Genomic DNA, 1,152,607 nt, shown 5'->3' with positions numbered 1-1,152,607 from the left:
TGTTGACTAAGAATGCTCAGAGTAGACACCACTGTTTCATTCTTGATATTAATTAAAATTTTACTGTTTTGCCTGTATTTTTTATATATAGTTTTAGCAAGTAAACTTTTTTGTATTTAAGTGGTTTTTATCTGTTTTTATTAGAAATAGCTGCTGAAATTTAGGAAATGCCTTAGTATTATATGAATTTCCTTCTTCGGTTAATTACGTTGCTAGATTTCCTGATACTGACTCACAATTGCATTCTTGGAATAAACCCGCCTTAATTACAATATATTTTTCATAATATTACTGGATTTTACTTGCTAAAATCTTATTTAGAATTTTGCCTTTATTTTCATAAGTGAAACTGAGCCACACTTTTTCAGGTGCTGTCATTTTTATCCTTTGATATTCTGCAGCTTTCCTCTATGGCCTTGAATAGTTTAGATAACATTGTGATGATCTTTTCAATTTCTTATTTAGAGAGAGATTCAGCTGTGAAACCATCTGGTCCTTGTGCTTTTGCATGTAATATTCTTAGGTTTTCAGTTTTTACTTATTTATTGCATGTAACATTTATTAAAATTATTTTTGTGAAATACCTTCAAGCAAGAGAGGTACAAAGTTACTCACAATAATGAGTAAATGAAGGCATAACATTAAAGCACAGAAAAAATGCCAAACTAAACTCTGAAATTTTAATTCTGCCTGGGGTAACTAAGCAAATGCTCACATTTTTCGTGGGAAATAAGATTAAGCCACAGAAATGCTATGTAGTGTTCTAACATTAAATTTGTACACAAACCACCAAAGGAGGGGAAAAGGAAAATCAATAGACTACAAAGTTTAAAAGTTTAGTTACCTGTCAAAAGAAACTGTTGGAGAATGGTAACATTTCTCTCAATTTCTAGAGATAGTATACTTAAGAATATATTTAAATATTATATTTCAGGAGTTCCCGTCATGGCGCAGCAGAAACAAATCCAAGTAGTATCCATGAGGATATGGGTTCAATCCCTGGCTTCACTCAGTGGGTCAGGGATCTGGTGTTGCTGTGAGCTGTGCTGTAGGTTGCAGATGCAGCTGGGATCTGGCATTGCTGTGGCTGTGGCGCAGGCTGGCAGCTGTAGCTCCGATTTGACCCCTAGCCTGGGAACTTCCATATGCCATGGGTGTGGCCCTAAAAAGCAAAATAAATAAATGAATGAATAAATAAATATTATATTTAAGGAGGTACATTGGAATATTGTAAATTTTTACAATTCCTCGAAGAATTGATGGGTTCATTCATTACATGGCTCTTTCAACAACCCATATATTTGTTTCCTTACCTTATACTCTGAAATTCTAAATGGAATAAGAGGTACAATGAGTCTTTTGCGGTTTGGTTTTCATTAATAATGACGTAAATGACATCTGATATATGTAGGCCCATAAAATAGGCCCATTGTTTTAGGAATATAAAGGAAGGTAATGAATCTAATGCACTTAAAAAAAAAGAAAGAGTTTCTAAAAGGAAACATTTAAGGAGCTATAATAAGTTATTTCTTGAGAACTTTTCTGACTCTACTCTCTTCCAGGCTGGGATGAGTAAAATTAAAAGATTACAGTGATAAGCATAAATTACACCTTGGTTATTATGAGTTTAGGGAAAGAAAGAAAGAAAGAAAGAAAGAAAGAAAGAAAGAAAGAAAGAAAGAAAGAAAGAAAGAAAGGAAGAAAGAAAGAAAGAAAGAAAGAAAGAGGAAGAGAGGAAGGGAAAGAAAGAAAGAGGGAGGGAAGGAAAAAGGAAGGGAAGACAAAGCTTTTTTCTCCCTAGAAAGAAAGCTTTTACTTTTACAGTCAAGGCCAGGACTAGAGTGAGGCCAGCAAAACTCAAGGAGACAAGACATGCAAGTGTCACCTGGTGCTTGTGCAACCCTGAGAGTGAGTGCTCCTTTTCGAGTGCGGTGCCCAGGCTGCCTGGGTTGGGACTTGCATGACCTTGTCTTCTTGAATTTGATGCCCTGGGCACCTCACTTGTCTCTCCATAGTCCTTCTTCATATTTTCTCTTGCTTAGCTTTGTTCTCTAAAAAGAATGTGTTGCACAGAAAAACAAGTACTTTTATTTTTAGATATTCTTCCTCCATGATAATGGTGTGTACATTTATACATTTTCCTATGAGTACAGATTTTGATAGACAGTATGCCCCCCTTTTACTGCTTTCTAGATAGTTTGCAGTTTTAGCTCTATTTTTCTCTTTGCTCCAAAAGTTAGCCAGGAAGTATTCCTTAATTTATAAATAGGCTACTCTGGACACTTTTAAATTATTTGTTTCTAATCTTATTAAATGTGGCTACAAAAAGTTTCTCATTTTTAAATTTGGTAAGGCTTCAAGATCAAGCCCATAATCAATTTTTATAATGTTCTACTGGATATATCAAAAATTCTATGATATCCTTAAACTGAGTATGTTGAGTGGATTACTAAATTCTTGTATATATTTTTTTGTATATGAGATACGATTCTTTAAAAATGTTTTGAAATCTAGGAGTTCCCATCGTGGCACAGTGGTTAACGAATCTGACTAGGAACCATGAGATTGCGGGTTCGATCCCTGCCCTTGCTCAGTGGGTTGAGGATCCGGCGTTGCCCTGAGCTGTGGTGTAGGTTGCAGACGCAGCTCAGATCCTGCATTGCTGCAGCTCTGGCATAGGCCGGTGGCTACGGCTGCGATTCGACCCCTAACGTGGGAATCTCCATATGCCGCGGAAGCAGCTCCAGAGAAAGGCAAAAAGACAAAAAAAAAAAAAAAAAGTTTTGAAATCTATAAAATTTTTATCAAGTTGTCTTTACATTTATATCATTTGGTACACATAGATTTTACTAATGCTAATTCTGCATATGTGCTTTAAATTGTTAGACAATATCCCCCTTGTAATGCTTTTAATTTTAAATTCCTCCTGGTCTGTTAACTTTACTATTTCTATTTTCTTTTTTTATTACATTTGCTTGGTATCTTTCTCCATCCCTTTATTTTCAACCTTTCTTCAAATTTTTATTCTACATATTTTTCTGCTAGATGTTGTATAGTTGGCTTATTTCCATTTCCATCTCAATCTAAGTGTCTTTGACTTTTACTGGGAAACTCCAGTCCCTTTGCATTTACCATAATGATTGGACTCCTCTTTGTACCTCATTTTATTTAGTTATTGGCTTCTTTTACTTATTATTTCTTTTTTATTTTGGCAGGTTGATCAATTGATATTATTTCCCCTTTCCTTCCTAACAAGGCTCATCTTATGGATTTGCATTATGTTTCCTGCTAGTTTCCCTTTCCTATTGCTCATAATCAGGTAGCTATTTCATTATCATTATATGAAAACCAGATACATATTTCTCCCACCAAAATACTCTATTCCTCCACTGCTTCCACAACAAACTTTAAAATACTTTCATTGCCCCCCCACCCCAGTTCCATAACCACACCCCAGATGAGACCTTTGGAACACTTCCCTCCTTTCCACCCACCCCCGATGCCCAGATTTGCTGAGATCCGCTTATTATTTTTAGTGCCAGACTGTTTTTAGAAGAGTTGTCAAGGCAGATGGCAATGTGATCAATTCAGGAAAAGAATATAGACTTTTTAAGACTAGAGAACCCAGTCACACTCAACAGCCAAGGGGTGAGCGTCTCTGGCTTCGGGTATCCAGGTGCCGGTAATAAACCCTGATTTGGGAGATGTTCCCTTTTACCATTCTCCAAAGATTTTAATTTCTCCTGGCCCTTCTCTGTTCTTCTGGAGACTTTGACTCTGGGTTTCCTTGGCCACAGAGTAAAAGCAACTGGTAACATATTCTTGGGTTATTTTTCAAGACTACGTGACCTTCAAAGTACCGGAGATCTACCAAGGTCAAATTCCATACCGTCCTTTTCTCTCTTTGGTTGGCACTTTCTAACTTGTAGTGTTCCGTGTGGTAGATAAGCAGTCCAATGCTCAGATGATTCTTTTTCCTTTAGGAGTAACTTGTTTTTCTCTATGGAAACATGTAAGACTTTTCTCTAATCTTGCAGCTCTGATGTATAGTACACCCAAGAGTCTTTTTGTCATCCATCATTCCTGGAACTCTGTGAGATGCAGATCTCTCTTCAGCTAAGAAACTTTTCTTATATTACTCATTGCCTCTACTATTGTCTCAACTTCTCTCCAGCTCCTGATTTCTATCTGTGTTTTTGCACTCTTCTTTGAGGGGTCTCTTTCTCTGATCTTCCAGGATACAAATTCAGGCATCAACAGTGACCACTTTCTCCTTCAATTCATGTCTTTAAATTTTTATATCAAAACAGTTTTTGGTCTCAGAAAATCAGTACAAACACAAAAGTGTGTTTGTGTGCTGCACTTAAATCTCCTTAAGTGTCTCTCTTTGGTTCAAGTTATCTATGCCAGCAGCTATTTCTGTACTGAGGATTCTGCTTCTAATTCTTCTCCCTGGCTGCTGGGCCCCATGAGGAAGCTTCTTTCCCCTCATTTGTTCATTGGGGCTCTGTCCCATGTATTGGGGTATCTTAAGTGGCAGCCCTCCCAACACAGTGGAAGGAACAGTCATCTCAACCTCCCCTGGCCCACACCTAGGAGCAGACGTGTTGCTAGTCCTCTGCCGAGGCGTCAGGAGGAAGCCCTTCCTAGCCTTCTCTCTTCAACTCAGGGTTGGAGGCAACCCAACCCATCTGCTCAGCTCCTCGGGATCCAGAGAGACCAGGGATCCTGGGTCCTGTCTCTGTCAGGACTCTGAGGCCTCACCAGCATTTCAGGCCTTGTCTGCCTCCTGGAGGGAGTGGGGTGGTGGGGGGGCAGCAGTGGCTTTTCTCGGGAGAGGCAGGTGGGTTAAATTGCAAGTAGCAGGAAGGCACAATGTGTTCCAGCTGCTAATCGTTCTAGAACCTATTTCTCATTCCTCCTGTCTCAGGACTGGCTCCCTTCTTGTTTATTTTCACATTCCAACGTACTTGATGAATATGAGTGAATAAATGCCACCACCCCTACCACAAACACTGTCTGCTGCAGCCTCTAGTCATGATGATACTTTTGAAGCTAACTCAAACTGGCTTGAAGAAAAAACTTGTTAATCTCCCCACCAAAGAAAGAATCTTCCCCACCCAAGGGAAGGTGGGCTTCAGGGAAGGTTGATTCAGCAGCTCTTTAATGTCATCAAGAAGGTTTTTTTGTTGTTGTTGTTGTTTTTTTTTTTTGTCTTTTTGCCATTTCTTGAGCTGCTCTCGCGGCATATGGAGGTTCCCAGGCTAGGGGTCTAATTGGAGCTGTAGCTGCTGGCCTACACCATAGCCACAGCAACGTGGGATCCCAGCTGCATCTGCGGACCTATACCAACGCCGGATCATTAACCCACTGAGCAAGGGCAGGGATCCTCACGGTTCCTAGTCGGATTTGTTAACCACTGCGCCACGACGGGAACTCCCCAAGATGGTTTTTTTTGTTTTGCTCTTTTTCTTGCTCTGCCATCCTTCACGTTGGCTTCATCCTCAGGGTGATAGGAAAGTGGATGCTGCAGTCTAAGACTTGACAAAACCTACACAAAGAAAAGTAGAAACCCCCTCATGTCTTACTGGCTAAACTGGGTTACATGTCCATTCCTCAACTTGGCAAAGGTGATGGGGTTAACCAAAGACCAATCATCCCTAACCACATGGCTGTTTGAGGAGAAGATACTGAAAATCAGGGAACACCTGCTCACAAGCTAAATGTTCTCAGCTCAATAAACAGTTTTTCACAGGAAAACAAGAGCTGGCATTTGAGTGTTCACCATATACAAGGTGCCATATAAACATTCTCTTTTAATCCTCATCACAGTGCCCTGAGGTGGCTAATATTATTGTCCTTCTTTCACAGATGAGGTACCTAGAGCTTAACTAACAAGGTCACACAGTTAATGAACCATCATTTCCCTCCTTACAGATTCTATATGTCTATGAATGCAGCCTAGCATGGCAATTGGCAACAGAAAACGTCCTTCACATATTAATTCCCTTGGACCCCATGTGAGAGCTATAATTAGGTACGCTACCTTAAGACACTGTCTTTCACATTATGGAGCCTGGTAAACTAGCTCACAGTGCACATGACTCCACCAGCTGAGCTCTCCCTGATAGAGCTGTGGCTGTGCAGAGCTGTTTAGCTATGCCTTGGAGTTTCACCTTTGTTTTATTATACAACAAGTATAAGATCTTTATACTACAAAACAAGCCTCAAGATCTTATTATGACACAGCTGAGCCCTACACATTAAACACTCATGGCTTGCACATTCATTTTGTATATTCCCTTGGAAACTAATAAAGCATCTGGGAAGTCAAAACAAGTATTTTGTACTCCTGTCCACACAGGAAACTCTATGCACTCGGGGCTCTGCAGTGTGCCTGTGTATGTGTGTTCAGTTAAGTGAGTTCCCATTATAAAAGCAATAATATGCTCATGGAACATAACGTATTGGGAGGTGGCGGGGGAGAGGCACCCAAATTTCTATTGCCCAATCTCTTCCCACATTCAAGATAATTGGTTACCATGCGGTGTATGTCTATGCCCTTTCTGCAATGCATTTACTTTTCTTTCGTTTGAAATTTTTTTTATGGTAATATTCAAATACACATAAAAGTAGAAATCTAATAATGAAGCCCACTGTTCACATCACCCAACTTCAACAATGACAATGTGTTGTAAAATATTGACATCACACCATATGCAGTAATTTTTAACTTTATTACCAAAAGAATCTCTGAGTTCATAAAAATTTCAAACAATATGGGATATAAAGTAAAAAATAAAAATCCTCTTCCTCTCCCAAAACCCTTAATTCCAGTGCTCAGAAATAATTTGACAGTCTTTTAATGGATCAATCTAGACATTTTCTACACATAAATTATATATTTTTACAAACTTCAAAAAGCTATCAGATCACACGTATTTATGAATATTTGCTTTTTCTACTTACTGTATCTTAGAAGCCTCTAGAAGTAAATACCTAGAGGAGTTCCCATTGTGGTTCAGCAGTAACAAATCCAACTAGTATCCATAAGAACGTGGGTTCCATCCTGGCCTCACTCAGTGGGTAAGGATCCAACATTGCCGTGAACTGTGCTATAGGTCACAGATTGGGCTCAGATCTGGCATTGCTGTGGCTGTGGCGTAGGGTGGTGGCTGCAGCTTCGATTCGACCCCTAGCCTGGGATCTTCAATGTGCCATAGGTGTGACCCCAACCCTACAAAGACAAAAAAAAAAAAAAAAGAAGTTAATACCTAGGGGTGGCCTGCATTCTCCAATAGCTAACAGTGTTTCAATGGAAAGCATAGTTAACCCAGGAATGTGGGGAGGGTGATTTGGAAGATATGCAGATTCTGTCTCAAAAGCCAGAGATTTACAAAGTAGGTTATATACACACCAAAGTGTGTGCCAAGTGACCCATCATAATGTGGGAAGAAACACTAGCTTCCATTAATTTTTAACTCATCCCTTTACATCTTTGCATATTTTAAAACAGTACTCATGTAATAATACACTTGCATTATTTATAAATAAATATCTCCATATTAACACTCAAGATGTTTAAGCATGAGGTACATGATCAACAAAGCTGGAAACCACACCCCACAGACAGCTGTTTTAAAGAGTGCCAAAAAGCAGGGCTCCTTTTAAGACTGAAATAATAGACTATGATCTGACCTCTGTCTGAAGCTCTGCGACCCACGGTTTGTTGGTGCTAAGGGTTTAACAGATGTGACACTCCCAGCTGGATTAAAATGCCTTAGGCAAGGAGAACCCACAAAGTACCCACCATCTAAGCAGCAATACACAGTGTTTCTACAGAACCCAGACCCTTGAAGGTGGGAAGACAAACAAGAGAATTTCCTAGTTTAGGAACACTGTATACCACAGTAAGACCCTTTTAGAGATCACAATCAGTGTTAGTATAATAGATGCTCTAAGAAGTACCTCATTTCAAAAAAAATAAAAATAAAATAATAATCAATACAAAAAAACAAAAAAACTGTTTGACTTTTACTCAGCATTTCATTTGACCTTGCAATCAAAATCCCCTTCCAACATTTTTCTCCCTGAATATTTGTTTCAAAACCTGTGGAACTAGAATTTTGTGGGAAAACTTTATAGACAAATGTTGATCTGGACATTTGCTACAGGAAAACACTATCTACAAAATGTTTAACTTCTACCTTTTATTATGGAATAGTCAAATAGAAAATACCACAGATGATTTAGCTAAAGAAAACACTTGTCCACACACACACACACACACACACACACAGAGGAGCTAGGGCCTCCCCATTTAATTTCTAATTTGAGTTTTCTGAATCCTTTTCTTCTTCTGCCAGGAGTTATAATTTGTTGCTTATACGTTCCAAAGCTAAGCTGGGCTTTTTCCATTTGTGCAAAACGTGGTGGATATATTTTATATTCTATAAATACAAATGCATACTAGATTTCAAAAGAAAACTTCTCTCTGGAGGTGAGATGAGGTGGTTGTGCTGGCAGGGGATTTAGAATCAGAGATGTTCCAAGTTATAACTATGGTCGTTGGTAACGTGAAGAGACTAACTTTTGTGCATTATCTTATGAAATTAGCTTCATTGCCTGTACTGCAAAGCACACACCCTTTAATGACATACAAATGTTTACTGAACACCTACTATAGCCAAGTTCAAGAAAATGGAGATTAATAAAACTCAGCCCTGTAAGAACCAAGAGGGAAGGGGCAATCCGAGGGAAAAGTATACCCACTGGCAAGGAATACTGACATGGCATGGGACGGTCAAGGAACTGCCCTGCAATTAAATCATTTCTAAAAGCGACCGTAAGTTTGGACTAGTTAGAGCAAACCTGAACCAAAACTTCAAAAGTGAGCTCATGCATATATCCTCTGGGGAGTCATCTCAGCTCACAGATACATCTCCTCTGAGTTTTGAGCTACCCTATATAGGGTAGCTATACAGCACAAATCCCTCTGCAGTAGAAAGGTTTGGGTTTTTCTTACTGCTAGACTATGAGCTCGCAGAGACTGGGCCTCCCAGAGTGCCACCTCATCCTGGGGGCTGCGAGGACAAAATGCAGCAGGTTGATAAGCAAATGGGAAGTGAAGTAGCTGCAGAGTACTGATGCTTCTTTTCAAAAGGCTGGCTTAGATGAGACAGGATTGCATGGCAATGTGGTAATTGCTATGACAGAGAATGTAGAAAATGCCGGAGAGCAGTAGATGAGAGCAACACCTCGCTCAGCACAGTAGGAGGTTGGCAGTCCTGATTCCAAGTTTATGGTAGTCACGATACAGACATCAAAGGTCTGAAAAGCCAAGGACCTTTCGCAACTCCGAAACTTTTGTCAACATCCTTAAGAACAATAACCAAGACATCTGCCAAAGTACAAGCCTGCCCTTCAGCAAATGAATACAATGTTAAGCACAAATGAAAAACCATTTTTTAAAAATACACAAAGGAATTTGTATGGCTGGGCTCACATGTAATAAAATCAAGGGCAAAAAAAATATTACCTTTCCCCAAAGAAGAACTTGCCATCAGTGCCCAGTATATTATCATCCAATATCACTAAAAACCCTACTTGACCTATTTAACCTCTCTTCATCCTCCATATTTGGGCTTAAGCAACACTTTCTTGAAGCACTCCCCGATCTTCCTGACTAGGTCTCACCTCCTTCCTCAGTCCCATCTCTGCATGATTAGCTCTTGGTCCACCAAGGCCTCACCTTCACAAGCACTTATCATGGTTGTCACTGACATGTATTCACATGATTATAGGATTAGTATCTGTCTCACCTACCGGTCCTAAGCATCACAGGTTAGGGACACTGAAGGTTCACCATCGTATTCCTATCATCTAGTAGAGGTAAGGGCAAAACCAAGTACTTAAGGCAGATCTGTCCAATGAATAACTGAGGCAAGCACATGTACACTATACAAGCCAAAGAATTCCAAACATGTTCTGAGAAGGTTTCAAGGGAGAAGGGGAAAAAATGGTTAATAGGTCAATTCAGTTAGTCAGAGGTGCTACTCAAAAGGACTTATGAAAAATAAAAGCTACAATCACAGGACTAGAATAATGAAAAATTAATCATAACATACTGACACTTGAATTTATAAAAACTGGCCTTTGGGGTTTAGAAATACAAAGGCTAACTGTCCAAAAAGCAGGCAAAAAAAGGATAAAATACCTATTGAGAAGAAAATTGCTTAATTAGCTCAGTATTATCAAATAGGCTTCACTTTTCAAAATGATGCCTAAAACTCATGCAAGCGAAACACATTTTATGTAAGACAACCTACACTAGATCAAATTATTCTAACTTCTTACCTTGGGAACAAACAATGCCAGGACTTATTTTTTTAAGGTGGTATTTCTACCTCCAGGGATCATTATCATTTTAACAAGAAAGAGGAGATTCTCGTTTACAGTACAGCACTACCTAACATTTATTCTAAAATGGAATACACATGTGAAACATAGATAATCTGACCATACTCCCTGACATGTTTTAACAAAATATTTTCCTTAAATAGCTATCAAGCCCCATGAGAACTAATGAGCAAGGAGGGATCAAAGGCCTGCATGCCATGACTATTAAATGACTGACAGTGTCAAGCATTCACCCTACCAGATGAAATCAATTAATCATTCATTGTAACTGGAGCAGAATATAATTAATTATGTTCACTTGACTGGTTCAAGTTTAATTCCACTAAAATAATCATAAAAATCACTATGAATATAGGCCATTGTTGTGAATTGTTGCTAAAAAAAGGTCATGAATGAGCTTCTATATGAATTTCATTCACATTTTACAAGTGATAGAAAGTTTTGAATATAAACATAGGTAGAGGAGTTCCCGTCGTGGCGCAGTGGTTAACGAACCCGACTGGGAACCATGAGGTTGCGGGTTCGGTCCCTGCCCTTGCTCAGCGGGTTAACGATCCGGCGTTGCCGTGAGCTGTGGTGTAGGTTGCAGATGCGGCTCGGATCCCGCGTTGCTGTGGCTCTGGCATAGGCTGGTAGCTACAGCTCCGATTAGACCCCTAGCCTGGGAACCTCCATATGCCGCGGGAGCGGCCCAAGAAAATGGCAAAAAGACAAAAAATAAATAAATAAATAAATAAACATAGGTAGAGAAAATAGTATCATGAATCCCCAAATATCCATCACCCAGCTTCAACAATTATCAACTTGCAGTCAATCTTTTCAACTATACTCCTACACACTACTCAGCGGCAGCTCACAATTACTTTTAAGCAAACCTAAACATTTCACTTTTAGGTATTCAGTTTGCGTCTCTTAAAAAAGGGCTCCTTTTAAAAATGTAGCCATGATACCATCATCACACCTAAAAATAAATGCAAAAATCCTTACAATCATCAAGCATCTGGTTAGTTTTCCTACCTCCACAATGGTCTCATTTTTCATTGTTTATTTAAATCAGGATCCAAAAAAGTCCATAAATTGTATGGGTAAATCTCCCCTAATCCATCTTTTTCTTTTTTCCTTGCAATTTAGTTGTTGAAGAAACAGGGTCATTTGTCCTGTAGTTTTCCAGTCCAGATTTTGCTGATTGTATCCTGTGTGGTATCATTTGACATGTTCCTTCATTTCCTGCATTTCTAGTAAAGTGGTGGTTAGATCCAGAAACTTGATCAGGATCAGACTGGACTCTTGGTAGGAATGTTTCATAAGTAATATGCATGTTTTCATTAGGAGGCACAAAATATTTAACTGCCATCCCTTCGGAGGTGAGCAGTCACTGCTGACCACTGCTTGGGTCCATCGATCATAGTGGGGTAAAATGGTGACAATGGATCACTTCTCTTTATTAGCTGCAACACTTCTTTAAGAACATATTCCAGGTGTTCCCTGGTGGCCTAGTGGTTAAAGGGTCCAGCGTTGTCACTGCTGAGGCCCAGGTTTAATCCCCGGCCCAGGAACTTTTGCATGCTGTGGGTGTGGCGAAAAGACAAACAAACAAACAAACCATATTCTAAAGGTATGATTTTGTAAACTATTAGTAACTCACAGAGTGAAATAGCTCTGGCCAGTGAAAACTTCAGGGTGTCTCCTGAATCTTTTCTGACACATCCCTAAGAGCTTCCTTGCTTTCTCATATGATAGTATTTTTTCCTAAGATTCACTGAAACATTTCTTTCCCTAGACCAGGAATTAGCCAGTTATCCAAAGAAGTCTAGCTTCTTTGAAGAAAATAGTATTCAGAGACCACGAACAGGGCACTACTTTTGACTTTCATTTGAGTTTTGTCCTGGTTTATTAAATCGATTACACCAGGAGTCTTCTACTATTGCTCTAATAAATCGACAAGGTGCATATATGCCAATTTTTAATCACAAGGCTCTCAGATTTTAAGAAATGCCTATATAATATGCTAATGGTGAAAGTATTCTTATATGTTAATAGTAAGAGTATAACTTGATATATCTATCTGGAAGATGATAAAATTTTTATCAATGACCTTTAGAAAACCTTTAACCCAACAATTCTACTTTTAGGAATTTATTTTATTATTAGGCTTAGGATTTTCCTTAAAGGACTGTTTCAATCTGAAAATCTAAATGTCCAAACAACAGGAAATTGGTTAATTTTTTAAATTATAATACATTCATAAAATGAAATATTTACAGTCATTAAAATGATGTAGGTACAATATCAATGTATTGCTAAATAAGAATGCTGCATTGGGAGTTCCCGTCGTGGCGCAGTGGTTAACGAATCCGACTAAGAACCATGAGGTTGCGGGTTCGGTCCCTGCCCTTGCTCAGTGGGTTAACAATCCGGCGTTGCCGTGAGCTGTGGTGTAGGTCGCAGACACGGCTCGGATCCCGCGTTGCTGTGGCTCTGGCGTAGGCTGGTGGCTACAGCTCCGATTTGACCCCTAGCCTGGGAACCTCCATATGCTGCGGGAGCGGCCCATGAAATGGCAAAAAGACAAAAAAAAAAAAAAAAAAAAAAAAAAGAATGCTGCATTAATTACAAAGCCACATGCATAGAAAAATGTTTTGAAGACTATATCCCCAAATCTTAATGCAAACTGGGCTGTTCTCCTACTTCCACTGTTGGTTTAGGATTTGGCTTCCCAGGGTCTGTCAAGTCTACTTCTCCATCTGCTTTCCGATCTCCAAAATGCTGTTCTTATTATCTTCTCTTCAATATTCCTTATCCTTGGTGAACGTGCTCTTTTCTTCTCTGTGATTTTAGCAGAGATTTTAGGAAAACACAGAAGCTAACAAATGTTTTACTCAATCCTCTGTTTTCACCTAGGACCTCACTGCTTTTCACAGGAAAGAAAAGACATTCTGAAGAGCTTATCAATTATAAAATACATGATTTTCTACTGAAAATAGTACATACATGTATGTATCTAAGACACACAGACACTGTAGCAATATAGAACACAAGAGCTCACCTGTATCCTAATAATATAAAGGGCTGGATACAAAAATGATAGTGGAAAAACTGAACTGATAATAGATGGAAAAAGAGATGCAAATGGAAGTTGTTTTTAATCAAGAACATAAAGCCAGAAATGCTGAAACTAAAGTTGAGCTCTATGCACCAAATTGATTATCCTTTTTGTTACTTAGAAGTCAAAAGTTCTTTTTAGGAAACTATAATTTCTTACAACTTTAGTGACTACTCTAAAGATGAACTGTACCAGGCAGCTGCTTGAAATATCCAACTTGCTTTCTTATATCCAACTTGCTTTCTAGTTTTCATACTTTGACTCTTTAAATCCAGATATGGAACTTCACTTCTTATACCCCTTAAGATGGCTGTCCAGTTTTGTAACAAACTTACTACACTGACCTCTTATACTTTGAATTAGAAATACTGAGGAAATTAAAAGCCTTCTCAAGCATAAGCACCCTCAACTGCACAGCTGTCAACGACTCTAATCTCATCTTTTAAGAAATAATAATCATTAGGTCTGAAAATATACAGACCACAGGGACAGAAAATAAGAACTTGAGAGTAGTTTGCTCAATTTGGAGAAATCCTCAGTTTTCACACTAGTCTGTGGATATGACAAAAATGAAGTATCCACAGCACAAAGTGCTGAAGACACCTGAGAAAATAAGTGATCAGATAAAGCTGTCGTCCCCTTAAAGAAGTCCTTCCCAAAACTGTATGATATTGCTTGACACTATGGGAAACACTAGTCTAGAAACTGTAATAATTTATTATATTGCTGATTTAATCTAAACAAAATCTAAATATTCAATTTTGCTTAAAAACAATTTGCAATCATCTGAATCAGTACTGATGGTTTCATAAACAAACACAACTAAACATAAGATACATTTTGATGTTTCTAAATTAAAGTCAGTAAAAAGTACCACATATTTTTACTCATTTAACAAATACACACTTAAGCTAGCCTCAATTTTTAAAAAAAGAATTTGGGGCAGATTATTTTGTGCAGGACACCATCATGGGTTTACAATTCTTTTTCTAGGTAAGACTGAAACATCAAGTCTCTCCTTATTTGCTATGAATTTGACAAAGCAGGAAAATGTGACTCAAATTTTTAAAATACACTTACCATCAAACTAGACTTTTAAAATAAATGAAGTACTTAGCATTCAAAACTTTGCAAAATATATATAAGACCATAGTTTCCAAAATAACTCTTTCACAAGACATTTAAATAAAACACTTTGAACACCAATTAGAAATAATGCAACACAACTGAGATTAAATATTTTTTGAATGTTCACTGCATGTAGATAGAGAAATATCTAAACATAAATGCTTATAGGAACTCCTAACTAGGAATAAAGATATCTGTACTTGTATGGGAAGAGACAATCCTCTTTCTGCTTTACAATCTCTTTCATTTAATAGGGAAAATCTACTTTGCCGGAAGCTTCTTTTTGACAGTTCTCCGAGTTCAAAGAGTAGGAAACCTTCAAGCTGATTTCATCAAGTCTATTTATTAATGCATTTCAAGTTTCAAAAAACCTTACATCTTTGCACAATACTTTATTTTTTGCCATTTTTAGTAAAAATTTCCAAAGTGAACAAAAAGATACTGTATAAAACACAGTGGACATTAAACTGACAGTAGTATTAGATCTCATTTGTCTTGATCCTTTTGTTTTACCACATCTTGATTTGCAGTGGAAAGAGTTCAGTGCACATATCTCTTTTCAGAAAACATTTAACTTAGACTCAAAATAAAATAGGGCAGTGTGTACCTGCCAAAACCCTACCACAGGATAACATTACAAGCAAAAAATGTACATGTTCCAAAGTCTACCACACTCAAGAAGTTACTAAGAACTCTTGCAGAATAAAACTCACCATTTTAGAAATGCAAACCCACTTCCAACCTTTGCACAGTCCAAAAACAAAGGCATTTTAATGATTTAAAAGCAATTACATACATATCTACCTACTTGTTTGTTTAGAATTATTTATAGTCTATCTGGGGTTTCATGTACAAAATTTGTCTCTAAATCATGTACAAAAAGCTGTATTTTGAAAAAAGTCACCACGTACTGTACAAGTTTACAAGGAAGAGATCCCATTATTTTCTCTAGCATTTTTGGCCTTGCTGGCTTGCGTCACATTATGAGAATGATTGTGTAAACCTTATACTCTTAAGAAAATAAGGAAAAAAGAAAAAAAAAAAAAAGCCAAACACAAATCTTTTCAACTTTCCCTAAATTTGCCTCCTATATGAAGCCAGGAAAATCATAGCTGTTTACTTCTAATTTAAGTGATGTCGTTGGAAAACATAAGCAATAAATATGTCACAAGCTTAAAATCTTTTGTAATGCCTCCTTCCATTCCTGCATAGCAATAAGCCTATTAATATATTAAATGCTTCTGCTTTTTTTCTTTAAAAAGCCAATTATTTACAACTGTTTAAAAAATAATTTGGAATGGGACATTGTGCTGTTTCACCTTCACTGTTGTTAAAATATTTTAGGGAAAAAAATGTCGGAAGGCCTATCTACAATTATAACTACTAGGTAAGCAAATCACTCTTCTTTAGTGGTTACCAATGATTAGTGATGATATGCTGAAAAAATTGTTCAAATATTTTGATAAAATAGAGACACAGCTTTTCTTTTCCATATCAGACAAAACCAAAGACATAATTAGCATACTTTAGATATATGGAAAACACAAGTAAGAGGCTGCATATAAAAAGAATCATTTCAATGACATATTTCCTACCAAAGCATGAACAAAATTTCACCTATCAATTCTAAAATGGAATTGGATTAGAAAGTTTAAAATAAGTAAGCAGAAATCAGACATTTACATAAAGAACTAAATCTGAAGTAGTAGTATGCTGCATATGTCCAGTTTGCACAAAACACTTAACCAAGTTCTTCAGCGGAGTCACTCCTGTGCTCTTAGCAGCCATTTGATAAAACAAAATGAATATCAGAACCAACTCCATCATAAGGAAAAGGTAAACTGATTCTTGCTTCAAAACTGCCTGGGTAAAGCATTACAGAATCCTGGACCACTGAATACCACCATTCTCTGTTATCCTGAGTATGTCAATTAAACAGTAATTTTTCATTAAGAGCGGAAAATTTTTATAATACAAAGAAACATCCATATTGCAATTTGTTTACAATTGCACACAGAAGTACAGTGTACGTAAGAAATACAGGTCTGCATATAACAAGGTATGTACATTGGCAAGTGATGTCTCCAATGTTGAGGTGGTCGAGCCTCCTAGCCTTGATTGGCAGTTGAAAAAAATATATATATTTTTCAATTTGTGATAAAAGTTTATCGAGAGCCAAGTTTGCCTGCAAGTGAAGAAAATGCAGCAACGAAGAACAGGGAACACGGGGCACATAATAATATTCTAAGACTTTGTGCCATTAGGTTAAAAATATCCGTCAGTAAGAAAATTGGGTTCTTTTTTCACATCCCACCCCCAAATTGGAATTTTCAGGCTTTAAAATTTAAGTAATTCCACCTGATCTGAGGACATGATCTCTTGCCATTTGTTTCTTCAACTGTTGTTTGTGAGGGTTTAGTTTGGGGATGATGATTTAATAGGTTTCTCTTTGGAGTGAAGTTTTCCCATTGTAGGCACTAGGAAGAACCAAGGCAAAAGCTGAGTTAACGTCTCATGTGTCCCATTTGATAACTTTCCCGGGGCCTCTGGCGCTGGGGTGGCTGAATGGTCTGGGGGGGTCTCCTCCTCTTTAAAGTGCCTATGAATCACAAAAAAAACAAAGGAGGTTTACCACAAGCTTTTTCATTTTTTTTAAGTTTTTTTTTTTTATTATAGTTGATTTACAATGTTCTGTTGAGCTTTTTCATCTTTAAAAACAAAGCTGCCATTTCGATTTTAAAAAAGGTTCTAGATCACCATTGTTAAAAACAATGAGTAAATTTATTTTCTATTATCTGGAAGCCCTAATGACAAAAGTAAAAAAGAGATAAAACATTTTTTTTTTTTTTTTTTTTTTTGTCTTTTTGCCATTTCTAGGGCCGCTCCCACGGCATATGGAGGTTCCCAGGCTAGGGGTCTAATCGGAGCTGCAGCCACCGGCCTACGCCAGAGCCACAGCAACTCGGGATCCGAGCCACGTCTGCAACCTACACCACAGCTCATCGCAACGCCTGGTGGTTAACCCACTGAGCAAGGGCAGGGATCGAACCCGCAACCTCATGGTTCCTAGTCGGATTCCTTAACCACTGAGCCACGACGGGAACTCCAGGTAAAATAATTTTAATATTTTATTTCATTAAACCCAATATCGCCAAAACATTATCATTTTAAGATATAATTAATATAAAGGCTTATTAATGAAATATTTCATTTTTTAATACTAAGTCTTTAATACTAAGTCTTCAGAGTCTATTATATTTACAACACACCTCAATTGAGATTAGCCACATCTGAAGTGCTTAACAGCTACAACTATTAGATTAATATGGATTCTGAGGACAGAATCCATGAGGAAGAAATTGCTGGGTATCTTTGAGCAAATGACTTAACCTCTCTGAAACTCAGAAGACTAGTCTATAAAACAGGGCTAATAACTAACTCATATAGTCTGTTGTGAGGATTATATGATAATTCATATAAAAGGGTTAAACACTATTTGTGAGGGTTCAATAAACAACAGTTAAGAACTTCTTGATATTTAAAGGTAGAATATGTTTAAAATGAAATTAAGTGAAAGTACTGTTTCATTGAATGAGACTATAACTGGTAATGTATCTAAAAAGTATCACATTGCCCTTGGAAATCCCTAAGAAACTGACAGAAGTTCCAGAGTGCTAATAAGGTAAATTTACAAAAAGCAATGACATCAAAATCAAACTTTCATTGATTCTCATCAAGATACTGTCCCAGCATGATTACTGGGCTCTCTTGTCTCAAGATAAGTAAATGCAGGGGAACAACTGAGGAAAAATAGAGAAAATTAAAAGAAATCCCTAGTTTTAAACAACTTCGTATAGGGCACTGGTTTGGGTCTGAGGCAAGCGGCTTCAGTGTGAGCTATGTGGGGGGCAAGAGAGGGAACTACCGCCATACAGCATGGTTCTCCCAAGCCAGGGCCTTGGGACAGTGCCTGCCCCCTACATGCAATGAACAGAGTGCTGGTGTCCTGAGGGCAGCAACACATACCTTGGAGAGGGAGGGAGAAATAAGTGGGGCCTAAATATCTGGAGCAGTCTTTTCTTTCCCTTCTCCAAATCCCTGGGGCTCATCTAAAGACAGTCTCCTCCCAGCCCTGTCTCTCTGAGAGGTAAGGGTGGAGACCAAACCTTAGGAGTATTTTTCAGAGACGGAGAATAACTATGGGTATTTGGTGACTGATGCCTCTAACTTAAGACTCCCCCACAGACTGGGGTCTCTATTTCTCAGTAAGTATCATCCCAAGGAAAAATGAACTTATGTTCCAGACAGAATTTCAAGAGCATGAATTTTAAAAACAATAACTAAAGTATAGTTATTAGAATACAAACCCAATCATTTAAAAGTAGCTTATCATCATAAAGACAAAAAGGGAAGATTCTTGAGGTTTTTTTGTTTGTTTGTTTGTTTGTTTTTTAAGGAGGGAATAGCATTAAATTGGCAGCCATTAGCTAGATTGGGTTGATTAAAAAAATCCACACTTAAAAGTCAACTATATAGGAGTTCCCGTCGTGGCGCAGTGGTTAATGAATCCAATAGGAACCATGAGGTTGCAGGTTCAGTCCCTGCCCTTGCTCAGTGGGTTAACGATCCAGTGTTGCCGTGAGCTGTGGTGTAGGTTGCAGACGTGGCTCGGATCCTGCGTTGCTGTGGCTCTGGCGTAGGCTGGTGGCTACAGCTCCAATTCGACCCCTAGCCTGGGAACCTCCATATGCCGCGGGAGCAGCCCCAAAGAAGTAGTAAAAAGACCAAAAAAAAAAAAAAAAAAGTCAACTAAATAATTCATCCAGTAAACCTATTCTCAAGGAGAAAGTACTATAAATTAGTTATTAAAGAAGGTATTATAAATTAGTTACTAAATAAATAATTCAGTTCTACTTGCTGAATGGTATGAGTTATGAAAATACATACCTTGCTTCAATTGTCTTACCTGGAAGAGGTTTGGGAGGAGGCAACTTTGGATTACTACTTGGAGTGTGAACACTGCATATCTTGATAAAACCAGCCATTAACATGATCAGGGCAATTCCCATAAGTAATACTGCCCACCAATAAGCCTAAAAATAAACAAATTTTTTTCAGTGAAAAAAACTATAGACTATTTTAGAATGTTCTACATTACATAAAATATATAACAGATTATATATATTATATTTTATTTTATTTTATTTTGCTTTTTAGGGCTGCACTCAAGGCATAGCATACCCCCCAGGCTAGGGGTCTAATTGGAACTACAGCTGCCAGCCTACACCACAACCACAGCAACACCAGATACAAGACAAGTCTGTGACCTATGCCGCAGTTTATGGCAATGCCAGATCCTTAAACCCACTGAGCGAGGCCAGGGATCGAACCCTCAACGCAATGATTCCTAGTCGGATTCACTTCCACTGTGCCACGATGGGAACTCCTCCATTTTAATTTTAAAGAACATTTATTTTTTATTGGTTGGGAATTGTATAGATATCATACAAAAGCACATATATATACACTAATTTCTTTAAATATAAAAAAGTACAAAGGAGAAAACAAAAATCACCCATGATTTCACCTCCTAGAAGAACGCACTCAATCTTATTTCCATTATTCTCTACATAACTATGTCCTTCATATACACAAAAACACACAGGCAAAAGTGGGGTTATCCTGCATATAATTTACATTGCATTTTCCCATGTTATTAAATATCTTCTGATTTAAATACTTCCTTCTTTTCCCTGTTACTCTTATAGACTTTGTTTGCTTTTTATATTCTCTGGTGATTTAGACGGTATATAACTTGCTTTAAATTCTAGTACTAGAGTTTCAAAATAAACCTATATTTTTTTTCTAATTATCAAAGTTAAGACTGAAAGCCTATATTTTTTGAGGTCCATCTTCCCTATTTCTCTCTCCTTTTCATAAGTTGAGACCCAGGCTAGTGTTATTTATTTTTGTACAGTATATCTTAGTTTTCATTATATATATACACACACACACAAAATATCTATTATATATTCATTTATTTAAAGGTTAACTGTCTTCTTTAACATGAAAAGAAGAATAAACAAACACATTCCAGAAGCAAGCAAGTTTACCTAAGAAGTACTAAAAATTTTACTTCCAACTTAAATCATATTGAACAAATCAGCCAAACAAAAAATTTCAAAAATTATTGGCATAACCTTATTTATAGAAAAAATACTATTGCAATTCTTAATAAATTATAAGTCTATTTTGCAACTCAAAATATTCAAATTTTGAGAGCATTTCCAAGTAACCATTCTACAAAATAGTAACAACTAGAAAACTCCAAACCTTCATATTGGCTTACACAGATTGTTATAATATAGTTATATTACATATATACATAAATGTGTGTGTATAGATATATGTATATAGTTACATATGTAACATATGTATATGTATATTGCTAATTATTGCCAGTAAAATTCCTATTTAAGAGTTTCTCTGACCTGGGGCCTTAAAAAAACAGGCTACTACTTTTACACTATTTTCTTTATCTAGTAGTGACAACATAATGAAAGAAACAAGCTAAAATAAAAATAAATTTTGTGGCAAAATAGCACAAGTCACTTTTTCCATGTGTGCATAAAGCCTCTCAACATGCACATACATGAAAATTTGTTTAATTTTAAAGAATTCCAAACTTACAGAAAAAGTGCAAATATAGTTAAGTACAAAGAAGTTGTTAAAATCTGTAGCCATCTGAAAGTGAGTTCTTACTATGATGTCCTGTGACACTTGAACATTTCAGAAAATAGTTTCTACAACTTAAGGGTGTTTTCCTAGATAATCACAACACAATCATCAAAATCAGAAAGTTGGCGTCTATATATTTAATCCTCAGACCTCCTCATTCAAGTTTTGCCATTTGTTCCAATATCATCGAATTCAGAAATCTGTGTTGCATTTAGCAGCTGTGTGTTTCTTTAGTCTCCTGCAATCTGGAAAAGTTCCATAGTCTTTCCTTAGCTTATATAACCTTGACACTTTCAAAGATTACAGGTCAGTTATTTTGCACTGGAATGTCCCTTAATTTGGGTTTCTCAGATGTTCCTTTATTACTAAAGTCCTACATCTTTGGTAAGAATTATCTCAGAAGTGATGTTCCCACCAGGTAACACATGATTTTGAGCTCATTACTGAGAATGTTAGCTTGACCACCTGATCAAGGTTTATCTGCTAAACTTAACCAAAAAGATACTCCTCTTTTTTTGTAGTTAATGATTATTTTGTAGGGACATAATTTAGAACAATGTAAATATCCTATTCTTTGTCAAATTTTCAATTCTCTCATTTATTCCCTCATGGTTTCCTATTCTCCACAATGAGCTATAATCCATTACTATCATTACTGTGTCTCTTGGGCACGTCCCCACCATTCTTTGAGCAATTAGCTGACATAAGGAGTTACAGATTCACCTTGTTCTTTCCCTGCCCCAGCCATTCCTCCAAGGAGCCATGGTTCCTTTTAGAACTGTCCCTCTTAGGCAGACATCCTCCTTACCATACTCATACTCTGACATCCCAAGCCAGTCACCCCACCGCAGGGTACACAGGCACCTGCCCCGTGCCAGGATGGCTCCCCTTACCAGGCACAGAAGCCTTGCCTTGCTTGGCCTCACCTAACAGCTTTAGGAGCGAAACGCTAATGGAGAGAGGTTAAGGGGTAATGCAACTTAGCCCTACTACTGAAAAATTAGCTTCTACTTTTCAGAAGGCACTTCCTGTATCCTACTAAGATTACCAGATAGTTTTCTAAAATTTTCTTGTTTCCACAGAAAATAATCTTCAGAGCACTGCTGCTCCCTGTGAGTCTTCAGGATGCTACTTCCTTTCCCTTGTTATATAAATTTTCCATAGGCTCCTGTTGTTTTTTTCTGTTCTATTCACCCTCAAATAATGGAACTACCATTTTTCAAAAGGCAGGGTATAAGTCCTGCCCTCAGTCTGTCAATTCAAGAGCTATCTGACTGCTCTTTTCATTTCTGCCTACTGTCACATGCAGAACTAGATGCACAGCTTTTGTCCTGTTGCAAGCATCCAGAACCTTTTAAATATCACATTTAATAAAATAAGGCCTTCTTCTACCTTTCTTGTCTGGATCTCTGACACTCTGATCTTGTAAAAGACATTAAGAACCAAAATCACCAGCTTGTACGGCTATAAGTACTCTTCCTGCTCCATATCAGTGACTCTCAACCTTGTCTACACATTAGCACCACCTAGAAACCTTTCAAACCCAGACACCCAGATTAAATCCCAGACTCCAATAGCATGGGGGTAGTAGGGTCCTGACATCAGCAATTTTGTTAAAGCTGCCTACACGATTCCACTATGCAGCTGAGAGTGACAACTGCTGGTCTCTACTGATAGTCAGCAAATCTTTTCGTTTTTGCTTTTTAGGGCCACACTTGTGGCATATGGAGGTTCCCAGGCTAGGGGTCCAATCAGAGCTATAGCTGCCAGCCCACACCACAGCTACAGCAATATCAGATCCAAGCCACATCTGCAACCTACACCACAGTTCATGGCAATGCCAGATCCTTAACCCACTGAGTGAGCCCAGGGATCAGACCTTCACCTTATGGCTCCTAGTCAGATTTGTTTCCGCTAAGCCAGGACGGAACTCCAGCAAATCTTTTCTATAAAGGGCCAAATAATAAATATTTTAGCCTTTGTGGGCCGTATGTTCCCAACCAAAACTATTAATTCCCATCACTGTAGTACAAAAGCAGCCATAGATAAAACACAAACAGGTGAGCGTTCCAGTAACACATTATTTACAAAAACAGGGAGCAGAAGGGATCTGACACATGGGCCACACACAGTATGTCAACCCCTATTTTATACTCACACATAACACATGTATGGGAGACTATACCCAAAGAGACACTAGCTCTTCAGTTCTTTGTCCTCCCCCTGCCGAAGAGCCTGGGGGTGGGATGGGGAGCATTAACATCTGGTTGCAGAAAGAGAGAGTCCTACGACTGGAAGAGCTGCTCAAATGATCAACACTTACATGGTGAAGGAATTATCCCATCTCTGAGTACATTTGAGAATTATCTAGTATGCTTATTAAACACAGATGGTCAGGCCAAACCCTAGAAATGACAACTCAGTGTTTTGGTGGAGGGCACAGGCTTGTGCATTTTAAACTAGCATGCCCACGACAGGATACAGATGAATGCTTCTTACTCAGGGGAGACATGCTGGCACTGCGGTACAGGACCATTCCGAGCAATGCAGGAAGCTTAGCACACATGGCCCTCATACCTCAAATTCCAAGAGGCCCCCTCGGTTATTCTGACAATACTGTATATTTCCAAATACCCTCTGGAAAGGCAGTATCACCTCTAATGTGATCCAGTCCATAAGAATAAAAGGTCAAGGGTCTTCCTATTACCTTCAGGCTGATGGCTAGTTTTGTTACAGGAGACACACCTCTTCCTGGTGCTCCCTATATTCTCTAACACATTCAATTCCTTCCAGTCTTCTCTACTGAAAACTGTCTTCCACATGGTCATCAGTATTACAGCTAATTAAAATACGGAACATCACCCCTCTATGTAAAACCCTTCTTCAAACACTTCCCACCAAAGATCTCCAAGATAAATCATTAAGTGGGAGAGGAAAAAAAAAAAATTGAGCACACAACAAATTGCAGCATAGTATAAATATGATTCCACTTGTTTTTGAAAAGTTTTTCTTGTGAAAATATAGACAGTTTCTGAAGAACATCTAAGAAACTCATCCTGAGAAGATTGGGCTCTAGGGTAAAAAGAAGGCTCACTTTTCCATGTATTATTTTGTCAATTAAAAAAAAAAGGATACTAATACTTTTCAAAAGGAAAAAAGTGGAAAAACATTTTATTTAAAATAATTCACCATTCTGAGACTTTTTCAGGTGCTGCCGCTTCATAAAACATCCATCTGTACCCTCTATTTCTACTAGTCCTTAAGAACTTTACTTTGGCATCACCTCTTTAAAGATGTCTTCCCCAAATGGGTTCTCCTATTTCCTGTGCAAACACCATGCAGAACTAAAAATATGTTTCTTTGTTTTTGCTTTCTCTATCCCAAACTGGACAGTGAGGTTTTTTAATTTATATGCTGCAAACAGAGTACCGAACCTACAAAAAGCACCTACAGGACTAGTTATTACATGAATCATTACTCCAAATACTGATCTTTCAGAACACTTCTATCAGCTCATTTAATATGCCTAGATTCCCCCCGGGTACAAATAATGAAAAAGGCTCATAAGACAGAGGACATAAAAAAAATCATGGTTTTGATATCTCTTCTAATACCAGTTTTCAGCACCTACATAGTCTTCAATAGAGATATAAATAGGATGGCTATACGAGAAGCCAACTCAAGAGAGGAAGCCTGGATTTAACGGTAGTTCTAACTTTATAGAAAACAAAGATTCACTTGAGATCAAGAGACATTAATGAAAATTATAGGAATTCCCGTTGTGGCTCAGTGGTTAACGAATCTGACTAGGAACCATGAGGTTGCGGGTTCGATCCCTGGCCTTGCTCAGTGGGTTAAGGATCCGGTGTTGCTGTGAGCTGTGGTGTAGGTTGCAGAGGTGGCTCGGATCCCACATTGCTGTGGCATACAGCTCTGATTCGACCCCTAGCCTGGGAACCTCCATATGCCAAGGGAGTGGTCCAAGAAATGGCAAAAAAAAAAAGAGAGAGAGAAAGAGGTATTAATGAAAATTATAAATGCTTGAGAATTTCCAGTCTCATTTAGCAGTGATTGGTCCTCCTCCAAAATCTTCCAGTAACTATATGCCTCAAAAGCCCAAAGTTTGAGATGTTTTAGTGACAATGGGAATAGTGTTTCAAGAGTTTTGTGTCTGGGAAAGCAGAGTATCACAGAGGATAGAAGACAGCAAGAGAAAACTAAATAAAACAATAGCGCATTTGAGAGTATTACTAAATACAGCCACCTCTGGAAGAGAGAATTTTTTAAATTCTCTCTTAAAAAGAGAATTATCAGAGTGTTAGGTGCTAAAATCAAACATTCTTTTCTTTATAGGTACTATAAAGTCTGGGAAAGAACACCAACCATGCTACAAGCAAAATATATGTTTCAACTCAAAAAAGAGATCACAATTTGTCCACTTGTTAGAGTCTGAAATAGACTCTCAACAAACATTTAATGAGTGTATATTATGAGCCAAGCTCTTGTCTTTCAGATTCAAGGATGTTAAGTGAAATTTGAGACAAAAAAAAAAAAGACATTCAAAAGTTTGAATAACAGCTTAGAAATTAACAAGTTCTAAAACAAATCTGAGAAAATAATTCTACATGAAAAACAGATGATGTTCATTCAATACATCCACTTATATGGCCAAAAGAACAAAAAGTAGAAAAAAAATGAATAAACAAAATTAAAGGTCAAAATTTACCACTGTAATTTATTATGTTCTAATGATAATATTTTTTTATTTAAAAATCTAAATAAACGGAAGTTCCTACTGTGGCTCAGTGGGTTATGAACCAGACTAGCATCCATGAGGATACAGGTCTGATTCCTGGCCTCACTCAGTGGGTTAAGGATCCGGCACTACCGTGAGTGTGGTATAGGTCGCAGACTCAGCTTGGATCCGGTGTTGCTGTGGCTATGGTGTAGACCAGCAGCTGCAGCTCCAATTTGACCCCTAGCCTGGGAACCTACATATGCCACAGGTGTGGCCCTTAAAAAAAAAAACAACTAAATAAACAAAAAGGACCTATAAGATAACAAGGTGATTAAACAGGTTTCATCCAAAACTGTGAGGTGAAAGGGGCACTCAAGCCTCTTCAGAACTAAGATAACCTTTATTGATTTTAAAGATCTCCAGAAAAAGTCAATTCTTTCAGCAAATGTTCCAGTGTTCACAACTCTCACTCTCAGCAAATGTACTCTAAACTTCCTGTGGGTCTCACGACCATGTGGGCCCACCGTTCCTTGCATTATACTGCAAGGGCAGAAAGCTTCCCTCCTCTCCATCAGAAGACACCACTCTCGGGACTTTGACTGAATGTTCTTCTATCCTTCAACACTCCATGTTCCAGCCCTCACACCAATCTGCCGAACACAAAGCAATCTTGCTACTTTAAACTCAGCCTGGGCAAGCAGGATGAAATACCACTGAGAGATATCTGAAAACATTATCACTTCAAAGTTAGGATAATATCTGTTTTTTTTTTCTTTTCCATATAAATTATGATGTTTAAGAAATCTGCTTCACTCATCTGGCAAAGGCATACTGACTCCTTACCATATGCTAAGCCCTGTGACAATACTATACCTTTGTTGTTAAGGTTTTGTCAGTGACATCTATGTCACCTATTCTACTAGGCAACAAGGGACTCTAGAGTTCCACAACCACCTTCCGTTTTCAAGACAGCAGGATGACAAAGTGGAATATTTCTGTTAACAAGTCTTAAAAAAGTCATTACATTGCAGAGAGTGTAAAAATGGTTCCTAAACTTTAGCATGCACCGTCACCTACTGACCGGGTGGGTCCTGGTGGAACCTGATCATCTGCATTTTTATCAAGTGCCCAGGTGATGCTGATGCTGCTGGTCAGGGGATTACACTTTGAGATTCACTGCTCTAGAAGAGGAGTTGGCAAACATTTCCTACAAAAAGCCAGATAAATGTTTTAGGCTTTGTGGGCAACTACATACAGTCTCTGCTGCAACTACTCAAAGTGCAAAAGCAGCCACAGACAATATGAAACTGAACAGGTGTGGCCATGTTGCGATAAATCATTATTTACTATGGGCAATGAAATCTGAATTTCATATAACTTTCAAAAAATATTATTTCTTATAACGACTTAGAAATATGAAATCATTCTTAGCTTGTGAACCATACAAAAATAGGCAGTGGGCTGGATTTGGCTTGTGGGCCATAGTTTGCCAATCCCTGTTCTACAAGAATGGTTGGTTCTCAATCCCAGCTGCTCATTAGGATTGAGAGTTGGGAGCTCTGAAATGACCCAAACACTTATATCTCATCTCAAGAGATTCTGATTTAATTGGCCTAAGCCTTTAGGTGATTCTCATATACAACATGACTAGGTTAAGGTTGGAAAACAAAGTTTAAAAGATTTTTTTTTATCACAGGACTTCTCACAATATTATCACAAATCTCCAAGAGGGGACTATAGTATACAACATTTTCCAGATTCATCTGACCAACAAACCCATGGATCCAGGGTTCTGTGAAACACTTAGAAAACACTGCTCTAAATCTTTTATAAAGGAAAGTATTTATGAAAAGATTAATACTTAATAGTTAAGTATTAATAGTCAATTAATTGTTGATATGTAATCAATTCTTAATTAAATACCAGATACTTAATACTTTGGCTCATAAAATTACACCAAAAGAGAGAATAAATTAATTCAAAAATGAGAAACACAGTTGATTCCTTTCAAAATAATAACAAAAAGACAAACTCCTAAAAGATCTGAACAAATTGAAAAGAAAAAGCCAAAAACTAATGGGCAATTATTTTAAAGTATGGGAAGAATACAAATTTGAAAAAAAATCACAGCCAAAGACGGTTTTCTAGGAGTTCTCATCATGGCACAATGGAAACAAATCTGATTAGTATCCATAAGGATGCAGTCTGATCCCAGGCCTCGCTCAGTGTGGGGGGAATCTGGCATTGCCATGAGCTGTGGTGTAGGTAGCAGATGAGGCTACTGGAGCAAACTAATAAGCTACATTACTAACTAGAAGGACATTTTCCTTATACATGATGAAAGACCAAAGCACAGTTATTAATGCAACAAACTTAACTTTGCTAGGCAAGTGAACTCTGCAAGTAACACAAATGAGACAAATAACTTATAAGGAAGTGATTGTTGATTATCTTAACCGTTTGACCTGATTAATGCCCACAAGTGCAGCAAGAGCCTAGTGGTACTTTTCAGGCAGTATAGACCATGCTATTCGAAAGGGTGGCCTGTGAATGCCCACAGTGACATAAAATAACAACATTCTACAACTACTTAAAGCAAACCTGCATAAACGTAAAAGTGCCCGATTAATCAGTTCCAGAGCACAAGAAAAGACCTCACATTCCTAAATACATTGTAAGAAGCATTTCACAAAATACCAAAATCTAAAATATGAACAAAAGGTTTTAAAAATACTTTAACTAAAAACATCCTTTTGATTAATTTTTTATAAAAGAGGAATATTAGGTAAAAGAGAAGAAAAAAATTAAAAAAATAAAAAGAGGAATAAATAAGGTTTTGAAATTCTAAATAAAATGAGTTTTAGACAATGACTTATCGTCTAAAAACCCTAAGTATCTGGCAACATAAACTCAGCAGAATATAACTCTGAGATTCTTATTATCAGATTTTTCCTTTGCACACATTGTCCTGTATAAGTAGACAAGTATACCAGATCTCAGCTTTTTCTTATTAGAGATAATCAGAAAAAAAGAAAAGGAGCGCTGGATCTGAGCTGAAAAAGGGGAAGTAAGGGGACCAAGAAATGTAAACTACTTGAAATCACAGAACTATCAAATGTCAGAAGGATGATCTGAATCCTTGTATAACTCTAAGCCTATATACTCTTTCCACTTTACCACAGTGCCAAAAGGCACCTTTAGCTTAACAGATATTTTCTGAATACATTAGATACCAGGCACAGGAGTATAAAAATTAGTAACACACCACATTTTAAGGAGATCTAATCAAGTGCCAAATAAATCGGTTTTAAAACCCAGGTCTCCTAAATCCAGCTTCAACAACCCTCCCACCACACAGTTATTACATATCTAAAAATCACATGTTCTAACATGCAAAGTATTAGTCTTCCTATGTATAATAAATGTCTTTTTTTTCCCCTCTGGCCACACCCGTGGCACGTAAAAGTTCCCAGATCAGGGATCAAACCTGTGCCACAGTTGCCACCTGTGACACAGCTGTGGCAATGCCAAGTTCTTAACCTGCTGCACCTCACAGGAACTTCTAAACAGCCTTTTTTTTTTTTTTTTTGGCCATGCCCACAACATGCGGAAGTTTCCCAGACAGGGATTAAACCCACACAAAAGTAGGGACCCAAGCTGTGCCACAAGAGAACTCCTAAACATCATTTTAATGCTAGAGATAATTCCAAAAGTTTTATTGTAAATTTTTACTACAATAGTACCAAAACAGGGCTGACAACCCAAACAGATGGCTACTTTTATGTGTGTTTTAAAGACGCCCTCAGTCCTGAACATACACCAAAAAAAGGAAAAAATAGTTTGGAAAGGGGGGAGGGGGAGGACCTGAATTCTAAGTCAATTTTCAAAGCAAACTCATTCAGTTCAGGCACAGTACATTCTCAAACACATCACTTGCCTGTTTACTACTGATATTTTAATGTAAACACTTAGAAACAAATATTCAAGCGACTTAAGATGGTCATTCTCAGCAATCTTATTTAAAAAATTTCAGGTAATTCAATATTTGTACAACTAAGAAAAATGTGGGCTTTCAAATAATATAGTTCATTTGATTTATGTGGAATGGTTTATGTGGAATATCATTAATAAATCTGTCTAAAGGTTCTGTATCTGACCCTACTCTGTTCAATATTTTCTATCACAGACAAGACAAAAATCCAGAAATTACATCGAAACATCAAAAAAAACTTTAAAAAATCACCAATTCCCCTTTCATTTTTCCTATTCAGCAAGGTAGAATCCACAGCTGGCTATCTGTCAAATTGAGACAAGGGAGAAGTATGAAAAGCAAGCAGGGCTTTCCAAAAGAACTTCAAGAAACAGTTCTATGACAATGCTCTAATCACAAGAACCAAAGGAGGAAGTAACCAATTCAGACATGAACCAGGGAGCAAAGAAAAGAAGGAATGACTCCCATCATTTACCAACCAAAAATACACATGTGGAGATTCTTATCACTTTAGAAGAAAATATTACCCAGGGACATTTGAACTTTAAAAGTTACTCTTCAGATGAAGTACAGTTGACTCTTGAACAATGTAGAGAGCTTATCCGCATATACCTCACAGTTGGCCCACCATAACCATAGTTGCCTATGTCCACAGCTCTCTCTGCATCTGCAGAGTCAACCAACTACAGACTGGGTACTACTGAAGTGTGTACTATTCAAAAGTATATGCTCATAAGTATATAAGCATACATATACTGACCCATGTAGTTCAAACTCATGTTGTTCAAGGGTCAATTATAATTCCAGCATAAACAGGAAAGAAGTGATTATCTCATAACATTGTGACCTATGACCAAGTAAAATTACGATAAAATCATTTTAAGATAAGGTTTCTTTATAAATAAAGACTATTACTTACCACGATCCATTCAGCTATGTTTTCATAGAGCTCTGGACTGAAAATTGCTTTTTTAAGCCTAGCTAGAGGACCGTCAGCATCTACTAATCTGCACCGCATGAAAACATCACAGTAGCCTCTGAAATCATTGCATGGGGATCCAGGTTGCAGGGTGATGGTTCGACCAAGGAAGTGCTTCTTCCACTTCTCAGACCCTGTACTGGCACAAGTTAATGGCTCCACTGGAAAAGAAATGCCACAGAGAAGATATGATCATTTTGAAGATCAGATTTCTATCAAGCTAGTTGGGGAGAGAGGGACGAAAAGAAAAAACTGCCTAAAATCATCACCATGACATATTACACAGACTTTTATTAGTTAGGCTGGATAACACCACTGGTAATTCACCTTAAATATTATAATATAAACAAATAACCAGCAACTCTCAACTCAGTCCCTACAGTGGCTTTAAAACCTTCTAACAGTTTTTATAGTAATTACTGCCATGATGCAGGCAGGTTTTGTCTAGTTTATCATTTTAAAAACACTATAAGGACCATAATACTAGAAATACAATGCTATGCCACATTTAAAAATTTCTCAAGAGGATCAGTTTAGTTTGAAATTTATCCCAACTATTTTTCAAAGTTTAACACTTAAAATTTAAGAGAAAATGAGGTTCTTAAAACAGATGTTATACTCTTGTATTTTAAAAGCCTTACTCTTCTTCATACAGCAGACATGGCATAATTCCTTATCATCTTTGCCATCAGAACTGGCACAGGTACACTCCTCCAAGCCGTATTTCTCACAGATAGAACCTGCACATTGCTGGGGGGTAAAAAGACCAATTATTTAATCCCTATATGGTCAAACCTCTTGTTCACAGTAATAAGACAGATATAAGCCTCCAAAGCTAAAAATAACTAAGTAGAAATACAAGCAGTGGGTGGTGAGAGGGGGAAAGCATAGATGAGCATAAGAAATGGACTGACCTTATAAACACATTTGAAGAAGAGTAAGTGCAAATATCAGATCTTTAAAGAAATAGTAACTTAAAATTCTAAACAAAAACATTAAAATTCTAAACAAAATAAAAACAAAGAGATTAGATGAGCATCAACTTTTTGTTGGTTATTATGGCTCCTTTATAAGAAGAGAAAAATAAAATTTTCCTCATATAGAGAAAAGTGATTATTTAGCCAAGAAATCTCTAAAGACTTCAAATCATAAGAAATGACCAAGAATTCTTCTACTTAGGCTATTCAAACATTGATTTATAAAACTTAAAACAGTACATGTCTAGTTATATAATTATTTTTCTCTAGAAATATATCAAACACATGCAGCAGAAAGGCAAAAGACAAGTCAATAACTAATCAAATGCCACCAGGCACTTCTGCCACATAATACATTCACAGCTTTGTGGGGAAGTAGATACAGATATTGAGACTGAAGCTGAGATTAATTACTTTAACTGTGCAGCTTTAGGTGTCAACAAACAATTAGTCTAAAGGCAGGTTTCAGAGTTCACTGGTGGCTCAGCAGGTAAAGGATCCAGTGTTGTCACTGCTGTGGCTGGGGTTCAATCCCTGACCTGGGAACTTCTGCATGCCACTAGGGTGGCCAAAAAAAAAAAAAAAAAAAGTAAGTTCTTTGAAACTGAATAAAACCCAAAAAAACAAGAACACATATAAATCAAATGCTTACCCCATTAATGCATACTTGCGTATGCCTATTACAGTCTGTAAAGTTTGGTTTAGGATCAGATGCTGGGCAGAGAGCTGTGATGCCATTACATATTCCTTCTTTTGCACAGTCTGAATCATCCCGACACTTCTCAGTTTTGGATTTGAATTTACACTGTGCTGTGCAACAGGGACCTTGACTTGGACTAGAAGGAACATGGAAGTAAAAGTAAAGAAAGTTACTAGGATTTCCTTTTCTTAAACACAGACACAGTCCTAATTTTTAAATCACACATTTCATCTTTTAAGTGGTAAGTATGTTACTGTTGTACAACTTCAAAAATTAAAATAAGATGCTACTAAATTTCAATATTCTAATAAGTACAGAAAAAGTAAGTATCCTGTTTTTATAATGAAGGCATACTATATTCAGAATTCTTATTCTATTTCCCTTTAGTGGAAGGCTATAATGGAAAATGGATTAAATATTAGGCAAGACAGCATTGTTTTTCATAAATATACATTACTAATTTTATCATTTTTTTCTCACATTCATGCACTAAAATCAAACTAGAATACAAGAATAACCATTTTAAAAGTATTGCACAAACAATATTCTAGCACTTATACCTATCACTACCAAAATAATTTGACAAGTGAAATATCTATATGACACTAAGTTATAAGAGAGTATGGAATCCACATTATCTAAATATATAAAATTAAGATTCTAAATATGGATGAAAGCCACATTTTTTAAACTAGGAACTAAATAATACGCAATTTTATTCAGCATCCTTTGCATGTCCTTTTTCAACCACTCACACAAATTTCAATTTCAAATAGTTCAATCTGCCAACAAAGTTGCATTAAAAAATGCTACTCCAGAAAAACAAAACAACAACAAACAAAAACAAAGTTCCAAAACCATATGCATCTCTTAATCTCAGTTTTAAAACATCATAACTGCCTTCAGGTGACTTCATAGGAACATTAACATTACTGGGTTTAGCAAGATACCTGCACTCCTTTTCAGGTTTCAGCCTGCATTTTTTCCCCTCTGGCTGGTTTGCATCATAGCAGCACTCATCTTTACACTGGTCACTATAGCCACAATCACATTGTTCACCTTGCTCTACCATTCCATTTCCACAGATAGGCTGGCCAGATTCTGAAGAAAATAAACAAAACAAAGTATGCATTGTATGGAACATTAGTTTTACTTAAAACCAAAACTCTTTAAAGACTCATAACAAAAGGAGAAAGGAAAACTTTGAAGAAAAAGGTAAGTAAAACAAATTAGGAATCTGGAAATGAAGAGATCTCATATTAACAGTACTTCCGTCACCAACTAGCAATGCAGCCTTAGGCAAGTCACTTCACTTTTTGGGGCTGCAGTTTTTTTATCTGTACAGTGAGGGAGTTTGACCTTATGGTTCCTTCCGAGATCCCTTCCAAAAGTGGTAGCATTCTATTTAGGCTATGGACACTGAGCTTTATTGAACAATGGCTGTACTATGTATAGTACGTGAGTACAAAGTAAGTCAGTGCTTCATCAACCAGTAAAAAAAATTAAACCTTTTCTGTTAGAAAATTTCGAACCTACATAGAAGTAGTAAAAGAATAAGTACAATGAATTTCTATGTACCAATCACTCAGCTTAAACAACTATCAACAATACGCTGTAAACAACTCCATCTAACATATTCATCTGTTCGTAAAATATTCCAGAATGAATCTAACAGATAAGATTTTTTTTAAATCTAGCCACAATATCATTATCATACATAAAAAAGTAACAGTACGCTTAATAGCATCTAATAGCCAATTCACGTTTAATTTTTCTCAACTAACTCTTTACAATTGGTTTATGTGTACCAAGTTCCAAGCAAGCTTCCCCCAACCCCTCACCCCATGATTGCTTCTGGTTGACAGGTATCTTAAGTCTTTTAATATAGAATAGATTATGCCCTCTCTTTTTATTTTTACACTATTTGTTAAAGAAATTGCTTATTTTGTTCTATGGAGTTTCCCACATTCTACTTGGTTAACTGTCTCCTAGTCAGTAAGTAATTTTTTTTTAATGTAAATTAGTTTTGATCCTCAGCTAGACCAAGCTCCTTAAGATAAGCTAACTTATACCTTCTGTATTTCTAGAGTCTAACAATATTGGCTTAAATCTTGGTTCATTAGGGTTAGACTATCTGGTTTAAACACAGTGAATAATTCCAGAAAGCTTTTAAGCCTTATTTATTCATTTTTTGCTTGCTTGCTCTTTAGGGCTATACCCACAGCACATGAAAGTTCCCAGGCTAGGGGTCAAATCAGAGCAGTAGCTGCCAGCTTACGCCACAGCCACAGCAACGCAGGATTCAAGCCACGTATGCGACCTACACCACAGCTCACAGCAACACCAGATCCTTAAACCACTGAGCGGGGCTAGGGATCAGACCCGTGTCCTCATGGTACTAGTCAGGTCTGTTACTGATGAACCACAATGGGAACTCCAAGGTTCTTTTTTAAAGTTCTTTGATTTGACTCACAGACTTTGAAAAACTTGTGGTTTCTAAAGGAGACAGGTTGGGGGGGTAGGGGGAAGCGCTGGGGGTTTGGGATGGAAAGGCTATAAAATTAGGTTGTGATGATCATTGTATAACTATAAATGTAATAAATTCATTTTGTAAAATAAATAAATAAATAAACTCTCCAAAAAAAAAAAAAAAAAAGTTCTTTTAGTCAGTGAAGTTTAAAATTAGAACGGAAGGAGTTCCCGTCGTGGCGCAGTGGTTAACAAATCAGACTAGGAACCGTGAGGTTGCGGGTTCAATCCCTGGCCTTACTCAGTGGGTTAAGGATCCGGCGTTGCCGTGAGCTGTGGTGTAAGTTGCAGACACGGCTCGAATCCTGCGTTGCTGTGGCTCTGGCGTAGGCCATCGGCTACAGCTCTGATTTGACCCCTAGCCCGGGAACCTCCATATGCCGTGGGAAGCGGCCCTAGAAAGGCAAAAAGACCAAAAAAAAATAATAATAATAAAGTTGGAACTGGAGATCACAATATTATAAATCAACAATACTTCAATAAAACTTTTAAAAAAGAAAAAAATGGAATGCTATTCTTAGAACATAAAATCACAAAACATTAGCATGTGCAGAGAAATGAAAAGAATCAAATGTTTCATTTTAGAGAAAAGAAAACTAACTTTCAGAAAGTTTGTGACTTGATGGAAACCAGAGGCCCCAGTATGGACAAAATACCGACTCAACCTAGTTCTCCTAGACCTAAAATCTGATGCTCTTTATTTTCTACTACACCAAATCAATGTGGAAAATAGCTGTATCCCAAACTTCAAACTGAGAACTGAGTGAATAGAAGGGAACATACCTCAGGTGCAGGATCCCCAAACAAGGCACACCTGAAGCAAAAATGTTCTAGAAAGACTAGCTTTATATTCAGAGTTCATTCTTATCCTTAACCACATCAAATATTAAAGGAAATTTTAGAGGTAACTGAAGCTTCATACCTCACTTCATACAGCTGTGGCATAGGCCTGCAGCTGTAGCTCTAATTCAATCCCTAGCCTGGGAATTTTCATACACCATAGGTGCGGCCCTAAAAAAAAAGGCAAAAAAAAATATGTTCATAATAAAATGGTGGGAAAATATACATACCAACAAAACAGTTGTTTCTCTTCTTCTCAAGAACTTGACTTATATTTCTAATACTACAGAGTGAGAATTTATTGTTGTTAAGTTTGTCCCCAGATGTTGCTCTTGCATACATGATGTAATTGCCATTTTCTTTTTGTCCTAAATTCTTAGATTCTCCTGGAGTACACTCTGTTCCAGAATCATGCTGTCAAAAAGAATACAGAGTTACATAAACAAGAAGTAAAATAAGGTTTTCGGGTCATCTGATTAACTGTCATTTTCTCATCAGAAGAACAATGGAAGTTTGTGGACTCTACTTTAGAAGAGATCTTACAACTGTTTTAGATTATGAAAAGGAAGATAATTTCTCTTTTAGGAGCCGCTGTCTCAGAAAGGAAGAAAAAATTAAGTGAAGGTCTAACTGCAATGTACACCTTTGTTATTCTGATTTTGGGGGTGGGGGATTTATATAAATCTTTGATATATTCTGCAATTATTTCCTTTAATTGGATTCCCAGAGGTAGAGTTACTGAGTTTAAAGGTCAAACACTTTAAAGGTCTTAATATACATACTGCCAAACTTCTTGACAAAAGGCCATATTAATTTACATTATATAATAATGTGGATCAAGATTTCAATAGGCAGAGATGGACAGAACCGGCTTCCTGGCAGAAGTAAAATTTTTAAAAATTATTTCATTTAGTAAGGAAGGGGAAATAACACTGAAAATACACTTAGACCCAAATTATGAAAATCCCTAAATGCTAAGATAAGAAAGTATATCAGCAATACCAGCAGATAGTGAAAGTAAGGTTGTAAACAAAAGTGACATGATTAGAATGATCAGAATTATATCTAGACAAAGATTAACCTGCTAGGAGTACACACATAGTAAAACTTTCATACTGAGAGACAGGATTTTGTCTCATTTATGATTACAACCTCCCAGAACAAGATTTATAAAGTGGTAACAGTAAATGTGCAATAAACACTTGGGATAGGATAAACAGATACAAGAGATAAGAGTGAACCACTCAGAGAGAAAGTAACACTGACATAGTATAGATATATAACAAGAGAGATAAACACAGATTTTAGATAAAGATATCAAAGGAGAGAGGCTCAGGAGTTCATGGTCTGGCTGATCTCACTATTAAATTACTTAATAAATATTTTCTAACCACCTACTATCTATATGTATGGTATTACGAACAACATGCACAAAGGAATGAGGTGTATCTGAGCACAGGAGAATCATTAAAATAGTCTGGTATGATACGAAAAGACAGCAAGATAGGCGAAAAATGTTAACCAGTTTATCCATTAAACAATACGCAATAAGTAAGAGTGCATTAATATATTAAAAACACTCTCTAGTAAACACCTAGAAGATAGACTGGATGGGAAGTGAAAAGAGAATGGATTAGATATCCTACTTCAAATGGGGTTCATAGACCAGCAGCAGAACCATCACATGGGATGCTTAGAATCCCCATGCAGAACTTGTTTACTTGATTTCTAATAAAGGATAAATGCAGAATTTAAACCAAGCAAGTTTGGTTGTTTTTTCATTTTGTTTTGTCTTGTTTTGTTTGCTTTTTAGGGCCACACTCGTGACATATGGAAGTTCCCAGGCTAGGGGTTGAATCAGAGCTACAGCACTACAGCCACAGCAATGCAGGATGCAAGCCACATCTATGACCTACACAATAGCTCATGGCAACACCGGATCCTTAATCCACTGAGCAAGGCCAGGAATCAAACCTGCATCCTCATAGATCCTCGTCAGGCTGAGCCACGAAGGGAACTCCTACCAAGGAAGATTTTAAAGCCAACTTAATTTCCTTCAGCAACAAGTGAATTGTCAAAGGGCAGTGCATGCACATTTGTGGAAAAACAAAACTTAGAAACTCAGGCCCAGGCAAAGGCCCACCGAAACAGAATCTATATTTTAAGATCCTCAGTAATTTGTATGCACATTAAAATCTGAGAGGCCCTAGACTAACGAACAGAAGAGTAGTATGAAGGGTACTAACATTCCCTTGGTAAGAGTTGGATCTAGGTGATTGGGAGAGTAGAGGACATTTAATTGCCCTTGAAAATGCAAATTAACAGTTCTCTACCCATCTCCAAAATTTCAATTACTCTTTCAAGAGCAAATCACAAAAGCAGTCAAGAGGTAGAGAAATTAAACATATTTTAAGTACTTTATCCAAGAATGCTGATAATAATCTATCAATTTCTGATTGAGACTAGAAGAAGAAAGACTTGCAACTTAGTGAGAGGGTACTTATATTTTACAAATTGGGGGAAACATTAGATAAGAGAGGGCATTTGAGAATTTTAAACTATGAGAATAGAATTTTTTTCTAAACTCATAAAAAGTTCCATTTTTACAAGTGATAAGGTACAAGTAAAATGATTTATATATAGTTTTCAAATAAAATCTTCCCAAACTTGTTATTTTAAAAAGCCCCACCAAAACCATAAAGAGAGAGTATCTTTCAGTGTTTTATACTTTCATGTGTACTAATCTTTAGTTCACTGCAAAAGCAATACAATAGATGGGGTATTAAATAATATCAAAGAACTGTTCATTCTGTCAGGCATCATAAGCACACAGTGGTTGTAGAAGAGAATGTCTACTTTTTTAAGAAATGCATACTGAAATATATAAGGATAAGTTAATTAGCTTCTAGTATATCTTATAAAGAAAAAGAAATACAAAAGGAGCTGTAGCAAATCTTGATGCTTGTTGAATCTGAATCAGAAATTGGCAAATTGTAGCCTGCAGACTATTTTTATATGACCTAAGCTAAGTGTGGTTTTTCCACATTTAAAAGACTGTTAAAAAAAAAAAAAAAATCAACAAAGCCTAGTGGCTCAACAGGTTAAGAATCCAGCATTATCAATGCTATGGCTTGGGTCGCTGCAGTAGCATGGGTTCGATCCCTGGTCCTGGAACTTCTGCATGCTGTATGTGCAGTCAGAAAAAAAGAAAGAAAAACAGGCAACAGAGACCAAATGTTGCCCCTAAATCTAGAATGCTTACTAGTGGCCCCCTTACAGAAAGTTTGCTGATTCCTGTCCTGGATGATGAACGTAAGAGCTTGTTACACTATTTTTCTCTACCTTCATGTATGTTATGAAATTTTCATATTGAAAGATTTTAAAATATTTCACAGGAGAGACAAATATAATAAACTCCAATAATGTTTTAACAGAAACCAAGCAAAAAAACCACTCTACAATTTTCTAACATTCGAAATGTACTTTAAACAATGAAAAGTGATTCTCATTTAATACATATTTGTATTTTCTTTCTTTTTTTTCAACTGTCATTCCATAAATATTTGAATGAATTACATACTAGGTCCTGAATAATATCCTAGGGCCAGAAAACATAGAAGTGAATGAAACAGACAAAATTCCTTGACTTCATAAAATTCTGGCATTGTTGTGTTTCTTGTTTTAATTACAAATATTCTATCTCTTCCCTTTCATTATTATGGCTCAAATAGATTATTATGTTTTGACATATAAAAACAAACATTCGTGTGTACCCTTTTCCACCAAAACAGTAACAACAAAAATTACACAATAAGAGAGACAGATTAATAATTTTTTAAAAATTTAGTAATTAGGCAATACTTACTGGAGATCCAAAGTTATGTCCAACTTCATGAGCAAATGTAATGTGAGAAACTTTGGGGGGTACATGGGACCCATAGTTCTGAACAGTAATAATTCCAGTGTTTAAGGATTTCTTCTTACCATCTGAATAGAGCTTGCTTTTTTCACATATTCCTCCAGAGCTTCCTAATTCATAACAAAAGATGGCTAAAATTAGCATCTGTGTCCCCCCAAAATAATTTTCTAATATATGCTACATTAACTTGAGACATTTATTTTATATGTATTCTGAATCCAAAATTGCTACACCCATATATCAAATACTCTAAAGTTTCTTTGATTCAAGATTAGGAAGTCATTTCAAATACAAGTTTTAATGGCTCACATAAATCCCTACGATTGAATACGAAGCTCTTATAAAATGTTCCTCTTCATAATCACAATGTCCCCCAAATTTTGCTCCCATTAATTTAGCAAAAAAAAAAAAAAAAAAAAAAAAATTTAAGATTCTGTTAAATTTAGGAGTTACTGTCATGGCTCAGTGGTAACGAACCCAATCCGGCCTTGCTCAGTTGGTCAAGGATCCAGGGCTGTGGCTCGGATCAAGCATTGCTGTGGCTGTGGCTGTGGTGTGGGCAGGCAGCTGTAGCTCCAATTTGACCCCTAGCCTGGGAACTTCCATGTGTTGTGGGTGTGGCCCTGAAAAGACAAAAAAAAAAAAAAGATTCTGTTAAATTTAAACATTTCAGCACTTACACTGGGTCAAAGTCTATATACCTTCTCATCTTTCAAAAATAAAATTTATATTTAAGATAAACAAAAGTTGAATAAAATATTGTCAAGGAGATTCTGAGCAAGTCACTTACACAAATAATAGCAGTGATGCACAGGAGTATTTCATTCCCCAAGAGGCAACATACAACGTAGTTTTAAAAAAAAGAAAAGAATTAGCGGATGCATGAGCTAGTGAGTGGGGGAAATAGAAAGAGGCTGACAGAAGTACAAACTTCCAGTTATAAGATGAATAAAGTCTGAGAATCTAATGTGTAACTCATGATGACTACAGCCGATAATACTGTATGGTATAAATGAAATTTGCCAAGAGAATAGAATTTTTTTTTTTTTTTTTTTTTGTCTTTTTGCTATTTCTTGGACAGCTCCCGCAGCATATGGAGTTTCCCAGGCTAGGGGTCTAATCGGAGCCGTAGCCACCAGCCTATGCCAGAGCCACAGCAACGCCGGATCCAAGCCTCGTCTGCAACCTACCCCACAGCTCGCGGCAACGGTGGATCGTTAACCCACTGAACAAGGGCAGGGACTGAACCCGCAACCTCATGGTTCCTAGTTGGATTCATTAACCACTGCGCCACGACGGGAACTCCGAGAATAGAATTTAAATGTTCACATACGTATACACAGAAAAGGAAAAAGGTAAATATGTGAGGTTATGGATGTATTAATTAACTTGGTAGGGGGAATTCTTTCACAATGTATACAAGTGCCAAATCATCACACTGTACCCTTTAAATATCTCAAACTTCACTTGTTGATTTTTATCTCAATAAAGCTTAAAAGAAAGAAAAGAATTATGTCAAGTGAGTTTAAAGAAGAAAAGGAGGGAGGGAAGGAGAAGACGTGGGACAGCAAAGAGCAACTGTGGCAAAATGTTAACTGATTATAAGGAATTCTCTGTTCTACTCTTGCAACTCTTTGGCAGATTTGAATTTTTTTTTTCAAAATAAAATTCAAAAAACTGAATTATGATTTTCCAATGTGTCTAGAGAATACTTTCAAATTTTAAAAGAAAACCTGCATTTTTATTTATATGATACATATCAAATAATTTTGTAGTTCACCTGTTCATTAACAGTTCCTAAACTTCAGAGCTTAATACCAAAATCAAAGTGCTTTCACTAAAGGCAGTATATTTAAGAAATTAGAAAAAGAACAACAGCAAATCAGAAACTGGCTAGCCAATCCATGTCTTTATGTACACTGCACAGAGAAGACCACAGTATTATCATTATTATTGTTGTTGTTGTTGTCGTTATTTCTTATGGCCACACCCCAGTATATGGAAGTTCCCTGACTAGGGATTGAATCATAGCCACAGCAACGAGGGATCCAAGCCACATCTGAGACCTATACCACAGCTTGCAGCAATGCTGGATCCTTAACCCACTAAACAAGGCCAGAGAGCAAACCCACATCCTCATGGATGCTAGTTGGGTTCATTACTGCTGGGCCACAATGGGAACTCCAAGACCACAGTATTTTAAATAGTCCTATTAAAGAATCTCAGCAAGTTCTTTGGTTTACATTCACATTTAAGAAGTTACTCTATTTGATTTTTTAAATGGAAATATAATCAAATGGATTAGGATATTCTGATAACTGATCAAATTATTTCAAATTAGTTTTCTATACACAATGTTACAACCAAGTTATTAAAGCATTTATAAAAATCTAACACTTAGAATCTCTAACAAAGCATATAATAGAAAGCAATTCAAAATAGATCTGTAAGAAGGGCATGACACTGCAATTGCTGCCTTGTTCCTTTTAATATCAGAAAGTAAACAGCAACAAATCATAAATGTAATTACTATTATGATACAATTTAAGAAGCTGAAACGATAACGTACTTCACAGAGAAGTAAACTGAAAGACCAAGTCATATGCAGATTTTAACCAGCAAAGGATTAAGAATTTTTATGATATTTAAAACTTACCTTTTTCTACACAGAAAAGTGAATAGAAAAGAAACAGCAAATGATTTATGAATATTTAATGTATTTTCTTAAGCTACTTCTACTTTTGGAGATGAGCCCTAATGACTATATCACTATTTCTAGAAACATTCAGAAAAGAAGTATTCAGAAAAGATCTGAATAAGCACTCTGTATACAATAATTATAGTCTACATATTATACGTTTAAGCAAATAGTAAATTAATATCCTGCCTTACCAAAGATTTGTCATATGCAAATTAGTCCAATGCAGTACTGCCAAATTGAATTAAGTATAGAAGACACCGCACTGCAAATCTTTATCAGTTAAAAAAAAAAAAAAGTAATGAGATCCTGCTGTATAGCACTGGAAACTATATCTAGTCACTTACGATGAAGCATGATAATGTGAGAAAAAGGAATGTTATGTGCATGTGTGCCTGGGTCACCTTGCTGTACAGTAGAAAACTGACAGAACACTATAAAGCAGCTATAATGGAAAAAAATAAAAATCACTAAATATAAAAAAAGTAAATAGCATATACTTAAGACTCTGATAATATCTTTTTCTGTATTTTTAAGGTCCATCTAGTTTAAGGAAAGATCATACATAAATTTGAGTGTATTCTTCTGAAATAGTCTTTGTATTTCATATTTTGTTTAATGTCTTAACTGCTTTTGGTTTTAATGACTATTGCTTACACAGGAAAGTTCAGTATTTGTTACAGACTAACAGCATATGCTAGAATAACTCAATTACACAGGAAGAAATAAAATACTATTTCCAATGTTATGATTTAACTTTTTAAATACTGCAATCAGTTTTGATATGCCAGAAACTCAATTATATCATAAATACCTACAGCTAAGCCCTAATTCAAGTTTAGTAACTGCTTTACCTTATAAATTTAAGATTTTACTACATATAATCATTCTTGAAAAACACAAACTATTCCATTACAATGAGAAGGATAAAACATTTTTGGAGTCAAAAGTAATTATTGATGGATGGATGAATCAAGGATCAACAAAGAAAAATGACATTTTTCTATCTATAGAATACTCTGAGAGTTAGTCACAAAATATTAGTCTTAAACTTTAAAAAGACTCCTCCAGGAGTTCCCGTCGTGGCTCAATCTGGTTAACAAATGGTTAACAAATCTGACTAGGAACCATGAGGTTGCATGTTCGAACCCTGGCCTTGCTCAGTGGGTTAAGAACAAAAACTATAAGGATAATATAATATTTGACAGAGTCCATAAATAGAGTTTTGATGTGAGCAGGCCTAAACACCTAAAACTTAACAGAAGAATTTGAGAGGCTGAGGGTTATCCTGAGAACCTCATGTTGAGCTCTTCTAATATGTAAAATCAAACTAAAATTTCTAACCTAAGAAAAACAAGAGACAATTTCTACCAACTGAAATGTTGCAAAAAATGTTCTTCACAAACAGTCAGAGGAATACTGAATGGTTCAGGAGGATTAGCTCTGGAGACAAATTTCAGAGCTAGCCTTTTTCAGGGACCTGGCCAAACTGATCACATTAAGATTGATAACAGGCGAGCAGAATGTGGCTTAACAAACCAAAACAAAAGGCCCCTCAAAAAGGCATGTTAGAAGGTATAACAAATGAGGTAGAACAAAGGGATCATCTAATATAAAGAATTACTTTAAGGAACCAATATTTCAGTCTCTAAATAAGAGGTTTATTTAAAGACTTATTTCAGTCTTTAAATAAGAGTTTCTAAATCAGAAGTTCTGTGTTTAACACAGAACTGTGCTTACATAAAAAAAAGTTCAGAGTAATCTTTCCAGATTCATATTCAAGACTAACTTTGTTTTGGAGACTAGACTCCTCTCTTTTGGGGGCACCATTTTAGGCCCATTAATTTCAAACGGAAGCCTCCAAGTCAGCCCAGATCACAAGCTGCTTCTACTTATTATGGAGTCGGGGCAGGAAGTGCCGTTTTTCTCATTAAGGAAACTGAAGGCAGTACCCAACTACAGTAAGAATTTTTAAAAAACAAATTAAAAAGCTGTGTAAAAACCCTTAAAGACAAACCTACCCTATTCAAACGTTTCAAACCTCATTGCTTTTCCTAGTTTAACTGAGTCTGTGAGGACTACAGCTAATAATTTGAGTAACTATGCTGGGAAAATTTACACAACAGTATCACAACAAAATCTCCTCCACCACCACATACTTGCATAGTGAAATATCTGCAGAGTTAAATGAAATTAAGCTAAATAATACAATGGAAATGAAATTAATTAGGGAAAAGAAAAATGAAAAAGACTAAGAAACAATAACAGATTACTAGCTGAACAGATCAACTATAACATACTATTTTTGAAAACAGAGTAACAGAAAGCATTACTAAAGATCTACATGCAGAAACATGAAGTCTCAAAGGAAAGGCAATGACAGTGAAATTACAGTGAAAATAAAAAAGTTCAAGCAATATGATTTACCTGAATTTATAGAGAGAACGACCTAGTATCCCAGCTCTCAGTCCAGTGCTCTTCTCCTTATGCCATGACAATTATCGAAAATGATGTCTAAATACTATAGAGTGGTACTACTTTATAACTCCTCTCTCTTAAGAAAGAAGGAAATAGATCCCATCTCTATTAGATGCAGGAAACATTTCAACTTCTTGTTAGGAATGTCTTGGGCAGGGTGGGAATGGGATGGGATGGGATGGGATTTTGGGGTTATCAGATGCAAACTATTACATTTAGAAAGGATAAGCAATGAGGTCCTACTGTACAACACAGGGAACAATATCCAGAGATCATGATGGAAGATAACATAAGAAAGACTGTGTGTGTGTGTGTGTGTGTGTACACGCGTATGACTGGGTCTCTGTTGTATAGAAGAAATTGGCACATTATAAATCAATTATACTTTAATAAATAATAAAAAATAAATCAAATGCCCCTCTCCCCAAAAAGAAAGAAAGAAATGCCTCAGGGAGAGAAAGGTAGGATGTTACATTATGTAACACCTAGTAAAATGCATTACACCTGAAGTCAAAAGGTCCAGATTCTCGGTTCTGTGTGATACTGGGTTGGTGACAAAGTCTCTGATCAAGTTTCCTCACCCATATAATGGAAGAAATATCTACACCTCATAAGGGAACTGAAATAGCCAGTAAGAGGAAATACATAAAATTCCCTAAAAAAATAAAATGTAAGTCAAATAAACTCAGTTTGGGTACTCTAAGGGCAAAGAGAAGTGAAGAAGAAAGGTGTCAAAGCAGACATCTTATTCCAGAAAAAGCTGGGTCAAAGGAACAAAGATCCCTTCTCTTTCCTACTCTGGATCCCATTCTTCTGTCTTGGCCTAGCCCCTACCCAGAAACTCTTAGAAAAAGGTTTCTGAGAGCTGGAGTTAGGGGTTTAACATAGAGCAAAGGAAAAGGGCATCAGATGAAGAACCCAGTGACAAAATATATGTGTACCATCGCTTTCAATCCAGAACTGTCTATTGCTGTTTCAGTAAAATAAGCAACATTTCATAAAATAAGATCCAGAGATCATAAAAAACTAGACACAAAAACTAATTGTCCCCAAACTCATAATCCCAGTCCAATCAGGAGAAAAACATGAGACAGATTGCAATAAAAGGGTACCCTATAATATACCTTACCGATATTCCTCAAGATTGTAAAAAGTTATGAAAAACAAGAAAAGTCTGAGAAATTAAGTACACTTTCAAATGTGGCAGAAAAACAAAAGCTTTGGAAATTGTAAAAAAGATATTCACTGATGGCTTAAAAAAAAAAAAAGAGCAAGAAATGTAAAAGCAAAAATACAGTACTAAAGACATTGAAATATGCAAAACAAATCAAAGACAAACTAAGAATAGGAACAGAAAAGCCTGTCTTACCCTGGATAAAGCAGAAGTTGATCCTTTTAAAAAGATAGAAATGATGCATCAGAAGAAGGAGAAATGCTGGATATAGCTCAGAAGATGACAAACTCCTGATCAAATTCTATATGGCAAAATTTATATTCAAAAAGTCCAGGATTATTATTTTTTTTTTTATTTTTTATTTTTTTGGTCTTTTTAGGGCCTCACCCATGGCATATGAAGGTTCCCAGGCTAGGAGTCAAATCAGAGCTGTAGGTGCCAGCTTACACCACAGCTCACAGCAATGCCAGATCCTTAACCCACTGAGTGAGGCCAGGGATCAAACCTGCGTCCTCATTGATGCTAGTCAGATTTCTTTCCACTGAGCCACAAAAGGAACTCCATTTTTTTTTGTTTGTTTGTTTTGCTTTTACTTTTATTTTTCCAGGATTCTTTCTACTCATTCTTCACTTAATAAATTTGCATTTTTCTAAACTAGGCTACCGGACTTATTATACTAATTATTATATCACCCCCCCCCACTCCCACTGCAATGAGATGGGGAGTATCCTATCCCAGCTTTCTCAAGGACAGTGGCTCTCACAGCTAAGGCAGAGACCCCAGCAGAATGTGAGCTCCTACGGTCAAGCCAGTGGAGCTGTGAGTACTGCAGCCTCATGCCCACACCTTTTTTCAGGCAACACTTCCCTTTTGTTAAAATAAAGGCTAAAAATAAAATAATAACAGTAAAGGTAGTCTTTTTTTCTTTCTACCTGCTGTTCCTGACCAGAGTCTCTCTGCTCCTTATCTCACTGCAGAACAGAAACAAAAACACAGTTTTCTCCTTTTGACTCTTAAGAACCTCTCCCCATTCCTACCCCCAAATTAATTACCTTTTGGGTAAAAATTAACATTTTGCTATCAGAAATAAGTACCACTTTTCCCCATAAAATTTCAGCTACTGAATGTACCAAATGTCAGGATATCTCCCTGTTACCACTCGTTCATTCATTTCAAAATAAAAAGCTGCTTCATCTATTTTTCCATTTATATTATGCTCATGAATTTTCCCTAATTCCAGTACTGTACAGGCATCACTTTCTCTTATACCTTGTAAAATTCAGCACATCCTAAAAATAGCTTTTGTTTCAAATAATAAATCATAACATATTGAGATAAGGTACCTGAAGGTGCTCCAACCCATGCCAGACCAAGGACACCATCATCAAAATCTCGGTCTGTGAAGACATAGGCCAAACAGTAGTCATCATGATTCTGCTCGGAATTCAATTCCAGAAACTTCTCCACACCAATATTTGGAAAACGGAAGGGATTTGTAGGGTCCTTCTCATCAGCAGTTGTGTTGATCTAAAATTAAAACAATGATTTTAACAAGCAACTAAAGTTAGGAGCACCCGCCTGAACAAAACGCTTGGCCCAAGGAAATCAGACCTTAATCTAAACAGTTATTCCCTGTCTCCATGTCCAAGCTGAAGGAAGGAGAAAAGGAAGGGAGGGAGGAAGGAAGGGAAGGATGGAAGAGAGGAGAATTAAAGCTGAATATTTTAAATTTCTGAGCAAGTATTCACTAGATTCCTGAACACTGAACACACTTGGGAAGGAAAAATAAGTTCTGCTTTCAAAATTTCTAATAAGGAAGTAGTTTCTCAAATTTAATCAACTGATCAGTCCCTTTTAGTGCTGATCTCCTACATATGGTGACAAGTATAAGAACATAAAACCCTATATTTCAGCTAATTAGTAGAACATAAAACAGACACTGAACCCAAGAATGTCAATTCAGCAGACAAATCATATTCTTGGTTCTCCTTGCCTAGGCAGTCACAAGTCAAGCCCAACTAACCTCAAGTTCAATTTTTTTCCCTGAATGTGAGCAAGGTTTTTTTTTTTTTTTTCCTCTCTGCCAATTCATTTCTCTTACTATTTCAAGCTGAGTTCCTCCAGAATGTTTCCTTCAACACTTGTACACATGTACTCCTGGTGCATGTTCCTCCTTCACAATGTGAAAAATAATCAGTTCTGATACCAACTTTCAACTAAACAAAGGTTTTCATTTATTAGTCCCTGCGTCCTTTCAAAGACCCCTGCCTATCCCTGCAAGTTCTAGAACAATTTAGTTTTTCCCAAGTCAGAAAAATTACATACAGACTGCTGATAAAGAATAAAAAGGAATATGTATGAAAGTAAACATTGCTTAGAAGGCAAATCTCAATTCACCGCAAATATGAGTAGTAACGGAAAGTTATAGCTAAATTGATACAATGAGAACTATAGGTCTTTTTAGGATACACATTCCTCAGTAAAACCAACAGGCTTAGAAACAGGATGGGTTTCTTAGAAACACCACTGAGGGCAAGTGCCTAAGGATATATTTGAGAACACCTGGTTCGTCCATTAACAATTAACTAAAAACAATTAATTATGGTCATCTAACACACAAAAAGAATCCCAAAACAAGAGCACTATATAAGTAGCCCATTAGAGACATGCTGCACATGGCTTTTCCCCATCAAATTCTCTGATGCTTCTGTAATACTGGTTACAAATAAAAATTGCACCTAAATTTTACCTATATTACAATGAAGTTAATTAATTAGAAATTAGATTCATTAATGGCATTAATATTTAAATATTCACTTATAAAATATAAATTTGAAATTATTTAATGGGTCACAAACTTCAACTAATGAGATTTAAACTAAAGTTTTAATTTCGGTTAAAGGCCTGAGAACAACTGTCACACTACCCATAATGCAAAGTGTCCTTTTTTGCAGGGGGCACACCATATGGAAGTTCCCACGCTAGAGGGAGAATCAGAGCTGTAGCTGCTGTCTTAAAGCACAGCCACAAAATGTGTTCTGCAGTTCTTTGGTGTTTCAGATAATGTTACTACAAAAAGGTTAAATTAGTTTAGAAAAGTATGAATTTCTTTCCCAAAGGATTTCTCAAAACTTGGGATACATTAATAAAATTTCAAGAGGAAAGAGTATTAAGTGTTTTTCTAACTTCTAATTTTATTTAATTACTCTATTCCCTCTGCCGGAACATCAAATGGGACACACTCTGAAATATACTGCATAAGATGAATCTGAAGAAACTGAGGAATAATATCAGGGTGGAAAAACGTCAAGCACTGTTATCTATAGTTACTAAGAGCGCTTTCTAACTGCTATGTTAATCGGATAGATAAAAAACAGTACTTTTTACCATACCTCTTTTACAGTCCAGATTAAAGCCCTATAGATTTCGTTCTTAAATCATAAACCCAGGTATCCCCTCTGTGTGTGTATAAAACCCAAGAGATAAATTGCATCAGTAAGCACAATTTAATTTAAACTACTTAACGCATAAAAATTAAGTTAAAACACAAGTATTTCTCTTTTCATAAACATGATCCTTATTGTTTCTCTTTGTTAATATTCTTAACTACTGAAATTCCTTACTCTTATGCGTTTCACCATGAAACTGATGTTACGGATTCCGGAGAAGTCTGTGGTCTGGTAAATTGTATCAATCGCTTTAACATGACTGGATATCTATTGATTCAAAAAAAAAAAAAAAGAACATTTTAGAGGCAATGTTGAAATGTGAAAAAGATAATGAATTTCCACTTCCAAAATCAAGAATTATTCATATTACACCACATTCAAATATTAAAATGTCTATATAATATATGAGATGAAAGGATTAAAAGACTAGTGAGCTAAAACAGAGAAGGGAAATTCATTGAGTTTTCCAGCCTTTTCTATAGCCAAAAACAAACATGCACTTAGCCTCAGACATATAAAACTTTGTTTCCTCAATCTATCCCACAATGTCACACCTCCATGCCTTTCACATGCTACTTCCTTATGTCTATGGTATTTATCCTTTAGACTCAGCTCAAATATCTTCTATGAATACTTTCCTGATGATACTAGGACATGCAGTCATTCTGTGACTTTAGTCTTTCCACTGCCACACTAGTACACATTCCGTAAGTTTTGTCTACCACTTACTATATACTAGGTGCTGGAGGTATAATGGTAAACGAAATTAAGAAATTCTGATTAATTTACAGAGATTTACTCTACAAGGGGAGGAAGGGAAAGAAGCAACACAAATATAAGTAACATACATTCAGATTTTGCAAAATTCTAGGAAGAGATAAACAAGGCAATAGGACACAAAAAGACTGCCTTTTACCTAGCCAACTCTCAACTAAACTTTCTGGCTTCTAAACCACCCAGTATACAACCTTCCCATCTTTGATTACAAAAAACACTCTTGGTATCTTGGTACTACTGATGTGAAAACATCGGGGTTCCTGTCATGGCTCAGCAGAAACAAATCTGACTGGCACCCATGAGGACCCAGGTTCGATCCCTGGCCTCGCTCAGTGGGTTAAGGATTCGGTGTTGCCGTGAGCTGTGGTGTAGGTCGCAGACACAACTCAGATCCAGCTTTGCTATAGCTGTGGTGTAGGCCGGCAACTCCGATTCAACCCCTAGCCTAGGAACCGCCATATCCCTCAGGTGTGGCACTAAAAAAAAGACCCCCACCCCCCAAAAAAAAAAAAATATATATATACTTTCAAAACCATTTTCAAATAAATTATAAAAACATAAGACAGTCAGGTAGAAGCATTAACAATAATAATTTCAAAAGGAGTCCAGGTTGCCAAACATTGATAAAGAACACAATAGTCTGATGGAGTCCATTATAAATTCGTGCTACCTAAAAATAGCTTGGCCAAGAAATTCTTTATCCAATTCTCACTGCTCCTACCCCACCCCCAAAAATGGTGGTTCAAAATTCCTCCACAGATGAATGATTAGATATCTTACTTTACTGAGAGTTCATCCTGACTTTCTGCTCTTTTTCTCTCTCTTCATCTGTTTCTATCTTCTTCAAATGGTAACTCTTCCTTAAAGAATAACTTTTCTATATTCCTGACCCCAATTCTTTGTGGATCTTTAAGAACAATGTTTCACATGAATTTTTCTTTCTCTTATACCTTAACACTGCTTCTCTACTGGATCATTTTCCTCTTCTGACCAACTTCTCATGAATCCCCCTTTCACTCAAATATTCCATATAGTATTCCTAAGCCACCATTATTTTTTTTTCACATCTCTTGACATCCTAACTGCTCCTGCCAATCCATTCCTAATAATGATTTTACCCCCACAACTTTACTGAGATCTTGCTTAAAGCCTGGGAATAATCTTCCAGTAAAAGATTAACTTTCATAATCATTCTCTTTTTATAATTTTACTTCCAGTAAAAATCAACTTTTATAATCATTCTCTTTTTCTCAGCCTTACTGAGGTATAATAGACAAAATGTAAGATATTTAAAGTGTACATCATGACGATTTGATACACATATACATTGTGAAAGAATCCCTCCCATCTAGTTAATTAACAGGTAGTCATTCTCGTTGATATCTCCGCATATGACACTACTGGCTATGTATTTTGTTTTTGAACCGCTTATTCCTTGGGTTAATCCTACTTAATCTATCTCTTTATTGTATTTTAGCCCATAACTTCTCGCCCTTATCCTATTCACTGTAAAGAGATTTTACCTCCAGTCCCCGCCCACCCGCAACTTTGATTGCATTCTCTCTCCTCACTTCATCTCTTTTGTACCCTTAAATTCCATGCAGAAAGCTCTAGGCTAACCTTTCCCAAGTTCCAATTCTACACTTTCAATACCCTAAGGGAATGACCATGTTCATGTGCTTTTAAACATGTCTAAAATTAAGTTCATCACCCCCATCAAAATGAGTTCACCATTTATACTAATGGCAACTCCATCCTCTCAGTCTCAAATCCTTGGACTCAAAATGCGTTGACCAAACTCTCACTGGACACTTTCAACATGAGGATATCTCCAAAAAATTTTTTATTTTAATAAGGGTTGAAAAAACACAAGTGCAGGTAATAATATAACCTAGAAACTGCTAAGTTCAATGAGAATACAGAACAGAAATTAAATATTATTATTGGAGGGATTCCTCTAACTTTCCCTCCTTTAAGACCACAAATGACAACTTGACCCTCTTTTTAAAGCTAAGCTCCAGTGTCATCATCTCCTTCATGAAATCATATTCTTACATCTTTTTTGAATGACACCAAATATACTAACTGGTCTTTCAGTTATCTGTATTCTTATATATTTTATCATATCACAATTGAAAATATGTACTTTTTATTTTTCCAACAGGAGATAAGTATCAACTTTAATTATAAGAGGAAAACATAGGCATAATGAAACAATATGAGCACATGAGAACTAAAAGGGAAGCAAAATTATAAGTACCTGGGCAATCACAGCTTCTCGTGTTCCATAATATTTAAAGAACAGATGATCAGTCTGAATATAAAGCTGACAAGTATTTTTTTCAGCTGAAGTTGTACGTTTTTTCCTCAGAAGTTCTGGACCATTATTAGCATGCTTTTCTTGAGGTGTCTACATGGCAAAAAGAGTCATTTCTGATCATTAACATGCTTCACTGTTATAATTTTATATAGTTACGAATACACATTATAGGAATTCTCTGGTGCCTCAGTGGATTAAGGATCTGGCATTGCCACTGCTGTGGCTAAGGATGCTGCTGTGGTGTGGGTTCAACCCCCAGCCTGGGAACATTCACATGCCACAGATGCAGCCAAAAAAAGAAAAGAAAAAAAAAAAAAAAAAAAAGAACACACATTATAAACAATTTCATTTTCTACTTTATTATATAAGATTATAGTTATTTCCTCATGCTGTTAAAAATTCTTCACAAACATCATTTTCAGTCTCATAACACTGTACTGTATTGATGACTTCTTCAAGCAATTCCTTAATTTTGAAATATTTTCAAAACATACCATTTAATATGTAATCATGTAAACATTAAGCATGTTTTATAGTAATTTATGATACTTTGATAACTTCCTCTACTTAACCTCAAATACCCAATCTATCACCCAGCCCTGTCAAAGGTACCTTCTAAATACTAAGGGCATCTACCCATTATCTCTGGCTCCATCATGTTATCCCAAACCAGCATCACTTATTACCTAGGGTACTGCAATAAGAGTAATGGAATCTATCTCTAGCTACTACTGGCCTTCGATCTAATTTTCAGACTGCAATCTTTTCAAAACGCAAATTTGAAAATATTACCAACCTGCATTTGTATTTCAATAACTTCTTACTGCATCAAGGATAAAGATGTAAACCCTTTATATGTACCACCAATCAACACTGCAGACTCTACTCCCCTACCCAGTTTCGTCCCATTCCATGCTACTTTACACAAAGACTCTATGACAGCGACAAACTCTAGCTCTCTGTGCTACAGCTACACAGGGCTTCTTTCCAATCCTCCAGCATACAACCTGTCACCTGCCACAGTCTTTTGGCACATGGTGATGTTGCTTCTCCTGATCTAGTCAACTTCCTTCTTCAGATTTAGCAAAGGTCAATTCATCCATTATACTACCTCACAGAACCATGTGCCCATGTCCTTTATAGTTTATCATGGTTATTTGTTTATTTTCTGTCCCCAGCCCGTGACCATTACTTCAATCACTAGAATATGAGCTCTGGAAAAAAGAAATTATCTCTGTTTTGCTTCTCACTGCATAACTGTCAGCTAACACATATTTGGCAGGCAAACAGTAGTCATTCAATAAATATTTGTCTGAAGAATTAATGCTGCTACTGAATCCAAGCACTTAAACATATGTTGACATCTAAAAGCATCATTTTAAGTGAATTTTGATGACATAGTAATAGAGAATTCAACTCAAATTAAATTGTAAACCACAATTCCAAATTTACACTCACATTTTATAATTTCCTTCTCCCTTGACAACTCCATGTTTGACTGTTCTTAGTTACTGTCTTCATTGTACTTTTATCTATTTTCACTCAGCACATCATTCTAGGATGGCAGCTACTGTTTCAGCACATTCCACTGTCTTCTGGTTTCAACTGTTTCCAATGAGAAATGAGCTGTCATTTTTACTGTTGCTTCTTTGAAGGTGACTGGACTTTTTTTTACTGGTTGCTTTTAAGAGAATATCTTGGTTTTTAGACTTTTCTAATACTACGCTACGATATTTTCTTTGTAAAAGCTTTTCCCTGTGCTAACTACAAGGTTTACTAAATTTTTTGTTTGATATTACCTGTCATATTTGGAAAATTCTCAGCCACTGTCTGTCTCCCTATTTCACTCTCATTTTTCTCCTTCTAAGATACACATATTTTAGACCTTTTTAATGTATCACCTATATCTCAAGTTCTTTTCTGTATTTTCTACCCTTTTGTTTCTAAGCAGTTTATTTTCTTATGGCATACCATTCACATCTAAACTCATCAAATTGTTATATTTTTCAATTTTAGAATTTCTATTAGGTTCTTTTGTTCACTTTCAATTTTCTGCTGAAAATTTTGTCTTTATGTACTTGAACATATTATAAAGCCTGTATCTGTGTCTGATCATTTCATTATTCAAAAATCTTTAGAGATTGTTTGCACATGTGACACCCCAGCTATACTGTAAGCTCTTTGAGGGTGTATAATGTGTCATTTATTCTTGAATGGCTCATGTTCAGCAGTTTTTTTCCCCTCTCATTCTTCCATCATATTGTCTCATTTGTTCCTATGCTAATTATTTTGAGCTGAATGCCAGATAATGTATATGGAAAATCACAGATACAATATGAGGCTTCAGGTGATTATATCTTTCTCAAAAAAATTTATTTTCACTTCTGGCAAGCAATGAGACTTGGTACACTAGTAATCTTGGATTACCTTAATACAATCAGAGAATAAGAAGATGTGGTGTAAAAATTTAATCTCTGTGAGGGGAGGTAGATCACTTTATGATTCACCTTAACTTCTAGGGAACAGCTTTTCATCCAAGGTCCCAATCTAAAGCCCTACTTAAAAGACCCTAAATAGTACTTTTATCATTAGCCTCAAGAATTTGAGGGTTTAGCCACAGCAATTAGACAAACAAAAGAAATAAAAGGCATCCATATAGGAAGAGAAGAGATCAAACTGTCACTGTATGCAGATGACATGATACTATACCTAGAAAACCCTAAGGACTCAACCCCAAAACTACTTCAACTGATTAATAAATTCAGCAAAGTAGCAGGATATAAGATTAACATTCAGAAGTCAGTTGCATTTCTGTATACCAGCAATGAAACATTAGAAAAGGAATACAAAAATACGATACCTTTTAAAATTGTACCTCACAAAATCAAATACCTCGGAATACACCTGACCAAAGAGGTAAAGGACCTATATGCCAGGAACTATAAAACTTTAATCAAAGAAATCAAAGAAGATGTAAAGAAATGGAAAGATATTCCATGTTCCTGGATTGGAAAAATCAATATTGTGAAAATGGCCATACTACCCAAAGCAATCTACAGATTCAATGCAATCCCTATCAAATGACCCATGACATTTTTCACAGAACTACAACAAACAATCCAAACATTTATATGGAACAACGAAAGACCCAGAATCGCCAAAGCAATCCTGAGAAACAAAAACCAAGCAGGAGGCATAACTCTCCCAGACTTCAAGAAATACTACAAAGCCACAGTCATCAAAACAGTGTGGTACTGGTATCAAAACAGACAGACAGACCAATGGAACAGAATAGAGAATCCAGAAATAAACCCTGACACCTATGGTCAATTAATCTTTGACAAGGGAGGCAAGAACATCAAATGGGAAAAGGAAAGTCTATTCAGCAAGCATTGCTGGGAAACCTGGACAGCTGCATGCAAAGCAATGAAACTAGAACACACCCTCACACCATGCACAAAAATAAACTCCAAATGGCTGAAAGACTTAAATATACGACAGGACACCATCAAACTCCTAGAAGAAAACATAGGCAAAACACTCTCTGACATCAACATCATGAATATTTTCTCAGGTCAGTCTCCCAAAGCAATAGAAATTAGAGCAAAAATAAACCCATGGGACCTCATCAAACTGAAAAGCTTTTGCACAGCAAAGGAAACCCAAAAGAAAACAAAAAGACAACTTTCAGAATGGGAGAAAATAGTTTCAAATGATGCAACTGACAAGGGCTTCATCTCTAGAATATATAAGCAACTTATACAACTCAACAGCAAAAAAACCAATCAATCAATGGAAAAATGGGCAAAAGACCTGAATAGACATTTCTCCAAAGAAGATATACTGATGGCCAACAAACACATGAAAAAAATGCTCAACATCGCTGATTATAAGAGAAATGCAAATCAAAACTACCATGAGATACCACCTCACACCAGTCAGAATGGCCATCATTCATAAATCCACAAATAACAAATGCTGGAGGGGCTGTGGAGAAAAGAGAACCCTCCTGCACTGCTGGTGGGAATGTAAACTGGTACAGCCACTATGGAGAACAGTTTGGAGATACCTTAGAAATCTATACATAGAACGTCCATATGACCCCGCAATCCCACTCTTGAGCATCTATCCGGACAAAGCTCTACTTAAAAGAGACACATGCACCCGCATGTTCATTGCAGCACTATTCTCAATAGCCAGGACATGGAAACAATCCAAATGTCCATCAACAGATGATTAGATTCGGAAGAAGTGGTATATATACACAATGGAATACTACTCAGCCATAAAAAAGGATGACATAATGCCATTTGCAGCAACATGGATGGAACTAGAGAATCTCATCCTGAGTGAAATGAGCCAGAAAGACAAAGACAAATACCATATGATATCACTTATAACTGGAATCTAATATCCAGCACAAATGAACATCTCCTCAGAAGAGAAAATCATGGACTTGGAGAAGAGACTTGTGGTTGCCTGATGGGAGGGGGAGGGAGTGGGAGGGATCGGGAGCTTGGGCTTATCAGACACAACCTAGAATAGATTTACAAGGAGATCCTGCTGAATAGCATTGAGAACTATGTCTAGATACTCATGTTGCAACAGAAGAAAGGGTGGGAGAAAAACTGTAATTGCAATGTATACATGTAAGGATAACCTGATCCTCTTGCTGTACAGTGGGAAAATTAAAAAAAAAAAAGAATTTGAGGGTTCTATTCAGCTTTTCAGTCTCTTAGCTACCTCCTCAGGAACTAGAAGATACAGCTAGAAAAAAGGTAGCCCAAATGTCAGGCTCACCTTTCTAAGTGTCCTCTTTTTTCTCTTAGATCTAGCCCCATACTTCTTCACAGCCTCGTTATCTCTCCCATGCCTTCAAACAAATACACACATGGAGACACAAATATAAACATGGATTTTTTAAATATTCCTATTTTGATATCAGGTTGGTCTCTAGTAGTTATTCTAAAAAGGAGAAGGACTATGTCTCTGTTTCTTGAAAATAATTCCTTGTCAATTTTATGTACTGTGGAAGGCAACTATGGTCACTATTATACCACCAGTGTACAATTTTATGTATTGTGAATACTGTCTCAAAGTTTATAACTGTCTTCACTTTAAGGTGGCTTTCACTCTTAATTTCCATACAGTGAAATATAACAATTTTTCTTAGTAGTCAAAGATTGTATGCCTTATTCAAAGTGTTTCTCTGCCTCAAAATCCAGAATATTTTTAATATTTTTTTTGGCCAAGTATCTTTTCAAATGCTTTTGTCCATTTTTTAACTGAGGTTAATGCACTTATTAAAAATTTGAATTATAAGGGTTCTTGTTATATTCTGGAGAAGCCCTCTGTCAGATAAATGTTGACGTTTTTCTCACAGTCTCTGTGGTGTCTTTCTACATTTTCTCAACTATGTCTTTTGTGAAATTTTTAAATTGTTTTGTTTTGTTTTGTTTTGCCATTCCCACGTCATATAGAAATTCCCAGGTCAAGGATGAAACCTGTGCCACATTAGCAAGCCAAGCCACTGCAGGGACATCAGATCCTTAACCTGCTGCACCACAAGATAACTCCAGAAATTTTTAATTTTGACAAAATTGAGTTTATAAACTTGGAGGGCAAGGTGACTATTTTTATGTCCTAAGAAATTGTTGTCTATCCCAAAGTCACAAAAATTTCCCCTATATTTTTATCCACAAGTTTAAGTTTTATCTTGAAGCATAAGGATTTATTATCCATTTTGAGTTGAATTTTGCATTAGATGTAAGTTTTGTATTATGGTATAAGTTCAGGTTTTTTGTTTGTTTGCTTGCTTTTTAGGGCCACACTAGCAGCACATGGAGGTTCTCAGGCTAGGGGTCCAACCAGAGCTACAGCTGCTGGCCTTATACGACAGCCACAACGTAGGATCCCAGCACATCTGCAACATACACCACAGCTCACGGCAATGCCAGATCCTTAACCCCTTGAGAGAGGCCAGGGATCAAATCCGCATCCCTCATAGATACTAATCGGATTCATTTCCCCTGAGCCATAATGGGAACTCCTTGGTAATATCCAGTTGTTCCATATTTTTTGTCAGACTGCTCCTTCTTTGTTTTGTTTTGTTTGTTTGTGTCTTTTTAGGGTTGCATCCATGGCATATGTGTGCCAATACCTGTAATTTCTAACCATATTTGGGTGTTTTTTTTGTCGTGATTATGGATCACAGTTTTCAACTTTTTCAACTTCTAGAGCTTCTTGTCATCTAGCAATGTTTTTTGAGCACCAGACATTGTGAATGCTACATTGTTGAATATTTGAATCCAGTGTCCTACTTTAACAAAAGTGTGATTAAGCTTTATTCTGACAGGCAGCTGATTTACTTAAAAATCACCTTGATCTCTTAGTCAGGACATATCTGGAGTAGCCTTTCTCATAGAATTTCATCCTGTGCATGTTAAGACTCAAGTCAACCCCTACACATATTTCTGGGGCTTTTTTTCAGCATAGCTGTCACCTCTCAGGTACTCTGCCCATAAATTCAGGTACCTCAGCCTTCTTCAACTTTATCTCTTCAATTCTGCAACAGTACTATGCACTTCTTACTTTTCTTGAGATGCCCTTCACTGTGCCATTCCTAAAATTTTGTCTCCAGGCAACAATCAGGGAAATCACAAGAAACATTTATTTCTTTACTCTCAGGGATCTCAATCCTGCACTGCCTGTGAGCCAGTACTTGAAAACAATTGCGTCTCCCTTCTCCTGCCCACCGCCAGCCACACCCTACCCCCCACCTCACCGGTTTTCTAGTTGTTTCTTCCAGTTACTCTGTCACAGCTGAAAAGGGAAATCTCTATTTACTTGTTCTATTATGAGTTAAAAGTTTTCATTTTAGAGATGCAATTAGAATTTTGTTTTGTTTTAAATACAATGTGAGATGAAAATTCAACTTCATTTTTTTCTGGCTCCATTTATTCAACCATCCCTATTTTTCCTCCCTGATTTGATATTTTACCTCTACTACATAACAAAGTTTCATATACACATGGGTCTATTCTGAGCACTCAATTTTATTCCTCTGGTCAATCTGTTCAACCCTATGCTAACATTACATTCTCAATTACTATAAGTCTCAATATCTTCTAGGGTAAATCTCTCCTGTTTACCACCTTTAGATGGGCTTTATTTATTCTTAGCTTTCACTTTTCCTTGTAACATTTTAGAACCATCAAGTGCTGTGAATAACCATGTTGTAATTTATACAGAGTTGTATTGAATCTACAAATCAGTATGGCAGAAAAATTAATGTTCTTATATTAGGTAGTATGTTCCACTAATAGAGTATATCTCTCCATAAGAAAATGGATCATCTGTTACATTTCCTACAGTTTTATAATTTTCATTACATGGGTCTTACAATTCTTTGTTACACTTGTTCTTCAAAACATGATATTCTTGATACTATTATTAATGATGTCCCCCTTGTATTACATTTCTGGTAGTCTACTGCTGATATATAAAAAGTATAACCTACTTTTACATATAAACATATTTAGCCACTGTTAAACACTATTATATCTAGCAATCTACAGTCTTAGCCTCTCTATCTATATTGCCAACACCTTAGTACAAGCCAGTATCATTTCTCAACTAAATAACTACAACAACTTCTAATTAGTCTCTAATTTTATTTTGTTTTGTCTTGTCTTTGGCAACACCCAGGACAGGCAGAAGTTCCTAGCAGCTCTAACCAGAGCCAGAGCAGTAACAACACTGGATCTTTAACTCACTGAGCCACCAGGTAACTCCATCCCAGTCTCTAGTCTTGCACTCTACCCTGAAGTTAAGGATTCTTTACTGGTCTTGCTCTCTCTCTGGCCTTTATACACTGTTCCTCCTCTTTCCATCTCTTCATGGTCAATCTAACTTCTGCATTAATTATTCTTTTAGTCTCTGGTCATTGTCCTCAAACACTTCTGAGATAAGCTAACTAGTTTTCTTGTGTGTAGGATATCACCTTTTACTTAATTTCTTACTACCCTTAATTTTTCTGTCTCCAATTAAACTATAAACTTTTTGAGGATAAGCTTTCATCTCAATTTCCATATATTCTCAGAATCTTAGAACTTCTGACATAGAAGAGGAGATCAATACAAAATTGTTCATTAAATAAAAGAATAAAATCTCATTTACTCTTGAAAGACCCATTTGAAGTAGTACCATTTAAATGTCATTTTGCAGACCAAGAAACACACAAATCTACATTTCTGACTCAAGAAACATTAATCTACCCATGAATCTGACTCAAGAAACTAATTTTAGGAAAAATGTCCAAAATACATGATAAATGTTTTATTATAAAAATAATTTTTTAAATTTTAAACTTGTGTTTTAAATAACTACAAACCTATCACCTATGAATAAAATAAAGGAGTCAAAAAAAAAAATAAAAGATCAATGGTTGGGAGTTCCCACTGTGCCACAATGAGATCAGTGGCAACTCGGCAGCACCAGGATGCAGGTTCAATCCCTGGCCTGGTACAGTGGGTTAGAGGATTCAGCATTGCTGGAGCTGATGCTCGGATCTGATCCCCAGCCTGAGAACTCCACAAGGCAGCCAAAAAAAAAGAAAAAAAAAAAAAAAAAAAGATCAATAGTCAATATCAGGAAAACTTACAATTAAAATATCAAAAGCACTGTGATTTTTATTATGGTAACTAAACATCTTGGGTTGCTCAAAGACACATGGTTTTCAGTGTTAAAATGGAGAAGTCCCAGGCAAAACAAGACAAGTTGGTCAGTTGGTCACTCTCATTTTCATACTAATACAAACAAATTTACTCAAAACACATGATTGGAATGGATTTTTTTTTTTTAATTTTAAGATAAAACATGTAAGAGTATATTTTGGACATATTATTGTTTTTCTTTTTTCTTTTTTCTTTTTTTTCGGGCTACACCTGCAGCATATGGAAGTTCCAGGAATAGGAGTTGACTAGGATCTACAGCTGCAGGCCTACAACACAGCCACTGCAAGACTGGATTTGAGCTGCATCTGTGACCTATGCTGCAGCTTGTGGCAATGCTGGATCTTAAACCCACTGAGTGAGGACAGGGATCAAACCCACATTCTCAGAGAGACAAGGTCAGGTCCTTAATCCACTGACCCACAACGGGAACTCCTGAACAAATTATGTTTTTTGAGTCATGCAGATGTGTATTCAAATTTCAGCATCATATCTTTATTATAAGCAAGTTACCTGGCCTCCTTGAGTATCAAAAAATATAAATATTTCCTGAGTAGTATACATCTTTTAGAAATTCTAGAATATACGTTTTAATGCAGAAACACGTGCCCAACTTCATTTCTATTTCTTAAAGACAAGCATGTATTAAAATCCTTACCTGTGTTACTTCTTCTACACCAGTCATCTGGTACTTCCTCATCCTTTCAAATACTGAATGATCTGCACAGCCCCCCTGTGGACCATATTTATGGGGATAGTCTAAAATACAAAGAAATGTCATCACTGTCACATGTTTATATATTACCAATTATCTTACAAATGAAAATGTAATTGTCATAATTAATGAAAGCCATAAATGCTCACTGAGCACCAATGGGAAAGGCATTATGCTAGGAACATTATTTTAAAACCTAGCAGGTTCTAAAGTTCTCCATCAATATTACTGGTCCCTGATTTTGTCAAATGAATGATTTGTGAATACTAGGGAAAAAAATGAACAAAAAAAACCAGTAATCATTCTTTATTCTGGGTTTAACTCTCCCAACTTTTCCCACTTCATCCTAATACTACAATTTACTTCATTTTGTAATTTATAATTTTTCTTTTGAACACATTAAATTTCTTATACTGCAAGTTTACAAAGCTACCTCAATCTGAACTACAGTTAGGCTAATGTAATACTACATTTGGTTTGAACTCCTTCAATGAATACCAATAAGACTTAAGGGAAAGTAACCTAGAAACACACTCCATGGCATGATAAGAGCAAACTGAGCTTAAATTTTTTCAATGTATAATTCAGACACACTGAGAATGTGGGCCATTCTTTAGGTCACTGACTTAGACACATAAAAAAGGCAATGTCATTAAAAAAATAGAGAAATTCAGGGTTCCTGCCATGGGTGCAGTAGGTTAAGGATCTGACGTTCTCTGCAGAGGCACAGGTTCAACCCCCAGCCTGGAGCAGTGGGTTAAGGATCTGGCATTGCCAGATCTGTGGCAAACATGTGATTCCTGGCCTGGAAACTTCCATATGCCATGGGTGCAGCCAAAAGAAAAAAGAGGAGTTCCCATCGTGGCACAGTGGTTAACGAATCCGACTAGGAACCATGAGGTCTCAGGTTTGGTCCCTGCCCTTGCTCAGTGGGTTAAGATCCGGCATTGCCGTGAGCTGTGGTATAGGCTGCAGATGCGGCTCGGATCCCGAGTTGCTGTGACTCTGGCGTAGGCTGGCAGCTACAGCTCCGACTGGACCCCTAGCCTGGGAACCTCCATATGCCACGGGAGTGGCCCAAGAAATGGCAAAAAGACCAAAAAAAAAAAAAAAAAGAAAGAAAGAAAGAAAGAAAAAAGTGAAAATCAAAACGGGGGTGGGGGTGGGGTGAGGAGGCTTGATTTAGACACTAAAAGAGATATAATAAACAAATGCAAAAAAAGGCACTTTAGGATAACTGGAGAAGTTTTACTACAGACTATATAGTAAATGATATTACTGAATTCATGTTAATTTTTAAGGAGTGAAACAATTTAGCTACTTAGGAAATGTACAAATTTTTAGGAGATGAGTGCTGAAGTATTTAGTAATGAAGTTTCATGATGTCTGAAATCTGCTTTCCAATCATTTCCCCCAAAAAAGTGGGGGTGGGGGAGAGTTGTGCAGTACAAAACACACCACAGCAGGAACTCTTCTTGTAACTGCTTTTAAGTTTGAAATTTTCAAAATAAAATTAGGACTAAACAACTGCAGTATCTGTAAAATCAAATTATTTCAAAGTGGAAAACTAACATAACAAAAGCTTTGAATAAGAAAAAAATCTACTATTTATTACTCATAGGTTTCAAAAGTTGGCTTTGGAGTGAGAATACAATACCATCCAACATATATCTATTAAGAATCTACCACAAAGGGTGGAAAGTTCTCCAGTATAATACGCTAAGATTTTCACTTCTCCATGTTTCAAGGGATCTGCCATATTATCATCAAAATGCCTTCCTCTGTTACTATGATTTTAACATAAAATTGTCCCAATGACCCTTGCCCAGATGGGACCTAGTTTGCCTCAACCACCAGCTGAAGAAATTTCTCCATTCCAAGCACACAAATTTCAATAAACAAAAAATGTATAAGCATATTCATAGACAAGTGTACACACACACTTAAGTTCCTTCTTCAGTTGATATACTTTAAATCTCTTAGAACTTTGCTACTTGTTTCAACTGTCATGTAAAGCCAAGTTCATAGTTTGATGCTATTTATAAAACTTTCATTTTGTGTTACTTTAACTCAATACTGGGATAGTCCAGTTTCCAACAACTAAAAGCGGGGCCTAGTTTGTTTGCTAATTTTAAGTCATGGACTTATCTATTTTTTAGGAGATAATAATGTGTACTAGGAGGAGTCTTTCTGCAGACCCCAGGAGCAGCTAGGCAGAGAAATAAAAAATGCTTCTTACAGAGTACCAATATAAAAAATATTTACCACAGAAAAACAGATGAGATTAATGTATATATTTTCAAAAGCTTATTTTGATTTTTGTTCCAGTATGACAAGCAACTAACTTACTCAACTAGGATGTCATGTTCTTATTTTTCCTTTATGGGTTAGTTTGTGGTGCCTTAAATTAGATTTGTTTATTAAGTCAATACTTAATCGGAATCTATTTTGCCATTTACTTTAGGCTAATGTAAACTAAATGAAATAAACCTTTAACATTTCCTGAAATTTGTTTGTTTTTGTTGTTGTTTTGTCTTTTTAGGGCCGCACCCACGGCAAATAGAGGTTCCCAGGCTAGGGGTCTGATCGGAGCTATAGCTGCCGGCCTACACCACAGCCACAGCAGTGATAGATCTGAGCTGCATCTGCAACCTACACCACAGCTCACAGCAACGCCGGATCCTTAACCCACTGAGTGAGGCCAGGGATCGAACCCGCAACCCCACGGTTCCTAGTCAGATTCGCTTCTGCTGCGCCACAACGGGAACTCCAGCATTTCATGAAATGTTTAAAAGAGCTCAATTAGACATCTACACACACACACACACACACACACACACACAAGCTATTATAAACTACAGTTCAAATTCATCATGAAGTTTCTTAAAACCACCTTATTAACCCCCATATTTTAAATTGCTATCCCTCCCATAGACCTGAACACCTATGTCTATAGGTGCATGTACCTCAATGACCCCACTCGCAAATAGGAAAGTATTTAACTGAGATTTTCAAAAGAAAAGCCCTGTGATTAAATCATGATAGCCAGTTTTGAGATGAAATTTCCCCAAATGTCTACCACCCCTGGTATCTGCATCCCACACACCCTACACAACCAATTTTAAGTGTAGGGGACAGGAGGTGAGAGGGAATCATCTGTTTACCAAAATGCACAACCTTCCAAAAACTCTTCACATCAGCCGCCTATCAATCAGTGAAATAGTAAAAAAAAATAAAAATAAAAAAAATAAACGTTCAAAGATTTTATTTGAAAAAACAACTCTACTCTTGATCCAGTCTGGCAGCCATTCCTCATGATGTACATTATGTACAAAGGTAGACAAAACTTCTTAGTCTCCCTTCCAAGTTAGGTGTGAAGAATAACTGAGTTCCAGCTGAAAGAACGGGAGCAGCAGAGAAGTATACAGGCCAGGGTTCTCCCATGCTCTTTTCACCTTCTGAATGGCTGGCAGGAGACAAACTGGGAAGGGCCCAATAATACAGAACAAAAATAAAGTAGCCTAGATTCCTGAATCATTTATTCAGGAAGAAAAGTTGCCTGATAAGGAATATTCATATAAAGTTATTACAGAGTGAGAAGTGAATTTTCAGTGTATTTTATCACTAAATTTGGGGACTGTCTAGTACTGCAGACAGCATTACAACTTAATACGGGGTAAAAAACTTTTGTTAAGGAGAGCAAATAAGTCATTTTATAGCTAATCTACATTGGCATTTGGCATATTTTTCCTATCACAGACAACAGCCAAATAATCTTGACCTAGCATATCAGAAATTGTTCAGCAGTGTTAGTATTTCTTGCTATTTCTTGAATACTTTCACTTTTAACTAGTTTTCACTCATCCCAAAATACAATTCTAACCAAAAAAATTAAGCACAACTAAGCTGTATTTCACAGTACAGTAATAACTGCATCTTTTAACTAAAGATAGAAGCTGGTAGACTCTGCAACACTCAGATTAAATATTTTGCATATTTAGAGAAATACGTGCTGTTATTATTTTTCTAAGTTTTTTAAGAAAATGTATTAAATGCAAAATTTTCAGTTTTAGAAAGCTAAAAGCTGTGAGATTCATTGGCAATCTAGTTAGAAGTCCACCACATAACAAATATGTCAAAACAACGTTTTGTTTTCATACCTAATTCAGCTCAACTAATACACTTCAAAATGTGGTAAAGTCAACTGATAAGCATGGTTTTTTCAAATCTAAGAAATACCAAATGTTGTAATATCATCATGACAGAAATTAGAACTTACCCTTCATACAAAGCATACTATGGGAGTTCCCGTTGTGGCTCAGTGGTTAACGAGTCCGACTAGGAATCATGAGGTTGCAGGTTCGATCCCTGGCCTTGCTCAGTGGGTTAAGGATCCAGCGTTGCTGTGAGCTGTGGTGTAGGTTGCAGACACAGCTCGGATCCCGCATTGCTGTGGCTCTGATGTAGGCCGGCAGCTACAGCTCCGATTCGATCCCTAGCCTGGGAACCTCTGTATGTCGTGGGAGGAGCCCAAGAAATGGCAAAAAGACCAAAAAAAAAAAAAAAAATTACTATGAATTTTGAATCTGTCCCTGTACAGGCACAAAAAAGTTGCTACAAAGTGTTTCTGGAAGAGATTATTTCATAGCTTCTAAACATGTGAACAATTGTATGTGCAAAGCATTTAACTAAACATTTTACAAAATTCAGGAACAGAGAAAAAAATATCCCTATCTTAAACACTAAAACATCATTTTTCTTGATATAATGATAAGGGAGGCCAATGCGAAATATATATCTGATTTACATATAATCAGTAATCCCTACTATATAGTATCTCAATAAAATACCTTTCAGATATTAATAATAAGGACACTGGTACTCTAAGTCATCAATACACTGGCACTGATGTTAGGCATTTGAAAATTAAGATTAAGATAATCAAATAACTACTTAATGAATGGATACCTCATCTACTTGATAAAATATATAAAGTTTATTTACAGGTGTAAACAAATATACACAGATATATACACACATATGTATTTGTGACATTGTAAATACAGGTGATATTAGAGTGAATTTCTTTCCTACCATTCCTTCACATGGTTAGAACCAAGCAAGCACCAGTATAATACCAAAACCGCCAACAGGCTAACATCAGCAGGAATTGAAAGGAAGCCGCCAAATACTTAAAAATAGAACAGCCATCCATCTAGCAGACTATCACTCCCCAGGGTGAAAAGGTGGCCTGGATTCAATAATAAGACTGCCCTGCCCCTATCCCACCCCTAATAGGTTGCATTTGGCTGGAATCAAGGGAGCACTTAATGTTTCATAAAATCACCTCTTCTGGCCCATCATCTTGAGGCAGGAGACAGATGGGCCCCAAGCTGAGCACTGGCAATCTGTCCCCTGAGGACAGATACTTCAAGGTAAAGATAATGGCAGGAGCAAAGACAGGCTGAATCTTGCTCAGGTAAAAGGAGACCACACATTTCTCATTCTTGAAGTCAAGAAGACCTCCCAAACTACATGTGTGCAGAAAGTTTCCTTGGCGTCAGAGAAGGGAGGGGAGCATCAGACCATAACAGGTTCTGTCAACTTCCCAGAGACCCTTGTGCCAGAACCCATCTTGGCTAAATCATGCACAAGCACGCACACAGGGGAGGGTCCTGATTCAGACAGAATACAGACTTGAAGCCAGACAAAGCAAAACGGCTGGCCAAGAGAGAACCCAGAAGACTGCCACCACAGAAATGACTTAAACCACCCCATAGGCCTGTGACTCTTTCTCTGGGCCCACCTAAGTGGCTATCCGCACTTTTTTCTCATAATAAACACTTTACCTGTTTTAGTACTTTCCGTCTCTTTGTTGAATTCCTTCTTTGAAGCAAAGAGCCAGGGCCCTGCTCCTAGCTACTGGCCCTTGTCATCTAGTGGTCAGGATTTGGTGCTCTCATAGCCGCAACCTTGATTCAATCCCTGGTTGGGAAACTGAGATCTCGCCTCAAGCTGCCACACACTGTGGCCACCTCACAGCTACCCCAGATCAATCTGGTAAGTGTCAAGAGAAGCATTCTGCAGCACTCTTCACCTCTATCAGGAGGATTCCAGCAGGAATCAAGGGGAAGGCCTAGAATTCTCCCTATTCTTGGGAGACATTCCCTTGAGCCTCACTTCACTAAACACGTCCAGCCATCTACCACTTTCTGTCTTGGGCCCATCAAGACTATTCTCTTTTTCCTGAGACTTTCATAGTCATGGACCACATCACCAAGTATTCCAACTTACCATAGGTTTTGCTGCCTCCAAGTCACTACTTGCCTCTATTACCTTATTTATAGCTCCTAACTCACTGTCACTCTGACACCACCCAATCATAACTCTTATTAGCAACTCCAACATTCATGCTGATCATCCTTCCAATACACTCATACTACCTTTCTCCAAGGGTGGTCTCCTACCTCAACCTCTCCCTTACAAGGTCAAACTTTAGAACCTATTGTTACTGGTAAGTGAAACCTCTTCTTAATCTCAACTTCCTTATCCTACTTTCTTTCTAACACTCATCTCTTCAGAATATTTCCTTCAACAGCATGAAAATCCTTCAACCCGCCAATGCTACCACCCTGTTCACTACTGGATATCTTCTTTCTCCTTATTCAGTTTAAATTCCATAGTCAATTATTTTATAGTTTCTCCACTGCATTTGCCTTAAATTTCTTTGCCATTCCCCCACTCCCAACTCCCAACCAAAACCTGCTTAAATTCAACTCTCTACCTATACCCCTCCAGCTGAATGAGGCTGGAGAAACTGGTAACTATAACTACTCTCACTCAAAAATTATAATCTATAACCTCAAGCAGTTCCTTTATGCCTCCTGGCAATGATACTGCATTTTCAGGGTCCCTTCTCAATTCCATTTCACTGTGTAAGTACAGGCAGTCCCAGCTTTACCACATTAGTATAGGCAGTAAAACTGCCCATGCAAGCTGAAACAATGCAAAGCCATCTTAATAATTAAGGCAGAAAATTATAACCGTTCCATGACCTTCAAAAATTTTTGTCAAAATATTGAAACTCCCTTATTGTTTATAAATGTATGGGGAATAAAAATAATAAAACTATTATTTAGTACATTATAATGTAACACATTAAGTTATCAAGAAACACCAAGAATTATAATTTTTAAAAGAACTATAGTGTTTTATTTCTTTGTAAATTATATTTTATATATCATAAATTTTATATATACATTCTTTTTGAAAGCTTGATATTTAGGGCAAAAATTTTTTTCCAAAGCAATAAAACAGTATGTATATATGCTTTGTCAATGAAAAAAAAAAAAAGTTGCCTGCCCTATCAGTAAACAAAGGATTCAGCTACCAAGGCACTACAGCCACCCCTGGACCGTGAGCCCTGAAGGAACTTAGGATGAAGATAAACAGGCTGCGCACCTCCAAGCCCTCAGCCATTGCAGCCACCTCCAACTGTGCACTCTGTGAGGAGGATTCAGGATGGAGAAAAGCAGGATACTGGTCCTAGATAGTTAAGATGTATATCAGGGGAATGATTTCAATGAGCCCAAACTCTTGCATCGTCCCATAAATAGAAAAGCACTAAATTCCTTAACTTAAGATACCTGGTTTTCTTCAGTTAACAGTAATCTTTGCAAGTTCTGACTACCTGGTCTTGCAAAAACTGCTATATATATTGGCTCCTCCCTTACTTCTTTGGAGCAGTCCCTTAGAGCTATCAGAGAGGCTATCTCCCCAGCTTAAGTCCTCAGTTTTGTCCACCAAATAAAACATAACTCTCAATTTATAAGCTGTGCCTTTTTTTTTTTTCAGTCAACAGCTTCAAAATCTGTCAGCACAAAATTCTCCCCAGAGAATAAGGGAATCAAGTATAAAATGTTTCCCATATACTTTCAAAAGTTCTAGAAGAGCCCATTTTCCCTGGTCACCATATTAACTATGAAAATGGACAATGACATTTTTCCTCTAAAATTACTGACAATATAATCCCCATTTCTAGAAAAAGCCTTTGTTCAGCTAATGAATAAGCCCTCATTGAGATGCTAAATCATAGGATGCACTGTAGTTCCTCTGAAAAGGCCAAACAGCATATTCTTTCACAAAGAATGAGTCACTGGTGTAGAATATTCAGCCTATTTAAAACAAAGATCAGCTTTAAATCTAAGGCCTTTCTCCCAGTTCCTTTGCATGCCAACCACTTGCTTCTGTTTTGTTGTAGGAGGCACAAATATAAATAATACATATATTGTGATACCACCTCAAGCAGGAAATAGCTCTAGTTAACTCTCAATCATCCACTCCAGGAAGGGTGAATATTTACAGCTCAGATCATCTGCCCAAAAGTGCCACGCTTAAAACAACCACCTCTCACCACATACTAACTAAAGTAGACTTTGCCTCCTCACTACACCCAGCAAGGTATCCCTCCCTCTGTATGACTGCCAGGTTAGGAATTTGACTGCAGAGTACAAAACTTGGTGTAAGTCCTCCAATAACATGCAATGAATCACTAAATTTAATCAAATGACCTAACTTTCATTACATTAATTGAATTTAAAAGAGAGTGATTCCATAGACAATGTACAAAAAGTTGCTTTGCTCTTATCTGGAGGGAGATGAGTGGGGTTCTTGCCCATGAAAGTGCCACTTATTCCCAAAGTTCCCAAAAATCAACAAGGATTCACTGAGACAGTAAAAACAATAGGTTTTTTTTGTTTTCTTTTTTTTTAAAGGAGACATGAAGAGTTTGGAGAAGAATGGGTTAAGCAGTCCCCAACTGTCCTTCCTCCTTCTAACTCCAGTGGACAAATGTCACATTCTCCCTAGTACTCCCTTCCCCATCCCCCACGTCAAGTCTCTATTTGGGGAGGGTGGGGAGAGCAGGGGAAGAGGGGCATAGTAAAAATGAGAGAATAAGCTAAAGATGGTGCCCTTTTCCACATGCACTCACAACATTGATCTCCTAGGAAATGCAGAGCTGGTCCAGACATGTCCCTTGCTACCTCTGATTTTTAAGAAGAAAGAGTTAGTGGTGGGACCAAGGGGACCATGGGTGTCAGGCCGATAGGAGAAATGTTGCTTTATTATGCTGACCAGTTATAAACAGCATCACTAGACTGCAAAGTACATTAAGACAGAACCTCTGCCCTGTTCATCACTGTGTAAATCTTGACTGAATCCTGTATTTTTTTTTTAAATGTCACTTTTGTGGAGCAATTAGATATGTCTGTAGAATGTGTATTAAATCAATGTTAACTTTCTAGATAAGAGAGCATAAATTTGTACTACCTTCTTAGAGTTATCTGGCAATATATATCAAAATTTAAATATCTGAAAACACCACTTTTAAAAATTAATCTTAAGCAAATATTCATACAATGAGGGGGGAAATTACACACAATAAGGTACGCTGCAGCAATAGAAAAAAGTAATAAACACAATAAATGCCTATTTAGGAGTTCCCATCATGGCTCAGTGATTAACGAATCCAACTAGCATGAGAACATGGGTTTGATCCCTGACCTTGCTCAGTGGGTCGGGGCTTGGGCATTGCCGTAAGCTGTGGTATAGGTCACAGATGCAGCTTGGATCTGGCATTGCTGTGGCTGTGGCATAGGCCAGAGGCCCAGCTCTGATTCAACCCCTAACTGGGAACCTCCATATCCGTGGAGTAGCCCTAAAAAGACCAAACAAAAAAAAAAAAAAAAAAAGTCTATTTAGTGATGAGCTAGTAAATAATGCATTCATCAATGAAACAATGAAATAGTACACAGCCATTAAAGAGGTAGGGCTATATTTATTGGCATAGAAACAAATCTAAGATAAATTGCAAATAAAATTTAAAATGGTTTAAGTAATAAGTAAGATCTAAAGGACTATTCACCAAAATGCCAATGGTGATAGACACTTCATCTTCTACTTAATTCACATGCAAGAATGTCTATTTTATATAGTCATTTGATAATCAGAAAAATCAAAAATATTTCCAGCTTTAGAGGAAAAGTAGTTTGGACTCATCGAATTTTAGAAAAAATAAGGAATATTGATGATCTAATGACCTCATTTCGTAACATGAAAAAAAATGAGACAAACCCAGAAAAAGTAAGTTACTTACTTGCATAATGTCACAAAGCTATTCTAAAACATCATCCTGATTTTCCTTCAAACTTTCTCATACAAATGCTATTACCTCTTGTGCTTTCTTCCTACTATGTCTGCCACTAACTTGTGTGATCTTAAGCAAATGAATTAAACTCTGAAACAGTTTTATGTAGTTGATCTTAAAGATCACTTTTAAATCCATGATTCTGTAGTCTGTCATCCCAAAATGTGTCTCTCTGGCCTGAGGGTTATTTTAGACTGATTTTTAAGAAACAGAAGACTCCAGAAGCCTTTCTTTTTACCTCCCCTATAACTGCCTCAAAGGTTTTAGATAAAGAACCTGGTCCAGGAAGAGCACTATCATCAGAGAGATGTAAATACAAAGAATATGGGCTAGGTGTGGTAAGAGGAACCTGGCAGGGCCTAGAAACTAAAGTCCTCTCTGTGTCCCATTGTCCTTGCATGGCATGGCAAGCATTTGTTTACCAAACATTTGCTTTTCCATCTTGCTATAATTTTTTTCCTCCTCTTTGACGTATCAAACCCTTAGCCCCTTCTCCTTCCAAATGCCATGTAAACCTCAACTGCCTAACCTTGTTCTGGAGTCTCATTTTTCCAGAGACTTCATACATACATACTTAAATTTTATTTCCTCCTGTTAATCTGTCTCATGTCGGTTTAATTCTTAGACCAGCTAGAAGAATCTAAAAAGAGCAGAGGGAAATTTTTTCCTTCCCCAACAATTCTAAGATTCTACAGTTGCTAAAAACCAGTAAAATCCACATCAATGAATTCCTAGTCTAATGTTTGAAGATAAATATAACATGATTGCCTACAGAGATTATCTAATCTCCAAATATATAAACCATGAACAGAATTTAACATTTTTATAATAAATCTGGTATCATAATGCTTCTTTAGAAGCAGTTCTTTCAAGGCCCAAGTATTGGACCAATATCCTCAGGCAGGCTCACAAGGTCACCAGTATAAACATCAAGCACTGGGTTATGCTCTAAGAGATGAGAAAGACAGAGTTTTAGTTCCACTTACCCCAGGACATATACATACACATACTTTTTTTTTTTTTTCAGGGCCACACTTGCAGCATATGGAAGCTCCCAAGCTAGGTAGGGATTGAATCAGAGATATAGCTGCTGTCCTACACCACAGCCAAAACAACTCCCAATTCAAGCCACATCTGCAACCTACACCACAGCTCACAGCAACACTGGATCCCCTTAATCCACTGAGCGAGGCCAGGGATCAAACCAGCATCCTCATGGATACTAGTTGGGTTCGTTACTGCTGACCTACAATGGGAACTCCAAAATACACATACTCTTAAATGCTATTTCTACTAGTTTTTCTATAACTCATCCCTCATAAAGGTTAAACCTAAAATATAAATTTACCCTACTTTTCAATAGTGAATACAGCTGCACTTCTGCCAAAATAGATAATGATACCAAAAGCCTTAGCTTGCTTTTTTTTTTTTTTTTTTTTTTTTTTGTCTTTTTGCATTTTCCTTGAGCCGCTCCTACGGCATATGGAGGTTCCCAGACTAGGGGTCTAATTGCAGCTGTAGCCACCGGCCTACGCCACAGCCACAGCAACGCAGGATCTGAGACATGTCTGCAACCCAGACCACAGCTCACAGCAGCACCAGATCCCCAACCCACTGAGCAAGGCCAGGGATCGAACCCACAACCTTATGGTTCCTAGTCAGATTCGTTAACCACTGAGCCACGATGGGAACTCCTTCTCTTCTTTTTTTTTTTTTTTTTCTCCTCCTCATCTTTTTAAAAAAATCTGCATGATAAATGTCTTTACTGTCATTAAGTCCTTTGACTTTAGCCACTATTAAACTAGTCCCTCTTAACTTACAATATAACTTATAAATTACTGGAGTAGAAGCCAGGAAACATGGGTTCTTGCCCAAGTTGTTTAAAACTCATCCTCAAACTCTGGGCTTAGAAATAATTCTAATGTCTTTTGCAACAGTATTAACGTTACAGAGTTCTACTGAATTCAGCACTATGCCAATTTTCCAATCTACTCCAATTTTACTATGAACAGTTTGCTGATGATGTATTAAGAAACAATGCCTCTGAAAAGAAAATTCTTATTTTTAAAATGTACATGGTTGTAAAGTTTAAATTTTAAACTTTGAAATTCATTCTTCTTACCATCAAAACAAATTTTTTTCCAAGTCCTGAAAACATATGACTTGACAGTATATTGAGAACTATATTTAAAACTGCATCTTTAATACCATATCCAGATGTACCATGATTTAAATTCCCTAGTCAATCTCTGTGTAAAAACATTTCAAACACTGCAAAACAAAATCATGAGGTGACATTTCTCAGAAGAAAAAGGAAAAAATTTACAAATATACTTTCTAGGATGAGTTTTAAATCTGTTTTACAATATAAGAGCTTTGATATTTTTAAATAATCTTTAAATAATCTTATGTTTCTGAAATGATCATTATGCAGCTAAAATGCTTTCTACTAATGTTTTAATACATATATAAATACATACATATGGAGACCAATCAGAAAGTGTCTTGATTTAAAATGCTCTCAAGTTTTATTTACATAAATAAAATAAATTGGGACTGAATAATGGGGAAGGATTGGGCATACTGTCTCCAAATTCTGAATAAAAAAAAAAAAAAAAAGAATTAAACGCCTCACTGTCTCTTTTATCTGTTTTTTTTTAATGTGTTCCCAATTTATTATCTCACACTTTTAATTAAATATCTTTTAAATAGTTACCATTTCTCTTGGCCTTCTCAACTTTTCTTCATTTTGTGCCTGAGAAGTTAATTTATATTTCCCTAGAGATTAACTCAGAAAAGAAAAGGTCAATGATGCCTCGAAATTTTTCTATTTCTTTCCAATACTGTCACTGTGCTTAAGAAAACTAAGGATGAAAAAAAAAACAAAAAAAAAAAAAACAAAAAAAAGAAAACTAAGGATGTATGATCAATGCTGAATAAAGCAAGTGAATTAAAACATATTGTGAAAAGATTAACCAATAAACTTCTATACACTGCAGGCATTCTGAAGTCACGGACCCTTCCAATCATGTCTTAAACCATCCTGCTACTGAGTTACCAAACAGAAAATGCCATTTGTCAATCTTTCCAAGTGTCTACCACAGTCTGTCACAACTCTGTATGCATAAGCACATTTCCATGCTCCAAACTGGACCTTAAGCATGAATAGAACCTTTTCAGGGCAATCTTCAGAATTTCCTGTTACTTCTGGAAGGACATTATCCATCTGATAATGTCAGATTTGAACAATGCTAGTCATTATCAATACTTTCCAATTCAATTCTTCCTTCCCTCTTTCCCTTCTATCCTTTGTCCCTCCTTCCCACTATTAGTAACAAAGAGTTGGAAGTCTTAATGGCTAAGATAAGACTCATATAAGCTCATAACTTCAAAAACACAATATGAAACTAACTGATTTTTTAAGGTTTATTAAAAGCAATATCCTGAAGTTTCACAAATGAAGAAGCTTCTACATGAACAAGGCCTTCACCTTGAAATGGTTAAGTAAAATTTAAGTCTCAATTTTTCAGAACAAGAAATAAGGGGTCTTCCCATTGAAGCACAAGAGAGAGAAGCAACAAATATAGTAGTAGCCAGCACACAGGCTGAAAGTAAGAGTGTCATACTCTGATGAGGCAAATCAAGCTCTCCAGGCTCCCCGATACCACATAAAGGAAAATAAATAAATCTGAAGAGAAAGAATAAACCTACACAGTCTTACTCTGCAGCTTCATATTTTTATTTAAAATACCTTTTAATTCAGAGATGAAATATTTCTTTTTAAGTATAGCATGGAAAAATTACTTAGCCTTTGCCTCTCAGAAAAGTAGTATAAAAAAGGGTGAAAAGGTCCACTATTTACAACTAATGATTCTAAGCAATCACATAGTCATTCCTAAAAGCTGTTCATATTTAGATTAACATGAAGTGGGAAAATGTTTTCCTCAGGTTTTTTTTTTTAAAACAAACTAGGCCAAGGGGCAGAGAACTAAATGGCATTCTTAACCTGTCATAATTGTTCACACTTCTGTGTCCTAGAAGAGAGTGCTTTTTACCACCCAAGTACAGAATTGAGTAAGTGTGAATTTTAAACTGATAACTACACGCAGTTAACACCTCCACATCTAACTGGGTATCAAAGCATCTAGAAGTTATTAAATATTTTCACAGAAAACTCTCTGTGTTCTGCTACAGAACAGCCTCAGAAGCCATTCCCTAAGGTTCTCCAGAATAGAATTATCATTTTCCACAGTGGTTTCATACATTCATGCCTAGACTTGCAAAAAATAGTATTAAGAGGAGGGCAGTCAAATTCTCATCCAGACTCCTATCCAAATTTGGCATGCCTCCCTTGTCATTTGCTTATGTTGAAAATAACACATACAGGGACTCCAAATTCACTTAAGCATATATACAATGATCTAAACAATCATGCAATACTTTAGTTGTAAAATTACATTATCGGCACTTAAGCAAATTATATGAAAATAATAATATTATTAATATGTAATAAATAAAGGATATCCTTTCCCTATTAATTAGTCATGAAATAAAACATCATTCCTAAACATGTTAAGAATTTGGTTCAGGAGTTCCCGTCATGGCGCAGTGGTTAACGAATCCGACTAGGAACCATGAGGTTGCGGGTTCGGCCCCTGTCCTTGCTCAGTGGGTTAACGATCCAGCGTTGCCTTGAGCTGTGGTGTAGGTTGCAGACGCAGCTCGGATCCCGCGTTGCTGTGGCTCTAGCGTAGGCCGGTGGCTACAGCTCCGATTCAACCCCTAGCCTGGGAACCTCCATATGCCACGGGAGCGGCCCAAGAAATAGCAGCAACAACAACAACAACAAAAGACAAAAGAAAAAAAAAAAAAAAGAATTTGGTTCAAAACAGTAACAGATACAAATGTGTGATTTTAGGGAGGCTTTCAGAAAAGACCCAGAAATCCTTGGATTAATAGCAGCGAGAATTTACAGCTTTCTTCCAGTGAAGCAGAAGATACATGGTTATGAACATGAGATCCACAATCAAATGACAAAAGTTTTCTAAGGCTTGGTCTTCTCAAGTATAAAGTGGAGATAACATGTGTGCCTATATACCTCATAGGGTTATTGTGAAGGTTAAATAAAATAATGCAAGCAAAGAACTTTATATGGGAGCAGGAGACTGAGCGAAACAGATCTAAGAGATTAAGAGGCACAAACTTTCAGTTATAAAGTAAGTCATGGGGAGGTAATATACAGCATAAAGAATACAGGCAATAATACTGTAATAATTTTGTATAGTGACAGATGTTACTAGTCTCATCATGGTGATCATTTCATAACGTATTTAAATGTCAAATCACTATGCTGCATAGCTAAAACATAATACTACATGTCAACTATCTCTCAATTTTTTTAAAAAGTAAATTTATCTATCTAGCATCTAGAAGAGGGGTATGCAAAGAATAGCCCACTAGATAAAGAAGTCCTTTGGTTTTGAAAGCTAAAGATGTTTTTTACATTTTCAAATGGTTGGGAAAAAAAAAAGAATTTAATTTTACATGACCGTATGTCATATAAAAATTACATGAAATTCAAATTTAAGTGTCAATGACTAAAGTTTCACTGGAACACAGCCATGTTTTTTCATTTACACATTTTCTATGGCTATTTTCAACTACAATGGCAGAATTTAGCGGCAACAGAGCTAATATGGCCCACAAAGCCAAAATACTTATTATCTGGCTCTTTACAGAAAAAGTCTGCCAACCATTGGTATAGAAGCTAGACTGGAGCAACTATTTAGAAACTAAAAGGTTAATACATGAGTGTTTTCTTTTAGTAATTAACATGACAGATTCTCAGATAGTTTTTCAAAAATAATTGTCTAAATTAGTAAGCACTTAAAAACTCTATTTAAGGTAATTCTTTCCCCTACTCTCATCCTCATTTCATTACATTTCCATTTACCAGAGAAAGTTACAGACAAAACCACTCCAAACATTATTATTTTTTAAGCTCTAATACCACTACTGACATATAATAATGAACAGAAAGTGAAAATGTCTCTTTACCATGAACATGTATTGACTGAGACAAGTAAAAATAAATCATTAAAGCTCTTTTGCTCAGGCCCGTGGCGCCGGCAGGATGGGCAAGTGTCACGGTCTTCGTACTTCCAGGAAGCTCCGTAGCCACCAACGGGACCAGAAGTGGCACGATAAACAGTACAAGAAAGCCCATTTGGGCACAGCCCTGAAGGCCAACCCTTTCGGAGGCGCTTCTCATGCCAAGGGAATTGTGCTTAAAAAAGTAGGGGTTGAAGCCAAACAGCCAAATTCTGCCATCAGGAAGTGTGTCAGGGTTCAGCTAATCAAGAATGGGAAAAAAATTACAGCCTTTGTACCCAATGATGGTTGTTTGAACTTCATTGAGGAAAATGATGAAGTTCTGGTTGCTGGATTTGGTCGCAAAGGTCATGCTGTTGGTGACATTCCTGGAGTCCACTTTAAGGTTGTCAAAGTAGCCAATGTCTCTCTTTTGGCCTTATACAAAGGCAAGAAGGAGAGACCAAGATCATAAGTTTTGATGGTAAAAGCAGGATAGTAATAAATTTTCATATGCCAAAAAAATAAATAAATAAAATAAATAAATCATTAAAATCAAGGGTAGGAGTTCCCGTCGTGGCACAGTGGTTAACGAATCCGACTAACAACCATGAGGTTGCAGGTTCGGTCCCTGCCCTTGCTCAGTGGGTTAAGGATCCAGCATTGCCGTGAGCTGTGGTGTAGGTTGCAGACACGGCTTGGATCCCGCGTTGCTATGGCTCTGGCATAGGCCTGTGGCTATAGCTCGGATTAGACCCCTAGCCTGGGAACCTCCATATGCCGTGGGAGCAGCCCTAGAAAAAGACAAAAAGAAAAAAAAAAAATCAAGGGTAAAGTTAAACACTAAAAGGAATAGAAAACTAAGTTCCACCTTGATCCTCCAACACATTACCTTTGAGGAAAAAGAAAGGTTGAAATAAAGGGAAACTTTTGAAAGCTACTATAAGATGCAAAGTAGAAAAAATGCAATTATTAAGAACCACTGAAAAAATAGTTCCAGAGCTAAATGATACCCGAAATGTTAAAGGAGCAAAAACTGCAGCTGGATAGCTTAGATACCCTGACAGATGAGGTAACCCTGCAAAAAGATTAAACTACTACGAAAATTACAAAGTAACATACAAATCAAGTAGATGATAATGATAATTCTATTAACAGAAAGAAAAGAAGGCAAATTCATACTCTAACTTGCCAAGGAAGACTCCAAGCTTGGACCTTGAAGAGAGTTTGAAATACTAGGAGGGGAAACTAGAAAAGGAATCAAATAGGGATGAGCAAAACTGTGAGCAAGTAGCATTAATGAATTTACGATTTAACAAGTAAATAAAATCATAAATGCATTCTATCTAGAATAATTATGCTATTTTCTATAGTAATCAAGCATTAGAGATGACAAGCAGTGGACAGAGTTAGGATACAGAAACTGTCCGAGCTGGCAGAGCAAAAAGTCAACATTGATAAAACTTTTCAGTATGTTACTAGGGGTAAGAATGAAATTCCCAACAAATTTCTAGCTGTAGAAAGGAAAATGAAGCCTGGAAGATGCCAAATAAGGAAAATAGACAAAAACTGAAAGACTAGTCTTATTATAGTCAAAATAAAATATAAGTATTTTACATACATATAAATTAGAGGAAAAGGAGTTCCTGTTATGGCTCAGCAGTAACTAACCCAAGAGTACTCATGAGGATGCAGGTTCAATCTCTGGCCTCATTCAGTGGGTTAAGGACATGGTGTTGCCATGAGCTGTGGTGTAGGTTGCAGACACAGCTCGGATCTGGTGCTGCTGTGGCTGTGGCGTACAATGGCAAGAGCAGCACTGAATCGACCCCTAGCCTGGGAACTTCCATATGCTGAGTGCAGCCCTTAAAAAAAAAAAAAAGACAGACAGACATAAATTAGAGAAAGGTATTTCTGTGTCATTTCATCATAACATTCTCATGACTAGATGACTATGGATATAAAGACAATGACAGAATGAAAAAGTGAGGTCTAAATACATTTTTTACTCTTAAAACACAGAAAGAGAACTCTCCCAATAAGTTACCATTACATAAAGGTTATGATCGAGAACAAAATCCATTTAAATATAAATCTAAAATCTTACCAAGCTGAAGTCAAGTCATTACTTAAAGATTCCAAAAAGAAACTCAAAAGACTTAGAAATTATAAAAATACCTAAAATATGTCTTAAATACTATGCAAATATCTACACTGAAATTCGCATAAGATAATGCTTCAGTAGGTGCCACACACACACATACAAAGGCATTATAACATTAAATGACTATGATATCAGAGTACAGAATGTTCAGAGTTGGCTGACTCATAGTTTAAGTAGAACTGCTTGTATCAACAAAATAGTACTGGCATAGATGGACAAAGATATTGCCTCACTATATCGATCTACTATTTAATTGAGATTTTGGTTGCGAAAATATTTTCCAGCCTGATTAATAGCTTAGGAAATAAAACAGCTCTCAGGTTTCATTTGTTTCCACATAGTTTTAACTATTTATATGCCTTTTTGCAAAATTTAAGTACTTACTAATATCATCTTCATGATAAATGACAGAGTGAAATGGCAGAGTTCGGTCTTTAATATATCTCTCTGCTGGCTCAATATAAAATGTGCCGCCATGAGTCTGAATGAATCCTTCAAATCTTCCATCAATAACAGACCCATGGCTAAAACTTCCTTCTTCACCTATTAATGAAAGCAACAAACTCTTAAAATTCAATTTGCACATGAATGTTAAATTAATTCTCCTTTATAAAGCCATTCTTATATATGAAATATAACAACCTGAATTTGAGGAGTTCCCATTGTGGAGAAGCAGAAACGAATCCAACTAGTAACCACAAGGTTGTGGGTTCGATCCCTGGCCTCGTTCAGTGGATTAAGGATCTAGCACTGCAGTGAGCTGTGGTGTAGGTCACAAATGCAGCTAGGATCCTGTGTTGCTGTGGCTGTGCCATGGGCCGGCAGCAATAGCTCTGATTAGACCCCTAGCCTGGGAACCTCCATATGCCATAGGTGAGGCCCTAAAAAAACAAACAAAAAAACTGAATTTGAGATGTAAACAACTAGAACTTAATTAAAATATATACCATATATATATATACATATATATATATATACACACACATATATATGTGGTAGGTATATATGGTGTGTGTGCATATGAAAAAATCTGTCTCATTAACAATCAAATTTCCAGCACCTAGCACAGTGCCTGGCATGCATGCAATAGTCATTCAACAAATGACTGTTAAATTAACTTAAACTTAGAGGCAAGCAGATCCAATGACAAAATATACACTTCCAAAACAAAGATATTAAAGTATCTTTTGAATTTCTGCTCTACTTGCCTTAAGAAAAAAAGGCCCTTTCCCACCTAATACACTCTTCCTGAGTCTTCTGGCTTCTTTACCAGATTTAGGTTTTATAAATACAGTTTAAAAATATAACAGTATCAAATATTTCAAAAGCAATTTCAACAGAAGTATACCAACAATCCTTTTTAAGATACTGGAAAAAGATTTGTAACACCAACCCATCAATTACACTTCTTTAAGGAAAGAAAATAACAGGAAAAAAAAAATGTAGTTTGGGTTTTTTAATATACTCACAAAGAAAAGCCGAGCAACAAACATCAAATGATAAGAAGAGGCAGGAAACAGAAGGGGCCTTTACAAGTTTACTTTACCATTTAAAAATTTTTCATTAAAAATAAAGCTTTCAATAATTTCTTTTTTTTTTATTTTTTTAAGTTTTTTCTTTTTATTATTATTGTCTTTTTGCTATTTCTTGGGCCGCTCCGGCAGCATATGGAGATTCCCAGGCTAGGGGTCCAATCAGAGCCGTAGCCACCGGCCTACATCAGAGCCACAGCAACGCGGGATCCGAGCCGCGTCTGCAACCTACACCACAGCTCACGGCAATACTGGATCCTTAAGCCACTGAGCAAGGGCAGGGACCGAACCCGCAACCTCATGGTTCCTAGTCGGATTCGTTAACCACTGCGCCACAACAGGAACTCCTCAATAATTTCTAAGTTGCAGATTAACATTAGCTGACTTAAAATTAATCACAGGCTGATGCTAAGAGTCTAAAATATTTGTATTTTAAACTACATGATTTTTTTATCTGCAAACTCATTTAATCTTATACTCTTCTGGACTATCACCTAGCAAAAACAAAGTAGGGGTTGGGGCATATGTGGGGGAGGGGGAGTGGGCAGAGAACACTAAGTTACTTGCCCGACAAGATAAATGATCAACAAAATAATAGTAAACTATAGCCTGATGTGAGAAATCTAGACCTATGTAGTAACACTTTCCTTTTCCATTACAGAATTATAAGACAACGACTTTTAATTAAGTAGGCTTGAGCTACAAATGAGAAATTTCAAGTACAGAAACACCTCATTTACCTATCATAATAAAAAATAAGAAACATTTGTTGAATTTAATTTTTCAAGTGACGATTTTGAATGGAAATCTAATATGTAAAAATGAAATTTAGCTTTTTTACTGTCTTAATAAAAAGGATCATCTTGAGCATTTATTAATGTATAGAGTTAAAACACAATGATATTTTGCCCAAATACCTCCAGAAGACTTTGATTTTTGAGACTTTTTATGACTCCCACAAATTGTTCTGTTCTTCCCACACTACTAAGCTGACAGATGCAATGTCCTGTTGGCTTAAGTGTTTCCCCCACCAATACCTTCTATCTCTGATGTAGTAACAGAAATTTGTTAGAATCGTAAACAAAAGCAAAGAGATTCCAAGGAAGGAAAGCCCTAGGAGGATTTTTCCATGAATGACTTTGTCACATTATTTTTGGCTGTTAAGGTAATATTTCCAGTTTCCTTTTAGACTTTTCCTCTTTTCATATAAAGCACAGTTAATTTTCCGTTAATTTCTTGCTTAGAAGTCTAGAAAATTATATACATGATTAAAATCTTTAAAAACCTGAGTTGGAGGTAATGATAGAATCAAAACTTCATACGTTTCAGAAGCCGGACACTGCATAATTCAATACTAAATATGTATGTTTAGGAAAAAATAAAGTGTTCTTTTAAAGTTTAACTTACCATAAATATGTCCAGTGTAAATATGAGAGGTATCATAATCAAGTACTTTATTTGATGTTTCCACCCTAAATTCATCACTGAAAAGGGAAGTGTCCCTCTTCATTCGTAGGTTGAAATGTCTGCAAATAGGGTGGGAAAGGGAAAAAATGAAATGAAAAGGATCCAAATGTAAACAATTATATTTTTAAATTTAAAAAACCTGCAAAATGTGGATTGTTTCACAATTTTTCTACATGGGAAATAAACTGACCAAAGTTTTCCTATAAAAATTCTGCTTTAAAAGTCAACCTAGCACTGTGATACAACTCAATTATATACAATTAAACAGCAACTGTCTAGGAATATATTAAAAAATAAATGCCTACAGGCTGATTCCTACATGAAGAAACAAGATCATGGAACTAAGCTACATGGAGATAAAAACAAACTTCTTGACCCAACTACTGCTATCAACCACTGTCTTCCCTCTCTAGTAATTCCACAGCTTTGCCATTTTCCCCTATTATTCACAACTCAAATTTTAAGATAACACATGGAAAAGTGCCATCTAACTAGATACTTAACACGTCTTCCCGGAAAAGCAAGTATGCATGCCCTTTTACATACAGACACACAGACACACACAAACACACACACACACAGAGAGAGAGAAAACCTTTCAACTCCTTTATTTTTCCTTGGGTCATCTTCTTCTAATTCTTTTTAGACCTTTCTCAGTTCAATGTGAAGACCCCAAACCCAAAGGACCATGATATTAGCTGAAATCATACTCATTCTAACTGTCCTCTACAAAGGAAAAAAAAGACCAAAATATTGAAATAAAATTCAATAAAGAAATCTGCAGTTTTAGAATCACATTCAGAATCAAAATCTTAAGCCTAAAATTTACTAGCCCAGGATTCCTATCTATTAAATGAAGATAATACATTCTGTTCTGTGGAATCATTTTAAGGAGTAGAGATTACAATGCATATATGGTCATTAACACAAGTACCTGGCACATAGGAGACAGTAATGGGTAACAAATTAGCTATCATTACTAAACTGTTAAAAAAAAAAAAAAAAAAAAAAAAAGGTGTATCAAGTCTCACAGCTCGTAAGAGTCTGCATATAATACAGTTTCTACTCAATGAATAAGAACCAAGTCTTCAATCAGCCAACCCCCAAATGTTTTAGTAGTATGTGGAATAACTGGAACTCCGACACTGCTAGTGGAAGTAAAAAAATTAAAATTAAAACGTACAATCACTTTGGAAAACTGGAAGTTTTTTATAAGTTAAACATACAAAAACTCTATAATTTTACACTATTCTACACTAAGAGAAATAAATATAAAACATATATGCATACAAACAACTGGACATAAATGTCCAAAGCAGCTTTACCCATACTAGCCAAAAACTGGAAATAACCTAAATGTCTATCAACAAGTAAAGGTTGTGGCTTATTCATACAAGGCAAACTATTCAACAATAAAATGAGCAAACCACTAAAAATAGGTACTTGTATAAAAAATAAAAGAATGCACATAATATGATTCCATATATATAATTCTAGAATAGGCAAAAATCTATTTTAGTAATAGAAAGTTGATCAGCTAGTTGCCTGGGTTGAAGAAAGATTAAGAGCAAAAGGGAATGAAGGAATTTTTTACTATGATAGAAACATCCTATACCTTAATTTGAATGGTGGTTACACAAATGTATACATTTGTCAAATCTTAAACTATACATTTGAAATGAATATATTTTACATAAATTATACCTCAATAAAGTTGTTATTAAAGAAAGACATTAACTCATTTTTCCAATGAAGAGCAGTCAACAGGATATATATACCCATTAACTTCAGAGATTACCCTTTTTGAACAATGTCTATTTTATCTTTCTTCCTTAATTTTCTGTCAACATTGGCAACTTTTTATTCTGTCGTTGCACTCATTTCTACTTGTGTAAAACTGGCACCAAAAAATGCTAGGGCTTCCCAGGTTCTATTACAAGGACTACAGGCAAGAAAGACATCCTCAGAACCATAAGGTTCTAGTGAATACACTGCAGCAAGTAATCAACAAAGCCAAACAGGAGTTCCCGTCGTGGCGCAGTGGTTAACGAATCCGACTAGGAACCATGAGGTTGCGGGTTCGGTCCCTGCCCTTGCTCAGTGGGTTAAGGATCCGGCGTTGCCGTGAGCTGTGGTGTAGGTTGCAGACGCGGCTCGGATCCCGCGTTGCTGTGGCTCTGGTGTAGGCCGGTGGCTACAGCTCCGATTCAACCCCTAGCCTGGGAACCTCCATATGTTGTGGGAGCAGCCCAAGAAATAGCAACAACAACAACAAAAAAGACAAAAAAAAAAAAAACAAAGCCAAACATATCTTCTAAATGGGAACTCCACAAAGTTAAAAACAGACAATCCTAAACAAAAAGGAATCCTGAATGATTTCTTGATGCACATCCTGTCTTTTCATAAAATTGCTTCTACCAACTAAGACTGGAAATTCTTGATCATATATGTGAGTATAAATACATTATTTCTTAAAGGATCATAATATTTTGAAAAATTATTATCATTATACATACTTTTAATTTACTGAATAGATACTACCTCTAAAAGAGCATATTTGTTAAACAAACTACACAGATATGTTTGTCATTCATGATTTATTATTCAGAAAAAATGCTATACCCTAAAACTATTATAAGCAGGAGCATTAGTACTCTATACAGCCAAAAAAAGGGGGGGAAGGGAGTAAATGCCTAGAAAGACATTTAAGTTCAATATAAGAACAATCTATGCTACACTGTCTACCCTAAAAAAAATAGCTTTATACCACCTGAAGTGCCTGTGCAAACAGTAATCCTAGAGGGATGTTATAACAGAGAGAATTTAAGAACACTTGTAGTAGACCTCTTCCAATCCCGACACTGATTTCATAATAAGAAATTGTATCATACATATGAAACAATATACTCTTCTCAGTACAGATTTAAATTGGACTAAAGCCACATATAAAATCAGTTTTCAATTATCCATAAAGTCAAAAAGCAATACACATAATAAAACAAAAAATCAAATTTAGATCATACCCCAAAATCGACTCTTTTTTATTAATGTCAAAATTAATGTGCATCTAAAATATATATCAACAAACAAGGAAGGGAATAAGGGTGGGTCTGGAAGGCAGGAGTTTTTTTTGTTTTGCTTTTTTAGGGCTGTACCTGCGGCATATGGAAGTTTCCAGGCTAGGGGTCAAATCAGAGCTGCAACTGCCAGCCTACACTACAGCCACAGCAACATGGGATCAAAGCCATGTCGCAACCTATACCACAGCTCAGAGCAATGCTGGATCCTTAACCCACTGAGCAAAGCCAGGGATCAAACCCGCAACCTCATGGATACTGGTCAGGTTTGTAAACTGCTAAAGCACAATAGCAACTCCCTAGCAGGTAGTTAAATGGTAGAAAGAAGCTAAATAGAATTAGTATCACAATCATGAAACAGAAAAACCAAAAATCAGAAGCTGAGCTAAACTTTATTCCATTAACTGAGCCACTGGATTCCAATTCTTTAATTCCAACACCATCTGTTTAATAGTTCATATCATTATGCTATTTTAATATTTGTATAAACTAAATTTTTTACAATATTCTTCAGACAACACATTGTAAAATAGTAATGATAATTAGCGGATAAACACATTCCACCTTACCAATTTCTCAAAAAGCCCTGAATAAAAAATCATCTGAAAACATAACGTGATTTTTTGTTTAAACTTTTGGCCCAAAGGTCAGAAAAACTACAGTGAACACACTGCATTATAAAAATCACTAAGGAGTTCCCATTGGGACACAGAAGAAATGAATCCTATTAATACCCATGAGGATGAGAGTTCGATTCCTGGCCTCACTCAGTGGGTTGGGGATCTGGCATTGCCATGAGCTGTGGTGTAGGCCACAGACGTGCCCTGGATCCTGAATTGCTGTGGCTGTGGCTGAGCTTGGCAGCTATAGCTCTGATTCAACCCCTAGCTTGGGAACATCCATATGTCACAGGTTACAGCCCTAGAAAGAAAAAAAAAAATTCACTGTATTTTAGGAAAACAGTTTGATGGTTCCTCAAGAAGTTAAACAGAGAACTGCCATATGATCAGCAATTCTATATTCTATATAGCCAAGGAATGGAAATCAGAGATTCAAATAGATACTTGTGCACCAATGTTTATGGTAACACTATTCACAATAGCCAAAAAATGGAAAAAACCCTAATGTCCACCAACAGATGGCTTTCAAAATGTATTCATGAGTGGTATAAACACACAGTGGATTATTCAGCCTTAGGAAGGAATGAAATTCTGATACATCTACAAAAGGGATGAACCTTGAGAATATGATGCTAAGTGAAAGAAGCCAGATGCAAAGGACCATGTACTGTATGACTCCCTTTATGATGAGGTACCTAGAATAGGAAATTTCTAGACACAGAATGTAGAATAGAGGTTATCAAGGGCTGGCAGGAGGGCAGAATATGGAGTCACTGTTTAATGGATACATAGTTTCTATTTGGTATAATGAAAAAGCTCTGGAAATGAATAGTGGTGACAGTTGCACAATACCATGGATGTACCTAATGCCACTGAATTATACGCTTAAAAATGGTTAAAACAGTAAGTTACACGTTATTTTACCACAATAAAAATATATTTTTAAAAATCATTGTATTCCCAAAAGCTACCGGATAAATTAAAATTGTGCAGCCAGAGATAAATATAAGCCCTGAGAGAATTAGTTGAGATAGTAGTACTGTGATAATGATAATGAGACTTTAACATTCTTCTTAAAATTTATACAGGTTTACAGTTTTCAGAGCACTTTCTTGCATATTACAGCATCTCATTCTCACAATAACATCACAAAGGAGGTAAGATGAATATCTTTAAATCGAAGGGTGTGACTCAGGTCATAAGTCTTGATTCTAATCAAAACTAGAATTTGGTAGCTGCACCTTGCTTTCTACCACACCACAAACGGCTCTCAAGCATGTGATGGAAGGAGTCAGGCTAATATACACTAAGTGTTGTAGGAGTCATAATGTAATACCAGCTTTCGCCAAGTCGCCTTTTAAAATCTGAACAAATGCAAGTAAGATAAAGAAGTGAAAATTCACTGAAAATTCAACTTTACAACACCACCATAAGTTCTCTTTATTAATGCCTGAGCCACTCTTTTTTTTGTCTTTTTGCTATTTCTTTGGGCCACTCCCACGGCATATGGAGGTTCCCAGGCTAGGGGTCAAATCAGGCCTATGCCAGAGACAGAGCAATGCGGGAACCGAGCCGCGTCTGCAACCTGCACCACAGCTCAAGGCAACGCCGGATCCTTAACTCACTGAGCAAGGGCAGGGACCAAACCTGCAACCTCATGGTTCCTAGTCGGATTCGTTAACCACTGCGCCACGACGGGAACTCCTGAGCCACTCTTAAGGCTAAAGATAAACACTGTCCCCTTTTACTATATTTCTTTCAGTAAGTTTAGTTCTTTTTGTTATTATTATAATACAGTACACTGCCACCAAAGATAAATTTTACATTTCCTCTGAAGAGGAAGGTACTCTGTATAAGGGGCATTATTTGCACTGGGAATGTCTTCCTACCCTTAATGAATCAATAGTATTTTGTCTCTCATCTTGATTATAGCAGTTCTTTCTATTTTTTTTTTTAATTTTTTTGTCTTTTTAGGGCTATACCCATGGCATATGGAGGATCCCAGACTAGGGGTCGAATCTGAGCTGTAGCCACTGGCCTATGCCACAGCCACAGCAATGCCAGATCCAAGGTGATCTGCAACCTACACCACAGCTCATGATAATACGAGATCCTTAACCCACTGAGCAAGGCCAGGGATCAAACCTGCATCTTCATGGATACTAGTCAGATTCGTTTCCGCAGAGCCACAACAGGAACTCCGATTACAGTAGTTCTATTATAATTCTTTTTTGGCTTTTCTCATGGAATATACATAGTAAAGTTATAAAAAATGGAGTGAAATTATAAGCGGGCAAAATCAGCAAACAAATGACAGTCATTTGAAAAAAAAAAAAAATACATGAAACAGACTCCAAATCTCCAGCCTCAGTGCTCTGAAAGTGCAATTTTACCAATAATTTTAATAAAAATTGGTTTTCCCCTCTAACACTTTAGAAAAGCACTCTACTTCTAAACTAAAGATATAATAAGAGGTACCAAAACCACCTTTGGTACAGAACAACAAAATAAATTATGTTAGGATATGATCCTTTAAGTTTCTGGATGGTCATGTATCTTCTATACAGAAGAGATACCATTTTATAGATTAGAACAGTTAGAATAGTAAGAATATAGAGTAAAAAGAAGTTGCATTTTCCCATACGATTGCTATTTAGGCAAAAGATAGTATGGCTCTGACTCTTGGAAGAAAACAGCAATAGTTAAAAGGTGCATCCCTTGAACTGAAGTCATATTAGGACAAAAGGCCTCAACTAATGAAGTACCCTGGTAACAGCAGAAAGAAACCTGAGAGCAAAAACCTTGCTTCTAAGTATGTCATGTAATCTGGAAGTCCCAGAGAGGTCTATTATAGGCCTGGGTAGTGATTCTTAGAAATAAAATAGTGCTTACTAGCCCATCCTTGACACCTCTAGGTATTCTTTTCCTTTTAATATTCACCTTTCTCTTAATAAAAAGTAAATAAATAAGTAAAGATGCTTGAGAGTCTCTATTCAAATTATTTTTATAAGACAATTTGCCAGTATCAATATCAAATATTACTATGAGTCAAATATCTGGTTTACTCCCACTAGAATACTTTTTGAAACAGAAAAACTCTTTTTAAAATTATCTTAAAGAAGCCACTACCCCCACCAAGAGGATAAAACAGGTTGGTAGAAGGGGAAAAGGAAGTCAGCCCACATGCACCCCACTGGGAAGTAACTGAGGCATCCTCCACAGAAATTCTAGGGCTCTAACAGTTTGAAAAAAGACAGTTCCAGGCTTTACTAATGGCCCTGAGGTAGACAGATTACCTCAAAAGAGCAAAGCTACATAAGCAAGATTCCCCAAGAGTACAATGGAAGGTAAAAGTGAAACTAAAACTTGAGCTAAAGTAAGTAAATATATCCTGTGTGAGAAGCAGATCATCAGTGTCTTTCCCGTATAAAGAAGAACCAAGGGGAAGAATCTGCCATGATGGCATGATTACAGAACACATGACTGCATGTACTGTATATAATGAAAGAATAAAGAAATTCACCCTAAGAGAAAAAAGTTTCTATACTTTCTGACCTTACGCAACTTTGTAACTCAACAACTGACAAACAAAACTACTCTATACAAAACACAAAAACAATAAGAAGATTTAAGAGCAGAGTGAGACTTCAATTACTCAAATATTTAATATAAATCAAAGGCATAAAATCATGAAGCTCACCTAAATATACTAATAATTTCACAAATCAGAGGCAGCTGATTTGACCAAGATCACATAAATAAAATCAGAACTTGAAGCTGAACCAAAGTTTTCAAACAGTGAACTTTCCACTATGTGGTGATCTTTCCACCACACTAAGCTACAGTCCCCTGCTTAGGATACAATAAGCGAGCTTCAAGATGGCAAAATACAGGATATCTTTCTAGTGAAAGACGAAAATAAAAGACTTACTTGGGAGTTCCCGTGGTGGCTCGGCAGAAACGAATCCAACTAGTATCCATGAGGGTATGTATTTGATCCCTAGCCTCGCTCAGTGGGTAGGGGATCCAGTGTGGCCATGAGCTGTGGTGTAGGTCACAGATGGGGCTTGGATCTGGCATTGCTGTGGCTATGGTTAGCCTGGCAGCTGCAGCTCCAATTCAACCCCAACCTGGGAACTTCCATATGCCATGGGTACAGCCCTAAAAAACAAAAAAAACAAAAAACAAAAAAAAAAAAACTGACTTAAGGACAAGCGGGGAGTTCCTCTGTGGAGCAGTGGGTTAAGGATCTGGCATTGTCACCTCAGCAGCTCTGATCGCTGCAGTGGCACAGGTTCAATTCCTGGCCCAGGAACTTCCACATACCTCAAGCACAGCCAAAAATTATTTTTAATTTAAAAAACAAAAAAGAACTATAATCAATGATATTGTTATATTTAAAAGAAGAATGGCTCAATGGAAGAGAATCTTAAAAAAAGATTAAAGAAGTAAAACTGGCAGTGTACATTCAAGGAAAGTGATGAGAACTATGAACTGAATATTATTTCACACCATAAATATTTACTGAGCACTCACTCGGACAAGCACAGTGCTAAGCTTGCAGATATAGGCATGAACAACACAATTCACAGAACACATTCTAGTTTTTATATGGTTAGTGAGCAGAGAGAAAGGGAGGAAGATGGGAGGAAAGAAGCAAATTGATCAAGTAGTGATAAATGATGAAAAATAAAGTAGAGCAGTGGGATGGACTAGGAGTTTTGGGGGTTAGTAGATGCAAATTATACCATTTGGAGTGGCTAAGCAATGAGATCCTGCTGTATAGCACAGTGAGCTACATCTAATCACTTGTGATGGAGCATGATGGAGGATAATGCAATAAAAAGAATGGGTGTGTGTATATATATATACACACACACACCTGGGTCACTTTACTGTACAGCAGAAATTGACAGAACATTGTAAATCAACTACAATAAAAAAATTTTTAAATAGGATAAAAGAACAGAGTGGTAGGAGGAAAGAAGCAAGCTATTTTACAAAGGGTGGTGGGAATGGTTTCTCTGGACAGATGACATCTGAGCAGAGACTTGAATGAAGTGGAGAAGCAAGAGCCATATGGTTATGGAGTGGAGGTGGGGAAGGGTTTCAGGCAGAGGAACTACAAGTGCAAAGACATGCATTGAGTATTGGAGAAAAATCACTGGGGCTATAGTGGTATAAAAAGGGGGAGGAAAGCAGGAGATAAGGTAAACTAGAATGTACCACACAGAAGATACTCCAAAACTTTTGCTGAATTAATGAAGACTTATCTGGACAGTCAGCAGGTTATTCTTTATGTAACAAATATTCTCAAAAACATCTCCATGAGAATATTCCTGCAAACTACAATATTTCCTGTTCCCTTTTTGGGGAGTAAGGGAAAGGAAACAGACCTGCCCTTCTGCTATACATTCTCATCATATGTATATCAAATTCTCATCATTTCAAATCTCTCCTTTTAAAAGATAAAACTTACCATCTCTTTCCTTATGTTCAAGGATTCCATTCCCATGCACATTTCTTGCCCCTGTTACTCTTCCAGGGAGGCATGAGGATTCAAACCCCTCCTCCAAGCCCCACTCCCAAGCTCCTCCCATCCAGTTGTGGCCACTCAAATAACTCAGGTCTCCTTCTTTTTGGGTAAGTGGGTACTATAGTCATTATTATACTATTACCATACTGTACTATACTATTTTTTTTATGCAGAAGTTTCCAGGCCAGGGATCAAACCCACACCGCAGCAGTGACAACACTCGATCCTTAACCCGCTGCACCACAAGGGAAGTCCTAAAGCAGATTTTTAAACAATCACAGAAAGCATAAGTAAAAACTCCTATTTAGGGACTTTAAACACATAAAAGTGAAGTTGAATGAACATGACTCCAAAATGTCATCCAATATTAAGTTGGACAAAGTCTCTAAGATAAAGAAGGTGAAAGGCTCACTCAGTTTCACAGGTGTGAGTAAATTATGCTGAAAGTGAACCATTTAAAAATTGGGGAAGTTACGTATGGTCAGAAGAGTTTACTATAGACAAATAAAATGTGTCTGTACCTCATACGTTTAGGGAAAAGTTAGCCAAGCTATACTGAAAAGATAACTGGGTCCTTGCAGTCAATCACCACAGAATTAGTAGAGATTGTTCCTCAAAGATATTAGACCAATATGCTCTTGTAAACAAAACACCCAGAAAGTTATCATGAATCATTAGAAGTTCAAACAACAAAAAGTTACTTCTTAACCCTTATACGTGACTATGAATCATTCAAATCTGAATTACTCTGTGTAATTTTAGATCAGCAGGATCAAACAAAACTAGAGAAATTCAAAGAAGGATAACTAACGTGGACTAGGAATACTGGTAATGTTCAGCACGACAAAAGCAAAAAGCTTTTCCGCTGGCTTCTAGGTATTATGCACTTAGGTTTTCTACTTTTCTTACCACTCTTCAGTCTTTACATCCCCTCCTCCACCTACAACTTAAAAATATTGGCTTTTGGCAAATGGGCCCTCTTCTCAAACTTCATACAACATGTCCAAAACTCAACTTATGATTTCACCTCAAATTTATAGTTGTTCCAGTATTCCCTACCTCAGTAAACAGTGCCAGTAGTCATTCAGTTGCTCCAACTAGAAAACAGTCATCCCTGACTCCTTCTCTTTGTACTTTACTATATTATCAACCAAGCCCAATAAATTCTACCTTCAAAATACATCTTACATCTTTTCACTCTGCTTCATCACTTCTCATACCATCTTAATCCAGGACATTACTTTCCATGAGGAAGTCTCCTAACAAGTCTCAATGCATTTAACCTTGCTCCCTTCCAAACTACTCTTCATTTGCAACCGAACTGAACTTCTTAAACCTCATAAAATTATTTATCTTAAAAATCTTTCACAGATAAGTAAAACACTATCACCACGGCTTACATAAACTCTCAAAGATATGGCTCCTGCTTATATCTACAGCCTCATTTGAAACCATTCCACTCACATCTTAGGCTCCAGCCATACTGAAATTCCTTCAATTCGATGAACACGCCACTTCTCATATCAATATCTTTGTACTTGCTGTTTCTTCTGTCTAGAACACATTTCCTCCCCTATTTGATAACCATCTCCTTCTTTAGTCATCCTCCCAGGATTTGTTTAAAAGCTATTTTCTAAGAGAGGCCTTCTCTGACCTCCAGACAAGAGGGCATCCCCCTCTGCAGCCACAGCATTTTTTTTTTTTTTTTTTTTTTTTTGCTTTTTAGGGCTGCACCCACAGCACATGAAGGTTCCAGGCTAGGGGCTAAATCGGAGCTGTAACCGATGGCCTACACCACAGCCACAGCAACGCAGGATCCAATCCTTGTCTGTGACCTATACCACAGCTCACGGCAACACCAAATCCTTAACCCACTGAGCAAGGCCAGGGATTGAACCGGAACCCTCATGGATGCTAGTCAGATTTGTTAACTGCTGAGCCACGACAGGAACTCTCCACAGCATCTTTTAAACACTCCTTTCTTAACATTTATCACAGCTGTCATTCCTAGTCTCATACCTCTATTTCTCCTGAGTCCATAAACTCCACAACAGCAAGAACCTCTCTTATTCAGCTTCTCTATTCCTGGTGAATACTAAAAATACTTAAAATATAATGGATGTTTAATAAATATATAAAACAATGAAAGGGTGGAAATAAAACACACACGAGGACTTAGTAAACTACGGCATATTAAAACTAGAGGAACATCACTTATAGATCAAATAAACAAACAAAGGAAATGCACAATACACTTCTTCATTCAATTCAGAGATCAAAATTCCATTTACTGAAATTTGTGGTATAGGGTTTCTAGAAAAGGAAGAAAGAAAGGAAAGAAGGGAGGGAGGAAAAAAAGACAACGACCTCTGCTACATAAAACAACTATTTGTGGCAAAATATCACATCTAAGATTTTTTTTTTTTTTTTTGTCTTTTTGTCTTTTCCAGGGCCACACCAACAGCATATGTAGGTTCCCAGGCTGGGGTCAAATCAGAGCTATAGCCACCAGCCTACACCACAGCCACAGCAATACGGGATCCAAGCCTCGTCTGCAACCTACACCACAGCTCATGGCAACGCCGGATCCTTAACCCACTGAGTGAGGCCAGGGCTAGAACTCCTACATCTTTTTTTTTGTCTTTTTTTGTTGTTGTTGTTGTTGTTGTTATTGTTGTTGTTGCTATTTCTTGGGCCGCTCCCGTGGCATATGGAGGTTCCCAGGCTAGGGGTCGAATCGGAGCTGTAGCCACCGGCCTACGCCAGAGCCACAGCAATGCGGGATCCGAGCCGCGTCTGCAACCTACACCACAGCTCACGGCAATACTGGATCCTTAACCCACTGAGCAAGGGCAGGGACCGAACCCGCAACCTCATGGTTCCTAGTCGGATTCGTTAACCACTGCGCCACGACGGGAACTCCTACATCTAAGATTCTTGATATCCTAGACTCTGTGTTTACATTTGATTTGTTGCTTCAACAGTATTCTCCAAGTACAGACTATTTTGGAAGCTAACTAGTACAAAGTGATTATAATTTTTCAAAGATGCACACAAATTAAAAACTCAATTTTATCCTACGTACAAGTATCAAAAACACATGTCAATCCAAAGAAGTAGAGAAAAGCTTTAAGTTAAGAATTTATGGGGTGTCCATCGTGGCTCAGCTGTTAATGAACATAACATCCATAAGGACTTGGGTTCGGTCTCTGGCCTCAATCAGTGGGTTAAGGATCCAGCATTGCTGTGGTGTAAGTCACAGATGGGGGCTAGGATCCTGCGTTGCTGTACCTCGGGTGTAGGCCAGCAGCAATAGCTTCGATTGGACCCCTGGCCTGGGAAACTTCATATGCTACAGGTGCGGCCCTAAAAAGACAAAAAAAAAAAAAAAAAAAAAAAAAAGAAGAGTTTATAATACAAGTGAGGAATCTCAGTATTCAGAAACTATTTGAAATAGGAATTGTGTATATGATTACCAAAGATTTTTTTAAACCTATTTAGCAGTTTAAAAATATCACATTACTTACTATATAAGATTTCACTGAAGCTTAATAAAACAAGCAAAACCAATAAACTAAACATATCCATTCAATGCAATTATATAAAGGATTTTCAGGTATAATGAAATAGGATACACATGTAAACATTTAGTCATATAAAAAGATTGCTACACTTTTTAGAAATAGCACAATAACTTACAAGGGGCTTAGTCACTTAAAGAACAGAAAAAACAAGGTTGGCTATGAATCCAAACTCAACATGAGCTAGGGCACTTATTTCACAAAAGACCCAACTGCAAATGCAACATTTTAGTATGAAATATGTAACTTATAACCAAGGATTTTAACTGAGGAATGATGGGTAGCCTTTCCTACTAGGCATATACCTAATTTTGGACATTCACTGTAGAGGTCACCAACTCTAGAAACTCTGACATTAAATACATTATAAGGTACAAGTCTGTTTTAGATCAATTTTTGGAGGAAATGATGAGTCCAAAGAAAAATAATCAGAAAAACACTTTTAGACTCTTATTTCCACATCTTTTTCAAAACAAGAGGAAGCTCAGTTTAAGTTTTAACTTGTTCCCCCTCTTTCACACAAACCCGTTAGTGCTTAAAAATATGTAAAATAAAAATAATATTTCATGTTAAAACCTTATCTAAGAAGCTAAGATCAAGCAATCCTCAGCTCTCTATTTTACTTCTTAAACACAAAATTAACAGGAACACAACTCAGATCATGGTATTTATTTCAGTAAGGAATTCAAGTAGACAGTGTAGCCTTAAAATTTTTTTTAAATATCTGTCAGGCTTTTAATTTCTGTGTAAAGAGCAATCAGGCAATAATAAGGAACACCATATCCTAAAAACTCCATTGCTGATACCAAGAGTGTGGTGAAATATACTTAAAGTACATGTGAAAGGGCACTGCACCTAACATAAAATAGGTACAAATAAATACCACTTTCCCTCAGGAATTTTTATTCAAACATGCTCAAATTCTGTAGGGATAGATTTAAGTGCTAGGTTAGTATTTTTCAAAATTTTGTTTTTCCACATCCATAATAACAGCACTTTTACACAATTCAAATTTATTCTGTTGCTCTTCTTAATGAGCTGGCATCCATTTGTGTTCCCTAGATTTGCACCCCTGCTTCTTAAAGTGTACTGGTTTGTCTATGGCATTACAAGTGCCCTGGGTTTCTGATACCCTACTCACGGTAGGTCAAAGATAAAGTCTGAGACACTTCCAGACTGACCCAACTCCACTCAGGACCCAAAGAGAATACCTATACCTTTTTCAAGTACCTAGGCCACATGCTTGGTTTTTTTGTTTTTGTTTTTTCCTTTTTAGGGCCGCACCTGTGGCATAAGCAGATTCCCAGGCTAGGGGTCGAATCAGAGCTGTAGCCTTGGGCCTATGCCACAGCCACAGCAATGCCAGATCCAAGCTGCATCTGCAACCTACACCACAGCGTGGAGCTATGCCAGATCTTTAACCCACTGAGTAAGGTCAGGGATCAAACCCACATCCTCCTGGATACTGTGTCAGGTTCTTAACCCACCGAGCCACAATGGGAACTCCATGGGTCACATTTTGATACCCTGATATTTCAGAAGTATGGAGAACTTGAGGCTCAAACTGCAAAGAAAACTACAAATCAAATATCTGACCATTTATTTTGAATAGTTTAGAAATGTAAAATTAAGGCAATAGGAGTAATTATCTTGCCAAAATCAGAAAAAAAGAAACTTATATAAGTTCTCCAAAACATGAACTGCTCTTTGTGGGGGGGGGGGGGTGGTGGTGGTGCAAGGGCCACACTAGTGGCATATTCAAGTTCCCAGGCTAGGATTGGAATTGGAGCCACAGGGGCCAGCCTACACCACCACAGTCACAGCAATATCGGATCCAAGCTGCGTCTGCAACCTGCGCCACAGCTCACAGCAATACTGGATCGCCAGATCCTTAAACCTCTGAGTAAGGCCAGGGATTGAACCTGCATCCTCTTGGATACTAGTCAGGTCTGTTTCTGCTGAGCCACAATGGAATACCACTCTTATACCACTCGAGATAAAATTTTGGTATCTTCATACTATATACAAATCACATATCAGACAGAAACATTTTTTGATTTATTGATTATATACCTAAACAATTAAAACCAGAGGCAGAAAAAATAGTTTATCACTAACTAGACAGGGGTTTTTGTTTTTTTAATATAATTTTTTTTCATTATAGCTGGTTTACAGTGTTCTGTCAATTTTCTACTGCACAGCGTGTTGAGCTGTGCATAAATTTATACACGCTGTGTATAAATTCATCAGATGTGATTAGACATAGTTCCCAGTGCTACACAGCAGGATCTCACTGCCCATCCATTCCAAAGGCAATAGTCTGTATCTATTAACCCCAGACTCCCAGTCCATCCAACTCCCTCCCCCTCCCCCTTGGCAACCACAAGTCTGTTCTCCAAGTTCATGATTTTTTTTCTGTGGAAAGGTTCATTTGTGTAGTATATTAGATTCCAGATATAAGTGATACCATCTGGTATTTGTCATTCTCTTTCTGATTTATTTCACTCAGTATGAGAGTCTCTAGTTCCACCCATGTTGCTGCAAATGACATTATTTTGTTCTTTTTTTATGGCTGAGTAGGTTTCCATTGTGTATATATACCACATCTTCTTAATCTATTCATCTGTTGATGGACATTTAGGTTGTTTCCATGTCTTGGGTATTGCGAATATTGCTGCAATGAACATGTGTGTGCATGTGTCTTTTTCAGGGAAAGTTTTGTCTGGATATATGCCCAAGAGTGGGATGGTTGGGTCATATGGCAATTCCATGTATAGTTTTCTAAGGTACCTCCACACTGTTTTCCATAGTGGTTGTATCAGCTTACATTCCCACCAACAGTGCAGGAGGGTTCCCCTTTCTCCACACCCCCTTCAGCATTTGTTATTTGTGGACTTACTAATGATGGCCATTCTGCCTGGTGTGCGGTATAGTACCTCACAGTAGTTTTGATTTGCATTTCTCTAACCATCAGTGACGTTGAGCATTTTTTCATGTGCTTGCTGGCCATCTGTATATCTTCTTTGGAGAAATGTCTATTCAAGTCTTCTGCCCATTTTTCAATTGAGTTGTTGGCTTTTTTTGCTGTTGAGTTGTGTAAGTTGGTTGCGTATTTTAGAGATTAAGCCTTTGTCAGTTGCATCATTTGACACTCTTCTCGCATTCTGTAAGTTGTCTTTTTGTTGTCTTTTTGGTTTCCTTTGCTGTGCAAAAGCTTGTCAGTTTGATTAGGTCCCATTGGTTTATTTTTGCTTTTATTTCTGTTGCTTTGGGAGATGACTAGATAGTGTTTTGATTTTTTTAATTTAGTTACTTTTGTGTAACTAATATATTGGTAGAATTTTAAAGCAGGAAGAGGCCTTAAACATCATCTTGTCCAAACTTCAAGGTTTTACTAATGAGGAAACTAAGGCTCAAAAGAAATGTCTGAATAGTACATGTCGAGTCAAGAAAGGAACTCCAGTCTCCAAATTACTACAGTATTCCTTTTTCTATCCAGTTCATGACTGTTTCAGTACATATATTATACGTCCTATAAAAATCACAAGTTTCTTTACTAAATTCACAAGTTTCTTTACTTTTTAGTAAAAACTCACAAGTTTTTTTACTTTTTAGTAAAATTTCACAAGTTTCTTTACTTTTCAGTAAAAACTCACAAGTTTTTTTACTTTTTAGTAAAATTTCTTTACTAAAAATCACAAGTTTCTTTACTTTCCTACCCAAATGCTAATCTCTGAAAGGCAGTAAAGTTAGCAAAGTGGTGAAAATAACAGAAAGCAAAGATAAGATGACTACCAAAGTACATACGGAAAACAAAATATGAAGGAATAAGTTAAAAAATATGTATACACACAAGAAAAAAAATGTAACTTCATGATGTATGTCAGTCAAAATGTTATTCTGTATACTTTAAATTTATACAGTGCTGTATGTCAGTTATATCTCAATAAAACTGGAAAGAAAAAAAAAACAATGGTTTTTCATGAAATTCTCAAGAATAGATGTCACGCTTAAAGAATCTCAACATTTCTTCACTTAACACTTATAAACTTAGAATGTGATAAACCTTTTCTTACTTAGAAATTTGGAAGCCAGGTTTAAAGAAGTTTGTTCATGTGCTTAGGCATAAAACAAACAGAGCAAAGAATGACTTTAATACTGAAACACATGCACACAACCTACCCACACCCCACATAGGGTGTGCTAGTACCTAAAACGAATATTTTGTATGTGGTGGAGGAGGAGAGCCTTAGCAGGAAATCTATAATTATACTTCCCAAGGTCATTTTTGTATGAAATTTCAAAGACAGACAGAAATAAAATTATCAGGTTTTTTTTTTTTTTTTTTTTTTTTTTTTTGTCTTTTTGCCATTTCTTGGGCTGCTCCCATGGCACATGGAGGCTCCCAGGCTAGGGGACTAATCGGAGCTGTAGCTGCCAGCCTACACCAGAACCACAGCAACTCGGGATCCGAGCTGCGTCTGCAACCCAGCTCACGGCAATGCCGGATCCTCAACCCACCAAGCAAGGCCAAGGATCGAACCCACAACCACATGGGTCCCAGTTGGATTGGTCAACCACTGAGCCACAACGGGAACTCCCTGGATCATCATATTTTTAATAAAGGTATGTTAGAAGATAGATACACTGACCATATTTCAGGGCAGAAATTCTGAGACAGTGTGAATATACAAGTATAATAACTGAGACAAGAAAGTAAAATTCCTCAATACAGATCTATTCTAGAAAATGTAGTATATGTATATAATTAATTAACAGATTTCTGTCAAAAGTACCTAAGACAACCACTTATAAAACAGAATGAGATTTCCTGAGTCCAGGTCCTTTACTAAGAGCTTCAGCCAGAAGTAAAGTTCTCCCTCCTTCAAATATCTGTAACATTTGTATCTATAGAGCACCATATCACATTTTCCTCTTACACAATGACTTATGCATACCTTGCAGTTCCTATTAGAATAACTAATTAACAGCGTGTGTTCCCATGATCTCTCTCACTCACATGCAAAAAAAAAAATAAAGGAGCTAGGGGAGCTCTTGGGTGGCCTAGCAGGTTAAGGATCTAGTGTTGTCACTGCTGGGGCTCAGGTTCAATCCCTGACCTAGGAACTTGCAAATACCATGGGCACAGCCCCTCCCCCCAAAAAAGGAGCTAGGGATTTGGTTTTGCCACACATATGTTCAATATGAATTATGTGATGGAGCTAATAAAACCTAATGATGTAATACAAACGTGGTATCCAAACCAAAGGCAACCAGAATCTCAACTTTTCCTTTTGGAAGTTGTACCATATTTACAATATAGCATTAAATTTCTTTTGAAATAATCACTAACAACTTAGGAAGGCTTAATAATTGCTTGTTGTTTCATGGTACCAATAAAGAAAGGGTAATTAAAATTTTTTCTGATGTTAAAGGTCATAAAAATTTACATGAATTGCTATCACTAAAATTTTTATCTAGAAGAACAAGCAGACCCTGAAATGAATTTTTTCCTCCTTCAAATCAAAGTAGATTTTATGACTTCAAAGTCCTTTTTCCTCCAATGATCATTACTTTGTAATATGGAAATTAAGTTAATTTAGATAATGCATTTATTTCCATGTGCAAAATACTTTTCTCACAGCATTTCTTATGATCTGGTATTTTCATCCATTAAAATCTTTCTTGATTATCTGTACTATAAAGGCAAAGAGTAGACCCACTAAATAGTAGCAGATGCCTACCTACAGGGAAGAAAAAATACCGTTATAGAAAAATAAATAATATACATATGAAAAGGAAGAGACAGTAAATCAAATGCCAAGGGTACAGATAAGTAATTTAAAAATTCGGATGAACATGTAAGTAAAGCTTCAAAGAAGGAGAACTTGGATTGTATAATAAAAGATGACCAGAATTTATTTAAGATAAACTATAAAGAGAACAAAACAAACTGGACCTGGTATATTCAGCAATGGGAAGCTCATTCTGAATGAAACAGACACAGTGTTGGGAAGTGGACTAAAGTAAGTTTAGAATAGACTTGCACAAAGTTTTTTTTTGTTGGTTTTTGTTGTTGTTCCTTTGTTTTTTGCTTCTTTTAGGGCCACCCCTGCAGCATATGGAAGTTCCCAAGCAAGGGGTCAAATTGCAGCTGCAGGTGCCAGCCTGTGCCACAGCCACAGCAACGCCAGATCCGAGCCACGTCTGTGACCTACACCACAGCTCATGGCAACGCCAGATCCTTAACCCATCGATCAAGGCCAGGGATTAAACCACCATCTCATGGATACCAGATGGGTTTGTTACCGCTGAGCCACAGCGGGAACTCCCAAAAAATCTCAAAAGTTAAGAAATCGGCAGGGGGGGGGGGGGAGTTCCCGTTGTGGCGCAGTGGAATCAAATCCGACTAGGAACCATGAGGTTGCGGGTTTGATCCCTGGCCTCATTCAGTGGGTTAAGAATCCAGCACTGCCGTGAGCTGTGATGTAGGTCAGATGTGATGTGGATCAGATCCCGAGTTGCTGTGGCTGTGGTGTAGGTCAGCAGCTGTAGCTCAGATTCGATCCCTAGCCTGGGAACCTCCATGTGCCGAGGGTGTGGCCCTGAAAAGACAAAAGACAAAAAAAAAGAAAAGAACTCTGGCTAACAAATATTATTTGAAGACTTTAGAACAGTAAGCTAACATGAAAAAGGAAGCATTTAAAGAAGAATCATAGCAATATGCAGGAGAGCTTTAATGATAAATGGTGTGGAAGCTGGGAAACCTATTAAGAAGTGAATAATAAATCAGGGCTATACCAGTAGAAAAAGTATAAAAGGAACAGGTTTATTAATTATAGCCAGCAAAGCAGAGAGTGTAACAAAGAATACTCAAAGATTTTGTATTTAAGTACTTATAAAAGACAAAGAAAAAAATATGGGGTTTTGAGTCAGCCAAGTCTGGGTCAAATCTGTGCTACATAACTTTAAAGAAGTTATTTAACTTCTCTTGAGTCTTAGTTTCCCCAGATATTAAAAGACATTTACTTTGGCGCTGAGAAGATTAAGTAAGAAAATGCATATAAGGTATCTATGTACCTGGACGGCAACAGCACTGAATAAACGTGATTTTTACCTCTCCTTTGGCTCCCTGTTCTTTATTCCCTAACAGTTCTGTCGGTGAACTGAGTAGTACAGTAGGTCATCTATCTACAAGTTGTCATTTTACAGCTGATGAAACTGAGTTAATGAGAAATTAAATGACTTACTCAATGGCATACAACCAGCTACTTTCACTGGTGGCATTAGAAAACAGGAATATAGACCATAAAACATAAAAGGTAGTTGGAAACCACAAACATATACTCTTCTTTAAAGGCATATGCTCTAGTAAAACAACAGAGGATCTGACTTATAAACTTAAAAACTGTTTCCTTAACAACATAAAAAAGGCAACCTATTTTAAAAGAAAATGTATACACCAAATTTCAGTGCAGGCTGAATTTCCACAGGGGGACTTTTCCATTAGAGAAGGAAAATTAAGGGTATAAATTTCTTCTTTTAACATATATTGAATACACAGGAACTTCAGACACAATCAGCAATAAATTTACTCACCTTCCATGAGCATGGAAATTTAGACGTAAAAACTGGTCCTCATGTGAAACTGCTCTTTTGGCACGCTGGTGTTTTTGGTGTAATGAATCCACATCATAAGACAATCCTTCATAATGTCTAATGTATTTATTTAAAGGATTTCCATACTGACCTATAAAAAATAAACAGTTCAAATTAGTATCACATCAACGGCCCATTCTAGCTCTAATATAATTCCATGATTACCCTAATACCTCTAAATATGTATGAAAGAACTGTTTTTCCCTAATCCTAGTATTTTATTTTCAAATACATTTTTAAAAGCTTATTATAATGGGGATTTTAACCACAAACACAAGTTTTGATGTTAGCCATAGGTTTGTCTAGGATGTCCTTCACCAAGTTGAGGAAGGTTCTCTTCTATTAATATTTTGCTGATAAAAACTATCAGGGAGAGATGCTGACTTTTGTCACCCACTCTTTCTGTATCTATTACGATGATTATGTGGTTCTTTCTCTTTCATTTATTAATATGACAAATTAAATTGACTGATCTTCTAATGTTAAACCAACCTTGCATGACTGAAATAAATTCTAGTCATGTTATGCTCTGCAATACTGCTGGATTCAATTTGTTATAATTTTGTTTATAATTTGTTATCTATGTTCATGAGAGACATTGGTCTGTCATCTTGTACTGTCTTTGTGAAGTTTAGGAACCAATCTAAAAAAAGAGTTTGAAAATAGTACCTCTTCATTAATATTCTGGACAAATTTATGTAGAATTGGTATTACTTCCTCCTTAAATGTCTGACAGAATTCACCAGTGAAGTCACCTTGGGTAGGAGTTTTGTGAAATATCATTAATGACAACTTCAATTTGATATATAAACAGTTATTCCAGTAATCTACTTCTTTGGGGGAAGAGGGGCTGCACCCGCAACATACAGAAGTTCCTAGGCTAGGTATCAAACCTGTACCAAAGCAATGACAATGCCAGATCCTTAACTGCTAGGCCACCAGGGAACTCCCAGGTTATCTACTTCCTGAGTGACCTTCAGTAAGAACTTGTCCATTTTACCTAAGTTGTTGAAGTTATGGAGATAAAGTTGTTCATAATATTTCCTTATTATTTCTTTTACATCTTTTGAATCTGTAGTGATGTTACCTCCCCTCGTTCCTGATAGTGACAATCTGTATCTTCTCTCATTTGTTCCTGGTTGGAAAAGCTAGAGATTTATTTTTTTTCCAACTGAGCCATTTTATTTACATGTATGTAATACATTCCTAGAAAAAGAATCCAAGGATTTTCCCCCCTGTGTGTTTTCGTCTTGCTTCTTCAGGGTCCAGAATATAGCTGACGTTATCAGTACAATGAACACAAACTGACAGTACAGGAGCAGGTTATTCTGCCATTTTTCTAGATCTTTGAATTGCACATCAAACCTGGGGCTGATAACTCCACACTTATTTAGCCTGCCTATGAGGTTCACAACAATTTTCCCAGCTCTGTGATCATCAATAATTTCAAATTCGCCAATGTAACCATGCTTCATCATCTCAGTTAAAAACCTGACGATCACTTTGGAGTACAGCCTAATAAGAACCTAGGGTTTGCCTCTCTTTTCAGCATTGCTGATGCTTTTAAGGGCATCAGCCAGGATGTTCATGCGCACCATTGTGAGAGCACGGAAAGTTGGAGGAAAGACATTTATTGATTTTACTGAACTTCTCAGAGAACCAACTTTTATTACCTTTGATTTTCCTTTGTTATTTTTCTGATTTTTTTTTCCACTTTGATCTTTATTTCTTTCCCTCTGCTTACTTTGAGTTTAACTGATCTTCTTTTCTTAGTACAGTCCATTGATTTAGGAATTTTCTTCTTTTTTAATCCAGGTACTTGGTGCTATAAATGTCCCTTTAATACTGCCTTAGCAGCATCCCACAGACTGTTACATCATGTTACCATTTCATTCTGTTCAACATTTCTTTCTCCTTTTTTTTTTTTTTTTTGTCTTTTTGCCTTTTCTTGAGCCACTCTCGTGGCATATGGAGGTTCCCAGGCTAGGGGTCTAATTGGAGCTGTAGCTGACGGCCTACACCAGAGCCACAGCAACACAGGATCCAAGCCACATCTGCGACCTACATCACAGCTCACGGCAACATCGGATCCTTAACCCACCAAGCAAGGCCTGGGATCGAACCCGCAACCTCATGGTTCCTAGTTGGACTCGTTAACCACTGTGCCGCAACAGGAACTCCCTGTTCAATATTTCTAATTTCCCTTTTGATTTCTTCTGATTCATGTGCTATTTAGAAGTCTGTTACTTAGATTCTAAACATAGAGAATTTTTTAGTTCTCTTTCTGTTATTGACTTTTAATTAATTCTACTATACCCAGAGAACACACTTTGTCTGACACCAATCCTTTTAAAATACATTGAGACTTAACTCTATGACCAAGAATATGGCCTACCCTTTCAAATGTTTGTATACTGCAGTTAGTGGATGAGTGTTCTAGAAATGTCAATCTCTGCACTTATTGATCAGTCTTACAAATGTCAACCAGACCAAATGACTGATAATATTATTCAAGTCTTCTATATCCTTAATGATTTTTTAACCTACCTGTTCTATTATTGAGAGAGAAGTACTGAAATCTCTATGATTATGACTTTTTTCTATTTCTCCTTGCAGTTCTCTGCTTAAATGATTTTTGAAGTTCCACTACAGCAAGCACAAATGTTAATGATTGTTATTCACTTTTATCATTATTAAATGATCTTTATTCTTTGCAATATGCTGTGTTCTAAAATCTACTTTGATGTTAATAAGCTGCTCCATCTTTATTTTTTCACTAGCATGGTATCTCTTCTTCCATCCTTTTATTTTTATCCTATTGTCACATATATATATTTAATGTGAGTTCACTCTAGGCAGCACAGAGTTGGGTCTTATTTTTTTATGCTATCCAATAATCTCTGCCTTTTAATTGGAGTGTTTAAATCATTTACACTTTTTGGCCACATCCATGGCATGCAGAAGTTCCCAGGCCAGGTATCAAACCCAAGCCATAGCAGTGACAATGCTGGGTCCTTAACCCACTGAGCCACTGGGGGACTCCTACATCATTTACATTTAAAATGGAGTTCCTTGGTAGCCTAGCAGTTAAGGATTCGGTGTTGTCACTGCCGTGGCTCAGGTTATTGCTGTGGCTTAGGCCCTGGCCCAGGAACTTCCAAATGCCATCAGTGTAGCCAAATAAACAAACAAACAAAAAACAGTTGCTAATGTGGTTAGGTGTAAGTCTATCCTCTTGCCATTTTTTTCTTAATTGTCCCATCTATTCTTTGCTCCTTTCTCCTTTTGCTGGGGGGACTAATTGTTTTTCATGATTCTGTTTTTACCTCTTCACTAGCTTATTAGCAAAACTCTATTTTAGTAGTTGCTTTAGGGCTTATAAGTATATATCTTTAATTTAGCCTACCTTCAAGTGATATAACACTTCAGGTATAAGAATCTGACATTACTATACTTTTATTTCTCTTCCCCTGGCCTTTAGATTATTGTCATCATATATTTTATTTACTAATATTTTATAAAATCCACAATTCATTTTGATATTATTTTGGTTTAAATAGACAATTATCTTGTAAAGAGATTTAAATAACAAGAAAAAAAATCTCTGTTTCTCATTTCCAGGGTTTTTCATTCCTTTGTGTGGATCCCTATTTCCATCTGGTATCATTTTGCTTCTACCTGGATAACTTCCTCTAACATTTCTTCTGCCCGTGAAGAGCTCTTTCAGCTATTAGATGTCTCAAAGCCTTTATCTTGTCTTCATTTTTGAAAGATATTTTCACTGGGCACAGAATTCTAGGCTGACAGGTTTGTATTTTTTCCTTTAAATATTTTTAAAACCTTGCTCCACTATCTTTTCATCTGTATTCCTTCTGACAGGAAATCTGTCATCCTTACCATTGCTCCTCTGAATGTAACATGTCTTTTTCTTCCCTAGTGCTTTAAAGATTTTCCTCTTTAATATTGGTTTTGAGGAACTTAATTATGATATGCTTTGTTTTTTTCATATTTACTGAGCTTTAGTTTCAGTAAACTCTTTGGATCTATGGGTTTATAACTTTTCAACTATTATTCTTCAAGTTTTTTTTTCACTCCCCCCCCCCCCAAGGACTCCAAGTATATTAGACTGCTCAAAATTTTCCCACAAACCACTGATGGTCTGTTCACATTTGTTAAAAACTATCTTTTCGATGGAGTTACCATCATGGCTCAGAGAAAATGAATCTGACTAGTATCCATGAGGATGCAGGTTTGATCCTTGGCCTCGCTCAGTAGGTTAAGGATCCGGCATAGCCGTGAGCTATGGTGTAGGTCACAGATGCAGCTCGGGCCTGGCGTTGCTGTGGCTGCGGTGTAGGCCAGCGGCTACAGCTCTGATTCAGCCCCTAGCCTGGGAACCTCCATATGCCACAAGTGCAGCTGTAAAAAGACAAAAAAAAAAAAAATTTTTTTTTTTCGGAAGTTACCCAAAACTGCAGCACAGGTTGGATCCCTAACCGAGGAACCTCCACATACCACAGAATGTGTCCCCCCCAAAAATTATTTTTTCTGTTTCATTTTGGATAATTTTACTGATGTTTTCTAGTTCAGTAATATTCTGAACTGTCTCACCTATTGTTAATGCCATCCAGTGTGCTTTCCACTGAAAACATTGTAATTTTCATCTAAGTTAGATCTGTATCTGTTTTATAGCTTTTATGTCTCTACTTTTTAAACATATGAAATACAATTATAATAACTCTTTTTCTGTTCTTATCTGCTAATTCTAATACCCATGTCAGTAATGGGTTGGTTCCAATTGATTGTTTATTCTTCTCATTAGAGACTGTGTTTTCCCGCTTCACTGCATGTCTCATTATCTTTCACTGAATGGATGGCATTCACTCTTATTTCACCTTGTTGGGTGCTAGACATTTTTTTTTTTAATTCTTACAAATTTTCTTAGGCTTTGTTATGTTATAGGACAAAGTAAAGGTAGTTGAAAATGGTTTAATTCTTCGGGGTCTTGCATTTATGATTTGTTATATGTATCTGGAGCAATGCTCAGTGTAGAGCTAATTATTCCCCACTATATTAGCAAGACCTATCTAAGTATTCTATCCAATGTTTTACAAATCATGAGTTTTTCCAGTCAGGCCAGTAAGAATCGGCACTATTTCCTGCACTGTGTGAACATACAGCACTGTTTCTTTCCCTAGCCTCAAGCAGTTTCAGCATGTGTACACACTCTGCCAAACACTCCAGAGGAAACTTCTGCAGATCTCAAAAATGCTGTCTCTATGTAGCATCCCTCATTCTGATATTCCATCTGTAAACTCTAGCTGCTTGGCCCCATTCCGTCTCCTCAACTCAGTTTGTTCATCTCCACCTAGGTTCCCTCTTATAACACTGCAGATGAAAATTCACTCCAAGCAGAAAGCTGGAACATATGAAATACAATTACAATAACTCTTTTTCTGTTCTTATCTGCTAATTCTAATACCCATGTCAGGTCTCACCTCATTTGTCTCTCCTCTCTCAGGTCTTACTTTTCTTTACCACCTGGTGACCAATATCTTAAAAACCTGTTTCTCACCTGCTGTATTGCATAAAGCCTTGCACAAAGTGTTCCATCATTAAATATTTTGTTTATGCAGTTAGGGGCTGGTCACTGTATGATTAAGGACACAAACTCTTAAGTCAAATCATCTGCATTTAAGTTCTGGAGGTTGTACAAATTAAATACATTTAGCACTACTGAACTGTACACTAGAAATGGTTAAGATAATAAATTTTATGGTAAGCATCTTTTTACTAGAAGAAAAAAACTATTTGTGTTTGAATCGCATTACCTTCATTTATTGGCTTATTTCTCTGACCAAGTGCAAAACTCAGCTTTAGTTTCCCATTCTCAAAATACAGAAAAGTAGACTCTCTCTCTCTATGCTGTTACAAGAATTAAATGATGTAAGCCATGTGTGGCAATTAGCAAAGAGCCTATCATATAGTAAAGGCTCAATAAATTATTCATACATATCACCATCGCTGCCCTCGCCTCCACTTCCTTTTCCTCCTTCTACCTCACTTGTCTTTGAGACCTGCATATTCAAACAGAGGCCATACATCCAGAAATAAAGACAGAAGTGAGTTTGAATTCTGACATTTCCTAGCCATGACTACATGAGTTGGATGATTTTTCCTTTTTCTTTTTTTTTCTTTCTTTAGGACCGCACATGCAGCATATGCAAGTTCCCAGGCTAGAGGCTGAATCAGAGCTGCAGTTACTACATTAGTTGGATAATTAATATTTTTTTTAAATCCCAGGGAGTTTTTTAATCTATAAAAGAGACAACAATGAATATCTTTTTTTTTTTTCTTTTTTTTTCTTTTTTCTGGAACGTGCCTGATTTGGATCCCCACTGATGTTCGCCAAGGCGCAGATTTTACCATACCCACCACACCGACAAAATCAGCCCTTCTCCCCAGGGGGCCAGAAGGGAGCTCAGGGAGATCTATCTTTGGACCAGTCAATAGAGCAGCGTGCATATGCCCAGCCTGGCTCTAGCTCACATCATCTCACCAGGTGCCTAGAAAAAAGAGAAGAGCCTTCCATGGAAAGACAAAGGGAGGTTCATGAGCCCTCTTGAGAGACTATGCCCACCGCTTAGCACCGCTGCTCTCCCTAATAGCTCCGTTTTGCCACCTCCCACGCACCCCTTGCAGGCACTTTATGCGCATCCCAAAACCCAGGTCCCCCTGGGCTTCCAAATTGAACAGCTCAAACACAGAAACCAGGAAAGAGGACCCAAAACCAACAACCCAGGTGACAAATGGGAAGGAGGCCTCAATCCACATTGCCTGAATCCAGATTGCCAAAGGGCATCCAGCACCGCACAAGGAACACCATCACTCATTCCTAGAGAATTCCAAATCCCAACAAGGTCAAGGCTCCTCTTCAGCCCTGTCCCCATGGCCATCCTTGGGAGGTCTTTCAATGACAAACCCTGGGGACAGTGTGGAAAAGAAGGTGACCTCCCACAGGGTGGGTGTGTACTTCCATTTGTTCAACCACTATGGACCACAAGATACAGGGCATCCCAAAAAGAACCCTGGAAAGACCGTCAGACCAGCACTACCACTCATGGCCATGTATCCAGAAAAATGTTCTCTTCCAAAACTTAAACGCCCCAATAGGATCAGGCAGCCCTCTTCACAAGAGTAAGGCATGGAAAAACATTCTATGTCCATGGAGAGATCGACAATGAATATCTTAAATACAAATAAACTGCTTAGCACAAAGGCTGGCATGAAAAGACCATTCCACTTCAACTATTATTGAGTCACTTCACTATATTCTTGAATGCACTTTTCTCAAGATAGGTGACGGAAATGGAGTTCAAAACTAGAATCCAAAGTTATTTACAACCAGCAAAGATATTACAGCGAAGCCAAGGTTCAAGAGAAAATAAAGCCTCCCAATAAAAGGACTTTTAAAAACAGAGACTAAATAATGGAATCATGTATTCTACTAATGCATTTTTCATATGCCTTAAAAATATCTTCAAGTTTAAACTTGAATTTAAAAAAAAAAAAAATGGAGTTCGCATCGTGGCGCAGCGGAAACGAATCCAACCAGGAACTACGAGATTTCGGGTTCAATCCCTGGCCTCACTCAGTGGGTTAAGGATCCGGCGTTGCAGTGAGCTGTGTGTGGTTAAGTCACAGAAGCAGCTCAGATCTGGCATTGCTGTGGCTCTGGCGTAGGCCAGCAGCAACAGCTCTGATTATACCCCTAGCCTGGGAACCTCCATATGCCGCGGGTACGGCCCCGAAAAGACCAAAGACATTTAAAAAAAAAGCAAAAAACCCACACAAGAGAAAACCAAGAATGGGGAAGTTGTACTATGAGAACTTTGGGATAGTTTCTTTTATTTTGAAAATCAAAATAGGATTACTTCATTGTATTTCTTAAGTGAACTGAGTAGTCACAGCACAAACACTGTTGCAAAGTTATTACTTCCACTCCTTTTTCAGCACCAAAAAAGCCAACTTTTTAAGTCACAGTACAGATGAAGTATTGTCGCTTTTGATAACTTAAAACAATAACCATGGCTGTTCTGGAGAAGTACATGTGATAAAAGTTCAATTATTTGCACAGATGGAATACTTCTGGGAGAGTTATTAAACAAAGTCATCTTTTCTCTGTCCCCCACACAAAGGAATTTTATAAAGCAACATAATGTTTACTTTTACTTGCAAAGGACCTGAGTAATGATTTTGTGAATCTTTATAATTGAGATAAAACGTGATTCACGGGTTTTAACTGGGAAAGTGAAAAACGCTACCCAGGGACATATAGTTAATAAGTCCACTTCAATATTAGCTTCTACATAAGATCTTTGTTTATGGGTTAACTTTGCCTAAATATCAGTACTTATGATATAATCTTGATAATATTAAAAAAATTGCTGATAAATTACTGAATAAAGCTGTATTAGGTAATTTCTCCCTACAATATCTAATGAAACAAAGGGGGAACCATGGGTTTAAAAAAAAAAAAAAAAAAACTTTAAAAATCAGCCCACTATCCCACAATAAAAAAAATCCTTAAGAAATGACACCAAAAAAGAAAAGGATGTAACCAGTGAGTGCTAGAGCTGGCTAATACAGGCTCTTGAGTGCCAGTTCTCTTCTCTTCCTAACTCTGTGTTCAATGACATTATTTTGGTAGCTTGAAATCAGTCATGGGTGGAGTATTTACACTACTGAAACTAGAAAAGGCTCCAAGGAGTTTCCACTGTGGCTCAGGGGAAATGAACCAGACTACTATCCAAGAGGATGAGGGTTTGATCCCTGACCTTGCTCAGTTGGTTAAGGATCCCACATTGCTGTGGCTGTGGTGTAGATCACAGACTTAGCTCAGATCTGGCGTTGCTATGGCTGTAGCATAGGCTGGCAGCTATAGCTTCAATTTGACCCCTAGCCTGGGAACTTCCATGTGCAGCACGTGAGGCCCTAAAAAAAAAAAATACAAAAAATAAATAAAAAATAAATTTTAAATAGAAAAAAAAAAAAAGCCTACAAATGACAGGATTTTTTTTTTTTTCTCATTTTCAAGAAAGCCAATATACTACCACAACATGGGATATAACCTAATGGTATAATCTTTTAAACAAGCAGCCAATGAAATAAACAGAATACTCTAATAAGAAAAAGCATAGCACACTGGACTTCTGATGCTGCCCCTAACCCTCAGAAGTCATACAATTCACTTTCTAAAAATATCGCAAGAGAACAGTGTCCTGGAATTCTCAAAAAGGTTGTATATGATCATGATCCCAAAACTGCAAAAAAGTAGGTGAAAAACAAGATAATCAGACCCTCAAACTACAAATTGAAGGGAAAATAAAATAAAATACACTGGTCTCAGAGACAAAAAAGAAGTTACCTACATCATATCACAGAAAAAAACAATAGGACAGAGAAAAGCCACACAACCATGAACACGACACTGCTGAAACATAATAGAGCAAAAACAATGAAAAAAAACAAAAAAGCAAAAGAAGAAAAAAACCCAATTGAGAAGGAAACAAAAAACATTTGGAAACAATCTTGGACAAACTAGAATCAGGCTTAGGTGACAGTAAGAATCCTTGTTAATTTTCCTCAATACAGGAGTTCCCGTCGTGACGCAGCGGTTAATGAATCTGACTAGGAACCATGAGGTTGCAGTTTCGATCCCTGGCCTTGCTTAGTGGGTTAAGGATCTGGCATTGCTGTGAGCTGTGGTACAGGTCGCAGACACGGCTCAGATCCTGAGTTGCTGTGGCTCTGGCGCAGGCGAGCGGCTACAGCTCCAATTAGACCCTTAGCCCGGGAACCTCCATATGCCACAGGAAGTGGCCCTAGAAAAGGCAAAAAGACAAAAAATTAATAAATAAAATAAAATAAAATAAATTTCCTCAATACAGCAACATTGTGGTTATACAGCAGAAGAAAATCTGAATTTGGGGAAATGTATTCTGAAGTATTTAGGAGTAAAATGACATGCACTGAAATGATTCCCAGCAGGACAAAAAAGAAAAAGGATATAAATTGCTATCAGTCTCCACCTTCTGACTACAATGAAGTAAAAGGGACCACATTTAGCCTACTACCAGGAACAGCTAGAAAACGAGACAAATACATGGGAGAATAAACAAATAAGGTAAGATATACAACTGGCCCAACTTACTTCCCAAAGGCAGTTTTCAGGTCAATGTGCTTGGGTGGAGGGAACCAAACAGAGCCTGCTGGTCTCACAAAATTGAGGAGCCAGGCAAGGTATCTGAGTTCAGAGAGGCCAGGCATTTAGAATTTGAGGGTCAGATGTGGCTCAGGTCACTGCCGTGGCACAGGTTTGATCCCCAATCCAGGATTCTGCATGTCATGGGATCAGCCAACAAAAAAAAAAAAAAAAAAAAACTTATGGGTCAAAGTGCCAAAAAAGAAGAAGCTAATAGAAAGTGAGCTCAGAGACCTAAAATCAGCTATAAGTGGGTCCCCTTATATGTTTGGCTGAATAGAAATCTCATCATGTGAGAAAATTCACTATCCCAGGACAGAAAAATAAGCCACAAAAAAAGTAAGCAGAACAATCTTTAAAGTTTGAGAAGTATTCATATTCCCACCATTCAGAGAAGACAGACTTGTAATATGGAGCACTGGACAGAGCATTCAAGAAAACATTAACTTATTCATGGGGCAAAATAAGCCATAGACTGGGACGACCCTAACAAAGCTTAAAGGCCATTTTCCAAAGGATTTGACTGATTCCAAGTAGTTAAATTGAACACAAAAAAAATTTTTTTTAATTTAAAAAACCTGACGGTTTAAAGGAGAGACAAAAATAAAACACAAAAACGAAATAAAAATCAATAATGATCTGAATCTAATAAAAAAAATACCATGCATGCAAAGAAATCAGGAAAATATTCTTTTCTTGCATTACTGGAGAAAAGCATCAGACATTAGAAACAGAAACTATAAAGATGAAGGGGAATTCCCATCATGGCTCAGCAGAAAGGAATCTGACTAGTTTTCATGAAGATGCAGGTTCAATCCCTGGCCTCACTTGGCTGGTTAAGGATCTGGCATTGCCATGAGCTGTGACATAGGTCTTGGACATGGCTCAAATCTGGCATTGCTGTGGCTGTGGCACAAACCAGCGACTGCAGTTCCAATTCAACCCCTAGCCTGGGGGGCCCCACAGGTATGGCCCTAAAAAGGAAAAAAAAAAAAAGAGGGGAAAAAAAAGAAACTACAGAGATGAAGGAACTAGCATATAAAGCAGTTGAAACAGTTACTATAAACGTGTTCTATATGTTAAAGAGCATGCAGGAAAATAAATATGAAGAGGAGAAAAAAGGGAAAGTATAACTATAAAACTATAGATCTGAGAAACTCAACAAATTCTAAGCAGAATAAACACAACAGAAAATCATTCAGAGGCAAATATGGACTAATGGTTGAAAACTAGGGACCCAAAAAAACTTAAAAGCAGCTTCAAGAGGGTTAGGACCAAAGGAGCTAGAGAAAAAGACATGTTACATACAAAGGAACAAGGTATACATGACAGCATATCTCTACATAAGTCAGAAGGTAATTCAGCAACATTTTTAAAGTACTACAAGAAAAAAAATTCTCAGCCTAAGATTCTATACCCAGTGAAAATATCTTTCACAAATGAAGATGAAGGGGGAAAAAAAAGGTGAAATGAACCCTTTTTCAGACATTCATCAAAGCTGACAATTCATCACCAGTAGACCTGCATTACAAGAAATGTTAAAGGAAGTTTTTCAGGCAGAAGAACATACCAGCTGGAAATCTGTGTTGACACAAAGAATAGCGTCAGAAACGATGAATATATAAGAAAATTAAAAAGATTTCTTTTTTTCATTCTTTAATCTCTTTTAAAGCAACTGTATTTTAAAAATACAATGCTGGAGAAAAACATAATTTGAACAGATAATGCATCCCAATGCTCACTGCAGCACTATTTATAATAGCCAAGAAATGGAAGTAACCTAAATGTCCATCGACAGAGTAAGGGATAAAGATGTGGTACATATATACAATGGAATGGTACTCAGTTATAAAAAAAGAATGAAATGATGCCATTTGCAGCAACATGGGTGGACTTAGTCAGACAAAGACAAATATCAAATGGTATCACTTACATGTGGAATCTAATTTTCTTTTAAATGATACAAATGAACTTATTTACTAAACAGAAACAGACTCACAGATTTCAAAAACAAATTTATCATTACCAAAAGGGAAACACTAGGGGAAGGGATAAATTAAGAGTTTGGGATTAACATATACACACTACTACATATAAAACAGATAAGCAACAAGGACCTACTATATAGCACAGGAAACTCTACTCAGTATTCTGTAACAACCTATATAGGAAAGAATCTGAAAGAGAATGGATTTATGTATAACTGAATCACTTTGCTGTACACATGAAACATAACATTGTAACTCAACTATACTTCAATATAATTTTTTTAAATGAAACAAAAAGAAGTACTTTGCCATTTATGACACATAGAATTAAAATGTTTTACAGGAGTTCCCATAGTAGCTCCGCGGTTAACGAACCTGACTAGCATCCATGAGGATGCGGGTTTGATCCCTGGCCTTGCTCAGTGGGTCAGAGATCCAGCGTTGCTGTGAGCTACGGTATAGGTCACAGACAAGGCCGGATCCAGTGTTGCTATGGCTGTGGTGTATGCCAGCAGCTGTAACTCTGATTCGACCCTGGCCTGGGAACTTCCATATGCTGCGGGTGAGGCCCTAAAAAGCAAAAAAAAAAAAATGGATGGGGAGTTCCCGTCGTGGTGCAGTGGTTAACGAATCCGACTAGGTACCATGAGGTTGCCAGTTCCATCCCTGGCCTTCTCAGTGGGTTAAGGATCTGGCATTGCCGTGAGCTGTGGTGTAGGCCGAAGATGCAGTTCGGATCCCGAGTTGCTCTGGCTCTGGCACAGGCCGGCGGCTACAGCTCCAATTAGACCCCTAGCCTGGGAACCTCCATTTGCTGTGGGAAGCAGCCCTAGAAAAGACAAAAAAAAAAAAAAAAACAGATGGGAAAAGTTATACTATCCAAAAGCTAATCCAAGAAAGCTAGAGGGGCTACAGTATTATCAAAGTAAATCAACAAAAACATATATATGAGAGAAAACCTACATATATATATCCAAGTATATATATACATATGATCAAAGTACATCAACAAAAACCTATACATATGAGATAAAGACATTTCATTAATTCATCTAAAGGACGTAACAATCCTAAATGTTATCACATAACAGAGCTTCAAAGTATATGAAAGAAAAAGCTGACAGAACTCAAAGTAGACAAATGTGCAATTATAGTTGGAAATCAAAACAGTCCTCACTGAACAAGTAGACAAAAATAAGAACTGAACACTATTAAACAACTTGACCCAATTAACATTTATGAAATATTCTATCCAACAATACATTACATATTCTTTTCATGGGCACATGGAATATCAACGAAGACAGACCTTAATTCTAGGCTATAAAGCATGTTTCCATAAATCTTTTGTTGTTGTTTTGTTTTGTTTTTTGGTTTTTGTTTGTTTGTTGCTTTTTAGGGCTGCACCCGCAGCTCATGGAAGTTCCCAGGCTAGGGGTCCAATCGGAACTACAGCTGCCAGCCTACACCATAGCCACACCAATGCCAGATCCAAGCCGAGGCTGAGACCTACACAGCTCACAGCAATGCCAGATCTAACCCACTGAGTGAGGCCAGGGATCAAAATTGCAACCTCATGGTTCCTAGGTGGATTTGATTCTGCTGCTCCACAACAGGAACTCCCTGTTTCCATAAATTTTTAAAGACCAAATCATAGAGTATGTTTTCTAACTATAGGGCAACTAAATCAATGGGAAATACTTGGAAAAATTCCTAAATATTAGGAACTTCTAAATAGCCCACGAGTCAAATGAGAAATCAAAAGGGAAATCAGAAATTATTCTGAATTGGCTGCAAAGAGCACAAGGGAACTTCATAGGTTGATGTAAATGTTCTATATTATTATTATTATTATTATTATTATTATGGTAGTGGTTATACAACTATGTACATTTCTCAAAATTAATTGCTAAATTTTATTGTATGAAAATTATACTTCGATAAAGCTCATGAAATATTTTAAAAGAAAAATGATAAATCAAAGTGGTAGGAAGTTCCCATCGTGGCGCAGTGGTTAACGAATCCGACTAGAAACCATGAGGTTGCGGGTTCGGTCCCTGCCCTTGCTCAGTGGGTTAAGGATCCGGCATTGCCGTGAGCTGTGGTGTAGGCTGCAGAGGTGGCTCAGATCCAGCGTTGCTGTGGCTCTGGCGTAGGCCGGTGGCTGCAGCTCCGATTCAACCCCTAGCCTGGGAACCTCCATATGCCACAGGAGCGGCCCAAGAAATAGCAAAAAAAAAAAAAAAAAAAAAGTGGTAGGCCTAGGAGATGTGACCTTTCTTTCACTTTTTCCTAGATTATAAACTTTATCCAGAATCACAAAGACAATTCAAAATAGCCTGACTTGTCCTCCTTCAAGAAAATAAAAAAAAAAGTCAACATTCTACTCACCTTAAGAAACTATTGTGCATCCTATAATGACCCATTATTCATAAAAACTATATTTTTGTTAATAGGATAAACATAAGTAGTAAGAGAAGGGAGAAATAAAAGATTAAAAGACATCGAGTAATCGCAGGTACCAAAAGAACACTGAGTGAAATCAAACATTAAGGAAAAATAACAGTTGAGAAAGTAGCTACTACACTATTCTGAAGACCTTACTAGCAGTACTGAAGGTCTAATTCAACATTTAAGCTAAAAAGCTAAAAGAAAACCTGGAAGCCTACTACTCATCATGTGTAAAAATAACAAGTTCATTCATTAACTGTTACCACTGAAACCGGAAATTTGTCTTTGTGGATATTTCAGTCCATACCCAACTAAATCTTTTTCTGTATACAGTATTTTGCATTTGCCTCACACACACAGTACCCTGCTATAAAAACTGTGTTTCAGGGACTCACTGCATAGGTGCATCCCAGGGAACTGTTACCAATACAGAATATTGGGCTCACCTCAGATCTACTGATCCACAAACGATTCAGGCTCTGCTAAGATGTACCTGATTCCCAAAGATCTGTATGCATATTCAAGTTTGAGAAGCTCTGTAACTTTTCTGCATACAAAAACACCCTAATTTCTACCAGAAGCTATATCCTTTTTCCACATGCTTGTTTTAACCTAAGGGTTTAACAGTATACTAATAGGGTTATTACCACTCTATTACCACCAGTGCTACCATTTAAGCAAGAAATATCTTACCAGATAGCACAGATAATGTACTGATTAGAAAAAGTTTCCAAATAATATAAAACAGGGGTTGGCAAACTATAACCAAAGGTCAATTTAAGCTGGCCACCTGTTTTATGGCCAAATAGCTGTAAGTTCATTCATTTATATACTTTCTTTTTTTTTTTTTTTTTTTAGAATTTTTACTTCTGCCACTTTATTTATTTATTTGTCTTTTTGCCTTTTCTAGGGCCGCTTCCCGCAGCATATGGAGGTTCCCAGGCTAGGGGTCTAATCGGAGCTCTAGCTGCTGGCGTACACCAGAGCCGCAGCAACGTGGGATCCTTAACACAATGAGTAAGGCCAGGGATGGAACCCGCAACCTCATGGTTCCTAGTCGGATTCGTTAACCACTGAGCCACAACGGGAACTCCCATTTATATATTTTCTATTGCTGCTTTCATATTATGATGGCAGAGTTGAATAGGCAGAGCATCACAAGGTACATATCAAATCTACAGAAAGTTATTCACGCACTCAATTTCATTAGGGTTGGTTGGTCATAACCATCTTTTTTTCTCTCTACATTAGGAGTTCTAACCCTGAGATCCATGTGCCAAGGGGATTCAAAAGTCCCTAAATTTTTGCATGAATATTCTAAGAATAATTAAATATATAGCTATATAATTTTGCTGGTATTTTTACTCTGCTTTTCATATTTAAATTTTTATTCATCTATTTATAATTCTATTTTTATTAAGCTTACTACACTGACTAGGACTATCAAACCACACTGAGTGATGGAAACTGAAGAGTGTTTTTACTTTGTTCCTGACTTTAATAGCTTTACTTTTCATTATATAATATGTTCACAATATTATGCTAAGGTTGTTTTTTCCCATTCCTATTTTAGAAACGTAGTATTTTAAAATTCACATGAAAATCTGGCTAAAAGACATTTGCTTTAAAAAAAAAAACTTTACATTTCATAACTTTAAATGGAAAAATTAAAAATTCCAAATTGTATATGCCTATTTTTAAAAAGTATTCGGTTTTTTTAAATGAAAACTGATATCTTACTATGTTCAAAAAAATATTCTGACTAGACAGATTTCTTGCTTATGTGCTTAACTAAATCATGTTTATAAACTGGATGTAATGGTAACTAAAATTTATTAAGCACTTGCTATCTGCGAGGTCCTGTAGTGTTCTACAGCTTTTCATTTAATCCACCCATCAGACCTAATAGTAATAGTAAAAACTATTAGTAAGAACTATTATTAATATAGTAATAGTAAGAACTGCTAGCCCTTTTTAAAGAAAACTGAGGTTTGGGAGATATGTAACAAGGCCAAGGTCACACAGCAAATAGGAGACATTTTGGTTTCAGTGACTTCCTGACTTTCTACAATAACTATATAATTTTCATCATAAGCAAGGTAAGTTACCATTCCCATTTCTGATGTGACTACAAGAAACTGAAAAGAATAAAAATATCAAAATACAGCATTTGGCAGGGACCTTTCAAAACCTAAACTGACATCTACCTTTCAGATGTGGAAAAACATGTAATGAAATACCACAGAAGAATGTATTTTATAGGCCAAAAAATATATATATGTATACCCTTGATTTCCACAGCTAGTGATTGAAATTGGCACAGTTTACTCCACAGGAGCTCATGCTAATCTCCTACTCTTGCACTACTTAGTTCAGTCAGACACCACAAAATTGCTGGTTACCACATGCAGAGTCTGGACCTACTCAACTGAGATTTGTTCCTACACTTTAGCAACCAGTCAAAAGCTCAAAAAGTCAGGACATAATGCAGCTCCAACACCAAATCTCACTGATGCAGTTATATATTCACCCATCTCCTCAACTGTATCTGAACAGACCGTGGCCTCTTTTACTCACTTTCATAGCTCAGCTCCCATTTATTACAGATTTTCCTGATTCCCTAGTTCTAAGCTGCCTACTTATCTACTATAACTCTTAATCAGCTACTCTATTCCTGACCCTTATTACTTGCTAGATTTTCCCAGGTCCCATGAACCCATAAATATATATGCCCTAATACTAGCAATATCACTGCTTCTATAATATCAAGCTTGACCCAAGAGAAATCATGAATCAAAAGGAACATCAGATACAAATAAGAATCCAAGATTTTGTGTTCCTTACAAATCAACATGCAAAATCCTACACAGGAAACCTAACCCAGAACACATAGATTTTTTTCCATAAACACTAAAACCATTCCCCATTATGATCTTAATTCCCATACTTTTCATACGATAATCTATTATTTGAAGTAATATTGTATTAATTGACAATAATACTAGAATCCACCCCACTTTTATCTTCCTCAAGACTATCCAGCTATCCCCAGAAGCAACAGAATACACCATAATCAACAAAAAAATATCTTATGAAAAACACCAAAACTGCCCTGCCCCTCTAATGCCACTTTTCTACCAGAAGCACAACCTTAAAAAAAAAAAAAAAAAAAAACTAAGGAAAAATCTGTCGTAACAATCTGAAAGATGCACTCTATTGGGAAACTTCGGTAAGCATACATGACTGCTCAGTTCAGAATTCAGGTCTCCAGTGATGCTTCTGATTAGAGAAGACTAGTTTACACGCCTGTGTCCTAGTTGCAAATGAAAGGCTGGGGAATCTAAATTAGGGAGATGCAATTCATAAGGCTAAAAATGTGCAAAACACAGCAAGGTTCAAAAGGTTCCAGACAGTCAAAAACCACGACAAATAACTGGCCTCTTAGCTTCCACTCTTGCCCCCCTACAGTCTATTTTTCACACAGCAAAGTAAAAATGCTCAAACGTTATTTCATGGCACTCTTCTGTTCAAAGGTTTCCAATTGCTCCAAATTCTAACTATGGCTTACAAGGTTGAACACCATCCTTATAAATGGTTGCATGCCCCACCTCCTCACTCCCATAATGGTCTTATGATCTCACCGTATCTTCTACCACTCTCCCCTTACTCTGTGCTACAGCCGCTCTAGCCTCCTTCACCCCTCTGGCCTGGAACATCTTCTTCCAAAGCAGGGTTGGCTGCCACACTTCACTCAGACATCTACTCAATTTCTTCGGAAGCTTTTTATGACCACCCATCTAAAAGCATATATCCCAATCATACTAATTGTCATATGCTGTTTTTTCTTTCTTCATATTATTTCTATTGACATACCCCTCTATCACCAGAATATAAGTTCCTTGAGAACAACTTTGATTTATTCAGTGGGTACCCTCATTACCTAGAACAGAGTAAGGAAAAAAAAAGGAGTTCCCGTCGTGGCACAGTGGTTAACAAATCCAACTAGGAACCATGAGGTTGCAGGTTCGGTCCCTGCCCTTGCTCAGTGGATTAACGATCCAGCGTTGCCATGAGCTGTGGTGTAGGTTGCAGATGTGTCTGGGATCCTGAGTTGCTGTGGCTCTGGCGTAGGCCAGTGGCTACAGCTCCAACTGGACCCCTAGCCTGGGAATCTCCATATGCCGCGGGAGCGGCACAAGAAATAGCAAAAAGACAAAAAAAAAAAAAAAAAAAAAAAAAAAGGCGCTCGTAAATGTTTGCTGTAAGAATTAATGAATCCATTCAATGTTTCCCAGAAATCTCTGTTTTCATTTCTAAACAACGTAGCCTACACCTTGTTGATAAGAGCACCACAAATCAATCCTATGATATTCATCCAAGAGTATCAGAATTTCTAACAGGTCTAGTAATTGTCTCTGCAATTTACTCACGCAGTTTTTTTTTGTTTTGTTTTGTTTTGTCTTTTTAGGGCCGCACCTGCAGCATATGGAAGTTCCCAGGCTAGGGGTCCAATCAGAGTTACAGCTGCCAGCCACAGCTACAGCCACGCCAGATCCAAGCTACATCTGTGACCTACACCACAGCTCATGGCAACACCAGATGCTTAACCCACTGAGCTAGGCCAGGGATTGAACCTGTGTCCTCATGGATACTAGTCAGATTCATTTCTGCTGAGCCACCACAGAAACTTCGATTTTTTTAAGTTTCATTTTAATATGGTAAAGTTTACAAGTTTTATTGGGTAAAATCAGATAACCCTGAACTCATTCGACATTTCCCCTTTTAGTCTAATGTCTGTAGTGAATGACAAGTGCTAAATGCTTCAATAATATTAAGAGTGGTAAAGTGATAAATGTGGCAAAAGATAACCATTGATAAACATAGGTTAAAGTTATATAAATGTTAAATGGACTACATATGCTTCCAGCCTTTCACAAAATATACACCTTTTTAAGATAAGAAGTTAGAAAAAAATAGCGTATCAAGCAAATGCCTATATGTAAAACTGGTAGAATAATTGGATTGGACCTATAAGATGGAAAAAATAGACAATTAAAAAAAAAAAACCTGGGGACGAAAGTAAAGCAACACCAAAAAATCACCTAAATATAAGAATGGTAGAAAAATGGGCTGCAGGTTCCAAAGGGAAAAAAACATAACTTGGTCTCCTTGCCACTGGAGAGCTTAAGGAGGTCTCTCTGTTTTTACAGTATTTTATTTCCTGTAATTATTTCAAAGTCACCAGGATACTTGCATTTACTAAAGGTAACCCAACTTTTTTAAATGGGTCTTCTTCATTACGTAAGTTTTGCTAGAGATATTTTTGCAAAAGATATAACCTATATCTCACCATCCAGAGATTTAGTATCAGTCCTCAAGCTTTAAAAAAATGAATACAAATATAAATTCACCCATGACAAAATTTAAAAGGTATTATACATAAAATGTTCTCTAAGGTTATGCTCCCCTCTTAATTCTAAACATTTTCCAATGTCAAAAACAAAAGGGTAAAACAAAAAAAAAACAAAAAACCTTGCAAAGAACTTGAATGACCCCAAGTCAAATGGGTCAATACTGTAAGTACAAAGAGCCTACATTATGCTCTAATGGTAAAATGATCCAATCTTCGTACAAAGGCAGAACCTAATGACCTCATTATACTTTTTAAAGGATATGTTTCTTAGAGGCAGTAAGGTTTTTAATAGCATGAATTCTGGAGCCAGACTGATTATATAAAAATTCTGGGAGCTCCCGCTGTGGCACAATGGGATCCAAGGTGTCTCTGCAGCGCCAAGACGCAGGTTCAATCCCCAGCCCAATACAGAGGGTTAAAGGATCAGGCGGTGCCACAGCTGTAGCTTAGGTCACAACCTGGATCTGATCTCTGGCCCAGGAACTCCATATGCCCCAGGGCAGCCTAAAAAGAAGAAGAAGAAAAAAAAAAATCTGGCTTCCTCCGATTAATAGCTATGGGACTTTTCCAACCCTGAGTAAGTTACCCTCCCTGATCCTATTTCCTTCATTTCTAAGATGATGAACCTTTTAGAGAGGAACCTTATAGCATTGTTGTGAAAACAGAATCTTATAGGGATTTTGTGAAAACTGAGTTAATACAAAAAATACCCTAAGAACCATACCTGGAATATAAGAAGTATGCCATAAATGCTAGTCATTACTATTATTTTCCACATCCCATGAGTAGGCAGTATCTTACTTTGCAGGAATGCTTACAAACAAAAGCTTCTTACTTAACTGCTAAATCCGAAACGTAATCTTCTATTCCAAAGAATGAAAATTTCATTAACATCTGGGAAAAAAAAACAGAGTATATCTTTCTGCTGGTGGTATCATATTTGTGTGGGATAGCAATATTACATATATAAGAAATAAACTTATTTTTATCCCATTTATATCAAAATCTTAAGAATGTGGAAAAGAAAATCTGCAAAACTCTTTTGACATTGCACATCTCCCTATTTACAGAAAACCTCAATTACAATAAATGAGAGGATGTTTAAGAATAAGCTAAGCCTTATTACATCCATTCCTCAGAAAAATTACTTGTAATCAAGTTGTTTTCTACAGACTTTTCACTCTTATAATTTTAAAGTTAGGCACCAAGAGCATTTTTCCCCAACACAAAAGCCTATTTCAAAAAAAAAAAAAAAAAAAAAAAAAAGGCTATTTCCTTCCTAAGGAACTTGAGTCATCAACTGTGTCTTAGGCATCACACTGTGTTGATCAATGCTTCTTATATTTGATATGTATTCATTCTGATCTTGAAGCACCAAATGCCATTAGCCAAGCTAGTCCCTTGTATGGCAAAGGTAGACTACTTGGAACTATAATGTCCTTTCCTATATTTCAAAGTAAACTTAAGTGCCTTTACTGCAGTCTTGGAAAAGCTACTTCTACAATGTGCTTCAAACTTAAGCCACAGTATCTATTTCTTCACAAAACTAGACAAATCACTATCTACAAATATCTATATGTCACAGTTACAAGTGAAAGTTTGAGATAAGAGAGAATGTCTACAATTATAAGCATATTCCAACACACCCACCTTTTTTTTTTTTTTTTTTTTTTTTTTTTTGCCTTTTCTAGGGCCGCTCCCACGGCATATGGAGGTTCCCAGGCTAGGGGTCTAATCGGAGCTGTAGCCACTGGCCTATGTCAGAGCCACAGCAACGGCAGATCTGAGCCGAGTCTGTGACCTACACCACAGCTCATGGCAATGCCAGATCCTTAACCCACTGAGCAAGGCCAGGGATCAAACCCGCAATCTCATGGTTCCTAGTCGGATTCGTTAACCACTGTGCCACGACGGGAACTCCTACATCCACTTTTTGAGATAAGCTAGTTTCTAAGAATTAAAGATAATAAAGCTAGCTGGCTCAAAGTGAAATTATAAACTATTAATATTAAACTGGATCAATCACAAAGGACATAAAACACCAATAGTTAAAACCTATTAAATTTCAAGCACTTATGAAATACAGCCTTAGAAACCAAAAATGGAAATATGTACAAAATTAGATTTCTATGTTGATTTGAAATGCCTTTGCACCGTTTCAAATAAATGCAGACACAAGTACAGACAAGGGACTATGAGACTTTCAACCCACCTAACACACACACACAAAATGGCTCTGGCCTCCACTCCACACCTCATTTTTTTTTTTAAGCCTCACCCACATTCCTGGGTCAGGGATCAAACCTGTGCCACATCAGTGACCTGCACACAGCAATGATCCAAGCCCCAGCAGTGACAATGCCAGCAGATCCTTAACCCGATAGGTCACCAGGGAACTCCTCCACACCTCACATTTTACTGTGAACTTACTCTCATTACCTCACCCCTCTACTGTATTATATACCCCAAACCATCTGCCTCTAACTCCTTCCAGGAAATGTGAATGCACAAATAAAACAACTCTGCCAAAGGTGTTACCAATAACAATAAGAGGAAGGAAGGATAGAGTTACGAAAAAGACATGAAGGTTTTTGAGGACTTGAGTAAAAATTTTGTAGAAAATAACGTGTGAAAAGTTGAACCTGAGTAGAACTAATTCTACTAACTAAGATAGTTTTGCAGAGTAAGTTGCTGGTTAAGTGCCTCAAAAATATCTTTCCCACAAAAACTAAAATCCTGCTAATCCATGGCTTTTCTGGGTTAACAAGCAACTAGTTTAGTTTGGTTTTTAGAGAATCCTCATGAGCTATCAATCACTATTATAAATTAACAGAATCAATTTTTCTTCCCAAATACAAACTCAAAAATGAAAAGAATGGGAAATGCCGGGAAAAAAAATTTTTCATAACTGCAGGGCATCGAGGACTAGAAGAAGAAAGCTTCAACAGGATAAAAATATGGAAAGTTAATGTAATTCAAGTAATCAATTAAGACAGCAAGCTATCAGAAATAAGATGAAGGCAATAATGACAAATTTCTGCAAGAGCAGGGTTTATCAATCTCAGCACTACAGACATCTTGGCTAGGTAATTCCTTGTTGCGGTGGGTGGGGTGTCCCATGCATTGTAAAATGTTTAACAGGATCTCTGGCCTGTACCTCCTAGATGCTAGAAAGCATCCCTCCAGTTGTGACAACCAAAACTATCTCTAGACTACTTATAAATATTTCAGGGTCTACTTTGCATATACATTCTAATTACACATTAATTTTTTAAAGGATACAAAACCCTCATAAATACTATGATGTAAATTCATAATAACATGCATTTTTTAAGACTGAATGATTAATATAAAAAAGTGACAGAACTGTGTTCGCTAAGGAATTATGGATTTCTTAAATTCTATTTGCTAATGTTTGGTAAGCATGTTCTAGTATTTCAACTTCTAAAAATATATTTATCTATGTTTTGTAACTAATAGATTCCAAATGAGATTAGGCTTAGAAAAATGTATTTTTAGGAGTTCCCGTCGTGGCTCAGTGGTTAACGAATCCGACTAGGAACCATGAGGTTGCAGGTTCGATCCCTGGCCTTGCTCAGTGGGTTAAGGATCCGGCATTGCCATGAGCTGTGGTGTAGGTCGCAGACACGGCTCGGATCCTGATTAGACCCCTAGCCTGGGAACCTCCATATGCCGTGGGAGCGGCCCTAGAAAAGGCAAAAAGACAAAAAAAAAAAAAAAAGAAAAGAAAAGAAAAATATATTTTTAAGAATATTTGCACAGCCATTTACAGTATCTTCAGCATTTTTACAAACTCACCTCACTTAATTCTTAGGAAAAGAGGGAGCAAATTAATATTCCACTCAATTCGTAAGTATAGAGTTTATCTGTATTCTTTAGAAAACTAAATCCAAAGTACAAAGTTGTTGAAAACGTGTATGTGTGTATCCTTTGCCATCATCAATGCAAGTAAAGGGAAAGAAAATTCTGCTACACAAATTGTTTGTGTACATCTGCTTCACATGCAAAAATCACATTCTTTCCCCTAATTTGTCTCTGAAATAAGAATTTCACAATTCATTTATAAGCAACAGTATCAAGCATATTCTTGAACTAAAGAGTCTAATTCCAACTTAAGGGCAGTAAATATATACTTGTAAAGTAAAAACATAGTCATTAACATATTTTTGGCCCCACCCACAGCATGCAAAAGTTCCCGGGTCCAGGGATTGAACCCGTGCCACAGCAGCAACCCAAGCCACTGTGGTGACAATACTAGATCTTTAACTTGCTGAGCCACACAGGAAGTGATATGTATTTTTAAATATAATTTCTCACCTCCACTCCAAACTCACAAAAACTTCTAGCTCACAACTACCTACAGCAATGCTTCCCAAATGACCAGCCACAGATTACGAAAGGGTTGTGCAAAGTTTTAGCCAACACCCAACCAAAGCTTGCAAATAGAATAAAATTCAATGAGGACACACATCCTAACCTATAACTTTCAATGTGGATTCAAAATCTTAGACACTTTCAACTTTAAAGACTGAGGAACTCAAAGTTTTATAAAACCGCTCTCTCCAATGCAACAGCCTCTATGATCCAAAGTCAACACAGAGTGAGCTCTTAATAAATTGATAGCTTCACATTAAACATGTGCCAAGTTTAACCAGTTTTTCTTCCATAAAACTTCCTGTTGTACCCTTATCTATTTCTAAGATCAATACCCTAATCCAGGACTCACTCAGTTCATCAAATAGCTAATTTATTCCTTACTGTATCATATCACAATTGCTCAACAACCAAGATTTTATAATACTCTACTTCATAGTTATCATGGCCTAAGGTTGTATGAATACAGTGAGTCCCAGTCAATACGGCCCAGTTATCATTTCTCCTATTTCCTGCCATGGACTCTCCATTCCAAGCAAGTAAACCTCCATGCATCTTACTACACTATATGCCATTCTCCACTACCTCAAAAAGCTCACCCTAACAGATTGATGTCCCTTCAGCTCAATAAATCCTCCTTTCAACTGCAACTACAATACAAAATTGGAATTCTATTTTTATATCTTGGCATTTCTGTCTACTCTGACAAACTCAGTGTGTTTTTTTATTTCCCTTCTCATTTAGGCATGCGGCATCATGACTCCTACTAGCCACAGACATACAATAAACACTGGTGACTCTATACAGCAATGTTCTTACTGTACACGTTCTCACATTGTTTAGCTGGAACTGTAGACGCCTCAAAATAAATTCATCCAGTATCAAAGGGAGTCTACATTCCCTAAGGACTCTTCTCAGTACAGTTTCCTGCAACCCAGCTAGGAAATGACTGTCCCTACTAGTACTAAGGCAACGCCTTCACACTGCTGGACAGCAGTGTTACTGCCCTCACAGGAATCTAACTGGTAGGATTACAGCTTTTCTATTTATCTCTTTTCATTTATCCTTCCTTTCCTAGTATAAAAATTGACAGCTAAACTAAGTTTAGCCCAAAACTATAACTTTTTCTTATACTAAACCTCAATCATTTAAGAAAAGATAAAATTCAATCCATCTAAAAGGGACACAGTAAATGTGTAACACATCTTAGAAAAACTTCCATCAAAAACAGCCAAAACTGGAGTTCCTGTTGTGGCTCAGTGGGTTACAAACCCAACTATCGTCCATGAGGATTCGGGTTCAATCTCTGGCCTTGCTCAGTGGATTAAGGATCTGGCATTGCCATGAGCTGTGGTGTAGGCTGTAGACTCAGTTTGAATCCTGCGTTGCTTTGGCTGTGGTGTAGAATGGCAGCTGTAGCTCTGATTCAACCCCTAGCCTGGGAACTTCCATATGCCATAGGTGCAGCCCTTAAAAAAAAAAAAAAAAAAAAAAAAAAGCCAAAAATTTACAAAGTCTGGTCTCAGAGACTTGTTATACAGGAATCGTCTCATAGCCAAACCTGTCACTGCCCAATAATGTTAGAAAACTGGAGCTTATTGAATTTATTACTCCATTTCACTTTCTTAATTTCAAAAACAGAGTTTATGTTTATAACCTATTCTTAAAAGAAAAAAAGTCTAAGTTATCTATACAACCCTCAACAAATTATTTCCTGAGTCTCATCCCACTAGAAAAGAAGTGGTTTCTTATTTGCTCACTGAGATAGATATGTGGAAAAATTATATATTCTTTTTTTTTTCAGGGCCGCACCTACGGCACATGGAGGTTCCAGGCTGGGGTCGAATCAGAGGTGCAGCTGCTAGCCTATGCCACAGCCACAACAATGCCAGATCCAAGCCGCATCTGTGACCTACCTCCGCGGCTCACAGCAACACCGGATCCTTAACCCACTAAGCAAGGCCAGGGATCAAACCTGTGTCCTCTTGGATACTAGTTAGATTCGTTTCTGCTGAGCCACAACAGACACTCCATGGAAAAATTATAAATATCATTCTTTAAGACCTCCAAATTGTTACTATAATGAAAACAAGGATTTTAAAAACATCTAATATCATAATACTCGATAAAAAGCATTGTGTATGCCAGTTTTTATTAACAAATTTTTAGGACTATTAAAAAATTAAGAATTACAAACAACATATTAAAAGTTGGATAACAGGTCACAGTCCAAAAAAAATTTTTTTTAAGGTTGTTATCTATGCAAGATAAAGCCAGGGAAGAGATGCAAATAACATACCTGTAAGAACTGAGGTAGGTAACAAAAAATGAGTACAACAGGCCAGCTAGAAGCATAGTACCAGCTAGAAAGAAGGGACCCACGCTGACTCACAGGGCAGCTACTGCTCTACCACTCTGCCCCAGACAACAGAAATACAGCCCAGCAGTGACTAGATTTTCAAGTGTTCCCCCAAAATACAGAAATCTATTAACTCCACTGAGAAATCTCCCAGTTTTCCAATGCTAATCAGTAGCTGAAACGTAAAGACACTGCAAATCAAACAAAACACATCACTAAGGTGGTTCAGTCCAGAGGCCGCCTCTGAGCTAACATGTGAAAGTGCTTTCAAAAAAGTATGGGGGCAATGGGTAAAAAACTCAGGCTTTGGGGTCAAACTGGTTTGGGTTTGAATGTTTAATTTAATCTACCACTTAGCAAGTGGATGATGTCAGAAAAAGTATTTCCTCCAGACTGTTTCGTCACATATAAAATATCACCATTATTTCATAAACGTTGAAAAGTGAAACTTTCTTTTTTATGGTCACACCCAGGCCAGAGATCAAACCCACACTCCCACAGTGAGATCCTCAACCCACTATGCAGGGCTGGGGTTCGAATCCGTGCCTCCACAGAGAGGAGCAGGATCATTAACGCACTGAGCCACAGTACCAAATACTGAAAAGGGAAACTTTTAACACAATTTCAGATACACCACAGATATCACAAAAATGTCCTTCACTGTCCCTGCTCACCCTGCAAGCTTTTAGGATAATAACTTAAAAGATATCAGATAGGGATTCCTGTTGTGGCTCAACAGGTTATGAACCTGACTAGTATCCACAATGATTCGGGTTAGATCCCTGGCCTCACTCAGTGGGTTAAGGATAGCGCTGCCGTGAGCTGTGGTGTAGGTTGAAGACGTGGCTCAGGTCCCGTGTTGCTGTGGCTGTGGTGTAGGCAGGCAGCTACAGCTCCAGTTCGACCCCTAGCCTGGCAACTTCCATATGCCAGAGATGCGCCCCCCCAAAAAAAAAAGATATCAGATAATAAATATCCTTGAAGATCTTAAGTTATAAAAAGATCAGAAAAGAAAGAGGTGCTTTCCTTGCCCATTTCCCTCATACCCTGCTACTCAGAGAGGTCCCATACATACAGAGAGAAGATAGTTAATATAGCGGATGGCTTAAAATGGACCTTCTCAAGATGATACAGCTAACTGGATTTCCTATCTGAGGTTAAAAAGATGAAGAGTAAGAGCTCTTCAGAGTTTCCATGGTGGCTTGGTGGAAACAAATCTGACTAGCATCCATGAGCACCAAAGTTCAATCCCTGGTCTCGTTCAGTGGGTTAAGGATCCAGCATTGCTTGAGCTATGTGGTACAGGTTGCAGACACGGCTCAGATCTGGCATGGCTGTGGCATAGGCCAGTGGCTACAGCTCCAATTCCACCCCTAGCCTGGGAACCTCCACATACCACATGTGCAGTCCTAAAAAGACAAATAAATAAATAAACAAATAAAAACAAAGATAATGACAAAAAGTCTGTCTCTTTTACTAATTTCATAGATCCTTACTTGCTGAGAGAAGTGAGAGAAATTGTATATAAAAGCTTAAGCTTTGATATTTTTAACACTTTTGCACAAACTTCCAGAAAATCTATTTCTTTATAATGCATGGTACAAAGCAAAGCAATCGCACTAGATTTTTGAATATAAAAAAAACATATCCTACTCTAAAGTTCATCAAAGAATGATTTCATTAAACCAAAACACAGGATTGAATTTACTGCTAGAGCTAAAATACTTTTTGACTTCTCAAACACACCAATTTTTTTTTAAGGGGGAGAAAGAAAAAACATCAACTCACCAATATATCTGTGTTAGAAAGCACAATTTACACATAAAAGTTCTTTGGGCTTTATTTAATCAGAATACTTCCAATAAATTTCTAATGTGATTGCCTATAATAAAGAAAAAGGAGTTCCCAATATGGCTCAGCAGCTTAAGAACCAGACTAGTATTCATGCCCTGATCTCACTCATTGGGTTAAAGGATTTGGCATTGCCGCGAGCTGTGGTGTAGGCTGGCAGCTGCAGCTCTGATTCGACCCACAGCCTGCGAACTTCCGTATGCCGCAGGTGCAGCCATAAAAAAAAGAGAAAAAAAAAAAAAAGAAAGGCATTTTTATGCATATATTCGAGTATGTGTCTATACTAACACTAAACTCTAGAAAAGTTACAGAATCTTCCCACTAATACAGCATGGGCTGGGACATGTGCAAGAAACCGGCAGCATTAGGAAAGTTTAGTTTTATGGTTCCAAACACATTAATTCTCTTTTCCAGCTGCCCATCCTTCACACTAAGAGCAAGAAAAAAATAACTCAAACAGTGACTGACTAATCAGATAGGGAAAAGCAACTAAAAAGGATTATTAAGTACCTAAAATGTCATTTATATTTAAAGTTTTATTTCCACTACAGCTTCTCCTAATCTACACATACTTATTTTTTCATAAGACAATCTGAATGTATTCTATTCTACATATTATCCTCATATAAACTTCTTATAAACTTGACCATAAATAGCTCAGATCTGTAGAAAAAAATACTATATATCACAATAAAGTTACAAATATCTTCCAGTACCCAAAAGGTACAATCTTAATACTAATTTTAAAATGAAAGATTTCTTAGTGTCTTTTTGAAAAAGTTCTGATTAAACATCAAAAAGTAGTCTTTTAACAAATGTTTAATGCAAAATATTTCATGACTCCAAGAGTTCTGAATTTATAAAATTATTAACAAAGGTCTTAGCCTACAAAGATTATGCCCTCAATTTGCTTTTTCTTCAACCATCAGAATACACCAGTTTCAATTCTTACCGTTTCACTCTTTAAAAACAAAAGATGTTTTATATACTACTACTCATCAGTAGTTTAAACTGCCTCACGTGGTTTGCCTGACTTTTTACTACCTCATGGAAATCCTAACAAAAACAGAAAAGTGGTTTGAAGCCATATCTAGAACATAACTACAAATGTAAAAGAAAAGGCCCTTGCAGAGGGTCTCCAGCATAGCTACTTCAAACTAAACATCTATTAGACGCTCCTAATCTAAATGTTTCTCTAGAAAATGAACTCTACAAACTACATTAGTCCATCTACAAAGTATCACCCTCAGACTAAGACAAAAGCAGGATAAGAACATACTTGGCTCTAACGTCTTAAGTCAAAGTCAAAGAAACAAAAACAATCCACTACATGAAACATTCCGCTATTTCCTAAATTATCAAATTAGTCTTTACTCATGCAAAGCATTCCAGAAAAATTTTCAATCCAATGCTTTTAAACATACTTTGAGGTCTTTATTATGCGCAAGTCAAAAAGTTAACCTAAAATAAAACACTTTACACAACAACAAAAATGATACAGTTGGTCCTGGGATACGCTGGAAATAAATACTGCCTTCAAAACCGAGTGATCAAGAAATTAGCGCTTTCAGCAATTTTAACTCTAATTTGGGGGGTGGAGAGTTGCAACTGTTTTGACAATCCCCTAACTACACAATATGTCTACTCCACCTGACAGTTTAAAAAAACTCTTCAAGTTGGGTCACCCAGGCACTGTCCCTGTAAAAGACCCAATCCAGCCTACAGATCAATGAACAGCCCGTAACTAACGACTTATCTTTCTCGCCACCAAACCCTTTCTCCAGGGCAACGGAATGTTTTCACAGAAGAGAAGCACACCCTCCTGCTATCTCTCTCCAAACAACGGAGCAGCGGCGGCGAACTATGGAGAGCGGTAACCTCCCAGGTCAGACAAGCAGCAGACCACTGCTACCCCTCCACTGGAGGCCCCTCTGCAGAACCGGGTCGGTGTGGATCGCCGCGCCGGGTAAACAACAATAAATATCGCAACTTCACACGAGCCTGCGCAGCGGTTCTCCGCAGCGGAGTGGACTCCGGAATTTGCCACCCGGCAGGGGCCGGGGGCGGACGGGTGAAGAGGGTGAGCGCCGGACAAGGCTGGCAAAGACCGCCGGCCCGGAGGCAGCTGCCCGCCCCGGCGTCTGGTGAGCAGGCTGGAGAGATAGTGCCACCGGCCTGAGCTCCACTGCTCTCGCCTGGCGACCCGACTTTGCTTCTCTGGCAGGCGACCCGAGCCTCCCCTGCTGCTGGGGCGGTAGGGGTGGGGAAGGCCTCGTCGGAGGCTAGGAGCCTCCTCGGCCCGCCAGAGAAGGGAAGGCGGCTGGGGCGCAGGGGACAATAGGGAGCGGGGAGCGCTGCGCGCCGGAGTGGCGCCGCCGGCCGGCGAGGCTGACTGACGCGCCCACCGCGCCGCGCGACCGGGCTCCGCTCGGCCCGGCCGCCGCTGCCGCCGCGCGGTACGCCGTGCTCACGGCGCCCCCGGCGCTTGGTATCGCGCCTTACCTCCCAGCCCCGCTGCCCAGGAGAGGAGCAGAATTAACACTCTCAGCAACACCATCTTCCGCTGCCGCTGCTGGCTGCTGCCGCCGTCTCCTCACGGGTTAACAGCAGCACATCGATCCGGAGGGAGAAGCTGAAGAGGCTTGGTCCAGAGCCTCCAAGAGAAGCCGGGACCTCCCCCGGCAGGAGAACGGCGAAGCACCTCCCTCTCGCCCCACTTCAGGGGCCGGCAAAGCTCCCAGCACCTCCAAAACAGGGACCTCCCTCCCCTTCGTTCGTTTCCTTCCTCCCTTCCCCGCTTTCCTTCCCTCGCTCCTTCCCTCTTCTCTACCTCCCTCCCCCGAGCCCGGGACCTCCGCCTCCTTCCTTGCCACGTGACCCACGGGCGCCCAACCGGCAGGCAGAGCCGCACCCCTTCAGCCCGCCCCTTCCCCTCCCCCAGGCACCCCAGGGACGCGCGCATGCGTGCCGGGGCCAGTTCCCGGGCTGCTAGGCCTGCCGCCGCTTCCTGTCCGCCGGCGGAGAGCTGGGATTGGGCTTGGGAGGCGGGGTTTCCTGGGGCCCCGCCCCCGCACCGGAGCGCAACTCTGCAGACCACAGAGGATTTTATTTTAGTGCTGCTGAGGGCTGTCCCTTGGGTTAAAAGTGAGCGTGAGGGATGTTGAGTGGCCGCTTTCCACTTACTAACTTCACAGGGAATGGAAATTTTGGTTACTTCTTTCTGCTTCTTAGGGTGCGCGACGTCTACCAAGTAAACAAAAGCAAAGTCCCAACAAGCGGTAATTATATTGGCGACAGCCACCAATGAGCAGAACCTAAATGTAACGATCTTCAAACAGCGGAAAACACAGAGCCTAAGCCATATTTCTCTAAACTCTTCACAAATTTGTGTCTCAGACCAGGCCTTAAGCATTCTAAAAGCCCGCAGCCTAAACCACGGGGGTACTGCCGCTCCAACCCCCCAACAAATATCCTCTTTTTCACTCGGTTCCATCTCGGAAGAGAACTCTCAAATTTCCTTCACTCCAGCTTCTTTTTCTTTTTCTTTTTTAAATTGATTGATTGATTGATTGATTGTCTTTTTTTTGCTATTTCTTGGGCCGCTCCTGCGGCATATGGAGATTCCCAGGCTAGGGGTCAAATCGGAGCTATAGCCACGGGCCTACACCAGAGCCACAGCAACGCGGGATCCGAGCCGCGTCTGCAACCTACACCGCAGCTCACGGCAACGCAGGATCATTAACCCATGGAGCAAGGGCAGGGACCGAACCCGCAACCTCATGGTTCCTCGTCGGATTCGTTAACCACTGCGCCACGATGGGAACTCCAGCTTCTTTTTCTTTTAATTTTTTTTTGCTAAAGTATAGTTGATTTACAATGTGCCAATTTCTGCTGTACAGCAAAGTGACTCAGTATACATATATATTTACATTCTTTTTATATTCTTTTCCATCATGGTCTCTGCCAGGAGATGGGATATAGTTACCTGTGCTATACAGTAGGACCTTGTTTATTCATTATAAATGTAATAATTTACATCTACTAACCCCAAGCTCCTAATCCATCCCTCACCCCAACTTCTTTGAAGCTTCTATTTGATTTCTCAGTAACTCACTTTGAGTCTTTAAACTTGTATTTCAGGAGTTCCCACTGTACCTCAGTGGGTTAAGAATGGGACATAGTATCTGTCATGATGTGTGTTTGATCTCTTGCCTTTGCTCAGTGGGTTAAGGTTCTGGTGTTGCCACAAGCATTGGTTCTGGTCGCAGGTGCGGCTCAGATCCTACACCTGTGGTGTAGGCTAGCAGCTGCAGCTCTGATTCAACTCCTAGCCCAGGAACTTCCATATGCCACAGTGCAGTATTAAAAAAAAAAAAAAAATGCATTCCATGGATTAAAGACAAATGTAAGAAATGGAACTGTAAGAGTCCTAAAGGAAAACAGGGGAAAAGCTTCATGTTGATCTTGGTGATGATGTTTTGGATATAATATCAAAAGCACAAGCAACGAAAACAAAAAGAAATACGTGGGCCTACATCAAACTTAAAAGCTTTGGCACAGTAGAAGAATTAACAAAATGAAAAGACAAACTTCAGAAAGAGAAATTGCAAATTGTATTTCTGATAAGAGGTCAATATGTAAAATATATAAGGAGTTCTTACAACTCAATAGCAAAAAAGCAAATAATCCAATCTGAAAATGGGCAGAGGAAGTTAACAGACATTGTTCCAAGAAGGACATCCAAATGGCAAACAGGTACTTGAAAAGATGCTCAACACCACTGATTATCATAGAAATGCAAATCAAAACCACAATGAGATATCACCTCACTGTTAAAATGACTGTTGTCAAAAAGACAGAAGCTATGGGAGGGTGGAAATAACATACACACACTACTGTATAAAGTAGATAATTAACAAGAACCTCCTGTATCGCACAGGGAAATCTACTCAATAGTGCGTAATAACCTATATGGGAAAAAACAGATGCATGTATTTAGGTGTATTTGTATGTGTAACTGATTCACTTTGCTGTACACCTGAAATTAATACAACACTGTAAATCAACTATACTCCAATAAAATTAAGTATTTTTTAAAACTAAGTATTTTTTAATAAGCGTTGGCAAGGATTTGGAGAAAGGGGAACATTTGTGCACTGTAGTTAAGGATATAAATTGGTGTAGCCATTACAGAAAACAGCATGGAGATTCCTTAAAAAATAAAAAAGAGGATTACCATATTATCTAGCAACTCCACTCCTGGGTATAAAACCAAAGGAAGTGAAATCAGGACCTTGAAGAGAAATCTGCATTCCCATGTTCGTTGCAGCATTATTCACAATAGCCAGATATGGAAACAACATAAGTGCCCCTCTGTGGAGGAAGGGCTAAAGAGCATGTGCTATAAATATATACAGTGGAATACTATTCAGCCAGGAGAAAAAAGGAAATCTTGCCAGCAGGGATGAATGCTGAAGCTATTATGCTAAGTGAAATAAGTCAGACAAGGAAAGACAAATACTGTGTGATCTCATTTACATGTGGAATCTAAAAAAGCCAAATTTAAAGGAGCAGTAAAATGGTGGTTACCAGGAGCTGGGAGTTGGGGGAAATGGGGGAGATGTTGGTCAAAGGGTACAAACTTCCAGTTACAAGATGAGTAAGTTCTGGGGATCTAATGTACAGCATGCTGACTATAGTTAATAACACTGGTAATCATTTTGCAACTATAAGTGTATCAAATCAATATGTATACACTTTAAACTTACACAATATTATATGTAGATTATATTTCAATAAAGCTGGAAAATAATTAAAATTAACTAAATAAAAAGTAAACAATTCAGTGGCATTTGGTAAATTCACAGTGCTATGCAACTATTACCACTATCTAGTTCCAAAACATATTCACATGACAGTGGTGGTCTAATGGTTAGGATTTGGCACTCTCTCATTTACCAAAACATAGTCATATGACGAATGAGAAAAAAATGTGTATTTCATGAACTAGAACTTTTTTATAATATTTAACTAAGATCATCTTCATCTATTTGGCATCCTGCTTCAGTAGGCTGAATTAGAGATTTTAGGTATTAATGGTATTAATGTTAATAACAATTTGGAATTATTTGGATAATAACAATTTGGAATTCGTACTTCTTACTTTATATTTTTTTACAATTTACTGCTGTTAACATAAGTCAGGCGTATGCTTCTTTAATTCTCATTTTGAAAAATAAATTATTAAGTTTTGCTCCAACATTAACAAGCTCAAAAATACTGTCAGAAGTTCTAAAATCATCATTAATAGCATCCATTTACAATGAGATGTCTGGAAGGAATGCAGAATCTCATAAAATTTTTTTTCCTTTCTTAAAAGAGCCAATCTTAGGAAACAGTTACATGCAAATATTTCATCGCCTATCATCTATGTTTGTTACTATTTTCTTTCAGAGGAGCTATCAACAAATGTTTTGATTTTCCAGTGATTAGACCATCCTGTGGCATGTTTAGTGTTACACAGTATCTTCCGTAATTTATTCCAGTGATTAGAGGCAAATGGCACTTTCTCTTTAATTTCAACTGGAAAAAAAAAAAAAAAAACAGAATGGCATTTTGCATCACCAGGTGATCACTGAAAATTATGTTTACGATAGTATTTTTTTATTTAAAAACATAAGTACATTATATACCAGCATCATAATGAATGGTGTTCTCAATGTACATTGACTTTTGATTTCATTGAAGAGACAGAAAACACAATCATTTTGCTAACTTTTCCTTGCTCAATCAAGATATTTACATAATTTGAATTTTTAAGAGTAGTGGTGGAAATTAGTGGAGTGGAATTTATAATGGAGTTTTTATTTTGTTTCGTTTCCAGTTTTATTAAGGTATTGTTGACAAAGTTATAATGTAAAATGTAAAATTGTAAAATAAAAAATGAAAAAATATAACATACATTCTTATATCACTTTAATCTACTATAATAGAAAAGTTTAAAATATAGAAAAAAGAAATTAAATACCATCCACAGTAATAATACTCAGCCACTACTTAGTGAATTTCCTTGCAGATATTTTTCATTGTAGTTTTTATTAGTTTTACATTGTTGTGATCATAACATATGAATACTTTTCTATTCTGCTTTTTCAGTAAACAACATTATGAAATGTGCTTGAGATTCTACTGTCTAGTAAAGAGAATATCAAACTCAAAACCAAACGATATGTACAAGTTTTGGAGTTCTGGCCTCCGCTTAATCTCCAAGTTCCCTTTATTAATTTGAGGTGTTTATTATAGGTGCCTATTCTGTGCCCCATGCAATGCTGGGGATTGAATATACCAAGAAAAGTAAGCCAGAATTTTTGTCCTCAGAGTTCTCAACTCAGTAATTACCCTCTGCCTTCACAGAAATATGAGCTTACCTATGTGAGTTTAAGGGCAATGAAATAAATATTGAAATTTAACCATTAAAAAAAATGATGAATGGTGTTCCAATGTTACTTGTTTGGACCACTATTTTCGTTGAATTTTTTTTCCCTTTTTTAGGGCCATACCTGTGGCATATGGAAGTTCCCCGGGCTGGGGTGGAATTGGAGCTGCAGCTGCTGATCTATGCCATAGCCACCACGGTGACACTGGATCTGAGCCACGTTTGCAAACTATGCCGCAGCTGGTGGCAAGGCCAGAGATTTAACCCACTGAACAAGGCCTGGGATCAAACCTTCAACCTCACCAACACTATGTCAGGTTCTTACCCCGCTGAGCCACAATGGGAACACCAATAATTCTTTTTTTGAATGAGAAAGATGAAGTATATCCCTTGTGAGATCATTTTGATGATTAAATTTAAATTATTTAACATTTATGAAGCGAGTATAATAGTGTCTGGCAGGTAATAATTGCTATATAAGTGATTAAGTGTAAAGAGAAATATGGTTCTTCCATTAACACTTGTCCATTCGAAAGCAGTGATTGATAACTTTATTTCCTTAGCAACAACACACAGCTTTTGAAACTACCAGTATATATATATATATATATATATATATACATATATATATATATATATATACACACATACATACATATATTTAAATGTTATCCTCAAGTTTTAGGAATGAGAAATTCAACTAGGAAGCACATAGCAGTATACAGTACATTATACAAGTAACCGCAAGAAAATGCTTGCTGTGCACCTTAAAGCCAATCCTGGTCAATGTTTCAACAATTACATTTAAATTTTTCCGGCTCCTAGTAAACTGCCTGCTGCAGGTCTCACTGTCATGCCAAACTCACAATGTCTAACTTATCTCTGATAATGTCAGGACCACTCTCCCAGTAATCTGGGATAGAGAGTGGAATCATCTCAGAATCTTCTTCCCTTATCTATTCAAAACCAGTCAGCAAGAATTGATTCTTCCCTAAAAATGCCTTTCTTGTGCCTTTAATCCTTCCCTACCCACTACAGTCACTGCACACCACACCATGATTTTTCTCTAGTTTAGTGGACTTACTCCAGCCTCTCTCACTCCTGATCCTCACCTCAAACCTCACCTCAATCCACTGCAGTGTGCATCCATCCCCATCACTCCCAAGAAGCTACTCTTGCTGGGGCCATCAAAGATCTGTTAGTCATCATGCCACTGCACACTTTCACTCCTTATCTAACTAGACCTCTTGGTCAATTAACACTCCTCAAAATTCCCTCCTCCCATTTTTCCCAAGACCTAGTTCTCCTGATTTTCCTCCTTACTTTTAACTGCAATGTCTGCATCTCTTCCCTGAGACTTTTTTTTCTCTTTATCCTTTAGATACTGGTGTTCCTGAGGACTTTATCTTTGGCTTGCTTATCTTCTCATTCTTCACTTACTTGATTATTTTTTTTACTGCCTCCAAATGTCAATGACTCACTAGGCTGTAATCCCCTGAAACCAAAGGCTGGGTCTGTCTTGTTCTGAATTTTACCTCACTGTTTAGCACATAGTCAAGCACTTTTCCTGCACCTGTATTCCAAGTCCCAGTCCTACTTCCTAGTTGCATCTTTTGCCAGCTGTGCATCTTTGAGTAAGTTAAGACATCTGTACCACAGTTTCATATTTTTTACAAAGGGAAGAGTAGTAATAACTACCTCAGAAGGCTGAGTTAAATAAATTAATAGAAATAAAGAACTAAGAATGTTGCAAGGCATATAGCAAGCATTATAAAATTGTGGATAATGTTATATCCAACCTATACATATGTATATCTAATATATACTAGACAACTCCTTCCTGACATTACATGACCAGACCAAATTCATCATGTCCCAAACTGAACAAACCCCCTACATCAACCTACCCATACTGTATTTTTTTCCTGCTAAGTTCTCTGGGGTAAGGCAATACCATCTATGCAATTAACTAAACTTCTTTCCCATTCCAGCTCATCAACTCATCAACGCATCTCTATTCTCCATTGTACAAAATCCCACCCACCCCAGCTACTTCTACTGACACAACCCAAGCTCTGGTCTCTCTGACTCACATTGTCCACTTCCTGCACTTTTGCCTCCACTGTGTGCCAGAGTGAGCTTTTTGAAAAATAATAGTTTTATCTCCAGGATAAAATGCGAGGCCTTCATGCTCTAGTCTTTGCCTTCCTTGCCAGGTTCATCTTTCATGGCTCCTTCCCTACTTTATCTTCTAAAATTAGCAAGGACAGGGAGTTCCCTGGCAGTCTAGTGGTTAGAGCTCTGTGTTTTCACCATTGCGGCTGGGGTTCACTCCCTGGTCTAGGAACTGAGATTCCACCACAAGCCACTGCATGCTGCAGCCCCCCCAAAAAAATATAGTAAAAGTAGCTGGAGTTCCCTTGTGGCCCTGGCATTGTCGCTGCAGGAGTTGCAGTCACTGCTATGGCTCAGGTTCAAAGTCTGGCTTGGAAATTTCCATCCACATGCGGTGGGTACAGACCAAAAAAAAGTAGCAAGGACAGTAAAATCAGAGTAATAATAGTATCTGGCTGTAGGTAAGGAAATGGAAGCTTAAATAACTTAAATAAGGTGCCATAAGCCTGGATGCTGGTATGCGGCAGAGCCAGTACCCAGAGTTAAATTTGCCTCCAAAGCATGTGCTTTATTCACTACAATATGCTGCTGTTCAAATGCAGTTGTCTTCTCAAACACACATGTCACTTTCCTCTTTTATATCTTTGCACATTTTATTCCCTCAATAAAATTTCAATAATTCATTTTAATATGTGTTTGTTAGAATTTTGCTCTCTGTATAAACGAGGTGATCAGAGAAGGAAAGCACTTAGAAAATCCGCTTTTGGGAAAAGAGATCAGTGAAAAATGGTATTTAAAAGTCATATCAGAAATATCACTTTCCTTTAAAATTAAATATATATATAGTTCAATATATGGCTTGGGTTTCTCCTTTGTAAAATCTTCACTATCTTTACCACTACACAAAATTAAACTTGACTATATTGCAATGGTTTGTTAAAAATTGTCCCTGAAGTTCCTGATGTGGCTCAGAGGAAATGAATCTGACTAGTATCCATGAGGACGCAGGTTCAATCCCTGGCCTCACTCAGTGGATTAAGGATCTGGCATTGCCGTGAGCTGTGGTAGGTGAGTCACAGACATGGCTCGGATCTGACCTTGCTGTGGCTGTGGTGTACACCAGCAGCTACAGCTCTGATTCGACCCCTAGACTGGGAACCTCTATTTAGGGTATGGCTCTAAAAAAAAAGAATAAATAAATAATAAAATCTTCCCTAATTCTTTTTTTTTTTTTCTTTTTGTGGCCGCACCCAAAATATGTAGAAGTTCCAGGGTCGAGGATCAAACCCATACCACAATAGTGACCCAAGCCACAGCAGTGACAATTCCAGATCCTTAAACCAATGCACCACCATGGAACTAAATCTTCACTAATTCTCTCTTTTCTTTTTTAACTCAATGACTTTTATTACATTTATAGTTGTACAATGAGCATCACAACCCAATTTTATAGCATTTCCTCCCAGACTCCCAGCCCATTCCCACACCCCTCCACCTATCTCCTTTGGAAACCATAAATTTTTCCCTAATTCTTAAAGATAGTAATGAATCACATGTTATAGGAGTTTTAAAAACAGAATCTCAGAGAGTTAAGCAAATATATAACAAATGCTTAATCTTAATGCCAGAAGAGGATCCATTTTACTAATTTATTCAAACTAGGAGAGCTCCCCCACTTCTGCCTAAAATCCTAATATCTTATTCTAACATTCAAGGTGCTCCACAAAACTCATTTGTCCAAATTTTCTTTCTTCTCCATTAAATGAGACTTTAACTCTAACCTGTCAAACTACACTTGGGAACACCAGCATCTTAAACTTTCCCCCTTCCAAGATTCTTATAACTCTGTTTTCTTTCTGATTATACATTATGTTAAAAAAAAAAAAAAAGACAGTGGACCCAAAATGGAATTGCTTATGCTAAGCCCCAAGTCACCAAACCAAGATTTAATTTAATAGTTTCATTTCCCTCAGAAATAGAATCTTAAACCAGTCAATCAGGAATCAGCTGATCAGAACTTGTTAGGTAATGTACCCAATAGTCCCCACCTATAACCTAGGGAAAGTTACTTTGCAGTAACCAATGCACTTTTTGGGCCTAGTAGAACTTTCTTGTTTTCACTCTCTTCTGCCTGTGAAAGCCTTTCATTTTGTACAGATCCTCACAACTCCTTTGTATTGCTAGATTGGATGCTTCCTGATTCAACTCAATTTTTGCTCAAATAAACTCTTAAAAATTTTTACTATGCCTCAGTATATCTTTTAGCAAGGATTGCATACATAGGTTTTCAAGGGCTGGTCACAACCTGATAGCTTGTAAACAAACAGACTCACAAACAAGTTCAGTTTGATGGGCAGTTAAATTTTATTTTCTTAACTATATGGCAATATTCAACAGTTAGGGGCTTTCATATTAAAAACTTAACTATTCTTGGTTACAGCTCTGATTAAAACATTTTGTTCTCTCCATGAAAAAAAAAAAAAAAAAAAAAACTAGAAGCCAGATTTTCTGCAAAAACTGGAAGGTTAAGTAGACTTAAGTTCCTGCAAAACATCAACTGGCTGAAATTGACTAGAGGCTGCCCTCCTTGGATGAAGGGGGTCTAACATCACCCCAGCCTGCATTATTCCTGTCAGTATTTGACCTTCTGACTCTTGTTTTAAGAATTAGACCAAGTGCCAAAGAGTCCTGAAGTGTTTTCCTAGATTCTCGGGGCCCTCTAATCTCAATCATATTTTAGTTCAAAGTGCCTATTATTTATTATCTTTCATCTGCAATGAATCATGTGTTACTCTATGGAAATTCTCATATTATTATCCTGACATTGCAGAGGACAGAGATAAAGAGGCTTTGAGGCAAAGAAGCAAGCATTTTTTTAACTCGATGAATTTTACTATATTTATAGTTGTAAAACCATCATTATAACCTAATTTTAGAACATTTCCATCCAAAACCCCAAGTCCATCCCTCCCCCCAATCTGTCCCCTTTGGTAACCATAAGTTTTCCAAAGTCTGTGAGTCTATTTCTGTTCTGCAAATAAGTTCATTTGTACCTTTTTTTTTTAGATTCCACACATAAGTGATAGTATATGATGTTTATATCTCAATGTCAAACACTAGCACTTAGCACAATAATTAATTTCTAGGTCCATCCATATTGCTGCAAAAGCCATTATTTCAAACTTTTTTATGGCTGAGTAGTATTCCACTGAGTATATGTACCACATACTCTTTTTTTTTTTTTTGCTTTTTAGGGCCTCACCTGCGGCATGTCAAAGTTTCCAGGGCTAAGGGTCGAATTGGAGCTACAGCCACAGCAATGCCAGATCCAAGCCTCTTCTGTGAACTATACCAAAACTCGTGGCAACACCAGATCCTTAACCCATTGAGCAAGGCCAGGGATCAAACCTGCACCCTCATGGAAACTAGTCGGATTAATTTCCGCTGAGCCACAATGGGGACTCCCCACATCTTCTTTATCCACTCCTCTGTCGATGGACATTTAGGTTGCTTCCATGTCTTGGCTGTTGTATACAGTGGTGCAATGAACATTGAGGTACATGTCTTTTCGAGTCATGGTTCTCTCCAGATAGATGCCCAGGAGTGGGATTGCTGGATCAAATGATAACTCTATTTTTAGATTTTTGAGCAATCTCCATACTGTTTTCCATAGTGGTTGTACCAATTTACATTCCCACCAGCAGTGTAAGAGGGTTTCCTTTTCTTCACACCCTCTCCATCATTTATTGTTTGTAGATTTTTTGATGATGGCCATTTTGGCTGGTGTAAGGTGGTAACTCATAGTACTTTTGATTAACATTTCTCTAATAACTAGTGATGTTGAACAATTTTTCATGTGTTTTTGGCCATCTGTATGTCTTCCTTGGAGAAAGGTCTGTTTAGAGCTGCTGCCCATTTTTTTTGATGGGGTCAATTGTTTCTTATTTAATTTTATTTATTTATTTATTTATTTATTTATTTATTTAGACTTTTCTAGGGCCGCACCCACAGTATGTGGAGGTTCCCACACTAGGGGTCAAATCAGAGCTGTGGCCGCTGGCCTTCGCCAGAGCCACAGCAACTCGTGATCCGAGCCATATCTGCAACCCATGCCACAGTTCACGGCAGTGCTGGGTCCTTAACCCACTGAGCGAGGCCAGAGACAAACCCACAACTTTAAGGTTCCTAGTCGGATTTGTTAACCGCTGTGCCACCAAGGGAACTCCGATTGTTTTTTAATATTGAGCTAAAGGAGGTGTTCATATATTTCAGATTAACTCCTTGTCAGTTGCTTTATTTGTAAATATTTTCTCCCACTCTATGGGTTGTCTTTTCATTTTGTTTAGGGTTTCCTTTGCTGCGCAAAAACTTTTAAGTTTAGTTAGGTCTCATTTGCTTATTTTTGTTTTTATTTTTACTACTCTAGAAGGTGGATCTGAGAAAATACTGCTGCAGTTTGAGTCAGACATTGTTCAGCCTAAGTTTTCTTCTAAGATTTTTATAGTATTCACTCTTATATTTAGGTCTTTAAACAATTTTGTGTGTGTGTGTGTCTTTTTAGGGCCACTCCCATGGCATATGGAAGTTCCTAGGCTAGGGGTTGAATTGGAGCTGAAGCTGCCGGCCTACACCACAGCCACAGCCATGCTGGATCGAAGCCACCTCTGCAACCTACACCACAGCTCATAGTCCAGGGATCAAACCTGCGTCCTTATGGATTCTAGTTGGATTCGTTAACCACCGAGCGATGACTGGAACTCTTATTTAAACCATTTTGAGTTTATTTTTGTGTATGGTGTTAGAGTGTTTGAATTTCATTCTTTTATGTATAGCTGTCTAGTTTTCCCAGCACCACTTATTGAAGGGATTGTATTATCTCCATTGTATTTTTTTTGCCTCCTTTGTCATAGATTTGTTGACCATAGGTGCATGGGTTCAATTCTGGGCTTTCTTTTTTTTTTGTCTTTTTGCCATTTCTTTGGGCCACTCCTGTGGCATATGGAGGTTCCCAGGCTAGGGGTCGAATCGGAGCTGTAGCTGCCAGCCTACGCCAGAGCCACAGCAACGTGGGATCTGAGCCGCGTCTGCAAACTACACCACAGTTTACGGCAACGCCGGATCCTTAACCCACTGAGCAAGGGCAGGGACGGAACCCGCAACCTCATGGTTCCTAGTCGGATTCGTTAACCACTGTGCCATGATGGGAACTCCAATTCTGGGCTTTCTATGCAGTTCCATTCATCTATATTTTTGCCTTTGTGCCAGTACCATACTGTTTTGATGACTATAGCTTTGTAGTATAGTCTGAGGTTAGTGATCCTGATTCCTCCAGCTCCATCTTTCTCAGGACTGCTTTGGCTATTAGAGTCTTTTGTATTTCCAAACAAATTTTAAAATATTTTTTTCTGTTCTGTGAAAAATGCCATTGCTAATTTGATAGGGAATGTGCTGAACCTGTAGTTTCCCTTGGGTGGTATATTGATTTTGACAATATTTATTCTTTCAATCTAAGAGCATGGTATATCTTTCCATCTGGTTGTGTTGTCTGATTTTTTTCATCAGCATCTTACAGTTTTCAGAGTACTTGTCTTTTGTCTCTTTAGGTAGGTATGTTGCTAGATTTTTTTTTTTTTTTGATGCAGTGGTAAATGGGATTGTTTTCTTTCTTTCTTTCTTACTTTATTTCCTTCTTATGGCCACACCCACAGCATATGGAAGTTCCCAGGCTAGAGGTCAAATCGGAGCTATGCCACAGCCACAGCCACGCCATATCTGAGCCACATCAGTGATCTACACTACAGCCACGGCAATCCCAGATCTTTAACCCACTGAGTGGGGCCAGGAATCTAACCCACATCCTCATGGATATTAGTTGGGTTTGTTACCCCTGAGCCACATTAGGAACTCCCCTAATTTCTTATTCTGATCTTTTGTTGTTAGTATATAGAAATGCAGTTGATTTCTGTGTATTAATTTTATATCCTAGGACTTTATACCAAATTAATCAATGAGCTCTAATGTTTCTCTGGTTGCATCTTTAGGACTTTCTAGGTACAGTATCATGTCATGTGCAAACAGTGATACTTTTACTTCTTCATTTCTAATCTGGATTCCTTTTATTTCTTGTTCTTCTCTGATTGCTGTGGCAAGGACTTCCAAAACTATGTTGAAAAGAAGTGGTTAGAGTACACATCTTGGTCTACCTCCTGATCATAGTGGGAATTCCTTCAGCTTTTCACTATTGAGAATGATGTTAACTGTGGGTTTGTCATATATGGCCTTTATTTTGCTGAGGTGGGTTCCCTCTATTCCAACTTTCTGGAGAGTTTTTTTGTTTGTTTTTTTTTAATCAGAAATGGGCATTGGATTTTGCCAAAAGCTTTTTCTGTGTCTATTGAGAGGATCATATGGGTTTTTTTATTCTTCAGTTTGTTAATGCAGTATATCACACTGATTGATTTGTGGATATTGAAAAATCCTTGGATCCCTGGGATAAATCCCACTTAATCGTGGTGTAATCCTTTTAATGTATTGCTGTATTTTGTTTGCTATTATTTTGTTGAGGAATTTGCATCTATGTCATGAGTGATATTGGCCTGTAATTTTCTTTTTTGTGATGTCTTTGTCTGCTTTTTGGTAGCAGGGTGATAGTGGCCTCATAGAATGAGTTTGGGAGTGTTCCTTCCTCTGCAATTTTTTAGAATACTTACAGAATGAGAGGTGTTAACTTGTCTCTGAATTTTTTTTCTTTTTTCTTTTTTTGCTTTTTACAGCCGCACCTGCAGTATATGGAAATTCCCAGGCTAGGGGTTGAATTGGAGATACAGCTGCCAGCCTTCACCACAGCCACAGCAATGCTGGATCCTTAACCCAGTGAACGAGGCCAGGGATTGAACCCACATCTTCATGGATACTAGTGGGATTAGTTTCTGCTGCACCAGGAAGGGAACTCGCAACTCTTTTTTAAATTTTTTATAGAATTCACCTGTGAATCCATCTCGTCCTGGAATATTGTTTCTTGGAAGTTTTTAAATCTCAGTTTCAATTTCAGTACTTGTGATTGGTCTCTCCGTCTTTTCTATTTCTTCTTGGTTTAGTTTTGGAAGATGGTATTTTTCTAAGAATTTGTCCATTTCTTCTAGGTTGTGCATTTTATTGGCATATAGTTGCTTGTAGTAGTCTTTTATGATCTGTCGTATTTCTGTGATGCTCATTGTAACTTCTCCTTTTTCATTTCTAATTTTATTGACTTGATTCCTCTCTCTTTGGTTTTCGCTTTTTTATTTCATTTATTTCTGCTCTGATCTTTTTTTTTTTTTTTTTTTTGGTCTTTTTGCCTTTTCTAGGGCTGCTCCCATGGCATATGGAGGTTCCCAGGCTAGGGGTCTAATCAGAGCTGTAGCCGCTGGCCTACACCAGATCCACAGCAATGCAGGATCTGAGCCATGTCTGCGACCTACACCACAGCTCACAGCAATGCCAGATCCTTAACCAACCCACCGAGCAAGGCCAGGGATCAAACCCACAACCTCATGGTTCCTAGTCAGATTTGTTAACCGCTGAGCCACGACTGGAACCCCTCTGCGCTGATCTTTATGATTTCTTCGTCTAACTTTGGGGTTTGTCTGTTCTTTTTCTAGTTGCTTTAGGTATAAAGTTAGGTTGCTTATTTGAGACTTTTCTTGTTTCCTGAGGTAGGCTTCTTTTACTATAAACTTTCGTTTTAGAACTGCTTTTGCTGTGTCCCATAAGTTTTGGATAATTGTGTTTTCATTTTCATTTCTCTCTAGGTATTTTTTAATTTCCTCTGATTTCTTCAGTGATCTGTTTAGTAGCATGTTGTTTAGTCTCCACATGTTTGAGTTTTTTGCAGTTTTGTTTTCTTGTTGTCGATTTCCAGTCTTATAGCATTGTGGTCAGAAAAGATGCTTGATATGATTTCAATTTTCTTAAATTTACTGAAGCTTGATTTGTGGCCTAGAATGTGATCTCTCCTAGAGAATGTTCTGTGTGCACTTGAGAAGAATGTGTATTCTGCTGTTTTTGAATGGAATATTCTATAAATATCTACTAAGTCCATCTGGTCTAATGCATCATTTAAGGCCTGGGTTTCCTTGTTGAATTTCTGTCTGGATGATCTGTCCATTGCTGCAAGTGGGTTGTTAAAATTCTCCACTATTATTGTGTTATTGTCAATTTATTTTTTTAGGGCTGTTAGTAGTTGCCTTATATATTGAGGTGATCCTATGTTGGGCGCATGTATATTTACAGTTGTTATATCTTCTTCTTGGAACGATCCTTTGATCATTATGTCAAGTCCTTTGTCTCTTATTCTTTATTTTAAGGTCTGTTTTGTCTATTATGAGTATTGCTCAGCTTTTTTTGATTCCCATTTGCATGGAATATTTTCTTCTATCCTCTAACTTTCAATTTGTGTGTGTCCCTAGAACTGAAGTTGGTCTCTAGAAGACAGCATATATATATCAGTCTTGTTTTTGTATCCATTCAGCCAGTCTATGTCTTTTGGTTGGGACATTTAGTACATTTACATTTAAGGTAATTATTGACATGTATGTTCTTATTCCCATTTTGTTCATTGTTTTGGATTTGTTTTTGTTTGTCTTTTTTCTTCTCTCATTCTCTTCTTTTGTAGTTTAATGACTATCTTTAGTGTTTGGATTGCTTTTCTCATTTGCACATGAACCTATTGCAGATTTTTGTTTTGCAGTTACCATGAAGTTTTTATATAGGAGTCTATATATATATACAAGATGCTTTGAAGTTATTGGTCTCTTAATTTAAAATGCATCTCCAGCATCCTGGATGTGTACCTTCCTCTTTTCACGATTTCTCGTTTTGGTAGCATATTTGTATGTGGATGATTTCGTACCTGTACTATATGCATGCCTTTGCTGATGAGCCTTGTCATTTATAATTTTCTTGTTTGTAGTTGTGGCCTTTTCTTTTCTACCTAGACAAGTTCCTTTAGCATTTGTTGTAAAGCTGGTTGAGTGGTGCTGAATTCTCTTAGTTTTTGATTATCTGTAAAGCTTTTGATTTCTTCTTCAAATCTGAATAAGAGACTTGCTGGGTAGAGTAATCTTAGTTGGATGTTTTTTTCCATTCATCACTTTAAGTATATTGTGCACTCCCTTCTGGTGTGCAGAGTTCCTGCTGAAAAAAATCAGCCTTATTGGGTTCCCTTGTCTGTTTTTTGTTCCTTTTCCCTAGCTACTTTCAATATTTTCTCTTTGTCTTTAATTTTGGTTAGTTTGATTAATATGTGTCTCAGGGTATTCATCCTTGGGTTTATTTTATATGGTATTTGTTGTGCTTGCTAGATTTGAGTGAGTGATTCCTTCCCCATGTTAGGGAATTTTTTAGCTATTATATCTTCAACTATTTTCTCTGTCCCTTTCTCTCTCTCTTTTCTTTCTGACACCCTTATAATGTGGATGTTGGTGTGTTTAAAGTTGTCCCAGTGTTCTCTTAGATTGTCTTCATTTCTTTTCACCCCTCTTTCTCTATTCCACATCAGCGATTTCTACCAGCCTCCCTTCCACCTCGCTTATTCATTCTTCTGCCCTATATATTCTGCTATTGTTTCCTTCTAGTGAATTTTTTATTTGTTATTGTATTTTGCATCTCTGCTTATTTGATCTTTAAATCTTCTATTTCTTTGTTCAGTGTTTCTTGTAATTTATCAATCTTTGCCTCTAGTTTATCTCTAAGATCTTGAGTCATCTTTACCATCATTAGCCTAAAGTCTTTTTCATGGAGGGTGCTAATCTCCAGATCACTTAGCTGTTTTTCTGGGGGTTTTTCTTGTTTCTTTATGTGGGTCGTACTTTTCTGCCTTTTCGTTTTGTATGGTGTTTGTGTGGTGGTCCCTTTTTGCAGTCAATAGAGTTGTAGTTTTCTTGCTTCTGATGTCTTCCCCCTTGTGGCTGAAGTTAGTCAGGGGCTTGCTGCAGGCCCACTGGTATTGGGGCTGATTCTTATCCCTCTGGTGGGTGGGGCTTTGTCTGTGGTTGTGATGAGAGGCACCTGTGTGCCTAGGCAGTCTTTAGGCAGCCTGTTTGCTGATGAGTGGGGCTGTGGTCCAGGCTGTTAGTTGTTTGGCCTGGGGCTTCTCTGCCCTGACAGGTGGGGCCGGATTTTTCCAAAATGGCCACCTCCAGGGGATTCCATGCTGAGGATTATTCCTGAGACCTCTGCTTCCGCTGTCCTTCCCCTGTTTTCTCAGGAGATCCTCCAACATTCACAGGTAGGTCTGACCCAGATTCTTGTGGAGTCTCTGCTTTTCCCTGGGACCCAGTGAACATGAAAGCCTATGTGTGCCCTTCAAAAATGTATTCTCTGTTTCCCCCAGTCCTGTGCAGCTCCTACACAAGCCCTGCTGGCCTTTATCACCAAATGCCCTAGGGGACCCTCCTCCCAATGCCAGTACCCCAGGCATGGGAACCTACTATGGGGCTTGAAACTCTCACTCCTGTGGGTGAGCCTCTGTGATATAGCTATTTTCTGGTCTGTGGATTGCCCACCCAGTGTGTATGGGATTGCTTATATCACATGAGCATCCCTTCTACCATCTTCATGAAGTTTCTTCTTTGTCTTTTGGTATAAAATATCTTTTCTGGAGTTCCCATCGTGGCGCAGTGGTTGACGAATCCAACTAGGAACCATGAGGTTGCGGGTTTGGTCCCTGCCCTTGCTCAGTGGGTTAACGATCCGGCGTTGCCATGAGCTGTGGTGTAGGTTGCAGACGCGGCTCGGATCCCGCGTTGCTGTGGCTCTGGTGTAGGCCGGTGGCTGCAGCTCCGATTCAACCCCTAGCCTGGGAACCTCCATATGCCGCGAGAGCGGCCCAAGAAATAGCAACAACAACAACAACAACAAAAAGACAGAAAAAAAAAAATCTTTTCTGGTATTTTTCAGTCTATTTTGTTGATGGTGGTTCAACAGTTGGTTGTAATTTTGTTGTTTTTGTGAGAAAAGGTCAGAGGGCATTTTTAAAATGTTACAGGGTGCAATGATAATTATTGGTTGCTCAGTCAACAAATACATGTTTTGTTCCTGATTTGGGGATTCCCAGATCACCAAGACAATATTCCTGATGTAGTGCCAGGCACTAAGGTAATCAATACCCATACATGACCCCATTTACTCTTTGTAACAATGCTATGAAGTAGACAATTTCCCACTTTACAAATGAGGAGGCAGGGGCAGACTAGGTCTCTAACTGGATGAATTCATCCTTGTTAACAATGCACAGTCTGGAATCTACTTCTTGGCTTTGAAGATCACTGCAAGCTAAGTGGATCAGCTGACAAAAACTAATTCATTAGAGGTAAATGCTCAAGCGACTTATGTCTTGGTCAAAAATGTCACCTTATTATTTTACAAGTTAGATATTCATGTTAACAAGTCAATGCATTCTCTTTTTTGGTCCTCAATGCTTCAGAAGCTAAGCCATAATTGAAAGTGGCTTAGTATGCAAGGCATCAGTGAAGAAGAAATTAACTGAAGGCTTTTACTGGCCAGTTTATCCAACTATCCAACTTACTATGCCACATTAGAATCTGTCAAGATTCTGCCAGACCATCTACCTGCTCAAGTGCCCTCTTCCCATTTTAAATAGTGATTTAAGCATATTAGACAAACCCACATGTTTTGTGATCTTCTCTAGACTCCATGCAGCCTACTCTCTGCCTTTTTGTTGTTATTATTTGCTTTATTCAGTTATAAATCATTAGGTCACAACTTTTTATATCTACTCAGACTTTGTTTCAATTTCCAGGCCTTACTTTTGCTTCTTTTGGACCTGAAAAGAACCTTGTCTTCTAAGGGAACCATGAGAAATAGCTAATCTGTTTCATTTTATACTGGCTTGGTTACCTAATTCTCATCTTTCTGGGAAGCACTTCATAGTAGCCGTTATGCATTGCTTCAGGTATCCTATTTTTATTTAATTTGTAGGTGCTTATGTTTTGTCTTCCTAACCAGATTGTAAACCAGTTTGAAGGCAGTGATAATAACATATTCGAAGAGTTTTACTATCTGTTCCCATTTTATTCACAAAACCTCTGAGCAAAATCATTCACACTAATATTTTTCCCCTGTTTTTTTTTTTGTTTGTTTGTTTGTTTTTCTTTTACAAAAAGTGAAAATTGAAGTTAGGAGAAGTAAATTGACCTACCTAAGCTTATAAAATCAGTCAATGGCAAGACTAAGTTATAGTCCCAGGTCTTGTGGTCTAAAATCATCATACTTTCTACTACATTAATCTGCTTACATGTGACTGTTCTTAATATTCTCTTTTGTGCCCCAAAGCATTACATTGGAAATACTGAATAAATACTTAAAGAGGTTCGTTATTGTAATTATAAGCCAATGAGTCATAATTCTTACTATATGCATATTAACATAGCAATTTGTATACGTCCCAACAATGCAAATGGTTATTATTTGATATCATTCTAGATGAGTTTTTCTCAGTGTATAGCCAGTGGCATACCAGAATATAGTCATTTAGGATGTCTGTCAAAACTGCCATTCCTGAGTTTTTCTCCAATTCTGTTGACTCAGACTGCCTGGAGATGGGAGCCTAGAAACATGCATTTCAACAAGCTTTCCACCTGAGAATTAATCACATTGAAGTTTGACAATCACTGTTTTAAATAAACATATGAGGGCAGAGTGAATATAAAATAAAAGTTTCTCTTGGAAAGACAATGTCAACACATAAAAATATATATTCCAACATACAAAAATAATAGAGAAGAGGGTACATTTCCTTGATTTTAAGATACCCTCAGTTGTAAGATACACCACGGGTTTCATAATAGTTTTTGACGAAAAGAGGATTAAATCCTCAAACAAGTTTAATTCTTAATTTAGAAAATTTTAAATATTAAGAAAATGTACCTTAGGCCTAAGGAAATTCAGTAAATTTTATTTTAAATGGTGTAGTAAAAACAGAAGAGTCTGGAGATGGAAAAGTGGATATTGTGTGAGTAGACTTTGAAAAAAAAATTTTTTTTTGGTCATGCCCAGGCCATGTGGAGGTGCCTAGGCCAGGGGCTGAACCTGCACAACAGCAGTGACACAAGCTGCAAAAGAACACCTTTTTAAATTTATTTTATTTTCTTTCTTTCTTTCTTTCTTTCTTTCCTTCTTTCAACTAGGGAGACTGGGATTCCTGCTGTGATGCAGTGGGTTAGGAACCTGAATGAAGTGTCTCAGGTTTCTACAGATGTATGGGTTTGATCCCTGGCCTGGCACAGTGGGTTAAAGGATCTGGAGTTGCTCCAGCCACAGCATAGGTCACAGTTGTGGCTCAGATTCATTCTCTGGCCCAGGAACTTCCATATACCATGGGCACGGCCATAAAATTAAATAAGTAAATAAATAAAGGAAATGAAATGAGCCAATGATTTGTATAGATATAATTAATGGAGTGAAAAAAACTAATCTATAGAAAGAAGGTTGTTGTTATACTTTAGTAGCTGATAAGGGTGGTTAAATAGAATGAAGATAGGTGAGTTAACGAATCCGACTAGGAACCATGAGGTTGCGGGTTTGATCCCTGGCCTTGCTCAGTGGGTTAAGAATCTGGCATTGCCATGAGCTGTGGCATAGGCCAGCAGCTACAGCTCCGATTGGACCCCTGGCCTGGAAACCTCCATATGCCACGGGAGTAGCACAAGAAATGGCAAAAAAAAAGACAAAAAAAAAAAAAAAAAAGAATGAAGACAGATGAAGAAAAGCTTTTACTGCCAGGCCAACTCATGATATTTAGTGGTTAAGGGAGTACTTTAAAAGGTTTTTCAGCAGTAGTTGGAAATAATGAAATCACTATTTAATCTAGCAATATTTACAATATACTCAAAAGAAAAGAAATTGTAGTAGAAAAATCAGTTTACTCCAACACACTCACTGACCTAGGATAGCACCAATGTAATGCAAGGTCTGGATAAACATTGAAGGAAGAGTCAAATCTTGATTTAACTTTCACTTCTGGAAATTTATCTTAGGAATATGATTTAAGTATAGATATAAAAATTTGGTTCCAAGGATCTTGACTGCAATGAAGTTCAAAATACCTAAAAAATGAAAATGATCTAAATGTCCAAGAAATAGGGATTGGCTCAACCATAAAAGAGTATATTATTAATTCACCAGGAATGTTGTGGATGAATGGATATTAATACATAAACTTATTCACAACATATTTATAATTGAAAAAAATGTGTTTAGGATGGTTTAATTCTTATATACAAAAATATGTATGTGTTCAGATGCCTCAAAAAGTTTGGGAAGAAGAGATATACACTGAAGTATCACTAGTGTTGTTTCTAATACTTCATTCTACATAGTGTGACAAAGGGTGTTTTTTATTTTCTTCTTTTTGCTCGTCTATGTTCTCTATTTTTCTTTTTTCTTTTTTGTTTGTTTGTTTGTCTTTTTGCTTTTTAGGGCCACACCAGTGGCATATGGAGTTTCCCAGGCTAGGGGTTGAATCGGAGCTACAGCTGCCAGCCTGTGCCACAGCCACAGCAAAGCAGGATCCGAGCATCTGCAACCTACACCACAGCTCATAGCCACACCGGATCCCCAACCCACTGAGCAAGACAAGGGATTGAACCTACATCCTCACGGATACTAGTCAGATTCGTTTCCACTAGGCCACAAAGTGAACTCCCTCTAATTTTTCTAAAATGAATATGTTTTTGTTTTGTACTAAAAATGGGACTTGCTGACTGTGAGGAAATTAAAACAAAACTACTTGAATGTTTTAAGCCTGGGTGACAGAGACTGATACTAACATGGAAAAATGTGGGAAAGACAAGGACAGAAAAGCATTTCGAGATATTTCTCAAGGGAGAGTATATAGAAAAATGGCCAAAAGATTAAGTGTGGAGAAATGTGGAGTTCTGGGAGAATAATGAAAAATAACATTGGTTAAAGACATGGAAGCAACTTAAATGTTCACCAATAGGTGAATGGATAAAGAAGGTGTGGTACATATATACAATGGAATACTACTCAGCCATAAAAATAACAAAATAATGCCATTCACAGTAACATGGCTAGCCCTAGAGATTATCATACTAAGTAATGTAAGTTAGAAAGAAAGAGAAAATACCATATGATATCACCTATATATGGAATGTAAAGTATCACACAAATGAACCTATCTACAAAACAGAAATAGATTCAAACAGAGAACAGACTTGTGGTTGCCAAGGGGGAGCGGGAAGGGAGTGGGATGGACTGGGAGTTTTGGAGTAACAGATGCAAACTATTACATTTAGAATAGATAAGCAATGAGGTCCTACCATGTAGCATAGGGAACTAGATCCAATCTCCTTGAATATACCACAATGGAAAATAATATTTCTTTAGGAAAAGAATATAGGAGTTCCCATTGTGGTGCAATGGAAACAAATCCAACTAGTATCCATGAGGATGCAAGTTCAATCCCTGGGTTAAGGCTCTTGTGTTGCTGTGAGCTGTGCTGTAGATCTCAGCCATGGCTGGGATCCCGCATAGGGTGGCAGCTGTAGCTCTGATTTGACCCCTACCTTGGAAACTTCCATATGTGCAGGTGCAGCCCTAAAAAGAAAAAAAAAGAAAAAAGAAGTAGGAGTTGCCACTGTGGTTCATCAGGTTAAAAACTCAACTAGTATCCATGAAGAGGCAGGTTTGATTCCTGGCCTTGCTCAGTGTGTTAAGAATCTGGTGTTGCTGCAAGCTGCAGCATAGGTTGTAGATGTGGCTTGGATCTGGCGTGGCTACAGCTGTGGAGTAGGCCTCAGGTGAAGCTCTGATTTGACTACTAGCCTGGAAACTTCCATATGCCACAGGTGTGCCCCCCCCAAAAAAGGGCAATAACAACAATAAGGAATGTAGGAGTTCTGTGGTGCAGTGGGGTTAAGGATCTGGCGTCGTCCCCGCAGCTGTTTGGGTCACTGCTATGGCTGGGGTTCAATCCCTAGCTGCCGTGGGTGACTCCAAAAAGGAAAAAAAAAAAAAAGAATGTAAACAAAGTTTAAAAATTAAAAAAAAATAAAGAGGCTCAAATGTTCTAAAGTTAGATTAGGTGATGGTCACATAATCCTGTAACAATATTAAAAAAAACAAAACTTGGAATTGTGCAACTTAAATGGGTGAATTATATAGTATGTGAACTCTATCTCAAAAAACAGGGTTTTTTTTAAATAACATTGTAGAAGGTGAATTTAGAAGCCCTTTTATCTTGCTAAGGTTTATTTATTGGCAGAAGGGATGAGGAGAGGAGGCTTCCCTTAATGCTAGAATAGCAATTCTTTATCAGAATCACCTAGTGGTCTTGTTAAAACACAGACTTCTGTGTTGCTCTGCTCTATACCCAGAGTTTCTGATTCTGTAGATCTGGGTAGGACTAGCTGGCTGCAACAATTCTGTTTATACTGTTGAAAATGGAAATTTGCCGTTGTCTCTCAGAAATGTTAAAGGATTTGGATAAGCATAATGACTCATGCAGATATTCTTTGCTATTAAATTTCAGTCATGGTCAAGCTTAGGGTTACCAACAGGGAAACTGAGGGCAGGAGGGATAAGTTGGAGGATGTAGTTTGCACATGCACACTACTACATATAGGGTAGCTAACAGGGACTACTGTATAGCAGAGTGTGGTCTACTCAGTGTTCTGTATTCTACATGGGAAAAGAATAGAAATATGTATGTATATAACTGATCCACTTTACTGTTAACCTAAAGCTAACACAATTTAATTCAACTATACTCCAATAAAAACTTTAAAATTTCGGGATTAGGAATTCACATTTAGGTAAAGACGGGCTAACACATTTTTGTGAGGAAATTGTTATGGCATATAATGTACATTATGCCAGATGAGTTGTTTAGCTGATTATTTTGGAATCATTTTTCATATTGGTTTGGTATTCATAGCAAAGTTACCATATACCATGCACACAGTATATTTAGCACCGGAATAGTACATTGGGGTTCACTCATGTTGTCATATGTTCTGAGTGCAGACAAGTGCTGACAAACACCTCATACAGAATATGTTCACTGCCCTAAAATTTTTCAAAAAAATATAAAAAGAGAATTTACATTTTTAACAATTCCCAGGCGGTGTTGATATTGCTAATCCCCAAACCACACTTTGAGACCAATTGTACTAGAGGTGAGAGAGATCTGGCAAATTGTTGGGTTGGCAGGGCAGAAATATGCTTGAGAGACGTCCTAAGGCATTGAGATATGCTTAATCCAATAACAAATCCTTAACCAGCTAGCCAGCAGAGCCCCTTCATCCCAAAGCAAAAAGAGCCCAGATTGCAGAGGAGCAAGGGGACTTGGTTTGTGACGGTCAGTGAGAAAGAGCCTGGGTGCAGGAAGTTAAAAAACAAAACAATTACAACAAAACCCTTAACCATTGGGAACAGGGATTGTGAGTTGAAAGTAATGAAATATATTCCTTGAATTCATTCCTGTACTCATATTTAGGTCCCATTTTTAAAAAAGACTACATAAGTAAAATTGAGAAATTTGTTTCATTAAAACTCTAGCATATATTAGAGCTATAATAAAAGGGGAAAGAAGGTCATTTTCCTCCATTCACCACAATGCATCTTTAACACCACCAGGACAGACTAGCATCTGGTGAAACAGCATGTGGTAGAAGCAGCACCTGGTAGAGTATCATAGGATTGGATTTGTTCCTGAACAGGTGTGGGACTCCTCATGGGGGCTCTCAGAAATAATTAAATAGGGGATGTACTTTACAGGAGGCTGGAGTTTCTGCATAGTCAGTTGAGGGCCAGAGCCAGGGCAATTTGAGTTACATGAAAATCTCTGATTTCAACCTAAAATTTTATCACCCTCTCTTGCACAGAAAGCTAAGAGAAGAGGAATAAAGGTATATATGCCCTGGATCTGTGCAATCTTCTGTTCAGAGCCAATTTTGATTCAGATAACAGTAAAGAACCATCATCATTTGTAGGATCATCAACAGAATAAAAGCAAGATGTTTGAACTATAACTCATTATAAGATAAAACTGCAGACCGGGGAATAACTAGAATGTGGTTATAGTCTAGTAGTAATGTGATAAGAACTCAGCTACAAAGTGGCTACAGACGACCAAAATAGTAAAGAGGAGTCTAATATCAGAAAGACCTGATGAGAAAATAATCAGTAAATAAACTAGGGTAAAAGTCAAAGATAGCACCAAGTTTTCTATCATGATAGCTAGAAAAGCTATGATCCAACTACGAAAAACAGGCTTTTAACAGAATAATTATTTTGAGAATTAGAGATACATATTTTTGGATTTCTTAAGCCTGAGATAATAACTAGCCTGTGCTTTAATTAGAAGAGTTTAGCTTAATTCCTCCTTAATTATCTCACACCAAAGATTTTGTTCTTATTCAAATTTAAGTTATTGCTTATACCACTCCTTTAGTATTACTAAACTCACTTATATACTCAACGATCAATCCATGTGACTATCTTATTTCACAAAGAAATTTTGCTCTCTCACAGTATAAAGCCAATGCTTCACACTTGAATTCCCCATATCTCACTCTCTGGCACTAATGATAACTCCATACTAAGTATACTATTTTATAGCATATGGTTTAGATATTCTTTGAAAAATATAAAGGATATATTAAAAATTATGATCAATATTATAAGAGATGAAAGTTCAGAAAGCCATCAAACAATATAAAGGAACTAGAAAGAACTCTTTGAAATTAAATGTACAACAGTGTCAATAAACAATGCATCAAAAAGAATTGAAAAATAAATTTGAGGAAATCTTAGAAAGTAGAACAAAAAGTTAAACAGAATTAGAGAAAAGATAAGAAATATAAAAGAAATGAAAAAATAAATTTCCCAAAACTGAAGGATATAAATTTCTACATTGAATGTGATCTCCAAATGCCCAGCCCACCGACTAAAGCAAGACCCATCCAAAGGTATATCAAATACTGAAATGTCAGAACACCAAGAAGAAAGAAAAGACCAAATAAACATCAGAGAGAGGAAATAGGTTATATACAAAGGTTCTGGAGTTTAATAGTATCAGACTACGACCACCTAGAAGCTAGAAGATAGTTGATCAATGACCTTTTTTTTTTTTTTCTGTCATTTTACAAATTCTTCTTTTCCTTTTTTTTTTTTTTTTGTATATTTAGTGGCATATGGAAATTCCTGGGCTATGGGTAGAATTATAGCAGCAGCTGCTAGCGTACAGCACAGCTCATGGCAACGCTGGATCCTTAACCCACAGAGGGAGGCCAGGGATCAAACCTTCATCCTCAGGGATACTAGTGATAGTAGTCTACTAGTCGGGTTCGTTAACCACTGAGCCACGACAGGAACTCCAACAATTTTTTTTTTTTTGTCTTTTTTTTTTTGCTATTTCTTTGGGCCGCTCCTGCGGCATATGGAGGTTCCCAGGCTAGGGGTCAAATCGGAGCTGTAGCCGCCGGCCTACACCAGAGCCACAGCAACGCGGGATCTGAGCCGCGTCTGCAACCTACACCACAGCTCACGGCAACGCCGGATTGTTAACCCACTGAGCAAAGGCAGGGATCGAACCCGCAATCTCATAGTTCCTAGTCGGATTCGTTAACCACTGTGCCACAACGGGAACTTCAATGACTTTTAAATGAAGAAAAAGTATCTCCAATGTTTAATTTTATATCCAGACAAACTATAAAATAGCTAGAATAAAGGTCTAGCTATTTTCAGACAAACATGACCTACAAAAATGTGCTTCCTATGCATTCTTTCTCAGAAAGCTAAGAATATGTTGCCCTAAACCATGGAAAAAAGAGAGGAGGTCAAGAAAGGAATCAACATGTAAGAGGGGAAGAAGGAATTCCTAAGATAACACAACAATAAAAAGAAATCCCAAGATAAGAGCTGTGCAGCAAGCCTATAAAACAAGTCCAGATCAGAGCAAGAGAGCTGAGTGTTCCAGAGAGAGGTACTCATGATTAACATGGGTCTGAGAAGTAACTTGATATGGTTAACCATACTATAAGTTAACCATACTGAGTTAGTGATTAGATGAAGAGTAAACCAAACAAACGAAATGATGAGCCAGTTGTTAATTCTAGGAAAAACAAAACTTTAACAAGAAAAGTAACCACAGTCACAGTAAAATACCTGATTTAGTGGTGAATGATGAATATATAACTGTAATATATTAAATTTTTGAGTTCTTTGATCAAAAATTTGAAATAGGAATTCCCATGGAGGCTCAGTGGAAATGAATCTGACTAGTATCCATGAGGACTCAGGTTCAGTCCCTGGCCTTGCTCATGGATTAAGGATCCAGCCTTGCCCTGAGCTGTGGTGTAGCTCCTGCTGGATCAGGCTGGCAGCTGTATCTCTGATTGGACCCCTAGCTTGGGAATCTCCATATGCTGCAGGTGCAGCCCTAAAAAGAAAAAAAAAAAAAAAAAAGAAAGAATTGATAGGTTGGAGGCAGAGAAGGAAGAATGGTGTGAAAGAAAAGAACTAAATGTTCATCTTTCATGGGAATAAATCAATAAACAATATCTATAATTTTTTTTTTTGGACTTTTTCTAGGGCCGCACCTGCGGCATATGGAGGTTCCCAGGCTAGGGGTCTAATCAGAGCTGTGGCTACACCAGAGCCACAGCAATGCAGGATCTGAGCTGTGCCTGGGACCTATACCACAGCTCATGGCAATGCTGGATCCTTAACCCACTGGGTGAGGTCAGGGATGGAACCTGCAACCTCATCGTTCCTAGTTAGACTCGTTAACCACTGAGCCATGACGGGAACACCTTAATATCTATAATTTGTAAATGAAGAAATCAGAGCATAATTATGTTATTCAGAAATGGGGATAAGGAGCTAAAGATATCTATGAGACTACTTCTGTGTGGAGGTATACAAACCCACTCCATTGCAGTGACAACTCCCAATCCTTAACCCACTGCCCTACAAGAAAACTCTGGAACAGCTTTGTTTTACATAAACTATTTGACTTTTAAACTATTAAATCTGTAATTTTGAAAATTACTTTAAAACTTTTGCATAGTAACCAGTTTTTTTTAAAAAATGGTATGTTTTACCTCACATTTAACTAAAGATGCAAATAAGTCACAAAGAATAGATATTTTCCAGTGCATTTCCCACTAGACACCACTCTCCACCTCCCTCAGAAAGATAATATGTACATCTTCACAAACTTAAATACTACATACATTTGATCATCTTGACGTATAATTGCTGACAAAACATGAAAAGAACTACTGGTTCTGTTTTTTTCTGTCATAAATAAGTTATTAAATTATGCATATGAGGGAGTTCCCATTGTGACACAGCGGAAACAAAGGAGAGTGAGATGGAAATCCCATCGAGGCTCAGCGGATACAAATCTGACTGGTCCATGAGGATGCAGGTTCAAACCCCTCGCTTAGTGGGTTATGGATCTGGTGTTGATGTGAGCTGTGGTGTAGGTCTCAGAAGCAGCTAGGATCCTGCACTGCTGTAGCTGTGGAGTAGGGCGGTGGCTGTATCTCCTATTTGACCCCTAGCCTGGAAACCTCCATGTGCCTGAGACTGTGGCCCTAAAAACAAACAAACAAAAAAGCTAAAAGAGTGAATTAGCATTTGAAACATAATCCAATAAAAACTACCAGGCAAAGTTTATCTAAGCAGTGTTTTTTTGAAAAATGGTGAGGAGTGGTGAGGCGCTCCTGCTGTGGCCCAATGGGATTAGTGGTATCTATGCAGTTCTAGGATGCAAGTTCCATCTTCAGATCTCTGGCAGATACAATGGGTTAAAGGATTGGTGTTCCCACAGCCGCAGAGTAAGTTGCAACTGAGGCTGGGATCTGATCCCGGGCCAGGGAACTCCATATGTGCTGGGATGGCCAAAAAAGAAAAAAAAAAAGAAAAAAAAAAGTGAAAGGCCATTATGAGATGCATGTTTCATGAATTTTGGCCCTACTATGGTTTCTGGCCTGTAAATAATTCATTCATTCAATTTATTCATGTAATACACCTTTACAATTTTCCTTTTTTATAATCAAGGCATCATGCTAAATTCTGAACTTCCTGAAATCTGTAATATTCCAGTTTGTACTTAACCTTAAATACTATAAAGTCTTAATCCAGGAATATATGTCTTATTCTGTTAACTTTTGTAATTCCTTTTAAGGAAAAAATTCTAATTTGGGGGGGAGGCAGGGTTCGTGGCACATGGAAGTTCTCCTGGCCAGGGATCAAACCTATGCCACAGCAGCAACCCAAGGCACTGCATCCTTAACACAATACACCACAGAACTCCTGGGTTTTATTTCATTTTTAAAAATTTGGACAAGAATACTTATTGCTTACAGATTGACCTGGAGACCAAAAAAAAAAAAAAAAAAAAACCCACAAAACTCCTAAATTCAATATTCTGAAGAAGCTTTCTATTATTTTTCAAAATTTCCCCTTTGACAGGAATTGGATAAATATTATATCATGTGGAAGGAGCTCCATCTTCTGCATTATCAGAAAACGGTAATTCCCAAATATTTAAAATGTCGTAATAAGACCACTAGGCAGTAAACCTCAAGAAGCTAGGAGCCCTTTCTCTTATTCATCATGGCATCCCCAGTGCCCAACAATGTATCCAGCAATGTATTGGGGAGGGAGACGTGTTAAATGAATGACTGAAACACTAAGTAATTTTGTCTAACCAAGAGATACAAGAAGACCACATTATATTAGGGATCAAGAATTTATATATCCGACTAAGAAGGAAGACCTGTCTTGTCAATTTTTGGATCCCCAGAACTTAGAAAATGTTGAAAGACAAAAAAAAAAAAAACCCAAAAAACAAAAACCCCAGACACACACACACAAAAACCTTTGTGGGAGCAGGTCAGAGTAGGATTCAAATCCCCTTTTATTTGTCACTAACAAAACCTGCAGCCTACTCTGTCTACCCTTTCTGAAAACTGAATGGCCTTTAGAGGAGTTGATTCTCAATAGCAAAATCACTTTTTCAGGAACAGGCACTTTCCCACTCCATGCAAAATGAGGCCAAGTTAACAAAACCGCAAGGACTTGGCTAATGCAAACACAAGCTAATTTATTATGATTGGCCCACATTACCCACTTTTTTTTTTTTTTTTTTCTCTGAGCAGGCCAATATCCACAACCGCACTGATGCCTCCTGTAGGGAGAACGTTTTCACCAGTAGCTGGTGAAGAGCACAGCATTTCTCAGCCAGAACCAAGGGAGACTGGAATTTGTGCAGTGTAGGCATCCAAACGCCTCAAGTGGATCCCGGCCTTTTAAAATCTGCATCTCGTAAGAAATTCCTTCAATTTTCCAAATTACACACTGAGGAAACAAATCTGCTGAGCCCTTCAGGGACGAGCTGTTTTCCAAGTTCTACAACCACTGCCATCCTTGATCCCAAGGCTGAACCACACACGACCCGGCTCCCAAGGGTCACACCCGAACAGTCCGCCTCCCCGCTCGCCTTTAAAGAAGCCGCGCGCGGTCTAGCTGCCCCGGAGTTCAACTTCCGGCCACAAAATGAGAGGATGTTTTTCCCCTGGCCACGCCCTCCACGCCCCGCCTTCCTAGTGCGAGCCCGGGAGCGCGCGCGCGAGGCGGGGCCGCGTGGGAGGCCGCGGCAAGGTACACCCTCACCCCGCGGCACGCGGGCACGCGCAGGCCTGTTCAGGGCAGGCAAACAGAGCGGCGCGCGCGTTCGCGCGCTCCCGGTGCCCTCCCCCGTGACGTGCTTGGCCGAGGCCGCGCAAGGGCGCTGTAGCTGCCAGTGCCGCTGTCATGGCGTCCGTGGCGCTGTCTGAGGAGAACCCACCGCGGTTTCTTTAGAGCAAGGGGCGGGCAGCTGGGTATGGAGAGCGGCCCCGAAAGCCTGCAGCCGGTAGAACATGGGGTGGCCACCGGGCCAGTGCCAGAGACAGGTTCTCCACAGGAAGGGCGACAGGACACCAGGCTTTCCGCTGGGGATGGTCCTGGAGTATGGGCGGCGGAGAGCAGCGGCGGGAATGGGCAGGGGGCGGCGGCCGCCGGGAGGAGCCTCTCGGACTCGGTTTCTCCCTCCGGCTCTCCTCCGGTCCTTGTACCCTGCAGCTCCCTCCCAAGTGTGGACTTGAAGGAGAGCGATTTGGAGAGTCGTGCTGCTCAGAAGGCGCCTCTGAGAGGGCAGCACAAGGTGACCGCCTCCCCAGAGATTGCCGAGGCCGGAGCCGGCCATGGGTTGGGTCCGGCCGGAGACGCGGGCGCCCGCCGGGATCCCGCAGGCACCTGCGGGGCAGGGTCGACGGCCGCGGGCTTCGAGGAGCCCAGCAGCGGCGGCGGCCTCAGCAGCAGTTGCAGCGACCCGAGTCCTCCTGGGGAATCGCCGAGCCTGGACTCCCTGGAATCGTTCTCTAACCTGCATTCTTTTCCCAGTAGCTCCGAGTTTAATAGTGAGGAAGGAGCTGAGAACAGGGTCCCCGAGGAGGAGGAGGGCGCGGCGGTGTTGCCGGGGGCTGTGCCTCTGTGCCGGGAGGAGGAGGAGGAGGAGGAGGAGGAGGAGGAGGAGGAGGAGGGGGAGGCGGCTCAGGTGCTGGCGGCCTCCAAGGAACGCTTCCCGGGACAGTCTGTCTATCACATCAAGTGGATCCAGTGGAAGGAGGAGAACACACCCATCATCACCCAGAATGAGAATGGCCCCTGCCCTTTGCTGGCCATCCTCAATGTTTTGCTTCTGGCCTGGAAGGTACATTCCGTAGCTTTCTATTTCCTGCAGCTTTTGGGGAGGGGGGAAAAACGGGGTAAGGGAGCTGCTGCATGTCAGCTGATGGCTTCTTCCTTTCTTTCCTCATTCACTAGTCAGTCCCCTTTTCTTCTTACATGAAACTCATTTCGAGACGCTCTCGGTGAAAGAATATTCTCATATGTATATCAGAAAGAATTGCACTTGCGGGCAACCTCGGGTCTCTTGTAGTGTTTAACAGTTAGAGCTCAGCATTCAGCGGTGGCTGATATACTTAGAAACTACCAGGACTTAGCGCATCCTAAACCCTTTGACCGTTTTTAAACTGTATTTTCCTGTTATTGCTTCTTACTGATTTTATCACGTGCAAAAAGAGTGAAGAATTGGGGGAAATCACCTTCAGAAATTACCACCAATCCATGATATTAGAACAAGTTTTGATGGTTACGTTTAGTCTGTTTTCCAACTCATGCTTGCTCCATTTGGGGTGGATATTTAAGGAAATGGTGATAGAGAAGATGTAGCCCCTTAGACAAATTCCATTTAAGGAAAAGCCATGGTCTGAGACCTAATTACCATAACTTCTTGGTTTTCAAAGATTCTTTTTATTTTATGCCTGATTTTTACTTGCCTCATTTCTTTGACTACATAGTTTGGCATTATTTCCAATAACTACACATCAGAATGTGTTAAGGGAGCTACAATTATAACAGCTAAAATAAAAGATATGTTCAAGTTAAAGGAGCGAAAGAAGGAAGGGCTCTTCAAACGTTAAGTATATTGAGGACTCGAGAGTGAGTTACCTATTAATGTGTTTTATTTAAACTTGCAGTTTTAGAGTGCTAAGAAGGCGCATCTTAGAACACATATTTTACTTTCAAATTGAGACTTTATGGGTAAAATGTTCCCTAAAAAACCCAAACACCTGAATTATCGTGACCACTCGGAAAGGAAATGAAGTAAAGGGAATAGCATTTATTAAGTACCCTCATCTTTCTGTGTAGCAAGGGCTGATGCAAAAGAAATGAGATTTGAGATCTTACCTATATCTAGTACATAATGGCACTAAAATATTTTGAGTAAGCCTGTCTGCTCTTGAAGAGCTGTCAGGCTATTTGGAGTTGCAGCATTGACTTGACTTGAAATTATTAAAGAACAATGCAAGATGATACACTATAAATACTAGGTTATAGCTAGTACATTGGAATGCATTAACTATCCCAAAAGGAGAAATTTTTCTTTCATCTGCTGTAGTCCCAGAGAGCTTCATGGCATTTTTTTAGCTCTTGAAGGAAGGTCTTAAGGAAAAGTAAGATTTAAAAAACAGGGAAATGGAATTCTTGGGAGAGGGAAGGTTATAAACAAATGGGATAAAAATAGAATGGGTAGTGGTGTGTGTGTGTGTGTGTGTGTGTGTGTGTGTTGGATGACAGGAGTGGTAAGTTCATATTGCAGAATAATAGAGAATAAGATTGAAAAGGTAAAGAACAACCACTTGATGAAGGCCGCTGAATGTCAGACTAGGGAGTTGAACTTCATCTTATGAGCCAAAGTCCCCAGTCTTTTTATAGGAAGGAGTAACAGTTTCATTCAGGCTTTTCTCACCTCCTAGTTTCTGTATAGTATTGCAGAAGTTCAAAAGAAAGATCAAGTACTATGGTTTCAAACATTTGGGGATAGATGAGCATTGAACTGGTCTTTGAAATACAGGGCTTCAAGTGAATGATCATATGTTTGGGTTCCCATTATGTGTGAGGTACTAGAAATACAAAGATGAGTAAGATGGAGGTGTGCCTCATGTAGCTCAGTATTAATAGGGAAGCAGACATAAACAGTAATCACAATGCAATGTAGAAGTTCTGAATATGCTAGGGAATTACAGAAAAAAGTATAATTGTGAATGGAATGTGTTAGGGGAAAACTTCATAGGAGAGGTAATCTATGATCTGGGTCTGAATGAGAGAAGTTCCTTACATGCAGAGGGGATAGTGTATTCAAAGATGCTGAAGCAAAAAAAGGTTTGTTCTATTTGGGGACTCCAACCTTGGTCTAGTGCAGTGGAGGAGGAGAAGGAAATGGCAGTAGCAGAAAGTAAAATTGATAGGTTGGGTTAGACCATGAATGAGCAGGCATGCTACTGAATTTGGTATTATTTTATAAATCATCAGTTCTTAGACTTCTTTCCGCCTACAGACTATTGATGAATACAAAAATTACTCAGTAATTATCAGTGATTGATAGGGAGATGGATAAAGAGAAACAAGGTTGAATAGAACAGTGTTCTCAAAGTGAGCCATAGGTTCTACAGGTCAAAACTGTTTTCATAATAGTACTAAGCTGTTTTTCGCCTTTCTTACTTTTATTCTCTCACAAGTGTCAGTTTTCGAGGCTGCATGATGTGTGATGACATCATTGCTTTGACAGTTAATGGAATGTGTTGAAAATTTTTCTCAATGCTTATTTCCAGTATTGTAAGTATTGATAGATAATAACCTACTTAAACAAGAACTCTTTGCGATCCTCAGTAATTTTTAGGACTGAGGAGGGTCTTGAAACCACAAAGTTTGAGAAATGCTATAGTAGAGAAAAATGATAAATAGGATATGAAGGTAGTTGTCAGATTTCAGAGGACCCATCACTAGGCACATTTCTATGTAGTTGATAATAGGGTGGTATTATAAATTACTGGATACAGGAATGACATAATGAAAGTGGGTTTGTGGGTTTTTTTTTTTTTTTTGAGATTTAACTAGAAGTGAGATTGTAGTGAATGTAGCAGGAAAAATTGATGAGGATAGCTCTTTTGCATGGGGAATTCTTTGCCCCTTCTCTTTGGAGAGGATAATGTCAGAGCCTAAGTGATGAATTGATATCTAAGCAGATATAGGAAATGAAGGATGTGACACTTTTTCTAATCTGGGTAGTAGAGACTGGTTTGGTCATTCAAAAAGATAGGGAAGGTGTTTTAGATGGGAAACGATGTCAAAGTTTGATTGCATCAGGTTGGAAATGTCTGTTATTAGGACATAAAAATAAAAATGTTCATTATGCCTCTAGAAGCATGCAATGGCCCTCAGGAAAGAGGTCAAAATTAACGAGAAAAATTAAACTGGGGAGTTACTGCATAGGTAGAAGTATGATATCTATAAGAATAAATGAGTTCTCCGTAGAGAGTGGTGAATGATAGTTCTCAACTTTTTTCCATCCTAATATTTTTGAGGAACTACAAATTGCCAGCATAAACATCCTATCTATTTCTCTCTATTTTCCCACTCCTTCTTCTATCCAGTTCTCTGGTAGAAATAGAGAAAATGGAGGACTAAAGATTAAAGTTGGTGGGAAGAAGGGAATGCTGAGTGGTAAGAATGAGAATGCAAAAGAAACCAGTATAGGCACAATTTGAGATGTAAACGAAAACTAGAAATAGGACAATGTCATGATAGTAGTCTGGGATAGAGACTCTACTTTAAAAAAAAAAAAAAAAGGTCAGTTATCATTGTCAAATGCAACAGCATCAACGAACTGGTGGAGTAGGAAAGATTTTGCTAAAAAAGAACAGGTATAACAGAACAACGTTGCTGAAAAGTTAGGATAAGCTTGGAATCTTCAAAGTTGGTGGTAAAATCCTCTTTAGAGCAAGTGAACAACAATCTTTTTTTTTCTGAAATCATCAAAGGAATGGGACAAGGAAGTTACAGGATCATGTTAAGGTAGACAGTTGAAAAATTGAGGCCTCATTTTCTGTTTTGGCAGAATAACAATTGATCTCATCAGTAATAATGAATTTGCCAGTAATTAAGGGGAGAGGTTGATTTTGTGAGAAAAATTACATTGTGTTTTAAAGTAGTTCTAAACTCACTGGAGATTATGCCTAGGAATTTGAGGCATAAGTAGAAAATAGTAAGTGGTAATGGATAAATTGGGGTATTCTTCAAAAACTTCCAATATATCATTTTGCTTTGTTTTTGTTTTTTCCCAGGTAGTTCTCTTATACCTGGAAATAGAAGCAGGAAGTATGGCTGGTTAGGATTATCAAGTTATCAAGGATTGGGCTTTTTTTTGGGGGGGGGGTCATATGCTAGGCATATAGAAATTCCTGGGCCAGGGATCAAACCCTTGCCACAGCTGTAACCAGAGCTACATAAGTGACAATGCTGGATTGTTAACCCACTGAGCCATGAGGGAACTCCAAGGATTGGGCATTTTAAGGGTTGATTCATGGAGTCAGTGGGATTAGAGTTGAATGTGAAAGGTGGTCATCTCTTTTGAGGGAGGATGAACTAATGAGAAAAATCAATTAAACTGAATATATTAGGAGGATTTGATTGATTCAGAGGAAGTAAAAGGTCATGGTTCTGGGTGAGAGATGACAGTGAAACATTAAACAGAGTAAGTACTGAATTGAAAATGTTGGAGTTTTAATTCAGAGTGTTGGTTTAGGACTGATGGGAAGTAGGTGATCATTAATCTTCTGTAAAACAGTTCAGCCCTGATATCCAACAAACCAAGAAAGAAGGAAATCTGTTCATTAAATTTAATTCAGGCTCAAACTTATAATTCTCTTTAACTGACACCAGATAAATTTACCCAAATTTATATCTTGGAATAGATTTTCATTTTGTTTATTTTAGACTGTTTTTTATGTTTTTTTTTAAATCTTTCACTTAATCTACCAAAAACAGTGCCATTTATGGGTGTATATGAGGGCTGTGACCCAATTAATCAGTTGTATTTATAAAACTCAACAAGTCATAACATACATAAACTATAAAATTAAACCTTTTTTTTTTTTTGGCCATGCCTACAGCATACAGAAGTTCCCAGGCCATGGATTGAACCCCACACTACCCCTGTAACCAGAGCCACAGCAGTGACAGTGCTGGATCCTTAACCCACTGAGCCAGGTGGGAACTCCAGTACTCAATTATTTTTATGTTCAGATACTGTGCTAAGTATTTTTCACGTATTATATATGCACTTTCTTTTTTAATTTTCTCAACTATATCATGAAATCCTTTTGTAGATATTGTTTGTATTTTACGCATATAGAAAATTGAGGTGCATAAATTTTAAGTAACTTATCCAAAGTAAGATTATTACTCACTTTAGAATCTGAACACTTATTTGGGAAATTTGATTAGAAATTTAAATTCAAGTTAACAGTAAGCCTGGTGGACAATAGGTCTGGGACAATGCAGGGTAGAAGAAGAGCTAGTGATAAAGTCAGAGAAGGAGAAATAAACTTCGCGATTCCTTAGAACAAATCCTGGATAGTTCTGTTTTTAGCCTATTATTCTTTATCCCATGTCTTCCAAATTATCTGACACTTCCAATTTCAGACCCTTTCTTGAGTTCTGTGGCAAATGAGCTTGCCTTTACCCTCAGTTTATTAAATATATTCTTTGATATTTTCTTTCTTTTCTTTCTTAATATTTTCAATAATTGGTAACTTTTACCTCTCCTGCTACTACTCTACTTCAGGTCACTTTGATCTTTCATCTGAATTACTTCAGTAGCCTTCTTGGTGGTCTCTTATGTTACCCTGTTCTCATCTATCTTTCAAGCAATTAATCTAAAAGTTTCACTCTCATTTTGGCTTTGGGTAGGTTTTTCAGCAAGGCAAGCTTGCTGAGCTGCCTAAATATAAGCTCAGTGAAATATGAACTAAAGGTATCTACTTTTACTCACAAATCTTTTATTGGGGAAATTTCATTGGAACAACATTCTTTATTCTAAAACCCTGTGAATTGCATATAAAATAGGACATTCTTGGAGTTCCCTGGTGGCCTACTGCATTGAGTATCTGGCATTGTCACTGCTGTGGCACAGGTTTGATCCCTGGCCTGGGAACTTGTGCATACCATAGGTATGGCCAAAAAAAAAAAAAAAAAAGTCGTTCTTGAAAATCTAATACATATGAATATATCTGCAGTTTCTGCTGTTTTAAAATACTTTTAAATAGGATTCAGTATTACTCGGAGAATGGGGTCTAAGTTACGATGATGGTGAAAGTGTTTGAAATGGGCCTAAGTTCCTAAGCTGAAGGTTGTCTCTTATTAAATATTCCTGATTTGAAATACTGATGGAAGTTCCCCTCGTGGCTCAGCAGAAACGAATCCGACTAGGAACCATGAGGTTGCGGGTTCGATCCCTGGCCTCACTCAGTGGGTTAAGGATCCAGAGTTGCTGTAACCTGTGGTGTAGGTCACAGACACAGCTCAGATCTGGCGTTGCTATGGCTGTGGCGTAGGCCTGCAGCTGCAGCTCCGATTAGACCCCTAGCCTGGGAACCTCCGTATGCCATGAGTGCAGTCCTGAAAAGCAAGAAGAAAGAAAGAAAGAAAGAAAGGAAGGAAGGAAGGAAGGAAGGAAGGAAGGAAGGAAGGAAGGAAGGGAAGGAAGGAAGGAAAGGAAGGAAGGAAGGAAGGAGGGAGGAAAGAAAGAAAAAGAAAGAAAGAAAAAGAAAAGGAAGGAAGGAAGAAAAGAAAGAAAGAAAAAGAAAGGAAGGAAGGAAAGAAAGAAAGAAAGAAAAGAAAGAAAGAAAGAAAGAAGGAAAGAAAGAAAGAAAGAAAAAGAAAGAAAGAAAGAAAGGAGGGAGGAAAGAAAGAAAAAGAAAAGGAAGGAAGGAAGAAAGAAGAAAGAAAGAAAGAAAGAAAGAAAGAAAGAAAGAAAGAAAGAAAGAAAAGGCGGGCGGGCAGACAGACTGATGGCAAGTAGAAAGTTAGATTTACCAAAAGTCTGAATTTTACTATAATTAAGTATAGTAATTCTTCTCCCCGCCTCTGTACCTCTGTGCTGTGGCAGGTGAAAGTTCCTAGGCCAGGGATTGAACCTGTACCACAGCAGGGACCCAAGCTGCTACATCACAAGGGAGCTCCCAGTAATTATTCTTAATAATAAATGAATACTACCTTTAAGAAATTAGAATATAAAGCATAATGTATAATAGCCTATAATACATGTTTATTTGCTGGAGCCAGAATTAAAGGCATGTTGAAAGGATCAGGTTTTTTAGTCCTTATTTTGAAAACAACTACAATTCTTCTCTTTGATTCCCATTAATAATACTTCCAGAGTTCCCGTCGTGGCGCAGTGGTTAACGAATCCGACTAGGAACCATGAGGTTGTGGGTTCGGTCCCTGCCCTTGCTCAGTGGGTTGACGATCCGGCGTTGCCGTGAGCTGTGGTGTAGGTTGCAGACGCGGCTCGGATCCTGCGTTGCTGTGGCTCTGGCATAGGCCGGTGGCTACAGCTCCGATTCAACCCCTAGCCTGGGAACCTCCATATGCCGCGGGAGCGGCCCAAGAAATAGCAACAGCAACAACAACAACAACAACAAAAGACAAAAAAAAATAATAATACTTCCAATACAATTTCTTTACAATTTCAACTAAAAAATCATGAATACTATATGATTTACTACATATTCAGTGACTATGTGAATTTAGTGAATCAATGAAACTTGAACTGAGAAAAAATTGTATTAGTGATCCATTTTACCGTAAATAATGCAGAAATAGACTGCAACACAGTCTATTCATGGACAAATTAAAAATATTTGTCTCCTAAGTTCTTTTTTTTTCTGGCTTTTTGTCTTTTCAAGGCCACACCCACAGCATATGGAGGTTCCCAGGCTAGGGGTCCAGTCAGAGCTATAGCCACAGCCACAGCAACATGGGATCCCAGCCACGTCTGCAACCTACACCACAGCTCACAGCAACACTGGATCCTTAACCCACTGAGTGAGGCCAGGGATCAAACCTGCAACCTCATGGTTCCTAGTCGGATTCATTTCCACTGAGCCACGATGGGAACTCCTGTCTCCTGAGTTCCAATTCGACTTTGAATTTGAATGTTTAAACTTCACAGTTATAAAGCAGACATCATTTTCTTCTACAAACTAATCTTCCCTTACAAATTTCTTATTTTTATTAAGTATATGGATCTTAAGTTTTAGGGTCTCCTGAGCCATAGAGTCAGCTTCAGTTAATCTTTTTTTTTTTTTTTTGGTCTTTTCTAGGGCCACACCCGAGGCATATGGAGGTTCCCAGGCTAGAGGTCTAATTGTAGCCATTGGCCTATGCCAGAGCCACAGCAAAGTGGGATCTGAGCCACGTCTGCAACCTACACTACAGCTCACAGCAATGCTGGATCATTAACCCGCTGAACAAAGCCAAGGATCGAACCCACAACCTCATGGTTCCTAGTCGAATTTGTTGACCACTGAGCCACGATGGGAACTCCTGCTTCAGTTATTCTTTTCCCAACATCCTTCACTTTTCATTGGTCACAAAGTTCTGTCATTTCTTCATATAAAATATATTTCAGATGAACTATGTAAGATTTCACTGAAAGTATTGCTGTTTTTGAAAGTCAGTGAACACTAGTATAATGGAAGTGATAATTGGCTTTGGAGTCAGCCCTCAATTCACATCACAGCTCTGCTACTTTAGACAGATTAACATTTTAATGCCTTTCTTCTTTGAATGAAGGTAAGTGCTTCATAGGATTGTTGTGGATTAAGGCAACATGCAAATGGAATGGCCATTAGTAGAAATTCAGTATATTTATTCTTTTCTGACTATCCTGTCCTACAAGGTCAGAGACTGGCAAATACTTATTTTTTCCCAGTTTTACTGAGATATAATTGACATACAGCACTGTATAAGTTAAAGCTGTACAGCATGATTTGACTTCAATACATCATGAAATGATTACCACAATAAGTTTAGTGGACATCTGTATCTCATATAAAGACAAAATTAGAGAAATAGAAAAAATATTATTTTTCTTTGTGACCAGAACTCAGGATTTACTCTCATAACAACTTTCATTCAACAGTGTTAATATTACTAATCATGTTGTGCATTACATCCTTAGTACTTATTTATGTTATAACTGGTCATATGTATTTTTTGAATGCCTTCATCCCTCTCCCTACTCTGGTAACCACAAATCTGATCTCTTTTTCTATGGGCTCGCTTGTTTTTGAATTACAATTGACCCTCTAACACTGTTAGTTCTATTACACCACATAATGATTCGCCGTTTCTATACATTTCATGATTTCACCATGATAACTCTAGTTTCCATCTGTCACCCTGCAAAGATATTACATAATTATTGAATATATTTGCCACACTATGCATTTCATACCTGTGACTCATTTCTTTGCAACTGGAAGTTTGTACCTCTTAATCTCCCTTAGCCATTTCTCTCCTCTTTGCCCCTTCCTGTTTAGCAACCACCTATTTGTTTCCTGTGCCCATGACTCTGTTACTCTTTTGTTAAGTTTGTTCAGTTGCTTTGTTTTTTAGATTCCACATAAATGTGAAATCATACAGAACTTATCTCTGACTCATTTCAGTTCATACCTTCAAGATTGATCCATGTTGTCTCAAATAGCAAGATTTTATTATTTTTCATATCTGAGTAATATTCTAGTGTATGTAGGCATATGCCATATCTTTATCCATTTGTCCGTTGATGGGGACTTAAGTTGTTCCCATATCTTGGCTGTTGTAAATAATGCTGCAATGACTATAGGGGTACATATATCCTTTCTAATTAGTGTTTGTTTTCTTCAGATAAATACCTAGGAGTAGAATTATTGGATTCTGCAGTAGTTCTTTTTTTAATTTTTTTGAGGAACCTCTATAATGTTTTTCATAGTAGCTGCATTGCACAAGGGTTCCCTTTTCTCTGCATCCTTGCTAATACTTGTTATTAGTTGTCTTTTTAATAATAGCCATTCTGACAGGTGTGAGGTAATATCTTGTGGGTTTGACTTGCATTTCCCTGATGACTATTGATGTTGAAAATCTTTTCACATGCCTGTTGGCCATCTGTATATCATCTTTGGCAAAATGTCTATTCTGATCCTCTGCCCATTTTTTAATCACATTGTTTGTAGGGTTTTTTTTTTATGTTTTATGACTTCTTTGTCTATTTTGGATATTAACTCCTTGTTTATATATCATTTGCAAATATCTTTTCCCATTCAATAGGTGGACTTTTAATTTTATTGATAGTTTCCTTCACTGTGCAGCTTTTTAGTTTGATGAGTCTTAATTGTTATTTATTTCTATATTTTTGGCTTTTTAGGGCTGCACCTGTGGCATATGGAGGTTCCCAGGCTAGGGGTCTAATTGAACTACAGCTGCCAGCCTATGCCACTGCCACAGCAACGCAGGATCCCAGACATGTGCGCAGCCTATACCACAGCTCACAGCAACGTTGGATCCTTAACCCACTGAGCAAGGCCAAGGATCGAACCTGCAACCTCATCGTTCCTAGTTGGATTTGTTTCCACTGCACCACGATGGGAACTCCTCAATTGTTTATTTTTGCTTTTGTTTCCCTTGCCTGGGGAAACATATCCAAAAAAATATTACTAAGACTGATGTCAAAGAGCTACTGCCAATGTTTTCTTCTAGAAATTTTATGGTTTCAGGTTTTAAATTTAAATCTTTAACTCATTTTGAATTTATTTGTGTGAATAATGTGAGAAAGTAGTCCAGTTTGATTTTTCACGTGTAGCTGTCCTATTTTCCCAACATGATTTATTGAAGAGGCTGTCTTTTCTCCATTGTATATTCTTTCCTCCTTTGTTATAGATTAATTACCCATGTAAGTATGGGTTCATTTTTGGGCTTTCTAGTCTTTTCCTTGATCTGTGTGTCTATTTTTGTGCCAGTACCATAATGCTTTGATTACTGTATCTTTGTCATATCATTTGAAATTGGGAAACATGATACTTCCAGCTTTGTTCTTTCTCAAGATGCTTTTGGCTATTTGGGGTCTTCTCTGTTTTCATACAGTTTAAAAATTTTCTATTTTAGGTCTGAAAAATGCCACTGGTATTTTCATAGGGATTGCATTTTATCTGTCAGTTGCCATGAGTAATATGATGACAACAATATTAATTTCTCCAATCTATAAGCATTGTATATCTTGCCATTTGCATCATCTTCAATTTCTCTCATCATTGATCTATAGTTTTCTTTCTTTTTTTTTGCCTTTTTAAGTCCACACCCACAGTATGGGAAATTCCCAGGCTAGGGGTAGAATCAGAGCTAGAGCTGCCAGCCATGGCCACAGCAACTCAGGATCTGAGCTGCATCTGTGACCTCTACCACAGTTCAAGGCAACACCAGATCCCTGGCCCACAGAGCAAGGCAAGGGATTGAACCTGTATCCTCATGGATACTAGTTGGATTCCTTTCTGCTCTGCCACAACAGGAACTCCCTGTTGCATAGTTTTCTGTATACAGGGTTTTTTTTTTTTTTTTGCTTTTTTTTTCCCCCCTCCTTAGATTTATTCCTAGGTATTTTTATTCTTTTTGAGGCAACTGTAAAGAGGATTGTTTTCTTAATTTCTCTTTCTGATAATTTGTTCTTAGTGTATAGAAATGCAACAGATTTCTCTTATAATACTTTTGTGTCCTACAGTTTTACTGAATTCATTCATGAGTTCTGGTAGTTTTTTTGGTGATGTCTTTAGGATTTTCTGTGTGTAGCATGTCCTCTGCAAATATGACAGTTTTACTTCTTCCTTTCCAATTTGGATTCCCTTTATTCCTTTTTTCTTATTTGGTTGCTGTAGCTAGAACTTCAAATGCTATGTTGAATAAAAGTGGTGAAAATAGGCATCCTAGTCTGGTTCCAGATCTAAGAGGAAATGATGAAATGCTCTTCGCCATTGAATATGTTAGCTGTGGGCTTGTCATAATGCTCTTTATTACGTTGAAGTTTTTTCCCACTATAACCACTTTGTTGGGAGAGTTTTATCATAAGCGGATGTTGAATTTTGTCACATGTTTCTTCTGCAACTGTTGAGATGATCATATGATTTTTATTCATTACTTTGTTATATGTGATGTATCACATTGATTGATTCGTATCCTTGCATCCCTGGGATAAATTCCACTTGATCATGATTCGTGAGCCTTTTCTTTCTTTTTGATTGTTGGGGAAGGGGGCGAAGGAGAAAAAAAATACCTTTATTGCTTTGCCAGACAAAGGAGGCCACAGCCAGCTAATGCCCTGGAGACTGTGCCCTCCTTTGGAAGAGAATAGGAAGTGGTTTTATAGTCTGGGGATGGAAAATAGAACCATAGATAAGGATCAGGGTAGTACAAGCTTGCATTCTTCTTCAAGGCTAGTGATTTGTCACCCCAGAACTGGTTCTGGTGGTCCTTCTTTCTGTAGTGAGGAATGCTCATGAAGTAGTTTTGAGGGGTTTAGTTCTATCCCAATTTCCAAATTCCTCTGTTGAGAAGCTGGTCCCAGGACTTACTGAAGTTGAGGTTCTTTATGTCTCAGTACGGAAGGAACTCAGGGAGAGGCAAAGTGATTGGCAGTAAGTAGATTTATTAAGAGATAGACAAAGTGTGGGCTGTCTTAAAAGGTGAGAGAGCAACCCTGGAAGAAACACACTCCGTGGACAGAATGTGGGCCATCTCAGAAGTCAAGAGCCCCTTTTTAATGTGTTGTTGGATTCAGTTTGCTAATATTTTGTTGGATTTTTCTATCTATGTACATCAGTGATATTGGCCTGTAATTTTCTTTTTTTTGTGATATCTTTGTCTCATTTTGTTATTAGGGTGATGCTGGCCTCATAGAATGAGTTCAGAAATGTTCCTTCCTGTGCAATTTTTGGAATAGTTTGAAAAGGATAGGTATGCTCTTAAATGTTTAGTAGAATTCACCTGTGAAACTGTCTGGTCTTGTTTGTTGGGAGGTTTTTTTTTGTTTTGTTTTGTTTTGTTTGTATTTTCTAGGGCTGCAACTGAGGCATGTGGAGGTTCCCAGGCTAGGGGCCTAATTGGAACTATTGCCGCCGGCCTATGCCAGAGCCACAACAACGCAGGATCAGAGCCACGACTGCGGCCTACACCACAGCTCACTGCAACGCTGGATCCTTAACCCACTGAGCGAGGCCAGGGATGGAACCTCAACCTCATGGTTCCTAGTCAGATTCGTTGACCCCTGAGCCATGACGGGAACTCCGGAGTTTTTTTTGTTTTGTTTTGTTTTTAATTACTGGTTCCATTTAATTACTGGTAATTTTTCTCTTAATTTCTTTTTCTTGCTAGTTCAGTCTTGGAAGATTGTACATTTCTAGAAATTTGTTCATTTCTTCTAGGTTGTCTATTGTATTGGAATGTAATTGTTGGTAATAGTCTCTTATGAGCTTTTGCTATTTCCATGGTTTTGATTGTAACTTCTTTTTCATTCTGGTTTTATTGATTTGGGCCCCCCTCTTTTTTTCTTGATGAGTCTAGCTAAAGGTTTGTCAATTTTGTTTATCTTCTCAAAAAACCAACTCTTGGTTTCATTGATTTTTTTCCAGGCTCTATTTCATTTATTTGTTATAAATGCCCAATTTTTTAATCTCCTTAAATGTATCTTTCCAACTTTAAAGAGGTATTAAAAGAGTTCCCATCGTGGCTCAGGGGAAACAAATCCAACTGGGAACCAAAAGGTTGCACCTGTGGCCCTAAAAAAGCAAAATAAATAAATAAATAGGTGTTAGAATTCAAACTGAGTATTTCTTGAGTAGTTGTTAATTGGTATTCTTTTTTTTAATTTTCTAAATTAAAAAAAAAATTTTGTTGTTATTTCCCCAATACAATTTTTTTTTTTACGTACAGCATGGTGATCCAGTTACACATACATGTATACATTCTTTTTTCTCACATTATCAGGCTCTATCATAAGTGACTAGACATAGTTCTGAGTGCTACACAGCAGGATCCCATTGCTAATCCATTCCAAAAGCAATAGTTTGCATAATTGGTATTCTAACTTAACATTTAACAGTGCTCTTTGGCTGGTCATTTCCATACTTGCCATCAGCTATGCAAACTGCTTCTTATTTCTTAGTTATTACTGTGTCCCCTGCATTTCTTTCCCTGTTCAGAATATCAAAATCATAGGCATCAAAATCTTGGCATATCACTTTTGGAATATTTTGCATTCCTGTTAAGGATATTACTGATATTTTAAGCAAAACCTTTTTGTTGTTTTTATTTATTTTTGTTGTCTTTGCTTTTATTTTTGGCCTCACTTGAGTGTATTCTCAAATACACTTTGCTCTTCGAATGACTAAAAATTATAGAATAATTGGGCTGAATTAATGATTTTTTATCCTGTAGTTGAATATTTGAAGTTGTAGTAGCTATTTCCTTTTGTTAATTTAAATATTTAATACTAAATATTTTATTTAAATAGAAATCTAGTTAATATAATAAAATATTACTTATTTATGATAGGACATAATTGTTTCCCTAGGTAATAAAAGCTTCATTTTATTTGGACTCCTTTAATTTGGAACTGTGTTAATATGTAGTGAGAGGCTTTGCTCAAGTTTTAGGAAGAATATTTAAACTACTTAAGAGAGTACCTTCCAGGAGTTCCCGTCATGGCTCAGTGGTTACCGAACCCGAATAGTATCCATGAGGACTCTGGTTTGATCCCTGGCCTCGCTCAGTGGGTTAGGGATCTGGCGTTGCCATGAGCTGTGGTGCAGGTCACAGTTGTGGTACAGATCCTATGTTGCTGTGGCTGTGGTGTAGGTTGGCAGCTACAGCTCCAATTCGACCCCTAGCCTGAGAACCTCCATTTTGCTGCGGGTGCGGCCCTAAAAGCACAAAAGACAAAAAAAAAAAAAAAAAAAAAAAAAAAAATAGAGAAAAGAGAGTACTTTCCAGGTGTCCTTGATTACATTAAAGTATTCATTTACTTGTAAACAATATGTTATAGATTATTACTAAAAGAGGACCACCTGAGAACTTAGGGCATACTTAATTTGTTTTCCTTCGTAATATTTAAAATTTAGAGATTTAGACGGAATGCCACAATTGTTAATTCTGTATCCTTAGCTGGCTTTCCCATAACCTGTTTTCTCTTTAATAGACTCTAAAGAGACAAAGGAATGGTAGTCTTAGAATCATTAACAAAATCTTTGACATTTGCTTTTGTGGTGATGGTGGTAGAGAAAAGCAAAAAGAGAAGCAAGCTCTCAAGAAGATCATTTTGTGGTTAAAAAATTTTTAAATCTTGGAGTTCCTGCTGTGGCACAGCAGGATTGACAGTGTCGGAGCAGGGATGCAGATTCAATCCTATGCCCAATGCAGTGGTTTAAGGATCCAGTGTTCCTGCAGCTCTGGCAGTTCCACAACTCTGCAACTCTGGTTCAGATTCAATCCCTGGCCCAGGAACTCCATATGCTGCTTATGGATTAAAAAAAAAAAAAAAAAAAAATTTAAGATCTGTTGGTGGCTTCAGAGTATTAGTGGAAAGCAGGCATTCTTCACTATTACACTGTTTTGAACTTAGCTTTATTTTAGAGAATATCCAGAATATTTTGTTGGCTAAGTTTCAGAAAATGAATATAATACAGAGTATGCTTATGAATAAGTTAAAATGGGTATTTGTTGTCCCACTTCTTTTTTTTTTTTTGGTCTTTTTTCCATTTCTTGGGCCACTCCCTTGGCATATGGAGGTTCCCAGGCTAGGGGTCTAATCAGAGCTGCAGCTGCCAGCCTACGCCAGAGCCACAGCAATGCAGGCTCCAAGCCTAGTCTGCAGCCTACACCACAGCTCACGGCAATGCCAGATCCTTAACCCACTAAGCAAGGCCAGGGATCTAACATGCAACCTCATGGATTCATTAAGCACTGAGCCACGATGGGAACTCCTGTTGTCCTACTTCTAAAACCTGTATAAAATTGTCATTTCCTACTTCAACTGTTTGAAGCAAGACATGGTAGGTAGTTGCTATTTGAAAATTTTAAGATTAAACCATTAAATTATCTATTTGTAGAAATCTAGGATTGTAAAATATATTTCCCAAATACATTTATTTGTTAGTGCCTTGGTTTCTTATTTTGACAATTTTATAGGATTACTGCATTGACCAAAAGAGAATAAGCTATTTGTTTATGGAACTTTCTGGTGAATATATTTCTGCAGTGAATCTCTCTGGAATAAAAGAATATATAAATCTTGGAGTTCCCATTGTGGCGCAGCAGAAACGAATCTGACTAGGAACCATGAGGTTGCGGGTTTGCTCAGTGGGTTAAGGATCCGGCATTGCCCTGAGCTGTGGCGTAGATCGCAGATGCAGCTTGGATCCAGCGTTGCTGTGCCTCTGGCGTAGGCCGGCAGCAACAGCTCCGATTAGACCCCTAGCCTGGGAACCTACATATGCCTCGGGTGCGGCCCTAAAAAGACAAAAGACAAAAAAAAAAAAAAAAGAAAAGAAAAAGAATATATAGGTCTTATTTTATTTAAGAAACAGTGTTAGGTGTAAATGGGACTTGCTGATTGGTCTGACAATTATTCAGTATGTAAATATTCTTCACAGTGTATTTAAACTATTGGTTTATATATCAGATCTTCATAAGGCACTGAAACACCTTGATAAAATATTATGTAATGGCAGTTAAAATCATTCCAAAGCAGGGATCAAGATATTTTTCCTGTGACAGACCTGATAGTAAATATTTCAGGCTTTGTGGGACATACAGTCTTTGAAGCAAAGATTCAGCTCTACTCTTATAGGCTGAAAGCAGCCAGTGACAGACGATATATAAACAAATAAGAACACCATCAAATAAAATTTTATATAGAAAAATAAGGAGTTCCCATCATGGCTCAATGGTTAATGAATCCGACTAGGAACCATGAGGTTGTGGGTTCGATCCCTGGCCTCGCTCAGTGGGTTAAGGATCCGGCGTTGCCGTGAGCTGTGGTGTAGGTCGAAGGCTCGGCTAGGATCAGATCTGGCGTTGCTGTGGCTCTGGCGTAGGCTGGCAGCTGCAGCTCTGATTAGACCCCTAGCCTGGGAACCTCCATATGCTGCAGGTGCAGCACTAGAAAAGGCAAAAAGACAAAAAAAAAAAAAAGAAAAGAAAAGAAAAATAAGAAGGGGACTATAATTTGCCAATGAGTTTCAATTTTTAAAATATACCCTATATGGAAGCTCTCTTTACTCAATTTTTCTGTAAACCTAAAACTGCTTTAAAAAAACTATTACAGTTTTTTAAATGTCCTAGAAAATAAAAATAGAGTCAAGTAATGATCAAAACGTCCATGGCATCTCTTAATTTTCACTGAGTGATGATAAATCTACTGGATGACTGACTCGGGAGCACCAACTGTCATGTATGCTTTCAGAGGATCTCAAACTGTTCCATTTTACAAGGATCTTTTTTAGGACTTACTTTATTCATTTGTTAAAACAAACAAAAAATTGTAATGTACTGTTATTACATTTGGTAACATAAATACCCATTGCACCTTCTTCAACACTTGCTGGAGAAATTGCTGGTTTAAATGATTTCCTTGATTGAACAGAAAACAATTCCTGAAAAATAATTCTTTATTTATTTTTTTGTCTTTTTGCCATTTCTTGGGCCGCTCCTGCGGCATATGGAGGTTCTCAGGCTAGGGGTCGAATCGGAGCTGTAGCTGCTAGCCTACGCCAGAGCCACAGCAACGTAGGATCCGAGCCGTGTCTGCAACCTACACCACAGCTCAAGGCAACGCTGGAACTTTGACCCACTGAGCAAGGGCAGGGACCGAACCCGCAACCTCGTGGTTCCTAGTCGGATTAGTTAACCACTGCGCCACGATGGGAACTCCTGAAAAATAATTCTTAAAAAGAGTTTTAATTATGCTGCTCTTCTTTCATTTATATGTTAATTACTTTGAGTTTCCATCCTACAATATTTATTTTTATTCTGTGAATATACCAAGGAATATGCTTTTCAATAAGTCAGCTAAAATGTTTACTGTCATTTACTGCAATGTCCATGTAACTCATCTGACAATTTATTTGAAAAATTAATTTAGGGAGTCCCCATTGTGGCTCAGCAGGTTATGAACCCAACTAGTATTGGTGAGGATGTGGGTTTGATCCCTGGCCTCGCTCAGAAGATTAAGGACCCAGTGTCTCTGTGAGATGGAGTGTAGATCACAGACCTGTCTTGGATCCCACGTTGCTGTGGCTGTGTCGTAGGCTGTCAGCTGTAGCTCCCATTCAACCCCTAACCTGGGAACGTTCATATGCCACAGGTGTGGCCCTAAAAAGAGAAAAAAGAAAAATTACTTTAGACTGTGTTGCAGCTGAATTAACTTTTTAAACTTAAATATGAGTATAATGTATATATCTACTTTTAACCTTTTTTTTTTTTTGACATGTAGCACATATAGTAAAGTACATAAAACAGTAGTTCTCATTGTGTCTCAGTGGGTTGAGGAACCTGACTAGTATCCATGAGGGTTCTCTCAGTGAGTTAAGGGTTCGGCATTGCCTTGAGCTGTGGCATAGGTCACAGACACAGCTTGGATCTGGCGTTGCCATCGCTGTGGTGTGGGCTGGCAGCTGCAGCTCCAATTCGATCCCTAGTCCGGAAATTTCTATATGCCGTAAGTGAGGCCCTGGGGGTAAAAAACGTACTTGAAACAGATGACCAGTTTAACAAGGCAAACAGTTTAATAAGGCAAAGAGTGGAACTACCATGCAAGTCAAGATATATAGATAGAGGCATTGCCAGCAGTTCAGAAGCCTCTTATATGCCCCATTCCAACTGATTTTTATAGTATCCATTTCCTTTTCTTTTTATATGTACAGCTCTAAATAATATAGTGTAATTTTGCCTGCTTGTAAATTTTACAGGTAGATTCATATAGTATGAGTCTTTCAGTTTATAACTAATTCTTGAAACTGTGCTCATTCTAGCTACTCAACAATAAAAATGGTACACTGAAGTAATGGCATATTGAGCTGTGTTCAAGACTGCCTTCAGTGAAACTGCTCCATTAGTGACCTGTCAAAATATGTTTGATGCCTCTTCCTGCCCTTTAACCACATTTTCTATTACGCAGGACACTGTTGCAGGTGCCTAATGACAATCAGGATGTGTGGTGAAAGGCATAGCACTTGGCTTTGAAAACACATTTCTGTGAGATCTTATATTCCCCTGTAAATTTTATGGTGATAGGATTGACTCTGTTGTAGTAAAGATTAGTTATAAAGATGTTTAAATGTGAGTGTTGTATACATATAGTAGATACATATAATACACATACATACTTGTGTTTCTAGCTGAAGAAACACTTTAATTACCTAAAACATTTGATTTTATAGAAAAAAATACTTTGTTTTTCAGGTGAAACTTCCACCGATGATGGAAATCATAACTGCTGAACAGCTGATGGAATATTTAGGTTAGTGTTGAAAAGTGAATGGTTTTTGTATCTCTTTCAAAATAAAACAGTTTGCAAAGCTAACATATATTTAAATTTCATCTTTTTTAAGCTATTTTTAAATTATAATTTTAAGTCTCTTAATTAAAACATCTTATTAATATGTTATTGTTCTTTGATGTTAAAGCCTTCTTTCTTTCTAACCAGCATTAAAATTCTGTAATATAAATAAGGAAATTATTGATATAGAAAATAACGAAGCATATATTAATTTTAATAAATTGCAGAATAGGGTATAGCACAGAAAGGCTAACATTGCATATAGAAAGTGTTTAAAGATACTGGGTAGACTTGACATAAAATCTGGGAGGTGATTTAGAGAAGTGCAACCCAAAATATGATTCATGGACCTATGCCAGTCTATAAAATGTTAGTTACCGGTCTGCAGTGAGATAGTGGCTTGGACTTTGAATGTATAAATTCTGTTTAGTAACCACACTGTTTAGTGTGTAAGCATGCTGTTTAGTTCATCTGAGATTTTTTCATAGCAAATTTTTCTTGAAGGGAGCAGTATGCTAAATTACATTCTTATGCAAGCTTCTTATTTCAAAACAGACCAGTAATACACAGTTTGCAGACCAGCTGCATTGAGTAAAACTTGTTTATAGAGGAGGTAGTTGTAGATCACACTGAGATCTTTTATAGTATAAGAATTTATATATTTTACTATTACCAAATAGGAAATCTTAATCCATATTCTTACAGTTGTTTAGTAATTAAGTTTTTATTTTTAAAAAACTTGTTAGCTGATTAGTTTTTGTCTGTACCATTTCAGGCAACTAGCTAACTGATTTTTTGTGAGATGTAGGTTTAGTGAAGTAATTGAAATTGCAGCTTTTGGAAGATCTTTTTCTTTATGTAATTAATATCATTTAATCCCATTCAGTGATTATAGAACCTCAGAGTTGAGCGTAGATTACTTTGAATACCTCAATATCTGAAAATAGAATTTCTGTTTTTATCTCTTTTACTCTGGTTTGGTGATTCTTAAACTTTGTGATTTCTAAATTATATTTCATGAAGAAGGCTGAAATAAGCTTGGTGCTTTGAGGAACAGCTAGTATGGCTGCCAGACTATGCAAAGGGGAGGTATTAGAGGATGAGATTAGAGAGGTAATCATATCATGTAATAACCTAGGCTGTTGTAACAACTTTGACTTTTTCTGTGAGTGATCTGGGAAACCATTAAAGGATTTTGAACAGAGAGTTGACATGATCTGACTTTGAGTTTAACAAGAATTCTCCAGCTGATATGTTGAAAATAGAACTTGGTGGTAGATAAAGAGAGAAGCTAGGAGATCAATTAGGAAGCCATTACTACTGGCAAAAGATGGTGGTGGTGGCTTCAAATAGCGTAGTAGAAGTAGAGATTATAAAATATGGTCTGATTCTGGATATAGAGCTGACAGGATTGCTGATCAGTTGAATGTGGACTGAGAGTGAAATCAAGGGTTACCCCATAGTTTTTGGCTTTAACACCTGGAAGGATAGAGTTACCATCAACTGAAAGAGGAAAATAATGGAAGGAACATGTTTTGAGAAGAATATCAGGATTTTTGGTTTTGCGATATTTATTGACATCCAAATATGGATATCAGGGAGGCAGTGGGATATCTAAATCTAGAATTCAGAGGAGACATCTATATCAGCCCTGTACAGTGAAACTGTGTATATTGGTGGAAGTATTCTATATCTGTGCTATCTAGCTTTACAACCACTAGCCACATGTGGCTCTTGAGTTCTTAAAATGCAGCTAATGTGACTGAGGAACTGAATATTTAATTATTTTTTAAACTTTAAAAATTTTTTGGTCTTCTTAGGGCTGCACCCATGGCACATGGAAGTTCCCAGGATAGGGGTTGAAATCGGAACTGTAGCTGCCAGCCTATATCACAGCCATAGCAAAATGGGATCCAAGCTGCGTCTGTGACCTACATCACAGTTCAGAGCAACGCTGGATCCTTAACCCACTGAGTGAGGCCAAGGATCGAACCCACATCCTTGTGGTTACTAGTCACGTTTGTTACTGTTGAGCCACAATGGGAACGTCCTAATTTTAATTAATTTAAATTTATATAGCTACATATTTCTATTTGCTACAGTATTAGACAGTGCAGATCTAGCCTGTAAATACACATTTGGAACAGATAGTACATAAATGGTAGTTAGACTGAGTGGGATCATGAATAGAATGGGAGTTCCTGATGTGGCTCAGCAGAAATGAATCTGACTAGTATCTATGAGGACACAGATTTGATCCCTGGCCTCACTCAGTGGGTTAAGGATCCAGTGCTGGCATTAGCTGTGGTGTAGGTTGCAGATGGGCTAGAATCTCGTGTGGCAGTGGCCTAGGCCAGCAGCTATAGCTCTGATTCAACCTCTAGCCTGGGAATCTCCATATGCCACAGGTATGGCTGTAAAAAGACAAAAGAAAGAGAGAGAGAAAGAGAGAAGGAAGGAAGGAAGGAAAGAAGGAAGGAAGGAAGGAAGGAAGAAAGGAAGAAAGAAAGAAAGAAAGAAAGAAAGCGAAAGCGTATCAGTGAGAGATTAGCCAAATCAAATGCTGCTAATAGGTCATGCAGAGTGAAGACTAAAAATTGACCATTGATGGAGGAGGTAATTGGTAACTTTGACAAGGGCACAGGATGAAAACCTGACTGGAATGGGCACAAGAGAAGATTAGAAGGCATTATACATAAGCAATAGGAAAGTAATGAAATGCAGCTGCTGTGGAAAAGTTTGTCAGTTCCTCAAAAAGTTAAATATAGAATTACCATATGACCCTACATTTTCACCCAAGAGAAGGAGAAACACATGTCCACACAAAAACTCATTCTGTAACATTTATGGGAGTTTATTCATAGCCAGAAACAACCAAGAGAGCCATCAACTGATAATGAATAAACAAAATGTGGGGAAAAAAAGAAAAAGGAGTTGCCATTGTGGCTCAGTGGACACAAATCCAACTAGGAACCACGAGGTTGCAGGTTCAATCCCTGGCCTCACTCAGTGGGTTAAGGATCCGGCATTGCCGTGAGCTGTGGTGTAGGTCACAGATGCAGCTTGGGTCTCATGTTGCTGTGGCTGTGGCCAGCAGCTGTAGCTCCAATTAGACCCCTAGCCACGGAACCTCCATATACCAGGGCTGCGGTCCTAAAAAGCCAAAAAAAAAAAAAAAAAAAAAAGGCGGTATATTCATACAGTGAAACATTATTCAGCCGTAAAAAGGAATTTGCTGGTACCTGATACAATATAGAACAACCTTAAAGGCATTATGCTAAGTCAAAGAAGCCAAGTCACAAAGATCACTTATTGTATTTTTCCATTTATATGAAATGTCCAGAATAGCAAATTTAGAGACAGAAAGTAGATGAGTGGTTGCTTAGCACTTGGGGAAATGGGGAAAATAGACTGGTAATGGGTATAGAATTTCTTTTTGGGAGGACCAAAATGTTCTGAAATTAGATCATGATGATAATTTCACAATGGTGTTAATATGCTTTAAAAACATTGAATTATGTATACTTTAAATGGGTTAATTTTATGGTATGTGAATTCTGTTTTAATAAGGCTTTTCATAAAAAGAAAAAATTAGAGGAAAGGAATCGAAAAGAATACTTTGGACAAATAGAAGAATTAGTTTTAAGCAATATAGATAATTCATCATTAGCAATAGGAAGGAAGATAGAATGTATAAAAAATAGATGCTGATAGGTTGGTAGATGTGGGTGTGGTAGCTTATAGAAGATCTTTTGAGTACTTTTGTTTTCTTAGTGAAATGGGAAACCAGGTCATCAGCTAAGAGTGAGGATGAAGGAGGAGTTTTTGAAGATGAGAAGGAAGGTATAAAATAGTTGCCTGATGGAGTTCCCGTCGTGGCTCAGTGGTTAACGAACCGAACTAGGAACCATGAAGTTGCAGGTTCGATCCCTGGCCTTGCTCAGTGGGTTAAGGATCCTGTGTTGCCGTGAGTTGTGGTGTGGGTTGTAGATGCGGCTCGGATCCCCCATTGCTGTGGCTCTGGCGTAGGCCAGCGGCTACAGCTCTGATTCGACCTCTAGCCTGGAAACCTCCATATGCCATGGGAGAGGCCCTAGAAATGGCAAAAAGACAAAAAAAAAAAAAAAAAAAGTTGCTTGGATGAGCAAGAGAATGAAAGGGGGAAATGCAGCATGATTCCTGGGCATTACCTCTGAGGTTACTGAGAGCAGCCAGCATTGGCGTATGATTTCTCCAGTCACCTTCAGCTGCATGAGTATGGGCCTGAATAGTAGAGGAGCAGGATTTAACCACAGCTGGGGTTTTGCCAAGTGAATATGTTGAAGAAACAGTCTAGGGAATGGAAGGTATGTGTAGAGAGTGATTATAATCATGAGCCATAGAATTTAAGTTGCAAGATGAGGAAATGGATATGCATATGTTCAAGGAAAATGCGATGGGATTAATGGATTTTAGGCCCTGATAGAGCTGAAGAATTTTTAAAGCCTGGTAATAACAAAATTGTATGATCATAGGGAATGAGTTTCTGTGATATGATGGAGTATAAAATTTTTGTTGGAGAAGAGGTCAAGGAACAGAACGGACAGGGTATTAAATGGTCATGTCTGTGAGCACTGAAATTAGCAAAAACTATGGCAGGATTTGTGACAGAGAGAAACAGTGAGCTAGGAATGAGGAGGATTGACCTGAAAGTTGGTAAAGAACTATAACCAAGTTGGTGGATGATGGGTAGTATGACATGGGTTTTTAAAACTGAGGAGTTTCGGGGAGAAGAAGGAGAAAGAATGACCATAGAGCAAGTAGATATCTGTTGCACCTCCAGGCTCACTGGTAAAAAAGAATCAGAGAGAAAATAGCTGTTACTTAAGAGGGAGGGCTGCAGTGTCATCAAGGCAGAGCCAAATTTCGTTTAGGCAAAAAGGTGAAGGAAACATTAAGAAAATATTTATAAAATTTTGTTGTTGAGAGACCATGATTTCCAGAGAACAATGAAATTCAGGATAAGAATTTGAGTCGTTAGTATAAAAATAGTATTTAGATCTTTGGAGATTGATGAGATCATTAAGAGAGGAAAGTATAAAGCGAGAAGAGAGGTGGGTCTGGGATTGTCTCCTGAAGTTTCCCAGTGTGCACAGATTGAGTAGAGCAATGTTTCCTCAACTGTTTTTTTTTTCAGTATTGCCTTTATACACATCTTTGTCCTAATCACTCACTCCAGGAAACTTTAATACCAGATTTACTCTGTCTCTTCAGGTACTGTGGCCCTTTGAAGGGCACAGACCACTATAATATCTAAGACATTTTTGCCCTCTTTGCCCACATTAGCCCTACTGAAATACATTGGTTAGAGGACAGAGAAATAAAGGAACGAACACATAGCCATTAAGAAAGAAGTAGAACCGGAAGAGGGTGATAGAAGCCAATAGAAGAAGAATGTTAGAAGAAAGAAGAAGAATCACAGGCAACATGGAAGTTATTGTGGCCTTCACAAAAACAGTGTCAGTACAGTAATGGGATGGAAATGGAGTAGTGAATTGAAGGGCCTCTAAAAGATGAGTACATAGAGACTCAAGTCTAGATACTTTTAAGAAATTTGACTGTAGGTGGGCATGAGAAGTAGGTGAGGAGTAGGAAAAGGCTTAATGGAGAACATGTGACTTGTACAGTTGGATTCTACACCCTTGTAAAGAAAGAAAAAAGAATATTATGGGGCTATGTGGAAACTATTTTAAGCTCAAGCTAGAGGTGAAAATAGGTAAGGCATATTTGGAAGAACAATATATGAGTATGAATTGACTATAATTGATAATTCTACATGTTGTAAAGTTATAGGAACAGAGATTGAATTAGTTGAGTAGGTTGTGGCTAAACTAAAAAGTGCTGGGAGCCAGGCATAGGAGCATGGGTTTACTATAGTAGGCTGCTTCATGTATTTTAATTTAAGTGGAGTAATAACATGTTAAATAAATATAGTTTTTAGGAGGATCTGGTTGAGACATATAGGAAATAGTAAACATAGTTCAGATGTAGTCAAATATCAATAGATTTTTGAATGCCTAATATATATAGAAAACATATTTTTGAGCCCAGTTTCCTGTCAGTCTCTTCCATATCCAACCACTGTCTGCTGTGCTTTCTTTGTTTTCATAACATGACCATAATCATCTAAACCTTTACTGACCAATATATGGCTAGTGAGCACTTGAAATATTGCTAGAGTGAACTGAGATGTTTTGAAAGTGTAAAATATACAGTGGATTTCAAAGAAAAAAAGTATAAAGTATCAGTAATTTTGGATGATGGTTATGTGTTGAAGTGATAATATGTTTAATATACTGGGCTATATAAAATATTAAAATTAATTTAACCTATCTCTTTTTACTTTTTAAAACGTAGCTACTAAAAATTTAAAGTGGCATACAACCTTGCATTTGTGGCTTGCATTGTATTTCTGTTGAACAGGCTAACCTAAACTGTGCTGCCACTTTACAACTTCTAATTTCATTCCAGTTCTGTTTTCTATGCTGTCATAGGCTAATGCCATTTACCTTACTTTCTCTTTGCTAGTTATTACCATCACTCTACTTGCCTTTGTCTACTCTACCTGCTGAGACAAAATGCTATTAGTTCCCATAGCTAAAGAATACAATTGTTGTGGCAGAGACCCATGAGCAGAGGCAGAGGGCATATGAATGGAGGTACTAATAGTAGAAAAAAGAAAGATTGGAGTGGAAATAAAATCGTCATAAATTATAATACCTCTTCATTTTCAAATGAGGTAACCAAAGTTCAGAAAGTTTAAATAATGTTCTGTCTCCATCTGGGCACATTTTTTGGTCTTTTTTGTCTTTTTTTTTTTTTTTTTTTTTTTTTTTTGTCTTTGCTATGGCTGCACCCACGCATATGGAGATTCCGAGGCTAGGGGTCTAACTGGAGCTGTAGCTGCCGGCCTACACCAGAGCCACAGCAACATAGGATCCGAGCCGCTTGTCTGTGAGCTACACCACAGCTCGTGGCAATGCTGGATCCTTAACCCACTGAACAAGGCCAGGGATCGAACCTGCAACCTCATGGTTCCTAGTTGAATTCGTTAACCACTGAGCCATGACAGGAACTCCTAGGCACCTTTTTATATGACTTTTAAAATGCTGAAAGGCTAGTCTTATCAAAAGTATGTATCTTCTCCCGCCCCACTACTCAAAAGTGTTTTTTTTTTTTTTTAGGGCCACACCTGCAGCATATGGAAGTTCTCAGGCCAGTGGTCAAATAGGAGCTGCAGCTGCTGGCCTATGCCACAGCCACAGCAACAGCAACACCAACACCAGCTCCAAGCCACTTCTGTGACCTACACCACAACTCTCAGCAATGCCGGATCCTTAACGCATTGAGCGGGGCTATGGATCAAACCCACATCCTCATGGATACTAGTTGGGTTCATTACTGCTGAGCCACAATGGGAACTCCCTCAAAAGTGTTTTTGATACAGTATTTTAAATTCCTACTATTTGTCTTTTTCTTACCCAGCAAATATTTACTGATTAGGTACTGTGGACAAGTTATTTGGTGGTATCAATAATACAGTGTGGCTGTATGAATGTACTATGAAAATGTTAATGTGGTCTTTTTCTTGGAAAGAAAATAAATAGTGCATCTTAGTATATTAAATTTATCTAACTGTTAGCTAGCAAAGCCTGAGGAAGCAGGACATAGGATGAAGAGTTTGTTTGTTTTTAATTTTTTTTTCTTTAGGTCTGCACCCACAGTATATGGAAGTTCCCAGGCTAGGAGTCAAATGGGAGCTGCAGCTACTGGCCTACCCCACAGCCATAGCAACACCAAATCTGTTCACATCTGCGATCTATACCACAGCTCATGGCAATGCTGGATCCTTAACCCACTGAGCAGGGCCAGGAATCGAACTACATCCTCATGGATACTAGTTGGGTTCATTATCACTGAGTCACAATGGGTTCTCCTGTTTGTTTTTTAAATTTTATTGGAATATAGTTGATTTACAAAGTTGTGTTAATTTCAGGTGTACAGCAAAGTGAATCAGTTATACATATATCATATATCCATTCTTTTTGAGGTTCTTTTCCCATATAGTTTACGACACAGTACTGAGTAAATTTCCCTATACTATACAGTAGTTTTCCCCCATTACCCATCTATTCTATATATAGTAGTGAATATATATCATTCCCAAGCCCCTAATTTATGCCTCCACCACTCCATGTTTCCCCTTTTGTGAACATAAGTTTTGTTTCAAAATCTTTCAGACTATTTCTGTTTAAGTTCTATTGTATCATTTCTATTAGATTCCACCGTGAGTTGATGATATATGATACTTGTCTTTCTCTGTCTGACCTAGTATGATAATTTCTAGGTCCATCCGTGTTGCTGCAAATGGCATTATTTCATGGTTTTTATGGCTGAGTAACATTCCATTGTATGTCTACATCTTTTTTATTCAATCCTTTGTTAATGAACATTTTGGTTGCTTCTTTGTTTTGGCTATTGTAAATAGTGCTGCAGTGAACATTGGGGTGCATGCATCTTTTTGAATTGTGGTTTTCTCCGGATAGATAGCCAGGAGTGGGATCGCTGGATCATATGGTAGTTCTATATTTAGTTTTTAAAGGACACTCCTTACTGTCCCCCATAGTGGTTGTACCACTTTACTTTCCCACCACAGTGTAGAGGGGTTCCCTCTTCCCTACATCCTGTCCAACATTTATATTGTATATTTTGTGGATTAATCCTTGTCATTCACTTAGTAAGGATTTTTTCCAATTCTTCGGGTTGTCTTTTCATTTTGTTAATGGTTTCTTTTGCTGTCAAGAATTTTTTAAATTATAGGAAAAGAAAATCAATGAAGAAACACGTAGATCTAGATCTGGGGTGGCTAAAGAGGCTTGAAAGTCCTGGGTGAGAGGACTCAGCTACTAGGGACTACACTAGTAATATGATCCTAATGGGAGGTGGGGAGAAGTGAGCAAGAATAATGTGAGAAGAGAGATTCTGAAAACTCTACCTGACCAAAAGGAAACTTTATTCAAAGCCAGTCCTGCCAGAACAAATTGTTTCATTTTCTAAGTTATTTGGATTTTCTTCTCTAGATTACTCCAGTTCTTTGGAGGAAACAGAGATATTTTTGCATTAATAAACAAATGCTAGTAGAAAGATTGTAAAAGAAACAATTAATAGCTTTCTTAGCACCAAGCCGAGGAACCACAGAGAATTGGAATTTTGTTGGCAAAGGTTAGAGGAGGAGGAGGAGTGAATTTTAATTTGAGAATTTCTGTTTACTAGAGGATTAGAGCAAGGCCAAGTGTGGACATGGCTTGTTTGGCCTCGAGAAAAGACTATGACAAGCTAGGATACTTAGGAAGTGCTAACAAGTCTAGTAAAACAAGGTGGGGAAGAAGTGTATGTGGAAGGCAGAAAATGGGTAAGAAAATAATGTAGAAAAACACAATACAAACTAGAATGTACATTGTGATTTTAACCACCCAAAATAGTTTGTATGATGGTGAAACTAGTAATACCATAGTAAGAAAAATAGTTGTTGGGATGGTTGTGCTGTCTGACTTTTTAAAAGGTAATTTATTTTATCTTTTGAACACAAATATTATAAAAGCAGGTCAATGTTGGATCATTTTAATTTTGCCAACAGTGGACTATATTTCTTCTTTTCCAAGTGCTGACTTGGGATAAGTTACCTACTGCCAAACCTTCTCTTCTGTTTTTGGCCTAATGTAGCTGTCAGGTTTCTGTTTCTTGATTCCTGTTTGTCTGAAATATCCCATTAGTAGCACAGTCTTATGGATTCTTTCTTTGAAGTTTTCTCTTTCTCTATACTGGTACTTCAGAACATGATATATTGCAAGCTCTTTTGTTTCCTCTCCTTTCCAAATTAACCTATATACCAGTGTTTTCTTCTTAAAGCACCGATTCCATCCTTCACTTGCCTACTTAAAAACATAAGGGTCTCTTATGAGCTTTTACAAGCAGCCAAACTTATCAGTGTATTATTTATGATTTTCTATAATCTGATTAAGTTTACCAATCTAGCCATATTTTCCACCACTCTGCAACATGAATTTCATGTATGAAACTCCTTATAAACTGTTCATATGGGGAGTTCCTGTCGTGGCGCAGTGGTTAACGAATCCAACTAGGAACCATGAGGTTGCAGGTTCGATCCCTGCCCTTGCTCAGTGGGTTAACGATCCGGCGTTGCCGTGAGCTGTGGTGTGGGTCGCAGACGCGGCTCGGATCCTGCGTTGCTGTGGCTCTGGCGTAGGCCGGTGGCTACAGCTCCAATTAGACCCCTAGCCTGGGAACCTCCATATGCCGCAGAAGCGGCCCCAATGGCAAAAAGACAAAAAAAACAAAAACAAAAAACCAAAACTGTCCATGTGATATGATGTTTCTTACATGTGCTTTTTCCATCATTCTTTCTCCCTCGGAGAATGCCTTTTCCCTCACTGCCTTGGCAAGTTCTGTCCATTTTTTTGAATCCACTTTATCCCCTCCAAAGGATATTTCTAAGTGCTACAGGCTTTATCAATACCTCTTTTCAAATGAGACCCTACTGTATAGCACAGGATTCTACATTCAGTCTCTTGGGATCGAACATGATGGAAAATAATATGACAAAAAGAATGTATATATGTGAATGCCTGAGTCACTTTGCTGTACAACAGAAATTGGCACAACATTGTAAATCAATTATACTTCAGTTTAAAAAAATCATTTGTACATAAGGCACTTATTACATTTTATACTATTTTTACCTTATTACTAATTTTTAAGAGAAACAGTCACCTTCAAATGGATTATATTTATTTTAACCTATTACTAACATGGACTAGATGCTTAATAAATACTTTTTGATTAAAGTACTATTGTTGATCACTTTTAATAGGAAGGTTAGATAAGCTAGACAAAACAGCATTCTTTTTTTTTTTAATTTTATAGCCACATTCATAGCATATGGAAGTTCCTGGGCCAAGGACTGAATCGTAGCCATAGCTGCAACCTATGCTGAATCCTTTAACTCACTGCAGTGGGCCCAGATCAAACCAGCACCTCCACAGTGACTCAAACTGCTGCAGCTGGGTTCTTAATGTACTATACCACAGCAGGAACTCCCAAAACAGCATTCTTAAGAGATGATTTTAGATATCTAAAAACTGAGAGATGCCCCCTTGAAAACTCAAAATTAGTCTTTTTAAAAGTTTAATTCTCTACTTACAAACTTTTCTAAAAATATAGGTATCTAGTGCTGCATATCACCCCAATATTTAGTTACTTAAAACAATGAGCATTTATTATCTCCAGTATCTATAAGTCAGGAATATTGGTGTGGCTGAATGACTCTGTCATAAGGTCTGTCATGAGATGGCAGTCAGTTTGTCAGCTGGGACTGCAGTCTTGTCTCCAGTCCAATTCAGGAGGATCTGCTTCCAAGCTTACTTACATGGTTGTTGGCAGGATTCAGCTCCTCTCACGTTGTTGGACTGAGGTCCTTAGTTCTTCATTGACTATGGCAAGAAGCCTCCTTTAGTTCTTTGCCATGGGCTTCTTTATAAGGTAGCTCAGAACATATCTCAGAGTGAGCAAGTGAGAGAGCACCATAAAGGCACAATATTTTGTATTCTAATTTCGGAAGTGACAACTCATTAATTCTGTCGTATTTTATTCACTAAAAGTGAGTCTAATCCACACTGAAGTGAAGAGGATTATACAAAGGTATGAATACTAGGAAATAGGGATCATTGAGGTCCTTCTGAGAAGCTGCCTTCCTTAGCCAGGTTATTCTTCTCTTGCCCAAAGATCTTTTCTGTCCTCAGTAGTTGCTTGTCTGAGTCTTTCCCAATAATGAATTATTCTGCTTTTAGCACCTAAACTTTAATCTGTGATAGCACACATCTGTGGTTTATTTAGTATTGAATTATATAATATTCTGCATCCTGATCCTACTAAAGTTGTTAGGAAAGAATATACTACAATCTTTTATCAGGATTACTACAGAACTTAAATGAAACATAGGATACAAGTATAGCAAATATGTTCTCAATTATTTGAATAAGTAATGTGTAAAATTTACTCAAAGCATTGTTTTTATTTAAATGCCATATTAAAGCCTCAATCTATAACTATGCAATATGCCGTGTATAGTAAGGATTCAAAAATATTTGTTAAATTCCCTTGCTAATGTATTTCTGTGAATTAATTAGTGCTTTTAGAGTTCCTATACTCTGAAAGTGGAATAAAATTGTTATTAGTTAGATTTTGCTATCTTAAAGTTCTAATTAAAAGCACAAATAATAATACATTGATGTTCACAAGAATTCTTTTATTATCAGAGTTGGAAAGATTAAAAGAATATTTGATATAGCCTTTAGATTTTTTTTGAATAAATAAAAGTTATATTAAAAACAATTTTATCAACTAGTGATATGGGAGGCTGCATGAGAAGTTGGTTCCATATATCACTGTTTATACTAAAATAAATTCCCGATAAATTAAAGATTTAAACATTAAAAAAGGACAGACATAAAATTACACATGTATATGTGAATATTTGTATACCCTGAAGAGGTAGAAATCTTTTAAAATATAACACACAACCCAGAAGCTCTAATAGAAGAATTGGACTATATTAAAATTAAATATGGGAGTTCCCGTCGTGGTGCAGTGGTTAACGAATCCGACTAGGAACCATGAGGTTGCGGGTTCGGTCCCTGCCCTTGCTCAGTGGGTTAAAGGATCTGACGTTGCCGTGAGCTGTGGTGTAGGTTGCAGACTCGGCTTGGATCCGGCATTGCTGTGGCTCTGGTGTAGGCCAGCGGCTGCAGCTCCGATTGGACCTCTAGCCTGGGAACCTCCATATGCCACGGGAGCGGCCCTAGAAAAGGCAAAAAGACAAAAAGATAAAAAATAAAAAAATAAAATATTTCTGTTTGGTGAAAAAGAGGCAAAAAAGTAGCATCATAAAGTCAGAAGCCAATAGGGGAAAAAAAATATTCACCACACATATAAGAAATGTTCCAATTCCTCTGATTGAAAAGAGCATTTCTCAGTTCAATAAGAAAAAAATGATGCTTGTATAGGCAAGCAATTAAAGAAAAGTATATATAGTTAGTACATAATTAAAGAGGTAAAACAGATAAAAAGGTACTATGTATAGATATATAATTTTTTATTTTATTGGAGTATAGTTGACTTACAATTTTGTATTAGTTTCAAGTGTACAACAAAGTGAATCAGTCATATGTACACATATATCCATTCTTTTTTCCCATATAGGTTATTATAGAATATTGAGTAAATTTTCCCTGAGCCATGCAGTAGGTCTTTTTTAGTTACCTATTTTATATACAGTAATGTGTATATGTTAATTCCATCCTCCAAATTTATCCTCTCCCTCATGGTTTCTCCTTTGGTAACCATAAATTTGATTTCCAAATCTGTGAGTCTGCTTTTGTTTTATAAATAAGCTCTTTTGTGTTATTTTTATTAGATTCCACATATAAGTGATATGGTATTTATCTTTCTCTGAGTTCACTCAGTTTGATAATGTCTAGGTTCATTCATGTTGCTGCAAATGGCATCATTTCAATCTTTTTTTTTTTTTTTTGACTTTTTGTCTTTTTTAGGACTTCACCTGAGGCATATGGGGGTTCCCAGGCTAGCAGTCTAATTGGAGCTTTAGCTGCTGCCCTATGCCAGAGCCATAGCAATGCCAGATCTGAGCCGCATCTGCGACCTATACTGCAGCTCAGGGCAACACCAGATCTTTAGCCCACTGAGTGAGGCCAGGGATCAAACCTGCAACCTCATGGTTCCTAGTTGGATTTGTTTTTGTTTCCGCTGCACCATGGCGACAACTCACATTTCATTCTTTTTTATTCCGTTGTATAGATGTACACATTTTCTTTATCCATTTAGTACTATGTATATTAAAATGATGTCACATATATTTAAAAGGTGCCACATATACTAAATGTCACATGTATTAAAAAGGTATTGCCAGATAAAAATACATATATAAAAAGATAGCAGTTTTTTGGAAGTATAGTTGTTTCCCAGTATTATATTTGTTTCATATTTATAGCAGAGTGATTCAGTATTTTTATGTACTTCTTTAAAAAGTATTATAGGAGTTCCCACTGTGGCACAGTGGGTTAAGAATCTGACGGCAACAACTTGAGTTACGGCAGAGGTATTTGTTCAATCCTTGGCCTGGTACAGGAAGTTAAAGGACCCAGCTTTGCCACAGCTGCAGTAAGTCACAGCTGTAGCTCAGATTCAGTCCCTCCCCCGGGAACTTCCAGATGCCATGTGTGCAGCCATTAAAAAAAAAAGATAAGATAATGGCTATACAATATATTCTTGTTGCTTATCTATTTTATAGTTTGTATCTTTTAAGTTTATACCCATTTCTTGCCCCTCCCCATTCCCTCTCCCCACTGGTAACCACTAAGATGTCAATTTTTTTAATTAAAAAAAATTTTGTTTACTTCTAAAAATGGCAAACATTTAGAAGACTAATTAATGATTCCCATTCTTGCACAGGTATTGGGGTAAAACCTAATTATATCGTTGATAGCAATGAAACTTGGTCAAACCTTTTAGAGCTTTATTGTAGTGACATGAAAAGATGCTCAAATATATTGTAAAGAAGAAGAAAAGTTCAAAAGCATTTTAAGATATACACTGAAAAAAATATGTAAGACTGTATCTAATAATTAACATCAATTTTTCTCTGAATAGAATTGGGGGATCATTTTTTTCGGTCACCTATTGATAGAATTTATAATTAAAATGTTTCCTTTGTAATTAGAAAAAAGTAATATTTTAAAAAGGCAACTTTACAATTTCTTTTTACAGGCGATTACATGCTTGATACAAAGCCAAAAGAAATTTCAGAAATTCAACGTTTAAACTATGAGCAGGTAATAGACAAAATTTTTGTTATATTAAAATAGGTAATTTTAACTTATGGATATTCATTGGTCTCTATCAGTGGCTCTTCAGGCCTATTTTTCACTTTCTTTTTTTATTCCCTTTTAAAAATGTAAAAGTCATTCTTTGCTCACAGCCATATTTGACCCACAGGGCATACTCTTTTATATGAACCTGTATGCTGTATAGAATGAAACATGGCTATCATTCTACATACCTATATAGAATGATAACCTAATATTTTCCCTGAAAAAAATTGACTTTCAGGAGTTCCCTTGTGGTGCAGCAGGTCAAGGATACACCATTGTCACTGCAGCAGCCCAGGTCACTGCTGTGGCTCAGGTTTAATCCTTGGCCTGAAACTTCCTTATGCTAAGGGTGCAGCGCCCCACACACCCAATTTTTTTTTTTTTTTTTTTTGACTTTCAAGTGAATTTAACCTTGATTCATATCTCCTCATTTATTTATATTTTATATTAAGTTATTTTTAGGAAACAGTTCAGCAAGTGATATCTGGGGGTGTGTCATTAGGACACAATCTAATGTTTCATAGTTTCAATGTATCTTCATGTCTTAACATATAATTCCAAGATACTATTCTATGGTATAGAAAGGGACACTGGGCTCACAATTATTGGAGCTGTAAGAAAGCAAGCAGAGTTCATTTTCTTCAGTATTCTTTCTTTGTCAATGGAAGACAAGAAGAAATCAGGTTCTTAGAGTAGAAGGAAGTATCAGCCAGGGAAGAAACAGATATCATTGGAAGATTTATGTTTACTTTCAAAGTACTGCTTTCTACATACTTTCACTAGTATCCAAATGGAAAAAAGAAAACTCATTTCACTATTGCAAAACTTCTTGAATTTGAATGTTGAGATAATCTAGTCCTGATAAAATTGAAAAGCCAATATGTTGCATTGCATCACTGTGTAAAGTATAGAATTTATAGCTAAAGCCACATAGGTATGCTAAGTCATTTAAATTCTATTGGAATGTATAGCTTAAAGCAAGGATTTCCAAATACTTTGCATGATAAAAACTTCTTTTCAAGTGAAATCTTAGGCTAACATTCAATATATAAAAATCAGAAAATATTTTATAAGTATCAAGTAGTAAGATAAAATTTATATCATTTATTTGTTAAATTTGTATAATTTCTTATTGGAATCAGTAAGGGTATTTTAATACAAAAACTTGAAATTAGGAATAATGTATGATAGTTGCTGTTTCATAACAACCTCAAAATTCTTTTTACTTCTGTTTCACAGTTCTGAGAAAATCTTGATTGATGAGTGTTTGCAAATTAGCAGTATTTTGTTTCAAGTCGATCTTGCAGTTTCAGGATATGCTTCCATTAAGGTGATCTAGACTCTTGGAAAATGATTAGAAGTAAAGTTTTGTTTCACTGTTGGAAAAACACTATCTAATAACCACTTACATTTCTTATAAGCATATCAGATAGAAAGTGCCCTGGTTTTAAAACAAACTCTGAGAGTTCCTGTCATGGCGCAGTGGTTAACGAATCCGACTAGGAACCATGAGGTTGCGGGTTCGGTCCCTGCCCTTCCTCAGTGGGTTAAGGATCCGGCGTTGCCGTGAGCTGTGGTGTAGGTTGCAGACGCGGCTCGGATCCCGCGTTGCTGTGGCTCTGGCATAGGCTGGCGGCTACAGCTCCGATTCGACCCCCAGCCTGGGAACCTCCATAAGCTGCGGGAGCAGCCCAAGAAATAGCAAAAAGACAAAAACAAAAACAAACAAACAAAAAAAACTCTCAGGAGGGAGTTCCCGTAAGCTCAGTGAAAACAAATCTGACTAGCATCCATGAGGACACAGGTTCGATCACTGGCCCTGCTCATTGGGTTAAGGATCTGGCATTGTGGTGAACTGTGGTATAGGGTCGTAGACGTGGCTTGAATCTGGCTTGGATCTGACGTTGCTGTGGCTGTGGCGTAAGCCAGTGGCTACAGCTCCGATTAGATCCCTAGTCTGTGAACCTTCATATGCCCCGGGGTATGGCCCTAAAAAGATAGATAGATAGATAGGTAGATAGATAGATAGATAGATAGATAGATAGATAGATAGATAGATAGATAGATAGATAGATAGATAGAAAGAAAAAATAAGCTCTAAGGAGTTCCCATTTTGGCTCAGTGGATTAAGAATCTGACTAGTATCCATGAGGATGCAGGTTCAATCCTTGGCACCACTCACTTGGGTTGAAGATCTGGCATTATGGTGAGCTGTGGTGTAGGTCACAGACACAGCTGGGATCCAGTGTTGCTGTTGATGGCTATGGTACAGGCTGGCAACTGCAACTCAGATTCAACCCCTAGTAGCCCTAAAAAGTGAAAAGAAAAAAAAAGCTTTAAATTTATTTATAAGGTATTGTGATTGCATTACCATTAGTTTTCAAAATAATATTTACCAAGCTGATATGGCTGAGTTTAAGCTGGTGTTTAATGTTTCATGGGTGTGATGTAACGGTGTTCTTTTTTGTATAATTTTATGGGAGCAGAGATGTTTAAGCCTAAATTTTGTTTTTTAAGTCTAAATTTTAGAAAGACCATGCAGAGCTACAGTCTGCCTAATTAAAACCCCTTTACCAGGAGTTCCCGTCGTGGCGCAGTGGTTAACGAATCCGACTAGGAACCATGAGGTTGCGGGTTCTGTCCCTGCCCTTGCTCAGTGGGTTAACGATCCGGTGTTGCCGTGAGCTATGGTGTAGGTTGCAGACGCGGCTCGGATCCCGCGTTGCTGTGGCTCTGGCGTAGGCCAGTGGCTACAGCTCCGATTGACCCCTAGCCTGGGAACCTCCATATGCCGCGAGAGCGGCCCAAGAAAATGGCAAAAAGACTAAAAAAAAAAAAGAAAGAAAAGAAAAAACCCTTTATCAGAAGTTGTAATGTAAACAAAGAGCATATTTTTTCCAGTTTTGCTTCATGATGACAAAACGCTGTGTGTTTATGATAGGTTTTTATATGACTGAAAATATTTTTTTAAATACACTTTAAATTTAAAATTTCACCACATTAGAGGTAACTTTAAGAAAAAAGTTGAACTAAGGAACAGTTGAACTGTTGGCTTAAAGGAGTAGTAATCCTTGGTATGTAAGTATCCATCCCTAGGATTTATATTTTATAATACTATCATAATTTAGATTTAGAATCAAGATGGCCAAATGCTTTTTAACTCTTTGTTTATAAATTTATTTTTATCAGTTTTACTAATCTTTATGGGGATTATTCAATGGTATCGATTTAGTTATTTTTAATATTATACAATCTATAAAAAATGTAGAAGATTGGAGTTCCCGTCGTGGCGCAGTGGTTAACGAATCCGACTAGGAACCATGAGGTTGCGGGTTCGGTCCCTGCCCTTGCTCAGTGGGTTAACGATCCGGCGTTGCGGTGAGCTGTGGTGTAGGTTGCAGACTCGGCTCGGATCCCACGTTGCTGTGGCTCTGGCGTAGGCCGGTGGCTACAGCTCCGATTGGACCCCTAGCCTGGGAACCTCCATATGCCACGGGAGCGGCTCAAGAAATAGCAACAACAACAACAACAAAAATCTCAAAAAAAAAAAAAAATGTAGAAGATGTGTAAAGGTATAAGCATGAGTCCAGAAGCTATTAGAAATTATACTTACCCTTAAAGGAAATTGGGTGATTGGCAACTAAGAATTTAAGAAATATAACAGAAAAAAAAAAATGGGGATAGTAAAACTATAGTTCTACAATGGCTCATTATTATCACTGTTTTCTCACTTTCATCACTGATATGGCTTTAAGAAGAGTTTTAAAACACTGAAGGAAAAACTATGAGATGTTTTCAAGGGTTAAAAATTTTTCTCAAGACTAAGAAAATATATTGTTTTAGGGGAATACGGTTATTAAAAAGAAGTGAAACTGACAAAACCAAAAACTATGTAAATAACGGTGTTATCCTTTTATAAATTCTTCATTCATTAAATGTAAACCATTTGAATAATTTGTTTTTAGTCTGTACAGTCTCTTAGAATGGAATTTTATTAATTGAAAAAAATGGAACTTTGTTTTTATGACCTAAATTCATCTTTTTCAGATTTCAGAGAGAGTCCTTAATTCTAATATAAAAGGGTTTATTTCATGTTCACCCTTTCTACTATTAGCCCTCCGGGAGGCTACAGTCTACTTCTACTTTATATCTTTAGTATGTAACACAGTGTCTGATTAACAGTAGGGATTCAGTAAAATTTTGTTAAATTTTATATATTGGTTTTTATTTGTTGCATCACATATATCCTCTATAATTATGTCCATATGTGCTATATTAAAATGTTTAGAAAAACATGTTTTAAAATAGTCTTCATTACAGACTTAAATGACTGTCTTTCTCAAGAAAACTAATGTAGATAAAATGAGTCTTTAAATTGGCTAAGAAGTCTTTGTGATCCAGCCACCAGTTACATTGATAAATAATTATCATCTCAAGTCTGTAGTTTATATTAGGGTTCACTTTTGGCATTTATTACATTATGTGGGTTTTGACAAATATGTAATGACATGTATCCATGGCTACAGTATCATATAGAATAGTTTCACTGCTCTAAAAATCCACCTGCCAGGATATCCTTCCCTCATCACAACCATTGACAACCACTCATCTTTTTACTCTCTCCTTTGTTTTGCCTTTTCCCACTGAGTCATTTGGAATTATACAGTACATTTCAGATTGGCTTCTTTTACTTAGTAATGTACATTTAAAATTTCTCCATATCTATTCATGGCTTGATGGCTCATTCCTTTTTCTTTCTTTTTTCAAAATTATGGTTTAAAAACTTAATACAAAATTCACTCTCTTAACTTTTTTTTTTTTTTTTTTTTTTGACTGTACCCGTGGCATAGAAAATTTCCAGGTACAAGAACCAAACCTGTACCACAGTAGGGACCCAAGCCACAGCTATGACAATGCTATATTCTTAACCTGCTGTGCCACCTGGAAACTCCTCTCTTAGCCATTTTTAAGTATATAGTGCAGTTGTGTTAGCTATATTCACATTATTGTCTAACAAATCTCTAGAACATTTTCATCTTGTAAAACTAAAATTTTTTGTACTCATTGAGCAATCTCCCTCCCTCCAGCCCCTGACAACCACCATTCTACTTTCTGTGATTTTTGACTGTTCTAGATATAAGTGGAATCATGCACTATTTGTCCTTTTGCAAGGACTTATTTCACTCAGTATAGTGTCCTCAAGTTTCATCCACATTGTAGCATGTAGTAGGATTTCCTTTTTAAGACTGAATAATAGTCCCCTGTGTGTGTGTGTATTCCATTGTATGTATATGTGTATGTATGTATATATGCATATACATACCATGTTTCTTTTAAGCATTTATCTGTTAATGGGCATTTGGGATGATTCCATCTCTTGGTTGCTGTAAATAATGCTGCAGTGAATATGGAGGTACACATATCTCTTCAAAATGCTGCTTTTAATTTTGTGGTGTATATACCTAGAAGTGGGAGAGGCCTTCCTCTTTGACTAGGAACTTTTATCTTTGGGCTTCCTGGTCTAAAAATAGGTCCCTCACCTCTCTCACTCTGTACATCTTTTATCCTATTCAATTTTTCTTACTAATACTTGTAATAATTTATGTGTTTGTCTCTCTCAATATGACGTTAGTTCCATGAGATTGGGAACTTTGTTTCATCCACTATTTTATCTATATCTGTATTTTTTTTGGCCACACCCACAGCATGTGGAAGTTCCTGGGCCAGGGATCAAATCTGAGCCATAGCTATGACCTGCACCACAGCTGCAGTAATGCTGGATTCTTCAATCACTGTGCTGGGCTGGGGATCAAACTCACGCCACCAGAGAGACAATGCCAGATTCTTAACCTGCTATGCCACAGCAGGAACTTCTCCACTATTATATCTTTAGAACTCAGATTAGTGCCTGGCCTATAGTAGATACTTAAAAATTTAAGGGATGAATAAATTGGATAAAATAGAAAATTGGTAGTAAATGTGTCCGCATTTAAATCTCTTTTTTGTTGTTTGATTTTTCTCATTTTTACCCTTCTCCTTTCTATTTTCAGAATATGAGCGATGCTATGGCAGTATTGCACAAACTACAGACCGGCTTGGATGTAAATGTAAAATTCACTGGTGTTCGAGTGTTTGAATATACACCAGAATGCATAGTATTTGATCTTCTTGATATTCCTTTGTACCATGGATGGTTAGTGGACCCTCAGGTAAGTAGAAAAAGTTTAAATTATATAAACACAAATGTAGAAAAAAATACTAATTTGGCAAGTTAATCTAGGTTTCGGTTTTCTGATAATTACATTTTTGTGCCATTGCGTGGAATTAGCCAAATTGTGAGGTTAAGAGCACAGTCCTCCAGATGGCTAAATCTGCGCAAGACTTTGAGTGTAATTTCATGGAGTTAGAGGACATCTACAGCAGAGTCCACATCCTCACCAACACTTGTCATTGTGTCTTTTTGATTACAGCCAATCTAGTAGATGTGAAGTCATATCTCATTGGGGATTTGTTTGCATTTCTCTAATGATCAGTGATGGTGAGCATCTTTTCATACGCTTATTAGCTGTTTGTATATCTTCTTTGGAGAAAGATCTGCAGATCCTTTGCCCATTTTTAATTGGGCTATTAGTCTTTTTGTTATAGGGTTCTAAGAGTTCTTCATATATTTATAATGAATAAAGTATATGTCAACAGATTTATGATTTGCATATATTTTCTCTCATTCTGTGGCTTACTGTTTCATTTTCTTAACAGTGTTCTTTGAAGCACAAAAAAAATTTTAATTTAAAATTTTTTGTTATAGTTGATTTACGATGTTCAATTTCTGCTGTACAGCCAAGTGACCCAGTCATATATATATATATACGTGTATATATATATATATATATTCTTTTTCACATATTATCTTCCATCATATTCTATCCCAAGAGATTGGCTATAGCTCCCTGTGCTATATAGTAGGACCTCGTTGCTTATACATTCTTTTTTTTAAGGGCTGCATCCACAGCATATGGAGGTTCCCAAGCTAGGGGTCAAATTGGGGTTGCAACCGCTGGCCTGCACTACAGCCATAGAAATGACATATCCTAGCCTCGTCTTTGACTTATACCACAGCTCACTGCAACACCAGATCCTTAACCTACTGAGCAAGGCTAGGGATTGAACCTGGGTCCTCATGGATACTAGTCAGATTCGTTTCCTCTGAGCCATGATGGCAACTCCGCTTATCCATTCTAAATGTACTGGTTTGCATCTGCTAACCTCAAACTCCTGATCCATCTCACTCCTACCCCCTCCTCCTTCTCCTTGGCAACTATGATTTATTGATCCATTTCTCCCATGAAGAAACAATTGGATTGTTTCTGGCCTTTTTGCCTTTTCAGCAATGCTTCTAGAAACATCATTTTATGTCCCTTGGTGCACATTGAAGCACAAAATTTTTAATTTTAATGAAGTCCAATTTTTGTTTTTTTGTAGGCTTTGCCTAACCCAAAGTCACAAAGATCTGCCTCTATATCTTCTTCTAAGAGTTTTATAGTTTTAGTGCTTGCATTTAGGAGTATGATCCCTTTTGAGTTGATTTGTGTATATGGTTTGGGGAAGTGATCCAACTTCATTCTTTTGAATGTAGATATTTACCTGTTCCAGTCCCATTTGTTGAAAAGGTTATTCTTCCCTCCAGCAAAATGTCATGGCATGCAGAGTGATCTTTGTGAAATAAACCTTCCCTTTATCCTGGTACCCTACTCCTTTCCTTAAAAGCCTCAACTGTAACTGAAATAAGACATACATTTTTTATTAGAGTTTTTATGATATACTGCATGATCTAGACTCTGCCTTCTGTTCAACTTCACCTCATATAATTTTCCCACCTTTTTACTACCCTCCAGCAATACTCTTTCTATTTTTTCAGATATATCAAGCTCATTTCTAACTCAAGTTTGTGTACTAGATGATTCCCCACTATGAAATACTCTTTTGTTTTATTTATTTATTTGTCTTTTTAGGGCCTGATCCCTGGCCACACTCAGTGGGTTAAAGGATCTGGCCTTGGGAGTTCCTGTCATGGCGCAGCAGAAACAATCCGACTAGGAACCATGAGGTTGCGGATTCAATCCCTGGCCTTGCTCAAGGGGTTAAAGATCTGGCGTTGCCGTGAGCTGCAGTGTAGGTCACAGACGCACCTCTGATCTGGTGTTGCTGTGGCTCTGGTGTAGGCTGGCAGCTGTAGCTTCAATTAGACTCCTAGCCTGGGAACCTCCATATGCCACAAGTATGGCCCTAAAAAGCAAAAAAAAAAAAAAAAAACAGAGGATCCAGTCTTGCTGTGAGCTGTGGTGTAGGTTGCAGATGTGGCTTGGATCTGGTGTTGCTGTGGTGTAGGCCAGCAGCTGCAGCTTGGATTGGACCTCTAACCTGGGAACCTCCATATGCTGCAGGTGCGGCCTGGAAAAAAAGAAAGAAAAAGAAAAATCTAAATGTGTCTAGCATTTTATACCTGCAAAGTGACCCATGCTGGGTCCTGACAGATGGCAATGCTGGATAGCCTAGATTCTTCAGGAGAATGAGCTTATGGCCTAAGGAACTTAAGCCTGAGTTCTTAAAAACTGGACTCAGGGAGTTCCCGTCGTGGCGCAGTGGTTAACGAATCCGACTAGGAACCATGAGGTTGCAGGTTCGATCCCTGCCCTTGCTCAGTGGGTTAAGGATCCAGCATTGCCGTGAGCTGTGGTGTAGGCTGCAGATGAGGCTCGGATCCTGCATTGCTGTGGCTCTGGCGTAGGTCAGTGGCTACAGCTCCAAATCGACCCCTAGCCTGGGAACCTCCATATGCTGCGGGAGCAGCCCAAAGAAATAGCAAAAACAAAAACAAAAACAAAACAAAACAAAAAAACTGGACTCAGATCATCCCTCTGACTGCATGTGTAGCTATATATTACCTGGCAAACAGTTGAATATATATGCTTAAAGAAAAATATATACTCTAATGTAGGGCGGAGATTGTTCATCAGACTTTTCTGGTCTATAAAGTGGTTTTCAAACTTTTGGAAGGGCCTAAGAGCTGTGCTTTTTACCTATTTTACTTGTTTTGTGACAGAAGGATTCTGCTATTGAGAGAAAAAAAAGAACAAGGCAAAAGTTTGAAATCCATAACTCTCTGTGAATATCTCTCAGAACTGGGCTAGTTCTTTGTATACTGATTATGTGTACTGCAATAATTATTTTGCAAGTAAAGATCAGCCATTTTCTGGACAGTGGTCAGGCACCATAATCCAGCCACTGAGAAGGTATTTTCTTCATTATTAATTGATAACTAACTCTTTAGGAGCAACATTAGAAGCCAGAGGACACTGGAAATTATACATTCAATGTACTGAAAAAGTCAAATGCTAACCTATTTCCTATTGCTGGAAAAGTTATATTTTAAGACTAGAGAGATGTAAAGTAATTTTTAGATTAATTAAGATAGTTTTCTGGCAGTAGACCATCATTAATGGAAATTCAAAACAAGGATTTTGAAAAGAAAGAAACTGATCCCAGATGGAAGAATAAATGGAAAGAAAATAACATGATAAATATAAATGATTGACTGTATTAAATAATAACATTATTTTAGGAGGTTTAATGAAAGAACATTAGCATATGCAAAAATAATAACAGAAATTGGGAGAAGCGTAAGGTATTCTAAGGGCCTAGAATTAATTGTTCAAGAAGAGAATATTAACTTCTAAATTTGATATGGTAGGAGTAGATGTGATAGTTTCTGTAACTTTTCTGTCCAATATGGCAGCCAAGTGTGGCTCTTTAAATTTAATGAAAAGTTTATTTCCTAAGTTTTGCTAGACACTTTTGTTACAGTTTCTCAGTAGCCGCATGTGGCTAGTAGATATCTCATTGGACAACAAAGATTTGGAATATTTCCATTATTATAGCATAAGCTATTGGATAATGTTCTTTGAGAGTAACTGTGAATAGAAAAAATAGTGGATAACTTCTAGATTTAGTAGAAGGGGGAAAATTAATTCAAAAAGAAGGAAAAGGGTGCTCCCTTCATGGCTCAGTGGTAATGAACCTGATTAGTATCCATGAGGATGTGGGTTCAAACCCCGGCCTCGCTCAACAGGTTAAGGATCCAGCGTTGCCATGAGCTGTGGTATTAGGTCGCAGATGCTGCTTGGATCCCACAGTGTTGCTGTGGCTGTGGTATAGGCTGGCAGCTGCAGCTCCAGTTGGACCCCTAGCCTGGGAATTTCTATATGCCACCAGTGAGGCCCTAAAAAGCACAAAAAAAAAAAAAAAAAAAAAAAAGGAGAAGGAAGGAAGGAAGGAGAAGTCAAGGAATATTGAACTGATAGAAAAGAGAGAATGGTAGATTTAATAAATTCAAATATATGACTAATTATAATAAATGTCAGTGGACTAAATGCTCTAGTTAAAGACGGTGATTCTAAAGCCAGATTTTATATATATATATATATATATATATATATATAAAACAGTCTGAAGTTAAACAGAAAGACTGCAAAGAGAGAAGAGATGCCATAGCATTGCTAATCAAAAGCTGATGTATCTATAGTAATATCAGAAAGAACAGACTAAGTCAAAAAACATTGCTAATGATATAGTGTTTAATTTGCCAAGAAGATATAATCATTTTAAATTTCTATGTGCCTGAAGACACCTGGAAAGCAAATGCCATTATCGACTGTTCATTCTTTCAGGCTATGGGAACAGTCACAAAGAATAAAGGTCAGTTTCTGACAATGGAAAACAAAATTTGTATACATATAACAACATAACCTCAAAGTATGTAAAGCAAAACTTAACAGAATTGTAAGAAGAAATATATTTTCATACTGGAAGCTTTTAATATAACTTTCTCTGTAATTGATAGAAGCAGAAAAGAAAATCAGTGAGTTGATAGTCTTTAAAATTTTTTTTTTTTTTTTTGCTTTTTAGGGCCACACTCATAGCATATGGAGGTTCCCAGGCTAGAGGGTGAATTGGAGCTATAGTTGCCAGCCTATGCCAGAGCCACAGCAATGCCAGATCTGAGCCTCGTCTGCACCCTATACCACACTCACAGCAACGCTGGATCCTTAACCCACTGAGTGAGGCCGGGGGTTGAACCCACAATCTCATGGTTCCTAGTCGGATTCATTTCTGCTGTGCCACGATGGGAACTCCAAATTATTTAACTTTTCGTTTTTGAATACGTTTTGATTTATCAGAAAAATTGCAAAGATATTATTCAGAATTCCCATACAGTCTTCACCTAGTTTCCCCTAATCTTACATGACCATGGTACATGTGTCAAAACTTGGAAATTTAATATTGGTAGATTGCTATTAACTATATTACAGTCTTCATTCACATTTCTCCAGTTTTTTCCACTAGTTTTTTGTTGTTGTTCCAGAATCCAGTTCAGGGTAACACATTGCACTTAATCTTTGTATTTTCCTAGTCTCCTCTTATCTATGCCATTTTCTCAGACATTCCTTGTTTTCTATGGACCTGACTATGCATTCTTTTTATGCACTTATGAAATATACAAAAATTGACCTGATGCTGGTCCATAAAGCAAGTTTCAACAAAATTCTAAGGATTTAAAATGTATGGAGGAGTTCCCATCCTGGCTCAATGGTAAGGAACCTGACTAGTATCCATGAGGAAATGGGTTTGATCCCTGGCCTCACTCAGTGGGTTAAGGATCCCAAGTTGCTGTGAGCTGTGGTGTAGTTTCCACACGTGACTTGGATCCCACGTTGCTGAGGCTTTGGCGTAGACTGGCAGCTACAGCTCCAATTAGACCCCTAGCCTGGGAACTTCCATATGCCTCGGGTGTGGCCCTAAAACAAAACAAAACAAACAAACAAAAAAAATGTATGGAGTATAGAACAGTCTCTGACCACAGTGTAATTAAGCTAGAAATCAGTAGGAAAAAATAGTAGAGACTGTTTGGATCAGAAAATCATAATGAAACTTAAAGGACACAACAACTAAATCTATGTCAAAACTTGTGAGATTTAGCTAAAACAGTTTTGTTTTTTTGCTTTTTAGGGCTGCACCCGTGGCATGTGGAGGTTCTCAGGCTAGAGGGTCTAATTGGAACCACAGCTGCCAGCCTACGCCACAGCCGTAGCCACGCCAGATTAGAGCCATGTCTGTGACCTACATCACAGCTCACAACAACACCGATCCTTAACCCAGTGAGCAAGGCCAGGGATTGAACCCAGGTCCTCATGGTTCCTTATTGGATTTGTTTCCGCTGCGCCATGACACAACTCCAGCTAAAACAGTTTTTAAAGGGGGTTTTTTAAACACTAAATTCATATATTAAAGGATGATAAAAGACTGAAAATTAATGAGCTAAATATCTTGAGTGAAAGTATTAAATAGAAAGTAAATATATAATAAAGAAGATTAACAAAGCTAAAATTCTTCAAAAAGGTTTTTAAAATGATAAACAAAATGAAATTTTAAAAATATGTCATTTAATAGCGTAAGTTACTAGGAATAAATCTAACAAAAAGATATGTAAGACCTCTATAGGGACAGTTTTAAATTTGAGACAGATTAGAGAACTATGTAAACATAGGTCTCTACTCTTCCTAGGTTTTTGATTTTAAGATAACTTATGAAGATGTCAATTCTCTCTAAAATGAATTATAGTTTCACTATAACCCCAAACAAAATCCCAGCAGATTTGTGGGGAGTAGGTGTGGAATGTGACAAGTTGATCCTACAATTTATATAGAAATGCAAAGGACCAGGAAGAGAAACCAAGATATTCTTGAAGCAGAACAAGTACGGAGGACTTACTCTTCCAGACACAAAATGTTTTAAGTATCGTAATTAAGAATTAGACCAATGGGAGTTTCTTGAGGCTCAGTGGGTTAAGAACTTTACATAGTGCCCATTAGGATTCGATCTCTGGACTTGCTCAGTGGGTTGTAAAAGATAAAACTGCAAAAGTTTGAGAATATGTTTCTTACCTTAATGATAAGAAAGGATTCCTAAAACAATACACAAATTCAGTAACCATAAAGAACATTGGCAAACATGAATACATTAAAATTGAGACTAGTGTTTGTCTAAAGAGATCCCAAAGAGGGAGTTCCCGTCACGGCTCAGTGATTAACAGACGCGACTAGTTTCCACGAGGATGTGGGTTTGATCCCTGGCCTCGCTCAGTGGGTTAAGGATCTGGTGTTGCTGTGAGCTGTGGTGTAGGTCGCAGATGCGGCACAGATCTGGTGTTGCTGTGGCTGTGCCTAGTCCAGCGGCTACAGCTTGGATTAGACCCCTAGCCTGGGAACTTCCATATACCACAGGTGCAGCCATAAAAAGCGAAAAAAAAAAAAAAAAGAAAAAAAAAAAAAAGAAAGAAATCCCAAAGAGAATAAAATCAAGCCACAGAGACTAATTGCAATTTATATAATGAATAAAGGATTAATATCCAGAAGGTATAAAGAGTTTCTGCAAATAATTTTTTTAAGATAGACAACCTAGTAAAAAAAGGAGCAGATGACTTGAACAGGCACTTCACAAAAATGGATCCCAAATGGCCAGTAAACATATGAACTAGTTATCAGGGAAATGCAAATTAAAACCAAAATGAGATACTATCATACTCTAATCAGAATGGCTAACATCTAGAAGTCTGACAATACTAAATGTTGGAAAAGATAGGCAGTATGGAAAGTTCTCATTCCATGCTGATGATAATGTAAATTAGCTACCTTCTTTGGAAAGCATTTCCGAGTTATCTGGTAGAGTTGAGGATAAGACCCAAGAACTTGACCAGGTGAATTCCCTGGAGAAATGCTAGATTTGTTTAACAGGATAAATGTAGAAGAATGGTCATAGCAGTATTATTTGTCATAGCCTCAAACTAAAAACAACTTGGAAAGCCACCAAAAGATGAATGAGTAAATATAGTGTATTCATACTATGGAATGCTATAGAACAATGAAAATAAATATAGAACTGCTGCATACCACTAGATACCACTATCTAGCATATTATATATTTGCTTGTTTGATTTATTGTCTTTACTCTAGAATATATACATTATCAAAGCAGACTATTTTATTCACTGCTGAATCTGCAATTTCTCTAATAACACATACTGCATAGTAGTGCATGAAAGGCATCCAAATGAAGTAATTGATGAAATATTAATGTAGAGATTCTGCCTATGAAAACTTGAAATCCTTGTGTTGCTCACTGCTTATCTATAGAAGTACAGCTGATTTTTTTTTTTCTTATTAGGTCTGCACCTGCAGCATATGGAAGTTCCTAGTCTAGGGGTTGAATAGGAGCTGCAGCTGTCAGCCTAAGTTACAACCACAGCAACACCAGATCAAGCCGCATCGGCAACCTACACTGCAGTTCATGGGATTATGCTCTCAAATTGCTTCTTAAGGGTCTAAGTTTTCAATGTAAGTAAAAACTGGAATGCATACTCTTTTCTGCCATTTACATAGGGTCATAGCCAAAAGATCTACTTTCAAAAAACAGCCTTATTTGGCTCTGCATCAGAAAATTGACAAGTGGAGAGTTCTCTAGTGGCCTAGCAAGTTAGGGATCCTGTTTTGTCACTGCTACAGTATGGGTTCGATCTCTGGCCCAGGAACTTCCATATGCCATGGATCTAGACCAAAAAAAAAAAAAAAGAAAGGAAGAAAGAAAAGAAAACTGAAAAGTGAATACATTTATGTTTTAAAAGTTAACATGGAATGTTTAAGATATGTAAATAACATTTTCAATAAATCCCTGCTTTAACTTATTCAGTTAGCTGTTCTTCAGTCAACCATCAGTCTCACTTGCATGGTTTAGAGGCTTCTACCATCCTAGAATTTTGTAGGAACAGAGAAAATAAATTATAGCCCAAAGGAGTTGTTCTCAAATTTTCTATGCAGCATGGAATGAAAACTTAAGATACTTGAGAAACTGCATGATCCTTGAATTCTTTTAGCTTTTTGAAAAGCTCCCAGTTTGAAAACCATTGTCCTTAACTATTGTGCAGATCTTTCAGTTCTTGTGTTCACAGAGTAGGTATTCAAGAAGCCCATATGGATGTGGAAAGAAAACATTATCCTTATTTTTTATATCACTCAATTATTGTATTAATTTAAGTACATGTAAATAACTTATAAATAAATACATTTTGGGGATGGGAAGGCAATCAGATTAAGTAGTTTCAACAACAGAAATATTCCTCTTCAGTAGTCAAAGTAAAGTATAATGGAGGGAAAGTAGAGATGCCTAGTTTTATTAAAGCTTAGAACTTTGAATTTACTTTTCTACTATACTTCCACAGACAAAGATTAAATAAGAATCATGAGGCAAATACTTTCCCTTATTAATATATATTAACTCTAGGAAAATAACAGTTAAATCTACTCATTATCTCTGTTATACTTTGCTAGAAACTAAATAATATGGGAAAATCCTGGCAATCCCATAAATTAACACTTTTAGATTTGCCTTGCTTTAAATGCAAACTTTTTTTTTTTTTTTGGTCTTTTTAGGGCCTCACCCAGAGCATAGGGAAGTTCCCAGGCTAAGGGGTCAAATCAAACATGGAGCTGTCAGACTACACCACAACCACAGCAACTCGGGATCCAAGCCATGTCTGTGACCTACACCACAGCTCACAGCAGCACCAGATCCCCAACCCTCTTAGCGAGGCCAGGGATTGAACCTGCGTCCTCATGGATAATAGTCAAGTTGGTTACTGCTGAGCCACATCGGGAACTCCAACATTTGTTTATTAGTTTTAAAAAAAACTATTTTCTTAATTTTCTGCCCAAAATAGTTTACTTTTTTTTTTGGTGTTTGTTTGTTTGTTTGTTTGTTTTTTGTTTTGTTTGTACCCGCCCCATGTCAAAATTCCTGGGCCACGGCTTGAACCTGAATCACAGCAGTGACCCAAGCTGCTGCAATGACAATGCCAGATCCTTAACCTGCTGTGCTGCAAGGGAACTCCAGTTTACTTTTTATTTTAATCACTTAAATGCATCTTTACAATCTTAAGAAATGAAATTGCATATAATAATCCAATTTTATTATATTTTGCATAATTGAAATATAGGTAAGCAATATTTTTCATAGTATAGTGAGCTATAAACAAAATTGGAAACTGTTGTGTTGATTTCAGTGCTACTTTTTTCAAAAGTAATAATTTTATATTTAGTATTGTATTAAAATAAAACCCTAAAGACTGATATGGGTTTCTTTGTTATTGTTTTTAATTTTATCTCGATTAGTGAGACAGTCATTTGTTTTCTAGATTGCTGACATTGTAAGAGCTGTTGGTAACTGCAGCTACAACCAACTAGTGGAGAAGATCATCTCTTGTAAGCAGTCAGACAATAGTGAGCTGGTTAGTGAAGGTGGGTGAGTGCTGCTACTACCTGACTTATTCTTCGCAAAATAACTTGTCTTACAATTTAGAATCTCTTAAATGTCTTAAATACAACTTCTAAAAAAATAAAAGTAATGCTACTTGTGGGAATTAAAAAGAAGTAATTATTCATAAGGTGCCAGTGAAAAGTTCTTCTTAGAACCTTTTCACTTGTCTTGTAAAATCAGGCCTGGATTTTAATAAAAGTCTTTGGAATCACATGATGTCTTTGATATGGACAGTTAGCGTGGGGTTACTGAGAATTATTTTGTAAATAGAAGATGATTATTTGGGACCACCAAAGGAACTTTATCATTTATCCTAGACACTTCAGTTGATTGAGATGTGTGTTATTGTACTCATGTGTTTATTTTAGTAGAACTATGCCTTATATTTCAGTACAATATAGTATATTTATGCTCCGTATTGGATCAGAGTACACCTCTGATGATCAATTTCCCTAATTCTTAGCTAATTAAGAATTGCTAAATTCATCAACATAGAGGCAGTTTCTTTTCTTTTTTAAGTTGTATTCCCGTCAATGGAGGGAAGAGCAGATTTAAAACCAGAATACCATCAGGAGCTATAGCATTTGGGTATAACCTCCCCAACACACACTGCACATTTTTCATAAATATACACAAATACTGAGACTACTATTTTCCTTGGTTTGAAGGGTTAACCAAAAAAGAGAAATCATGAGAAGCAGGCGATGAGCTTCATCATTCTCTCTCAGACACACAGTTCTTCTACACGAAGTATAATAAAATGTACAGTCACTACATTTTAAAAAATTAAAACCAAGTGACTACAAGAGTGCATAAGAACATAAAAAATAAGTTATATACATGAATCTCATATTGATTAATAAGAACCCAACTAATTATACTACTCACTTATACAGAAGTTTAACATGTTAATGCAAGAGGCAAGTAGCAAGAAAATACATGGTATTTTAATTTAGGCTCATCCTAGTCTTTTACTTGCAATAAACATATAAGTATATAGGGCTATTGATCATTGATTTGTGTGACACCACTTTCACTACAATTTTAGGCAGCATAGTTTAACTTTGGGGGGAGAGAGGAGCAACAAAAGCTGTTACAAAACATGTTTCCCCTCAATTAACAAAATTCCGTTCACTAGAACTTTACATTCTTTATCCAAGCTCTCATTACCATAAATATTCCTAGAAAGCAGGCTTTAAAGAAAATATCCATTTGTGGATTCCTACTTTCTCAGTAACTTCTAGCATGCTATTCAGTAATAATTGGGAGAACAATAGAACCCAGAAAATGTTAACAGATGGAATTATAGCCAATAAGTAATATTTGGGTGAATGTATTTATAAGGTAGGAAGCTATGGGAAATACTGTTGACATCATTTTTCCCAAGCAAGGCTGCGGTGTAACAGGGACTTAATACACTAACAAAATGAACAATAACCAAGAAACGGTCCCTTTATCGGGTCTCCTTTTTCTCAACCTGGTTTTACAACTATTATTATTATTTCTTTGACGTTGATTCCCTGGGATAACAAAAAACTACAGCTAATTTGTATACAATTGATAACTTGAGAAGAATATCTTTGTAAAAGCAAGGAAGGAGCCTTCCTCTTTAATGGTTTAGAATTTTTAGATAATATATATCAGAACTGATTAATACCTTGATGTATACATTTTACAATGGCAAAATTTTATTTATCACATTTCCATACCAAGGAAAAATTATATATGGAATTCAGTACAGTTAAAAAACTAAACTAGGTTTTTGTTTATAAGAAACTACAAATATGTAGTTTGTTTGAAATAAGCATTCAATCCCAGTGGCTACTTGTATAAAGCACTGTGAAATTATTTAGGAAGTAAAAGGCCACAGTGAAAAAAAAAAAAGGAGTTCCTGTCATGGTATAGCGGAAACGAATCCAGCTAGGAACCATGAGGTGTGGGTTCAGTCCCTGGCTTCGCTCAGTGGGTTAAGGATCTGGCGTTGGGGTGAGCTGTGGTGTAGGTCACAGATGCAGCTGGGATCTGATGTTGCTGTGACTGTGGGTAGCCTGGCAGATGTGGCTCCGATTAGACCTCTAGCCTGGGAAACTCCATGTGCCATGGGTGCAGCCCTAAAAAAGCAAAAAAAAAAGCCACAAGTGGACATATTTACTTATGAAATGTAGCAATTAGCTTTTTTCCATTTTCTTCATCATATTTTCTTGGGTATGTTTTTCAACTGAAATAGTCTGCTTTCTTTTTCTATTTAGCCTACAATTGCAATTTTCCTTCTGAATCAAAATATTCCAAAGTGTTTTATTTCTAATCCTTCTTTATTAAAAATTATTGAAATGTGGTCTTAGATGATAATTACTTATTTTTTTAACAGATTCCAATATTTCATCTCCATAAGGTACAGAATACAAGAAATATTTTTACCATCGTTCCTTTTTGATGAAAAAAATATTATTTAACAGTTAAATATAATTAGATATACTTTTTTTTTCTTTTTCTTTTTCTTTTTATTTTTATAGCCACACTTGCAGCATATGGAAGTTCTTGAGCCAAGGGTCAAATTGGAGCTGCAGCTGCTGGCCTACCCACAGCCACAGCAACACAGGATCTGTGCGGCACCTCTGACCTACACCACAGCTTTCTGACCCACACTGCAGCTTGTGGCAACTCCAGATCCTTAACCCACTGAGTAAGGCCAGGGATCAAACCCACATCCTCACAGATACTATGTCGAATTCTTAAGCTGCTAAACCACAACAGGAACTCCAAATTAGATATTCTTTCAACTTCTTTCAGAGAACATTCATTTTCTTTTGATGGCAATACTTTGTAAGTAAAAGTACAGAACTTTTACGTGTACATAGAGTACTTATTATTTGCTACCTCCTTTCTGTGTTGATACTTTTGAATCAAGTTATAATGATGGTTGTAGCATGGCAGCAAAATTCAACAAGGAAAAAGCAGTGTAGCACCAGCTGCCAGACTTGACCAGAGCTGGTCATTTAATTCCAAATGCCCTCTCAGGTATAATTTCCTCCTTAACAATTTTTTCTAGGTAAAAAATATGCTTAAGGAAATTATTGCAGCATATTTACTTATTCAGATATTGATTGAGTCTTTACTGTGTGCCATAACCACTGACAATTATAGTTTGAGTTCATATTATTTTTTTTATTTTTTATTTTTTTTGTCTTTTTGCCATTTCTTGGGCCACTCCCACGGCATATGGAGGTTCCCAGGCTAGGGGTCTAATCGGAGCTGTAGCTGCCAGCCTACGCCAGAGCCACAGCAATGCAGGATCCGAGCCTCATCTGCAGCCTACACCACAGCTCACGGCAATGCTGGATCCTTAACCCACTGAGCAAGGCCAGGGATCAAACCCGCAACCTCATGGTTCCTAGTCGGATTCATTAACCACTGCGCCACGATGGGAACTCCCATATTATTTTTGATTAAATAATATTGGTTTCCTTTTCTTTTTCTCTTTTATTTTGGAAAAAAAAACCCTCAAACTGTAAAGTAGGAATAGCACAATGAATGTATGAATATATATATGCTTTATCTAAATTCACCAATTATTAACATATTGAATTTTTGCCATTTTTCTGAATTCACACACACATACATTTTTTTCCTAAATCATGTGACCATTAATTGCAAATACCATCACACTTTATTAACTCTCCAGTATTTATCTCCTAATTACAAAAAAATTTCCTATATAATCGCAATATAATTATCTCAGTAAATTTAGCACTGATACAATACTTTTATCTAATATACTGTTCATATGCAAAATTCCCCAATTGTCCCACTTACAGCTTTTATGTTTTTTCAGTGTCGGCTCCAATCAAGGATCATTTAATTGTTATATCAATTTAGTTTCCTATAATGTAGAACAGATCCCTATCCTTTATTCCTTTTTGATCATCTGTGGTGTTTATACTTTTCTTTATAGTCTATGCCAGTTTTTCTAGCTGTTTTTTGGACTAGTCCTCAATGTGGGTTCAACTGATTGTTTCTTCATGAGTAGTTTGGGTTCTATACTTTTTGTAGGAATACTACATAGGTCACCTGTCTTTCCTATTGCATCAAATTAGGTAGCACATGATGTCTGATTCTCTCATTATTGCTGATCTTCAAATGTGATTAAGGTGATATTTACCAGATTTTTCGTTGTTGTTGGAAAGATGGCCCTTTGCCATTTGTAATTAAGTAATTAATGAAATTATGCTTTAAAACTCCGTAATTTGTTTAATTAGTTATGAAAAGTTGAAACTAGATTAGGCTTTTTAATATTACACTAAAATCACGCAGGTGTCACTGTTTAAGAGTTGGCTGAAGAATTAGGAAACATTTTTCTCTCTAAGTCTAAATTAGGCTTTGCTCTATGGTTTAAGGAGAAATAAAGCTCATTTTCCATTTATAATAATCAGCACTAAATTTTTTAACTTAATACCAATAATTCTCCTCGGTTCCATTTTTCACTTTGCTATAACTAGTTTTATGTCCTTGAGTAAGTTGTTTATTCTCTCTGAATCCATGTCCTGTTATATAGAAACAAATAGCTGAGAAAGACTTATCTAGTGTTAGATTTTTGGAATTTCATACACGAAAGTTATATGCTATATGTCCCCTGAATTTTTGTGTCATTTTCAAAGCAAACGTTTTGTAGAGAGGATGTTGTGTGAATGAGGTGTGGGTGGGGCATTTGGAAACATCTTTCTGAAGAAAATGTTTAGTTACATGGATAGTATAGACAGGAGTGGTGCTTCCCAGCACAGGCATAATGCTTATGTTTTAAATACTATTAATTATAAGTGCTTTAGTATAACTAATACATTCTACTTAATAACTCAGTATTTAGCAAAGTAATAATGATAATTGTGTGTGGGGGGTCTTATTTCTAAATGTATAAACCAAGTAGTTGCAAATGTGATGTAAATTTCCTTTGGCTGTGGCCTTTTGTATAGCTTTCTGCACTTTCCCTCCTACCTTACCAAGTCTGTGTAATAGGGATATATTGGTAACTTTTTACAACCACTTTGCCCCCCTAAAGTTCTATGGCTGGACACTAAAAGTGAGGGATGGTGAGGGAGTGGAATAAACCTATATTAATACAGCTGTCTCTGGCCCTACCAAGTTTATTTTCAATTTCTGGTTGAGGCATCAGTTTCTTAACACAGAGTCATCTTTACTCCCTATATCTGCACCTCCCTGCTCACCTATAAAACTATTTAGAGCATTCTCCTTCCCCTTATTCCTTATTAAAGAAGCAGAGCAAAAGGAAAAAGGAGGATAAAGAAGGAAAGAGAGAAATACAGGCTTTTAAAATATTTATACGATTGATTCTCATTATTACTGATAGTCATGTTCTATAAAGTTGCTGTGAACAATGAATTGGTAAATATAGTACCAAACCACTGCTCCTAGGGGAAACACAAGATAGGTTCATGTGAGCCTCTGGTCTCAAGATTTTCATCAACTGATCATAAATAATTGTGTTTTATGTGTGTTTCTGTGTTGAGATCCCTTATTTAATATATGTTATTGATCATTGACATTAAACTCATATCCAACAGCACTATAACTCATGCCTGACTGAAACTGCAAAAATACATATTTTCTCCATAAGGAACATCACAACCTTTATGCACTTAGGAACTAGCTTCAGCATTACACTTGGGGGCCATTTTATACAGTAAAAATCACCCCCCCAAAAACATGAAAATGTGGCATTAAAAAGACCATGAAAATGACACTTGTTCACAGTGTGAGAGCTGAAACAAGAAGGCGCAATGTTGCCTGTTTTGACTTCACTGGGGAATGTGCTTGTTAGGTGACTCAATTTTTCTTTGCTGCTTTGCACATATCCAGGAATGACCCAAAAGTGCAGCAGGTATTGATTTTGTAGTTATAAATTTTAGCCAGTAGGCAAATTTGCAGATATAAACCTATGTGAATAATGAGGATCAACTGTATATATATCTACATATACGTATTTTTTAAATTAAATCCTAGAAAAACTTCATTATATTTATTTTTCTTTTTCTCTCTCTCTCTCTTTTTTTTTTTTTTTTTTTTTGTCTTTTTGCTTTTTCTAGGGCCGCACCCATGGCACATGGAGGTTCCCAGGCTAGGGGTCGAATCAGAGCTTCATCCGCCGGCCTATGCCAAAGCCACAGCAACGCGGGATCCGAGCTGCGTCTGCAGCCTACACCACAGCTCACGGCAATGCTAAATCCTTAACCCACTGAGTGAGGCCAGGGATCGAGCCCTCAACTTCATGGTTCCTAGTTGGATTCATTAACCACTGAGCCATGACAGGAACTCTAATATATTTCATTATGTTTTGAAAACAGATGATTTCCATTTCTAAACATAATGTATCCAATATAATGAGTGGCATATGCTGGAGGAGATTATCCCACTGTTTTCTGTTCAGTCTTATGCCTACTTTTAGTTTTAAGACAAGAATTGAGCAGTTTGTGAATTGAGAATTATATAAGATCTTTGTCAAAATCTTAACTCAATTTCTTGAGGCTACTTTAATTTCTAAACACATATCCATATGTAGCTGTTAACATACAGCTTTTGCTTCTACCTATTTTAAAGTCGCTAACTCTTGCCTTATTTATTTCAATGGGTTTTAGTTTTATTGTGTCTTTGTTACTGTAGGCCACATGAAATCCTTTTTGAAAGTAGGCATGGTATAAGTAAATATATTTACTGATAAAAAGAATTTCACATAACTGTTTTCTTAGCCTGGAAATGTCTATAGATACATCTTCCATAGCAGAATTAGAAAGAAGACTCTCCAATTTGGGGCCATCATGTTATAGTAGAAGTCTTATTTTGATTGGCCTTACTTCATACTTGGAACACAATGTAAATAGAAAAACGTTTTAATTTTGAAATTATTTTTCCATCTAATATTATGCATTGGTTCCATAGGCTTTGTAGCTGAGCAATTTCTAAATAACACAGCCACTCAACTGACATACCATGGATTATGTGAACTAACTTCAACGGTTCAGGAAGGAGAACTTTGTGTGTTCTTTCGGAATAATCATTTTAGCACCATGACCAAATACAAGGTATGATACAGAAACAGTTATTGTTATTCTAAACTAAAGGAGCTTAATTTAAAGATGTCTTATGATTTGTTTCAAATTTTTAAAAATTTAGCATAATATTCTTTAACCATCAAATTATGAAGGTAATTATTAATTAATTCTTTAGGATAGAATGGAATTAGCAATATGTTACTTCAGTTTTTTGTTTTATTTAGATCTCAACTCCTTTTTCACAAATTACTACTTTAAAATGTATTTATTAATTTCTTTCTAAGAAAAAAAAATAAGCCCTAGAGATAGAACTAGAATCACTGCTAATGATGCATGTTTATATGAGAGGGCTGAAGGAGTTTAGATGAAAGAATCAAGATTTGTGTTTATGATAATGTTTCTTATTAAAGTTATCAGTGTGACTTTAAATTCTTTTTATCATGCCATTTATGGCTCTGCCAAAAAAAAAAAAACTTACTAATTCATCCCTTTTATTATCTCTTCAGCTCTTCCATTCTTATAGATGCAACCTAATTCTGCAGTTTATTAACTTATCCCTAGACTTCTGTGGTAGAATACTGTTCTGATCATGTCAATAATAATAGCAAAAATATTCATAGAACCCAGTGCCTAGAGGATAAAAATGCAAGGTGTTTTCTACTATCCCCCTGTGCCAACACTTTGCTTCAGCCATAATGGTCTGTCACTCAAAAATAATCTTCCATCTCCATACACACTTATGCTTTCCCATTTCTGCACCTTTGATACCATTTCTTACTCCATAATCCCTGTGAAAATTCTCCTTTTTAGCTTTGCCTTCCCAAATTTCACTTGGCTTTTAAAAAGCTTTTCAATAGTAACTCTTTAGTAAAGCTACTTCTTCTCTTCTGAAACCAGTATTTCTCAATCCAGATTGTATGCTAGAACTACCTGGGGAGCTCTTTAAAAAAAAAAAAAAAAAAAAAAATCCACCACTCTATCCAGTCTCTTGGGATAGAGCGTGATGGAAGATAATATAAGAAAGAATATATATATATATATATATATATATATATATATATATATATATATGTATGTACATGTATGGGTTACTTTGTTGTATAGCAGAAATTGGCACAACATGGTAAATCAACTGTACTCTAATAAAAACATGTATATTGGAGTTCCTGTTGTGGCGCAGCAGAAACAAATACAACTAATATCCATGAAGATATGGATTCAATCCCTGGCCTTGCTCAGTGGGTTAAGGATCCGGCATTGCCATGAGCTATGGTGTAGGTCACAGATGTGGCTTGGATCCCGCATTGCCATGACTGTGGTGTAGGCCAGGAGCTGTAGCTCCGATTTGACCCCCTAGCCTGGGAACTCTCAGCCCTAAAAAGCAATAAATAAATAAATGAATAAATAAAATACTAGTGCTGAGAGCCTACCACCAACTCAATTAAATCAGAATTTCTGGAGGTGGGACCTAAGCAACAGTATTTTTTAAATGCTCCCCAGGTAATTTTAATATGCAGCTAAGGCTGAGGATCACTATTTTACCATTCCTTCTTATTTATTGTGGGCCATATCATCCTTACTTGTACTTATTGATAAGTACTTAGTTAACAGTTTTCTTTCCATGTAAATGTGTCTTATTTTTCTAGATGAAAGTAGCTTATTAAAGTCAGGACTTGGAGTTCCCATCGTGGCTCAGTGGTTAATGAATCCGACCAGGAACCATGAGGTTGCGGGTTCGATCCCTACCCTTGCTCAGTGGGTTAGGGATCTGGCGTTGCCATGAGCTGTGGTGTAGTTTGCAGACACGGCTCAGATCCCGCGTTGCTGTGGCTGTAGCGTAGGCTAGCAGCTACAGCTCTGATTCGACCCCTAGCCTGGGAACCTCCATATGCCGCGGGAGTGGCGCAAGAAATGGCAAAAAGACAAAAAAAAAAAGTCAGGACTTGATATTTCTTTGAACACTTTAACCAGTTGAAATACACAAAGTGTGTAAAATAATGATTTGTTTGCTTATATGAGAATATTCAATAGCCTTAGCTCTCCTACTCCCCTGTTAGTTATATTAAGAGCTTATTTTGTATTATTCCCATATTTAAGCTAGATGTGTGTTAGATATGGCCCCAGAGTTATTTACCTCAAAATCAGAGTTAATGCAACACAGTAAATGCTGCTAGGTAATCTTACTTCACTTGATCTCTTCAAGTCCATGCTTTATTCATTCATTTAACAAATACCTATTCAGCATGACTAATATCTGGGTGTTCAGCTAAGTACTAAGACTGCCATTTAAGGACCTCCTAGTCTGGCAGGTATAGATGTTAAGTAATTGTACAACAGCAGAAATTACTACAACTTTGTAAATTAAGTATAATTCAATAAAACTAAAAAAATAGGACTTCCCACTGCGTTGCAATGGGATTGGTGGTGTCTTAGGAGCACAGGAATGCAGGTTTGATTCCCCAGCCTGGCACAGTGGCTTAAGGATCCAGCATTGCCACAGCTGTGGTTTAGGTTGTGACTGTGGCTCAGATCTGATCCCTTTCCCGGGGAACTCCATATGTCATAGGGGGGTCAAAAAAGGGGGGGAAAAAACCTTAAAAAAATAGTTATTATTTGAGAGACATTCTGTAAAGTGTATATACAATATGCTGTGAGTGTTTTTATTAAGACTTACAACCTATTTGAGGATATCAGTAAAGACTTCCTTGAGAACATAATGTTTAAACCAAAACCTGATTGAAGACTTGGCTTGGATCTGGCATTGCTATGGCTGTGACGTAGACTGACAGCTGCACCTCCAATTGGACTCCTAGCCTGGGAACTTTCATATGCTGCAGATGTGGCCTTAAAAAGACAAAAAAAAAGAAAAAGAAAAAAAGAAAGAAAGAAAAGAAAAAGAAAAGAAAAGAAAAATTAAATGAACTGAGATCTGAAAAATAAATCTAGGAGCTTATCAGTTAGCAATAAAAGGGGAAGGAGGGGTGTTAACTTAGCAGATGGAACATGTACGCAAAGGCCTTTTAAGGAGGGAAGGAAAGAACCTTTTAAGGAATTAAAGGACAGCCTATGTGACTGAAGCATAGAAAATAAGAGGCATGATGTAAGGCTCTAGTGATAGGTACCAGATTTTGCAGAGTTCTAAGTTAAAAGGAGAAATAGACCTTCGTCTCCTTATGGCCTAGTGGTTCTTTTTGTTCTCTCTCTCTCTCTTTTTCTCAGCAGGGATGAGATAGTTCAGCTGGAAAAACAATGTCTCTGGCTGTCATTGGAGATTGTTTCACAACCGTCCCTAATTAAGCTTTAGATGTTCCCTTTTTTATCAAAGCCATACCCCTGACCAGGAATGGCCAGTTATTACTTACCTAAATCTTCCTGTATGATTGGGATGGTGTTCCTCTCCTAGAGCACTTTCTACATTGGGTCTGTTTCTGGACTAAATATGAATTTCCATGAGAGAATAGTAGCTGAGAGAATATGTGCATTCTACTTTTCTCTGCTTCTAAGTTTTTCTTAGTAAACCTTATTCTATGGCTAAACAGTGTATTGGTAGTTGTGTATGTCTCCCTGCCCATTGTTTAACATTAAAGTACTTTGGACTTTGAGGCAAGAATGGATATGTATTTAGTTTAGAGGCTATTGTAAGTAAGAAATTGTAATGACTTTAACTAAGGTGGTAAAGAAATGGAGAATAGACAGATTCCATAGACATTTAGGAGATATAATTAACCAGATTTAGTGATTAAAATGTGAAATATAAGGAGGATAAAAGTTATTTCAAGCATCCTTTCCAGCCACAGCAATATGAAACTAGAAAGCAACCACAGGGGGGAAAATGAGGAAAAAAAAAAAATTACATGGAAACTAAACATGCTACTAAAAAGCCAGTGGATCAACAATGAAATCAAAGAGGAAACCAGAAAATATCTTGAGACAAATGACATTGAAACCTTACAGAATCCATGAAATTTAGCAAAAGAAGTTCTAAGAGGAAAGTTCATATCAATACAGGCCTTCCTCAAAAAGAAAGAAAGAAAGATAGACAGATCTCAAATAAGCAACCTATCTGACCACCTAAGAGAATTAGAAACAAAAGAACAAACAAAACCCCAAGGCAGCAGAAGGAAGGAAATAAATAAAATAGAGATATTTTAAAATGAAAAAAAAAAAAAAAACCCAAAAACTCAGTAAAACCAAGAGCTGGGTTTTTTCTTTTTTCCTTTTCTTGGGCCACTCCCGCAGCATATGAAGGTTCCCAGGCTAGGGGTCTAATCGGAGCTGTAGAGCTGTAGTCACGGGCCTACGCCAGAGCCACAGCAACATAGGATCCAAGCTGCGTCTGTGACCTACACCACAGCACATGGCAATGCCAGATTGTTAACCACTGAGCAAGACCAGGGCTCAAACCTACAACATCATGGTTCCTAGTTGGATTAGTTAACCACTGCGCCATGACGGGAACTCCACCAAGAGCTGGTTTTTTGAAGGGATAAGCAAAATTGACAAACCTCTAGCCAGGCTTACTAAGAAGAAAAGACAAAAAGAGAGGGGGGATTCAAATAAAATAAGAAATAAAAGAGGAGAAATACCAAACAGTGCTACAGAAATACAGAAAGAAAAAGAAAATGCCAACAAATTGAGACAACCAAGAAGAAAGGACAAGTTTTTATAAAGAGCCTGCTAAAACTGAGTCAAAAGAAATGGATTTTTTTTCTTTTTTTCTGCTTTTTAGAGCTGCACTTGCAGCATATGGAAGTTCCCAGGTTAGGGGTCTAATCAGAGCTATAAGCTGCTGGCCTACACCACATCCACAGCAACGTGGGATCCAAGCCACATCTGCGACCTACACCACAGCTTATGAATGTGCCATTTGTGTGATTTTTCTGTAGGAGGTATTCATCAGAGTGTAGGCCTGGTGAAAGTAGTTTGTTATTCTAGATTTGGATCGCTTCTCGGCCTTTTGGCTAAGATCAAGTGTTGTTCTAGATTTGGGACTTTGTTAAGTAGATGAAACGAAGAATAGAAGAGAAAGGAATTTAGGGACATGATGATATTGTCCAAAGTTGTAAATGTTTGCCTAGATCAGATAAAATACCATTCTTTACAAGGTAGTCCTGTATATATGTGTGTATATATATATATGTGTGTGTGTGTGTATATATATATATATATATATTTTTTTTTTTTTTTTTTTCCCTTTAAATGGCTGCACCTGCTGCATGTGGAAGTTCCCCAGCCAGGGACTGAATCTGAGCTGCAGCTATGACTCAAGCCTGCAGCAATGCAGGATCTGGGGATTGAACCAGCACCTCCACAATGACCCCAGCTGCTGCACTCAGATTCTTTTTTTTTTTTTTTCTTTTTTTTTGTCTTTTTGTTGTTGTTGTTGTTGTTGTTGTTGTTGCTATTTCTTGGGCCGCTCCCACGGCACATGGAGATTCCCAGGCTAGGGGTTGAATCGGAGCTGTAGTCACCGGCCTACGCCAGAGCCACAGCAACGCGGGATCCAAGCCGCGTCTGCAACCTACACCACAGCTCACGGCAACGCTGGATCCCTAACCCACTGAGCAAGGGCAGGGACCGAACCCGCAACCTCATGGTTCCTAGTCGGATTCGTTAACCACTGCACCACGACGGGAACTCCTGCACTCAGATTCTTAACTCATGTACCACAGCAGCAGCAGGAACTACTAAGGTAGTTGTATTTTTATAGAGGGGATAAATGGGAACAACTATCCTGTGGACAGTCACCAGGGAGAATTGCTATTGTTTGCAATAGTGACCGCCAAACTGAAACAGTAGCACTGTCTTTTACTTTTTATTATGAAAAATTGCAAACTTACAGAGATGAAATGAGACTAATTTAATGTGTTCCTATTACATTCATCACAAACTTTTAATAATTTTGACGTATTATTTTTCATCTTTTTAAATTTTTGCTTATACTTCAACATGTCTCTCTAAGCAAGAATATTTCCTTTCAAATCACAGTACCATTATTGCACCTAACATAATTATCTATCATTTTTAATATCATCTCATACTGAGTCCATATTTAAATTTCCCATTTGTCCCCCCACATGATTTTATGAATAGTTTGTTCAAACCAGGATTTAATCAAGGGCCATGTATTATATTTGGTGAAGTAACTTCTTTTTAATATGATTCCAATTCTGGGTTTTCCAGGAATCTTTTGGGTCTTTGGGCTATCTATATATGCTTCATTATAATCCTCTCAGTTCTATCTCCTATAGTCCCATTAAACCATCTTTCTAGTTCTGAGCGGTTTTTTTTCCCTCACCTGCAGCATGTGGGAAGCTCCTGGGCCAAGGATTGACCCCTTGCCACAGCAGTGACCTGAGCTATTGCAGTAACAATGTCAGATCCTTAACCTGTTGTACCACAAGAGAACTCCCCAGATATGAAGGTCTTTAGATACTGCTTTACCTCTGGCAGAGTATTCAACGAGTACATTCTTTATGAGAATCATAGAAACTTTCCCTCCTCATTGACCTAGTGACTGATTAACTGACTTACAACAAAATCTATAATACTTTTTTGATTGTGGGTGTAGAACTAGAAGTCCTAAAGGAATACTTAATAAAATTTATGGAAGGGGTTTCTCCAGTGTGGTGTTCATTTTCTTCATAAGGAAATAAGGTAGAAGATTGTAAATTTCTTCTATTAAATCTGTTCACCACTAACATGATTGTTCTATACCATTAATTCCCAGGTTCTCAGAGTTTCCGTACTTTAGCCCCAGGGAACCTGTGATACAACAAGGATATAAATTAGGACAAACTAGAAAGCTGCTTTTTCCAACAAAATATGGCTACTTTAATACTGCATTAGATCTTCATAAGGCCTTCCAACATTTCACATTTGAAGGACCCTGAGATTTTAGTGCCATTTTATGCATTCATATTTAATGATCACTTTATTTTACATTTTCTTACCCTATGAACTCTTTGGAATACCTAGAGTAAAAACACAGTTCATCCCATGGAATCCCAGATATATTTCAACAAAAATAAATAAATTTGATATCTGGATAGAGTATTTTCTACTACAGATAAATATAGTATCTATAACTAGGGACTTGTAATAATAATAAACTTCTAGTCTATAATAAGTTGGCAATCAGTCAAAAGTATCTATAAGTCTGTTATTTTGTTAGTGAGGCTTACTTTGGCTAAGATTTGCAGAAAGGATCTTTATGCTTTTTGGTACCAATATCATATCATTTGCCATTATTGTCTCAGGACCAAGACCAACAAGGAAGTCCATGTTAAGACAAATAGGATTGCCTAGGAAAGGTAATCTCTAGTTTCTTCATAGGTTGTGCCAATTTCCTTAGGAATTTACTGAAATCTAACTTGTGTGTAAAAATCTTTCATCCTTTGAAACTCCAGAGATTTATGAGCTATGAGCTTTTGTTTGACCAAAAGAAACATTGTCTAGTACTATATTTCTGTTCTAACCCCTGTCTCTAGACTTCCGATAGAGTCAGGGGCAAATCTTCTGTTTGGTTGAACATTTTGGTGACTCTGTACATCAAATCATATTTCTAAAACTGGGCAAAGTATTCTCTGTTAACTAACTTTATGATTCCATTTCCATAGACTTTTTATTAGGCTTTCTGTCATCACAGAGTCATAGAGGATGTGTCAAACTGACTTTTTTTTCCTATTTTTATGCTTTTTTTCCTCTTTATTCCTGATTAATATAGTAAACTATCAATCAGCTTCACACTTCCCAACTATGATCTATGGTTTTCATTGCACAGCCTCTCGTGACATTTTCTCTGACAACAGATACCAATTGACTTCCTATTGTTGGAAAGTCTTCTTATCATTCCTGGTTTTGTGGTTTACTATTCCTAAACTATGGACTAGTACCTTTGCTCTTTCTTCCATTTTGGCAAAGCAATCAAGTATAGCACTAATTAGTTATTTGTTGTAATAGCACTTTCCATGAACCCTTGATTAAACTGTTCTTCCCTCATCTGTGCATTGGCAACAAATACATACACACCCCCACTTTCTGCTATCACATATATTCCCTTTCTACATGTGATTTCATCTAATCTTGTACATCTAAACTGGGCAGATCATCTTGGCAAATCCACATTGAGCAAATGAGCCTATAAAGATCTGTGCTTTTCATCAGCCTAACTAGATGAGCATCTGAAAACAGCAGGAGAGCAGATATGCTAGTGAGAGAGCAGATATTTTCAGGGCCATTCCTGTGGTTCTAAATAGTGAGAAGACTTTTTATCCAGATAGGAAATTTGAAAGTATAAAGATGGTTTGTAAATAAATCCACACTTTCCTAGAAACAGACCCACTTAGATCTGTTCTACTTCTCAAGTTATCCATGTGATCATGAATATTAATCATATATATAACTCTCTATCCAAGATCTGGCTATTCTGGGGTTTTTTTGTTGTTTTTTTTTTTTGGTTTTGGTTTTGGTGTTTTTTTTTTGCCTTTTTAGGGCTGCGCCCATGGCATATGGAGGTTCCCAGGCTAGAGGTCAAATTGGAGCTGTAGCCACTGGCCTATGCCACAGCCACAGCTACAGCCACACCAGATCCAAGCCACGTCTGCAACCTATGCCGCTGCTCACAGCAATGCCGGATCCTTAACCCACTGAGCGAGGCCAGAGATCAAACCTGCATCCTCATGGATATTAGCCAGATTCATTTCCACTGAGCCATAACAGGAACTCCAGCTATTCTGTTTTATTTTAATGATAATGATTCTCCTCCACTTCTCTAATACTCCCTGCTTGCTTTAGAGTAAGGTAAACTTCTGATTCCTTGTTCCTTGTCTAGATTACTTCACTTTTAGATCTTTCATTAAATAATGACATCTGCCTAGTTATTTCACCACTGTGACTACCTGTGATCATCCCTTTCCCATATCGATCTTTATATCCTCTTGGTTTTAAAGTATCGGCATCTCTCTGGGTTATGTTCATAACCATAATCCAGAGGTTGGCTTTTGTTTGCTTTTTTACTTTACATTTAGAGATTGGTTTGTATTTGTTTTGCTTTTTTACTTTACATTTAGAAGTTAGAAGTGAAAAGTAGTTTAGAAGGAGACACATTTTAAGATAAGTACTAGGAATTCCTGTGGTGGCGCAGTGGTTAACGAATCCGACTAGGAACCATGAGGTTGCGGGTTCGATCCCTGCCCTTGCTCAGTGGGTTAATGATCTGGCGTTGCCGTGAGCTGTGGTGTAGGTTGCAGACGCGGCTCGGATCCAGCGTTGCTGTGGCTCTGGCGTAGGCCGGTGGCTACAGCTCCGATTCAACCCCTAGCCTGGGAACCTCCATATGCCGCGGGAGCGGCCCAAGATACAGCAAAAAGACAAAAAAAAAAAAGATAAGTACTAAGTCCATGTTAAAGAAATGTTTGTCCATTCACTTTTCTCTTTGAGATGATAGTGAAAATTCACTTAAGTAAAAATTCACTTAGGATATATATATATTTTTTTATTTTTTATTTTTTGTCTTTTTGCCATTTCTTGGGCCGCTCCCGCAGCATATGGAGGTTCCCAGGCTAGGGGTCGAATCGGAGCTGTAGCCGACGGCCTACGCCAGAGCCACAGCAACACGGGATCCGAGCCACGTCTGTGACCTACACCACAGCTCATGGCAACGCTAGATCGTTAACCCACTGAGCAAGGCCAGGGATCGAACCTGTAACTCATGGTTCCTAGTCGGATTCGTTAACCACTGTGCCATGACGGGAACTCCTTAAGATATTTTTAAAATGTGGTTGATACATCAAAAATTATCACTTTTTTCCTAAATTTTTAAAACGTGGGAAGGGGAGAGAAATATGGTAACAGTAAGAGAAGTGATTCTATAGTACAAGCAGAAAGCTCCATCTTTTATTAAAAATAAGGGGCAGGAAAAGAAGATAGATACACAAAGTAAAACAGATTTAGGGGCTATTCATGTGTCTTGCATTATACTAAGCACTTTACATTCATTATATCATTTAATTTTCACAACTCCTCAGTGAGGTGTGGATATTATTACTCCCACTTGACATCTGAGAGAACGGGCTTAAAGCCCTAAGTAACTTGCCCAAGACCATGCAGCTTGGTTTATCACAGGATACTGAATATTGAATATGGTTCCCTCTACTATACAGTAGGACCTTGCTGTGTATCAATTCTATATATAACAGTTTGCACCTGCTAACCCCATCTCCCAATACACCCCTCTTCCCCACTCCCTTGGCAATGATAAGTCTGTGAGTCTGTTTCAGACATAGTTTCATTTGTGTCATATTTTAGATTCCACATGTAAGTGATATCATATGGTATTCGTCTTTCTCTTTCTGTCCAGTCTGACTTTTAACTACGCAGTTTCAACAACTCTACCTCTCTGGGTGGATGAGAAAGATATTTGTAGATGAGATTGATGTTTGTTAGTGGGAGTAAAGTTCCTCCTTCAATTATAAAATATCTTAGAAATTCTTTGGTATCACTGCCTCTTTCACTTTATAAGAAAACTAAGGTTCAAAGACTTTAAATCATTAGAACCCAAGTTAATTAACCAAAAATATTGGGGCAGTGATTTTCTCTGGCTTCCTTATTTTTATTTTTTATTTTTTATTTTTTGGGGGCCATGTTCTTTGCTTATAGGAATCAAACCTGAGCCACATTGGTGACAGTGCTAAGTCCTTAACCACTAGGCCACAAGAGAACTACTTTCTTCTGTATTTTAAAGGCTAGAATTACTTAATTTTTGTATTACATTATCAGCTTTTCTTCTATTTTATTAATTTACAAGTTGTGATAATATTGTATATATTGTTAATACAAGTAACTTATACCATACATAGAATTATCAGGGTATTTTAGATAGAATATGCTTTTATTCAGTCCTCTTTTGTGATCTAATTGCCCACTTTAAAAATTATAAAAAATTATCAAAATGGGGATATCCTATTGTTAAGAACCCGGCTTGGTGTCCATGAGGATATGGATTCAATCACTGGCTTACTCAGTGGGTTAAGAATCCAGCATTGCTGCAGGCTGCATCATAGGTCACAGATGCAGCTTGGATCCAGTGTGGCCATGGCTATGGCGTAGGCCTCCACCTGCAGCTCTAATTTGACCCCTAGCCCAGGAACTTCCATATGCCACAAGTACAGCCACAAAAAGAAAAAAATATATATATCAAAGTGGATTAAGGACCTGCTATAAGACCGGATACTATAAAACCCTTAGAGGAAAACCTAGACCGAACACTCTCTGACATAAACAGCAGCAATATCTTTTCAGATCTACCTTCTAAAGTAATGAAAGTGAAGTAAAAATAAACAAATGGGACTAATTAAACTAAAAGTTTTTGCACAGCAAAGGAAAACAGAATGAGAGAATAAAATTTGCAAATGAAGCAACTGACAAGTGATCAATCTCCAAAATATGCAAATACCTCATTCAGCTCAATATCACAAAAACAAGCAAATCAATCAAAAGATGAGCATAAGCTGTAAATAGACATTTCTCCAAAGAAGACATACATACAGCCAAAAAAAAAACAGAAGAAAAGATGCTCAGCATCATAAAATATTAGAGAAATGCAAATCAAAACTACTATGAGGTACCACCTCACACCAGCCAGAATGAACATCATCAAAAATTTACCAAGAATGTATACTTGAGAGGGTGTGGAGCAAAGGGAACCTTCTTACATTTTGGTGGGAATGTAAATTGGTACAACCACTATAGAAAACAATGTGGAGATTGCTCAGAAAACTAAAAACAGAACTACCATATGATTTAGCAGTCCCACTCTGGGCATCTATTTGGAGAAAACTATAATTAGAAAAGATACATGCACGCCAATGTTCATTACAGTACTATTTACCATAGCCAAGACATGGAAGCAGCCTAAATATCTATCAACAGAGGAATGGATAAAGAAGATGTGGTACATATATACAATGGAATATTACTCAACCATAAAAAAGCATGAAATAATGCCATTTGCAGCAACATGGATGGACCTAGAGATTATCATATTAAGTGAAGTTAGTCAGACAGTAAAAGACAAACATCATATGATATCATTTTTATGTAGACTCTAAAAAAAGGACACAAATGAACTTATTTGAAGAACAGAAACAGATGCACAGACTTTGAAAACAAACTTACAGTTACCAAAGGGGATAGGTAGAGGTGGGGAGGAATGGACTGGGGGGTTGGTATTGGCATATGCACACTGAGGTATATGAAATGATTGGCCAATGGGAACCTGCTGTGTAGCTCAGGGAACTCTACCCAATATTTTGTGATAATCTATGTGGGAAAAGAATGAAAGAGAATAGATGTGGTGTGTATAACTGAATCACTTTGTTCTACAGGAGAAATTATTACAACATTGTAAATCAACTACACTTCAATAAAACTTTACAAAATGGAAAAAATAAAAAATAAAAGAATCAGGAGTTCCCATCATGGCTCAGCAGAAACAAATCATGAGGATTCAGGTTTGATCCCTGGCCTTGCTCACTGGGTTAAGGATCTGGTGTTGCTGTGAGCTGTGGTGTAGGTGGCAGACATGGCTCGGATCTGGTATTGCTGTGGCTGTGGCATAGGCCAGCAGCTTCAGCTGCTATTTGATCCCTAGCCTGGGAACTTCCATATACCACAAGTGCAGCCCTAAAAAAAAGACCAAAAAATTTAAAAATAAAAAATAAAAGATTCAGGAAAAAATTTATTAAAGTTATCTGGGTTTTTTTTTATGGCTGTACCTGCAGCATATGGAAGTTCCTGGGCTAAGGGTCAAATCCGAGCTTCAGTTGCAGGCCTATACCACAGCCATGGCAGCACCAGATCTGAGCCACATCTGTGACCTGTGCTGTAGCCTGTGGCAATGCCAGATCCTTAAACCACTAAGTGAAACCAGGGATAGAACCCACATCCTTATGGACACTGTTGGGCTCTTAAACTTCTGAGCCACAACAGGAGCTCCTTGCTTCTTTATTTTTATATAATAAATGACATATTTTATACATTAATAAATAATTTATGAACTTAGTATATGCAATCCGTGTTATTTTTATGAAATTAATATTTTAGTGACTAGCAAGTGAGATCAGGAAGAAGATTTAAAGCTGAGAAAAGAAAGCTTTGACTAGGTAGTGTAACAGGAGTGTTGGGATACAAAAATACTCTTTTTTATAATTTTTTTTCTTTATAGGGCCTCACCCACGGCATATGGAGGTTCTCAGGCTAGGGGCAAATCAGAGCTACAGCTGCTGGCCTACACCACAGCCATAGCAACACAGGATCTGAGCCGCATCTGCGACCTACACCACAGCTCATAGCAATGCCAGATCCTTAACCCACTGAGTGAGGCCGGGGGTTGAACCCGTGTCCTCATGGATACTAGTGGGGTTCATTAACCGCTGAGCACAGTGGGAGCTCCTGTTATTATTTTTAATGGGCACACCTGCAGCATGTGGACGTTTCTGGGCCAGGGACCAAATCCTATGCCACAGATGCAGTACTGCTGGATCCTTAACCCACTGTGCTGGGCTAGAGATTGAACCCATGCTGCCACAGAGACACCACTGGATCTTTAACCAGCTGCACCACAGTGGGAGCTCCCCAAAAACAAATATGCTTGATGGTGATTTAATTGTAGACACTCAGAAACAAATGGGCCTACTTTGTTCAGTAATATGCTAATACATGATTTGCTCTCTTATACCGCAATTATGTCAAGAAACTGTTGAGTAATAACCAGTATTGTTGACAATGGACAATTTATAGGCCTGTTTTTGAAAATTGTCAAGATCTAAAGGAGGGGGAAATTGAGGCTAATGGTCCATGAGAAAACAGATCAGCTATACCAAGAAATGATACCCTTTTAGTTAAAACTTACAAATAATCATATGCTGTGGATAATAATAGCTTTCAATAGGAGTTCCCGTTGTGGATCAGCAGGTTAAGAATCCAGTTTGTATCCATGAGGATGCAGGTTTGATCCCTGGCCTCGCTCAGTGGGTTGAGGATCTGACATTTCTGCGAGCTGTGGTATAAGTCGCAAACGCAGCTAGGATCTTGCATTGCTGTGGCTGTGGCATAGGCCAGCAGCTGCAGCTCCAATTCAATTTCTGGCCTGGGAACTTCCATATGCTACATGTGTGGCCCTAAAAAGACAAAAAAATTAAAAGCTTTCAGTAGAGGCACTCTCAGAATTTATCTGTCCTAAAGTGTCATTTGGAGAATAATTATTGATAATAGTTCCTTCCCAACAAACAGCCAATCTAATAGATAATCAACATAAAATAAACTGTAAAACTTAGATATTGTATAATATAGTGTTGAAACTTGTAAGTATAAACAGATGGGTCAGATCTATTCAGTGGAAAGCTAGTTTTTCTCTTAAGTTATCCTAGGACAAGGTAGATCCTACCTGGGTATTAAAAATGTTAGGTAGTAAGGATGCATGGGTGAGTAAAACATGTCTGTGGTTCTCAAGGAGCTTGAAATGTTTGAGAGATAGGTAAGTAAACAGACAACTACAATTCAGTATATTAAGTGTTAATAATGGTCGTGTTAAGTGCAGGACTCTGTGGAAAATGAATACAGGGGCACCTAACACTAGAGTAAGGTGGGATCATTACTATCCATGATTTGAATCCTCAAGTAGTTGGCGTGGTGCTGAGCATATGGTAAGCATTCAGTATTTGATGACTTGGAACATACCTGATAGAAAAAACAAAAACAAAACAAAACATGAGGAGTTCCCTCTGTGGCACAGTAAGTTAAGCCCACTGCAGTGGCTCAGGTCTCTGGAGGCATGGGTTTACACAGTGGGTTAAAGGATCCAGCATTGCCACAGCTATGATGTAGGTTGCAGTTGCAGCTCAAATAAAATTCCTAGCCCAGGAATTTCCGTATGCTGTGGGTGCAGCCATTAAAAAAACGTAAAACAAACACGAGCCTGGACTTAATTTTTGCTGAAAACACTGTCTTTGAAATACCATATGATATCACTTATATCTGGAATCTAATATACAGCACAAATGAAACTTTCTACAGAAAAGAAACTCACGGAATTGGAGAACAGATTTGTGTTGCCAAGGGCGAGGGGGAGGGAGTGGGATGGACTGGGAATTTGGGGTTAATAGATGGAAACTATTGCATTTGGAATGGATAAGCAATGAGATCCTGCTGTATAGCACTGGGAACTATATCCAGTCACTTGTGATAGAGCATGATGGAGGATAATGTGAGAAAAATAATGTGTGTGTGTGTGTGTGTGTGTGTGTGTGTGTGTGTGTGTGTGTGTGTGTGAGTGACCAGGTCACTTTGCTGTACAGTAGAAAACTGACAGAACACTATAAATCAACTATAATGGAAAAAATAAAAATCATTAAAAAAAACACTGTCTTTGCACTTTATCCCAAAATGATGTTCTTTTTTCTTTCTTTTCTTTTTCTTTTCTTTTTTTTTTTTTTTTTGTTCGTTTGTTTGTTTTCTTTTTTTAAGGCTACACCTACAACATATGGAAATTCCTGTCCAGGGGTCAGATCAGAGCTGCAGCTGCCAGCCTACACCGCAGCCCTAGCAATGCCACATCTGAGCCACATCTGCAACCTATACCTCAGCTTGTGGCAACACCGGATCTTTGGCCCACTGAGCAAGGTCAGGGATCAAACCTGCTTCCTCACAGAGACAACATTGGGTCCTTAACTCACCCAGCCACAACAGGAACTTCTTAAAATGTTTTTCTTTATGAACAATTTTCATGTCACTGTAGTAATTTCAGTGGCCTTTTAAATTGATCAGTATCTATAGCTGATCCTTGAATATACCTACTACTAGACAATAAAAAAGAATTTTTATTTTAGGAAGAGCTATGTTCCACAGTGCTAGGCAGAAGTAAATGTTCAAAAATAATAATTACATCATTTTTTTAAACTTCCAGATTTATTAGTAATTTCTCTGCCATCACCACCAAATTATTTAAAGGAATTTCTTATTATTAAGATTGTGTATAAGTGAGAACATGAAATGTATGATTCTTGTGCAGTAATAAACATTATATTAACCAGTGGGAACTCTGAGCAAGTAAATCCTCAGCAAATCTGAAGAAAAAAATGGCTTACAAACCCTATATGGTATATTCAGGACACTTCACATATAACTGGCGTTAGAACTAGTGCATATGAACTGTTAGAGATCAATAATAAGTTCTCTAGTAGTGACTGTAAATACATTAGGAGTTCATTGATTGACTTAATAAATATTAGGCTAAAGCTTTATGATACACCCTACACTAGGCCCAGAGATAGAGAAATTTAAAAATATAGTCCAGAGAACAAGGCAGGAAAACACAATCATTATGCAATGTGATTCAGTGCTACAATAGAAATAAGTACAAAGTATTTTTGGTGTATAAATTAAGAGCAGTTAATGGTGCAGAGAAAGGAAAAATTGGTATGGGTTGGATTAGTTATATACACTTAATTTTGAAAAAACAGGCAATGTGATATTATTTTATTGTGACTATGCCTTATCTGTTATCTGATGTATATTTTTAGGAACTTGATTTTTTTTCTATTTTATAAAATGAGATTATAAACCCCCAAAGTCTATTTATAAGTTATAAATTAGATGAGCATGCTAAAATGCTTATTCCTTTCAGATGTGAATTTAGCTACCCAAAAGTTTGAACTAAAGAACTCTTCTTTTTACACTGTAGTATACCAATCATGAACTATATTCAAAGCCATGTGGATATAATTCAGGGAGCAAATAGGATTATATACTCTGTCGACTGTTTATTATATTGTGCACATCTAACTAGTAGGAATAATTTTTATGTTTTAAACAGATTATAAAATTTAAATATTAACTAGTTTTAATCGATTTAACAATTTTTTTTTTCTTATTTCTTATCAAGGGTCTACTGTATTTGTTGGTAACAGACCAGGGGTTTCTCACTGAAGAAAAAGTTGTTTGGGAAAGCCTACACAATGTTGATGGTGATGGAAATTTCTGTGACTCAGAATTTCATCTACGGCCTCCTTCAGATCCTGAAACCGTATACAGAGGTCAACAAGATCAGATAGATCAGGTAAATCTGTTGTTTCATCTTCTTCACATTGTTTAAAATGCTTATTCCTTTCAGATGTGAATTTAGCTACCCAAAAGTTTGAACTAAAGATTTGTCCATTAATATACTTGTGAAATTTTCCTGACACTTCCTAAACTGGTAAGTGATCATTCTATATGTACATTAATTATATACTGGTTCAGAAGGCGAGATTATATTGAACTGTGAAGGTCATGGTAAAGAGTTTAAATTTTAATCTAATTGTAGTAGGGAAGATATGCCAAGTGTTAAACATGGAAATGACATGATCTATCTTACCTTTTTTAAATTGAGGTAACATTAGTTTATAACATTGTTTCGTGTGTGCAATATTATATTTCTACTTCTATAAAAAATATAAAATGCTCATCTTTTTTGTATCGTTCCGATTTAAGTATATGTGCTGCCAAAGCGAGCACTACTTTACCTTTTTAAGAACCTGCTATGTGGAGGATGTATAGGAAGGGCACATGTGTAAAGCAGACTCACAATCCAAGCAAGAGGTGATGACAGTTTAGCCTTGGTGGTAGAGATGAATAGACAAGTACATATTTGAGATCTATCTTGGCTAGTCAAAAAAAAAGTAGAAAAGAGGGACTCTTGAAGATACCATGCACTGGGTAAAGAGTAGGACTCTAATAAGACACAAAAGCCTTAGAGCCCAAAGTAAGGAGGAACAGACAATTTATCATAGGAGCACTACTGAGTAGAATTCTTATTTAGAACTGCGATAGATGAGATTTTTGCCTGCTCTAGGTGAGGAGGCCTGGAGCCACAAGTATGTTTATTACTAGAAGTATAACAGTGATGTGACACTTTCTTCAACTGAGGGGGAAATATGGTTATGTTAAACAGTTGCCACATGTTTTGCTGATAACACTAAGTGCATAGAGACTGTTAATTTAGCCAGTGTTCGTTAAGCACTTGTATTCCTGGCACTATAACTAGGTCCTGGGGACACTAAATCATTCAGTCCTGTCCTCAAGGATTCTGCAGTCTAGTTGGAGAGGCAGGTATTTGACCAACTAATATTTTATATTAAGTTCTATAATGACAATTTGAATAGCAAGTTATAAGTAGACAAAGGAATACTTGATTCCAAAAATGCTAATCTTTCTAGGACTCTTGGCTTTCCTTTGACAGCTATAATTATTGACACACTCACTTTCCTTCAGAAGGTATACAGGGGCATTTTTAAATATTAAGAGAAATGTACAGGATTCTTCTAAATACCTTAGATAAAAAATATTGGTGCAAAGGGAATGAAGTAAAGCAATAGTTTGCCACAGTGTAAGATGATGAGAATACTGAGAATATTGATATTATCTATAAAGGTATCAAAGAAGGGACTTGGCAAAGAGTGGAGTTTATAGAATTAAGGAGAAAAATTTGAAGGACAAATTCTTTTTTTCTTTTTTTTGCTTTTTAGGGCCACACCCACAGCATATGGAAGTTCCAAGGCTACAGGTCAAATTGCAGCTGCAGCTACCAGCCTACGCCACAGCCACAACAACGCCAGATCCCAACCGCATCTGCGACCTACACCACTGCCCACAGCAATGCTGATCCTTGACCCAGTGAGCCAGGCCGGGTATCAAACCTGCATCCTCATCAATACTAGTAGGGTTTGTTTCTACTATACCACAACAGGAACTCCTGAAAGACAAATTCTTTTTTTTTTTTTTTTTTTTTTTTTTTTGAACTAATATCTGAGTGAGCATCATTTGCGGGAATTTTTTTTTTTTTGTCTTTTTTGTCGTTGTTGTTGTTGTTGCTGTTGCTATTTCTTGGGCCGCTCCCGAGGCATATGGAGGTTCCCAGGCTAGGGGTTGAATCGGAGCTGTAGCCACCGGCCTACGCCAGAGCCACAGCAACGCGGGATCCGAGCCGCATCTGCAACCTACACCACAGCTCACGGCAACGCCGGATCGTTAACCCACTGAGCAAGGGCAGGGACCGAACCCGCAACCTCATGGTTCCTAGTCGGATTCGTTAACCACTGCGCCACGACGGGAACTCCGAGAAAGACAAATTCTTGATGTCAGTAAGATAATCATTATAGATAGTACAAGGTCTTCACAGGCAAAAACCTCTTATATATCTTCTGTGGTTGTTTAAAATTCTCTTACTTTGAGAGTATATAGCTTCATAAAAGTGGATATTAAATGGATGTGCGTATATGTATATAACTGAACACTTTGTTTTATAGAAACATAAATCAACTATACCTCAATAAAATTATCACTACATTGTAAATCGACTACATTATAAATCAACTATACTTCAATAAAACTTTTAAAAATGAGAGAAGAGAGTGGATAAATTAGATAATGTAACTTTTAACCAAAGAGACATCACTTTCTTTCATAGGAAATAATCTGGGTGTGTGTGTAGGAGGAGGAAGAATGTGATTAAGTAACTGAATATGATTTTATGATGGGCAGCCATGTTGGCTTTAAAAATCATGTTTTGAAAGAATATTTAGTAGGAATACCCATCGTGGTTCAGCAGTTAACAAACCCAACTAGCATCTATGAGGATACGGGTTCGATCCTTGGCCTTGCTCAGTGAGTTAAGGATCCAGCGTTGCTGTGAGCTGTGGTGTAGGTCGCAGACACAGCTCGGATCCAGTGTTGCTGTGGCTGTGGTAAAGGCCAGCAGCTACACCTCTGATTGGAGTCTGGAAATCTCCTTATGCCTCAGGTGTGGCCCTAAAAAGACCAAAAAAAAAAAAAAAAAAAGTAAATAATTTTGCGAAGTTCTTGTAATTTTATTAAAATAAGACTTTTATGACACTAAGTGGAAAAGAAAACATTGTGATAGTTTCAGGGGTTGGGAGATGTGTTTGAATTTGTATCTGAATATAGAAAAAATGAAGTGGACTGTATATTGTTAACAATGGTTGCCTCTCTGTAAAGATATTATGGTTATCCTAACTTTCTTATTTATGCTTTTTTTATTTTGTCTCAATTTTCTATGGACATATTTTTTAAAGCTTCCTTAAATGCCTTATATACTGCTTCTAGAAAGTATTTCAAATAAATTTTTAAAATATTTATAATAATGGCAGCATCGCTGAAATGTTTATAACTCCCAAACAGAAATAAATAACTTGTATTTTTGTATTTAAGCTCTTGTGTGTTTTTTAAAAGCCATTCTCAGAGGCTTGCAGATGAAGTCTCTATATTTACACATGCAAGTTCTTGGGTAAATCTCATAGCTAAAGATGGTTATAATGTAATTTCTTAGGACTATCTTATGGCATTATCTCTACAACAAGAACAGCAGAGCCAAGAGATCAATTGGGAACAAATACCTGAAGGAATCAGTGATTTGGAACTAGCAAAGAAACTCCAAGAAGAAGAAGATAGACGAGCTTCTCAATATTATCAGGAACAGGAACAAGCAGCAGCTGCTGCTTCTGTTTCTGCTTCTGTTTCTGCTTCTGTTTCTGCTTCTGCTCCTGCTTCTACTTCTGCTTCTGCACAGGCCCAGGTAAAAACTAGTGTTCTGATTCTTAAATACAATGATCACTCTAGCAATAAAAAAAAATTTGTTCTGGGATTAAAACATTTTTAAATTAGATATTGACTCCTCAATTCTGTTAGCATTTTAGCATCCGTGGGTTTTATGACATTGTTCTAAATTTGTGATTATCTTAATATATTTCTCATTTAGTGAAACTTTTTTCTGAGGTTCTGATGGCAAGATTTTTCAAAATTTTTGGAGTTCCTGTCATGGCTCGGGGAAGAGAATCTGACTAGCATCCTTGAGGACACAGGTTTGATCCCTTGCCCCACTTAGTGGGTTAAGGATCTGGCGTTGCCATGAGCTGTGGTGTAGGTCGCAGACACGCGTCAGATCTAGTGTTGCTGTGGCTGTGGCGTAGGCCAGCAGCTACAGCTCCAATTCAACCCCTAGCCTAGGAACCTCCATATGCCATGGGTGCGGCCCTAAAAAGACAAAAAAAAAAAAAAAGATTTTTCAAAATGTTTAAGTTCTTAGCAGCTTCAAAGACTACAAACCAATGTGAACAAATCTTTTCTATCAGTTAGAAGGCAGTATGAGGTACTATTGGAAAGAATTTCAATTTTAGAGGCAGATAAATATGGATTTTCATTTCCTGCTTCTATCTCCCCTTACTAGTTGCAACATAGTTTTCTACCTCTCTTAACCTCCTTTTTCCTGTTTGTAAAACGGAAGACAATACTTAACTCTTAGGTATGTGGTTAAAAACAAGTACTATTAGGATTTAATCCAATGTCTAATGTGCTAAGTATTTAATAAAGGTTAGTACCTTTCCACTTCTCACTTTTCCCCATTAAATGTTTTAAGCACTGAAAATGTGACTAAGGAGTTTGTTTGTTACATCTCATTTCATTAAATGAAAAAAAAAAAAATTCCTTCTCTTTTATGTTTAACTGTACCATGATGGAAGTGTTCCTTTCATCTGGGTATATAAGAAAGCATGACGCCCTTTACGGTCTGATGAAACTTTAAATCTATATTTAAAATCTCCATTAAAATAGGTGTAACAGTTCTATTTCTAGTTATAATGACTATACCAAGCTTAAAAGTTAAAACCTACTGTGTTATGATTAGCTTTTCACTAAAAAAGTCTTCTCCTTTCAGAATATACTTATTTTACACTCTCAGTTGTCAGAATTTCCCCCCCCCCTTTTAAAATCTGTTCGTTATAGTATTTAATGAAATCTTGGAAAATCATTGTAGTTTGCCAAAAGGTGTCACTTTCTTTAGCATTTCCTAAAATTTAGCATAAATATTTCTTGAATTTGAGTTTTCAGTCAAATTGTTTGAAATTTGATTTACTTAGAATAATGGATATGTTAATTATATCTATCCTGAATGGTAGAGACAGTTACTCAGATACTGTGTAACATAACAATTCTCTACAGCAATAGCCTTTTTCCATTAATAACTGCTTTCACTATTGTGGATTTTGTTTCTAGATAACTATGCCTAAGAAAAGTTGAGATAATTTAGAAAAGTTGAGGTAATTTCTTCCTGTTCATTTTTCTTGAAGCAGAGCCAACCAGCACAAGCCTCTCCATCAAGTGGCAGACAATCTGGGAATAGTGAACGTAAACGAAAGGAACCTCGAGAAAAAGATAAAGAAAAAGAAAAGGAAAAAAATAGCTGTGTAATTTTGTAACAAATATTGGATTCTGTTGGAACCATCTATATGTCTTCAGAAACAAAACCACAGGAGGAAAGGAAGAAAAATCGATAAATACCGTCTGTGCCTGATTTCCTAATGGATTTTGTTCATGTTTTTCAGGGGAAAGGTTGTTACTTAGTTACAATCAGACTTTTTCCAAGTCACACAGTACATTCTTTATGAGTTGGAGTTTTATGTTACAAGTTGGAAATGCTGTGTGTTGTCATTAATGAAAAATAATGCACTTGTAGCCAAATAAGCAAATCACAGCAAATTTTGTGTCATAGTGACATTCATAACTCATATCAGTTAGTAAGCTATTTTATCTTCTGTTCTAACAATGAATAGAGGTATTGATTTTGTCTGATTCCTTCCTCTAAATATTAGCACAATAGTTTCTGAAATTAATTTTTCAATGTTAAAGTATGATCTCATACATGAGAAACCAGAGGTTTAATATAGAGATTTAAAAAGAAAAAAAAAAAGAGAGAGAGAGAGAGACAAAGATAACAAGAATATAAATAACCCTCAGTTGTATATTGGACTAGTTCAGCCCTTGAACAGCTTTACCTTTAGGAATGTAAATTTTAGATATATCTTGAGAACTGATTATGGAGCTTGGATTTAATTTAGATAGAAACAATAAAGATTTGTATTTCTTTTCCATTAGCAAAAAAATACATAACACTAATACTCATATCTTATCAAAATTAGATCTTAATGACTTTGTAGTATTGTAAAATTTTGAGGAATTTTGAAATCTTTAATCTAGGTTACTTGGACCACTTATTACTATTTATTGACAATGTGATGAGTGAGTATAAGGAGGAAACAAACCACAGTGGATGCTGGGCCTTGTAAATATGGAGATGTAGAAAAGGAGATTGTCTACCTTTTTCTAGAATTACCTTGAACCTTAAAATTTAAATCATGTTTATTTTCTAGAAAATTAAGTATACTTATTAATACCAACAAAAAAGCACATTTCTGAAAGGATATTAGAGATAATCTCTGAGTCTAGTGGAAAAGCATTTTAAAAATTTCTTTGAGGATAGATAAAAATTTGAAGGAATTTATGTAAAAAAACAATCAGATTTTTTTTAACTTATGAGAACCAAATAAACCTATAACATCATGTAGTGTTTATAGGATTCAGAAAGAATATTTATTGAACTTTATTATGAGGCAACACATATTTTCCTGTATTTCTGTCATTTGGAAAACTACCCTTAATAGGCCTTTTTATATGCTTTATATTTAAAAGTTTGTTTTAGTCATTTTTTGATAAGACTGTTGCTGCTGCAAGTAGTTATGTGATTACATTCTAAGCCTCAGTAAATTTGTTTATTCAAGAGAATCTTTATCTAACCTGAGCATCCAGGTCTGGGATGACAAAAGACTAAAAAAAAAAAAAAAAATGTTGTCTCGATTTCTTAAGCTATGTCCTTAACATTCTCCATGTTATATAACTCCAAGACCAGTGATAGGATAAATCTATATGTAAAAAGTAAAAGTCTTATTTATGGAAGAAATTATTCTAAGAGAAATATTCAGGGTCAAGCTGTATCTTTTATGTCCTCCTCTATTACATGTCTGTTTATGTTATATCATTTGTTATTCCTTTAAATTTTGTATGATAGCATGATAAGTCATCAGAGAACCTTTTTGGGGTATAAATCCTTCATATAAAATATTTGGTACTCACCAAATATTATCAGTACTCTTGATAATAACCCAGAATATGCATATGTTGCTAAAGTAATCAAATGTACTACAGAATTCTCTATTGGCTCAAACAAGTTGACCTTAGTCCAAGTTTATTCTTGAAATCACTCTATTGGTTGAGGCAAGAAACTCAAACCTCAGGGTTTGTTTTCCCCAGAACAGATAATAGCGATAGTACACTATATTTTATCAAGAAAAAACAATAAATCTTGAGAAATTTTTAAAACCATATTTGAAACATTTTTTCATAATTATATACTTATCTATTTATTGCCCTTGAAAAATATGTGTAGAGGTTATTTTTCTGTTAGTTGTTACTGCTTTCTTAATTTGTTCCAAAGATAACACTGCCATTCTGCATTCCCATTAGAAGAGACAAAACTCAAAACCAGCAATGCTACTATCAGATAAGTAGATATCAATGTATACTTATAAGAAATAACTAAGAAATGTAATGTGTTTGTTAATTCAGCCTTTTTCTATGTAATATTTCCAAGTCAGACTTTCTTACATTCCTAGAATTCAGTTTGATATACCAAGCGTAATAATGATAAAATGTTTGCTTTGAATACTGTGGGGGAAAAATTAAATGTTCAATTCTATTTTTTAAAAAATCTCAGAGATACTGGTTTCCCATCCTTGAAGGTTATAAAGAATTTAGAGCTATTATGTCTTTATTTTCTTATATTTGTTCAAGGCAACAAATTACATATTCAGATATTTCTTTGTTGGTTTGAGTACATTGAAATTTGATAGTGGTATATTAAAGCCTTTCCTTCCCAGTATTTTTTAATGCTTGAAAATTATTAAATGTACACTGCTAGCAGAAATTAGTTCTTAAACCATTTTTTAAGATTTATAGGCTAGATTAGGGGCACATTTACATCAACCAGTCACTATTAGAGCTAGCAAAAGAGGCAGATGAATGAATGGATATGGTCATTGCACCTTCTTGTACTTTCAAAGCCTATTCCTTAAAGTTAGTAACCAGTCTGCTGATTACTATAATATGGAAAATTATAATTAATAATACAAAAATTTTCTTAATGTCTAATACTATTGAATTGATAATGCTGTGATTTATAATAGGTTATCAATACTTAAAAATACATCTGTGTCTGTGTGTGTGTGTGTGTGTGTGTGTGTGTGTGTGTGTGTGTGTTTCCCAAGCACAGATCCATGACTTCTATTAGGTTTTCAAAGAAATCTGGCAACTCTCCCTCAAATTTAAGAATCGCCATTCTAGGAACACATACACCCAGCTATTTGAGGCAGCTAAAATTGGCATTGGCTGCTTCCTATAGCATGATGGTTCAATGTGTATAGGTAAAGTAACGCATAAATGTTTCAAGGTTTAAAGTTGGTAATTGAATGACACATAGATTTAAGTATATAATTAAGCTCTGGGGTTTTTTTGTCTCACATTTCTATTTATTATTTGACTATTTATCCCATATTATATTTTGAATTCTTCCTGAGACTTCTTGATCTTATCTTAATTAAGCAAGTTACTATCAGAGATTAGTTAACTGAATACAACATTAACCATTTTTTACTTTCACAAAACCTTAACATTTTGTTTTCAATGAATCACCAACTCTGTTCACTAAGAGACAGAGATCTGGAGAGGAAAGAGGACTAGAAGTCAAATAGATATTTAAGGAAAGAATTATATTAATGTTGGCATATAAATCAGGTATTTGTAAAATCCTGCTGGAGAGAAATATCAAGGCAAGAATTTCTAGAACTGTCCTAAATCTCATTTATTTAAAAAAAAAATTTTTTTAGAGCAAAAAGCAAATCAATTGCATTTCACTTAACTTTCCTATTCAGTGTAGTTATTTAAAAACATGTGGTGCAGTGGGTTAAGGATGCAGCCTTGTCACTGCAGTGGCTCAGGTCACTGCTGTGGCGCTAGTTCTGTTCCTGGCCCAGGAACATCCACATGCCCCAGGTACAGCCTAAATAAATAAATAAATAAATAAAAATATGATGGAAAGCCTATCGCTTTTACCTATCACAGACTGCTTGGGCATAAACTTAAACTATGATAGTAAATTTATCAATATTTGATAAAAAGATGGAGGCATTAAAGATGATATATTACCTGTATTTTAATGAATAAGAAATATGAAATTCTTAATCATTTTGTCTAAAAACCTGGCTTTTATCTTGCCATGGGCAAACTTTCTGTGCCTCAATTTACTCTTAAATATCCAAAGGATTCTCATTGTTAGTGCTTTACATTTTGAATAAAGGGCATAGTATATAAGCACAGACTATTACTGAAATAATCATTAAATATTACACATCTTTGAACTTAAATGTGTAGGTTTTTTCCCCAATGACAATATTTCTAAAGCCAGTTATTTTTTAATGCTTTCAAAGTTTATAAAATTATTCTCTTTGAGTATGGCATCATTTCTTCCCAAATTGTATTTTACAATTGCTCTTGTGTTCTGTGGGCAAGAGGATCAAAACCAAGAGTGTTTTGGGAGAATAAAAGCATTAAAAATGATTTTTTTTCAGTGTCTTTCATATACCTAAATACTTAGATTTTCTTTGCCTCTTCCTTCATGGAACAAAGTACAATGGTATCAGGTTACTGATATGTAAACTTTCTTGCATGGGTGGAATTCATTTACATCTCTTAAGTACTGTCCTTTTTAGGGCTGTTTAAATTATTTGTTTTTTAAGTGTTAAAATGTCATTTGATAATGCACAGTTAAGTTTCTTTTTGAACGTGATTGGAAATGGTGAAAGAATCATTGGAATCAGAGTTCTTAGGTCCTCTGGTAATTGTCTTTTTTTTTTTTTTTTTTTTTTTTTTACTGATGTCCAACACTTCTAAAGCTATTGAAAAAACATGAAAAAAATGTGGTCACTCTTTTTGAGTGACACTTTAAAAGAAACTAAAATTATAATCAAAGGGTTCTTGAACAAAATATATTGCAAAATAGAGATAATGGAGTCTGAGGGACAAATTGCAGGATCCTGGTAAGTTTAACTTATTTTGAAGATTTATCTAAATCTTAACACATGCATGTTCGCTTACTTAATCCCATTGTTTCTCCCTTTTGAAATTAGAGTTCAATAAATCATGATGGGTATATGTATATTTACATGAAGGATTCCCCTTTCTGATATCACTTTTCTGATTTCAAAAAAGTTTAACTTAAACAGGGTAAAAGTCTTCAACTATTGCCTCAAGTTTAGCTTCATCCTGTTGAACCAAGAAAGGGTGAGGTTTAGATTTGTCTGCCTATGATAGCTAATTTTTAGGGCATGGTACTATCCCAGATAAGGTGTTGAAATACCTGGGCAGAAACATAAAGCCTAGCTTTAAACCACAGTAGACTTAAAGAACAAGAAGTTGCATTATTATCTACTTCATCTGATATTAATTCTAAGAAAGAATTCTTTCAAACTACTTAAGAATTTGTCACCATTAACTTTAAAAACTGTATACCTATGCTTACTGTAATAGCCTACCTTGAAGGGCAGAGGTTCCTCCTATATTAGAAGGTGGATAAAGAAAAATTCTTCTGAAAATGATCCTGGCTTATTTGGCTCTAGTAGTTACAACTTTAAATAGAAATTCAGGAAACTGAAGTGCCCATTTAAATTCCTAAATCAGTGACCTGTCCAAATGAGCATTATAAATAAGATAACTTGCAGAACAGTTCTAACCAATTAACTGCATTTTAAGACTAAGATTAGCAATTAATCTGTCCTGTGTATCTCTCAGTTTTGTCAGTTTTTGTTATACCGTACTTGTATGAAATAATTTTTTCCCAGGTATAGAAGATATCCTAGAGCATTACAGATTTTTAAAGACGAGGACTTGAAAAGCTTCCAGTGGTTTCTGTTTAAAGGATATCTTTCTCAATAAAATCACAACTATTGTTTTCACAGATCCAAACATCACAAGTAGGACAATATGATCGGAGATTGATGTATGATTGCTACCCAACAATCAGCAAAAGGGATAATCACGACTTGTGAAACTTCAGAGGTACCCTGAAAGTCATTTCCTAAAGTTAGTGCATGTGAGTCTTCTTCCTTGAATTGTGCAGAATCAATTGGATTGGGGAATAGCAAGTGAAGTGGTATGATGATGGCAGAGAAAGTGATCTTGAAATGTAACAAGAAACAAGTTTTCTTTCTCCACTTTACTGCCCTGCTATTTGGGTCAAGAGGTTGCTATGATAGATCTCCTTGTGCCAGGCCAAGATTGGCCAACTGAAATAGAGTTCTCAAAGAGCTGAAATATATAAATTGTGTATGAGTGCCTATTTTTTTCCTCCTTCTTTCCTTTACTATCTTAATACCCTTTCTACTTCTGAAATAATTCATCTGTTTTGCTCTATGACCAGCTTTAATTTCAGTTTAAGAATAACAGCAACCCTAGAAAGTGATAGAAAAGAGCATTGAGATACATTTTTTTAATAAAGACACTAAAAGCAATCTAGCATAGGGTTGAACTGAATTTCCATCAAAGAAAGTTATTGTTTTATAGGCTAATTATGCTAAAACTATTTGATTCTAAAAACCATGTCTTCAGTTTCAAAAGCTTCACTTTTGAAACTCCTTAAAAGGGATACTCCTTAAAAAGGCATATTAACATAGATGGGAAAATACAAAATATTTCTGAAAGAATTATTCAGTATTATTCAATATTTAATTTTATGTTTGTTATTGTACCACAAGGATAGCATCATTCTTGGATTAAAATGTTGGATTTTTTTTTTGTTAACATACTTAAAACTGTAACCAGTGGTAACACTCTTAGTATTTTTTATTATAGATTATATTTTATTTCAATAAAATTTGATATTTAGACCAAAAAGTCTTTCTGCTATGTATATTCATCTCATTAAGCTGCTTCTTACAAATTTAAGATGAGTGGGGAAAATAAGGAATTAACATTGATTCACATTTAACTAGGATTAACTCTTAGCATACTTGGACCAATTCTTGATAAAGACAGTGTTTTTCCCTCAACAGACAGTGAACAAAGAAACAACTCTAAATCATACAGTAGTTTTAACTACTAATGGTAGAGTTCTTATATCTGATACTTCTCTTGGAAGAAAGTTAGAGGGACCTGAGAAGGTAACATTTTCTCTTTACACCAAGCTAATTCTAATATAAAGTTTTGCCTAACAGTTTTTGTCAGCCAATGTCTGGCATTGCTCTGTGAAAGCTTTCTTAGACTCCCCAGGCTTCTAAGCAGAATTAATCACTCTACATAGTGTTTTGCAGACTTCTCCTCATTATTGTGCCTAAGCTCTAGACTATGAGCATTTTAAGAACAGAGATCATGTTTTATTTATCTTGATTTTCTTGACACATTACATGATAATTGGCACTTTAAACAAAACTTCATATCTACATCTGCATAGAGGAATTTTTTCAAATACCTATATGATGTGGTAAGTTATTGCTTGCCTTCTCTTTAAATAAGAAAAGTAAGCTGAGTTATTAAATTGGTTTTCCCCTTTAGCATAAGTTATGTAGGTAGAAGGAACCAAAATCCTAACCCCTTCCCTCCTGTCCCCACACTCCACTGATTTTCCCTAGGTATCATCATGCTGCATTCTCCTAGAACCAATGGAAGAAAGCTTGGGTAAGAGCAGCCTCAACAAAAGTGAAGTAAGCAGCATTGTTCTTTTGCCATTTCATGTCCTTTTTATAGGGTCTCTCCTCATTTTATATTATCATATGACGTATGCACTTTATTAATTTGTTGGAGCTGAGATTTGAAGCCAAGCAATCTGACTCCAAAATCAGTGCTCACAAGTACATCTACAAGGGGACAGATCAGTTTAGGCCATGTGTGTGTTCAAATTCTGACTCTTGACTTTGTAAGTCACATCTGTTTCAAACCCTACAGAAATCTTCAAAATCAGGCCTATTAGCATCCTTTGTACTCACTAGCCTTGGAGCAAGTTAATTCTGCACAGCCTCTTTTCTAATCTCTAAAAGTGAATAATTTCTCCTTTTTAAAATTGCTATAAAGATTAAAGATAATATACTGACAGTGTCATACATAATAAAACAGCTGATAGATTATAAGAGATTGTGGACAACAGACTAGGATATACCAAACTAAGAACTTTAAATGAGAATATTGATTGAGATTAGGAAGGCCCCTTAAACCTTATAAAAATAAACATTTTTCAATTCTCTCCAATTATAAGGCTGATCCTACCATTAGAGCTGAGATCAACCTGGACTCAGAATGGCCCAGAGTGAAAAACATGGAACAAACAAAACTTTAGAACACATAGATAATATAATCATAAATTCCAGGTAAGATTCTGGAAATGGTGGCATATTCTCCTTGGACTATTTCATTTATTAAGGAAAACTCAGGAAACTAGACTTAAAAAGAAAGACCAGATTTGGATCGTCAATGACCTAGATTTAAAGCTGTGGCATTAAATTTTAAAATTAAGTGCAGTAGACATCAAGAGCAGGGAGTTCCCATCGTGGCTCAGTGGTAACGAACCTGACTAGTATCCATGAGGATTCGGGTTCGATCCAGGGCCTCACTCAGTGGGTTAAGGATCCACCATTGTTATGAGCTGTGGTATAGGCTGGTAGTTCTATCTCTGATTTGACACCTAGCCTGGGAAAATCCATATGCCATGGGTGCGCCCCTAAAAAGCAAAAAAAAAAAAAAGTCAAGAACATAGGACCGAAAAAATCAGCCAGAGTAAAGTCAGCTGCTTCAACAATGTCAAAGTCTTAGGGGGAGGAAAAATAATTATCCCTCTAAGTTCTTGGCTGGGTTCCTATACAGAAGGCAAATTAATAAGAGAAAAATTTTAAATAAGTTTAAATGAGAGATAAGGGAAAAATTATAATTCACAGATGTAGCTTAGAATTCTGGCTTAAGTACATTTCAGCTAAAGACAAGGGAAAGTGTGTGTGGGAGACTAGTTATGCAAAAGTAACCATGAAAAGTATAGTAAGAAGAACAAGGTTTGGGGTTCTTGCCATGGTACAATGGATTAAGATACTGACTGCTCAGGTTGCTGCAGAGGCAAGGGTTCAATCCTCAGCCTAGCACAGTGGGTTGAAAATGATCCAGTGTTTAAAAGGATCACATTGCTGCAGCTGTGGCTAGGATTCAATCTCTGGCCTGGGAACATCCATATGCTGTGGGTACATCCATAAAATAAAATAAAATTAAAAAAAAAAAAAAAAAGAGGAGCAAGGTTTCTTATACAGATTCAAGTCTTTAAATTGCTGGAGTTCCCGTCGTGGCGCAGTGGTTAACGAATCTGACTAGGAACCATGAGGTTGCGGGTTCGGTCCCTGCCCTTGCTCAGTGGGTTAACGATCCGGCGTTGCCATGAGCTGTGGTGTAGGTTGCAGATGCGGCTCGGATCCAGCGTTGCTGTGGCTCTGGCGTAGGCCAGTGGCTACAGCTCCGATTCAACCCCTAGCCTGGGAACCTCCACATGCCGCCGGAGCGGCCCAAAGAAATAGCAAAAAGACAAAAAATAAATAAATAAATTGCTGCCTTCTCCTTTTCACTATTGAATATGTTAGCTGTGGATTTTTACATGTGGCCTTTATTATGTTGAGGTGGTTTTCCTCTGTGTCCAATTTTTTTGGAGCTTTTTAAATCATAAGTGGACATTGAATTTTATCAAAAGCTTTTTCTGCATCTATTGGCATGATCATATGGTTTTTATACCTCCATTTATTAATGTGATGTATCAAACTGATTGACTTGCAAATAATGAAGAATGCTTACATCCCTGGGATAAATCATGATATATGATCCTTTAATGAATTGTTGGAATCAGTTTGCTAGTATTTTGTTGAGGACTTTGCATTTTATGTTTATCAGTGATAGTGGCCTGTATGTGGTATTCCTTTCTGTGGTATTTTTGTCTGATTTTGCTATCAAGGTGATGGTGGCCTGATAGAATTGAGTTCAAAAGCATTCCTACCTCTGAAATTCTTTGGAATAGTTTAAGAAGTATAGGTGTTAGCTTGTCTGTAAATGTTTGATAGAATTTGCCTGTGAAGCTGTCTACTCCTGCACTTTTGTTGGGAGTTTTTCCTTTTTTTTTGTAGGGCTACACAGGTGGCTTATGGAGGTTCCCAGGCTAGGGGTTGAATTGGAGCTGCAGCTGTCGGCTTACACCACAGCCACAGCCACAGCAACATGGGATCTGAGCAGGATCTGCAACCTACACCACAGCTCATGGCAATGCTAGATCCCCAACGCACTGAACAAGGCCAGGGACCTAATCCGCATCCTCATGGATACTAGTCAGGTTCCTTACCACTGAGCCACAACAGGAATGGGAGTTTTTAAATCACAAATTCAGTTTCATTGTTTGCAATTGCTATGTTCATATCTTCAATTTCTTTCTTGTTCAGTCTTGGGAGATTGTACCTTTCTAAGAAATTGTCTATTTCTTCTAAGTTGTTGATCCTATTGGCTTATTGTTGCTTATGGTCCTATGTATTTTTGTAATGTCAGGTTTAACTTCTTTTTCATTTCTAATTGTATTGATTTGGGCTCTCTCACTTTTTTTTCTTGTGTCTGGCTAAAGTTTTATTGATTTTGTTTATCTTTTGAAAGAACCAGCTTTTAGTTTTGTTGATCTCGTCTACTGTTTTTTAGTCATTATTTCTACTCCAATCTTTGTAATGTCTTTTCTTCTATTAATTTTGGATTTTGTTTGTTCTTCCTTATCTAGTTGCTTAGGTGTAAGGTTAGATTTAGGTGTAAGGTTTGCTTGAGATTTTTTTTATTGATTCTGGAGGTAAGCTTGTATTGCTGTAAACTTTCCTTTTAGAACTGCTTTTGCTTTGTCCCATAGGTTTTTGATAATCGTGGTTTCATTTTCATTTCTCCCTAGGTGTTTTTTTTATTTCCTCTTTGATCTTTACAGTGACCCATTAGTTTTTTACTAGCATATTGTTTAGCCTCCATGTGTTTGTGTTTTTCACAATTATTGTAGTTGATTTTTAATATCACAATGTTGTAGTCAGAAAAGGTACTTAATAAAATTTCAATTTTCATAAATTTACTAAGGCTTGCTTTGTGGCCTAGCATGGGACATATCCTTGAGAATAATCCATGTGCACTTTGACAAGAATGTGTATCCTGGTGATTTTGGATGACATGCTCTATAAATATCAGTTAAGTCTATCTGGTGTAATGCATTATTTAAGGTCTTTGTTTCTTTATTGCTTTTCTGTGTAGATGATCTGTCCATTGATGATAAAGTCCCCCACTATTGTTGTGTTACTGCCTATCTCTCCTTTTATGTCTGTTAACATTTGCCTTTATATTGAGGTTTTCTTATGTTGGGTGCATACACATTTATACTTGTTCTATCTTTTTCTTGGACCAATTCATTGATCATGATGTAGTGTACTTCTTTGTCTCTTGTAATAGTCCCTATTTTAAAGTCTATTTTGTCTGTTATGAATACTGCTACTCCAGCTTTATTTTTATTTCCATTTACATGGAATACCTTCTTATATCTCCCCACTTTTAGTCTGTATATATCTCTAGAACTGAAGTGGGTCTCTTGTAGCCGAAAAGCTGAAAGCATGCCTCTAAGATCAGGAACAAGACAAGGCAGTCCACTCTCATCATTTTTATTCGATATAGATGTGGAAGTCATAGCCACAGCAATTAGAAAGAAAAAGAAATAAAAGGACTCCAAATTGGAAAAGAAGTAAAATTGTCACTGTTTGCAGATGACATGATACTATACATAGAAAATCCTAAAGACACTACCATAAAACTATTAGAGCTCATCAAGGAATGTGGTAAAGTTTCAGGATATGAAATTAATACACAGAAATCTCTTACATGCCTATGTACTAACAATGAAAGGTCAGAAAGAGAAATTAAGGAAAAATCCCATTTACACTGCATCAAAAAGAATAAAACACTTAGGAATAAACCTAGCTAAGGAGGAAAAAGACTTGTACCCCGAACACTAAAATAGAATGACAAAAGAAATTGAAGACCAGACAAAAAAAAAAAAAAAAATGGAAATATATACTGTGTTCTTGCATTAGAAAAATCAATATTGTCAAAATGACTCTAGGGAGGCAGATCAAGATGGCAGAGGAGTAAGACATCACACTCACCTTCTCCCGCAGACACATCAAAAAAACTCATCTACATGTAAAACGACTCACACAGAGCATCTATTGAATGCTGGCAGAAGAACTTAAACCTCCAAAAAGGGCAAGACACTCTTGACATAACTGGGGAGAACAAAAGAAAAAAAGAGAAAAGGAATCAGGATGGGACTAGCATTCCTGAGAGGGAGCTGTGAAGGAGAAAAGGAATTCACATCCTAGGAAGCCACCTAACCGACATGGAGATCAGCCAAGATGGAGGACCTCAAAGTTGCTGAGAAAAGTGCAGCAGCTGGACTGAGGAGGGCAAAGTAGAGTGAGAGCCACACAGATCATCTGCACCACCACCCCAGACACCACAGCCTGAGATGCTTGGGCCAGGGCTGGGCATTGAGACTTAGGCTCCAGAGGTCAGTCCTGGGGAAGAGGACTAGGGTTGGCTGTGTGGGGACAGCCTAAGGGGCTAAGGAGCACTGTGCCATGGGCAGGGGAGTGGTGTGCTGTGGGCTTGGGAGTGGAATGCCACGGCAGAGGGAACACGGGAGAAGGTCCGGGCCTGCAGGAGAAGCAAGGTGCCATTGTTGGGGAGGGCGAGAGGAGGAGGGGCGGACTGCCATAGGAACCTCCTTGTTCACACGTGCACATGCGAGGACTCTCAGAGGGCAGAGTGCCTCTGGTGCAGGCTATGGGTAGCGAGAAGCCACTTGCTCAGGCTACGGTAGAGTGGGTGCTTCTTGTACAGGCTACGGGTGGCCAGGTACCTCTTGTGTGGGCTAAAGGCAGTGGGGAGCCAAGTTCATTGGGGTGCCTCTAGTGTGATCTATAGGCAGCTGAGACTGACTATGGCAGTTGTCTGGGAGGCCAGAGGGAGGCATGGCTTGCCATCACTGGGGGCTTGTGAGTGGGCTCCACCTGTGGTCCCAGTCACCTCAGGGTTGGCAAAAAAAAAAAAAAAAAAAGAGGGCATTCCAACCAAGTACCCCCTGGGAACACACTCTCCTTGCAGCTGCCACTGCCAAATGCTCTGAGCAGCACCCAGATGCTTGATCACCTGTCCCTTCCCAAGACCCTACAACTAGGAGCAGCTAGTGCAACACCTCCTACATGGGCTAAGTGGGATGGGGTGCTTCTTGGGTGGTCTGCAGGTGGCTGGGGCAAACCACCACAGTTATCTCTGACTCCAGAGGTGGGCACAGCCCACCACCACTGGAGATGCCTGAACAAAAACCACTGGCAGCCCAAACCACCTCAGAGGGCACCACAGAGGACGATGCGACAGAACACCACCTGTTGTTGCTCTCACTCAGCTGGGAGCACACCTGCCCTGCTGCTACCACTGCCAAATGCTTTGGGCAGTGCCCAGACTCTTGGTCACTGCCTCTTCCCAGAAACCTACAACTAAGAGCAGCTGGTGCACCTTCTGTGGGGGCTAAGCAGGATGAGTTGCTTCTTGCACAGTCTACAGGTGGCAGGGGCAAACCACCACAGTTATCTCTGACTCCAGAGTTGGGCATGGCCCACCACCACTAGGGGCACGTGAACAGGCACCACTCGCAGACCCAGTTACCTCAGAGGCACCACAGAGGAGAGCACTGTGACTGAATACCACCTATTGTTGCTCTCACATTCTTGGGAGCACAAACATGCTGCTGCTGCCACTGCCAAATGCTCTGGGCAGTGCCAACACACTTGATCTGTGTCACTTCCCAGGATCCTGCAACTAGGAGCAGCCTGTGCAGAACCTCCTGTGTGGGCTAAGTGAAATGGGGTGCTTCTTACGTGGTCTGCAGGTGGTGGGGGCAAACCACGATATTTATGACTCACTCCAAGGTGGGCGTGGCCTGCTACCACTAGGGGCTCCTAAACAGGCACCACTTGCGGCTCCAGTCACCTCAGAGGAAGGTACTGCAATTGCACACTACCTGTTATTGCTCTCACACACCTGAGAACTCACACACCTTGCTGCTGCCACTGCCAAATGCTTTGGGCACCTTGTAAATCTGCCTAAGGCTCATTACCACTTCCCAGGACCTTGCAACTAGGAGTACCTGTGCCACCTTCCTGCAGGCTCTTGCTACTGTTAAGAGCTCAGCAACCAGGAACTGACTACTAGCCCTACCCATTGCCTCCTTCTCCCTAGAAACACACTCAGCACCCTGGGGATAACAGCCTGCTCACACCAAAGGAAAAGACAGCAAATATTCAAATTCCCAGGCCTAAAATAAATAGTAACCCCCCCCCCAAATACAAAGGGGTGCTCTTGCATAGAAGGAGCCCTTCAAGACTACAGTTTGGCTTCCCTAAACTCATAGAAATAGAAAAACATAAGCAAGATGAATAAGCTCAGAAACCACTCCTAGTCAAAGGAACAGAATTCACATGAAGCAGCAAACAATAAAATAGAACTCTGCAATCTGACAGACATATAGTTCAAAAGGGAGAAAATACTCAAGGAATTAAGGCTGAATATCAAGAGCAGATATGAACAGTAATGCAGATTCCTTTACAAAGGAACTGGAAAATAGGAGGAACATAGAAAAATTAGAAAATTTATTTGCAGAGACACAAACTGAGCTAAAGGCACTAAAGAGCAGAATGAATAATGTAGAGGAACGAATTAGTGACTTGGAAGATAGAATAATGGAAATCACCCAATCAGGATAGCACACAGAAAACCAAATGAAAAAAACATGAAAGCAATCTAAGAGATCTATGGGATAATATAAAGCAGGACAATCTATACATAATAGGAATACCAGAAGGAGAAAACAAAGAAAAGGGGATTGAAAATATATTTGAAGTAATTATGTCTGAAAAGCTTCCAAATCTAAAGGACACTGCTATCAAGATACAGGAAGGGGTTAACATACTTAAAAAACACAGCAACCACAAATCAAAACCAAACATTACATGCACAAAAACTAAAAAGAAAAGTACTCAAGCATAAAGCAAATGGAAATCATCCAACCGAAAAGAGAAAGGAAGAAAGAAGAAACAGAATCAACTAGAAAACAAGGTTTAAAATGGCAATAAATACACATCTACCCATAATTATCTTAAATGTCAATGGACTGAATGCTCCAATCAAAAGACATGGAGAGGCAGATTGGAAAAAAAAAAAAAAAAAAAAAAGCAAAAACCTACAATCCGCTGTCTACAAGAGACTCACCTCAGGGCAAAGGACACATATAGATTGAAAGTGAGGGGATGGGAAAAGATATTTCATGACAATGGACAAGACAGGAAAGCAGGAGTTGCAATACTCATATCAGATAAAATAGACTTTAAAATGAAGGCCATAAAGAAAGACAAAAAAAGGACACTATTTAATGGTAAAAGGATCCAGTCAAGAAGAGGATATTACAATCGTCAATATATATGCCCCTAATACGGGAGCACCCAGATACCTACAACAAATACTAACAGACATGAAAGGAGAAACTGATGGGAAAACAATCATAGTAGGAGACTTTAACACCCCACTCACGTCAATGGACAGATCCTCTAGACAGAAAATCAATAAGGCAACAGGGATCCTAGATGACACAACGGAAAAGTTACACTTAATTGACATTTTCAGGTCATTACATCCCCAAAAATGAGAATATACATTCTTAAGTTCCCATGTAACATTCTTAAGGATTGCTCACATACTGGGTGGGGCACAAAGCAAACCTCAACAAATTTAAGAGTATAGAAATTATTTTAAGTATCTTCTCTGACCACATGGCATGAAAGGAGAAATCAACCACAGGAAAAGAAATGAGAAAAAACTAACTACATGGAGACTAAACAACATGCTACTAAAAAACCAATGGGTCAATGAGGAGATCAAGAAGAAAATTTTAAAAAACCTTGAGACAAATAATAAGACACAACCACTCAGTATCTATGGGAGGCTGCAAAAGCAGTGCTCAGAGGGAAATTCATACCAATACAGGCCTCCCTCAAAAAAGAAAAATCTCAAATCGACAACTTAACCTATCACCTAAATGAATTAGAAAAAGAAGAACAAACAAAACCTAAAGTCAGCAGAAGGAAGGAAATCATAAAGATCAAAGAGGAAAACAATAAAACAGAGATTCAAAAAACAATAGAAAAAAATCAATAACACCAAGAGCTGGTTCTCTCAAAAGGTAAACAAAATGGACAAACCTGTGGCCAGACTCACCAAGAAGAGGGGAGAAAAAACCCAAATAAACAAAATAAATGAAAAAGGAGAAATCACAACGGATACGGCAGAAATACAAAAAAAAAAAAAAAAAACATAAGAAAATACCATAAACAGTTGTATGCCAACAAATCTGACAACCTAGAAGAAATGTCAACGTTCTAGAGACTTACAGCCTGTCAAAACTGAATCAAGAAGAAAGAGACCAACTGAACAGACCAATCGCTAAAATGAAACTGAATATGTAATAAAAACTCTCCCTACAAATAAAACTCCAGGACCAGATAAAGATGGTTTCACAGGAGAATTCCATCAAACGTACAAAGAGGAAATTATACCCATCCTTCTTAAACTTTTTCAAAAGATTGAAGAAGGAACCACCCCAGAGACGTTCTATGATGTCACCATCACCCTAATACCAAAACCAGACAAAGACACCAACAAAAAAGAAAACTATAGGCCAATATCTCTGGTGAATATAGATGCAGAGGTAACAAAGTCCAACATCCACTCATGATAAAAACTCTTACTTTTAACATAATAAAAGCCATTTATGACAAACCCACAGCAAATACTATACTCAATAGAGAAAAGCTGAAAGCCTTCCAACTAAAATCTAGAACACAGCAAGGATGCCTACTCTCACTACTGTTATTCAACATAGTATTGGAAGTCCTAGCCACAGCAATCTGACAAACAAAAGAAATAAAAGGTATCCAAACTAGAAGAGAAGAGGTAAAACTGTCACTGTATACAGATGACATGATACTATATATAGAAAACCGTAAGGGCTCACCCAAAAACTCCTTGAAGTGATCTACAAGTTCATTAGAGTAGCAGGATATAAGATTAACATTCAGAAATCAGTCACATTTCTGTATACTAACAATGAAATATTAGAAAAGGAATACAAACATATAATACCTTTTAAAATTGCACCACAAAAAATCAAATACCTGGGAACACACCTGACCAAGGAGGTGAAAGACTCATATGCCGAGAACTATAAAACATTAATCAAGGAAATTAAAGAGGATTCAAAGAAATGGAACTATATTCCATGCTCCTGGGATGGAAAAATTAATATTGTAAAAATGGCCATACTACCCAAAGCAGTCAATAGATTCAAGGCAATCCCTATCAAATTACTCTATGACATTCTTCACAGAACTAGAACAAATAACCCAAAAATTTATATGGAACCACAAAAGACCCAGAATTGCCAAAGCAACCCTGAAGACCATAAACCAAGCAGGAGGTATAACTCTCCCACACTTCAGGGAATATCACAAAGCCACAGTCATCAAGACAGTGTGGTAGTGGTACCAAAACAGACATACAGACCAATGGAACAGAACAGAGAACTCAGAAATAAACCCAGACACCTACGGTCAATTAATCTTCAACAAAGGAGGCAGGAATATAAAATGGGAAAAAAGACAATCTTTTCAGCAAGGGCTGCTGGGAAAACTGGACAGCTGCATGTAAATCAATGAAACTGGAACACACCCTCACACCATGCACAAAAATAAACTCAAAATGGCTGAAAGACTTACATGTAAGACAAGACACCATCAAACTCCTGGAAGAGAACATAAGCAAAACATTCTCTGACATCAACCTTACAAATATTTTCTCAGTCAGTCGCCCAAAGCAACAGAAATCAAAGCAGAAATAAACAATGGGACCTAATCAAACTGGCAAGCTTTTGCACAGCAGGGGAAAACATGAAAAAAACAAAAAGACAATGTATAGAATGAGAGAAAATAGTTTCAAATGATGCAACGGACAAGAGCTTAATCTCTAAAATATACAAACAACTTATACAACTCAACAGCAAAAAAAGCCAATAACCCAATAGAAAAATGGGCAAAAGACCTGAATAGACATTTCTCCAAAGAAGATATACAGATGGCCAACAAGCACAAGAAAAAATTTTCTCAACATCCCTGATTTTTAGAGAAATGCAAATCAAAACTACCATGAGGTACCATCTCACACCAGTCAGAATGGCCATCATTAATAAGTCCACAAATAACAAATGCTGGAGAGGGTGTGGGAAAAAAGGAATGCTCTTGCACTGTTGGTGGGAATGTAAATTGGTCCAGCCACTATGGAGAACAGTATGGAGGTACCTTAGAAAACTACACATAGGACTCCCATATGACCCAGCAATCCCACTCTTGGGCATATATCTGGACAAAACTTTAAAAAGACACATGCACCTGTATGTTCATTGCAGCACTATTTACAATAACAAAAAAATTTTTTTAAGATTTTTATTTTTTTCCATTATAACTGGTTTACCATGTTCTGTCAATTTACTACTGTACAGCAAGGGGACCCAGTCACATATACATATATACATTCTTTTTTCTCACATTATTATGCTCCATCGTAAGTGACTAGATATAGTTCTGTGTTATACAGCAGGATCTCATTGCTCATCCATTCCAAATGCAATAGTTTGCATCTATTAACCCCAAATTCCTAGTCCATCCCACTCCCTCCCCCTCCCCCTTGACAACCACAAGCCTGTTCTCCATGCAAAATTTGTTTTAATTTGTGTAGAAACACAAAAGAGTCCAAATAGCCAAAACAATCCTGAGAAACAGAAATACAGATGGAGGTATCAGGCTCCCTGACTTCAGACTATTATACAAAGCTACAGTCATCAAAACAGGATGGTATTAGCACAGAAACAGAGGTATAGATCATTGAGATAGAATAGAAAGCCCAGAGATAAAACTGTACACCTATGGTCAATTAAATCTATGACAAAAGAGGCAAGAATATTCAATGGAGGAAAGACAGTATCTTCAATAAGTTGTGCTAGGAGATGGGACAGCTAATGCAAAAGAATAAAATTAGAACACTCCCTAGCACCACAGAAAAAAACAAAATGGATTAACACGTAAATGTAAAACTGGATACTATAAAACACCTAGAGCAAAACCTAGGGAGAATCCTCTTTGACATAAATTTCAGCAATATTTTTTTGGATCCATCTCATAGAGTAATAGAGGTAAAAATGAAAATAAACAAATAAGACCTAATAAAAAGCTTTTGGTTAACAGCAAAGGAAACCGTAAAACAAAAGGACAACCTACAGAATGGGAGAGAATATCTGCAATGATGTAACTGAGAAGGACTTAATCTCCAAAATATATAAAAGCTTATATAGGCAAGCTGTGGAATTGGAGGTCACCACCAGCCAACACGCTGCTGCAGAAGCCAGGGGTATATGGGCCCCAAGGCACTGCTATGTGGGAACAACTCCAGGTGACCCAAGCCACAGGATGTTAATAGCATGTTCATTTGTCCATGCTAGATGGGTCATGGGGAAGGTGATTGGGACAGCAATGCAAAAAACTGCTAAAGTGAGAGTGACCAGACTGGTTCTGGATCCCTATTTGTTAAAGTATTTTAATAAGCGAAAAACCTACTTTGCCCATGATGCTCTTCAGCAGTGCACTGTTGGGGATATCGTGCTTCTCAAAGCTTTACCTGTCCCTTGAACCAAGCACGTGAAGCATGAACTGGCCGAGATAATTTTCAAAGTTGGACAAGTTGTAGATCCAGTGACCAGCAAGCCCTCTGCAGGAACCACCTACCTGGAGAGCCCAGTCAGTCTGGAAAGCACCTGCCTGACCAAAAGCCTGGAAGAACTCCAGCTCTCTTCAGCACAGCAAAGGAGGATTGAAGACAGAGCCAAAGGTAAGGATTTATAAGTTTGCTTTATGGAAAAATTTTTCTAAGTTTCTTCACAAATCATCCAATTTATCTTCTGGTATTTGTGAAACAGTGAAAGTAAATGAAATTAAAACTTTGTTATAATTTTTTTTTTTAAAAATAAAAGCTTATACAGTTCAATATAAAAAACAAAAACAGAAAAATAACTCAATCAAAAATTGGGCAGAAAATATAGAAAGACATTTGTCCAAAGACATACAGATGGCCAAAAGGCACATGAAAAGATGCTCAATGTTGCTAATTATTAGAGAAATGAAAATCAAAACCACAATGGAGTATCACCTAACACCACTTAGAACACCAAATGTCTACAAATAGGCATTCGCTGGTGGCTCAGTTGGTTAAGGATCCAACAAAACAAAGTCTACAAATAATAAATGATGGAGAGACTATAAAGAGAAAGGAACTCTTCTACACTGTTTTGGGGAATGTAAATTGGTATAGCCATTAATGTAGAACAGTATGCAGGTTCCTTAAGAAATGAAAATTGGAGCTACCATATGATCCTGCAATTCCACTGGTGGTCATATAGCCAGAGAAAAACATAATTCAAAAAGATACATGCACCCAGTGTTCATAGCAGCACTAGTCACAATAGCCAAGACATGGAAGCAACCTAAATGTCCATTGACAGAGGAATAGATAAAGAAGACATGGTACACATATACAATGGAATATTACTCAGCCATAAAAAGCATGAAATAATAGTATTTGCTGCAACATGGATGGATCTATAAATTATCATATTAGGTTTAGTAAATCAGACAGAGAAAGACAAATACTTTATGATAACAGTTATATGTGGAATCTAAAAAAAAAAATATGCAAATGATCTTATTTACAAAACAGAAATAGGAGTTCTTGTCATGGCTCAGTGGTTAACGAATCCGACTAGGAACCATGAGGTTGCAGGTTCAATCCCTGGCCTTGCTCAGTGGGTTAAGGATCCAGCATTGCCACGTGCTGTGGTATAGGTTACAGACACGGCTTGGATCCTGAGTTGCTATGGCTCTGGTGTACGCCAGCTGCCACAGCTCTGATTAGACCCCTAGCCTGGGAACCTCCATATGCCGCAGGAGCGGTCCTAGAAATGGCAAAAAGACAAAAAAAAAAAAAAAAAAAAAAAAAAAAAAAAGCAGAAATAGACTAACAGATATAGAAAACAAACTTATGGTTACAAAAGGGGAAGTGTCAGGAGGGACAAATTAGGAGTTTGGGATCAACAAATATACACTACTATATATAAAATAGATAACCCTTAATAGAAGAGAATGTTAAAAAAAAATACACACACACACCTGAATGATGCTGCTGTACACCTGAAACTAATATAACATTGTAAATCAATTATATTTCAATAAAAAGTTATTTTAAAAAAAGAACCAGAAATTAGATGTGCTCTGCTCACAGCATCAAACCTCCACCTCCCCCCAGGCAGAATGGACGACTTTCACTGTCAACTGCTCCAGTGGTTCTCCCTCTCTGAGCTGTGGAGCTGCTGGATGTTGAGCCATCTTGTTGGGGTGGGTCCAGTAATTAGTTTCTGTTCAAAGTAATGGAATTTGTGAAGGGTTTAATTTTTTCTTTTTTAAAATTCAGTGAATTTTATTATATTTATAGTTGTACAACCATCATCACAACCTAATTTTTTTTTTTTTTGGTCTTTTTTGCTATTTCTTGGGCCGCTCCCGTGGCATATGGAGGTTCCCAGGCTAGGGGTCAAATCGGAGCTGCAGCCTCTGACCTACACCAGAGCCACAGCAATGCGGGATCCAAGCCGCATCTGCAACCTACACCACAGCTCATGGCAACGCCGGATCGTCAACCCACTGAGCAAGGGCAGGGACCGAACCCGCAACCTCATAGTTCCTAGTCGGATTCAGTAACGACTGTGCCACGATGGGAATCCCCACAACCTAATTTAAGAATATTTCCATCCCAAGCCCCCAGCCTCAACCCTATCCCCAACCCCAACCTGTCTCATTTGGTAACCATGTTTTTCAAAGTCTGTGAATCAGTTTCTGTTCTGCAAATAAGTTCACTGTACCCCTTTTTAAGATTCCACATATAAGTGATAGCATATGATGTTTGTGCCCCACTAAATGACTAAATTCACTTACCATGATAATTTCTAGGTCTACCTGTGTTGCTGCAAATGCTATTCTTTCATTCTTTTTTATGGCCAAGTAATATTCAGTTGTGTATATATATACCACATCTTCTTTATCCATTCCTCTGTTGATGGACATTTAGGTTGCTTCCATGTCTTGGCTATTGTAATACAGTGCTGCAGTGAACATTGGGATACATGTATCTTTTCGAGTCATGGTTTTCTCCGGATAGATGCATGGGAGTGGAATTGGTTTTGGTATCGGGGTGATGGTGGTCTCTCAGAACGAGTTTGGGAATGCTCCTTCCTCTGCAATGTTTTGGAATAGTTTCAGAAGGTTAGGTGTTAACTCTTCTCTAAATTTTTGATACAATTCACCTGTGAAGCCATCTGGTCCTGGATTATTGTTGTTGGAAGTTTTCTTAATCACAGTTTCAATTTCAATACTTGTAATTGGTCCATTCATCTTTTCTATTTTGTCTTGGTTTAGTCTTAGAAGATTGTACAAGAGTATTTGTCCATTTCTTCTAGGTTGCCTGTTTTACTGGCATATAGTTGCTTGTAGTAGTCTCCTACATATTTATATTTATATAAATAAATATATTTATATTTCTGTGACGAGCAGGGCCAGGAATCAAACTCACGTTCTTATAGATACCAGTCAGGTTTGTTACTGTTGAGCCACAATGGCAACTCCCCCAAATTTTTCTTCATTGATTAGATTCTCTTGTTAGTAGTCATTCTCTTTCCCATAAAGGATGATTTCCTTATAAGTGTAAATTTCCATTATAAAAAGTAACTTTGTTTTCAGAGCTCCTCCTGTGTCTGCTATTTCTCAAAATGATACCTATGTCAAAGAGGCATATTTTGGGGTGGCATATTTTACTAGCCTTAAGTCAACTATAGTGAAAGGTGACAGTATTTAAAGCATTCTTGGGAGTTTCCATCGTGGCACAGCAGAAATGAATCCAACTAGGAACCATGAGGTTGCGGGTTTGGTCCCTGGCCTCGCTCACTGGGTTAAGGATCTGGTGTTGCTGTGAGCTGTGGTGTAGGTTGCAGACATGGCTCGGATCTAGCATTGCTGTGACTCTGGCATAGGCTGGGAGCAACAGCTCCCATTAGACCTCTAGTCTGGGAACCCCCATATGCCGCAGGTGTGGCTCTAAAAAGACAAAAAAAAAAAAAAAAGCTTCATTCTTTTGAGGTCTTTTCTTTGGGCTACCAGCTTTACTAAATAAGTCACTATAAAGGAGTGGTGGTACTTTTCATATAGTAGCCTCTGAATCCTTTCATTCCACTAAATAACCTAGTCCTTAAAACAGAACTAACTTGCTACTAATACTAATAATTATTTTATCAACAGTACTCCCTATTTGAGAAAATCTTTGCAAGTGAATCAACTGACAAGGGATTAATCTCCAAAATTTATAAACACCTTCTACAGCTCCATACCAAAAAAACAAACAACCCCATCAAAAAATGGGCAGAAGATCTAAACAGACAGTTCTCCAAAGAAGACATACAGATGGCCAAAAAACACATGAAAAGATGTTCAACATCACTCATTATTAAAGAAATGCAAATCAAAACCACTATGAGTTACGACCTTATACCAGCCAGAATGGCCATCATCAAAAAGTCTACAAACAATAAGTGCTGGAGAGGGTGTGGAGAAAAAGGAACCCTAGTACACTGTTGGTGGGATTGTAAATTGGTGCAACCACTGTGGAAAACAGGATGGAGATTCCTCAGAAAACTAAACATAGACCTACCATTTGATCCAGCAATCCCACTCCTGGGCATCTATCCAGAGAAAACCATGACTTGCAAAGGCACGTGTACTGCGATGTTCATTGCAGCACTATTTACAATAGCCAAGACATGGAAACAACCGAAATGTCCATCAACGGAGGAGTGGATCAAGAAGATGTGGTACATATACACAATGGAATATTACTCAGCCATTAAAAGGAAAAAAAATACCAGCATTTTTAGTAACATGGATGGACCTAGAAATTATCATGCTAAGTGAAGTTAGCCATACGAGACACCAACATCAAATGCTTTCACTGACATGTGAAATCTGAAAAAAGGACAGACTGAACTTTTCAGAACAGATGTTGACTAACAGACATTGAAAAACTTATGGTCTCCAGAGGAGACAGTTTGGGGGGTGGGAGGATGTGCTTGGGTTGTGTGATGGAAATCCTGTGAAATTGGATTGTTACGATCATTATACAACTACAGTTGTGATAAATTCATTTGAGTAATAAAAAATGTAAACAAAACAAAACAAAACAGTACTCCCTATTTACCTTCGTTTACCTACAAAGGATCTATCCGTTTACTCTGCCCCTGTAATATTTTTGATGTCACAATTTGTCTTTTTATGCTGTAGTTTCATTATCACAGTAGTAGTGATAGTTATTTTTTTAAATTTGTCTTTTTAGGGCTGCACCCACAGCATATGGAGGTTCCCAGGCTAGGGGTCGAATCAGAGCTGTAGCCACCAGCCTCCATTACACCACAGCTCACAGCAATGCCAAGGATCAAACCCAAGTCCTCATGGATACTAGTCGGGTTCGTTGACTTGAGGTTGTGAGGATATGGGTTTGATCCTGGGCCTCTCTCAGTAGGTTAAGGATCTGGCAGTGCTGCAGGCTGTGGTGTAGGTCACAGATGCAGCTTGGATCCAGTGCTGCTGTGGCTATGGTGTGGGCTGGCAGCTGCAGCTCCAGTTTGAGCCATAGCCCAGGAACTTCCATATGCCACAGTTGCGACTGTAAAAAAGAAAAATAAAAGCGTTAGAGTATTCTGATTCTGGCTATCTCCTTACTCAGAATTTTATGTACATTTATCTTTTCTTTCAGCTTGAACAGCTATTTCAACATCTGTAAGTAAGGCAGTTCTTGTGGTGGTAAACTCCCTCAGCTTTTGTGTGTCTCGGAAAGCCTTCACTACACCTTCATATCTGAAGGATAACTCTGCTTGATTGAGTATTCCTGGCTGGCAGTTTACCTTTCAATATTTCAAATATGCTATTCTACTCTTTCCTGGCCTGTAAAGTTTCTGCTGAGAAGTCTGCTGATAACCTAATGGGGATATCTTTTTAGGTTAGTGTATTTTATTCCCCTGGCTGCCTTTAAAATTCTTTCTTTATAGTTGACTTTTGAGTCTTAATGTGATGTGTCTTGGAGGGGCTTTTGCATGGAAATAATGTTATATTAGCTTCACAGACTTGTATATCCACTTCCTTCCCAAGTTTTCAGAACTTCTCAGCTATTACTTCTGTAAATATGATCTCATCACTTTTCTCTCTGGAAAACTCATTATTGTTATGTTGGCTTTTCTAATGGAATCAAATTGTTCTTGTATGGTTTCTTCACTTAAAAAAAAAAATCTTAATTCTCAATTCTCCTCTCCCACCTGAATCACTTCTTTATTTCTATTCTTGAGCTCACTAATTCTTTCTTCCATTTGATCTGCTCTATCTTTAGTACATTCTAATGCATCCTTCATCTCATTTGTTGAGTTCTTCAGCACCATGATTTCAGTTTGGTTCTCTTTTAAATTTCAGTATCATTGATAAAATACTCTTTCTGTTCATTAACTTACTCTGGAGATCATTGTATTGCCTTTCTGAGTTTTCTTGGGGCTTGGTGAATTCCTTTACAATAGGAATTTTAAATTCTTTATCAATTAGATCACAATATTCCATTGTTTTTGCAATTGGTTGCTGGAAAATTGTCACTTTCCTTTTGTTTTAATGTATTTACATGATTTTTCATAATGTTTGATGGGAAATGCCTCGGTGCTGCATTTGAAGTAGTGAGACTTTCTTATTAAAGTAAGGCTTTATTTACTTTGATTCCAACCATTCAGCAGATAGTTTTCTTTTTGTTTTCCAGAAGGTACTACACCATAACATTAACATATAACGTATTAAACTCTTACAGGATCAGAGTGACTATAAAGGTTGGGAATATGCACATCAAAAACAATTAAATAGAGAATCAGATTAAAATGGATTAAGAGCTTATAGAGCTCACCTACCCCCAAACACATCAAAAATACATCTATATATGGAACAACTCTCACAAAACTTTGAAACTGACAGAAGAATTCCTATAGAACCTAAGCTAAAAGAATGACTTCCATGTAACTGGGTAGGAGAGAAGAAAAGTCATAAAGTCAGGATCTCTGCCCCCAAGAGAGCTGAAAAGAGTTATGCATGGGCCGGCCCTTGCCCTGGGGAATTAGTTTGAGCCACAGTCTGGGCATCCCAGTCTCATTGGCTGCTGCCAGAATTTCTGGGATAGAGAGAAGGGCTGGAGAGGCCTAGACTCTCCTTGTGAGCGTGAGCGGGTGCTGCCTTACTAACAGTGATGAGAAAGTTCTGCACTGGTGGCTGCTGCATTGCTGGACTTCCCAGCCCAAGTAGGGTCAACACCCTGGCCTTGCTCACTCTATACCACACCACAGCCTGGTGTTGGATCTCAGGCAGACATGGCCTGGAAGAAGACTCAATCTAGATATGTAGTTTAGGAGCCTGGGTGTGGTGTGGGTGGAGTGGTGGTGGCCACTGTTGGCAGTTAGTTGGGTGGTGCCTCAGGTCTAGCAAGTGCTCCAGCCCCACCCATTGCACAACACAGTTTGGTGCTGGATCTGGGTCTTGGGAAAAGTCTTCACACAGAGGCATGCCAAATCTCTGGCGACAGTACTGCCCCCTCAATTCCTACAGCTACAATGCCCCAAACCCCAATCCCAGCATAGTGAACACTCCCGCCCCTCCTACTTCACTCCACAACCTTGCACTAGATCTGAGATGACCACAGCAGGGGAAGGAATGCAACCTTGGGCCGTGTGTGAGTGGAGTCATAGATGCCTGTACAGGCAGCATATTAGAACTCAGTACAATGGGCCTCACTTCAGCACTCTCCCCACTGGGGCAAAGCACACACTCATTGAATGGAGCTTAACTGAACCCGATGCTTAGGTGCCAACCAACGACCGAGAAGCTGCCTCACAGCCTGCACAATATTTAGATCTTGTAACACCAACCACACCCCCTAATCAGTGGGTGTGGCCAGCACACTCTGAGGAAATATATGACTGGTGTTCATATCAAAACCAGCCCTTGAAACAAAGACACTGGACACACACGGTGTACACAGGGACACTCTCACATAAAAACATCCCTTCAGGAGTTCCCATTGTGGCTCAGCAGTAACAAACCCAACTAGTATCCATGAGGATGTGAGTTCAATCCCTGGCCCCGCTCAGTGGGTTAAGTATCCAGCATTGCCATGAGCTGCAGTGTAGGTCACAGACATGGCTTGGATCTGGCATTACTGTGGCTGTGGTGTAGGCCAGCAGGTGCAACTCTGATTCAGCCCTTTGCCTGAGAACCTCCAAATGCCACAGATGCAGCCCTAAAAAGAAAACAGAAAAAGAAAATCCCTTCAAGGAGTTCCTTGTTGGTCTGGTGGTTAAATATCCAGCATTGTCACAGCTGTGGCTTGGGTCATTACTAAGTACAGGTTCAATTCCTGACCTGGGAACTTTCACATGCCATGGGCATGCCAGAAAACACACACACGCAAACACACACAACTCCCTGCAAACAATGTCCAGGATCAGATGGCTTTACTGGAAAATTCTGCCAAAGATATAAAGAACTTACACCTGTCCTTCTCAAACCATTCCAAAAAACTGAAGAGGAGGAAACATTGCCAAATTCATTCTACAAGGCTGCCATTACCCTGATACCAAAACCAGACAGATGCCACAAAAAAAGAAAATTACAATCCAGTATTTCTGATGAAATAGATGCAAAAATCATCAATGAAAGATTAGCAAACCAAATCCAACAATACATAAAAAAGGATCATATGGTCAAGTTGAATTCATTCTAGAATCACAAGGATGGTTCAACATATGCAAATAAATCAATATAGCATGCCACATTAACAAACACAAAGAGGAAAACCACATGATCCTCTCAAGAGATGCAGAAAAAGCATTTGACAAAATTCAACCTCCATTTATGATAAAAACTCCTACCAAAATGTGTATATCTTAACATAATAAAGGCCACTTATCACAACCCACAGCCAACATACTATTCCTTGAAGAAAAGATATTTAGAGTAACTTCATTGAGGCTTATTAGAAGCTAAAACTAAAAATAACCCCAATGTCCATTACCAAGTGAATGCACAAACACGTGTTTCATCTGTAAAATGAAATACTGCCCATCACTATAAAGGAATGAACAATTCATAATACAACATAAATGAATCTCTATGTTGAATAAAGGAAGCCAGATAAAAATTGGGTCCGTATTTATGATCTCATTATATAAAATTCTAGAAAATGAAAAAAAAATATATATGCATATACATGGATATATACACATACATAAATGTATCAAGTGTTTATGTGCGATTTATTGCATCATTATTCATCAAGAAAGGATGGAGTCACACTTGTCCCATCATAAATGACTAGAAAACTGGACAAAATATATAAAGGAACTTTCAAACACTGGACAATAGACAGTGCAGGACTGTTATCATCCCTTAGAGAAGAGAACCAAGTGAAGTGAACTCCATCTTTTTACCTGGATGCATTTTCCTAATAGTGATGTGGGAAGGAAGAACTCAATCAGACCCCAATATGATGACTATGAAAAGATAGAGACTGGAGTTCAGGGAGACTGAGCAGTTGGAAGTTGTAGGACCGAGTTCTGGAGAAAAGGGAGCTCTGCAGAAAAAAGTTCCATATAAATCCCCTTCAGTCTTAGTTTTGTATTAGGCCAAACATGCATAAGATGAAACTCATGAGGTTGAGAAACATATAAATACATATATATAGTTGGTTTAAAAGCATATATAAATACTCATCAGTTTTAAACCAAACAATTCCTAGAGGTATGCAGCTCAAGTTCAAGTTTCAACCAGCCAAAGTAGAGCATTCTGGATGATCAACTAGAGTATACATTGTTGACCACAATGAAGCCACCCTACAGTATTATGATTGAGCGAACCCCTGAAAGAACAAAGCCTGTAAACAAAACTCACATTTATCAAACTGATCAACAAATAACAATAACAAAAAAATATATAATAAAAATAATAAAACATAACAAGTGCCGTATACTGCCTGAAGACAACAAAATCCAGACATTCAGCAATATGGCATTTATTATTTCTAGCATCCAAACAAAAATTATTAGACTTTCCAGAAACCAAGAAAATGTGATTCCCTAACCAGGAAAAAATCTTACATAAAAGACATTTTAAGAGATATTAAATTAGTAAACAGGGGAGTTCCCATCGTGGCTCAGTGGTTAACGAATCCGACTAGGAACCATGAGGTTTCTGGTTCGGTCCCTGCCCTTGCTCAGTGGGTTAACGATCCGGCGTTGCCGTGACCTGTGGTGTAGGTTACAGATGTGGCTCGGATCCCGCGTTGCTGTGGCTCTGGCGTAGGCCGGTGGCTACAGCTTCGATTCGACCCCTAGCCTGGGAACCTCCATATGCCGCGGGAGCGGCCCAAGAAATAGCAAAAAGACCAAAAAAAAAAAAAAAAAAAAATTAATTAATTAATTTAAATAAATAAATAAATTAGTAAACAGGGAACTTAGGTACGATCTTCATGTACTTAAAAGCAAATATGAGCATAATAAAGAAATCAAATATTTTTAAAAATCCAAATAAAACTTCTAAAGATAAAAAAAATATGAAATAAAATTTTCACAGAGTAAGATTAAGAGTGAATCAGAGGAGTTCCCATCGTGGCTCTGCAGAAATGAATCTGACCAGCATCCATGAGGACGTAGGTTTGATCCCTGGCCTCACTCAGTGGGCTAAGGATCTGGCATTGCCGTGAGCTGTGGTGTAGGTCAAGATGCGGCTTGGATGTAGCGTTGCTGTGGCTTAGGCTGGTAGCTGTAGCTCTGGTTCGACCCCTAGCCTGGGAACCTCCATATATATGCCTTGGGTGTGGCCCTAAAATGACCAAAAAGGGGGGGCAGGGATTTGACATTGGAGAAGGCTGGTAAACAGAAAAGCGCAAACATTAAATGAATAAAAAAATATACATGTTAAGTTCAGTGACCTTTGAGGCAACATCAAATTAGAAAATAGATGTAGAAAGAGTTCCCATCTTGGCTCAGCAGTAATGAGCCCTATTAGTACCCGTGAGCATACTAGATAGCCACTTTAATAAGAGACACAGTAAACTCTTGAAATAACTTATTTTTACTTTAGTCTGCAAATAGACCCCTAAATGGGTCTCCATCTTGCCTCAGGGCTTAATCTCTCTTAATTTAAGTCTCTTTGGTTAACTCACACCTTTTAACAACTTAAAACAACTCTAACGCTTTTTCCTACCTTTAAAGGCTATGTCTTGCCTCTTTGCATATGAAGACTCATTATCTATGAGGGCTTTTAATAATATTTCCCTGTATCTCTATAGATCTTAAATACTGCTCCCAACTCATAAGGGCAGGAGGCTAGATCAAGGATTTCTTTTTCAACCTGTTAATTACAGAATGTCTGTTGGGCTAGGCACCTGCTCACCTGGTGGGGACCTTTTTGAGCCTTAACTTAATTCCACTACCTGAAATCTTCTTCAAAATTCAGATTATAAAGGGGTGGATAATTCTTCTGGGATCTCATTCCAGTCCCCTTAAGGAAATAAAAATAGAGTTCTTCAGGGCCATTACCACAGACAGTGTGGACTACCAAGAAGGGAAACAGGAAATCTCATTTAGTAAATGAAAATTACATTCAGAGATAATAATAAAATCAATACCAATGATGAAACTAAGCAGTCCCTTTTTGGTAATAATACCTGCTAAAGGAAAAATCAACATCAGGCAACAGAAGCCTGCCAAGCACTGCTGCACATCATTCCACTGGCTGCTCGTTTTGCTACTTACGGTCTGCAAGCTTTCAGAGGTTTGCAAGCTGGGGGCCCAAACCCTCCAAGCAAGACACTGTTTCACCCAAACACAGCAAATGTTGAGGTCTGCTTACCATCAAGTGTGACTGATGTAAGCTCTACAGCCCAAAGTTCCTGCCAGCTTGCCTGCCAACAGTCAAACCAACACATAAAGAGCCCATAATAATTGGCTAAACTGGAGAACCTGCCTGCAGTGTCATCCTGGAGCTCAAACCACCTCAGTCCTGGATATTTTAAATGGCAAACAAACTGACACTCTATTAGTAACATGCGACTAAATCACGCCGTAAGACTTAAAACCTATTTGCTGCAGAACCCCTCTTATCACCCATCATCCCTCTCAGTCACCAAAACTGTGGACTGTTGGGAGTTTTTTGAGTCGGCCACCCCTATTTGTGGGCTCAATTGGGCCAGGTGGGTTCGAGCAGTTCGGCCCAATTATGGCACTCCCATGGATGCCAGCACCCCTTTTGCTAGCTATGCCCCACAGATCTTCACTTAAAAAGAATTTGCAAGTCAAGCTCCCAGGCCAGGTCCAACATTGCCTTCAAATTCCATAAGCAGCTCAGACTTGTTATCATAAAGATTCACATCAATCTGGGCATCCACTTAGGAAAGATGCACCAGCCCCACATCCCAGATGCCACTGCTCTGGCTCAGGAGTTCACCACTGTAAATGACATCACTACAGACATCACATCTCCCACCTAAGATGTGCACCCCAAACTTTGAGAACACTGCCCAGCAATGCCCACAAGTGGCCTCTCCTAAGGCACTGACAAATTAGACACAGGTCACTTACTATTATCCCTCTTTTGCTGTTAGGGACTCTATTCTTTTTCCTGAGCTTGCCATCTATGTGGCCCATGATCCTGGTATATGCCTTGCTCTCTGCCAAAATGTACACCTTTCACTCCCATGCCTAATGGGAAATTTTCTAGAGCTTACTACTAGCTCTGTCATTCTAAAAATTAATGAAAATGATTGCTTTTCCCAGGAGACAACTATCTTATCAAGTCCACTCCTGGGGAGAGGCCTTCCCATTCTCCACTGCATCGTCCCACTCCCATCTGGCTCGCCACTTCTTACCTTGCATGTCCACTGTGGCTACCACAACTACCAGGGACATTGACACATATATAGCTTACAGAACTCTCAGTTCACTATCTCTAACAATAAAACTACAGAACCTACCACCATGACCCAAGGAATACAAGATTCTGCATGAAAAATATAACTTCGAATTTTAATGTACCTTACAACTCTCCAAGAGACAGTTAGAGACCTCAGAAATTTCAGTTCTGTATTCATGGCTTATCCCATGTAACTGGGGAACTTCGTTATGGGCCAGCCCATTAAGACATTAAGGGGCCAATTGTAATACTTTTTAAAAATGCTGTCTTAAATATTTTTTAAGCTTTATTGAGGTGTAATTTACATATAAGAACTGTATATACTTAGGGTGTACAGCTTGATGTTTTGAGCACCATAATTAAGTAACACATCCATCGCCTGATATAGCTACCATTTCTTTCTTCCTATCTTTTCTTTCCCTCCTTTTTTTTTTTTTTTTTCTTTCCCTCCTTTTTATTGACAACATTGACCATCTATCCTCTTAGCAAATTTGGAGTATAATGTACCAGGTTGATCTCCAGAACTCACTCATCTTGAATAACTGAAATATATATAACAATAATATATAATATACAATATTGTATCTATATAATATCTATAATATATATAATATACGTTATATAATATTTTAGATAGATAACAGAAATATATATTTGGCATGTAATGTACCATGATATCCAGAACTCACTCATCTTGGATAACTGAAACTTTGTATCCTTTGACCAACATTTCCCTATTTCCCCCTTCCCTCTGTCCCTGGCAACCACCATTATACTCACTACTTCTATGAAACTGACTCTTTTAGAGTTCATATGTAAGACCACACAGTACTGGTCTTTACGTGTCTAACATTTCACTTAGCATGATGTCTTTCAGGTTCACCCATGTTGTCTCAAATGACAGGATATCCTTTTTAGATGGCTGAATAATATTTTATATACACACACATTTTCTTTATCCATTCACCCATCAATGAATACTTAGGTTGTTTCCATGCTACAATAAAGACAGGAGTGCAGTGGAGTTCCCGTTGTGGCTCACCTGGAACAAACCTGACTAGCATCATGAGGACACAGGTTTGATCCCTAGCCTCGCTCAGTGGGTTAAGGATCTAGCATTGCTGTGAGCTGTAGTGTAGGCCAGCAGCTGTAGCTCCAATTAGACTCCTAGCCTGGGAACCTCCATATGCCACGGATGCAGCCCTAAAAAGCAAAACAAACAAACAAACAAACAAAAAAAAACCACTATCTTGATCTAATTTTAAGCCCTTGGCTAGTGTCAAGTCAGTTTCCCTTCTTGGCTGACTAAACCCACACCCCAGCCACTTCCCTTATTGGGCTCTCACTCTCCAGGTGACTATGCACCCAGCCTAATTGGACAAGTTACCAGACAAGTAGGGACAGTCTCTATGCCCCTAGTTTAATTATTCAAATTAGCCAATTCACAGAGGAGCCCATGAAACCTAGCTAATTATTGAGTGGAAGATTTCGATACTGTGTGTTAATATGTCAGTTCTCCCAAAATTCATCTACCTGTTCAACACGATGTCATTCAAAATTCCAGCAGCATCTTTTGTAGACATTGACAAGCTGATTTTAAAATTTGTATGAAATACAAAGGAGTGAAATTAGACAAAATAATTTTGAAAAACATTGCACAAGTTATATTACTTGATTTCAAGGCTTAATATAAAGCTACAGAAATCAAGACTTTCGGTTATTAGTCAAAATATACATACAGATCAATGAAACAGAATAAAATATACAAGTAGATTTATATACATAGGGTTAAGTTGATATTTTTAAAAACAGGATGCTAAGATAATTAATGGGGAAAGGACAGTCTTTTCAACAAATTATACTGGAAAAAACTAGATATCCATACAGGGAAAAAAAAATGTATCTCAACCCTTAACTTATGCCATACATAAATCAACTTGAAATGGATTTTATCTAAATGTAAAAGCTAAAACTACACAAGTTCTAGAAGAAAACAAGGGAAAAGCATGGAGTAGGCAGAGATTTCTAAGGTAGGAGAAAAAACATTCACTATTCTTGAACTAAAATTATTAAACTGAACTTATCAAAATTAAGAACTATTCTTTAAAAGATACCATTAAGAAAATGAAAAGGCAGGAGTTTCCTGGTAGCCTATGGTTAAGAACTCAGCATCGTCACTGCTGTGGCTTGGATTCAGTCCCTGGCCTAAGAACCTCCACGTGCCACAGGCATGGCCAAAAAAAGAAGGAGAAAAAACAGAAAATGAAAAGGCAGACCACAGAGTGGAAGAAAACATTCCAAATACATACCTGATAAAGGACTTGTATCCATAATATATAATGAGGTCTTATAACTCAATAAGAAGACAAAGCACAAATAAAAATGGGGTAAAGATTTAAATAGATAATTTACAAACGAAGACTTAACAGTGGTCAGTAGCACATAAAAACATTCTCAACATCATTAGTAAGGAAATGTAAACTAAAACCACAGTGAAATAATTCTGTATGCCCACTAAAATGGCCAAAATTAAGAAGATTACAATAAAAAACGTGGGGTGAGTCTGTGGAACAAATGTAAATTTGGATCTTTTTTCCTAAAGAGTACAGTTGACTTACAGTGTTGTGTCAATTTCTCCTGTACAGCACAGTGACCCAGTCATACATATGTATATTCATTTTCTCATACCATCTTCTATCATGTTCTATCCCAACTGGACATAGTTCCCTGTGCTGTAAAGTAGGACCCCATTGCTTATCCATTCCAAATGTAATAGCTTGCATCTACAAACCCCAGACTCCCCGTCCATCCCACTTCCTCCCCCAGATCCTTTATATTATTGATGAAAATAGTATGACCACTTCAGAAAACTTATTTCCTGTAATGCTAAACACATACTATATATTAAATAATACAGGCATATCTCAGATATTACAGGTTCAGTTCCAAACCACCACAATAAGGCAAATATCACAAGTCAAAAAAAATTTTTGGTTTCTGAGTACATATAAAAGTTATGTCTATACTATAACATAGTCTATTAAGTATGCAATAGCATTATGACTAAAAAATCAACATACATACACTAATTAAAATACATAAAACAAAAAACAAATAGTGACATCGAAGATCAGTGAGCACAGATCACCATAACAAATATAATAATGAAAAAGTCTGAAATATTGCCAAGAATTACCAAAATGTGACACATAGACATAAAGTGAGCAAATGCTGTTGGAAAAATGGTGCCCACAGATTTGTTCAATGCAGGATTGCCAGAACCTGCAATTTGTAAAAAAAGCAGTATCTGGGAGTTCCTGTCGTGGCGCAGTGGTTAACGAATCCGACTAGGAACCATGAGGTTGCGGGTTCGGTCCCTGCCCTTGCTCAGTGGGTTGACGATCCGGCGTTGCCGTGAGCTGTGGTGTAGGTTGCAGACGCGGCTCGGATCCCGCGTTGCTGTGGCTCTGGCGTAGGCCAGTGGCTGCAGCTCCGATTGGACCCCTAGCCTGGGAACCTCCATATGCCGCGGGAGTGGCCCAAGAAATAGCAAAAAAAGACAAAAAAATAAATATAGTAAGAATGAGTGGAAAGAAGCAGAGATGGAAGATGGGTTATGTCCTAATACAACAGAGGTTATGTTCTAATACAGAAAGTTAGGAGGAAGAAAAAAAAAGAAAAAAAAGCAATATCTATGAAGCACAATAACATGAAGTGCAGTAAAACAAACCATACCTTACATAATAAAAACTATTCATAATAATATTATATATATATATTTCCAGCAATTCCATTCCTAGATATTTACTCAAGAGAAATGAAAACATGTGCAAAGAGTTGTACACAAATATTCATACCAGTTTTATTATAGCCAAAACCTGTCAGCAACTCAAATTTTCATCAAAAGGCAGATGCATAAAAAATTGTAATACATCCAAACAGTGTAATACTACACAGCAACAAAAAGAACTACTGATATACAAAGCAATATGGCTGAACTGCAAAAACATTACACTAAACAAAAGGAGCTAGATACAAAAGAAGATTACTCTAGGAAGCAAAATGTCCAGTGATAGAAAACACATAAATGGTTGCATGGGCCTGAAGAGATGAACTGCCATGTCCAGGAAAGGGCACAAGTAAAACCTCTAGTGATGAAAATATTCTGCATCTCAAAAAATGGTAGTGGTCACTTGGGTGTGTTCACTTATCAAAACTTATTAAACTGTATACTTAAAATGTGTGCATATTTGTAAATTTTATTCAAAATGTTAAAAATTGTACTTCTATATACTAGCAACAAATGATTGAAAATTGAAATTTAAAAATTCCATTTATAATAGCATCAACTGTACTATTTAAATATAAATTTAACAAAACATACACAAGAACTGTACACTGAATACCAGACCCTGAGTTACCTCATTTCTGTCATTCTGTGTCCACTTGGTTTTTCTGTTTAAAATTTTAAAACTAGTTAAACAGAGTGAGAATTATAAAATGTACTATTTGCTTTATAAGTATAAATTTTGGTTTAACACAAAAAATACTTCACTGAACTGTAATAATATCTTTTAAATTGAACATTTATTTTTAAATTCAAGAGCAATTAAGGAAAATGCTTATTATGGCAAATAATTTTGTCATATGGAGGAGGATGTGTTTAGAAATTGTTTTGTGGTATCAGCTGTACTACATAGGTCATTGGTCATATCTCCCCTACACTGGATGAAATAATTTGAAGTTTGAATCTTGGTTTCACCACTTGCTATCTATATGATCCTGAGCAAACTGTTCCTTAGTTTCCACACATTAAAATGGGAATAGTGCCTATACATAAATCATAAGCTTGTTATTAGAATTAATTAATGCATGTAAATTACCTAATACAATGCTAGCACATGCTGCGCGCTCAGTAATACTAACTTCTGTGATGACAAACAAGCTCATAAGACATTTAACATGCATGACACAGATTAATAAGCATGAAGTATTAGCTATCTCATTGTGTGCTAAGATTTTTTTTTCCCCTTTAGTTTCCTGTGATTAGTTGGAATGACGAGAGTTGACTATATTTTGCATTTTTATGGAAGTCAGACAGGAATCATAAAGGCCATAAATCTGTGGATAAAGGAACCAGGGTCCACAAAGGTTAAATTATATGTTCCAACTAGCAGGATCAGAACCAGACTCCAAGGCTCCTAACTCTGGATCTAGTGTCTTCATCTTTTTAAAAAGAGTTACCTGACCGTAACTCTTGTTGAAGGTGACTCTCCAGTTACTAGAATGAAAACAAAGTACTGTTTCCCCAAATAATACATAGTAGTAGTACTTCACAGCTCAACCAAGTTAGTTCTGAAAGCCACAAGTTCCTAAAGCTGATGCTGAAGTTCCTCTTCCCTTACTCTCAGTGATTCAACTACATCAAATTATTTCATCATTGGTTAACCAGAAAATTAATCAGAGCATCTCATCTCACTGGCAAAAGATGGTATTTCTAAAACTAAAATGACGTGTTGGAGCAGTGAGGAAAACTCTACTAACCATAAAATTGCCAGCTGGTCTTGGAAGAGCATTGGGTCTTACCTACTCTAAGCTCTGCCCCCATAGTGGTTCCCAAACCTGGCTGTGCATACGAATTCTCAGGGGGACTTTTGCAGAAGAACATCCCTAGGTCACACCCTGAATGTCCTGGAGTAGGACTCAGGCTTGAGAACTATTTACTGCCTTATCTTGCCCAATTAGACTTAAGATTTCGCCATCAGCAGCTGTACCCGTTCAGTTCTCTGTTTAACCAGCAACATTTCCAAATTCACTTTTTCTCTTCTGCTTTATTTTTATTCATTTATTTTGCTTTTTTAAGGGCCGCACCCACAGCATATCAAAGTTCATAAGCTAGAGGTCAAATCAGAGCTGTAGCTGCTGGCCTACGCCACAGTAACAGCAACACAGGATCCCAGCTGCGTCTGAGACTTATACCACGGTTCACAGCAGTACCATATCCTTAACTCACTGAGCAAGGCCAGGGATTGAGCTCATATCCTCATGGATACTAGTCGGGCTCGTTACTGCTGAGCCACAACGAGAACTTCCCTCTTCTGCTTTATAATTAGAGACCATGATATGAATTTGCTAAAACAAGAGAATTAATGAGAATTAGTTCAGGGTTCTACACGTATTTTTGTCATTTAAATCCTAACAACAGCCCCGCAAGGTAAGCCAAGTTGATCTTCTTGGACTTACAGATAAACTGCCCATAATGGCACCCACCTAGTAAATGGCACAGTTTTCACTTGAACCCCTAATTCTTCACATTCCAAAGTCTTTAGATGGGACAACACTGTACATTGCCCCCCACATGAAAGCCTTTCCTAGTGCACAATCTGGCCTAAGTTTGAGCAGTTCAGTGGTAATGATGTATACAAGGTGATGAAGACCCAGTGAAGTCATCTTTCTTGAGGCCAGAAAGGTGGACCAAGGAAGGCAGATCATTTGGAGAATAAAGTGAAAGTCATTTGAAAAGCTCATGGGTACATGATAATTTTAAGAAAATTTGGATTTTTTGAAGGGTTCTTCCTTATTTTACAGAATCATAATATTACAGATTTTTAGTCATTATATACTTAAGGAATGCACCATATGACACTTACTTGCTGTGTTATCTGATCTGTCTCCTCCCCACTCCATCTCTCAAATGCTGGCAGCATGATGGGCAAATTAATGAATTAATATATGGTGATGGACATCACTAGAAACTTCAGAGAAAGAAAATGGTCTCTATCCAAATGACAGATTCTTGCTTGAGCGTTTGATGTACTTAGGCAGTCTTTAATAAACCAATGAAATTTTAACTACTGAGCAGTGTTCATACTCTTATTTCCTAACCCTGTTGGCAAATCCAAGGAGGAATATATGCTTTTATGAGCTTGGAGCTAGAGCAAAGATGACTTGATGGTTAATAATCATGCCTAAGGCAGGAATCTCCTCTCAGGGAGCATGAGCCCCTTGGCTTAAGTCTGATGGTCTGGGCAGTCTATCTCTAAACAGTCCCATTTCTTACTGGTCACTGCACCAAGGGGTGGCTTATGAGGCTTTTGGCCTTCCTCAAGCCCTCACCAGATACTCTCAAAGTTACTGATAAGTATTCAGTCTTAAAAGTATGTTGGTTACACCAATGCAATTTCAAGACAAAACCCAGATCCCCCCACTCTAACCACTACTCCAACCAGACTGCAGCTCCTATACCCCTACTATAAAAATTCTGGGGAGTTGCCATTGTGGCTCAGCAGTAACAAACTCAACTAGTATCCATGAAGCCCCGCTCAGTGGGTTAAAGATCCAGCATTGCTGTGAGCTGTGTGTAGGTCGCAGACATGGCTTGGATACCTCATTGCTGTGGCTGTGGTGTAGGCCAGCGGCTACAGTTCCTATTCAACCCCTAGCCTGGGAAATTCCATATGATATGGGTGTGGCCCTAAAAACAAACAAAAAATCTGAATGCTCCACATAGCTAGTCAACAGTATATATTAAGTAGGTACTAAGTGTCAGATGCTCAGGATACGGCAATAAAAAAACAAACAAAAACCAGACAAAAACCACTGCCCTCCTAGAGCTTATATCCAAGTTGGAAGAGACAAACAATAAATGTCAGATGGGAAGAGGGAGGTAGAATATTAAGGGTAGGACAGTGTAAATACCAGGGAAGATATCACTGAGAAAACATTTTCACAAAGACCTGAAGTGGGATATGTGGATATCTGGGGGAAATGGATACCAGATCAAAGAATCAATGCAAAAGGCCAGAGATGGGATGTCATACTCAAGAAACAGCAAGAGGCCAATGTGACTGAAACAAAGTAAGCAAGGAGACTAGAAGGAAATGAAGTCAGAGAAATAGCACAACTCCAAAGACTGGATTTATTCCAAGGGAGATGAGGTGATATTTGAAGGTTTAAAACAGGAGAAAAATGAGGTGTGGCTGTGTAGACACAGGATAAAGGTAATTGGTACAGAATACATATGTGACAATCAACTATATGGAACCTGACCCTTAAGCATGGTTAGAAGGACTAAGTATAACAGAGAGAAAAGAAAGAGAGAAGCTTATTCTGAAGGAAGTACTGAAGGATTTCAGAAAACAATTTGTTTCAGGTAAAAATAAACAATATTGTTGACTGATGTATGAAGTGGTATAGGACAAAAGAATTTTATGTATGGCAGCCTTACTGTCTATGAAGATATTGACTAAAGATGTGTGAGGATTAGCTAGTTTGTGGGGTAACTGAACATGTTACACCAGAGGTGCTGAGAGGAAAGCTAATTAAGCACCATTGTAGGTATTAGAAAAGACGTGACTTTAGGTAAGGAGCTATATTAGATGAGGTTTAAAAGAATGCAAAGTAATTTGACATTTCTACAGTAAGGACTGATGTGTTTAATCATTGGAAATGGCTTAAGTATGGAGGAGTTAGTACTGAGTTAGTGACAATCTAGCAAGGGATACAAATACAAGCAGAGAGGTTTCTAAATTTTTCTATGAAATTTTGAATCTTTTATTTTTCAGTTACAATTATTTTTGGCATGTGTAGCTTCTGACTTCAGTTTCTCGCTCAAGCTTATTAAGACTGGCCCTTTCTTGAACCACTGTAAGCTATTACTCTTAAAGCACTGAAACTTTCTACATCATGGCAAAACATTTTTTGATTGCTCAATAAGTCTACGAAGAATAAAAATTTCTCCTTTCTCTTGGTTTTGAGGAACCTATCTTCCAGCCTAATCTCTGGTGCCTGAGGGCTACTCTCAAACTCAATGCCAAAATTCCACGAGGTGGATTTGTCAGGTTTTCTCAGCTTGAAAATGCTATATATGGCAATCTGAGGAAAAAATAACCTACCCACCAGCCTATGAATGGTTGTACCATTCAATGTAGGTGTGGAAAAGTTGAGTACAAATCAAACATCTAATGTTTTTTTGGGGGGGGGGGTTGGCTTTTTTAATTTTTTTTTTTTTTCTTTTTTTTTGTCTTTTGTCTTTTTAGGGCCACACTCATGGCACATGGAGGTTCCCAGGCTAGGGGTCTAATCAGAGCTGTAGCCGCCAGCCTACACGACAGCCACAGCAACACAGGATCCGAGCCACATCTGTGACCTACACCACAGCTCACGGCAACACTGGATCCTTAATCCACTGAGTGAGGGCAGGGATCGAACCTGCAACCTCATGGTTCCTAGTCGGATTCGTTAACCACTGAGCCACGACGGGAACTCCACATCTAATGTTTTAAGAGGTTACTTCTCAGGTCCTCATCTAAAAACTGGGCAGGAGAGTAACTGTTATTCTTTAGCTGGCAGGATTCTGAGCATGAGGAAAAGCATTGCACTTAATGCTTAGTACACTGCCCAGCACATAAAGTGCTTAACCAATGCTAGAAACTGTGTAATCCCTTGTGGTGAGCTCCACTCCACAAATGAGGAAAAAGGCCAGAAGTGGCATAATGACCCAAAGTCACAAGAGAGGTAGAAATCGGTTCACTCTAATACATACTGAGGCATCTATCGTGCCATTCTACAAAGTACGGAGGGGTTTGGGATATAAAGAAGTAGACCTCTACACACAACACATTTGCACACCCCATATGCTCCCACAATTGTAGGGTCAGGAAGGGAAGAAAAGGGTATGAAATCCGGAGCAATAGAGGAAGTGCCAGTTCCCCAAAGAGTCAAAGGCCAAAGTGCCCTGCCTGCCCACAGCACTGCAGAAAGTCCGAACCATCTCATGGGCACAGTCATATCCATCCAGGGACATTTAAAAGAACTTCTAAAAAATTCCTTCTCAAATCAAAAAGTGGCCTCAGAGCAATCTCTGGCAACCATCTTTTACTTTGTATGAGCACAGAGACTGGTGACTTTTCCAAGAATCTAGACCATTTACATTACTCATCACCAATTTTTATGAAGGAATGTGGGAGGCTTTAAAGGGGTGGTATCCAGAATTTACCTTAAAGGATTTTCCTGGAAAAGATGCCTTAAAAAAAAAAAAAAAAAAAAAGTCATAAGATTAGTGCTTAAGTTTCCAACACTTCAACAGAACATGCTGCCTAGCTACTGAGGTGAAGAGTCAAAGTTAGACTGACTTCCTAGGAACAAAACCCAAAAAAACCTGTCTTTAAAGCTCTAAACCTAGCCAGTTCCTTCGGGCAAGGAAAAGGGCTGGAGGACTAACAACTAAAAAGCTGGAAACAAAGACACACACACATCCAGGTGTGGATTTTTATTTTCACAAAGAGACAACAATGCCTTCCCACATACAAGTATTTACAAAACCCAACTGATTCACCAATCTAGAACCTGGGTTTTTTCCACTTCTCAACATAGTTGAGAACATGGAAATATTAATACCCACACAATTCCCAGAGATGGAATTTATCCATCAAACAGTGCAGATTACCTAAAAGTGCACTTACCTGCACAACTCAGTCTAAGAACCTCAGTGATACAAACCTCATGGCCAAGGTTTCATTAATCTATTTGGTTTCACACCATGCAAACCTGAACAAGTGTGCTGCTATAATGAACTGAAATTTGGTTCTCATTTTACAATTAAAAAGGTTCTCAACGCTTTAGCAACTATACAGAATATGAAGGTTTATTTCAAAAAAGAGTACATTTTTTTTAAAACCAGGATACACAGATGCACTTAATGTAACAGTACCTTCTGCAAAAATAGGTTACATAATACTCAGAAATGCAAGGAACAATCTTATTCTCTAAAAATTAAACAGCAGACTTTTTAAGCTTAAACAGCCTTCAAAATGGAGGCTGAAAATGCTTGATGACAAAAAGTAACTCTAGAGCCTGACACCACAGAGCTAATGCTGCAAATTAAACTACTACCACACACCTGTAAACTACTCTTTATATTCACACAGCATTAAACAAAATGGTTTTGATTCCTATCTTTCAAATGTGTCTCAGTGCTGCAAGGAAAAAAGTTGAATGATACACAAAACTATTAAAAGTTACAACAGAACTAAACAGCTTCTCCAAAATTGAGAAAAGCAATCGTGTTAAATTTAAAAAAAAAAGAGAAAAAAAGAAAAGTCTGACAGAACTCTCAAGCAAGTCAGAGGTCCTCTTCATAAGTAGTCAAGTAAAGTTTACAGGAGATTTCAATAAATTATCTTGAAACCATGGCAGAGAGCTAGTTTTCAGAATCGTCGAGGAGGTCCACCCTTAAATGGCTTAAATCCAGAGCCACTTCCTCTTGGCATGGAATTGCCACTGATTTGTACAATTCTATTAATTGGGGATGCATTACTGAAAAAGGTTTAAAAGGAAAAACAAAAGTCAGAGAACAAATGAACAAATAATTATAGCTAATACCTACAAAGAAATTACCATTTACTAGATACTGTTCTTTGTACTTTACCTGTATTAAATAATCTACTCTTTTAACTGTCCTATGAGGTATGTATTGTTACCAACACCACTCTGTTGATGAAGGAAGAGAAAATTGCAGGTTAAGTAACTTGCCAAAGATCACGATGGTGATCTGATAATAAATGGTAACATGAGGATTTCAATTCCATCTTGCATCAAAGCCCCTCCCCCTCTTAGTAATCCATTTAATGGTCTGAGCATGAATGGTCTGGAGTGGTGGTCCAAAGTGTGGTCCCCAGATCTGCAGCCCCAGCATCAAGAACTTGAACCTCTGAGCTAGATGTGATTCAAGAAATACTCCTGGAATTTCTTTTATATGTATAACACAACACAGTAGGTATGAATGAATGATACAGGAAAAAAAGTCCACCCCGAAACCAAATAACAAATTTGGGAGATAAAAGCCGCCATAAAATGGTTTGAGGAGCTCCCATCGTGGCGCAGTGGTTAACGAATCTGACTAGGAACCATGAGGTTGCGGGTTTGGTCCCTGCCCTTGCTCAGTGGGTTGACGATCCGGCGTTGCCGTGAGCTGTGGTGTAGGTTGCAGACGCGGCTCGGATCCCGCGTTGCTGTGGCTCTGGCGTAGGCCGGTGGCTGCAGCTCCAATTCAACCCCTAGCCTGGGAACCTCCATATGCCATGGGAGCGGCCCAAGAAATAGCAAAAAAAGACAAAAAAAAAAAAAAAAAAAAGGTTTGAGCAGACTAAAACAAAATTACAAAAAGGTGTGGACACCAGGCTGAAGAATGTGGATTAGATGTTGTAACCTAAAGAAGCTGTTTGTAGTTTTGGAGCAAGCAAAAAGAGTCTCAACGGGAACATTTAGAAGTAATGTAAATAATGGAGGAGGGAGAGGACTAATTTGGGAAGGTCAGAAAGAAGCTGAAATGAGGAAGAAGGCAAAGCTATCACAGATATCCTTTTGGTAACTCAACCATACTTGGAAATTTATGCTAGGAATGAAGATAGAGATGAGGCCTATATTTTTCTATTCTGAGTGAATAAGATGCACGGTGGCACTGGCAAATTAAAAGAAGCTGGAGACAACCAAAACATAATGGTTTGAAACAGGACAGGAATGAGCATGCCTGTCATCTTGAATTTATGAAGACATCCAAGCATCTATAGGGAGATCACAATATAGAGCTAAAAATGATGTGTGTCTAAAATCTAACCATTTGACGGCACCAATAAATAAAAAAGGTAGAAAGAAAATTATGGTATGTTAGAAAACAGAGGAATATTTTATTTTATTTTGTTATTTAGGGCCACACCTGTGGCACAGGGAAGTTCCCAGGTTGGGGGTGGAACTGGAGCTGCAGCTGCAGGCCTATGCCACAGCCACAGTAATGTAGGACCCGAGTCGTGTCTGCGACCTACACCACAGCTCACAGCAACACCAGATGCTTAACCCACTGAGCAAGGCCAGGGAGCAAATCCGCAGCCTCATGATACTAGCTGGGTCTGTAACTAGCTGGGGAGCCACAGTAGGAACTTCCCCAGAGGAGTGTTTTAAAAAAGGAGAAACGAAAGTTCCCACTGTGGTGCAGTGGGTTATGAATTCAACTGCAGTGGTTAAGTCAGGCCCGGCACAGTGGATTAAAGGATCTGGCATTGCCACAGCTGGGGGTCTGGATTCCATCCCAGCCCAGGAACTTCCAAATGCCATGGATACGGCCATATTTAAAAAAAAAAAAAAAGGAAAAACAACAGTGCTTAACTACCAAGGAACCCAAGAACTACAAAAATGAAAGAATCTATATTTATCAAGAAAAAAGGCAGAGTTTTCCTGTGGCACAGTGGGTTAAGGATCTGGTGTTATCACTGTAGTGCATTAGGTTGCTGCTATGGTACAGGTTTGATCCCTAGCTCAGGAACTTCTACGTTCAGAAGTTACACACGGAGTTCCCGTCGTGGCGCAGTGGTTAACGAATCCGACTAGGAACCATGAAGTTGCGGGTTCGATCCCTGCCCTTGCTCAGTGGGTTAACGATCCGGTGTTGCCGTGAGCTGTGGTGTAGGTTGCAGACGCGGCTCGGATCCCACATTGCTGTGGCTCTGGCGTAGGCCGGTGGCTACAGCTCCGATTCAACCCCTAGCCTGGGAACCTCCATATGCCGCGGGAGCGGCCCAAGAAATAGCAACAACAACGACAAAAAAAAAAAAAAAAAAAAAAAAAAGAAGTTACACACAGCCAAACCAAACAAAGAAGAAAGGCAGTGGTGACCTTTAAAAACCAAGGACAGAGTGAGTGCACACACAAGCATACTAAACACTCAAGTCTGATGATAAAAGCAACCAATAGAATAGTAGTAACTTGGGTCACTGAACGGAGCTACTGTCTCTCCTAAGACAGAGGAATGAGAAAGAAAGAATGGCATGGAAGAGAGAGAGGTCCAAGACTTGCCAGCTGAAAGGCCATGATGGATTTGGCATGTAAAGAAATAATGCTCATCTCTCAGAATATGAACAAGCTCTGGGGTAAATGTCCAAAAACATTGCTAGAGTCATTTGAAAAGGGAAGAAGCAGAACATAGTTTCAGTTTCTTCTTCCTTTCTAGGAATCTACTGGATTCTGACATACAGACCTACCTTTACCCAGATCAATATGCCAGAACACCAATCAGTTAACTTATAATGAGGAATATTAGCTAAGAAATTAATATCAGATGCCCTGCATATAATCTCCTAAATATTTTAAGTTAATATAAACGGGGAAATGTGGGGAAATAGCTGGGCAGACCCAGGGTTGTTAAGAGTTGCAATCCAATCTCTGACAAACTATAAAGACCTTTAAGGAAAGGATAAAGGTTTGGTTGCATGCTGGCAGAAAAGTCATAGCTGATTCACTACTTACCTTGTATGCTGTGTTATCATGCCTGCTCCTGTTCGGCTATCGCCCATTCGCCTCGTATCATGATAGCTAGGCCCTTGAGAAGGGGGACCATGCCATTCTTTCCTTGGTCCACTTGTGTCCCGTCCATGGCGTTCAACCACATGCCGTTCTTCGGGATAGTGCTAAAGAAAAACAAATTAAAAGAAAAGTCAAAAGAGCCTCAGCCTCAGGCCAATTTACTTATGCCGGTGCCCTTTTAATGTCAGAAGGAAATCAGTAAGCTGGCTGAGAAGATGAAAGAATGAATAAGATGAAAAAAGTTTTCATTTACTGAGAAGCATCTAAGGCTTCAGGGTAGGGTATGAGGGGGGGATGATTCAGCTTTGGTATTTCCATTATCTTCTAGTACCCATGTACATTTGACCTTTGAGTATTTCTGCATCTCTATATAATGCCTGGATCTATACATACCTGAGAAGGCATGCTGAGGGAGTTCCCATAGTGGCTCAGTGGTTAATGAATCCGACTAGAAACCATGAGGTTGAGGGTTCGATCCCTGGCCTTGCTCAGTGGGTTAGGGATCCGGCATTGCCATGAACTGTGGTATAGGTTGCAGATGCGGCTCGGATCCCCGAATGGCTGTGGCTGTGGCGTAGGCCCGTGGCTACAGCTCCGATTGGACCCCTAGCCTGGGAACCTCCATGTGCCGCAGGAATGGCCCAAGAAATGGCAAAAAGACAAAAAGACAAAAGAAAAAGAAGGCATGCTGAGAGGTCAAAACCTTAAGACAAGTTAGGGTGGGTTGGGATATATGATCAACATGCAAATACCACATAGAAAACTAGAGCTGTCATCTTATTTTACACAGTACTAGTTAGTGCTGTGGCTCTTAAAAGGTTTTACATCCATGACTACGGAAAAAGAGAAAAAAAAAAAAAATGAACATACAGAAACAAAAGCCAGAGAACTAAGGATCTGAGAAAAAAAAAAAAAAAAGAAAGAAATCAAAAGTCAGGATACTTGACCTACAGAAAATAAAGGTGAAGGTACCCCAAAGATATACTATCATCAGAACAGCTTATAGATGAACACCATGAAAATCAAATTTGCAAGGGAAGAACAGGATCTCTTCCTCAAGACACCTTTTGTAAAAGGGTAGCTGAATGCAGGGGAGCTAGCTAGTCTGAGACTGCCTTAAATTTTACTCTAAGTAAGACAGAGTATCTATGTATCAAATCCTAAAAGTTCTATCAGGGTAAAAGCTCAATGAACTGATCTACTGAACATTTCTACTTAGTAGAAATATTAAAACTTATAAATCCCAGCAGGCTCAAATCCATTTCATAAATGCTTTGTGTGAAATGGCAGGCACATAGCAGTATTAGCTAAAATGCTATGAGATTAAAAGATTTTCTGGTAAAAAACATTGCTACGAAACCTAATATGTACTAAAATACAAAACAGAGCACCAGAGTATAATTCAGGCTGAAGGATGGATGCACACACATGTGGACACATATACACACTTCAGAATTATTTTTTGTAAATAATTTAAGAGAATATTCTATCTCTGCTACTGTCAACACATATGCTACTATTTTATCAACAAGAATGCTCTCAAATTGGAGCTGCTAAGAGATGTCCTCTGCCCAGGTTCATTAACTTACAAAATATTCAAGGCAATAATAGCAAAGAGTAAAAAAGCAATTTAAAAATACAAAATATTCCACTCACCTACCTTTAGAAATTAACAAAAAAGAGACATAAGTTTTATTTCAGTTCTACACTTTAAGCTACTCAATGAAGTAAGAGAAAAGAGAGAGTACTATTAAAAAAAAAAAAAAAAGGAAAGAAAGAGAGTTCCCATCATGGCTCAGTAGTTAACGAACCCAACTGGCATCCATGAGGACATGGGTTCATTCCCTGGCCTCACTCAATGGGTTAAGGATCCGGCGTTGCTGTGAGCTGTGGTATAGGTCGCAAATGTGGATCGGATCATAAGTTGCTGTGCCCAGCAGCTGCAGCTCCAATTCAGTCCCTAGCCTGGGAACTTCCATATGCCGCAGGTGCAGCCCTACAAAGAAAAAGAAAAAAGAAAAAAAAAGGAAAAGGTGAAAGGAAAACACAAACAGAGGCCAAAAATTCACCATCTAGTTTAAAAGCCTCAATTTCTTTAAAAAGAAATAAAGCCAAAGTAATCATTAGTCTACCAAATATAACAAAGTATATAACAAATATACTACCAAATATAACAAGTCTCAAATTTTAACAGAAGGTTTAATAAAAACAGAATAAGAACTTGAGGACTACAATCATTTTATGATGTATATAAGTCAAATCATTATGTGGTACACTTTAAACTTACACAGTTCTGTATGTCAATTATATCTCAATATAACTGCAAGGGGGGGAGAAAAGAATTTCACAGCTAATATCCTACTTCTCTGGACTACTCTGTTCAATTACTGACTTCAAATACAAGAAGCAGTTTCTGCTGTGGGTAGTGGGGGTAAGAATCTAACTGCAGCAGCTCAGGTCACTGCAGAGGGTTCAATCCCTTGCCTGGAAACTTCAATATGCTGTGGGTGTGCCCATTAAAAAAAAAATACAAGAAGCATTAAGATTGTGTTTGGGAAACCAGTCTCCCAATCATTCTAATCTAACTAATCTAGGCCACACCCAAATAAGAGTATAAATACGATGTGTCTCATAAGTTCCATACGTTTACTACTGAAGAGGTGACAATAATCCTTCGTCAGCATTTACCTGTGCTCCACTTCCTCGGTCTGTGATTACTCCTCTGTCTCCCTCTCTGCTTCCATAGCCTGAGGCATTACTGCGACTTCCAGGGGGAGCCCCTCTCACACTGTGCCCTGATACGTCTCTCCCAGATCGTTCTGGCCTTTCAACTCTGTTGAACAAAATCCAAAAACATATACAATCAAACTCTATTAAAACTTTTTTTGAAAAACCCAAATGCATTATGTACCACCCACCACTAGTGAGGCATCATCAGAAACCACACAAATACCTTGTTTCCCGTTTGTCGGTGGACATGCCTCCTTCACTCTTCCAGGAGTTTGGTCTGGAGGGATTGGGCCCTCCTTCTCGAGGATGTCTAGCGTGAGTGATATCAGGCCTGTCATGAATGATCACTGTTCTCCTCTCATCTCGTTCCCCTCGGACTTCTCGCCTGTCTGTTTCTCTAAGTTCATTTCTTGGTGGTGGTGGCTCATTTCTTCTGGAATCGCTGAAATTTTTGGGGTATCTTTCAAAACCTGGATCTTCTCTGCGTGCAGAAGGACGTGTTTTTTTCCCTTCACTTGGACCAACAAAACGTTCTCGCCTGTTATCCAATACAAAGAACACAGGTCCTGAGAAACACCTGGCCTTATTCTTAACTTCATTGCATAACCTATAATAACACCTTCTTTAAAAATTAACTTAAGGCAAAACGACCAACAAAAAAACCAGTTATTGATTCTAATAACCAATAATCTTTTGTTTTGTTTTTGTTTTTGCTTTTCAGGGCCGCACTCACAGCATAAGGAAGTTTCCAGGCTAGGGGTTGAATTAGAGCTACAGATGCCAGCCTACACCACAGCCACAGCAACACCAGACCCGAGCCGCATCTGCGGCCTACACCACAGCTCATGGCAACACCAGAATCTTAATCCATTGAGCAAGGCCAGGGATCGAACCCTCATCCTCATGGATCCTAGTCAGGATCGTTAACCTCTAACCAGGAAGGGAACTCCTAACCAATGTTCTTTTAAACTGAGCTAAATGTCTAGCACAAAGGTTGTTTTCTTAGCACCCATGGAGAATTACATCAGATGCTCAAGTCTCTATGAACCTGAAGGAATCTTACTGTTCTTCACAACTAAGGCATATCATACCCAAAGCTAACAGTACTTTCATTTAGCTTTTTGTTTTTGTTTTTTGTTCTTTCCATTTTTGGCCAACCAGCAGCAAACGGAGTTCTTGAGCCAAGGATCAGATCCAAACAGCAATTGCAACCTACAACACAGCTGCGGCAACCCTGATCCTTAACGCACTGTGCTAGGCTGGGGACTGAAACTGCATCCCAATGCTCCACTGTAGGAATTTCTGCTTCCACTTAGTTTGAAAGGTTAAGAAGATAAAGCCAACCTACTTAACCATGTTATGGTGGCCTAGTAAACTAATTCTGAATACTCAATCACATTCTAATTAACAAAAACCAAACATATTATTTGTTCTAAACACCTCAGTTATGACCTGTATTTCTTAATTAATATTTTAATAGAGAACCTAACTTGTAAATAGTAAGGCTTGTATACCAAATACAATTTTCTTTTTTTTGGCGACCCCGAGGCATATGGAGTTCCTGGGCCATGGATCAGACCCAAGCCACACTTGCAACTTAAGCTGCAACTTGCAGCTATGACAACACCAGATCCTTAAGCCACTGTGCCAGGCTAGAGACTGAACCTCATCTCAGCACTCCCAAGACACCACCGAGCTGGTTGCACCACAGTGGGAACGCCACCAAATACAATTTTCTTTCTTTTTTTGGTCTTTTTGTCTTTTTAGGGCCACATTGAGGTACATGGAGGTTCCCAGGCTAGGGGTCCAACTGGTGCTGTAGCTGCCGGCCACCACCACAGCTACAGCAACACAGGATCCAAGCTGCATCTGCGACCTACACCAGGGCTCACAGCAACGCTGGATCCTTAACCCAGTAAGTGAGGCCAGGGATCAAACCCGCATCCTCATGGATGCTAGTTGGGTTCGTTAACTGCTGAGCCATGATGGGAACTCCCACCAAATACAATTTTCAACATATCAATTTACCTTTCAAAAGATGAAGACTGTATTGATGAACTGTCAGGAAACCTGCCCCTCTCTCGGTGATCAAAGTCATTAAATCTATTCTGTTGGCGAGAGTAGTCAGATCCATGACCAAATCGTGCATCTGTATCTAGAGACAACTTTTTATTCTCGCTCCAATAAGGATCATCTCGCCTTGAAGAGAAATATTTGCTCATTTATACAAATTAGTTTTACAACAATCAAATGACACTTACTTGGAGTCATACATACCACATGCTAGGAACTGTGGATATAGAGAGCTAATAATCTCAAAACAAAACATTCTGTTACAAGAACAAGCTAGCAAAACATTATTAAATTATATAAAGTCATATACCATTAGAGGAATTTCACATGAAAGAAAATAGTTGAAAAGCTACTTGTTTTAAAATTATTAAATGGAAAAGACAAATAGTATAAAATACTTGATACCATTTTATAATACAATTCTAACCAGGAGTATATAACCTTCTTGATTATACTTAACTTTGGAAAGGTTAGAGAGGTAAGTCTCCAATACTATTCACTCACTTATTTCTCAATACAACCAACTAAATCTTGGAATTTATATTAAGAAAATTAAATTACTATATTATAGAATTTGTATTCAGAAAATTAAATTACTATATTGTATTTTGAAATCTACTAAGAAGCATGAAGGTAAACATACAAGAGAATCTACATTTTAGTTATGACTTCCATTTCTATACTATCTGCTACTCTGTAAGAATTTTCAAAATGGGTCTGAGTTTGAGAACTGAAGCCTACCATGTATTTCCAGTCACAACGGAAAAACATTTGGCATTGGAAGGGACACAAGGAAAGAAGAGCAGACTCTTCCTATTGACAACGCACTGGGTCCAATCCAATACCACCATCGTTCCCTTCCCTGTTGATTATGACCTTTTATTCCAGTCAGGGGGACCTGCACTTTCTAATTCTCAAATTAGTCTTAGCTTGAAAGGAGTAAGACAGCAAGTAACCATTAAAGAAATTAAGCAACTACCTATGATCTATATCACGTGGGCGTTTCAAAGAATTCCTTTTTTCTTGTTCATAACGAAGCTGCTGCTGTTGCCTTCTTAGTTCTTCTCGTTCTCGAGCAATACGTTCAGCTTCTTTACGACGTTCCTTCAGACAACACAGAAGGAAGAACCAACCAAGGCAAAATGAAAACATGAGGTAAGTGTAAGTGCAAACTTGTTTTCATCCTGTCATTAAAAAGCACCACAGGCAAGCACCAGGCAAAACACATTCCTGGGACAAATAAACACATTTGATTTCAATAATCAGCCATCTAGGCTATGACTATTGTTCTGCAACATTAAAATTAAGAGATTGTGTGCTGAAAGCTGGCAAGTAATTGGGAAGGTCAAATTTAGTTTAATCATTTGAACAAAAGCACCTAAAGGTAATTAGAAATAGCATTCTTAATATGGATGATGACTAAGTGCCTTAAAATCCTGGATGCAATTCTGCAAAGAGAGGCAATATTTCCTTCCAGCCTTGGGAAATCATTCCCACTATAATATGTAAGGAAACAGTTATTATTTTCTAAGAATGGGATAGTGACAGAGCCTGGATTACAACTACTCTGGACTCATAGTCCTATGCTCAGACTATTACGCTGCCATGATATTGCAGAGCTTGAGTTATATTACCAACTGGCTAGAACAAAGTCACTACTAAATGTATTTAAAACTAGCACCTAATTCACTGTTATCTTTCAGGGACACTTAATAAATGCTCATTAGCTGAACTTATTCTATAGAAGCTTTACAACATGTAAAGCAAATTTTAGGGCAAATATTACAAGGTTTGAAAAAGGTCAGTTATTTAAGATGAAAAGATTTTCTGACTGCACCTGTTCAATACGAATGCGTTCCCTTTCCAAGCGTTCGCGTTCCATCCTCTCTCTCTCTAGTTTTTGCCTTTCAATTTCTAGGCGCTCTCTCTCTCTCTGTAAGCGTTCCCGTTCTTCCCGTTCACGAATTATTCTAATGCGTTCTCGCTCTCGACGCTCTCTTTCTGCAATCTCTCTTCGTCTAACAAAAATCAGTATTTAGAAATACTTAAATTATGCTAGCACTGTGTGAAAGAGAATAGCTTTTGAATTTGTAGTTTTCCTTGAGGTTGGCAATTTTAAACTTCAACTCATTCTAAGTAGTTTTAATGTAATTGGAAAGAGAACTCAAAACTTTAAACAGATTTCAATACTGTCACTTATTTATTGACTGTCAACTGAACAGCTGAATTTTATAGAGCAGTTGCCTCTTAGATGATTCCTGTTTAAATAAAAACCCCACTCTAACAGCCCATTAATTAATCAACATTTTAAAAAGGAAATAGTCTACATATATGAATTTACAAAGCTACAATTTCTATTGCTTTTGATAGAAAAATTTCCAGTACCTAGGATATACTTTCTCCTTAAACAAGGTAGGCCTTATTTTCGATAACTTGGGATCATAACCATCAACATGAATTATAGTAAATGCTATGATATATAATAAATGGTTGCCCTCAAGGCTTCTTTTGAAGGGTTCAAGGCACATAATAGATGACTCCTGGTAACACATTTCTTAGAGTCAGGAGGTTGTTCAAATGTTTGCTATAACTAAATTAAGTTATTATATTAAGACTTGTAATAGTGTTTTTAATCACTTCCTTACTTTAAGGGACCCAATGTATTCTATCAGCATGTCTTGCCCTAGGAACCCAGAAGTTCTCAAATGGTTCAGTAGTGCCCCCATGGAAACTTGAGATGTATTTTTTTGTGTCTTTTTAGGGGCGCACCCGCGGCATATGGAAATTCCCAGGCTATGTGTCGAATTGGAGCTGTAGCTGCCGGCCTACACCACAGCCACAGCAACACAAGATCGGAGACACGTCTTTGACCTACACCACAGCTCACGGCACCACCAGGTCCTTAACCCACTGAGCGAGGGGTTGAACCTGCATCCTCATGGATGTTTCCACTGAGCCACAATGGTAACTCCTGAGGGGCATTTTTAATTATCACAATGACCATGGGGCTGTTACCAGCAATTAGTGAAGAGGACCAAGGACTCTAAATATCTTAGGACGCTTCAAACAGTCAGGATAGTCTTACACAACAAAAATCTGTCCAATACTCCTAATGCCTTCCAAATGCCATAACTGACATCCATGTCATTAAAACAGAACAAAATCACCTTTAGAGAAAAAAAAAAAAATCTGGCTCTAGAACTTAACTCATTTTTAATAAATGCTATCTATGTTGGCTTGCTTTGGCATGGTTTTACACACACTAAAGATTCCATGAATGCAACTCCATATAAATAGAGGGAAAATTATACTTTCTTGAAAACTTCACCAAGAGTTGTTCACCAATTCAGAAATCACCTCATAATGTCAACAATACTCCTGGCATTTGACTCAATACAACAAACCAGTATCAGTATTTGCAGCTGTCACATTCTCACTAAGTCTTAAGAGGGATACAAACTTCATGAGATTTTCTAGAGAGTTATGCCTCAACATTCACATCTGGAATATGTGCTTCATTATAAATCATTTTTATTATTCCTTCATTTTAAGAGTTAAGGTATTATATTAATATTTTGGAAATTATTGTATAGGTAGGTATATTATATATCAATTTTACTTCAGATTAATAAAGAAGGTGCTGCAATTTACTTTGTTGTTTTTACTATAAAAGGGGTGCTGGTCTGAGAGGCTTGAGAAATGCTGCTCTAATAATTCCCATTCTCACTCTCCTCCCAACCTGTGGTCATCTAAACAGGAAGCTTAGCATATTGAGACTTCTTTGAAAAAAGGGAAAATGGGTCTAGAGTAATGCAAGGATTATTTCTTTTTAGTAAAGTGTATGGCAATCATAGTATTACTTAAGTTGCTAAAAGCATCTCTGGTAGTTCCTGGCACTCTTGTGAATAAACATATGAAATTTCATGGTAAGTGACCTTTCGACAATATAGGTTAATATTTGGAAAATTTTATCAGGAAACACAAGACTATATTAAGTGGCATCCAAAAATTGATATATGAAAGTAAACTGGCACTCATAAGGAATTGTTGAGATACTGCCACTAAAAATAAAAGTTTTGCTTTGTTCTCAGTTTTGTTTCAAAGAGAATTCTTGCTTTGGGGAAAACTTGAACACAAAGTTCACAGGGCAAATCTTCCTTCACTTGGGCTCTAATTCAAAGTACAACGGATTTTTCCTAAAATGTTAACATACTATTTGACCACTGTAGCTTACATTAAGACTATCTTATCTCAAAATTAATTTTTTTCTTTAAAGTTTTTTTTATGGCGGCAGCTTTGGAGTAGAGGAAAGAGCATTGGACTTGGAGTCAGAAGACTTGGATCTGAGTCCCGACTCTGCCACTCATTAGTCATGTGGCATTGGAAGAGTCATTTAGCCTCTCTGGGCCTCCATTTTTTTTCCACTCATATAATGGAAATAACTAACCACACAAAATTGTTGAGATAGAGATAACAGATGGAAAGGTATTTTGTAAATTGTAAAATACTATGCAATCTTAAGAAATCATTAGGTTTTACTGCACTTCTTAAAAGTGACAAATATCTTTCTATAGGAATACAATTTCCAGAAATCTGGTTTATAATTAATGTTAAAGATGTACCTATAGTTAAAGACAGGTATAAAACAGACTCTTTTCCTACCTTCGAAGTTCCATTGCTCTTCTCAGTCTTTCAAAACGAACTAAATGTTCTCTCAATCTCTGTTCCTTCATCTTTTCAAAAGGCAAGATGTCTTTCCTCCTGTAGTCTTTGTCCCTTTTTTTATCTAAGCTAGCTCTCTCCTTTTCCTTGCTTCTTCCATGAATCTATAGAAGGAAAAAATAAGAGGACTAGAAGTTAAAATAATTTTGTTTTTCAAGTTAAGCTGGTCATTTAAAAAGCAAGAATGAGGGAGGTTCCCTGGTGGCCAAAAAAAAAAAAAAGGCTTAAATGAGTAATGATGTGCCCCTTTCTTAGATTTTCTAGCATGGAAGTATGCAAAAATTGTTATAGAGATACTGAATTATCTTCTTTTGGAAACAGGTGGCACAGTACTTTACATCCCTCTCAGAGACTTACTTTCTCATATCTTCCTCTCCTTGATGGCTTACAATGATCTCCTTTAGTTTGGTCTAGTATAACCATATGTCCTGGACTCTTTGAACCTAAGGAAAAAAAAAAAATCAGATAAGCACATGTCTAAAAATATATAAATATATATTTATTTAAAAAAATACACTGTAAAAATGAATTCTTAACCAGATATTCACAAGCCAATACATAAAATAAAAAAACTCACTTATTCTATGAGAGCTTAAATGTAAAGAATTTTTAAAGCTCAATCCACTAACATAAATATTTTCAGCGATACCGAAAGTTCAATTACATAGCTATTACTCAATGACTGTGTTCAGTCAGCCCTGATTTAACAGTAAATGGCCTTAACTGCAAGACATTTGCTTCCTAAAAGTGGAAAAGGAGAAGACCATCAGTCCTATTAGACCTGTTTCTCTACCACAGTGACATTTAATAATGCAGTTTAACTTTTATCTAGATTGTAATCTCAATTTCTCCTTCCACTATAAAAATTAAGTTGTAGGGTGCATGAGAAAGGGATTGAGAAGAAAGATACATAGCATACTTATTCGTTTCTTTTCTTCACTTTTTTTTATTGATTCTGAAGTTTGGCCACTTGATCCATTATCATTCTTCTCATCTTTACCTTCTAGTTTCTTAGTATCCTTGCTTTCTTTTTTTTCTGCTTTCTCAGACGACCTTTTCTCTTCTTTTTTGACTGAGGCTTGTGTCCTGACCATACCACACCACACAAGAAAACAACAGAATGAGGCTACTTTATTATTGTACCAAAAAAGTCTGTGCTTATCAACAAAATTAATCCTTACTTGCTAGTTCTATCACTCATATTTTTTTTGTCTCCGGAACTTCTTGAACTACTCTTTTCATCATTTTCTTTCTTCAACTCTTTCTTAGAAGGATCACCTTTGACCTGTTTAAATGGAAAAAAAAAAAAAAAAAATCACCTAAGTTTTAAAGTTACGCATTTTTATACCTATTAAAAGTATGTTGAAAATGGAGTTCCCATGGTGGCTCAGTGGTTAATGAATCTGACTAGGAACCATGAGGTTGCGGGTTCGATCCCTGGCCTTGCTAAGTGGGTTAAGGATCCAGTGTTGCTGTGAGCTGTGGTGTAGGTCGCAGACGAGGTTTGGATCTTGTGAGGCTGCGGCTGTGGTATAGACTGGCGGCTACAGCTCCAATTAGACCCATAGCATGGGACCTCCATATGCCACAGGTTCGGCCCTAGAAAAGGCAAAAACAAACAAACAAAAAAGTATGTTGAAAATTTGGAAAACAGGAAAAAAAATGAGTATATAAAAATTAAAATCATTCCTAATTCCACTCCCTACTAATGTACATCTTTGAGACTTATTAGCCTTGAAAGTAACCTCCCTTTTATAAACAGTTTAGCAAGCTTACTTTTTCAACAGATATCAGCTGCCCATGCAGCTCAGAGCGATGAAGATGTGCAATACATCTGGACACCTCTGTGCTTGAAGACATAGTTACAATGCCATAGCACTTGGCCCCAGGACTTCGAGCATTTGTAACTACTTTTGCACTCAGAACCTGTAAAATGAGATTATACTTAGAAAGTTATACAACTTTACAACTACATACATTTCTAAATAGATAAAAATTCAGAACAGAGACTATTCAATTCAAAAGATAAGTTCAGGATATATACATTTAGGATAAAGGGTAAATTTAAGATACATATTACTGATTTATACTCTTATAGTCACCATCAATCTTGCCTATACTTACTAAGTATTTAGGGGAACAACTTAAAGTGTCAAAAAGCTGGGTTCTCTGATGGTCTAGTGGTTAGGATTTGGCACTTTCATGGAGTTCAATCCCTGGTCTGGGAACTAAGATCCCATATCAAGCAGCTGCAAAATGCAGACAAAAAAAATAAAGTATCAAAAAGCAATTAAACTTTCAGTTTTTTTGTCTTTTGTCTTTTTAGGGCCGTACCCGCGGCATATGGAAATTCCCAGGCTAGGGGCTGAATTGGAGCTATAGCTGCTGGCATATACCATAGCTCACAGCAATGCTGGATTCCTTAATCTATTGAGCAAGGCCAGGGATTGGAGCTGCATCCTCACGGATACTAGTCAGATTCATTAACCACTGAGCCACGATGGGAACTCTAAACTTTCAGTTTTTTTCTTTTTTTCAAATATGTTACCAAAACACACACTTAGCAAACGCAAAAATATAATATTCTCAATTAGATTTGGGCCAAAATTTCTCTTTCGAAGGCTCACCCTGAATCTCTTAAAGACAAGGGAAAAAAAGAGTCAAGTTCCTAGAAGTGTCTAGATAAGTGTTAACACTTTTCTATTATGACTCACTATAAGAAACTTTCAAAAATGGAGTTCCTGTCATGGTACAGCAGAAACGAATCTAACCAAGAACCATGAGGCTGCGGATTCAATCCTTGGTCTCGCTCAGTGGGTTGGGGATCTGGCATTAATGGGAGCTGCGGTGTAGGTTGCAGATGTGGCTCAGATCCCGAGTTGCTGTGGCTGTGGTGTAGGCCAGCAGCTACAGCTCCAATTAGACCCCTAGCCTGGGAACCTCAATATGCAACAGGTGTGGCCTAAAAAGCAAAAAAATAAAAAGAAACTTTCAAAAATGAATAAAGACTCTCCCACATGTAAAAATGCAACCTTAAAAATACACCCAGAGTTCCCGTTGTGGCTCAGCAGGTTAAGAATTCAACACAGCATCCGTCAGGACGTGGGCTTGATCCCTGGCCTCACTTGGTGGATAAACGCTCTAGCATTGCCACAAGTTGCAGGGTAGGTCACAGGTATGGCTTTGATTTGACCCCTAGCTGGGGAACATCCATATGCTGCAGGTGCAGCTATAAAAAGAAAAAAAAAAAATACACCCTAAAAAAACACTCTAAAAAGACACTTTCTACCTATATACTTTTAAAATGTACACCAATATAAAAATGACAAATAATTTCAATTCTATAAAATGAATAGGTGAGAGAGACAAGGCAGGGATGGGTGAGTGAGAACAGTGAGCGAGAATAAACCTAGTGCTGAACACGCAGGAATACAGACATAGCATCAAGCAGAGGTACACAGGGAATTCAGGAGGTTGTATGGTGTTGAGTGGCTGGAAACTATCAGCTTTTACCCTCAAGTCTGGGAAAGAGCTGACTTGCCTCAACAGTATTTTAATTTTTAAGCCCAAGGTCCTTGTTATAATTGCATCTTATTCTTATACAGTTTTAGTTCTAAGAATGCCAACACCAAAAAATTGTTCTCACAGTTCCCGTTGTGGCACAGCAGAAATGAATCTGTCTAGGAACCATGTGGTTTAGGGTTCAATCCCTGGCCTCACTCAGTGGGTTAAGGACCCAGCGTTGCTGTGAGCTATGGTTGTAGGTTGCAGACGCGGCTCAGATCCAGCATTGCTATGGCTGTGGCATAGGCCAGCAGCTACAGCTCCAATTTGACCCCTAGCCTGGGAACATCCATATGCCATGGGTGTGGCCCTAAAAATGACAAAAGGCAAAAAAAAAAAAAAAAAGTTGTTCTATACCTTTAACAATAAACTGTTGAAAAGAGAACCACAAATACACCACAAATGATCATGGGACAATTCTCAGTGTTATGTATCTGATACCTACAAGAACCTCCTTAATGCACAGCCAACTCTAATTAGAAAAAGGGGGAAAAAAAAACCACAAAAACCTCCCACAATCAACATGACAGATTTTTTTTTTGGCCGGGGCGGGGGAGGGGGGCATTTTAGGGCCATACCTGCGGCATATGGAGGTTCCCAGGCTAGGGGTCAAATTGGAGCTGTAGCCGCCGGCCAACACCACAGCCACAGCAACACAGGATCCAAGCCGAGTCTATGATCTACACCACAGCTCACAGCAACACAGGATCCTTCACCCACTGAGCAAGGCCAAGGATCGAATCTGTGTCCTCATGGATACTAGTCAGATTCATTTCCACTGAGCCATGACATGAACTCCCGAGACAGATTTTTGTAACCTTCCTTAATGGCTATTTACCAACACTGATCATTAATAAACATCTGAAAGCCTACCACATGCACACAAAGTATAGTAGATAAGATCCCTGCTATCCAAGAATTCACACCACAGTAGGTTATATATAAGGTATACTGAGGCGTTCCCGTCCTGGCGCAGTGGTTAACAAATCTGACTAGGAACCATGAGGTTGCAGGTTTGATCCCTGGCCTTGCTTAGTGGGTTAAGGATCCGGTGTTGCCGTGAGCTGTGGTGTAGGTCGCAGACGTGGCTCAGATCCCGCATTGCTATGGCTCTGGCGTGGGCCGGTGGCTACAGCTCCGATTAGACTCCTAGCCTGGGAACCTCCATATACCGCGGGAACGGCCCTAGAAAAAGCAAAAAGACAGAAAAAAAAAAAAAAAAAAAAAAAGGATACTGAAAACTGAAATGTAAGGTAGAATACAGTGAGTGCCCTGAGGAATGCAAATCAACTGCCATTTAATTCAACAGCTAATTACATTTGGTCACTTGTGATGGAACATGATAGAGGATAATGTGAGAAAAAGAATATACATATATGTATGTATTTTTGCTGTACAGCAGAAATTGACAGAACATTGTAAATCAACTATAATAGAAAAAATGAAATCTTAAAAAATAAAAAATTCAGTTAACTGAATATTCAATTCATTTAATTATTAATTGTTCTTCTCTTCAAGTCTCCCCTTATATGCCAGAAAAACTTGTGATGACCCAACCACAGTAAAGTCTCCTTTTTTGCTCTCCTAGCATCCTGTACTCTTCCTTCATGGCACAAATCAAAACTTAAAAAAAAAAAATAAGGTCTATTTTACCAGTTTTGCTTTTTTCCCCACCACTGTACTAGAATTTTTATGGTGACAGGAACCACATTTTTCCCCAAAATGCTATATGCCATTCCTCATATTAGTCTACCTGTATTTTCCAGATGACCAGATCAGCCTGCGCAATTCTAGGTCCAAGAAATATGACGAATGTGTTGAATCAAACACATTCCTTGGCTTAAACTGGCTCAAAATATGAGCTCTCAATACAAAGATTTCCCAGGCCTCAGTATGAGATTACATGATGAAACTCAATACCATTACCAGAGAACTCAGGAATTATGCCTATAACAGTCCTAAGAGATAATTAGATTTTATATATACTGTTTTGAATACAACTTCTATTTAAATTGGAGATACTAGAAAGATGGATAAAAAGGTAAAAAAAAAAAAAAAATGTACCTTTCCATATTTGCCAAAGAGGTTCTTCAAATCAGCAGCTTTGGTGTTTGAAGAAAGTCCACTAACCCAGATATTTTTAGTTGAGCTTCCACTGCTACCACTGGTACTACTTGTACTTCCTAGAATAGATTTAACATCAGAAGTTTAAATTATCTCAATTGGAAATTTTTTAACAAAATTATTAGGGCCATATTCTTCCAAAATTATAAAACCTTCTAATTTTAAAAGTATGACTTCACTATATCAAAATCCTACAAACCCACTATTAAAATAAAAAACAGTAATAGATAACTAATGAGGAAAAACAGGTCTAAGCATGTATACCCTCCCGAATGCATGAGTTTTAAGTCAAAGTTGATTAAAAAAAATAAGTTACATGTCTTGGACTTTTGCTATTAAGTTTCGTATTTTCTACCCTACTACTGCACTGAATGCAGGCAACCAGGAAGAAGTCACCTAGTAGTGTAGAGACTGCTTATTTACCAATGCCTATGGTGGGGTTTAGATCCCAAGAAACTGCACGTGCAAGAGGAAAAACTCAAAAGCAAAGGATAAACTGTTTTCAAGAATTTAAATGTTATAATAAGACTAACTAACCAGTTTATCTTCATTCTCTATTACAGAAAGTATAAGACAAAGTGGGAATTATATACAGCTAGGTAACTTTGTATTTGATTTTAAAAAAAGAAATCAATTACAAAAAAGAGAGAGAGACTTCAAAATCCTTTAGTATAGGTAAACAGTTATACAAATCACTCCCGCACTGTCTCCATACATAAATTACGGTTTCATATAGACAGATGCCATTTCTTAAAATATAGCCCTAGTCAGTCAACCTCCAATGCCTTTTTTCAATTTTCATTCATTTGACTTTATTTAGAAAACAATTCTTACCTACTTAAGAGAAATAATATCTAAGCAAATAAAAACAACAATTTTTATAAAATAACTGCAAGTTTTTAATACATAGAAAGGGTAAGATGTACAATGCTTTAAAAAATTACAAGCCACAGGTTTTAGTTAAAGAACTACTGTCACTGTACTCATAAGCAGACAACACATGCCTGACTCAAATGAATGGCTGCTGCACTTCTTTTTTTTTTTTTTTTTTTTTGTCTTTTTGCTATTTCTTTGGGCCGCTCCCGCAGCATATGGAGGTTCCCAGGCTAGGGGTCCAATCGGAGCTGTAGCCACTGGCCTACGCCAGAGCCACAGCAACGCTGGATCCGAGCCATGTCTGCAACCTACACCACAGCTCACGGCAACGCCGGATCCTTAACCCACTGAGCAAGGGCAGGGACCGAACCCGCAACCTCATGGTTCCTAGTCGGATTCGTTAACCACTGCGCCACGACGGGAATTCTCTGCACTTCTGTTTTTAAGAAACATACCTAACAAAAGATCTGCTTTATCTTAAGAAATGTTAACTAGAAGTTTGTGTATCTTTATTTGAGTAATATTTGGCCCCACATATTTCTCTACAGAAAAAAAAGTTTCATGATAGGAAAAAGTTAACATGGTGATACTAAGCTTCTAAATTCAAAGGATAACAATTAATAAATCTATTATATCTTAACCAGTAACCAAAACTGTAAAGGATGTGGATAATGAAATTAATTGTTAATTACTAAATAAATCACTAAAATTTCTAATTATTAAAATATAACAACAAAATACATTAAATAAACCAGGAAGGACACACAACATTCCTTTTGGTGTGCAAGAGCCATTTTAGAAATCTGCAGTACCTAAATGGTATTATTTCCCTTAATATGCCTTGTTAGAACACAAGAAATATTTTTCAAGTATACAGCATATACAAGATGATACTAAAGCACATCACCATGAGGTAACCAAAGACTTCTCAGTAACAAAAAGCAATCAAAAATGTACCTTTAGGCTTATTACAAAAATGTAAAATAAAACCACTTTCTTACATAAGACTCTCAACAATGCAAAAAAAGTCAATTAGGAAGTAAAGTCTGAAGAATTAAAATACTATATATAACTGATTTTATTAATAGAAGTGTCCGGATTTTAAAAGTGAAAAAAGTAAAACCAAATGCTAGAGAGTGTCTTTCTTTCAAATATTCAGCTCCACAAATATACACAAATATTATTTATAGCACATTTCCAACCAGATAGAACAGGGAAACGATTATGGTGAAGTGGAAGGATTACAAGTGACTGCAATCAAAGACAAAATACTTCTGAAATTATAATGTAAGAAAATGAAATATTTATTATATGAACATTCAGTACAGATGCTTAAGACACAATGTAAAAAACATACACCAAATAGGTTTTTAGCAAATTTACACCAGTTTACAAACTAATTAAAAAGTGACGCTTCAGTCACATTGAGAATTAACTGCAGTCTAACTCCACTGTTTACACAAAGGCCATCCAAAATTCTTATTCAGTTTTTTAGGACTAAATGTCAAAGGAAACCCCAGGCAATTATTACTAAATTTTTAATGAAAATATGCACTTTACCACTAAAATAAATAGAAAAAAAAAATCCATTACCTTTGTCATCTTTGGATGATGTCTTGCTGTCTTTAGATTCCTTTGAAGAGCTATAAGAAGCAAATCACCAGAAGAAAATTGAAAAAAAAAAAAACAAAAAACAAAAGCAAAAACAAAAAAACCAAAGATCGAACAGCTTGATATTGACTATATTTCAAACTAATGCTATTCATACAAATTAACAACTCCAAAGGCCTAGATTAGGTTATTTGAACAAATGATTCCCTTAGGATTCTTGCACTGATTTTCCCCAAGATGCCTGAAGATCTAGATTTTCTGACAATTCTATTCAGTGGATATATGGCCATCTTCTCCAGATTTCAGGACTGGGACTTGACTTCATTTTGTGTTGTTAGGACTGATAGTTGTTCATTAACCATCATCACAAGGATTTTTAAAAATAAAACACAAAAAAATTGTCAATTTGAAAAAAAAAAAAAACAAAAAACAACAAAAAAACCAAATATATGCTGACAATTCGACAATGCAATCAGTAGGACACACTGTATATTACGAAGATCTTGAATTTTTTTTTAAGTAACTTATGACGGTCAAAAATATTATAGGCAGGATCATAAGTACTAATTACTGTACATGGTCTTGAAGCCACCCCCTTAATGTAGAGTGATCTTATTGAATGCTGGAATTCAGTATCGTAAAGAACTGACATAGAAAAACAAACCTCTTTGCTTGACCAGAGGCCCCAGTAGACGAGGGCCCTTTCTTCAAAGTATCCTTTTCTTTGTCTCCAGATTCTGCTTTCTTAGAACTTTCTCTGGCTTCCTTCTCGACAGGATCACCCTTCACGCAGTCTTCCTTCTTACCATCTTTATGGTTCGCATTCATCTCATAATCCTTGCTTTCCTTCTCCGGGCTCTGTGCAATGACGTCCTGCCCATCTTTTGGCTTACTTGCTTCAGAATCTGTAATTTTCACATTTTTACCTGTTTCTAGGAGGTCATCACCATCAAAATCCAGAGTGATGGCATCTTCAGCCTGGATTGTGACCGAGATGTTGTCATCCTCAGCTTCTTTCACAGTCGAATTAGCTTCCATCTCTTCATGAGCTGTGTGATCAGCCTCAGCTAGGTTCCCTTCTGAAGGAAGAGGTTTAGATACTTCTTGTGTACCATCACCAGAACCTGCTATATCTAAGAGGATTTAACAGGAATAAATACGGCAAAACAAGAAGTTTAAACAATTTCATATTCATAAGCTAGAATAGGACCTAGAAAATATAAAGCCAGTTATTAGCACTGATGGAAGGTTAGGAAGAAAAACACAAGGGTATTAACTAACATAAACAATCCTTTACCCAGGATCACTTATTCTTCATGGAAAAAAATGATCTCTAAATACAAATACCAAACAACAAAAGTGAGGAAATGGTTCCATCCCGAGGAAACCAGCTCTTCATTTCTGGTCATAAGTTAATGGCATATGGAAGATTGTTTTCCTCCATGAAAGTGCGACAAGTATGCAGATTTGTTATTCAATGTTCCAATTATCTTGGGATTCAACCCTTGTGACCTTCAGAACTCCCATGGTGACGTCTTGAAAGGTCACAGTCTGAGGTATTAATCAGTCTTCAAAGTATTCAGGGCCTCATCTTTTTTGCTCTTCTTATTCAATTCTTGAGTAGTCCAGAATCATGGTAAACTGCTACAGGAGGATTCAAAGATGGCCTGCTCCATAATGTTTAGAAAATTGGTTATTTCCGGTCTTCATCCTGTCCAGTCAGTCCTGCAATTACCATTTTCAAAGATGTCTTGCTTTTCCCCCAAAATAGAGAGGCTTCGGGCATCTGAGATTTTCAGTCGATAGCTTTACTTCATCATTGCTTCTAAGTTTTTTATTCTGCCTTTCTTAGAACCCTTTTCCATGTCCTTTCTAGTCCAAAGTCAGAGGATCCTTTGCCTTCTTCCCAAGAACTTCCATAACCTCATACCAACCACATCTATTGCCACTGATGCCTCCACAATTGTACTGAATGAGAAAGCTCTCCTAAACTACTAAAACCGTCAGAAGACTGTACGAAAATTTCTCCAGACAGCAAACAAAAGGTCAGTCTCCTGGTCACCCAACATTTGTAGGACTAGTCGTAAAATTAATTATCCATTACATACTAGGTAGGACTCCAATAAGCACATATGAGTTACTGCAGTGCCAGTCTTATGGATATAATCAACTTACCGTATGATAGAAGTTTTTTTTTTTAAATAAAATTTAAATTGGGTTAAATTTTTAAAAAATGCCACTACAGTAACTGATGTGTACCATTAAGTTAGAACATATCTTAAAAGTGTTAAAAACAAAATTAAAACAAATTGAAAAATAAAATCAAGGTGCTAACTTAATTCACTAAATTGATAAATTTGAAAATAAACTTATTTTAAAAATAAGATTTCAAATAAAGAATGCTTTATTGTCACATAATTTACTGTTTTACTAAATGTCACCAATTTTTAAACTCTACTTGGCATCAAACATACCTTTCTCATTTTCTTCTTCCTCACCATCCTGAAATTCAAAGAATAATCAAATGTAAAATGAATTCAATTAAAACTGGATTTCAGAAATAGTACAAAATCTATCAAATTAAACTGTTGAATAATTTAATATTAGAGACACCTATCACTAATAAATATAGTATATTCCAACCAGAAGCAAAACACATTTACAGAAATGTAGCACTGATATACACTTCTGATTTTATAGAAAAAGGGCAAACCTGTCAATATATAATTATATAATTATAATCAACAATGAACTCTATTAGTTTCAGTATTCAGATTAAATAACCTAAATCTTACTTATATCAAAGAGCCACCAATAAAAAGCCTGTCCTGATTACTTTATGTGACTCAGTACAAAAGTACTCTTAGGACATACTATTCAAAATGTATCAGAAAATACAACATGAAGACATACTGTTTCAAGGTCTTGAATGGATATTAATAAAAAATTAATTAATTAAAAACACTCCCTTTTCAGGCATCTCAGAAGAAGAATGACTACAAGAGCAGTTTCAAATTCTTCATTCCTTTTTATCTGTTAAAAATGAATTCATAAGTTTTCACATATATACTGGTGGTCAGCCACTTTAAAAATGGTATTTGTGTTACAAGTAATCAAAACAAGTAACAGCTTTTTAAAGGGAAAAATCTTTATTTACCCTACACCAAGTAAATACTGAAAAAATAACTCAATTATGGCAAGATAGAAACATCTCCCAAAATTAAAGATCATAACAAATAGGCAAAGTAATATGCCTTATAAACTCAGTAATGGGGAAGAAAATTAGGGAATGTTTTAATTTATAACTTTTAATATAAAAGCTGAGTAGAAGCAGATCATTTTTAGTCAAGGTGGTGGGAAGTTACCACATACAAAGCCTTAGAGTGATGGTTCTCAAACTTTGAGTCTCCATTAGAATAAATGCTATGAAATTGGGTTGTGATAATCGCTGAGCACCAATCCCAGAGTCTCTGATTCAAGTCTGGAGAAAGGCCTGAGAATTTGCGTCTCTAACAAAGTTCAGTGATTCTGACACTATTGGTCCAGGGACTACACTTAAAGCATTGCTGCCTTAGAGTGACAACCTAGCAGTAAAATTAGACTTAACGTAAAATATAACTGTAAATAAAACTTTAAATGTCATATTTATCTTATAACAATTTTAGAATCATATAAAAAAGCATGCATTCATTAAAAATGTCAAATGTTTTACCATATGCTCAAAATTACATTTAGATAAACATATTTCTAAGAAATCATTTTAAATTAACTTTAAATTTTCCAACTTTAAATTAACATTTAAGTGCCTTGGACAGGGTATCACCAATTGTTTTACACTCTAAAGTAACAGGAAGGAAAATGAAACGACTAAAACATTACACCATAAGCTTAGGGAGCAAAATAGCCCAAAACAAGATTATTGATTGATAGCAATGTGAATCCTATTGTTACATAAGCCCATTATAGAGTGCTCTAATAATTTCTTAACTGTTGTACCAGGACTTAGGGGGTGGGGTTTGTTTTTGTTTTTGTTTTTTAGGGTCACATCTGCAGCATATGGAAGCTGCCGGGGTAAGAGTCAAATTGAAGCTACAGCTGCCGGCCTCGCCACAGCCACAACAGCAAGGGATCTGAGCCGCATATGCAACCCAACCCAAAGCTCACAGCAACACCAGATTCTTAACCCACTGAGTGAGGCCAGGGATTGAACCCACATCCTCATGGGGCCTAGTCGGGTTAATTTCCGCTGAGCCACAACGGGAACTCAAAGTAACTTAGTTTTTAATCATTACATTTCAATGTGCAACATTTGTAAAAGAAAGAAAAATGCTTTAAGTTTAGTAGAATGGGAGGCAGTGGCAGCAAAGAAAGGATGAGTTATGCTAGAATTACTGATAAATCTTTTTCCTTTTACTAAATTACCCTCTTTTAGTGTAGCAATTTATCTTACAGGGACAAATGAACTGGGATACCTTAACTTTTACTTAAAAGCAGAATAAAGGAACTTAATGCAACTTGCCTCTCTTGTCTACCTGGGATGCGAGAGCACACCACTTCGAAGTCATTCTTTTTGAGATGCAACATTGATAGGATTGATTAAAAAATGGCCAAAGTATTTGCTACCTTAAAATACAATTTTTTAAAAACACTGTGATGTAAAAACCAAAATCTTCCTGCTGTACTTTCTGCCAATTAGAAATGCTATTTCTGTCTTCTAAAATAACTGGTAAGATATGCCTTACTTTGCTCAAGTTTTTAGATACCTATCGTAATTACTCCACAGGTCTCCTTAAGAGTTTTACAACTTTAGGTTCTCAAAACAGTGGTAATACTAGCCTTATTATATATACTTAAATGCACCTAGCAAAAGAGTCGGATTTAGTTTCTAGAAAACTGATCACAATGAGGTGAAGCACAAAAGCAACTAGGGTTAGTAGATAGAAAAGATGAGCCACATACCATCGCATATTTGCGTAACTGTTTAGGATGTACAGTAAAAACAGCACTACTAAGGTTGAGCCATTCCTTGCAATAAAGAAACAAACCAAGAAATATAAGAAAGACATTGGGAAATTTTCCCTGTAAATGATATATACACAGATATGCCATGTATCTTATTTGAAAATAATTTTCCTCCCCTGAAAACAGATTTTTTTTTCAGAATGAGGAATATGGTAAATAAATAATGACAATGAAAAGCATCCTTTTAAATCAACTACGTGTTGAGTCTATCTTGAAAAAATATTTCACATATGAAAACAAAAAAAATGCTTTACAATGCTCTTGTTTATCTTTGTAATGGGATCTACAACCTTAGTCAAATGCCAAAAATCATACAGAAAGCTTCTCTATTTTTTTTTTTTTTTTCTTTTTACAGCCACACCTGCAGCACATGGAAGTTCCTGGGCTAGAGGTCAAATTGGAGCTGTACCTGCCACAGCCATGGAAACACTGAATCCGAGCCACATCTGCAGCCTACACCACAGCTTGCAACAATGCCAGATCCTTAACCCACTGAGTGAGCCTAGGGATCAAACCCACATCCTCAAAGAGCAAGTGTTAGATTCTTAACTCACTAAGCCACAGCAGGAACTCCACCTGTTTATTTTTATTTCATCCTAGGAGCAGCAATGACTAGTGAGAGACAGATAAGCCTAGGATTATTTTTCAGTTAACAAAGTGTTTACAATATACCTATTCCACTACCTTCCTCTAGATTAATCTTGTGATAGCTGTACCTATATGTGCTAAGTAAGAAGATTTCTGGAAAGTCTCCTTTCCAAAGACTTGTAAACATTGTATTCAGTCTAACTTACAATAAACCTCCAAAATAACCCTAAACCACAATCGCCTGCTATCTACAACATGGGAAACACAAAATATCTGGCACATAATAAGCACTTAATAAACATGTGTTAAATGAATTTACTGAATAGATATAATGTTAAGAAACTGTTGTTTTTAGGTCGAGGGACTGAACTAACTGCTCATTTGGATGTAGGCAAAGGGCTCAGCTGCAGCACTAATACAATGCAATTCAGAAAACAACATTTACTAGTATGGAGTTATTTAGTGAAAAGAATGCCAGACGTAGGTATTTATCCTGTCTTTACCACTGAAACAGTTTTACTCTGTGGTACTGTCACCTACCAGGTGAATTTCACCTACTAACAGAGAGAACATAAGGCCTAAATAGGATAAATAGAATTAAATAAGAAAATGGATATAAAAAAGTTCTCTGTAAACAGTACAGCACCATGTAAGAGAGAGACATTATAGAAAATTTTATGGAGGAGTCACAGATAAATCTGGCCATTAGAGAAATATAAACTTCACATGACAAAAAAAAAAGGGAAGGCCTTCCAAGTTAATGACACATTAGGAACAAAGGCCAACAGAAAAACATACATGATGCAATCATGTAATCTTAGAAGACTGATAGGATTGAGACTAGAGGAAATTTTTAAGAACTGAAGCACTTGCAAATATAAACATTTTGCAGAAAACCTTCCAAACAATTCTCAAGTAACTGAGGTCTTCAAGCTAGTAAACTACTAAAAGTAACTACTAATTACACATGTACTATATACCTGGTTATATGACTGATCTTCACATCAATCTAGCAGGTAGGAATTACAATGTTCATCTTATAGACATAGAAATAGACTAAGAGAACATGTCCAAAGTTACAATATTGTAAGTAACTAAAAGTGAAATGTAAGCCATATTCTACCTGGAAAAACTGCCCAGAGGCTAACACCTAAAAACTAAAGATTTAAGCTTCAAGTTAAAGTCTGAAGACTGGCTTTAAATAAATATATCTCTATGCAAATATATTGTCTATTTGTTCACATTTTTAAAAACAAATAATAAAAGGATAAATCCTAAATTTTTAAAAGTTCACCAATAAGGGGATGGGTGAAGAGGATTTTTTTTTTAATATATCTTGTCTCAGATATTTGACTCTGAAACCATGTAAACATCTTAAACAATTATAAAATAAAATTAAAATTTCTCACTTTTAATTTGAAATGCACTCACAAAATAGATTAAATTAAAAAAATCCTAATACCCAATACCAAAAATAAAATGAGTCAACCTAAACATGTATGTTGGGTATCATACACAAGACTAGTATAAAACATAGTGATATATTAATTTCTAGAGGGGTGCGTCCTTAAGAGAGATATAACTGGGGGAAAAAAATCTTATTTTCAGAAATCATACTGGTGATGGTGTTGGTATTATTATTCTAGAACTCTTGTATATATACTGTGAGATAAAGGAAATAAATGACTTAGAAGTATCACTATGAATTCAAAATCTATTTTAACCTAAAAGTAAAAACCAACAAAAACAAACCACATACATTCTTTTAGCACTGTACATCAAAAAGGTCTAAAAAACACCAACCTAGTGGCAACAAATACCACAACTACCCAGATTATTGTCCTGAAATACTATATACCACTAAAAGGAAAAAAACTCTAATTACAGGTCTGAAGCAGGAAGTGGAACATCTTAATCAGAAAGCAAGGAAGCAAAGAATACTAGGATCATGTCGAAATGACTCAAAAACCAACCTGAAGAGGTTTTCAGTGGCTACAGATGGGACGATTTGATCATCAATAAGGATAAGAACTACAAAGGATTGAAATACATTAAATATATTTAAGTCCATATATTTTAAAAATGAAATTAAGGGAGAAAAAGGAAGAAAAACTCATTAGTCACTACTGGAGATGCTCATGAATCAGCTCATTATTTTGAAAATTGGCAAATAAAAGAAAAACAATCAAATACATATCCTGGCTTTTCTTCATAAATGGTACAAGAGGGTAACCAGATAGTGGATGAGGAGAAATTTCTCTTTCAAGGAACATTCTAGGGAGATCCCTTTGTGGCTTAGTGCTTAATGAACCCAACTAAGATCCATGAGGATGCAGGTTCGATCCCTGGCCTCACTTAGGGCATTAAGGATCTGGCATTGCTGTGAAATGTGATGTGGGTTGCAGACGCAGCTCGGATCCTGCGTTGCTGTGGCTGTAGTGTAGGCTGGCAGCTGTAGCTCTGATTCGACCCCTAGCCTGGGAACTTCCATATACTGCAGGTGCAGCCCTAAAAAGGAACATTCTAGCTAATAAATAAAGAAAAAATGACAATTAGAATACCACCACTTTGATCTCCCTAATTAAAGACTGGAATGTGGATCATCATTGATTGGTACCATCACCAAGAAGATACAATCAGACATTATGCGTATGCAAACAGAACAACACACTACCTATGAACTGGTTGTGTGTTCTGGGGGGAATGGAGATAGGAGGTGACAGAATCGTACAGCAAGCCTCTAGATCCTGTAACCAAGTAACCAATTTACAAGAAATACAGTAAACAGAGGAAAATGTTGAACAACTCCAAAGGAACGCAATCAGCAAAATGTAGTCTGGTAGCTCTAGAGCCAAGGGTGTCAAACTATGCTAGATACTCTTTTTGTAAAGATTTTTATTGAAACAGCCAGGTCCATTCATTTTCCTAATGTCTGTGGCTGCTTTCACACTACAATGGCAGAGCAGAATGTCTGACAAACAATGTGGCCTACGACGGCTAATATATTTTCTTTCCTTTTTTTTCTTTTTAGGGCCAAACCTGAGGTATATGGAGGTTCCCAGGCTAGGGGTAGAATCGGAGCTGTAGCTGCTGGCCTACGCCACCGCCATACCAACACCACATCTGAGCTACGTCTGTGACCTACACCACAGCTCATGGCAATGCCAGATCCTTAACCCACTGAGTGAGGCCAGGGATTGAACCTGTGTCCTCATGGATCCCAGTCAGATTGGTTTCTGCTGAGTCTTGACAGGAACTCCTCTTTCTTTTTTTTTTTTTTTGCTTTTGAGGGCTGCACCTGTGGCATATGAAAGTTCTCAGGCTATATTTTCTACCTGTTCTTTAAGAAAAACTTTGCCAAATCTTGCTCTATAAGGTAAACAACTCAATTCATTCAACAAATAAAACAACAGGGGAAAAACATGGAGAGAAAACCTATAGGTTAAAAGAGCCCTAATAGACATTCCAATCAATCACTATGTATAGATCTTATTTGTATCTGGATTCAAATAAAACTGGTTTTTTGTTGTTTTTGCTTTTCAGGGCTGCCCCCAAGGCATGCAGAAGTTCCAGGCTACAGGTCAAATTGATGCTACAGCTGCCAGCCTATACCACAGCCACAGTAATGCGGGGATCCAAGCTGCGTGTGCAACCTATACCACAGCTCACGGCAATGCCGGATCCTTAACCCACTGAGCGAGTCCAGGGATCGAACCCAAATCCTCATGGCTATTAGTCAGATTCATTACCACTGAGCCACGATGGGAACTCCTAAAACTTGTTTTTTTAAAAAATATATGGACAACTGAATATGGAGAATTTAAAAATCGTGTATTATTAGTAATAACGTAAAAAATAAAAGAGTCCTCTTTTAGAGATACATACTAAAAATTTCAAAGTGAAAAGGGATTCTGGGATTTGTTTCAAAATAATGCAGAAAAGGGAAACTGAATGGAGGTACAGATGAAGAAATACTGCCCATAAACTGATAACAGCAGAAGCTATGTGATGGTTACACTCTATACAATTATTCCTTAATGTACATAGTAATAAGATAATATATTCATTAAGCATGTTTAGAAGCTTCAGATCATGATGGAACTCAGACACATTCATGTATTTTTTTAGATATTCCACTATACATCATTTAGGAAAAGGAAAAATGTCATTTTTTAAGTTTTTTATATTTTTTGGCTTAAAGGGGTGCACCTGCAGCATATGGAGTTTCCCAGGCTAGGGGTCGAATCAGAGCTACAGCTGCCAGCCTATACCACAGTCACAGCAACACAGGATCCAAGCCACATCTGCGACCTACACCACAGCTCATGGCAACACTGGATCCTTAACCCACTGAGCAAGGCCACAGATGGAACCTGCATCCTCATGGATACTAGTTGGGTTCATTACCGCTGAGCCACAATGGGAATTTCCTAAAAAGGTCATTTTACTTAAAACTTCTCTGAAGATATACCTCCCTATCTTCTGATACAACAAGGCAAAACTTGTCCCTGTAAGTGTTCTTTCATAATCAGGATGGAATGGGAGCAAGGCCAAAAACTTGTAAAATTTTTGCCCATAAAAACTTGTGAAATTTTTGCCCCTAAAACTTGTAAAATTTTAGCCCATAAAAACTTGTAAAATTTAGAAAAAGGCACCCATTTCTTAAAGTACTTCATTCCAACTGCTAAATTTGTATAATAAATACACAGTCTTGTATGTGAGTGGGGACCCTTAGATATGATGCCTTTATACACTCACCACCTGCACAACTATAAGAGAGGCCCTTCATGAAAATTAAAAAGCAAGTTGCCCAAGAATATAAAGAGTTCAACTCTATGTTTTTGCAAATTGGCAATCTAGAAAAAGTATTCCTCTAATTTGGGAGTTAATCTTCCTCATCTATTTTTTTTTTATTACTCAGAAATGAATATGCCTGTGGATAGTATGTGGGAGAAGTCTACAGACTTTCAAAGCCCTAACATTTCCTTCCTGAATATTCCAAATTATCAAAAACATTTCTCCCAGAAATGCTATTTCTCCCCGAAATGCTATTTCTCCCCAATTGCAATAAACACAGAGAGCCAATACACAGCTTCACTAGGATTTCAAATGCAAGAGAGCTGCAGGAAGGAAGGCATGACCAGAGGCTATCAGCTAGGCAGTGTATGAGTATGTGCCCCATTATATACTCCTCTAATAAATACTATAGTGAGGAAACATAACTGATCACTACCATTTCTAAATCTAGTAAGTAAACAAAGGGAACCCCTATGTCTATTTAAAAGTAAACTATTTAAAGTATACATAAACAAGGGGGTCTTAAGTACAGTTATGAGAAAAAGACAAAGGATGCTTTTTTCATGCAGAAACTAAGTTATAAATGTCTCTATATAGCATCTATACATCATGTTTTAAAAAGTACACTATGCACATCACATATACCAACAAAATTTAATACCCAATAGAAGAGCATTCATTTTCTACACACATACATAAGTAAACTGCTAGAACAGGGATTTTTATCATTTTTATACTATGCTCAACCTAAGAATGTTAAATAACAAAATTTTAAAATTTTGAAAAGGATATTAGTACTTTCAAGTGATTTATTTTATAGCAAAGTGACCAAAAAAATCAAGGCGTGTGAAGGCTTCCCAAAGGACTGGTAACTAAAGATACATTTTATAAAAAGGATAGACTATTTTTATTTTTTATTTTGAAAATGGTAGGAACCTTGTAATAACTTCCAATTATCTGCATGGCAACAAATCTCAGCTGCCAATTTTAAGTATTTCATATATACCACATAAATAACACAGTATTAAATTAAAGGCAATTTTATGAAGTAAAGAACTATGAAGACAAAGTAAGATTCCTTTTCCAAGCCCTTCCACCCACAATATCAAATTCATAGGACTAAATGTAAACTTACTTGGGCTGTTAGAAAGGTATCATCTTCACCTTCTTGAGCTTCAATTTCCTAAGTAAAAGGGTATACAATAGCTTTGCTTTACAAAATATCTGAGTAACATGAGAATGCTTTTATGCTACACCTAATTATCACTTGCCTCGTGTTCTGTACAGTGTCTATGGATACCATGAGAACTAAGTCAATGCTTAATAATTCAGACCATTTTTTATGCCAACATAAAAACTTAGATACAGTGATAAGAGAGTTAGAAAAATGTCCATCATGAGCCCTTCAGGCTAGGTAGAACAAGGTGTTCCAAGCATGAATACTGACCCCTAATCCAATGACTTTCTTAAGAGGTACTCACGTACTTCAAAGCGGGACAAATGGTCTATTTCATTCAAAAAAAGATTTTTAAAATGATACGCTTTTAAGTTAAACTTTCATAAGTAATTTCCCCACCCTTGATAATAATGGAATAAATAAATATTAATCTTTTATATCTACTAAAGCAGCAAAAGGAAAAAATAAACTACCACCTGGTAATGTTTGCAAGATTAGAGAGAAATGGTACACTCCTTCATAGCAGGGTAGTTAGCAACTTGAAACTTAAATATACCAATTTAAAGGAACAGCTATTAGACACACAGAAAGCAGTCTAATAAGTTATGGTGTAAGATATAAATTATGAAGTTATTATGATATGTTATGTGAATATATATTAATAACTACTATGTAAAAATACATACACATGTGGAAGATAAAGCAAAATTTAAAAAATCATCTTAGGTGGTAGGATTCTGGGTGATTTAGAAATAACTTTAAAAATGTATTTTTTGAAAATTCTGTGACTTCTACATTGAATTAGAAGAAATACTCTAATTATTTAGTACTAATTTATCTGTGTCACGTTTCAAAAAAACTGGCTAAAGACCTGACTTTCGATGTCCTCTTTCTCTATATCTTCTATTGCTTCTGCCTCTATTAATTCATGAGCTCTCTTGTTCTCTTCTGCAGAAAGTAACTCCTTGGAATGCACATGTTCTTCTTCATTTTCACCAAATTCTTCAGAGTCCTTTAGTTCATCATTTCCATCTTGTTCATGTGCCTCTTGATTCTCCAATTCACAGTCCTTTTAATGGTAAGAAAATTTGGTACAACTAGAGGCAAAGTAGCATACAGGCTATCCACCAAACTTTTTGGTAATTTACATCTCTAAATGTTTTTACTTTTATCATATTTTAACATTATTCCCAAAGTCAAAGTTCAATCACTTTTACTACATACTGTATCTTTAAAAATAGAGGCGTTCTAACACCAAGGTCAGTAAACTATGCATCTGAGTTCCCAAACCTCTCGTGCTGAAATACATACACACTAATTGGACTGCTCTCAAGTTCAAGTTATTTAATATTTACCAAGTCACATTCTGTGAGCTGTCCTAGAAGACATGGCTTCAAAGAAATGACTTGTTTTCTACACATGGCACAGTTTGATTTAACTTCAAAGACCGTGGAAGTCTTATATATGATAACATAAAGTTTATTTCTAATTAATAATAAGGAATTCCAACTGTTACACCAATGTCTGTTCTGGGAGAAATGCAAATAATTAATCTAAATGTATTTGTTTTGAAATCTACCACGATGCCACAAAGCCAATTAAGCAGGGGAACACAGGTTATGATTGTCTCTGTGAAGGAGTATCTACTTGCCCTTCAAAGTTTATGGATACAAAGGTGCCTGAGTAGAAACATGGAAAAAAGTAGCAATCTGCCTGGATCCCTCTTCAATTAACTGCAGAGAAAGGGTTGAAAGCAATGAATATTCCTTCCTCCTACCCTATTCTTAAGGTAAATCTATATTTAAGAAAAGTTTCTGGGTTAGAAGGGAAAAAGTACAGGGGTATAACTATTCATCATTCATAACTAAAGTGCAATGAAGTAAAAGAAATTTCTGAGGGAGGTAGGAACAGAGAAGAAATATGACTATTTTGTAATGTGGAGTGTCGGGGAGCAGGGCATCTCTGGGAAAGCAGGTTTAACCAACTTCACTACATTTGGGTGGGCGAACATTGAGAATAGAAAATGAAGTAGGTAGTTGGTTATATGATGGTAGAAAAATAAGTGCAGAACAAAAGAAAAACTAGGGGAGTCACTGAATTTCATCTACTCTGAAGTGCCAACTTTGACCCATTCTCCTCACTTATATAAATAGAAGCAATTCCTATAATATTCATATATCTAAACAATAGGTGATATTTACCCACCACTTCTGTATAAAGTCCAAAATTACCAACGCTGAGACAGGAAAAGTATATGCATTTAACTTCTGTCAAATACATCATACATACTGATACTACCAAAGGGAAAAAGAAAAATAAATAAGAAATAATAAATAAATTTAAAATACATTTAAACAGGATTTTTTTTCTTAAGGGCCAGACCATGGCATATGGAAGTTCCCAGGCCAGGGGTCAAATCAGAGCTGTAGCTGCCAGCCTATACCACATACACAGCAAAGCAGGATCCAAGCTGCGTCTGTGACTTACACCACAGCTCACAGCAATGCTGGATCCTTAACCCAATGAGCAAGGCCAGGGATCGAACCTGCATCCTCATGGATACTAATCGGATTCGTATCCACTGCACCACAACAGGAATTCCCTAAATAGGATATTTTTTTGAAGCTCTTTTGTTCTTCTAGACATTATGGCTGGGTTCATTTAACAACACAAAGGCATCCTTTGCAGTACACATAAGAGACAGTATTATATCTCCTTGTAACATTTCAAACTATACAATTTTTATGAAATGAAGAGCTGAAAGTTAGAAATTTGAAAACTAAAAGCGTCTTTACTAAGTCACAATACTTTTCCACTTTATGGGTAATTCTGGCTTAATCATACACTCACTAGTGAAGACAATTAGAGGGGAAAAAAAAGCAAAGGAATGGAAAATATACTATTAAAAAAAAAAAAACACACAAACACAGAATACAAAGACTGAAGAGTTCCTAAACCTCAAACAAAAGCTGGTTACAGGCATGCAATCAATCTTAATGGATCCCTGAGCAAATATTTCCTAAAATTATCTGACTTCAGGATTAATTCCACAACCAGACATCCTTCTCTCTGTGCCTGGGTAAGGTGTGTGGTGCTGTGCAAACTATATGTGCATAAGGTGGGGTGGGGGTAGGGGGACTGGGTAGAGAACTATATGTCAGGAGAGAAGGATGGGTGAATGGACTTGAGCTGACCTCATGACGGAGCACACAGAAATCCTGCAATGTTACGGATATATGGACTAATTTTACACAGAAGATAGAAAACAGGGAATGTAAATTACATAATTTAAGACCTAATGATCAATAAGTAGCAGATCACATTTCATTAAAATGTAAACAAAACAAAGTCTATGATTTTAAATAACTAAGTATATAGAACTGCCACAATCTTTTTTTTTAATTTTTGTCTTTTTGCCATGTCTTGGGCCGCTTCCACGGCATATGGAGGGTCCCAGGCTAGGGGTTGAATCAGAGCCGTAGCCACCGGTCTACACCAGAGCCATAGCAACGCGGGATCTGAGCCGCGTCTGCAACCTACACCACAGCTCACAGCAACGCCAGATCCTTAACCCACTGAGCAAGGGCAGGGATCGAACCCGCAACCTCATGGTTCCTAGCCGGATTCGTTAACCACTGAGCCACTATGGGAACTCCAGAACTGCCACAATCTTAATTAAAATTACATACTTCATTTTTCTGGTTGGTCAGTTTTGAAACACATTCTTTTTAGCGAATAAAGATCTGGCTTATTTATCTTTAAAGGACAAAACAAAATTCCTAATTTGATCTTTACTAAGTAGCAAGACATCAACAATTTTCTCTCTCTGTTTTAAGGACTAGGTTAATCTAAATTATATACAAAAGCTAATGCAATGGGCAGATGGAAGATAAATTATCAATATCCTTCATTGCAGTATCTTGTCCAGGAAATAAAAAATCAATTGTCCTATAGCTGCTCTCTGGCCCCTATGTCTCAAATTTCTATTTAAAGGCCTGGACAAACATTTTTTTGCTCTATGTTTCATATAACTAAAGATAAAGTTATTTAATATATTTCTCAACTACAAGAAATAGTGAGACTGACAATAACATGCAAGTCTCATTTTACCTACATATTTCACTGTCTAATGTTCAAGTAAAATGCATGAATTGATGATGCAAAATACTAGCTTCAAAATAAACATCTTAACCTGTGTAATTAACACTTTACCTTGACAAAAGCATCATCTTCCACAGAAGCATCTCCACTCAACTCATCTGCTTCCTGTTTTTTACCTGCGAAAGAAGGAAAATGGGCTAACAACCAATGTTTTATTACTTTAAGAGCAAAAATATTCAGAGTTTACCCCAAGGTATCACCTCCATTCCCAAATCATCTAACAATGCTAATGCCAACTGCTTATAAACCACCTGGCCATAGCTGTCCCAAAACCAAAAAAAGCTTTAACAACGCCATGCCGTTTCACTAAAATAAACCGGGCAAATAATTAATCCTACATATGAACCCATCATCTTAACCAACTTGACATATGAGATACATTTTTCTTTACACCACTCAAATTCTCTATCCTCAATTGTTCTGGAGGTAGCAGCACCTTTCAACAGTATTCTACTAACTGAATATATAACCAGACATCTGATAGCTAAATTCAAGACTCACACCCCCCATAAAGTCTTTCTGAAGTTCTCCTCTTCAACAAGATTTCTGTGAAATAAAACTCTCACACTCAACACCTCACAATCCATCAGCTGATAACATATTGCACTACTCTCAGGTACATCTTGCTTCATCATTTAAAAAAATACTTAAAGTACACTGACTGCTTTTATGCTTATGTTGGTTTCTCCAAAGGCCTAAATATATATAGAGCTGGGCATTTAACATAATGACTGATTTAACTAACTTAAGGCAAGTAGAAATTACTTCAGACCAAAAACTGTTAATTGCTTCCAGACAGACTACAGACCTCCTCAACCCAATTCTTGTCCTCCAAATTTTGCAAACTGAGGGCTGGAATTTTTTTACGGTTTTCCACATTAAAAAAAAAAAAAAAAAGCTTTCCACTGAGCTAAGGCTAAAAGTTCATGTTTTCAAGCAAGTCCACAAAAACCTACTTAACATCCCATAATGTATCAGAAATGCTGTGTGTGTATATATATATAAGCTGAAAGAATTTAACTATTAGAAAATTTTCAGAATTCATTTATTCTGAAATGTTAATGAATGTTCTGTCCTGAGGTCAATGAATCTTTTCCTATGTCTATTTTCTTATGTCATGTACCTATTTCAAGCTTCCATGACCCCCAGGGTAGGGGGTTTAGCTGTGGAGTAAATATAAAAAAAAGTTAGTATACCTCCCTTTCACATGTCTCCTTACCAACTCCTATCTTCCATCTATTCCCAATTTGAAATCCTTTCTGTGAATGAGTGAAAAAAAAAAAAGGGCAACAAAATATTGGTCCTTCCAAAAGTGTGAAAAGAAGATTAGGAGTTTTATTTTACCCACTGAGGTAAAAGAGGTCTTCTTGTCCCTGAGGGTTTGTGTCAATCAAAAGAGAAACAAAATGTGCAGCTTAGAATGGCATTTCTATTTTAGAGAAAATATAAATCAGAAGTTACTACAAAGGCAACAACAACAAAAAAAGATGTTCCTTCCTTGAAAAAGAAAACAGTATTATCTGAGAAAGAGTTCACTAAATTCTCCTATCACATTTAGAGATAGAAAGTTTCATAATATAAAAGCCTTAAAGATGCTACCTTTGGGGATAAATAAGTCCATCTCCGACCCACCACACCACCAAATAAGCTAAAGAGTAGAGCTTTGGGGTGAACTCCTTCGGATTATTTGCAAATAGCATTTGCTCTTTACAAATATAAAATCCTTTACAATTTGCAAAGCACTTTAAAAAAAGAGGGAAGAAAAGGTTCAATTGATTTTTCCAAGCACTCGATGATACACACGGCAGATGACCACAATTTTACAAAAGAAAAAAATGAACCTGAGAGGTTACACAGCTTGTCCAAAGCTAGTAAATGGTATTTTCAGAACTGGAAGCCAAGGCTTCTCACTTCCAGTCCTAAATTCTTTCCACTACATCTAACTATGACCTACTTAAACGACATTATTCTAGTAAGGAGTGGTTAATTAACTCAATTTAAAGATATTATCTTTGAAATGGCAGCCCTAAGCATAACGACACGCTACATATACTATGCACACTCCATGGTGAATTTCACTTGCCTTAGTTTACTTAAAGGAAATCCAAATTACACTACATCACAAAAACAACAGCAGTTACTACCACTGCTTAAGCAGCTTCCACAGTGCAGGCACCAAGATACATGCTTCATGTATATTAATGCATTCATTTTTATCCTCATAACTACTCTGAAACTTTTATCCCCATTTCACAAAACAGGACACTAACGCTGAAAAGTTAATCACATTACAAAACTAATGGAGGCAGTGCTTCAATTTAAACCCAGGCCTATTTCCACCCTTCAAAACCCAAAGGACCATCAGATCTTCAAGCAGCTACATTGTGCCAGTTATTTAAAATGTTACCTCTTTTAGGACCAACAGAGGCTCCAAAAGCCCTGTCTGTAAAGTTTTTAATGTGAGACTCACAGAGATTACATAACCAGTCCTATAACAAACAGGCAACAAGAGGCAGAAGTACACAAAAAAGTCCAACTCTGCTATTCCTTATTGGGGTTTTTTGCTTCTTGTTTTGGCTGTGCCTGCAGCAGATGGAAGTTCCTAGGCCAGGGGTTGAACCCATGCCGAGGCTATAATCAGAGCCATAGCAAGTGACAACACCAGATCTTTAACCTGCTGAGCCACCAGGGAACTCCCATCCCTTATTGTTTTTAACAGCTGTATCATATGAAAGCACTAAACACTTAATGTGTCATCAACTTGTGAACATAAAAACCATGAGGAAAAGATTTTCAAATATAGAGTGATGAAACTGTAAAGATAACCTGATAGGTACATAATATTTAAGAAAGCTGACATTTTACACACTAGTTTTTGACTGATTTCATAATCTATGTAACTTTCGTCTTGTTTACACACACTGAATTAGAAACTATATTGTAATTTCTTCCTTTATGAAAAAAAGTATCACCCCTCCCCGATGTAAAATATAACTCACATTTTAAAAAGCTATGATGGTCACCATCCAGCCCAGAACCTAGTACAATGCTCTATAATGAGCAGATACTTGAGCATTATATATGTACTGACTGATAATGGCATAGGTTCTAGTTTGAATGCTAGCAGTAAACGAGATCTAGGTTTCTACTCCGCCCTCACTGGGACAAAGGTAACATGCATGCCAGTCAAACTAGCACCAAGAGCAACCCCATCCTGTCAGTAAGGACTGTAAACTTCAACTGTAACAATGCTTCAAGGTATATCTACAGGATATCATGATGTCACAGCTAAGAATTCACAAGAAAAACTAAATCCCACTTAAATCAACAAGCACCACCAGCTTCAGCACACTTTTGTATAGTCAGTAACCATTTATACCTTTATTTCCCATTTAAGCTGGTACTATTAAAGCTCCTACAGCAAATTAATACATGAATCTTTTGTCCTTCAGAGAATGAAATCGTGAACTGGTCCAAAGGAAAGTAGTGCAACCAGGATGAGGAAGCTAACTGAAAGTTTCACATAAGCCTAACTTTAATGCTACGGGAACAAAACCAGAAGAGAAATTGAGCAGTAAAGATAGTGTGAATAGCAGAATTAAAAGGTGGAAGCAGAATCACTTACCACATCTCAAACTGTCATAGGAGTAACATATAGCTATTTTGAAATTACATAAAATACACTGCAATTGTTTTTAGAGTCTAAAATAAAACAGCAAAGTAAAAATGTATATACCCAAGGAAAACGAAGCTAGAACATTTCTTTATTTATGCAACATAAATTTGTATAGGTCCACAAATCCTTAATGAAACCATCTGGGCCAGACTGGTTTAGAACTGTCAGATTTTAAAAGAGTACAATTGTGTATATACCATTTGGCAATTTAAACCTCTCAGTGGCTTCTGGAACAGTTTCTCTCGATCGATTACAGACGTGCAATGAAACATATGGATATTAACATCAACTAGGATAAATCAAGACTATAAGCCTCACTCTTGCCACCAAACTTTAGAAAAAACTTTGTTTTCAGAATATTTTTATTTCTGAATTATAAATAAAGAATTCTGGATCACAATTTGTTTTTCGCCTTCAAAGCAAAGTGGTCCTTATAGGGGTTTGCGATCTTCCTTTCAAGCTCAGAAATACCTCCAAAAATAAAACAAAACAAAATCCACTTAATAAGTAGATTTTAAAGTAATTTCACCAAAAAACTTTGAAGATGAGAAACTTTTCCCCCAAACATTTACAGAAGCTATAAAATGCAGAAAATGTGTAGTCATAAAATTTGTTAGAGAAGAGGGGGTAAGATTCAGAGTCCAAGTCAAACTGAGCAATGTCAGTATTTCCAGCAACAACCCCTCCCTAACTGCATGAAATCTTAAAATAATCATGGACTATGCCTTGTGTTAACTGTATGCATCTGTATTTTAGTTTCTCTTCTATTAAAATATTTCACTAAATGAAATCAGTTTTCTAAAAAGCTTTTGCACATTGCCTTAAACACAGTAGTCATTCGATAGGTCATTTTATTATTTTAAAAAAATCTACCATAAAGATAATTCATACTCATAATACAACACTGTAAGTAAACTACATTCCAGTAATTTAAAAAAAAATTTTTTTTTAAATCTCTTTGTCATCTAAAGATAACCAAACTGGGAGGTCCCTGGTGGATCAGTGGGTAAAGGATACTGCATTGTCACTGCTGTGGCTCTAGTTAAAGCTTTGATCCCTGGATCAGGAACTTCCAAACGCCAAAATAAATAAATACAAACAAATAAATAAAGATAACCAAACTGAACATCCACACACACTTGTGAGCATTTTACAAGATTTTAAAAGGCAGCAAAATGTAACTGAGTTCTTGGGAGTTCCCATTGTGGCGCAGCAGAAATGACTCCCACTAGGAACCATGAAGTTTCAGGTTCGATCCCTGGCCTCACTCAGTGGGTTAAGGATCCGGCGTTCTCCTTAGCTGTGGTGTAGGCCGGCAGCTGTAGCTGTGATTCGACCCCTAGCTTGGGAACCTCCATATGCCACAGGTATGGTCCTAAAAAGACACACACAAAAAAAAATTAACTGAGTTCTTAATGGATTACTTTTCTCTCCTATCAATAAAAGAAAAATAGTGCTGCCTAACTCTCAGCACTGTTGTGAGCATCAAATAAAGATCAAAGGTTTTTGAAAATTCTGAGGTGTAGAAAACAAACTGCAAGGTGACAAGAAGAAAAGAGAAGAATAAAAATGATGCTAAGTTTCAAACTTTAGCCTGTAGTAACCAGTGGTTCTTAACTCTAGCTCCGGGACAATTACCTGAGGAGCTTTTAGGAAATACTGATTCCTGGGCCCCCAACAGAGCAATGGAAACCAAATTTCTAGGGGGCAGGCATCTGGTATCTGTATTTTTAAAAACTCAACTCTACTCTAGAGTAGATTGAGCATAACTGAAGAAGTTGGAGTGAAAAGAATGTAAGAGGAAGGTTACTATTTTCAGATTCGCCAGACTAAAGAAAATTTAATAAAACACCTTTAACAAAACACTACACATGGTATGAACCTATTTTAGTTCTTAAAAAGGAAAAAGAACCCTTAAACATAAACTTCCTATGAGTACATGCACATGTACGTACACACAGACCTTAGAGCAACAAAACGTTACCTATGATAAATTCAGGATGGTGGAATTGTAATTTTCATTTTTTTGTACTTTTCTGGATTATCTTTTTTTTTTTTTTTTTTTTTTTTTTTCCCATTTTCAGCTGCCCCAGAGCATAAGGAGTTTCCAGGCCGGGGACCAGATCTGAGCTGTACTTGTGACCCACACTAAAGCTGTGGCAATGCCAAATCCCCAAACCACTGTGTTGGGCTGGGGATTGAATCTGCATCCCAGTGCTCCTGAGTCACCACTGATCCCACTGCACCACAGGGGAACTCCCGGATTATCTAATTTTTAAAGTAAAAACATTTCACTTTTATAATCTGGAAAACAATTCTTTTTTTTTTTTTTTTTTTTTTTTTAAATGAGAGTTGCAACGTTTATTTCAGGTTCTCGCTTGGGTTTTTTTTGTATTTTTTTTTTTTTTTTCTTTTTTGCCACACAGGCAGTATGTGGGAATTCCTGGGCCAGGGATTGAACCTACGCCGCACAGCAGCAACCAGAGCCACAGCGGTGAGAACGCAGGAGCCTCAACCCGCTAGGCCATCAGAGAACTCCCTGGAAAACAATTCTAATAAAGCTATAATGCAAATTACTATTCCAGGGTACCAAGATTGCCACATAAGGCTAGCTAGGGCTGTGAAGTTTATGGTGTGAACAGTTAACTCCTGGAATTGCACAACACAAAAGCCCTTTTATTGTAATATGTGAGAACTACCACAGAATTGACTAAATAAACCAGTAAATTTCAGCCTTAAGCCTTAGTTTAAGAATTTTTCAGTCTCTTCATGAAAGTCATTTCTGATGTTACCAACCAACAATAATGATTTCTTGGAGTTCCCACTATGGTGCCGTGGGTTAAGAATCTGACTGCGGTGGCTCAGGTCTCTGCAGAGGTGTGGGTTCAATGCCTGGTGTAGTGGGTTAAAGGATCTGGTACTGCCACAGCTTCAAGGTAGGCCACAGCTGCAGCTTAGATTCAATCCCTGGCCTGGAAACTTCCATAAGTCCTGGGTGTGGCCATAAAAAAATAATACTAATACTAATGATGATGATGATGATTTCTTTTTTCCTCTAATTCTTAGACAATTCTCACTTTATTTCACTTTATTTTATAAGAGATTGTGAAAGAGAAGATAAGGTTTGAAGTCTTCTGCCCTTAATTCAAAATGCCTAGAAGATAAATGACTTGGGAGAAAAAACTCTTAGAGAAATAGAAAATTTTACCTGTATCCCCACCAGGATCTTTGACACACACCCCGTATAACAAAATAGCTGAAAAAAGCGAAAGTGATTCAATGATAAACAATCTACCACAGACAACTGCATAAATCAAATGCAAGTTTTAATGGCTGAGATAAAAGAGCCTAGTTTTGTGAAATGAAAATGACATACACAACTTCTGAGGCCGAACAATATTCCAGCAAAAGTTATGAGGCTTTCCAACATAGCAGCGACTTGGTGAGGGATAAAAGGCCACTGCCAAGATTCATGTGTTCTAAAAGTAAGTACATTTCAGACATCAATGTTTAAGAAGTCACTAGTGCTGTTGAGAAAGGCACCTTAAAAAGAAAAAATATTTAATAAGATAGTAAAGACTATTAATCTCGGATATTCATGCTTCCTACAAAAGAAATACGCAATTAAAATGAGCGCCAAGAGATTTTTTTTCAAGTCCCCCCCAACCCCCAAGCCAGAGATCAAACCTGCATCAAAGCAGTTACCCCAAGCCACTGAAGTCAAGAGTATTTTTAAAAGCAGTTGTTAAGCAAGTCATCACATGGTCCTCAGTATTCATCTAACAAATATTTTCTGAGTGCCTATTATATGCCAAGCAATATGCTAGGAATCATAGAGACTAATGTAAATAAAAGACTACATCCTTACCCTTACGAAGCTTCTAGCCCAGTCAGTACCCAAAAAAGAATTATGACAATTTTGTCCCCAAAACCCTTCTCAATGCCACAGATCTAATTAAAATTTCCTTAGCATCCAAACATACTACAGTTTAAAAAAAAAAAAAAAAATTGGAGTTCCTGTCGTGGCTCAGTGGTTAACAAATCTGACTCGCATCCATGATGACGCAGGTTCGATCCCTGGCCTCAATCAGTGAGTTATGGATTCAGCGTTGCCATGAGCTGTGGTGTGGGCCACCGATGCAGCTCAGATCTGGCGTTGCTGTGGCACAGGCCAGTGGCTACAGCTCCAATTTGACCCCTAGCCTGGGAACCTCCATATGCCACAGGTGCGGCCCTAAAAAGCCAAAAAAAAAAAAAAAAAAAAAAAAAATTGCAGGAGTTACAGTACACTATGATATTGTATATCAAACTCATTTTAATTGGATATTCTTCTGTGGCATACAAATTTTAGAAAGCTGTACACAGAAAACATGCAATTATACTAACTAGTATCTTCCACAAAAAAAATCAGGCATTGTATGTATGGATACACCAATAACTCCCAAATATACTTGTTTCTAAGTGAAAACAAATCAGATTTTATATAGCAGTTTAAATCTTTTTTTAAGCCTGCAAGTATGCCAAGTGAGTTTCAACTCAGTATTATATAAGCTTCTGTACTGGTTAACTACTTAAAGCAACTTTTGCCGAAATTAAGACATGACTCTAAAGGTTGAAAATCCAAAGAAATGATATCCTATTGACAGATAAACCCAAAGAAAGTTTAAATCTATAATCTCTAAAACAAGCTAATGAGGAGTTAGCTCTACCTGTTTAACTGCTTTCTTAGCGCACACCCAAATAATGACAGTAAATCTCACAGTGAAGCTTTCTTCTAGGTTACTTATTAAAAAGTTCATAGCAAAGAGAGGGTGAAAGACTCAGAAGTGAGAACCAATCTAAGCTACAAATTTCACCATATGAACTATGCAAATAGATATTTGTAATATTTTACAAATATGTTGATCATAAACATTAGAACCCACTATAACATTATCAACATTTGTTACAAGTTTGTGAGTTTGTGCATATAATCACATTAAATTCTACAATATACTAAAGAATGCAGGTTCCTTTTCCTCTGATCTGTCGAAACATAATTTTATCCCCCCAAAAATTTTTAAGAAATAGTGACCCTGCACTTAAAAGAAAATGAGCTCAATATTTTACCTAAGCAATTTTTCAAGACCCATGAAGCATCTCTTGCCTTATCATTTAACATCATTTAACTTTCATTTGCTGCATTAAGCCACATTATCATCACAATTATTTATTTTCCTAACAAGCTATTAAGTGCTATGTCTTGCAGATGTCCACATGAATGCCTCTAAGCAATCCCTTTATTTTCTTCCTTTTCTAGAATTCTCAGCTAAACATATCCATACTGAAGTGAGGAGAAAAGTGCTAGCTTTACTATTCCTTATACATATATTTTAGGTGAACAGAGAAAAATTTTCTTCTGGTTCCTGGTTACCTATAACTAAGAGACCTTACAGATAGTCCGATAAATTTTCCAATTTTATAAAAAGTAAGTAAACCCACTGAAGGAAAAGTAGTGTGACCAAATGAAATTACTTTCAAGGTGATACTGCTAAGCTTAGTGAAACAATTTGGCAAAAAGAACATCATATTAAAATAATTTATTGAATCTTAGTTTTAAAAATGGTTAACTTGATTTTTTTTGAAGTTTCCATGTTCGAATTTAATGTCTAAAAATTATTTTTAAACTTCTTAATTTACACTAATCTTGCAAGGATCTTAACTGTAAATTAATTCAAACTAGGTTCTTGGTTTAGGATTTATATCAAGATCTTTGTAATTCATAGGATTTTCAGAACAATGATAAATGAAATTGAAGGAGACAAGAGCTACTTATCACACATGTCCCAGAATAAGTCTTATGAAGTACTCAGTTGTAGTGTGTTGCAGACAAATGATTAATGTTACAACTCCTAACTAAACACCACAAGACACCTTAACATCCAAGTTATGGAAAAATGAAATTTCAAGTATCCTTATAATCCACATAAGAGGAAAAAAATAACCTACTATGATATACACACACATATACTGAAAAACTTCTTAAAATGATATATTGCTGAATTAGAATATTTCTAAGGGTAAAATGAATGAAGTTCCTAACGGCTGAAAAATAAACAGATATAGAGAAATTAAGAGTAGGTGAGGATGAATAAATCAAATGAGATTTACTTCACAGCCTAAAATCAATAATTAGCTCGAATAACTTGAGACTACGATTAATATATAATATCTGTCAAATTATCACAAAGTGCTGAATAAATGACATGAACCAAAATTACTATAAGAAACCACTATAAGAAACACGGTTAATTCCTAATATACTTATTTCTGACTTTTCTATGCTTCCTTGTTTTGAAATTGCCTCTGGGTTGTCACCAGAGGCTTCTCAACAGGAGCTTCTCTAAACACAGGGAAAATGTATCTCTCAAAGTGATACACTGAGTCAGAATTACATTAAAAGCCACAGACCTTCAAGATAACTTTGTTACTCCTCTAAACTACATTTCTATCTCTGCCATTACCATCCTATCCAGGAAATGCTTATTGGCCCTTTTCAATCTCCTTTGGCACAAATAGGGGACTCTTGCAAACCTACAAAAACTCATACTGTGAGATGGCATCAGGATGTGCCTGGCCTGATACTCAGGTAGGCCGCTTAGACAAAACTTGACTATTCCCTTCTTTTCAAGGTTATTCCATTCAACCATTTTACTCTAGTTGCAATCAATCTGGTCTATAGCATGTAAGGGTAGCATGTGGATCACTTAAAGCAGTAAAGGTTAGAGTTTTAAAATGCTGCAGCTGCAGAGAACTTCCAGGTTCCAAATACCCACATACCAGGATCCAAATACCCACATAATGTCTACTGTCTGCCACTATCCTCAGGGTATGGAGAAGAAATTTGCAATTATTTAAGTTAGGATTTCACTGACCAGAACCTTTTAAATATATATGTCCCATTTATATTGTTAAAACGTTAATTAAAACCACCTTTACCTACTCATTAAATCATCATATCCTAGAAATATGTTTTGGCCTAGTTTAAAAGTTATAAAATCTAAATCTTTAACATATTTCTATAAGGTAAAATTTTTTAAGCTAATTAGTCGTGGATTTTTTTCCCCCTACCTTGTTAGTATGTTTGGTGAGGTCTTTTTGAATTTCGCTGAAAATTAGAGTGTATAATGGCATAAATGCAAATTAAGTTCTCCAAGTCAAACAAAATACTAAACACAAAGGTTATAGAATTTTATTATACTAGAGAAAACAGCAAGGAGCCAAGGTGAAAGATTTGGTAGGAATTCCATCAATACTCTGCCAATTGTGGGGCAAGGTAGACATATACAAAACTATTTTACTCTTCAGTAACTATTGTACGATGAAGGAAGAAACATTATGAAACTCAACTTTGTAATTTTTTCAGAAGCAATAACGAACTGGTCTCACTTTCACGTCAGCTTCAGCCAAATCTTAAGGGCTACTAGTCACCCAAAGCCTGGCAACAGTAACTTTTCTTCCTTGACCCAACAAGGCAGAGTGCCAGAGGGAAATAGCAAAGAGTAGCACTATATAAACAGGGCAAGTGGCACAAGAGCAGAGGCAAGTTATATAACCAAAATATATTTTAAAATATGTTTATAACTCGTAACAACCTTTGCCTTTGGTTGGTTTCTTGTTTGGAGTATCAGTTGAAACAGTTAATTCAATATTATCTGGATCGCCTCCTTCCTCTTCAATAGCCTACATTAGAAAGAGAAGTTAATATGCTACACAATCTATCTAAACTTATTTTATAAAAACGAAATGAAAAAATAGCAAACCTCAAGCCTCAAGACGTCAGAATTGCCAGTCATTTCATAAAGCAACTTCAAAAAGGAGCAATTTAACTACACGAGAGACACTTTCAGGAGGAAATATCATTAGGTATCAAAATCACATGGAGCTTTATATTTTACCCAGTCGAAAAAATTAACTATCACATATTATCATACTGAACAAAAGTCTAAATATTCTCGATTGCAGAAAAGTTGCTAGCTACGAAAGCAAAGAACTAAAAAGAGCTTTCCTAATTTCTATAATACAAACTTATTTCTCCTCTACTACAGTTTCAACACTCACTCAAACCAGAAAGATTATCCGGGATGAAAAAGCAGATTATTGCGCTAATGCATAAACAGAAAACCCAGCGGAAAACAAATCCTTTCTCTTACCCACCCATCAACTCCCACTATCAATTCCCCTCCAATATGGGGAGGAAACGGTTGGGCACAATTAAACGGTAACTTCGCAGAAGTCACCAAAGTAACCAGTCCCTATGAGGCCAAGAAATGCACGCGCTCACCATCGCTAAAGGCTGGGGACCGAGTGCCTCCCGGATCTCCACGGTCGCCCTTGGGAGGCCGCGCCGGCCGGCTGCAGTCCTGCCAGCCTGGCGAGGACGTCCCTGGGGAAGCAAGGGTGCGCTCGGCTGCGGCGGCCGGTCCCGGGCTGCTCGCTGGCCCAGGGCAGGCCAGGCCCGGCGCACGGAGGCGGGGGCGGGGGCGCCGCGGGAGGGTCCTAGCTCTCCCCGCGCGCGCGGGCGCCGCCTGGGGCCTCCCCACCGTGCCACCCCTCGGGTCCCGGCGGCTGCGGGTGGCCGGGAGCTGCGGCGGAAGTGGGGGCTCCGAGGCGCGGCCTAAGCTCGCCTTCCCGGCCCTCGCCGGGCCTCACCTGCTTGAGTCGGGAGACGAGCACAGTCTTGACTCCGGTGATATCCAAGTTCCGCCGCTTCAGCTCGGACTTGAGATCGATGACCCGCAGATCGGTGATCTTTTTACCTTCTGCCTGACCGGAGGCAGCCGAGGCTGCCACAGCACCGGTGGCGGCAGCCATTTTAGAAGAGCAGCGCGCGGCCGAGGCAGCCAGTGGGCTGCAGGGCGGCGGCAGCAGCTCCAACTTCGACCCAGGCCTCGCCGGCAGCCGGCGCCGCGCAGCGCTGCGCACAATGAGCCGCTGGCCCCGCCCCCTATTCGCCACCCGGGCGCAACCTGCAGCAGCGATCAGCACCCGGATGACGGGCGCGCGTGCGCACTTGCGCAGGGGACGGCGCCCCGCGCGCGCCGCGGAGCCGGTCTTGCCACCTGGGCGGTGCGACTTCATGCGTGGGCTGGGGAGGTCGGGCGCGTCCAACCGCACCAACTTCCATACCTCCATGGTTCCGCGCTGCTTCGTTAGCCATGTTTTGGCAACGTCTCTAGTCTTGAGCAACAGCAGTGTGCTAGGCACTCTCGGCATACATAGTTCGCGCGTTACTCAACACAGAGTAAGAGGCGTGTGCGCTCCGTGAACCTCTTCAGGGAAATACTTTATCGGTTCTGCTGAATAATCAAAAAAAATGTGGCCTCTGTGCACGAACGAACTAGTTTCCCCAAGTTCCATTCAAAGGCCGGAAAGAAACCCTAGGGCGGTTAATATAAAGAGCATAAAGGGTTATAAGAATATAAAGGGCTTGCCTGTGTGATAAGCCGCCCAAGCTGTCTCGGGGAAAACGTGCCTCTGCCCAGGAAATCTTCGTTTATTCTAGGACTGCCCATCTCACTGGAAAAGCAGGACAACTTCCCTTCTGAACTGGCCAGTTTATCATCCTCTCCGGGGGGTCCGGATGTCTCAACACAAAATTGATTACTGAATAAGGAGTTTAGTTTATAGGTGCCTGTTACCGTTCTCATTTACTGTCCTCACTGTTTGATCCCCTCAAAATTTGGGACTCCAAGAACAATGACCACCTTATGCGGGACTGGCCTGTACAAGTGAGTAACTTTAGCCGGTATTATTAATCATCAAAGCATAAGCAATTATGGAATAAAATTATTCTATAAATGCCAAAAACAAAGTATGACACACACTTAATTCTTACTGGAAATTTCCTGGTTTTAAAATTGAAATAGATGAGTTTTATGTCGCTTTAGGTTGCCTTTTCTCATTAATTAATTAGAACAAAAAAAAAAAGAAAAACTGGGTATTGTAAAATAATACCTGACGTTTGGGTAGTTCTTTATAATGTACTTTGCCATACAATAACCCCCTCATCCTTCCAAACCCTGTGAAGTAAATCTCTGCAAGGCTTAGAGAGGTACAATGGCTTGTCCATGTTCACATAGCTGGCATGTGCTCAAATCCAGTCTCCTGATTCTAAATCCACCTCTGGGAGTTCCCGTCGTGGCGCAGTGGTTAACGAATCCGACTAGGAACCATGAGGTTACGGGTTCAATCCCTGGCCTTGCTCAGTGGGTTAACGATCCAGCGTTGCAGTGAGCTGTGGTGTAGGTTGCAGACGCGGCTCGGATCCCGCGTTGCTGTGGCTCTGGCGTAGGCCGGTGGCTGCAGCTCTGATTCGACCCCTAGCCTAGGAACCTCCATATGCCGCGGGAGTGGCCCAAGAAATAGCAAAAAGACAAATATATATATATATATCCACTTCTGTCTTTATTATAAGTTGATTCACAGTTATAAAATTTTAGAATTCAAAGGATCTTTAGAATCTTCTGACTTAATCCTCTCTCTCTCTCATAGATGAACACTAAGATTTTTACCTAGAAACTGCAACTAATTACTGGCCAAATTGGCACTGCACCTTAATTTGCACACTGGTGCCTTTTCCACTCAGCCACCCTACTTTGACCGTCTGTGGACACTTATAAAAAGGGATTACATTAACCAAAACCTAATGTTATATGTTAAATGAATGAAGTTCTGTTTTTAAAAAATCTAATAATGGATTTATCTTAAAATGGAGATCTGTACCTTATGATCTTATGCACTAGAGCATCCATTTTGAAGCCAAATTGCCAAGATGACTCTAAATCGTCATGAGAAAACAATCAGACAAATCTGAATGTGGAATATTGCACAAAATTACTGCTCTGGATTCTTCAGCAAAGCAGTGGAGATACCATTTGGTATCAATGAGGGATTTGTTCCAGGATCCCCTCAGATACCAAAATCTGCAGATGCTGAAGTCTCTTATATAAAATGTCCTGTTCTTTGCATACAACCTATGCACATCCTCCCGCATATTTTTTTTTTTTTTTTTGTCTTTTGTCTTTTGTTGTTGTTGTTGTTGCTATTTCTTGGGCCACTCCCGCGGCATATGGAGATTCCCAGGCTAGGGGTCCAATCGGAGCTGTAGCCACCGGCATACACCAGAGCCACAACAACGCGGGATCCGAGCCGCGTCTGCAACCTACACCACAGGTCACGGCAACGCCGGATCGTTAACCCACTGAGCAAGGGCAGGGACCGAACCCGCAACCTCATGGTTCCTAGTCGGATTCGTTAACCACTGCGCCACGACGGGAACTCCCCTCCTGCATATTTTAAATCATCTCTAGATTACTGATAATACTTAATACAATGTAAATACTGTGCAAATAATTGTAAATACAATGTAAATGCTATGTAAAGAGTTACCAGTACATGGCAAATTCAGGTTTTGCTTTTTGAAAATTTCTGAAATTTGGAGATTATTTTTCATTTGTGGTTGGTTGAATTCATGGATGACTGAATTCATGGATATGGAGGTTCCAACATATCATAAAAGTAAAAGTAGTAAAGTAGTTCTAGAATAAAGACAAGAAACAGGATCAATACAAGTGGGATTGTTGTTTTGGATCCTGGATCAAAGAACAAAAAAATCTGGGAGTTCCCTGGTGTCCTAGAGGTTAAGGATCTGGCATTGTCACTGCTGTGGCTTGAATTCTATCCCTGGTAGGGGAACTTCTGCATGCAGGGGGTATTACAAAAAAAAAAAAAAAAAAAAAAGTTGCCAAATGGAGAATTGGGAAATTTGGTTCTGTATTAGATTGTGTTATTGTACCAATGTTAAATATCCAGAGTATCAAATCGTGGTTATGTAGAATGTTCTTAGGAGATAATTACTTAAGTTCTTAGAGGTGGAGTGTCATTCCATCTGCAGTTTCTTTAATTTGTTTGCTTGTTTTTCCTTTTAGGGCCTCACCCGGAGAATATGGAAGTTCTCAGGCTAGGGGTCAAATCAGAGCTTCATCTGCCAGCCTACACCACGGCCACAACAATGCCAGATCCTTAATCCAATGAGCGAGGCCAGAGATCAAACCCACATCTCTGTGGATACTAGTTGGGTTTATAACCCACTGAGCCACAACAGGAACTCCTCCAGTTTATTTTCAAATGGGAAAGAGCACAATGCGAGAAAGAGAAAATACAAATGTGGCAATAATTACAATTAAAATAAGTATGGCAAAATTTTAACAATTGGGGAGGCAAATGTGGCAAAATTAACAATGGGAAATGTAGATGAAGGGCATAAGATTGTTCCTTGTATACTGTTTAAGTTTTTTATAGGTTTGAAATTACTCAGGGAAACCCATACATAAATCTAATTTTTTTGTAATAGAAAATAAAATGGACACAATATATTTTTCACTTTTAACATACAGGATATTTAATTTTGTTATTTAACCTATGATTCTTGCTTTTTGGAATTATCTAAATAAGCTACCTCTAAATAAATCTTTCTTTTGTACAATATATATTCATCTTTTATATATTTAGGTGAAGAAACATTATGCACTTATTTCTACATCAAGAACACTGCTAAATGGAGTTCTCATCGTGATTTGGCAGAAACGAATCTGACTAGTATCCACAAGGATGCAGGTTTGATCCCTGACCTCGCTCAGCGCGTTAAGGATCCGATCTTGCCGTGAGCTGTGGTGTAAATTGCAGATGCAGCTTGGATCCCACATTATTATGGCTGTGGCGTAGGTCAGCAGCTACAGCTCCAGTTCAACCCCTAGCCTGGGAACCTCCATATGCAGCGGGTGCAGCCCCAAAAAGTAAAAAAAAAAAAAAAAACTGCTAAAAAATGACAACTTATATTTTATGTATAAAGCCTCTTGTTATTTGAGTATTTCTGCACTTATTATGTTATTTTGTTTTTATAAAAGCGCATCATTAAATATCTACTGAATATTTACTACCTGCAAGGTATGCCAAGTTCTAGGAAGAAAATGAGTACCTTATCAATATTGTTCACTATTGTGTGGGCTCCTAAGACAGTGTAGACACTCAATAAGTACTATTGCCTGAAGGAAAATAGACTGGCCTGTCCTTAGGAGGCAACCTAAGACATTAATCAACCTTAAAAACACACGTAAGAGTTCCTGTTGTGGCTCAGAGGGTTAAGAACCTGATGGGTATCCATGAGGATGAGGATTTGATCCCTGGCCCCACTCAGTGGATTAAGGATCTGGCACTGCCTCAAGCTGTGGCATAGGTCACAAATACAGCTCAAATCCCATGATGCTGTGGCTGCATGCTGCAGCTCCCATTCCACCCCTAGCCTGGGAACTTCCATATGTGGCAGGTGCGTCTCTAAAAAGAAATAAATAAATAAACAAAGACAAACACATGTAAAGTTGCAGATGTAGCTAAGGGAATGAAGGAGAAATACCCAGTTCTCTGAGAGACTATAATAGGAAAAGTTAACCTTTATAGGGATAGTTAGGATGATCCTTATTTTATGAAAGAGAAACCTGAGATTCAGAAATGTCAGTAAGTAGTCCGAGAGCATAGAGTTAGTAACTGAAAGATCCAGGATGATTCCAAATCTATTACATTTTTTATGCAATATCTTTTTTCCATCAAAGTTTATGTTCCCAAAAAGAATGTTGTTCTTTCCTCCTAATGCTAAGCCCCAATTTATACTGTTCACTCCATTTTTTTGAGACATCTTAGTTTCCACTTAATGTCATTGTTCCTTACCCTAACTTTCAGACAGGCTTAAAACCTTTTATATCTTGAAATACCTTGGCCTGACCCCCATATTTACTGTTGGCAATATTTGTACTATATCATCCTTCTCCTAATGAAAAGTGCATATATATATATATATCTTCTGGTAATGACAGAGGAGGTAAATCAAATAAGTGCCCCCCTGAGCTTTTTTTTTTTTTTTTTTGGTCTTTCGTATATTTTAGGGCCGAACTCTCTTGGCATATGGAGGGTCCCAGGCTAGGGGTCTAATAGGAACTACAGCTGCTGGCCTATACCATAGCCACAGAAACATGAGATCCAAGCTGCGTCTTCGACCTACACCACAGCTCACGGCAACGCCGGATCCTTAACCCACTGAGAAAGGCCAGGGATCAAACCCTCAACCTCATGGTTCCTAGTCGGATCTGTTTCCATTGCTCCACAAGGGGAACTCTGATGTTGAGCATCTTTTCTTGTGTTTTTTGTTGTCTGTCTTCTTTGGAGAAATGTCTCTTTAGATCTTCTGCCCATTTTTTGATTGTTTTTTTGTTTGTTTTGATATAAAACTCTATGAGATATCTGTCTATTTTGGAGATCGATCCCTTTTCAGTTGCCTCATTTGCAAAGATTTTCCTCCCATTTTATGGGTTGTCTTTTCATTTTGTTTATGGTTTTCTTTGCTGTGCAAAATCTTTCATGTTTAATTAGGTCCCATTGGTTTATTTTATGTATATATTTTTAAAAATATATTCTACTTGGGCTTTATTGAACTTTTTTTTTTTTTTTTTTTTGTCTTTTTAGGGCCGCACCAAAGGCATATGGAGGTTCCCAGGCTAGGGGTCAAATCCAAGCCGTAGCTTCCAGCCTACACCACAGCCACAGCAATGCAGGATCCTTAACCAACTGAGCGAGGCTAGGGATTGAAACTGTGTCCTCATGGATGCTAGTGAGTATGGTTTCTGCTGAGCCATGAGGGGAACTCCTTGTCGAATTTCTTAAATCTGTAAACCCAGAAGATTTCCTGTGATCTTCTTTGATCCATTGGTTATTTATGTGTTGTGTTTAACTTCTAATTATTTGGGGAGATTTTCCAAATATCTTTCTGTTATTGAATCCTAGTTCACTTCTAAGTTGAGAAGATACTTTGTATGAATTCAACCCTTCTAAATGTATTGACTTGTTTTGTATCACAGAATATAACTAGTATAACTTGGTAAATGTACCAATGTGTCTTATTCTATTCCTGGATGTATTTCAAGTTGTTTGATGCTGTTACTCAGGTTTTCCATAGCCCTACTAATTTTTAAAATCTATTTATTCTATCAGTTACCAAGAGCAGAATGTTAAAACATCTAGAACTAATTATTAATTTGTGCCTCTCTCATTTAAATTCTATCAGTTTTTTTAATGTACTTAGGTCTCTGTCATTGGATGCATACACATTTAGAACTGTTATAATCTGTTAATAAATGTGAACCTTTTATCATTATGAAATGACTTTATCTGATAATATTTGTTTATCTAAAATGCACTTTATCTAATATATCCATTTTGCCTTTCTTTTCACTAGTGTTAGCATAGTATATCTTCTTCCATCCCTGAACTTTTATCCTACCTGAGTCTTTCAGTTTAGAGTATGTTTCTGGTAGGCAGAATATGATTACTAATGATTTTTTTATCCATTCTGACAATCTCTTTTAATTAGATTATTTAGACTATATACATTTAAATTTCTTGTGATTATTATATGATTGGGTTTAAAGCTACTATCTTGTACTCTATTTATTGCATTTTGTCCCTATTTGTCCCATCTGTCCTTTGTTCTTCTCTCCATCTTTATAACTCCCCATCTAATATATTTTATTTTAATTTTTTACACAGAAATTAATCAATTGCTTTTATTCTGTGACTGTGAAATAGCAACTCTACTGCCTCTCATAAAGAATCAGTAATTACTTTGATAACATTAAGATAATTAAAGTCATTTGTAAAGTGACTTACAAATTTGAAAAGTCTCATTATCAATTGAGACTTTCTTGCACTAATGGCTAATCCATTATAAACAAATGACAATCTTGAAAATTCCAGAATAACTCCAGAATAAGTGCAGTTATACTGAGTATAGATAAGAAAGCACAAGGAGCTCATTGGCTATGCTATACCAATAGATGAAAAGTAAAACTGATTTTATATTGGAGGTCCAGATAAATAAATAAATAAAATCCTATCTTTTACTCCTGTATATATGCTTAAATTTCCTGTACAAATAACAGAATTCTCTATGTCATTCACTTCAATAGGATGAACTCTTAGGAAAAGACTAAAAAAGATTTGATAATCAACTCTGAAATGTTATGCTTTTTTTTCTACTTCCATCAGTTTCCTGATATAGTTAACATAAGCAGGAAAATTTTTTTTCAGTAAATTGAGCAACTGAAGATTCACATAAAGTCTCGAAGTTCTTAAAGAACTCTGGCAAGTCACATACATCCCATGTTGCATTTGGTTTCCCACCTCTTCCTTGCTTCAAACCCCCAGGCAAGTTTCTTCTTCTTTATAGCAACCTGTGAATTTTCAGCATCTTTTTTGGCTTTCACAAAGTTGTGGCAGGCAATCACCTTGGCAATTTTTATACCAAACTCTCGCTAGTTGGTTGCTGAGTTCCTCAGCCTTCTCAGTGTTACACTCTTCCACAGCTTGGTCTATGCTCTTCTCAAGGCCCAACTTTTCAACTTTTGTCTTTTTAACAGGGGGGTCAAACCTATCATTGACTCTAAAATACTGGGTAAGCTCCTTCCACTGGGTTTCACCTTTGGACTGTTCAGGATGAGAGTCTTCATTCTTCAATTTATCTTTTCTGGACCATTATCTTTTTTTTTTTTTTTTTTTTTTTTTTTGTCTTTTTTGTTGTTGTTGTTGTTGCTATTTCTTGGGCCGCTCCCGCGGCATATGGAGGTTCCCAGGCTAGGGGTCGAGTCGGAGCGGTAGCCACCGGCCTATGCCAGAGCCACAGCAACGCAGGATCCGAGCCGTGTCTGCAACCTACACCACAGCTCACGGCAACGCTGGATCGTTAACCCACTGAGCAAGGGCAGGGACCGAACCCGCAACCTCATGGTTCCTAGTCGGGTTCGTTAACCACTGCGCCACGACGGGAACTCCTGGACCATTATCTTTTTTTCTTTCTGGTTCTTGAATTTGAGGTTTTCTGTTCAGAGTGTTTTTTATGCGGTTCTTGAATGTTATTCCACATATTTTAAGGGAATTCCAGAAGGACACTCTTCACATACATTTACATTTGCCTCTGCTTCAGTTTTTGGTCCATTTGTAGGGATATCTGAGATCTGTTTTTGTAGTGGTCCCATCTTCTTTACCTTCCTATAAATTAAATCCAGAGCTCTCTAATGTGGCTTCATCGTCAACTCAACATCACTTTCATTTAGGCCAGGAGGTAGCAGGCCACTCCACACCTTTTCTTCCATCCAGACAGAGCCGGCCGCCAGGCAGCCATGTTAAGACCCACCAACATCGCCCCATCTAATGTATTTTATATTTCAGATATTGAAATTAATTTGTCTTTTTAAATACTAATTTTGACTTTTGGAAAATTACTTATACTCTCTGATTCTCTTTCCATAAATCTGGCAGGACAGCAAATGCAGAGTATTTAATCTCACTAGGGATCAGGGAAATAGAAACTAAAACCTTGGTGAGAATATCTAGCTGGAGGTTGTAGGAACTGAATGACATAATATACATATTACTAGAATACATATATTATGTGCGTAAAGTGGAATCACTGACGTATGGATGCAAATATGATTATATGGATCTTGGGTTTGGGGCTTCCTGTGAGACACTCAAGTGGAGATGTAAAATAGGCAGTTGAACATATATATCTGATGCTCAGAAGAAACATCTGGCAAAGATATCAGCATATACATGAAATACCATATAGGATAACTTACAGAATGAAATACAATGAGAACTAAAAGGAAACCCCCAAGACTGAAACATGAAAGCAGGTTATTTGGCTTTAAATACATAATTTATACGTACCTTTCCACTGAATAAACTAAAAAAGCTAGATAAACTATAAAGTCGTCTTCTAATTATGAAACAGCCAATAATTTAGTGAGGAATTACAAGGCAAGATATGGGAGTGGTCAGAGGTTGAAAGACATACGACATTTAGGAGCACTTTTTTAAAAAGGGAATTGAGGTATAGCTGACACATAACATTACATTAGGTTCAGGATCATTTTTGTCCTAGGTATGTACACCAATCCTAAAAGGCAATTGAAGACTAAGCTGCACTTATGGAAGCCTTGCTGGCCCTAAAGAATGAGGACTAGCATGTGGAGCTCACCAACTTTGGCCCAGGGCCATGACAGTCTATTCTCTGGGAGAAAGAATATGTGTTGCTCTCTTCCTTCACATCTTGTGGTGGTGCAGCAAACCATAACTTGGTCCTGAACTGCTCACCACCTAGAGCATCTGGCAGATACAAATAGGGAAGGAAGTTCCCTTTCCTTTGTGAGGGTAGTTTAACACCAATAACAGAGCTCAGGTGATTTCTATAATAAAACCTCAAGCACAGGATCCTGAAAACAAAGATAGATGATGAATTAGAACCAGCAGGAAAAACAAATAGCAGAAAAAGTTTCACAGGGACTCAGAAATTGGAATTATCAGGCAAGACCTCTTTTTTTTTTTTTTTAAAAAAAGCTATGATTATTGTGTTCAAGGGATAAAATCAAACTTGACGATTTTAGCAGGGAACTGCAAACTACAGAAAAGTGACTTAACAGATGTGCCTATGTGTGGAGGGGGAAAAATCCAGAAGTGAAAATTTAATACCAAATTTTAAAAATGTTAATTAGTGAATTAGTCACAAATTAAGAGTGAATTAGGTGATTGAAATAAATTTCAGAAGAAACTATGCAGAATGAGGCAAGGAGATATTAAAAATAGGCAACACAGTATAAAGGGAAAGAGACATATCAGATACAGTGAGGGTACCTAACATGTTCAATTGAAATCCCAGAAGAAAAAGAAAGAATGGATCTGCAGCACTATTTTGAAGACAGGATTGTTAATAATCTACTGATTTAAGAAGCCCTACAAAGCCCAAGCAGAATAAATAAAAATAAATCCTCAACACATAAAAATGAGACTTTAGTAAGTCAAGAGAGAAAAATCTTAAATTAGCAAAAAGATGGATTAACTTTGAAGCTATAGTTAAAATTCAACACAGACAACTCTATAGCAAGAATGTAGAAGGCATTAAAATGCTATCTTCAATGTGCTGTGAGAAAATAACAGCCCCCCATACACTTCAATAAAGGAGGCAAAATCAATACATTTTTGAGAAAAATAAAAGATATTGCCAACAGGTAATTTAGCAGGTAAGCATTAAAAATATTCTGTAAGTTGTTCATCATAAAATAATTTTGCATGAAAGATCAGAGGCAGAAAGTGATAGAGGCCAAAGAAAATGATCATTTTGAAAATAAATCTATTATAAGAGAAATGCAAATCAAAACTACCATGAGATACCACCTCACACCAGTCAGAATGGCCATCATTAATAAATCTACAAATAACAAGTGCTGGAGGGGCTGTGCAGAAAAGGGAACCCTCCTGCACTGCTGGTGGGAATGTAAACTGGTACAGCCACTATGGAGAACAGTTTGGAGATACCTTAGAAATCTATACATAGAACGTCCATATGACCCCGCAATCCCACTCTTGGGCATCTATCCAGACAAAGCTCTACTTAAAAGAGACACATGCACCCGCATGTTCATTGCAGCACTATTCACAATAGCCAGGACATGGAAACAATCCAAATGTCCATCGACAGACGATTGGATTCGGAAGATGTGGTATATATACACAATGGAATACTACTCAGCCATAAAAAAGGATGACATCATGCCATTTGCAGCAACATGGATGGAACTAGAGAATCTCATCCTGAGTGAAATGAGCCAGAAAGACAAAGGCAAATACCATATGATATCACTTATAACTGGAATCTAATATCCAGCACAAATGAACATCTCCTCAGAAAAGAAAATCATGGACTTGGAGAAGAGACTTGTGGTTGCCTGATGGGAGGGGGAGGGAGTGGGAGGGATCGGGAGCTTGGGCTTATCAGACACAACCTAGAATAGATTTACAAGGAGATCCTGCTGAATAGCATTGAGAACTATGTCTAGATACTCATGTCGCAACAGAAGAAAGGGTGGGGGAAAAAACTGTAACTGCAATGTATACATCTAAGGATAACCGGACCCCCTTGCTGTACAGTGGGAAAATAAAAAAAAAAGAAAAAGAAAAGAAATCTAAATTACATTGATGGGAGTTTCTGTGTGGCTCAGCACGTTAAGGATCTGGTGCTGCAGTGTCTCTGCTGTGGCGAGGATCCCTGGCCCAGGGAACTTTCACATGATGCACGCTTGGCAAAAAAAAAAAAAAAAAAAAAAAAGACAATGGCAAGGATATGGAGATATCAGAACCATCCTATATTGCTTTTGTTTTGTTTTGTTTGTCTTTTTTTTAAGGACTATTCCCACGGCCTATGGAGGTTCCCAGGCTAGGGGTCTAATCAGAGCTGTAGCTGATGGCCTACGCCACAGCCACAGTAATGCAGGATCCAAGCCGAGTCTGCAACCTACATCACAGCTCACTGCAACACTGGATCCTTAATCTACTGAGCAAGGCCAGGGATCGAACCCTCAACCTCATGGTTCCTAGTTGGAATCATTAACCACTGATCCACGACAGGAATTCCCCGTCCTATATTGTTGATAGGACTATAAAACTGTGCAGCTACTGAGGAAAATCGTTCCTCAAAAAGTTAATTATATAATGATAGCATGACCCAGCAATTCCACTCTTAGATATATACCAGAAAGAATTGAAACAGACTCAGACTTGTACATGAAAGCTCGTAACAGCATATTCACAGTAGACAAAAGGTGGGAACGATCCCAGTCTCCCTCAAGAGATGAACGAATAAACAATTATTGAATTTTAGAATTCTTCTTCAGTTTGGGGAACTTTTTATCACTCTTTTCATAATTTTTTCTCTTCATGTTCTTTGTTCTCTCTTTCCAGAACTTTGACTGGTTATTTTACTTCTAGGATTGGTCCTCTATAACCCTTACCTTTTCTCTCATATTCCTTTCCTTTTTGTCTTACATCCTGGAGGGTGTTCTTGCTTTAATTTTCAAACTTTCTATTGAGTTTTAATTTCAGAAATTGTCATTTTAATTTATAAGCATTATTTCTTGCTTTTTTTTATAGCATCCTTTTCCATTGTAAGGATGCAGTATCATTTAAATTTGCTTCTGAGGATATCAGGGAGTTTAAAATATTTCCCCTTCACTGTGTTAAATTATCTCTACACTTTACAATCTTTTTTATTTTATTATTTTATTTATTTTTTTATTTTTGTCTCTTGTCTTTTTAGGGCTGCACCCATGGCATGTGGAGGTTCCCAGGCTAGGAGTCCAATTGGAGCTGTTGCCGCCAGCCTACCAGAGCCACAGCAACGCCAGATCCGAGCCATGTCTTTGACTTACACCATGGCTCACAGCAATGCCAGATCCTTAACCCACTGCCCACTGAGCGAGGCCAGGGATCAAACCTGCAACCTCGTGGTTTCTAGTCGGGTTTGTTAGCCATTAAGCCACTATGGGAACTCCCAGGCACAAAAGCAAACTCAAAATGGCTTGGAGTTCCTGTTGTGGCTCAGTGGTTAACAAATCCAACTAGGAACCATGAGGTTGCGGGTTCGATCCCTGACCTTGCTCAGTGGGTTAAGGATCCAGCGTTTCCGTGAGCTGTGGTGCAGGTCACAGACGTGGCCCAGATCTGGCGTTGCTGTGGCTGTGGCGTAGGCCAGCAGCTACAGCTCCGATTAGACCCCTAGCCTGGGAACCTCCATATGCCGAGGGAGCGGCCCTAGAAAAGGTGAAAAGGCAAAAAGGCAAAAAGGCAAAAAAAAACAAACAAACAAACAAACTCAAAATGGCTTAAAGTCTTAAACATAAGACAAGACAACATCAAACTCCTAGAAGAGAACATAGGCAAAACATTCTCTGACATCAACCGTACAAATGTTTTCTTATGTCAGTCTTTGAAAGCAATAGAAATAAAAACAAAAATAAACCAATGGGACTTAACATACTTTTTCACAGCAAAGGAAAGCATGGAAAAAAACCCCAAAAAGGCAAACTATGGAATGGGAGAAAATAGTTTCAAATGATGCAACTGACAAGAGACTAATCTCCAAAATATACAAACAACACATACAATTCAACAGCAAAAAAAAAAGACAACCCAATTGAAAAGTAGGCAGAGACCTGAATAGACATTTCTCCAAAGAAGACATAAGAATTGCCAACAGGCACATGAAAAATACTCAACATCACTAATTATTAGAGAAATGCAAATCAAAACTACAGTGAGGTACCACCTCACACCAGTCAGAATGGCCATCATTAGCAGGTCAACAAATAACAAATGCTGGAGAGGGTGTGGAGAAAAGGGTACCCTCCCTCACTGTTGGTGGGCATGTAAACTGGTACAACCACTATGGAAAACAGTATGGAGGTACCAAATGTAGAACTACCATATGATCCAGAAATCCCACTCGTGGGCATATATCCAGACAAAGCTTTCATTGAAAAAGATGCATGCACTGCTATGTTCACTGTAGCACTTTCACAAAAGCAAGACATGGAAACAACATAAATGCCCATCAACACATGAATGGATTAAGAAGATGTAGTACATACACACAGTGGAATACTACTCAGTCATAAAAAAGAATGAAATAATGCCACTTGCAGCAATATGGATGGAACTAGAGATTCTCATACTACGTTAAGTGAGTCAGAGAAAGACAAATACCATATGATATCACATACCTGGAATCGAATATGAACAAATGAACCTATCTACAGAAAAGAAACAAACTCATGGAGAACAGACTTGTGGTTGCCAAGAGGGAGGGGGAAGATGTGGAATGGACTGGGAGTTTGCAGTTAGTAGATGTGAACTATTGCATTTGGAGTGGATAAGCAATGTATCCACTGTATAGCATGGAACCATATCCTATCACTTGTGATGGAACATGATGGAGGATAATGTGAAAAAAAGAATTTATATATATATATATATGTATAACCAGGTCACTTTTCTGTACAGCAGAAATTGACACAACATTGTAAATCAACTATAATAAAAATATTTCACAAATATGTAGTGTAAAAACAAAATGTTGGGAGATCCTGGTGTGGCCCTGTGGGTTAAGAATCAGACTGCAGGGTCACCATGGAGGCAAGGGTTCGATCTCCAGCCCAGCACACTGGATTAAAGGATGTGGCTTAGGTCATAGCTGTGACTCAGATTTAATCCCCAGCCTGGGAACTTCCATATGCTGCACATGCAGCCATCAAAAAAAAAAAAAACAACAACAAAAAAAAACCTAAATGTGAAGGCTGTATAAAAGAATGACATCTACTGCCAGGCAGGTGTGAGTAGGTGGAACCTATTAGTATTCAAATTGAAATATTTAGTGTAGGCTGTCACACCAGCTGCTCTAGATCTTTTCAACTAGTTTAATCTATTTGCTTGTTTGTTTTTTTCAGAACTCTCTGTCCTTATCTTTAGCCTAGGACTTTCTTTTTCATTTGTACAGTTTTTTCTTGGTCTCTCTTGTCTTTGATCTGAGTCCTTAGTTTGGGTGTATTCTGCAAGGCATATCAGCTCCCTAATTGTTGCAGCCTCGCTGGTAGTATTTCTCGGTGTAGCTTTTCCACTCTGCTACAAGTCATTAGTTCTCTATCTGATTTCTGTATTCCGGATATTTGGTGTAATAACTTGATTGCTGATGACCCGCTTCCATTCTCTCGTTTTGGATTTGTACAATTTTAATTCCTTTGTCCTGAGTCAGGTGATGTTGGGCATGGTAAGCACACAGGGCCAGTCTGTCATTCTTCTACTAAAAGGAAATATTGAGTTGGGAGTTCCCGTTGTGGCTCAGTGGTTAACAAATCCGACTAGGAACCATGTGGTTTCAGGTTCGATCCCTGGCCTCGCTCAATGGGTTAACGATCCGGCGTTGCCATGAGCTGTGGTGTAGGTCGCAGACATGGCTCAAGTACTGCATTGCTGTGGCTGTGGTATAGGCCAGCAGCTACAGCTCCAATTGCACCCCTAGCCTGGGAACCTCCATATGCCATAGGTTCAGCCCTAAAAAAGACGAAACAAAACAAAACAAAACAAAAAAACTGATGTAGTTGGGAAATATTCAAAAGGAAAAATACGGAAGAAGAAAGAAGAGAATGAGATGAAACTAAGCATATAACAAAAGGAATTTTTGAAAATATTTAACAACTTGAATCTGAATGTCTTTGTACTGAGGGCTTTTGATAAGATTCTTCAGATCTGGTGTGGCTGTGGCTGTGGCTGTAGCTGTGGCTGGCGGCTACGGCTCCCATTAGACCCCTAGCCTGGGAACCTCCATGTGCCCAGGGAGCGGCCCTAGAAAAGGCAAAAAGACAATATATATATATATATATATAGAGAGAGAGAGAGAGAGAGTTGAATAATTTTTCAGAGGGTAGTTTCAGTATGAAGATCATCTTAAATGTATATCTTTGAGAAACTAAATGCTCAAACTTTAGATCTTCTGAAAATGAACTTAATATTGATGTTTATGGATTTTGATTCAGTAGGTGGCACTCTTTCCTATTTTAAATCAAGCCTAAATTAGTGTTCTAAGGGTTCAGAGTAGAAAATTTTTATTTATCCTTATAATCCAAATAAATATGTTTTCAGAGTCTGGTTGTCAACTTTGACTAATTTTTATAGTTAGTCAAATTAGATATATGCATAATTTTTTTTGTCTTTTTAGGGCCACACTCATGACTTATAGAGGTTCCCACCTAGGGGTCAAATCAGAGCTGTAGCCTCAGGCCTATGCACAGCCACAGCAGTGCTGGATCCAAGCCATATCTGCAAACCTACACCACAGCTCAGGGCAATGCCGGCTTCTTAAACCACTGAGCAGGCCAGGCATCAAACCTGCATCCTCATAGATACTAATCAGGTTCTTTTCCTCTGAGAGCTGAGCCACGATGGGAACTCCTAATTTATATTTTCACAACTTAAAATTTTTAAATAAATTTCAAAGTAAAGATCTAAAAGATCTAAAACTAACATCGCCAATCTTTCCAAATTTCTGAAATGGTAGTTTAATAGTGACTTATGCTCTGTCAAAAGGTAAAAATAATTAGAATCTTATCAAAAGCCCTCAGTACAAAGACATTCAGATTCAAGTTGTTAAATATTTTCAAAAATTCCTTTTGTTATATGCTTAGTTTCATCTCATTCTCTTCTTTCTTCTTCCGTATTTTTCCTTTTGAATATTTCCCAACTACATCAGTTTTTTTGTTTTGTTTTGTTTTGTTTCGTCTTTTTTAGGGCTGAACCTATGGCATATGGAGGTTCCCAGGCTAGGGGTGCAATTGGAGCTGTAGCTGCTGGCCTATACCACAGCCACAGCAATGCAGTACTTGAGCCATGTCTGTGACCTATACCACAGCTCATGGCAAGGCCAGATCCTTAACCCACTGAGCGAGGCCAGGAATCAAACCTGCAACCTCATGGTTCCTAGTCGGATTTGTTAACCACTGCACCACAACGGGAACTCCTAGTCTAATTTTTTAAAGATCAGAAACTTGTGAATTTTTGCTTATTGCTTACAGAAGTGAACCCTTTAGAAATTACAATTTTTAGGAGTTCCTGTGAGCTGTGGTGTAGGTTGCGGACGTGGCTTGGATCCCATGTTGCTGTGGCTGTGGCGTAGGCCGGTGGCTACAGCTCCACTTGAACCCCTAGCCTGGGAACCTCCATATGCTGCAGGAGCAGCCGTAGAAAAGGTGTAAAGACGAAAGAAAGAAAGAAAGAAAGAAAGAAAGAAAGAAAGAAAGAAAGAAAGAAAGAAAGAAAGAAAGAAAGAAAGGAAGGAAGGAAGGAAGGAAGAAAGAAAGAAAGGAAGAAAGAGAGAAAGAAAGGAAAAGAAAGGAAGGAAGGCAGGCAGGCAGGCAGGCAAGAAGGAAGGAAGGAAAGAAAGATTACAATTTTTAAAAACATTGTAAAAACACTCTAAAAGAGTTAAAAAAAACTTATTGTAAAAGTTCATTGGTAAGCCTGTGACCAATTATGACCAAGTGTATAAAAATGCCAGTAATTAGCAAACTAAACTATTCTCAGAACAATAATCAGTCAATCTGGAAACCTAAGTGTGATGCTAGGATTACATAACCCATGGTGGCTTTCTCTTTTATTTTTCTACAGGTTTATTTTTAAAAATATACTTTCACAGAACTTCCTGGCCTGGAGCATGCCCAAAATTTGGCCAAATTGCCAGAAATATTTCAGAGTACTTTAAGTTTCAAATGCTTGTCTACAAAATTCCAGGAATACTGTTTCTTCTTGTTAGCCCATAGTTTGTTACCTCTGTTTTTGAAAAACTGAGCTACACAGTGTTAGTGCTTGATAAGTCAAATATATTTTGCAGATTGCATTCTAAAAACAATCAGAGAAACTTTAAAAATGATAAATACCCATGAAAATTATACTCTCTTTTGAAGTTATCCTTCTACCAAGCAGCTCCTCAATTTTTCAAAATGACTCCTTTGACTTCAAAAGTTTAATAGCAGAAAATAAGTGCTATGCTTAATGACTCCTCAACTGTTTCTGTTTTTCTGTCTCTGTCTCTCTCTGTATGTATAATGAATATTATAATCTTCAAAATAAACACAGTCTCTATCTGCAATCTTATAGTCTGAAATCAAATTGCATGTATAGAATTTTAATGAGGACCTGTATTGCCTCAACTAAATCAGCCGTGTCATGGACTCTCAAATTTTCCTTTTAGTTGCAAGTTCCAGTGATATCTTGGGACATCAAGAAAAGAGTGAAATGATGTGAATCTCTAAGTGTTCTGACATGTGCATTACTTAGATCTTTTTAAATTATTCCCCAAAGTTTTTAACCAAGAAATTGGTAAATATTTTCAGCAAGTGCCCCCAATCTCCTATCTCACTGCATTAAATCTCCAAACTCCTCCACTTTTTCTTCCAGAGAGCTCACTAATCTGAGCACCTAATCAGTTACAAACTTGATGTAATTATAAAATATTTACGCAATGGATGGTAGGCATACAAGTCTTTCCTTCTGAATTTGATAATTTGTAGAAATGTTCCTTTTCGCCCATGTATTACAGGTGATCCATTAATATGGCTTAGAATTTCCATGTTTTTTTGTGTTTTTTTGTTTGTTTGTTTGTTTTGTCTTTTTGCTATTTCTTGGGCCGCTCCTGCGGCATATGGAGGTTCCCAGGCTAAGGGTCGAATCAGAGCTGTAGCCACCAGCCTACGCCAGAGCCACAGCAACACGGGATCTGAGCCTCGTCTGTGACCTACACCACAGCTCACGGCAACGCCAGATCCTGAACCCACTGAGCAAGGCCAGGGATCGAACCTGCCACCTCATGGTTTCCAGTCGGATTCGTTTCCACTGAGCCACGATGGGAATTCCAGAATTCCCATCTTTAGAATAAGCTCCTTCAATTATTGCCTACCAGATAGTTTGGCACTTCTGGCCCATATGTGCAGGCTAATTTGCTAAACATTATTTTGCTGCAGATCCTGGCAGGCAGAATTTGGTTTGGACTCGATGTTGCATAGCAGCTCTGATCTTTCCACAGGTGAGTAAAATTAGTTTTTGGAAGCTGTTCAAAAGATTGGATTAAGACTAAGGATTTCTGTTTTCTTAGTAAAAAACAGACTTGAACCCCAATCTCCTTATTCAGTAAATTCAATAAATATTTCTGAGTGATATTTTTCCACTAAAGAGAGAAGGACATTATCTTTTTATCTCAGTTTTTTATATACAGACAGGTGTATAAATCATTTTAATACTTCTATTAGAAGTATATACAAAGATTGGGAGTTCCCATTGTGGCTCAGTAGAAATGAATCTAAGAACAATGAGGTTTTGGATTCGATTCCTGGCCTCGCTCAGTGGGTTAAGGATCCCACATCGCCATGAGCTGTGGTGTAGGTCGCAGATGTGGCTCGGATCTGGTGTTGCTGTTGCTGTGGCTGCGGCATAGGCCAGCAGCTGTAGCTCTGATTGGACCCCTAGCCTGGAAACCTTCATATGCCACTAAAAAAAAAAAGAAAAAAAGAAGTATATATAAAGATTGAAGAGGGTACAAAAATGGGAGTGATTATTAGGTCTGTTGTGGGAGTTAGGGAGAAAGCAGTGAAAATGCTTCATGGAGGAGAACTCTGAGGAATGGACAAGTGTTTGCTAATCAGATAAAGGAGTGAGGGATGTTGAGGAGAGGGCAAGGGTGTTTTGAGACAAGGAATAGTAGGTACAAAGACAGAAAGATATTGGGGCAGTATATATTTTTTAGAGAACTGTGAGGAGTTTGAGAAGTCCACTGAAGTTTAAGCAGGGGCAGGGAGCAGGGTGGTAGGAAGGGGCAGAGTGGGATGCCCTCGAGAATCTGGATTTTTTTTTTTTTTTTTTTTTAGGGCTGCACCCCCTGGCATATGGAAGTTCCCAGGCTATGGGTCGAATCAGAGCTGCAGCCAACAGCCTATACCACAGCCACAGCAATTCAGGATCCTCACCACAATAAGCGAGGCCAGGGATCGAACCCACGTTGTCATGGATACTTGTTGGGTTCCTTACCGCTAAGCCACAATGGGAACGCCATGGATTTTTAAGAGTTTTATTTGCCAAGCTAGGGATATAGGAGTTTATCCCGAAGGTGATGGTCTTTGAAGGATTAAAACTTAGTTTTTCTGTCATACTTGGCTAGTGGTGGAATTGGGGTGGTGCGGTGAGGCCAGTGGGAGTATAACTATTGCAATTAGGAAATTGTTATGAGTCATTCAAATGAGAGATGTCTCCCATCTCTATCATGTGCCATTATTCCCCTAAATACGATCGGTGGCACCTGTCCTTTCAGGCTCACCTCTTTTCTGTTCTGGGCTTCCTGTTGCCCATCTGCTGCCTGCCCTGCCATCATGTTAGTGACTATTCTGCTTTTTTTTAAATCTCTTTGTAATTACTCTCCACCCAACTATTTCCAAACCTAACGTCTTAGTTGATGGCCTTACCTCACCTCATGTTCACAGAGATATGAAGGGCACTTAATGAGCAAGCCCTCCATTCCCCCCACCCCGCCTTAAGCTAACAAGCTTAATTCATTTATACAATCCCTTCCTTGTCCTCCCTACCAGTCACAGTGAAAGGAATATCCCTTCTCCTATTGAAGGCTAATTCTTCCATCTGAGCTTTGAATCCCATTTCCTTTGCCTCCATTGAGCATTTTTTAATTTCTATGATCATTCACCTCTTTTTCAGCTGGCTCTTTTTTTTTTTTTCAGCATACCAGCAGGATTCAGGTCTTCCCCTTTTTAAAAACTCCATATCCTACCAGATATGTGTCTTTTCCTACTTACAACCATGTTTGTGAAAAAGTACTGATTCTTGGATAAATACACTGTTCAGTCCTTTCAAAATTAGGACTTCTCAGGAGTTCCCTTCATGGCTCAGTGGTTAACAAATCTGACTAGGAACCATGAGGTTGCGGGTTCGATCCCTGGCCTCGCTCAGTGGATTAGCTCAGTGGATTAAGGATCCGGCGTTGCCCCGAGCTTTGGTGTAGGCCACAGAGCAGCTCGGATCTCGCGTTGCCATGGCCTGGCGTAGGCCAGCAGCTACCGCCCCGATTAGACCCCTATCTTGGGAACCTCCATATGCCATGGGTGTGGCCCTAGAAAAGACCAAACAAAACAAAACTAAGACTTCTCAGTTGGAACATTATTTGTGTCAGACAATTCTTTATCATGGGGCTGGGGGGGCTGTCCAGTGTGAGTTATTCAGCAGCAACCCTGGATTCAAACCACTAGATGGCAGTAATGTCTACCCAGTTGTGACAACAAGAACAATCCAGACACTCAAGTAACCCCTGGGCGTCAAAATCAACTGTTGAGAACCTCTCTTCTAAAACGTAGAACAACAAAAACACGCATAGAACAGTCGCTGAAACTGCTCCTATTTACAGATCTGCTTACTTCTAAACTACAGACATTTCATATCCTTCATCACTCACTTTGTTATCAAACCCTTTTTCTCTGTTTTGTTACCTGTTCCTCCCTTTGTTCTGGCCCATCCGATATCCCTCTGGGACTCCTTTTCAGTCCTCTTAAAATATCAGACTTCCCTGGTTTCTGTATCCTCTCACTTACACTCTGCCTGATCTCATTAGAATTACTGTTTTTGCTATCACATCTCACTCATATACATAAGAGTTCAGGAAGTTCCCATCGAGGCTCAGCAGATTAAGATTCTAACTAGGGAGTTCCTGTCATGGCTCAGTGTTAATGAACCCAACTAGTATCCACAAGTACACGGGTTCAATCCCTGGTCTTACCCAGTGGGTTAAGGATCTGGCATTACCCTGAGCTGTGGTGTAGGTCACAGACATGGCTTGGATCTGGCATTGCTGTGGCTGTGGTGTAGGCTGGTAACTGCAACTCCTATTCGTCTGCTAGCCTGGGAACCTCCATACGCCGCACGTACAGCCCTAAAAAAGACAAAAGACAAAAAAAAAAAAAAAAAAAAAAAAAAAAAAAGAATCTAACTTGCACTCATGAGGAAGTGGGTTCGATCTGTGGCCCTGCTCAGGGGGTTAAAGGATTTGGCATGGCCGCAAGCTGCTGTACAGGTCACAGTTGTGGCTGGAATCCCATATTGCTGGGGATGTGGTGTGGGACAGCAGCTGCAGCTGCAATTTGACCCTTAGGGGAACTTCTGTCTGCGGGGGCAGTTGGGGAGGGGGATAAGGCCTTAAAATGATGGAAAAAAAATACATATGAGTTAAAATCTCTGTCTTCAGCCCAGACCCTTTTCCTAAGCTTCAGACACCTATATCCAACAACTTACTGGAATCTCACTTTGAGTAAATGTTAGACATCTCAAACTCAACCTGTCTGATAAAGAAGTAATAATTTTCTTTTGCTCAATGACTGTAATTAAAAGTCCCAACCCTCAAAGTTGTTTTTCAAGCCTGTATCTTTCTTGAATGGCACCACTACCCAACCACATACCCTAGATCTGGAAGCCTCTGAGACTATCCTTCACCTCCTATGCCCACACAGCTATTCAATCTTTTTTGTATTTTGTGTCTGTCCCCTCCTTCTCATTCTCATTTCTACTGCCCTCATCACTCTATCTATAATTCCAACTGATTGACCCCTCTACTCTTGCCGTTCTCCACACTGTTTTCTACTCTGCCTACATAATTGTCTCTAAGTCAAATCTGATAATTATTCCTCGATTGATTTCCTTCAATGGCTTCCCATGGTTTTAAGTATAAAATAGTTCAAATTCCTTATCCTAGCAAAAAGCAATCTTACTTAACCCATTTCTATCTACTTCTCCTCTTTCATCTCTTGATAGTTTCCCTAAATGATACATTCAGTAGATCCTAGTAAATGATTTGCTTCATGCTGTTTCAACTAGAGGATTCTGTAGCTTAGCATGTGCTGATCTTTCCATCTGCAGTGTCTTCTCTATCTGTTTTATTTATCTGTCTTCATCCATGTTGCAAAATTTTAGTTTAAACATTACCTTCTCAGAGTTCCTGTCGGGACTCAGTGGTTAATGAATCTGACTAGCATCCATGAGGACGCAGGTTCTACCCCTGGCCTTGCTCAGTTGGTTAAGGATCCGGTGTTGCAGTGAGCTGTGGTGCAGTTCACAGATGCCACTCGGATCTTATGTTGCTGTGGCTGTGGTGAAGGCCAGTGGCTACAGCTGCGATTTGATCACTAGCCTGGGAACCTACATGTGCTGCAGGTGCGGCCTTAAAAAGCAAAAATAAATAAATAAATAAATAAATAAACAAACAAACATCACCTTCTTTTGGTGTTTCATTTTGTGTTTGCAGAGCATGAGCATGCCATTCTATTTCTTCCACATTACAATGTAAATAATGGCTTTGCTTTCTGGTCTTGGAAAACACTTCAAGTAAGGCAGTGGTTATGTATCTAGTGTCCACAGTGCCTAGCACAATGTCTAGCACATAGTAAGTACTTAATGAATGTTTATTAAACAAATGAATAGTACCAAATATATGAAAGACCCGGAATGGTGCAAAGTACAGAGTGGAATGGGTCAATTTTTGACATTTGAGATATTTCACTGGCAGAATTGGAAGGAGCTATTGACTGATGAGAGGTAGGGAGTGAGGAAGAGAGTTTTAAAGATGACTATCTTGTTCTTAGATAGATGACTTGGTCCTACTGACTGAGCAGGAAAGACTGCAATGAACGCAGTCTAAAAACCATGTATGTACATTTACTTACTTATGTTGGACATGATGTGTTAGAAGTGCCTGTGGGACATTAAAGTGGAAAAGACATATCCAGTAAATAGCCATATGGGTCTAGATCCCAGTAGCACTGTCCAATAGAAATACGAATTACAAATGTAATTTAAAATTTTCTAGTAGTCATATTTTAAAAAGTGAAAGAAATAGGTCAAATTAACTTTAGTAGTATACTTAACTTTGGATTTCTCAGCTGCACTAGTAACGTTTGGACTAGAGAAGTTTTGTTGGGTAGGGATATCCTGTGAATTGTAGGATGTTTAGCACCATCCCTGGCATCTTGTTAGTAATTTCCAGTAGCCACCCCAGTCCCAACCCCCAAAAGTTGTAACAACCAAAAATATCTCTAAATATTATTAAATGTCCCTTGGGGAGGAGAGGGTACCAAATCACTCCTGCTTGAGAACCACTGATTTAATCCAATATAGCCAAAAACATTATTTGGACATGTAATCAACATTAAAAATTTGAGATTTTTGGAGTTCCCGTCGTGGCGCAGTGGTTAACGAATCCGACTAGGAACCATGAGGTTGTGGGTTCGATCCCTGCCCTTGCTTAGTGGGTTAACGATCCGGCGTTGCCGTGAGCTGTGGTGTAGGTTGCAGACGCGGCTTGGATCCCGCGTTGCTGTGGCTCTGGCGTAGGCCGGTGGCTACAGCTCTGATTCAACCCCTAGCCTGGGAACCTCCATATGCCGCGGGAGCGGCCCAAGAAATAGCAACAATAACAACAACAACAACAAAAAAAAGACAAAAAAATTGAGATTTTTACAATTTTTTATATTGCATCTTTGAAATTAGATGTATAAATTTCACTTACAGCTCTTCTCAATTTGTACTAGCCACATTTTAATGCTCAACACCTACATGTGGTCAGTATTTACCTTATTGAAGAACTTTAGAGTAACCGTTAGGTCTGGAAATACATGACTTTGAGAGTCATGAGTCAATAATAGTTAAAACCATGGCAGTAGATAGGATGAGGGAGAATTTTATATTTAGAGTGAGAAAGTATGAGGGTTGAAATAAAATCCTGGTTCAATATTTTTCTGGTTAACCTACAAAACCTGTTACCCTTTCTTGTTTATTAACATTATTATTTTAAAATATTTTCTTCATTTAACAATATGGAGAATATAGACAAAGGAAGGGGTATTGAGAAAGATAAGTTGATGACAAAAGAAAGGAATCAATGTTTATTGAAAACTTAATTGGTAAGTAATGTTTGAAGCATTACATGAACTCTTTTAATCTCACAAGAACCCTTTGAGGTAAATGATATTACCTTAGTTTTTAGAGAACAAAACTGAAGTTTTTTTTGATTTAGACTTTTTTCTTTCTTTCTTTCTTTTTTCTTTTTTTTAAGGGCAGCAGGCACCTTGGGCATATGGAAGTTCTCAGGCTAGGGGTCTAATCAGAGCTGCAGCTGCCGGCCACAGCCACATAGATCCTGAGTCCTGTCTGTGAGCTACACCGCAGTTCCCCACAACCCTGGATCTTTAACCCACTGAGCGGGGCAAGGGACCCACACCCACACCAGCCGGATTCGCTACCGCTGAGCCACAACGGGAAACCCTCATTTTTTAAAAATTGAAGTATAATTGATATTTTCTTTCTTTTCTTCCTCCCGTCCCTCCCACCCTCTCTTCCTTCCTTCCTTTCCTTTGGAAATATTTACAAAAGTCTGTAATCAATTAGACAGCTGTTAATTGGTATCAGTGGGATTTGGAAGGAAATCTGATTCCAAAGCCTACATCCTCTTTCCCTACATCCTTCTAATGCACATAATGAAACATTTGCTAACTACTGATTTTTATAAAATACTTAAAAGGCATATGTACGGTTAGTTCCCAGGACATTTACTACTACTTTTGATCTGATTACGGAAGTAAATTCATCTTAACGGTGAAGTACCAGGATCTTTATGATGGCAAGTATGATTTGAGTATCATTTGCTGTGAAAGACACTAAAGAATTATGTTTTTGTTCAACTGTAAGTTAAGTATAGTCAATAAACCTTCGGTTAGTTGTTAACTTTTCGTTATGAAAAAATCAGCCAAGATGTAGTCAGTATTTTGCCTAAATACTGACATGTTTCACCATGAAAAATAAAATAATGAGCTTTATGACATCGTTAGGTTTCGCCCACTAAATGTTAAAGCGAGTACAAAGGGGGAGGGCCAGGAAAGAGGGGGCGGGACGGTGAGAAACTAGAATCTGAGCAAGCGCAGAAACAAACAGATGTTAATAGAGGCTTGAAGGCTGCTGCGCTCTTACTTTGCGAACTGTCGTAAAGCCCCCGAGTGTCGTGCTTGCTCGGGAGAGGAGGGATTGGTTAGGCGGCGGCGGCGGCGGTGGCCGGAGAGCGGCAGCAGTGGCGGCGACGGTGGCGAGGTGTTCGGTCTGGGCAGCATAGAAGAGCCCGCAGCTTCGCGGAAGGAGTTCCTGTGGGACCAAATTAGGCATTCTGAACCCAAGCCGGGTCAGCTGGGCCGAACCAGCCGCTGCCGCTCGTACAGTTTTGGTGGCGGTGACAGACATTGCTCTTGACTGTAGGGGCCTATTAGGCCAACAGCTGAGGCGCAGATCACTGGTTCTCGACGCATCCTCTTCCCCCCTTACATCTTCTGTCTTCCTTCCTGGGCCAGTGATTCCCGGAGCCTGGGAAGAGGGTAGCTAATGATTAAGGTGAGGGGGCCGGGGGGGAGGGGATCGATTGGAGGCCGCGCGTGCGCGCAACGGGGGAGGGGCCGGACTGGAGGGGAGAAAGAGGAAGGGCTGCGGCCGAGGCAGGCTAGGGTCGGCGACCGGCCGGTTATTGCTGGCTCCATAGTGACTTAGGGTCTGGGTGTCCGCAGAAGATCTGATTGTGTTTGAGCAAAGCATTCGTCTACCGACACACCCACACTTCTCAGAAAGGGACTGTGGGTGAGGGGATTTCTTTCCCTTTTTCGACTTCCCTGGAGTCTTAGGACGGGGGCTGAGGACTGAGCGTGGGAGTGCGATTTGACAATGGAGTGACGGAGGTAACCCGCACCCGGGGTGTTGGGGGGCGCTAAGTCAGCCCTGACGGTTAGGGAGTTGCCTTCTTCTCTGATCAAGGAAACGTAGACCGCGGAACAGCAGAAATACAGACGCGTCAGATTTTGTATAGAGTTGGCTTGTTGCTCTTTAAAAGAAGATTGATATTTTCAGTTTTGACCTTAGATAATTATCAGAGTCAGTGACAGTGCTGTAGTGGAAATATTTCTTCCGTGCTGAAAAAATGGAGGTTTGTCACCGTAGTTCGTAAGTTATAGTAGATAAGTTTAACGCAAGTCTTTTTTTTTTTTTAAATAATCCTCTTGTAAAAATCGAAGAAGGATTAATTTACAAAATTGTTTTAGTTTCAGCAAGTCTAACATTTAAAAAATACCAGGAAGTATAGGGTATTCTTTTAATTTGTTCATGTTTGTAGTGTGGGGTGACTCCATTGTATTGCATGCTTTCCTGTTTCTTGATTTCTCTACAGTATGAATTTAGAACTCTTTGGGGTAGTAAGATGCCAGCTGACATAGACTTCATTTTATAGTTCTTATAGCTTTTTAAAGTTTGACTTAATCTAGACTTTATTTCATTTGAAGTTTTATGTTTAATGTTCTTGTTTTGGAGACCCCTTCAGCCGAAAAGAACAGACTGTGGAAAAGATAAGCTAAGGTTCTACTTCCTTTCCCATTTTTGTTTTTTGTGTCATTGCTTTCAAATGTTAGAATGCGATTTCGATATTACATAGAAGCTCTATAATACTGTTTTTGCTTATCTTTGTTAGGGTGACATCTACATTTTGACATTTTGTTACTTTGTTTTATTTAGTAAAAATCTTCATGTCAATGTACACCGTGTTGTTTTTCATACTGAACTGTATGTAGTGCTTGGTTATGTTTGTGAAACAAAACTGATGGGATGAGAAAGAAATCCTTTTTCACTCTTATGAGAATCTTAAATTGATTTTTTTAAAGCCTTGAATTATTTCACTTTTGTCCATTTCTTGTCATTTAACCTTGGACAAATGACGTTTCTCTCCTGAGCATTTGTTTGCCACTACAGTTTCAGAGTAATATTCTAAGAACTGGTGAGGCTGTTTATAAATTGATGTGAACAATTTTGTAGGGAAAACTAGGAAGAGTAGAGTCTCTCCTCGTTCATTGGAGATACTGTAACTTATGTATGTGAATCCTTCCATCACTTTTCCCCTTTTTGGTATCTTTTGGTCATTTGTATGTTCTTTCACTGGAGTTTGTTTTTGAAGAAAGAGTAAAAATAATTTTGTTTTGGTGAAAAATGCATTGTAGTGAAGGTTACATCTTGACAAATTTCACTTCAGTACTCTGTTTCTACAGGTAATTGAAAAATAGCTATACTGATCTTTAAGATAAGAGGACAGCAATTTACTTGTCTAAAACAAAGAAATAGCAGATATTCCTAAATAGTGATTTTCACTTAGAAATTTAAAATGTGGAATAAAAAACTCATTAAATCAATCAACTGATTGTTTAGATGTTTTTTGTATTATTTTGTTGAAGAGGGGTTTCTATAACATGCTTTACTTAGAGCATAATTATATGTGCCCTTGTTTTGACTTTTCCCTCAATGGCTAGGGCTTCAGTAGGAAAAAAAATTGACAGTACTGAAAATGATGGTAAAGTATGTTATAACTTGACATTAATACTCTAAAGGCAATAATTATTTAATGGAAGTGTTCAGGGCCAGAGACAGGAGATCTGGATTGTAGATCTAGCTTTGCTTGCTATTCATTAGATCTGTGACTTTGTTGATGACAGTTCTAGTTTTCAGCTCTCAACTGTTAAATGAAAAGTGTGGGATAGATAACTCTCTAGGCCCCAGATTTTCTCTAGGCCCCAAGTTTAATGGTTTGCATTTTTAGTTAAGTGTTTTGGTATTAATTATATTCATCTTGATCCAGTTCCCAGAAAGAAATGCTGTACCGAGTGTAAACTCCTTCTCTCTCTCTCTGTATATATATGTATTAGGGAGAAAAACCCTATGATTGATCTATATGTTCATTGTTCTAGATAATGCTTCTGTCCCATTGTAGCAATTACTTATGATTCAGTAACTCTCATATGATATTAAAAAAATGAAACTTTGTTTTTACTCCTGGTATTGCTCTTTAAATCATCCTGAATCATTTTTCTTTCAGAAACCTGTAATCGTTGTTCAGTAAAAGTCCAGAAATGTATTTGCATGCCTTCCACTTCTTTCTTGCATCCCATAGTGTCTTGGTAACAGCTGGCCCAAGTTTCTGCAGGTATTCAATTTATGCCATTACGTGAGCGGTGGCTGTGGCTACAAATGTTTAAAAACAAATACTAAACTGAGCTTATCTTTAAAATAGAGGTACTGCAATACTATTTAGTCATTCAGTGAGGCTTTATTGATTGTTTCATGTTCTTGGCATTGTTTTGGCTTTCAGTGAAGAAGGCACTCTGCCTTCATGGAGTGGACATTTTATTGGAGAGAACGTAATAAACAGAATAGTTTTACGTAGTGCTAAGTGCCACGAAGAGAAGAGGAGCATGTTATGGAGAGTGAATGAAAGTGGGGTTCTACTATGGATTGAGTGGTTAGAAAGGGGCTCTTTTTTAGGTAATAACTTGATTTGTAATCAGTGATTAGAAAAAAATCAACTGTATTGACAATATGGAAGAAGAATGCTGCAAAAGGAATAGTAAATGCATTAGGTTGGGTTTGAGTCTATAAAATCTACAAATGTAAACTAATTGGTTTGTCTGTAAGGTTTTTTCATAATTACTGATAGACAGTGTAACAAGAAAGGTTAAAAATATTTGTGTATAATAACCAAATGCACTATGTTGACGTTGTTTATATCCTGACTCAAACCAGTTGTAGAAAGTAACTTTTGAAACATGTTGGGGGAAATTTGCATGTAGATGGGTATTAGATATGATATCAAGAAATTATTGTTAGTTTTGTGAGGAGTGCTAATGGCATTATGTTTATCTTAGAAAATACCTGTATTTTTTTAAGAGATGAAGGCTGAAGATTGAGGAAGAGAATTAAGATGAATTATATGAAGTAAGTGTGGGATAATCCTAGTAATTGTTGTTTTGGAGTGATAGGTATGTGTGTAGTAATAATACTGTTCTCTGTTTTAGTAAGGTTTTAAAATGTTCGTATTTTAAAATATGCTTGAAATAATTTATACCATACTTAGGTGTCTTTTCCTTTTTCCCTCTTCCTCTCAATTTTGATACAATATAGACTTTTGTCTCTTTCTTTTTTTTTTTTTTTTTTTTATTATTTTTTTTTTTGTCTTTTGTCTTTTGTTGTTGTTGTTGTTGTTGCTATCTCTTGGGCCGCTTCCGCGGCATATGGAGGTTCCCAGGCTAGGGGTTGAATCGGAGCTGTAGCCACCGGCCTACGCCAGAGCCACAGCAACGCGGGATCCGAGCCGCGTCTGCAACCTACACCACAGCTCACGGCAACGCCGGATCGTTAACCCACTGAGCAAGGACAGGGACCGAACCCGCAACCTCATGGTTCCTAGTCGGATTCGTTAACCACTGCGCCACGACGGGAACTCCTCTTTCTGAACATTTATCATTTATTCAGCAAATATGAGTACTGTATTTTAGGCACTGTGTCATTAAGCTTGAATTAAAACAAAGAGCAGGACCTAAAGTCCTGTCCGTGAGCAGCTTATAGTTTGCTGGAGGAAGGGAGAGTCCCTCAGTCTGGAGTGTGTTAACATGAAACCATAGATTTCTGTGTTTTCCTGAGGGAAAACAGGATCAGTATCTTAATGTTTATGTGGTTACTTAAAAATATTTTTCTAGAGAATCGAGAGTTTAGGAAGTTCTATATGATCTGTGTGCCAGTGCGAGTCGTTGTAGTCATTTCCTTTATTCATATGTTCTATAGGACATCAGAGCAAATTTCTTATTTTTACCACTTTTTGACATCCCAATTTACCTTTATTAAAATTTTTTACTTTGAAGTAATTTCAGACTTTTTTTTAAAAAAGATGCTGAGAATTCTTCAATCTCCTTTAGTCAGATTTACCAGTTTTTAAACATTTGCTTTAATTCTCTTCTCTGAATCACATGAAAGTAATCTGCATGTATTATGTCCACTTATCTCTACATATTCACTATGTATTTCATTCTTTTGCATTATTACAGTAAATTTATCAGATTCAGGAAATCCAACATTGATAGTACTATATTGTTATCTAATCTATAGTCGCTATTCTAATTTTGTCAGTTTGTCCCAGTAATACTATTTGTTCCTTTGTAGCATTTTCCCCAATAGGATCCAGGCCAGGATTGCAAATTGCACTTAGCTGTCCTATCACTTTAGTCTCCCTTCATATGTAACAGTGCCTTAGCCTTTTTTCTTTCATTGTATTGACGTATTATTTTTGAAAAATACATGCTGTAAATTTTATAGAATATTCCTCAGCTTGGATTCGTCTGATGTTTCCTCATAATTAGGTTCAGGTTATGTATCCCTAGCAAGGGATTTATATCCTTCTCAGAGTATGATATTGAAGTACATGTCATCGATCTGTTCCTCATTAGTAATTTTTACTTACCTGGTCACAGTGTTGTGTTTCTTCACAGGACTCTTTAATTATTTTTCTCCTTGCACCTAATAAGGAATCTGTGGGGATAGCTTGGAGATAGTACAGATATCCTGCTTCTAATCAGATCTTCTGTATCTTCATCAAATTTCCCTTCTGGGTTTGGCTTCTGTTGATGATTCTTGCCTGTACTGATGTTTACATTGATGGTTGCAAAATGGTTTTTTTCCAACTTTGTCTCTTCTACATTTTCAGTAGGTGTTCTAAGGAAGAAACATCCTTTTATCTATTTATTATCAGTATGGACTTAGGTACTTCCTGTCTTAATGGGTTATACTCTTTTACTGCCTTTATTTATTTTGATGCTCAGATTGCCCCAGATTTGTTCAGTGAGAGCCTTTCCACCCTGATTTGTGTGTCTTTTTTTGACATCCTCTGATAATTTTTATTATCAAAAAATTATTTATTTACTCTCTTTTTGCATAGCAAGATGTTCCAAGTTTAACTTAAATTTTTCTGTTTCAGTCCTGGAAACAGCCATTCTTCGAGGAACCCTGGGTCCTTGTAGTGGAGAATCCAATTTGGTTTTGAGTTATTTATTTGTATATGGAAATAATATCCTTTTTTCTGGATTGGGACATCTGAGAAACCATGTTTAAATTAGGCTTTGGTAGTGGGTTTATATTTCTAGGTAGGTTTTTTTTTTTTTTGGTCTTTTTGTCTTTTCTAAGGCTGCACCCACAGCATATGGAGGTTCCCAGGCTAGGGCATCTAATCAGAGCTGTAGCCGCCGGCCTACGCCAGAGCCATAGCAACGCCAGATCCAAGCTGTGTCTGCGACCTACACCATAGCTCACGACAATGCTGGATCCTTAACCCACTGAGCGAAGCCAGGGATCAAACCCGAAACCACATGGTTCCTAGTCGGATTCGTTAAACACTGAGCCATGATGGGAGCTCCCTCGACAGGAACTCCCTCTAGGTAGATTTTGTTTATGAAGTAGTTATATAAGATTTAGCAATTATATTTACCATAAAGCAGTTATTTTGTTTTTTAATTTTCTTTTTGAAATAAGTTAATGATTTGATCTTAATCATGATGAAATGAAATATAAGAAAAAATAAAAGGTTGATTTACTTTATGTTGCCATGTATGTGTGCATGTGCATGTGTGTGGGGAAGGCTTAACCACTTAATTGTTAAAAAATGACTTAAGGTTTATATATTTAACTGTTTTTAACTAAATCATCAGATATTATGGTCAGAGGATATTGTCCCCCACTCCCACCCCCCCTTTTTTTTTTTTTTTGATTTTTAGTGCTACACCAGGTCCCCAGGCTAGGGGGTCCTATCGGAGCTGTAGCCACTGGCCTATACTACAGCCATAGCAACACTACATCCGAGCTGCATCTGTGACCTACACCACCGAGCTCATAGTAGTGCCAGATCCTTAACCCACTGAGCAAGCCCATGGATTGACCCTGTGTCCTCATGGATCCTGGTCAGATTGTTTCCACTGTGCCAAGAGAGGAACTCCTAAAATTGTCTCTTTTGAACTACCTTTCTTTTTTTTGACTTTGCCTGTGGCATGTGAAAGCTCCTGGGCCAGGGATCAAACCCACACCACAGCAGCTACCTGGGAAGCTATAGTGACAATGTCAGATCCTTAACTACAACCGAACTCTTAACTCGCTTTTTATTTTTATTTATTATATTTAGTTTTTTTGCTTTATAGGGCCATACCACGGCATATGGAGGTTCCCAGGCTAGGGGTTGAATTGGAGCTGCAGCTGCCAGCCACAGCCACAGCCACAGCAACGCCAGATCCCAGCTACATCTGCGACCTATACCACAGCTCCCAGCAGTGCTAGATCCTTCACCCTCTGAGCGAGGCCAGGGATCAAACCTGCACCCTCATGGTTCCTAGTTGGATTCCTTAACTGCTGCACCATGATGGGAACTCTCTGGCTAGCTTTTAAATGAAAATATTTTTATTATAATAATAATAATTCACATAGGAGTGGAAGCTCACAGGCAGATTATTCTCCTTATTGTTATATCTGGGTCTATTTCACAGCCACTTTCTCACCTGTGAATAGGTATTTGCTTTATTTATCTTTTAAACTTACAAGTATTTTTCCAGGCAATATTTTGAATGAATTTACTTTTTGAAACAACATCTGTACGTAGTTTAAAAGTTAGTTTCAAAAGGTTTATAGTGGAAAAATAGCAGTCCCATATACCACCCTTCTGAATCCCCTGGTTCCACTTCCTAAGTAGACTTCCTAAGTAGAAACACTTTCATCTCTTACAAAGATTTTTTGTGTTTACCTTCATTTTATAGATAACATGTTTATATATCTACTTAGTCACTTGAGATGTCAGTTTACATTTTTGTTTTTTTAACAAAATTTAATTAAGACAAAATAACATACAAAAACTACCAAATTCACAAGTTACAAAAGGTGTACAGGCCATCCCTGTCATCCTACCACCCAGTTTTTCTCCCTGGAAATATATTCCCTGTTCTTCTTCTTCCTCTTTTTTTTTGGGGGAGGGCTGCACACGAGGTGTATCGAAGTTCCCAGGCCAGGGGTTGAATCGGAGCTGTAGCTGCTGGCCTACACAACAGCCTCAGCAACATAGGATCCGAGTCACATCTGCGACCTATACCGCAGCTCATGGACATGCCAGATCTTTAACACACTGAGTGAGGCCAGGGATCAAATCCACGTGCTCGTGGATACTAGTTGGGTTCGTTACCACTGAGCTACAATGGGAACTCCTTATTTTTTATATATATAAATATATGTATATTTATACATATCTTCAGAGCAGTGGTTGTCAAAATGTGGTCCCTGTTTTCTGGAGGGAGTCTTAAAATGTTTCAAATCATCTGTTGGGTTGAAACTATTTCATAATAATACTAAGTTCTTCTTTGCTACTTGACTAGGTTAACATTTGGAGTGATGGTGCAAACACAGTGATAGGTAAAACTGCTGACCCTGCAGTGCATATCAAGACAGTAGCAAAAGTTGTACTTATAGACATATTCTTCATCACTATACATTTCCACTTGGAAAAAAGATTGGTTTCATTTAAGAATGGCCTCCATGAAGCAGTAAAGCTTGTTAATTTTGTTAATCTTGACTGTAGAGTACATGTCTTTTTAATATTTCATGTAACATAATAAGATTAAGACACTGCTGCTGCATACTGAAGTATGATGCTTGTCTAAAAAATAATTGGTTGAGTTGGGAGCTGAGTTAACAAACTAGTTCCTTTTTTATGAAACGTTATTTTTATTTGAAAGAACGACAAACTATAGTTATTTAAACTTGGGTATTTGTACATATTTTCTCAAAAATAAGTGAAGTAAGCCTGTCATTTCAGGGAAGACAATGAACAGAATTTATTGCCAAGATAAAAATTAAGGCTTTCAAGCAAAAACTAGAATTTTGGAAAACGTATCTGCCAGTTGGCAACCTCTCAGGATCTTGCTGGTGAAATTGATGGTGATATTAACAAATGTGATTTTTTTTTTCTTTACTGTTTTATAATGAAATGTGTCAATGTTTGGAAGATGTGCATAACTTTGGTGGACCAACTTTTTTCAAATGATCAGTGCATAATATTATAAAATCATGCTGTGGGTGAAAGATCTACTTAAAATGCGAAATAGGAGTTCCTGTCGTGGCTCAGTGGTTAACAAATCTGACTAGTGGCCGTGGGGTTGTGGGTTTGATCCATGGTCTCACTCGTTAGGTTAAGGATCCGGCGTTGCTGTGAGCTGTGGTGTAGGTCACAGACGCAGCTTAGATCCTGCATTGCTGTGGCATAGGCTGGCAGCTGCAGCTCTGATTCGACCCCTGGACTGGGAACTTCCGTATGCCATGGATACGGCCCTAAAAAGACAAAAAGACCAAAAAAAAAAGCAAGATCAATAGATTTTTAAATAAAGTGCTCTGAGAAGTTTCACTGAGTGCTTTCAGATTCTTCCCTGCAACTAACCTTTGCAAATTACCCTTAAGTTTTAGCTTCATATCAAAGAATAATATTCACACTTATCTGAAACATTCCTCCCTTTTTCACCTGTATGTTGTGTGAAACTGGATTTTTGTATTAGATTGAATACTGAAGCAGATATAAGAATCCAGACTTCTCTATTATAGATATTTGCCAAAGTGTAAAGCAGTGACACTTTCACTAATTTTTTTGCAAGATATATTCATAAATGTTACTTACTAACATGTAATGGGTTTACTATTGCTGTTTTTTTTTTTTTTTTTTTTTTTTTGTAATTTTATTTTTAGGGCTGCACCTGTGGTATATGGACATTCCCAGGCTAGGGGTCCAATTGGAGCTGTAGCCTCTGGCCTGCGCCACAGCAACGCTGGATCCTTAACCAATCCTTGATCCACTGAATGAGGCCAGAGATGGAACCTGCCTCCTCATGGATACAAGTCAGATTCATTTCTGCTGAGCCACAAAGGGAACTCCAAGACTTTTTTCTTTCTTTTCTTCCTTCCTTCCTTCCTGCCTTCCTTTCTCTCTCTCTCTCTCTCTCCTCTCGCTTGCTTGCTTTGTAAGGCTGAACCCAAGGTATATGGAGGTTCCCAGGCTAGGGGTCAAATTGGAGCTACAGCTCCTGGTCTATGCCAGAGCCACAGCAACACCAGATCCAAGCTGCATCTGTGACCTATGCCACAGCTCATGGCAACGCTAGATCCTTAACCCACTGAGTGAGGCCAGGGTTCGAACCCGCAATCTCATGGTTCCTAGTCAGATTCATTTCCACTAAACCACGGCAGGAACTCCAAGACTTTTTCTACTTTAACAGCTATGTTCTTTAATAAAAAGTAGTTTTATTAAGAAAATGTGATGAAAGACTTAATACAGAACATCTACAGAATGTGGTTCATCATCCTGGATTTGATTGTATTCTCTGAAATAAAATCACATTTCTTTAAAGACCTACATATAGGAATGGATAAAACTGGCCATTTTATTTTCATAACCATCTTCCTGCCTGCCATTCTTCTGATAAGCTTTTATCTTTATTCTTCACTTGAGAAAATCTTATTTTTAAGGACCAACTCTTAAACTTTTGTAGTTCCTCCTCTAGAATCAATAGCCTTCACTTTTTTTTTTTTTTTTGTAGTATTTGGTCCTTTTCTTATCCTGTAGCAATTATTTCATTTTATTAGAACTTGAGCACTCCCCCACTATGGAGGCTAAGTTTTGAAAATCTCCATGGTAAAGAGTAGAAATTGTGATTGAGTAATTTAATAATCTTATGTATCAATATGGTCATGGGAACCAAAGTCTTGAGTGAATATGTGAATGCCTTCATAACTATTCATTTAGTTAAAAAAGAGCTACCAAACCCATCCACTTACAACAGAATTAAAATCCAGGTGTTTGTTTCAGACCATAGACAAGTCACTTAACTTCTGTAGTCCTTAGTTCCCTAGAAATAATAGTTTTTAGTGAGGATAAAATGAAATAAAAAACATGGCACATAGTTCCTTACAGACCTTACCTGATCTGACCCTTGATGAGCTCTGATCCCATTGTATGCCATCTTTCTTTCTTCCCACTCTCCTTTTTGTTCTTTTGCATGTTAGGCCTACTCCTGCCACATGATCTTTCCTTACTATTTCCTCTTCTAGGAATGTTCATCCTCTAGAACTGTATGGCATGTCTGGTTCCTTCTTGGGATTCATGTCTTTAGCTTCTTAGCAAAGAGTCTTTCTCTTTTTTTTTTTGCAGAGAGTCTCTTGATGGTCAGCATTTACCGTTTATTTCCTTAAATATAGTACCTCTTTCTAAAATTATCTTGTTTATTTATTTGTATACTTATATCTTGTTGGTCCTCATTTGCATGCAATTTCCACAAGAAACTCTGTGTATTCTGTTCACTGCTGCTGATCCCAGTGCTTAGAATGGTGCTCAGCTTGTAATGGGCTCTCAAAAATATTTATTGAATCACAGCAATACATAAGTAAATGGAGGCTAATATCTTATCAGTGATATTGTATCTTCCAAAATATTAATAATCTATGTAAAATTGCTTTCTGTTACCTGGGTATCGTTTCTAAGTCCTTATCTGATTTCACATGCTTTGGATAGAAAAAGTTTGGATGGCCCAACTTGTGTTTATCATGCTAGAACTTGGTTAATGTTTCTGAAACCATTTTCCTAGACCTGCATTTACTCATATTATTTCAGTGTGAGTGAATATTTTTCCTCATAGATAGCAGTTCTGGGTAACAGTTCTAAGGCCTGAACTTAACTTTTCAGTCATCTTTCCTTTATCTTGAATAAATTTCACTTTAAAAGATTTTTTGGGAGTTTCCGTTGTGGCGCAGTGGTTAACGAATCCGACTAGGAACCATGAGGTTACGGGTTCGGTCCCTGCCCTTGCTCAGTGGGTTAACAATCCGGCATTGCCGTGAGCTGTGGTGTAGGCTGCAGACGCGGCTCGGATCCCGCGTTGCTGTGGCTCTGGTGTAGGCCGGTGGCTACAGCTCCGATTCGACCCCTAGCCTGGGAACCTCCATATGCCGTGGGAGCGGCCCAAAGAAATAGCAGAAAGACAAAAAAAAAAAAAAAGAGAGAGAGATTTTTTTTTGTTTTTCTCCCATCGTCTTTACTGATCCTCATTTGCCTCTTTTTCAGTTGGCAATTTGTTCTTCCCCAACTGAAAGAACTCACAGTTAATGTATACTGAAACCAGAATTCTAAAGATTGCCCTAAAAGTATATAAGTAAATATTTGTAGGCTAGGCTTAACATGTATGTGAATCCATATTAGGGCTAGAATTACTGTATTTATCTAGACTGTGACATTCTTTGGAACAGGGTGGCATCTTTTTTTTGTTGTTGTTACTCAGTGAATTTTATTACATTTATAGTGGTACAACGATCATCACAACCAAATTTTATAGCATTTCCATCCCAAACCTTCAGTACATCCCCCCACCCCCCTAGCCTGTCTCATTTTGGAAACCATAAGTTTTTCAGTCTGTGAGTCAGTATCTGTTCTGCAAAGAAAGTTCATTGTGTCCTTTTTTTTAGATTCCACAGTGAGTGATAGCATTTGATGCCGGTATCTCATTGTCTGACTGACTTCACTTAGCATGATAATTTCTGGGTCCATCCATGTTGCTGCAAATGCCTTATTTCTTTCCTTTTAATGGCTGAGTAATAGTCCATTGCATATATATACCACATCTTTTTTTTTATCCACTCTGTTGATGGGCATTTAGGTTGTTTCCATGTCTTGGCTATTGTATATAGTGCTGCAGTGAACATGGGAGTACATGTGTCTTTTAGAGTCATGGTTTTCTCTGGATGGATGCCCAGGAGTGGGATTGCTGGATCAGATGGTAATTCTATTTTTAGTTTTGAGGAGTCTCCATAATGTTTTCCATAATGGTTACACCAATTTATATCCCCACCAACAGTGTAATAGGATTCCCTTTTCTCCACACCCTCTCCAGTGCTTATTATTTGTAGACTTTTTGATGATGGCCATTCTGGCTGGTGTAAGGTGGCACCTCATAGTGGTTTTGATTTGCATTTCCCTAGTAATTAGTGATGTTGAACATATTTTCATGTGTTTTTTGGCCATCTGTATGTCTTCTTTGTAGAATCATCTGTTTAGATCTTCTGCCCATTTTTTTGTTGGGGTTGTTTGTTTTTTTTTGGTATTGAGCTGCGGAAGATGTTCATAAATTTTGGAGATTAATCCCTTGTCAGTCGCTTCGTTTGCAGATATTTTCTCCCATTCTGTGGGTTGTCTTTTCATTTTGTTTAGGGTTTCCCTTGCTGTGCAGAAACTTTTAAGTTTAATTAAGCCCCATTTGTTTATTTTTGTTATTATCACCATTACTCTAAGAGGTGGATCTGAGAAGATGTTGCTGTCTGTGGTTTATGTCGGAGAGTGTTTGGCCTATGTTTTCCTCTAAGAGTTTTATGGTGTCTGATCTTATATTTAGGTCTTTAATCCATTTTGAGTTTATTTTTGTGTATGGTGTTAGGAAGTATTCTAATTTCATTCTTTTACATGTGTTCTAATTTCATTCTTTAAGGTCTTTCATCCATTTTGAGTTTATTTTTGTGTATGGTGTTAGGAAGTGTTCTAATTTCATTCCAGTTTCCCCAGCACCACTTTTAGAAGGGGCTGTCTTTTCTCCATTGTATATCCTTGCCTCCTTTGTCATAGATTAGTTGACTGTAGGTGCATGGGTTTAATTCTGGGCTTTCTATCCTGTTCCACTGATCTGTAATTCTGTTTGTGCCAGTACCATATGGTTTCGGTGACTGTAGCTTTTTAGTATAGTCTGAAGTCAGGGAGCCTGATTCCTGTAGCTCCGTATTTCATTCTCAGGATGTCTTTGGCTATTCTGGGTCTTTTGTGCTTCCAAACAAACTTTAAAATATTTTATTCGAGTTCTGTGAAAAATGTCCTTGGTAATTTGATAGGGATTGCATTGAATCTGTAGATTGCTTTGAGTAGTATAGTCATTTTGATAATATTGACTCTTCCAGTCCAAGAGCATGGTATGTCTTTCTATTTGTGTCATCTTTGATTTCTTTCATCAGCATCTTATAGTTTTTAGAGTACAGGTGTTTTGTCTCTTTAGGTAGGTTTATTCCTAAGTATTTTATTCTTTTTGATGCCATGTGTGGTAAATGGGATTATTTCCCTAATTCCTCTTTCTGATCTTTTGTTGTTAGTATATAGAAGTGCAGTCAGTTTCTGTGTATTAATTTTGTATCCTGTGACTTTGCCAAATTCATTGATGAGCTCTAACAGTTTTCTGGTAGCATCTTTAGGATTCTCTAGGTATAGCACGTCATCTGCAAATAATGATAGTTTTACTTCTTCCTTTCCAATTTGGATTCCTTTTATTTCTTTTACTTCTCCAATTGCCATGGCTAGGACTTCCAAAACTATGTTGAAGAGTAGTGGCAAAAGTGAACATCCTTATCTTGTTCCTGATCTCAGTGGGAATTCTTTCACCTTTTCACCATTGAGAATGATGTTAGCTCTGGGTTTGCCATATATGGCCTTTATTGTGATGAGGTAGGTTCTCTCTATGCCCATTTTCTGAAGGGTTTTTATTAGAAATGGGTGTTGGATTTTGTCAAAGGCTTTTTCTGCATCTATTGAGAGGATCTTATGGGTTTTATTCTTCATTTTATTTATGTGGTGTATCACACTGATTGATTTACAGATATCACTGATTGATTTGCAGATATTGAAGAATCCTTGCATCCCTGGGGTAAATCCCACTTGATCATTATGTACAATCCTTTTAATGTATTGTTGGATGTGGTTTGCTAGTATTTTGTTGAGGATTTTTGCATCTATGTTCATCAGTGAAATTGGGCTGTAATTTTCTTTTTTTTTTTTTTTGGTATCTTTGGAACAGGGTAGCGTTTTAACTATCTTTTTTTTTTTTTTTTTTTTTTTTCCTTTTTGTCATTTCTTGGGCCACTCCCGCAGCATATGGATGTTCCCAGGCTAGGGTTCAAATCGGAGCTGTAGCCACCGGCCTATGCCACACCCACAGCAACGCGGGATCCGAGCTGTGTCTGCAACCTACACCACAGCTCACGGCAATGCTGGATCTTTAACCCACTGAGCAAGGGCAGGGATCGAACCCGCAACCTCATGATTCCTAGTCAGATTCGTTAACCACTGCACCACGACGGGAACTCCTTAACTATCTTCTTAATTATCACCTTGAGCAGTGACTGAGAGAAAATATCTAGAAAAGGTTTGTTGAATAAAGTGTACCAGTTTGTAAATCCTTGGTTTCCTCAAACCAGTGTCCTAGAATTGTTTAAGAGCCTGCTGTTTTTGTTTTCTTTCCATGAGCATTTTCACTTGCTATGTGGATGCACAGATTCAAGGAAGACAGTAATGTCATTTAGTCCAGATAACTTTGGAAATCCCTAAAGTTGCCCGTAAAACATGAAATACCAGCGTACAAGTCTCTAAAAGTCCAACACATCCTGTTTTTTCTTCATTTTTGGAACAGATCAAATTTCATTGTTAAATAGCAGATGAAGTAGTAGGCTGTGTTTATGGTCCATGTTGTGGGAAAAATAAATGGCTCTAAACATTAGATTCTGACAGCACAGCAAGATGCTCATATCATGAAAGGCACATGGGCAGTGAGACCAACTAGCGAGAGTAAAATGTTACCTTTTTGTGTTCATTCTTGCCGTGAAATCCTTGGGCAGAATAGCAAGCATAATCTATATGGTTTAAATTAATTTTTCTTGTCTTCATATAGTTGAATTCATATGAATGTGCTCTCTATCTGGAGATGTTCCCCCATCCAATTTTCAGTATGCCTTTACCTTCAGTCATTAAATGTCAGGGACTTTTCCTGGTTATTCTCTTATGACTCTTTTTCTCATTCTTTACAACATACTCTTTAATTAATATTTTCTAGGTTACATATTTGATCTAGATTACATAGATAGAGCAAAAAAACAACTTTTATCTCAATAAACTTTTTTTTTTTTTTTTGTCTTTTTTAGGGCCACACCTGCAGCATATGGAGGTTCCGAGGCTAGGGGACCAATCAGAGCTACAGCTGCCAACCTAGGCCACAGCCACACAGCATCAGATGCGAGCCGTGTCTGTGAATTGCACCATAGCTCATGGCAACACTGGATCCTTAACCCACTGATCAAGGCCAGGAATTGAACTCGAAACCTCATGGTTCCTAGTCGGATTCGTTTCTGCTGCACTACGATGGGAACTCCTCAGTAAACTTTTTGTATTTCATTCAGGGAGAAATTGTTCCCTTGGGCTTTTTTTTTTTTTTTTTTTTTTCTCTTTTTAGGGCTACACCAGTAGCATATGGAGGTTCCCAAGCTGGGGGGTGAATTGGAGCTGTAGCCCCTGGTCAACGCCACAGCCACAGCAACGCCAGATCCGAGCTGCATCTGTGACTTACACCACAGCTCACGGCAACATGAGCTTTCAAATATAAAACTATGTTACAAACATATTTCCAACATAAAAAGAATTCCCTATCACCTAGATTCTGCAATTAATGTGGTTTGTTTTTTTTTTTTTTTTTTGCTTTATCATATAATCATTCCATCTATCCATTCCTCTGACTATCCATCAGTCAAGGTTAGTGGTATGCGTGGTGTTTTGCTTGCTTTTGTATTTTAAGTTGCAGACATCAGTGCATTTTACCCCTAAACAAATTAACTTCCATGTCATTAACTAGAATTGAGTACTGGTTTACAGTTTTTTTTTGAAGTAAAATTTACATGTAGCAAAATGCACAAATCTTAAGTGTTTCATTTAAGTTTTGCTAAATGTTTGCATTTGTTTAACCCAGACCCTTATGAAAAAAAAGATCATTACCATTACTTCAGAAAAGTTCACTCATGCACCTCCTATTCAGTCCTTTTCTCATAGCCTTTGTGGAACACAGCCACTCTTTTAATTTTTTTTTTATCTTAGATTAAATTTGCCAGATCTAGAACTTCACATAATGGAATCATATAGATAGATAGATAGACACTTCTTATCTGATTTCTTTCCTTTACCAGGATGTTTTTAAGATTCACCTATAATGTTATTTGTATCAGTATTTCCTTCTTTGCTGTTACCGTTGCTGTTTGGTATCCCATTGTATCTATATATTATAATTTGTTTATCCTTTCACTTGTTGGAAATGCATTTTTCCCCAATTTTTTTTTTCTTCTGTCTTTTTGTCTTTTTAGGGGTGAACTCACAGCATATGGAGGTTCCCAGGCAAGGGGTCAAATTGGAGTTGTAATTGCCCATGCCACAGCCACAGCAATGCCGGTTCGGAGCAGTGTCTATACCCCACACCACAACTCACAGCAATGACAGGTGCTTAACCCACCAAGCAAGGCCAGGGATCGAACCTGCAACCTCATGGTTCCTAGTTGGATTCGTTTCTGCTGTGCCACCACAGGAACTCCCTCTGTGATCTGTTTTGAGTTAATTTTGGAGTATGGTGTGAGGTTGGGGTTGAGATTTTTTCCCCACATGCTATACCAGTTGTTCTGCTACCATTTGTTGAAGACTTACTCTTTCCGTATTATCTTGGCACTCTTGTTGAAAATCATTTGATGATATGTGAGAGGCTATTTCTGGAGTTTCCAGTCTATCTTTATGATGAGAGCACCCTTTTTTGATATGGTTGGTTTTTTTTTTTTTTTTTTTTTTTTTTTTGGCTTTTTGCTATTTCTTTGGGCTGCTCCTGCAGCATATGGAGGTTCCCAGGCTAGGGGTCGAATCGGAGCCGTAGCCGCCAGCCTACTCCAGGGCCACAGCAACGCGAGATCCGAGCCGCGTCTGCAACCTACACCACAGCTCACGGCAACGCTGGATTGTTAACCCACTGAGCAAGGGCAGGGACCGAACCCGCAACCTCATGGTTCCTAGTCGGATTCGTTAACCACTGTGCCACGACGGGAACTCCAGCACCAGAAACTTAACACACTGGGTCTCAAGGAACTCCTGAGCTTGAGTTTTTTAAGTTTTTTTTTTATTTTTCAGTGTTCGATTTTGTTCCCACTGTTGGTTTATTAGCTATACTTGTTTTATTTTTACCTTTTGTGGTCTCTAGGATTTACACTATGTATCTTTAACTTTTTATAGTCTACCTTCAAGGAATAATAGACTATTTCATGGATAATGTGAGAAACTTAAAACAGTCTACTTATACTTGCTCTTCTTCTGTGCTTTGTGTTGTTATTATTACCAGATTTTACTTTTATATGTTATTAGTTTTGGGGGGATTTCTTTGTTCAAATTTTAGGGTTATAACTAGAGAGAAGGTGAGTATCTCCATGAGGGAAGAGGCTAGTGGAATTCACTTTATTTTTTCTACTTTTGTAGAAGTGACCAGATGGTGATGATTTATGAAGAAGTCTTTAAAATTTGATAAATTTCAGACCAGAAACTTTTGATATTCGAGGCTAAAAAAAAGATGGTTGTGTCATATATTCTTTTTATAGAACTAGACCAAAGTTAGAAACTTGGAGCATTTGTATCCAAATATCTCTGAATATTGCCCAGTTACTTACTTTAGGCATATTACTCAATGAAAAATGTTCTAAAATTTCCTCCCCTGTGTTTTTAATCTGTATATAAGGTAAACTTAGTAGTATTTTATGTTTATTACAGTTTCTGTTTTTAAGTGATTTTTCTCATCTCTTTCTAGACTTTTATTTTTGGATCCTGATTTTGTCATTTAGTTTATATGTAATCTTTTTTCAGCTTTCCGTTACTTGAGACTATGGTGAGCATTCCTTTTATGCCTTCATGTGAAATCATGGTGAAAAACAGATTTTTGGAATGTTGTTGTTTTGTTTTCTTTTTTGGCGGCCGCACCTGCAGCATATGGAAGTTCTCAGGCTGGGGCTTGAATTGGAGCTGCCGCTGCCAGCCTACACCACAGCCACAGCAACCCCAGATCCGAGCCACATTTGTAACTTAGACCACAGATCACAGCAACACTGGATCCTTAACCCACTGAGCCAGGCCAGGGATCAAACCTGCATCCTAATGGATAGGATGGTTTGTAACCTGCTGAGCTACAAGGGGAACTCCAAACGTACAGTTCTTATCACCCTCTGAAGGGTAATGAAGTTGAAACTGTGCTAACTGATGAGAATGGTAGGGAGCTTGGTGTTAATATTGTATATTAAGGGAGAACATAGAGCTTTAGTTCTTGTGAAGTAGATTCCTCCATTATTAAGTTGGAACAAATTCTGGGGGAAATCTTGTAAGTCTGTGGATATTTGTCTCTTCTTTCATATACTGAAACTTATCCCAAAAACTCATCTTGTTTTCCCCTTTCTTTTTAACAGTAATTGTAGACAAATAGTTGTTTGAAGTGGAATGATGTCTTTGTCTTTCAAGTAACTGGTTTTAAAAATTTTATAGGTGTACTTCATCATTAAGTATGTGGTTCATTCAGAGAACTTCTGCCATGGAAAATAGGGTAATAAAGTCTCATTTCTTCCCATTTCACCGTTTTTCCTCTTATTCCTGGAAAACCTTTCCTGGTACAGCCTCCCATTCAGAATTGAATTAGGTTCTATTCCAGTTTGTTTCAATGCATAACTCTTTCATGGCACTCACTGTATTTTAATTTCCCACTGTTGTGTTTCCCTACCTGCTAGACTATAGTTTCTTAAGAACAGGTCTATGTCTTATCTTTGTCTTTTCAATATTTGGAACAGTCTAGCACATTTAAAATACTCAGGAAATGTTTATTGCATGGGGTATGCATTTACTGGGGTATTCATTTACTAGGGCTTCCATAGTAAAATACCACATGTTGGGTGGCTTAAACAACAAAAATCTATTTTTTCAAAGTTCTAGAGAATAGCTTTTTTTAAATTTTTTTAAGGGCCACTCCCTCTGCATATGGAGATTCCCAGGCTAGGGGTCGAATCAGAGCTACAGCTGCTGGCCTGCAACACAGCCACAGCAACGCCAGATCTGAGCTATGTCTGTGACCAACACCACAGCTCACAGTAACGCCGGATCTCCTTAACCCACTGATCGAGGCCAGGGATTGAACCTGCACCCTTATGGTTCCTAGTCAGATTCGTTTCCGCCACACCACGACAGGAACTCCAGTTCTGAAGATTAGAAGTTGAAGAAAAAGTTGTGGAAAGGTTTGGTTTCTCCTAAAGCTTCATTCCTTGATTTGCAGATGGTCACCTTTCTATTGTATCCTCATGTGCATGGTCTTTGTGTCTCTGTTAGTGACTAGATTTCTTCTTTTTACAGAGGTCACCAGTCAAATTGGATTAGGGCCCACTCATTTGACCTCATTTAACATTAATTCTTTAAAGGCCATATGTATAGTCACATTCTGAGATACTGAGGTCTAGGATTTCAACATACAAATTTTGAGAGGACACAGGTTAGTCCATAACACATGTAGTCTTTGATTTGGCATACATTCCGACTAAAGGGAATTTGCTATAGCCCAACACCAAACCAAGGTTATTCCTAGTTTAAGAACAAATAGCTTAATTCTAGTGCTTTATGTGAATTTCCATTTAGACATTAAATGATTTAATGATTAAGAGCCTCAGTTTGGGTTTGCCAAATGTTTTTTCATTGGTTTGACTGGGGTTCTAAGTTTTGGGAAGAATACCACAGAGGTGAAGTACCCTTGTTAGCAACATGATTTATAATTGATTATATTAACCTTGATCACCTGGCCAAGGTAGTGTTTGCCAGGTTTCTCCACTATAAGGTTACTCCCCTTTCCCTTTTTTTTTTTTTTAAGCAAGTCGCTAAATGGGAACAGATTGTTAAGTTCCAACTTCTTGAAGGGATGGCTCTACAATAATCATTTGGAATTTTCTGTAAAGGAGGTTTATCTTTGTGCTCCCACTTATTTATTTATTTGATCATTTATTTATATCATTGTGAACTAAATGAATATTTATGTCATACTTTGGGTTAGAATTTAGTACTGTGTTATTTATTTTGTTGCCACAACTGTTCTAGCTTTGGTCATTGGGAGGTTTCAGTTTGGCTCCAGTGTCCCTTTGACATACTACTATCCTTTTATGTTTTGTATTCTTTACTTCTCGGCACTATAAGATGCTCCAGGCTTGTCTTCTGTTTTTCTTGCCATAGTTCTAATATCAGCCATTCCTCCAAGGAGCCCTGGTTCCTTTTGTTGGTGAATGGTATTAAAAGTCAAAATCTGGGTGCTGGGTCCTAGTGCCCTTTTTACCTTTTTACTCTCCAGTTTCTATGCAAAATGTGGAAAGTCTGAACCTGGATATTTGGATGAAAATGGAGGGGTTATAGCATCACACATTTGTATCATAATACTCATAGTATCTATGTATGTTTGACTTTGTCTTCATAAAAGCAGCTTTTAAAAAATACTTCTAAGTATTTCAAAAAAGACAAAGTTAGAAAGCTTTAAGGAATGTTTGCTTGTTTGGGGGCAGACGAATAGGGAAAAGTCATTAGATTCTCCTACTTTATTTTGAACTTCAGAAGAAAAACTCTCTTTGGATGCAAAAAAGAAGGGTATCATCAGAAAATCTGCCATAGACAAAGAAGTGTGAGAACTGCTGACTGGAATTGCAGACTTCCTAGAGCCTGTTCCTCTTCATCATCCTTATCATCCCCATTATCATTGCTGTCATTAATAATATTAGTTATTATTTTGCCATAACTACGGTTACTCCAGTCTTTTCTTCAATGCTGGAGTTAAAAATTTTTTATTATTATTATGTTTTAATGGCTGTACCTATGTCATATGAAAGTTCCTGGGCCAGAGATCAAATCTGAGCTACAGCTGTGACCTACACCACAGCTGCAGCAATGCCAGCTCCTTAACCTACTGTGTAGGGCTGGGGATTGAACCTGAGCCTCTGCAGTGACCTGAGCTGCTGCAGTAGGATTCTTTTTTTATATTTATTTTTTTTTATAGCTGCTCCTTCGGCGTATGGAAGTTCCCAGTCTAGGGGTCAAATTGGAGCTGCAGCTGCAGACCTAGGTTACAGCCACAGCAACACTGGATCTGAGCTGCATCTGTGACAAAGCTGTATCGGCTTGCAGCAAAGTCCAGATCCTTAACCTGCCTAGTGAGGCCAGGGATCAAACCCACATCCTCATGGACACTATTTTGGATTCTTAATCTACTGAGCCAAAACAGGAACTGCTGCAGTTGGGTTCTTAACCTGCTGTGCCACATCAGGAACTCCTGGAATTTTATTTTATTTTTTTAACATAGAAGTCATTTACAAATAATTTGCAGACAGGACAGGCAAAGGATGAGGGATGCTGGAGGCGCTTTCCAGTTGCTTTGGCTAGAGTTTTGGTTTTTAAATAATGGAAATTGGAGGTTTTAAAGCTGTTTCTGCCTTGAAACTTTATTAAATGTTTTAGAAAATGAATAGACCTGGGTCACGGAAAGAGTTTATTGTTAGATTCTCATGGAAAACCTGATTTGAAATGGCAGTTGTAGCTCTAAGAAAAGGTTTTAATCAGAACAGCAGAGTTTATCCTTGTCATAACAGTTGAAGAAAGAGCCAGTGATATTAATAAGGTTTTCTTTTCTTTTTTTTTTTTTTAGGGCTGTACCTGTGGTGCATGGAGGTTCCCAGGTTAGGGGTCTAATCGGATCTGTAGCTGCTGGCCACAGCCACAGCCGCGCCAGATCAGAGCCACGTCTGCGACCTACACCACAGCTCATGGCAACGCCGGATCCTTAACCCACTGAGCAAGGCCACAGATGGAACCTGCAACCTCATTGTTCCTAGTCGGATTTGTTTCCACTGCGCCGTGACGGGAACTCCCATAAGGTTTCTTCTCAATTTCTTGATTTTTAAAAATTGTGTGGTTCAGCCCTTGTCATCCTACTTACATTCAGCAACTTAGATCTTAAATTGACACCCACTAGGGACCAAAGTTTTTAAATAACAAACCTGAACCTCTCACTCTTTTTATTTTCCTATTTTTAAAATTTTTCTATTATTTTGCTATATAAATTTCTCAAAATAATAAAGAATAACGATAAAACATTATAGATAAGATAGAAGTCACATGTGTTTTCCTTATTTTGAAGAAACTCTTTGCATATTAGAGTTTCATAATACACACATTTTTGTAGGTTTCATACTTGGGTAGTTTCATATCTTCCAGGTATTTTGCATATTTTAAAATTTTATTCTTTTACCATTTTATGAATTTAAGTGCAGTTTATTATGCTGTTTACATTGTCTTATTTGTACATTTTCAATAAAAATAGAGATAATATTGGTTATAGTTGACATGTTAACCATGTTAGTCTGGTAAGCAGCTAAAAACTGTTAACCGTAGTATTGTAAATATGTCTAAAATGTGCTATATACTTGTTTTACTGAGAACAGTGTTTTCTGGAAGAGTCAGAATCATAATTCTGAACATCAGGTTTTTTTTTTTTTTTGCCCATGCCTGTGGCAGGTGGAAGTTCCCAGGCCAGGGATCCACCCTGAACCACAGAAGTGACCCGAGCCACTGCAGTGACAACAGTGGGTCCTTAACCTGCTGTGCTACAAGGGAACTCTCTGAACATCAGCTTTTATTCTGTGCTTTATTACAGTGTTGCTCTCAGAATCCGTTCACGTAGATAATGCTATTAAATCTAGGCAAACTCCTAGGTTTTTTGTTTTTTTTGTTTTTTGTCTTTTTAGGGCTGCACTCACGGCATATGGAGGGTTCCCAGGCTAGGGGTCAAATCGGAGCTGTAGCCATTGGCTTGCCTCACAGCCACAGCAATTCCAGATCGTGCTGCGTTTGTGACCTACACCACAGCTGACAGCAACGCTGGATCCTTAACCCACTGAGCGAGGCCAGGGATGGAGCTTGCGTCCTCATGGATACTAGTCAGATTCATTTCTGCCAAGCCATGATGGGAACTCCCAAACAGATAAATCTGTAGTTACTGGGACAAGTGTCTTAATTCTTCTGTCTTTTAATTTTTATTAGGTGGAGCCTCCAATATTCTGTCTGTTAGGCCTGTAATCCAGACAACTAAGCTTGTTAGTATTATATATAAAATAAAATAGTATCTGAATATTGAATTGCATATGCCTTTCCGATAATTATTTTGAACCTTCATAGAATCATTTTCCTTTAGGCTCTGTTCCCAAGAGTTGAAGTTGCTCGAAATCTGACCTCCAAATAAATGGAATATTTATCATTTATTATTGCCTTATGGAAAGAGAGAAGGGGAGTTATCATGATAAGACCTGAAGAATTTTTTATGTAAGGAAATTATAAATTACTGAATTATGAAAAATACCATATTTTTATTTTATTTTCCATGTCTGCCTTTGACTTTTTTTTTTCATTTCTTTTATAGTGATTTTTATTTTTTCCATTATAGCTGATTTACAGTGTTCTGTCAGTTTTCTACTGTACAGCGAGGGGACCCAGTCACACATACATGTATACATTCTTTTTTCTCACATTATCATACTCCATCATAAGTGACCAGATAATAGTTCCCAGTGCTATACAGTAGTATCTCATTGCTTGTCCATTCCAAAGGCAATAGTTTGCATCTATTAACCCCAAATTCCCAATCCATCCCACTCTCTCCCTCTCCTTCCTGGCAACCACAAGTCTGTTCTCCATATCCATGATTTTCTTTTCCATGGAAAGGTTCATTTGTGTAGTATATTAGATTCCACATATAAGTGATATCATCTGGTATTTGTCTTTCTCTTTCTGATTTATTTCACTTATTATGAGCGTCTCTAATTCCATCCATGTTGCTGCAAATGGCATTATTTCATTCTTTTTTATGGCTGAGTCGTATTTCATTGTCTATATATACCACATATTCTTAATGTCAGTGGACATTTAATTTGTTTCCATGTTTTGGCTATTGTGACTAGTGCTGCAGTGAACATGTGGGTGCATGTGTCTTTTTCAAGGAAAGTTTTGTCCTGATACATGCCCAAGAGTGGAATTGCTGGGTCATATGGTAGTTCTATGTGTAGTTTTCTAAGGTACCTCCATACTGTTCTCCATAGTGGTTGGACCAATTTACATTCCCACCAACAGTGCAAGAGGGTTCCCTTTTCTCCACACCCTCTCCAGCATTTGTTATTTGTGGACTTATTAGTGATGGCCATTCTGACTGGTGTGAGATGGTACCTCATGGTAGTTTTGATTTGCATTTCTCTAAAAATCAGGGATGTTGAGCATTTTTTCATGTGCTTGTTGGCCATCTGTATATCTTCTTTGGAGAAATGTCTATTCAGGTCTTTTGCCCATTTTTCTATTGGGTTATTGGCTTTTTTTGCTGTTGAGTTGTATAAGTTGTTTGTATATTTTAAAGATTAAGCTCTTGTCCGTTGCATCATTTGAAACTATTTTCTCTCATTCTATACATTGTCTTTTTGTTTTTTTCATGTTTTCCCCTGCTGTGCAAAAGCTTGTCAGTTTGATTAGGTCCCATTGTTTATTTTTGCTTTGATTTCTGTTGCTTTGGGCGACTGACTGAGAAAATATTTGTAAGGTTGATGTCAGAGAATGTTTTGCTTATGTTCTCTTCCAGGAGTTTGATGGTGTCTTGTCTTACATGTAAGTCTTTCAGCCATTTTGAGTTTATTTTTGTGCATGGTGTGAGGGTGTGTTCCAGTTTCATTGATTTACATGCAGCTGTCCAGTTTTCCCAGCAGCCCTTGCTGAAAAGACTGTCTTTTTTCCCATTTTATATTCTTGCCTCCTTTGTTGAATTGACCATAGGTGTCTGGGTTTATTTCTGAGTTCTCTGTTCTGTTCCATTGGTCTGTATGTCTGTTTTGGTACCACTACCACACTGTCTTGATGACTGTGGCTTTGTAATATTGCCTGAAATTTGGGAGAACTGTGCTTCCTGCTTGGTTTGTGTTCCTCAGGATTGCTTTGGCAATTCTAGGTCTTTTGTGATTCCATGCAAATTTTTGGATTGTTTATTTAGTTCTTTGAAAAATGTCATGGGTAATTTGATAGGGATTGCATTGGATCTGTAGACTGCTTTGGGTAATACATCTTTTTTCTACAATATAGTTTTTCTATCCCAGGAGCATGGAATATATTTCCATTTCTTTGAATCCTCTTTAATTTCCTTGATTAATGTTTTATAGTTCTCAGCATAGAAGTCTTTCACCTCCTTGGTCAGGTGTGTTCCCAGGTATTTGATTTTTTTGTGGTGCAATTTTAAAAGGTATTATATGTTTGTATTCCTTTTCTAATATTTCATTGTTAGTATACAGAAATGTGACTGATTTCTGAATGTTAATCTTATATCCTGCTACTCTAATGAACTTGTAGATCACTTCAAGGAGTTTTTGGGTGAGCCCTTAGGGTTTTCTATATATAGTATTATGCTCTTTTCATACAGTGACAGTTTTACTTCTTCTCTTCCAATTTGGATACCTTTTATTTCTTTTGTTTGTTTGATGACTGTGACTAGGACTTCCAATACTATGTTGATTAACATTGGTGAGAGTGGGCATCATCGTTTTGTTCCAGATTTTGGTGGGAAGGCTTTCACCTTTTCTCCATGGAGTATTATATTTGCTGTCGGTTTTTCGTAAATGGCTTTGATTATGTTAAGGTATGTTCCCTCTATACCCACTTTGTTAAGAGTTTTTATGATGAATGGATGTTAGACTTTGTTAAATGCTTTTTTTGCATCTATTGAGATGATCATGTGGTTTTTGACTTTTCTTTTGTTAATGTGGTGTATGATGTTGATTGATTTGCATATGTTGAACCGTCCTTGTGAACTTGGATGAATCCCACTTGGTCGTGGTGTATGATCTTTTTTATATGTTGTTGGATTCAGTTGGCTAAAATTTTGTTGAGAATTTTTGCATCTGTATTCATCAAAGATACTGGCCTGTAGTTTTCTTTTTTGGTGGTATCTGTCTGGTTTTGGTATTAGGGTGATGGTGGCATCATAGAATGTCTTTGGGGTGGTTCCTTCTTCAATCTTTTGAAAAAGTTTAAGAAGGATGGGTATAATTTCCTCTTTGTACGTTTGATGGAATTCGCCTGTGAAACCATCTTTATCTGGTCCTGGAGTTTTATTTGTAGGGAGCGTTTTTATTACATATTCAGTTTCATTTTAGCGATTGGTCTGTTCAGTTGGTCTCTTTCTTCTTGATTCAGTTTTGACAGGCTGTAAGTCTCTAGAACGTTGACATTTCTTCTAGGTTGTCAGATTTGTTGGCATACAACTGTTTATGGTATTTTCTTATGTTTTTTTTTTTTGTATTTCTGCAGTATCCGTTGTGATTTCTCCTTTTTCATTTATTTTGTTTATTTGGGTTTTTTCTCCCCTCTTCTTGGTGAGTCTGGCCACAGGTTTGTCCATTTTGTTTACCTTTTGAGAGAACCAGCTCTTGGTGTTATTGATTTTTTTCTATTGTTTTTTGAATCTCTGTTTTATTGTTTTCCTCTTTGATCTTTATGATTTCCTTCCTTCTGCTGACTTTAGGTTTTGCTTGTTCTTCTTTTTCTAATTCATTTAGGTGATAGGTTAAGTTGTCGATTTGAGATTTTTCTTTTTTGAGGAAGGCCTGTATTGGTATGAATTTCCCTCTGAGCACTGCTTTTGCAGCCTCCCATCGATACTGAGTGGTTGTGTCTTATTATTTGTCTCAAGGTTTTTTAAAATTTTCTTCTTGATCTCCTCATTGACCCATTGGTTTTTTAGTAGCATGTTGTTTAGTCTCCATGTAGTTAGTTTTTTCTCATTTCTTTTCCTGTGGTTGATTTCTCCTTTCCTGCCATGTGGTCAGAGAAGATACTTAAAATAATTTCTATACTCTTAAATTTGTTGAGGTTTGCTTTGTGCCCCACCCAGTATGTGAGCAATCCTTAAGAATGTTACATGGGAACTTAAGAATGTATATTCTCATTTTTGGGGATGTAATGACCTGAAAATGTCAATTAAGTGTAACTTTTCCGTTGTGTCATCTAGGATCCCTGTTGCCTTATTGACTTTCTGTCTAGAGGATCTGTCCATTGACGTGAGTGGGGTGTTAAAGTCTCCTACTATGATTGTATTCCCATCAGTTTCTCCTTTCATGTCTGTTAGTATTTGTTGTAGGTATCTGGGTGCTCCCGTATTAGGGGCATATATATTGACGATTGTAATATCCTCTTCTTGACTGGATCCTTTTACCATTAAATAGTGTCCTTTTTTTGTCTTTCTTTATGGCCTTCATTTTAAAGTCTATTTTATCTGATATGAGTATTGCAACTCCTGCTTTCCTGTCTTGTCCATTGTCATGAAATATCTTTTCCCATCCCCTCACTTTCAATCTATATGTGTCCTTTGCCCTGAGGTGAGTCTCTTGTAGACAGCGGATTGTAGGTTTTTGCTTTTTTTTTTTTCCAATCTGCCACTCCGTGTCTTTTGATTGGAGCATTCAGTCCATTGACATTTAAGATAATTATGGGTAGATGTGTATTTATTGCCATTTTAAACCTTGTTTTCCAGTTGATTCTATGTTTCTCCTTTCTTCCTTTTTTTGGTCGAGTGATTGCCATTTGCTTTATGCTTGAGTACTTTTCTTTTTAGTTTTTGTGCATGTAATGTTAGTTTTGATTTGTGGTTGCCCTGTTTTTGTAAGTATGTTAACCCCTTCTTGTATCTGCTTGCTTTAGCCTGATAGTCATATAGGCTCAAACACATTATTAAAAAAAAAGTATGTATTTTCTTACTTTCCTTCCCTACATTCTGTGATTTTTGAGTTCTTTTTTAAGTTCTTGTTTGTTCTTTAACTGTTCCTTGTGTTTTTCATTGCTTTTACAGTAGTTTTGTTTTTGTTTTTTTCGTCTTTTTGGTCTGTATGCTGGCTTATTTAAGTGATTGCTTTCCTGTTGTGGTTTCCTCCATCTATTTCTTCTTACTTCTTTTTTTATTTAGAGAAGCCCTTTCAGTATTTCTTTTAGAATGGGTTTAGTATTGCTGTACTCTTTTAGCTTTTGTCTGTTGGAGAAATTCCCTATTTCCCCTTCTATTTTAAATGATATTCTTGCTGGATAGAGTATTCTAGGCTGCAAATTTTTTCCTTTCAGAACTTTAAATATATCTTGCCACTCTGTTCTGGCCTCTAGTGTTTCTGTAGAGAAATCAGCTGATAGCCTTATGGGGGTTTCCTTATAATTAACACTTTTTCTCTTGCCACCTTTAGAATCCCCTCTTTATCTTTAACTTTTGCCATTTTTATTATAATATGTCTTGGTGTGGGCCTGTTTGGTTTCAGCTTGTTTAGGGCCCTCTGTGCTTCCTGTATTTTAATATCAGTTGCCTTTAGATTTGGCAAATTTTCAGACATAATTTCTTCAAATATATTTTCAATCTCCTTTTCTTTTTCTTCTTCTGAAATTCCTATTATGTGTAGATTGGCCCACTTTGTATTATCCCATAGATCTCTTTTATTGCTTTCATGTTTCTTTATTTGGTTTCTTGTCTGCTGTCCTGATTGGGTGATTTCCATTATTCTATCTTCCAAGTCATTATTTTTTTAAAGATTTAAATTTTTTCCATTATAGTTAATTTACAGGAAAAATACTGTATTCTAACATGGGTATTTGCTTGGGTGGAAATATTAAGTTTAAGGCCAAGCGTGATACCAGGAAAAAAACAGCATTCACTCCAAAATGGCATGATTCTGTAGTGTTCTTCAGTTTGTGGTTCTAGCTTACTTGTTGAGCCATTCTATGAAAAAACGTGGAAGGCTTCAAGGTCATATTTTGGTGTTTTGGCTTAAGTTTGGTTTAATTCTAGGAATGTAGCCCTTCATTTGGTAAACCAGTTCTTCCCTTCACTCCATCCTGCACCCTCTAAAACCCCCCTTTGCTCCCACCACTGCAAAGCTGCTTCCCTCGTCTCTCTATTTTTCCTCCAACCTACTGCTGTTAGCACCACCTTGAATCTTCCTAAGCTGTGTTAAGTAGAAATATAATTCCTTATGTCTTGATGAGTTGATTCCAATTTATTCTCCCCCACTAAAAAAACAAACAAAAAACCTGTATCCCAAACATTTGAGTATTTAGATATTGTTATTTCCTGCCACATGTCTCAGCATTGTTTGAAATGAAGGATTTTTTTTCCTTTGCCATCACTTTCTGTATACTTCATGGTTTGACTTAGATGTCACTTTCTCTGTGAGAGTGCTTTTATTTGTATCATGCATAACATTCTTTATTTTGGTTACTTACATTCTTTTTGTCATACTAAATTATAAGCTTCTTGAAAGATAGGACCCTATGTCATTTATATCTCTGCCCATAGTTGTTATGTAATTAATTAAATAACTGGGTATATAACATTGGTCAGAAATTTTCATCTTAATTTATTCAGCCCACCCTCATTTAGTTGCACTCTATTTCAGATAGTGTTTCCTGCTTCTCACAAGAATGTGCTCAGTGGTTCATTGAGGTTCTCTTCAAAGAGTCTTGTGTAAAGCACAAAATTTTTAGTTTTGTATTTTTGATTTTTGTTTGTTTGTTTTTTAGGGCCTCACCTGTGGCATATGGAAGTTTCCAGGCTAGGGGTTGACTCACAGCTCACGGCAATGCTGCATGCTTAACCCACTGAGTGAGGCTGGGGACCAAACCCATGTCCTCATGGATACTAGTAAGGTTCACTTCTGCTGAGTAGCAACAGGAACTCCTGTATTTTTTGTTTTGATTTCTCCCTAATTAATCATCATTCAACATATACGACTGCTTATTCATAAGTAAAAGACCAAGTCACTTTAAATTATTGACAAAAATTAGTTCAAAATGTTAAATGTGCCCTTTATTTAAGGTCTTATTTAACAGTGTGGTTTAATTCTATATTTAGCTCTTGCAGATTGTTAAATTTTGATAAGATATTAGGTAAGTTAAGGAAGATATCTTTCCACATATAAAAATATCATCTTTAAGTTGGCTTCTATTACTTTAAAAAAGAGAGAACTTTAAATTCATTGAGTTCCAGTCTCCTAGGAAACTTGGAAGCCACATGAAGTTGAGTTTTGGAAAGCAAAAGTTTTAAGTAGTAGTAATATCTAAGAGTAGTTTCTAAATTTGAAGCTTTGTGAAAGTTGGTAGATTGATTACTTCAAAAAATATCAAGAAAGAAAGGTTGTGGAGGTTTGTTTTCCTTGAACATTTTTAAAACTTTTTATTGGCACTTTTCAGTTAACAGTAATTATTATACTTTCATTGGTGAAAGATATTGTTGAATGGTTTGATGATAGATTATTATTTTCCAAGCAAAACTTCTTCATAAAGAAAAGTTCAGGAGTTCCGTGGTGGCTCAGAAGAAACAAATCTAATATCCATGAGGCTTTGCTCAGTGGGTTAAGGATCTGGCATTGCTGTGAACTGTGATGTAGGTTGGAGACACAGCTAAGATCTGGTGTTCCTTTGGCTGTGGTGTAGGCCAGTGATTGCAGCTCCAATTGGACCCCCTAGCCTGGGAACCTCCATTTACCGTGAGTGTGGCCCTAAAAAGACAAAAAATAAAAAAATTTTAAAAATAAAAACAGTAATCGACTCTCAAATTTGACAACCCCATTCAACTTTGCTAACTATCAGATGCCATTTGTTGGTTTCTGCACTGTCATTACGGTGTCCAGGACTGGTGGTCCTTTCTGGTCACTAAGGAGGAATTCTATACTTAGTCAAGATTTTGTAGAAGTCGTACTAGCATATATTTAATTTATATAGTAATTGGCTTTTAACAAAATTGTGTCTTAGTCCAGAAGAAAAAGAAAATATATTCAGTTATTGTTTTTTGTTCCTTTAAGAAATTCCTATACTTTGGTTTCAAAAGTTGCAAATCATCGTTTTATGAAAAATTCAAACCATGCAGAAATTTGTAACACAAAAGGTAAAAGCTCCTAACCCAGTGCTATAAATCTCCACCCAACAGTATCAGTCCCAAACTAATGTATTTTTTAAAAATTTTCCTTATGTATCATAAATTGTTTTACAAAAAAGGATTGTATTATAACAGGCTTATTTGGAACCTACCTCTAAAAAGTTATAATTATATATGAACCTACCTCATTAAAATTTTTTTTTAATTTAGAACCTACCTCATTTTTAAAGGCTGCTTAGTAGTTTATTTTATGCATGTACCCTAATTATTTTTTCATTGAAGTATAATTTATTTATAATATTATATTGGTTGCAGATGTGCAACATAGTCATTTACTATTTTTATAGAGTATACTGCATTTAAAGTGATTATAAGATAATGGCAATATTTCTCTGTGCTCTGTACAGTATATCCTTATTATTTATTTATTTTATATACAATAGTTAGTACTTCTTAATCCCCTACCCCTCCATCCTTCCCTCTCCCCCCTGGTAACCACTAATTTGGTCTCTGTATCTGTGAGTCTGTTTCTGTTTCATTTTATTCATTCGTTTTATTTTTTAGATTCCACATACAAAAGATAGCAGGATATACCCTAATTTTATTTTTGTTATAAAAAAATTAATGCTTGCCTTTTTTTTTAAAAAAAAGGAGTTCCTGCTGTGGCGCATGGATTGAGATGACTATAGTGGCTCTGGTTGCTGTAGAGGCAAGGATTTGTTTAATCTCTGGCTTGGCACAGTGGGTTAAGGATCTGGCATTGCCACAGATGTGGTGTAGGTCACATCTGTGGCTTGGATTCAGTCCCAGTCCTGGGACTTGTAAATGTTGCCAGTGCAGCCATGAAAAAAAAATTAAATTAAAAAAATAAAAATTTTAAAAAAGTAAAACATTTGAATTCACATTTTCCCTTTCATTTATACTCTTCTCTTTTGTACATGTAAGTGTACAGTTATTTATTTATTTATTTATTTTTGCTTTATACGGCCGCACCCAACGGCCATATGGAGGTTCCCAGGCTAGGGGTCTAATCAGAGCTGTAGCTGCCAGCCTACGCCAGAGCCACAGCAACGTGGGATCTGAGCCATGTCTGCAACCTACACCACAGCTCACAGCAACGCCAGATCCTTAACCCAGTGAGTGAGGCCAGGGATCGAACCTGCATCCTATCCTCTTGGTTCCTAGTCGGATTTGTTTCCACTGCACCATGACGGGAACTCCCCTTTTGTACTTTCTTAATAGAATATATTCTATGTAATAGATAATTAGCAGTCTCTTTACATCTCATATTTCATGTTGTAATGTAAATACCAGAGTCCAGGCTATAAATCTTAGACATTTATGCATTGTACCCTATAATTTGTAATTTTGCCTTCCTGACCAATTGAAACTGCCAGATACTCTTCAGGCTTGCCAGAATAGATACACACCATGATAATAATATAATCATGATTAGAGCAGTAAACTCTGTATAATATATTTAACTGTACCTGGTGTGTGTACATAGGAAATCTAAATGCTCCCTGTTTTTTTCTTTGATGACTAATACTTAGGGATTTTAGGGTACTTTAAACAAGACAAGAAAATCATTAAGTTCTATGAGTAACAGAAACCTCTTATTTGAGAAATAGTTACTGTCTGTTTTTCCAAAAGTAGAAATGTATTTAGTATTAGAAATTAGGGAGTAGAAACCTCCAGCTCCCCAAACTAATTCTCCATAGTAAAGAAGAGCCTGGAGTTACTTGCTTTCATTGGTTTTGTGCCAAAGAATCTTAGTCTTTTATTTCTGCGCTTTAAGGTACTCCAGGAAGTTGTATGCCCTTCTCTGACTCTAAGAATTTCATTTATTTCTAGTTATAAGGGAAGGACTTAAATATGTATGCCATATGTATGTAACTGCTCCTTTAGAAAAAGAATTAATAGTAACAGGCATTATGCCCTCTGCTAGGTACTCTTATTTAACCCTTAAGGCAATTTTATGAGGTAAATACTAATTGTCCCAATTTAATAGTGGAGAAACGGTATTAAGTAATATGCCCTAAGCTACACAGCTAGTCAGGGGTAGGAATCAAGACTTGAACCCAGATCTTTTTTTTTTTTTTTTTTTTTTTTTTTTTGCTTTTTAGGGCCACATCTGCAGCATATGGAGGTTCCCAGGCTAGGGGTCGAATTGGAGCTTTAGCTGCCGGCCTACACCACAGCCACAGAAACACCAGATCCGAGCCACCTCTGCGACCTGTACAGTAGCTCACAGCAACACTGGATCCTTAACCCACTGAGCGAGGCCAGGGATCGAACCTGTAGCCTCATGGTTCCTAGTCACATTTGTTTTTGCTGCACCACAACAGGAACTCCTGAACCCAGATCTTTTTTTTTTTAATTTTTTATTTATTTTATTATTATTTTGTTGTTGTTGTTGTTGTCTTTTTTGCTATTTCTTGGGCCGCTCCTGCGGCATATGGAGGTTCCCAGGCTAGGGGAATAATTGGAGCTGTAGTTTTCGGCCTACGCCAGAGCCACAGCAACGCGGGATCCGAGCCGCGTCTGCAACCTACACCACAGCTCACGGCAACGCTGGATCGTCAACCCACTGAGCAAGGGCAGGGACCGAACCTCATGGTTCCTAGTCGGATTCGTTAACCACTGCGCCACGATGGAAACTCCCTGAACCCAGATCTTTTTAGTCACAAATGAATAACACCTTTGTTTGACTGTTGATTCCTTTTTGTCAGTGATCCCGCTTAAATGTAGGCAATCACCTTCCATGTCATTACTCAATATCCTTTGTGTGTTTCCCTTCCTCTTTCTTATAGTTCTTAGAGTTGCTATTACTTTTTTTGGTGGTTATTGTAATGCCTTCATTTTCTTTAGCTTCCTAGAATATTTTGAAGCTATTTTATGAGATTTTTTAGATTGATTGGTTGTTTTAAATTCAAACTTGCATTCATGCCTTGCAGGTCTCAGAGGGTCTCCTGGAGAGGCAAGGGTTGGCTGTAGCTCACCATGGGGGCCTCAGATTTCTTAGTCTTGAAAGCTCCCTTTAGGTGGTTATGTCAATCAACTAGTTCTCTTCTCCAAGTCATTTGAGGTCAAATTTGTACTGGGGGGTGGGATGGGGCACAAAGATTCTACATTAACTGAGTAAGCCTGAGCTGGGATAATCAACCCATGTGAACTCTAAGTGTAACATGCTTCTCAGTTCCCCTTTAACCTTTTAGCGGAGATACAGTGATCCTGGGCAGACCTCTTGTAAGACATCTTTCAAAGTCTAACAGTTCTTGGAGTTTCAGCTGTGGTGAAGTGGGATGGGTGGCATCTCTGCAGCACCAGGGTGCAGGTTCCACCCCTGGCCCAGCACGGTGGGTTAAAGGATCTGACGTTGCTGCAGTTGTGGCATAGCTCGCAACTGTGGCTTATATTTGATCCTTGGCTTGGGAACTCCATATGCTGTAGGGCGGCCAAAAAAGAAAACAATTAAAAAAAAAAAAAGCAAAAACCCAAAAATCTGACAGTTCTCAATTCTAGTGTACTGTATCTTCAGTGTACTATGCCTTCATTCTATTAATACCATGAGCAATAATATACAGAGCAACCCAGAATGAAGGGTATCCTTGAATCTCCTCACGTGGCTATCCCATGTCCAGTTCCTCTCAAGTCATTGTTTCTATGGAGATTTGTTTAGCTTGAAGAGTAAACATCTCTGGACTTCCCGTCATGGCTTAGTGGTTAACGAACCTGACTAGTATCCATTAAGATGCAGGTTTGATCCCTGGCCTCACCTAGTGGGTTAAGGATCCAGTGTTGCTGTGAGCTGTGGTGCAGATCGCAGATGCAGCTCAGATCCTGAGTTGCTGTGGCTCTGGCACAGATTGGCAACTCCAGCTCCAGTTTGACCCCTAGCCTGGGAACCTCTGTATGCCTCTGGTGCAGCTTTAAAAAGACCAAAAAAAAAACCAAAAAACAAAAAAAACAAAAAAAAAAAAAACGAGTAAACATCTCTGGATTTGGTTCTCAGTCTTTTCACTCTCCATGTAGATCATTCTTAATTCATTGACTTTGAAATGCAACCCTAAGACTAATCTGTGACTCTAGGAAATAATAGGATACTCCCATTTATATCAACAGAGAGCCATCCAGTGAAACTCTCTGTCCTTCTTTTTCTCTACCAGAGGGTTTCAAGATTGTACTTTGAAAAGTAAGGAGAAATTCTGAGGTGCTTAACACAGAACTATGAATAGGTCTACAGTGCTCTGGAGGACAATGGATAACAGAGAAATTTTGAAGGTGAAGAGAATTAGAATACTAATTTTCTGTGCTTTATAATTGAGAAAATTTCCCATTAACTTTTGCATAATTGGCATAGTAATTGTTTCATATAAATCCTATATGTCTCTTGTTAAATTTGATCCTGGGTATTAGGTCTTTTCACCTCTCTTGTGAGTAGTATATTCTTGTTATTCTTGTAATATTTTTCTAACTAGTTATTGTTTCTTTAAAGGAAAGTCATTAATTTTGGAGTATTATTTTGGTAAACATACATATGACTCTCCTCTCTTACTGTTCTCAGTGGTTTTCCTGTAGATCTCATCTGTTGATGTCTTCTGCAAATAATGACCAAAAAATCACCTCCTTTTTAATATTTATGTCCATTTCTTGTTCAAATGACTAGCCTTTCTAGAACAGTGTTATATAGTGATGAAAAGTATTTTTCCCTTGATTTTAATGGTAATGTCCATTCGTGTTTCACCATTAACCATTGTTTTTGACCCCTGAGTTGTGCAGGCCAGATAAAACAGTCTGTGACTGAATCCAGCCAGTTCTCTGGTTTGAATATTAATATTTTAACCTTGGACCTCGGTACTTTCAGAAACATTAAAAGTAGTCTGTTCAGAAACATTAAAAGTAGTCTGTACAGACTTTCTGGAAGATGAAGTACTTTCCTACTTAATACTTACTAGGAATTGAAAAGCAGCATGTAGATCAGGTTACCATTTTTATAAGGAAGAAAATCTCCTATTTCCCTACTGTTCTCTCTTGTGATCAATTTCTCTATTTTAAGGGCTTGTTGGACTCCCAGATAGAAGGTAAATGTCTTCTGTGGTTCTAGAGCTTCTGTAACTGAAATTGGGCCATGGTAAATGTTCAGAAAGTCAGACATTTTTATTATGTAATTTTGTTATTACTATTCTCATAATTCGTATTCTCCTCTTTCCTCTCTTAGTGATTGGTATCATCAATTCTTAGTAACCCAAGTGAGAAATAAATAAAATAACCTAAAATAAATAAACCTAAGTGAGAAGTAGTCGTTTTTTACTTTTATCCATTCATTCTTTTACTGATGAATCAGATTAAAAATATTCAGTGGGTGCCTGCTTTGTGCATTGGTAGAAGTCAGACAATGAATAGGACAGATAAAATTTCTGCTTTCTTGGAACTTGCATTCTAGTGAGGAGACTTGTACAGTATACAGTAAATAACAAGAGGAGTTCCCATTGGTACGGAACCCAGTGTAGTCTCTGTGAGGATGAGGGTTTGAGCCCTGGCCTTGCTCAGTGGGTTAAGTATCCAGCGTTGCCACAGGTTGCAGCGTAGGTCACAGATATGGCATAGGCCTGCAGTTGCAGCCCTGATTCTACCCCTAGCCTGCAAACTTGCGTATGCTACAGGTGCGGCTATTAAAAAATAAGTAAGATAATTTCATTTAATTGGCAAGCCAGTGACTTTACAAAAAACAGGAAGAGATACAAAGCGGTGGGGAAAAGAGATTGGTTCTTTAAATGGAGTGTGTTAGTCTAGGTTCTCTGAGAAACAGATGCCACAACAGGGTTAAATGTATAGGGATTTGTGTGTATGTATGTGTGATAAAATATACGTAATGTGAAATTTATTATTTTAACCATTTCAAAGTGTACAGTTTGATATTAAATACATTCACATTGTGGTATAACCATCAGCATTTATTACCATCCGTGTCCAGAAATTTTTTGTATTCTGCAACTGAAACTCTCTACCCATGTAACACTGTGGACCCTGGCAACCACCATTCTACTTTCTGTCATTTACGAATTTGACTACTCTAGGTACCTCATGTAGGTGGAATCATACTATTTAACCTTTTGTGACTGGTTTATCTCAGCATAATATTGTAGCATGTGTCAGGATTTCCTTCTTTTTAAGACCTTTTTTTTTTAGAGGAGTTATAGTTTTATAACAAAATTGAAAGGGAGATATAGCGATTTCTCATATATTTTCTGCCCCATGTTTGTATAGCCTTCACCGTTACCATCATTAATCACCAAAAGGTATGTTTTGTGTGTGTGTGTTTTCTGTTTGTTGTTGTTGTTGTTGTTATTTTCTTTTTTCTTTTTTTTTTGCTTTTTAGGGCCACGTGCAGCATATGGAAGTTTCCAGGCCAGGGGTCGAATTGGTGCTGCAGCTGCCAGCCTATATACTACAACCACAATCACAGCAGTGTAGGATCCGAGCTGCATCTCCAACCTACACCCCAGCTCACTGCAACACCAAATACTTAACCCACTGAGTAAGGCCAGGGGTTGAACCTCATCCTCATGGATACTATTCGGGTTTGTTTCCACTGAGCTGTAACAGGAACTCTGGTACTTTTTTTTTTTTAACCAAGAATGAGCCTAAATTGAATTATTGTAATCACTCAAAGAGTCATGGTTTACCTTAGGATTTATTCCTGGTGTTAATACATTCTGTGGGTTTAAACAAATATATAATGACATATATCATCATTATAGTAGCATAGTATTTTCACTACCCTAAAAGTCCTCAATGGTATTTCATTTTCCTCCCCACCGTCCTGCAACCACTGATCTGTCTATTGTCTTCATAGTTTTGCCTTTTCCAGAATGTTAATTAGTTGGAGTCATACACAATGTAGGCTTTTCAGATTGGCTTCTTTCACTTGATAATATGCCTTTAAGCCATGTCTTTTCATGGCTTGATAGATTCTTTCTTTTTAGCATTGAATAATACTCCACTGTCGGGATATGCTACAGTTTTATCCATTCACCTCCTGAAGGACATCTTGATTGCTTCCAAGTTTTGCTAATTATGAAAAAGCTGCTGTCAACGTCTTTGGGCAGGTTTTTGTGTGGATTTCTTCCTTAATTGTTAAAGCTGAATAATATTCCATTGTATGTATGCCATGTTTTGTTTATCATTTGATTTGTCAGTAGACACTTAGGTTATACTTCCACCTTTTGGCTATTGTTGATAATGCTGTTATGAACATGTGTGTGCACATATCTGTTCTTTAGCTTCCTGCCTTCTTGTTGGTATATACCCAGAAATGAAATTGCGAGGTTTTATGGCAATTGTGGTTTTTTTTTGAGGAGTTGTCATGACCTTTTCCACATGTACTGCACCATTTTATGTTGCCGCCATTAGTGCACAGGGGTTCCAGTTTCTCTGCATTTTTTCCTAACACTTGTTTATTTATTTGCTTATTTTTTTCATAATATCCATCCTAATGGTTAGTGAAGTCATTGAGCATATTTTCATGTGCTTACTGGCCATATGTATCCCTTCTTTGGAGAAATGACTATTCAAGTCCTTTGTTAATTTTTAATTGGATTGTTTTTGTTGTTGAGTTCAAAGAGTTTTTTAATATATTCTTCATACCAGTCACTTATCAGATAGATGATATGCAAATATTTTCTCCTGTTCACTCTGTTGGTACTGTCCTTTCTTGCTTATGAAATTTTCACTATTCAGAATATGTAACAAAGCATACTGTCTGTATTATCTAGCTATAAGTAGTGGTTGTCATAAGGCATTTCAATAGTAGGGAAGAGAGTTCTGTCGGGCTCTTGATTTAATATTCTTAAACTGGCACAAAGTAAAATAAGTGTCAGTGAAAGAGAATTAAAAATTTAAAACATGCCCTAAGTATTATCCCTGTGGTACAGTATTATTTTTTCTATTTAATTTTATGAAAAAAGAAACAACATATTTCTAGTTCATTTTCTGAAAACCTCTAAAACTTTTATAGAAAATTCAAAGTTATCTTTTGAATTGCATTTAAAATCTTGTTCCTTTGGAGTTCTATAAAATTATCATTTGAGTTCCTGTTGTGGCACAGTGAAAACGAATCTGACCAGGAACCATGAGGTCGCAGGTTCGATCCCTAGCCTTGCTCAGTGGGTTAGGGAGCTGGCATTGCCATGAACTGTGGTGTAGGTAGGTCGCAGACGCAGTGTGGCGCTGCCTGTGGCTGTGGTGTAGGCCAGTAGCTGTAGCTCCAATTTGACCCCTAGCCTGGGAACCTCCATATGCTGCGGGTGTAGCCCTAAAAAGACAAAAATAAATAAATAAAATTATCATTTTTATCTAAAAATTTCACAATTGGAGTTCCCGTTGTGACACAGTAGAAACAGATCCAGACTAGGAACCACGAGGTTGTGGGTTCCATCTGTGGGTTAAGGATCCAGCGTTGCCCTGAGCGGTGATGTAGGTTACAGACGCAGCTTGGATCTGGCGTTGCTGTGACTGTGGCATAGGCCGGCAGCTGTGGCTCCAATTAGACCCCTAGCCTGGGAACCTCCATATGCCACGAGTGCGGCCCTGAAAAAAAAAAAGCAAAAAAAAAAAATTTCAAAATTGAAAAATTGTGTTAATAATTTAAAAGTATTTGTATTTGTTGTTGGTAGTGAAGATTCATACTTATAGTGATGACTTTTTCTGAACTGGATCACAGTTTAGAAGGAGAGTTCCTGAAAGTTGTATTGGTAATCTTAATGGGTTTTTACCCCCCCTTACTCTCATAATAGCTTAATTTATAATGTAAATTGTCAAATCCCAACCTTAATTTTTTTTTTTTTTTTTGCTTTTTAGGGCCGCACCTGCAGCATATGGAGGTTCCCAGGCTGGAGCTACAGCTGCCAGCCTACAGCACAGCCACAGCTATGCAGGATTTGAGCCTCGTCCATGACCTACACCACAGCTCACGGCAACATCAGATCCTTAACCCACTGAGCAAGGCCAGGGATCAAACCTGCAACCTCATGGTTCCTAGTTGGATTCATTTCTGTTACACCATGACAGGAACTCCTTAATTTTTAATTTTAAAAGTTAGCCTTTTTAGGTGTTCCCTTGTGGCACAGTGGGTTAAGGATCTGGCATTGTCATTCCAGCAGCTTGGGTCACTGCTGTGTCATGGGTTTGATCTCTGGCCTGGAAACTTCTATAGGCTATGGGCACAGCCAAAAAAAAAAAGAAAGAAAAAAGAAAAAAAAGGTAGCCTTTTAAGCTATTTTTTTCATGCAAAATTTACTTCTAGTTTTGTATCCAACACTAATAGCATGAGTAATTGGTCTGCTGCCATTATGACATAGCAATAAAATGATCAGATCAAACCAGTACAAAGAGGGACTAGTATTGTGGTTTCAGAATTGAAACTGTATAATATCACACCATTCATAATGTGGTCAAAAAGATATATCTAGCACATACTTGCTTCCTTTGTAATTAGATCAGCCAATAATTTTTACAAAAGTAAGACGCAATCATGATTTTATCAAATAACAAAATAGTTCAGAACATTCTTCATTATTCCTTTTTGTTAGTTTTGTTGCTATTTATTTCTTTTCATGACCTTACTCTTCTTTTACTCAGTTCAAAAAGAGTATAATATGTATTTGTACTCCCTTGGTTGGAACATCTGGGGTGATATGGGATGTTAATTGTACATCTAAGGACTGCATGACATGATAATGCAGAGAACAGTTACCACACAGTATACCACTTCTCTCCCTTAATGCCTTCCCCCCTTCAGTTGGGCAGACAAAATTCACCAAAAACCAGAGCAGAGTTAAGCATAAAAGGATCATTATTTTGCCTTTGGGGCATAAACTGATGGAAAATAAATTAAGTTTAGTAAATTATGCTATGAATCACTTCTTTGTAAATTCACTTATGGATTCCAATTCTCAAAATTTATCTGTTCTTTTGGAAAGTTTTTATAGCCTCTCAGGATCTCCATTACCAAGATCCAGAGGGTGATTTAGTAATTCAGGATGAGTCTGAAACAATTTTTTTTCTTCAGCTTGTAAAGGCTATCACCAGAGACCCAACTCAGCACAATTCCTGGGAGACCCAGACTACTGGATCTTCCCCAGATTTTTTCAAATGACCTGACTCTTCTGATTATTTTGATGTGAATCAAAAGATTTCTGATGCTCAGAATTTTTTTTTTTTAAGGACTGCACCTGAGGCATATGGAAGTTCCCAGGCTAGGGGTCAAATTGGAGCTACAGCTGCTGGCCTACAACACAGCCACAGCCACACCAGATCCAAGCCACATTTGTGACCTACACCCCAGTTCACGACAACGCCGGATCCTTAACTCACTGAGCAGCGCCAGGGATGGAACCCGCATCCTCATGGATACTAGTCAGGTTTGTTACTTCTGAGCCACAAGGGGAATTCTGATGCCCAGAAATCTTGATACCTTCCCTCTTGACTTTTTAGCAACAGCTTTATCGAGATATAATTCACATACCATACAAATTTTCCATTTTAAGTGTACTGAAGTCATGGTTTTTAGAATATTCACAGGGTTGAACAACTGCCACCACAATCAATTTTAAAACATTTTCAGTTCACCATAAAAACCCTATACCTCAATCATCCTATTATTCCTAGCCCTAGATAATTTTAATTTATCTCTGCAGAGTTGCTTATTCTGGACCTTTTTTTTTTTTTTTTTGGCCACACCCACGGCATGTGGCAGTTCCTGGGCCAAGGATGGAACCTGTGCCACAGCGGCTACCCAAGCCACTTCAGTGACAATACCAGATCCTTAACCATCTGTGCCATAGGAGAACTCCTGGACTTTTTAAAATAAAAGGAATCTTAAAATATGTTGTCTCGTTTTTTTTTTTTTTTTCTTTTTTTTTTTTTCTTTTGTCTTTTTTGTTGTTGTTGCTATTTCTTGGGCCGCTCCCGCGGCATATGGAGGTTCCCAGGCTAGGGGTTGAATCGGAGCTGTAGCCACCGGCCTACGCCAGAGCCACAGCAACGCGGGATCTGAGCCGCATCTGCAACCTACACCACAGCTCATGGCAACGCCAGATCATTAACCCACTGAGCAAGGGCAGGGACCGAACCAGAAACCTCATGGTTCCTAGTCGGATTCGTTAACCACTGCGCCACGACGGGAACTCCGTTGTCTCGTATTTTTAAGGTTCATATTATGTTGTGACATAAATCAGTACTTCTTTTTTTTTTTTTTTTTTTTCATTTTATGGCCATAACATGGCATATGGAAGTTCCCAGGCCAGGGATTGAACCTGAGCTGCAGCTGCAGCAATGTCAGATCCTTTAATCCATTGCTCTGGGCTGGGAATTGAACTCACACCTCTGCAGCAACATGAGCCACTGCAATTGGGTTTTTAACCCAGTGCACCATGGCAGGAACTCCAGTACTTTTTTTTTTTTTAATGCTATTTTTGGGGCCACGCTTGTGGCACATGGAAGTTCCCAGGCTAGGGGTCAAATTGGAGCTGAACCTGCCAGCCTACACCACAGCCACAGCAATGCCAGATGTGAGCCACGTCTGCGACCTACACCACAGCTCACAGCAACACTGGATCCTTAACTCACTGAGTGAGCACAGGGACTGAACCTACATCCTCATGGATACTAGTCAGGTTTTAATCCAGTTAGCCACAAAGGGAACTCCTGGTACTTCATTTCTTTTGATTACTGAGTATTACTCCATTGTATGGATTTATTTATCAGTTGCTGCATTGTGTTGTTTACATTTTTTTTTTGGCTCTTATGACTAATGGTGCTATGAATATTTAGGTATCAGTTTGTGTGTATGTCTGTTTTCATTTCTTTTGGAGGTGAAGCACTTGATAGATCATTCGGTAACTCTGTATTTAATCTTTTGAGGAACTGCCAAACTACTTTTACAAGGTGTGCACCATTTTACATGTCCACCGTCAATGTTTGAGGGTTTAATTTCTTTACATCCTTCCCAACACTTGTTATTATCTGTATTTTTTATTATAATCATCCTTGTGGGGCCCCTTGAATTTTATATCACATATACCTGCACTTTATTGTTGTGACTTACTTTTTCTTGCATTTAATTATGGTGATCCTTGTCTGACCGGCTGCCTCTTATAATTTGCTTATTGCTCTACCCATGTGTTTTACCCATCTTTTTGTTCCTCCTCTATACTAATCCTGCTAACCTCCAGACAGGGCTGATCTTAGATACATCACCACATGCCCCTGAAGAAGACAGAGGTTTTGATAGCTTCATATAGAAATAGGCCGTTTCATTTTTTTAATTACTGTCATCTCTTTATATATTCGATAATAGTTATATACTAAAATACATTTGGGAGAGTTGTGAGGTTGTTTATTCCTGTAACTGTCATTTGTGGAGAAGTTAAAAACTTGCTACTAAATATCTTTTTTTTCCTTTTTTTTTAGGAAGTGATTTACTAAATACATGTTAAAAATAGAAAAATAATCTGTGGTGTTAGAAGTCAGGATAGTGGTTACAGCTCTTGGACGGAGTGACTGGATGGGAATTTCTGGAGTGCTGGTTATCCTATGTTTCTCGATCTTAGAGCTAGTTAAATAGATGTGTTTTCTTTGTGAGAATTCTTCTGGCTATAAACTTAGAATGTTTGTGTCTATGTTACACTTCAATAAAAACTTAAAATTTTTAACATTGTTTAAATTATTTTTTGTTACTAGTGAAGGTTTTTGTCACATTAAATAAGTACATTCCATTTTGAGTCCTGATATGTTCCATTTTATATTATCACCATTCTTGTGTACATTGTATTGATGTAGATCCTTTAATTTCAAGTTCTCTTGTTCTTCATCTCATAATTTCAGAGATTTAATGATTTAGCTTCTTTGATTAGCTGTAGAAAACTTGCCTTTTTTTGTCTTGTTTTTTGTTTTTTTTTGTGTTTTTGCTTTTTATTTTTTTTTTGCTTTCTTTTAGGGCCACACCTGTGGTATATGGAAGTTCCCATGCTAGGGGTTGAATTGGAGCTGCAGCTGCTGGCCATAGCCACAACCACAGCGACTTGGGATCCAAGCCACATCTGTGACCTATACCACAGCTCACAGCAATGCCGGACCAGCCATAGCCACAACCACAGCGACTTGGGATCCAAGCCACATCTGTGACCTACACCACAGCTCACAGCAATGCCGGATCCTTAACCCACTGAGGGAGGCCAAGGATCAAACCCAGATCCTCATGGATAGTAGTTGGATTCGTAACCGCTGCACCATAGAGGGAATTCTGAAAGTTTTATTTATTTATTTATTTATTTGTCTTTTTGCCATTTCTTGGGCCTCTCCTGTGGCATATGGAGATTCCCAGGCTAGGCGTCGAATCGGAGCTGTAGCCACTAGCCTACGCCAGAGCCACAGCAATGGGGGATCCGAGCCGCATCTGCAACCCACACCACAGCTCATGGCAACGCCGGATCCTTAACCCACTGAGCAAGGCCAGGGATGGAACCTGCAACCTCATGGTTCCTAGACGGATTTGTTAACCACTGAGCCACGATGGGAACTCCTGAAATTTTGATTTTTATGTTCTGCTGTGTTGCTTTAACTGAATGGTCTTTAGCAACTCAGTGTTGCTCTTCCTATATGTATCTAAAACTATAAAATGCAGTAGTTATACCTGCTGTCTCTTGGTGAGTTCAGATCTTTAATTAGAGAATTGAGTAGTATGAAGGAAAGAACTATGAAGTAGAAGCTATATTTTATTAGTTTATTATGTATAGTAATCCACCTAACATAGTAACTGTGTAGATGTATGTAAAGTATTTAATATAATTATCACTTTAAAATGTAATACTGAATGAAAAATGTTGACTAATCAAAGTCTTTGGAATTCTAATCCTTTCATTTATTTTTACTATATTAGGTTTTAGAGAAATTGTTTTGATTTTGACCGAATATGTTATGTTGCCAAAGTTAGGAAGGTGCAGATTAAGATCAGTTTTTGGTTGATAGAAGTTTTTAAGTAGGCTTGTGTTCTATAATCTTTACTATAGTTCTAAAAATTGGATATATGGTAAGAGGTATTAGGGGAAAATGTTTTTAAGAATAGTAAAGTAACTCATGATAGTAATTTTATATCCTGATGAAGAAAAGGCAATTCTGTCCTATTTCAGGGATATTCTCAGTGGAATCTGAGAACTCTTTAAATAGTATAATAAAACACATTAACAATCTTTTTTAATATCTAATTGTGTTTTCTAGGCCTTCCTTAAAGTTTCCCATGTCTCAATGGACTCCTGAATATAACAAGCTCTATACCATAAAAGTGGATATGAAGAGTGATATTCCTTCTGATGCACCAAAGACACAGGAGAGTCTGAAAGGGATCCTCTTGCATCCAGAGCCCATTGGGGCAGCCAAAAATTTTCCTGCAGGAGTTGAGATGATTAATAGTAAAGTGGGGAATGAATTTTCTCATTTGTGTGATGATTCTCAAAAGCAAGAGAAGGACATGAATGGTAACCAACAAGAGCAAGAAAAAAGTGTTGTGAGGAAAAAACGCAAAAGCCAGCAGGCTGGCCCTTCGTACATGCAAAATTGTGCTAAAGAGAACCAGGGAATATTAGGATTGAGACAACACTTAGAAACACACAGTGATGAAGATAATGATTCCTCCTTTAGTGATTGTCTTTCTTCTCCTTCGTCTAGTCTTCATTTTGGAGATTCTGATACTGTGACTTCAGATGAGGATAAAGAAGTCTCTGTAAGACATCCCCAGGCAATTTTGAGTGCTAAAAGTAGAACTCATAGTGCACGGTCCCAAAAGTGGCCTCGGACTGAGACAGAATCCGTTTCGGGATTATTAATGAAAAGACCCTGTTTTCATAGCAGTTCGTTAAGGAGACTTCCATGCAGAAAGAGATTTCTAAAAAATAATTCCTCCCAGAGGACACAGAAACAAAAAGAAAGGATATTAATGCAGAGGAAAAAACGAGAAGTGTTAGCCCGAAGAAAATATGCATTGCTCCCCAGTTCTAGTAGTTCCAGTGAGAATGACCTCAGCAGTGAATCCACTTCCAGCTCATCAACTGAAGGAGACGAAGATTTGTTTGTTTCTACCAGTGAAAACCACCAAAACAATCCAACTGTTCCCTCAGGTAAAAACTTTGTTTCTTAGGTTGAGCAAAGCATGGAAGCTGTTGCATTTTGTTATTTTCTTCTACGTTTTAGTGATTTCATTGTATTTAAAAGGAATATGAGGCTCTACTTTTATTTTTTAAGCCATATAAATAAATGACTAACTGTAGTATTAAAACATGGCCCCAATTCTAAGATACAAATTTTTTAATTTTGTAAAATTTCAAATAGAAAATTTAAACATTTTCTATTTTCCTGACAAAAATAAAGCAAGAGAGGGTTTTTTTTTTGAAAAAATTTCTGTTTTATATATATTTGATTATATTTTGTGAGTTTATGGATTATGGTACAATTTTTTCCCCTGTAGTGCTTTTTTAGTATGATTAACTTTTATGAGTACTTTTTCAGAAATCTATGTGATGGGTTTCTTTTGCATTCAGCTATAGTAGGAACTACAGTAAAAACACTGTCACTAAAAAAGATATTTTTCCTTTAAGTGGGAAAATTATTGTTATTGTTAACTGTTTCCTTGTCATGTTTGTTCATTATAACTGAAAAATGATTTCACGTATTTGAGAGGTAACTTTTATTCTAATACTAGAACACAAACTTTTAGTCTTGACAGTATTCAGTAGAGTATGATTAATCATTTAAAAATGAATTGATAGATGATTAACTTGAATGTACTCCCCACCACAGTAATTACATTTAACTAGAATAAGTTTATGTATACTCTCTGAAGTCTAAGTATATTCCATATATACATACCATTTTTACAGTTTGTAGTGTAAGGTGATGAAATGAGTATTGAGGAGTGAAGTCTGAACTGAGGGAAAAGATTACTTTTTTTATCAAAGTATAAGGAAAATGGGGGTTGGGAGAGCTTTTTAAAGGGCTACGGTCGTGGTTTCTAGTATTGACACAGAGCTTTCCCAGGCCTGTTGAGGGTAAAACCTACTGATTTGTTGTGCAGAGATGCCATTTATCACTCTTTGCTCCTTCTATGTTGGGTCCTTTCTTTTTCCAAGATTACTTTTCTTCTTCCATGTTTATTTTTCTGTCCTTGTTAGAACGCTGAAAGCAGTAACTTTGTTCCTAATTTTAGTTTTAGCTATGTGTAGTTCATTTTTTTTAACCTACGCAAATGTTTGTCTTAAGAAAAAAGAGTTCATTGAGGAGTTCCTGTTGTGGCTTAGCAGTTATGAGCCCAGCTAGTATGCATGAAGATGCAGGTTCGATCCCTGGCCCTGCTCAGTGGGTTAAGGATCCAGTGTTTCCATAAGCTGTGGTGTAGGTCACAGACTCAGCTCAGATCTGGCATTGCTGTGGCTGTGGTTTCGCCCAGCAGCTGCAGCTCAGATTCTACCCTGAGCCTGGAAAAGTCCATGTGCCTTGAGTGCGGCCCTGAAAAATCACAAAACAAAACAAAAAGAGTTCATTGAGATCACGTACAGCTACAGCAACCATTCTCCGAGGTTTCTTGAGAAAGAGGGAGGTGTCTTGCTTAATTGTCACACAATGAATGTGAAGGCTCTGGTTTTGGGAGTAGGAGCAGCAGAGGGAATTTCTTCTTGAAATTAGTGAAGCAGGGTGGTTGGTGAGGTAAAGCAAAAGTTCCAAAATGCTATTATTTGTAGGAAGCATGAGAATAGAATAAATAGAGGCCAGGATCTAGGAAGAAAGAAATTCATAGATCATCAAGTATTCAAGATAAATGCAAACTTTGTAATTCATTTTAAAATCTTGTCTGATACTTACTATAGCACGTTTTTAAAAAAAATTTTTTAACTGTCTTTCTTGGAAGAATTATTTTCAGGAATTACCCTCGTTTGTCTGTGGAAGTACAAATGTAAAAATTGAAGCCAAGTCTTCTGGTTTCTAGACCAGGATTTTTTAAACTAGGTTTTGTTTTTAATAATGATTTAATAATAACATTCATCTGTTGTAGAACTTTAAAAGTACTAAAAAATATAAAATAAAAAGTAAATGTTTACCTCTTCTTCTTAGATCCCAGTCTTACTAGCCAGAAGTAATCAGTTAGCAGTTTCTTATCTCCTTCAGAAAATGTGAAAGTATGGAGTTCCTGTCGTGGCGCAGTGGTTAACGAATCCGACTAGGAACCATGAGGTTGCGGTTTCCATCCCTGCCCTTGCTCAGTGGGTTAAGGATCCAGTGTTGCCGTGAGCTGTGGTGTAGGTCACAGATGCGGCTCAGATCCCGTGTTGCTGTGGCTCTGGCATAGGCTGGCAGCTACAACTCCGATTGGACCCCTAGCCTGGGAACCTCCATATGCCGCGGGAGCGGCCCAAGAAATGTCAAAAAGACAAAAAAAAAAAAAAAAAAAAAAAGAAAAGAAAAGAAAATGTGAAAGTATATGTAAATATAAATAGGTAATGTGGGTTTAAAAAATACTGGTATGTGTAGTTATCTCACTTTTCAAAATCAGCTGCATAGTTTTCCCTTTTTATGGATGTTCCATAATTTATTTAACCAGCTTTTGTTGATGAGTATTTGCTGCATTGAATAGCCTTCTACATGCATTTTTACACATCTAAGCGAGGTTATCTTAAGGAATAATTTTTTAAAACATGCCAGGTGCATTGTAAATCAACTATATTCTAATTGAAAAATTGAAAAAAATATACCAGGTAGTATATGCATTTAAAAATTTGCTAGCTATTGTTACCAGAATGCCCTCCAAGGAATTTGCTTCAAGTTCCTTTACCACCCAACAGTGATGGTGTCGTGATAGTAAAAATACCTAGCATTTGTTGGGCAATTACTCTGTGCTAGTAATGTTTTAAGTGTTTTGTGTGTATTCTCTTTTAATCCTCGCAGCACCCTTAGGAGCTGGATTTTGTCGTTATCACTTCATATCATAGATGAAGCGTTTAGAAAATCATTTTAGAATGATTCATATTCAGAACAGTTAAAGTATTTTGTATTGTCAAGAAATTTTAATGCTCTCAAAAAATTGGCTTCCTTAGATTCTTGAGAGTTAGGGTTTTCTTCTAGATACATTTCTTTTTTTTCCCTTTTTGTTTTTATGGTTGCACTTGCAGCATCTGGAAGTTCCCAGGCTAGAGGTTGAATCAGAGCTACAGCTGAGGCCTATACCAAAGCCACAGCAATACCAGATCCGAGTCTTATCTTCAACCTACACTTCACCATGTGGCAATGTCAGATCCTTCCTTAACCCAGTGAGTGAGACTAGGGATTGAACCTCACAGAGACTACTTTGGGTTCCTAACCTGCTGAGCCACAATGGGAACTCCTCTTCAGACATATTTCTAGTGCTGGCTTTCTAACTCCAAGTCTAGTATGTTACTGTATGTGTTATGAATTACCAAATGACCGGAATATCTCAAATTTTACTTAGATTATATACTGAACTTTAATAATATGATTTGTGTGGATGGATATGCTATAGAGCTACTGGGACAACATTTTCATACAGTATCCATTGCTTTAGTGAATTGATGGAAAGAATGTTTTACATGCTAAATATTTTGTAATACCATCAAACTCTCTAAGGCAAAACAGTTATAGATAGTTAATGGGATTTACCAGATTATCTAAGAATGAGTTATTTAAGTCAGTACTTTACATTGTATAATAAACATTAATTCCTTGTTCATGTATCAATTGTAGATTTTTGGTTTGCAGTTACTCTGAAGTTTTGATCTAAGAGCCTAAATGTATATGAGATTGTTTTACGTTGTTGTTCTCTTAATTGCAAGTTCATCTCCAGTGTCCTGCATTTGTACTCACCTCTTCTCATGATTTCTAATTTTGGTGGTATAACTGTGCATGGATGATTTCGTATCTTTACTGTATATATACCTTTACTGGTGAGCCTTGTCATTTGTGGAATTTTTGTTTCCTGTTGCTGTTTTGTCTTTTCTGCCTAGAGAAGTTCCTTTATATTTGTTGTAAGGCCGGTTTAGTGTTGCTGAATTCTCTTAGCTTTTGCTTATCTGTGAAGGTTTTGCTTTCTCCTTCAAATCTGAATGAGAGCTTTGCTGGGTAGAGTAATCTTGGTTGGAGGTTTTTTCCTTTCATCACCTTAAGTATATCATGCCACTCCCTTCTGGCCTGCAGAGTTTCTGCTGAAAAGTCTGCCAATAACCTTATCAGGGTTCCCTTGTATGTTACTTGTTTCTTTTCCCTAGCTGCTTTCGAGATTTTCTTTTTGTCTTTAATTTTGGTCAGTTTGATTAATATGGGTCTTGGAGTATTCCTTCTTGGGTATGTTTTATATGGTACTCGTGCTTCCTGGATTTGAGTGAGTGGTTCCTTTCCTATGTTAGGGAAGTTTTTGGCTATTATCTCTTGGAATATTTTTTCTGTCTCCTTCTCTCTCTCTTCTCCTTCTGGCACCCCTGTAATACGGATGTTGGTGCGTTTCACGTTGTCCCAGAGTTCTCTGAGACTCTCTTCATTTGTTTTCAATCTTTTTTCTCTTTTCTGTTCCACATCCATAATTTCCACTAATCTGTCCTCCACCTCGCTTATTTGTTCTTCTGCCTCCTGTATTCTGCTGTTAGCTGCTTCTAGTGAATTTTTTATTTCAGTGATTGTATTTTGCATCTCTTCTTGTTTAAGTTTTATATCTTGTATGTCTTTGGTCAGTGTTTCCTATAAGTTATCCATCTTGCCTCCAGTTTATTTCCAATGTCTTGCATCATCTTTATCACCAACAATCTAAAGTCTTTTTCCTGGATGCTGAGAATCTCATTGCTTAGCTGATTTTCTGGGGTTTTTCCTTTTTCCCTCATCTGAGTTATAGTTCTCTGTCTTTTCATTTTTATACGTTTTTGCTATGGTGACCTTTTTACAGATAATAGAGTTGTAGCCTCTGTTACTTCTGGTGTTTGCCCCTCTTGTGGCTGAAGTCAGTATGGGGGCTTGCTGTAGGCTTCCTTATGGGAGGGGCTGATGCCTGCCCCCTGGTAGGTGGAGCTGATTCTACTCCCTCTGGTGGGTGGGGCTTAGACTTTAGATGGGATTAGAGGCATCTGTGTGCCTGGGGGGGGGTCTTTAGGTAGCCTGTTTACTGAAGGGCGGGGCTGTTTTCCCAGGATGTCCTCCAAGAACTGCAGTCAGGTTTGACCCAGATTCCTATGGAGACCTCACTCTGCCCTGGGACCCAGTGCACGTGAAAGTCTGTGTGTGCCTTTTAAGAATGGGGTTTCCGTTTCCCCGAGTCCTGCGGAGCTCCTGTGCACAAGCCCCACTGGCCTTCAATGCCAGATGCTCCAGGGGCTCTTTCTCCCAGTCCTAGATCCTTGCACGTGAGGGTTTGATGTGGGGCTCAGAACTCTCACTCCTGTAGGTGAGTCTCTGTGAGCCAGTTAGTTTTCAGTCTGTGGAGCTTCCCACCCCAGAGGTATGGGGTTGTTTATATTGTGAAATCACCCCTCCTACCTCTTGACATGGCCTCCTCTTTTTCTTCTGGAGTAGGGTATCTTTTTTAAGGTTTCCAGTCCATTTGGGTGAAGATTGCTCAGGCTTTAGTTGTGAATTTTGTTGTTTTTAGGAGAGAAGTTGAGCTCCAGTCCTTCTATTCTGCCATCTTAATCCTCTCTCAAATAATATTTATTTATTATTCACAGAGTTATGTACCTTAGACATCAGTAACTTGGCAATTACTGGAACTACTTTTTAAGTCATTAAGCAGTTTTCAGGATTGTCATCCTCATCATCTTTATGTGAGATATAGTGCTTGCTGACTCCATGAGTGATGCAGTTACTGGAAATTTTATCCCAAACTACAGATACAATTTTTACTTATATTTTGACTGGTGAATCACTATTTCACAAGTTTTTTTGGTTTTGATTTATATCTATTAGCTGTGTATTTTATTTACAGCTTTAAAAAATGTATTCTAGGAGTTCCAGTCGTGGCGCAGTGGTTAACGAATCCGACTAGGAACCATGAGGTTGTGGGTTCGGTCCCTGCCCTTGCTTAGTGGGTTAACGATCCAGCATTGCCGTGCGCTGTGGTGTAGGTTGCAGACGCGGCTCGGATCCCATGTTGCTGTGGCTCTGGTGTAGGCCTGTGGCTACAGCTCCGATTGGACCCCTAGCCTGGGAACCTCCATATGCTGCAGGAGCGGCCCAAGAAATAGCAAAAAGACAAAAAAAAAAAAATGTATTCTATAGCTATATATTCATATTTTCTGACTATACTCCATACTTGTGTTTTACAAGTTTGCTTAAGAAAATGATCAGACCTTGGAATTTTAAATTCTTAACACTAGAAATTATATCTAAATCTGTGAATATTTTTCTTCCTTTTCCAAAAATAACATTGATAAGAGTTTTTGTTGTTATTTTATTATCTTTACATGGGAATTTTGACACATAAAATATATAAGTATACAATGAACTCCCACATATTCATAACATGCTTCATTTTTCAATATTCTGACATTCATACTTCATCTCTCACCACTCACTTTTTTCTGGAGAATTTCAGAACAATTTCTAGACATCATGCTGTTTAATTTGTTTTGTACACTACATATTTCCTGCTGACTGGTAGATCTAAAAGCTTGATTAGATTCACGTTCACTTCAGCAGCACTTCCTTGGTGGTGCTTTTGTACTTTCTCTTGCATTACACATTAAAATTAATAAGAGTGTTCAAATGGTGTCTTTCTGATCCTTCCACGATAAAATTCCCCATCATCATTTCATTTATTACTTTTATCAGCTTTGATGGTTTTGCCTAGATCCATTATTTCATTAGGGATTGCAAAATACTAACTTTCTAAATCTGTTGTTTTGTTACTTTTATTAACTGAGGTTCCTTTATAAGAAGGAATTCTTCCTACATCAATTAATTGGTTACTCTGAAATGCAGGTTATACAAGAAAAGTAAGATAAATGCTTGAGTCTTTACCTTCATTTACCATATTTCAGAATAAACAAGGAGTATTCAAAGAGGTTTTTCATTTTCAAATGTCATTTTGAACTCACAGATTTTAGAATAGTTGATGTGTTGCAATCTTTGTATTATTTTTGATGTTCAAATAGTTTCACCTTTGGCTAGTAGAAGCATCTTCAAGTTGGGTCTGATATATCCACTGAAAGTTTAGGATTAGGGTTTTTATGTAAGCTTGTGTTTTATTTTTGGATCTCTTTACATTTAGGTTGAGAAAATCTTGATTCTTAACAGTATTGGTGTTTACTGTTTTGTTTTATTGTTTACAGAGTATAAATACATATAAATGAACATTCAGAAATAAATATAAATGATAATTTGGGGGGGGGGTGCTGCACATGCAGCATATGGAGGTTCCCAGGCTAGGGGTTGAATTGGAGCTACAGCTGCTGGCCTAGGCCATAGCCACAGCAACATCAGATCCAAGCCCTGTCTGCGAGCTACACCACAGCTCACAGCAATGCCGGATTCTTAACCGACTGAGCAAGGCCAGGGATCAAACCCAAAACCTCATGGTTCCTCGTTGGATTTGTTTCCGCGGCGCCACTAAAGGAACTCTGTAAACGAATAAAGTTTATAATTAGTACTAACAGTAATTCTGTTGAATATAAGATTTTTTTATGAGGTTCCTATTTTGCTCTAGGCTAGTTTTCTATGTGATTATGCCACCAATTGTTTGTTTGTTTTGTTTGTTTGGGCTGTGCCCATGGCGTGTGGAAACTCCTGGGCCAGGGGTTGAAATTGTGCTGCAGTAGCAACCTGAGCCGCTGCAGTGACAATCTCAGATCCTTAACCTGCCACAAGGAAACTCCTGTGTTACCAATTTTTTATGTATTTAGAATCGTTTGTTTTGTGGTTGTTGCAGGTTTCCTTCCTTCCTTCCTTCCTCCCTCCCTCCCTCCGCACCTACAGCATATGGAAGTTCCCGGGCTAGGGGTCAGATTGGAGCTGTAGCTGCTGGCACTCGAAACAGCAATATTGGGATCTGAGCCGTGCCTGAGACCTACACCGCAGCTCATGGCAACGCTGGATTCTTAACCCACTGAGCAAGGCCAGGGAGTGAACCTGCATCCTCATGGGTAGTAGTCGGATTCTTTTCCGCTGCACCGCAACAGGAACTCCCTAGTTTTGGGGGTGTTTTTGAAACATTTTATTAGGGTATATTGAATTTACTTACCATAAAATCCATCCTTTTTTTTTTTTTCTTTTTATGGCCACACCCACTGCATATGGAAGTTCCTGGGCTAGGGAGCTGCGAATCAGAGCTACAGCTAAGGCCAGGAAGCCTACGCCACAGACAAAGCAACATCCATTCCAAGCCACATCTGCACCCTACATTGCAGCTTGAGGCAACAGTGAATCCTTAACCCGCTGAGCACAGCCAAGAATCAGACCTGTATCCTCATGGAGACAATGTTGGATCCTTAACCTACTGAGCCTCAATGGGAACTCAATTCATTCATTTTAAGTATACAATTCAGTGATTTTTAGTAAAATTAGAGCTGTGTAACCATTTCCACAGTACAGGTTTAGAATATTTCTATTAGTCCTCAAAGGTTTTCCCCCCACACTTATTTACAGTTAATTTCTTTCATGCTCTCGCTTCCTCACACAATTTCTATCTGTTGCTGTCTCTATAGACTTGCCTTTTCTGGTCATTCATATAAATAAAATAATAGCAATATGTGGTCTCTTGTGTCTGGCTTCTTTCACTTACCATGATTTTTCAAGGTTCATCTATGTTGTAGCAGGTATCAGCAATTGGTTTCTTTCTATTTATTATTCAGTTCCTTTATAGTATCCCATTGTATGGATATGCTACATTTTGTTTTTTTGTTTTTTTTTTTTTTCTTTTTCGGCTGTTCCCATGGCATGCAGAAGTTTCCAGGCCTGAGGTCAAACCTACATCACAGCAGTAATCAGAGCCACGGCAGTGACATTGCCAGATCTTTAACCTAATGAACCACCAGGGATCTCCACATTTTGTTTACCCATTTGTCAGGTGATAGACATTTAATTGTTTCTGGTACTTGACTATTGTGAATAATACTGCTATGAACATTTGGGTACAGATTCTTTGCATATATGTTTTCGTTTTTGTTGGACAGATAACCCAGTAGAAGAGTCCTGAAGGAAATTCAAAGTTTTTCAAGGTCAAGGTTGTTAAAATTTTGGTTACTTTGTGATTGCACAAGACAGAAGCAGTAGCAAAGGCAGTAAGTAGCAGGGAGATGCTTTTGATAATAACTAGCACCAACTAGTTATGGCATGGTGATAATACTTTATATAGAGACTGAGTTTGGAATTGGAATTAAGTGTTAATTCCAAATTCGCTTACATTTGCTTGACAAGTCATTTAGACTTCTGAAGTTTAAGTTTCTTTATGGAGCTAGACATGCAGAATATTCTACATGGGACAAAGTATGCGCTCACAAATTGGAAGCTAGTCTTGTTATTGGCAATGTGTTGGACTTAAGGCACAGGGAAACCAGGATTACCAGCATTTTTCTTTTTTAGTTCCTGAAGAATTGTCAGAGAAGCTGTTGTTTTTATAAACATTGTTACACCACCCAGGCTGTTACATTTTACTTTCCTCATGACATACTAAAAAGTACATACAGCAGGAGGGGTTCCCTTTATTGCTCAGCTGTAGGGAACCCGACTAGTATCCTTTTGAGGATGTGAGTTTGATCCCTGGTCTCACTCAGTGGGTTAAAGATCCAGTGTTGCCATGACCTATGGTGTAGGTCGAAGACATGGCTCAGATCCTGCATTCCTGTGGCTGTGGCATAGGCCGGCAGCTGCCGCTCTGATTCGACCCCTGTCACAGAGGGTTAAGGATCCTACATAGCCGCAACTGTGGTTCAGATTTGATCCCTGGCCCAGGAACTTTCATATGCTGTGGGTATGGCCAATAAATAAGTAAATAATTTTCATTCTAGAGATTCCAAAATTTTGCCTATTATGATTGTTATATGATTTTATGTATTCAAGTTTTGCTTGTAAATGTTCCTTTTAGAAAATTGATGTTTAACTGATAAAATAGCAGTGCCTAAGTGAGTTATTTATATAACTTGTAGCTATACAGTCTCTGTGTTCATAAAAAATTATATAAATTGAATTTTAATGCATTAACAAAGCTTGCTTTGTATCATTTATCATTGTTACTTCAAAATGTTACATTTACATTTATCTTTGCTTAACTATGTAAAAGGTGCTTAATGATGTTAGGTGATATTTTTTACAGACTTGTAAAGAAATTTCATGTCTACACACATGGAGAAAAGTCACTAATAGAGTTCATACGCAGATGTAGCTTTTCTACATGTAAAGTGATGATGTCCAGTTGGTGGGTTACAAGAAGGGAAATTTAAAAAAATCCATGATGCTTTATTTTGATATATAATGCTGTTTTAAATATATGATTGCCTGTGTGCTCTTATTTTAATCTATATTGTGCATGTAATTATGAATAATTAGAAAAGTAATTTGGAAATTGAATTGAGAATATTAAGTAGCCACGTGAGTGCTGATATTTTGTTTTTCTCTACCTATAAGATATTTATGCTGTTAAAAATACGTTTGACCTTAACATGTCTATGTGTATAATCTTTATTTATTTGTTTCTTTTTAGGGCCATACTCGTGGCATATGGAAGTTCCCAGGCTAGGGGTCTAATGGGAGCTGCAGCTGCCAGCCTATGCCACAGCCACAGCTACACAGGATCCAAGCCATATCTGTGACCTACACCACAGCTCATGGCAATGCCAGATTGCTAACTCACTGAGCAAGGCCAGGGATTGAACCTGCATCTTTATGGATACTAGTTGTATTTGTTTCTGCTGCACCACAATAGGAAATCCTGTGTAATCTTTAAAACTTAGAAACTTCTTTAAAAATTTGCACATCTCTCTCTCTTTTTTTTAACTTTAAGGCCATATTTGTGGCAATGGAAGTTCCCAGGCTAAGGTCAGATTTCTTTCTTTTTTGCTTTTATTATGCCCAGTTATATGGAGGGTTTCTTGCTCTTTTTAGAGGTTTAAGTTCTTCTGCCAGCGTTCAGTAGATGTTCTGTGTGAATCATTCTACATGTAGTTGTGGGTTTTTGTGTGTGTTTGTAGGAGAAGGTGTGCGTGACGTCTTACTCTCCCACCATCTTGATCCTTCTCCTAAGGGTCAAATCTGAGCTGCACCTACTGGCCTACACCACAGCCACAGCAACGCAGAAACCGAGATGTGTCTGTGACCTACACCACAGCTCATGGCAGTGCCACATCCCGGACCCACTGAGTGAGGCCAGGGATGGAACCTGCATCCTCATGGGCAGTAGTTGGGTTTGTTTCTGCTGTGCTACAACGGGAACTCCAGTTTTTTGGTTTTTTTTTTTTTGTTTTGTTTTGTTTTTTTTTTTTTGTCTTTTTAATGGATAGAATAATTTGCAAGACTTCCAAAATAGAAATATTATGAAATATTTTTAAAATTACTGTTTCTTTGGAGTTCCCATCCTGGCTCAGTGGTTAACGAATCCATCTAGGAACCATGAGGTTGCGGGTTCCATCCCTGGCCTTGCTCAGTGGGTTAAGGATCCGGCATTGCCATGAGCTGTGGTATGGGTTGCAGACGCGGCTCGGATCCCGCATTGCTGTGGCTCTGGCGTAGGCCGGCGGCTACAGCTCTGCTTCGACCTCTAGCCTGGGAACCTCCATATGCCGTGAGAGCAGCTCAAGAAATGGCAAAAAGACAAAAAAATAAAAATTACTGTTTCTTCAATCAGATCATCTTTTATTGGCTCTATGATTTACCAGTGCCTGCTTTATCTTCTCTGGAGTAGGAGAGCAAGTTGTAGATCTTTGTCATGGGCTTGTAACCTTTCCAAATACTGGTCAGTTTTTTAAGTAGTGTAGATACTTAAAGGAGGAGATTTATTAGAGATGAAATTCTAGGTTATCTAGGAATGGTACCTCGAGTGAAGAAATGTAGATGGTGTACATACCTCAGTAAGAAAAAAGTTGATCCATTTGTTGTCAAGCAAGAGTTCTGTAAGAGTTGAGTAAAAATGAATATACAGCATCAATGGAATACCAGCATATTAGTAGAACATATAATGAAACAGGGAGCTTATTTATAAGAGCAACAGAGAGAGTAAAGCAAGATTAATCTCAATGGGAGTATTATTTGGCTTCTATGAAGAAAATTACATAACTTATAGAAAGTTATAGTTAACATCAAACTAAACCCTACAGTTTTTCTAGAGGTTTATAAATATAACTTTGGTATGGCAAGATATGTTCTTGAATGAAAAAATATACATTATAGAGATAACACGGCTTTGTTAGTGTTGCTTAATGGCAGTCCAGTCCAAATCTCAGAAATTTTGCTTTCCCCTTGACTTTATAATCCTGAAGAATAATTGGGAAAACCTGAATCTCCTAAGGATCAAAATAGAGTTTAGTATATTCTACATGCAAAAAAATTAATTTAGACCTTCTATATTATGTCAGACACAAAAATTAAAATGGATTACCAACCTAATGTAAGAGCTAAATTATACAACTTCTAGAAGAAATTCTTAGTCACCTTTGGTTAGGCAGAAATTTCTTTAAAAAGGTCACCAAAAATATCTATTAAAGTAATTGCTGATTGGGCTTCATCAAAATTAAAGACTTTTATGCTTTGTAAGACACCATTAAGAAAATGAAAAAATAGAGAGAGAACTTTTTTTTTTTCCCCAGCCACACCTGCAGCATATGGACGTTCCCACGTTGAATCAGAGCTACAGCTGACAGCCTATGCGACAGCCATGGCAACATTGATCCGAGCTGCATCTGCAACCTAAACTGCAGCATGCAGCAATCCCGGATCCTTAACCCACTGAGTGAGGCCAGGGATTGATCCTGCATCCTCACAGACACTATGTTGTATTCTTAATCAACTGAGCCACAACAGGATCACCTATAAAGAACTCTTAAAACTCAACATTAAGACCAAGTTCCAAGTTAAATATGGACAAAAGATTTGACTAGAGATTTCATTAAAGTGTCTAATAAACACTTGAAAAAATATTTGACATTATTAGTTATCATAAAAATGGAAATCAAACCACAATGAGGTACTACTATATATGATGAACTAGAACAGCCATAATAAAAAAGGCACAATAGCAGTAATTGGTGAAGATGTAGAGAAACTGGAGCCTTCATTTTCCTTGTGGGAGTGTAAAAATTAACAGCCACTTAGGAAAACAATTTGGCATTTCCTTAAAAATGCTAAATGTAAATTTACGATATTATTCATAAATTACATTCCTAAGTATTTACCTAAGAAAAATTACATGAATGTATGAAGACTTACAGATGAATGTTTCTAGCAGCTTTATTTGTAATAGCCAAAAGTAAGAAAAAATCAGATGTCCAGCAAGCAGATGGATAAACAAATTGTGATATATTCATAGGATACCACTCAACAATAAAATCGAACTATTAATGGAGTTCCTGTTGTGGCTCAGCAGAAAGGAATCTATGAAGCAGACAGGTATCTATGAAGATGCGGGTTCAGTCCCTGGCCTTCGTCAGTGGGTTGGAGATCCAATGTTGCCATGAGCTGTGGTGGAGGTCACAGAGGCGGCTCGGATCTGGCGTTGCTGTGGCTGTGGTGTAGGCTGGCAGCTGTAGCTCCGATTCAACTCCTAGTCTGGGAATGTCATATGCCGCGGGAGAGGCCCTAAAAAAGCAAAAAATAAAAATAAATAAGTAAAAATGAACTATTAATATCCATAGCAGGGAGTTCCCATTGTGGCTCAGTGGTTAATGAATCTGACTAGGAACCATGAGGTTGCAGGTTCCATCCCTGGCCTTGCTCAGTGGGTTAAGGATCCGGCGTTGCTGTGAGCTGTGGTGTAGGTCGTAGACATGGCTTGGATCCCGCGTTGCTGTGGCTCTGGTGTAGGCTGGTGGCTACAGCTCCGCTTAGACCCCTAGCCTGGGAACCTCCATATGCCACATGGGTGCGGCCCTAGAAAAGGCAAAAACACCAAAAAAAAAAAAAAAAAAAAAAATCCACAGCAACATGAATAAATCTCAAAATAAGTACACCCAGTAAAAGAAGCCAATAGGAAAGTGTATGTAATGTATAACTTCATTTATATTGAGCTCTTGAAAATAAAAATCCATAATGACTGAAAGCAGATTAGTTGTAGAGGTGTAGGGATGGGGATAGAAGGATGATGATTAACTGAAAATAGGGCTGTGGAATCTTCTGAGGGTATTGGAAATGTTTTAAAATTGGATTGAGGTGATGGTTATGCTCCATATATATACTAAAATCAGTAAAATATACACCTAAAGTAGGTAAAATGTTAAGTTCTCAATATTCTTATGGGAAAATTCTTATCAAAAACATGACTTTTAAACTGTTGGCTGACCTTTATATTGACAGATAATAGTAATGAAGAGAGAAGAATGCTTTAAAAAAGACATTTCAGCCCTAGATTTTTAAAAAATTCAGCAAGAGAAGAAATTGAGCATAACTTTTCTTTCTCCCTCCCTCTCTCCTTCTCTTTCTTTCTTTTTAACTGTTGTAACCATTTTTAGGCGTGCAGTTCAGTAGTTTTAAGAATATTCACATTGGGAGTTCCCATTGTGGTGCAGCGGAAACCTATCTGATTAGGAACCATGAGGTTGTGGGTTTGTTCCCTGGTCTCACTCAGTGGGTTAAGGATCTGGCATTGCTGTGAGCTGTGGTGTAGGGCACAGATGTGGCCCAGATCCTGCATTGCTGTGTCTGTGGTGTAGGCCTGCAACTAGCTCTGATTTGACCCCTAGCCTGGGAACCTCCATATGCTTGGGTATGGCCCTAAAAAGCAGAAAAAAAAAAAAAAAAAAAAAATTTTTTAAAAGAAGAGTAGTTGCATTGCTGTGAAACAAATCTACAGAACTTTTTCTTCTTGCAATCTAAAACTCCATACTCATTACACAGCTCCCTTTCCCCCTTCCTCACAATCCTTGTAACCACCATTTCACTTTCTCTATGAATTTGACTACTTTAAATACTTCACATAAGTGGAATCATACACTCTTTTTGTGTGTGCCTCGGGTTGTTTAACTTAGCAGGGCCAGATTCTATTTATAATATATTATCTAGTGCCATAAATAAAAATTAGTTCTAGATAAGGTAAATAATTAAGGAAACACATTGAACCAAATATGTACAATCTTCTAAATAGGAAGCACTTTCCAAACTTAGGCTATTATATAAAAGAACACATACAAAAATATTAACACATTTTATAGCACAAAACTAAAAGTCTACTGTGTTTCTTAAAAAAATAGCATATCACATTTAAAAAAACAAAGAAAACATACAGTGAGCATAGTATCTTTATTTTCGATATTAAAGAGTTAATATAGTATGTAAATATCTTACATAAAATTTTATATCAGTACTTTTAGATATTAGTGTTACTATCTCAATATAAGATTATACAAATTCATATGGAAACTACTAAAAGTTTTTAAAGAAGAAACAAAAATCATAAGAGGAAGTAATCAGGAGTATGTGCACATTAAGTGAATAAGTACTGATTTCACTATGTGTGGTGAGCTCTGGTTTTAAAAAGTTTGGCAGGAGTTCTTGTTGTGGCGAAGTGATTAACGAATCCGACTAGGAACCATGAGGTTGCGGGTTTGATCCCTGGCCTTGCTCAGCAGGTTAAGGATCCGGCATTGCCGTGAGCTGTGGTGTAGGTCGCAGATGTGGCTCGGACCCCAAGTTGCTGTGGCTGTGGTGTAGGCAGGTGGCTACAGCTCTGATTAGACCCCTAGCCTGGAAACCTCCATATGCTGAAGGAGTGGCCCTAGAAAAGAAAAAAAAAAAAGTTCGGCAGATGTGATTTTCTACTTTTATAATGGATTGTGATATTCAAAGTCAAAATAAAAATAATTGTCTATAAATTAGCTGACAGGCATATGCCCTCTAAATGTTTTTGCTTTTTGTTTTCAGGAAGTATTGATGAAGATGTTGTGGTGATAGAAGCTTCCTCCACTCCCCAGGTCACTGCCAATGAAGAAATTAATGTTACCTCAACTGACAGTGAAGTGGAGATAGTAACAGTTGGGGAAAGCTATCGGTAAGATTTTAATTCCTAGTCGTATGTTTGAAATTCAAAATATAAATTTTGGGAGTTCCCGTCGTGGCGCAGTGGTTAACGAATCCGACTAGGAACCATGAGGTTGCGGGTTTGGTCCCTGCCCTTGCTCAGTGGGTTGACGATCCGGCGTTGCCGTGAGCTGTGGTGTAGGTTACAGACGCGGCTCGGATCCCGCGTTGCTGTGGCTCTGGTGTAGGCCAGTGGCTACAGCTCCGATTGGACCCCTAGCCTGGGAACCTCCATATGCCGTGGGAGCGGCCCAAGAAATAGCAACAACAACAACAACAACAACAACAAAGACAAAAGACAAAAGACAAAATATATATATATATATATAAATTTTGTGTCCTGGTGCTCCCTTTGTATAAGTGGTGCTGCATTTATACTTCACATGTACCCTTCCAAAGAACTGTCAGCTGGGCCCAGGCTGCCCTCCTGTGAGTTCAGGCCACTGTTGTCTTTGATGAGGAAACACCATGAGGACACAAAACAAATGGGTTGTAACAAGTTCTGCATTCCATCAGGTCACAGGGCCAAAGGGACAAACAGTGTGAACTGGAAATTGGCACTTGCCATATGCCTCTGCATAGATTAAATCATGAGTCACTGCAGCTCCTGACCCTTAGCACACCCTGAAAGAAGCTCAGGGTGAAGAATAGGAGTGAGGTACTCTGTGCTCTGGAAAAACTGACAGAACACATCTTCAGATAGGTATTGTCAGGAGAAGATTTTATGAGTCCAGTTCTGGCATCTCCTCATATCTAGAAAAGCACTAAAATCCTTCATGATGTCTGTTCCTTGTGACTAGCAGTAACCTTCACAAAACTAGCAGTGACCTTCTCCAAAATGTGTGCTTGCTTGCATGGACCTCCCCATTTCACCAAAATCATATATAGACCATACCCTGCCTCTTTGGAGTGATTTTTTCAGAGCTGTCTGAAGTGCTTCCTCCCAGGCTGTAGACCTTATTTTGCCCCAAATAAAACTTAACTCTCAAAAAAATTATTTATGTATATATTTATATTCATATATAAATATTTAGACATATTTATGCTACAAGTATTTGCATTTTTTTTTTGACCTAGTTCGAGTATGTTATAGCAACTGGATTAGTGGTTGTCAGATTAAGCTGCATTATAGTCATCCACATAGATTATAAAATATATTCTGAATCATAGTCCAGCAGATCCAGAATCTTAGGGATCAGTATTTTTTTTAAGCACCCCAAGTATACAGTAAGTGTAGGGAGTTCCCCGGTGGCACAGTGGGTTAAGGATTCAGTGTTGTCACTGCTGTGGCTTGGGTTGCTCCTGTGGCATGGATTTGATCCCTGGCCCAGGAACTTCCACGTGCCACAAGTGCAGCCAAAAAAAATAGTCATTGCTCTTGGTAAACAGCAGTTTTACATGGTGTTTTACAAAACTGAGTTTTCAAACTCAATTTCAGAGAGTTCACAAACTCCTTTGGAATTTAGATGTGAATAGTACTTAAATATTGGGATCTGATATTGATATCTCATCAGTACCAGTGACATTTGTATTATTATATTAGGACAACCTAGTAGGAAACGTATTTTTTGAATTTTTTTAACCTTCACTTTTAATATTATGTAAGCCCTTAAATGAAAAATCCTCATTCGTTTTGATAAATAACTAGAAATGGCATTGCCCTTTTGAAAATCACTTTGACCAAGGAAAAAAAAAAAGAGAGAGAGAGACCCTAATACTATATTTACCATGTGCTTTAGTTGATTACAAATGTTGGTAAGGGAAGAAGTAAAGTATTCCTCTCTTTCATTTGATACACCAAACTAACCTATGGATGCATTGTAATTTTTGTGCTGTAATGAATTTAGAAATGTATTTGCTTAATTTTAATTTGTTACTGATTTTTTAAAAAGACATTCTTGCTTCAGAAGCATGTTACAAACATACCTAGAATATGCTTCTCTACTTGCCCATTGGGGTACTACTTTTAATATCACGGAAGAGAGCACTCTATAATATGTCCATAATTGTTTTAAATTTTCAGTGATTTTCCTGGACTCTGAGGAAAATTGATAGTTCACGGTATATGCCACAGTTATCCTGTGACTGCCATAGTGCCTTTGGTTCAACACTGATTGGGTGTAAGGGTTGTTGAAGTGGTTCAGGAGAAAGAGAACTGTTCTCTTTTTCCCTGTGGAACCAGAGAGCTTTCTTGTCATGAAGATGCTTAATGGTCAAGGAGATGCATTTACCATAGTGATAGTGATCTTGAAGAAGACACACAGTGGAGTTCCTGTCATGGCTCAGTGGTTAACGAATCTGACTAGGAACCATGAGATTGTGGGTTTGATCCCTGGCCTCGCTCAGTGGGTTGAGGATCCAGCACTGCCATGAGCTGTGGTGTAGGTCGCAGATGTGGCTCGGATCCTATGTTGCTGTGGCTCTGACATGGGCTGGCAGCTGCAGCTCCAATTGGACCCCTGGCCTGGAAACCTCCATAAGCCACGAGTGCAATCCTGGAAAAAGACAAAAAAAAAAAAAAAAAAAAATTCTTGGTTTCTTAAGAATTTTAAATGGTCTTTCTCCTTATCTAAAACCATTTCATCTTGAAACATTTGTTTACTCTCGTGCCTTAATCTATACAGTTCTTGCTGGAATATGATGGTCTGTTTGTTTTACTGTATTAGGCTTTAACCTCTATATTCCTATTACTTGAAAATTTTATTTTATTTTTTTAATGTTTTTTATTTTTTCCATTATAGCTGGTTTACAGTATTCTGTCAGTTTTCCATTGTACAGCAAAGTGACCCAGTCACTCATACATATATACAATCTTTTCTCACGTTATCCTCCATCGTGCTCCATACTAAGTGACTAGATATCGTTCCCAGTGCTATACAGCAGGATCTCATTGCTTATCCACTCCAAAGGCAATGGTTTACATCTATCAAACCCAAATTCTCAGCCCACCCCACTCCCTCCCCCTACATTTTGGCAACCACAAGTCTGTTCTTCATGTCTGTGATTTTCTTTTCTTTTGAAAAGTTCATTTGTGCCATATGTTAGATTCCAGTATAAGTGGTGTCCTGTGGTATTTGTCTTTCTCTTTCCGACTTACTTCACTTAGTATGAGAGTCTCTAGTTCCATCCATGTTGCTCAAATAGCATTGTTCTTTTTTATGGCTGAGTAGTATTCCATTGTGTATATATACCACAACTTCCTAATCCAATCATCTGTGATGGACATTTGAGTTGTTTGCATGTCTTGGCTATTGTGAGTAGTGCTGCAATGAACATAGGGGTGGATGTGTCTTTTTCAAGGAAAGTTTTTTCTGGATATATGCTCAAGAATGGGATTGCTTTGTCATATGGTGGTTTTATATTTAGTTTTTTGAAGTACTGTCATACTGTTTTCCATGGTGGGTGTACCACTTCAGAAAATTTCATTTTAGAATTTGAACTTCTTTCTAAACTTTTAGTCTCTGTACATGCCGAGGCTATTTTCAGGCCAGTTTGAACTTTGGGATTCTTTTCTAAATGGTCAAGCTCATACCCCTGATTACTGTATGTTAGTGGATCTGGCTTGTTCTTTCCATACATGCTGAAAATAAGCTTATAAGCAGTTTTACATTCAGCTTGGGCGAGAGAAAAACCAACTTCATAAGCTGCAGCTTTTTAAAACATTTATTTTTCTCTCCTAGAGCCTTAGGACTGCATTTTCTACATACTATCCCTCTGTTCCCTTAGTCCACATCATTATAAGGAATCCTTTAAATTTTTTAAAAATAAAATGTATGCCTGTAAGAAATTTATTACAATATACATAATTAAAAGATGGTAAAACTTTCGATGTTGAAGCCTTGTGACTACATACCTTAAAAGCGTATAACGCGGGAGTTCCCATGGTGGCGCAGTGGTTAACGAATCCGACTAGGAACCATGAGGTTGCGGGTTCGATCCCTGCCCTTGCTCAGTGGGTTAAAGATCCGGCGTTGCCGTGAACTGTGGTGTAGGTCGCAGACGTGGCTCGGATCCCGCATTGCTGTGGCTCTGGCGTAGGCTGGTGGCTACGGCTCCGATTGGACCCCTAGCCTGGGAACCTCCATATGCCACGAGAGCGGCCCAAGAAATGGCAAAAAGACAAAAAAAAAAAAAAAAAAAGTGTAACGCGGCTCAGATGGTGTTTTTTAATAGCTGACAAACTAGTAAATTAGCTACGACTGTCTTTACCTCTCGTGATTGCAAGAAATGTCTCTGGTGCTTTGAATCTCGTTTAGGACACTCAGCCTGGTTTGGAACTCCCAAAGCCGTGCTTTGCAAATCCAATTTGGACTAAACATAGATCATGTGGATATTACTAAATGTTTAGGGCGTTGATATTTTTGCTACTGTATCTATGGGGAATAATTTTAAATAATTTATTTCCATAAAATGTAAATAATTGATTATAACCCAGGTGAATATTCAAAATAACCATTGAAAAGAAAGGAGCATTTTTGAATAGGATCCTGTATTTTATACCAATGAGTGGTCTAATATATCATTTTTCATTTCCAGGTCAGTTGGTAGACATTTGTTGAATATTTAATTCATCAAATGTTTATTGAGAGGTAGCCATTATGCTAGTCATAATTTTTAATTATATTACGATTATTACTTTGGGTTATTTTTGCATGGAGAATTTCATTACTTACTTTGTAAGATAGCCTTATAATTTATTAGGTAGGATTCCCATTGTGGCTCAGCATTAATGAACCCAACTAGTATCCATGAGGATGTGGGTTCAATCCCTGGTACCACTAAGTGGGTTAAGGATCTGGCGTTGCCATGAGTGGCAGTATAGCTTGCAGATGCAGCTCAGATCCCATGTTGCTGTGGCTGTGGTGTAGGCCAGTAGTTGCAGCTTTCGACCCCTAGCCTGGGTACTTCCATGTGCTGCATGTGTGGCCCACTTCTTAGTTGACTAAAAATTTTGCTTGTTTTTCATGTTTACTAATTTGATATTGTTGTTCCTTAAGGTCTCGTTCGACCCTTGGCCACTCCAGATCTCACTGGAGCCAAGGTTCAAGTTCTCATACAAGTAGGCCACAGGAGCCACGAAACCGCAGTAGGATTTCTACTGTTATCCAGCCCTTGAGGCAGAATGCAGCAGAAGTTGTGGACCTTACTGTTGATGAAGATGGTGAGTTTGGAATACTAGTAGTGTAGAATTAAGCAGAAAATTTGATAGGATAAAATATCAATATGCTAGAAACTCCTATTGCTGGTTAATGGTAACATAATATTAAATTACAGGGAAGTTGTCAGATATCCTAATGTTATTTTTCAAGTAATATAATAACCTTCAGATTGTAAATTGTGTCTAAAAATTCTTTCTGGATATTATTTCATTGCTTAGTAGTTACTTTCTCTGAAAAAAGCATATTTTTACAAGTGGTAGTTTGATATATTCTCAGACTTACATATTACTTTCATTTGTAATACTGTTGTCATACTTTAACTTTACTATGAAAGATAGAAACAATACTTTTAAAACACAGAACAGAAAAGCAATGTAACTGAATTAGATGGTTAATCTGGTTATTTGAGATGTTGAATTTGCTTTTAAAAGTTATGTTATCCTTCATTGTAATATTACAGTTACCTTTTGTTTTGCTCAGCTTTAGTGTCTTGTTTTGGCTTACAGTTGCACCCAAATAACTGTGAAAACAAAGTTAGCCTTGGAAAATACTGGTTAGGGAAAGGGGTAGCAAATATGAATATATGAATACATACATGAATTTTTCGTGATATTGAGACTTATCTTCAGATACTACTAGTTACATTCTAGAAGGAAATGATCAATCATAATTTCCTTAAGGAAACAGCAAGCCATATATGAATTTATTAGCTTTTAGTGTTAGCTGTCAGTTGGAAAAAGGATATATTCAGTAGGTAGAAAGAGTTAGGGGCCTTGTGCAGTCAGCTCTTATATCAGCTGTTTGCATTTTGGATGATCATAACTTTCACAGCACCATTCCTTTAGAATTAAGATTCTTTTGAAGAGATAATTTATTCCTCTTGTCTGCATTTTATTCAACAGTGTCTCAGTTTTTGTTTTAGAGCACCATAAATTATCTGCGAGACAGTAGTTAATATAAGAGATTAATTAAAGATTACTCAGTTAATTAAATATTGGTTGATTATTTTGGAAACTTTTAGTGTGTTTTCCCACATAACACCTACCATCCAGTAAAGTAGGAAAAGGTGGCAGAGTAGCCATTTAACCCATCAGAATTAGTTCAACCAGAAAACTTTAACATTTTGCTTAAAAGTATTCCAGTGATCAATAGATGCCCCCTTCTTCCTACTGGTTTCTCTTAGTGGAAGCTTCCATCTTATTGAAAATAAATCCAAAACTTAAGTATTTCAGTTAGACCAGCAGTTCTTACTTGGCAGCCATTTTATGCCCCTGGAGACATTTGGCAATACCTGCAGACAGTTTTGGTTCCCACAGTTGGGGAAGAGAGCTACTAACATCTAAGAGGTAGAGACCAGGAGTGCTCCTAAATGTCCTACAATGCAAAGGGCAGCCCACTCCATCCTGTTCCCATCCCCAACAAAGAATAATTCAGTTAAAAATGTCAATACTGCTGAGATAGGTAAACTGAGATAAACTGCAAATAGAGGTTACTCCCTTTCCTTTCTATGCTTAGGCAAATGTATTTTTTTAAGCATCCAAAGTACAGTGTACCGTATAGACTAACAAGTATAATTTGTGTTTCAGGAATCAGCCTGCTGTGCTGCATTGTTCAGAAAAGCTTGTCCTCTCAATCTGTATCACATTTAAAGAGTCACTTCTGGGACTTCCCATTGTGGCTCAGCAGTAACGAACCCAACTAGTATCCATGAGGATGCAAGTTTGATCCTTGGCCTCATTCAGTGGGTTAAGGATCTGGTGTGGCTGTGGCTATGGTGTAGGCCAGCAGCTGCAGCTCCAGCCTGGGAACTTCCATATGCCAAAGGTGCGGCCCTAAAATGCAAAAAAAAAAAACCTACACAAAAACGAAAAAACAGAGTCACTTATTTTCAGGTCTAATTGTTGTGACTATGCTTTGGACAGATTTCTTTCTTTTTTTCTTTTTAGGGCTGCACTTTTGCCATATGGAAGTTCCCAGGCTAGGGGTTGAATTGGAGCTGCAGCTGCCAGCCTGTGCCACAGCCATAGCAACACCAGATCCGACCCAGTCTATGACCTACACCACAGCTCACAGCAACCCCAGATCCTTAACCCGCTGAGTGAGGCCAGGGATCAAACCCACATCCTCGTAGGTACTAGTTGGGTTCGTTTCCACTCAGCCACAACAGGAACTCCTCCCATTATTCTTTATTTTTCAACAATCAGAGTCTAAAATGTAACTCATTTATAAGTTCTGCCTGAAATTTCTTTTAATTTCTACCGCAAAACTTTAATTTTTATTAGAAAGCACTGATGAATTCTTGCAAAAGTTTGAGGAGAGGAACATAAAAAAGGCATGTGAAAAAGAAATCTAATGTTTATTAAATGACTGTTGGTAAAGCATCATATAAAGTACTTTATATATGTGAGGTCTGTTCATCCCAACAACAGTTCTATGAAGAAATTCTGTACCTTTCCACTTCTACAGATGAAGAAGTGGAGAGTGCCTAATTAATTTATCCTTGATCACACTGTCAGTGGTGAAATCAGAACTGCTCTCCAAGCTATCAGACTCTAAAATCCACAGAGAAATCCAGAGAAAGTACAGTTAGTAATACTATTCTAACAACCTGTAACAGTGTGTATAAACACAGCAGAGGGACTTTTACCTTTTTTTTTTTCTTTGTGATCAGGAAAGTCACGTAGTTACCCCGAAAAACTATGTTAATCCTCTGAATTATTGGAATAAGCATATATGTATTAGGGTTTTTTTGCAATAACAGTAACGTATTTTAATGTTGACAGTTTAACTTTATGAAAGCTTTTTTTAGCTATATATTGTACTTTTTAGAGGGTTCATATTTTAAGTTTGCCTTATTAATTATCATAAAATGTATAGCTCTTATTAGAATATAACTCATTACCTAATTTGTTTAGAAATGCTAAATAAACATTTTGTATTTTGTAGAACCTACTGTAGTACCAACCACTTCTTCAAGAATGGAATCACAAACCACAAGCGCTTCCATTAATAATTCAAATCCATCTACCTCTGAGCAGGCCTCTGATACTGCTTCAGCTGTCACTAGTAGCCAACCCTCCACAGTGTCAGAGACTTCAGCTACTCTTACAAGCAATATTATGACTGGTACTTCTACAGGAGGTGTGTTTAAAAAAAAAGAGTGGGGGGAGGGACTCTTGGAAAAAGAATTGTTTTTAAGATTTTTAGCTGTGTTAGCAAGAGTGTATTCTTAGAGTAAACATCATATGTGAACAAAGTAGTCCCAATTAGAATTGGACTATGACTTCATATTTGAGTCTGTGTGCTATTTGTTACCAAGCTATTGTAGCTCAACTGAAAGAGACTGGGGAGAATTAAATGGCTGACTCCAAAAATACAAGCAACAAAAGAAAAATAAAGGTAAATTAGACTTCATCAAAATTTAAGTTCCCTTTATTGTTTTAGCCAGTCTTGGTTGGAATTTTGTATTATTTATAAATAACCAGAAGATTCTTAATTGATATATTGGCCCCAAAGAGAATAGCTATGACCTGTGAGCTAAGTTAGAGCAGGATCTCCCTGGTATTGGTTACTCTAGAAATAAGGCTAGAATTGTGGTACTCCAGAATCCTAAGGATTCTGAGGAGGTGTCTCAGGAGTCAGGTGGGTAAAGTGGAAAGGAAGAATGGAGTTTGGGTTTTTAACTCTTCTAATTTAATTCTAATAATTTTAAAATAAATTATTTCCATTTTTATCTGTTTTATGAAATTTCTATGTAGTTTGAGGAAAGGGTGCCCTTTTTTAGAGGAGTTTGAAACAAGATAGATCTTCTGGGGGCACTTCTGCTATTCTTCTGGCATGGAAAAACATGCTATCAAAATAATTCCAGACATGTGACAGAGAGCATAACCAGGACTCAGATGTTTCATACCTAAAAGATTATCATGTTTTCTAACAACAACCATGCAAGGCAATTATTGCTACATTTAATAAGTAAGAATGAGGTTAAATAACTTTGCTAAGGTCACATTGCTCACGGTTAGACAGGCTTAGGATTAGAATTCAGGCCCATCTGACTCCATGTTTCTTTTCCCCCCTGTTCAACACTGAGTCACTAGTTTATTTTAAGAGACCTTTAAATTTTCACATAGTAGAGTCTTACCATTTCTTATGTTCTGTTGTGTCCAAGTTGAGTGACCAGAGGAATGGAAAAGATATTGGAAATTAGTGAAACATCTAAATATGCTCTGAGTTGGGTGGTTGTGTTCTAAGAAGTATGTAAACCAGCTATAATGGAAAAAAATAAAAATCATTTAAAAAAATTTAAAGAGTGCATAGTAGTCTTCATTATATAGGAATGATTTGTAGTAGTAGCGGCTCATAGAGTTCAGGAGATGAAACTTCGCTTGATGCATTTAATGGAAGGGACTCACATGGCATTTTAGAGTTGTTAAATTTCAATTTAAAACTAATAATTTATTGGAGTTCCTGTCGTGGCGCAGTGGTTAACAAATTCGACTAGGAACCATGAGGTTGCGTGTTCGATCCCTGGCCTTGCTCAGTGGACTAAGGATTCGGTGTTGCTGTGAGCCGTGGGAAGTGGCCCTAGAAAAGGCAAAAAGACAGAAAAAGCAAAAAATAAAATAAAACTAGTTATTTACTTAATCTTTTTTTTTTTTTTTGTAATTTATTTTTATTTTAACTTTTTAGGGCCATACTTGCGGCAGGCATATGGATGTTCCCAGGCTAGGGGTTGAATCAGAGCTGTAGCCACCGGCCTATGCCACAGCTACAGTAATGCAGCCACATCTGTGACCTACACCATGGGTCACAGCAACACTGGATCCTTAACCCACTGTGCAAGACCAGGGATTGAACCTGCATCCTCATGGGTGCTAGTCACATTGTTTGCACTGAGACATGATGGGAACTCCTAAAACTAATCATTTATTATGACCTAGGAAAAGATGATCTTTTGCCATATTTAAATATCATGGTAAATACAAGACTCCTAAAGATTAAGGCTTTCAGGAAAATCCCAGTGAAGATCACTACCTGAAATTATACGTGTGTTAAGAATATGACTGTATCACATTATTATTTACAGATATTTGAATTTACTAAGCATTTCTTATTATTTGCTTATTTATACATATATACACATATATAAAATAGTACATGTTTTTTACACAGTGATATTTGATCTGTGCATTTTTTCATTTCAAGATGACTCAAGGAGAACTGCATCTAGTGCTGTAACGGAAACTGGCCCTCCTGCAATGCCAAGGTTACCTTCTTGCTGTCCCCAGCACTCACCATGTGGAGGGTCATCGCAGAATCACCATGCATTAGGACATCCACACACAAGTTGCTTTCAGCAGCATGGCCACCATTTTCAGCATCATCACCACCATCATCATACTGCCCACCCAGCTGTCCCAGTTTCTCCCTCCTTTAGTGATCCCACTTGCCCTGTGGAAAGACCTCCACAAGTACAAGCACCTTGTGGAGCAAATAGTACTTCTAGTACCAGCTACCATGACCAGGTATGTGGTTCCTGAATTTGTAATTTTTAAAAACTTTGGTTCCTTCAGGAGAAAAAAAAAAAAACTGATAAATTTTATATACTAAGTAAGTCATTCTTGTTCCCCCTGCAAAGTGGCCTAATTTAGTGATCTGTGATTTATTTATTTATTTATTTATTTGCTTTTTAGGGGCACACCCGTGGCATATGGAGGTTAGGCTAGGGGTCTAATTGAAGCTACAGCTGCCAGCCTACACCAGAGCCACAGCGATGCCAGATCTGAGCCACATCTGCGACCTACACAGCAGCTCACGGCAATGCTGTATCCTTAACCCACTGAGTAAGGCCAGGGATTGAACCCACAACCTCATGGTTCCTAGTTGGATTTGTTTCTGCTGTGCCATGATGGGAACTCCTGTGATTTTTTTTTTTTTAAGTATTGAGGATTTCCTCATGGTGTTAAATATTGCAACTGAATGAGGGGGTCAGGAATATGGATAATTGGAAGTGAATTGTTTTTTATTCTGGCATAGTTTTTGGTGATTTTAGTTAAATACAGATGAATCTAATCTTTAAGATTTTATCCCAAGCAAAGTGTTGAAACTGCATCGTCAACCCAATTCATGAGAAATTGGGAAATTCTCCTAGTTTTTCCTCTTCTACCTCCTATTCTGGAGCCTCCCTACAATCTCCACTTAGCTAGAAGTAATTACTCTTTTTAGATGCAAACCTGTAACATAGTTTCTCAGGAGCAGATGAACTTTTTTAGTTTGTGAGAAATTGAAATGTCAGCAAAACATTATAATTAAATTAGTTGATATTATTAGTGCTTGAAATGTCAAATAATATTAAATTAGTATTTGTGATCACACAGAGTAAAGTGAAGTATTATGTGTTCTTTTAACTTATGCTGTGTCATCTCTGTATAATCATGATATAAATCTGGTTGGTGCATATTTTAAAAAACAAAATGTAATTTAAAAGTAAAACTATAACTGATAGATCTGGTAAAAAAGAAAAATGTGCTAGAAAAAAGTCAAAAAGAAATTTAGTGCAGCTGCTTTACCCTCTGACCTTTCCTAGAGTACTTGCTTCATCTTTTAAATTTCTAATGGTTATCTCTTTTGGATGTGACAAATTAAAAATAATTAAGAAATCAAGCAGGATGTTCTCCTAAGGAAAAAATCCTGCTGCTGATATCAGAAGGAAATTTGAAAAGGTTTACTGAGAGTTATTATGATTGAAGAGACTTGTGGTGATGTATTGTTTTTTTAACAGTTCTAAGTATTAACATTTCATGATTGTCTAGACCTGTTCTACCTCTTGGGAATGAGGAAGCAACCTGATTGAGTTAATTATAAGTAGAATCTCTTTTACTGTTCTGCTTTACTTGAAATACAGATAGATGTAAACTACGTGCCTACCTATAAGTAGAGTATTTGGAATGAACACAAAACTTGAAGAAAATTAGCAGGATCAAGCATTCGGTAATTTGATGGGTATGAAGGAAAGCAAGGAGTGGGGTTTTAGAGATATGAACAGTTTGAGATTCATGTAGATATTTGTAGAAATCTGTAATTGGCCACATGCTCATGAGATGGCCTCATATAGTCTCCATTTGACACCTATGTGGATACAGCTGGAAGTTGGGGAGAAGCAAACTGATCTGAGTATTTATAATTTTGTGGATTTCTTATGATTGTCATAGATAGGCAGAGAAAGGTAGGGGAGGATTAGCCCTGACAGCAGAGAAGTTGCAGTAGTCACTTGATTATAGCCTGATACTCCTTTGGGTGTAACTTTCTCTTTTGAGAGAACAGTTTAAATAGTGTTATGCATTATTTATAGTCTATATAAAGTATTATTTGCCATTTCTGTACTACTTTGCTTACCCTCCCTTTTCCTTCTAACATAAGAATTGAATGAACTGCTGGAATTGGGAAGAAGAGAGTCTTCTTTGTTGGTTTTTCCCCTATTTTCTACTTTTACCTTTACTCTCAAGTCCTTCTAGGAGGTCCTTCACCCTACTTTACTCACACTCTGGAAGTGTTCTTAATCACTAACTGGAGAAGAAAATAGGAAATTTGCTCTTCTTCATAGTATTTTGATATTCCAGTCCATTTGCCAAATTTTAGCCCAAATAGGAAAATACAGAATGGACTTGAACCATAAGTAGTAATTCACAATTTTAAGATATTATCCTTGGGAGTTCCCACTGTAGTTTAGTGGGTTAAGAACCAGACTAGTATCCATAAGGATGTGGGTTTGATCCCTGACCTTGCGCAATGGGTTAAGGATCTGGTGTTGCTGCAGGCTGTGGTTTAGGTTACAGATGCAGCTAGGATCTAGCGTTGCAGTCTCTGTGGTGTAGGCTGGCGGGTGCAGCTCCGATTCGACCCTCAGCCTGGGAACTTCCATATTACACAGGTGTGGCCCTAAAAAGAAAAAAAAATATTCATAAACCCTATTAATTTGAATTGGGAGCATGTGTTTTTTCTTGCCATCTCAAAAGAGGCTAAGGCATTCGCTTGATTGTAGACACATAATGTGGAAGACAAGAGTAGCCCTTACTTTTTATCTTCTTGCATCTTCTCCTGTACCACCACAACCCTTTCCTTGTAGCATCCAGAGTTCTTTATATTTCTTTTATTCTCTGAGCTGGGAAGTCATTGAAAGCACAAAAACCATGCTGCCTTTTATAGGAAAAAAAAAAAAAAAAGGAAAAGATATTTCTTTTTTAAGTGCAAAGACCACTACAGTTCTTCACAGGACCACTGGGGAACTTAGCCCTTTACCCTAGCTTTCTTCACCTCTGGCTTCTCAGCTTCTAGTATTGAACAGTTCCTGTACATGATTCTGTATATGATGTCTTTATTTTCTTAAATCACGTTTTAAAAATTACAGCTACACTGAATGCTAAGCAAAGTCTTGTATTTAAAATACTTAAGACTATGAAAAAACAATTTCGTTTCTGTAATCTGCTCTAGAGTAGAAGGTAAAGTGTTTTACTTAAGACTTTTCAGAGTACTCTGGGGGAAAAACTTAATTACTTTTGAGTACAGATAAAATCTTGGCTCTTTGATTTCCCAACTTGGTAAATGAGCCTTCCCTAAAATTATATTCCTAACCAACTATAATGGAAAAAATAAAAATCATATAAAAATTATATTCCTAATAAAAAGAATCATGGTTTAATTTTTTTTTAAGTGAAAAAGTTAATGCGGCAAAGCTAGCTAATGATTTAGCTTGAATAATCTTACGCTCTTTGTTATTGTGGATAAAGTTTGCACTATTAGAGTTTCAGTTGAATGCTTTCTGTGTACAGTTACAAAATAGGACACATTTTTATCTAGAATCTTCAATGTTTTCAGTGGTACGATTATATGTTTTGGCAATTGGCTAAATTACCAATCAGTGAGCTCCTCTTGTGGTGCAGTGGGATTAGCAGTGTCTTGCCAGTGCTGGGATGGGGGTTTGATCCCTGGCCCTGCACAGTGGGTTAAAGAGCTGGCATTGCTGTAGCCGTGGCTGAGGTCACAACTGCACCTCAGATCTGATCCTTGCCCCGAGAGCTCCAAATAACATGGGGTGTCCAAAAATGAAAAAAAAAAAAAGTTTACCAATCAGAATTGTAGGGTAAAGGAGAATGTGGATGTATGATTTTAAAGCTTCTTTATCTCTTAATATCTAGGTAATGGAAGAGAAGCAGATCTTAAAATATCTGTTAATTAACTTTTGTTCATCTTATAGCATGATCTCACACTTGATTTTTAAAAATTGATTATCGATTTTAAGGGTAAAAGCACTATAATTTTTATAATCCAAGATAAACATCATTTTCTTGGTGCTCAGTAGGTCTTCCCACTAAAAAGTTTACCATTTTAAATTCATAGATTCTATTTTTCTGGATTGTATTAGGAGTACTTTTATAGTATAACATGAAACAATGTTTTGACCAAACATGAGAAAGATAAAATATAGTTCCTCTTTATACAGCAGGCATTGCCAGTAGACCTGAGCAACAGTGGTATCAGAAGTCATGGAAGTGGTGGTTTTCATGGAGCATCTGCATTTGACCCCTGCTGCCCTGTTTCTTCTTCCCGAGCTGCAATCTTTGGCCATCAGGCTGCTGCTGCTGCCCCAAGTCAGCCATTATCAATAGATGGTTATGGATCAAGCATGGTTGCGCAGCCCCAGCCCCAGCCCCCTCCACAAGCCTCGCTGTCATCTTGTCGTCATTATATGCCACCTCCTTGTAAGTATCAATAGGCCAAGAATTCAGAGGAATATAAATGAAGCATTGTATTCTCCTCCATGAAATAGCCTTTTAATAATCCTAATTTATAAATTTTTAGTATTTCTTTGGCCTAAGAGTGGGGTATATTTTGCCTGTTTCATCCTCTCTTCACCTTATGTACACAAAACAGTTTTTTAAGGTATAAAAGGGCAGATGTTGGAGTTCCTGTTGTGGCACAGTGGAAATAAATCTAACTAGGAACCATAAGGTTTCGGGTTTGAGCCCTGGCTTCGCTCAGCAGGTTAAGGATCCGGTGTTGCTATGAGCTGCTGTGTAGGTTGCAGACACAGCTCCAATCTGGCATTGCTGTGGCTGTGGCGTAGACCAGCAGCTGTAGCTCCAATTAGAACCCTAGCCTGGGAACCTCCATATTGCTGCGGGTGCAACCCTAAAAAGCAAAGGGGGTGGGAGCCAGATGTTGTTTTAAAAGATCCAGGAAAATAATTAAAAGTATTGTATTTTGTCTGTTTTACTTTTTAACATGTACCTTTTATTATCTTTGAACTTGAAGTACCTTCAATAATGCCAGCTTAGATTCCTATAAAGGAAAATTCTAAGGAATTTAGATTTATTGTTTAGTAATAGAAGGAAATTTGAAAGTTCAGTAGTTCTTTCTACACATGGGAAAGTAAACATTGACTAAGAATTCTGAAGCTTACCTGAGGCATAAGAGAAAACTCCTTGACAGAAAGCTTTGCCAATTGCAAAAAGGTTTCTGTACTCATTTGATGCAAGCAATTAAAATAGAATCAGTTCCTGTCATGGTTCAGTGGTTGGCATAATCTGACTAGTATCCATGAGGATGCAGGTTCGATCCCTGGCCTTGCTCAGTGGGTTAATTAGGATCTGGCGTTGCTATGGCTGTGGCTTAGGCCAGCAGCTATAGCTCCAGTTTGACCCCTGGCCTGGCAACCACCATATGCTGCAGGTCGGGCCCTAAAAAGCCAAAAAAAAAAAAAAAGAATCAGACATGGCTTCTGTCTGAAAGAAGAAATTGAAACTTAGGAGATACCATAAGAAATGAGAAATACCCTTAAGCTGTGTAACATATATTTACTGCTCTGTTAAATTGTAGCTAATAATCAGATGGAATACTTTGATAGAAAAATACACTGAAAATTCATATAGGAGTAAACCAGAAAGTTGACAAGGAAATTTGCTTTTCTTCTGATTATATTCAAGGGATACTTTTGAGTTAGATATCTTAGATTTCTTCAAGTTTGGGTCTTGAAGACACACCTGGAGTCAACTTAGAATTTGTACAATGAAACCTGGTGATACATCATTTATCTTTTCAGTAATGCAGCTTATAATTTAAAGTGTAAGGTAGAAAAGAGGTTTTGAAATAGTTTCTACAAAGTATTGACTAGTGGGCAAATTTCTGTGTATGGACGCTGGTGTGATTAGGCTATTCTCTAATATTTGTTGATAATGCATCGTTGATTTTTTTTTTTTTTGGCATGCCCATGACATGTGGAAATTCCCAGGCCAGGGAATGAATCCATGCCACAGCAGTAACAACACTGGATCCTTAACCCACTGAGCCACTAGGGACCTCCCATCTTTAAATGATCTTTTACTGGAGACTCAAAATGTGTGATTTTCTCCCCCTCTCTTTTAAAAATAATATACTGAAGCAGTTTATAAGTGTATCCATTCCTTTTTTCAATGTCTTAATACAAAAACAAATGTTTTAGACTTAAACTTGTTACACTTTTTTTTTAGGGCCACACCTGTGGCATATGGAAGTTCCTAGGCTAGGTGTCGAATCAGAGCTGTTGCAGCTGCTGACCTACACCACAGACACAGCAATGCCAGATCCAAGCCATTTCTGTGACCTGTACTGCAGCTCACAGCAATGCTGAATCCTCAACCCACTGAGCAGGGCCAGGGATTGAACCTGAGTCCTATGGTTACTAATTAGGTTCATTACTGCTGAGCCACAGTAGGAACTCCTAAACTAGTTTTACTTTTATCACAAAAGTAATTTGTATATATCTAAAGAGTTCAGACTTCAGAATGATATAAAAGGAGACCTTAAAAGGCCTTTTCCTTTCTTCCCATTAAGCCTGGTGTCTCAGAGATAGCAACTGTTTATAGCTTATTATAAATCCTTTCAGAAATTTTCTTTGTACATACGTTATTATGACATATGTCTCTCCTTTTTTTAAAAAAAATGGGATCATATCAGGCAGTTTTTGCCTCTTCCTTCTTCTTAATTTGATTTTTAGGTTTTTTAATTTAATAGTACATCTCAGTTTTTTCCATATTAGCACATGAAAAATCTTGTTTTTAATACTCTCATAATGTTCCATTGTATATTAAATTAGTGCTCTGTTGATGGGCATTTAAATTGTCGGGTTTTTTTTTTTTTGTAGTTTTTTAGGTTTTCTGTAGAGTAACTTTGCTGGAGTAAGATTGCTGGGTTAAAGTGACATGCTGAATTTGTAAGAAGCAAGATCAGAATTTTTTTTTTTTTAATAAACTGGCAAGAACATGTAAAATAGAGAAGAAGGGAATGGTCTCTGGGAATGCAAAATATGTCATCTTTTTACAGTGGTTGACAGTTGGTTTGTTTAGATAAACAGTGAATAATAATGATGACTGAAGTTTTCACCACACTCAGAAAATGGTAGCTATGTGAAGTGATGGATGTGTTAATTAACCTGATTATGATAATCATTTCACATGGTATACATGTCAAATTTATTATTGTACACTTTTAAAATATTACTGTATTTGTTAATTATACTTCAATAAAGTTGAAAAAATTGAAATATTGATGAGTTAAATAAATTGATTCATTCTGAAATGAAACTTTAGAATTTTGTGATATTTGTGAATATTATTTCTTGTGTAATGATTATGGAAATAGAAAACCTTGAAATGAAGCTGGAAAAAAGTGCTCTGAATTTGAGGAGAGTTGCAGTGATAAAACTTTTTTGATGACCAAGAAATACTGAGCTTTGTGAGTTCTTAGATGAAGTGTTGATTTGAAGATAGAACTTTTAAAATATGTCTTAGAACTTACATTGAGCTTAGTGAAAATTTCCTTTAAATATATGCTAACAAGCTTTCCTTTGAAAATATGGCTAAATGAGTCCATAGTTATCTAACTTTCCTTGCTGCTGCATGAATCAAAGCAGTTAAAAATTGAAGGCAGTCTTTTTGTAAGGAAACTGAAATATTGTTGTAGCTCTGTACAGGCTACCAAGAAAGTCTTCCAAATAGAATGAAATTAGGAAAGAAAGTCAGGGAGGAGACAAACATTTTTTACACCTCAAACAGATGCACATCTTTTAGAGTAAGAGAGATTGTTCTCCTCTGAGAGATCTTTCAACATTTGCTTCGCAACATAAAGACTCAGGATGAAGAGGAGTTCCCGTTGTGGCACAGCAGAATTGAAGCCTACTGTTATCCACAAGGACACTGTTTGATCCCTGGCCTCGCCGTGAGCTGTGATGTAGGCCACAGTTGTGGCTCAGATCCTGTGTTGCTGTGACTGTGGCCTAGGCCGGCAGCTATAGCTCGAATTCAACCCCTAGCCTGGGAACTTTCATATGCCACGAGTATGGCCCTAAAAAGCAAGAGAGAGAGAGAGAAAAAGACCCAGAATAAAGAAATGGGTGAAACCATCTCTACCTAAGGCTGATTTCCATGGCAGGTTCCAGGTAAATATGCCACCATTTTAAGGCAGCACAGGAAAAGTAGCATGGGCCAGGATGAGAGAAGAGTAGCAATGAAAGAATGTTTGCTGTCTTGCCCATAAGGACTCATAAGTTCCTTTCCTCTCTATTGTGCTCTATAACCATAAATCATGAAGGAAAACAAGATTGATATATAAGATGATTTGGAAAAATGTTGTATTACCTTATTATGACAAAGCTTCTATGTACACAAAAAAAAAAAACTTAAAAATCAACCAGAAAAAGGTGAATAATAGGCTGAGACTATGAGTGGATAATTCTGGGAAGAAATGTAAGTGGTTAATAAATACAAGATTTTTCTCCAATTAACATTTTAAAAATTTAGTGATAGTATAGGAGTAATTAGACAGGAACTCTCATGTACTGTTGATGGTAATTAACTATGGTAAACTTTTGGGAAGAGTATTTTGTCAACTAGTATCTGAATTTATTCTCTCAGACTCAGACTTCTTATAGAAATTTATGCTGCAGAACGTCTCTGTGAGTAGTGTGTGTGTATATGCATGTGCACATACTCATGTGTATGCTTGTATCAAAGAGAAACCAAAAGAGGAATCATTCATACACACAGCTGTTTATTGCAGCTTTGGGTTGCTTCCTTTTTTTTCCCCTAGGGTCTAATCCGAGGCATATAGAATTTCCCAGTCTAGGGGTTGAATCGGAGCCGTGGCTGCTGGCCTACACCACAGCCACAGCAGTGCCAGATCCAAGCCGCATCTGCTGCCTAGCTCACAGCAACGCCAGATCCTTAACCCACTGAGTGAAGCCAGGGATTGAACCTGCGTTCTCGTGGATACTAGAGAAGGTTCATTACGGCTGAGCCACAACAGAACTCTGGGTTGCTTCCATTTTTATCAGTAGTGATTTCGTCAATAAATTTTGGTACATTCCTATAATAGAATGTTGTGAAGCAGTAAATGAAGTAAAGCTATATATATTGACATGAGAAAATATCTTAAGATTACTCAAAGAAGAAAGCATGTTGCCAAACAGGACTAAGCAGACTCAAGCATTGATAAAATACTCATAAAAATTAAATATGTGCTAATGTGTTCATAAAATATTATGCCAAAATATTCTCAACTCCATGGTGCCTGTGCTTTTCTTACAGATGCTTCTTTGGCAAGACCACTTCATCATCAAACTTCTGCCTGCCCCCACTCTCATGGGAACCCTCCCCCTCAGACTCAGCCTCCACCTCAAGTGGATTATGTTATTCCTCATCCTGTACATGCTTTCCATTCTCAAATATCTTCTCATGCAACATCTCACCCCGTGGCACCCCCACCCCCAACTCATTTAACCAGTACAGCTGCACCTATTCCTCAGCATCTTCCGCCCACACACCAGCCGATTTCACACCATATTCCAGCCACAGCACCTCCTGCACAGAGACTGCATCCTCATGAAGTGATGCAGAGGATGGAGGTTCAAAGGAGGAGAATGATGCAGCATCCAACGTAGGTTTTATGTTTTAAAAAAGATAATCGCACATTATTCCTTTTACTTCTATTTCCATTGGTCTTTGAAACTATAAAGTCATGTCACTGTACTTAATCCTCAGTCACTGGGAAATTAATTCTTTACTAACGAGAATCTTCTTCTTGTCTTACTGAGTTATAGGTGCTGACAAAACAAGTTTATAATATCAGGTTATTTAATGAAATCAAAGCATTTTCAGGATATGACCCAAGGTCATTTATTTTTGTAAACCAATCTCATATCCGTTTCTTCACTATTCCATACTGAAGATTAATGTTAAAATTGATGATACTAAGTAACAAGATAGGAAGTTATTAAAGATTCAATTGATTTATTTTGTGTTACCTACCAGAGGGAAGAAGGGTATTGGAATTTTCAACAACTAATTTGAAAAATCAGTCATTGAAAAATCAGTCTTCTTAACTAGCTTAGTTTATTTATAAATTTAAATATTAAAATATTCCCCATACATTATGAAAAGAATATAATTGAACTTTTTTTTTTGGTCCTTTTAGGGCCGCACTGGTGGCATATGGACGTTCCCAGGCTAGGGGTCAAATCGTAGCTATAGCTGCCAGTCTACACCAGAGCCGTAGGAATGCCAGATCCTTTAACCCACTGAGCAAGTCCAGGGATCGAACCCGCGTCCTCATGGATGCTAGTCAGGTTCGTTAACCACTGAGCCCTGACAGGAACTCCTAACTGAACTTTTTAAATTTCTTTTAAAAATTCAGGACATGATTTTCTAATTTAGGGCAGCATATTTTATTGGTCTTATTCTTCCTGCCTGTTTTTTTAAGGTGTTATAGGAAAACCACTACACTTGTTCATTTATATATTGTCTGTAGCTTCTTTCACACTGCAGAAACTAAGTTGAGTAGTTGCCACAGAGGCCATGTGGCCTATAGAGCAAATAATTTTGCCCTTACAGAGTATTTGCAGAACTCTTGATCTAATTAATGATCTGGCACTTGTGTAACTTCTTTCTTTAGTTACATAATTTAAGGTTATATCTGGAATCTCTGGATGTTGCTGCCATTCTAATATTAGACCCTTATTAGACCCAACTTTCTATATAAAGTTGCCAGTTTAACATTCATATTTTTCTGGTATCTAGAAAATTACTTGTTCTAAATCATTTAGATTAAACTTGCAAAATCTGTAAATGTGTTCAAAACTAATAGAAAGTAAGAATGAGACGATAAAAATGAATCCCTGGAACTTTTTTCTTTTTTTTTTTTTAATGCCATTTGCTCAGAACGTTATGACCATTTGCATTTGTAAGTTTGACAAATTTTAGACTAGGAAGAGAAAGTATAATAATCTGGGTTGATGAATAAAGAGTGTAAATGGAACTAATATTATCAGTTTCCCAGATGTGTTGACATGTATTTGCATGTGTTTGAAAAAATGCATAAAGTTAAAAATTTTTTCTTAAAAGCTTTATGTATTAAAATGGGTGAATATTATAATAATTTCTTTGTGCCTACAGCATTTGGAGTGTTACTTTATAAAATTTTATTTCTGTTCATAGTTTGTTATTCTATTTAAAATATCTGCCATAAAAACAAACAAAAAAAATTTTTTTTAATCTCCCATAAAGAAGATATGCAAGATAATGTTAAAACTCCCTTTTGCTTTGGATGGTATGTGAATTGGAGGCATTGTAATTAATGAGCAGTGAGAATTTGTGGGATTATGGTTTCTTGATTTATTAATCATTAAATTATATTACATTTTTATAATTTATTGTTACCAAAATAAGTTCATGACTAATGTGTAGATGTTATAATATTAATACTAGATTGTTTTTTCTACATTAAGAAATAACCAATTATTCAATTATTTCCAGTGGTCTTTTTGTGTTCTGTGTTTCCAGGCGGGCACATGAGCGCCCCCCACCCCATCCACATAGGATGCACCCAAACTATGGTCATGGGCATCATATTCATGTGCCTCAGACTATGTCCTCACATCCTCGACAGGCTCCAGAGAGATCTGCCTGGTCAGTATCTTGTGTATTTCAAAGTTGTGCTTAAGCTTCTTGCTGTAAAAAACCTTTGAAAGACATAATTTGTAGTGGAATGCCATACAGAAGGGTAATACGGAGAAACTGAATTCCAGCTTAGCTGTTGTGCTATCTCTGGACAAGTCGTAGAGACCTAGGGATGAAAGAGTTGCAGCTTGAGTTCTGGGGCAGGAAACCTATGTCAGACAGGAGTAGAGCTTTTTGGTTTTTTTCAGGGATCTGCTATCAAAGTTCACTCCCTAGATGGATCCTACCTTTCACAACTTCTTTTATCCACCACCTCCACTTTTGTACTCACAAAGGTGTAGTACCACCCTTAATTCCTGCTAGTGACAAGGGAAATCCAGCCTTCATCCTCCTAGGCTGGTGTTCTTTCCTAGACTAATGGAAGCGGATTTGGATTAAAATTTTCTTTCTGGATCTCTTGTCTGTAGAAGTCATTGAGATCTTGAGTCACAGTGACTTTTGAGGCAAAGTCGTAAAATGAGAATAAATAAATGAAGATCTGGCATTTACCAATTTTACTCTTTCTAAAGTTTTGTTTGCCCTTGCTTTGTAAAGTATAGAAGTGTTTACTCTTCTAATTATCCTTGATACCAACAACCCAGAGGCACTATCCAACAAGCAAAAGCCCTGGGAGCAACATTCATATAAATCAAAAAAGTAAACTCTATTCTGTGTGCTTAAGTAGAATCAGACTTAGATTGGAAAGAACCTTAGGGGCCATTCACTGTATTTCCTTCCTTTGTAAGATGTGAAATTGAGTACAGTGCTTTTCATTTGTACCATGCTCCTCATGATCACAAAATTGAATTTTTGAATTTTAATTTCTGAAGTGAACTTGAAATTATTAGTTATATCCTTTGGGCTAAATTATGTTTTTTCTCAGCTAAGTTAGTTAAGAAACTTCAGATTACTTTTAGAAATGTAAACATACTCCCCCATTCCTGTGGATAATAAGGACATTGTAAGGATGTCTAAAATTTGATCTGTTCTCATCCTTTGTCAGGGAACTGGGAATTGAAGCTGGAGTGACTGCAGCTACTTACACACCTGGAGCATTGCACCCTCACTTGGCCCATTACCATGCACCCCCTCGACTACATCACTTACAATTAGGAGCTCTTCCTTTAATGGTAAAATAGGAAAATTTCAAAATTTGGGTAGAGTTTCCTTTGAAAACTATTCTTCCTTTTCTTAAATATTTTATTGGAAATAGTTTAATAGAAATTGAGAATTATTAGATGGAAATGTGCTGTGAGAATGTGTTACTTATATTAAAATATATGTTTAGGAGTTCCCATCGTGGCGAGGGGAAACGAATCCGACTGGGAATCCTGAGGTTGCAGGTTCGATCCCTGGCCTTGCTCAGTGGGTTAAGGATCTGGCGTTGCCGTGAGCTGTTGTGTAGGTTGCAGATGAGGCTCGGATCTGGCGTGGCTGTGGCTGTGGCGTAGACCGGTGGCTACAGCTCCGATTAGACCCTCAGCCTGGGAACCTCCATGTGCCACAGGTGTGGCCCTCAAAAAAAAAAAAAAAAAAAGTGTTTGTATTTGCATTGTAAAAAAGATAATTTTTTTTCATTTACACCGAGATAATAACCTTGATACACTCTTCACTAGCATGTGTGCTTTGTGTTATAAGTAGTAGTGGGTCTGTTCTGATGCATGCATACTTTTCTGATAGCAGAAGGAGTGTACTGATTGATACTCTATATACAATTTGAGCAGGTTCAGATTTTGTTGATTCCAATTTGAGTTCTAAAGAACAAGTTCAGCAAAAATGAAGTTTGCTCTTCATAATACAGAGTATGTGGTACAGAGAAGTGAGTAGTTTTGTCTTATAGGAGTAGAGGCCCTTCAGAGAAGGTTCCAGGACACTTTATTATACATGCAAATTGTAAGTAGGCTTTGGAATGAAGAATGATGCTCTTATAGCAGCTAAAGCATGTAAAGAGCTTTCAAATAGCATAAGCACAAGGAACTCCAAGTAAGTTGGTATTTCTTGATCTTAGGGGTGAGAGTCACTCAGCAATGAAAAATCTTCCTGCCAAGAAATTCGGGAACCATTGAAGAGGGAATGTCTTGATCATATTTATGTTATTAATGTGATTTAATCAGATTGTAGTTAAATAGACCCCCTCTTTGGTTGTGTGAAAAACAGATTTCAGGGCAGGAGGAAGGATACTAGTTAGAGCTAATAGTAGAAGAGATAAAAGTTAGTGAATGCCTGAGAGAGACAATGGCAACTGACATAAAAATGATGGGATACCTTTGAGTAATATTTATGATGATTTCCCACATTTCTAGCTTTGGGTATTAAGTGTATGGTGTTGCCATTCACTAAATTGGAGAATATTAGATGAGGGTTTAGAAAAGGGACATGTAAAATCTGAGATAATTGTGTGTATCGAGGTGGAATGTCTAGTAGGAAGTTAAGTTTATGATCTGGATCTCCAAACAGTCAACTGGTAACTGAGTTAAAAATAGGTTGTGATCTGTCAATAAGTAAGTTGTATGTGTCACATAACTGTCATAATATATGAATTCATAGAAGAGGATTAGATTTCCAGGAAAAATGTGCAGACTGACAAGAGATTGAAAAAAACCTTGGAGAGGAAATGCTATAAAATTTGGTTGTGATGATCGTTGTACAACTATAAATGTAATAAAATTCATTGAGTAATTTTTAAAAAAAGAAAAGAAAAATATTTCGATTTTTAAATGATAATATTGTACCTTAAACAAAGGATTCCTGGAACTGACTAGAGAAGTTGAGAAATAAAGTTAGAATAATGTCAAAATAATAATGTCAGTAGCATTTCATCACAAAAAAATAGTTTGAAAAATGTTGAATGCATCTGGCGTTGGAGTGGTTATTGGTGGCTTTTGTCAGTGACGTCAGTAATGGTGCCAGATGGAGACAGGGTACCTCTTAGATTATGGTAAGGAAGGTGAGGAGTCTCCTGGTGGCCTAACAGGTTAAGGATCTGGCATCGTCACTGCAGCAGATAGGGTCACTGCTCTGGTGTGGATTTGATCCCTGGAACAGAAACTTCCAAATGCTGTGGGTAGGACCAAAAAAAAAAAAAAGAGGAAGATGAAAATGTAGAGACAGTGAGTATAAACTACTTGCTTTATAAACTGGTCTGTGAAAGGAAAGAAAGCGGGAAATGGGGTTGGCACATGTTTAAGCACTAGAGAGAGAATTTGGACTTGGAGAAACTTGAAGGTAATTTCAGGTTTAAGACAGAACAACATTAACATCAGCGAGGACTTATTTGAAGATATAGAGGAGAGGGTTGGGTAGCAGTTAATTAAGGATGACCCAGGGTGGGGAAACAGAAAAAGAGGGAAAGAGGAAAGCAGGTGGTAGAGCTTACCCTTGAATAGGAGAAAGAGGAAGCTTATCCATAAAAGCTAGATAAAAAAATACTAGATAGGGTTACAGGATAAGTCCAGATTTAAATAATTTGGGGGGGGGGGGGCAGGAGTTTTTATGTTTTCATTTTCCTTGGAGATATGTAGGAAGTTAGATTATCTTCTTCTCTTTTTTTTGTTTTGTTTTTCTTTTTAGGGCCACACCTGTGGTATATGGAAATTCCCAGGCTGTGGGGGCTGGCCTATACCACAGCCACAGCAATGCCAGAGCCTTAATCCACTGAACAAGGCCAGTGATTGAACCTGCATCTTCATGGATTCTAGTCAGGTTCGTTACTACTGATGATGGGAACTCCCCTAGATTATCTTCTTTTTATTTTTTTGCTCTTTTTTTTTTTGCTTTCCAAGCCTGCACCCACGGCATATGGAGGTTCCCAGGCTAGGAGTCAATCGGAGCTACAGCTGCCTATGCCACAGCCAAAGCAAGACAGGATCCGAGCCACGTCTGCAACCTACACCACAGCTCATGGCAACACTGGATCCTTAACCCACTGAGTGAGGCCAGGGATCAAACCTGAAACCTTATGGTTACTAGTCGAATTTGTTTCCACTACGCCACAACAGGAACTCCAAGATTATCTTCTTAAAGCTGGATAATGTTGATCTTGATTGTAAGGAAAGGTACAGACATTTAAATAATAGGTTATTTGGAGGATAAAAGTTATTGCTTATTTTAAATTCTTTTCCATGTGTGGATTATCTTTTAAAGCTGTAAAGCCTGCTAGCAGTATGTTGTGATTCAGTGGAAGCTGATTAAAAAATAATTTTGGCGATTTATTTCTAAAGATGGAAGAATAGTGCTCAGTCTCAGAATCTTCCTTTTCTAAACACTATCCGCAACTCTTGTTATTCATGGTATTTCCGTTCTGTAAAGTTGCTGCAAACACTAACTAAATGAATGTTAAAGCGTTATTCCTAAGGTAAATACAGCCCTAGCTTATTGCAAGTCTCTGATTACAACAACCAATCAATGCATAACCTTATTTTAATGTGTTTTCTATTTAGGGACACCTTATTTGATATATATTGTTGATTCATTAACTTTGAACTCATGGCCTGCAACACCGTAACTCATGTCTGAATGAAGCTTATCTGCATATATTTTCTCCATATGGAACATCATAGCCTTTCTGCATTTAGGAACACTAGCCAGCACTTATCCATTATGTTTGGGGGCCATTTTAAACAAACAAAAATATCACCTATAAAACATAAAAATGTGGAAGACGTGGCACTAAATAGACTACAAAAAAGATACTTGTTTACAATATAAGAACTGAAACAAGTGGACTGGGTCTTGTTCTGCCTCAGCTGGAACACATGTTATCAGCTAACTCAAAATTTGCTGCGCAATGCAGATCGATGAATGACCATGACAGCACAACTGTTGATTTTGGAGTTGCAAATAAATTGTGCCAAGTAGGTGAATTCACAAGAAATCCATGAATAATGAGGATTGACTAACAAAAAAATTAGGAAACTGTTAAAACTTTTACTAACGGAACAAAACCGAAAAAAGGAGCCAAGGGTACCTTTAGCTCTTAGGGAGTTAGAAAAAGGAAAATAAAATTTGTATCTTGAAGTTAAGTTTTGTTAGAAAATTTTGTGCATTTCTGTTTCTTAACACTGTTCAATAAAGCTCTCTGAAATTGATTAGAGCTTAGGAAAGTTTTACTCTTTATACATTCAGGCTGTTAAGAGCCTCAGTCTTAGGTTTGAGTATTTTCTACTTAAGAATCTTTGTGCAAAATAAATCAGGTAGAAGAAAATTGTTATCTTGTGGAACAGCTCTTCCCTTTTTTTTCCTTTTGATTATAGTTTAAGAGTTATAAAAGATTATTTTTGAAGAGGAACCTAACTGTTACAGAATGCTTTTTTTTTTGGAGTTATGTGTACTTATTGAAGTTGATTTTTGTGAGTAGGTGGATGGAGAAAATTGAGTGAATTATTCAGTGGTAACTGTAAAACTTGAGCCTATTCTCAATTGATTTAGCCTATTCTGTTTTTAATTAACAGGTTCCTGACATGGCAGGCTATCCTCACATTCGTTATATTTCATCAGGTTTGGATGGAACATCATTCAGAGGTCCCTTCAGGGGCAATTTTGAGGTATAATAATAAAATTAATGAAAATATTTGCTGCAGTGTCTTTAATGCAGAGGGAGAATATATATATTATTAATATGTACAACCATATAGAGTTACTGCAGTGGCTGGGATCAGAAAGCAGTAAAATGTCTTAATTTCTGATATTGCTTCTAGGGATTATTATAGAAAGGTTTGTAAGTAATATCCAGGTGTCAAAAATTACCCAAGTATTAGGAGTTCCCATTGTGGTGCAACAGAAACAAATCCAACAAATATCCATGAGAATGCGGATTTGATCCCTGGCCTCACTCAGTGGATCAGGGATCTGGCATTGCCGTGAGCTGTGGTGTACGTTGCAGATGAGGCAATGATCCCGAGTTGTTATGGCTGTGGTGTAGGCCAGTAGCTGTAGCTCCAATTCGACCCCCAGCCTGGGAAGTTCCGTGTGCCACTATTGTGGCCCTAAAAAAGAAAAAAGAAAAAAAAAATTACCCAAGTATTAAAAGAGTAAATGAAATTATCTAATATAGAAGACTATAGAAATTTATTAAATTAATATATACATCAGATAAAGAACCATTCCATTAAATGTGGGAGAAACACCATAATAGCTTTTTTTTTTAATAAATGCAATAGACTTACTTGCTTTATTGAATCCATGTGTTGCTTGTAATACATTAGAATTGGGCAGTAACTTTTTATATAAATTTATCCTTGGAATATATCAAATTTTTTATTTATTATTTCCTATAGCTCTGATATTCTGCTACATGGATTAAGATAATTTATTTAACCATTATCCTAGAAAAAATTTAGGTTTTTCCAGTATTTTCCTACTACAATCAGTGCTAAATACTTTTTGTTTAAGCTTAATTTTTAGAGAAGCATTGCTGTAGAAAAAGAACTTTAATTTGTAGCTAAATATCTTGTTTCTGGAAGAATAAGTCATTTGACTATGATATAAAGTTCTGTTTCTTCTTGTTGTTGGAGTCACTGGGACTTACAACTTGTTTGTTTCCCTATCATGCTACAATGACTTCATCTTCTGCATGCATTCATGCTTACTGACTTGTATAGGACATGTGTGATAATATGTTGTCCTAATCTCTAAGGAGAGCATAACCATTTGCCTTACCATATATGGCTTTTTGAATACTCTACTTATAAATATGGAACTTTGTTGTTTTTACAATGCTGACAGTGGTATTCAAGGGATAAATGTCCTGGCTTTTCATACCAGTTTTTCTTCACCTTCAGGAACTTATTCATTTGGAAGAAAGATTAGGAAATGTTAATCGTGGAGCATCCCAGGGGACAATTGAAAGATGTACATATCCACATAAATACAAAAAGGTAAGGATTTATTCTGTGAAATATCTACATTATTATTGAAGCACATAACATTTAATATTGTGGACTTTCTTTGAGTTTATGGAGTCTGGCAACTAGATTTTTTATTATTAAAACAATACATGCAGAGTTCCCTTGTGGCACAGCAGGTTAAGAACCTGGCATTATCATTGCAGCAGCCGGGGTCACTGCTGTGGAACAGGTTCGATCCCTTGCCCAGGAACCTTCCACATGCTGTGGGTGTGGCCAAAAAAGTTAATTAATTAAAAATTTTTTAAGTAAAAATAATTTAAAAAAACAAAAAAAATACATGCAAATAAATGGTTTTTAAAAAGTGAAACTATAAAAATATACACTCTGAAGTATCTTACCTTACTGACCCTGGTTTTCCTTCCCAGAAGAAAAATCATGGTTAAAGATTTCTTAGGTAATCTTCCACATTCTTTTATGCATTTATAACAATGTGCATGTGTATATTTTTTTCTTCCACTTTCAAAAATAATGTAAAGGGGATAATATGCACACAGTCTTGGACATTTTCATTCTATATCAACACCCACAGATGACATACATTCTTTTTAATAGCTTAAACAGTATTCCATCATATAGCAGTACCATAGTTTAATTAGCCAGTTATTTGGATGGACATTTAATTAGCTTGTATTTATTGTTTTCTACCCTTACACTGCTTATTAGTATTATTACATCTGGAAGTTACGGAGTAGACACTTTAAATAAATAAGTTTCTTTCAACAAACAACAATGTTCTATGCTACAGAGACTAAGAAAGTGTGCACATTGCTGTTCATTGTATTTTTCATTAATATGTGTCTGTTAATGAGGTGTCACCATTACATTTAAGGCCTTTCAGTTATTTAAGCTAAATGCCATAATTAGCATTAATTTTTTTATTGTTCTTTGAAGTGTTCCTTGTTAAAGTAATATTCATTTGGCTGTGCTCCTGATAGAACAAAAATGTATATATTATCCTAAATATGTATTAAAAATGATAAATTTTGAACTAATGAGTTTGTTGTTTTCAATTTTACTTTTGCTGTTGATAATTTAAGGGTCTTACAAGAACACTTAGTTGATGATAGCCACTTAATTCATCCATTAATTCATGACAGTTGTACTTGGGAAATAAGTTGTGGGTGAATGTGTGGGTTTGTTTTGTATTGCTTTTCAAATAAATACAGCTTTTACTCAGTTATTCAATAATGTCGTCTCTACTAATAAGGTAACAACTGATTGGTTCTCACAGAGGAAACTGCACTGCAAACAAGATGGGGAAGAAGGGACTGAGGAAGACACAGAGGAAAAATGTACTATCTGTTTGTCTATTTTAGAGGAAGGTGAAGATGTGAGGTAATTAGACATTAATTATCTAAAACCCATTGTGGAAACTGGAAAAGGGAGTTTCTTTGGAAGTAGACCAGAGGGAGTTCCCACTGTGGTACCATGGGTTACTGATCTGGCTTGTCTCTGTGGAGGTGCTGGTTTGATCCCTGGCCCAGTAAAGCAGGTTAAGGATCCAGTGTTGCCACAGCTGTGGTGTAGTTCTCAGATGCAACTTGGATTTGATCCCTGGCCTGCAAACTTCCATACGCCTCAGATGTGGCCCCCAAAGGAAGGAAAGATAAAAAGAAAGTAGACCAGAAACTAAATAAAGATTATTGCTAGCATACCCTGTCACCAGTTTCTGATACGTAGAATTACCCTCTTACTGTGAGTGAAAGAATACAAAGATTGAAGTCTCTGTATTACCAACAAAAGGGTCGGAATAGGAAATATCCTACGTATTTTAGGGCCCCACCAACACTTGGCCAGGGAAATTTTGTGGTCTTCCATAAATCTTCAGAAAGGAGAATTTGAGAAGTAAGAGGCTTTGGAGGCCAAGACAGTTTCATTAATGTATTCTCCAAAGCTTTTAAAGAGGGGGCTCCAGATTAGCTCCATGCAGTTTGTTTTATAGCATCTTTTTGTACATCTTTTATCTCTTTTCTAAAATTCCTTTTCAACTTGTAGGACTGTTTTCTTTTTCCAACTTTGTGACGTAGAAAAAATGTTATTCCTGGGAGTTCTCATTGTGGCTCAGTGGTTAACAAACCCAACTAGCATCCATGAGGAGACAGGTTGGATCCCTGACCTCGATCAGTGGATTGATGATCTGGCGTTGCCGTGAGCTGTGGTGTGCTGCAGTGTACATTGCAGACATGACTCAGATCCTATGTTGCTCTGGTTGTGGTGTAGGCCTGCAGCTGTAGCTCCAATTGGACCCCTAGCCTGGGAACCTCCATATACCACAAGTGTGGCCCTAAAAAGACCAAAAAAGGCTGCACCCAAGGCATATGGAGATTCCCAGGCTAGGGGTCCAATCAGAGCTGTAAGTTGCAGGCCTATGCCATAGCTATGCCCGCTCCCAGCCGCGTCTGCAACTTAGACCACAGCTTACTGCAATGCCAGATCTTTAAGTCACTGATGGAGGCCAGAAATCAAACCTGTGTCCTTGTGAATACTAGTCAGATTTGTTTCTGTTGAGCCACAACAGGAACTCCTAGAAAATGTTATTCTAACCAAATATTAATTTTAGACCTTTCCTTTTATAATTTCTTAATCGTTTTGTTCTTTTCTTATGTAAATTACATAATCCCATATCAAACAGGTTTTGTAACTTATGTAACAACTGTATAGGAGTTTTGTTGCCCTAATTTATAAGGATAACTTTATCGTATTTCTTATCGTAGGCTAAGAGAGAAAAAAAGCATATAAATGGTTGTCTACCATACCACATATAAGATTATTTGAACACTCTATTTCCACTGAAGATTTATAAGTATGGATGAGAGTTGTTTTTACAATATTGCTCCTATGCAAGGAGCAATTGGAACCTCTTTTTAGCTACTATTTCTACAAAATATTAGGAAGTCTGAAATATATGACATCTCTTAACAGTAGATACAAGTTGAAATGGACATTTAAGCCAGTAACTTATATCCTACTGTTGTATGGAGGCCTTCTTTATTTCTCACTTTTTTTTGGCTTTTTAGGCCCAAACCCTTGGCATATGGATGTTCCTAGGCTAGGGGTTGATCGAAGCTACAGCTGCCAGCCTACGCCACAGCCGCAGCCACACAGGATCCAAGCCATGTCTGCGACCTGTGCCACTGCTCAAGGCAATGTGAATCCTTAAGCCACTTAGTGAGGCCAGGGATGGAACCCGCCTTGATCTTAAATACTGGTTCATAACCCACTGAGACACAACAGGAACTCCATATTTCTCAATGTCTTATTGATAACTTAGTGTAGCATATTAAACATCTCTTTTAAGCTCAACGTTTTTTGTTTGTTTTTGCCTTTTTGCCTTTTCTAGGGCCGCACCCATGGCATATGGAGGTTCCCAGGCTCGGGGTCTAATCCGAGCTGTAGACTCCAGCCTACACCAGAGCCACAGCAACGTGGGATCAGAGCCGCTTCTGTGACCTACACCACAGCTCATGGCAATGCCGGATCCTTAACCCACTGAGCAAGGCCAGGGATCGAACCCGCAACTTCATGGTTCCTAGTCGGATTCGTTAACCACTGAGCCACGACAGGAACTTCTAAGCTCAACTTTTAAAAGAGTATCATAGTGTTAAGTGGATATAACATGAAAACAATATTATTGACCATTAATCAACCATGTACTTAAGTTTAATATGTAAATACCTCTAAGTATAAAATAAAATTGCGTATTAAGACATTCCTTAATCAGTATGATATGGCATTTACAACATAGTTTCAAGGTTTTTGAGAGAGAATTAAATGAGGTTTTTTTGAAAGTACTCCCCAAATTCAATGATTCGATATTTTAAAATGTGTTTTACAGTATTCGGTTACAGGGAACAAATTGCTAACTCCAGTGCATTGGCAGCTCAGGTATAGAAACAAAACAATGTAATTGCTGTTCTTAAAATTCTGGAGGTTTTATATAATTTGATTCCATAGCTGTGACAGTTAATTTCTTGGTCATTTATATATTACATTGTTAATTTAATGTAGGTGTAACTCTTTGAGTAGGGAGGGGTTTTTGTTTTGTTTTGTTTTGTTTTTGTCTTTTTGCCATTTCTTGGGCCGCTCCCACGGCACATGGAGTTTCCCAGGCTAGGGGTCTAATTTGAGCTGTAGCCACCGGCCTACGCCAGAGCCACAGCAACGCTGGATCCTTAACCCACTGAGCAAAGCCAGGGATCGAACCTGCAACCTCATGGTTCCTAGCCGGATTCGTTAACCACTGCGCCATGACGGGAACTCCTGGGATTTTTTAATAGAAAAGAATGCTGTCTAGTAACTTGAAAACATTACTGACTTACTGCATATATCATTTGTTTAAAAATAAATATCATGAGTGTTTGTCATAAGATTAATTTTTGCTTTTTGTTTTGTTTGCTTATAATAGACGCCTTCCCTGTATGCACCTTTTCCACCAAGTGTGTGTTGACCAGTGGTTGATTACCAATAAGAAGTGCCCCATATGCAGAGTGGACATTGAGGCCCAGCTGCCAAGTGAGAGTTGACACCATGTTTCAGAACTCTTGCCCTCCCTCTCATTCCCACCCTCCTGGTACTGCAGTCAACCAAAGATGGCATGACTTACCTGCGCAGATTTGGAAGCCTTGAACTTAGAGTGCTGGCTCTGCTATATGGTACAACTAATGCTAGACGTACAGTTTATGTATACAGTTGATTTTGATGTATTTATAAAAGCCTTTTTTTCTAGATTTGACATTTTTCCTGTATCATTTTACTGTATTTTTGCATGGTTCCTTGTATTGCATTTCTTTGCACATATTATGGGCTTGTGACCCTAAACTTGCAGGCAAGATTAGCTGCTTTAGTAAGTAGAATTTTGTGGTCTTTTTGTTTTTTACATAGTACCAGGTCTTGAGAATTATGAATTTTTTTATCCATTACTAACGTTTAATTTAATCAATCATGTACTTTAGTTTAATGTATAAAAATCCTCTAGAAAATGATAATATTGTATTAAGACATTCCTTAATTAGGACACAATGGCTGCTGTATATTTACAATATGGAGTTCTGAGTTAAATACCATCCTTGATACTGGGAACAGAGTATAAACCATTTTCAATCAGATGCAGGTGGTATTCACATCACCAGAGTGATCAATAGAAATTTTCTTGGTGTATCCTTTTCCTTTCAGCACAATGCAGATAGAGTTGAATATTGATATCATACATTTAGACTGCTGTTCTGATTGTATTTATCGTTTCCTACATTGTTTAGAACTTTTATTTCCCAGATTCAATTTTTGCTGCTGTGAAACAGCTCTGATGAACACTAAATATTAATTTCAATTAGCTGGATTGTATATACTTGCAGATTTAACAAAATTTTAGGGAAATCGAAGAAGACATGTAGAATTTTTCAGTCTTCTGCTAAGCACGTATAGTAAAGATATCTGCTTGTGTTGAGTTTTGTAAACACATTTAGTCAGGATTTAGAATTGCAGTCACTGGCAGGTATCTATGCATTCATAGAACTTCTAAAGGTCCCAGGATCACTTTTAAAGGGATTTTTATTAGTTTAAAGATAAATAAAGTCAGCTGAATCTACATGTCTCTTGTTTTATTTCTCTTCAAACTTGAAAACAGTAAATCTGCAGATACTGTGAGGCACAAATTATGCTGTCAACCTACTGTTGCTCTGGTTTTAGATTCCCACTTCGTACATTACCAAGAGTCGATCACTGATTTAAAATTTTTAATTTCTATAGTTAAGATTTACTGCATAATATAGAATATTAAAGTTAAGTTAATGTACTAACATTTCTCCTTTGGAGAAAGTTTTAATCCACTTCAGGATGCATATATCAAGATACTTTCATATACAGGATAGCCTAATTTTATTTGTCTAAATATGCTTAATATGCCCCAGATTGCAAATGCATCAGTCAGTAACATCACTGTCTGTATGTGGAAGACATGTTCCCATGAATCATATGTGAAGATGTCAATAAGCTTGCATTAAGCCACCTGCTTTGTAAGTGGATTGATTAATAAATAACTTATATTTCTATTGTCTTTGTGTTTTCATAGTTTGTTTTTATAAAACCATTTATATTAAACATTTGGAATTCAAAAATAATGATCTCATTCAAGTTGACATTTACATAATTTGATGGTTGTTACTCAGTTATGGCTTCTTGTCTTTTATTAATATTAGTAAATAGTTACTCTGTAGTAATTGTCAGTATCAGGTGCTTGAACATAATATGTGGAGAGATGGAAGATGGACTATGGTTAAGAAATTTGGATATGAAATAACATTTTTAAAAAGAACATTTGATGATTAAGCTGTAGTTGGTGGGAAGGGGATGAGACAGAATGAGAGAAAAGGAGAGAAACTTTGTATGCCATCTTACTGGGGACAAGAGCTAGTACCAATAGCATGTGACAGATGTAGGGCTTCACCACTATAAAACACAGGGTCTGTGCCAAGGGATAAGATGGGGAGAATTCAATATAATAGAGTCCTCTTGATGCTCCCCTAAACACAAATATAGATAGATTCCTCTGTTTTTTAATATTGCATCAGATTTATATGCACAACTCCCTGTTGACCTGTTTAGTAATTGCTACTGATTTTTAAAATATAGGTAAATCGTCATTACCTTAAAATTTATTTTATACAAGTATTTGTGGTAAATACCTGCAGGAGCTTAAATGTTACAGAAAATGTGTTACAGAAAATGTGATTAGTAACGAACTAAGGGAGAAGGAAAATAATTTTTAGTATTTTAACTTTTTATGCTTTGTTTTGATGTCTTCCATATGCTGCTACACCGTATGTCAGAATGAATATTTCAGTGATAGCTGTCCAAATACTTAAAAATTCTTGTATCAGCGAATCTTACACTTTTTGTTGTTAATATGCAAATTATAAGCTGATATTTGAAACATTTTTCTTTAACTGGTTATTTTAGCTGCTAGCACACTTCGTCATTTGAACCATAACAATTTGACATACAGAAAATCAGCTCTGCTTTTAAAATGGTATTTATAAGACAAAAATATAAACTCTGTGGACATTTCATTATTTTTAATAAATGGGAAGATCTTAATTCTGTAGAAAATGCACACTGATTTCTATTTTACTTTCCAAAATCTCTGGGAACACAGTAAGTTTTCTTTCTTCTTCAAGACTTCACATATTACACTATCGGATATATCAAGGTTGAAATATTTTCTCTCAGTTACAGATGAAACTCATTTCCTTGAGTTAAGAATTATGTCCAAAACATTTATATCTAAGGAAAACAAATGTTACAGATTTTGAGCTTGGGCCTGCTGGGGACAATCTCTTCTGTTGCCTGTATATTCTGTACAAACTCACAGGCCACAGAGATGACCTTTTGGAGTTGTGAAAAGAATATATAGGCTTTTGCTTCAGGCAGACTTGGACATTTTGTAGCTCTAAGCAGCTTAAACTTTTTGAGCCTCATCTCTTATCTATAACAGAAATGGTTTGTTATTAGAATTAACTGAGATGATGAGTATGAAAAGCTTTGCATGTAGTACATACTTCAGATGATACGTGCTCCCAGTGCTTGCTTCATCCTATCCCACCACCTAGAAACCCTTGCCTTTGGTAACAAATGGTAGCATAGCAAAGTGCTGATCTATGGATCAGTGTTTGCTGCTGATCTTTCCCTTACTGATTCCAGGCAACTGATTATCAGATAAGGAACAATCCTCTTCAGTCCTTCCCTGGTGAGTAGGACTTACTTTTCTACTAGAGGAATAGAGGATGCCCATCACATGTGCTTTCTTCCCTTGCCTTGCAATCACATCAGGCACATAGTTGCCTATAAATACCATCTAGTGTTGTGTTTTAGGCAGCTACTGCCATTGGATTAGAATTGGCACAGTATATATGAAACCATTTGCTCTCTCAGCTAAAAGTAAATTTTATGGAGAAATTAAAAACTAGAATTTCACATTCTCTCCCAATTTTTCTCATCAAATTGTGTTATACAGGGATCTGGCGCCCATTAAGGATGAATTAAGCACACTAGTGAGTTGCCTATGTTGTCGTATTATCTGTTTTTTTATTCTTAGGCTGATAGCTATGACTGAGAGCATGTAGAAGTTAGGGATTTCCAGGAGAACCTTTTGATTAGCCCAGATGAATTGCATGTCTCTTTAAATCCTATATCATCACTACGGAGACTGGTTGGATTCACTAAATACTAATTTTCATTGTGGACTACATGAGTCAGTTTTGCTTTAGTTTCAGTATGTGTGTGGAGGTAAGGGGTAATGATTTGCAAGTGTCAAATTCTACAAATTATTACTGATATGTTGTGCTATAGAAAGGAAGAATTTGGTTTCTGCCATTGCCTGTGTGGACACTTGGATTTCCAGTCTGGCCCATAACATGGGATACTCCAAACCTATTATCCTAAGTATTCTTTTTTAGATTCTTAAGAGCCCTCTGGGAATTCCTGTTGTGGCTCAGTGGAAATGAATCTGAACAGCATCCATGAGGATGCAGCTTCAATCCCTGGCCTTGCCCAGTGGGTTAAGGATCTGGCGTTGCCATGAGCTGTGGTATAGGTCGCAGACAAGGCTTGGATCTGGCGTTGGTGTGGCTGTGGTGTAGGCTGACAAATACAGCTCCAATTCAACCCCTAGCCTGGGAACCTCCATATGCCATGGGTGCAGTCCTAAAAAAATAATAATAATAATCCTCTGTAGGAAGAGTGTTTGATAGGAGAATTGGAAGAGATTGGTAAGTCTTGAGACCACTACATCCCAGCCTGCCTTTAAAAAGGAATGGAGGTCTTTGATCAAACTGCTGTCTTGACTACCATACTATTAGTGCTTGTTCAGAGAATAAGTTGTGGAACCTGGATTCCTAGAACTTTGTTGTTAGCCCCACATGCCCCAGACCCCAAAGGTTTGTATTAAATACTGCTGTGAAACCCTAAATCTTAGCAGCTTAAATATGAACATCTTAGTTTCTGTGGATCAGGAATTTGGGAACAGCTTAGCTTAGTGCTTCTGGCTCAGGGTGTCTCATGCAGTACAATCAAGGTGATAGCTGAGGCTCTAGTCACCTGAAGTTATTACTAGGTCTGAATGATCTGTTTCCAAGTTGGCTCACTCACATGGCTGTTGATAGGAAGCTTTGGTTCCTTATTGGCTGGTGGCCGAGAGACCTCACTTCCTTGTTATGTAGGCTTTTTCATAGTGCTGCTCAAATGGCTTCACAACAGGGTAGCTGGCTTCCCCAGAATGATCCCAGAGAGAGTGCAAGGAGGAAGCCACAAGGACATTTTTCATCTAGTCTCAGAAGTTACTCCCTCATTAAAGGGAGTATATATTCATTAGAAGCAAGTCACTAAATAGAACCTATACTCAAGAGGCGTTGATTAGGTTTCAACATTTGAAGGAAGGTAGAGCAAGAATTTATTTTTCTTATTATGGCCGCACCTGTGGCACATGGAAGTTCCAGGCTAGGAGTCAATCAGAGCTGCAGTTGCCCACCTACACCACAGCCACAGCAGCACCGGATCTGAGCCAAGCCACATCTGTGACCTACACTGAAGGTATACAGCAACACCGGCTCATTAATGCACTGAGTGAGGCCAGGGATTGAACCTGCATCCTCACAGATATGGTGTTCAGTTCCTAACCTACTGAGCCACAGTGGAAACTCCCTGTGTACATATTTTTAAAACCACAGTTGGTGACTCTCTTATGCCCCATGTCAAGACCCAGTCTACAGACGTTCTTGGACTTGGCCAAAAATTCTATCAGATTGGCCTCCGTGTTTCCCAGGACTCTCAAGTTAGTTACATCTGATCCATGGTTCAGCACTAAAAACTGTGCCCTCACAAGGTAACCAAGGAGTTCCTCTTGTGGTGCAGTGCAAACGAATCTGACTAGGAACCATGAAGTTTCGTGTTCAATCCCTGGTCTTGCTCAACAGGTCAAGGATCCAGCGTTGCCATGAGCTGTGGTGTAGGTCACAGACGCAGCTCAGATCCTGAATTGCTGTGGCTGTGGTGTAGGCTGGCAGCTGTAGCTCCGATTTGATCCCTAGCCTGGGAACTTCCGCGTGCTGCAGGTGAGGCCCTAAAAGCAAAAAAAAAAAAAAAAAAAAGTAACCAAGTGCAAAACATCTGGAAATTGCTCAGGTACTCAAGTTTCCCATTCAAAAAAATCTAAGAATAGGGAATAGGAGTTCCTGTCATGGCGCAGTGGAAACGAATCTGACTAGGAAACATGAGGTTGTGGGTTTGATCCCTGGCCTTACTCAGTGGGTTAAGGATCCTGCATTGCTGTGGCTGTGGTGTAGGCCAGCAGCTGTAGTTTTAATTTGACCCCTAACCTGGGAACCTCCATATGCCACGGGTGAGGACCTAAAAAGCAAAAAAAAAAAAAAAAAAAAAACCAAAAAACAAAAACTTCCAAGAATAATCTTTTTCTTTTTCCTTTATAGGGCCTCACCTACCTGCAGCACATGGATGTTCCCAGGCTAGAGGTCAAATCAGCTGCAGCTGCGGGCCTACACCACAGCCACTGGCCTAGGTCACAGCCACAGCAATGGCAGATCCAAGCCACATCCGCAACCTACGCTGCAGCTGTGGCAACGCCAGATCCTTAATCCATTGAGCAAGGCCAAGGATTGAACCTGCATCCTCATGGACACTATATTGGCCTCTTAACCCTCTTGAGTTACGACAGGAACTCCAAGAATAATGTTTTTCTGAATTCAGAGTTTACAAATACTTATAAATCCTAACTTTGTGCTATGTTTTTCTAAACTGTGATACCATAGAAAACAAATAAGGTACAACATTATTCAAGCAAACACATGCTTATTTGATGGAAGGATTGGAAATACCCCCAGGTAAGTATATCTATTACCTGATATGTAACAAACTGACTTAAACACAACATTTATTTGCTCGTAGTTGTACAGTATGAGCAGGGCTGGGCGGGAATAGCTCATAACTCTGTGTTGTATGACTGATGGTCTTTGCACGGCTGCATTCAGCTGGGAGCTCTACTAGCAAGGAATGTCCGGTGTGGCCTCTAGATGTCTGATGCTTTAGCTGGCATGGCTGGGACAGCTGAAGAGTCCCTGGACATTTCTCTCTCGACGTGGTTAGAGTCTCTAGTGAAGAATAGCTAGACTTCTATACGTGGTGGTTCAGAGCTCTAAGAAAGAAGAAACTGCCAGGCCTCATAGAACCTAGGCCTGGAACTGGCACAGTGTCATTTCTGCCATATTCTGTTAGTCAGAGCAAGACTTACCCAGATTCAAGGGGAGGGGAAATAGACTACACCTATTAATAGAAGTGGCAGCTAAAAATGTGACCATTTTTAATTTATCACAAGGTAAAAGAAGTGTCATTGCTTTGTTAATTTCTGGTACAAACTTCCTGAACACACTTAGATGTTTTTATACCCAAACCAAAGTTTAGCATATGGAGGGAGTTCCCATTGTGGCGCAGCAGAAATGAATCTGATGAGTATCCATAAGGTTATGGATTTGATTCCCTGGCCTTGCTCAGTGGGTTAGGGATCTGGTGTCACCATGAGCTGTGGTGCAGGTCACAGACAAGACTCGGATCCTGCATTGCTGTGGCTGTGGTGTAGGCTGGCAGCTGTAGCTCTGATTCGACCCCTATCCTGGGAACCTCCATATGCCACAAGTGCAGCCCTTAAAAGCTAAAAAAAATTTCCAAAATGTAGCATATGGAGAAGCCATATGTGCAAATGGTCTATTTTCTCAGGTGTTACCATGAGCGGAATCAGTGGTGGAAGAACTTTGGCTTCTCTTTGCTGATATTTGAGAGAAAGAAACTTACGGGATGGAGATATCTAGGTATTTCTGGTACTTTGTCTGACATATCTTTGGGTAATTCAGTAATTTTTTCTGCAGTTTTCTTCATAGATGGTTACTGTGATAGTTGAATGTGTCAGTTTGCACCACCAAGGGCGCAGCGTATCTGTAGGTTTGTTTTCTAGATGAGATCAGCATTTGAATCTATAGACTTTATAAAGCATGTTGCCCTTCCCTAATGGGGGTGGACCCCATCCAATCGGTTGAAGGCCTGAGCTGGACAAAAAACTCACATCCCCTCTTCCCACACCCCATGAGTAAGGGAGAATGTCTCATTTTCACTGTATTCAAGTTAGGACATTGTTTTCCTCCTGTCTCTGCACTCAGACTGAGACGTGGGCTTTTCCTGGGCCACTAGCCTATCAGCCTTCAGACTGAAACTCCACCAGTGGCTCTCCTGAGTTTCCAGCTTGCAGACTAGAGACTGTAGGATTTGTCCAGAATTGTATGGGCCAATTCCCTATCTATCTATCTATCTATCTATCTATCTATCTATCTATCTATCTATCTATCTATCTATCTCTGGAGAACCCTGACTAATCCAATTATTATACCCCTTGTTATCTTCTTCCAGTGATGATGAGGTCATTACTTAGTGAAGAAAAACATTTTCTTTTTTTTTTTTTTTCTGTCTTTTTGTCTTTTTTGTTATTGTTGTTGTTGCTATTTCTTGGGCCGCTCCCGCGGCATATGGAGGTTCCCAGGCTAGGGGTCCAATCGGAGCTGTAGCCACCGGCCTACACCAGAGCCACAGCAACGCGGGATCCGAGCCGCGTCTGCAACCTACACCACAGCTCACGGCAACGCCCACTGAGCAAGAGCAGGGACCGAACCCGCAACCTCATGGTTCCTAGTCGGATTCGTTAACCACTGCGCCACGACGGGAACTCCAAACATTTTCTTTTATGAACAGTTAAAACCAATTCTTTTCCTTTGGTAGATGTTTCTATAACTTCAGTCACAGGGTCCTATTTTGTATTTCATTTTATTTATTTTGCTTTTTAGGGCCACAGCCATGGCATATGGAGGTTCCCAGGCTAGGGGTCCAATCAGAGCTACAGCTGCCGGCCTACCCCACAACCAGAGCCACACCAGATTCAAGCCGAATCTTCAACCTACATGGCAACACCATGACATGGCAACACCGGATCCTTAACCCACTGAGCAAGGCCAGGGATCGAACCCGCCACCTCATGGTTCCTAGTCGGATTCATTTCTGCTGCGCCATGACAGGAACTCCCTATTTTGTATTTTAGAACAATGTAAAAATAAATCTGGTTTCTTGCTCTATGCTAGCTCTTCAGATGATATAGAACAGCTCTCGATTTATTTTGGTCTTCAAGTGGAATATCCTTAGAACCCATTTGTTTAAACTGGATCTTAAGCCACTTAGCTAGATTTCACAATTTTCTGGATATTTCTAGTTTATTAACATTCCTTAAAATATGATACCTGCAAAAGATTTTCACTCTGAATGTAGCCTGAGCATTAAAAAGTAAAAATTACTTGATTTCACTCATGCTAATGAGTTAGGTCCTAGAATGGTGGTATTTTCTAAGGGAGCACAGATGTCCTGAAGGACAGGTGTGGAAATAGAAGGAGTAAGAATGAATTGAAAAAAGGAATACAGACTGAAGGGAAATGACACATAGTCTTCACTCTACCATTTATGCAGAGTGGGATTAGCTTTCAAATCTCAATAGGCCTGTACACCCCACAAGCACAGCTTAGGTCAAAATGTGGGTGGTTACTGAAAAGCCAGCTTGATAGGCCATTTGGGACATTCTCTGCATTCTGTAGCTCCTCAAGATTCCGCCAAAGCTGATTAGGACACGATGCAAAAATTAGAGTGTCTCACAATGTTTACCCAGTATAACAGAGAACAGGAAATGAACGAGAACAAGAATTATTGAACAGCATAATTTTAAAACTCTTGAGTCAGTGGTTTATTATCCTCAATGGATCTTTTACTATTTTACTCACTTTCTAAGATGAGTAAATTATATTGTTATCCTTTCATGAACCTTCTATTTTAAGTAACTTCAGGGCAGGGACCCAGTTTTCATGCCCTTTTCTTTCTAAGTACTGTGCAGAGTGTCTTTTTTATAGAAGGCACTTAGTTGATTAAAAAAGCAAAACAAACAAAAATTGGATAATCCACAAGCTTGAGGTCCAGACTTTTTTCTTTATTTACTACATTCCAGATATCTGAGACCAGGATGGAAGAATCCTAGGGCACTTAATTTACATGAAATCTTTTTTTTTCTTTTCTTTTTTTTTTAGGACTATACCCATGGACTAAAAAAAAGGCTGTGGACGTTCCCAGGCTAGGGGTCCAATCAGAGCTACAGCTGCCAGCCTACACCACAACCAAAGCAACATCAGATCCAAGCTGCTTCTGTGACCTACACCGTAGCTTATGGCGATGCTGGATCCTTAACCTACTGAGCGAGGCCAGGGATGGAAGCCTCAACCTCATGGCTCTTAGTCGGATTCATTTCCGCTGCACCACAACAGGAACTCCAGGTCCAGACTTTTATATATATATATATATATGTAATGATTTTTATTCTTTTTTCATTATAGCTGGTTAACAGTGTTCTGTCAATTTTCTACTGTACAGCAAAGTGACTCAGTCACTCATACATGTATATATTCTTTTTTCTCACATATTCATACTCCATGATAAGTGACTAGACATAGTTCCCAGTGCTACGCAGCAGGGCCTCATTTCTTACCCGTTCCAAAGGCAATAGGCTGCATCTATTAACCCCAGATTCCCAGTCCATTCCACCCCTCCCTTCCCCTTCCCCCTTGGCAACCACAAGTCTGTTCTTCATGTCCACGAGTTTCTTTTCTGTGAAAAGTTTCGTTTGTGCCGTATATTAGATTCCAGATATATGTGATATCATCTGGTATTTGTCTTTCTCTTTCTGACTTACTTCACTCAGTATGAGAGTCTCTAGTTCCATCCATGTTGCTGCAAATGGCATCATTTCATTCTTTTTTATGGCTGAGTGGTATTCCATTGTGTATATATACCACATCTTCCTAATCCAATCATCTGTCAATGGACATTTGAGTTGTTTCCATGTCCTGACTATTGTGAATAGAGCTGCAGTGAACATAGGAGTGGATGTGTCTTTTTCAAGGAAAGTTTTGTCTATATATATGCCCAAGAGTGGGATTGCTGGGTCACATGGTAGTTCTATGTACAGTTTTCTAAGGTACCTCCATACTGTTTTCCGTAGTGGTTGTACCAGCTTACATTCCCACCAACAGTGCAGGAGTGTTCCCTTTTCTCCACACCCCCTCCAGCATTTGTTATTTGTGGACTTAATAATGGCCATTCTGACTGGTGTGAGGTGGTATCTCATGGTAGTTTTGATTTGTCCAGGTCCAGACTTTAAAGGATCATTTTGAGTGGAGGCTCATGAAGGTAGGAGGAAGGTTAGGAGTTACCTGATGGCTCAGTGGGTTAAGAATCCAGTATGTGCCAGGAGCACAGCCAGAAAAACAAAAAAAAAGAGGAAAAAAAAAGTGTTTCTTTCCACCTCTCCGGATCTCTCTGCTTTTGATCAAGCTTACAGGCCTTAGACTGGGACATACCCATGCGCCCTGCCCAGTTAGCAGCAGAGTACCTGGTTACCTTCATGGGACAGGTAATGATGATCAAGGTAAAAAGGTGAAAGTAGCTGGTCAAGATGGATGCAAGCAAGACAGAGGAAAAAGCCTATCTTTTTGTAAGAAATGTGACCAACCTGCCCTACCCCCAAAGAAATTAGCATTGAAATTTACTTTATGTGGGTAATATTCAAAAGAAAAATTTCACCCAACCACTCAAAACTTGTAAGTTAAACTTGCCATTGTTTTCCCTTGTCGTCTCTATTCAGTCATTTACCAAGTTTCTGTCATTTCTCCAGAAATGCTTCTCATTTCCATTTTTTTTATTCATCTAAGTCAGATTTTATTTTACATCTCACCTGAGAAACCTTTAGCTTTCTAATCCACGGTAGTCCATTCTTTATACTGCCCCCAGGGGGTCAGCTTCCTAAAACAAAGTTCTAAGTCATTATCTTTCTTAAAACTTTACATGATTGCTCATTTTCTGGATCTTTTGCAGCCTTATATTATTATTATTACTATTTTTTTATCAAAGTATAGTTGATTTATAATATCAGATTAATTTCAGGTATATAGCACAGTAGTTTGTGTGTGTGTGTGTGTGTGTGTGTGTGTATTTTTCAGATTGTCTTCCCTTATAGGTTATTACAAAATATTGAGTATAGTTTCCTGTTCTGTAAGTAGGTCCTTGTTGGTTATCTATTTTATATATAATAATATATATGCATTAATCCCAACCTCCTGATTTATTCTTCCCTTCACCCCCTTTTCCCATTGGTAACTGTAAGTTGTTTATATCTGTCAGTCTGTCTGTGTTGGAAATAAGTTCGTTATATCTTTTTCTTTTTTTTAATTCTACATATAAGCAATTACAGCAGGTTTTTTTTTTTTTTCTTAAGGCTGCCTCTGTGGCATATGGAAGTTCCCAGGCTAAGTAAGGATCGATTCAGAGCTGCAGCTGCCAGCCTATGCCACAGCCACAGCAACTTGGGATCCGAGCCAGATCTGTGACCTATTCCGAAGCTCACAGCAACATGGGACGCTTAACCCACTGAGAGGCCAGGGATCGAACAGATACTATGGCCTCACATATATTATGGTCTCACATATATTGTGCTGGGTTCTTAACCCACTGAGCCACAACAGGAACACCACAATTGCAGCTTTACCTGTAACATTCCTGTAATCCACATGCCTCAGTCTACACCTTGTTTTTCCAGATATTCTCATTGTTTCTACTTGAACGCCTTTGCCATTTCTCCTTTCCAAAATCTAACCCTGCCTTTAAAACTCAGCTCAAATGGAGTTCCTTTGGGTCCCAACAGGTTAAGGATTTGGTGTTGTCACTGCAGTGCCCTGGGTCGCCGTGTGGCTGGCTCAGTTTGAGCCCTGGCCCAGGAACTTCCACATGTAACATGCAGATACAAAAAAAACCAAAAAACAAAAAACAAACCTTCCCTGCCACCTAACCAAACTCAAACATATCCTTTCTATTAAGCCTTCCTTCATCTACCTCCATTTTGTCTTTTTTTTTTTTTTTTTTGTCCTTTTTAGGGCGGCACCTGCAGCATATGGAGGTTCCTCAGGCTAGGAATCCAATCAGAGCTGTTGCTGCCGGCCTACACCACAGCCACAGCCACATCTGCAACCTACACCTGGGCTCACAGCAACGCTGGATCCTTACCCACTGAGCGAGGCCAGGGATCAAACCCACAGCCTCAGGGTTCCTAATCGGATTCGTTTTCCACTGTGCCACGACGGGAACTCCTACCTCCATTTTGAATTACTCTTATGCATGCTCAGTATTTTATAGGTTCTGTCTCTTAAAATAATTTTGTTCCTATATGTCTCCCGTTCCTTGTTTTGAACCTGTTGGCATAGCTTATACGCCTCTGTGTTCTTTGCCATGCCTTGTACACATTGACATTTTAAATTTAATATAGCAAATATATTTTTTCTTCTAGCTCTTTAAGAGAGAAAAGAAAAATCAGAAAGAGATAGTCAGAAATGGGTAGGGTGGGGAACATAAATTAGATAAGTGCAACTGAGAGAAAAAAAGCACCTTATTTGTTCTAAGAGAGAGATAGAATGGTACACAAAAGCAACATACCTGGCCCCATGGAGCTTACATTCTAGCATGTTTGTCCTAATTAAGCAGCTCCTGGTTTGAGGTTGAGATGGTCCTAGTGCCTGTTTTTATTTTTTGGTTTTTTTTTTTTTTTTTTTTGCCTTTTTTTAGGGCAGCACTTGGAGCAAATGGAGGTTGCCAGGCTAGGGGTTGAATTGGAGTTGCAGCTGCAGGCCTACACCACAGCTGCAGCAACCCCATATCAAAACCTCATCCAAAATCTACACCACACCTCACTGCAATGCCACAGCCCCAGCTCACTAAGTGAGGCCGGGGTTCGAACCTGTGTCTTCATGAATGCCAGTCAGATTTGTTTCTTTATATATATATATATATATATATATATATATATATATATAATTTTTTTCATTATAGTTGGTTTACAGTGTTCTGTCAGTTTTCTACTGTACAGCATGGTGACACAGTTACACATATGTGTATAGATTCTTTTTTCTCACATTATCATGCTCCATCATAAGCGACTAGACATAGTTCCCAGTGCTACACAGCAAGGGTCTCATTGCTTATCCATTCCAAAGGCAATAGGCTGCATCTATTAATCCCAAAAGATTCATTTCTGCTGAGCCACAATGGGAACTCCCTAGTGCCTATTTATGGGACTTCTAGAAGAGCAGTTAAGATTTCTAGCCCTGGAGTTCCCATTGTGGCTTAGCAGTTGGGAACCCAACCAGTATCCATGAGGAAGTGGGTTCTATCCTTGGCCTCACTCAGTGGGTTAAAGAATCTGGTGTTGTGGGGAGTTCCCGTAGTGGCGCAGTGGAAACGAATCTGACTAGGAACCATGAGGTTGTGGGTTCGATCCCTGGCCTCACTCAGCGGGTTAAGGATCTGGAGTTGCTGTGAGCTGTGGGGTAGGTTGCAGAGGCGGCTTGGGTCTGGTGTTGTTGTGGCTGTGGTGTAGGCTGGCAGCAACAGCTCCGATTAGACCCCTAGCCTAGGAACCTCCATATGCCACGGGGGCGGCCCTAAAAGGACAAAAGACAAAAAAAAAAAAAAAAAAAAAAAAGAATCCAGTGTTGCGGCCATGAGCTGTGGTGTAAGTTGCAGACATGGCTCAGATCCCGAGTTGCTATGGCTGTGGTATAGGCCAGCAGCTGCAGCTCTGATTCAACCCCTAGCCTGGGAACTTCCATATGCCATGGGTGAGGTCATAAAAAGCACCGCCCCCCCCCAAAAAAAATAGATTTCTAGCCCTGACCTAACCCAGGACAATTTTTACCTCCTGAAGTTCTTGAGTTCTGCATCAACTATCCGTGAAGTTTTTCCTCATGGGGGAAGATCCTGGAAATTTGAGAAAAAGAATCCCAATGGCCAACAAGCACATGAAAAAATGCTCAACAGTACTAATTATTAGAGAAATGTAAATCAAAACTACTATGAGATACCACCTCACACCAGTCAGAATGGCCATTATTAAGTCCACAAATAACAAATGCTGGAGGGGGTGTGGAGAAAAGGGAACACTCCTGCACTGTTGGTGGGAATGTAAGCTGGTACAACCACTACGGAAAACAGTATGGAGGTACCTTAGAAAACTGTACATAGAACTACCATGTGACCCAGCAATCCCACTCTTGGGCATATATATAGACAAAACTTTCCTTGAAAAAGACACATCCACTCCTATGTTCACTGCAGCTCTATTCACAATAGTCAGGACATGGAAACAACTCAAATGTCCATTGACAGATGATTGGATTAGGAAGATGTGGTATATATACACAATGGAATACCACTCAGCCATAAAAAAGAATGAAATGATGCCATTTGCAGCAACATGGATGGAACTAGAGACTCTCATACTGAGTGAAGTAAGTCAGAAAGAGAAAGACAAATACCAGATGATATCACATATATCTGGAATCTAATATACGGCACAAACGAAACTTTTCACAGAAAAGAAACTCGTGGACATGAAGAACAGACTTGTGGTTGCCAAGGGGGAAGGGGAAGGGAGGGGTGGAATGGACTGGGAATCTGGGGTTAATAGATGCAACCTATTGCCTCTGAGTGAATAAGCAATGAGATCCTGCTGTATAGCACTGGAACTATATCTAGTCACTCATGATGGAGGATGATGGAGGATAATGTGAGAAGAAGAATGTATATATGTGTGTGACTGAGTCACTTTGCTGTACAGTAGAAAATTGACAGAACACTGTAAACCAGCTATAATGAAAAAAAATCATTTTAAAAAACCGCATTTTTTTTTAGATGAAAATGTAAAGTCAGGGAGGAGTCAAAAAAAAACTTCAAATGTGTTAAGTGCTTTCTACATAAGAACACACTTAAATTCAAGGCATTTCTTCACTTTCAGCAAAAGGTGGTAGATTGAACATGTGAATCTTTCCTTAAGCTCTCTAAAATCACAATAAAGGATAATTTAAAGGTACAAATTCAAAAGAACAATGAGGAGAAAGAGAATATATATTATAAACTGGAAGTCAGGAAACCAAAAACAAAACAAACAAACAAAAAAAAACAAAACAAATCCCAAGACCAGGGCACAGAGGTGGGTAGCTGAATAAGAACCTGGAAGTGAGAGAGTTCCCATTGTGGCTCAGTGGTTAAGGAATCTGACTAGGAAGTATGAGGTTTCAGGTTCAATTCCTGGCCTCGCTCAGTGGGTTAAGGGTCTGGCATTGCCATGAGCTATGGTGTAGGTCACAGATGCGGCTTGGATCCCATGTTACTGTGGCTCTGGCGTAGGCTGGCGGCTAGAGCTCCGATTGGACCCCTAGCCTGGGAAACTCCATGTGCCCCGGGTACGGCCCTAGAAAAAAGACAAAAAAAAAAAAAAAAAAAAAAAAAAAAAGGGAAAAGAAAAAGAAAGAAACTGGAAAGTGAGGAGAGTCTGACAAACAACAAGCCAATCTTGGGTGATTCAGAAAGATAGTTCTGATAGCCGAGACAGTAAGACTCTACCCCAGACTGAGGAATCTTGGTGTCAGAAGAGTTCCCTCCTGGCATTCTAGGACCTAAACTTTTGTGTAGGAATCTCAGAATCTTGTCTCTCTCACTCACGCTCTCTGACTTCCTTTCATGGGGTTGGAAAACACTAGGCAACATTGCCTTGAAGCCCAATAAATCCTGCCAAACCAAGCCACTCACCTCATCTCTACTCATACCAGTCCAGTGTTGGTGGTCCCTGCTTTTACTTGGGGTGCTCCTCTGCCTGCAGTTTTCTTCCTTCACCCCCTGTCCATCCCATATACACATCCTTTTAGAGCAGTACTTGACCAAGAAATGAAAATAAAATGATTTATGTATAATTTTACCATAATGTAAAGGGCCAATGACCTTTAAGAAATTTAACCTTGGTTAATTTTCTTTCTTCCTTTTTTCTTTTTATGGCCACACTAGCAGTATTTGGATATTCTTGGGCCAGGGATTGAATCCAAGCCACCACAGCAGCAATGTGGGATCTTTAACCCACTGGGCCTGGCTGGGGATGAACACACAACTCTGCAGGGACCCAAGCTGCTGCAGTCAGATTCCTAACCCACTGCGCCAGGGCGAGAAGTCCTTTTTTTAAAAAAAGAATTAAAGTATACTTGGAGTTCCCGTCGTGGCTCAGTGGTTAATGAATCCGACTAAGAACCATGATGTTACGGGTTTGATCCCTGGCCTTGCTCAATGGGTTAAGGATCCAGCGTTGCCATGAGCTGTGGTGTAGGTCGCAGACGAGGCTCGGATCGTGAGTTGCTGTGGCTGTGGCAAAGGCCCGCAGCAGCATCTCTGATTAGACCCCCTAGCCTGGGAACCTCCATATGCCAAGGGTGTGGCCCTAGAAAAGGCAAAAAGACCAAAAAAAAAAAAGAAAAATTTAAGTATATTTGATTTACAATGTTGTGTCAATTTCTGCCATACAGAAAAGTGACCCAGTCATTCATATATGTATATATATATATATATATATATATACACACACACACACACATAAATATATATATAATATACTATTAACTTCCATCATGGTCTATCCCAAGAGATTGGATATTAGTTCCTTGTACTATACAGTAGAACCTTATTGTTTATCCATTCTAAATGTAATAGTTTGTGGATTTTCTGTCGTGGCTCAGTGGTTAACGAACCTGACTAGCATCCATGAGGATGTGGGTTTGCCTTGACGTCGCTCAGTGGGTTAAGCATCCAGTGTTGCCATGAGCCGTGGTGTAGGTCACAGACACGGCTTGGATCCTATGTTGCTGTGGCTCTGGCGTAGGCCATTGGCTATAGCTCCGATTCAACCCTTAGCCTGGGAATCTCCATATGCCCCAGGTGCAGCCCTAAAAAGACAAACAAACAAATAAATGTAATAGTTTGTATCTATTAACCCCAAACTCCCAGTCTATCCCAGCCACCTCTACCTTGGCAACCATGAGACTGTTCTCTACATCTGTCTGTTTCTATTTTGTAGTTTCATTTGTGCCATATTTTAGATTCCACACCTAAGTGACAGCATAAGGTATATGTGTTTCTCTCTCTTATTTCACTTAGTATGATAGTCTCTAGTTTTATCCATGTTGGTATGAATGGCATTATTTCATTCTTTTTTATGGCCCAATAGTATTCCATTTCATATATGTACCACATCTATTTTTTTTTAGCACTGCACCCATGGCATATGGAAGTTTAGAAGTTACCAGGCTAGGGGTTGAATCAGAGCTGTGGCTGCCAGTCTATGGCACAGCCACAGCAATGTGGGATATGAGCAGCACCTGTAACCTATACCACAGCTCATGGCAATGCCGGATCCTTAACCCACTAAGCAAGGCTAGAGGTTGAATTTGCATCCTCATGGATACCAGTTGAGTTCATTACCACTGAGCCATAGTGGAACTCCTGTACTGCATCTTCTTCATCCATTAATCTGTTGATGGACATTTAGGTTGTTTCCATGTTTTGGCTATTGTGAACAGTGCTGCTATGAACATTGGGGTGTGTGTATCTTTCTGAATTATAGTTTTGTCTGGATTAAAACCTAGGAGTAGGATTGTTGGATCTTGTAATTGTATTTTTAGTTTTCTGAGGAACCTACAGACTTCTTTTCCTTAGTGGTTGTACCAATTTACATTCCCACCACCAGCATAGGAAGGTTTCCTTTTCTCGATACCCTCTTCAGCACTTGTTTTAATTAATTAATTAATTAAATTTTTATTTTTTGGCAGGTATTATTTATTTTTCCCACTGTACAGCATGGGGATCAATTTACTCTTACATGTATACATTTTTCCCTCCCATCCTTTGTTCTGTTGCAACATGAGTATCTAGACAAAGTTCTCAATGCTACTCAGCAGGATCTCCTTGTAAATCTATTCTAAGTTGTATCTGATAACCCCAAGCTCCCCATCCCTCCCACTCCCTCTCTCTCCCATCAGGCAGCCACAAGTCTATTTTCCAAGTCCATGATTTTCTTTTCTGTGGAGATGTTCATTTGTGCTGTATATTAGATCCAGTTATAAGTGATATCATATGTTATTTGTCTTTGTCTTTCTGACTCATTTCACTCAGTTTGAGAGTCTCTAGTTCCATTCATCCAGCACTTGTTTTTGTAGACTTATTAATGATGTCTTATCCTTGGTTAATTTTCTACTTGATTTCCTTTGATGGCTATTTCAAGCTTTTCCCACTCTTTCTGCCAAATGTAAAAAGAGGAGAGCAGTATGGTTGAAAGCATACAGGCTTTGGAATCAGTTTTGAGTACAAATCCAGCTTTGAAACTCCCAAGTACCATGATTGAAGCCAAGACGTATAGCTGCTCTGAACTTTAGTTTCTCCAGCTGTTAGCCTGAGATAACATGACAGATGTTAACTAGTTTATTAGGGTGGTCAATTTCCAATACATACAAATATTAAATAATTATGTTGTATACCTGAAAGTAATACATCAATTATACCTCAATTTAAAAAATGACCAAAAAAAATAGGATAATACTATCCACTTTAAAAAGATTGTGAGGATTCCACAAGAAAGTTTATGCAAATTAGTTTTTAGGAAGAGTGACCAATAAATGTTATTTAAGATGGGAGGGAAAAGAAAATAAAAATATAGGAGGACTACAATGCATTAAATAAGAAAATGAGTCAAAAGAGTTGGTTGCAGTGAGGGAGTCATGAGAAATAGTACTTCTGTTTTTTTTAAATTTTTTAATTTTTTGGCAGCATCCACAGCATGTGGAACTCTCAGGCCAGGGATCATACCCATGCCACAGCAGTGGCCCAAGCCACTGCAATGACAATGTCAAATCCTTAATCCGCTGAGCCACGAGAGAACTCCAGTACTTCCATTTTAAGTGAAAATACAATATGTCCAATACGGATTGAATTACTTGATTTTAACAATGTCAAATCAGTTAATAAGAGCATTTTACCATTCTTAACAATTTACAAAGCCCTGTGAGTTGTTGAGGATTGTTACTTTTCTAGTTGTACTTTGTTAACACCACAATAGTATAACAATAAAGCAAAAATACAGTTTTACTCACAACCCCTGTGTACTAAACATCCATTTTTTTCTTCCCAACCCTCCCCCCCCCATACTGGACATCTAATTTTTAGTTTTAGAACAATGGATACTCTAACATTTTTCCCATGCCACGCGGTAGCTGCAATTATTTCTGTTTTACAAAATAGGAAGCAGGTCTAGAAATGTCTGATGCAAGGCGAGGAATTAATCCAGATCACTGAACTTCACTTAACCATCATTAGTACCCCAGTAACAGAGTGGAGGAGAAGTGATGGGAAAGCTTGCTCAAATTCTCGGATGGAGACGCTCTTCAAAGCTCATTCCACTACTTTCATTGTGAGCCTGGGACTCTTTCCTATTCTCTTTCCTGATCCTCTCATTTTTTTCTTTCCTCTTTTCCTGTCTTCACCTGATCCTCCTACCACCTCTGTCCAAGGCTGGATTACACTTATTTTCTTTTTAAAATCTTCTGCACGTCATAAGATAGTTTATTCGACGAATAGACTATCTTACGATCTTACGATCACTCACCACAACACATATGAAACAATGGGCTAGGTGCTGGCAACACAACGGTGAGTTTACGTGAATCACGAGTCACACAAATCAATTGCATTTATTTCCCCCCCCCAAGAATCTTAGTTTTCGAGTAAACGCCACAATTCCCAGTCCTTAAGCAAACGTTTGAGCGTCATTCACTTAACAGTACAGCCCGAAACCATCCCAAGTCGTCAGTTCCATAACCGAGACAGGCTAATCCAACCTTAACTCCAATGCGAAATTTCCGGAAGAGGAATAAAGGTCAGAAATGGCATTTCCAGGATGTTCTCGAGAACCAACTTCCGCCCACCCAGTACAAACATAGACCTTTGTAATTGAGGCCTCGTCGAAATTCGGAGAAGACGTCCTACGTCTGCTTTCCAAATGAAGCATTTCATTTTTGTTTATCTTAGGGTCTGAGTTTTTTTTTTTTTTTTTTTTTTAAAGGACAGGAGGCAGGGAGGAAAAAAAAAAACAAAACAAAAAACCCCACAACCAGTTGTTACGACTACTAGACGGGTCTGGAAAATTCAGCCAATCATCCTTCGGGAATGCCTCTTGATTAGCCAATGGGAGGAGCGCGCCGTACGTAGGGCCGCCCAATGGGGGCGCGAGCGGCGCGGTATTTGAATCCTGGAACTAAGCAACTTGGTCAAGATCCGGCGGTGCGGGCCGGTAGCACAGTCGTAACGGCGGCTGCGGAAAGTAGTGCTCTTGGTTTCTAGACCGCGTCAGTGCCTGAGCCGGGCTGCCACTCTTGCCTGTCCCGTCCCTCATGGCGCTGCCCCGACGCCCGACGGTGAGTGGGCCGGTCACCCCTAGCCCGCACCGGCCCGGGCCCCTGGCCGCGCAGACTCCCAAGCCGCCTCTCGCTTCTCTCCCGCCTCATCTCAGAGTTGCTTCGTCCCAACCTGCGCAGCTTTCGCCTTTGTCTAAGCATCCCGGACCTTGGGGCCTGCCCTCTCCCGCTGGCTTCTCCTGGCCTTGCTTCCTCTCTGGTCCCGGTCCCGGCTCCTGGTCTGGCGGTCCCTGCCCGGGGCGCGGAAAGTGCAGGAATGCGCCCTGGGGGGTGGCACTTGTCTAGGGAGTCTCCCGAGCACCGGGCCTAGGACTCCAAGTGCGTTCCCCGAGGGCTCTTTGTTTTTAAAGAAGTCATTAAAACACAGCTTTTTGGGATTTCCTTCCTCTCTTCTATAACTCCATGCCTGCTAAGGTATCATTGATGGGGATGGAGGGAAGGCCTGAAGAAATTCCGAATGCTGTAAAGTGTTCTGAATGTTCGATCAAGCAACGGCCCTGAGTGTTTTTCAAACTCTTAAACATTTCGCTTTGTATGAATTTCCGATTTATTTCCGCACACGAAATTTTTCAAGGCTCAGTTCACTAATGTATGGGCTTGTCCTTTAAAAAAAACTAATTTCTTTATTCAAGTGTAAAAGAGATTTTGCATATAACTTGGGGCAATATGGCCAACTGAGAGAGAAGGGTCCAAATTCATTTATTTCATCCTCGCGAAAAACCAAGTGGTAATGGTGGTTTGGGTTTTTCTGTGTGGTTGAATTGCATCTGGATTTACTTTGTTCTTTGCTGAAAAATAGAGGGACCTGACACACCTGAGCGCCATCCTCCTGGCTATAGGCTAGTTAAAAGCTGTCAGTTTTTCCTTTCAAATGGATTTAATTTAGTCAGGTTTCAACCTATAAGCATTAAACTTTCAAACGCTTTTTTAAATTGGCAGTAACTGTTGGAAAAATTGAACAATGTGACTTTTAAGAATCCTAATAAATTGAATACATTCAGTATTTAGGGAATTCCCATTGTGGCTCAGTGGTAAGGAACCTGACTGTATCTATGAGGATGCAGGTTCAATCCCTTGCCTCTCAGTGGGTTGAGAGTAGTCTTCTCAGGAGTTCCTGTTGTGGCGCAGCAGAAATGAATCCGACTAGTAACCAAGAGGTTGCAGGTTCGATCCCTGACCTCACTCAGTGGGTTAAGGATCCAGCATTGCTGTGGTGTAGGTTGAAGATGCGGCTCAGATTCTGTGTTGCTGTGGTTGTGGCATAGGCTGGCAGCTGTAGCTCCAATTCAGCCCCTAGCCTGGGAACTTCTGTAAAAGGCAAAAAATTTGTTATTCTTTTGTAAATCTGAGTCAAACTGTTAAGTAATTTTTGTCTCATCTATTTCATAAAATTCTTTCATGGTCAGATTTTTTTTCCCTTCAAGAAAGGTTTGAGGAGTTCCCGTTGTGGCTCAGTGGTAAGGAATGGGACTGGTATCCATGAGGCTTGAGTTTTTCCCTGCCTCTCTGTCTATCCTGACAGGTCCATTCAAACTTCCTGTTGGGATATTTAGGACTCCCAATTCTTAGGGATTGTACATGCTATTTTTTCTCATGAAATGTTTATCATATGCAATAAGCTTTTTTGTGCGTGGAATAAAAAAAGCTTATTCTAACAACTTTTATTTCTAAGTATATTCTGTCTAAAGCAAACTAAGGTCAACTAACAATTTTTATTTCCATACAGTTCCAACTTTCTCTAAATTTGAGATAAAACTGTTTTACCCATGAAAACATATCTTTCTAAGTACCCTTAATAATATAAGAAAGAGTACTTGCTATGGAAACCTCATTGTAAAAGGCTGTATTTCTGAAGATCCTGTCTACCTGAGTGCTTATTTCTAGCGTGGCATAAGAATCAAAGCTGGTTTAGGTTTTATTTTTTATTATTATTTTTTTAATGGCTGCACCTGTGGCATATGGAAGTTCCTGGGTTGAATTGGAGCTGCAGCTGCTGGCCTCTGTCATAGCCACAGCAACACCTGATCCGAGCTGCATTTGCGACCTTTGCAGCTTGTGGCAATGCTGGATCTTTAACTCACTGAGTAAGGCCAGGGATTGAACCTACATCCTCACAGAGACAACGTGGAGTCAACCTGCTGAGCCACAACTGGAACTCCTAGTTTAGGTTTTAAACATCTGGTTTTTAAACAAGCAGACCTATTAAAGTTTTTAAATATTGTCTTAGTTGTACTTGTTACTCATCTGTCAAGGAAAAATTTTTTTTTTTTTAAATGGCTGCACCTGTGGCGTATGGAAGTTCCTGGACCAAGGATCAAACTATAGCTGCAGGAATGCCAGATCCTTTGACCCACTGTGATGGGCTGGGGATTGAACCTGTGTCTCTGCAGCAACCAGAATCAGTGCAGTTGGATTCTTTTTTTTTTTTTTTTTTTTGTCTTTTTGTCCTTTTAGGGCTGCACACGCAGCATATGGAGGTTCCCAGGCTAGGGGTCTAATCAGAGCTACAGCCACAGCCACAGTCATACCAGATCTGAGCTGCATCTGTGACCTACACCACAGCTCACGGCAACTCCTGATCCTTAACCCACGGAGCCAGGCCAGGGATCAAACCCGAAACCTCATGATTCCTAGTTGGATTCCTTTCTGCTGTGCCATGACGGGAACTCCCTGCTGTTGGATTCTTAACCCACTGTGCCACAGTGGGAACTCCTCAGGAAAGTTTTTAAATAGATGCCTTTAATATATAGGGAGTGTTAAAAAGTGACATGGGTGCCGTAAGAGAAATAATCACTTATCTATGAAGGTCTTAGTGGGATTTTTTTTAAAGTAGATAAGGTAGGTGAGTGATTTGCTTAATGTTATAAATCACAAGTTGCATTTGTAGAATTCCTAAAATGTACCTTTTCCCTATCAGAAATAGATCTCAGCACATTCATCTTCCCCAGATCAATTCTGAACTTGAATATCTGATGTTAGCAAATATTGTAAATTATCTCAGTTCTTCCTTAATTTTTTTTTCTTTTTTTTTCCTTTTCCAGGTGTCTACTGATTTGGAGAATATTGACATAGGACTTAATTCTAAACCTAAGAGTCATGTGACTATCAGGAGGGCAGTTTTAGAAGAAATTGGAAATCGAGTTACAACCAGAGCCACCCAGGTAGCTAAGGTAACAGCTGTGAGATCGGTACATGTGCACACTGGGCTGATTCTGTAGAAGACTGAGGGGCAACTCTGGCTGTCTTGCCCTATTCACATTTCTTTTTTCTTTTAGAAAGCTCAGAACATCAAGGTACTTGTCCCGCCCAGCAAAACAACAAATGCCAACAAGCCCTTGAAACCTACTGCTTCTGTGAAACCAGTACAGATGGAAATGTTGGCTCCAAAGGTAGAAGTTCTGAATTTACAAACTTACCTAACAAAGCAGCCTGTTTGGGGCCAGACTACAGGGGGTAACTTTGTGGTCACTGCAACTTTTGAGGAACACTCATAGTTAGGGCTCTACTTTGAGACAGCAGTGTAGAAAATGAACATATACATCTTTTGAGTGATGGTGCTTTAATGCAATGTTGTAACTTTGAATTAAACAGTTAATTACTTTAACAACCAAATAAATTTAGTGACCTCCGAGGAAAATTTAGTAGGTTTTATTAAAATAATTCACTGTAGGAGTTCCCGTCATGGCGCAATGGTTAATGAATCCGACTAGGAACCATGAGGTTGCAGGTTTGATCCCTGGCCTTGCTCAGTGGGTTTAGGATCCGGCATTGCCGTGAGCTGTGGTGCAGGTCGCAGACACGGCTCAGATCCCATGTTGCTGTGGCTGTGGTGTAGGCCGGTGGCTACAGCTCTGATTAGACCCCTAGCCTGGGAACCTCCATATGCCTCAGGAGTGGCCCTAGAAAAGGCAAAAAGACAAAACAAAACAAAACAATTCACTATAAAGGAGTTCCTGTCATGGCTCAGCAGTAACAAACCCAACTAGTATCCATGAGGACATGGGTTCAGTCCCTGGCCCTGCTCAGTGGGTTAAGGATCGGTCATTGCCATGAGCTGTGGTATAGGTCGCAGATGTGGCTTGGATCTGTGTTGTCATGGTTGTGGTATAGGCCAGCAGCTGTAGCTCTGATTAGACCCCTAGCCCAGGAACTTCCATATGCTGAGGGTGTGGCCCCAAAAGACAAAAAAAATAATTATAATTTACTGTTTAAGAATGAACTTGCTGGAGTTCCCATCGTGGCGCAGTGGTTAACGAATCCGACTAGGAACCATGAGGTTGCGGGTTCGATCCCTGGCCTGCTCAGTGAGTTAAGCATCTGGCGTTGCCGTGAGCTGTGGTGTAGGTTGCAGATGCGGCTTGGATCCTGCGTTGCTGTGGCCCTAGTGTAGGCCGGCGGCTACAGCTCCAATTCAACCCCTAGCCTGGGACCCTCCATATGCCGCAGGAGCAGCCCTAGAAAAGGCAAAAAGACAAAAAAAAAGAAAAAGAATGAACTTGCCCATGAAGATGGTGGAGGTTTACAATTCTGAGATTTTCACTCATGTAGGCACAAAGTAATGCCAAAATTCTCTGTTGAAAAACTTTGATTGGTTAAGCTCAATTGAAGTTAGAATGCTAATGGACCCACTGCCCCATTCACTTTCCACCATATTCAAGTTCATGCATGCTCTCATTCATAGATTACATACATTCATATAATTACAACGAAATAGGTACTGTTATAGTTGCTGAGAATACAATATAACTGCCTCTTTCTAGCTCAGAATATTTATATATTTATGTTTGAATTTTTTCAAAATAAAACATTGGATGTTTTCAAAAAATATGTTGAGTACTGACTAGACACATACAGTTGTGTTAAGGCTGATAAAGAGACATCTTACCTTGAGGAGGTTTACCTAGAAGGGGCATCTATACCTGAAAATTAAATATGTAATCCTAGGGCATGATGCTTTGTGCCCATAGGCAATGGATGACTGAATGTAAATTGTATCTAAAGAGAGGAGTGAACCTTGAGGGATGGAGTGGTCTGGGGAAACTTCCTTGAGTAGGTGAATTTTTTTTTTCTTTTTCTAGCCCCACCCATGGCATATGGAAGTTCCTAGATCAAGGATTGAATCTGATCTGCAGCTGCAGCCTATGCCACAGCTGCGGCAATGCTGGGTCCTTAACCTGTTGCGCCACAGTGGGAACTCCAATAAGTGGGATTTTTAAGGATGGAGAGAAGCTGAGAGGAAAGAGCACTTTTAGGGAAACAAAGCAGCAATAGGAATCAAGGCACCAAAGTGGGAACAGGCCTATAAATTATGTCCTTTTGGGCAAAGAGTCAGCAAGTCTAAACTGGATCAGAAGGTTTGTGTGAGAAAAACAAACAACGTTGGAAAGACGGTTGCAGCTGGATTTGAAGGCCTTAGAATTTGAATTTTATCCCATCAGGCAGTAAGGAACTGTGGAAAGTTTTGAGGCTAAGTGGTGAAAGCAGTATGGGGTGGCCATGGAAGGGACATTAATTAGGAGGTATTGCAGTTTTCTAAGCAAGGGCTGATGGGTGTCTTGAATGAGCCCAGATCTCCTAGGTGCTCACACATGTATCCCTATGTGCTCACACATGTATCCCTATGTACATAAGTGCTAAGAAACAACATCTGATGTGTTAGGATAATCCAGAACTCCTCTCAGGGACATCATCCTGTAATGAGAAGGAATTCGTTGTATATTCTGCTTGGAGTGGAGGAGAGAGACCCTTAATTAAGCATTTGAGTATTTAAGAAACTGTTTAGGGAATAAATTAATAAAATATAGGTAATGCAAGAGAGTGAGGTAGCTTTGTGGAAGTCATCTCATTTAGCTTTAGATTTGTTGAAGTAACAGAGATAGCCATTGGGAAATGCAGTTGGCAATGTGCCAGCAAAATCTAACAGAGAGGAACAGATTTGCAAACCTGCTACTTAGAGGCGGTGATTGCAAGCATGTTGCTGTTGATGAGACAGGAAGAAGAAAGCTTTGATTCTAGAACTAAATACTCAAGATCAACCTTCCTAAAGGCCTTTCCTTGGAAGTTTCTCAAGACCTCCTAAATACCAAACCCAGAGCAGCTTTTCAGGCCTTGATCTCCTGGCCATTATGACGGATTGAATGTGATTGCTCCCACATGTCAGAAGGGTGGCTTGGCAGTGTGTTTCAAATGGTTATTCTTTATACCCAGTAAGGCTGTTTTTAAAATTTATCCTAAGAAAATGATCAGTGGGGCAGTCAGGGACTTTTAAGTAGTGCTGTAATGAGTATTTCTTATTCTGTAGTAGGAGATCTGTTACATCCATTTAATGAAATACTATGCAACCATAAATGACATGTTTCAGTAGAATATTTTAAGATGTCAAAATGCATGTTACAATGGTAGAAAAATCAGATTATAACAATATAATGCAGTGCAATACCAGATTTAAAGGTATGCATTTGCATGTAAAATATTGATGGTGGTTATTCTTGAGTGTTATGTGGGACTTAAAATTGATTTTCATTTTCCTCCTTAAAATGTTCAGACTTATCACCATAGGGACTACTGCTACTCAAATTAGGGAATAAAAAAAGGAGAATTAAAAAAAAAACAAAAACCCAAAAACGTTATGAACAGAGTAAATGAGAAATTTCCTTCTGTAACCTCCACTCTTCGAGTCCCTTTACTCCACATCTGGCTGACTCCTTTTCCCTTTAGCTTCCTGACAAGATTGAGGCTGTTATATTTCAGATAAATACCTATAGCTCATATAAAAATCACTTCCATGGTTGAAACATGCTTCTAATTTTAGAAGACAGCAGGGATTAACAAACAATAATCACTTCCAATTCAAATACACTTTTCTCTGAGAAAACATTACAGAAGAGACCGACTGTTAATTCCACAGTTGAGGGGAGGCTCACCTCCTGGCAAATAAGCCTCTCTGGAGCCCTGTCTTGGGTCAGCCCTTGGCTTTTAGTTTGTATCTGCTCTATCTGCAGAGTAATAGCCATTTTTTTCTTTCAACCTGTCCCTGGAGGTGTGGAAATACCAGTTGGGCACAGTTTCTAGCAGCACTAAGGCCTAGAAAGCTTATAATATGAACTAGATGTTCCCAGATTTCTAACCAAATAGATACCATCTTTGTAAAAGTGGAGAACAGGTTTCTTTCTTGTAGCAAATGAAGTGACTAAATCACAGAGGGCCCTGGGTGAAACTCTGAAAGGGCCCGAGCTATTCACAGGTATTTGCAGAAGCTTATGGTCCTGCAGTTTTTGGAGAAAACTGTTTCTAGCTGACTCATGTGGGTTTGGGAAGCACTGGGTGGTTTGAAAGGCAAGGCTTTTTACTAGCCCCTTGCTTGCTGGCATTGGGGAAACAGGTGAGCAAACCATTGATCCTATCCCCAGGAAGCCCCCACTCAAGCCAGCAACTGCAGAGTAAAAGAGTAACACCCTATAGCAGAGGTAGAGGCAAGCTTAGGAGATGTGCTGGGGAGTGGAAGCTAGAAATTCCAATGGGGTTTTAGATTTATGGACTGGATTTAAACACTCAATTTAGTGATGGTCATTGTTCAAGTATAAGAATCTTTTATGTCCTAACTTTCTCTAAAGCAAAAGCCATACGTGAAAGGAAATAAGCCCACATTAAAAAAAGTTCCTTTTATTTTTATTTATTTTTTATTTATTTTTTTGATGAGTCCAGTGACCATTTTATTTTATTTATTTATTTTTCTTTTATTTTCCCACGGTATAGCAAGGGGATCAAGTTATCCTTACATGTATACATTTTTCCCCCCACCCTTTGTTCTGTTGCAACATGAGTATCTAGACATAGTTCTCAATGCTACTCAGCAGCATCTCCTTATAAATCTATTCTAAGTTGTATCTGATAACCCCAAGCACCCGATCCCTCCCACTCCCTCCCTCTCCCATCAGGCAGCCACAAGTCTATTTTCCAAGTCCATGATTTTCTTTTCTGTGGAGATGTTCATTTGTGCTGTATATTAGATTCCAGTTATAAGTGATATCATATGTTATTTGTCTTTGTCTTTCTGGCTCATTTCACTCAGTATGAGATTCTCTAGTTCCATCCATGTTGCTGCAAATGGCATTATTTCATTCTTTTTTATGGCTGAGTAGTATTCCACTGTGTATATATACACCACATCTTCCGAATCCAATCATCTGTTGATGGACATTTGGGTTGTTTCCACGTCCTGGCTATTGTGAATAGTGCTGCAATGAACATGTGGGTGCATGTGTCTCTTTTAAGTAGAGTTTTGTCCGGATAGATGCCCAAGAGTGGGATTGCTGGGTCATATGGAAGTTCTATGTATAAATTTCTAAGGTATCTTCCCCTTTTATTTTTAATTACACAAGAAACATAGTCTTAAAAAAGCAAAAAGCAGGAATATGTAGAATACATAAACTTAAAGTTCAGTTCATGTTTACCACTCTCCCTACCCCCCAAATTCCACTCCACTGCATTCCCTAAAGCTAGTCATGGTACCTGATTTTGCTTTTCTACAATTGAATACACCTGTATATGCATGTGTACACACTTAATGCTACAAAACATGAACTGTCAGATCCGAATTAAGTTTTTCTTAGAGTCCTTCCTTACTGCCCTGAATTGCCATTGTTTATCAATTATAATTTAGTAAGTAAACGAACCCTGTATTTTGCCAAAACTTGTGTTAATCCCTGTATACTTGCATATTCATATTAGTCTGTTCTCTTAGCAGACCTAAGTAAAGTAAATGTAGGTACTAGAACTTCCATAGACTACTCACACTCCACCCATCCCCTGCCAAACAGCAGCTTTTCAGGGTCCACAAAATCTCACAGATTTATTGTTTTCTGATAGAACTTTTCTGTTCTGATCCACAGCAGTCTTGAATTTAATTCGAAGGTTTTTGTCCTCAGACTACTTTTGTGATGGTTAACTAGCTCATGTGTTTTTTTTTTTTTATTTTTTATTTATTTATTTTTTTTTAAATTTTTTTTGTCTTTTGTCTTTTTGTCTGTTGTTGTTGTTGTTGCTATTTCTTGGGCCGCTCCTGCGGCATATGGAGGTTCCCAGGCTAGGGGTCCAATTGGAGCTGTAGCCACCGGCCTACGCCAGAGCCACAGCAACGCGGGATCCGAGCCGCGTCTGCAACCTACACCACAGCTCACAGCAACGCCGGATCGTTAACCCACTGAGCAAGGGCAGGGACCGAACCCGCAACCTCATGGTTCCTAGTCGGATTCGTTAACCACTGCGCCACAACGGGAACTCCCTCATGTGTTTTTTAACCTTTGCACACAGCAGACATTGGGCAGGATTGCACAACTGGCCCACGGGGGCTTAGGCTATAATCTACAAAGGGTCTTAGAAAGGATTTTAGAATAATTAGATTATATTGGAGTCCAAAAGGAATGCTTTCAGGAAATTCTGAATGAAGACCCAGAGCAATTATCCTCTTATTCTTGGTGGCTTTGGATATGGCTACACCCGGGTGTGCTTCTGAGTAAACACAAGTAAACATTTTAAGCTGTTGAGGCAGTCTGTGAAGCACATGAAGATAACCTCTGCCTTCTTAAACCAGGCTGCCTGGTGCTGGCTGCCTTTCCTGGGGAGAGTGATGATGCTTATCCTTGAAAAAGGTAATCTTAAACTGAAGTTACATGTGCTTATTAAAATGCACATCTTTTTTTTTTTTTTTTTTTTTTTTGTCTTTTTGCCTTTTCGCCTTTTCTAGGGCCGCTCCTGCAGCGTATGGAGGTTCCCAAGCTAGGGGTCCAATCGGAGCTGTAGCCGCTGGCCTACGCCAGAGCCACAGCAACGCGGGATCCAAGCCGCATTTGCAACCTACACCACAGCTCACGGCAATGCTGGATCCTTAACCCACTGAGCAAGGCCACGGATCAAACCTGCAACCTCATAGTTCCTAGTCAGATTCGTTAACCACTGTGCCACAACGGGAACTCCTAAAATGCACATTAAAAAAAAAATGCACATCCGATTCTAATCACTCTTGCTCGATTCCTTCAATTCCTTCAGTGCCTATACCATAGCCACAGGAACACCAGGTCCTCAACCCACTGAGCAAGGTCAGGGATAGAACCCAGGTCCTCATGGATGCTAGTCAGGTTCGTTTACTGCTGAGCTACAATGGGAACTTCAGTATTATTTTATTTTTATTTTTTGGTTTTTTTTTTTTTTTTTTTTGTCTCATCTTTTTGAGGGCCGCACCTGTGGCATATGGAGGTTCCCAGGCAAGGGGTCCAATCAGAGCTGTAGCCACCGGCCTACGCCACAGCCACAGCAATACCAGATCCGAGCTGCATCTGTGACCTACACCACAGCTCATGGTAATGCCGGGTCCTTAACCCGCTGAGCGAGGCCAGGGATTGAACCTGTAACCTTATGGTTCCCAGTCAGATTTGTTTCCGATGGGCCACGATGGGAACGCCACAGTATTTTATTATTTTAGTACATGTTCTTTATGGCCTAGCAGTCCTGTTAGGCTTTCCTTTGAGAAATACCTCTTATTCTCTAAAAAAATAATGCTTTATTAATACTTCATTACTAAACACTTTAGTGGCAAGAAATAGATTTATTAAGATAGGAAACTTGTGAGAGATGCAAGCAGGCAGGCAAGGAAGGCTCTGGCTTAAATTTTTAATTCGTGTGCTTTTTACAAACAATCACCAAGTCAGTATAAGAAAATACTAAATGTATACTTGCTTAGTCTTTGCATCCTCCTGTTTTATTCATAGGCTGGAATGTGCTTTTCCTCCCTTTGATTGCCAAACAATTTCTAAATTTAGAATACAGTAATTGATGAGAAGAAAACATTAGACTTGCACAAGGGTCTACTTGCTAAAGTGAACTATCAGCTCTAGGAATCTCTGAACCCAGGTGTCTTAAGTTTCTTTGAATATTTATTTCATTTTTTAAAGTTTTATTGAAATATGAGTTACAATGTGATAATTTCTGCTGTACAACAAAGTGATATTACACACATCCATTCTCTTTCAGATTCTTTTCCTATGTAAATTATGCACAGAATATCGGGTAGAGTTCCCTGTGCTGTCCCCATTGAGCAATCATTCTGTATACCTTGGTGTGCGTATACCAATCCCAAACCCCGAGTCCATTCTCCCTAACCCCCTCCTCCAACATTGTCCCCTTTGGTATCTATAAGTTGTTCAAAGTCTGTGAGTCTGTTTCTGTTCTGCAGTTAACTTCATTTGTATCCTTTTTTAAGATTGCTCATATAAGTGATATCATACGATGTTTGTTCACTGACTACCTTCACTTAATATAGTAATCTCTAGGTCCATCCATGTTGTTGCAAATGACATTTCACTCTTTTTTTATGGCTGGGTAATGTTCCATTGTATATATTCTTTTTCATCCATTCCTCTGTCCATGGACATTTAGGTTGCTTCCATATCTTGGCTATCGTAAATAGTGCTGCTGTGAACATTGGTGTGCATGTATCTTTTCAAATTGTGGTCTTCTCCAGATAGATACCTGGGAGTGGGATTGCTAGATCATGTGGTAGTTCTATTTTTAGTTTTTTGAGGAACCTCTATACTGTTTTCCATAGTGGTTGTACCCATGTACATTCCCACCAGCACTGTAAAAATTTCCCTTTTCTCCACACCCTCTCCAACATTTATTGTTGGTAGACTTTGAGGATGGCCATTCTGGCTGGTGTGAGGTTGTACCTCCCAGTAGTTTCGATTTGCATTTCTTTAGTAATTAGTGATGTTGAACATATTTTCATATTTTTTGGCCATCTGTACGTCTACTTCGGAGAGATGACTTGTTAGATTTGCCAATTTTTTGATTGGATTTTTTTTTTTTTTTTTTTTTTTCCTATTGAGCTGCAGTAGGTGTTTGTATATTTTGGAAATTAACCCCTTGTCAGTCACGTCATTTCCAAATATTTTCTCCCATTCTGTGTGTTTTATCATTTTGTTTGTGGTTTCCTTTGCTGTGCAAAAACTTTTAAATTTAATTAGGTTGCATTTGTGTATTTTGGTTTATATTTTCATTACTCTAGGAGATGGATCTGAGAAGATATTGCTATGCTTTATATCAGAGGGTGTTTGGCCTATGTTTTCATCGAAGAGTTTCATAGTATTCAGTCTTTTTAGTTTTTTTTTTTTTTTTTTTGTCTTTTTGCTATTTCTTGGGCTGCTCCCACGGCATATGGAGGTTCCCAGGCTAGGGGTTGAATCGGAGCTGTAGCCACCGGCCTACGCCAGAGCCACAGCAACGCGGGATCTGAGCCGCATCTGCAACCTACACCACAGCTCATGGCAACGCTGGATCATTAACCCACTGAGCAAGGGCAGGGACCGAACCCGCAACCTCATGGTTCCTAGTCGGATTCGTTAACCACTGCACCACGATGGGAACTCCAGTCTTTTTAGTTTTGAGTTTATCTTTGTGTATGGTGTGGAGAATGTTCTAATTTCATTCTTTTGAATGTAGCTGTCCAGTTTCCCATCACCACCTATTGAAGAGACTCAATAAATATTTCTTGAGCACCTACTGTGTGTCAGGGATGACCCTAGGCATTTGAGATACCTCAGTGGACAGAATCAATTTGTACTGATTGAGGTAGACACATCATATGTAAGCGAACTCTGAGGTATATTAGGTCGTAGATTCTCTGCAGAAAAAAATCTATAAGAGAGATGAAACATTTGTGTGGGAGGAATAGGAGACAGATGGTAATTTTAATAGGAGTCAGAATAGACCTCATTGAGAAGGTGGCATTTAAGAAAACTTGAAGTTGAGGAAATTACCCATATGACTAGTCAGAATGGCCATCATTAACAAGTCCACAAATAACAAATGCTGGAGAGAGTGTGGAGAAAAGGGAGCTCTCCTGCACTTTTGGTGGAAATGTAAATTGGTACAACCACTATGGAAAACAGTATGGAGGTACCTCAGAAAACTAAATATAGAACTACCATATGACCCAGCAATCCCACTCTTGGGCAAGTATCCAGACAAAACTTTCCTTGAAAAAGACACATTCACCTGTAGTCGTATTCACAGTAGCCAAGACATGGAAACAATCTAAATGTCTGTCGACAGATGAATGGGTTAAGAAGATGTGGTATATATACACAGTGGAATACTACTCAGCCATAAAAAAGAATGAAATAATGCCATTTGCAGCAACATGGATGGGACTAGAGACTCTCATACTGAGTGAAGTGAGTCAGAAAGAGAAGGACAAATACCACATAATATCGCATATCTGTAATCTAATACATGGCACAAATGAAACTCCAGAGAAAAGAAACTCATGGACATGGAGAACAGATTTGTGGTTGCCAAGGGGGAGGGGGAGGGAGTGGGAGAGGGAGTGGAATGGCCTGGCAATTTGGGATTAATAGATGCAAACTATTGCCTTTGGAATGGAAAAACTGTGAGATCCTGCTGTATAGCACTGGGAACTATATCTAGTTACTTATGATGAAGAATGATAATGTGAGAAAAAATGTATATATGTATGTGTGACTGAGTCACTTTGCTGTACAGTAGAAAATTGACAGAATGTTGTAAACCAGCTATAATGGAAAAAAATAAAAACCATTAAAAATTAAAAAAAAATTACCCTTATGAACACAGGGACAAGAACTTTCTGGGAAGAGGAAGCTTGCTTTGTGGTGGGGGAGGTCTGGCCAGGAGGTGGGAATAAAGCTGATTGAGGGGAGAGAAGTAGGAGATAGGTCAGCAGTAGAGGAGGGAGGGCCAGCTCATGCAGGGCCCAGAGACCATCGTGAGGACTTAGATTTTCACTTTGAGTGAAACAGGAGTATATCTCCAAAAAGTTTACTATGCTTTCATTTATTCACCCCTTACTCTGAAATGTATTGTTTTGGCTTTATCATTTATAAAAATGCACATTATACTTTTAAACCAGTTGGGCCTGCATGGGTTTGCCATCAAGGCTACTCCTAACATAGTGATATGTGAATTTTGATTCTCCGATGTAGGGTCCTTCTCCCACACCTGAGGACATGAAGGAGGAGAGCCTCTGCCAAGCTTTCTCTGATGCTTTGCTCTGCAAAATTGAGGATATTGATAATGAAGATGGGGAAAACCCTCAGCTCTGCAGCGACTATGTTAAGGATATCTACCAGTACCTAAAGCAGCTTGAGGTGAGAGAGCCTTTGTATTGTGGTTGTACAGCTGTGTGAAATTTACCACACAGCTGGAAAGGAAATAAGGTTAGCTTTTTAAACTTTTAATTTCACCCACAGGTTCTGCATCCCATCAATCCCCATTTCTTAGATGGAAGAGATATAAATGGACGTATGCGTGCCATCCTGGTGGACTGGCTGGTGCAGGTCCACTCCAAGTTTAGGCTGCTGCAGGAAACTCTGTACATGTGCGTGGCCATCATGGATCGATTTTTACAGGTAAGAGTGCTCCACGGACTTCATGCCAGCAGCTCACTGAACTTCGCACTTAGGCATTGCTTCAAAAGCCAATTTATGAGATGCCAGGGAACTTAAGGTGCTAGAAAAGGAAGTAGTCCAAGTGTATCAAACTGCTGGTGATGCTGACCAGTGCTGAGCATTTTTGTTAGGTCAGCCCGCTGGAAAGTGCTCAGAGGAAATGCTGTCTTGGCACGATTATGCATCAGAGGCGATAAACCAGCAAATGGTCTAAAAGGCCATCTGAAGACTTTGGTGGCTTTGGAGGCTGGTTTTTCAGGCTTGCTTGCACGATTTTGATAGTTCAGTACGCTTTGGGAGTTCCCATCGTGGCTCAGTGGTTAACAAATCCGACTAAGAACCACGAGGTTGCAGGTTCCATCCCTGGCCTTGCTCAGTGGGTTAAGGATCCGGTGTTGCCGTGAGCTGTGGTATAGGTTGCAGATGCTGCTTGGATCCCACGTTGCTGTGGCTCTGGCGTAGGCCAGCGGCTACAGCTCCGATTGGACCCCTAGCCTGGGAACCTCCACATGCCATGGAAGTGGCCCAAGAAATGGCAAAAAGACAAAAAAAAAAAAAAAAAAAAAAGATCAGTTCTCTTTGGTATTGAACTTGCTCATCTGATGAGGAGTTTGGCCAGAGAACTTAGCAGTGTCCAGCCAGCTGTGGCATTGAGTCACTGTAGAAGAAGGAGGCAGCAAAGCTGTTTAAAAGAGGTGGAGGCATGTGTGTGAAGTGTACTGAGGTCTAAAGAGGAAGGTGAATTAAGCTGAGGAGTTCCCTGATGTCTCAGTGGGTTAAGGACCCAGTGTTGTCTCTGCTGTGACTTGGGTTCAGTCTCTGACCTGGGAACTTATGCATGCCATGGGTGCAGAAAAGGGAAAAAGGGAAAAAAAAAAAAAGGCCGAGAGGCAGAAGTAATCATCAAAATGTTTATCAACTGGTAGTGAAAAAACACTGACCAGCTGGAAGAAATGCCACTGCTAGTGTGTTATCTAAGTGATAGCCTGGCAGATAAGGCTTTATTTAAAGTCACATCATAACGGTGGCTCACATCATAACTACTTGGCATTGTCTCTATAGTGGCACTGGTTCAAGCCCTGGCCTGGGGACTTCCATATGCTGTGGGTGTGGCCACATGTTTTAAAAAAAAAAAAAAGTCAGGAGTTCCTGTTGTGGTGCAGTGGTTAATGAATCCGACTAGGAACCATGAGGTTGCGGGTTCGGTCCCTGCCCTTGCTTAGTGGGTTAACGATCCGGCGTTGCCATGAGCTGTGGTGTAGGTTGCAGACGCGGCTCGGATCCCGTGTTGCTGTGGCTCTGGCATAGGCCGGTGGCTACAGCTCCGATTGGACCCCTAGCCTGGGAACCTCCATATGCCGCGGGAGCAGCCCAAGAAATAGCAAAAAGACAAAAAAAAAAAAAAAAAAAAAGTCAAAATTTATAGTATAGGTATAGGAGTTCCTGTTGTGGCTCAGTGGAAATATATCTCACTAGGAACAATGAGGTTGCAGGTTCGATCCCTGGCTTCATTCATTGGGTTAAGGATCCAGCGTTGCCATGAGCTGTGGTGTAGGTCACAGACGTGGCTTCATTGCTGTGCCTATGGTGTAGGCTGGCAGCTGTAGCTCCATTCAGACCCTTAGACTGGGAACCTCCGTGTGCAGCCTTAAAAAGCAAAAAAAAAAAAAAAAAAAAAAAAAAAAGTAGGTCAAGTACAAATGCTGCTCAAACAATACAGTAATAATTGTGTTGCTAATAATAACCCTGAAGATACTGCAAAATACTAAGTAACCATAGGTTCATTGGTTTTCGTTATACAATCCTTGTTGGGTGGGGTAGATTTTTAGTAGATTTTCAATATTGTGAGTTGATACAAGAAAACCAAATTCTCAGTTTAAAAAAAAAATCTGTGTGTGTGTGTGAATTTCAGGAAAACATACCTACTCTAGACTGAGATTTTCCTAGACTCTGTAGCATCTTTGGAAGATGTTGCAGGTTGAATAATGAAAGTATTTACAGTGAGAATTAAGGAAATGCCTGAAGCACCCCATCCTCATCCCTAGGCATCCCTGAATTCCTGCTTTTTTGCTTGGCCTCATCTTGATTTAGACCATCTTGTGTGCAGTGGTGAGGCTTCCCCAGGCGCAAACCAGGAGGAGGAGGGTTGAGCAGTGCTGGGAGCTTGGTCGTCAGGTTAATTCTTCCCTGTTCAGCAATTGAATGATCTTGGGCTGGTGTTTGAATGCCTTCTCAGTCCATCCTTTTTTTTTTTTTGCTTTTTAGGGCCTCACCCTCAGCATATGGAGGTTCCCAGGCTAGGGGTCCAGTTGGAGCTACAGCTGCCAGCCTACACCACAGCCACAGCAACATCAGATCCAAGCTGCACCTGCGACCTACACCACAGCTCATGGCAACACCGGGTCCTTAACCCACTGATCGAGGCTAGGGATTGAACCTACAACCTCATGGTTTCTAATCGGATTTGTTTATTGCGTCACAACGGGAACTCCCATCAGGCCATCTATTTGTAAGTGGGGTAAAAATATGTACTTTCTAGGCTTTTGTGAGGATTCAAGAAGGTGATTGTTGGAATCTTACTGCTGTGCCCATTAGCAGTGAAGGTGCCTGCTATCAACACTCACATTCCTGTGCATCTAAGGGGTGTGAGCAGAGACAACATGCACTTCTCTAGGACTTGGTGTCCTCTTACTTTCTCCCACCCAGAGCCCCCATCCTTCTGTTAGATAAGATATCTGACACATTCTTCTTCGATTAGGTTCAGCCAGTCTCTCGTAAGAAGCTTCAGCTGGTTGGGATTACAGCTCTGCTCTTGGCTTCCAAGTATGAGGAGATGTTTTCTCCAAATATCAAAGACTTTGTTTACATCACAGACAACGCTTATACCAGTTCCCAAATTCGAGAAATGGAAACTCTAATTTTGAAAGAATTGAAATTTGAATTGGGTCGACCTTTGCCACTACATTTTTTAAGGCGGGCATCAAAAGCTGGGGAGGTAAGTGCCTCCAATTCTGTAGGAGACTTTATTTTGCTGCTTGTTGTCTCAAACATTGATCCAATGAGAAGAAAGCTTAATAAATTTATAGAAAGCATCTTCTAGATAAGCCCTATGTTTAATTCACCAGTTCTTAAGATAAAAGACTTCATGTTCGGTGCTTGTAACACACTGTGAAATACATCAGTACCTAGGATGGAAAAATGAGTTAGTGTATTTGAGTTACTGGGCCTTTTTTGCAAGAGAGTAATAACAGCTGTGCTTCTCACTGTCCCTGGCTGTTCTTTTGTAGGTCGATGTTGAGCAACACACTTTAGCCAAATATTTGATGGAACTGACTCTTGTTGACTATGACATGGTGCATTATCACCCTTCTAAGGTGGCAGCAGCTGCTTCCTGCCTGTCTCAGAAGGTTCTAGGCCAAGGAAAATGGGTGAGTATTAAATTTAGGAAGAAATTGATTAGGTATATTTTAGGCCCTCTTGATATAAAAGGCTTTAGTGTTTTCTCAATACTACCCTTGAAATAATTTTTAAAAGTCCACAGGCTTAAATGAGCTGCTTGGAAAGATTTGAGCGGAGACTAGGTGACTATGCCATGGCACACAAGCAGAGTTGTAAAGAACAAGGAAAGCCACTAAGAGCTGATAACGCTAAGATTTCTGGGATATTTTAAGTAAAACAAGCAAGTTGTCAAGCACAGAAAACAAAGCAGGGCCAAGGCCTCAACCGATTTACCCAGTAAAGATGGAGTGAGCCACTTTTTGGTTCATACAAGTAGCCTAATATACCAACTCCCCGGGTTATTTTTTGACCCACCAAAAAGGACAATAGCAAAATGAAAGGGGTAAGTGACTTCAGTGCAAGTCAGAAGATGCCCTTAGTGGACAATCCCATTCTAGACTGCCTCTAATACAGTTTTATAGTCTGTAGCTGTACCCTGAGATCAGCAGAGCAAACAGTTGAGCAGAACCTGGGAGGTGATAAGAAATGGTCTCATTATATATAACCTCCCACCCAGAAGCTATAGGGAAGTGAATGGGAGATGGTGTGGAGGCAGCACCTCCCATACCTGCCACCCCATCACGTTGTTGGAGGATCAGAGCATTTGCCAAGACAGATCAGATATGGTTCCAGCCTTTGCCTGCATGGCCTTCGTGGATACGTGGCAAAAATGCCAGGGCACCATTGCGGATCCCTTCACCTACACAAGCATATAGAATTTACATTTTATGTAAGAAAGAATGGAAATGAGAGAGAGTATATGTATGTGTGCTTTTCTATTTGCTAATTTTTCAAAAAATAAAAGTAGACCAGACATTAATGAAAATGGATGCCTCTGGATGGATATCAGGTTAGAAGGTTGAGGACGGGAGAAGGACTTGTGATCATAACCTGTATACAATGTAATGTAACTTTTTTAAACTTGTGAACAGTATGAATGTTTTATGCAAACTATAAACTGGTATTAAGCAAAAACAATGTCACTATATATTAAAATTGGTAACAGAACAGTGGGAAGAATTAATTCCTGTCTTTTTATTTTTAATTTCCTTAACTTATGAACACATCGTTCTGACTGTAGCTTGTTTTTTTTATAAAGTTATTTCATTGAAGTATAGTTGATTACAATGTTGTGTTAGTTTTTGGTGTACAGCAAAGTCATTCAGATATATATATATATACACACACACACATATTTTTTCCATTGTGGTTTAACATAGTATATTGAATATAGTTCCTGGTACTATACAGTATTTTTTAAAATTTATTTTTATTTTATTTTATTATTTTATTTTTTGTCTTTTTGCCTTTTCTAGGGCTGCTCCCACGGTATATGGAGTTTCCCAGGCTAGGGGTCTAATTGGAGCTGTAGCCGCCGGCCTATACCACAGCCACAGCAGCACCAGGTCCGAGCCGTGTCTGTGACCTACACCACAGCTCACAGCAATGCTGGATCCTTAACCCACTGAGCAGGCCAGGGATCGAACCCGTGACCTCATGGTTCCTAGTCGGATTCATTAACCACTGAGCCATGATGGGAACTCCCTGGTACTATACAGTAGAACCTTGTTTTTTACCCATTCTAAACGTATATACATATATATATATAATAGTTTACATCTGCTCACTTTAAACTCCCAATCCATCTCCAGCTACCTGCCTCCCCAACCACAAGTCTGTTCTCAAAGTCTGACTTAAATCACTTATTATGATAATCTTTAGGTTCTCCGTGCTGCTGCAAATGGCATTATTTTATTCTTTTTTATGGCTGAGTAGTATTCCATTGTATATATGTACCATATCTTTTTTATCCATTCCTCTATCGAACATTTAGGTTGTTTCCATGTCTTGGCTATTGTAAAGAGTGCTGCTATGAATATAGGGCTTCATGTATCTTTTTGGGTTATAGTTTTGTCTGGACATATACCCAGGAGTGGGATTGCTGGATCATACAGTTCTATTTTCAGTTTTCTGGGGAACTTCCATACTGTTTTCCACAATGGTCGCACCAATTCACATACCTTCTAACAATGTAGGAGGGTTCTCTTCTCCACATCCTCTCTAGCATTTATTGCTTGTAGACTTTTTAATGATGGCCAAGGTGGTATCTCATAGTAGTTTTGATTTGCATTTCTCTCTTAATTTTAGTGATGTTGAGCATCTTTTCATGTGTCTATTGTCCATCCATATATCTTTCTTGGCGAAATGTCTTTTTAGATCTTCTGCCCATTTTTTGGTTGGGTGGGTTTTCTTGGTTTTTTTGTTGTTGAGTTGTCTGAGTTTTTTGTGTATTTTGGAGATTAAGCTCTTGTTGGTTGCATCATTTGCAACTATTTTCTCCCAATCCGTAAGTTGTCTTTTCATTCTGTTTATGGTTTTCTTTCTTGTGCAAAAGCTTATAAGTTTAAGCTCCATTTGTTTATTTTTGCTTTTATTTCTACTGTCTTGGGAGATTTTTGTCCATGGTGTGAGGGTGTGTTCTAACTTCATTTATTTACATGCCACTGTCCAACTTTCCTAGCACCACTTGCTGAAGAGACTTTCTCCCATTTCATATTCTTTCCTCCTTTGTGAACATTAATTGACTGTAGGTGTGTGTGTGTTTATTTCTGGGCTCTATTTTGTTCCATTGATTTGTATGTCCGTTTTTGTACTAAAAGCAAGCACACTGTTTTGATTAGTGTGGTCTTATAGTATTTTCTGAAGTCTGGGAGGATTATGCCTCTTTCTTTGTTCTCAGGATTGCTTTGAAAATTCTTGGTCTTTTATGGTTCCATGTAAATTTTAGAATTATTTGTTCTAGTTCTGTGAAAAATGTCATGGGTAATTTAATAGAGATTGTGTTAAGTCTGTAGATTGCTTTTGGGGGTAGTATTGCCATTTTAACAATATTAATTCTTCCAATCCAAGAGTTTGAGATATCTTTGCATTTCCTTGCATCCTCTTTAACTTCCTTTATTAATGTTTTATGGTTCTTATTGTATAAATCGTTCACCTCCTTGGTCAGGTGTATTCCTATGTGTTTTAATTTTTTTTGGATGGGATTTTAAAAGGGATTTTTTTTTTTTACATTCCCTTTCTGATTTTGTTAGTATACAGAAATGCAATCAGCTTCTGACTGTTAGTCTTGTTTTCTGCTACTTTGCTGAATTTGTTGATCAGATCAAATATTTTTTTGTGTGGACTCCTTATGGTTTTCTATATATAGTATCTTGTCATCTGCATATATTGACAATTTTACCTCTTCCTTTCCAATTTGGATGACTTTTGTTTTCTTTTTCTTCTCTGATTGCTGTGGCTAGGACTTCCAATGTTAAGTTAAAAAGAAGTTGTGAGGGAGTTCCCTTCATGGCTCAGAGGTAATGAACCTGACTAGGATCTGTGAAGATGTGGGTTTGATCCCTAGGCTCGCTCAGAGGGTTAAGGATATGGTGTTGCTGTGAGCTGTGGTGTAGTTGAAGTCTTGGCTTGGATCTTGTGTGGCTGTGGCATAGGCTGGCAGCTATGGCTCTGATTCAACCTCTAACCTGGGAACTTTGATATGCCTTGAGTGGGGCCTTAAAAACCAAAAAAAAAAAAAAAAAAAGTGCTGAGAGTAGCATTCTTTTCTGGGCCAGGGATCAGATATGAGCTGTAGTTGCGACCTAAGCCACATTTGCAGCAACGATGGATCCTTAACCCACTATGCTGGGCTTGGGATCGAACCTATGTCTCAGCTCTCCCAAGACACCACCTATCCCTTTGTGCCTATCAAGAACTCCTCTTTTTTTTTTTTTTTTTTTTTTTTTTTGTCATATCCTTGGTATATGGAAGTTCCTGGACCAGGGATCAAGACTGAGTTTGCAGCTACAACCTACACCATACTTGAGGCAACACTGGATCCTTAACCCACTCTACTACAATGGAAACTCCATCCTTTCCTTGATCCAGATTTTAGCAGGAAGGCTTTCAGCTTTTCTCTGTGGATTATTACATAGAATGTGGGTTTGTCGTAAATAGCTTTCGTTATGATGAGACATGTTACCTCTAAAATGGATGTTGAGTTTTTTTCAAATGCATTTTCTGCATCTTTTAAAATGGTCATACGTTTTTTGACTTTTGTTAAGGTGGTGTATTACATTGATTTGTGTATGTTGAACCATCCTTGTGAACTTGGGATGACTCCCAGTTGGTCATGGTATGTGATCTTTTTTATGTGTTGTTTTGTTCCAAAAAAAATTTTTTTTTTGGCCTTTCCTGTGACATGTGAAAGTTCCTGGGCCAGGGATTGAATCCAAGGCACAACAGTGACCAGAGCTGCTGCAGTGACAATGGCAGATCCCTAACCCCCTGCACCATTAGAGGATTCCAGTCTTTTTTATGTTGTTGGATTTGGTTTGCTAAAATTTTGTTGAGAATTTTTGTATCTGTATTCATCAAAGATATTGATCTACAGTTTTCTCTTTTGGTGGTATCTTTGTCTGGTTTTGGTAATAGGGTGATGGTAGCCTCATAGAATGTCTTTGGGAGTGTTCCTTCCTCTTTAGTCTTTGGAAAAGTTTAAGAAGGATCAGTAAAAGTTCTTTGTGTATTTGGTAGAATTCACCTGTGAAGCCATCTGGTCCTGGACTTTTGTTTGTAGGGGGTTGGTTTTTTGTTTTGTTTTTTCAATTACATACTCTATTTCACTTCTAGTGATGAGGCTGTTTAAATTATCTATTTCTGGAGTTCCTGTCATGGTTTAGCAGGTTAAGAACTCTACTAGCATCCATGAGGATGCGGGTTTTATCCCCGGTCTTGCTTAGTGTGTTAAGGATCCATCATTGCTGTGAACTGTGGTGTAGGTTGCAGTGGATTTGACCCCTAGCCTGGGAACTTCCATGTGCTGCAGGTTTAGCTCTTAAAAGAAAAAAAAATTGTTTAAAAACTATTTCTTTTGATTCAATTTTGATAGGTTTCTGGAAAGTTGCCCTTTTCTTAGAAAGATTGTCCAATTTGTTGGCATATAATTGTTCATAGTATTTTCTTGAGGTTCTTTTTTTTTTTTTTTGTCTGCAGTATCAGTTGCAGTTTCTCCTTTTTCATTTCTTGTTTAGGTTCTCTTTGTTTCTTTATTGGTTAATCTGGTCAAAGGTTTGTTTATTTTCTTTACCTTTTCAAAGAGACAGCTCTTGGTTTTATTGATTTTTTAAAATTTGTTTTTATATCTCAATTTATTCCCTCTTTGATCTTTATTATTTCCTTCCTTCTTCTGACTTCAGGTTTGTTTGTTCTTTTTCTAATTCTTTTAGGTGGTAGTTTGGGTTGTTTGCGATTTTTCTTGTTTTTTAAGGAAGGCCTGTATTGCTATGAACTTGTAGACTTTTTGTAAATCCAGTCTGCCCACTGTATGTCTTTAGATTGGAACACTTAGTCCATTGACATTTAAGGAAATTTTTAATAGATATGTATTTATTGCCATTTTAAATCTTGTTTTCCAGTTGATATTGTATTTCTTCTTTGTTCCTTTCATTTTCTTTTTGTTTTTCCTTTTGTGGTTTTCTATTGTTTTATACTTGAGTTCTTTTCTTTTTGGTTTTTGTGAGTCTGTTTTACTTTTTCGATATGCGGTCACTCTATTTTTTAAGTATGTTAACCCCTTCCTATATCTACTTGCTTTAGACTGGTAGTCATACAGGCTCAAACACATTCTAAAAAAAAACCACAAAAAACCCTACATTTTCTCTTACTCTTTTCCCAACATTTTATGATTTTGATACCTACTTTTTATATCTTCTATTTATCCTTTTGCTGTTGATTGTTGTTATCATCACTTTGACAATTTTTTTTTTTAAATCTGTGTACTGGCCTATTTGAGTCTTCTGCCTAGAGAAGGCCTTTCACTATTTCTTTTAGGATTGGTTTAATATTGCTGTATTCTTTTAGTTTTTCTTGTCTGAGAAGTTCATTCTCTCTCCCTCTATTCTCAGTGATACCCTTTCTGGGTAGGGTATCCTGGGTTGTAGGTTTTTCACTTTTAGGACTTTGAATATATCTTGTCACTCCCTTCTGGCTTGCAATATTTTTGTAGCAAAATCAGTTAATAGCCTTATGGGGGTTCCCTTGTTATTAACTCTTTGTTTTTCTCTTACTGCCTTTAGAATCCTCCCTTTTTCTTTTTCTTTTTCTTTTTCTTTCTTTTTTTTTTTTTTTTTGTCTTTTCTAGGGCTGCACTCATGGCATATGGAGGTTCCCAGGCTAGGGGTTGAATTGGAGCTGTAGCCGCCAGCCTACGCCACAGCCACAGCAATGCCAGATCCCAGCAGCATCTGTGACCTACACCACAGCTCATGGCAACGCTGGATCCTTAACCCACTGAGCGAGGCCAGGGATCAAACCTGCAACCTTGTGGTTCCTAGTCAGATTCGTTAACCACTGAGCCACGTCGGGAACACCCTCTCTTTTTCTTTAATTTTGCATTTTAATTATAGTGTGTCTTAGTGTAGGTCTGTTTGAGTTTTTTTTTTTTTTTTTTTTCTTTCAGACCATCTGTGCTTCCCATGCCTAGATATCTGCTTATTTCTTTGGGTTTGAAAGTTTTTATCCATAATTTGTTTGAGTACACTTTTGATCCTCTTTGCCCCTTATTCTCCTTCTGGGATCCCTATTATGTGTAGATGGATGCATTACATTATCTTAAAGGTCTCCTATATATAGTGCTTTCTTTTTTTTTAAAATTAATCTTTCTGTCACTGTTCTGATTGATTTCCATTTTTCTGTCTTACAGACCATGTTTCATTCTTCTGCATTATTCCATTTGATATTTCTGGCCTTTAGCTCATTTTTTATCTTGGCAAATGAGTTTTCTAATTTTTCTTGGTTCCTTTTTTAGAGTTTCTGATTCCTTTTTACAGTAATCTCCTTGTCTATCCATAACCTTTCTTAATTCCTTCAGTATTTTCAATACCTCCTTTTTCATTTTGGTGTCTGTTAGACTGAACAGGTCTGTTTCATTGCTCTTTCGGGGAATTCTCTTGATCTTTTATTTTTATTTTCTTTTTTGGCTGCCCCATGGCATTTGAACTTCCTGGGCTAGAGATCAGATCCAAGCCACCTTTGCTGCCTACTGCATCTTTGGCAGTGCTGGATTCTTTAACCCACTGTACCAGGCTGGGGCTTGAACCTGTGTCCTTGTGCTGCAGAGAAGCTGCTAATTGCATTGTGCCACAATGGGAACTCCTTGATCTTTTAATTGGGAGTGATTCCTCTGCTTCTTCATTTTACCTGTATTTCTCTTACTTCATGAGTTTAGGAAAAACGGTTATCTTCTCTAGTCTTGATGGGCTATCATTATGTGGGAGCGTCCCAGTGTAACCTGTGAGGGATTAATATTTTTGGTGTGAGGACTATTTCTATGGATGCCTGTTGTATGCCTGTTATATCTTTCCTCAGCCAGTGTGTGCTGGCTGTTATCCCCTTGATGGGGGGTGTGATTGGTGTTAAGGTGACCAGAGCATGCACTGGATGTTGAGTGGGACCCCCTTTTTGTTCTGGTTGTCACAGCCCTGTCAAGGACAGGGTCTGCTCCCTAGTTGTTGGAGTAGAAGCTGCTGACCCATTTCTGAGCTGTGATGTGAGATAGGTGGGACTGCAGCACTCCTGCTGGGAGAGGAACCACTGAGTACTCCTCTGCCAGAGCTGTTCACTGTTGAGTGTGCTCCATTGTGCCACCTGTTACCCATTGTGTGGGCTCACAGAGTACACAGTTGTTGGCCTTGCCCTCAGCCCTGCCTGGGAATTCAGGCAATCAATCTTGGTGTCTCTCAGGCACTGTGTTCACAAATCCACCAGGGGAGGTCTGTAGGTGCAGATCCACTGAGGTCAGGTACTAGGACTACAGTAGTCATATACCTGGATCCACTTGGGAGCTGTGGAAGCAGCCTAGACCCCTACTTGACCCCCGTGTGTGTGTGTATCTGTGTGCATGTGTGTACACACATGTGCCTGCTAAGCCTATGGCTGCTGAACCTGCTCGCCTCTGCCACAGGAGCACCCCATTGTCCCCTTGAGTGTCTTGCAGGCACTGAGTTTACAAAGCCAGAAGTACTGTAAGTCTGTAATTGCATGGCTGTGGGGAGAAGGCTCAGATTCCAGCCCTGCTTCCTTAGTCTCATGGCCCCTGGGGCTCAGCTCTGATTTTAGCCCCATCTCTGCACATGGGCAACCTGCTTCTAGAATTTATAGAAGTGGTGTACTGATTGAGATTGGTCAGAGAAAGAGGCTGCTCTGGTGGGCCCTATTCCTCCCTTCATGTGCCTGTTAAAAATAGTACTTAGCTTCTATGGTGGGCATGGGGTTCTTCCACATACACCCCCAGTTGAGGCTCATGCCACATTCATGCTGTCTCCACAGAGCCAACCCTAGTCCTCTACCTGCGTATTTCTTCTAAAGCCTCAGTTTCCACACCAAGCCTCTATCTGTAGCAGCAGATGAGTGTCTCGGGGTGGGCAGTTGCAAGGAGCTAGCATGGACCCTCTGTGATGGTCTCTCTCTGATCTGCCTGCTGCAAACCGGTTGCTGTGTTCCCCTCCAAGCCTCTGCAGCTCCTTTCCTGTCCTGGCTGATCTGCCCACTGGTGAGGGTCTTCCCAGGGTGAGGGAACCTTTCCTCTTTCAGTTTCCTCCAAAGGGAACAGGTTTTATGCAGATTACCTTTTTTTTTTTTTTTTTTTTTTTAATTCTCTTTTCTCCTATCCAGTTACTTGGAGATCTTGCACTTTTTGGTGTCTGAGATCTTCTGCCACTGTTCAGTAGGTATTCTGTGAAAACTGTATTTGGTGAAAATGTATTTTTGATGTATTTGTGGGAGGAGGTGAGTTCCGTGTCCTCTTCTGTCATCATGATTCAATGCCCTGACTCTGCATCCTTAGTGGGATGTGAAGTTAGACAAAACAAAGAACCAAAAAAGGTAACATACTATGGAAGTTCCCTTTTGGTGCAGCAGGTTAAATATCCAGCATTGCTGCAACTGTGGTGCAGGTTGCAGCTGTGGCTTGAGTTCAATCCCTGGCCCAGGAACGTCCACATGCCTTGGGCACGGCCAGGAAAAAAAAAAAAAGTAGCACACTTAAAGTTTACTTAGGAGGTTTACTAATTTCTTAATAGGAGATTAGTACTAATCTGCTATTATAATTTTGAAATTATACTGTAGGAGAAAGCAAATAAACATTCATGTTATTAAGGACTAAAACTTTCACTATATGAAATATTGTTAACTTTTTTTTTTTTTTTGCTTTTTAGGGCCACACCCATGGCATATGGAGGTTCCCAGGCTAGGGGTCAAAATGGAGCTACAGCTGCCAGCCTACACTACAGCCACAGCAATGCTGGATCCGAGCCACGTCTTCGACCTATGCCACAGCTCATGGCAACGCCTGATCCTTAACCCAATGAGCAAGGCCAGGGATCGAACCTGCAACCTCATGGTTCCTAGTTGGATTTGTTTCTGCTATGCCACAATGGGAACTCCCAAAATATTGCTAACAATTAAAAACAAAAGGAAAACCCTATAATATTGTTTTAGAAAAAATAGCAAATTCATAATGAAGTTCTCAGAAACAATGACAGACCAGTTGCAATGAACATATCTTGTCCCCACATCTTGAGTACTCAGTGCCCGACCTTTAGGAACCAGGGCTCCTTTGAGAAATACCTGATTTCAGGGCTGTGGCAAGGGAAGTACCAAGGTGAGCGTAAATCAATTTTTAGCAGGTAGCAAGCACATTCTCAAAGCTCATAGGGGTCAATCATAAGGACATAGGATTTGGCTTGAATGGGCTCTTAGTGACAAACTTTGTGCACTGAAAAGCATAGTGACAGTAATATGTTATAATGCATTTAAAAAATACATAAGGAATTCCCGTCGTGGCGCAGTGGTTAACGAATCCGACTAGGAACCATGAGGTTGCAGGTTCGATCCCTGGCCTTGCTCAGTGGGTTAACGATCCGGCATTGCCGTGAGCTGTGGTGTAGGTTGCAGGCGCGGCTCGGATCCCGCGTTGCTGTGGCTCTGGCGTAGGTCGGTGGCTACAACTCCGATTCAACCCCTCGCCTGGGAACCTCCAAATGCCGCGGGAGCGGCCCTAGAAATGGCAAAAAGACAAAAAAACAAACAAACAAACAAAAAACCCACATAAGTCCATAATGACACAAAGGAAAGGAAGGAAGAGAAGTAGGAAGAAAGGCATAGCCTTTTTTTTTTTTTGCTTTTTAGGGTTATACCTGCGGCATATGGAAGTTCTCAAGCTAGGGGTTGAATTGGAGCTGCAGCTGCCGGCCTATGCCAGAGCCGTAGCAATGCAGGATCTGAGCCGCGTCTTTGCCCTACACTACAGCTCATGACAACACTGTATCATTAACCCACTGAGCGAGGCCAGGGATCGAACCCATAACCTCATGGTTCCTAGTCGGATTCGTTAACCACTGAGCCATGACAGGAGCTCCTAAGACAACCCCATTTTGTTGGCTTTAAATGACATTGACTTTTTTAAAGGATCCAGGCCAGTGACTTTGCGAACATCCACATTCTGGATTCGCCTGTGTTTCCTGATGATTGGAGTCGTGTCCAACGTTTTGGACATGAATTCTTCATAGGTAGATAATGCACGCTTCCTATTGTACCAGAGGCAGGTCAGGTAGTCCCACCACTGCTGATAGAAGCTCCATCACTGAGTTAAGGATCCGGTGTTGCTGTGAGCTGTGGTGTAGGTCGCAGACATGGCTTGGATCCTGCGTTGCTGTGGCTCTGGCGTAGGCCGGCGGCTACAGCTCTGATTTGACCCCTAGCCTGGGAACCTCCATATGCCATGGGTACGGTCCTAGAAAAAGACAAAAAGAAGAAAAAAAAAGGAAGAAAATGGGGTTGTTTTAAGTTAAAAAAAGACTAAAGACAACAATAACCAAATATACTGTGTATACCTTGCTTGGACCCTAGATACAAAAAAGTAAAAGAAAAATCTATAAAATATATTTTTGTAACAATTGGAGAAATTTCAATATTTACTAGCTATTAAATGATATTATGGAATTGTTGATAATGTTTCTTATATGGTAATGGTATTGTGACTAGGGAGGAAAATAACTTTTTAGCAAATGCTTTGGAAGTGATGTGTCATGTTCTATGCAATTGACTTTGAAATGGTTCAGCCATTTGATGGCTTCAGAATAATTACAATTTTTGCTGAACGATTTGAAAGTGAGGTGCAGACACCATGAGAGGAAGAAGAGGAGGAAAATGTTAATAACTGATGAATCTGCCAAAGAACATATAGGTGTTCATTATCTTATTCTTTGAATTTTTCTATACATTTGAAATTTTTTGACATAAAAACCTTGAGGCAGAAGAGCCACTGGTACATGTATGGTACATTGTCTTGGTACCAATAGTTCGTTTTAGCCAAATTACTCTTAGACATGCTTGCTTGTCTCTAAACCTATTAATTGTAGGCCTCCCAGTTTTCTGGGAATTGATTTCAAAATAACGGTAGTTGTGCATTATGTCGGGATTCACTCCTGCTTAGTTCCTTTTTCCTTTACGCTATTTTAGAATTAAGATTATATTATGGTTTATAGGAGTTCCTGTTGTGGTGCAGCAGAAAGGAATCTGACTAGGAACCATGAGGTTGAGGGTTCTATCCCAGGCTTCGCTCAGTGGGTTAAGGATCCGGTGTTGCCGTGAGCTGTGGTGTAGGTTGCAGACGTGGCTTGGATCTGGTATTGCTGTGGCTCTGGCATAGGCCAGCGGCTACAGCTCCAATTAGACCCCTAGCCTGGGAACCTCCATATGCCGCAGGTGAGGCCCTAAAAAGACAAAAGGCAAAAAAAAAAAAAAAAAAAAAAAAAGATTGTGGCTTATAATCTTTTCTCAGTTACATTGTGCATATGAAAGTGGTGTGTTTTAGCTTTTAGTATTTTATCATAAAACTGAAGTAAAGTCAGGTTACATATCTCCATACAAAATAAGACTGATCACTCAACAGCTGTCCTTTTGCTTGAATTCTGTTTTCGGGGAAGCTGGGCCAGAGGCTTGAGTGCTCTGTGTTCTCCAGTGCTTAATTACACAGGGCTGGACAAGAAGCCCTAGTTCTTCTGGGTTTGGGAGTTTAGATTGCTGCTTCTGGCCCAGTTCATTTCTTGATTCTGAACCTCTTTTCCTGACTGACAAAATGGATATCTGGGCTCTCAAATCCCCACCAGCCACTGCCAGGCAGGACTTTGATGGGAGGACAATATTTGAGATGTGCTGATCCCATTTCTCTTTCCTTACTGTGCAAGGGGCACTCCTTTGTTGGGTTTGTTTTTATTCTGTTCCACTTTCCATCCCCTTTAGTGATGATAGAGGTAAGCATGAAAGATTTGTTACTTGAAGTACACTACTTACCTGTGCAACTTTCTCTAAAAAATAATAAATTGGAACCTTCGTCACTTGATTTAGTCCTGCTCAGAGGCAGAGTCATCCTGCATTTACTGGCTGCTTTGCTGGTACCCTAGTAGTAGTTGGGGCTGTGCCTGAACTTCCAGCAGGTAAGAATATTTTTTAAAGCTTTTATATAAAAGCTTTAAAACATGTGTAAGATGTGCTCTTCTAAAGAAGTGGATCATTAATCTTGCCCCTTCTCTTTGTGTTGTGTTCCAGAACTTAAAGCAGCAGTATTACACTGGATACACCGAGAATGAAGTATTGGAGGTCATGCAGCACATGGCCAAAAATGTAATGAAAGTGAATGAAAACTTAACGAAATTCATTGTAAGTGCTCTTTCCTAAGCTTTGGAAAGCACTAGATTATGGGTTTTGGGTATGAGAGGATGTGTATGTATGTATGTTTGCATTTTCATGTAAACATTTTGGCATATATGAGAATCTGTTTTAGCATAAACTCTTTATGATTTTTCTGGTATAGCAGTGGATGGAGGATAGTGATAAACTCTGAGAGTTGACTTTATTTTTTGATTTTTAGTGCAGCACTTAATGGCATATGGAAATTCCTAGGGTAGGGGTCAAATTGGAACTGTAACTGTTGGCCTACACCACTGCCATAGCCCCAGCCACACCACATCCGAGCTGTGTCTGTGACCTACACCTCAGCTCATGGCAGTGCCAGATCCTTAGCCCACTGAGCAGGGCCAGGGATTGAACCTTCAACCTCATAGATAAAGCTGGGCTTGTCACTGCTGAACCACTGGGGGAACTTCCTCTTTTTTTTTTAAGATTTTTTTCTATTTTCAGGAATTCCTGTAGTGGCTCAGTGGTTAATGAACCCGACTAGGATCCATGAGGACTTGGGTTCGATCCCTAGAAAAGGCAAAAAGACAAAAAAAAAAAAAAAAAAAAAAAAGTAAAAAGACAAAGAAAATGGGTTTATTTAAAAAAAAATGGATAGTGCATTTTCTTTGAGCAAAGTGGCTTTGCATAGTGAGTACATTTAGTAGTTCCATACATGATTCTTTTTTAAAAATTACTTAATGAATTTTATTACATTTATAGGTATACAACAATCATCACAACCAAATTTATATCATTTCCATCCCAAACCCTCAGTGCATCCCCCACCCCCAACCTGTCTCATTTGGAAACCATAAGTTTTTCAAAGTCTGTGAGTCAGTATCTGTTCTGCAAAGAAGTTCATTGTGTCCTTTTTTTAGATTCCACATGTAAGTGATATCATTTGATGTCTCATTGTCTGACTGACTTCACTTAGCATGATAATTTCTAGGTCCATCCATGTTGCAGCAAATGCCATAATTTCTTTCCTTTCAATGGCTGAGTAATATTCCATTGTGTATATGTACCACATCTTCTTGATCCACTCCTCTGTTGATGGACATTTAGGTTGTTTCCATGTCTTTGCTATTGTCTATAGTGCTGCAATGAACATTGGAGTACACATGTCTTTTTGAGTCAATATTTTCTCTGGATAGATGCCCAGGAGTGGGATTGATGAATCAAATGGTAGTTCTATTTTTAGTTTCTGAGGAATCTCCATACTGTTTTCCACAGTGGTTGCCACCAATTTACATTCCCACCAACAGTGTAATGGAGTTCCTTTTTCTCCACACCCTCTCCAGCACTGTTCGTAGACTTTTTGATGATGGCCATTCTGGCTGGTGTAAGGATACACACATTCTTTTTCTCAAATTATCCTCCATCATGTTCCATCACAAGTGATTAGATACAGTTCCCTGTGCTATACAGCTGGATCTCATTGCTTATCCACTCCTAATGCAATAGTTTGCACTTAACTAACTCGAAACTTCCAGTCCATCCCATTCTCTCCCCCTTCCTCTTGGCAAACACAAGTCTCTTCTCCGAGTCCATGAGTTTCTTTGCTGTAGATAATTTCATTTGTGCCATATATTATGTTCCAGGTATAAGTGATATCATATGGTATTTGTTTTTTTGTTCGTTTTTTGTATTTTTGTCTTTTGTCTTTTTAGGCTTGCACCTGAGGCAAATGGAGGTTCCCAGGCTAGGGCTCGAATTGGAGCTATAGCTGCTAGCATACACCACAGCCACAGCAACATGGGATCCGAGCCACGTCTGCAACCTGCACCACAGCTCACAGCAATGCTGGATCCTTTAACCCACTGACCAAGGCCAGGGATTGAACCTGAGTCTGCAGAGATGCTAGTCAGATTTGTTTCCACTGAGCCACGATGGGAACTCCTATCATATGGTATTTGTCTTTCTCTGTCTGACTCACTTCACGTAGTATGAGAATCTCTAGGTCTGTCCATGTTGCTTCAAGTGGCATTATTTCATTCTTTCATATGGCTGAGTAGTATTCCACTGTGTATATGTACCACATCTTCTTAATTCATTCATCTGTAGATGGACATTTAGATTGTTTCCATGTCTTTGCTATTGCAAATAGTGCTGCAATGAGCATAGGAGTGCATGTATCTTTTTCAATGCAAGTTTTGAACAGATACATGCCCAGGAGTGGGATTTCGGGGTCATATGGTAGTTCTATATTTAGTTTTCTGAGGTACCTCCATACTGTTTTCCATAGTGATTGTACCAGTTTACATTCCCACCAACAGTGAAGGAGGATACCTTATTCTCCACACCCTCTCCAGCATGTTATTTGTTGACTTGTTAATGATGGCCATTCTGACTGGTGTGAGGTGGTACCTCCTTGTAGTTTTGATTTGCATTTCTCTAATAATCAGTGATGTTGAGCATTCTCTCATGTGCCCGTTGGCCATCTGTCTGACTTTCTTTAAAACAAGGCAGATAGGTCCAGGCCCAGTGTAGTCAGCCAGGCAGCTGTTCAATGTATTATCTACTCTCTACTCATTATGTGAAGTATGGCACACAGCAAGCAGGGAAGGCTGGCTGATGTGTCATCTAGAACAGGAAAGGTCCTTTGTACGTTGTACGTGGCCTCGGGTAAGCCTTGGGTATTGGGGTGACATCACTCAGGGCCTCTGTGCAGCAACTTTTAGTATAGTGACTGAGAGGCACCTGAGCAGCAAACATAGTGAAGGAGGAGGGTGAGAAGCCCGTTCAGGAAGCATCCTGGGGGCCTGGGCTCTGTCTTTGTGTGGCCCACCTGAGAGGAAAAGACTGCCTGCTGTCTTCTGCTTGCATGGTGCCAACTGCCAGAGCTATACCAAGGGTCTAGTGACAAAGAACAAGGCATTTGTACTAAGTGTCCTCACAGCCTGATTTGCTTCCTTACAAGTCAGCATAATTTAAACATGCAGCATGATTTAATGAGCTGCAGCACAATTTAACATGCCATGGAAGCATTCTGTGTTTTCAGTCATGAGGGTATCATCTGGGATCTAAACAGTTTTTGCCACTCTATGGCCAGCGATTGCTGCCAGTGCTGGCCAACCTGACATGTCCTGATGGCACTTAGGCATGATAAACATGCCACCCCCCAGCCTCCCAAGCCCTTGGATAGCTCATGAGAGAAAGTCTGCTCTCTGGACCTTGAAATCGTTTGATCCCCCATCACCTTGTTACCAGGAGGGCTTTAGCCATTACTAGGCATGGCAGGAAGTTGTAAGGGCCCGCATGTCCTCTTAGAGCACTTGCTGCTTTCAGTGATTTGACGTCATGATACTCTTTGGAGACTCTGGGTCTGGCCCTTTGATCTTTGGAAATTAGACTAGGAATAATGTATGTGGTGGTGGTGGTGGTGGGGAGCTCCTGATGTGTGCTTAATCACAGATGACTTCTGCAGGCCATCAAGAATAAATACGCAAGCAGCAAACTCCTGAAGATCAGCACGATTCCTCAGCTGAACTCAAAAGCCATCCAAGAGCTTGCCTCACCTCTGATGGGACGGTCCTAGGCTGCTGGGAAGAGCGCTTCGTCTGTGCACTTTGTCTTACTAACTTTGTATATATAGTCCTTTTGTCTTATTTCATGAAACCTTTTCTCAGACCTGTTTTCTAAATGTATATTGAGACTGGAGGTGAGAGATTAAAAACTTGTCTTCAAAATGTTAAGTTTGAAGATGCCCAGTAGATATCCAAGTGCAAAAGACAGAAAGTACAAGACTTGAGTTCAGTGGGAGAGGTGAGGACTGTAGATAATGCAAGTAAGAATAAGTGGCATTCAGACAGCATTGAAAGCTTTGGGGGCAGGTGCCATCACCCAAGGAAAGCATGGAGTTGTAGAAGAGATCAAGTCCCAGAGCAGAGCCCTGGAAGGAACAGCATTTGGAAGTGGAGTACTGGGGACCCACAAAAGAGACCAAGAGGAAGCAGCCAGTATCCAAGGACAAAGTCTAGAAGAAGAATATGCTGTCACAGGACCCAAGAGAAGAAGTATTTCAGAATGGAGGGAGTGGGAAGCTGGGTCAAAGGCTGCCAAGAGGTCAACTAGGAAAAGGATTGTATTTGGTCACATGGAAATCTTTGGTGACCTTAACGGGATCAGTTTCACTTTTCATCTCTTGGATGCAGTTTGTCTATGTTTAAAAAAAAAAAATTGTTTTTAAGCATTTAAAACAAAGTATATTGAGGAAAATTAAAGCTATTGATTTTCTTAAGGCATCCCGTGTGTATTTATTTTTGTAGTCTATGTTAAAGAACTCAAAGCTTACTTTGAGTAATTTCTTTTTGAGCTGTTAAGAATAGCATGTGAATTATTGCCCTTATGGCTTTGGGAAAGACCTTCCCACTGTTTTCTCAAACAGAAAACACTAGAATTTGACTTCAGTGATTGCTCACCCATTCCTAAAATCCGTGAATATAAAAGCTTGGTTCATTATATAAAATGTGACATGAGAGGATAAGCTTGACAATTCCTTTCTAGAACCTATTTATTCTCTCATTAGGAACACCTGGCCCACTAGGGCAATGGCTTGCAGAAGTAATCCTCATAAAGTGTTTCACTCAAAAGGCACCGTTGAGACCAAGAATAGCAGTCCTGTGGGACCACAGCTGGAAAAAGGAACAGGGCCTGTGACATCCTGTTAAAGGTGAAACTTGGAATCCTGTTCTATGTTTTTTTCTTGGTTTGTTTTTTTGGTGGACATTTGATTACCTTAAACATTGTTTTCTTTTTTTTTCTTTTGTCCACAGCATATGGAGGTTCCCAGACTAGGGGTCTATTTGGAGCTGTAGCCTCTGGCCTTCGCCAGAGCCACAGCAATCTGGGATGCAAGCTGCCTCTGCGACCTACACCACAGCTCTCAGCAACGCCGGATCGTTAACCCACTGAGCAAGGCCAGGGATCGAACCCGCAACCTCATGGTTACTAGTCGGATTTGTTAACCACTGAGCCACGACGGGAACTCCAAAACATTGTTTTCTATAGGGGAATGTATTCTCTCAGTCTCCAACCCACTAAACTAAAAAAAAAAAAAGAAAACCAACCAAAAAACCAATCTATAAAATAAGTCTCTTATAGCAGTGACTCTCCAAACTACTAGTTCAACAAGATGTTTGGTTTTTTTGAGAGAGAGGAGTTAGATACATTGGGGAAACATTGCAAACTCATGTAAGATTTGTAAAGGCTGAGAAGCTTTGCAGTAAACTCTTTTAACGCAGTGTTTCTCCAACCGAGGGAGTGTGGTAGAAGCAGGTACCTTGCTTTGTGACTCAGTGGTGCCACGTGTCTTCTCCTTCCTGGAAGAAGCGCCTGTCTCCAGCGAGGTCTGGCTGTGGCCCCCTCCCTGGACAGCCCAGGGTTGCCTACCTGGTAAGTCAAACGTTGGGAGCAACTGGGTGTCTTTCTATGTTAAGTCCTAGTATAAAGCTTTATAAATAACTCTTGTTGAATTAGTGAAGCTTGTTCCCATGGCAGCCTTAGACCGACTTAGTCACAAGTGTGAATGGTAACGAAGTGAGACCGTGAGAGGGAGCTTTTCTGGCTCTCAAAGCAGTTATTTCCTGGGGATGCTTGAGCTCCAACTTCTCATCAAAAAAGGATGGGTGTTGTAGGCGTATTCCAAAGACATTTATAGCTTCTTTATTACATATTTTGCTTAGTTAAATATTAAATACCCTGACTCAGGAAATTCATACTTCCAGGATGTTATAAAAAAAAAGACCTTTAAGATACTTATATGCCAAGCAGGCACCCAAAAGTGAAGCGTTATATATGTGAAATAAGCTGTAAAAGTGGAAAGCATAATATCATAAAAACTGAAATTAGAACTAGATGATGTAACCCCAGGATTTGAAGATCAGACCCTGAAGCTGAGTTGCTTGGGTTTAAGTCTCCTTAGCAGAGTCTAAGCTTCTGTGGCCTCTGTGCTTGTTTCTGTGTCTGTAAAATGGGGATAAGAGCCTCTGCCCCAGAGTGTTGTATTCAAGGATGTCCAGGATCTGGAGATGCTCGAACTTAGTGGTCATTATTTTAAGAAGCTTGATGGTCTGGAGAGAGATGGACTCTGAATGTTCACAGTATGTTAGGTATGGCTCTTGCACATCACAGTAGTTTACAAATATATATCTGTCGAGTCATATTTGTGAGGGTGTTTTTTGTTTTGTTTTTAGGTTTTTGATTTTTGAGAGTAAGATATTAGAAGTTTAAAGGTTGACAACTGGACTATCATTTCCTCAATGTTTGTTGAATTGAAGACAAAGATTAAAATCATGGGCCTTGGGGTCAGATCAGGGTTCAAATGGTAGCTCCTCTGGTTGAGAGCTGTGACCTCGGGCGAGGTAGTGAATTGTCCCGCGCCTTCTCATTTGCAAAGTCGAGGTTTTAGATGGCGACATGCTGGGGTAAGTAGGTTCCTTATAGTAGGAGGGAAAGGTGTCAAAATGAGCTGGGAGGAATAAAAGCTCCTTAAATTTAAGAGGAAGCATGAAGACCAGTCAGGCCTTGGGAGAAAACATAAGGACAGAGGGGGCAGCCAGGCAGAGTGGCTCCCATTCTTGTGACTGCAAAAGTGAGAGGTGCCAGTAACACCATTAGGCTTGCCACCAGAGATGCACCGTCCATGCTCTGCTCTGAAACTCGCACTCCATCCCTGTTCACCCATGAAACCGCCCAGAAAACCACCTGCACTAGAGGCGGGGCTAGCCCCAGTCTGCCCAGTGCCACTCAAGTCTGGAAGAGTTGAAGGGGTCACAAGGGAAGGGATGTGGATTATATACGTGCCCTGCTCCGCAGTGAACCAGTAGAGATGGTAAGTTCTATGACTGCATAGCTGTCCACTTGTTCTTGTGAGCACTTCTGCCTGGAAGGAGCCATGGCCAGGAGGGAGCTCTTTGCCTGCACTGTGGGCAAGCTGCCCTGTGCAGAGACTAACTGTCCCCTAGTGGAGACCTCTCAGCCCCCTTGCATTTGAAGCCCTGTGCCTAGGTTCTTCCTGGCCAGCTGAATTGGAGTAGACTGTGCACTTTGGAGGGAATGTCCTTTAAAAAGGAAACTGCACTTGGTAACAGTGCTGGGTCCTGTAAGATCGGGTGGGTGTGGGCGGTCTTCACCCCTGCTTGTCGGGGAGCAAGCTTGTAAGGAAGTCTCAGCTCTGCCCTCTCTATGGGTGTCAGTCTCACTTCCCCAGTACTGTGAAGAAATGGCCCTTTGCCTAATGTTTCTAGAAAGTCAGTTGTCCTCTCTGATGCACCCCACATTCACAGTACTCCCTCTGTGATCCTCGAAATGTGGCTGGTTTTAGTAAATCTATGAGGTCAAAATTCTTTGCATGATAATACTAGGATATTGTTTTTTCTTTCTTTTTTTCTTTTTTTTTTTGCCTTTTAGAGACGCACCTGTGGCATATGAAGGTTCCCAGGCTAGGGATCAAATTGAAGCTACAGCTGCCGGCCTGCACCTCAGCTACAGCAACACCAGATCCGAGCCGCATCTGCGACCTACACCACAGCTCATGGCAACACCAGATCCTTAACCCACTGAGCGAGGCCAGGGATCGAACCCACGACCTCATGGTTCCTAGTCAGATTCGTTTCCATTGCGCCATAATGGGAACTCCTAGGATATTGTTTTTATTACTCATTCTGTCGGGAGTTTATGGTGGATTCTTCCAGAGGCTATATGACATGCAATGATGGAATCTGTGTGTTCGCTTGGTGTTTTAAAATTTTTGGTAAATACTGATAGCTAGAATGCACAAAAGCAGAACTCGGTAATATGGGAGAGGGGTTCTGAGGCCAAAGTGTTCGGGAACTGCTAGTCCGTAACTAGTATGAACACTTCTGCCCTAGGGTCCAAGTTCAAGCTTGCTCATGGTCCTTGGTTAGTTTAAACCATGGGCTGAAAGGATCTATCACATTTTTGTAATGAATTTTCTACTGCATGCACCCACATGCCCCTTCTTAGCAGGATGGCAAGTTCTAGAAGGCAGGGAGGGCCTTAATCCTCCTTATGTTATCCCTGGTTAAGTGATTCCCAGACTACTCTCATGTCTAACTGGACAGTGAACAAAATGGCAGGCCTGGCTAGATCTAAGATTGAGAGGAAATCTATGTTTAATTCTTTACCTCTAAACTTCAGTTCAGTCACCTATTCAGGCAACACTCCTCAAGCATTTCTTTGAGCCCAGCCCTCCTGGGCGAGGTGCATGGGAGTTAGGACAGGGGCTTATGGTAATCCAGGAAGGCCATCTGTGTGGTCCTGCCCCTGAGAAAGCAGTCAGCACCTGGAGGCTGTGGGGAGTCCATGAAGCTCCTCCTTCAAATTCTCTTTCTATCTCCTTCCTCTCACCCTCAGTGAGTCCAGTAATGTGAAATTGAAAGTCCCTTGTAGAATATTAGAGAGACTATTAGGACTGTAATAGTAAGACTTAATATTAGTCTTAGTAATACTAAGACTATTACCTTTCCTTGCATCATCACATTATGGTTTTATTTTTCTTTCTCTTAACTGGTCATAAAATGGAACTGAAATATAACTTAAACATTTTTTTTAGTGTTTGCAAATGAAGTTTGCTCTCTGTTCTTGAAGACAGAATCAAATTATTTACTTTGTCCCAAATTCAGATTTTTCCCCCAACATATAACTCCTGATAATTTTCTTCCCATGGACTTGGGGATCTTAAAATGACAAAAAGGTGGGTGCCATCAAATCCTACTTTCCCAGGAGCTTAACAATGGCTGAGGCAACTGGGAGAAGGAGAGGTCGAGAAGTGGCGGTCCCTCGTGACCACTCCCTTATTGATGGACATGACATTGTTCCCAACTTCTTACCACCACTGCAATAAATGCTGCCTTACTAAAGTACCATAGACTGGGTGGCTTACCAGCAGGAATTTACTGTCTTACACTTGGACAGTCTGGAAGTCCAAGATGCAGGTGTTGGCAGGGATGGTTTCCTCTGAGGGCCGTGCAGAACTGTCTCAGGCCCCCTCCCTGGCTTGTAGGTGGCTGACTCTTCACATGATCTTCTCCCTCTCTGTGTTGATCCGTGTCCAAATTTCTTTCTTCTTCTTCTTCTTCTTTTTTTTTTTTTTAATCAGGATACTGGTTGCATTGGATTAGCCCACCCTACCCATGAACTCATTTTGACCCTATTACCTCCATAAAGACCTTATTGCCAAGTAAGGAGCTGGGGTTAGGACTTCAACATACCTTCTCTTGTTGAAGGGACACAACTGAACCCAGACAAACCACATCATGAAAGGACAAGGTGGTTCACTGATTCCTTTATTTATTTAGGAGACAGGGGGAGGGGACTTGGGGGGGGCAGCACAGAAAAGAAAATTACCTATGGGAGAGGGTTGGGAAGAGTTGGCAGGGCCTGAGCTAGAAAGCAGTTAACACTGATTCTATAGCTGAAAAGGAGTAGTGCACTTTTGTAAGTACCTGGTGTGAGTTTTGTAATAAAACCTATCTTATGAATAAGTACAGTGGAATACTACTTAGTACATTCTTACATGTTTCTACCTTCTTGAGATTTTTATATGTACAGTATATGATCTGTTTTTATAAATGTACAGCTTGAAAAAAAAGAGATCTTTCTTGTAATAGGTACAGCATTAAACACAAAAACCAACATGGGCCAGCCACATTCCAACTGAAGACCCAGAGAAAGCCTGGCCAACAGCCCAGCCCCAGTGCCTGCAGCCCCGTAGCCCGGCAGCCCTGCTGGTCCAGGCAAAGTGTAAACCAGTGCCCGTTGCACCTGTGGGCTCAGCGGGCTCTTGGCATTTGCATGGGAAGTGCCCACTCACGCCAAGCCCCCCCCCCCGCACAGAGTGAGTCCTCCCTGAGGGAAGGTGGCAGAGGAATGTGTATGTCAGGTAAGGAAACAAGAGATCAAAGAAATGTGCTCTTTAACTAAAGGCACTTGTCAGCGGCCGCCTACAGCTATTCCCTGGGCCTGGTGAGCGAGCAGGTACTGTTTTGATAGAGTCAGCGAGGTCTGAGTGGACCTCACCTGTCCTCTCACCAGGTTTAAATAGAATAAATAAATCTTAGTGGGTGCTTGTTTGCCCTCCTGGGTTCCTGTGAATAGGCTACCTTTTAGGATCAGCTAAGGAGTGACTCCCTGTTCCCAACCCAGCTTTTCAAGGTCCTCCATGGGGAAGGTGCCAGAATAGCTCCAGGCCTTGCAGAAGCAGTTGCTCACTATGGATCAGGAGAGCCCCCAAATGTCCCCTCCCCTGTCTGTGCCTGAAGCTCCTTCGTCCCATGCATCAGTGTCTCTTTGTGCCTCAGATCTTGGTCACGTAGTTGTTGGGGAACAGGCCTTGTTTGCCTCGTAGTCGCCCCGTCCACCAGCCAGAAGGATCTGCAGGGACACAGAGGTGGTGGAGGTGAAGGCCAGCAAGGCTTTCTGCCCTGGCCAGAAGCACCCTGCTCCTGAGGGTGCATCCCACAGGCAAAGGGGCTGGACTCCATCCAAGTTCTCTCCCCCTCCCCACCCCCCGGCCAGCTTTTTAGGGCTGCATCCTCAGCACATGAAGTTCCCAGGCTAAGGGTCAAACTGGAGCTACAGCTGCCCACCTATGCCACAGCCATAGCCACGCCAGATCTGAGCTGCATTTGTGACCTACACCACAGGTCATGGCAACGCTGGATCCTTAACCAACTGAGCGAGGCCAGGGATTGAACCCACAACCTCATGGACACTAGCTGGTTTGTAACCTGCTGAACCATGATGGGAACTCCCAAGAAGTGAGGTTTTGCTGCCAGTCTCCAGCTGTCAGTCCCCTGAGCTCTGCCCAGCGTCACAGACAGGCTGGCCACTCTTCTCGGGGCCTTCCAGCCTCCCCCCACAAGTAGTCCTTCCTCTGGAGATGGCTCCAATCCTGCTTCCCTGCTTTTCTTGAAAGGAGGGCTTCTCCTCTTGCACCTTTCACACCCCTCATGCCATCCTGGAATCTTTCTGGGAGAACTGCTCTGCAACTTCATAATCCTTACTTCCTGGATTAATCCCACTCCCTTCACCAGTAGTATTTACTATACATTCTCCCAGACATTTTTCTGTGATTATTTACACATTCATTTTAAACAGGCCATTCTATATCTTACTCTTTCACATCTTGCTTTCCAATACTCAATAATATTTCCATGTCTGCATCTCTTTCCTTAAACAGCTGCCTTGTATGCCAAAATTTATATAACCATTCCCCAATGGATGGACACCTGTTCCCCAGTTTTTCACTATCAATGCACTAAATGTCCATGCATATATCTTTATGCTCATGTGCAAGTAGTTCTGTAGGATAGATTTCTGGGCCAAAACAAACAAACAAACAAACAAACAAACAAACAAACAAAAAAACAACCCAGGACTATCTATTATCTTTTGTAAGAAAGTACAATTTTTTGTAATAGGTAAAACTTTTATGAGTACTTTCACAAGTACAAAAGGACAGTGAAAATAGCCACCAAGATCCCTTCTGGGAAGCCAAGCACTGCTACCTATTTCTTGCGCTTTCTTCCAGAGATATTGCATGTTTATAAAAACAAGTGTTTATAAAAACACTACACCTTTTTTCTGGCTGTGTCTGTGGCATGCAGAAGTTCTCTGGGCCTGGGATTGAACTTGAGCCACAGCAGTGACAATGCCAAATGCTTAACCACTAGGACACCAGGGAATTCCAAAATCATCCCCTTTTGTACACAAATGATAGCACACTATATTACATGTTTAGTACTTTTTTAAAAGTTTAATCATATATACTAAAGATCATTTCACATCTGTATATAAAGAGCTTCTGTATTCTACAGCTGCTTATGTGCCACTGTTCATATCATTTGCCTATTTTTCTATTGGTTGTTGGTCTCTGTCTTGTTGAGTAGGAGTTCTTTTTCTATTTGTGGACCTGTTGTATGAGTTACAAATATCCCTCTTCTCATTTTTATTAACTTTTTATGATATTTTAATATTTAAGGAGTTGAATCAAATGATCTATTACTTTATGGCTTCCTCATTTTCTATTGCTTTTGAAAACCCTTTCCCACACCGATAGTATATAAAAAAGAAAACCCTGCCATCCTTACTTCTAGGACTTTATGTTTCTTTTATGCATGTAAATATTTATTTGGGACTTAGCTTGGGGGAAGGGGTTAATAAATAAATCCAAATTAATCATTTTGACATGGGAATTCTACAAGTTGAAAATTTCCTTCCCCAAAATCTATTCTGGCAGTAAATAGTGAAAGAAGGTACCTATTTCTCTAACCCCATATATTAGTTGTTTTTTTTTTTCCCCAGTGACAAAATCCACAAAGTTCCAAAAATTACAAGTTTTCTGTATATCATTTGATGGCAAAACTTGACCTGAACTGACATGGACTTGTTTATGATGTCTCTTTCCACTGAGTGTGGATGCTCTTATGTTCCCCAGTAGAATTACTGAGGCTGATCCAAGCTGATTCCCTGGGACCCGCAGGGGTTGTTATATACTATATGTGTATGTAATGCATCATTATTAACTTCTCCAAAGCTCCCATCCCCAATTCCAGAAACTCAGCTGGCAGGATTTGGATAGGCAATGTGGACTCGCCCACATTTTAATCTTTATTGATGTCACAAGTGAAATGCTGTGCTTTGCATTTCATTGATGATTAAGGAGGCTCTGCTGTGCATTGACTGCTCAAGAGCCTTTTGTCTGCTCTGGGGCTGGATTATTTGTCTTACTATTTTACATGGAGGAGCTATTTATATACGTAAGACATTTTTTCCTAGTCTGTTTTCTATAACTTTGCTCTTTGTGCTATTCACCATAGAGAGTTGTTTTTGTGTTTGTGTTTTTGCTGCACCCACAGCATGTGGAAGTTCCCAGGCCAGGGACTAAACCTGAGCCACAGGAGTGACAATGCCAAATCCTTAACTGATAGGCCACCAGAGAACTCCCCACTATAGAGGTTTTAATCGAGCGTTTTTATGAGGTTAAATCCTGTATGGTTTTTATATTTGACATCTTCCATAGGAAGGCTTTTCTCACCCAAAGATTAATATAATAGCCTAGGTTTCTTTTTAAGAATTTTATAATTTAGTTGTATGTTCTTTAATTCATCTGATATTTATTTCATGTGAGACAGAGATCAAATTTATTTTCTTTTCAAAATGGAAAGTAATTATCCTTTCCTCTGCTTTCAAATGACACATTTATCATATATTAAGCACCTTTGCACACAGGTCTGTTTCTGGACACTGTTCCATCTCATTTATCTATTCGTTGATTCCTACACTCATACCACACTGTGTAAACTATAGTGATAATTTATAGCATATTTTGATAACTGCTAGAACTCTATATTACTCAAAATACATAATTATTTTAATTAAACCCAGTACATGTTTCTAGAAAATTTTGAAAATATTGAGAAATAAAAAGAAAGTAATACTCGCTTAAAATTCAACACTTGAGACTGCTTTAACATTTTGTTTTTTAAAACAGTAACTTTAAAAAACAGTTTTTCTATTTTTACAAAAATGAGGCTGTGGTCCACAGTCTCTAAGCTAACATTTTTCTTTTCTTCATAAACATTTTACTTTACTTCTGCATCATTACCTTTAAAACAGAAATTTTTGCAGCACAGTTGACTACATGCATATGGCAAAACTTATTAAACTAATCCCTGTCACTGGATATTAAGTCATTTCCTCTGTTTTTGCTGAACAAAGCTGGTAATCAAAATCCTGTTTGTATTACTAAGAGTTCATTTCAATACTTATTTTTATTCCAACTTTTAAAGAAGGATATGAAAATACTAACACCTGTAGAAAATCATCTGGTTGAAGGAGATAAAAATTGCACCCAGGGGCCATTTAGAAGGAGGACAGTCCTGGAACCTAGAATCCTGGGAGAGAGCCCAGGTGTTTCCTAGAACTGCCCTTGGCCACCTCTTCCTGAAAGCTAGCCCTGCCGAGGACACTGTCCACGCAGGCTGTCCTTGTTCTGCTTAGACCCCTTGGATGGCTCCTCTCTGTCTGGACAACTTCTCTTGAGTCGGACACCCAGGGCCCCCATGACCAGGCCACCTGGCTTCATCTCATCCCACTGACATCTCCTCAAGGATTCTGCAAGCTGGTCCGGTGCTGGCTCACTTTCTTACAACAACCCACTCTTTGTGGCCTCCATGGCTCCTCTCTCTGTCTCTTTCCTCATCCCTCACTACAAATACCATTTCCTTTATGGTCCTTTTTCCAACATCCTAAAGGTAGGAGTTAGCTTTGTTTTTATGCTTCCATAAAGCAGTAATGTTTGGTTATATGTATATTCTAACATCATCTCTACCAAAGTAATAAAGCATTCAGCCAAGCCCACAGGCCGCTTTTATCGTGGATGTTATAGGTTACCTCCCTGGCTTCCATTCCATCAACCTTCATTATGAGGAGGCCATGAAGTCTGGGTGGGAAAGACCTAACTCCCATTTCCTAGGGCAGTTCCTACCAGCTCTAACCTCGGTCTTGCTATAGAAATGGCTCAGGGATGGGCACATTTGGTCCAGGTAAGCCTGACTTACCTCTGCAAGGTTCAATTAGAGAAACCCATAAATCCCCTTTGCACATGAACTAGTTTTTTTTTTTTTTTTTTTTTTTTTTTTTTTTTTGTCTTTTTGCTATTTCTTTGGGCCGCTCCCGCGGCATATGGAGATTCCCAGGCTAGGGGTTGAATTGGAGCTGTAGCCGCCAGCCTACGCCAGAGCCACAGCAATGCTGGATCCGAGCCGTGTCTGCAACCTACACCACAGCTCACGGCAACGCCGGATCGTTAACCCACTGAGCAAGGGCAGGGACCAAACCCGCAACCTCATGGTTCCTAGTCAGGTTCGTTAACCACTGTGCCACGACGGGAACTCCTGAACTAGTTTTTATAACAATGTAACAATGACATGGTCCAAGCCAGCCATGCACTTACCTTCTTTGATAATATCGATAATGTCATTGGCATTGAAGCTGAGTTCGTCTGTGTCCTGAGCATCATAGGCGTACAGAGCCTTGCACTGTGGCACCTGAGGCTTGGGCTTGGGCTGGGGTTTGGGTCTGCCCCCTGCTGGGGGGGGCCGGCTGGTTGTTTGTCTCCGGACCCTGTGGAGAGAGTGGAGGCAGGTAAGATGGGGGCCAACAGGAGGCAGCAGCACTGTGTGGTGGTTTAGAGCACGGGGCCAGGCCTGGCTAGCTCACATTGAAGCCCAGCTCCATCCTTAGGGCATGTCACCCCCTAAATTTTCTTTGAGAATAAAACATCCTCCCAGACAGAATCATTGTGATAGCACAGAGTTAGTGCTTCATAAACATTGGCTGCTGTTACCATGTCCCCAGCATGGAAGGAAATGTGGAAAAGACTCATATTCCTACCAAAGTTTATAAAACATATTTATACATCTAAATGATAATAAAACACAGTCACCTACCTATGTGCAGAAACCCCCAGCAACTGCAGAAACAGAACTTTGCCACAGAAGCCTGCAGGTGCCTCTCAATTGCAATCTCTTTCAGAATGAGCCCCTAGCTTGAATTTTGTATTAGTAATTCTGCTTTGCTTTGTAGTTTTACCACACATGTAAGTATATCTTTTTTTTTTTTTTGCTTTTTAGGGTCACACCTGAGGCATATAGCGGTTCCCCAGGTTAGGGGTCTAATCACAACTACAGCTGCTGGCCTCTGCCACAGCCACACCAGATCCGAGCCACATCTGCGACCTACACCACAGCTCATGGCAACACTGGATCCTTAACCCACTGAGCGAGGCCAGAGATCGAACCTGCAACCTCATGGTTCCTAGTCGGATTCATTTCCGATGTGCCACGACGGGAACCGTGCATGTAAGTATATCTAAACAACACTCGTAGTTTGCCTGGTTTTTTTTTTTTTTAACTAATATAAAATGAATCCCTTGCAATTACATTTTTGAGATGAATACTGTTGATGCATATGGTTGTGATTGATTCATTCTCATTGCTTTATACTATTGCATTGCACAAATATGTCACAATTTACTTATCCAGTCTATGGTTGATGGTCATTTGGGGTGATTCCAATTTCAATACCAAAAAACTGCTTTTTGCAAAAGTTTATCCAAAGTAATTCCTCAACATCAGCACTGTTGACACTTTGGGCAGATAATTCTTTGTTGCGGGAGCTGTCCTATGCCCTGTAGGGGGTTGAGCAACATCCCTCACTTTTACCCCTTACTTTCTTGTCCTGGTCATGATCATCAAATACATCTCCAACTGAATCCTTAATCCAGGTCTTCTAGCTTTAAATGTATTCTTTCTGTATACTCTGCTTCCTCTAGTCCCCTTTGTACGTTGTCTCAAAGGCATGTAACTACAACTTGTTCCTAATTAGTGAGATCTTTAAACATGTCTGGAACAACTATTTATTAAGTATGTTCATAAAAAGCATTTACAGAATGCACCTAGGAACTAGAACTATAGAAAACATCTCCTTGCTTAAGGACTAACCAAAGCAAAGCCTACATTCATTTGCTTATGGAAGAAACTTAAGATTTCTTCTAAGAGGGGCTGGCTGTGCGGTCTGACTGGGCCTGTTAATACCTGTGGCAGGAGGGAGGCAAAGGGAGGGCATGTCCTGGGGTCTGAGTTCTGGAAGGAAAAAGCACACCCAGTTTTGATCTGTGCTCTGAAGAGGCCAGAGCCCCACTATCCTTGCAGAGGTCCTGAAATAATAGATGCTACTGGGTGCTGTTGAGCAAGTCGGATCACGAGGGGGTGGCTGGAGGTGAGGGGGCTCTGGCTGCCAGCTGAGTGAAGGACTGTCCCCAGCAGGAGCAGGGTTCCTTGAGGGCTGGGGAGTGAAGCCCAAGGTAACTCAGGCTCCACTCTTCTCAGGAAGTGAGAAGTATCCCATCTCCACCAGGCACTTTTCTTTTATCATAGAGGAAAGACATTGTATAAAGGGTTAGCGTGACATCATTTCCTTCCTCGTCTATTGGAAATCCCCATTCCCTGCTTGAGAAGTGCTTGCTTCTCTGAAAGCTGGCTGGACAGCTTTCAGATTAATTAAGCAACCTATGTATTAGGGATGTGTCAGCATTTGGTTAATAAGAGCCATTAGCCTTATCCCAGAAGTCATCTGATTTCCCAGCAACAGGAATAGAGGGGAGTGGGGGTAGAGTGTGCATTAGAACACTCTGGGAAGGAGGAAGCCTCCCGCCCAGCAGTTCTAGGGAGCAGGGTTGGGGGTGGGGAGCACATGAACATAGGCACAAACATACTCTCTAAATATTCACAGATGGAGATTTGGCCTCTTTCATGTCCAGGGGAAGAAACCTATCACCATACATGCAGGTTGATGAGGTGGCTGGAGCCCATAAATACTAGGACCTAGATGTATTTTCTGTGCAGGAGGCCCCTCTGTGTGGAGACAGAGCTGGGTGACTTTCTGAAGGGAAGGGCCTCCCTGCCTGTAGCCATCCTGGGAGTCACCCCCTTCTTCCAGTGTCCATTTGCCTCTAGCTTTGCCTAAGGCTGCCCAGTTCCCTCCCCCTTCCCAGCTGCTTCCTTTTGGGGCTTCCTGAACATCATCCCAGCTCAACCCTTATTTGTTCACCTCGCTGTCCACTGAAAACCCTTCTGACAGCGTCTTTCCACTCCTGTCCTACAAAATCCCTGCCAGGTGTGGCCCTGCTCCCTCCCGGCCCGCTGCAGGCCACACTGGCGTCTTCCTTTCTTCATACAAGTCTAAGCCTTGGTTGGGGTTAGGACCGCCATCCATATACTCCTATCCTACATCATATCTACTGTGAAAAATATGCTTCCCCCCTAAGATTGGGAACAAAGCAGGAATATCAGCTCACTCATTCTGTTCAATGCCCACTGGAAGCTCTAGTCAGAGCAATTAGTCAAGAAAAATAAAAGGCATTCTGATTGGAAAAAAAGTGAAAATACCTGTATCTCTAGATGAGGTGATCTTGCATAGAGGAAATTCTAAGAAATACACTAAAAACCTTGTTAGAATAAAAAAATTCAGCAAGATTATAGAACACAAGATCCCACGTATAAAAATAAACTGTATTTCTAGGCACTAGTAATGAACAATCCAGAAATGAAATTGAGAAGACAATTCCACTTACAATACACAAAGAGAATATAATACTTAGGTGTAAATTCAACAAAAGAAGGATGACTCTACTTGTATGAAATGTCCAGAGAAGGCTAACCTACATTGACATAAATGGTGGCTCTTTCCTGTTTAAATGTCCTCTGTGACCAGAAGGGGTACAACTGTTCCAGTAGGGCAGCACCTTGGTAAAGTAAGCCAGTTACAGCAAAGCCCTCCTTCTCACTGGTCTCTCCTGTCTCATTCTCACATCTAAGTATGTCTTCAAGTATGTCTTCATTCTTCTTGTGAGTATCAAAGGATGGGATGTGGTCTGGGAGCCCCTGCCTGGAGCTCTGAACAAGGAGCTATGCTGGGTATTTTCAGACACTGCTTCATATAACCTCACAACACTCCCATGAAATGACTGACATGGGTTTCTGGAATTTCCTGCTGGCTTCATCAGTGGATGGCATGATGCATATGCATTAGGCTCCCAGGACTCCAGCCACATTAACCTGTCTGGTCCCTTTCTTCACCCCCAACCAGCACTGCTAATGCTTGCTCAGCCTTTGGATCTTGTCTCACTGCCTGCAGCATCCTCTGATAGTGTGCACCTGCTTAGAGTGAGGTGGGGGGTTATCAATGCAGCAGGACAGTAAGTTCCACGGGGGTGAGGCCTGTTCTCACCACTGTAGCCCCTGGACCTGGCATGAGGCTGAAGACTGGCCTCAGGCTGCATGTTCTGAGTTATGAAGGAGGAGCAGAAGGGCACTGGCTTGAGTCAGAATCAGTGCACTTGGTTTGAGGCCCAGCTCTGCCGCTGGCCGACATGTGACTTGGGCCCATTACTTCGCCTCTTTAGGGATCAGTATCTTCACAGGTTAAAAAAAGGGGATTCAGACAATGGTCCCGGGCTGTTTTTCTAAGAAGGCTTTACAGAGTGTTCTCAGCAAGATCCTGTCAGATGCACCTCGGAACATAGGAAGCCAGCACTGAGGGGCGATCACTGTCTCACTCCTTCACCACACTGCAGGCCTGGAAACCACTACAAACATCAGTCAGTGGCGAGAACAGCCATTTATTTCATTTCCTCAGTTTGGTCGGACAGACTCAACCTTCAACCCAGGCAATCTCCCTCCACCACTAGGTGGCGATCCTGTGCAATCAATAACGAGGAGAGGCTTTCGGAGAGCTGCCAGAATTGATTAACGGGGCTAGCTAGGTGCCTGCAGACTCCACCCACAGTCATGAAGAAGGGATCCAGACTTTCTTGCAGAGTAAACAAGATCCTCGTGCTGAGGCTTCAAGAACTGGCTTAGCCTAGCCGGTGAAAGTGGGTCGTTATACCTTCAGGAATTTTGTGGATCAGTTGTTAAAAAGAGCCATTATTAAAGATGAAATGGAACATACATAATTGAATATATTAAAAGCAAAGGCAATAAATATTCATAACTTGACCCTTCCTAATTATTTCACCACACTTTACATCCATCCATGCTCTTGAAGTTATTGTCTTCTGCCTACATATAGTGGGAACACTGCACGATGGTGGGTGACTGCGTGTCTCCTCCCAGCTCTGGGACCAAGGATACACCCTGGTTGCTTGAAACTGGCCTTAGCAAGAACAGAAACTGACAAATGTTACAACTCAGGTCTTTCCATCCCCAGAGAGCTGTCTTCACAGCACACCACTGATCCCACGCTACCCTTGGGATAACTCACTTTCACTGGTCTAAAAGCGGTTTGCCTAGATTTATTTTGTAGTGGATATGCAGATTTAGATAATTTTGGTACTGCTCATATTTTATAACTGCATTCCAAAGAAACCTCACATGATTGAAAACTGTCTTATAAAAACAATTACTTCATTGGAAAATGGGGCTTGGAGCAAGAATTTCAGACTCAAAGTTATTTTTCCTACTGCCATTTCAATAATAAAGGTTCGCTTTATAGATATTTGTATATAGTTATGAAACTCCACATCATAGAGCAAATTCAGTGTTTCATTATATGCAACTCTGGCACAGTGTAATTTAGTTGTTCTATTCTATGTGACCCATCATTTCAGGGTAATTTGTATGGCTGGGCCTCCATATGCTAGGTTCTGCATCCTAGAAGCAGATTCAACCAGCTGCAGATTGAAAATATTTGGGAAAAAAATTCCAGAAATTTCCAAAAAGCAAAACCTGAATTTGCTGGGCAGGGCCACTATTTACATAGGATTTACATTGTATTAGGTATGAAAAGTAATCTTGAGATTTAAAATATACAGGAGGATGTGCGTAGATTATATGCAAATACTACTTGAGCATGAATGGATTTTGGTATCTGCGGGGTGTGTGTATGTGTCTGAGAGGGAAACAATTCCCCTTGGATACATTTACCACTTTATTGTGTCTATTCTTCATTAAGAAAACAACACATGAAAAAGCTTGGCTACAGGACCTGCTTTTACAGCAGGTCTCTTTCTGAGTAGGGCATTCGACATCTAACTCACACCACAAAGTTTCCAGAGTAATCAAGCATGTTACACCCAGTTTTCATTGTAAAAACCTGCATTGCTGGAGAAGACCAAGTGGTGCCTTTGCCCTGAGACATCAGGATGCTGACTGACCTCTGAGCTCTTGTGGGCAGCTGCCCAGTCTCTCAAGAGGCCGGAAGGTCACAAGAATACAAGACAGCAATGACAACAAAACACTGTAAAGTGAGGGACTATTCAGTCTCGCCCTTCATGGGATATGAGTTTTTATGGTGACTGGAGCAAAGGATGCTTAACTAGAAAAAAAAACAGTGGAATAGTATAGCAGGAGAGGGAGTTTTAGAATTTATTTACATTCATGAAATGCAGCTAGTGTCTGTTGCTCTGTTCCCTCTCAGCTCTCTGGCTATCATTCTGAGCCCACAGAGAGCTCGGCTATTCCATGTGTGTGCATGGGGGAGAGGGTGGGGGAGAGAGTGTCTCCCTGACTCCTCCCCCTGCCTTGGCTTCCCTTGGCTGCCCACCCCTCCCCCCCATTAAAGCCAGCAATGCCCAAAGCTTAGACCCTCAGAGTCCAGAGCTCTATGCAGGCCAGACATTTGATTTCTTGAGGGCCAAGGGATACCCATTTTTCAATCCTGGTAGAAAATATTAGTATTTCCCTGTAAGACCAAACCACATGAATAACAGTCATAAAACAAATACAAATAAATTTTCAAACTGCACTGTGCTTTTAAATTTACAAAGCCTGGAGTTCCCGTCGTGGCGCAGTGGTTAACGAATCCGACTAGGAACCATGAGGTTGCGGGTTCGATCCCTGCCCTTGCTCAGTGGGTTAACGATCCGGCGTTGCCGTGAGCTGTGGTGTAGGTTGCAGATGCGGCTCGGATCCAGCGTTGCTGTGGCTCTGGCGTAGGCTGGCAGCTACAGCTCCGATTAGACCCCTAGCCTGGGAACCTCCATATGCCGTGGGAGCGGCCCAAGAAATGGCAAAAAAGACAAAAAAAAAAAAAAAAAAAAAAAAAAAATAAATTTACAAAGCCCTTACTTCTTCAAGAAACCCTGAGCAGGCTTTAAGATTATATTATTAGCTCTGTGACACGGGTGAGGACACCGAGGTGTAGGAAGATGAGGCCACATCCATGAGGCAGCATAGCCAGAATTAGCCAAATAATCCATGTGCCCAGCATGGAGCACATAGAAAGCACATGCCTCAGTAAGGAAGTATTTGATGAATGAATTTAACGGAGGAAGGAAGGAACAAATGACCCAAGACTCATACCCGGTCCTTGCAACAGTAAATCTGTGTTCTCTGCCCACGGCCAGGCCACCTTCTATGAAGGTCCCTGCAGCTCCCCCACCTCTGGGCACCTTGGTGTGCTTAGCCCATGCCAGGGCGAGCTGAGATTAAGCTTCCAAATCTCACTTCTTTGTTCTGCAGCTGTGAAATTTATGTCTTGAAATTCCAAGAAGGAAAATAATGGCATTTTATTTCATTGGCTCTTTAAAATATACTCTGTTCCAAAAGGTTGAATCTATAAACATTACTGGAAATGTGGGAATGGATGCCAGGAATTCCTAAGCTTTATGTCTGCCTGGGCCAGGATATGGCGGCTGCTCCTGTAGATTATGGGTTGAGAAATATTGCTATTGGACGCTTGTTGGAAATTTTAAGCCCCTTGAAAATACGACTCTATTAGGAGAATCTTGTCAAAAGACACACAGGCAGCATTTAAATTTTTGTATCGATCCCTCTTTTGTGGCATGGCCAGAAGCCCTACCACTGAGCACTTCTGGTTGTATTAATCTCTGGAGTATCTCAAAATTTCCTGAAGCCATCCTCCCATGAAATGGATCACAGGATTAAAAAGGCCAACAGAAAAAACATTTCCAGTCTTGGTTTTAGTGCTTCCAGGAGTGAACTGGAGGTAGATTATGTACAACTTGGTTAGAGGAGGGAAAACACAAAGCACACGTGATTGGCAGATCAAGAGTTCCTACGAAGCCAGAGCAAAGGCTGATGAATGAACTGTTTATATGATTCCTGCTTCACCTGTTCTCCTTCTCTGAAAATCAGGAAAGGTCTTGAACCTGACTCAGACTCTTCAAAAGGCATGCTAAGGGGCTGCAAGATCATCATTCCCTCTACTCTTACTTTTCTTGGACGATAATAGTGACGATGGCAACAAGCACAGCTACCACATCACAAACGTGGCCTGGCAGGAGTAAAGAGTCCATTGGAGTGGTAATTAATCTAATGAATGCTTCATGCTCTCCTCCCTTTCCTCTGAAAAACCCAAATAACCCCCTTGCCAAAACTGACTGAACCCAAAATAAACTGACAGAGACTTTCCTGAATTAACTTGAGGTGCTAATGACACAATTTGATTTTATCCACATTACACAATCCAAAAGAAATAATTGCTTGTGCAAAATATGTCTATAAAGAAAAGCGCACAGGGGATGGGAGAGGGAAAGGAAAGAACACAAGAGTTGAAAGTCTGAGGAGATTTGGTGGTAATTTCCCTTTTATAGGTTGGTAAATTCATGGGCCTGTTTGGAACTGTGATGTAAACAGAAATTTTTGTCTTCATGGAAATGTACAAGCTGGGGGACCCCCAAAATTCCCTGTTTTGCTCCAACAACCACCTATGAATTCAACAGAATTCATAGGGGACCCCCAAAATTCCCTGTTTTGCTCCAACAACCACCTATGAAATCAGCGGAATTCATGTTTTCTTGGCAAAGAGGAGTTTTTAAATGAAGGTAACCACAGGGCCCCTGAAATGCACGATTAAGTCTCTGGCAGAATTAGAAATTATTTAACTTTTAAGTGTTTCTAGCAATCCAGGATCCAAGCAGAGTCTGCGACCTATACCACAGCTCATGGCAATGCTGGATCCTTAACCCATTGAGCAAGGCCAGGGATCAAACCTGCGTCCTCATGGATGCTAGTCAGATTTCATTAACCACTGAGCCACGACACGGGAACTCCCCAGAAAATAAATACTAAGAAAAAGCTTGGAGTTCCCGTCGTGGCGCAGTGGTTAACGAATCCGACTAGGAACCATGAGGTTGCGGGTTCGATCCCTGCCCTTGCTCAGTGGGTTAACGATCCGGCGTTGCCGTGAGCTGTGGTGTAGGTTGCAGACACGGCTCGGATCCCGCCTTGCTGTGGCTCTGGCGTAGGCCGGTGGCTACAGCTCCGATTGGACCCCTAGCCTGGGAACCTCCATATGCCGCGGGAGCGGCCCAAGAAATAGCAACAATAACAACAACAACAACAACAACAACAACAAAAAGACAAAAGACAAAAAAAAAAAAAAAAAGAAAAAGCTTAGTCCTTTGATCAGAGGATGATTCCTTTCTCCCTTCCTTCGTCTTTTTAGGGCTGTACCCAAAGCATATGGAAGTTCCCAGGCTAGAGATCGAAGTGGAGTGGCAGCTGCTGGCCTAAAGCACAGCCACAGCAACACCAGATCTCAGCCACATCTGCGACCTACACCACATCACATGGCAATGCTGGATCCTTAACCTACTGACCAAGGTCAGGGATAGAACCTGCCTCCTCATGGATACTAGTCAGGTTCATTACTGCTGAGCCACAATGAGAACTCCGGAGTATGATTTCTTAAGGAATATTTGCATCATAGCAGATATAAGTGTACAAAGAGGAGACTGGCTGGGATTCTTGTGACTATGGGACTTGGTGTGCCTAGTAAGCATTTATACACTGGTTTTACATACAGTCAGGAAAGTCTTACTGCCTAACAGATGCCTGTGCCTCCTTCCAGTCTCAGAGCCATTACCAAAATAGCATCATGTGTGTCTGAACTTTAGGCCTGAGGGTGGCAGAGGGTACGATGAGACTTAATAGGGAACGGTGGAGCTGAGGGCTGGAAGGGAGCAGCCTCGGTTAAGACACAATGTTCCTAAATTGCCTGCTTTTTGGCTGACAGATGCTCCCAGCTGGCTGGTGTGCAAGACTGTAACTTGCAGAGCAGGCTGGAAAGATGGTTTTGCTTGCCAAAACCAAAGCAAGTAGGAAGCTAGCAGACAGAGCTAAGAGATTTGGTGCATTTTGCTGACTGGTTTTAATCCCTTGCCTACTTTGGGTAATCAGACTAGGCCCAGCCACAGCGACACTTGATCTGAGCCGCATCGGCAGCCTACACCACAGGTCACAGCAACACTGGATCTTTAACCCACTGAGAGAGGCCAGGGAATGAACCTCCATCCTCATGGATACTAGTCAGATTCTTAACCTACTGAGCCACAAAGGGAACTCCCAGCACTGCTCCATTTCGTACACAAGTCTTCTGATCACATCTGAAACTGTTATTATTCTAGAGATAAGGAGAGGTGGGCAGGGGTAGAGGGGCTGCAGCAGCCCCATTAACTGGGTTCAGCAGAGAGAACTATTCTATCACTGAGAATCCCACAGAGTTGCAAGAGTCGTGAAAAGTCACTAGTTCAGCCACTATCACCAGCACGGTCATCGAGCCACAGTTGACCAAGTGGCCTCCTCCATGCCCTGTACCATGGTGGTAGTTGATGGATCTTATTTCTGGGTCCCCTCACAACCCCTCAAGCTTGGTGGTATTGCATCAGTGTACCGATAAGGAAAATGAAGCTCACAGAGGATAAGGAGGAGTAGCAGGCTCAATATTAGACAGGTAAGGGGGCTAAAACAGGATTCTCATCTTTGTATCTGACATCAGACCTGGTAACTTCAATCCACCCTGAGCCTGAATACTTCCAAGATCAGGTGCTCCTGACATCCCAGGGAGGTTCATCTTTGTGTAACTGGAATTTTCTTTGGCTTACTGTTGCCAAAACCTACACCACCTGGCAGGATTCACTCACTTGTCTTGAAGTTGTCCCTTGTCAGATGCCTGGTGACTCCACAGGCCACATGAGACCCCCTTTCCACACTGATAACTCTGAATATCTACAAAGAGGTCCAAGAATCTTTACTTCCTCCAACTGAAAAGCTTTGGTTTCTTTTTACCACTCCTTTTTTTTTTTTTTTTTTTTTTTTCCCCTTTGGTGGCATATGGAAGTTCCTGAGCCAGGGATTGAATCTGAGCCACAGCTGCAGCACTGCCAGATCCTTAATCCACTGTGCCACAGCAGGAACTCTGCACTCTTCATTTTCTATTATGGAAAGAGAGAGAGGCTCTCATTTTAAAGCCCTGAAGATTTGTGTTCATAAATAAATACCTACATCTCATAGCATGCTGAGATGGCATCCTTTACATTTCTAATGACTCTTTGAGCTGCCGTGTTTATGCAGCTTCAGGCACAGACATAAATCAAAAACCCCATTATCCCTCAACCATCCAGAGAGCAAAAAAAGGTCACAGAGTAATCAAACCTCAGGGCTGAAGGGGACCCCTCGTCTCATGTTTCCATGATAAGGCCTCTCTGGAGAATGAACTGTGTGGGATCAACTTGGCTGTACTTTGAGAAATGCCAACTGTGGGCCTCACAGCCTTGGGGCTGGATTACAACATGTGTGGGTGGGAAACTGAACTTGAGAATCATGCTGACTGCCCCCAAATCCTTGCTCCTTGGTGTGACTGATGCAGACAGAGATCACCTACAGAATGTGGGACTCTTACCCTGCGGCGCCCTGGTCAGGGACCTTGAGGAAATCCAAGCTCTCCGGCGTCTGTGTCACTCGGTCTGAGCCAGTGGACTGCTGTCGTGGCAAGGGTGGACGGGCCATGGAAGTGTACAGGCTCTTCTGATTTGACCTATGGTTTCCAGGAGTGTGGGGATGTGGCACAAACTGGTTTTTGAGGACTCCATTCTGATGGTACCCTAGAAAGACGAAAAGAGGAGAAAACAAAGGTGAAATTTCCTGACCCTTTGCTAAAAGGCTCTGCAATTTTTTCCCATCTATTAGCCAAGAGCAACTTACTTGGCTTCACCAGGTCTCGGTTTCCCCATCTGAAAAACTGGTGGGCATAACTGCTAGTACAGAGCGAGGAAAAGAGCCAAGACAGTGTAAACTGCCCACTATGTGCCTGGAGCACAGCAGACACTCTCACACCCTTGTTGACCTTAACATGAGAACCATCAGATATGCAGGGTTTCAAAGCTCACAGTCAAGGAAAGGTAAGCCTGCAACAAGTTGGCAGGCACATTTGTGGGTCTAGGAAAAATGATGAGGTTATGATTCAGGAGGACTGACGGGCAGCTGTTTAAACAGCTGGATGTCCATTTCAAGGGGTCAGTCCTGGGTGACCTTTGCAGGAGCCCGCTGAGGGAGGTGGAGGGAGCTCTCCACACAGGCGGGGGAAATGTGGCCACTGCTTGGATCAGCCTTGATAGAGGAAGGTCTCTCAGCCAAACAACTGTTCCTAGTCAAGATCGCATTATCCAGTAAGCAGTGGATCCTTGTGCTGGGCTCCAAACCACAAGCCTTGGCTGAAAGGGCGTTAACGGTTCCATGCTATGTATGAAGAAGTCCTTAGCTTGTTTCCTACTAACAGATTTGGGCAAGAGAGAAGGGGAACAAGGCTCACTAAGGCACTCACTGGTGAACTCACCATAAAAGCCCTTCCATCCAAATTAAGAGAAGACCTCTTTGGTACCAGTGGGATGACCCTTAGTTTATAAGAGGGACTAGGGGTTTACTTACGGCTCTGCCTCTGAGTGCTGTTGAACTTGAGCAAGATCCCTGACCTTTCAGAGTGTCAATTTCTTCATTAAAGAATCAAGGAGCATGGTGAGATCCCACTTGCTGCCAAGGATGGCAGAGGAGCACCTGAGCCAGGACTGTGTTCTAGGGCCATGATATTCAAAGGTGGTCCCACAGATGGGCTGCTCTGTGTTGCTGGTGACCCACTCACTGTTGATAAGTTCAGAAATTAGGGGAGTTCCCATCATGGCTCAGCCAAAATGAATCTGACTAACATCCATGAGGATGTAGGTTTGACCCCTGGCCTCGCTCAGTGGGTGAAGGATCCAGCGTTGCCATGAGCTGTGGTGTAGGTTGCAGAAGCGGCTTGGTTCTGGTGTTGTGCCTGTGGCATAGGATAGCAGCTATAGCTCTGATTCAGCCCCTAGCCTGGGAACCTCCATATGCATTGGGTGTGGCTCTTAAAAAAAATAAAGTTCGCAAATTAAGAGCAAGCATGTAGAAACGTTCAGAGCAGTTTCATAGATGTATCTCATGTCTGTTGATTCTAATAAGAAATCTTGGTTTACATTCTGAATGCTTTTAAAATTCCATTATTCTAGTAATTTTTTTTATTATATCTTACAAAAGTATAGTTTGTGATAGATTGAAAATTAAGGGAAAAAAAAAAAAAAACCAACCTAAAACCCAAAAGGAAACAAAAAACCAAGCCCCGGTCTTTCACTACAGATTGTAGGAGAAGTGCTGACATATGGGATTCCAGTCCAATTGCCTCTTTTTATTGATGAAGGAACAGTCATGTATAGAGGTTGGGAGCCATGCTCAAGGTCAAGCTGAGGTGACTTTGGCCACCTTAGCTGAGACCAACGAGCTTTACCAGGTGGTCTGGCCAGGATATTGCATGGGTCTTGGCACATAAGCAGTAATAGAAAAACTACACTGGCTCTCTACACTGGTTCCTTTGTGCTTGGATTTTCTTCAAAGATAAAGGCAGAGGGGAGGAAAGACAGCTGGACCAGACAGAATGGGAGCTCCAAAAGAGATGAGAATTAGTTTCTCACTGATAGGCAAGGGTGTCCATATTTTACCATACAACTGTGAAATTCCAGGGCAGGAGACAAAAGAAATGCTTTTTACTGCTAATCTTGGACAGTGCTACGAATAGATGCCTTTGTCTAGATGACCCTTTCAGACCTACAGTCCTGACCTTACTAACATCAAACATTTTATAAGTCAACTATACTCCAATTTAAAAAAAAAAAAGAAAAAAGCAGGTGTTGCATTGTGGCTCAGTGGAAATGAATCTGACCGGTATCCATGAGGACACACAGGTTCCATCCCTGACCACACCTAGTGGGTTAAAGATCTGGCATTATCATGAGCTGTGGTGTAGGTCTCAGATACCGCTCAGATCCCATGTTGCTGCGGCTGTGGTGTAGGCTGGCAGCTATAGCTGATTCAACCCCTAGCCTGGGAACCTACATATGTTTCAGCCCTAAAAAGACAAAAAAAACCCCCAAAAACCAAAAAACAAACAAACAAAAAAACCCCACACATAAGGAAAAAAGCATTCTGGCAGCAGTCTTTTAGGGCCGCACTTGTGGCATATGAAGGTTCCCAGGCTAGGGGTTGAATCAGAGCTACAGCCGTGGGCCTACACCACAGCCACAGCAATACGGGATCTGAGTTATGTGTGCCACCTACCCCACAGTTCATGGTGATGCCAGATACTTAACCCACTGGGTGAGGCCAGGGATTGAACCCTCGTCCTCATGAATACTAGTTGGGTTTGTTACTGCTGAACCACAACAGGAACTCCCTAAATTTATCTTTTAAAAACGTTTTAGTGAAGTATAGTTGATTACAATGTTGTGATAATTTCTGCTATACAACAAAGTGATTCAGCCATACATGTACACATGTCCATTCTCTCTCAGATTCTTTTCCCACATAGATTATCACAAAATATTGGGTAGAGTTCTCTGTGCTGTACAGCAGTGGACATTGGCCAATTGTTCCATATAACTCAGTGTGTATATGCTAATTCCAAATCCCCAGTCCATCCCTCCCTCTCAATTATTAACTGAATTGTAAGTCATGGGAAAACATTTTGTGAATTTTAAGAGTATTCTTCCAATACTAGACATATACATACATACATACATACATACATACATACATACATACATACATACATATATATACATATATGTATATATGGTTTTTTTTTTGTCTTTTTAGGGCTGCACCTGTGACATATGGAAGTTCCCAGGCTAGGGGTTGAAATGGAGCTGTAGTTGCCAGCCTACACCACAGCCACAGCAACAAGGGATCTGGGCCAAGTCTGCAACTTACACTGCAGCTCACGGCAACACCGGGTCCTTAACCCACTGAGCAAGGCCAGTGATCAAAGGGAAGCATCATCCTCACGTTTGCTAGTCAATTTGTTTCTGCTGAGCCATGATGGGCACTCCTAATACTAAATATATTTTTAAGGGCAACAATTCTTACATTTATTCAGGTTTGGATTTTAACTTGCATGCTATGTATTTATCATAAAAAAACTGAGAAAAATGAAATATAAGATCTAAGAAATGTTTTCTATCAATTTTGTAATTCTCTTAGATATTGCTTTATTTTTTTTTAAAGAACAGTTCTCCTAGATTCTACCTGGTTAAGAAGAGACTTTCTATTTATTCATTCAGCTGTGAACTAGTTGCCAAGTACTGTCCTGGTACTGGGCTGGAGCTGGGTAGTGGTGGTGGGGTTACACCCTGCAAAATCCTATGTCCACCCTAAAAGTTGATGACATTCTGGTTGTCCTGGACAAGGAACTCCATTTTCTCTCACTGATGTATGAAGCCTTTCCTAAGAGAGTAAGGGTGCCAGGTAATAAAATGTAGATCGCTAACTCGGCCATGGTTCTGTCTCACTAGCTCACACTTTCCCTGAATTTTGGGGTCACATGCAGGGCTCCTGAGTTGGGAGGAATACCCCTGGCCCAGAGATGGGTTATGGCTGGCTAACACGTGGGCATTTATTTGCTAAGGCGTTTCCACTCCAATGCATTTTACACCCGTAGGTCTAGTCCAGTGGTGCCTGTCTATGTCTACAGCGCATGCTTGGCTTACCTGGGGGTGGAGGGGCCGCTCTCATGGGGTAGTTGGCATTGTGCGTCCTGCTGGAATAACCTCTGTTTTGAATGGTGTTCCTTCGGGTAGGACCTGAAATAAACCAGCAAGGTAAAGTTAAAATTGGTGCGACTGGCTAGGTTGATGGCTCCGGGTGATTTTTTGCTTATGGCTAACTTCCGGGAAGCTTGGGATGCAGGTCTCAGATGGATCTGCAGGAGATGGGCTGCAGTGCAGATGGGCTGCCTGAGGGAAGTACTGTCCTGACTGCAATTGGGAGGGGCTGGAGAATAGGATGATGGAGGGTTTGACATGTTAGAGACAATGCCTTTACAAAGAGGTATCAATAAGAGTTCCTGTTGTGGCTCAGCAGAAACGGACCTGACTAGGATCCATGAGGACGCAGGTTGGATCTCTGGCCTCGCTCAGTGGGTTAATGATCCAGCATTGCCATGAGCTGTGGTGCAGATCACAGATGCAGCTTGGATCTGGGGTTGATGTGGCTGTGGTGTGTCTGGCTACAGTGGCTACAGCTCTGATTCAACCCCTAGCCTGGGAACTTCCATGTGCTAAAGGTGTGGCCCTAAAAAGACCAAAAAAAAAAAAAAAAAAAAAAAAAAAAAGAAGAAGGTATCAATAAACTTACAAAGGGGTTCCTATTTTTGGTATACTTTTCCCAAGAGACAAATGGGGCACACAAGGGTTTGCCATCATGTTTTGACCACAGCAGCATAGATGCTGAGGCTGTGTTTGCTGCATGTCATGGTCATGGGCAGGAAGGACACCATAGCACCAGCACATGTGCTTATGTTCAGAGTCTTTCCCGCCAGACTTTGTGTTCTATAGTCTTCGAAGTAAACACAGAGACCCTGAGGGTAGGAGCAAACTGGTGTCCTTGACATGGACATGAAGGGTTAGAAAACAAGCAGTGCCAAATGGAGCTTTACTGTGGGTCAGAATCAGGGCTGGGCAGGCAGGGCCACTGTGGGCCAGTCTGCAGAGACTGTGGGTTGGAAAGGAAACAATACACAAGGTCTCGAGTGGGACGTGAAGGAGGGTAAAATTAAACCAGCTGGAAGAGTGGTGCAGAGGGAATTCCTCACAGACAGAAGAGCTGAAGAACAAAGAGCAGGAGGTGACAAGGCATGACGGGCACAATGCAGAGGAACTGGGTCAAGGGTCCTGGGGTTAAGGGGGAGGTGGCCAGGTGATGGTGTCCCCCTTCCTGCCCCCCTGTCCCCATAAAGATATAATAAAACACTGCAGAGACAGTGCTCCACTTTGGGGTCTACTGAGCAGTGCTCACATACATCTTGCTGGTTGTCTGCAGTCCTTCTGTACCATGGGGTTGAGCTCAGTGGATGGCCAAGCTCTGCATTCCAGGTGGGTTTGGCCTGTGGCAGCAGGAGACTGGAGGAGAGAGGGGCTGGGGAATCTCTTCCACCTGTGTCCTACCCGCATCCTTCATTCGGTTCAGCTCTTTCCTCCCTCTGCCCCTTAGGCCTTAGGGGCAGCAGTGGTGTCCTGCTGTTCTTTGCCCCCGAGTCCATCCCACTTTGTTCCCTTAAACCTGCCCACATCTCTGCAGAGTCCTTTTATGTGAGTCTCTTCAAAAATCCTACCTAATAGTGCTGTCTCCTACAAGTATCAATCGATATCTGGATATATACCGACATTTTATCTTTTTTTTTTTTTTGCTTTTTAGGGCTGCCCCTGTGGCATATGTAAGTTCCCAGGCTAGGGGTCAAATTGGATCTGTAGCTGCTGGCCTACAGCACAGCCACAGCAACTCAGGATCCTTAACCCACTGAGTGACGCCAGGGATCAAACCCACATCCTCATGGATACTAGTCAGGTTCATAATCCACGGAGCCACAATGGGAATTCCCATACCAACATTTTCTGAGTGGCTGTTTCTCTGAACTATATTAGTGACTTACATGGTAAATGCTATGTGAACCTTGTAGGCAGATGTCCTAGAGGCCTATTTCCTATTTGACATACTCTTCATGGATCATACACCCAGACTCCATTCTGTAAAGATATCTACATTATATGAACATATAGCATATTTCAGGAGGCTGTGCCTTATAAATATAATTTTATAAACATCACATATAAGTAGAAAAAAGAATAAAGCCAGTAAAGGAGTCAACCTGGAGTATGCATGATCGTTTGTGTGTCTTCTAATGAAGCATTTTATTTTTTTCTTTTTGGGTTCAACTGCAGCATGTGGAAGTTCCCAGGCCAGGCTCAAACCCACATCACAGCAGGGACTCAAGCCACAGCAGTGACAATGCTGGATCCTTAACCCACTGTGCCACCAGGGAGCTTCTACTGAAGCATTTTACAAAGTGAAGGAGGGAGAGATTAGATTTAATGAGAGTAACATAGGGAAACCCTGCAGGGAGCTGGAAATGTGGTCAATTTCTTCAAAATTGACAGAGAGGATGAGGTTTGTGTTGTTGACAAGATCGGACTGGAAAGGGCTGAGAAACTGAAAGCCAACAAACTGATTCATTTTGAATGCAATTAATACTGTAATGCCAGGAATACTAGCACAACCACTAAATCATGCAGAAAGATTTAAACCCACCCATTTGCTTTGATGTTGGTTTAGTCTGAAATGTTTCAGCCTGAAGAAAACCCCAACTACAGGAAGCAGTAAATGTCCTGGTCCTTTGCCCTGCAGACCTGTGCACTGTCAGGAGCATTTGGTGGGAAAGAGTTTGGTGTGAAGCAGGGTGAGGCAGGGCCAGGCAGGAAGCCCAGAAGCCCAGCAGTGGTCCCGCCCAGGGCCCATGAACACTTACGGGAGTTCTTGGGCAGCCCGGGTCCGATGCTGACCTGCAGCACTTTGTTGCTGGGTTTGAGGATGGCCAGGTCGCCAAAGCCCTGGTGGAACTGCACTTGCCGGGAGCCCCCAGCGCTCCAGGGACCCCAGTTCTCCTTTTTCAACTTGAGTTCAAGCCTGTGACAAGCATATTTGCTGGAATTAACAAGTGGGGACGAGGCAGTGGGGATATGGCGCTCACAGGCCCCAGAGTGGAGCTGTGCTGCTGGGCAAACTTGCTGTAAAAACCAGGGAAGGCTCTGAGACACCAGTTGGTGAGGGAGGTGCCCCAGCACAGAGACAGGGTCCCTTTGTCAAGTGGATACAGATGGGACTGCCCCGGGGACAGAGGAAGGGCCAATCACCAGGCCATACCACCACCTCTCTCTGATTGCCTTGGATCTGTGTTTGTGGAGGACACACTGGCTTAGAGATGCCAGACACAGGGAGCCCACATCCCCTTTGCACAGAACATGGCTACTGTTTAGTAAGTTCTATTCTTCCACCCTCACCTCCACGCCAGTTAGCAAAAAAGACAACACTAGCCACTGATAGCCAAATAAAAGGGACATTTACTCACAAGTGCAAAACCACAGCCAGTTTTTATTTTCTGCACTGTCTGTATGTCCACATGATGCAATTCCATATCTGCCCTTTTTATTTTTATTTTTTCGTCTTTTTTCTAGGGCTGCACCCACGGCATATGAAGGTTCCCAGGCTAGGGGTCTAATCGCAGCTATAGCAGCCGGCCTACACCACAGCCACAGCAATGCGGGATCCGAGCTGCGTCTGCAACCTACACCACAGCTCATGGCAACACCAGATCCTTAACCCACAGAGCAAGGACAGGGATAGAACCCGAAACCTCATGGTTCCTAGTCGGATTTGTTAACCACTGCGTCATGATGGGAACTCCTGCCCTTTTTATTTTGGCCACGTCCATGGCATACAGAAGTTGTCGGGCCAGGGATTGAACCCCAAACCACAGCTGTAACCAGAGCCACAGCAGTGACAATTCCGAAACTTTAACCCACTGAGCTGTGGGGAAATGCCCACATTCTGTCCTTTCTAACTTACATTCTTTCCTGTTGTAAGATGAAAAAACTATAATTGTAAGTAGCTGTCTATTATTCTATTGAGTGGTTTGGCTAAGCATCTTCTTCCTTTTTTTTTGAGTTCTTCCTTTATCACAAGTTCCCAGACAAAAATAATTGCCCCTGGTTCCTCATGGCAAATGGTTCTTTGGAAAAGCTGCAATGAATTCATTCTGCTTCCAGCATCTATTTCCCTGCAACCACAGCAGCATTAGCTGTGGGAAGCAAGCTCCCCTCCTCATGGAATTAAGGCTTTATGCTGGCCTCTTGCTTGCGGGTAGGAAAAGATGGAGGACACCCCCATTTTACAGACGGGGGAATTTAAGATGGAAATAAAAGCTTTCTCAGCAAACATGAGGTCAGAAGTTCAGCAGCCCGCCAATGTCTGGTCTGTGAGACCATGTTGTTAAAGCAAATGAAGGTGAGTCCAGACACAAGATGCTGCCACCCTGCCCCCAAGGCCCTAAGTGCACCACCAATAGGCTGCATTATGCATTGGTCTTGGGAACTTAAGCTTCCATTTCAATCACTTCTGCTTCCAGCTTTACTTTGCCTTTTTTTTTTTTTTTTTTTGTCTTATGTCTTTTCTTTTTGGGGCCGCACCTGCGGCATATGGAGGTTCCCAGGCTAGGGGTCCCATCGGAGCTGTAGCTGCAGGCCTACGCCACAGCCACAGCAATGCCAGATCCGAGCCGGGTCTGTGACCTACACCATAGCTCATGGGATTACCGGATCCTTAACCCACTTAGTGAGGTCAGGGATCGAACCCACAACCTCATGCGGATTCGGATTTGTTTCCGCTCTGCCACGATGGGAATTCCCAGCCTTACTTTACTTCTGTCTGCTCTGCTAAATAAAATATTCTTATACTGGTGATATCTAAAAACTATACTTCCTGGCCTCATTTTTGTGACCTTTGTCCCATGGATAAAATATACAATTTGATGAAATCAATATCCCACAGAAATGCCGAAGTGACCTTCTCAAAGGCTGTGACAACCATCCGGATTGTTTTCTGTAGGCCCTAAGAGTCCATGGGGAGCCAGGCAGACACCGACCCCTGCCCTGATGGCCTCCCCTCCCTGCAGCCTAGACCCCCAGCAGTGAGACCAAGGCCCCATATCCCAACTTACGTGTTGCTAAATTTCAGAGGTAGTTGCTTCTGGGTTTTTTCCTCATAACGCTTTGCTAAGAGGCTCAAGAACTCAGTTTTGAAGACGGATTCAAGCAAACTGTCATACTCTTGCTCATGAAGAATAAAAATGTCATCCTGCATGGTACTGCAAAGAGATTGGAAAGACATAATGAAAGATGCACGTTTGTTTATTCCGTGATTTTTTTCGCTCCCTTTATAAGCCTGAGATAGCACTAGGTTTCTACTATCTTTCTGCAACTGACAATGTTTAAAACAAAACACAGTAATGAAGTACATAAAATCTCTAAAATCAGCTTTTTTAAAGAGAAGTTTAGGAGTTCCTGTCTTGGCTCAGTAGGTTGAGAAGCCAACTAGTATCCCTAAGGACTCAGGTTCAATCCCTGGCCTTGCTCAGTTAAGGATCTGGCGTTGCTGTGGATGTGGTGTAGGTCAGCAACTGCAGCTCTGATTCAACCCCTAGCCTGGGAACTTCCGCTTGCTGTGGGTGTGGCCTTCAAAAGACAAAAGAGAAAAAACTTCATAACCCACCCAAAGCAAAACTGAAATATATCTCACATGATTTTTCAGGTCAGGAATTTAAGGGCACTTTAGTCTGTATGCCTCCACCCCAAATCTATTTTCAAAATCAACTTCTAAGAGTTCCCGTCATGATGCAGTGGTTAACGAATCCAACTAGGAACCATGAGGTTGTGGGTTAAGGATCCGGTTTTGCTATGAGCTTGGGGTGTAGGTTGCAGACGCGGCTCGGATCATGCATTGTTGTGGCTCTGGCATAGGACGGTGGCTGCAGCTCTGATTAGACTCCTAGCCTGGGAAACCTCCATATGCCGCAGAAGCGGCCTTGCAGCGGGGGGGCGAGGGGGGGGGGAAATTCAACCTCTATGTTCTTAAAATCATAAAATCCAGAATGTTATGATTAGAATGTGACTGAAAAGCATCACTTCCACAGACGTTAGCTCCAAATTAGGAGAATTTATGATATGCTTGCAGCTATTATAACAAATTCTAACTTGAAGAGCTGTAAGCTCAGTTGTCACAAGGGAGGCTTCTGTCCTGCACTTCACATGCACATACAGGAGCCTTTCAGGGCTTTGCTTATATCGCATGCCAGGTGCTACTGAATATGCAGACGCAAAGCACAGAGAAACGTGGGACAGGTGTACGTACACATAGCAAGCGGTCCCCACCTTTGGGTGGGTCAGAAAAAAACACTCGATCGTGGGAGCTGTTTGTCCTCCTGCCCACAGGGGAGGGTCTGTCAGGAGCTGCAGGATGAATGGAAGAAAGGGGTAGAGCCAGTCCTGGGGAGAATGCTTAGTGGGGGGGGGTACTGATTGGACAGTTCCATCTCCAGGCCCAGTGAAACTTCGTGGAAATGACAACGCATATAATTGAGAATTTTCTATCCTTGGTTGATATAGCTTCTACGTATAGCTCAGTAGAAGGAGGCCACCATCCCCAAAGCTTCAGAATATATGACTTTATCATCACCTCCCAGCAACACTGCCAAACATCTAAGACAAACAGAGAAAGAAGGGCATTTCATTAGGGATGGCAAGTGTTTTGCCAGGCACTAAAAACAAAGGAAGTGAACCTGCTTCAATTTCAACCTCTCCCAGTGTAGGAAGTGCCAACGACATGGTTCTTTCAGCAACACAGGAGCTGTCCCTGTGCCCCACTCTCGGGGCCCAGGTACCAAGGCATCAGTATGATCACTGTGCCAGAGAGTGAGGCAAGGATGGTGGAGTGGGTGTAGAGAATACTTCGAGAGGAGATTCTTCCTCCACATAGAATAGGATCCATAGAAACTGCAGCTCCTGTGGTCTCTCTGTTCGGTCGCAAGAATGTGACAAGGTTGCAGCAGGCAGTCTGTGGGACCAGGGGTGTTTTGTGGGCAGAGAGAGCCTTGGTGGATGACCCCAGGCTTGTTAAGAACCTCCCTTGAGCTGAGGCAGGGAGCAAACGCCTTGTACCTGGCTGAGCCAGAAGCTACAGTCACAGACTCTGTCTTGGAAACCTCAGCCCCTCAGTCTCCCTAGAGGAGAGCCTGGTAATCCACAGGAGAATAAAGGTCAGAGGGAGGACCCCACTACAGGTGGAACGCAAAGGCCCAGGATGGCAGCATCCACAAGGCACGGGGGAGGCATGGAGTAGACCAGCAGCAAGATACCATCATCAGGGAAAGGAGCGTGGCCCTCCACAGCCTGTCCACTGAAGGCGAGAACACCCAAGAGTTCTTGGATGTGACATCAGAACACGTTACAGGCATTTGGGCTGGTGCACAAGGTCACTATTATTACCTCGAGGGTTTGTTGTCAAACATTCCCATATCACAACCACACGACTTGTGCTCAGCTTTGTTCTTGTGGTGAAGACTCTGACCAACAATGGTTTAAACAACTGCGTTTTTATCTCTGTCACTCAAGAGCATGCGCAAAAGCAATTTGGGGCCAACACGACAGTTCCACAGTGCCTGGGTCAGAGCGTCTACTCCTCCCCTTTAAGGTACAAGTCATTTCTGCTCACACCCCATTGGCCAGAACTATGTCACATGGTCATACCCAGCTGCAGAGAGCCTGGGAAATGCAGTCTTTGGGCCGCTGGCTACTAACATGGAAAGGAGAGAGTGGTTATAACAGGACAGCTCACAATCGTCACTCTCCCTCCTTGTTTAGAGACTTTTCCCAACTTGGAATGAGAACCTTTTCTTAAAGTTGGAGAATAATGTACTGCAGAAGGTGTGGCTGCAAAGCTGCCATCATCTGCCTGTTTCTAGGCAAATGCAAATTCTAGAATTGTCTCAATCACTTCGATTATAGCAATTCAAAGCTGCAAAGGGCACTCGTAAAAGCTGCTCAGAGCAGCTATCCCACATCGTTTGGAATTAATGCAATAAAGCCTCAGTATCCTAGCAGAGGTCTAAGAAGAGCGATGAGTTAGGAAGGAGGGTGTACAGTAGGGGAAGAGTCAGACACGAAGCACCACACTTGGTGTGTGGGGTGGAGTGAAACTTCCATTTCAGCTGCTTGACTCAAAGTACGCTTTGACCTGTCTGGGCAGGTCTGTTTGTCTGGCTGTACTTTAGGCGGAACAGTGATTATTCACTGGGGTTAATGAGCCCAACGCAAGAAATCTTAGCAGTTTAACGTGCTCAGATGTATTAGGAGATTCAGGATCATAAAGAAATAAAGCAAGCTGGCCAAAACATCATGGTCAATTATCAGCCTGAGTCTGGAAATGAGAAGAGATTGTTTGGACACTTGGACTTGAACCCTCAAATTCAAAACCCCTCCCTTCGGTGACCCAGGTCCAGGAGTCAGGAAACCATCTTCACCCAGGCCAGCATTTCAGCTCATTCCTCCGTCCTGAGCCCCAGGCTTCCAGATCAGAAAACAAAGCTTTTACATGATTTTTTCCCTAAAAAATCAGACTTATTTTTGGACTTCACCCCTGTCTTTTTCATATGCTAAAGTTGCAATTCCTTACAGATGTTTGACGAAGTATCCTGTGTTGAAAGACCCTTTGCTGGTCCCTGGTTTGGCTCGGCTTCTTCTTTATCCTCTGTCTTTGCGGCTGACTGTGGTACTGCTGACAATGCTAGAAAATCTTGCTTTACTCCCTTAACCAGTGTCTTCTTCACAAAAATGGTAGTTACAAAATACTGGGTATAGTCTCAAAGGAGTTGTTTTTTATTTTTTATTTTTTTCTTAAGCTAAAAGGCAGTTTCAGCTAGGACAGCCTGCCTTTTGCTTAAGCCTTAAAAAAAGTTTCCTGCTTATGAAATAGATGCTCCATTTCGTAAAGTGAAAACTGCAGAGGTGGAAAGAAAAGAAAATAAACCTTACCCAGAATGCTACTGCTTAGAGAAACCAGTGGCAGCGGTCTGGGGTCCTATTTAACTTCTCTGAGGAACTGCAAATACACGTGGTGTCAGGCCCCAGCACAGGGCCCCCAAAGCTCTGCCCAACCCCTTGGGGAAAAGGCTCGCTCCCGTCTTTTTGATCCCAGGAGTGGCCTGGATACTAGTCTTTCCACATTGGTAAGCTGTGTACCATGTCTGTACTCAGGGGACTGACACTCCTTCCAGAACAGGATGGAGCTTCTTGAGACAGGGACTGTGTCTTAATCACGTTTGAACCCAGAGCTGATGAGTTAAATGTTCAATCCAAAAGTGGCCATGACTTCCAGGTTTCCAAAGTGCCGAGGCCACAGCGAGTCAAGATTTCAGGAATGAAGAGTTCCCAATGTGGCTCAGCAGTAATGAACCCAACTAGCAACCATGAGGACACAGGTTCAATCCCTGGCCCCTCTCAGTAGGTTAAGGATCTGGTGTTGCTGTGAGCTTGTGGTGTAGGTCACAGATGCGGCTCGGATCCCCCCCCCTTTTTTTGCTTTTAGGGCCACACCCGCGGCGTATGGAGGTTCCCAAGCTAGGGGTCGAATCGAAGCTACAGCTGCTGGCCTATGCCACAGCCACCGCTTGGATCCCATGGTGCTGTGGCTGTGGTATAGCCTGGCAGCTATAGCTCCGATTCAACTCCTAGCCTGGGAACCTCCATATGCCGTGGGTGTGGCCCTCAAAAGGCAAAAAATAAAAATTTCAGTAATGAGTCAGGTCAGTTGAGCAGGTAGTGAAGCAGCTGTTCTTATTGCCAGAGGTTTAGGACAATCAGGCAATGAACCATTCTGGGCAAGAAGGTATTACCCAGGGTAGTAGGGGCCTCTGTCTAAAGTCCCCTCTTCCAGGCTGGTTTCCCATTACGTACAAGTACTGGAAAGTATATGGACCAAGAGAGTCAGCTTCTGGTCTTAGCCCCTGGGGGTCAGATATGGGAATGAGGAGGATTCCTAGAAGCTTCATCATAGTCCCATGTGCGAGATTTTAAGATACCAACACCATCCCCTAAAAATAGGAAGGCAAAAACATGGGCTATGGCCCTTGTGGTCATCCTTTCAGCAAGTTGAGTTTTTCAAATAAATGAGACAAGGTGAGTTCAGTAGATGGACAAGAAACAGCTCTTGAAGGATCCTTCAAAAACTGAAGCTTAGCCTCTGTCAGCAGAATTTCCTAAACCTGAGAAATCTAGTGGCTAACCTATATATGGGTCAGCTCTGATATTTCCACCACGTCCCCAGTGAGGACAGCAAGACAGGTGTCAGTGTTTTAGTCTTTTAGTTAGATAAGGATATTCCTTTCCCTTTGAGCAACTGGAGTCTTCATGGCTCTCTGAGCTACTGGACCTAATCTATTTTTTTTTCCTCGTAAGTTAAAAAAAAATTAATTTTAATTTTTATTAAATATAGTTGATTTACAGTGTTGTGCCAACTTTTGCTATACAGCAAATTGACCCAGTCATACATAGATATACATTCCCTTTCTTATATTATCATCAATGGTCTATCCCAAAGAGATAATTCCCTGTGCTACACAGTAGGACTTCACTGCCTATTCTAAATGTAATAGTTGAAATCCACTAACCCCAAACTCCCTGTACATCCCACTCCCCCCTCCCCCTTGGCAACCACAAATCTGTTCTCTATACCTGTGAGCCTGTTTCAGTTTTGTAGATAGGTTCATTTGTGCCATATTTTAGATTCCACATATAACTCATAAAATATGGTACTTATCTTTCTCTTTCATACTTCACTTAGTATGATGATCTCTAGTTGCATCATATAATGCGATAATGCTGCTGTGAGTGGCATTTCATATTTTTTTTTACGGCTGAGTAGTATTCCATTGCATATATGTACCACATCTTAATCCATTCATCTGTTGAGGAAACTTCAGGTTGTTTCTATGTCTTAGCTATTGTGACTAGTGCTGCTATAAACATAGGGGTGCACATATATTTTTGAATTATAGCTCTGTCTGAATATATGCCCAGGAATGGGATTGCTGGATCATATGGCAGTTCTATTGCGAGGTACCTCCATACTGTTTTCCATAGTGGTTGTACCAATTTACATTCCCACCAACAGGGTAGGAGGGCTCCCTTTTCTCCACAGCCTCTCCAGCATGTGCTACTTGTAGACTCATTAATGATGTGCTTAGTGATTAAGGACACCATTCTCGATCCTTTTGTAGTTCCTGAGCATGATGATTGGTGTTTCCGTTCCTGCGTGACATGTGCCTCCCTCAAAGCTTGTTATGACATTGGCACATTACCCATCTGACGTAAAAGAAAACAAAAACAAAAACAAAACGACACCATTCTGACCGGTGGTAGGTGGTACTTCATTGCAGTTTTGATTTGCATTTCCCTAATAATAAGTGATGTTGAGCATCTTTTCATGTACCTATCGGCCATCTATATGTCTTCTTTGAAGAATTGTCTATTTAGGTCTTCTACCCATTTTTCGATTGGGTTGGTTGTGTTTATGTTATTGAGTTGTATGGGTTGTTTGTATATGTTGGAGAGAGAGCAACTATTTTCTCCCATTCTGTAGGCTGACTTTCCTTTTTTTTTTTTTTTTTTAATGGTTTCCTACGCTGTGCAGAAGCTTGGAAATTTGATTGTATTCCACTTGTTTATAGGATTTACTTAAAAATTTTTAATTATTATAATTGAAGTGATAATATGTACATATAATATTTCAGTACATTTATGAAAGGAAGACTTCTAAAAATATGTCTAGGAAGGATTAGGAAAAACATTTTCTTATGGAAAATTTCAAATATATAAAAAAGCAGAAGAACAGAATGAACTTCCACATGTCAGGAGGTTTCAACAATGATCGATCCAGACAATCAAATTTGTGTACAGTTCCACTACTCTCCCCACTTCCACATACCACCTAGGTTATTTTAGAGCAGAGTCTAAGTATTGTATTATTTTAGCCTTAAATACTTCAGTGTGTATCTCTAAAAGATAAAGCCTCCTTAAATACAAGTAACCACAATACCATTATCACACCTAAAGAAATGAAAAATAAATCCTTCATATCAAAAATTTAGCCATGTTCACATTTCCCAAAATTATCCCATAATTTTTTTTTTTTTGATATGGTGGATTTGTTTAAATAGGGAGCTGTGAACCCATTTGGCTTTGATAGTAGTGATGTTGCAAGAGTTAGTGGCGGGCTGAAAGGTCAACCTTATGAGACACTGAGAGTAGGACCAGGAAAAAGCCAGTAGGTGTTTATTCTAGTCAACAGCCAAGAGGAAGCCTTACCAAGTCTTCAAACCACACGTCACAACTTTTTTCCTGACATCCAAGACAACTGTTAAAAATCTTTCTTTCTTTCTTTTTTTTTTGTCTTTTTGTCTTTTTGCCATTTCTTGGGCCGCTCCCTCGGCATATGGAGGTTCCCAGGCTAGGGGTTGAATTGGAGCTGTAGCCACCGGCCTACGCCAGAGCCACAGCAACGTGGGATCCGAGCCGCGTCTGCGACCTACACCACAGCTCACGGCAACGCCGGATCGTTAACCCACTGAGCAAGGGCAGGGACCGAACCCGCAACCTCATGGTTCCTAGTCGGATTCGTTAACCACTGCGCGACGACGGGAACTCCTAAAAATCTTTCTTTATACCAATATGGAAATATATTGAGAACATACACGGAGACACACGTTTTCTCTCTCTCTCCCTCCGTGTCCTGGTACCACAATCACTTTTCACTCCGGGTTTGACTCCGCATACTCCATCGCCCGTCTGGTTGCATTCCTAACTTGGTGTATATTACGAGCTTAACTCAATAGATGAAGGAAATGAGGGACTCAGTTATTAATCTTGGCAAGTGGAGGGCTCAGTAACTGTAACATGCTGAGATGCCAAATTCAAATGACTCAGGCTTTTTTCCCCCTAGAGCCAGAACAGATTTCAGGCTAAGTACCTCATTTTATTATATCCTCTAACAAGGAAAGGCCACAAGGAAGCACACTTCCAGACCATGAATACCAAAGAGAAAGCAGAGAAAGAATCTGATTTTATAATGAGACACTCTGTCTCCAGAGGCTGTGAGAGAAGAAGAAAAAAAAAAAAAAAGACAGGGAGTTCTCTTGTGGCTCAGCGGTAATGAGCCTGACTAGTATCCAGGAGGACATCGGTTTGATCCCTGGCCTCGTTCAGTGGGTTAAAGATCCGGCATTGCTGTGAGCTGTAGTGTAAGTTGTAGACGAGGCTTGGACCTGATGTTGCTGTGGCTGTGGTGTAGGCCAGTGGCTACAGCTCCAATTCAACCCCTAGCCTAGGAACTTCCATGTGCCGCAAGTGCAGCCCTAAAAAGCAAAACAAACAAACAAACAAACAAACCCACAGCAGGAGGAGTTCCCGTCGTGGCGCAGTGGTTAATGAATCCGACTAGGAACCATGAGGTTGCGGGTTCGATCCCTGCCCTTGCTCAGTGGGTTAATGATCCGGTTTTGCCATGAGCTGTGGTGTAGGTTACTGACACGGCTCGGATCCCGCGTTGCTGTGGCTCTGGCGTAGGCCGGTGGCTACAGCTCCGATTCAACCCCTAGCCTGGGAACCTCCCTATGCCGCGGGAGTGGCCCAAGAAATAGCAACAACAACAACAACAAAAAGACAAAAAGACCAAAAAAAAAAAAAAAAAAAAAAAAAAAACCCCACAGCAGGAGAAAACTTGAGTGTGACTATCCCACACTGTGATAAGCCTCGAAGACTTGATCAACAGGACAGCAAGTGCTTGATACAAATGTCAGCATATGATTATCAGGCACTCCTTGAGGGGTCTGAAGACTCGGACCATAACGATAATAAGAACAAGAATCACTCAGAGTAATTAATGAGCATGTGAACCCATAGCTGTGACTCTGCGACTTTCAGTCCCATGTACTGTTCACTATACACAGAACGTTTCAGCTCAACCAGCTTAGCCCAGGTGTAGCTGGATCCATGCAAGAAAAAGAGACGCTTCCAACTGGCCTCCGTGGACACTGAGGGCACCCTCAGGGCCCAACCAGCCAGAAAGAGCAGGGCCAGCAGAGCTGCCTGGCTCAGATTTCAGTCCAGCCAGTGAGTTGAAGGCTCAGAAAGACCAGCTTTTCTGTGAAATTCATGCCACGGAGACCCATCTGAGGTGAGGCAACTTACAAGTTCTACCACATCCTGAGGTGAAGTGTTTTAAACACTTACCTTCCCTGTACTGCCTGGCCCTTTATCAGAAAAACTGGGAACAGACAGAATGGGAAACCACAGGGACACAGGCAAGAATGGACACAACTTAAAATCTGCTTTGGTTATCACACTGGAGCCAGGATTTCCAGCCTAGCAGGTCCAAGGCCTAGGCACATAAAACCACTGCTTTTTCCTAAAAGGAGGCAATTTGTCCTCTGTGCGGAATAGGAGCTTCGAGGTGTCCTAATTCCTGGAAGACATGTTCTCCAGCAACCAGGACATCTTTACTTTCATTTATTTATTTATTTTTTTAGGGCGACACCTGCGGCATGTGGAAGTTCCCAGGCTAGGGGTTGAATTGGAGCTGTAGCTGCTGGCCCAAACCACAGTCACAGCAACGCAGGATCTGAGCCGCAACCTATACCACAGCTCATGGCAACGCCAGATCCCTAACCCACTGAGTGAGACCAGGGATGGAACGCTCATCCTCATGGATAGTAGCTGGGTTGGTTACTGCTGAGCCACATCGGAAACTCCTGGAACATTTCTACTTTTAATGTGATGCAGCCTGAAGGCTGCTCTGGCAAGAAGCAGTGGTATCTTCAGAAGGATGCACTCAAGGAGGAAGCTGCTGGGCTCAAAGGGGCTTTTCTTCCTCTTTTACTAGCTTCCAGTGCACTGACAGGATCTCCCTCATAGGAGGGAGCTTAGTCTAGGAAGTATTAGCATATGAAGAGTTAGGGAATCTCAGCCTGCAAGGAAGCCCCTCTGCCAAAAGCAAGCCAGAATGCTGACAGGAAGAGCAAGTTCCCGCCTGTGAACTTGGAGCTGAAGGGAGCATCTGGCAATGACTCCAGGATTGCAGATTATGGAGACCAATCCTGGGCATTAACAAGAGGAAGGGCTTCAAGGACTCCAAGAAAACTTCCCTTTTAGGACACTCAGAGGTCACAGCTGTCATAAAACTAAAAAAGCTTTACTGATGACCTCAAGGCCACCTCTGCTTGGCCTTTCCTGGTGAAATGGGGTAGGTCTTCAACAAGAGCAAGGCGGGCTTGACGCTTGGCCCCACCGCAGTAATAGCAATTATGCTCGGCTTGTTTCACATACTAGGTTTATCTCTCACATTTTATGAGAACAAAGAATCCGAGGATCCCTTGATCAGAGGAGCAGATCAGAAGGCACCTTTTCTTGTCATCTCATTCCCTGAGGAATAAGATCGCCCTGAGACCCATGAAGGTCAGATCTTCCTAGGGAAGAAGAGGAAACTCAGTTCTTGTCATTTTTTTTTTTTTTTTGTCTTTTAGGACCGCACCAGCGGCATATGGAGGTTCTTAGGCTGGGGTCTAATTGGGGCTGTAGCCGCCAGCCTACACCACAGCTACACCAAAGAGGGATCCGAACCGTGTCTGCGACCTACACCACAGCTCATGGCGACGCTGGGTCCTTAACCCACGGAATGAGACCAGGGATCAAACCCGAAACCTCATGGTTCCTAGTCGGATTCATTTCCACTGGGCCACAGTGGGAACTCTTTCATCACGATTTTGATTGGGGAGCCTGCCTAGGCCCTTCCCTAGGCTGTGCGTGGAGTAGCAGAGGGTGATGCTGAGGCCAGAGGGGGCTGCCCCGCCCCCACCCCCCACTCACCTGAGGGACACGGACAAGATCCTCTCCATCTCAATTCTCCGCTTCAGCACCTCCTTCACCAGGCCTTTGTCTGGGCCTTGTTTGACCTTTTCTCGTCCAATTAAGTACAAACACTTGGGAGTAAGGAGCAAGTCTCGCTTGACACTCTGCAAGGAGAGGTGTGTTAAGAAAGGTCAAAGTGACAGCCGTCCACAAGATGGGCCTTTGTGCCAGGTGAAGGGAAGCTGTGTCAGATGGCAAAATTCTGCTACCTTTGGATGGCCACTCCATTTATCACCTAACCACATCTCTTGGGAGCAAAAGTGAGCATTATTAATGATTATTAGGTCAATGTATATAAAACCTCTGATACTTGACTCTCTTTGACTTACAAAAACGGCAGACTCATATGGATCCTCCTATGGTGTCAGGACAACAGGTGCGAAGGAACAGTCTGGGGCAAACCAAGGCATATGATGACCCTACTGCTACAGAATGTTTCTCACACAGGAATCCCTCAAGTGTCTGCCTATGTAATTTTTGTGAGTCCATGAAATTTTCACCTTTTAAAAATTGGTAAATTTTAATTTCACAGATAATCCTTAAAAATATAACATAAGCATACTGTGTTACACGCAGACACTACTGAGAGCCCATGTTTGCATTCAACTCCACCGCTAGAGCAGCTGGCACCACATTCAGGTTGTAAGGAATGATTTGGTTTCAGCAAAACATCATCATCCTTCTTGCTAAATGAATCTTGTTATTTATTTCATTGTTTTCCTTTCCTGACCAAAAAACAAACAAGAAACAACACACAAAAATGTTCTTAATGGGTCCATGAGCTGTCAAGATTTCAGATTTCACTATGAGGCCAAGATTTTATCAGGGAAAACAAAGTGTCTAAGGGAAGAGGTTAAAAAACAAAAACAAAAAAACAGTCATCCCGAGTGGCTACATGAAAGTCCTGCTTAGTCTTTCCCTCAGGGGAGATGGGTAAACACCTTGCTTGATACTCTGAATCTTTCAACCCAGTGATTCCACACCTATCAGTTTATTTTAAAGATCTGTAAAGACCAGTGTAAGGATGCTCACTGCATCCTTTTACTTATGATAGTAAAAAAAAAAAAAAAAAAGAAAGAAAAAGAAGAAGCTCATAAGAAACTGGTTTAACATATCGTGAGAGCCCCCATCATGGCTCAGTAGTAATGAACCCAACTATACCCATGAGGACACGGATTCGATCCCTGGCCTTGCTCAGTGGGTAAAGGATCTGGCAATGCCATGAGCTGCAGTGTAGTTCGCAGATGTGCTCGGATCTGATGTTGTGGCTGTGATGTAGGCCGGCAGCTGTAGCTCCAATTTGACCCCTAGCCTGGGATCCTCCATATGCCACTAGTGTGGCTCTAAAAAGACAATATATATATGTAAGTAACTGTTGGATACTATGCAGCTAAACAAAATAATTCATACTGACACATCTATTAATATGGAATGTTCTCCCACACACTGTAAGAGAAAAACAACCCAGGACATAAACCAGCCGGGAAAGGTGTGTGCATAGAGAAGTTCTAAGGGATTAAATACAAAATGTTACCAGCGCTTGTTTCTGGGTACGGGTGGTTATTTGTCTTCTGGCTTCTCTGCATTTTGTAAATTTTTCTACTGTTTTAATAATCAGAAAAGCAAAATTGTATATTACTTTTACTTTTTTTTATTTTTTGCTTTATATAGGGCCACAGCCTCGGCCTATGGAAGTTCCCAGGCTATGGGTTGAATCAGAGCTGCAGCTGCCGGCCTACACCACAGCCTCAGCAATGCAGGATCTGCATCTGCAACCTATACCACAGCTCACGGTAACACCAGATCCTTGATCCACCAAGCAAGGGCAAGGACTGAATGCACATCCTCATGGATACTAGTTGGGTTCATTACCGCTGAGCCACGATGGGAACTCCCTATAAGTTATTTTTAAAACTAAGGACCCTATCCAAAGACAGAAGCAGCAAAAAAAAAATAAATAAAAATAAAAAAGAAATATATAACTAATGACCCTGGAGTTCTATTGTGGTTCAGCAGATTAAAGATCCAGCATTGTCATTTGCAGTGGCTTGGGTCACAGCAGTGATGTGGGTTTGATCCCTGGCCCAAGAACTTCTACATGTGATAAGCAGGGCAAAAAAAAACCCCAAAACCCAAAACCCTAAGGACTCTGATGTGTGACTCAGAGGCGGGCAGTCAGCACATACCTTGAATCTCCTGTCATACTTGGTCACCGTGTCTGCAAAGTCAATCTTCTCTCTCTTGCCTACAAACTGCTGGAGTTCCGGGTGCTCTTCCATCCCGATGTAATCTCCGATGAAGTTTCTGTTAATACTGTTTCTCCTTCTCTCCTTCTTGTTCAACAGCAGGTCTGAGGCTGCAATTCCCAAAAAGGCAGAAGAGGGTCAGTTTCCCAGCAGCAGGAGGAGGAAAGCACTCAGTGTGGAATCACAGAGAGAAACGCTAAATGAACACAATTTTTCAACACACGATACTATATGGGAAGGAAAATGAACGCATGACTTCATTTAAGCTCAAAAGTAATTTGCGATTTTGTAAATACATGAAGCAAAGTGACTACAATACCCTCTTCTCTCATTTGGACGTATTTCTTCCGGGCCACAAATTTCCTCCAAGTTTTTTGGATCACCCGGGCATACCCATCATATTTTCTTTCTCTCATTTCTTCTAGAAGAAATAGCTGTGAAGGTAGAGAAGGCAAATGTGAGCCAATTCACAGGACTTGGACATCACTTTTTTGGGTATTCCCAGATACTCAGTTTAACCAAAGTCATAAATTGCAGCTTCTCAGACACAAACAAATGTGACAAAATGGTTACTATGTTGTTTATGATGACTGTAACTTTTACATTATTTTTTTCTTTTAATTAAAAAACAAAGTGCAGGAGTTCCTGCTATGGTGCAATGGCATTGGTGGTGTCTCTGCAGCGCCAGGATACAGGTTGGATCCCCAGCCCAGTGGGTTAAAGGATCCAGCATTGCCGCAGCTGCAGTGGAGGTTGCAACTGCGGTTGGATCTGATCCCTGACCAGGGAACCACATATACTTCAGGGTGGCCAAAAAAAAAGAAAAAAAAAGGCTGTATCCAAGTGTATTCAGTTGGACCTTAATAATGGTGTTGGCCCTGCCTTGCATATGACCTCTCTGGGAATCAAATGAGTGATTCAACACATCCACTTATTTCCCACCTCGATCTCAAGAGGATATTAAGCGGCTGGATCAAATGAGTTGGTAGAGGTTATTGTCTAGTGTTGCATATAGCCTTTTTTGTTGTTGTTGTTTTGCCTTTTTCCCATTTTCTTGGGCCGTTCCCATGGCATATGGAAGTTCTCAGGCTAGGGGTCGAATCGGAGTTGTAGCTGCCAGCCTACACCACAGCCACAGCAACTCAGGATCTGAGCCACGTCTGCGACCTACACCACAGCTCACAGCAACATCAGATCCTTAACCCACTGAGCGAGGCCAGGGATTGAACCCACAATCTCATGGTTCCTAGTCAGATTCGTTTCCACTGCGCCACGATGGGAACTCCTTATATCCTTTTTGTTTTTTAAATATAGCCTCTTAACTGGATTTTTTTCAGCCTTTGCAGGAGCAGAGCTTGTGCTGCTGTCGAAAGAGGGCTGCCTACTTTCATTTCCATGGAAGTAGAGACTTTCTGCCTCACAGAAATCTCCGAGGAGTCATGAGGGCAGAGGATACAAACCAGAGACTGGAGCTGGACTTACGATGTGTAAGTCAGCACTTGGATTCAGCAAGAGGGCCTGAATGTTGTGGGGAAAGGGCCCACATCACACACTGGCGGGTCCTGAGACTCAGGCCATCTTAACAAGCAATAAATACTGGAGTTCCCATCGTGGCGCAGAGGAAACAAATCCGACTAGGAACCATGAGGTTGTGGGTTTGATCCCTGGCCTCACTCAGTGGGTTAAGGATCTGGCATTGCTGTGGCTGTGGTATAGGCTGGCGGCTACAGCTCCGATTGGACCCCTAGCCTGGGAACCTTCATATGCCATGGGTGCAGCCTTAAAAAGGACAAAAAGACAAACAAACAAACAAACACTACTGACTGTTGCACGCACTGGACAAAGCTCTTAATAATGAAGATAGTGAATAGCTGTGATGAACCGAGTGCCCACCATGGGTCAGGAATCATTCTAGATGGCTTCTCACACATGATTTTGTTCAACTGCTCAACGGCTACATGAGCCACCTATCTGTGATCTCCATCTGACAGAGAAAAATGGAACTAAGGTTGGGTGGGGCTGGAAAGTGAAAAGAGGGTAGAGGATACAGGCTCTCCCTCACTTTGACAGACAAGTCTTTCTCAGTAAATCTGCATCTAATCAACTCAAAAAATGGTGGGAAACTCTCATCCACCTAGGAAGTAGTGTATATGGCTCTCGAGGAACAAAAATAAAATGGACCAAGAAAAACCCAAAGATGATGAGTATCATTGGAAAAATGTTCCAAGTTAAACAAGTGAGACCGGTTTGAAGGCAGCTGGGCTTGATTTGTCGTCTCTGTTTATCTGGGTCTATACCCAGCAGCCACATCTGCCTCCTCTGGGCTCTCAGCTTCTCCTTCTCCCAGCCCCAGCTGAGCCAAAACATCTCAAACTCAAAATGGCAAGCGAGGGGCACATCATCCCACAGTCCTCAGTGCCACCTGCAACAAGCACAAGGAAAATGTTTCTAGAACCAAAGGTTTGCTTAATGATTGGACAGAATGTTTAAAATCTGAGCCCTGTGATCTCCTGGAAGATTATCCGTTGGTGTTTCTTCTCGTGTGTTGGGTTTCTGAGTAAGTCTTGTTTTCTTCTCCTTTCCCAGAACTATTTTGGGGGAGTCATAGAAAATACACTTGTGACTCAGAAACGATGAAGAGGCAACCAATTCCCAACTTCCTATAGACTATTTCAAAGATTATCTGGGCTTAAGGTTCTTTCCAAAATCCATACGACTTAGAAATCAGGGAGGTTCAAGAAAAAAGAGAGAGAGAGGGAAGCAAAAATAGTGAACACATGTAACAGATAAAGAAAACAAATCCCTCTGGCATCTGATTCCTCCTGTTTGCTCTGAAAGCAAAATAGATTATTTTAAAAATTCATCACATTTACTATAAAAGTAAAGGCACAATTCGCAAGGTAGATTTTTTCTTTTTCTCCTTTTTGGTTGCCGCATGGCATATGGAGTTCCCAGGCCAGGGAATGCATCCAAGCTGCAGTTGCAACCTAAGCTGCAGCAGCGGCAATGCTGGATCCTCAACCCACTGTGCTGGGCTGGGGAACCGAACCTGTGTCCCAGTGCTCCACAGATGCTGCCAATCCCATTGTGCCGCAGTGAGAACTCCACAGGTGGTTTTAAAAACCGATTTTTGTAAAAGTATTGGCAATGTCAGGGATAGATGCAGAAGTATGAGTGATGAGGGAGGGGTGAGAGTAGTGGAGTGTGTGTGTGCGTGTGTGTCTAAAAAGATGACAGAGAGGGGAGTCAAGTAGTAGTTAAAAAAAAAAAAAAAGTTACTGGAAGACACTGAAAAGGAAAACCAAAAATAAATTGTGATCTTTTAAGTAAAATACTAAATCCCAACTGAATCAGAAAAAAAAAAGCATAAAAAACACTGAGGCTGTTTTAATTAAATGTGAAAATGTAGCAAGTTGAAAAAGTAAAAGCGGGTATAAAACAAGAGAGGAGTTCTCCATTGTACTGATAAATCACTCCATCCCGTTTTAGAAAGAACAGGAACTGTTCTGTGGGTTGCTTAATGGTGTATGACACAACATTTTCATTTTATATTAGGAAATGAAATTGCTGTGAAGCTACAAATAACTCAAAGTGGAAAATGCTACCACAAACTTTTCATAGACAGGTTCTATCGATGTGTGCCACTTATTAATTTAACAATCTTTATGGTTCACAAAGCCATTCAGTTACAACCCTTAGCATTTCTGAGTCTCAGGCTGATCCTGTGAGGCTGGGAGAACAGCAGCCATGGGCCCACTGCAGAGGAGGAAACTCACTGGAGACCAGAATTTGCCTAAAGTCAAATGTTGCCATTTTTACCAACACTGCAAGCTCTCACAGTATTTCCCCTTGATATGGTGACTAATTTTGCCAAATTCACCACAGACTCTGGAAATGGGGCCTATAATTGTTAGAAGACCAGGAAATGATGATGCCCAACTGTGGCTGGCTCTAACATTTCTTTCACCTTAAAAAGGGGGCGTCTTTGGAGGAATTCCCATTGTGGTTCAGTGGTATCCAACTAGTATCCATGAGGATGCGGGTTCAATCCCTGGTCTCGCTCAGTGGGTTAAGGATCCGGGGTTGCCATGAGCTGTGGTGTAGGTCGCAGACATGGCTCTGATCCTGCATTACTGTGGCTGTGAGGGAGGCTGGTGGCTGCAGCTCTGATTTGACCCCTAGCCTGTGAACCTCTATATGCCACGGGTGCAGCCGTAAAAAGCAAAAAAAAAAAAAAAAAAAAAAAAAAGGAGCGTCTTCATTCCACAGTTCTAGGGCTAATGGGGCAAAAGAACTGAGGGGCTCTGTGGGATTCATGCTCAAACTGAGAGCGTCCTATTGGCCATCATTAGGCTCAGTGACCACAGCCTCATCAGGAAAGATTAAGAAGTTCCTCCAGGAGTTCCCATCGTGGCACAGTGGTTAATGAATCCGACCAGGAACCATGAGGTTGCGGGTTCAATCCCTGGCCTCGATCAGTGGGTTAAGGATCCGGTGTTGCCGTGAGCTGTGGTGTATCTTGCAGATGAGGCTCGGATCCTGTATTGCTTTGACTCTGGCGTAAGCTGGTGGCTACAGCTCTGATTTGACCCCTAGCCTGGGAACCTCCATATGCTGTGGGAGCGGCCCAAGAAATGGAAAAAAGACAAAAAAAAAAAAGTTCCTCCAAATTCATCTGTGAAGGTCTGGTGAGTTTGTGAATTGTCAAAAGTCTGTTTGAATCCCTTACTGGTAAGAATTCGCATTCTTTAAGCCAAAGATTTCTCCTACCTACTGGTCTCCTCGAAGTCCTATTCAGGCTTCCTCCGGGTCTTCAAGATACAAGTGGGAATTCTCACTCCAGGGTCTGCTCTGCCTTGAAGGAGGAGGCCTCAGACAGGACCTGTTTGGTGTCGCCCAGGGGAGGATGTAGGTTTACCCAAGCCTGCTTTGTGGGCGACGAAGTCCCTTTTAGCTGAGACACTATTGGACACTAACAGTAACTACTGGGCACCTCCTAGGAGCCACATTCTTCACGAGGCTCTCAGGACACAGCAGCACATAGAACAGACCCTGACCTCAAGGCGATGACCAGCTAGAGTGGGAGAGACAGTAAGTAAGAAAAGAAAAAGCTTTTATGATGACAGCTTTTCATCCACTCCGAGGGTGCTGGGCAGGGGGAATGGCCCACACTTAGACTTAAGGGATGAACCAAAGGATGAGAAAAAGAAGCCAGCCACGCTGTGCTGCGGGGAGAAGGGGGCCCTGAGGAAACTCACAGACTCAGGGGCTTTGATGAACACTTTGCTCCTGCCGAGCTGGAACTGGTCACTGTCCATGTTGACGGACTGCAGCAAGTGGAGGACCCCTTGTTTCTCGTCCCCTCTCCATGTGGGCCAGGTGGCTGTGGTCAGGATGGCGTACCTGTGAGGGCAAGGGAGAGAAGGATCAGGCTCAGCCTGGACTGCCGTCCCAAGGAGCGCGGCCATCCACTCACCTCCCTTCCATGGCTCAGGGATGGGCTGAATCACTGCAAACCCACTGGGTCTGGGATGCCTCCGACAAAGCTGCCTCCTACTCCTTTCTCATCCGACAGTTTCCATGCTAATGCCCTGGGGAAAAGCTGCTTTTCCTTTCTACCACTCTCTAAAAGGAGCATCATTTGGTGTTCCTGCTGTGGCTCAGTGGTAACAAACCTGACTAGTGTCCATGAGGACACAGGTTCAGTCCCTGGCCCTATGCAGTGGATCCAGTCTTGGTGTGAGCAGTGGTGTAGGTTGCAGATGTGGCTCAGATCTGGCATTGCTGTGGCTGTGGCATAGGCTGGCAGCTACAGCTCCAATTCAACCCCTAGTCTGGGAATTTCCATATGCCATGGGTGCATCCCTAAAAAAAGTAAATAAATAAAAGCTTCACTGCAGATCACCCATGATACTCATCGGGCAGAATCAATCTTTCTCCATACTGATTTTCCCTGATCTCTTGGGAGCACTTAAGCAATAATAAATGTAAAGAGTTTTATAAAGCTTCCCATAAGCAGATGCTACGACTACTGTAGATCAACTTTCATCTCTAATTCTCTGCCTCTTTGCGTTTGAGGCCCTGCTGGTCTGGTCCTTGGCCGATCCCCAGTCTTGTCTCTTTACTCTCCTCTGGTTCACCACGCTCCTGGGAAGATGGCTTCTTCTTTATGACATTCTCATGCTTTCCTTCCTCAGAGCCTTCGCCAGTGCTGTTCTCTCAGCCAGGCGTGCTCTTCTCCGAATTCCTCATGTGGTGGGCTCCTACTCAGGGGGGCTCCCCTTCAGTGACACTTCCAGACCTCTTTTCGGATGACCCAAGCAAAAACTGGCCCCTATTTATTTTTCTCTCACAGAAAATAATATTTTTTCCTTCAGAGCATGTATTATAATTTGTAACTTAGTCATGTTCACACTTATTTGGTTAATTTATGCCTCCTCCATGGGGCCAAGGCCTCCAGGAGTGGGTGCCGCATCTGCGAGGCTCACCCTGCACATCCAGCACCTTACACGATGCCAGGGGCGGTGGTGAGAATGAACACGAGGGGCTCCCACCCTGGAAGTGGCTCCCAGATGCTCTCTTGGTGCCTTAGAGGCTTGATCTCATTTTCTTCCTACAGCAACCAGATCAGATTGAAACAGAGACAAACGTAGACCCACCCAAGGCTACTTATACTAAGGGTCAGAGCTGGAATTTGAACCTCAAGCACTACTGGAATTTGAATCTCAAGCACTATGTACAGGGCATGATTTAGTATACATTTAAACATTTATTTAATTTGATTTTTTTTCTTTTTTTAGGGCCGCACCTGCAGCATATGGAAGTTCTCAGGCTAGGGGTCCAATTGGAGCTGCAGTTGCCGGCCTACGCCACAGCCATAGCCACACCAGATCCAAGCCACATCTTTGACCTATGCCACAACTTGTGGCAACGGTGGATCCTTGATCCACTGAGTGAGGCCAGAGATTGAACCTGCATCCTCATGGATACTAGTGAGGGTCTTAACCCACTGAGCCACAATGGGAACTCCCACATGTACATATTTCTTTTATAGTTTACTACACATGTCTATCCTAGAAACATAATTATGTTAGAAGCTAACCAATAGAGGAGACAGAAGCATATTATAGAATGTCAAACTCAGAAGGTACCAAAGACTTGAGGTGGGTGGGAAGGAGGAAAGAAAGAAGAAAGGAAGGTGTTGCCGTCATGGCTCAGCAGTTAATGAACCTGACCAGGATCAATGAGGATGTGAGTTTGATTGCTGGCTTCGTTCAATGGGTTAAGGATCCGGCATTGCCATGAGCTGTGGTGTAGGTCGCAGATGTGGCTCAGATCCCAGATTGCTGTGGCTGTGGCGGTGGTGTAGGCCGGCCGCTGTAGCTCTGATTCAACCCCTAGCCTGGGAACCTCCATAAACCTCCATATGCTGCAAGTGCAGCCCTAAAAAGCAAAAAAAAAAAAAAAAAAAAAAAAAAAAGAGAGAGAGAGAGACAGAAAGAAAGAAGAAAGGAAGGAGGAAGGGAGGGAAGGAAGGAAGAAGTTAGAAGACAACACGGGTGAGAAGATGCAGGGCATGGACACGTCCAGGCACCTCTAGAACACAGCAATGAATGGCCCCAGGCCTTTGGAGAAGCTCTCTTCCTCCTTTGTTCTCAGAAGCTACTTGGAAGGTTGGACTGACTTAGGGCATCCCAGGGAGAAGGGAATCTTGACAAGAAGAGCGACTGTGCCTGCAGGGTCCAGGGCTCATTACACCCTCAGGGCCAGCTGGTTAGGACACAGGTGATCTAGGGACCCTCTCTGCTCCTCCCAGATATCCACATCTTGGCTGATAATGTAAATTCCCTGGAGAGGCAAATCCTCTTATTCATTAATTAGAGATAAAAAGCTTAAAAATGAAAATGCCTCCTTGAAGCCACACATTAGCATGAATACATTTCATCAGAGGCATAATGAAGGCAGTTACACAAATTAAGCTTGTATAGAAGCAACTGACAGCAGAAGTGTCACTGGGGGATGGGGCAAAAACAGGAATGTATTGACAAGCTAAATGGATGAGGGAGAAAGTTCATGTGCAGTATGGATGAGAAAGAAAAGAAAAGACCAGACTCCAAGGTGACAAGTTTCTAAGAGTATGATTTTGTTTGGCTTGATCTAATTAAAATTAGAAACCAACATATTTTTATTGTGCAACTGCAAACAGGTAGTTCTTTGCAATTCACATTCTCACACTATTCAAATAATGCTGTATTTCTCACTTGATTTTTTTTTTTTTTGGAATAAGAACCTGTTTTGCAGAGACTTTCTTTCCCTTTTCTGGATAATCCTCTAAGTTGGGGACTGGTTAGACATGGAAATTACCTGGTATTTCCAGGATGCTTTGACCATGGACCATGGGCAGCAGTCCCCTTTGCTTTCAGGAAGCCTAACAGCATCTTCCTCACTTTCTTTTTTATTCCACTGGAGAGACCAGGGCATAAATCTAGGACAATGTTCTCCCACCTTGTAAGTACATCAGTTCACTCATCTTTGCTCAGCGTATACTGGTGGGAACGGAACGGGTCGCACAAGGCAAAGGTGCGCAGCCCAAATAGGTGCCTGTGAAAACCTCGGAGAATTGAGGATAAGAGCTTACATTCCTTTCACCAAGTATTTTCAGACTCAACGATGTCAATATTTCATGGCAAGGCCTTTGCACTGGCTGTTCTTTCTGCCTGGAATTCGCTTCCCTGCCTCTCAGCTGGAAGTCTCCTTGGAACCTCTCCGATGACCAAGCCAATGGTTCTTCCTCAGAGGATATGCAGTCCAGACCCCAATGACCTCTAACTGCTGGCACTGGGATTTAAGGATATTTCTGACCTGTAAGGTCACTAAAATCCTAGCAGCCGGCAGGATGCTCTCTATACTCCATGCTTTCCTGAGCTTCCTATTCTTTCTTCTCTCTTGCCCATGAAATGCAAGGCCTTTCCTCCAAGCACCTCTTTTCCACCCATATGTTCTGAGGGGCTGGGTCAAGGTCAAGGTCAAGGGAATCGGGTGTGTGAGAATGTGTAAATGATGCTGTATGATAAAATTTGCAAATCTCTTATGTTTCTATCACATTTTCTTCCTAACAATCAGAATCTACATTTATGCTTATTTCTTCCAATCACAATAGGAACACATGCTGCCTAGCTCATAAAGGTGTTTTCCAAGAATGTAGGGATATTTTCTCAAGCTGCGATTCAAACAGACTGCCATTTCTAATAGTCTTTTAACTTTCTGAAGCATGAAAGGTGTATTGGGCAGGGGTCTTCCTTCTACTCCTTAAAGCAATGCAGGAAGGAGACTTATCCAACCCAACATATCAATAGCTGAGGCTGAGAGATCCTGTTCTAAGCTAGTGTCACCCATCTGTTTAAAAAAAACGCAGTCTTTAATAATTAACGTCTCAGTTGTTCATCAGGAAATGGATGATGCTTCTATAGTGATGCAAGAAATCTCTAAATTTATTTTTTCACCTTCCTAAAGATTTTCATATTGCTCTGCTTACACTAGAGAGGTAGTGGCCCCTGTAATTGAGAGCCGTGAGGGTGGACTTTATTCCTAGTCTCATCCACTTCCAAAAAATTATCAGCAATCTTGAATGTATGGGGACAGAATCACTGAAGTGTTACTGTATGGAAAGATCTGCCCTTCTATTAAGCCTCTAGTAACGTCCCACATCAATGTCCTTCCACTCATGATGACCCACTCTGATGGGCGATAAGTCAGCCACTTTGATCTCATGGCAGAAGTAACAACATCCCTAAAGGGAAAACTACTTTGTTACAAGTGCTGGATTTCAAAGACAATAATTAAGCTCTTCTCTATCCTACTACCTCTTTATTACATAAAATTTGAATTAAATCTTTTTTTCTTACATCTTGCTCCTATGTCATATGCCAGAGAGTCACAATTATTTTCTGCTTAAAATAGTAAATATGGGTTCCTTCTTTCATGAAGGAAATTAAATAGATGTGGAACATCAGTGGAACTCTGCTAATTTAGAATCATTAAAGAAATTAGAATCCTGTAATATTTGAAGGACACTAAATTTTATCATTTTCAAAAACAAATATCACAAAAAAAGAACAAGTTCAGGTCCTGCCAAATGCACTTTAATGGAAATATAAAAAACCAGTTTAAATTTATATAGGGACTATACCAAAAATTTGAAGTTGAGTACATCAGGCTTATTCTCTTAAGTAGGCTAAATATTTTCCTAAATTTGTCTTCATACTATTAAATTAAGCAATGAAGTTAAGTCTCAGGCCCTCCCCATGTCACAATCACTGTGAATTTCTGTTACTCTAAACAGACAAAGTACTTGTGGCCACTGATTTATTTATAATAAATAATGCCAAAAAGAATCAGATTATAACTTAGTACAAAAAATACAAATAATCTGTAAATGGTCAAAATCTGAAGAGACATTTCTCTAATGGCCAATAAGCCCATGAAAAGATACTCAACATCATTTCCCATTAGGGAAATGCAAATCAAAACCACAGTGAGATAGCACTTGATACCCACAAGAGTGGCTAGAACTAAAAAGTCAGATAATAACAAATGTTGGCAAGAAGGCAGATCAATTGGAACCCTCAAACACTGTTGGTGGGGATGTAAAATGATACAGTTACTTTCTAAAAAAATCTAGCAGTTGATTTCAAAGGATAAATAGAGCTACCATTTGACCCAGCATTTCCATTTTTAGGTATATACCTAAAAGAAATAAAAACACATGCCCACATAAAAATGTGTATGGGAGTTCCCGTCGTGGCTCAGCAGTTAACGAATCTGACTAGCATCCATGAGGATGCAGGTTCAATCTCTGGCCTTGCTCAGTGTATTGAGGATCTGATATTGCCATAAGCTGTGGTGTAGGTCACAGATGCGGCTTGTATCTGGCATTGCTGTGGCTGTGGCGTAGGCTGGCAGCTACAGCTCTGAGTTAATCCCTAGCTTTGGAACCTCCATATGCCATGGTGTAGCCCTAAAAAGAAAAGAAAAAAAGAAATGTGTGTGAACACTGACAGCAGCATTAGTTATTATTCATAACAGCCAAAATGTATGGCTATCCGCTCATGAATTAACAAGTGAAATGTGGTATGTTGGAATATTGGTGCAATGGAATATTGTTTGGCAGTGCATAGGAAAGAAGTTCAGGTCTATGCTATGGGATGACCCTTCATGCTAAGTGAAGTTAGTCAGATAGTGAGGGATAAAATGAAATTCTTTGCAGAACAGAAACTGACTCACAGACTTTGAGAAACTTACGGTTACCAATGGAGATAGGTTGGAGTGGGAGGAATGGGCTGGGGGTTTGGGATGGAATGATGGGTTGTGATGATGGTTGTACAACAATAAATATAATAAAATTAATGGATTAAAAAAACATTTTGTAAAATGAAAGAAGCCAGAAACAAGACACACGTTGGGAGTTCCCTGGTGGCTTGGTGGGTTGAGTTGGTGTTGTCACTGCTGTGGCTTGGGTGCCTGCTGTGGCATGGGTCCAATTCCTGGCCAGGAAACTTTAGCAAGCCACAAACAGGTGTCCCCTCCACCCCCACAAAAAAAGCTACACCGCATATAATCCTATTTCTATGCAACGCCCAGAATAGCCAGAATAGCTCTGGGTAGAGCCAGAAACAAGTGTCTGCTTAGGGCCAGGGTCAAGGGGAATGGGACTGATGACCAGGAAAGTGGATTTCTTTTTGGGGTGATGAAAATGCTCTAAAATTAATCGTGGTGATGGCTACACAACTCTATGAGAATATTAAACGCCAATGAACTTTATACTTTAAATGAGAGAATGTATAATAAATGAACTACATCTCAATAAACTTGTTTAAAACAAAAAAGAGGCCAGAGTCACCAGTTCCTTACCTTTGGAGGAATTTTTGGAAGATGCGCCGATAGGCATAACCAGCTCTTCTCACACGAATGTTTTCTTTCAGACCCAGGTACTCTACTTGATGCTTTACCCTGTAAAGGAGAGAAGAATGGAGCCAGGGCATTACTGGTTAATCTTTTCACCCTTTCTCCCACACACCATCCTCCTAGCTGCAGGGAAACATTTTCAAGAGACTGTAATTTACAGTGTTCAGAGTCTAAGCTGAACCTCCAGTTATATAAAGTAAACTTTAATGTATTTTAGGAGCTCCCTAGTAGCCTAGCAGTTAAGGATTCGGCACTGTCACTGTTGTCCTGGCCCAGGAATTTCTGCATGCGAAGGGTATGGAAAAAAAAAAGAATTATGAAATACAGCAACTACAGAAGAGACTTTACCTTATCTATTTTTTAATTAATTAATTTATTTGCCTTTTTTTTTTTTTTTTTTTTTTTAAAGGGTCCCGCCAGAGGATTCTGGATGCTGGTTCAACTAAGTCCACCTTTTTTTTTTTTTGGTCTTTTTAGGGCTATACCTGTGGGTGGCATATGGAGGTTCCCAGGCTAGGGGTTGAATGGGAACTGCAGCTGCTGGACTACACCACAGCCATAGGAACGCTGAATCCAAGCTGTGTCTGCAACCTGCACCACAGCTCACGGCAACGCTGGAACCTTAACCCACTGAGGGAGGACAGGGATCAAACCTACAGCCCCATGGATCCTAGTAGATTTCGTTAACCACTGAGCCACAAAGGGAATTCCTGCCTTATCTATTTAAAAAAATTAGAACAAAAAGCTATATAGCTGTCACTCAGATTAGGAACAAAAACATCAGTTTTTTAAAGGTCTGAAGGAAAAACATTAAGGTTTTGGATTAAATGACCCTGGAGCTATTTTCGTTATCAACCTCCAGTTGAAGAGTGATTCTAGACCTAACACTTACACTTTGAGACCTTACACTTTTAGGCTTTCAAATACAAGCGAAGAAAGAGCTTATAAAACTCTAATTGAAAATGCTTAAGTTAAAAAATGTTCTAGGAGCTCCCAGGGGGCTCAGAGGCTTAAGGATCTGGCATGGTCACTGCCGTGGCTTGGGTTCAATCCCTGGCTCTGGAACTTGTATGCTGCAGGTGCAGCCAAAAAAAAAAAAAAAAAAAGGTTGTACGAGTGTATACAAATTCTAGTTTTCATTGGTTTTTATAAAAATAAAGAACTAGCTGTGCATTTTGGAGAATGGATGCAGGGTAGCAGTGGATTGATCTCACACAGGGCACATTTCTATCAGAGAAAACGCCCGGTGCCTACGTGCTGCATGTTGCAGGTTCCGGGTTGGTAGGGCTGGTACATCTGGGGTGGTGCAAGAATCGGGGAAAAACCACTTCTTGCTGAGAAGCCAAATGTCCTGGAAACAAGTGACAGACCCTGGACGCTAGCTTCTGATTGTCTACTCCAAGGAGATAAATAAATAGGGCACTTGCTGCCTATTAATGCAGGATGGTTGAATGTGAATACTTAGAAACATAATATTTGAGAAAAATAAAAAATAAAAAGGAAAATTCCTCTGTCTTCTGAAGACAGGATGTCAGAATCGTCCTGTGGCTGGGAGGTGGCCACACATGATGGGGTCACTGTACTGACGATGGGCTCATGAGGCATGTCCTGTGCTGGAAAGGCAGTTAGCAGCCAGCATCCTCCTCATACCCTCATGCAGATCACCAATAGCTGTCTCTCCAGCACGGCTCTCAGGAAACCCATCATTTGCAGTGAAGCCCGCACCTGCCAATGCCCACTGTGGGGCTCTAGGTGCCACGTGCTAGGGGTGCCAGCAAAGGATGGTGCTACCATGCCTGCTGAAAACCTCACAAACAGCACAGTGGTCAAGAGCCAGGTTCTGGGGCTGGGTTCCTGACATCCCTGGCTCTGCCACTGTGTCACCTCTCCGAGCCTCAGTTTCTACTTCTGCAAAATGTAGACAGTGTCATTAGTTCTTTCTTTAAGCTGGGTAACATTATATGTCAAGCAGTTAGCCAGCTTCTGGGATGAGCACCATGAAGTGGCTATTATTCTAATATAGCCACAGCTACAATAATCAACCAGGATAAGAGCATAGAGAAAAAAATGGATTTCTTGGAGTGAGAGGATTTTTAGCACGGGTAACCATATGCCTGGGCCTGGAAGGATGACTTGAGTTCACCAGGTACAAAGGAGGGAAAGGCAGGGCACAGTGAAAGCCAAGGGACAAAGAGATGGGAAAGGCCAGTAGGATGGGGGCTTGGGGAAGTGGTAAGGGAGGGCGATGGGTAAGTAGCTTTGATTGCCTTGGGAAGGATGAGGACACACAGCTAGAAATGTTTAAAAAGTGCATTTACTTGGAGTTCCCATCATGGCTCAGCAGAAACGAATCTGACTAGTATCCATGAGGACACAGGCTTGATCCCTGGCCTCACCCAGTGGGTTAAAGATCTGGTGTTGGCGTGAGCTGTGGTGTAGGATCTGGTGTTGCTGTGGCTGTGGCATAGGCTAGTGGCTATAGCACTGATTCAACTCCTAGCCTGGGAACCTCCATAGGACGTGGGTGCAGCCCTAAAAAGAAAAGAATAAAAGGTCTTATTTGAACCAGCATCCAGAAATGTCAACCATTTCAGGATACTTAACTTTAAAAATCTTTTTATATAAGGAATTAATATCCATAACCACATTTGATTTGTAACACTGATCTTGTGACCTAAAGGGGTGGAAATCTGATCCAGGAAAATAATTTTCCTTTCTCCCATCCTCCAAATCAGAAACTCACCACCAGCCTTTCTCTACTAAGGAAAATACTCAGGGTTGCCAGTTAGAGATACTTTCTCATTATAAGTACTTTGCATAAATACTGGCTTCTCCCCAAGCTTTTGAGGCAGTGAATGCATCACCCCTTGATTCAAGAAGAAACATTCCTTTCCCATGAATCACATGGAAAACAATATGCCTTGTATTAAAATATTGTTTCATTCATTACAACTTCCATCATTAGGACACAGAAATTTTTGTCAACAGGACCATCAGGTCAACCTGTTCTTTTTGATTAAAATTCCATGATTTTTGCATATTCTTAGAGCGCTGTCACCTCCTCAGTAAACAACAACCAGGCTGGCAATGCCCACTGTCACCCTGGTTGTGTTCTCAACACCCCCTTGGGAGGAGTCCTCTTTCTTCCTTTTTTTTTTTTTTTTGTCTTTTGTCTTTTCAGGGCTGCACCCGTGGCATATGGAGGTTCCCAGGCTAGGGGTCTAATCAGAGCTATAGCTGCTGGCCTACACCACAGCCACAGCAACACCAGATCTGAGCCACATCTTCGACCTACACCACAGCTCAACAGCAACAAGGATCCTTAACCCACTGAGCGAGGCCAGGGATTGAACCTGCAATGTCATGGTTCCTAGTTGGATTTGTTTCTGTTGCGCCATGATGGGAACTCCAGGAGTCCTCTTTCAAGACCATCCTTGGCCATTAACCCAAGAAGGTCAAGACCAGACAACTCCACTAGGGCAGTAATTAAGAATCCAGGGCAGGCAACCTTGCCAAAGCCAAACAAAAACACATTTTCCACAGGAAAAGAAAAATACACCACACCCCATAAACCTGTAGAATGAGTAACCCTGTCACCGAGAACTTCAATTGACCATGGAAACCTGGCCAATGAAGTGCACTGCCCTCTCACAGACCCCGGTGCTGCACACTCACGGATGAAGTGAAACCATCTGTCACACAGTCAACCTGAATGGGGTGGGGGGGTGATAACAGGAAGCCAGCCCACTGGAAACAGAAATCAACACTTGACCACCAAATACCTCAGACATCGTAAAACCAGCTTACACGGATGTATGTTAGGAAGTTCCTCACTGCAATTCAAATAAGGAATGTGATTAAAAAAAAAAGGGGGATGGGGGGGAGTTCCTGTCATGGCTCAGCAGAAATGAATCTGACTAGCATCCATGAAAATGCAGGTTCGATCCCTGGCCTTGCTCAGTGGGTTCAGGATCCAGTGTTGCCATGAGCTGTGGTGTAGGTCACGATAAGGCTCGGACCCTGAGTTGCTGTGGCTGTGGCATGGGCTGGCAGCTGCAGCTCTATTTGACCCTAGCCTGGGAACTTCCATATGCAATGGATGTGGCCCTAAAAAAGGCAGAAAAAAAAGGTGGAAAACACACATTGGAGGAAATTCTGTGAAAATTTACTGAATAAGCGTACCACTGTCTTAATCTCTCCAGTTTCTGATCAACTTGGTTTTCATGAGGAGGTAGCATCAGGGGTGAGGAACTTCCCACCAGTAGCTGTTATGTCTACACTGGAGCGACTTTCCACAGAGCAGTTTGTTTGGGGCTGCGGAGGGCGGGCCAGGGACGTGTCACGCTTTGTGGGTGAGTGAGATGGTTTCATTCACGATTGTAAGGTTTGGTGGGAAGGGCTGGGGAGGGAAGCTGGAGAGAGTTGGATGTATGGGGAAAGGTTAGCTAAATCAGCACCATTTAGCAATACCTCTGCTTCCAAGACTCTCATAATTTATTTCAAGGGTGGCCTCTGATGCCAGCCTTCTCCTCTGTGTCTACACACACAAGCTGTGAAGGTGGCGTGTGAGGGGTGAGTGGAAGAGGGACATAGAGACAGGCTGACAGACACAAGGCGGACAGATTTGGGAGTTCATTCGGTCAGACTCAAGGGGTCCAGTCTGGATGGATCCACTCAGTCTAAAGTCAAAGAAGCTGAGGACTCAGAAGATTGTCTCAATCAAACTAGGGAGCTGTTCTCCAAGTATGAGGCCCAGACCATGATCACTAGCAACACCTGATAACTTCCTGAGATTGTACATTCTCAGGCCCCAGCCCAGGCCCATTGACTCAGAATCTCTGGGGATGGGGCCCAGAAATAAGCCATCTAGGGGATGCTCTGATGCTTGCTCAAGTTCGAGAACGCGTGTAGGAAGGCCAAAAAATCCAGATGATCTCCATCGGCTACCCTCTTGACATCAACAGAGAAAGTGAATGATACCTTTTAGAAAACTAGAGAGCAATTTAAGTACCTCCAGGTGAATGACCAAGAAGGGGAAGGCTGGGATTCCATGTCTAGCTCCTTCAGAGGAAGGGCTGGAGGAACTGACAGTGATGAATCCATAGGAGAAAAGATCCCGGGAAACATGGAGACTACCGTGAAGTAGCAGAAGAGCTATCAGATGGAAACATCCCAAGGATGTTTCTAATGGCTGATTAGAGATGGAGGTAAAACCAATTTAGAGCAGGGCTGGAGAGCCTACAAATGGCAAGAGGCATCCAAAGGTAGACTGATGGCCCAGGAGAAGTAGGTTCCCCATCAGAGCCTGAATGACATCAACTGGTAATAATACTGTAAGAGGTATCTTAGGTGACCTTAAATTGAAAAATTTGAGCAATTCAACAGAAAAGACGCTTTAGGAACATGCATCTTTTGCATGAGATTGATGAGATTATTCAGAATATTGTGGAATGATCAAACGGAAGGCTACCCACCTCCCAGTAGCACCTTAAAGTGAAAAAAACAGAGGCTGCACCACGAAGTACGAAAACACAAAGAGGATTTGCAGACAGGGAATGCTTGAGCTGGGGTGTTTTCCTTACTGTTTATCTTTTCCTTACTGGAAAGGATCAAGCCATGGATGAGAGAGGATCTTGTAGGTAGGATGGGAAATGGACCCATAAACCTCATCCTCCCACTGGGGTTTAACCTTGACTAAGTCACCTGATACTTAGAAGAGTCTATCTACTTTTTTCCAAGAGAGGAAAGGAAAAAAAGAATGATTCTAGTATGCTCATGTCTATGTCATCTGGTGATGGTGGTGGGGCTCCACTCTGTAGGTCAAGTCACCCACAAGGTCTCTCTCCAGCCCTGCTTCCCATGTTTGCATGGGCAGTATGGATTCCCCTGGCTGGACACAAAAACTGTACTCTCTAGCCATTGTGTGAACATTTTCCTACTCAACAGCCCCAGGGCATCTTGCAGAGGTCATATCCCTAAATGCCAGGTGGAGGAGGACCGGTGACGTGGGATTCCCCAGAAACCAGGGCCTGCTTACGTGCCACAGTTCTCTTTAGCTTATTCACTCCTAGAGAGTCAGGCTGCTCATCGACACAGCCCTCTGCAGATCACAGAACCTATGGCTCCTGTACACACATGAGCCACTCGTGACAAATTGTTTTTAACCAGCTCTTTGGACCCTCACGGAATTTCAATCCCAAGCTAAGCATTCCAGGCCACATCCTGTGGGAGCAGAAAGGAGCTGAGTGCACGAAGCATGTCCACACAGAGCCTCAAACTAATCTGAAAACCATCCTGACTCTGCGGTATTAAGGTTTGCTTTTTTTCCCTATATGCACCCAGACTAGCCAAGATCAACATTAGAAATGGCTAATTCTGAACTGAATGGTACTGCTAGCAGTTTAGGAAAAAACAAGGTGTGGGGGAAATATATATACAGAGAGAGACTTCTTTCTAAAAAAGTTAAGACACAAGACATAAAATACATTTGAAGGCAATTTAAATTGTTCCTGCCTTGGGCATAAAATGGCCCAATTTGAGCAGAGGGAAAAGGAGTTGCGGCTACAGACGCTGGCCTTCACCTCCTGTCTCTGTCTTCACCATACCTGCTTTCCTCCCAGTCTTTGGGCTTCTTGGTTTCATTGGGTTTGATGCAGCGAATATAGTGAGGTGTACATTTCATCAGGGTGCTCACAAGGTCATTGGCTTGTTTCTAGAAAGGAAAAAAACATCATTTAGAAACACAGAAATTGCTCTAACAGACCAACTTTCAAAGGAGACCTGCGTGCAAATGTACAGCTAGAAATTCATCTTCAAGACAATTTGTTCCAGGCCTCGCCCGAGAACTACGCCATAGCTCACGGCAACGCTGGATCCTTAACCCACTGAGTGAGGCCAGGGATCAAACCCGCAACCTCATGGTTCCTAGTCGGATTCATTTCCACTGCACCACGATGGGAACTCCCAGAGATACTTTTATATGCTGTCTCATTCACCTTCTTCCTCACCATGTCCTTTTACAAACCTGCTGACTTGGAGCCCATTCAGTGGTGCAGGAAACTTACTCCTTCACAAATTAAAACAGTCCATCTATCTGTTACTATCTGTTGGGTACCCATGATGCAACGGGGTTCATGCACAAAAAGCCACCTAAATAAGTTTGAAATCGCTTGTGACATATTTCAAATCATGAGTATTGCGAATGTTTTTGAGGAAACAGGGGCGGAGCCCACATCCACATTCTCCCCACCACACAGCGGAGCAAGCCCCTGGGAGCCAAGAACAGGGCACACACACAAGCCCTCCTTACAAGCAAAGGAGTGTGAGCAGAGAAAACCTCTAAAGGAAAATAGAGGAGAGGGCTCTCCAAAACCAGAAAACCAGGACACAGTCAGCAGAAGGGATTTGCGGGCCGTAGACAGCCATCTCTCAATTAGGGCTTTTCTGTTTTCATGGTTTTGGGAAATCTGAAACCCTTGAGAAAAACTCTCGGGTATATTCAAAGCAAAGGTTCTCTGTTTAGATGTGCAGAATACAACAGTCTTTGCAATGCCTGGAATTCAGGGCAAAGCTGCAGAGACTGTATGATCAAAGCAAAGCTCTGTGATAAAAATGTAAATTGACTCTTGGTGGATGAGAGATTGTACTTGAGAGCAAATTAAATGATCTGTGCAACACGTAAGATGAAGCTGGGGAGGGATTGTTTATAACAAAGCTTGTTTTTAAAGTCCCCAAACTTTTTTTTTAAATTGTGTTATTTCTCCACTTTATTTTTAGTTTTTTTTGTTTGTTTGTTTGTTTGTTCTTTTTATTATGGCCACACCTGCAGCCATATGGAAGTTCTCTGTTTAGAGGCTGAAATGGAGCTGAAGCTGTTGGCCTACACCACAGCCACAACACCACCTAATCTGAGCTGCATCTGTGACCTATACCACAGCTTGTGGGAATACTGGATCCTTAACCCACTGAGCAAGGCCAGGAATTGAACCCGCATCCCCATGGACACTATGCTGGATTCTTAACCACAACAAGAACTCCAAGAATATGCCTTAACCATCAACATTAGCATGTATTCACCTATGGGTCAACTTTATTTTTATTTTTTGTCTTTTTAGGGCTGTTCCCATGGCATATGGAGGTTCCCAAGCTAGGGGTCAAATCAGAGCTGTAGCCGCTGGCCTATGCCACAGCCATAGTAATGCCAGATCCAAGCCGCGTCTGCAACCTATACCACAGCTTAGGGCAACACCAGATCCTTAACCCACTGAGCGAGGTCAGGGATTGAACCTGCAACCTCATGGGTCCCAGTCGGATTTGTTTCTGCTGCATCACGATGGGAACTCCCGGTCAACTTTATTTTTATTTTATTTATTTTATTTTTATTTTTTGTCTTTTTGCCTTTTCTAGGGCTGCACCAGCGGCATATGGAGGTTCCCAGGCTAGGGGTCTAATCGGAGCTGTTGCTGTAGGCCTACGCCAGAGCCACAGCAATGCGGGATCTGAGCCGCGTCTGTGACCTACACCACAGCTCATGGCAACGCTGGATGGTCAACCCACTGAGCAAGGCCAGGGATTGAACCCGCAACCTCATGGTTCCTAGTTGGATTCGTTAACCACTGCGCCATGATGAGAACTCCATCAACTTTATTTTTAAGGCTTCTTATTTTTTTACTTTTTATGACCGCATCTGCGACATAAGGACGTTCCCAACTAGAAGTTGAATGGGAGCTGCAGCCACCTACCTATGAGACCTACACCCCAGCTCATAGCAATGCTGGATCCTTAGCCCGCTGAATGAGGCCAGGGACTGAATCCTCCCATCCTCAAGGATACTAGTCGGGTTCATTTCCACTGAGTCACAATGGGAACTCTCCTACGGGTTAACTTTGGATGCCCCTTGAGGTGGCTGGGGAGTAGCAGCTTAGAGTTATCCTGACTCCAGATAAGAAGATCCCATGAATTAGAAGAGAAAATGACCACAGGCACTTTCCCAGCAGAAGCAGAAAATCAAAACATGCAGCCAGACAGGACAGTGAGGAGAGGCTTAGGTGACAGCTCCTTGTTCTACCCCTCACACAGACTGTCAGCAAGCATGAACTGGGGTCCTGGCTCTGCTCTTTGCAAGCCATGTGACAAACCACGAAATTTCCTTGGGCCACAGTTTCCTCATCTCTAAACTAAGTTGGCTGAACTAGAAGACCTTTCCTATCTTACTCTGAAGGTTGGAATAGATGGAATAGATGTTAAATGTCTACCAGTCAAGGAGTTTCCTTGTGGCACAATGGGTTAAAGATCTAGTGTTGTCATTGCAGCAGCTCATGTGGCTGCTGTGGTGTAGGTTCGATCCTTGGCCTGGGAACTTCCACATGCCTCGGGCACTGCTGCGCGAGCGTGAGCATACACACACACACACACACACAATGTCTACCAGTCTAATGACTTCCTGTCACATCTGCTCTGTTAGAGGCCTGGTCTCACTCAGATAAAGCTGCAGCTCAGTCTGCTTTGCCAGCTCTCTACAGTATCAATCTTCAGCTCTAATTTCAAATCTGGTCCTCCCCCCGCCGCCTTTTGTCTTTTTAGGGCTGCACTCATGGCATATGGAAGTTCCCAGGGTAGGGGTCTAATCAGAGTTGTTGCTGTCGGCCTACACCAGAGCCACAGCAACGCCAGATCCAAGCCGCGTCTGCAACCTACACCTCAGCTCACGGCAACGCCAGATCTTTAACCCACTGAGCGAGGCCAGGGATGAAACCCGTAACATCATGGTTCCTAGTGGGATTCGTTTCCACTCTGTGCCACGATAGGAATTCCAAGAATAGTCTTATTTATAACCAGAGATAGTGGGAGTTCTCACCAAACAAATATTCTATTAATTAAATCCCATAGAACAGTTTTAGAAAATTAGAATACAATGAATTACCTAACACTACAACTACATTGAACACACATTTCATTTTTCTTCCAAGGAACTCAGGATCCCTTTAAATGCTTACACCTCAGGGATATCATTAAGATGATACTTAGAACCAGCCTCACCAGCTCTCCTGCTAGCCCTCCTGCCATAGGAAGCCACCCTCTGAGTTGAGCCCCATGGTTTGTGCCTCGATCCCCACAGCCCCCTCTGCACTGTGCTGCTGCTTCTGTTCCTGGTGACCCCAGCTGGCATGCAGCAGGGGGGCACATGGTCACGAATTGTGCTGCCAGTGCATGCAGACCCTGCAGGGAATCCACCTCAGGAATATCCACAGAGTGAAGGTGATACGCCCCGGACTCCATTGTGGCTAAAGAGAAGTCATAGACACTTTCCAGGCTGATAAGAAAGTGTGTCTCAACCTGCACCCCCCTGGTTAAGAAAATCACTGAGAAGATGCTAAACAAGAGCAGTGCTGACTGATCTAGAGAGATGGAGGAAGATCTTTGGCTACCGCTGTGGTCTTAATGGAATGGAAAGAAGAAAAGCAAATAACTCCCATGGCCACTTGGACTGTGTTTAATGTGTCTGGCTACTACTTAAGAGATTTCTTCTATTTATTTACATACGTATTTTTTTTTCAAAGCTTGTATATTAATCTTCTAATATTTACTGATTGATTGATTGTCTGTCTTTTCAGGGCTACACCTGCCAAATATGGATGTTTCCAGGCTAGGGGTCAAATTGGAGCTGCAGTTGTCAGCCTACACCACAGCCACAGCAATGCCAGATCCCAGCCATGTCTGCAAACTACACCGAAGCTCAAGGCAATGATGGATCCTTAACCCACCAAGTGGGGCCCAGATTGAACCCACATCCTCATGGATACTAGTTAGGTTTGCTACTGCTGAGCCACAATGGCAACTCCTGTTTTATCAAATATTTAAAGATATGAATGTGTTTGGCAATTCTCTGTAGTGTTATTTTGAAGGTCATTTTTATGTTAAATCAGAGTTAGTTCAGCCTTGACCAATATTTACTTTGAGGATGATGTGTTTTAAATGTTCTTCATTCATTAAACTATTTTTTTTTTTAGTGGGAGGGACACCACACTGTCCCATCCACTGTAGTAAAGGCTGAGACAACAGTGGGGGATATAAGCAAATAGATCACTGTAAGTAGGGGTAGGGAATGTATGTGTACATTTCTATTGATGAGAAGATTATCAGTCGTTATTGATGGAGCCAGTTTCACAGATTGTGGTCAACATTTCCAATGTTGAAGTTTAAAAAACAACCATGTTTTAAATAACCAGTGGACATTTTATATCTTTCTTGGAAGGCATGATGCCTGGTAGAGTGTTCATTATGCAACATTTCTTTCTGTCTTGGAATAGAGAAGTTTAATTATGTATTGATGTATTTTTACAATTAATGTGAAAATAAAACTTTTAACCACACACACACACAAAGTTGATACTTAGCAGCAAAAAGTTGATACACACAAAGTTGATACATAGCGGCAAAATACTGCTGCTATGAAAGCGTAAGAGATTGTGTCACAGCTGTGCATCCCAAAGAGGTATCTCAGGAGACATAAAACTCTGGGAGAATCTCCATCTAACTTGGAGGCAGAGCATCAGACAGACAGAGGCTACACAGTTCTCCAAGGAGGGCCCCACTGGAGGTGAGAATCAGCATAGCTCCGTCTCCCTAAACGACGAGCTGGCTGACTTCACGCCAACCTTCCCGGCTGACAGCAAATCCTGAACATTCTGAGTAGCCCCAGAGTGGCCCTTCTGAGCACTCAACTAAACAGGGCCCTGAAGGAGGGCGAGGGGTCAAGTCTTCCCAAGAGGAGAAAAATGCTCCTACCCCCCTCTTTATTTTTATGGGGAGCAAGTTGGACTGAGAACCCAGACCACTTGAAAGTGAGTCATGGCAACCTTGATGATCTGGGCCCCTTGGATCTGAACGTGACAGTCTTGTGACTAGATTTTCCAGCCCACAGCTCATCCTGATCCAGGCCCTAGAAGTGAAGGCATGAGTCAGAGCACCAGGGAGACATCAGCATAGGGGGCCTGCGTCTCTCCTCTGCCCTCAACACTCCACCCCAGTGAATGCACCCCAGACACCGTCTCAGGGCCACTCCATGTCTCCAGTTCTTTGAACACGATTGTCCCTCATCCCAGAGGACTCTACGCTCTGGCTCAACACTCAGCTCACACCTGACAACTTCCACGAAACCCGAAGCTCCCCGGGACTGGAATCTTCTCACTGCTGTGATTGTTTCCTTTATTTCATGCATTCTTCGCACCCTTGGGGGCTGGGGAGGCAGGTGTTCATTCGTGAATCACTAAGGGAAGAAAATGCTGGCCAAGAGCACAGACAGTAACAACCCTGGTGTCCACGAGGCAGGGGTTACTGAGGTGGGCACCATGAGAAAGATGTGCAGGATTTGGATGCAAAGAGGTGGAGAGGGGGAATGGAGAGTCTGGGGTGAGGGTGTCAGCATAAGCATATCAGGTGTCCTTTGAGAATTAAGCAGAGGCAAAGAGACACAGAGGGACAGATGGAAGAGAAAGGAACAGGAGAGCAGTCATGTCTTGTGTTTATTATGTTTCAGGCAGTGTGCTATGTGCCTGAGATGGATTATGGAATTTAATGACCACAAGTACTCCCCTGAGATAGGTGCTAACATTTCCACCTCACAGATAAAGCCAAAGAGGATCAGAGTGGTTAGGTTCCCTGCTGGCCAGCGTGTGGTGAGGGATTTGAACACCAGGGCCCTAATGTTAATCACTTAATGATCTCACTGGTTATAAAGTATTTAACTGGAATGGTTCTTGAAAAAACTGTTTTTCATTGGTATAATTAAAAAAGAAAAGGTGTAGTGCCTGTTTTTCAAAAAAAATCACATGATGCAGGGTGCTTGACAGAACCTCTAAACTCAGAGTATAATTAGAGACCACTGGTTCATCACACAATGCCTCTAATGACCCAAGGCACTCTCCACAAGAGGCTCCCAAGAGAGCCTCTAAGAACTGCTCTGATTTTGGGAGTTCCCGTTGTAGCTCAGCAGTAAAACAAACCCGACTAGGATCCATGAGGATGCAGGTTCAATCCCTGACCTTGCTCAGTGGGTTAAGGATCCTGTGTTGCCGTGAGCTGTGGTATAGGTTGCAGAAGCAGCGTGGATCCTGTATTGCTGTGGCTGTGGCATAGGATATAGCTCCAAATTGATCCCTAGAATGGGAACTTCCGTATGTCATGGAGAAAAGCTTTCCTCTGACTTTGACACACCAGGGGCCAAGATGCCTGTAAGTCACGGAAAGGAGGGCCTGTAAGATCTAGTGAGGAAGATGAGGAAATTCCCCTTTTAAGATCCAGTAGATTTTCAGGTACATAAAGTTCCATAACTGGCAAGTTTTGGGATCTGGTCTGGAAAATCATTATCAAAATCCAAAACATGGCTCTCAATCATAAAATGTCTCTGTTTTTTGTGTTTTTTTGTTTTTTGTCTTTTTAGGGCCACACCCACGGCATATGGAGGTTCCCAGACTAGGGGTCTAATTGGAGCCATAGCTGCCAACCTACACCACAGCCGCAGCAATGCCAGATCTGGTCTGTGTCTGCGACCTGCACCACAGCTGATGGCAACGCTGGATCCTTAACCCATTGAGCAAGGCCAAGGATCGAACCCGCAACCTCATGGTTCCTAGTTGGATTCGTTCACCACTGAGCCACAAAGACGGGAACTCCTCTGATAGTTTAATGTGAATTCTCTGCGATTCAGTGTGAAGCCATTTCCTCTCAGAAAGGAGCTGATTATCATCTACTGACTCTTTTTTTTTTTTTTTTTTTTTTGTCTTTTGTCTTTTGTCGTTGTTGTTGCTATTTCTAGGGCCGCTCCGGCGGCATATGTAGGTTCCCAGGCTAGGGGTCCAATCGGAGCTGTAGCCACCGGCCTACGCCAGAGCCACAGCAATGCAGGATCCGAGCCGCGTCTGCAACCTACACCACAGCTCACGGCAACGCCGGATCTTTAACCCACTGAGCAAGGGCAGGGACCGAACCCGCAACCTCATGGTTCCTAGTCGGATTCGTTAACCACTGCGCCACGACGGGAACTCCCATCTACTGACTCTTGAGCTACCAGGTACTCAATATCCATTTGGGGTTTCAGTACAGCCAAGTCAAATTCAGCTTACGTCCCATAACCCTTTCTCAAGCAGCGAAGTTACTTCTGGCGACCTTCTGTAACCAGCTCCTTACACATCAGTGACCCTCATTCCCACCCAGGGGTAGAGTTCCTGACTTCTAGAAAACCCTACCTCTTGTAGGAATCTATAAAATATTCCCAACAGAACAAACCTTTATTTTGCTTCCGGCAGTCGTTGGGCGCCCTTTCTTGTCTGCTTGCAGGTTTTCCGGAAATAAAGACTTTATAAAAGGTCTGGAAAGGGAGAAAGGGAACAGATTAGCAATCAGTTAAGTACCTTGGGGTTGGAAAGCCTGTTTCCATGGAGAATGGAGAGGAGAGCTGTCCAGAAGCACAGAACCTTGGCTACAGAATGGCCATCTGACTCAAAGCACAGGCCAACAAGTCATGGCTCAGGAAAAAAAAGCAATGGACAAGAGAAACAGAGAGGAACCATTCTAAGACAGCAGCATCTTGGAGTCTGAGCCAAAAAAAAAAAAAATGTAGAACTCTGCCTTTTGAGTGTCCCACTCCCTGGAACTGAGATGCACCTTGGCAATAAGCCACAACGGAGGGAGGGGTTGGTAGGGGTTTTCTGAGTTAAATAAGAGAGACCAGAAGAGTTCCTGTTGTGGCACAGCAGAAACGAATCGGACTAGTATTCATGAGGATGTGGGTTCAATCCCTGGCCTCGCTCAAGGGGTTAAGGATATGGCGCTGCTGTGGCTGTGACGTAGGTCTGCAGTAGCATCTCTGATTCCACCCCTAGCCTGGGAACTTCTATATGCTGTGGGCGTGACCCTAAAAAGCCAAAAAAAAAAAAAAAAAAAAAAAAAAGAGAGAGAGAGAGAGAGAGACCAGAGCTCAGGGATCTCAGAATTGTCCAGATCCAATGCAGATGCTGCTTTGCTCTAAGGCAGGGTTTCTCAACCAAGGTGGTGCCATCAGTATTTGGGATTGGATAATACTGTGCTGGGGCCAGGAGATGGGGGTTTATACTACACACTATAGGGTATTTCACAGCATTAGAGGCCTTTGACCCCTAGATGCCAATAGGGGTCAAACTGCTTTTGAGTGTGAGCAATTTTAAGTGGAGCTAATCCACGAATGCTTCGTCTGTTTAATATGTTTTCGTTAACAGTTCAAAGTGAGCTGCCTTCTGTTGACAGGCCTGCCTTGATGGACACAGGGCAGGGACAATGTCTCAGTCACCTTAGTGCCCCTGGTGTCTGGAATAGAGGTTAGTACATAATAGGTACTCGATAAATATTTGCTGATTGACTGGCAGAATGAAAAATGTGCTCATGTAAATTAGCCATCTGCCACTCAAACCAAATTCCTCCCAAATGGTTACTGAGCATCACGAATTTTCTAGGAACTTTCCCTAGCAATCTCCTATCAACCTGAACAGACACAATTATAGATTTTTACAGCAAATGCGTTTACTAAACAACCGGCCATGTTTCTGTGATAGTTTTACATGGAAGCATCAATAGCTCTTGAACTTGGCAGTAATTTTAATAATATATTTTTTAAAAGTTGGCACCTGAGTGTCATAAACCCCACAAGTTGGGACTTGTGGCTTACCTGAGCTTTTAAGAGAAGCGCAAACAAATTTTATGCTTTGAATAAAATTCAGAATCTCTGAAGTGAGTGGTGTGAGTGCCAAGGAAGTACAGGCAGGGGGTGGGAGGTGGGGGGAGAGGCCCAGGGAGCAGAGGGAGGCTGGCCGGAGGGGGAGAGCGTTACATGGAGCAGGGCTGAAAAGGAAACTCAGTTTTGCTTTCATTGAAGTCAGGCCCTCTCTAATAAATTACCAGGCTCGAAGTTGTTGATGAAAGCAGTTAACCCAGATGCTATGACAGTTGAAGTAACAGAAACTAAAAGGCAGCTATTACTTGGAGGCGGCGCTAAGAACTTGTGAAATCTGGAAGCTTGTGCAGTGTTGTACTTGGCTGGCATGGATGGGCTTGATCGTGTAAGTGACATCTCATATTCATTATCCAGGACTGTGGGGACCTTTGCAAAGAAGAGGAAAGGACAAGGCAGAGCTGGTCCCAAGAGCTCCAGCGGTTTACATGGGGGAAGCCCCCCACTGCCTCTATGTCTACAGCTTAGTCAGGGTCTTGGGAGTTAAAATGGATCTCTGAGTGCCCCTCCCTGAGTTCTTGAACCATTTCCCCAGCTTTAGCAACTCAGGTTAACTTGGGTGGAGCTAATCCATTAGCAGTTTTTTTTTTTTTTTTTTGTCTTTTTTGCCATTTCTTCGGCTGCTCCCTTGGCATATGGAGGTTCCCAGGCTAGGGATCTAATTGGAGCTGTAGCCACCAGCCTATGCCAGAGCCACAGCAATGCGGGATCTGAGCCACATCTGTGACCTACACCACAGTTCATGGCAACACCGGATCCTTAACCCACTGAGCAAGGCCAGGGATCGAACCTGCAACCTCATGGTTCCTAGTCGGATTCGTTAACCACTGTGCCACCATGGAACTCCTTTTTTTTTGCCATTAGCATTTTAAAAACTGAGTAACCATGGAGAATACTTGGGGTGATGTTCCATGGGCAATGTGTCCCAGAACCAGACTGTCCCACTCTTAGATGGTCAGACATGGCCACCCCAACCTAACCCCGGCATGGTCTCTCCTCTCTGATGATAGTAAGGAAAGTTATGAAGCTGGGGGCCCTGAAGGGCATGCAGATAGCATTTCGAATGTGGGGTGGGAAGTGTTAAGGGTACAAGGGAGAGACAAAAATTGTTAGGGAAAAAGCTATTTTGAGAAGCCAAATTGTCTGTTGATAACCCAGACCCAACAGCACAAGGAAATAAAATGCTGACCATCCAAGTGTCACAGCTTTTTTTTGTTTGTTTGTTTTTTGTTTTTTGTCTTTTCTAGGGCCGCACCCAAGGCGTATGGAGGTTCCCAGGCTAGATGTCTCATTGGAGCTGTAGCCGCCGGCCTACACCACAGCCACAGCAACTCGGGATCCAAGCAGTGTCTGCAACCAACACCACAGCTCATGGCAACACCGGATCCTTAACCCGCTGAGCGAGGCCAGGGATTGAACCTGCAACCTCATGGTTCCTAGTCAGATTCTTTAACCACTTAGCCATGACAGGAACTCCACAAGTTTGTTTTAATATTGAAATCTGATTAAACCTATATCCTACGTCAGATAAAGCAAATATACTTACAGCTCACTGCTCTGCATAAGCTCGATCAGATCCATGAAAAGCACATCACGGTTCCGTTCACAAAAGCCATCCATGTCATAGGACACCTGGCCAAGAACAGAAAGAAGCTGAGCTTTATCATTTAAGTATTTTACAGAACAAAAAACCCAGGTTGGCATGGCTATCCTTAAGAGAATGTATATATTTCCAGACGGAACAACTGGGCTTTTATCCTGCCCTGTTACATTAAGGCTGTGCCCGTTTTATGTCACTTTTTAAATGACTGGTATCTAGCTGCTTACATGACCCAAGTGGCATATAACCAGGACCCCAGCTCTCATGATTACATGTTCCTTCAATGGATCTATGGGATGTGCAACCAATAAACTTAATTTATTGCCTAAATTTTAGTTAAGGTAGAATAAAATAAAACTCTTCATGCTCATTAACCCATTGCAATGGGCCATGTCATCTGAGGCTCTTGATTTTCCCCAGAAACAGTGTCAGAGTTGGATCAATTCAGTCAAAGCCTTATTCTCAACGACCCTTCCTGGTTAACACAAGATTAGCTGAGATGAAGGGTAAGACCAATGCATTTCCACAGTACTTGGAAGTCCCCAAATATCATGACCTGACCCACACCCACACAAAGCTTGGCATCCAGTAGCACCCAGTACTCATGAATTTTATGAGGACAAACACTAAAATGAGCCTTGGGTCCTTATTTACACTTCCAGGAAGGACAGACAAGTAAAAAACGCAGGCTTGTGTTTGCACAAGAGGCAAGACAAAACCCCAGTCCTTCAGTAGTTAATATATGCTGATTCATGCTTCAATTATATTTATGATTCATTCGTATGTTCTATTAAAGGGTGATTCATGCTAAAAAAATACACAGTGCTGTATACTTTCTTTTGTTTGTCTCTCCAAATACTTCATAGGTTGTTTGATGGATGAATAAAACATGGTAAAGCAGATAAAACTATGGACATTGTTTTCAGTTGCCTCATGAGAAAACAGATTACAGACCCAAAGGCTTGATATAAGTAGACATTGGAAAGGATAACTTCCCCTTCCTGTTGAACCTCTGCTCCTTGGTCATACCTTCCCAGCATAATGGTGAATAATGAAGCCTTGGTTCCAGCTGTTGAAATGCTCATGGTTCCCAATCTGCATCTGAAGTTTCTGGAGCAGCGTCTGATCCGCCCCTTCACCCACTGCATGCATCGTGGCGCAGACATCATCCAGGATGCTCATTATCCCAGGAGGGTTCTGATGGGACCAAGAAAGCCAAGCCCCAAGTCAGTGACTATTCTAAAATACACAGTGTTTATCAGATCTTTCCTTAAGCAAGGAAACAGCTTCCTAGCCTTACGATACCATCTCGAAAGTCAGTCTTTCCCTTTGAGGAAGAATGCGATTCATAATCCCAAATGGGAGTCACCCCTAGATCCAACGATGGAGCAAAGTTTATTTTCAAAAAAAAAATTTAACTCCCTAAAGTTCTATTCAAAGTCATACACAGATCATTATCTGCTCATGCCTATTTATACTAAGCTGATTTTAAAAACCCTAAAGAAAAAGAAAAACATTTCCCTTTGACCCTATTTCTTTTCTTTTTTTTTTTTTTTTTTTTTTTTTTTGGTCTTTTTAGGACTGCACCTGCAGCATATGGAGGTTCCCAGGCTAGGGATTGAATTGGAGCTGTAGCCTCTGGCCTATAACACAGCCACAGCAAAGCCAGATCCCAGCCACATCTTCAAACTACATCACAGCTCATGGCAACGTGGGATCCTTAACCCATGGAGTGAGGACAGGGATCGAACCTACATCCTCGTGGATGCTAGTCAGATTCGCTTCTGCTGAGCCACGACAGGAACTCCCCTTTAAGACCCTATTTCTTAATGTTCTCTTTCAGCCTGTTATCCATATAGACATAGTTAATACAGTTACATAATGGACACATTCTATCACATATTACTCTTTTCTGCATAGCACTATTTTTATAAATAATTCTATTTTTACATAGTCTTTATACTTATTTCTTATTTCTCTTGGGCCATGTCCATGGCGTGCAGAGTGCCCAGGCCAGGAATCAAACCAAACCCAAGCCACAGCAATGACAATGCCAAGTCCTTAACTGCTAGGCCACCAGGGAACTCCTATACTTATTTTTATTTTAATGGCTATATTTCCCCATTCTCATATGCTACAGTTTATTTAAGGACTGACTTCTCTTTGGCTGTTTCTATAGTTTCCATTTTGGGAAGAAAACAGAACAAAATAGTACTGTACAAATGTCTGTCTGCATCCTTTTATTTTCTTTTGAGTAACTTCTAGAGCTAAAGTCCTATAAGTTGTATAAATGGTCTAGAAGGCAGGGCCAATTTTATATCTCTTCACATACTATGCCGTCAACATAAGTGATTGTTGTCTTCTCTTAAGATTCAGTGACAATCTCCATTTGTAAATTGACAATGTACTCCTATATTCATATGTATATGAACTATAAGAATAAAACTCCCGGGGAATTCCCTGATGGTCTAGTAGTTAGGATTCAGCACATTCACTGCTGCAGCCCGGGTTTGATTTCTGGTCTGGGAACTAAAATCCCCCATCAAGCTGCTGCACACTGTGTTAAAATTAAAAAAAAAAAAAAAAAAAAAAAAAAAAGACTAAAACACTATTTTCACACACCTATTTGCAAAATTAATGTAATTGCCAAACCTCTCTGCAAATCAGAGCTGTTACTTCGCCTATTCTAATACAGTGGCCGAGAGAACAAAAACACTTAATGTCAACCTGTAAGTAGTGAAGCGACACACCAGTCTAGACCCATACTTACAACTTTGTTTTCGATGAGATCACAAACAATTTTGTTATTAAAGTAGTCAATGGGTGTCCATCTAATGCCCTCTTGAACGTATTCTTCCTGCAGGACAGAAAGTGGTAATTCACATTATCACCCAGTCAAGAAGACCAGCTGGAGTTCTGCACAGATGGACAGCACAGACACATGAATCATCAGGAAAGAAAACCCTGGATGCCCTTCACTAAAAACTTTCAACTTTAATGTTTCTCTAAGAGGAAGAGGGAAGGAACGTTTCATTTGCTTGGTACTTTTGGGTTTGTCTGTTTGTCTTTTTAGGGCCACACCCAAGGCATAGGGAGGTTCCCAGGCTAGGGGTCAAATCAGAGCTGTAGCTGAGCCTACACCACAGCCATAGCAACAACAGATCCAAGCTGCATCTGCAACCTATACCAGTAGCAGCTCTTGGCAACGCCAGATTCTTAACCCACTGAGAGAGGCCAGGGATCGAACCCTCAACCTCATGGTTCTTAATTGTATTTGTTTCCACTGAGCTACAACGGGACCTCCCAGTTGTCCTAATCTTACCCTTCAGTAATAGTCAAGGGTAAGACTGGGCCTGTTACTCAAGCTGTAAAGGTAGGAATGACCCTTGACCCCTCTTCCCTTCTTAGCATATTGCTAATTATACTGAGCATGCCATGCTGAGTCACTCTCTGAAATACGTTCTGAATCTGACTACCTCTCACCTTGTCACCACCTCTCCTGCTGCCATCACATCTCACCAATTCTTGCCCAGTCTCCTGTGGTAGTCTCCACACTGGTTTAGAAACTTCCACTCCCGTCTGCCCTCTCCTGCCTCACCTAATCACCAATAGAGCCAGAGCAACCTCATCAAAAACAAGCACAAATCAGAAGGCGTCATTCTCTGCTCAAAATTCTTCAATGGTTTCTTGTCAAACTAACCATGAAATCTGCAGTCTTCGCCATGCACTACAAAGTCCTTCTCTATCTGGCCTCTGCCTACCTCTGTCTCAGCTCCTCCTCTGTCCTCTCTTGTGGTTTCACACTAGCTGCTGTGAGGTGGTGGAAAGCCAGATTATTCCAGGGCAGAGGTTTCTGTGAAAACCACTGGCCACTGGAGTTCCCAAGCAGAGGCACGGATGCTGCCATGAATAAACATTTCCCAAACAGCCTTTGATATGCGTCCCCCATGATCTTGTGTCCACCGAAACCCTCAAACTGTGAGGTTTAGAAAGAAGATCTCTGTAGATATGATTAGCTAAGAATCTCACAAAAGAAACTATGGTGGATTTAGGGTGACCCCCAGATCCAAGGACCAGTGCTGTTAAAAGACAAAGGACAGGAGTTCCCGTTGTGGCTCAGTGGTTAATGAACCCGACTAGCATCCATGAGGATGCAGGTTTGATCCTTGGCCTTGCTCAGTCGGTTAAGGATCTGGTGTTGCTGTGGCTGTGGCGTAAGCCAGCAGCTGTAGCTCCAATTAGACCCCTAGCTTGGACACAGAAAAAGGTCATGTGAAGAGAGAGGCAGAGATCAGTTATGCTACCACAAGACAAGGAATGGTGGGAGCCCCCAGAAGCCAGAAGAGATTTTCCCCTAGAGCCTTTTTTTTTTTTTTCCTTTTTATGGCCACACCTGCGGCATATACAAGTTCCAGGATTAGGGGTTGAATCAGAGCTGCAGCTGCCGGCCTATGCCACAGCCACAGCAACACCAGATCTGAGCGGCATCTGCAACCTATACCATAGCTCTCGGCAATGCCAGATTCTTAACCCACTGAGAGAGGCCAGGGATCGAACCTGCAACCTCACCAACACCACGTTGGGTTCTTAACCCGCTGAACCCCCTCAGGTACTCTGATCCTACTGACATTTTGATTTTGGAGTCTGATCTCCTAAACTGTGAGGGAAAAACTTTTCTATTGTTTTAGGCTGCCCAGTTTGCAGTACCTTATTACAGCGACCCAAGAAATCAAACAACCAGTAGGTAACAGGATAAAAGGGAACTGGCAATGGCCTTGCAGAAGATAACACAAGCAAGATATGTAACCTCAAGTCAGAACTGAAATACCAGCTTTGTTAAAGACATATTTATTTTTATGTTAGAGCAAATCTGAGAAAGCCAAAATTTCCCTTGGAACACAGTATATGCCATAAACAACTGGGGTTGGAATAGGTTTCCATTTCCATTTGGTCAATGAGTCAGAGAGTAGTAAAAACAGCCAGTCATAAGCCCAACTTCACAGCATCATTTCTTAAAGAAGAAAGAGAATGTAGCAGATGGTGTTTATACTTCAGACTAAAATGTCCCAGTGGCGTATGGTTTTCCTGCCTGACTCTAAGTACATTTCCTAATATAAGACTGAAATCTGAATCTATCACCAAAGGAGAGAAAGTTATATACCCTTTAAAACAAAAGAGCCTCCCTCAGTGGGATAAGGATCTGGCATTGCCATGAGGTCAGAGATGTGGCTCAGATCTGGCGTTGCTGTGGCTGTGGTGTAGGTCAGCAGCTACAGCTCCAATTCAACCCCTAGCCTGGGAACCTCCATATGCTGTGGGTGTGGCCCTAAAAAGACAAAAAATAAAAATAAATAAAAATAAAACAAAACAAATTAGAAACAGAATGAGATGAACAAAGATGGACTGCTTACCTGCTCTGCCTTTAATGTGAGTTCAATAAAAATCTGCTGTAATTTTTCATTAACAAAATTGATACAAAACTGTTCAAAACCATTTTTCTGAAAAAAAGAGAGAGAGAGAAAGGAAAGTTACTTTCATGTAATTGTTTCTGCAAAATCATTTTAAAGTCACTTCTGGAGCGACTTAGTGAAGAAGCTTAACAGAAATGTTGGCAGAATGAGGAGAAAGCAGCATAGTTTATATTTAGGAGAAACTAATTTGGTAAAGGTACAGGAAGATCTCAAAAAGGCAAAAACGAGCCACAATAGTTTTTTTCCATTGCCTAGAATGATTTCTTTCAAGCAAGATAACAGGCATCACCTGCTCTAGTCTCCAACTACTCCAACTGGTCTTACCTGAAATATTTCAAAGCCATAGATGTCCAGCACGCCAATGTTGTATTCCTCATGGTCCTTCTCCATCGCTTTGTTGATGGACTAGGAAAAAGTCACCAGGAGAGTAATTAACCCCTTTTACATTCATATTAAAAATAGTCATGTCAGGGGGAAAACGAAGCAAATACCACTCACTGCCTATTGGAAACAAGAGGACATGCAGGTGAACTGCAGTGAAAAAGGTCTCATTGAATCAAGTACTCTGGGAAAGCACCGGAATCTAAAAAAAAGCTGGTATGGTAGACAAATAAAAAAGTTTGCTTAGGAGTTCCCATCGTGGCTCAGTGGTTTACAAATCCGACTAGGAACCATGAGGTTGCAGGTTTGATCCCTGGCCTCACTCAGTGGGTTAATGATCCAGCGTTGCTGTGAGCTGTGGTGTAGGTCGAAGATGTGGCTCAGATCTGGTGTTGCTGTGGCTGTGGTGTAGGCCGGCAGCTGTAGCTCTGATTAGACCCCTAGCCTGGGAACCTCCATATGCTGCGGGTGCAGCCCTAAAAAGACAAAGATTTAAAAAAAAAAAAAAAAAGTTGCCTTAATGATAAAAACAATTTCTGGCAGAGCTAGTTTTTCTCAAGAAGTCTTGAGAATTAGAAGAAAGTATCATCTGGGGTGACTGAAGTAAAACCTATTTCATGAAAAGAACCAATATTATAAGATTTGTAAATATTATTTCCATTGACCCCATTCAGTATAGGCATACTTTGGAGACACTACAGATTCAGTTTCAGACCTCACAATAAAACAAATATCACCAAAAAAGTGAGTCATACAATTTTTTTGGGGGGGGGTTTCCCAATGCATATAAAGGTTATGTTTCCGCTATACTGTAATTTATGAACCATGTAATAGCATTACATCTAAAAAAAAGTACTTTCCTTAATTAAAAATCACTTTATTGCTAAAAAATGCAAACCATCATCTGAACCTTCAACAAGCCGTAATCTTTTTGCAACAGTAACACCAAAGACCATTGATCAGAGATCACCATAACAAATATTATAATAATGAAAAGGTTTGAAATATTGTGAGAATCAGCAAAATGTGACAGAGACATGAAGTGAGAGAATGCTGTTGGAAAAATGGCTCTGACAGACTTGCTCCATAGAGAGTTGCCATAAATCTTTAATTTGTAAAAAACACAGTATCTGCAAGGCATAATAAAATGGGGTATGTCTGCAGTCAATTAACGATCACCTCCCATAATCTGCCAGAGATGTCAAGAAGACAGTCTCTGTTCTCAGGTGTTTATATAGAGAGGGTGAGGCAGCTATAAATAGTAATAGCGGAAATCCATCTTAAAACAATGAAAATAAAAGCAGCTTACATGTATTTAACATGCACCAGAGCCAGGCTTTGCTAAGTGCTTCCCAAATGTTATTTCATTTAATTCTCACTGCAATTCCTCCTAATGACAGTGGTAACATTATAAAGCATGAGATCTCACTGGGCAAGAGGAAGGGTCTGGAATTAAGTTTAAGCAGTATGATGACTCTATCTGTGTCCTTGACCACTGTGAGGAGAAACGTGTAACCAACAGAACAGACAATGATAGAGGGGTTGGTGTAGGTTAGAAGGGGGTTGGTGAGGGCTGCAGGGGAGGTAGAAATGTAGCAGAAAAATTCCTGGGGGTGGGGGATATCTGGATCAATTCTGAAGTACTGCAGGTGTTTTCCGGGCAAAGAAAATGATACTCATCTTTTTATGAGCCAGTGGGTAACCATATACAGCACTTAGCCCAGTGCCTGGCACACAGTCAGGGCTTGGTAAATGTCAGCTTCAGTTAGCGTCATTTATATGAGGCATCCATCCCATTATACCACACATGAAATAAGATGGAAAGGCTGGTACTGGAAGATCCACTGAATAAGACAAGAGATGTGGGTTCTAACCCTGGTTCAGCACCGCCCTCTTGCTGAATGGTCTTGGGTGAAACTGCCAATACTCAGGGCTAAGATTCCCTTGTCAGTAAAATGAGGGGTCTGGACAAGTTAAAAGCATGACTAATGTTTTGTATGACCCTGACCTTCCCAAGCAATCTTACTCTTAAAATAACCAGAGGAAGTACACAGAATAATTACCCTCTCCTGCCCTGACTTACTCACACACCCAACCATACTTGAAGCCTTATAGATGTCATTGCTTGGACTCCAACACAGATTTTTTGGACCTAATGGCCAGGCTGTTGTCGCTTTGATTAGGGTCGCCCTAGGGTTCCTTTTGGCTTGAATACACGAAAGGCAGAAGAGAAATAGCTGGAACATTGCCAAATTACCTGGGTTTAATTCCTACATTTAGCACTTAAGAGTGGTGTGACCTTGGGCGAGTTCCTGAACCTCTTTGTGCCTCAGTTAACTTATCTATAAAATACAGATGATATTACCTAAGTCACGGGGTTCTTGTAAGAATTAAGTGAGTTATTATTTAATACGTAGAATGGTATCTGGCACATAGTAAATGCTATAGAAGTGCTTGTAATTATCGTTCTACATTTAGAGGTTACTGTGATTAACATAGATTGTCAATGGCAGTTCTATACTGCTGACAGACTAGTATTTTATATCCATATAAATTATTATATATTATATATATCTACATGGTTATGCCATAATTTTAAGTCTTTGGTAGTTTTAAAAATATACACTAGGATAGACTTGTGGTTGCCAAGGGGGAGGGGGGAGGGAATGAGATAGACTGGGAGTTTGGGGTTAGTAGATAGAAACGATTACTTTATTTATTTATTTATTTATTTATTTTGCCTTTTTAGGGCTGTACCTGCTGCATATGGAGGTTCCCAGGCTAGGGGTTGAACTGGAGCTGTAGCCACTGGCCTATACCACAGCCACAGCAACACAGGATCCAAGCCACTTCTGCGACTTACACCACACAGCTCATGGCAATGCTGGATCCTTAACCCACTGAGTGAGGCAAGGGATCCAACCTGTATCTTCATGGATGCTAGTGAGATCTGTTACCACTGAGCCACTAAGGGAACTACAAACTATTACATTTAGAATGGATAAACAAGGTCCTGCTGTATAGCACAGGGAACTGTGTCTAATCTCTTGGGATGGAAAATGATGGGGATGCTATGAGGAAAAGAATGTGTATATATAAACGACTTGATCACTTTGCTGTACAGCAGAAAATGGCACGACAGTGTAAATCAACTATACTTTCACACAAAAAATTTGTAAATGGGAAAAAATAAAAATATGTCCAAACAGTCTTTGATACTCTTCATCCCAAACAGTGGAACCTAATTCTCCTCCCCTGAACTGTGAGCTGTACTTAGTGACCTGCTTCTAATGAACAGAAGATGGCAGAGTGGCAATATATGAGCCCAAGATTAGGACATTAAAAGCACTGTGGCTTGTTCCCTGCTCTCTCTTAGGTCACTCGCATTGCCATGTTGTGAGAAAAGGCAAGCGGCCCAAAAGGCCCTTGTAGCAAGATACTGAGACATTCTGTCAGCAGCCATGTGAGTGTGCCATCTTGGAACCAGGTTCTCCAACCCTAGTCAGGCCATGTAGTTCCAATCAGCATCTTGACTGAGAACCACCAAATGAAGTCACTTCCAAATACCTGACCCACAGAAACTGGGAAAGAAGAAATGCTTATTGTTTTAAGCCACTAAATTCTGGGTTAATTTGTAGCATTAGCAACAGATGACAAGTACAAGATTTTAAAACTTTAGGATCTTAAGTCAAGTAAGATTTGTCACCATGGGTCTCCTCTTTTTCCAGTCTATAGTCCTGGCTTTACTAAATATTTTGTCCACAAGAAGCTGTTACCATATTAATAGTCTTGCTGGACAATTCTTGAAGTAAAAGTGGAACTCAGCAATCCCAGGGTGATGATAAAAAGTGGAGGAGTAAAGGAATGGCTATAAGGAATGAGCCAAAACACAAAAACAAAGCTCTTAGAAATTTGACGCATTACAGATGCTAAAACACAAAGCATCAGCAATGTCGACATGGGTTTACTTACATCTACCAAGAAGTCAAAGACCCGGGCGTGCAGGGCCTTGGCAAGCGCGTCCCTGGTGTAACAGGCCTGTTCCACATTGAGGGTCACGTGGATGGACTCGGACTTGCCTCCCCACTTGCTGTCCATCTGTCGGCTCGTTAGCTTCTCTTTTAGCCGGTCCTGGTTGATCCCCAGCAGATATGCAGGAAAAGCCAAAACTATACAAAGCAAAATAAGACATGACTGTCTTACAGAATTTTAATAATTCATCTCACAAATACGTGGAGGGACTTGTGTATGTGTGTGTGTTAGTGTGAGCATGTGCACTCAAGACACCATCACCAGCCCTCAAAAACTTTGGCTTTGATGAGGGCTGCTTATCAGCAATCCCACACACATCCATCCACTTTGTTTTCCCCAATTGTTCTATTACATGAGTCAATTCCTATGACGCCTGTGACTTCCAATGATACAAATCTGAGAAGGGTGGCAAGCCAAACCCCCCTACTGAGATCATAGCCAAGTGCCTAAAAGGGACATCTTTCCAAGTTTGCAGCAAGACAGCCCGGAAGGAACTCAATCAAGAAACACTTCTTTGGCTCTAAATATTGTTTTCTTCCTTCTTGGTACAGGGGTTTCATAGCATCATCATTCCCAAACAGCATGACGCACCTGATACCATCACACTCATAACGCTCACCGGTTATATAGTTATTGAGCGCCTGCCATGTGTAGGGTTCCTAATGAGAAAGGACAGGAAATACATATTAAAGAAATCGTGAACACCATCTAGATGAGGCAGGGGTAGTTTAGCAAATAAAGAAGCCTACGGAAAGCTGAGTCTGTGACAAAGACTGACAATCAAGTCCTAGAGGAATTTAGAACAGGAAGATAATACTCTTTGCTGGGCTGGCCAAGGAAGATGTGAGATTTGGGGTGGGGAGTTTGAGATTCTGCTGTACAGCACTGGGAACTATATCTAGTCACATCATAGCTCACTATGATGGAGCGTGATGGAGGATAATGTGAGAAAAAGAAGGTATATATGTGTGTTACTGGGTCACTTTGCTGTACAGTAGAAAACTGACAGAACACTGTAAACCAGCTGTAAAGGAAAAATCAAAAATCATTAAACATAAAAAAATAAACCAAACCAAACAAAAAAAAAAAAACCCCAAACCAAACCAAGACAAAAAGGGATGAGCAGAATTTGTACAGATGCAGAGAAGGAAGAAGAGGAAGTGGGGAGTGCAGAGTACAAAGGCAAGGAGAGAGGAACGTGGGTGACATGGAGGAGGTACAGCGACTAGACCAGCAATGGCTGGAGATGGAAGGCAAGGGAGGTGATTGAAAGGTCAGGATGAATTCTGATGGTGTGGCGGCCTTGTATGGCAGGGGATGTTTAGCCTGGAGTCAAAGGGGGCTTCTAGTGAAGGATACAAGCTGATTTCCCCAGGGTGGTGCACAGAGGGATGGAGGAGGTTGGTGGTATTCATATCTCAGCATACCCACTGCATCCTAACGACACATCATTGGCATAGTTTGTGGTCTCTGGATAGAAAAGCTGAGGTTCCCATGGCTCAGCAACTTGTTTCAGGCCAAGAAACTCACCAAGAGGTGGGCCAGTGACATAAATGGATTTTCTTGACTTTTGGTCAAAACACTCCAATGTGAAGAAGCGACACCATTCTTGGGCAAGAAAGAATGCTGAGATTTTTTTTTCCCAGTATGAATGAAAGGTTTTTACAGACACAAATCAAAATTTTGAACTTGGATATGAGTCTTCTTTTCTGCAGAAAGCTTTGCCAAAATTCTCTGATGAAGGGATTTTTATTAAAGACCTTATGGTAATGCTCAAAAATCATAAGGCTCCCTAATAAAGGATAATCTGTTCGAATTTCACAGATGGTGTTAGAATGTAACAGGCTGGCATTTCTGAGTATATACCTTCCAGTGAGATTAAATCAGCGAAAGCGTTTTGAAAAAGTGTAATGCCACGACAAGGTATTTATTATCTACATGACTGTTTCACAGAAGTGCTCTAACAAGGAGAGGTTCCCTTTTCAAAGGGCACATGAACAAAACTAAATGCACTAATTTGCCAATGGCCATTTTTTTCTCTTTAAGTTTAGTTTTAATATTTACACACACATTTAGGAATCTAGATGCGTCTTCCACTAAAATGAAACTTACCTTGCACAGAACAAGGACATAAGATGCCTGCAAATCACATTGGACACGTGCAGATTTATAGTGAAAATCAAAGAGACATTTACCAAAGTGTGTGACATTGAAGAGGGCGTTACTAAGGGGAAACTGTTATGTTAGTTACTATCATCATCACCAGGCAGATGGCATGAAGATTAAATATGGGCTTCTCCCAAGCCCCCAGCCACGCTTAAATAGGGACGCAATGAAAATTTTTGGTAAAAATGTTTATGCCATCATCTTCATGACCATAGCTAAAGAAATAAAATGATATGGGCTAAGCCCTTGAGTCCTTGAGACAAAACAGACCAGACTGACAAGGAAACACGATATCCTTCCATATCTTATACTCTTCAGTAGCAGGGAAGAGGGCACACAAAAAGGACCATAGGCACTCGAAAAACAAGACATGGAGTTTGGCCAAGAATCAAAACCATGAGCAAAGGCAAACAGCTAAGAAGCCTAGAAAGGAAATCTAGTCCTTGCTTTCAAAATATCCATGCCATGTTTTTCAAGTACAAGCTTTTATAGCCTCACATTTTCTTCAGTGGCTGCCCTGGTGCTGAAATTATAGGGCTGCTCATAGTGACTTCCTACTGGCTGTGAATTTCCACCAGGGTGTGTGTGAGGGTTATCAGACAGGAGTGGCAGTTCAGGGGCTGGGTGGGGTGGGTTGGGGAGAATGTCAGGAGGGACAGAGCAAAATGAGGTATAGATTAATTTAAAAATGCTGATGTTGTAATGGGGGTTTTATTGATTGATTGATTGATTTTTTGGCTGTCCTGTGGCATACAGAGTTCCAGGTTAGGGATGAGACCCCAGACACAGTTGTGACCTACAGAGCTTTGGCAACGCCAGATCCTTCAACCCACTGAGCAGGGACGGGGATTGAACCTTCATTCTGGTGCTCCAGAGACACTGCCGATCCTGTTGCATTACCTCTTTTTTCTACAATACAATAGCTAAGGAAAATCTGCTTTCTTTCTTTCTTTTTAGGGCTGCACTCTCAGCATATGGACATTCCCAGGCTAGGGGTCCAATAAGAGCTGTAGCTGCCAGCCCACACCACAGCCACAGCAATGCCAGATCCAAATCACATCTGTGATTTATACCACAGCTCACGGTAACACCAGATCCTCTACCCACTAAGCAAGGCCAGGGATCGAACCTGTGTCCTCATGGATACTAGTCATATTCGTTTTCCTCTGAGCTATGATGGGAACTCCTGCTTTCTTTCTTTATAAAAACATGGAAGGGAGTTGCCATCATGGCTCAGCAGAAATGAATCCAACTAAGAACTATGAGATTGCAGGTTCGATCCCTGGCCACGCTCAGTGGGTTAAGGATCCGGCATTGCGGTGAGCTGTGGTACAGGTCGCAGACATGGCTTGATCTGGCATTGCTGTGGCTGTGGCGTAGGCCGGCAGCTATAGCTCCGATTTGACCCCAGCCTAGGAACTTCTATATGCCTCGGGTGCAGCTCAAAAAACAAAAACAAACAAACAAAAAAACCACGGACAAGCCCTTCCCTCTATAAATGCATTCTACAGATAAACTCAAATATGAAAACAATGACACCAAGCAGGTTATTCATTTTAAGTAACTGGAAGAGAAAAAGATGTGAAATCATCTCCAAGTCCATCAACAGATGATTGGTTCAATAAATTAAAGAATAGCCAAGCAGGAGTTCCCACTGTGGCTCATCAGGTTAAGAACTTGATTAGTATCCATGAGGATGTGGGTTCAATTCCTGGCCTCACTCAGGGAGTTAAGGATCTGGCATGGGTTGCTCATATAGGTCACAGGTACAGCTCAGATCTGGTGTTGCTGTGGCTGTGGCATAGACCAAAGGCCATGGTTCCAATTCAGCCCCTGGCCCAGGAAATTCCATTTGCTGTGGGTGTGGCCCTAAAAAAGAAAAGAATAAAAAGTATAGCCAAGCAATGGAATGAGAATGTTCTATAAGAAAGAGGAGCCTACTTAATGCATGGATATGAATAATCTCTAAGACATATGTGAATGGAAAAAGCAACTGTGGAACATTATGTTATATGCTCCCATTAATGCACAAACGTGGGAAAAAATATCAGATATGAGTAGTTTCTCAGGAACACAGTATTCCCTTGAAAGGAATACAAGGGACTGGAGACTGGTTCCTTCTGGGGAGGGGAGTAAGCAGGCTGGCAAAGGGGTAGAAGTGAGAACTGTGATTGTGTCTCCACCAACCATTAAGGTATCATCTATCATCGACTGAAAGAAAACAAAATGATCGGGAGGATACATGTCTTCCTTAGACCTCTTTGGCTTCAAACAGAGCCTTTTCTTATGTCTATCCCTGCACCACCTCCAGTCAGGGACTTTCACAGGCAGTTGCCATTCCTGGGCTTTACCGAGCTGGCTGAGGAAGCTACTTCCTCTGGACATTGATGTGCAATGTACCACTTCCTGGCTCAAGCATCCAGTCATTGGATTGTATGTCATATCTTTCTTCTCCAGCCTAAAGAGGCAGCAAAGGATTGTACTACCCAAGACGGCATAAGAATTCCAGTCTACGGTCATAGAAACTACCAAGAAACTGAAACGGTCAGTGTTGAAAGGCAAGTGCTCTGGACCTTCCTGGATACATACATGCATTTGTCAAATGTGAGAGATAATAGACAGCAAGTCTAGAGACATGGTTATTATTATTAGGTTGTGTTTCTAGACTTTATGGACGCTCTGGGTATTTATTGTTTTCCACCCCACTTTCCTGCCTGGTAAACATAATTCATGTTTCTCTTTATCAGCTCGACATCAGAAGTTAGCAGAACTTCCCTCTTTTATCACAAAAGAAAACAAAAATTTAAAAAAGAACCTTATTTGGAATGGAAAGAGCCTGACTGCACTGTCAGCAATGAGTACGATACTATTTATTACAAGGCATCTAAATTTATCATCTTTGAAGAATGCTGAGAAAGGAAGAAACGTCTTCCTGGGTGGTTAAAGGATGTGTGGGTTCTGAGAGCAGCCTGGAAAGCTAACTGATGCCCAAGAGGCAAACGTCACAGGCCACGGCGGTTGTAGCGGATCCCAGCACACATAACCAGTAACGCGCCTCTGCTGGAAGGACCCGATTTCTTCTCAGAGTAAAAGCGACCCTTCCGGTCTCCAGGTCTGACTGCTACAGAGAGGACATTAAAGGCCATCATCAGCAACCCTCAAGGTCCACTTTTTGTTTGTTCGTTTTCAGAAATCCAATCTAATCCAACTTATAAACCTGTGAGCTTCCCACATTTACACACATCCTATCATGTGCTCTTCAGAACCTTTAGGTGAATACAAACCCTAAAGATCTGCTACAGAAAAGATATTTATGAGGAGACAAACATACTCATCTTCATTAAAGTATCACTTTCTTTTCAAACCTAGATGTGACGTTCTGCCGGAGCTCCCCAAGGTTGTTAATGATCAACAGAAACAATTTCATCAATGGTCCACAGGGTGGCTGCACAGAAGGCGCCTAGACTTTCATGAGGCTGTGAGGTTCTGCCACAGCCAGACACCTAAGTTTTCTCAGCATCTCTTCCCAAAACAACCAAAGCAAAAAAAACCACTTTTTTTTTTTTTTTTTCCCTTGTCTTTTAAAAGCTGTACATGTGGCCTACAGAAATTCCCAGGCTAAGGGTCGAATTGGAGCTGCAGCCAGATCTGAGCCATGTCTGTGGCCTACACCACAGCTCACAGCAACACCGGATCCTTAACCCAAGGAGCGAGACCAGGGATTGAACCCGTGTCCTCATGGATACTAGTCAGTTTCGTTACTGCTGAGCCAGGACGGGAGCTCTGGTGGGTCACTTCTGATTGGAACGAAACAACTGTCTCCCTCCTTCCACAGCCCTGTGCCGAAGCCACTCACATTCTTCACTCTCCACGGCCGCGTAATTGCCAACTTCCTTGAAGCTGATGTTTCCCAAGTGGAGAATTCCTGCCACTATCTGCAGCACTAGGGCCTGCTCCTCCGCGAAGATCCCAATCACGTTCATCGCGTGCTGGAAGAGAGGAGAGGGGTGACAAGTCAGTCACCAGCTACAGAAGCACATTCTAAAGAAGCCAAAGCTTAGGGCCGGTTGTGCAGGTATGTGTGGCTCTGTCTGTGATGGCAGCCAGAAGTCCCTGTGAAACCTTTTCAATGACCAGTGCCCTTTCACACATTCTTCTCAAGTTGCAGTGTTATACTGGAAAGGCTGTTCTAATTTATTTAAAAATATCATTTTTTAAATGGCCACATTGGTGTCATATGCAATTTCCTGGGCCAGGGATTGAATCCCAGCTGTAGCTGCAGCAACATCAGTTCCTTAACCTACTGAGCCAGGCTGGGGATTGAACCTGTGCATCCACAGTGACCTGAGCTGCTGCATTTGGATTCTTAACCCACTGTGCCACAGCAGAGACTCCTCTGTCTTTAACATGTAACCCTCCAGGTATAAATAAGGGTTAGAGAGCTCTGGAGGAAATATACTCAGAGGGAGGGGTGGCTATACAGTCAGCAAGTCTGTTCTCACCCCTCAGTTATCCTCCTGCTGCCACCTCTATCTTTAAGGGCACTGATGCCCCTTGCCAGCTACTCCAAGTAAACTCTGAGATTTTTCTCTTCATGGAGAGGGCTGCTGCTTGCCAATGGATCTTGATTAAAAGTCTCCAAAAATCAAATAAAAGCATCATTAGAAAAGGTTTGTTTCTCAGGTCCATCAAATTCAATGAAAGGAGGTGAGTCTTAGATATCCATATCCTAAGAGAACTGCACTCTAGGACCAAAGCAGGCCTGTCTGCATTTTTCCTCCCAGCTCCTTTATGGCCACGTGGCTGCTTGATGCTCATCTTCTTTCCTGGAATCGACAACACGGTTGGTCCATTTCAAGTACAAATGTCAGCTCCCCCTAAAACTTGCACCTCTAGTCACCCATTCCTGGCCTAGGAAATTGCACCTTTCTCTGCATCTGGGCTGAGGGATGAGCCAGGCCAGTATCTGACTCTAAGGGCAGTGGTGATGCAGTTCTTTGAGGCTAAATGGGATGAACAGCCCATCTCTAGAAAGTTCTAGGTTGACTTAGTAAGTTGTTTTCTCAAGGACATGAAGCCTCAACAATCCACCCGGATTCACATCTTGTACCATAACATACACACACCGGGAAAAGAATGAGTCGAGGCCCACCCCCTGACCCGTACACTACGGAAGGGAAGACAAAGCGGGTGGAGAGGACTGGGCGTGTTGTAAAATTACTAAATCTGATTAAGATCATAAGAGCACTTTTTGCCTTGCCTTTCTAAGGGAAGCAGCTCAGCAGTTGTGTGAGCTATTGGCAAACAGCTATGGTAAACGCATTATCCACAACACTCTTTACCTGTTACTTAGAGAACCTGCAGGGTTGGGTAATGATGATTTTTATCCATTTAAATCATTACGTGGTCCTCCAGCAACTGGCACATGGCTATTGAAGGGTGTTTAAACACGTGTTCTAGGAACTGGAGTGCTTCCAGCAGAACAAGGTGGGAATTTCAGGCTAATCTTTGCTTTGTGAACCTCCCCTGCCCTTTCCACCATGGGCAACGCCCAGTCTGGAGAGCAGATGCTGCCTGGCACTGTGCCATCACTTACCAGTGTTTCCTGAAACTCCCTCCTGTCGTCAATGCCATCGACCTTGTAGGACCCAGAGAGGCTCAGGTAGTAATAATAGTCCATGCTGGTGATGCCCAGGCTGTGCTTTTGCTCTGCAGAGGCGCCCTCGATGAGCTGGAGCAAGAACAAGTGGTATGTGCATGGAGCAGCCCACAAAGCAATCAAAGTTAGTGTGGTTCCTGCTACTGTCACCCCCAGAGTCCAAGTGATGCGACTTCCTATCCCAGCTTCCTAAACTGATAGAGGATCACTGTCTTCAAAAGACGAAGAGGCTTCAGAATATCTGTTCTATATACAATAAACCCAAATCATCTCTGCAAATTCTAGTTCTTAACTCTTTCTCTCTCTCTTTTTTTTTTTTTTGCTTTTTAGGGCTGCACCTGCAGCACATGGAGGTTCCCAGGATAGGGGTCTAATTGGAGCTACAGCTGCCGCCCTACACCACAGCCACAGAAATGTCAGATCCGAGCCTTGTCTGCAACCTACACCACAGCTCATGGCAACACCAGATCCTTAACCCACTGAGCAAGGCCAGGGATTGAACCCGAAACCTCATGGTTCCTAGTCAGATTTGTTTCCACTGTGCCACAGTGGAAACTCCCTAGTTCTTAATTCTGATTAGACCTACCAGAGCTGAGAATTTCCCCCTGTCCCAATAAAGGCAACCACACTGGTGAGATCCCTCAGAAAAGTGGAAAGCGAGCCAGATCATAATTACTTTGTTCCTGTTCAACTTGCACATGGCTTTTTTTTTTTTTTTTTTTTTTTTTTTTTCCTTTTTAGAGCCACACCCAAGGCATATGAAAGTTCCTGGGCTAGGGGTTGACTTGGAGCTGTAATGGAAGCCTACACCATAGCCACAGCAACGCCAGATCTGAGTCACACCCTTGACCTGTGCTGCAGCTTGTGGCAATGCCGGATCCTTAACCCACTGAGCAAGGCCAGGGATTGATCCCGAGTCCTCATGGATACTGGTTGGGTTTTTAACCCACTGAGTCACAACGAGAACTCCTTGGCACATGGCTTTTTAAAGTGCAACTGGACCCTCCACAGTTCTCACTGCAGGGTACATATTAAAGAATAGCCTCAGGTCCCCCACACCGGTGTCCAGTCTCTTGGCTCTCTGTTCTATCTCTGCTCTTTGCCTTAGTTCTCAGCAAGACCCTTTTTGGGTGTGCTGGAAAATGTTTAACAATCGATTCTTGAGGCGGGGGCAGGGTGGGGGTGGGGAATGGATCTGTAGTGTTCACTGATTTTCATGGTGTAAATACTCCAACCATGACTTGATTTCAAACTACCAAGAAGTATCATCAAAGGAAGAGAGGCACACAGCCCATGCATGCCAGCCCCAGCACACCCCTGGCTCCACTATCCACACTTCTCCATCTTGGTCAAGTTACTCATATCATCTTGGGTTCACATCCTGAAAACAGGGAACCTCTTTTCCATTACTGAGAAGTGCTAGGTCATCCTATGACATCAGGTTCCCTTAGTTTTTCTCGTCTCTTTAAAATCTTTTTGCATTACACTCTTCCTTTTTTCTTCTGATTTTCTGGGGGGGTGGTGCTAAGGAAGAATGTCCCCCATCTCCTTCTCAGTCTTCTCCCCACCCACACCTGTCAGCGCCTCTCACCTGAATCTTCAAACACCTCTTTTTCAAATTCTCTCCCGTCTACAAATGCATGGTGCCTGCTTTAGAAGCTTTTCCTTGACTGAAATTCTTCAAGCTGCAGAACCTACTAGCTCATCTGGCTTCACTCTCCTCTCACCAATCTGATGGCCACTGTCCAATGGCTAAAGCCAGCAGGGCTTTCTTGGTCCCCAGGCCCCTGTCCCATCCTTTGCCCCCTAAGAGCTTTGGGCATTTGATCGTGCCCCTCAATCCCCTCCCAGTGAGCGTCCCCTGGCTTGGGGAAACTCTGCAGGATCTTGGTTTTCCTCCTTTGACTACTTCCCTGGCTCAATGTCCTCATCCTACAGACAGTCCCCAGATCCCCAAGTCCTGAATGGGAATGGATTTTCTCTCCACACTCACTCGGGAGTTTCATTTCACAGCTTTCACTGTTACTTTTATGCAGAATCATGAACTCCAGCTTCCCCTGAGCTCATCACTTCCCCAGTCTCTAGTCTGGGGGATTCCAAACTGTGGGCAGAGGATTCTGGAGGAGCTGGATGCCCCAGAAATCATTATGAACTTCTGTCTTATGCTCGTGTCTGATACACAAAATTACTTTTCCAATACCTCTTTATGCTGCTTTGATTAATACAATTAAAAGCATAACTGCATTCACAGAAAGTTTTGGTCCTGTATGTATACTTTCAACCAACAGATGCTAACCAGAAGAATCCTGGCCATCACCTAATACATCTAGGTAATTGAAAAGACTGAATGTGAGCGACCAACGCAGCTTAACTTCCTTCAAATCCAATGATCTTCAAACCACAACAAAACATAAATAAAAGAAAAAAAACAGCTGTAGGCTTTTCATCAAAGAGAATCTAAAGCGGAGTCCCAATATAGGAAGTACTCACACATAAATGCAAACATTAAAAAACTTTTTATGGGGAGTTCCCGTTGTGGCTCAGTGGTTAACGAACCCGACTAGCATTCATGAGGACGTGGGTTTGATCCCTGGCCTTACTCATCGGGTTAAGAATCTGGTGGTGCAGTGAGCTGTGGTGTAGGTCACAGACGTGGCTCGGATCCCACGTTGCTGCGACTGTGGTGTAGGCTGGCAGCTACAGCTGCAATTCGACCCCTAGCCTGGGAACCTCCATATGCTGCAGGTATGGCCCTAAAAAGACAAAAAGACAAAAAACAAACAAACAAACAAAAAACCAAAAAACTTGTTTTTATCAGTAAAACTAGTTTAAGACATTAAAAAAAAAAAAAAAAAAAAAAGGTCAAATCAGATGACTGCTGAAGCAGCGTGGACCAACTATAATTTAAAAGCATTCTACACAGTGCTTCAGCCCCAAACTCTCCATGGCTTCTGAGAGTATAAGCAGAAACTTCTTGACCTGGTATTAAAGATTCCAAGTCTATTTCAAGTCTTTTTGTCCTTTTTGAGACCTCTGCCCTTGCACACCTGCTGGGGCCTAGCTCACAGATTAGCCTGCCCCCTCCCTGCCCTGCTATCCCTGCTTGGTTCAGGCCACCTGACTTGCCAGAGCCCACCTTCCCACCATGCTATCCCGTGTCTCCGTAATCTCTCTCACCACCCGCAAAGTCTCCCTGCAAGGACTCCTATTTGGCAAAGCATCAAACATCCCAACTTTTGTTCTAAAGTGTGTCAACACGTCCTTGATTATTTCACTTCAGAGAAATTTTTGCCTTCTCACCGCAACTGGAACTCACTCTCCTTGCAGGTAAGGGCATTCTTGCGATTCCTCTGCACACTGACTTACACATCCTACAGTAATAAGGACTCCTGGGCTTGCCAGGCTAGCCTGTCTAAACCTAAGGACCAGGAGAAGAAAATTTTAAATGTGGAGAAGGAATCAGGAAGTAGGAAAAAAATAACATAAAGGAAAACCTGGTAAAATATGTGAAAATTCCGCTCTCCGGGGTTCCTCATCACCACCCTAGATTTTTCCAGAAGGAAGTTGGAGATCTTTCCACCATCTGGTTCCCCACCTGGACTGAACTGGATTTCAAAGTATTTTCCCTGCAAGAAAATTAGGGATTTCCTTTAATGGTTGGTCAACACAAACATGATGTTCCAAAAAGGCGTTGGATATGGCATATAATTCTAGGAAATTCATTAACGAAAGATATGTTCTGAATTCTTCCCACTTCTGGTCTAGACTTCCTCACTGTTTCCTATCAGACAATAACCCGCGCCTTTGTCCAATCACACAATTCTGTACTGAGAGAGAATCTATCCTTCTGGCCCGACTAAATAAGGCTATGCTACATTCCTTCCCATTTTCCTGCAGTAGGTGCTCTTGCCTGCTACACCGGAAGCTGTAAAGAATAGGACAGAAAATCACATGGTCCCCTTGATCCAACAAGAGTGAGCTCTATCAGCCTCTTCCCAAGGAAGCAAATTTTCCTTCTGGTAGATGTATTCTAATGGCTTTCAGCAAAAGCAATCCCTTTTGACCTCTGGAGCAGTGATAATGCTTACATAAAAACATTTGGTTATAAATAAAGTTTTTTTTACCCCCAGCTAGTTTTGGGTGTGGGGATTTTGCTTACTGTTGTTGTCGTTAATATTTCCTTTTAAATTACTGCCAACAGGCAACAATAAAATCCTGGAGTGTGGCTGAAAAAGTGCCCAGATTGTTAAGTAAATGACAATTCGTTTGGTTGGTTTTTTCCCCTGCTACCATCTAGTTTCTCTCCAGTCCTCAGAAAGGTTTAGGAGGGTAGATTTAGGTGAAGAAAAAGATGAGAATGTCAGTTGTAGGGAATGGTGTGGCCTGGGGTCAAATTGGACAGCAGACCTAGCCTAAAGGCATTCACAGTTTATTATTATTATTACTGTCTTTTTAGGGCTGCACCTATAGCATAAGGAACTTCCCATGCTAGGGGTTGAATCAGAGCTGCAGCTGCTAGCCTATACCACAGCCACAGCAATGGGGGATCCAAGCCGCATCTGTGACCTACACCATAGCTCACGGCAACACCAGATCCTTAATCCATTGAGCAAGGCCAGGGATTGAACCTGCATCCCCATGGATACTATTTGTGTTCATTACCACTGAGCCACAATGTGAACTCCACACTTAATATTTTTAAAACATGTGTGCTGATGAAATCCACACATCTCAAAGCTGAAGCCTGCCAAGCTGCAAGTTTCCAACTAGAACCGTAAACTCACTAAAGAGAAGGAAGGCACGCTGCGTGTTCTTCCTGCTCTCTAAAGCACCCAGCTTCTGCTGTGCTCCTGTGAAGTTGCTTACCAACCCCAGGAATCAAAAAGGCTACGAAAGAGGCCACCTTCAAACTGTCTATTTGTCTTAATCTGTTGCCTTCTCCTTCTCTCAAAAATAAACCCCCACACAAATATCCGTTAGTACCAGACTAAGAAGGACCGCAAACCACGGCTATCCCGAATTACAGTGGTTCATGAGAAAAGTTCGCTGAATAAGATCCTTGTACTTCTTATTGTGGTCATCCTTCACCATCTTTCCCTTTGGGTGTGTTCTGTTTTTGCTGTTGTTTTTTTTTTTCCCCTTCTTCTTTTTGGCTGTGTGGAAGTCCCCAGGCCAGGGATCAAGCCCATGTCACAGCAGTGACCCAAGCCATAGCAGTGACAATGCTGGATCCTTCACCTGCTGAGCCACCAGGGAAACTCCCAGAGTGATGTTTGTATGAGGCCAAGTTTGAGAACCACTGCTCTAATGTAACAGACATGATTATACATAACTCAAAATTGTAATATAAAAGTCCAACACCTAATAAGAGATCAAAAAAATAAGTTTTATTGTAAAGCTGCCTGAAAGGAAGAGAAAATTGTGTAAAGAGAGGATACTGCGTTTTCAATAGTAAATAAAAATAAACTTTGACTCTTGGTAATGTTTTCTTTTTTAAGCTATGTACTGGGTACACCAAAGTTTACTGTATTATATTTTAAAGTAGTGTTTGAAATATTCCATAATATATTTCTTAAAACTTGAAAGATTTATAAGTGAAAATACACGAAGTTTTATGATTCATACTACATATACATTTTTTGCCCCCCCCCTTTTTTTTAGAGCCACGCCTGCAGCATATGTAAGTTCCCAGCATAGGGGTCGAATCGGAGCTAAAGCTGCCAGACTACACTGCAGCCACAGCAACATGGGACCCGAGCCACATTTGTGACCTACCCATAGCTCATAGCAACGCCGGATCCTTAACCCACTGAGTGAGGCCAGGGATTGAATGCGCTTCCTCAGATATTAGTTGGGTTTGTTACCACTGAGCCATGATAGGAATTACCTACATACCAATTTTTAGGAGAAACTACCCATAATCCCACCCTAATGCCGCTTCTACCTCCTTCTACCAATCACTGTAAAAGTATATTCAGACTTTGATTTAGACACATTATGCTTTATATAATGCGCATTTTAAAATAAAAATGGGACCATATCATAGACATATTTTTGGAACCTTTTTTTTTTTTTAATTTGACAACACATAATGGATATCTTTTTTATTTTTATGTATTTTATTTTTTCTTTTTTGGCTGCACATGTGGCACAGGGAAGTTCCCAGGCCAAGGATCAAATCTGAGCCAGAGCTGCAAACTACACTATGGCTGCAACCTAATCCACAGTTGTGGCAACTCTGCCAGATCCTTAACACACTGTGCTAGGGCAAGGATCAGACCAGCACCTCCACAAAGACAAGTTGGATCATTAACCTGCTCTGCCACAGCAGGAACTCCACAACAGATATCATTTTAAGTAAAACATTATTAACAGAAAACTTGGATATTATACCCTAACAGTATTGTTGGGTCAAAGACAACCAACATTTAAAATTTTTTATCAGAACTGCCGAACTGGGAGTTCCAGTTGTGGCGCAGGAGGTTAGGAACCCTACTACTATCCATGAGGATGTAGGTTCGATCCCTGGCCTTGCTCAGTGGGTTAAGGATCTGGGGTTAGGTTGCAGATGCAGCTCTGACTCGACCCCTAGCCCGGTCGAATATGCTGCAGGTGCAGCCTTTAAAAAAAGCTGGAAACTGCCAAACCGCTCTCTTGGGAGAATGTGTCGGTCAACCAATAGCATCTTTTCTCCTAAATGTTTCAATATTTGAAATAGAGAAAATAGTACTTGGCCTTAATTTATACTTCTCTCATTGGAGAGTTCCCGTCGTGACATAGCAGAAACGAATCTGACTAGGAACCATGAGGTTGTGGGTTCGATCCCTGGCCTTGATCAGTGGGTTAACGATCCGGCTGTGGTGTAGGTTGCAGACACAGCTCGGATCCCACATTGCTGTGGCTCTGGCGTAGGCCGGTAGCTACAGCTCCGATTAGACCCCTAGTCTGGGAACCTCCATATGCCGTGGGTGTGGCCCTAAAAAGACAAAAGACCAAAAAAAAATTTTTTTCTCATTAATATTGAGAACATCTTTTGATGCCCTGTCAGACTCCTGTGTGTGTGTGTGTGTGTGTGTGTGTGTGTGTGTGTGTGCGCGCGCGCGCGCAGGCGCATGTATGTGAATTGCCTGTCCATACTCTTTCCCACCTTCCCGTCAGGGTTGTATGAAATTTTATAATCAGACAAATAATAAATGCCAGGTATTTTTGCTCTGCTTTACAAAAATTTACAGATGTAGCCTCCTTGTCCAAGGATAAGCAGCAATTTCTACTGGAACTATCAAGGAAAATATTGGTTTCATTATTTTTCTTCTCTCTAGGAAGGCAAAAGAAGCAGGATGAGTTACATTTGGTCATGTTCACTTTTCTAAGGCAGACAGATTGAGGATCAGGGAAAAAAAGGTCAAGGGAAAAATTCATTCACATCTTCTTTCCTAGTCCATCACCTAAAAACTTTTTCAAGAGAGCACACACAACACAGGCCCTGAACAGAAAAATGAGATGAACACATGAGTAAATAGCTTGAATAATATTAAACAGCAAGGAACCTGAGGCCAATTATGACAGACAAAACTCATCAGGGGGCTTAACAATTACGGACGGAGAAGTGGTAAGAATTCTCTTGGAAATAGACGCTTCCTTCCAAAACAGAAGGGTAAAAAATAAAGTGTCTTTCTCCCCAAATCCCCACTTATTTATTTTAAAATGGTCCAGAATCCGCTTCACAGATGGCTTCCTAAATGCTTTACTGCCAGACATAATGTGTGGTTGAGATAAGATACAAAATCTACATAAATCAAAGCTACTGGGCAAACATTCATTTCTTTGTAAATGTGGCTTTTTGTCAAGGGGAACATATTCATATTCATCCTTGCCAGCCTTCCACTTCACCCCCTCAGGAGACATGCAGACAGAAAAATGTCTTTTTTTTTTTTTTTTTTTTTTTTTTGTCTTTTTAAGGCCTCACCCACGACATATGGAAGTTCCCAGGCTAGGGGTCTAATCGGAGCTACAGCCACAGCAATGAGGGATCCGAGCCGAGTCTGCGATCTATACCACAGCTCATGGCAATGCTGGATCCTTAAGCCACTGAGCAGTGCCACGGATCAAACCCGCAACCTCATGGTTCCTAGTCAGATTTGTTTCTGCTGCGCCACAACAGGAACTCCAAAAAATGTCTTTTAAATAGGTATTCGTAACAAGGCATTCGGCTGCTATTTCCATTACCCTAGGTAAGTGGGCCTGTTAGGAGGCAGGTAATTTGTAGGCAAAGTCCAGTCACTTCTGGGTGTTTTTGTGTCATATGAACGTGTATAAAACACACACACAAAGCCAGGTGCAGGGGACAGACAGTTGGCTCCCCGTGGCTGACAGGCAGGAAGAAGTTTCTCACTAAGGTGCCAGATCAAAGCACTCCCTTCAGGGTCCGCAGACCAAGTTCTATGGAGCAGAACAAGGCAACCAGACCTGGGATCTAGTCCACTCAGTTCTTTGTCAGTGAAAAAAGGCCTTTTTTTCCAGGGCCCAAAGCAAATGCCTCTGAGACCAAAGCTGACCCTTGTCTTTTCCTTAAGAAGGCAACTCAAGTTGAGCAATGGTTTTGAAAATAATCTTACTTACATTCCCAAGGCTCAAAAAGAACTTGAGGGCAAATCGAAGCTTGACAGCTCATTGCTAGAGAAAATGAGGAGAAGGTGGAAAAGGCAGCCCTCGGCTGAGGTGTGAAGGGCACCCCCTTCTCCTTGGGGACACAGGACTTAAATCAAGAAGGTCAACATCATCAATCAGGTGACATACTGTAACATAGCAAAGAGACTCACAAATCGGCTGGAGTTGTTGTTCCGGACGGTCTTGGCGTTCCCGAAGGCTTCCAGCAGTGGGTTGGACTGCAGGATGATGTCCTTGACATGCTGTCACAGCAAATGGACCAGAGGTTAGGGAGAGGCAACACCTGCCCTGCAAAGTACAGCCAGACTTTCCTGAGGACCTCGTTTCCGAAGGCAGTGAAGGCAAGAGGCCTCACATCCTTGGTCCTGGGGTTTCTGGAGGATGTGCTCTTTCCTCTCAACAGACCTAACCCCGTTAGTGTCTTTGTCTTCCCACTCGCTTGACCTGATGCAGGGTTCCCTGGAGCCAGGGTACCATTGCGAATGAGGATCTACAAATGTTACGGGACTGGGTTTCCAAACCGGATGCTGCGGCTTTCCCCTGAGCTCCCCAGTGTACGGGGAATCGTGGCAGGAAGGGGCCTCTCCTTGTGATCTGACCAGAGTCTTTGCTGTCACTATGCCTGCTCTATCCAACTTCTCTATCCACCTCCCCCTCTTCACTGCAATGAAAGCTACCTGGAGGGGAATTAAACAGTTTCTCCTCCCCCAACAAGGTTGCAGACACAGTCGTGTGCTTCTCAAACTTGAATGTGCATGAATCAGCTGAGAATCTTGTGAAAATGCAGGTGCTGATTCAGTAGATCTGAGATGGGGCCCAAGAGTCTGCATTTCTAACCAGCTCCCCAGTGCTGCTGGTTTTGTTTTCAGGGAGCCCCATTTTGAGCAACAAGGGTTAACACTGGATTGCGTAGAACAATTCCCGGCCTACTGGAGGGGAAGAAGTTGGTTTTCAAACATCCTAATTTGGTGTCAGACTGAAAAGTGTGCAAAACACACCATGGGCAAGACAGCTGGACAGATAGGAATTGATGCTGGAGGGGACTTTGAAAAAGTGAGTCATTCCTTGTACTTCTAATTATTCACATGCTATGGTTAAACATGTTCCAGAAATAACAAGTCTTTGGCTTGTGCTCTTTAGCTACTGACTCATTTCAAGCCAAGAGCTCTGTATCATTGTCCTCATAGGAAAACAGGAAGAGAAAATCAACATGAAACGCCTGCAGTCTGGCCACTAGGTCGTTGCCTGTAGCAAATAGGAATAGATTAAGGCACTAAGTACTAACTGACTATGTAACAGCCAAAGTGCTCCTTCGGCACCTCCTGAACATTCAAAAGTGGCATGAGAACTGGAATTTATCAACAGGGCACCTATGGTTAGTGGTGGCACTGAGAGCAAATTATGGGTAGTCCTTCTGTGGAGTCAGTTTTAAAGTTCTAAGCAATCTGTTTGCCTTTAAAAACTCAAAGATTTATATAAAATTAGCTTTTCTCTGTAAAAAATAATTTTTACTTTGTGGGTCTTCATGAATCTTTCACATTTGCTATCTGCTGGCCAGGCCTGCCTCCACCATTTGTCCACACTCAGCTTCTCGTAGGGATAGAACAAAAAAAAGGCTCTTTCTTTTCTCTTCTCTTCTCTAATGATTGACTTTTTAACTGAGAATCTTTATGCAGGTATCCATCCATCCATCTATGCGTGCATGCATCCATCCATCCACTATCAAGATGGCCAACAGAATTTTGTGGCATGTGGTAAGCACATTGGGGAAAAAGAGAAAGAACAAATTAAAGGAGCAACCCACACAGCATCCTGGATTCCAGCTCCATGTCATTCTTTTAGGGGCAGGGCATGATCCCATGCGTCTAGACAAGCAAGTGGACTGGACCACATCAACCTCGGTTCCAGAGCTACACTCGAAGTCCAGTGTGGAAGCTGCGGAGTGCATGGAACATGGCCATTCCCAATTGAGATGTGCTGTACGTATAAAATACTCTGGATTTCAAAGATTTAGTACCAGAAAGAATGTAGACTATCTCATTAATTAATTATATGCTGAAATAATATTTTGGCTATATTGGGCTAAATGAAATCTATGTTAAAAGTTACTATTATATGCGTCTCGCTTTTTAAAAAATGTGGCAACTCAAAAAATTTAAATTATTTATGTGACATATGCCATTTTTCTACCTGAGGAGGCTTCTCTAGATCTTCCTTTCATTAGAGAAAGGAGGCCCTGCTAAGAACTTTTTACTCTACGGAAGGAATCCTGGACTCTGCCTTAAGCTTTCTGACCCACCAGGACAGGATGGAGCATTAATGATTTCTCTGTATTACATTACAGAGATGTAATAAAGAGAATCTGGACGTGTCTTTTAAAGTCTACCGGTGACTGGGGCAACGACATCATTTATTACATGATTCTAATTAAACAGTTCATCTACCCTGAAATCTACTTTGGATCAGGATTTCTTATTTAAAAAAAAAAAGTTCCCAGCAGTCTGTGCCAGTGCTGAGTATCGAGAGTCTCGGCGGCTCTGTGGCCCTAACCCCGCTCCCTCCGCCAGCACCGTCATTAACTGCTCTCTTGGGAGGGGCTCCACCCATTCCTGCAGATGCCGATTCTGCTACCTCAATAAGTAAAACTAAACCCAGAAAAGGCTGTAGCTACCCCTTTCTTCATACCATCCTCTTGAATCTGCCCCTTCTCTGCCCATACTAAAGTGTATGCCCCTTCTTTTCTTTCCACCTCCCCTGTGTCCTTGTTCTCTGAGTCTTATCCCTTTTCTTTTTAGAGCCTATGGAAGTTCCCGGGCTAGGTAGGGGTTGAATCAGAGCTGCAGCTTCCAATCTACCTCACAGCAACACTGGATCCGAGCCACATCTGTGACCTACGGTTGCAGCCTGCGGCAACGCCAAATCCTTAATCTGCAGAACAAGGCCAGGGATCCAACCCCATTTCTCATAGATACTAGTAGGGTTCTTAACCCTGAGCCCCAAGAGGAACTCTTCCCCTTTTCTAATGTTTTCCATTAATGCTCTAATCTTTCCTTACTTTCTTGTTTTCCCTTCTCTCTCTCTCTCTCTCTTTTTTTTTTTTTCATTTTAGGGCGGCACTCGGGGCATATGGAGGTTCTTAGGCTAGGGGCTGAACTGGAGCTTCAGCTGCTGGCCACAGCCACAGCCACAGGAGCTTGGGATCCAAGCCTTGTCTGCGACCTATACCACAGCTGACAACAACGCTGGATCCTTAACCCACTGAGCAAAGCCAGGGACTGAACCTGAAACCTCATGGTTCCTAGTCAGACTGTTTCTGCTGCGCCAAGACAGGAACTCTGTTCTTCTCTATTTTAAAATTTTTGGAACTTTTCGGAATTGGAGTTTTTTTCCACACAGTTCAAAAAATTAAAAGGTTTAAGGGGTCCCCCCACCCCCCCAGCCCTGCCTCCCAGCTTCCTCCCTTTAGAAATCATTATCAGTTTCTCATGCCTCCCCCAGCACTATTCAGACATAGCCAAATAAATATAAATATTACAGATAAATGTTTTCTCTGTTCTGAAAATGAACCTTGCTTTATTGCAATTCATGATATATCTTGGAGAGCAATCCCTATCAGTACATGAAGCTTGAGTTTTTTATGGCTGTTTAATATTCTAGTCTATTATAAACCATAAATCCTCTTACCAGTCCCCAAATGATGCACATTTATGTGGTCTCCATTCTTCCTGATTATCAAAAATATGCCACAACAAAGAACTTGATACATGTATCATTATGCATGTATTTCAACACACCCAAAGGATAAATTCTCTTAAGTAGAATTGATGAGTCAAAGGGTGTATGTGTATAGATTTGACAGATTTTGCTGAGTTCATGTTCTTACCAGTAATATATGAAAGAGACTATGTCCCTGTATTTTTTCCAAGAGAGTTTTTAAAAGCACGAGAAAATCTTTGCCATTTTGAAGGTTAAGACATAATTTTTGATGTAGTTTTAATTTTCATTTCTCTTATGATCATGTGCGGGAGCATAATTTCATGTTTTATGAGTCATTTAGGGTTCCTTTTCTATGAGATGGCTTTCATGCCTTTGTGCGTTTTCCTTGTGGATTTGTGACCTTTTCACTCACTGTATATAATATTCATCATAGATTAGGCCTCTCCATCTCATAATGTGCTATTTCTCTGCAGATTTCAAGTTTCTTGGCTAGAGAACCAATTATCTTCTCCATGGAAGAAAAACTCTTTCTTAAACAGCAAATAGAGCTTCTCACTTTCACACAGTGCAGAGTCTCAAAATGGGCCCATCACCAACTTACCTGGACCTTAGGGCCTCCCCCAGACACTCTGGAGATGTAACTCATGATGTATTTGGCAGCCACTGTCTTTCCAGCACCACTTTCACCACTAAGGAAAGAAAGACAAAAATACCACCCATAAAATGGCTCATGACCAGCTCCCTTGTCTCTGAAAAGATTCTCCCCCAAACAAAACCAAAAACAGGGAGTTCCCTGGCGGCCTATCAGGTTAAGGATCTTGCGTTGTCACTGCTGTGACACAGGTTTGATCCCTGGCCCAGGAATTTCTGCATGCTGCGGGCACAGCCAAAAACAAAAAGAGAAATAGCCAGGAAGGACTTCAGTAAAAAATGCACAATACTGAGAAAGTTACATCACAACAGACTGGGTTACTTCCAGGACTGGTATGACCACTATTAATGGGGTTTGTGGGCCAGGCCCTCACAATTATCACTGCGTGTAGGAGAGACAGTGAAGCATTCTAAATGCCTGACAATAGGGGACACGATTAGGGACTTTACAGAACATCAGAAGGACACACTACACAGATTACAACTGACAGGAAGATTGTAAACATGGGCAGAAAAAGCACACAAAGTAATGTTAAGTGAAATATATCAGATTCAAATTATATGTAGAACGAAGTTTAAAAATTATAAAGAAAAAATACATGAAGAAAAAAAAAGAGTAGAATGCTCACAAAATATTAGTGGTTTTAGTAAAGGAAAAGATATCATGGTGGGGGGAAGGCTAGAACTCCCACAAAGTATTAGCAAAGGTTTTAGTAAAGGAAAAGATACTATAAGACACTTCTATTTTATTTTATTTATTTATTTATTTTGCTTTTTGGGGCTGCATCTGCGGCATATGGAGGTTCCCAGGCTAGGGGTCGAATTGGAGCTACATCTTCCAGCCTACACCACAGCTCATGGCAACGGCAGAACCTTAACCCACTGAGAAGGCCAGGGATTGAACCCACAACCTCATGGTTCTTAGTAGGATTCATTTCTGCTGTGCTCCAACAGGAACTCCAGGACACTTCTTCCAGTTCTTCTTTTTTTTTTTTTTTCAAACTTTTAGTAATCATATAATGAATGCTCTTCTATAATTATAAAAGAAAAAGTAGGCACTCTTAGGTTTCAAACCATGTGCTTGATGCAAGCAACTTTATTTTAGAAGTTCTAAAATTGAATGATGAGGTAACATTAATCACATCCTGAATAACAAAGACTACTTCCGTTTGGTGGCCTGACTGCATGGAGAAAGGCTTTTGTTCATACTGTGTAGTCAGATTTTCAAAATACCCATTTCTTCCTTCAAAATCCCCTTGAATTGATGACGACCTCAATTCAAAACATGCTTAAGTCAGTCAGATTTCTCATTTCTCTATCTTTGTCATACCATGATAAAATAAATTAGATGAGGGGAATCCTCATCATTTTAAAATAAGGGTGGGATTTAATATTAAAAAATTCAGGCCGTTGAGTTGACAGAACAATGTTTTTGTTTGCTATCAGTCATCAAGAACTTGGGGGTGCAGAACAAATATTCTTCTCTGAACACCCAACCTAATGAACTGTTGTCAATTCCTTAGGTAATCAAAAAGTCTTGCTTAGGGTCCAACCAAGCCAGATGGACTCCTAGCCCCAAAAGGAAACTGAAATAAATCTGCAAATAATTTAATATTTCAAAACGAAGATTAAAGCAGCCATCACAGCAAAATTCAGAACTCTGCTGAATTTTATGGAACTGTTATATGTTTAATTAGAGAGATTATGGGGAAGAATGAGGGAACCATACTCTGTGAGGACCTCTAAAAATCTAAATCCATTTATGCAACTCATTCACCATCCTAGTACTCAGCTCCTGACTTCCAGGTCACATGAAGAGGAAAAAGAAACTGCCATTTCATAAGATATGGAGGCAAGCAGAAAGCCAGTGAGTCACAGCATTTACAGAGGCCATGCTTACTGAGAGTCACAAATAGGCATAGGAAATATTTCAAGTCCATGAGGAAGTTATCTGTTCAAATGGTCCATGTAATCAGATGATTTATATGCTAGATCCAAGGTCAAAACATGCACTCTCCCTCACTGGAAGCATAGGTTTTGTCAACCATGAAACTCCATTTTATAATGTTGTAAATAAAACGAACATGCAAGCATACTGGAAAGCCAAAGAGTACAGTAGTAAAACCACCCAATATAATATTACACAGACATTCACTAAAAATAATTAGAAAACGATGTGGCAAGACAGAGACAATGCAGGAGTTCTGGTTGTGACTTAGAGGGTTACAAAACCAACTAGTGTCCCTGAGGATGCAGGTTCAATCCCTGCCTGTGGATCCAGTGGGTTGTGGATCTAGTGTTGCCAAAAGCTGCAGTTCAGGTCACAGATGTGGCTCAGATCCTGTGTAGCTGTGGCTGTGACACAGGATGGCAGCTATAGCTCAGATTTGACGCATAGTCTGGGAACTTCTTATGCCGTGGGTGTGGCCCTAAAAAAACAAAAACAAAAAAAACCCCAAAACAAAAACCATAAAGACAATGCAATAAAGGTTAAGTGGCAACATAAGCAGAAGATACTATACCTCTTAACGAGAATACAACTACATAAAAATAACATCTGGATAGGCACAGAAATGGAACAAAGGAAAAGAAATATTTCTGATTTGTTGGGGTCCTAAAATTTGGATGATTTGTAGTATTTTTTCATGGTGATTTGTTTCAATATTTAAATTTTTTTTTTTTTTTTTTTTTTTTTTTTGCTTTTTAGGGCCACAGCTGCGGCATATGGAGGTTCCCAGGCTAGATGTCTAATCGGAGCTGTAGCCACCGGCCTTCCGCCACAGCCACAGCCACTCGGGATCTGAGCTGTGTCTGCGATTTACACCACAGCTCACAGCAATGCCAGATCCTTAATCCACTGAGCAAGGCCAGAGATCGAACCCACAACCTCATGGTTCCTAGTTGGATTCGTTAACTACTGAGCCACGATGGGAACTCCTCAATATATAAATTTTTGAGAGAGGCAATTACCCACATAGTTCAGATTTTTAAAAACAGCATTTCCAGAAAAAGTGGGATCACAGATCACAATGATAATCACCAGTGATCAATTTCTTTAGATTATTATCTATAAGTAAACAACTTCTATATTTATAATTCCTTAGAGAACATTATGCATGTGTATGAGAAAGAGAAAAGGAAAAAAAAATGTCTCATTAAAAGTACTGAATAAAAGTATAATGATGCCCTCATTATGTCTCTGGTTAATAGCGTGAGGAGACACAAAATATCTGTCTTCTGTTGGAAGCAAAAAATAAATAAATAAATAAATAAATAAATAATGAAAACTAAACTCACTTCATAGATTAAAATATGCTCGCCAGGTCCAATAGGGTGTCACATTCTCAGTAACTGATATTTTCCAGAAGATTTAAAATACTTAGTTCTGGCTGAACATTGATCGAAACTTTCTTTTCTTGGTTTCAATTTACAGACGCTCAGAAAAAAATTTTATTGATCAGAGGCCGGTAATTTGCTCACAATATGGTACCAGAATGGAATGTTACCTAATTACTTGAAGCTTATAGTATATATAGAACTATAATTACAACGGCCCTTTCGGGATGGGGAACGTATTGTTGCTTCCCCTGCACTAAAACCCACGTTAAAAAGAACCTGAAGGTATCAAACAGATAATATACAGCACACCTGAAATTATTTGCTTTATATCCCACAGCAGTGAGAGCAATTTGTTTTGCTTATGGTTATGGCTGGCCTTTAACTGCCTCCACTTGACTTCTAGATGGACCAAAAAATACTCCAGAAGTGCATGTGCCTTAAAATTAGAAAAATGGTCCAGTGGTCCCTAAATCAAGCAGCCTATCAGAATACTCAATGTACTTACAAAATATCCACATCTGGGCCTGTCTTCAGACTCCCCGAATCCTAGTCCCCAAGGACAGGCCTAGAACTAAGGATTTGTAACAAACTCCCTAGTTCTTATATAACTGGCTGGGAGCCAGCTAAGCAAATTTAAAACAAAGTCAAGACCGACTTCATAGGAAACATCAATTCAAATAGGAAATAAGATAGTGTTTCTGTGTATATTCTCTATACAAATGGAAACATATGCTAACATTTCAAAGAAATGGAAAGAATGTTGTGGGGAGGAGCTATTCACAATGATACATTAATAACTGGATTCAAGGACTATATGTTTTTCTTGGTCTGAAGGTTATTCCTCACTTAAAAATCCCTAGTGTTTTCAACTTTATAAATCAACTCTACTTCAATAAAATATTTGAAAATGCAAAAAAAAAAAAAAATCCATACTCTCTTCAATTCACTCCAACTAATTTTAGAAAATATAAAAATATCTGAGGTCGTATCTGGGGGGATATCCCTCCATAGAATAAATAGTTAACCATTCCTACTGTTGCAAGATTCACCAACCTACTCCTATCTCCCCCTTGCTAGTCTCAAAATCTCTCTACTGGTCCTTATGACAATAATTGTTGTTTCCTTATAAATGTTTGAGTTGATGTAACTAAAGTCGCTTTGCCAACTACAAATTTATTTGCACTTTAGAAAGGATAAAAATTTTAAACACAAATTGTATGTGCATTTGTTTGCCCAACATGCACTCAGTGCCTCTATGTGCCAAGGGCTAGGCCTAAGGCTGGGACCAGATGCGTGTCCTGCCCCATGGGGAGGGCAAGTACACAGAAGCTGTGATAACACTTTGACTACTGTTGTAGGGATTTTTTTTTTTTTTTTGGTCTTTTTAGGACTGTACTGGAGGCACATGGAGGTTCCCAGGCTGGGGGAACTAGTCTTACTCCCATTATTTGATGAAAAAGGCAAAGCAACTTGCTCAGCGACACAGAGCTAGTGAGGGGCATTGCTAGGAGAGGTCTGGGGATAGTCTAAATCAGGAGCCAGGGCTACACTGCTTCAGATGAGGGTATACATTTAGATGGCCAACTAAAATCAACATGTTTCCTATAGCAATTCCATGAATGGTACAGTCCATAGTATAACTTGCAGTTACTCCTGAATCTTTACTGATACACACCCCAGTAAGTAAGGCTTCGACTAAAAACGTTTATTATCTCACACACAGTTGGAACTCACAAATAATAGTCTGTATCACTGTGATCGCAAGACGAGATGTGATTGGGAAGGAGAAACACATTAAAGAAGATGCTGGACAGCCTTCGCCAAAAACTTAATTCACGTCCCCCTTCCTGGCAGCCCTGCTGGATCTGGGAAAGAAATAGGTTTGAAGTGAAGCATCTCTGTTGCCTATCTGAAGGGTTCCAGAGCTGGAGAGAAAGGGGTGATCTGTCAGAGCTGGTAGTGACATGAAAAATGAAGCCTCAAGTACATGCAATGGCCAAATCTATAAAATACAAAATCAAAGAGACATGCCAAAACCACTGAGTAAATGGTGGATATCCACTACTATAATGAGGAAAGTGTGAATAAGACAAAGAACTATTATTTCTTCCAAACCAATCAGTATTATCAAACAGACAAAATTTTCATCTATGGTCTACCAAGAAAATGGCTCCAGGGCAACGCTCATCATGGCCCAGCCTGATGCAATGAAAAGAACCCAAGGTTTAGCCTGAAGACTAAGTTTGAGCCCCAGCTCAGCCACTTGTTAGCTCTGCAATTCCTTTTACTGTTAGTACAAGATATTTAGCATCCCTCCTTAACAGTTAAGAACAAATTTTTACATGTATTTCCTTACTCAACAGCTTTCCCTATATTCCTTTAAGGTATTCATCCCCATTTTACAGATGAAGTGACTGAGGCTTGCAGAGGTCACACACTTCAGACAGAATAACAAGTCTACCCTGTGACTCAACCCCAGATATCTTTCCACTGCACCACATGACAGTGGGTGGTAATGGATTATTAACCAGACAAACTGACACCTGCTGGCTCAAAGCAGCAGAGAAAAATGGACTGAGTGTAATGGTGGCGCCAGGCAGCCTGGGCATGAAGCATGTCTTTGCCACATTTCAAGTGTGAGATGTCTACCATGTTCCATTACCTCTGAGACTTGTTTCCTGATCTGCAAAGAGGAGGAGTAGTAATATCTGGTTTACTAGGCTGTAAATGATACAAGTAAAAGATGCTGAGACACAAAGCAAGTAACCAAAAAGGGGTTACTATTATGACTACATATTTTCTTAAATTTCTTTTTAGAGCTGCGCTTGCAGCATATGAAAGTTCCTGGGCTAGGGGTCAAATCGGAGCTGTAGCTGCCAATCACAGCCACAGCGACAAGGGATCTCAGCTGCATCTGTGACCTACCACATAGCTTGTGATAATGCAGGATCCTTAACCCACTGAGTGAGGCCAGGGATCAAACCCACATTCTCATGGACACTATCTCAGGTTCTTAACCTGTTGAGCCACAACAAGGATACCTGATTATGGATAATATAAAAATTAGATAATGAGTCAGACTTCCTGAATAACACTCTTTGATGCAGCCTGCTAAGTAAGATTTGCAGCAACCTTGGTATAAGAGGGTAGATTTGAAACCCTGCTCTTCAAATCCACAGCCAGGCAGCAGATGTCAGGAGACCTCACAGTAAGGGGTATGAGGTGACTGGGCTTCTCAAAGCTGGGCAAGAGGGACAGAGAGCCTCAAAGGATGCTGGTGCTGGGATAAACAAGAAATGGGGGGACCAAGAGAAATAGAAGAGTTCCACTGCTATAATAAAAGGCTCCTGAAATACCTCAAAGACAAGAAGAGAGCTTGGGAACCCACAAGACACTTGAAGGTGCCAAGGCAGAAAGCAGAGATGAGGCACAAGCCAAATACTAGAAGTGATCTGATTTCCCACACTGTTTAATCTTTAATCTTTACTCCTGCAAATTTTAGGAATTCCAAATCCAAGATGTCTCTTGGGATGGATAGCTCAGAAATCTTCACTCCTATGGCGACAACTATCTCCTTACCCTCTATGAAAATTCTCATGTTCAACTGGTTACCAAATTCTACTGATGCACCTTCCAAAGATCTCTCGTGTCTTCTTTATTCCTTAAAAAGTATTTATTTGGCACATATTGATACCAAGACTGCAAATTGGTGTTGGATCCATTAAAGGCAAAATACCCTACCCTCCCGGAAAATAACCGCTTAAGAATACTTCAAGCAAAAAAGTAAAAAAAAGAAAAAAAGAAAAAGAAAAAAAAAAAGAAAAACTGCACCAAATGTCATGCTTTCAATTGACATCACATTAAAAAAAGAAAAGAAAAAAAAAAAAAAAAAGAAAAAAGGCTAGAACAGCAAGAGCTGAGGCAGGCTTAAAGTGATAAAATTCATTTCTGATGGTGGTGGAAATAAATGTTCACCAAGATCCTGTCTCCACAGGGGTCAACTGTCAAAGGCTGCCGTATGCCTCTGGCCTCAATGCCAAGGTCTGGTCTGAGGACACAGAAATGGTAGAGAATTATGTGGGGGGTTTTCTCCCCAAGTAAACAGACAACTGAGTTTACCATCTCCAGGTGGTGGAGGGGGCATGACATGACGCCATGAGCCATGAGGGGGCCTTAGCCCCTAGGCTCTTCCCTCTGCTCTGAATCCAGCCCACTAATGGTAATCTGGCAACACTCAGGGACAGTGTTCTAGAGAAATAATCACCCCACTAGTCTATAGGCAGAAATCTCCTTACAAAATCATGACCTGGGGTTTAACTCACATTCACCTGTGAGTCTGGTTGGCCAGTCAGTCTACCTGAGGCTGCTCAACTCCAGCCAAACCAAGTCAAAACTCAGGACCAGCAAGTAATCTATGACACAGGAGGCAAGAATTTACAATGAAGAAATGAGGGTCTCTTCAAAAAGTGGTGCTGGGAAAACTGGGCAGCTATATGTAAAAGATTAGATTAGAACATTCATTAACATCATGTACAAAATAAACTCAAAATGGATTAAAGCCCTAAATTTAACATCAGATACTATAAAGCTCCTGAAAGGAAACACAGGCAGAACATCTTTGATATAAATTGGAGCATTATTTTTTTGGATCCATCTCCTAAAGCAAAGGAAACAAGAGCAAAAATAAATAAGTGGGACATAATTAAACTTAAAAGCTTTTCTACAGTGAAAGAAACAATTGACTAAATGAAAGAACCTACTGAATGAGAGAAAATATTTGCAAATGATATGACCCATAAGGGGTTAACAGCCAACATATATAAACAGCTCCTACAACTCAATGTCAAAAAAACCCCAAACAACCTGATGAAAAAATGGGCAGCAGAAGAAATGAACAGACATTTTTTCCAAAGAGAAAATGCAGGTGGCCAACAGGTACATGAAAAGATGCTCAAAACTGCTAATCATCAGGGAAATGCACATCAAAATCATGATCAGCTATCACCTCACAACTTCAGAATGGCCACTGTCAAAAAGAACACAAGTAACTAATGTTGGTGAGGATGTGGAGAAAAAGGAACTCTTGTACACTTTTGGCAGGAATGTAAATTGGTGCAGCCACTGTGGAAAACAGTACAGAGGTTTTTCAAGAACTAAAAATAGAATTACCATGTGACCCAGCAATATTCCACTCCTGGGTATGTATCTGACCAAAACAAAACAAAACAAAAACACTAATTTGAAGAGATATACATATGCCAATATTCAAAGCGGCATCATCTACACTGGCCAAGATATGGATGCAAACCTAAGTGTCTATCAACGGGTGAATGGATAATGAAGATGTGATTTATATACTCAGCCATAGAAAAGAAACAACACAGGGAATAGAGCCAATGTTGCATAATAACTATAAAGGGAGTATAATCATTATATTGCGTACATGTAACATATAATAATACTGTACATCAACTATACTTCAGTTAAAAAAAAAAAAAAAAAGCTCAGAGCCAAGGCTTGGATGAAGGTCTGTACTTGAGAAAGCAGACTGTCTTCCTTGATTTCTTTCTTTTTAAATTCAATTTGCTACACTGCTTTCTATCTGGAAATAGCTGCCTGTCCTTCTTGTCACTGTTATCTACTTCTTTAGAAAATATGAGTAAGACTGGAAGGCAACTGATAATATTGCTTCCATGTGCTGCATTATCCCATCTAAGAGTATGCATTTTGTGGAGAGCATTCTGTAAAGTACAGAAATATCAAATCACTATGTTGTGTCCCAGGAACTAACATAGTGCTGTAGGTCAATGAGACTTCAATTTAAAAAAAAAACAGGAGTTCCTGTCGTGGCACAGTGGTTAACGAATCCGACTAGGAAACATGAGGTTGCGGGTTCAGTCCGTGCCCTTGCTCAGTGGGTTAACGATCTGGTGTTGCCGTGAGCTGTGGTGTAGGTTGCAGACTCGGCTTGGATCCCGAGTTGCTGTGGCTCTGGCATAGGCCGGTGGCTACAGCTCCGACTCGACCCCTAGACTGGGAACCTCCATATGCCGAGGGAGTGGCCCAAGAAATAGCAAAAAAAAAAAAAAAAAAAAAAAAAAAAAAAACCACAAAAATTTTTGATCACATTAATATAATTTTCTTTTAAAATACTTCTTTGCTACAAATGTATTTGATTTTCATTTCAGTTTCTTCTACATCATGATTTAAAATGCATGAAATGTTAAACTCTCTAAAGCTAAATGGCTTTAAACAAAAAATATTTATATACAGATATAATTTAATGAAATGTTTGATAAATCAGATATAAAAACAAAACAAACTTAGGAGTTCCTGTTGTGGCTCAGCAGGTTAAGAACCTAACTAATGTCCGTGAGGATGTGGGTTTGGTCTCTGGCCTTGCTCAGTGGGTTAAGGATCCGGTGTCGGTGTGAGCCGAGGTGTAGGTCACAGACGTGGCCCAGATCCCACATTACTGTGGCTTTGGCGTAGGCTGGCAGCTGCAGCTCTGATTCGACCCCTAGCCTGGGAACTACCATATGCTGCAGGTGCAGCCCTAAAAAACACCCAACCAAAACAAATCTAATGATTTATTTTAAAATAAATTCAAAAATAAAGCGTATGCATTTCATCATGTAGATAAAGGTCACATACCAGAGAAGTCAGGTGAAGGTCTAAATGAACACCAGCGGGATGAGGTCATCATTAATTTTTTATTTCCGGATTAATAAATGACACGAAAAATTCCTAGTCTCTCTAGCTATGGCAGAAGCCCTCAGCACAAGAAGCAGCCTTCTCTTCTAGCCCCCAGGAAAATCAGTTTTGTTTGTTTTCTGTTCACATGTGCTTTGGGCAGGCAGCATTGGACTCGCCCGAGCTGAACAATCACCCAGCTCTCCCACGTCAGTAGCTGCAAACATGGGCCCCTCTACCCAGAACAGCGTTTCCCTGCCTTCCATTCCCTCGAGTGGTATTGGGAAGAAAGAGTTCCCAAACCCTCAAGCCAGAGAGACCTCAGAAGTCACATGGGCAATCAGGTGGCTCACAAATGAAGAAAGTGAAGTCCAGACAAGTGTCCCGTTTGCTGGCCAGCATCACAGGGCTGGTGAGAAGGAAGCATGGCAGGCCAGAGATAGCAAACCTCCTTTCTCAAAACAGACAAACCACAGCTCTCAGGTAGTAAAGAATTAACACAAAGAGAGGTTGGGCTTTTGTCTCTGACATTGGGAGGTAATCTTTAGGGTCCTGGAATATTTTGCCTGATAGGAGAGTCTCTGTTTGTCTGGGGCCTTTGGGAATAGGACAGTGATATATGATAAGAGCTTGGGAAAGCAGCATCTAAGTTCTGACTCCTGGAGGAAATGGAGACTGTAGATATTAGCCTGAATCTTCAAAAGGAGCTAGAGACCACAGTTCAGACATGCAGGCAGGATGTGATTGAGACCAATTAAAACTCTGGACACCAGGAGTTCCCTGGTGGCTCAGTGGGTTAAGGATCTGGCATCACTGCTGTGGCTCAGATTGCTGTTGTGGCAGAGATTCAATCCCTTTCCTGGCCTAGGAACTTCCACAGGTGCATAAAAAAAAGAAGCAGCAGCAGCAAGCAAACAAAGGCTCAGGTGAACTAATAATAGCATTGCCAGCTCACACTCACTCCCACACCATAAACAGAAGGAGATAACACCGTCCATGACTTCACAGGGAGAAGATACACGAAAGCTTCACATCTGAAACCCTCCCAGACCTTGCCTTTGTGCCTCTACTTTTTCTTAGTTTTGCTTTGTATCCTTTTGTTCTAACAGAACTGTAACTACAAGTACACGCTTTCAGGAGTTTTGTGAGCCGTTCCAATAAATGAGTGAAACTGAGGGGGTGGTAGGAACCTCTGAGCTGGGGTGTGAAGTGAGGGCAGTCTTGTGAAGCACTGTGCCCACATGTGTGATGTCTGGCCTAACTCTGGGTGGTGAGTGTCAGAAGTCAAAGCAGCTCCCTATTCTGCCACCTCCTATTTTAAAGCACAGATGTTGCAATAGAAATCCTTTGCCACCTGAACAGCTAGAAAGGAGGATTCTAGAAGTGGGCACATGTCCCACTTTGGGGCGTGTGTATCCTGTGGGGACAGATTGAGGGGAAATGAGGGAGGAAGAGAAGGTGGCTGGGAATGACCAAAGCAGCTTCCAGATTGGCAAAGCTCATGCAAAGACCATTCCCTCCCTTTTCATCTCACTAGGGGCCCGGAAAGAGAAAGGATAGAAAATATATTAGAAAACACATTCTATACTCTCTCATTTGATTGAAGTCAAGAAAATGCTTCCCACCTCTCTATTGGCTAGCGACCTCCACTTAGGGTCAGACTGAAGCATTTCCAATTACACAGCCAAACTCATCAACGCCCTAGTGTTTCTTCCAAAGGTTTTAACCTGCATCGAATTAAGTATTGAGATCTAACTTCCAATTTCCAGAAAATTGAAGGAATTAGAGTAATGAGACAGGGAGGAAGCATCCAGACCAATGTAAAAGGTATCTATAGGAAAACCAGGTTGGTCTCTTGCCAAGTCAGTGGGGAAAATAAATGGGAAGGGGGTGATCATAGAATTAAAAAAAAAAAAAAAAAAAGGCATAACCAAGTGCAGCCAGTGTTCACTGATTTGCATAAACTGGCAAGAAAGGACATGTTTGCAACAATTAGAGAAATGTGAGAGTATACTCCTTATTTTTAAATGATATTAAATTATTATTAACAATTTGCTTGTGACAATGGTCTGGGGGCTAAGTAAGAATATGTTTTTATTTTCTAGAGTTGCATATGGAAATATTTAGAGGTAAATTGCCATAGGTAAACATCTTGAAATGTTTCAGTGACCTTCTTTATAGTTTATAATTTGGAGCCATGCAAAGAGTTGAAATAATTATAAAAACAAAATGAAAATTTAAACCCTAAAAACCAAAATGAAATAAATGAATCTAACTGTAGGTAAAAGTGGCATATTAACAACACGGAAGAGAATTATTATTATTATTATTATTATTATTATTTGTCTTTTTGCCTTTTCTAGGGCCGCTCCCGAGGCATATGGAGGTTTCCAGACTAGGGGTCCAACTGGAGCTACAGCTGCCAGCCTCCCCCACAGCCACAGCAATGTCAGATCCAAGCTGCGTCTACAACCTACACCACAGCTCACAGCAATGCTGGATCCTTAACCCACTGATTGAGGCCAGGGATGGAACCCGCAACCTCATGGCTCCAAGTGGGATTCATTTCCGCTGCACCACGAGGGGAACTCCCCCAACAACAAAAGTTTTAAAGTGAATTCAGTATTGCTATAAATAATGGAGGTGCTGTTATCTTAACACATTAACAAAATTACATATTTGCTTTATCCCGTTACATATAACATATATTATTATGCATATACACAGAACAGAGCAAATAACTGAATTAATGTCATTAGGAACCAAAGTTTTCAGCCTAAGGGAAATGGGATACTAATGTAAAAACTAAAGATGTAAAAAGCCCATAATCTTAAAAATGAGCTGGACATTATCAGTATGAACTTATGTTTCATTTTTTTCTCAGAAAGTTCATATGCCTTGCCTTTGTCCTTTGTAGACACAGGAAGCATTGTTAACACACAGTAGTGAACACTCTTGGTGACTAATTGATGGTCTCTAAATATTGTTTCACATTAAAAGGAACCAGGGCTTTTTGAAGACCTAGCCGATTCCAGAGCTTGGCAGAAAATGTACAAGATGAGGCTGGGAGTTCCCGTCGTGGCCTAGTGGTTAACGAATCCGACTAGGAACCATGAGGTTGAGGGTTCGGTCCCTGCCCTTGCTCAGTGGGTTAAGGATCCGGCGTTGCCGTGAGCTGTGGTGTAGGTCGCAGACGTGGCTCGGATCCTGCGTTGCTGTGGCTCTGGTGTAGGCTGGTGGCTGCAGCTCCGATTCAACCCCTAGCCTGGGAACCTCCATATGCCGCGGGAGCGGCCCAAGAAATAGCAAAAAGACAAAACAAACAAACAAACAAACAAGAAAAAAACCAAGATGAGGCTGGACCATCTTAAACAAGGAAACTATCAAAGACTAACAGAGGTGTGTCAAAGGGACAAAGGACCCGATCAGTACAAAAGTCTCTCACTGGCCAAATGTGAGCCTAAAAGAAAAACTGCAATGTAGTTGAACAGGTAAAAGTATTTAAAATCCACTAATGCAGAATGATGTTGAAAAACATCTTACTTTGGGAAACTGCAGGGGCATCAACTCATTGCTTTGACAACTAGTAAAAAGGAGTTCCCGCTGTGGCTCGATGGGTTAAGGACCCCAGGTAGTCTATGTGAGGATGCAAGTTCGATCCCTGGCCTTGCTCAGTGGGTTACAGATCTGGCACTGCCACAAGCTGTGGCCTAGGCAGCAGATGTGGCTCAGATTCAGTGTTGCTGTAGGCTGTAACTGCAGTTCCAATTTGATTCCTTGCCTAGGAACTTCCATATGTTGCAGGTACAGCCATTAAAAAAAAAGAAAAAGAAAATGAGTAAATAAAGACAAAAAATCAAGCTTCTTATCCACTTTCCCATATAGCTTGTACTTTAAAGTAAACAAATGAAAGAATTCCAATTAATAAACCAATATAGAAGGAATAATCGAATTAGAAAATAAATATTTTTCATCCATCAATTAAATGATAATCATGAAACAAGAATTTATAATGGATGGACCCGCTGGTATTCTGAACATCACACAAAGACAGACCACCGGGTATTAAGTGCACAGAATCAACGATGGGGCATTTTTGCCAAAAAATTGAATCCAGACCTGATAAAGCTTTTAGATCTAGCTGCAATTTGTAGGAAGACAGGACAGCGCAATGACATGGTATACAATTAGCTAATCACAGACTGCAGAAAATTCTACAGGACAAACCTTTTAAATGCCAAGAAAACAAGAATAAGAGAACTGTCAACAATTAAGAGACTTGCGAGACACACAACCAAGTACAAAGTGTGAGCTTTGTTTAGAAGCTAAATAAAAACAAATGAACTATAAAAAGGAATTTATGACTCAGTCATAGAATTGGAATACTGATAACATTAGATGAGGTTGAAAGAATTATTCATTTTTCCAGATGTGATAAGAATGGTCTTTTAGAGGTACATGCCAAATGAAATGACCTTTTTTTTTCCCCCTGTCTTTTTAGGGCTGCAACATGGCATATGGAGGTTCCCAGGCTAGGGGTCAAAATGGAGCTACAGCTGCTGGCCTACGCCATAGCCACAGCAATGCCAGATCCGAAACTCATCTGTAACTTACACCACAGCTCATGTCAATGTGGGATCCTTAACCCACTGAGCGAGGCCAGGGATCAAACCTGCATCCTCATGGATACCAGTCAGATTTGTTTCCACTGAGCCATGACGGGAACTCCCTGAAATGACTTTCTTTTAATGCCAAATCCAAGCCACATCTGCAACCTACACCACGGCTGGTAGCAATGCTGAATCCTTAACCCATTGAGTGAGGCTGGGGATTGAACCTGAATCCTCATTGACATTGCTGGGTTCTGAACCTGTTGAGCCACAACGGGAACTTGTGAAATGATTTTCTCCCTAGGATGTGCTTGAAATAATCAAGTGGGGGGAGTTCAGCTAATAATACTCTTTCTATTTTACATATTTGTTTGTAACTACACACAATAAAGAAAAAATTAATAACTAAAAAATTAACTAAAAAAGATGAATGCAAATATGACAAAATGTTAACTGTCAAGTTCTAAGTGATGGGAATATGGCTGCTTATATTTTCTGTATGTTTTAAAATGTTCTTCCTTAAAAAAAAAAAAAAAATAGAATCACCATGTGATCCAGCAGTCCCACTCCTGGGCACATATCCAGAGGAAAACCTTCATTTGAGAAGATATATGCATCTCAATATTCATTACAGCACTATTTCAATAGCCAAGACATAGAAACAACACAGATGTCCATCTACAGAGGAATGACACACACACATATACACACACATACAATGGACTATTACTCATAAAAGAGTAAAACAATGCCATTTCAGCAACATGGATGCACCTAGAGATTATCATACTAAGTGAAATAAGGCAGCCAGAGAAAGACAAATACCATATGATATCACTTAGATGTGGAATCTTAAAAAAAAAAAAAAAAGATACAAATGAACTTATATACAAAACAGAAATAGACCCACAGACAGAGAAAACAAACTTATGGTTGCCAAAGGGGAAGATGGGGAGGGATAAATTAGGAGTTTGGGATTAACATATATACTCCACTATACATAAAATAGATAATGATAAGGACCTACTATATAGCACTGGAAGCTATACTCAATATTTTGTGATAACATATAGGGGGAAAGAATCTGAAAAAAAAAAAAAGATATAGATGTTAAGTATAACTGGATCACTTTGCTGTACACCTGAACCTAACGCAACATTGTAAATGAACTATATAGTTCAATTTAAAAGAAAGGAAGAAAGAAAAAGTCCAAAATAGTTAACAAAATTGTAAAAGCATTTAAAGCCAGACTCAGGGCTGGGTTAGGTTGAAAGGATTTTGAGGAGTTCCCACTGTGGTGCAATGGGATCAGTGCCATCTCTGGAGAGCTGGGACATAGGTCCAATTTCTGGCCCTGCACAGTGGGTTAAGGATCTGGCACTGCTGCAGCAGTGGCATAGGTCACAGCTGCGGCTCAGATCTGATCCCTGGCCTGGGAACTCCATTTGCCGTGCACGGAGCAGCCAAAAAAGAAAAAAAAAAAGGATTTCGAAATGTATCTACAGACACCTAAGGCTGGCATTGACCGGTAGCACTCTCAGAAAATTAAAAGCCAATGACGAAAAGCCCCAAAAGTTCCAACTTGAACTACTAAATTATTAAGGAAAAAGAAGGACCTAGAGAAAAAGGTTCTAGCTGGCAAAATAGTGACACAGGCTTATTATACTGATAACATAAAGGATCTCCAATTCAAAGAAAACCACAGTACAATCAAAAGGGATGGGAAGTGTTGTATGATTTTATTTCAGGGACTGTTGATGGGTGATCAGTGAAAGTTCCAGCTAGAACCATGTGCCCTAAAGCCGTGATACCTGAAGTGATAGGGGTATAAAAAGAAAGCTCATGGAAGCTCAAAGCTTTTATGATTTGGAAATATAAAATAAACCAAGGTGAAGCAAACAGCTTGCCTGTTACTCAAATACATTAACTACAGCACGGCCTCATGTCCCCCAGACCAAATCTGACTTGTTCCCATACCTGATGATGACACACTGGTTCTCTCGGTCGATAATCATGTTTCTGTACATATTATCTGCCAGAGCATAGATATGTGGTGGGTTTTCATACTGGGCCTAGAAAAACAAAGGAGAACAAACAAACAAAAACAAAACCATGGTCAGATAGAGCAACACCTTACCATTCTTGCCTTGGAAATGAATCCACCACTGTGTAGCTCCCATTTTAAAGGGTACACAATACAAGAATCATAAACCTGCCAAGGTCATCAGAAGGTACACCTGACACAATGAAGACAGAATATGGGAGGACTTTTCTGCAGGCCTATGTGTGAGTCAGCTTTGAGACATGAACCGGGTCCTGAGATACTCCAGCACCCCACCCTTCCACCCAAGCAAGCCTCTGCTGACCACATTCCACTGCTCAATGTTTCTGAAGACAACGGTGCAACAGGTCTTAAGAGAGGCATACTAAAACCCTGCATCTGACTTACACTAATTCAGGATTTCTACCTAACTTTTTTTCCAAGCAGCAAGTTGGAGATTCTGGGACCCCAGGGGAAATTAAGTGAGACTTTATGAATAAAGAGAAAAACTTTAAAAAGTTTCCATAAGCAGAAGGCAGGAGGTGTGGTTCTCTAAAGGGATAAACAGGTCTGGCCAGTTTGTTCCATCTCCATATGGAAGAACAAAAGATCCTGCCATACCAAGCTACTGGGTTTGTGCCTTAGTCTCATGGGCTACCTTAGCTATGGAAAGTATAAATCCACCAATAAATTCACTGTGTCAGGATGGCTGCAGTCCTGCTTTCTTCCATTTCTTGGCACCACTTCCACCACTCTCTCAAAAAACACTAAAAAGAAAAATACTTCATATGGTGGAAAGCTGGAGAAAGAACACTCCTTAAATTTAAGGCTAGCTAACATAAAAGAGGGAAAAGCAAGCCCAATCCAGAGTGAGAAGACATTTGGACTCCAGCTTCCCTTCTCTGGTCCCCAGGTGTAGAACGGGAATGATACTGTGCATGGTGCATGTCTCACAAGGTAACTGAGATGATGGATGGGGAAGTAATTGGAGCAGGTCGAGTGACATGCAAAGGGAAAGCAGAATTTACTTAATCCAGCTTTGAGCCTTATCATGCCAGACCAGAGACTGCCACTCATGGCTAGCTGTGGAAGATCAGAACTGAGTGACAGGAGGGGTGAAAGGGTCCTTTGACGCCTGCATGCATGTTAAGTGCTGGTGGATCCAGGGCCCACAGTTCTGTACGTGCGAGCAAGTGGCTCACAAGGGAAACTGCCCAGGATCTAGCTTATTGCCAGGACTGATGGGCTGAATAATTCTATATAGGGACAAAAATAATATGTCACCCCTGCCTTCACTTAATGGTCAGAAGGGGATGCATCAATGGGACCATGAGATTAGACTGGCTTCTTCCAGACCAGACTGCTCATTCAGGTATTATCTTTAACACCTCTTGGGAAACAGGGAAATAGAAGATTGTAATAAAGAAAAGAGGATGAAAAATGGGAGGAAACGGAGTGGAGAGAAAGCTGTGGGTAGTGGAGGGGGATGAGAGGGCAAGTCATTGCCTGATATGGCTTCAAAGCCACTTCCCTAGTTATACTTGAGCTTTGCATGTCACTCTTTATTTTTCAAATTGGTTTCCCATCTCTGGGCTCATCGTATATCTTGGCAACCGATGAGAATTATAGGGTTGACGTTTCCTCCATCTGATTCTTCCCTTGCTTGAGAGCCCTGAAAGTCCCTCAGACAGACATTAACTCCTAGCTCAAATACGCCATAGATTTGCGTACTTTATCTCTCTGAGCCCCAGTTCCCTCAGCTGTGAAATGGGGATGGAGAGAAGTACACAGTCAGCGTCCAGGGTTGCTTTATTATTGGTGCAAGTGTAACATAGCACCTGGCACTAAGTAAATGCCAACTTCACAACATTGCGTTACCATGAGCTATTCAAAATAAGTATATATGTATTTTAAATTTAGGGTATTCCTTTAACAAGAACCCTTCAAACGATGAAGGGTCTAAAACGGATGTGTAGCCATGCTTTTCAGAGAACTGCAAAGGAAGAAGACGAATGCACAGCACTTCCAGCCACCCCGCCTCGGCTGTCATTGAGGACGCCAAGCCAGCTCCGTGCCTGCTGCCCCAGGGCCCTGCTGATCAGGACGCCAGGGCAGGGCCCAGCCTCTGCTGACAGTGTTTCCCTTGTGCTGGGCTCCCATAAAGGCAGCATTATCAAAGGTCTTTCGCGTGGCAGCCTCCTTCGGCTCCAGCTACCAGCACCATTCATCTGGCAACAATGGGGTGGGCTCTTGCTCTGGGTAAATTGCCTTCCACTTCAACTGATGAATTTGTGTGGGCTCCCTTTTGTTTGTTTTCCAGGGGTCAGGATTAATGAAGGCTCTTGTGCTTCTGCTGTGAAGGAAAGAGGGAAAGGAAAAAGATGCAGAGATGGGGAGACCTGAGGAAGTGAGGAGCCACAGCCATGAAATAGATGAAATAGGATTACAGATTCTATTTTTATCACACAGCTGAAATGGCTGTGGAGCTGAGTCTGAATAGAGATCAGGGTCACTTTAATACACGAAGTGATTTAAAACAATCACTTTTCATGTGCCAGTCTTAGCCACAGCTTAAGTGATTTGGAAAGAATCGTTTCCGTGGCCCTATTTGATTTTTCACCAATTACTGACTGTTTCAGTCCTTAGATTTTTGCGAAAAGTGGAAGAAAGAAAATGCCTGAAGCTGTTAAGTCCATGTAGCTGATTTGGTATGTAATGTTCCAATACTAATAGTCCTATGCTTTTCTGAGCTGTACTCGAAAGAGTAGCACATCATTAAAAATCAAACAATATCACCTACTTGAGCTTCCTCAATAAATAATTCATAAGAAAATGCAAATGTATTGCCAACTTCAAGAAAAACTACCCATGCCTCATAAAAGCCCCCAAAGACTACAGTAAATTATGTGGTGTGTAACTTACCGCTCCTTGGTACATCTCAATTTCCTTTTCCCCAAAATATGGCATCTGCTTGAAAGGGTTGACTGAGATTAATACGGATCCTATATATGTCTGAATTTAAATCCAGTTAAGGTCTATCGTTAATCTTCACAGCTACACATTTTTTCAAATTAAATAACCAGATGTTATCAAGAATTCATAATGAGGGAGATCTCTTGTGGTGCAGTGGGTTAATGATCCAGCCTTGTCACTGCAGTGGCTGGGGTTGCTGTTGTAGCACAGTTTCGATCCCTGGCCCAGGAACTTCCGCATGCGGCAGTAGTGCCCCCCCCAAAAAAAAACTGTCTCCGGGAAAAGCTCAGGTGCTTGTCTTCCAAAATATTACAAATAAAAACAAAAGCAACTACCAACTAGTTCATGTTTTCTTTTTCTTCAGGAAGAGTAATGAACTTAATTACCAAGGTGCTACTAAAAGAAATCATTATTTTACATGAATTGAAGCACAGTCTTTCAAGACTGGTGACATGCACAGCTAGGAAAAAACAAAACAAGTGATCAAGGAGTGAAAAGAATGTTCTAATTCCTCTTTTTAAATGATATTTTCCCCTTGGAACTTTCCTATCTCTTTGGTTTATTAAAAACATATTTACTTGTTTAACAAATAGAAGGATTTAAGCTGAACTGAAGAGTCCTCTTCTTTAGAAGCTATGGAGAACTGAATTGTATCCATAAGTCATATTCAGAACAGAAAATTACAAACCCAAATAGATCAGGTTTAAGGGAAGAAGGTTATTTCTGTTTAAGGAACCCAGGAAGGCCCCTCAAAAGAGAACAGGTTACATATGCCCAAATAAATGAAGTGTTATTATAACATACAAAATACTTTCATTTATCATTCAACAGTCAACTAGTTTGAATTGATTACCTACAATATACCAGGCATTGCTCCAGAGGCTGGGGATAAACCACAGTGGACAAAACAGAATGACAAAAACTCCCTGCTCTTGTGGAGTTAAAAAAAGAAAAAAAAAAAAAAAAGCAAACAACAACAAACAAAAAAACATATATGTACTCGAAATTATTTCTTTTAATCAACAATTTCAAAATACTTAGAAACTTTGCAGTTAAGGATGTAAAACCTATGAGATTTCCTTCCCAAAAGGCAAACATACATTTATACATTAGGACCTGAGTGTCAAATGGAGCAGCACAGGCAATCCAGTCAGATTGCTTATTAGCTCACCACACCAGGTTCCTCTCTAATCTTGGGCAAGTCACATCTCTAAGCTGTAGTTATTGGATGATGGAATAAATAGGACCTACCTGCAAGGCTTCTTTTGAGAATTAAATGAAACAGTATAAAATGCCCAGCACAACGTTTGGTATGTAGTAGAGGCAATTTCCTCAATTCATATACTTTAGGCTGCACGTTTTGTCATGTTAACTTCTCTTGCGATGCAGTGTTTGTATTCCTATTGAACACAAATGAGCCAAGTATGGAGTGCATCATATAATATTTTAAAATTAATATTTAAACATGACAGTGAGAACGGGAAATGCTTAGCTACAATGTTGCTTGCTTTTTCATTGAACAGAAAGATCTTCTGACTTGAAAGGATTGGACATGAAATGGTAGTAGAGAAGATGGGGTCCATTTTCATAGCACACCAAGATGCACCCAGCACTGGTCTGGGGCCAGTTCATGAAACTAAGAAAATGCTGATAATGCAGTGAATCATAATTGAAAATCACTAAAGAGCACAGAAGAAATGCTAAGAGCAAATGTGTTTCCAAGTGCCAATGTCAGATGAGACCAACAACAGATAAGTGGCCAACTTATTTGAAGTGAAATTTAGAACAGATAAATTTATTGTTAGAACTATTAAGCAAGTAAGAAGTATCCATGATATTATAGCCAAGACTCAGTAAGTGTTGATGATAAAAACAAACACTGATAAAACACACATATGTATACACAGCACTAATCTAAACTCCTAAAGATAACCCCATTACTATTTTAATCCTATTTTACTAGGAGAAAACTGAGGCATCGAAAAATTTTAAAACTTGCTCAAGTTGCAAGCTAGTAAGTGGCAGAACTATGATTCAAAGCCAGGCATGCTTCATCTAGAGTCCACACTTGAAAGTTACAATGTTTTCCTACAATTAGCATATGTTGTTATTATTCTTACTATTGGTAATTATTTGCCACTTTTGGCAAATAAAATACAGAATACCCAGTTAAATTTGAGTTTCAAACAATGAATAATTTTTTTTAGTATATACATGTCCCAAATAAGTATGCCCCAGCAATACTTGGGACATACTTATAGAAAAAAAAAAAAAAAAAAGTTCTTTGTTATTTATCTAAAATGCAAATCTAACCAGGTATTCTGAATTTTATCTACAGCTGCCAGCCTACACCACAGCAACTCAGGATCCAAGCTGTGTATGTATGCGACCTAAACCACAGCTAATGGCAATGCTGGATCCTTAACCCACTGGTGGGGGCCAGGGATTGAACCCGCATCCTCATGGATACTAGTTGGGTTTATTAATCACTGAGCCACGACAGGAACTCCTGGAGGGGTTTCTATTAAAGCGCTCTATGCTCTGTTGTAACTTAGATTCTGTAACTCTCTGAGTACTCAAAACTCTATCTCCCTTAGTTGATTTTAAAGTATTCTTTCCATATGGAAGGGACTCAATCAATACTGAATGAATGAGGTTTGCACTCATTATGGTTCTCATCCTACACAAATAGAGTAGTTCTAACAGTAAGCTCAGTATTTAAGAAATACAGCACTGCTATGGCCATCCATATTTCAAAAGAGGAAGATGTCCTTAACTACCCCCAAGTAAAAACAATCTTGGATGAATATGATCTTTCCATGGAGGATGGTGCTTCTGTCTCCATTGTAAAGGGAATGCTGTGACTGCCACCTATCCTAGACAAATTGATCATTGAATTCAGAGAATTAAGAGCTGCCAGAGGACAGGAGCCAAAGGCATCACCTGCCCACCTTGGTTCCCCAATAAATAAATTTGGATTGGCTTATACGAGAGCTCCCATAGGAACAACATTTTTTTTTTTTTAACTGCTAATAACCTGCTGTGTGAAGACACATCTTGTCAAACCTTGATTTTCACTTAGTAGTCTACATAAATTCTGGTAAGAAGACACTCAAAGAAAAAACCTCTTCGGGTTTTTCTTTGGCCAATCTTGAATCAAAGGACTCAGATAAGAAGAGGGAAACTGGAGTTCCCATCGTGGCGCAGTGGTTAACGAATCCGACTAGGAACCATGAGGTTGCGGGTTCGATTCCTGCCCTTGCTCAGTGGGTTAACGATCCGGCGTTGCCGTGAGCTGTGGTGTAGGTTGCAGACGCGGCTCGGATCCTGCGTTGCTGTGGCTCTGGCGTAGGCCAGTGGCTACAGCTCCGATTCGACCCCTAGCCTGGGAACCTCCATATGCCGCGGGAGTGGCCCAAAGAAATAGCAAAAAAAAAAAAGAAGAGGGAAACTACAGCCATCCCCTAAAGAGTAGAGGGTCTCAAGGGCAATATTATTTGGCAAAACCCTGAAAAATATAAAGTTTGGTTTGAAATGGATGATGTAGTTGGGGTCTATGCTAAGTAGTTACAAATGTACCTGAATCAGAATTGACACAAGAGAATCTGGTTTAGAATTGAAAGGAAACAAACATTTTTCTCACTTGCCTGAGTCATTTCCCTGAGAGCACAGATCATCTACTGGGTGGGGCCCCTTCTTCAGATAACTCAAATACTCACTCCCACTCTCTGCTGCATAATGCAGGTGTGCCTCTGGAAAAAGCTATTCCGTCATTGACTCTACCCACATAACCTTTGGCTAGGAAGGTGTGGCCAAAGGTTAATTTTCAAACTGTATGGAGATACACAGACTTTAAAAAAACAAAGCAAAACAAAAAACAGTCCCTGCTGTGGCACAAGGGGATCTGCAGCCTCTTGGGAGCCCGGGGACACAGGTTTGATTACCAGCCTGTACAGTGGGTTAAGGATCTGGCATTCCTACAGCTTTGGTTGGGGAACTCCAAATACTGCAGGGTGGCCAGAAAATAAATAAATAAAATAAACGAAACGCATTCTTATTGAACAGACTACATGAGACATAAGAGACCCTACTGAACTTTAATTGACTGGTTCCAAATGTTTGTCCATGATTCATGAGCTATCGACGATCTGCAGCAAGAAGGACAAAAACAGAAAGAGTGCCCTGAATTTTTTTTTATGAGGTCCAGTTGATTCAATATAAAGGACCCTGCTTTCCTCTTAGATTATTTCCTTTCTACTTTGTGGGTGTTCAGGTAGTCTTTCTTTTATAAAATGTGATGGTAGTGCAGCTTTTGTAAATTTGTTTTTAATGGTCTTCTTAGGTAGACTTTAACTTTTTAAAAAACATTTTAATACCCAGTGAATTCCCCCAAACTGCCCATACTCATCTACCCGACCTCCCTATATTTATCACTGAGATGCGGCAGGGAGGGGAGGTGACTCTGGTGAAGTCACATAGGTGGAGCTGATGGAGCTGGAACTTGAGCCCCAGGCTCCAGCTGCCAGACCCACAGTCATCTCACTGCAGTGATGGTCCCCACCCCCAACCTCCCATCACAGACTGACCACCAAGGGCCAAACTTCACTGGGAACAACAGTGCTGCCTTAAGCTCCAGTTGGTCTGGCACAAGTGCCTCAGCTCCTAATTCAAGGGCTGAAAATGCTGAGCATGCTTGAGTGTGGTCTTCGAGTGAAGATAAGATTGGAGAAAGTTGGACCAAATGAGCATGGAGTGCTTTGCCCAGGAACTTTTGTCAGGCAGGTGGCTATCAATGATGTCTTGCTAAGCAGACTTTTCCTCCTACATTTGAGAATGTAATTGTGGAAAGTGTGGCAACATTCAGGAAAAATAGTAAATTAAACCTTTCTGGTCTTAGGCTACTTGGCTGAAAAAAAAACGAGTTTTTATTGGTTAACAATGTTAGCATTCTAAGGAGGTCCTTTTTTCTTTTTATTTTTCTTTTTTTTTTGCCTTTTTGCCTTTTCTAGGGCCTCTCCCGCGGCATATGGAGGTTCCCAGGCTAGTCGAATCGGAGCTGTAGCCACCAGCCTACGCCAGAGCCACAGCAACACGGGATCCAAGCCTCGTCTGCAAACTACACCACAGCTCACAGCAATGCCAGATCCTTTAACCCACTGAGTAAGGACAGGGACCGAACCCGCGACCTCATGGTTCCTAGTCAGATTCGTTAACCACTGAGCCACGACGGGAACTCCCTAAGGAGGTCCTTTTTTCTAACGCGGATCAAAGAAATCTGCAGTTAGCCTGACTGTATTAACAACTGATTGTCCCAAATGCTGATCTTCAGTACAAGACAAGGTGCTGGTATTAGATGCTGAAGAGGTAAAAATGAGCAGTTCTTTAACTTAATGTAAAATCAAATCTCTTCTTAACTATTAAGCTTGGGAGAGAGAGGGAGGGAAAAACTCCTTTAAAATAATGCTACTCTTTCATAATAATATTCCCTTGGCATGGAACTGAAAAAGGAGGCTTTTATTACTTCTCAGAGGAAAAGATTTGCAGCTAGGCCCTTGGTATTATTTCATAAACATCCACCAGATCCATCATGCCCCCTCAAAGCTGAAGGCTGCTCTGTGCTATTGCTGAAAAGCACACTGATGCCGAGTTTCTCATATACTGAGTGGGCAGAGATGTCTACAACGCGAAGTCTATTAGTGGTCAACTAACTCATTTCCTTGGTAGAACACACGATCAGTTAGTCACTGATTCAAAGACATGAATTCAAAGACTAGGCGTCAGCCTCCTCTGTGTGAGTCACTTTAAAATTCTGCTGTCTGAATATAAAAAGCAAGTCTTCGTAGGCAACATATCTTCAATGAACATTTAATGTAACACACTATGCCAAGGGTTATGCAGGAAACTAAGAAATAAACAAGACAGGATGATGCCATTTTTTAGCTAAAATTAACAAGGCAAATATATGTATACATATGTCTGCGTGTGATAAAATTGGAAAATATACAAGAGGTTAATAGGAACAAATGTTATATGATAGGATTCTGGGGGATTTTAGTGTTTGCCTTTCTGGCTGATGGCATTTTGTAACTCATGTTCAAGGAACATGTACTGCTTTAAAGAGTTTTGTTTTGTTTTTGTTTTCTGCTTTTTAGGGTCACACCTGCAGCACATGGAAGTTCCCAGGCTAGGGGTCCAATCGGAGCTGCAGCTGCTGGCCTATGCAACAGCCACAGCAATGCAGTCTGTGACTGACACCACAGCTCATGGTAACACTGAATCCCCGACACACTGAGCGAGGCCAGGGTTCGAATCCGCATCCCCATGGATACTAGTAGGATTCGTTTCTGCTGTGCCAAAACGGGAACTCCCTAGAGTGATTTTTTTTTTAAACTTTGCTTCTTAAAAGATATATATATATAACATAGTCCCTATTCTTAGAAGTTTTTAGCATTTTAGGCGAGTCTGTCTGGGTTGATACTGGACTGGCTGCTGACAACCACTGACATTTTTCTTCTTTTCATACTCTGCTGATCAAAAACCACATCCACGTAAATAATGTAATAAGCTGAGCCCACATTCTAAGAACATTCCAAAAAATAATGTGTTCAACTACATTCATTGGAAATTAGCCTTTTATGGGCTTGTCAATAAACCAATTATCCACTTAAAAGTTTCTATGGTAAAATGCATTTGAATGTCCAATAAGCAACTTTACAATTGAATTTTAGAACGTAACTCAGAAATAGGCCAGAAACTTATACACTTGCCTAAGTGTATGCTAATAACAACGAATGCTTACTGTGTACTCGCGCATTCATTATTTCATTTAACCCTATAACAGCCTCATGCAGATTTTATCACTCCCATTCTACAGATGAGCAAGTCAAGGAGCACAGATCACAAAACTTTCATAAGGTCACCAAGGTCATGAAAAATAAGGTCCAAAGCTTGGCCGCCCAGATCCATATCCCGCAGCCAACTCTTCAGGTCTTCTGGTCCATCAACTGCTAGCTTCTGTGTGCCATAAGTCTTTTACATAGAAATGATTGAAACCCTTTAATGATAATAAGCCCAGATAAACTGAGCATATTTTAATTTTTTGACCAAATAAAGTAAAAACTTCCAACTGAATACAACTGCTTCCATACAGTTAAAGGAAGCTCTGCACAGGTATCCAGGAGTCAGCAAGTTTTTTTTTCTGTAAAAGGTCAGAGAGTATTTTAGGCTTTGCATATCCAAGGGTCGACTGCAACTACTCAATCCTGCGATTGTAGCAGGAAAGCAGCCACAGACAGTAAGTAAACCAACCAGCATGGCTGTGCTCCAGAGAAATCCTGTGGTGGGCGTGATCTTGTCTATAGGCAGTGGGCTGATCAGGATGCGATTATGACGTGGCTGATAAATCCAACTGTACCTATCGATACTTAAAAGCAAGGGTTTAGGGATTTAACTACCCAGATACTTGGTAAATCTTCCTACAGTAAATAAGAAACAGCACATTATTGGTTAGAACCATCCCTGTGCCTTGGCATAATGTTTATTAGTACAAATACCTGGTGAGATGAACTCCCTCCACGCCAATGATGGAATAGGCCACCCCTGCAGAAGTACTGCTCCATAGGTGTGGGTGCTTTTATCTAACAGCTAAAGGAGCACGGGAGTTCCTTTCGTGGCTCAGCAGGTTAAGGATCTGGTGTTGCCGTGAGCTATGGCCTAGGTTGTAGATGCGGCTTGGGTCTGGCGTTGCTGTAGCTGTGGCACAGGCCAGCAGCTGTAGCTCTAATTCGACCCTTAGCCTGGGAACCTCCCTATGCCTTGGGTGTAGGCCTACAAATAAAAAAATTTTAAAAAGGAGCAGTGTAACTAATAAACAGAAGCTACAGATGTGAAAATTATACCTCCTCAAGGTTCAGGGGTTAAAATCTAAATTGTGTAACAGTTGCAACCACTCCACTTTTCATCCACAACACCATACCTTCAGAAGTCACCAACAGCCTCACAGTTAAACTTTCTGGTACTGCTATAGAGATCTGCACAGATCTTTGATTGTCTCTGACCAACTCTACATTAATTCTACAAAAAGAACTTCACATAGTTGCACCAAACAGAAGTCCTGAATCCTGTAGGAACTTACACAAATATCACAGTTCTGTGTTTATAAAGACATTAACACACATTTGAATCAAACTTCCATTCTGAATTCTTTAAAGTTCTCCTCAAAAAAAAAAAAAAAAAAAAAAAAAAAAAGGCATATGGCAAGTTAAAACTGAAACATAAAGAACTCAAGAATGTCAGGCATTTTCATTTGTTGATCTTCACTTCTCAGGTTTCCTTTAGTAAATATAAGAATGCAGAAAAACTGGCAAAATGACATACTTTTTTTGCATGAGGCAATCTTTTTTAAACCTTTTAAGTCTAGACTTAAACTGTCTCTGCTTTGCAATTAGGGAGCAGTATCGATAGAATTCTGCAGTTCAGGACTTTCTCCAGCAAGAGCACAGGTTTCAGACACCACGTGCAGGGCTGGGGCATATACGTCCAAGGTACAGTGCCATTGGGCAAAATGGAGGAATACTGGCTACATCTTGATATTGGGAAATGCCAGGAAAAAAAATTTAGCATCACTTCTGCCCTCCCCACAGCCTGAACCAAGGGACAAAAACGTACAGAACCATGCTTTGAAACAGTGAAAATGACCTGAGCATGGAGTGTCAGTTCAGAATTTCAGATGGATCTTCTGACCCTAGGAATGAAGCCGTTTTTTACCACCGACACGTCATCTCAGTTAGAAATGTCCAAAGAAACCAATAAAGGATACAAAAATGTAGTCATCCATGTATCTCTTCTTTAGATTCTCCACAATGGCGTTCTCTGTGATCTTGGAGAGCAGGACCATGTCATCCACACCACTGTGCTTGACATTGTGACTCTGCCAGTGGTACCGGTAGGCACCTCTGCTTCCCTGTGAATGTAAAACACACACTGATAAGGATGGTTTATTTCCTCCCAGAGGAAAAAAAAATTTACTGAGTTCCCAAATACTCTTTTTTTTTTTTTTTGCTTTTTAGGGCTTCAGGTGCAGCATATGGAAGTTTCCAGGCTAGGTAGGGGTCAAATCGGAGCTGCACCTGCCAGCCTACACCACAGCCACAGCAACGCAGGATCCAAGCCTCATCTGCGACCTACACCACAGCTCACGGCAACACTGGATCCTTAACCCACTGATCGAGGCCAGGGATCAAACCTGCATCTTCATGGATACTAGTCGGGTTTGTTACCACTGAGCCACAACAATCTCCCAAATATTCTTTACATCAAATGAGAACAAGCAATGCAAATAAAGATTTTTCTATCAATAGATCTGGATTCAGATTTCATCCTTGCCACCTATAGACTAAGTGGGGGGAAATTATCTAAGCTCATGGTGTCACATAAGCTACTCTTTTCTCATTTGCCAAAATGGGTGAAATAAGACCCACTGTGTAGAGGTGCTGTAAGGATTCAATAAAATAACCTGAAAAGCACAGAATAGTATCTAGAATGGAGCACAATAAATGATCAATAGGTTCAGATACTTCCTTTAACCTTAATGTTTAGTAGAATTTACTGATAAAATAAGCAAAGACATAGAAACTTTCTAGGAGTTCCCTTGCGGCCCAGTAGGTTAAGGACCTGGCATTGTCACTGCAGTGGCTTGATCCCTGCAGCACAGGCTTGATCCCTGGCCTGAGAATTTCCACATGTAGGTGCCCCTCCCCCACAAAAAAAAAAAAAGAAAGAAAGAAAGAAAAGAAAAAAAGTAGAAACTTTCTGCAAATTATCTATCAGAACTCAGAAGTGGAGGGAGTCCATACTGCACAATGGCTAGGTCACATTGTGATAATTCCTCAAGCCACCTGAATTGCTTTCCATCCATAAACTTATCACTGTTAATGTTATGCTGGCCTTCCACATTCAAAAGATAAGCTGCATTTGATGACCGATCACTGCTATTTAACAAAGAAATGGACAGGATGGCCTCAGCACAATCACAGAACATACTATGGGCAGGAGGACCTTATCTGGCCCCATGGCCTCCGTGGGTAGATGCAGCTCTGGCACATGATTTAAGACTAACACCAGGAGTGGCCTATGAGCACCCTGGGGCTGGCAGGGCTTCCCATCACTGGACATTTCTGCCAGTGGGATCCCCTGTGTATTCGGCCACATGCCAAGTCTTGGGGTTAAGAGCAGATGCAAGCACCATGGTGGCTGCGCATGGGGAGCTCATGGTCTCCTGAAGAACCCTAGATATCCAGCAAATGCTTGCATTTATGTGTCAGCTACAGTGTGTAAATATATGTCCAGTGGGGACTCCAGGGGCAGGCAGAGCCTCTTTGTCCTGGGAGAGCCAGAAATCTCTTCTTAGCGAAGGTATCATTTGAAGTGGATCTAAAATATTTTGAATTTCCCAGACAAGAGTAGACAAAGGAAGGAAATTCATTTTAATCTACACTCATGGGACATAAAACCCAATACATACGAAATAATGACAAATAATACATGATGAGATATTGGACAAGCATGGTGGGCACTGAACTGAGCACAACTGGCTCCTGCTCCCTTCTCAGGAAGTCCGTTTGGAGGGAGTTTGGATCAAGGAAGAAAAAAATCTGAATAAGGGAGTTTCCATCATGGCTCAGCAGTTAACGAACCCGACTAGCATCCATGAGGACCCGGGTTTGATCCCTGGCCTCACTCAGTGGGTTAAGGATCCGGCGTTGCTGTGAGCTGTGGTGTAGGATCCCCGAGTGGCTGTGGCTGTGGCTGTGGCATAGGTCGGCAGCTGCAGCTCTGGATTCACCCCCTAGCCTGGGACCCCCTCCATATGCCACAGGTGCAGCACTAAAAAGACAAAAAAATAAAAATCTGAATATGGGCATCTAGAAAGGCTACCTGCTTCAACGTCAAAACCAGGATGAGAAAAGGTAATAGGTTCTTTGAGAAAATGGGGAGGTGGAAGGAGACAAGATAAATGACATTTTAAATTTCACTTAAAAACATTGTTTAATGTTTTCTCTGCAGGAGACATGGGTCGGGGTCCTTTGACAGCAGGGCTCTGGGGAAACTAATTACTAACAACCAGCCAACAAAGGGCCACCGCAGGAAGAGCTGGCGCTGTGGGGTCAAGCTCCAGAAAGGGGTTCAGGAAAGGTTGCCACCCATGCTGCTCTGCAGAGGATATCTGCTTCTATTTGCCTTTCTCAGAACCACACGCAGCATCAGTTCTACAAAATTACCTCAAACCTCACCCACTCCTCTTTCCTCTTGTGGCGAAACAGAAAGAGAAAAAGTACTGGCCGCAGCATGACTCACTGGACCTCAATAGTCAGTCCACAGTCTATTTCCAACCAGAGAAAGACTCCTGGACTCTCTTCCCCTCCTCAGTCCTCCCTCCTCTTCCAGCCTGAATGTTCTTCCTGGGCACCTGCAAAAATTATTCTGCATAGAAAACTAAAGTCCTAGAGTAACTAACTGGTAGACGTGTGTTTGGTTGTTTGGTTTTAACCCCAATAAATATCCACCTACTTAAAAGAGGCCAAAAATGTTATTTTCTGGTAAAACAAACAAAACAAACAAACAAACAAACAAAAAAAAAAACAAAAAAACCCCCACAAAACACCAACATCTGCACAGTTGAAAAAAACAGAAGGGCTATTACTAAGCTGATTTTACGATCTGCAAAGGACAAGAAATGGAGAAGCTCTGTGTCCTAGCGTATGGGTTTGCACATATACACACACACTATGTGACCCACAGAAATGCCTTCTCAAGGTGAGCCAAGTCAGTCTCCATGTCCAGATCCACTGTCTTTTCTCTCTCTCACTGCAGAGTTTTGCATTACTGTCTGTCCCCTCTCAAAGGTAGTGTTTGTATTTGTTGTTTTGTTTTTTGGGGGTTTTTTTTAGTGTACTTTCTAATGGCAGTCACTCCTCCAGGTCCCCCATGAAGTTCACTGATTCTCATGTGCCTCCACACTAGAGTCCCACCCCTGGGTCTCCAGACAGCTATGGACAAGAAGATAGGGAACCAGTAGGATAACTGGGCCATTTGACTTGAGGCAATTGCTCCTTTTGCTATTCCAAACATTCCTGTGCTGCATGCACGGCGACAGACATCCCAGGCAGTAAGTAGCAAAGGCAAGATGTGAAGCAAAGTCTCTAGGATTATGAACTCAGCCAAACATCCTGGTTTTTTCACACAGTCTCCCAGGTGATGTACTGGATATTTCCACCTGTTATGGTTAGATGGCAACAGGATGATAGACTGTCTCCAAAACTGGCCTCATCATTTAAAAGATCAGCAGTTGGAAGGTCCTCCACATTGGTGGGTTCTGCATCCATGGATTCAACAAAAGGTGGATCATATATAAGGAAGGCCAATGGTAGGATGACATTCTATATAAGGGACATCCAGGGATTTTGGTATCCATGGGGTCCCAGAACCAACCCCCTGTGGATAGAGAGAGAAGACTATACAATCTTTGTTAATGATCACCTTCTCTTGGCATCAAAGACTAAAACACTGGAATTATTTTTCATTTGATTTACCTCTTATATCCAACTGGTCCCAAGTCTCTCTCCCACTTTCTCCCAGGCAAACACAGTTATATATATGAACTCATTCGATCTTCCTAATCATCCCCATACTGTGTATCATTATTTTTATCTTGCTGGTGGTTTTTGTTTTGTTTTGTTTTGTTTTGTTTTTTTTGGTGGCTACTGTGGCATATGCAAGTTCCCATGCCAGGGTTTGAACCCACACCACAGCACTGACTCAAGATGATACAGTGACAAGGCCGGATCCTTAACCTACTGCACCACAAGAGAATTCCCCCGATTTTTTTTTCTTTTCTTTTTTTTTTTTTTTAGACCTCACCTGTGGCATATGGAGCTTCCCAGGCCAGGGGTGGAAGCAGAGCTGCAGCTGCCAGCCAACGCCACAGCCACAGCAACTCCAGATCCAAGCTATGTCTTTAACCTACAACACAGCTCATGGCAACAGCGGATCCTTAACCCGCTGAGTGAGGCCAGAGACTGAACCTGCATCCTAATGGGTACTAGCTGGGCTCTTAAACTGCTGAGCCAAAACGACAACTCTTATTTTTTGTTTCTTTGTTTTTAAGTAAATTGCCCAAGGTCTTCCAATCATAGCTTCAGTCTTTACTGATCCTTATTCTTACTATGCCTTTCTCCTCTTCCCTCTACAGCCCCCTCCACCTGCTCCCCTAAAGACAATTCTAACAAGGGCAGGAACAATCAAAGCCTTTAGGGGAAAGGTGACCTCTCCAGATTGGCAAGGATGAGGTCAGAACCCACTCATAAAGGCAAGCTGGGCTGGGCGGGGCTGGGCAGCTTTAGCAGAGGGTAAGAACTAGATCAGGGAAGATGGAAACCAAATGTGGATGCACAGGCTCTCATCCCAGTCCAAGGAAGCTTAGAAGTTCCCCACAGTGAAAAGGAACAACGGTTCTCTGTTTTTCTATGAGGGACCACAGTATTCCATCATAGTGCGACTTTCCCAGAGGCCTTCCTTGGACCACAGACACTGACAGAGAGTAAATGGGGAACCTCATGGGAAACGGTTATCATTTTATAACCCTAGACAATATCCTCGGGAGCAGAAGCTGAAAGTTGTCTCCAGACCACAAACCACTGTCCTAATGGTTGTAGGATGTGAATTGCATGAATGATGGTCATGAGGCAAATAACCTTGACCTCTTCTGTGTCTTCCTCCCACCCCTGCCCAGGAGGCTAGAGGCAGGACTGGGAGGAGGAACAGAGGGGCAGGGACCTTCTCCATCTGTGTCAGCAGGGCCATTTTCCTCCGGTGGCAAAGGTCGACTTTTCCAGGCTATCACCTCAATGAGACTCAGCTTCCTTCTCTTTTGTGGGCTTTCAGGGTGGGTAACTTCATTTTCTTTCCCAGTGAAAAGTGGTAACATCTTAAATAAGTAGGGGGACCTCAGCAAGGTGTTTCTTTTCCTAATAGTTTTTGAGGAGTGAAGCACTGCTATACGAAGGATGGAGTTAGGCTGCTGATGTGCCAGCTAAGAAATGATAGTAATCATGGTGATGATGACGATGAAAAGTTACTTTTCAACATTGACAATGACTATAAACTATGAAGGAGATATTTCCCACTAGGTAAGGATTGCGTGCAGACTTTCTCTGGTCGCAGTTACTTTCTAATGACAATGCAATTGATTAAAAGACATGGATTTTTGGTTAGAATGGCCATCATCAAAAAGTCATCAAATAATAAATGCTAGAGAGGGTGTGGAGAAAAAGGAACTGTTGGCGGGAATGTAAATTGGTGCAGTCAATATGAAAGACAGTATGGAGGTTCTTTAAAAAATGCCAAACTAGGAATTTCTGTCTTGGCTCAGTGGAAAAGAATCTGACTAGCATCCATGAGGACACAGGTTCGATCCCTGACCTTGCTCAGTGGGTTAAGGATTCAGTGTTGCCATGAGCTGTGCTATAGGTCACAGATGCGGCTCCAATCCCAAGTTGCTGTGGTTGTGGCATAGGCCTGCAGCTACAGCTCCAATTTGACCCCTAACCAGGGAACCTCCATATGCCTTGGGTGTGGTCCTAAAGTAAAAAAGACAAAATAAAATTAAATTAAAAAATAAGGAGTTCCTGTTGTGGTACAGCAGAAACGAGTCTGACTAGTAACCATGAGGTTGCAGGTTCAATCCCTGGCCTCACTCTGTGGGTTAAGGGGTCTAGCGGTGCTGTGAGCTATGGTGTAGGTCAGTGGCTACAGCTCCTATTCGACCCCTAGTCTGGGAACCTCCATGTGCCATGGGTGTGACCCTAAAAAAAAAAAGTAAATAAAAATAAAGTAAAATAAAATAAAAGAAATAAAAAACTAAAACTAGAACTACTACATGATTCTGCAACCCCACTCCTAGGGATATGTCCTAACAAAAGCTATAATTCAAAAAGATACACGCACCCCTATGTTCACTGCAGCACTATTCACAATAGCCAAGACATGGAAACAACCTAAATGTCCACTGACATAAATGGATAAAGAAGCTGTGGTACATACATTACGAACAAATATTATTCAGCCATAAAAAAGAATGAAATATAGTGCCATTTGCAGCAACATGGATGGACCTGCAGATTATCACACTAAGTGACGTAAGACAGATAAAGACAAATACCATATGATATCACTTATATGTAGAGTCTGAAAAAGGAATACAAACAAATTTATATACAAAACAGAAAGAGACTCACAGACATAGAAAACAAACTTACGGCTACCAAAGGGAAGGGGGGGAGAGGGATAAATTAGGAGATTGGGATTAAAATATACACACGACTCTATTCAAAATAACCAATGAGGACCTACTGTATAGCACAGGGAACTATACTCAATACCTTGTAACAACCTATAATACAAGAGAAAGTAAAGAAGAAGGCGTATATATACCTGAATCACTTTACATCTGAAACTAACACAACATTGTAAATCAGCTATATTTCAATAAAATTTTTAAAATACAAAAAAAGCATGTCTTCACGTGCAAGTTCTAGAAAGTGGGGTAAGCCCGCATCCACATAATGGCCTGGTTGGTGTGGTCTCACATTTAAGAGGAGACAACAAGGCACAGCAGTCCGTCACGCAAAGGAAGCACCCTGCTCGCTGATTCTGACTGATTCTAAAAGGCACTGTGTCACAAACTGGTGTATGTTTAGCAGGGTGGGGACAAGGAAGAGCAAAGGTGAGTCAGCGCACAAAGGCAGGCACTGTTCTTTGCTGAAAGCCAACCTCCACTCCCATGGAGAACGCCCCAGGGCAGCCCTGCCCAGCTCTCACTAGTGTCTCTCAGTGGTTTTTTCCTCTTTGGTTCGTCCTGGAGAGAGGAGATGACCATGCATTGGGTAACTATGGTCTCCAAATGCCCCTCAGGTTCCCAGAAAAGGGAGTTCATCAAACGTGTTGTGTAAATACAACAGACTCAGTGTGGGGCAGGGCCCGGGGGAGGGGTGGCCATAAATGCTCCGATCCTCTCCTAGGAAGAGGCGGCAGCATAGTATCTTTAGGGAGACATGTGGTACCAAAACTTCAGTCACACAGACCAAGATATCAAATGTTAACTAAAAATAAAATTCATACCCTCTTCCCACCCACCCCCGCCCCCCGCCCCCGTCTTTTGTCTCTTCAGGGCCGCACCTGTGGCATATGGAGGTTCCCAGGCTAGGGGTCTAATCGGAGCTGCACCTGCCAGCCTACACCACAGCCACAGCAGCACCAGATCCGAGCCGCATCTGCGACCTACACCACAGTTCACGGCAACGCCGGATCCTAAACCCACTGAGTGAGGCCAGGGATCGAACCTGAGTCCTCATGGATACTAGTTGGGTTTGTTAACCACTGAGTCACAATGGTTACTCCTTCCACCCTCTTTCTAGCCATTTTATTTTTAGCAATTTACCTCTAGATCTACTGAGGATGCCAAGAGGGGTGTACAGGTTGTTCACTGTACCAAAGTCTATAATTGGGAAAAAAAACTGGACACGTGGTTGGGGGACCAAGTAGCACATGGCACCACCCTGCAAAGGTGTTCCATGAGGTCACTAAAAGGAATGTGCTTGTGCTGACGTGCAAAGAACTTCCAAGATGCACAGTGTTAGGAAAATGGCAATTAATTTGTGGATTGAGTGGGGTTTAAAATTTTTTACTTATTTCCTTATTTTTGCTTCTTAGGGCTGCACTCGTGATATAATGTAAGTTCCCAGACTAGGGGTCGAATCAGAGCCACAGCAATGCGGGATCTGAGCCATGTCTGTGACTTACACCACAGCTCAGGGATCGAGCCCACATGCTCATGGACATTAGTTAGATTGGTTTCCACTGCACCACAAAGGGAACTCCCTAGATTAAGTATTGAATGGTGGCATTCATCTTAGATTTTTAAAAAGATGTATGTTATAATTGTTTTCTTGAAAAATATACAAGGTTGCCTTAGTGTGAAGGCCTAGGGTTTTAGGAAAAAGGCGACTTTTACTTTCTACTTTAAACTATTCTGCACAGTTTTACTTAAAAAAAAAAAAAGTATGCATGTGTTGGTAAAATTTTAAAAAGGAATAGAAATATTGAATATGATAGCAATACAATTAAGCATTTTCTGGGGGTGGAGGGTGGTGGCCAGGCCACCCCAGAGCTGGGACCATCATTGTAAGCCTGAGTTCTGTGCTGCTTCTAGGTTTGAAAGGTGGATAGCAAGATAGTCTTCTATCTGGACATTCAGCTGAGCCACAAGCACAACAGAAGAGCAGATTTGATTTCCAGAAAACCTGGGTCTAGAATGTCTCCAATGTTACATCGTATCACGCTGAAAGGCAGATAAACCATATTCTTATTGTTAACGATCGACAATGGGTAAGGCTCTGGTCTGCCGATGAGCTGAGCTTGTTTTTTAATGGGATTTTCTGTCCCAGTGAGTCCTAATAGGAAAGGAAAAAAACTCTGTTAGACTTTTATCTTTTAATTGACAGCCTGGGTATATACCTTTGGCAGTGCTACTATTTGACTGGAATCAAACACTTCCATTGCAAACGATGGAAAGAAATCAATCAGAACTATTTGTTGATGTGCCAGGCACAGGAAGCCAGCGTCCTCGGACTCGCAAAGTGTTTCAAGGGTGGAATTCCCACTCCCCACTATTCTGGTGGTGTGAAGATGTATGCTGAAACAAGCACAGGTGGGTACTAAATTGCAGTGAACAGAGTACAAGGAAGGGGTGTTTCTGGAAGAGCACAGGGTAGGGGTGGGATAGGCAGTCAGGAAACAGACACCTCTATTCCCCTCAACCGGGGAGGTCACTGGAACTGACATTGACTGAACCCGTAAGTACATGCTGAGGGTTTTTTTACATGAGCTCATGTAATTCTCACAACACCAGCAAGACATGAATATTATAATCACATTGTCACTATTTTACAAATGGGTGAAGTAATAAATCCTGGGATTAGAATGCACCAAGCTGCCTCTGCTTGGAGGGGCTGGGGCTGAGGTAGGGAGTCAGCACACAAAGGAGGAGGGGGAGGGCTCAATGAATATAGAAGCTGTGTTCATTGGTTTCATTCATGTAAGTGAGTGTGATCGGAATTAAATCACAATCGGTGTGGCAATACAGTTGTTAAAATGATGTGGTTATTTATCTCTAAGTATACTTTCTATATTGTAGGTAGGTATTTATTTATTTATTTAGTCGGTCTTTTTAGGGCCAAACCCGCAGCACACAGAGGTTCCCAGGCTAGGGGTTGAATCGGAGCTGTGGCTGCCAGCCTACACCACAGCCACAGCAATGCCAGATCTGAGCTGCGTCTGCGACCCACACCACAGCTCACAGCAACACCGGATCCTTAATCCACTGAGCCAGGCCAGGGATCTTACCTGCGTCCTCATGGATGCTAGTCAGATTTGTTTCTGCTGAGCCATGATGGAAACTCCTCTATATTTCTCTACAGAGTACATATTTATAAAACGTGCACACACATATATAGCTCCTTTCAGTGAAAAAAAAAAAATAGACCAAATATAAATAAGGGATAAATACTTTGTATAATAAAGTGAAATATATGTATATATTAACACTTTTTCCATATTTTGTTATTCTACCTCAACTTAGGTCCCCAATTCCTGTAGTTCATCTCAGCTTGCAGCTCTAGTACACTTTTTCAAGTAACAATGGGCCCCCAGCAGGAAAAGGAACAGCCTTTCTTTCGCTTACTCTGCCTGAAATATCACTCCCCAAAGGATCAGTTTTCTATATCAATACACAGTTCAAACTAAGATGTTATGAATGAACAGATAACATATTCCATCAATTCTAAGATGCATTTTTTTCATTTTCCAACCACTCTGACACTAGGATGTGTCTTAAATTCAATGCTGTGTCACAGCTCAACTCTTACAACCAGTAGCATCTTAGGCTTGATGAATTATGGCACAAAACACTTCCAAGGAGCTGGACTCTGTTCTGTGCACTTGACAAATGTGAAGTCACTGCTTAATATCATCAAAGATGTTACCGGTGTTTCTGGAAGCACTGTACCATGTATTAATGTCATTTCAGGAACTGTGCAGTGCTTTTTACTGGTGAGGCTGATGATTGCCCAGTTCTAGAGGCTTTGCTGTGATAATTTTTGTAGCTGTTGCCCCCACCCAGAAACAGGATAAGGGCGAGTGCCCCAGCTGACAAGCAGCTCATAACAAACTGCCCAGCCCAGACCACAAGTTTGCAAAACAAGGTAATCTCCTCTTTGATCTGCAAATTCATGCTCAAACTTTGACCTCTTTCAATCTACACTTTCCTTCAGTGTTAACTCCCAACCCCCATCACTGCCCATAGGGGATACGTCCATCCCAGGGGATTATAATGAGTTCTGGCTCTTATTCACCTACACTATACTCTAGTTTTGCTAAACTTCATTTTCAACTGCTTTTACAACTATCCCACATCTAAGTTTCACCAGCCTGAGGCTTCGAATTTTTGTATAAACTGTCCTTTCTAATTTGGCTAAATCCTAAACAACCATCTCCATAAAAATCACCACTTTCATTTCTTTGACCTGTTAAAATAACAATGAAGATCGGAGTTCCCATTATGGCTCAAGAGGTTAAACGAACCCAACTAGTATCCATGAGAACGAGGGGTCGATCCCTGGTCTTGCTCAGTGGGTTAAGGATCCAGCGTTGCCGTGGGCTGTGGTTTAGGTTGCAGACATGGCTCTCATACCCTGCATTGCTGTGCCTGTGGTGTAGGCCAGCGGCTGTAGATCTGATTAGATCCCTAGCCTGGGAACCTCCATATGCTGCGGGTATGGCCCTAAAAAGACCAAAAAAAAAAAAAAAAAAAAAAAAAAAAGAGAGAGAGAGAAGATAGACAATTTAAAATACACACCATGGAGCTGTACCCACCAAGTTTGCCTCTACCTCAGTGCCACATCCCACACATGGGGACCCGCTGCCATTCTCTCCTGGGCCTGTTCCCACCAATTTCAAGTCTAGTCATAGAGAATTTAAACGACTTCTCTTTCCCAGATGTATTTTCCTCTCTCTGCTATGGAAAATCTCACATGGCGGGAACAGACTCCCCTTTAGACAGCAGTTGAGTGGCTAGGTTTCATTTTCACAAGCAGAAAATGCTCTGAATTCATGTTCCAAATCCCCTTCACATTTCATCAAGGGTCCCAAGGGCCCTCTAGTCCTCTTGCCTCAGAAAAGCCTCCCAGCCACTTGTGGGACATTTTATTGGTCCCCCTGGGTGCGGGCTTGTCCTGAGGCTGATGAGGACATTCTCTCTTGGGCACCTGTAATTTATTCTCCCTCTAGGGAAGCACTTCCTGCAAGTATGATCAGCACTGTTCTATCCTTTTCCCTCTTATCTCTAGGAAATCTGTACTCTTCTTCTCACACAACAGCTAATTCTCAGCAGGGTTCTGAACATTTTATGCATTTATTTGATTCTCACACCTTTACCAGGCAGGAAACTGCAGCACAGAGAAGGTCCTTGCCCAACTTCAGCAGCTGGGCTTCAAATCCAGGCTAATTGGCTCTCAAATCTTTGCATTTAACTGACTGGGTCTTATAATAAGGTAAGTGGCTATTTTGAAACAGCAGTAATTCTAAAATTAATAGTAACTGCTTTTTTTTGCATGTTTACTACTTGCCACTTCTTTTCAACTTCTTTTATCTGAACAAGAGCACGAAGCAGATACTTTTAATATTGGTATGGAGGGTACCTTGTGCAAAGCCCAGCACCTGGGAGCTCACAGAGCAAGTAGTCTGGCCCTGCTATGCCCTTGGCAGCAAATCTACTGCCTGCCATGTCCACAGCCTGCAGGGCAGGGACTGGCACGTGGTCATGCTCTCTCAGTACCAGTCTGGTCAATGAATTCCAGGTGGCTTTGGCTCATCTTGAAACTGTACAACCCAAATTGGGACTTGAACTCATTGGTTTTTTTTTTTGTTTTGTTTTGTTTTGGTCTTTTTGCCTTTTCTTGGGCCACTCTCACAGCATATGGAGGTTCCCAGGCTAGGGGTCAAATTGGAGCTGTAGCCGCCGGCCTATGCCAGAGCCACAGCAATGCAGGACCCGAGCCGCATCTGCAACCTACACCACAGCTCACGGCAACGCTGGATCCTTAACCCACTGAGCAAGGCCAGGGATCGAACCCGCAACCTCATGGTTCCTAGTCGGATTCGTTAACCACTGCGCCACGACGGGAACTCCTGGTTTTTTTTTTTTAATTAAACTCACACACCTGGTCTCAGGACTCAGTAAAGTTCTGGTTCTTTATCTCTCAGCACAAAGGATCAGAAAGAGGTAAAGTGACAGGTTAAGAAGCAGATTTACGGAGAGAGATACACAAAGTGTGGGCTTTTTCAAAAGGAGAGAGGCCCCAAAACACAGGGTGGTGAATTTTTAAAGAGCTGGGTAATTTCACAGGCTAATGAGGGGAAGGATTATTCCAACCTTTGAGGGAAGGGGTGGGGATTTCCCGGAATTGGGTCACTGGCCACTTTTTTGCCCTTTTATGGTGGGCCTCAGAACTGTCCTGGCATGACGTTTGGTATGCAAATGTTTTATAATGCGTGAATAATGAGGCTCAAGGGCCACTGGAAGTCTAATCATCTACTATCTTGGACCTAGTTGGTTCGAAACCAGTTTTTGTTGTATCCTTGTGAGGGCTATGCCATTCTTTTACAGGCTGTGTGTGCCCTAACCCTTCCCTCCTGTTTCAATCTAAACCCTGGATTAGGGGGTTTCAATTGATACAGTATCTCACTGTATCAGCTGTCAGTGGGGGAAACAGGGGTTCTGGGCCCAGAGCCTGCCCTAAAAGGGGAAAAAAGTTTCTAAGGCTTTCCTGTTGCCCCCAGCCTAGGAGATGAAAGGGAACAACAGATGTTGCCCCTCAAGACAATTCTCTTACTCTTAACTGTCCACTGTCTTCCAGATAAGGAAAACAGGCTAATTCTGACCAGAGAATGAGGACATTTCCAGCTACAAAATAAAATGAATCAAATGGTTGAAATCCCATTTTATGGCAAACGCTGGTTTTATTTCTGCCTCTCTGTTTTAATCAAACAAATGAGGAAGAATCACACTGATGTCAGATTCTGTCTTTTTAGCTGTGGCTCTTCTAGCTTGACTGCATGTGAAGCATTTATCCATCCCTTCAGGGATGGTCCTGTCATCACTCCTGGTACAAAGGTTGGGGAAAACCATTCCTTTAGGTAATCCCGTAGTCGAACAGAATCAACAGACTTGGGCAAGGTCGGTTTCATGGAATTTTATTCTTCACAGTTCAGGCAGTCTTTTAAATACATGTGTACATGTGACTTCGGTTCTGTGCCTCTACCTTCAAGACTTTCATGAGGAGATTCATCAGCCAAGAAAACAAAATCCTATCAGACTACATGTCCTAATCTGGGGTTTGAAAATTACAGTGCCTGAAGCAACGGTAGCTGTTCAGTAAGTTTCTTTAACTGAATTAAGAAGCCAAAGTAGTGATGCAGGCAGACCAGCTAGAAATACCACCCCAACGGCTCTTGTTCATACTGTTAATTGAAATGGACATAAAAACAGGGAGGTAACTGAGCAATTCCTTGTCACTTACAATGAACTATTCTTCTCTACCATGGAAGAAATTCTAATTTAAACACCGTTTTGAGGAAAAAGAAAACTATGTAAAGACTTAGTCTGCAGCAGAACTGATGTCAATCTGATTAAAGACAATCTTCCAGGACTCACAGCATCTTTCTATATTGATTGCAAAGCAATATACCACACAAAATAATCGACTCATTTTAAACTTGGGTCTGGAACGTGATAAGGGGTGTCTTGAGGGTGTGGGTAGCCTTGGCCACAGACTAGCCATGGGGAATACGGAGTCCAGGACAGAAGCCAAGCTCAGGGGTGAGGGGCATCCCCCAAGCACCATAGTCACCAGCCAACAACAAACAGATCCAGAAGTGAGAAATGCCTTCTGCACCTTCTGTCTGTGGTGCGGGCACCTCTGAACTCTGTCTGCTTGATCTGGCCTGGTCTGCAGCACACAGATGACATGCTCCTCTGAAGGCAAAATGGAGCCAAAGGCATTGATCTAGGGGCTCTGAGGGTACAAACGAGGCATCTTTACCAGATCCAGAGAGACCTGGGGCCACAGAGAGGCTGGCTGAGAGAAGGGTTCTGTCAGCCCATCTCAGGGAGAGAAGCCACCAGGGCACCCCTAATCAGCACAGTGGATTGGTGTTACTGAGCGGTCCTGCAGGTCAAGATAGCTCTGGTGTGAAATAAACACTGGGTCCATCCCCTCGTCCCTTTCATCACCTGGTGGAGGACACAGGACCCACCCAGACAACGCCTCTCATGGCCCATGGCTTCGCACTTCGGAATAGAACAAAAAAGGGAGCTGGGCTAAAGGAACTCAGAAGGGGGTGGGGAGAATCATGCACTTGATAATTCAATGAAAAGCCCTAGGGGAGACAGGAAAGCAGGTGTTACCTGTGTATCTCTCAGAAACCACACCTGGACTGCGGAAGGCCAGTGCTGGAGATGGACCTGGACAGGGATGGGCGTGGGTGCCCGTGCAGCAAGGAGCAGAGGCTGCATATCTGGTATTTATGTTTTCCGTGCCTGCAGAATTTCCAAGGGGCTCCTACCACCTACCTGCTCTGCACCCACCCTCCTCAGCTCAGAAAGCAGGTTCTGGGATGAATCTGCAATAAAGCCAATTTGGGGGATCAGCATGGCTTCCCTGGGAACTTCTCAAGGACCTTCATTACTGTGTTCACCCAGGTTTGGGGGGGGCCAGCGACAGGCAGGCTTTGCCTTCCGCTGACCAGCGTCAAGCCCTTACTAGAAAGCTCAGCCGCAAGCAAATACAGATTTTTAAGAACACAGATATTGGAGAGGAAGGTAAAGAGAGGTTAGGCAGAAGGAGGGAGAAGCCCCTTCTCTCTGAGGGGAGAGGATTCTAACTGGGTAGAGGTCTTAGTACTCTTAAAACTGAAGAGACTAATTTTAAGGACGTTCAGTGTTTTAAGGACAAATGACACCACAAAGATTCCAACTTCTAAAGGCTCAGTGTCGTTTTCTGCAAAATGGAGATAATAACAGTATCTACCACTAGAGCTATTCAATAAGATCTTTCATGGAGAGGTCATATTACACTGTCTGCCCCTCGCAGGCTAAGTTATTGTTAATAATAATAAGTAAACTGGGAACACTGTGCTCTGATTTCATATCTGAGGTTTCAAGAAAGAATATTGTCATCTTATTTGATTGGTAAGAAGATAACAGCAGAGGCAAGATTAGAAAAAGAAATATGAGGCGTTCCCATTGTGGCTCAGCAGAAATGAACCCAACTAGTACCCCTGAGGATGCAGGTTCGAACCCTGGCCTTGCTCAGTGGATTAAGGATCAGGTGTTGCCGTGAGCTGTGGTGTAGGTCACAGATGCGGCTCAGATCCAGTGTTGCAGTGGCTGCAGCTGCAGCTCTGATTCAAACCCTAGCCTGGGAACCTCCATATGTTGCACCTGTGGCCCTAGGGGAAAAAAAACTAAAGAAAAGAAAAATATGGAACTTTTAAAGTTAAATGTTGCATAATTGCATTATATGTGAGACATTTGAACCCAGAGTTCCCTAAAAGCAGGGAACTACTGCAGTAGAGAAGTTACTGCCAGAGAAGACATGTAGGTAATTTAACCAGCTAACTGAAAAGGAAGTCTGCAATGAAGCAGAGTAAGGACCCGAGTCACAGACTGATGCCATACAGGCATAAAAAAAAAAAAAAAAAAAAAAAAAAAAAAAAGCAAAGAAAGGGTTTAGACAAACTACAAAGGAAGAGAGGTAAGGAAAGGACACAATACTTCTATATTTCTATTCGGAATCCCAGAAACATTTTAGAGCTGGAAGGGGGCTTGCCTGCGCATCATACAGTCCAAAGCTCTTACCGGACAGATGGGGAATACGGAAGTCAGGAGGGGTGGTACATGTCCATGGTGCCAGCTGCTTAGAGGGAGAACCAGAACTAGACCCCAGGTCTTCCAACTCCCAGTCCATCACCACGTGGGTCTCTACTATCTGCCCCTCCCCAGCCAACCTCGATGTAGCAAAGGCTCACAAAAGCTCTGGGAAAAACAACCGAATGAGTCTAAGCATTTAAATATTTTAAATTTCTCAAATAACAGACATTATTTGCGAACCACAATGACCTTTCAGTGACCATAATGCATGAGGGCACTGCTCTCTATCCAAACAGTAAATATTTGAAGAGCTTCATTTCTTCCTAGTTTTCAATATTAAGATAAATGTGAATAGAGGTTTATTTGGGTTTTTTTGGGGGGGGGGGGTTTGTTTGTTTTTTAGGCCTGCACCTTTGGCATATAGATGTTCTCAGGCTAGGGGATGCATTAGAGCTGCAGCTGCTGGCCTACACCACAGCCACAGCGACACCAGATCCAAGCCGAGTCTGCCATCTACTTAGAGCAATGCCCGATCCTAATCTACTGAGTGAGGCCAGGGATCGAACCTATATCCTCATGGATATTAATTGGGTTTGTTACCACTGAGCCACAATGGGAACTCCCAATAGAATTTTTAATATCTGCTTTCCAGGGGGGTATTTTTCATGCAATGATACACACTTTGGGGACCACTTCCCCAGAACCCCTTGCCTTCCACCTACGATACTGGCCTCTGTTTATGCAGGGGGGAGTAAATCAAACCATTGGCTTAAAAATTGGAAACAAGTAAAGGAGAGACACAATCTCCAGGAGATGCGGGGAAATGCTTGCATAAATTGGAAAGCTGTAATCTAACTAGAGATCTCTGGCTGTACAAGTCCATGGTGCTCTATCCAATGGTAACTTTCTTCTGCCAGAATCACTAAAATCAGAATCACTTGTGTGGAAAACAAAACACAAATCAACCATGTCTGATGTGATTGTGGGGCACAGGTGGAACACACCCTCTTAAAGCCCACGACTCCACAGAAAACCCAAGAAAGTTTTGCTGATGGCTACCCACTGCTCATTGTACTTCGCAAAGTACAATACAGCATCAAAATGGCAATCCATGGAGTTCCCATCATGGCTCAGCGGAAATGAATCAGACTAGCATCCATGAAGACACAGGTTCGATCCCTGGCCTCGCTCAGTGGGTTAAGGATCTAGCATTGCCGTGAGTTGTGGTGTAAGTTGCAGACTTGGCTTGGATCTGGTGTTTCTGTGGCTGTGGTATAGGCCAGCAGCTACAGCTCCGATTTGACCCCTAGCCTGGAAACCTCCATATGCCTTGGGTAAGGCCCTAAAAGACAGGAAAAAAAAAAAAAAATGCTCATGTCATCAACAGCAGTGGTCCACAGGGTTTGGAGAGCAGGGAATGGGCAGTGCTTTTCTTGAGCACCTACAACCTGACAACAACTGTCAGGTGCTTCGGTTCATCTGATTTCAAAAGAATTGCAGAACTAGGGAGGTACTCTGATCCCCATGATGAAAAAATTGGCCAGAGAGAGTCACGGAGTCCAGATCTGTCCTCAGGTTTGGTGGGTTTAGAAACCCACAGCAGCTACCATAGTGGCCATAGTGGAAGACAAATCAAAGGAAACTGATTGTCCACTGTATGAAAACACGTCAAGGGAGCTGTTCTCTGAGACCTAGGTTTCAGATGCAGCACCTGGAACTGGCTTTTATATCCCACATGGCAAGGTGGATGAAAAGATTATCTTGGCTGCAGAACAGAGATCACTGCTCTCAACAGAGGCATTTTCGGTACCGGTAAGATTGACTCCTACAGAGTTAACGGGTGCTATGAGAGGTCCTCAGTGAAGCAGAGGAGGTTGGAACTACCCTGTGACACCCTGTGACATTGGGCCCCTTCAAAGGACTCCTCACAGCCAGTTCCAAGGCCAGAGCTCCACCCCGGGTCCTTGGTAAGTGCAGGCTTTGCATTCAGAATTCCTTTGGGAATACAGAATGGTTTCCCTTTGTGGCAAAGGTGCCTCTCAGCACAATAAGGACACTCAGGTTAAAAATAACCTCACAGAAATTCTCACTCAACCAAACAGGCAAGATAGACTTGAACTGCCAAGACAGTCCCAGCTAGGGATCTGCTGGAAGAACTAGTTATAGAGCTTCCAAAGCCAGACCGCAGGCACTCTCAACCCCGCAAAATCAAGCGGGTGGTGAACTCTGGTCTTCCTTGCAGTGAGGGCTGGATTGAGAGTCGGTGGCTGGGATTGACAAACCAATGATCCCTAAGCAGTAAAAACAGGAACCACTTTCTGCCAGAATTGAGACCAACTGAGACTGGCTCTGTGTTAGGTAGGGAAGCAAGGGCCCACCCAGTTATTTAGAAAACAGTGTGCTCACTTTGGGGCAGAAAAGAGAAAATAGATGTCAACATCACCACCTTGCAATGAGGGCAGTGCTCAGAATCCGCCAGCAAGACCACAAGTGGGTTTGCAAAAACATTTGCATGGTTTCTGGTTGCAAACATGCTGAAAGGATTTGCACTACACTCTGCTCCTAAGGGCACAAAAGTCCCTTTCTACCCGAACCCCGTGTCCCAAAATTTGAGGAAATGTAGCGCCAGCATTTCTAATATTCTCCCTGGCTGTGACCCCTTCTTTTCCTGGGAGCTAGGCCAAAAAGCACAGTATTACTTACTGATCAAATAACCAACACCCAAGGATACCTGGGAGTGACCACATGTCAATTAAGTTTCATTGGAACCAAAATCAAAATGGAATCACCATTTTGGAGGTTGGCTGAGTTTAAGACACAGAAGAATCTTAGTCTTGCACTTAGAAGAAAAGCTCATTTCAATTTCTTTTCTGTTTTTTTTTTTTTTTTTTTAATTTGGTGCAGCAAGAAGAGTACAAAGGTTAGAAAGAGAGAAAGAGCTTGAGATACTGAGAAAGATAAAAAGGCAAATGATTTAAGTTAAACATATGGGAAACATTAAAGGGGGGAAGGACATAAAACAACCCTAGAGATATAAACATACAACAAAGAAAAGTTGTTTGATCATAGGGCAAGCCGTGTGAATAAATAAAATAAAATACCATGAATGCTCTAAAGAAAAAAACATTAAACAAGAAAAAAGTTTCCTTCCAATTTCCATTCTAAGGAAACTACAGTTCTTTCACTTTGTACAACTACAGCTCACATGATTAACAACTAAAGCAGCTTTGAAGAAACCTATATAACATTCTCTAGTTTTGAAAAAATATATGTGAACCAATCATTTGCTGTCAGTGGGTGAATTATTTGGAGGGTGGATTTGTTTGGAGAGGCTGTGAATAAAGGCAAGGGTGATATTGTATTTTTTGTTATTTAAATTTTCCTCCCTTAAAAAAAAAAAAAAAAATCTGCAGATTGTTTGACAGGACCCCAAGGAAAACTGATCAGTTTTGAAGAGTGGCATGAATATTTTTCAACATGCCCAGTTTGTGTTTCCTTTGTCTCTCAATCCAAAGCCTGTACTACACCTTTCTCAAAGGCATTTCTGTAGCACTTTCTGGCTGAGTTTGTACATGCCTAGAGAATTGGTCCTATGCTTTAAACTTTCTTGAAACGGACTTCAACTGGCGGGCATGTACATTGCGACATTACGGGAGAAACAAAACCGAAGTTGGGTACAAGGAGGGGACAACAATGCCCAGTGCTACAGATGGCAGCGGGAGCCTGAAACAATGAGTAGTTCCTTTCTATTCTGTTTTGCCCCATTGTGTTCTGAATAGACCAAATCACTGCCCAGCTTTGAGGCCCAGCCACTGAAAGGCCCCATTGTAAGGGATATGCTTTCCAGAGCGGAGTGAAGGTTGCTGTAGTAACCTTCACCATGAATTTCCTGACCAGGGAGATGAAAATCTCAACTGAATTGCGGCATGACTACAGTTACAAACAAGACTGCCCCAGGAAGAGCAGCCTCCCCATTCAGGGTTCCATTCTTATCTAATCATTACCCACTTACCTGCTGCCTAAAACATCCATGTAGTCAAAGAAGGGCGGGATTTCTAGAAACCAGAGCCTGAGGAGGAACCTACTTAGTCTGAGGGAGGGCATCTCCCCTTGGCTTGGGGATGGTGGGAAAACGGGAGTCTGCAGACGGAGGCCACAGTTCATGAAACTGTTTCAGCCGCTGGGAATGCATTGTTTGTAGTGCCGAGCAGGGGAGCCTCGGTACCTGTGGTCCAAATGCCACAAGTGAAGAATAAATCAGTACTTTGTTGGGAGAAAACAGTTCAGGATTCAGCAGAGTGCCCCTTTTATACGACGAAAAGGCAATCATCCCAATTTACCAGAGGGAACACAAGACAGAAAGAAATCGCTTTCCAGTGAACCTATCGTGGGCTCCCTATGTACCAAGTAACGTTCGAAGCTCTTGTATTAAATCATTCCATTGTCTCAGCAAACCTATAAGGTTGGCATTATTATCTCCATTTTAAGGAGGAGGAAGCCTTTGCACAAAGTAACATCATTTGCCCCAGATCAACACCAGTGAACAAATGTCCTTCTTCTACAATACAGACCCATAATCCCTTCTTCATTGAACTTTTCCACGTGAGCATCAGGCATTTGGAGCTGGTGCTCTGCAGCTTAGGAGCAAGAAACTGGCCAGGAGTTCACCACTGGCTAAAAGTTCTTATAAAAGTTCTCACCATGGAAATGAGCGAGACTGTGGAACAGGGCACCAACAGAAGAAAACTGAGGATGGGAAGCATTTCATTCATTTGTTCATTCATTCATTCCAATAATCATGTACCTAATGAGGAGCCAAGCGCTGTTCCAGGCACTGGGGTGACAACCTGCAGACCATCCAGACAAGACTCTGGCTTTCATTAAGCTTACTTTCTCATTGCTGAGGCAGAAAACAACCAGACGGTATAAAGAGCTAGGAATAACAGAGGTGACCGAAGGAAGGGCAAAAGGGCAGGCTGAGCCCTTGGCCCTGGAGATAGGAAACAGGCCGCCAAGGGATCCCCATCAGAGGGTGCAGCCCACATCACAGAGAAACACCATCTTCCTTCTACGGGGAATGGGCCCAACCTACTTTAGCCAGGTCCCCAGCCAGTGAGAGAAATAACACCACCTCTTATTTGTATGTTGCTTCCATTGTCTGGCGACCTAGCTGTTTATCATCCCATGTGTGTCCTAAAGCAGCTCGGCGAGGCAAGCAGGGAGCAGGAATAATTATCTCCATTTTACAGCTTGGACGGGCTGCCAGAATTTCCCTGATACTTCAGAGGATCTCAAAGGAATGGTGGAGATGTGGGGAGGACTGAAAAGCAAATTTCCGGTTGGGTCACCAGCTTTGGGAACTGTCCCTGTTTATCCGTCTAGCATGATAATGGCTATGTCATTTATTGTGGGGTTATTATTAAGCTGGGCTGTGAGTTGCTCTGTGTGCTGGATCTCGCCTACTTAGAAAGAAAGAGGGGGCAGGAGGAGGGAACCAGAACCAGAGGCAGAGCCAGGCTGCTTTTAACTGAGAGACAGGGCAAAACAAACAGCTCTTTAAAAACACCATTTCTAAGCATACTTAAAGGTAGCAATTCCAGCCTAAAAGCCTTTTTGCTTGGTAATGCACCACCCTTAAGAAAGGGCAAAATTATCAAGGCGTGGAAAAGCAGGAGACGTCAGGCGGTGGATGAAGGCCTACTCCATGCCAACTTCTAAGTAAGATGAGGAATTACAGTAATTCAGCCCACAGCGATTTCCCATTTTAACTGATGTTTCCTGTTTTCGATGTTGGGCATCATAAGAATATGCAGAACCAGACCCGGAGTTCACAGGCCATCCCTTCACTGGGGGACATTCTTTTCTGTTCACTCATCACATTATGTGCAACATTACAACCCGAAACAGATCTGTTTTCCTACTGACCTCAATTTGCAGCCACCCTTACTGTTGAGGGAATTCTTGGCTCTCTGGGGCCAAGACAGGAGAGGAGCCGTCTCGCCCAGCAGTTTCCCTGAGCCTGTGCCCTTGAAATAGACATGGGACCTGCTGGTTGGTGTCTCTGCGGGAATCGTCCACATCTGCCAACATGACTTAGGATCAGGGGCAGAAAGGGAAGAAGTCTTTCCACAGCTTTCAGCTGATTGCTGACCCATCCCAGGGTGGTTGAGACAACTGATAATTTTTTTTAGGGCCGCACCTATGGCATATGGAGGTTCCCAGCCTAGGGGTCAAATTGGAGCTGCGGCTGCTGGCATATGCTACAGCCACAGCAACACCAGATTCAAGCTGTGTCCGTGACCTACAACTTAGCTATCAGCAACACCAGAAGCCATTGAGCAAGGCCAGGGATGGAATCTGCATCCTCATGGATACTAGTCATATTCTTAACCCACTGAGCCACACTGGGAACTCCACAAGCGGGGATTTTGTTCAGTGTGTTTGTTTTTGATGGTAGAATAAACAAAGTATGTTTTTAACAAAACTTTTCTTTTGAAATAATTTCAGCATTTCAGAAAAGTAAAAAAAGAAAAGAATGATTATACTTGCTACTCATTTGTAACATTTTTGTCACATTCGCGTCCCCTTTCTCTGTCCCTCTCTGTCCGTCTCTCTCTATATATGCATATATTTTTAATCTAAGCCATTTAAAAATAGGTTGTATACATCACGCTCTTTTATTCCTTAATATTTCAGGATGTGTTCCCCAAGATTGGAATTTTCTTACATAACCAGCATAAACAACTTCAGGAAATATAAAATCAACATGAAACTTTTCATCCAAGTCAATATTCCAGTTTATCAATTATCCTGATAAAGTCCTCCAACAAGAATTTTTTTCTCCTGGTGCAGGATCACGTGTTGCATTGAGTTTTCCTATTTGTTTGGTTTCCTTTAACTTCTAACAGGTTTTCAGCTTTCCTTTGTCTTTTTTTTTTTTTTTTTCTTTATAGGGCCAGGCTAGGGGGTCTAATCAGAGCTGTAGCCGCCAGCCTACCCCACAGCCACAGCAACATCAGATCCGAGCTGTGTCTGTGACCTATACCATAGCTCACGGCAACACCGGATCCTTAACCCACTGAGCGAAGCCAGGGATCAAACCCGCATCCTCATGGTTCCTAGTCAGATTCATTAACCACTGAGTCATGAAGGGAACTCCTCCTTTGCCTTTTATTATGTTGACATTTTAAAGATTTCTGGCCAGTTATCATACAGAATTCTCTCAGTCTGGGTTTGTGTGCTGTTTGCTTCTATATAGAATCAGCTTTTGCATGCTATGCTAGTAATTTTGTGTCTTTCTCATGGTATCACACCTGAAGTACGTCATGTTTGTGGGCGATACTCATTTTTATCACTGCATTAAGTAGTGTCCCATTTCTCCACTACACAATTTTTCTTTCTTCCCTGTTGTAACTGCTAAATAATTTGTGGGGAGATGCTTTAATGCATTGAGACTATGTAAATACCCCATTCCTGGTCCACCTCTGACAAACAGCTTTGGTATAATTAAAATTTTAGGTCTAGTTATCTGGCACCCAGGGAGAACGCGTTACTCTCGGAAGCTGGTTGTTTCACACACACAAGGGTTATGGACTCTCTCAGTGAGCTTCTAAGAGATGGTGGCTGGTTCTCTCACACCTGCTGGGTTCTAAATAGACTGAGTTGGCTGCGTGGCTGCCGTTGTCACCTGTGACACCGAGGTCAACCTCCACAGAGTGTAAAATAAGGCATTCCTAGAAGCTGAACTGAAAACCAGAAATGTGAGTCAAGGTGACTCTTCATGGCCCAGACGGCCCTGTGGAAAGATGCAGACAAGACAGGTCTGTCCGTATGCAAAACTGTTATGTGTGGGATGTCTGTCTCTGCTTCCCTCCATCGCTGTGCCTGTCAGCCTCATCTCCACTCTAATCCTGTCCCTACTCTTTTTTAGCTTCAGTGCTGTTGAATGAATACCTATTCGAAAGGCAGGTGTGAAGTCAGTCCTTTTGGACCAGAGAGCTTCAAGCCAAGTGGGGAACAAGTGGGTCAAGGGCAAAGAACAACACGTGTGAGAAAGATGAGGTCCAACCAGGCAGTTCAAAGAGCTGGCCAACAGTTGTTCTTAAGCCGCAAAGAGGGAAGACCTTTTTTATGCCTGACCTTCAATTCCAGCCATTCCTGTTCCCATGAGGGAATCTACTACCATCTGAGATAGCCAACATTTCCTTTCTACTAAATATTATTGTGGGGAAATAAATGTTACCTCAGAGGACTTTATTCTACAAGAGCCACCAGTAGATGGCCACTTCCACAATCAGAGTGGCTGGAACAGAACCTTGGAAAGAAGCCCAAACTATTTCTTCAGCAAATTAGCACAGAGAGGAAGGCCAGAGAACTTATTCGGAGATCAAAAATTCTCCTTGCGGTGTCAATATTGCACAAGCCTGGAGCCCATTCCTGAAATGTACATGTAGCTCTCATAAATATTGCTGAAATACCACTACAAAGATAAGTTTACACTTAAGATTTTTCTTCTCCTAACTAGAGGAATGGGCAATGATAAAGTATTGGTAGTATACTCCAAAACTCCTAAAGATTCATAAACATAATGAGAGTTGGCATTGATAATACCAACTTCAGGGATGGCATTCTTTCTTTTTCTTTTTCTCTTTTTTGGCTGCCCTCTGGCATATGAGTTCCCAGGCCAGGGATAAGATCTGAGCCGCAGTTGTGATATATGCCGCAGGTGCGGCAGTGCCGGATCCTTAACCCACTGTACCAGGCTAGGGATTGAACCTGAGTCCCAGCGCTCCAGAGACACCACCCATCCTGTGGCACCACAGTGGGAAGTCCGACGGCATTCTTTTAATAGCAACTGTGCTCTTGTAGTCTTTTTCCTGAACCTTATCCTATATTTTTCATTTAGTCATTCACTGATTTAACCATTTTAACCCTGCCCTAAAACAAACAAATGAACAAAAATCCTGTGCAAGGTATTATGCCAGGCCCTGGGGATATCATTTTTTTTTTAAGATAGAAAAATTGACAAATTACTTAAGTGTCCAGTGATCTATATAGTTCCAGTATGGAGAATAAATTTTGTTGACATAACGTTCAGTTCTTTTATTACATAAAAATAGTGAATGAGCTGGTGACTACCAGTTAAAAGAATGCGAATGCACTTCACACCTGATTGTGAAATCTTACCCCTGGCTGCCAGGCAAGCTGAGAAGCCACACAAATCATTGATCTTTGTGGACAAAGGAATTCTCAACCAAGAACTCTGTAGTTAATTTCGTTTTAGAAACACCAGCCCAAGCTCTCTTCTCTTCTCCGCCATCCTATGTGCAGTTGAATTAGCTCCTCTCCATGTCTTCTCACAAGACTTGCAGGATCAAGCGATTCCTGGCCAAGAAGCAAAAGCAGAATTGTCCCATCCCCCAATGGATTCGAAGGCAAACTGGTAATAAAATCCAGGTACAACTTGAAGACATTGGAGAAGAACTAGCTGGGTCTATAAGGAGGCTCTGCGCGTGAGGTGGCACACATAATTCTGTTGTGTGGCGGTCACTTGCATCTTACCATATCACACTGAAAATAGCACAGCCACAGCTGGATATATCAGGAAATGGATTCTCTTTGTGTTAGTGTTTCTGCATGGCGCTTTGCCTCAGTAATAAATATGTGAAGGCCTCTTATTGGAAAAAAAGAAACACTAACCCAAGCTCTGCCAATGATCTGCTCTAATCACCATTTATTCCATTTAAATTAAGTTGACTAGATTTTCTCTAAAAACTGTTCCTTAACACCTCAAACATTGCTAAAAAAACAAACAAACAAACAAAAAACCAAAAAAAAAAAAAAAACCTCAATGCCCAGCTTTAAGACTCAGCAATTTGGTGTGAGGTAAACCAGCCATGAGGTTTTAGAGATTCTAACTGGAAGAGTTCCTGTCGTGGCTCAGCAGAAATCCGACTAGCATTCATGAGGATGCAGGTTTGATCCCTGGCATTGCTCAATGGGTTGAGGATCCGGCATTGTTATGAGCTGTGGTGCAGGTGGCAGACGTGGATTGGATCTGGTATGTCTGTGGCTGCCGCTAGGCCAGGGGCTATAGCTCTGATCAGGGGCTATAGCTCTGATTCGACCCCTAGCCTGGGAACCTCCATACGCTGCAGGTGTGGCCCTAAAATGAGAATAAATAAATAAATAAATAAATAAATAAATAAATAAATAAAGACCCTAACTGGAATTCCTAAATCTTTGACGTAATGTAAGAGGTCTGTCACACAGATCCTGTTGCCACTGAGAAGCTGAAAAGGCATTTGCGCAACTGTTTCCCACAGACCAACTGGCTACTCCATAATTTATCAGCAGGAAAAGCACTAAGTGTTAACTGCCTGGGCTTTGGCTCCCCTTGAATCTCTCCTAGATAATCGAGGGCAGCTCTTCCCAACCAGTAGGTCTGGCAAGACCAGTCCTTGGAGAAAGGCTGAGGGTGGACTGGGTTTTCCTGTTCCCAGGGTTCTGGCAGGCCTGCCCATGCCGAAGGCCACCCCACATTTCCTAAGTCTTTACCAGCTAAAGACGCTACCAATGGGTGAAACCATGTAACAGTCCCCACATTACTCTCAACCACCCACCCTTCCCACCCACCCCTTCTCAGACTTAATCACAGGAGGAAGTGCAGCTACCCCTGATGAGGTCACTGTTTTGAAAATCTGGAAGTGGGACACATGATGTAAAAGGAAGTTGAAGCTTGCTGAAGACAATAAGCTAGCACATAGATCTGCAATCCTGTGAAGGCCTTCTAGCTATAAACCTTCCAGGGTTCTAATTTAAAAGGAAACTCCAAAAATGCCCATCTGGGGTGGAGGTGTGGTTATGAAGAATTTGGGCAGGCTTTCCTTTTTTTGGTCATGCCCCCAGCATGTAAAGGTTCCTGGGCCAGGGATCACATCACAGCAGCAACCTGAGCGACATCAGTGACAACGCCGGGTCACAGAGCCACCAGGGAACTCACTAGGCAGGTTTTTGTTGAAGGCTCATAGCCTAGCTCTAAGAGAATATCCAAATGACCAAATCATAATCGCCGTAACAAGAGTAATAGAAACACTCTTTGAGAGGGTTTATTTTATACCACTTTTTCTTTTTTCTTTTTACATTTGAGCAGTGACAGCATATAAACCCTCAGGATTTGTTTAAAATGTCTCCTTCATTAAGAACCTACATTAGTTCATACACACAACAACCCAGGAAGCCTTCTCTTTGGAGGAAAATCTGGACTCCAAATTACTGTGTATGTTTACATCTGAGCACTTAAAAATGGATAAGTTCCACATTTTTATTATGACAACTTGGCAGTCACTAGAGTTTCCTTCTCTTTCCTCTGAAGTGCTCTGGTTCTGAGGAAATCTTACCCTAATCTATTGCAAAAGGGTTAAAATTACCCTTAAAGCCACCCTTCATTTGTGATGCACTTTTCCTGCACCTCAGGGACTTAACAGGAGCCTGGAATTTGGTGAAAAGACTTAGGACCCCCAGCACCCATCTTCAGGGCTAAATGCTGGAGGCTATCACTTATAATAGAGAAGACTCTCTTGGATGCTGGGAGGAGTAAGTGAGTAACAACCCTTCTTAGCACTTGAGCCAAGTTTATTATCACTAAGTCCATACTCTGCCATGACCTGGCAGAGAGCAAAAGCCGAGGACTGGGAGCCTGAAGAACAGACTGATATTTCCTCTCCTGCCACTCACTGGCTGGGTGGCCCCAGCCTCTTGCGGTTGTTTGTAGGGGACCACTGAGAAAAGACAGGAAGTCCTTTGTAAACTGGTGCCACATAAATGACTTATTGTGATAACTCGTAATAATCAGGAGAGAATTGGGGATACAATTTCTTAATTTCTCTCAATTTATGCCTTCCGACTAATTATGATACACTTTGCAAAATGTATCTTCCCTCTTTCTCAAAATTATTTCAAAAAAAAAAAAATGCAAAGAATACCTAAAAATGGGTGAACATGTCCAGTGCCCCTGATGTAAAGCTTCCACTGATGTAACAGGGATAGGATCTGGCTCAGTCCCCAGGCAAGTCCTGGGCAGGATGAGCATCTGCTATGAGGAAAGGTAAAGCACGAACAGGTTAGGAACAGTACACCTTGAACTTAACAGAAACCGTCATGCCAATGAAGAGATGAGTTGGCTAGGGAAGTGAACTAAGATTTAGGAGATGTGTCTAGATAACTAAGGCACTTTCCAAGATGATGAGAGAAGAGTTGACCCTGAATTTAATTTCTATACAATCAACAGAGACATTCATCTGGCACCTTGACACAGCAGCGTGCTGTGAAAGCATGCTGAGCAGGCAAGAGTGACGGGAGGAAAAGGCCAGCACTTAGCAGGGTGACCTCAGCAGCCACTGAAGGCCACCTGGTCTCACTTACCTCATCCATGAAAAGAATGTCACAACCAAACTCAAAGGGCCATGAAGAGAAACGTGCTAAACCTGGGGCTCATCTCAAAGACTGATCTGATAGGCTGTCCTTTTCTTTTTTCTTTTTTCTTTTTTTTTGGCTATGCCCGCTGCACGTGGAAGTTCCCAGACCAGGGATTGAACATGCTCCACAGCAGCAACCCAAGTTGCTCTGACAACACTGGATCCTTAACTTGCTGCGCCACAAGAGAACTTGATACGCTGTCTTGACATTAATGAGCTATAATAAATACAACTTTTCTCTGACTCAATTCTACTCTAAATGAGTACCACGTGGACAGGGAACTCTGTCCCCTTTCTCCATATTCCCAGAGTCCACCTAGCACAGTGCTTGGTGCTCCTCTGAGACTGTTTTACTAAATTTACACTGAACAATGAGGTATAAAGCGCATGATACATGGAATAGACAAGGTCTACACATATGTAAAGATAAGGCATTGAAGGCAAATAAAAGACTCTTGCCAATTCAAAATATAAAGACAGTGTTGAAAGCTAAGGATTGGTCGGGACATGCCCACTTCTGTCCAAAAGCGAATAACAGCGTGGCCAGGGCACCTGAGCCTTTAACCTGCTCGCCCAGGGCATCTCCAGAGTGGAGAAAGGGAACACTCCTCGGCATCACTCCAAGCTTTCTACTGTTATTAACTGATTCCCTTATGTACATAAAAGAAAACGTGACCCTCTGGTTGGTTTTTCGAGAAACCATCCAGCTTAACAGGTAAGCTCCAGGCTGCAAACAAAGTCTTCAATTTCATTCTCCAATCACGTCTAAATCAGACTGGTAGAATCAGTTGCCAACTTGATGAAATCCATTGTCTGGAATATAAAACCGAGAGGCTACACTGTCTTCTAGGTTTCCCCTTGCAGTAAGCAGTGTAAACCACGGCTGGATTGTGTCTTCCAGTACTGGCACTGAGGCACAAATATCTCCTTTAATTGGGCCCTCAACAGAGCTCATAAGAATGTGGCACGATCTGTCACACCCATGACTGGCACAAAGTCATTGTTCAAAAGCTGCTTGATATACTGAACCAGCCACGCAGGCCCTCTCCCAGTAAAACACCAGGAATATAATCGCTCCTTTCCTGAATATATGGTATTTCCCAGCCAAGCGTTTTCACATACATTAACCTATTGCAGTGACAGCTGAAGTCAAGTCAGCCCGCCACATCCATGGGCTCCACATGGGCAGAGTCCACCAACCACAGATGGCAAATATTGAGGGGGAAAAAAAAATCCAGAAAGTTCCAAAAAGCGAAACTTGAATTTGCTACGTGCGGGCAACTATTTACATGGCATTTGCATTGCACTAGGTATTGTCAGTAATCTAGAGATGACTTATAGTATATGGGAGGATGCGCTAGGCTATAGGCAAATACTACATACACCACTTTACATAAAGGGACTTAAGCCCTAGAGAATACTGGTCTCTGTGGAGGTCCTGGAACTGACTCCTCAAGGATGCCAAGAGAAGACTGTAGCTGTAAGGTGGGCACCTCTATGTCCATTTTCTAACTGAGGATAGTGATGGTCAGGTTCTTGACCAAGGTCACATATAAAATAAAAGGCAGGGTGGGTTCTTTCTTACTCCACTGTCTCAGGTAGTCTCTTTTTATCTCTTCACGCACCTGGGGTGACAGTGACCCTGAGAAATAATGAGCCGAACTTTGTCTTGGCTCTAGAGTTTTCCTTTAAATCTTCTGACGCCCCATTAATATTTTATAAGGACTGCTAAGAAAAAGGGTTATCTTCTAATGACTTAGGTAAGACACAAGATAAATCATAATGTGACTTCTACTTTTTTGTTTTCTCTATTCAGATGACTATTATCTTCTTTTCAGAAAAACTTTCCTTTCAAGAGGGCTCTGTTGAAGCTGCCCTGGTTTAGGTAGAAATGCCCAGCGATCTGGCTGGCTCTTGGTTCATAATTCTTTCCCAAGTAATAGATAAGTGGAGGCGATGAATGCAAAACTACCTGAGCTATAAACGAAGCTATTTATTGACCCAGGCTCAAATCACATCTTAGAAAAGCAGAATTTGCCATTATTTTTTCCCTGTCAAAACCAAACTAAATGCCTTAGATTTAGAAAATGCTTTGTAACTGCAAGCAGCACTTATACATATATTCTTTCACTCGACCTTCGCAACCTTGTGAAGGTGCTATTATCTTCCTCAATTTATGGATCAGGAAACTGAAGCTTTCAGAGGTTAAGAAACTGACCTAAGGTTGCAGTCAGGTCTACTCTAAGTGAACACAGATTTTTCTAAATGCATAGGACAGTATACATGCGGAGGCCTTCCAGCCAGAGATCACTGGGAACACACCTGTGGCTGCATAGCTGGGTTCATTATTCACTGCAAGGGGGGCATGCACCATGGAATGGTGGAACCTCTTCAGAAAGAGGGGAGCAGAACCTACTACAGGATGGGCTTTTTAGGGAGGTCAAAGAATGCAAGGGTTTGTTTGCTCTAGATACTGCGTTGTCAGAAAGCGGGGCAATTCTCTGACAATCTCAATAAATGCTATTTGCAAGGAGAGCTGACTAGAGCAGAGAAGACCGTGAAATGGTAAAGAAGCCGTGGCCACTCCCATCAGCTGGGCGGGAGGATGTCTGGCAGGTGCTGTGCGTTGCTCAGGAAAATTGTTTTGGTCTGTGCTTAGACGAAATGATGCAGCAGCCTTGCTTCATCTCACTTGACAATGATTTCTGAGGGACCTTGCCTGAGGCTGGTACTGGGTGAGCTCGCTCCTGTCCAAGAGGAGGACATGGCCTTGGCTGGCGTACCCGGCCAGCTCCCACATCACGAAGGCCTCACTGTGTCAAGCTGGAGGTCAGCCCTTGCTTCTTCTTTCCCAACAGCTGCCTCTGAGCATTCTTCATAATAACAGAATGCCAAAAACGATCACTCAGTAATAATTTAATTCGAATGAAACCTTTCCTTAGTGGAACCAAAAATACAATTAGCGCTCAACGGCCCCAGGAACTCCCGAACAGATTGGATAAGCATTGAGTCACGAGCTTCTTGCATTGACTTGTCCCTTCCTGCCCTCAGACTCCCTCCTGCCTGAACAATCAGTTCACGGGCAGACAGACAGAAGGCTCAAATGTGGCAGTCCCTCTGAGTTGCTCCCTGTCTGTACTTCTATGGCTTTTCGTGGGGCACACAGCTACTCACAATAAGGAATTAATTCCCAGATTCTAGTGATTCTTGTGCATTTAGGTGTGGCCCAGAGACCTAAGTGGAAGGGTGTGTGCAAGTTCTAGGCCTCATCCTACAGGAGGGAGTGGGCCTCCTTACCCCTCCCTTGCTCCAAATTGGCAGGTGGTGATCAGAGCCCATAAAAACTAGAGCCACACCCTAGGGGCGGCAGAGCAGAAAATGGGAGGGAGCCTGCACCCCAGGTACCTGCAGGGGGTCTACACCCAGAAGGTGAAGTGGGAGAGAAATAACACTCGTAATAATCAATAAGGCTCACACATAATTGGAACTGCACATTGTCAGGTGGGACTTTTTTTTTCCCACTTAAATGTAGTCAAATTAAATTTAATCCCAGAAGTTATTCTAGAACGCCAGGCTATAGCATCTGTTTCTAACACTGGTGGATACTGCTATGCTCACTAATTGTTTTATGAATGTATTTATGGTTTATCTAAGTACACAGTGTATTTCTAATTTTTAGCTTTTTGTCTCACTCTCCTGAGAGTCCACAGCCTATGGATGGGGCATGAAAGATACTGAACAAATGTCTGTTTGAATGAGCCTTTAAAGACTATAATGTAATGATATTTTAACCTCTACTACTTCATCTGTTCACTTCTCACCCTCATGTGAGATATTCACATTTGTGGATGGATGAAAAATACATACACCTCAGCTAAACTGCAATTGCTATGGGACTGTTCCTCCAGGTTAGCAAAACCTCAAATGTTAAATTTATGAGGGCTAAGAATTTAAATATATAAAAATGCCTTCATTTACAAATGGCCTCAAAGGACTTTTTTCACTGTTGATTCATCATATCCTTCACTTTTGTAAAACCATTTGCAATTGAGAAAGTGCTTTCATGCCCATCATCTCACAGTCCTTGTAGCTCTGGCTGGATATTAGCAATTTACATGTAACAAACAGGGAGCCAGAAATCCCCAGAGGGTGAGTTACTCGTTCAGGAAACTATTTATCTAAAAAAAAGAAAAAGCCCTGCGGATAGCCCGCTGGGTCATTTTCCTGGTTTCCCCAACGTGAGCAATGAGGCAGGGAGCCTTCTGGTGCCTGTATCTTTATACCTTGGGCTAGCATCTCTGTGGCAGGCACTCTGACGTGAAACCTCTGGTCAGGAGTCTGAGGACAGGATGTGAGCAGGTAGAGGGGTCGCTGGGATGGTACTGCTCTCGGGGAGACAACACAGGAGAGCACAGAGATAGAAGGTCAAGGGGGCAGGTCTGACGAGATAATGGTCCTCAGTTTTATGTGGCTGGAAATGTAGGCCAGTGCTTTCTAACTTCAGAGTGAAACTAAGCCCAAGTGGACGTCACCCTGCCGCAATGACCTGGGCAGTGGCCCCGGTCCAGTGTCTCGGGTAGCACCTGAGCCTGGGTTAGCCAAGTAGATCTGCCAGCAGCTGCATCAATACCTGGGGGCCCCGGGAGGATAAGGTTCTGCAGAGCTGTTTTCTATTGGAAGGAGAGCAAGTAGGAGCCCCAGCTGATGGATAACAGCAGCTGGGACTGGCCAGTGTGGGAAGGGGGCAGAGAGAGCAGCAGGTTCTGTCTCTCAAACTAGATCTACAGTCATCCCAGTTATAACTCTGACATTTCCTTCTCATCTTCACTCTCGGGATTTGCATCGATTACCACAAAACCCCTAAGCTAGCCCTCTGGGTGACTACACAATTTATAACTAATTCCAACAAGTTTAAAACAAACCCTCTCCCAGAATTTGTTTATATGTTCATCCTTGCAATAATCCTCTAAGCACGGCATTCTTGGTCCACTGCTGATGAGAAAATGGAGCTTGAAGAAGTTGAGTGTCTTGTGCAAACACTAATCCCCACTCCCGGGGGGGGGCGGGGGAACCACTAGACTTGAATTGTTTCTTTGTCTGTCTGTCTGTCTTTCTGGTTCTTCTCCAAGATTCTTCTGATTGCATACTCTCATTCTGATCTCGGAGAGACAGCAGTGAGTGATGCTTTGAGTGAGATCATCATTCTATGCTCAAGAATTGAACCTGGGCAGCCTGGATGAAAACCAGGAATCCTAGCCACTAGACTAGCTAGAGGCTTGAATTGTTTTTCTGACCTGTCAAAGCATTTTCCATTGTTCCAAGGTTGTGAAAACCAGATGAGATAATGGATGCAAAAGCTGGCTACTGAAGGGTGAGGAGAACAGGATGATGCCAGGACCTGGCAGCTTAGGTTCACAAAGAACTTTGAGTTTCCCTGGAGGTCAGCCAGCGGCCCAGTCTTAAGCTGGAAGAGGGCCTGGAACTGCCTTGACTGAAGTCCATGCAGGGGGCTAGTGGTTACCATTCCCTTAGACAACTACACTCCATTAGAGCAACCTGCTCAGAAGGTTTTAAGCCAAAATATGTGTCTCCCCCGGACCCCATTTCTCCTTTAAAATATATTTATCCCCACAGATTTCCGAGGTGACTCTTCACTTTCTTCCCTATCATTTCCAGTTTATTACTCTCCTTTTCAGCATAATAAAGCATCATTTGAGTTAACTGAGGAAAGACAGAGAAGCCTGTCTCTAAGACCTTGTTTATCTTCTACCAAAAAATAATACCTACATACATAATGTACAGAGGATATTATATACCTATACATGCATACTCTCTCACATTTTTCAACAGGATAAGGATGACCCCTGAGTCCTTCTGCCCTCCACATCCAATTCTCTTGGTTCCACCTTGAACCTGTTCCTCAACTTTACCCTTCCTCTCTATCCTCACACCTTCGAGAGCACCCTAAGGGGTCTTTATGGTCAGCTCCCCACCTCCTGCAGCTTTGGTCCTGCGTACCCTTCTTCCATAATTACTTAAATGAGCCACTGGTATTAACTGCAAGTGGAGACTGCTTTCTCACCATCCACAAGAACATGTGACGCACTTGAGGTGACTAGCTGGATAGAGCAGCAAGCCCACAGCTTCCCTGAACCCGAAAAAATAAGGGGTAGTAACGTAAGTGTCTGTTATGGATTAAATTGTGTCCCCCAGTAAAAGCTACTGTAGAATCCTAACCCCCAGTACTTGTGAACGTAACCTGACTTAGAAAAAGGGTCCAGAGTTCCCATCATGGCTCAGTGGCAACGAATCTGACTAGCATCCATGAGGACGCAGGTTTGATCCCTGGCCTCGCTCAGTGGGTTAAGGATCCCACGTTGCTGTGGCTGTATGTGTAGGCCGGTAGCTACAGCTCTGATTCGACCCCTAGCCTGGGAACCTCCGCATGCCGTGTGTGTGGCCCTAAAGAAAAGCAAAGAAAAAGGGTCCTTGTAGAAGTGATCTAGTTCAGATAAGGTCATGAGGTGGGCCCTGGTCCAACATGACTGATGTTCTAAAAAGAGAAGAGACAGACAACCAGGGAGAGGCCATGTGATGACAGTGGCAGAGACTGGAGGGACGCAGCTGTAAACCCAGGAATGTGGCAACACCCAGAAGCCAAGAGAAAAGCATGGAAAAGCTTCTCCCCTAAAGCCTTCAGGGAGAGCATGAGCCTACTGACTTTTGACCCCAGTCTCCAGAAGTGAGAGAGAGTCAAGTGTCTACTGCCTTGGGCCACCTAGTTTTTGATAACTTGTTACACCACCCCTAGGGAACTAACACAGTATCGAAAGAAAGGTAGGAAGAGTGGACCAAGAAAGAAGCCTTCTGAAGTTCCCATTACAGCGCAACGGAAACAAATCTGACTAGAATCCATGAGGATGAGGGTTCAACCCTTGGCCTCACTCAGTGGGTTAAGGATCTGGTGTTGCTGTGAGCTGTGGTGTAGACCAGCAACTGTAGCTCTGTTTTGACCCTGAGCCTGGGAACCTCCATATGCCTCGGGTGTGGCCCTAAAAAGCAGGGGAAAAGGAGTTCCCGTCGTGGCTCAGTGGTTAACGAATCTGACCAGGAACCATGAGGTTGCAGGTTCGATCCCTGGCCTTGCTCAGTGGGTTAAGGATCCGGTGTTGCTATGAGCTGTGGTGTAGGTCACAGACGAGGCTCGGATCCCGCGTTGCTGTGGCTCTGGTGTAGGCCGGTGGCTACAGCTCCGATTCGACCCCTAGCCTGGGAACCTCCATACGCTATGGGAGCAGCCCAAGAAATGGTAAAAAGACAAAAAAATAAAAATAAATAAATAAAAATAAAAAATAAAAAGCAGGGAAAAAAGAAAAAGAAAGAAGTCTTCCAATCAAAACAACTGTGCTTCACTGCTGGTTTCTTACCTTCTCCATAAGAAGCCAGGGGCTACCACCACTATGGTACCAAAGAACAAAGCTGACTATGTCACTCCCTTTTTAAAAAGCCTTCCATTTTCTATAGGACAAAGTCCAAGCCCTTAAGGCTTCATGATCTGGTCCCTACCTACTTTTCCAGCAGAGTCTCCATTGTTCGCTCTCCTCTCTGACATTTCTCCTTGCACGCCTGCCTCCAGCATCACATGGCCCTGGAGTCCAGGGACTGATTCTCATGCACAGTTGACAAGTGGCATGATGGGGACAATAATCCAGGTGGCTCTGAAAGTTGGCCTGGGTGACCACCACAATGAGCAAGATCATAATGTCCCTTCTGTAAAGACCAAAGTCTCAGGAGTTCCCGTTGTGGCGCAGCAGAAACGAATCCAACTAGGAACCATGAAGTTTCCGGTTTGATCCCTGGCCTTGCTCAGTGGGTTGAGGATCTGGCGTTGCTGTAAGCTGTGGTATAGGTTGCAGATGTGGCTTGGATCCCTGTTCCTGTGGCTCTGGTGTGGGCCAGCAGCTACAGCTCCAATTGGACTCCTAGTCTGGGAACCTTCATATGCTGTGGGTGCGGCCCTAAAAGGACCAAAAAAAAAAAAAAAAAGGACCAAAGGACCAATCAGGGTGAAGGATCCATGGCTTCAGGCACAAAAGTCACAGGGGTTAGCAGACAAAAAGCATGATTTGGTAGGTGTATCAGGCAACACCAGTTGGTGATGGCAGCGTTCTATTTCTTCTCTGAATTCACTTTGAACCTTCATCAGTCAACCACTGAATTATCTATAAGATGCTTAGTTGTGTGCAAGGTATGGGGCACACACAAGAGCATCGTGGTCATGTGCACTAGTCAAATGTCTCGTTGGGGAAAGGACTAACATGCAATGTGCTGCTGACACAGGCAGCAGATTCAATTCTACGGCTTATTTTTAAAAACTGGAAGGGAAGTGACGTGAGTGAACAAGAGTAGTCAGGAAAGGGTAGGTGGAAGAATGGGAACTTAGCCTGGGTCTGGTAGATACCAAGGACTTGCTTGGCCAGTGGGAGGAGGGGGGCTTTCCAGGGACAATACAAATGAAGGCACAGAAGCAGAAGGAACAAGTCATCACAGCTGCTGGGGAGACCTCGTGATCAAGGCACCATTCTTGAATAGTCTGGTTCACAAAAGGAGCCTCCAGGTACCAACATCAGCAGCGCCTGGAAACTTAGGAATGCAGAGTCTTGACCCCACCCTGGAGTTTCTAAGGGAGATATTCTGGGGGAGGAGGTGGGATCAGCAATCTGTGTTTTTAGGAATCCTCCAGGTGATTCTGAGATTCTGACACACTCTGAAGTTTTTAAGAACCACTGCTCTAGGGAGAAGGCATGTTATAAATAAGCTTCTAATATCTATTCTTACAGAAGAAACTTTCAAATCATCTCTAACTAGAATCCATCCATTTCATTAACTTTGGGTGGGGAGGGGTTTGGGGGGACAGGCCTGCATCCATGCCCATGCAGAAGTTCCCAGGCCAGGGATCAAACCTGCCCTAAGCCAGTGACCACACCAGATCTTTAATCCACTGAGCCAGCGCAGTGACCACACCAGATCATTAACCCACTGAGCCACCAGGGAACTCCCTCATTTAGTTCTCAATATAAACTAAACGGTGGTTCAGCAACATGTACCGAGTGCCACAGCAGAGACACACAAGCACACGAGGACAAGTTGTGTACACAAAGACCAAGTCAGTTGTCTCTCTGGAAGAAACTATTAATATACATCCGAGAAAGATCTAGAAAAATGAATTCCTGAAGGAAGCAACATAGGACTGATATCACAATCCTACAGAACAAGAAATTTTATATACTGAAGATAAAGAAAGGGATTTGACTGTGGTTCCCTAAGACCCAGAAACAGCAATAGGAATATACCAGCTACAACTGTTTTCCGTGTCACCCCATCGTCTGTCATCTGCGATCATCTGGTGACCGGTTCTAGCATTTCCTTTCACTGGAGATAAGATCATCACACTCTTTTGTGTTTTTTTTTTTTTTTTTTTTTTTTTTTGTCTTTTGTCTTTTGTCTTGTTGTTGTTGTTGTTGCTATTTCTTGGGCCGCTCCCGCAGCATATGGAGGTTCCCAGGCTAGGGGTTGAATCGGAGCTGTAGCCACCGGCCTACGCCAGAGCCACAGCAACGCGGGATCCGAGCTGCGTCTGCAACCTACACCACAGCTCACAGCAACGCCGGATCATTAACCCACTGAGCAAGGGCAGGGACCGAACCCGCAACCTCATGGTTCCTAGTCGGATTCGTTAACCACTGCGCCACGACGGGAACTCCTCTTTTGTGTTTTAAGCTTCTGTACTCGATGGCTGCCAACAATTCTCTCTTCTCACCACTCCTGAGTTTATGTGGATTTGTGTTGGTCTGCAGTGCCTTGTGAAGTAAATGCGGACTCTGCGTCTGGCCAATGCGTTCAAGAAGAGAAAAATAATAGGAATCAAAGTGAATTGCCAGGACAGGAGAGGGGAAGGTGGGGAAGTTCCCTGAAAGTCTAAAAGTAGGAACCAAGGATGGTATTTTCGGCTTGGGACTTTCTGTACCACATGAAATTATGAGAATGACTTAATTGTTCCTGTGCATTTGAAATGCAAGGGAGACCATAATGGCTGGGCTACACCCAGACTGACTGGAGCAGGAGTTAGACAGGGTGGCCTCTTGCCAATGAAACCTTCTGTGCAGGGCCGGGCTCTGTCTGATGAAGGCTGGTTCCGCTCTTCTCCCTCAGCTTCCCACTAGCAGACAGGGTGGTGTGTTACAGAGGGCTGCCCTTTCAGCAGTAACCAGAGGGGCAGGGTGGGCTCCAGAAAGCTTGGGTTCTAGTCCTCCCTCTACTAGGGGGCAGCGGGAACTCAGGCAGCAACCTTAGTTCGGTTTCCTCATCTCCCAAATAAAAAAGGCAAACTATGTGCCCTGGCTATTCCACAACACGGTGGAGAGAACAAAATGAGGGAATGGGTACCAAGAACATCCTTTGGAAAGTTAAGATTGTTATGCTATTGGGCGGTATCCCTGGCCTCTCAATTCTGTTTTCACATAGCATCTTTTGCACCCCTCTTCTTAGCATGGACACCCATTGGGATGCCTGTCCTGCTTCCCTTTCTACAAAAGGTGGCAGTCATGATGGTCAGTGCTACCTTGCCACCTGACCACAAGGCGAGACCCCTGAGCCAAGCTGGACCAATCAGATCTTCATGCCAAGAAATTTATAAACGAGAGGCTTAGAGATGGGCTGCCAGTGGCACAACCTCATTACAGTGGTTCTCATGGGACCATTTTACTCCCCAAGGAGCACTGGGCAACCTCTGGATTCATTTTTGGTTGTTGCACTACTGAAGGGATACTATTGACATCTAGTGAGTGGGGAGCCTGGGGATGCTGCTAAACATCCTCCAACATGCAGGATAGGCCCTCCCAACCAAGAATTATCTGGTCCAAAATGTCAGTGCTGTCAAGGATGAGAAACCCTGCACCAGAGGGGTGGTTGCAAGGCAAATGCCTGCGGGGTCTGGGCAGATTCTAAAGGGATGACTCAGGCAGTGGGGACACTGAGTTAACTGGAGGGGCAGGGCCTGGAGAAGGGGACAGCCCCTTTGCAGTTCCAGCCAACGGGTCACCTCAGGAAATGAGGGGTCAGGGTTGCTAGCTCCAATTTTTCTACAGAAGCTGGAAATCTGGATTTTCACATAAAACCTTCTGATTTTTACATCCTGGCTCATTTCTTTCTTTCCCTCTTTCCTCCCTCCCTCCCTCCCTTTCTTCCTTAAATGTATGGGCCAAATAAATACATCTTCAGGCCTCATGGATGCCAGGGGGTCAGCAGTTGGCAACCTCTGAAATGGCAAGAGATCCAGGTCTCCTTCACAACTCTGTGAAGCCAGACAGCTCCTCCCCTCAACTTCCCCGGATGTTAAGCGGTGGCCCAGGATGTTACATGTGTCCTACCAAGCTGGACACACCCCTTCACCACTCTCACTTCTGCTACATCTTTGTCCTAATATAAGGGCTCCACCCAAATGTGAATCTGAATCTCTCAGGGTTGGAAGGAACCTTAGGAAAAAAAAAAAAATCTAGTCCTGACCTACCAAGAAAAACATCTAGCCAGTGACTTAACATCTCCGTGCCTCAGTTTCCCCATTCGTAAAATGTGGATGATAAAGATACTTCACTGGGCTGTTAGGAAGAATGAATGACTTCTTTCATGTATCACCTCAACCTTCTTGAATCCTTTGCCTTTGGAAAGAATGCTCTACTGACAGCACTGCTGTTAATGAAAATGATAAAACCAGCACACTCAGGTCAGGCTTAATGTTAACAGTTGAGGCTTAGCATAAAAAAACTCTCACAGGGTGGAACTTGAGCATGAAATCAAACTTTCCCAAGACAAATAAGCCCATATCTCATCAGTTACTGAGACACATTTTTGGAACACTCTGTGGACCCCAAATAATATTTTGTATGTTCATGCATTGTGGACTAACAAGTCTGAGGGTAGTTTGGCTTATGGTGATTCTGAGAAGAGGCATGAACAGCAAGAGGGAAAGTGAGCAAAGAGAGGACAGCAAACTGTCCAACCTGCACTTGCAAAAAAAAAAAAAAAAAAAGAGAGAGAGAAAAAACAAAAGTATACTAGAAATTCTTGGGCCAGAATAGAACAATCTCTCACCGTCTTAAGAATTCAGTGAACGCAGGTTTATGGCAACTCTAACCTGTCACAGGGCTGTGGCATTCTCTGCAGCAGCCAAGTCATTCTGGCCTGAACTCTTGCCAAGGCTACTTGACCCTCATAAAAATCCTTGACAGCAGAGTGGGTGCCATTTTTTCCCTCTGCCTTTGAAAGGCTTCCTTGACAGCACCCATTACAAAGAGAAAAGGGTCTGCTCTCCAGACAGGAGGCCAAAATGTTAATTAACTTATACCCCAGGCTGCCAAAAAAAATTTGTGGGTAGTACTCTCTCTTTCAAGCAGTATTAGAGGAGAGAAAGAAAGGAATGGAATGGAAATGAATCAAATCCAGAAAGAATTCTGATTTTGAGACCAAATGACTGCCTATGCTTCTCCACGTTTGTCCTTCCTACTTTATTTCTGACTCCTTTTTGCCAATTAAAATGGTCTTTCAATGACAAAATTCATTTCATCATGTGTGGATTGGATACGGGTTCTGCTGCTTTCCTTTGCAGATTTCACAAAGGATTTATTTGAGTTTTTACGGGTTCACTAGCAATTCTCTCTTATTATCTCTATAAAAACACTGCACTCTGTCAGTTGAGATATCATACAAAGCAAATAATGCATATTAAAAATTGAAAGTATACTAGGAAAATATTCTGGATTCCATTCAAATACCAGTGAAAGTTGACATTATTAAGCTGTCACTCAAAAATGCCACTAACTTTCCACCGCTTCATCAATAGAACCGCCCTCCCCAAACAACCTCAGTAGCCCAAGAGAATTCTTGAGTCTTCTAGAGCACTGAGTTGCATTCTTGCTAAGGATGGTTTCCCTACAGAGAACAAAGTGCATCTGATATCTGCAATCTGGAAATGCCATAAGGGGCATTATACTTTCCAATCTTACTCTCTCTCCATCTAGTCAATAAATATTTATTGAGTGTCTATTATGTGCCAGACACTTTGCTATGAGTTGGGAGATGAAAATGAACAAGATGGGTACTTTAGCAATTCAAATAGTTCGATCAGACTTACAATGGTAAGACATGCTCTTCTCATCCTGCTCCCTGAAACCTGGATGGAGGGAGCTGAGAGAATTTAACATGACATCAATGGTGGAAAGAGTCCAGATTCTTAGCACAAACTCTAAACTCACTATCACCAAGGTTAAACCAACAGAGGAAATAATTTGGGAAGGGAGCAGCAATAGGGACCTCCATAGGGAAGGGGAGGTGGAAGTGAGAAACAAATTTGAGAAAAGCAAATGTTCTGGTTTGTTAGAAGCCTAGGAGTACTGAGGAAGAGAAGTGCCAGGAAAGAAAGCTGGTGGGACCTCAGGGAGCCAGGGATAACTGGAGCCGGAGACTTTTCCAAGTCCTGTACATGGCTGAGGAAGTCAATTTTTATGATAACCCTATGGAGTAGATAGTATTATTATCACTGCCATTCTACAAATGAGGAAACTCTGAGGCAGAGGTCATAGAACCTGCCCAAGGTTGTTGCTAAGTCATGTAGCACACCCAATCTGTTCCATATTTAATGTGTGTTGGAGATTGAATTCATGCCTTAGTTGGAATGGAGAAGTCACAGAGAGTTTTTAAGCAAAGTACTATGTAATCAAAACATTGATTTCATCATAAAATTTTTGAAAATATGAGAAAAAGTATATACATATACTCTCATATTTTAAGAATATGAGAAAAAGAATGTACACATATTATATACATCTTGTATATGTATATATATTCTTTTCTCACATTCATATACACACACACACACATAACACACACATATATATACACACACTAATGACTGGGTCAACTTGCTGTATAGTAGAAATTGACAGAACACAGTAAATCAACTGTAATGGAAAAAACAAAAATCGTTTAAAAAAAAAAACCATTGATTTCAGGAATTCATGTAGTCACTGAATGTAGAATGAACTGGAGGGGTAAAAAGAGGTCATGAACAGGCATTTAATGAATGCCTCAGGTGTGCCTGGACCCTCTGAAACTTTAACTGACAATTTTATCTCATCCAGCCATCACTCTGGCAGAGGCAGATGCCTCTTTCACTGATAAATTCCCATCCAGAATCAGATTTTGAACCCAAGTGAGGTTACCATGAAAGTCCCTGCTATTCTGACCATACTGTCCTAGAAATGCTAGTGGCAAGGAATCTAGGAGGTGGATTTTTATAATTGTCAAAATGAGTGGCTGTGAGAATTAAAGGAAGAGGTAGGAAGAAGACTTGACATCTAACTGGACACTTAAATCGAGGCAAAGATTGAAGCAAAAAAAGGGGGGATGACATAAAGATTTCAAAATTCTAAGACTAGGACATTTGTGGTGCCATTCACAGAAATTAAGTCAAGAAGTTCCTGACATGGCAAAGTGGGTTAAGAATCCGACTTCAGTGGCTCGGGTCTCTGTGGAGGCACAGATTCAACCCTCGCAGTGGGTTAAAGGATCCAGCATTGCCACAGCTACAGCATAGGTCTCCGCTGAGGCTCATATTCAATTCCTCGCCGGGGAAATGCCATGGGTGCAGCCATACAATTTTAAAAAATTAAAAAAATTTTAAAAGAAGTTAAAAGTAGTAAGATGTTTTGGGTTTCACTCGGGTTTGGGATGTAGAGGGTATTCCGGTAGAAGGATCTACGAGAATAGTGACTAAGAAATCTAACACTTACCAAATATTTACTCTTTGCCAGGTACCAATTACTTGAATTCTCACACAACTCTGAGATAAACTAATTCACTTCTCACCAAACTCTTATTTTTGTTTTCTGTGGGTTTTTTTTTTTTAGGGCCACATGAGTGGCATATGGAAGGTCCCAGGCTAGGGGTCAAATCAGAGTTACAGCTGCCGGCCTACAGCACAAGCCACAGCAACGCCAGATCCCTGACTCATTGAGCGAAGCCAGGGACGAAACCCGAATACTCATGGACACTAGTCGCATCCATTGCCACTGCACCACAATGGCAACTCCCTCACACTAAGCTCTTTATTATCCCCATTTTAAAGATGAGAAAAATGAGTAGGTTATCCAAGATGGTATAGTGAATAAATTGTAGAGCTGAACCTGTAACTGAACTTGAAATAAACAGGTCTATTTAACTTCATGTCTGTCAGGAACTGGACATTTCCTATACATCTCTGAGGAGATAGAAGACATGACAATGAATTAGTAGGACTTTTATGGCTGGGTAATTCTGGAGAGGCAGAACCATATGAATGGATAAACGTCATGAAAAATAAATTTCAGCTCAAGACATTAAGTTTCTGTGGTAACCTGAATTTATCCTAATTTCTAAAGAAGATAAATGGATTATGGAAAATTCTTTTTTCTTTTTTTGTTTTCTTTTCTTTTTTGTCTTTTGTCTTTTTGGGGCCACACCCGTGGCGTATGGAGGTTCCCAGGCTAGGGGTCTAACTGGAGCTATAGCTGCCGGCCTACACCACAGCCACAGCAACGCCAGATCTGAGCCACATCTGTAACCTACAGCAAAGGTCACGGCAATGCCAGATCCTTAACCCACTGAGCGAGGCCGGGGATCGAATCCAAAACCTCATGGTTCCTAGTCAGGTTCATTTCCGCTGCGCCACGATGGGAACTCCTGAAAAATTCTATTGAAAAAGAAAAATGAAAGAAACACAATCACCCTCACACTTCTATTAAGTTCAAACATAAACCGGCTCCCGGCTCCCTTCTGAGACAATGAGTTCTTAATCAAATATTCACAAGTACTGTCAGAACCCGTCAGACAGATTTTTCAACAAGGCCAAGCTGCAACATAAGAACACTGAGATAGGTATCTCTTAACTTCCTGCCTTTTTTCCTTCACTGGTCACCACTTCTCCATGTTACCCTTCTCACTGGATCATGTAAGTGGACTCTGCTGAGAAAAGGTGTCCTCTGTGCCACCTTTATAACTTCAGAAACTGTCACAGTGAAGCCATCTCTATACCTACAAATGGCTTTGTTAATTCTGACCTTAGAAGCCATTTTTTTTTTTTTTTGTCTTTTGTTGTTGTTGTTGTTATTGTTGTTGTTGTTGCTATTTCTTGGGCCGCTCCCTCGGCATTATTGTTGTTGTTGTTGTTGCTATTTCTTGGGCCGCTCCCGCGGCATATGGAGGTTCCCAGGCTAGGGATTGAATTGGAGCTGTAGCCACCGGCCTACGCCAGAGCCACAGCAACGCAGGATCCGAGCCGCGTCTGCAACCTACACCACAGCTCATGGCAACGCCGGATCGTTAACCCACTGAGCAGGGGCAGGGACCGAACCCGCAACCTCATGGTTCCTAGTCGGATTCGTTAACCACTGCGCCACGACGGGAACTCCAGAAGCCATTTTTGAGTTGTGAAAAGTGAAAATTAAAAGAATAAAGAAGCCCACAGACCTTTTAGCCATAAAAGCCTAAACCTTTTGTGGTTAAACAATCTGGACCATTTGAGCAAACAGTCAAGTGGTTTTCAAATTCACAAGTGCTTACCTAGCATGGTTTAGAAGGAAGTGGAGAGCTGGCAATAGGCTGAAAGGAAATTATCCTGCTTACCTGGCTATTTTAACAACCTAAGTAGCTCTGTCAGAGGGAAAGTGAAATCTAATCAGTCCTGACCCAGATTTTATTGATTCTAAGAAGCTATTGGTGGGGAGCCGGAGGGCGGAAGCACACTGTTTTCTTTCTGCTTTTTAACACAGCTGCAATCAGACAATACCTTATGATTGATGACGTCTCGTTTTAGTTAACAGCATTTTTCTTTCCTCAATATGCATTTTATGTTTTAAATTTTTTATTACAGTTGATTTACAATGTTCTATCAATTTCTGCTGTACAGCAAAGGGACCCCGCTATACATATAGGTACCTTTTTTTTTTTTTTGCTTTTTAGGGTCGTGCCTGGGGCATATGGAAGTTCCTAATCCCAGGAGTCCAATTGGATCTACAGCTGCTGGTTTACACCACAGCCATAGCAACATGGGATTTGAGCCACGTCTGCAACCTATATCACAGGTCACATCAACTCAGGATCCTTAACCCACTGACCAAGGCCAGGGATTGAACCTGTGTCCCCATGGATTGTAGTCAGGTTTGTTAACCACTGAGCCATGAAGGGGACTCCCCATATTCTTTTTTTTCCACATTATCCTCCATCATGTTCTAACCCAAGTGATCGGATATATTTCCTTGGGCTATACAGCAGGATCTCATAGCTTATTCATTCCAAATGCAATAGTTTGCATCTACTAACCCCAAACTCCCAGTCCATCTCAACATGCATTTTAAATGTTGCTTCTTAAAAAAAAATCAGTGGCAACAGAAAATGGATATAAGGTTGAGAGAAAACAAACGTTTCTTAAAAAAAGATAATAATAAGCTGATGGAGCCTTAGTTTTGATGAAATGTGGTAATTTCTGAACAAGATACATAAAGAATGAGTTTTAACATGAGAATTAAAATTCCTATTCAAGAATTAAGGGTAATATGGAGAAGGGCTGTGTGCACTCCTTGGACAACCACATCACTTCAGCACTGGTGTGTGCTGGAGGGAAGGGGGCCTCGAGGTTAAGGGAAAGGAGCAGGCCTGGGAGCTGGCTGGCCCACATGAGCATCTGGGGGATTGTCACCTTCTGCTATTACTAAAGCTTTCACAGGCTCTTGTGTTCTGAATTGGGAGCTGCAAAGAGCATTCTGTGTGCCCCCTACGATTCTCCAGCCCCAGGAACCCCTAACTGGCTAATAAAGACAGAGGAAGCTTCCCAAAAAAAGGATGAAAACAGAATTCTAGACACACCTGAAGTTCAAGGTGAGCTCTGAGGATATCTCCCCTTGCCCCAAGAGTACATGTGAATAAAGTGGGGCATCTTTCCATGTGGCCTCAGTCCTAGATGGCAGGACCCAATTTGACCACAAATTATAAATAGGAAAAGAAGGCTTAGGTGGGTGAAGGAAGGGTAACTAGATTTCGTGAGGTCAAAGAATATGGCACAGATCAGATAAGTATTTATATCTATGTGGACATCTGCACTGTTAGAAAACTTGGTGTGAATCAAAGCAGTGGAATCCTGAGTTTTATAAGAGAGAATGCTTTGTTTTATAAATCAGGTCTTGGGAACAGGGCAGGTTTGGGGGAACGGTCATCGGGTTCCAGGTGAGAAAAGATGGGTAAGAAGCACCTCAGAGCTGCTGACACTGAGAGCTCCCCAAGTTCAAGGTGAATGTTCTTCTCCCTGAAACCCCAGTAGGAGAGAGCTGTGTCCTGGCTGTTTATTCCTGCCCAAGCTCCTCACACAGAGAGCAGAGACTCTGAATTACTAGTTGAATGAATGACCAAGTGCTGTACCTATGTCATTTCAGGCTGTTGAGTGAACTTGAGGAATAAGGAGGCCTATGTCCTAAAGAGGTTAAAAGACTCCTAAGGGCCTTACTTCTATCAGGGGGTGAAGAAGGCCTTGTGGAGAACCCAGATTATCTCAACTGCAAGTTACACATTTAAAATAATAGTTGGGAAGTTCCCATCGTGGTTCAGCAGAAACGAATCTGACTAGCACCCATGAAGACATAGGTTCAATCCCTGGCCTCGCTCAGTGGGTTAAGGATCCTTGTGGCTGTGACCTGTGGTGTAGGTCAAAGACATGGCTCGGATCCCATGTTGCTATGGCTGTAGTGTATGTAGGCTGGTGGCTACAACTCCAATTTGACCCCTAGCCTAAGAGCCTCCATATGTTGCTGGTGTGGCCCAAAATTTTTTTTAAAAAAGATAAAATAATAGTTGGATTTGCTTTTACTTTTAGCATTCTAAGGTTTGTTGCAAAGGTGTGACTTTACCCTGGGGAACTGTCGTCCCCTTCAGCAGGGTTTCACAATCTAAACTAATTCAGTTTTCCTTTTCTATTAGAGGAAAAGAAAAAAAAATCTCTAAATTACATAACCAGGGATTTTGTGGAAATGATCAAAGCTTGACTGAAGGCCTCAAATTCCTGTAGTGAGTCCCAGTCAACAGGGTGTGAGCTCAGCTGACCAGCACACAACTCCGCGAAGCACTGTTGGTAATGATTTCAACTCAGGATTTACGAAAGTTGGACAGCACAGTAGAATAATACATCCTTTAGAAAATAAGCACAAAGATGCACATGTCCAATTGCGTTATAAGGTTTTTAAAATGAAGGCACGCTAATAGCCATTTCTAAGAGTTGATCTAGCATTTTACACCTTTTTTTGCTAATTAATTAAATTAATTAAATTTAAGAAAGCATTTCCTTCTTCTTCTTTTTTTTTTTTCCTTTAGGGCCACTCCCACAGCATATGGAGGTTCCCAGGCTAGAGGCTGAATCTGAGCTACAGCTGCGGGCCTACACAACAGCCACAGCAACTTGGGAGCTGAGCTGCATCTGTGAACTACGCCACAGCTCATGGCAATGCCAGACCCCTGACCCACTGAATGAGGCCTGGGATGGAACCTGCATCCTCATGGATACTAGTTGGATTCGTTTCTGCTGAGCCATGATGGGAATTCCAGCATTTGCTTCTTAAACTGACCCAGGACAGAAAAGCTGCTGAATATGGAAGCAGGTGTCTGTTTTCACCATGACTGTCGTGACTCCACATTAGCTTAGTCGAGTCTTTGGCCTGTCAATATCCGGCCTTGACTTTCTCACCTGTCAAATGGGGGATATGGATGGACCCCCCCACCCCCCCTCCACCACGCAACCCCTTTCAGCTCTGACCCCTGTGACCTGTGACCGGGGCTGTTCAATGAATCAGAATGTGGAGGCACCAAGAATCTTCTCAAAGTACAGCAGCATAAACTTTCAACGTAATGGGAAAAGTCAAGTCACCACACATTCTACCTGGTCTTGGATACTTTAAAGACCCAACTCTACTCAAACTCAGAGGTTTGGTTCCTCTTCTTTTGGGTACATTTTTTATTATTAGATTCTTAGAGGAAAAAAAAAAAGGCAAAAAACCCAGACGGCTATCTTTTTCTCTCAATACACAAATAATTCTCACTTCCTCTGGAAAATTGCACAGTAGAATTAGATGGGTGGCCAGCCTGAACCCACCTTTTAATTTAAAAATCACAAGATGTTTTTCAAGATCACATCAACTGTTATTACCTGTTGGTTTTTAAATAGTCCTGGGTCTAAATGACTCCTACTCAGTGGATTTACATCTTTATGATTTTATCCTTCTGGTTTTGTCTACGGAATCTTTCTTTTGTGTTACAACATGGATTGCTACTTGTCTATTTGATAGCTTTAATTAAAGATACTATCACCACATAAATTAATCCCTTCGTCAAATATAGCGGAAAGGACACCAGACGATGAGTCAAAAACATCCAGTTCAGAGTCTACATTTTACTGGCTGGGTGGCCCAGATCCTGCCCATCTCCCAGAGATGTAAAGGGGGTTTGTAAAAAGTCAAGTCAGGGAACTCCTCAGGGACAAAGAAGAGGAGAGACAGAAGTCCCTAGGCACCAGGATTCTGCCACTGTCTACATGTGCCCTTAGGAACTGGAACTTGGGTGGGGCTTACTAGGTTGAATTTCAGCAGGGAAAGGAACTAACTTAGCCTTGACGGAATCAGCTTCCTTTTGGGGGAAGCTATTCTCCTCCTTGACTGTCATGGAGCATACAGCTTTCTGCAGGAGTCCTCAGGAGTCCTTTCTGCAGGAGACCTTACAGGGGCCAAGACTCTGCCTCTCGTCCCCATGCACACAACAAAGTGCAGCTCAGGGTCACCACCTGTCACGGCCAAACTCGATGCCTATTTACCTGTGCCATTTTCGAAATTTTTTTTCAGGAAATCTAGTCCTAAATATTACTTTATATATTGGCACCCTGTAAGCCTTATATAAATATTGGCATTTACTAGCCTTAAAAACAACACACCTTGTGAAGAATCTGGGAGGGCAAGTATGGAGGCAGGGAGACCAGTTAGGAATAATATCCTGTATCATTCTAGGCGAGAAATGGTGGCCTTAAATTAAGCAATGGGATGAGATAAAGCTGTCAGATTTGCTGTGTCTGTTAAAAGGACAGGAAGCACTGAAGGCTGGATGTGAGGGGTGTGGGAAAGAGTGAAATCAGGGAAAGGCTGGGTCAGGCTGCCATTGCCAGACACGTCCTGGGCCACTGGGCGAAGCACTGAGGGAGAAAGAAGTGGGCCCATAGCTCCGGCAGCAGTGCAGGAGCTCACCCCATGCCAAAAGTGGGCAGAAGAGGAGGTGGCCAAGCCTCCTGGAGGTCTCTACCTGTGATGAGACAGAGTGGGGCTGAGGTGACTGAGGGTGGGCTGTTAGGAGCAGTTCTGATTCCATCACACTACATGCAGTGGGCACAGGGCCAGTGACAGAGATATCAACTGAGAGGGTGAGAGAACATTTACCCATAGGTGCTAACCGGGCAGTCAAGGGCCCTGTGGACTATGGCCTTTGCTCCAACCAAAGATAAGAGGTAGGAGCAGAGCTGTGCATTTTCTTGCTCAGGGGCAGTGGCTTCGACTTGGACCTTGTTCCCTGGGCATGGACTGGAAGAGAGTTTCTATAGGAGGGCAGAGAAAGGGATCCCATGTCCAGGCTCAGACCGTCAAGACTTTAAGTGATAGAAAGGAACTGACCTGCACAAGGTGGGTGATTGACCAGATATACGACCTCTATGAACCAGATGTGGTGTTGTTTTTGGTTTCTCTCCAATCCATCAAACGTGAAGGAGCATTACTGTTAGTATTTCAATGAAGACAAATCATGGAAATTGAAAGGCCATGCACAATTCTGGCTGTCCAGAGACTAGCTTGACAAAAATACAGATGTTTTGAGCCATGTAATGAAGAAATGTGTCCACTTAGACAAACCTTCTCAACATGGCTGTTACCTCCCCTGTAGGCTCCAGTGCAGAGTTTACAGCACCCCCAAGGGGAAGTACTCAGGCCATGTTAATGTCTAAGAGGTGGAAAGGGGTAGGTACCACGCCTGTTTAGGACCATATATTCTCAAGAAAACAAGGCAGAGAGAGATAGAGTACCCACTCAAATCCTGCAAGAGGGCACAGTTCTCCCCATTTACAGAAGAGGAATCTAGCTCGGAGAGATTAAGCCATTTTGCAAATCATTAATCAGGGCAGATCACAATCTGAACCCAATACTTTGTTGATACCACAGCTGCTTCATAAAAGTTAATGTCTGAGTTCCCATCATGGCTCAATGGAAAACAATCTGACTAGTATTCATGAGGACGCAGGTTCGATCCCTGGCCTCGCTCAGTAAGTTAAGGATCCCGTGTTGCCGTGAGCTGTGATATTGGTAATAGATGCAGATTGGATCCTACATTGCTGTGGCTGTGGTGTACGCCAGCAGCTGCAGCTCTGATTCGACCCCTCGCCTGGTACCTCTGTATGCCACAGATACAGCCCTAAAAAGACACACACACACACACACACAAAAGTTACTGTCATCAATAGATGGTTGGGAGGGACTCAAAATGAAACTGAGTCAAAGGCTAACCTAAGTATGAGAATTCAGCAATACTGACTGTAATCACTAATATGTACTGAGGGCTTAGTATCATTTATTTATCGAATATTTGTTGCACTCCTACTGTGTGCCAGGGCACTGCTGTGGGCACTGGGAATACAGCTTCCCCCAGGAGCTTACTTCCCAGTAAAAAGACCTCATGCCAGAACCCACGAGTTATTCCTTTGAATCCTCAAGCAACACAGTGATGTACATGCTGTGAACACCTCCACTCAGTGAGGGCTTATCTAATGTGCCGTAGCTAGAAAGTGATGTAGAGCCAGGGGCAGAGCTCCCTAGAACCTTATGACCAGTCCAGTGCTTAGACACCACAACAGCAACGCTAAATAAATGTGCACTCTTAGAAGAAAGTGGACCAAAGAGACAGAATATAAACATTTGGAGTAGCTCCAAACCAAAAGAGATTTTTGACATCCATTCAAAAGAGCTGCAGAAACACTTTGAAGGACATTCTAGGACCTCTGCAAATCCAAAGGAAGAGGAAGCCCACCCAAATTTTCCCACAGTTTAGTGTTCCTTCCAAGTTCATGGCATCATATGACTCGATATGGAAACTGCCAGCTGTCAAACACTAGGCAGGCTTACTTCCTGTATCATAACCAAGGCTTTTTGATTCTCTCTAAGGTCTTGAAAAGAGCAAACCACAGCCATTCCCCACTTCCCAGAACCCTCTACCAATTAGAGCGTGAGATCAAATCCCTCATGGACAGGGAGGACTGGGATTTCAAACACGGAACACTGGAAAACAGATTAATTTACTAACAGCTCTAAACAAATTTTCTTCATGGCGGGGAGAACCCTCATTTTTAAATGGGAAGTCAGTAAGATTACCTCTCTACTTTAAAAAAGCAAACTGCAAAATAACCGTCTTAGAATTCAATATTTATTAATGCCAATGGCTCGTTTTTTAAGAATTAATCATTCCCAGCTTTGATATTCGGCTTCAGCACAAAGTTCACTTTATTCTGCCTGTGGATTCCTGCACTCTCTGCCCAAATAAATTAATATATCTTCCAGAGTCTGGGGCCACGATCAATGAAAAACCACAGTAAATTCCTAAGCAGTAATAGATATTCCACATGGCTTGAAATGGTTGAAGGAGTGCTTTTTTTTTAAGGTTAAGAATCAAAGTACTGTAATTGAAGATCTTAAAATTCAAGCAGCACTGGCTTCTTTCTCAAGGTACCTGACGTTAACTCCAAGGATCATTTAAGGTAAACTTCCATCTCCTCGTCCTTCCCTGCTCTCCCTTTTACCAGTTTCTTGTTGAATAGCATACAGTTGGCATGAGGTCTGTGGCATTAATTTAAAATGACAGTGCACTGTGAAAATGCCAGACTAAGCATGTGGAAAAGCAAATCCTTGAGAAACTATCTCAGAAAAAGTAAATACTTGAGAAAAGTAAATATTCCCAAAGTCTGTGGCCAGGCCTTAAATTAATCGGCATTGGGCCCTTGCTCTGGAGCCAGGGGTGCCGACCCCTGCACAGTCGAAAATTCACCTCTAACTTTAGACTCCCCCCAAACTTGACTGCTAATAGCCTGCTGTTGACTGGAAGCCTTACCTGAACATAAACAGTCAATTAACAGTGGCTACAAAATTATTACCATAGTACATACAGTGTGTACTCCAGTTAATTTCATGTTATGGTTTAATAAGCACCTGTGTTACATTTCTCCAAAGTGCAGATGGCACCATGTGTGACTGGGAAATTTTGATAAATTTTAACTTTTTATAATAGATTTGTATATATTTTACAGTAGTAAAGAATAAAGTAGACTAGTATCTACATATATTGTATGCCTTTGTAACATGCCTAACTCTTTAATTTTTTCAGTATCTATATGCTATTTGGTTCATCTGCAAGCTTTTTCAAATTGTCACAAACCTCCAAAAAAGTTTCCAATATACTTACTGAAAGATAGCCACATTTCAGTGAATCCATGCAGTTTAAACTTGTGTTGTTCACAGGGCAAATGTATCGTGTAAAGAACTAAATATTGTGGGAACACAGTTTTTTATAGGTAAATTCCTAAAGAAACTTTGCAAAATTGATCTCTGACTCAACTTTAGGGTATTTACAAATTTACAAATGCATTTTGTTTAACATCATCAATGCATCTGTCTTATCTTTATAGAAATGATATCAAACAGGGGTCAGCGAACTACTGCCTATGGGTCAAAGGGCCCACTGCTTGTTTTTATAAATAAAGTTTTATTGACACACAGCCAGAGTCACTCATTTATGTACTTTCTATGGCTGATTTCATGCACCATGACAGAATAGAGGAGCTGCGAGAGACTACATGGTCCACTAAAATATTTACCAGCCAACTCTTTACAGAAGTTTGTGGAGCGACATAGAAGAAGAAATTGAGGAAAATCCCAAAGGATGGGAGTGCAGCCTTACACAGACCACTGCTGTGCTCACTATATTGGCGAAGTGCTGTAGAGAGACTGAGTATCTGGAGAAGGGCAAGCCTTTTACCTCACAACCACCTTTCTTTTCAAACTCCAATCTACGATGAATAGAAGCACATCCTTGAGCTAAGGGAAGAAAGACTGATATGTGTAATAAGAGGTCAGCAACAGAAGAACATTTCAGACCCCAGAAATCACCCATTTTAGGATGGATGGAGGACACGGAATGGCAAGAAAAAGATGGGACAGATTTCCTCTTCAATAGATTGCAATCAATTTGATTGACAATGTCAGCACCATATTGTTTCTTAATGGGAAACTGGTTTAACACATCATTCCCCTATCCCCCCAAATCACTGAGCTGGAAAGAAATTTGAGTCTCAAATTATCAATACATCCTATCTTCCACAATCTGAAATTTATTTAGCTTAACAGTCAGGAGCACATCGCTAAAAAATTTAAATAATAATATTAGGGTGATACCTAGTGGTCATTTTCACCTTGTTGAGAGTTATTTTAATCGAATTGCTTTTCTCTTTACCTGTAGCTGGTTCCAGCTTTACAACTCTTTAATTTCACAGCCTGATTTCACTCCTTGCAGCCCTATTTTATCACTGGAGGACAGGGGTGATGCTAAAAAGAGGTGGAAGACTAATTTTAAAGGAAGGATAAAAAAAGAGCTAATTCACATGGAATGAAACTAAGAACTCTTTCTTCACCTAGAATCTAAACCCTAGATGAAAAACAAAACAAAGAAAAAAACAACTGATGTATGAGTACAAATAAATTTAAAAGCAACAAGTGCCCAACAATTTTGCAATACTTTAAGCTTTCACCTCCCTTTTCATTTTGAGCCTTCCTGTGACTGGAAGGAGACATAATTTCCATTTTGCGCATGAGGAACTGTGTCCTCAGAGAGGTTCAATCACCTGCCTCAAAGTCACGGGTAAAGAATTCAATGTCTCCTAATCGCTGCCACTTCTCTTGAGGGACAGAATTGCGTGATGGGATTACAGTGTCCAAGAATGCAGCCAATTTAGTGGAAACAAATTCTGAGCTTTTCTACAGCTCTTACAAACACATTTGCTTTCTCAAAATTAAAAGGAAACTCAGTATTCCCATTACGAGTCACCAGAATGAGTGAGCACGCTGATCCAGGACTGCCATTATGTGGTCGTCACTAGGGAGGGGATTGTCATCCTCATTAGGATCTAGATGAACCTGACTGGCACCAACACTTATAGTTGTAGAACACCCTGTTCTATAAATCCACCCAACTCTCATTAACCTGCCCAGTGTTAAAGCCGCATAAACTAAATTCCCCCATCAGTTACATTAACACTAAATGGAAGAGACTTCAGGAATTGACTTTGTTGGCATTCTACTGAATGCAGCCAATTTGACTGTATGTATGTATGTATATTATCCATTGATGAATTCCTTTTTTTTTTTTTTTTTTTAATTTTATGACTGCACTCACGGCATATGTAAGTTCCCAGGCCAGGGATTAAATGCAAGGTAGAGCTGCATACATACACCAGAGCTGTGGCCACACCAGATCCTTTTAACCCAACCTATGTGGGATCCAACCACTGGGACTTGAGCCACTGCAGTCTGATTCTTGACCCACTGTACCATTGCAGAAATCATCATTGGCAAATTGTATTAATTTTTTTTAATTGAAGTATAGGTGAGTTACAATGTTTCAGTTATAGAGCAAAGTGATTCATTATAATATATACTATGTATAAATTATACACATGTAATATTCTTTTTCTACAGTAGGTCCTCCATATTGTTTTTTAATTAGGTGTTTCCTATTATGTAGATAAATCTAATCCCTTCACCCTCTCCCTGCCCCAATGCACCCCTTAAAAAAGGAGCTTGAGCTGGGCAGAAATAGGAGTCCCAAATTCTTCTTTCCTTTCCATGATGCTTGGTGGTCTTATTTATCTGGAACGTCTATATGTAGGAACCCCGATAGCTGGTGGCTGCTTAGTAAACACAAGCTAAGTACAATATACTAAGGAATGTCACATTACTTCCAAGTTCTGAAATCCCACTTTCCTATTCTGCGCCTTCTTTATGTTTCTGCTTCAACCATCCATCCAGCTTCCTCACTATCCACTTTCCAACATAGTGCACCCACTTACCCTTTTTCCAAAAGAAGACTTCCTGCTACCACCACAACCCCACCACATACTCTAGCCCTATTTCCCATTGCTCCCTTCCTCTGAGCAATTGGAGCCCCCCTCCCTTCTAGAGCTACTCTTCCAGCCTTCATGTCAGCCTCTTGCTTTTATTGCCTTTTTTCCCCTTTATTCCTATTATGTTCATAGCCGAAAGCTGAATCACGAAAATGAGTTGAATAGGAGTTCGTACTGTGGCCCAGCAGTAATGAACCTGACTAGTAACCATGAGGATGCGGGTTTGATCCCTGGCCTCAGTCAGTGGGTAAAGGATCCAGTGTTGCTGTGTGAGCTGTGGTGTAGGTCACAGACTTGGCCAGCAGCTGCAGCTCTGATTCAACCCCTAGCCTGGGAACTTCCATATGCTGTGATTACAGCCCTACAAAGAGAGAAAAAAAAAGAAAAAAAAAATTGAGTTGGGGATAGTTCCTGTTGTGGCTCAGCAGTAAACGAACCCTGCTAGGATCCACGAGGATGCGGGTTCAATCCCTGGCCTTCCTCAGTGGGTTAAGGATCAGGCGTTGCCTTGAGTTGTGGTATAGGGTGCAGACATGGCTCGGACCTTGCGTTGCTGTGGTTGTGGCGGAGGCTGGCGGCTACAGCTCTGACTGAACCCCTAGTCTGGAAACTTCCATATGCTGTGGATGCAGCCCTAAAATAGCTAAAAAAAAAGAATGAGTTGAAAAAATACCTTTTTAACTTCCACTGTGTATCTAAGTAAACACTTTGGAACTAGCATATCCTCATAGAAATGGGGCACTTTTTATTCCTCTGAAATCTCCTGGCTATATGCAGGAGGTAATGCAGAAGAGTATAAAAGATTCCTGACTCAAGAGATCAATTCCATTCATCAGAAGGGTGGAGAATATGAAAAAAAAAAAAAAAATCTCCTAACCTCAAAAATTTTTTGAGCTTACAGGCGGTTGGTTTTTAGTTACTTGGACCTACCCTCCAATAACTTCAAATTTTTAACTTCTTTTCATAACTCTCTGCACGTTCATGCAGACAGTGAACACGTCAATAGGGAAAATCTTTCTGGAAGTTGACCTGGAGCTTCCAAAAAAAGTGTCATCGGCATGAATCAGCAAATCCTGCCTCACAGAATCTACTTGACAAGAATATTACCAGGAGTGTTTAATAAAAACAGAAATCATCAAATGTCTATCAATACTGGATATCTCTGAATATCAGAGAACGACAGCAAGAAGGGGACAAAGTGGTAGGTGATGGTGACCCCTAAGACACAACACTAGAGGTGTGGTGCCAGGATGGAGAGAAGACGCTCTCACTACCCCCACATGATAAATAAACAACATTTGAACCCTGGAGTCTGGTGGGGTTTTCCCTGTACTTCTTGACCTTTGAAAACCAATGAATCAGAAAAAATAAAATAAAAAAAGCCCACAAAATCCAACTGATTATAAGAATTGCTTATTCTTGCAGCTGCTCCCTGCATATCTTTTCTATTTGTTGTTTTTCATTCACTCCATTCATTCTTCATTCATTCATTCATTCATTCAACAAACTCAGCTCTACTCTATGCCAGGCATTACACTCAATTCTGGAGAAAAGGTGGTCAACAAGACAGACCCTCTCCTTCCTTCAGGCCCACAGTGTGGCACCTGCAGGACTTTAAGACTCATGGAAGTTAGGGGTCAGGGGACCTCCACATACCCCCACTGCTCCCTTCTATTAGTTCATCTTTTTCTTTCTTTCTTTTTTTTTTTTTTTTTTTTTTTTTTGACCCTGCCTACAGCATGTGGAATGTCCCGGGCCAGGAATCAAAAATGTGCCACAGCAGTGACAATGTCAGGTCCTTAACCCACTGTGCCACCAGGGAACTCCTGTTGGTTCATCTTGCTCATTCTTATGATGGATAATATGATTTCAAATTAGAATAAATAATCAGTGTCTCAGGGCTGACCACCATCAACAGAATGCTTTGTTCTTCAAAGGGTGACCATTTTAAGATGATTTCTGAGATGAAATAGGAAACTGCTACAGAATGTCAATTTTTCCATTATGGTAACTGCATATTTTTCCCCATGGATGACAAAGTGGCAGAAAATGCTACAGGGCCAAAGCAGAATCAGATGGTAGTAATAAAACTGCCACCAAGTTCATCCAAATATTCTCCAAAGCCTGTTAAGGTCTCCGTGAGTTGACTGGACAGAAATCACTTGGCTGAGGGTAGCAACCCCTTCTCCTCACACTGCCAGGTCTTCCGGCCCAGATGGCAGGGTCAAAAGCTGTGGGGAATCTGAGAGAAACTTGCCAACTCTTTAAAAGTGAGTATGAGAATTATTTCTTATTAGGTTGGCACGAATATCTCCATCATTGTCCTCCATCCACCCATATATCATCTATAGGTGACATTTTCAGAAACTCAGAAGGAAATTACTAAGCACACAAAGGAAGTTTATTTGCAAAACACCAACCTCCATCAACCCCTCCTTACTGTGAATGTTGCTGAGGAAGTCTTACTACATTTCTTAGGATAAAGATTTAATCATCTTTAATATATGTTACAAGAAAATTCTAATACAATCAAAGAGAATATTCATACCACAACAGGTCTAACTATGAAAGGGGAAAAAAAGCAAAGACATTCACATGAGACACAAGCCTCCTCACAGTTATTAATGTTATTAATTCCTTGCATAGCTCATGGCTTTATCCTTTTGTTATTAAAGTACAAAAAATTTTTTTGGCCATGCCCATGGCATGGAGAAGTTCCTAAGCTTGGGACTGAACCAAAGCTGCTGCAGTGACAACGCAAAGTCCTTAACCTGCTGAGCCACCGGGGAACTCCTGGTTTAAAATTAAAAAAGAAAAAAAGAACAAGATGTGGCACAATTTGGTGGATGTATGTACTCTTCTCACTATGTACTGAACCGAGGGGAACTGTTATCAAAGAGCTTGTGAAAGTTATTTGAAACCATTTTCAGACACTTCACTGGCAAACAAGGGCCACTGCAGTTTGAAATGGGATCTGCCAAATACCACCAGAACACAAGATTTTAGGGATTTTGAAAGAAACAAGTGATGATTCAGTGGCCACATCAGGAGAGAATGTTTTTTACATCAACAGATCTGTGCTGAATATGAATACTAAAAAAAACTCACTGGGTTTTGCATCAAGAACTGCTTTTTTCCTGCTGTCCCATGCACATGCCACATGATGGTCAGGGCTGGAAAAGGAGACAAGACCTGGCCAGGCTTGCTTCCAGATCTCTTTGAAGTGCAGCACCTGTTTTTCCTGGCTACATGGAGGTGAGAATAGACTTGCACTTAAACTGTATTACACTCCATGCCCCAGAGAACAGCCACTGCTAAGCAGTCCAAGTATTAATTTACTAATAAACTTCGGCAGGTATAAGGAGGGGAATGAATAAATTTGAATGATTCCCCTTGAGAATGATGGAAAAAAATTTTCATTATTTGAAACTGTGTGTTGCTCTAACATGTAGTAGAATGTTACAAGTGTCATTTAGAACATATGCAGCACTATCTGCACACATGCTTCCATGTTTTCAGGGGTAATAATCTCCTAGTTCTATGATGTGGGAGCATCTCTGATGACACAAAAGGACCAGACTTGCAGTGACTCCTATTTGCTATTTCTCCCCCGCCCCATACCCAGCAAATATCAAGAGCAAAAGATTTTTTTTTTTTTTTTTTTTTTGCTTTTTAGGGTCGTACCTGTGGCATAATCAAAATTCTTGTGTTAGGGGTCAAATCAGAGCTATAGCTGCTGGCCTGCACCACAGCTACAGCAACTTAGGATCTAAGTCATGTCTGTGACCTACGCCACAGTTCACGGCACCACCAGATCCTTCACCCACTGAGCAAGGCCAGTGATCAAACCTGAGTCTTCATGGATACCAACTGGGTTTGTTTCCACTGAGCCACAATGGGAACTACTGAAAGAGAATCTTGAAGCTTTTTCCTAGGTTTTTTAAAAAAAAATTGTTTGGAATTCCCTAGTGGCTCTGTGGGTTAAGGATCTGGTGTTGTCCCTGCTGTGGTGCAGGTTCAATCCCTGGCCTGGGAACTTCCACATGCCATGGGTACTTGGGTATAGCCAGAAAAAAAAAGTTCAATGTTTACTTATTTCCCTTTTGTTTGTTTGTTTGTTTGTTTTGGCTGCACCTGTGATATGTAGAAGTTCCTGGCCCGGAAATTGAACATGTGCCACAGTAGCAACCCAAGCTGCTGCAGTGACAACACCAGATCCTTAACCTACTATGCCACTTATGTCTTTTTAACTCTAGATCTGGGAATAGCACGTCAAGTGTCTTTTATTTTTTAAACGTGTTTTTAATAGGATTTGAATTTTGGACACGTGTTGGATCATCTTGAAAAATTTCTGTTACCTCCAGTGGACTGTGTAGTCTAGCAAGAACCCTCCTGTTTTAAAGCAAATCCATGCTTATAAAATACTTCTTTATAATTAGTCATTTATTTACAGCTTACAATATACTGCCAAATACTTGGATTTGATTGTTATAGCCCCGCTAGGAGGTGATTTATTATTGTAAATATCATGAACATTTCTACTTTACAGATCTGAAAAACTGAGGAAATTGCTCTATGATTATAAGAGCCAGGATTCCAACCAGGCCCCATATTACAAGTGCCCATGGAAGTGTTGTTTTTTAGGGCCACACTGGTGGCATATGGAGGTCCCCAGGCTAGGGATCTAACCAGAGCTACAGCTGCTGGCCTACACCACAGCCACAGCAATGCCAGATCCAGCTGTGTCTGCGACCTGCACCACAGCTCATGGCACCGCTGGATCCTAACCCACTGAGCGAGGCCAGGGATCAAACCCTCAACCTCATGGTTCCCAGTCGGATCCATTTCAGCCGCACCATGATCGGAACTCCTTTTTTTTTTTTGAAGACTTTTTAATTACAGCCAAATCAAGTTTACTAGAGACATGAAAATAAAACACACAAGGTAAGTGTTGATGATGAAGGCAATTTTACTTGGTAAAGAGCTGTGTTATCCTTATCGACAAATGGTGAGCTTGATTAGGACTTTTCTAAACATGAACATCCATCAGAGGCAATTTTTATAATATAAACCACATGGCTTTATTCGGCTCTACTCGTTACCATTTGGCAGACAGCAGACCAAAAAGAACATCAAACTACATAATCTAAAGTCTCTTGCTCATCAAGTTCCGAGAGAACAAGGTAAAACCTAAGCTTCGAAACATCTCCACTTAAGCAATAAGGCAAATAAAAAAATCACTCACACTCCTTACATTGCCCCATCCTTGATGTGGGTACTGTGGTTAAATTATGCTAGTTTTTTCCCTCCCTGGCAACTGAGAAATATCACCCACGAGTGTAAATTACTCAAACTAAATCCTCCTGAAGGAAGTAAAGCTTTGTGGTATTTGCAGATTCAGCTACTAGGTGTAGCTCAAATGGCCCCAAAGCAACAATTGCACTTTGAGGCAAAGCAAATGCAATGAAGTTTGGGAGGAAAAAAAAAAAAGGATTTAGGAATGCAGTAGCCTCTTCTATTTACATCCGAATTTCTCTTTTCACTAACAGGAATTTTTTACAGTAGTCACGTAAACTAGGTCAGTGTCGAAACTTTCCTTTTGCTTCAAAGAGGAGTTGAAATGTACTTGGCACAGGGTCCATTCCTGACTCCAGGATCTGTGCCAAGCAAACTTTCCTTTTTCAACCTGTTGGTCAATGAGGGGACTGCAGTATCAATCCTCGAAGGCACATCATGTGCTAAATTTGAAATGGGAAGCAGAAAACAGAAAATAGCTTCCTCTGTGTTTTTAGAATGCATCCCCAACCCCAACCCCACTCCATATAACAGTGAGCCTGCTCTGCTTCCCAGTCGCACTCAGCTCACACCCAGCCCGCTGACCAGGGAAAGACGGGGTACAAGGTGGGGGGAGGGGTTGCAGCCCCTCTAACCTATACTCGCTTCCCACTGGCAGGAGAAACAAGATCCCCCAAAACACTGTGGCTAAAAATTTTGGATGCCAAGGGAAAAACCATGCATGGGGACCAAAGCCAGGAGTGAAGCTATGAACATCCCATCAGCACTTTTATACGTTATTCTATTTTGGGGTCTCCTTTAATAATATTGTCTCTCTGCTGAAACTGTCACTAGGTTCATCCAATCTTCTCCAGTACTGGGTGATCAGCCATCTTTAATGACCATGTCCTTGAACTCTTTACTGGGGAGACTGCTTATCTCCACTTGGTTTAGTTCTTCTACTGAGGTTTGGTTTTGTCCCATTGATTGGAACATATTCCTCATCTCCTCATTTTGCCTAATTCTCTGTGTTTATTTCTCTGGGTTAAGCTGGCCAATTGCATTTCCTGACCTTGGAAAAGTGGCCTTCAGGAGGAGATCTCCCATGGGCCCAGCAGCACATGCTTCCTAGATCATCAGAGCTGTATGCCCTTGGGGTGCTCCCTACATGGACTATGTGGGCCCTTCTGCTGTGGTGGGGCAACTATCGGGGCTGCACTGTTGGCGGGGCTGGCCCTGGGCCAGCTAGCTGTGAAGCTCTGGGGTACAAGGGGTGGGGTTCTCAGAGCATCAGCCACATTTTAAAACAAACAAGTAATAAGATCGGCGCCCTATTTTACAGTGCCAGTGGCATCTTGTCCATCTTGAACTAGCAATGATGGGTACTGCGCTCAACTTGTACTTTATCACTCCTTGCTAGACTGAAATCTTTCCAGGTCTTCCTCTCCAGTGGATTTAACAAGTAATTTTAGGTTTGTTGTTTTTTTCTTTTTCTTTTCTTTCTTTTTTTTTTTTTTTTTGTCTTTTGTCTTTTCTAGGGCCAGACCCACAACATATGGAGGTTCCCAGGCTAGGGGTCGAATTGGAGCTGTAGCTACCAGCCCACATCACAGCCACAGCCAATGCCAGATCTGAGCTTCACCTGTGACCTACACCACAGCTCATGGCAACACCGGATCCTTAACCCACTGAGCGAGGTCAGGGATTGAACCTGCATCCTCATGGATACTAGTTGGGTTGGTTACTGCTGAGCCACAACGGGAATTCCTGCTAATGAGTTTTTTGTTTATTTGTTTTTTAATGAGTAGTTTTGAATGAAGTGTGCTGGAATGGAGATTTTCTGTCATAAGAGACCATTTGTTCCCCTGTGACTGGTCCTCTAACCAAACGTTAACTGACCTTCTGGTTTCCAAGGGGAGCCAGAGATAGAAAGTAAACTGGTTACGTGAGGTGGAAAATCTTTGACAAGGCCAATTCTGTGCTGTGGATTTGGTATTTCTCAAGTCCATTCCCCTGACACCCAGAGTGGTCCAGCTTTCCTTTGACCTCCAGGCCAAAGCCTTTCTCAGCAGACACTGTCTACCCGTGCATTCCTTACTTTGACTCATCTATTTTTTTTTTTTCTTTTTTTGGGTCTTTTTTAGGGCCGCACCCAGGCGTATGGAAGTTCCCAAGTTAGGGGTTGAATTGGAGCTATAGCTGCCAGCCTACACCACAGCCACATCTACGCCAGATCCTTAACCCACTGAGCGAGGCCAGGGACTGAACCCGAGTCCTCATGGATACTAGTCGGGTTCTTAACCCACTGAGCCATGACAGGAACTCCTGGTTCATCTATTTTTCTCTTGGCCTCTCCAGGCAACTTCCTGGTCAATGTCCAGGGTTTCCCCCCAATCCTCGCCCCAAAGAGTCTCACCTGAGAAAACGGCAATTTGAATATATAGCAACCAAAACCAAAATATGCATGATGGAATTCAATGTATGGAACTTACATTAGTTGAGAGGGAATAAATGTACTGGAACTTGTAAAATATCTTTCTTCAAAGGAAATGAGGTCATTGCTGTACTGAGTAAGGAGAGCCAAGGAGATGCAGAGGTGAGCACAAAAGCCAGAGGTACAAGGCTGAAATACAGGGGGAGGCGACAGGAGAAAGGTGAAGGGTGAAAACGGAGGAGGGCTTGCCTTGCTTTTACACCTTATTTATCAAAGGTGCTCTCGGTTAAAGATTATTTAAATCTAGCTTAAGGAAAAGCATGAGGGAGGGAGTGGGGGGGGGTGGGATGGACTGGGAGTTTGGGATTAACAGATGCAGACTATTGCCTTTGGAATGGATAAGCAATGAGGTCCTGCTGTGTAGCACTGGGACTATATCTAGTCACTTATTATGGAGCATGATAATATGAGAAATAAAGACTCTATACATGTATGTGTAACTGGGTCACCCTGCTGTACAGTAGAAAATTGACAGAACACTGTAAACCAGCTATAATGGAAAAAAAATTAAAATCATTATGCAAAAAAAAAAAAACTAAGAAAAGGTAATCTTCCACATCAAACCTACTTCAATGCGGTTGAGCTCCCTGAAATGCTGTTTCCTTATTACATTTCTCTAGACAGTCTAATTTCTGTGCCTCATTGGAGGGAGCAGGGAAACTGCCAAGACAGGAAAAGGTCAGACTTGGGGTGGGTCTTCATGACCTCACTCACTGCTTTTTACTGTTGCAGCATCAAATGACAGGAGTGAATAATATATTTATAACCATCTTTGCAAATCACTGCACTTTTTGCACTTGTTTCTTCTCATTTCCTAGTACACAAAGTTAAAATGAAAACTAACTTCATAATGTTCAGTTTCTGTTGGGATAAAAATCAAGGAGGTATCTCAGGAAAGTCTTAGAAGAACATCATCTTTAGACTGTAAATCCAAGCAGCCCTCAAAGTAGCCAGTTAATAGGCAAAAAGAATCAATGGACACTAAAGGACCAAGAACACCAACTAGCATTTCATTTTTAGTTATCAATTCATCTATTTTCATAATGAAAGCTATGATGAGAGCTTGCAAAATAATTTGAAGCAATTAGCTTGGGGGAAAAAGGGAGAAATTTCTAAAATGCCTAACTTTTTATGAAAAGGACAATCAAGAAAAAAAGAGGCCTGACTGCACTGTTCAAGGCAACCCACAGATTCAATGCAATCCCTAACAAAATACAAATGGCACTTTTCACAGAACTAGAAAAAATCATTTTTAAACTTGTATAGAAACACAAAAGACCCTGAAGAGCCAAAGCAATCTGTGTGGCATATGGAAGTTCCAAGGCCAGAAATCAAATCCAAGCCACAGCTGCGACCTACACCTCAGCAGTGTCAAACCTGGATCCTTAACCCAATGCACTGGACCTGGGATCAAACCCTCGCTGCCACAGAGACAATGCCTGATCCTTAACCCACTATGCCACACTGGGAACTCCACAGCCAAAGCAATGTGGAGAAAGAACAGAGTTAAAGGTATAAGGCTCCCTGACTTCAGACTATACTGCAAAGCTACAGTCATCAAAACATCAAAACATATAGTACCAACACAAAAAAAGACACACAGATCAATAGAATAGAGAGTCTATAAGTAAACCTATGTACTTATGGTCAATTAATCAAAGATAAAGGAGTAAAGAGTATACAATGGAGAAAAGACAGTGTCTTCTATAAGTGGTGGTGGGAAAACTGGACAGCTACATGTAAAATACAGAAATTAGAACATTTTCTCATGCCATAGTACAAAAATAAACTCAAAATGGATTAAAGACCTAAATGTAGGACCGAAAATCATAAAACTCTTGGAAAAAAACATAAGCAGAACATTCTTTGACATAAATCACAGAAGTATTTTTTTGGATCTGTCTCCTAAGGCAAAGGAAACAAAAGCAAAAATAAACAAATGGGACTAATTAAACTTAAAAGCTTTTGCACAGCAAAGGAAACCACGGACAAAACACAGACATTTTGTTGAATAGGAGAAAATATTTGCAAATGATATGACCAATATCAAATATAATATCCAAAATATATAAACAGCTCATATTCAATATCAAAAAAAAAAAACCTGATTAAAAAATGGATAGAAGACCTGAATGGACATTTTCCCAAAAAAGACATACAGATGGTCAACAGACACATGAAAATATGCTCAGCAGATTTCTAATTAAAAATTAGATGATTAGATTTTTCTAATCATCGGAGAAATGCAAATTAAAATCACACTAAGATATCACCTTCTACCTGTTGGAATAGCGCTTGTCAAAAAAACCACAAATAAAAAAAATGAGGATGTAGAGAAAAGGGAACCTGAGTACACTGTCGGTGAGAATGTAAATTGGTGTAGCCACCATAAAAAAAGTTTATACAGAGGATTCTCAAAAACTAATAATAGGAGTTCGTGTTGCGGTGCAGCAGAAACGAATCCAATCAGGAACCATGAGGTTGTGGGTTTGATCCCTGGCCTCACTCAGTAGGTTAAGGATCCGGCGTTGCGGTGAGCTGTGGTGTAGGTTGAAGACGTGGCTTGGATCTGGCATGGCTGTGGCAAAGGCCAGCAGCAACAGCTCTGATTAGACCCCTAGCCTGGGAACCTCCATGTGCCACAGGTGTGGCCCTATAAAGACAAAAAAAAAAAAAAAAACCCTAAAAATAGAACTACCATATGTTTCAGCAATTCCCCTCCTGGGTATACATCTCAAAAAATACAAACACTAATATGAAAAGGTATATGCACCCCAATGTTCACACAGCATTATCTACAGTAGCCAAGATAAACAAGCAGCCTAAGTGTCCATTAATAGATGAATGGATAAAGAAGATGTGTATATACCTATACAATGGCATATTGCTCAGTCATAAAGGAAGAATGAAATATATGGCCATTTGTAACATGGATGGATCTGGAGGGTATCATGCTTAGTGAAATAGGTCAGAGCAAGACAAATACTATATGTTATCACTTACATATGGAATCTAAAAAATAAAACAGACTCTCCTTACAGACACAGAACTAGTGGTTACCAGTGGAGAGAGAGAAGGGGGAGTGGTAAACCAGGGGTATGGGATTAAGAGGTACAAATTACTATATATAAAGTAAATAAATAAGATACAAGGATATATTGTACAGCATTGGGAATTTAGCCAATATTTTATAAAAATTTCAAATGGAATATAATCTATAAAAACTTTGAATCACCATGGTGTACAGCTGAAACTAATACTATACTGTACATCAATTATACTGCAGTAAAAAAACAACTGTAAAATTAAAAAAAAAATTTTTTTAAAAAGAGCCACTTCTCTCTTATAGAGAGGGGAATTTAGAAGCCACAGTGTATTATTAAATGTCTTTAGCCCATTGGAAGCATTTTCCCTTAAAGCTAGCAGGGAAAGGTACACTGGAACACTGATAAAAAATGCACTACTTGGGAGTTCCTGTCGTGGCTCAGTGGTTAAAGAACCCAACTAGTATCCATGAGGATGTGGGTTTGATCCTGGCCTTGCTCGGTGGGTTAAGGATCCGGTGTTGCCGTAAGTTGTGGTGTAGGTTGAAGGCAAGGCTGGGATCTGGCGTGGCTGTGGCTGTGTCGGCTATAGCTCCTATTCAACCCCTAGCCTGGGAAATTCCATGCCATTGGTGCAGCCCTAAAAAGACCCAAAAAAAGCAGTATTTGGATTTGAAAAAAAAAACTAAGCAAAGCATAGAATTTTGTAAAAGAAAAGTAGCATAAAAAAGCAAAAATAAACAGAACTAGATTTGACTGTCAGCACAGGCTAGTTATTTAATTTCCCTGGGCCATAGCTATCTCTTCAGAACAACAGAGAAGAGCAGAATCTCCTTCAGTCGGCAAAAGTGATTAAAGGAGATAATCCACTTAGAACCCATGCTGGGCAAAGGACCCCCCATGTACTGCTAATTCCCACCCCTTCCTTAAAGGAGTGCTATTCTGTCTGACTTCACATATTCAAGAAATGGCCTTTCTTACCCTTATACCAAACTGTGATTTTAAATATGTAAAGCATTCGACCACTCTAATCGATTCCTCACCTAAAAATAGTAGGCCTGATCTGGATGTCTCCAAAGCCTGTTCCACGTCTAAGATTCTCAAAGTGGATGCTATTTATATCCATAAGGGAAATGTCTCTGGTTTCCCTTAGTGTCACCCTTGTCCAGTGTTTTAAACTGAGATTAATCCTATAGAAAAAAGAAATCCATAATTGTTTTCTTTGCTCTGAAACTGCTTACTAGAAAAACTGTATGTCTTAAAAGTGTTACAGCACTCACCAGTAAAACTACCCTGACATCTAAATTCACTTGAGTTAGACTCAAGTACACCCAAGTAAAGAATCAAAGATCCCCAAGTTTGCTTGTGGCACAGTGGGTTCAGGACCTGGTGCTGTCACTGCTGTGGCTGGGGTTTGACCCCAAGCCTGGGAAATTCTACGTGCCTTGGACTTGGAAAACAAAAAAACAAAAAACACCCCAAAGGTACTAAAAATATATAATTTGCAAGAATTCCTAGTCATTTCTATTTTAAAATCTCCAATTATTATTTTCTCCTCCTAATTCTCCCAGTAATAATCAACAGGTTGTGTGATTCATAGACAAATTTTATTTTTAATACATAGATTGCTTTTATAATGATTTCCTAATCTTTCCTTTTTTTTTCCCTTGTCTACTCCCAGTGGTATGTGGAAGTTCCAGGCCAGGTATTGAATCTTTGCCACAGCAGTCAAGATACCAGGTCCTTAACCCAGGGAGCCATAAAGGAAATCCTTTTATATTTTTAAATTCCTGAAATATATGCCAGCATTGAACCAATGATTTTATTTTCTTGCTGCACCTACGGCATGTGGGAATTTCCCAGGCCAGGGAATGAACCCCCACTACAGCAGTGAGGCAAGCCACTGCAGTGACAACAACAGATCCTTAACCCAGTGTGCCACAAGGGAACCCCCTAATCAATGTTTTTTGTTTTGTTTTTACTTTCACACCTGCAGCAAATGGAAGTTCCTGGGCTAGGAATTGAATTGGAGCTGCATCTGCAAGCCTATGTTACAGCCACAGCAATATCAGATACAAACTGCATCTGTAACCTACAACCTACACCAAAGCCCACACAATGTCAAATCCTTAATCCACTGAGCCAGGCCAGGGATCAAAACCGCATTCTCAGAGACAATATCTCGTCTTTAACTTGCTGAGTCACAATGGGAACTCCCCTAATCTGTGATTTTTTTAAATCTATTTTCTATCCCTTACAAACCTTTTTTTTAAAAAAAGTATAGTTGACCTAAAATATTGTATTAGTTTCCAGGGCACAACATAGTGTTTCAACTTTTTATCAATTATATTTTCTTAACCTTTTCTTTAAAAAGAAAATCAACATTCAAAAAAATTCTCACATGTACTTATTCCATGGGAGCAATATAATGTGAAAATACAAAGATAAAAACGGTAATCTCTTGGGTATACACAACACTTATTTCTTGTACATGAAAGTCCTGATTCCACTAGTTGTAAAAACCCACTTGGTTAAGCATTCATCTTTTGCTTTTATGTTAACATCAGAAAATAGGATTGCTTAACTGCTTTTAATACTGCCTGTGACACAAGATGATTGAGGAATGACAGGGGAAGGCAAAGAGAGAGGTACCAGGAATGGGACATTTTTTTAAGGGCCACACCCATGGCATATGGAGGTTCCCAGGCTAGGGATCCAATCAGAGCTACAGCTGCCAGCCTGCAACATAGCTCATGGCAACACCAGATCCTTAACCCACTGAGTGAGGCCAGGGATTGAACCCACAACCTCATGGTTTTTAGTCAGATTCATTTCCACTGTGCCACAATGGGAACTCCAGGAATGGGACATTATTAATGATGAGACACTATTTTCCCACGCCCTCACTTGGGGAATGGAGGGGTATTTAGCCTGTGGATGCCAAGAACAGACAGCCCATCCACCAATTACCACAATCCCAAGGCTTTCTATGTGTGACTTATGGTTTAGACAAGTATCCAGATTAAAGAGTTATCTTACAGTTTCCTCTGCTTTCACATAAAACTTCCTTTAAGGCCAAGACAACAGTCCTGGGTTAGGTAGATCAGGTTTTTTCCAGCACTGGCAGTTTATTTTCTGGAAGTCTTTCAAATGTCGCTAAAATACATGGAGTTAATACTTTGTAACACATTTGAATATCACTTTATAGTTTGCAAAATACTTTTATATAATTAGTTCTTAGAATTATTTGATTCCTGGAGTCATTTTTCTACTGAGATTCTCAGCAAAAACCTGGCTCCCACTTCTGAATTCCTCATTCTGCTAAGTAAAGTTAGAACAGTTTGCTCTTCTTTTCACTTTTAACTGTGCTTTCTCTACTTTTAGGAAGAGGAGGTGCATCACTGAACATATGATCACTGTCGGGGATCTACTGAGAACTACAACTGCAGGGTAGTCCTGCTACCAATACATGTGGTCTGGCTTCTGCCCCTTCTATACCCACATGCCATGCACCCACCATGAGTCTTTAGAATGATAACCTAATGGTCTAAGCCACTCTATTAATGAAGAAACAGAACCACCCCAGGACATTGGGGCTAGAAGAGGTGGGGGTGATTTTGTTTCTTTTCTTTTTTTTCTTTTTTGGCTACCCCTGAGGCATGAGGAAGTTCCTGGGCCAGGGATTGAACCCATGCCAAGCAGTGACCCAAGCCACAGAAGTAACAACACCAGATCCTTAACCACTAGGCCACTCAGGAGTTCCTCCTTCATTTTTTTCTAACCAAGAAAACATACATACATTTAAAAATGGAATTAAGGAGTTCCCGTCGTGGCGCAGTGGTTAGCGAATCCGACTAGGAACCATGAGGTTGCGGGTTCGGTCCCTGCCCTTGCTCAGTGGGTTAACGATCCGGCGTTGCCATGAGCTGTGGTGTAGGTTGCAGACGCGGCTCGGATCCCGCGTTGCTGTGGCTCTGGTGTAGGCTGGCGGCTACAGCTCCGATTCAACCCCTAGCCTGGGAACCTCCATATGCCGTGGGAGCGGCCCAAAGAAATAGCAAAAAAGACAAAAAATAAATAAATAAATAAATAAATAAAAATGGAATTAAGTGCCACAATCCCTCCATTTTCAGATAAATGAGATTCTTATTTTAAGTCTATGTGTGTTGTGACAGGATATCCATAATTGTAAGAAAAATATGAAAAAACACCATTAATATTTTCAAAAGACAATGTTATAGGAGTTCCCTTGTCATTCAGTGGGTTAAGAATCTGGTGTTGTCACTGCTGTGGCTCAGGTTACAGCTGTGACCCAGGAACTTCCGTATGCCATGGCCTCAGCCAAAAAGAAAAAAGTATAATAGAGAGAGTTCCCCTTGTAGCTCCATGGTAACAAACCCAACCAGTATCCCTGAGGACACTGGTTCAATCCCTGGCCTCGCCGAGTGGGTTAAGGATCTAGCGATGCCATGAACTGTGATGTAGGTTGTAGATGAAGCTCAGATCCTGTGTTGTTGTGGCTTTGGTGTCTGGGAATTTCCACATGCAGCAGGTGTGGCCCCTAAAAAGCAAAAAAGAATAAAAGATTTTTATTTTATTTTGTTTATTTATTTATTTATTTTTGTCTTTTTGACATTTCTTGGGCTGCTCTCGCGGCATATAGAGGTTCCCAAGCTGGGGGTCGAATTGGAGCTGTAGCCGCCAGCCTAAGCCACAGCCACAGCAACGAGGGATCCGTGCTGTGCCGTGTCTGCGACCTACACCACAGCTCACGGCAACGCTGGATCCTTAACCCACTGAGCGAGGCCAGGGATCGAACTCACAGACTCATGGTTCCTAGTCTGATTCGTTTCCACTGTGCCATGACGGGAACTCCAAGTTTTTTTTTTTTTTTTTTTAAGGCAATGTTATAGAAAAGATTCCATTCAAACCAGGAGCAAAAGTTACAAAATACCATGTATGAAAAAACAGGATTTATTTAAGGTCCTAAAAGAGCTGATGGAGACGGTCACAATGTTTATGGATAAAAAGACTTGGCTATAAAAATGTTCACCTTCTCAAATTGCTCTACATTGAGTCTATCCAACTGCAATCTCAGTTCTAAAGAGATTTTGTTTTGGAACTTAGACATGTTGATCCTAAATTTTATCTGGAAGAATAAATGAAGGTGAATTGCCAAGAACTCATTTAAGAAGGAATATAATTAGGGAGGTCTTGCCCAAGCAAATATAAAAAAACATATTCTAAAACTGGAGCAATTACACAGTCTAGTATTGGTAACTGGTTCAGGAATAGAGAAAAGGATCAAAGGAAAAGAAGATGCCAGAAACAAATTACACATGTGAATTTAATATAGGCTAGAGGTAGCACTTCAGAACAGAGCAGTAAGATCTCATTATTTAGCAAATTATTTTTACAACCATCAAGTATCCATTTGGAAAAAGTTATATGGTGTGGTCTTCTCACACCAGAGAAGTATATTTCAGATGATATAAAGAGCTAAACTTTGAAAATTTAGAAAATATGTATATGATTTATATAATTTGGGGGTAAGAAAGAAAACCTAGGGGAGTTCCCTTGTGGTGCAATGGATTAAGGGTTCAGCATCACTGCTTCAGCTCAGGTTGCTGCTGTGGCACAGGTTTGATCCCTGGCCCAGGAACTTCTGCATGCCACAGGCACAGCCAAAAAGAAAAAGGAAAGACAGCCTAGGAAAGACACCCCCCTTGCCACGAAAAAAAGACCCACTGTTTATGATACCAGACCCTCAGAATTTTCCAAAGAGCTGTATACCAATGATCACTGGGAAAGTGGATCACCTGGAACTCCTGTGAGACATTCCTGAGCGTCATCCCAAACCTGCTTAATCACCACCCCACCCCAGCCAAAACAGGTGGATCTGATACTCCACCCTGTGCTGGAGGCCTCTGGTCTAGGATATACCACCAAGTGGGGAGGGTACAGGAGGATTCATATTACAAGGCCTTAGACAGGCTGCTACAGCCTGGCCACCCCCTGAAGGTCCCCAGGTGTTGTTCACACAATGGTTCCTCTTTTGTAAAGTCCCCTGGGAACTAGTCTCCTTTTTAGGAAGTCAGCTGTATTCAACAAAGCCCCACCTCCATCCCTCCCCCTTCCTCCCACCAAAACCCCTCCAAATCTCTTAAGTTCATTATTTTGCTTCAGCATGACAAATATACATCCTGATCAGTTAGCTTTTAATGTTGCAAATTATGGCACAGTCATCAATTCATCAACTAACAGTGGCTCTCAACACGGCTGCTTAATCACCCTGGAAGCTTTGAAAAGTAATACAGCTCCTTTGAGTCCCAGCCCCAGGAACTCTGATTTCACCCAGTCGATGATTGACATTCTTTAAAAAGCTCCACAGGTGCTTCTAAATGACACTGAGGTCACTGGAAAAGCCCACAAACAAACCCAGCTCTCTGGAGTTCCACATCTTAATGGGACACAGAGTCCTGATTATTGGAACACAAGGTAAACCACGATGTATGAAGTAAGAGCATGTCAGACAAGGTGCCATGGACACATAGGAGACAAAGGAGTCTGTCTGGGAAAGCTTGTTTGAGGGGATGGGACTTTGTTGAATCTAGATCTAGAAAGTTATCTAAGACTTGGTGGTGGAGAGGGCATCCAGGCAGAGGGGAAAAAACATTCATTAGAAACCTTCTTTTGGTTAGTAACTAATTACTTCACTCCCCCCCATAACTTCTCATATGAATGTCTATATATATTTGGGAGGGGCACCCCCGAGGCATATGGAGCCCCTGGGCCAGGGATCAGATTTGAGCCCAGCTGTGAACTAAGCCACAGCTTCAGCAATGCCAGATCCTTTAACCCACCTATGTGGGGCCAGGGATCAAAGAAAGACACTGCCCCTCCCGTTGCCATATATATGCTTCCTTTATTATTTCTTCTTGCAATTATAATCTTCTAAGATTTTGTCCTGGGTGTAATGAATATATCCATGTGTTCACATTTCTAGACAAGGCTGTGCTTCGTCGAGTCCAGGGATAAGGCACACAAGGATGTCTTTCCCCTACCCCAGTAATGCACTTCCAACAACCCACCATATACAAAAGGGTAAACTGAACTCCCTCCATTCAGAAAATTCAAATGCAATAAGCCTACTTTAAATCACCAGCCAATTAGGAGGAGGGTGATGAGACATTTTGCCAAGAATTTTTTCAAATAGGCAAGCTGTCCAAATTCAATGAATACATTACTAATCCATTTCATTCTGGATCTCCCCTCTCTGCCATTTGCCCCTCCCCAAACCAGCAGAAGTGAAAGTGTGAAGCTGGGCAGAGCAAGTAGCAATGTGTCTCTTTTCCTGAAACATTTGTAACCTTACTTGTTTCCAACTTGGATGTATTTCCTCAACAGGCAGCATTTAACTCAAAGACAATTTGTTAGGAGACTGGAGATAAATGGTATGGTTTCCCTAAAGTTTAGTGAGCCAGGATCTGAACAAGTTTGTTAGAAAAATGCTAATGTATTTAACTGTGTTGAAGACAGTCGCCTCCAATTTTGGGGGGAGGCAGAAAAGCCAAAAGAAGGGGTAAATAGTATAGAGGTTCAGGGTTGGGATACTTTACATAGTCTCAGTATTTGGATTCAGAGCATATTATAATGTTCCTTTATTTATCTATCTATTTATTTATTTAGGGCTGCACCTGCAGCATATCACAGTTCCCAGGCTAGGGGTTGAGAGCTGTATCTGCCAGATTCAGAACATATTATAATGTTCCTTTATTGATTGATTGATTGATTGCTTTTTAGGGCTGCACCTGCAGCATATCAAAATTCCCAGGCAAAGGGTTGAGAGCTGTAGCTGCTGGCCTACACCGCAGCCACAGCAATGCAGGATCCAAGCGGCATCTAAGACTTACACCACAACTCACAGCCACGCTGGATCCTTAACCCACTGAGCAAGGCCTAGGGTCAAACCTGTATCCTCATGGATGCTAGTCAGGTTCATCAACCACAGAGCCACGACGGGAACTCCTAATGTTCTTTAATTTTTAAGTACAGTTGATTTATAATACTGTGTTAGTTTTGGGTGTTACATACACACACACACACACACACACACACACATATATATACTTTTTCCAATTCTTTTCCATCATAGTTTATTGCAGGATATTGAATACAGTTCCCTGTGCCAGACAACAAATCCTTGTTGTTTATTATTTCATACATGGTTGTGTGCATCTATTAATCTCATACTCCCAGTTTATCCCTCTCCCCAAAAATGTTCTTATTAATACTCAATGTATCACCACTAGAAAAAGAGAATGGAAGCTATTCTCTATGTTTCCTTTAAAGAAAATTAAATTGAAGGACAGAGAGTTAAATAATTTGTTCTTCTCAGATCCAGGAAACAATAAGGGGGGGGGGGAGACCTCTTTCCTGATCACCAGGCAGGCTTCTGCCTCCCTCAGGGTGGAACAAATCCACTACTGCTGCCTGAGGTGGCTCCTGAGTCATCTCCACACCCTAGCTGGAGGACACATTGAGTCATGGGGCATGAACTAGGATCATACTTGTAGAAGTATGAAAATTGGAGTTTCAAGAAGGAGCAAAAGGAAAAGGGAGATAAAATTCAAAAGGACCAAGTTTATAGCACCCATCAGCCAACAAACTGAAGACAGAACCGTCAACTAGGTGATGTAACCCCTGCCCCCAGGGGCCAGAGGAATTCCTGGGGTGGGGGAGTATGCCTGAGCCGAGCCATGAGCAATCAGAATACCCAATACAATGCCACTGAAAAGCTGTTAATGACGGCAATAAGGTGGGTACAGAGGAACATAGAAAGACCAAAGAGAAAGATGGTAAATTCTTAAAAGTATAAACAAGTATAAATCATTTCTAATCTCAAGGGGCTTACAGACTATCTGGGCAGTATGACTCAAACACAACAGATAGCAATGCAAGATTATATATAATTAAGTGCCAAATAAGTAACTCCACACACAGGCTAGGAAGTGAAGAAAGAATGATCTCGGTGAGCTAAGTCAAAGGTTTCCGGGAAATCAGACTTTACTGGGGCCTCAGAGGATTCTGACAAATGGCAAGAAAGGGAAGGCAAGACCAGTCACGGAAAATGGCCTGACCAAGGCTACAAAGCATGGCTGCGACATCAGCTCATCATTCATTCATTCATTCAACCAGTTTTTACTGAGCATGTATAGAATGCAGACACTATGCTAGGGGCTAACAGAGGACTAGACATTTGGGCTGCCCTCATGGAGTTTACATGTTCCAGAAGGACTACTGGAAAATGAGATTTGGACAGAGGCAGCCAGGAATAGATTTGAGACAGTATTGCATTTTGGGCTAAAGCCTATTCTCAGTAAGAGCTGAGAGGTTTTGATTAAGAGTGACAGGTGTAAAGCTGTATTTACCAGGAAGGTGAATTTGGCAATGCTGTTTCTGTGAATTAATGGGGGAGGAGTGAAGATGACTTAAGAAACTCTTGTGATGGTCCCAGAAAGATGATGTAGACGCAAACTAGGGCGAGAGCTGTGAAAAGGAAGCTAGAGAGTGATGGGGCTTGAGAACCAACAGGAATCTGTAAGGGAGGAGGGCAACAGACAAGGATCCTGATGCCTCCAGCCTTGATGTCTGGATGTCTGGCAGAATTCTAAAAGGAAAACTAGTTATGAAGAGAAGGTTAAGTATACTTTCTCTGGCCCCAGGAGGATGGAATGTTCTGGATGTTGGGCTCTCTTCAATGCTTTTTTCTTTTTCGGGCCACACCTGCACCATGTGGAAGTTCCCAGGCTAGTTGTTGAATCAGAGCTGCAGCTGCCAGCCTACATCACAGCAATGTGGGATCCTACACACAGCAATGTGGGATCCTAGTGCCTGGCCACAGCTTGCGGCAACACTGGATCCTTAACCCACTGAGCGAGGCTAAGGGACACTAGTGGGAACTCCTTCAATGCTTTTTTCTGTTTTCATGCTGTTGATATTCCCTAGTTTGGATCTCTTTCTTCCTGCCCCAGCCTGATAAAATCTGCTTTTGGGCCTCTTTAGAAGATCGGATGGATCAGTTCACAGTGACGTGTTTTTAAATGACAAATGCAATAGTTCAGAGGGATCAGTAAGCAGAAAGCTCAGCAGCAGCAGCTCTTAATGAGGTGCTCTGGGTGGAGTGTTTTCCCAAAGTGCTGCAGACAGTCACATGCATCTACTTAAGAACAGGTGACTCCAGAACTGCCTAAGACAAAAGCTTCCCTCAATCCCTCTCCTGAGCATGGCCCTGTCCTTTTTGCTTCGTAGGACACTTAGAGGTGACTGACTGCACCAGTGAAAGATGGAGGCGCTAAGTGACACCCCTGTCCTTGGAAGAGGCTATCCTGGAGGACAATCGTCAGAATTCCCCAGGGGACAGGTGGAGAATCATGTTACTTTGCTTGGACTCCAAGGTTCCTGTGCATTAGTGCTTTGCAATCACCTAGAAATTGTGTTCAAATACAGATTCAGAATCAGTAGGTCTCAGGTGGGGCCTGAAGTTCTGCAGTTCTCGTAACATCCCAGATGATGCCAGCCCATGGACCCACAACTGGAGTGTGTGTCTATGTACAGATGGCTCCTCTCCAAAGCAGACCTTGGATTCAAACGACCTTGGACTTAAATCCCTCCTCTGACACTTTTCAGCTGAATGGCCTTGAGCGGGTTACCTCATTCATGTACTGTTTCCTCTTCTATAAGCCAAGAAAAGTAATACCTACCTCCCCCGAGGTACAAATGCTGGACAAGCCAGAGGGGGTCCTCGCCTGAGTAACTGTTAATTCCAATAGCAGATTCTCTTTTCTTCAATGGTGTGGACAACTGCTAACTTCCAAGAAGCATACCTACCAGCCCCCCAATGCTAATGAAGGCCTCTAGAGAGGATTACCGAGAATGCAAAGAGCAAACACCCTGAGAAACTGGAGGAGCCATAGTAAATTCCTTGTCATCTTGTAGTCCTGCATAACTACAAATAGAACCAAAAATAGCATTATCCTGTATTTGTCTGAGTAATTTATAACATTAAGATCAACTACATGATTTCCCAGCTCTGAAGTTCCCGAGCTCTAGTTTGCAGGCAAAGAAAGCATCTCTTTTCTAAGGAGGCCAGTAAACTTAGATTTAACCAACACCAGCGTATTTAATCTTCTTCAATGTTCACATTTTCCTCTCCAGAAAGTCAGAATCCACCCCGCATTGAGAATTATTCCCCTAATGCATTATAAAGCTGTTTGATCTAAGCTGTGTCATTTACCCTGAATGGAAACAAATGCATTTACTACATGAGCCAGAATAGCTCAAACTTGGAATTCTTTGTCACAGGTGAGGAGGCAAACCTTCTGCACATTTTGAAAAGCAAACTACAGCTCTGTAAATGCAGTTTTGTCAGGCTAAATGTCAACATTCTCTTGTATGCATTAATCTCTTAGCCCCCAAAACTAGAGTGTGTGAGCCAAGTGAACATAATTACATAAATACAAGGCTCCAAAACTATGTAGTTTGTTGTACATACACACAGCCTATGTAATTTTTTTTTTGAATCCTCTTCCTTTTCTCTCACTTTCTCCATCTCACACCCAGAAAAACTCCTATTTATTTATTTATGTCTTTGTAGGGCCGCACATGTCGCATATGGAAGTTCCCAGGCTGGTGGAGGGGGTCTAATTAGAGCTACAGCTCTGACTTACACCACAGCCACACCAACACCAGATCTGAGCTGCGTCTTCGGCCTACACCACGTCTCATGGCAACACCAGATCCTTAACCCACTGAGGGAGGCCAGGGATCTAAGCTGAGTCTTCATGGATACTAGTTGGGTTCTCAACCCGCTGAGCCAAAACAAGAACTCTAAACACTCCCATTTAGAGAAAGCCATACCTATCACTAAGGATTGTCCAACCTTTCGAAAACCAGTAAAAGCAAACACTGAGAGCCCATCAAAACCAGGGGAATTGCCAAGGTCCTCAAAAGAAGTTCTAACTCTCAATGCAAATGAAGCTGCTGGAATTCCTGAGGAGCAAAATAAACGAAACAATTAAGCCATTAGCATGTCTCCTTGGAGACATTCTGGCTGGAGGAGAGCAAAACCAGATCCCACTTGGGCAGGTGAGTGGTTAGTCTGATTAACGAAAAACAAAGGTGTTGCATTTTCTTCTTTAAACCTGGACAGATAAAAACTTTGTCAGGAATTTTTACATTCTGAAGGTGCACAGAGCTGAACAAGAAAAACCATCTTATCCTATCTGTTAACCTTGTAGCGATCATTTGCATCACCAAAACCAGCCCTAACCACTGCCCTGCAACAAGGAATTAAAGTCCTCAACAGAAATCCCAGGTCCTATCTGATTTGAAAGGGTTCCACTCCAAGTCGGGAATCTTTCATCAGAAAGGGCCTTGGTGAATTTTGGTCCCATTCCTTCCAGCAAAGAGTTGCACTACCTCTTGAGGGGACAAGTTGGGACTGGCTGTGTGGCCTCAGGCAATCAGCCTCTTCCGGTCTCAGCTGAAGGAGAGTTGAAAGGAAGGGAGTGAGAGACTCCACCTCAGAAGCCATTCCAGCCACGCAGCTTCCACAGGAACCAGGCTCAACTTGTTAATATCCTGGCACACTGGGTTGAGGACCTGGTGTGGTCACTGCAGCAGCTTGGGTCACTGCTGTGGGGTGGGTTTGACCCCTGACCAGGGGAACTTCCACATGCTGGAAAATTTATATATATATTTTTAAATATTATATTATATTGTACATAACATATATACCTTGCTCTATTAATATTTATATAAAATATATAATTATATATCTTGCTCTATTAATATATATTATATATATTTACATAATATTTTGCTCTATTGAAAGAAAAGTCAAAAGGAAGCTCTCCTGGTTTTATCTGAGGGAGCTACGCATATCTTTGAGAGACATTTCCAGTTTTGAAAAACATTTCCAATTGGTTAATCCTCTACTTTAAATCACCGCTTTTCCTCCATCATGCATTCCCTGGCAGCTATACTGAGACAACCAAGCCGCACTGGAAGGTTTTTGGCCCTCAGTTGCACTTTTGGTCTAGTCAGAATCGTTTGGTTCAAATCAACAAATTTGCCAATTCTACCATCTGCCAGACATCATGCCAGGTGATGGAATTACAAAAAACAAGCTCGAGGCAGAGGTCCCTTGAGTTTACAGCTCAGTAGGACAGAACAATACACATATTTATTGAAATCACATTACTCAAAAACCTCCCCTTGGCAGAAGGGTCCCAACTTACCTTGCCTGTCTCAACTCTGCTGCTCCTGGTCCAGAAGCCACTCAAAATGTCCTAAATGGTGATCACACACATCTTATCTGTCCAGACCCCAGGAGTTACCCTGCCTTCCTGCCTCAACTCAGAGGCCATTTCTTCTACACTCTGGATAGTTTAAATCTCACCCATCCACCTGGAGCTGATCGAGCATGGAACACATACCCACCACAAAGCTCAAAAACTGTAAATCTGCCCATTTTGTTAGTTGATGAGATCCAGTACAAAGATTACCTGAGAGCAGTTTGCATTTATCAGTATTTGGATGCCCTGTGAATTTTAAACATCTGAATTTACCCTGTCCTTCAAAACCACCTGCAGTAAAAAGCAGATGGTCTGCCTCAAAATCCCATTTCAATTCCTTCAGTCTTTTCTTCCATCTATTATTTCTGCCTATTCCTTAAACATGCACACTTGTGAAACTCACAGGTAACTTACACAATAGATGCCATGTTCTGGGAAAACTATTTTCACAGACTGAAAGAGTTGCGGGGAAAGGCTGTCTGCCCTGGTTTCAACACTGTAGCTGGTTGACGAGTGAAAAAGGCATGATAGGGAGTTCCCTCTGTGGCACAGCAGGTTAAGGATCTGGAATTGCTGCAGCTGAGGCTCAGGTTTAATCTGTGGCTTGGGAACTTCCGCATGCTGTGGGCACAATCAAAGGAAGAAAAAAAAAAAAGCACGATGATAGGCAGAATGACAGAATGACTCCCCTGCCTTCTGTGAATGATCGGCTCAGTTTTCAGGTGCCCTTTTAAGCATCTCTGTGTTTCTTCCCCTGTCCATCCTCATCATTCCATCTCTCCAAAGGGCACGCTCAATGAAGTGACAAGTGATACCTACATAAGACAACTTCATCATTCCCATTAAAATCAAAGCTCCAGTGGCATTTGAACCACAAGGTACTTATCAGTATTCATTCCTCCCCTGTTTCATTCCATTAGCTGAGTGATGGAGAGCCATGGTTGATGGGAGTGCATTTTAAGAGTGCTTCACTGTGTTGGCAGTTCTGCTCTCTGCTTTTGTCTCTCAAGATAAAGACCTAGGGAATAGGTTTAACTAATGTATAACTCACACTCAAGAGAGGGAAATGCAAGTGTTCTCCTTTCAATATTATGTTTAAAAATATACACTCTAGGATGGCAAGTCACAGAATGGGGGTGACTACACAAAGCTGAAAAAGAAACCTGAAAAGTAACTGATCAGAAGGAAAGATAAAATGCCCATAAAGACTCATGAGATCTTTGCAAATTAAGAACTCTGGGATTTTGAAGATAAGTTCCAACTATGAGACTCAAGAAGGTGGAAGGTGGGTGGGGTGGGCCTGAACTAAAGGAGAATCAGACCATTAGGAAGGGCAAGGGGAGGGAATTGATTGCTGCCAGACAGCAGCCAAAGGTGAGGCTATCCAGGCTTGCAAGAGGCACGGCAAGCAGTTGAACTTATAGCCAGGTAACCTAGGTGAGAGACAATGCAGAAAGGCAGCCAGAAGCCACACTGCACAGGTGGAATCCACAGGACTCAGCAGGTGGTGAAATCCTGCCATTCAGTGTCTTATATTTAGAATATATAAAATACACCTTTGCCAAGGGAACTGAAATACGATTGCTGTAAAAACTGAAGACGCAGATTCGCAGCCCCAAACAAAGATGACAGTACCTTACTCCCTCTGTAGAGCAGACAACGCTGGACACACTGGTGTGCCCCACTGGCTGCAGAGGTGCGAGGCAGGGCTACTTGCAAAAGTATTTCCAAGTTGAGAGGAGAGTGCTCCTCTTCTCTAGGCAGCCTTTATCACCCAAGCTCACTCGGAAGCAGGTGCAAACTATGTATTTGCTGCCTTCTCCAAGCCTCCTCCTCACTCTCAGTCCAGAAGGGCAAGAGCCTTGTGGGGAAGAACAAGATGTAAGACAGATGGAGAAGGTGGTTGGGGCTTGGGGACAGAGGATAGAAAGAGCTAGAAGGGAGAAGCTAACACGATTCTTTTTTTCTGTACACTACAGAAGAGAAGCAGAACACAGAGCTCAGGAGTCCAGTTATTGGAGGCCAGCAATTTCCTTATTGTGTGTTCTCAATTAGTAAATATTAATTTTATAATTAAGAATAATGAATCCTCACCAGGGAAATGAGCTATCAATTATTTACATACAAGTCAAAACATTATGCCCTTGATTTATATTTGAAGTCTGTACTGGATGTGTTTCTCTTTGTGATCACAGAATATAAAAATCTAATAAATACAAAACCAGTCGCGTGACTCAATTTCCATGCCTTATAACTATTATGAAAAATCAAGTTAGCTGTCAACGAATAATACCTACCATTGCCTCATGGTAGTTTATATTGGTTTAGCGTCTCTGAGAATCTTACAAATAATTATTTTAACTCAATATTTCCAACTTCCCCTCTCTCTAAAGCTTTATTATACTTGCTTTTCAAACATTTCCAGTAAAAGCAGGTTTAGGACCAAAATCCCTTGTCAAGACACTTCTACGCTAGAGCCACCTCTTCTATTAACTTGCCACATGACCTTGGTCAGGCTACTTCAATTCTTTGGACCATAGAGACATTTGTGGAGGCCATGGACCACTTTAGGGACGTATGAATCTTCTTCCCAGGAAAAAATACACACATGGATATGGACAAACTTCAGCGTACAATTTTATAGCCCCCACCCCCACACCCCCAAGTAGTCTCTGGGACAGGTCTCATCTTGACATTCTATATTTAAAGGTATCTGATCATTGAAAGAAACAATTATTATTTGCATATTCATTACCATGATACAGGTATGCATGACAAGGAATGAAGAGATGAAGAAGCATAAACTGACTCTGCAAATCATACCTAAAGGAATTGCAGGGTAAGAGGCCACCCCTGGCCTACACCCCAAAACTGTGGATACAGAGATTTTACTGCCAGATACTCCTGGGTGAGATTAGGCCACACTGTAAGAAGTCCACCCAGAGACTGGAGATGTCTATATTATGCTGTAAAACAAAGCCCTCATGGTTAAGAGTCAAGGGAAAGCTACTTTAGTTCTCTGAGATATGCCCCTTTTTCCACCCCAAGGAGTAGGTAGTACCAAGAGATGAGAACTGCATTTTGCTTTCTTTAAATGCCAATGTAATCCAGAGATCATTAGGATGAAATGGCTGGGTATCTAGGATTTGCTTCAAACTAATCCAAAAGAAAGTGAGAATAGGGCAAACAAGACTGGAATAACTATGTGCCAAAAAATTAAGACAACCTAGAAGAAAATAGATGAATTCCTATAAACATACAACCTACTAAGACTGAATCATGAAAAAAGAGAAAATCTGAACAAATTGCTAGTAAGGAGATTAAATCAGTAATCCAAAACCTCCTAGCAAAGGAAAGCCCAAGACCTTCACTGGTGAAGTCTACCAAACATTTAAGAAAGAACAAATACCAATCCTTCTCAAATTCTTCCCAAAAATAGGAGAGGAAAGGAACACTTCCCAACTCATAAGGCCAGCATTACCCTAATACTAAAGCCAGTCAAGGACACAACAGGTAAAGAAAATTATCAAAAGAAAATCTGATGAGCATAGAGGCAAATATCCTCCACAAGATACCAGCAAACTGAATTCAATACTACCTTAAAAGACCATACACCACGATCAAGAGGAATTTATTCCATGGATGCAAGGATGGCTCGACATCTCAAATCAATCAATGTGATACACCACAGTAATAAAACAGAGAGAAGATTGGCTGTGAGTTACCAACTGCTCAAGTCAGGCAATAAATTTTCTCCCCATTTGTATAGTTTAAATTTCTCCATTTAACAATGAAGGAGAAAGAGAAAATCTAAGTGGATCCAAAGAAAAATCCAGAAATTTTCTTGTGGTGCAGCAGGTTAAGGATCCAGTCTTGTCACTGAAGCAGCTCAGGTTGCTGTTGTGGTACAGGTTCAATCCCTGGCCCAGGAACTTCTATATGCCATGAGGGTGGCCAAAAAAAAAAGGAAGATCCATAGGTTAATTAATGTTTTTGAGACCTGTGGACAAAGCTAAATTCATCCTATTAAATTCACACCTTGTTGAGGAGCCCACAGAGAGCAGTCTGTGGCTCAAAGAATAGGGAAGTGACACCAAAATGAGTTATTGTGGGACTCACCATATGGTGCAAAAGACATGACTTTTTTTTTTTTTTTTAATGGCCGCACCTGAGGCATAGGAAGTTCCTCATGGGGCTAGGAAATGAATCGAAGCCACAGCCACAATCTACACCACAGGTGAGACATACACTGCAGCTGTGGCAACAATGGATCCTTTAACCCAAAGCACTAGGCCAGGGATTGAACCCATGCCTCCACAGTGACTTGAGCCACTGCAGTCAGATTCTTAACCCACTGTACCACAGTGGGAACTCCAAAAGGCATAACTTTCATCTAAGACAAAAAAGTATTTGTGTGTGTGTGAAGAATGTTTTTCTCCACATGGACAGCTCAGGGCTGGCCAAAAACGCAGAACGAGGCAGTGAACAGCACTGTCCCCACCTGTTCCAAACATTATTGTTCCACTCTTGTGTCCAACAGGCCATCCAGCCCAGTCTGGTTTGGCATGATTTATTGCTCTCTAAGCTTGGACCTAATTGTGAAACATTTATTTTTACAAAGCTCCCTTTTTAACAAGGGGGAGAAAAGGTTTTTCTTCTTGTTGTTAGCTTCTGCTTTTTTTTTCCCCCAGCAAAAATAACTATTTACAAATCATACAGAAGCACCATAATACAAAAGAATTAGAATTTTTAATTCCCCATACTTTGGGAAAGCAGCAGTGGACATAGCAGCAGCATCAGGGGCTTCTGTCATACACAAGGGTTCAGGGGATCATCCAAGAAAACTGGACTTGGCGCTGAATCTACTCCTGCCTCAGTGTATTCACCCAGTTGAGGTTAGCGGAATGAGAAGATTGAGGGTGGGAACTGTATTTGAGCCCTAGGGCAGTCCGCTCCCACCCTAACCCTGAGGGTAACCATGTGACCTGTTTTGGCCAATGGGACAGACCATGAGCATGATGAAAGCAGAGGTTAAAAATATGCTCTTGCACTGTGGCTTGCCTTCTCTTTTGCTGTTCTTGGGAATCCTGTGACCCGGCTTTTGTAAATAAGCCAGGTCTAGTCTATTGTGAAAGAGGTACATGGCCAAGCCATCTCTCCTGCCCCGCCTGAAAAGGAGCCAATTACCAGACATGTGAGGGAGGCCATCTGAGCTCAACCATCACCAGCCACATCACCAGCTGACCACAGGGATCTGATGAGCCTGTCCAGCCCAGAGCTCACCCAGCCAAGGCACAATATCATGAAAAATAATAAATCTTTACTATTTAAACCACCAGTTTCCCCACACTTAAGAGACACAGTAAGTTAAGAGATGCTTGAGACACTGAATATCCTAGGACATAATCCCTAAAGGAACCTTACATCACTCAAAGGCCTTAATCTTCATTTGACTGTATGTCAGCTGTCATGAAAATAACCCGGCATAGACCCCAATTGACCCTACCCTCTAATATTCACCTTAAGACAATGTTTGCTACAACTCTGGGAACGATACTGTATGGGCTTTGGAGGTTTAGGAACTTCCTAAAATTAAATGAAGAATTGTGTTCGTGGTTTTTTCTTCTTTATTGTAAAAAGACATTAAAACTATGGAGAACGAGATTTATGTCCACGATGCCCAGAATGAATGACGCTATTTTATATATTTGCTTTGGATGTAAATAAAGCAAATATGACACTCCCAATAGTGTTAAAGTTCGTTCATTGACCTTGGCGCTCTCCTTTCCTCCTTCCCCCTTCAGCAGCCTGAATTTGCTATCTTTCTAGTCTATCAATTTATATACATATATTTTTTGGAGTTCCCGTAGTGGCACAGTGGAAACAAATCCGCCTAGGAACCATGAGGTTGCAGGTTCCATCCCTGGCCACGCTCAGTGGGTTAAGGATCCGGTGTTGCTGTGGCTGTCATGTAGGCCGGCGGCTACAGCTCCGATTTGACCCCTAGCCTGGGAACCTCTGTATGCTGCAGGTGCAGCCCTAAAAAGACAAATAAATAAATAAATAAATAAATAATAAAATTTATATACATATATTTTTTTTCTTTTTGGCTGCACCCACAGCATATGGAAGTTCCCAGGCCACAGATCAAATTGGAATGGCAGCTGTAGCCTATACCACAACTGCAGCAACACCAGACCCTTAACCCACTGCAGCAGGCCAGGGATCGAATTGACATCTTCACTGAGAAAAGCCAGATCATTAACCCACTGTGACATAGATGGAACTCCCAATTTATATTTTTAAAAGAATATGTAAAATATACATATATGAAATATCCCACCCATATACATAGCCTTGTTTTGTGTTTTGAAATTTTTATTAAAATTCTTTACATGTATCTTTCTACAACCCTTTTTTTTTTTTTTTTTGCTTTTCAGGGCTGCAAAATATGGAGATTCCCAAGCTTGTGGTCCAATCAGAGCTACAACTGTCGGCCTACACCACAGCCACGCAGGATCTGAGCCTTGTCTTCGACCTGCACTACCGCTCACAGCAATGCCAGATCCTTAACCCACTGAGTGAGGCCAGGTATTGAACCCGTGTCCTCATGAATGCTAGTCAGGTTCGTTAACCACAGTACCACGACAGGAACTCCTCTTTCTACCCCTAGTTTCTACACCCAACACGACCTTTGTAAGATCCATCCACACTTATTCCCTATTATCAATAAGTCACATGTTTTCTATGCATTTCTCTACTAATGGACATTTAGATTGTTCATGTCTTTTTGTTTGGTTGGGATCTGTTGTTGCAAACACTACCACAAACAGGTCACTAGCTTCCAACATAGTTTCAGTGGGCCTCAGGACACCCCCAGAAATTAAGAATCTCTGACACTCTGGTAGGAAAAAGGAGAATTACCATCATTTTGCAGACGTATTTCTGCATCAAGGCATTTCCAAGTCTTAGAGGTGCCATCTTCATTCATACTCCAAAAAAGCTAAATAAGATGCTTCTACGTTCAAATCCAAAATGTGCTGTAACGAAAGTCTGTTTCTAATTGGGACACTAAACATCCTCATTTTTTGGTTGTTGTTGAAAAGTTTTTAGACTCAGACAATAATACTGTCCAAGTCATTCTGTTACCAAGTAATATTATGCTAAATTGCTGTCAACATCAAATGCTGGTCACACCAATTAAATTAGTAAGAGACTCAGGATATGCTATCCTCATTTTTTGTTGGTTTTCTCTCATGTGTGTAAAGATTCAAGGGCTCAACTTCTTGTCATTTTGTTTCCCTCATATTTTGTTTTGAAACCAGTGAGGATCAGAGAGCTTTCCAGCATGACTTTCTTTTACTTTACTGCTTTATCCCAGTGTGATATCATCTAGGTCCCAAACATTATGATATGCAAACATGCCAGAACAAGGAAATTAAAGCCAAGACTTTAAAAATCGATTTATAAAAAGAAAAAGTTACCGTGGGTGCAGCCCTTAAAAAAAAAAAAAAAATCAACCTTGCTTTCCCTCAGGAGCATATAAAATAGTGAAGTGTTATACAGATACTGGGACCCAGAAATTTCAAATTCAGAAATAATGTATTCCATTGCTTTGGAAAGATCGCAAAGTTAGGCTACCTGGTTCACTACATAAGTTATTTGGCCCTCAACAATTCTCTTTGTCTCACTATACTCTGGTCTTCTCACCTGTAAAACGGCAATAAGAACCATCATTGGTGCAAAAATGAAGTGTAATCACCTATAAGAAAGCCCTGTGTTATCCTCTCATCTGCAAGCACCTCATAAGCAGAGGCAGTGCTTAGTTTATCTCTGATTTCCTAGTGGCTGCCACCATATTTGGTAAGAATTCTTACCTATCAAGCATGTACACTAATCTCCTTTGCAACTTCTGAGTCTTCTTCACTTTGGGGTTCACAGCTCCTGCCTCTAACCACTTGGGTCCTGACAGGGGATCTCCTAGTTGCCTGGGTGGAATTAGAGGCCTGAGCACTCACTGGTGTCACACATTTGCCAGCATCATAATCTTGAGAGAATACCAACAGTGCCCACTTTGGGGCAGGCCCAGGGAGTGTGGAGTGTACCCCAAGCCAGCCTGTCCTGGCTTCAGCCTTTATACCACAGAGAGAGCTCTATATCTCAGAAGGAGGCTGAGCAGCCTCATTCTGAGCAGCAAGGTTCTCGTAGGTGCATCTGGAAGAAGGCAGGGACATTCCTTGGTGTATCTGGAGGAAAGGTCTCTATACAATTAGGACTCAAGTTGCATAATTAGGCTCCATGGGATTATCATACCACCACCATAATATACCATGCTTACCAAGGAAAAGAATTTATAAAATAAATGGGGAAATACAGAACACAAATTGTACATTTGCTCCATAATTACAATTCCATAAAAATGATGTGCATTTGGATAGTTTGGAAGGAAACCCAAAGACATGAAAATAATTACCACAAGGATAGTGGTTTATGGGTGAATTCCTCCAGGTTTCTTTCTTATGATCTTTTAAAGCTGATACAGTAATGGGGAGCTCCTGCACAGCAGAAACAAATTGACTCGTATCCATGAGGATGCAGGTTCCATCCCTGGCCTTGCTCAGTGGGTCAGCAATCTGGCATCACTGTGAGCTGCGGTGGAGGTTGCAGATGCAGCTCGGATCCTGCGTGGCTGTGGCTGTGGCATAGGCTGGCAGCTGTAGCTCCAATTCGACCCCCAGCCTGGGAACCTCCATATGCCACGGGTGCGGCCTACAAAGACAGAAAGACAAAAATGAATAAATAAATAAAAATAACAACCTTTCATCTCTAAGCAGGCTTTTTGAAGGGTCCCAGAAAGAAAACTACCAGTCATTCCTAGACTAATCTACCACGGTGGTTTGGTGGGAAAAGTCGTATCGAATTGGGATCAGAAAACCTGAATTCTGGCATCAGATCAGTCAAAACCTAGCTTTGAGAAAAGCAAATCAAAACTACAATGAGATCATCACCTCACTCTGGTCAGAATGGCCGTCATCAAAAGACACACAGAAGTTTGGCTGTGGCGCAACAGGATCAGCAGCATCTCTGGATCCCTGGGACATAGGTTCAATCCCCAGCCCAGCACAGTTGGTTAGGGATCTGGTGTTGGCACAGAAACAGTGTAGATTTCAACTGTAGTTTGGATCTGATCCCTGGCCCAGGAACTCTATATGCCGCGGGGCAGCCAAAAGAGAAAAAAAAAAAGTCCACACATAATAAGTGCTAAAGAGGGTGTGGAGAAAAGGGAACACTCCCACGCTGTTGGTGGGAGTGTAAATTGGTGCAGCCAATACTGCAAACAGTATGGAGATTCCTTACAAAACTAAAAACAGAGTTGCCAAATGATCCAGCAATCCCACTCCTGGGCATGTATCCAGATAAAACTCTAATTCAAAAAGATAAATGCACCCCCTATGTTCATAGCAGCACTATTCACAATAGCTAAGACATGGAAACAACCTGAATGTCCATCAACAGATGAATGGATTAAGAAGTTGCGGTACATATATACAACAGAATACTATTCAGCCATAAAAAAAGAATGAAATAATGCCATTCACAGCAACATGTAAGGACCTAGAGAGTATCATATGAAGTGAAGTCAGAAAGAGAAGGACAGATACCATATATCACTTATATGTGGAATCTAAAATAAGATGCAAATGAACCTATCTATGAAACACAAGCTGACTCACAGACACAGAGAACAGACTTTTGGTTGCCGGGGGGAAGGGAGTGGGCAAGGGAAGGATTGGGAGTTTGGGGTTAGGAGATGCTAACTATTATATACAGAATGGATAAACAAGGTCCTATTGTATAGCAGAGGGAACTGCTATACGATAATGAAGCTTTGCATTTGTGTAAAGGTTTCAAAATATCTCAACATCCTAAGATAAACCATAATGGATAAGAATAATTAAAAAGTGCATGTAGGACTTCCGTCATGGCACAGCATAAACAAACCTGACTAGGAACCATGAGGTTGTGGGTTTGATCCCTTGCCTCACTCAGTGGGTTAAGGATCCAGCATTGCTGTGAGCTGTGATGTAGGTCACAGACGTAGCTCAGATCTGATGTGGCTGTGGCTGGCAGCTGTAGCTCCAATTGGCCCCCTAGCCTGGAACCTCCATCTGCTGCAGGTGCAGCTCTAAAAAGCAAAAAAGAAAAAAGTGCATATATGCACAATTGAATCACTTTGTTGTACAGCAGAAATTAACCTAACACTGTAAATCAACTATACTTCAACTAAAAAGCAAAACAAACCAAAAAACACCTGGATCCAGCTAGGTCCTAAAAAACAAGTAACAACCCAAAACACCTAGCTCTGAGACTTTGGAAGCCATTTAACCCCTCTAGACCTTAGTGTGAAGCTAAGCAAAAGGATTTAGGATAGACTATTAAACTCTCTTCTGGACTTTTTACAATATATGTTTTACGTTCTAACAATGCAGCATAAGATTATAAAGTCTCATGAATGAATTTTTAACTAACACAGCAGAACTCAAAATACCCAAGAATAGAGCAGTTTTTATAGTACTGATTCTGAAGAACCACCTCCTTTCTGGTCCCCAGAGCCTATTTTCCCATGATACTGGACATCTTCAGGAGTAATTTTTCCCCCCTTGAGGCAGAATGTCATTTCTGGAAACAGCTGAGTGGAAACTGACGCAAAACCTGTTAAGATGTGATCAGGCTGGACATGAACATCTTAGGTCGTAAAAGAAGTACAAGATGTTTCTGAAACGACCACTCGGAAGTGCTTTGAACAATGTTAATGACAGTGTTCCCATGGCGGCCACTCAGAAAAGAGGGCTGACTTCACTGGGATGTACAGGGTCAAAGCCAATGTCACTATTTTCAGGGACGACTCAGAGTTTGACTTCTCTCAAGTACGGCCATCATAAAGATATGTAAAAAAATCCTTCACTAAGATGCCCCAAAACTTTTCATCTCTGCCAAAACAAACTCTGAAGTTGAAATTCAAAACACAATTTGTTTACCATTATTACAGAATGTGCTTATAAGGCCAAGCTGTTTATTTTTAATACCTTTGGCATTTAACCTTGAACTTCTTATTTGTTCTGTAACTATTAAGTCCCAGCATGGTAAAAAAAATTAAAATATTAAAGCCTCACCATGGAGAAACTCATTTCAATCACATCCTAATAAAAACACAAGTTGCTACAACTTCGTTTAAAAAAAAAAAAAATGGTCAATGTAGATGCAAACTACTGCTTTTGAATGGATAAGCTATGAGATTCTGCTGTATAGCCCAAGGAACTATATGGAGGATAATGGGAACACACAATGTACGTATGTGTAACTGGATCATTTTGCTATAGAGCAGAAATAAATAGAACATTGTCAAATAGTTATAATAAAAATTTTTTAAATAGATGGCTCAAATTTAGAAAATTATGATGATATAATTTCTATATAAGCCATAATGAAGTTCATAATGAAGTTTTGCATTTGTGTAAAGGCTTCAAAATATGTCTGGTTTGTTTTTGTTTTTTTTTTTTTTTTTTTTTTTTGAAGCCAATGAAAAGAGTTTTCACAAGTTCTTATCAAGTAATGAGACTCAGGCCTCTCCTCAAGTATGCTTTCATTTAGTCTCAAACGGGCTTATGACATTAACACTAAGTCAGGAGCAAAAAGTTGTATTCCAAGTCATATTTATGAAAATGTTCATTATCCAGACTCAAGGGGAGCCCCTGAAGCATCTCATGAATTTGAGGTCTCTTTCAGGGAAAGGAGTAATAAAAGAGGTCCACCATGCAATATGGAGGTGGGGGGGATGCATTTCCATTGGAGGAGGGAGTTGAAGGGATAAGAAAAAGAGAAGTTCAATTTACAGCCTCACCACTCACAGCTCCAAATGGTAGCAGCTGGCTGCAGATTGCTGCTGTTTAATAGCTTAGAGAGTCCATGGGCTGAAAATACCAGGCAACTCCCTCTCTTATGGGAGGGAAGGTGTGGATGTATCAGTAAAAATCTAATGCCGTTACGGGGTATGTGGCTTAAATTTAGATATTCCCACTGCTGAGTGAATGGAAGAAAGCACTGTGGTTCCCAGAAAGCACAGAGATTCACAACTGACTAGCTGCAAAGAACTGACCTGTTTGGGCCCTCAGTGATCATCATCACCCTTTTAAAAATTGTCAGGTCTGGCATAAAAAATCTGCTTTCCCAGCTTCTCTTGAAAAACCAGACAATTTGGCAATATGGTCAATGTGACCACAGCCCAGGCGCAAGTAACCATGCCTCTTTTGGGCATTTGTTCTATATTTACTCTCCAGAAGCCAGCCTCATGCCATTAAAAACTGTATCCTGGCCTCTGTAGACATGTGACTTTACAACTACTGGTAAAGCTGAAATCAATCCACTCCCTCCCCTCAAAAAAGAAAAAAAAAAAAAAAAAAAAGGTGAAATGCCCAGCAAAACTAAGGAGGAAGTGGCTTTTAGCTTCTCTAACTATCTGCTTCATCCACTTCCCCATCTCTTCCATCCACTCCTTGCCCTGGGCTAGCCAAACACCTCCCACTAGGCTGGCCCACCCACATTGGCCCTTAGACCATGTCTTGGATTCCACTCTTTCCCTAACCCCTCTACCTCCTTGAAAACTTTTCTGGACTGCATCCCATTCCTTTCTGTTTTGGTTTTGTACTGTATTGTTTTGGCCAGGAGACGCCTAGAAATCTGATAAACTCATCAGTGGGGATGGACTAGGTTACCTTCCCCAGAAAACATGTTGGAAATGGATTCCAGACTTTCTAAACACATGCCATGCCTTCACCCAAAGAAACTTACCTACCTTGTAGTCCGTTCCATTAGATTTCTAAGTTTCTAAGTCTATTCCTGTGTATTTTTATGTGTAATATCTGCAACTTACAAGGAATATGCAAGAAGGGAACATATTCTGAGGTAGTGGCCAATTCAGATGTATTCAAATATGTCAGTTTATCTAAGTCACAAAAGCCTTATGAATCATAATTTCTAGCTCCAAAGTATACAGCCGAGCTCTAGACATGGGTTTCAGTCTATTGGACAGTCCAACCGGTCATGGCCACAAAAGCAGAATTTACTTTGTGGATGATGACAAAGCCAGATTCCAAGGAAATCTGAGATAGGTATTATTATTAATAATAAAGTCAAAGGAGATTGGTGAACCCTCCTAACCAATGTATACTAAAATTATAAGGACATGCAGAGATACGAGTTGGGTTTGGTTTTGTTTTCCCCCAGTTCTTCGAGTTTGCCGGAAAAAAAAAAAAGAAAAGAAACAAATTGCTATTGCCAGGTAGTGTTCTTGTTTTTTCAAAGGTGGAGTGTCCCAAAGCGAGTTTTCAGGAGAAGGATATGAGGCAAACTATCAGCTTACAATTTGTTCATGAGTCAGAAAATGGCAGTCTTCTTTATGAATCACAACTGAGTGAGTCTTGATAGGACCTTGGGTACAGGTGGAGAGCCTGTGCCCTGTGCTACCAGATGTCCTAAGAGATCTGAGAGAGAGAGAGCGTGCACAAGGGAAGAGAGAGAAACCCACAGTACAGGTGCCAAGGGCCTGGTGAATTAGATTCTCCATGCTGACACCAAGCCACACCCACTGGAGGCAAAGCCCCTTCTTTTCCTGTTCTAATCAGCTGAGGGATGCAGCTGAGCAGACTCAGACAGATGTGAAACACAAAATGAAGGCTCATTTGGCCCGAAGGGAATCTTAATACAAATAGTAAATATAAAACTGAGATTTCTGACTATTTGAGCTACCAAAGTTGGGTCCTAAGGCAACCTGACATATCTAATGCACAGACTTAATTTGCCAAGGCAGTGAAGAAATGATTCGCTTAATTTTTTCCACATTACTCCAGATCCAGTAGCTGGAAGGATGGCACATCTCCTGTTTCACAACATCCAGCTGTTCCAGCTTTTCTGTCACGGAATCGTAGCCTCGGCAACCATATCGGATGCACTGATAGTCTCCTGGCAGCCCACAATACGGCCATCTGTGCTGCTGGCAGGGAACTTATCAACAGGTAAGTCACACCGTTTCCTTCAATAGACACCCTACACACTCTGGAAAAAAAGTCTTCCTTAGAACATGCCTCTTCTGCACCCCCTTCACCAACCATCCACTTCAACAGCAATGGGTCAAGTTGAGGGTCCAGTTTCCCAGGTCCCTAGAAAAGGCACCCTACACCACTTTTTAGTCTCTCCAGCATGAAAAATGAGTTACCTAAGGGAAAGGTGATTTCCTCAAGGTACCATTCAAGTATTTAAATTCAGTAAGATTCTTTAAGCTCTTCCAGAAACACTTTTTTTTTTTTTTTGAAGAAGTACTGAACCATGGAAAATAATTAGAGCAATCCTAAAGTCCTAAGACTCACATTGCTCAAGTTCAAGTGGCCAATTAGGCAGTGGCCCAATTAGGTAGCTCCACCCAAACACACACTCAGTGTAAGGGAGGAGTTCTCCAGAGGGGTTCCAAAAATAATGTAGGGTGGGCTTTCTTCTTAAACCATAAAACTGAAAGAGAAAACTTATTTACAGATAAAATGTTGGACTATGTGAAAAGAAAAAGCTTTGGTCAAGGACGACCTTTTAAAGGTTTGTGTTTGTTTTTAATCATTCTTTTGAATAAACACAGCACTGGGTCAAGGGCTACATTACAGTTTTGTATTTAAGTTCCAATGGCCTTTGCTACATTTCTCTCAGGGTGATCCTGCAAATAGATTTTTTAAATTAGTGCTGTACTGGTTATCATTTTGACTTACCACCACCTTCACAGTCACTAAAAAAACAACAGAACAAACCAAGAGGACGAGTTCATCGACCTAAACCGGATTACTTGAAAAGAACCAAGTGTGGAAACTATGAAGCCTTGTAATAGAACTCCCCCCCACCCCATGGCCTGCCAATCTTCTCAAAATAGTCCTTGCTTTTGTGTTTCGGAAAGAAAAGTACACCAGCCCAAAACCCAAGGGATGCGGCTAAGAGTACTGGGGGCGGGGTAGCCGGGGCGGGGAGGCAGGGGTAGAGGAAAAGTCAGAAACCACAGAGAAGGAGCCAGCCACTTCCATCGGATCCCAAAGTGCCAAAGGAAAAGAACACAAAACTCGACTTCCTTCCGTGCGAAACGTTTGCTGTACACCCGAAAAGTGCCAGCCACCTCACACTTGGGGAAGGGAGGGGGCTGTTTACTTGGCCTTTTTGATGCAAAGACCATCCCGGCGGGCGCCGGGAGAAGCGCAGGCCAGCGTGGCTCCGGACAGCCCATCGGCAATCTCGCCCGCAGCCGCCAGCCCACCGCCAGGTGCTCGCTCTACCTGGCGCCCCGCTGCCTTTGTGCGGCCGCGCCGCCCCCGCGGGCGTGCGGATGCTAGCGGGACAGCTGCGGCGCTGCCGGCAGCCGGGGGAGGAACGGGGGTCGGCGGCGCTGGTGCCGCAAGCGAGGAGCGCGCGTGCGCGCGCGGAGGGGCGCGGGCGGCCACCCCCACCTTCCCAGCAGGAAAAAAGCGACCCCCTTCGCGGGCGGTGCCCCTGAAAGCAGATCTCACCATACTCTGGCTTCCGACAGCTGGCAGCCATAGCCACCCGGCCACGAAAAGTTTGGCGACGCCGAAAACGACTTGAAAGAAAGTTTTCCTTGGCCCCCACTCCCTCTCCCTCAGCCCGGTTAAAGGAAAGCGGCAGGAAATATGGGCTCGGGACGTGCCGACTCCAGCGTCCACCTTCTTCAACCATGGGCTCGGCAGCTTGCCCAAGGTGGGTGCCCTGCGCCAGGGCTAACTGCCCCATCCCCGGGTCAGGCATCCCGGGACGCCGCGCGGCCAACTCACCATGGTGACTCGCGCCGCAGTCGCGCTTCTGCCGGTCCGGCTGCCGGGGAGCTGGAGCTGGAATGCAGTCTCCTGGGCGAACTTCAAAAGTTGGTTCCCTACGCCAAAAACAGGCTCTCGACACCCAAGCACTCACAGGAACCAATGGGAACCCTTGGGGGACTCCATCCAGGCAGGATCGGCGGCGCTAGGTGAGGGCGACAAGGAGGCGACTTAGCAGGAGGGGCGCATGCTGCCCAGGGCCGGGGTCCACTCAGACTGGGCGCTCGCCGCCCGCCTAGGTGAGTGCAATGCTCCGCGCGCCTCCGACTCGCTGCCTTGCCTCGCTCTTTCTTCAGCCACTTACTCCGTACTCTTCTGGCTGAGCCTCGGCTCGGGCTGGGCAATCTGTCCATAAATGGAGAATTCAGCTCAGGCCTGACCAATCAGGGTTTGTTTTCACATCGTCACTCCTCAGGGAAACCGTAGTAGCCAACACGCTTGGAGCTGCCGGAGTTTCCAAAGCCCTCTGGATCCTGTAGTCCTCCTCCAAGCCCGCCTCCAAAGAGCGCTGCTGACCCAGCTCGTTCCCGGCTGCCAGACCTGAACTGGTAGGAAGAAAACCACTCTGTGAAAGAGAGGTAAACTTCTAATTTTTTTCCTTTAAACGCGAAAGTTGGAGTAGGTGTGGCCGAAGTGGTATAATTTTCCTGTACTTTTTTTTTTTTTTTTGAAGAAGGAAATATTTTATCAGCAGAAGGATCAGAGCCGTGGCAGCAGCCCAAAGGAAATCCTTTTTCTTTCCAACGTCTGGATTGGGAGGAAAGTCAAAAATATCGTTTCCCCCACCCTTTTTTTTACCTGAATTTCCTTGGAAAACAAAAGAAGGCTTGTGGAGGGGGAGGAGAGGAGGGGGAGTTTTGATGGAGAAGTTGCACGTGCAGTGAGCCAGGGCCAGGGGAGAGAGACCTGGAAAGAAAGTGCCATCCAATCTCAGTCAACATTTATCTGTTGAGAACAATTAGTAGTGCAATCAAGAAATCAGGTGGGCAATTAGGAGAAGATTAGGGTGGGGAAAAGCAGAATCCTGAAATAAAGGTAGAGAGTCCGATATTGTTTTCAGGGTTCAGGAAGTAAACTAGGTGGGTCATAAGAGGATGGTCCTCCCTAGATCTGTGAAACTTCAGGGCTCAGAAAAACTGTGAAGCATAATGATTTACTGTAGTATACTCTATGAACTTGGTTGGTTGCCCGTCTCCTGAATAGAGGATCCTGGAGTTGAAATGGGTGTTAAAAATCCTCTTGTCTATACCACAGAAAGTAACACAGCATTGTAAATTAACCACACTTCAATTAAAAAAAAAATCCTCATTTAGAATGGTAAACAAAATGTGTGTAGTCATGGAATGAAATATTATTCAGCCATTAAAAAGGAAGAAAGTACTGATGCATGTTCTGACATGAACCTTGAAAACATTAAGTGAAGGAAGCCAGGAAAAAAGACCCCCTATTATATGATTCCTTTTATATGAAAGTAGAGAATGGGGAAATCCATAGAAACAGAAATTGCTAAATTATTGATTGCCAGCACCTGGGGAAGGGGAGGATGAAAGTAATTACTAATGAGTATGTGTTTTTTTACCGATGAAACTATTCAGGAATTAGTGGTGATTCATGTACAACTTTGTGGATATACTAAAAACCACTGAATTGTACATTTTTAAAGGGTGAATTTTGGAGTTCCTGTTGTGGTGCAGCAGAAACAAATCCACCTAATATCCACAAGGATGAGAGTTTGATCCTTGGCCTTGCTCAGTGGGTCAGAGATCTGGCATTGCTGTGAGCTGTGGTGTAGGTTGCAGACGTGGCTTGAATCCCATGTTGCTGTCGTGGACAGCTGAAACTCTGATTTGCACCCTAGCCTGGGAGCCTCTATATGCCTCTGGAGCAGCCCTAAATTAAAAAAAAAAAAAAAAAGAAGTAGCAGTAGTTTTGTGCAAGGAACTGCCACATTTGGAGGTGTAGGAAATTCATCTGGTAGCATTCTGTAGCACAGACTGGACAGAAAACCGGGAGGTATCTGTTGAGTACTCATTATGTACTAGGTCCATACAGGTGTGATCATTGGCTAGGTACATAGAGTCATGATTCATCATTCTCACATAAACGTGATTCCATGCCTCAGGGGTATGTCAGCTTCAAAATTCAAGCAGATATTTTAAGAACTAATGTACAGCGGTTACCAAAGGGAAATTTGAGCTTATAGGTAACAAAAGAAACACTATTTATTTGGGGCACAGCGGGTTAAGAATCCAACCATAGCAGCTCAGGTCACTGCAGAGGTGTGAATTCAATCCCCAGGTGGGTACAGTGCGTTAAAGGATCTGGTGTTGCCAGAGCTATAGCTCAGATTCAATCTCTGGCCTGGGAGCTTCCATATGCCACGGGTGTGGCCATAAAAATTTTTTTTAATTTAAAAAAATAACAGTATTTAGGTTGGAAAATGACATACTGCCTCAGCCACCATCCCATCCATGGTCAACCCTGATTAGTAGTCATACTGAGATGGGCTTGGAGGGACAGAGGCAAGGATGTAATTGCTTTCTCCAAGATTAACTTAGGGATACAAGGCACTGAAAATCTCTTAATAATCTATTAGCAACCTGTCAGTCTTGGATTTACCTACTTCTTTAATACTGCTTGTTGATTGTAATAGTGTTTGAGGTTTTTTTGTTTGTTTGTTTGTTTGTTTGTTTTTAGGCGACAGCTACAGCATATGGAAGTTCCCAGGCTAGTGGTCAGATCAGAGCTGCAGCTGCTGGCCTCTGTCACAGCCACAGCAGCTGGCCTCTGTCACAGCCACAGCAGCCACAGCAATGTGGGATCCAAGCCACAACATGCGGCAACCCTGGATTCTTAACTCACTAAGTGAGGCCAGGGATTGAAGAACCTGCATCCTCACAGATACTAGTTGGGATCTTAACCCACTGAGCCATAATGGGAACTCCCACTTTAAGGTTTTTTGTTTGTTTTTGACTTTGTTTTTTTAGGGCCTCACCCATGGCATATGGAAGTTCCCAGGCTAGGGGTCAGCCACAGCCACAGCCACTCGGGATCTGAGCCACATCTGTGACCTACACCACAGCTCTCAGCAACGCAGGATCCTTAACACACTGAGCAGGGCCAGGGACGGAACCTGCAACCTCATGGATACTAGTCAGGTTTGTTACCACTGAGCAATGATGAGAATTCCTTGAAGGTTTTTTTTTTAACATTTACTTTTCTTTGCACCCTAATAATCTCTTTCCAGTTTCAAGAAGTATTCCCAGCTCTGGTAGGTGGGACTTTGATGAAAGTAACTGCTTGTGTTCGTTTTTCACATAATTCCTCTATAATAGTATTCCTTTGTAGATTGAAATATAAATATATAGAATTTTTTCTATGTGTGGGCTCTACTTAGGTTATGGGATTCCATACTCATAAACCAGAATTTGTAGTCTGGCTTTTCCACCAAAGTAGCTGTGAGATCTTGATTTCTCTGAGCTTCAGTTTCCTTATCTGTTAAATAGATTGATGTAAGTCTGAAATGAAATATGTGCAAAAGTGGTCAGCAAATTTTGGTTCCTTTTTCCTTTCACATACACCGTGTGTTCTGGGTTAGGGATCCGGACCTGAGTTCCTGGGTGAGATCAGACAGTCCTTGGGCCTCTGAATTGCATGCCAGTTTTCTTCAGGAAGAATTAATAGCTTTCACCAAATCCTCAAAGATGCAGTAACTGTCAGTCATTAGGACCCATAGCTCTTGATCATATTAGTTATGCCTCTCTTGGGTCTTTGTCTCTATCATTGTGTTTTCCCTGAGGTATAGGGATTAGAACTGAGTCTGATACTAAAAGCACAGAAGTTCACTTGACTTCTCAAGGCAGAACCCACTAGTTCACAGTTTGAGTGTAGGATACAGAGGGTGATCATGTGGAAGAGCCTGTAATTTCATGAAGAAACCCTTCAGGTCCTCTCTGCTCTGTCCCCACCTTAGGGAATCACATTGTCAGTTTTGGCTGCAGTAACCATACATCCTGGTTTACCTGGGCAAGCCCTGGTTTATGCCTGTATTTCAGTGAAATGATTAATTGCACACCTTTTTGCATTTCTAAAAGACCTATTTGAAAGATAAATCATGGTCACTGTAGAATGATGGGCAAATTACACCCCCTAAAAAAATCCTCACTTCTTAAAATAGAAGTATTTCCCATTTTCTTGATTTACCCACATTTTTCAGAGGACTCGATAATATATTACCAGGTACTTCTTCTTCCTTTTTTTTTTTTTTTTTTTTGCTTTTCTTAATTTTTTTTTAGGTTTTATTGAAGTATAGTTGATTTACAAGGTTGTGATAATTTCTGCTGTACAGCAAAGTACTAGATATTTGTTCTTACTTGGGTCATAGTAGCAATAAAGGGACAGCAACTTTCAAAATTGTAAAACTCATTCTAGACACATGATGGAGCTAGTCAGATGAGACTTTATGCAGACGTTGGCATGATTAACTGTGTTTTATTTGGGGCAAAATGAAAAGGAACAAAAGAGAAAAATCAAAATATATAAAGCTCAAATTCCCGTATGACTCTGTCAGTGAAAAAAAAAATCACTACGCTTGTATTTTGGGAAATAATCAGTAAGGAGATAATATAAGGGCAGTGACACTAGTTTCCATGTCAGTACCATAAGAGAACATCAGAATGCATTCACAACAGTACAATTAAAGAAAAAATTGTTAAGGGGAAAATGAAGGCAGAAATCTTTAACAAGACAGTAATGAACAAGAGGCTTGTGTCACAGCAGTGTGACATGTCCTGGGTTCTCTCTGTTTCTATATTGGACCTGAGTTCTTGGGTGAGATCAGACAGTCCTTGGCCCTCTGAGTTGCATGCCAGTTTTCTTTATTAGGCATCATTTATTAGGTTCACTAGGTATTAGCTACTGAACTCAGTCCTTAGTGTATAATATCTTATTTCATCTTCCATACAACCCTAGTAACTTCATTTGCAGTTTAGAAACTGAGTTTGAAGAAACTTGCCCAAGCTATCACTTAAGATATATTTGCCTGACTCTAAAGCTCAAACTCTTAGCCCTAAGCAGTAACTCTGCTGTAGTAGGAAGGTCTGTTAGAAGAAATTTCCTGGAGTTCCCATCATGGCTCAGAGATTAACGAACCCAGCTTGTATCCACAAGGACTCCATAAGGATTCGGGTTTGATCCCTGACCTTGCTCAGTGGTTAAGGATCTGGCATTGCTGTGAGCTGTGATGTAGGTCACAGACGTGGCTTGGATCCTGTGTTGCTGTGGCTGTGGTGCTCAGATTCAACCCCTAGCCTGGGAACCTCCATATGCTGTGGGCGTGGCCCTAAAAAGACCAAAAAAATAAAAATAAAAAACTCCCCTCATGTAGGCCCAGTTTGAATAGGAGCACACTTATTAAAACCCTAGGGGCCTCTCCAAACCAGACTCCTAGAAAAATTCTTGCTTTTGTTTTACTTATTTTAATTTTTTAAATTTTTAAATTTTTTATTTTTATTTTTTGCTTTTTATGTCTGCACTCAGTGGCATATGGAGGTTCCCAGGCTAAGGGTCCAGAGCTACAGCTGCCAGCCTATACCACAGCCACAGCAACGTGGGATCTGGGCCGTGTCTGCAACCTACACCACACCTCACCATAACACCAGATCCTCAAACCAGTGAGCAAGGCCAGGGATGGAAACCCCATCCTCTTGGATCCTAGATGGGCTCACTTCTGCTGCATCACAACAACGCCACAATGGAAACTTACTATTTTAGGGTTTTTTTTTTAAGTATACAATGTTGCATTAGTTTCTAGTGTACAGCAAAGTGATTCAGATTCTCTTCCATTATAAGTTATTACAAGATATTAAATATAGTTCCTTGTGCTATATAGTAGGTCCTTGTTTTTTTGTTTTGTTTTGTTTTTTCCTTTTTGGCTGCCCCGCAGCATATGGAGTTCCTAGGCCAGGGCTCAGATCCAGAGCAACAGTTGTAACCTACACTGAAGCTGTGCCCGGCCAGGGATCAAACCTGTGTCCCAGTGCTCCCAAGATGCCACCTATCACACTGTGCCATAGCAAGAACTCCTGTCGGTCCTTGTTAATCCGTTTTATATATAGTGGTATGTATCTGTTAATGCCAAACTTCTAATTCATCCCTCTTCCCCTTTCCCTTTGGTAATCATAAATTTGTTTTCTAAAAAAAAAAATTTCTTGCTTTGTTATGGGAATATGAATTCCATTTGTATAGAGAGTTTAATTCCAAACATTTTTTGTTCTTCTAATATGTTAATATTGATTTGTAGAAAGGACATTGCAGAGAATTTCAGCAATGCAATAATATGATACTCCTTCTGATTAATATAGTTTTTGTTATAAAGTAACAGTTATTTTACCAAAATAAAGGGAAAGAAATTACTTAAATATACATTTAAATTGACAGCTTATTAAATGTACACGTATATACATACATTTATTTTTATGTTTTTCTTTAATGTAAGCCAGTATTTTCTTTCTTCCTGTTTGTTTGATTTTTACATTCAGAAGATAAACCTTGATCTTTCTCCAGATTAAAAAAGGATTAAATATGGAGTTCCCCTCATGGCTTAGTGGCTAACAAATCCAACTAGTATCCATGAGGACTTGAGTTCAATCCCTGGCCTCACTCAGTGGGTTAAGGATCTGGTGTTGCTGTGAGCTGTGGTGTAGGTTGCAGACTCAGCTCAGATCCTGTGTTGCTGTGGCTGTGGTATAGGTCAGCAGCTATAGCTCCTATTAGACCCTAGCCTGGGAACCTCCATATGCTGTGGGTGTGGCCCTAAAAAGACCAAAAAAAAAAAAAAAAAATATCAAATGGGAGTTCCCATTTGTGTCTCAGCAGTAACAAACTAGTATCCATGAGGATGTGGGTTCCATCCCTGGCCCCACTCACTAGGCTAAGGATCAGGTATTGCCAGGAGGTGTGTCTTGGATCCAGTGTTGCAGTGGCTGTGGTATAGGCTGGCAGCTGCAACTCCAATTCGACCTCTAGCCTGGGAGCTTCCATATACCACAGGTACGGCCCTTAGGGGAAAAAAAAAAAGATTAAATAATAAGTAATACTAGTTAAGGTGTCCCATGATTATCAAGAAGTGAGGTGACCCATTGAAGGGAGCTTTGCTGATAATTGACTGCCCTGGATCAACAGTGTGACCACAGCCTGGTTTTCTTTCTTCTTCCCCTTTACTGTCAACTGACACTATCTTCTTGGATTTTGTGTATTCTTTCAAGTCATCTTTAACCTTTGCTAGGTTACACAAGGCAAGGCATGTGTAAATAAATATATGCATTTAACAAACTAAAAAAAAATAACACATAACTGCATGAGCCTGGCCTTTTTTAAGCATCTAATTTTTTTTTTTAACTTGAAGGAAAATTTTTTCTACATGCTTCATTGCTTTTGAAAAATATGCTGAATGTCAGGCAGCCTGTGCCTGAAGACTCAAGGTCATTACTATAAATATCGATTATCACACAGAGTTGTGCTCAGCTGAGGTCCTTGGGGACTATTGAATAGAACCACTCTTTGCCACTATACTGTATGACCCTGGACTGCTGTACTTGTACAGTTATCTTGTCTTTTTTGGTTTTGTTGTTTTTTAAAAAAAAATTTATATCCTCCATTATCAGACTTTTTCCCCTCCTGCTACCTGCTATTTCAAAAGAGTCTCCTTTGATAAGAAGGAGTGAAAACAAAAAGAAAAACAAAAAAATTCCCACATGGGTTGCTTCATGAGAAAAATATTTTAATGGTACATATGCCCCAGAGCCCAAGAAAAAACAATACAAAGGAGGGTAGAGTTTCATGTATATGGTCTTTGTTCTTTTCTGGCTTCTTGGGTTCTCTGTCTCTTCAAGCTTCTCCCATTTACTCATAGTTGCTCCTCCTCCCATAATTTTCAGCTTGCAACCTGTCTTTAGTTTGTCATGATCCTGACTCAGGCCCCAGCCCACCTTTTTAGCTATGCTGCCCACTGCTTACTGGAAATTTCCCTCATGATCTCTGGATTCGAGTTCCAGAGGGTTGGGGGTAAAGGGAGGGAGAGAAAGAAAGAGAAGCTGACTCAACCAGCTCAAATTTTCGAACCATACCATCCAGGTCATAGGTCACTGGATGGCCTATGGAAGACTCTACTTAGACCAGGTATCTGTACAGTCACATTCCAAGCAAATGCTGTCACAAGGGTGGTGCCCTAAAGCTACTGCCTATCAAGAAGAGATGCTGATAATACAACATTGTAAATCAACTATGCCCCAATAAAATGAATTTATTTATTTATTTATTTATTTATTTATTCTTGCTTTTTAGGGCTGCACCTGCAGCATATGAAAGGTCCCAGGCTAGGGATCCAATCAGAGCTACAGCTGCTGGCCTACATCACAGCCACAGCAAAGCCAGATCTGAGCTGCATCTGTGATCTACACCACAGCTCACAGCAATGCCAGATCCTTAACCCACTGAGCGAGGCCAGGGATCGAACCCACAACCTCACGGCTCCTAGTCAGATTCATTTCCACTGTGCCACGATGGAAACTACAATAAAATTTATTTTTAAAAAATGACAATGAATCTGGACAAAAAGAGATGGTGGATGGGGATGTTTCTGAGGAAGGGACAGTCCATCTTAGGGGCACACAGCCATTTGCCAATAGCATCTTTCTGCTACTTTAATTTATACACAATTTTCTTGGTAAGGCCAGGAGGGAAGTTTCATTCACCTCTTCATTAGAGAAAAAATGGCTAGGTTTTACAGCAGTCATAGTCATTTCAACTTTATATTGTCATACACCTATCAATGCATTTATGTTTAAGATGTGACATATGTTTTGCCTTTATTATCATGCACTTATAAAGGTGTGTTTATGTATGCCTGTTACTGTTTGTTTATATACATAGACGTGTGTGTGTTTAAAATGACATATTTTTCAAGTTATTGTTATAAACACTTGGGGGATATGCTTTTTTTTTTTTTAATCTTTTAGAGCACTCTTAGGGTCACAGAGAAACTGAGGGGAAAGTACAGAGATTTCCCATACACCTGCCCCCACACGTGCATAACCTCCCCCGTTATCAACAGGGGAGTCACTTTGAATAGAGTGCGTCTTGGTGTTGGTGTTCTGCATGTTGGTAGCATGGTTTCCAAACCACTACTATTCTCACTTGCTGCTACAACAGATGTTTGCTGAGCATTGCTGTAGGTGCTAGAGAACCTTAAGACAAGCACCCTGTCCCCATGGGAGCCCTATCATTCCACGTACAGCAAAAACATACACAACAACACAGGGGCTTCCTACCTTGATACACAACATGCTCCTGAAAATACACACCCATGTTAGATATATCAAATTCAGAAATAGATTTGTGTATTTTAAGGAGAGAGTTCTATTTTCAGAGAGGTAAAATACAGTCTAAAATTCCTAGTTGTGCCTTGTCTCTTAGATATAGTCTTAAGTTCTAATTACAGAATTTGGTAGATGTTCTCCAAATCCGAGCTTCTCCGTCCCCCAGCTGAGTAGAGCTGACCATCTAAAGTCTGAAAGGCAGCTTTCCAGATTTCCCTTGTGGCGCAGCAGGTTAAAGATCCGGCGTTTTCACTGTGGCGGCTTGGGTCTCTGCTGTGGAGAGAGTTCAGTGCCTGGACCAGGAACTTCCACATGCCAGGGTGGGGCCCAAAAAATTAAAAACAAACGAATAAATAAAAGGCAGCTTTTCAATTTGGGTCAGGCCGTTTACCTCCTACGGAACATGCATAGTTTTTCCTTATCTGTAAAACAGAGGTAATAACAATAATACCTCCACCATCTATTAAAATTCAATGAGTTAAGCCATGTAAAGTAATTAGAACAGTGACTAACGCATAAAGAGTTCTCAGTATGAGCTGTCATTATTGAGGCTAAAGATTCACCACCTGAGCACATCTAATGATTTCCTTCTATATTTCAATTGTTCAAAGTTTATGAGAACTACACTTCTGTTGACTGATGTTTGCATTTATATTTTCCTCATATTTCACTAATTTTGATAAAGGAACAAGGCTAAATGCAACTTAGGAATATAGTTGAATAAATGCTGCAAGGCTGAGAAAGATTGGCACAGAGGAACATGAACTGTGAGCTGAGCCTGCAGGAAGCAACCGCATGAGATCCATCAAAATGTTCCTTTGTTTCCTGGCTTATTGCCTGGTGCTGTAGAGGAAAGATGGATCGTGTACATTAAGGTACAGTGTCCTTATCTGTACAAAAGCAAATGTGCAAAGGTCAAGGACACCGGGAGATGACCCCTTCCTTTCACTATGTTAAATTCCTGGAAATCCCAAAATAAAGCCAAAGTTGCTAATAGCTTCCCATAAAAGGATTCTTCAATAAGGCATTGGTAACAAATGAATTATATATTTGACCTAGAGTGTGATTCTAAAAGCAGCTATGGAAATTTTAGGCTTCTGTAATTTAAGATAGTACAGTTTTGCTCCAAATGGTATAAAATGGATATAAGTGCATACTTTTATGTTATAAAGGACCTCAGTGAGTTCAAAAATATAACACAAAAATATCATGCAGCTATCATAAATCCTAACTATATAAATATGCCCTAAAATAGTATCCCAGCTCTAATAGCTTACTTGAACATCTCATTAGGAGTTATTTTTTAATTTTTTTTCATTTTAAAAACTGGGAATGGGGAGTTCCCATCGTGGCGCAGTGGTTAACGAATCTGACTAGGAACCATGAGGTTGCGGGTTTGGTCCCTGCCCTTGCTCAGTGGGTTAACGATCCGGCGTTGCCGTGAGCTGTGGTGTAGGTTGCAGACGTGGCTCGGATCCCGTGTTGCTGTGGCTCTGGCGTAGGCCAGTGGCTACAGCTCCCATTCGACCCCTAGCCTGGGAACCTCCATATGCCGTGGGAGCGGCTCAAGAAAAGGCAAAAAGACAAAAACAAAAAACAAAACTGGGAATGGGTATGAGAGTGGGGCCAGGGAAGGTGATGCTTAGGGATAATTTATTAAGTGGAAATAATGCTTTTTTCTTGATTAATTTCCTTATAAAGCTAAGTTATTTAAAACTGTTAACACCTGGAGCTCCCATTCTGGCTCAACGGAAATGAATCTGATTAGCATCTGTGAGAACACAAGTCCGATCCCTGGCCTCACTCATTGGGTTAAGGATCCGGCATTGTGAGCTACATTGTAGGTCACAGATAAGGCTCAGATCTGGTGTTGCTGTGGCTGTGGTGTAGGCCAGCACCTACAGCTCCAATTGGACCCCTAGCCTGGGAACCTCCATATGCCTCGAATGTGGCCCTAAAAAAAAAAAAAAAAAAAAAAGAAAAAGAACTTCCACTTTTGTTTGTACATTATACTTGGTTTTAAATTGCAAAAGAAATATATGCCTCTTATTACAAAATAAAGCATGTGAATTTAGAATTTATAAAATAAAAAGCTAAAGTCTGCCTGCCCATACTCTCTCCTGCAAGATTTTTTTGTTGTTCACAGTCCCTTTGTTAAGAAAAATTTTTATTTTTTTTTATTGAAGTGTAGTTGATTTACAATATCATGTTAGTTTCAGGCTTACGGCACAGTGATTCAGTTATACATGTATATATTTTTTTTCTTTTTCAGAATCTTCTCCTTTATAGGCTATTATAAAATATTGAGTATAGTTCCCTGTATTATACATAGGCCCTTGTTGGTTATCTATTTTATTTTTTTTAATAGTGATGTTTATTTTTTCCATTATAGCTGATTTCCTGTCAATTTTCTACTGCACAGCGAGGTGACCCAGTCACACATACATGTATACCTTCTTTTTTCTCACATTTTCATGCTCCATCACAAGTGACTAGACATAGTTCCCAGTGCTATACAGCGGATCCCATTGCTTATCCATTCCAGAAGCAATAGTTTCCATCTGTTAACCCCAAATTCCCAGTCTCTCCCACTCCCTCCCCCTCCCCCTTGGCAACCACAAGTCTGTTCTCCATGTCCATGATTTTCTTTTCTGTGGAAAGGTTCATTTGTGCTATATATTACATTCCAGATATAAGTGAAATCACATGGTATCTGTCTTTCTCTTTCTGACTTACTCCACTTAGTATGAGTCTCTAGTTCCATCGATGTTTGCTGCAAGTGGCATTATTTTTTCTTTTTTTATGGCCGAGTAGTATTCCATTGTGTATATATGCCACATCTTCTTAATCCAATCATCTGTCGATGGACATTTAGGTTGTGTCCATGTCTTGGCTACTGTGAGTAGTGCGGCAATGAACATGTGGGTGCATGTGTCTTTTTCAAGTTATCTCTTTTATATATAGTAGTATATGTATGTTAATCCCAGCCTCCTAAGTTATCCCTTCCCCCACCTCCCTTTCAGCTTTGGTAGCCATAAGTTTCTTAGTTTGTCTTCTATGTCCATGAGTCTCTTTCTGCTTCAGAAATAAATTCATTTGTGAATAGAATAGATTCCACACATAAGTGATATCGTGTGGTATTTATCTAGATTTTTAGATTCCTCATATAAGTGATATTACGTGGTATTTGTCTTTCTCTGTCTGACTTACTTCACTTAGTATGATAACCTCTAGGTCCATCCATATTGCTTCAAGTGGCATTATTTCATTCTTTTTTATGGTTAATATTCAATCCTATAAGATTTCAAATGTGAAAAAATGGTTATTCCATTGGTAGGAACAAAAAGGTTCCAATTTCAGTTAATTCCAAGTTAGATGTGGGAGTTCCCATTGTGGCTCAGTGGTTAACAACTTTGACTAGGAACCATGAGGTTGCAGGTTCGATCCCTGACCTAGCTCAGCGGGTTAAGGATCTGGCATTGCCATGAGCTGTGGTGTATGTTGCAGACGTGGCTTGGATCCCGAGTTGCTGTGGCTGTGGTATAGGCTGGCGGCTACAGCTCCCATTCCACCCCTAGCCTGGGAACCTCCATATGCCATGGGTGCAGCCCTAAAAAAAGACAAAAATAAAAAATAAAAATTAAAAATTAAAAAAAGCCCAAGTTAGATGTGTTCACTTAGAGCTAACAGAGATCTTTGGGAGAAATCTCCAGGCATCTCTGGGAGATACTGCTGGAACCTCAGGGGAGATGTCAGTTCTGACGTTGTCTGTACCTTTGCAGTCTTCATCTAGTTGTCCTATTGTTGCTTTTGATACCGAACTGCTCTTTTCTAAATCTTCTCTCCCAACTTATCTGTCAGCAAGGTTGTGGGGAAACCAGTTTCTTCTATATTTTTGGTGAGAGTATAAATAGGTAGAAACCCTTATAGAAAGCAATTTGGTGCTATCTAGCAACATTACAAAATTGTGCAATCTCTGACCCGCCATTCTGCTTTTGGGAATTGATCCAAAGATGTACATACACAGTGCAAGTTAACATATGTCGTCAAAGCATCACTGGCATAGCAAAAGATCGGAAACAACCCAAATGTCTATCATTTGTGGAACTGGTTAAACCTATTAGGAGACAACATAGAATAGAATTTTTGAAATTTTAAAATGCTTTTAAAACAGAATGAGGAGTTCCCGTCGTTGCGCAGTGGTTAGCGAATCCGACTAGGAACCATGAGGTTGCGGGTTAGGTCCCTGACCTTGCTCAGTGGGTTAACGATCCGGCGTTGCCGTGAGCTGTGGTGTAGGTTGCAGACGCGGCTCGGATCCTGCGTTGCTGTGGCTCTGGCGTAGGCCGGTGGCTACAGCTCCGATTCGACCCCTAGCCTGGGAACCTCCATATGCCGCGGGAGCGGCCCAAAGAAATGGCAAAAAGACAAAAAAAAAAAAAAAAAAAACAGAATGAGGATTTTCTCTCTGAACTGATAGGGAATGATTTCCAAGATGTATTAAGCTGAAATGAAAAGAGCAAAGTACAGAATAGTATGTATATCAAGGTAGCTATCATGTAAGAAAACAGGGATGGAGAAATAATAGATTTGTATTTATGTTTGCATGAAGAAACTTTGGGAAAGACACAGGAAACTTACAGCAGTGAAATGTGGGAGCAGGAGCAGGGAAGAGTGTATGCAGGATATGTTTTATATTGCTTGATTTTTTTGAACCATTGTAAACATGTTACTCAAAAATGTTTTAAAATATTATTAAGGGATTTAAAATATTGTGGATCAGCGGTTTAAGAGTCCGACTAGTGTCCATGAGGATTCGGGTTTGATCCCTGGCCTTGCTCAATCCGTTAAAGGATCTGACATTGCCGTGAGCTGTGGTGTGGGTTATGGATGTGACTCGGATATAGTATTGCTGTGGCTGTGGTGTAGGACATCAGCTGCAGCTCCAATTTGACCCCTAGCCTGGGAACTTCCATGTGCCATAGATGCGGCCCTAAGAAAAAAAAGATAATAAATAAATAGATAGATAAATTTAAAAAATAAAATGCTATTAAGCAAAATACATTGCTCCACATGGTGGAATAAATACAAAGCCTAAATAAAGATCATGCAAAGATTTTGAAAATCCAGAAGGGCTTCCTGGGCTGGTGGCATATGAGCTAGCTGGCCTTAAAAATTGATTTAGAAAAAAAAATAGAGAATTTGCATAGGATCATCTTGGTTTTAGGATATGCATAAGCAAAAGCCCAGGGGTATGAAAGCTTATTGAGTTAACTGGAAATGTTTCTCCCCAGGACATTTTCTCAAACTCACTGAGAAAATAATGAGCTGAGAGTTCTTTTTGGTCTCTTCGGAACTGTGGCAGAATGAATTTGGGTTCCCATTCTTTGCTCAATGTAAAATGCAATTTACGATGCTTCTCATATGCTGCTGATATTCCATCCTCAGCTATGTCAGGTCTCATCCACTGCTCATCTTTGAGAAGAGTCACCAAGTAAATGCAAAGTGACTTATACCACAAAAATCAAATCTTAATCCATTTTATGACAAGACTTAATGGAAAATTCAAATGATTAAATCTGATTTTTAACTTCTTTAACCTTAGTCATAGATAGGTCTCTTGTTATTAAAGGACCCAGGTTTGTATAATAATTTATCAAAGTATTGAAGTCATAACAGCGTGTGCCTTGGTTATATTTCTTACCTTTACATCTCTATCTTTTTTTTTTTTTAATTTTAATGGCTGCACCCATGGCATATTTAAGTTCCTGGGCCAGGGACTGAATCCCAGCCGCAGCTGAGACGTACACTACAACTGCAGCAATGCTTTAATCCACCCTGCCGGCTCGGGGATCAAACCTGCACCTCCACAGTGACCCAAGTTGCTGCAGACGGATTCTGCACCATGGTGGGAACTCCTGTATCTCTTGATTTGAATCCTGTTATGCTTTCCACTGAGCATGAACCATTAGAAGAGCAGCTGAAGATTAGGGTAGGTGATTCCTGATGCTAGGATAAAGGAAAATCAACTTTGTTTTCACCAAACCTCATGAAGTTGCCCAGTAATCATAAAATGACTCATTTTAGTGCTTTAAAGTCACATTAACCCAGTTGCCTTAAAAACGATGCTTTGGGAAACTGGGTCCAATTATGTTAAAATAAATCTCTCTCTCTACCCCTCTACTCTCTGCCTCTCTTTCTCTACCCCTCCACTCTGCATCGTGCACACACACACACACACACACACACACACACACACGCACGCATGCACGCACACCATCTATACAAAGAACAATAACAACAAAAAGCCTTGAGGAAAATATAATGAATGTTTGCATTGATGGGATTGGGATGGTAGGACTATGGATGATTTCTCTTTAATTTTTTCTATATTGTTCACATTTTATTTAATGAGCATGAACTACTTCCATAATGAAAACAGAAAAACAACCAACGTGCATACTTGAAAGCAGAGGGTGTGGTGGACCAAGGCCAAGCACACTGCTCATCCCTCTCTGAGTTCATCTTCCAGGAAGCCCCAAGTGACCCTGCGGCCGCTACCCCTAAGTTCTATCTCAGCTATGTGGTCACCTCCTTTGAAGCCTTCACACTGTCAGCTCTGGGGAAGGAGAATCAGATGCCCAGTGTTCCTTGTATTTAGTTAACCTAAATAGGCTCTTTGTGGCTCCTGCCATCACTCCAAGATCGTCGTCAGGCCAGATTCCACACAGGGTCCCCTCCCTTGGTCACTTTCCAAAACAAACAAACAAATCCAAGTCCATAAACAATCTAATAATGGAGAGTTTATTGTCTTTTCTTGGGGAAAGTGAGGCAAGTTCCTCAGAACGCAGAGAGCGTTTGCCTAAAATACCTGTGTGTACACACCTCTGAGTTTTCTTCAAACTCCCTCTCCGAGCAGTTGCTTCATCCCATTTCCCCCCAAATTGCCTCCTGGAGCCTCTTGTGTCTTGTTGTTCTCTTCTTCCTCAGCTGGCACGTACTGCCCAATAAAACACAAGGTGGGTTGTCAGCCAAATATGAACTACCTCATCTTTTTCAGGCATGTCTCCGAGGCTCCTGGTTCAATTGAATTCATGTAATGGTCGCTGAAAGCTGGATAAAATTTATACTCTTGGAGTTCCCTGGTGGTTCAGTGGGTTAAGGATCTGGTGTTGGCACTGCTGTGGAGCAGGTTCAAACCCTGGTCCCAGAACTTCTTTTTTTTTTTTTTTTTTTTTTTTGTCTTTTGTCTTTTTTGTTGTTGTTGCTATTTCTTGGGCCGCTCCCGCGGCATATGGAGATTCCCAGGCTAGGGGTTGAATCGGAGCTGTAGCCACCGGCCTACGCCAGAGCCACAGCAACGCGGGATCCGAGCCGCGTCTGCGACCTACACCACAGCTCACGGCAACGCCGGATCGTTAACCCACTGAGCAAGGGCAGGGATTGAACACTCAACCTCATGGTTCCTAGTCGGATCCATTAACCACTGCGCCACGACGGGAACTCCCCAGAACTTCTGTATGCTGCAGGCGCAGCCCAAAACAAAGACAAAAATTTATACTCTTAATGCCCTAAGCAACACAGACATGGAAACTAATATAGATTTTGTACAAATATGTGGCCATAAGGATGAATCCCTAACTCAGTGTAAGATCTGACCACTCTAAGGAGTTGAGATAGGACGATTCAAAGAGTGGGACAGATGTGAGGATGTTCAGCATGTGGGTTTGGCTGGACCACTGAGCTGTGTGGGCTGTGAAGGCTTCTCTCCCAGAAGATAGCCGGGTGGGGTGGGGGGTGTTGAAGGCCCCAAGACAGGAGCACAAATGGAGGCCCACCAACCATATGTCTCAATATCATAAAGTTATAGATCAAACTAGGAAAGCATTAAATGTGCTCTATCCTCTTGCCTTGACAAAGATAACTCTTGACACCTGGAAGTCCAAGTTTGAATGTAGAACTCTTGGACTCCTTAGTCCAAGAGTTTGAATGTAGAACTCTTGGACTCCTTGTAAGACGTGGCGGCACAGGGAGAAGAGCCCGTGTTTCAGTCCTCATCCTGCTTCCCTCTACCTTCCCACTCTCCACTCAGCCCTTTACGTGTCGGCAGGGGTCCCTTGGCTATCCATAAGGAATCCCCAGCCTGCATATCCAAGTTCCTTCACTGCCCCCTATACCTGCTCATAGTGGACCCCCTAAGCCTGGGACCCCTATACCTGCTCATAGTGGACCTCCTAAGCCCCCTAAGCCAGAAGGACTGACCTGGAAAAGGCCTGCTCTGGGCCTGGAAGCAAGCTTGGGGGTGTTGGGGCAGAGAATTTTGGGGTTCTGTGTGTTGTTCAGAAAAACAGGGGGTTGCCAAACAGTTCATTCCTAACTCATAATCTTCTTCCTTTTTCTTTTTACAGTCACACCTGCGACATAGGGGCGTTCCCACGCCACGAGTCAAATCAGAGCTGCGGCTGTGGCCTGAGCCACAGCTACAGCAACAATGGATCTGAGCCACATCTGAACCTACACTGCAGCTTGTGGCAACACCAGATCGTTAACCCACTGAACAAGGCCAGGGATCGAACCCACATCCTCACAGAGACAACATTGGGCCCTTCAGCCATCACAGTGGGAACTCTTAACTCATAATCTTTGTAGCTCTTCCCCTAGATAATTTGGGGAAATTCAAGGTCAAGGTCACCATTTATTAACAGCCAGTACTGCTAGGAGACAGGGGAGTGGATTTCATGTCTTCTAAATGTTATTGATGCCACCTTAGTCTCCTCTGCTAAACAAGGTTTTGGGGGATCTCAGGGGACATGGTCCCCCGCCCCCCATGCTCATGGTGATTTGGCTGGCTTCTGATATGAAGCAAAGTGTCCCTCTGTCCCTGCAGCTTTCTGAACTGTTGGGATGAGCACCAAGGGGGAGGACCCTTAAAGGCAGAGCTTATCAGTAGAAATTTTAATTTCCTTGTTTAGTCACAAATAACCTTTCTGATACCTCGGCTGGAAGGCAGAGGGGGAGGGGAAGGAGGATAGCTGAAGATGCCCAAGGCCTGGAGAAGGAACCCTATGCCTTTTGTCTCTGCGCCTGTCAATCAGGTGCAGTTGGTCCTGTTAGGAGCTCAGAGACAAACTATATCACCCTGAAGTCTCCTGACCCTTCTCAAGCGATGTGGGCCCAGATGTGAGCTGGGGCATCTCTGCAGGCCAGGAGTGGAGAACTTCCATCTCAAGAGGGCATGTGGTGGGGGGGTGCTTGGGAGCTGAGCTGAGGCCCTGGGGCTGGAACTGCAGTGCAGTCCCTTCTGCCCCCCTGACTCAGGCTGGAGGGAGGCAGGTGTGCTCTGACATTGAGATAGGTATCTAGCTTCTCCTTTGCTATTTTAGCTACTAGGCTCTGAAAGACTCTGCTGTGAAAGCTGGTTCCATGTGATCTCAGCCAGTAAGGGTGTAAAGACGGAACACAAAAATTCTGGAGAGGGGTTCATAAACTCACACATAAGGCATTATATCAAGACCTTCTCTGGGAGTTCTCTCGTGGCTCAGTGGCTTAAGGATCCAGCATCATCATTGCTGTGGCTCAGGTTGCTACTGTACCACAGGTTCGATCCCTGGACTAGGAACTTCTGCATGCACAGTCAAGCAAGCAAGCAAACAAACAAACAAACAAATTGCCTTCTCTACAGAAGAAAATATTTCAGGGTTGGGCAGTTGGTGAGATTACAACATCTTACCTTTCTCTGAAGTCTATCTCTGTCATCCTCACCAAAAAAACACACTTGGAAGTAAATACACTGTCCTGATTTTGAGCTAAATATCATTAACTTAATACTTGCTTCACCACCTCCATTTTCATTTCAAATGTAAGGTTCCTGGGAAATGCCATTGGGAGCTTGGAAAGAGAAATGATAAAGCTCCTGAATATTATGGGTTGAACAAAATAGAGCCCAGGAGGCCAGAATGCACTGGGTTCTCATAATATTATCATTAGGAAGCCATAGTTTACTCCATCTCTTCCTCTGTGGAGAGCCTGCGGTGTTTCCATTAGTGAAGGCACATTTTAGGATCAGGGAGGGGAAGTGAGGGGATATGCAGTGCTCTATCGATAGTACCAGGACATAATAATGAAGAGAGTCCTCAAGGGAGGAAATTATCTCAGGGCCTTTGGATTGGAGTCTAACCTCCAAAATCCATTTTGCTTTGATGTCTACCCAACATGACTCAGGGTAAAAGAGCCCCCTGATAACTATGAACCCTGAGAAATCAAATGCAAGTTCTGCAGCATATTTCTCTCTCTGAGAAGATCTGGAACATGAATTTTGTGACACCACCAAAAATCACAAAACATAAGTCAACCCCTGGGTTGGGTTTTACTGGATGATAAATTGACATCCATGTAGGATTGCCAGATAAAATACAGAATACCTTTTTAAAAAATTTGCTAACTCTGGCAATCCTACATCCATGAGTCCCCAAATTTTCAGTCTTCTTTAATTTCTTCAATAACAAAACCTCCTTAATGTGTGAGACAGAAAACCCAAGGACACCTGAGGTCTTAAAGAGATGACATATGGGGGAGTTCTCGTCGTGGCTCAGTGGTTAACGAACCTGGCTAGCATCCATGAGGATGTGGGTTCGATCCCTGGCCTTACTCAGTGGGTTAAGGAACTGGCATTGCTGTGAGCTGTGGTGTAGGTCGAAGATGAGGCTCAGATCCTGCATTGCTGTGGCTCTGGCCTAGGCCGACGGCTGTAGCTCCGATTAGACCCCTAGCCTGGGAACCTCCATATACCACTGGTGTGGCCCTAAAAGACAAAAAAAAAAAAAAAGAGAGAGAGAGAGAGATGTCATATGGGGCCATAGAGAAAATGAAAAGAAAACCTTCCCTTGAAAACTAGATTGTCTCTTCCAGTAGACTTTTCCCGTTGTGTAGACCTTGGCATCTTCCCTCATAGTAATACATATCTATTTCAAAATCCCTGTTTTCACTAGCAGTCAAAATAGGAACTATCGGAGTTCCTGTCATGGCGCAGTGGTTAACGAATCTGACTAGGAACCATGAGGTTGTGGGTTCCATCCCTGGCCTCGCTCAGTGGATTAAGGATCTGGCGTTGCCGTGAGCTGTGGTGTAGGTTGCAGAAGAGAATTGGATCCCACGTTGCTGTGGCTGTGGTGTAGGCCGGTGGCTACAGCTCCGATTCGACCCCTAGCCTGGGAACCTCCATATGCCTTGGGTGCGGCCCTAGAAAAAGACAAAAAGACCAAAAAAAAAAAGGAACTATCTTTTTTTTTGGGTGCGGCCCTAGAAAAAGACAAAAAGACCAAAAAAAAAAAGGAACTATCTTTTTTTTTTGAAGGAAAAAAATAGCTTTATTGTAGGCTAATGCCTTAAAGACTGTGCCCCCCGCCTTAGGAGACATTGGAGGTGGTTTTATAGTTTAGGGAGTGAAAAATAGGGCCGAAGATAAGGATCAGGGTAGAGGCAAGCTTGCATTGTTTTCAGAGCTGGTGTTTGGTGGTCTGGTGGTCTTCTTTCTGGTGTCTGCCCTCACTGAGGTTCAGGTTTTTCATGCCTCCCAAGCAGAAGGAATTTGAGAGACAAAGTGATAGGCAAGAAATAGATTTATTAAGATAGGACACTTGCGAGAGATGCAAGTGGGCAGGCAAGGAGGTTCTGCACAAAATAGGAAATATCTTAAAACCAATTAGGGTAGTTCCTGTCGTAGCTCAGCAGAAATGAAACTGACTAACATCCATGAGGACACAGGTTCAATCCCTGGCCTTGCTCAGTGGGTTAAGGATCCTGCTTTGCTGTGAGCTGTGGTGTAGGTCGAAGATATGGCCCTGATACGGCTTTGCTGTGGCTGTGGCGTAGGCCAGCTGCTACAGCTCCAATTGGACCTCTAGCCTGGGGACCTCCATATGCCATGGTGTGGCCCTAAACAGACAAAACAAACAAACAAAACCAACTAATTAGGTAATGATATACCTACTATGAACACCTGCTATATGCCAAGCATTGTGTTAGTTGCATTATGTGTATTATCTTATTTCACTCTCACTAGAAGTTGAATATTTGATTAGCTTCAGTGTAAAGATGAGGAATCTGAAAGGTAGAGATGTTAAAAAAAAAAAAAAAAAGCCTAACTAACAAACTTGTTCCAGTTTGCATACAGAGTATGTAGAAAAGCTAGAATGGTGGTGATGGAGACAATGATGATGGTGTGATGGTGAAGACAGCTAACATTTGCCCAGAAGCGATTATATGCCAGCCAATGTGCAGATCATGCTGTATTCATGAACTTACTCAACTGTCACAACTGCTTTTTCTGATTGGTCCCCTCATTAACTCCATTTTAAAGATGAAGAAACTCATTCACCCTTGGATCCCAAAACCCTGACTCTCCTGTCAGCCAGTACTGCCTTTGATATTCCCCCTCCACCCACCAGGTCCTGACAGCCCCCTCCCAGTCCTCTGGGAATAGGTTGCTGAATGCATTTGTAGACCCAGCTCCTCCCTAAAATGTTAACCTTGGAGCTGGCTTATTGGTTCTTAAAAGGTGCTGCATGTAAAGCCTTCGCAGGCAGACCTCTGGTTGACCAGAGTCACTACCTTGAATCTGGCAAATTTTGTGTTTTCAGGCCTTGAAAGTACACCTCTTACAAGTTCCATGCGAATTATTCCCAGGAGCTGACACATAATCAAAAAAACAGCTTCAGCAAAAACTATCTCAATCTTTCCTGCAAAAACCAGCATAGACTTGGTTTTTGTCAAATAGGTCAATCTTATACCAATATGGCAAATCTGGTTTCTGTCCAGTGGTGCTGATGCCACAGATCCTCTTTGGGAGACGTGCCTGCCCCATTGCCTCAGTGCCAGGTCAAGGTTGGAAAGACAATTGGAGGAAGGAGCACAAATTTTCCACCTTCCCGCTGTGTCCTTATCAGCCATGGGAAAAGCAGAGTCCTGCTACATTGGTTACAACAGGATCCCTAGAGCCAGGTAGGCAGAAGATTGTTAACCAGAGTAATACCAGTGTATTCACTTGCAAGAGGAAAGGAGGTTTCCTGTAAAGTAAGGGAAGGAAGTCATTTCATCTGGGTTTCTGTGGCCTTATTATTTTGACTTCCATTTTTTTGCATGAATTCTTTGATGATTATACATAAATAGATATTGCCAAGTTGGACTCTTTGACCCCTGTGCTAGAGGCTAAACTTGCATAAACCCTCGTGGCCATTCTCCTGGGAGTGAGGCTACTTTGTGGAGTCCTTTGGCCAGAGCCCCAAACATGAGATTCTTGTTCCATGCTGTGACATGTGACTGTGGTTTTGGAGCTAGAAAAGGAGAATCAGATGGAATATTACATGGCAAATTCACTAGTCATTTAAATTAACAAACATTTGTTCTTAATAAGAGTTATTATTGCAGCTTCTACTGCCTTAAGAGAGTGAAAGTCCAAAAATACAGCATAATTGGGACTTCAACCTGTAAGATTATCAGATTTGTCCAGACATTAGGACAGTACTCTATTGATAATATGCAATTATTTTTATTTCTAGGATAGGGTCCAGGTTTTGTGTTCCTCCCTAGCTCTTGTCAATTAGAACTTTGGCGTATGCTTTGAAGCCTTTGTCAATAACAGGTGAGCCAATTAAAGGAGAAACCCTTGGTATAAAGATGGGAAACACCATCACACCGTACTTGACCTCCAGAAGGCTCTGGGGGGAAAAGGTGAATTAATCAGCCTAGACCCATGGCTAGAGTCTGCTAAAGAGTATATTCAGCCACAGCTCAGTAATGCTGCTGCAGATGAGCTGATCTACCCCGATACACTCACTCCTCTGATCTTACTGAAATCCGTCCTGACAATCTGTCTCTGCAGCTAGTGATGGAGATATAAATGCTGGCTATCAGGATTTTCCAGATTGCTTTCAATATTCCAAATGTCAAACTGGCAGAGTTTTAAAAATTTCTTGTGATTTGCCAAATACTGAGACATCAGACATGGAGAGTAGGAGATGCCAGTTATAAGACATTCGTGTGTGTGCTTTTTGCCTTTGTTGGCTGTGGGTTTATTGGCGGTGTTATCTAACTATGCAGTCCACGAGTAAGAAATTGCACCAGAGGAGAAATGGACATGACCTTAACCACCACCGCACCTAAAGGCTGTGAACTTGAGACTGGAAAGCCACCTTTGCAGCAGTTCCCAGCATTGCCTTGGGATAAGTGGGCCTGGATTTCTGGATACATCCAGAACACTTGCATATATGTGAGTGACCAGTTATGTTAAGTGGGGGCAACTTTGGAGCCATCTTCATAAGAAGAGTGTAAACTCTAATAGGACAGATTTTGTTTCACTCAGATAACTAACTACGCAATGATAATGTAGGGTATAAATATTTTCATGGGGAAAAATACATGGGAGGGACACTGGATAAGGTAGGATTTATTACATGGCTGTATATAATTAAAAACCCCCAACCCCCCAAAAAACAGGACCTTACACAGAATGGAAATTTATCCCCCTTTTATAGAAACAGAAGTAGGAGGTAGGCAGCGCAGAATGAATGAATAGTAGCTCCATGAAGTCATTGGGAAACAAGCATGATCTTTCTTCAGTTCACACCCCCATCATCTCTAGGATGTCGTCTTCATGGTACAGCTTAGTGGCCACAGAATCAGCCATGAAATCCTCCATCCAATGGAGGAAGGAAGAAAGGTATGTCCCCTCCCTGTAAGATCACATCCCAGAAGTTGCAAGCTTTCCCACGTTCATGTCAAGGGCAGGAACTTAGCCGGATGGGCACATCCAGCTGCAAAACATGCTGGGAAATAGTCTTTCTCCCAAGCACCATATACTCACCTTAAAAATTAGAGGTTCTGGAGTTCCCGTCATGGCGCAGTGGTTAACGAATCCGACTAAGGAACCGTAAGGTTGCGGGTTCGGTCCCTGCCCTTGCTCAGTGGGTTAACGATCCGGCGTTGCCGTGAGCTGTGGTGTAGGTTGCAGTCACGGCTCGGATCCCGCGTTGCTGTGGCTGTGGTGTAGGCGGGTGGCTACAGCTCTGATTGGACCCCTAGCCTGGGAATCTCCATATGCCGCGGGAGCGGCCCAAGAAATAGCAAAAAGACAAAAAAAAAAAAAAAAAAAAAAAAAATTAGAGGTTCTGGGACCAAGAAAGAAAGAAGAGATTGAATATTGGGTATCTACCAAGAGCAGTCTCTGCCACAGACGAACCCAGCCACGGACATCAGAAAAGGCCTGAAAGATGTGATATCTGAGTACAGAATGAAATATGATTAGGGACTGGCGACTTAAAAATGCAAGACCTGGGACTTTCCATCGTGATGCAGCAGAAACGAATCCGACTAGGAACCATGAGGTTGTGGGTTTGGTCCCTGGCCTTGCTCAGTAGATTAAGGATCCGACATTGCCATGAGCTGTGGTGAAGGTCGCAGACACGGCTTGGATTCTGAGTTGCTGCGGCTGTGGCATAGGCTGGCAGCTACAGTTCTGATTGGACCCCTAGCCTGCGAACCTCCATATGCCATGGTTGTGGCCCTAAAAAGACAAAAAGACAAAATAATAATAATAATAATAATAATAATAAATAAAGACCTGTTCTTCCAGTTTTCCCAGAGCACAGGGTGCTTCACTCCTGATTTCCACACTGAGCTCTGCTCAGCGGGTGCTGTGGGTCAGCAGCAGAAATGGCTCATGATTTAATCCATGTAGAGGCTGATGGCAAGTGATGGCAAGTGCCAAACTCCAGTTCACTGGACTCATTCAAATGAAAGAGATGTAGGAGAGGAGGAAGGACAGGGTGTATCAGGGCAGCAGGCAGCATTTGGAAGGGAGAGGAAGCAGGACTTGCAGGAGAGCTGAAAGGCCCCTTCTGGCTGAATTACAGAATGGAGGCAGAAGAACTCAGTCTCCAGGCTGGGCTTGGCCCAGTCCTCATTCTTCAGCTATGTTCCAGGGATCTGGCTCTCTTCCTTGTCTCCTGCGTTATCTGCTTCCCCAAGTTTACAGTGAGTGGCCATTCCCTCCAGGGTAGGGAGGCGAAGAGCAGATAGAGGATCATATCCTTAGGAAGAAGGCGTCTACTTTTTTTCTCTGGATGGGAGAATTGAGAATGAGAAATGAAGCATCTTCAGGGGACTCCTTGGAGAGGTTCCAGGGTAGGGGGGTAGAGGGGGGGCACCCCCAAAAGGCTCTCGTCTGCCCCCCCATACCTAGGAGATTACCTCCTTCCATTATGGCAAGTGCAATGGGTGGGATCTGTAAACCAAGCAACCACCCGGAGATACAAAGCCACCTCCCTGTCAACTGGCCCAAGGCTGACTCAGGCTCTTACTTCCCAGTTCATTCTTCTTCAGTGTCCCCTGTCTCCATAAATGCACCTGCATATGTCCCCACGCTCAAGTGAGAAAACCAAGAGTTAGTTGAGCACCTCCCTCTCCCCCGCCCCTCACATCAACCCCTCACAGGGTCCTGAGAGCTCTCCCATCTGCCTCCCCTCCAACTCCACTACCCCAGCTAGTCCAAGCTACTGCCCTCTGCTCCTGCCTTCCCTCAGTGGTTGTCAGTCTGGTGGCTCTGTACCCACTCAGACCCTCTCCCAGAGCCAGTGTCATCATTTCACAGCCTAAGACGGTGATCTTCCTCCCTCGCCACTAAACATCTGCACAGCAGCTTTCTTCCTGTGGCCTGCACAGCCCTAAGTTCTTAAGTCCACCCTGCTCCTGCCGCCCAGAAGCTGTCCCCACCAATCTCCCTTCAGTCTGGCCACTTGGGTCAACAATGGGTTCTGCCAGCACTCTGCCCTCCCTTCTGTCTCAGTGCCTTCCTGCCATCTGTGGGCTCCTCTGTCCTCTCAATGACTGCCAGTCATCTTTCTCTTCTCTGCTGCTCTGGTTGCTGTATCTACGAAGTCATTCTTAGAGACGGCTCAGTCTCTTCCAGTCAGCTAAGGATCCTCCCCCCACATTTCCCATATTTCTGTCTTTTTGTCCACATGCTGCCCTCTGATTTTACATGGTGGTGCCCACAGGTCCCACCATGCTCTAGAACCAGGAGCACAAGCATCAACTCAGGACAAGAAACGCAGGACTCAGAACTCTGCTCTGTAGCACTGGTCAAATAGAATGTGACAAGTGTCTGTTTCCCTTTTGTTTTTGTTTTTCAGCTGCACCTACTGCATATGGAAGTTCCAGGGCCAGGAACTTCCCTGTGGGTTTTTTTGTTTTTTAAGAGTTTTGTTTTTGCTTCCTTTTTGGCTGTGCTCCTAACATGTGGAAGTTCCCAGGCCAGGGATCGAACCCATGCCACTAACACAAGCCATAGCAGTGACAATGCTGAATTCTTAACCTGCTCCACCACCAGGGGAACTCCCGAAAGAGTGTGTTTGTTCATTGTTTCTGGCTTCTGCAGAAACAGACCTGGGCACTGTCAGGCTGGAAGCAGAAAAGTCAAAGTGGAAGAATCATACGCATTGATTTTTCTGTAGTTTTATTTCTTAAAACATGAAATCATTGATCTTAATTCATGAATTTCTACTCAAAATGGTTTTAGGAATGCTTCCATTTAAAATAAAATACAGAAAGTAACATGGAGCCCTATAAATCTAATTTTTAAAAAAATGTAATCCAGGAGTTCTCCTGTGGTGCAGCAGGTTAAGGATCCAGCATTGTCACTGCAACAGCTCCAGTTGCTACTGTGACTCGGCTTCCATCCCTGACCTGGAACTTCGACATGCCTCAGGCATGGCCCCCCAAAAAAAAGGTGTAATCCAAAGGGCCACCTAAAGCTGCATCAGCTGGCTCCTGTCCAGTAAGGAAGCTCCACCCTAAAAGCGGACACGAGGAAGAGAATAGCAAAGGGTCAACTCCCTTTCATTCCCTCCCCAAACCCCACCCATAATGGCCATGAAAACTTGCAATATTCACTTCTGCTTCAGACCCGGGTCTCTCTAGGGCTCTTGCTCTCCTGGACCCTCCACACTCCCCAGTCGTCTTTCTCTGGGGCAGAGACTTAAGTTCGACTCCAAGATGGAGAGACAAAGAGGAACTACACCCCTTCCTTCCTCCCAACCATCACTCTGTCCCTCTGAGTGAAATCCCCATTCCACCGCAAGAGAAAATGAAACCCCTGCTTTGTGACCATGTGGTCCATTCCAACCCTTCTCATACCCATTTCTCTTCTCACTGGAGACTATCTCCACAGTTGGAAAGGCGGCACCTGGGCTCAGAAAGTCCACCCAGGGTGAGGCGATGCTCTCCTCTCCCCAAAGGTCGCTCTCAGGGGTGCTTTTTGCTTTACAAGACCTGAAAACAAGCCATTTTAAAAAGTACAATTGATTTTCAATGTTTCAGGAGTACAGCAATGATTCAATCATATATATGCAGATACACATGTATATTCTGTTTCCAATTCTTTTCTATTATAGCTTATTACAAGATATTGGATCTAGTTCCCTGTGCTATACAGTAGGACCTTGTTTATTCCTTTTATGTATAGTAATGTGTATCTCTGAATCCCAAATCCCTAATTTATCCCCGACCCCTCCTTCCCCCTTTGGTAACCATAAGTGTGTTTTCTGTGTCTGTGAGTCTTTCTGTTTTGTAAATAAGTTTATTTGTACTGTATTTTAGATTCCACATGTAAGTGATATCACATGATATTTGCTTTCTGTCTGAGTTACTTCATTTAGTATGATAATCTCTAGGTCCATCCATGTTGCAGCAAATGAACAAGTCAGTTTTAAAAGTTTTATTCATAAGTTTCTCTGGTGCCAAAAGTTTAGGGAGATGGAATAGAAGCCTAACAACAACAACAGCAACAATAATAATACCTAATGTTTATTAAGCACCACTCTGTGTTGTGCTCTGTATATCTCACCTGCTTTTTTTTTTCATAAAATGCTTAGAATAACTCTATAGGAGCAGCATCACTATTATTATTACTATCATTGGTCTTTTTGTCTTTTTAGGTGTGGCATATGGAGGTTCCCAGGCTAGGGGCTGAATCAGAGCTACAGCTGCCAGCCTACGCCGCAGCCACAGCCACAGCAATGCCGGATCTGAGCCGTGTCTGCAACCTACACCACAACTCAAGAAAACATCGGATCCTTAACCTACTGAGCGTGGCCAGTATTGAACTTGCGTCCTCCTGGATGCTACTTGGAGTTCGCTAACTGCTGAGCTACGACGGGAACTCCAGCAGTATTATTATTAACCCAACTTTATAGAAAATGGCTAGTATTATTAGTACAGATATTATTAGCTTAGAAATTAAACAGAATTTATTAAATTATTACAGAGTTCCCGTTGTAGCTCAGCAGGTTGAGAACCTGATGTAGTGTCCATGAGGATGTGGGTTTGATCCCTGATCCTTGGCTCAGTGGGTTAAGGATCCAGTGTTGCTGCAAGCTGTAGCTTAGCTGGCAGATGCGGCTTGGATCCGGTGTTGCCATGGCTGTGGTATAGACTGCAGCTGCAGCTCTGATTCGACCCCTAACCTTTTTATTATCTGTATTATTAGTACAGAAATCATAAGGTGTAGAAATTCTTAGTACAGAAAATAGCATCAGTTATATTATTATAGTGCAGAAATTAATTATTACTATAGAACAGAAATTAGTACTAAAATAACATACCATTATAGTATAGAAATTATTAACATGGAAAATAGTATCAATATCCTATTATAGAATAGACATTTATTATTATTATACAGAAATTATTAGTACAAAAATATCAGTATTATTATTATTATAGTATAGAAATTATTAGTACAGAAAATAGTATCAGTGCTATTATCAGTGGCCCCATCTCTTAGGAAACTGAGGCTTGGAGAGGTTAAACAAACTGTTTTAGGATTACAGAGTTGGTGGTGAAGCTTGCTGGATGCACTCAGCACTTAACCATAAGCAGTACCCAGCCCAACTTCAGCTTCACCCTGGGCAGGGGATGGATGTGGGGATAGAGAAGGATCTGAGCTGGAACTATGAGAATCAATCATAGAAACAAAATCATAGAACCATAGAAAAATAAAGTTCAGCAGTGCCTGAAGAAGAAAGAACTCCAGGTACTTTTCAGTGACCCAGAGCCACCAGGGTAATAGGTAACGAATTAACCTGGGAAATGTTCCCATATCCATCCACACATGTTTGGAAGAAAGAAACCATTTTAAAAGAAAGGAGTTGGAACAGAGTTTCCGCTGTGGTGCAGTGGGTTAAGGATCCGGCGTTGCTGCAGTTGCAGCTAGGATTCAATCCCTGGCCCTAGGAACTTCCATGTGGTGCAGGTTGGGCAAAAGGAAGAAATGGGTTAGAACAATGTTGCATTTAAACTAAACTCAAGCAAGCAATGGGTTTCTTTTCTCTCTCTCTCTCTCTCTCTCTCTCTCTCTCTCTTTTTTTTTTTTTTGGTCTTTTTAGAGCCACACCCATGGCATATGGAAGTCCCCCGGCTAGGGATCGAATCAGAGCTGTAGCCACTGGCTTATGCTATAGCACAGCCACACTAGATCCGAGCCACGTCTGTGACCTACACCACAGCTCACGGCAACACCAGATCCTTAACCCACCATGCAAGGCCAGGGATCGAACCTTCATCCACATGAATATTAGCCAGATTTGTTTCCACTGAGCCATGACAGGAACTCCTCAATGAGTATTTCTTGAGTGTAGATCTTACTCTGGGCTATGCCTTTTTGCTTTCGAGTTCTGTCGAATTATATTGGCTTCCTGGTTGCTTTATTTTAGGGTTCTGCTCCATGAATATGCTCAAATCTCAGTCCCACAGATCAGAGAGGGCTGTGGACAGAGCACAGAGCACAGGCTGGGATTGGCTTTGGCAATAGTTGTTGGGGCAGGAGACACACGGGAGGGAGGGGTCTTTCTCTGCGAGGTTGTGGGGAGTCCAGAGCTGGACTCGGAGACCTGGAAGGAGAAGCAGGATGAACCCCAATCCTCAGCAGAAACAAAGGATATGCCTCACAGTTGAGACCACTGGCGTAACCACTAAGAATTCAGCTGGAAGCAAGATGGGGGGGGATGGGGCTGGGGCGGGGTGGGGGGAGACAGGCTGGGGGGTGGGGGGAATTTATCCAAGTACTAATGGGAATATCTATAGCAGTCCTCAAACTTAACGGATTCAGTACAACCGCGCCGCTTCTTCAGAGCAGGGCAGAGACATTAGTATAGGAAAAACTTCCATCCTCCTCTTCCCCTCCACCTGAGGAATAAAGAGCTTTGTCTGTATCTCTCCCTATTCCCTGCCTCTGGGTGGAATCTACTGCTGCCCTTGCTTGAGTGGGTAGGAGGAAAATGGGGGAAGAGAGACTCTCCCGGGGAAGAGAAAGAGGGAGAATGAGACAGAGTGAGACCAGAGGGGAGTGAAGAGGGGGCGGGCTTCCAATTCATGGGCTGGTTGCCCAGGTGTATATGTGGATCCAGCTTTCTGCTCCTTCTCTGAGTGTGGAGATGATGCTGGAGAGAGTCAGGGCTCATGAGTGGAAAGGGTACTGCGATTTGTAAGATAGGGAGGGACAGCTGGAAGTTTTGGGGCAGATGGTGTAGCATTTGTGCTGGTGAAGGAAATTCAGGAGTTACATTGGAAGCAGAAAGTCTTGCTGGACCGTCTTGTGTCTGAGAAGCAGTTTTGGGTTATTTGCGAAGAGGAAGCTATTTCTCCCAATCAGAATTCCTGTTCCTGCTCTGGAGGCTGCTTTCTGAACCAATCAAAAGACAGGCCTAAAGGAACACTTTCAGAAGTTCTCGTTGTGGTTCAGCGGGTTAAGAACCTGACATGGTATCCACCAGGACAGAGGTTCAATCCCTGGCCTCTCTCAGTGGGCTAAGGATCCGGTGTTGCTGTGCCTGTGGTGTAGGCTGGCAGCTGCAGCTCCGATTTGACCCCTAGCCTGGGAACTTCCATATGCATTGAGTGTGGTCCTATAAAAGGGGGGGAGGGACACCTTTATAGTATCCTTCCTGACACTTTCTCTGCTCCCATCTGCTAAGGAGTGGCCAAAGTGGATCTCTCTTTTTTTTAACTTTTAAAAAATTGATTGATGATTGATTGAATGATTCAGGCCACACCCATGGCATGTAGAAGTTCACAGGCAAGAGACTGAACCTACACTGCAGTTGTGACCTGTGTGGCAACACAGGTTCCTTAACCTGCTCCACCACAGGGAACTTCCTGAGCAGGTGTCTTGACATTAGGAGTGAGAGAGCAGACGGGTGCCCCCAGCAGAGTTACCTCAGGTCTCTGGGTTTCCCCTTGTTGGCATTAAAACTGGCCTTGAACCCATCGAGAACAGGTTCTCTGAGCTCTTTTTTTTTTTTTTTTTTTTTTTTAATCTTTTGTCTTTTTTTTTTGTTGTTGTTGTTGCTATTTCTTGGGCCGCTCCCGCGGCATATGGAGATTCCCAGGCTAGGGGTTGAATCGGAGCTGTAGCCACCGGCCTACACCAGAGCCACAGCAACGCGGGATCCGAGCCGCGTCTGCAACCTACACCACAGCTCACGGCAACGCTGGATCGTTAACCCACTGAGCAAGGGCAGGGACCGAACTCGCAACCTCATGGTTCCTAGTCGGATTCGTTAACCACTGCGCCACGACGGGAACTCCTCTCTGAGCTTTTTGTGAGGTGAAAAAAATCAATCAAAAATGTTAGAGTGAGAAAAATCAATTAAACACACCTACCCTGTGTTTTCGCCCTATTACCTTGAGTGAGGCCAGACATGGGTCATGAAAGCAAGCGGAAAGAGCGTTATGGCTTTGTTATACTCACAGCTCCCTGGAGAAAAACAGTGAGGCGTGCAGGGCTGCTCAGGGGAAGCACCAGGGCTGGTCAAGGAGAAAGCGGAACCGTGGCCAAGCATCTTATTGTGATTCGTGTGGGGATAGGCAAGGTTGGGCAGGAGGCTTAGGATTGGCTGCCTTGAGCAGCTTCAGCAGGCTCTGGGGGCATAGGGGCTGTCCCTGTTTATCTGGTAACTGGCCCTGGGGTGACTAGGGCTCCATGTAGCAGCTGGAATCTGAAAAGGGAGGTGGTTGGCTGTGGACTTAATTGACTGCTCACAAAGGGGGAACAACTGGCCTCTAGCCAGGTCCTCGAAACTGTGTCAAATCAGCATTTGAATAAACTGTATGATACCTTGTGAACCTTGGAATAAAAACCTCACTTCCTTATTTTAGGGGACATATAAACTTGGGGATATATAAAAGTCTCTCTACTTAAGCCTAAATTTGAGGTGTTCTAAGCCACTACCTATTCTTCCTTACTCGCATGCACGAGTTCTTGTTTAAGCCACTCCTCAATGGCTGTGACCATTTCTCAGGAAAGGGCCTAGAAACCTATCAGCTTGGAAAGCCACAGCTTCCTCCCAGGTGAACCTGTCACCCTCAGGGTAGGGAGATAGGGGTCAAGCTCTCATGAGACTCTGGTAGGTAGAACAATGGCTTTCCAAAAGATGTCCACATCTCCACCCTGGAATTTATGAATATGTTGCTTTGTATGGCAAAAGGGAATTAAGATTGTGGGTGCAATTAAAGCTGCTAATCTGCTAACCTTGCAAGGGGGCCAGTCTAATCATAGAAGTCCTGAAAAATGGAAGCAGAGAGAGGACCCCAGAGAGGCCATATGAAAAAGACTCAACCCATCGCTGCTGGCTTTGACAACAGAGGAAGGGGCCCCATGCCAAGGCATGCGGGCAGCCCCCGGAAGCTGGAGAAGACAAGGAAAGGAGCCTTTTCTAAAGCCTCCAAAAAGGAGTGCAGCTCTACCCACACCTTGATTTTACCCCCAGTGACGTCTGTATTGGAGTTCTGACCTATAGAACTGTAAGATAATACTCTGTGCCATGATAAGCCACCAAATTCATGGTAACTTTTTCTGTGATATTATTTTAGTTTTTAAAATTATGGTTCATTTACAATGTTCTGTCAATTTCCGTTGTACTGCAAAGTGACCCAAACATTCTTTTTTTTTTTGGTCTTTTTTGCTATTTCTTGGGCCGCTGACGCGGCATATGGAGGTTCCCAGGCTGGGGGTCGAATCGGAGCTGTAGCCACAGGCCTACGCCAGAGCCACAGCAACGCAGGATCCGAGCCGCGTCTGCAACCTACACCACAGCTCACGGCAACGCCGGATCGTTAACCCACTGAGCAAGGGCAGGGATCGAACCCACAACCTCATGGTTCCTAGTCGGATTCGTTAACCACTGCGCCACGACGGGAACTCCCCAAACATTCTTTTCCTCATATTATCCTCCATCGTGCTCTATCACAAGTGTTTGGATATAGTTCTCTGCGCTATACAGCAGGGCTTCATTGCTTATCCATTCTAAATGTAATAGTTTGCATCTACTAACCCCAAACTCCCAGTCCATCCCACTCCCTTCTTCTCTCCCTCCCCCTCAAGTCTGTTCTCCATGTCTATGAGTCTCTTTCTGTTCTGTAGATAGGTTCATCTGTGCCATATTTAGATTCTACATCTAAGTGATATCATATGGTATTTGTCTTTCTCTTTCCAACTTACTTCACTTAGTATGAGAATCTGGAGTTACATTCATTTTAATTTTTTGATGATAGCAAGAGGAATAGTAAGGAGACCAAGAGGGATCCTTGAGTGACAGAGTGTTTACCCCTTTAGAGCCACTCTCCTGCACCTCTTGCTACTGAACACAATACCAAAGATTTATTTTTACATAGAAATGTATTTGTAAAGGGATATTCTGTAGCTTTCAGAATCTCTGGGAGGGCCATTGAACAGGCTCTGGAGCACGCAGCCAGGAACAATGCCCAACCATACCATGGGGCTGCTTTTCTGAAATGTTTAAAATATCTATTTATTTACTTTGAAAAGATAAGAAAAGGAAAAATAGCAATAATGTGTGCTTTAATAAGACAGTCACCATTGTGGGTCCCTGGGGCTCAGTCCTGCTGAGTACCATCTGGGGAATTGTATAGGAACTTTCACAACTGTCTGGGGGTCCCCATTGTGGCGCAGCGGAAACAAATCCAACCAGTATCCATGAGGATGCGGGTTTGATCCCTGGTCTCGCTCAGTGGGTCAGGGATCCAGTGTTTCCATGAGCTGTGATATAGGTCAAAGGTGCGACTGCTGTGGCTGTGGCGCAGGCTGGCAGCTGTAGCTCCAATTTGACCCCTAGCCCGGGAACTTCCATATGCCACAGGCGCAGCCCTAAAAAGACAGAAAATTCACAACTGTCTCAACAGAGAAGGAGAAGACCAGGGCTCTTTTCCACTGCCTCCTGTCTTCCATTGGTTAAGCGTTGAAGCTGTGGGAGTCAACTGCCTCAGTTCCCACGTTGTGCCTAAGAGTGTTAGCAACTCCTCTGAGGTGGAGAGAGCTCTCTGGCAGGGAGTCTGACTGATGTACCACTTGAAATGTAAAGTCTTTTTTTGGTTGTTGTTGTTTTGTCTTTTTGTTTGTTTGTTTGTTTTTATAGGGCTGCACCCTCGGCATGTGGAGGTTCCCAGGCTAGGGGTCTAATCAGCTGTAGCCGCTGGCCTACACCAGAGCTGTAGCAACCCGGGATCCAAGCCATGTCTGCAACCTACACCACAGCTCACGGCAACACAGGATCCTTGATCCACTGAGCAAGTCCAGGGGTCGAACCCGCAACCCCATGATTCCTAGTCAGATTCGTTTCTGCTGTGTTTTTTTTGTAATTACGTCCACACCTGAGCCATATGGAAGTTCCCAGGCTAGAGGTCAAATTGGAGCTGTAGCTGCTAGCCTACAGCACAGCCACAGCAACGTGGGATCCGAGCTGCGTCTGCGACCTACACCATAGCTTACGGCAACACCAGATAGATCCTTAACCCACTGAAGGAGGCCAGGGATCAAACCAGCATCCTCATGGCTACTAGTCGGGCTCATTACCGCTGAGCCACAATGGGAACACTGAGATGTAAAGTCTTCAGCACAGCAGGGACTGTGACCCACAGGGGTGAGTGAACTCAAGCATGGTCTGAGGAGATATGTCGTGGGACATCAACCCCACCTGCCACCACCCCTCCTAAGATGAACTGCTAATGTCTTGCCTCCCCTTTCCATCTCTCTCTCCCTACACCTCCCCCCACCCCCGACAGACACACATAGCAAGTACACAGTATTTCTTGTGTGCAGGGCACTGTCATCTTAAATCCTTCAGTCTTCATAATGACCCAATCGGGTACATTTCAAAGAGCTGTCGTGCTGAGAGGATACTGGAATCATTCCAAAGTGTGTTGGAACAGCTCAATTTTAAAATGTTATTGTGCCAGAAATTACATCTTTTGCAGCTATTTGAACTTAGAGTGAAAAATTTTAGATATCAACTTTAAAATGTGCTTGAGGATACGTAGTTTCTCAAGATTCTTCCTATAGGTAAGCAGCTCAAGAGTAAACCACTATCCTGGACTTCTGCAGGTGCGTCTTCCCAGGTGATGTGCACAGAAGTGCTGAAGGGATGGACGGGGGATGGATGTGTGTGGTGAAGCTTTTAGAGGAACTCCTGTCATTACCCTCAAAAAAATCCTGGAAAATAACTCATGGAAAATCAAAACTGGAGACTCTATGGATATAAAGTGAGTTCAGCTCGCTACAAGTCCAAATAGATGAATGCTGAGCTCTCCAATGTCCTGACTGGGCAGCCCCTCCTGGAGTCTGTGGATGCTGAGTCAGTGGCTCCAATGCCATCCCAACCTGTCATCTCCCCTTTTATATTTACTTGATTTTCTTAATGTCACCTCCTCAAGTTCTAAGTGTTAAACTTACCCTATGATCAAAATAGTAATTAAAAAAATTCTACTTTACCAGGAAGGCATTAACCTTTTCTCTTCTAGGGAACCAAAAGAACATTCCAGTATAAGCTTCATGGTGCATTGAGGATATGACATGAGCTGTGAGGTAGTTCTAAGCCTGTGCTGGTGGATTAGCTGCAGAGGTGAGCCAAGGGACAGTAGTAACAGAAAACCTATCTGATATAGAAAAGAGATGCCTGGTAACTTACCCAAACTGCTTTTTCACCACCCATCAAATTCATTAGCTATAACCCAGTGTTTCCTCTTTCAGAAAATAATACTCTCTAATTCACAGGGATAAGCTCGTTCTCTTGAATCTATTCTCTCCAAAAGTGAGTTAAGGAAGTGTAAAGAAGTTCTTGTTGTGGCTCAGCAGGTTAAAGACCCAATGTTGTCTCTGTGTTGTGTCAATGTGTGGGTTCAATCCCTGGCCTGGTTCTCATGCGTTAAGGATCTGGTATTGCTGTAAGCTGCGGTGTAGGTTGCACATGCAGCTTGGATTTGGTGTTGCCGTGGCTGTGGTGTAGGCCCCAGCTGCAACGGTGATTCAACTTCTGGCCCAGGAACTTCCATAAGTCTCAGGTATGGCTGTAAAAAGAAAGAAAGGAAGGAAGAAAGAAAGAAGCTTAGAAAAATTGTTAGAATTTAGTCCGATCAGTAGCTCATAAGTTGCCAAAGTGCTTCTCAAGATTGGTACAACAGTCACTTCAGTTCACTTATTCAGCTATTTTTTTCCTCCAAATGTTGTTCGTGCTAACAATAGGCATGTTAGGAAAAGCTTTAATAAATAACTTTTTTACTTCTGATTCCTTTTTTAAAACCTGGTAACGTAGGAATAAGAGCTTGGGCTTTGAAGCCAAATAAGCATGAGTTTATGTCCAGGCTCCATCACTTATTAGTGAAGCTTGGTTAGAAGGGAGTGGCTGTGAGCTTTCCTCCTCCCAGGACTGCTGCAAGGGATCGGCAAGGCCCATGTAGGAAGGACATGGTATACAGCAGACAGTGGCCAGTATTATCATCCCCATCACATTATCTTTTTGGTCTGTAACTTGGTTTCCAAATAGACTGATGGCAGGACAAAAATCTTATGTAGAAGATTGACATGAAAACTTTGGCTATTTTTTCTTCAGTTATAAAATCAATAATTCTGATTTCTTTCTTTTCTTTTCTTTTTTTGTCTTTTTGTCTTTTTAGGGCTGTACCCCTGGCATATGGAGGTTCCCAGGCTAAGGGCTGGAGCTACAGCTGCTGACTTACACCACAGCTCACAGCAACACCAGATCCTTAACCCACTGAGCAAGGCCAGGGATTGAACCTGTGTCCTCATGGATACTAGTCAGATTCATTTCCACTGACCCACGACGGGAACTCCCAGTAATTCTGGTTGTAAATCACTACTGATAATTTGGTTACTGAAATCATTTCATCAGTTTGGTTAGCTATTTGGATGTAAAACATTTACAAACACCATCTCATTTAATTCGCTTCAAAACCTCAGCCAACCAAAACAAATACTAATGTTCTTTTTCCCATTTAGGGAAGTGAAAAGTCAGATTAAGAGACATTAAATAATCACCTTTGTTCTCTTTTTTTCCCTCTCTAGGAATTGGTCTAATCTTGATTCTTTATACTAAAATGTCACAAAATCATCAGAACCCATTTTAAGCTTTCCTTTCCTCTTTTCAGAGGAAAAGAACTCATTATTTTCTGACCTTCTCTAGCACTCAAAGTATGAACCATATAATTTAGCACTTTATTATTCTGTCTTTCATTTCTTCTTAATGGTTTCTTGCTTTTTCATTTGTTTTGTCTTTTTATGTGTGTGGGTTTTTTTTTTTGTTTTTTTTTTTTTTTTTGAGGGGTGGTATATCCTTTTTATTTTAATTCCTTTCAGCAAGATAAGAAACCTGGGGAGTTCCCGTCGTGGCGCAGTGGTTAACGAATCCGACTAGGAACCATGAGGTTGTGGGTTCAGTCCCTGCCCTTGCTCAGTGGGTTAACGATCCGGCGTTGCCGTGAGCTGTGGTGTAGGTTGCAGACGCGGCTCGGATCCTGCGTTGCTGTGGCTCTGGTGTAGGCCGGTGGCTGCAGCTCCGATTCAACCCCCAGCCTGGGAACCTCCATAAGCCGCGGGAGCAGCCCAAGAAATAGCAACAACAACAAAAGACAAAAAGGCAAAAAAAAAAAAAAAAAAGAAAGTTAAGAAACCTCTCAAGGATAGGGATCATGCAACTTAAATATATTTGGGGTCTCACTCCCCAATCAGCTTTCCCCTTTGCACTACCCACCACAGAGCTGGAGTCAGAACAAGTGCTTGGTGTATTCTTGATTGATTTACAGAGAATTTACCTGAAATGATGACCTAGAAAATCCATTGCAGGATAAAAATGGAGAATCATTCCTTGGGGACTGCCATCTCAGAAGCAGGACAAAAATGTTCCTGCTGGGAAATCGAAATGCAAAAATCAAATTTGAGCAGGAAATGAATCCCTTCCATACAGCTGATTCTGGCAATTCCCAAAACATTCCTCTAAGTTTATTGGACCAGAACATGCCTTGAAGTTATAGTGTCCCTGAGTCATGGCACTATGACCATGTGTAGGTGGGGACATCTTTCTGTGGCTTTATGACATTCTGTTCTCCCTTCTGCGGTGATGAGAATCAACTTCATTGTCTACAAAAAAAATTAAACAACTCTTAACTGAGGGAAGCTAAATAGCAACTGATATTTTTGGAGACTCTCTTAAATTAGGACAGCTGAGTTTAATGAAAAAATAAACGTTTCATACTGAGTATCTGTTGCATATTGTTGCATACTGAATATCAACCTAGAGAGAATTTTCCCTTTTCTTTCTTCCTTTTTGTCATGTCTTTCTAGTTAGGTGATTTATTATATAATCAAATAGAATTACCTGTATTTCCAGATGGCACGACATTACTAGGCTTCTTTTAGAACACAAAATTCTAGATTTTCCCCAGTGATTCCAATGAACAGGTTTCCTACCTCCTGAGCCACTGTTTCTCACCTCATCAACAAGGCTCTTGAAGACTCCACCAAAGTCTGGTGGGGTCATGTTCACCAGGCAAATGCTTCTCAGTGTCTAAGGTTCATATAAATCAACTGGGACTCTTGTTACAGTGTGGATTCAGTTTCATACATCTGGTGTGGGACCTGTGAATCTGCATTCTAACAAAGGAGTGGTGCTCGTGCTCCCAGCCCACAGACCATACTTTGGGTACCGATGTTGTAGGTAGAATTGGGTCTGTGTGGAAAAGCGGGTCCTTGGGAGCTTGGTCACTGGTACTTGCATGTAAGCAGATATGATCCCTCTCAACGGAGGTCAGAAATATCCTTAGGATTTAGATGACCCTGCTTTGAAAGCAGAACAAGAGGAGGAAGACCTGTGTTTCTGAAGGAAAATGGCTATCTTCTTAGGGTGTTGTAGGAGACAGTTACCAGCTGGGAGCTCTCCCTGGTGCTGCTGGAGACTTTTCCCAAGTCTCTTTTCCTCACAGGATCCCCTCCTGAATTTTGGCTCTTTTGTCTAAAACAGAACTCTAAACCCTTATTTGAAAATGTGCCCTGCCTGGACTTTGATGCTTGACTATCCTTTGTATTTAATTCTGGACAATATCTGGAGCCTTTGGTCCTTCCTGGGAAAAAGTATTGAGGTCTTTAAGCTCTTCCCTTGGAGACAGATTTTTGAAACCATTAAACCCTAATTGTCAGTCAGTCTGTCTGCCTGCTTCATCCATCTATCTATCTATCTATCTATCTATCTATCTATCTATCTATCTATCTATCTATCATCTGTCTGTCTCTATCTTGGCTTTAATTTGATATTCTTGACCAGGAAAGGAAAAGAAAGTCCATTGTGGCCATATTTTCATTAAAAAAAATAAGGTAGAGGCACATAATAAGTGTCTTGCACATAGCAGGTGTTCAATGCACGCTTTAAAAAATATTGAGGTAGGCAGTTCCCATCATGGGTCAGTGGTAGTGAACCCATCTAATATCCATGAGGACGAGGGTTCAATCCCTGGCCTCGCTCAATGGGTTAAGGATCCCATGTTGCTGTGAGCTGTGGTGAAGGGTGCAGATGCAGCTTAGATCTTCTGTGGCTGTGGCCTGTAGCCACAGCTCTGAGTCGACCCCTAGTCTGGGAATTTCCATATGTGGAGGATGTGGCCTTAAAAAAAAAGGCTACATATATATATATACTGTATACCTTTTGAAAACTGTAATAACAAAGATTACTCCAGGTGATTCAGAAGAAGTTTTTGTCATTTATTAAATTCATTAGGCAATTTATCAACTCTTAAAATTGTAAATATCTTAACTATTTGAATATTTTTCACTTTGTTTTTATTTGCCTATATGATAATGATATATCAGCTATTATTTATGGAATGTCCACTACATGCCAGACATTTTACATATATTTTCTTTTCTTTTTCTTTTTTTTTTCTTTTTTGGGCTGCACTCGAGGCATATGTATGTTCCCAGGCTAGGGATCGAATCGGAGCTACAGCTGCCGGCCTACACCAGAGCCACAGCAACACGGGATCCAAGCTGTGTCTGTGACCTACACCACAGCTCACTGCAACGCCGGATCCTTAACCCACTGAGCAAGGCCAGAGATCAAACCTTCAACCTCATGGTTTCTAGTCAGAGTTGTTTCTGCTGTACCACGATAGGAACTCCTACATGTATTTTTTTTATTTAAGCCTCAGTACCACCTAATGAAATAGGCATTAACTTTTGATTAAAAAACACCCTGAAACTCAAAGATTTAATTAACTTGCCTGAGGCCATACTGCTACTATGTGGCAGAGAAGTGAGTAAATCCAAGCCATTTAGACTCCAGGACTTGATCTCTTAATCTCAACAAAACAATAGCTCATGTGGACACAGACTTATTATCTGTGGCAAGTATGGATTATGAAGAAAGCAAAAAACTGGATACATGTAAATTCAAGGTTAAGTGCTTGGAATCAAGAGATGAGGAATATCTAACAAAACACCAGAAAATGTCATAGAACTGTTAAAAAAATTAGGGAGTTATTGCTGGAAGTTTTTCATATAATTTAAAGAATTTGTATTTAATTATTCATCTGTTTGATTTTTATTTATTTATTTATTTATTTATTTTTTAAATGGAGGTTTCCAGGCTAGGGGTCTAATCAGAGCTGTAGCTGCCGGCCTACGCCAGAGCCACAGCATGCGGGATCCGAGCTGCGTCTATGACCTACACCACAGCTCATGGTAATGCCAGATCCACAACCTCAAGGTTCCTGGTCGGATTGTTAACCACTGAGCCATGATGGAAACTCCTCACCTGTTAGAATTTTAAAATCATGATCTATATCTACCACCTCCTATCTCTTGCATCACTGATTTCTCTCCCTTTACTGGATTACTTACTATCAGAAAAGAAACCTGTTCTAATGTTTCCTATTAAAAAAGTAAATAAAACAAAATAAATACCTTTCTGGTTACCTTCCCGTTGTTCTGCTCCTCTTCACTGCAGGACTCCTCAAAAGCATTGTCTGGGGTCATCACTTCTTCATTCATCTCCCATCTTTTCCTCAACCTGCTCAGAGAGATTATGTTCTTACCCCTCCACTGAAACAGCCCTCATCAAGGCCACCAGTGGCCTCCATTTGCCAAAGCCATAACTTTTTTTGGAGCCTTAACTTCTGAAAGTTTTCAGCAGCCTTTGACCCAGCTGACCAGTGGGTTAACACCCTCCTTGAAACTCTTCTTTGCCTTCTGCATCTCCATACTTTCTTAGCCCCTTTTCACCTACACATGCTCCTCCTTTCCAACCTCCTTTCTGGGTTCTTGGTTCTTGCTTCTGGACATCTGGTTCCTTTTCTGTTTCCCAGGATCTCATCTGCCTGTCTTCCACAGATGATCTCATCCAGTCCCTTAGCTTTAAGTACTTTCTGTATGCTGATGCTAATCAAAAGATATCTTCTGCTCAAACTCTTCCCCCCCAGAGTTCAAACTCATAGTTCTAGCGGCCACTTTGAGGTTTCTTCTTAGAGGTTTAATAGGTATCTCATGCTTCATACGTCTAAAACTGAATTCTTGATTTCTGCTCCTAAACTGGATTCTCCCACAGAGTTCTCCATCTTATAAATGGTGTCATAAATTTCCCCTTGGCTCAGATTGAAAAACAACCACCAGCTTGATTTTTCTTTCTTTTATCCCAAATTCATGACAAGTTTGCTTAACTCTACAGCATATTCAAAATCAGTTTAGTTCTATCTCCATCTCCCCTGCAACCATGGTAATCTAAGCCATCATCATACCAAATTACAATGCATACAATAGCTTTAAAACTTGTTTCTCTGCTTTCTCTTATGCCCTCCTGTAATTCATTCTCACCAGCCACCTGAGTGAATCAGATCAGGTTATTTCCCTGCTTAAAACTGTCCTTTGGAGTTCTCTGGTTGACTAGCATTTAAAGACTCAATGTTGTCATTGTTGTGGCTCTGGTCACTGCTGTGGCCTGTGTTCGATCCCTGCCTGGGAACTTCTGTATGCTTTGGGCACGGCCAACAAACAAACAAACAACCCCCAAACTGTCCTTTGATTCTCATTTCAAATAAAACTCAAACTCTTTCCTGTGTCTTCCAAGCTCCTATACACAGTACCCTCCCAATCCGTCTAGTAGCCCTTACTTCCTCTCTTTCTGAGCTTAAACCACACCAGACTCCTTTTCGCCCCAAGTATCCCAAACCCCTTCCTGATGACTGTTCCTTCTGCCTGAAATCTCTTCCCATGGAGCCTCACAGAGCTGACTTTAGATCATTCAGGTGTCAGTCAAATTCCACCTTCTTGGGGAAGTCCATGCTAGCTATCCTTTCTAAACTAGCCAGCATGCTCCACATTGGTCACTATCCTACAGCTCTTTTTATAGCCTCATCGCTTTTTAAAATTACTTTGCTGGATTTCCCATTGTGACTCAGCAGTAATGAACCTGACTGTGTTCATAAGGATGCAAGTTCAATCTCTGGCCCCGCTCAGAGGGTTAAGGATCCAGTGTGGCCATGAGCTGCAAGGAATGGTATGGTATATGTCACAGACGTGGCTGGGATCTGCTGTGGCTGTGGCTGTGGCTGTGGTGTAGGCTGGCAGCTACTGCTCTAATTCGACCTCTAGCCTGGGAACTTCCATATGTGGTACATGTGGCCCTAAAAAATAAATAAATAAATAAATAAATAAAATTACTTTGCTTGCTTATTATCTTCCTACCATGAGAGCCTAGAGTATGCAGTGACTACTGTATCCCCTATGCCTAGATTAGTGCCTCTCAAAGTCTAGATTCTCAACAGATCAGGAAATGGGGGCTGAGAAAAAAATGAATTATGTGCCCCAAGTCATCCAGTCAGTAAGAGATGAAACCAAAATTTGAACCTAAGTCTTTTGCCCTGAATCCTGGAGCCCTTCTGTTACATGGTAATGCATGTAATATTCGTTCAGCAGGCAATTATTTTCATTATCTGAGCAATGGAAAAAAGTCCTCTGGCTTTCTGCTGTTTCTAATGCTTATAAAAAGCTAAGTAAAAAATGTTTTTCCTTTTTCCTTGCTCTAAAACAATATTATATTTACACACACACACCCCACCCCACCCTCATACCTTAAATGAATACTGTATGTATCTGGAAAATGTTCTTGTATTAATAAAACAGATCTTATCTTTTTTTTTTTTGGTCTTTTCTAGGGCCGCTTCCTGCAGCATATGGAGGTTCCCAGGCTAGGGGTCTAATTGGAGCTGTAGCTGCTGGCCTATGCCAGAGCCACAGCAACATGGGATCCTAGCCATGTCTACAACCTACACCACTGCTCACGGCAATGCTGGATCCTTAACCCACTGAGCAAAGTCAGGCATCAAACCCGCAACCTCATGGTTCCTAGTCGGATTCGTTAACCACTACACCACGACGGGAGCTCCGAAACAGACCTTATCTTGACTATTCTAATTTTAGTGGGCAAAAAACTGATAGGAAAAGCCATGTAGTGATTTTTTTGGTCAGAAAGTTATTAAAGTATATTTGGAACAATTTACTGTGCAGTCAATGGGTTTATGTTCTTTTGAACCAAATTGGTTTTTAAATTAGTGTCTTAAGTCCTCTAAAAAAAGGCTTCACAATGCCATTCTCAAAGGGAAGAATTGTGGTTTGCTAACCACACATTTTGAAAGTGCCCAAAATAGGAATACAGACATTATGTCCTAGGGAGAAAGGCAGTAATAAGACTCTTAAAGAAATAACCTGAGGATTTTCAAAATAGTAGGTATATGTGTTTTTAAAATATGCTCTGATTTTTGTCTCACAACTGATTTTTATTCTATTTTTTTTGCATCAGATAAATACATGTATTTAGTTTAAAGCTAAAGAAGCTTATGCTGATGCTTCTTGATCTTTCACTGTTAAATATTATCTTTTGACTTCCTTGTATGGAAGCTGAGGATTTAACTTTCTTTCTTTTTTTTTTTTTTTTAATCTTTTGGTCTTTTTTTTTAAGGCTACACCCTCGACATATGGAGGTTTCCAGGCTAGGGGTCGAATTGAGCTACAGCTGCCGGCCTACAACATAGCCACAGCAACACCAGATCTGAGCCACACTGTCAACCTATACCACAGCTCACTGCAGTGCCAGATCCTTAACCCACTGAGCAGCAAGGCCAGGGATCAAACCGAAACCTTCTGGTTCCTAGTCGGATTCATTCCCACTACACCACCACGGGAACTCCGGATTTAGCTTTCTTAGGCGCCTGTCTACCTCTGTCACATACACCTCTGATCTTCTCAATATGGTGATATAAGAACCTTTGATTAAACTGATAATCAGGAGTTCCCATCGTGGCTCAGTGGTTAATGAATCCGCCCAGGAACCATGAGGTTGCGGGTTCGATCCCTGGCCTTGCTCATTGGGTTAAGGATCCAGCGTTGCTGTGAACTTTGGTGTAGGTCGCAGACGTGTCCTGGATTGGCTACTGCTGTGGCTGTGGCACAGGCCAGCAGCTACAGCTCCGATTAGACCCCTAACTTGGGAACCTCTATATGCCACGGTGCAGCCCTCAAAAGACCAAAAAAAAAAAAAAAACCCCGAAAACCTGATAATCAGTGTTTACATTATGTCTATTGTTCACAGCTGAGCTAGGTATGGTTGTACAACTTTTTCTTTTCTTGGTATTAATAATTGCCTTTTTTGGCTATTGGTTTAGTTCTTTTTGTACTTTTCACTAATTCAGCTACAAACTTTTTGGTAGAACTTTCACTATGGTACAAATGTATTAGGGAATCAGTTTCTCTCTCACATTCTCTCTCTCTCTTTTATGGCTGCACCTGTGGCATATGGAAGTTCCAGGCCAGGAATCTAATCTGAAACATAACTGAGACCTATACCCACAGCAGCAGCAACACTGGATCCTTAACCCACTGTGGTGCAGCAGGAACACTGTCTCTTTCTCTCTGTGTCTCATTTTCTTGGGAATCTCTTTGCTGCAGTGCTCTCTTTCTTGCTTCAGTCCCTACTGGTTGATCTCCATAAGACCTGTTGGACATTAGTCCTGAGATTACTTTTATCATATACCTAAGAATTAAATTCTTTGCTATTGTCTTGGTGTGGATCTTCCACCTCCTGGGACCATGTTTCTTTCTTTTTCTTTTCTTTCTTTCTTTCTTTTTTTTATTGGCCACACCCACAGCATGTGCAAGTTCCTGGGCCATGCCACAGCTGTGATGCAAGCCACTGCAGTGACCATTCCAGAACCTTAACCTGCTGAGCCACAAGAGAACTCCTTGGCTGAATTTCTTATATGGCTTATATTTCTCAGTATATTCTTGGGAAAGTGTGCAGTTGGAATACATTTTGGGGAAGTGGCATACAAGAAAATGTCTTCATTTTGCCCTCAGACTCAGTGGATAGTTTAGCTGGATGTAGAATTCTAGAACAAAAATAAGTTTCTCTCAGAATTTTACAGGTACTGATCTTGCTTCCACTGTTACTATGGAGAAGTTGATCTTTGTATGTGATATACTTATAGTCTTGAAGATTTTAGAATCTCCTCTTTATCTTTAGTGTTCAGAAATTTCAAAATGAATTGCCTTGGTATGAGTCTTTTTTTTTTTTTTTTTTTTTTTTTTTTTTTTTTTTTTTTCATAGCTGCACCCATGGCATTCAGAAGCTTCTAGTTCCAGGGATCAAACTCATGCCACAGCAGTAACCAGAGCCACAACAGTGACAACACTGGATCCTTATCTTGACGAGCCACCAGGGAACTCCCATTACATGAGTCTTTTTTAATTCATTGTGCCAGGTACTTGGTGGTTCTGTTCGATCTAGATACTCATGTACTCTTGCACAATTTCTGTAACTTTTAGAGGGCTTAGTACAGGCAGTCTTATTGGTTGGCCTGTCATTCAATATTGCTCATAAAACTACCTATGTTGTAATTTTCATCTTTAAACTTAATAAAAGGAAGGCCGATCTCTCTCTCTCTCTCTCTTTATTTATTTATTTATTTTGCTTTTTAGGGCCACACACATGTCATATGAAAGTTCCCAGGCTAGGGGTTCAATTGGAGCTGCAGCCCCAGGCCTACACCACAGCCATAGCAATGCTGTGGGATCTGAGCTGCGTCTGTGACTTACACCACAGCTCACAGAGACACATGCTTAACCCACTGAAGCGAGGCCAGGCATCAGACCCTCATCCTCATGAATACTAGTCAGGTTTGTTACTGCTGAGCCACAAAGGGAACTCCAAGGCTGATAATCACCTGTGAAAAAAATTTATACAGTTAACTATTTTCTCTCCTTGGAAAAAGGGTAGACTCTTCTTTGGAAAAAGAAATGCTGAACTGGAGTTCTCTTGTGGCTCAGTGGGTTAAGGATCCAAATTGTCACTGTAGTGGCTTGGGTCACTGCTGTGGCAAGGGTTTGATCCCTGGGCTGGGAACTTACACATGCCACAGGTGCAACCAAAAATAAAAATAAAAAAGAGAAATGCCAAACTGATTATATTAAGGTTAGATGCTATATAAGGATATACTTGTGGGTTTTTTGTTTGTTTGCTTTTAAACTTTTTTTTTTGGCCACATCCACGGCATGTGGAATTTCCCTGGACTAGCATTTGAACCCATACCACAGTTTCCACTTGTGCCACCACTGTGACAACACCAGATCCTTACCCGCTGCACCACACAAGAACATCTGCTTATGTTTTAAACTTATAATGAATTAGCAAGAATTTTTGTTACTAAACCTATCCAAAAAAGATTCTCTGACTTTTGAGTATTGAAATTACTCAAATAAAATAAAATATGCGAAACAGTAATAATCAGTTGTCTTCTGACTGGATTTGGAAGAAAATAAGCCAAGAAAAACTCAGCCCTAACTTCTGAAGTAAGAGCCTTGGGCAGAGATATTACTCAGGATTGGACCATATCCATTCCTGATGCTGGGAACAGGGTAGGCAGGTGGAGGAAAGAATCTTAGGGGACTGACTCAGCTCAGGTGGCGGGGGGAGGAGGGAAGTAAAAGTCTTCCTTGTTCTGGTGATGCTTTGAAATCCTACTTTATTTATTTATTTACTGTCTTGTTGTTGTTGTTGTTTTTGCCTTTTGGGACAGCACCCATGGTATATGAAGGTTCCCAGGCTAGGGGTCCAATTGGAGCTGTAGCCAACAGCCTATACCGCAGCCACAGCAATATGGGATCTGAGCCACATCTGCCACCTACACCACAGCTCATGGCAATGCCGGATCCTTAAACCCCTGAGTGAGGCCAGGGACTGAACCTGCGTCCTCATGGATGCTGGTCGGATTGTTAACCACCGAGGCACGACGAGAACTCCATGAAATCCTACTTTATGTTTCAGGAGAATAAACCAAACAGCTGAAAGCAGGGGCCAGATCACTGTCTGGCATTGCACTGGCAGTGGTAGTCATTGAGTCTTCAGTCAGTGCTGGCTATATTCATCCTCAGAAGTGTCCATTGTGAGCTGAGTGATTTCAACTGGCAGTGGGAGGAAGGAGGATGGGCAGGTGATGCCATTTACACTTTTCCCAAGGCAACAAATACATGGGCCTCTGCCCTTTTTAAGGGCCTGGGTGGTACTTAATTTGTTTAATCATAGACGTGGAGCAGGAAGGATTCAGGTAAGGCAGAAACCACACTGTGGCAATCTCACTTGTTGTTCCTAGAGGAGACCTTGGAATGTATGTTAGGTGCAGCCAAAAAGGATCTAGGGTGTTAGGGGCTGTACATCTATTTGACTAGGATATTGATAACTTCATGCAAGGGAAAGAGATGGTTTAGGGTGTGGCTGACACCAGAAGGATACTTAGAATTATTCCAAAACAAGCAACATCAGTACTAGTGTGAGGAGTGAGTTAACCAGATTAATTACCAAATTCTGTCTGCATATGTAAGATGAAATTATTGAGCCAATATTAATTAGACCGCCACTCTTCTGATTGGGTCCTGGGAGAAAATAGTAATAATAAAACTTATGTGATATTAGATATAATAAATAATTTAAAAATAGTAACTAAAATGTGATTCTGATTTTTATTTTTTTTTTAGGGCTGCATGTGCAGCATATGGACATTCCCAAGCGAGGGGTCTAATCCAAGCCACATCTGTTACCTACACCACAGTTCATGTCAACGCTGGATCCTTAACCCACTGAACACGGCCAGGGATCAAACCTGCATCCTTATGGGTACTAGTCAAGCTACAACTGCTAGTTACCGCTGAGCCACAATGGGAACTCCTGATTCTAATATTTTTATCTGATTTAATACCTTTGAACTCCATTAGAACCCAATGAAGTAGGCACTGCCTTACCCCCATTTTGCAAATGATGAAACTGAGTCAAAGAGAAGTAACTGGCCTATACATTTACCAATAGTGTTCAGCAACTTCATAGAATGAATCCTCCTAAAGGAGAAAGAATCTGTCTTCTAAGGGGAAGAGAAGGAGTTCCCATCATGGCTCAGTGGTTAATGATTCTGACTAGTATCCATAAGAGGAAGAGAAGGTTATTTCCTCAGCCTATAGTGACGGAAACCTACTGCATGACTATGGGGGACCCCAGCTCCTGATAGAAAATCCTACAATTCATTCACATTGCCTTGGGAAATCTCCTTTATATAGGTAAAGACAATTAAAGTGTATGCAAATGCTGGAGAGGAAACAAAGAGGATTAAATGTACTATTTGTTTTTTAAGAGCAACTGCATAATATTAATTTTAGGAGTTCCCACTGTGGTGCAACGGGATTGGCAGCATCTTGGGAGTGCTGGGATGCAGGTTCGATCCCTGGCCTGGCACAGTGGGTTAAGGATCCAGCATTGCTGCAGCTCTGATGTAGGTTGAAACCGTGCCTTAAATCTGATCCTTGGCCTGGGAGCTCCATATGCCGCAGGAAGGCCAAGAAAGAAAAGAAATTAATTTTAAGTGTGGAATATGTGTTATCTATTAATTAGGACTTTAAAAAAGGTCACTCTGTATACCTTTTGCTAGTAAGCATGAACTCATAAAGAACTTGATCCAGTTTCATTATATTTAAAAGATGCTCAAATTCCAGAATATTTTTGGCTCTGTGTATTTCAAGCTAAAGATTCTTTTATCAGGTTCAAATGGACAATCACACTGAATCTTCATTCTTTGCCAGTGTAGACCCTAGTGAAGGTGTAAGAAATCAGTGTTAAAATTAATTTGCTCTCCCCAGAATAAAAAATTTTTTTAATATTACTGTTTACATTCTTTAATAAGTGCAATTCTTGGGGGAAGAAAAGAGGAACAGAAACATCATTTATTCAAGTCCTACTATGCCACACACTTTATGAACTGAGGTTTGTGAGGCATTTTTCCTTCCTAGTCTCATGTGGTTATTGAATGGCAAACCAGCACCTGATTAAAACACAGCTTGTAGCATCAGAAGTGCCCAGGTTCAAATTCCACCACGCTACAAAAATAGTACTTAAAATTTACAATATATGTCATCATTATTCTTACATGGAATCTAACTATGGCCAATGACATGAAAAATCATTGTTGTATTTTCCATACAAGAACATCAATGACCAACATCTGAAAATCCTACCCACTAATCAAGATTATCAACAATTCATTTATTGATCTAGCAGCCCTGAGAAATATCTCATCATGATGAAATTCCAGCTCCCTATTAGAAGTCTGCTTAATTTTACAAATATTAATAGGACTCTTTCTAGATATACACTATACATCAGACACAATAACTGCCTTTTCATCCTTGAGTCATGTCTTCCAAGGTGTGAATTATGGATGAATTACCCGAAACTTAGATGCAAACAGAGCCTCCATGAGCTTTACCTGTGTATTCATTCACTCTAGCACTAAACAGTTTGGGGACTTGAACAAGCCATAGTAATGTCTCTAAGTGTCAGTTTTACTCCTGGGTTGTTGCAGGGAATAAAGTAAGTACTGTAGGTAAAGCATTTAGCCTAGGACCTGCCACGTAAAAACTGGCCGTTTTAACATTAGGGCCAGCGCCCAAGTGAGGCAAGGCACTTGTCTGAAGTGCAAAATTTAAGAGGGTGCCCAAAAAACTCAGTGATGAAGATAAATAATATTTTAATGCAATACTTCAAAAATCAAAATTAATGCAAAAAATTCATGATGAATGAATATCAAAAATTTCACCAGTTCCCTGGTGACCCAGAGTTAAGGATCTGGCATTGTCACTGCTGTGTCTTGGGTCACTGCTATGGCATGGGTTCGATCCCTGGCCTCAGAACTTCCATATGTGGCCAAAAATTGTTCTTTCAATAAGGATAGGATTAATAGTCCTGATTTTTTCCTTTGCCTCACTTCAGTGTGGCTTGGCATGCACTGTATCACATTGTATCATGTACGTTCTGTGTATTGTCATGTAGTGGGTATTGTCATTTTGTTGTTGTTGCTGAACAGAAGTGAAAGTTGTCTTTTAATTCTCCTACCTGTGAGGACCACTGTCCCGTAATGTACTGTTTGGCAGGGAAGCTGAAACAAGAGCATCAGCCTATGTGGGTCCCCACTGTCTAAACTGTGGTGTCCTAACTGGTTAATACCTGGTAAAGAAACATGCATGTTTGCTCAGCTATACGGAACTGAGCCATTATGGCATGAAACTTCAGAATAGCTCAAAGACTATACTGTGTGTGTGTGTGTGTGTGTGTGTGTGTGTGTGTGTGTGTGTGTGTGTGTGTGTGTGTGTGCATGCATGCGCACACACACATGTTCAGCCTATTTTCTGAAAATTTTTAGAAGGAAACCTTTTCCAAAATCAATGTGCAATGGAATTTTCTACAATGCTCCCCTTGCCATCAAACTGGGTTTTGGATGAATCACTTTAATTGTAAGGTAATGCTAGAACTTCTGGCCATAAACTCTTTGGATAAATCCCCCTTTGTTCCAGATTTCATCTCTAGTGAGTAGTATTATGTTGTCTCTACTGTATGCTGTTTCAACACAACCCTGTCTGCCCTTTGCCCTGCTATGTACACCAGTAATTACCTAAGTTAAGACATAGATAACACTTTCTAAATTCATCTTTTTTGTTGTTGTTTTTTTTAGGGCCGCATTTGTTGCTCATGGAAGTTCCCAGGTCAGATCGGAGGGGTCAAATCGGAGATACAGCTGCTGGCCTGTGCCACAGCCACAGCAATGAAGAATCCAAGCCACATTTCTGACCTATGCCACAGCTCAGTTGGAACCTTAACTCACTGGTCAAGGTCAGGCATTGAACCCGAGTCCTCATGGATACTAGCCAGATTCGTTACTGCTGAGCCATGATGTGAACTCCCATTTTCTAATTTAACAGTACAAGGAAGAGTCTTCCAATATTTTAAGCTTCCCTGCTGGCTGTGCCCTGATTATAATTACTTTTAAAAACCCTTGTAAGATGGATAGACACCAACAAATTCATAAGCAAAACATAATATTTGAGAGAATTAGCCAACACAAGAAGGGAAATTTTTAGCAAAAACAGATAAGTCAATTACAGTTTACTCAAAACATATGAAAAATCCATTATTTTTACATATGAAAAAGAAAACAAGGGCTTTCCTTAATTCCAAGATATTACTATTATCACCAAAGAAAACCACCAAAGAAAAGCCATAAAGAATAACATGTGGAGTTCCTGTCGTGGTACAGAGGAAACGAATCTAACTAGGAATCATGAGGTTGCAGGTTCCATTCCTGGCCACGCTCAGTGGGTTAAGGATCCAGCATTGCTGTGAGCAGTGGTGTAGGTCGCAGACTCGGCTCAGATCTGGTGTTGCTGTGGTTCTGGCATAGGCTGGCAGCTGTAGCTCTGATTGGACCCCTAGCCTGGGAACCTCCATATGCCACGGGTGCGGCCCTGAAAAGCAAAAACAAAAAAAAAAAACAAAAACAAAAAAAGAGAGAGAGAGAGAAATCTTATAGAGAACAAAGGTGCAGTTCAGACCATTCTCTTAATAACCAGTTATCAAAATACATGTTATTCTTTTTTTTTTTTTTTTTTGCTTTTTAGGGCCGCACCGTGGCATATGGACGTTCCCAGGCTAGGGGTTCAATCAGAGCTACAGCTGCCGGCCTCCACCACAGCCACAGCAATGCAGGATCCCAGCCACATCTGCGACCTACACACAGCTCATGGCAACGCTGGATCCTTAACCCACTGAGCGAGGCCAGAGATTGAACCCACAACCTCATGGTTCCTAGACAGATTTGTTTCCGCTGTGCCACGACGGGAACTCCTCTTACTTGATGAAAGATTTTAAAAAAGGAAATGGATATGGTGATGACGAAATTCGTGGCAGAATTTAGATTGAGTTCATCAGTGCAAGATGATGTATTGTGCACTTCATTTCTTCATGACCCCGAAGTACATATAAGTGCAAAGACCATTTTCTCCTATTTTGAAAATGTTCTTAGCACCAAAAACCTCTCTTTTGACCTTATTTCTCACCTTCCCCACACTACCAAACTTCTCTAGAGTGATCCACATCTGCTGTGGCATTTCTCTAGCAGTTTTTTTTGTTTTGTTTTGTTTTTTGTTTTTTGTTGTTGTTGTTGTTTTTTTTTTTTTTTTTGCACATCTGTAGCATGCAGAAGTTCCTGAGCCAGGGATCCAACCCATGCAACAGCAATGACATTGCCAGATCCTTAGCCTGCTGAGCCACCAGGGAACTCCAAGCCTTTTTTAACCCACAGTGGTCTGATAACTCAAAAATACCCATGGATGGAGTTCTCGTCATGGCGCAGTGGAAATGAATCCGACTAGGAACCATGAGGTTGTGGGTTGGATTCCCTGGCCAACACAGCGGATTAAGGATCCTGTGTTGCTGTGGCTACGGCGTACGCCAGCAGCTGTGGCTCCTACTGGACCCCTAGCCTGGGAGCCCCCATATACCGCGTGTATGGCCATAAAAAAAAATACCCATGGAGGTCCCCAGTGACCTTCTATTCGCTATGTTTTCTTGACTTCTGTGGGACTTGTCACTGTGAACCTTCCCACTTGGAGCTTCTCTGACGTTATCCCTAATGTCTCTGGTTCTTGCTCATTGTTCCCTTCGTGGGCACTCTCTTCTTCTTTCTGGTTCCTATATATGACCATTCCTTGTGGGTCAGTCCTTTGGCACCTTATTATTGGCGAGGTATACAGTACATCACCATGTGACACAGCATTGGATCTTGACACCCCACTCAGTTGCAAGCCTTAGTTGAGAATTCTCACTACAAGAAAAAGTGCTAACTTGAGGCGTTCCTGCTGTGCTGCAATGGGATGGGCATCCTCTCTGCAGCACTGGGACGCAGGTTCAGTCCCCAGCCTGGCACAGTGGGTTAAGTATCTGGTGTTGCCACAACTTCGGTTGGGATGGTTGGGATCTGATCCCTAGCCTGGGAACTCCATATGCCAAGGGGTGGCCAGAAAAAAAAAAGTGCTAAATCGAAACCCTCCTGCAGGGCTTGCCATATTTTTGGCCTAACTCCTTTCCAGTCTTTTTACAACTACCACTTTTGATCTGTACAATCCCTTGACATAGATGAGCCTGCCGTCTGGCCTCATGGGTGCTCCTTATTTCTTTTCTTCATGGCTACTGGTGGTGCCATGTTACAGGTAAGACTAGAACTCAGCTGTGCTATAAATTACTTAAAAAAAAAAATCTCCACAGTGCCTTGAACAATATACTGTACCAGTTATTTAATAACTAGTTGGTGAATAGTATGACAACCATCAAGTTTATAAAATTGCTCTCTTTGATGAAAGTAAAGATTTTTGGTAATCTTTGCCGGTATAAAATCATTTGTGGTACATCATAGCTTTTTAATTAAAGTAATGCAAAAAATCCATTTCCTGTAATGAGTCACAATCAAACAATTCTGGAAAAACAGAGTTCTTTGAAATTTATCCTACAGAAATTGTTTGACTTGGAAAAAAAAAAATCTCAGGTAGGCTTAAATCATTGTGCACTAAATTTTGTCTCCTCAGGATTCAAAACATGTCATCTGAATGGGGGGAAAAAGGTCAGAAGTGGGAAGCTGAGGCTCTGATTCAAGCCTACTGTGAAATTTAAGAATTCCTACTGAGGAATTCAGAGTTTGAAAGAGTACAGTGGAGTTCCCTGGTAGCTCAGTGGGTTAAGGATCCAGCCTTGTTACTTGTCACCTACTGTGGCTCTGGTTAAGCTGTGGCATGGGTTTGATCCCTGGCCCAGGAACTTCTGCATGTCATGGTGCTGGAAAAAAAAGAGAAAGAAAAGAAAAAAAAGAAAGAGATAGCTACAATTTTGTTGTTTTGGTCTTTTTCTTTTTAGGGCCACACCTGCGGCATATGGAGATTCCTAGGCTAGGGGTCAAATCGGAGCTCTAGCCACAGGCTTACACCGCAGCCACAGCAATGCCAGATCCGAGCTGAGTCTGCGTCCTATGCCACAACTCACAGCAACATCGGATCCTTAACCCACTGAGTGAGGCCAGGGATGGAACTCGCAACCTCATAGTTCCTAGTTGGATTCATTTCCGCTGCGCCACAAAAGGAACTCCAGAAATTGCTACAATTATTTGTCTTTTTATTAATGAATCTTTTAAAATTTGGATTCTATTTATGTTAGTTGATGTGATTTTTAAAAGGAAATTAAAGTCAGCGAAATTAAAATGGTGTATATATGTAGCAAAGCCCTCTCACTTTACCAGGTTTTCTTCTCCTCTACCCTTGAGAGTGATGGAGTCTTGTGGCAAAGCCAGCATAAAATTATGCTCTGAAGACCAGCAGAAGCAGCAGGAGGGAGTTTCCTCTATTTTATAGATGCTCTACTCTGAGTTTATACGGATCACCACCACTCTCTTAGGAGGACGAGAATGGGTGCCCTGAAGCTCAGAATCAAGGGGAAGTGGCAGAATGGAGCTGGGACCAGGGGACAGAGTGAAAGGGGAGATGAGGCAGAGGGGACTTTCATGTGCCCGTCTGAGATGTACACCTTACACATTGGAAGGCAACCCAATGGGGACAGGGGAAGAACATTTTGAACCTTTCTTGAGACTCTTGATGATGGGCTGGGGGTTTGAATGAGCACTAAGATGTGCACATCCTTCCAGACATAGCGGCAAGTTATGGATGTTTCAAATATGCTTTCAGTGGCAGAAAGTCAGTAGGAAGCCGAGTGATGCTGTTATCACCATGACATAGGATTCAATTCAACATGTATTTACTGAGTGCATATTATGGGCCAGCCAGTGGGAATCTAAGGGAGAAAAGGAAAGAATAATCACTGAGCTAAAGGAAGGCGTCTAGGTCAGATCTCCACACCACAGGTCTCAAGGTCATGCAATCTCCTTATCCGCAATGGCAATTTCACAAATGTCTGTGGTTATTTGATGTGTCTCTGGCTATAAGCTTTATGAGAGCAGACTCTGTGACTCTTTTTTTCTTCTTCTTTATCATTGTGTATTAGAGCTAAACACAGTTTCTAGCATTTGACAAGCATCCAGCAAACATTGTTCACTAAATGTTATGTATGCATTAACCCTTTGTGGGAGTATTATCTCGCTTTATAGATATAGAAACAGAATACCCTAAAATCACACAGAAGTAACTGGTGGTGAGAGGATTCCAGAACAGCTCAGCCTGTCTCCAGAGCTCAGGGTCTTTCTACCCAGTCATGCTCCATTCTCTGTGTTGAAGAGGCTGCGGCTAGTGGGGGAGAGGGATAAGAACACCCGTACTGGGTAAATACTAGCGACACGGAAGAGGTACGAACCGGAGCCGTGAGGCGGGTGTAGGCTGGGGTCCCCAACTCTGCTTAAACCCCGCCCACGGAGAGGAAGCAAAATTCTGAGTGGATCGGCTTGTGCATCCTGCTTAGAATCCACATTGCGAGACAGGTGGAAAAGAGTTCGGACGCACTGGAAGGGGGGATGAGGCAGAAGGCGGGGGTTGTGGGGGGAAGGAATGTGAAAAGGGTGGTAACAGTTCTTTCCTTCTTGCGTCGTGTCTGCTGCCATGAGACAGGCGCCTTGGTCCCAGTGGCGAGTGTCAAGGTGATTCATTAGATGACACTTGGACGCCTCGAGGGTTAGTTAGTTCTCCTGCACAGGTGGACCGTTCACGCGAAAGCTGTTTCCCAGACAGCGGCCTCATAAAATAACTTCTCCCCAATTTGGAAGCGGGTGGGGGAGATAATAACGCTTTTCGTGGGAAAGAGGTTGGGTAAATAAGGGATGTTAGGTCTCTGAACAGAATTACAGTGCAGCCACCATGGCTATTATCTTAATCAGGCACCATTTCAACACCTCTCCCTTCAAGTCAACCAGCCCTACAACAGGATTTATTTTCCAATAAGCGAAATCCCCGCCTGCCGACTCCAAGCTGCTTGGCTGAGGGCTGGGTGGGGTGGGGGGAACAGCAGCCGGAGGAGAGGCTATTTTGGGTGTGGGAACGCGGAGGGAGGAGGGGCGGCGCCGCGGGGCTGGGCGCGGGCTCGGGGAAAGCCTCCAGCTCGGGCTGCCACGGCAACCGCGTCCAGGCAACGCGCCCGGAAACGGCTTGGGCGGCGCGCGGCGGCTCGCGCCCCCCGGGAGCCGCGAACCGGGCCGGGCCGCGCGCCGGGCCAGGCGGCAGGCGCGCGCTGATTGGACGGCGCTCCCCGCGGCGCGGGCCCGCAGCCGGGCGCCCCGCACAACCCGCGCCAGCGGCCGCCGCACCCAGCCGCGCCGGCGAGGACATGGGCAGCCGCGGCGCGCCCGCCCCCCGCGCCGGTGAGTGCCGCGCCCCGGGACCCCGCCCGGCCGCCTCCTGTCCCCCGCGGCAGGAGCTCTGTCAGCCCGCCGTGACCTTGGGGCGGCCGCCGGGGGGGCGGGGGGCCAGGCTTGGAGGAGAGAGAGCTGAGCGTGGCCCATGTGACCTGCTGCCCGCGAGAGGGTTAACTGCATGCTGACGCGAAGGGATGAAGTTGGCCACCGAGCGCAACTGGCGTTGCATTTTTGCGGGGGCTGGGGGAGGTTGCATGCTAGCAAACCAGCAGAAGCCCCGAGGGACTGTTTGGGGGAGCTGGGGAGGAGCACAGATTGCAAGGGGGCAGTGTTAAGTCAACCGTCCCACCACTCAAAGCTGATTGACCTTGGGCGGGTTAACCTCTCTGCCCCCTCCCCACCTCTTTTTCATCTTTAACAGGAGGGCTTGGGTTCTTTGCAGTTTCCACGGTGCTGTGAGCTGAAAAGGGGCCCCCAAGTACTATAGATACAGGACATACAAGGCTTAGCCATGTTTAATTCTATCAGGGGTTTTCATTGTCTTTTCAAGTGGTAATATATGTTACCGTTTTGTGAAAGATTATGGAGAGAAAGCAGTGAGTGGCTTCTCACGTTGCCCATGTTAAAGCCTCTTGGGTGCTCTAAAAGTCATGAACAAAATCAAGGTTAAGATTCCTGAGTTTTGCTGTAGTTAATCTAATAGGAAACTTTGTATTGAAACAGGTAGAATCAAAACCCAATAGTGGCAGGCAGCAACAAATTAAGTGAGTCATTTCTTCAATATGCACGAGGTTGTGTGTGTGTGTGTGTGTGCCTGGCTGCGCTCTCGCCCTCATATTAAAGTCTGTGTGTGTCAGTGTTAGAAATTATTTCATAGGAGTAAGCAGAAATAATGCTACAATGATTTGAATCCAGAGAAGTGCAGCGATCTCTGAAGCCAGGGCAAACATTTGCAGTTTGCTCTTTCAGTAAGAGCTGGGTTTGTAAAAGTAAATATGTTCTTTACTGAAAAACATCTCTAGCATTTGCCCATTGGGGTATGTGTGTGTGTGTAGGGGGGAGCAGTGCTCTTGAGAGCAGTGTCACCTCATCTATTTTTGGCATTGGCTGGGGCCTCTTTCTGTATTGTCAGTACATTAACTTCGGTCTTCCTAGGAGAGGGAAGGGAGGGAATGCCCCGGCCCCCTCAGGGGTTTGTGGAGTTGCCCCCTCTAGCTTTGTGCTCCAAGGCAACCCTTGATATTCATTCCGGTCTGATTTCATCTGTATAAAAATGGGGGTTGAGAAGACAGATTTTTTTTGGGGGGGGGGTTAATGAATAAGCTTCTGCAAGCTTGTTTACCTGAGGGTTTAATAATCTTTAATGGTTTACATATTAGAAATCTGAGAGCATCCAGATAGAAAAATTCTGACTGCCCAAGAATCTAGCCACTAAGCTCTGCGAACTCTTTAATGAATCACACCTCATTACATTTAGATCCCTTGTCAACAAACTCTTGGGTCTCCTCCCTCTTCAGGCCACTCTCTGTGTGTCTCCTCCCCACTGCCTTTCAGTCTCTTGTTTCTTTCATCCTGCAGCCATATGCCTGTGTTTTCATTTTGCTGCACTGAGTCCATCTCCTGTCCTTCCCCTTGTTCCAGAGGCTGAGTGAACAACTCCCCTCAGAACAGCCCTTTCCCATCTCACTCAGAGCAGGGATTGGGCTTCTGGCTTCTCAGTGCTGCCTCCAGACCATTAACCCGTCCCTAACAGTGTCTTCTCTGTAAAGGTTGCCATGTCCAATTGAGCCCCATTCCCTCCTTCTTATCTTCTGGATCAGTGCTTGCCAAACCTGGTGGCTCCTCAGAAATACCAGGAGCACTTTGAAAACTGTAGACTCTCCAGAACGTACAAAATTAGAATCATCAAGGTGGGCAAAACCTAAAAAATTCTTATTTTGAAAACAAACCCTAAAAGAGGAAGGAGGAGGATGGGGAGGGAAAACAGAGATCCCCGGGGGATTCAGATGTACACCCAGGTTTGGGAATTATTTCACTTGATGCTACCAAAAATTAGCACACAAACCGAAAACAAACATGAGCAACGAACCTGGTTCTCTTCTCCACCTTGCTTCTTGCTGATGACGTTGGTGATTATGTAGAGGCTCTATTAATTCTTCATTAAAGTTTCATTGACCTTGAAGTTTTTCAAGGTCCTCAACGTCAACTCTTGTGACCTTAGTTTCCGATTTGCTTCAGCCGCTCACTTCTTGGACTTGCTTAGTCCTGGGAATTTTTTCCACCTCTGAGATCTGGAACTTGGACATTAGCTATTTCAAGGATTCTTTCCACGTACTGCACCAGACTCAACATCACTGAGGACTCTGGTCCCTCACTGGCTGTTCCAATCCCTTTATGGCTCCATTTCCCTTCTTGGAGTATATACATTCCAGCCATTTCACTTTTGTCCAGAATCCCGGAATCCTTTGTCCTAACGTGTTGGACTTCTCATATTCCAGTCCTCAATCCAGAATCACCCTCATCATCTGCTTTTCCTTCTCCCAGTCTGCCAAGACATCTGCCAAGTTATCACAAAGACCTTTGCACTGGTTCCATTGCAAATTTATTTTAGTTCCAATTTCATCTCGGTCTTACTTTTCTATGGAAAAAAAAAATTCATCTTTTATTAACTCCCAGCTGCATTCCTTTAGAGGTTATGCCAGACTTTTCTGTTCCTTCAGCTTCTAGTCAGTTTCTTTTCTGGAGATAGCCTTTTTGCACCCACAAGATTAAGGATATCTAACTGGGAGCTTACTGCCCTCTAATAAAAGCTCCCACTGTATCTTCCTTATCACCCCTGGCAATCTTCTTTACCCATCTTTGTCCTTTCTTCCCTTCCTCTGAGGAAATATCTATTAGTCCCTTACCCAGGATTAACTCACATTCACTCCTCCTTCTGTCTTTTCTGGATGTTCCCCTCCTTCGGGAACCTGCTCCATTTGTTACCCCCTTTCTCTCATTTCTTTGGTCCCTCCTGACTCTGCCCCAGCCTTTACTCCACCTTATATTCAAGTCATCCTTCTCAGGAAAGAAATTGAGCTTGAGTCCCAGCCCTGTCCAAGAGAACTTTCTGCAGTGATGGAAATATTTTGTATTTGTGCTGTCCCATACCGTGTTCGCTAGCCACATTGTCCCAAGTAGCCATCTGGTCACCAGGAGTCAGCTGTGAGTACTGAGCAGGTGAAATGTGGCCGGCTCAGTGATGAGCAGGTACATCCCTCATTGTTGTTAATTATAGATTAATTCAATTCAATTGAAATAGTCCCCTGGGGCTGATGGCTATAGGATTGGGCATCACAGTTCTGTTCCCTGCTCCCCTGTTGAGTTGTCCTCAGCTTTCCCACTTCTGGCGTCACTGCCCCCTTTTTTGTTGAAACTGCCATTTCCTCGGGCTGCAGCAGTGCTGTCCAGGATGCAGGGCTCAGGCCTTTCTTCTGTCTCCCTCCTCCTTGATCTTTGCCCTGCGTCTGCTACTGGTGGTCACTCTCCTCCCCTGCCTCTCTCTTTCCTTGTCTCCATGTCACTGGCTTTCCAGGGACAGTTCAGACCTCATTTGTTCCCTTTTCCTCCTAACATCTGAACGTGGGATTCTTCGGGATCCTGTCCTGGGCCTTTTCCTCATTCATTCCTGGCCTGCTCCCTTCTGCCAGCATCACCCCCACCTCTGAGCCCACAGCAGTGGCTAATGGCCAGTTACCCTGTACCTCACTGGTCGCTGTGGGTCCCTTGCACCATGGCCTTCAATCCTCGCTCCATCTCTCTGAGGCAGATAGCCTCATCATTCCTGTTATGTAGTGAAGCAAGTGGAGCAGAGGGAAATGAGAACTTCGTAATTGTTATTACTGCTGGTTGTTAAGGAGCAGAGCTGAGAGAGGAACTCTGGCAATCTGCCTGCATCCCCACTTTTAACCAGGTTTTGCTCAGCACCCTCCACGCCTTCAGACCTCCATTACCAGCCCTGCCATCTGCATTCCATTCAGAATTTGCTACCCAGAGGCCCGGCTATTTTGTCTCTAAACAGCACTTCATTCTAGCTTCCTTAATCTTCCTTCCCTGTTTGACTTATTATTTTGAAATAATTTAGATTCCCAGAAAAGTTGCGAGAATAATTTAAATAGTTTCTATGTACCTTTCATCCAAATTCTATAAATAATAACCATTTACCACACTTGCTTTTTCCTTCTCATGCGTTCTCTCTCTCTCCACACGTGCATGCACATATGCATGCATTTGCACATACATATGTTGTCATTTTTCTTGAAACTTCAGAGTAAGTTCTAGACATGATGCCCCTTTACTTCCCCCTCAAATATGTCAGTGTATATTTCCTAAAAAAAAAAATGCAGTGTGTATTCTTGTATTACAAGCGTCACAATCAATAAAAAAATGCAGTGAATATTTTCTTGAATAACAAGCATCAAGATCAATAAATTAACATTGATTCTGTACTATTATCTAATCTACAGACCTTATTCAAAAGTCAACAAGAGCCCTAATGTCCTTTAGAGCAAAAGAGCAGGGGATGGGGCGATTTAAAAAAAAAATCTTTTCCAGGTCCAGGATCCAGTCTAGGGTCTTGCGCTACATTAGTTGTCTCATTGCTTCTGTTTTTCTGGACAGTTCCTCAGTCTTTGTCTTTCATGACCTGACACTTAGGAAGGGTGAGGCTGGTTGTTTTGTAAAATACCCTTTAAGCTGCATTTGTCTGGAGTTTTCTCAGGGCAGATCCAGGTGATCCATCACGAGGGAGGCAACCCCTGGGGAGCTCTGGTGTCCCCTTGGGTGCATCCGCCATGGATTTCTTTGCCATCATCACCCTCTGTGATCTGTTTTTGCTCACTTGGGTTACTCTGACTTCTCCTCTTGACACTCCTACATCCACTTGGTTGTTAAGCTTGGCGATGCTCCCTGTGCCACCTCTCTCAGTTTGTCCCTTCCTTTCCATTTCTCTTGTTGTTCTTGTTGTGGATTCACAGCCTTTGCACGTGGTCCCAGCGACTGTTTACCATGGCTTAGCCACAGGGACCTTGCACACCGTGATTTTCACTGGTCAGTGCTTCCTCTGCTCTGTCCTCCCTCCAGCCTTTCTCGTGCAGGCAGGCCTGCATTGACTTAACTCACCCCTTTGAATTCCCTCCTCAAATGCCTGCTTCTCAAATGCTCTGCCTGCTGGCCCAGTTCAAACCCACCCTGCCTTCTGCCTGGAGGAGGCAGGGCCTGGCTTGTACCATCCCATGGGGCGGGAACCAGCCTCTTCCCTCTTGCATGGTGGCTTGTCTGTTCTATTGAATTGAAGCTCCTGGGCATTGGCTCTGTGTCTTATTCAGCTGCAGAGGCTCAATATTTCTTTGTTGACAAGACCAAACAACTTGATTAAAATCATGAAGCAGATGTGCAGGCCGGACCGTAGTTGTCTGTTCCATGGTGGGTGTGAGACCCACACTTTACTCCAAGAGTCAGCTGGGTGTTGGCTCAAAATAGGGCCTGTGAGCAAAACGATAGGTAATTCAGGAAGGTGTTTCCATGTTGGGGGTGGAACAAATGATGCCCCCCAGCCTCCACCCATGACATCTTAACTTTGCATATGTGTGTCCAGACCAAGAAAGGGCAGGTTTGATTTAGAAAAAATGCGTTGAGAAGCCTAACATAGCATATTAAAAATGGCCTGTCTATTTCTTCACACCCCAAATGAGCAGCTAAATGTGTGAGGAGCAGTTCTCAGGCTCACATCCTCCCTTGGAGCCCTGGAACCACCTGTTCTTCTCCTCTCCATTGTCTGGCTGACTCTCTCCTCCGCTCCCCTCAGCACTGCCTCCCTCCTCCCTCCCTCCTCCATGCTCCCCTCACTCTCCTCTTGCTTAGGACACACTTTCTGCCTGTTCCTTTCTCTTCATAACTCTTCTCTTTTCCTCCCTCTCCGTAGATTGATTTTATTTTGTGCCTTCTTGGATGTGGTTTCATGTGCCCTAGGTTTTCTAAGTCACTGAGAAAGGATGAAACAATGGCTCTGTCCTCCTCCGTGGGCTTCTGTCAAATTCCCCGCCCCCACCCCCTCCTGGCCCAGGCGCTCTTGGTATTATAAAAATATAGTTGTTAGTGATAATAAAACTATTTATTTGATGACCTTTCTGCGACAGCAAGTAAGTCCCGAGGGTCACGCTGCTCGATAAATATCAGAAGGCCTGAATTTGTCAGCCTCTGTTAACAGGCAACTTTGGTATTTCAGGTCACAGTCAGATTTGAGGGATGTGAGTTGTTGAGGTCACCCGAAGGACAAATAGCCCCCCAAGAAGTATGCCTGCACATGCTGGCTGCTGGTCAGCTTTTGTCCCTCCTAAGGATACTCTTGTGCAGATGACATCTCTGGACAAAGTAGCTACAGAAGTGAAGGCAAGGGATTCTGCTGCTCAGCCGAGTGGGGCTTAAATAACTAGCGTGTGTATGTGGGAGAGAATGTGTGGGGTTGCTTTCGCATTATGGAATTCTTAAAATTGTTTAACAGGGAAGATGTTATTCAGAAACCCTGGTGCCTTCAGCTTGTTTTCTTGTTTATTTCAGATTTCTTTTCTCCCCGTTTTTAATTATCTCTGGGAGAGCTCAGGCATCCTCCCCTGCTCACTCCAAAAGAGTTATAAAATTAATGTGCTGAACTCAAGTCGTTTTACCACAAACAAAAGAATCTCTCCTAGCCTCCTGTGTTTGTGGCAAAGTCCAGCCCCCTCCCTCTGTGTAGCTGTGTATGAGGAAAAGGGCGGACCCTGGAGACTGGATCTTTCTTCCTGGGGCTCCAGTCCTTAGCTTTTCAGCCAGAGATTTGTATCACGTAGAACCCAAAAGTCACGACTCACATTCTGTCTGCGTGAGTATACGAAGTCATGCCTTCCCCTCCTCTGTATGATCCTTGATGCATCGGGGGTGTAGGTAGTTTAAGAGGGAGGGAGTTTACACCGGTTTTTAATGATCCTTTTACTGTTCTAGCTGGTGCATTTGGCAGATTCCCTTTTTAACATTTGGTAATGTGTCTTCTCTAATGCTCGAGAGAAAAAGTTGCCAAATATAGCTGTTGATCATCATAAAACACCTGAAAGCGATATGAAGACACGTCTTTCCTGGTGTAGATACGGGGCCTGGGCGAGCGCCCATGCCCACCGCAGGGCAGCCTGCCGAGCTCACAGCTGGAAGGGACCTTGAGTCAGCCACTGATATGTCCTGTGGGCAGAGCCACTCACTAATTAAAATGATGGGCCGCACCAAATTAGATACACCAGCAAATGAACAAATGTTTACGAGCATCTGTGAAGGGGCACCGTGCCGGGCTCACGGGGGTTGCAGATTCATATGGTATGAAGTCCTTGCAGCCCCACAGCAGCTCAGCTGGGGAGACATAATCCACAAAAAGTTCAAATAACAATAGAAGATTTAAATAGCATTTCAAAATAGCTGTTATTAATAGATGGGAACAGAAACCAATCTGTTTTTGCAGGGGTTCTCCTAAAAATGTGAGCATCTTTCTAAGCCGTGGAGAGTGGTTGAGAGCAGCAGCAGTGGCATCCTTGGGTTCTAGGACTCCCAGTAATTTGAGCCCACTTGGGAATCCATCTGGACCAGTCGGAGGCCACATGCCTGTGACAGATTTATGGGATCCCATCAGTGATGCAGCCATCGCTGCCCTGACCACAAGGCCACTGTACATGGTTGGAACATTTTGAAGTTTATTTTTGATGAGTCAGAAATCCAGCCACCCTTCACCATTCTACCCTGAACAGAATTCCCCTGGTGAATGTGCTAGTGAGGAAGGGAAAGGAAATATGCCTTGCAAAGTGGAATCAGGGCCGTCTCCATAAAAGCGATTGGAAATAGCTCCCTTGAGGACCTATGCCGGGGCCTCGCACTTTCCCTGGAGCCTAAGGCGTTTGACATGCTGTGCTGGTGACCCCCACTGATGGCAGCCCTGGGCCCTGGATCTGTATGGGTCCCTGCTGTAGGGGCAATCCAGGGCTCGGGGAGGGCTTTAACCAGGGCTCTGAGCTCAAGCCTTATTACGTGCCCTCAGGGGATGGGTTCACATGAGCAAACTGGAAGTTGTTCAGTCCATACTGAGTTTCACTTTGGGAAGATGAAAAGTTCTGGAGATCTGTTGCACTATAATATACATGTAGTTAGCACTGTTAAAACTGTCGAAGATGGTAAATTTTGTTTTGTGTTCTTAACCACAGCAAAACGAAATTTAACAGCAAACTTATTTGAACTGAGCCAATTCCTCTTTTAAGCCCAGAATCAGCTGTGTCTCCTTGGTTTTGATAGCTACAAATGGGCAAATTTCTGTATTTCTTGTCTTTCTGATTATATTTCTTCATTTTTTTAAAGTTTTATTGAAATATAGTTGATTTACAGTGTTGTGGTAATTTCTGCTGTACGATTGTACCGTGATTAAGTTATACATGAATACATGTCCATTCTTTTTCTTTTTTTCTTTTTCTTTTTTTTGGTCTCTTTTTTTTGGCATTTCTTGGGCCGCTCCCACAGCATATGGAGGTTCCAAGGCTAGGGGTCCAATCGGAGCTGTAGCCACCAGCCTATGCCAGAGCCACAGCAACGCAGGATCCGAGCCGCGTCTGCAACCTACACCACAGCTCATGGCAACGCCGCCGGATCGTTAACCCACTGAGCAAGGCCAGGGATCGAACCCGCAACCTCATGGTTCCTAGTTGGATTCGTTAACCACTGCACCATGACAGGAACTCCCCATTCTTTTTCAGATCCTTTTTTCATATAGGTTATCACAGAATATTGGGTAGACTTCTCTGTGCTATACAGCAGGTCCCTGTTGACCTTTTTGTATTTGTTTTTTCTCACTGATTCATTCCTTTATGTAAGAAGTTTTTACTTCATTTTTTGTCCTGAAAATAGCACACTCATTTTTGTATTTTGAAAAGGAGGAAAAATGGAATAGAAATGTACCCAATGCCACAATTTATATTTTGATTGCTGTCTTTCCACTATTTCAAAAAATATTATTACAATAGTAGTTCTGGTACGTGAACCCCTGCCACATTCTCTCCAGGATGACTGAGAGATTTCTGTGTTGGCGGGGCTGAAAAAAATATCAGGGTGTGTCAGGTAAGCTTCCTCTGCTGTGGACCTAATGTGTCCTGAGAGAGGGCATTCTGGGGTGGGAATACCCAGCATCTGAGAGGCTGTGTAGGGCCCTGTAATGTTCCCTCCTTTGTGACTTAACCAGATTTCCCCAGGTCTACCTCATAACCATAATGCCATCACATCCCCCAGTATGGTAGCCCCGTGTATTTCTTGTAAGAAATCTGTTCTTGGAGTTCCTGTTGTGGCTCAGTTGTAACAAATCTGACTAGTATCCTTGAGGATGCAGGTTGGATCTCTGGTCTTGCTCAGTGGGTTAAAGATCCTTGTTGCTGTGAGCTGTGGTTTAGGTCATAGAAAGCTCAGATCCCATGTTGCTGTGGCTGTGGCATAGGCCAGCAGCTACAGCTCCAATTCATCCCTTAGCCTGGGAAACTCCATATGCCACAGATGCAGCCCTAAAAAGATCCCCCCCCCCAAATAAAAGAAAAGTAAAGAAAAGAAAGAAATCTGTTCTCCAAAATTCTTGAGAGAGGGGAGCTGCCTATTAAGAAGGAGACAGGAGCTCTCCCTGGTGGTGCAGTGGGTTAAGGATCTGGCATTGCCACTACTGTGGCTCAGGTCCCTGCTGTGGCTTGGGTTTGATCCCTGGCCCCAGAACTTCAGCATGCCATGGGTGTGGCCAAAACCTGAGAGGTGTCCTTATCTGTGCTGTTTCCTTTTGTTTTTGCACATGTTTTGGAGACACTCCCCCAATCTGAGCCCTGTCATTAATTTATGAAAGTGCCTTCTATTATCCGTGGTCCTTCTTTGACCTTCTTGTGAGTCTACATAATTTGGCTTTGGAATTAAGTCATTCCACTTGCACTGCTCTCTTCCTCCTCCATTTACTGAAAACATAATTTACTCAGATGCTTGCTATTCACACCACAGAGCAATTTTAGCGATTTGGCACAGGTTGGGGTTTTGGGCTCCCGCAGAGAGAGGCTTGTGGTGGTCAGATGGGAGGGGGATGAAAGCAGGTAGGGGTAGCCTGTGCACACAGGGCAGCAGTGATTGTCTGGTCCTTGATGATTCATCCATCTCTGCTGGCCCAGGATCAGGTTAGCTCCTCACCTTGAGGAAAGAGGTGACGGGGAAGAGCTTAAACATTTGCAGGATCAGCGTCCCTGCTGTGATGCAGTGGGTTAACCATCTGGCTTGTCTCTGTGGTGGCTCTGCTTCAATCCCACCTGGGTGCCACTTGCTGCAGCTTAGGTCTTAGCTGTGGCTCGGATTCAGTACCTGGCCTGGGAACGTCCATCAGCCTCAGGTGCAGCCATAATAAAAAAAATCAGGGGGTAAAGCTCTGTTTCCAAGCCCTGGTTATGGTTCTATATAGTACTGAAAATCCAGTTTTAAATCTTGTTCATATATATATATAGACACACACAAACCTAATATTTATAGCTAGTAAATATTTTTCTGTTACTTAATACTCTTCTGTAATCATTAAGTAGCTATTGATCTTTTGAGTGGATGTGCCATGGTTTTTAAGAACCCTTTTATTGTTGGACATTTAACCAGTAGCAATTTGTAGAAATGTTAAGATAAGATCACATATTAAGTATGAAAAAAAGCATTAAGAGTAGCAATTTGATGGGGATTAGTTGCTGTTGCCCTGTTATCCTAATTTGGTGGTCTGTTTTTCCTGGAGCTACTAACCATTTGACTTCCTTCAAGCTCATGGTCTTTCAAGATTTTTTTTTCTTTTTTTCTTTTTTATGACTGTACCTGTGGCATATGGAAGTTCCCAGGCCAGGGGTCAAATTATAGCTGTACCTGCCAGGCTTTACGCCACAACCCCAGCAACGCGGGATCTGAACTGGGTCTGCGACATATACTGCAGCTTGTGGCAATACCGGATCTTTAACCCACTGAGCGAGGCCAGGGACTGAACCCACATCCTCATGGATACTAGTCGGGGTAACCTGCTGAGCCACAACGGGAACGCCCAGATTTTTTTTTAAACTATAATTGATTTACAATATTTTACCAATTTCTGCTGTATCGCAAAGTGACCCAGTTGTATATATATATATATATCTCTCTCTCCAGTCTTTTTTAAAGTATTAATTTCCATTATGGTCTATCCCAGGAGATTGGATAGAGGTCTCTGTACTATACAGTAGGACACTGTTGTTTTTTTATTTTATTTTTTTAATTATTTATTAATTTTTTTTTTGCTTTTTAGGGCTGTACCTGAGGCATATGGAGGTTGCCAGGCTAGGGGTCTGATCGGAGCTGTAACTGCCGGCCTACACCACAGCCACAGCAACAAGGATCCTTAACCCACTGAGCGAGGCCAGGGATTGAACCTGCAACCTCATGGTTCCTAGTCAGATTTGTTTCAGCTGCACCACGACGGGAACTCCTGTTGTTTTTTCTATCCTGCTGTTTTTTCTAAAGTAGGGGGCAGGGGCAGGAATAGTTCTCTCCTTGCTAGATGGGATGCTGCCCAATTCCTGAATCACTGAAGAAAGCCAATTAGATCTTCAAAACAATTAAAAAGTGTAGGAAGAAGTAATTTTCTTTCTTTCTTTTTCAATGATATAATGAAAAATAAATTGAAGAAATAAAGCTCCAAAGAGGCTATTAGTTCTGTGGTCCTCAGCTTGACAAGCCTCGAGGCCTGCCTGCTAGGACAACACAGTTTTTGCAGAGGCCAGGCTTCAAATAAGGACCTTCCTGCTCCCACCACCTTCCTGTGTTGGAGACGTGTGTCAGACTGTAGTTGTGGAAAGAGAGATCTCAATGGAGGGAAGGAAAATGGACCGTGGAAAGGGGAAGGTAAAAAGAGGGAAAAGGCGAAGGAAGATGAATGGAGAGGTGTGAGTGGGAGGAGAGGAAAAAGGGAATCAAACAACAGGAGGCAGAGAGAACAGCTACGAGGAGGAAGGAAACTCGGGGGGGGGGGGGGAGAACCAGCCCTTCCCACCTCCCCCCAGGCCCCATCCTGTCCCTCCTGGTAGGATTCCTGTCCTGCATCTACCACTGTGACGTCTCCCCTCTTCTAAGATGCTCTCCAAGCTAGCCATTCACTGCCCTGCGTCTCCCAGCCCTGATCACTCCTTGCTGCCACAGGACAGAGTCCATTCCCGAGCCTAGTTAAGTCTTCCCAGACACACCTTCAACTGTTCCCCGCCTTCTATCCTTTCATGCTATTTTTAACTATAAGGAAATTCGGCTTTTTTTTTTTATCACTAAATTACAACCACTTTATTCATAAATGCTTTGCCTATTTTTTTTTTATTCTGACACTCAGCAGAACACATCAGTGCTGTATTTTAGTAGTAAACTGAAAAACTAGTTCAAGTTTAATTTTCCATACAACTTGTCCTTTTAAGTTCATGCAGCATTTTACATTAAAAGGATACTATGGGTATTTCTACCCAGTATCATCTTACTTATAAAATATAATAATTGGTTGGTATTAATGTTTCCTTTTGTCATTAAAATATCATATATATATATATGAGGCTATTTATTCATGTATATATGTATATATATATCTTCAGAATCCTCTTGATCACAAATAAGTGTTTTTGTTTAGATAATAGTATTTCCCTTTACTCTTCTGTGAACCCCCAGACAATGTTGATGTATTGTATATGTTGGGCATCACGATTTCACTTTTTTTGTCTTTTTAGAGCCGTATCTCGGCATATGGAGGTTCCCAGGTTAGGGATTGAGTCAGAGCCGCAGCTGTCAGCCTACACCACAGCCACAGCAATGCAGGATCCGAGCCATGTCTTCGACCTACCCCACAGCTCACAGCAACAAGGATCCTTATGCCACTGCGCGAGGCCAGGGATCAAACCTGCGTCCTCATGGATGCTAGTCAGATTCGTTTCTGCTGAGCCATGATGGAAATGCCATCATTTTTTTTTTTCTTATCTCTTCATTTTTCTCTCCTTTCTTTACCCATTTATCCCTTCCTCTCACTTCCTGAAGTTTTCAAACTCATAAACTTGAGATTGATATTATAACAGAGAAACATGGCACAATCAAAACAGTATGTGACCCAGGCATGCCTGATAATGTTGCACGCATGTTTATGGTGCTAGAAATTAGATTTATAAATGTTCAGGAGCTTGTGATCTCAGGCAGTTCAGGCAGTTGAGCCAGAATTGACAATGGGAAGATCTTGAAACAGCCTTGAGAACTCTTCTCAATTTCGTGACTTGTTTATTTATTTACCTATATTTATTTGATTATTATATTTTGGCTGCCTGAAGCATGTGGAAGTTCTCAGGCCAGAGATCAAACTTCAGCCACAGCAGTGATCAGCTCCTTAACTACTAAGCCACCAGGGAACTCTATTACTTGTTTATTTTTAATCCTTATTCTTTTTTTTGTTTTTTTTTTGGTCTTTTTAGGGCCACGCCAGTGGCATATGGAGATTCCCAGGCTAGGGGTCGAATCAGAGCTGGAGCTACTGACCTATACCACAGCCACAACAATCTAAGATCTGAGTCACGTCTGCAACCTACACCATAGCTCACAGCAAGGCCAGATCCTTAACTCAGTGAGGCCAGGGATTGAATCCACATCCACATTGATACTAGTCAGGTTCATTACCACTGAACCACAATGGGAACTCCAATCCTTATTCATATTTAATATAGATCCTGCTGTTCTGCCAAAGAATCATGATGCTAACAAACCAAGAGACCTAATAGGTAAACACATGCCATCCACATTCATGAAAAGGGCAGTATGGAGTTCCATCGTGGCTCAGTGGTTAACAAACCTGACTAGTATCCAAGAGGACACTGGTTTGATCCCTGGCCTTGCTCAGTGGGTCCTAAAAAGCAAAAAAAAAAAAAGTTTTGAAACATGCCCTTAAGGAACATATAATTTAGTAGGGAAAACAGATTATTCAACAACTAATAATAATAGAATGTAATAAGTACTATTAAATACATGGCATAAAGAAATGAAGCATACGCACATACACGAAGGAGCCATAATGTTGAATTGAAGGCTGGGCAGTCCTTGTAGGATGAATAGGCATCTTCTGTGCAGGCAGGGGTGGGAAGTGTGTTTCCGGTAGAGCACACAGGCAGAGGTATGGTGGCAGCAAAGGGCATGAGATGCTAGAGGACAGTGGTGGGTGTGGTGGCTGTGGGGAGGTTAAGAGTTGAGCGGCCAAGGTTGAGGCCGAGGACGAGTTAGGCCAGAGTGTGCTGAGAGTAAAGGAAGCAGAGGTAGTGCTGGAGTGTGGATGAGAAAAGGCGCGGCTCAACGTCTCTTTTCTAGTTTGGGAATTCCTACTCATTCTCATCAGTTCTTCCCTGACTCAGTTGCTACCCAGGAAAAAAACAAACCCTTCTCCTTTCTCCCTCCGTATTTTTTTTTTTAATTGTTAAAATTTTAAAAATCAAAGTGTAATTGGAGGTCCTGTCTTGGCGCAGCGGAAATGAATCCGACTAGGTACCATGAGGTTGCCAGTTCGATCCCTGGCCTTCTCAGTGGGTTAAGGATCTGGCGTTGCTGTGAGCTGTGGTGTAGGTCACAAATGCGGCTCAGATCTGGCGTTGCTGTGGCTCTGGTGTAGGCCGGCAGCTGCAGCTCCGATCAGAACCCTAGCCTGGAAACCTCCATGTGCTGCAGGCCCGACAAAAGACAAAAAAAAAAAAAAAAAAAAAAAAAAAAATTGAAGTGTAATTGACATAGAACATTATATTAGTTTCAGGTATACACCATGATGATTCAGTGTTTGTGCATATTGCAAAATGATCACCAAGATAAGCCTAGGTGACATCCGTCAGCACTCATAGTTAGAAAAATTTTTTGTGTGTGATGAAAACTTTTAAGATGTACTTTCTTAGGATCTTTCAAATATACTGTAATACAGTTTTGTTAACTATAGTCACCATGCTGATATTACATTCTTATGACATTTATAGCTGCAAATTTGTACCTTTTTGATTCCTTTCACCTATTTTGCCCACTCACCAGTGCCTGCCTCTGGCAGTTGTAATTCTCTTTTCTGTATCTATGAGTTTGGTGGGGCTTTTGTGTGTTTTGATTTTTTTTAAAAAATTTAGATTATAAGTGAGATCATACAGTATTTGTCTTTCACCATCTGACTTATTTCTTGGCATGATACTCTTAAGGTCCCTCCATGTTGTTGCAAAGGGTAAGATTTCATTCTTTTTAATGGCTGAATAGTATTCCACTGTGCATGTATCTGTGTGTGTGTGTGAGTGAGAGTGTGTGTACATATATATATACACACACACACATTTTCTTTATTCATCTATCAATGTGTACACACTTAGGTAGTGTCCATATCTTGGCTACTTTAAATAATGTGGCAGTTGGGAGTTCCCTGGTGGCTCAATTGATTAAGGATTCAGTGTTGTTACTGCTGTGGCTTATATTCAGTCCTTGGCCTTGGAACTTCTGCATGCTCTGACAACAGCCAATAATAATAATAATAATAATGCTGCAGTCAACATGGGTTAATATAACTTTCTGAGTTAGTGTTTCCTCCCTGTGCATTTTTGTTCATATCATTATTTAGCCACTTATCCCATTATTTCATGATTGGTTTGGATGTCTTCCTTTCTCTCTAGGCTGTAAGCCCTTGAGGGAGGAGATTTTCGTCTTCCTTATTTAAGTTACTTGGCTACATAATAAATGCCAAGTAAATGTCTTTTAGGTGAATTATTCTATAGATTAACATCTTAACAAAGGCATTTTACAGCTTTAAAATTATAAAGATTCTGTGAGTCTAAATTTTAACATCTTTCACGCTGGCCTAATTTCATATAGTCTAAATGGAGAAATTATTATCCTTGACACTGAAGAACTCCTTTGGCATTGTGGCTTGTTTGGCATGCATCACTTTTTTTCTTTAGTATAATTTGTTTAAATTCAAAGTTCTTTGTCTAGGAAAGTGAAATGTTCACATTTTGAAACACTAAAAATAACACACTGGATAGATGATGCCAAAACAATGGTTTCAATCAGAACTGCTTTCTGAATCTAGCATCTAAGTGAGAACTAATTACTGAATCAGATCACAGTTACTAGGCATTCATTGTTTTAAGGCAATTAACAGCAGTATTGAGAAACCTAAGTAATGAAATATTTTTAAAACCTCCCAATTTTGTTCAGATTTCTAATGCATTCTGATGTCCAAATGTTCCTTATGTATGCACAGTGTAATATGAACGATTATATCTGATGATACAGTTTTAAGGTTTTAATGAAGCATATCATTCTCATTTTTTTAGTGGATAGTTAAGTCCTCCCAAATCAGTTCCCAGTGATTGTGCATTGTTTCATTAAGGTTAGTTCAAAAACAATACTTTTGATTTGCTGTGGAATTTACTAAAGTTGCTGAGATTCAATTTACCAAGGTAGTTTCCTGCATATTTCTTTGGAGAAGTACAAGGTTGAATACGCCTGTTGAAGAAACTATCTTGTCTCTATATAAGTGGTTTCTTAAGCTTGAGATGAAGATAAATGTGGCGTGAGAAAACTTCAGGAAATTCCATTTGACAGTCCTTGTTGATCTGTCCAGCAAGGCTTAGTGGCATTAAGTTCAAAGGCATTGTTTAAGAAAATTTATTGTAGTATAGTTGATTTACAATATTGTGTTAATGCCTGCTGTATAGCAAAGTGATTCGGTGATATATGTGTGTATTATTTTTCATATTCTTTCCCATTATGGTTTATTATAGGATATTGAATATGGTTTCCTGTGCTCTATACAGTAGGATCTTATTTTTTGTTCATTTTATGTATAATGTTTTCATCTGGTTCAGAAGCATTTTGATGCTTGATTCTTTTCTCCTTATTTGGAAATGTCTTCTGCTTATGTATTTAATAATGTAATTGATCAGCATGTCAGCATAATTTTTGATCCCCTTGGTAACTTAACAATAAGCTTTAGAGGTCATTTAAATTCTAGATATAAACCGTTAAATAATTTAATGCTTATTTTGTTCAACAGATGTGAATTATTAAAGAGAAAATGGCCCAACGGAGCACTGTATTTCCTTCTCTTGTCACCGAGGAAAGGTATAATATATGGAAAATATGCATCTAAGGTATACTTTTTCTTTCCACCAATTCCATGAGGGGCTACTCGTGGGTGTGATGGTCATTCTAAATGAAGTTTTGTGGCTGTTACATTATCCAAGAATGACCTTTTTTGAGGGCAAGAGCAGTACCGTTGTGTCCTCCTCTCCAGCTTCCGGTTTGTACGGTGCTGTGGACCATTCCTTGACCTGAACATGTGGAGATTTCACAGTAGTGCTTTGTTACAGTTGTCCTCCTGGTCAACAGCAGTGAAACGTACCTCTGGAGGCTTGGGAGCCGGTATCCCTGCCTTTTAAGTCAGAAGTTGCAGGTTGAGTGTCCATAGGTCAGGACTGGCTCCTAGAAGAACATTGTTTGGCCTGGATCATCTCGAACACTTTTTAAATGTGTTGTTGACATTTTGAAAAGCAGGTGATTTCACATTCAAGCCTAAATTTCCTGGCTCTTCTTGAAGTGTCAGATGATCTGGAAGAATGGATCTGCATTCCCAGATGGTCCCTCATGGTGGAGCTCCCTGCAGTTGAGGAATGCCCTTTCCAGTTCTAAAAGCCCCCCCCTCCCCAATTGTATCCTACATGGTGTGCTTGACTCATTCGTGTTGCCTGCCTGACCCTGGTAGGCATTTGGGTTGGTAACCCCTGCCTGAGTGGGAGGGAGGGGACGGGCAGGTCAGGATACTTGTTAATCAGCTCGATCCTCCAGCCACTTGCTTTTCGAGGTCAGTGGAGCCTGCTACCAGCACATTTAACTCTCTGGGTACCATTGTTTCGAGATACCGCCTGGCTCACAAAGAAAACTCTTTCTGGGCCAAAACCCTGCCTCAAATCCCATTTAGCTTGTAGGGGCAGATGCTTTGCCTTTCTTTTTTTCTGGGGATGTCTTGAATCTGGCTTGAAAAATGACTCTTTCCCAATTGACCATTCTAGTAACGTGGGGCTCCCTTCCGTAGGCGAGTTAGAACTATGCCCCGACACAGCCAGTCCCTGACCATGGCACCCTACACATCCGTAAGCCTAGTGGAACAGCTGGAAGACAGGATCCTCTGCCACGAGAAAACCACGGCTGCCCTGGTGGAGCACGCTTTCCGGATCAAAGACGACATTGTCAGCAGCTTGCAGAAAATGCAAAACAAAGGGGGAGGTGACCGCTTGGCCAGGCTCTTCTTGGAGGAGCACATCAGAAACATCACTGCCATAGTGAAGCAGCTTAATCGGGATATTGAGGTAAGGCATGTGGAAGTCAGGTGGGCTGCCTGCCTCACCACAGACCTCCTCCAGGTCAGGGGGTCAGCATGTCTCACTGCCCCCTCCCAGGAAGCACTGAGGTCAGACCAAAACCCTCTGACTTGTCTAGTCTTCATGCTTGCCAGGGAACCAGCCCGAATAAATATATCCCAGTTAAACGTATGCCAGTATTTGATAGCCATTACTGTTAGTGTTATTTGTGTTTCATCTCGTTGTACCTGGCTGATTATTAAATCACTTTGTTTGGTTTGGCTCTTAATCGAAAGAGAGAACTAGTTAGGTAGTTTCCCTGAAAAACCCTTCATGTCATTGAAGACAGCTATTAAATCAATTACTAGGTCAGCCTTTGCTGCTTCAGATTAAATGTTTCTGGGTCGTAGTGATTATATGTATAATACAGTTTATTACTCAGACAATTCAGGAATTTGAATTGCTTCTGAGACTTCTTTTCATTGCTTTTATTTCTCTCTGAAATGAACCCAATAAAAGGCCAATATCATCTCTTTTTAGAGTTTGTAAATTTACTGCTGTTTATTGAGCAGTTGCAGGGACCACAGACTTTAACTCAGAAAGCTTAAGATCATTTAAGGCCTGGGCTAACATCACTGAACAATGTCAGTATCCTCCACATGTAGTTTTTAAGTATATGAAAAGAACATATATGGCTAGCTGAAGGGAAATCTTTGTGTCACATCATGGAAATGGAATTTCAATTGTGCTTCCTGAAATTGACTCATTTTTTTCAATTTCAGATCTCTATTTGTTTTAACAGTTTTATTAAGGTATAATGTAAAAGCCACAAAATCCACCCGTTAGTAAGTATACAATTTAGTGATTTGTAGCAAATTGATAGAATTGTGCCACCACCAACACAGTTCAGTTATAGGATATTTCAGTCACTTCTCAAATTTTTATGAGTGACTTAAAGTCACTCCTTAAATTTTTGTTTACTGTTAATCCCTCCTTCTACCCCAGACCCAGGCAACTACTACTGTGCTTTCTATCTCTATAAATTTGTCTTTCCTGGACCCTTCATATAAATGGAACCTTAGAATATGAAATCTTTTGCATTTGGCTTCTTTCACTTAGCATAATCTGAGATTCAAGTCGTGTTCTAACGTGTATTAGTATGTCATTTCTTTTTATGTCTGAGTAGTATCCTATTGTATAGATATACCACATTCTATTTATCCATTCACTAGTTGATGGACATTTAGATTGTTTCTGTTTTTTAGCTATGATAAACAAAGTTGCTGTGAATACTTGTGTGCACATCTTTGTGAGGAGATATGTTTTCATTTCTCTTGGGTAAATTACTAGCAATGGAATTGATGGGTCCGGCAGTAAACTTAAATTTTTATTACATAGCCAAACAGTTTTCCAAAGTGGCTATACCATTTTATAATCCTACCAGCAATGTGTGAGGGTTCCAGTTTCTCTACATCCTCACCAACACTTAGTGTTATCTGTCTTTCTGATTATAGTCACTTTAGTGGATGTGTAGTGGTGTTATATTGTGTAATTAGTTTGCATTTCCCTAATGACTAGTGATGTTGAATATGTTTTCATGTTTGTATTAATCATTTGTGTGCCTCTGTTGGTGAGATATCTACTCAAGTCTTCTGCCCATTTTAAGTTATTTTTTTATTGTGATAAGATAATTATCATTTTAATCATCTTAAAGTGTACAATTTATTGACATTAATGACATTTACCTATCCCCACTATCAATTTCTAAAACTTCTTGGTCATCCCAAATAGAAACTCTGTTTCCATTAAACAATAACTCTCCATTCCACGCTTGCCTTGGCTCTGGGTAAGCTCTGTTCTACTTTCTGGCTCTGTGAATTTCCCTATTCAAGGTATATGATGTAAGCAGAATCATATAGTGTTTGTTCTTTTGTGTCTGGGTCATTTCACTTAGCATGATTTTTTTTTTTTTTTTGGTCTTTTGTCTTTTGAGGGCCATGCCCGCAGCATATGTAGGTTCCCAGGCTAGGGGTCTAATCGGAGCTACAACTGCCAGCCTATACCACAGCCACAGCAACCCCAGATCCGAGTCACGTCTGCAACCTACACCACAGCTCACAGCAACGCCGGATCCTTTAACCCACTGAGCGAGGCCAGGGCTTGAACCCTCAACCTCATGGTTCTTAGTTGGATTCATGTCCATTGTGCCACGACAGGAACTCCAGCATAATGTTTTTAAGGTTTATCCATGTTGTAGCATGTATCAGAATCCATTTTTATTTTATTTTATTTTATTTTTTCGACATGCATGCTTTTATTTAATTCTCCCAACACCCAATGAGGCATACACTATTATTTTTTTTTAAATTTTTTTATTTTCCCACTGTACAGCAAGGGGGTCAAGTTATCCTTACATGTATACATTACAATTACATTCTTTTCCCCCACCCTTTGTTCTGTTGCAACATGAGTATCTAGACAAAGTTCTCAATGCTATTCAGCAGGATCTCCTTGTATATCTATTCTAAGTTGTGTCTGATAAGTCCAAAGAATCCATTTTTAAATTAGATTATTTGTCTTATTATTGAGGGTAAAATTTCTTTGTGTAGTCTAGATATAGATCCCTTATCAGGTATGTGACTTGCAAAATATTTTCTCCTGTTCTATGGCTTATGTTTTCACTTTTCTAATGGTATTTTGGGGAGTGCAAATTTTATAAATTTTAATGAATTCCAGCTTATCAGTTTTTTTTTTTTTTTGGTTTATATTTTTGGTGTTGTGTCTTAAGAACTGTTTGCTTAACCGAAGGTCACAGGATTTTCTACTATGTTTTCTTTAAAAGTTAGTTTTAATTCTTTCATTTAGGTCTGTGATCCATTTTGAGGTAATTTTCATGTATGAAGTGAGGTTAAAGATATGAGTTATTTTTTTCATATGGAGATCCAAGGAAAACCTATCATTTTCCCATTTGCCCTCTGTTGAAAATCAACTGACCATAAAATATAAGGGTTAATTTCTGAATTCCATTGATCTGAATGTCTTTCCTTTGCTAATACCACATTGCTTTGAGTTCTAGCTTTACATACATTTTGAAATAATGTAGTGTAAATCCTCCTCTTTTCAAAATAGCTTCATCTATTCCAAGTGCTTTGCATTTTTATATAAAGTTTAGGATTAGTTCCCATTGTGACTCAGCGGATTATGAACCCACCTAGTATCTATGAAGATGTGGGTTCAATCCCTGGCCTTGCTCAGTGGGTTAAAGATCCGGTGTTGCCTTGAGCTGTGGTATAGGTCACAGATGTGGCTCAGGTCCCACGTGGCTGTGGCTGTGGTACAGGCCAGCAGTTACAGCTCTGATTTGACCCCTAGCCTGGGAACTTCCATATGCCACAAGTGTGGTCCTAAAAAGCAAAAAAAAAAAGGGGGGGGGGATTAGCTTATCAGTTTCTAAAAAGCCTGCTAAGAATTTGGCAGAGATTACTTTAAATATACAGATCAATTGGGGAGATGTTCCATCTTAATGTGGAGTTCTTAATTATTTCAAAGAATCAACCCTTGATTTTAATTTTTTCCATTGCTTTTATTTTCTATTTCACTGGTTTCAACTCTATATAATTTCCTTTTTCTCTGTTTGCTTTGATTTAGTTTGTTTTTTTATCTCTCTAGCTTCTTAAGGTGGAAGCTTAGGTAATTGGTTTGAGATCTTTCTTCTTTTCTGATAACCATGTTTAAAGCAATAAAATATCCTCTAAGCACTGCTTTAACTGCTTCTGTGAGTTTTGGTATGTGGGGTTTTTTTTGTTTGTTTGTTTTGGTTTCATTCAGTTCAAAGTATTATTAGATTTCCCTTGTGATTTCTTTTTTGGCCTATGTGTTACTTAGAAATGTGTTGTTTAATTCCCAAATATTTGAGATTTCCTCAAATTTATTTCTATTGTATGTCGCTCATATAATTCCACATGGACAGATAACATACTTTATGTATTTTTAATTTCTTTAAATTTACTGAGACGTGTGTGTGTGTGTGTGTGTGTGTGTGTGTGTGTATGTCCTTTTAGGGCCGTACCTGTGGCATGTAGAAGTTCCCAGGCTAGGGACACTAGACCTGAGCCACTTCTATGACCTATACTGCAGCTCATGGCAACACCAGGTCCTTAACCTACTGAGTGGGGCCAGGGATAGAACCCGCATCCTCATGGATGCTAATCGGGTTTGTTTCCACTGAGCCATGATGGGAACTCCTTTTTACAAAATTATTATTATGTAAATGTTGAACTCTTATTTTTGCATTGTTTATTTCTCCATTCCGTCCTGTCAGTTTTGCTTCATGTATTTTGGGGCTTTTGTTCTTACATACATATATGCTTATAATGTGTATATTTTCCTAATGTAGTGATTAATCTATCATTGTAAAATGCCTCTATGTCTAGTAATATTTTTGTCTTAAAGTTTCTTTGGTCTGCTATTAATATAGCTATTACAGATCTTTTATGGCTACCATTTCCTTAGTCAATTTCCCTTTTTTGGATAATTCCCGTTCGACTTATACCTAAGGGAGGTCCTGGATGTATCACAATACGTAACAGTTTCCACTGTCCTTTAAAATCACCATATACGTGTCCTAAGGACAGAGATTTGCTCAGAATTGTATACTAGTTGAAGTCCATTGTCTTCGGGGTTCTAAACTTTCTGGTCTTTAGTTCTTTTGATACTTAAAGGAAAGGACCATGTGTTTGTGGGAAGGAAATGTAGTGGATCTGTGTTGCTTTGGTGACTAATGGCATCCCTTCCAATTTCTTTGGATCACAGCAATTTGATTCCCCTTTGAGTTTATATTTCCTCTATTGGATATAGACTGGGTTGCTCTTACTCAAGGGGCTTTATCACCTTTTTAGTTAATGAGGCTTGGAGTCCATAATACACACCAGAGCATCGAGACTCTCACTTCCTGGAACTGGAGTCCCGACCAGAGTGATCTAAGGACAAGTACTTTCCCTGCAGCTGTGCCTGTAGGATGCTGGGCAGTGGTTCCTGCTGCCTAGACCCTAGGAAGTATTTCTGCTGTATTTTTCTCAGTCTGGATCCCTAGCTGCCCTCTTGATTGTGTGTACTTCTTCCCATTTCTGTCCAATAAATTCCGAGTTTTCCACCTAAGTTATCCAGAGTCAGGTTCAGTTGCCAGCAGTTGAAGAACTTTAATGGTATCAGAGGGGCATAGAATACTTCAGAGATTGCTGTAGATAATTTACTTGTTTTTGGAAGGTGGTGTCTATACTTAGAATGATCTTTCCAGTTTTATATTTGAGTGCTAAAGCAGTTTTATCCCAGAAGCTGAATAACTTGGCAACCCCAAGTTGGCACCTTCGCAGAATTAAAGAACCCAAACTTAAACATTGCGATTTTGAAAAGAGTTAGAGATATATTGGGGGCTGATAGCCCCCACTCAAATCTAGATAGGATAATAGATAAAATCAGAGTGATTGGGGTAAATAATGGTTCTCAGGTTCCTGTTCCCTCAACCAGTGTCACGAAGTGTGTCATTAAAAAGATGCACACATGGAGTTCTCTTGTGGTGCAGTAGGTTAAGGATCCAGTGTTGGCACTTCAGCAGCTCTGCTTGCTGCTATGGCATGGGTTCCATCCCTGGCTCAGGAACCTCTGCATGCCACAGGCCTGGCCAAAGATGCAAACACTGTATGGTTCATGTTAGAAAATGGTGTGACCTCTCCCTTCTTTCCATGCTCAGCATTTCCCTGTGGGTACTTTGAAAACCCTGGACTGAATTTTTTCGGTCAGCGAAAGAGGCGATAGTACTTTAGCTGCAGCTGTGGGATCTGGGGAATAATTTCCCCTTTGGTAGCTATTATGTACTAATCCACTGATGAGAACTATTTAAAATATGTAATTTCCAAATATATTCAAATACCATTTCAAATATATAATATGAGCCTGCAGTGCTGTTTAATACGTCCCTCATTCTGGGAAGCCCTCTCTACCAGTTCCCTCCCTTGCCTCAATTCTTTTCCTCTTAATGTATCTTGGACACCAGGCACTTGCCACTGTTACCATAGCATTTGCTGGATAGGTTTGACATTGTTTCTTTATAAGTCTATATCCCTTGATAGATTGGGAAACCCTTCAAAAAGAAAGGGCTTACTTGTCTTACTTATCTTCTCATGTCCAGCACAATGTTTGGAGCAAAATGCCATGAATGCTTATTAACTGAGTAAATGCCCAATTCAGAGACTGGACCGTTGCAGATCTCCTGGTAGCAAAAAGAACTAGGGGAGACCCTGAGGTCATTTGTGCAAATCATATCCTTTTCCAATGAGGTTTCCGAGGCCCAGGGAAGTGAAGAGACCTCTTGAGATCTCAAGGCCAGTAAGTGGCAGTGCTTAGACTAAACCCAGACTAAACGCTCTAAAGATAAGCTCCCTTCACTTTCTGCTTTGCCTCTTGGAAGCCCCTCTAGAACCCCCATCTTAGGTAACCAACTCTCAAATGTGACAGGCAGTGCTAGTGAGTCATTCTTTGCTTTCTGAGTATTTCTACCCCTTCAGAAAGAATTTCTTCATGAAACTAGGTAATTGAAGCTTTACCTCTCACTGAGTTCTCCCCTGCCCCCCTCATTCCTTTGGTGTGAGTTCACTGAACTGCTTAGGTAATTAGAGTTAGTAGCAAACATACCAAGCAATCCAAAGTCATCAATCACTTAGGCTTTTGCTATTATTTTCCTTTAATATGTGGTTTTAACATGATTATTCTTTCATGTGTATTTAAGACCATTAAAAAAAATAATTTACGGTGCAGTGAGGCTTTTTAACTTAATTTTATTGAAATATAGTTGATTTGCAATGTTGTATTAGCTTCAGGTGTACAGCAAAGTCATACATATAAATATATCCATTCTTTTTTCCTGTATCAGTTATTGCAAACTATTGAGTGGATTGTCCTGTGTTATACAGTAGGTTCTCATCAATCATCTATTTTGCACTACAGTGTGCATGTGTTTTTCCCACCCTCCCTGTTCTTCCTTCCCCTCAATGGCTTTCCCCCATGGCAACCATAAGTTTGGTTTTGAAATCTGTGAGTTTCTGTTTTTTAGATAAGTTCTTCTGTGTGATTTTTTTTAGATTCCCCATATAAGTGACATCATATGATGTTTGTCTTTCTCTGTCTGGCTTACTTCACTTAGTATGATAAGGCAGTAAGTTTTAAAATAATCTTAGTTCTGCTGTTTTTCCATCTGAAACACATTTTATGTAATCATTATTCTTCCCTTAACCAGACAGCACTCTTCCATTTACATATATTTTTGGAGTGTGCAGTTTGCAAATGAATAGATGGTTTCCTTTGTAAAGAGGGAAAACTGAGTAAAATCTAATTCTGGTAAAAAAAATTTACTTTGCACATATGAGCATTTACTTTTTTATAACTGGTAATATCTACATATCTTAATAAAGTAACAGAGGAAGTTTGGAAGTTTAATAGCCTCCTCTATGAAACACTAATTACATAGTTTTATGTATATTGTGAGGCTAAGCATGTTTACCCAAACATGACCAAAATTAGGATGCTTAATGAGACATCAGAATTGCCACATTGTAGCCAAACTCAAAATGAAATCAGGGTGTAATTTAAAATTTTTAAAAGTTCTAAAAGGAAGTTTTTATTTATAAGCAGTATAAAATTAGAAGTGTGAGTATTATGCAAAGGCAACATGCATATTTAAAGCAAAGAGATGTGAAGATATTCAAATTGTATTTAAATGATATGGAGGGTATTTTTTTTTTCATAGATTGTTAATGAATTATTTCCGTAAGTTTGCCTGTTTTTAAATTATTTTCATTACTTGTTTGCACTGGCTTTTCCATTCCTCAGTAAAATTTTCCTGGGTATTTGTTTTGTAAAAATCTGCCCCTGCGAGTAATTTTGTATCATAAAACTAAAGCTCAAACCATTCTCAACATGTACAGCTCACTCCAGGCTCCTGATGGATCCAGTCAAATTGAGATAAGTTAATACTCCATCTTGATAAATTTGCCCTCAATAAGTGCCTCTACACACAGTTATACACAGGAAGAAAAATAAAATATATTGTCAAACTACTAGCCTGTGTGATCTTCAGGAGCTAGAACTGAGTCTTAATTTTTCAATTTTTAGCATCCACACAGTGTCTAGAGCGTAGTAGGAACTCAAGAAATCTTTTTATAATGAAAACCTCTGGGTTCCTTGGCTCTTGAAGAACTCTATAATTATTGCCCATATTCTATCAGCAGATTCCAGTGTTAAAACAGATGACTCATGTGTGCTAGTATATAGTAGGTGCTCGATTAATGTTGAATGAAAGAATCTCTTGTTTCAATACATCCAACTTATTGTCTCTATTAGCATTTTACCTTGCTATGTGGAGTATGTTATCAATTATTTATTCCTTAGAAACTTTCCACAAAGTATCACCATCATTATAAATTCAGAAGAGGTAATGTAGTCAGCTATGAATTATACATGTTTGGATTGTCCTAGTGGTCTTTGATTTAAGCTCTCATCAGTCCCTGGGAGCCAAGTCCTGGTAGATAGTCCTTGGCCCTTGTGTTGGTAAGCTTTCCCTTTCCTGCCAGTTTGACGGCTTAGGGAAGTGGTTGGGACCCCCACGTCCCCTTAGGGCTTTCACCATGTCTTTGGCTTTTGGGTACTTAGGCAGTGGGGTCTGCTGCTTGGCTGGTTAGAATCTGCAGACCTTCTCCTGGTGTCCATGTACTCAGCCTTCAGCCTTCATAATGTCCTGCTGACTTGGGTGTTGGCTTTGACCTAGTTGGGGAATGGGAAAATGTATCAAGTCCTTATCTAGTTGACTAGATTATATGTAGTTTTCTAGCCTAATAATTTGCCAATCATCTATTGAAGAATTTTCTGAACTCAAGTGATGTGTACCGAGCTGGGCCTTATTAGCATGTTATAAATGATGTTAACACGTTGGATTGGGTGGACAGACAAGAACTTGGTTCATTGTGAATTTAGCATTGTCAGTGAGGAGAGAGTCTTGGCTACTGGGCTTTATAGATTTACCTAGAAAGGGCATTTCAGCTTTGAGCTGCATGATCTTGTCCTATTGGAATAGGTATATTAGGAGAGGGACTTTGAGGATTATCATCTGTATTAGTCAGTGACCTCCAAAAAATAGGATCAATAGACTGTATATACTATAAGGTATCTGCTTGTATGATTATGGAGACTGAGAAGGTCCGCCATCTGCTGTCTGCAAGCTAGAGAACCAGAAAAGGCAGTGAGATGATTTGAAGGCCTGAGAGCCAGAGACCAATAGTGTAGATTCCAATCCACATCTGAAGACCTGGAGTGCTGAGGGCAGATCAGGGTCCCAGCTCAGTCAGGCAGAAAGTGAAGTCCACCTTCCTTCTCTCTTTTTCTCTATTATGGGACATGGTGGATTGGATGCTGCCTCCGCACACTGGGGACCCTTCTGCTTTACTAAGTTCACCAACTCAAATGCTTATCTCTTCTAGACACACCCAGAAATAATGTTTATCTAGCTGTTCGCGCATCCCATGGCCCCAGTCAGAATGGCAGATGATTAACTACCATATTATCCAAATTCATTTTTCAAAAAAATTTTATCAGTGTATAGTTGACTTACAATGTTGTGTTCATTTTAGACGTACAGCAAAGTGAATCAGTTATACATATACCTATATCCATGCCTTTTCATATTCTTTTCCTACACAGGTCACTGCAGAGTACTGAGTAGAGAGTTCCCTGTGCTCTACAGCAGGTCCTTGTTACTCATCCATTCTCTGTATATATAGTAGTGTGTATATGTCAGTCTCGACCTCCTAATTTATCCCTCCCCTCAGCATTTCCCTTTGGTAATCATAAGCTTGTTTTCGAAATCTTTGAGTCTGTTTCGGTTTTATGAACAAATTTTTTGGTATCATTTTTATTAGATTCCACATATTGGTGATCTCTTAAAATCTTTGGTCTTTCTCTGTCTGACTTACTTCACTTAGTATGATATTTTCTAGGTCCATCCATGTTGCTGAAAATGGCTTTATTTCCTTCTTTTTCAAGGCTGAGTAGTATTCCATTGTAAATGTGTACCGTATCTTCTTTCTCCATTCGTCTGATGGATGTTAAGGTTGCTTCCATGTCTTGGCCATTGTAAATACTGCTGCCAAATTCATTTTTTAAAAAACTTTACCCACTAGACTTGGTTTGTCATGTGGCTTGGATCTAGGGGGAGAAGATAGTGAATTGAATGGAATTTGAATATTTGTTTATTTCTGAATATCTCATAGAGGTTTTTCAATGTAAGTAAACAAATTGGTGTTTTGGTCTGCCCTTGTCTCTAATACATTTTAGCTTGTCTGACTCCATCTTTGGGACCTGATCATCTCTAGGCAGCAGTTAGATAAAATCTCTGAGCCTTCAGTGTGGAAGATCAAACCCTGGAACATGGAGCTAAAATAAATGATAAATTACTCAGCCATCTGCTGACAGCCAGGCATTAATAGAGCCACTGGGGCTAAAGTAATGACCCAGACATACATGGCCTTGCTTTTAGGTGTGCTGCACATTCTAGTGGGGATTGCAAGAGTAAACCCTGAGTAGCCAAGGTAATTTCAACCTAAGTCCAGGGCTCTGATAAGATAATATGATGGAGAGTGATTGATGGGCTATTTTAGGAAGGGTGGTGGGGTTATGATGTGGCATGTGAACGGAGACTGAAATGAAACACCAGATCCTTAACCCACTGATTGAGGCCACAGATTGAACCTAAGTCCTTATGGATACTAGTCAGATTTGCTTCTGCTGAGCCATGAGGAGAACTCCCATTATTTCATTTTAAGCAGAAGAGTTTAAATAATTCATTCATACTTTTGGTGCTGGGGATCCATTCCTGAATAAAACAGATTGAAAACCCTTGCTTTTGTGCTGCCTGCAGACTGATTTGAGTTTCTAGAAGATCACTGTGGCTGCTGCCTGGAGAAGAAAATGTAGGGAAGCAAATGGCAGGGAGACAGATGCAGAAGTCAGGGTGGAGATGGAGATGGAGAGAGGTGGGTGGATTCTCGATCTGTTTTGGAGGTAGCGCTGATTGGAGGTAGAAAGACTTCTGTTTTAGGGGCCCATTGAATATCCAGGTGGAAATGGCAGGAAGGCAGTTTTGATACCTGAGGCCGGAACTCTGGGATGTTTCAAGTCCTAACCTGACGATAAAAAGCCGTGCTGGGAGATACTGTCTTACAAGACTCTGCCCTCGTGTAGTTGGGCCCTTCTCCAGGTGATGTTGGAATTACACTTTCATTTCCAAATCGTCACATTTCTAGAAAGAGTTGGAGAAGGAGAAACATGGTGGGCTGTTTCTTCCCGGTTGGTCCTAGGCAACGTGGCCTGTCTGGGTAGATGTGGTCCTCACCACCTTTGCATCAACTGCTGTGAGGCTCACACAGGGATTCCTTTCCTACTGCCTCTGGGATGGGCTCTTCTATAAAGAGAGGCCACATCCTGGAAAAAAAACAAAACAAAACAGTGAAGACTCAGGACGTCGTTTTTTCAAGGAGGCTGGTCTCTTCTCTCTGCTCGTGTGGATTTAGGCCACGCACTTACCCTGTGGTCAGATCTCCTGTAGCTGAGCTTCTTGAAGGCAGATGCACAGCACATAGTAGGCCAGCAGTAAAGGGTTTCTTGAATTGAACTGGCAGTAATGGAGAGCTGATGATATACTGAGAGTTGTAACCCTCTTGAAAGCAAAGACATCATGATGATATCTTGTTCCAAAGTGACAAATTAGGGAACATTTCTGACTCTACAGAGGGATTGTTTTTCTAGGGCTTCATCACAGAAATCCTTTAAATAGTAAGCTCTCCAATGCCTTCTGTTTTCACATAACTTTTTAGTAACATGAATATTGTGTTAAGCTCAGGCATAATTCTTCTCTGTGATATTCAAAGAGAATACTTCTAATACAATATCTTATTCATCTGCCTAAAAATTCTGCAAGTTAAATGTGCTTTTCTTATTTCTAAGCATTAAAACACACACAAACACACACACGCACACACATATACACTTTTTTTCTGGTTATAAAAGTAATGTAAGCCCATTGTGGAAAATACAAAAGAGGGGCATCGATCATAGTGTAACCCTAGAGATAAGCAAGGCATTAATATTCTAGTATTATTTTTTATGTACCTTATACATGGTCAGAATCGTGCTGTGTATTTATTTCGTACCTTTTTATTTTGCTTAATATTAAATTGTACACATTTTCTCTTGTTTCTAAAAGCTCTCCATGAACCTCTTACTGGTTGCATAATAAGTACCATGTAGATACCTAGTGAGATACTTGGTGTATGCTTCATACTGTGAACACATCTTTGTGCATTCATTTTTATCATTTTAAAAATTATTTCCTTTAAGATAAATTTCAAGAACTAGAGGTACTGGGTCAAAGATTATGAACAGTAGGAATATATTTTGAATGATTATGCTCTGGAAAAGCTACATATTATGGAAGGGCTAGCTGTGCATTTCCAATTTTTGATATGTATTTCAATATTATAAATTTAAGATATTTTCTTCTTTAACAGATTAAAATAATGTGATTTAAATTTTAAAATTTTTAAATAGATTTTATATTTTTAGAGAAATTTTGTAAAGTTTCTAAATTTTATAAAATTTTAGATTTATATTTTTAAATAGATTTTATATTTTTAGGTTCATAGCAAAACTGAGAAAATGCAGAGTTCTCACATACAGACTTCCTGTCCCTGTACACACACAGCTTCCCCCATGTACATATCCACAGCTCAGTGGTGCATTATAATGGTATGGTTTTTGTCTCCTATTTCTTTGCTTAGAGAAAGGTTGAAACTTAAAAAAAATGTTTAGGGAGTTCCCTGGTGGCTTAGTGGGTTAAGGATCTGGTGTTGTCACGATGTGGCTCAGGTTCCTGCTGTGGCATGGGTTTGATTCCTGACTTGGGATCTTCTGCAAGCCTTGGGTATGGCCAAGATTTTTTTTTTTTTTTTTTTTTTTGGCTTTTTAGGGCCACACCTGCAGCATATGGATGTTCATTCCCAGGCTAGGGGTCGAACCAGAACTACAGCTGCAGGGCACAGCCACAGCAAGGTGGGATCCGAGCCACTCTATGACTCATACCATAGCTCATGGCAATGCCGGATCCTTAACCCACTAAGTGAGGCCAGGGATTGAACCTGCATCCTTATGGATCCTAGTCAGGTTCACTACTGCTGAGCCATCATGGCAACTCTTCCAAAATTTTTTAAAATTTATTTTTAATTGAAGTATAGTTGATTTATAATATGTCATTCTCAGGAATACAGCATAGCAATTCAGTCATATATATATATTCTTTTTCAGAATCTTTTCCTTTATAGGATATTACAAAATATTGAGTATCATTCCCTGTGCTATAGAGCAGATCCTTGTTGGTTAAGGTGGAACCTTTTAAAAATGTGTTAATTATTTTTAGCACCTCTTTTGTGAATTGCTGTTCATGTTCTTTGCCTAGTGACTTTTTTTGATTAATGAACTTGAATGATATGATTGACTGGAGCCTTTGTCCTGTCTGTGGTGCCTAATTCAGTGTGTCTCCAGGGGTGGCCTGTGAACCGTCTGCATTTCTGAGCCTTCTCCTTCACTTCAGTTCCCTAGGAGTGGGGCCCAGGCACTTGTGTGTTGAACAAATCACCTGGGGATCCTTACACACGCCAAAGATGACTGAGAACCTATGGTCCTCTTTTTTTTTTTCTCCTTTTGGCCACACCCATTGCTTTTACAAGTTCCTGGGCCAGGGATTGAACTCATACCATGGCAGTGACCTAAGCCATAGCAGTGATAATGCTGGATCCTTAACTGCTGAGCCACTAGGAAACTCCAAGAACCTATAGTCTTAAAACCTCATTTTAAACAAAGATTTGAAGCATTAAGTAAAAAAAAAAAAAAAAAAGGTATGACTTTCTATGAATGGTAACTATTAAGCATTATTTCCTATTAAAAGAGAAAGAGCTCACCAGCGGCTTCTCATCAGTGGGAGAGTGTCAGAACCAGATTAGTCAGATCTCCAGTTTTCTTGTAAGAATATGTTCCGATGACTAACATTTTATCATTCACAGGTGATTGTAACTGGTTTGCATTTGTCTATTCTTCTGTTGAGCAGGTTCATTCATAAAAATCTGGAAACTACAGCAAATAGTCTAGCAGTTCCAAATTCCTTTCAATGAAATATTTTTTTTTACTGTCACTTGTCAGTATCACTCCATCTATAGTCACTGCAGCCAGGTTTCCAATAAAGTAAACACAGAATCCTTACATCCTAATTTTTGCTTTTTACCAGGAAGCTTGAAAATCCTAAAATAAGTGTACTTTTCTGCATATATGTTATACTTAAAAAAAGAGTTGATAGAAGGGAGAACAAAAACAATTTATGCAGGCATAATTATATTGTCTCTTAGGGCTTCCCTGTTCATTTGCAAATTGGACTGCAAATTGTCAGTATATCAGAAATCATCAGATTTCTAGGAGTTCCTGTTGTGGCTCAGTGGTTAACAAATCCGACTAGGAACCATGAGGTTGTGGGTTCGATCCTTGGCCTTGCTCAGTGGGTTAAGGATCTGGCATTGCCATGAGCTGTGGTGTAGAGGCTTGGATCTCATGTTGCTGTGGCTGTGCTGTAGGCCTGCAACTACAGCTCTGATTCGACCCCTACTCTGGGAACCTTCATATGCTGTGGTTGCGGCCCTAAAGGAAGACCAAAAAAAAAAAAAAATCATCACATTTCCAGAAATAAATGGTAACAAGTAGTTACAGGTGAATGTATCTCTAAACCCCTAGATTGGTACGGGAGGTAATGGGAAGGGGGTGACTTAGTGGGCTTTCCTTCTGTTCTCAATTCCAGTGCCACCTTCCTAAATAGCTGGGATAGGCAGCAGGCAGGGCTGGGGGAGCCAGGAGTGGCCTGACCTGGGAGAGCCTGGGAGTGAGGTCCTGGACACCCCATTCTAGGAGGCAGAGAGGGAAGGCTTATCTCACTGCCCTGCATCATGTGACTGAGCTGCTCTCCCGCCCTCGTGAAGGTGGGGGTGGGGGTGGGGGTGGGGAGGGGGATGCTGTAGAGATGATTGCATCCCCGTGGACTCCAGACTGGGAGGTCTGTGGAGAGCAGGACATAGAGATGCTTCTTCCTGGACACTGACTCTGTGATCTCAGTGGCTGCACTTCCAGCTCATAAACTTTTTCCTCTACACCCAGGACTGCCTATTTCATCTCACTCCCGTGAGCAGAGAATAAATAGAAACATCATACCTAAGGGGGCTCAGCAGTCAGAGGGAGGAAGAATAAGTACAGCTCTTAGAACAGACCCAAATGAAATAGGAAACAAGTGGATCTTGAGTGAAAGATAATTAGGGACTGAATGTCTTAATGTTACAGACTGAATGTTTGTGTCCCCCTCAAATTTATATGTTGAAGCTCTAGCCCCCATTTAGAGGTGGGGCCTTTGGACTACTGCCCAAATGTTTATGATGAGGTCATGAGGGTGGGCCCGTTATGATGGGCTTTAGTGCTCTTATAAGAAGAGGGAGAGAGGAGTTCCTATTGTGGCTCAGTGGTAATGAGCCCAACTCGTATCCATGAGGATGCAGTTTCAATCCCTGGCCTCGCTTGGTGGTTTAAGTATTCTGCATTGCAGTGGCTGTGGTGTAGGCTGGCAACTGCAGCTCCAAATCGATCCCTAGTCTGGAAACTTTCATATGCCTTGGGTGTGGCCCTGAAAAGCAAAAAACAAACAAACAAAAGCTTTTTTTAAAAAATGAAGACAAAATTCTTACGAGTATCTAGACATAAGGAGCCATGGTCACTTAGAGAGAAACAAACATCAGCTTTCTAGTCAGCCTCGAAGTTCACTGGGAGAAGTTCATTCTCAAAGTTCATTCTTTAGGTCAAGAATTCTATACCCTTTCAGTTTATCACCCACCCTTCAGACTGAGAGAGGATGGTTATAAAAATGGTGGGGTTCCAGAGCCTTTCATCCCAGTGCCTGGTCTGAGGAACATGTTCGAGGAAGGCCTCCAGGATGCAGTGACTGTGTACAGAGACCCTGAGATGCGGAAAATGAAATTGAGAAGCACAAAGGTGACTGGTGATTCTTAGAAAAAGACCTGTTACTTCATGTAAATGGATATCGATAAATGTCTAGGACTGGGTAACAGAAGTGTTTTTTTTGTTTGTTTGTTTGTTTGTTTTTTAAGTAATTGAAAAAGAAGGAACATTCTAGTCCTGGACTTTTGTTTGTTGGAAGTTTTTAAATCACAGTTTCAATTTCAATACTTGTGATTGGTCCATTCATCTTTTTTTTTTTTTTTTTTTTTTTTTGTCTTTTGTCTGTTGTTGTTGTTGCTATTTCTTGGGCCGCTCCCGCGGCATATGGAGGCTAGGGGTTGAATCGGAGCGGTAGCCACCGGCCTACGCCAGAGCCACAGCAACATGGGATCCGAGCCGCGTCTGCAACCTACACCACAGCTCACGGCAACGCTGGATCGTTAACCCACTGAGCAAGGGCAGGGACTGAACCCGCAACCTCATGGTTCCTAGTCGGATTCGTTAACCACTGCACCACGACGGGAACTCCTCCATTCATCTTTTATATTTCATCTTGGTTTAGTCTTGGAAGATTGTACTTTTCTAAGAATTTGTCCATTTCTTCTTGGTTTTCCATTTTATTGGCATATAGTTGCGTATAGTAGTCTCTTATGATCCTTTGAATTTCTGTGATGTCCGTTGTTACTTCTCCTTTTTCATTTCTAATTTTATTGATTTGAGTCCTCTCTCTTTTTTGCTTGATAAGTCTGGCTAGGGGTTTATCAATTTTGTTGATCTTTTCAAAGAACCAGCTTTTCATTTCATTGATCTTTTCTATGGTTTTCTTTGTTTCTATTTCATTGATTTCTGCTCTGATCTTTATGATTTCTTTCCTTCTACTAACTTTAGGTCTTGTCTGTTCTCCTCTCTCGAGCTGCTTTAGATGTAAAATTAGCTTGTTTATTTGAGCTTTTTCTTGTTTCCTGAGGTGGGCTTGTATTGCTATAAACTTTCCTCTTAGAATGGCTTTTGCTGCATCCCTTAGGTTTTGGAGTGTCATATCTTTGTTGTCATTTGCTGCTAGGTATTTTTTGATTTCCTCTTTGATTTCTTCAGTGATCCATTGGTTGTTTAGTAGCATGTTGTTGAGTCTCCACGTGTTTGTGTTTTTTGCAGATTTTTTCTTGTTGTTGATTTCCAATTGTATAGCGTTGTGGTCGGAAAAGATGCTTGATATGATTTCAATTTTCTTAAAGTTACTGAGGTTTGATTTGTAGCCCAGGATATGATCAATCTTAGAGAATGTTCAATGTGCACTTGAGAAGAATGTGTATTCTGTTGCTTTTGGATGCAATGTCCTATAAATATCAAGTCCATCTGGTTTAATGCTTCATTCAGGGCCTGTGTTTCCTTATTGATTTTCTGTCTGGATGATCTGTCCATTGCTGTAAATGGGGTGTTAAAGTCCCCAACTATGATTGTGTTATTGTCCATTTCTCCTTTTAAGGTTGTTAGCAGTTGCCTTATATATTGTGGTGAGCCTATGTTGGGTGCATAGATAATTTAAAATTATTCTATCTTTTTCTTGGATTGATCCTTTGATCATTATGTAATGTCCTTCTTTGTCCCTTAAAATATTCTTCATTTTAAAGTCTATTTTGTCTGATATGAGTATACTCCAGCTTTCTTTTGGTCCCCGTTTGTGTGAAATATTTTCTTCCATCCTCTCACTTTCGATTTGTATGTGTCCCTAGAAGTGAAGTGGGTCTCTTGAAGACAGCATATATATGGATCTTGTTTTTGTATCCATTCAGCAAGTCTATGTCTTTTGGTTGGGGTGTTTAGTCCATTCACATTTAAGGTAATTATTGATATGTATGTTCTTACTGCCATTTTATTAATTACTTTGGATTTGTTTTTGCTGCTCTTTTTTCTTTCCTTCTTCTCTTGCTCTTTTCTGCCTATAAAAGTTCCTTTAGTATTTGTTGTAAGGCTGGTTTAGTATTGCTGAATTCTCTCAGCTTTTGCTTATCTGTGAAGATTTTGATTTCTCCTTCAAATCTGAATGAGAGCCTTGCTGGGTAGAGTAATCTTGGTTGGAGGTTTTTTCCTTTCATCACATTGAGTATATCATCCCACTCCAGAAGGGACATTCTAACAAGCAAAATTCTATCGCACCTGTGGCATGTGGAAGTTGCCAGGCTAGCAGTCGAACCAAAGCTGCAGCTGCCGACCACAGCCACAGCCACGGTATCTCCAGATCCAAGCTGCAGTTTACAGCAATGCCGGGCCAGATCCTTAACCCATTGATGGAGGCAAGGGATCAAACTCACATCCTTATGGAGACTATGTCAGGTCCTTAACTCACTGAGGCACAATGGAAACTCCCTACAAGCAAAATTCTAATTGTATCTTAACTAGAAGTATAGAGTTATTTTAGCTAAGCCTAATTGGTGGGGGGAGAGTGGGGGTAGGGTGGGGGAATAAAATTCTTTCCAATCAAGTTATCTGGGTTTAAAAGTGAAGGAGGGGAGGTGTGAAGGTGTGCTGAGTGTCTGGTGTGGAGGAGAGGAGTGCTGTACAAGAATGGGGCCTGAAGGAGGTGAGTCTGTGGTTACGAATGTTGGGAAAGGAAGGCAGCCATTCATGGACTAGCATTGTCTAGGAACATTCCCTAGTTATTAACAAGGAGAGAAAAGAAAATGAATGGTAACCTGATTAAACCAGTCAAGGTAGAGGAAAGGAGAAAGGAAACAACAACAAAAAGCAATAGAAATTGTAAATCTAAAGTGAGATGAGTTCCTGTCATGGCTCAGTGGTTAATGAATATGACTAGGAACCATGAGGTTGTGGGTTCGATCCCTGGCCTCGATCAGTGGGTTAAGGATCCATCATTGCCATGAGCTGTGCTGTAGGTTGCAGATGTGGCTCAGATGTCGCGTTGCTGTGGCTTGGTGTAGGCTGGCAGCTGTAGCTCTGATTAGACCCCTAGCCTGGGAACCTCCATATGCTGCAGATGCAGCCCTAAAGAAAAGGGGCAAAAAAGAGAAAAATAAATAAATAAAGGAAAATGTCAGTATTATTAAGGAAGAAATTGTTACAATAAGGGAACTTGGTGCTCATCTTTTAAAATTACCATAAAAAAGAATAAAACCAAAAGAAAACAGAAGAGAATTAATCAATACTGAAGCTGAAATCAAAGCAAATCAGAAATTTTAAAAAAAGTAGCTGATGAGAAATAAACTAATGAATACTCACACAAAAAAAAAGTAACTGAAAGGGAAAGGAGAAGAGAAATCAAAAGCTTTATTTTTGACAAGAAGGAGAGAGTGGTCTTGCCGGTGCGCATAGACAGAATACAGGTAGAGGAAGGGGGGGGGGAAAGGATGGGACAAGCAAAGAAATATCTCATGCAACCTCTTGGGGTTCAGGGATCTTCTGTCTGTCTGTCTATCTTTAGGGGTTTCAGATTCTTGGCTGGTTTGGCTGGCAGCCTCATAGCATGGTTTTAACCTCGGGTCCTAGAGCCAGGCTACCTGGATCCATCCTGGTTAGCCACTTGCTTCCCAGGTGATGTTGGGTATATCCATTCAGCTGTTGCTACCTCACTTCCTGAGCTATGACCCAGGGATCCTGGGAGTACCTCCCTCACAGGGTGCCATGTGGATGTGTGTGTGTCAGCGTGCAGTGCAGCCCCAGGCAGCTCCCTGGGCATGCCCGGTAAACATCAGGGGTGTCTTCAGCATCTCCATTGTTCCTTAGCAGATTTCCTAGGAGTGATGCTCCACGAGGTCATGCTTTCCTTGGCTCACTTGATCTTCCAGCAGTTCTGCTTTCATTGAATGTCCTTCCTCTGAGACACCTTCTACCAGTGCAGTATAAATATTGCTATCAAATAGGTATCAGAAAGGTTAGCATTTGCCGCATTAACTGTGTACTAGGCATTGTGCTAAGTGCTGTATGTGCTAAGTGCTTTATCTCATGTAATGTTCCTATAAAGGGGCCTTGGGAGTGTGGTCCCCATTACCATCAACAGATGTGGAAAAGGATGCTCAAAGAACTTGAGACACTTGCCCAGGATCACACAGCTGGAAGAATTAGGATTTGAATCTCTTTGTCTAGTGTCCCTTTCCCCCATTTTTCTTGATTTCTTACTTCCCCAAAGATTGGGGATTGTTCTATTAAAGTAATGACTCTCAAAAGCACCCTGGAGCAAGGGTTAGACCTCTGAACTGTACTCCATGAGTCCAGGCTCCTAGTCTGAACTTTGCCTCTTCCTGCAGTAGGACCTCCATTGAGTCACCTGATACCTGAGCCTCAGTGTTTTTATTGGTAAATGAGGGGTCTTGGTCCAGGTGTGATCTCTGAGGTTGCTCTGTCTAAGCCCTTGGGTGTATGTATGTGTCAGATGACTCTTAAAAAGGAGCCTCTTATGGAGTTCCAGTGGTTGGCTCAGTGGTAACAAACCTGACTAGTATCCATGAGTACGTGGGTTTGATCCCTAGCCCTGCTCAGTGGGTTAAGGATCCAGTGTTGCCATGAGCTGTGGTATAGGTCACAGATGCAGCTTGGGTCCAGCATTGCCGGCGGCTACAGCTCCCATTCCACCCCTAGCCTGGGAACTTCCATATGCCAAGGGTGCGGCCCTAAAAAGACCAAGGAAAAAAAAAAAGGAACCTCTTATAAAAGGAGTTAAACATTCTCGTTTATACTGAAAGTATGAAGTGCTTCTGTGGCAGCATGTGACCGCTCAGCTGACTCTGTTGCCGTTTTTTTGTGTTGTCCAGGTACTCCAGGAGCAGATCCGTGCCCGGGACAACATTAGCTATGGAACTAATTCTGCCTTAAAGACCCTGGAGATGCGGCAGCTCTCTGGCCTGGGAGATCTTCGGGGAAGAGTGGCCAGGTAGGTGGTCAGATGTTCTCGCCTCTGCCCATCAGGAGCTGTTTTTCATCAGCTCCATGGTAGTGGGGAATATGGTCATGAAGCCTCACGGCAAATTCTTTGCCTTTTTCTAGTACATCCTGTCCTTTGCCTAGTAACGTTGGAAATTAGACCTAGTTTTCAGCAGCCCTGGTTTCTTGTGCTTCTGCCCTTGGAACTGTGTGTGCAAGAGGCCATGAGGGGCCTCTGCTAACCTCTGTAACTTGGTAGCTTAAAGTTAGGTTTACTGAGTCCAGAAATACAAAGTTGGAGCATATAGTTTGTGTGTCTTTTTAAAACTTCACCTTTCTGGTCATTCATTTGCATGCAGTTTTCTGAGAGGGTTGGTTCATGATGGATTGTATATTTGCAAAAGGGATCTTCCCCTCAGGATAGTAGGAACAGTGCTATTCCAGTCCCTCAATAGGGAAAAAGTGCTCCTTGGGCTAGCAGCCAGGGAGGGTGTGAGAAATGAAGGATCTCTAAAGTATCTGTGGGCCTCTTCTGCCCTCTACTGCTCTTAAGAGTCAAGCACAAGTGTACATGGGAGCTGTGGAATTAATAGGCAATTTGAATCAGCCCAAGGTGAAAATGAAGGTGGTCTGCAAAAGGCGGGAGCCATAGGATCCAGGGCCTCTTTGGAGCAGACGGGGCCTTAGGGGGTATATGTGCAGACAATACGTGAAGGGCCTGGAATATTGGGCCTGTGTGTTTGTGTCTGCTGCCTGAATGTCAGTCTCATAGCAGAGAGAGCTCCTGGTTGCCACTCTTGTGTGATTTTCTGTCCTCATCTGGGTGAAGGATACCTTGGTGACCCCCCTTTGCTCTCTCTCTCCCTTTGCACTGTCCCTTTCAGCAGTAATCTACTGCTTGTTATTCCCCCAAGGGCCCACGTTCTCCTATATCGTGGCCTTTGCACATGCTGTTCTCGTACTCAGGTTGCCTTTTCCCCTTCTCTTCTAACTTCTCGTCAGCCTTTAAAGTTCGGCTTATTACCTCCTCCAGAAAGTCTTCCTGGATATCCCTTCTCCTGAGCTCCCTGGCACTCTCTGTTCTATCAAGTTTCTCCGCCATGTCTTTATGCCTTGGGGTGGAGCATATTATCATTTCTTTTTGTAACCTGAGCACAGACAACAAGATCTGGAAAACAATAGTCAATGTTTGGATGAATTAATGATTTCTAAAATCATTGTTATTGGACTGAAAAAACTTGAATCTTTTTTTGTGGGCATCTACTGAAAAGAAATCCCAGCTCTGTGGCACCTCTGAAACCTGGGATTTGCTGAAGAGCCTCAGAACTCCAAGGCAGAGTAGGAACTTAGGAAAACTTCAGAGATTTTCCTGGTCACTTTAGTTGCAGATGCAGAGGAAGTGAGGTCATATATTGTAAGAGGCTTAGTGGGTGCATGGGATGGAGTGAATATAGAGCAGGTGGGAACTGTTATTATCTCAGGGACATCGGCACTGAAATTGTCCTTGTAACACTGTCCATTACAAAATGGAGACATTGTGTTGAAATACTTTCAGGAATTTTACATTTTTCTTCTGTAGTTTCTTATTAACTTTTCTACCCAGCTTGTTCCTTCTCTGTAACAAATGCTTTTATTCTGAAATCATCACATAAATGTGTTGTGAGTACCACATAGTTTTGCTTTGTTTGGTGGCTGTATTCATCTTTCTCATGGAATGCTGATGAGACTTTGATCATTGAAATAAACTCACGTGAAATAGAAACTTCTTGGTGAAGTTTTGGCTTTCTTGCATTGGTTATGTCATACTGTTGAAAGAGGATGAACTTTTATTTATTTATTTTGTCTTTTTACCTTTTCTAGGGCTGCTCCCATGGCATATGGAGGTTCCCAGGCTAGGGGTCTAATCAGAGCTACAGCTGCTGGCCTATGCCACAGGCACAGCAACTTGGGATCTGAGCTGAGTCTGCGACCTACACCACAGCTCACGGCAACGCTGGACACTTAACTCACTGAGCAAGGCCAGGGATCGAACCTGAAACCTCATGATTCCTAGTCGGGTTTGTTAACCACTGAGCCATGACGTGAACTCCAAAAGAGGATGAACTTTTAAAGTGATATTGTTAAATTGAACCCACAGCATCATGGTTCCTAGGCAGATTCATTTCCACCACTCCACGATGGGAACTCCCTTTCCTTTCCTTTTTAGAGCAAGTTTCCGTTATTTCTTTAATCAGCCTATATTTATAATGGCTGCTTTGACATTTTTGCCTTTTAAATTTGCCCTCATAGGCAGTTTCTTATGTCTGCACTTCCCCCCGTGCTTATTTCACATTCTCCTGTTCCTTTGTATATCTTATAACTCTTGCTCAAAGCTAGACATTTTAGATAGTATATTGTAGCAATTGTGGATACTGACACCCTCAGGCTTATTTCTGTTGTTTCTTTACTGACTTAGCTAGACTATTTTAGTGATGTCTGTTTCTTCCACAATATGAAGCCTCTGATGTCAGGACTGGTGCCAGTTCAGAGGCTGCATAGTCAGCCTGTGATGATAATGGTTTTCAAAAGGCTCTCAGCGACCTTCTCTTTCCTTCATCTTATTAAGCTGCCTGCTCTGTTGGTGTCACGCCCAAATCTTAGGCTTCATTAATTGGTGGCAGATTGCTTTACTGTTTTTTTTTTTTCTGTTTGCTACCTTTTTTTCCTTTCCAAACATATTACTTTTAATTATTTTTATTGCGTTATTTCACAACCTCGTATTCCTGACATAATTCTTTTTAAAATTGAAGTAGAGTTAATTTACAATGTCATGATAGTTTAAGGTATACAGCACAATGATTCAGTTATGCATATATATATTATGTATTCTTTTTCTTATTCTTTTCCCTTATAGGTTATTATAAGATATTGAGTATAGTTTCCTGGGCGTTAGGGTCTTGTTGGTTATCTATTTGATATATAAGTGTGTATATGTTAATTCCATCCTCCTATCCTTCCCCCTACTTCCTCTTTGGTAACCATAAGTTTGTTTTTTATGTCTCTGGGTCTATTTCTGTTTTGTAAACAAACTCATTTGTGTCTTTTTTTTTCAGATTCCATATATGTGACATCATATGATATTTGTCTTTTCTCTATATGGCTTACTTAGTATGATAATCTCTAGGTCCATCCATATTGCTGCACATGGCATTATTTCATTCTTTTATATGACTGAGTAATAGTTCATTGTATATATTACATTTTCTTCATCCTTTTGTCTGTTGATGGACATTGAGGTTGTTTCCAGGTCTTGGCTATTATGAATAGCGCTGCTGTGAACATAGGGGTGCACGGATCTTTTCAAATTGATGTTTTGTTTGGATATATGCCCAGGAGTGAGATTGCAGGATCATACGGTGACTCTATTTTTAGTTTTTTAAGGAACCTCCATACTGTTCTTCATAATAGTTGCACCAATTTGCATTCCTACCAACAGTGTAGGAGGGCTCCCTTTTCTCCACACCATCTCTGGCACTTATTATTTGCAGACTTTTTGATGATGGCCATTCTGACCAGAGTCAGGTGATATCTCATTGTAGTTTTGATTTGCATTGCTTTAATAATTAGTGATATTGAGCATTTTTTCTTGTGCCTGAATGGCATTGCCATTTAAATGTCATATGCTGCCATGTCACAAGTTATGAGATCTGCCTGAGCATGTTGCCCAAGTCATGTCTCTTGTTAGACCTTTAGGACTCTGGGACTTCTGTTCGGCACACCTTCCTGCCATCGTTGATCAAACAGCCAAATGATAGAGTCATTCTGCCACCTGATGGTCACAACCAAGAAGTGTACTTGGGAAATAACAGCTGCCTAAAGACCTGCAAAGGGAGATTTTGGAATGAGTGCATTATCATCTCATCTATAATATAACATCAGGTTGAAATAGAACAATTGGCCAGATTTACTGCAAGTTCTTGCTGAACTAAAGCTGTTGAGTCATGCCCACAGCTATATTTGAGCTCTGAGGCTATATTCTATGAGTATGTTTTTTGAAGAGAGAGCAATGATGTCTTCGACTTCCTGCTAGTTGGGAGAGCAGTATTGCTTATCCCTTTTTCTTATATATACATTTATTTTGAAATAATTTTAAACTTAAAGAAAATTTGCAGGATTCACCAGTTATTAATATTTTATCCCACTCACTTTATTATTCTTTCATGTATCATTTTTTTTTCCCTGAAACATTTGAGAGTACATTGTTTTTAACATTAGAAGACCAGAGTTGATTTCACTGTGTCTGTGTTCTGATGGGAGGCTTTGATATCCCACCCTGAACCCCTCCCCACATCCTCTGCGTGCACTGCCCCTTTACTTGTTAAGGGACAGAAGCGGTATGTGCTTGTGGTAAACATCATGGAAAGAAGAAAAATGAAGGCTCATCAGGTCCTAGCTTTGTTTTACTCCTTAGAGATAACTCACGTGAACAGTTTTGGCGTCTGTCCTTTTAGACTTTTCTCATGCATAGGTGTAAGATAATAATCTCTCATTATAGTAATATAATGATTTGTAGCTTAAGAATTACCTAACAGTATGATTTAAATTATGCACAGTATTATACATACTGTTCTGCCCTTGTTTCTGTATAACAGTATATTGTGGGCCTCCTTCCAGTATACACACAAATCTGGCATACCTTTTAACTGGATATAAAGTATTCTCGGAGTTTCCGTCGTGGCGCAGTGGTTAACGAATCCGACTAGGAACCATGAGGTTGCGGGTTCGGTCCCTGCCCTTGCTCAGTGGGTTGATGATCCGGCGTTGCCGTGAGCTGTGGTGTAGGTTGCAGACGCGGCTCGGATCCTGAGTTGCTGTGGCTCTGGCATAGGCCGGTGGCTGCAGCTCCAATTCAACCCCTAGCCTGGGAGTCTTCATATGCCGCAGGAACGGCCCAAAGAAATAGCAAAAAGACAAAAAAAAAAAAAAAAAAAAAGTATTCTGATCCATGTATGTACCATAATTTAAAGCATTTAGCCTCTCCTATATCAGTGGAAGTTTACATTGTAGTATTTGTGTTTCCAAGTGGGACACAATATGGAAATCAATCTACAGCTAGTGCAAATCTGTGAGCCACGCACTTTGGGATAATGTTGGAACCTTTCAAGTAACTTCTTCAAACATAGTCTGTCCCTTGAACAGCTTTGTAAAGATGATGAACTGGCTTGATGTAGTGATACCTGGACGTTTCCATCCAATAAGCTTATGTTTGGATTGGAAAACAATACCTTTCTATAATATTTTTGTATTTTATGGATGTTAAAAAACCTCAGATTTCCGCAGATATGATTTAAATAATGTTTTGCTTTAAAATTATGAATTCCGTATTTTTTTAACCATCACTTGTGAAATAGGGATGATTTTTGAGGACTAACTGAAATAATATATGTACTGTGTCTTGTACAGTGCCCGGCATGTAGTAAATGTTTCTTATATTCATTCCTTTGCAAATATTTATGAGCCCCTTGTACATGCAAGGCAATGTAGGGGTTTAATAATGAAAAAGGCAGGTTTTGTTCCTCCTTGCATGTGGTTTATATTCTCTCTAGCAGGAGAGATGGACATTAAACAACTTATTGCAAAGTAATTTAATTTCACCTATGATTCTGATAATCTATTTGTAGATTTTGGGGGGGTTCTATAGAAATGTACATATCATCTGAAAATAATGACAATTTAATTTCTTCTTTTCGGATCTTCATATCCTTAGTCTCTTTTTCTTGTCATCTTGCACTGGCTAAAATTTTTAATACAGTTAAGAAATTATGATATTGGGCATTTCTCATTTTCAATTTTAATGAGAATGCTTCCAGAGTTTCTCCATTTTGGATGGTAATAAACAAGGATTTATCAGATTAAGGACATTTTCTTACATTCCTAATTTTCTAAGAATCTCTCTTATTTGTATCTAGTCTTCTCAAATTTTGTTATTTTTAAATTTGTATGTATTTATTTATTTATTTTTGCTTTTTATGGCCACACCTGCGGCACATGGAGGTTCCCAGGCTAGGTGCCGAATTGGATCTTCAGCTGCCAGCCTACACCACAGCCACAGCAATGTAGGATCTGAGCTGCGTCTGTGACCTACCCCACAACTCATGGCAATGCTGATCCTTAACCCACTGAATGAGGCCAGGGATCAAACCCAAAACCTCATGGTTACTCATTGGATTTGTTTCTGCTTCACCACAACAGGAACTCCTCGATTTTTTTTTTTTGATTGCTTTGGATTTGTTTTTGTTTCTTTTCTTTTCTTTTCTTTTTTTTTTAATTTTCCCACTGTACAGTAAGGGGATCAAGTTATCCTTACATGTATACGTTACAATTACATTTTTCCCCCAGCCTTTCTTCTGTTGCAACATGAGTATCTAGACAAAGTTCTCAATGCTATTTGTTTTTGTTTCTTTTTAATTCCCTTCTTCTCTTGTTCACTCCTCTTCTGGTTTGATGACTATCTTTAGTGTTGTATTTGAGTTGATTTTTCTTATTTGTGTATCAATTGCAGATTTTTGGTTTGCAGTTATTCTGAAGTTTTGATAGAAGAATCTATGTAAATACAAGATTGTTTTAAGTTGTTGGTTTCTTAATTGCAAGTACATCTCCAGTGTCCTGCATTTGTACCCTTTTTCTCACAATTTCTGACTTTGGTGGCATAATTGTGTGTGGATGATTTCATATATACAGTAAAGACTGTATATATACCTTTACTGGTGAGCCTTGTCATTTGCGGAATTTTTGTTTGTGGTTGCAGCCTTTTCTTTTCTGTCTAGAGAAGTTCCTTTAATATTTGTTGTAAAGCTGGTTTAATGTCGAATTCTCTTAGCTTTTGCTTATCTGTGAAGCTTTTGATTTCTCCTGCAAATCTGAATGAGAGCCTTGCTGGCTAAAGTAATCTTGGTTGGAGGTGTCTTCCTTTCATCACCTTAAGTATATCATGCCACTCCCTTCTGGCCTGCAGAGTTTCTGCTGAAAAATCTGCTGATAACCTTATCAGGGTTCCCTTGTATGTTATTTGTTTCATTTCCCTAGCTGCTTTCAAGACTTTCTCTTTGTCTTTAATTTTGGTCAGTTTGATTAATATGTGTCTTGGGTGTTCCTCCTTGGGTTTATTTTATATGGTACTTGTTGCCCTTCCTGGATTTGAGTGAGTGGTTCCTTTCCCATGTTAGGGAAGATTTTGGCTATTATCTCTTGGAATATTTTTTCTGTCCCCTTCTCTCTCTCTTCTCCTTCTGGCACCCCTGTAATATGGATGTTGGTGCGTTTAACATTGTCCCAGAGTTCTCTGAGACTCTCTTCATTTGTTTTCAATCTTTTTTCTCTTTTCTGTTCTGCATCCATAATTTCCACTAATCTGTCCTCCACCTCGCTTATTCATTCTTCTGCCTCCTATGTTCTGCTGTTAGCTGCTTCTAATGAATTTTTTATTTCAGGTATTGTATTTTGCATCTCTTCTTGTTTAAGTTTTATATCTTGTATCTCTTTGCTCATCGTTTCCTATAAATTATCCATTTTTGCCTCCAGTTTATTTCCAATGTCTTGCATCATCTTCAGCATCAACAGTCTAAAGTCTTTTTCCTGGAGGCTGAGAATCTCCTGATCACTTAGCTGTTTTTCTGGGTTTTTTTCTTTCTCCCTCATCTGAGTTATAGTTCTCTGTCTTTACATTTTTATAGGTTTTTGTGTGGTGACCTTTCTACAATAATACAGTTGTAGCCTCTCTTACTTCTGGCATCTGCCCCCCCTTGTGGCTGAAGTCGGTATGGGGGGCTTACTGTAGGCTTCCTGATGGGAGGGACTGATGCCTGCCCACTGGTAGGTGGAGCTGATTCCTACCCCTCTGGTGGGTGGGGCTTTGTTTCTGGGTGAGATTAGAGGTGTGCCTGAGGGGTCTTTAGGCAGCCTGTTTACTGATGGGCAGTGCTGTGATCCCACCTAGCTTGTTGTTTGCCCTGGGGCTTCTCAGCGTTGATGGGTGGGACCAGATTTTCCCAAAATGGCCACCTCCAGAGAAAGGCACGCTGCTGAATGTTTCCGAGAGCTTTGCTTCCAATGTCCTTCTCTTACAACAAGCCACATTCACACCTACTTTCCCAGGATGTCCTCTAAGAACTGCAGTCAGGTTTGACCTAGATTTCTGTGGAGAGTTTGCTTTGCCCTGGGACCCAGTGCACATGAAAGTCCGTGTGCGCCTTTTAAGAATGGGGTCTCTGTTTCCCCCAGTCCTGTGGAGCTCCTGTGCACAAGCCCCACTGGCCTTCAATGCCAGATGCTCCAGGGGCTCTTTCCTCCAGTGCCAGATTCCCACACGTGGGAGTTTCATGTGGGGCTCAGAATTCTCTCTCCTGTAGGTGAGTCTCTGTGAATCAATTACTTTCCAGTCTGTGGGGCTTCTCACCTGGGAGGTATGGGGTTGCTTATATTGCATAGTCCCCCCTCCTACCTCTTGATGTGACCTCCTCTTTGTCTTCTGGGGTAGGATATCTTTTTGAAAGTTTCTGGCCCATTTGGTTGAAGATTGCTCAGCATTTAGTTGTAAATTTTGTTGTTTTTAGGAGAGAAGTTGAGGTCTATTCTTTATATTCCGCCATCTTAACCCCATCTCTCTCAAACTTTTTTTTGTATGTGTTCAAATCATCAGATAATTTTTCTCTTTTAATCTGTTAATGTAAATTTAGCAAGGTGGCTACACATACTAACGTCCAAAAGTCAGTTTCCTTACTGTAAACCAGTAGCAAACAACTAGAAAAGATACTTAAGATGAAGATATCATTTAAAATAAAATCAGAGAATGTGTAATAACTAGGCATATATCTAACAAAAATTGTTCAAGACTTCTACAGGGAAAATTTTTAAACATTTGATTAAGAAATAATAAGAAAACGGGAGTTCCATGGTGGCCTAGCAATTAAAGATTCAGTGTTGTGGCTGTTGTGGCTCAGGTTTGACCCCTGGCCCAGGATAGAACTTCTGCATGCCATGTGTGTGTGGCAAAAAAAAAAAAAGATCCAGGATGCTTCTAAAGATGAATAAGGACAAGAGAATTTTTCTACCAGATAGCAAGACTTGTTATGAAACTGTAGTAATTAAGATGGTATGTTATTGGATTAGTGATAGAGAAATTGGACAGTGGAATAGGAAAGAAAGTCCAGAAATTGGACCATATATATATGGGACTTTAATATATGTCATAGATGACATAGCAAATCAGTGGAGAAAGGAGAGATTGCTTGGTAAACGGAGCTAGAAAATTTATTAATCATATTAAAAAAGATTTATTATTTTTCCTACTTCATACCAGCTACAAAATCCACTCCAGTCGAGTGAAGGACTTAAATGCTGTAGACTAAGGAGTTCCCTTGTGGCACAGCAGGTTAAGGATCTGGTATTGTCACTGTAACAGCTTGGGTCACTGATGTGGCACGGGTTTGATCCCTGGCCCAGAACATCTGCATGCCACAGACACTGCCAAAAAAGAAAAATAAATAAATATAAGACTTTAAATTTTTAGTAGAAAAATATAGATGAAGATCTTTTAGACCTTTAGGTAGGAGAGGGTTTCTTCTTGATGTAAAAGGTTTTGATGGATTTGATTATATTAAAATTTAAAATGTTGCTCATCATTCTTTAAGAAAAAAATAAGTTAAAAATTGAGGAAGCTATTGGATGGTAAAAGGTTATTGTGAAGAATATATGAAAACCTCAGCCATAAAAAAGAACAAAATAATGCCATTTGTAGCAACTTGGGTAGAACTAGAGATTCTCATACTAAGTGAAGTAAATCAGAAAGAGAAAGACAGATATCATATATAGCACTTATATGGGGAATCTAATGTATGGCACGAATGAACCTATCTACAGAATAGAAACAAACTCATGGACATGGAGAACAGACTTGTGTTTGCCAAGGGGGAGGGGGAGAGAGTGGGATGGACTGGAAGTTTAGGGTTAGTAGGTGCAAACTATTGCCTTTAGAATGGATAAGCAATGAGGTCCTGCTGTGTAACACAGGGAACTATATCCAACCACTTGTGACAGAACATGATGGAAGATAATATGAGAAAAAGATTGTATACGTATGTATAACCGGGTCCCTTTGCTGTACTGCAGAAACTGACAGAACATTGTAAATCAAGTATAATTAAAAAAAAAATAAAAAAACACATTTAAACCGTACATGTTGAAAACTGATAGCAAGCAAAGAAGAGTAGCATTGAGGCATTCATGTACTGTAAAATACCAATGTAGATGTTTTATTTATTTTGTCTTTTTGCTGTTTCTTAGGCTGCTCCCGCGGCATATGGAGGTTCCCAGGCTAGGGATCGAATTGGAGCTGTAGCCGCCGGCCTACACCAGAGCCACAGCAATAGGGGATCCGAGCAGCGTCTGCAACCTACACCACAGCTCACGGCAATGCCGGATCCTTAACCCACTGAGCAAGGCCAGGGATCGAACCCGCAACCTCATGGTTCCTAGTCGGATTTGTTAACCACTGAGCCACAACGGGAACTCCCAAACATATTTATTTATTTATTTATTTTGTCTTTTTGCCAATGTAGATGTTTTAAAAAGCATAAGTGAACCTATTTCAAGGAAAAAAAAAGAACATATGAAAACCACATACAAGTTAATAAGAACAATGAAAACATCCCATTATAATGATGGGTAAGAGACATGAACTGACATCTGACCAAAGAAGAAACACATATGGCCAGTAAACCTGTGAAGAGATTCAACCTCATTGTTGATGCTGAAATGAAAATACAAAAACACAACGATGTCTGCTTTTTGCACCCAGTTGATTGGCATCTGAAACATCTGAAAAAGCCAAGCCTTAGAGAGAGTGTACGTGGGCAGGATCTCTTACCCGTTGCTGTGGGAGTATAAATTAGTGGAGTCTGATATTACCTCCCAGTGCTGAGCCTTCACATACTCTGTGATCCATCAGTTTCTGCCCAAGAAAAATTATTGTACTGGCACCACAGGAGGGCATGTTCACAGCAGCATTGTTCACAATAGCAAAATCCTGAAATAACCCAAAGTGCCCAAAGGTGGAAATTTGGACAAATAAATTGTAACAAACAATAGAATGTCATTCCTGTAGTTAAAGTGAATAGCTGCAGTGGTGTATAATAATATAGATGAATCTTAGCAATAAGTAAAAAAATAAGTGTCAAGATACAGCATATAACAATGCCATTTATAAAAGTTGAATTCAACTAAAAAGCACATACACATACTTTTAAGAAATGTATTTGATACACACACACACACACACACACGTGTGTGTATAGGTGCAACACAGTCTTAAAAAGAAAATGAGGGAATGATGACAGGCTTTCAAATGCTTACTTTCATAGAAGTGGTTATTAAAAAATAATTAACTGGTTATACTGAGCCCTGCATGAGAGTGTGTCATGAAACAAGGATTAAAAGATTAATGATAATAAGGATTAATAATGGTAATAATAGTAACATTTAATTATAAGAAGTTCAGCAAAAAAGAAATACGGAGCATCCTGAAAGTGTGCAGTTGCTTTTCCTGATCTGTTCTGGGGGTTCCAGGAAGGAAGTGACTTGTGTGCTTAGCTCTGAGGGATGAAAAGTAACAAGCAGATGAAGAGGTCAGGGAAGAGCACTTTAGGTGGAGAGAACAGCCTGGGTCAATGCCTTGAAGTGGAAAGGAGTGGAGTAAGTTCAAAGCCCTGTAGTGTAATCACTGTGGCCGATTGCAGAGGAAAAAAAGGGACAGAATATAAGAGATGATCCAGGGAGATAGGTGGGTAGGGACCTACTCTTTCTGAGCATTTTATTTTATTTTATTTTGTCTTTTTAGGGCCGCACCGACGGCATATGGAGGTTCCCAGACTAGGGGTCTAATCAGAGCTGTGGCTGCCAGCCTACGCCAGAGCCACAGCAATGTGGGATCCGAGCCGTGTCTGCAACCTACGCCACAGCTCACGGCAAGGGGGACTCCTTTCTGAGCATTTTAAAGGATTTTGTTTTTTTGTCTGAAAACAACAGAAAATTGTTCAAGGAATTTATACAAAATTTAATTGCTTTGATTTTTCTTTGGTCACACTTTTGTTTCTTTGGGGTTAATACCTAGATTGAAAGGTACATAGAAATATATTCAAGTTTCAAGATTTGGGGTATATAACTATCAGGGTGCCTCTAGAAAACTTGTAAAATTTACTTTTCAACTTGTAGTGTGTGATATAGCTTGAGTCTATAAACTTCAACACGAGGCAGTGAACATTAAAAAAGTTTTCTAATAGTGAAAGATAATGTCATAATCGTTGCTTTGTGTCTTTTTTTATGACTATTAAAAATGCATATGTGCAGTTTGGCAGATTGTGTTTTAAAATATTAAAAAATAATTTAGCCAATATTTTATTTTATTTTATTTTATTTTTTATTTTTTATTTTTTTTTGTCTTTCCAGAATCCTCTTTATTTTTTTTTTTTTTTAATTTTATTTTCCCACTGTACAGCAAGGGGGTCAGGTTATCCTTACATGTATACATTACAATTACAGTTTTTCCCCCACCATTTCTTCTGTTGCAACATGAGTATCTAGACATAGTTCTCAATGCTATTCAGCGGGATAGCCAATATTTTAAAAACTTTTTGTCCTAATACATTTTTTTCCTGTTACTTCCAAAAAAGATTGTAAATTATAGCATTTTAACCAAATGATTGAACTAAGCATGTTGTTCAACTTGAAGAAAATGTGAGTCAGTACCAAGTAAGGACTCAAGAAGACTGGAATAAGTGAACTGGTAGCTTAATTTCTTCAGAGTCTACAAAAAATTATATTTTCCAAAATTTTTTCTGTTTGCTCACCATTGTTTCTTGCATCCTACTCCTTCTCTCTGGGTGCTCTTTTCTTGTTACTGAAGTACATTATTTAATGACTTTCAGTATGTGTGTGGGGGTGACACATTTCTTAGTCTTTGTATATCTGAAACTGTCTCTTATTCTTGAGGATAGGTTGTTTTTTTCAATCCTTAGAAGATATTTTTCCACTATCTTCTGATATTTATTGTCTTCTCATATCTATTAATAGTCTTCTGATACCTATTGTGTGCTGTCAATTTTACAGTTAGTCAAAAAATTCATTTTGTCGTTAGTCTCTGGTAGCTTGTAAGATTTTATCATTATCATGGGTTATCTGAATTTCACCATGCTCTGTTAATGTGTACTTATGCCACTTTCAATGCATTGAATATATTGAAACTCATGTGTTTCTGTAGTCTTAGAAAAGTGTCAACATAGGAGTTCCCGTCATGGTGCAGTGGAAACGAATCCGACTAGGAACCATGAGGTTGTGGGTTCGGTACTTAGCCTCTCTCAGTGGGTTAAGGATCCAGCTTTGCTGTGAGCTGTGGTGTAGGTCACAGACGCGGCTCGGATCCCTAATTGCTGTGGCTCTGGCGTAGGCCGGCAGCTGTAGCTCCAGTTTGACGTCTAACCTGGGAACCTCCATATGCCTCGGGTGGGGCCCTAAAAAGACAAAAGACCAAAAAAAAAAAAAAAAGTGTCAACATTCACACCTGAGATACTGCTTCTTTGCCATTCTCTCCATTTATGCTTTTGGAACTCCTCAATTTCTCTGTGACTTATGTTAGTGTCTCTTTGTTGGTCCTCCATCTTTCTTAACTGTTTTTCCTTGTTTTGAATCTCTGTCTTTGCTGCATTCTGAGTGAGCTCTCCTTGCTACTGTCTTCTAATTCCCTGATTCTTGCTACTGTCTCCTTGCTACTGTCTTCTAATTCCCTGATTCTTCCTTTAATCATGTCCAGTCTAAAATTTGTGAGGTCTATTAAGAAAACTGTTTAGTTTATTTCTAGGATTTCTAATATTTTCTCTTATCTGCTTGTTCTTTTTTGCTCTCTCCTTTTTAAAAATAGTTGAGTGTTCTCTTGATGGATGAGTACCTTAAACATATGTATTTTAAAGTCATTTGATCCCAGGTCATACATGTGAATTGAAGGAAAGCTGACAGTAGCAAGAGTAGAGCCACACAAGTTTGGGCTTGTGTCATTTACTTTTGCCTTTAGGCCTGTTAAGCCTGATGTCTATATATGCCTTCCTCTCCAAGACGGAATGCTGCCCATATGCTCACCTCTATAGCCTGGTCTTCATGATGGGCTGCCCAGATTGCATGGTCCCTCACTGACTCCTGCTTAACCATGAAGTCTCTACTAGAACCCAGTAGCAAACTGTCAGCTCCTTCTCCAAGCAGAAATAATTGTCTTGGAACAGGGCAAGACTTTGCTCTCCATTCTTGTGGGGTTATTCTGTGACTGTCCTCTTAGGATTTGACAGAGGCTTCATACCCAGCTTATCAGCCACAGATACCTTGGGCCGCTTTGGAACTGCCAAGCTATAAGGCCCAAGGGCAGAGCAGCTGGGACCAGCTGCAGAGCCTTCCCCTGTTCCGGACTGCACCCAAAGCATCCAGCCTTACAGATGTTTTGGTAAAAGGTTAGGTAAAATCTAAAGAGGCCCTAGACTTGAGAGGATGGAGATGGTACTGCAGACCATATCCGGCTCGTTCGCTCTGTAAGCTTTTTGTAATTGGGCTCTTAACCACATATTCAATTTTGCACTCGTGAGCATCATAAAGCCTTTGTTGCTTTGATGGTTACCCTTCGTCTGATTAAGCAACATCCCTGCGGTTTAACTTAAAAACCATAATGAGAGCAGCTCTGTGAATTCATTCGAATCTCTTTAAAAAGAATGATTCATGGTGCAGTTTCTCTGAGCGGGGTCGTGCACTTTATAGTGTGTAAGGAAGCTTTAGCGCATGTTTTAAAACTTTAATAAGAATTAGCTTTGTTGTTTGCCTGCATAGATGTGACGCCAGCATAGCCAGACTCTCTGCAGAGCACAAAACGACCTATGAGGGGCTCCAGCACTTGAACAAAGAGCAGCAAGCTGCCAAACTTATCTTGGAAACGAAAATCAAGGATGCAGAGGGACAGGTATGACCTGTTTCAGGTAGCTTTTTGAAAGTGGGCAGTAGGTTATCTAAGAATAATATACTGTTGATTATTTCCTGCAAGAGAAACTAGGTGGGGCCCCCAGCATAAGCACATCTGTTCTTCTTCCTCCTTCCATTTCACTGGAGTGGCCCTTCATAAGTATGGCAACCAAAATGCCAAGTTTTTTTTTTTTTTTTTTTTCAGTACAATCCTCATTTTAAAGATTCTTTCCCCAGAGTTCCCATTGTGGTGCAGTGGTTAACGAATCCTACTAGGAACCATGAGGTTTCAGGTGCGATCCCTGGCCTCGCTCACTGGGTTAAGGATCCAGCGTTGCCATGAGCTGTGGGTTAGGTCACAGACACAGCTCGGATCCTGCATTGCTGTGGCTGTGGTTTAGGCCAGCAGTTATAGCTCCAATTCAATCCCCAGCCTAGGAACCTCCATATGCTGTGGGTGCAGCCCTAGAAAAAGACAAAAAAGAATAATAATAATAATAATAAAGATTCTTTCCCCTTATTCATCAAACAATTAATGTGTTCCAGAATTCTAAATTACATCTCCAAAACTACCTCTTACACAGTAAGAGTAAGTAACCAAAGCATTGTTTTACATGCCGCTCTTCCCAATTTTGGGTTCAGAAAATAGTTACCATATTCATGAAATTTGTGGGCTGCCTCATCACATAGTTTGTAGATGGGAAAAGATTAGAACAAAGCTAGAGGATAGGCTGGCTAAAAACCTTTGGAGTATGTCACCTTGAAATTAAGAGATCAGTTTCCCAAAGCGCAACCCTTGGCATCTCACCATTTGTTTTCTGGCTACTTAGAAGTTTCCCTTTGCTATAACGGGGCCCATCTTCTAGGATGTTTCCTCTAATGTCTATTTGATTGCTCTTCCTATTTAAACAGAGACTATTCCAGTAAAATGCTGTATTTAGTAAATTTATTGGATTAAACGTACTTGTGTCCCAGCTACCTCCACTAAGAATCTAAAGGTCTTTATGTAAAAGTAGGTATTACAAAACCATGAAAAAAAAGAATTAACTGAAATGAGAAACCCAATAATTTTCATTAAGGAAAAGTGATGACAGAATTATTAGATCAGAAAAGAGATGCTGAGGATACACTAAGCTTTCCAGCAGCCAAACCAAGTGAAAATCACATAGAAATCTATGAAAAGAGACCTACATTTTCTTTGCTCTGGATCTGATAAATACTTATTACATGAATCTTGAAGTCAGGAACATTGAACATCATAATTTTTGTAGACAATAAAGTCATTTCATATAGGACTAGTTTATATTAAATTTTAGTAAAAAGACAAGGGAAGAGGTAAGTAGTGGGAGAAAGGAGTAAGAGGGGTTATAGTTTAAAAATTATATTTTATGGTAATGTAACTTGATACGGAGGTAAATCTGGGACCTTAATGAATTTTGTAAGTGATAAGAATTCCATTTTCTATGACTAGCAGCCACACTAATGGTAAAAAATCCAAGGTAAAATGACTTATATTTGGGCCAGCAAGTGGGAGTAGTGAGCCCGGGCAGGATCTGGGCTTGCCCATCAGGGATCTGTAGCTAAGTGCTCAGTGCTTAAGGAATAGTTTGGCAGTGTGACTGGTCTTGATTTTTGATGGCTGTGTTATGAAAGAAAATGGAAGTGGAGAGATGAAGTGGACTCCCAAATGGATTTATTAAATTAGGTTGAAGTGAATGCCATTGACTGAAATACAGCTTCCTAATGTGTTCTGAAATTACCTCTGGAAAAGTCTGATATGATCTTTACAAGCGAGGTTTCTTTTCTAGATTTCTCAGCTTTTGAACAGAGTGGACTTGTCAATATCAGAGCAAAGCACCAAACTGAAGATGTCGCACAGAGACAGTAACCATCAACTTCAGCTTTTGGATACTAAGTGAGTCATCAACTTAGAAACAGTTGTTTTGGTTGAAGTTCTTTATGAGCTTACTCATTACTATAATTTTTTCCTTTTTTTAAAAAAAAATTATTGCACAAAGTGAAAACCATAATGGAAGTTCACAGGAAAAGTTTCCTTGTAGCATGTTGCCACTTCACCTTCCTAATTATTGTTTTTAGTGATTGGACAAGAATCCATCTATTCATCTAATAAATAGTTCTCAAACATGGCCAAAGATCCAGTGGTGAAGAGTAATAGGCTCTGTTCTTACCCTCGTGGAGTTGATAGTGTAGGGAGTTGATGGATATTGATCAAATAATGAGCTGAGTGCTTGCTGTATTTTTTTTCTTAATGAATTTTATTACATTTATAGTTGTACAACAATCGTCACAACCAAATTTTATAGCATTTCCATCCCAAACCCTCAGTGCATCCCCCCACCCCCAACCTTCTCTCATTTGGAAACCATAAGTTTTTCAAAGTCTGTGAGTCAGTATCTGTGCTGCAAAGAAGTTCACTTTGTCCTTTTTAAATTTATTTTATTTTATTTTTTTGTCTTTTTGTCTTTCTAGGGCTGCACCCACAGCATATGGAGGTTCAAAGGCTAGGGGTCCAGTCAGAGCTATAGCCACTGACCTATGCCACAGCCACAGCAGTGCCAGATCAGAGCCTCATCTGCGACCCACACCACAGCTCATGGCAACACCAGATCCTTAACCCACTGAGTAAGGCCAGGGTTTGAACCTGCAACCTCATGGTTCCTAGTCGGATTCATTTCCGATGCACCACAACGGGAACTCCATTGTGTCCTTTCTTTAGATTCCACATGTAAGTGATAGCATATGATGCTGGTGTCTCATTGTCTGACTGACTTCACTTAGCATGATTATTTCTAGGTCCATCTATGTTGCTACAAATGCAAATTCTTTCTTTTCAATGGCTGAGTAATATTCCATTGTGTGTATGTACCACATCTTCATTATCGTCTCCTCTGTTGACGGACATTTAGGTTGTTTCCATGTCTTGGCTATTGTATGTATTTGCATGCTGTATTATTACTAATGGCAGTGAGCACTTTGAAGAAAATGTACACAGTTGCCGTAGGCTGAATAATGGCTCCCTCAAATATCACCACATCTTAACTGCTGTGAATATGTTACAGTGTATTATATGGCAGACAGGTACTTCACAGATGTGACTAAGTTAAGAATCTTAAGATGGGTAAGCCCTAGCATCCCTTAAGAGCAAGGCAGGAGGGTCCAAGGCAAGAGAGAAGGTTCTGTGACAGTGGAAGTGTGACGTGCTTTGAAGATGGGGGAGGGAGCCACAAGTCCTGGAAGTTAGGTGGCCACTAGAAACTGAAAAAGGCAGGGAAACAATTCTCACCTCAGCCTCCAGAAGGGACCACCTCTGCTCACACCCTGACTTTAGTCCAGTGAAACTGATTTGGGACTTCTGACCTTCAGAACTAAAAGAGGATACATGTTTTGTGTTCAGCCACCACGTGTGTTGTGATTCGTCTCAGCAGTCATGGGAAACTAATACAGTGGTGCTGGAAGAGTGGTTAACAGAGGCCTGGTTGTGGGGCTCAGAGTGAGCGCTGAGAATGAATGGCATTCACTAGGGAAACAGGTGATGGAATAGCCTGTCATCGGAGGGATGTGATATGCAGGAAGCCGTAAGGGGCAGGGGGTCTGGAACAGAGCGTGTGGGTGGAAATGACTGGAAAGGAGGCAGGCCAGCGTGCAGGGCCCTGTGGACCATGTTCAGGACTTTTTGTTTCTTTCTTTAGAGCACTAAAGAGCCGTTGGAGGATTTTAAGCAGATGGAGTGATATGGTCAGATTCAAATGTTATTTTTAAAATGGCCTTGATTGCAATTGGATGATGGAACTCAAGGGGTTGACGTGGAGATGGGACATCAGTTGGGGGCATTGTTGCAGGTGTATAGGTGAGAACTGTCTGCACTAGGGCTGTGCTGGGCTGTCCAGTTAGGACACTAGAAGGTGTTACACTTTCCCGTTGTGTTTTAGTGTCGCTTTGAACTGTACCTGCCCCCAATAAAACTCATCTGCTGCTCTTCTACTCAGTCACAAAACCATACACTTTTCCCTCTCATGAATCTTCACGAGCTTGGCATTTTCCTGCCAAAGCAGAGCCAGTGGTGACTATATAGGTATATGTGTATGTTCCTGTGTGTATGTGTGTGTGTGTGTATTTGACTTAATATATTTTTTAAAGATGACCTCAAGAGTTCCCTTATGGCACAGTGGGTTAAGGATCTGGTATTATCCCTGCTGTGGCTTGGGTTGCTGCTGTGATGGGGTTTGATCCCTGGCCTGGGAATTTCTGCGTGCCGTGGGCATGGCCAAAAACAAAAAAAAAAAGATGACTTCAGTATGGAACTTTGTTAGAGGCTTGTGCAAATTTTAAATTAATCCTTGTCCTGGTTCTCATATGTCTCCATGCTTAATGCCATTTCAGGGTTGTTGTTGGCTTAATAGGAATTCTCTTATGAAAAGCATGTTTCCTTTCCTCTAATTATCTATATTTATATAATATTGAGTTATGTCACCCTTTCTAATAGATCCTACATGCTTGCCAAGTACAGAAAGACCTCTCCAATCCTCTTCCTTGCATCACGTATTTTTTTTTTTTTTTTTGGAAATTATGTCCTTTGGAGATAGTACTAGTCAGCAGACATGACCATCTCTGTTTTTTTTTCCTACAATTTAAAGTCTAGACGTCTAGACACGATGACTTTTCACAAAGGAAGGGGGACAAAGCCTGGGGCCTTTGTGAGGTAGACGGGCAGATTAGAGACTGAAAAGGTAAAACTGTGGTTGGATGGAAGGCAGCTGTGTTTACCACTATACTACCAATGCAAGTGGGTAAATGGGAGGAAAAAACCCATTTCCTTGAGAGATTATAAGGAAACTTACCTGTCGAAATCTTGATTGTGGGGGGAGGGGTAAAAGATATTCCTTGAAAATTCAGGACCACGATACAACTATTACATGGATTTAGACTTAGAATTCACATTACCCAAGCACCTTGAAGAAGACCACAAAAGATAATTTATCTTAGAATGCTCTTGATTTGGTAGTGGCTTGAGATGCCATGTGGAAGCAAATGCAGATAATTCAGTCTTCAAGTCTTCTCACAAACTGATGAAATTCTAAGGAACACAAAGGTACAATTGGAAATTATAGAACAACAGAGTTCCTGTCGTGGCGCAATGGAAACGCATCTGACTAGGAACTATGAGGTTGCGGGTTCAATCCCTGGCCTTGCTCAGTGGTTTAAAGATCTGGCGTTACTGTGAGCTGTGGTGTGGGTTGAAGATGTGGCTCGGATCTGGTGTTGCTGTGGCTCTGTTGTAGGTTGGCTGCCACAGCTCCGATTGGACCCCTAGCCTGGGAACCTCCATATGCCGTGGGTGCAGCTCTAAAAAGATAAAAAGACAAAAAAAAAAAAGAAAAAGAAATTATAGAACAACATGAGGAAGAAAGCCACAAGAGTAATAGAGAAGAAACAATAAGCAGGATCAGACTTAGAAATACTGCATATGTAGGAATTACTGGATAAAATCAGTATATGTATGTGTATATGTGTATGTATATATATGTGTGAGTACACACACACACACACATTTTGAAAGTATGAGTGGGGAATAAGAACTTATCAGGAGTTCCTGTTGTGGCTCAGTGATTAACGAACCCGACTAGTAACCATGAAGTTGTGGGTCCAATCTCTGGCCTCGTTCAGGGGGTTAAGGATCTGGCATTGCTGCAAGCTGTGGCATAGGTCACAGATGCATCTTGGATCTGTCACTGCTGTGGCTGTGGTGTAGGCCAGCAGCTGCAGCTCTGATTCAGCTCCTAGTCTGGGAACTGCCATATGCAACCCTAAAACAAAAAAAAAAGACCAGTCAGAATTGACAAACAACCAAATAAAGCTTCTAGAAAATATAGTAATCAAAAATAACATGTAACTTCTTGCCTCAACTGACCAGGGAGCCTGAGCAATGACCCAGGCAGCCTCAGCCTATAGCCCGACCTGGCAGTGGAGCCCAGCCTATGACCCCACTTGATTGTTGAGCAGAGCTTTTGGCCTTGCCCAAGTGAGGACCCCAACCAATAATCCCTCCTAAAAGCAGGACATACCCTATGACCCTACCTTACTAGGGAGCCCATATAGCAGCTCCACCCAACCACAGAGCACAGCCTCCAGTTCCACCTGACTGTAGTGTACAGCTGGTAGGCATGCCTGACCAAGAATCCTGGCCCGTGACCTTAGTCAACAGTAGAGCACAACCAGCAGCCTGCCCAGTAGTGGAGCCTGAGGCCTCATCACATTGTGAAGCCCAGCCTGCAGCCCCACCCAATCATGGAGTCCAACTAGCAACACTACCCTGCCAGGGAATACTGCCACCCCATCTGACCAGAAGTAATTTCAGAGCCCAGTTAGTGGCTTCACTTGACTTCAACCCATCCAGCAGCCCTGCCTACCCTGGGAGTCCTGCTTGAATGTGGGGCTCAGCCAGAAATCCCCCTCTACCCATATCTCAGAGCATGGGCAGCAGCCCTGCCCAACTAGAGCCCTGACAGACATAGATAGAAACTTCCATCCAATAGCAGCAGGACAGTCTCAGGATAGATCATACGTTATGCCACAAAACAAGTCTCAACAAATTCAAGAAGACTGAAATCATATTAACTACAAAATGGTATGAAACTAAAAATTGATAACAAGAGTAAATTTGGAAATTTTATTAATGTGTGGAAATTAAACAGCCTACTTCTGAATAACCAGTGGATTCAAGGTTGAAAGGGAAATTTTTAAAATCTTGAAACAAAGAAAATGGAAATACAACATACCAAAATGTATAGGATGCCACAAAAGCAGTTCTATGAGGAAAGTTTCCAGCAACAAACACTTACACTAAGAAAAAAGAAGACCTCAGAGTTACTGTTGTGGCACAGCGTAAATGAATCCAACTAGGAACCGTGAGGTTGCAGGTTCAATCCCTGGCCTTGCTCAGTGGGTTAAGGATCTGGCATTGCTGTGAGCTGTGGTGTAAGACAGCAGCTGTAGCACCAATTTGACCCCCAGCCTGGATCCTCCATATGCCCTAAAAAGCAAAATAAATAAATAAATACAAATAAATAAATAATAAAAAAGTTGCAATTCTCACTTAAAATTTAAAAAAAAGAAATAAAAAACAAGACCTTGAATAAACAACCTAACTTTATACTTAAAGGAATTAGCAAAAAAGAAGAAAATAAACCCAAATATAGCAGAAGGAAGGAAATAATAAAGGTTAGACCAGAAATAAATGAAATAGAGAATAGGAAGCAATAGAAAAACAATGGGGAAAAATCAGCAAAACTAACTGATAAGCCAAATAGACAGAACTTTATCTAGATTAACCAGGACAAAAAGAAAGAAGACTTAAATTATAAATGAAAGAGAAGACATTACAGTTGACACCAGAGAAATAGAGGATCATAAGAGATTACTATGAACAGTCATATGCCAACAAATTGGATAACTTAGATGAAATGGCTAAATTCCTGGAAATGATCTAAGTAAAATTTAATTATAAAAAAATAGAAAATCTGAACAAACCAATAATGAGTAAGGAGGTTGCATCAGTAATCAAAAACTTCTTAACAAAGAAAACCTCAGGACCAGACGGTTTCACAAGTGAATTCTGGTAAATATTTAAAGAATTGCTGGAGTTCCCTTCCTGGCTCAGCAGTTAGCGAACCCAACCAGGATCAGTGAGGATTTGGGTTCAATCCCTGATATCGCTCAGTGGGTTAAGGATCTAGCATTGCTGTGAGTTGTAGCATAGGTCAAAGACACGGCTTGGATCCAGCATTGCTGTGGCTGTGGCATAGGCCGGCAGCTGTAGCCCTGATTTATTAACCCCTAGCCTGGGAACTTCCATATGCTGCAGATGCAGCCGTAAAAAAAGAAAAATAAATAAATAAACAAATAAAGTAGAATCGCTAGTCATTCTAAAATTCTTCCAAAAAGTTGAAGAGAAGCAAACACTACCAGACTCTTTTTACAAGGCCAGAATTACCCTATACCAAAGCCAGATATAGACACTACAAGAAAAGAAAATTACTGGCAAATATCTGTGATGAACCTAGATGCAAAAAGCTTAACAAAATGCTAGCAAACCAAAGTCAACAGTATATTAAAAGGATCATACACCATGATCAAATGGGATTTATCCCTGGGATGCAAGGATGGTTGAATGTACACAAATTAGTCAATGTAATACATACACCACATTAACAGAATGAAGGATGAAGATCATATCATCTCAATAAATGCAGAAAAATCATTTGACAAAATTTGGGGTCATAATAAAGGCTCTTAACAATTTGGGCACAGAAGGGATATATCTCAACATAATAAAGGCCATAGATGACAAGCCCACCACTGATATTATACTCTGTGCTGAGATCCTAAAGGCCTCTCTTCTAAAATCAGAAACAAAACAAGGATGCCCATTCTCACCATTTCTATTCAGCATAGTACTGCAAGTCCTGGCTGGAACAGATAGGCAAGAAGAAGATATAAAAGGCTTCCACATCAGAAAAAAAGAAGTAAAATTATCCCTGTTTGCAGATGATATGATCTTATGTAGAGAAAATGTTAAAGACTCCACCAAAAACCCATTAGAATAAATGACTTCAGTAGAGCCAGTCAATCTTCCTGGTCAAGTGGGGATGCAGGCTGACCCCCATGGTGGGGCAGGGCTGCTGGCTTAGCTTCCTGCTCAGGTAAGGTGGAGAAGCTTTGCTTTTTGATGATAATGACCAGGAAGTTTCCTTATTACTTCTGCATATGTCCCATTGCCTGACTTAGTCATATGGCCACACCTAGTTGCCAGGAAGGCCGGGGGGTGTAGTCTGGGCATATAGCCATGGATCCAGTTCACATTTGAGGGTTTCTTGATAGGGAAGAAGAGGAGAACAGATATATAGTAGAGAATTAGGGGTTTCTTTTTATTATCAAGTCACATGTATTCTTTTGTACTCTTATTATTTTCATAATAAGAATAATTGGAGTTTTATTTTAAGGTATTTGGAAAGGGAGAGGACTATGGCAATGGTAGTTGGAGGGGGTTACTTTTCTTTTTTATTTAAATTAAGAAATATCTGTATGTATGGGGCAAGAGTGATTTGGAGAACATTAGAGAGAAAGGGAGCCAGGCTCCTGTATCCTTTGAGTCAAGAGCATCTTCTGAACTGCAAAGATGAGCACCTGGCATGGCTCTGTGTCACTGTGTGACACCTCAGTGCCCACACTGTCAGCTCTGCATGGGTGCAAAGTATTATCAGGTACTTTTCTGAGTTTTCCTCCTCCCCTCCCAATTTAGTGCTAAGTGCAATTCTAAGAAAAAGGTGTAATTCTGAGTGAGCTGAATTTAATGCTGACATATTTATGAGCAATCTGTTAGAGACTGAGGTTGTTTGATGTCTTTTTAAAATTGTTTTCCATCTAACTTGCTAACTTTCTTATTTTAGATTTAAAGGTACAGTTGAAGAGCTCAGTAACCAGATTTTATCTGCACGGAGTTGGTTGCAACAGGAACAAGAACGGATAGAAAAAGAACTTTTGCAGAAAATTGATCAGCTTTCCTTGGTTGTTAAGGAAAACAGCGTAGGTGTTGATGTTCAGCATTAACATAGTAAAGTTATTGGGTGGGACCTGCTATGGTTGAATAATACCTAGGAGCTTATCATTGATTTATTTAGCACTGCATCAAGCTGTTCAGTTGGTTTTTTGCCTTAGAATCTCTTTCCATGGCTCACATTGATGCTTTTTTTATTTGTTATATAGAGACAGAGCGCTTTGATTTGTTTTGGTTAACAAAGGCTAAGGTTGAAAATTTCAATACTTTCAGCTAAGATGAGCCCAAATCAAAACCTTAATGAATTGTCCAGCTGCCTTTCTAAATAAAACTAACAGTTACACTCTTCACCTTTGTTTGAATTTTATGATCTGGTAAAAACAGTGTTGGCTAGATTTCTCCCTTCAGGCCCCTCCATCACACTCTAAAGCCAGTATGAGGTGTCACAGTGCAAAATATAAACAAAGTCCACTGTTTTCTTTTCCATGTTCCTTCTTCTTTTGCCTCACACTCCTGCAGAACTAAGATTTGCAGAACTGCTCAAAAACCGTATCAAGAGAGCCTTGCATATAAAGTATTCAGTATCAGTACTGAGCAAGCAAATGTTTTTTGGTTTCGTTATCTAGCCTGACTATCTCCCTCTCTCTTCTCTTGCAAGGCTTCCTCCCCTTGGGCTTTGATGGAGCATAAGTGACTGGTGCGATTGCATCTCTGGCTCTGCTCTCTCTTGATGCTGAGCTGTTGAAGTGCAGACTGTGTACTGAATACATCAAGAGAGTTTTGTTTATGCTGTAGCCCACTTACAGCTTGGTGTTTGTAGCCTGCAGACCCACATTCCCATAAAAACCAAGCATGATGGAGAGGAAATGAAGAAAAATATCCTATTTCAAATATTTCTTTATGTGTCTCCATATTTTATCATCCCTACCAAGTGATTTACTTAGATTCATGATAATACATTTGTGGACTTCTGGGTGTTTGGATCACTATTTTTACATGAAGATTAGTTTAATAACCAACAATCAACTCCAGAATATTGAAGTTTAATGAGATAGAAGCAGAAGTTCCCTTATGGTGCAATGGGATCTGGCGTTGCCATAACTGTAGCACAGGTTGCAACTGCACAGGTTCAGTCCCTGACCTAGGAACTTCCACATGCTGCAAGTGTGGCAAAAAAAAGATAGAAGCTTATTTATCTTTCACGTAAAATAAGTCTGGGTATAGGGATTCCAGGACTAATGTGGTAGCTTGTCAGTCTTTACTGACCCATGATTTTTCTGGCTTAACCCTCTGCTAGTCCTAGAAAGAGTCACCCTTATGCTCACTGTTCAAGATGGCTGCCAGAGCTCCAGCTATTACATCCGAATCCTAGAAACAGAAGGAAGAAAGAAGAGGCGAGGATGTGCTTTAGCTGTTTTTTTTTTTTTTTTTTTTTTTTTAACTTTTCCTGGAAGCTGCCACATATGATTGTACTTACATCTTATTAGCCAGAACTCAATTCTATGACCACACCAAACTCAGGAGACAGTAGAAAAATTAGTCTTTATTCTGGGTGACCTTATACCCGGGTGCCTGAAAATCGGGGGTCTGTTATAGAAGAAAGGAAGAATGGATATTGGGATGAGCAACAAGCAACCTTTGCAATTCTGTTCCCTGCAGATTGTTGTTAAATGATATTGTGACTGATGCGAATGCAATGCAGACTCTTTGGAGTAATCGAGTGCCCTTCTTATCATGGATCTCAGGGAGCCAGTGAGAGGGACATGGAGAAGAAGCTCAGCCAGATGTCAGCCAGACTGGACAAAATAGAAGAAAGTCAAAAGAAGACTCTGGAGGTCCAGAGGACAAGGCAAGAAGAGGAGAAGGTACATGGGCGCATCAGTAAGCTGGAGCTGCAGATGAACGAGGACCTGAAGGAAATGAAAGCGGAAGTTGATGCAGGTAGGCCAGAAAGAAAACAATTTCCATAGATCATTTTCTATTTGGTCTAAAAGCCAGTTAATTATTATTCCCTTACAACTATTTATGGACTTGGCTAATGAAATACCCTTAAGGAGTTCCTGTCGTGGTGCAGCATAAATGAATCCAACTAGGAACCATGAGGTTGTGGGTTCGATCCCTGGCCTCGCTTGGTGGGTTAAGAATCTGGTGTAGCCATGACCTGTGGTGTAGGTCACAGATGCAGCTCGGATCTGGCATTGCTATGGCTGTAGCATAGGCCGGCAGCTGTAGCTCAGATTGGACCCCTAGCCTGGGAATCTCCATGTGCTGCGGGTGCAGTCCCCGTCAAAAAAAAAAAAAAAAAAAACAAAAAACCCTAGGTGACTTTCTAAGTAGCTTGCTATATTTTTTTATGAGGTGCATTTTAATTTTTTATTTAAATATAGTTGCTTTATAATGTTCCTTCAATTTCTGTTGTACAGTAAAGTGACCCACTCACACAGAGTTCCCTGTGCTTTCCAGTAAAACCTCAGCTGTGCTGTATTGAATTAAAAGGTTCCTTCACTTCCAAGGGCTTGAAGATAGATATACCTCAAGAGACAGACAAACAACACTAAAATCACTTAGCTTGCAAATGATGTACGTTTTCTTTAGTGCCATCCTCAGATTCTTTTCTGATGATAGCCAAAGATACTATGTCTCAGAAATAAGCATATATTTTGGAGGAAACTTTAAGGCTGATATTATACTGCAGTATGTCAGCATAGCAGTGAGGGATCTTCCTCTGCTCAGCAGTCCACAGGGCCCTTTCCTTCTCACTTGTTTGGAAGACATTGCCAGAGCTGCTTTCCACTTCTGAAGTGCTGCCAGATAAAGTGGGGTTTAGATTTACAGCCTGAGCTCAGGAATTCAGAACTGGGACCAATAACTGGAAGATACCTGAAGACAGATTTTTACCTCATTGTGAAGCAGAAGCTCCCACAGATAACCATCCTAGAAGGACACTGGTGTGTAGAGAGAACTCTTTATTGAAAGTATTCAAGTGGAGGCTGGTTGATCGTGGTCAGGAAAGAGGAGACAGTCTGATAGTGTGGGAATGGAGACTAAATTATCCCCAGCTCCTTCCAGTTCCACGGTTCTGTGAATTTGCTTCATGGAATTGTTCTATTTCTTGTACATGGAAATAAAAAGTAGTTAGCTATCCCGAGAATAATTCTTTTGTTAACTCCCAAAAGTTCATTATTTTATTTAAGGAGAAGCTTCTATTAGTTAGCTTATTTATTTATTAATGCTTGCTATTATTATTATTTTTTGTCTTTTTAGGGCCACACCTGAGGCATATGGAAGTTCCCAGGCCAGGGGTCCAATTGGAGCTGCAGCCACCGGCCTAGGCCACAGCCATAGCAACTTGGGATCCAAGTTACATCTATAACCTACACCATAGCTCACAGCAACACGGGATCCTTAATCCACTGAGTGAGACCAGGGATTGAACCCACATTCTCATGGATACTAGTCGGGTTCTTTACCCCTGAACCACGACAGAAACTCCCTGCTATTAGCTTATGAATTGAGAACTTGTAAAGATAAAAATGAATTTTCTTTCTTGGTCTTTTGGGCTATTAGGATATGAAGTTTGAATATTTCATTAGTGGTTAACTTGGCATCATTTTCTGAGTGGATTTATTATCAGCTCTACAACATGTCACTAAGGTTGTGAATAGTGCCTAATAGAAATGCATATGAGCCGTTTTAAAATTAAAAATATTTCCTTTTTCATATTACAAAAACACATTTATTAATGGAGAATCATAAAGCGCAAAATATAAGGAAAAAAACTTCTATTACCCAGAAGTCTTTTTCAAATGTATATTATCTTTCAAATGCAAGCTCATGCAATACATGCTGATTTGTAACCTACTCTTTTATTTAGTATTATGTTGTACTTTTCCATTCAGTAAGAACATTATTTTTATTTAAAAAAAATTTTTTTTTTTTGCTTTTTTTAGGGCTGTATCCATGCCATATGGAAGTTCCTAGGCTAGGGACCAAATTAGAGCTGCAGCTGCCAGCCTACACCACAGCAACAGCAACGCAGGATCCGAGCCATGTCTACAACCTACATTGCAGCTCATGGCAATGCAGGATCCTTAACCCACTGAGTGAGGCCAGGGAAACCCGCATCGGATTCATTTCCACTGCACCACAATGGGAACTCCCAAGTACATTGTTTCTAATAAGTAATTTTCCAGAGTATAGTTGATTTACAATATTGTGTTAGTTTCAGGTGTATAGCAGAGTGATTCAGCTTCATATTTTTTTTCAGATTTTTTCCATTATAGGCTATTATAAGATATTGAATATAGTTCCCTGTACTATACAGGAAATTTTTGTTGCTTATATATTTTATGTATAGTAGTTTGTATCTATTAATTCCATACTCCTAATGTATCCCTCCCTCACCTCTTTCCTTTTTTCTAACCATAAGTTTGTTTTTTGTCTGTGAGACTGTTTCTGTTTTATATATAGGTTCATTTGTATTATTTCTTAGATTCCACATGTCAGTGATATTATACAATATTTATCTTTCTCTGACTTACACCACTTAGTATGGTAATCTCTAAATCCACCTATGTTACTGCAAATGGCAGTATTTCATTCTTCTTTATAACTGAGTAATATTCTATTACACACACACACACCCCATATCTTCTTTATCCATTCATCTGTCCATAGACCTTTGTCTTGGCTATTGTAAGTAGTGCTACTATGAACATTGGGGTGCATGGGTCTTTTCAAACTAGATTTTTTTGCCTTTTCTGGATATTTGCCCAGAAGTGGGATTGCAGGGTCATATGGCAAACTATTTTTAATTTTTTAAGGAACCTCCATTCTGTTCTCTATAGTGGCTGCACCAATGTATATTCCCACCAACCGTGTAGGAGGGTTCCCTGTTCTCCACACCATCTCCAGCATTTATTTGTAGACTTTTTGTCTTTTTTTTTTTTTTTTTTTTTTTTGTTGTTGTTATTGTTGCTATTTCTTGGGCCGCTCCCGCGGCATATGGAGGTTCCCAGGCTAGGGGTTGAATCGGAGCTGTAGCCACCGGCCTACGCCAGAGCCACAGCAACGCTGGATCCGAGCCGCGTCTGCAACCTACACCACAGCTCACGGCAACGCCGGATCGTTAACCCACTGAGCAACGGCAGGGACTGAACCTGCAATCTCATGGTTCCTAGTCGGATTCGTTAACCACTGCGCCATGACGGGAACTCCTATTTGTAGACTTTTTGATGATGGCATTCTGATTGGTGTGAGGTGATACCTCATTGTAGTTTTCATTTGCGTTTTTCTAATAATTAGCAATGTGAAACATCTTTTCATGTGCCTATTGGCCATCTGTCTTCTTTGGAAAACCATCTATTTAGATCTTCTGCTCATTTTTTTAATTGGCTTTTTTTTTTTTGGATAATGAGCTGTTTACATATTTTGGAAATTAATCTTATCAGGGGGGTTGTGATGTTGGTTTCTCCCGGTGTTGGAAAAGTTAGCTTTGATCTCTTGGTTAAAGTGGCATCTGTCAGATTTCTCCATTGTAATATTTCCCTTTCCCCTTTATATCTGTGAGGAGTTACTATGAAATTATGTAGCTATCTTGTTTCCTATCAAACCTTTTCTCTAGTAGTTTTAGCATCTATGGATAATTTCTGCTCAAGTCAACTATGACTATGCACTATAGGATTTGATAGAGCATTATTATTTTAACATTAACTCTTGTGAAATTTCCCTCTTCTTAAAGGGTTTACAGCCATCTATGAAAGCATAGGATCCCTCAGGCAAGTTCTTGAAGCTAAGATGAAGCTGGACAAGGACCAGCTACAGAAGCAAATCCAACAGATGCAAAAGCCAGAAGCTCCCATGTGAAGACTTGGGACAAGGACCTCAAGGGGGTTTTACCAGTGGGGCTCAGAACTGGATACCTCTGTAGTCAGACTGCTGCTGCGTTCAGGATTGTTCTCTTCATGGCGTGCATGTGCCAAGAAATGTGTTTTCATGGGTCTAAATGTTTACCTTGAGTCTTGAAAACACTCTCTTTAAAAGTATTAAATACAAATTTTTTACCACTTTTTTCCACTTCTCTAAATTCAATGGAATATTCTCTCCACCCTGGATTATTATTATTTTTTGTCTTTTTATAGCCGCACCTGTGGCATATGGCAGTTCCCGGGCTAGGAGTCAAATCCAAGCTGCAGCTACCGGCCCACCGCACAGCCACAAAAATGCTGGATCCGAGCCACATCTGTGACCTATGCCACAGCTTGCGGCAATATGGGATCCTTAACCCACTGAGCGAGGCCAAGGCTCGAACCCACATCCTCATGGACACAAGGTTGGGTTCTTAACCTGCTGAGCCACAACGGGAACTCCATCCACACTGGGTTTTGAAAGGCTTTTATCCCCTTCATTTTATGAATGAAAAGACTTAATTTTCCTTCAGTGCTTGATGCTCTAGCCAAGACTTTACTCTTTTGGGAAATGTCACAGTGATCTTTTAAATTTTTTAAATTAAGAAACTAATGAATTGTCACAGGACTGTGTTGCTCCTCACCCTAAATTAAGAGAATGCCCTGATAGATTAGAATTCAACTTTGAGTTCATATTTGGATTGTATTATTATTGTCCGTGCATTTCATTTATTGCTTATCTTCTTGTAAATCTGTCTTTTGTAGGGGGAGGGGATTTAACAGTTGGAAAGAAAAAAACCCTATCATTTATGCACTTAAAATAGTTTAAAAATTGATAACTGCCATATAGATTATAAATTAAAATGGACAGTTGATGATTATCTAGATAATGCAAGGCACAATATCTACACTGACCACCTAATTACACTAGATTTTAATACTGAAAACTTTTTGCAATTATCCACAGCCATATATTCAGTAATGGATGGTGGTTAATAGCCTGTTTATTGCATAATGAATTGTTCATTCATCATAATGGGATGTCAGAATTTTTCAGGCATTCTGATCTACTCTCTAAATTTTTCCAAAATTGGCACAAAGTGCTAAGATTTATATACACTTATTGTAACTTGTATTCTTGTGCCTTGGTTTTATCACCTCAATGCACTGTACCCTATAAAAGTTTTGCAAAACTAAACAAAATAGAAGGCATGATAATACATCAGAATTACGATGTAAAAATGGGATCCTATGTATTTTTTAAATGTTTTAAACTTTTTATCACTGTTAAGATGTTAATCATTCAGTATCATTAATGGAATAGAAATTCATACTTTTGTATGGCCAGAAAATCAAATTGATATTGCATTTATAACAATGTCAAGAAATGTTCATTTTGCAACTTCATAGATGGCAGCTGTTTTATTTTCAATTGCCACATTTGATTAGTCATTGCAAATTGGCACCAGTGCTATTTGTTGACCTATGTATGTAAAAACTAATAGTGAGACACATGCCGTTCTGAATTGTGAGGATGCCCAGGAAAAAGAAAGCAGGAATTCTTTGAAAATTAAAGAAAAAAAAATTTTTTTTTTTGTCTGCCAAGGACTCAGGAAAATTAAAGCATTTTCTATTTTAGGATAAATCATAAATGAAATCTCTTAACTGGCTATTACTGTTTACCCATATAGATTATGCTGCTAAAGTGCTCAAGAGTTTACCCTCAGTGGCTTGACAACATTTTTTTTTTAATTTGGACGTGAGAAGTCATATAAGGAAAATGTCATCCAACACGTATTTCCTTATTTTGTCACAGATCTTTGCCTCTCCACATAGGAAGACGGTGTTCACTTAACAATGAAAGAACAAAAAGGTTAATGCTCTTTTGCAATCAGAAAGTGAGCTTCTTTTTGGGACAGAGTAAACGTGTTTAGTACAGTTCTCCCAGTTTAGGCACAAGCCACAGCACCCAGTGCCACGGCCCCTCCAGTGTCCCTGTCCTCTGGGGTGTCTGAGGAGGAAGAGTCAGCACATATCCCACCTGGGAAGAGGGGGGCAGAGGACAGCAGCTGGTCTCAGGTCAAGGGGTGATGTGAGCCGGTGATGCTTGGCTGTCAGCTGAATCGCTCTGGTGCTTCTGATGCTGCCACCCCCACATCAGGAGCGCCGGCGGGGGTTCACCACCCTGGCTGCAAGTTGGAATCACCTGGGAAGTTCTAAAAGCTACCGATGCCCAGGCTGCCCCCCAAACCAACTAGGTCAGAGTCTCTGGGAAGGGATCAGGTGGCAGCATGTGTGAGAGGGCCCTGGGTCACTCATGGGTTGTGAGCCCCCAAGCTACCGTGTACTCTTATCACCAAAGTTTAAAGGAGAATCAGCTTCCCTGTAACTTTCCCTTACCAGAAATTTGCAATAAAAAGAATAAAACTTCCAAATCAATGTGCCGTATGATTTTTAAACTTAAAAGTCTTTTAGTGTAAGGCAAAAATTTAATTCCTCTTCCTTTTCTGGGGAAAACTTTTGGTGCTCAGTCCTGGCAGACCTGCTGGGAAACAGAAAGTCCAGGGGAACTGCTCCATCCTGGGGTCTCTGAATCAAGGGGATGCCTTCTCACCTCTGGATAACAGCAGCTGGCAGTTCCTGGCTGTGCTGTGTGCCCCCATTGTGGCCTTGTTGTGTGTGTTCATTCATTTAATTATAACAACAAGTTGAGTTAAATACTGTTGATTCCCGCAATTTACCGATGAGAAAACCGAGTCACACAAAGTTAAGCAACTCGCCCCAAATCCTGCAGCTAGTAAGTGGGAGTCATGAGTCAAACCAGGCAGCCTACTTCTATAGTCAGGTCACCTAACTAGCACAGTATCTTGCCTCTAAAGATAAATCCTTAAGTATCCCATATAACTCAGACTTGCCAGGCCATGAACTTTAGCCCCATCTCGGCATGACCTTAACAGTTCCACCATCTGAGTCCCTCTGTATTTTTTTAAAAAATTGTTTTAGGGCCACACCCATGGCATATGGAGTTTCCCAGGCTAGGGATCGAGTTAGAGCTGCAGCTGCCAGCCTACACCACAGCTACAGCAATGCAGGATCTGAGCCATGTCTATGACCTATACCACAGCTCACAGCAAAGCCAGATCCTTAAACCACTGGTGAGGCCAGGGATTGAACCTGCAACCTCATGGTTCCCAGTGGGATTTGTTTCTACTGTGCCACAACGGGAACTCCCTTTTGCATTTTAATGTCCTAATTCTAAATACCTAAGGAGGCAGTCTTTTTTTTAAACATTTTTTTATTAAAGTATAGTTGATTTACAATGTTGTACCAATTTCTGCTGTACAGCAAAATGACTCAGTCATATATACACACACACACACACACACACACACACACACATTCCTTTTTCTATATTATTTCCCCATCATAGTTTGTCTCATGATGCTGGGTATAGTTTCCTGTGCTATGTAGTAGGAAGTCATTGCTTTTTCATTCTAAATGTAATAGTTCGCATTTATTTACTAACCCCAAACTCCTAGTCCATCCCATTCCCTCCCCCTCCCCCTTGGCAACCACAAGTTTATTCTCCATGTCCATGAGTTTGTTTCTTTTCTGTAGATAGGTTCATTTGTGCTCTATTTTAGATTCTACATATAAGTGATATCATATGGCATTTGCCATCTTCTTTCAGACTAATTTCACTTAGCATGAGGCACTCTAGTTCTATCCATGTTGCTGCAAATGGCATTCTTTTCTATGGCTGAGTAATATTCCATTGTATATACGTACCGTATCTTCTTAATCCATTCATCTGGTGATGGACATTTAGGTTGTTTCCATGTATTGGTTATTGTAAATAGCGCTGCAGTGAACCTAGGGTGAAAGTATCTTTTTGAATTATAGTTTTGTCTGGACGTATGCCCAGAAGTGTGATTGCTGGATCATATGGTAGTTCTATATTTAGTTTTCTGAGGAAGCTCCATACTGTTTTCCATTGTGGTTGTACCAATTTACATTCCTACCAACAATGAAGGAGGGTTCCCTTTTCTTCACACCCTCTCCTGCATTCGTTACTTGCAGACTTGTTAATGACAGCCATTCTGACCAGTGTGAAGTGGAACCTCATAGTAGTTTTGATTTACATTTCTCTAATAATTAGTGATGTTGAGCATATTTTCATGTATTTTTTTGGCCATCTGTATGTCTTCTTTGGGGAAAAGTCTATTTAGGTCTGTCCGTTTTGGAGGCTGAGGGTACAGAGCCCAGAGGTCCAGTTGGAAAATGAGATCCAGAAGAGTTGGGGGCTGGGCCCGAATGGCTGCCTGGCATTTGAGGCTTGTTTGTATAACCGGAAGGGCCACTGTATCATGTGGGTTGACAAAGGTGTGCATTAGTGCAGACAGTCATCAGCCCTGTGGTAAGGAAAAACTGGTGTGTGTTCAGCATCCCATCGAATTGTGACATTAACCCGGTAGAGTTACACTTAGGATACTGTGTAGAAGATTGTGTGTCTCATTCTTAGTTTGGGGTCCTGTTAATCTCCAAGCCTTTTTTCGTCATCCATATAAGTCCAGAGGTAAAAGACTTTTCTAGGAATCCTTTTTTTTTTTTTTTTGTGCTTTTTAGGGCCACACCCATGACATATAGGGGTTGAATTGGAGCTACAGCCTCTGGCCTACACCACAGCCACAGCAACGCCGGATCCTTAACCCACTGAGTGAGGCCAGGGATCAAACTGGCATCCTCGTGGATCCTAGTTGGGTTTGTTAACCACTGAGCCACGAAGGGAACTCCCTCTGGGAACTCTTTTATATAGATACTTGCACTGCATACCCACCTGTTCAACTTAAGATTCTGGCTGTGGGAACTAGAGACTCTCATACTGAGTAAAGTTAGACAGAAAGAGAAAGACAAATACCACATGATATCACTTATATATGGAATCTAATAAGTGGCACAAATAAACTTTCCCACAGAAAAGAAACTCATGACTTGCAGAACAGACTTGTGGTTGCCAGTGGGGAGGGGGAGGGAGTGGGATGGACTGGGAATTTGGGGTTGATAGATGCAAACTATCGCCTGTGGAGTGGCTAAGCAATGAGATCCTGCTGTATAGCACAGAGAACTATATCTAGTCACTTAGGATGGAGCATGATGGAGGATAATGTGAGAAAAAGAATGTATACATGTATGTGTGACTGGGTCACCTTGCTGTACAGTAGAAAACTGACAGAACACTGTAAACCAGCTATAATGGAAAAAATAAAAATCATAAAAAGATCCTGGCTGTGGTGGACAGTCTCCATGTCTCCCAGTGATCCCTACTGCCTGGTATTCACCCCTTGTGCCACCCTCACTCCCACGGAGTGTGGACTGGACTTATTAGCACACTTCTCTTGAATAGAACATGGAAGAAGTTTATAAAATAGAGAATAATAACAATAATATAATATGGCAATTAGGTTATACACGGACACACTGTCCCTCATCTCTGTGCTGAGGTGATGAGCTGTCATGTTTTAAGCAGCCTGTGGTGCAGCCATGTGGAGCGGCCAAGGACTGAGGCTCTCAGGCCAATAGGTTGAAATGAACAGACACTTTGCAACCATCATGTGAGTGAATTAAAGTGATGCCTCTCACCCAAAAGGAATGAAAGCAGGAACCTGAACAGGCAGTTGTTTACCTGTGTTCATAGCAGCATTATTCACAACAGTCAAAAGGTGGGGAGTTCCTGCTCTGGTGCAATGGGATTGGTGGCATCTTGGGAGCTCTGGGTCGTAGGTTTGATCCCTGGCCCGGCACAGTGGGTTAAGGATCTGGTGCTGCTGCAGCTGCAGCTTGGGTTGTGACTTCGGTTCAGATCTGATCCCTGGCTCAGAAACTCCATATGCTTCAAGGCAGCAAAAAAAAAAAAAAAAAAAAAAAAAAAAAAAAAAAAAAAAAAAAAGACGGAAGCAGCCCAAGTGTCCATTGGTGGTTGAATGGAAAAGCAAAGCATGGTTCATACATGCAATGGAATGCTATTCAGCCATAAAAAGGAAGGAAGGAAGGGAATTCTGATACATGACACCACATGGACATCACACTAAGCCAAGTAAGCCAATCATGAAAGGACATATAATGTCTGCTCTCACCTGTACGAGGTACCTAGAGAAGTCAAATTTATAGAGGCAGAGAGTAGCATGACAGTTGCCAGGGGCTGGGGCCTGAGGTAGGGGACTGGGAGTTAGTATCTAATCCATATGGAGTTTCAGGTGTGGAAGATGAAAAAGTTCTGGAGGAAGATGGTGGTGATGGTTGCACAACAATGCAAGTGTACTTAATGCCACAGAACTATTCACTGAAAATGGCTAAAACAGTAAATTATATATATATATCTTACTACAATAACAATTTTTTGAATAGAACAAAAGAAGTGGATTCTACGACCACCAAGTCGATCAGATGAGATTGCAGGCTTGGCAGTTTTACCACAATCTCATGAGAGGCGCTGAGCCAGAGATGCTCAACTAAGCCGCATCCACATTTTTGTTTGTTTGTTTTCTTTTTAGGGCCACACCTTCCTGCAGCCTATGGAAGTTCTAGGGCTAGAAGTTGACTTGGGAGCAGCAGCTGCCTGCCAGTCTACACCACAGCCACAGCAACACCAGATCCAAGCCTCACCTGCAACCTACACCACAGCTCACGGCAATGCCACATCCTTAACCCACTGAGCGAGGCCAGGGATTGAACCTGAAACCTCATGGTTCCTAGTCGGATTCGTTCATCACTTAGCCACGACAGGAACTCCATGTCCATATTTTTGATGCACAGAAGCTGAGGTAATACATACATGTTTGAAGTCACTAGATTTGGGGGTAATTTGTTATAAACAATAACTAATACATCTGCACTGGGGAATCTTGGCAGAATTATTTTGTGGAAATATCTACTGTGTGCTACAAGTGACATAGCCACATATAATGCCATTTAATACACCTTCTGAGCATGAAATGACCTTAAAACATATTAATGACATATGTACCTTATCACATTTAATCTGTAATTTCTCTATTTGGTATGTTCTATTACTGCCATTTAGTTACAGAGCAGATTCTGGAAGGTCACATGGCTCATTAGTGGTGCAGCAGGGATCTGAATCATATCTATCTCCAAAGCCCAGGCTGCCATTTTGCTTCAAGATAAGCCAATACCCAAGACATCAAGTGATTTGCTTAATACTCCCACAGCAGCTTGGAATCACAATCCTCTCTGGATGAGTGGTTCCCAGTGATGCAGCATCTGCATCACCTGGGACGTTGTTAGACAGGTAAACTCTGGGGCCCAACCCCAGACCTACCGAATCAGAAACTCTGAGATGGGCCCAGTAATCTACTTTAACAGTCTTGCAGGTGATTCTAATGCAAGAAAAATCTGAAGATAGCTGATCTAGAACGGCACTGTAATACAATAGCCCTGAGTCACATCACCTGTTTATATTTAAATATATATTCATCCAAATTAAATAAATTTTAAAATTCAGTTGCTGAGTTGCCCTGGCCGTACTTCAAAAGCTCAATAGCCAGCTGTGGTTAACAGCTATGGTGTTGTCCTGTGCAGATGTAGTATATGTCTACGGTCACAGTAAGTTTTTTTGTTTTTTGTCTTTTTATGGCCATACCGGCGGCATGCGGAGGTTCCCAGGCTTGGGGTCCAACTGGAGCTGCAGCCGCCAGCCTACACCACAGCCACAGCAATGCCAGATCCGAGCCACGTCTGTGACCTACATCATAGCTCTCGGCAATGCTGGATCCTTAACCCACTAAGCGAGGCCAAGGATCGAAACCGCAACCTCATGGTTCCTAGTCGGACTTGTTAACCACTGAGCCATGACAGAAACTCCTTTTTTTTTTTCCTTTCACACAGAAAGTGTTATTGGATAGTCCTGGTATAGAGCAATAATGTCCTCACCTTTGCAACTGACAGCTCTGTCCACAACTCTGTACCTTCATCTGAGGGCCTAGAGTGAGCTTGGGACCAGGGACTTTCCTCCAGCCCCATCCCTACAATGTTATGTCAGTTGTCCTTAATAGAGGTCATTTCCCAGGTCCTCAGATAGTTTTGTCTCACCTGCCAGTTCTGATCTGCAGACATTGTGTCCTGGAGCACTGGGCTGAGAGGGCTGGTGTCAGACTCAGGGGGCTGAGCCAAGGTGTGTGAGGCACGGGGTTTGGGGGATGGTTGCTTCCTGGGTGCTGTGCCCCTGCCAGCTTCTCACCAGGACATCCCAGGCTTGGAGGATGCCAGGCAAATGGTGGCCAGCCAGGACTCAGGTGATTCTGCTGCCCCCTAGCGAGATGGACCAGGCGGTCCTGGGATTAGGGTGAGGCAAAGTGGAAATTTAAAGGGATTCCCCCAAATCTGTAATTAACATAAATTATATGTTCATGCCATCTTTTTAAAAGGTCAAATATTGATGCCAAAAAATGCACAGTGAACAAAATGCCAAACCTTAAAGATCAAATCCAACCAAGTTGTGTGGCGTTATTTTGGAACTGAGGCAAAAAAGAAAAATGTATGCCTCATATACATGTTTTATGTAATTCTATTTAAAATTATGGGGTTGGTGGAGGGTTTTTTTTTTTTTTTTGGTTAATTTAGAATTCTAGAAATATTACACAAACCATATTTATCTTGATGGCTGAGAGTTTTGACTGTTCTTCTCCTTACATTTAGCATTTGAGGTGAGGGTCTCACTCACCTCATCCTAATACCAGCCCTGCCCCAGAGTCTAGAAATTTGGAGCTAAATCCAGTTCTTATTGGCTTATCTCAGGTGTGTATAATTGCTTTAAGTGGTTCCTGGTCTGTTTTTAATCCCTCACTGCCGTGCCTTTTTAATTTTCAAACTTGTGACCTAGTTCTGTTTTGGCGTTAGGTTGGGGGCACAGAGAAAGCAAAAATCTGACTCCCTTCTGGGACACGGAGGAAGGGCCAGAGAACAGGACGGAGGGGAGTGAAGATGTTTGCCTGATTTCACCACGAGGTGTCATCACAGAGCTTTCCACACCGTCAGTCCTCGAGATTCGCTGTCCTCTGCTGCCACCACGTGGAAGAAATAGAAATCTACAGGGAATTTTTTTTTAATCAAGGTAAAGTTGATTTACAATGTTAGCTTTAGGTAACGATTATGTACTATTTATAAGTATTATAAAATTTAGCTTTACTCCCTGTGCTGTAAACTATATCCTTGTAGCTTATTTATTTTATGCATAGTATTTTATACCTCTTAATCCCTACCCCTGTTTGCCCCTCCTAACTTCCCTTTCTCCACTGTTAACCACCAGTGTGTTCTATCCCTGAGTTCGGGAGTTCCCATCGTGGCACAGCGGTTAGCGAACCCAACTAGTATCCATGAGCACACGGATTCGATCCTTGGCCCCACTCAGCAGGGTAAGGATCCGATGTTGCCATGAGCTGTGGGGGCAGGTCACAGACACAGCTCAGATTCAGCGTGGCTCTGGCGTAGCCTCCAATTGGACCTCTAGCCTGGGACTCTCCATATGCCTCTGGTGCGGCCCTAAAAAACCTGTGAGTTCGTTTCTGGCTATATTTGCTAGTTTGTGTTATTTTTTATATTCCACATTAGGCACTAAGTTCCAATAGGAAGAACACCCAGCCAAGGAATGCCTCTGTGGAACGGCCTTTGGGCTCAGCTCTCATTTTCTAGAACAGGAAACCTAGTATCAGAGAAATTAGAAGCGGGCTTTGTAGGTGAGGATTCATGACAGGTTTGATAGGCAGGCTGGCACCGTGACAGTGACTCAGCCCCAACTCTGCTCTGGCTGGGAACCAAACAGACCAACATTTCTGCCCTTATGGAATTTTAAGCCTCACGTGAGGTGGGGGCAGAGAGAGGAAGTCAGCAGGCAAGTGAATCCCAAGGCCTGTCAGCTGATGGTGAGTGCTTGGGAGGAAAATAAAGCAGGGGCTGAGGGTAGGGGGTGCCGGGATGGGAGGGGCCAGTCACAGGAGGATGGCCAGGGAAGGCCTTGCTAAGAGGCAAAATCCTGATGGAGAAAACCCGGGGTGGGGGTACAAGCCAGGAAGCTAGCTGGAGGAGGAATTTACCTACATTTTCTTATTTTACAAAATAATGCTATTTACAATTCAGGCATCCCATGTCCATCTAGCTGCTAAGGTGTTGTCCTTCTGGCTAAACAGATTTCCACCCCCCCCCCCGCCCACCTGCTTTTATGATCTCTGGATGCCTCCTTGTCTCTTATTGGCTGTTCAGTTTCCATAACCTGGATGACAAATTCTCTGTAGTAAATTCCCTGTATGGAATACCTGGGGAGGTTTCTGTCTTCCTGAATGGACCCCAGCTGACATAAGACTGAAGGAGAGTAAATTGTACCCGGGGTGGTGTTTTTCCTTCAGTGTCTTTTTGAGCTGGAAGAAATGTTTGCCTACTGAGGCATGGGGAAGTCATTCTGGTTTATATACGATCTGGTTTGAATTCTTGTTAACAAGAATGGCCTGTCTGATGGTCTGTTTGTCATGCATTGTACATCTGCTTTAACCATTAAGAAAAGAATACATTATCCACTAGTAAAGTATGTCCACTGTGAAGCTAGTGACAAATGCTCCTCCCTGCATGCGTGCCCCTCCCTGCATGAGGCCCCCTCCCTGCATAAGGCCCAGGCTAGTACACCTTCAAAAATGTTTCCCTTCCTAGAAACCAAGGTGGTGTTGACTGGCTTTGTACGTGCTACTCTGTCTCTCTTAAAACCTTGAAGAAATATGCCCGTATCATATTTGATGATAAGATGTTCTTTGTTCTGACAAGATGTACAACTCTGCTGAAAACCAGCTTCTCCAGAGCACCTTCTTCCTTCATGGAGACTGCACTCCCTGGCCCTAGGCCTCAGCTTGGCTGAATAAAACCATTTTCTAGTCCTTTCTAGTCCTAGACTGTTGGTCGATTGTTTGCATCGGCATATACAACTTCCTGGCTTGTGCTCGCTAATAAACCCACACCACCTCTATCAGAGCAGTCCTACATTCCCGCAGTCCTGCAGTTCCCTCAGTCCCTGCTCGGCCCCTGCTGGTCTCTTGGCAGCTCCCAGGTCCTCAGCCGTGCATTCTAGAATCTGGCCAGAAGCTGCCACATCCAACAGCTGCTGTGCTACTGCCCAAACCAGGTTGGACAGGACCACATGCTGAGTTTCTTACCTGAGACCTCAGCCTTCTCCACACTCCCCACAATGTTTTCAGCTTCCTCAAACCCATCTGGGCGTCTTGACCAGTTTTTCTACTTCTGGGTTTCACTCCAAGACGAAGAAAAGGGAGAATGTGTTTACCAGCCTTTCTTGCTCCTCCTCACACCCCACTGGGGTGAAAAAGAGGGCTGGCTTTCTCTCCTGCTTCCTGCCTGGAGTGGCCTTACTCAGCCACGTCCGTCCTTCTTATTCTCAGCCCCTGATGGGAGCGGGGTGTTCTTTCTGCACCACAAAGGCAAGTCTGGTTTAAAACCAAGTCCAGGAGTTCCCGTCGTGGCGCAGTGGTTAACGAATCTGACTAGGAACCGTAAGGTTGTGGGTTCGGTCCCTGCCCTTGCTCAGTGGGTTAAGGATCCGGCGTTGCCGTGAGCTGTGGTGTAGGTTGCAGACGCGGCTCGGATCCCGTGTTGCTGTGGCTCTGGCGTAGGCCGGTGGCTACAGCTCCGATTCAACCCCTAGCCTGGGAACCTCCATATGCCGCAGGAGCGGCCCAAAGAAATAGCAAAAAATAAAAAATAAAAATAAAAAAATAAAACCAAGTCCATGACCCTTGCTCCTACTAGGAGTTAGAAATTTAGAAAATTCTTTCTCTTGTGACAAAGTCTGGCTTTTGAGATTTGTCTCTCTCTGTGTTCATGATATCTATTCTGGGGAGTTCCCATGTGGCACAGTGGTAATGAACCTGATTAGTATTCCTGAGGATTCGCTGGCCTCGCTCCGTGTGTTAAGGATCCGGCGTTGCCATGAGCTGTGGTGTAGGTTGCAGACGTGGCTCAGATCCCACGTTGCTGAGGCTCTGGCGTAGGTCGGCAGCTGCAGCTCTAATACAGCCCCTAGCCTGGGAACGTCTATATGCTGCAGGTGTGGCTCTAAAAAGAAAAAAAAAAAAAAAAAAAAAGATAGCTATTCTGGGTTTGAGAACAGAGAACTGCTTTGTTTTTGCATTCCTGCTGTCACCATCCTAGTTCTCTCATGGGCAAATGGCTATTTCCACAGACTAGATTTTTGTTTTTTTCCATTATAGCTATTTCCTAGACTGGAGGTCAAGGACTTGCAAATGACACAATTAGTAGTTTATTTCAAAATATTATCCCATTACATACACCCGTCTATCCTCTCCTTAGACAGTGATCTTCTTGAAGGCATGGCCCATATTTCCCCAGAGATCTCCAAATGTCTAAGGGAAGTCAGATGCTAACCACAGAAAGGCTTGTGGATTAACCAAAGTTTCAGGTTTCTTTAGGTTGCCTGTCCTTATAATGGCTCCTTGAGTACAGGTTCTTAACTCTTAAGAGAAACTCCGACTAATAGTTCCAGATGGGCTAAAGTCTTTGATGAATGAGACTATGAATTAACTGTTTGATTAAGCCTCTTTAAAAAAACCTAATATTTCTAAGGTGTCTATGTTTGGAGGTAAAATTCCAAAAGGAAGGTAAAAATATCAAGAACTACTGCATTAGGCATTCACTGAGCCCTTGTGCAAAGTGACTTTGCACATTATCTTATTTACCTGTTATTTCTTTTTATTATTTTTCTTTTTTTTCCATTATAGCTGGTTCTGTCAATTTTCTACTAAAGAGCAAGCTGACCCAGTCACACATACATTCTTTTTTCTCACGTTATCATGCTTCATCATGAGTGGCTAGATGTAGTTCCCAGTGCTATACAGCAGGATCTCATTGCTTATCCATTCCAAAGGCAATAGTTTGCATCTATTAACCCCAAATCCCCAGTCCATTTCACTCTCTCCCCCTTGGCAACCAGAAATCTGTTCTCCACGTCCATGATTTTCTTTTCTGTGGAAAGGTTCATTTGTGCCATATATTAGATTCCAGATATAAGTGATATCATATGGTATTTGTCTTTCTCTTTCTAACTTCACTTAGTATGGGAGTTTCTAGTTCCATCTATGTTGCTGCAAATTACCGGTTATTTCTGGACCGTGTGAAAAGTAAGTTTTATCACAGACCTCTCTTAAACAGGCTTTCTGAAAGCCAGATGGTATAAATTCTCTGGCTTCTTCAAGAAGAAGAAATTATTTCAGGTTAACTTCATTTTGGCTCTTTTTCTAAACTTAGAGAAACTACAGAGCTGTAAAATTTATCCCTAGATGGAGCAATAAGGTAGAATTTTAAGAAGCAATGAAGAAAAGTTTACACCCCACCACCACCCCGACTTTCAAATTTCTTTCTACTTTTTGGCTGTGCCCATGGCATAGGAAGTTCCTGGACCAGAGATCGAACCTGCACCACAGCAGTGACTTGAACTACTGCTGCAGTGACAATGCCAAATCCAGAGCCACAGCAACATGGGATCCAAGCTGCGTCTGTGACCTACACCATGGCTCATGGCAACACTGAGCCATGGCCAGGGATCAAATCCGAAACCTCATGGTTCCTAGTCAGATTCGTTGACCACTGAGCCACGACAGGACCTCCTTGCTTTGCTTTTTAGGGCTGCACCTGCAGCATATGGAAGTTCCTGGGCTAGGGGTCAAATCTGATCTACAGTTGCCAGTCTACACCACAGCCACAGCCACAGCAATGCTGGATCTGAGCTGATGCTGCACTTTGTGGCAATGCAGGATCCTTAACCGACTGAGTGAGGCCAGGGATCGAACCTGCATCCTCATGGATACTAATCGGGTTCTTAAACTACTGAGCCACAACGGGAACTCCAGTTGTGGTGTTTTAACCATCCTCCAGGTGCATTTAACTCAGATGATATGTGTGAGGACCGCCACATCTTGAAAACCGCCTTTCTGGATGAAGAAACTAAAAACAGGAGACAAATCCATCCCAGTTGGTGAGTATCTTTCTGGCTGCTCCGTCAGAGCATGGCTGCACGGCCCAGTGCTGGAGAGTCTCCACAGCTGGGGGCCCCATTAGGTAAGGCGCAAATGCCAGATTGAGATTGGGGAGGGTATTCCCACCTTCCTGGGTGTCCTAGGAAGGAATAAGCCAACCAAAGAGAAGGAGAGGTGTTGAGTGTTTCTCTAGAAACCAAACATAGTTTTCTGTCCATGGATGTGGTCTGGGGACTTTAGAGTTTGAGGGTTTAGCTGGCAAATATGAGGGAGAAGAGGCCCAGGAGGCTGAAGGAGCACCTGCTGAAAGTGCAGACGGTCAGCAGCCCTGGGGGCAGAGGGCGATGACCAGAGGCCCACACCCTGAGCAGTGAGCTGGTTAGGGTTCACCCTCTGGAAAGAAGGAGTCACTGTCACTCAGAGACAACTACAGGAGGTTCAGTGCCAACCTAAGAGATTCCTTGTTGCATTCTTCAGGGTCCTGCCATCTGTCCCAAGATGGTCAATAATTTTATTTATTTATTTTTTTGAGAACAGGCTGTAGAGGACATTCCCGTTATATTTGCAATTGACGAGTCCCTGAAAGAATCGCAGTATAGGAGCAGGATGTGAATGTGTGATCAGGTGAGATGATGGAATGAATTTAAAAGAACAACATGCAATAGGAGAGAAGCACATAAAAAGATGCTTAACATCATTAGTTATCGGGGAAATCCAAATCAAAAAACCACAATGAAATACTTTAATCCTGCTAATGCAAAATGGTACGGCTGCTGTGGAAAAGAGCCTGGCAGTTCTTCAAAATGTTGAATAGAGTTACCGTGTGACCCAGCAGTTCTGCTTCTAGGTATAGATCCAAAAGTTTTGAAAACACGTGTTCACAGAAGAATCTGTACAGGACTGTTCCTGGCAGCATTAGTCATATTAGCCAAAAGGTGAAAACAATGCAAATGTCCATCCACTGATGAATGGGTGAACAAAACATGGTACAGCTTTACGATGAATATTGTTTGGCCAGAAAAGGGAATGGAATTTCGATACACAAAAGGGCACATATTATGATTCCGCTTCTGTGAAATGTCTGGAGTAGGTAAATCCGCAGCGATAAAAAGCAGGGGAAGTACCCATTGTGGCTCAGCAGAAACGAATCTGATATCCATGAAGACGAAGGTTCTAATTCTGGCTTCGCTTAGTGGGTTAAGGATCTGGTGTTGCTGTGACTGTGGTGTAGGCTGGCAGCTACAGCTCTGATTCGACCCCTAGCCTGAAAACCTTCATATGCCACAGGTGTGGCCAAAAATAAATACATAAATAAATAAATAAATAAATAAATAAATAAAAGAAAAAGAAAGTAGATTGGTGATTGCCAGGGGCTTTGGGGAGAAGGAATGAGGAATAATGGCTAATAGGAATGGGATTTCTTTTTGGGGTGATGAAATATTCTGGAACTTAATGGTGGATACTCTGTGATAGATATTAAGACTTACTGTACTGTATACTTTAAGAGAGTGAATTAGATTTCAATAAACCTGTTATTTAAAAAAATACTCAAGGAGTTCCCTTCATGGCTCAGTGGTTAGCAAACCCGACTAGGATCCATGAAGTTGTGGGTTTGATCCCTGGCCTCGCTCAGTGGGTTAAGGATCCACTGGTGTTGCCGTGAGCTGCGGTGTAGGTCGCACACAAGGCTCAGATCTGGCGTTGCTGTGGTTGTGGTGTAGGCTGGCAGCTACAGTTCCGATTGGACCTCTAGCCTGGGAACCTCCATATGCCATGGGTGCAGCCCTAAAAAAAAAAAAGACAGTAGTAAGAATAAATATGTGGTCCTGTCTTTGAGTTCACGAATTAACGGAGCTAGAGGAGGACACTTCCTTTCTCCTGGCCAACCACCACCTTCTTTTGGGTGACAGTCTTTGGTTTCTCTGGAGAATTAGCTTCGTTCTAGTGGTCCTGTTGGGAGCCTACATCACAAGGCCACTTACCTCCCGCACAGGGGCCAGTGGCCCTGCCTGAGCCAGATCAGACTCTGGCTGAGAAATCTGGACCCCGAGCCGAAAGGCTCATGGAAGCTATTGGGACTGAATCCTTCCTAGGACACCACCTGCAGGTTTCCCACTGAGATCCCTGGAGCTGGCTCTATTCCTGTGTTCAGTTTTGGGTACGTCTTCCTTTTTTAAAAAAATGTTTTTATTATAGTTGATTTACAGTGTTCTGTCAATTTCTGTTATACAGCAGAGTGAACCAGTTATACACATATACATACACTCTTTTTCTCATATTATCTTCCATGATGTTCCATCACAAGTGATTGGATATAGTTCCCTGTGCTATACAGCAGGACCTCATTGTTTATCCATTCTAAAGGCAATAGTTTGCATCTACAACCCCTAAACTCCCAGTCCATCCTGCTCCTTCCTCCCCCTTAGCAACCACAAGTCTGTTCTCTTTGTTCATGAGTTTGTTTCTGTTCTGTAGACACGTTCATTTGTGCCATATATTAGATTTCAGATATAAGAGCTGTCATATGGTATTTGTCTTTCTCTTTCTGACTGACTTCGCTTAGTATGAGAATCTCAGTTCCATCCATGTTGCAGCAAATGGCATTATTTTGTTTGTTTTTATGACTGGGTAGTATATATACATATATATATGTATATATATGTATGCCACATCCTCTTAATCCATTCCTCTGTTGATGGACATTTAGGTTGTTTCCACATCTTGGCTATTTTGAATAGTACAGCTATGAACATTGGAGTATATGTATCTTTTTAAATGAAAGTTTTGTCTGGATATATGAGGCACGTCTTCTAACACACGTCTTTTCTGTCTAGGTTAGTCAGAGTGGTTAAACTGGAGTCGCTTGTTAAAGGAAACCTCAACGGCTATGTTGAGTCAATGTGCTGTAGCAACTGCACAGGCAAAGTATCAGGTGTTTTAGCATCAATGCTAATAACAGTAACTAATCCTTATGGAGCCACGTCATGGAGCTAGCACTGTGCTGAGAGCCCTCAATGCCTTCTCCCATTGAACTCAACTCTCACTAAAACTTTAGTTGGTAGGTATTGTCTTGGCTCCCCTTTTGGAATCTAGGTTCCCTTTTGGAATCTGGATTCAAATCCTGCTCTCCTTGACCCCAGAATAGTGCTCCTGACCACTGCTCTGAACTGCCTCAAAAGGGGGCAGTGTCATGGAGGGCTGCCCAGCTCAAACTGGACCTCTGACCGTGACCTGAGAAGTTAAACATGTCAGGGCTCATCCTTTCCCTGGCACTGGTCTCTCAGGTAGAGCCTGCCCTTTAATATACTCAGTGGCAGAGTTATCAACCCTCACATCAGATGGCAACCACCTGGAGAGGTTTAGAACCACTGATGGCCTGGATCCCACCCTCTGATGTAATGGGTCAGTGGTACTGCTGGGCCATGGGATTGTTTTGCAATATCTTAGAAGATTCTGATATGCTGCCATGGCTGCCAGCTTCTATTTTTTTCAAATTTTAAAGGACACACTGGAGTTCCCTGGTGGCACAGCGGGCTAAGGATCAAGCATTTTCACTCTTGTGGCTCTGGTTATTGCTGTGGTACAGGTTTGAGCCCTGGCCAGGCACTTTCTTATGGCATGGGCCCAGCCAAAGAATAAAATAAAGGGCATGCTATGCACCGTGGGTCTGGTTAAGCTGCAGATTCTGATTCACGAGATCTGCTTGGGGTCCAAAAGCTATGTTTCTAACAAGCAGCAGGTGATTTTAAGTAGAAATGCCATCCCAAGTGGAAATTTCATGCGCAGAGTGGTGAGCATCACCTGGATCTTGTTGAAAATTCAGACTCCGGGACCCCACCCAGACCTACGGAAGCCAAGAGGGCACGCCAGGGAGAGCGCAGGTGATTTCTACGTACATTCAAGTGTGAGAAGCACGTTGAGCATACCGTATATTTAAAGAGGTGAGGCGGAGGCGGGGCTTAAAGCTGAAGAGTCTGTCCGGGCAGGTGAGGAAAGAGCTGAGGATGTGTTGCCAGGAGGAGAGGAGAAAGGACAGACGGAGGCGGGTAAGTGCTTTGCTCCTAGAAAAAGCTGCCCCAGGAGGAGGGGACGGAGGGATGTGTCCTCTAAAGGAAGACCAAGAAGCTTGGGGGGACTCATTTCTGTCCAGTGCGGGTAGCTGGTTCCGCTGGGGCTGTGGGGGCTACACTGGTTGTCGAGGAGACCACAGCCCCTTCACTCTGGGAGAAGGAACTCGAGCGTTGTAAAGGTTTGCTGGCTTTTCAGCTGTCTTGCTGTTCTGAAATTGTGAGTCTATAGCGTTGAAATGGTAGGACTGTCGGGTCACCTGGGGACATAGGTGCCTGTGGAGCTGAGGTGAGACGTTTGAGTTTGGGGTCAGTACGACTGTAGGGTCTTGGGTTGAAACTGATAAAAACCAACCTAAGGTGAGGAGATGCCCTCAAAGAGGTGTTGGATAGGAAGATGTTTTTCTCTACTCTTCTGGGTTTTGGGGGCTGGTCTGAGGATTAAGTTGTCGTGAGCTGGACTAAAGGGAGAAAGTCGAACACAATTGATACAACATGTATATGTGGGAGAGACCCAGGAAAATAGCAACTTGCCGAAATGGCTGAAACCTTCACCTTAAATACTATCCTCGGCTAAAGACAAAGGAGGGTGTTGAGGGTGGGGAGACTCCCTTATGGGAGGTGACCAGGAAAAGCACAGTAAACAAGGGTAAGGTGGTTATGCAGCCTTAATATCGATAAGTTTCTAGAGATTGGGTTATCCTCTGCTTCCAGACACAGGAAGTTACCCTTAGAAATGGGGATTTTCCTTACAAATGTAAACATTTCTGATGGAAGAGTAATTCCTATTTGGTTTTCAGTGCCTTTCCCCCAGCTGGCGCTTTCTTAGAAAATGACCAGCTGAAAACAATGAATAAGCCAGGGAGACATGTTTTAGGGTGGCCAATTCTGGTCCCCTCTGGGGCAGACGTGGGTTTTACAGAAGAGTATGCAGGAAGAGATTGTGGATGCCCCCAAATCCAGCAGGGGTGACCCCAGAGTCCCAAGGCCCCATCCTGCTGTGATCTGGTAGGCTGCGAGGAGCAAGGCCATGGGGGTGGGGCCAAGAATCGGGGTGAGGTTGGGGGTTTTTATGCTTGGATTGGAGAGGCCTGGTGCTTTAGCTAGAAACAACCCTGGAAAGGTGGGGAGAACAGTGCCTCATCTGTCCTTGCCTGGAAGGACCAGAGCCCATTACTTCAAGCCGCGTTGTTCATCTTGCCTGTGAATCCAGGAGGAGAAGCTGCGCGAAGCCACCCAGGAAGACGTGGGAAGGAGGGCCCTGGGCCTTGGCACACATTTTGGCAGCTGGACTTTCTGCATCTTTCCTCTCGGGCTCCATCTTTGCAATACTTGGGTTCCCCTCCCTGCCTCAGTGTGTATCTTGTGTCTGCCATTTGGGTCCTCAGCCTCTCTCTCCCACAACCTTGGTAAGTGGCTGGGAGAGAGGCCAAGAGCCCCAAAGGGCAGTGGCTGCAGAGCGTGGGGGCCTTCTGTGTCCAGGGGCTTGTGGCTGGATCCCCCCATCTTCGCCCTCCTAGACCAGATGAGACCCTGGGGAGGTCCCATCCTTTCAAATATGAACTGATTCTGCCTACAGTGAAAACACCACAGAAGGCTCTCTGCTTGCACAAAGGGACTTGATCTTTCTGGCAACCCAAAGCCCTCTTAGGCAACCTTCTGGGGTTTTTTTTTTGTTTGTTTTCGGGCTGCACCTGCGGCATATGGAAGTTCCCAGGATAGGGGTCGAATTGGAGCTGTAGCCACTGGCCTGTGCCACAGTCATGCCAGATCTAAGTCACATCTGCAACCTACATGACAGCTCACAGCAATGCTAGATCCTTAACCCACTGAACAAGGCCAGGGATTGAACCTGCATCCTCATGGATACTAGTCTGGTTCATTAGCACTGGGTCACAACAGAAGCTCCCCAACTGTGCGTTTTATTTGCTAGAGACTCAGAGAAACACTTGTGTGAGGTGTTCAGGCCTGGGGCGCCGTTCCTGTGGGGCCCTCCTGCCCGCGCTTTCTCTCCGGTTTTGAGTGTGTTGGGCCAGGGCAGTGTGGGGCCCGGTGTGAGGGCCAGGGTCACTGCAGGCATATGTCATAGGACCTGCCTGATCTTCCTGAGGAACAAACCCATCAAGTCCCTGACAGGTTTCTCGGGGCTCAGGGACAGGGGGATTGAGACGTCATTCTGCAGCATCTGGGAAAGGCGAGTCAGATGGAAAATGGGCTGGGGCCTTGGTCAGCCTGGTTCGGGGGAGGGGAAGGGAACAAACATGAACTGAGAGCATCCCCATGATGAGCTGTGCTGTGTTGCTGTCATTTATGATCCCCCTGAGTCCTCATGAAAGTCTCCGTTAGAGATGACAGACTGCATCTCAGTGACTCGTCAGAGGTTCCCACGTGTGAGATGCAGCCTTGGGGTGCTCTTCTGTTCCACACAGGTGCTCATAGGCCTGGGCCCCCTGTGGGAGGGCGGGATCTTCCTGCTCAGGTGCCTTAACTGCCAGGACATGTGGAAACACTCTTGAGACCTGAAGAAGGAGCTATTGTTCTCCAGGCCCACAATCTCCATTCAAGGCCCTTGGCTTTCAATTGCTTTTTATTTATTTTATATATATATATATAAATATATATATATATATATATATATATATATTTGCCTTTTTGCCATTTTGGGGGCCTTTCCCACGGCATGTGGAGGTTCCCAGGCTAGGGGTGGAATTGGAGCTGTAGCCACCGGCCTATTCCAGAGCCACAGCAACTTGGAATCCAAGCTGCGTCTGCAACCTATACCACAGCTCACGGCAACGCCGGATCTGTAACACACTGAGCAAGGGCAGGGATCGAACCTGCAACCTCATGGTTCCTAGTCGGATTGGTTAACCACTGAGCCACGACAGGAACTCCTGCTGCTGCTTCTTTTCTTTTTTTTTTTTTTTTTTAAAGCAGATGCTGATGATCCTAGGAAGCCAGAGTTTGGTTTCATGGACCTTCTGGTTTGGGCTCACCAGGAAATAACTTTGCTCAGTGCTAAGTGTTCCATGGGTGCCTCATCTTAGCAGAAAGTCGATACAAGTTTTGTTGTACCTCCTGCTTGAAGAGTTTCCAGCCAGCAGTTGTAGCCCTGCTCCCTGGGGGTATTAGTTACCCCTGTGTCTTAAGCTCAATCAAACTTGATCGTGAAGGCTTTGTCATCTCACGTCTGGGAATGGGGGAGCAGCTGTCTCCTCAGGTGTTTATGTGACTCTTAAGTTCATGCTCACAGCCCTGCTGCTGCTGAAATTCTGGGGAAACCACCATAAATCTGCAAGAAACCAAACTTTGGGGAACTTGAACAAAGACAATTATCCCATTGTTCTAAATTGGGGGATGATGGTAATAGCCTATTAGAGGATCTACTGCATCTAGCAGACAGAAAAGTCCCCCCTCCCACTTCTTTTCTTTTTTTTTTAATTTATTTTTTTTAATTTTTATTTTTAATTTATTTTAAATTTTTATTTTATTTTCCCACTGTACAGCAAGGGGATCAAGTTATCCTTACATATATACGTTTTTTTTTTTTTTTCCCCACCCTTTGTTCTGTTGCAACATGAGTATCTAGACATAGTTCTCAATGCTATTCAGCAGGATCTCCTTGTAAATCTATTCTAAGTTGTATCTGATAACCCCAAGCACCCGATCCCTCCCACTCCCTCCCTCTCCCATCAGGTAGCCACAAGTCTCTTTTCCAAGTCCATGATTTTCTTTTCTGTGGAGATGTTCATTTGTGCTGTATATTAGATTCCAGTTATAAGTGATATCATATGTTATTTGTTTTTGTCTTTCTGGCTCATTTCACTCAGGATGAGATTCTCTAGTTCCATCCATGTTGCTGCAAATGGCATTATGTCATTCTTTTTTATGGCTGAGTAGTATTCCATTGTGTATATATATCTTTTTTTTTTTTTTTTTTTTTTTAAATAGCCATACCCACGGCATATGGAAGTTCCCAGGGTAGCAGTCAAATTGGAGCTGCAGCTGCTGGCCTACACCACAGCCACTGCAATGCCAGATCCAAACTGTGTCTCCAGCCTACACCACACCTTGCAGCAGTGCCACATCCTTAACCCACTGACTGAGGCCAGGGATCGAACCCACATCCTCAGGGACTCTGGGGAGGGTTCTTAACCTGCTGAGCCACAGTGGGAATGCCCAGGAAATTTCTTGAAATACTTGGTCAGGTGATGTCATTTTCCCCACTCAGAATCCTCCAGTGGCTTTTTCTGAAGTATCTCCAGTGACCTACCAGGCCCTATGTTATCTGCCTTGTGCTCTGCCTTGAGGGCTTCTTGGCTCCCCCTGACTTCTTGCTCTGGTCACATTAGCTTGTGTGCTGTTCCTCCCAGTGGACAAGCCCCTCCTGACCTCAGGGCCTTTGCACTTGCTGTTCATGCAGATAGCCACATAGTTTCATCACTTCCTTCAGGTCATGACTCAGCTTCTGAGTGAGGCCTTCCCTGGCTATGCCCTAAAATCTCCCTCCTTACAGCACTCCCTTTCTCTCTCTCTCCTTGATTTCTTTGCATGACACTTACCCAGCCGAGAAACCACATACTTGTACTTGTCTCTTGCCCATTCCTGTAGGAATTTAAGCTTTATGAGGAAGAACAATTTCTGTTTGTTGGCTTGCTCACAGAGAACAGTGCCAGGCAATCAGAGGTGCTCAAAAATATTTTAGGTGAATGACATCTCTAAGCAGTGCCTTTAGAGGCCAGTCATATAACATAAATATGTGAAATAACCAGAGTGAAAACAAAAGAGTAGAGTCATGCACAACCATGCTGAGGGTGTTGACAGCAGCAATAACCATCGCAAAACACTTCCAGCTACAGAGTTCCCGTTGTGGCTCAGTGGGTTAAGAACCTGACTAGTATCCATGATGTCTCTGCTTCCATCCCTGGCCTCGCTCAGTGGGCTACAGGATCTAGCATTGCTGTGCACTGAGGTGTAGGTTGCAGACGTGGCTTGGATCCCGTGTGGCTGTGGTGTAGGCTGGAAGCTGTAACTCTGATTTGACTGCTAGCCTGGGAACTTCCATATGCTGGGTGTAGCCCTAAAAAGCAAAACAAAACAAACCAACAACAACAAAACAGTGCCACCTAAATCAAGCCCATGTGTGGGCTGCTAGTTGGTGACAGAGTGATCTCCCAGGCCTGGACTTGCCTAGAATTGCCGTCAATAAATGATGATGTAGAGGGTACCCACGATTTTCCCTCAGGGATCTTCTAAGAACATATTCTGTGGAACTGTCATTTTGAACATTCTAAAGATGAGACATGGAGTTCCTGTCACAGCTCAGTGGAAACAAATCTGGCTAGCATCCGTGAGGATGCAGGTTCGATCCCTGGACTTGCTCAGTGAGTTAAGGATCTATGTTGCTATGAACTGTGGTGTCGGTCGAAGATGGGACTCTGATCTCACCTTGCTGTGGCTGTGATATAGCCTAGAGGCTACAGCTCTGATTCAACCCATAACCTGGGAACCTCCATATGCTACAGGTGTAGCCCTAAAAAGACCAAAAAAAAAAAAATTAGACATAATTCACTATATTTGTAGAAGACTTTTTTTTTCCTCCTGTTAGTGTCAGGTCAGATGTGTTTTTCAAACTATTTTATTTTTGAATCAGACTCTGGAACTCATGTTACTGATAGTGTGTTTTCCAGCTAGAAAATTTGAAATGGAAATTGTAATCCTCTTAGAGCCTGGAGATGTCTGGCATACTTTAAACAATACAAATATATGTAGTTGATTTACAATGTTTTGTTAGTTTCAGGTGTATAGCAAAAGGATTCCATTATACATGTATTTTCTTTTTCAGATTCTTTTCCCTTACTAATTGTTACAAAATATTGAATATAGTTCCCTGTGCCACACATTTCATATTAGACACCTTCCTGATTCCATTTATATATTGTCTTTTCTGTACCTTTGCCTCATCTTTTTCTCTTTTTCTTATTTTGTCTTTTTAGGCCATACCCGTGGCATATGGAGGTTCCAGGCTAGGAGTCCAATTGGAGCTGTAGCTGCTGGCCTTTGCCACAGCAACGCCAGATCCAGCCACATCTGCGACCTACACCACAGCTCAGGGCAACGTCAGATCTTTAACCCACTGAGTGAGGCCAGGAATCAAACCTGTGTCCTCATAGATGCTATTTAGATTTGTTTCTGCTGAGCCATGACAGGAACTTCTGCCTCATCTTTCTTATTCCTAATTTTTGGGAACTCAGTGTATTTTAAATATCTCAGTTCCTCTTTTTAGGATTAGTGTGGGCATAAGAAAATAACTGAATACTGACTGGCTCAGGCTTCTAAGGATGAACAACATCCAGAAGAATTAGAATAGTTTCCCCTTTTTTTCCACAAATACCTTCCAGCTCAAAGGTGTCATGTGCCATGTTAGTCCCTGGAAATTGAGAGAGAATAGAAGTGGAGGAGAAATACACCTGGGATCTAAGAGAAGGGACAGGAGATGGAAGAGACTGAAGAAAAGGTTGGAAATAAGGGGAGAGAGAAAGGAGTAGAGCTTTTCCCAAAGCAGAACAAAATCGTTCTGGTCCAAGAACTTAGATTGCCCCTCTGATTGTAGAAGAATGAACATCACAGAATACAAAGAACATTCCCACGGAGGCCTGGCCGGCCACAGGTGCTATCCCCAGGGATGTTGAAGGAAGTGCAGCTTCTCTTGGGTGGTTTGGGCATATCGAATTGTCTGTTTCACATTTGGGTTCCCGATCCCTCAAGTTTTCTCATGACTCCCAAGAGTGGGGGACCTGCCCAGCAGTGACTGATGTTCCATCCCAAGAAGACTGGCACTTACTGACTCCTAGAGGTTCTCCCCTTGTTCATGTCTCAGGGATTTCCCATTTGTGATCAGGACAAATAAGTGACATGCCCGAGTCACTAGGTGAGTGAGCAAAGCTCTGCAGCTGACAGCAACCTTGACACTGGGGAGACAGCCTCATGGAGGTGGTCAGAGGACAGGTTATCTTGGCTTCTAATCTTCTGTATCCAGGAAATGTCACAGCATCTCTCAACCTTTGTGATCTGCTAATGAATTTATTATGAGCACAGAGTAAATGTTTAACCGTGCCTGTTTGATCATTAAGATCTATATTTATTCTAATAGCTGTGTTGATTCCATGTTCACTTGGTGCAAGAACGTTCCTCATCTCTGTCCAGGAGGGCTGTACTCTCAATATAGCCTGGCACCAGGAAGCCCTTTGCAGTGATCAACTGTATGACTCACACCTGCCCATAATCTCTTGTCCATTTAAGTGAATGGTTCTATTTAGCTGGTTTTCTTCCTACTTTTGTCACATACACACCCTCTTCCAGTTTTAAAAAGACCCCTAAAATTTGGGTAGCCCACCTACTGACTCCAGTTTCTCTGAGCTTTTCTTCTGACAGATAGCTCAACTCATGATTCCATCTTGCCACTGCTAGAATTAAGTAAATAATTTACTGAGCGGCTTCCATGTGTCACAGACTGGTCTAGGCACTGGGGATGTGGCAGTGAACAGAACAAATCCTCCTAGCTTCATGGAGTGCATTTGCAAGGAGGGGAGATAGGCAGTAATTACAACATGTGAAAACATGGTGTTAAGTGATACGGAGGTTAATAAACCAGGAAAGGGGGCCAGGGTGTGTGTGTGTGTGTGTGTAGGGATGTAATTTGAAAGTGGGTGACAGAGTTTCTCTGTGGGAGGTGATAATTGATTAATGACTTGCTAGAGTGAGTCAGGGACAGGTGTTCAGCTAGTGGGGCACCAGTGACAACAGGAGCCATGAGGAAGGGAAGTGCTGGCATTGTACCAGGAGTGGCCAGGAGACCCATGGCTGGAGCTGGGGCCACAGGAGTAGAAGTGGTCTGAGAATTGGATGGGGCAAAGAAGATTATGTAGGGCCTTGAGGGGCCTTGGAAGGAATTAGGCTTTGGCTGAGGTAAGAGCCATTAGAAGCTTGTGAGCAGAAGAGTGACACCCAGGAGAGTGACAGAACCTGGCTTAAGTTTAGCTGTTAGCTGTAACTGTTGGGAGGAGGAGAGCCAGGGTCAAGGAAGCAGGGAGCTTGTTAGAGGACAGCATGGCATTAAGACGGTGATCTGGAGGGCAAACCCTCAGTGGCCCACACAACACCCTAAAATGGACACTGGTCTCCTGTCTCAAACCATCAAAAACCTGAAAAGTGAACATTCTAAGTCAAGTGATTCTTACTTGTTTTAATTTTTTTTAAATTAAATGTTACTGGAGTGTGGTTGATGGACAGTGTTGTATTCGTTTCAGGTGTACAGTATAGCGAATCACTTTGACACATAGGCACATCATTCCTTTTCAGAATGTTTTCCCATATAGGTTATTACAGAGTATAGAGTAGATTTTCTTTTGCTCTAAGGAGGTCTCTGTTACTTACCTGTTTTATGTATAATAGTATGTATGTTTTAATTCCAAACTTCTAATTTTAGAATTAGTAACCACAAATTTGGTTTCAAAATCTTTGTCTGTTTTGTGAATAGATAGTACATGGTAGTGATCTCACATGACCATTCTGACTGGTATGAGGTGATACCTCATTGTAGTTTAGATTTGCATTTCTCCAATAATTAGTGATATTGAGAATCTTTTCATGTGCTTTTTGGCTATTAGTATTCTTTGGAGAAATATCTATTTAGATCCTCTGACTACTTTTTTTTTTTACTCAAATGAATTTATCACATCTGTAGTTGTATAATGATCATCACAATCTGATTTCACAGGATTTCCATCCCACAGCCCAAGCACATCCCCCCACCCCCCAAACTGTCTCCTCTGGAGACCATAAGTTTTTCAATGTCTGTGAGTCAACATCTGTTCTGCAAAGAAGTTTAGTCTGTCCTTTTTTCAGATTCCACATGTCAGTGAAAGCATTTGATGTTGGTGTCACATTGTATGGCTGACTTCACTTAGCATGATAATTTCTAGGTCCATCCATGTTGCTAAAAATGCCAGTATTTTGTTCTTTTTAAAGGCTGAGTAATAGTCCATTGTGTATGTGTACCACATCTTCTTGATCCACTCCTCTGTCGATGGACATTTAGGTTGTTTCCATGTTTTGGCTATTGCAAATAGTGCTGCAATGAACATCAGAGTACATGTGTCTTTGTGAGTCATGGTTTTCTCTGGATAGATGCCCAGGACTGGGATTGCTGGATCAAATGGTAGTTCTATTTTGAGTTTTCTGAGGAGTCTCCATCCTGTTTTCCACAGTGGTTGCACCAATTTACATTCCCACCAAGAGTGTACTAGTGTTTCTTTTTCTCCACACCCTCTCCAGTACTTTTTGTTTGTAGACTTTTTGATGATGGCCATTCTGGCTGGTGTAAGGTGGTACCTCAGTGGTTTTGATTCGCATTTCTCTAATAATGAGTGATATGGAACATCTTTTTTTTTTTTTTTCTGTCTTTTTGCCTTTTCTAGGGCCACTTCCACAGCATATGGAGGTTCCCAGGCTAGGGGTCAAATTGGAGCTGCAGCTGCCGGCCTACGCCGGAGCCACAGCAACACGGGATCTGAGCCGAGTCTGCAACCTACACCACAGCTCACGGCAATGCCAGATCCCCAACCCACCGAGCAAGGCCAGGGATTGAACCTGCAACCTCATGGCTCCTAGTCAGATTCGTTAACCACTGCACCACAACGGGAACTCCCTGAACATCTTTTCATGTATTTTTTGGCCATCTGTATGTCTTCTTTGGAGAACTGTCTGTTTAGATCTTCTGCCCATTTTTTGATGGGGCCTCTGATTACTTTTTGATTGGGTTGTTTGTTTTTTTTTTGATAGCTGTATGGGAAGTTTGTATATTTTGAAGATTAATCCTTTGTTGGTTGATTCATTGGCAAAGATTTTCATTTGCCAAGATCAAAATTGAATCCTCATAGATATTAGTCGGGTTTGTTACTGCTGAGCCACAACGGGAACTCTTGTGTGAAAGCTTTTGAGTTTAATTAGGTCCCATTTATTTATTTTTGTTTTTTATTTTCATTACTCTAGGAAATGGGTCATAAAAGATATTGCTGAGACTTATTTCAGAATGTTCTGCCTATGTTTTCCTTGAGGAGTTTTGTAGTATCTGGTCTTATGTTTAGGTCTATAATCCATTTTGAGTTTATTGCTTATATATGGTATAAGAGAATATTCTAATTTCATTATTTGTCTTTTTGCCATTTCTTGGGCCACTCCAGCGGCATATGGAGGTTCTCAGGCTAGGGGTCCAATCAGAGCTGTAGCTGCCGGCCTACACCACAGCTCACAGCAATGCCGGATCCTTAACTCACTGAGCAAGGCCAGGGATTGAACCCACAACCTCATGGTTCCTAGGTGGATTCGTTAACCACTGAGCCATGAGGGGAACTCCTCTAATTTCATTCTTTTATGTGTAGCTGTCCAGTTTTCTGAGCACCACTTATTGAAGAGACTGTCTTTTCTCCTTTGTATATTCTTGCCTTCTTTGTTGTAGATGAATTGACTATATGTGCATGGATTAAGTTCTGAGCTTTACATTCTTTTCCACTGATCTGTATTTCTGTTTTTGTGCTGGTGCCATACTTTTTTTTTTTTCTTTTTAGGGCCACACTTGCAGCATATGGAGGTTCCCAGGCTAGGGGTCTAGTTGAAGCTACAGTTGCTGACCTGTACCACAGCCACAGCAATGCCAAATCCGAGCCATGTCTGCGACCTACACCACAGCTCATGGCAATGCCAGATCCTTAACCCACTGAGCGAGGCCTGGGATCAAACCTGCAATCTCATGGTTCCTAGTCAGATTTGTTTCCACTGTGCCATGATGGGAAATCCTGGTACCATACTGTTTTAGTTGTTATAGCTTTGTAGTTGTATTTTTGGCTGTTCCTGTGGCATATGGAAGATCCCTGCTTGGGGATTGAACCCAAGCCGTAGCAGTGACAATGCCAAACCCTTAACCACTAGGCCACCAGGGAACTCCCCTGTGTGTTTGTTTTTGGCTTTTTCAGGCTGTACCTGCGACACACGGAGGTTCACAGGCTGGGGGTCGAATTGGAGCTACAGCCGCTGGCCTATGTCACAGCCACAGCAATGCAAGATCCAAGCCACATCTGTGACCTACACCACAGCTCACGGCAACCCTGGATCCTTAACCCACTGATGGAGGCCAGGGATGGAATCTGCAACCTCATGGTTCCTAGTTGGATTTGTTTCTGCTGTGCCACAACAAGAACTCCTCCCCTATTTAATTTTAGATTAGAGTTCAGTAATGGGTGTGTGGTTCTGTTAAGAATGATAAAAGTGATACTGCTGAGATGTTGAAACTACAGAAAAGTTGTATACAGACTGCTTCCTTTGGTCTTTATAACTAGCTCTTGAGGTAGATATCATTATCTATTTTAATTTAAATTGTTGTATGGAAATTGGTACAAGATAAAATTCAGTTAGAACCAAGTGGTATGAAAATGAAAAGTAAAGAATTCTTTGCTCATGTCAGCCCTGTCTCCCTTTGACCATCTGAACTTGCCAGTAGTTCATGGAGAAATCTTCTAGTACATAAAAGCCTGTAATTTATATCCTCCACCCGAACAGGATCAACACAGCACATGTTGCTGTGCTTTGAGTGTTTTCACTTTCTAAGCCATCTTGGTGCTCTTTCCACATTCATACATGGGGTTTATCCCCTGTTTTTTATTTTTTTATTTTTAGGGCTGTTCCTATGGCATGTGGAAGTTCCCAGGCCTGTGGTCCAATCAGAGCTGTAGCTGCCAGCCTACACCACAGCCACAGAAACACCAGATCCAGGCCACATCTGAGACCTACACGGCAGGTCACAGCAAAACTGGATCCCCAACCCACTGAGTGAGGCCAGGGATCGAACCCACATCCTCATGGATACTAGTCAGATTTGTTTTCACTGCTCCATGATGGGAACTCCTCCCTGGTCTTTTTTTTTTGTCTTTTTTTTTGTTGTTGTTGTTGCTATTTCTTGGGCCGCTCCCGCGGCATATGGAGGTTCCCAGGCTAGGGGTCTAATCGGAGCTGTAGCCACCAGCCTACGCCAGAGCCACAGCAACTCGGGATCCGAACCGCGTCTGCAACCTACACCACAGCTCACGGCAACGCCGGATCGTTAACCCACTGAGCAAGGGCAGGGACCGAACCCGCAACCTCATGGTTCCTAGTCGGATTCGTTAACCACTGCGCCACGACGGGAACTCCCTCCCTGGTCTTTTTAACGTCTACACAGAATTCCAAGGTCTGGAGATAGCATTTTAAATAATATGACATGGCAATCTTGGGAGATAAGCAGAGTTAGTATCATTTGGTAAAAGAGGAAACTCCAGTTCAGAGAGAGAAAGGGACTGCTTCCCTGTATGACAATTAGTGAAAGAGCTAAACCTCAGATCAGTTCCTTGTTACTCTTACCACAACCAGGAAACCCTTCTTGATAGTGGGTGGGACAGGAATTCCTGTCATGGCCCAGCAGAAACGAATCTGACTCATATCCAGGAGGACACAGTTCAATCCCTAGCCTCACTCGGTGAGTTAAGGATCCAGTGTTTCCATGAGCTGCGGTGTAGGTCGCAGACATGGCTCAGATCTGGTGTTGCTGGAGCTGTGGCATAGGCCAGCGGCTACAGCTCCGATTCCACCCCTAGCCTGGGAATCCTGCTGCTATGGGTGCAGCCTTAAAAAAAAAAGAGAGAGAGAGAGATGGAGGGACAGAAAGCAAATCCTCCCATTAGAAGTGGTGTTGGAGGAGCTCTCTGATTATTCAGGAGCCACCTGGAAATCCCTTCCTGCATCGCCCTCCTCCTGGGTGTCCTGAGGTTCCTGAAAAGGATGGCTTTGATCTTCTGATGCAGCTGCAGCTGCTAAGGGCTTAATGCGGAAGCTCTTAAACCAGGGGGAGCAAGGAAGCTGTCTGGTTTGAGATCATCTAGCAGAGTGATTGCGACAGTCCTGATGCTGAGACACTCTCTTGCCTATTTGCATTTCTGTCACTTCCTGTGCTGGATGGGATATATGGGGCCATGTTGACCTCCTTCCCAGAAGCAAAGTAGGTGCCTCCTCTTTTTTGCCTTTTTTTTTTTTTTAATTTTCAAAAGGGTGTGGATCCATATTTTTTTTCCTATCAAGATAGTGCATGTTTATTGTAAAACATGGCATACACATATCCCATGCATATAAAACAGGACATTTTCCCATGTAAATTCTCACAGTGCAGCAGAGCACTATCAACAATTGAGGTCAATTTCCAGGCCAGGTGTTTGGTGTATGCTTGCATACGTGAGTGTGTAAATTGGTGTGTGTTTCCTTTTTACAAAGATAGGTTATTCATACTTCCCTATACTTGCTTTCACTGACATCCTGATATGGCTATTTTCCCAGGCTATTTCATTCTGTGCTCTAAATCATTTTTTTAAAGACTCCAGGTGACTCTACTGAAATGTGTTAATGACTTCATAAGCTTTTCTAGCCTGAAAGTATGATAATGTATTCTTATTTTGGTGGCTTTTTAGTATTTCACTCTTAAAATCTCAATAAACATACATGCACACATTTTAAATGCTCACTTATTCAATTCATCAAAAGAGGAAAAAACAGATCAGACTTGTTGGCTAGGGGAGCCAGCCTTCCTTTCCAACTTTGGTATCTTGGATGTGTCCTTGATCTGCTATGTGATGTTAGGATAATCCTGTCCCTTCTCTGGACCCCCTTTCTTCCCCCTCCAACAGCACAAAAATTTTAAACTCATAAGTGGAAGATGTTTATAGTGTAGCCCTTGCTATGGGTGTGGAGGCATAACACTGAGCATTTTTGAGACAGAAGAAACAGAAACCAGTCCTGGTGACTTGGCACATGCATGTGTAGTCAGGTGAATCAAGTTCCTTCCCTCTGTCATCCTACCTTCACAAAAGGCAACGTCTTGATAATGAGAAAGATGATAAGTTAGGAGTAACATAAAACAACACAGGGAGGTGGGGCGTGGCAGGACATTTGGGGACAGCACGGGGCACAGTGGACTGAGAAGTTGAAATCAATTAGTGATGAAAATCAGAAAGGCATTTGGGGGATGGTAGGGTTTTGAATGTTAAGAAGAGGTATTTGGAACTTAATCTAAAAGCAATGAGCTGTCCTGGATGTTGAGAATCTTGAAATGAAATGACCATTTTGTGGTCAGGTGGAAAGTGTGTGCACATGTTTGGCATTGGGACCATACCTTAGAATGTAATTGCTAGAAGGGCATGTAGTCCAATTCTTTGGTTGGAAAAGATAACCAAGACTAGGAGAGAGTGAGGGTCTTGCTCCAGGACACACTGGTAGTGGCAGGTGCAGCTGTGGACACACACCTAGGCTGTGTGGCTGAGCGATGCTGTCAGCCTCCTGAAGGTCTATAACATGAGAGCTTGGAAAAAGCACTGAGCTTGGCATTAGGAGATCAGGGTTTGAGTTCCAACTCTGAGCTGGTTAAGGCTTTCAAACCCCAGATGGGCAGTTTCTATGCAGTGAAATAGAAACATCGGATTAGAGGGTAGCGCTTGTTCTTTTCTCTACCCTCACAGTCTACATCACTTGGATGTTTTGAGACCTTTTGTCTGTAGTTCCTCAGGGAACTCCGAACTCAATTGTGGATGTAGATGGGAGAGGTGTTACTTGATGTTACAGATGAGGAAATCAGGGTTTGGAGAAGGATTAAGTGACTCGTTTTAAGTTATTCGGTGAGTAAAGAGTAAAACCCAAGTTTCGGACTCCTCCTTCAGTGCCCTTTCCACTACATTACACAAATGAAAGAAAATCATTTGCCCTTAGCTACTTGTTCGTTAATTGACATTGCTGTCAAACAAGATCCACCCACATCTAAGGAGGGGATTGCTTGTGTTTGCTTTATAGGAGGTGATCAGTATTGTTGGTTAAATAGGAAAGAGAGAGAAATGAAATAAGGCTTTTTTTTTTGGCCATTTCTAGGGCCACTCCTGTGGCATGTGGAGGTTCCCAGGCTAGGGGTCTAATCGGAGCTCTAGCAGCCGGCCTATGCCAGAGCCACAGCAACTCAGGATCCGAGCCGTGTCTGCAACCCACACCACAGCTCACGGCAACACCGGATCCTTAACCCACTGAGCGAGGCCAGGGACCGAACCCACAACCTCATGGTTCCTAGTCGCGTTCGTTAACCACTGAGCCACGATGGCAACTCCAAAATAAGACCTTTTTGGAGAAAATAAACCACCTGGCTCTCTGACCTATTGACAGTATGTATTCTTGCATTCCTTTCTGATCTGTGCATCTGACCCTGTTTATATGGCTTTGGTTGTTACTCTGAATTTGTCCATTAAATTCAGTATGAAAAATGTGTTTATAATGTCGTTACCTTGATTTATGACATGTATTTTCAGTTGAAATTCGTGGCCATTGTATTTTGATGGATAGAATAACTCGGGGGTGGGGAGAATACATTGAGAAAGTAAACTTAATGAGTTGGTTGGTGTTCCTTGTAAACTAGCTTCTTGATTAACATAATCTTACAAAGAATTTAGTAAAACTTGACAACCAAGAGTTTGTGGTGAGAGGAAGATGCAACCTCAGTTGGTTGATCCGGAAGTCTGGAACACAGTTCTGACCTGCCACTCATAGGGCTTTGGAAGCTGATCTACTACTTAGGCTACGCCTTTCCTGATAAGTAACACAGAATCCACATGGTTCTCCTTAGAGCAGGATTCTTTGCAGATACAGAGATACTGTGTATATCTTTGGAGCTCTGAGGGCATAGAATGAGGATAACTTAAAATCTCTTTTGGGCAATAATTTCTTTTTTATAGATGAAAAAATTGTTATTTGGCTGCCGCCTGCAGTGATATGATGTGGGAATCTCACTTCCCAGATCAGGAATTGAACCAGGGATGCAGTGGTGAAAGCGCTGAAGCCTAACCATTAGATCACTAAGGAACCCCCTATAAATTGTTCTACTGTTGGGAGACTCAAAGTACTAAGCAAAACTTGTAGACAACAATGGATTATGCAATAAATAGGACATAGTAGGTGATGATCTGGGAGAAGATTAAGTTGGATTCACATTTCATGTTATTGACCAAGATAAATTCCAAGTGGATTGAACCTTTAAGTATTAACACCTGAAATAATAAAAGTACTAGAAGAAAACATGGGAGAATTCCCTTATATTTTTAGAGTCAGAAAGATCTTTCTAACTATGAATTCAAAGTCAGAATCCTAAAAGAGAAGGTATGTAACTTGGGCCACATAAGAGAGAAAAAACAAGCCTTCTGATTGGTAAAAACAAAAACTGCAAGAAAAGGGGAAAACACGTAGTAACCTGGGGAAAAGCAGCTGTGATTTGAAGCACAGAGTAAGAGCACAAGGCTAATTTTTCCATTATGGCAAGAACTCCTAGAAACTGGGAGGGAAAAACTTAAAACTCAAAAGAAAAATGTGCAAAGAATGTGAACAAACTGTTCACAGGAAAAATAAATAAAAATGATTCTAAGATAACTAGAAAGGTAGGGTTCAGCTTTACACATAACTAAAGAAATGGAAAAGAACACAATGCTGAAGAACCAGATTGGCAAAACTGGCTAAGTTCTGCAACACATGCTGTTGACAGGACAGTGGGAAAATGGGCATTTTCCTACATGGCTAGTGAAAGTGCAAAGTAGTTCTATGTTGACAGTATCAAAGTTATGTGTACAACTCTTCATTTCAGCAATTCAATTTCTGGGACTTTGTCTTACAGATAAATATGTATGCTTGCCTGACATTATATGCCAAGTTACTGATTATAGTATTCTTGGCAGTAGGGAAGATTAGAAACCAAAGGCCTTTCAGTAGAGGACTATCCATGGTACATAGACACAATAGAAACTGAAGCTGTAGAAGAGAGAATATTTACGTGGAAAGATGTCCAAGATCTATTAATTTGGAGTTCCCTTGTGGCAGAGTGGATTAAGGATCCAGGATTGTTACTGTAGCAGCTCTGGCAAGGGTTTGATCCCTGGGCCAGGAACTTCCACATGCCATGGGTGTGGACAAAAAAAAAAAAAAAAAGTCTATTAATTAAAAGACAAAGGAAACAACCCCACCAACAAAAGTCAAGGTAGAGACCAACAAAATGCTTTCTTTTTGTGTAAAGGGAGGGTCATAAGCATATATTAATATATCTTGTCAACACATAAAGTAATACCTATGACAGGAAACTAATAAAAGTAGTTCTCCATCAGAGAGAATGTGGGAGCTGGGTGATGGAGAAGGGTCGGTGGCAGCAGGACTTTTCACTGTATACCTTAAACACTTCTACAATGAGATGCTAGATGGAAAAGAGCAGAATGTACACTGCCTTGCTAAGTCATTTTAAAGTGCATACTGAAACCATTATCCAGGTCTGGAAATAGAAACTGCATCACCCTATGAGCCTTCTCCTCCCCAGCACAACCTAAGATAACTACTGTCCTGATGATTATGGTTAGCACTTGCTTGCTTTATGGTTTTATTGCCAAGGTACACATTGCTAAACACTGGGAATGGTGGAGTTACTGGTTAACACCACATGTTCTGTGAGTATATTATGTATCCTTTTGTAATGAGCTGCTTCTGTTAGACTCGTTCAAGTTGTACATAGCTATAGTTTGTTTACTGAATGATGGGTACATTCTTATACTTTCTAAATACGCTATGATGTATATATTCTATTGCTGGTGAACTTTTAGGTTGTGTCCTGTTTAGGACTGTTTCTTAGTTAGAAAATTAAAAAAAAATGTATTTGGTATTTGTATGTGGTGCTGGGCTCATTGTTCCCCAAACCCTTGGAATTTCCTGAGTAATAAGAGCAATGCGAGCATTTTTGTTGTTGTTGTTGTTCTAATATTGGGTCTCTTTCCCTCTGTAGCTTCAGAGCCATAAAGGCAAAATGGGTGTCATCTCATTCATAGCAAATCCCTTTCTACCATGACTGGTTTTATGTGAATGAGGTGACTTTTAGAAAGTCCTTTATGGATGGGGGTTGGTTGCTAGGCAAATCAACCATATATTTAGAGTGTTGGAATTTTCAGCTCCCCGCCCCCAATCCTAGCTCTCACCTCCAAGGAATGGGGAAGGTTGAATCAATCCCCAATGGCCCATAACTTAATCAATGGTGCTTATGCAATGAAGGCTTCATAAAACACAAAAGGATGGGGTTCCAAGTTAGGGAGTCAGACCACTTCCACATGTCACCCTGAAGGGTCCCAAATACCATAAGGACTGAAGCTCCTTGGTTGAGGACCTCATCCTATGTATAGATTCATATGGCTGTTGACTTGTATCCTTTGATATTCTTTCTAATACGTAGTAATCTAGTGAGTAAATGGATTTCCTGAGTTCTGTGAGCCAGTAAATACATTGAGCCCAAGAAAGCAGGTTGTGGGAACCTCTGATTTATAGCCAGTTGGTCAGAAGCACACATAGCTGGACTTGTGAATGTGCTGTGAAGTGGAGGGCAGTTTTGTGGAACTAAGCCCTTACCCTGTGGAATCTGATGCAATCTCTGGGCAGATAGTGTCAGAATTGAGTTGAATGGTAGGACACCAGCCCGTTCCAGAGAATTGCTTGGTATGGGAAAAACCCTTCCCATACATTTAAATTAAGTCTACAGAACTTACAGGAGCTGTTGAAGATAAGGCTCCTGAGAATATTTTCGTATATGTATCTTGGTAAACAGCATTCTGTTAGTTATATACTTAGGAGTGAAATTGTTGAGTCAGAGTATGAAAATGTCAACTTGAGTAGACATTGCCAAACTGTTTTCGTTGTGGCTGTACCAATTTATAGTCCAGCCAATGGTGTAGGAGAGTTTACTTCACATCCTCACCAACCCTTGGTATTGTTAGTCTTTAAAACTTCAGCCAATTAGAAGATCTGTAATGGTATCACTTGGTGGCTTTAATTGCTATTCTCCTTTAGCTAAAGAAGCTGAGCACACTTTTGTATTTATTGGCCAGTTGGATACCTTATCCTGTATCCAAATACCTGGTCTCTTACTGTGTTCTTCCTCTTTATTTATTGTCTTTTTCTTCTCGTGGTGAAATGTTCTGTTAAATTGCAAATGTTATATTCGCCTTTCAGCAAGTGGTTAAATTCTCATTCTTTCTCCCAGCCTCACTTTCTTCACTTGGTAACATCATGCATGCTGTTTCATATCTTGTCCTTGAAAAAATATGATTGACCTGGGAGTTTCTGCCGTAGCACAGTGGGTTAAGAATCTGACTGCAGTGGCATGGGTTCGATCCCTGGCCAGGCACAGGGAGTTAAGTTGCATCTGTAGTTTGGACTGAATCCCTGGCCCAGGAACTTCCATATTCCATGGGGGTAGTAGCAATTAAGAAAAAAATGCAGTTGACCCTTGAACAACATGGGGCTTAGGGGTGTCCCACTAGTAAGAAATCCACATACTGTTACTTGTCTCAAAAACAAAGGAACTGATAAATGATGCAGTCAAGGGCAGGAAGTGGAAACAGTTGGGATAGAATCAGGATTCAAACTCTACTTCTTCTGTTACCAGTTTTTGTGATCTCTCATCAGATATAAACTTTCCTCAACACTTAGCTGATTTGTATGTTCATCTGTAAAATGAAAATACAGGTAGTATATTTATTGAAAAAAATTGACCCAGAGGAGACCCATGCAATTCAAACCCATGTTGTCCAAAAGTCAATCGTATATCCTGAGACCCTTTCCATTATTAGTACATGAAAAACTGCTCCCTGCTTTTTATAGCTGTATTGTGTTCTTATAGCAGTTTACCATCCTTGATTTTAAAAAAATCATTTAAGTATAATTGATGTACAATGTTGTATTAATTTCTACTGGACATCAGTGTTTCAGTTATACACATTCTTTTTCATACTCTTTTCCATTTTGGTTTATCACAGGTCATTGAATATATATGGCTCTTTGTGCTGTACAGTAGGATCTTGTTATTTATCCATTCCATATATAGTAGTTCGCCTCTGCTAACACCAACCTCCCACTCCCTACATTCCCGTCCTTAGCAACCACAAGTCTTTTCTGTATGTCTGTAAGTCTATTTTTTTTTTGTAAAAGTTCACTTCTGTCATATTCTAGATTTCACATACATGTGATATCATACATTATTTGTCTTTCTTTTTGACTTCACTTAGTATGATAATCTCTGGTTTCATCCATGTTGCTCAGATGCCATTATTTTGTTCTTTTTAATGACTGAGAAATACTCCACTCTATGTGTGTACCACATCTTCTTTATCCATTGAGCTCTCAATGGACGTTTAGGTTTGTCCATGTCTTGGCTATATGTGACTAGTGCCGCAATGAACATAGGGGTGTATGTATCTTTTTGAATTACTTTTTTCATCCAGATACGTGCCAAGAAGTGGTATTTTTGGATCATATACCATAATTTATTTTAATTAGTTTTATTTTTAAAAAAATTTATTGGCATATAACTGGAGCACGGAAGAGAGAGAAAAAAACAAACCTTCCGATTGGCAAAACAAAAATTAGAAGAAAAGGAAAAAAGCAGATAGCAACCTGGTGAAAAATAGCCATGACTCAAATCAGAGAGTAAGAGTAAAGGGCTAATTTTGCCATTATGGCCAGAACGCCTAGAAACTGAAAAGGAAAGGATTAAAACTCAAAAGAAAGATGTGCAAAGAATGTGAACAGACTGTTCACAGGAAAAAGAAATAAAAACAGTCCTAAGATACTTGGAAAGGTAGGGTTCAACTTTACACATCCTTAAAGAAATGGAAAATAACATGATGCTAAAGAGCCAGATTGGCAAAAATTGCTAGGTTTGGCAACACACGCTGTTGACAGAGCAGTGGGAAAATGGGCATTTTCATACATGGCTAGTGGAGGTGCAAAGTGGTTCTGTGTTGACCACTTCTAAGTTATATGTGCAGCTCTTCATTTTAGCAATTCAATTTCTGGGACTTTATTCTACAGATAGATATGTATGCCTGTCTGAAATTGGTATACCAAGTTACTGATTATGGCATTCTTGCAAATAGGGAAAGATGAGAAACCAAATGTCCTTCAATAGAGGACTAGCCATGGTACATAGATACAATGGAAACTGCAGATGTAAAACAGAATGTTTATGAGGAAGGGTGTCTAAGATCTATTAATTTGAAGTTCCCTTGTAGCAGAGTGGATTAAGGATCAAGGGTTGTTACTATAGCAGCTCTGGCTCAGGAACTTCCACATGCCATGGGTGTGGACAAAAAAAAAAAAAAAGTCTATTAATTAAAAGACAAAGGAAACAACCCTGCCAACAAAAATCAAGGTAGAGACTAACAAAATGCTTATTTCTTGTGTAAAAGGAAGGGGAGTAATAATATATTGACATACCCTGTATACACATGAAAAAATTTCTGTAGCAAGAAACTAATAAAAGTATTTCTCCATCAGAGAGAATGTGGGAACTGGATGGTAGATGAGAAGGGTGTCTGGCCTCAGGATTTTTCTCTGTATACTTTAAACACTTTTACAGTGAAATGATAGACAAGAGCAGAATGTATACTGCGTTGCTAAATTATTTAAAAGTGTACACTGAAACCATTATCTAGGTCAAGAAATAAAAACTGTATCACCCTATGAGCCTTCTCCTCTCCATCACGTCCTGTCACCTGAGATAACCACTGTCCTGATTATTACGTACAGCACTTATTTGCTTTATGGTTTTATTGCCAGGAGTGTGCCCTGGAGCAGGAGTGTGGGTTCCACTGTCTCACTGGCCCACTTTATTTAGTGCTGGTGTGGCTTCAGGCCAGGGCCTTGGCTGCTTGACTGCTGCCTGACCAGGAGAAGTATACACACCTCATAGGATGTGGTGATAGGCCATGAGGGTTTCTGCAAAGCAGGCAGCTTCTTTTTAAATTTTTTTAAAATTTTATATTGGAGTATAGTTGATTTACAATGTTGTGTAATTTCAGTATAGAAAAGTGAATTAGTTATACATGTATATGTATTTATTCTTTTTTAGATTCTTTCCCCAAATAAGTTATTAACAGAATATTGAGTAGAGGTCCCTGTGCTATACAGCAGGTACTTGCTGGTTATCTATTTTATATACAGTAGTGTATATATGTTAATCCGAAACTCCTAATTTATCCCTCCCCCAGCCACGATTCCCCCTTGGTGACCCTAAATTTGATTTTGTAATCTGTGAGTCTGTTTGTTTTGTAAATAAGTTCATTTGTGCTATTTTTTTTAGATTCTATGTGTAAATGGTATTTGCCTTTCTCTGACTTATTTCATTTAGTATGATAATCTCTTTGTCAGTCCGTGTGGCTGAAAATGGCACTATTTCATTCTTTTTTAATGGCTGAGTAATATTCCTTTGTATATATATGTACCACATCTTCTTTATCCATTCCTCTGTTGATGGGAATTTAGGTTGTTCCCATTGGCTAATGTAAATAGTGCTGCAATGAACATTGGGGTGCATATATCTTTTCTAATGTTTTCTCTGGATATATGCCAGGTGTGGGTTTGCTGACTCACATACCATAATTTTAATTAACTTTAATTAGATCCTATTGATGGACACTGAAGTATTTCTACTACTTTGCAACTATTTATTGCAAACAATGCTTCAATATTTTTATGTGTATTAAAGTATTTCTGTAGGGTTGGTTCCTAGAAGAAGTAGCACTGCAGGTCAGAGTAGTTGCATCTTTTATGTTGATAACTAGTGTCACATAGCTATCCATAAAGGCTTCCCTGCTTACCATCTGCACAATCTCATTTGTGTGGTTCTGTCTTTTCAAATCTAATAGGTAGACAACAAATGGTGACTTACTGTAGTTTAAAAAACTTATTGTGATATGACTGACATGCAATCATGTGCACGTATTTAAAGTTTTGAGTACTTCCCATCATGGCTCGGTGGAAACGAATCTGACTAGCATCCATGAGGACTCAGGTTCAATCCCTGGCCTCGCTCAGTGGGTTAAAGATCTGGTATTGCTGTGGCCATGGTGTATGCTGGCTGCTATAGCTCCGATTCAACCCCTAGCCTGGAAATCTCCATATGCCGCTAGTGTGGCCCTAAAAAGACAAAAATAAAGTTTTGATGTATGGCGACATTTGTGAAACCATCACCACAATCAAGCGAATGAGGATTTTCATCATGACCCCAAATTTTCTCCTGTCCTTTAGTATTCCCTTCATCTTCCCTTGCTACTCCACTCCCTCCCTCCCTAAGCAACCAACGATGGGTTTTCTTTCACTATAGATTAGTTGGCATTGACTAATTCACATATTTAACCGTTGAAGGACATTTGAGTTGTTCACAGTATATTTTTTCACTATTACCAAAACCATTTTAAGCATTTACATACAAGTCACTGTATGGACATGTATTTTCCTTCTGGGTAAATACGGAGGAGTGAAATAAATGGATTATATCATATAGCTGCTAAAATTGTTTTCTGAAGTAGTTGTACTCTTTTTCATTTCATTGAGAGTTCCAGTTTTTCCACATACTTAACACCTAAGGCAACATTTTTCATTTTGACCACTTGAATAAGTGTGTAGTGGTATCTTGTGGCTTTAATCTACATTTTCCTAAAGATTAAGCATCTTTATGTACTTTTTGTTTTGCCACTTGTATATCTTTTTTGGTTAAGTGTTTCAATCTCTAGCCTATTTTTAATTTGGGCAGTTTTCTTATTACTGAACTGAGAATTTTTTCTAATATTTTCTGAATACAAGTCCTTTTTTTTTTTTTTTTCCTTTGGCCATTCCTGCTCCTGTGGCACACATGGAAGTTCAAACACCAGGGGTTAAACCTGAGCTGCTACAATGGCACACTGGACCCAACCTGCTGCACCACAAGGGAACTCCCAGAATATAAGTCCTTTTAAAATATCTTCTTTTTAAAGATTTCCCTCTTATCTGTAGCTTGTCTCTTATCAGTATCTTTCAGAGAGCAGGACTATTTAGTTTTGAAGATCAAATTTATCAGTTTTCTCTTATGTATTGTGATTTCAATGTCCCGTTGAAGAATTTTTGCCTAACCCAAGGTCACAAAGATTTTCTTCTATGATTTTCTCTAGACAGGATATTTCTAGACTTTATATGATTTTGAGTTAGAGGTATGTGTACAAACTTTTCTTGTATATAGATAATGGATATCCAAAGGTTTGAGGATCACTTTTTGAAAAAGACTATCCTACTATACATTGACCTGGAAAGTGTGTGTGTGTATGTGGTTTTTTGTTTTTTGTTTGTTTGCTTCTTTCTTTCTGAAATAAGTTTTTATGTATGTAAAGTTCTTCTATTCTGTTCCATTGATTATTTTCCTATCTCTATACTAATAAGCTGGTTTTTTTATTTATAATTTTTTAAATTTTCCCCTGTACAGCAAGGGGGTCAGGTTATCCTTACATGTATATATTACAATTACATTTTTCCCCCACCCTTTCTTCTGTTGCAACATGAGTATCTAGACAAAGTTCTCAATGCTATTCAGCAGGATCTCCTTGTAAATCTATTCTAAGTTGTGTCTGATAAGCCCAAGCTCCCGATCCCTCCCACTCCCTCCCCCTCCCATCAGGCAGCCACAAGTCTCTTCTCCAAGTCCATGATTTTCCTTTCTGAGGAGATGTTCATTTGTGCTGGATATTAGATTCCAGTTATAAGTGATATCATATGTCATTTGTCTTTGTCTTTCTGACTCATTTCACTCAGTATGAGATTCTCTAGTTCCATCCATGTTGCTGGAAATGGCATTATGTCATTAATAAGCTGTTTTGATTACTGTTGCTTCATGAGTCTTGAAATCAGATAGTGTTAACCCTTCAACTCTGTTCTTCAAAGTTGTTTGGGATAATCTGAGTCCTTTGAATTTTAGAATTAGCTTGATAATCACTACAAAATAGGCTAAGATTTAGATTGGGATTGATGGAAGTGAATCTTTTTTTTAATTTTAAATGATTTTTATTTTTTCCATTATAACTGGTTCATAGTGTCCTGTCAATTTATACAGCAAAGAGTCACACATACATTTATACATTCTTTTTCTCACATTACCCTCCATCATGCTCCACTATAGGTGACTAGATATTGCTCCCTGTGCTATACAGCAGGATCTCATGGTTTATCCAAAACAGGTGGCCGCACCTGCAGCATATGGAAATTCCCGAGCCAGAGGCTGAGCCACAGCCACTGCAGAAGCAACACTGAGTTATTTGTTATGCTGCAAGCCACACAGGAAGTCCATGATGGAAGTGAATCGTTACGTCACTTTGGAAAGCTAATGTTTATTGGTTCTTTGACTTTATTGTTGATAAACGTAGAAACTTTGAAGACACTGAATCCATTTATATCCCACCTGACCTATGTGCAATTTTTGTCACATGTTTGAGTTCTAATTCATTTATAACCCCACAAAGATTGTGAGTGTTTTAAACTCATCTAGATTTATTTATTTTGTGTTCTCCCTTGTTACTTCATTCTTGTATGTCCTCCTTGGATTGAATTTTCCAGCCTGAAGATCATTCCTTAATGTTTCAGTTAGTGGAGTCAGTCAGTAACCTTGTTGGTGTGCATCTAAAAATTATTTTCCTTCCTTTCTTTTTTAATGGCTGTACCTGTTGCATATGGAAGTTCCAAGGCTAGGAGTTGAATTAGGGCTGCAGCTGAGCCCCATGCCACAGCCACCACCACACCAGATCTGAGTCCCATCTGCCACCTATGCCAAAGCCTGCAGCAACACTGGATCCTTAATCCACTGAGGAAAGCCAGGGATTGAACCTGCATCCTCATGGAGACTATGTTGGGTCCTTAACTTACGTTAACTCACTGAGCCACAATGGGACTCCTTTTGATTCTTTTTTTTTTTTTTTTTTTTTTTTTGGTCTTTTTAGGGCCACACCCATGGCATATGGAGATTCCCAGGTTAGGGGTCAAATTGGAACTGCAGCTGCCGGCCTATGCCATAGCCACAGCAACATGGGATTCAAGTCACATCTGCAACATATACCATAGCTCAGGGCAATGCTGGATCCTTAACCCGTTAAGCGAGGCCAGGAATCGAACCTTCGTCCTTGTGGATGCTAGTCAGATTCATTTCTGCTGAGCCTCGAGCGAGACTACCCTTCTTTTCATTCTTGAAGGATAATTTCACTGCTTATATAATTTTGGGTTGACAATTACTTTTCCTTCAGAAGTTTGGTGATATTTTCTCCTTTCCCTTATTTTCTGGTCTCTATCATTGAGATTCCAGAGTTCCCATCATGGCTCAGCAGTAACAAACCTGACTAGTATCCATGAGGGCTTGAGTTTGATCCCCAGCCTCACTCAGTGAGTTTAGTATCAATCATTGCCATGAGCTCTGGTGTAGGTGGCAGACATGGCACAGATCTGACATGGCCATAACATAAGCCTGCAGCTACAGCTCCGATTCATCCCCTGGGCTGGGGTGCGACCCTAAAAGACAAAATAAACAAACAAATAGATAAAAATAGATTCTATGGTTTTAGCTCTTAGCCTAATTGTTAGGGAAACAATAAACCTTTTTTCTCTGGCTACTTCTTGATTTTTTAGGATTTTTCTCTTTGCCTTTGGTTTTTTTGGTAGTTTTCCTATCATGTGTCTAGAAAAGGTTTTTTTTTTTTTTTTTTTTTTAAATTCTACTTGGAGTTTATAAGGCTTGTCGTATTTGTGGATTATGTCTTTTATTGGTTTGGGAGGAATCTCAGGTAATTCCTTGTCAAAAATCACTACAACTCCTCTCTGGGACTACAGTTAAACATGAGAACTTTTTTCTCTTAGCTCTCATCTGAATTTTCTATCCTGTGACTCTGCTTCAATTTAGATACATTCTTTAGAATATGGGTGGTGGTCTGGAGCCTGCTTATACCAGTTTACAAGAACCTATTATTAAATTTTTATCAAGAAAATTTATGAACTGGTTGTTAAACCTTTGATAACTTGAAATGAGGTATGATAGGAATAGTGATACCATGGAAAGTGGCAAAAACTATAAATTAGAGGTACCCTTCTTCATTTCTCCTCGATTGACAGCATTGTTAATGTACGAATCTGTTTATTTAAAAAGGTCAGGAAATCAGATATGGCCTGGTTTACTGAAAAATTCTGTTTTATTCAGTGGAGATTTTCTTTGTTTACTATACACAGGTAATCTATTTTAAACAGTGAACCCAAAACTGTAGAATGATGTTGTGCTAAAAATTAATGGCACATAATTTATCTTTGAACTTGATTTGTGCATGATAGTGCTAATGTACAATGGTAGTTGATTTCAAGCTGTAGCTGAAAATGATGTGGGAGATGGGACTGAATGAATTCTGACCTAATGACATGCCTGAATTCTTAAAAATTTATGGAGTTCCCGTTGTGGTGCAGTGGTTAACGAATCCGACTAGGAACCATGAGGTTGCAGGTTCGATCCCTGACCTTGCTCAATGGGTTAAGGATCCGGCGTTGCCGTGAGCTGTGGTGTAGGTTGCAGACGCGGCTCGGATCCCACGTTGCTGTGGCTCTGGCGTAGGCCAGTGGCTACAGCTCCGATTGGACCCCTAGCCTGGGAACCTCCATATGCCGCGAGAGCGGCCCAAAGAAATAGCAAAACGACAAAAAAAAAAAAAAAAAAATTATTTATAGAAAAGTCCCTATTTCACACTCTCATTTGCTGTATCTTAGAAGAAGAGAACATGGTTTGGCTGGGTGGGGTGTGTTAGAGAAGAAACGTCATCTTTTATTTCCTATCAATGAGAATATAACAACTTAAAAATCAGTATGATATGGCTGTGCTTATAATGAATCTCATGGTGATAAAATCCAGGTATTGCCATGATGCTAGAATTACTGACACCATTGAACTCCAGATTTCATAATGAACTTTCAATTCAGCAATTTCTTAGGGGTTGGAAAATAACCATTCTTTTCTATATTGGAAACGTTTTAAATGAACATTTTAGGGGCCTAACTTTTCCTGTTTCAATGAAGATAGAAGGGATTTTTCTTCTTCCATTTACTTTTTTTTCCTGTTCTCTAAGGATGCTGTCAACTGTCAGTTGAATTTAGAAAAAAGTACCAAAACCTTATCCAGTATTCTTAGTGTTTGTTAACATATAAAAATCATTCTAGGAGTTCCCACTGTGGCTCAGCAGGTTAAGAATCCAACATAGAGTAGTTCCCGTTGTGGCACAGTGGAAACGAATCCAACTAGACACCATGAGGTTATGGGTTCAATCCCTGGCCTTGCTCAGTGGGTTAAGGGTCCGGCATTGCCGTGAGCTGTGGTGTAGGTTGCAGATGTGGCTTGCATCCCACATTGCTGTGGCTGTGGCGTAGGCCAGTGGCTACAGTTCCCATTGGACCCCTAGCCTGGGAATCTCCATATGCCATGGGTGCGGCCCTAAGAAAAAATAAATTTGGAAAAAAAAAAAAAGAACCCAACATAGAGTCCATGAGGATGTACGTTCAATTCCTGCCCTTGCTCAGTGGTTAAGGATCTGGCGTTGCCACAAGCTACGGCATAGGTCACAGATGCAGTTCAGATCTGGCATGGCTGTGGCCGGCAGCTGCAACTCAGATCCGACCCCTAGCCTGGGAACTTCCAAATACCACAGATAAAGCCCTAAACCCCCCCCCCCAAAACAAAAAACATTATAATGGCCTGTGCCATTGTGCCTTTTTATAGCTTTTTTTTGTTTGTTTGTTTTGTTTTTACTCTTTAGGTATTTGTCTGTACATAAAGACACTGAGATACTTATGTGAGTAAAAATGTTCGCGCAGTAAGCGTACTGGTTCTAAATGATTTAATAGTCATATATGATTCACAAAGTTCCAGTTATTTTCCTAAGTATCAAAAAGTCTTAACATTTTGAAACTTGCAGAGCCTAAAGATGGTTCTAATTCAATATCAGCCAGTAAGAGCTCAGGCTGTCGCTCCCCATGCCTCACAGGTATTTATAATCTCAGTCTCTTCTTTGGCACCTTTGCGAATTGAAAATACACTTTTTGAGGGATAGGGAAAAGCATGGAGAGAGGGGTGATGTGCATCTTCGATTTGGTTAACTCATAGATTTGGGTTTTATGCCTAATTTCTAGTATTATGTCATTTAATTAAGCGGCTTCTCTGGAAAGTCACCTGCCTTCTTTACATGGATGTTTCGGTCTCAATTGACAATTTTTCAAAATCTTGCCAACTCAGCCAGTCTGAAAAGAATAGGCAATTTTTACTACTAGTATTGCTGGGCAGTCTTTTGCATATGTCATGGATTTTGGTTTTAAAACTATAACATGACTGGTGTTCTCTTGTGGCACAGCAGGTTAAGGATCCAGCGTGGTCACTGCTGTGGTGCGGGTCTGATCTCTGGCCTAGGAACTTCTACATGCCTCAGGTGTGGCCAAAACAAAAACAAAACAAAATTGCATCATGACCATGAAGAACTCAACCTCACCTGGTGGCTTTATTGATACAAGTCCCTAATGTGAACCCATGAGGAAATGTCAGACAAAGGCAAGGTGAGGGACATTCCCTAAAATAATTGGCTTGTACTTTTTCAACACATCAGTGTCATTAAATAAAAAGACCGAGGAAATGTTCACGGTGAAGGGAGATGAAAGAGCTGTGACAACAAAATGCTGTACATGATCCAGAATTTTCTTTTGCAAAGGACTTAGGACAGGTGGCAAAATGTGAATAAAGTCTATAGGTAACAGTGTTAAATCAATGCTAATCTTCAGAGTTTGGTCAGTGCATTGTGCTGTTTTCAGAGAATGTTCTTGGGAGTTCCTGGTGGCTCCACAGGTTATGGATCCCCTGCTGTTTCTGCTGTGGCTTGTGTCACTGCTGTGGTTGGGGTTCATTCCCTTGCCCAGGAACTTGTGCAAGCCGAGGGCATGGCCAAAACAGAGAATGTTCTTATTTTTAGGAGATACAAACGGAAGTATTTAGGGATAAAGAGGCACCATCTCACCAGACATGTAACTGACTTTCAAATGGCTGGATAAACAAAACTACTAAAATTTGGAATCTTGTGAAAGGGTATAAGGAGATTCTTCGTACTACATTTTTGCTATTTTTCTATAATCCCATTGTGTCAAAAAGTTAAAAAAAAATCTTGCATAATGATATAATCCCTCTGGAGATATTTTGGGACAGAATGAAGAACCCAAATTAAAAATTCTACTGTGAAGTGTCACATATCAATTCAGATGTGGTGACATAGGAACATCTGTGCTGCCCAGCCAAGTCTACCCATGCAGAGCAGTGACAGCTGTTGGGATACAACCTACCCCTTTGCCTTTGATGTAAGTTGTAAGAAAATGGTATAGGAGATCCTGAGCACTTACTTGGTGTTAAGCAATTTCCCTACTACTCAATTTAATCCTCATAATGTTTCTGCATCTAAGAACATCTAAATGTTTCAGAATTGAGGAAATGAGGGCTTCGGGTGGAATTGAGAGGACTGGGTGATACACTGGCATGAGGAAAAAGTGGGTGCCAAGAAATGACTCTTGGGTTTCTCATAAAAGCCATTGGTACCATCTGCCAGCAGGAGACCTGGAAGAGAGGCAGTTGAGAGTGCACAAGATATCTAAGGGCAGAAGAATGCACAGATTTGAATTCCAAAGGAGAGAGGCTGGGAGCTGTCTCTCAGCTGGTCACAGAACATTTGGGATGGACGTATGCGTGTGTCACGAAAAGAATAGGAAACCCTGGTAAATGTCAGTTGTCCCACATTAGGTGGGATTTCAGGGATTCAGCACTAGGGCTGAGGTTCTGAGCGGTACCTTACGTGCATCCTTGGCTCTGTACTGAGGTCCAGGATGCCTTTAGGAGAGTTGAAGGCAGACAATCTTTAGGAGCAAGGCTTAAGTACTCAGCAGATTTCCAGTATTGCCCTTTTTCCTGGACCTTGAATCCTGAAGTTGTGAGTCATAGATGGTAGGATATTGATCTATATTGGGAACCGAGGTCATTAAATATTGTCCCAAATTGAACTCAGGCAGATAAGCTGATAGATTTACCAGAAATGTTTATAAAGTGCTCAGAAAGAGTATAAATTTTATCTATATTAGGACCAATAAACAGTAATAATTGCTGATCCTTGTCTCTTATTCTTGCTCTCTGTGATAACTCAAAAATCAATACATTTGATAATTATGCCTGGAATCTCTCAGGGGCAGATGGGACTAAGAAGTGCACATGCAAACACACTCCTCATGGAGGAAATAGCAAAAATATTTTTACTTAGTCTGGACAAAATATCACACAAGTAGAAATGAGCAGCGCAACAACTAAAACAAGATTGGACATACACTTCACTCCCAGGTGTCAACCATCATAGCAAACCAAGTTTCACTTTACACCTGTAGAAGTTTCAGATCATGCATTTACATTATAATCACAGGTCTTATCTCCTGGGGTGCATTGTTAAGAGAGATCATTCCAAGAAACAGGCAAGGCCACTGTTAGATCCATGTGTTCCCCAACATTTGCAGCCCCATGTTGGTTGGTAGCACCATGTAACCAGTTCTGGCCAATGAACTAATTAAGTAACAGGTGGAGTACTTATAAACAGGTATGAGACCTTACAGGTCTCCCTTCTTTGTGCCACAAAAATATCAGTCAACTTGACCTAATTGGCGATTCTAGAAATACTCTTCCCAATGACAGCATACTACATTCTTTTTAAGTGCATATGGAACACTTACCAAGATAGACCACATTCTGGACCATACACAAAACAGTTCTCAATAGATTTAAATGAATTCAAGTGCTACATGGTATGTTTTCTAATCACAGTAAAGTTAAATTAGAAATCAATAATACAACACTGGAAAATAATGCACATATTTAGAATTACACTTCTAAGAACGCTGGCACCAAAGAGGACATGAAAAGTAAAACTTAAAAAGTTTAAAAGCGGGAGTTGCCGCTGTGGTGCAGTGGGATCGGTGGTGTCTCTGCAGTGCCAGGATACCAGTTTGATCCCTGGCCTGGCACAACAGGTTAAAGGATCTAGAATTGCTGCAATTGCGGCTCAGATCTGATCCCTGGCCTAGGACATCCATATGCTGTGGGATGGCCAAAAAAATTGAAAAGTTAATGAAAACACAGCATATCAATATAAAACACAGCTTATCAATATATCTTGGATGTAATTAAAGGAGTACTTATAAGAAATTTTCAGTCTAAAGATCTATATTAAGAAAAGACTCAAATCAATTACTTCAGCTTCCTCTTTTAAGAAACTACAAAAAGGAGGACATGAAATCCAAGCTACATATATAAGGATGAAAACAGCCAATGAAATAAACAGAAACCATAGCGACCCAAAAATGCTTTCCTTCCAATTTTATTGGTTAATCATACCAATAAAATTGGAAGGAAAATAGCACTAACACCTGGTTCTTGAAGTTTAGTAAAATTGATTAACCTCTACATGGATTAGGAGAAAGGTGTTAACCAGTATCAGGAATGAGAAATGTGGCATCAGTTCAAATTGTACAAGTAGTGAAAGGATAGTGTAACTTGATGCCAATACACTTACTGGCACAACTTAGACTAAATGAACAAAGGCATTAAAAGACATGACCTACTCAAGCTTACTCAAGAAATGGAGAAGCTGAAGAGCACTAAATCTATTCAAGAAAATGAATTTGTAATTAACCTTCCCATACACATAATAGCAATATCCAAGCCCAGGTGGCTTCACTGGTGACTTCTACCAGACATTTAAGAAAGAGATAATACCTTTAAACTTTTTTTAGAAATAGAAGAGGCAGCCATACTTGCAATTTCTGTAAGACCAGGTATTTCTACAAAATAAGACTAAAACATTACAAGCAAAAAAAAAAAAAAAAAAACCACAGTAACATCTCACATAATTACTTATACAAAAAAAATTTTTTTTTTTTTCTTTCTAGGGTTGCACCTGCAGCATATGGAAGTTCCCAGGCTAGGGGTCACATCGGAGCTACATCTACTGGCCACAACCATAGCCACAGAACGCAGGGTTTGAGCCTGGTCTGCAACCTACACTACAGCTCCTGACAATGCTGGATCCTTAACCCACTAAGTGGGGCCAGGGATTGACTGGCATCCTCATGGATACTAGTCGGATTCATTTCCTCTGTGCTATCACGGGAAATCCTATGCAAAAATTCTTAACAATTAACCACAACAAAAATAAATAGTATATAAAAAAGGATACTGCACTGTGACCAGATAAGTTTTGTTTAGGAATTCATGCGTGGCCTAACATTTGAATATTGATATATTTCACCATGTTGAAAGACCAAAGAAAAAGCACAATTGTCTCTACAGATGCAGAAAATGCGTTTGACAAAATCCAACATCTATTTCTGCTTAAATTCTCACCGTAGGAATCCTCAAGCTGATGAAGGAAACCTATTAAAAACTGTAGCTAAACTTATACTCAGTGGTGGATGATTAAACCTCCCAAGGTTAGGAATAATACAAGAGTATCTACTCTTAACTTTATTCAACATATATTGGAGAGAGATCTGCTACCTTTGCCATTTCAGAGAGGAGCCCTAATGCCTGAGCAGCATGGAGAATGAGCTGAATGATAGTTGGTTCAAAGGTGATGAAAGCCAGGCAGCCAGTAGCTGAGGTAGACCTTATCATAGATCTTAGCTGCAAGGGCAGAGAGGGGTGACCTGTTTGTTTATTTTCTCCAAAGAAGAAATGTAGTGTCTATAGACAACACTTAATTTTCTTCTTCTTTTTTTTTTTTGTCTTTTGTTGTTGTTGTTATTGTTGTTGTTGTTGCTATTTCTTGGGCCGCTCCCGCGGCATATGGAGGTTCCCAGGCTAGGGGTCCAATCGGAGCTGTAGCCACTGGCCTATGCCAGAGCCACAGCAACTCAGGATCCAAGCCGCGTCTGCAACCTACACCACAGCTCACGGCAACGCCGGATCGTTAACCCACTGAGCAAGGGCAGGGACCGAACCCGCAACCTCATGGTTCCTAGTCGGATTCGTTAACCACTGCGCCACGACGGGAACTCCGAAAACACTTAATTTTCATATGCAAAAAAAGGAAAAAACCAAATTTCTCAGTATCTTGGAGTTCCTGCTGTGGTGCAGTGGGTTAAGAATCTGATGCAGTGGCTCAATTTGCTGTGGAGGCATGGGTTCCATCCTCTTCCCAGCATAGTGGGTTAAAGGAGCTGGTGTTGCTGAAGCTGTGGAGTAGGTTGCAGCTGCGGCTCAGATTCAGTTCCTGGCCTGGGAACTTCCATGTGCTGTGGGTGCAGCCATAAAAAAATTACAAAAGAAATTCTTAGTGTCTCTAATGTCTATGGCTAGATTAATGTATCCCTGAAGAAGTACATGAACATTCATTCTACAGGCATTCCCAGAGGCTCTGCTGTATGATATATATATACATGTATGTATAGTAATGTATATAGCTATATGTATAAGAACAATATTGATATTAATAGTGGTTAGAATCAATAATGATACTTAACATTTACTGAACATTTATTGTATTCCATGCTTTGGAATTGTACTTAATAGTCACAAAAACCCTATATGAAATAAACAGTTTTTTATTTTCTTATTTTAGAGGTGTAGATACTGATGCTTATAGAAATGATGTAATTCCCTCAAGAGCTGAGCGTGGCAGAGCTAGGACCAGAGCACAATTTCATCGAAGATCAAAGGTGGTTCTTATAAATGCTACCCAGTGTGGCCTTCTAGCAGCCTATTAGCACCTTATCTGTGAGGGTCTCCAGCCCTCAGTTATGGGGACACCCGGGGGGGAGGGGGAGAAAAGTAGTGAGGTGCCCCAACATAGATGCTGGAGGCCTGCTGGGTAAAGAATGTGATGCCACCACTGAAATCCTCTGACCTAAGGGAAACTTGAAGGAACCCCCCTGATGCAATTGAAATGTCATGAGCTAGCTGAAGGTGGGGGTGGGAGGGTGCTGTGAGGATCAGAGGGGTTCAAGGCGCCAGGCCCTTATCAGTATGGCCTGGGTCCCTTACCCAACCTGCCCCTCCCACTATGGTCATTGTCCATTGTCCTTGCTCTTTCCTCTGGGCTCAGCTTTTTTTTAAAGTTTCCCCACAACCACACAGGTCTTGCATGCTGGTATCAGGAGCGCAGCACCGCCTCTCTGCTCTCCTTTTCTGCTTGGAGATGGTGATGTGATCACCCCTCTTCAATTGCCACCAGCCAGCTGTATTGCCTGTTGCTCACACCTCCGGGTCTCCTCCAGATGTCTTGAGCATCTTGGCCCTTGGATCTCGGGCTCACTCAGTACTCAGTCGCCATCGGCTATGGGGCATCCGCAGGGTTTGGATGAGTGACTCATCCAACCAGCATCTGGCCCCACTGTGTCTTCGTCCTCTCCATGGTAGCAGCCTGCTGGGACAAGACCCTTTGCAGAATCTGGAAGTACAGGCTCTGAAGCTCATTTCTCTGAAGGTGACCTTTTACCTTTTCCATATCTTGCTCCCTCCCCACCCCACAACCTGCTTTGCAGTAGCCTTTCAGCTTCAGCCCACACTGCTTCCTTATTCTCCCACTGCCTTCATTTGCAGTCTCTATTCAGCTTGAACCCTGTGCTCAGCCACTTCGATGCTCCCAGGAACTTCCTCCTTTCTTCTCAACCTTAATTCCTTTTTCAGGAAACTAGCCAATTTTCCAACGCAGGTCAACCTAGTTGCAGATTTCCTGTACCTGTGCACACAAACTGTTGACACAGTGCTGAAAACCAAAAACCACAACCAGAATCTTGTTGCTTGAGCTGATTACAAAGTTAGGTACCCAAGTACTCACGATCTGCTTCACCTTCTCTGTTGTTGCTTTTTTTTTTTTCCATGGTTGCACCTGTAGCATATGGAGGTTCCCAGGCCAGGGGTCAAATTGGAGCTTTAGCTGCCAGCCTATGTCACAGCCACAGCAACTCAGGATCTGAGCCCCAACTGTGACCTACACTGCTGGTTGCAGCAACTCCAGATCCTCAACTTGCTGCGTGAGGCCAGTGATCCTCACGAACACTAAGTTGGGCTCTTAGCCTGCTGAGCCATAACAGGAACTCCAGTTTCTATTGTATCTTATATCCCTCCCCCAACCTTTAACCCAAGCATCCTCATCCTTAAACACAAACTCTCTCTTTCTCTCTCTTCCTTTCCACAGCATGGTGCTTGGACCTCTATGCAGCATCTGCTTTATTCTGACTTTGTTTTTTTGACCATGCCCTTGACATGTGGAAGTTCCCAGGCCGGAGGTGGAACCTGTGCTGCAGTGGGTTCCCAGTCACCCAAGCTGCTGCAGTAACAACACTGGGTCCTTACCCACTAGGCCACCAGGGAACTCTTGTTCTGACTTTCATGTTAATAAGCTGCTTTTGGGGCTTCATAACTTGAATCTCCTATTGTATTTTACCTTCTTGAGAGTAGGGGTTTTTTTATTACAAACATTTAAATTTTTATTATAATAATACACATAAGCATAGAATTTGCTACCTTAACTATTTTTAAGTGTAGAATTCAGTGGCATTAAGTACATTCACTCTGCTGTGCAGCCTTCACTACTATCCATTTCTGTTATTGTTTATCTTGTAAAGCAGAAACAATGTGCCCATTAAACACCAACTCCCCCTTCTTCCCTCCCCAACCCTAGATCCTGGCAACCACCATTCTACTTTCTGTCTCTTTTAAGTATAACTACTCGAGGTGCCTCATAGAATTGGCACCCAGGCAGTACTATTCTTTTGTGACTTGCTTATTTCACTTAATATCATCAAGGAGAGCAAGAATTTTAAGTCAACTTTGTGTGTTTTATTTATACTAGATGATGGAAATAGCATTTATCCTTCTCCAAGGGCCCATTGAGTGTAGCCCTGATGAAAACACTCAGGTCAGTGTGCCCTGCTGGAACTTGCTGAGGCTGGTCGTGAGACCTGCCCATTGTGTGAGAGCAGGTAAGCACAGGAATAATGACAGGAGGGTTTCATGTTTTAGTTGAAACAGTGATGAAGTGCCGATTTAATCTGGAATCTTTACAGGACAGGAATGCTATGAGGTGACTTGCTGACAGTTGCCAAATGGCTAGAGTTTCCATGCTGACTGCTTTTTATCGTCAATTGGAAGAAAGAATCATGAATCAGATGGCAGTAGTTGTTGTAAGTGCTGGCTTCACAAAGTTATTTAGACAACAGAATCTCTGTAATGGGATTAATTCACACCTGGCATATTTGGAAAAAATGAACCTCTAAATGCTTCAGGGAGGCAGGTGAGTGAGCTGGAGGAATGTTTAAAAAAAGGGGGGGGCATGTATTACCTTCAAATCAAGAAATGTGAATATCCTGGATCAGCAGATCTCTATTATGAGAATCAAATGAGAAAAATTAATTCTATGATTCAACAGATTTTTATTTGAGTTCCTCTTAAGGGCAGGGCACTACTTTAGGCACTGAGGACACAGCAGAAGCAAAACAGCATCCCTGCCCTTCTGCTCAGGGAAGTCCTGATGGAGAAGGGGACATTTGAGGAGAGGCTTAAATGAAAGGAGGGATCAAGCAAGAGAGTATGTGGGACAAGAATGTCCTAAGGAGGGAATCGCATGTGCAAAGGTCCTGAGGCAGGAGATGCTAGAACGTTTGAGAACTAGCAAGGAGGCTATGAGAGAGGAAAAGAATGAGGAAGAGGAAGAATGTTACTGCAGATACAGCTGGAGATGGGCCAGCTGTGCCTGTAGACCCAGCTAAGGGCAACATGTGTGGGAAAGCTCTTTAATAGTCCCAGTTGCTTCTAAAAGGATTGAGATAGAATTAACTTACTGAATTATTTAATAAGTCAATTTAAAATAGAATTGATCTATTCTGTGTATCTTAATTATCCACTGACATAAGACAGTGTCCCACAGCCCTTGTGTACTCATTTGATGAGACCATAGGTCAGTCATGAGACATATCCTTGCAAATTTCAGCAGGACATGGCAATCTCTAATTGTTATATAGAAAAAGTCATTTATTATATATATATATATATTTTTTTTTTTTTTTTTTCCTTTTTAAGGCTGAACGTGTGGCACATGGACATTCCCAGCCTAGGGGTCGAATCAGAGCTACAGCTGCGGGCCTACACCCACAGCAACGCAGGATCCAAGCCTGTCTGTGACCCACACTACAGCTCATGGCAACACCAGGTCCCCAACCCACTGATTGAGGCCAGGGATCAAACCCATATCCTCATGGGTGCTAGTCAGATTCGTTTCTGCTGTACTGCACAGAAACTCCTTATTATGGATGTTAGGTGAACATACTCTCCCTGGGTTACTGTTTGTCACTTGACATTGCTTGTAGTGTCTTGTGTCATGCTGAAATATTTAACTATTGTACTCTTAAGTAGCGGGGTCTTAACATTTTTTTTACAGCATCTGCGTTGCTTGTCTTGCTTTAAAAAAAATCACCTTTGTCTTTAAGCAATAAAATGTTATTCTGTTTTTCTAATAGTTTTCTACTAAAGCTAAGTTTTAATCAATTTGAATTTATTTTGTATATGGAATGAGGTGCGGATCTAACTTTATGCCTTCCGAATAGATAGCTAATTATCTGAGAGCTATTTATTTTATTTTTTCATCTTTTTGCCTTTTGTCTTTTTAGGACCCCACCTGCAGCATATGGAGGTTCCCAGGCTAGGGTCTAATTGGAGCTGTAGCTGCCCCCTATGCCACAGCCACAGCAACATGGGATCCAAGCCTTATCTGCGACTGACATCATAGCTCACTGCAACGCTGGATCCTTAACCCACTGAGCGAGGCCAAGGGTCGAACCTGTGTCCTCATGGATACTACTCAGATTTGTTTCTGCTGAGCCATGACAGCAACTCCCCAGAGCTGTTTATTAAATAAGTGTCTCACTGGATATATTGACCTGTGTTAGAAGAGAAAAATAGTGAAAATGTGGTTTTCTCAAGGTCAAACTAGCTGCACACTAATAAAGTAGTCCAAAAATACTTGGAAGGCTAGCTAAATGCAAAGCTCTGACTGGGACAAATAGGGATAAGGTGTGCTTCCCTTTGCACATGGAAGTGGCCCTTCCTCCTCACCTCCTTTTCTGATCTAGGTAATTTACTTGAGAAAGCTAGGCCTCTATTTTCTTGTCTGTAAAATGGCAGTAACAACAATGCAACATTCATAGGATTGCTATGCATCCAAATGAGTAAAACACTTAGCTATGTCCAGTCCATAAAAGCACTAAACCAAGCATTAGGGCGCTATCATTTGCATCAGGTTTTATTAGCAACACTGTAATTCCATCCATAGTCCCTCCAGATTCTCAAATTTTGAGAGCACTCAGCACTCAATAGTGATTGGATGAAGGACCAAATGAATGGTGGTTTCTCTGGAACCATGATTTACCTACTGCTCCTTCTCCAGCCTCAGACCTTTCTTCAAAGGAAAAGGAAAGACTTAGATTTCAGAATAGCATCTGATCAATAAGAACAAACATCTGCAAAGTATTCCTCCCTCCCTCCCTCCCTCTGTCCCTTGTTCTCTCCTTTCCTTCTTTCCTCCCTCTTTTTTTTTTCTTTTGTCTTCCTTCCTTCCTTTTTTTTTTTTTTTTCCTCTTTTTCCAGCCACACCCTTGGCATACAGAAGCTCCTGGGCCACACCCACGCCGTAGCTGCGGCATTTCTGGACCCTTTAATCCATTGAGCTGGGATCAAACTAGCACCTCTATAGCAACCTGAGCTGCTGCAGTTGGGTTCCTAACCCAGTGCACCACAGCAGGAATTCCGACAGAGCATTTCTTTGTGTCCAGGTACTGATTATGCTACTCTTAGGGCTTTACATATATTCATTTTTTATTGTAATTCTATGAAGTAAAACCCATTCTTGGTAAGGAAACCAAGGTGCAGAGAGGTTGAATAACACTTCCAAGTATATCATACTGTTAAGAAATAGAAAGATTGGGATTTGAACCCAGGCATCCTGCTCCTGCATTGGTGCCTGTAGTACTGTACTGGGCAAGCAGGGTGAGCACTGCATTGGCCCCTATGTGGCCTGGGCTCTGAACCACGTACAGTTGCTGCATCAGAAGTGGAGGCTCCTTCCTCACTGGATTTAGTTACTCCTAATACCAGCCCTTGAGAGAGAGTGGAATGGCTTCTTAGTGGTCCAGTGCCTTATCCTCAGCTTCATAGGGTAAAGCACTGGAAATTCACATATGGCAAGAAATGTCAGTCTCCTTCACTTGAGGATGTAAAGGTCACTTCTGGGTGGAAACATTTCCCTTATCACCATCTTTACATCTTCTTTTGACAGAAGTAAACATTATTTCAGATCCCTGAAACGGTACGACTAAGTCAAGTTCTGCTCGATTTATAGATTAAGAAGCCAAAGCATGAATGAACTGCTCCCCAGCAATTGATGAAATCCTATGACATTTTAGCCTGGGGACATTGCATTGGAAGGGCTTGATTGAAATGGATTTGCAGGAAGGCTAAGATATGGGGAGGAAGGGCAGCCCAGCCTGTCCAAGACCCAGTGCTGGGAGCATTATTAGGCTGAATGCTAATAATGGTGCTATGTATTTTTCGAGGACTAGGGGGTGGGGATAGGGAAGAATTCCTGCATCCTTGTGGAAGGTGACCTCTGGGTGTTTTATAATTGATGATTTGACCCGGAGATACCTGTCGGTCTCTTTTCTCTTTGGACGTCAGAGGACATTAAACCTATGAACTTATTTGCTCAAGCTGTGAATTGCGACACCTCAGTTTGTCCAAAACTCTCAGCCAGGCCAAGCCCATGGGAGCTTAAACAAATATTATCTAAGAAGCCTAAGACAACAGAAAAAAAATAAATCATTATCCTTGGATGATCAAACTTAGCATTTTCTGCTGGTTGATTTTTTTTTTTTAATTGCTTTAACACATGCAGTTCAAGACCAGCCAGTCAAAGAAATTATACTATTCAGAGGACAAGGCCCTCTACCCCTACCCCTCTTAGCTATAAGGCCCTGCACTCCGCCTACTGTGCAAACAAGCAGTTGGCAAATACTTGCTGCCCAGGAAGGGCTCTGTGAATGAAGAAGTGGGCTACTGGATGTCTTTGGGCTGGAATCTCATGGTGCCATCCAAATAATGGTAACAAAGAGGTCTTCATGGCATGAGTAATTGCCTAGCATACTGAGTGAAAAGGGCAGACTCCATAACTATATTCATAGAATGACTTCTTATATGTTAAAAAAGACTGGAAGTAGGCCAATATGATTTTGTGTTAGGAGAAGATGGGTAAAATTTTGCCCTGAAATTTTGTCCAAATTGTTAAAATATGCCCCTCTCTCTTCTATCTGCATTTAGATATAGTACCATACAGACTATAGTTCTTGGACATTGAGACTATCCCTAACCCTCATTTTAAAAGTTAAGAACATCATTCAAACCAGAGTTCCTGTTGTGGCTCAACTGATTGAAAACACCACTAGCATCCATGAGGATGTGGGTTTGATTCCAGGCCGTGTTCAGTGGGTTAATGATCCCACATTGCCGCAAGCTGCAACGTAGATTGCAGATGGGCCTCGGATCTCATATTGCTGTGGCTGTGGTGTAGACCCCAGCTGCAACTCCAATTTGACCCCTAGTCTGGGAACTCCCATATGCTGCAGGTGCGGCCCTAAAAAGAAAAACAAAAAACAAAAAAAGCCACACATACAACATCAAAATCAATGTAGTAGTCTCCATGATCTTTAATTTGTCACTTTTTTTCTCTTTTTATTTAATAAAATAAAAAATGAATAAATGACTCCTTTTTTTTTTTTTCTAAAGAGTTTTTGGTGCACAACTTGTAAATGAAATTTTAAAGGCTATGCTGCTAAAACTCAAGCCATTCCTTGTCCCACTCAGTAGACAAGCCCTTTTGATCTCAAGAGTAGAATATTTATTTCAAATACTGTGGAGTTCACTGCCTCCACAAACCCACTTGACGTTAAGTCCTGTCTTGAATCTTGCTGTATAGCACAGGCAACTATATCTAATCTCGTGATAGAACATGAGGGAAGATAATATGAGAAAAAGAGTATGTGTGTGTGTATACACACAACACACCGGATCACTTGGCTATACAGCAGAAACTGGCACAACATTGTAAATCTACTATAATAAAAGTTTTTTTAAAAAGTCCTCTCTCGAGGGAGTTCCCATCATGGCTAAGTGATTAACGAACCCAACTAGCATCCATGAGGATGCAGGTTTGATCCCTGGCCTCACTCAGTGGGTTAAGGATCTGGTGTTGCCATGAGCTGTGGTGTAGGTCACAGATGCTGTCAGATCCTGTGTGGCTGTGGCTGTGGCATAGGCCAGCAGCTACAGCTCCAATTCGATCCCTAGCCTGGGAACCTCCATGTGCCATGGGTACAGCCCTAAAAGACAAAAACAAACAAAAAGTCCTCTCTCGAAAGAGAAAATAATCTATTAAACACGATTACTTAAGTACTAAATAGTATTCCACTTGATATGAAAAGGAACCTTTCAAAGCTACTTGCTTGAGAAAAAGCAAAAGGAACCTTTAAAAAAGCTGTGTGACAAAAAGGAACCTTTCAAAGCTACTTGCTTGAGAAAAAGCAAAAGGAACCTTTAAAAAAGCTGTGTGACAAAAAGGAACCTTTCAAAGCTACTTGCTTGAGAAAAAGCAAAAGGAACCTTTAAAAAAGGCTGTGTGATAAAAAGGAACCTTTCAAAGCCACCTGCTGAACCTTGGGCAGACTACATCTAGCAGCTGTGTAAAATGCTCTGTTTCCCACCTTCAAACCCCAAGTAAAATAGGAACAACCAAATGGTGAGTCCCTTGATTTTTCTACTGAACCCACCCAAGTTAACAGGGTCAAGCTGACCCTCTTCATCGTCCGTCCTGTCATGACGTAGGAGCCTCTCAGGTCTCTGTCATAGTAACACAAAAACAAAACCTCTCCTCATGCTGCTTCTACTTTACAACCCAAGATTTTCTGCAGAGCTGTCTGCACACACACTATTTCTCTGCCTTGCTTGGACCTCTTAGACCGCTCCCAGCTAATCCAATGGTTTCCCCCCTTCCTGAGATCTCCCATACACCGTTCAGACTTTTTCTTGGTGACTTTTCTAACAGCATTTGCCAGTATTGACTTTCTGCCCGCTTCTTGAAATGCCCACAGATGTGGACCATCTTCTGTGCAGCTTTACTCACAGTGAGAGGCATTGCCTTCCATCCAGATACCTGAGATAGAAATTTGGCAGTTATTCTTGACTCTTCCCCCTTCTCACACCTAGTCAACCACAAAGTCCTATCAATTCTGCCTCCTAACCATCTCCAGAATCTGTTGTCTGTTTTCCCCCACCTTCAGGAGAGGACATGCAGTGGTTTAGAACAGGTCAAGTGGATTCTGGCTCTCTCCTCATTGCTCTATGGCCCTGGGGAAATCATTCTGCTTTTTTTTCTGCCTTAAAAATTAAGTAGAAATACTAGGAATAGCACCTTCCTTGTGGGCTCAGAGGTAAGTGATCTGTTTCTGTAACGTGCGTGACACCGCTCCCAGCTCTGTGAGTGTGTTAGGCAAGTTCTGACGGTGTTGCTCTCCCAGGTGGTTTTATTTCACTGGGAGCTGGTCTAAGATGCTCCTACCCGGTCCCTCTGCTTCTAGTCTTACCTTGGGCTACAACTCATCCTGCCAACAGGTTGAGTTGTACAGCTTATACTGTGTTACTCTCCCCTACCTGTACTCCTCGGGGGGGAGGGGGAGGAAAGTAAGATTCTTACCTAACTGAAAAGGTTTTTTTATGAACAAGCCCCTTACATTCTAACCTCATCTGTTGCTGTTGTCCAGATTTGAGATCTGCAGCCTCCTGTAACCTGTCCTATTGGAACCTTCCCTCTCTCTTTCTCCCCCAGCCCCTTTTGCTTTTTAGGGCTTCACCTGCAGCATGTGGAGGTTCCCAGGCTAGGGGTTGAATTGGAGCTGTAGCCACTGGCCTACACTACAGTCACAGCAACGCCAGATCCGAGCCACATCTTCGACCTACACCACAGCTCATGGCAACACCGGATCCTTAACCCACTGAGCAAGGCCAGGGATCGAACCTGTGTCTTCATGGATGCTAGTCAGATTTGTTTTCACTGAGCCATGACGGGAACTCCAGAACCTTCCCTCTCTTTGCTCATCTGCAAAGCTTTCTACGTGCTGTCCCTCTGTCTAGAAAATCCTTTCCCTTTCTACCTTTCCATGGTCAATGCTAGGTTTCCAGTGGCCCAGATGATAAGGTCATTTCCCCTGGAAAGTCTCTCCAGACCTCCCTGTTCTCCTAAGAAAAAGCCAGCTGGCCTGTGCAGCTCATTCGGGGGAGCCAGGTCCCTTGTCCATCTGGGAAGGGCACCTTCTTACCCCAAGTCCATGTTGCACCTGAAAGGATGAGAACAGAGCAGGTATGTCCTGGACAGCTACTTTAAAGATGATTTTAACCACCTTGCTATTTTTTGTTTTTTTTGTTTTTTTTCTTGTAGAACTTCTCAAGAGGGCCAGATTATTTCTCTGCAGTTAACTGGACATTCCTTGGGGGACCACTGTTTGATGAGAGGCTATTTGGGTTTCCCTCCCAGACAGACACACAATATCCCAGCTCATTCCTTGGTCTTATGCTGCTGCAAAGGCCCCATTTACCAGCTGGCTTGGGATGGTCAACTCTGGGGCTAAGGCTCAAAGAGCCTGGGACTGTCTCTCTCTTCTTTGAGTTTCTTCAGCCCAACTCAACTTGGCCTCAGGGTTGTCCTAGTCTAGCCCTTTCAGGTACAGAGGTGGATCTGCTCACCTTAGGCAGAATCCCTTTTCCATCCTAGAGATAGAGTTGGTGTGTATTGAATCAGTTGATGGCGGCCAGGCAGGGGAAACTCAGCATAGCCAAATGTGGCTATCATGTCTGAGAGCTGTAATGGGGCCAGTGCCACACTATTTCAGGGTATACGAGAACCACGGGGCTTGAAGGTGATGCTCAGCCCCTGACCTGGGGGTGTGTGGGGTGCCAGGGTTGGGCATTGGAGGTAGCATGGCAACATCCATGAATCTCTGCTTGTTCTGAAGGCAGCATTCCCAGCTCAGAGCAGGCACATTGATTAGAGTCACTGTAGAAAACAGGACCAGAGCATGGATCTGCTGATGCAGAAAAGAGTGAGAAAATAGGCATCTCCTGGCCTGGCCCTTTCCTCCTGGGGCTTGGCCAGTACCCATTGGGGTTTGGGCTGACACCTTCAAGCACTGTGAATAGCTCTCAGATGTTTCCAAGGTAGGAGAAGCAGCCAGAGTCAGGGCCCAGCCCTGCCACCTGCCCATCCCACTGCCACCCCCATCCTCAATTGAGTAGCTAAATGAGCTAAAAATTAAACATGTCATTGCTTTGCAGAATAGCATCCACATTTATTATATTACCATGTAGTGCTTAGAGTTTAACTTTCCAAGTGTGGCTACAAGTTATTTGGTTTATCAAAAAATAACTGTTTGGTTATTGATAATGTTGCTTGGTATGCCCTTATCTTAATCAGAAGAGGAGAGGGCAAAGAGGTTTTTGTTGTTGTTGTTGCTTTTTCCCACCTTCCATCTGGGAGCAGCTCTTGGTGCTTGGTATTACTCAATCCTGCTTTATGGAGCTGAACAATTACATAAAGTCTTTGCAGATCCAGGGACATGTAGAGATCTTTTTTTAAAAAAAAAATTGAGATATAATTGACATAGAGTTTCAGGTATACAATATTGATTCAATATATGTAATATTGTAAAATAACCACCACAGTAATCTAGCTGATATCTGTTGTCACAGTTATAATATTTTTTGTCCTATGATAAGAATTTATAAGATTAATTCTCTTTGCAATTTGCTAATGTACAATTCAGTACAAGTCACTATGTTGTACATTGCATCCCCAGGCCTTATTTATTTTATAACTGGAAGTTTGTACCTTTTGATCCCCTTCACCCATTTTGCCCATCGCCCACTGGCCCTGCTTCTGACAACCACCAATCTGTCTGCTGAGTTTGGTCTTTCTTTTCTTTTCTTTTCTTTTCTTTTCTTTTTTGTCTTTTTGCTATTTCTTGGGCTGCTCCCGTGGCATATGGAGGTTCCCAGGCTAGGGGTTGAATCGGAGCTGTAGCCACCGGCTTACGCCAGAGCCACAGCAACTCGGGATCTGAGCCGCGTCTGCAACCTACACCACAGCTCACAGCAACGCCGGATCGTTAACCCACTGAGCAAGGGCAGGGACCAAACCCGCAACCTCATGGTTCCTAGTCAGATTCATTAACCACTGCGCCACGACGGGAACTCCTGGTCTTTCTTTTAGTTTTAGATTTCACAGGTGAGATCATACAGTATTTGTCTTTGTTTTATTTCATTTAGCATAAATGCCTTCAAGCTCGATCCATCTTGTCATAAATGCAATATTTTCTTTTTTTATGGCTGAATAATATTCCGTCATGTATGTATGTTTGCATTTGTATGCGTACACTCACATACATACGTAATATACATTGTCTTTATCCATTCATCCACCACTCGACATTTAGGTTGTTGGCATTTCTTGGCTCTTATAAATAATCAGTAAAATGAGATTCCACATATCTTCTGAAGTTAGTGTTTTAATTTCCTTAGGAGGACTACCCAGAAGTGGATTTGCTAGGTCATATGGTAGTTCTATTTTTAATATTTTGGGGAACTTCCGGACTTTTCTGTAGTGGCTGCACCAATCTGCCTTCCCACCAACAAATGCACAAGGATTCTCTTTTCTTCATGTCCTCGCCAATACTCATTTGTATACTTTTTGGTAAGTCATTCTCACAGGTGTGAGCTGATATCTTCCTGTTGTTTTGGTCTGCTTTTCTCTGATAATCAGCAGCGTTGTTATACTTGTTAGCCATATTTATTTCTTCTTCAGAAAAATGCTATTCAGATCTTCTGCCTGTTTTTATTTCCTTCCCTTTTTGGCCCGCCTGCAGCACATGGATTTCCTGGCCAAGCCATAGTTGCAACCTCAGGCCAGGGATTGAATCTGCATCCTAGTGCTCCAGAGATGCTGCCAATCTCATTGCGCCATAGCACCAACTCCTCTTCTGCCTGTTTTAATCAGACTTTTTTTTTTTTACTATTGAGTTGTGTGAATTCTTTATATGTATAATAATGGGTATTAACCCTCTATCAGATGTAAAATTTGGAAATATTTTTCCCCATTCTGTAGGTTGCCTTTTCATTTTCTTGATAGTTTCCCTTGATGTGCAGAAGGTTTTTAGTCTGATGTAGGCACATTTTAAAATTTTTGTTCTTGTTGCCTTTGCTTTTGGTGTCAAATCCAAAAAACCATTGCCAAGATCAGTGTCAAGGATGCTTACCCTCACTGTCCTTCTAGGAGTTTTACAGTTTCAGAGTTTATGGTCAATTCTTTAACCCATTTGAGTTGATTTTGTGTATGAGGCGAGACAGTGGTCCAGTTTCATTCTTTTGCATGTGGATGTCTAGTTTTCTCAGCACCATTTATTGATGAGACATACTTTTCCCATTGTATATTCTTGCCTCCTTTGTCATAAATTAATTGACCATATATGTGTGGGTTTATTACTGGACTCTACTCTGATGCAGTGATCTATGTATCTATTTTTATGTCAATATCATACTCTCTTGATTACTATAGCTTTATGATATAGTTAGAAATTGGGAATTGTGATGGCTCCAGCTTTCCTCTTCTTCCTTAAGATTGCTTTGGCTCTTCAGGGCCTTTTGTTAACAAAAGTGACGTCCAGATGCTCGCTGCTCTAAAGCCAATAAAAAGGTGAAAGTTGGTGGAATGGAAAGTTTGCTTTATTTCAGATGCCCTCAATAGGGGAGTGGGTGGAGAGGGCATACCCCTGTCCAAAGACCAACTCACGCCACTGTCAATCAGTGTGCCGGAGCCCTTTATAGGCGGAGGGAGGGGACTACATCTAGAAACAGCACAGTCAGCTCCAACAGTTATCTTGAAATTGATCATATGGTGGTCTGATTACTGTAATTTTGATTATTTTAAGTACAGTTAATCTTTAGTTCCAGGGTCAGTTTGTTCCCATTTTCTTGAGGCTAAATCTCAGAATGGTGGCAGTTTATTTCATGGCTACAGTCTGATCAACAAGTAGTTAACTTCTTCCACCTTATAGGAGTTTCACTATCTATAAGACAGCTCATAGGATATGGCTCAGAATCTTTTATCTATAACCCTCAAGAAGGAAGTAAAAGTCCTGACTTTGCTTAATAATTAAATTATTACTTGGTCTCATTTGACTGTTTTCATTTGCTCCTGTATTTTCTCACTTCTCTGATTAAACTTATTCTTCAACTAAAGTTTTTCTATAGACAAAAAGCAGGTTTGGAGTTCTGTTGTGGCTCAGTGGGTTAAGGACCTGATGTTGTCTCTGTGAGGATGCAGGTTCAATCCCCAGCCTCACTCATTGGCTTAAGGATCTGTATTTCTTTGGCTGTGGTGTAGGCTGCAGCTGCAGCTGTGATTTGATCTGTGGCCCAGGAACTTACATATACCACCGGCATTGCCATAAAAAGAAGAAAAGAAAAAAAAAAAAGAGCAGGTGGAGGACATGGTGTAGGGGAAGGACCGTAAGGTCCTGCTCTGTTTTAATTCCATACAACTTTTAGGATTATTGGTTCTCTTACTATGAAAAATGCCGTTGGAATTTTGATAGGGATAGCATTGACTCTGAAATTGCTTTGGGGAGTATAGACATTTCAATAATATTAATTCTCCTAATCCATGAGCATGGAATATCTTTGCATTTGTGTCTTCAATTTCTTTCATCAATCTTAGAGTTTTCAGTGTATAAGTCTTTCGCTTCCTTGGTTAAATTTATTCCTAGATATTTTACTCCTTTTGATGTGATTGTAAGTGGGGTTTTAAAAAAATTTCTCTTTCTGATAGTTCATTATTGGTGTATAGAATTGCAACTGGTCTTTGTTAATTTTGTATCTGTAACTTTGCCTTTTCTTTTTGGTTTAGTATCTTCTGCTTCTTTTTCTTGCCTACTGCTCTTTCTGGGACTACCGATACCATGTCAAATAAGTGGAGAGAGTTGCCAACCTTGTCTTGTTCCTGATCTTAGAAGAAACACATTCAGCTTTTCCCTGTTGAGTATGATGTTAGCTGTTGGCTTGTCATATATGGCCTTTATTATGTTGAGGTACATTCCTTCTATATACAATTTGTTGAGAGCCTTCTTTTTTAAATCATGAATGAATGTTGAATTTTGTCAAATGCCTTTTCTGCCTCTGTTGAGGTGGCCAGGTGATTTTTATCCTTCATTTTGTTACTGTGGTGTATCACACTGATTTCTTTGTGAATGTTGAACCGTCCTTGCATCCTTGGAATAAATCCTGTTTGTTTATGGTGTATGATCCTTTTAAGTATTGTTGAATTTGATTTGTTAATTTGTTGTTGACAGTTTTGCATCTGTGTTAATCAGGGATATCGGCCTATAGTTTACTTTTCTTTTTTTTTTGTCTTTTTTTTTTTGTCTTTTTAGCTATTTCTTTGGGCCGCTCCCACGGCATATGGAGGTTCCCAGGCTAGGGGTCCAATCGGACCTGTAGCCACTGGCCTACGCCAGAGCCACAGCAACACGGGATCCGAGCCGTGTCTGCAACCTACACCACAGCTCACGGCAACGCCAGATCCTTAACCCACTGAACAAGGTCAGGGATTGAACCTGCAACCTCATGGTTCCTAGTCGGATTCATTAACCATTGTGCCACGATGGGAACTCCTAGTTTACTTTTCTTACAGTGATCTCGTTAGATTTTGGTACCAGGGTAATGCTGGCCTTGTAAAATGACTTTGGAAATGTTGCTTCCTTATCTATTTTTGGAAGAGTTTGGGAGAGATTGGTGTTAATTATTCTTTGAATGTTTGGTAGAACTCACAAATGAAGCCATGTGGTCCTGGACTTTTGTTAGTTGGGAGCTTTTGGATTATTGTTTCAGTCTCCTTGCTGATAATTGGTCTGTTCAGTTTTCTATTTCTTGATGATTCAGTTTCGGTAGGTTGTATGATTTTAAACATTTATCTGTTTATTTTAAGTTGTCCAATTTGTTGGTCTATAACTGTTCATAGTAGTCTGTTATGATCCTTTATATTTCTGTGGTGTCGATTGTGACATCTCCTCTCAGAGTAATCTTTTTTGTAACTTTCAAGTGCTGTGGGCAAATTATTTCATCTTGGGTATGGATATAAAAAATTTAACAGAAGATCTAGAGAAAGAGTCATATGAAATGTTCACTTACTTGCCATTGCTCTGGAGGGCACTCCTAACTTGGGCAGATTTTACGTCATGGGAAAAGCAAGGGCAGCAGAGCCAGAAATCCCAGGATAGATTACAGGCACCAACCCTGAAAGGAGAATATCTGAGTTGGGCAAAACATATGTAACCCAGTTGTCTCAGACTTCTCCAGCTGGTAGGGGTCACCTTCCCTTTTTACCCAAATAATACAGTTCTCACCTCTATAATGGAGATAGATTTTTCCCCTGGGTTCTCCTTCACAAGTTTTTCAGAGACTGCCTAGATGATGTGAACTTGTCTTGCTATCTATCCCAAGGTTGCACTTGTGTCAGCCACGGCAGGGGGAAAGTGCAAGCTTCCATGCCCTCTTCAAGTGCATCATTTTCCTCAAATGTGTTCATCAACTGAGAAGCTCTCCAATGCTATCCTTCTGGGATTTTATGGAGGCTTCATTACATAGGTGTCCCTTGGCAATTGATTCAACCTCCACCCTCTCTCCTTTCCCCAAGTTTCAACTCCATAATCATATAGTTGGTATTCCTGTACCTAGCTCCCAGCTTTCCAAAAGTGACTTCATTAATGTAGCAAAAGACACATTTTTTTTGCTCTCATAACTTAGAAAGTTGTAAGGATTTTAGGAGCCCAGTACCAGAAAGGGGAATGAAGACCAAATGTATATTCCTTATTATAAATCACAATATCATGTCCAGGAAGGAGGAAGTCCTCTCCTCCCATTCTCAGCATCTCATAGATATGTGGCTCCTTCCTCAATGATGACACCCCTTCAGATTCAAGCCACCTATTCTTGTGCAGGGTCTGGCTGCTTCCTTTGCAACACTAAAATAGCCATGAAATATTCCAAAATAAAAGATAAAATTTACCATCAAAGTTGAATTTTGCCTTTCCTTTAAACATAAAAATTCTGACTTTTTTTTCCAAATAAATTTTATTGGAGCATAGTTGACTTACAAAGTTGTGTTAGTTCCAGGTCTGCAGTAAAGCAAAACAGTTACATACTTATCCATTCCTTTTCAGATTCTTTTCCCATATAGGTTATTACACAGTATAGAGGAAGTTACCTTATGTAGTAGGTCCCTGTTACCTATATATTTTATTTGTCTTTTTTATTTTTGTCTTTTTAGGGCCGCACCTGAACTATATATTTTATATGTAGTAGTGTACATATCCCAGTCCCCTAATTTATCCCTCCCCCAGCCATGTTTCCCCTTCCGTAACCACAAATTTGGTTTCAAAAAATTTCAATCAGAGTTGCTGTCATGGCACAGTGGAAATAAATCTGACTAGGAGCCATGAGGTTGAGGGTTTAATCCCTGGCCTCGCTCGGTGGATTAAGGATCCAGTATTGCCACAAGCTGTGGTGTAGGATGCGGATGTGTCTTGGATCTGGCATTGCTGTGGCTGTGGTATGGGCCAGCAGGTGTAGCTCCAATTGGACCCCTGGCCTGGGAACCTCCATATGCCATGGGTGTGGCCCTTAAAAAAATTTCAGTTTGGAGTTCCCGTTGTGGCGCAGTGGTTAATGAATCCGACTAGGAACCATGAGGTTGCGGGTTCGGTCCCTGCCCTTACTCAGTGGGTTAACGATCCGGCGTTGCCGTAAGCTGTGGTGTAGGTTGCAGACCGGCTCGGATCCCATGTTGCTGTGGCTCTGGCGTAGGCAGGTGGCTACAGCTCCAATTCAACCCCTAGCCTGGGAACCTCCATATGCCGTGGGAGCGGCCCAAAGAAATAGCAAAAAAAAAAAAAAAAAAAAAAAAAAAAAGACAAAAAAAATGCTATAAAAAAATTTCAGTTTGTTTCTGTTTTGTAAGTTCTTTTGTATCATCTTTTATTAAGTTTCCACATATAAGTGGTACTGTATGTTATTTGTCTTTGACTTACCTCACTTAGTATGATAATTACTAGGTCCATCCATGTAGCTGCAAATGGCATTATTTCATTCTTTTTTTACGTCTGAGTAATATTCCATTGTGTATATGCACCTAAACATCTTTAAGATGTTTATAAGCATGTATATACGTATATAAATGTGTTTATATGTATGTATACATATTCTTTATCCAGTCCTCTGCTAATGGACATTTAGCCATGTCTTGGCTATTGTAAATAGTGCTGTGATGAACATCAGGGTGCCTGTATCTTTTTGAATATTTGGTTTTCTCCAGATATATGCCCAGGAGTGGGATTGCTGGATTATGTGGTAGTTAATTCTATATTTATTTTTTTAATGTCCTCCATAGTAGTTGCACCAGCTCATATTCCCAACAACAGTGTAGGAGACTTCCCTTTTCTCCACACCCTCTCCAGCGTCTATTGTTTGTAGATTTTTTCATGATGGCCATTCTGAGTGGTGTGAGGTGGTACCTCATTGTAGTTTGGATTTGCATTTCTCTAATAATTAGTGATGTGAGCATCTTTTCATGTGCCTATTGGCCATTCGTCCATCTTCTTTGGAGAAATGTTTGCTTAGATCTTCTGACCATTTTTTACTTGGGTTTTTAAAAATTTTATAAAGCCATATGAGATGTTTGTATATTTTGAAGCTTAATCCCTTGTCGGTTGCTCAGTTTGCAAAGATTTTCTCCCATTTTGTAGGTTGTCTTTCATTCTGTTTGTGGTTTCGTTTGCTATACACAAACTTTAAAGCTTAATTAGGTCCCATTCATTAATTTTTAAATTTTTTCATTACTCTAGGAGGTGGATCGAAAAAGATATTGCTGTTATTTACATCGAGAGAGTGTTCTGCCTTTGTTTTCCTCTGGAATTTCATAGTATCCAGTCTTATGTTTAGGACTTTAAACCATTTTGAGTTTATTTTTGTGTATGGTGTTAGAGTGTTCCCCTCTTTTTTTTAATATATGTGGATGTATGGTTCCCCCCCCCCCTTTTTTTAAATATATGTAGATGTCTGGTTTCCCAAAAATTGCTGGCGGCTTTGACATAGTGGTTTCCCTGGCTTCTACTTATCAAACTGCCAGAATTGTTGGGCACATCGATCACTGTGTGGGTGCCTTGAGAGCTTGATTTATCTGGAGGAGGATGCAAGGGGTTACTGTAAGGTCACTTGCAAAAGGCTGAGGAACTTTGCTAACAGGAACTCACCCCAAGGAAAGAGAAGTTCAGATTCAGGGCTATGGCTGTGTGTGGGGTTGGGGGAAAACCATGGGAACCGAGAGTACAGCACTGGTACTTTGTGCCTGGGTCCAGTGGAGCAGGTGATGGAAATGGACAGCAGCTCCAATAAGAGCAACAGTAACAACCAAACCAGAAGAGCTTTTTTTGTTCTTAGACATACACTATTGAAGAGGTTGAGCTAGCATTAAGCCCAGTTTAACACTGCAGGGCACATAGGTGAAGGAAGCAATTAATTCTTTTGGACATAACCTTTAAGATATTCTGAGAGTGTCAGCAATGTGGTCACATGACCTATGCCATTGCCCAGGGTCCTGCACTCAGCGGGGTCCTGTGCTTGGTTTAATGCTCTCTGTCACTGTCTTGAAATTCTTTTCGTCCTTTTTTTTTTTAGGGCTGCACCCGCTGCATATGGAGGTTCCCAGGCTAAGGGGTCTAATCGGAGCTGTAGCCACCAGCCTATGCCAGAGCCACAGCAATGCCAGATCCAAGCCTCATCTGCAACCTACACCACAGCTCACAGCAATGCCGGATCCTTAACCCACTGAGCAAGGCCAGGGATCGAACCCCCAACCTCATGGTTCCTAGTCAGATTTCATTTCCTCTACACCACAATGGGAACTCCTTGAAATTCTTATTTTTTTGTCTTTTTGCCTTTTCTGGGGCTGCTCCTGTGGCATGTGGAAGTTCCCAGGCTAGGGGTCCAATCGGAGTTGTAGCCACCAGCCTACGCCAGAGCCACAGCAACATGGGATCCGAGCTGCGTCTGCAACCACACCACAGCTCACGGCAGTGCCAGATCCTTAACCCACTGAGCAAGGGCAGGGATCGAACCTGCAACCTCATGGTTCCTAGTTGGATTCGTTAACCACTGCGCCATGACGGGAACTCCAAAGAACTCCTTGAAATTCTTAATACTTCTTTTTGGCAAGGAACTCTGTATTAACATTTTTCACCAGGCTGTGCCAATTATATAACCAGACCTGGGTGTAAGAGATAAAAGATGGTATCAGCATTGTTGCTGCTCCGTTTGCCAGAGGTGGCTAAAATGATCTGTCTTGGTGGAACACTGGAGGTTTGGTGAAACACTGGATGCCCAGCAACGTCAGGGCATCTTTGGCTTTAAAGGCATTGGTAACTTTAGGGGCAGTGGGTGATAGGTCTCGACATGGGTGACAATGCCATTAATAGCTGACACCAGAGAGTTCTCTTGTGGTAAGGTGGGTTAAGGGTCTGGTGTTGTCGCTATTGTGGCTCAGGTTGCTGCTGTGGTGTGGGTCAATCCCTGGCCCAGGAGCTTCCGCCTGCCCCAGGTGCAGCCAAAAATAGAAAAAGGTGACACCAGCTACAGTGGAAATTACGAGGTTCTTGCAGGTAGCTCTTCAGCCAGAGGATGATTCAAAAGAGCATCTGAGGAGTTCCCGTTGTGGCTCAGTGGAAATGAATTCCACTAGTATCCATGAGGATGCACGTTCAATCCCTGGCCTCGCTCAGTGGGTCGGGGATCTGGCATTGCCATGAGCTGTGGTGTAGGTTGCAGATGTAGCTCCAATTTGACCCCTGGCCTGGGAACGTCTATATGCTGCAGGTGCGGCCCTAAGAAAAGCAAAACAAAACAAAAAACAAAAGAGCAGCTGAGGAATGGAGGATATGGCATCCCAGTGAGAACAGGAGATAGTTTAGGGGGTGACTTTAAAGGACAAAGAGTGGTAGTCTTCGTCCCCAAAGCCTGTAGGGATTGGAGCCAGAGACAGACTTCTAAAAATTACCTTTTTACCTCAAGTCTGGTGCAGCCTGGGGAAACAGGCCTTACCTGTGAAGAGTGTAGATTCCCATTATAGATCAGTTCAGCAAACTCTGCAAGTGAGGTAAGACCCCAGAAAAAGGGAAACTTACGGCCCATTCCTAGATTTGTAGTGGGACATACAAACATAGTTCCAGACTTGAGGCGAAAATGAATGAACTTGTGCTGATGTGCCATTATTGTTGCCAAGTGTTGTCATTTATTTTGATATAAATGAACAAGAGAACAAACCTGTGATGTAGGTCAGGAAGGGATTATGCCTACTGAGACTAAAAACACCAATGGACGTGCAAACCTGCACATACAGGTTGAAGGCAGGTGGGTCTGTGTTCTTGCCTTTCCAGATGGTTGGGACAGTGCTTTCTTTATTCTGGCATCCTGGAACCCAGAATAGAAACTGGGGCACAAAGACAACCTTGCCAGTTTTGCTGAACTTGAAGTGAAATGATAATATGCAGAATCTGGTTGAGACTTGGAAATACAAAGAACTGCAATGCTTCATAGTTGTTGGGAATGAGGTCTATACTAAGAAAAATTATCTAAAACTTAGAAATGAGGCAAAGAGCCCTGCATGCCCTTTCAAAATCATATTTGACACTAAAACATTGTCTAACACACCTGCTAAGTCATCAGATTCTAAGAGATGTGATTTTAGCCTATTATTTATTGTTGACTAGGGCCCAGAGTCCATAAAATTTTTTTTGAAAAATTTTATTGAAATATAGGTGATTTTCAATTTTGTTTTAATTTCTGCTACAGAGCAAAGTGATTTAGTTAAACATACACACCTCATCCCCATATGTTAAAACAGAACATTGAGTAGAGTTCTCTCTGCCATATAGCAGGTCCCCATTGACCGTCTGTTCCATATATCATAGCATACATATGCCAGCCCAAGCTCCTAATCCTCCCCTCCCCCCATGCCTTTCCCCTTTGTTAATCATAGGTTTGTTTTTAAAGTCCTGAGTCTTTTTTGTAAATAAGTTCATTTGTATCATTTTTTTTTCAGATTCCACATATAAGTCCTATCATATATTTGTCTTTGAATTACTTTGCTTAAGATGATAATCTTTAGGTCCATCCATGTTGCTGCAATTGGCATTTCATTCTTTTTTAGGGCTGAGTAATATTCCATTGTGTATGTATACCACATCTCCAGAGTCCATAAAATTAACATTAACTTATAGATATTTGTCCTGGATACAGGCAAATGATTTTGTCTGTTAGAAAAGTACTCTGAAAGTTTACAGTTGACTTATCTTATGCAGTATTAACCAGAGGCTTATTTTGGCATGCTTTTTTCCCATTAATTATATATTTACCAATCTTATTCTCCTTGGAACCAGCTCTAATATCCTAATTCCCTTATTAATGAATTGAGTATGTCCCTGAAAGATGCTTGTTATTAAGTCATGTTTTAAACTTCTTGAAATTTATACTTTGATAGTTAAAAGCTATATTACTGAAATTTTCCTTGGAATAAGTTACATTATGACTTTAAAAAATGTAACTGCCTTAAAAATCAGATTTTCCCATTACTGTTCTATTCTTTGGTACATAAAATGATAAATTCCCAAAAAATAATTTTCAAGGATTGTAATCACATCAGTATTACATGTGACATTCTCCCACTGATGAGAAGGCACTGGTGGGCTCTTTCTCTTTTAATAGGAAATAATGCTTATTAGTTACAGTTCATAGAAAGTCATTCTTATTTTTGTATGTAATGTTTCAAATCTTTGTTTACAGTAAGGCTTAAGACTGTGGGTTTTGGAGTTGTCTGGTGGTGCAGTGGGTTAAGGATCTGGCGTTGTCACTGTTGTGGCTCAGGTTACTGCTATGGCTTGGGTTCCATCTCTGGTCCTGGAATTGCTGCAAGCTGCTCACACACCACACACACACACACGCCCTTCATTATGAAGCATTTTGAACATACACAATAGTGGGTGGAATAGTAAAATGAACCTCCACAAATCCATCATACAGCTTCGGTGTTCAGTAACACATAGGCATCCTTGTCCTTTTCATACTTCCATTCACTATTTTTTAAAATTTTTTATTGAGGTATCATTGATTTACAATGTTTTTAGTTTCAGTTCACAGCAAAGCGATTCAGTTATACATATACACATATCCATTCTTTTTCAGATTCTTTTCCATGTAGGTTGTTACTGAATGTTGAGTTCCCTGTGCTATATTGTTAGGTCCTTATGGATTATTTTATTTGATTTATTATTAATTTGAAGCATTCCAAGATATCATGTTATCTGTAAATATATTCTAAATTAGGACATAAAAGCAAGATACAGAGTTTGTTTATTTGAGTCATTGTTTTGGACTACATCTTTTTTTTTTTTTTTTTTGGCCTCGCCTGTGGCATATGGAGGTTCCTGGGCTGGGAATCAAACTTGCGCCATAGTGGCAGCTCAAGCCACTTCAGTGACAGTGCTGGATCCTTAACATGCTGCACCACAAGGGAACTGCCTGGCATACACCTTTTGAAATTGCTTGTCAAGAGATCAAATCTCACATAATCACATATTAAGTTTTCCCAGATGAAGCTAAATACCTTTTTTTTAGTGGAACTAACATGCAAGTATTTCTCTCCCTGTCATTAGAAAACTTTGCCTTGGAAAAATTCCCTAATAAAATGGACCTGATTTTAAAACTGTACACATTACACATATATGTAGCATGATCAAATGTGGTCATGTTGATTTCAGTGTTTTTGTTTGAAATTTTTAGGTAATAAAGAATAAGGGTAACAGGAAAAAAAAAAACACAAAGAGGAACTTATCTGCAGTGTTTTAGCTTACAGGATACGCTAGAGTTGTATAAGGGAACTATCCTACTAGGACAGTTGACCTTTGAACAACATGGATTTCGAACTGCGTGGGTCCACATATATTTTTTTTTCAGTAAATATGTTGGAAAATTTTTTGGAAAGGAACAACAATTTGAAAAAAATTGGAGATGCATCATGTAGCTTTCTCCTTCCCTGGTAACTGGAGAAACAGAATATCAACCAATCATTACAGGTAAGCGTTTTTTTGAAAAAAGTAAGAGTTTCCAATACTATTTTATAAATATAATTGAAATATGCACAGCATAAAAATTCTATAATGATTCACCCATTGAGGTATAGGCTAGGCTACTGTGAAGCAATCATACTGTTTATACTAGGTTACCATAAAGCGATCATATTGCTACTGCTTGGTTTTCAATGCACAAAATGTTCTACCTGTAAATAAATATGAATTTCTTTTCCACATTATCTTTTCACTTTTGATGTCTACTGTTAGTGATACATATAGCATCTATAGTGTCTTGTATTATATGAGGCGATATTGATGTAGGTGCTGACAGACTATTCATCTTGTAACCAGACCATGAAAATTACAGTGTTGGTAAATACAGTACTATAAATGTATTTCCACTTCCTTATGACTTTTTCTTTTTTTTTTTCTTGCTCTTCATTTATTTAGTTTTGCTTTTCAGGGCCACACCTGTAGCATATGGAAGATCCCAGGCTAGGGGCTGAATCAGAGCTGGAACTGCTGGCCCACGCCACAGCCACTGCAGTGCAGGTTCCAAGCCATGTCTACAACCTACGCCATAGCTCGTGGCCACTTCAGATCTTTAACCTACTGAGTGAGGCTAAGGATCAAACCTGTATCCTCATGGATACTAGTCGGGTTTGTTTCCACTGAGCCACGACAGGCACTCCCTCCTTATAACTTTCTTAGTAACATTTTCTTTTCTCTAGTTTACTTTATTGTGTTTATATATATAACACATATAATATATAAAATATGTGTTAATCCACTGTGTATGTTATCGGTAAAGCGGTTGTTCAGCAGTAGGCTATTAGTCATTAACTTCTAGGGTAATCAAGAGTAATATCCGAATTTTTAACCCTGAGGGCAGTTAGCTCTCCGAAACCCTGTGAGTTTCAAGGGTCAGGTGTGTCAGTAGAGTACTAGAAGGGAAACATGGAACTGGATTGCATGGGGTCATGTTCTGGTTCTGCCAGTTCGCAACTGTGTAACCAGCAGCTTCTCTGTGTTCTCTTCAACCAAAGGGAAGAAACAATAGTACCTACCTTATTATGTGGTTGGTGTGAGGATTAAGAAATGTTTCCAGAGCCACTCTTAGCACAGGGCCTGTCACATAGCACACCCCAAGTAAATATTAATACCAAAAGGGAATGATTCTCATGTTCAGGTTCTCTTCCAGACCTTACCCACGCATGCAGTTTATATTCTGATGATTATAGTATGCATACAGTTTTGTAATCTGTATTTTTCCTGTCCGTTGTCTGTCTTTATTTCCTAAATACTATCAGGTACACTACTCTAGGTGTCTAATTAGCGCCCACAATAATAATGTGGTCATTCCTTTCGTGGCTCAGCAGAAACAAATCTGATTAGTATCCATGAGGACACAGGCTGATCCTTGGTCTCACTCAGTGCGTTAAGGATCCAGCATTGCGGCAAGCTAGGGTGTTGGTGGCAGACACAGCTTGGATCCTGTGTTGCTGTGGTGTAGGGCAGCAGCTGCAGCTCTGATTTGACCCCTAGCCTGGGAACCTCCATGTGCTGTGAGTGTGGCCCTAAAAAGAGCAAAAAAAAAAAAAAAAAAAAAAAAAAATGTGAAGTTGTCTAGTATTTCATAATGATGTGGTCTGCTTTATTACCTGTTTCTCTAGAATAAGTATTTAGGTTATTTCCAATGCCTTGCTATTTTACAAAGGTTAGATCTTTGTGTGGGAGTGGCAGAGAATAACTGAGAAGTTCCAGGAATGGATAAGGGAAATCAAAAAGGAGGAAAGGGTTGTTGATGGATAAAGTGGGAGAAGTGCTTACAATTAGTCCGATCCTCACTTCTGTAAAAGCAGAAAAAGGTAAGTGCTCCAAAAATAGTTACAGAGGCTGATAGGGCTCCAAGGGGCCTTAGAGTTCAAAGCTACTGAATTGGGGACCAGAGGCTCTATTTGCCTGCAGGCACCCCACCCCACCCACAATGTGGCCACTCTGTATCCTGGAGGTCTTACCCCACCAGGGGTTCCCCACCTGCCCCACAGGATTATGGGAACCTGGAGAGTAGCCAACACACTGAACACATGGAGTTCCCTTGCGGTGCAGTGGGTTAAGGCTCCTACATAGTCACTGCTGCGAGTTTGATCCCTGGCCCGGGAACTTCCAAATGCTGCAGGTGGGGCAGGAAAACAAAACAACACACTGAACTCAAGGGATTGTTCTGATTGCTGACCTGACATCTAGGTGGGCTTGTTTCAGTTACTTCAGGAAGAATTTCATTGTTCCCATGAGCAGTAGGGTGATAGGAGAAAGGGAGGGGTTGTGAACTCATGGAGTAATCAAGAATGGAAGCAAGGCGGTAAACGGCCAGCTCCTCTGATCCTTGGCCTGGAGAGGCCCAGTTTCATAGCTTTGCCTGAGGCTGGCCAGCACCTGTGTCCCAACTCTACTACAGAACTACCTTTGGCATAAATGTTAGACATGGCAAATCCCTGCTCCAAAACCTTGATTCTAGTCCTCTGCCCTCTACACTGGCCTTGCTCACACCATTTGTATGTTCTTGTGTCAGGGAAGTGAGGTTGGTCAACCCTGGGCGTCTGCAGCCCAGACGGAAGGAGTGCTCACTGAGTACTGTATCTTTTTCAAGCAGTGTTGTGTAAAAATTCATGCATAGTTCATGTAACTCCATAATTTATTCACTTTTCTCTTGCTAGAGGAGATAAGCTTGATATCATCAAGTTAAACTAATGTGTGGCTTCACCCTTCTCCTGGCCTGCTCATCCCGCAGGAAAGAGGCCTTGGCTCTTGGGTGGGGAGGATGGCGTGGAGGGCCTCATGTCATTTCCTCCCCCTCCCACCTCTCTTCCTCTTCTTTGTTTTGGTAGAATACTTACTGGATTTAAAAAAAAAAAAAAAAAAAAAACTTTTAGATTGTAATAAAAACACATTCAACACACTTTTTTTTTTTAATAAAAAAATATGCGCAGAAAACTCCCGTTGTGGCTCAGCAGTAACAAACCCTACTAGTGTCAGTGAGGACATGGGTTCAATCCTTGGCCCCACTCAGTGGGTTAAGTCCTGCCATGAGCTGTGGTGTACGTTGCAGAAGTGGCTCAGATCTGGCATGGCTGTGGTGTAGGCTGGCAGCTGCAGCGCTGATTTAGCCCCTAGCCTGGGAACTTCCATATGCCACAAGTACAGCCCTTTAAAAAAAAAAAAAAAAAAAAAAAGTGCATTCTGAGACTAACAGAAAAGTTGCAAAAATAAAACCAAAAAACCCCATAGGTTTCACTCAGTTTCCCTAAATATTAACATTTCTCTACTTTTGCTTTATTGTTTTCTTTCCCTCCCTCTCCTATTTCCCCATCTCCCTGGACACATGAAAACACTGATTGTTTTCTTTTCCTGTGCACTTGCAAGTAGGTTGCATACTCATACCCCTGTTCCTATCCCCTAAGCCTTACTTCACTGTGTAGTTCGTAATAAGGACAGCCTCTTCTGTGACCTTAGCACAGTTAGCAAGTCCAGGAAATCTTACTTCCATCCTACACTTTTATCTAACCTATAGTCCAAATTCTAATTTTGTTTGTTGTTCCATTAGTATTCTCCATAACACATTTTTATTTATAATGCATTTATAGTGTATTTTTCTTGTCCCAGTTCAGGATCGCGTGTTAACATTTTGCTGTCCATCTCTTTAGCCTGCTTTAATCTGGAACCCTTGCTCAGCCTTTCCTTAGCTTTTAAGACAGTAACATTAAAAAAAAAAAAAGCAAGCTATTTATGTTACAGAATACTTTTCATTTTGGGGTTCCCTGATGTTTCCTCCTCATTATAGTCAAGCCTGGCTGGAAAATGATGTAAGAGGGTGTGTGTCCTTCTTGAGATGTTGCACCAGGAGGCACATTAAGTCTCTTTGTCCCTCACTGGTGATAATGATTAGTCACCAGGTCCAAGTGTCAAGGTACTGTTGGCTTTCTCCACTGTATTAGTATTTTACTCCTTGTAATTAATAAATAATCTGTGGGGGCACTTTAAGAGCATGCAGATATCTTATCTTCAGACGTCCCATCCTGTATTTAGACTCTGCCCTATATTTAGACTCCATTGATAATACCTGCATGAACCAATCTTCACTACAATAGTTGAAAATGATGGTTTTCCAACTCTGCCTACTGCCTTCAGATTCATAAGTTAGTATTTGACTGTAAGAAAGGCCATTCCCTCTTCATTAGCTTGTTTCTTGCTTACTTGTCTGTCCATCCCTCTGCCCATCCATTTACTCATCATTTATTTTATTGGTATGAACCCATGGATTTTATTCAAATCATTATACTCTATTACTCTTCTAATATACTTTAATGCTAAATTGTTTGAGGTATGTACCTTCAGGTTGGTTCCTGTATCCTTTTAACATGCCTCCCTCATGTCTGAGAACTCCCTTACTTTCTGGCACAGCAAGATATTCCAGTCTCATGTTCTCTCTTCCTTAACCTAGACCTAGAATCATCCACTTCTCCAAGGAGCCCTAATTCTTTTTAGGGGAAAGTGATATTTAGAAGTCAAGGTCTGGGCACAAGGTGTGCTCATGGTTTTGGGGATGTCATTGTTCCTAGGTTCTGTCAGTGGGTTGAGGTAGGGGAAATATGTATATACATTGTGTTTGATTCATGATTCTAAAAATTGCACACACACTTTAGCAACCATGAGGTCGCTTTGATACTTTCAATTTAAATTTTACCCCACACAGTTCTTTTTTCTTTGCTCATTCCACATTTATCTTTCCTTTCTTCTACAGTGAGATCATTGGCTCCCAACAATGTCAACATATTTCATATTATTTATTTGCTCAAACCTACAATTCACATAAAATAGTTTTAGATTTGCACACTTAACCATGGTGAAAAATAAACTGAATAGAAACAATTCGAGACTTGGCAGTTTTTTGTTTTTAGCTTAAAGATACAAAGTACTGCATTCAGTGTCCCTTGGCTTAGTTCTCTCCCTCACCACCTTCAGTGTGGTTATGTTGGAATTTACATTTGAAATACAGTGGGGCCAGAGTTCCTGTTGTGGCTCAGTGGGTTTAAGAACCTGACTAGTATCCATGAAATACAATGGGGTTTATTTATTTCTATTTGCCTTTAATTTTATTCCCCCCACCTCAACTATTTAATTTTATTTTTTGAACATAGGAAACATTATCATACTTCCAACAGTCAAAACTGTTCAAATAGGGGAGATCTCTGGCGGCTTTAGTGGGTTAAGGATCTGGCATTGTCACTGCTGTGGCTCCGGTTACTGCTGTGAATTATGCCCTTTCTCTGTTGAATCATCTTGAGTTTCTTCCAAATCCTTCAGTAAAGAGTGACACACCTGGACAATATTGTGGGCTGATTTCTTGGAGCACAATGAAATGATAAAACTTCTTCCTGGTGCTAGAGGACAGGGTGTGTCATCTTCTTATTGGAAGTGAACTCTAGGTAGTAGCCCAGGGGAACATCCACAGCAGAGCTGGGAGTAGGGCTAAAGAGTCACCCACAGTAGGGAGAGATCCCAAATAGAAACTGACTTCCTGATATTTACCAGGAAATGAGGGGAGGCCCTCAGTAATGGTCTCCACAAGAAACACCCACATAAGCCTCATGAGCTGGTATAAGCAAAAGAATGGCACGACTGACTGTGTAGAACTCTGCACGATTTTGTGTGACAAACAGTGGGTCAGCCTATAACATGTTTTACTGTGGGACAAAAAGACCACAGACTCAAAATGTTACAATATGCACTATTTCTAGAACCTCAAAACAGGAAGAATGGAGAGGAGTGATCCGATGGGCAACCACCACAGGCTACTTTCTTACCACATCAAAACAACACAATTTACTTTCTTGATGATCATGACCTAAGATCCCTTCTGAGTGTTGCCTTGTGTCTGTGGAGAAGATCACATGACATCAAAGTGAGGCAAATGAACTATGTAATAAACCTTAAGGAGGGGAGGCGGATCCCGTAATTCTAACTTGGCAAATTTCAAAAGGGCTCTTGGAAAAAGCAGTTTCCAGAGTTCCCATTGTAGCTCAGCAGGTTAAGAACCTAACTAGTATCCATGAGGTTGTGGATTCAGTCTCTGGCCTTGCTCAGTCTGTTAAGGATCTGGTGTTGCTGCAGGCTGCAGTGTAGGTTGCAGATGTGGCTCAGATCTGGTGTTGCTATGGCTGTGGCATAGGCAGCAGCTGCAGCTCCAATTCAACCCCTAGCCTGGGAACCTCCATATGCTGTGGATGCAGCCCTAAAAAGACAAAAAGAAAAAAGAAAAAGCAGTTAGCATGTATTTGAAAAAGACCCCAATGTTAGCCGGATAAGCCTTTTATGGGAAGTTCCCTTGTGGCGCAGTGGGTTAAGGATCTAGTGTTACCACAGCTGTAGCATAGGTTGCAACTGTGGCTTGGGTTGGATCCCTGGCCCAAGAATTTCCATGGTAGAAAGAGGAGGGGGAGGGATCATGTTTCTAAAAGTTTACCTTGCTTTCTCTAGTCCCTTCCCACTCTACTGTGTTACGTTATTTCAGAGGGGCTGATTTGTTCCTTCGTAGTAGTAGTAGCAATTTTCTTCTCTAGTTCGCAGAAAAATGTAAATGTGAGTAGCAGGGACACTTTGAATAGCACTCTGTACTGATTGTTATGAAAAAACGGAATGCATACTGTATTTATCTAGTATTAAGCATTAGGAATTAAAGGCAGACACATATCCTGAAGCTATCAGTAACAATTAGTGGTACTGAATTGGGAAACCGATGGAAATTTTAGATAAAAAGGAGCTAGTAGTATCAGTGTTTGTCCAGGCATTGTTAACAATTTTTTTTGTTTTGTTTTTTCATTTGACTAATATGAATAAAATGCACACTGGCTGAAAGAGGCTGAGGCAGTTCTTGCAGAAATATTTGAAATAGCTGGGGATCAATGTTTCTTCCACACAAGACATATGAACCATTGCACATTAAAAGTCATGTTTCATTAATTCTAAGGCGCACATTTCTTCCCAGTTTGAGATCTCTTACCATCAACAGCATCTGTTGATCCCTTCTGGCCTGATTGCAGTCCTGATGAAGTTGTCATTGTTCACACTGGCAGGCAAGCATGGACATCACTATCCCAACCATTCCTTCAACTGAGTCAGGTACATTGTTGGAATGATGTGAGTTAAGTTGAATAAATCTGTTTTATGTGATTATTTTAAAAAATTTTTGACTGCACCCATGGCATACAGAAGTTCCTGGGCCTGGGATTGAACCTGTGCCACAGCAGTGACAATGCCAGATCCTTAGCCGCTAGGCCACCAGGGAACTCCTAAATTTTCCATTTTACCCATTGCTAAGTGTACAGTTCAGTGGCATTAGGTACATTCAGATTATTGTGTAAAAATATGATCACCCTTCATCTTAGAACTTTTCATCTTCCCAAACTGAAACTCTCTCCACTAAACAATACACTCCCATTCTCCCCTCCCTCCAGCCCCTGGGTGCCCCTGTTTTATTTTCCATCTCTGTGAATTTGAGTATTACAGGGAATAAATTCTCATGGAATCATATAGGAGTTCCCTTGTGGTGCAGTGGGTCAAGGACCTGGTGTTGTCACTGCTGTGGCTCGAGTTTGATCCTTAGCCCCAGAACTTGCACATATCATGAGCATGGCCAAAATAAATAAGTGGGATGATATAACATTTGTCCTTTTGCAACTGGCTTATTTCACTTACCATAGTGTCTTAAGGATTCATTCTTGCTGTAGCATGTGTGACCATTTGCTTCTTTTTAAGACTGAATAATATTACATTATAAGTATTATATTTTCTTTTTGTTTTTATTGAAGTGTGTTTGGTACAGTATGTTAGTTTCGGGTGTTCAGCATAATGATTCTGTATTTGTATGTAGTGGAAATGATCACCACAGTAAGTCTACTTGATATCTGTCACCATACATAGATAAAAAAAATTTTTGTGTGTGATGAAAATTTTTAAGAGTTACTCTCTTAGCAACTTTCAAATATGCAATACAATATTATTAACTGTAGTTAGTTAATAATACCGACTTGCTATACATGACATGACTTGTTTCATATCTGGAAATTTGTACATTTTGATTTCCTTTATTCATTCCACCTACTTCCCATCTCCTCCTCAGGCAAATATCAATCCATTCTCTGTATCTATGAGGTCAGTCTTTTTGTTTTGTTTTGTTTTACAGATTCTACATGAAAGTGAATTCACATGATATTTTCATGTGATATTTGTCTATCCATGTTGTCACAAATGGAAAGATTTAGTTCTTTTGTTATAGCTGAAATATGTTCCAGATTTTTTTTATCCATTTGTCCATTTATGAACGCTTAGATTGTTTCCCTGTCTCGGGTTTTTGTTTGTTTGTTTGTTTTTTTGTCTTTTTAGGGCCTCACCTGTGGCATATGAAAGTTCCCGGGCTAGGGATCTAATCAGAGCTGCAGCTGCCAGCCTACACCACAGCTACACCATGCTGGATCCAAGCCGCGTCTACAACCTCCACTGCAGCTTGAGGCAATGCTAGATCCTTAATCCACTGAGTGGGGCCAGGGATTGAACCTGCAGCCTCATGGATAGTAGTCGGGTTCATGACCACTGAGCCACAGTGGGAACTCCTGTCTTAGTTATTTTAAATAATCTGCAAAAAACATGAAGGTGCGGGGAAAAAAAAGTGAGGGTACACATACCTTTTGAGCAATTGTTTTTGTTTTCATTGGATAAATACCCAGAGGTGGAATTGCTAGATCACATGGTAGTTCTATTTTTAATTTCTTGAGGAATCTCCACCCTGTTTTCCATAGTGGCAATTTATAATCCCACTAACAGTGTACAAGTGTTCCCTTTTCTCCATATCCTCACCAATGCTTGTTATTACTTGCCTTTTTGATATAGTCATTCTAAGAGGGGTGGTTTTGATTTGCATTTCCCTGATGATTAGTGATACTGAATATCTTTTCATGGGCCTATTAGCCATCTGTATGTCTTCATATGTATGGAAAAATGTCTATTTAGATCACCTGCCCTTTTTAAAATGGAGTTGTTTGGGGTTTTTTTGGGTTTTTTGGTTTGTTTTTGCTGTTAAGTTGTATGCATTCTTTGTATATTTTGTATTTTAACCCCTTACCAGATAGATGATTTGCAAATTTTTTCTCCCATTCTGTAGGCTGCCTTTTCATTTTCTTGATGGTTTCCTTTGCTGTGCAGAAGCTTTTTATTTTGATGTTCTCTCACTTTTTAATTTTTGCTTTTGACGTCAGATCCAAAAAAACTTCTCCAAGGATAATGTCAGATTGTTTACCTCCTACGTTTTCATCTAGGAATTTTATCATTTTAAGTCTTTAATCCATTTTGAGTTGATTTTTGTGTATGGTGTGAGATTGTGGTCCAGTTTCATTCTTCAGTTTTCCCAACCATTTATTGACAAGACTATTCTTTCTCTATTGTATATTCTTGCCTCCTTTGTCATAAATTAATTGACTATATATGTGTGGGTTTATTTCTGGGCTCTCTATTCTGTTGCATTAATCTATGTGCCTATTTTTATGCCAAACCATATTGTTTTATTATAGCTTTGTAATATAGTTAGATATCAGGAAGCAGAATGTTTCTAGCTTTGCTCTTCTTTCTCCAGAAAGATTATTTTCTTCTTTCACAAGAAAGAGCCTTTTGTGATCCCACATAAATTTTAGAATCATCTATTTCTTTAAAAAATACATTGGAATTTTGGTTGGAATTGCATTGAGTCTATAGATTTCTTTGGCTAGTTTGGAAATTTTAACAATATTTTAACAATCTTCTAATCCATGAATATGGAATATATTTTCATTTTTTGTGTCTTCTTCAATTTCTTCTCACAGATTTAAGTATAGAGGTCTTTGACTTCTTGATTAAATTTATTCCTAAGTATTTTATTCTTTTTGATGCAGTTGTAAATAAGATTGTTTTCTCTATATCTATTTCTGATAGTTTGGTATCAGTGTACAGAAATGCAAATGACTTATGTGTAATGATTTGTATCCTGCTACTTAATTCATTTATTATTTTGAACAGTTTTTTAGCGGTGAAATCTTTATGGTTTTTTATATGTTTTATATGTTATGTGTCATCTCCAAGTAGTGACCGTTATACTTCTTCCTTTTCAATTTGAATGCCTTTTCTTTTCCTTGCCTAATTGCTCTAAGAATTCTAATGCCATGTTGAATAAAAGTGAGCATCCTTGTCTTGTTCCTGATGTTAGAAGAAAAGCTTTCAACTTTTCGCTTTGAAGTATGCTGTTAGCTGTGGGCTTGTCCTATATGGCCTTTATCATGTTGAGATATGTTCCCTCTATACCCACTTTGTGGAGAGTTTTTATCATAAATGAATGCTGAACTTTGTCAAATGCCTTTTCTGTATCTATTGAGATATTCATATGACTTTAATTCTTCTTTTTGTTAATGTGGGTTATCACATTGATTGCTTTGTGAATGTTCCACAGTCTTTGCATCCTTGGAATAAATCCCACTCCATCATGGTGTATGATCCTTTCAATGTATTGTCGAATCTAGTTTACTAATGTTTTGTGAGGATTTTTGCACTTACGTTCATCAGGGATATTGGCCTGTAACTTTCTTTGCCTGTGACATCCTTGTCCGGTTTTACTATCAGAATAATCTCCCATGTAAAATAAATATGAAACTGTTTCCTCCTCTTCTTTTTATTGGAAGAGTTTGAGAAGAATTGGTATTAATTCTTCTTTGAATGATTGGTAGAACTTACCAGTGAAGCTGTCTGGTCCTGGACTTTTGTTTGCTGGGAGTTATTAATTACTTAGCCTCTTTACAAGTAATTGGCCCCTTAAGATTTTCTATTTCTCCATGTTTCAGTCTTGGTAGGTCATATGTTTCTAGGAATTTTCCCATTTCCTGTAGGTTGTTCAATTTGTTGGTGTACAATTATCCATAATAGTCTGTTATGGTCCTTTGTATTTCTGTGCTATCCATTGTTACATCTCCTCTTTATTTTTGGTTTTATTAGAGTCCTTTGTTTTTTGTTCCTGGTTTTATTAGAGTCCTTTGTTTTTTGACTAAATGTCATTTTTTTTTTATCTTTCAAAGAACCAGCTGTTTCATTTATCTTTTCTATTGTCTTTTTAATCTCTATTTGATTTATTTTCCCCATGATCTTGGTTTTTCACTTCTTTTTACTAACATTGAGCTTCAATTACTCTTCTTTTTGTAGTTCCTTGAGGTGTAAGTTTAGGTTTTTTGGTTGTTGTTTATTTTTTTTGTTTGTTTTTTATTTGGTAAGCTTAGAGTTTTAAAAAAATTTTATTATAGTCGATTTACAAGATTCTGCCACTTTCTGCTGTACAGCAAAGTGACCCAGTTATACATAGGTTCTTTTTCTTATGTTATCTTCCATCATGTTCCATCACAAGTGATTAGATATAGTTCCCTCCGCTATACAGCAGGATCTCATTGCTAATGCACACCAAATGCAATAGTTTGCATCTACTAACCCCAAACTCACAGTCCATCCACTCCCACCCCCTTGGCAACCACAAGTCTGTTCTCCATGTCCATGAGTTTTTTTCTTTTCTGTAGATAGGTTTATCTGTGCCATATTTTAGAGTCTGCATATAAATGTTATCATATGGTATTTGTTTTTCTCTTTCTGACTTACTTCACTTAGTATGAGAATCTCTAGTTCCATCCATGTTGCTGCAAATGGCATTATTTTTTCTTTTTAATGGCTGAGTAGTATTCCATTGTGTATAAGTACCACATCTTTTTAATCCATTCATCTGGTGATGGACATTTAGGGTGTTTCCATGTCTTGGATACTGTGAATAGTGCTGCAATGAACATAAGGGTGGGTGTATCTTTTTCAGCGAAAGTCTTGTTCAGATATATGCCAAGGAATGGGATTGCTGGATCATGTGGTAGTTCTATGTTTCATTTTTTGAGGTACTTCCATACTGTTTCCATAGTGGTTGTACCAATTTACATTCCCACCAACAGTGCAGGAGGGTTTCCTTTTCTCCACATCCTCTCCATCATTTGTTATTTGTAGACTTATTAATATTAGCCATTCTGACCAGTGTGTGGTGATGCCTCATTGTAGTTTTGATTTGCATTTCTCTAATAATTAGTGATGTTGAGCAATTTTTCATGTGGCTATTGGCCATCTGTATGTCTTCTTTGGAGAAATGTCTATTTAGATCTACCCATTTTTCAACTGTTTTTTTTTTTTTATTGTTGAGTTGCATGAGTTGTTTGTATATTCTGGAGATTAAGTCCTTGTTGGTTGCATTGTTAGCAATTATTTTCTCCCATTCTGTAGGTTGTCTTTTGGGGTTATTTTTTTATGGTTTCATTTGCTGTGCAAAAGCTTGTAAGTTTGATTAGGTCCCATGGTTTATTTTGTTTTTATTTCTATTGCCTTGGGAGACTAATGTAAGAAAACTTTGGTACAATTTACATGAGAGAATGTTTGCCTCTGTTCTCTTCTAGGAGTTGTATGGTGTCTTGTCTTATGTTTAAGTCTTTAAGCCATTTTTTTGTTTATTTTTGTGCATGGTGTGAGGGTGTGTTCTAGTTTAACTGATTTGCATGCAGCTGTCCAGTTTTCCCATCACCACTTGCTGAAGAAACTGTCTTTTTCCCATTTTCTATTCCTACCTCCTTTGTCAAACATTAATTGATTACAGGTGTCTGGGTTTATTTCTGGGTTCTCCATTCTGTTCCATTGGTCTGTATGTCTTTTTTGTACCAGTAGCACAGTGTCTGGATTACTGTATCTTTGTAATATTGTCTGAAGTCTGGGGTAGTTATGCCTCCTGCTTGTTTCTCTTTTCCCCTCAGGATTGCTTTGGCAATTCTGGGTATTTTATGGTTTCATATAAAATTTTGTTTCTTCTACTTCTATGAAAAATGCCATGGGTAATTTGATCACGATCGCATTAAATCTGCAGGTTGCTTTGGGTAGTACGGCCATAGTATTTTATTTTATTTATTTATTTTTTGTCTTTTTGTCTTTTCTAGGACTGCACCCACAGCATATGGAGGGTTCCAGGCTAGGGGTCAAATCAGAGCTGTAGCCACCGGCCTACACCAGAGCCACAGCAATGCAGGATCTGAGCTGCATCTACAACCTACACCACAGCTCATGGCAGTGCCGGATCCTTAACCCTCTGAGTGGGGCCAGGGATCAAACCCAAAACCTCATGGTTCGTAGTTGGATTTGTTAACCACGGAGCTACAACGAGAACTCTGAGTATGGGCATTTTAATGGTATTAATTCTTCCAATCCAGGGGCATGGAATATCTTTCCATTTATTTGAATCCTCTTTAATTTCCTTGATTAATGTTTTATAGTTCAGCATATGTTTTTCACCTCCTTGGTCAGGTTTATCCTTATGTGTTTAATGTTTTGGGGTGTGATTTTAAAAGGTACTGCATTTTTTTAAAAAGGCATTGCATTTTTATATTCCTTTCTTAGTGTGTCATCGTTAGTACACAGAAATGCAACTGATTTCTGAATGTTAATCTTGTATCCTGATACTTTGCTGAATTTGTTGATCAGTTCAAGTAGTATTTGTGGGTTTCCATATATAGTATTGTTTCATTTGCATATAGTGACAATTTTACCTCTTCTCTTCCAATTTGGGTGTCTTTTATTTTTTTTGTCTGATTGCAGTGGCTAGGACTTCCAATACTATGTTAAATAAAATTGGTGAGAATGGGCATCCTTGTCTAGTTTCAGATTTTAGTGGGAAGGCTTTCAGCTTTTCTCCATTGAGTGTTATGTTGGCTGTGAGTTCGTCATAAATAGCTTTAATTATGTTAAGGTATGTTCCCTCTATACCCACTTTGGTAAGAGTTTTGATCATGAATGGATGTTGTACTTTGTCAAATGCTTTCTCTGCATCTATTGAGATGATCATGTGGTTTTTGACTTTTCTTTTGTTAATATGGTATATGACATTAATTGATTTGCATATATTGAACCATCCTTGTGAACTTGGGATGAATCTCACTGGGTTTTGGTGTATGATTTTTTTTTTTTTGCTATTTCTTTGGGCCACTCCCGCGGCATATGGAGGTTCCGAGGCTAGGGGTCCAATCGGAGCTGTAGCCCCTGGCCTACGCCAGAGCCACAGCAACACGGGATCCGAGCCGGTCGACAACCTATACCACAGCTCACGGCAGCGCCGGATCGTTAACCCACTGAGCAAGGGCAGGGATTGAACCTGCAACCTCATGGTTCCTAGTCGGATTCGTTAACCACTGCACCATGATGGGAACTCCTGATGTTTTTTATGTGTTGTTGGATTTGGTTGTCTAAAATTTTTTTGAGAATTTTTGCATCTCTGTTTATCAAAGATAGCGGCCTATTATTTTCTTTTCTGATAGTATCTCTTTCTGGTTTTGGTATTAGGGTGATGGCGCCTTCATAAAATATTTTGGGATTATTCCTTCTTCAACATTTTGGAAAAGTTTAAGAAGGATAGGTATATGTTCTTTGTATGTTTGGTAGAATTCACCTGTGAAGCCTTCTGGTCCTGGACTTTTGTTTGTAGGGAGTGTATTTATTTACATATTCAATTTCATTTCTAGTGATCGGTCTGTTCAGTTGATCTATTTCTTCTTGATTCAGTTTTGGTGGGCTCTATTTCTAGAAAGTTGTCCATTTCTTCTAGGTTGTCACGTTTGTTGTTATATAATTGTTCATAGTACTCTGTTATGGTTTTTTTTTTTTTGTATTTCTGTAGTATCCATTGAGATTTCTCCATTTTAATTTCTTATTTTGTTTATTTGAGTTCTTTTTCTCTTCTTCTAGGTGAGTCTGGCCAGAGGCTTTTCTCTTGTTTTTTGAATCTCTATTTTACTGATTTTCTCTTTATGGTTTCCTTCATTCTGCTGACTAGGTTTTGTTTGTTCTCTTTATGATTTCCTTCATTCTGCTGACTAGGTTTTGTTTGTTCTCCTTTATCTAATTCTTTTAGATGGTAGGTTAAGTTGTTGATTGGAGATTTTTATTCCTTTTTTGAGGAAGGCCTATATTGCTATGGACTACCCTCTAAACACTGCTTTTGTGGCATCCCATAGATTTTGAATGGTTGTGTCTTCATTATCATTTGTCTCAAGGTATGTTTTAAATTCCATTTTGATTTCCTCTTGATCCAATAGGTTTTTTAGTAGCATGTTGTTTAGTCTCCATGTAGTCAGTTTTTTTCTCATATCTTTTCCTGTTGTTGATTTCTATTTTCATGCCATTGTGGTCAGAGGAGATAATGGAAATAATTTCTATACTCTTAAATTTGTTGAGATTAGTTTTGTGCCCCCGTATGCAGTCAATCCTTGAGAATGCTCCATGCGCACTTGAAAAGAATGTTATCTTCTGATTTTTTGGGGGTGTAATGTCCTGAAAATATCAATTAAGTCTGTTCTATTGTGTCATTTAGGATTTCTATTGCCCTATTGATTTTCTTTCCAGAAGATCTGTCCATTGATGTGAATGTGGTGTTTAAATCTCCTAGCATTTTTGTATACCCATCAATTTCTCCTTTTATGTCTGGTTAGTATTTGTTGTATGTCTTTAGGTGGTCCTATATTAGGGACATATATATTGATGAGTGTAAAATCCTCTTTTTGAATTGATCCTTTGGTCATTAAAGAGTGTCCTTCTTTGTCTTTCTGTACGGCCTTTGTTTTAAATTTGATTTTGTCTGAAGTAAGTATTGCAACTCCCAATTTCCTGTCATGTCCATTCACATAAAACATCTTTTTCCATACCCTTACTTACTTATTTATTTATTTATTTATTTATTTATTTATTTATTTATTGTGGCATTTTTAGGGCCAGACCCATGGCATATGGAGGTTCCCAAGCTAGGGATCAAAGCAAAGCTACAGCCGCCGGCCATAGCCCCAGCCACAGCAATGCCAGATCCAAGCCGTGTTTGCGACCTACACCATAGCTCATGGTAAAGCTGGATTCTTAATCTGCTGAGTGAGGCCAGGGATTGAACCTGCAACCTCATGGTTCCTAGTCAGATTTGTTTCCACTGTGCCACAATGGGAGCTCCAATACTCTCTCTTTAAATTTATATGTGAGACTCTTGTAGGCAGCATATTGTAGGCCCCCCTTTTTTTTAATCTAGTCTGCTACTCTGTCTTGATTGGAGCATTCAGTCCATTGACATTTAAGGTAAATATTAATAAATATTTATTTAATGCTATTTTAAGCCTGTTTTCCTGTTGATTCTGTATTTCTCCTTTGTTTCTTTATTTTTTTGGTTGGATAATTTCATTTGTTTTGGTTGGATAATGCTTGTGTCCTCTTCTTTTTAGTTTTTGTGAATGCATTGTTGGGTTTTGAAAACAGTTGCCCTGTTTTCCAGGTATGTCAACCCCTTCCTATATCTCCTTGCTTTAGCCTGATAGTCATATAGGCTCAAACACATTCTAAAAAAAAAAAGAGTCTAGATTTTCTTACTTTCCTTCCCCATATTTTATGATTTTGTTGTCCTTTTTTTTACATCTTCATGTTTATCCTTTTGCTGTTCCTTGTGTTTGTTGTCACTTCTACAAATAGTCTTTTTTAGATTTAGATCTTATACTGGCTTATTTAAATGATTACTTTCCAATTGTCAGTTCCTCCATCCTATATCTTCTTACTACTTTCCTACTTAGAGGAGACCTTCCAGTATTTTTTTGAGCTTTTTTTTTCTTTTTCTTTTTTCTTTTTCTAGGGCCACACGCACAGCATATGGAGGTTCCCAGGCCAGACATCGAATTGAAGCTGCAGCTGCTGGCCTACACCACAGCCACAGCAATGCCAGATCTGAGCTGTGTCTTCGACCTACACCACAGCTCACAGCAATGCTTAACCCACTGAGCGAGGTCAGGGATCAAACCCGCAACCTCATGGTTCCTTGTTGGATTCGTTTCTGCTGCGCTATGATGGGAACTCCCAGTATTTCTTTTTGAAAGGCCTCAATATTGCTATATTCTTTTAGTTTTTGTTTGTTGGAGAAATTCTTTATTTCTCCTTCTATTTTAAATGGTATTCTTTCTGGGTAGAGTATTCTAGGCTAAAAATTTTTCCGTTTTGGAACTTTGAATATTATCTTGCTACTCTCTTCTGGCCTGTAGTGTTTCTGTAGGGAAGTCAGCTGATAACCTCATGGGGGTTCCCTTATAATAATTAACTCTTTGTTTTTTTCTCACTGCCTTTAGAATCCTTGCTTTAACTTTTGCCATTTTTATTATAATATGTCTTGCTGTGGATCTGTTTGGACTCAACTTGTTAGGGCCCTCTTTGCTTTCTGTATCTCAATATCTCTTTCCTTTAGATTTGGAAAGTTTTCAACCATAATTTCTTCAAATATATTTTCAATCCCCTTTTCTCTTTCTTCTCCTTCTGAAATCCCTATTATGCATAGAGTGCCCTGCTTTATATTATCCCATAGATCTCTTCTATTACTTTCATGTTTTTTCTTTTGTTTTTTTTTTGGTTTTTGTTTTGTTTTGTTTTGTTTTCGTCTGCTCTCCTGTTTGGGTGATTTCCATTAATCTATCTTCCAAGTCACTTATTTACTCCTCTGCATTATTCATTCTACTCTTCAGTGTCTTTAACTCAGCTTGTGACTCTGCAAATGAATTTTCTAATTTTTCTTGGCTCCTCCTTGTATTTTCTAGTTCCTTTCTGAAGTAATATGACTTACTGTTCATATCTTCTCTTAATTCCTCCATATTCACTTTGTTGTTGTTGTTGTTGTTGTTTGCTTTTTAGGGCCACGCCCATAGCTTATGGAGGTTCCCAGGCTAGGGGTCGAATCAGAGCTCTAGCTGCTGGCCTACGCCACAGCCACAGCAACATGAGATCTGAGCCATGTCTGTGACCTACACCACAGTCCATGGCAATGCCGGGTCCTTAACCCATTGAGCAGGGTCAAGGGTTGAACCTGCATCTCATAGATGCCAGTCAGATTTGTCTCTGCTGAGCCACAATGGGAACTCCCACATTCACTATTAATCCCTTCAGTATTTTCACTATCTCCTTTTTGAGCTTGTTGTCTATCAGACTGCAGAGGTCTGTTTCATTGTTCACTTCTTCTGGGGAATTCTTCTGTTCTTTTTACTGGGAATGGTTCCTGAGCATCTTCATTTTGCTTATATTTTTCCTTTTCTGTGAGTTGAGGGAAACTACTGTAGTCTTGGAGGGCTATTTATGTGCAAGAGTACACTTTGGATAGTTTGTGAGGGCTTTTTTTTTTTTTTTTTTTTTTTTCTTGAGGACTGCTTTTGGTTTGTATGCTTGCTGTCTCTTTCCTCAGTGTATGCAGGCCGTTATCCCATTGCTGGGGGGTGTGCAGGTGTATGGCCTGCATGTACTTCCAGGGAGATGGGGGCAATGGGCAGGGCTAATAGCCAGTGCCTGGTTGCTATCCCTTTACAGTGGCAAGGACCTGTGGGGAGGTGGTGCAGACTGCTTCTGGTTGCAGAGGCTTGGGGAGTGGCAGTGATCCTCATGCAGGTAGCCAGCCCCAGAGTGTTTGGTAGTGGCAGCAGCAGGGTGTGTGTGTTCCCAGTGGAATGAGAACTAAAATGGGTGGCACTTGGTTGCAGTGCCCTCCTCTGCACCAACCCCTGAGGTGACTATGGCTGCAGGATGTCCCTGCTCTTGGACCCCTAATGGTGGCAGGCCATGCCCACCTCTGGAATCTGAGATGGTTGTGGTGATTTTCCCCCACTGCCCATAGCCCATGGAAGAGGTGTTCCATTGCCTGTAGCTTGTGCAAAAGGCACCCTGCCACATGAGACCCTGCATGTGCTCCAAGAAAGATACTCTTATGGTGGTCCCACACCTCCTCCTTTTGCCCTCCCCAACAATCGTGCCTTGCTTCTCCCGTGGGCCCAGGCCTCCTCATGCTCTCCCTCAGCAGTGGTGCTCTGCTCTCCAGCCCATGGCTCCCTAGCCCCTCAGGCTGTCTCCACACAGCCAACCCCAGTCCCCTTCCCAGAATTGTCCTCTGGAGCCTGAGTCTCAGTACCCAGCCTCTGCCTGAGCATCTCAGGCTGTGGTGTCCAGGGGCGGCAGTAATGATGGTTTGTGCAGCTCTTTCTCTGCTTTGGCATCCTCAGTCTGGCTGCTGCACTTTTCTATGAGGCTTTGAGTTTCCCTCTCTGGCTCCAGATTATCTCCCCTTCCAGCATGTGGATTCCTTTACTCTCTCATATCTCCTCCATCTCAGGAGTGCTGGTCCTGTCCTGATTCCTTTTTTCCCCTCTTTTCTCTCTTTCCCTCTTTTTTTTCTGCTTTCGTTCTACCCAGTTGTGTGGAGGTTTAAGGTCTTCTGCCAGCATTCAGTAGGTGTTCTGTGAGAATTGTTCTACATGTAGATTTTTTTTTTTTTGATGTGTTTGTGGGAGAAGATGAGCACCTCATCTTACTCCTCTGACATCTTGATCCCACCTCTGCCAGTTTTTTTTAAATTTGAGATTTATTCTTATTTCTGTAGTAGTCATTTTTGTTATGAACTTCCCTCTTAGAACTAATTTTGCTGTATTCCATAAGTTTTGGTATGTTGTATTTCCATTTTCATTTGTCTCAAGGTATTTTTTTCATTTCTCTTTGATTTCTTTTTTGAACCATTGATCTGTGGCATGTTGTTTAATCTCTACACACTTGTGAATTTTTAATTTTCTTATTATAATTGATTTCTAGTTTTAAACCATTGTGGTCGGAAAAGATGCTTTATGTCAATAAAATGTGACATAAAATTATGAAATTTATTTCAGTGTTAAATTTTAAAATTTGTTTTGTGGCCTGATGTAAACTGCCTGAGAAATGTTCCATGTGCACTTAAGAATCTGTATTTTGTTGCTTTTGGATGGAATGTTCTATGTATATCTATTACGGGCTTCTGTTTCAACCAGTTTTTTAAGACCAATGTTTCCTTAGTAATTTTCCATCTGGATAATCTATCTGTTGATGTAAGTGGGATATTAAAGTCCCCTGCTATTGCTGTAATGCTGTCTGTTTTTCTTGTGTGTGTATTTTAGTTTTTAAAATCATTATTCAAGAGCTCCCTGGTGGACTAGTGGGTTAAGGATCTGTTGTCACTACTATGGGTCAAGTTACTGCCATAGTGTTGGTTCAGTCCCTGGCCTAGGAACTTCTGCATGCTGTGGCTGTGGCAAAAAAAAAAAAAAAAAAAAAAAAAAGTCATCATTCAGTAAAAACTGATGCACTGTGAAATACTGTTTTAATATCCTTTCGGTTGTTTTTTTTTTTTTTTTTTTTTTTTTTTTGGTCTTTTTGCCTATTCTAGGGCCGCTTCCCCAGCATATGGAGATTCCCAGGCTAGGGGTCTAATCTACACCAGAGCCACAGCAACGTGGGATCCAAGCCACGTCTGCAACCTACACCACATCTCATAGCAACGCTGGATCCTCAACCCACTGAGCAAGGCCAGGGATGGAACCCTCAACCTCATGATTCATAGTCAGATTCGTTAACAACTGCGCCCCAACGGGAACTCTGTTTTAATGTCCTTTTAAATAAAGTTTGTCTAGGGAAATTACTTGGAGTCTTCCATACTTATCAGATGTCTTTTTGTTATTCTTTTCTTTTGGACAATTCTGGACCCAAATTACATGGCCTGTTTCAGAAGAAGAGCAGAGGTTGTATGAAGAGCAAGTTCCATTGCTACAGGATACAGAAATCAGATACTCCAATTAGATACTCCAATTTCATGGAGTAAAGTTAAGTTTACCTTTTCCCAAACTGGTTAGGAATTTAGAAAGGAGACGTTTTCATCCAGGGAAGGAAATCTTGATTCTTTTCCGTGATCACCAGTAACCCTGCATCCTAATCAAGATTTCTAGAAGAAATTTGACCTATGTCCATCTCAATTTCCTTACTTAATCCTTCCAGCCCACGTGTTTCAAAATGGACATGATAATGAGAATAAGCTTCAAATTGCTCTTCTGCACCAATTCTAGTAATAACTACCTTTGCATTTCTCTGCTATGTTTTAACTTCATCCTGGATCACTAACCACCCAGTTCCTCCAGAAGAAGCCAGATTGCAAAGCCAGTGCTATCATCCAACATTCTATCCAAGGCCTGAACTAAATTGTTTTTTGTTTGTTTGTTTTTCGGTCATGCCTGCAGCACGTGGAAGTTCCCAGGCCAGGGACTGAACTTGCACCACAGCAGCAACCCAAGCTGTTGCAGTGACAACAGCTTGTTATTTCTATTTTTTATTTTTTGTCTTTTTAGGGCCGAACCCACAGCATATGGAGGTTTCCTGGCTAGGAATCAGAGCTGTAGCTGCTGGCTTATGCCATAGCCATAGCAACTCGGGATCCAAGCCGCTTCTGCAACTTGTACCACAGCTCACAGCAACACCAGATCCTTAACCCAAGCAAGGCCAGAGATCAAACCTGTATCCTCATGGATGATAGTCAGATTCTTTTCCACTGAGCCACAACGGGAACTCCCACAACACCAGATTCTTAACCCACTGCTCCATGAGGGAAATACTAAGTGGGATGTTCTAACTCTTAATTTTTGCAGTTTTTTCAGACTAAAATTAATTTCAACAATTTCAGATTTGGAAAGTGTTACCAGGTTGCCATTTGTTTAGTCCTAGTCTTCCTGTGACTTTTTTCTTTTTTTTTTTTTTTTTTTTTTTTGCTTATTTAGGGCCACACCCACGGCATATGGATGTTCCCAGGCTAGGAGTCTAATTGGAACTGTAGTTGCCAGCCTATGCCATAGCCACAGCAATGACAGATCCAAGCTGAGTTTGCAGTCTACACCACAGTTCATGGCAATGCTGGATCCTTAACCCACTGAGCGAGGCCAGGGATTGCAACCTCATGGTTCTTAGTTGGATTCGTCTCTGCTGAGCCATAATGGGAACTCCCTTCCTGTGATTTGATTGCCTACACTGAATGGTTCATCAGGCCTAACTTGAGCAGATTGCCGTCTATTTCTCCCCTTAGGTCTGTTAATATTTGCCCCACATATTTAGGTGCCCCTGTGTTGGGTGCATAAATACTTACAAATGTTATATTCTCTTGTTGGATTGACCCCTTTACCATTATGCAACGTCCTTATTTTCTTGGCTTTAAAGTCTGTTTTGTGTGATGTAAGTATAGCTGTTTCAGCTTCCTCTTGGTTTCCATTTCCTATATTTTGAATTTCTTTTTCCAGTTTCTTCTCTTTCAGTCCTTATGTGTCTTTAGATTTGAAAAAAGTTCCCATAGGCCACATCTAGATGGGTCTTGTTTTTTATCCATTCAACCACTCTATGTTTTTTGGTTGGAGAATTTAGTCTGTTTACATTTAAAGTAATGACTGATAGGTATGTACTTGTTCCATTTTGTTAATTGTTTTCCTGCTGTTTCATAGTTTCTCTCCATTCCTTTCATCTTCTCTTGCTTTCTTCCTTTATGTTTTGATGTCTTTCGGAAGTGATATGCTTAGATTCCTTTTCTTTTGCCTTTTGAGTGTAAAAGTCTTCTATAGGTTTTTGCTTTATGGTTACCATGAGGCTTTTATATAACCAATTATATTTATAACAGTCTATTTTAGGTTGATAACCTAAGTTTGAATGCATTCTCAAAACCTACATCTTTACTCTCCCCACTCAATGTTTTATATTTTTGTTGTCACAGTGTTACTTAGTTTTATCTTGGGTATCCTTTAACTATTGTTATTTTTACTACTTTTGATTTTAATCTTCATGCTAGCTTTATAAGTGATTAATCTACTACTTTACTAAGTATTTATCTTTATGTTTTCAGATGTTTTCTTGTTCTTAATTAGCACCTTTTAAAAATTCAAATTAAAGCATTCACTTTAATATTTCTTGTAGGGCCAATTTGGTGGTGATAAACTCCTTTAGCTTTTTTTTTGTCTGAAAAGTCCTTTATTTCTCCCTAAATTCTGGATAATAACTTCACTAAGTAGTGTACTCTTGGTTGTAAATTTTTCCTTTCAGCTCTCAAATATATAGTGCCACTCCTTCCCGGTTGCAAGGTTATTGATAATAGGGATTCCCTTTTATGTAATAAGTTGTTTTTGTCTTGCTACATTTAGGGTTCTTTTTAACTTTAGTCCTTGTAATTATAACATGCCTTGGTGTGGGTCTCTTTGGGTTCCTCTTATTTGGAATTTTCTAGACTTCCTAGATTTGGATGTCCGTGTTCTTCTTCAGGATAGGGAAGTTTTCAGCCATTATTTCTTCAAATAACTTCTCTGTCATTTTTTTTTTTCCTCTTCCTCCTGGGAGCCCTGTGATACAAATGTTGGTCCAATTCATGTTGTCCCATAGGTCTCTTAAGCTATCTTCATTTTAATTTTCATTCTTTTCTCTTTTCGCTGCTCTGGTTGGGTGATTTCCAGTGCTCTGAGTTCGCTGATTCTTACTCTGTCTCATGTAGTCTGCTGTTAAATCCCTCTAGTGTATTTTTCAGTGCAGTTATTGTACTCATCAGCTCTATTTGGTATTGTACTCGTGACTTCTATTTGGTAATTTGTTATATTTTCTTTCTCTTTGTTGAAGTTAGTCCATTTTTCTCCAGAGTTTGGTGAATGTATTTATGACCTTTTCTTTGAACTCTTTGTTAGGTAATTATTTATATCTCTTCGCTGTTACATTAAGGTTAGTTTTTTTTTAATAACCTGAATATTTATGTTTTTCTTTCATTTGGAACATAGTCCTCTGTTTCGTAATTTTGCTTGACTCTCCCTTTTGGTTTCTATGCACTGCATAAAATAACCACCTCTCCCAGTCTTGAAGGAGGGGCCTCAAGTAGGAGATAAACCTTATTTAACCCTGCCCTAGTTCTTGATCATCTTTCAACCCTTTGTGATGGTCCAAGAAGTTTATTTTTAATTAGTCACAGTAGTTGAGGGTATGCCAAAGACCTTCACTGTCCCAAAGGGGAGGATCTCATTCAGCAGTAAATTCAGTCTGGTTAGAAGCCAGACCCTCAGGCAGCAACTTTTAAAGTGGGCAAATACATGGAGTCCTGGGGGACTATAAATGTGAGCCTCCCTGTCACTAGAGCCTGGCAACTTGGAAGTGTCCCATGGCAAGCAGTTGCAAAAATAGTGCTCCAGACAATGTATAAGCTACTTTGTATGAAATATAGAAATGCTACAGTGAGGGAGAGGGAGAGTGCAGAAAGATGTCCACTTTCCTGTGTTCCCTGAGAGCACTTCTACTGGCCTCTACTTGTGAGCCAAACCTGAAACTTCCCCTCAGGCCAAAGCTCCAGGATGAGTAAATAAGCCTCTTTCACAGAAAGATAGGAGATGTGTTTCAGTTTGCTCCTTTTTGTGCCCTGGGGGTGGTAATTTAGCAAGGACTGTTTCTTGAATTGTTGCAGTTTGATGTGAGCCAGGAATACAAGGCCCCTGGACACCAGAGCCAGATAGTCAAGAATCATGTCTTGGGCAGCAGACAGAAAACCAGGGGTCCAGAGGTGTGAAAGAGCTGGCTACATGCTGTAAGCGTATCAGAATTTCCTTCCTTTCTTAGGGTGAATTATGTACATTTATACCACATTTTGTTTTATCCATTTATCCACTGATGATTTACAGTGTTTTTAAAAATGGCTTGATGATGTATAATTGACAAATAGTAAACTGCACATATTTTTTAATTTGTTATTTTTATTACTCAATGAATTTATTACATTTATAGTTGTACAAAGATCATCACAATCCAATTTTATAGGCTTTCCATCCCTAAACCCCAGTGCATCCTCCCACCCCTCTCAACTGTCTCCTTTGGAACACATTAGTTTTTCAAAGTCTTTGAGTCAGTATCTGTTCTGCAAAGAAGTTCAGTCTGTCCTTTTTTCAGATTCCACATGTCAGTGAAAGCATTTGATGCTGGTGTCTCATTATCTGACTGATTTCACTTAGCATGATAATTTCTAGGTCCACCCATGTTGCTAAAAATTCTGGCTGAGTAATATTCCGTTGTGTATATGTACCACATCTTCTTGATCCACTCCTCTGTTGATGGACATTTAGGTTGTTTCCATGTCTTGGCTATTGTACATAGTGCTGCAATGAACATTTGAGTACACGTGTCTTTTCAAGTTGTGGTTTTCTCTTTGTAGATGCCCAGGAGTGGGATTGCTGGATCAAATGGTAGTTCTATTTTGAGTTTTCTGAGGAATCTCCATACTGCTTTCCACAGTGGTTGCACCAATTTACATTCCCACCAAGAGTGTACTAGTGTTCCTTTTTCTCCACACCCTCTCTAGCACTATTGTTTATAGACTTTCTGATGATGGCCATTCTGGCTGGTGTAAGGTGGTACCTCAGAGTGGTTTTGATTTGCACCTCTCTAATAATGAGTGATGTTGAACATCCTTTCATGTGTTTCTTGGCCGTCTGTATGTCTTCTTTGGAGAACTGTCTGTTTAGATCTTCTGCCCATTTTTTGATGGGGTTGTTTGTTTTTTTGGTATGGAGCTGCAGAAGGTATTAATAAATTTTGGAGATTAATCCCTTGTCAGTTGATTCTTTTGCAAAGATTTTCTCCCATTCTGTGGGTTGTCTTTTTGTGTTGTTTAGGGTTTCCTTTGCTGTGCAGAAACTTTGAAGTTTGATCAGGTCCCATTTGTTTATTTTTGTTTTTGTTGTTAATACTCTGATAGGTGGATCTGAGAAGATGTTGCTGTCATTTATGTCAGAGAATGTTTGGCCTATGTTTTTCTCTAGGAGTTTGATAGTGTCTGGTCTTATATCTAGGTCTTTAATCCATTTGGAGTTTATTTTTGTGTATGGTGTTAGGGAGTGTTCTCATTTCATTCTTTTCCATGTGGCTGTCCAGTTTTCCCAGCACCACTTATTGAACAGGCTTTCTTTTCTCCATTGTATATTCTTGCCTCCTTTGTCACAGATTAATTGGCTGTAGGTGTGTGGGTTTAATTCTGGGCTTTCTATCCTGTTCCACTGATCTGTATTTCTGTCTTTGAAACTGCACATATTTTAGGTCTTCTCTTTCTCTCTCTCTCTCCAGGCAGACCTCATATAATTGTGTTTTGCTTTATTCTACAGATAGTGTATTTTAAAAAAAATAAATGGAAGGTTTGTGGCAACCTTCCATCAAGCATCTATTTACATTATTTTTCCAATAGTATTTGCTCACTTAATGTCACTGTGGTACATTCTGGTCATTCTCACAAACCCTCCACCAGTAAAAGTTTTAAAACTTGCCAAAGGCTCCTTAGTGATAAAATGTTTTTTGATTATGGTGTATATATATATATATATTTTTTTTTAGACACAATGCTATTGCAGTTACTAGACCACAGTGTAGTATTGACATAACTTTTTTAAAATATATTTTTGGCCACCCCACAGCACACCCCTGGGCCAGGGCTCAGATCTGAGCCACAGTTGCAATCCAAACCACAGCTGTGGCCATGTCAGATCCTTAGCCCCCTGTGCCAGGCCAGGGATTGAACCCACGTTGCAGGGCTCCCAAGACATTGCTAATCCTGTGGTGCAACAACTGGAACTCCTAAAATAACTGGAACTCCTAAAATAAGCACTGGGAAACCATAAAAGTTGCCTGAGTCATTTTATTGTGGTAATCTGAACTGAACCCATAGTATCTTCAGGGGGCACCTATTTGGATATATATATATATATATATATATATATATATAGAGAGAGAGAGAGAGAGAGAGAGAGAGAGATATCTCCTCTGGTCCAGGAACTTCCATATGCTGCAGGTATAGCCGAAAAAGAAAAAAATAATTATCATTTCAGTTTAAAAAATCACTTAATGGGGAATGAAGGGTTCCCGTTGTGTCTCAGTGGTAACGAACTCTACTAGTATCCATAAGGATGCAAATTCAGTCCCTGGTCTCGCTCAATGTGTTAAAGATCCATTGTTTTGCTGTGAGCTGTGGTGTGGGTTGCAGACTCATTGTGATCTGGCATTGCTATGGCGTAGGCCAACAGCTATGGCTCTGATTCAGCCCCTAGCCTGGGAACTTCCATATGCCTCAGGTGTGGCCCTAAAAACAAAAAATTAAATTAAATTAAAATCAGTTTGTGATATAGCCTCAAAACAAAAAGTACAAAGGGGCATAGATGATACATTAGAGAAGCAAATATTCATTGCTGGAGGAATAATCACAATCCTCTATTTTCTTGCAAAGCACTATTAAAATATTTTATGAGAGATAAGAAAGAAGGTTAGCTATAAATCCATAAAAACCTGTCTAGCATGACAGATGCATTAATTGGCATCTTTTGATACTTGGAGATGGAATTAACAAAAAGGAGGAATCAAAAAGAAAGGCAGGGGTGTGGAAAAGCCTGCCGTCTGTCATGGAGCCATGAATCGTGCTTTCAGCCGTAGTGTCTTTGAGCAAGGTGGGTTAAGTATGAAGGTACCTAGTTGCTGAGTGTAGGATTAATTCTTTGAGCCCATTCCCTGAGCAAAGGGAAATTCCTGGGGCTTTGTCTTTAGCAGGGGAACTGCACCGGCAGTGCTGTTCTTCCGGGAGATAATCTGAAAACAGAAGAGGCTTGACTGGGGCAGGGGAATAATTTAAGAGGCTGCAGCTGCAGAGCCTAAAGGCAAGAAAGGAGAGAGCTGATCAAAGAGAATTCCAAGGAGCTTGGCAATCTGCTGGAGGACCATTTTGCTCACTGCTCTGTGTATACTTGGTGCCTGGGAATCATTGCTCCATAAATATTTGACTGAATGAGCAAACTCCTGTGGATGAGAAGGAAAGAGGAAGCCAAGACGACATTGTCAAATCTGGCCTGCATGCCAAGATAGATGGTACTGTTGGCAGATATTTGGGCCTCCAGGGCCAGAGCAGGAACAGGAGAGAGAAGAAAATGTGTTCAGTTTGGGTTGGCTAAGGGGTCGTCAGCATCGCTCCTTTCCAGCTGTACATCCTGTGACAATGCTTCTCCCTTCTGCCAGCATATATTTTTGGGTTTTGGTGATTTTTTTTAAAGAAACTTCTGGGCATTTGCATGCTCCCTAGGAAAATCTCATAGTCTTTGGACAGCAGCAGATTTTTTTCTTCTTTCTTTTTTTTTTTTAATCTTTTTTTTTTAATGAAAGTATAGTTGATTTACAATGTTGTACCAACTTCTGCACAACAAAGTGACTCAGTCATCCTGAGTATATATACTCAGATATATAATTATATATATATATATATGTGTGTGTGTGTGTAATTTCCCATCATGGTCTATCCCAGGAGATTGGATAGAGTTCCCTGTGCTATACAGTAGGATCTTATTGTCTATCCATTCTGTACATGATAGTTTGCATCTATTAACCCCAGACTCCTAGTCCATCCCACTCCCTCATAGCAAAAGATCTTAATAAGACAAAATGCCCAGCAATTGGGAAGGGGTGTTCTGTTTAATTGAATTTTTCTGATGTCCTTCAGGTAGAACAGAAACCTTTTAAAAATACTCCAATGAAACACATGTAAAAAAGAAGTCTACTTTGTTTAGAAGGCAGATGGTTGACCATCACCACTAAGAAAAATGATTTAGGAGTTTGCATTGTGGCTCAGTGGACATGAATCTGATTAGTATCCATGAGGACGCAGGTTCGATCCCTGACCTCTCTCAGTGGGTTAAGGATCTGGCATTGCCATGATCTGTGGTGTAGGTGGCAGACATGGCTTGAATCTGGCATGGCTGTGACTGTGGCGTAGGCTGGCAGCTACAGCTCTGATTGGACCCCTAGCCTGGGAACCTCCATATGCCTGCAGGTGAAGCCCTAAAAAGACAAAAAAAAAAAAAAAAAAGAGAGAGAGAGAGAGAGATTTAAAACTTGGAAACAAGAAAAACAAAGGGGCAGCATATCCAGTGTCAGGGATGGCATTGTCATCCAAGGGCATTCGTTAACATGTTCACCTGAGGGTTAGTTAACTACTTAGGGCAGGGCTTCTCGCCCTCATACTACTGACCTTTGGTGCAGGATGCTTCTTTGTGTGGGGGCTGCCCTGGGTACTGTAGTCTGTGTAGCAGCATCACTGGCCTCTACTCACTAGATGCTATCCTTCCCCCACCTCCCTACTCCTGGGGGCAGTGGTCGGAAGTGTCTCCAGATAATGCAAGATGTCTTGTGGGAAGCAAAATCACCCCTATTTAAGAACCACTGATTTAGAAGAATGAACAGTTGTTTGAATTTGCTATTTGCTCTTAATTAAGGGTTTGGATTCAGTGCTGTTATTTCTCAACTTGCAGAATGAATTCTCTTGAGATGCCAGTAAATTCTCCCCAGTAGGAAAGAGACTTCCAAGGTTAGGGTTTTATACTATCTTGTAGGGCATTAGTGTAAGTTTATTGTATCTAAACTAGGAACTTGAGTCTAACCTTCCTTTATAAGTGTATACAAATAGCCAGTTTCCTAAAATGTTCTTTGAACCGGCCTTCCCATCCTATTGCTTCTTATTAGTGAACTGAGTGTTTGACTCATGTTCAATGTATCTTTGCAGAGAGTTGTTTTTAATTTTGGGAAAAATTACACATGAGCATGACAACTTTCCCTTTTGAAGCTGGCATGACCTTGGGTTGCCATTGTGAACTTGTAGTCAGAAGGCTCCTCGCTTTTAGATTTGGTTTCTCAAATCTTTCTCTGTGTTGCTTTTACATTCCTCCTGTATCTAAGAGCTCTCTAGTCTTCTTGTCTCCGTTGACCAGCCACCAGCCTGGTTGAGCCCACATCATTTCTGCTTGGATCAATGCAATATCTGCCCAGTGGGCCTCCTCACGGCCAGGCTTTTGCCCTTTTTTCCATCTCTGGAAAGGTCTGCCACCACATAAGGACTTTTGAACCATGGCTCTGATTGTTTTTTGCAGGACAGACACCAGACAGCAGGAACAAAGAATTACTGAATTGAAAAAGCTGGTCTTTCCGATTCAGGGTCACTGGTTAGGGTTGTAGTTTAGGGTTAGGGTTTCTTCACAGTGAGGAAATTGAGGCCAAGAGAATCTAAGTGGCTGATGAATGTCACACAGGGAGGAGGGGAATTGTTTTGAAGAGGTTAGTAATCAGGTTGAATGTACCTGGGACCATCCCTGGAAACTGGCTTTGTGCATAAATTCCAGGTGTGATCATGTCCCTCCCTCATTTTCCTGGCAAAGTACAGGGCAGAAAATGTTTGCATTAATAAGCATGGAGGGGAGTGCCCTGGTGGCTTAGAGGTTAAGGATTCAGCATTGTTACTGCTGTGGCTCAAGTTCGATCCCTATCCAGGAATTCTTGAATGCTGTGGGTGTAGCCAAAAAAAGGGGCAGGGGAGGCATGGCATAGGGGATGCCAATGAATCCAAGCTTTTCTGGCTTAAAGCAGCACCTCCCAGAGCTGTCCTGATAGGCTTTCCTTTGGCATTGTTATCTTGCCTACTTCGACCCCAGAAAGGGCTGGCTTCCTCCTTGCCACTCATTGATCTCATGGATGGTTTTTCCTGATACTTTCATAATTAATTCTGTTGGCTTTTTATTGTATGTTTCTGCTTTGTTCCAGCCTTCTGACCTCCCAGTGCTACATCCGTCTTCCTTTGCAAACACCACGTTCTAACCACTCTTTTTTGTGGTTCTCCCACGGAGAACTGACAAGTGAGTTAGTCCCTTAAAAAACTTTCCTCTACATGTATAATTGAATCAGCTTTGTGTTGGATGCTGTTTATCTTTGCACAATGCCTAGACCGCAATACGGATCATATCTGCTTTTTTTGTAATCAGGACTTTGATTAGAACCCACAAGAGTATCTTATTTAAATAGCACATGAGGTATGTAGGTTCTGCCACTCAGAAGGTGGCCAAGATTAGATGCCTCCTAATAGAGGTAACAAATTCCCGTGTGGAATACCAATTAAGATTTAGTTTGTTTGCTTTCTCTTTTATGAATCAGGTTCTGATTTGCCCTGCAAAATGGCCGGCATTGTGTGGTTTTTCCAAGTTACTGACTGTTGTGATACATAATCAAAATCAAATGTATTTTTGCAACTTAGTGACACCTCCCCTTCAAGGCCATTCTGTTTCCCTAGGCCTCCTCTGCCTTCCTCCCTCCATTCGTTGGTGTTCACCATTTTCCCAAAGAGCCAAGCTAAAAGGTTAAAAGTTTTATTTCAAAGCATAGCTTTTTGGTCCCAGTACAATCATCACCTTGCCTACTTCATTCCATACATCAAAATATATTCCAGGGAGTTCCCGTCGTGGCGCAGTGGTTGACGAATCCGACTAGGAACCATGAGGTTGCGGGTTCGGTCCCTGCCCTTGCTCAGTGGGTTGACGATCCGGCGTTGCCGTGAGCTGTGGTGTAGGTTGCAGACGCGGCTCGGATCCCGCGTTGCTGTGGCTCTGGCGTAGGCCGGTGGCTACAGCTCCGATTCAACCCCTAGCCTGGGAACCTCCATATGCCGCGGGAGCGGCCCAAGAAATAGCAACAACAACAATAATGCCGAGGGAGCGGCCCAAGAAATAGCAACAACAACAACAAAAAAAAAAAAAAAAAAAAAAAAAAAATATATATATATTCCAGATGGATCTAAAATTTAAATGTAAAAGAATCCCATAAATTTTTTTCTCAGGCCCGGGATTGAACCCACTCCACAGAAGTGGCCCAAGCTGCTGCAGTAACAATGCCAGACCCTTAACCACTAGGCCACCAGGGAACTCCTCCATAATTTTTTTTTTTTTTTAAAGAAAGTGTGAGTGAATATGACCCTGGAGTGGAAATGGGCTTTCTAAACACTGTGTGAATTTCAGAATTTCAGAAGCCAAAAGGAAAATACAGATACACTTAACTACACAAAATGATTGTAAACTTCTATATATCAGTAGGAAAAAACTCCATAAAATGTAGTCACACAACACTCTGGGATAAAATTTATGCAAAACCAGAACACTGGGTAAACAACTGATAAATTCAAAGAACTCTTACAAATTAATAAAAACTAACAGTCCCCGAGAAAAACAGGTAGAAAAAAGACCAATAGGAAAGAAAATTTGACAAGTCCAAATGGACAAAAATATGGCTTGAGCTTACTAGTCATCAAAGAAAGGTAGATTAAAACCATAGTGGGATATCATTTTTCATCTATTAATGCTAGAAAAGACAAAAACGAAAGATAATATCAGGTAATATCAAGGGGAAAACAGGTGCTTTTGTGGTTAAAGTGGATAAAACCTTTTGATAGTACCAATTAAAAAATTTTAAACCTGCATAATCTTTGACCTAGAAATTATCTGCTAACCATTTATTCTATAAAATAATTGCACAGAGCGATGAACTGGGGTTTGGGATTGGCATAAGCCCACTGAGGTATATGGAATGATTGGCCAACAGGGACCTGCTGTATAGCACAGAGAACTCTACCCAGTATTTTGTGATAATGTCTGTGGGAAAAGAATCTGAGAGAGAATGGATATGTGTATATGTATGACTGACTTGCTTTGTTGTACAGCAGAAATGATCACATTGTAAATCAGCTATACCTTAATAAAACTTTTAAAAATGAAAAAAATTATTGCACATAGAAAACTATAATTTTAATGCAGCAATTTTTATAATTAGGAATGCATTGGAAATAACTTCCTTTCCATTGGTAAAAATGTATTGACATTGGATGACTTTCAATGTGTATTATAAAGAGAAAAATGGAGTTCCCATCGTGGTAAAGCAGAACTGAATCTGACTAGGAACCATGAGGTTGTAGGTTTGATTCCTGGCCTTGTTCAGTGGGTTAAGGGTTCAGCAGCGTTGCCTCGAGCTGTGGTGTAGGTCGCAGATGCGGCTTGGATCTGGTGTTGCTGTTGCTGTGGCATAGGCTGGCGGCTACAGCTCTGATTAGACCCCTAGCCTGGGAACTTCCATATGCCTCGGGTGTGGCCCTAAAAAGACAAAAAGACAAAAAAAAAAATAAAGAGAAAAGGCAATATTTCAAAGGGCAGATGAAACATAATCCACTTGTTTGCACCAGCATTATAATATATGTTAACTGCTGTTAATAGGCATTCTTCTAGAAGTTTCCTACAAAGATACCATGAGTCAATCACTAGGTTGCTCAATTAGTATCCCTTAGAATTCAGTGACCCGCCTCCCCTTCAGAGCCGGGCAGTGTTCAGCCATTCAACAACTCGCTCACTCATTCCACAAACATTCATTGGGCACTCTGGATGCAGTGAGAGTGAGGTTGAGTAAACTGATTCTGAAACTGGATTGCCTGTGCATGAACACATCACATGGTGCTCTTATCTTGGGCCACTATCTTGATTTCTTTTTTTTTTTTTTTGTCTTTTTTTTGTTGTTGTTGTTGTTTGCTATTTCTTGGGCCGCTCCCGCGGCATATGGAGATTCCCAGGCTAGGGGTTGAATCGGAGCTGGAGCCACCGGCCTACGCCAGAGCCACAGCAACGCGGGATCCGAGCCGCGTCTGCAACCTACACCACAGCTCACGGCAATGCCGGATCGTTAACCCACTGAGCAAGGGCAGGGACCGAACCCGCAACCTCATGGTTCCTAGTCGGATTCGTTAACCACTGCGCCACGACGGGAACTCCCTATCTTGATTTCTTATACACGGTCCACTCTGCCTTCCATTATGGGTAGAGAAGCTGAGGTCCCGTGTAGGTAAAGAAAGGCTCAAGGAGAGGCTGAGGCTGGGCTAGAATTGTCCCAGGACAGACACCCTGGCTAGGAATTGTGTTCCTAGTGTGGGCAGCTGGAGTGCAGTCAAGTGGCTAAGGGGTTAGGAATGGCGCCAGACACCAGGGTGCAAATTCTGGCCCCGCGAGTCCCTTGGTGGTCTAGCGGTTAGGACTTCAGCTTTCAGAAAGCTTTCCCTACTTTCAGACCAGAGACTGAACCTGGCTGTTGCCCAGGTTCAGTCCCTGGTCTGGGAACTGAGATCCTACATCAAGGTGCTTCATGCCATGGCCCCCTCCAAAAAAGAAATGATGGCTCTGCTACCTACTAGTTGTGTCATCTTGAGTAGGTTACTTAGTGTCTCTGTGCTTTACATGAATTGTTGTGACAGTTAAATGTAAATTGCTTAAGACAATGACTGGCACTCAGTATGTCTCAGTATATGTTGATTATTATTATTTGCGAGGCACTGGGGATGAAAATGTGCACAAGAAAGCACAGTCCTTGTATGGAAGAAATTTACAGTGTAGAGGGGTTGGGTGTGGGAAAGCCCTTGATGAGATAATGTTTCAGGATATTGAGAGAGCAAGGAAGGGGGACCTCCCACCCAGGGCAAGTCACAGGCAAGCTGAGACCTAGAAGTGCAGTGAGGGTTATTCCCCTTGGGTGGAGTGAAGAGCCAGGCTCAAAGTCCATAGCTGAGAGACAGCCTAGTTAATTCCAGGAACTAAAAGTAAAGGAGAAATCCCTCAGCACATGCTAGGGCAAGGGCTGGTATTGTGATCATGAGGATAAGGCAGCTAAGGTGGACATTCAGCCTGACTCTTTGCGCTAACCCTACTATTTACCTGACTGATCTATTTACCCATCAGGCGTCAGCCTAAATGCCACCTCCTCCAGGGTGCCTTCCCGGGATCCCACTTTCCTGTAGAGCTTTAGGTCTACTTGCTACAAGTACCCTTGGTACTTTCCACACTTGATTGTCCCTGCTTTTTTATTGCTCTTCCCCACCAAGTATGAGATCCTCCATGGTTGTATTTGCCTGGCACTTGTTTACCAGTGCATACCTATTAGTGTGGATGAGGTAACAGAGGCAAGAAGGGGGATCCAGGAGCTTCCCAAGGATAAAGGGAGCTGGAAGTCTCATTTAGGTTCTTGAATTCTGCATGCATTCCACCATGGGCTTGAGTCCATTACCAACTATGGGAAGCAAATATGTACCCAGGCTGGACGTGGGCTGCAGCTGCTGAGCCTCGCTGGCCGTGGCCCTGCAGGAAACACTGCTCAAAGACAAAGCTTTTTAGTCAATATTTTGTAATAATTTATAAGGGAAAAGATCTGGAAAAAGAATATTATGTCTATATCTATATCTGAATCACTGGGCTGTATACCTGAGACTAACATGACACTGTAAATCAACTAGATTTCAATTTAAAAAAAATTTTTTTTTAAGTGAAAAAGGAGTTCCCATCATGGCTCAGTGGAAATGAATATGACCAGTATCCATAAGAATGTAGGTTCAATACCTGGCCTCCTTGGTGGGTTAAGGATCCGACATTCTTCATAAGCTGTGGTGTAAGGTCACAGATGTGGCTTGGATCTGCTGTGGCTGTGGCTGTGGCATAGGCCAGCAGCTAAAGCTCCAATTCAAACCCTAGCTTGGGAGCCTCCATATGCTGCAGATGTGGCCCTAAAAAGACAAAAAAGTGAAAAAGAAAACTTAAATAGACAAAGCTCATCTCTGATGAGCTAGAACTACAATATTTGAAAGCTTGAAAGTTACTGAGAACCAAGTTCAATCTGCCTTCATCTCCAGGAGGTGTGGGTGGGAGAGAAGTCACAGATGCCACTGGTCTCTACAGGTGTGCCCTCCCTCTCCTCACCTCTCCTTCTGCACCCCAAGGAAATAGAGACTCCTTACCCAGGGCCCAGCACGTAGTTTCAATGGTCTATGCCTGAAAGAGCAGTGACCTTAACCACACACATGAAAGCTTCTCGAGGGCCCAGAGTATATACAGTTGTTAGGACCTTATGGACTAGGACAGCCTAGAGAGGGCCTAGAAATACTTTGCTCATGTGCTACCTAAAAGGATGGTATGTAGAGTCAGTACTTTCCTTATTTTTATTTTTTTAAGATTAAGAAACTAGACGAGTTCCTAATGTGGCTCAGCGGGTCAAGAACCCAGCTAGTATCCACAAGGGTGGGTTTGATCCCTGGCCTCGCTCAGTGGGTTAAGGATCTAGCATTGCCACAAGCTGTGAGATAAGTCACAGATGTGGCTTGGATCTAGCATGGCTGTGGCTGTGGCTGGCAGCTGCAGCTCCAATTCGACCCCTAGCCTGGGAACTTCCATAAATAGGTGCAGCCCAAAAAGAAAAAAAAAATTATGGAAATAGAGCTAAAATGTATTGTGTGTTGTTTGGTCATTTAATGCATTTTTATAGTCGCATTTATTAGTTGGCATGGTGATCATATTCCTTTAAAAGATTATATGAGTAAGAGAAGTGGCATTTTGTGAGTGTTAGGTGATGCAAGTGTTTCAGTTATCTTGTTTAAGTTGCTCTCATTATAAAAACATCCAATTTTTACACTCATGTAAAAGTATTTCTTTTAGCATCCAGTTAGACATAAATGTGCACACACACACAATCCTACTTTACCACCCAAAATAAAGACTAGATCTATGCACACAGACCTGCAAAGAGGAAAAACAAAGAAAAAGCATAGTTGACTTCTGCAATCAAAGAAAGCATGATTTTTTAAAAATTAAAATATTGTTGATTTACAATGTTGTTAGGTTCTGGTGTATAGACATTTGATTTAATTTTACATTTTTTTCATATTCCTTTTTGTTATGGTTTGTTACAGGGTATGGAATATAACTCCTTGTGGTATACAGTAGCTCCTTGTTGGTCATTTAAAAAATATATATAGTGATGTGTTTCTATTGATCTTAAACTCTGAATTTATCCCACCCTCTTTCGCCTCTGGTAACCACAACTTTGTTTTGTCTATGAGTCTGTTTCTATTTTATATAAAAAAAATCACTTGTTATCATATTTTAGATGCTACATATAAGTGAAATAATATGGTATTTTTGCTCTGTCTTACTTCACTTAGCATGATAATCTGTAGGTCCATCCATGTTGCTGCAAATGGCTTTATTTTGTTCTTTTTTATGGCTGAGTAGTATTCCATTGTATACATGTGCCACATCTTCTTTATCTATTCATCTGGTATTGGATATTTAGGTTGTTTCCATGTCTTGGCTGTTGTAAATAGTGGAGAGCACTATTTGGTTTTGCTTCCTAAGATGATTCTAGAATAACTGTAAAAATATATATATAATTTCTGTGCATTCTAGATAGATTAGAAAACTGATGAGACAAAAAAGGGAAACTGGAAACCAGCAGTAATCACACTACCCAGAACACTGTGGTTAATATCTTAGTGCATTCCTTTCCAGATTTTTTCCTAAAATACGTTTTAAAATAAGAAACTGTGTGAGTGGTAGTATGGGGATGGGAGGGGTGATGGTGGAGAGAATGGGAATTAGAGCTCCTGTTCTGTACTCTGCTGGCTTCAGACTAGCTTCTTTTTTACTCCCCTGAAACCTATGCCTTTTTTCATGTTTGATTCTAAGTGTCCCTGAATTAGGAAACAGTTTCTGTATGAGTTAAGTTTTGACTCATGTCAGAGACCTGAAAAGGCAGTGACTATTTATAGCATAAATTTGTTTCTTTCCCATATAAATGAAGCCCAGAAGTAAGCAGTTCAGAACTGGTGAAGTGTCTCTATGATATGAAGCTCATGGCCTCCTTTTTCAACGTTGCCTCCAGGTCCTCGATAGTGGCTGGAGCTCCAACTATTACAGCTGCATTCATGATAATTAAAGGACTGGGAGAAGGGCTTAGCCTCCTCATTTTAAGGAATTTTCCCAGAAGTCTTATTTTACACTTTGTATTTTTTAATGATTTCTTCATAACCAAATATGTTTCTTTTTTGTTTATAATTTTCAGGTTTTGAATAAATAGTAAAAATACCTTCCCAAACTAGACTGGGAATATATTCCTTTTATAAAAAATTTATTTTTATTGAGGTATAGTTGATTTACAATGTTGTATTAATTTCTACTGTACAGCAAAGTGATTTAGTCACATAGATACACATATCCATTCCCAGATATAGGTTATCACAGAACATTGAGTAGATTTCCCTCAGCTATACAGCAGGTTCCTTTGATCATCCATTCCATATACAAAAGTATGCCCCAAACTCCCAGTCCATCCCCATTCCTTCCCCTTTGGTAACCATACATTTGTTTTCAAAGCCTGTGAGTCTGTATCTACTTTGTAAATAAATTCATTTGTATCATTTTTATTAGAGTCCACATATAAGTGATATCATATGATATTTGTCTTTATCTGACTTACTTCACTCTGTATGGTTATGTTTAGGTCCATCTATGTTGCTGCAAATGGCATTATCTCATTCTTTTTTATGACTGAGTAATATTCCATTGTATGTATGTACCACATCTCCTTCATCCATTCCTCTGTCAGTAGACATTTAGATTCCTTCCATGTCTTAGCTATTGTAAATAGTTCTTCAGGGAACGGGGGGCAGGGTGTGTGTGTGTGTATCTTTTCAAATTATGATTTTCTCTGGTTATGTGCCCAGGAGTGGGATTGCAGGGTCATATGGTAGTTCTATTTCTAGTTTTTTGAGGAAACTCCATACTGTTTTCCATAGTGATTGTACCAATTTACAGGGTATATATTGTGTATATTTCCTGGAATTCAGAACTGTCTTTTTTTAAGTTTTCCTTGGAAAGGTATTTGTGTTTATAGTGTGGGGGTAGGGATCTAAGATTCTTTTTCCAAATGGCTGCTATAATGGAACATTTTCTTTAACCCATCTACCTACTCCTCTGGTAGCCATTCACCAAGATCAGTCCATAGACACTGCCAGAGGCACCCAGACAAATCTTTTTGCTTCTTTTTTTAGATTCCATTTAGACCTACACCCTTGTCTGCCTCTGTGTTGCTAACCATTCCCTTTCTGCTTTCAACCTCTGTGCCTCCATTAAATCCAACACATATCTTTTTGTACATGGCATTATAATCTATTTTCAAATATTTCTCTCACATACGACAGTAGGCATCTTGAGAGTAGGGACTATCTTTATCCATTTGGTACCTCTAGCATTTAAAATATATCAGCTTTCTTAATCACTAATTATTCAATGGGCTAATGAATGAAACAGTGCCATGTCACATGCCATTCATTATTGGTTCCCTTTGATATAGGGATGGAGTAGGCACAGGTGGTTGTAGAAGACCCAGTAGGGGATCATATATAAAGATGGAAACCTGGGGGATGTTGGGAGACCACTCTAAGTTCAAGAAAGCCATCAGAACAAGGCAGACTTGCTTGACCATTGGAGGTGGGAGAATTGCCTCAGGTCATTGGGTGGGGGATGGGATGAGGCCTGCATTCAGATTCAGCCCAAGGGCAAGAGTTTGAGGACAGTCCTTCAGCTGATTTGAATACATACCTTACCGGATACTAAGGAAGAGCTACTATTTCCAGAAAGGAAGAGGTGCGCCTTTCTAACCTCCACTGCCCTTGGATGATAAAACTGTGGCCCACCGGATCCTTGGGCAGAGCTTCCGTGCCTGTCCTCTTGGACCTCTCACAAGCATCCTCTCTTAATAAGTCTCTTTCTTGCATATTACTTTGTCTCTCACTGAATTCCTTCTGTGTGGAGGGAGACATGAAGAACCTGAACCTTGGTGAGTCCAGACACAGGCTGAGTGATTCTAATTTAAAACCGTGGGTTCAAGTCCCAAGCTGGGTTCTGGATCGGTTCAGGCCGTTCGTGCTGTCAGTTTCACTTTCATTTTATTTTGCTTCGATAGGCCAGACATAGCTTTATTAAGATGGGATGTTTGTGAGAGATGCAAGTGGGCAGGCAAAGAGGCTCTGTCCTGGTTCCCTTTAAAAGGTTACTTTCTGATGACAGAATAGGAGGCACCTTAATCTTCTAAGGAACATGTCTTTTTTTTTAGTCTTTTCTAGACAAGCTCATGGTTCCTAGTTGGATTTGTTAACCTCTGAGCCACTACAAGGGAACTCCAGTAACATGTCTTTAAATCTCATTTTTGGATGATTACCTCTGAGGAAGTTTCCTAAGCAAAATCAATCTCATTGATGCTGTCTGGATTTCAATTAGCTTCCACTCTATGGCGCTTTTTGTGCACAGCTTACTTAAAGGGGCCTCCAGCCCTAACTGCATTAACTCTTAGTAAGCCATGGTCAAGACTCCGGTCCTTAGAGGACCTCCCAGGGCCATGGAGGAAGCTATTCATTCTGGAAACATTCCTGGTGGCCCTGTCATTTGCAAAATTCTCGTGCTAGCTGCTGTAGGGAAAGCAACTCTGAGTCAGAAACAGCTCTGGCTCTTAAGAGCTCATAACGCGGTGGTGAGGACGGGTGTGTGTTGATGAGATCCTGAGGGGTGGGGATGGAGGGGTAAGAAAAGCCTTGCAGTGGCTGCCCCTCAGTCTGCGGGGCTGAGAAGCAGGAATCCCGGCCATGGTAGAATGCAGTGTATCCCCCAAAGGTGGCAGGAGGAGGAAGGAAATAAGCCTCCTTTATGATTTAGCAAATGATCCACCTTGGGAATGTGAGCATTGAAGAGGAACAAACTGGATTATTTCACCTGAGAAGATTATTTTCTCCCCTCTTCTCAGAAGTTTCTTTTGCCTTAGTGACTATGTACTTACTGAGTTGTCTGCATTTTGTGTATGTGTGTGAATCTTCTTTTTTCTTTGACTCTAAGGTTGCAGGCAGTGTGTCCAGGGGGAGGGGGGGCTCTTTCGTAGCCACAACTTCATGGTTCCTAGTCAGATTTGTTTCCGCCGTACTGCAATGGGAACTCCAAAAAATATAGTAGATTTATATTGTTGTAGGAGTTCCTGTTGTGGCTCAGTGGGTTAAGAACCCAACTGGTATCCATGAGGACAGAGGTTCGATCCCTGGCCTTGCTCAGTGGGTTAAGGATCTGGCTTTGCCATGAGCTATGGTGTAGGTTGCAGATGCATCTCAGATCTGGTAGTTGCCCTGGCTGTGGCGTAGGCCAGTGGCTGCAGCTCCAATTTGACCCCTAGTCTGGGAACGTCCGTATGCTGGGGGTGTGGCTCTAAAAAGACACACACACACACACACACACACACACACACACACACACACACACACACAGATACAATGTTGTAAATTGTTGTGCTAATTTCTGCTGTACAGCAAAGTGACCCGCCCAGTCATAGATTTATGTATGTTCCTTTTTTTATATTATTTTCCATCATAGTCTATCCCAGGAGATTGGATGTAGTTCTCTGTGCTCTACAGCAGAACCTTGTTGTTTATCCTTTCTAAATGTAATAGTTTGCATCAGCTACCCCCAAACTTCCAGTCCATCCCATTCCCTTTTCCCTCCCGCTTGGCAACCACAAGTCTGTTCTCCATACCTGAGTCTGTTTCTGTTATGTCAACAGGATCTCTCAAGCTCCAGCCCAAGCAGTAACCCATTAACTTGGCTTATCCGCTTCATTTCCTGTTTCTCTAAGTCATGACCTCTTCCCCTTAGCCCATCGGCAGAACTGCCTTTGCTATCTGTAACCACATGCAAGCTTTCTGGGAAGCCTTAAAATTCTGCTACTACCCACTGTGCTGGGTGTTGAGAGAGAAAGAACATGACTTCCAGGAGCTCTCAGTCTAATGAGAGGACAAAACTGACAATCACACCACAATGCTAAAAACAGGTAAAAAGCATACTTCTGCCGTTTTGGTAAATTCAGCTTAAAATGGTTGGATCCCTGCTGCCTGGGCCCTCTTCTGACCTGATTGTCGGGATGTAGGGTCCCCTGTATCTCTATCAAAGTTAACACTAAAGTCCGCTGGATTCTTCCAGGTCACCCGGACGAGCCGGGCTTAGTTTCTCTGTTTCCTATTGCTGGAACTCCTGGACCATTTCCCAAACATACAGGGATTTCTAGTTCAAAACTCAGTGATAGCAGGCAAAGCTATCTGCTCGATAAACTGACTAAACTCAGGATTAGGAGAAAAGGATTGAGGCGTCTGAGCACAGAAAATTCACTATTGAGAAAAAGGCTCCATAGCAGTAGTTACCATGGGGACTCGGGACTGTTTGGATTTTTACACTTATTACCTGGTTTAGTGTTGCTTTTCTTTTCAGTGCTTGAGGGAGGTGAGTGCCCGCATCATTTTCAGTGCTTGGGACTTGTAAACATCTTCCTGTAATCCCAGTTCCTGGACACAGTGGCCTCCAGGCTCACTTGGCTCTGTTGGGATTCAGCAGGGCTGAAAGAAACCTTAATGAAAGGACTCATTTGCCTGGGTCTGGCCTTCTGCCTTGAAACCTGCCTGGTCCCAAGGCACTCTGGGCCTGGGCTCTGCCTCCCTCTTGCCAGTGCCTCCTCTTCTTATCCAAGGCCAGCATGGAGGTGAGGTGTGGGATCTGCTGCCTTGCCTGGTTGGGTAGGTTGCCTGGCTCCTAATCTTGCTGTGCCTTTGTCCAGCCACACTGGTCCCTCTCCTGAACTTACCTGGGGTCAGTTGCAGCTCACCTCCCCTCTCTGCAGTGCTAACACCCACCACTTACAGCTGAGCCTCTTTCCAGAGCACAGAGTCAACAATTCCAGGTCTCTCCCCTGATTGACCCATTTGGTCACATCACCAGTGTCAATAGTTTTCCTAGATCCAGAGGTAAATAAATCCATCTGTACCCTCCTTGAGCTATTCTGGGAGTAAAATAGGCCTCTGTGGACTAGCACTGGAGCCTACCTAATAGTAACCTTTGTCAAGGAGTTGCAAATCCCGTCCCAGGTTTTAAGGCAAGTCTCTCATATGTGTTATCTTGTTTAATCTTCACAATAATCCTGTAAAACAGGTACTAGGGAGTTCCCGTTGCGGCTCAGCGGAAACAAATCTGACTAATATCCATGAGGATGCAGGTTCGATCCCTGGCCTCGCTCATTGGGTTAAGGATCCGGTGTTGCTGTGAGCTGTGATGTAGGTCGCAGACAAGGCTTGGATCCTGTGTTGCTCTGGTGTGGTGTAGGACAGCAGCTGCAGCTCTGAGTTGACCCCTAACCTGGGAAGCTCCACAGGCCACAGTTGTAGCCCTAGAAAGACAATCAATCAATCAATAAAAATAGTTACAGTATTAGCCTTAAGTATACCAAGGAAGTCACTGAAGCATAGAGGGATAACAGGATTTGTCCATGATCACACAGCTAGAAAGTAACAGAGCCAGGATTCAGATCTAGCTCCATCCTACCGAAACCCAGGTGTGCCCATAACTACTACCCACTTGGTGTTACTCATATACAGATTATATCAACAGAATATATCCATATTTTTTTAATGTTATATTAGGACATATTTTGCAACTAAGAGGGCATACCTGATTTGGTTATCTTAAAAATCAAATATTTGGAGTTACCTGGTGGCACAGAGGGTTGGGGATCTGGCTTTGTCAATGCAGTGGTTCAGATCACTGCTGTGGCATGGGTTTAAATCCTGGCACAGGAACTTCCACATTCCATGGGTGTGGCCAAAAAAATCAAATATTTATCTTTGAGAGACTCTGTGATGTGATTTTTAGGGGAAGAAGGTGGGACGTTGAGGGGGCCATTAAAGAAAAGATAGAAACAAATAAGGACTTTTCTTGATTCAGATACCGGAGCAAGTGTTTATCCATTAATCATTTTTGCCCCAGATTTTACAGCTCAACAGAGAGTCACACAGAATCTGAGTGATCGAAGCTGTTAGAAGACAGAGCGGTGGAGTGAGGCTAGTAAAAGAAGGGGTGTGTATGGCTCCATATGACTCCTTGCCATTGACCTGTCTTCATTTACAATCAGAAACAGGCAGAGGAGGTCCGGAAAAAAAGACCAAAATTCCCTAGGCTCTATTCTCGTAGAAGGAGGGCAACTCTAACTCATCTCCATTGGTCTGCTATTGTCTTCAGATGCATCTATCCTTCCTGGACTCACCTTTGAGAGGGGGAACTCTGCAAACTATGTTTGTGCTTTGCCAGCTGCCCCCTATTAGGTTCTGCCAACAGGGGGCGCCGGAGGGAGAGAGCTAGGCTGGAGGTGGGACTTCCTGTCTGCTTCCTATTTCCTGTCTACTTCCTATTTCCTGTCTGCTTCCTCTCTACTGTTCACTTCTGTGAGCATCACCATGGCAATGCCATTTTACCCCCTCAGTGGTAGTTCATTTATGCAGCTGCAGAGGACAGAAACACCAAACACTTCAGGAGAGTTCTGGATCTCAGCTTAGGAGGCCCTCCTCTGAACTCAGAGACCTCAGTACCAACTGAGTTGTGTCTGCATCTCAGAGGTCTGAGTTTCTGCATGTTGGCACCCATCTTCCTAAATTCTCAGTTTAGTAATTTCCAACTATTTTACTTGTCCCTCCAGCAACTGCTACTTCCCTAATAATTTGGTATCATCTACTCCTCCCCACACTTTCAATTATCTACTTAACAATTTTATGCTAGTTAAGTTCTTTACCTGAAATTATTAAATTTGCTATTTCAAATAGCTGGTCAGGAATGCTGCATTTTTGGAGGGATGTTCTGGGTGTGCCAGGGAGAGGCCAACAGTGGCAAACAATGTCAACAGTTTTGAAGAAGGTGCTTTTCACACTGTATTGCCAAAACCACTCCATGGAGGCTCTCAGTGGAGTCTAACCATCCTTTTCTTCAGACTGCCAAGAACCCTAGACTCACGGACATTAGTGAGGGAGATTTGGTCTGGAACCCCGAGGATACTTCTACAAGCTATAAGATATTAGCAGTCATGGAAAGACGGGCAAATGAATTTTTTGAGCAGTTGCCATGGAAGAACAAACTCAGGTTTTTCACTGACTTTTTTTCTTTCACGTAAAACAACGAAAGAAACACTGCTTGAAGGTCATTTTCCTTGCTTCACTCTGCAGTGAAATTCCAGGAGTATTGAGGGAACATAAGAAGAGTGACACTTGGACCCCAGGCCAAAAGGAAGCCAGGGCATACCTAGGGTTCCTTGTTAAGGGGGAAAAAGCTTTCAAGTTCTTGTATGAGCACTGACAGGTTTTTATGAATGGCTTTGTGACAGAAGGATATAGGTATGAACTGTTCAAGGTGCAATAGGTGCTTGGCTTCTTAGACATCGCCAGCAATTTTTTTTTCTGCCTTGCTCACCTCCCTAGATGACTCATCTGTGAGAGTATGTCCCTGAATGATACACCTGAGCTGGCTCTCTTATCTGAGAGCAGAAAGCCAGAAGGTGAGTGACAGAGCAACCTGCTACTCTTTACTTTGCAGAGATCAAGGAGGAGCCTGACAGAGTTTCTTGGATGTCTTGTGAATATTAGAAAATACATTTTGGAGAGGCTAAAAGAAGGCCAAGAGATACGGTGCTCACATTTGCTTCCATGGAACCCAGCTAGTCTTCCCTTGGGAAAAAAAAAACACACTGTGTCAAGAGATCTTCCCTAAATAGGAAAGAAGCTATTAAAGGTGAGAATTTTCTTCATTTTTTTCTTCTTCTTAGATTCCCATAAAAGTTATTATTAAAGAGGATACAATTTTCTGTTTTGAATGACATTGCAATAAGGGGGAAAAATCGTTGCTAGAAGGATATGTTATTTTACTTCACTTTCTCTCCTTTTAGGGATTTCCCCCCACCCCCCATAATATCTGGTTTTCTCTGATGGTACCAAGACCCTGTATTTTTAAATTTTTTTTTTAATTGGAGTATAGTTGATTTGCAATATTGTGTTAATTTCTGGTATACACACAGTGATTTAGTTGTGTGTATGTATATATGTGTGTGTGGTATGTATGTATAAATATGTATATATATTTTTTCATATTCTTTTCCATTATGGTTTATTACAGGCTTTGAATATAGTTCCCTGTACTATACAGTAGGACTTTGTTGTTTATCTATTTTATATATAGTAGTTTCTAAGTATCCTATACTGTATTTAAAAAGTAGCTGTGGTGGAGGAACAAGTATTAGGTTTATAGACCAAAAAAAAAAAAAAGAAAGAAAAAAAAATGGGAGGAAGAGCAAGCATGCAAGAGTCCTAAATTTACTGCTTAGAATGTATGTGATATTTGGCAAGTTATATAGCTTCTGCTCTCCTATGTATAAAAGAGGCCTAATCATACTATATTTTAGGCATGTTGTGAAATTAAATGGGACAATGTAAAGAAATATTTCTGGCTCATAGAAAGCACTCATTAAATATTGCATATGCATAGCTCTGTGCATCTCTGTGTGTAGTTTTATTTTTTATTTGGATAGACTAAGAGTTATCTGTATGCGTAATTCTATTGTACTTTTTGGAATTACATCCAATTTTTGTACTGGTTGAAGAATATTTTTTAAAAAGGGTTGTGAGATATCACATCTAGGCAATGAATTATATGTGGTGAAAACATCCTAAAATATGAATTGGCAAATAAGTCCAAGAAATATACTTTATCTTTTAAAAGGACCTTTGGATTTCTAGAACTGAAACTGAAGAGTCTGAATTTCAGTGATTTTTTTTGTCTCATACAGATGAGAAATCCTAGCCTCCGGATAAGATCTGTGTTAGAAACAGGATGGTAAGGGGGAGGGGAGAAGGAAGAATGATGGGTGGGGATTTCCTCTTACTAATTATACCTCTCTGGCAAGCTGGGTGGAGGAGACTCCCAGGCAGGCCTTGACTGAGGATATATGTCTAGAGAAAAAATCTATTTTTGCCATCACTTTGGGGCTGAATTTGATGTTCCTTGAGCACATTCAGGGTTAGTTTGTAATTGAAGGCATTTTGTTCTGTCCAAGGATTTCATCCTCCTCCTCTTTTCCTGTGCCCAAACTCTACCAGTCTCCCATTCCATGAAGATGCTTTGGTGGAAGAAGAAACTCTGCCGGAGCCATTATCTGTGGGCCCTGGGGTGCTATATGCTGCTGGCCATTGTTGCTCTGAGATTTTCTCTCAGATTGAAATGTGACATATATTCCCTGGATCTGGAGTCCAGGGACTTTCGAAGCCAGCACTGTAGGGACATTTTGTATAAGTCCCTGAAGCTGCCAGCAAAGAGATCCATCAATTGTTCTGCGATCACTCGCGGGGACCAGGAAGCAGTGATCACAGCTGTCCTGGACAATCTGGAAGTCAAGAAGAAGCGGAAGCCTTTCACAGACACTGATTACCTGAACATGACCAGAGACTGTGAGAAGTTTAAGGCCAACAGGAAGTTCATACAGTTCCCGCTGAGCAAAGAAGAGCTGGACTTCCCCATCGCATACTCTATGGTGGTCCATGAGAAGATTGAAAACTTTGAACGGCTGCTGCGAGCTGTGTATGCCCCTCAGAACATATACTGCATCCACGTGGATGAGAAGTCCCCAGAATCTTTCAAAGAGGCAGTCAAGGCCATCATTTCCTGCTTCCCAAATGTCTTCATGGTCAGTAAGTTGGTTCGGGTGGTTTACGCCTCCTGGTCCAGGGTGCAGGCTGACCTGAACTGTATGGAAGACTTGCTCCAGAGCTCAGTGCCCTGGAAATATTTACTGAATACATGCGGGACAGACTTTCCCATAAAGACCAATGCGGAGATGGTCCTGGCCCTAAAGATGTTGAATGGCAAGAACAGTATGGAATCAGAGATACCTACTGAGTACAAAAAGTCTCGCTGGAAGTATCACTACGAGGTGACAGACACATTGTACCTGACCAACAAGATGAAGGACCCTCCCCCTGATAATTTGCCCATGTTCACAGGGAATGCCTATATTGTGGCTTCTCGAGCCTTTGTCCAACATGTCTTAGAGAACCCCAAATCCCAACGATTGATCGAATGGGCCAAAGACACCTATAGCCCCGATGAACATCTCTGGGCCACCCTTCAGCGTGCCCCCTGGATGCCCGGCTCTGTTCCCTACCACCCCAAGTTTCACATCTCGGACATGACTGCCATTGCCAGGCTGGTCAAGTGGCAGGGCCATGAGGGAAACGTCAGCATGGGGGCGCCTTATGAGCCTTGCTCTGGAATCCACCAGCGCGCTGTCTGCATTTATGGGGCTGGGGACTTGCACTGGATTCTTCAGAACCATCACCTCTTGGCGAACAAGTTTGACCCAAAGGTGGATGATAATGTTCTTCAGTGCTTAGAAGAGTATTTACGTTATAAGGCCATCTATGGGACTGAACTCTGAGAGGATGGCTCCCTGAGGGGCAGGAACATGCAAAAACATGCTCAGAATGTGCTGGGACAGTGTGGGTGGGAGGCCAGGGCTCTGGAATCCATGCATCCCCCAGGGCCAGGGAGCTGCTCTTGGAGTGTCGGTGAGTAGATGTGTTGCCTTGCAAATTGCTTCCCCAGGTGGACGCTGACTGTGCATCACCCCACTCCCAATAGCTCCTCCACTGACTTGCTTACATAGTTGAGAATAAGAACCAGCTCTTTGAGGGGGGGGAGTAAGAGAGGAAAGTGTGGCAGGAGACCCTGGATTTCAGGCGAATTCTTGGTGTCAGCTTTTCTACTCTTTGGCGATGCTGTTCCTCATAATTCTGGACTTGGTAGTGGGGAGGGGATTTGGAAAGAAGGCCTTCTATTCACATAAAACTGCTGTTAACTTAAAAATAAATAGCTTCTGATTCAAACCCATACCTCTACTTCTTGTCTAATAAGGCACAACTAAGATAAAACTGTGAGACTTCTTCAAACCCTTGGTGACATTGAAAATCCCTGGTGGCTGACTCTAAGAGAATCCTCATTATTCCAGAATGATCATGGCAGATTCAAAAGAATATGGAGGGACACAGCTGATTCTTTCATTATTGAAAGCCCTCCTCATTTTGTTTACATTGCTAGATTCATGACTTTTCTGTCAGGAAAAAGGCAGGGTGATTTAACTAGTATGACTATCCACAGCCTTACGGGCTCCATAAAAAAGGTGATAGTAACCATTAGGTCGGGTCACCATGTGATTATTGTCCAAACTGGAACATATTTTAGTTGGGGGAGGCTGTATTATTAATAATTGTATTAGATAACAAGAATAAACTAGGTCTGGAGTTCCCATGGTGGCTTAGAGGTTAACGAATCTGACTAGCATCCATGAGGACGCGGATTTGATCCCTGGCCTTGTTCAGCGTTGCTGTGAGCTGTGGTGTAGGTCGCAGACATGGCTGGGATCCTGCATTGCTGTGGCTGTGGCTGTGGCCAGCAGCTATAGCTGCAATCGGACCCCCAGCCTGGGAACTTCCATATGCCATGTGTCTGGACCTAAAAAAGCAAAAAAAAATTTTAAAAAGATAAACTAGGTCTGGTTATTCCATCTTTATGCCTCTTGAGTCAAAACTCTTATTTAAATATGTAAATATGGAATGGTCACTTCATGGTTCTGTGGCTTATACATTTCCTTGTGGGGAGACAGGTGTATGTGTATGTGTGTGTATGTGCTCTCTGCCCCACCCTTCCACTCCATCCAACAAATGTTACCCTTTGAAATGTTTCCTTTCTAAAGTTTCCACTGATAATTGTCAGTTAATTGAAAGGTAATTGTCTACTAGCCATACTCTTTTATGGCAAGGAATACTTTATAAACAGATAAGCATGTCTTGTATATATAGTAGAGCTGATCCTCTGCATACAATGTGCCCTGGAAAAGTGATTTATGTGTAAGTTAATTTGTGTAATTTGAATGAGGGTCCCATTAATATGTCATGATGCCATTAGTGTGTTTCTTCATTTCTGGTTTTGATTCAGTTACTCAAGTTTTCTTTCACAGTCAACTTTCTCTGCAACCCACGGACTCTGACGTAGTTACCACTGTGTCTGATGCACTGCATTTTCTAAGTGGTTGCTTTCTGTAAGGTTGGACTCATTTAGTAATGGGCATTGCTACCACCAACTTACAAGCATTATCACAGTGAGTCCTCTTCACTTGGCTCTCAGCCCCACCGTAGAGATGTCTGCAGATGAGCCCTGAAAGGTCTGTCTGTTCCCAGCAGCAATGTTTGGGGACCTCTCTGCCTACGAGCATTTGTGACTGTCCTTGGGTTCTGTGAGGGGGCTGCAAAGGAGCAGAAAAGTTTCTGAGTGCATGTGTTCTGAGAGAAGAACTTGATCTTTGGCTTCATAGTCAACTTCTCGTATCAGTTTTCATTTGATGTGAATAGAAAATTTTTATATCAATAAATTTAAAAGATTCAAGTGTGAATTTGTCATTTTAGGGGAACAAGTTCCTGGAAACTCCCCATGCATAGATATTTCCTCTAGAAATATCGGGTAAGGAGGAAGTCCTCTTATTTAATAGCAAACATAAGTCTTCATATCAGAAGGGTCAGAGTTCTCCCTCATTTGGTTAGTGTATTTTAGAAACCATACAATTAAACCAACACGTCTGTTGATTTTTCCTTCCCTCTGAGTCATATCTGTCACTTTAATCTTTCTCTGGAAAGAAAAAATCTTATTAATGAATTGAGCAACTCTGTATTATTTCTCAAGGCTTGAATTTCCACATTAGTTTTGATCTGTGGACCATTGATAAGTGTTGTTTTAATAACTAGATTTTTGTAACACACTTTGCCTATTGTAATCTCTTTTCTTGACTGAGCAAAAATTTAAGACAGGAAGACAAGGCAGTTAACCTTGTTTGGGAATAGATGACATAGTTTATTTGAGGAGATCAAGTATTTGAATTAAAAATGGAAAGAAGAACTAAATCCATTGCCTGCCTCAAGTTCTTGAGTTGACTTGAATATTCTTCTTCCCCCTTTTCAGTCATTACAAAGATAGGATGCCCTCTCTATGACGCTTGGGTGTATGACAAGCAATGAAATAACTCAATCATTCACTCCTCAAATATTAACTAAGCCCTTAGTATTTCCCAGGCATTGTTTTTGACACTGGAGGTAGTACAGTCAAGAAAACAGAAATCCCCGTGCTCACATTGTTCACCTACTAGTGGGAAAACAGCTATAAACAGAGAAGAAACATATAAGTGTATTAGGAGACAAGTGAGAGAGAAATTGAAGGAAGTGTTAGAGACCTTAGGAGAGTGGGTGGGGAGGAGAATGCTAAATAGTGTGGTCAGGGAGGCTTTCGATGAAAAGGTGATAAATGAGTAAACACTGGAAGGGGATGCAGGAATGATCCATGAAGATAAATGGGGGAAGAGCATTCTAGGCCAAGGGGAGAGACATGCACGGCCCTGAAATAGGAACACACATGCCATGTTTGAGGAAAAGCAAGGAAGCTGGTATAAATGGAACAGAGTAAAGGAGGGGAAGGAGGTAAGAATGGAGGGGAGGAGAGTATATTAAGAAGGCCCTTGTGGGAGTTCCCTTCCTGGTGCAGTGGAAACGAATCCAACTACTATCCATGAGGATGCAGGTTCCATCCCTGGCCTCAGTGGGTTGGGGATCCAGCATTGCCATGAACTGTGGTAGGTCACAGACACAGCTCAGATCCAGCATTGCTCTAACTGTGGTGTAGGCTGGCAGCTGTAGCTCTGATCTGACCCCTAGTCTGGGAACTTCCATATATATGCTATAGGTACAGTCCTAAAAAGCCCCCCCCCAAAAAAAAAAAAAGAAAGAAAAGAAGAAAAAGAAGAAGGCCCTTGTGACCCATTACATGGACTTAGTTTTGTCTGAGTGATATGACAACCACTGGAAGATTTTGAGCAGAAAACTGACATGATCTGATTAACATTTTACGTATTTAATTTTTTAGCCTTTTTTGGGCCACACCCACAGCAAATGGAGGTTTCTAGGCTAGGAATCAAATTGAAGCTGTAGCTGCCAGCCTACACACAGCCACAGCAATGCCCCATCCAAGCCAATTCTGCAACCTACACACTGCTCACAGCAATGCTGGATCCTTAACCCACTGAGGGAGGCCAGAGGTAGAATCTGCATCCTCACAGATCCTAGTCAGATTCGTTTTGGCTGAGCCACAATGGGAACTCCTGATTAACATTTTAATGCTGTGTTGAGGACAGACTGGTTGGGAGGCATGAGTGAAAGCAGGGAGGCCAGTTAGGAGGCGATGGTAACAATCTCAGCACTAGCACTAGCGGCTTAGACCTGCAGAGCAGTAGAAGAAATGGGGAGAGTGGTCACCTTTTGGGAATGTTGTAAAGGTTCAGTTTGAGGGTTTGCTGACAGATCTCGTTTGTTTATGAGTGCAGTGGATGGGTGAAGAATGGCTCCAGGGGTTTTGTCCTGATGATAAGTTAGAAGGACAAATTTACCATTAACCAAGACAGGAAAACTATGGAAGAGTAGTTTAGGGGAGGATCAGGGCTTCGATCTCGAACATATACAATTGGAGGTGTCTCTTAGACATCTGAGTAGAGACATGGAGGAGGTGGATGTGACAGGAATCTGGGTGCAGGAGAGAGGTCTGGACTGGAGAATGCTTATCTGGTGTTGATCACGTTATAGATTGTGTAAAGCCATGAGACTGAGGAGAGTCCCACAAGAGTGAACAGAAATACAAAAAAGCCCTCAAATGAGTTCTGGGGACTCTCCAAAATGCGAAGGTCATGGAATAAGGAGGAACCAACAAAAGAAACCCAGAAAGGAGTAGCTAGAGCAGTGGAAGGAAAGTCGGATGTGCAGTATTCTGGAAATCTAAAGGAGAAAGTGATTGAGGAAAGAAGTTGATGATTATGCCCCAGACTATTGAAAATCATGTACAATGAGAATGAAGAAATGACTATGGGATTTAACAGTGTGGAGGTGACCTTAATAAGATCAGTTTTTGTGGAGTGTGGAGGTGAGAACATGATTGGGGGTGGTTCAAAGGGAATGTTGGAACAAATCTGGATTCAGCAAGTATGGATAAATCCTTTGAGTCTTGCTTTAAGCCAAGAGAAGCAGAATTAAAGTCATGTAACTGAAGGTTAAGAGCAGTTTGTTGGGAATTCCCTTTGTGGCTCAGTGGTTAACAAACCCAACTAAGATCCATGAGGATGAGGGTTTGATCCCTGGCCTTGCTTAGTGAGTTAAGAATCCGGTATTGCCATGAGCCGCCGGTGTAGGTCGCAGACACGCCTCAGATCCTGTGCTGCTGTGGCTGTGGTGTAGGCTGGTGGCTACAGCTCCAATTGGACCCCTAGCCTGGGAACCTCCATATGCCATGGTGCAGCCCTAAAATAGCTTAAAAAAAGGCAGTTTGAACTAAAAAATAGAAAAATGTTGACCTGTTTATAGGTTGACAGGAAAGACCTAGTCAAGAGGAAAAGATGTAGAACGAGACAGAGTAATTATGCAGTGCCTGGGAGAAAGGGCTTGTCTCTGATGGAAGCATGAACAGTTCACCCCCAGTAACAGGACTGAAGGCAGGGCACATGGGCTCAGGTGTACATAGATGCGTCCACGTGGTGTTTTGTGGAGTATGTGGAGTTTTCTTTTTCTCTTATTTAACATTTTATCTTAAGTATAATATATATATATTACATAGAAAATATGTAAAATACATATATTTTAATATACATATTTTCTATTACATAATAGAGCAGGACAAAAATCCCCAATAGCCCAGTAGTTTTTACAAAGTGAACGAACTGGAGTTCCTGTTGTGGCTCAGTGGAAAAGAACCCGACTAGTATCCATGAGGATGCAGGTTTGATCCCTGGCCCTGCTCAGTGGGGTTAAGGATCCTCATTGCTGTGAGCTGTGGTGATGTAGGCTCAGATCCCATGTTGCTGTGGCTGTGGCCTAGGCTGGCGGCTACAACTCCGATTAGACCACTAACATGAGAACTTCCCTATGCTGTGGGTGCGGCTGAAAAAAAAAAAAAAAGAAATAAAAGTGAACTAACTTGTTGTGTAACTAGAACCTAGATCAAAAAACAATGTTCCCAGCAACTCAGAAGTCTCCTGGCTTCCTGTCCAGTTATTACCCGTGACCACTGTCCTGACACTGAAACTGAGCCAGGATCCCACAGGGCCCTCCTGGGAACAAGCCTGTCTTTGTCTCCACTTCTTGTTTATTAGAAACAATGAACAGACCTTCCTGATGTTCCAAAGAGCCAACTCAGATTAATATTTAGAGAAGTGGAAAATGTGGAAACAAAAGAAAGAGCTTGAACAGTAGGGTCAGAGGACTCCTGGTTGCTCCCAAAGGGACAGAGATGATAGTCTGATGCAGATCTCTGAGGTCATTGTGCAGACACTAAGATTCCCATCTAGTGGAGAGTGTTGACTATGTGTGGATCACAGGCTCACAGATAGACCCCAGGCTGGTTGGAACGAGAAGATGGATGAATATTACTCCTGAAGTTTCAGGAATATTACTGTAGGAATATTACTGTTACCTCACCACCAACCAGTCAGAAGAATGTCCACAGGCAGATCATGCCTCCTGCAATTCTCACCCCTAAAGTTACCTTTAAAAGCTGCGTACTGAAGTTTGGCACTTGCCATCAGCCTCTGCTTGGAGTAAAGCATAAGACACAGCAGCTGCCAACCCACAGCACCCCCTGAGTGGAGCTCAGGCTGGAGACCAGGAGTGAGGCAGTCTGTGCTCTGGGAAAACTGGAAGAACGGGCTTTCCGATGGTCTGATATTTTTAGGAGAAGATTTTATGAGCCAAATTCTTGCATCTCCTCATATCTAGAAAAACACTGAAAAGCCATCAATGGTGACTAATGTCTGTAACTAGTAGTAAACTTCACAAGACCAGCCCCAAACATCTGAAATAGATAGCTCTGAAATACTGCCTCCTGGGCAAAACAAAAGATGTCATGGTCACCTGTGAGAACAGCCACACCCAAGGGTGGGCTGATGAGCCCTGAGGGAACTCAGGAAAGCAAATCAAAGGAGTGATTCCAGTAAGCCCAGACCTTTAGTCTTCCATAGGAATGGTTTTCCGTAAATCTGGTTATCTGTAAATCTTTTGTTCCTACTACCTCCTAATTGTTGCAAAAACTCTTGTATCCTAGCTTACCCCCTCACCTCCTCAGAGCAGAATCTCGGGGCTGAGATGCTGCCTCCCGGGCTTAAGTCCTAATTTCACCCCCCAAAAAAACTTAACTTTCAACTTTCAGGTTGTATTTTCTTAGTTGACAAAGCCAAAAGCCACTGGAGATTTCTAAATCAGGACCCTGTGGGGCTCCTGGGTACACATCTGTGTTCCCTGTTTCTTTATTGTAGGAAATAGGCTTCATTCAGTCTCAACCTTCCCTGAGTTCCAAAGGGTAGGTTCAAACATTTGCTAATCAGGGAAGGCAGGAACAGTCAAGAAACAATAGTGCAATGAAATAGAAAAGATGAATGGACAATCACAAGAACTGAAATTGAAACTGTGATTAAAAAACTTCCAACAAGCAAAAGTCCAGGACCAGATGGCTTCATAGGTGAATTCTCTCAAACATTTAGAGAAGAGCTAAAACCTATCCTTCTGAAACTATTCCAAAAAATTGCAGATGAAGGGATATTCCCAAACTCATTCTATGAGGCCACCCTGATACCAAAACCAAAGATACCACAAAAAAAGAAAACTACAGACCATTTTCACTGATGAACATAGATGCAGAAATCCTCAACAAAATACTAGCAAACAACATCCAACAATACATTAAAAGGATTGTACATCATGATCAAGTGGGATTTATCCCAGGGATGCAAGTGTTCTTCAACATCCACAAATCCATCAGTGTGATACACCACATTAACAAACTGAAGAATAAAAACCACATGATCCTCTCAATAGATGCAGAAAAAGACTTTGACAAAATCCAACATCCATTTCTGATAAAAACCTTTCAGAAAGTGGGCAAAGAGGAAACCTACCTCAAAATAATAAAGGCCATATATGACAAACCCACAGCGAACATCATTCTCAATGGTGAAAAGCTGAAAGAATTTCCACTGAGATCAGGGACAAGACAAGGATGTCTGCTCTTGCCACTACTCTTCAACATAGTTTTGGAAGTCCTAGCCACAGCAATCAGAGAAGTAAATGAGATAAGAGGAATCCAAATTGGAAAGGAAGACATAAAACTATCACTATTTGCAGATGACATGATACTACACTAGAGAATCCTAAAGACTCTACCAGAAAACTGTTAGAGCTCATCAATGAATTTGGCAAAGTCACAGGATACAAAATTAATATACAAAAATCGATGGCATTTCTATATATTAACAATGAAAGATCAGAGAAATTAGGGAAGCAATCCTGTTTACCATCACATCCAAAAGAATAAAATACCTAGGAGTAAACCTACTTAAAGAGACAAAAGACCTGTACTCGGAAAACTATAAGACACAGATGAAAGAAATCAAAGATGACACAAATAGATGGAAAGACATAACCATGCTCTTGGATTGGAAGAGTTACTATTATCAAAATGACTATAATACCCAAGGCAATCTACAGATTCAGTGCAATCCCTATCAAATTACCAAGGACATTTTTCATAGAACTTGAACAAAATATTTGAAAGTTTGTTTGGAAGCACAAAAGACCCAGAACAGCCAAAGACATCCTGAAAAAGAAAAATGGAGCTAGAGGAATCAGAGTCCCTGACCTCAGACTATACTATAAAGCAACAATCATCAAAACCATATGGTACTGGCACAAAGACAGAAATACAGATCAGTAGAACAGGATAGAAAGCCCAGAATTAAACCCACGCACCTACAGCCAATTAATCTATGACAAAGGAGGCAAGAATATACAATGGAGAAAAGAAAGCCTGTTCAATAAGTGGTGCTGGGAAAACTGGACAGCCACATGGAAAAGAATGAAATGAGAACACTCCCTAATACCATACACAAAAATAAACTCAAAATGGATTGAAGACCTAGATAAAAGACCAGACACTATCAAACTCCTAGAGGAAAACATAGGCCAAACACCCTCTGACATAAATGACAGCAACATCTTCTCAGATTCACCTCTTAGAGTAATGACAATGAAAACAAAAACAAGTGGGACCTGATCAAACTTCAAAGTTTCTGCACAGCAAAGGAAACCCTAAACAACACAAAAAGACAACCCACAGAATGGGAGAAAATCTTTGCAAGTGAACCAACTGACAAGGGATTAATCTCCAAAATTTATAAATACCTTCTGCAGCTCCATACCAAACAAACAACCCCATCAAAAAATGGGCAGAAGATCTAAACAGACATTCTCCAAAGAAGACATACAGATGGCCAAAAAACACATGAAAAGATGTTCAACATCACTCATTATTAGAGAGGTGCAAATCAAAACCTCTAGGAGGTACTACCTTACACCAGCCAGAATGGCCATCATCAAAAAGTCTACAAACAATAAGTGCTGGAGAGGGTGTGGAGTAAAAGGAACCCTAGTACACTGTTGGTGGGATTGTAAATTGGTGCAACCACTGTGGAAAGCAGTATGGAGATTCCTCAGAAAACTCAAAATAGAACTACCATTTGACCCAGAAATCCCACTCCTGGGCATCTATCCAGAGAAAACCATGACTCACAAAGGACACATGTACTCTGATGTTCAATGCAGCACTATTTGCAATAGCCGAAACATGGAAACAACCTAAATGTCCATCGACAGAGGAGTGGATCAAGAAGATGTGGTACATATGCACAATGGAATATTACTCAGCCATTAAAAGGAATGAAATACTGGCATTTTTAGCAACATGGATGGACCTAGAAATTATCATGCTAAGTGAAGTCAGCCATACAATGTGACACCAACATCAAATGCTTTCACTGACATGTGGAATCTGAAAAAAGGACAGAATGAACTTCTTTGCAGAACAGATACTGAACTCACAGACTGTGAAAAACTAATGGTTTCCAGAGGAGACAGTTAAGGGGGGTGGGGGGATGTGCTGGGGTTGTGGGATGGAAATCCTATAAAATTGGGTTGTGATAATCATTGTACAACTGTAAATGTAATAAATTCATTTGAAAAAATAAAATATAAATAAAATAACTTAAAAAAGAAACAATAGTGCAACTTTGGGATAGGAGCCTGGTTCCTTCTCAAGGAACATACACAATAATATCTTTGAGTTCTATAGGAACTATGGTCCCCACCCAGGTGGAGGATGCCAACTTCAGACTGGAGCACAAGATTACTGGAATACCGCCTTGCACCTCATTACCAACCAATCAGAAGAAAGCCACATATACCCTGCAGCCCTCACTCCAGATTTTGCCTGAAAGTATAAAAGACTTCTCCCCTAAAACTATTGAGGAGTTCGGGGGTGGGGGGAGGTGTTGAGCATGAGCCACCCATTCTCCTTGCTGGGCCCAACAATAAACCATTCTCTGCTCTAAGCTGTGATGCTTTGGTTTATTTAACCTCACTGTATGTCAGGCACAGGAAATTGAGTTTGGTAACAATTCTGCTGAGCTAGGGGTCTATCCCTGTGGCAAGTCAAGCCTGGCCAGAGGCAGACCTTGAGTCCCCAGCAGCTGCTGGAGCTCCTTTTGCCTCAAGGAGCTGGGAGGGACTCCCTGACATGGGTGGGCCGCCCCACAGCACAAGGTGCCGAGCTCCAGCTCCGGTCCATATTCACTGTCACTTGTTGCTCCAGCTCATCCAGGCTGGGGGATTCTACCCACTTCATCTGGGCTACTTCCCAGATGGGAAATGAGCCACTCTGAGCTCCCTGAGTCACCACAGTTTCACTCCCTTGCAGGAATAAAGCCACTCTGGATTCGTTCTCTCTTGAGTACTGGGCCAATCTGTTTGTAGACCTCTGTCTAGGAGTGAAAGTGAAATTTTTAGACTAATGCCTCCTCTGATTTTCTGTCTCTGCAACCATAGCTGTTGTTTGTGTTTTTGTGTGTATTGTTTTGGGGGTGAGTTACTCCAGTTTATGCAGGATGGGAAAATTCTACCTGCTCAATGTGAGCCACTCTGTCCTCCATCTGGGAATAGAAGTGGAATTTTTGGGCTGCATCTTGTCCGAGGTGACTTGACAAGCTCCAGGACCAGGTTAAGTCCACAGAGTGCACTGGAGCACCTTTTCCTTTATGGCCAGTTGACTCTGATGTGCAGCTGCCATTGAGGATCATTTGTGAGCACCAGGTACTTGGACTGGGGTAATATTTGGGCCAGTAGGCTCTGACATGTACCTGCTATTGAGAGTCATTTGTGGGTTTTTTTTTGTCTTTTTGGGGCTGCACCCGTGGCATATGCAAGTTCCCAAGCTAGGGGTCTAATCAGAACTACAGCTGCTGGCCTATGCCACAGCCATAGCAACACAGGATCCAAGTTGCATCTGCGACCTACACTGCAGCTCACACTACACCACAGCTCACAGAAATGCAGATCCTTAACCCACTCCACTGATTGAGGCCAGGGATAGAACCTGCAACCTCATGGTTCCTAGTCAGATTCATTAATGCTGTGCCATGATGGCAACTCCTCATTTGTGTTTTAAGAGAATGTTTGTTTAAGACCCATGCTGGTCATTTGGATTTGGATTTTATGTCTTGTCAGAAATGTAAAAAAACCTTGCCAGGATGAGTTTCAGCTTCACGTACTGGAAAATATTCCGTACTGAGTTGGTTTGATTAATATAGACACGTGTTTAGAGTTGTCAAAGTTAAGTATAATACAGCTATTGTACCTAGGTTTATTGGAAATCAAATAAAGCCTTATTATATCTGTTGCAAATTTGTCAACAAGGAAAGTAACTTGATATTGAGGAACTTTTAAGGAAAGTAAATGTAAATTAGATAAGAGCTTTTTTCCTATAGGAAAAATGACATTTTGAAAATGTCCATCTAACGTCTCTCCAGGAGTTGCCTCGTGGACTAGTGGTTAAAGATCCACCACTGTTACTGCTGTGACGGGGATTTAATCCCTGTCTGGGAACCGCCCCCATGCTGAGGGTGCAGCCAAAAATAAATAAATAAATAAGTAGTCTCTTTAGATTTTGGTAATTTTAAACTAAGTTGAATGGCAAAAATTCATTGACTCTCTGGGTCATTTCAAATAGGATAAAATACTGGAACATTGGTTGCTGGGCAGGTCTAAGTTTACCTAACTTTGCCTTCTTACAAAAGAAACACTTCAGTATGCCAAGAAAGTAAGGTGTGTGTTTTCAGTAAAAGAAGGTGTGAGGAATGGAAAAGAAAATAAGGGACAAAATAACATGGATAAAGAAAGTTGTAGAAAATCTGTGGGAAAAGGAGTGTTAATTGTTGTACACATCAGGATTTTTTTTAGATTGGATTAAATTTAGATGGGAACATGGATTTTGTTGGGCGTGGGCTGGGATAAGACTGGATTTGGTTTCTCTCTGTTACAAGAACAGATTATTTTCATTTAGCAGATTCTAAAAAGTTCTTTTGAATTCCATCTAACTTTAAGATGCTTCAGAGGAACCCTGAGGCATCTCAGAGAGACATATTAAATTAACTAAGATTATTTGGTATGTTAAGTTACATGGGAAGCATTGTCAAATGAATAATAAGACTTCTCAGGTTATACTATATGGATAAATGTTATTAATGCAGATATTCTAAAAATGATAGGAAATTCCTAAAAATCTGGTATATCCAATGAAATGTTACCAGTCATAATTCAGGTTACTCTAATGAAGTTTTGAGTATACTGTAATCAGGTGTTTAACCATGCTTTTAAAGTCTTTCATTTATAGAGAGTTTTTATATTCTGATACTTTTGCAAAAGTGCTTCATCTTCAAGAAGATTCATAGGAAGGACCTTTGGACAAGTACAGATCTCTGATAAATTTCAAATTATACTACCGAACGTTACCCAATTCAGGTAAGAGACGAAAGAATAAAGAACCCGATGGTTTCATACAAAGCTAACAATGGGATTAGTTACTGAATGAACTAGTGAATGTGGTAAGAACGCTAATGTTTTTTGTCTGGAATATTACTGCTTTTGATATGTGCTTTCCATAAATAGGGAAGCTCTTCCCCTCAAGCTACTCATGACTTATGGAAATTGGATAAATTATGCCTCTGTGTGTAGAATTGAAACATTCTTCTTTTCTTGCTGTCATCCCTCCAGAAATTGGAGACTCTTAAATTCTGACCAGCCTTATCAGGGGAATGCAAAGATGGTCTCCTGGCAAGTGCAAGAATCTTGGTATTTTGGTGACTTCTAGAAGAGAGAAATCCATCAAAGTAGAGTCTGATGGCAGGCCTTGGGCGTGGATTCCCTATCCTGAAGAGGCTTTTTTGGGAATTCAATCTGAGACTCCTGAGGATTTGCACCACAGATAGTTTGGAGGAGGCTGTGTGGTCAATGGACCAGACTTACTTTTGGAAACAAATTAGTTTTTATTTGGATGTGTTTGATGGAAATGAGGGTAATTTTAAAGGTAAAAATGCAGCAATAGATACTGAATTTTAGTTATGTTAATTGAGACCCATATTTATGAAAGTTACTGTGTTAGCCACACTTTTGCCCTGATGTTCAGGGGGAAAGGACAATTAGTGGAGTTATAACAGAGTGTAACAACTCATGATGTACAACTCTTTGCTTTAAGTCTCTTGCTAAAAGCACATATATAATGCTTGTGTGACAATTGGGTATAAATGATAAAATGTATGGTCTATAAAGCCTTTCTCTATTAATATAGCTCTGATCTTGTTCACAATATCTGGTCAGTTTTCCCATCATGGATTCACTAGGCCAACATAAAGGAAGTCTAGCACCGAGGGACATGATCTATATCTAGAGCAGGCAAGAGATGCCCACCCTGACTTCAAGGGACATGTTTTGGCCTGTTGAAGGACTTGGAATCAAAAGAGGAAATGATGGAAAAATCTGCACAGCTTGAGGTATGGGGAAGTCATTCTGGCTTATACATGGTTAACTAAAACTTTATTTACCGAAGAAACCTGTTTTGTGGCCTTTTGGACATGCATTGTATATCTGTATATTTTTTTGGCAATTGAGGAAAGAAAAGCATTTGAAAGTCAAAATGAAGTAACTGTGGTTCAGTCATCCAAGACACAATACTGGGTGGCCATTGTGGATATATTTCAGACAAGTCCCTGTATTGCTGAGCTGCGTCAGACTAGGGGATGCCACTAGCCATTCTCAAAGTGGTGAATGCTGGTAGCTCGTAGCTGCAACCTTATGTTTTCAAGGTCTATCTTGTAACTATTAAATTTTTAGACAATGCAATTGCTTTAGATCAGATATTAGCTGAAAAAGGAAATGTGCAGTGGCCAAGATCTCCTATTATGTATATGTTAATGCCACATCAGAAGTTCAAACCTACTTAGATAAAATTAGACAAGTGGCTACTTGGCTATAGGTCTCCCCAAAGTGTCAGGTCCACACTGGGTTTGAATCATATTTTTCTGAATTCCTCTGGTAAGGAGATCTATTTTGTCTATTAAAGTTCCAGGTGTCACTCCTCCAACTACTTCACCAAAATTGTGGACCAATTGAGGGGATTGAGATCTTAATCATTCAAGATTCAGATCCATGACTTGGAACTCAGGAATATTTCTAGTTAGGTGTCTGTTCCCCAGATTGAGGCAGGACTTTGCCTCATTTCAGCAGGAAGTAGCCAGAGTGGTTGTGGCTCCATTCCCTGAAAAGATGTGGGGAAAATTGAAGCAGGAATGGGAATTGAAACTGATTGCCCCAACAGGGATTTCCTTTGCCAAGTTTATGATTAACCTCTCTATCTAAAATATTATTGCCCCACAGCATATGAAGTTCCTGGGCCAGAGATCAGAGCCTAGCCACAGTTGCAACCTGAGCCACAGCTGCAGCAGTGCTGGATCCTTTAACCCACTGTGCTTGGCCAGGGATCAAATCCATGACCTGGCCCTGCAGAAATGCTGCTGGTCCCATTGCACCACAGAGGGAACTCCTTACTCCCTTTCTTGTCCAACACCTGTTCTTCCTCCAGATTGAGGAGTATCAAAGAAAAGGGGGAATTAGGAGTTCCCATTGTGGCTCATTGGTAATAACTCTGACTAGTATCCATGAGGATGTGGGTGTGATCCCTGGCTTTGCTCAGTGGGTTAAAGGATCCAGCATTGCTGTGAGCTGTGGTGTAGATTGCTGATACAGTTCAGATCTGATGTTGCTTTGGCTGTGGTGTAGGCTGGCAGCTGCAGCTCCCATTTGACCCCTAGCCTGGGAACTTCCATGTGCCACAGGTGCAGCCCTAAAAAAAGGAAAAAGAAAAGAGGGAATTGAAACTGAGCAGGACCCCATGGAGCCCTCTCAGATACAAAAATCTTTCTGTGTCCCCCATTTCTTGTCTGTAGGAAATAGGCTTCATTCAGTCTCCTTAACCTTCTCTGAGTAGATTCAAACAGTTTCAAATCAGGAAAGGGAGGAGCAGTCAAGAAAATATAGTGCAGCTTTGGGACTAGGGCCTGGTTCCTTCTCAAGGAACATACATAACAATTTCTTTGAGTTTTTCTATAGGAACTAAGGTCCCACCCAGGTAGAGGGTGGCAACTTCACTGCCTTGTTACTTCAACATCAGCCAGTCAGAAGAAAGCCACATACCCTGCAGCCCTCACCCCAAATTTTGCCTAGATCATTTCCCCTCAAATCATCAAGGAGTTTGGAATTTTTGAGCATGAACTACCCATTCTCCTTGCTTGACCCTGCAGTAAACCTTTTCTGGTCCAAACTTGAATATTTGGCCTCACTCTGCATTGAGCACACAAACTTCATTCAGTAACAGTTTGGGTCTTCTGAGTATTAGCTGCCCATTCTCCTTTCTTGGCACCATGCACATAAATGCTGCACTTTTCTTTATCACAACCTGGTGTTAGTAGTTTGACTTTGCTGCCTGCCATGAGAGTTGATCCAAGTTCCATTCAATAACAGTGCTATAGATTCTTAGGCCTGTTTTTGAATTTTAAAATAAGCATTATGTGCTCTTATGTTCTCCTTAAACTCACCATTCTGAGGTTCGTCTATGTTGTTATGCATAGTCATAGTTCAGTGATTTTCACTGCTGAGTAAATATAATATGGTATATATTACATATATATAATACTTCTTATATGAATATACTACAGTTTACCCATTCTATTTCTGATGAACATTTGAGTTGTTTTCAGCTTTTATCTATTACGAATTGTGATCCTATGAACCTTTTGACATGTTTTATAGGGAACATATGTATACATTTAAATTGGGGTGTTTCATAGGAGTGAAACGGATGTGCCATACGGTATACATATATTTATCTTTAGTAAATACTGGAATACAGATTTTACAACATGATATATAAATTTACCTTCTACCAGCAAAGTGTTTGAGAGTTCTACTTGCTCCACTTCCTTGCTAATAGTACTATCTGTCTTTGTCATTTTAATCATTCTGGTGGGTGTTGGTGGTGGTTTTAATTTGCATTTCCCCATGACTAATAATGTTAAGTAGCTTTTCATATACGTCTTGCCATTTGGATATCCTAAATGTTCTCTTTTGATTACTTTTATTTTGTTCAGTGAAATAAAGAGCAAGATAATTCTATGAGACGTGTATGGGGGAAGAGATAGTGGAGGTTTGGAAAGAGGAAAATATGTTAAATAATTGTTTCAGGTGGGAAACTGGAAAAGAAGCCAGACTAAGGGGGAAAAAATGATGCCTAGCAGCATTAAGAACCCCATGACATTAGGGAAAGTGAGTTGAAAAAGAAATCCACATTCAGCTGCAAGAGTACAGGCCTACAGTAGGCAGAGAGTAGGATTTACTCAGGTTTGTAAGTATGAGTGAAAGGCAGAGGATTTGAGATGATGTTAAAGGGAGTGATCATAATGATGGACCATGGAATTGTATCTGGGTAATGTGGGAAGGGAATGGGGTGATGATGGGATAATATATGGAGTGTATTAGAGTGTTGGAATTGTATTGGAATTGCTTTGAAGTGAGAAATTAGTTCTATTTCAAGGAGTCTATTAAAAATTAAAAAAATAAAATTAAAAAAGACAACTCTGCCTTGGAGTTCACCAAATAATGAAAGTAATGAAGGGGTTTCCAGGCAAGCAAATGTGGATTACCAAATGTGAAAATACACGGTATGTTCAGCGAACTGAATATAGCTTCCTTTGGCTAGGGAGGAGGCATCTTGGAGTGAAGGCAGGTGAGCCTAGGAGGTGGGCAGATTGCAGGAAACCTGGTGTTCTGCTTCTGTCTAGTAGTTTAGACTTTATCTGTGAGCAATGAAGATATGTAGAAACTATTTTAAAAAGAAACACTTAACATGGAATCTTCACCCACATACAAAAGTAGAGAAAATGGGAGTTCCCTTCGTGGCTCAGTGGTTAACAAACCCGACTAGGATCCATGAAGATGCAAGTTCGATCCCCGGTCTTGCTCAGTGGGTTAAGGATCCAGAATTGTTGTAAGCTGTGCTGTAGGTCACAGACATGGCTCAGATCCTAAGTTGCTGTGGCTGTGGAGTAGGTTGGCAGCTGTAGCTCCGAATCAACATCTAGCCTGGGAACTTCCATATGCCCCAGGCGCAGTCCTAAAAAGCAAAAAAATAAAAAATAAATAAAAATGGCATAGTGAAACTCCCATGTGTCCATCATCTAGCATCAATAGCTATCAACTCCTTACCAACCTTGTTTATCTCCACTGGAGTAACTTTCCAACCCCAACTGGACTATTTTGAAATAAAATGCAAATATCAATATCATATTTTTCCATGCTTTAGTATGTATTTCTCAATTGAGATAAATAATGGACATTTTAAAAACTCAAAAACTATATCATACCTAAAGTAGTAACAGTAATATACTAATTTAATCAAATACCAAATGTTTAGAATTTTCCCCCACTGTGTCATAATTAGGTTTACAGCAGGTTATTTGAATTAAGACACATTGGGATGATACTTCTCTGTTTTATGCCTTTTTTGTTTTAGCAATTTATTTGTTGAACAAGCTAGATCTTGTTTCTCATCAGTTCTCCAGAGATTTTGGATTCTACTGATACTATCCCAGTAATATTATTGAGCATATTTCCATCCCCAGTATTTCTTATGAACTGGTACTTGTATTTAGAAGCTCGATCAGATTCAGATTTGAATTTTTGTCAAGAAAATTTCATAGTTGATATTTTGTATTTCCTATTGCATCACATCAGGAAGTACATATGTCTAGTCTTTGCGTCTTCATTTTTTAATGTTAGTGTTTGAAAGTTGTAGAAGAGATAGTTTGTTGTAAATCTCAAAGCAGGCAAAAGGGAGTTCCCTCATGGCTCAGCAGTTGTCACTGCTGTGGCTCAGGTTTGATCTCTGGCCTGGGAATTTCCTGCATACCACAGGAGGGGCAACCTTGCAACCAACCAACAACAAAAAACAGGGAAAAAGATGGAAAGATGGGTATACATGATGAATAGTCAAAGGAGGGTGCAAGATACTGTCTGCTCTTTCAGTTCTGAATTAACTCTTTTGTATTTCCCTCTTCACTATTGTGGCAGATTCACAAGCTACATTTCCCTGGCTCCCTGCAGCTGGATTTCTGTTTAGTTCTATCTTTGAGAGGCACTGCTGGGATACTGGAAAGTGAGAGGATGGGGAAAACTATGTTTCTTAGACCTTCTAGTAGTATCACAAGCAATGGCAGTGATAGCAGCAGAGGCAGTGACAGCAACAGCACAGTGTCAGTCATGGCTGGTTAGTGAAGGCCACTTGATTTCTGATTAGGCCTCAGTGTTAGTGACTGTGGACTCCAGGTCATACTCTTTTCCTTTTTCATTCCCTTGGGCAGTAGGGATGGTAACTGCCCTCAGTTACTATTCCTTAGATATACTTATCTTTTATTTTTTGCTCAAGCTCTTTGAACACCTTTGTAACAAACTCCCTGTATTAAATTCCTTCTGTTAGAAATAGTTGGTGTGGCTTCTTTTTCTTTGAGTGGACAATGATACATTTTCTCTAAAGCAGGTACTAGACTAAAGGAGCCCCCTAGTGGGCTGAAAAACAAGCTGAAGACTTTTTTTTCTTCAAAGGTCCTACAAATTAAGTTTCAAGACAGGTAGATTGCATAACACCCTGCAGGGCAGTGACAGAATTTAAGGGAGGTTGAGAAGCATGGGAAATAGAATGGTGAGGAAATCTTCTTACAAGTGACAGGACTTAAGTAGAGCATACAGATCTTAGAGAGGGAGAAGATTTTTCCCTCAGCACTTAAAAAAAAGATTAATGAAAGTTGTCAAATATACACAAAATTTACCATCTTAATCATTTTTTATGTGTATATTCCATTCATACTATTGTGCAACCAATCTCCAGAGGGTGTTGTTTTTTTTTTTTTTTTCATTTTGCAGAACCAAAACTTTATACCCACTAAACAACAATCCTCCATCCCCTGGGAACCACCATTCTTTCTGTCTATAAAAATTTGACTGCTCTGTGTATAAGTGGATAATTTTTTTTACTGGCCTACTTCACTTAGCCTAATATTCTCAAGGTCCATCCATTTTAGTATGTGTCAAAATTTCTTTTTAAGGCTGAATGATATTCCATTGTATATATAGATACAGTTTTGTTTATTCAATTGTCAGTAGACTCTTAGTTGCTTCCACCTTTTTCACTTTTTTTTTTTTTTTTTTTTTAGGGCCGCACCTGTGGCATATGGAGGTTCCCAGGCTAGGGGTCTAATCAGCTGCTGGCCTACACCACAGCCACAGCAACGCCAGATCTGAGCCACGTCTGCAACCTACACCACAGCTCATGGCAATGCCAGATCCTGAACCCACTGAGCAAGGCCAGGAATTGAACCCACAACCTCATGGTTCCTAGTCGGATTCGTTTCTGCTGCACCATGACGGGAACTCCCCAACTTTCTGTTATTGTGCAGAATGCTGCTGTGAACATGGGTGTAAAAATATCTGAGTCTCTGCTTCCAGTTCATTTGGGTATATATGCAGAAGTGGAGTTGCTGGATCATATGTAATTTATATGGTAAAAATTAAATTTTATAAAATTTTTTGAAGAACTGCCATAATGTTTTCCATAGCAGCTGCATACATTCACACCTATAGTGTACAAGGGTTCCAAGTTGTGTATGTCTTTACCAATATGCATTATTTTGTATTTCTGCTCTTGATAGCAGCCATTCTAATGGATGCGAGGTGGCCCTCTGTACTATTAAGAATTTGTTTTACTGTTTTGTTAAGTGCATAGTTTTTAACAAGAAGTCTATGGGTTTTTTATCTTTGTGTAATTACAAGGTGTCTTTTGCCTCTGATTACTTAAAATTTTTTTCTCTTTATCACTGGTTTTCAGCAATGAGATTGTGATATATGTAGTTACCCTGCTTAGAGTTTATTAAGCTTCTTTTCATCAAATTTGGAAAAATTAGACTATTTCCTAATTTTTTCCCCTTTATTCTTGGGAGAGTGATGACACATAGTATCTAGAAATCTCTACTATCTATATCTAACATCTAATCTATATCTAATATCCCATGTCACTGAGGCTCTGTTCATTGTCTTTAGTCTTCTTGTCTCTGTGCTGTATTCTGGATAGATTTATTGCTAGGTTTTCAATTTCACTGATTTTTTTTTTCTTCTGTAGTGTTTAATCTGCTGTTAATTTATCTAGTTAAATTTTCATTGCTGCTATTGTGTTTCTCATTTCTAGAAGTTTTGTTTTTTAAGAATATTTATCATTTCTCAGATTTTAAATATCATTTCTGGGTCTTTCTCTATTGACTAAATTTTTTTACAGTTGCGGGCCATGGGCTGCTTTTTGGCATGTCTACTAATTTCTTAAAAGTTTAGGAGTTCTGCTTGTGGCACAGCGGAAATGAATCCAACTAGGAACCATGAGGTTGTGGGTTCGATCCCTGGCCTTGATCAGTGGGTTAACGATCCGGTGTTGCTGTGAACTGTGGTGTAGGTCCAAGACGCGGCTCAGATCTGGAGTGGCTGTGGCTGTGGCTGTGGCCGGCAGCTACAGCTCCAATTGGACCCCTGGCCTGGGAACCTCCATGTGCCGTGGGTGTGGCCCCAAAGACAAAAAAAAAAAAAAAAAGATGTAGGACATTTTAAGTGCTATGTTGTAAGAATCCAGATTTTATTTACTTAACAGAATATTGAACTTTATTTTGGCAGTTATTTACCAATCAGTTTGATTCCCTCAAATCCTCTTTTTCACCTCTGTTAGGGTGGGTCTAAGCTAAAGTAAATTTCACTCCATTTTGGCCTACTATTGAGGCATGACCCCTCTTGGGTCTCACTCTGTTTAATGCCCTGGGTGACTACTGAGAGCTCTTTACTCTGGTTCCTCACTCAATGTGAACTCTGGGAATTGCTGATTACAACTAATACCTTAGTTATTATTTACTTTGTTTTGTAGAATGACATTCTATTTATTTGCAGCCAAGTACCCAGCAAACACTCTAGGGGACCACTGTTGATTCCTTTCTAGAACTCTGAAACTTTCAACCACCTCAGCTTTCCTAGACGCTGAAGTTACTGTCTTCCCAACTCAGCAAGATTGCCAGGCTCTGTTTGGGTTCCCCTCTCCCTATGTCTATAGTTTGGATATTGCCTCAATGCAGAGAGCTGGATGATCTCTTGTTTCTTGTTTCTCTCTCTTTTTTTTTTCCTTCTCAGGGATTACAGCCTTGTGCTACCTGTTGTCCAATGTCTGAAAAGCACTGTTTCATGAATTTTTAAATATTTTTTTAGTTGTTGATAAGAGGTAATTAAGTCTTGTCATTGTTATTCTGGCATGACTAGAATTCTCTGAAGATGGCAACTTAAAACATATTGAGATAAAATTGACATACAACATTGTGTTAGTTTTATGTGTACCATATGATTTTATATGTGATTAGTGCAAAATGATTACCATGTTAATATCCATCACCAACAAGAACTTTTTTTTTTCCTGTGATGAGAATTTTTAAGGTCTACTCTCTTAGCAACTTTTAAATGCACTGTTGACCCTTGACAGGAGTTAGGATTGCTGATCCATGTATAACTTTTAGTCGGCCCTTGTACATGTGGTTCTTCTGAATCTGTGGTTGTACATCCATGGACTCAACCTACTGCAGATCATGTAGCACTGCAGTGTTTACTATTAAAAAAAAAAAAAACTTGTACAAGTAAGTGGACTCACACAGTTCAAACTGGTGTTTTTCAAGGATCAACTATACAATACAGTATTTTTTTTGGCCACGCCCACAGCATGTGTACATTTCTGGGCCAGGGATCAAACACACACCACAGCAGCCACCCAAGCTGCTGCACTGACAACACTGGATCCTTAACCTGCCCCACCATAAGGGAACTCCATACAACATAGCATTGCTAACTATAGTCACTGTGCTGTGCATTACATTTCCAGGACTTTTTTTTATCTTTTGACTCAAGTTTACCCTATGACCACTTTACACTCATCTTGCTCACCCTGCCAACACCTGTCTCTGGCAAATTAGATCTGTTCTCTTTATCTATGGGTTCAGTTTATTTTAGATACCACCTATAAGTGAGATTATACAGTATTTGTCTTTCTCTCACTTATTTCATAATGTCTTTAAGATCCATTTGTGTTATTTCAAATGACAGGATTTTTTTTCATGACTGACTAGTATCTGGCCCTTGTGGGCCATAGATAACACATTTTCTTTATTCACTCATCCATCAATTTTCATGTCTTAACTATTGTAAATAATGCTTCACACAAATATCCAGAAGTAGAACTGCTGAGTTGTATGAAAGTTTCATTTTTAATTTTCTGAGAAAGCTCCACATAATGGTTGCATCAATTTGCATTCCTGTTGACAGTGCACAAGTGTTCCTTTTTCTCTACATCCTCGCCAGTGCTTGTTGTCTTTCTGATAGTATCCATTCTAACAGGTGTGAGGTGATATCTTACTGTTTTTGTCTTGTATTTCTCTGATTAATGATAAGCATCTTTTCATGTGCCTGTTGGACATATTTATGTCTTCAAAAAAATGTCCATTGAGATTTTCTGCCTGTTTTTTAGCTATTGAGTTGTATGAATTCTTCATATATTTTGGGTATTAACTCCTGCCAAATTAATGATTTGCAAATACTTTCTCCCATTCTATAGGCCGCCTGTTCATTTTGTTGTTTCCCTTGTGCAAAAAAGTTTTTTAGTTTGATGTGGTTCCACTTATTTTTGTTTTCATTGCCTTCACTTTTGGTGTCAAAAAACAAAAACAAAAAAACCAAAAAGCCCAATGCCAAGACTGAGGCCAGAGAGCTTTATACATCTTTTTTTTTTTTTTTTTTTTTTGTGGTTTTATGCCTTGAGGTCTTATGTTCAAGCTTTATCGCACTCGAGTTAATTTCTGTGAGCGGTGTAAGGTAGTGGTCCAGTTTCATTCTTCTGCATCTGGATGTCCAGTTTTCTCAACACCATTTATGGACAAGACTATCTTTCCCCATTGTATAAACTGACCATCTATATGCTGATTTATTTCTGGGCTTTCTATGCTTTTCCATTGATTTCTGCGTCTATTTTTATACCAGTATACCCTATTGTTTTGATTACTACGGATTTGTGATATAGTCAGAAATCAGGAAGCATGATGCCTAAAGCTTTGTTCTTCATTTTCATTTGGCTATTCAGTGTGTTTTATGGTTTATCTTGGGGAACAGGATGAGTAAAAGCAGAGGGGGAAAAGCACAGATCATGTGTGACCAGTCCTTTAACTCAGCCAAAAGATTAATTGTGACCATGCATCTCTAGAAGTGGAAAGAACAATCTCGGATCTCTGCCCTGGGGTAAAAAAAAAAACAGTTATGAAGCCAGTTTCTCCTGGAGCAGAACTTTAGGTGATACACAGAATCAGAAAATAAGAGAGTTAGGACACTGAAGAGATAATACTGTTGACAGTCCTGTACAATGCTGTCTTGAACTACTCCTGATAAATCCTTTGCTGCATGTTGCCAAGTTCCTATACTTATAAGATGAAACACCTTTCCCCAAGCCCCATGTACATTTTACCTACCTATATACCAGGAAATTTTTAATTATTACAGCATATAAAAAATGGCTGGATGAATTTTCACCACACAAGACAGCATTCTTAGAATGGACTGACAAAATAAAGGTGCACATTCTTAGGGAGAATTTGCACTTTCCCTAACTATGTATTGTTTTATTGTGTCCAAGTTTTATGATTATTTTACAAATAATTGCTTCCCTTGGTTGAGTGAAAAAAATCACACACACACATCCTAATACATCTACATATTTTACAATTTCAGATTTTACCATTAGAAATTCAATTATGATCCACGCAAAACTGAGGGCAACATACCTTATGACACCGAAATTGATGTCTACCAAGAGATAAAATACTTCTTCCCACCTAAATTAGCTGAGGACAGCATAATAAACCAAACAATGACCAGTCTGGCATTAAATCAAAGAAGATATTCTTTGTCCACTCTTTTTGAGTGTTAAAAATAGCATATAGTAATGCATCTAGAGAATACTGACTCTGTATTATCACAGAAAGCCCAGATTTTACTTTTAGTTCTGATAATAGATGAAATAACGGATTTTTTTTTCTTCCTCCACATTAACAGGCAAGTAAGCTTATTACCACTGGAGCCTGTGGCTAGGTGGGAGAGCACAAAGTGGCATGCGCTCTTGCCATGACTCTTCTGTTATTTCCAGTAAAGCCCAAGTACCACTGTGGGAAGATTGGAACATCCATACCACTCTGCAAATGTTAGCCATGTGATGCGTATGCAAGTAATTAGAACTGAGAGGAGGAAATGTCAGAGTATGACTTCTGCACTGCTGCCCAGGCAAAAGCAGAGATGTGTATGGTGGTTGATCAAAGTCTAAGAACTGGTTTCAATTGATGGGATGTGGTAAAATCCCTAGGGTTTACATCTCTATGTGCACTCTAAACCCTAGGCATTCCTTACCAGTTACCTGGATGACTATGGGTGGGTACCAAAACTGATCCAAATTGTTCTTGTTCTCTATTGTGTTTTCTCATGACTTCTTTGTAAGAGCTCACATGGGAAACGATCACTATGGATTATCCTCAGATTTAAGCGGGTTTAAGTCCTGAAGGATGGGCAGGATTTTGATTTTGAAAAGAAAGCCATGAGAAATGGAGGAAACAGCATAATCAAAGACAAAAATCAGATCTGACTTCTTTGTTTCTTTCTCAGACTTAACTGGAGCAGACTATGTGAGCATCAGTTGGAAAGGTTAGAAAGAGAACACTGGAATAGCTGACACAGAATGGGCTGCAACATGAAAGTTAGTTGTAATGTGAGAATCAAGGACTACAGTGATTACTGAGGTAACAGTATAGGAGCACCAATCATTATTCCAGTCAGTAGGTCATGGCAGTCAACCATTTCCTATAAGAAACTCATCATCTGGGTCAACATTGCTTCTGAATCTTTTGCAGGTACCATCTAGTGACATCATTTATAGGACTTGAAATTCCCAAACAGGTACACACCTCCAGCCCTATACTTCTTTCTGTAAGACTTCAGTGACTGTTAATATGAAAAAAGTTGAAACCATAATGTACTGCTTAAGAATCAGACATTTCTACAACCACCTGACCTGTCTCCTAACCATTATGTGGAACCTCCAAAATAAAAAGGTGTTGATCTGGATGAAGTGCAATTAAGAAAAGTCCCAATTATGTGACTTTTGATAACTGCTTCTAAACCTGTAAAAAGGGAACACAGATTTTCCAGGGCTGTTCTGAGGATTATCCAGAAGAATGATGTTAACACGTACAGCACCTGGCCTCACCCATAAGAACGTAAAGTTGGCCATTATCTTACTTAGGTAAGACTTGAGCACTGATTACTTAAAAAAGATGACACCTCTCTATAACAAGATTCTACAACTAAAAAAGATGTTGTGTGTGTGCAACATAAAGAACTATTTCATGTCTTAGTAGGTTTATGAGAAGCTTTCTCGTGAAGATCACTGATAACTCTATTATCTCTCAGCAGAGTGAGAGTGAAAAGACAGCTTTACATCGAAGTGGGTTGAAGTGGGGATGACCACAGGATGGGGCTGTAAAAGCCTACTCTTACTAAATGATAAAAGCGCCAGATCCTCTTTGGTTTTGATTCATCTATAGTCAGCTACTAAATTTCAGTTACTTAACTACCTGGTACCTGACATTCTCCTCTTGCCCTGTGACATTTTAGAAATGTCAAATTCTTTATCATATATTCTTAGATTAACAAAATTATTTCCTTCAAATAAAGATATGGCATACATTTAGTAGGACTTTTTATTGAAAATCTAATAACTGGTAAAAATGTAGAACATTCTAAAATGAACCTTGACTTGATATGGCCATTTTAAGAAATAATTTACACATCATGTAAAGACTATTTTATGTTGCTGGAAATAGCTTCCACAGCCAAAACAAAACCAAAAAAACCTATCTAAAGGATGTCTAATTTTTCCTAATTTATATTTAGTTTTTCAATTATTATAATTACCCTTGGTTTTGTACTTTTTTTCTTTTTAGGGCTGAACCTATGGCTAGGGGTTGAATTGGAGGTGCAGCTGCCAGCTTAAGCCACAGCAATGCCAGATCTGAGCGGTGTCCATGACCTATGCTGTAGCTTGCGGTAACACTGGATCCTTAACCCACTGAGTGAGGCCAGAGATTGAACCCACCTCCTCCTGGATACTAGTCAGGTTGTTAACCGGCTGAGCCACAAGGGGAAATTCAGGTTTATATACTTTTAAAAAATCATTTTTCTAAGGAAACTTCCACTCTGGAATTTGGTTTTTCCCCTACTAATGCTTTCATCAACTAAACTTAAATTGATAAAGCTAACTTGACTTTACTGAAATGAATGCATTTTCTAATTTGCTTGGAAAGGAACACGGTGCTCTTTAAAAAGCTTATCTAATATCTTCGTTTTGCTAGCTTAATAGCTCTAGCAGTTATTAGTCACACTGAGTTTTAAAATGAATTTATTACAGAATGGTCTTAGAAAGGCAACAACATTTGATTTGTCATTAAAAAAAAAGTTCGGTTTCTTCATGCTGTAGAATAAACGTAAGAGGGTACAGTTATAAGCTTCTTTCTACAGGGTTTCTCTGATAGTATAGCACAGTGTAGTCATTTCGGCAATGCTAGAATAAATTAAAAAAAAAGTCTCTTCTATGCTTCTCTTCAAAAAGTGATGAACAATAACAGAGAATGGCTTTAAAAAGCCATATTCTTCTATTCATTCTGTAGTATTGGAACCAGTATCTAGGAAACAGAGGAGAGAGAGTAAATTCAAGAAGTTATTTAAATATTTTGAGACCATCTTTAAAAAGTAATACAGGAACTAATGGTGGTGAAGAGGGAGACAGGGGTGGAAAGGAAAACTGACCACAGAAATACCTTGGGTACTTAAATGTCTTTTTACTTCTGTCTCAAAAAGAAAGTTAATGCTTAGCCTTCATATTTATGTTAAGAAAGAGCAAGTTATATTTGGTTCATTTAACTGCTACATAACCCTACTTTTTTTCACGTTCTCTACTGACCCCACATTTAAAACCACTGAAGACTATAAGATAAAATGAGAATTGTATTTAAATTCCAGGTAAGAAATAGACCAAAATTCTAGCCACTATCATAATTCTGCTTCTCTATTAGGAACTGAACTTTATTTCAGAAAGGTGACCTTTAGGGAAAAAATGGGCTTATTTCAGTGTAACACTGCATTTATCTGGTTATAACAAACTATTAATTATTACTTAAACTTCTACCTCTAAGTGCCACAATCATTTATATTTTAATGACTATGCTTTCCTGCTGACATAGCGTATATGGCATACAATCTAAATTTTTCTCAAATACTCACCAATTTTTTCTTTTGAACAACAATTACTACACTGTGGGTAAGCTTCCCAAGAAGGCACTGCAGTAAGACCGATTTGTATTAAACACCCACTAAGTTCGGAAAAAAAAAAAAAAAAACCAACCCAAAACAGAAAATCTTGTATCTCTAAGCAAGAAAAATACACTCTTAAGGACCACCGGTAAGTAAAACACATATGTTTACATGGACTCCTTGATATTGTTATGTTTGTTCAGGGCCTTTAATGACTTTTTGGTTCTTAGCTATGTTGGCAATGATTGAATCTGATACTCCACTAGTCTACATCTGTGCTGTCCAATATGGTAGCCACTGGCTAAATGAAAATTAAAACATGAAATGTATTAGGGCAACTGAGAATTTTAAAGTGCTGAATAGCCAGGTATGGCTATCGGAGAGTACAGATACCGTCTGTAAGAAAGTTTTTATGAACGGCACTGATTCACATCATTAACTCAATTTGATAGAGGTCTAGAAAATTTTTTTTGAAGAAGAAAATAACTTTATTGCTTTCCCATGCAAGGGAGACACAACAGGCTCATGCCTTCAATACTGTGTATCCTGAGGTCTAGAAATTGTTAATGCTCAAATTCCATATAGTCTAGTAAAAACTTTAAAACATAGGGGCTATAAGCATGCTAGTAGCCTCAGAAGAAAGACATGAAAAAAAGTATTCCTTCATTATCTCACATTTAGAAATGTTATTTGTGATCCAGGAACTAAAAATTATAAACACAGAATTTTTTGTTGCTACAGCAAGAAAGTGTTTGATAATTATATCAAAAAGTCATCTATGCTTAAAGTTCTTAGAATGATTATCCATAGTTAACCTTCTGAAAGGTACAAATCATTGTAACATTGCTAGTTTCAGAGACTCCGACATCTGGAAAAGATGATTTCTTTACAAAGAGCTAAAGATATAATTTTAGGTAGCTAACAAAAAATCAGGTTTAAGAGGAGTTCCCATTGTGGCTCAGTGGTTAACAAATCCGACTAGGAACCATGAGGTTGTGGGTTCGGTCCCTGGCCTCGCTCAGTGGGTTAAGGATCTGGCGTTGCCGTGAGCTGTGGTGTGGGTCGCAGACGCGGCTCGGATCCCGCGTTGCTGTGGCTCTGGCGTAGGCCGGCAGTTACAGCTCCAATTAGACCCCTAGCCTGGGAACCTCCATTTGCCTAGAAAAGGCAAAAAGACAAAAAAAAAAAAAAAAAAAAAAAAAAATCAGGTTTAAGAGAACAGTGAATGACTTATGTGTGAAAAACAATATATTTGCAAATGAGTATATATGCACACATGTTAATATAAAGATATGACTAGAAAAGTTATATACTAAAATATTACAAGTGATGTTATCTCCAGATAGTTAAAAATGATGTTTTTCATCTGTGATTTATATTTTTATATTTTTTCAGTAATAAATGCATTTCTTTGTAACTCAAAATATATAAAAGCAAAAAATCTGACCTATAACCTTAGAAATACAGGGTTCCACATTTCTCTTGCTTTAAAAAACCCCTCTTTTTAGAAAGTGTTAATTTCTCTATTTCAGGAATAGCACCTTTAAAGTACAATTTATATATTTAAAATTCAATTAGCAAAAAGAAAATAATCATGGGACACAAAGCAGAGATATAAAGATTTTGAAACATTTTTAAGGACCTGAACAGTTTCCTAGGTCTGCTATGAAAATATAACAATCAGAGGACTAGATATTTACTATTTTGACAAGATTCTTATGGTTATTTAAAATCTTTCAAATAATCATTTTTAAAATATGAAATGCATAGGTATCCAGCAACATAGAATAAATTTTGGATAAACTGCTGAAATGAAATGCTTCTTTAAAGAAGCCAATTTGCCCCCTACCCAATTCAACCTGTGGAAGTAGTCTGTGTATGAAATGTTCAGACCTAAAGTAAGAAGACTGTTTGAGATCTGGAGTTCAGAATCTAGCTGAGAAAGAAGCCAGGTTTCTATTTGAAAGTGGATCATCAGCCATTTGCCCTTTTAATTTCAAGTGAAGATTTTCTAAAGACTCATGAAAACAAGATTCCAAATAGCTCTGCTTTCACAATAATTAGGGGAGACACTTACTTTTACCATCACAGGCTACAATTTTCACTTTATCCACTTTAATAAGTTCTGTCACCTCTCTGAATTCAACATCATTCAATACAAAAGTCCACACATTATCGCAGAATCTGTATGTATTTAGAGAGCCCTTTAAAACAAAATGTTTAGACAAACCATGAGAAGTCATTTTATCCCCTCACATTTTTCTCCAGGCAATTTACGAAAACCTAGTTCCCAAGTAACATAATTCTTAATATAGTATTTAACACTTACCTTGCTTAAGATTTTCCTTAATTTTCATCCTATCACTTAAAGAAAAAAAAATCCTAAATAAATTTGCTAGGGGAAGAGTTAAAAAGTATTTTTTTAGTTGGCAGACTATTTTCAGAACTGGAAGAGCCTGTAAATAACCTGAAATCTGAAGAAAAAGTGAAACGAAGTTTGAATTTGTATTTCTACTGCCCTCGTGTGGCTAAATTGTGAAAATTCATTTGAATTTTTATGTGAATACTTTTTTAAAAGCAATCTGCTTTTATTGTATATGTTAATTCTCCAAATTTGTACAAAAGCAGGGAATTCCTAGAAACAATTTTAATGCTATGACTTGGCTCAGAAAAATTAATGATATTGCAGTAAGATTAGAATATTATTGTCCTGTGCAACTGACATTCTTCTAAGTTTTTTTTTTTAAGGAGAAATATGTATCTGAACATATTTGATATGTATATGCCTAAAACCTCACTTCAGGAAAAAAGGCACTGTTACTGCACTGTTACTTATAACTGTGAAAATTGGATTCTAATTAATGTCTTACCACGTTAGAATGATTAGGGGTTCTGAATGAATTTAATAAATATGCATACCGAGTTCCCATGGTGGCTCAGCGGTTAACGAAGCCAGCTAGCATCCATAAGGATGCCGGTTGGATCCCTGGCCTCGCTCAGTGGGTGTAGGATCCTGCATTGCTGTGGCTGTGGTGTAGGCCGGTGGCTACAAATCTGATTGGACCCCTAGCCTGGGAACCTCCATATACCATGGTTGCGGCCCTAAAAAGACAATAAATAAATAAATATGCATACTATTTGTTAGATTATACCAGGCTCTGAGGATACAATGGTAAGCAATACACATATGGTTGCTGCTATTAATAAGCTTAGGTTAGCAGGGAGATCCTTAAAACAAGTGAATACATAGTGTTAACAGTGCTATGAAAGAGTAAAGTTGGGTACCATGGGAGTAAAGCAGAGATATCCAAGTGTACAGGAGACAGGGCAGAGAAAGCCCCTCTCACAAAGTAGTTGGAGTCCTGAAGAATGAAAAAGAGTCAACGGAGAGGTGGGACAACAGAAAACAAATGCTTGAAATGCAATAGTAAGTTCCAGGAAACAGAATCCAAGGGGATTAGGAAGTGGATGAAGGACTTCAAGCAGAGGAGTAACATCAAGAACAGATTAGGCAGGGAGATGACTGGAGGCCAGGAGAGCAGCTAAGAAGATGACATGTGTTAGCTGGCTGCATCAGAGAGGTGAAATCGGCTGTGCCACAGCAGTGGCAAGCGGATCCTAAGAAGTGGAGAGGTTTTAAAAGGTAGAGCTGACAAAATTTGACAACCAAATGGTGATATGGTCAGGCAGCGAGGAGAGAAGTCTTTGTTACTCCTAAATTTCTGGCTCACGTAACAATATATTCATAGAAAAAAACTGGTTTAGGAGGAAAGTCAAATTTGAGTTTGAGAAACATCGAAGTCACCATCATCTAGTAAGCAGCTGGAGTGCAGAAGAAAGCATGGGAGCAAAGCATATCAACTCTTTAGCTACAGAGCCAAGGCTGGATGAGATCATTCAAAGAGAGTTTGTGGAGCCCTAGATAATCGTAAGGAATACCAACAATTAAGTGATAGAGAGAGAAGGAAACTACAAAGGAGTCTGAGAAAGGGGGCCAGAGAAAAGAAAAGCTAGAATAGTATGGTTTCAAGGGACATAATGGGTTTCAAAAGAGACTATGCAGTAAAATAGAAAACCACCCATGACATAGTGTTAAGTAAAAGCACATAGAATTCTAACTGTAAAAAAAAAATTTTTTTTATGAGATCTATTCCTTGGCTGTAGTTTGAAAGACTGTACCACCAGATGCCAACTTCAGTGTTCATTTCTGACATCCCCGAACTCATGTGTCATCCATGATCCAATTTGGTGGGAGCTGTGTCAATCTGAACAAGGCATGTCACTGGGATTTATGATTAGCATGTGAACACTCAAATATGCTGAAATTTTTTATTCAAAAAGTTCCTTCTACATGATAATATGTGGCCAAATTGTATCTTTAATGTACCTCTAATATTTTTTTACATATATCTTTACCTGAGTAACACTTTTTTAAAGTTAAAATATTTTTAAAAGTTATGTAATACATGTTCAAGGTAGAAACATTAAAGAACAAATAGGGAAAAAGAAACTGTTAGTGTCCTCAGAAGGGCTTTTTCTTGATAATTAAATCTTTTAATGCTTGCTTATTACTGTTTGAAGTTTTGAATTATCAAGTTTTAAGTGATCATTACTCTCACCTGCCAGCATACAGTCTCTCAAAAGCATACAGTGGCTCTTTAAAACATTAGTTATATATACGAATTTTCAATCTGAACTTTCCCCCTAAGAATTAAATCAATTCAAGGTCCTTAGTAAATATATTTTATATGTTTACTAAGAAATGTCAACATATAAATGATTGAAACCTTCGTTCTCATACTCAAGGAGGTATTTTTCCTATAACATTCTACTAAATGATCTCAGTTATACAGAATTCATATGAGGACTGAAATAAAACCTCCACAATTTAGCATGCTATATAAAATTCTTTCAGTGGGCCCTTAATCTTACCTGGCCAGTATAAATTATTATAAATAAAAAATATATATTTAAATGTGATTTATGAAAATTAGACATTAACAACATATTACCTCTTTTGTCTTTGTCACATTCCCCACCAAGCTAAACCGAAGGCTATTTGCAAACATTCTGGACCTAATTTAAAGTCTGCTGTAGTACAGAGGGGGAGATAAGGAGAGCTAGACCAGTTGCGGCAGGAAAAGAAAAAGCAAGGTAGAAGTCAGATGTGGTAAAAATTATTTATAACTTTTGGAAAATAGGCAAACTTACAAAACGCTATGCAAGAAAAATACAATGTCAAGAGCTAAATGGAGCCAAACTAGAAACCTACAATAATACAACTAGAAGACCACTCAGGCCTTATAAACCCCAAGACTCTGATAAGTAGTCAAATTTTCTACATAGGTAGAAGTTTATATATCAACATGGATTATTTTAGAATTAAAGGATCAGGTTTTGAATGACAAACTAGGCAGATCCGTATATATGGTTGTACAGAAAAAAAGGTAATTAATTTGCCAGAATTATTACTTTAAAAAATGTAAGAATCTGGTGATGAAATTTATAGTTTTAAAGACATATTTTACTCTAAGTAATTGTTAGGCATGTGAAACTGATGTGACTTATTTATATGAATATAAAATACGAGCAGATTTTATCCCTTCACTAAAATAAGTCAAAGGAGGCATTGTCTGTCTTGCTCTCCCTTGTGTACCTAGTATCTAGAACAATGCCTGGTAGTTAACAGGCACTGAAATGTTCATTGAATAAATTTTTATGTTTTTCATCATTAACAAAAACCCAAACACTGAAGTTCTCTTAAACACAAATTAATATCTATGTTCTTTTCATATGTTGATTTTTTTAAATATTTGGACTTAACATCAAATTGAGAAGAAAAGTTTTGTTCAATTTGGGATAATTGTTTCTTTGTAAGGCCGCACCTGTGGAATACGGAAATTCCCAGGCTAGGGATCGAGTCAGAACTGCAGTTGCTGGCCTATGCCACAGCCACACCAGATCCAAGCCATATCTGCAACCTATACCACAGCTCACAGTGAAGGAATGAACCCATATCCTCACTGATACCAGTCAGATTCATAACCTGGAGCCAGAATGGGAACTCCTGAGATTTCTGTTCAAAGTACAAATGACACCAAGCTACCAGAACAGACCATTATCTGCCATTAGTTCAGATCTTTATATGCCATGTTATCTAAGAGTAGGTGAGAGGCAACATGAACTTTCTAGAAATAACTCTATACTTCACTGGTCAGAGTTTAAAAAACATAACTTACTTAGAGATCATTCTCACTTAGCTTCAATACTGCAGATAATGTTTGTAAAATCTCAGTAACTCTTCAGGGAAGGGAGCCAAACATAAATACAGTGATTTGTGAAACAACGGAATAAAAATCTAAAAATGACTCTATCTCACATTAAGTGGATGAACTCAGTATAAAGATCATTTAAACGTAAAGCATGATTTAGTTGTTATAAGACAAGTTCCAAAGTTTGATTAAACCATCTCTTCTTTTCACAATTAATAAATTATACAAGTGTCCTAAAAAGCACTACTGTAACAACCATTGGTGCAGTTTCTAGATTTAAGAAAATATCCTTACCCTGAAGTTGACTCTATTCCTGACCCTCTGTGCCAATGCTGAATTTATAGCTTTATCAAACTGAAGGAGAACTTGAAGGGCAAGTTGCGGGGTAATCTGTTGAGACTGAGAAAAAATAAGGGTCAAAAGCCTCTTAGGGAAGAACATTAAATATATGAATTATCATCTAAAATATAACTGAGGTTAACCAGAGCCTCGAAACCACAATCCCTTATTCTTTTTTGTCATAAGTGACAATTAAGAAGCAAAGCCTGACAATATGTTCTTGTACTATCTTGACGCAAACATAATTTTGAAAAGAAAACGTGCAGTGACATTATAAACACCAGGACAAAACTCTACCACTTCTAACAGCATTTGGAAAGAGGTATTTGATAAATTAAAGGAAAAAAGTTTCTTTTAAATAAACTTGGGACTAATAATACGTTTTTTTTTGTTTTTAAATTTTATAATTGTAGTTAATTTACAATGTTCTGTCCATTTCTGCTGTACAGCAAAGCACCCAATTGTACATATATATACATTCTTTTTCTTGTTTCATCTTCCATCATGTTCCATCACAAGAGATTGGATATAGTTCTTTGTGCTATACAGCAGGACTTTATTGATAATAATAAGTTAAAAAAATCTAATAAATCTCATTAAAGCTGAAAATATATGAAAATAAATGGAAATATCTAAAATGTTCTTAGGAGTTCCTTTTGTGACTCCGTGGAAACGAACCCAACTAGTATCCAGGAGGATGTGGGTTTGATCCCTGGCTTCACTCAGTGGGTTAAGGATCTGGTGTTCCCATGAGCTGGGGTAAAAGTCACAGACATGGCTCGGATCTGGTGTTGCTGTGGCATAGTCCAGTGGCTGCAGCTCCAATTTGACCCCTAGCCTGGGAATTCCCAAACACGCAGGTGTGGGCCTAAAGTAATTAAAAAGAAATAAAATGTTCTTAGATGAGAGGTTTATATAAAAAGGTTAATTTTCCTAAAACTAAAACAAATTCAAAATTCTAATTTTAATCTCAAGACTTATATTAACTTGTTCAAAGTTAAAGCTACATAGATTATGGTGCTTTCATAATAATAAGAAAACCAATGACCTCAATGTTCAACAAAAATCTCTGAAAAGATTCAACTATATGATTCCATCATCTTCCTATTTTATGTTCTGTAGTCAGGAAGGTATAATGCATGGGAGTTTGAGGTGATCCACCTGAATAATTGACTTGTTGGGTCAAGTATCAATAAGATATTTCTCTGCCTGGGACAAGGGATATAACAATAATTATTACAGACCTATCTAAATAAAAACGTTGATTTTTTTTTTTAGTCTCTCACCTGTATAAGCTCATCGAGGCTCTCCTGAAGACTGTTTCCCAAAGTAGTATTTCTGTACAACTGATATGCCATGGCTTAGAAGAGAGAAATTCTTTTTTTTAAATTCAGGCTTGCATTGATGTCCTAAAAATTTAATTTTAAAGAATAAAGAAATTATATATGATGTGTATAATACTGTCTACTTCATGTGTTTTCATGTTATACTATAAGAACCCTTAGTGATTGCAAATTACTATATAATAATTTAGGAATTACAAGGAATAGTTAAAATGATTTTTTTTTCTGTTACTTTGACACAGCCATTTATACTCTTTATACAAAGTATAAATACATATATACATCTTAAAAAAGGCCTACCTTAGGGCAAAGGACACACATAGATTGAAAGCGAGGAGCTGGGAAAAGATACTTCATGCAAGTGGAAATGACAAAGTAGGAGTCTCAATGAAATGAAAAATAAATCTGAACTGACATTGTGGAAATGAAACATAAAAGAATACTATGAACAATTACAAGCCCACAAATTTGACAAGTTAGAAGAAATGGACAACTTTCTAGATATGGAGGTTCCCAGGCTAGGGGTCCAATCGGAGCTGCAGCCGCCAGCCTATGCCACAGCCATAGCAACTCGGGATCTAAGCCACATCTGCAACCTATACCACAGCTCACAGCAATGCCAGATCCTTAACCCATTGAGCGAGGCTAGGGATCGAACCCATGTCCTCATGGATGCCAGTTGGGTTTGCCAACCACTGAGCCATGACAGGAACTCTGCAGTCCACTAAAATTGAATTAGGAAGAAATAGGTGATCTGAACAGACCAATCATTACAAATAAAATTGAATATATAATTAAAAAACTCCCTACAAACAAAAAATTCGAGGACCAGTTGGCTTCACAGGTGAATTCTACCAAATATACAGAAGAACTTAAACCCATTCTTCTCAAACTTTTCCAAAAGATTGAAGAGGAGGGAATACTCCCACACACATTCTATGAAGCAACCATCACCCTAACACCAAAACCAGACAAAGATACTACCAAAAGAGAAAATTATACACCAGTATCTTTGATGAACAAAGATGCAAAAATTCAACACAATTTTAGCCAACTGACTCCAACAACACATAAAAAAGATCATACTCTGGCGTTCCTTTTGTAGTGCAATGGAAACAAATCTGACTAGGAACCATGAGGTTGTGGGTTCAATCCCTGGCCTCGCTCAGTGGATTAAGGATCCAGTGTTGCCGTGAGCTGTGGTGTAGGTTACAGACGTGGCTCAGATCCTGCATTGCTGTGGCTGTGGTGTAGGCTGGCAGCTGTAGGTCTAATTGGACCCCTAGTCTGGGAACCTCATATGCCTAGGGTGTGGCCCTAAAAAGCAAACAAAAAACAAACAAACAAAAAAACAACAAAAAAGATCATACTCCATGAATGAATAGGATGCACTCCAAGTTCACAATGATGGTTTTATAAATACAAATCAATGTAACAGAGCACATGAACAAAAGCAAAGTGAAAAACCATCTCAATAAATGGAGAAAAAGCATTTGACAAATTTCAACGTCCATTCATGATAAAAACTCTTATCAAAGTGGGTATAGAGGAGGAACACGACATAGTAAAAGCCATTATTGACAAACCCACAGCCAACATAATACTCAACAAAGAAAAAGTGAAAGCCTTCCTGCTAAAATCTGGAAAAAGGCAAGGATGCCTACTCTCAGTACCTTTATTCAGCTTAGTATTAGAAGTCCCGGCCATGGCAATCAGACAAGAGAAAGAAATAAAAGGTATCTAAGTTGGAAGGGAAGAGGTAAAAATATCACTATATGCAGGTGACATGATACTATATACAAAGAAGCCTAAGGACTCCACACAAAACTACTCAATCTGATAAATGAATTCAGCAAAGTAGGATACAAAATTAACATTCAGAAATTGGTTGCATTTTTGCATACTAACAATGAAATACCAGAAAAGCAATGTAAAAAAAAACAAAACCTCTTAAAATCATCCCCCCCCCAAAAAAAACCTAGTAATAAACCTGACCAAGGAGGTAACACTGAGAATTATACAACATTAATCAAGGAAATTAAAGAGGATCCAAAGAAATGTAGATATCCATGCTTTTGGATTGGAAGAATATTATTTACATGGCCATACTATCTAAAGCAATCTACAAATTTAATGCAATCCCTATCAGATAACCCATGACATTTTTCCACAGAACTAAAATAAATAATCCTACAATTTACATGGAACCATAAGAGACCCAGAATTGCCAAAGCAATGAAAACAAAACAAAACAAAAGGCAGGAGTCATAACTCTCCCAGACTCCAGACAATAGTACAAAAAACTACAGTAATCACAATAGAGTGGTGCTGGTACAAAAAGAGACATACAGATCAATGGAACAGAATAGAGGGGCCAGAAATAAATTAAGACACCTACAGTCAATTAATCTTCAACAAAGCTAAGAGTATAAAATAGGAAAAAGTCTCTTTGGCAAGTGGTGGTGGGAAAGCTGGAGAGCTGCATGTAAATCAGTGAAATTAGAACACACCCTCACACCAGGCACAGAAATAAACTCAAAATGGCTTAAAGACTTAAGGCTAAGACATGACACCATAAAACTCCTACAAGAGAACAGAGGCAAAACATTCTCTAACATAAATTGTACCAATGTTTTCTTATATCAGTTTCCCAAGGCCAAAAAAATAAAAACAAAAACAAACAAATGGGACCTAATCAGAACCTACAAGCTTTTGCACAGCAAAGGAAATCATAAACAAAATGAAAAGACAACCTGCAGAATGGGAGAAAACAGTTGCAAACGATACAACCAACAGGGCTTAATCTCCAAAATATACACAGACATTTTCCCAAAGAAGACACATGGATGGCCAGTAGGCACATGAAAAGAAGCTCAACATCACTAATTACTAGAGAAATGCAAATCAAAACTACAGTGAGGAACCACCTCACAGCAGTGAGAATGGCCATCATTAAAAAGTCTACAAATATCAAACGCTGCAGAGGGTGTGGGAAAAAAAGGAACTCTCTTACACTGTTGGTAGGAATGTAAACTGGTACAACCACCATGAAAAACAGTATGGAGGTTCCTCAGAAAACTAAATACAGAAAGAACTACCATATGATCCAGCAATCCACTCCTGGGCACCTACCCAGACAAAACTATAATTCAGAAAGATACATGCACCCCTTTGTTCACAGCAGCACTATTCACAATATCTAAGACATAGAAGCAACCTAAAGAAACACTGACAAATAGATTAAGAAAATACGGCACATACACACAATGGAACACCACTCAGCCATAAAAAAAGAACGAAATAATATCATTTGGTGCAACATGGTCGGACCTAGAGACTATCATACTAAGTGAAGTCAGAAAGGAAAGGAAAAATACCCTATGATATCACTTATATGTGGACTCTAAAATATGGCACAAGGGCGTTCCCACTGTGGTGCAGCAGAAAACAAAACAGAATGATGAGATAATACAGTTTGTAGAGAGAACTACCCACATCACTGGATACTACTGTTTATTGTTTTCTTTTGCTGGCTGCTCCTCAGCAATCTGACTTCTATCTACCTAAGTGACCCAAGGCTTCTTATGTCTTCTCTGTGTGCTCCATTCTCAATTACCTCATCCAGGCTTATAGTGTTAAAGACATTTTATTTATCTGCTGATGACTTTAAAATTTCTATCGCCAGTCCTGACCTTTTTATGAGCCCATGTTGCCATATATAAAAATGCTTATTTGACACTGGATCGAAATACCTTGCCAAAACCCAAATTCCTGATACTACTTCTCCAAAGTTTTTCTGCCCTCAGTTTGCCTGCCTCAGTTAAGAGTAAATCTAGTCTTCCAGTAAGATGACTCCAAAACCTTGTAGTTAACTTCTCTCTCACTCTGCTGGCATAGGAAATTCCTTTGCTAGGGTTGAACTGGAGCTGTAGCTACCAGCACATGCTACAGCTATAGCAATGCCAGAGCTGAGCTATGTCTGCAACCTACACTGCAGCTCACAACAATACCAGATCCTTAAACCACTGAGAGAGGCCAGAATTCAAACCCATGTCCTCATGGATACAAGTTGGGTTCACTACCACTGAGCCACAATAAGAACTTCCAGAACTGGACAGCTCTGACCAGCTAGCTCCACTGCTAGCACTAAGTCACTATATCATCTGTCACTAAGATTTAACAGTGATAGCTAAGTAATGGGTCTCCCTCTTTCTACCCTTGTCTAATCTCACCTCTGCCCCCAGAGAAGCCACAGTGAGCCTCTTAAAACATAAAACATCACTTGCCTATTCAAAACCTCCTGGCAGCATCCTATCTCAGAGTAAATATCAAAGTCCTCTGAATGGTTTGCAGGGCCTGTATGATCTGGGCCTTCCACTACCTACTGAACTTGACTTCTCCCACTTACTTCCTCATTTACTTGGAGTCACACTAGTCCCTTACTTCGATACGGCAAGATGTTCTTGCTTCAGGACCTTTGCATTGATGTTCTTTTGGTGGTGGTGGTGGTGGGGGGCTCACACCCACACATGCAGAAATTTCTGTGCCAGAGATGGAACTGCACCACAGTTATAACCAGAGCCACAGCAGTGACGACAGATCCTAACCTGCTGAGCCATGAGGAAACTCCTGATTATTATGCTTTGAATGTTCTGCCCAGATACCTGCAAGTTTTACTCCATTTGATTCAGATCTCTGCTCAGATGTCAATTCACCAGAATGGACTTTTATAACCAACCCATGAAAAAGACTAGATCCCTTCCCCTTTATACTGCTTTATTTCCATTCATACCACTGGTTGAAGTTGACACATATATACTCATTCTGTTTCCATCCACGAAACAGATGTTCCCTAAAGACAGGACTTTTGTCCAGCTATTTATTTACTATTTAGAACAATGCCTAGCATATAGTACATATTCAATAAGTATTAGTGAATATCAAAATGCTAATATCCAACTGTATTGCACTTCGATGCATTTATTATGGGTCTTCTACTTTACTGAGGAAACTGAAGCAATGAAAACCTCCCAACTCTCCAAACTGCATCTAACCACCTATCCATACACTCTGTCTTTCACTACAGTCAAACTACCCCATGCTGTTATCGAACTACAATCCTTCCACTTGTGCATCAGGTCCTGTGCCTCTAGTACAGGCAGAATATTGTTCTAACAATTCAATTATTCCTTCTCTCCTTCTCAAATTTTCTATCCCTATGGATCATTCCCATCAGCAAACAGGTGGCTATTTATCCCATCTTTAAAAAATAAATAAATAAATAAAGTCAACTAGCTTCCCCCACCAGCTATATTCTATTTCTCTAATCCTCTCGGTAGCAAACTCTTAAGAGTTGTCTATACTCACTGTCTCTCATTCCTTTTCCCTTAAACTCACTCCTTATAGACACTTGCTTCAGGCATTCAAATGAAACAGATAGTGAAGGTCACCAATGGCAATGCTGAAACTAATACTCAATTCTCAGTTCTTTTTCTTCTCCCTTTGTTTTTTATGGCCGCACCTGTGGCATATGGAAGTTCACAGACCAGGGGTCAAATGGGAGCTACAGCTGCTGGCCTACACCACAGCCACAGCCACACCACCAGATTCAAGCCACATCTGAGACCTATACTGCAAGGCCTATCCTTAATCCATTGAGCAGGGCCAGGGATAGAACTTGCATCCTCATGGATACTAGTCAGGTTCTTAACCCACTGACTGAGGCACAACGGGAACTCCACAGTTCTCAGTTCTCATAGACTTAAGCATGTGACATAGCTGATTATTCCCCCCTCTTTGATAAAAGATCTTGGCTTAGCTTCTGGAACACAACACTTTTTATGTTGTTTTCTTAAACTCAATGTTTCATCCTTCTCAGTGATGTTGGTAGGTTGATGCTCTTCCCCTTTTTCTTTAACTCTAAATGTCTTAAGACACCTCCTTGGTCCTCTGCTGCTTTCTGTCTACACTCATTCCTTAGTAATAGAACTTAGTTTCATGGCTTTACATACCACTGCCAATAATTCCAGAATTCATACACCAGAAGAGAACTCACTCCTGCATCCATCTGCCTATTCAACATCTCTGCTTGTTGTCTTTCCCATCTCAGCTGATATAACTCCATACTTCTATGGGTATAGGCAAAAACCCTTGAAGTTATTCCCGACCCCATGCTTTCCATTCCCAGTCTAGCCAGCCTATCTCCACAACCAATCCCTAGCATAAACTGTAAACTCAATGTTCAATATGGATTCAGAATCCAACCATTTCCATTACTATCACTCAGGTGTGTGCTGCTATCACCCGTCATTTGGATTACTGAAACAGCTTCCTATCTGGTTTCCCTGTTTCCATGCTTGCCCTGCTACATTCTAATTCCAATTCAGCAATCAAGTGATCTTTTAAAACGTAGGTTAGAACACTCCTTTGCTCAAATCTCCCATGCCTTCCATTTCACTCAGTCCTTTACAATAATCCGGCCACCTATTACCCTGACCTATCATCTACCTATCATCTTCCCTTGTTCTCGCTCTTCTCCAGACCCACTGGCTTCCTTGTTTTTCTTAGAACATGGCAGACATGTTCCTGCCTATGTAAGCTTTTATAAAGGCTGTCCTTTCTACCCGGAATGCTAAGCCCCCAGTATACCTTTATACCTGAAGGTATAGCATGTACATAATCAGGCCTAAACAGACCACCATTTAAAATGCCAAATCCCACCACTCTGGAATTTCCCAATTCCCCTCACCTTGCTATGTTTCTGTAATGACACTACCCCCTTCTAACACATTATATAGTTTACTTATTTTATGTTTATTTTCTGCATCCTCCAGTAGAATGTAAGATCCACCAGGGCACGGATTTTTTTTTTTTTTTTGGTCTTTTTGCCATTTCTTGGGCTGCTCCCGCAGCATATGGAGGTTCCTAGGCTAGGGGTCTATTCGGAGCCGTAGCCACCAACCTACGCCAGGGCCACAGCAACGTGGGATCCGAGCCACGTCTGCGACCTACACCACAGCTCACGGCAACGCCAGATCCCTAACCCACTGAGCAAGGGCAGGGACCGAACCTGCAACCTCATGGTTCCTAGTCGGATTCGTTAACCACTGCGCCACGACAGGAACTCCGAGGGCAGGGATTTTGTCTATTTTTGTTCACTGAAGTAAACCAGGCATCTAGAACAAACACTACCTGACACATAATAGGAGCCAATTAAATACTTGTTCAATGAAAGAATGAAGGCAAAATATCAGTTCTCAGGTATAATGTGTGTGAGTAGGTGAGAGGGATGAAAAGGGGAAGAAGAGGTTCCAATAAGAAAATACAAACTTGACAAAGTAAGACCATAAAATCTGGTGTCATGCCCATTTATCACAAGAATAAAAGTTATCTAGAAAGTAACTTTAAGTTAATAATGAATTATCAGAAAGAGAAATAAACAATTCTGTTTACAACTGAATCAAAAAGAAGAAAAGACCTAGAAATAAATTTAGCCAAAGAGATGAAAGACCCTGTACACTGAAAATGTTAAGACAATGATGAAAGAAACTGAAGATAACACAAATAAATAGAAAGATATTCCATGCTCATGGCTTGGTAGAACCAATATTGTTAAAATGTCCATACTGCCTAAAGCAATCTACAGATTCAATACAATTCCTATCAAAATGTCAATGGCATTTTTCAAAGAAATAGAACAAACAATCCTAAAACTTTTAAGAAACCACAACTCTCCCTCCAAAAGCCAAAGCAAGCTTGACAAACCTGAAGACATCACATCTGCTGCTATCTAACTCTATCCAAAGCTACAGTAATCAGAATAGTAAGTTACTGGAGTTACCAGGGTAGCTCCAAGGGGGTTAAAGATCCAGTGATTCACTGCTGTGGTGTGGGTTCAGTCTCTGGCCCAGGAACTTCTGCATGCTACAGGTGCAACCAAAACCAAAAAAAAAAAAAACAGAACAAAACAACTCAAGATTAACCCTTATGTTACGGGCATAAGAAGGGGTATACAGATCAATGGGCCAAAAAATAAACCTATGCATGTATGGTCAATTAATTTACAACAAAGGAGGCAAGAATGTACAACGGGGAAAGGACAGTCTCTTCGATAAAAGGTGCTGAGAAAACTGGACAGCTACATGCAAAAGAATGACACTGGACCATTACCTTATACCATACACGAAATTGAATTCAAAATGGATTAAAGGCTTGAAATGTAAGAACTAATACCATAAAACTCCCAGAACTTTTAGAAGAAAACATAGATGGTAAGCTTCTTGACACAGTCTTGGTGATGACTTTTTGAATCTGATACCAAAAGCAAAAATAAGTAGTGGCATTACATCATATTAAAAAAAGGAAATCATCAAAAAACTGAATAGGCTACATACTGAATGGAGAAAATATTTACCAATTCTGTATCTCATATAGGGTTTATATCAAAATATATAAAGAATATATAAAATTCAATAGCAAAAAACCAAACAATTGAAAATTGGGCAGAAGATGTGAACAGGCACTTTTCCAAAGAACACATACAGATGGCCAACAGGCAAATGAAAGCTGCTCAACATCACTAATCATCAGGGAAGTGCGAATTAAATCACAACGAGACATCACCTCACACATGTCAGAATGGCTAATATCAAAATGATGAGAAATAGAAAGTGTTGGCAAGGATGTGGATTAAAGGGAACCCTTGTGCATTGTTGGTAGAAATGTAACTGGTGCAGCCACTATGGAAAACAGTATGGATGTTTCTCAAAAAAAAACTCAGAACTTCCACATGATCCAGCAATTCTACTTTTGGGTATTTATTGGAAGAAAATGAAAATACTAATCAGAAAAGACATATGCACCCCCATATTCACTACAGCACTATTTACAATGGCCAAGATACGAAAACAACCCAAGTGTTCACTGAAAGATGAATGGATAAATTGTGGCAGGAGTTCCCACTGTGGCTCAGTGGTAACAAACCCGACTAGCATCCATGATGACGCAGGTTTGATCCCTGGCCTCACTCAATGGGTTTAGTATCAGGCATTGCCATGAGCTGTGGTATAGGTAGCAGAAATGGCTTGGAACCTGTGTGGCTGTGGATGTGGTGTAGGCTGGCAGCTGCAGCTTCAAGTTGACCTGTAGCCTGGGAAATTCCATATGCCATAGGCGTGGCCATTAAAAGCAAAAAAAAAAAAAAAAAAAAAAAAAAAAAAATTGTGGCATAGACATATAATGGATTCTTACTTGCCGTAAAAAAAGAACAAAATCTTGCCATTCACTATGGTATGGCTGGACCTCAAGGACATTATATTAAATAAGTCAGAGAGAGAAAAATACCAAATGATCTATCTTATGTGTGGAATCTTTAAAGCAAACAACCAAAACTACTTGACAAATGAACTCAGCAAGGTAGCATGGTAAAGATTAACATGCAGAAATAGGGTGTATTTCTTTCCACCAACAATGAAATATCAGAAACAGAAAATAAAAAAAGTACTTTTAAAAGTTGCACCAAGAAAGAAAGAAAGAAAAAAGAAAATACTTAGGAATAAATCTGACCAAGAAGATGAAAGACTTATATGCTAAGAACTATAAAACACTAATCAAGGGAATTAAAGAAGGGCTCAAAGAAATGGAAAGATATTCCATGTTCTTGGACTGGAAGAATTAATATCGTTAAAATGGCCATACTACCCAAAGCAATTTAAAGATTTAATGCAATTCCTATCAAGTGACTCATGACATTTTCCAGAGACCTAGAACAAATAAACCAAAAATTTATATGGAACCATAAAAGACCCAGAACTGTCAAAGCAATCCTAAGGAAAAAGAACAAAATACGAGGTATAACCCTCCCAGACTTCAGACAATACTACTACAAAGCTACAGTAATCAAAATAAAATATATTTGCACAAAAACAAACATGCACCAGTGGAACAGAACAGAAAGCCCAGAAATAAACCCACACACATGTGGTCAATTAATATTCAACAAAGGAGGCAAGACTATAAAATAGGAAGAAGAGAGTCTCTTCAGCAAGGGATGTTGGGAAAACTTGATAGGTACATGTAAATCAATGAATCTAGAATACACCCTTATATCTTACGCACAGTAAACTTAAAATGGCTTACAGACTTACACCATAAAACTGCAGAAGAGAATATAGGCAAAATGTTTTCTGACATAAATTGTACCAATATTTTCTTAGGTCAATATCTCAAGGCATAGAAATAAAAGCAAAAGTAAACAAATTGGATCTAATCAAACTTACAAGTTTTTACATGGCAAAGGAAACCATAAATAAAAAGAAAAGACAAGAATTCCTGTTGTGGTTCAGCGAGTTACAAACCTGACTAGTGTCCATGAAGATGTGGGCTCAATTCCTGGCCTTGCTCAGGGGGTTAAGAATCCAGCATTGCTGTGAGCTGTGGTGTAGGCTGCAGACATGGCTTGGATCTGGTGCTGCTGTGGCTGTGGTGTAGACCCTAGCCTGGAAACTTTCACAAGAGGGGCCTCAAAATGCAAAAAAAAAAAAAAAAAAAAAAAAAAAGAAGAAGAAGGAAACACACCAAAAAGGCAACCTATGGACACATGGAAAATATATGCTAATGATACAACCAACATGGGATTAATTTCGCAAATCTACTAATAGCTCACACGACTCAAAAAGAAAAAACCAAACAATCCAATCAAAAAAATGGGCAGAAGACCAAAATACACATTTCTCCAAAGACAACATACAGAAGGCCAACAGGCACACGAAAACATGCTCAACATCGCTAATTAAAAGAGAAACGCAAATCAAAACTACAATGAGATATCACTTCACATGGGTCAGGATGGCCATCATCAAAAAGTCTACAAATAATAGAGACTGCAGCGGGTGTGGAGAAAAGGGAGGCCTCCTACACTGTTGGTGGGAATGTAAATTGGTACAACCACCACGGAAAAGCAGTATGTAAGTACTTCAGAAAACTAAATATAGAACTACCACATGATCCAGCAATCCCACTCCTAGGCATCTATACAGACACAACTATAATTCAAAAAGATACACACATGCCTATGCTCACAGCAGCACTATTCAGAGATTTCCCATGTGGCTCAGCAGAAACCAATCTGACTAGCATCCACGAGGATGCAGGTTCAATTTCTGGCCTCACTCAGTGCATTAAGGATCTGGCATTGCCGTGAGCTGTGGTGTAGGTTGCAGACATGGCTTGGATCCTGTGTTGCTGTGGCTGTGGTGTAGGCCAGCGGCTTCAGCTCAGATTCGACCCCTAGCCTGGGAACCTCCAAAAAAAAAAAAGACACAGCAGCACTATTCACAATAGTTAAGACATGGAAATGACCAAAGTCCATCTACAGATGATTGGATTAAGAAGATGTGGTACATATTTATAATTGACTACTACTCAGTCATAAAATGAACAAAATAATACCATTTGCAGCAACATGGATGCAACTAGAGATTCTCATACTAAGTGAAGTAAGTCCAAAAGAGAAGGACAAGTAACATATGATATCACTTATATGTGGAATCTAAATTAGGGCACAAATGAACCTATCCACAAAACAGAAACAGACTCACAGACATAGAAAATAGACCTGTGGTTGCCCAAGGAGAAGTGGGAGAGAGTAGGATGGACTGGAGTTCGGTGTGAGTAGATACAAATTATTACATTTAGAATGGATAAGCAATGGGGTCTACTGGGACTTACATCCAGTCTCTGGGGATGGACCGTGATGGAAGATAATGTAAGAAAAAGGAATGTATGTCTATGTATGACTGGGTCACTTTGCTGTATAGCAGAAATTGGCAAAACACTGTAAATTAACTGGACTTTAATAAAAAAGTAAATTAAAAAAATATGATATAGGCGGACTCCAGAGGTACGCATGTGCCACCAATGCTGTTATGAGACCCGCAAACGTATACCAAGCACTGCCGCCACTGTCCTGGAAGTGTATCGGCCACCACCATCACTACAAGACCTGTGAGCAGGTGCCAAGTGCTTCCCCTCTGTCCCTGGAGTGGTCATGGACCATTGCATGTGCACACCCCATATCAAAGGGAAGACAGCCAGCACACTCTGAGGAAAGAGGTAGCCAGCATACAAACTGAAAGTAACCCCTCGATTCAAGTCAAGGCGACAAAGAAGGACTAGGGCTCACCTCCTCTCACAAAATCACCAAAATCACAACTAACTGTGGAACAATCATTGACAAAAAAGACTGGAACCTACCAAAAAAATTATTTTACATCCAAAGACAAGAAGCCACAATGAGATGGAAAGAGGGGGGCTTCTGTGACATAATCAAATCCCCTATTTGCTGAGTGGGTGACCCACAAACTAGAAAATAATTATTCTGTAGCGGTTATCACACAGGAGCTTTCTGAGCCCCTCATCCAGCTCCCCAGCCTAGGGGTCTCACAACAGGAGGAGGAACCCCCAGAGCATTTGGCTTTGAAGGTCAGTGAGGCCTGAGTGCAGAAGATCCATAGAACTGGGAGAAAGAGAAACCCCACCCTTGGAGGGCGCACACAAGGTTTCACAAAGACCAAGCACAAAGTGGTGACTCCATGGGACCCTGGTCTACAGCTACCTGTGGGTTTTGGAGGGCTTCCTGGGGAGGGAAGGACACTGGTGGCAGAGGCACCAGGGAATACTGATTAGCCTGAGCTCTTCCAGATGCTGCCATTTTAGCTCCAAGATCTGGCACCATCCAACAGCCTGCAGGCTCCAGTGCTGGGACACCTCAGGCCAAACAACCAGCAGGATGGGAACACAGCCCCACCCATCAGCAAAAGTTGTACTGAGCTCACAACCACCTTGTGGCCCTGCCCACTAGCAGGTTAAGACTCAGCTCCACCCACCAGTGGCCACCACAGTCCCTCCCATCAGGAAGCCTGAACAAGCCCCTGGATCAATTTCACCCACCAGGGGCAGACAAGCAATCAGAGAAAGTACAAAGTCCAAAGCTAGTAGAAGAAAAGAAATCATAAAGACTAGTGCAGAAATAAATGAATAGCGATGAAGAAAACAAACAAACAAAAAAAGATCAATGCAACTAAAAATTGTTTTGGGGGGTGGTTTTGTTTCTGCTTTTTAAGGCTGCAACATATGGTTAGTTCCCAAGCAAGGGGTTGAAGCAGAGCTGCAGCTTCCAGCCTATGCCACAGCCACACAGAATCTGAGTCACATCTGCGACCTACACCACAACTCACAGATCCTTCACCCACTGACCAAGGCCAGGGTTCAAACTGGCATCCTCACGGATACTAGTTGGGTTCATTACCGCTAAGCCACAATGGGAACTCTTAAAAGCTGGTTGTGTGAAAAGGCAAACAATATTGACAAACCTCTAGCCAGACGATCAAGAAAAAAAGAGAGGGCTTAAATTAATAAAATTATAAATGAAAAAAGGAGAGGTTACCATTGATACCATGGAAATACAAAGGATCATAAGAGACTACTAGAAGTAACTATATGCAAATAAAATGGACAACTGAGAAGAAATGGACAAATTCTTAGAAAGGTATAATCTTCCAAGAGTGACCACGGAAGAAATAGAAAATATGAATAGACTGATCACGAGTACTGAAATTGAAACTGTGATTAAAAAACTTTCAACAAACAAAAGTCCAGGACTGATGGCTTCACAAGCAAATTCTGTCAAACATTTAGACAAGAGTTAACACCCATGTTACTCAAATTTCCAAAAAATTACAGAGGAAAGAACACTTTCAAACTCATTCTACGAGGCTACCAGCACTGATACCAAAACAAGAAAAAGAAACTTAGAGGCCCATATCAGTGATGAACACAGATGCAAAAAATCCTCTACAAAATACTAGCAAAATGAATCCAACAATACAGTAAAAGATCATACATCACAATCAAATGGGATTTATCCCAGGGAGGAAGGATTTTTCAATATCCATATAACAATCAGTGTGATATAAAAACCATATGATAATCTCAGTAGATGCACGAAAAGCATTTGAAAAAATTCAACATCCATTTATGACAAGAACTCTCTAATGGTGGACGGAACCTTCCTTAACATAATAAAGGCCATATATGACAAACTCACAGCTAACATCATAGCTAATGGTGAGAAGCTGAAAACATTTCTTCTAAGATCAGGAACAGGACAAGGATGCCCACTCTCAGCACTCTTATTCAATATAGTTTTGGAAGTCCTAGCTACAACAATCAGAGAAGAAGAAGAAACAAAAGGAATCCAAATTGGAAAGGAAGAAGTAAAATTATCACTGTAGATGACATGATACCATACATAGAAAACCCTAAAGAAACTACCAGAAACTGTTAGAACTTACCAATTAATTTGGTAAAGTTGCAGGATACAAAACACACAGAAATCTCTTGCATTCCTATTCCCTAACAATGAAAGATCAGAAACAGAAATTAAGGAAACAATCCTATTTACCATCACATCAAAAAAACGAAACAAAACAGTGGAAACAAATCTGACTAGTATCCATGAGGACACAGGTCTGATCCCTGGTCTTGCCCAGTTGATTAAGAATTGCTGTGAGCTGTGGTGTAGGTCACAGACACAGCTTGAATCTGGTATTGCTGTGGCTATAGCGTAGGCTGGCAGCTATAGCTCCCATTCGACCCCTAGCATAGGAACCTCCATGTGCCACAGGTACAGCCTTAAGGCTAATGACAAAAAAAAAAAAAAAAAAAAAAAGACTAAAATACCTAGGAATAAACCTATCTAAAGTGGCAAAACACCTGTAATCTGAAAAGTATAAGATGCTGATGAAAGAAATCGAAGATAACACAAACAGATGGAAAGATATATCATGCTCTTGGACTGGAAGAATCAATATTATTAAAATGACTGTACTACCCAAGGCAATCTACAGAGTCAATGCAATCCCTATCAATGGCATTTTTCCCAGAATTAGAGCAAAAATTTTCTTAATTTTTATGGCAACAGAAAAGACCCCAAATAGCCAAAGCAGTCTTGAAAAAGAAAAACGGAACCAGAGGAACCAGGCTCCCTGATTTCAAACTATACTATAAATCTACAGTCATCAAAAGAGTATGACTGCTTTGCTTTGTTTTGGTACTGGCACAAAACCAGACATACAGATCAATGGAACAGGACAGAAAGCCTATAAACAAATCCACACACCTATGGTCAAGTAATCTATGACAAAAGATGCAAGAATATACAATGGAGAAAGGACAGTCTGTTCAATAAATGGTGCTGGGAAAACTGGACAGCTCTACATATAAGAATGAAATCAGAACATTCTCTAACACCATATACAAAAATAAACTCAAAACAGATTAAAGAACCAAATGTAAGGCCAAATACTATAAAAATCTGAGAGAAAAATATAGGCAAAACACCCTGTGCAGTAAGTCACAGCAATATCTTTTTGGATCCACCTCCTAGAATAATGAAAACAAAATAAACATATTGGGGGAATTCCTGTTGTAGCTCAGTAGTAACAAATCTGACTAGGGTCCATGAGGATGTGGGTTCGATTCCTGGCCTCGCTCAGTGGGTTAAGGATCAGGTGTTGCCATGAGCTGCAATGTGTAGGCTGAAGAAGTAGATTGGATCCTGCATTGCTGTGGCTGTGGCATAGGTTGGCAGCTGTAGCTCCGATTCAACTCCTAGCCTGGGAACTTCACTTCCATATGTCAGGAGTGTGGCGCTATAAAACAAAACAAAAAAGTGGACCTAATCAACCTTAAAAGTTTTCGCACAGAAAAGGAAACCATAAGCAAATCAAAAAGACAACCCTACAGAATGGGAGAAAATATTTGTAAATGAAGTGACCAATAAGAGAGTAAGTAATTTCCAAAATATACAAACAATTTATGCAGCTCAACATCAAAAAAACAAACAACCCAATCAAAAAATGGGCAGAAGATCTAAATAGACATTTCTTCAAGGAAAACAGCCAAAAAACACATGAAAAGATGCCCAACATTACTAATTATTAAAGAAATGCAAATCAAAACTACAATGAGGTATGACCTCACACCAGTCAGGTCATCATCAAAAAGTCTACAAACAATAGATGCTGGAGAGGGTGTGGAGAGAAGGGAAGCCTCCTACACTATTGTTGGGAATGTAAGCTGATGCAACCACTATGGAGGACAATACAGAGGCTCCTTAAGAAACTAATCTCACAATCTTACTCCTGGGCTCATATCCATAGAAAAGTATAATTCAAAAAGTTACATGCACCCCGATGTTCACTGGAACATAATAACCAAGACATGGAAGCAACCTAAATGTCCATCAACGGATGAATGGAAAAAGAAGGTGTACAAATATACATAATGGAATATTACTCAGCCACAAGAGAGAATGAAATAATGCCATTTGCAGCAACATAGATGGACACAGAGATTATACTAAATAAAAGTCAACACTATTATATGTAAAATAGATAACTAACAAGTACTTAGTGTATAGCACAGGAAATTCTACTGAATATTCTGTTATAACCTATATGAGAAAAGAATCTGGAAAAGAATGATTATGTATATATGTTTAAATGAATCAGGGGTTCTCTTTGTGGCTCAGTGGTGAATGAACCTGACTAGAATCCATGAGATGCGCTCAGTGAGTTAAGGATCTGGCGTTGCCATGAGCTGTGGTGTAGGTCGCAGACGTGGCTCAGATCCTGTGTTGCTGTGGCAAAGGCCGGCAACTGTAGCTCTGATTCCACTCCTAGTCTGGGAACTTTCATGTGCTGCGGGTGCGACCCTAAAGAGAAAAAATAAATAAAATACATGAATCAATTTGCTGTACACCTGAAACACAGTATTGTATGTAAATCACCTATATACCAGTATAAAATACAAATGAAAGTAAGAAAATATGATAAAAATGAACTTTTATGAAACAGAAACAGACTCAAAGAGAACAGACCTGTGGCTGCCCAGGGGTTGTGGGGAGGGGGAATGGATTGGGAGTCTGGGGTTAGCAGATGCAAACTATATAGAATGGATAAACATCAAGGTCCTACTGTATAGGACAGAGAATTACACTCATTATTTTGTCATAAACCATAATGGAAAAGAATACTTTAAAAAGAATATATATGTGTGAGTATATATATCTGTATAACTGAATCACTTTGTGTACAGCAGAAATGAACAACACACTTCAAAAATAAATAAATACATACATACATACATAAAATAAAAAACCCAAGTTCACAGATAGAGACAGACTCTGGGTTGCCAGAGGTGAGGGCAGTGGGTTGGAGAATCAGGTGAAGGGGGTAAAAATAAAAAATGCAGCTGATTTAAAACAGAAATTTTGACTCATATTCAAAAGATTGATTTGATAATACATGTATTTGTATATAGATCTATGCTAAAAATACATAATCTATAAGTTAAATATTAAACTGATCAAAGGACAAATGAACTGTAATTCTGAGAACAATGAATGTATCCAAATACAGTAAAGAGTTTCAAAACAATATATAGTTATAAAGGAAAAGACAACCTACAGAATGGGAGAAAATATTTGCACATCATGTATCTTATAAGGGGTTAATATCCAAAATATATAAAGCACTCACACGACCCAACAGCAAAAAGCCAAAAAACCTGGATTAAAAAATTGACAAGGGATCAGAATAGAAATTTTCCCAGAGAAGATATACAGATGGCCAACAAGTAGATGAGAAGATGTTAATCATCAGGGAAATGCAAATCAAAAACCGTAACAGGATATCACCTCACACCCATTTGAATAACTATTATCAAAAAGACAAGAAATAACAAGTATTGGTGAGGATGTGGAGAAAAGAGAATCATTATACACCGTAGGTGGGAATGTAAATTGGTGCAGCCAATATGGAAAACAGTATATAGGTTCCTCAAAAAATTAAAAATAGAATTATCATAAAATCCAACAATTCTACTTTTGCTATTGGCATAGGTCGGCAGCTCCAATTCACTCTTAGCCTGGGAACTTCTATAGGCCACCGGTGTGGCCCCAAAGAGAAGAAGAAAAAAAAGAGAAAATACTAATTCAAAACACTATAAGAAAGATAAATGCACCCAAGGTATGTAAACAATCTAATTGTCTATCAATCGATGAACGGTTAAATATGTGGCATATACATATATGCAACAGAATATTACTCAGACATTTTAAAAAATGAAATCTTGCCATTTGGGACGATACGGATGGACTTTGAGGGCATTTGGCCATGTGAAATCAAAGAGACAAATACCACACGATCTCATTTAAATGTGGAAATTAAAAAAAAGAAAACAAAATTAAGCTTGAAGATAAAGAGACTGAGGTTAGGCAAAAGATGGTTGAAACTGCAAGCTTCCAATTATAAATTAATGGCAGTCATGAGGATGGAATGTACCATATGGCCGCTAGAGTTGAAGACACTGTATTGCAAATTTGAAAGTTGCTAAGAGAGGAGATCTTAAAAGTCCTCATAAGAAAAAAGTTATTTGCAACTGTGTCTGGGTACGGATGTTAACTACACTTAATCTCTAATACTTTCCTAGTGTGTGCAAATATTTAATCATTATGTTGTATACCCAAATTTAATGTAGTTTTATGTCAATTACACCTCAATAAAAATAATTTTATAAATACCTCATTAAAAGTCAACATTACTTGCTTTAATGATCGTGGATTCCTAAAAATTCCTTGTGAAATGTTCAATTCTCTTAAACGTGGTATGAGCCACATACATGTAGTACTACCCCATTTTGCAGTTTAGAAAATTCAATTAGAAGGCTCCATATTCGGAAGTAACCCCATAGTCCTACTCTTTTTTGAGCAGACCATCCAGTTTTAACGCATTCTGTGTATAACTTCACATGAGGTTGGCAGGCAGACTTCAGGCAAGCAAAGAAACACAAGAATGAGACATTTAAGGAATGCGCTCCCCCAACATTCGGAGGAAAAACAGTACCCCAGAAACTTTAAGACATTCACCTGGCTAAACATATGGTGCTTGGATGAGGACCTCCCCCAGGTCCGTTCAGTGGAAACCGGGTGGACAAGCCTCCCGGCCGCCTCCCTGCCCTTCCCATCCCGGGAACCGCCGCGGGGCCATCCCGGCAGCCAAGTGGGTAACGGGCGGACCCGAGGCCGAAAAGGCCCTCGCAAAAAACCCAACGAACGCAATCCCTGCTCTGGAGGGTGGCAGGGAGAGCAGGCCGGCTCCCCCAGTACCTGTGGAAAAGGCGCTTCCCGCCGCGGTGAGGAGTGAAGCGGTGCGGCCAGAGACCCAGCGGGAGGTGCCACTACCCGACCACCTCTCGGGCCGCCTCAAACACCGCAGAGCTGAGCTGACGACCCGGAAGCGCTCGCAAAACCTGGAAGTGACACCACGCCGGTGGGCCGGGAAGCCCCGCCCACCCCTGCTCCCACCCGCCACTCCAGCCTTTCAAGAGGGCGGGGATGTGGAGAAGGGAGGGGCGTGGCGCCGCAGTTTTCAAGCCCGAGGCGGCACCACAGTGATCCAGCAGGTTCACTAAATGATCATGAAAACTGTAATTTTAGAGACTACTCTTCTCCACTGTTAGACGCACAATTAGAAAAGGTCACATTTTATGCCTGAAATGTGTTCAGCTTAATACTATTGAAGACCCTAAATTGAAGACAAATTCTGAAACGATTATAGTAGATATCTAATTCAAAACAGGGAGACAACCCATTTAACCCAGCAAAAGGGTATAGTTTGTGAATCATACAGAATTTTAACTCGGGGGAATTTGTATTTAAAATTTGCGCTTAATGCAAGACAAATACTTTAATATTTATTTCGCATTTATGTAATCCCAAATGGTATCCTGTGTATTAAAGGCAGCAGTAATATGCACAGCTGTTTGGTGTTAAGCAGCTGAACAATGATTATGGAGTAAATGTAAAACAAGTGCCACCAACTGGAACCGCTGAGGAGACCCATAAAGTAAACAGATTATTTATGCCATGTTTTCAGCCACTTAATTGAACTGATTTTATTGTTGCATATCCCATAACTAAAGTAATTCTGAACTATGAAATACAAAATGTGATAGTTAAGATAATGTTTAAAATTCAAACAGGATGAACTCTTCACTCTCTTGAATAGGAAGCAGCACCCAAACTACAGAAACAAGAGTAAAAGAAGTCTAAAACTATTCGAAAAGCTTTAGATAAACTTTGTAAAAATTCAGTAGTATAACAGAAGATAGAAAAATGTGATGAGTCAAAAGCAAACTTTTAAATGAATTTATTTAAATTAATTAATGTTGCAAAAACACGATGTGCTATAAATCAGGACACAAGTTACTATATTCCTAACAAGTCAAGGAAAAAGAAAATATTACATCCTCCTAGTACATCAAGACCACAACTGTAGTATTTCTTACAGGGACCGCATCCACATCTTGTACAGTCTTCAGAACTCAATTTCTCACACAGTAAAAGGAGAGCACTAGGCCAGGGAACATCATCTGAAAAGTGGTAAAATAACCACAGTACACTGTCTAAATGGCAGCATGTAAACCTGTAAGAAAAATGTTCAAATCCTTGAAAACGGTATGAATGTACATTAGTGTCTAACAAACTGAGTTGTGTCCCATGTGAATTATGCCCCAAGGGTTGTACAAGTCAGTGGCCTTAAGACCACAAATATTTACTAGGTATTTTATGTATATTAACCATTTAAGGGGCATAACTTCAGAAAATTCAAATACAAAAAGTGCTGTTGAAAAAAAAAAAAAAAAAAAAAAGAGTTCCCGTCCTGGCTCATTGGAAACAAATCTAACTAGCATCCATGAGGACACAGGTTCGATCCCTGGCCTTGATCAGTGGGTTAAGGATCCGTGAGCTGTGGTGTGGGTTGCAGATGCTGCCCCGAGTTGCTATAGCTGTGGTGTAGGCCAAGGCCAGCAGCTACAGCTACGATTTGACCCCTAGCCTGGGAACCTCCATATGCCGCTGGTGCAGCCATAAAGAGAAAAGGAAAAAAAAAAAAAAAAAAAAAAAAAGTGCAGTGGAGTAGGTAATATTATTTTCCAAGTTTCTACTTAGCTACACTGAATGTGAAAACGCACAAAAATTTCAAAATGCAAATATTTTATCCTCTTGTAGAGTGTCTTGTAAAATAGAATTAGATAGCTATCTGAAACATAATTGTGAGTAACATGAAAGCATTAGACCGTTGATTTCGGTTGATTTCGTTTTGGTCTTCGAGGTGTTAAGTGATTTACGTAAACTTTTCATAGCCTTTTAAAAGTAGTTCTCAGAACACAAAAAATTAAGTAGATCATATACAGTTGCAATAAAGTAACAGTTCTATCCAAATTTTAGTGTCACTCCTTGCTATTCAACAAAGTACCTAATTTTCTTTTTTTTTTTTTTTTTTTTTTTGTCTTTTTGCCTTTTCTAGGGCCACTCTCATGGCATATGGAGGTTCCCAGGCTAGGGATCTAATTAGAGCTGTAGCCGCTGGCCTACGCCAGAGCCTCAGCAACACAGGATCTGAGCCACGTCTGCGACCTACCCCACAGCTCATGGCAACGCCTGATCCTTAACCCACTGAGCAAGACCAGGGATCGAACCTGCAACCTCATGGTTCCTAGTCAGATTCATTAACCACTGATCCAGGACGGGAACTCCCACATTACCTAATTTTCAACTATCATTTCAGTGACCATTAACTTCAAAGGAAAGTTAACATTGCTGGGACTTACAATTGATCTGATTCTAATGCATTCAGAATCTTGGGGTGGGGGGTAGAGGTGAAAGGCTCTCCAAGTAATTCTTCTTTACTATTAGAACACTAAGTTGATAATCACCCACTTCCCTTAACAGCTGACCTTCTCATTCAAGTCAAAGTCCTTAACTCTTTTTACATAGTCCCTATTCCCCTGACAAGGTTAACCTTTAAGTACATTAATTCCTCTATCTCTCCCATCCTTCTGAGATTTGTGATCCACTTCTCAAATATTTATATAGAATGAAAAAAATAGGCATGAAAACAAAACAGAATGGAGTAGCCATATCTACCTATTTTCAGTCTATCTCCTCTTGCTTCTGATTGAGCCAGTTAGCAATTTTCCATATACAACATGGGAAGAAGGATGATGCTACTGCCCATTTCAGGAAACTGGACTATTCTACTTGATACATCCTAATGCTAACTAATCTATCAATTGAAGAAACCTAGAGAAAGTCACTTCTGTATTTAAATACTTTCAAATTCCCTGAGCACTCACATAATAGCCAAAGAGTAATGCTATAAAGTCATTCATAAGAAGTCTCTTACCAAAAAGCAGATTCCTTACCTTTTAATTTCATTTTATTTTTGTCTGGGCACCCACAGCTTGTGGTAATTCCCAGTCCAGGGATCAAATTCACACCACAGCAGCATCCAGAGTCATAGCAATGACAATGCCAGATCCTTAGCCCACTGAGCAACCAGGGAACTCTGATTCTTTACCTTTTTAAATTCTGGAATTGCAGCTGAAGAAAGTCTAGCTACCTATATATAACTATCAATCAGCATATTTCAGTATTCAGTATAGTTACTAAACAGTGATATCCATTTTGGAACAATAAATTAATGTTTACAGACCATGAAGTGTGAAAAGTAGCCTGGCCCTAAACTTTAATCTAAATCACCATAATTGCTGACCCTCCCTGTTTAAACTTGCTTCTGTATCAAGAGACAAAGCAGAGGAAAATATGCATTCTCATTACAGATTACCAGCCTTTGCCCCTTTCACTCCACAGTGCCCTTATTAACATATTCTGTGTGAGGCTTGCAGGTTTTCCTGCCTGATACAGGAAATGGTACCAACAGCTAGCATATACAGCACTTCCCTTAACAAGGACACATTCAGTGGCATATTAGACAACAGCACTCTAACCCTTTATAGTTTTCTTTCTCTTACCTCCTTGTTTTGTAATCTTTTCCAGCTACCCTGCTAGGTCCCACTTAAAACCATACTTCTTTACACACATCCCCATCCCCAGTTAAAGACTACTGAGCTTAAACTTTGGGATCAATATAGTGTCTTCCTTTGGTGCTAATAAGGAATATGACCAAGCAGAACACAATCCAATTACTTTATATGAGAAACTCTTGAGTAAAAAGAAGCACTCCAAAGCCTAAAGACACACACAAAATATTCTGGTAGAAACATCAAATTAAACAAGTTAGGTCCATGACCTGTGCAGAAGATAAAATAACACAATTATATGTACTTTCATCTCAATCAGTAATGGAAAATTAAAATTGAATGATACGGGGAGAATGTCACATAGCTACTAATTACAAATAACAAACTTAATAAATGCTTTTCCTCTAACCTATTTATGATCTTAAATCCCAACGTTACAGGGTATGTCCCTATACCAGATTCCATTAATGTGTAGGTTAGAACAGATGGCCTTTTAAACCTAGTAATTCATAGCACATCCCTTTGGTTATATCCTAAATGCTATCACTGAGCCCTCTAAATTTTAATGTTCTAAAGGAACAAGGCTTGCAGAAGCAACCAAGTCAATAAACAGTAGTGTAGAAACTGAAGAATTGGGTAATTAATGTGGAGGAAAGCCACCCATTTAAAAAGGTCAGCCCAGTTTGAGTGAGATACAAATTTATAGATGAAAGACTACTTAAAGTGCTCTACGAATACAGACTCTAATCACAATTAAATTCAGTATGATCTTTTATTCATATTATTCATCCTCATATGTTAAAATCAAAAGGAATGCCTAAGTTGTTATTGTTAGTTTGCTTTTTGAACACAAAGTATTTCTAAGATTGGAGCAAGGAATGATAGCTTTGGCTTTATTCACTAAAATGATATTAGTTCAGCATCTGTCTACAGCTGCTGGCTCCAATTAAGTCAGGAGGCTGCTGAGGAAAAGTCTCATCCTGGGAATCCTCCACCACCTCCCACAATTGGACTCAGGTTAGTGTGTCAAGACTGAGGAGGACAAAAAGTAAAGGAAAATTCTCTTTTGTACTAGAAACAGTATGCTAAAAACAGCAACACGTGTGGAGTTCCTGTTGTGGCACAGTGGGTTAATGATTTGCCTTGTCTCTGTGGCATTTCTGGTTGGAAACTGCCCAGCATAGCAGTTAAGGATCCTGTGTTGTTGTAGCTGTGGTGCAGGTCACAGATGCAGCTCGGATTTGATCCCTGGCCTGGGAACTTCCACATGTCATGAGTGTGACCAACAACAGGGTGGGAGGTTTGGGGGGGCGGGGGCAGAGCCACATACATGTGTGTTCAGGCTAGGATGGAATAAATCCTAACAGTTTAGCTCTCACTGACCTCAATTTTGCTACTCTTTTGTAAATTACCTTATAGGAACAGCTGAAGCGTGGTATGACCTTAAATGAGGAAGGTACTAAGTTTACCAAATATATGAGCCACACAAGTATATGACGTAGTAGTAGACCAATCTGTTGTTTTTGGATGATTTTGTGGGTAATTAGTTCTACTTGGAAACCTAAGTACAATTTCAGTGTAGAGTCAAGGTTCTTACCAAATTAAACAAGGAGTTTATATGCTTACACCAAATGTGTCATCCAAAACAGCATAATATGATGATGCTCTAAGACTTACAAAATAACTTAATTTACAGTACTGTCAAGACGATTCAACAGAAAATGTGAAAACAAACCAGGGGTTAGGTCAAACACCTGATGTGAAAGTATTTTGGTAAAGTGCCCACATTGAAGACAACTAAATAAAGCAGCCCCTGTTTTCTAAAGAAAAGTATTAACAATGAATAACTCACCACATTCTCTGAATATTACACTGCCCTCACACAAATTCAGGAAAGTGATACCCTGGACACACAGTTTATTTCACATTAGTGAACAGACCTAAAAATTTTAATGAAGTTCTTTCTGACTTTTAGCCAAAAGATAAAATGTCCAATATATACATACACAACCAATTCTGAACCTCTTAAATTCTCTAATTCTAAAAATGTCTTTTTGACATGTCTTTTAAGTTAAAAAAGGAAAAAGTGCATAATACACTCGAGTATGTGTGTCTGAATTAAGAAACAACAAATGTTAAGGGGGAAAAAAGCTCAGAGTGGTACTAATCTACTTAGATTATGTACATAACCTTTGGATATTCATGAGAACCAGTTTAACTGTCCCTCACCTTATGAGCATATTTTCTAAGTGACCCAGGACATGTATTGAACCATTTACAAAAACAAAAATTCTAACATGCACTTTACAAAACCATGGTCTTATTTATCTGCATATTCTTCCACATGAAAGGTATACATTAAAAAATATTGCTCAAAAACATAAAAATATATATTATCTCTTTCCTTTTCCATTTAGGCATATAAATATTTTACTGAAGAAGACACATTATTTAACAAACAAATCCAAAAACTGCTTTATATAAAGTGTGGTTCTCTGCTATTTAGCAATATAAAATATAAAATGATTACAAGTAGCTAGTAAAGAGCTAAATTCAAGAGATCTGCAAACCAATACAGCAGTGAACAGTCCCTCATACAAAAGTCCATTAAGAAAAAGTCAAGTCAATTCTGTAACAGGTTACATAAAAACCAGGACCAATAAATGCATTATAAATGCAAAAAAAAAAAAAAAAAAAAAGCACTGCTTCATCAGCACATTCTTCAGTCATGTTTGGACTAGATGCCAAACTTACTGTTCATTTTTCGGTTCATCTTGTTTTCCATTAAGCTCTTGATCAACTCTGTTTAATGAAAAATAACAGATAACCAATCAGCAAATGAACAATTCTCTTTCTAAAAATAATGATGAATTTTAGGATAGATTATTATTCTGTTAAAAACAAAGCTTTGCAAAGAAGCATAGTAAAAAGGTTACCAAACATTTCCCAAACTAGGAAAAGATAATTTTTAAAGGCAAGAGGACACTGGCAAGAAACGTAACTGTTGTTTCTTTGAAGATTATAAGGTACTTTACATACAAATGCCCATAAACTTTATTAAAAGTTTAAATTACAACAGGCATATTAAAATGCTGAAATGTAGCGTGGCTGGGGCAAGAAGCCAAGTGATAAGAAAGTGGCAGGAAAAACAATTCATCAAAATAATTTTGTTAACAGAAATATTAAAATGCCACTGATGCCACCAAATGATCAACTTATATATATTTTCAAGTTCAGTGATAATAGTACATATTTACATATGCCATAATTATTCTCCAAAATTTACAGGTACACTTAGAATGTGAATGCCTGTCATTTATTTTGATAGTAAGAGCCTGTAGGATTTAATAATCACAAATATCTAGATGTAGTTTAAAAATATGACTAGAACAGGAGGACGATACACAGAGACCACATCAAAATTTAGGCAAGTGGGGATTAGGAAAAATTATGTAATTACCACACAAAATTACAGACAACTCTTTACAGACAATGTACAACAATCTATTACTATTATATTTGTATATTTATATTTGTAGTAGTTTGAATCACTGATGGAGGGGAGTTTAGAACAACTTGGTATAACATATGGAGATACTTCTCACACTTGTTTCAACTACTACAATCACCTGAACACTAAGTGAATCAGACCTAAAACCCCTGGCCTGTGGCGACACCAGATTAGCAACCTTTAAAAACATTTTTTATATTGTTATCAAGCAACTGAAGGTACACATTTTTGATAAGGCATGCAATACACATTAATGTTTTCAACATCTGAAATATTGGTATGAGCCAATTTCATAATCACTTTATTTTTAAATTCTGTTCAATCGTTTTAACAGTCAACATCTCCTTGGTCATACCTGAACTGAGCTCTTTGAAAGAAACATCTAAAACATTTAAAACCGTTATACTTCAACACTCAGTTCTGAATCCTCCTTATCCAGTACTCCTTATAGAGAGTAAGTAAGCTCCCCAACATGTAGCTTCTGTTAATTTGATTTTGAAACATGCCCTTAGATTTTTAAAGCTTGAAGGTTAACATTTTCAAGCTGATAAGAATTTGTTACCTCTTAAGGCTAAAGAAACTGTACAAAAACTAAGAAGTGCCTAAAAGATATATGTAATGATTTTATTTAAGGTAAATGAAACAGAAGTTAAAAAAAATCAAGATAAAATAATAGTGGTAGGTTTCAAATAATACATTTAAATAAAAGTAGAATTCCATTTTTTATGATGCCTGCATTACATAATTAAGAATTTTGTAAAACAGCACAATATAGGTGTTATCAACAAAGGCAATTTATTTTGAGATCCATGAAGAAGTTGGCTTCAAAATATTCTACAATTTTAGACTACATTTCAGATGGTTGTCTGGCAAATGCACAATGCCTTGAGAGAAATGAGATATTAGCAAGATCTAAAATCACTGTCCATATCTCTATGTTAAAATACTTAACTGTAAAGTGTTGTATAAAGCTATGATTCTATCAACTCAATTCTTGCTCATCAACAGAGCAAAATATGTTCAAAGTTAATATTCTAGTTCTAGTTCTTTACAATGGTCAAAATGATAACTGCATATAAATCTCTCACCTTAACCCTCCTGAAAGACTGTATAAATCTGTTTTGCCAATTTGTCAATATTTTAAAAATCCAGTAATGAGTTAAATCCAAATCCTACATTTTTCTAAATTACTATATAAAATGGTAACTATTTTTAAAAAATGGTAACTATTTTATACTCTTGCCTTTCATCTTCTATGCCAAGACATTAAGAAATGATAGTTTGTTATGCTCAAAGCAGAGGTATTCAAAATTAAAGATGGAAAGCAGAGTGTTTCACTATTAAATGGTAGATTGAACTTTTAGGTATTTTATCACATTTAGAATTTGACTAGTTAGCAGGCCATTTAAGCATACAAGGAAATCAATGTTGGTTAGCCAAAGAATATGTGCATTGCAAATATAATCATCAACCCCAGGGAGTGGGGGGAAAACTGATCCATTTAAAAGGTACATAAATATTTCAAAAGCACAAGCCAGAGATTTAAGGTATATGGTGATACTGATAAGGTCTTACAAGTAACTGGTTTTTAAAATAGTATTCTTGGGAATTTCTCTGGTTTTACCATTAGTACTTATACCAAAAGGAAAGAGAAGCTAAGGTCTTTATTTTCCAGCTTTAAGAGTGAATCCAAGCCACACCCAGCATGAACTTTGGATTCACTCTGTGTTTGGATTCTGGGGTATATTTATATTTACAAATGCTATTATCTTTGTCTACAAGCTAACCAACCAAAAAGGAAGAGTTAGTCTGTGCAATGCAAATGGACTAGTCTAGATGCAACCCAGTCAAGGTGTGCATATACCTTTTCTGTTTCTTTTTTAACTTTTCTTCTTCATACCTTGGTAGGGAAGAGTTATTTCAGTAAATATACATGTTATGAAGATGAACAAAAATGCAAAAAAAAGGCACTAAAAATAATCTTATAAGTTTGCAGGCAAAACCAAAAACATTGATTATACTATATAGAAAGTCAAAACTGACTTAAATGTGGCTTTGACACATTCAACAGACTAAACCTCTGATTAACAGAACAAAGAAACATTTTCCTACACTATACTACTGTGATACTCAACTATTTATGTTAACAGCCTTCTACCAAGTCCTTTAAAAGTGAAATAGGGAGTTCCTGTTGTAGCTCAGTGATTAACAAACCCGACTACTATCTATGAGGACGTGGGTTCAACCCCTCGCCTTCCAGTGTTGCCATGAGCTGTGGTGTAGGTCACAGATGTAGCTCGTATCCTGCATTGCTGTGGCTGTGGTGTAGGCCGGTGGGGTGGCTACAGCTCTGATTCGACCCCTAGCCTGGGAACCTCCATATGCCATGGGTTTGGCCCTACAAAGACAAAAGACAAAATAAATAAATAAATAAATAAGTGAGACAAAAATAAGTGAATTTGGTAAAAAGAACAAATTCCAGTATTAAGATCAGGCTGATATAAGTATTTTATTTCCCTAGTACTAAGATTATTTGATGCAATGATGAGATTATTCAAATTTGGAGAGCAGTACCGTTTAAGTCTGGAGAATGTTCTTTACAAGTAGCCAATTAGGAAATCATCTCCTAAGATTGTAACTAGGCTTTAAAAATATAAATGAACGACCAGACACCAGACACAGGATTCCTCCCGCTTCTTCAACTGAGAGCCTGAAGAAAACAGCGACTTAAGGGAAGGGTTTTGGAAAGTGTCTTCTTCCCCCTTTTCTTTGTTACAAAAACAAGAGCAGTTACAAAATATTTACAATATATGAAGGGAGAAAGAATGAGTATTAAAATATTTACCTCCTGCACATCGAAATATAAAGATCCAGTACAATTAAAGAAATAAAATAAATAAAACAAAAACATACTGTTTTATGCATTCTGGTATGCCAACATATTCCATGGGGACAAGTTCCGCTAGCTCTGCCAAATTAAAGACGTATCTAATTTTTTGGCTGAATTTTGAGCTACAGAAGAAAAGAAAAATATTAATCACCTTACTATTTCTGACCAATAGAACTGACAAGAAATTCATACAAAGAGTTTTTTTTTCCCCTAAGTCAAAGGTTCTCAGAAAATTACCTAATAAATGGTCTTGTAACAGCCAGAAGTGTTCTGATAAACCAAGAGGGATGTACAATGATTAGAGACTTTAGGTTTTTCCGTAACCTGGGGTTTAAAAAAAAGAAAGAAAGCTTTAAAAGCTCTATAAAGTCTAATGCTAGAAGAAAAGCTAAGACATCTGCAAGTATGTGCAAGTCTATACAAAAATTATTTGAAAAAACCTTCCTCCAAGAGTGTCATTTATATATGTTATTCCTAAAGAAAGCAAATGCACTTTTGAATTCACTGAATTCAATGGTCCTTCTTATTGCTATGACATTGAACTCTACTTCATTTGGCTAAATTTATGTCCACCTTGTAGCCTGTTATTAAATGTCTCCTAGTATACATTCACTTGCCTTCAGGACAGGACTCTCTCAACCAGGGGTAGAGGCCAATACTGAATTTATACAAAAGTAAGCTGTTAAGTAAGCTGTTTTCATTTTTCAGGGCAGAGGGGAAAGAAACTATTAGTAATTTCTTCAACACCATGAAAGACACTGAGCACGTAGAAAGGTGGGAGGGGAGATCAGAGAAACAGGAAACATAAATCAGATATAATGCATTCTTATGGAGTCTAAAAATTGATTAAAAGTTAAAAGCATTATCCTAGACAACTTAATGACAAATAAAAACTGCTGTTTTATCATCATATTTCTCACTTAAAGTGATCTCTAAGCATATATTCTTTAAAAATCACAAGAACCAGCCTATGTCATGTTAGGTATGAAGAGAAATCTATTAATGGGTCTGATTAAATTAGTCTGAATTAGCTATGGTCAAGTCAAACCAAGCGAAGGATGAAAATACCCTCCATCTGCATAGATGACTAACTTCCAGGAGAATACACTTCCAGAGTTTATTCTGAAGAAAGACTACAACTAAACAAGCATCTTAAGGAACAAAATATACTAAGTACTACAAATGAGGCAAAATCCAGAATGTAATAAAATGTAATAAAATAAGAAATATACTACATTCTCCACCCCTTCTCAAAATGTAAATTATAGGAAAATGTTCCATAAGGTATAAAGGAGAAATAAAGAGCTGTGAGTTTGAAGGAGTTCCTGCTGTGATGCAACAAGACTGGCAGCGACCCTGGACTGCTGGGACACAGGTTCCATACCCAGCACAGCACAGTGGGTTAAGGGTCCAGCTTTGCTGCAATGGTGGCTCAAATTCCATATGCCACCAGGCGGCCAAAAAACAACAAAAAAAAATTAAATACAATGTTACCTAATAAAATAAAGATCATTAAAAAAAAGGGGGGAGCTGTAAGTTTGAAAATAGAAACTTGTTATGAAATTAATAAATGTAATTTATGAAGCAGATACATGGTGCCTTCAAGCGGAAACATAAAATGAAATTTAATAAGGCCATTATAGAAATTATTCAGACTAGATTTCAAACTTGTATTTATAATACCTTCTATCAATTTGTTGATAACATTTCCTGAGCCATCCCAGACTGGGCATTTTTCTTCGAGTTGTTGCACCATTTAAATAAACTATCATGTAGTTCTCTGCTACTAACAGCTCCAAAGTGCCAATAACATACCTGTAAAAACAAATTAAGTTCAAGGCTTAAGCACTGCTATGCAGAATCAAACCACTTATCCAAATAATACAATTCCCTTCCTTCTCCTTCAGGGAGAGAAAAAACTAAAATTTAAAACTGCATTAGTTGGTGTTATGGTTATTTAAAGAAAAAAGGTTTAAATGATGTTTGATATTTGCTTCAAAATTATACCATGGGGGGAGTATTTGTGAGAATAAAATATAAACTGGTAATTGTGGAAGTGGGTGATTGTTAAACGAAGCTTTAATATACTTCTCTTTACCTTTGCATATGTTTGAAATTTTCCCCAATAAAGTTTTTAAAAATCTGCAATAACTTGAGAAACAGAATGACTGTGGAAACACAACAGAACTGAATTAGCTTTCAGCCAAGTGATTCTGAGACAAAAGTCACTTCTTTACATTTAAAATGTCCTCAAATGTAAAATAAAGAAGTTGGAACAGATCATCTGTAATATCTCTTCCAGTTTTAAAATGATAATTCTACTGAGTTGGAAACTGGATAGTTTCATAATGCCAAAAAATAGACCTAAGGAATCAGAACTAGGATCTTTAGCATTTTTACCCAGCTAAATCAAGTTCACTTCCTTAAACTGGAGACCTAAATAACTCAACTCTGTTCAAATATTTTTGTGATGATCTACTTACTTAAAGAGATTGTCCATCAAGTATCTATAGTTAGGCTGACCACTTTCAGGCATAAAACAGACAGCAAACACAACAATGGCATTTAATCCATCTCCGTAATATCCTGAAAAATAAACCAGTATGAGTCTACTCTGAAGATTTTTCAGAGGATACCAGTTGTGGTTGACAAATTATAGTGGCTGACGTTCCACACATTTCTGAATCAGAAAGTATAGATTTTTTGTCTTGACCCTATATAGTCTTATAGAGATCTTAAAATCCTCTTTTCTCAAAAAGACAACAATAAAATTTAAAGAGGAAAGGGAAGGCATAAAAACCAAAAATCCACTTAAATTAGCACACTCAGAAAGCCAGTATTATTTTAGCAAGTAGAGTAATATAATCTAGGCAGACATAACACAGTATCTGCAATAAAACATTCTTACGCAACTTAAGCTTAAAGTGGTGGCTTTTTAAAAAATAGTTCTAGGGAGTTCCCATTGTTGCTCAGTGGTTAACGAACCCAGCTAGGAACCATGAGGTTGTGAGTAGGATCTCTAGCCTCGCTCAGTGGGTTAAGAATCTGGCGTGGCTGTGGCTGTGGTGTAGGTCGGCAGCTGTAGCTTTGATTAGACCTCTAGCCTGGGAACTTCCATATGCTGTGGCTGTGGCCCTAAAAAGCAAAAAAAAAGGAAAGTTCTACATTTAATGATTTCTAGCATTTTATAGATTTTAAGGTATTAAAAAGTAAGACAAGATTATATCTGACGTAAGTCCAAGTGAAGAAAAATAGTGCTGAAATACATGTTTTAATTATAATATCTAAAATATAAATGTTTTAAATATAATACAGATTAAGCTGTAACTATTAGGAAATATTTCAGCTTTAATTTTCTATTTTTCACAAACACACACTGAAAAGGTTTAAACATTTCAAGTACATGAGAATCTTTACTACCTTTCTGAATCCCTTAGTCACAAAACACACTGTGCTAACTCAATGGGATAAAATGGCCCTGTTTTCCCCTAAAAAAATAAAGTGCTATTTCTCAAAAATACTAGGTTTGAATCATAAGGCAGGTCTTATAACTTGCTTCCAATGAACTAGCTGAATTAATACATGTCTGTGGACTTCCTGATCCATATTATCCTGTTTTCTTCACTGAATAAGACTAAATTAGGCAGAATAATATAACTTCAAGTATTCAAGTGATTTGCTTTCAGATGAATGAAGACTACAGAAATAAGCAGGAGAATGCATTTGTCTGAGAGTAAATTAAGCAGAAACAACGCTCTGTGAAAAAAACCCAATCTGCCTGACCTATGTGGCCCCCTGTCCTATATTAGAAGGGTTTCAGGTAATATGACATGCTCTACAGAGTGAGTTGCATTTTGACTACCACTAACATTCTGGTACTATTTACACAGTGCCTAGATAAACTTCTATGTTCAGCACAGTCAGACTGATAGAAGTGAAAACTGCCACTTCATAGCTTTTCCTGTTCGACTTGTAAATTTCGTAAGGAACAAAGCCTTATTCTTGTAGAGTCCACAAATAAACAAAGTAGGTGTTCCATAAAAATGTGGAATGGGGAGTTCCCTGGTGGTCTAGCAGTTAGGATTTGGCACATAACACCACTGCGGCCCAAGTTCAATCCCTGGTCTGGGAACTTAGATCCCACATCAAACCACTGCATGCCATGGCCCAAAAAACAAAGCAAAAAAACCCAAAGCAAAACAAAAGAAACATAGCAGTTTAAATTATAATAGCTCAAACTGGAAAAAACTTTTATGTCCATCAAAAAAGGGATGTACAAACAAACTGTGGTTTATCCACACAATACAGTACCACTCAGCAGCAACAAAGAATGAATTCCGGATATAAGCAAAAGCATGAATGAATTTCAAAATCATTATACTGAGCAAAAGTAGACAAAAAGTATATTCTAAATGATTCCAGTTAAATGAAATTCTGTAACAGGCAAAACTAATCATGGGATAAGGCATCAGAATAGTGATTATTAAAGAGAGGATATTCAGGGTACGAGAGAATTTTCTGGGGCAACGAACATGTTTCGTATGGCTAGAGAAAGTAGATTATATGGGTATATACGGTTATATAGGCATTCGTCAACACTTAAGATTAGAGCATTTGTAAGTGAAATAAGTCAGAGAAAAGAAAGACAAATACACAGTATACTGTTTGTATCTGAAATCTAAAAAAAAGCAATCTTACAGAAAGAGATTAGGATGGTGGTTACCAGGAGCTGAGGCCTGGAACAAAAGAGGAGATGTTGTTCAAGTACAAACTTCTGGTTAGAAAATAACTAAGTTCTGGGAACTAATGCACAACGGTGGTGACTATAGTTCCCAATGTTGTTAAAAGTTGCTAAGAGTAGATCTTAAATGTTCCCACCACAAAAAAAAAAAAAAAAAAAAAGAAATGGTAATTATGTGACCTTATGCATGTCTTAGCTAATGCTATGGTAACAATCACGGGCAATATATAACGTATCAGATCAACATGTTTAAACTTACAATGTTAAGTCAATTTTATCTCAATGAATCTGGAAAAAAAAAGGAAATTACAAATGCTACCAAAAAAGGATTAAAGTAGTTCACTGCATATAAATTAATTACAAGTAGATAAAAAGGGAAGAAAGTCCCAGTTTAGGGGTACCAAGGGACAGGGGTTGGAGGCAGACAGTTTTTACTGCATACCTCTGTAACCTATGAACTTACTACATACCATGTATTAATTTTCAAATGTTCATTTTTACCCTTTTACCTCAAACTTGTTAATGTTTCAAAAAAGACGTAATATTTATTATACTTTCAAAATTATATCTCAAAGGAGAGATTCTTTCAACATTCAGAGTTCTAAAACTATAATAAAAAATATGAACACCCTTTGATCACTCTTACCTCCATGGCTGATAACCTTTTTATAGGGTTCAATTGCTTTCATATCAACCCTGTGGTCCTGTTCTCCAATTCTGAACATACGCCAGCGCCGTCCATCTTCTTTTTCCTCTGCTGCTGTGTATTCAGTAATTGAGCCTTTCCTAATAACTTCAGTAGTCTTGGGTTTTGGAAGATCATCTGCCAAAATAAAAGGTTTTTGAATCACGGATTATTATTTACACAATAAAAATCAAATTACATGTTAACCACCTTACTATCTAGTTTTAGTTTGTTCAGAGAATTTTTCATCATACCTTCTGCAGAATTTTAAATATTTCTTCCATAATGGAGGAAAAGGCTTGCTCTTGATTTAAGGCCATTTTGTTTTTACAAATCATAGATCTTTAACTTTTCCGCATTGCCTAATTCAGAGAGGACCCAATCGCAGTGCAACATACATCCACAAGTTCAGAAAAGGTAATTGATACAGCCATCAAAATCTTAGTATACTGGCCCTGCAAGGCGTTTCCAGATTCCATTTATAACACTGCCCTTGACAGTTACCACTATGGTAACTTAAAGCAACTCTGGAGCCAACTGTCTTTTTTTGTTGAGCACATAAATTACTCCCCAAACATTTTAATACCAGATAGAAAGTGGTTAACTAGTCAATAATTACTTCTCATTTGATCAGTCTTATAAAGCAGAAATTTATGGATAATATTCTTAGGTGTGTACATGCAAAAGTCTATTTTAAAGTGACATCAGCCAAAGCAAAAGCACCAATGATTAGGCATAATTTACATTTTAAGATTGCATTTTAGCTATTTTTAATGAAGTAATGATTTTTCAAAAATTCAGTATCATAGTCCTTACCAAAAGATGGGGGGAGGGGAAACCTACTGTATGTTAGTTGTTTCCAAGACAAAGCTGTTAACGGAAAATATCCTTCCAGGAAATGACTACAGCAGCATTAAAGAAAGAAGAGACAAAACACACAGGCAGAAAACTATTTCAGTATCTTTATAAAATATTGCTTATTACTGGACTGCTTATTGAACCAGTAAAATGGGGAAGAAAAAAAGGAACAAAAGATAGAGCAAATTAAAGACCTTACTCCTTACTGCAGATAACATACCTAGTGCTGCTTTGAAGTAAAAATAACTTTAAAGATGAAATATATATATAAATTAGTAATAGCTATAAAGATACTACAGACAGCAATTACCTAATAAAGAAAGCATGCAAAGCACAACACATGCCAATTGCTTTCAATTCCAAGTAACTAATGATAAGGAATATAACGGTGAAGGCAAGGAGTAGACATTAATTCAAATCGGTTGTTTACAAAGTGCAGCACTACCGGGCAAACCTATTAAAAAAAAAAAAAATCTCCCTCAAATAAAACTCCCTTCAGAAATCCATCTCTGCAAATTCTTAACTACTTTTAGCACATTCCCTAAAGTACATGTTTCTTCAAAGTTTTTTTTCTTAGTTGATCAACTGACTAAAAGAACATGACAAATTATCAGGTAGTATTTGGCAGTAACAAGGAAAAAACCTAACTTTACAGCACTGGGCAATTAAGAAAAAAGTAAAGCTACATGTGTAATCTGTTATAAACAGTTTTGAAAGCCATGAGAATATTCAGTGTTAGCAGAATTTCGTACCTGAATAACAAATATATGAATTCTACAAAGCATAACCTTATTTCAAAAAGATACCTTAATCATTAATTTTATTTGGTTTCATGATTAAGTTTTTTTCTATTATCCTAATATGAAAATGCCACTATGTATATATATGTACACAAACATTTATTAATAAAGGTCAGGTAAAAACAATGGAATAATTACCTTCCCACTCAAATTCATTACTATCCTCCGATGGTGTATCTAAGCCATCTAAGTCAATCTCCCCACTTTCATCCAAATCATCTGACAACACAGAGCCATCACTAGGGTCCAGGGTCAGGCTAATATCTGGAGCCATCAGTTTCTTTCTCACTTTATTGCCATTAACTTCTAGTGAGCCTGGAATGGGTTAAAAAAAAAAAAAAGTGAAAGATATTTTTAGAAAAAATGCTTAGAAGCATAAAGTGAATGAGAAAAACTCTAACCTTTTATTTTTGAGAAAATAACCTTAATTAATTAATTACAATTCTAGAGCACTAATTTACAAACATTGGATTTTGATCACTATTGCTTCTATATCATAGCAAGATACATCTGAACAAGGATATGCTGTTTTAAATAAAAGAAGCGGATCTTATAGTTACTTTTTACTACTAAAAATGATCTCACCTCATCCCTTTATTGTTGAAATTTCCAAAACCCAAGGGTATGTTTTTGGAAAGTTAAATTTCCAAAGCATTCCAAAAACACTTTCCTAAACATTTAACTTATCCTTTGGCACCCTATGACAGAACAAAAACTAAGTATATTTTTTATCTTGACAAAGAAATGTGTTTTTAAAAAAATAGCACAGTTAAAGTCTATCATTTCACTGAAACTAAGTGTCAAGTTCTTACCAGGCTGACTCTCTGGTCCAGTTACAGCTAATACATCTGCTTCAATACTATCATCTTCCGGTAATGGTCTAGAACACACAGACATAATTTTTAACCCAGAAATTAAAAGAAATTTTTTTTGAAATACAAGGATTAAAATAGCTTATAGAAACAATTATGTGAAAAACTGAATAAAGCAACGTTTCTTAAGCTTTATTAATTTACAAACCACTGTTAAAAAAAAATTTTCAGACTGCCTGAATTGACTTATAAAGTAATACATAAAAGTAGATATAAATCTACTGCTGCTCTTAAATACAACTACAAAACAAATATAAAAATCATTAACATGGAAGTTCTCTTTTGGCACAGTGAGTTAAGGATTTGGCATTGTCGCTGCAGCAGCTTGGGTGGCTGCTGTGGCATGAGTTCAATTCCTGGACCAGGAACTTCCATGTGCTACTGGTGTGCCCCCCCCAAAAAAAATCATTAACAACCTAAAAAACAAACATATTTCAAATGCATGAATTTAATGTGATGAATGATACAATGTATGATGAAGCTACACTGTCACTCACAATAGGAACATGATAATGATGATTACAATTTTCTTTTGAGCACAGCATTTCTACATTACTATCATGCTGTGCTATGCAATGACAGTACTCTCGCCAGTTGTCCATATTCTACCTGCTGAGGAAACTTCTTATGCACTGGGATGGTCTTCTGACCACGATGGCATGGAGGTATCATTCAAAGACCTCTGCCTTTGCTCTTTTCCTCAACTCACGTGGTGGCAATACAATTGTAAATACAAATGCAGACATGTCAAGGTAGCTGGCCAGATTACCTAGAAAGCTCTTCCTTGTCTATTTAGTAAGTTTTTTCTTATAAGTGTACATTTTAACAATTCTTACAGAAATCTAAAGACTGCCTTCTCCTAGAAACCCCTCAGAATCTATTACTAGTATTAAATGAACACCCTGCAACAGTGGGTTTCTTTAAGTGCAATATTCATTTACTGATATCCCAGCAAAGAAACTATGAAGTTTTGCTTTAAATTTGTTTTCATTTAAAAAGCATTTAAAAAGGCTCAGTAACAGGAGTTCCTGTCAGGGCTCAGTGGAAATGAATCCAACTGACATCCATGAGAACACAGGTTCGATCCCTGGCCTCGCTCAGTGGGTTAAGGATCCGGCATCGCCCTGAGCTGTGGTGTAGGTCGCAGACACAGCTTGGACCTCATGTTGATTTGGCTGTAGTAGGCCAGTGGCTACAGCTCTGATTGGACCCCTGGCCTGGGAACTTCCATATGCCTTGGGTGTGGTCCTAAAAAGACAAAAAATAAAATAAAATAAAATAAAATAAAATACAATACAATACAATACAATACAATACAATACAATACAATATAATAATAAAAAGCACTGCTCACATTGGAAAATCTTCATCTTGCCATTCTTCCTTAAGTTCTACACCTTCCATTCTTAGCCTGGACTCTATGTCAACTACAAACTCCTGATAATCTGGAGAGCCAATGTCCTGTTAAAAAAAAAAGAAATTTATCGGCTTATTTTCCACTTTTTATGCTGAAAAGATCCAATAATCTTATACCTTAGTTTACACTTCCACCCTGGTCATGAAATTTATTGGGTTGCAACTATCACATTTTCCCCTCAAGAATTAGAAAACAGAGGATATATATATGCTAATAAAGTAATTACTGTTTGTAATAGGGGTATTGTGCAGTGAGGTACTTGTTTTCATTTGCAAACATGCATTTGTGTTCCAGGATGCAATTTAAAATTTCTTCTTTTTTTTTTTTTGTCTTTTTTTTTTTTTTTTTTTTTTTAACCATTTCTTGGGCTGCTCCTGCAGCATATGGAGGTTCCCAGGCTAGGGGTCAAATCGGAGCTGTAGCCACCGGCCTACACCACAGCCACAGCAACACAGGATCCGAGCCACATCTGCAACCTGCACCACAGCTCACAGCAACGCCGGGTCCTTAACCCACTGAGCAAGGGCAGGGATCGAACCCACAACCTCATGGTTCCTAGTCGGATTCGTTAACCACTGAGCCCCGACGGGAACTCCTAAAATTTCTTAGTTACTGTGATTAACGTAAAAGCAATTTTGGGGAGGAGAGCACAAAAAATAAAAGCAAGTAAACATGTTCTCTACTCTAGACCCATAGGTAAATTTTATATCCTTTGGAGAGAGATTAATTCTGGAAACCGAACACTAATAAACAGCGTTTACACTCCCATGACTCAGTAGAGCTCAAGTGGTATACTGTCTTTTATATTTCCTTCTCTACAGTTCCAATGATGTAAGTCCTGAGCCACTTAAAAGAAAGCTATTCAGTACCTGTTCAGTAAATGAATTATCCCACATTCTGATTTGCTTCATATCTATACCAAGCTTTTCTCACACTGTTTAGCATGTGAGTTTTCAGATACTGAACTTAGTTTCTATTCATGCAACTACATGTTTTAACTTTGTTTTAGTTTTTTCAAGGCAGGATGTAGGTGTTACTATTTTCACCTTATAATATGAAGGATATAGTTTGGTATAGTTGATGTAGTAAGAAATAGAGGTTTAAGTATATTAAAGAAGTCATTAATATCACCTGGTTAACAGTGCAACAAATTGGTACAACTTTAGGGGACAAGCAGTATAAACAAAATATTTAATTCACTTACATTAGAGTAACTCAATAGATAGCTGAATTTATCTTTTAAAAAAGCAGTAACATATATCTCCTAAGATATAGAAAGCATTACTAGTTATCACTAGAAATTTTAAAAACAAAGTTAAAAATGATTGACACCAGTGGAAGAAGAAAGAAAGTGGGATGAGGAGAATGGTGCTTTTCAAAGTAAACTCTTTTGAATCATTTAACTTTTAAAACTATGTATAACTAGTGGTCATGTTTCATGGTTACCTATCTCCTGTGTCATTAAAACCATTCAAAAGACGCACAAAGTTGTACCAAAAAACCCATTACGTTCCAGAACAACAACAAAATTACACTGGGAATTTTCTCAAGAGTTAGATTTCACATAATAAACTAAGTTCATATCTCTGCTAAGACTGGAAGGCTCTCTTCCCAGTTTGAATTTTTACTTATGTTCAAGAGGTTTCTAATATTCTCAAAAGGTTTAAATTTTTGAGGAACCATTTGCAAACATGGGGAAAAAAAGTAAATGCTGTCTTTTCCCTACCAACATATTCGCTGGGAAAAGCCAGCAAATTTATAATTTATAAAATTAAAAAATAAATAAATTTTAATTGATATATATGAGTAAGGCACTATTAACTCTCTGGGAAAAACACAATTTTGAGAAATTAATGGAAATACACTTAAAATACAATAACCTTAACTTTAGAGTTTCTGTTTCTGACACATATCCTATACTTTAAAATAATTAGCACACATCTTCAAGTCATAGACTGTCCTCTGACAGCAACTCTTACTCTCTGGAGAGAGGAAAACAAACAAAAAAGGGATACTTATCTTACCAAGCAATCTTATTTAGCCAGAGGACTATTAGACTAGACCCCCAAATGATGGCCAATAAACCCAAATCCTTAATGCTTATTACTCTAGAATTCATGTTCAAATAAGGGTGAAGCATTCTATTACTAAAGGCTGAGAAGTGACAGTTTCTTCCAACTTTTAAACTCATTATACTTCTCAAAGTTTTCTCAAGTTTTTGATACTCACTCTAAAGTGAACTAATCTCTTTTCCTAGATTTAATAATCAGGAAAGCTCTCCATTATTTAGTCTCATATTTTTACGGGGTCAGTTGGGAAAATATTAAGATGTTCTCGGTATTTTTTTCAAACACCTTACATACCCAGAAAAATATTTAATATTTCAAAAATAAAAGAAGTGACTGGAAGTTGCTACCATTCTATTCCCAATATCAACACAGTGTCTGGCAAATAAGGCCTGTAAATATTAGTTAAATTTAAAAATATTTAATTGTAAGACATGACACTGAATAGTAAACTTTTGTTTTGCTCAACCTCTTAGGTTTATTTTGCTTATTAAGCTATATAAGTAGGCTTCATGTTAAGTTTCACCCTTCAAAAAAAGGGGTGAAAGTATTTGGTGTAACCTATATACAAGCAGTGTCAATTTCTGTTGGTAAAATTATTCCATGTTTGGAGTTCCCATCATGGCTCAACAGTAACAAACCCAACTAGTATCCATGAGAACTCAGGTTCAATCCCTGGCCTCGCTCAGTGGGTTGGGGATCTGGCATTGCTGTGAGCTATGGAGGGTGCAGACTTGGTTCCGATCCTGCGTTGCTGTGGCTATGGTATAGGTCAGCAGCTGCAGCTCCGATTCCACCCCTAGCCTAGGAACTTCCATACGCTGTGGGTGTGGCCCTAAAAAGACAAAAAAAAAAAAAAAAAAAAAAAAAAAAATTTATTCCATGTTTGTAACAGAAAATATTTATCTTGTGAAATTCTAAAATACAAAACCATATCTTTATGCTGCTTTACCACTTGAACAAGTCTATCATGTGAAAGTACTCCTCTAAACACAGTACGCCAGAGTCTTTCAGTTCACTTGGCTGATTCATTCAATTTTACTTTAATATCATCGAATCATGTGATGGTAATACACCACAGCATACGGACTTGGATATTTAGTTTGGAGATCATTAGTTAAGCTAGTGGAATAGAACCTAGATAAAGAGAGAAATATAGACCTACTCTTAATCATTCCATCACAAATTTTAAAGAGAAAAGTGCACTAGGTAGGTAAAAAGTTTAAACTGAGAGAGGGCTGTTCTTAGAAGCACATTATCATCAGCAGCTTTAAGAACAGGAAACAAACAAGAAAGGAGCAATATAAGCAAAACCACTTTGAAGGAAATCAGGATGTTGCTGACTTAACCAGTTAACCGCGGTTGTTTCCCATTTTTCTGTTTATTTATTTGGTAAATCACAATGGGGAAATGACACTTTTAAGATGCTATTTGTTAAAATAATAGACTACAACACGAGTAACCTGAGTTTTCAACAAATTTGTCGGAGTGGTGGCACATTACATAGTGATGTGCCAGTTACCAGTGGAGGGCACTGATAAATTCACAAGAGTAGATGACCTCAGTGAAGTTAAAAATCAAGGAGATGTTATATTTCCTCCTGACATAGCTGCAGAAGGGAGGTGTCATGATAAATTCAACCAAGAAAAAAATGGGGATTTTCCCCCTGCAGCCTAACAATATAAGCAAAAATTAAATATTAATATATTTAGATGCAATTAGAGATTATACTATGTGAAATAAGTCAGAAAGAAAAGGACAAATACCATATAATATCACTTACATATGGAATCTAAAATATGGCACAAATGAACCTATCTACAAAACAGAAACAGACTCAGAGACACACAGAAAAGGCTTGTGGTTGCCAAGGGGGAGGAGGAAGGAGTGGAATGGATGGGGAGTTTGAGGTTAGTAGATTCAAACTATTTCATTTTGAATGGATGAAAAATAAGGTCCTACTACAAAGCACAGGAATCTCCTGGGATAGACCATGATGGAAAATAATATTAAAAAAAGAATGTATGTGTGAATACATATATATGACATATATATATGTGTGACTCACTTTGTTGTATAGCAGAAATTTGTACAACATTGTAAATCAACTATACTTTCATAACAAAAAAAGATCATATTTAAAACTGCCTGAATTATAATTTTACATGGCAATTCTATTCTGCAGTTTAACAGAGATGCTGGAATAGTTGCTAGTAACCAACATGTATGCTGAAATCAATTACATCTGGCAAAAGGAAATGCCTAGGCAAGCTTTTCACTTCCCCTTTTTCATGAAAGAACTTCATTTTAAATATTTATGTTCACTTTTTCCTATTAAGTTGGCAAGTTGGTAGCACTTTAAATACTTTATTTATTTATTTATTTTTTGTCTTTTTACTTTAAATACTTTAGACCAGCCTGTGTGTTTAGCAACATCACTAAAACGACTCTGTAAGAATCCTATATGCTTGCTTGACATTGCTTCCTTGAGACCAGGGTGATGTAGTTTTTTAAGAATGAAATGAGATACCGCTTCACACCTTAGAATGGCTATTATCAGGGAAAAAAAAAAAAAAAACAAAAAACAGAAATAACAAGCATTAGTGTGAACATATAGAGAAGAGGAAATCCTTGTGCACTCTTGGTGGGAATGTTAACTTGGTGGAGCCACTATGGCAAACATAAGGAGGTTCCTCAAAAAAAATAAAAATAGAACTCCCATTATGATCCAGTTAATTCCACTTTTGGGTATTTATTGTCAAAAAGTGCAAACTGAGAAAGACATATGTACCCCCATTTTCACAGCTGCATTATTAACAACAGCCAAGATACACAAGCAACCTAAGTGTCTGCTGACGTATAAAGAGGTAAATAAAAGCGTTCTCTGTGTGTGTGTGTGCAATGGGATATCACTCATCCATTTAAAAAATGTTTGCCATCTGCAACAACACCTTGAGGGCATTATGGCTAAGTAAAATAAGTCCCAAAGAGAAAGACAAAAACGGTACGATCTCACTTATATGTGGAGTCTTAAACACTGCCCCCCACCCCAAATTGCAAAAACCCAAAAGCCAAGCTCACAGATAGAGAATATACTGGTGGCTGCCAAAGGTGGTGGTGGGAGTGGATAAAATGGGTAAAGGGGGTCAAAAGGTACAAACTTCCAGCTATAAAATAAGTCCTGGAAATGTAATGTACATCATGGTGACTAATTAATAATACTGTACTATATACCTGAAAGCTGCTAAGAGAGTAAATATTAAAAGTTGTAACTAAGAACGGTGATGGAGGTTAAGTAGACTCACAGTAGTAAACACTAGGCAATATATACAAATAATGAATCATGACGTTGCATACCTGAAACTAAAAAGTCATGTCAATTACATATCTCAATTAAATGTGATACCCTATCAGAAATGTTAACACAAAACTCAAGAAAGATTATAGTGGTGCTGACATTTCTCAATACTGTGACGATAAAGCACAGATAATTATGCCGACTACAAAAAGTGCATTTATTATACTATCAGTATGCAGAACATACTGGAGATGCTCTCTGAACATTAAGATAAATCTAATAACTGATTTCTAACACTGTTGTAGAGTTACAAATATTAGATGTAGCACAAATCATAACTTTGCAATATTAGCCTCATATTAGAACACTGCTTTACAGGATGTAAGCTTAAAACATCTTTTTTTTTTTGGCTTTTTGCCATTTCTAGGGCCGCTTCTGCAGCATATGGAGGTTCCCAGGCTAGGGGTCGCATCCGAGCTGTAGCCACCGCCTACACCACAGCCACAGCAACGCGGGATCCGAGCCACGTCTGCAACCTATACCTCAGCTCACAGGCAACGCCAGATCCTTAACCCACTGAGCAAGGCCAGGGATCGAGCCTGCAACCTCATGGTTCCTAGCCGGATTCCTTAACCACTGAGCCACGACGGGAACTCCTTAACACATCTTTTGATCCACTGTCAGCCAAGGTTAATTTATCTGATCTGGCTATCCATATACCTCCTTTCCTAAGAGCCTTTCTCCACCACTGCTCCTTCTACCAGCAATACTCCAGAAGAATGAACAGAATCATTTTCCCAAAGAGTGCTTTTCCCATTTACCAACCACTGGAGCATCATTTCATATGTTTCAACCAAAAACTTTGTGTTCTAAAACACTGGTGTTATTATTCCCATTTTATTTTATATATGAGGCAAATGACACAACATCATGGTTTCCGGATTATACCTAGTCTGTTTCTACTACAGCACACTGTCCCCTGTTCACTGGCAAGTTTATACAGAATAAACCTGCAATGCCAAATTTGGTTACACTTAGCTTCAAAGGTCCTGTAATGCCGAAAAACTACAACGGCACTGACTTATGATGCTCTAGTTCAAGCTTTATGTTTGCAGAAGTGGACCTGTCACACTTCCTATCCCAGCTCAACAACAGCAGGTTGCAATAGAGGAGACTATAAAAATTAAGAATAAAGTTGTAAGAAAGAAAAAAAATGTAAAATGATAGGAACTAAGGAGGTGTGAGAGCCCATCAAGAACACAGCCTGTATGGTTAACTAGACTTGGTAACTTCAAGTATAACTGAGCAAGCAATTTACAAGCTGCAGAAACTCATATAATTTTAAAGAAAGAATACGTTTAATTTCTTAAAATTATGTAATTAAGCATTAGGAGAAATAGAGATCCTAATTTTAAAAAGATGAGGATTAAAAAAAGCAACATCAAAAGGCAATCACTTCATTCAACTAACTATATGGAAGGCCCTATGACTACCTGGATGAACACGATAAAAGCCGTGCTCTCAAAGAAAGTTTTGGGAAAACCTGGGTAAATTTCAAAGCAACGTTAACATATCAAAATGGATTTCTGACTTAATATGAGCTGCTGCAGTAGATCTGCGGTGGCACCGAGGAAACCCATACCACTTTTGCTAGGTAAATAAAAAGGAGTGTCTGAATCCACGCAGCAACTCGGTTTCTCGCATAGTAAAGTCCATTAAATATCTGATTACAAATGCCGCTTCCGCGTCTACTCCCGAGGGTGCAGGGCACATTAGACGTCCAAGCTCCTTTGTTCTGCACCAGGACCAACGCTGGAGATAAATAAAGGACCAACAGTGCCCAGTCACCGCACCCAGACCGGGAAATGTGCAGGGGGCTGAGAAGAGGGCAGCTTCCAGGCCGAGGACAAGCACCACAAACGGAAAAGCGGTGGGAGGAGGGTGGGGGGAAGCAAGGATGGCAAGTGCAAACAGAAGCTCGGCCAAGGGCGGGGGCCTAAACTGGCTGGGATGCAGGAAGCGCCTCCAGGCAGTTTCTATGACGCGTCCTACAACTGACAATGTTCTGGGCTTCCTTTCTCAAACGATCCGGGGTACGCGCCCCTCAGACGTCCGCCCGCCAGGACTGTTCCCTGCCTACACCCGCCGTAAGCAGCCTTCCCGATCTCACTCACCCCGGAGGAAGCCTTGGCCTCCTCGTCTTCTTCGCCCCTCCAGGCCGGCGACGTGGGGCGGACGGCCAGGTCGTAGAACGTATCGTCGAGCGGAGCCCGCTCTCCTTCAACAGCGGTAAGACCCAGGACCAGACCCTCGGCCACAGCGGCAGCGGCAGCTGCTGACCCGGATGCAGAGGGCGACCTCCTCGGAAGTGACGACATCCCGACAGGCTTCAGACCCGGCAGCTGGCTTCTGCCCAGGTTGAGGCAGAGGCGGAGGCGTGGCGTCTTGAAGCCTCAGAGTCCCTCCTCCGCCCACACCCTCGGCTGCTGTGGGGAGGGGGCGGAGGCACTACCGCCCGCGATGGGCCTGCGCCTCCGCCAGCCCCGCCCTCCGCCGCTGGGCGGTTGGCGAAGCCCTCCAGCCTTTTCTGACCCGCTCGGTGGTTGGAGGCGCTTCCTCGCCCTGCCTTAGACCTACTCCCTCCAGTCTAAAAGAGCCATTTTTGTATTCTTTATATTGGCTTTATTGAGCATTGTGGTAGTTCTATATAATAAAATGGGTACAAAAAGGGGAGGAAAAATATCTGATGTCTCGTTGGGGAACTAAACCCCAGGAGAATCCTTAGAGAAGTTCCCATTTTGGCTCAGCAGGATAGTGTCCTAAGGATAAAGTTAGATCCCTGGCCTCGCTCAGTGGGTTACAAATCTATCTTGCGCCAGGTTGCAGGTCACAGAGGCAGCGCAGACGCCCCAGTCTTGCAGTGGCTGTGGCATAGGCTGACACCTGCAGCTCCAATTCGATCCCAGGCCTGTGAATTTCCTTATGCCATAGGTGTGATCCTAAAAAGAAAAAGCGGACGGGGGGGGGGGGGGGGGGGAGTGGCGGTTGGGAAGGGCAAGTACTGTAGCCAGACTGGGATCACAAACTTTTTAAGGCCTGAGAATTTCTGTTGTGCCTCAGCGGGTTAGGACCCCGATATAGTGTCCACGAGGATGCAGGTTCCATCCCTGGCCTTGCTTAGTGGGTTAAGGATCCTGCATTGTCCTGAGCTGTGGTGTAGGTCACAGATGGGGCTCAGGTCCCACATAGCTGTGGCTGTGGTATAGGCCGGCAGCTGCAGCTCCAGTTCGACTCCTAGCCTCCTAGAAATTTTCATATGCCATAGGTACAGCCTTAAATAAATAAATAAATAAATAAATAAATAAAAAATAAAAAAAGGTTTAGGGCTAAAATGGCTTCTCTTACATCAAAAAAACCAGTATCTACTTCTCCCGTGGGGACCTCCTACCCTACCTGCTTACATTATTATTTTTAAAAATGTCCAGGAGTTACCCTTGTGGCTCAGAGGAAATGAATCCGAATAGTATCCAAGAGGATGCAGGTTTGATCCCTGGCCTTGCTCAGTGGGTTAAAGATCTGGTGTTGGTGCAAGCTGTGGTATAAGTCGCAAATCCTGCTCGGATCCTGTGTTGCTGTGGTTGTGGTGTAGGCGGGGGTTACAGCTACAATTCGACCCCTAGCCTGGGAACTTTCATATTCCTCAGATGTTGCCCTCAAATGGAAAAATTCAAATAAAATTTAAAAATTAAAATGTCTGATTAGTCGTGGACCGTGCTTTGCTAAATTAAAAGTAATAGAAATATCATTTGAGTTAGCAGGCATAAAATTATCATAAAAGTTTCTAAATATTGTTTTCTCAGTTTCTGTCCTACCTGTCACACTGTGGACCAGTAACAGTTTTCTGCAGGGCCCAAGTCTGAGGGCCATATTTTCAGTAGCAACACTGCTCTTAGCTCCAAGGAACTAAGATCAGTTTAGAGAATATAATGATCCCTCTCAAATCCAAACACTAAATCCCTGCAAAGTCCTAGCAGTCAACTACTTGAGTAATGCACTATGGAATGGGGCGGGGGGAGGGGGGGGCTGAGGGGAACTAAAAAGCTCAAAATTTTATTTTATTTTATTTTTTTGTCTTTTTGCTATTTCTTGGGCCGCTCCTGTGGCATATGGAGGTTCCCAGGCTAGGGGTCTAATCGGAGCTGTGGCCGCCAGCCTACACCAGAGCCACAGCAACGCAGGATCCGAGCCGTGTCTGCGACCTACACCACAGCTCACGGCAACGCCGGATCCTTAACCCACTGAGCAAGGGCAGGGACCGAACCCGCAACCTCATGGTTCCTAGTCGGATTCGTTAACCATTGCGCCACGATGGGAACTCCCAAAAAGCTCAAAATTTTAAGTCATTCACCCAAAATGCAGCTCCCTGGTTTCTTTTGCTTAGGTAACATTTACTCACTGTTGGCAGGAAGTTAAACTGTCTCATCTATAAAATGGGGGGAAAGTAAGACTTCTTAGGGTTTTTGTGAGATAAAGTCATATGTATAGTAGGTCAGTGTAATTATATTTGTGTTAGGTATTATTATTTCCCTCTTATCGATTTTGTTACATACCTGGCAAAGAGAACAAATAACTGACCAAATAATAAACAGAGTTTTAACTAAACAACTTCTTAGGCCATGCCCCTGTAAAATAATTTCAAATTCAGTTACAGATTTTTCATAGTTCCATGTCCTGCAGTGAGAAGTAATCTCCACAGGGTGGCAGAAAATCGTCTGAAATCGTATACAGTTATGTAATTTTGCAAGCTTTAGTTTTTCATTTCACTAACTTTATTATTTAATAAGTTTGGTCAGTGTTTGCTTTGGTTTTGTGTAAGCCATTTGACTGTTTGACTTTTTATCTCCATCTTATGAATTATATATTCTTATTGTTGAAACATTAGAAATTATATAGATATGGCAAAAAGGAAAGTATTAACACATTTATGTATATCCTTTCATATTTTTGTATACATATAACTATAAAAATAGGACATACTGGGAGTTCCCATTGTTACTCAGCACGTTAAGAATCTGCCTAGTATCCATGAGGACACAGGTTTGATCCCTAGCCTTGCTCAGTGGGTTAAGGATCTGGTGTTGCTGCAAGCTATGGTGTAAGTCACAAATCCAGCTGGGATCCTGTGTTGCTGTGGATCCTGTGTTGCTGTGGATCCTGTGTTGTAGTGTAGGCCGGCAGCTGCAGCTCCAATTCGACCCCTAGCCTGTGAGCTTCCATGTGCCGTGGGTGCAGCCCTAAAAAGAAAGAAAAGAAAGAAAGAGAGAAAAAATACACACACACACACACACACACACACACACACACACACATCCTGAGTTCCTTTTCAGGTCAATAACACCACTATCTTTACTACAGATAATTTAGGTACTAACAATTCCTTATTGAACTTTGAGGTTGCTCAATTTTTCTTTTGTTTTTTTTTTTTTTTTCTTATCTTTGTGTGTGTGCATGTGTCTTTTTAGGGCCACACCTTCAGCATAGGGAAGTTCCCAGGCAAGGGGCTGAATTGGAGCTATAATTGCTGGCCTACACCACAGCCACAGCAATGAGAGATCTGAGCTTCGTCTACAACCTACACCACAGCTCACAGCAATGCCAGATCCTCAACCCACATCTTCATGGATACCAGTCAGATTCTTAATCTACCGAGCCACAACAGGAACTCTGTTGCTCAATTTTTTTAATAGTTGAAGACAACACTGCATAGGATATGCAAAAGGTGAGGCACATAGGAAAAACTTATTTTCAAACAATATACTAGTTACATTTTCAAATACTACACTCAATATATTTTCCTCCAACTTTAGGTGAAATATTTTGAAGCAATGAGTCTAATCATTAATCTGAAAAAAGTGCAGTAAAAACATTGTTTTCCCTGTGTTTCCAAACTTTTTGGACAATATTTAAAGCTATTGTAATCAAGACAGTGTGGTACTGGTACCAAAACAGACATGTGGACCAGTAGAACAGAATAAAAAACCCAGAAATAAACTCAGACACCTATGGTGAATTAATTGATCTTTGACAATTTAGGCAAGAATATAAAATGGGAAAAAGACAGTCTCTTCAACAAGTGGTGCTGGGAAAAATGGACAGCTGCATGTAGTTCAATGAAACTAGAACACACCCTCATACCATGCACAAAAATAAATGCAAAATGGCCTAAACACTTAAACATAAGATAAGACACCACCCAACTCCTAGAAGAGAACACAGGCAAAACATTCTCTGACATCAACCATACAAATATTTTCCCAGTCTCCCAAGGCAATAGAATAACAACAAAAATAAACAAATGGGACCTAATCAAACAGACAAGGTTTTGCACAGCAAAGGAAATGATACAAAAAACAAAAAGACAGACTAAGGAATGGGAGAAAATAGTTGCAAATGATGGAACTGACAAGGGCTTAATCTCCAAAATATACAAACAACTCAACAGCAAAAAACAAACAAACACACAAACAAAAAACCAGTGGAAAAATGGACAGAAGACCTGACTAAACATTTCTCCAAAGAAGACATACAGACAGCCAATAGCCACATGAAAAAATGCTCAACATCACTCATTATTAGAGAAATGCAAATCAAAACTACAATGAGCTACCGCCTCACACCAGTCAATGGCTATCATTACTAAGTCTACAAATAACATGCTGGAGAGGGCTTGGAGAAAATGGAACCCTCCTACAATGCTGGTGGGAATATAAATTGGTACAACAACTATGGAAAACAGTATGGAGGTACCTCAGAAAACTAAATATAGAACTATCATATGATTCAGCATTCCCATTCCTAGGCATATATGCAGAAAAACTTTCATTCAGAAAGATACAAGCACCCCTATGTTCATGGCAGCACTATTCACAATAGCCAAAACATGGAAACAACTTAAATGTTCATCAGCAGAGGAATGAATTAAGATGTGGTACAAATAAACAATGGAATACTTCTCAGCCACACACGCACACAAAAAAACACAGCAAAACAAAATAATGCCATTTGCTGCAATATAGATGGAACTAGAGATTCTCATACCAAGTTAAATAAGTCAGAAGGAGAAACAAATACCATAGAATATACATGTCTGGAATCTAATATATGGCACAAATGAATGTTTCTATAGAAAAGAAACAAACTCATGCACTTGGAGAACAGACTTGTGGTTGCCAGGGGGGAGGAGGAGGGAGTGGGATGGACTGAGAGTTTGAGGTTAGTAGATGCAAACTATTGCATTTGGAATGGATAAGCAATGAGATCCTGCTGTATAGCATAGGGAACTATATCTAATCACGTGTAATAGAACATGATGGAGGATAATGTGAGAAAAAGAATGTGTATATATATATATATATATATTTATATATATATGTATAACTGAGTCACTTTGCTGTACATCAGCAATTGACAGAATATTGTTAATCAACTATAGTAAAAAAATAGAAAAAAATAATAATTCAGAGGTGCTGACTAAAGAATGTCACCACCTGTCTCTACAAGGATTGTAGCGATTAGCCACTGCAGCTGCTGACCTTTAACAGATCCTGAAAGGAGCTCAGGGTGGCGATCAGAAATGAGGCAGCCTGTGCTCTGGGAAAACTGGCAGAACTGTTCTTTAGATAGTTAGATAATTAGGAGAATTTTTTTTATGAACCTGGACTCCTGCATCTTCCCTTACTTAGAAAAGCACTGAAACCATTTGCTAAAATGTATATCTCTCATGACTAACAGTAACTTTCTCCTGAGATGGTTGGTTGCACAAACCCCCTTTGCTCAAGTCACATATATACTGACCTCCCCCTTTACCTCTTTGGAGCAGTTCCTCAGAGCTGTCTGAAAAACTGTCTCCCAGGATATAGCCCTCAGGAAATTACTGAATAAACACTGCTTGCAACTTTGAAATTGTGATTTATTCCTTCCTTCCTCACTTCATTTCTTCCTTCCTTTGTTTATTTAAACTTTATGGTCACACCCATGGCATGTGGAAATTCCCAGGCCAGGGACTGAATCTCATCCACAGCTGCAGCAGTGTTGGATAATTTAACACACTGTGCTGGGCTGAGGTCAAACTTGCACCTCTGCAGTGACCTGAGCTGCTGCAGTTGGATTTTTTTTTTCTTCTTTTTATGGCTGCACGTGCAGCACATGGAAATTTCCAGGTTAGGGGTTGAATTGGATCTGCAGCTGCTGGCCTACACCACAGCCACAGCAACACCAGATCTGAGCAACATCTGTAACCTACATCACAGCTTGTGGCAACAGCAGATCCTTAATCCACTGAGTGAGGCCCGGGATCAAACCTGCATCCTCATGGACACTATGTTGGGTTCTTAACCTGCTGAGCCACAATGGGAACTTTTGCAGTTAGATTCTTAACCCACTGTGCCATGGTAGAAACTCCCATTGTGAATTTTCTTAAGTCCACAAAGGAAAAAATTGTGGCTTCCAGACCTTAAGCACAAGGTTTCATTTGGGAAGTGATACCTTAGCTCAGAGTCACCATCAACCTTTTCTTTCACGGCTTTTCAATTTGGTGTTATCACCCTAAAATTATATAAGTAGTTATAGTGGTTTAGAGTTCATCTTTTTAAAAATATGGACATTGAAATGAAACAGAAATTTTTATTTATGCTTATAACATGAGGTAGGGAATCTGATTTCACTAAATTGAAAAAATATTTCACCTAACATCATTTATTGAATACTCAAGTAATTCTTTTTTTCTTTTTTCTTTTTTCTTTTTTTGTCTTTTTGCCTTTTCTAGGACTGCTCCCTCGGCATATGGTGGTTCCCAGGCTAGGGGTTGAATCAGAGCTGTAGCCGCTGGCCTAAGCCAGAGCCACAGCAACGCAGGATCCGAGCCGTGTCTGTTACCTACACCACAGCTCACGGCAACGCTGGATCCTTAACCCACTGAGCAAGGCCAGAGATTGAACCCAAAACCTCATGGTTCCTAGTTGGATTCGTTAACCACTGCGCCACCAAGGGAACTCCAAATACTCAAGTAATTCTTGAACTTGGCTAGGACTCAGTCAAGTGAAGCTTCTCCTATAGGAGTTCCCTGGTGGCCCAGCATGTTAATGATCTGGCGTTGTCACTGCTGTGGCTTGGATCACTGTTGTAGCACAGGTTCAACCCCTGGCTGGGGAACTGCTGTATGCTGCAGGTGTGCCTCCGCCACCCCTCCCTGCCTGCCCCCGCCAAAAGCAATATATTTTTAATTTTTTATTTAAATTGTTATTGAAATATAGTTGATTTACAATGTTGTGTTAGTTTCAGGAACACAGCATAGTGATTCAGTTATATATGTAACTATAAATATGTATAGTCAAAAAGTGATATTTATTCAAGCCAATATAATAAGCAACATGGAAAAGCAACCACTTTATAATTATGCTCCAAAGGAAGAGATTGAAACATGCCCTGCACGGTGGCAGCCTCATTAAGATAAGTCCTAAGAGAACAGCTTCAAGAAGGAAAACATTCATTTGAATATATGCTTTAGTATGTGTATTAAGGTTATTCATGTTGGGAGTTCCTGCTGTGGCCCAGCAGATTAAAGATCCACTGTTGCCATGGCTGTGGCATAGGTCATAGGTGCAGCCTGGGTTCATTATTTCTGGCTTGGGAACTTCCATATGCCATGGGTGGGGCCTGAAAAAAAGATTGTCCATGTTACTTTGTCATACTTCATACATCAAAACAAAAGCACTCAGTTAAATGTAACTTGAGGTGCTGTATCTGCTTCCCACCCCCACCCCAGCCTTGGACCAGAGGTTAATAAGAAGGTGATGAAAAAGACATTTGTGACAATGCAAAGAAAACGCACGTGTGAATTCAAATTTTGGAAGGCATAATGTACATTAAACAAAATCTTGAAGGCCGCTACACTCTTGACTGTATAATTTTATAGACAGGTTGTTATTCTTGCTTATAAGCATATAAATTCAGTGATGTTTGGCACCTCACTCATAATTTTTGAAAAAAATATGAAGTATCCTTTTTACATGGGCTGAAATTGTCTTTGCTGGGTTGAGCTTGAGGGTAAAAGCGGATACAATTATATATTCATTTAATTATTCATAACTTCAGTCTGAAATGAATGTGTATATATTTTTCACTTATTCACTTTATAAATTTCAAAACTAAACCCAGCAGCAGTTTTGTCTTTGGCATGGGGACAAGTTTCTTTTCCACAGTGAACCAGTAAAAGAAATTATTCAAGAGAATTTGTTTCTCTATTTTAGAAAATCCAAATTGGACTGCATACTTATATTACACATAGCTGTTACATGATGCTTCCACATTTCACAGCATAGGTATGGGGAAGCAGTCGTACACATTTCTGAGAAATACTTCCACATGCAGAGTTAGATAATGGTCATTTAATAGGAAAACCAGGCTTATTTACTGGAGAATTTTAGTATGTGAGATTTTAATGATTCAACTTACTCAGGAAAATAGCTAGGTTATGGGTTAAAGTCATGTGAGAATAAGCGTTCAGATCTGGACGTGGTCATTGTTTGCTGGGGACAATATGGGATGTGTGTTTCATCCAGCAGAAGTTAGGAAAAACCAGTACTACCTTAGGTTACTTATCAAAACTAACAGTGTGGGTCAATGAGGACCTGTTGTATAGCACAGGGAACTCTATCCAATATTCTGTGATAACCTATATGGGAAAATAATCTGAAAAAGAATGCACATGTGTAGGTATATAATTGAATCACTTTAGTTTTATAGTGGAAATTATCAAGACATTGTAAATCAACTATATTTATTTTATTTTATTTGTTTTTTTATCTTTTTAGGGCCACATCAGCAGCATATGCAGGTTCCCAGGCTAGGAGTCGAATTGGAGCTGTAGTCACCAGCCTACACCACAGCCACAGCAATGCTAGATCTGAGCCGCGTCTGCGATCTACACTACAGCTCATGGCAATGCAGATCCTTAACCCACTGAGAGAGGCCAGGGATCGAACCCACGTCCTCATGGATGCTAGTTGGGTTTGTTAACTGAAGAGCCATGATGGGAACTCCTAAATCAACTATAATTAAATAAAACTTTAAAAAAAATGGAAAAAAAAACTTGTAGTGTGAATAAAGCTTAGAGTCCACATTCAAGTCCTCTGTGAAGATGTTAATTCAGTGTCATAAAAGAAATGACAAATGTGAGTTTAAAATTATCTGAGGGTATATATTTTATAAAATAAAAGCACAAAATTTGGCAAAATCATAGCAACAAATAGATTGGAGATCATAGCTGTCATTTGGAAAGAAGATGATAAACAGATCCATCTACTCTGAATAGGGGTTGTTGCAAAAATAATCACTTCACCTATTAACAAATGCTCTTACAACAATATGAGACATAGTGTTACTATGCTTCGTTTCTTACTGAAGTAAGATTAATTTTTTGACATAAATCACAGCAATATCTTTTTGGATACACCTCCTAGAGTAATGAAAATAAAAACAAAAATAAACAAATGGAACCTAATTAAATTTAAAAGCTTGTGTACAGCAAAGGAAACCACTTTAAAAAATGAAAAAACCCACAGAATAGGAGAAAATCTTTGCAAACGAAGCAACTAACAAGGGTTTAATCTCCAAAATATACAAAGATCTCAAACAACTCTATATCAAAAGACGGACAATCCAGGAGTTCCCTTATGGCACATTAGGTTAAGGATCTGGCATTGTCACTACAGCGGCTCCAGTCACTGCTGTGGGACTGGTTCGATCCTTGGCCTAAAAACTTGCACATGACTCAGGTGTGGTTAAAAAAAGTTCCCAAACAAAACAAATAACCCTTAACCCACTGAGACCCATCAATAAATGGGCAGAAGTTCTAAATAGACATTTTTTCAAAGAAGACAGATGGCCAAAAAGTGCATGAAAAGATGCTCAACATTAGTAATTATTATAGAGATGCAAAATCAAAACTAGAATGATGGGGGGAGTTCCCATTGTGGCTCAGTGGAAACGAATCTGACTAGCATTCCTGAGGACACAGGTTCAATCCCTGGCCTTGCTCCCTGGGTTAAGGATCCAGCATTGCTGTGAGTTGTGGTGTAGGTTGCAAATGCAGCTTGGATCTGAAGTTGCTGTGGCTGTGGCGTAGGCCAGCAGCTATAGCTCCAATTCGACCCCTAGCCTGGGAACCTCCATATGCCATGGGTGCGGCCCTAAAAAAGATGAAAAAATAACTGCAATGAGGTATCACCTCATACCAGTTAGAATGGCAATCATCAAAAAGTCTACAAACAATAAGTGCTGGAGACAGTGTGGAGAAAAGGGAACCCTACTTCACTATTGGTAAGAATGTAAATTGGTATAGCCACTGTGGAGAAGAGTACGGAAGTTCCTTAAAAAACTAAATGTAGAACTACCATATGACCCATCAATCCCACTCCTGGGTACTTATCTGTAGAACAACATAATTCAAAAAGATACATGCCCCCCAATGTTCACTGTAGCACTATTTATGATAGCCAAGACAAGGAAGCAATCTAAATGTCCATCAACAGAGGAATAAAGAAGATATACATACATATAATGGAATACTACTCAGCCATAAAAGAGAACAAAATAATGCCATCTGCAGCAACATGGATGGACATAGAGATTGTCATACTAAGTAAATTAAGTCAGACAGAGAAAGACAAATGTCACATGATCTCACGTTAAAAATGATTAAAAAAAAACTTATTTACAAAACAGAAAGAGATTCCCAGATTTTGCAATCAAATTTACGGTCACCAAAGGGGAAATGCAGTGGGGAGGGATAAATTAGGAGTTGGAGATTAATATATACACACTTGGCCTCCCTCAATGGGTCAGGGATCTGGCATTGTAATGAGCTGTGGTATAGGTCATAGACATGGCTCGGATCCTGCATTGCTGTCACCGTGGTGTAGGCTGGCAGCTGCAGCTCCAGTTTGATCCCTAGACTGGGAACACCCATATGCTACAGGTGCGGCTCTTAAAAAAAAAAAAAAAAAAGAAAAAAAAAGAAGAACATTATACAAAAAAAGAAAGCTTTCTAGCTTCAGGTATTTATGGAACAGGGAAGATGAAATGACAGAAGGTTAGAAATTATCTTTAAAAGATGTTTAATCTCTAAAATTCTAGAGTACTATCTCTTCAGCAGATTACCCATTGATATGATGAACTTTACATATATATGTGCATGTGTAATTTATATATACACGTGTGTGTGTGTGTGTGTGTGTGTGTGTGTGTGTAGCTATTTCACTGGCAATGACCTTACCCAGGCAGTCAGACACCATTTACAAGAATTGTATCTAATATGCCTTGTGTGTAGTTTGGGATATGAGAGAGTATGGGGGGGAATTTGAATCAATAAGGTAACTATTCCCTGAAATTGCATTATTAGTCTTTCCTTGACTGGCTTATGATACTGATTCACCTTAGAATGCAATGGGGGCGGGCAATTATTGTTCATAGAATGGCTTAACACTTAAACCTTAAGATATAATGGAGAGCTAGTCCTGGATTGGGATTAGCAGAGGCATTTTAATCCTTACTACAGTCTCTGTGACCCTGAGCGAGTTACCTATGTCCTCCAGAACTTCAGCTTCCTTGTCAGTAATTTATGAAGTACCAAAGACCCATTTCACCTAATTTAGCATTTTGTATGAAGCTGAGTTTATCACTTCATTGAATTTTAGGAATTCACTAAATTGTTTTAAGTGGATGTTCAAGTACAAATCTCTGAAAATGGGATGTCTTACATGTTATCATCTATCTTTTCAAAAAATGGCATAAAAAAAGAAAATCCAAATACATACATAAAATCCATGCCAGGGGATAGGAAGGATACTTTAAAGAATCTGAATATTGACCAGGGATATTGGTATTTAGAGTTTGCAGGTTTGCACAGTACAGTAGATAGAGCCTTGGACTCAGAATCAGCAAATTTTCTTTAAAATTCTAATTTGATGATTGAATTTGTAAGCCCCTCAACCCTTGCCTTGCCACATGCCTTCACTAAGAGTAGGAAACAAGCAACAGCAAATGAAACAGATGGCAATCTCAGGGAATCTTAGAAATTGCCTTGAACTGATTATTTTTGTTTAAGGTCCATTCTGAAAATGAGGATTTCCTTAAAGTTGAGCTTATAAGAATGCCTCTTCTTACAACAGTTTTCACTTCAGTTCTTTCTGTGACTTGGAGGTACAGAGGACACATGCTGAAATGAAATCTCTTGAAACATTTCTCTCTCTTTTTCTTTCTTTCTTTCTTTTTTCTTTTTTTCTTTTTTTTTTGCTTTTTTAGAGCTGTATCCTAGGCATATGGACTTGGGGTCAAATTGGAGCCACAGCTGCCAGCCTACACCACAGCCAAAGCAACGCTGGATCTGAGCCACATCTGTGACCTACACCACAGCTCACCGCAAAGCCGGATCCCCGACCTACTGAGCGCAGCCAGGGATCAAACCTGCATCCTCATGGATACTAGTAGGATTAGTTTCCACTGTGCCATGATGGGAACTCCCTTGTTTCTCTTTTTAATTGTAATAATTCTTTTTGTCTTTTGACAACTAAAAAAATCACTCTCTAGCAAATGCATTTCTTGGTGTAGGTATCTATTTCAAAAATATTAATAAAAGTGCATATGTTTTAAGGTTGTTATAGCTAGTATGTTTTCTAAAGGTGTCACTAGGGCCTTCTAAATAACGAATCTTTTGTTAAATTAATAAATCTATCCAAAAATAAGCTTCTCATTTCAACCTATTTTAGAGAAAAAAAAAAAAAAACCCTCACAGGTTGAGGTCTTCATGGCCTATCTTCCCCCATGTGCTCATAAATTGGTTTGGTGTTTAATTTTTGATCTAGGAAAGAATAATTCATTTTTATCTTCATTTAATTTTAATAGTCAAGGAGTAGTCTATAGAGATTGAATAAATTTAATCCTTCCGCAATTAGTGTCAAATTAATTCATTCTGGATGTGGATAACTAAAGAAATACAGACCCTCCCACACACTGACAGAAACCTTTATCAGGTTTAATGTTTTATGTAAATGATCCTACTTGAAAGGAAGCTCGTCTTGTTTCTCCCTCCTCCCTTTCTCTCCTTGTTAATTGTTTGTTTTAAACTAAACTTTCTCTAGGCATTCTTTGAGAACTGTCGATCAACTGTGTGATTACAAAGACAACATCCTGGCACTGATTTGGGTCCTTAGGGTAGAGAAATTAAATTTTCTCCCCCAATAAAATTCACAGCAACATAACTTACAAGGGGTGCTCCAGCACGGACGGTATGGTCAGACCTCATGAGGACCATCTGGCTACATCCTGTGTGCAGCAAGCAGGCAGGATTATTGGTAAAGAACCACTAGTTTCATACAACACATCCATATGGCTCATCCCAGGCTTGTCACCTAGCGATGACTGTCTAACTGGGAATGTTGTCCCTCCTATTAAGAAGCCCAGAAACAAAAAGCTACCAAGTAGGTCAACATCCAAAACGTTTAAAATACCTTTCTTCTTTCTTTCCTTCAAAATGAACAGTTGGGGGTTATACAGCTGATGCCAATATAGGTTTTATAATTAACCATCTTAACAGATACAGAGTATAACAATCTAATACACTTCTTTAAATTTCTTGTACAGCTATAAAGGCATAGTGGCAATTGCTAAACATGACTCATCAAGTTTTTTAAAAAAAGATAATTTAGTTATCTCTTGTCAAGTCACTATTTAATGTTACTTTCTATACTTGCTGTGATAAGCATTAAAATCTGTATATTGGTCGATAAATCATTGTTTAGGAGTGTCTAAAGGGTTCAGCAAATGGTATGAAATTGCCATAGTGTAATAAATGGTTATTTGATAATGAATGAAATTGTTTGAAAATACTGTTAAAATGTCAAGTTTAAACATATAGATCATTACTCAAAAGGAAGGCAAACATGGAAACCACAGTGACATCATAAATATACTGCAATAAACACATTTATTTATACTGGGCAAGTAGTAGGTACTTTGTATAAATGTGTACAAATTGATATATGAAGTTAATTTCAATCTGTAAAAGTAATTGCATTGGTTTAACTTATTTAACTCTCCTTACAATAATATTTATTGCAGAAAAAGAAGGTAAAGAAATAAATGATGATAAATAGATAAAATACATAGGAAATGGGAATTGTTTTACAATTTAATTACACTGTCACATAAAATTATCACACAAATACACCAACCCGACAGCAGAAATACATTAAAACTCTATTATCCAATGCAGAGAACAGTTTTTTTTGTTGTTGTTGGCCATTATTTCATTTGCATATTTAAAATAATTTCATTTTTTTCTACTAGGGTGAAATGTCACACAATCTCAAAAAGCAAGAAGGGTAAGTGAGAACAAAAATTGTCTAAAAGAAATGTTCTGCTTTGTATGATATTGTGATGATGGACATACGATCTAAGAAAAGGGCAGCAAAAGCATGTCATCTGTCATAATCAGTAAGTAGAAGAAATGTAAACTCAGGAACTCACAACAGAAAATGAAGTTAATTGATTTGTGAGACTTGTGCAGAACTCAAAAGATGTACAAATAACTTAGTAGCCTTATATCTTAAATAGCATAACATTTCATTTTGAGGTAAATAAATATCCATAGCAAAGATTCATTGGTCTTATAAAACGACTCAAACATTTATTTTCTAATACTTTCTAGGGGAATTCTAGGTGCTGGGGCATTATTTTGGCTCTGTCCTTGAAAGGCTAATATCATCTAATAAGGGGGATGAGGCATGTTCATAGGAAATAAAGCACTTATGTCAGTGTTAGTTATTTGTTGACCTGTATTTATATTGGGTTATTGTGCTCTAAGTTTCTAAGTGATAAATTTGAACTAGAATATAGTGTCATAAAGCTAACCATTAAAAATCTTAAACCTTGGTATCAATTTCTGTCTCCCATATGTAATTCTAAAAATTCTGCAACCCATTTAATAATACTTAATCTTACAACATATTTAGAATATTAGGGTAATAATTATTTTGTTGATGGAAAAACAAAATTTATAAAGGAAAGTACAAAATTTAGTTTGAGAAAAGTGAACATGAAAAATCAAATGAACTATTCAAAGGGAAAAAAGTAATTTTTTCAAAGGGAAAAAAGTAATTGAAGTAATAAGTGAGAATTAAAAATAATTACAGGATTGAGTTCCAGTTGTGGCTCAGCAGGTTAAGAACCTGACTAGTATCTATGAGGATGTGGGTTCGATCCCTAGCCTTACTCACTGGGTTAAGGATCTGGTGTTGCTGCAACCTGTGGTGTAGGTAGAAGAGGCAACTCAGATCTGGTGTTGCTGTTGCTGTGGCACAGGACAGGAGCTGCAGCTGTGATTGACCCCTAGACTGGGAACTTCCATATGCCGCAAGTGCAGCCCTAAAAAGCAAAACAAAACAAACAAACAATTATAGGAGTAAAAACTTAAAGATTTAATGTAATTAATAATATAGTGATTCAAAAGAATATCATGCAATTTTTTAAAGTTTTATTGAAGTAGAGTTGATTTACAAAGTTTTGTTAATTTCTGCTATACAACAAAGTGATTCAGTCATACATATAAACATGTCCATTCTCTTTCAGATTCTTTTCTCACATAGATTATCAAAGAATACTGGGTAGAGTTCTCTGTGTTATATGGCATGTCCCCATTGGCTAATCGTTCCATATACCTCAGTGTGCACATGCCAATCCCCAAACCCTAGTCCATCCCTCCCAACCACTTATCCGTCCCCTTTGGTAACCATAAGTTTTTCCAAGTCTGTGAGTCTGTTTCTCTTCTCCAAGTAAGTTCATTTGTATCATTCTTTAAAAAAAAAAAACAACCAAATTCCACATATAAATGATATCATATGATGCTTGTCTTTCACTGTCTGATTAACTTCACTTAGTAATTTCTAGTCCACCCATGTTGCTGCAAACAGCATCATTTCATTCTTTTTAATGGCTGAGTGTATATAGGACCACATCTTCTTTATCCATTCCTCTGTTGATGGAAATTTAGGTCAGTTCCATGTCTTGGCTATTGTAAATAGTGTTGCAGTGATCATTGGATGCATATATGTTTTTGATCTATGATTTTCTCCAGATAGATGCCCAGGAGAAGGATTACTGGATCATCTGGTAGTTTTATATTTCATTTTTTGAGGAACCTCCATACTGTTTTCCATAGTGGTTGTACCTATTTACATTACCACCAACAGTGTAAGTGGTTCCCTTTTCTCCACACCCTCACCAGCATTTATTGTTAATAGACTTTTTGATGATGGCCATTTTGGCTGGTGTAAGGTGGTACCTTAGAGTAGTTTTGATTTGCATTTCTCTAATAATTAGTGATGTTGAGCATCTTTTCATGTTATTTTTGGCCATTTGTCTAACTTCTTTGGAGAAATGTCTATTTGGACCTTCTGCCCATTTTTTTCCTTAAGTTGTTTGGTTTTTTTTTTTTTGACATTAAACTATAGGAGATGTTTATATATTTTGGAGATTAAACCCTTGTCCATTGCTTTATTTGCAAATATATTCTCCCATCCTGGGGTTGCCTTTTCATTTTGTTTATAGTTTCTTTTGCTGTATCATGCAATTTCTTTATGAGTGTCAAATATTTAACTAAGGACAATAAACTAACATTTTATTTTTTATTTTATTTTTGGCTATGTACATAGCATGCAGAAGTTTCTAGGCCAGGGAACTCCTAAACTAACTTTTTAGATGACATTTACTATTTATGAAACAAAGCTATATATCTCTTTCTCTTTGATTTCTTTCAATATTCATTCAAATGGAAGGCAAATAGGTGAGTCTTTCATAGTCTGGCGGTTCAATAAGACACTCTAAACACAGTTCTTGGATCTAAAAAAATTGGATTTATTCTTCTGATTTGTCATAAAATGACTAAATGGGGAAATATAAATCATGAGAGGAAAAAAAGAAAAATTTTATGGACTTAATTGACATTTCAGGCCTTACCTGAAATTAATTACACTGTTCTCCAAAATGAAGAACCCACTAATAATTTTCTGATCACTGTTGAAGCATTTTTTTTTTCTTTTTACACCCACACCTATGGCATATGGAGGTTCCCAGACTAAGGGTTGAACTGAAGCTGCAGCTGCTGGCCTATGCCACAGCCATAGCAACACCAGGTCCTAGCTGCATCTGAGAACTACATCACAGCTTGTAGGCTGCAACACTGGATACTTAACCCACTGACCAAGGCCAGGGGTCAAACCTGCATCGTCATAGACATTATGTCAGGTTCTTAACCTGCTGAGCCACAATAGGAACTCCCTGAAGAATTTTTTCTTTTTAGGGCCACACCCACGGCATATGGAGGTTCCCAGGCTAGGGGTCAAACTGAAGCTATAGCCTCTGGCCTACGCCACAGCCACAGCAATGCAGGATCTGAGCCGTGTCTGCGACCTACACCATAGCTCATGGCAACATGGGATCCTTAACCCACTGAGCGAGGCCAAGGATCGAACCCACAACCTCACGGTTCCTAGTTGATTCATTTACACTGCACCATGATGGGAATTCCCTGAAGAATTATTTATTTATTTATTTATTTATTTGTCTTTTTTGCTTTTTCTTGAGCCGCTCCCATGGCATATGGAGGTTTCCAGGCTAGGGGTTGAATTGGAGCTGTAGCCACCGGCCTACGCCAGAGCCACAGCAACGCAGGATCTGAGCTGCCTCTGTGACCCACACCACAGCTCACGGCAACACCCAATTCTTAAGCCATTGAGCAAGGCCAGGGGTCGAACCTGCAACCTCATGGTTCCTAGTAGGATTCGTTAACCACTGCGCCACGATGGGAACTCCCTTTATTTATTTATTTATTATTATTTTTGGTATTTTTGTCTTTTTTTTAGAGCCACACCCACGGCTGGATCCAAGCTGTGTCTGCCACCTACACCACAGCTCAAGGCAACGCCAGATCCTTAACCCACTGAGCAAGGCTGGGGATCGAATCCGCATCCTCATGATTTCTAGTCAGATTTGTTTCCACTGTGCCACGACGGGAATTCCAATAATTTTTAATAGAAGATTTACAGAGTCATTTTACAGTTTTATCTGCTGATATGCATATGTACATATATTTATTAATGTATAGATTCTATTACATGTACATTTTCAACAGGTAACTTATCTTTTTTCTTAACTAAAATAAGTAGAGAGAATGATGGAAATATATTTACAACAACAAATAGTTTTAAAATTTTAAAATAATAAAATGAGAATACAGTCAATTTTTATTTCCTTTCTTATTATTGTTAAAAGATTATTTTTAATAAGTCAGATGTAATTATGAGATAAATGTAAATATAATTCTTACTAGAGAGAGAGGTATATCTGATTTTTCTTAATGGCATGATATATGATAATTAAAGTGTGTTTTAAATCTTAAGGGTTTCTAGGCTCATTTTGGCTTCAACTGGTGAATTCATTTATAAAAGAAAAGAAGTAGACATTGAAATAGGTAAAATACAATAATAAAAGTAATTCAGATATGACAATGGAAAATGGAGATGCTTAAAAAGAAAATTTAGAGTATCAGATATTGATGAGAGTAGAATCATAAAATGTTATTCCTAGAATGGTTTTCATATTCCTATAAATTAAATAAATTGACTCACTTCTTAACATTAGGGTCTTCAAAATGATATGTATATACTGAAAATATGATCTTTTTTATTGGCTACTGCTACAGGAAGGGTCACAAGCAATGCCAGCGATTATTAGAATTGAGAAGACATCATTTATTATACTTCAGAATGGGCTGTTATACACAATCGTTATTTAAGAAAATATTGAAAATGGGACGTAGTTAATATTGAACATACTGGAAATATCGCTAATTTAAAACTCAAATTCCTCTATTCTCAAATAGTGCAGCTTTTAACCATTTTAAAAAATGTATACCCCTATCTTAAATTTAAAGATAAAACTCAGGAAAGATAACTAAGGTAGTAAAGCAAAAATACTACATCTTGGGGTAGGATCAAGATGGTGGAGGAATAAGAGGTGGCATTCACCTTCTCCCACATCAAAACAAAACAAAACAAAAAAACAAAAAATCCTACATGTAGAATGATTCACACAGAACAACTATTGAACACTGGCAGAAGACCTTAAACCTCCCAAAAGGGCAAGAAACCCTCCACATAACTGGGTAGAACAAAAGAAAAAAAAGAGAGAGAGAAAAGGAATCAGGATGGGACCAGCACTCCTGAGAAGGAACTGTGAAAGAGGAAAGGAACCCACACCCTGGTAAGTCACCTAACTGATGGGGAGATCATTCGAGTTGGAGGGACCTCAAAGCTTCAGAAGAGTGCAGCAACTGGACTGAGGAGGGCAAAGCACAGATCATCGGTACCACCTACTGGGATACCACAGTGTGAGACACTTGGAAGGGGGCTGGGAGCTGAGAAGGGAGCTGGAAGGGGGCTGGGAGCTGAGCTCTGGAGATCAGTTCCAGGGAGAGGACTAGGGTTGGCTGTGTGGAAACAGCCTGAGGGGCTAGGGATTAGAGCACCAAGGGCTGGGGAGCAGAGTGCCACCACCTGTACTCCACACAAGAGGCACCCCTTCATGCTTAGCCCATGCAGGAAGCACTACTACCCATAGCCCACACAAGAGGAAACTGTAGCCCATATCCCATGCAAGAAGCACATCGCTGCCCACAGCCCTGCCCTCCAAGAGTCCATGCAGGCGCAGAGAAAGATACTCCTATGGCAGTCTTCCCCTCCTCCTCTTGCCCTCCACATCAGTGGCAGCTTGCTTCTCCTGCAGGCCCAGATCTCCTCTTTGGGTTCCCTCAGCTGTGGTTTTCCTTAGCATGATAATGTCTAGGTCAATCCATGTTGTTGCAAATGCCATCATTTCATTCCTTTTCATGGCTGTGTAACATATGTGTATATGTACCACATCTTCTTTATCTACTCCTCTGTCAATGGACTTTTAGGTTGCTTCCATGTCCTAAACCCATGATAAAAGAAATACTGAAAGGGCTCCTCTAAATAAAAAAGAAGTAAGAAGAAACAAGATGGAGGAAATCACAATTGGAAAGCCACAGATCTAAAAGGGAAAAAACCCCAACAACCTATTGTAAAATCGACAATAAACACAAAGGAAAAAAAACAAGGAACAGCAAAACACAATAAAAACAAGGAACAGCAAAACAATACACATGAAGATGTTAAAAAGAAGACATCAAAATCTAAAATGTGGGGAAGGAAAGTAAGAAAATCTAGACTTTTTGTTTTTTTGAATGTGTTTAAGCCTATATGACCATCAGGTTAAAACAAGCAGATATAGGACGGGATTAACATACTTTAAAAACAGGGCAACCACGGAGTTCCCGTCGTGGCGCAGTGGTTAACGAATCCGACTAGGAACCATGAGGTTGCGGGTTCGGTCCCTGCCCTTGCTCAGTGGGTTAACGATCCGGTGTTGCCGTGAGCTGTGGTGTAGGTTGCAGACGCGGCTCGGATCCCGCGTTGCTGTGGCTCTGGCGTAGGCCGGTGGCTCCAGCTCCGATTCAACCCCTAGCCTGGGAACCTCCATATGCCGCGGGAGCAGCCCAAGAAATAGCAACAACAACAACAACAACAACAAAAAAAAAGACAAAAGACCAAAAAAAAAAAAAAAAAAAAAAAAAAAAAAAAAAAAACAGGGCAACCACAAATTAAAACCAAACAATACAGTCACAAAAACTAAAAAGGACACAAGCATAACATAAAAGGAAATCATCCAACCAAAAAAAGAAAGGAACAAAGGAGAAACATACAATCAACTGGAAAACATTTAAAACATCAATAAATAAACATATATCAATTGTTACCTTAAATGTCAATGGACTGAATGCTCCAATCAAAAGACATAGAGTGGCATACTGGATAAAAAAAAACCAACCTAAAATATGCTGCCTACAAGAAATGCACCTTAGGGCAAAGGACACATATAAATCAAAAGTGAGGGGTTGGGAAAAGATACTTCATGCTAATGGGAAAGACTGAAAAGTGAGAGTTGCAATATTCATATCAGACAAAACAGATTTTAAAATGAAAGCCATAAAGAAAGACAAAGAAGGACACTATAATGATAAGAATCCAATCAAGAAGAGGATATCACAATTGTCAATATATATTCCCTAATACAGGAGCACCCAGATACATATGACAAATACTAACAGACATAAGAGGAGAAACTGATGGGAATACAATACTAGTAGGAGATTTTAAAATCCCACTCACATCAATGGACAGATCCTCTAGACAGAAAATTAATGAGGCAACAGAGATCCTAAATGACACAATAGAAAAGTCAGACTTAATTGAGATTTTCAAGACATTACATCCAAAAAAATAAGAATATGCATTCTTTTCAAGTGCACATGGAATATTCTCAAGGATTGACCACATACTGAGGCACAAAACTAACCTCAACAAATTTAAGAGTATAGAGATTATTTCAAGCATCTTCTCTGACCGCAATGGCATGAAACTAGAAATCAACAACAGGAAAAGAAAAGAGAAAAAACTGACTATATGGAGACTAAACAACATTCTACTAAAAAAACCAATGAGTCAATGAGGAAATCAAAAGGGAAATTAAAAAATACCTGGAGACAAATGATAATGAAAACACAACCATTCAAAATCTATGGAATGTTGCAAAAGTAGTTCTTAGAGAGTAGTTAATAGCAATACAAGCCTTCCTCAGAAAAGAAGAAAAACCTCAAATCAACAACTTAACCTACTACCTAAAAGAATTGAAAAAGAAGAATGAACAAAACCTAAAGTCAGCAGAAGGAAAGAAATCATAAACATCAAAGAGGAAATCAGTAAAATAGAGATTAAAGATACAATAGAAAAAAATCAATACCATCAAGAGCTGGTTCTTTGAAAGGGTAAACAAAATGGACAAACCTATGGCCATACTCAACAAAAAGAGGAGAGAAAGAACCCAAATAAACAAAATAACAAATGAAAAAGAAGAAATCCCAACAGATACTGCAGAAATACAAATAACCATAAGAGAATACTATGCACAATTATATTACAACAAATTTGACAACCTAGAAGAAATGGACAACTTTCTAGAGACATACAGCCCCCCAAAACTGAATTAAGAAATAGATCAGATGGGTCACTAGAAATGAAATTGAATATGTAATAAAAACATTACCTACAAATAAAAGTCCAGGACCAGATGGCTTCACAGGCGAATATACAAAGAACTTATATCCATCCTTCTTAAACTTCTCCAAAAGGTTGAAGAAGAAGGAACACTCCCAAAGATATCATTCTAGAAGCCACCATCACCCTAATACCAAAACCAGAGAAAGATACTACCAGAAAAGAAAATTATAGGCCAATATCTTTGATGAATATAAATGCAAAAATTCTCAACAAAGTTTTAGCCAACCAAAGCCAACATATAAAAAAGATCATATACCATGACCAAGTGGGATTCATCCCAAATTCACAAGGATGGTTCAACATATGCAAATCAATCAATGCCATACCCCATATTAACAAAAGAAAAGTAAAAAACCACTTGATCATCTTAGTAGATGCAGAAAAAGCATTTGAAAAAATCCAACATCCATTCATGATAAAAACTCTTACCACAGTGGGTATAGAGGGAACATACCTTAACATAATAAAAGCCGTTTATGATAAACCCACAGCCAATACAATTCTCAATGGAGAAAAGCTGAAAGCCTTCCTGCTAAAATCTGAAACTAGACAAGGATGCCCACTCTTACCATTTTTATTCAACATAGTATTGCAAGTCCTAGCCAGAGCAATCAGGCAAGCAAAATAAATTCAAACTGGAAGAGAAGAGGAAAAATTGTCACTCTATGCAAATGACATGTTACTATATAGGGAAAACCCTAAGGACTCCACACAAAAACTGCTTGAACTGATCAATGAATTCAGCAAAGAAGCAGGATACAAGATTAACATTCAGAAATCAGTTGCATTTTTGTATACTAACAATAACATAACAGAAAAGGGATATAAAAATACAATGCACTTTAAAACTGTACCCCCCAAAATTAAATACCTAGGAATAAGCCTAACCAAGGAGGTGAAAGACTTATGTGCTGAGGAGTTCCCATTGTGGCAGAATGGAAATAAATCTGACTAGTAACCATGATGTTGAGGGTTTAGTCCCTGGCCTTGCTAAGTGGGTTAAGGATCTGGTGTTGCTGTGAGCTGTGGTGTAGGTCACAGACATGGCTTGGATCCTGTGTTGCCATGGCTGTGGTATAGGCTGGCAGGTGTAGCTCTGATTCGACCCCCTGCCTGGGAACCTCCATATGCTATGGGTGTGGCCCTAAAAAGCAAAACAAAACAAAACCCCAAAAACTTATGTGGTGAGAAATATGAAACATTAATCAAGGAAATCAAAGAGGATTCAAAGAAATGAAAAGATATCCCATTCTCCTGGGTTGGAAGAATTAATATTGTTAAAATGGCCATACTACCCAAAGAAATCTACAGATTCGATGTGACCCTTATCAATTACCCATGACATTTTTTTACAGAACCAGAATAAACACTCCAAAAATTTATGTGCAAGCATAAAAGACAGAATTTCCAGAAAAATCCTGAGGGAGGAAAAAAAAAACAAAAAAACAAGGAGGCATAACTCCCAGACTTCAGACAATATTACAAAGCTGCTGTAATCAAGACAATGGGGTACTGGTACCAAAACAGACATACTGACCAATGGAACAGAACAGAGAACCCAGAAATAAACCCAGACACCTACAGTCAATTAATCTTCCACAAAGGAGGCAAGAATATAAAGTGGAAAAAAGACAGTCTCTTTAGCAAGTGGTGCTGGGAAACCAGGACAACTGCATGAAATTCAATTAAACTAGAACACACCCTCACACCATGCACAAAAATAAAAGCAAAATGGCTTAAAGACTTAAACATAAGACAAGACACCATACAATTCCTAAAAGAGAACATAGGCAAAACATTCTTTTTTTTATATATATATATAATTTTTTTAATTTTCCCACTGTACAGCAAGGGGGTCAGGTTATCCTTACATGTATACATTACAATTACATTTTTCCCCCACCCTTTCTTCTGTTGCAACATGAGTATCTAGACAAAGTTCTCAATGCTATTCAGCAGGATCTCCTTGTAAATCTATTCTAAGTTGTGTCTGATAAGCCCAAGCTCCCGATCCCTCCCACTCCCTCCCCCTCCCATCAGGCAGCCACAAGTCTCTTCTCCAAGTCCATGAGGCAAAACATTCTTACATCAACCATATAAATGTCTTCTTAGGCCTGTCTCCCAAGGTAATAGAAAAAAAGATAAATCAGTGGGACATAATCAAATTGATAAGCTTTTGCACAGCAAAGGAAGCCATAAAAAAAAAGACAACCTACAGACTGGGAGAAAATAGTTGCAAACTATGCAACTGACAAGGGCTTAATCTCCAAAATACACAACAACTCATACAACTCAGCAGCAAAAAATCCCAAACAACCCAATTGAAAAATGGGCAGAAGACCTGAATAGACATTTCTCCAAAGATGACATACGTCTGGCCAATAGTCACATGATAAAATGCTCAGCATCACTAATTATTAGAGAAACACAAATCAAAACTACAATGAGGTACCATCTCACACCAGTCAGAATGGCCATCATCAGTAAGTCTACAAATAACAAATGCTGGAGAGGGTATAGAGAAAAGGGAACCCTCCTACACTGTTGGTGGGAATGTAAACTGGTACAACCACTATGGGAAATAGTATGAAGTTAACTTTGAAAACTAAATATAGAACTACCATATCATCCAGCAATCCCACCTCTGGGCATATATCCAGACAAAACTTTCAGAAAGACACATGCACCCCCATGTTCATAGCAGCACTATTCACAATAGCAAAGACATGGAAACAATCTAGATGTCCATCAACAGATGAATAGATTAAGAAGATGTATATATACACAATGGAATACTACTCAGCCCTAGAAAAGAACAAAATAACGCCATTGGCAGCAGCACACATGGAACTAGAGATTCTCATACTAAGTGAAGTAAGTCAGAAAGAGAAAAACAAATACCATATGATATCACATATCTGGAGTCTAATATATGGCACAAATGAATGTATTTATAGAAAAGAAACAAACTCATGAACATGGAGAACAGACTTGTGGTTGCCAAGGGGGAGGGGGAGGGAGTGGGATGGACTGGGAGTTTGGGGTTAGTAGATGCAAACTATTGCATTTGGAATGGATAAGCAATGAGATCCTGCTGTATAGCAGAGGGATAATCATTTGTGATGGAACATTTTGGAGGATAGTGTGAGAAAAAGAATGTGTATGTATAACTGCATTACTTTGCTCTACAGCAGAAATTGACAGAACATTGTATATCAACTATAATAAAAATTTTAAAAATGTATAGCTTTTCCGTCTGTAAGACACCTTTCTGTAGACAGCCTCTATAGCATCTGCAGGGCATACAGCTCAGGGGTAGAGCATTTGACTGCAAGTAACTGTATCTCATGGGTTGTTGCATGAGAGGCTGAGATGACTAGACAAGCATAATGCACCAGAACAGTGTCTCACACTTAATAAGTGCTCAATTAAATTTAGCTGCTGCTTTCTAAATCATCACCGTTTTTCAGTATCCATATTCTTCAATTTTTTCCTTGCAATATAGTTTGAAAGGAGAAAAAACCTATGCAATTCACATTCACTATAAAGTCTGTAATTGCAAATAAATTTTTTGATCTAATGTACCATTATTCAACCACAAAATTTTAGTTCTGAAAACTGCTTAGAATTACAAAAATATTTAATATATTAGATTAATGCTGAATACAAAACATTAGTCAATGCTATAACAGCAGCTACATAAACTATGCAAATATTTAAGTACTGTACTAACAAGAGCGTACAGTACAGCACAGGAAAATCTAGTTTATAATAACCTATATGGCCAAAAGAATGGATATATTTATATGTATGACTGAGTCACTTTGCTGTACACCTGAAACTAATGGAACATTGTAAATCAACTATACTCCAATAAAGTTAAATTTTTTAAAAAGGACTGTATTTCAAGGACTACATTTCAAGGCAGAAAAATGAAAATAGCTGTTAGGATGGTGAGATTATCAATGATCATTTTTCTTTTTAAAAGTTCCCCTCATATTTCTTTTTAAATTTTGATAATAAAAAATAACTATACATGTATAACTGGATAATTCTGCTCCACAGCAGAAATTAACACGACATTGTAAATAAACTGTGCTTCAATCTCTTAAAAAAGATTAAATACTACATCTTTTTGAACATATAAGATGCTGTCATGCTAACATAGAACTCTTTTGCCTATCATTTCTAATGTCTTCTCAGCATTATTGCTTTTACTAATCCTAGTACTACTGCTAATTTTCCTTCATGTCCCACCATGACACCTGTTTCTCATTTGACACACTCTCCTAAACTGTGTCATTTGGGTGCATGTTTCCTGTGCTTGTGTATGAAATCTCAAGAAGAGAGTAAGTTTGGAATTCCTGGTGGACTACTGGTTAAGGATCTGACATTATCACTGCTGTGGCACAGGTTTGATCCCTGGCCTGGAACTTTTGTATGGCGTGGGCACAGCCAAAAAAAAAAAAAAAGAAAGAAAGAAAAGAAAAGAAAAAGCAGAGAGAGAATAGGGTACAGCCTCCTCCACTTCCTTAAGATTAGAAGTGGGTCTTATAATAGTCCACTTCCCCTGTTTATACAGAAATTACATTCAAGCTGGGTCAAACAAAAATTGGAAATTAGCATTTGTGTTTGCACTTTGTGTCAATAGAAGTATGAACACAGAAATGCTGCACAGATCTGTCATAGACACCCGGGAGAGCCTAGAGGCAGGGACCTGAGATGTGGAAAGTAGGGGTTAAAATCACCCAGGTTTGGTGGTTCTAAACTCTTTTAGAATTTAAGCAGCAGTTGCTACATAATGCCCGAGAGAGTGGAAAATGGAGGACTGCTACTAGTTGGTGCTAAAAGCAGATTGGGAGTCCTGGTACACTCTTGGTTAACATGCTGTCTGGGCTTGGCAGCCTTGCTTTCAGACCTCTTCATCACCCTGAAAATCACCTGTGGAAATATTTCCTATTCTTCTTCCCCTTCTTAGTACAACTATTCTTGTTTTTGTCATATTGCCCTGTGTAAAAAGAAATTATTTTACTTAACTTTGGGAGTTCCCGTCATGGCACAGTGGTTAACGAATCCGACTAGGAACCATGAGGTTTCTGGTTCGGTCCCTGCCCTTGCTCAGTGGGTTAATGATCCGGCGTTGCCATGAGCTGTGGTGTAGGTTGCAGATGCGGCTCAGATCCCGTGTTGCTGTGGCTCTGGCGTAGGCCGGTGGCTACAGCTCCGATTCAACCCCTAGCCTGGGAACCTCCATATGCTGCGGGAGCGGCCCAAGAAATAGCAACAACAACAACAACAACAAAAAAGACAAAAAAAAAAAAGAAATTATTTTACTTAATTTAATATATATATATATATTTCTTGCTGAGGTTGGGGGTGGAGCTGGGAAGAGGGGATTACATATGTTGATGAAAAATTAATCAATCTAAGAGAGAAATGGAAAATTTTATTGGCGCCTAAGTTGAGGATTATTACCCAGGAAGAGCATCTCAGAAGGCTCTGGGAACTGTTCTACCTGCTAAAAGTTGAGGCATGGTTATGTAAAGTTTTTTGAGACAGAGGGCTGTATTATTGGCAGTTTATACAATCCAGATCTGAATGTCAATGTGATGGGTCATGTGGCCCTTACAAAATGGAGAAGGAATGTTATCTTGTAAAGAGCTATCTCGTTGGAGTATCAATGGCATCTTTGCAGCACCAGGACACAGGTTCAATCCTTGGCCAAGCACAGTGGGTTAAAGAATCAGGTGTTTCTAGAGCTGTGATCTATGTAGCTACTGAGGCTCAGATCTTATCCCTGGCCTGAGAACTCCATACGATGCAGGCTGGGCAAAAATAAAATAAAATTAAATGAAATAAAATAAAATAAGGAGAGGGAGGGAGAGAGAAAGGAAGGAAGGAAGGAAGAAGAAAGAAAGGAAGAGAAAAAAAAGAAAAGAAAAGAAAAGGAAAGAAAGAAAGAAAGAAAAAGAAAGGAAGGAAGGAAGGAAGGAAGGAAGGAAGGAGAAAGAAAGGAAGGAAGGAGGGAGGGAGGGAGGGAGGGAAGAAGAAGGAAGGAAGGAAGGAAGAAAGAAAGGAAGGAAGAAAGAAAGAAAGTTTTCTTGTTGGAGTTCCCATCGTGGCTCAGTGGTCAACAAACTCGACTAGTATCCATGAGGATGTGAGTTTGATCCCTGGTTTAAGGATCTGGCATTGCTGTGGCTGTGGTGTAGGCCAGCAGCTACAGCTGTTTGACCCCTAGCCTTGGGACCCTCCATATGCCATGGGTAGGGCCCTAAAAAGACACACACACACACACACACACACACACACACACAAAAGCAAGGGTTGTCTTGTTGATGCTAGGAGAACGTATGTTACTCTTTATGGTTGAGTAGGTATTCCTGCTAATGGAGAAGGTTTGCTCCATGCATAATGCAGATACACAATGAAAGGATAAGGGGGCCAAAGGGCAGAGAAAATTTTTTATGCGTAAATTTTTCTTGTCTGGCCATGAAATATGAATTTTATTTCACACATGCTATGCTTTACCCCCAGCTTAAAAAGTTCTAAAGATCCGGTCTGGAGTCTATTTCACCAGACAGATAATAAAGCTACTATAGAGGGCTGGTTGGTGCACTGCAACTTGTGTTTTCTTTTACTTTTTTTTCTTGTCAGGCTTGTCAAGCTATAATTTACATATATTAAAATTCGCTCCATTTATATATACAGTTCTGTGAATTTTGACACACGTATATGAACTTGTAACCACCACTGCAAACAAAATATAGAATATTTCTGTTATCCTGAGAATCTCTTTTATTCTCCCCAACCCCAGCCCCTTGAAACCATTGGTCTACTCCTTGTCCCTATACTTTTGCCATTTTGAGAATGCCATATAAGTAGAATCATATAGTATATAGTCTTTTTTTTTTTTTTTTTTGTCTTTTAGGGCTGCACCGTGGCATATGGAAGTTCCCAGGCTAGGGGTTGAATTGGAGCTGTAGCTGCCAGCTCACATCATGGCCATAGCAACGTGGTATCTGAGCCACATTTGTGACCTATACCACAGCTAACGGCAATGCTGGATCCTTGACCCACTGAGTCATGCCAGGGATTGAACCTGCACCCTCATGGATATTAGTCAGGTTCATTACCATTGAGCCATGATGGAAACTCCCAGTATATAGTCTTTTGAGTTGGGCTTCTTATACTTAGAGCAACACTTTTTGAGATTTGTCCATTGTATGGATGTACCATCATTTATCCATCAATTGATGAATACTTGAGCCATATCCTTTTTTTTTTCCGTGATGATTTTGAATAAAGCTACTATTGTTGCTGAAACCAAGCAGAGCCCTGTGGGGCTTCTGAGCACAAGCTTTCCTGTGCCCCCCATTTCTTGTTTTTTAGGGAATGGCTTCAGCCTTCATGACCTTCCATGAGTTCCTAAGGGCAGGTTCCAACAATTGCTAATTGGGGAAGGGAGAGGATGCAAAGACAAGGGAGAAGTAGTCAAGTAACAATAGTGCAGCCTTGGGGCAGGGTCCTGGTTCCTCTTCAAGGAGTATAAATTATAATACCTTTGAGTTCTTCTGCAGAACCAAAACCCCCAACAAATGAAAAACAGGAGGACCACCAGAACCAGTCCTGGGACCACTAAACACCAACTCTGAAGAAGAACGAAAGCTTGCATCTACCCTAATCCCTTATGCTATTTTCTATAAAACCACTTCCTATTCTTTCGCAAGAAAGGGCACAGTCTTTAGTGTATTAGCCTGATGTGGCCTCCTTTGCCTGGCAAAGCAATAAAGCTATTTTTTTTTCTCCTTCTCCCCAAACTCTGCTCTCCCCAAATTCTGTCTCTGCATTTCTATTCAGCACCAGTGGACAGAGGCCAAGCTTCCAGCAACATTGAATCTCAGACAAAGCCAAACGAATCTCAGGCAGTGTTTTTGTTTGTTTTTGTTTTGTTTGGTTTGGTTTTTTGGTAGGGCTGTACCCTAGGAATATGACAGTTCCCAGGCTAGGGGTTGAATCAGAGCTGCAGCTACTGGCCTATGCCACACCCACAGCAATGTGGAGATCTGAGGCAAATCTATGACCTATACCACAGCTCATGGAGATTCTGGATCCTTAACCCACTGAGTGAGGCCAGGGATGGAACCTGCATCCTCATGGATACTAATCGGGTTTGTTACCTCTGAGCCAAAATGGGAACTCCAAATCTCAGACAGTTTTGAGTGAAGGTGAAAAGAACAGCTTAATAGCTTTGCCAGGCAAAGGGAGACATAGTAGGTTCATGACTTCAAAAACTAGATGTCCCAGTTTAGGGGGGCGGTTTTGGTGAGGAACTTCACTGCAATGGTTGAAACTCAGTGCTGCTGATAAAGATTAGGATGTGTGCAGGGCCTGTATTCCTTTAATCTGGCTTCAGGGGGTCTCCTGATGAGTTTTTATGGTTCTGGAAGTTATCAAACTGACCTTCTCTTTGGAATGAAGAATGCTTCATTGAGTAGTTAACATCTTCCATTTGTTGGGGGCCACCCCCCAGACTGGTCGGAACAAGAAGTGTTGGACTTAAAGGCCTCTTCAAGGAGATAGAACTCAAAGCCTCTGGCCAAGACACCCTTATCACGGACCCACGCACCTCATTGTAATGCCCTCCTCCACTCTGAGCAACCTGGCCTACTCCTTCCTGCCCCTACTAGGAAAGGTATGTGGTCCAATCCTCACCTTATGCCTATAGAGGCAATATACACCCTCAACAAACCAGCAAGAGTATCATAAGACCTCTCTTTCCCTAACCAATCAGTAAGTCAGCAGGTGTATGGCAAGCCCTCTCCTCTCTCCCTGGGCTATAAAACAGACAAGACAACATGCCTGGGATTGGCTCTCCCTGATTGTTAGAAAGTCGTCCTGCTGCTCCAGTACCTCTTATCTCAATAAACTCTTATTTCTTTTTACCCTACTATAGCGGAAATTCTTCTTCCAACCCATGTGCACAGACCACAAGAATGTTGATGACGGAGATTCCTGAAACACCACCCTATTAGCTCCTCACCACCAACCAATCAGAGGAAAGTCACACACCCTGCAGCCCTCACCACAAATGTTGCCTTTAAAAACACTTCCCCAAAAACTATCAGGGGGTTTGCATCTTTTGAGCCTAAGCTCCCTGTTCTCCTTGCTTGGCCCTTGCCATAAATCTTTCTTTGCTTCAAACTATGATGTTTCAATTTGTTTGGCCTTGGTATGTGTCAGGCACATGGACTTAGATTAAATAACAGCCATACCATTTTCGTTCCCACTGCAATGCATGTCAGTTATAGTTGCTCTGCATCCTTGTCAGCTCTTCTGATGTGACTCAGTCTAAGAGGTATGTGGCGAAGCACACTGTAATTTAATTAAATCATTTCATACCTATGACATAGGGGGAATTCAGTGAAGTTTAATTTTGTCCACAAGAAGCTTGCTCTTTAGTTGAGAAGATAATACAAACATACAAAGATCAAATGGAGCAGTAGCCCAATATGGTAGCACTGTTACCCCAAAACGGGGTTTACCTCTTGGGGAGTGTTGAGCCAAAAGACACAACAAGCCAAAGATTGGGAGAAGAAAGGATTTATTATTTGCCGCAAGTAAGGAAAGCAAAGAATCTTTCTCAAAGCAGTGTCTCCCTGCAAAATTGGGGACTTCTCAAACTATTGGTACATAGGTATTTATGAAGGGGCATGGGTGCTGATAGAGTCCAAGCTGTAGTTGATTGAAGTCAGGAGTGCCATCTGATTAAAGTCATGCAGGTCAGAAAATGTCAACATCAGCGGCCCTTAGGTTCCCATTGATCTGGTGGTTGAGAGTGTCAGGCTCGTCTTTACCACTGAAACAGAACTGGGGGTTTTTACAACTGATATATCACCTTTGCTATTGTTACTTCTCTTGCCTGATAATGGTCATTTGTTTCTAAATTTTTTTGTTCCCTTGAGATCATTAATTACTGAGCCATGTTCAAGGGTAAGCACTGTGGTCAGGCTTATATCACAAAATGAGTTAAAACAGGGAGTTCCCATTATGGCGCAGTGGAAATGAATCAGACTAGGAACCATGAGGTTGTGGGTTTGATCCCTGGCCTTGCTCACTGGGTTAAGGATCTAGCATTGCCCTAAGCTGTGGTGTAGGTTGCAGATGTGGCTTGGATCTGGTGTTGCTGTGGCTGTGGTGTAGGCTGGCAGCTCCAGCTCCGATTCGACCCCTAGCCTGGGAACCTCCATATGCCACTGGTGTGGCCCTAAATTGCAAAAACAAAAACAAACAAACAAAAAAAACTTAAACCAAAAAGGGCTTCTCTTCTCTCACGAAAGCCATGCCCGGTTCTCTTTCTCTGGGAATACCCTACCCTATCTGCTTAGAGCAGGAAATATATCAAAAGAAATTTCATGATTGATTCCAATGAATTCTTCAGTTAATCATTGCTATAGTAGTTAAGTGCCCATGAATGTTTTTATGGACATCGAGTCTAAAGAACTCTTCCTTCACAATCTGTTACTTGTTATAACTTTCTGGTATCATCTCTTTCTAGGTTACCACAGCAATTTTCAGCTCATTTTGTACCTCTAGATTCTTTCTACTACAATCAGTCCTAATTATAGCCATTGAACCCATCTACCTAAAACAGTTTTCTGTGGCTACATAACAAATTACCACAAATTTAGTGGCTGAAAATAGTACTCTTTTATGTATTTATAGTTCTGTAGGGTAGCAGTCTGGACACACTATGACTTGATTTTCTGCTTAGGATCTCACAAAGCTAAAATCAAGGTGTTGTTTGAGCTGAATTTCCACCTGGAACTGGGGCCCTCTTCCAAGCTTATGTGGAGAGTTCAATTCCTGTGGTTGTAGGACTCAGGTTCCCATTTCTTAATGGCTAACAACTGGGATATACTTTTAGTTCCTTGAGGCGATTCTCATTCCCTGATAGGTGACCCTCTATCTTCAAAGAACAATTTTCCATCAAATCCTTCTCATACTTCAAATATTTCTAAAGAATGACCAATCTCATTTAAGGGCTCATCCACCCAAGGTAATCTATTTTCCTAATCTACTACTCTATAAAACATAACATAATATTATTTATGATGTCCCATTCACACTCAGGATAGGAATTACACAAGGTATATATACTAGGGAGGGGGAATCTTGGGGTCATGTTATAATTCTATCAACCATATGCAGTAAATAGTTATTAAATTTAGAAACATTAAAAACAAACCTGGAGTTCCTGTCATGGCTCGGTGGTTAATGAACCCAACTAGTATCCATGAGGATGAGAGTTCAATCCCTGGCCTTGCTCAGTGGGTTAAGGATCTGGTGTTGTGGTGAACTGTGGTGTAGGCCACAGATGCGGCTTGGATCTCTTGTTGCTGTGGCTGTGGTGTAGGCCAGCAGCTATAGCTCTGATTTGACCCTTAGCCTGGGAACCTCCATATGCTGCAAGTGAGGCCCTTAAGAAAAAAAAAAATCCTAATTTCAATGATCTCTGTTTATTGCATCTTCTTTCCTTTGGGTTCACTTTTCTTTTTGACAAGATAATTTATAGTTTGACATTGATTATATTATTATTTGGTAGGATTCTTTAGTGATTATTTTATTGAGGGTTAGTAACAGGTAAACATTTTTAGTTGCTAGAAAATGTATTTTATTCTCATTCTTAAATTATAGCTCACACTTATGAGGCATTCTAAATGACATTTACAGCTGCTTCTCCATTGCCTTTGGCATATGAAGACTGAAGTCCATATTAGTCTAATTGTACTTCCTTTGCAAGTAATGTTTTCCCCTTCTTAACAGCATTTAAAAGTTTCTCTTTCATAGTGACATTTTCCAGTTCCACTAGGCTGAGTCTAAGTGTGTACTTATTTATTTTCCTGTTGGTTTCTAGAATACATTTCCAACTTAAGGAATCCTGTCTTTCTTAAATTTTGCAAAATTCTAATTTTTTCAAATATTTTTCTTCTGTATTCTTCTCATTCTTTTCCCCTGGAGCTCTTAATGGAATTATATCCAAAATAATTTATAATCCACGTATATTAACTATTCTTTTGTATTTTTATGTATTTGGATTTAAATGCTGTATGCTGAGAGAATCCCCCAGTTTTATCTTCCAGTTCAGTAATTTTCTCTTCAAATCTTTTATCTAGAGTTTGGCCCCTCTACTGATTTTTTTAAAAGTCCAATCAGTGTAATATTTCATTTGAACCTTTCTAATTCATTTGCTTTATTAGCCATGAATTTTTTTTTATTTTTACTTATTCTATAATTTTTTTTAAATTCCAAAGTACATTATATTTCTTTGTGGAAATAAACTATATTTATTAGATTTTTAAAAATTATTTTCTTTCATCTTAAGTAAATTTGCTTTTTGACCAGTTTTGTTTCCCCTTCTTAGAATTAGTTTCCTTCTCATGCTTTAGAATTTAGGTCTTCAGACTCTAAGGTGGGAGGTTTTTATTTTTCCATCTTTATTGGGGGGCTTACCTCCTGCTATCTAATGGTTTTACAGTTGCCTTCACATGATCTCCTCTAGAGGCCTCAGGCTAAAACTCACTGCAGTTAACTGCTCTTGGCTCCCAAGCTAGGGGACCTTATTAATATCCAAGGCAATATTGGATCAGGTCAGGGTCAAGAGGCTGTATCCATGTCCTTTCACCTCTCTAGATGCTGATTTTCTCATAAATCATATTCCTGGGCCAAAGCATCCTTGAACTTGACAGAGGAGTTCCACCCCTAGCCATGGCTTCAAGTAGTGAGAGGGGTTTAATTCCCCATCTTTTCAAGCAAAACTTACTCCAAGTTATCCCACAGAAACTGATCTACTGACCTCCTCTATATGCTTCCAGACCCAGAGCATGTCATATAGCTTCAGCCCCAGCCATCACAAGGTTCTGAGTAGAGGATGGATAAATATGATGCACATTTTAAAAAATTATGCTGGATGCTGCATTGAGAATAGGCTTTGGGGGTCAGGGTGTGGTTGAGGGGGTCAAGAGTGGAAGAAAGGAGACCAGGGCAGAGGTTGTTGCCATGATCAGAGATGATGGTGGCTCATACCAACACAAGGGAAAGCAAAGAATCAAGGATGACCACTAGGGTTCTGTTTTGGGGATCTGGGTAGATGCAAGACCCTTTGCTGAAATAGATTTTTTTTTCCCCAAATAAGTGAAGTGGTTGTCCAAACCCAAATGATTAGGGTTTGCTGCAGGTTCCTCAACTGCAGATGTGAAGCAAAAGGGAAATTTGGTCTCCAATCAATAGGTCTCCAGAGATATATTGGACCAAAGGATCAGAGATCTCAAAATGATGGGCCCTCTAAAATTGGGATGGATCAGTCTGATAAAGGAGCTCCCTGGTATTAACAGTCAATGGCTGATTTACTCTAGACACAGGTTAGCTTCTGTTTCCATATATTCAGTGCGACCTACTTGCCTGAATCAGCCTGTGTCCAGTGTAATTTTTGGGGACGGGGCTGTTTTCTTTCTGTGTATGACAGCTCTGGTTTAATCTTGTTACTTTGGCAGTTAGCCCTGGGATCTAGACCACCCACAAGAAGTCAAAAGATAATTTAGATTCATAACCAGAGTTATCATTTGAGGCATGTCTCTGTGCATAGAAAGTGAAATCAAATGTTGAGGCAATTATGAAAATTATTCAGGCAAAGACATTTCTTCCTCCCTTATATGGATATTTCATGAAAAATTTCTAGGCTTGTCATTAACTAGCTCATTACTTTAATTAACCACTTCATTATATAAGTGTAGACACAGCCTTAAAATTATTTGTACTGTTTCTTCCTGTGTGTAAATAACTGTGAAGTAAAAATATTAATTTATGAATGTAATTGTGTAGGTGATCACTCCACATTTACTCAGAGTTAGCAATTAGTGCATGCAAATCAGCTAAGACAAAAGTCTCTCTGATCCTATTCAGAATACAGGAAGATTTAATTTGCAAGAATGCCTGCTTCTGGCCTATCTGATTCTCAAAAGTCACGTTCTCACCTCTGAAAAATCAAAAATCGACCATATTTGTTGTGAGCTTTATGATCACTGTTAATGCCCTTGCAAACACAAGAAATAAAATGCTAACAAACCATCATCTGTTACCTAATTATATTTACTTAGACAGATAAAGTTGGGGAAAAAGAGTGGATCATATTTTTTTAAAAGGTGTTATTCATTTTGCAAACAAAGATGAAATTTATAGCTTAATTATTCCTCATAGTGCCATACAGAGCCTTTTCCGTTAATCATAACTAAGTCCTATGATTTTTTTTTCTCTCAAAGATGTATAAAATTTTTGTTGACTCCCAAAAAAATCAATTCCCCCTCCAGTATGGGTAGTAATACTGGGATTTAACATTCCTGAGGTTTCATTGGGGCTCACAGTAAGAAAAACTCTGCTGGAAATAGAATATCACTCCTTCAGCAACAGAAATATCAATCAATGCAGAACAGCACATTTGCCTTGGACATCTTGAATTAGTCGTCTTCATTAAAAACCATGCTTGTGGTTAAATAGCAGCAGTTGAGTTGCCTCACTCATTGGACAATATTTGGGCATTTATTTCTAGGATCTATTTAAAAATATACTGTCTGTGAAATGGAGCAGGACCCTATGGAACCTTCCCAGGATAGACCCCCTCAAGGTTCTCTGCCCGCCTTTTGTCAATAGAAAAACTTTAGCCAAAGAATACATTTAATCAGAGAAATGAGAAAATGCAGAAACAAAGGAAAAATAGTCAAACAGGACAAAATAATAATAGTTTAGTTATTAAGCAAATTAAGGACATTTAGTTCCTCCTCAAGGGCTATCGATAATATTCTGAGCCATATCTTTTGAGCTGTTTTGTAGATACTGAAATCCCCACCAGGTGGGAGAAGTTAGCTACGTAATGACCAGAGGGTAGTCATGATATAAGTTGCCACAATTCTGAGAACCAGCCTCAAGGAAATGGGAACAAACTGATTCCGGGTTTTTGGAACTAAAGATTAACTGTTTTTAAAACAATCAACATGATACTGATCAGACTACCACATGATTAATTTCAAGGTGATTGTCTGAGCTAAATAAGTTGTTCTACATGTAGCCCCCTCCTTCCACCTAGACATCCCTGAAACTCCCCTTTAAAAGCTCTTCCCCACTGATTGGCAGGGGGAGTTGGTCTTTGGACATGAGTCCACCCTCTCCTCTGGTTGCTGGCCTCCTGAATAAAGCAAACTTTCCTTCCTACCAACACTTGCCTCTTGAGTGTTGGCTTTTGAGTGGTAAGCATCTGGACCTGAGTTTTGGTAACATCCCAAAGTTTTGTAAGATGCAGCCATAGGTCTGTATAAACTGAGTTACATGCATTGGTCACCATGACCATGTATGCTCTTAACTCTTCATGTGGCTCTCAGGTACCAGTCTCCCTACACTGAGAACTACCTTGAAAAGCCATGAACTGGAGTGGTTAGGGAAGATAAAGATGGGTATCTAATCCACTTCTCATTTACTCATGATTTTAATTTTTCAACTTTTATTCTCCCACTTAGTGCAACTCATTGGCATCACCACCAGAGGGAGCAAGATCAATGTTTGGAGAGAAAACCAGGTAGCTTTACACCACTACACACAGCCTTGATACCTATCAGAGGCTAATATAGAAATGCCAGTTATATGCTAGGTATTTTATAACATTATTTCTTTATTTTTAATGTCTGAAGTTAAAATTATATATTTTTTAAAATAGAAACTATACTCACAAATTTAAAAAATGTAAAATCCTAAAGAATGTAAGATGAAAACTCTTCATTGCCACCTTTGTCTCTCAGCCTCTCAGCCACTTTTCCTACAGGCAACTGAGGTTACCAGTTTCTCCTGATATTTCGTTTCACAGGTACGCAATGTTATCTGTTTCTTTAGAGCTAATTTATGTGTGTGTATACAAATATATATATTTGTAAATGAAAACATTCTTTCATTATCCTTTTAAAGATAAATGATAGTGTGCTATACACGATTCTGCATTTAATAATGTATCTTAGAGATTGTTCCATATCAATACAAAAAAATCTTTCCCAATCTTTTTAATGACATCATTTCATGCATGTGCTATAATTTATTCAATCAGCTCTTTATTGATGTACATTTAGGTTATTTCTTAATTTTTTTCTTTTTACAGGTGCACTGGTGGCATATGAAAGTTCCCAGGGCGAGGGATGGAGTCAGAGCTGCAGATGCTGGCTACACTCCAGCCACAGCAATGCCTTATCCACGCAAAATTTGCAACCTAAACCACAGTTTGCAGCAATGCCAGATCCTTCACCCACTGAACGAGGCGAGAGATCGAATTCGCATCCTTATGGACACTGTGTTGGGTTCTTAACCCACTGAGCCATAATGCAAATTCCTACATTTAGGTTATTTAAAATCTTTTGTGACTACAAACAACGCTACAATGAATAAACCTGAAAATATACTATTTCTTTTTTTGTATTTTATTTTTTATGGCTGTGCTAATGGCATATGGAAGTTCTTGGGCCAGGGATTGAATCTGAGCCACAGCTGCGGCAATGCCAAATCCTTTATCCCCTGTGCCAAGCTGGGGATTGGACCTGTGCTGCCATAGCTGGGTCCTTAAGCCATGGTGCCATAGTGGGAACTTCAATATACTATTTTTAAAAAATGCGAGTTTACCTTGTGGAAAGAGTTTTGAGCAGTAACTCCATTTTGTCCTTTAGGACAAAATTAAATTGTCAACTGTACTGATATAACCCTGCAACTTTAAAAAAGGGAAAAAAAGGAAGCTACTTGCTGAGAAAATAATTCCTGAGAACTGCACAGAAATGTGCCTTTATGTGAGACATCTTTAACAAGCCAATATATTATAACAGAAACAAACATATATATACACATATACTTTCTGATCACAGCTCTTGGTAAATGACTTATGTAAACTAAATGTACTTCTTCATTTTCCTTTTAAAACCTCTATCATTTTTTCCCCAGATGGAACATTATTTTGGTTGCTGTCAGAATCTGTGCTCCCAAGTTGCAATTCTAAGACCCCAGTTGTTTTTCAGACTGCCCCTTTTTCTCAGCTGACAACCTGTAGGATAGATTCTGAGAACTGGAGTACTTGGGGCTAAAAGAATATGCACCCAGTGGCTATTTCCAACCAATCTCACTATCTTACACACAGGAGGGCCTCAGAGAAGGGATGTGACTCATTCAAGGACACACAGTTATTAAGCACTGGAGCTAGAATTCAACCATGTGCTTTTTCTGTACCTCCACATTGCTCTTTTACTGGCTAAGATTTTTCCTCGATAATAAATAATAACTGAGTATGTATATGTCTTGTGTGTGGTAAGTGCTTTGCAGGATACAAAGTAGTAAAGACATGGAGCCTCTCCTCAAAGTATTCATGATTGGGAAAATTTTAAAAAATATTGGCAGGACGTAAATGAAGCTATGGAATATATATATACACGTCACACACCCATACCACACACACACACACACACACACACACACACACACACATATATTGAAATACAACTACAGGTATAATTGAAATACAAATAATGGACATGACTAAGCAGAAAAGAAATCAAAAATTAACTATTTAATGCAAGGATATGCACATTAAAATAGCTTTTTTCTAGTAAGATAATGCTATAGAGGGGAAAAGCATTTAGAAGAAAACCACATCTTTCCCAATTCTATTACTCAGACATAACTACTATTAACTTTAAAGTACATATCCTGATATTGGTCTTATTTACAAAATAGAATCTTACTTTAAATACTGCTTTATAGTCTTAATAATTTTTTTTCTTAATATTTTTTCTCTTAATAGTATTTAATAATTAGTTTCTCAGATCATTAAATATTCTACCTTAACATCATTTTCATATCCTCACAGTTTTCCATTATATGAACCAAACCACAATTTATTTAATTAAATCTTATTGTCAGATAAGTTTGTTTCCATGTCCCTTGTGCCTTTAGCTATGATAAACAACAATACAATGAACTTTTTTTTTTTTTATTCTTTTTAGGGCCACGCTTGCGGCATATGGACTTTTCCAGGCTATGGGTTGAATCGGAGCTGTAACTGAGGTTTAAGCCACAGCCATGGCAACACCAGATCCTCACTGCATCTGTGACCGGTGCCACACCGTATGGCAACACTGGATCCTTGATCCACTGAGTGAGGCCAGGGATGGAACCGGCATCCTCATAGAGACAACATCGGCTGAGCCGCAATAGGAACTCCTGTGATGAATATTTTGCACTGGCTTTCTTTTTCCTTTTTCTCCCTATCCATTATCAGGCACTCCCTGCTCCCCTTTTAGTATCTGGATATTCCTTTGGGAGGAATTCAGCATCATAGCTAGTCTTAGTGAGACTGTAATTCCAGGGTTCCTTCCCCTCTCCCTCATCTTTGAGCATAAGCAGAAATCTAGGGGATCTGATTCTTCCTCTGCTCCCCCTCTGGTGGTGCTATGGTATGCTCTGCCAAGGAGACGTGCTCCCAGGACTTTGGATCCTGACCAAGTGGAGGCACAAAGAGAATGCTAGAGGTCAGGCTCATTCTCATGGGAGTGCTGAAGGGCAGACTGTAGACTGTTCCTGTACAGTGGACTTGGTTTATCTGGCTCTGTTTTTCTTCTTCTTCTTTTTTTAAGGGACAAATCTGTGGCATATGTAAGTTCCCAGGCTAGGGGTGAATCAGAGCTGCAGATGCTGGCCTACACCATAGCCATAGCAATGCGGGATCCAAGCCACATCTGAGACCTACACCACAGCTCATGGCAATGCTGGATCCTTAACTCACTGAGTGGGGCCAGGGATCAAACCCTCGTCCTCATGGTTACTAGTCGGGTTCACCACTGCTAATTCACAACAGGAACTCCCTGGCTCTTTTCAAGCATGATTCTCTAGTCTCTTGTTGATTTAGTGACCCTCCAAGATCCTTCTAATATATTCCCTCTTAAGATCGCCAGCCTCAAAAGGCACATGAAGAGACACTCAGCATTACTAATTATTACAGAAATGCATATCAATGCTACAATGAGGTATCGCCTAACACCAGTCAGAATGGCCATCATCAAAATGTCTACGAACAACACATGCTGAAAATGGTGCAGGGAAAAGGGAACACGCCTACCCTGTGGGTAGGAATATAAGTTGGTAAAACTAGAATGGAGAATAGTATGGAGATCCCTTAGAAAACTAAATGTAGAACTACCATATGATCCAGCAATCCCACTCCTCAGCACATATCCATAGAAAACCATAATTTAAAAAGATACATGCACCCCAATGTTCATAGCACAACTATTTACAACAGCAGAACTATTTACAACTGCCATGTCATGGAAGCAACCCAAATGTTCATTGACAGAAGAATGAATAAGGAAATGAATAATGAATGAATAAGGAAAATGTAGCACATATATACAACAGAATATGAAATATTGCAGGTTGGACCTAGACACTAACATACTAAGTGAAATAAGTCACACTGAGAAAGATAAATATCACTTATCACTTACATATGAAATCTAAAAAAAAATGGATACAAATGAACTTATATACAAAACAGACCTACAGACATAGAAAACAAACTTATGGTTACAAAAGGGGAAAGGGGGAGAGGAGGGATAAATTATGAGTCAGAGGAGTTCCCGTTGTGGCGCAGTGGTTAACGAATCCGACTAGGAACCATGAGGTTGCGGGTTCGGTCCCTGCCCTTGCTCAGTGGGTTAACGATCCGGTGTTGCCGTGAGCTGTGGTGTAGGTTGCAGACGTGGCTCTGGCGTAGGCTGGTGGCTACAGCTCCGATTAGACCCCTAGCCTGGGAACCTCCATATGCCGCGGGAGCGGCCCAAGAAATGGCAAAAAAAAGACAAAAAAAAAATTATGAGTCAGAGATTAATATATACACACCACTATATATAAAATGGATAACCAACAAGGACTTAATGTAGAGCACAAGAAACTATACACAATGTGTTGTTATAGACTATAAGGGAAAATAATCTGAAAAAAAGATACATATGTATGTATAACTGAATCACATTTCTACATACCTGAAGTTAACATAACACTGTAAATCAACTATACATCAATAAAAAATTTTAATGTAAAGTAAAAAATCGTCTGTCTTCAAAATATTAAAAAATAAAATAAAATAAAGGAGGAATTCCTGCCATGGCGCAGTGGGCTAAGAGTCCGACTGCAGCAACTCAGGTCGCTCTGGAGGTGTGGGTATGATCCCTGGCCAGTCTCAGTGGGTTAAAGGATCCATTGTTACTAAAGCTGAGGTATAGGTTGCAGCTGTGGCTTGGATTCAATCCCTGGCTCAGAAACTTCCATATGCCGTGGGTGCGGCCATAAGATTTAAAAAAAAAAAAAAAAAGATAAATAAGAAAAGATAGCTGGCATTGACCTTAATTGCTTACAGCTGAAAACCTTCATGAAAGCAGTGGTGATTATAAGCATGATCTATTACTTCCTTAGGTAAAGAATTCACTTCTGAACAGAAGGAAAAGAGGATTTCTTTGTGTTCTGTTTTGTTTTGTTTTTCCCTGCACCTTTGGGACGTGCAAGTTCCTGGACCAGGAATGGGACCCACACCACGGCAGTAACTTGGGCCACAGCAGTGCCAATGTCACATCCCTAAATGCTAGGCCACGAGGGAACTCCACAAATTATCATTATTATTATTTTGCTTTTTTTAGGGCCACATCCATGGCATATGAAGTTCCCGGGCTAGGGGTCTAATCTGAACTGCAGCTGCTGACCTATGATACAGCTACAGCAAAGGGGGATCTGATCCACGTCTGCAGCCTTCATCACAGCTCACAGCAATGCTGGATCCTTAACCCACTGAGCGAGGCCAGGGATTGAGTCCTGCATCCTTACTAGTTGGGTTCATTACCTCTGAGCCATGACAGGAACTCCTGATCTTTTATTTAAGCCACTTTCAGTTAGGTTTTCTATGCTTGTAGCTAAGTCATCCTACTTTTAAACATAATCTTTGCATTAACTCTCTTAATTTGTTATGGCCCTGGGTATTTGTAAGACCAGTTTTGTTCACTTTGGCTTGAGGAATAGATACAGTGCAGTAGAGGTTATGAGATTATATATACTATACAACTTAACTTTTTGCAAGCCAAGCTCAACTGGTTCTCCCACTGACAAGGTACCATTGATTCTGTTTTATAGATCTGGTAAATAAGGAAGAGTGTGCTGTAGAGACTGACATACAGAGGGGGTGTTAAGTTTGGTGAGAAATCTATGCCTCTGACTCGCCTCTGTGTTAAAATTTCTGGTCTCATGACACACCATTCTGATATATGTAGTTAAAATACCTGCCAAAGTACAATGCCATGATTTAAGATACCCTCTTTACTCAAAGCATGCTAGGAATTGTTTCAGGTAATGGGAGATATGTGTGTGCCTCCAGAGTTAAAGAGTTTGCAATGGCCCGCTATTTATTTTCTTTTTAGCTAAACTGACCCAGGAGATTTAAGTTTTCATTGCAAAAAGGTACATTTAGTGTACATTTTCAGTATTGAAAACCATAAATTCACACCAATATCTCCAATTCCAGTCCAATATTGCAGGGTTAATTCTAACTTTCTCTCTTTTCGTATTTGTAATATTCTCTCTGACAGTGAGAAACCTGGTTCTCCTAACCCCACTGTTCAACCTATCTCTATGTAGTCAGTCTTCCAACCTCTGCTGGGTCATCTTTAACCTGCTTTTTAAAAAGAAATCTTAATAATGTATTACTATTATCATCTTCCCAAGTCACTACATAATTACCTACAAGGCCATGTTAAAGGCTAAATATTAGTCCACTGAATGTATGCTTGGTCACTTAGGTTGCTTCCAAGTAATGAATATTCTTTTATTTGAATCTTTACAGAATCCATTATTAATTATTATTCCTAAAATGGAAATTTTGAAATTATTGGGTGAAATGCAAGCAATTTTTTTTTTTTTTGGTCTTTTGTCTTTTGCGTTTTTAGGGCTGCACCCGTGGCATATGAAGGTTCCCAGGCTAGGGGTTGAATCAGAGCTTCAGCTGCCAGCCTACACCACAGCCATAACAATGCCAGATCCCAGCCACATCTGTGACCTACACCACAGCTCACAGCTGGATCCTTAACCCACTGAGCGGGGCCAGAGATCAAACCCTGAGTCCTCATAGATACTAGTCGGGTTTGTTACCACCGAGCCACCAGGGAACACTTATAGTGCCACAATTTAAAGTTGAATAAAACTGTGTAAATTTGGATCTTACTTACATGGGATTTATAGTTTCTCTTTCTCTCTCTCTCCTTTTTTTTTTTGGCTGCATGTAAAAGTTCCTAGAACCAGGGATAGAATCTACACCATGGCAGAGATCCCAGCTGCTGCAGTGACAATGCCAGATCCTTAATCCTCTATGCCACAAGAGAACTTTTGTAATCACTCTTTCATATACTGGACTAAAACTAAACTTTGCAGTGGCTAAAAAAGTGGAAATTACATCATAAGAGGAAAAATATGAAAGAAATGTTTACTCAAGGGAGCAAATGGTTTTCAGACCCCTTACAAGCACATTCATCTCTTGAGTAGCTAGTTCCTGAATGTCAGCTTTCTTTAAGTCACCTGCTGAGCACTAGAGGTGACATAAGTTTGCATTAGATGCGAATTCCTTCCTCAAGAAGTGGCAAAGAAACGATTAAATTACTGAATTAAAAAACCTTAATTTATTCATCAAAGGAACGCCTTCTAGGACCTCTGTTTGGCAGGACTTCATTAAGGATTAATTTTCATTATTTTAAAAAAACTTTTAAAGGGCATTTTTAAAAAAGTCTATAGTTGAGACTAATTCAGAACAGTCTTTTCTTTATATTCTATAGTACATTTTTCTTATTAGAACACCACACAACACATTTTTATTATTAAAAACTTTTTTTTTTTAGGGCTGAATCTGAAGCATATGGAAGTTCCCAGGCTAGGGGCTGAATCTGAGGTGTAGCCACCGGCCTACACCACAGCCATAGCCACAGGGGATCCAAGCCGTGTCTGCGACCTACACCACAGCTCATGGCAACACTGGATCCTTAACCCACTGAGCAAGGCCAGGGATTGTCTCCACGTCCTCATAGATACTAGTCAGATTCGTCACCGCTAAGCCACAATGGAAAGTCCTATTAAAAAAGACCTGTGATTATAGAATAACTGTGAATCAAAATATTAAAAATGGATTTTTCAAATTCTAGGACGGTCTAGTTAATTTTTTTTAAAGCAAATATGAACTTAATATAAATACATACTTTGGCCTAGATGCAGAAATTGGCCTACTTAAAAGTACATTACACTAGAAATCCAGAGAGCAGGCTCTGAAAGGGAGGTGCTGCATGATGTAGTCACTGGTTTCACTGGATTAAGTGCCCACTATCCCTGAGACACCAAGACAGGTAAGCAATACCCCACATTCACGAGTGGAAACCAAGAAGGTGAACAGGTTCATAAAACAAACACCTACTCTCACTCAACTAAGAAAATGAGAAATTATTTTTCATCCCCAAGAAAGCTCTAAGTCATACTGTGTGAGGACCCCCATCTGATAAATGAAGCAACAGGTCAGGGAGATGAGGCAAATCCCATGTTGTGCCCAAAGGTTGAAGTCATTGGTGAAGGGTTGCGTATGGAGGTTCCCAGGCTAGGGGTTGAATCAGAGCTGTCGCTGCTGGCCTACACCACAGCCACAGTCACTTAGGATCTGAGCCTTCTCTGTGATCTACACTACAGCTCATGGCAACACAGGATCCTTAACCCACTGAGCGAGGCCAGGGATCAAACCTGTGTCCTCATGGATACTAGTCAGTCTCATTTCCACTGAGCTACAGCAGGAACCCCTCTTTAAGCATATCTGTTCCAACATAAGCATGTAACCACTCTGAGGTTAACATTCTTCTAGTACTTCTCTTTCCCTTGTCCCCCTTCATACTTTCTAAGAGTTTCTAAGGAAGATCAACTCTGAGGGCCTCTTGTAGGCACATGACTCAGTCTCAGTGATTCTTGGTCTGGGGATGAGAAGATCCAATCCCTTGAAGAAGTCTTCTCATTTCTCCAATGAATAGCCCAGAGTCCTGTTTCTGCTGGGCTTCATTTATCTTTGCCAAGAAAATTCTCTTGCAGACACGTTGTCTTTGAGCAACTCTATCATATTCCCTGTTTTTCCTGGGCTCTAATACTGAAACCACCCTCTCTCATCATCTTTCAGGAAACTTCTGAGGATTCATTATATTTCTTGGGATGTCTAAAGGCAGATTTCTAGATTTTAAAGACTTAGTGGGATGGTGGCAAATTCATTGAGTGCATGTAACACTGGATTGAGATTCTAGCTGCACATGGGCTCTGTGGGAAAAGGGAATTTGATCCCTGATGTGTGATAGACTTGGGAGAGAGTGGCTGCGCTCGTGATATATACTACTTAGTGACCTCTTAATGCTGCTTCCAATCCTTTTTTGGACTAAACATAGGGCATAAATAACCCAATGTAATAGCCAGTGGTTCTTTAAGTCTTTCTTTGTTTTGTTTTGTTTTTTTGTTTTTTAGGGCCACACCCATGGCATATGGAGGTTCCCAGGCTAGGGGTTGAATCGGAGCTGCAGCTGCCGGCCTATGCCAGAGCCACAGCAACTCGGGATCCGAGCCATGTCTGTGACCTACACCACAGCTCACCGAAATGCTGGATCTTTCACCCACTGAGCGAGGCCAGGGATCAAACCCACAACCTCATGGTTCCTAGGTGGATTTGTTTATGCTGCGCCATGACGGGAACTCCGGTTCTTTAATTCTTTATCTGATACCTGTGTCCCTTTGACCACTGCAGGGTAGCACATGGTATGTTCAGTTCTCTGGAGAACTCCTTCAAGCAAACTCCATTCTTTCAAGTTCAGTCTTAGGCAATCTCTCAGATTATTCCTGAGGTCTCTCTCTGCAGGTGGACTTCATACAGAGGAGGCTGTGGGAGTGGGGCGGAGAGAATATCTACTTTCATATGATCTACACCAGATGTTAACAGAGGAAAAATGTCCCATCACTGTCAATGGAATGAATATTCTATCAAAATGGGCTCTTTCATTCTCCAGGATTGAGATTAACTTTACCTGCTGAATGTGGTAAAATTTATTTCGGTGGCCTATGACCACCATCTATCAGCATCCGACCCCTATCTATAAAAAACAATAAGCATGATCTTAAGGCACTCTTAGGGGCTGTCTAAGAGATGTATATTTGCTGACATACAACCTGACTGAAGCCAAACACCATTACCCCTGTGACTGATTGGAGGGCGGCCGTAACTGAACAGTTTTATTTCCCTCCAGCAGCTGAGCTCCCTGACCAGGCGAGCTGAGCTGACACGGCATTTCAAGTCCTGTTATCAGCTCAATGGTTCTCTTGTAAAAAAAAAAAAAAAAGTACCTCTTCATTTAGCCTCTCCATCTTGATCATTGCTGATGGGCTATCAATAATTTCAAGATGGTTGAGCAGTTGGCTGAAGGTTAAATAAATTCCGCCGGCTGTTTGCATGATTGTACCCGAGTGGAAGGATTCCAATTTGAAGCGGTTTTCTTGCAATGTTTCTGGAGTTAAAAAAGTTAGGAAATTCCGTATAGAAGGCCCCAGTGCACTTGGAATGGAAACACAGTCAGGAGCCACAAGGTCGCAGATACGAATAAAAATGGGTTTTTCTTGGAGTTCCCATCGTGGTGCAGCGGAAATGAATCCGACCAGGAACCATGAGGTTGTGGGTTTGATCCCTGACCTCACTCAGTGGGTTAAGTATCTGGCACTGCCATGAGCAGTGCGTAGGTCACAGAATCGCCTTGGATGGGGCATTGCTGTGGCTCTGGCGTAGGCTGGCAGCAACAGCTCCAATTAGACCCCTAGCCTGGGAACCTCCATATGCTGTGGGTGTGGCCCTAAAAAGACAAAAGACAAAAAAAAAAGGGGGAGGGTGTCTCTATTTCAGATTTTCCTCAGTGTAATTTAGAACCAAGAGAACCCATGAAATTAATTGTTAGCAGGAAAATTCTCAGTACTCTAAAGCGCTTTTGTTTTTTGGATGTTGGCTTTTTTTTTTTTTTCCCCTTTTTACAGCTGCACCTGTGGCACATGTGGAAATTCCTGGGCTAAGGGCTGAGTTAGAGCTGCAGCTGCAGGACTATGCCACAGCCACAGTAACACAGGATCAGAGCCAACTGAGCAAGGCCAGGGATTGAACCCGAATCCTCATGGACACTATGTCAGGTTCTTAAAATGCTGAGCCACAGTGGGAAATCTGGCATTTTTTTTTTTTCTTATAAAAGGAACCAAATTATATTTTCACAAGTTTGGTCAATAGCAGTAAGGAAGAAGATATATCACGAACTGTAGTTATACTATACAATGTTTTCAGCGGCTAAACAGTAAATTTTTAAAATATTTTATTAACATTCAGGACATGATTTTTTTAAAAGTAAAACTTGGAGTTCTTGTTGAGGCTCAGTGGGTTAAGAACCCACTGACAATACTGTCTGTGAGGATACAGGTTTGATCCCTGTCTTCCCTCAGTGGGTAAAGGATCTGGTGTTGCCACAGGCTGTGGTATAGGTTGCAGACGCGGCTCAGATCCCACATTGCTGTGGCTGTGGAGTAGGCTGGCAGCTGCAGCTCCAATAAGACCCCTAGCCTGGGAACTTCCATATGCCACAAGTATGGTCGTTTAAAAAAAAAAAAAAAAAGTAAAACTTGGCTCTGCTCCCATCCTCATATTGTGAAAATAATACACATTAATGATGGTTCATGAAGAAGTACAGTAAAGCAAAAAGAAACTAAAAATCACCATTGTAGTTAACCGTTCTCAAAATTTTATCGTATAACTTTCTACATTTTTCCATATATGTAATTATAATTTATTCTTTTACTAAAATGTGATTTTACTGACTATAAAATGTCAGTTTACTATTTTATATATATGGTAAAAAAATAAAGCATGTAGACATTAAGGACATGGCTTTAGCTTCTGGAAATTAGTTAAGCCGTTTATTTAGTGAGAGTTGATGCTGTCAGAACCTCACAATAGATTTCCCCTGGAAGCTGTCAATTTCTGAGGTCATTTCCATATACCCCATCTCCTGACCTGTAATTTCCTAGTCTCTGACAATAAAAGGGCATTGGGTTTACCTGGGTTGTAATTAGCTGATTTTAGATAAGCTGATGGAAATTTCCAAAGAATTTTTAAGTTACAATATGTGGGACATTGCTTTACAAATAATATAGCCCTTAACTTCCGTAGGTTAAAAAGCACTTTTATGGACGTCTCCTGTGATTCTCACACCCTGTGGGGTCTCCAGGATGATGACATCGCTGTTTTATACTTCACTGAGCTCTGTACTGCCCCTTCTACTTGTTTTTATAGAAATGTGAGCCACACTCTTTCCATTTCTTTGGAAATTCTGGCATGATATCAACAACTATGATCCAACTTGGCCCTTCCACACTTTGCTCAGCTCTGTTCAGGAACTTATGTTTCCCTTATATTGGCTGTCATTGCCATCGTGGAGAATGAAGATTAAGTTATCTAGAGAAAATGAAGATGACACACAGCAACATCTTGGTTCCTATCGCTTTGCTCTGATTTGTAATTAACTTACTGTGTTCTTGCTGAGTGACAAGAGATGATAATAAAGTGGAAATGAACATGAATTTCAGTGATTTAGAATGCTGCTGCTCAAAGTGTACTCTGCAGGCCAACAGTATTGGCATCATTTGGGAGCTTGTAAGAAATACAACAATCTCAGGAACCATCCAGAACTACTGATTCAGAATCTGCATTTTAACAAGCGTCCTTGATGATTTGCATGCGTAGTAAAGTTTGAGAGGTGCCTGTTTGGAAGAACGGATTTCACGGGGAAGTTAAAATGCTGAAGCTCAGTCATTTGAGTGATGTAACCTGACATTTAAGTGATGTAATCTGAGCATTTCAGTGATGTAATCTGACACAAAGACACTGAAGTTATTTCGGTTTCTTTTAAAACCATCATCTCAAAGTATGGTACTAGCTTTTAAATTGCAAAATGTAGCTATGTTCTGTTCCCTTAGTTTGATCACCGATGTCTCTCAAGAGTAGGTTTAGGGAGCACCCTGAATGGATTTAGAAAGATGAAACAGATGACTTTTCAAAGTCTCTTCAAGCTCAATAAGTAATAGAAAAGCATTAACAGAAGTTCCTGTCATGGTGCAGTGGAAACGAATCTGACTAGGAACCATGGGGTTGCGGGTTTGATCCCTGGCCTCGCTCAGTGGGTTAAGGATCTGGCATTGCTGTGGCTGTGGCATAGACCGGTGGCTACAGCTCCAATTGGACCCCTAGCCTGGGAACCTCCATATGCCACGGGTGCAGCCCTAAAAAGACCAAAAAAAAAAAAAAAATTTAACAAAACACTACTAGAAGCCAGGCACTGTTCTAAGTGTTTTATTTGAGGTAATGCACTTCATCTGCATTACAACCCATTAAGGACAGGTACTAGTACTGTCTTCATATTATATATGAGAAAACTGAGACTTAGAAGGACGGAGTAATTTGCCACAAACTATTCAGAAAGCAAGTAGTAGAGCTGGGATTTGAGTTCAGGCTAACTAGCTCCAAAACACATCCGTTTAATCACTCTACAGATGACTATAAAAAACACAACACTTTCACATTTTTTTTTTGTCTTTTTTTTTGTCTTTCGTCTTTTGTTGTTGTTGTTGTTGCTATCTCTTGGGCCGCTCCCGCGGCATATGGAGGTTCCCAGGCTAGGGGTTGAATCGGAGCTGTAGCCACCGGTCTACGCCAGAGCCACAGCAACGCGGGATCCGAGCCGCGTCTGCAACCTACACCACAGCTCACGGCAACGCCGGATCGTTAACCCACTGAGCAAGGGCAGGGACCGAACCCGCAAGCTCATGGTTCCTAGTCGGATTCGTTAACCACTGCGCCACGACGGGAACTCCACTTTCATATTTTTATATGTGATTTTGAAAAAAACTAATTTGAAATTATATAGTATAAAAATATAAATTGAATGTCTTCTCATGTATAACATTTTCAACAAGGCACATAATCTCAAATAAAAAAAAAAAAAACCTCAAGTATCTCCTTTTGAAGCAGGCTGGTTGTGTGATTTGTAATCTGTGTTTATGCTATTGCCACATGGTGGCGTCCACTCCAACTGAGAAACAAATAGCAGCTATCCTTTGTTAGCACTATGGAAAATCAGCCTTGCATTATCCTATGCCTTTGGGAATAACCCTCAAGCACATCGTAACCCCTAAATCTTTGACGGACTTACTGTAGGCCCGGTTCAGACTGTCTGGGTTAATTGCAAATGAAAAATTTCAGCTCTGTATATGATTTTCACATAAGTTGTCACATTAATTTCAAAGTTTCCCTTTCAAAAAGACAGTGAATTTGGAAAGAGAGGGCTGGAAAACATGGCAACTCAGAGTAACTCAGTGATTTTTGTTTCTACCACTATATCTTAACCAAACTTTGCCCGTGCAGTATACACATAAAAAGCTTGGATTATGTGGTGTCCCCTTTTGGGGGAATGATGTAAATTGTTTCCAATTAGACAGTAGACTATCTATCCAACTACTTTTTGTTGTTTTTATGAAATTCATATTGTTTATCTTATTAATATCTGTCCCATTATAAAATGCTTTATATACATTTTATTAAAAGTTAAAGATAATTTTTTTTCTTTTACAGCCACACCTGAGGCATATGGAAGTTCCCAGGCTAGGGATCAAATTGGAGCTGCAGCTGCCGACCAACACCACAGGCACAGCAGCACCAGATCCAAGCTGCATCTTCAACCTATGCTGCAGCTTGCAGCAATGCCAGATCCTTAACCCACTGAGTGAGGCTGGGGATCAAACCCACATTCTCACGGACACTATGTTGAGTTCTTAACCTGCTCAGCCACAATGAGAACTCCATGTTAAAGAGAATTTGAACTAATTTGCTTAATATAATTTTGTTTCATATAAATATATACTTATATTTTAACACATTCTTTAAGATATTGGAAAATACAGTAGAGGTTTGGATATTACTAATACAGGAAACCAGCAGACCCCTGGTGAATGTTTCTCTGCTTGATAAGTCTATAACTATGAAGGCAAGTGTCCTACTTCCTAGAGCATGAGATTAACCAGAGAGACTCATCCAAAGTACAGTTTCATCAAGAAATAAAATCCAGACAGCCTTCCTATTGCTAAGGTGATCATAAGAACACTGGAGTCATAATTTACTGAACTGATAATCCTTTTACTCTAAGTTCAAGGCACAAGTGAATTCCCCATAAGAAAACAAGTTATCTCGTATCATTTGAAAACTGTCAGTTTATTCACAGGCCAGTCATTAATATATGTACCAATATACTAGAAATATAGACCTAATAAAACTGGAGGTTATAGTAAGTCATTAATTAGACTGGCGGCTTTGGCAAACTGTCTCAATCAATTTTACAGACTCATGTCAAAAGTGTTCTATGGGAGTTGGAAGCGCTTCTTTCAAAAGATAGCTCACACAATTAAAAAAAAATTATTAATCAAAAACTACGTATAAATATAAAAATATGTACATTTAAATTTCTTCACTGAAGGCCCATGACATGCCTTGGTGACACCATTTCACTCACTGTAAGTGGAAGGTGAAGGCCCACTAAAGAGAATAAATGAACAGGGAGTGCTTCTTGTTTGTCTTCCTGACCTCTAGAAAGTGTGTCAAGGGAAACAGATGATGAAAAAGACTGCCTAGTTATTGAGAGATGAGAGAGCAGGGGGAGGTTAGTTCAGTGCCAGCCTTTCCTGAGCACTTACCATGAGCAGCATACTGGGTCCACTGCCCAACACAGGAAACTTAGCAAAATGGTTTTGAGCCCAGACACTGGGGCCAGGCTGCTTTGGGTTTTATCCTGCCTCTCATTTGCTGTGTGACCTAGGACAAATTACTTAACCTCTCTGAGCCCCAGTTCCTCATCTAAAATAGACTATTAGTACCTCCTAATAGAGGGTTGTTATAAGGATTAAATGAGATGATATGCACAAAAATTTAGGTCAGTATTTGATACAATCTACTTAAATGTATTTTTACAGAGCTTATTCTTCTCCAACTCCCATAAGGCTTTCAATGAAGTCTACCTCCTGACTCTACCTATGTAAAGTTATCTTTTCAAACTACCAGGGAGCTTTAGTCAACCTCACTGCCTCCTGGATCACATTCGAACTTCCTGGCAAAGTAGAGACCTTATCCAACAACCCTTCTCTCTATACCTCCAGTTCCTGAATCTTACCTCCAGTCAGGTCTGATATTCCAGATACACCAAACTATTTGCTCTTCCTCAAATTTGTCAAATTCCATGCTTCCAAACTTTACTTATGTCTCCATCAAATTGCCTTTCCTTCTTGTCTAGCTAGTGAACCCTATAAGGCCTAGCCCAAGAGTTTCTTCCTGTAAAAAGCCTTCCCTGACTCCTTGTCTTTGCCTGTCCCTCCTCCCTTGGCATCACCTCCCAACAGGAATCCTTCATTGCCACACCCATCCTCCCACTGAAGCTGTTAGATGTTATTACATCAGGTGCCTCCCTCGAGTAAATATCTCTCAAGGTCACTGGTTTCCCCAAACACCTGGCAAATAAATCAGATGTTGTATGAAGGTTGTTGATAATTTCTTACTTTGTGGTTTTTGCCTCAATGCAGCCCTACATTCCATCTTTGACTATTTCCATTCTGGATTTTTGATCTTCTGGAGAACCTTAGGTTTTCTAGCTCAGTCTCTACATGGGATCGCCTGCATCTTCCCAAGCACCCACTGCTGGAGCCAACCCACAAAACTCCTTCTTGATAACCGGGGAGGTTGCTGCATTTGTGATGGATTCCAGCCCCATTTCTCCTGGCTCAGGCACTAATGTGCAGTGTGCAAGACAACTGTACTTCATGCCCCTGCAACCACTTCTCATCTGAAAAAGGCTCTCTGCCTATTACAGACTTTTTCCCTGGAAACAGAAAGGAATTAGCACAAATTACTGCGGTTTTTTGCTTTTTGGTTTTGGTTTTGGGCCATGTCTGCAGCATGTGGATGTTCCTGGGCCAGGGATGCAACCTGTGCCACAGAAGTGATCACAGCCACAATGGTGACAATGCCACATCCTTAACCCACTGCACCACGAAAGAACCCCATAAATTACTGTATTTTGGATTTAAATATTATATTTAAGAGATGTTGGAGTTCCCACTGTGGCTCAGTGGAAATAAGCCCAACTAGTATCCATGAGGACGTGGGTTCAATCCCTGGCCTTTCTCAGTGGGTTAAGGATGCTGCATTGCTGTGGCTGTGGCATAGGCTGGCAGCTGCAGCTCTGGTTCAACCCCTAGCCTGGGAACTTCCATATGCCGCAGATAAGGCCCTAAAAAAAAAAAAAAGAAAGAAAGAAAGAAAAAAAATGTGTTTAAATGGAGGATATAAGAGTTATTTCAGACCCCAGTATCAGTCACTACCTCTAATTCCTTCCCTCTGTTTTGGGCAAATGTCGTAGAAATTCCTCTTTTTCCACACTCAGTGCTGAGGTTAGTGGAATCATAATGAGCTTCCCTTTCATTATACATTATACAGCCATACGTGTTTTGGTATCAACATCAATATTTTTTCAAGTTTTAAAGATTTTTCCAAGGCGTAAGTTGCTACACAAGTGCCCTGCTGTGAATAGAATCTAAATTCTTGGAGTTCCTGTTGTGCTGCAGCGGAAACGAATCCGACTAGGAATCATGAGGTTGTGGGTTCCATCCCTGGCCTCGCTCAGTGGGTTAAGGATCCGGTGTTGCCGTGAGCTGTGGTGTAGGTTGCAGACGCAGCTCGGATCCCGCATTGCTGTGGCTGTGGCGTGGACCAGCAGCTGTAGCTCTGATTTGACCTTACCCTGCGAACGTCCATATGCCATGGGAACAGCCCTAAAAAGACAAAAGACAACAACAACAAAAAGAATGCAAATTCTCAAGAGAGATTTTTTTCCGTTCCATATTTTTACTTCTCTGGCTTTCACTGAACATGATCCTGGCACAGTGGGGTTGTAGGAAAGTAAAGTACACTCAGGATGAGAAGGGCATTCTTTTTCTTTTGAATCTCTGTAACATTTTGAATCTAACCAACTATCTCCATTCAGCAGAGACCCTGAGTCACAAAAAAATATTAGAAGTAATGTTTTAGACATGGAGACAGAAACTAAGGAAGTACCATGGGTAATTAATGTTTTAAGCTCGCCAATGAGAACTACTTCTCTGGAAAGTAAATAAATGAGAGGCTGGCCCATTTTGATAATTTGTAAAACGCCTCTCTCACTTCTTATCATTAGGAAGAAGGTAGAGGACCACCAGCATCATTATGAACAATAACACCATTATGAAAGGGGAGAGAAACCTAAGGTATCTCAGGGATTGTTAAAAGGAACGCATGAAGATGGTCGTTACATATTTTTAGTAAAAGGGGTCTGAGAGCCAATCCATGTAGCCTGTTCCCAGAAATTGGGTCCATAGACTGTCCTACGTGAAAGTAATGAGGCCAGTACTCAGTGTCCCCAGTTCTGTATGACTTTTTGTCTTAGGGTACATCCAACATGAACCTTATCAGATATTTGTATTTGTTTATTTTTTGTGGTTTTTGTTTTTATTTTTTTGGCCACACCCATGACACGTGGAACTTCCCAGGCCAGGGATGGAACCTTCACTACAGCAGCAACCCAAGCTGCTGCAGCTACAATGCCATATTCTTAACCCACTGCATCACAGGAAACTCCCAACTGTGTCTGTTTTATTTATTTGTTTACTTACTTATTTAAGAGCTGCTCCTGTGGCATATGGAAGTTCCTGGGCTAGGGGTTGAATCAGAGCTGTAGGTGCCGGCCTATGCCACAACTACAGCCACAGCACTGTGGGATCTAAGCTGTGTCTGTGACCTACACCACAGTTCTTGGCACTGCCAGATCTTAACCCACTGATCAAGACCAGGGATCAAACCCGTGTCCTCATGGGTACAAGTACAGTTTGTTACTACTGAGCCACAATGGGAATTCTCATATCATCCTTGTAATGGCTGCATAGAATATGATTTTATGATTTCGCCATAATTCATTTAGCTGATGAGTTTTTGTTTATTTGCAGAAAGGAAGAGAAACAACAAATTGCTTCCTGCTAGAATAAGTTATGATGAAAAGAACACTACCCCAAATTATGAAGATTTCTTAATTACAGTAAAATTATAGGTTTATTTGCAACTTCATCTAGTATGGGGTTTATTTAAATCATTTAAATACAGACAAAGCTTGAGAAATGTAGAGCATTTCATGCTGTACTATGGAATCCGTGAGGGTTATTTGCACATTTTCCACTGACCCATGTTCAAGTGAGCATTTTACATTTGAGACCGGTGCTGTTGATATATCGCTGGTTCCACGCCTGGATGTTTTACTTCTCTTGTTATGTTAAAAGGGAGGCAAGCATGCTGTTTGATAACATGGCATAATTAGATTGTTATACCAAATAATAGCCACATCTACACTAGTGTTTCAGCCTGGAATATAAAGCAGTACATACTGTGGAAGAGAGGAAGGCTAGAGATGGTCAAATACAAAGTCTTCATTTTATAAATGAGGAAATGGAACTCAGGGAGCTGACTTCTAGAACAGTGCTCTTTTTACTACTAAGTGTTTTTATGAAGTTTTAAAAATAGCCAGTTTTCCTTTCGAGTGAAATCTTTTTTTTTTTTTTTTTTTGGCTTTTTAAGGCCATGCCTGTGGAATATGGAAGATCCTAGGCTAGGGGTCAAATCAGAGCCACAGTCGCTGGCCTACACCACAGCAACACAGGATCCCCAACCCACTGAATGAGGCCAGAGACCTACCCCGCATCCTTGTGGATCTTAGTCGGGTTTGTTAACCTCTGAGCCACGAAGAGAACTCTTTTTTTTTTTTTTTTTTTTTTTTATTTTCCCACTGTACAGCAAGGGGGTCAGGTTATCCTTACATGTGGGAACTCTTTTTTTGAGTGAATTCTTACTGTCCAGTCTGTAACATGGACAAAGGAGGAAGCAGGGTGGAGCTATAGTGACCACTTGGTCTTTCCTTTCTTTCCTTTTTTTTTGTCTTTTTGCTTTTTCTAGGGCCATTCCTGCGGTATATGGAGTTTCCCAGGCTAGGGGTCAAATCAGAGCTACAGCTGCTGGCCACAGCCACAGCCAAGCCAGATCTGAGCCACGTCTGTGAACTACACCACAGCTCACGGCAACACCAGAACCTTAACCCACTGAGCAAGGCCAGGGATCGAACCCACAGCCTCATGGATGATATCAGCTTTATTACTGCTGGGCCACAACAGAATGGACATACTTGGCCTTTTCTTGTCCCCAGATGGGGCCTCTGATTTCAAGACCACTAGCACCATACCCTGATGGTTGTCTAGGTCTTGAACCCTAACTTGGGTTCACTTCGTGTGTCCCCTTTGTGCTCTCCTTCCCTCCCCTTTGCTAGGTTAAGAAGAGATTTCTATCTGAAAGGCACTGGGTTGGGATTTTTCTCTCTTGCCCATCACCCATCTCCAGCTAGAAGGGGAAGACCAATATTTGGAATTACATGCATAAAAAAAAAAAAAGCATTTGTTTCATGAAGACTTGGTCTTAAAGGTCAGCAAAAAAAGACACTGCCCTTTGATATTCTTTCAACTTCAGAGCAGTGTTCCGGTGATGAACATTATGTTATTCATGGTCACATATATTCAAGGAAACCTTCATTTTTGCTATTCAGTGGCACTTTGCCACAGGAGTGCTCACAAAAAATTTACTGTAATTTTGGGGCATTTTTATTCCAACATTTTATGAAAGGTGAACCATTCTATTACCTAATTCAGTGGCATAAATAAGAATTATTAAAAGCCATCTAGAGTATTACTTTATGGATATTTCTCACCTGCACATTTTATAATATACTATGTTTATCTTGGAATGATAATACCTTGCAGCACAAAAAGAAAATTGAAAACCAGATCTTCTCTAAGAGAAAAGCAAGATCATTATGTAAACAGCAGCCGGGTCTCATCCAGAATATGTCACATAAATATCACACCATCAAACAAGAAATGTAAATTATCGTACATACAAGGTAATTGAAAATTGTATTATACATTAGTGGAGTTGCCCATTTATCTAATCACAATCAGTTCCCATAAAATCTCATTTAGGAAAGTTGAGTGCACCTCAGGGGAGGCGGCTATGGGAATTTCAATCACGGAAATCTAAGTCTGGACTGAGATCTCATCCCACTCTGCACATCAGTTTTTGTTGCTCCTCAGGCATAACTTTCAAATATCTGAACTGACCAGCCCAGCCTCTGAACTGGGGAGAAGACGAAATGAGCCAGTACTCATGACCTTGTTTCAAAATCCTGGTTCAAAGACAATGTTCACAGCACTGTCTAAATGTTTTCTGAGCTTTCTCAGCCCACACCTCTCTGTGGTCACTTACACTTAGTCGTTCCAATTTTTTTTTAATTCAAGAAATATATACCTAGCACCTTCTGTGTCTAGGCATTGCACTGTGAGCTGAGGAAACAAAGGGGTTGAAGCGTCCTCCCTGCCTTCAAGGTGCTGCCCATTTAGTGCGGTTAATAGACATCATCAAACAATCACAACAACACATGTCGAATTTCAAGCTATGATGGATGTGAAGAAGGAAAGACAGACGGTGTCATGAGATTGTAGAAAAGATCTGCTTCTGCGGGGAGCATTTACCCGGGAGCGGGTGCAGGTGGGGAAATAACAAATACCAGCTAGCAGGGACAGCACAGGTAAAGACTTGGAGGGGAGAGGCAGCTTGGAGCGGAAGAAATACTGAGTTGAGGCTGGTATAGCTGGAGCCCAGTGAGTGAGGGAGACAGACTGTCAAAGGAGGCTGGGAAGCTGATGATATGGGGAGGGCTACGTACAGCCTATCAAGCCACAGAGGCCAGAGCTAAGGATTGTATAGTAAAGACAATTGGAAACCACTGGAAAAAAAGTTAGGGGGTGGGGGTGGGGGTGGCTGGTGGTACGAAAATGAGATCAGTAGAATCTGATTTGCACTTAAAATGATTTCTCAGGCCACAGAGGGAGGGAAGAGAAGGCGGACCCGTTTGGAGGTGACTGCAACACAGGGGAAAGAGGGGGAACTCAGGAAAGGATTGACAATGAAGGAGACAGATGGGAATGGACTTGGGAGTTAAAAGCAACAGGGCTAGGGCTGGGTTGGAGGTTGGGGCCAGTGGGGTGGGGAGGTACCAGAGATGCCTCCAAGTGTGTGGCATGAGCGTCTGGATGCATGGCACTGCCGATCCCCAGGCAGAACAGGAAGGAGGAGCAGCAGTCTTCCTGCGCCATCACATTTGCCTCCTTTGCTGCACTTACTGCTGTAAATAAATGATAGTTGTGGACCATAGCTCTTCCCCATAATGATGACAAATGAAGGGACTGAAGCTACTTCCCAGCAGTCTCCGAGAGAACACCGTGCATTCCCCTCCTGGATTTATCAATATAAAATGCGTTAATGGATATTAATATTAGGTCACAGTAAGTATGAATTCCGTTGTATTTGAATCTATCACCAAGTGCCAGGAGTGCTCCACTATCATGCTCTCAGATCTTCAGTGGAGAAAACCTAAAGGCGTTAAAAAATGTCCTCTATGCCATGTCTTGATTATGCATTCTGATGAGAGAGAGTGTATATTTGAACCATCGTGAACAATAATAATCATAATACATTTTAATTTATGGACAATCCATGCCTGAAGGCCTCTCGGCATTTAAACAGAAAACAACTAAGAGAGTAACATATAATCAAACAAGGCAATATGCCCAAATAAATAAATCCCAGAGTGGGTCCATAAATAAATGCCTAGACTCAGGACTCAACATTAAAGAAATGCTATATACAAAGCTGGCAAAGATATAAAACAAAAGTCGTAATTATTTTTCTTACCTGGAAGTATTCTGCAGTCATCAGGCTGAGTACCAGGACAGAGCTTGGATCCTTGGCTATTTTACAACATAAGCATTCTGTGTAGCCAACACCTATCAGGACAAAGGTTGCCTATTGTGTTCTGCTAGCCTCACTGAGAGATGCATTGCTGTACCAATTCCCAGCATGATTTGCAGCCAGGATATATAGGCCTGAGAACGAGGCTCCACAAATCAGATGCACCAGTAGGAGACTTCGATTCACCTGAGTTATGTGAGAAAACACCTGTGTATATAGAATTCCTATTTTTGCAGGTGTGGTGGGTGGCACAGCTGCCTAGCTTTTGGCGTAGCAGAGGCAAGGCGGGGATTTACCTAAGTGCTTTCAGGGGTAAAACCCTGGTGCAGAAGCGGCTGCAGGGGCAGAGAGATGGTGTCCTCTGCTGGTCAGTGAGGCCGCAGCAGTGATGGCCACGTCTCAACTGGCCTCATGCCTTAGGTTATTTAGGCCTTGTTCTGGGGAACTTAGCCTCCTCCTAACCCTCCAGCCCTTTCACCAACTCTTTCGATTTCTCTGTATCCTTCTCTGCCCCTCTCTGATGAACACCTGTATTAAATTCACCTAGCTTCGAAAACTGGGTAAATTTTGCTACATTTGCTTTCTCCTTCTCTCTTTTCTTTCTTTCTTCTTTCTTTCTTTCTTCTTTTTTTGTCCGCAGCATATGGAGGTTCCCAAGCTAGGGGTCTAATTGGAGCTATAGCCGCCGGCCTACACCACAGCCACAGCAACTCCAGATCTGAGCTGAGTCTGCGACCTGCACCACAGCTCACTACAACACCGGATCCTTAACCCACTGAGCGAGGCCAGGGATCAAACCTGCAACCTCATGGTTCCTGGTCAGATTCGTTAACCACCGAGCCACGACGGGAACTCCTCTATTTTCTCATCTTTTGCTCTATCACTTGAAAGTTGTTCACTTGCAAGTCATTGACTTCCTAACATTTTACTCTTAAATATAAGTATAATCTCCTACAAAACCATAAATAAGACTTATCAAACTTTAGGAAATTAATATTAACTATCTAGAATAGCCTATATTTAAATTCCTCCAGTTTGAGAATAGCTTTTATAACTATTTTTTTCCCCAAATAGGATCCAGTCTACTTTCAATATTGTAATTGGTGGTTATAATTATACCCTTAGTTTCTTTTGGTCTAGGATACTTCTAACTTTAAAAAATTTACTCATGGCATTGACTTTTTGAGGGGTAAAATGGCTGTCTCATAGGTTTTCCTACATTGCTGATTAGTCTAATAGTTTCCTATTTGTGATATTTTCTTTATTCCTCTTATATTCTCTGTATATCTGAGGGCTAGAGTCCTCATTAGATTCAAGTCTACATTTTTTGGCAAGCATACTTCACAGGTGGTACCACATACTGAAAAAGCCTTCATACTATTGTTGATACTAGATCTGATCCCTTGGTGAGTATGATCACTGCCAGATTACTTCACTGTAAATACATGTTTTTTTCATTTGCAAGTAATCTTCTAGTTAAGTCATTTGTACTTTATCTACTATGAACTGCCTGTTCTTCAAAAACTTTTACCTTAGGATTTTAGGATCCACTGGTAATTTTTGCCTGGCAATATCCTTTTAATAAACCCCTGTTTTTATTTACCAGCCAACATTAGTCTCTGTTGCTTGTAAGTAAGAGCTCTGACTTAGTAAGCCACCTCCTATTAACAAGAAACAGCATGGAATCAGGAGACTAGAGAGCTTGGACTGCCTCATTAATGGCCTATGTCACTTTGAGCAATTGCTTGGTCATGTGTGTGATGCTGAAGGAACCAATCCCCAAGCATTGTCCTGATTTTGGCCATGACTTTTCACATTTATGTCCTTCTTTGTCTTGGCTTCGTTTTCATATCCAGAAAGTGGTGAAACAATGGGAAAGGGGAAGGGAAAGAAGACAGGTAAGGGCTGGGAAGTTCCACTATGCCCCGAACAGGCTGGCCCAGACAAGCCTAGGAAATCTGACCCCATCAGTTCTCAGGTACTAGCTGGTTCATGGATACCAAGAAAAATGCAGTACCGTCTTCATTTTGAGGAACACACAGCTTGATGGACTGTAATGTCAGCTGGTAGTTTTTGTTGCCTACCTCCATGTGGATTTCCCACATTCAGCTCAACCTGTCTCTCTTCTCGGACACTCTGTGCTCCAAAAGGGAAATGAAGCACTGACACTCGGTGGACACATTTAACATTATGGAGTGGATGGTGAATAAATACCAACTCATACCTAAACAGAACCACCTATCGACTTATATGTTCTTCACCCCTTTTTGACCTCCCAAGGCAATGCTTTTATGAGGTGACACAGCATATGTTGCAAAAGGCCTCGAGACACCAAGGGGTCAACTCAGTTGCCCAAGTTTCTAGTTAGTCAATGGCAGATGTAGAAGCAAGTTTCCAGTGACTGGATCGTTTCTCTTCAACTTAACTAAGTTCTGGGGAAAACGTTCATCTAAAATGGGCTTGAAGAAGCAGACACCAGGCACAGCCTATTTAGACCTTAAGATCTCCACTCAGACCACTGTTCCCATGAAGCCTTTCTTTCACTGTGGCCACCTGCTCAGCTTTGAGCCATCACCCCACTGCTGGACCAATAAACAGCAGAGCACCTGGACCTCACCAGCGGGGTGGAGGTAACCCCGGAGGTCCTGTGCCTGATTACCAATTCCCGTAGATGCCTTCAGTTTTTAGTGTAATTGATGTGTCATGGGCTTCATCCTGTGATTTGTTAGGACCTCGTTGATTAACATGGGGGCTGACCGAGCCCAGTGTTTCTCTGCTGTTCTCTCTGGCAGGAATGTTTGTTCAGCAAACAAGAGAGAAGGGGGGAGGGATGAAAACATGGAGACGCTGCTTCCCCTTGTGTCTCTCTTCCCCACTGGGCATCACTGAAGCAGTCAGGGACGGATTAGTCTGATGAGGGCTTGATGACATGGGTGCCATCAAAATTGGCTCCTAAAGTTTCCTAGGGAAACAGATAGTGGCTTCCTTCAGTTTTATAAGTAATTGGAAGCTTACAAGAAATTATGAAAAGTTGCTGGTCTAGATGACTTGACTGACTCTCTTAGGAAAAAAAAACGAAATAAAATAGAGTGTAGCCAGTGGGTTGTAGGTCTGTAGTGACAGGGAAGGGGGAGGAATAAACCTGCGATGAGGAAAGGTTTGGATCTTGATCTGTGTGGTGGTTATGTAAGTATATTAACGTGTGTGTGTGTGTGTGTGTGTGTGAGAGAGAGAGAGAGAGAGAGACAATTCAGTGAGATGTTCACATAGGATTTACACACTTTACCCTGTGTATGCTATAATCTTATTAAATTTCTTCTTAAAATATAGCATTTTGTAATGGAAATAACACTGTATTCAGAGCCATCTCCTCATTGTTCACATCTTGGCTGTCTTCACTCCTTTTGGGAGGCCTTCATAACCACAGCTAGAGTAGCCTGCCCTCCCCTTTACACTCTATCCAATTACCTGGTTAATTTTCTTCATTGCACTTACCACCATCCAAATATAGCTTATTTATTAATGTACTCATGGGCTATCTCTCACCACTGGGATATAAATCCCATAATGGCAGTGCTTTTGATTGTCTTGTTTCCTATGGAATCCCTTGCAGGAACTATTTATTGATTGACTAGACAGAGGCAGAGAGACTTAAGCTGGTATTAGGACTCTGTTCCAAGATTAGTGCTATCAAAGCAAGGACAGGAGATCAACTGATGATCATGGTAAAGACAGGACTGTGGCCAAAGCTGAGTTAGAGTTCACCAGGCCAAAGTCCAATATACAAAACAGAAAACAAAGTTATGGTCAACAGTAGGCATGAGTGGTCATGGGGCAGCAACAGGGCAATTCAGATGTGCTGGGCCAACAGTGCAACCTCCAGCCAATACATGATTACATAGGCAGATCAGTTTAGGGGTTTGAACCTGCTTCCTGAGGTTAGAATAGACCAGAGGTTCTCAACCAGGGACATTTCGCTTTCCAGTGGACACATGGCAATGTCTGCAGACATTTTATTTCTCTCTCTCTCTCCCTCTGGTGTGTGTGTGTGTGTGTGTGTGTGTGTGTGTGTGTGTGTGTGTGTGTGTGTCTTCTTAGGGTCTTTTTAGGGTCGCATCCATGACATATGGAGGTTCCCATGCTAGGGGTCTAATCTGAGCTGTAGCCACAGCAACTCGAGATCCAAGCCGAGTCTGCAACCTACACCACAGCTCATGGCAACACCAGATCTTTAACCCATTGAGTGAGGCCAGGGGTCGAACCTGTGTCCTCATGGATGCTAGTCAGATTCCTTTCCACTGAACCACAACAGGAACTCGTGCAGATATTTTCGATTGTCACAGCTAAGGGGAGGAGATCTACCATCATCAAGTGTGTAGAGGCCAGAGATGTTACAAAACATCCTACACTGCACAGGACAGCCTCCCCACCTACCAACAAAGATTTATCCAGTCCAAAATATCAATAGTGTCAGACTGAAAGACTCTGAATAGAGCAGAGGGCAGACTCTATCCAAAGTGGGGGGAAATTGGGATCTCTGCTTTGAAAATGTACAAATACTGTGCGTTTCTACACAGGAGGCAAAGGCCACAGATTTTTCTAGTGGGGAAAAAAAAATTCTATCTACAAGCATCCCATCCATACTCTATTCTAGAAAATATTCTATTCTATGGGCATCCCTTTCACCACAAGCACAGGCTGACCAGTGCCTAACCATACTTTACAGCAGCATTCTGGAATGTAAAGCCTTAAACTAGTTTGAGTTTTCCTCACTGGATGAGCTCCTAGCTCCTGGCAGCTCTGCCTGACAACCCATCATTCTTGGGCTCCAGGCCAATTTCTTTAATGAATCTCTCTAATTTAATTCATATTTTCCCACCTCTCTATTAAGTACCACCCAGGCTCATCGAGCCTAATATTTGAACCAAACACATTTAATGACTGTCCCTTCATTAAACATTACAAGCTCTTTAAGGCCTTGGCAGACGAGTGCCCCCTTTGATAACCTAGCATCCCGGCAAAGTCAACAGCCAGTGCCAAGTTCATCCCTCTGCTTCCCGTCGTCTTTCTGCTGGGGCTGGAGCTTCGTGGGCGAGTCTGGCTTTATCACTGGGGAAGCATAAGTTTTCCAGGCCAATGGATTCAGCACTCTGGCTATATCTCATGCCTTGACACTAGATGTCAGCGAAGGGTAATTGTTGTCTCAATTTAGAGGCCAGCTCAGGTAGCTGCTGGCACCCTTGGTTCATGTTTTATAGCGAAGGTGAAGTATGGCTCCGTTCCCACTGCACACATATATTACAATAAAAGGGGATATCGGCGCCTAGTGTTTTTAAAGGCTAGTCATAAAAGATGAATAACGAGGCAGTTTAAAGCTAAAAGACAGCTGCCAAGCTCAATGGCCATGATGGATGCTGAACACCCAGTGGGGAGAAAACCCATTCCTCCGAGACCACCATCCAAAAAATTAATTACTACAATTCAGCATCTTTAAATGTGCCACTTAATATACTGCTACCATAATTAAATTTCCAGCCCTGTGACCTTGAGACCATTTCCTGAGATAATAAATGAGACCAAGGTTTAATCGATGCGGATGCAAGTAGAAACTGTCCAAGGGTGCAAGGAGGCTCCGTGCTGCAAGTCAAGGTTGGGGGTGGAGTGGGGCTCTGCCAGTGTCAGGCTCGTCCTTCTGGGGTGCTTGTAGGGGTGTCTCCCTCAGTTTCTATGTTTGCCAACTAGAAGGGCCCTGTGAGGTGGAAACAGTGCAGGCCTGGGAGCCAGAAGGCTAGCATTCCGGGCAGAGCTGTGTTGCTGAAATTCTGTATGACCTTCATTGAGTAACCTTCCCCTGGTCACTGAAGGCTGTTCCTGTTGAAAGAAGGGCTAGACAACTTGCTCCCCACTTTTCTTTCTAAGCCCTAGTGTTTTCTAATTCTTTCTGTTAAATTGTTTGGAGAAACATGTCAGCACCCCTCCCCCCATCATCTGTTCTTTAGAAACTGCAATTAAGTTTCTTCGTCAAATACCAGGGGGTGATGGTTGCTGATGGAGGTTGAATGGGATTTGCTAGTATCTCTCCCTGTAGAATGTCACTGTCTTAACAGCCAGGTTCCTTGGAAGGCTATGGATGGCGCTTGTCCAGCTAATCTAACTAGCTCTTTGCCAAGTGAGGGGTTACTTCTTAAGGGGAAGAGCACCGAAGGTGAAGGGTCTTGGTGAAGGGTCTTTGTAAAGACTCTGATGAAATGAAAGCCAAAGACAGGGTGTTTGAGTGTTCCACATGCAGTCAGAGATCTGTGAGTGGAAGGAAGGGTGGGTGACCCCCACCCTGTGCTTTGGGCCTGAATGTGCACACATTCAGTTTCTATCATTCAATTATGTTTTATTTTTTATTAAAGTATAGTTGATTTACAATGTCGTGCCAATTTCTGATGGACAGCAAAGTGACTCAGTCATACATATATATACATTCCTTTTTTAATATTATTCTCCATCATGGTCTATCCCAGGAAATTGGATCTAGTTCCCTGTGCTCCCTACCAACAATAGTAGGTCCTTGTTGTTTATCCATTCTAAATGTAATAGTTTGCATCTACCAACCCCAAACTCCCAGGCCATCCCACTCCTTCCCCCTCCCCTTGGCAATCACAAGTCTGTTCTCTACATCTGTGAGTCTGTTTTTGTCCCGTAGATAGGTTCATTTGTGCCAAATTTTAGATTCCTCATATAAGTGATATCATATGGTATGTGTCTTTTTCTTTCTGAGTTAATTCATTTAGCATGAAAACTTCTAGTTACATCCAAGTTGCTGAAAATGGTATCACTTCATTTTTTTTGGCTGAGTAGTATTCCATTTTATATATGTACCACATCTTCTTTATCCATTCCTCTGTTGATGGACATTTAGGTTGTTTCCATGTCTTGGCTATTGTAAATAGTGTTGCAATGAATATAGGGTGAAGGCACCTTTTTCAATTGTCATTTTGTCTGGATATATGCCTGGGAATGAGACTGCTGGATCATATGGTAGTTCTATATTGAGTTTGCTGAGGAACTTCCGTATTGTTTCCAATAGTGGTTGTACCACACATTCAGTTTCAATGATAAACTATTGAATGCCAACTAGGCACTGGGAACTGTGCTAGAGGGTGGTCCTTGCCCTCAATTTGCTCAAGGCATTTTAGGGAAATGGGAAGGAATCATTTCATTGCAGGCACATTGTATAATACAGATGTGTATAAGGTATTGCTGATCTGGGTGGCACCTCATTAGCTTTGCCTCTTGTTAGTTCCCCATTTCCAGGAGACTTTTTAATACCTATCTGTTGATTGGTCTGCAGCAGAACCCCTCCCCAATAAAAACACGGAAAGTACAAGTCTTAATTCAGCATCACCTAGGAAGGGTTTATTTATGTTAAGCTTTTCCTCCCTAAGTCAATACTGAATAAACTGCTCAACCTATTCACCTACCTATCCACACACATGGCCTATTGTCTAAGGCAGTGGGTCTCAACTGGGGGTGACTTTGGTGGCAATGTCCAAAGACACTTGACCATCATTGCTGGTGTGGGTGTAACTACTGGCCTCTGGCCAGAGGTGTTGCCAGCTACCCCATAAGCGTAAGACAGTGCTCCTCACTTCCCTTCCGAAATTATGGTCTAGGGTAGTAAATATAACATCAACTCAACCAGCTGAAGTGTAATAAAAACAATCCCACATCTTGTAACTTTGGTCTTAGTGTATCAAAATAACTCGTTTCACTGACTTTGTTTTTCTTTTCTGGCCACCCATGGCATATGGAGTTTCTGGACCAGGGATCCAATCTGAGCTGCAGTTGTGACCTATTCTACAGCTGCAGCAATACCAGATCAGATCCTTAACTCACTGTGCCAGGCCAGTGCTCCAGAGATACTGCCAATCCCATTGCACCCCAGAGGGAACTCCCCATTGACTTTTTAAAAATTAGTGAATTATGGGCGTTCCCATCATGGCTCAGCAGAAACGAATCTGACTAGCATCCATGAGGATGCAGGTTTGATCTGTGGCCTCACTCAGTGGGTTAAGGATCTGGCACTGCCATGAACTGTGGTGTAGGTTGAAGAAACGGCTTGGATCTGGCATGGCTGTGACTGTGGTGTAGGCCGGCAGCTATAGCTCCGATTCAACCCCTAGCCTGGAAACCTCCATATGCCATGGGTACGGCCCCCAAAAGACTAATAAATAAATAAATAAATAAATAACATAACATAACATAACATAACATAACATAACATAACATAAGTGAATTACTTCGATGGTGAAGTACACACTGGTGAAAGTACAGCATAAAGTGCTATGAGGTGGTTGAAGCAGGCATTGGGCAATATAGTCAAGCAGTCATGGGTGAGGGGATCATGCTAACAGCTTTCTCGGGAAAGAAAATTGATCCAAGGACTGAGCCCTGGAGCACTCTTCCATCAGGAAGATAGGAAGAACCAGCAGAGAAATCCGAGAAGTCATCAGAAGACTAGGGGAACCAAGAGAGGGGTGTCTCAGAAAGTAAGTGAAGCAAGTGTTTTCGGGAGGAGGGAGTGATCCATGTCACTGAGAGGCCAACCAAAGTGGCAATGTGGGATCTTGGTGCTGAGATCATTAAGGACCTGGACAAGAGCTTTTTCAGTGAAGTAGGGGAGAAAGAAATGATTGGAGGGAGTTCAGTAGAGAATGAAAAGAAAGAAAACAGGCAAAGTGTAGACTCTCTTACAAGGAATTTTACTATAAAGAAGAATGGAGAAATTGGACCATAGCTAGAAGGAGGAAGAAGAAAATATGAGTAATGCAGGAGTGAAAAGGCACACTTTGCTTGAAGAACATTTGTGATTGAGTGAGAAAGGATGGGGCCTAGTGCACAAAGATAGGTTGGCCTGAAATGGAAGCATGGACAATTTGTCTACAGTATGCTAGTTCTTTACTGCTGTATAACAAATTGCCCCCAAATTTAGTGGTTTAAAAAACAAACAAACAAGAAAACACACATTAATTATCACACACAACTTCCATCAGTCAGGAATTTAACAGCATCTAAGTGAAATGGTTCTGGCTCAAGGTCTCCCATGAGGTTGTAGTGAAGATGTTGGTCAAGGCTGCAATCATCTGAAGGCTTGCCCATCTTCCAGGATGGCTGCTCACAGGACTGTCAAGTTCATGTTGGCTGTTGGCAGGAAGCCTCAGTTCCTCACTAGAAGGACCTCTCCATAGGGCTGCTTGAGCATCCTCACAGCATGGCAGGTCCCCCCAGAACAAGTGGTCAAGGCAGAACCCGCAATGATTTTATAGTTTATTCTTACACATCACACACCCTCAGTGTCCCCACATTCTATTTGTTAGAAAGGAGTCGTTAAGTCCTACTCAAGAGGAGAACATTCTAGGTTCCCCTTTTTGAAAATTCCTTTAATGTCAAATAATCTGTGGATGTATTTTTAAACCACCATCATGTTAACAGGAAGGAAGTCAGCAGATGTGGGCACAGAGGTCGTCAGGCTGGTTGATGTGGTAATGGGAGGGGAGTTGGTGGTTTTTTGTTTTGTTTTGTTTTTCTTTTCTTTTTTTTTCTGAGTACTTCTATGTTTTTACTGAAATAGGAAGCAAGATCATAAGACAAGAGTGGGCATGAAAAAGAGGTCCTAGAAGTTTGAGAGAGCTAGAATATAGGAAACAGTTGATGAGAAGAACAGGAGAATGAATGGAGTGACAGCATTTCCAGATGAACTAAGGGCTCCCTTGAGGGGAGAAGTCTGAACCTCACTGGCCAATCAGCAGTTTGGGTATCTTTCTCCACAGGGTTCACCTGAGAGTGTAGAGTATGAGAAAAGAAATCCCGATGGCCATGAAGTGATACATGGTTTTTTTCTCTACGTCTTTTTTTTTAATCTTTAAAAAAATTAATGGAAATATAATTGATTTACAATGTTATATTTAGTGTGTATGTTTTATTACCAATCCCCTAATTTATCCCTCTCTCTCCTTTCCCCTTGGTAACCATAAATTTTTTTCCTATATCTGTGGGTCTCTCTGTTTTGTAAATAAGTTCACTTGTATCATTTTTTTAGATTCCACGTATAAGCAATATTACATGATATTTGTGCTTCTCTGCCTGGCTTATTTCACTTAGTATGATCATCTCTAGGTCCATCCATGTTGCTGCAAATGGCATTATTCCATCGTGGATATCTATATCTATCTATCTATATCAATATCTATATCTCACATCTTTTTATTCATTCATCTGTCTTTGGACACTTAGGTTGCTTTTTCTTTTTCTTTTTCTTCTTTTGATGGCCTTACCCATGGCATATGGAAGTTCCTGGGCTAGGGGTCGAATTGGAGCTGTGGTCTACAACACAGTCACAGCAACACAAGATCCAAGCCACATCTGCAACCTACCTTGCAGCCCATGGCAACACTCGCTCCTTAACCCACTGTCAGAGGCCAGGGATTGACCTTCATCCTCACAGAGACAACGCTGTGTTCTTAACCTGTTGAACCACAGTAGAGAACTCTCAGTTGTTTTGTCTTTAAGTCTTAAACACAGATTTATTTACTCTTTTTTTTTTTCAGTCTTTTGTCTTTTTGCCTTTTCTAGGGCCACTCCTGTGGCATATGGAGGTTCCCAGGCTAGGGGTTGAATCGGAGCTGTAGCCGCCAGCCTACGCCAGAGCCACAGCAACGCCAGATCGGAGCCACATCTGCAACCTACACCACGACTCACAGCAACGCCAGATCCTTAACCCACTGAGCAAGGCCAGGGATTGAACCTGCAACCTCATGGTTCCTTGTTGGATTTGCTTCCACTGTGCCATGATGGGAACTCCTATTTACTTTTTTTTTAAGGAACATTTTTGTATTCACATAGGAATGGTGCAAACGGTGCTTCATGTTTCTCTATAGTTTATTTCATTCAGTAAAGAATGGAGGATTTCCCTTTCCTGTTCATATAATATGAACAAAAGTATGTAGGTATAACTCAGAGCCTCACTGTGCCCAGAGCTGGTCAGGCACCACAGGAAGCACTGCTTTCAGTGTGGACTCGGCTAAAAGATAAAGTCTTAAGAGAGTTTAAGTTTGTACCTGATAAATTGGAAAGTGTTGAGAGGAAAGTGGCCAGCATGGCAAGGTACCATCTCCTCATGGGGAAAAGGCAGAAAGCACTGAAATGCCTCTGAAGAGACATGGTCACCGTCTTCAAGCATCAGAACGTGAGGGTTAGCTATGGTTCAGTTTCTCAAGGATGTACAACTCAGGACGTGTCCTCAGAAGTTATCATGCATCCTGGGACAGGGTGCTCGCAATAGGATGATGGACAGAAGGTATTGATTTTGATACATATCAAAAATTGCTTTTCTGAAAGTATGAGGCCTCTCCACCAAGCTGGATGCAAATCAGCTCCCTCCCTAACAGGATAGACTGTGGAGTAGGGGGATGGGATTAAGCCCAACTGAGGGCATGTTGGCTAAACCAGACTCAATTGGAGAACATTAAAATAACATGATTCAGCTGCCTTTGGAGTTCTTGCTGTGGCACAATGGGATCAGCAGTATTCCTGGAGTGCTGCGATGCAGGTTCGAT

The 1,152,607-nt window shown here is 40.0% G+C and overlaps 10 protein-coding genes and 4 pseudogenes across 53 annotated transcripts; 7 read left to right on the top strand and 7 right to left on the bottom strand.

Moving 5' to 3' along the window:
• On the bottom strand, window positions 17,155-135,615 carry ADAM10 (ADAM metallopeptidase domain 10). Its single transcript, NM_001130531.1, is given in 16 exon segments — window positions 17,155-17,249; window positions 19,617-19,743; window positions 31,037-31,257; window positions 31,738-31,846; window positions 32,726-32,909; window positions 33,724-33,874; window positions 36,373-36,556; window positions 40,008-40,171; window positions 47,755-47,938; window positions 50,035-50,127; window positions 52,898-53,047; window positions 62,348-62,448; window positions 81,250-81,408; window positions 83,805-83,923; window positions 104,278-104,428; window positions 135,561-135,615. Coding segments are annotated over 16 exon segments (2,247 nt in total).
• On the top strand, window positions 78,719-79,226 carry LOC100523526 (annotated as a pseudogene). Its single transcript, XR_001306173.2, has one exon. The product of XR_001306173.2 is annotated as a 40S ribosomal protein S23 pseudogene (transcript).
• On the bottom strand, window positions 105,131-106,000 carry LOC106508984 (annotated as a pseudogene).
• Window positions 166,334-254,048, top strand: MINDY2 (MINDY lysine 48 deubiquitinase 2). 2 transcript variants are annotated; one of them, XM_021094542.1, is made up of 9 exons: window positions 166,334-167,398; window positions 186,577-186,634; window positions 201,575-201,639; window positions 207,729-207,887; window positions 217,979-218,081; window positions 225,049-225,191; window positions 242,104-242,277; window positions 245,545-245,790; window positions 247,340-254,048. In XM_021094542.1, the coding sequence occupies exons 1-9, from the start codon at window positions 166,529-166,531 to the stop codon at window positions 247,466-247,468; spliced, it is 1,947 nt and encodes a 648-aa protein (XP_020950201.1). In that variant the 5' UTR covers window positions 166,334-166,528; the 3' UTR covers window positions 247,469-254,048. The 2 variants fall into 2 exon arrangements, with proteins under 2 accessions (XP_020950201.1, XP_020950211.1); XM_021094552.1 differs by having other exon boundaries at window positions 166,430-167,398; window positions 247,343-254,048.
• Window positions 266,074-270,792, top strand: LOC100157447 (annotated as a pseudogene).
• Window positions 284,491-340,000, bottom strand: SLTM (SAFB like transcription modulator). Of its 20 annotated transcripts, none has more exons than XM_021073578.1 (23): window positions 339,640-339,995; window positions 339,272-339,373; window positions 338,583-338,670; window positions 327,324-327,409; window positions 323,983-324,180; window positions 323,070-323,117; window positions 316,487-316,552; window positions 314,002-314,029; window positions 312,192-312,660; window positions 311,510-311,559; window positions 308,981-309,099; window positions 305,129-305,278; window positions 304,534-304,637; window positions 304,272-304,438; window positions 303,710-303,795; window positions 303,293-303,456; window positions 300,468-300,648; window positions 299,610-299,734; window positions 298,586-298,756; window positions 296,781-297,095; window positions 296,516-296,660; window positions 293,771-293,931; window positions 284,491-290,788 (listed from the first exon to the last, which is right to left on the bottom strand). In XM_021073578.1, exons 1-23 carry the CDS (start codon window positions 339,799-339,801, stop codon window positions 290,680-290,682), a joined length of 3,294 nt encoding a protein of 1,097 aa, XP_020929237.1. In that variant the 5' UTR covers window positions 339,802-339,995; the 3' UTR covers window positions 284,491-290,679. The 20 variants fall into 20 exon arrangements, with proteins under 20 accessions (XP_020929237.1, XP_020929263.1, XP_020929246.1 ...); XM_021073604.1 differs by having other exon boundaries at window positions 304,353-304,438; XM_021073587.1 differs by having other exon boundaries at window positions 312,192-312,606.
• On the bottom strand, window positions 347,184-348,185 carry LOC100153413 (annotated as a pseudogene).
• On the top strand, window positions 365,489-463,629 carry RNF111 (ring finger protein 111). Of its 9 annotated transcripts, none has more exons than XM_013992925.2 (14): window positions 365,489-365,889; window positions 411,513-412,408; window positions 428,334-428,460; window positions 433,487-433,650; window positions 436,595-436,789; window positions 438,854-439,173; window positions 443,148-443,406; window positions 448,267-448,615; window positions 450,517-450,642; window positions 451,676-451,802; window positions 456,123-456,215; window positions 457,452-457,547; window positions 458,785-458,912; window positions 461,983-463,629. In XM_013992925.2, the coding sequence occupies exons 2-14, from the start codon at window positions 411,532-411,534 to the stop codon at window positions 462,098-462,100; spliced, it is 2,979 nt and encodes a 992-aa protein (XP_013848379.1). In that variant the 5' UTR covers window positions 365,489-365,889; window positions 411,513-411,531; the 3' UTR covers window positions 462,101-463,629. The 9 variants fall into 9 exon arrangements, with proteins under 9 accessions (XP_013848379.1, XP_020929228.1, XP_013848377.1 ...); XM_021073569.1 differs by having other exon boundaries at window positions 443,151-443,406; window positions 461,983-463,622; XM_013992923.2 differs by having other exon boundaries at window positions 365,493-365,889; window positions 443,151-443,406; window positions 450,490-450,642.
• Window positions 482,877-518,048, top strand: CCNB2 (cyclin B2). 2 transcript variants are annotated; one of them, XM_021082593.1, is made up of 9 exons: window positions 482,877-483,046; window positions 486,088-486,207; window positions 486,322-486,435; window positions 497,062-497,226; window positions 497,329-497,487; window positions 500,285-500,521; window positions 500,814-500,954; window positions 513,676-513,786; window positions 517,232-518,048. In XM_021082593.1, exons 1-9 carry the CDS (start codon window positions 483,023-483,025, stop codon window positions 517,340-517,342), a joined length of 1,182 nt encoding a protein of 393 aa, XP_020938252.1. In that variant the 5' UTR covers window positions 482,877-483,022; the 3' UTR covers window positions 517,343-518,048. The 2 variants fall into 2 exon arrangements, with proteins under 2 accessions (XP_020938252.1, NP_001107754.1); NM_001114282.1 differs by having other exon boundaries at window positions 483,023-483,046; window positions 486,088-486,216; window positions 517,232-517,342.
• Window positions 523,090-747,550, bottom strand: MYO1E (myosin IE). Of its 2 annotated transcripts, none has more exons than XM_003353343.5 (28): window positions 746,906-747,550; window positions 650,839-650,982; window positions 641,970-642,059; window positions 638,984-639,078; window positions 622,315-622,402; window positions 618,149-618,238; window positions 612,824-612,955; window positions 609,267-609,401; window positions 607,527-607,659; window positions 601,445-601,641; window positions 597,416-597,496; window positions 597,032-597,118; window positions 594,391-594,477; window positions 592,650-592,817; window positions 591,567-591,652; window positions 588,544-588,625; window positions 580,863-580,969; window positions 574,204-574,302; window positions 567,552-567,696; window positions 562,613-562,727; window positions 562,234-562,403; window positions 560,006-560,151; window positions 549,253-549,399; window positions 547,006-547,163; window positions 544,193-544,285; window positions 540,037-540,238; window positions 528,785-528,954; window positions 523,090-524,199 (listed from the first exon to the last, which is right to left on the bottom strand). In XM_003353343.5, exons 1-28 carry the CDS (start codon window positions 746,906-746,908, stop codon window positions 524,123-524,125), a joined length of 3,327 nt encoding a protein of 1,108 aa, XP_003353391.2. In that variant the 5' UTR covers window positions 746,909-747,550; the 3' UTR covers window positions 523,090-524,122. The 2 variants fall into 2 exon arrangements, with proteins under 2 accessions (XP_003353391.2, XP_020929171.1); XM_021073512.1 differs by lacking the exon at window positions 746,906-747,550 and adding an exon at window positions 746,624-746,852.
• On the top strand, window positions 747,420-876,835 carry FAM81A (family with sequence similarity 81 member A). Of its 5 annotated transcripts, none has more exons than XM_005659549.3 (9): window positions 747,420-747,525; window positions 821,576-821,643; window positions 822,614-822,887; window positions 843,788-843,906; window positions 858,792-858,921; window positions 860,729-860,835; window positions 868,388-868,523; window positions 870,240-870,435; window positions 874,235-876,835. In XM_005659549.3, the coding sequence occupies exons 2-9, from the start codon at window positions 821,597-821,599 to the stop codon at window positions 874,357-874,359; spliced, it is 1,134 nt and encodes a 377-aa protein (XP_005659606.1). In that variant the 5' UTR covers window positions 747,420-747,525; window positions 821,576-821,596; the 3' UTR covers window positions 874,360-876,835. The 5 variants fall into 5 exon arrangements, with proteins under 5 accessions (XP_005659606.1, XP_001928575.1, XP_020929193.1 ...); XM_001928540.5 differs by having other exon boundaries at window positions 747,444-747,525; window positions 821,576-821,672; XM_021073520.1 differs by lacking the exon at window positions 747,420-747,525 and adding an exon at window positions 804,331-804,438.
• On the top strand, window positions 884,111-1,000,883 carry GCNT3 (glucosaminyl (N-acetyl) transferase 3, mucin type). 8 transcript variants are annotated; one of them, XM_021094516.1, is made up of 5 exons: window positions 884,111-884,338; window positions 888,366-888,465; window positions 889,004-889,090; window positions 995,991-996,185; window positions 997,504-1,000,883. In XM_021094516.1, the coding sequence occupies exon 5, from the start codon at window positions 997,558-997,560 to the stop codon at window positions 998,878-998,880; it is 1,323 nt and encodes a 440-aa protein (XP_020950175.1). In that variant the 5' UTR covers window positions 884,111-884,338; window positions 888,366-888,465; window positions 889,004-889,090; window positions 995,991-996,185; window positions 997,504-997,557; the 3' UTR covers window positions 998,881-1,000,883. The 8 variants fall into 8 exon arrangements, with proteins under 8 accessions (XP_020950175.1, XP_013848371.1, XP_020950144.1 ...); XM_013992917.2 differs by lacking the exon at window positions 889,004-889,090 and having other exon boundaries at window positions 884,116-884,338; XM_021094485.1 differs by lacking the exons at window positions 884,111-884,338; window positions 888,366-888,465; window positions 889,004-889,090 and adding an exon at window positions 892,423-892,512.
• Window positions 1,025,554-1,053,819, bottom strand: GTF2A2 (general transcription factor IIA subunit 2). Of its 2 annotated transcripts, none has more exons than XM_003121470.4 (5): window positions 1,053,664-1,053,819; window positions 1,034,379-1,034,501; window positions 1,033,048-1,033,152; window positions 1,028,559-1,028,685; window positions 1,025,554-1,025,853 (listed from the first exon to the last, which is right to left on the bottom strand). In XM_003121470.4, exons 2-5 carry the CDS (start codon window positions 1,034,448-1,034,450, stop codon window positions 1,025,828-1,025,830), a joined length of 330 nt encoding a protein of 109 aa, XP_003121518.1. In that variant the 5' UTR covers window positions 1,034,451-1,034,501; window positions 1,053,664-1,053,819; the 3' UTR covers window positions 1,025,554-1,025,827. The 2 variants fall into 2 exon arrangements, with proteins under 2 accessions (XP_003121518.1, XP_003121520.1); XM_003121472.5 differs by having other exon boundaries at window positions 1,053,424-1,053,803.
• On the bottom strand, window positions 1,054,691-1,152,212 carry BNIP2 (BCL2 interacting protein 2). Its single transcript, XM_003121469.4, has 14 exons — window positions 1,152,110-1,152,212; window positions 1,128,344-1,128,504; window positions 1,081,047-1,081,167; window positions 1,080,695-1,080,972; window positions 1,073,094-1,073,200; window positions 1,071,680-1,071,747; window positions 1,071,006-1,071,182; window positions 1,069,171-1,069,347; window positions 1,066,267-1,066,369; window positions 1,065,467-1,065,598; window positions 1,064,021-1,064,107; window positions 1,063,807-1,063,905; window positions 1,062,758-1,062,793; window positions 1,054,691-1,060,184 (listed from the first exon to the last, which is right to left on the bottom strand). Exons 1-14 carry the CDS (start codon window positions 1,152,210-1,152,212, stop codon window positions 1,060,133-1,060,135), a joined length of 1,701 nt encoding a protein of 566 aa, XP_003121517.2. The 3' UTR covers window positions 1,054,691-1,060,132.

This window comes from Sus scrofa, chromosome 1 (assembly GCF_000003025.6).
Source record: "Sus scrofa isolate TJ Tabasco breed Duroc chromosome 1, Sscrofa11.1, whole genome shotgun sequence".
Taxonomy (NCBI): Eukaryota; Metazoa; Chordata; class Mammalia; order Artiodactyla; family Suidae; genus Sus; species Sus scrofa.
This window is presented reverse-complemented; position numbering and strand designations above follow the sequence as displayed.

Excerpts from the sequence above, each read along its gene's own strand:
- MINDY2 (XM_021094542.1), top strand. The coding sequence starts at position 166,529 with ATGGAGAGCGGCCCCGAAAGCCTGCAGCCGGTAGAACATGGGGTGGCC. Across the intron at positions 186,635-201,574 it reads ACAGCTGATGGAATATTTAG|GCGATTACATGCTTGATACA; the intron begins GTTAGTGTTGAA and ends TTCTTTTTACAG. Across the intron at positions 207,888-217,978 it reads GATGGTTAGTGGACCCTCAG|ATTGCTGACATTGTAAGAGC; the intron begins GTAAGTAGAAAA and ends TTTGTTTTCTAG.
- SLTM (XM_021073578.1), bottom strand. The coding sequence starts at position 339,801 with ATGGCTGCCGCCACCGGTGCTGTGGCAGCCTCGGCTGCCTCCGGTCAG. Across the intron at positions 316,553-323,069 it reads ATACCTTTCTAACAGCCCAA|GAATGGCTCAACCTTAGTAG; the intron begins GTAAGTTTACAT and ends CTTTATTGCAAG. Across the intron at positions 303,457-303,709 it reads GGAGAGGAAGATATGAGAAA|ATTCATGGAAGAAGCAAGGA; the intron begins GTAAGTCTCTGA and ends TTCCTTCTATAG.
- RNF111 (XM_013992922.2), top strand. The coding sequence starts at position 411,532 with ATGTCTCAATGGACTCCTGAATATAACAAGCTCTATACCATAAAAGTG. Across the intron at positions 456,216-457,451 it reads CCTTCAGGGGCAATTTTGAG|GAACTTATTCATTTGGAAGA; the intron begins GTATAATAATAA and ends CTTCACCTTCAG. Across the intron at positions 458,913-461,982 it reads GAGGAAGGTGAAGATGTGAG|ACGCCTTCCCTGTATGCACC; the intron begins GTAATTAGACAT and ends TGCTTATAATAG.
- CCNB2 (NM_001114282.1), top strand. The coding sequence starts at position 483,023 with ATGGCGCTGCCCCGACGCCCGACG. Across the intron at positions 486,217-486,321 it reads GAGCCACCCAGGTAGCTAAG|AAAGCTCAGAACATCAAGGT; the intron begins GTAACAGCTGTG and ends TTTTTCTTTTAG. Across the intron at positions 497,227-497,328 it reads AGTACCTAAAGCAGCTTGAG|GTTCTGCATCCCATCAATCC; the intron begins GTGAGAGAGCCT and ends TTTCACCCACAG.
- MYO1E (XM_003353343.5), bottom strand. Across the intron at positions 639,079-641,969 it reads TTGAGATGTACCAAGGAGCG|GCCCAGTATGAAAACCCACC; the intron begins GTAAGTTACACA and ends TTGTTTTTCTAG. Across the intron at positions 607,660-609,266 it reads GGGAGTTTCAGGAAACACTG|CACGCGATGAACGTGATTGG; the intron begins GTAAGTGATGGC and ends CCTCTCTTCCAG.
- FAM81A (XM_005659549.3), top strand. The coding sequence starts at position 821,597 with ATGGCCCAACGGAGCACTGTATTTCCTTCTCTTGTCACCGAGGAAAG. Across the intron at positions 821,644-822,613 it reads TCTCTTGTCACCGAGGAAAG|GCGAGTTAGAACTATGCCCC; the intron begins GTATAATATATG and ends TCCCTTCCGTAG. Across the intron at positions 868,524-870,239 it reads TGGTTGTTAAGGAAAACAGC|GGAGCCAGTGAGAGGGACAT; the intron begins GTAGGTGTTGAT and ends CATGGATCTCAG.
- GCNT3 (XM_021094516.1), top strand. The coding sequence starts at position 997,558 with ATGAAGATGCTTTGGTGGAAGAAGAAACTCTGCCGGAGCCATTATCTG.
- GTF2A2 (XM_003121470.4), bottom strand. The coding sequence starts at position 1,034,450 with ATGGCATATCAGTTGTACAGAAATACTACTTTGGGAAACAGTCTTCAG. Across the intron at positions 1,033,153-1,034,378 it reads GCCTCGATGAGCTTATACAG|TCTCAACAGATTACCCCGCA; the intron begins GTGAGAGACTAA and ends ATTTTTTCTCAG. Across the intron at positions 1,025,854-1,028,558 it reads TGTAGCCTGTGATGGTAAAA|ATACTGGTTCCAATACTACA; the intron begins GTAAGTGTCTCC and ends TCTGTTTCCTAG.
- BNIP2 (XM_003121469.4), bottom strand. The coding sequence starts at position 1,152,212 with ATGTCTCTTCAGAGGCATTTCAGTGCTTTCTGCCTTTTCCCCATGAGG. Across the intron at positions 1,128,505-1,152,109 it reads AACACTTTCCAATTTATCAG|AAACATTGCAAGAAAACCGC; the intron begins GTACAAACTTAA and ends TTTTAACTCCAG. Across the intron at positions 1,066,370-1,069,170 it reads AAAGGTTATCAGCCATGGAG|GATATTACGGAGATGGATTA; the intron begins GTAAGAGTGATC and ends TTTATTTTTCAG.